The sequence below is a fragment of the Ochlerotatus camptorhynchus genome, unplaced genomic scaffold, assembly GCF_037179485.1.
Source record: "Ochlerotatus camptorhynchus isolate MF236.1 unplaced genomic scaffold, CSIRO-AGI_Acam_v1.1 ptg000230l, whole genome shotgun sequence".
Taxonomy (NCBI): domain Eukaryota; kingdom Metazoa; phylum Arthropoda; class Insecta; order Diptera; family Culicidae; genus Ochlerotatus; species Ochlerotatus camptorhynchus.
In genome coordinates, this window is record NW_027040720.1 from 582,187 (window position 1) to 1,709,275 (window position 1,127,089).

At 41.7% G+C, this 1,127,089-nt stretch overlaps 26 protein-coding genes and 3 pseudogenes across 31 annotated transcripts; 16 read left to right on the plus strand and 13 right to left on the minus strand.

Annotated features, from left to right (window-relative positions):
* Positions 1-3,722: 3,722 nt before the first annotated feature.
* On the plus strand, positions 3,723-4,604 carry LOC135704057 (mitochondrial coenzyme A diphosphatase NUDT8). The gene is made up of 2 exons (XM_065225476.1): positions 3,723-4,059; positions 4,125-4,604. The coding sequence occupies exons 1-2, from the start codon at positions 3,783-3,785 to the stop codon at positions 4,544-4,546; spliced, it is 699 nt and encodes a 232-aa protein (XP_065081548.1). The 5' UTR covers positions 3,723-3,782; the 3' UTR covers positions 4,547-4,604.
* Positions 4,605-15,495: 10,891 nt separating this feature from the next.
* Clic (chloride intracellular channel protein 5) lies at positions 15,496-160,094 on the minus strand. Its single transcript, XM_065225513.1, has 6 exons — positions 159,309-160,094; positions 52,912-53,013; positions 32,233-32,397; positions 31,367-31,609; positions 31,192-31,302; positions 15,496-16,265 (listed from the first exon to the last, which is right to left on the minus strand). The coding sequence occupies exons 1-6, from the start codon at positions 159,375-159,377 to the stop codon at positions 16,185-16,187; spliced, it is 771 nt and encodes a 256-aa protein (XP_065081585.1). The 5' UTR covers positions 159,378-160,094; the 3' UTR covers positions 15,496-16,184.
* LOC135704066 (uncharacterized) lies at positions 126,627-129,343 on the minus strand (annotated as a pseudogene).
* Positions 160,095-173,990: 13,896 nt separating the features above from the next.
* On the minus strand, positions 173,991-174,947 carry LOC135704058 (cytochrome c oxidase subunit 7A, mitochondrial). Its single transcript, XM_065225477.1, has 3 exons — positions 174,791-174,947; positions 174,516-174,632; positions 173,991-174,447 (listed from the first exon to the last, which is right to left on the minus strand). Exons 1-3 carry the CDS (start codon positions 174,800-174,802, stop codon positions 174,304-174,306), a joined length of 273 nt encoding a protein of 90 aa, XP_065081549.1. The 5' UTR covers positions 174,803-174,947; the 3' UTR covers positions 173,991-174,303.
* A 5,141-nt stretch (positions 174,948-180,088) lies between these two features.
* Positions 180,089-182,470, plus strand: LOC135704059 (U3 small nucleolar RNA-associated protein 25 homolog). The gene has a single exon (XM_065225478.1). It carries the CDS (start codon positions 180,120-180,122, stop codon positions 182,442-182,444), a length of 2,325 nt encoding a protein of 774 aa, XP_065081550.1. The 5' UTR covers positions 180,089-180,119; the 3' UTR covers positions 182,445-182,470.
* A 77-nt stretch (positions 182,471-182,547) lies between these two features.
* mRpL40 (mitochondrial ribosomal protein L40) lies at positions 182,548-183,325 on the minus strand. Its single transcript, XM_065225479.1, has 2 exons — positions 183,215-183,325; positions 182,548-183,158 (listed from the first exon to the last, which is right to left on the minus strand). The coding sequence occupies exons 1-2, from the start codon at positions 183,238-183,240 to the stop codon at positions 182,585-182,587; spliced, it is 600 nt and encodes a 199-aa protein (XP_065081551.1). The 5' UTR covers positions 183,241-183,325; the 3' UTR covers positions 182,548-182,584.
* Positions 183,326-189,173: 5,848 nt separating this feature from the next.
* LOC135704093 (probable pre-mRNA-splicing factor ATP-dependent RNA helicase mog-4) lies at positions 189,174-191,410 on the plus strand (annotated as a pseudogene).
* Positions 191,411-191,876: 466 nt separating this feature from the next.
* Positions 191,877-192,919, minus strand: LOC135704094 (cysteine desulfurase-like). The gene has a single exon (XM_065225521.1). It carries the CDS (start codon positions 192,917-192,919, stop codon positions 192,329-192,331), a length of 591 nt encoding a protein of 196 aa, XP_065081593.1. The 3' UTR covers positions 191,877-192,328.
* A 1,478-nt stretch (positions 192,920-194,397) lies between these two features.
* On the plus strand, positions 194,398-219,102 carry Prp39 (pre-mRNA processing factor 39). The gene is made up of 8 exons (XM_065225497.1): positions 194,398-194,473; positions 194,778-194,935; positions 195,175-196,324; positions 203,416-203,525; positions 203,594-203,719; positions 216,578-216,852; positions 216,917-218,269; positions 218,343-219,102. Exons 1-8 carry the CDS (start codon positions 194,428-194,430, stop codon positions 218,605-218,607), a joined length of 3,483 nt encoding a protein of 1,160 aa, XP_065081569.1. The 5' UTR covers positions 194,398-194,427; the 3' UTR covers positions 218,608-219,102.
* Positions 218,990-219,979, minus strand: LOC135704085 (26S proteasome non-ATPase regulatory subunit 9). The gene is made up of 3 exons (XM_065225514.1): positions 219,832-219,979; positions 219,450-219,776; positions 218,990-219,391 (listed from the first exon to the last, which is right to left on the minus strand). Exons 1-3 carry the CDS (start codon positions 219,934-219,936, stop codon positions 219,164-219,166), a joined length of 660 nt encoding a protein of 219 aa, XP_065081586.1. The 5' UTR covers positions 219,937-219,979; the 3' UTR covers positions 218,990-219,163.
* Positions 219,980-229,021: 9,042 nt separating this feature from the next.
* LOC135704095 (uncharacterized) lies at positions 229,022-235,655 on the minus strand. The gene is made up of 8 exons (XM_065225522.1): positions 235,604-235,655; positions 230,947-231,158; positions 230,728-230,876; positions 230,561-230,660; positions 229,996-230,334; positions 229,823-229,937; positions 229,434-229,564; positions 229,022-229,367 (listed from the first exon to the last, which is right to left on the minus strand). Exons 1-8 carry the CDS (start codon positions 235,653-235,655, stop codon positions 229,029-229,031), a joined length of 1,437 nt encoding a protein of 478 aa, XP_065081594.1. The 3' UTR covers positions 229,022-229,028.
* A 6,640-nt stretch (positions 235,656-242,295) lies between these two features.
* Positions 242,296-339,905, plus strand: LOC135704078 (DDB1- and CUL4-associated factor 10 homolog). Its single transcript, XM_065225506.1, has 6 exons — positions 242,296-243,199; positions 310,343-310,456; positions 321,075-321,444; positions 321,508-321,663; positions 322,651-322,710; positions 338,744-339,905. The coding sequence occupies exons 1-6, from the start codon at positions 243,015-243,017 to the stop codon at positions 339,533-339,535; spliced, it is 1,677 nt and encodes a 558-aa protein (XP_065081578.1). The 5' UTR covers positions 242,296-243,014; the 3' UTR covers positions 339,536-339,905.
* Positions 251,607-685,972, plus strand: Det (Deterin). 2 transcript variants are annotated; one of them, XM_065225516.1, is made up of 5 exons: positions 251,607-251,623; positions 590,563-590,681; positions 590,746-590,928; positions 590,999-591,167; positions 685,960-685,972. In XM_065225516.1, exons 2-4 carry the CDS (start codon positions 590,574-590,576, stop codon positions 591,134-591,136), a joined length of 429 nt encoding a protein of 142 aa, XP_065081588.1. In that variant the 5' UTR covers positions 251,607-251,623; positions 590,563-590,573; the 3' UTR covers positions 591,137-591,167; positions 685,960-685,972. The 2 variants fall into 2 exon arrangements, with proteins under 2 accessions (XP_065081588.1, XP_065081587.1); XM_065225515.1 differs by lacking the exon at positions 685,960-685,972 and having other exon boundaries at positions 590,999-591,203.
* Positions 351,501-446,533, minus strand: WASp. The gene is made up of 10 exons (XM_065225509.1): positions 446,274-446,533; positions 437,203-437,497; positions 370,903-371,130; positions 370,707-370,806; positions 354,585-354,698; positions 354,223-354,476; positions 353,935-354,087; positions 353,701-353,865; positions 353,464-353,631; positions 351,501-353,390 (listed from the first exon to the last, which is right to left on the minus strand). Exons 2-10 carry the CDS (start codon positions 437,320-437,322, stop codon positions 353,112-353,114), a joined length of 1,581 nt encoding a protein of 526 aa, XP_065081581.1. The 5' UTR covers positions 437,323-437,497; positions 446,274-446,533; the 3' UTR covers positions 351,501-353,111.
* On the minus strand, positions 461,781-578,537 carry 5PtaseI (inositol polyphosphate-5-phosphatase A). Of its 2 annotated transcripts, XM_065225501.1 has the most exons (9): positions 577,601-578,537; positions 550,064-550,294; positions 503,742-503,909; positions 503,502-503,674; positions 503,306-503,393; positions 478,321-478,473; positions 477,987-478,256; positions 477,872-477,908; positions 461,781-463,964 (listed from the first exon to the last, which is right to left on the minus strand). In XM_065225501.1, exons 1-9 carry the CDS (start codon positions 577,664-577,666, stop codon positions 463,594-463,596), a joined length of 1,557 nt encoding a protein of 518 aa, XP_065081573.1. In that variant the 5' UTR covers positions 577,667-578,537; the 3' UTR covers positions 461,781-463,593. The 2 variants fall into 2 exon arrangements, with proteins under 2 accessions (XP_065081573.1, XP_065081572.1); XM_065225500.1 differs by lacking the exon at positions 461,781-463,964 and having other exon boundaries at positions 476,384-477,908.
* On the plus strand, positions 615,758-653,750 carry Rift (Riboflavin transporter). The gene is made up of 3 exons (XM_065225508.1): positions 615,758-616,008; positions 629,240-630,425; positions 653,410-653,750. The coding sequence occupies exons 1-3, from the start codon at positions 615,773-615,775 to the stop codon at positions 653,602-653,604; spliced, it is 1,617 nt and encodes a 538-aa protein (XP_065081580.1). The 5' UTR covers positions 615,758-615,772; the 3' UTR covers positions 653,605-653,750.
* Positions 653,857-665,401, plus strand: LOC135704097 (FACT complex subunit spt16-like). The gene is made up of 3 exons (XM_065225523.1): positions 653,857-653,889; positions 664,588-665,100; positions 665,207-665,401. The coding sequence occupies exons 1-3, from the start codon at positions 653,857-653,859 to the stop codon at positions 665,399-665,401; spliced, it is 741 nt and encodes a 246-aa protein (XP_065081595.1).
* Positions 654,388-699,942, plus strand: LOC135704072 (uncharacterized). Its single transcript, XM_065225498.1, has 5 exons — positions 654,388-654,476; positions 670,822-672,042; positions 695,264-695,444; positions 695,521-697,220; positions 697,550-699,942. The coding sequence occupies exons 2-5, from the start codon at positions 671,835-671,837 to the stop codon at positions 698,443-698,445; spliced, it is 2,985 nt and encodes a 994-aa protein (XP_065081570.1). The 5' UTR covers positions 654,388-654,476; positions 670,822-671,834; the 3' UTR covers positions 698,446-699,942.
* A 10,548-nt stretch (positions 699,943-710,490) lies between these two features.
* On the minus strand, positions 710,491-711,577 carry RPA2 (Replication protein A2). Its single transcript, XM_065225480.1, has 3 exons — positions 711,445-711,577; positions 710,726-711,383; positions 710,491-710,660 (listed from the first exon to the last, which is right to left on the minus strand). Exons 1-3 carry the CDS (start codon positions 711,455-711,457, stop codon positions 710,579-710,581), a joined length of 753 nt encoding a protein of 250 aa, XP_065081552.1. The 5' UTR covers positions 711,458-711,577; the 3' UTR covers positions 710,491-710,578.
* An 8,879-nt stretch (positions 711,578-720,456) lies between these two features.
* Positions 720,457-744,615, plus strand: mys (myospheroid). Of its 2 annotated transcripts, none has more exons than XM_065225486.1 (8): positions 720,457-720,540; positions 735,207-735,695; positions 735,755-735,983; positions 736,142-736,226; positions 741,584-742,018; positions 742,075-742,826; positions 742,891-743,365; positions 743,429-744,615. In XM_065225486.1, exons 2-8 carry the CDS (start codon positions 735,221-735,223, stop codon positions 743,492-743,494), a joined length of 2,517 nt encoding a protein of 838 aa, XP_065081558.1. In that variant the 5' UTR covers positions 720,457-720,540; positions 735,207-735,220; the 3' UTR covers positions 743,495-744,615. The 2 variants fall into 2 exon arrangements, with proteins under 2 accessions (XP_065081558.1, XP_065081559.1); XM_065225487.1 differs by lacking the exon at positions 736,142-736,226 and adding an exon at positions 737,469-737,553.
* A 7,888-nt stretch (positions 744,616-752,503) lies between these two features.
* LOC135704063 (sorting nexin-29) lies at positions 752,504-755,452 on the plus strand. Its single transcript, XM_065225481.1, has 4 exons — positions 752,504-753,064; positions 753,145-754,152; positions 754,609-754,894; positions 754,965-755,452. Exons 1-4 carry the CDS (start codon positions 752,895-752,897, stop codon positions 755,109-755,111), a joined length of 1,611 nt encoding a protein of 536 aa, XP_065081553.1. The 5' UTR covers positions 752,504-752,894; the 3' UTR covers positions 755,112-755,452.
* Positions 755,453-770,057: 14,605 nt separating this feature from the next.
* LOC135704064 (uncharacterized) lies at positions 770,058-772,008 on the minus strand. Its single transcript, XM_065225482.1, has one exon. The coding sequence runs from the start codon at positions 771,466-771,468 to the stop codon at positions 770,548-770,550; it is 921 nt and encodes a 306-aa protein (XP_065081554.1). The 5' UTR covers positions 771,469-772,008; the 3' UTR covers positions 770,058-770,547.
* A 1,727-nt stretch (positions 772,009-773,735) lies between these two features.
* Positions 773,736-854,215, plus strand: Khc (kinesin heavy chain). The gene is made up of 9 exons (XM_065225499.1): positions 773,736-775,150; positions 804,794-805,632; positions 806,724-807,959; positions 808,036-808,137; positions 825,203-825,320; positions 825,384-825,723; positions 825,799-825,915; positions 852,300-852,411; positions 852,548-854,215. The coding sequence occupies exons 1-8, from the start codon at positions 775,004-775,006 to the stop codon at positions 852,311-852,313; spliced, it is 2,913 nt and encodes a 970-aa protein (XP_065081571.1). The 5' UTR covers positions 773,736-775,003; the 3' UTR covers positions 852,314-852,411; positions 852,548-854,215.
* Positions 854,216-861,287: 7,072 nt separating this feature from the next.
* Positions 861,288-1,024,032, plus strand: Moe (Moesin). 3 transcript variants are annotated; one of them, XM_065225505.1, is made up of 8 exons: positions 861,288-862,004; positions 898,231-898,317; positions 980,035-980,214; positions 1,010,366-1,010,640; positions 1,010,708-1,011,014; positions 1,011,078-1,011,650; positions 1,012,094-1,012,315; positions 1,022,421-1,024,032. In XM_065225505.1, exons 2-8 carry the CDS (start codon positions 898,306-898,308, stop codon positions 1,022,583-1,022,585), a joined length of 1,734 nt encoding a protein of 577 aa, XP_065081577.1. In that variant the 5' UTR covers positions 861,288-862,004; positions 898,231-898,305; the 3' UTR covers positions 1,022,586-1,024,032. The 3 variants fall into 3 exon arrangements, with proteins under 3 accessions (XP_065081577.1, XP_065081575.1, XP_065081576.1); XM_065225503.1 differs by lacking the exons at positions 861,288-862,004; positions 898,231-898,317 and adding exons at positions 950,282-950,299; positions 950,921-951,081; XM_065225504.1 differs by lacking the exons at positions 861,288-862,004; positions 898,231-898,317 and adding exons at positions 950,344-950,361; positions 950,921-951,081.
* On the plus strand, positions 872,446-874,182 carry LOC135704098 (uncharacterized protein K02A2.6-like). The gene is made up of 2 exons (XM_065225525.1): positions 872,446-873,223; positions 873,380-874,182. The coding sequence occupies exons 1-2, from the start codon at positions 872,446-872,448 to the stop codon at positions 874,180-874,182; spliced, it is 1,581 nt and encodes a 526-aa protein (XP_065081597.1).
* On the minus strand, positions 887,436-887,792 carry LOC135704099 (uncharacterized). The gene has a single exon (XM_065225526.1). It carries the CDS (start codon positions 887,790-887,792, stop codon positions 887,436-887,438), a length of 357 nt encoding a protein of 118 aa, XP_065081598.1.
* Positions 1,024,033-1,047,520: 23,488 nt separating the features above from the next.
* Positions 1,047,521-1,050,028, plus strand: Cpsf73 (cleavage and polyadenylation specificity factor 73). Its single transcript, XM_065225484.1, has 4 exons — positions 1,047,521-1,047,750; positions 1,047,816-1,049,269; positions 1,049,331-1,049,779; positions 1,049,851-1,050,028. The coding sequence occupies exons 1-4, from the start codon at positions 1,047,680-1,047,682 to the stop codon at positions 1,049,938-1,049,940; spliced, it is 2,064 nt and encodes a 687-aa protein (XP_065081556.1). The 5' UTR covers positions 1,047,521-1,047,679; the 3' UTR covers positions 1,049,941-1,050,028.
* A 14,864-nt stretch (positions 1,050,029-1,064,892) lies between these two features.
* On the plus strand, positions 1,064,893-1,065,693 carry LOC135704100 (heterogeneous nuclear ribonucleoprotein L-like; annotated as a pseudogene).
* An 8,679-nt stretch (positions 1,065,694-1,074,372) lies between these two features.
* LOC135704101 (uncharacterized) lies at positions 1,074,373-1,075,880 on the minus strand. The gene is made up of 2 exons (XM_065225527.1): positions 1,075,065-1,075,880; positions 1,074,373-1,075,011 (listed from the first exon to the last, which is right to left on the minus strand). The coding sequence occupies exons 1-2, from the start codon at positions 1,075,878-1,075,880 to the stop codon at positions 1,074,373-1,074,375; spliced, it is 1,455 nt and encodes a 484-aa protein (XP_065081599.1).
* Positions 1,075,881-1,127,089: the final 51,209 nt, after the last annotated feature.

The window sequence follows — 1,127,089 nt, forward strand, 5'->3', positions numbered from 1 at the left end:
ACGATGAAACCAGGGGACTGCCGCATAAAGATGTCCTCCTCCAGCCTCCAGTTTTCCGTTATGGTAGGCATTTTTTACATTAATGTGCCGTACCTGTAGCTTCCGTTGACCGGCGATAGTCAGTAGCACTCGGAACGAAGACTGCATTGCCACAGGGGCGAAGACCTCTCGCCGAAATCCAACCCAGACTGTTGTGAGTAGCCTTGGGCCACAAGTCTTGCCTTATAGCGCACGACTTGGCCCGAAGTATCCTTCTTCCGTTTAAAGACCCACTTTGATCCAACGATTCGACGGCCAGGCGGTGGCAGCACGAGAGACCACGTTCCGCTTGACAGAAGAGATTTGAGGTCTTCGTTCATCGCTTGATTACATTTGTGCCTGTCCGGACAACTCATTGCTTCCTTGTAGCTCCCGGTACGGCATTCTCATCATCGGATCCGCAATGCTTTCGTAATCCTCGTCTTCTTCACTGCTCCCTGCTGGCCGTAGTTCAACTTCTTCCTGTTCTTCGCTGTTCATATCCATCTCCGGTTCTTCTCCTCCTGTCGCACAGAGCCCGTCTATAGGAATCTAGCATCCCGGCTGTTGGTAATCTTCTGCGTTGGCTTATTCAGAAACCGATACGCCTTTGCCTTACTGTCGTAGCCGACGATAATATACTTCTTAGCATATCCCGCTGGACATAACCATCACACCCGAAGACTCTAAAGTAACTGAGGTTTCTGACCTGTCCATAATTCATACGGGGTTTTCTGAACAGAACGTGACGGAAGTCTGTTCTGCCGCAGCTGCTATCGTTTCGCTCCAGAAACACTTTTCCAATCCAGCGTCGAGTAGCATACAAACAGTCATCTCCTTCAAATACCGATTACGACGTGCCGCCACTCCGTTTTCCTGCGGGGAGTATCCGGCGGTCAGCTGCGATTGTATGCCTTCTGCGTGGTTCCTTATTCACGAATTCGCCACCCCGATCCGAACGGATGATCCCTGGCTTTCTGCCGAACTTGTTCTCGACAAATCGAACGTAATTCATGATGCATCCCTTAGAATCCGCCTTGTCTTTCAGTAGGTACAATACAAAATACCAGCTATAGTCGTCAATAATTGCCATAAAATACTTATTGCCACCTGGCGTTGTGTTGCGCATCGGTCCGCACAAATCCGTATGGACTAGAAACACTGGAATAAGAGACCAGCGGAGAAAAAAAACATGAATTTGGCAACAAGATAAACATCAAAGTAATCCTGGCATCACTTGCATTTGTAACTGCTTGCGAGTGACTTCGCCAATGCACCGACGATCGAGTACATGAGTGATTGTTAAACGATTTCAATACTCCTCCCTAATTGAAACAAACCATTTGTAAATATTTCAGATTGGAACCGCTTTTGACAGTTCGATTGGAATCATAACAGTGTCTCCGCTGGTCTCTTATTCTAGTGTTTCTAGTATGGACCAGCTGTATTGACTGCGTAGTCCTTCTCTCCGCTACCTGAGAGAATAGCAGACGTGCCATTTTTCCCTCCAGTATTCGCACACGATTTTGGTTCCGCAATCGACAATCTTAATCCCAGTAACTAGGTCCTCTTTCTGCATCCTGTCTAGAACTTCCGGGTCACGATGCCCAAACCGACGGTGCCATGGGTGTTGACATTGACCCACATAAAGCGCCATTTCACTGGATTCCTTCAAGACGTAAAGGCCACCCTTCCTCTAACCAAGCACTACAATCCTGTCATTCGACTCTGCACTCCATTCGGCTTGAACGTGACATCGAACCGTTTCTCGGCGATCTTGCTAACCGCTCCAGCTCGATCTTCATGGGCTTACCCTCTCCGTTGCCGCCTTTCACCGTTCTGGTACCGACGCCTCCTGACTTGGCACGATTACCGCCAGCCATCACCACAGTAGTAACCGAAGATTTCTCTAGCTGGTCAAAAAAGTTCACACAGCTCGTCATGTGGCAGGATCCTCCACTCTCAATCGTCCACAAACTAATTTCCTTGACATTTTCACATACAGCTTCGTCCACTTCCAGCGGAATCCTCCTCCTTGACCTGCATCGCATGCTTCTTCTTGCTTGCACTCGGTTTGCCACCTTCCTGCTGCTTTTCCTTAACTGCCTGCTACTTCCTGCATTCTTCCGTGAAGTGGCCAGGTTTGTTGCAAACAGAGCAAAATATCTTGAGTACTTGTTCTTCTGCCACCGTTGATAGTTCCTTCCGCTCTGCACACTTCCGACACTCGTCGTTAAGATTCGATCGGACTAGCTGCATCGTTACCTCCCCATCCGGTCGAGCTACTAGAGTTGATGCAGGTAGTGGTAGGATTCCGGCATACTGCGAAGAACCATCGCAATCTTCAATTTTCCGCCAACTCGACTCCCGCGTTCTGCAGCTGTTCGAAAAGCACATCCATTTCTAACAAGTGCTTCTCAACATTCCCCTCTTCTCCTACTTTCATACCGCCCAGCCGGATGAGAAGTGACAGTTGAGATGAAGCATTCTTCTTCTCGTGATACTGCTTTAAGGCATCCCACACTTGTTTGGCGGAGCCGCAATCTTTAATAAGAGGATTTTGACTAGGCTCGATGCACAATCCGATCATTGCTCGTACCTTTCTGTCCGCTTTCGTCCATGCCTCCGTGACAGGATTCACTGGGGTATTCACTACCACATTCCATAACAGCTTCAGCATTTTCGCCAATAGAATCATCTTCGGGAACATCTGGAGTCTCCGTCGTAAGCGCTTGTCATTTGAAAACATCTGCAATCACCTTCGAAAACGTCTGGAGCTTCCGTCGAGAAGGTTTCGAATCATCTTCAGGAACGCCTGGAATCATCTTCAGGAACATCTTAAGGAACGTCTGGAATCATTTTCGGGAACGTCAGGAACATCCGTTGGAAACGTTTCAAATCTACGTCAGGAACGTTTGGAATCATCTTCAGGAACGTCTGGAATCAGCTTCGTTAACGTCTGGAACCTTCGTCGGAAACGTCTCAAATCTCAGTCAGGAAAATTTGGAATCCAAATCAAAAAGGTCTGGAAACATGTTAGGTAACGTCTGGAACCTAGGTCGGGAACGTCTCAAATCAAAATCAGGAACGTATGGAATCCGAATCGGGAGCGTTTGAAAAATCCATCGGAAATGTCTGGAATCTCCGTCTGGATTGTCTGGAATCATCTTCGGGAACGTCTGGAATCTCAGTCGTAAATGTTTGTCATTTGGAGACGTCTGCAATCATCTTCGAAAACGTTTCGAATCATTTTCAGGAACGCCTGGAGTCAGCTTCAGAAATTTGTGGAATTTATGTCGAAAACGTCTGGAATCATCTTTTAGAGAACGACTGGAATCATCTTCCAGTGGTCCAAAATTGATGAAATTTAGGATTTCGGTTCCATTTGAAATTTACATTACGAATATGCAATTACCTCAATACCCCTATGGAACCCAATAGACAGTACGATTTATTGCATGCACTCTACGGTTTTTTTTACGGGATCTGTAGTCCGAACAAGCCATAAGGTAAACACATTTCAGACATCTACCCTAGTTACATTCACTTAAGTATTGCATCGACGTACCCCCCCATCTTCTTTACCGATATCGAAAGCTTTCGCTACCATCCGCAAGAGCACCGCCGGCGCGGGCATCATTATCCGGAACTGTCAAAATCAGCTGATGCAATCAAACACAAAACAAACTCTTGTGCAACAATCGAACACACACCCCCCGATAACACCGGGTCCTCTCTGCGGCCTTCCCCATTCCAATGCAAACATGATGACCACCACCGCTAGGCTGCTTGCCATCCGGCAGTACAGCACCACCGATGTATCCACTCTACTTCACCCTACGCTCCTAGCCAACAGCACGGAACAGCAGAAAATCATAGCCAACTTTCAGGCCCTTCCCAAGATCCGGCTCAACAGTCAACCGCCCGCCAAACATGCTGCCGTTCTGATCGCTCTCTGCCTAGTGGACGGCCAAGTCAGTCTTCTCTATACCCAACGGTCGGTCAAGCTGAGCCAATTCCGAGGGCAGGTATCGTTCCCAGGTTCGTTTTGCGACTTTGATCCTTGAAATTACAAATATATGAAATCCATACTTGATTCCCACCAGGTGGCATCAAGGACCCAACGGACGCCAACTACGAGGCGTGTGCCACTCGTGAAACCGAAGAGGAAGTTGGCATACCTCGGGACCGGATCCAGGTGTGGGGATGCGGCAACGAACTGGTACCAAACTTTGGACCGGCCATAACGCCGGTCGTCGGAACGATCCAGGACTACAGCACGGCTCTGCTGAAGCCGAATCCCGACGAGGTGCAAAAGGTTTTCACCGTGCCGATTGAAACGTTTTTGGCACCCGGCAATCGACGGCATACGCAGTTTCGGGCCGGTTATACGGTGCCGGTATACCGGGGAGGAGAGGAAGTGGTCTGGGGAATGACCGGCATCATTACGCATTTGTTCCTGTCGGCGCTGCTACCAAAGAATGTCTACTCAAGAAGGATACCGTTCCTTAAAAAATATGACCGGTGACTGTAATTTATAGCCTAGGCTTTCGAGCGTTGTTATGAGTGGTTGTTATAATTATAATATTATGTGAACATTAGTTGATTAGGACGAATATTTAATCAAGCTTTGCACTATCATTTCGGTGACTAATCCCTGAAATTTTCAATTCTTCGACTGCCATATGGTATTTGTGAATCTGGCGTAAACTTGTTAATTTTCCAGAGGAAGTAGATCAGAAGACTTCCAGAATAAGTCCACAATTTGGACGTCAACTAAGCCAACCCTGGACGGTTTGGTTTGCGTGGAAAGCCTGGAAAACATTCCAACCAAGTTCACAGGACTTTGAGGAGAAAGTTAAGGACAAGTCCTGATGACTTTCAGGATAAATCCGAGGTGCTAGCAGAGAGCTTCCAGAACGAATGCAAAGGACTGTTACGGTATAGGCTTACAGTGGTAATTAGGACATATTCAGTTGACTGTTACGGTGGAGACAAGACCTTAAAACTTTTAGGACAAATCTGAAGGAATTCCAGGGCAAATTCGGGTGACTTTCAAGGTAAATCTTCAGAGGACTTCATGACACGTCCGGAGTACTTTTAAGAGGATAAGTATGGTGGACTGTACCAAAGAAGAGGACTATCAGGACAGATCCAAAGGTCTTAAACAGCCGGTCCTCTACACTTTTAAGGCAACTCTCGTAAAACCGCTGATTGTGGCACTCTGAAAGCAAGGTTTATGGACAGGTTTTATGCGTTAAACACAAGCTTCACAACCTTTTCTTGTAACTTACATGTTCAAAATACTATTGTAAAAGCTAATGATTTCATAATCCAAAAAATATTTACTATAGCAAACTGAATGCAAGCTACTTTACTTCTAGGACAGGTTAGGAGGTTTCCCAGAAAAAGTCCGACACACTTCAAGAATAAATCTGGAGAGCAAGTCCCAATTATGTCCAGAACAAATTTAATCCATTTTCAGCATTAGTTCGGAAAACTTTCAGGATATGCCTGGGCATTTCTAGGAATAAGAATTACAGTACAAGCGCATAGAACTTCCATGAAAAATTCACAGGTATTACGAGAAAAAAAATCTACAAATCTTCCAACGTACGATAAGCCGTTTCTCACATCAAGTCCAGAAGACTTCCAAAGAAGTCCGAAAAAAAACTTCAAGGACAAATTTGGAAGACCTCTAGGACAAGTTAGAACGACGCGTTCGAAAGACTTTGAACAGGATATGTTACTTCTAGGTACAATCCAGACGGACTATCAGGACGGATTCAGAGGTAATAAAGGAGAAGTCCTCAACACTAGCAAGTATGGGAATCTTCTAGAGCAGGTTCAACGGTTTTCCAAGTCAAATTTTGAAGACATCCTAGACAAGCCATCTGAAGCCATCTTGAGGACAAATTTGGATGACTTCCAGAGCAAATGCAAAGGATTTTAGTGATAATCCGGAAAACTATGTCTGCAAGTTTCCAGGAACAAATCCGAAGGATTTCAAGGGCAACGGCAATGAAAAATTCGCAGATCTTCCTGGAAAGCCCTCGGAGCTTCAAACACAGGTGTAGCCACTTCTCACGGTAAGTCCGAAAGACTCCCGAAAAAATTAAAGAACAAATTTGGAGGACCTCTAGGACAAGTCAGAATGATGTTTAGGATTAGTTCAGAGGTCGCCATGACGCGTCCGAAGGACTTTGAACAGGATATGTCTGGATTACTTCCGGGTAACTCTGGGAATCTTCTAGGCCAGGCTCAAAGGTTTGCCAAGTCAAATCTTGAAGATATCCAAGATAATCCATGAACCCATCCACGACAAGTCAGAGGCACTTCAAGGACAAATTCGTATGACTTCCAGATCAAATGCAAAGGATGTTAGGGCTAGTCCGGAAACTTCCAGGATATGTGTGGAAATCTCCACGAACAAAAATGGAGGATTTCCAGGGTAAGGGCAACGAAAAATCCGTAGGTTTAGTAGTTTCCCTCAGTAAGTTCCAGAAGTCTTCTAAAGAAGCCCAATAAACTTCAAGGACAAATTTGGAGGACCTCTAGCACAAGTCAGAATAACGTTTAGGATTAGTTCAGAGGTCGCCATGACGCGCCCAAAGGACATTGAACAGGATATGTCTGGATTACTTGCAGGTACAAATCTGGGAATCTTCTGGGGCAGGCTCAACGGATCTCCAAGTCAAATCTTGAAGATATCAAAGACAAGCCATGAAACCATCTACGACAAGTCAGAAGCACTTCAAGGGCAAATCTTGAGGACAAATCCGGATTACTTCCAGATCATATGCAAAGGATTTAAGGACTAGTCCGGAAAACCTCGAGGATGTCTGAACATTTCCAGGAACAAAACCAGAGGATTTCCAGGACAAGGACAACGAACAATTCACATATCTTCCAGGAAAAGCCCACGAAACTTCAAACGCAGGTTTAACCGTTTCCCACAGCATGTCCAGATGATTCCCGAAGAGGTCCGAAAAACTTCACGGACAAATTTGGAGGACCTCTAGGACAAGTCAGAATGACGTTTAGAAAAAGTTCAGAGAACCTCATGACACGTCCGAAGGACTTTGAACACGATATGTCTGGATTACTTCCAGGTACAAGTCTGAGAATCTTCTAGGGCAGGCTCAACGGTTTGCCAAGTCAAATTTGGAAGACATCCAAGAAAACCAATGAACCCATCCACGACAAGTCAGAAGTACTTCCAGGACAAATCTTGAGGACAAGTCCGGATGATTTCCAGATCAAATAGAAAGGATTATAGGGATAGTCTGGAAAACTTCTGGAAATATGTCTGGTTTCCAGAAACAAAATCGGAGAATATCCAGGGAAAGGGCAACTAAAAATCCGCAAGTCTTCCTGGAAAAGTCCGCGGAACTTCAATCGCAGGTTTAGTCGCTTCCCACAGCAAGTGCAGAAGACTTCCAAAGAAGTCAGAAAACTTTCAAGGACAAATTTGGAGGACCTCTAGGAAAATTCAGAAAGACGTTTAGGATAAGTTCAGAGGTCGCTATGACGCGTCCGAAGGACTTTGAACAGGATATGTCTGGACTACTTCCATGAACAAGTCTGGGAATCTTCTAGGGCAGGCTCAACGGTTTTCCAATTCAAATCTTGAAGACATCCAAGACAAGCCATAAAGCCATCCAGGACAAGTCAGAAGCAGTTCAAGGACAAATCTGGTGGACAAGTTCGGATGACTTCCAGATCAAATGCAAAGGATGTTAGGGCTAGTCCGGAAAACTTCCAGAATATGTTTGGAAATTTCCAGGACAACGGCAAGAAATAATTCACAGGTCTTGCAGGAAAATTCCACGAAACTTTAAACGCAGGTTTAGCCGTTTCCCATAGCAAATCCAAAAGTCTCCCGAAGAAGTCCGAAAAACTTCATAGAGAAATCTGGAGCTTCTTAGGGTTTTAGGGCTTTGACTTTCCGGAGAAGTTCCAGGGCTAGCTTCGAAGACTTCCAACATAAACCCAGATAACTTGCAGGAAAACAACCGAAGGTCTTCCAGAGTTCGAATAACTTCCTGGTTTTCTAGAACACGTCCTGAAGACTTCTGTGAAAAGAACGGAAAATGTTAATGACAAATTCAGTCCTCCATTCTCAGTAGGACAAGTTCAAAGGATATTCAGGACTAATCCAAAAGACTATCAGGACAAGTTCGCATAACTTCTAGGATAAATGTGAAGGAATTTCAGGAAAAAAATCTTCCAGTATTGGTCCAGGCCAATTTTAACTATTTTTCAGAACAAATCTAGAACTTCTGTTGATCTTCTGGGGCATGTTCGAAGAACATCCACGGTAAATTGAGAGGGTCGTCAAGACAAATCCAAACGAATTTTAGAACACATCCAAATAACTTTCAAGGACAAATCCAGGGGACTGTCTGAACAACCCTAATAAAATTTGTTTGGTTATTTGGTTAACAACGTGTTCGGGGTATCATCCGAACCATTTGTGGAATAGTTCTATAATTTGGGTTATCGTTCCTTTAGGATTTTATTTTATTATGGAAGTCCAGATATATTCCAGAGTAGTCTCAGTAGGGCAAGTTCAGAATATTTGGTGAAAATCTTCCCAGAGATGACATCCCGGACAAATTCGGTTTACGGTTTTACAGCTCAGGTTCAGAAGACTTTCCGGAGAACTTCCAGGGTTAACTTCGAAATCAGAACGTTACGTCCAGAAGACTTCTAAGAAAAGATCGGAAAATGTCAATGACAAATTCAGTCCTCGATTCTCAGTAGGACGAGTTCAAAGGATATTCAGGACTAATCCAAAAGATGGTCAGGACAAGATCGGATGACTTCTGTGAAGGAATTTCAGGAAAAATCTTCTAGTATTGGGTCAGAGAGCCTCCAGGCCAATTAACGCGATTTTTCAGAACAAAGTTAGAACTTCTGGAGCAAGTTCGAAGAAAATCCACGGTAAATTCAGAGGGTCTTCAAGTCAAATCCAAACTGATTTTAGGACACATCCAAATAACTTTCAAGGATCCAGGGGACTTCCTGAACAACCCTTATAAAAAAAAATCATGGTTATTTGGTTAACAACGTGTTCGGGTATCATTCAAACCATTTGTAGAATAGTTCTATCATTTGGGTTATCGTTTGTTTATGATATGTTTTTTTTTATTATGGAAGTCCAGAGATATTCTAGAATAGTCTCAGTGGTTTTCTAGGGCAAGTCCAGAATATTTGGTGAAAATCTTCCCAGAGATGTCATCCCGGACAAATTCGACGGATTTTCAGGATAAATCTGGATCGATTTTACGACATATGTGGGTGACTTCCAGAAAAATAAAAAGTTCCAAAGAACATCCAGGAAATCCAAGAATTCCAAGACCTTCCAGGACAGGTCCGGTTTTCCAGCTCAGGTTCAGAAGACTTTCAGGACAAATCCAGAGAAACTTCAGGCTTCAAACACTTCCAACATTATCCCAGATAACTGGTAGGAAAAATCCGAAGGTCTACCAGAGTCCGGAGAATTGTCTAGGTAGCCTTAATGGTTTTCCAGAACACGTCCTGAAAACTTCTATGAAAAGACCCGAAAACTTCAAGGACAAGTTCATTCCTCCATTCTTAGATGGGAAACTTCAAACCATATTCAGGACTAATCCAAAGGACTATCAGGACAAGTTCGGATGACTTCCAGGGTAAATCTGAATGACATTCGGGAAAAATCAGTAGGTCTCCCAGGATTGATCCAGAGAACCTTAGATATTTTTAAAAATAAGAATACTTTTTGGGCAAGTTCGAAAAAGTTGAAGTTCAAATCTGGTGAACTTCTGGGGCAAGGTCGAAGAACACCCACGACAAATTCAGAGGGTCTTCAAGACAAATCCGAAGGAATTTGAGGACATATCCAAATTACTTTCAAGAACAAGCCCAGAGGACTTCGTGAACAACCCTAATAAAAATGTGTGGTTATTTTGCTTAACGACCCAAGTAACAATTGTGGTTTTATGAGGGTTCTGTAGACCATGATTGAGACTTGTGGAATGCTTTAAAAGCTCGATAAAACTTGCAATGTTACTTAGGGACGTGTCCAAACCATTTGTGGAATATTTCTATCATTTGGGTTATCGTTCGTTTATCGTATTTTTTATACTATGGAAGTCCAGAGATATTCCAGAGTAGTCTCAGTGGTTTTCTAGGGCAAGGCCAGAATATGTGGAGTATAAGTACATATGACATCCCGGACAAATTCGGTGAATTTTCAGGATAAGTCCGGATTGCTTTTAAGACATATGCGGATGATTTCAAGGAAAAGAAAAGCTACCGAAGAACATCCAGGACATTAAATAATCGCCAGAGCTTCCAGGACCGGTCCGGATTTACAGCTCACGTGTAGAAGAGTTTCCGGACAAGTTCGGAGAACCTGCAGGTCTAGCTTCGAAGAGTTTGAACATAAACCCTGATAACTCCGAAGGTCTTCCAGAGTTCGGAGAACTTCCTGGATGGGCTTAATGGTTGTTCAGAATACGCCCTGAAGACTGCTATGAAAAGACCAGAAAACCTCAAGGACGAGTTCAGCCCTCGGAATATTCAGGACTAATCCAAATGACTATCAGAACAAGTTTGGATGACTTCCAGGATAAATGTGAAGCACTTTCAGGCAGTTCAGTCCTCCATTTATAGTTGGGTAATTTCAAGGGATATTCAGCAATAATCCAAAGGACAAGTGCGGATGACTTCCAGGATAAATCTGGAGGACGGTCAGAAAAAGTCAGCATGTCTTCCAGGACGGGTTCAGAGAACCTCCTGGCATATTCTAGTTTTTTTCCAGAACAAATCTAGAATATTTTCAGGAAGTTCGAAAAATTGTAGAACTTATCTGGTCAACTTCTAGGGAAAGTTCGAAAAGCATCCAGGATAAGGGGTGGGAGGGGCCTACTTAATGACTTTCAAAAACAAATCCAGATGACTTGCTGAATAAGTCAAGAGATATTTCAGAGTAGCCTCAGTGGTTCTCTAGAGCAAATCCAGAATATTAGGAGAATAAGTCCAGATGACTTCCAGGACAAATTCGACGAACTTTCAGGATAAATCCGGATTGCTTTTAGTAAAAGAGGAAGTACCGAAGAACATCCAGGGCACATCCAGATAATTTTAAAATCAAGTTCTCAAGACATCCAGGATATGTCCAGAGAACATCCGGAACAGAATAAATGGTTTTCGAAAGCAAGTCCAGAACATATCCATGAAAAGATAAGGAGACTTCAAGAATATGATCAAGCCCGTTGATTTAGAGGACCTCTAAGTCAAACCTGGAATATTTTCAGTAAATGATCACAGAAGTTTCAGAGTAAGACCGAAGGACTACCATAACTCCGAAGGTCTTCCGGAGTTCAGAGAACTTCCTGGATGGGCCTAATGGTTTTCCAGAACACGTCCTGAAGACTGCTATGAAAATACCAGAAAACTTCAAGGACGAGTTCAGTCCTCGGAATATTTAGGACTATCAGGACAAGTTTGGATGACTTCCAGCATAAATAAGAAGGACTTTCAGGCAGTTCAGTCCTCCATTTATAGTTGGGTAATTTCAAGGGATATTCAGCAATAATACAAAGGACAAGTGCGGATGACTTCCAGGATAAATCTGGAGGACGTCAGAAAAAAATCAGCAGGTCTTCCAGGACTGGTCCAGAGAACCTCCTGGCATATTCTAGTTATTTTCCAGAACAAATCTAGAATATTTTAAGGAAGTTCGAAAAATTGAAGAACAAATCTGGTGAACTTCTAGGGAAAGTTCGAAGAGCATCCAGGGTAAGGGATGAGAGGGGCTTGAGGACAAATCCGAAGGAATTTTAGGACATATCCAAATGACTTTCAAAAACAAATCCAGAAGACTTGCTGAATATGTCAAGAGATATTTCAGAGTAGCCTCAGTGGTTCTCTAGAGCAAGTCCAGAATGTTTGGAGAATGAGCCTAGATGACCTCCAGGACAAATTCGACGAACTTTCAGGATAAATCCGGATTGCTTTTAGGAAAAGAGGAAGTACCGAAGAACATTCAGGACACATCCAGATAATTTTAAAATCAAGTTCTCAAGATATCCGGAATATGTCCAGAGAACATCCGGGACAGAATAAATGGTTTTCGGAAGCAAGTCCTGAACATATCCATGAAAAGATAACGAGACTTCAAGGATATGATCAAGCCTGGACTTCCTGGCATATTCTAGTTATTTTCCAGAACAAATCTAGAATATTTCCAGGAAGTTCGAAAAATTGTAGAACAAATCTGGTGAAGTTCTAGGGAAAGTTCGAAGAGCATCCAGGACAAGGGATTGGGAGGGGCCTGAAGACAAATCCGAAGGAATTTTAGGACATATCCAAATCCAGAGGACTTGCTGAATATGTCAAGAGATATTTCAGAGTAGCCTCAGTGGTTCTCTAGAGCAAGTCCAGAATGTTTGGAGAATGAGCCCAGATGACTTCCAGGACAAATTCGACGAACTTTTAGGATAAATCCGGATTGCTTTTAAGGAAAAGAGGAAGTACCGAAGAACATCCAGGACACATCCAGATAATTTTAAAATCAAGTTCTCAAGATATCCGGGATATGTCCAGAGAATAAATGGTTTTTGGAAGCAAGTCCTGAACATATCCATGGAAAGATAAGGAGACTTCAAGGATATGATCAAGCCCGTTGATCAAATTTAGAGGCAAACCTGGAATATTTTCAGTAAATGATCACAGAAGATTCAGAGAAAGAGCGAAGGACTACCATTACAAATACGAAGAACTTAAACCCGTCAAGATTTCGAAGAACTTTCAGTACATGTTCATAAGAAACTCCCGCGCAAGCCCAGGGGACTTCCAGAACAAATCCGGAGGGTTTTGTGGACTACTCTTGAGAGCAGAAGCAGAAAGGACGAGTGCAGAAGGGACATGCAGGATATGATCTGATAAAATATCGGAGGAAGTCAGCAGGACTTCCAAGATATTTCTGAAGACTTAGAAAAAGTTCATCAACAAGCCCAGAGAACCTAGAAGGATTGACATCCAATTCCTAAAGGACTTGTTGGACAATTCCGGACAAGTTCCAAGACAATTCCAGTTAGCTTTCAGGAACTATTCGAACAATATTTACGAAAAGTTCGAAAGACTACCAAGATAAGTCTGGAGAATCTCTTGGAAGAAAGTCCAAGAAGACTTCGTAAACAAGTCCGAAATATTTCGGCAACAAAATTTGAGGACTTTTACTGTGTTATATCTAACTTATAATGAATAAATGTTGTATCCGCGGGGCACTTCCAGAAAAAAAACCGGATTACTTACTTGCTTAAGTATCCTGGGTGCCATCAGTGGATGACCTCCAGAAATAATCTGGGTACTTCCAGAACAAAAAGGACTTATTTTCAAGAAAATAAAACAAACAGGGTGGTCTTTGCTGTTTTCAATGGACAATTCCAGACAACTAAGATAAGTTCGAAAGACTTCCAGAATAAGTATAGAGGACTCCCATGACGAACAGAAGAGTTCAATACTTCCAGGACAACTCAAGGGAACTTTCTGGGCAGTATTTTTTAAGGTAAATTAAGAGGATTTTTCGGAATATTTTAAATAAATTTCAGGATAATTCAGGAGGACTACCAGGATAACCTCGGACGACTTCTTGTTTTTAGGGCAAGAGAATTTTCGGAGACAAATTTTGGAGCGAATCCGGAGGATTTCCAAGGGTAAACATTAAGTGGGAATTCAGATTTTCCGGGCAATGTCCAACCTGCTGGACAAGTCCAGATGATGTTGGATTATATTTGGGGGATTACTTGGGCGAGCTCAGAGGACATCCAAGAGCAGTTCAGTAATATCTAGAAAGTTCACTGATCGTACCAGCATTTTATTTAGGATTACCTGGCAAAATTAAGGCTATTTAATAAGATATTAAGGTGGAAGTGACCTAGTGAGTAAATGAAAATTTTAAAAATGGTATTCTCTGAGACATTACTTCAGATTGCAAACAGTACTCGTCGACTGAGGTATCAGAGATTAGCATTTTTGAAGTTTTGATTTACACACTAGGTCACTTTCACCTTAAAGTGTGATTCCCAAAACTTTCCAAGGACGACGTAATCGTTCAGTGAATTTCCATAAAAGGGCATGGTGATCAAACTTCTTGGACAAGCTCAGTGGACTTCTAAAGTAGATCCAAAAAACTTCTAAGACGTGTTCCAAGAACTTCTACGGAGCAGGTTAGAAAGTTTCCACATCAAGTACTGGTCTTGCAGGAAACAGGGACAGTTCACAAGACTATGTGAGCTTATTCGGAGGACGTGTATGACTGTTTTTAAATCTAGCTCATTTATTTGAAAGGCTCAATCGCGTTAGCTTTACGGAGCCGATAGATCATTGATTCGTAGCTAAATTTGCTTAATGCTAATTTACTTCGGCTTACCCGATGTTATCAACGTGTAGGACTTGTTCGAATGACTGAAAAGGGATTATTTTAGACTAACCTCACCCAGAACTTCCCCGAATAAACAAACTTCCATGGTTCAATGTCCTTTTGGCGAAAGAACTTTCAAGGAAAATGAGCAAGGGACAGTTCAAGTTCTGTAGTTCCGGCTTCAAGGGCTGTGAAATTATCAAACTACAAAGCAGTTGCCCAGCAACCTAACGCCGAAATCGTGTCGAAAAAAGATTTACCTTTATTACACTGCGCTTTGCCTATTTCATATTATGCTAATATAAAACAAGTTGTAGTAAATAATTTACAACAAAAAAGTTATAACTTCCCTTTCAAGTGTTTATATACTCGCACAGATAAAAACGGGTCCGAAATGGGTCCAATTACAAATAAGAAAAGAATCGAAGCTTGATTCGTAGGCATATTTTGTTTGTTTAAAACTATACTTTGCGGGTCGGTTCTCTTTGCCCGCGTCTAATTCTTCGGGGGAAAAAAGAAAGATCGAAGACAACATACCGAGAAGACTGGCAACTCTGCCTAGGGACAAAGGCAGACCGAATTCGTTCGGAACTTTTACCTTTGAGCGATAGATGGCGAGATGGTGCCTTCTTGATACGTTGTTTGCGATTAGATACCATTTTCATTTATTTACAACTCAACTGCTTTGTTTTGATTGAATCCTGCTTATAGCAACTAACTTCTTTTTTTTTTGAATAATTAGTTAAAGTTAAAATCATACATGGACTGTGATTTCCGCGCTGCAGTGCTGGTTTCGATCAGTCAGTGTGTATGTGTGTAAAGATTCGTTGATTTTGTTTCTACTGAAAATTGCTTGATAGCATAAATTTAGGAACGAACAAAAGGTGTGATGGTAGCGTAAGGAAGAGGCGAAAACAAAACCGAAATTTGTACCAATTTTCAGAACAGTTTTTTTTAAGACAATAGTAAGGCATTCTTTTAAAGGTTCTTTAAACTACATTGCTACTAAACATCAAAAGCGATTTAAAACAAGTATAAAACATTGATGCACTTTTTCTTCTCTCTCTCTCTCGTTATCTCTCGCCCTCTCTCGTATCGCACATTGTTGTGGTTAAGCCATTTGTGTCTTTTCTCTCGATAAATCAACCGTAACTACTTTAGACTTCTTTTTTTTTCTAAAAAAAAAGGAAAATTACAAAAAGATACAATAAACAACGAATTTATCTCCATTAAGCTCTACTTAGAATTAAACTTTACATTTGTTTTTCTTCTTCCGGTGTTACCACTACTATTTTCTTCCCATAAGTATTTCACTAACACCACTACTTCCCACCCGAATCCGCTTTTCTGTTTTCTTTTTTCTTTTTCTTTCTTTGTGTGTGTGTGTTGGAATTCTCAACCGATTCGGTACTGATGATGGCCATCGCGAAACAAAACAAAAAAATTAACCAATAGAATTACTGTTATATTATAGGATCATCATAATAATTATAGTAAGGCGTCAGGCGAGTTCGGTTGGCAGCACTGCTGCCGACCGTTGATTTTCGTAAGATTGTGTGTGTGTATGTGTGTGTTTTACTCTTCTTACTAGAAAAAAATGGGCTCATGTAAATCGTTATCAAAATTGTGTAATGCGTAGGTATGTATTGCAATTATTTTATCATTCCGGCTGCTGCTGCTGCTGTTACTGTTACTGTTGTTGATTATTTATAATATTACTGTTTGATTTCATAAATGGTTCCGCACCGGAACTCTAGTGGTCATTGAGGTCGATCGGAATCGATGTGGTGAAGGTTGGCGTTTCCAGTTCCTCGTGTTTCTTCATCTTCAGCATCTGTTTAAAGGGGAATTGGAGGCCAAGAGGCAAAAGCGCAATGGGAATGCGGAGAAAAGGTTTCGATTAGAATTGTATGCCAACTAAGCACTAAACCTATAGAAGCAACATATAATCTTAAACCGAGAAAAAAAAGCATGCATGAGCACCAGGAAATGTACCGACCCGAGGTGACAGAAGAGATGTGAGGAAGGTTTGATCGAAAGGAAATGGTGGATGAAAAATATAAACCGAAGAAGAGTAGAGTGGAGTTTCAGTATGCCTGAAACGTCAAAGCAATAGAAAAACTAATAGCAGTGTTGCCAATCTGAACCGGAGAAGAGTTTGATCCGACGGGACTAGGATAATTGGACTTTTTAGCTTCAGTGATCATTGAATTATGTAAACAAACATAGGAATTGATCTGTCAATGGAAACAGTCACCCTGACAGTTTATGATTGTCAAACTAAACGCTTGTAGCTTGGTCATACTGATGTCGTTTTCGTATAGAACATACACACCAGAACCGCACCGACCTACTCCGAAATTATTCAGGGTGTAGACATCTGGTGTAAGTTTGTTTACCAACAAATTATTTTAAGCTGCCTGACTGATTTGTGTCCAGATTTTTTCGTGTTCAACCTTTAAGTAATCAGAACCACGTTGGCCAGATACGGACAAAAATAAGTTCATTATGGCCATATTACGTACTCAGGACCTAGGTGTGGCGAAGACGTAATAGTTTTCGAACTAATGAATCGAACCAGATATTTATTGCTTGGAGATCATACAGTGTATCTGAAAATTGATCGTACAGGTGAACTTAAATTTAAGAAAAACGGCTCTAAAAGCACAAGTTAAATAGATACGTCTTTGGCAGCTAACTCAGCATACATCTATCAATTATTGGTTCAGTATTGAGCATATTTGGTTGAGTTTACAAAAAGTTGGAACAATTTAAGAAAAACGCCTGTTTCTTGAAAAAACCTTATTTTCTTCAAATAAAATGAAGATAGCTTCTCGAAATTTTGCTGATTTTTAGTCGTAATAAAGATCATTCATATGCCACTAATTTTACTAAAATTTGTCCACTAGGTAAAAAAGTTGAATATCGAGCGTTTTACTCAAATAAATCTAACTTCATACAGACTCTTCCAATAAACATTTGTTCAACCACCAGCCACAATTTAAAAATATATATCTATTCACCATGTTTCAAAAAATTGTCCTGTACACCAGTGCACCCCAGCCTACTACGATGAATGAGTAGTCTGGAGTGACTTCGCCAGACCTAGCTCAGAACCATGTTGGTCAAATCCGAACTTGTTCCTGAAGTTCTCGTCCCAGCTTCTCTGAAGCTCTCCTCCAAACTTTTCTGAAGTTCTCCTCCAAAGTTCTACGAAGTTCTCCTCCGGACTTCTCTGAAGTGCTCCTCCGAACTTCTCTGAAGTTCTCCTACGAGCTTTGAAGTTTTACTCTGAACTTCTCTGAAGCTCTCCTCCCAGCTTATCAGAAATTCTCCAAACTTCTCAGAAGTTCTCATCTGAGCTTCTCTAAAAAAATCTCTGTGAAGTTTTCCTATGAACTTCTTTGAAGTTCTCCTCTAAGCATCTCCTCCGAGCATCTCTGAAGTTCTCATCTGAGTTTTTCTTTTTACGATTTTTGTGCTATTCATACCATTAAATTACTACGATTTTCTCAAAGTTCTCGTAACTGCCCTGAAGTTACCAAAATTTTCCTGAGCTTGTCGAAACGTTTTTAAAGTTTTTGCCATTTTCTTCAAGTTAACTAAACCGAACTTCTCTGAAGTGCTCCTCTGAGCTTCTCTGTAGTTCTCCTACCAACTTCTCTGAAGTTTTCCTCTCAGCTTCTCTGAAGCTCTCCTCTGTGCTTCTCTAAAGCTCTCAGTGAAGTTTTCCTGTGTACTTCTCTGAAGCTCTCCTCTGAGCTTCTCTGAAGTTCTGCTCCCACCTTCTCGAAAGTTCTCTGTGAAATTTTCCTATGAACTTCCCTGAAGCTCTCCTCTGAGCTTCTCTGAATTTCTCCGCCGAGCTTCTCTGCAGTTTTCCTCCCAGCTTATCCAAAGCTCTCCTCCGAGCTTCTCTAAAGTTCTCTGTTGAGTTTTCCTCTGAACTTCTGCGAAGCTCTCCTCTGAGCTTCTCTGAAGTTCTCCTCTGAACTTGTCAGAACATTTTTAAAGTTTCTGCAATTTTCTTCAAGTTAACTAAACCGAACTTCTTTGAAGTGCTCCTCTGAGCTTCTCTGTAGTTCTCCTCTGAACTTCTCTGAAGTTTTCCTCTGAGCTTCTCTGAAGTTCTGCTCCCACCTTCTCGAAAGTTCTCTGTGAAATTTTCCTCTGAACTTCCCTGAAGCTCTCCTCTGAGCTTCTCTGAAGTTCTCCTCCCACCTTCTCGAAAGTTCTCTGTGAAATTCTCCTCTGAAATTCTCAAAAGTTCTTCTCCGAGCTTCTCTGAAGTTCTCTTCCAAACTTCTAGGAAGTTCTCCTCCGAAATTCTCAAGAGTAGGCGTGCCAGTTTCTCAGAAGTTCTCCTTCGAGATCTCTGAAGTTTTTCTCTGAACTTCCCTGAAGTTTTCCTCCCAACTTCTCTGAAGTTCTCCTCTCAACTTCTGTGTAGCTCTCCTCCCAGCTTCTCTGAAGTTCTCCTCTGAGCTTCTCCAAAGTTCTTCTAAAGGAACCTCCCTTAAATTATCGTGATTTTCCCAAAGTTCTCGTATCTGCCCTGAAGTTACCAAAATTATCCTGAGCCTGTCAGAACATTTTAAAAGTTTCTGCAATTTTCTTCAAGTTAACTAATCCGAAATTCTCTGAAGTACTCCTCTGAGCTTCTCTGTAGTTCTCCTCCCAACTTTTCTGAAGTTTTCCTCTCAGCTTCTCTGAAGCTCTCCTCTGAGATTCTCTAAAGTTCTCTGTGAAGTTTTCCTCTGAGCTTCTCTGAAGTTCTCTTCCCATCTTCTCTAAAGTTCTCTGTGAAGTCTTTTTCTGTCCTTCTTTGAAGCACTCCTCTCAGCTTCTTTGAAGTTTTCTTTTCTGCTTCTCTGAGGCTCTCCTCCGAACTTCTGTAAAGTTCTCCTCTGAGCTTTTCTAAAGTTCTCTGTGAAGTTTTCCTCTGAACTTCTCTGAAGCTCTCCTTTAAGCTTCTCTGAAGTTCTCCTCTGAGCTTCTCAGAAGTTCTCCTCTGAGCTTCTCTAAAGTTCTTCTAATGGAACCTCCCTTAAATTATCGCGATTTTTCCAAAGTTCTCATAACTGTCTTGAAGTTACCAAAATTTTCCTGAGCTTGTCGGAACATTTTTGTTTCTGCAATTTTCTTCAAGTTAACTAAACCGAACTTCTCTTAAGTGCTCCCCTGAGCTTCTCTGTAGCTCTCCTCTGAACTTCTCTGAATTTTTCCTCTCAGCTTATCTGAAGTTCTCCTCTAAGCTTCTCTAAAGTTCTCTGTGAAGTTTTCCTCTGAGCTTCTCTGAAGTTCTCTTCCCATCTTTTCTAAAGTTCTCTGTGAAGTTTTTTTTCTGTCCTTCTTTGAAGCACTCCTCTGAGCTTCTCTGAAATTTTTTTTTTCTGCTTCTCTGAGGCTCTCCTCCGAACTTCTCTAAAGTTCTCCTCTGAGCTTCTCTAAAGTTCTCTATGAAGTTTTTCTCTGAACTTCTCTGAAGCTTTCCTTTAAGCTTCTCTGAAGTTCTCCTCTGAACCTCTCAGAAGTTCTCCTCTGACCTTCTCTAAAGTTCTTCTAATGGAACCTCCCTTAAATTATCGCGATTTTCCCAAAGTTCTCGTAACTGCCCTGAAGTTACCAAAATTGTCCTGAGCCTGTCAGAACATTTTTAAAGTTTCTGCAATTTTCTTCAAGTTAACTAAACCGAACTTCTCTGAAGTGCTCCTCTGAGCTTCTCTGTAGTTCTCCTCCCAACTTCTCTGAAGTTTTCCTCTCAGCTTATCTGAAGTTCTCCTCTGACCTTCTCTAATGTTCTCTGTGAAGTTTTCCTCTGAGCTTCTCTGAAGTTCTCTTCCCATCTTTTCTAAAGTTCTCTGTGAAGTTTTTTTCTGTCCTTCTTTGAAGCACTCCTCTGAGCTTATCCGAAGTTTTACTCCGAGCTTCTCTGAAGTTTTCTTTTCAGCTTCTCTGAGGCTCTCCTCCGAACTTCTCTAAAGTTCTCCTCCGAACTTCTCTAAAGGTCTCTGTGAAGTTTTCCTCTGAACTTCTCTGAAGTTTTCCTCATAGCTTCTCTAACGTTCTCCTCTGAGCTTCTCTAAAGTTCTCAGTGAAGTTTTTCTATGTCCTTCTCTGGAGTTTTCCTCCAAACTTCTAGGAAGTTCTCTATGAAATTATCATCTGAACTTCTCAAAAGTTCTCGTCCGAGCTTCTCTGAAGTTCTCCTCTGAAATTCTCAGAAGTAGGTGAGCCAGATTATCAGAAGTTCTCCTCCGAGATCTCTGCATTTTTCCTCTGAACTTCTCTGAAGCTCTCCTCCGAGCATCTCCGAAGTTCTCCTCTGAGCTTCCCTGAAGTTTTCCTCCCAACTTCTCTGAAGTTCTCCTCTCAACTTCCCTGTAGCTCTCCTCCCATCTTCTCTGAAGCTTTCCTCCGATCTTCTCTGGCGTTCTCCTCCGAGCTTCTCTGAAGTTCTCATCCGAGTTTTTCTTTTTACGATTGTTGTGCTATTCATCGAAGCTCCCTTAAATTACTGCGATTTTTCCGAACCAGGGTGCCTTCCATTCATTTTGGCTAAAAAAATGTTTTATGAAATTATGGAATGATAAGATATTATGATAATATTCTGTATGTGTAAGTAAACGATTTTCTGATCGGCTCTTCACGAAAAGTGAAGAGCGAGGAGTGAGATAAATGGCGAAATCGATTATTGCGACTTTCATGCAAGTAGTAAATCACTTTAGAAAGTACTGAATCACCTTATTACCTTGTTTTTCCTTTTAATTATATCACTAATAGTAGTTGAATTAAAAGGTTAAACAACGTAATAAGGCATACAGTTATTCTTTTAAAACGCTCAATAATCAATTTAGGATACACTCTAGAAAAGTTTGAAATCACCTCAGAAAGCATTGAATCACTTCAGAAATGTTCGGAATAACTTTTGAAGTACGGATTGAATATTTTCCTAAGTGATTCCGATAATTTTTGAAGTGATTTAGATCTTTTAGAAGAGCTTAATAACTTCTTTGAAGTGATTCAGTACTTTCCGAAGTGTTTCCGAAAATTCAAATCATGATTTTACAAAACCACAAGGGACAGCTCTATGGGGTTGTACGCAATAGTGACGTAGGACTAAGTGGTCTTATATAATAAATCTTATTTGTTAACTGCAGCAGGAGCTTGTGTTTTGTGTAGGAATAGGAATTTGAGCGGAGTTCTCCCTGTTAACAGGCATGGAAAATCATTTGCATTCATTTCATACATTCATTTACATTCATTTGCCTCTAACTTTTTTGATCAACAGCATTCCGCAAAATGATGTATAGAATTTTAGTAAGTTTTGTTATTAGCTACAACTTTTGTTCATAACTCAAATCTGTATCTCTTATGCATCACGAACTAGAGCGGGCAGAACTTGTTACTGTTTTTGAGTGATTGTAAAATACATTCACTGGAAAACAGTAGTGGCTTCTGTTCGCTCTGGTTCGTCATGCATAAGAGATACGAATTTAACCTGCAAACAAAAGTTGTTGCTAATAACAAAACCTACATAAGCTCTATATATCATTTCGCGGAATGCTGTTCAAGAAAAAAGTTAGAAGCAAATGAATGTAAATGAATGCACGAAATGAATGCAAATGATTTTCCATGCCTGCCTGTTAATACTCTAACGCTTGACATAGATGGCCCACAGCTTGCAGGCAGCCTTTCGTTGTGTACTGGAGAACAATGTTCAACGCCAAGCGCCGAAAGCACTGCTGCTGCTGCTGCTGCTGATGTCGATGACCGGACACCACCACACACGGTGATTGGAGCTGAATCCGATCAGCGGTTGAGGGCAGCCTTGATAGCTAGATGCTTGCGGGGAGCCTTTCGTTGTGTACTGGAGAACACCACCTCTCACCACGCGGTGATTGAATTCAACTTTGAAATCTGTGTTAGGGAAATCGCTTTTCGCAGCCAGCGGTGATAATTTTAATTATCATAGCAACAGTTGCAGATTCGCGAAATTTTCAATAGATGTATTTTTAAAATGATGAGGCCTTAATTTTAAGAGATGCGTAGGAATATTTCTGATCGATTGGTGATAAAATTATTGAAATTGGTCCAGGGGCAGCTGAGTTATTAACGTTCAAAATCTTTCATAATTTTGTTACTTGTTCCATTTTCGATTTTCACAGAGTGTACCCCTATATAGAAATCACAGACGTAGTCCTACGTCAAAACTCGGGCGGTAATGGCCTTATTCTCAGTCCACGGCCACGCTAGCTCTCTCGGGTATGTTCCGATGCCCCGGAAATGTTACGCTTCTCCGGGGAAAGTGTCCAATTCTCAACAAGAACGAAAACCCGTCGTGCGACATATTAAACTTCATGATTTTACAAAACTTATAGAGTCTACACAAACCTTATAGAGTCTACACTTGTCGACAACTACTGAACATGCAACAGTAAAAGCGACAAGATGACAAAAAATGAACGTTCTCACAAGCACTCTTATTAGTTCGCAAAGGTAATCAAACATTAATTAAATTATTTAAGAATTGACGCGTGAGATTTGCGTGAATCTAGAATACTATCTCTATTCAACGTCTTGCGAGGCGACATAAGCCAAGCATAATCGTAAACAAACAGGAGGAGCTGTCAAATCATCAGAGCTTCAATAAAACACTGCACGTCAAACCTAACCTCTCTTTTTGCCGCCCTCTTTTCACCTTTCTCCATGAGAATGAAAAAAAGATAGTAACGAATGGAGACCAACACAAACTCAGCATAACTGTCATTATTTGCGGGTAATGAAAGGAGATGAGAAGATTTAGGTTAGGTTTCGCGTAGTGATCTATATGAAATTTGACTTCATTCGAGTTGTTTGCAGATGGACGACGTTTCAGTCCTGTGTGCCAAATGTGTTCGATTGCCATTTTTATCTGTATAGTGACGCAAGTTTTGAATGCGAGAGCATCATCGATATTGCATCACGGAAATTGGCCATTTCCCCGACGGCATCGTAACATTTTCGGCGGCACTGGAACATGCCCGGGAGATCCAATAAAGCCATTTATTACTGAGGAGAATTTTAAAGCAATTCCTAGGAAAATTAAAAGAAAATTGCATTCGGAGGATAGTTGCGAGAAGTATTCTAACCGTATTCTTGTGATATTTTTTTAGAGAATTCAGAGAAGCGTTCGAAGTGAATTTCTGAAATAATTCCATGACAGTTTCGGGAGAATACGAGTGAATGATGAGGAGAACTCCAAGCGAATTTTCATGAGAAATCTCCGTTGAATATGTAATGGACTATTATGAGGTCTTCACAACAACTTGAAAGTTCCCAAAATATTCCTGAAGTTAATGAAACTGCCTTGATGTTGTTTGTAGTTTGAGAAACTAACCTGATGCTCACAATACTTCGCATCATTGTTTTTAACTTCTCTAATTTTTTTCGGACTTCCTAGAGTTTCCACAATTTTTTTAACGATCATGAATCTTCTCTAAAGTTAATCATATCGTCCGGCCATTTTCCACCGAGATGGCGCTGTTCCACTGGTAGGAAGTGATAAAAATCCCCATATAGACATTGAGAGAAGTGGGAATAATTCACTTTCGGTGCATATTCAGGTCAAAAAAGTGAACGACAACCTAAATAATTTAGTCAGGGACTTTGTCGTTCACTTTCTTCCCGGAAATTATTGTTAAAAAAGCTACAATTAAATAAAAATGATTTTTCCCCATACCGTTTTACCTGCTTTCTCACCAGTGCGCTTTGAGAAAGTGAAATTTGAGAGAGAAAATTTTCTCTCACTAGTTAAATTTCTCAGCATTCCATGTATTTTGATGACACTCTATTTGTGATTTCCCTCTCACAGACTGCAAAATAGAGTACCTGTCACTGCAAAATATATCTGGTACCTCTATATATGCATTTTGATTAACATCCGAAGTACCTCCTTTTTTACATATTCTACACAAAAGTTACTTTCTGCCCTACCCCAATTCATAGAAATCGATGGGAAATCCTGCGAGGGGTGAGCTATTTTGTGTGCAGAATGTGTAAAAAGGAGGGACTTCGGATGTTAATCTAAATGCATTTGTAGAGGTACCAGACATGTTTTGCACTGCACTGTCCTCTGTGAACAATTTACGGAAAACAGATTATGCGTGGTTTCTGATAGATGTCACCTCCAACAACAGCAGTGAAATCTGATGGAAAATGAATGCAGAAGCTTGACAAAATGATTGTTTCACTGAATTTCTCGAAACTTTTTTAAAATGTATGTAATATCTTATTTTCTATATTCTTTTAAAGTTTCACTACTAGAATACTGAAACAAAAAGAGTTTTACTGAAAGAAAAAAAAAAATCAATTTGTTTAAAAAAAAAGAAACAGTGACAACATAAAGTGCCCACTTTAAAAATCTATATGTTTTCGATAAGTTTCCATCGGAAAACCCCTCGATTGTTTATGTTTTGATATCTTGACATGTTTTGAAGCAAACGGCTCGACCTGGTGCATTTGTTCAGTGATCGAATTTGATTCAGTTGAAAAAAAATGGAGGACGCAGTGATTTCGAAAGCAATTCCCTTGTGTATCCGAAAACGGTGAATCGCAGCGGACTGTCGCTAGGATGTACAGTATCAGCAAGGCAGCAGCGGTTGGGAAAATTCTTCTGAAACTAAAACGTTCGGATCAGTGGCGGATCGCCCTGGTAGAGGCAGGAAGCACAAAACTGATGCGAGAACGGACACCAAGATGCGCGAAGTCAAGAAAAACCCGAAGGTAACTGTCCACGAAATCCAGGAAACCCTTCAGTCGAACTGTTCGTCGCCGTCCCGTAGCACAGGGGTTGAATAGCAAAGTTACCCGGAAGCGCCCATTTATCAGCAAGGCAAACAAAGCCAAACGGCTTATGTTTGCTAAGGAGCATGCTGATAGGCCCCTTGAGTTCTGCAAAACGGTTCTCTGGACGAACGAATCAAAATTCGAGCTATTTAACCGAGAGCGGTGGGTTTGTTTCAGGAGTGCCACATCCAAGGCACGGTGAAGCATGGAGGAGGAAATGTGATAGTCTGGGGGTGTTTTTCGTGGGGTGGAGTGGGAAGCCTCGTGAAAATCGACGGGATAATGAAGGCAGATTTCTACATCAACATCCTGCGGAAAAATCTGGAGGTTTTGCTGATCCAGACGGGCCTTGAAGAGAAGTTCGTATTTCAGCCGGGCAACGATCCGAAGCATACTGCCAAGAAGACCAAGTCTTTCTTCCGGTATTGTCTGAAAAAACCGCTGGATTGGCCTCCAAAAAGTCTGGACCTAAACCCTATTGAGAATTTGTGGGCGATTCTCGATGGCAGGGTTGACAAAACGGGAACCTAAAAAACCTGGTGGAGAGCTGCCAGAGAAATTCTCTGAGCAAACCGAAACTTCCGGAAACTTCCGGAAATTCTTGAAATTTGTTTAAGGTTTCTGCAATTTCCTTGAAATTTTTTTAACTGCCCTTTAATTCTATGATCTGTCGTGATGTTCTCGGAGCTTCCCTAAAGCTCTCAATTCTAATGAAGATCTCGTTTCTGCTTTAAAATAAATGGAATTCTCGTGAACACATTTAAACTTCCTTGGAATTCTCGGGATTTCTGTGAAGTTCCTGAAATATTTCTGGAGTTTTCGTTAATTTTCTGAATTTCTCGGAACATCTTAAGGGTTCTCGATTTTATTTCAGCACACCATGGAATTATCCTGAATTTGTCTAAACTCACGCTTATAGATTTTTAAACCAATCCAATAGTCTGGGCTAAAGTTTCGGGGAGTTCCGCTTAAGATCTCTGGAATTCCCCAAAGATCTCTAGATCTAGTTCAGGGCCGGTAGCGACCACTGCTGTCAAAAATAGTGACCATGTTGAAGAAATAAGTGACCAAAAAGTGACCTAAGAGAAAATAAATTTTTGATGTTTTAGACTTATTCAACAAGTATCTCAAAAACACTTGTGTATGGTATAAACCTTTAAAACAAAAGATTCAATAGAATGTTTATGGCCAAACCTACGGTGTTAGCCAGGGTGTTTACTAACTGCGAAAAACTGGAAAACCAAATTTTAATGAAAACTCTGAAAATTACTGAGGAGCACACCTCCTTCAGAGCAACGTTCCAAGGGCCTTCTTAGGATTATTTTATAAAGTTGTGGGAGAAAATTAATCCGGAGCATAAGTCCTTGGAATCTGTTTTGAAAATACTAAAAAGAGGATTACAATTAAATATGAGAATAACTCCAGAACATCTTCAAAAGAATTCGGAAAATAAGTTCAGGAGGGTTTGCCAATTAAATGATGGAAAGAAATCTAAGGAATTCGTGAGGAGAAATGCCACTGAATTTTTAGGAGACTTTCAATGTGAGTAGAATTCCAAGGGAAGGAGTGAGATTCAAAATGAAATCTGAAATGAATTCAATGAATATTCGTAGAATTTTTCCAAAGGGTTTCTTATTGTGGAGAATTTCAAGGTAATTCCGAGGAAATCTAAAGAAATTTGAATTAGGAGGATAGCTTTATTGAAATGTTGAGGAATATTTTAATGGATATCAGAATCGACCATTCTGAGGTTTTTAGAACTGCTTGAAAGTTCCCAATTTTTTCCTGAATTTAATGAAACTGCCTTGAAGTTCTTTTGTAGTTTGAGTTGCCTTGAAGTTTCGACAATTTCCCTTAAGTATTACAACCATTATAAACGCTCACTAATTTTCCCTGAACTTATCTACGGTTACCTGAAGTTCTCTAAATTTGTTTAATAATCCGGCAAATTTTCTGATATATATTCATAATTCCCTGACGCTTCTGACGTTTTGGGATCAATCATAGAATTCATGGAATACCCCATAATTCCACGGAACTCCTTGTAAGTCTCTGTAAATATTCTCAAGTTGATGGAATTATTCTGAAGCAATCTGATCGTCCTTGAAGTACTCGTAACTTCGCTGAATATCATGAAACTATCTAAAAGTATCTATATTTATAAGAAGTTCTCTGGAATTTCTTGAAGATATCCCTGCTTGCTAAAAGTTCCCGTTGATTTTCTTTAATCATTTTAGCTAAATTGTCGCATTTTTTAAGTTCTTGAAATCTCCATAGTATAACACGCTTAAAATACTCTCACGTTTTCCGGATGTTCATATAATTTTTATCACGTTCCAGAACTTCTCTCGGAGCTTTGCTGAAGTTTCCGGAAATTCTCTGAGTTTCTCGAAACATATTTAAGGTTTCTACAATTTTCATAAATTATTTGAACTGCCCTTTGATTATCTAATCTGTCGTGATGTTCTCGAAGCTTCCCTAAAGCTCTCAATTCTAATGAAGATCTCGAATCTGCTCGGAAATAAATGGAATTCCCGTAGACACCTTTAAATTTCCCTGAAATTCTCTGAACTTCTGTGAAGTTTCTGAAATATTTCTTAAGTTTTCATAAATTTTATGAAGAACTCTGTGTTCCCTAAAATTCTCCGAAAATTTTAAAGGCTCTCGATTTTTTTTTTTGAGCACATCATGCAACTATTCTGATTTTTTTCTAAATTTAAGATTATAGATCTTTAAACTGCTCCAAAAGTCTGGACTTTTACGGAAACTGTTCTGAAGATCTGAAATTCCCCAAAAATCTCTAGATCTAGCTTCTCTGAGGTACTTAGAACTTCTTAACAATTTGCACAATACCCCTCATGTTTTCTATATTTCTCAAGTTCGCTTGACACCTGTGAAGTTCTCTGAAATTCTAGGAACTTCATAAAAGTTCCCGAAAATTTTCGGATGCTAAAAGAGCCGCTTTGCGGTTCTTAAAGCTTCCTGTAAGTTCCCCATATTTTCAGCGTATTAACTTCCCTTATGTTCCCGCAGTTTGTTTATGGAGCTACACTAGCATTTCTTTTCATTACTGAGAACCTCTCCAAATTTCCTACAATTACGAACTTAAAATAAATCATTTCATTTTTCCTGGATTCTGGAACTTTGAAAATGTTCAATATCTTGAACATGGAATATCTTTTTTTTTCCTTTGGTTTATTTTTTCCTTCGATCTTGTTTTCCGTGCTGAGCACCAATGCTACCGACGTGCCAGGAAAGCAGCTCCCACACCTGGACCCTACCTATCGACCCATCAACTCATGAACCGGAGACCAACGGCTTTACTTCCCATCCGAAGGAAGGCGTGATCAGGGATGTTATGCCTCAGAACATCCCGGCGGCGCCGACTGGGATTGAACCCAGGCCTGCTGGGGTGAGAGGTAATCACGCTTACCACTACACCACCGGCGCCGTTATGGAATATCTTAGACCTACTCATGTTTCTTTTTTTTTTTTTTAACTTTATTAAGTAATTAAGTTAAACTTTACCATTCAATAGATTTGATTAGATAACTGTTTCTTTAAAACTGATTTCCATGTATTAAAAAAGTTTGGGTAAATTGTTGTTGTTTTTGATCTGCCAAAAAAAAATCATATTTTTAACGCATTTAAAAAATAGCTTCCTTTTTATAAACCTGGAATTTATCCGTTAAAGTACTGGAAAAACCTGGAAAACTCATGTAACTCTATTTAGGAAAATGAGTAGACACCCTGTAGATAGAGAAAGGCGATTAAACGCCACAAAGCAAAGAATGATCAATCTTGAAATAAACTGTTGAAAGTTGAAGTTGAAAAGTTGAAAATAGTGACTGATTACAAGAAAAAGTGACTTTAGTGAATTGGCCTTAAAAAAGAAACTTTTTAGTGACTGGCTTGAAAAAAGTAACCAAGTCACTAAAAAGTGACTCGCGACCAGCCCTGCTAGTTTTTCTGAGATAAATAGAACTTCTTAAAAGTTTCCACAATTTTGCTAGTACGAAACTTCAAGACATTAAAAATGTTGGGATCTTACAAGGTCGTCAACTTCGAATTGTTCAAAAATTAGAACAAAATCGAAGACTACACATCAAGAAGACTGGCAACTCTTCTATTTTCTGGTACGACCGCTATGAGGCAGTTACAATTGCGTCATCTGCCGCGCAAAGGTAAATGCTTCGAACGAATTTGATAGCAAAGATTACATTCTCAGAAGAAAAGTTTGAGTATTTGCTCATTTTTTTTTCTATGCGTTGCTTCCACCTTCACTCAAGTGTAGCGCTAATGTATCTGTCGCCTGGATTCTGGCAAAGTTGATATGATGTCTTCGACAAAATGTAGGCCTATCCTACACACTACTGCAAGAAGAATGATCAATCTTGAAATAAATTCACGTTAAAAAAAAAGTTTAAAATAGTGACTGATTACAAGAAAAAGTGACTTTAGTGACTTTGAGACTTTTTAGTGACTTGCTAAAAAGTGATTCGCTACCAGCCCTGATCTTGTCAAGTTGGTATGTCCAGATGTGTTGTTCAAAAATATTTGCGCTAGATTGAGCATGTTTTTTTTTTGGTACATAAATCTACCCTAGTGTGAATCCTAGAAAATCGTGTCTCCGTAAATAACGATAAAAAGTTGATTGTCAAAACTGAGATAAACCTTTTTTATTTAATTGACTCATCATCTCAAAGCAGAACATTACTCGTGATAATATACGTAGTAGGCACCAACGTACGCAGCAATGATGACCAGCTGCCGTTGAAAGAATCAATGCGATTTCTCGAAAAACTTCGCAATGGTGGGAGTACTGTTTGCGCATCACGCCGGCTTTCCGAATATATGAAAAACAAACATTTGGCCCGGAAGGTGGAAGAAGAAAAAAAAAACCGACCGCCAAAGATTGGGGAAAAATTACTTGCGGCGCGAACGAAAAGATAGTCAATATTTGTCAGATTTGAATTGGTGGCCGGAGAAGTAAAGTAAATAGGATTTGACTCATTTTGTGCATACATTGGCAGGTGATTCAATTTTTTTGTTAAAACTCTGAACACTCGATTTTGAAATAAGCTGTTTGGCATATTCACTACGGCTTAGTAGTTACTTTGTTTCGCAAGGGCAACCGCTAAATACGACCTTTTAAATAATTATGACACAGTTGCCGGGCTTGATTGCATGCCAAGAAAACTGGCAACACTAGGCAGAGCTCGAAAATTAACATTTCCCTATTCCGTAATCAAGAAAATAGCTCCCAACACACCGACAGGGGAAGAAGAGTCAAGAGAAAACGACAGCAGGCACACGGCCACTGAGAATAACCCAGAGAGAGTTAACCTCATTGGCCGTGCAGAGGAAAAACAGGACAGTCAAAGCACACCAGTAGTAGCTCTTTGTACAGTCAAACACTACACTGCCTGAATGCAGTTCAGGCCTTGCGCCACACAGACATACCTTAATGTCACCTTTTGCCTATTTTGTTTATTTGTTATTGTGTCGCAGGGAAGGCCCGATTCGATCCCGAAACAAGAGATTGGATGTATATGAATGTGGGTAGCGATAAATGAAAAAAAATATATGAACGAGAAAAAGAAATCAAAACACGGTGGTTAGGGCGAGTTAACAAAACCTTCCCTATTAATTAGGGTTAGGAGTCCCAAGTCCAGACAACCAGAAGTCTACATAACAAAGTGTTTAATCCGTGTAAAGTCTTCAATAAATCGTAGGAAATTTATAATTTAATCGTACCTAATGCAATGTTTGTACGTCGCAGAAACAAACCCTGCTTCGCATGCATTCTGGTTGTCTGCGATCTTGGTATGTGTGTGGTTCTTATGAATTATGTCAATGGAGCAACTTAAACTTGAATGTTATTCACTTGAGGAATGCCCAGGAAGTGCTGGCAACCAGAAACAGACACTCACCTGCTGCAGCTTGTAGTGATTGATGATGTCCTGATCGGCGGGACACGACTGGGTGAAGGCATCCAGCTGGTACATGTGGTACATATACCGCCACAGAGCCGTTAGGTGTTTCTACAATCGCAAAACAAAAGATTAATCACTATCGCAAAATGGTTCACCCGCCACTGCTACTTACTGGTATCTCAAAGTCGACAAAGTACTTGCCGGCGACGCGGATGTGCTGCAGCCGGGGCATCAGCTCGCAGTCGAAACAGCACATGGTGTCGCCGGTTAGGAAGCGGGTGCCCCTCGCCGCCAGGTGGTCGTTGATTTTCCGCAGGTGCGCCAGCAGGGCGTTGTTCTTGTTTTCGTCCTTCTTGACCAGCATCAGCTTCAGCTTGGAGTACAGGTTCTCGATCAGGGTGGCCACCTCTTTGTCCTGCAATGGGTGAGACGCAATAATGTAAGGTAATTTTTCAGCGGTCGTCCCGATCCACCGTCCAGTTGATGAAATCAAACTGTCTATAGTGAGTGATGCGGTGATGGCCATCGGCTGACAGCAAGTGCTGCCAAACAGTATTATGCTTAAAGCTCAATCGTGACTCTTCGATTGTTTGTTTATGTTCGTTAATTCGTTAATGATTAGAGAGAAGCAAATCTGATCGATTTGAACAAATGTGGCTTACATTATGATTGAATGATTTGAGATAAGCTTTAAAATTTTGAATATTGATGGTTTTGTCACAGCGGAATTGTTTCGATTGGGAGGTGTTAACAACTATCTCAATCTACCGAGCCACCTTAGCTTCCTATACGGTCGTCCTGCCGCTCAATTTAAAAACTGTTAATTCCGGAAGTCATCTCAATTCACCTACAAGGGATTTACATCGTTGTTAACTGTTAACCTAACCTAAGCTTCCTCGCCGGTCGTCCCAATCCTTCTCGAATGAAACTAGTTCCAAAAATCAACCCAGACAAGCTTCTTATATCCACCAATTCACATCAGCGGTCGTCCCTATACATCTCATTTTGTGGGACCTTAAACTTCTAAGACAAACTAACCTGCACAAACAGATTGTATCCGCCGGGCACCGACTTCATGATGTGTCGCTCGATTTTGTCATTCTCCAGGATGGCCAGCCCGTTGTCGATCAGGATCGGCGGGTGCGTCGCTTCGAAGTTGGTGCGGAAATCGGGCGGCGGCTTCTGCATATCCACTGTGGTGACCTGGAATTTTGAAAAGAATGGGGGGAATTAACATTGCTTCATAAGAACACCACGCATTACGGAGCCAATGAGGTGATAAATTGACTTTTACGATCTAAAAGTTATCGAATAATTTACTTTCAATTAACCGTCGAGGAAACAACCCCACGATTCCAATTAATTTTTTTTAATCGAGAATCGATTCCGCAAAAAGATGTTTCCCTTGAAGCGCACACATGGTACATCCTCCTACATGATCCATCAGATGATCACATCGGTCATGACAACGGGACGTACGACCGGGCGCACCACCGTCGTCGATGGAAGAGGAGAAAATAGAAATAGCCAGATGCCTTCCACTTGGCACTGAGCTACAAAGCATGCAATAATACACACAATTCCAAACAAACGGCATCCGTCCGCTTTGCGGGCGCTAAATTTAGCGCAGCTGATCCAACTTCTGTTCTGGTGCCATAGTAGATCTTGTTTTCAAGTAGGTACCACCACCGAAAATCGCTTGTTTATTCCAAATTTCTGGTCCCATTCCAATCCGCGCTTGAACATGGATTTTTCAAGGTTGCTACCCGTTTTGATGTTTTTATCGCACCGGAGAGGTGGTTCCCTCTGGATATGGCGTCTAATGTGTTTGATTGAATTGAAGTCTATGCCTGGCGGTCGCGGTTGAGAGCGTCTCTTCGTGGTCTGGCAGATGACGTCATTCGCTGCGTTTGTTGTTTAGCTATTAAAAAAAAAGGGAAAATCATTCCAAAGAGGTAGAGTTGGCTTGACGTTTGACGTATTCTCTACTAGAGATGGCCATGACTGACACTTCGGTGAAAAAAAAATCGTGATTCTTGTCCATCGATAATTGTCAATAATTGGCCGTAGACATTTGTATTTATAGGCACGAACTTCAACCAAATAAAAACCGATTTCACGGACGCAATGCATAAATGGGTTCGTTGAGTTCGAAGCAAATTAGCTCCATACAATGCAAAATGTCAATGAAAGGTTGGAAATGAACATTCACATGTACCATAAGCATAAGTTCAAAGTATTATCGATTCAACACTGCTTGCCTTTTGTGCAATTGACCAGTATTGAAATATGATACGTTAGACCTTGAATAAAGAAATATCTCCAGTATTTATCAAGAGCTATCTTTCTATTCCGGAACTACATCAATTTGGCGTACGAGGATTCAAGAACCAGAAGCGATGGCAGAACTTCAGGAAGCAATTCTCCAGATGGCAACGCTCTTACAGAAGCTAGCGGAACCCAATCAAGTCCATAGCAACCCGGAGCAAACACTCGAGGCATTGGCGAATTTTCGTTCGACTCGGAAAATGGAATCACCTTCGAGAAGTGGTACAACCGGAACGCGGATCTTGTCGATTCGGATGCCAAGAGCCTGGAAGATGCCACGAAGGTCCGATTGCTGCTGAGGAAGTTGGATACACCGTCACACACCTGGTACACTAACTACATCCTGCCGAAGCTTCCAAAAGACGTCAATTTTGCTGACACAGTCGAAACCCTCAGGAAGATCTTCGGATCACAAACCTCCATCTTCAACAAGCGATATCAGTGCCTGCAGCTGGTGAAATCTGAAGCAGAAGACATCATCAGCTACGGAGGCAAAGTCAACCCGGCTTGCGAGGATTTCGATTTCAAGAACGTGAAGATCGACCAATTCAAATGCTTGGTTTCAAAAGCCATTGCTATGCAGACATACGAGCCAGGGTACCCTACCGGATCGAAGCTGAAACACCACATCCATGATCGAGCGTCAGTCAAGCTCGAAACCAACGGTGCACGCAGTTCAGGAGAAGAGAGTTCCCACCTCTCGACAACAGCAGTCTTCGAAGACGGAAGGTAAATCGCCCAAGCAAATCCTACAAGGCAAAATCCCGAGGCGTATACATCGTCAATCACATCGCTCAACACTCAAGCAAGCGAAAGTTCGTGCTAACATTCATCAACGGCGTGGAAACCAAGCTACAACTGGACACAGCGAGCGACATCACGGTAATCACGAACCAAACCTGGAACTATCTGGGCAAACCTGCAATCAAGAAACCAACCATTGAAGCAATGAACGCGTCAGGCAAGCCGCTCCATTTGATGGGTGAGTTCGAGTGCGAAGTGACAATCAACGGCAAAGCTGCACAAGGAAGATGCTTCGTCACAACGGCTGCTAATCTGACCTGCTAGGCACGAGTGGCACGATCTTCAGGAAGTCCATCCAGCTCCTTGGCTTCGCCGAAACGTACATCAGACTGAAGGCTGAAGCTAGACGGATTGGACTTGCCATCAACGCATCAAAGACTACAAAAAAAGGAAGAGGTTCTAGGGAAGACAATCTTAGCCTCCCACTCCGAGTTCAGATTGACGGTGACGAAATCGAGGTGGTCGATGAGTTCGTGTATTTGGGCTCACTGGTGACCGCCGAAAATGATACCAGCAGAGAAATTCAAAGACGCATTATGGCAGGGAATCGTCCCTACTTTGGACTCCGGAGGACGCTCCGGTCGAATAAAGTTCGCCGCCGCACGAAGTTGACTGTCTACAAGACGCTGATTAGACTGGTGGTCCTCTACGGCCACGAGACCTGGACTATGCTCGAGGTGTTTTCGAACGGAAGGTGTTGCGTACCATCTACGGTGGAGTGCAGATGGATGACGGAACGTGGAGGAGGCGAATGAACCACGAATTGTACCAGCTGCTGGGAGAACCATTCATCGTCCACATTGCAAAAATTGGGCGACTACGGTGGGCTGGGCACGTCGTAAGAATGCCGCACGACGACCCAGTGAAAATGGTTCTAGAAAGCGACCCAACAGGAACAAGAAGAAGAGGCGCGCAGCGGGCAAGGTGGATCGACCAAGTAGAAGGTGACCTGCGGACCCTTCGCAGACTACGAGGCTGGCGAACTGTGACCATGGATCGGAGTAGAGTGGAGACGACTTCTTCGGACAGCTGAGGACAACAAGGCCTTAGCCTGATTGGTAAGTAAGGCATCGAAGCTTCTCCTCAAACCTAATGCTCAACCTGTTTTCTGTCCCAAGCGGCCAGTTCCTTTCATCACAATTCCATTGGTCGATGCTGAAATTACACGGTTGGAATCATCGGATATCATCGAGCCTATCGAGTTCTCTGAGTGGGCTGCTCCAATCGTGGCTGTACGTAAACCAAACGGCCGGGTTCGTATCTGTGCTATTCAACAGGACTCAACGCGGCGTTAGAAGCTAATCGCTACCCGCTTTACACTCCGGAGGAAATTTTCGCCCAACTCAATGGCAGTTCCGTATTCAGCATCATCGACCTCTCCGATGCATACTTGCAGCTCGAGGTGGATGACGATTCAAAAAAGCTGCTTACCATCAATACGCATCGGGGTTTATTCCGGTTCAGGCGCCTCGCTCCAGGGGTGAAGTCTGAACCGGGAGCATTCCAACGACTGGTTGATGGAGTGACTGCATCACTCAACCAGCTTTTCCTACGTCTCAAGGAGTATGGATTCCACGCCAAGGCAGAGAAGTGTAGTTTCTTCCAGTCACAAATCCGCTAGTTGGGAGACATCGTGGACCGACAAGATATCCGTCCAGACCCCGAGAAAATCAAAACCATCACTGCAATTCCACCTCCAACCAACGTCACTAAGCTGCGATCGTTTCTGGGCGCGGTCAACTTCTACGGAAGATTCGTGCGGAACCTATAAGAATTGCGCTATCCCATGGACAAGCTTCTCAAGAATAGAAACGATGTGGAAATGGACATCCAAGTGTCAGCAAGCTTTCGAAAAGTTCAAGCCAGTTCTTCAATCAAACTTGTTGTTGACACACTACGACCCCAAGCTGCCGAGCATCGTGGCAGCAGACGCATCAAGCACTGGCATCGGTGCAGTAATCTTTCACCAGTTTCCCGATGGCATCATGAAGGTTGTGCAACACGCTTCGAGGACACTTGCACCCGCAGAACGTTATTATGGACAACCTGAAAAGGAAGGACTTGCGTTAGTTCACGCCATTGACGTTGGTTGGCCCAACAAAACTCTCTTCGATGCTGAAGTTCAACCCTACTACAACAGACGAGAATCGCTCAGTGTAATCGACGGCTGCGTGATGTTCGGCGATAGAGTCGTCGTTCCCAACATGTTTCGACGAAGGATCCTGCAACAAGTCCACCGTGGTCATCCAGGAATGGTTCGTATGAAGGCAATTGCAAGAAGCTTTGTATACTGGCCCGGTATGGATAACGAGATCGAGGAATTCGTCACCATGTTCCACAGCTGGTAAAGCTCCGACGAAAACGACACTAGAATCGTGGCCCATTCCAAGTAAACCCTGGTCCCGGATTCACATCGACTACGCAGGACCTGTAAATGGAGTCTACTTTCTGGTGGTACTCGACCCACACTCCAAGTGACCTGAGGTGCACGTAACCAAATCGACAACAGCGAAAGCCACCACTCCAAGTATTCTACACCAATCTCGGTATTCGGCACATCCGCACCCCACCTTACCATCCACAATCCAACGGTTTGGCTGAAAGATTTGTGGACACCGTGAAAAGAAGCCTTCGGAAAATTCGTTCCGATGGAGTAGAAACGCTTGAGGAAGCGCTGCCAGCATTCCTGCAAGTATATCGCTCAACTCCAACTAGCGATCTCGGCGGAAAATCCCCTGCTGAAATGATGTTCGGTAGGTCGATACGCACCGTCTCATCGCTGCTGCAGCCTAGCAAGCACACCACCACATCCAGAGACAGACAAAAGCAGAACGACACATTCAACAGGAAACACGGCGCATTTAAGAAGAGGTTCCAGAGCACGGCGATTTAGTGTATGCCAAGGTTCATCAAGCAAATTCTTGGCAATGGGAACCAGCGACGGTCATCGCGAAGGTGGGAAACGTTACCTACCTACAACGTTTTTCTCGGAGATAGGCATAGGTTGATCCAATCGCATGCTGACCAGCTGAAGAGTCCATCAGAACATTCGACCCCACTTTCGGTTTTCTTCGACGAGTTTGGATGACCGAGCCAGCAGCAGCCATTCATCCAGAAGAACCTGCAACAACACCGCGTTAAGAGGAACAAGTTTTGGACGACTCAGAAATTCTGGAGTTAACGGATTCAGATTTCTCCAATCCAGCATTAGACGCCGAATCTGAAGGTATTGACGATCCAGAACCAGCAGATGCAACTCCAGTCTTTCAAACCCTACTGAATGACAAAACCTTAGGGGGGAAATGTTGGATCATAGCTAGTGTGAGAGTGAATTTCCTGAATATGATATTATCTTGGGATCCTGGTCATATCGAAAGGTACAGTCTTCGGCAGTACAGGTACGTGGACTCAATTGACAGTTCGGAGGTCGCGGAAGAAAGAGGAGGGTTTTACGAGCGCATGGAGAGCATGGAAAAAATGTTGGCCGAAATGATACGTGCGATGGATAGAAGTACACCGAATGCTAACACGGTCAGCATCCCCCGGAAATCTGCCCTCGACTTAGTCGATGTAGTCGAACATGGCTGAGGATATGGAGGTGGATCCCACAAAAATCCCAAGAACGTGTCGGCAAACAAGCTCTGAGAAGCATGGAATCGCTTCCTAGAAAATTTCGAAATCGCCGCATCACTATCGAACGCCAACGATTCCGCCCGGCGTTCTCAAATGCTGTTCTTATCTATGGGAGAGGACCTCCAAGGAATAGTAAGAGCAGCGAAACTTCGACCCCCAATGCTACTCGATTATGGTGAAGAATATCGATGCCCATCTCAAGTCGGTGACCGACACGGCAGCTGAGCATGAGGCATTCATGAACATGCGGCAAAGCAAGGATGAGTCAGCCGTAGCCTTTCACGCCCGGTTGCAGGAAAAAGTCAGACTTTGCGTGTACAGCCAGAATGACCAAGAACGATTCGTTCGCGCTCAACTCCTGAAAGGACTGTCAAACAGAGAGTTGGCAAAACCGCCCGTACCTTTGGGCACGAGACAATCTATATTGTGCAATCTGCGACTAGGGAGGAAGCGTATACTGCTGAAAGTGCAGCATCAAGCGGCCCGAGCGCCCTTGCAGTCTCCCAACGGTTCAACGTACGTAACGGAAAGCAAACGTTCCGTAAACATGGGTATCTGGACACAGGAATGCGCCAACGGCGAGCACCTTACACTAACAAACCTGCCCAAGGACGACGTTTCCGTTGCTCGAAATGCAACCGTATGGAGCACAAATACGGATCATGCCCTGCACTTAACAAGAAATGCAACACATGCGGTATGCTTGGTCCCTTTGCCGTGACCTGTCGAAAGAAGCGAGTCAGTTCAATTCAGGATCCCGCAGGTTGGACCGACGAAGAAAATAACAATGATCAGGTATAAATGATAAAGTGTCCAGTAAGTTCCTTGGCCACGAATTAGACGGAGATGGGTTCCACGTAGAAAAAAAGCCAAAGTGAACAGCATCCGTAAATTCAGGCATCCGACCACTACTTCAGAGCTACGGAGCTTCCTTGGCTTAGCTTCCTATATTAGTCCGTACCTAAAAATCTTCGCCGACATCTCGAGCCTACTTTGGTCGATAGCTACAAGTAAAACATGGACGCGGGGTTCGGATCAAGAGGAGGTGAAAAGACGAATCGTTCAGGCTTTTTCTCCGAGAGCGACAAAACGGTATTGTATACCGATGCCTCGGTGCAGTCCTCGTTCAAGAGAGTGAAGATCGTAACCCACGAATCATCAGCTTTAAGTCGAAAGCCCTTGAGAAAAAGTACGCGCAAAACCAGCGGGAAGCATTGGGAGCTGTTAGATGCATAAGAAGTGCATTTCTTCCGCAATAACTCGAAAAGAGCTTTGACTAGAGCCGACGGATGGTACGTGCGTGGGCGCGACAATATCGCGAACTCATCGTCCCGCCTATACGTGGGAGACGACGATCCTTTTGATGAGCAACAAAGCCCATGGGGAATAGCTACTCTCGAAGCGAATGCTGTTGGTTTCTTAACAGAACAGGACATCAGGACTTGGAACTCCAAAATGTGGCCGACGGTTTGGAGACTGGTAAATAAATGGACGAAGGAACTGAGGAGATTCCAATCTGTAGAGAGCGACCTTCCATTCAAGACGGAATTATGGTGAAGAACGGGTGCGCGGTTATCCCGACCAAACTTCGACAAAAGGCACTCGAACTAGCACATGATGGCCACACATTGACGGCCAAGCTGAGGAGCATCCTACGACAGCGAGTGTGGTGGCCGGGGATTGCAAATGACGCAGAAACATGGGTTAAGACCTGCCAAGTTTGTGCTACGAATGGTAGACCGGAAAAGGCCCACCCCAATGCGTCGGGTATTTGCTCCTCAGGTGGCTTGGGAGACGGTCGCAATGGATTTTAACGGCCCTTATATCAGATTCGGTAGCAGACCTAAAAGCGAATATAGAGCTTCGATAACCTTTCAGTACTCGCGTTAACTTTTGTAACACAAGCACTCGCGTGTTGTACTTTGTACAACACATGTGGGCTGTCCGTTCCTCCTCCAGATGGTTACAGTTTTCGGCAAATTTGTTCAGTTGCTCAAGGACTTTTAGTTGGTGAACAGAAGTTCAGAATTTTCTCACTACGTGGCGCTAGTGTGAAAGTCAATTTCCTGAATATGCTATATCTTGGGATCCTGGCCATATAGATTTTACAAACTCCTTTGATATTGCGAGACTATTCACAAGTTGTTGAAGCTGAGAGTTGAATCGACGCAAAATGATTCCATTGCACCTCGTTTTTTTAGAAAGAGAAAGTATAATAATGCCATCTCTTTTTTTCTCTTCACCTATGTCAGACACGAAGCTACTGCTGCCACCCGTTATGGCTGTTTCGGTTGCGTTCGGGTGTAAAGCAATAATCATGAAACTAAATCTCACCACAGTTTGGTGAGATTTGCACCTGGTGAGTTTTGTCAGCTTGATATTCCGTGCTGCGATCAGGGCGTCACAATATCAGCTTCAATCGACCAAATCGATGCGACGAAGAGACGCTGGCTTTCTTTTTCTGTTAAAATCGAACAGCTTCGCAGCATTCTAGAACCCTCAGTCGGTGTCTACAAACAAATGTTCAATCGCTTGTCTCTCTTTCTCCCGTCGTTCCATTGGTCTTTCTTTCAAGCTCGATTTTGATAGTTTCGTCTTTCATGAAACACATCAACAGAGGTTTCATGAGAGAAACAAAACTCGAGTTCATTTTAGAGCTTCGAAAATGTAGAGCCCTGGCTGCGAGATCACAGCTTGCAATATCAACCGCAGTTGATTTTTGTCTTAGAAAATCAAGCGTGATCCTGTTCTACGGTGAGATTTGATTTTTCGATATTTTTCCAACACTGATCATAATCTAAAGCTAATTGTGATGTTATAAAAAGACAATCGACACCGACTTCCACAGGGCCACGAAGCCCATAATTATACGAAGCTATGACCCGAGCGTCTGTTCACTATGGAGGTGCGGCTCAAACAGCGTCTGACTGGCTTTCAGCGGCTGAATAAGAAATGCTCTTCCCCGGAAGCTATACCTAAGATGGCAGCCCCATCACGGCGGATAGGAGAGATTAGGCTAACCACCTACTGTCTCTGAAATCTGAGTTGAAGAAAGTTGAATAATTGTTGAAGAAACCAACAGAAACATACATTGAACTGATTTAACGGCAACGACTTTTAGCGCAAAACAGCGGACACGAATGGAATGTATTGACGTTAGCCCAGCAGGCGCGACGCATGACGCTAGAAATCCTGGGACTGAGTGATGTTCGTTGGCCAAACTTTGGAGAACACAAACTGCCATTGGGACAGGTACTACTATACTCTGGTATTCGAGATGAAAATGCTCCCCGCCATCGTGGAGTTGGTCTCTTTTTTAGCGTCCAGGCAAGTACTGCGCTCATCAAGTGGGAGCCTATTATTAATGAGAGGATAATCGTTGCCAGATTTAGAACACGGGTTCGTAACCTTACCATAGTCCAATGTTATGCGCCAACCGATGCTGCCGAGCTACAACAGTGCAAGGAGAATTTTTACAGTCAACCATCGTGGATAAGGTTCCAAAGGGTGACATCAAGATCTACACTGGCGACTTCAATGCAAAGGTCGACTCCGACAACACGGACTATGAGCGTGTCATGGGACGCCATGGTCTCGGCGAAATGAGCGAAAACGGTGAGCTGATGGCAGAATTGTGTGGCAATAACGACATGGTGATCGGGGGTTCGCTCTTCCCCCATCGACCAGCGCACAAAGTCACGTGGTTTTCCCGTGATGGACATACCGAAAAGCTGATCGACCATATCTGCATCAGCCGACCATCACCTTCTAATCGGCGAGATCCGCCTATGAATGGCGCAGATCCAGCGACGGGAGGAGAGACTCGGGCAGCGGTTCAACACACGCCGACTTAAAGATCCAGCGGTAAAAAGGTCTTCCGTTGAAGAACTTGACACTCGAGCTGCAGACGTTCCAGAAGGTGGCAGCATAGAAGAACAATGGACGACCATCAGGAATGCCTCTATAGAAACAAGCGAGAACAATCTGAGTGAGCTGTGCACTCAGAGGAAAGAGTGGATCACTGATGAAACCTGGTGGAAGATTGAGGAGCGTAGAGAAGCAAAAGCCGCGATAGAGCGGGCGAGAACCAGAGGAGCCAGGAACAGAGCCCGTCAACGGTACTCGGCTCTAGAAAAGGAAGTCAAGCGCTCTAGTTGCTTACCGACCCACTTCGAACAACTTCTTCAAGTTTCGACGGCAAACCAGCCATCAACATCTCGGCATGATCCGCCTAGGGTGCGGCGCATCACTCGCGTCAATTCCGAGGCCCCATCACTGCAGGAGATTGAATCAGCTATCCGAAACATGAAATCCAACAAGGCTCCAGGGGTCGATCGCATATCAGCAGAGCTGCTCAAAGCTTACCCCATGCTATCCGCTCAAACGTTGCATCAAGTATTCTGTAATATCTGGGACACCGCGACTTTTCCGGCCGACTGGATGCAGGGCGTCTTAGTGAAAGTCCCAAAGAAGGGGGATTTGACTGTGTGCGACAATTGGCGAGGCATCATGTTACTCTGTGTAATGTTCTCAAAGTTCTGTGGAAAGTTATCCTGAATCGGATACAGGAGAAGAACGACGCGACTCTCCGGCGGCAGCAGGCAGGATTCCGTGCCGGAAGATCTTGTCATGCTCCGCATCATCCTGGAGCAGGTCAATGAATTCCAAGAGTCCCTTTATTTAATATTTATTGACTACGAGAAAGACCGACTCAATCACGAGAATCTGTGGGGCGCCCTGAGACGCAAGGGAGTCCCGGATAAAATCGTCAACCTCATCGAAGCGCAGTATTAGGCTTTCACGTGCAGAGTTCTGCATAACGGAGCCTTGTCCGACCCTTTCCGGGTAGTCGCTGGTGTGAGACAAGGATGTATACTATCACTGTCAGTCGCTACTGTTCCTCATCGTAATCGACGAGATCATGGTGGGTGCAATTGACCGTGTACCAAACCCTGGGCTGCTTTGGCAGCCTATCACCGTGGAACATCTCAACGACTTCGGTTTGGCTGATGATGTTGCTCTACTAGCACAACGGCGTTCTGATATGCAGAGTATGCTCAATGACCTCTGCGGTGGGTCGCACCATCAACGTCAACAAGACCAAATCGACCAAATGTCAACAACTTTACGGTAGCGGGGCAAGCAGTGGAGATGGTCGAAAGTTTTCAATATCTTGGCAGCCAAATAGCGTCGGACGGCGGGACCAAGAGCGACATAGGTGCACGAATCAAGAAGGCTAGAGCTGCCTTTGCCAAACCAGATAAATCAACGCACCAAAATCCAAATTTTCAACTCGAACGTGAATTCTGTGTTGTTATACGCCAGCGAGACGTGATGTGTATCAGCGGAGAACACTCAGAAGTTGCAGATCTTCATCAACCGATGCCTGCGGTATGTAATTCGTGCCTGGTGGCCTCAAACTGGATCTCGAATGCCGAGCTCCATCGTCGATGTCATCAAAAGCCGATAGCAACAGTAATTCGAGAGCAAAATTGGAGGTGGGTCGGTCACAAACTTCGACGGGGCGGAAACGAAATCTGCAAGCAAGCGCTGGATTGGAATCCGACAGGACATCGCAGCAGAGGTAGACCCAGGGGCTCATGGTGGCGGAGCCTCAACAAGTAAATAAAGCAAGTCGATAGGAAAAAGGCAAAAGCGAGCAGCCGCCCAGGATGGAAGTCTTTCACGTTGGCCCTTTGCACCTCCGGTGGTGTACCGTGCGGGACCGAAATCCGTACACCTAAGCACGAGAGAATCATTAACGGTCAATACTAAATAATGCTATCACATTATGCTCTGTATCACATCTTTTTCCTTTACATTTATCTTTATTTTTCCAATATTTGCAAACACCAGGTCTTAAAATTACCTTTAATTATTAGAAAAAAGGATTTAAATTGCACATATCTTGAATCAAAATCCGTACAGCGTTTTACGATTGAATCAAAATCCGTACAGTTTTGAATCGAAATCCGTACACTGTGTTGAGGATGAATCAAAATCCGTACAGTCATGAATCAAAATCCGTACATGAATGTAAATCGATCCAAATCAATGAAAAAAGAACGTGTTGCTATCTTGAATAAAGTATTTTTTGTAGTTGCTTGGCTAAGAGTCCAAAACAGCTATATTCGTTTAAATACACTAGTTTACAGCATATTTGAACTTTGTACGCTGATGGTCATTTCCCATGTAAAATCGTGCGCTGAATTCAAAAATGTAGTCCAAAAAATCTCAGTAGGATAGTTTTGGAGTTATAGGGGTAAGAGAGGCATAGTGAACAGGTGGGGCATAGTGAGCATCGCGCGTGCTTCAGCTTGGACTTCCGGCCGTTCAGAACAAATTTGTTGGCTGTAGGATCAATATCTTAATGATATTGATCCTACTACCAGTTGATTTGTTTCATGCAGTTGGAGATCCAGAGCCAAAGGTTCAAGTTAATTTATTTTACTTATACTTTTTTAACTAATGATATCAGCGTTAGATTAATTGATGCTCCAATCGATTCAAAGGAGAGGTAACTGAATTCTTTTTATTTAGGAAGGTAACTGTTCTGGATTTTTATGCTAACTAATATCATGTTTAAGGATTAATTTCTTCCAAATTTTATTCTATACCAGTGCTTTGGGTTAAATATTCTTACTGGAGTTTTCCTCCGATCGCAACTTCGAGGTTTTTGAAATTTACATGTGACACGGAACCAAATTTTGTTCATTTAAGTTAAAAATATATATGTTTATTAAATAAAAATATGAATAGTTCAAAGTAAATTAAAAACATGTTTTCAACAAAAATATGTATGTTTAAATTAAATTCAAAAGCATGTTTATTTCAACAATACATAATCTGGGTAATCAATTTTTAGCGTGTCCTTTTTTCCTTCTTGTTTACATTCGGCAAACTTAATCAAAAACGGCCTGCAAGCGGTGAAACCAAAGTAGAGGGTCCGGAAACCAACGCAAGCAAGTGTTCCAAGCTCGACAAAACCGGTGGAACATCACAATATTAACGTCAATCCGTCGTTTCTGATGCCGATCCCCATATCATCCTCACCCCCACCCGACGTCGAAAGAAAAACAGATCATCCCCGAACACTAAACTTAGAAAGAGGCCGGTATGAGGACCAGCGTCAGAAACGAAAAATGACGCTAATATCACAAAGTTTCACCGGTTTTACTGAACTGGATCGGATCGGACACCCACCCCGACGGCCTCCCGGATCCAAACATCCATAGACTTTCCATAATAGCAGAAATTTCCATTTATTTGCTATCCATTTTATTTTGATTTATTCAGCATGCAAATGCTAAAATAATCTCAAAATATGTTTGTTTATTTTAAACATGAAAAGCATGTTTAAAATAAACATATTAATTTTTGATCGCATAAAGTTTTCAAATAAATCAAAAATATTCACGTTTATTTTCAACACGAATATTTTTAAAATAAACGTAACACTATTTTTGTTTTAAACATTATTATCAATGAATTCAAACATAGAATACGTTTGAAATCAACCTAGTTTATGTTTGTGGCCAGAACAAACTGAGTTTACGTTTAAATTTACCTCAAATATTTTTGTTTCGACGGTAAATTTTTCTGCGTGGATAACGTGCAAGATGCGCCATACTTTGAAACTCCACCAACCCACTGGCATCAAGCGATAAATTAACCGGTTCCTAAGATGGTAGCCCTATAATGGCGGATAAGTAAAAGAAAAATACAACCATCTTAAAAACCAACAAAAAAAGACTATGAACTGACATCAAGGATTAGTTTTTCGTTTTGTGCATGAAAATTAAAATTGGTAAAATAACGACTTTAACTTAATTTAATTTAATACGTCAAAAGAGTAATAATCATAAAAATACAGATCTTTCATGGCTTCTTTTCCACAGCTTTCTTCTGCTTCTTCTCCATTGTTACCATTGCCTTTTCAAGTTATAATGCTTTCTTGCTTCCAACCCTAATAAAAATAACCATAATAGAGAGCTTAACGACGTATTCGGGGTATCATCAAAACCATTTGTGGGAAAGTTTACCCATCCGGGATAAAGTTCGTTCATGGTATTTGTTTTTTAGGGAACTTTCTTTGCTCTTCTTCCTTTTCTTCCTCCTCTTCCTCTCTCGCTCAACGTTTTTCTTTTGTCGTTCCTCAATCCTTTGTTTCTTTGCGTTCTCTTTATCAATTTTCGCCCGCACTACTTTCATGTTTATTTCCGGTCATTCCTCGCTGGTAGCTACTGCTGGGAATGCTCTCTGTCCCATTTCTGTCTGCTCTCTGTAAGGGAGCATCCAAAAATGACGTATCATATTTTTGATCAATTTTATACTCCTCCTCCGACCCTCGTAGCGTATTTGGCTATATCCAATACATGGCCGGTCACAAATTCTGAAACCCTCACCTCCCCCCTCAAATGCTACGTCATTTATGCATGGTCCCTAATTTGTATATGCGTGTTGGTGATATCCTGTAGGGGAGCTGCGTTGTTTTACTTTTTGGCTGGTTCTTGACGCTCTTCATTAAAAGATATTAATAATATAACGTTTACAATACGAATAAAATAAGAGAGTAGCGATTCAATACGGCATCTCTTATGGTGGTGAATTGAACGGCAAAATCCCTGGATGCTTCTTGGTAAGATTTCTCCGCACGCATCATTGCCATAGTCTTCTCCAAATCCTCCGGCGTGTATTTAGTTTCCATGATCTGCTGAAAAACATTGGATAAAGTAGAATCGTCATTAGTGATGCACAAGTGTACGGATTTAGAATCAGCTGTTATATATGGATCGAAATCCGTACAGTACTAATTTTGATAAATAAATACCATATGAACGATCCATTGCTTAGAATTGAGATATAAAACGATAAACACTAACCTTTTCGATCGACCTTCAGGAAACTACTTGCAAACATCACTGAAATACGCTTAACAAACTGAAGTAAATCCGAGAGATTTTCTTAGAAAATCGTTAAGAACGCAACCGATTGACAGAAATGCCCGACACGTGTTAAGGTTTTTATTTTTCTTATTTTAATTGCATGACATTCTGCTTAATTGTTGACGTAAACATTAAGCTAATGCATGAATGAACATGAATGTGTATTCATATATAATATTTACATTGTTATGATGCATATAAATTAACAAATTCAACAGGGTGTACGGATTTCGGTGCTGTACGGATTTCGGTCCCGCACGGTACAGAACCATTAAGTTAGTAAGTAAGTAGGTATGACAAAAGGTCGAAGGAAAAAAGGTTAAATGGACAAAAGGTCGAAGGGACAAAAGGTCGAATGGACAAAAGGTCATCAAATTGAACTTAATGGGAGAACAGGTTGAATTGAACTTAGCGGGGGAAAATGAGGACTGTCCACCTCGTATGACTTCATCAAGTACGACACCTGGTTGTTTTCAATGTACCCAGTGGCGTCGCGGCCACATGTGCAACCTGTGCACACACACACAGGTGTAAATAATTTTTTAAAAATGCGTTTAGATTTTTATATATTGTATGGTCCCATCATAGCTGTACATCTTTACTCCAGACCACAAGTTACCATGAATACACTATTTTATCTATTAAATTTTCGACCATGGTTTGCTTCAAAAAGGATTAAATTCAGTTCGGATGGTCTGCCAATCCCCAATGCATTGATTCACCATGACAAAACTCGTTAAATAGTGCACCTAAAAGCGAGCTTTTTTGAGTGGCGGGTGGCATGTTTGTGAATGGTCAAATGCCTGATGTAAGCCAAGCAGACCTTCTATCAACTCTTGAAACATACCACAAATTTTCCACAGTACATGGCGGTTTGCACCACTAGTTGTAATTGAAACTTTCAGCAGTCACGCGTCAAACGGGAGTAACAAGGAAACAGCAGTCTGGTACGCTTTGGACGTTATCACTTGCAGACCGGCTTGAATGTGTGAGTTTAAATTAGAAGAACATTTGTGATGTATTGGTTTCCTAAAGCGTGCATTTCTCGCTGTGCACGCGCTGATTGCAGGCAAAGAGAGTAATGGAGAAAGAGAGCACAAAAGCTCTCTCTCACTCTCTTGTCAGTTGTAAATCACTCAATTACCAATGGTTGCGCCGGTGCGCTTGTCAAAACTTATGAGCTTCCCCTGGTTCATTCTGATAGTGTTGTTCTGATGATTAACTCAAGTTTCCTCCCCATGGGACTTAATTAATTTTCTTTAGATTTTGATACTGTTCTGTATCAAAACATGTTTTCGGAAGTGTTTGACGGATATTCTTCATTACACTTCAGTGGAAAGAGTTAGCCTTGTGGTAAAAACGAGAATTAGTTAGGCTTTGACATTCGTTTTACTTCGGTTAACGCGAAAAGGGCCATACAAGTTTTGTTTACACAAGATGATAGGCCCTTCAAATGTTACGTTCGGTAGTGATTAATATAGTAATTGAGAATATGCCCCTCGAATTCATGGAGCATTGAAAAATAAAACAAAAACTAATATGTGGTGGTAAACTATAACGAACAAAGTTTGGTGCACAAGTAAACAAATGAGGCACGCGACGCCTCTGAATGTACCATTGCATGAAGGGCCAAAAACAGAGGGTGGACCCGTAAGCAAAGACACATGATCCACGGGAGCAATTAGAATCTCCTTCCAATAGTAAAAATATTCCAACCCGATACCCAACAAGCAATCACACTAGGGGATGTCTCAATGAGTAAAGAGAAGATCCCACCTTCAATTCACGAAATGTTAACAAAATTATCGAAAGGACAATAGGCAAAAACCAGAAAGTCGAACGACAAAAGGTCGAATGACAAAATGCCGAAGGACAAAAGGTTGAAGGACAAAACGTCGAAGGACAAATGGCCGAATGTTAAAAGGTCGAAGGAAAAAAGATTAAATCAAAAGATCGAAGCGACAAATGATCGAATAGACAAAAGGTCGAAATGAACTTAGAGGAACAAAAGGTCGAAATGGACAAAAAACCAAAGTGGACAAAAGTTCAAAAGACTATCATCAAAATTGACAAAAAAATGTTCAGAACATTTTCGCTAAGATTTTAAAAGAACTTTAAAAAAATAGTATGCAAATACCTCCAATGAATTGTTCACGATTTAAAGAAGGAATATATTCTAGGGAAATGCCGTTATTTGTCTCTTAAATTATCGTGCCATGGACAGGAACTATTTGTAATCATAATTTTCCAAAGAACTGCTCATGGTTTGAAGAATGAAAAACATTGAAGATTTGGCCAACCATTTTATCCGTCAACAATTTTACCAGGTTATCCATTTCTATTATTTGTTCATTCGACCTTTTGTCCTTTCGAACATTTGTCAATTTCGACCTTTTGTCGATTTAAGTTCAACTCGATCGTTTGTCCCTTCGAACTTTTGTTCCTTCGATATTTTAACCATTTAATCTTTTGTCCTTTGATATTTTGTCTTTCGATCTTTTGTCCTTTGATATTTTGTCTTTCGACCTTTAGTTCTTCAATCATTTGTCCTTCAACTTTCTGGTTTTTGACCTATTGTTCATTCGAGCATTTGTTAATTTTGAACTTTTGTCCCTTCGAGCTTTTGTCTTTTCGATCTTTTGTCCATTCGTCCTTCTATGTTAAACTCGACTTTTTGCCCTTTCGACCTAATGTCCTTCGACCTTTTGTCCTTTCGACCGTTTAAGTTTAACTCGACCTTTTCTCCCTTCGACCTTATGTCCTTCGGCCTTTTAACCTTCAATCTTATGTCCTACAACCGTTCAATATAATAATCTAAAGCTAAGACCGATTTTATAAAAAAAAATTGGCACCGACTTCCACACGACCAAGAAGTCCAAGTGGGAATTTGGGAGTATTGAGGTAATCTGCATTAAAAATTGAACATTACCACAAGTCACCATCCTAGCGCCCCTCGGTGGGACTTTGTATAGGAGCGATCGGTCAACCAATAGATTAAAAATTTAAATCTTGATTTATAAATCGAGATTAATGTCTATGGGATCGATAAGAATAGCGTTGTGCTCAGAAAACGAAGCTCTTTCAAACGATGTGCGAAAAACCAGCATGTTTTTCGAAATTAAACAACCTTGCCATTATACTGATTCAATATCGCTATTAGATTCACACACACACACACATATTGTCGGAGTTTGATGCACCAAATCGATCATCTCGATACTATACTTATCCCAATTTTGTCCGACGAAAAGTAGGAAAGTGTCGATTGACCCTTGGAAGCCTCAAAATTGAAGATTTCAGTTCAATTTAAGAAAGTTATTGAAATTCCGCTTTTAACTCCGACAGTAACAACATTAGTGCTTTTAAATGATCCGTGTTTTCCGGAGCAAAATCAATGAATTAGCGTTAAAATTAACTATCAAAAAAATTACGTCGCAGTCAAAGAAGTCTACTTGGTGGAGTTTACCATTTACAGCGTATGAAACGATGTGGAACATTCTCTAGTTAATGGAAAAGCGAAATTTTAGAACAGTTGAATTCAATGCGATTTAGTTTGTACAACTCCGACAACAGCAATGTCTCTGTTACTTTCAACGGTGTCGTAAGAAGAATCGACAAGCAAAAATATGTTGTCGGAGTTGAACAAAATAGCAGATCGCATCACGTTCCAGGATAATTTCAATTGTTTGAATTATTTAAAACCATTTAATACAAACCGATTCCATATCGTCGGAGTGTTAAACAAGGTAGCCACTAGCCATAAGAAGGGTAAAAACGAGCAAAAATCAGGGTAAAAACAAGACCAAATTAAAGAAATGTTTATTATTGAAAAAGAATAGTGATATTGTGCTCTGTCTACGAAATTAGAGGTGTCTAGAAAACAATCGGTAGAATCAGAGATATGCAAGGATTTTCCGAAGCGCTTGGATTTGCTATGAGCTATTTAAAGAACATTAGTAGCAGATTTAGAAAGTCAATCCAGAAATTCCAAGCAACTTTAAGCGAGACCTAGTTAATCGGAAAACAAAAATCGTGAGAGACTTAACACTCCGAACACGATGCCTCCGGTAAAATGTGTAACGGCAAAATAGCAAGGTTTGAAAAATTATTGCTCAGCAATTTATCTATAGATTTTACATCTATTGATACCAAATGAATCTTTAAAGTCTGTAGTTCTAAATGGCGCCAATAGATTTGTAATTGGTCAATAAATGGCTTTGCTTTGATTTTTCAAAGATTGCAAATTTGCCGTTACACATTTTAGCGGAGGCATCGTGTTCGGAGTGTTAAAGGCAAGGGGTAGGTAGCTCCGCACACCAATCTTGGGTCAACTTTATTGCCAGCGTGCCACAAGTGTGCCGCAGGTGTTCCGGCATAGAGCAAGCTGCGATTGATTGTAAAATATCCATCCCGGCAACCCGGTATTTCTGACACCTTGAATGTTTTGGTTTGAAATCGCAAAGATAAATCGGATTGAGGATGACGCGGGAAGTGGCAGGTGTGCAAACATTTGGTGAATTAAGGGTACTAATGGGGTCTGATGAACTGCCTCTTTCTCTTGAGCCCACTCTAGAACCTACATTTCGTATTTAGATCTATAAGTGAACTGCTGGTCTGATTTCCTCTAATATATTCACTTAGAGGATGATCCTGAATATACAGTCAAACAGCACGTAATGTTGTGAACAACTTCAATGACAGTTGTCCAGCAGTGCTGCCATTTTATTTACAACAATCCAATGCCTACGAGATTGTGCCGAAGATATGTCAAAGGTGTGCCGATGGATGCGCCCTAGCTGTGCCGAATCAAATTTCGGCACAATGTGCTGAGTGACTTACCCCTTGCTTAAAGGTCTTGTTGTAGAGCGGTTCTGGGATTAAGACAACGAGGTTTTAGGACTGCTATGAATTACTCTGAGATTCCAAGTCTCTTGACTTCCTGTAAAAGCTCCTTTTGAAATCTTTTGAACTTTTCCCAGGAAGTCAAGAAACATGAAATCTCAAACTAATTCATAGCAGTCCTAACCTCGTTGTCTTAATCCATATTAGGTATATCTAATCAATTCCGCAAACCAAATTAAGACCCACGTGACCTGTCAATTATCCTAAGATCTCTGAACCGCTCTACAGCAAGAACTTTAAGTCTCTTCACGATTTTTCGTTGTTTTTCGATTTTAGTCTCAGCTGTCATTCCATCGTTGCCACTAGGTTATTAGGCATCAAACTCCAAATTGAGACACAAAGCAAAACCCCAAAATTGTCCGTCCAATTCCCCACGGAAAAAAAGAGCCAAAACCCGTTGCGCTCTATTTGAGGTCATTCGGTCACCAGCAGCGTGTGGATGGTCACGACTTCGACGTCTACAATGACGACGACGCTCGCCCCGAGTGCACCCAAGCATGTCACGATACCCAGCCCCTAGGAAAAAATGAACTTAATTCCAATATTACATCACACATCGCGTGCACATGCGAGTTTCGCTTTTCATTTTCGACTGGTTGGGAGGTCCATTTTACAATCGTTCACTCTTCCGTCTTCCTGTGTCCGTGTGCGTGTGTTCATCGAATGTCGAATTTCCTATTCATAATTCGCTTTCAATGCTGCGACCTCCAAAACTCATGAGAACTTCCCGTGATGATGACTACCACCCTCGGCGAATTATTTATGACTTATATTATTATTTGTTACTGCAACTCCCACAAATGCGTTGGACCGAAGATTATTGTGCAATGACGGCAGCAATGCAGCGAGTAAAAAGTGAATTTATGGATCGAAAGCCATAATCGAAGGCGAAATTCAAGGGTTTAGGTATTAGCAAACAGCGATACGGCTCTTTAGATAAAAAGTGTCGCTTGAAGTTGATGACAAACAAAAGATTGTGCGGTGACGTCACAAAACAGACTTGGCGACGAAATTTGTTTAGAAATTTTCTACTGCAATACAGATAGCTCGGATAAAGAAAATATTTGTCGGAGTTGAAAACAAGATCGGCCCCAAATTTCCTCACCTTTAGACTGATGGTTTTCAGCTCTGCCAGCAGATACAGGTCCATGAAGTATTCCTGACAGAACAGACATGCTCCCTTCCTTCTGCCATCTATCGTCGAAGCCTGAAATTAAGAGAAGAAAAAAAAAATTAAAACGAATAAAGTGATTCACTTAATAACCAACCAATTACAACCAATAGATTCTTGAATCACCCATTTGAAAAAAATCCCATCCCAACCGGATAATTTCCCCGACCGCAAATCGGGAACTGATCGACGTGTCGCTCGACAACCGCCGAGCGACATGACTCGGAGTTAATAGCTAATTGCATTTCAAACTCCCCGTCCGTCCGTCGTACATTTGTTGTTGATAATCTAACTATTCGAGTGCTCGTACCACACGAAAAAAAAATAGACATGTCACATTCTTCGGTGTCCGCTTGGAGCAACGACGTGGCGGCTGAGAGTTGAGAAATAGGGCTGCAAAGGAACGAAAAAAAACACTCCGAAGGACGCCGGCTGTTGTGGGGTCGGGTGTCTGATAAGATAAGCATTGCCGTGTGTTGCGATAAATGGCGCGGGAAATAATTTGGTGGAACAATTGCCTGCAATATTGGATTTGAGGGTGGAATTTTCTACTGATTTATTTGATTTTGATGGTAAAATTGCGAAAGTTGTCGGAGTTCGCGTAGCATCGATATTGGGGATAATACAAACGTTGTCGGAGTTCGATAACGAAAAATTTAGGGATGGCAAAAAATAATAATGATAAAGCAGCGGAATCAGGATTGCAAAAGTGTTGTCGGAGTTGATCAGTCAGGTAGTAGGCAAGATTGTGTCAAATCCAAAAATATACTTGTATGTTAGATTCATTGCAATTTGGATCACTTGTTGCCTAAGGAAGAACCCAATGCACTTCCAATGTGATTATTTTATGTTGATAGCAAATGTGCGAAGGAGTTGACATTGTCGGAGTTAAGCCATGACTCTTTAAAGCGAAGCAAGTGTTTTCGGAGTTCAATCTAATCAATCTATGACAAAAGATCGAAGGACAAATGGTCCAATTGAACTTATAGAGACAAAAGGTCCAATGAAATTAGAGAGACAAAAGGTCGAATGAAAAAAGGTCGAATGGACAAAACGTCGAATTGAACTTAGAGGGACAAATAATCGAAGAGACAAAAGTTCGGATGAACAAAAGATAGAATTGAACTTACAACGACAAAAGGTCGAATGGACAAATGTCGAATTGAACTTAGAGGGACAAATGATAGAAGAGACAAAAGTTCGAATGAACAACAGGTAGAATTGAACTTACAGGGACAAAAGGTCGAAGGTACAAAAGGTCGATGGGACAAAAGGTCGAATAGAACTTAGATTACCTAGAACATCTAGTTAAATGTCTTTGGAATTCTCTTCAGAGTCTTCTTAGAATTATTCCTCTTCAATCCTTCTCAAACATTATTATCAAAATTCTCTAGACTCTAGACTTCAAAGTGTTAAAATTCCAAAATGTTATCCAAATTCAAGAGTAATGTTTTTTTTAAATCACGGGCCTTGAAAATTGCACCGTATTTAAAAAACTGACTAGCTTCTGAGCTGTTCCAGGCAAACTGAAAATGGATTTTGAATTGACCATCTCCATTTTGTATGAAACTTTGCCTAATTTTTTGTTATGATTCACATTTTTGCTAAAATTCAGCCATTTTGGATCTTGTAAAGTTTTCAAAATGGCATCCTTGAAATTTTTCAAAAAAATTTAGCATGGAATCCGCATTACTGATTGAAATGACAAAGTTTTAGAGAAAAATAAACAAATATGTTTATTATTTATTTTGAGTATACATTTAAAAGAAAAATGTAAAAAACCCAAATTTATCAAAATTTTGACCGATTTTGATTTTTTTTTCAAAAAAAAAAGGCTATGAAAATGCAAAGTTTTAGGATGTTCCTGGACACTTGAAATCTGACAAAAATCGGAAAACAAAAACTTTTGGTCAAATTTTTGTATTTTTTTTTCTTAGAGGTCGAGTTTTTCCGATTCGTCATTTGGCATGCTATTCTCCTCTTTAAAATTATTCCATAAAATCATCAAGAAAAAATCTTAATCCGAGGTGTGAGATGTCATTTCAGCAATGATGTTTTCTTAAATAATTTCTAAGTTCAATCTATTACTTGAACATATAAATTCTTTCTATACGATTTTATGACCTATTCGGCTGTGTAGCTTCGGCCTAGTGGACTTTTAAACATATTTTGCCGTTTATATGAAACTGAAAAAAAAATACGTTGGGCACCTGGTTGAGTCTTGGAAGCCTCAAAATTGAAGGTTTCAGTTCAATTTAAGAAATGATTGACATGCAGCTTTCAACTCCGACAGCGCTTGTAAATGATCCGTGTTTTCCGGGGCAGAAGTCAAGCCAAGCAAAATTAATGTACTAGTTTTAACGTTAGCAGCCAAAACAAAATGATGTCGGAATGATGTTTTAATCTTTACTCTTCAACTCCGACAGAGTTTTTTTTTATGCTTTATAAACGTGATTTTTAGCCGTTGGCTAGTTCATCGCGGACCGACAATGAGTGCTACGTGTCATTCGGTTTAATGATCTGCTTTATATTCAAAACAAATTATATGGGCGTAAATCAGGCACCTTTCCCCACCGTATTGTTGCTTTCCTAGCAGTTAAATGTTGTTAATACATACATATATGAAATTTGAAAAAGTTGCGATTATTTGAAATTAACATTTAACTCCACAAAAGTGCTTTGATATCGGTGAGAAAGCAAAGATCTTGAAAGAAATTTCAACTCCGACAACAGTTTCTTGTTTTTTCTGATCCAGAATCTTAATTGTTTCGAACTGTGTACAACTCTAAACCGTCTCTTTTCTTCAACTCCGACAAGGATTTTTTATTTCTGTGTTTTTTTGGTACCTTCTTAAGCTCCACCAGTAAAGGCTCAGCTACAAATTAGAACCATTCTTGGGATGGCAGGCTTGATTTTTCGAATTGTACAATTTCTCGGCTTTTATTGTTAACAATATTTTTCAACGCTTAATTTTATTATGCCCTTTTACAAGTAAGCAGGCTCGCGGCATAATCAAAGAATGGATGCGGTGTCCTCATCTATTTATCCCAGAGGGCAGAAGAGGATCGCAGAACCTTGGGGAATTTCTTTTCCTTTTAGCGGTGTCCAAACCTTTGTATCCCAAGTTGGGCAGGAGAGGATCGCAATCCAAAGTGATTCTTTGATCGAAAGTATCTGTCTTTATTAATCAACCGCTGGGGTTTATATACGGAGTTATTGTCATAATACATTTTATAATTTGTTGCATTGGCATGGTGTGATTTATATTTAATTACTGTAGGCAAAGTGAGATGCCTATAACGGTATGTCAATTCTATGTTTGTTTCATTGGTGTCAATGTGCTTGCTAGGCTATTAGCGCATTGAAAGATGTAACATGATCCGCGAATTCGGGTTCGCTGTTCTGGGTGTAGGAAAGGTAAATGAATAATTCTGTTTGTCAAGGCTATGTTAGAAGTGAACGCTACTGACGTGAGTGCAATTGCATGATATGCATTTTTCTGTCTTATCGGCAAATTTAGTAAGTTCAATTCTTACAGTGGTGTAAATGATTTAAGCTACATATGACAATTTTAATCCAAATTCTTCAACTCCGACAAATTAAATATTGCAGATAGTTTTAAATTTTACAGTGTCTTACAAGCGGTGGATACTCAAAAACTGTTGCATAATTTTTGGGTGAGTCCTAATCACAAATTTCAAATACTGTACTCCGACAGGTTCGTTAGAAATGTTGTTTGGTTTTTGTTTTTTGTACAATCGATTTTTTTTGTTATTAAAGTCTGATTAGATGTATTTTCTAATCCACCCTTGTTTACTGCGACCAGAAAAAAAAATAAGCAGCTGCAAAAACTCCGACAATATATTATCGGTACATATGATCGGTTTGTTTTACATGATTTTCAATTATTCAAACAATTGAAGATGGCCTTTTGTCCATTAAATCTTTTGCCTCTCTAAGTTCACTTTTTATCAATTTCGGCCGTTTGTCCATTCGACCATCTTTCAATTTTGACCTTTTGTCCAGTCGAGCTTTGTCCATCAAAGTTCAATTCAACCTTATGTCCTTAGATATTTTGTCTTCCGACCTTTTGACTTGCGACATTTTGTCCTACAACCGTTCAATAGTTAAAGTTAGGAGCGAAATTATAAAAAGACAATTGACACCGACTTCCAAACGCCTACGAAACCCATAATAATACGAATATATGACAAAAGGTCGAAGGAAAAAAGGTCAAAGGACAAAGGGTCGAAGAACAAAAGGTCGAACGACAAAGTGTCGAATGGACAAAATATCGAATTAAACTTAGAGGGACAAAAGGTCGAATTGAACTTAAAGGGGAAAAAAGTCGAATTGAACTTGGCGAGGAAAAATGTTGAAGGGACAAAAGCTCGGGGGACAAAATGTCAAATTAAACTGAGGAACAAAAGTGCGACGAGACAAAAGGTCGAATTGAACTTAGGTGGACAAAAGGTCGAAGGATAAAAGATCGAACGACAAAAGGTCGAATTAAACTTAGAGGGACAAACGGTCGAATTAAACTTAAAGGGGGAAAAAGTCGAATTGAACCTGGCAGGGCAAAAGGTTGAAGAGACAAAAGGTCGAATGGACAAAAGGTCAAATTTAACTGAGGAACAAAAGGTCGAATGGACAAAAGTTCGAAGGAACAAAAGTGCGAAGAGACAAAATCGAATTGAACTTAGATGGACGAAAGGTCGAAAATGACAAATGATCGGATGGACAATAGGTCAAAAAACACAATGTCGAAGGACAAAAGGCCAAAGTACAAAAGGTCGAAGAAGAAAAGGTTAAATAGACAATTTGTCAGATAACTTGATTCGAGATGTCCTTGGAATTTCCTCGAAATCCGCAGAATTTCATTGGAATTGTTCCCTCAAAATTCGATTCGCTTGGTATTTTTCACGGAATTTTCCACAGAGCTACTTACAAATTTTACTGCGAACTCTCAGAATTGACTTTGAGTTTTTGAGTTCTAGACAAAACTTTCGCAGAGTTCTTCCCAAAACTTCATTGGAAATTTTCTCTGAAATGCTGTGGTTCCCTAGAATTCATTCTAAAATGTCGTCAAAATTGCTAAAGTTATTATTAAAATTGCAGGTCTTCTAAGTGACTGAAAATCCAGTTCAGTTCAAGGGCTGTGAAATTTTTCTTTGTTCTTTGTTTTTCGAAGAGAGGACGAAGTATATTCGTTGCGATTTGTCATCGAAATTTACGGCTTTTTGTCTGTGACTTCGAATTCCCGGCATTTTTCAATTTTTCCCGATTTCCCGGTTGACTGGTCACCAATACAAAAGGTCAAAGGACCAAAGGACAAAGGACAAAAGACCAAAGGACCAAAGATCAAAGGACCAAAGATCAAAGGACCAAAGGTCAAAGGACCAATGGTCAAATGACCAAAGGTCAAAGGACCAAAGGTCAAAGGACCAAAGGTCAATGGACCAAAGGTCAAAGGACCAAAGGTCAACGGACCAAAGGTCAAAGGACCAAATGTCGAATGAACAAAAGGTCGAATGAACAAAAGGTCGAATGAACAAAAGGTCGAATGAACAAAAGGTCGAATGAACAAAAGGTCGAATGAACAAAAGGTCGAATGAACAAAAGGTCGAATGAACAAAAGGTCAAATGAACAAAAGGTCGAATGAACAAAAGGTCGAATGAACAAAAGGTCGAATGAACAAAAGGTCGAAATGGACTTAAGATCGAGAAGGGACAAAAAAATGGAATGTACAAATGAATTTTCAAGGGGTAAAATTTTTTAGGGAGGGGGAGAACAGGGATCTCCAAAAAAGTGCATTTTTTGTTTTTTTTTTTTTCAGAACATTAGAATAAATATATGTTTTCAAGCAATATTTCAGCTTTATTTTAGAAAATTTTCAGCCCAAATAGGGGAAATGCAGGTAATGTCGGCCTAAGTGTCCCTAATTTGGGCCCATACATAAGTTCAGCAATCGACTAAATTTTCAATAGCAACTAAAAATATCCATTAGTAACGTCCCAATAACGCGTTCATCTAGATAAAAAGGATAAATAGCAGATTTTTAGCGATGGGCCCAATCTTAGATCCATAGGCCAACATTAGAGACGTTTCCCCTATATTTTTTTTTTCGATGTTGACAGCCCTTTCCTCTAAATATTTTTTATGTGCCTAACGAGACAGGGATCTAAGAAACTATTCGATCGGTGTCGGTGATGTAAAAATAAATTATCTAAAATCTAACATACGATTTTTCCGCATATTCCAATTTTTCGATTTTTTACGCGTATTTGAGTAGCGATTTTTTCAACGAAAAATTGAACTTCTTTTTTCAAACGCCGCCATTTTGGTAATTTTGCGAATTTCGAAAAAAAATCCTGTGTTAGATCTTAGATATTTTAACGAAGAACCCAAAACATTAATTACTTTAACTATTTTGTTTGTTAAAAAAAATTTACCTCTTTAAGTCTGTTATTTCAAACTTAGCATCTTCAACTACTAATTATATATTTTCTCCAATGTTTCAGTGCTGACAACGCTGTCCCGCAAGCGACGAAAACATCACCTGCATCTGTCTGGTTGCAGGGCTGCCAACAACGGAAAAATTAAACTTTTGGGCTGAGCATTTTCGAAAATAAAGCTGAAATGTTGCTTAATAACATACTGAAAATCCGTGTATTGGTTGCATTTATTCTAATGTTCTAAAAACAAACCCTCTTTTTTAGAGATCTCAGCAGGTGTCCCCCTTTCAATGTGTACCAAGCGATCGTCTCTATATTATATTCCATAACAGCTATTGTGCTTTGTTCATTGCCAAGTTAGGTCAGTCGTAAGGTTGTCATTACCGGGTATGTTTTATGAAAACCGGGTTTCGGTAATGGAAAATTTAATACCGGTAGAACCAGTTAAAATCGGTAATGGACATTTTCATAAATAGGACACGCAAAAAGGGTAATTTGCGGGCTTAGTAAATTACCCTTTTTGCGATACTTTTGAGGTTGATATATGAGTAACATAAAGTTTTCTTGCCCTACATTCTACATATCTATCTATCTATCTATCTATCTATCTATCTATCTATCTATCTATCTATCTATCTATCTATCTATCTATCTATCTATCTATCTATCTATCTATCTATCTATCTATCTATCTATCTATCTATCTATCTATCTATCTATCTATCTATCTATCTATCTATCTATCTATCTATCTATCTATCTATCTATCTATCTATCTATCTATCTATCTATCTATCTATCTATCTATCTATCTATCTATCTATCTATCTATCTATCTATCTATCTATCTATCTATCTATCTATCTATCTATCTATCTATCTATCTATCTATCTATCTATCTATCTATCTATCTATCTATCTATCTATCTATCTATCTATCTATCTATCTATCTATCTATCTATCTATCTATCTATCTATCTATCTATCTATCTATCTATCTATCTATCTATCTATCTATCTATCTATCTATCTATCTATCTATCTATCTATTTGAATTTCTGTCTGTCTGTCTGTCTGTCTGACACTTATAGACTCGGAAACTACTGAACTGATCGGCGTGAAAATTTGTATGCAGGGGTTTTTTGGGGCACTTTTTTATTGTTTTAAAGTCACTATTTGGTCACTTTTTTCGTTATTGTAGTCAATACTATTGTATAAAATACCCATTTCCAGCCCTGCATATTGTAGAGGAATTCTGCTGACAAAATTTTATCATTATCTCTAAAGTGTTATTTTTGAACGCCTTTTTTGCTAAAGGCAGAGTTTTTTAATAACCGGAAAGAAACCGGGAATTGAAAAATGGAAATTGAATGGACACCCTGGTTCAATCCCCGGCCTTCATAACGTAAGATTACGTCTTTCGGCAACATTATTGGGGGTGCAATTTCAAAAAAACTAAAATCGAATGTGTTCACTCTGTCAATAGCAGATGGATTTTAATTCTAAACAAGCCAAGCGATTGAAAAATTTTCTACGAATCTGTTAAAATGAACACTTTATCAATTTTCAACAGATCACTATTGAAAATTACACAAATGTCTAACTGTTGCAATGGCGATCAAAATTATCACCGATTGCCTGCAAAAAGCGCTTTCGCTAACACAGATTTCAAAATTGAATTCCATCCGGTCTCGCCGAACAGTGCTTATTCAATCACCGTGTGTGATGGTGTCCGGTCATATCCATCCGAATAGTAATATTGGTTTGTTATCATGTAAGGAGCTCTAGGTGACCTAGTAGCGACCGTTTTTGTTTACTGAGCAGAATATCGCTAAGTAAGCAAAAACGGTCATGTATACAAGCTTGAGAATCGTCGTTTCCCATGCAACAATTTTGCTTTTATGAGGGTTCGGCAAACCATAAGATAGACCAGTGTTGGAAAAATATCAAAAAATCAAATCTCACCAAAGAACAACTTCCATACTTCCGAAACTTCCATAACGGCTGGCAGCAGTCGCTTTGTGTCTACCCTGCTCGTTCTAAGAAAACTAGGTGCAACGGAATCATTTTTGCGTCGATTCAACTCTCAGCTTCAACTATACACGTTGGGAATAGACTCGCAATATCAAAGGAGCTTGTCAAATCAATCAAACATGATATTTTGTTCCAATATCACGAGTGATATTGAGAGCATATGAGAGCGGAAAAATATCAATTTGCTTATGATTATGCCATAACTCTATTTGAATGTGACTTCTTCTCATGGAATTCTACTTACAAGTACCTTGGAGTTCTCCATAGAATTCACTTTCAGTTCTCCAGTTTTAGTTAAATCTCTTTTTGAATTCTCTTTGGAATTGCATTGGAATGCTCCACAGAATTCTCTTGTAAATTTATTTTGAATCCTACTCAGGATCAGGATTCCACTGGAATTCTACTCATAACTACTTCTTTACGTTTCACCTGGAGTGTGGAGTCCCTCAGAACTAATTTGATAGGAATCCTCAGATTTGACATTCCCAAAAAATCATCCTCTGATATTTTCCTCTGAATTCCCTTGAAATTATTCCTAGATATCATTGGAAATTTCATAAAAAATAATTTATTAAAGTTCATATGCTTTGAAACTTTTGCAAAGTCCTTAATTTATTGGAAAACTTAGCTCTTGAAAATTTTACAAGGTCCAAAATGGTCAAATTTTATTTAAAAAAAACTCCGAATCATTGCCCATAACAAACAACAATGCAAAGCGTCATGCAAATCGGAGATGGTCGAGTTTTTCCGATTCGTCATTTGGCGTTGGAACTGCCCAAATGCCCTGTAACTTCTGACTCCTGAACTTCTTATTGATAGTTGAAATAGTTTCGAAATTTTCAGTCAAATAAATCCTGATTGAATACTATTCCAATTATATTCATAACCACATTGCGCGGCGGAAATTTCGTCAATCAGATAAAATTTGAACCGAAATGCTAAGTGAGTCTCACTCAACCACTTTAACTCACTTCGGCTGGCACGTGAAGAAGCTTGATTTCAGAACCCCCTCAATTAGCACATCATCTCGGGCTACCCTCATGAGAGTTTGGGGCATATTTGTAATACTTTTAGCCTCGGCTGATTCTTACGAACACGCTCAAGTATACATACATGCTTACTCCATCAACGGAATCTCTTGACCCGCATCTACCGGCATGCAACACGCATTTGTTGCTTCTTCTGCTTCTACTTCTTCTTCTGGTTCAGTAGTGCCAACCCCAGAAAACAACAACCACAGCAATTGCACACAAATTGAAGACGGCACAAAGGTTACCGATCTCCATCACGCCCCTCACACACGCAAGCATCAATCGCTAGCGAGCTTGTAAATGTCAAGGAGAAGTCTCCTCCACCAGCGCCCCCTCTCCACATGTATGAATGAGTATGACTCATTCTGCTCGTTGTCGGACACAAAGAACATGCTTGATGCAACTTATTTTTTTAATGTTTTGAACAACTCGAAAAAAGAACATGATTCATCGGCGATGCCCTGTGAGAATCATGGCGGAAGACATTTGCAACGCTCTTCTAATGGAATTAAGAATTTGACATAGTTTTTCTCGGTTCGATTCCGACGCAGTCAGCAGCTGTTGTTGTCGGAGTTGTAATGTTTAAAGTTCGCTTGTTCGTGGTTCTGCTCTCTTCGGGCCATTATTGCTTTCGTTGGGGTTTCTGTTTTCGTTCGTTCGTTCCTCCATTCGTTGCTGTTGAGGAGAGCAATACCTATAACGGTGCATTTTAAAACGATACTTTTCCTAGTTTTTCGCTACGGTCAGCATGAAATATGATTAACTTCGCTATTTTTAATTCTCTCTCTCTCTCTCTCTGTCTGTCTCTCTTCTTCTCCAGGCTATGGGTTATTTCCCCTTTTGTTGTCATTTATCTTGCGTGTATTGCGCATTGCGTGCGGCTGTTTTGCGCGCTATGCTATTACATGATCAGTCGTGGCTATTTTTCCATTGAATATCAGAGAGAAAATGGTAAAACAACGCAATCGTCGTAGTCGTCGTCGTCGTCGTTAACGGACTTGACGAGCGCGAAAGTGAAACAGTTATCTACCTTGATGGCACTGTTGATTGCGGCACGGCGGGCACGGTTTCATTTCCTTCCTGTCCCGAGTAGTTGTGAAGGTTTTTTATTGGAGGAAAGTAACAACTGGAGGCCGGTAGTAAATCATTTTTTGATGGTGGTACGATTTTAGTGGAATAATTTCAAGTTTGAACTTTGATGGATTGAAGATTTGGAAAGTTGGATGGGAGGTGGGGAATGAGGTTGTTTTCATTGAGTTCGACAGTTTTTGGATTCAAGGCTAAACAATCGGCGGTAAGTTCTTCGTCAAATGAATTGCTGTTTAATAATTTCATCAATATCACTTGAACTCCGAAAACAATTTCTGGTGACATTTAAGTTATCCATTAATCTTATAAATTACGGTCCTCGAAATTTTAGCAACTCCGAAAGCTTTCTATTCGTATTTTGATAATCAATCTTTATGTGCGGTTCCTCTCCAATTGATTTACTTCACTTGAAATCAATAAAATAATCAATCGTACTTTGGTTTAAGATTTCTCAAATGTTATTCAGTTGTCTACTCCGAAATTGAAAATTGTTATTTTTATTTGACTACGTCACTCAAAATAAATAATAAGAATAGTATAAATAAAAATAACAAATCTATGAAATCCTAGCGACTCTTCAAGTTCCATTGCTAATGCACGATTCTGAGACTTCGATTGAGAGTAAATTTTAGGATCATAGTCCAAGAAAATTGTTCAAGATTATTGGAGCTAGAAATTGGTGGAAAATGTAACAGTGAGATGCGTGAGAACTCACGCTTGGAAAAATCCTCGTAAATTCAATTTGCAAAACCTTGGAGGCCTCTAAGATCTTCTTAGGACTTATTCTCATAATAAGAAATCTGGGATCTTTGAATTTTGAAAAGCTTTCATATTCTCACACTATGTCAAAGCCTCAGAATCATGGAAATTTTCTTAAATTAATTGTCTTCTTCGCATTTCAAGTTTATTTCTTATCGCATATTAGCTTATTGTGTGCTCTCAACTTAGTGTTCTAGATGCACTTCCACAGTTATTAATTGAGAGCTTTCGATGTCTGTACTATTTTTGCTTTAGTGCTTTGGCTACCTCCAGCAGGGTCTTGCTTTGTAGCTGCGCCTTTACAGACTGAGCTAAGGGAGGCCTGATTTAAGACTTCTGTTAATACACATCACGGTGTCCGGCCATTTGGCCGAATGCCATTTGGCAGAATGCCACCTCGTTTGGCCGAATTCCATGTAGCCGAAAACTTGAAAAGAGATTTCCAATTTTTGAACAAATGACAGCCCTGGGAACTTTTTTTTTTTACTTTCCTCAATTCTGGTTTTTTTGCATTATAAATAAGGGATTTTTTGTTAAAATGTATATTGTATAAAATTGAAATATTGTCGATGAATTCATTATTGTTTCAAAGATAAGCTTTTAATTACGTAATTGGTATTTTAAGCCATCCTTTTTAACATGAGCAGTTCTTTGGAGTTTTGTTGTTCGGTATTCTGCCAAGTGGCATTCGGCCAAACGACCCATTCAGCCAAACGGCATTCGGCCAAATTACTCGGAACCCACATCACAAAATGTTAAAAAATTTCCTTGCTTCGAGATATTTATATCAAACTCAGTTAGTTAGTTAGTTTTTTTTTTATTAAAGAGTAGTTCATCCTTGGTAAGGAGTTTGGGGGAGCCAGAAGGATTCCCCCTGAGTTACAGAGTAAGCGGAAACGAAGTTTGGTATTAGGAAAATCTCGGAAGGGGTTCTCCGGTAAAAAAGGTGAGATTCCAGAGTGGAGACCCCTTAATACAGAGTAGGTTTCAACGGAGGTGTTTTCGGAGTTTCTTCATGTCAGTGCTGTCTATTATCTGAAGGGTAAAGTAAAGTCGGTTCCGTTATAGTTGCGTTGGCCCTAGACGGTAGTCTTTGTCTGAGTTGGAGGTTGTGATTCGTGGTTCCAAGTTTGATTGGTGGACACTACAATAATCGGGGTTTATTGGAAGGTTTAAACATGGTTGTAGAGTCCAGCTTCGCGAAGAAAACCAATGAGGGCCGCCATCCTGGTGGGGTCGTTGGGGCGTCACGAATGTTTTCTGATATCCCATAGAAGTCCCGTTCACCTTGGTATTGCGGGCAGCAGCACAACACGTGTTCCACTGAGTGGGGAACTTGACAGGATTCACAGATTAATCTGAAGGGACCGGCTCCCGAGAAGTTGTGGGAAAACTTGGTATGTCCTGTCCTGTCTCACCTGTGATCAGGCAGGTCGTTCCCCTTTCCGATGTATCCCTTGACCCTTCGGATGAATGATTCTCTTTCTTAGGTCATGCTCAGGAATCTCTTGAGTGTATAACGTGGACTGCCTTATTCAATGTTACCAAGAACTCCACAGTGTCCAGGGATCCATTCGAAGGTGGTGCTATAGGGCGCGTTCATCTGTATAACCTGGATCCATGGGTGCTTTGTGGTATCGGATTGAATAGCTTCGACTACGCTGGCTGAATCCGTGAATATGACTATTGGCTTATCGGAGGGAGTGGTGGCGGCAATAAAGGCTGCAGCTGACTCGGCAGAAAAGATTAAATATTTACATTTGTAGGTCGGTAGCCCCGATGCCGACCATGGTGTAGTCGTGGTACTTGCGGCGCTGGAGTTCGACTACCGAGTTGGTTACCGCTAGTGGGTTGGAACCTGGTTTAAAACTGTTTTTGATAGTAGGATCAATTCTGCGTTTAGGTAGGTTCCAACTCCTGGCTCCAACCCTGGCACTGTGGGGAGCTCCTGATTGACAAATTCCATCAGGAGTTGTCTTTTAAGCTATCCTGATCGCTCTTCGACAGATGGCGTTGGCAATGTACCGGTTGAAAAGGAGCGAACCACTCTCTACACATGCAGCATCACCTGGGGTTGAGGGCAGTAGGCCAGTGGAAATTCTAATGGCTTGATTGTACGTTGGGCCGAGCAAGGCAAGTCACTTCCAGACCGTATGTCAGACGAGAGTTGACTATGGCCCTAGACACATGTAGTCGGGAGATTCGGTTGCTGTCCTGGTGTCGACCTCCGAGGGTACGGAGAAGGTTTAACCTAGATTTCTAGTTAGATTTGATCTCGTTGAAGTACGCTGTGAATGAGAGCTTTGTATCAAACTGGATACCGAGAATGCGTCAATTATTCGCAGGAGGTTTCCGAGAGATCGATGGTTGTGTGAACAGATGTGGGTATATGAGCTCTTTCACGCTGAGATTAGAAAACCCGCAAAAGAAGCCTACCGGAAAACCGCTCTCGCAGCGGCATTTAAAATAATGCGTAGAGTTTTTGAGGTATTTCTAATTACGACTAGAAAGATATCGTCAGCGTAAACAAATATGTAGATCTCCTTAGGGAGGTTCTAGAAGATTCCATTCATCCGTACTAGAAATAACGTTACGGCGATTATACCCGGATTGCCCAGTATAAAATATTCCAAAATCCTTTATTTATCGGCTGGTGGGCCAACCAAACCTTTAAATCGATTTATCTCCGTAAATATGGCTCTAATCGCAAAAAGAGGGGTGTTCAGATGCTCGAAATTTTTATACCCCGATTGCCCAGTATGAAATATTCCAAAATCCTTTATTTATCGGCTGGTGGGCCAACCAAACCTTTAAATCGATTTATCTCCGTAAATATGGCTCTAATCGCAAAAAGAGGGGTGTTCAGATGCTCGAAATTTTTATACCCGGATTTCTCAGTTTAAAATATTCCAAAATCCTTTATTTATCGGCTGGTGGGCCAACCAAACCTTTAAATCGATTTATCTCCGTAAATATGGGTCCAATCGCAAAAAGAGGGGTGTTCAAATGCTCGAAATTTTAATACCCGGGTTTCCCAGTAAAAATATTCCAAAATCCTTTATTTATCGGCTGGTGGGCCAACCAAACCTTTAAATCGATTTATCTCCGTAAATATGGCTCCAATCGCAAAAAGAGGGGTGTTCAGATGCTCGAAATTTTTATACCCGGATTTCCCAGTATAAAATATACCAAAATCCTTTATTTATCGGCTGGTGGGCCAACCAAACCTTTAAATTGATTTATCTCCGTAAATATGGCTCTAATCGCAAAAAGAGGGGTGTTCAGATGCTCGAAATTTTTATACCCGGATTTCTCAGTTTAAAATATTCCAAAATCCTTTATTTATCGGCTGGTGGGCCAACCAAACCTTTAAATCGATTTATCTCCGTAAATATGGGTCCAATCGCAAAAAGAGGGGTGTTCAAATGCTCGAAATTTTAATACCCGGGTTTCCCAGTAAAAATATTCCAAAATCCTTTATTTATCGGCTGGTGGGCCAACCAAACCTTTAAATCGATTTATCTCCGTAAATATGGCTCCAATCGCAAAAAGAGGGGTGTTCAGATGCTCGAAATTTTTATACCCGGATTTCCCAGTATAAAATATACCAAAATCCTTTATTTATCGGCTGGTGGGCCAACCAAACCTTTAAATTGATTTATCTCCGTAAATATGGCTCTAATCGCAAAAAGAGGGGTGTTGAGATGCTCGAAATTTTTACACCCGGATTTCCCAATATAAAATATTCCTAAATCCTTTATTTATCGGCTGGTGGGCCAACCAAACCTTTAAATCGATTTATCTCCGTAAATGTGACTTTAATCGCAAAAAGTGTGGTGGTCAGATGCTCTAAATTTGTATACCCGATGTATCGAGTATCAAGCTCAAGATTTCTAGAACAATTCCTTAATTTAAGTTTTCAATCTAAAATTTGGTTTGATGACCTATTCAACCCGATAGCGTTCAACTAACTGACCTTCCATGACTCTGATTCTTTGTAAATTTTTAACCATAAAAGTACTCGTACCTAATTGCTACTAAGTATCTAGAAAATAACGTGATATTGATTTAAAAAACGGGAAAGCGTCATTATGAACATCGAACAACCGTTCTAGTGAGCAGGCTAGTGAGGTGGCTGAGTTCAATTCCCGGTCCGCGATTTGAAAAATTTCTTGCCTGGGCATATAGTATGACTATGACTGTGCATGACGTTATCAACGGTTATCGATCAACAACTCAGATCATCACACGGAAATGTTAATGTCCTTATAAACACGTCCATTTGGATAGTAATAATGGTTTGTTATCATGTAAGGAGGTCGGTGACCTAGTAGCTACCGTTTTTGCTTACGGAGCAGAATATCGCTAAGTAAGCAAAAACGGCCACTTAAAGACCACCGAGCTCCGCCAGGTTCAACCCAGGCTTTTTTTTAGATATGCAAGGCTGAGAATCGTCATTTTCCATGCAACAATTTTGATTTTAGCAGGGTGGCGAGACCTAGATATAGACTTTTGAATGCTTTAAATCTTCGACAAAACAGGCAATGTCGTCAAGCAAGGAACTTTTCAGTCTCGGAGCACTTAATTTTACATGACATGTTTGTTTACGTCTCATCCATTATGGCAAAAATGGATTCCGTCAGGAATTAAATTAGTTATATAGGGGAAATGGATGTAATGTCGGCCTAAATGCTCCTAATTTGGGCCCATACATAAATTTAGCAATCGAAAAAAATTTCAATAGCAGTCACAAATATCCATTAGTACCGTCCCAATGACGCGTTCATCTAGATAAAATTGATAAATAGCAGATTTTTAGGCCAACATTAGAGCCATTTCCCCTAATTGTGTACTTTTCGAATTATTCTCAGAATTTTCATTGAATTCTTTTCAGAATTCCTTTTGGATCTCCTTCTTGTCGTGGAATTCTACTTACAAATACCTTGGAGTTCTCCTTAGAATTCACTTTAAGCTCTCCAGTTTTAGTTAGAACTCTCTTTGAATTCTTTTTGGAATTGCCTTGGAACGGTTCACAGAGTTCTCTCTTAAATTTACTTTGAATCCTACTCAGGATCAGGATTCCCTTGGAATTCTACTCTGAACTACTTCTTTACGTTTCACCTGGAGTCTGGAATCCCTCAGAACGAATTTGAAAGTAATCTTCAGATTTCACTTTCCCAAAAAAAAAATCATCCTCTGGTATTTTCCTCTGAATTCCATTGAAATTATTCCTAGAGATCCTTGGAAATTCTCATCAAATTCATCCATTAAAGTTCATATGCTTTGGAACTTTTGCAAGGCCTATACAAAATTTGAAATCTTTGCTCTTGGAATTTATTCTATCTCCCTAGTCTTGAGTATTTATTTTCGGTGCAGAATCTTGTTAATTTCTCCAAGTTTGAATTCATTAGGTCCAAGATTTTTTTTAAATGATCTTATTTTAAAATCTGTAGAATTTCATCCATGCTCTAGAACCTTAAAAAACGCAATTCAAGCCTAAGAATTTATGTTTTTACTTAAGATAAAGCCACTTTAGAATTATTTCGTTCAAAGAGTAAGAGTAACTAACGAGGAAGATAAAGTTGGATGTACTATGAAATATTTTAAAATTCTTTCGAAGATTCTCTGGCGTACTTCAATATACATATTGTATTCTTCTTTGCTTGATCCTAATTTGAAAATTCCCTGAGAATTCCAAGTTTTTTCAAGGTCAGGAGGAAGATCAATGAACTCCATGACTTCATCAAGGATAAGAGCAACGTCCGCAAGGCAATAAAGGAAATGGTGGCGGGCATCAAATCCGCCATGATTGCTACCGAACATGAACAGGATGCGCTGAGGAAGAGAGCCGTGACTCAGCACTGATCGTGGCCAAGGAGAAAGCAGCAACTGAAGCACAGGAGACGCGGAAGGGACCCCAAAATCCACGCTCGGAGAAGAGGAAAAGGGAAACGCCAGGAGTAGTGGAAAACAACTACAAGGGACAGCTGAATGGGGATGTACGAACAGTTGACGTAGGACTACGCTCACATATGTAAGCTATTTATCGAACATTATTTAAAATTCTCGATTTTATTATGATTTCTTCCGAAGTGTAATAATTGATCAGTGTCCATTTTCCGTTTATTACTAATGAGATGTAATTATTCTTGTGATTGAAAATATTCCAAACTAACTCTTTCTTTGACAAATTTGGTGCCCCTGAAAAGAGCTGTTTTGAAGTTTTATGGCCCTCAAAAGAAGCGTTTTGGTGATGTGGTTGGGTTAAGGAGAATTATGTTTGTCACCCTGAAAAGGACGGTTTTCGTTTGGTCGTCTATCAAGCGGTAAGCAAATTACTAGGCTGTTTGACCTAGGCAAAAGTGTAGCCTTGATATTAGACGGATCTCCACTTTACGATGAACAATGTTTGTCTTCTTTGCATCACAGCCGGCATTTCTTGCCAACTCACCGATTCCAGTAGACTGAAGCACCGGTACCAACAGGCTCGGCGTTGTTATTCCTGAGAAAACGATGGATGTGACCGACGGGGAACTGCAGGCGAGCAAAGCTTCTCCTTCATCAGAGTTCTTAAGACAATCCGTTCGCCATGCGATCCAAAGCAAGAATGAGCACAGGCGGCAGGCGCGATGACACTGGTCTTATAAAGTGGCTGCTGGTTGACTGCAGCCAAGTGATTGGTTAATCGCATGATCCAGTCATCTTTTAGCACTTGGTAGCAAGCTGCTTGCGGGGAGCCTGTCCACCGGTCCACATGTCGTGTGTTGGGCGATCGATATGAACACGTCCGAAGTTCCAAAGGAAATGCGGCTTCGGCTTGTTTCGTTTGGGACCAACTATGTGATGGCTGTGTTAGGAAAGACACCTTGTGGTCTAAGTAGATGTATGGGAAATTTTGATGCTGCCAATTTTAGTTAAATTTCTTAGCTGTTTAACTATTTTCATTATTTGTACTACATGCCACAAAATTGCTGAATGAAGCTCCCGTCGAATGGCATATTGCATGACATATTTCACATTATTGCTTTGGAGAAATATGCGTTCAAAACCTGACCCTTTTCGTTACATGTTCATGTTCCGCACTCGCAAGGTGTACCCCCATATAGAAAACAAAGACGTAGTCCTACGTCAAAAACGCAAGGAAAAAGAAGTGAAGAAGAACAGAAGAAGGAGATACCCAGGACTTGTCGGGAGCGAAGTAAGGGCGATGGTCTGACCGTCAGGATCCGGAGTTGAAAGAACTAGGAGAGAACGTGGTGAAAACCAGGCGCACCCAGAAAGGCGAGATGCTCTTTGAGCTGAAGATAGATCCTTCGATCAAGAGCTCAGCCTTCTAGGAGCTCGTTGAAAAATCTCTTGGCGAAGGGGCGAGAAGCTGGATGCTGAGAAGTGCGTTGAGAGTGGAAAATGTCCCGATGTCAATTCGGACGAGGAAGGCCTACGGCGGCATGCAAACGGCGGTGATACGACTTTCGACAGTTACAGTTGGAGACGGACAAGGTTAAGGTACCGGTGGTCAGTGTGCTCGCTGAAAGCCACTCCTCGGGTTACCAAACAACTTGAGCGATGCTTCAAGTGCATGGGTTACGGTTACCCGGCGAGGAACTGCAATGGCCCTGACAGATCTGATGTGTACAGGAAATGCGTTCGCTTTTGAGTTATATTTTGTACGTCAATCTATCCAGCGGGACAAACTTAACGAATTTCAAAGTTAATACGTGGTTTGGAATGTAAAAATAGCGTACCATAGCATACCTTCAAGGATTTTGAACGTACCTCAAAGCTTCCCGGAAAACCCGTGTCCCGCTGGATAGATATACGATTTCAGCAATGACCAAGTCGATCGACCAGATTTCTACGGAAATGGGAGGTACCAAATGCGTACTTTACGAATCTGTAGTTCATTTTTAACGTACCTCTTATTTTCACTTAAATGCTTATACTAAACTTTTTAAATCTGTTTATATATGAATTCTGGGCACGGAATTAGATTCCTCGAAAAATTTTAGCCCGATTTCATATAAAAACATTATACTTAAGTGCATTCTAGCCAATTTGAGGACCAAAACCGTTTTTTTTTTAAATTTGCATCCCTTAAACATATACTAATTTTGAACAAAACCGTTGATTTCATGAATAATTATGGAGACGCACAGTGCTGTATATTTTAATATTATTTTAAAAAAATCCATTTTTTCTATGATACATTAGACAAAACCTGATCAAATGATCAGATATCTTTCAGAAATTATTCCTGAATATCCCTGGAACACTTTCTGATTGGTCATATGGACCAACATACCTAACTGGAATTCACTTTATGGTAGAATTTACCAGTGATTAAAAAAAATATTATTTTAAAAATTCAATTTTTTTGATTTTTACATTAGAGAAAACTTTTTTTACATTAAAGAAAACCTGATCGCAATTGTTTTAAGTTCTTGAAATGTCCATGATAAAACACCCTTATAATACTCTTACATTTTCCGGATGTTCATATAATTTTTATTGCGTTCCAGAAATCATTCCGGAATTCTTGCTGAAGTTTCCTGAAATCACCAGAGTTTCCTGAAACTTCTTCAAGGTCGCTGCAATTTCCTAGAAATTATTTCAACTAGCCTTTGATTCTCCGATCTGTCTTGATGTTCTCGGAGCTTCCCTGAAGCTCTCAATTAGATATGAAGATCTCGGTTCTGTTGTGAAATAAATGGAATTCTCGTAAACTCCTTTAAACGACCGTGAAATTTTCTGGACTTCTGTGAAGTTCCTGAAATATTTTTGAAGTTTTCATAAATTCTCTAAAGGTCTCTGTATTTCCATGGAATTCTCGGAATATCTTAAGGGTTCTCGATTATTTTTTTTGTTCAGCTCATCATGGAGCTATCCCGAATTATTCTAAACTCATGCTTCTTCATCTTCTTCTTCGCATTTCAAGCATATTGCTTATCGCATATTAGCATATTGCGTGCTCTCAGCTTCGTGTGCTAGATGCACAGTTATTAGTCGAGAACTTTCGATGCCTTCTACCATTTTTGCATAAGTATAATTGTGTGGCAAGTGTACAATCATACTCTATGCCCAAGGAAGTCGAGAAATTTTCCAACCCGAAAAATTTCCTAGACCGAACCGGAAATCGAACCCAGCCACCTCCAGCATGATCTTGCTTTACCGACTGAGCAAAGCAAAGCAAAGGCCCCAACTCATGCATATAGATCTTTAAACGGCTCCAAAAGTCTGGACTAAAGCTACGGGAACTGTCCTTGAGATATCTGAAATTCCGCGAAGATCTATCTAGAAGATCTTTAAAACTTCTTAAAAGTTTTCACAATTTTCCTCAAGTTCTCTTGACACCGGTGAAGATCTCGGAAATTCTAGAAACTTCTTAACAGTTCCTGCAGAATAGAACCCCTTCGAGGTTCTCAAAGCTTCCAGTAAATTCCCCATATTTTCAGGATGTTAACTTCCCTTATGTTCCTGCAGCTTGTTTATGAAGCTTCACTGAACTTGGTGCCGTGACCAGGATCGTGGCAATTCCGTTCAAGAGGTCACCGACCGTTTCGATATTCCTGCGCGACAAAGAAGCCCCTTCTACTTCCGCAATTTTCCAAGCCAAGTCCTGGACAATGCCAGCGCTCTATTCTTTGTCCTGGGAACAATCCTGACGCCATCATAGATTGGTTTTTGAGTGTTCCGTTATCGAAGCCAACCCTATTGTGCCATCCTTGTGACGCCATCCGCCGTCTCACGATAACGTTCCTTGAGTCTTGGAAGTGGAGATTAGTTCCAGCTATTGAATAAATACAAGGTCTGTCCAACTTTTTTCCTTGCATGTACATGCCGATTGTTTCACCGTTGGAGTTCAAGTGCATCCACCACTCCTGCAATCCAAACTCACGCTCACACGTACGTAGCTATTGTTCAGAAGGATTACGTTCAGCCATTTGGTTTTCTGTATCAACGCGGCGGCAGAAACCGAATTTACATCCCGTCCCAAGTCGACAGTGATAGCAGACTGCAATAGTGCCGATTTTACCAGTTACATCGGGAGACTTCTTACAACCACGCTGTGGTGCAAGCCGAGGAATAGGCACGAGTCCGCCTTGGTCAGGTACTGCTTGCGACACGACGCCATGGAGGATGTTCGTCGAAGGCAGGTGCTGACATCCCGTCGCACTACCCTGCTTGCATCTTTGGGACGAGCAGAGCAGTTTATGGGAGCAATACCAGGAGGAACGGGACAGCCTCAAAGTTGAACTACGTTTTGAGAACCTGGACGTTCTCTGGCAGGGGTTGGAGGACGTACAGACGGAATTGGAAGATATGGAGGACAGCAATGAAGGTCAGGTGAGCAATCTGAACTATCGCGCTAGCTTTGAGACACAGTTCTTTAAAATAAAAGCTTTTCTGCGCTCTAAATTTCCTACACCTATTACTGTGCACGAAAATGTCCATCAACACGCTGCTACTTCCACTCTCAAGGGTCTAAAACTAACAACATTCCTTAGCCAGTAGCTCAAGAAGTGATGATCGAAAAATTAAAATTGTAGTTATTTTCAATGAGCTTGGTCTATCGATGACCATTTGACTAGTTGGTGGTAAGTCACGACCGAAGAGTAGGATCCAGATGGGCCATATCCTGCCACTCCGTGAACCGTTTTCAATATCTTGAGTAGACACCCTGTAGATAGAGAAAGACGATTAAACTCGATAGAAGTACAACACCTTCGAATTGTTCGAAAATTAGAACAACGTATTAGCATCGATCCTACACACTGCAAGAAGAATGATCAATCTTGAAATAAATTGACACCAAAATAGTCTAAAATAGTGACTGATTACAAGTAACAGTGACTTTAGGACTTGGTCTTGAATAGGAGACTGGTTTGAGAAAAAAGTGACTCGCTACCCAGCCCTGCAAAAAACCCCATTCATCCATCTTCAATCATACCGCCCGAACGACATCGATCGCAACTGGGTCGAACATAATCGAAACAATCAAAGCTTTCTAACTTGTTTAGAAGCACATACCGAACCAGCAGCACCACCACCACACTAGTAGTCAAATTATGTTCAATGTTTTCGTCTCATTAGCGAAAATTTCACCAATTTCCAGCGCAACGTCCACCAATACAACCAGCTCGAGCCCATCTGGTCTCGTCGGGCCGCAGCTGCAACTCCATACCTAACTAACCATCTAGTAATGGTGGCGCTATTTGCATACCAGTTAAACTTAATTAAGCTAACCGCATTGTCCGCCCCCTGCCTTGCCATGCGAGCAATGAAACACCCTGTGTGAGCTTATTATTATCGTCGAGTGTAAATCTCTCGGATGAGTAGCGCAAGTAGATAATACATCATCATCATGGTCATGGTGTTGCTGCTTGCCGCAGCATACATTGCGCCAAAACGTGAAAAAACAGCGTTGAACGCTGATAATAGTTTCTCGACAGGGCCGGTTCTCTATCGTACGTGTAATTACTGAAATCATCACTGAATAATTGGCTACGTACGACTAGCACAAGATTTGAGGATGGCCTTAACCGCAGCAGCGTCCAGCAGTTATCACCGGGACAATCGAAAGCGAAAGTGAAAGTAGTTTCCCGTCCTGGGCAAACGACCTTCACCTGTTGAGCGGAATTTCATAAGCCGCATTCTATTGGATTCTACGCCACCCCTTCCAGGAACGACCATCGCTCAACTATCCGGAACTTCAACCGGTCGATGTGCACAGGTCATTTGCGCCACGTGCACCACCTACTGCTGCAGAAGAAAGGAACAGCAGTGTTCACGCCTCCGTGCGGTTCCTTCACGCGACTTGGGGACTAGGGAAATAGCGAAAAATTGGCTTTGTCTATGACTCGGACGGACGGCATCGATTTTCAATTAATTTTCTCCGTCTTCCTTTGTGGTGGTCCCCGTTCAAAGCCGAACATGACACAATGCGCTGGTGCAGGCAAGCGATCCGGGCCGGACCTTTGGCGAGGAAGCAATTAATTGGCCACCGCCGTCGTTTGACTTTTCCGCGAAGCGGACACGTGATTGATTTGTGGAGTTTCGTTTCGTTCCGATCGAATCTGCCGCGATAGAGTACGTCTGTGGGAGCAACACACTAACAATGGGCAACCGCCGTTCCAGTAATCTATCCATCTATCTTACAGAGTGTGTGTATAGAAGTGGAGGCAGACAGTACAGGAGTGCGTGCCCTGGGTCTTCTCCGTAGCCTCCGATGAGAAGCGAAGCGAAGCGTTCTGTGGGAAGATTCGAGACCGCGCATCCGGTGCCGGTACGATTGTGTTGTGTACTGCAGCCGCAACATATTGTTGTAAAGTGCGCGTTTTGATCACTTGCTTCCTGCCGCTAGCCATACGGGGGGAGGGTTCCCTGCTGCGGGATCTCTTTCCCTCGCTTGGGCTGCGATGTGGTGGCAGTTGTAATTAAGCGGTTCCCAAGAAGAAATAGCTCACCGATGGAAGATCGATGTAATCGATTGATTGGTCTTGTTGTAAGTCAGGGTGGCAAATGAAGTTTCCAATTTAAAATTCTACGTTGCGAGAAATATAGTTGTAATGAGAAAGTATTTCGGGTTCTCCAAATTATCCTGCCGCAAAGATCTTGATTCTACACATACTCAACAAAGTCTTGCATAACGTCCTGATTTATTACAGGAATCCGGGAAATTTCAAGGCATCTCATCCAGGGAATCAAAATCAACGATTCAGATAAAGATAATGGCATTCTCATTTTGGTTACACTCATGATTAGTACAAATCCATAAATCACAATGGACAGTTCTGGAAACGATAATGCGATTATCATTTGTGTAACAGATCATGATCATATGAAATAGCGATAATCTCAGATCATCATCATCAGCTCTCGTCACTGAAAATTCCCCATTTAAAACAAGGCTAATCAAATACCCTATAATATGTGAATTTTCGGAATGAGGATGACGTATAGAGATCGAAAATCGATGTTTGCCGCCATTATGAAATCCAAGATGGTGGCCATCGATTTAAGAAAAACTGTCGAAAATTGATGTCCGCCACCATTTGGAAATGCAAGATTACCCTGCGCTTCACTTTTATGTTACTTATGACGGGCGCTAGAATATATGGATCATATTTCCAACATAGAATATTTCGTGATCCTGACCATATAGAAAGTTACTGTCTTGAGCAAAGTTGTTCAGGTGACCAAGTCCTTTCGGATGGTGGCTATATTAGTTCAGAACTCTCTCACTACGCAGCGCTAGTGTGCATGTGCAATTCCTATATAAACTGTATCTCGAGAGCCTGGCCATATAGAAAGTTGCTGTTTTCAGCAAAGTTGGACAGGTGATCAAGTCCTTTTGGATGGTGGCCATATTAGTTCAGAACTCTCTCAATACGCAGCGCTAGTGTGCATGTGCAATTCCTATATAAACTGTATCTCGAGAGCCTGGCCATATAGAAAGTTGCTGTTTTCAGCAAAGTTGTGCAGGTGATCAAGTCCTTTTGGATGGTGGCCATATTAATTCAGAACTCTCTCACTACGCAGTGCTAGTGTGCATGTGCAATTCTTATATAAACTGTATCTCTAGAGCCTGGCCATATAGAAGGTTACTGTCTTGAGAAAAGTTGTTCAGGTCACTAAGTCCTTTCGGATGATGGTCATATTATTTCCGAACCCTCACACTACGCGGCGCTAGTATACACATGAACTTTCTTAATATGTTATGACTCCAAAGCTTGTCCATATAAGATGTTGCTGTGCAATGTGAGAACAGGAACCGGAAAAAGGATGACGTGTAGAGGCCGGAAATCGATGTCAGATGCCATTTTGGAATCCAAGATGGCGGCCATCGGTTCAAGAAAAACTGTCAAATACCCTACAATATGGATATTTTTGGAAAGGGGATGACGTGTAGAGGCCGGAAATCGTTGCCAGACGTCATTTTGGAATCCAAGATGGCGACCATCGGGTCAAGAAAAACTGTCAAATACCCTACAATATGGGTATTTCCGGAAAGGGAACGACGTGTAGAGGCCGGAAATCGATGTCAGACGCCATTTTGGAATCCAAGATGGTTGCAGTTGTTGTTGTTGTCTGCTTTGATAAAATTTACACATAAATCAATTTTACGGATGTTCCGGATCTTCTCACGGACCATCTGGTGACTACTTAGAGCCATTGAACAGCTAATGTATCTAAAATTACCATTTTACTACACTTCACATAGTTGCAGAGTAAAATCAAAGCCTACTTTGATCAAATTTACACAGCAATAAATTTATCAGATTTTCCGGATCTTCCAGCGGGTTATGTCGTGACCACTCGGAACAATTGAACCACTAATATAACAAAAATCACCATTTTACTACAGGCCTACTTTAATCAAATTTGCGCAGCAATACATTTTACGGATGTTCCGGATCTTTCGGCGAGCCACTTGGAGCCAGTGAACAGCTAATATATAAAAAAATCATATTATTACTACATTATATACAGTTGCAATTAAAAATCAAGGCATACTTTGATGAAATTTACTTAGCAACCAATTTTACGGATGTTCAAGATCTTTCGGTGGCTCATCTGGTGACCATTCGGAGCCAATGACCAGCTAATATTTCAGAAATCACAATTTTACTGTATTCCATATAATTGCGGAGGAAAATCAAGGCCTACTTTGATCAAATTTACACAGCAATTAATTTTACGGATGTTCCGTATCTACCAGCGGACCATCTGGTGATAACTCGGAGCCATTGAACAGCTAACATATCAAAAATCACTATTTTACAACATTTCTCATTGTTGCAGAGAAAATCAAGGCCTACTTTGATCGAATTTATGTATCACTGAATTTTACGGATGTTTCGGATCTTCCGGCGGATCACCTGGTGACCACTTGGAGCCATTGAAACGCTTATATATCTAAAATCATTAATTTACTACATTTCATATAGTTGCAGAGAATAATCAAGGCCTACTTTGATCAAAAATACATAATAATCCAGATTAAAGTTGATCCAGGTCATCGGAAGGCCTTCCGGTGGACGCTCAGTATTAAGAACCAGGTTATGGGTTGATTTTGTTAAAATATTAATCAGCACTACCCATAGATGCCTGTTGCTGTGGATTTTTTTTTTTTTTTTGTTGTAGACGACTGGTACCTTTTCTCGCCCCGATGGTCTCTCGGAAACTCGGAATAAAACCGGAACCACTTGGCCAATTTTTTCCAATTTTTAGTAGACCATAATTTCGAACATTTTTCTACTCACTGTGAAAATTTCAACCAATTTCATGATTAAACAAAAAAGTTATACCTATGCAAACATTGCTATTCGTATACCTGTTCGTAAAAATAAAAACTGCACAAGCGCGTTAGGCCCTCCCCAGAAGTAAAGCAGGTGGTGTTCGTTTGAAACGCTAATAACTTTTCGGGGGTAACTCGGATTCACATCCGGTCTTCAGCCAACATGTTCCCAATACTCCAAAAGTGATACATTTTGTACACGAAGAAAATCGACCCACTACAGCGCCACCTAGAGCCGCGAATGTGAAAGTGGCTCGCTCCCCCATACATTTTGTCGATTTTCCCCATACAAACTTCAAGCCGTTTGAGCGAGGGGTTCCCGTGAACCAAATGACTTCAAATTTTGGCAGGGTGATTCTGACCCCCCAAACTACCATTCCAGAGGGTAGCGTTTGGAATTCCAGACTTTGACTTTTTTTTTCATATAACGCTGAAACACTCTAGTGACCATGGAAAACATGTTGCCGCCATATTGGATTCCAAAATAGCGTCTGGAATCTATATCTGGCCTCTACACGTCGTCCATTTTCGGAAATTCCCACATTGTAGTGTATTTGACAGTTTTTCTTAAACTGATGGCCACCATCTTGGATCCCAAAATGTCGTCTGGCATCTATTTCCTTCCAAAAATATCCATATTGTAGGGTATTTGACAGTTTTTCTTGAACCTATGGTTGCCATCTTGGATTCCAAAATGGCATCTGACATCGATTTCCGGTCTCTACACGTCATCTCGTATCCGAAAATACCCATGTTGTTGGGTATTTTACAGTTTTTCTTGAAACGATGGCAACCATCTTGGATTCCAAAATGGCGTCTGACATCGATTTTCGGTCCCTACACGTCGTTCCTTATCCAGAAATACCCATATTGTAGGGTATTTGACAGTTTTTCTTGACCCGATGGTCGCCATCTTGGATTCCAAAATGGCGTCTGGCATCGATTTCTGGCCTCTACACGTCGTTCCCTCTCTGGAAATACCCGTATTATAGGGTATTTGACAGTTTTTCTTGACCCTATGGCCGCCATCTTGGATTCCAAAATGACGTCTGGCATCCATTTCCGGCCTCTACACGTCGTCCCCTTTCCAAAAATATCCATATTGTAGGGTATTTGACAGTTTTTCTTGACCCGATGGTCGCCATCTTGGATTCCAAAATGGCGTCTGGCATCGATTTCTGGCCTCTACACGTCGTTCCCTCTCTGGAAATACCCGTATTATAGGGTATTTGACAGTTTTTCTTGACCCTATGGCCGCCATCTTGGATTCCAAAATGACGTCTGGCATCCATTTCCGGCCTCTACACGTCGTCCCCTTTCCAAAAATATCCATATTGTAGGGTATTTGACAGTTTTTCTTGAACCGATGGCCGCCATCTTGGATTCCAAAATGGCATCTGACATCGATTTCTGGCCTCTACACGTCATCCCTTTTCCTGTTCCTGTTCTCACATTGCACAGCAACATCTTATATGGACAAGCTTTGGAGACATAACATATTAAGAAGTTCATGTGTACACTAGCGCCGCGTAGTGTGAGAGTTCTGAAATAATATGACGATCATCCGAAAGGACTTAATCATCTGAACAACTTTGCTGAAGACAGTAACCTTCTATATGGCCAGGTTCTCGAGATACATATAAACAGGAAATTTACTTGCTCACTAGCACCGCGTAGTGAGCGTGTTTTGAACTAATATGACCATCATCCGAAAGGACTTGCTCACCTGCACAACTTTGCTGAAGACAGTAACCTTCTATATGTCCAGGTTCTCGAGATACAGCTTATACAGGAAATTCACTTGCACTTGCAAAAGGACTTGACCACCTGCCCAACTTTGCTGGAGACAGTTACTTTCTATATGGTCAGGATCACGAAATATTCTATGTTGGAAATATGATCCATATATTATAGCGCCCGTCATAAGTAACATAAAAGTGAAGCGCCTCTAGCGGCGTAGTTCTCAATTTAACCCGAATCCAATGGCACAGGCTTGTTGGTCTAACCCAGTACAGCAACTTTGTCCAAGACAGTATAGCTTTATGTATCGAAACAAATGAGATAATCCACTACAGCCCCCATTAGTGAAAATCCCATAAGCTGTGGGTATCCTTATTCGCGGATAGCCCGGCAATAAGGATCCGGCAATAAGAGATACCGGCAATAAGGAATCCGGCAATAAGGATTCCTGACTGTATATGTGTCATCCCGATTCCAAAAATATCCGTATTGTAGGGTATTTTACCTCCAGAACAACTTTTCCGAAGACAGCAAGTTCCTAGATTTTGAGATACATTACAAAGTGATTGTTATCATATCAGTAGATCATCGTTTTTGTTGCTGATCATGATGTGTAACACAAATGATAATCCATGATCTTACTGTACACTGATCATGATTCCGATAACTAGTATTTTTATCGTCGGTAAGCATCGGAAGATAGCATTTTCTTGATTCCCATAGCATCATATATTTATTTTGACAAAATATCTATGATTCTACAAATTATTCTGGAGTTCAGATCTTAAAGTTCAACTAAGTCAACGAGGTATTGAGCGATGTTCCGACTAAATGTTTGAACCTGTAGAGCTTCGTGGGATCCCATAATATCATGTAGGATTTATAGTTGTAATGACAAAGTAGGGTTAATGTCCCTAATATTGGAAGATTTTCATCTGCCCGTCGAGGATCACTGTTATGACATTGTTTTGACCGATACATGGCTCAATTATTTTTTAGAGATAAACTAGCCTAAGGCTAAAAATCTCTTTAATAGAGAAAAAAAATGGCTCAATTATCGAACCATTTCAAACTATGTCTTTGGTGCTGGCTACGAAATATTTCGCTGCGATCAAAATACGAATAATAGTAGGAAAACTACTGGGAGAGGCGTCCTTAACGCAATTAATTCCAAGCTGAAAGCAGAAGTTATCGAGGACCATTCCTGGAACACGGTTGAACAAGTGTGGGTGGCTATTCAACTTGGTGATCGTCAATTGCTTCTATGTGCAGTGTACATCTCTCCTGATCGAAACCGTGACTTGGAGCTTATTGACGCACATTGTCGATCCGAAAAAGCAGGCCCTTCAGACGAAGTTATTGTTCTTGGAGATTTTAACCTACCGGACATTGCATGGACTCCAACCCATAGTGGATTCTTTTATCCCAATCACGAGCGTTCATCTTTCCACGTAGGAACCATCCAGATCCTGGAAAGTTATAGTACCGCAATTCTGTCACAAATCAATGGCATGTTGAATGAAAACAACCGCACCCTGAATCTCTGCTTTGTGAGTGCTCGTGATACAGTTCCTTTCCTCTCCACGGCACCCGAACCTTAAGTCAAGGAAGTGCATCATCACCCTGCTTTAGTTATCGTGATCGAAAATAATATGGTCCATGATTTCATCAGCACTCCAAACGGACCATCGCAGTATTGTCCATGTGCTGTCTAACCTAGATTGGGAGCATATTCTAGATCCTGTAGACGTCAACATTGCTGCACAAACCTTTTCGCACGTTTTGGCATATGTCATTGACAGGCACGTTTCCAAAAAAGATCCTCCATAACGACTCTCACGTCCTGTGGATGACGAAAGATCTTCGCTCGTTGAAAAGAACTATGAAGGTTGCTCTCAGAAGATTTAGTAAATTCCGCACACCTGCCGCTGAAATGCTACTATGTCAGACTCAACCACGAGTATAAGCGGTTAAGTCGTCTCTGTTTTCAACGCTATCAAAGGAGGATTCAACGGCGACTAAAATCACACCCGAAATCCTTCTGGAACTTCGTAAATGAGCAACGCAGGAAAGTCGGCTTACCCTCTTCTGGCAATCAACAAGACATTTGCAACATGTTCTCAGCCAAATTTGCTAGTTCAAGGTGGGCAAAACAGCTTCTCTGGCTGAGTGGATCAAACCCATCCAGCTCACTAAAGGGAGTCGATTCTTTTGAACAGCTCTTCAGCTCACATTGAAATTATGGAAATTATGACACAAATTCAAAATCGGAAAATTAATAAGTGGAATTTTGAACAATTTTACCTAGTGTCTCACTTTCCAACAAAAATTTGGTATTTTGTAATCGTAAAATTGAACATATTTGTAGTTTTGTGGCGAACGTTTCAGCTCAATTGATCTTAAGAGAACAAAGTTACAACTTGTCAAAGTTACCATTTTGTATGGCAATCAGCATGCGCTGCTATTATATTGAACACAACTTTATGTCACAGCAGAATTTCTCTCACTATTCTCGGCTTCAGCTCCAGATCATCAGCTCAGATCCGGATCCGGAGCTGAATCGTGAAGAATCGAGAGAAAAAAACTACATGGTGACGTAGGACTACGTGGTCTTATATAATAAATCTTATTTGTTAACTGCAGCAGGAGCTTGTGTTTTGTGTAGGAATAGGAATTTGAGCGGAGTTCTCTCCGTTTATACTTTTTAGTATGACGCGCTTGACATAGATGACCCACAGCGACTCACGAAGAGCTACTGATTCCGATCAATAGCGGTGCGGCTTCTTCCTCCTTCTATGGATGCTCATGCGGGCTGCACCTCGCTGCGTACAGGCAGCCTTTCGTTGTGTACTGGAGAACAATGTTCAACGCCAAGCGCCGGAAGCACTGCTGCTGCTGCAGCTGATGCCGACGGCCGGACACCACCACACACGGTGATTGGAACTGAATCCGATCAGCGGGTGAGGGCAGCCTTGATAGCTAGCTGATTGCAGGCAGCCTTTCGCTATGTACTGGAGAACACCACCACTCACCACGCACGCGATCATTGAATAAACACCGTTTGGTGGGACCGGATGGAATTCAACTTTGAAATCTGTGTTAGGGAAATCGCTTTTCGCAGGTAATCGGTGATAATTTTAATTTTCATAGCAACAGTTGAATACGTGCAACTAGAAGCGGAAAGTAGTGCTCTAAGGCTCAAAAGGTCTAAAAAAGTCATGCCTGGAGACCTGGTTGATCACCTAAGCATTTTACAATACTTCCAAAGAGGACCAGTGATGAGTATGAATGGAGACTGGATGAAACCAGAGGACAATTATGACACTCCCTTCAACGTATGTGAAATGTTGCGTTCGGATTGGGAAGTCGGTGGTCCTAGCGTTCGTCAAGGCTCAATCATATTTTTCACAGATGGCTCAAAAATTGGAACACAAACAGGTGCAGGACATTGTCCAGGTCGGTTAATGCTGGGTAATGCGCAATACAGATCCCATTGAGGTCACTAGCCTCTTCCCAGCAACTCCTATCCCTACCTCCCCGTGGTACCGGCCGGAACTGTGAGCAACCTTAGGGAAGATCGGGTAACCAACCCCGGTGGGAACTTTAGTCATAGGCTGACAGGGAAGGGGGGTTTGCTTCGGCAAGCCTGAGCATCTGTTCTCTAGGAGGAGCGGCTCACAACAGCGTCTGTTCCCATGTTAGGGGCGGCTGATCTACGTCCGAGTGCCAGTGAAGGACTCTAAGCACAACTGTGCACCCTGGTCCTCCGGAAAGTTAGGGGGTTGGTGTCAGGCCCTGCGAGCCAGCCGTAAAAAAAAAGAATTGCAACGGAAAATCAGCAACAGAGGAATACGAACCGAGACCAATGGCAACGACCCCAGCGACGAAATAGGACTTGCGATTGGAAACTCGGCACGTGGAACTGTCGATCTCTCAATTTCATCGGGAGCACCCGAATACTCGCCAATCTACTGAAGGACCGCGGATTCGGCATCGTAGCGCTGCAGGAGGTGTGTTGGACAGGATCCATGGTGCGAACGTTCAGAGGTAATCATACCATCTACCAGAGTTGCGGCAACACACGCGAGCTGGGCACAGCTTTCATCGTGATGGGCGAAATGCAGAAGTGCGTGATCGGTTGGTGGCCGATCGACGAAAGAATGTGCAGGTTGAAGATCAAGGGCCGATTCTTCAACTTTAGCATAATCAACGTGCACAGCCCTCACTCCGGAAGCACTGATGATGACAAGGACGCATTTTACGCGCAGCTCGACCGCGAGTACGATCGCTGCCCAAGCCACGACGTCAAGATCATCATAGGAGACCTAAACGCTCAGGAGGAGGAATTCAGACCGACGATTGGAAAGTTCAGCGCCCACCAGCTGACGAACGGGAACGGCCTACGACTCATCGATTTCGCCGCCTCCAAGAACATGGTCATACGTAGCACCTTCTTCCAACACCACCTCCCCTATCGTTACACCTGGAGATCACCACAGCAGACGGAATCGCAAATCGAGAACGTTCTGATTGATGGACGGCACTTCTCCGACATTATCGACGTCAGGACCTATCGTGGCGCTAACATCGACTCAGACCACTACCTGTTGATGGTCAAACTGCGCCCAAAACTTTCCGTCATCAACAATGTACGGTACCGACGCCCGCCACGGTACAACCTAGAGCGACTGAAGCAACCGGATGTCGCCTTAGCATACGCGCAGAATCTCGAGGCAGCGTTGCCAGAGGAGGGCGAGCTCGATGTGCCCCCTCTAGAGGACTGCTGGAGTACAGTAAAAGCAGCCAACACCGACGCAGCCGAGAGCACGTGGAAAGAAGTCGCCGGAATGAATGGTTCGACGAGAAGTGCAGAGCGATTTTGGAGGAGAAGAACGCAGCGCGGGCGGTAATGCTGCAGCATGGAACCCGACAGAACGTGGAACGGTATAAACAGAAGCGGAAACAGCAGACCCGCATCTTTCGGGAGAAAAAACGCCGCCTGGAAGAAGCGGAGTGCGAGGAAATGGAACTGCTGTGCCGTTCCCAAGAAACACGGAAGTTCTACCAGAAGCTCAACGCATCCCGCAACGGCTTCGTGCCGCGAGCCGAAATGTGCAAGGATAAGGACGGGAGCCTCTTGACGGACGGACGTGAGGTGATTGAAAGGTGGAAGCAGCACTTCGATGCGCACCTGAATGGCGAGGAGAACGTAGGCACGGGAGACCAGCGCAATGGAGGAAACGACTACGTCAGTGCAGCAGAGGACAGAACTGACCCAACTCCCACGCTGAGGGAAGTTAAGGACTCCATTCAGCAGCTCAAAAACAACAAAGCAGCTGGTAAGGATGGTATCGCAGCCGAACTCATCAAGATGGGCCCAGAAAAGTTGGCCACCTGCCTGCACCGGATGATAGTCAGGATCTGGGAAACAGAACAGCTACCGGAGGAGTGGAAGGAGGGGGTAATCTGCCCCATTCACAAGAAAGGCGACCATTTGGTATGTGAGAACTTCAGAGCGATCACCATTTTGAATGCCGCCTACAAAGTGCTATCCCAGATCATCTTCCGCCGTCTATCACCTAAAATGACCGAGTTCGTGGGAAGTTATCAAGCCGGCTTCATTGACGGCCGATCGACAACGGACCAGATCTTCACCGTACGGCAAATCCTCCAGAAATGCCGTGAATACCAGGTCCCAACGCATCATTTGTTCATCGACTTTAAGGCGGCATACGACAGTATCGACCGCACAGAGCTATGGAAAATCATGGACGAGAACGGCTTTCCTGGGAAGCTGATCAGACTGATCAAAGCAACGATGGACGGTGTGCAAAACTGCGTAAGGGCTTCGGGTGAACTATCGAGTTCATTCGAATCTCGCCAGGGACTGCGACAAGGTGACGGACTCTCATGCCTACTCTTCAACATTGCTCTAGAAGGTGTAATGCGACGAGCCGGGCTCAACAGCCGGGGTACGATTTTCACGAAATCCGGTCAATTTGTGTGCTTTGCGGACGACATGGACATTATCGCAAGAACATGTGGAACGGTGGCAGAACTATACACCCGCCTGAAACACGAAGCAGCAAAGGTCGGACTGGTGGTGAGTGCGTCAAAAACAAAGTACATGCTAGTAGGCGGAACCGAACATGACAGGATTCGTCTAGGAAGTAATGTCACGATAGATGGGGATACTTTCGAGGTAGTGGAGGAGATCGTTTACCTTGGATCCTTAATGACGGCTGACAACAGTGTGAGTCGTGAAATACGAAGGCGCATCATCAGTGGAAGTCGTGCCTACTACGGGCTCCAGAAGAAACTACGGTCAAAAAAGATTCACCCCCGCACCAAATGTACCATGTACAGAACGCTAATAAGACCGGTGGTCCTCTATGGACACGAGACATGGACTATGCTCGAGGAGGACCTGCAAGCACTCGGAGTTTTCGAGCGACGTGTGCTAAGGACGATCTTCGGCGGTGTGCAGGAGAACGGTGAGTGGCGGCGAAGAATGAACCACGAGCTCGCTGCACTCTACGGCGAACCCAGCATCCAGAAGGTGGCCAAAGCCGGAAGGATGCGGAGGGCAGAGGGCATCAAAGATTGTCTGGGAATGTATTCTCTTGTTGCGACAGCTGTGCAAACAGAACTCAGTAAACTTATATTGGGTTCCTGGACACTGTGGCATTGAAGGGAATGAAAGGGCAGACGATCTCGCAAAATTAGGTTCCAATTCACCGATTATTGGCCCAGAACCATACTGTGGAATATCAAACTGTACAGTAAAAATGGAACTTAAACGCTGGGAAGGACAAAGGGCAACCAGGTGAAAAGATTTATAACTCCAAATGTAACACATACCAAAAAGCTCTTGGAGCTCAATAAACGGGCTCTTAGTATATACACTGGCCTAGTAACTGGGCACTGTCTGATTAGATATCATTTAAAGAACATTGGTCGGGTTCAGAGCGATATCTGCCGTTTCTGTAGCATAGAACGTGAAACCTCGGAACATCTGCTCTGCAGTTGCGGTGCATTACACAGGCGTAGATCTAAATTTTTTCGTAGTGTTATCTTACAACCTAGTGGAATTTGGTCTGCTAATCCTGAAAAGGTAGTTGGTTTCATAAACCATATCATACCTGACTGGGAAAGGACGTGTCCAGGCAATTAGCTGTCCACTCCTTAAATGGTGGTCAACTTGCATGATACGAACAGTAAACAGGGGTACCACAAAAGTTCAAATAATGGAAGCAGTGGTTCAACTCCCCCCAACAAAAAAAAAAACAGTTGCACATCCGTGCAATTTTTAATAGTGACATTTTTCAAATGAATAAGTCTTAAATTTAACAGATGCGTAGAAATATTTATAACCGATTAGTGATAAAATTATTGAAATTGATCCAGGGGCAGCTGAGTTATTAACGTTCAAAATCTTTCATAATTTTGTTACATGTTCCATTTTTCAGTTTTCACAAAGTGTACCCCCATATAGAATTCACAGACGTAGTCCTACGTCAAAAAGGTTTGTTGAACTTCAGAAAATTTTATATAAATTTAGCGAACTTTAGAGAAATTTCTCTTTAATTCCATCGAACTTCGCATAATTTCAGCAACTTTATCGATGTTCAGGAGACAGCGGGAGTCATTCAGAAAATTTAAGAGAAATTCGGAGAACTTCATAGAGCTTCCGAGAATGTCGTAGAAACTCAGACATCTTTGTTAAAATTCGGGAAAACTTTATAGAAGTGGGAACTTCTGTTTGTGGAACCTTGTTCCATTTCAGGAAACTTCATAAAAGTGTTCCAGGACCTTCTCTTAATTACAGGGCACTTCGTTAATGATTTTTGTTAATTTAAGGCATTCCATAGAAGTTCAGAAAACCTCGTAGAAAATCATCGAGATGCCTACCTAAAAGTGAAATGAACTTTGTAGAAGGGAATTTTGTTAAAGACTCGGCAAACTTTGTAGACGTTCAGGAAATTTCCTAGAAGCTCAGGACCAGGGCCCCACAAAGTCACTTTCAATCGAAAACCGTCAAGTGACGCTGAAGCTGTCAACCATCACTTTCAATTGAAAGTCATTGTGTCTTCTCTTCGAGCAGATCCCCGTCAACATCAACAGAACCACTTTCGATCGGTTTTCATGCTGTTTGTTTTGGCTTGACTCGTGTTCATTTCTTCGAAGCTGTTCGATCGAATTCGCGCAGTTTTTATGACTTTTGTTGATTATTTACTCGGTTCATTTAAGCGTGTGCGTGGTTGTAAAATTTATCATTGTTGGTGTACTGTCTACGATGCACCGATTATCACTCCCGAACATTCTCCTGACCAATCGACCGAACACTGCGACTGCACATACTATACTACTCATCGATCCCAGAGCAATCCTGCTTGTGATACTTACCTATACCAATACTCGTGTGTTATCCAATGATCTCACCACTATATGCACAGTTCATTGTATGAAATATCCGATACAGTTGGGTGGTTTGTTTACCCATCAATATGGGTATGTTTTTAATCGGGGTGACGTCTAGTGATCGAAAATTGATATGCGACGCCATTTATAAACCCAAGATGGCGGCTTCCAGTTTAAGAAAAAGTGGGAAATGCTGTCAAATACGTGATGTCCAGAGGATGAAAATCGATATCCGACGCAATTTTGAAATCGAAGATGGCAGCTTCCGATTTACGAAAAAGTGGAAATACAGTCAAATACACTTCAATATTGATATTTTTGTAATCGGTATGAAGTCTACAGATCGAAAATTGATATGAGGCGCCAATTCTAAATCCAAGATGGCGGCTTCCGATTTCAGAACACGTGGGAAATATTGTCAAATACCCATCAATATAGGTATTTTTGGAATCGTGATGGCATCTAGAGGCTGGAAATCGATATCCGACGCCATTTTGAAATCCATGATGGCGGCTTCCGATTTACGAAAAAGTGGAAATACAGTCAAATACACTTCAATATTGGTGTTTTTGTAATCGGTATGAAGTCTACAGATCGAAAATTGATATGCGACGCCAATTCTAAATCCAAGATGGCGGCTCCGATTTCAGAACAAGTGGGAAATATTGTCAAATACCCATCAATACAGGTATTTTTGGAATCGTGATGGTGGATTCCGGTTTATAACCCTTTCACATTACAGTCAATATAACGTAATATAGGCTGTCTTGCAATGAGCACTCATGCATATGATTTCCAGTGAAAACTAGATGTATGAGTCCTCATTGCAAGACACCGTATATCACGGTGATATACGCTGTAATGTGAACGGGGTATTAAGAAAAAGTTGTAAATTCTATCAAATACCCATACCCATACCCATACCCAAACGGTTTTTCTTTTTAGAAACAGGGTAAAGTCTAGAAGCAGGAAATCGATATCCGACGCCGAAAATTGATGTCACGCCGTCTTTAAACCCAAGATGGCGGCTTTGGTTCAGAAAAACTGTGAAATACTGTCCAATACCGATCAATGTGGGTTTTTTGAAACCGGGCTGACATCTAGAAGCCAGAAATAGATGTGCGACGCCATCTTGAAATTCAAGTGGGTAGCTTCCAATGTCAGAAGAAGTGTCAAAAAGCCTACAAAGGCATCATATATCGATTTTCAGCATCTACGCGTGGTCTCCGTTCCAAAAATACCCAGATCTTAGGGTATTTGACATTTTTTGTGAAACCCAATTGCCGCCATATTGGATTCCAAAATGGCATCGGATATCGATTTTTGAAATCTGGACAACGAAAATACTGATATTGTAGGGTTTTTGACACTTTCTAAACCCTGATGGCTGCCATATTGGATTCCATCGTGATATCTTGATATCAATTTTGGGCATCTACGCGTTGTCCCATATTGTAGGGTATTGACACTTTTTCTCAAACCCGATGGCCGCCATTTTGGATTCCAAAATAACGTCGAATATCGATTTTCCGCACCTTCGTTTCGTTCTCGTTCCGAAAATACTCATATTGTGGGGTATTTGAGACTTTCCCTGACCCCGATGGCCGCCATCTTAGAGTCCAGAATGGCCTCGTTAATTTAATTTTCGTTTAATATAAAATAATATATTTTTACTACATATAATCTGGATGCCATCCCTATCGGTAACCTATATTGTGCGGATACTTTCCGGATACTATATTTGGATGCCTGCGTCGTCAAGTCGTGACAAGTCGAATGAGTCCCGAATTGAAGTGAAAGTGTAAAAAACGAAGGAAGCAGAATTCGAGTCATTCATTGCGTCAATTGAAACAAGTCTTTGCTTCAAATGAAATGAACTGAAGCACTCGACGAACGAAACAAGTGATAGGCCAGTCATGTTTGAAAAGAGGAATGTTCATCGTGACTCGATAACAAGAAACACGATGACTTACACGAAAATGATATTGCTCGAAATTAAGCGATTCTGCGGAGAGTTCATTTTCTTATTTTTGTTGCGAAAATGCAGAACCCTGCTCAGGACATTGCTTAGATGCTCATGAAACAGCGTAGGAATTCATCAAACTTCTTAGAACTGTAAGGAGCTTCGTATCAGTTTAGGGAACTGTGTAACTTTGGGTTACTGTAGCTTCGTTTCACCAATATGTTCAGGAAAATTCCTAGAAAAGAATCAGGTTCTTTCCGGAAGTTTGAAAAAGTTGATGGATGTTATGAGACCGAATCAAAAAATGAGGATCTTAAGAAGCTAAGACATTTGGGTAAGGTAAGGGAACCTTTCAAGAATTATAGGAAATTCGTACAACTTCAGCAAGCTTGGCAGACATTCAGTTGTACCACTCGAAATCTTTGAAGTACTGGGAACTTATAGAGGCTTTGAGTTCATGGAACTGAGTTTAAATTCAAGAAACTTCTTGAAAGTACATGAATCATCGTAGAAGTTCAGGAAGCGTCGTAGAATGTTATATGACTTTGTTGATTTGCACGGATTTTCGATGAGACATCAATAAAGTACTCTGAATATTATTTAAGACTTTTCAAGTAATGTTCTGAAGATCTGCAACTGTTCAACAAAAATTCAAATCATGTCCTTCGAAGACGGAAGTTTGATTAGAGAGTATTCAAAGGATCAGAGATTTGAGGCCCTCTGGATATGTTCTGAAACAGCCTTCAGGTTAATCGATTATTGTTCTTGAGATATTGAACTGCTCATAACATTGAAATGACGTCTCCAGATAGTCTCTCAAGATTTCCGGTTGATCAGATATTAGTGAATTCAGGTTGATCAGGAAGATCGGAAGATCTTAAACAGGTCAAACATTCAAATAGCTCTCTCAAGACAGCAGGTCGGTCAGGAAATATTTAAAAGATGTTTTTGTACCTAGCTCGTTTATCTGGATGGCTCAATCGCATTAGCTTTACGGAGCCGATAGTTCATTGTTCTTTGTTTGTAACAAAATTCACTTAATTCTATGTCTAGTTGGAGTTAAGCCGAATACTCGCGGTTTACTCGAGGTTAGAGAGGTACATTGTCAAAGGATAGGATCAGGGGAGGAGCTTGGGGTAAGGTTTCGTTGTCTTATCAGAGCGTTGTCGCCAGTATGAACGGTAGTGCGGTTCTAGTTTCGTCTGGAGTTCGACCGGTTATGGTGACCAGTGGGCGACGATGAGACTCATCGAGACGGGGGGAAAAGACAAAGGTATTTAAAAGATCTCCAGCTGATTGAAGATTTCAGTGAAGTCCTGTGAATATTCAAGTGAATCAAGTTTTATTCTGAAATATCCGATTTTGATTACATTAGTCTTATTAGACATTAGGGTTTTTTTTGCAAAATTTGAAAGATAAATTGATTTAATTCATCAAAGAATTTGCAAAACATGATCTTAAACTGTTCGAACCGCTTAACTAGGGCTCCATGGAATCAACATACTGTAGAACGATTTTCCTTTGTTTATAACGAGAGCTATCAAAAAGTACGAAACTAATGGTTTTTAAGAACCTCGAATAAAAAGTGGCCGGTTTCAGCGAGAATTGCTCAGGAAACTTCAAGATTTGTCTGGTGGCGATTACAAAATCTGGACTAACGCTGTGGAACCATCAACCATGTCGTAAGCTGGGCATTACCTGTAAAGAGAAAAAAACAAAAGAAGCAAGATGTCAGTTAAATCACAATCAACTCAATTTCATTAATCTGAACAACATTTTTGTGTTTCATCGGTTGCCTTACAACTATTTCAAACCGCGATCTAATCAAAACATTCCACCAAGAAGCCCAACCTCAACGCAACAAAACCCATTCATCATCGGCTTCGGAGCACCTTCTCAATTCAAAAAACCAGGTCAAACACCTCTAACCGACATCAAAACAATCACATTGAACCACGGTGGGACGGGACGGTACGGCGGGGCGCATTCACCAATTTTCCTAGTAAGTATGTAAAGCGAACCATGCTGCTCAAGCACCGCACTACCACCGCTCTTGTAGATTCGATTCGGTATCTGTGCGCTCCGCACCTACCCCTGTGGGTATGTAGCTGATCGCGCGCGATCATCAAAATTCAATAACCTTCACGGCTCTGATGGCCGCCGCAATGCAGCTCACATTCGAATTCCCCATTCCCAGTGATCCGCTTTACGTTGTACAACAACAGCAACAACAACAACAATACGATTCGATCGCTGGCAGTCACACATTCATACCAGGGCGGTAAGCACCAACCACCACCGACAACGAACAACAACATTCATGGAACGCATCCGAAACAGCCGTGACTGATTTCGCTTAGTCGAAACTTGGCATGCAAAAAAAAATATTATAATGATGATTGAATACAATGGAAGGAATAATAATTGAAAGCAGCTTTGTGGCATACAGCGACCGATACACTAGGCTCGTTCAACCCTGCCCACCGCCTATTGCCTATTCGAGTGGCAAGACATGTGAGTGCGTGTTTTGATCGGTTACAAGCGGCAGTTATGGCAGATATGATGATCGACTGGGCTTCAACGTTACTTCTTTACGGTGTACCAAACGGCTCAATTTGTGAAGGTTTGTAATGGTTATTGTCCAATTGACGGACCATTTGAGGCTGGCTGCGGGGAGGTTGGTGGGATTATAAGATAATTATACAATTTATGGCACGTTGGACCACGTTGGAATTAGTTCTGGAAGTTCTATCCCGCATAAATGGGAACCATTACTTGACCTTACCGAAAATGGTTGAACATTGTTTATAATCCCTACTTAACATTAACTGAAATGGTTATGGAACTTTACATGAACTTTTGTGTGATAAAGTTTTAACCTTATGTATTATGTTTTTTTTGTAAGTGGACCTTACAAATAATGGATTGTTAAGAACCATTACCATTCAAAATAGTTGTTTTCTCCATAACCTTTTAACTTATGGTTTGAGAACTTTAATTGTAATGGTTATGGTAGTCAGTAAGATACATGGATAGTTTTGTATTATCGATCAACTTTACGTGGAATATATCGTGATATATTCCCGTAAAGTTGACCGATAATACAAAACCATTAATGGACCTTACTGACTACCATGATCATTACAATAAAAGTTCTCAAACCATAAGTAAAAAGGTTATAATATAGTCCTCTCTCCGAAAATGTATGGAGAAAACAACTATTTTGAATGGTAATGGTTCTTAACAACCCATTATTTGTAAGGTCCACTTCCAAAAACCCATAATACATAAGGTTACAACTTTATCACACAAACATTCATGTAAAGTTCCATAACCATTTCAGTTAAAGTTAAGTAGGAATTATAAACCATTTTTAACCATTTTCGGTAAGGTCAAGTAAGGTTAAGTTATTATCACCCAAGTAACAATTTGATGCTTAACAAGTGTTGTTCAATCGATTTTAATTCAGCCTTAGTTTGAGTAATTGTTGTACATAAACCACGTTAACATTTATTCAGCTTTTAAACATCTAAATCTGGTGATTTTAATCAGCCGAAAGCTTAACAGTTATATAAATTAAAAGCTTTTTAAGGCATGAAATAACAGTCTTTTCCAACCCTCGTTCAGCCTTCTAGTTTTATTTAGAAAAAAAATGGAAGACCGCTTCATATCTTATAAATTTTTATGGGACTGCAACTAATTGGATTTGCATATTTATATGTATGTAAGGTAGCCACCATCCCTTCGAAGATCTTGTCTTGTATGCAGCTCCACTTAATAGCAAGATCAATTTGAGCTACCGATCTGAATTCACAATATCGCTGTATGAAGGGCCAAAAACGGTGGGGTGGACCCGTAAGCAGAGGCACTTACGCGAAATCCACGGGAATTTAAGAATCTCCTTCCAACGATACGATCCAACAAATCGAATAACGCAATTCGCAATACTTATTAAGCTTCCTACAGGATGGTTTGTTAAGAAGGGCGCGTCAATCTCCATGAAACTGTTGGAGTAGAATTCACACCATCACAATCGAATCGGTAGGATAAAGAAAATGATAGTGTTTATTCCCTCCTAGACTCCGGTTGTCATACCACTCCAATCGTCCAGTTCCAGGTCAAATGATACCCTGATGCTCCCTTCCAACCCAGTATTTATTTATATATATATAGTAAACATATGTAATGGAGAAATGAAATATATCAGAACATTAAAATACGTAATAATGAAAATACATTTATATGGATAAAAAAAACTGGTATTCCGCAATGAAAATAATAATTATTTTACATACAATATGATGCAGCTCTATGTCTCCTCAGCTCCCAATAAGGAAGATGTAACCCTGAAATTTCCAGGTTATATTATGCAAATAAATATTTTTAGCTAGAATGATACTTGATATGTTTGTGTTGTGTTATGTTGTGGGAGAGCTTGGGATTAAACCCATGATGTTCTGCTCATTAAGCAAAACCGATCCCTCTAAGGTTATCGAGCATCTCAAACCCAAAACACTAGATGGCAAAACATGATTAAGCCCTCACCTGGTATGTAATGAACAACAGAAATACGCGATAATTCATATATTTTCAGCATATGATGCAATATCACAACTGTTGATAAAAGGAACGGATCCCATCTTATTTAAGACCTGGATGACCTGAAATGTGTGTAACCGGGTTAATACTTATTTAAATGTAATGTAATATTGAAAATGCGTTATAATGCCATGTAACAAGATACAATAAACACAAGATTTTTACAAAACAGATAATGAACGATTCAGATTTCTTTTCAAGCTGACACTATGCTTCCCTGGAGCCGCTCATAAAAGGTAACATTAAGAATTAAGTATAATAAAATGTAATTTACAATAATATTAAATGATGTAAAGTCAATAATGAAAGATATGTAGTACTATAAACACTATACAAATAGGATAACCAATAGCTAGCTTAGCTTAGATTGACTGCACTCCGTGATTGATCAGAATCAGTGAAATTGTACAATGAATCAACTGAATGGGGCTGGGAGTGACCGTCCATTCTCATTGTACAAGTTTCAGTGACTCTATATGTTGTAGATCAATAACGGCGCCGGCCACGTCCTTGCAATCAGGTGGGAGTAGGGAAGGAATATTAGAGTGAGCTTTGTTGTTTGTGGGCCGTGTTTACCTCTGCACCCCAACAAAAGACACAGAAAAGGAGATTTTGTTAGTAAGTTCTGTTCGTTGGATCAGGATTCACCTTGATAAGTGATGCGACCATGGTTTTAAATGAATCAGTGTTATCATGCATTATACTTGGATTTGCCCGAAGCCAAAACCAAATGGTGTATCATTGGGCCTTATTACGGGTGTCACTACACGGTGATAAGCAAGTGATACTCAGAATAAGAGCCGTGATTACCGTACAAATCAAATGGGAATCACTTCACCGTGACGACAAGTGACAACTTTTCACCGTGATGTGACATCCGTAATAAGCCCCATTATAATATAAATCTGAAGACGTTCCATCATCGAAATGCTGAAAATGAACTTAGAGCATGAGCATGAGCAAAATTGATCGCCCGCGACTGCCAACACCAAAGAGCTGAAAACCAATTCAAACAAATCAAATCAACAGACAAAACCAGGGTGAAAGCTGTAAGAGTGAATCATTACAGTATAAATCTAGTGATGTTCCGTCATCAAAGAGCTGGAAGAAAACTCAAATAATTTAAATCAATAGATCCAGTCTGAATGAAGGCTGCAAAAAGAGAATAATTATACAGCAATGACCCCATTTTGTCAGCTAGCAAAGTATGTGTATCTTAAACATTCATCTTGAAGGAGGAAGGTATGAAATTACAATTATGTGGAATTATTGAAAAATAACAGTCTGATGCGCGGAGAGATTGACAGGATCGGGTCATAACTGTAATGTGAATATTAGGAAGATTTATCATCATCAAACTATTCTTGAATTGACCTGGAAGAATGCTTGTGAATAATTGTTATACAGATAAATTAAATTGATAAACTAAATGGTTCAAACAACAACTCCAGCCTGTAAAAAAGCTGAAAATAGGGAATATTTACAATGTGGATCCCCGACGGTCTTCTACTCAGTAAGCAAAGGCGGCAGCCACCAGGCTAGTCGAGCTGCTCAATTTAAATATTGAAACCTTATTTTGTGAAGTTCTTAAGAATACCAATTGAAACACAATGTAAACAAATAAAAGTTAAGAGTCTCATCCGAATCAAATGATTCCAAATGATACGCATTCATAGAAATTAAGTTTAAATAGACAAAAGTAGAAAAATGGAACAATCTCACCAAATCAGTCCAACTGAATCCCTTGCAAGCAGCTATGTCACGCTTGGTGTAGTAGCTCCGATCATAGACCCGCCCTACGGGAATCAATCCTCTGGTCGAATGTAGTCGATTGCTCCATGACGCGAACACGAAGCGACCGCTCACAAAATCATACAACGCGTAAACAAACTGAAATCAAAAACTATCACACGCGACGCCACAAATTTCTGTAACGGGAGCACAAGCGAAGAAAAAAAAACAAACAACGCAGATAGCGACATTTCTTCTGATGCCTGCAATCATGATGCATCACGTTTTCTTTTTCGATTCCAAAACTTCTCGGAAAGCGAGAAAACCACCAATCACACACGTATAACCGTCCGGGAGGCAGAGTGCCAGCGCTAATCTGGCAAAATCAGCGAACGCACGCACAAAACAGAAATAAACTTATACACAACCGTATCCGAACAGGTTCGAAGCTGAACTGAATTGGATTTGCATATTTATATTGTTATTTAAAGTCTAAAAATTAACTTTGCATTTCGAGATTCGAATCGGCAGTCGCTGATTCACAGGCATCAATCATACATACTGGACCACTTAAGCATAGGCGTGGCAAAAGGTATGATCATTAACTTGAAACACGTCAAATTTAAGTTGAATAACAGCAACCGGAAGAGTATTATACAGCAATTGCAGAATGCAACAACTGGTGACAGCAAACCATTCCCCTCATTTTCAAGTGTAGTTAACACAATGTGGACATAAGTGCGCGATTTATTTCGATGGTAATGAGGAAGCTATTTTAGTGCCGTAATTGAGTTATATTTTTGGAATGCAGTCAAAACACAGAAATACAAATGTTAATACTGCCGACGTCGTCACAGTCCACTCCTACCTGGAGTTATTCCTAAAAAGCTCCTCTACCGGCGGAAATGCAACGAGTGACACTGACTACATTTAACCAATTAGGCTATCAAAATATTTGTAGTGCATTGCTGATTTGTGGAGTAGTGTTAAGCTTAAATAAGGCTTGTTAAATCTTTAGATCAGCTATCTTATTGAGGTTGAATTATGGGATACAATTAACTTTATTCACTACTAATCAACTATATATTCAGCCTAGTGATAATTATCTTCGTATACCTTAAATCAACCAATAATCAGCTTCTGTTCTTACTGTTCAGCTTGAATTGTTACTTGGGCGCATTGGTATTTTTTGTGATGATATGAATCATAGCTTGTCTAGTAAATGCGATGACGCTTGATAGGGTTATGATAGATAAAGTGTCTTCATTTGTTTCTGGTAGTTTCATGCAAAAAATCAAACAATTTACTCAGTAAATTTTAATTAACTATTATAAGAAAGTATTCTCATATATACGGTGATAGATTATGTTTAACCTGGAGATGGTATTAAAAAAAAGGGATACAATATCTGGGTGATCGTTGTTACTAAGATTCTCTATCTACCGTCTTGAGAGGCAAAATACATGCTCCATTTAGTCATTCAAGGCTTTCGGATGCCACTTGATAATTGTGGCCACACGGAATCGGCTACAATCCGGAGTAAATCCGGATGAATGGAAAATGGCTAATCTGAGATGAAATTACTCTAAAAATTAACACCAAAGTTGACCGTTGAACTATAACTAGACCAATTTGGTACTACCGAACATTATTTGACAATATCGAGGCCATAGAACTGGTCCTGCGGAAGATCCGGAACATTCGTAGAGGTGGTCAAATTATGAAACGCATTCTAAAGCTTCGCAATTTTTTCAATAGTTTACTACTGTGTTTCAAAAGTAATTTACAATTTGCAACCAGCATTTGGACCTCCCATGGCCACATGCCGGTCCCCCGAAAGATCCGGAACATCCAAAAATGATCAATATGAAAAACTCGTTTTATAGTTCTACAATTTTTTTTTTCTTAAATCGGTTTCTATTGTGCTTGAAAATTTGTTTACGAAGTGCAATCAGTATTTGAACCGCCCATGGCCATATGAGGGTCCCCCGGAAAATCCGGAATATCCATAAAAGTGATCAATTTGATTTGGTTTTACAGTCCTACGATTTTTTTTTTCAAAACGGTTTCTAGTTTGCCTAAAAAGTAGTTTACGATGTGCAATCAGCATTTGAACCTCCCATGACCACACGCTGGTCCCCCGGAAGATCCGGAATATCCGAAAAAAATGGCATTTCATGAATCTCATTTTATAAATCTGAGTTTTTTTTCTGAAATTTATCTGCTATACTTCAAACAAATATTTGCGTTCAATCATCATTTGAACCTCCCATAGCCACATGCCGGTCCCCCGAAAGATCCGGAACATCCGTAAAAGTGATGAATTTGATTTCGTTTTACAGTCCTACGATTTTTTTTTCAAACGGTTTCAAGTGTGCCTAAAAAGTTGTTTACGATGTTCAATCAGCATTTGAACCTCCCATGACCACAGGCTGGTCCCCTGGAAGATCCTGAATTTCAGAAAAAATGCCATTTCATGAATCTCATTTTATAGATCCGCGATTTTTGTTCAGAAATTTATTCTCTGTACTTCAAAATAATATTTGCGATCAATCATTATTTGAACCTCCCATGGCCACATGCAGGTCCCCCGAAAGATCCGGAACATCCGTAAAAGTGATCAATTTGATAAACTCGTTTTACAGTTCTACGACTTTTTCCAAACGGTTTCAAGTGTGCTTAACAAGTTGTTTACGATGTTCAATCAGCATTCTGCACCTTCTATGGCCGCATGCCGTTCCTCCGGAAGATTCAGAACATACGTAAGTGATTAATTTGATAAACTCGTTTAACAGTTGTACGATTTTTTTTTTCAAAACGGCTCCTATAGTGCTTGAAAAGTTAATTACGAAGTGCAATCAGTATTTGAACTTCTCATGGGCACATGCTGGTACCCCGGACGATCTGGAACATCCGTGAAAATCCATTTCATTAGCTATAATCACGCCCTTTGGGCATTTTTATACCCAAGATGGTTATTGCCATGCGGAGATGAAAAGTGGTGACGACACTCGAACCAATTTTCCGAAAAAAATCGTGACGTCACAATTTCCTTCATCCGGGTGCCTGATGATATCGTTATAGCATTTCCAGCCCAAAACGTAAACTGGTTGGACATGTTTGTTTTCGATTTGAATGAAACTTTGCTCATATGTTGGCTAAGGTACACAATTTTTCAATATGTTTTTTTTTCTCTCAAGAGCAACTTTTTAAAACGGCGTATTTACAAATGGGCTAGGGATTTTTTTCCTTGAAAACGACTTAACTGATCAAAATGACATCTGACAAGAAGTTGTAGGTAATTAAATGTTCTTTACGAAAAAAATACACTGGATTAAAAAAATCAGTAAATTCATGCTAAAAGCACAAATCGTACATTTTTTTCTCGATATTTCTTATTTAACTAACAATTTAACACATTCAATTCAAATGATAGGAGTGTAATATCTTCCATGTATTTTTACTCAATAAACTACTTTGTAGAACATTGTGAAGATGTAGAAGTTGAAAACAAAATCATTTAGGTATAAAACCTTTTTTTTTGGAGTCGATTTATAAAAAATGCTCGTTAACTCAAAAACTGTGCAATGTACGATTATGATGGCTTGGAGTAAGTTGTTTGAAATAATTGTTGCTACAACTTTGCCGAAGACATTAAACCACTATCTCGAAATTGTGACATTTTGACATTTTGACATTGTGACATTTGACATTTTGCATCTTTGCACTTTTTGGGGGATTAATCACTCATATTTTCATATTGAAGCAAATCATGCTCATCTGCTTTGCCCAAGATGCCATCACTCTAGAGCCAGTATTGCAGGTGCTATTAATTAAGATTGTTAAAATGGACTTTTGAACCACAGTGCAATGGAGGGGTTGCCAGTTTTGATCGTACTGACCGGAAACGCTTGTTCATGGAGTCGCTGGGGCAAAAGCATCTAACAGAAGAAATTGAGCGCTGAAGCACTTTGCCTAGAGGTCAAATGGCAACTAATTCATTATCTTCCACGGATGTTCCGGATCTCCCGGAGGATGATCATGAGGCCAAGTTGGACTCAGATTTGAGTCATATATCGTAAATAAAAAAAAAGAAAATCAGAATTCGTTTTGAAAAAAATATGGAGTTTTACGAATTTATCCCTTCTACATACATATGTTCTCTCCCTTAGCTCAGTCGATAAAGGCGCAGCTACAAAGCAAGACCATACTGGATTTATTCGGGTTGGAAATTTTCTCGACTTCCCTAGGCATAGAGTATGATTGGACTTGCCACAGAGTTGCATCCTAATGCAGAAATGGTACAGGCATCGAAAGCTCTCAACTAATAACTGTGGAAGTGCATCTAGAACACTAAGTTGGGAGCACGCAATAAGATAATATGCGATAAGTAATGTGAAGAAGAAGAAGAAGACGTCTTCCGATTCTGCAGATTTACCGTTTTTCCATGAAAGGCCTAATCGCTGGTTGCAGTTCGTTTGAAGCATAGAAGTAAAATGTTTCATATTAACAGTGTAATAAATGGCTTGATACCTTTATCATATTAGATTCGGGATTATTTTCGGGTGCAATCTTTGTTTTACACATTTAATATAGATTAGAGCTTTGACGGTGAATTCTATCAGGAATCACACATGTTGCGATGTTCTAGGCCATCCAACTTCTTTTGAGCACTGGTTCTCTCTATGGTAATCCTCAAGCCAATAAAACATTTTAAGTCTTCAAAATCGGTCAAGAGTTCAGGTCATATGAGCAACTAGATCAACCAGAAATGCACCATGTTCTCAGTAATAGAACATATACAAAGAGAATCAAGGAGTCTTTAGATAGTAAATGGGATGTTCTAGGTTCACCAAATCGTGCTGGAGTTTAGTTCATTCGATCCAATAGATCAACCACAACCGGAACAATGATCCTATTCTATGTGCATCATTACGATTTCTTCTGTAAATGAGATGTTTTAGGTTCTACAAACCGAACTGGACTTCAGATCAAATGATCTACTGGAATAGTTTTCTCATTTTCCGGTCATTTTTGTCAACGATGTCTGTGAAGCCACATCTTCATTGGCCTTGCAAAGGGGACGACTACCAGAAGAATCTCTTATAGTAACTTTGACGAGATAACAGGTCGGTAGGGGGTGACCCCGGCGTAGTGGTTAGCATTCATACCTCTCACGCCAAAGTCACGAGTTCAAATCTCACCCCCGGACAAGTCACGAATGACCCAAGAGCGTTAAAGTGACTATAATTTAAAAAAAAAAAAAAAAAAAAAAACAGGTCGGTACCAACATCTGAGGAAGTTGCCTGTACAGAGCTTCTAGTCAGCTACTTCAGGAATTTTGATCGGGCTCAACAATTCGCATCTCCTTGCAACGTTGAAACTGCGAGATTGGTAAACAAGAGCCGATAGCACCAAAGACTCGTATTGGCGGCTGGGCAACATACGAGGGGGCGATCAGCTGCAACATCGGCAGATGCATAGTTGTGCCTAAACTGCGGCCGGAGATCTACACGAATATGTTCAAAAGCCTTGGGATTGCGTTAGCACCAACCTTGGAAGGTGCTGAAGAGGAGCGAGCACGACAGATTTTGGAAGAGACTACAACAAGGACCGATAGTGTATAGTTAGAAACGGGGCTGTTACGGAAACACGACTACATCGAGCTACCGGACAGCTGAAAAACGGCTACAAAAGAATCCAGCATTGTATGAAACTGGAATAATTGCGGAACCTCGACCTGCGACGTACAAACAAACCCGGCATGGTTCGTCTCATCTGGGATGCGGCAGGTAAAAGGTATTTCATTGAATCACAAACTACTAAAAGGTCCGGATCTTGTGACATCGTTGCTGGATGTTCTGTTTGAGTTCGGTGAGCGTGAAGTAAAGGGTTTTCCATTAAGCGTTTCCTATCTTTAAAGTTGAATAAAACAAACTGTGTGTGAGCTATTGACGAGATTTATTGTTCGATTGAAAGCCCTATCACAACTATTATGTATGGAATATGACATCCTTCAAATGGCCGCCTCGGCTTCGCTTGGTGGTGTGCATCCGAGAGGTCCAAATTTCCATGACTCTGGGGCACAAAGAGGGCGGAATCTCGTTGATGGCTTGAGCAATTTTGGCTTTGAGGGCATCGGTTGTTTGCGGCTTATTGGCATAGACCGACGACTTAACATAACTCCAAAAGAAAAACTACAAGGGACAGCCCTATGGGGTTGTACGCAATGGTGACGTAGGACTACGTGGGCTTATATAATAAATCTTATTTGTTAACTGCAGCAGGAGCGTGTGATTTGTGTAGGAATATGAATTTGAGCGGGATTATCTCTGTTTATACTCTTTAGTATGACGCGCTTGACATAGATGACCCACAGCGACTCACGAAGAGCTACTGATTCCGATCAATGGCGGTGCGGCTTCTTCCTCCTTCTATGGATGCTCATGTCGGCTGCAACTCGCTGCTTGCAGGCAGCTTCTCGTTGTGTACGGAAGAACACCACCACTCACCACGAGGTGATTGAATTAACACCGTTTGGTGAGACCGGATGGAATTCAACTTTGAAATCTGTGTTAGGGAAATCGCTTTTAGCAGGCAATGGGTGATAATTTTCATTCGTGAAATTAGTGAATGATACAGTCTTAAATTTAACAGATGCGTCGAATTATTTCTGATCCATTGGTGATAAAATTATTGAAATTGGTCCAAGGGCAGCTGAGTTATTAACGTTCAAAATCTTTCATAATTTTGTTACATGTTCCATTTTCGGTTTTCACAAAGAGTACCCCCCTATAGAAATCACACAAAAGTTTAGCGGGGTTAAATCACACGATCTTGGTGGCCAGCTGACATCGCCTCCGTGTGAAATAACCATGCCCGGAAATCGCTCATGCAGCGCTCGTGCGCTGTGTGACACGTTGCACCGTCCTGTTCGATTCACATAGCGTTCACAAACATATCGTCCACTTTAGGCAGGAGGAAGCCGGTAATCATCGACCTGTAGCGCTCTCCGTCGACGGTGACGGACCGATGACGCCTCCGGCCCAAAATTCACACCAAACAGTGACTTTCTCGGGATGCATTGCCACTTGGAGGACCTCGTGGGGATTGGCCTTGTCCCAAATTCGACAATTCTGCTTGTTCACAAACCCGTTCATCCAGAAATGGGCCTCGTCGCTGAAGAAGATTTTTCGGGCAAAATCGGGGTCTGTTTTCAACTAATCCAAAACCCAATCAACGAACACACGGCGTTGTCTATGATCGTTAAGCTTGAGCTTCTAGGGCAATTGGAGCTGGTATGGGTGCAGACCCAAGTATCGACGCAGAATTCGCCAAGTTGAAGCCTGCGAGAGGCCCAGTTCGTAATCGACTGCCGCCTGTTCACCTGAACACTTCCGCGTACAGCGGTGATATTCTCGTACACCTTGCGTTCCGTTGACGTACGGGTGGTGGCTGAGCGTTCACCGAACCTTTTTTTTTGTTTATGGACGCTATAACTCTCCATGGTAATTTAGCAAGATACACTGAATAAATGTCAGCTAATTGGGCACTTGTAGCTTCAACAATATGGCCGCAATGAACTGTCAAAGTTAGGAAATCCCTTTTGGAAGACCCTTTAGCAATATCGGCGGATATCATGAAGATGTTCCTGCCGACTCTTAGCCGTCACGTCGACCGCAGTGTTCTGTTGTTCCTACGGAGGTATTTCCCAGAACGCCCTATCAAGATTAGGGTTCGCGATGTGGAAATTTTTGGAGCAACCTACTCACCAGAACACGAGCGGCTTCAGAGATTAAAAACAAACATTACGTCGACGACTACCTGGACAGTGTCGACACTCGCGGGGAAGCGGTTCAAATAGCCACAGAAGATTCAACGGTACACGGAACAGCTGATTTCTTCATCAGAAACTGGACGTCAAACAGGCAGGAAGTTCTCGAGCAAATGGGAGAGACCAATCCACCGACGTATTCTCCTTTGATCTTTGCTTACGCGAAGAGCTTCGACAGCTAATAGACGGTGAAATTATTACGAGAGTAAACGAGAGCTACTGAGCGTGGTCGTTATGATGCTCTAGGGTTAGTTTAAGCTTTTTTTTTTAACTCTTTATTTGTTCCAAATTCAAAATAAATTACATTTCATTTTTAACCTAGGTGCTCCAGTTACTACAGTAACTTACCAGCCTTAATTGTTATGTTATATATCTAAGTGTTTTTACATTGTTCCTGTCTTGGCAATTCAGTATTTTAAACAGGTTTTTTTAAACCTGCATGTCAGTATAACAATTGATATCTTAAAACTAAACACTAAAACTAAATCTTATCTAAGTATAAAGGGAATTAATCGTTGCAATTGAGGATTGCAACGATTTTTGCCTGAAATTATTGATTATTTTGTTGGACATTTGTTCTAAAGTCTCAACATTCGAAATTCTATGTACCTCGGTAGTACTGTACCAGGGAGGCAACTTCAAAATCATCTTCAGAACTTTGTTCTGAATTCTTTGAAGTACTTTTCTCCTGGTAGTGCAACAACTAGACCATATTGGCACAGCATAAAGCATGGCCGGTCTAAAACTTGTTTAAATATTAGAAGTTTATTCGTCAGGCAAAGTTTGGATTTTCTGTTTATAAGAGGATACAAACATTTTATATATTTGTTACATTTGGCTTGAATGCCCTCAATGTGATCTTTAAAAGTTAATTTTTGGTCAAGAACTAATCCAAGATATTTCATTTGGTTTGACCAGGAAATTGGAACTCCGTTCATAGTGACTATGTGACTACTACTAGGTTTCAAAAAGGAAGCTCTAGGCTTATGTGGAAATATTATAAGTTGAGTTTTGGAAGCGTTGGGAGAAATCTTCCATTTTTGTAAATAAGAAGAGAAAATATCTAAACATTTCTGCAGTCTGCTGCAAATAACACGAAGACTTCTTCCTTTAGCGGAAATGCCTGTGTCATCAGCGAACAAAGATTTGTGGCAACCCTGAGGCATATCAGGGAGGTCCAAAGTGAAAATGTTATACAATATAGGCCCAAGAATGCTACCCTGAGGAACTCCTGCTCTAACAGGTAGTCGATTAGATTTGGAATTTTGATAATTTACCTGCAGAGTTCTGTCAGTTAAATAATTTTGAACTAATTTCATAATGTAAAGTGGAAAATTAAACTTTTTCAATTTAGCAATCAAACCTTCATGCCAAACACTGTCGAATGCTTTTTCTATGTCTAGAAGAGCAACTCCAGTTGAGTGGCCTTCAGATTTGTTTGAACGAATTAAATTGGTAACTCTTAAGAGTTGATAAGTAGTTGAATGCCCATGGCGAAATCCAAACTGCTCATCTGCAAAAATTGAGTTCGTATTGATGTAAAGCATCATTCTGTTCAAAATTATCTTTTCAAAAAGTTTACTTATTGAAGAAAGCAAACTTATTGGACGGTAGCTAGAAGCTTCAGCTGGATTTTTATCCGGCTTCAAAATTGGAACAACTTTTGCATTTTTCCATTTATCAGGAAAGTATGCTAAATGAAAATATCTGTTAAATAATTTTACCAAGAAAGACAAGGTACTCCCTGGGAGTTTTTTGATGAGGATATAGAAAATTCCATCATCACCTGGAGCTTTCATATTTTGAAACTTTTTAGTTATAGACCTTACTTCGTCCAAATCAGTCCCCCAGGAATCATCAAAAATATTTTCCCGAGAGAAAATATTCAGAAAATCCCGAGCAACCTGATTCTCAATAGGACTAGTAAGACCCAAACTGAAATTATGGGAACTCTCGAATTGCTTAGCAAGTTTCTGAGCTTTTTCCAAATTTGTGATCAAAATTTTACCACCTTCTTTAAGCGCTGGAATTGGCTTTTGAGGTTTTTTCAAAATTTTTGTGAGTTTCCAAAAGGGTTTGGAACTCGGGTCTAATTTAGAAACATTATTTTCAAAAGTTTTGTTCCTCAGGACAGAGAATCGTTTTTAAATTTGTTTTTGCAAATCCCGCCAGATAACTTTCATGGCAGGATCGCGTGTTCTTTGATATTGTCTCCTACGGACATTTTTAAGACGGATCAAGAGCTGAAGATCATCGTCTATTATAATTGAATCGAATTTAACCTCGCATTTTGGTACCGAGGCAGCTCTTGCTGCAACTATAGAAGTAGTCAGAGATTCAAGAGCATAATTAATTTCATCTTTGGTTTGCAAAGGAATGTTTGGATCGAAGTTATATTCCATAAATGTTCGATATTGCTCCCAATCAGCCCTATGGAAATTGAAAGTAGAGCTGTTGGGATTAGAAATTATTTCTTGAGATATTTCAAAAGTTACTGGAAGGTGATCAGAACCGAAGTCAGCATGGGTAACCAATTGGCTACAAAGTTGACATGAATCAGTTAAGACCAAATCAATAGTTGAGGGATTTCTTGCAGAAGAAAAGCATGTTGGACTGTTTGGATATTGAATAGTGTAATAACCTGCAGAACAATCATCAAACAGAATATTACCATTGGAATTGCTTTGAGCATTATTCCATGAGCGGTGTTTTGCATTAAAATCACCAATAATGAAGAATTTAGACCTATGACGGGTAAGTTTCTGGAGGCCACCCTTCAGAAAATTCTTTTGCTGGCCTACGCATTGGAATGGCAAATAGGCAGCTATAAACGTAAGTTGTCCAAATTTTGTTTCAACAGAAACTCCCAAAGTTTCAAAAACTTTGGTTTCAAATGAAGAAAGAATTTTATGTTTGATTCGTCTATGAATAATGATGGCAACGCCACCACAGGGTCCATCAAGACGATCATTTCTATAAATCAAGTAATTTGCGTCCTTCTTAACCTTATGGTCAGGTTTAAGGAACGTTTCAGTTATAACGGCAATATGCACGTTATGAACTCTCAAAAAGTTAAATAGCTCGTCTTCATTATCTTTAAGAGATCGAGCATTCCAATTTAAAATGTTTAAAGCTTTAAAATCCATTACTGAATTTTAAAGTCATGACAATATTATTAGCAAATTTTACTCCAGTTTGAATAGCATCAAACATGGAGTTAGATTTAAGCATATCAGAAATCATGTCAATTAATGAATTCTGTAAAAATTCCATTTTAGGAGCAGTAATGCTTCCTAAGTCAAAATTGTCAAAATTTCCGTTAGAACGTTGATTAGTATTTTGATTTCTACCCGGTGCAATAGCAGCATAGGTAGCTCCATTAACTCGTTGAACATTGTTAGCAGCGAGGGGAGTAGGTACAGATGAAACATTTGAAGCAGGGGTGATATTTGTACCTACGGGTACGAATGTAGAATTTGTTCTTCGCTGACCGTTGTTAACAGCAGAGGAATTTGTACCTGGTCGGAAACGTGGAGCGTTTCCTACCTGTCGGTTAGAACGAGATTGCAGGATCGCTTTGCGAGTCTTACATTCCCAAAAATTGGATTTGTGGTTTTCACCACAATTTGAACATTTAAATTTCTTAGGATCTTCCTTCACAGGACAGTCGTCCTTTGCGTGAGAGGAATCACCACAGTTCATGCATTTAGCTGGCATGTAGCAATTTTTAGTTCCGTGACCCCATCCCTGGCACTTACGGCACTGAGTGAGGTTTTGGAAATTTCCTCCAGTCTTCCTGAAGTGTTCCCACTTCACTCGGACATGGAGCATAAGGCTAGCTTTTTCTAAGGCCTTAAGGTTGTTTAGTTCACTAGACTTGAAGTGAACTAAATAAAAATCATTAGAAATCCCGTTGCGCGAATCGCCAGGACGGGATTTCATTTTCATTTTGATTACTTGGAGTGGCACAACTCCAAGTAATTTTGCCAGTTCATCTTTGATCTGATCCAGGGATTCACCACTGGGCAGTCCTTTCATGACAACCTTGAACACACGTTCAGTTTTGGTGTCGTAAGTAAAAAATTTGTGCTTCTTCTCAGTAAGATACTTGAGAAGACATTTAAATCCGTCCAAGGTTTCAGCCAATACACGGCATTCACCCCGACGTCCAATTTGTAGTGAAAACTTAACTTTCACGAAATTCAAAAGTTCCATGCGAAGAGCATGGAAATCGGAAGTGGTTATCACAATAGGGGGAATCTTTTCCTTCTTGGCATTAAGCCGGGAAAGTTTACTAGTTATTTCATTCTCATCATCCGTGAGCAAATCAAATTGATTACTCAAATTAATTTCATCAGAAGGGGGATCAAGAGTTTGCCCCTTTCTTTTGCGTTTAGGCGCCATGGCGGCAGTAAATTTTTATCCAAATCGACTTCCAAGCAGATTACTATAAGAATCTGAAGGATCGAAGAGGAATTTTCCAAATCGATATCCAAGAAGGATTACCTCGGGTAGGGTCCAAACAAGGATCGAAGAGGAATAAGAGTTGAACAAGGTAGAATTTTTTTTTTTTTTTTACAGGTTGAGCACTGAAAAGTGCTGTTTAAATTTGTTGTAGCTTTAGGTAGTAGTAACACTTCCTTAAGCAAAAAGCAAATAGATCCGCACGGCAAGAGAGCACGATGCGGACTGATAGTTTAAGCTTTTGTCATCCACGTGCTCGTTCAAGATACGTCGAGGGAGTAAATTGGCTGAGACGAAAAGATTCCATTTGAGATAGTCTGCCGCTGGAATAAATGGTTGAAGATACTAAATACGAGAGATGACCAAGGTGAAGATCAACCGATGCTACTTTCCAGGATACGATCCATCAGCTGCTATTCACTCCAGTTACACATCTTCGAATCGTCAACAGGGGTGTACTCTTGTCTCATCGAAGTCCCAAGTGGAACCGTTACCATCACTTTCGATGCCACGGCTTACGCTAATGGCAGGCTTGATAGGATATCGTCTGAGGAAATCTGTCGAAGATCACCATTCCGTGAAGATTACTCGTACCTTTTCTGAAGTGATTCTACGACGGTAGTTGCATGGATAAAATCTAACTCACGTCGCTACCGCCAATTTGTCGCCTTTAGAGTCAACCAGGTTCTAAGCTTCTCAACGGTAGATGAAAGGAAATGGTTCGGAACGAGAACCAACGTCGCTGACGAAGCAGCGAAGTGTGGGAAAGATTAGAAGAAACGACCGAAGAACTTCGGACGAGCTTTAGTCTTTTGAGAAGCTGAAAGTGTTTAAAGCTTAAGACAAAAGCACTAGGACTTTTGTCTTACTAAATTCCCATCATGACCCACTGCGCATTGTATTAAGTCAACGGAGGATAACCCCAACGGTAAACGAATGGTAAAGACACTTCTAACCGCTTTAAACCACCCTGGTGTTCCCTCAGCGACAATAAAAGGAAAGGTACCGAGCACGTCGAGCCGCCATTGAGACGTGATTTTGCCCATCGATTGCTCTATTGTATGGGATAGCTTAGCTGAAAACCGTTTAGTGGGTGTGCGCGTACAACCTTTTCAAAATTGTGATCACGTGATACGCTGTGCCAACGGCAACGGCTGTGACTGCCTGCCTGATGATGGCCAATCAAGCAAGCGCACTGGTAGGTTACTGAACCGAGCGAGAAGCAAAATATGCCACACCTCGATCCATGATTTCGCACCTTCGCCGCGATTTGTTGAACGATGTGTATTTTCATGCAAATCGACTAGATTCGTGGAAAGCATCGAACTCAAAACATGACTTTTTTCTCCACGATGGGGGTGTGTGGGTGTAACGACGACGACGACTATTCTGAATCGGTGCGATTGCACAACCCGCGGGATTTTCAATTCCGAAAGAAATGACAATCACATGAGAAATGGGAAACCTATAATTACACACCCATGCGCTGCTGCTGGACGACAACATCGGTCTATAATTAACGACGACCTTCTACTTGGCTGGCTGGTACACAGGGTTTTAGAAAACAGCATCACGTGCCTTTATTGGAGTAGCCTTCGGAGGCAGTAACGGAGATTTCTGAAAGCTTCAAACGACACGTAAGGCGATAAATATTAATGTAAATAAAGAGCTGTGAGACGCCAAAGTGGCACACACATGACACAAGCTTTGCTGCATCATCACTATCGGTTTTCTATTACCGTTCTATTGAAGGAACGAAGTGTGGCATTTTTGCTGATTTCATCCAGCAATATGGTATGACTGGTGCTAGGCTGAAGCTTCCGTAATATCGCAAGAATGTGCTATTGTTGAGCGACTGGATCTGGTGAATGACGCAGTAATGGAAGATTTATTGGAATGAACTTTACCCAAGTGAAGCCGGATATTCACTGGTTGGATGATTGACTGACTCGGATTTAGGCAAACCTGAATGTCGTGTCAAGCCAGAAGATCACTCTTAAGACATCTTGCATTAACCATATGGTATGCGCTAAGTATTAGTAAATCAATCACTGTAAACTAATAGCGAATTTGTTTATTATCCAACCCGTGCGAACCCAAGCTTATTGCCAGTACAAATCTCAACCCGTTCCAGGTTACAAAAACAAACGCTCACACTGACGTTTGACAGTCAACAAGCAGACCCAATCTTGATACCCGATCCAGGTTGGTAGTGAATCAAAAACAAATTCGCTATAAATGTTTCACAATTGGACAACCAACACGAACGTCAAACTGTTTTCCGGACACTAGAATTTGTATTACCTGCTCGACCCCCACAAGAAATGTCAGGGAGAACGGGTTCGGCAATGTGAATGCATCGTCTCTTCCATTCTCCCGCTGTTCTTACGTTCCTAAGAATGAGCGAGACGACACATTAACACTGCCGGACCTGTTCTCCATTACATTGTCCCAAAGGCCCAAATGTCGACACTAAACGCAAACCATAACCTCAATTTAGGTTTATTGGTGATCCAAGAGATAGTCAAACCCCTCGTAAAAACTAGGCCTACCTGCGGTGTGCGAAAGCGGGAGCATGAAGAACGATAAATTACACTTATCTCCAACCCAAGAGCTGGCGATCGTCGTTCCTTTGAGTGCTTCTATTTGGGGTGTGATCTACGAGAGGTAGGTACTCCCAACAACAACAACAGCAGCAGAACTGTCAGTGTGCGCAAGAAAGAAACAACAGATGACAAAACGTGACTTAATGCGCCTGTTTTTTTTTTTTTAAGTTTGGCTGTTGAAACATTGCGAGCACTCTTTTTTCAGCACCGAAGATGTAGATTAAAAGAAACGGTTTATGGCTCCATCGTAGGATGGGCGCGATGGAGTGTCGCGGTTGTATGGAGGATTACACACAATCGTGAGAAGTTGGAAAAGTGAACAACAGCTGCGTCGACGAAAAGTTTATCGAGCCGATAGAAGGTGCGGAACGGTGGAGGGTTGATAGTTCGTAGTAAAGGGTGTACTCGAAAAAAAATTACACACACATAAACAGCATTTCAATTATTTGTGCGTGGGCAATTTTTATTGAGCACACCCTTTACTACTTATACCTAATAACAATAAATTTTTAGAGAAGATTCTTCAGAGAGTACTGAACATAAAATGCTCCTTGATGATGATGATGATGATGATATGGAACCACCAACAGGCTCGCTGAAACTCCTCAAACTCACTGGAGGTTTTGAAACACTCTTGTCCTGCGAGTTTAGCCAGCCTCACCTCGAGTGTGTGGCAGCAGGAATATGGAAGAAGTAAACAAATACTCCTCGAGAGAGAAGGAGAGTGAACTTCAGCGAGAGGATGATTTGACGTGAGGTGCGCTTTACGAGACTCCGGATAACATTTTTATTCGACGTAAGAAGCTCAGAGTTCACCCAGAGTGAGAGTAAGAGCGTGTGATAGAAAACATGAACATGAATGGAAACAAACCTTACTCTCATTTTATCCCCCTTCGCTCACAAGCTCTGAAGCTCAGTGGAATGATTTGACAGTAGGCATTCTACTTATCAGAGAAATGCTACGCTCGGCTCATTTCAAACTCGAGAGCGAAGCTACATCAAGCCTGACTACTACTCACTCTAGCAAGACAACTGTCAGTAGACTGTGGGCTGTCCTCGCTGTTCAACTTGATCAAGATTGATAACCTCTCATTGTACTCAACCTGCCATTGTATGAAGAGACCAAAAAGGGTTTGGGTGAATCCGTGGCAACATCGACGGGATAAATGAGAATTTCCTTTGAACAACTGGATCATACAACCAGTCAAAAACAGGCCATCCAGCAAGTTGCCCCAATGAGTGGGGATAAGAGCCCACCCTCTATTCACGTAATGCTAAGACAGGGAGTTGGCATTTTCACTCTCCCCATCTATTTCGCTTCAATCGGGTGGACCCTCCGCGTAACCAGCATTTAATGTTTCATATGCTGCCGCTACTTCTTCTTCTACTTTATTGATTTGCATTGAAGTTTCCATAATTTTCCTTAAGTTTCATAAATTTTATAAACGCTTAAATCAAAGTTTTTCCCTGAACTTATCTGAATATCCCTGAAGTTTTCTATGGTTACCTGCAGTTCTCTAAATTTATTTGATGTTCCTGCTTCTGAAGTTTTCGGATAGAAATCTTGGAGTGTCCCACAATTCCATGGAACTCCTTGTAAGTCGCTGCAAATATCCTTAAATTAAAAGGATTGTTTAATCTTAATCGTCCTCGAAGTACTCGGAACTTCGCTGAATATCATGAAACTATCTAAAGATATCTAAACTTTTTAGAAGTTCTCTGGAATTTATTGAACATATTGGTGCTTGCTAAAAGTTCTCACATTTTTTTACTAATGGAATTTCGTTTATGTTCTCTAATCGCATTTCTTTAGTTCTTGGAATTTTCAAGATACAAACTACAAGGGACAGCCCAATAGGGTTGTACGCAGTGGTGACGTAGGACTACGTGGTCTTATGTAACAAATCTTATTTGTTAACTGCAGCAGCCACTTGTGTTTTGTGTAGGAATAGGAATTTGACCGGGGCTATCTCTCTTTATACTCTTAAGTATGACGCACTTCACAACGACTCATGAATAGCTACTGATTCCGATCAATAGCGGTGCGGCTTCTTCCTCCTTCTATGCATGCTCATGTGGACTGCAGCTCGCTGCTTACAGGCAGCCTTTCGTTGTGTACTGGAGAACAATGTTGAACGCCACGCGCCGAAAGCACTGCTGCAGCTGCTGCTGATGCCGACGACCGTACACCACCACACACGGTGATTGGAACTGAATCTGATCAGCGGTTGAGAGCAGCCTTGATAGCTAGCTGCTTTCGGGCAGCCTTTCGTTGTTTACTGGAGAACACCACCACTCACCACGCGGTGATTGAATAAACACCGTTTGGTGAGTCCGGATGAAATTGAACATTGAAATCTGTGCTAGGGAAATCTCTTTTAGCAGGCAATCAGTGATAATTTTAACTATCATAGCAACAGTTGCACATTCGTGCAATTTTCAACAGTGACATTTTGAAAAATGATAAAGTCCTAAATTTGATGCATAGAAATATTTCTGATCGATTGATGATAAAATTATTGAAATTGGTCTACGGGCAGCTGAGTTATTGACGTTCAAAATCTTTCATAATTTCGTTACATGTTCCATTTTTCGGTTTTCACAAAGTGTACCCCCATATAGAAATCACAGACGTAGTCCTACGTCAAAACACCCTTAAAGTAGTCTTACATTTTCCGGCCGGATGTTCATATAGTTTTATTGCGCTCCAGGAATCATTCCGGAATCCCTACTGAAGTTTCCTGAAATTCCCTGAATTTCTCGAAACTTCTTTAAGGTTTCAACAATTTGCGTTAAATTATTCTCTGATCTATCTGGATGTTCTCGGAGCTTCCCTGAAGCTCTCAGTTCCATTGAAGATCTTGGTTCTGCTCTGAAATAAATGGAATTCTCGTAAAATCCTGTAAACTTCCCTGAAAATCTTTGGACTTCTGTGAAGTTTCTGGAACATTTCTGAACTTATCATAAATTCTCTGAAGGTCTTTCCTGAAATTCTAGGAACATCTTAACCTTCCTAGTGCATTAGGGTATTTTTTGACCCGGCGTAACTTTGAAACAGCTGTAGCTTAGTAACGAAATATGCGACCTCTAGGATTGGCGCTGCAAAAAAAAAAGTGACACATTGTGCATTAGGGCCTACGAAGACCCTGACTGCAACTCGCTCCCAAAAATCCATTTTTGAACCGATTATTGATCTATTGGCCTTTAAAGAAAGATAAAGGTTCCTTAAATGGCATCCTGCCCAGGATTTTACCAATTTGGCCATTTAGGTTACCCGAATCTGATATGTCTTTTGTCTCTATTTATTAGTTTTTGCTTGTCTTGTCCCCCCGGCTCGATGAGTCTCATCGTCTCCCACTGGTCACCATAGCCGGTCGAACTCCAGACGAATCTAGAACCGCACTACCGTTCATACTGGCAACAACGCTCTGATGAGACATCGAAACTCCACCCCAAGCTCCTCCCCTGATCCTATCCTTCGACAATGTACCCTTCTAGCCTCGCGTAAGCCACGAGTATTCGGCTACTAGACATAGAAATGAGTGAATCTTGTTAAAAACAGTGCACACTGAATTATCGGCTCCGTAAAGCTAACGTAATTGAGCCTTGCAAATAAACGAACTATATATATAAAAAACGAATCCACTGTGCCACTCTTGACTTGGCAGTGAGAAGAGCAACCTTTACCATTCCAGAGGCGTCGGTTGACCTGATATACACACAGGCTCCGTAGGCGAGTTGCGAGGCATCGGCCAAGATGTGGATCTGATCTGGTTTCTGGTTCGGGTAGCAAGATACAGCGGTTGATGCGAAGTTCGTTGAGTCTCGGTAGCTGCGTCTGGTATTTGGTCCACCGGGTGTTATACTAGATCGGTAATTTCTTGTCCCAGCTCCACGATGATCCATCTTCGTTTTTCAACATCCACAGGTCCTGCATAAAGACCTTGGCAGTAGTTACGACGGGGCCTACTAGGCCGAGAGGATCGTAGAGCCGAGCGATCAGCGAAAGAGCAATTCATTTGGTGATAGGCTTTCCTGCTGTGTCAGATGGTAGGTCGGATTTGTACCTAAGGCAATCTGTGGCTGGTTCCCAGTGCAGGCCGAGAGTTTTGATGACCTGATCTCGGTCGAGCTCTACGGAGGTCTTTAGTGCGCGATTCTCCGGTGGAATTCCTTCGAGTCATGCTTCGTCGTTCGAAGCCCACTTTCGTAATTGAAATCCGCCCTTTGCTAGGAGTTCATCTAGCTGGTTCCTGAGTTCGACGACTTCTGCTGCGTTGTTCCCCCGCCGGAGAAATGTCGTCGACGTAGACATCCTTCTTAAGAGCCTTCGCTGCAAGAGGAAAACGATGACCTTCATCGTCGGCAAGTTGGATCAATACCCGAGTGGCGAGGAAAGGAGCGCTGGCGGTACCGTACGTAACGGTCTTCAGTTGGTATGTCTCCATCGGATGGTCCGGTGATGGTTTTCAGACGATGATTTGGACTCGGCAACTACCATTACTTGATGCTTTCGGAAGCGCATCGTGATCGATCGGATGTCCTCTTGCACCGTTGGTCCAACCATCAGAGCGTCGTTGAGCGAAGGTCCGTTCGGGGTTTTACACGAGGCATCGAAGACGAGCCGTAACTTCGTCGTCGTGCTTTCCTTTCCGCTGAACTGCTGGATTCTCATAGTCGTGGATGCGCTGCATGTGTCCGAAATCGAGACATTCGTCGATGAATGCCTTGTACTGTTGATGAAGGTCGGGATTGCGAACCAGACGACCTTAAAGTAGGTGGAATCGCCAAACAGCAGTACGACGGTTGTCGCTGAGTTGGTTGAGGACGTCTTCGACGGAGTACGCTGTCGATGAGTTGTCTTCCTCGATCATCCAGAATTTCTCCATAAGTGTATCGATATCGCAGACGGTAGCGACATTAGCGACGACGAGAGCGGTAGACGGACTGACAGTGGACTTTGCAGCTACTACCCAACCAAATACGGAATTAACTAGCACCGGAAGATTGTTGCCGAGGAAAATTCGTTCGGGAACCTTGAACAGGTCGAAGAAGATTTCGGTTCCGATTATTATATCAACGGGATTGGCGCTGTAAAACGACGGATTCGCTAGTTGGATGCTGGGTGGCATGTCTCAAGTCGAAGTGTCCATGGATGTAGCAGGTAGAACGAGGAATTCGACGTTGGTGGAGTACTCGCCAACTCGAGAACGAATGGTAGAAGAAAACTTTAGCTTGGCTTGAGTGGACGCTTGACCAATCCCCGTGATCGGTAAGTAGATCTTCTTCCGTTGGGCCTTGATGCGTTGCGAGAAGCGTGGGCACAAATGAACTTTTCCAAAACCTCATGTACTGGTACCGTCCAACGGTTCAAAATTTATGATTTTTCATGCAGAAATAAAGAGACATCATGCCATGGACCGTAACGTGAATCTGGCCCATTCGGAAACCCGGAACTGGTTCCACTAGGGCTCAAAAAGGACACTTCCTTATCCTCAAGTACTGGTATCGTCCGACGGCTCAAAATTGATGATTTTTCATCCAGATGTAAAAAGACATCATGCCAACAGGTGGATCTGGTTACATCTAGAAACCCAGAACTGGTTCCGGTAGGGCTCCAAAAAGGACACTTTCAAAACCTCATGTACTGGAACCGTCCGACGGCTCAAAATTTATGATTTTTCATCAAGAAGTAAATAGACATCATGCCATGGACCAACAGGTGAATCTTGCCACATCTGGATACCCAAAACCGATTCCGGTAGGGCGAAAAAAGGATACTTCCTCATGGGTGAAAAATCGTAAATTTTGAGCCGTCGGACGGTACCAGTACTTGAGGATTTGGAAGCTTCCTTTCGTGCTCTTCCGGAACCGATTCCGGGTATCCGGATGTGGCCAGATCCACCTGTTGGTCCATGGTATGATGTCTATTTACTTCTGGATGAATAATCATCAATTTTGAGCCGTCAGACGGTACCAGTACATGAGGTTTTGGAAGTGTTGTTTTTTGGGCCCTGTCGGAACCGATTCCGGGTATCCGGATGTGGCCAGATCAACCTGTTAACCTATGGCATGATATCTATTGACTTCTGGATGAAGAATCGTAAATTTTGAGCCGTCGGGCGATGCCAGTATATGAGGTTTTGGAAGTGTACTTTTGTGCCTTATCGAAATCGGTACCAGGTAGCATACAAGGAATCCTGGAATTTGAGGCCAATAGATCAAGAATCGGTTCAACTCGGTTGGGAGCGAGTTGCAGTTTGGGTCTTTTTTGATCCGCTAATGCACTATGTGTAACTTTTTCCTAATGCATTAAGAAGGGGTTCTCGATTTTTTTTTACGTAGGACTACGTCTGTGATTTCTATATAGGGATACACTTTGTGAAAACCGAAAATGGAACATGTAACGAAATTATGAAAGATTTTGATCGTTAATAACTCAGCTGCCCCTGGACCAATTTCAATAATTTTATCACCAATCGATCAGAAATATGTCTACGCGTCTGCTAAATTTAGTACTTTATCATTTTTCAAAACGTCACCACTGAAAATTGCACGAATTTGCAACTGTTGCTATGATAGTTAAAATTATCACAGATTACCTGCTAAAAGCAACTTCCCCAACACAGATTTCAAAGTTGAATTCTATACGGTCTCACCAAACGGTGTTTATTCAATCACCGCGTGGTGAGTGGTGGTGTTCTCCAGTACACAACGAAAGGCTCCCCCCGCAAGCAGCTAGCTATCAAGGCTGCCCTCAACGGCTGATCGAATTCAGTTCCAAACACCGTGCGTGGTGATATCCGATTGTCGACATCAGCTGCAGTAGTGCTTTCAACGCGTGGGATTGAACATTGTTCTCCAGTACACAACAAAATACTTCCTGCAAGCAGTGAGCTGCAGCCCACATGAGCATCCATAGAAGGAGGAAGAAGCCGCACCGCTATTGATTGGAATCAGTAGCTTTGCGTGAGTCGCTGTGGGTCAGCTATGTCAAGCAAATTACCCTCATTCCAAACAACATACAGCTCACCAGCCTCATCTGTGTTTAAAACCCTAATAGCTCAGCATTACCCAACCATCACGACAAAACGGTCCTTTTTAGAATCACCATAAATTTGTAAAAGAGGACAGGATTTGACACTGGTGAAGTTCCCTGAGATTCTAGGAACTTCATAAAATCTCAGTAATTCCTTTCATTCTTCAGAACTTCTGTAAAATTCCTTGTAAATTGACGTGAAGGTAATGGGACTAAGCTAATTACAAACTTGAAAACAATCATTTAATATATGTTTTCCTTAATTTTGGCACTTTGAAAATTTTTAATATCTTGAGCTTGTACATGGAATACGAAACTTCAAGACATTGAATATTTTATGACTTATTAGAACAAAATGTAGGCATCGATTGGACTATCAGATCCTACACACTGCAAAGAGAATGATCAATCTTGAAATAAATTAACTCTAAAAAAGTTGAAAATAGGGACTGATTACAAGAAAAAGTGACTTTAGTGACTGGCTTGAAAAAAAGTGACTCGCTTCCAGCCCTGCACCATGACTTCACTCGTATTTCCATGGATTCCAGAAACCGTCAATTCCGTCATGGATTCAATCAACCCTGCCACGGTTTTCCGCTTAAGTATAATGTTATGGATTCCAATGATCTCACCATCCTTTATGTTCCTCGTCCATTTCCAGACATCCAGTCGGTGCTATCTTCCGAGCATCTTGGCTAATGGCAGCCCTTCGCCGAACGCTAATATTTCCGGATTAAGTTCGCATGTATTTTAACACCGCCACTCATCGCAATCCGGCAACGGTTGCGGGCAGCGTTCTTCCGGAAAACCTTTTTCCTGTCAACACCTTCAGGGAGGAGTTCGTGCCTACCGCACCAAAGTCGTCCGGGTGATGGTCGATACACTATGGGTAGCCCCGCCTACCCCGAAACATCAATCAACCTCACCGTTTCTCTGCGTTTGCCGCCCTTTGCTCACGAGATCTAGCATGTCTGTTTGTTGGAGGCGGCTTTTTTCAGGTTGTGTGTGATTTACTCGCTTCATAGACCTTGGTCTGTGGATCCAAGCCATCGGTAACGTCCTCACGGGAAAAACAACTCGCCGCTCTTCGTCGTCGTCGTCGTCGTTTTCTTTGATGTGAGCTTTGTGCAATAATGGTGCAACTGTAATAGGTAGTCGTGGTGGTTGGAAGAAGCAATTTGCTGACACACGAAAGTTGTTATTCCAACTAGACGCAAACAGGCAAACGGCGAGGTCCGGTTCGATAAGTTTGGTTTTTGTTGCTTCCCTTCCACCACTAGTGCAGGCCTGGGCATAACTTAACAATTTTTATGATTTATGACCGTCATAATGTAGGTAGGTACGATACTCAACCACAAGTGGATTATTAGTAGTGGCGAAGCGACGCACATTTTTGTTTTGTTTTTAACGAGCAGCTGCGGAAACAAATAAACAACCCGAAGAATGCAATATTTCGATTTCGATTTCTTTCAAGCCTTGAGCCTGGGCCAACGAGGGGTGCACTTCCTGGATTGTGCGGATACGAAGGATCGTTCGGTTTCCGCGTTAAGGTACCTAGGCACAGCCAAGTTGGTCTTCGCTTACATAAAACCTCGCCATGCGCGCCATCACACGAATTTGGGCTAAACAAATTCATTTACGTTGTTATAAGATGGTTAAACAGTAACAACCCCCAAGAGCGAGAAGCGATTATGTATGAAGCTTAAAAATAAGAAACACCTTTGTTGCTACCCTTGCGGAGTGTTTGAGCTATTGTTGTAAGACCAAACATACTAAGCAAACTGCTGTTCAATTCAAATTGAAGGTGTGAGGCACATCTTATTTGGCTGCGACTTTCGGAACCTGCTTCCGGAGCTTATGGCCAGCCGTTGGAGTATTTGAATAGCAATTCTTTGTTGATACCAGAACAATTAGGGTATCGGAAAACTGCGTTGAATACGGTGTTAGCAAAGTGGAAAGACAACTTGGAGCGTGAAGATACGACTGTTGCTGTTTTTTGGGATCTGAAACGCGCTTTTGAAACCATTTGTAGGCCCTTATTTCTAAGTACATACAATCAAGCGCTTTGAAATTATGAGTACTGTATATAACTGGTTTGAAAGCTATTTGTGTGACAGAACTCAACGGACTGTTTTTGGTGACTCTGTTGCCAGTCCCGTCGGGAATAACCTTGGCGTTATACTGTGTTATTCATTGCAAACTAAGAATTTATAAGTTGTCGTCTCACACTGAATGAAGATTTGAAGTTGAAGTTGCATACAAGTCAAACTAAATTCATGGTAATTTTGCAGAATCGAGTAAATGATAACGTCTCTGTTGTAATTGATTTTGTTTAACTAGTTCGTTTATATACTACAGCCGTTTGTGGACCATTAACGGGATCCGAAACCTGTATTTCCAGTGGTGGATTGTCCTTGCTTTGCATAACATCAAATTTCCTTTCTCGGATGTGCTGGGTGTTTCTCCTAAAGGTCCGTTCTCCGTCTGATAATAGGTATGACCGGTTAGATCCAAACTTCCTCAAAACCTCGCCGGGAAACCATTGCTTCGATTTGGGATCTTGAATCATGACTCGATCACCTTGTTTATACTCGGAAGGATCTCGTGCACCACGATCAGCGTAAGCTTTTTGTATCTGTCTTTCCTTGCAGAGTGAGTCTCTAACACCTTCAATTACTCTAGGTTTCAAGACGTCTGTTGCCATAGGCAACGTTGAGCGAGTGAGACGACTCATTAGACGCTCATTTGGAGATGGGATGTTATCGCTTCTTGGAGTATTGCGTGCTAAAAGCAATGCCAGGTTCCGATCTATCGTGGTGACACTTCTTCATCAAAGTTTTTGCAACCTGGACAAATCTTTCCGCCAGTCCATTGGAACGTGGAAAATGCGGGCTTGACGTGCGATGTTCAAATCCCCAGTCTTCCGAAAACTTCCGAAACTGTTGTGAGATGGACCTCAATACAACATGTCTGACTCCAAAACTCGTGGAATACCGTGCGTAGCAAACCACTTCTTCATAATATCGATTACTTCATTGGACGTTGATCGTGACAGCTTCTTAAAATCGAAAAAGTTTGACCAGCTATCCACGATCAAAACGTACTCCTCTCCTCGAAAGTAGAACAAATCTGACGCCACTCGCTCGAAGGGTAGCTCAGGAACCGCTTTCGTCTCAATAGTACTTTTCTGATTGCAGCGCTGATGCTGTTGACATACGCTGCAGCATTCTACCATATCTTGGATATCTCTGCTCATGTTGACCCAAAATAGCACTTGCTTTGCTCTTCGGATACAGCTTTGGACTCCTGGATGTCCACTATGAACCGCTTGCAACATACTCTTCCTCAGCGACTTAGGAATCACAATCTGATTCGATTTGAAAACGAGACCTTCGTACGCTGTCAGTTCATCTCTGAAACCCCAATATTTCCGGAGTTCGGGTGCCAAATCCTCTTTGGCCTCGGGCCAACCCTTCAAAATAACATCATTGAGCGCTCTTACCTCAGTATCCTGGCCAGTTTGTGTTCGAAGCTCAGAACAGGTCTTTTCGGACATTTGGAGGACGATGTGGACCTCAATCTGTTCATCTTCTTCGGTGTTTTCTTTTTTTCGTATTCTTGCTAAAACTGATCAAATTATTCTGGGACGCGGATATCCCACTTCTGACATCATGTAAGATACGCGAGAATAATGACGTTTATTCATCAAAGTATATCATATAACAGGTATGCTCACATAAGGTGTGCATAGGTAGTAGTGTTTACAGAATAATCATATATGTCACAATAGTGACTTATAGTTGTAAAAAAGTTACCTAAGGGAAGAAAGTTAGTCGTTTTGATGGCATACTAAATAAATGTTTAATGTTTTAGACTCATTCAATTAGAATCTCATAAACACTTATGTAGGATACTCTCAGGCAGGGTGGCCAGTGAATTTTCATTTTGAAATTCCCGGTTTTTTCCAGGTTTTCCCAATTCAAACCTTAAAAATTTCCCGGTTGTTAATTTTCAACAAAAAACGAATTTGATAAAAAAAAAGTTCCAGCATTTTTTGTGATGCAGGATTTGGAGAAAACATAATTAAAATGTGAGGTTTAAAAAAAAATTCAAGATAACAGATTTGAAAAAAAAATCATACTTATGACCAGTGATGGAAATGTTCTCATCACGAGTATACTCGCGAGTAAATACCCACCCTATTAACATTTGCTATGCTCGTGAGTTTTTTTACACGAAAAATTCTGTTCATCCATAGCTCGTGATGCAAAATGAATTAAAATGCAAATTCATCGTGATTCCCACCATTATGAAGATGTTTGCATATATTGGATCATGAGCAAAATATTCTCAACTTGTCAAGAAGTTTGCTCGCGAGTATTGTTTGAGAGGAACAGCAGCTATTTTGCCACATGCTTGATATCCTGTATGGTTTTAAAAAAAATTGTTATGGGTACTAGCGTACTAGATTAAAGGAGTACTTTTTTATAAAACCACTGCGACCAGTGGTAATTTGATCTATTGTAGTATATCCTGTGTCCTTAGTTTAGTGCATGTCGTTTTACTCCATCACTATTGAGAAACTATGAAGTACACGGTTTTGATACAGTTGTCATTCTTGCCTTCATCGCAAGGAATCTACTCTAATTGAAATGTCCCGCTATTTATACCCTTCAAAGAATGAGAGCACCCTCCAAAGGCGCGCCGCTTTGTCAGTCAAAATTTCATTTCTTAGCAGCAAAATTAACGAATGACACTGATAATGACCATGCATCAGAACCCTAGTCTTAACCATTTCAAACTAGGGAACAAGGAATAACAGATTAAAAATAACATAGATCAAGACTATCTAACTCATTTTTTCCTTGTTTGAAGATCATCCTCGGTGGACAAAGCCGAGTCCTGTCACTATCAACAAGGCATAAAAAGTAACAAGGACTAAGATGTGTTCTTTTGATTACTGTAAGATCCTGTTCCCCTAGTTTGAAGTAGCCAGGACTAGGAATCGGTGGTCGATCTTACATCCCGTAACGTACCACGAAAAGGTGATCCACCCGCGTTACGGGGCAGTACAATGCTACAACTTGGTATATCTGTTCATACTTATTTCAATACTTCTTTAAACAAGACCATTTACACCGTTTTTAAACATATGTTTCATAGACTGAACACTCCCCAACGCATAACACTCAGTAGTGAATGAACAGTAGGAAATTCTCCTCTAACGACATGTTCTATCTATTTTAATCCAACTTCTAAATTAAATGAACAACTGTTGTAGGATTTTTATGTGTTGCTTCGTGGGTTTATTTGTCACAGGTCAGATTTAGTCCCAAAACACACCTTCACCGAAAGATTTAAAAAATATTGTTGGTTTATTATGAGATGAACTAGCTTATAACTAAAAATCTCAATAATAAAGAATAAATATAAATGTTAAATAAATAAATAAGTATAAATGTGGGTTTATTTTAGTGGTTCCCAAGAAAGTCGTTTGGACAATTTCCGCACTCACAAAATACTTGCACCTTCCCCCACCCACACACACACACACTCACCTGAACTGACCGGACCTTTGCAGGAAATGCGGTGGCAATGGGAATGTTGTGAGGGACTGCTAGATGCAACCAAGGAGCTTGCTCTGCAAGGAGGGCGGAAACGGTCATACGATGGTAGGCTTCTAATGCCCAGCGTCTCAAAAGGTGATGGCGGGCCAAAAGTAATGTAGGTACCAGTGTTCGGAACTCAAAAACGCATGCGTGAGTTTATTCGCCTATGAGTCTTGCCTTGCAAAATTCAACTACGCAAAAATCACCGATGAGTTTTCTGGTTCAAAAATTCATTGCTCGATAGTTTAGCGTTATTCATTATTATTACTGTTGTTTTTGCATCAGCGGATGGAAAACTAACACACATACATGCATGCTGTCAATTGACATTGCAGTGGTTTTTGCTGAAATTATTTATTGACATAGTTAGTGTGAATGTGGGAAAATGCATGAGAATTTCAAGTGTGAGATTTGTTTGCCAGATTTGCACGTGAGATAATTCTCTCAGGGAGGCTCAATTAATGAGATTTGAAATGATTTCCCGCATACTGGAGGTAACCCAATTGAACCTCAATCATTACAACACAGCACAGCAACTGTTATGGTAATTGTTAATGCATTATTACGGTTGCGAATGCATGACTTAGTTCGTGGATAATCTGTATGTAAGAAAAATAAATATTGTTGATTTAATCCAAAATATTATAATGCTTGATTTTGTATTTAATTCCACTGATTTATTTTAATTTAAAAGTAGCTTAAACATCAGACCATGGATACAGACTATTCCTTGATATTAGTTCTTTTATTTGGTTCTAATCCTCTTATTGATCTTATTTTTCTTCTTCTTCTTCTTAGTTTTCATATTCCTGTATATTCTTCTTCTTTTTCACTAAACATCTTCCTTGATTATATTTTTCCTTTCTCTTTTTTCCTTCATATCACTTCAGCTATTACTGTATTACCTACTCTTACCTATACTCAGCAATGAAGCAGGAGCTGACTTTACAAGACGATAACATATATGATTCCTTGTTATTCTTCTTCTTTCTAGTCCTCTTTATTATCTACACCTTAGCTCGACTTCTTTTCCTTTAAATCTATCTTCATATTCTGCTCCGATCTTCTCTTCAGTCTTGATCTTCTTTCTTCTTACGTTTTACTAACGTTATTTGTTATTAAGTATCAGATGCTGACCCTGCAAGGTCTTCCATAGTACTGTTATCTTTACTGAGCATGTAAGCCAGAGCTGGTTTTACAAGATTACTGTTTGTGCGTACTTTTAGCACATCCTGCAGACTTTTTGAGCTCAGCTGGTTCCTTGATTTTGTCAAAATCGAATTGAATAAATTGAAATCGCGTTCAATTGAGCATTGCGTTGCAGGTACACCAAGAATGACTTTAGCAATCATCCATAGCTGCGATTCCTCAAACCTTTTAGCGGCCCAATATTGAGCAATGCTAAAGGGTTCATCAGCATCGATTCTCTGTTGATATTGAACACTGCGAATTCTCATTTCCAAAGATCTCAATTGAACCGTCTGAGGAGCACCCGATCCAATGGTGCGTGTTAGATACTCATTTAGACGGAATTTGCTACATGATGGACGCTCTGTTTTTGAAACGTTCGTCGTAACCGCAGAGTTTATATTATACTCGTCAGGTAGTTTACTTCCAGGTCGGATTCGAGCCCAAATTTGCAAACAAAAATCCTAAAGCTTAAATCGGTAAATGAGAAGAAAACATTATTTAAAAGATTTGCCAGAGCGTCTTCTTTATGTGCCTGAGAGAGCAAATTCGATCCATTGAAAATCAGGCGTGGGTCAAAGTATACAGCTACTCGGAAGATGCGATTACAAAACAATTTGGTTTGACGACGATCCATTGCTGAAATTAACTGCTTCTTGAATCTATTAGTTTCTTCCAACTCTTGAATACTGCCGTACGGTCGAATCCACTCGATGTAAAAATCAGACAGTGTTAACTCGAGTGTTTGAACAGCGATTGTGCACTGATGCAAAGGATCGACGCTGTTACATATTCTTCAATGAAATCCCAATATTTCGATAGATCTGAAAAAATTATCATAATTAATACAAATTTATTAATATAGAACTCAATACTTTTTTTAAGGTTAAGCAAAATTAATGCCAGAGTTGCTATAATTTCAACGCGAGCTCATATTTATAACAGTTAGTGTGCGTAAATATGTGTACATTACCTAATTCAGAGTATTGTGTTCCCAACTTTTCGAAAATGACTTCTCCTTTTTTAACTTATGCAGCATTCTGTAATCCGAATTCCAACGAGTTTCATTTGGAAGCGGTGGATAAGAACCTCCTCCACTGACATCAAAAAATGCTTTGTACTCAGTGGACCGAAACTTCTTCACCTTCTTTCTTATGTCCCTCAGAGCATCTTTATGTTCGTTCTCCTTGCAGACGTCATGGACAACCAATTGTGTAGTGTGGGCTCCACAGCGGACAACAGGTGCAAACTCCTCCAAAATTTTCGCCCACTCCTGAACTACTGGTCTTTCAGGTGAATCATTATCAAGAGCGTCGAAATCATCTGCCTCAAGTTCGTTCAATAAGACGGTTTCATCGTTATCTGCGTCATCACTGTATTCAAACGAAGATTCACTCTCATCTGATAGCAGCTTCACTAGCTTGACCATATTAGACGCATTGTCAATAGTAACAGCAGCTATTTGCCACGTATCGACGCCGAAGGACTTCAGAACTTTAAGCAACTCTTCTTTGAGGATCATGCTAGTGTGACGACTATGCAGCTCAATAATGCCTAAAAATAAACCATCGTTAAAAATACGCATCAATTTGGGACAACATTTCAAAACGGCAGAAGAGACAGTTCTGTGTGGAAGATTTTAGTCACTTCGATTCTTTACACTTGTTTACTATTATATGATTACTAAAATCACCAGTAGGTAGAAAGCCACCTCAAGTAGATTGTGTAACTATTGGAATCAAAGCAAGAAGCGTAAGCTTACAAATGGCTCTTCCGCTTATTTCACACGTTGTTCTATTTTGCCAATACTTACCCAGATTTCGCTTCATAAGAGCACCGTTATTGTTGATGTACTGACAGTTGATACCCAGCATGCTCCGATACATTTTAGACACAATATCCAGCTTGAGCGAAATCATCACCCCGTGCAACTCTTTGTAAATCATACAATTAATGCCATCTGCCGCTTTTGACACATACTGTGCGATATTGTGTCTGTTAATGGTCAAGTTATAGGCCTTCAGCAATGGACCTACCACTTCCTGAAATTCTTCCCATTCAGTGGCTTTAAACGGAAGTCCATGTATGGTTACCATCTTTACAATTCCGCCTAATAGCCGCTGCTTCGTGATCCTGATTGTTATGGCAGGTTCCATGCTCGCATTGCTAGACTTTGCAGGAGATGGACCGATACATAAACGATCATATGCCGCCGGGTGGCACAGCCGGAAATGGCGCTCAAAGTTTGTTTGCCGAAATACATCTGGGAGTACTCACAACTATCCTCCAGCACACAATGAATCACACGTTCCCCTTTCATCAAGCGCTCTTCCGTGTAGGTACCAATGATGGAGCGTTTGGAAGGTGCTTTGTTGTTGTCACGATGTTTCCTCTTCAAAGCACCGGTTCCTTCAGAGGTACCAGGGACTTCCATGGATAATAATGGATTCTCATTAGTCACCGACTTATTACATTCACAGTTGTTCAGTAAATCTTCGGACATTTTTTTACTTTCGAACTTCTCCGCACCACGAACATTACAATCACAACACATATGGTTGACGTTTATTTCGACGAATACATTTCAGAAGAGCCTATATTGATAATGGTGAATCATATGTATGAATATTACCAAATTTTTATTTGAATTATAATTATATTAGCGCGATTCACTGCGCGTGTAAATCTATCAATATATTTTTGTGTTGGTATTCAAAAAGGTTTCAAGTATCCATAAGAGTTTATTGGGTTATAAAGGTGATAATGATCTTTCAATTTTGAACCATAGAATGTAATTAGGATACATGCACTTTTGAAAAACATCAATCTTAAGCTTTAAAATTCATTTTTTACTTGGTATGATTTGTTCATTCGATGTTCGGTGAACAATTCATTGTGAACAACATTGAAAAGTTTTGCTCACGAGTAAAAGCTGTGCAAGATTCATCCATACTCGTGAATCAACATCAAAGAGGAGGTTCATGATCGTATTGCTCGCGAACAAACGTCTGTTACTGTTTTTGATATCATATAGGTACAAGGTTCATATATTTCCATCACTGCTTATGACTCGTGGAGCCATAATTGTCACGCTCTGAGACTTGGAAGCATTTTAAGGGTTATAACAAATTACAGAACAATCTATAGAATCTTGTGGACAAACCCTAGAATTTTTAGTAAAATTTAAAGGAATTCAAAGTGTTGATTTCAAACAAATATTGAGAAGGATTCCCACACAGTTTTCGAAGGAAAAGTTCTGGGCAGAATTCCAGAATTCTTCTGACATGAAGTCCTTCGAAATTGTTAGATGAATTTGGAGGGATTTCTGTGGAGAAGAATGCAAGATCTAAATTAAATTGAAGGTAATTTTAGAAGATTTCAAAAGGAGGTTGTGAATAACAAACTTTAAGGAAAATTCCTCGTGATACCGAGAAGACTTGTATGGGGATCGTGAGGAATATGACAGATGAATTTTGAGAAGAATTCCAAGAAAATTATGATCAGAATTCAACAAGAAACAGAGCAATAATTTGCTGAAAATTAGAAACAATTTTTTTTTAAATACTCCAAAAGGTTTATAAATAAAATTTCGAAATATTTCTGCTGTTTTGAATAGAGTTAAAATAAATTTTTCAAAAGATTTCCAAAAGAATCAAGGTCTCCGAATAGGTTCAAGGGAATTCTTAGAAGGATTCCAATTAAATTCTTAGAAAAGATTTCAAGGAAATTCCAAAAAGAATTCAACGATAATTATTACGCGGATGAATTTCTCCTCCTCTGAACTTCAGAGGAAAATTCTAAGGGCATTCTGAGGATAATTACATGAAGTTTGTGAAAGACAACGAAATCGGAGCATAAGTCCTCGATTTATTTTGGTGAATAAAGAGTGTCCATGATGAAATTGCCACACTATGAAATTGCTCTAACTTTTTAACCGTTGGGTAGAATTTAATGAAAATTTGGGTGGATTTAGTTCATAGTGCATTATTTACATCCTGCAAGTTTTAAAGTCCTGTGATCAAAACTCGCGGAAATGGAGTCGAAAGAACAGCTCGTGCGTGATAAAATCTTGCGCATTCATCACGAGAACAAGGATCTCTCGCATCGTTCCATCGCTAAAACGTTGGGAATCGCGAATTCCACGGTGTCGCGAGTGATTAAGCGGTTCGAGGAACGGTTGACCACCGATCGGAAGCCCAGAAGTGAAGCAAAAAGTATTCCGTACAACACCAAAAATCACAACCGCGTAGTTGGGGCCTTCAACCGAAATCCGAACGCCTCCGTTAGGGATGTGGCTAAAAAGCTGCACCTAAGCCGAAGTTTTGTCCAGAAGGCCAAAACTAAGGCTGGGCTTCGAACGTTCAAGGTACAAAAGGCCCCTAATCGCGACGAGAAGCAGAACAAGTCCGCCAAAACCCGTGCCAGGAAGTTGTACCTCAACATGCTGACGAAAGTTGAATGCTGCATCATTGACGACGAAACATATGTGAAGGCCGACTTCAAACAGATCCCCGGCAACCTGTTTTTCACGGCCAAGGATAAGTTCAGCGATCCGGAGCATGTCCGCACTCAGAAGATGTCCAAATTTGCGAAGAAATTCCTGGTTTGGCAAGCCATCTGCACGTGCGGGAAGCGGAGTGCACCTTTCGTGACCCAGGACACGATGAACGGACAGGTGTACATAAAAGAGTGCCTCCAGAAGCGGCTGCTTCCTGTCCTTAAGGCCCACAACGTCCCAACAATCTTCTGGCCGGATTTGGCCTCATGCCACTACTCCAAGGACGTGCTGAAGTGGTATGCGGACAATAAGGTCAATTTCGTGCCGAAAATGTTCAACCCTCCCAACACTCCGGAGCTCCGCCCCATCGAGAAGTACTGGGCGATTATGAAGCAGCACCTTCTTAAACGACCTAAGGTAGTGAAGACAGTCGAGGAACTGAAGAAAGTATGGGTTTACATGCAAAAAACGGTTGATTCACAGGTTGTGCAGAATCTTATGGCCGGGGTTAAGGCCAAGGTGCGGGCATTTGCGTATGGACTGTAAATAAAATACGAGTAAAATGGTAAAATGAAGTTTAATAGTTATTTCTCAATCCCTGAAAATTTGATGGCAATCGGATGAAAACTCGAATTTTGCGAATCAATTTTGTGTGTGGCAATTTCATCGTGGACACCCTTTACTTAGGTGAAGGGGATACTAAAAGGAGGATTACAATTAAATCTGAGAATAGGAGTTATTAGAGAGAAGAATAGGAGTTATTTAAGAGAACTTATTAGGAAGATCTTCAAGGAATTTCGGAAAATAATTCCAGGAGAGATTGCCAAACAAATTATTAGGAGAAATCTAAGGTAAAATTAAGAAATGAAAATTAACTCTTAGGAGACTTTCGATGTGAGTAGAATTCCAAGGGAAGGAGTGAGATTAAAATGGAAATCTGAAATGAATTCAATGACAAATCTGAGAATCATTCCATAATATTTCTTACTGAGGCAATTCCTGGGAATATTAAAAGAAAACTTAATTTGGAGGATAGTTTCAACGACATTTTGAAGAATATTTCAATGCAATTGCGAGAAGTATTCAAACTTTATTCTTGTGATATATTTTTTAGAGAATTCAGAGAAGCATTCCAAGTGAATTTCTGAAATAATTCCATGATAGTGTCAGAAGAATACGAGCGTAATATTAGGAGAACTTCAAAATAAATTTCGAGAGGAAACCCCGTTGAATATGTAATGGACTATTCTGAGGTCTTCAGAACAGCTGGAAAGTTCCAAAAATATTCCTGAAGTAAGTGAAACTGCCTAGTTTGTTTTGTAGTTTGAGAAACTAGCTTTTTGCTCGCAATACTTCTCATCAATGTTTTCAACTTCTCTAAACTTTTTCGGTCTTTCTAAAGATTCCACAATTTTCCTAACGATCATGAATCTTCTCTAAAATTTTAACAATTCACTGAATTTCTCATTTTTTTTTATATTTTTGTAATGTATGTCTGCTCTGAGAAAATCTGTTCAATTTTTTTAGAGCTTTATTAGTGAGATCAATATCTTTCTTAAATTGAACTGTTCTAAAAATGTTTAAGCTTCTGTGATCTTCTGGACTTATGTGAAAACCTCAATAATTTTCTTAACATCTCTGAACTTCTCTGAACATCTGGGAACTTCTTGAAATTTTCCGCTAATTTTGTGAAACTAATGGAACTGAACTCCCCTAAAATTCGCCTTGTTTTTTGAGCTTTACTAAACTTATTCGAGATGCTCCCGGAATGTCCATAAAAGTTTCTGAAGTTCTCGGATCTTCGTTAAGTTCCATGGACTTTATGAAGTTCTCGAAATGTTTCTGACGATCTTTGTACTTCTGTGAAGTTTTCGAAGTTATTCTGAAATTTCAGGAACTTATTTAAGCTCCCACAAGTTCTACAATTTTCCTTAAGTTTATAAACGCTCAAGGAACTTTGCCTAAAATCACAAATTTTCCCTGGAAAGTAACACTCTGAAGTTTTCTATGCTTACCTTAGTTTCTCTGAATTTATCAAATGTTACGGTAAATTTTGATATATATTTATAATTCCCTGAATCTTCTAAAGTGTTCAGATCAATCATAGAATTCTCGGAACATCACATAATTCCAAGAAACTCCTTGTAAGTCACTGCAAATTTCCTTAAGTTAATCGAATTTTTCTGATGTTATCTCATCCTCCTCGAAATACTCGGAACTTCACTGAATATAATGAAACAATCTAAAATATATAAATTTATAGTAAGTTCCCTGAAATTTCTTGAAAATATCGGTGCTTGCCGAAATTCTTTTTTTTATTAATGGAACTTTGTTAATGTTCTCTAATCAACTTAGCTCAAATTTCGAAATTTTTTAGATCTTGAAATTTCCACGATATAACACCCTTGAAATCCTCTCACATTTTCCGGATGTTTATATAATTTTCATTGCGTTCCAGAAATTTTATCTGAGCAAACCGAAGCTTCCGGAAATTCCCGGAAATTTTTTCGAAACTTCTTTAAGGTTTCTGCAATTTCCTTGAAATTGTTTTAAATGCCCTTTACTTCTATGATCTGTCTTGATGTTCTGGGAGCTTCTTAAAGCTCTTAATTTTAATGAAGATCTTGGTTCTGCTTTGAAATAAATGGAATTCTCGTGAACACCTTTAAATTTCCTAGAATTCTTTGGATTTCTGTGTAGTTCCTGACATATTTCTGAAGCTTTCATTAATTTTTTGAAGGTCTTTGTACTAAATCTCTCGGAGCATCTTAAAGGTTCTCGATTTCATTTCAGCACATCATGGAATAACGCTTAAAGGTTTTGAAACCAATCCAATAGTCTGAGATAAAGTTTCGGGGATTTCCCCTTAAGATCTGTGGAATTCCCGAAAGATCTTTATCTTCCCTTCCCGTTTCTCTTTCCTATCCTTTAGCGTGCACTACCCATGATCTTTCTCATACGTGTGTTCAGCGTGTGTTCTCCTAACCATTCCTCTCGCGGACTTTCTTTTAGTCTCCTGCGCATGGACGATACAACGAGAAATTCGTTGTTCGTCCGTACCCACGACCACGTGTTGCGTTGGTTGTTCGGTGCTGCGACGGGTACAGATGACGGTTTCGTTTGGCCTGCCTGTCCAGGTCGCGTAGATTGACGAACGCGACCTTTTCCGACCACGTGTGCCTCGGGGATACTCCGAAGCCTTCGCTGCCATGAACCTATGGAGATAGCACACGCACACGCTAGTAAGTCGACCTATTTTGTGGTCTAGGAATTACTACCTTTACCTCATAAACTTCTGGATCCACACACTTTGCCGCCCACTGCACTTCACTAGCTAGAGTTTGCCTAACTTGTCACCAAAGGAAAGGGAAATATTTTAACAATCCTACGGGGGATTCCCATGTCGTTAACTACCTGGTGTAACACACCACGACACGATATAAGAAACCGACCACTCTTGCATCTTCCACAAGTCGATTCGAATTGAACGGTCCAAGCTAGGACATTCCTCAGTTAGCCGCTAGTACAGAACTTTGCCCCCGGAATCGTGGAATTAACTTACCTTACCAATCAGGCTAAGGCCTTGTTGTCCTCTGCTGTCTGAAGAAGTCGTCTCCACTCTACTCGATCCATGGCCACAATTTGCCAGCCTCGTAGTCTGCGAAGGGTCCGCAGGTCACCTTCTACTTGGTCGATCCACCTTGCCCGCTGCGCGCCTCTTCTACTTGTTCCTGTTGGGTCACTTTCTAGAATCATTTTCACTGGGTCGTCGTGCGGCACCGTCGTCCCAGCCAACCGTAGTCGCCCAATTTTTGCAACGATGGACGATGGATGGTTCTCCCAGCAGCTGGTGCAATTCGTAGTTCATTCGCCTCCTCCACGTTCCGTCATCGATCTGCACTCCACCGTAGATGGTACGCAACACCTTCCGTTCGAAAACACCAAGGGCGCGTTGGTCCTCCACGAGCATAGTCCAGGTCTCGTGGCCGTAAAGGACCACCGGTCTAATCAGCGTCTTGTAGACAGTCAACTTCGTGCGGCGGCGAATTTTATTCGACCGGAGCGTCCTCCGGAGTCCACAGTAGGCGCGATTCCCTGCCATAATGCGTCTTTGAATTTCTCTGCTGGTATCATTTTTGGCGGTCACCAGTGAGCCCAAATATACGAACTCATCGACCACCTCGATTTCGTCACCGTCAATCTGAACTCGGGGTGGGAGGCTAACATTGTCTTCCCTAAAACTTCTTCCTTTCATGTATTTTGTCTTTGATGCGTTGATGGCAAGTCCAATCCGCCTAGCTTCAGCCTTCAGTCTGATGTACGTTTCCGCCATCGTCTCAAAGTCCCGTGCCATCATGTCGATGTCATCGGCGAAGCCAAGAAGCTGGATGGACTTCCTGAAGATCGTGCCACCCGTGTCTATCCCTGCTCTTCTGATCACACCTTCTAAAGCGATGTTGAATAGCAGACACGAAAGTCCATCACCTGAACGCAGGGAACTCATTTTGTATGACAGTTGCAACTCTCTTAAATGACAATTGAATTAAATGACTAAATTTTGTAAATTTTAATTCTGTTCAGATAAATAACTATCTAAACAAACTAACTAAATACATGGAAAGCGTACTTGTTACACACAGATGGGGCTGGCGAGCTGTATGTTGTTTGGAACGAGGGAAACGCACTTGGCATAGATGGTCCACAGTGACTCACAAAGAGCTACTGAATCCGATCAGTAGCGGTGTGGCTTCTTCCTCCTTCTTCGGTGAATCGATGGCTCTTGAGGGAAGCCTTGATAGCTAGCTGCTTGCGGGCAGTCTTTCGTTGTGTACTGGAGAACAATGTTCAACGCTACGCGCCGAAAGCACTGATGCTGCTGATGACGACCGACCGGACACTACCACACACGGAAACCGGATGGAATTCGATTTTGAAATCTGGGTTAGGGAAAGCGCTTTTCGCAGGCAATCGGTGATAATTTGAATTATCATTGCAACAGTTGGAAATTTGTGTAATTTTCAATAGTGATATTTTGAAGTTGATAGGCAGATTTAGCAGAATCGTAGACAAAATTCCAATCGATTGGCTTGTTTCGAATTAAAATTCATCCGCAATTGACAGAGTTATAAGTGGTCAAAACCTGACCACTTTTCGTAACGCGGTGGATTTTGGTTTTTTGAATATGTCGCCGAAAGACTTGGGTGCCTCTCCTTTCGAGCCCTACAGTGAGTGAGCATGACTACTTATCATATCTTGACCAAATCACAACGGTTTGCAGTTCTATTGATCACGTCAACAAGTTGACGACACCCATCATCCTTTCCAGTTGCCACCTGATATTCAAACCTTGACACACTTCGGAGCATTCGTTTGTTGCCATCGATCGGCTTAACACGGCCGCCACCCGCATTTCCTGTACCCGTCCGCACACACACAGCGGTTGAGGTTGAGGGTCGACCAACATTTCCCTTTTCGGTGTCAAATGTCCAAGCGTGCCGGGAATGATCATAACAAAAAAAAACACCCAAAGGTCACACACATACGTGGTCAAGACGCGGCTAAAATTACACGCCGGATTATCCGATTATAACCATCGATTGTCGTCGGTTGCGGTCGGTTTGTGTCAACAGGCGGAAGAAAGGGGGGGGGATACTCTTCAGACAACCAGAAGTCGTTGAACAATGTACAATCGTACATTGCCACAAATTTAATCAAAATCGTATTAACAAAATTAATTCAACTTAAGGACAAGGCTGATAGAATTCATAAATGGCCGTTGTCATGGCTGATCGTAAAATCAGCCACGAAAGCGGCCATTTTTGGATTCCTTTAATGTTGTCCTTAATTCGCAAGGCTTATCAATGTGCATCGAATCAGATTGAATCGTAGGTCATGTCCAATAAAATCAATTTTCCACTACGTTTGAATTGTTTGTCGGTATTTATGTTCGAACACAAACAACAATGATACACATACCGACAAGCATTTCTGACGGCCCGAGCAGTTCCCCGCCGTACAACAAAGTTGCACCGCGTGTGCACCGAACAAAACTTTCATTTTCAAAATATCGTGGAAAATTATAGCAAACCGTCATGCAATTACTTACTGTGTTTGTGTGTGTTTGTTTTTTTTTTCGCCAATTAACGGTCGGATGGTTGCAACATTTAAATCGCTTTAGCCGAAATAAAAAAAATACTCCGCACCACACGGTTCAGTGGCCAGCCATCGCCGAACACGCCCGCAATCCGATCTGCATATTTCCCTCCCCCCTCAGCCCACGAAACGGTGGTTGGTGAAGCAGCGCAGAGATCCGATTTCAAGTGCAATCGAATTATCGCAATTGTTTCATTGGATTCCATACTCCTTTTTTTTCTGTGACGCGCTATGACCTTCAAAACGATAGCCCGTTTACAGTCTTATTGGAAACAGGAAGGTTACCCGAAATCACACCGCAGCTGTGGTGGTGTGATTTACGAGGTGTTACCACCGGTGTGGTAGGCGGCAAATCGTGTGAGGAAGCCCTTTAAACTGGCCCCCTTGGGCTTCCGATTCGGCTGTGCAGGAATGCGTTTCACTTTTAATCCTTCTCTACGGGGGAAAGGCACGGCCGGTTGGTGTTGGAGAGGAGTTGAAAAAACTAAACTATCATGCTCGTAAAATTAAAAAAAAAACATGTTAGACATGCAATTTCGATGCTCACCGGAGCATTCTTCAGGGCGGGGTTTGTGTTTTATGGTTGTTGCACATTTCCAGCCGAGCTCACGGCGGAGAGTACGAAATTTAAAACCTTCGTTCGGTTTTTACCCTAAAGCGGGTGGGTGGTGGTGGAGAGGTGAAGAGACCTACCGCCAACTGGCGATCGCAGCAACAGCGGCCAGAGGCGTAGGGAGGTTTGGAATCGACGAATAAGCATATCCAATCGTTAGAAGTATTCAAAATTTACCAAAATTATTGGTTGATCATCGATGATCACAAAAATTTTCCCAGGAAACGCCTAAATGTATGTACCTCTAATGTGATCATCGATGATCTACCAATGATTTTTTGTGAATTTTGAGCTGCTATAATTGTTTAATTTGGAGCTGCTATAATTGATGACATGCTAAATGATTCATCGAAACTTACCAATTTCCCATACATTTTTGTATGTCTTCTTCTTTTACTCGCATTTCAAGCTTACTGCTTACCGCATATGTGGCAAGTACAATCATACTCTATGCCCAGGGAAGTCGAGAAATTTTCCAACACATTTCCTTTCGTTTCTCCTAGGTATATTATGCTATTGGTTCATTCTTATGTTTATATTTCAACATGATCATGTGACTTCCAAACATACATGATTTGGAACTAATCTGATTCTTAAAGTTTGAAGGAGCCATCCATTTGAAGTGTCTTTATATTGATTTCCACTAGTGTATTACACATTCAATCGGATATCTAGATCAACCATTGTGTCGTGGGTGTGTTTTGATGCTCGAGAAAATGGCATTTAAAGCCATTGTTCACGTTTGGTTGGTCCGCCTATTTCAATTGTCCACCAACGCAAATGTTCGAATCATCAACGATAGCGGTTCACTGTCTCCAAACGAAGTACGATGAAAATTGTCCTGTAGCAATGACCGGTTGAGCAGCACGCGAAAGTCCAACATGGAGAGCAACCGAGGAGAGTCGACTTCACCATTCAGCAAACTTCGCTACGAATGTCACCTGTTGTAGTCTACGTCTTCTTGCAAGGGTGTCCATGTCTAACAGTCTGCATCGATCGGGATAGGCTGGAAGATTTAACGGATCGCGCCAAGGATCATTTGGAGCCCATACAACAGAAGCGGTTTCAAGAAGTGATGGCACCAGCGCACAATACAAAGACTTGAAGCAGTAAGGATCAGCTAAATCCTTCGCTATTTTCGAAATAAAGCTAAGCTGTCGATTTGCTTTGGAAATTATCGAAGTATAATGAGACTTGAACGTCAATCCGAGATTAGTAATCTCTTCAACCCTTTAAAGGAGAGTACCGTTGATGTGGTTATAATTAACTTGTTCCGATGGCACCAGTCGACAAACAGAACGACATGCTCGAAAAATCTTTTCCTTTCGGAACCAAACGAACCACATCATACGGTGAAGTAAGATCCAGACAACGAGCCACAATTTCCTGCACATCATCGGAGGAGATGAGAGGCTGGAACCCCGATGAATACAACCTGGATCTGGGGGGGGGGGGGGAGCTGAAGCAGGCACAATAGAGCCGATGAACAGATCGCTGAGATCGATCGTTCTAGTACCGCGATCCGAAGCCAAAGATGTCGAGTCGTACTAGCACCGTTCCACACGGGGGCGATTCGCGCCAGCTATAGACCATGCACGGAGCGAACATGTGAGCAATTTGTCTTCGTCACCGTTGGTACCGGGTTTGAATGGTTACGACAACATCTCGATCATGGATGGTATGATGTGATATGAAGAGCTCGATGGCCTTAGAGTGACAACTTTTGCTTACTGGCTTACTCAGGCCCCTCCACGTTCAAGACTCGTTAATCGCTCTTGCAATATAAGGAGCTTGTTTGCCTAGTGGCAAACGTTTTTGCTTACTGAGCAGAAGACCGTGGGTCCAATCCTTCGCGTAAGAGGATCGTTAGGATATCAATTCAGTCCTATATAGCGGGTATCACGTAAACGCATTCCTATCCATTCCTTTATTGACCTACGTTCGGGCGCGGCCGGCGCTGTTGTTGTCTAGTTTGAGATCATAAGTTTTTACACATTGAGGATGAATGCTAGTCCTGAGCATCGTCTATTGGTTCTCTGTGTAATTATTACAGCTGATCTGGCAATAACAGAGTAGCATCCGCGGGCGGTCAATCACGCTCACGCTCAGATAGCGTTTAATACGACTATCCAGCTCCAACCGGCAATCAGTGCAAATCAATATCGCCTTTCCTTGAGAGAATAGGTCTTTGTTGGCACGATGATTGAAGGCTCGATATCATTCACATTCAATTGCGTTTTCTTTGCACTACTTCTTCGCCATCGTTGCCTGTTGTGATCCGTTGGAAACAGTAGCGGAAAGGTAATGGCTGTTGTTTTCGTTTGATTGCTGAGCAATCGAGCAGATTTCTTTCCTGAATTTCAGGGGCTAATCAGTCAATTTTTGATTAATCCTAAATGAAACAATAGTTGCGAATTTTAAACGGAATTTACGCAACAAAAAACATCAAAATTCTTAACAGAATGCTAGACTATTTCCATACTGGGCTATTTAGTGTTTAATGATATCCGTTGCACACAGTGTCCATTGATTTCTCACCTGCAAGAAAGAAAACGAGAAAAGAAATAGTATTAGTACAAGCAAAACAAATTTCTCTTACATCCAATGTAAGGTTGTCATTTATTACATGCTCTGCATGTGTTTGATACAACAAATGTAATAATGGCAGCTCTTGCAATCAAGTTTTTCTAGAATGCATATTTTTGTACAAAACCTTCGCGAGATGATTTTCTAGACGCAATGTATTTGGGGAAACAAACTTTGTTCGACATGTAAGCTAACATCAAAATTACATGATTATTTAACCCTTTCGAGCCCACGTGGTCACGATCTATGATTGGTTGCATGAAATCGAAAATAACAGATAGCTACATACTTCATTAAGTAAAGTTGAAGTTGTGGGTTTTAACTATACAATACTGGAAACATATGAAAGCACCAGTTTAAAGCCATATTCAAAGGCCCAGATCTCCAATACACAGTGACGTCGCGTAACCTCACTTTTGTCCTGTGTGTAGGAACCGGAACCCAAGCCTGTTCCACTCTTCAGTACCGATTCATAGTCTATTATGTCCCATCTAATTCACCTGCCTTCCTGCAACTCACGTCCGTACGTTCTCTGTCAAAAACTGTACACTCCTATAGCAAGTTACTCAAATCTGAGCAACCAACACTCTAAACATAAAACGATCAAATTAGTCCTAGTATCAACCCTGCACTGTATACCAACTTTAGAAACGTGATATCTAGCAATAATTACATTCAAATCGATTGCAAAATGCACAGCATCTTCCTATCCATTGCCAGTAATATTTGGAGATATGTGAACGTTTTGAGAACTGGTGCGCAGGTAGATTGAGGTTATTTTTTTTTCCTCTGTTCGGGACCTAACACTACTGCGACCAGTAATTTGATCTATTGTAGTATTTCCCGTGTCCTTAGTTTAGTGCATGTCGTATTACTCCATCACTATTGAGAAATGATGAAGTATTCGTTTTTTTTACAGTTGTCATTCTTGCAGTTATAGGATCCGACTCTAATTGAAAGGTCCCGCTATTTATACCCTTCGGAGTGTTGGAACATCCTCCAAAGGCGCGCCCCTTTGTCAGTCAAAATCGGATTCCTTAGCAATACAATTAAGGAATAACACTGATAATGACCATGCATCAGAACCCTAGTCTTAACCACTTCAAACTAGGGAACAACGAATTGAAGATTAGGAATCACATAGGTGAAGACTAACTAACTCATTTTTTCCTTGTTTCAAGATCATCCTCGGTTGACATAGCCGAGTCTTGTCACTATCAACAAGGCATAAAAAGTAACAAGGACTAAGATGTGTTCCTTTGATTACTGAAAATCCTGTTCCCCTAGTTTGAAGTAGTCAGGACTTGGAATCAGTGGTAAATCTTACATCCCGTAACTCACCACGAAAAGGTGATCTACCCACGTTAAGGGTTAGGTAAGGTTAGGGCGATGCCACTGCGAATACAGACTTGAATCTGGATAACGTCAACACCTGTAGCACCGGAACATGCATTATAGCCAATTTGTCAATTAAATGAAAATTTGCTTGAAAGCAACGTGTTCTCAGTTCTCCAAAATGTCCTGGAGTTTAGATTATTTGATCTACTGAATCAACCGAGGCCTACACGATGTCCTCAGCGACAATACCTCCCCTAACATGTAAATAGAGTTTTTACACATAATTTAATCTATAATTTGCTCAATGTTCTCCAAATTATCCTGGAGCTCAGATCAAATGTTCTACCAGATCAACCATGACTGATACAAGGCGCTTAATAACGAAGCATCGCCAAACAAGTTCATACTTAAGATTTAATTTCATGTATGATGATCAAATAATCTGAACTACAGGACAATTAGGAGAACCTAGAACATCCTATACACAATTAGATGAAACGTAAATGATGGCATGGGATGAGGTAAGTATTGTCAAAAGTTCTGCAAGATTGAAAAACTATTAAATATAATATACAAACTCAACTTTTAGGCGTACTTTTGGAAACAGTTGGAGCTGGAGTATGGCCAAATAAATCTCCACATCAAGCATATTAAGAACACAAACATTAAAGTCTGAATACGACAGAGCGGCACACGGGAGAACCGGGAGGGCCCGCATCAGGCAGAGATATCCCAACAGCCGAAAGGAATTTAAGATCATCACCCAGCATGTCGCGTATGCTTTTTAATAGCCCGTGGCGTTCCCGCAGGTTTTGATACTGAGGGCATGCGCATAGAATGTGCTCGATTGAGGCTGGTCGCAAGTCCTGTGGAACGGCGTTCCACCGAAATTGTGCGAGATCTTGCTGTGACCGCCAGTCCTCAAACGCGACGCTATCTTTTGATTCCGCTGGTTCAACGGTTCTATCCATTTCCTCGTCGTCCCTTTGGTCCGTTTGATGAAGAGGAATCCGGATCCCAAGTTTCCCATACTTTGCTCACGATCCACCGCTTGACATCGTGTAACGGTACTTCGTTGGTAACGCGAGGGGCAGATGGTCCTTGCCCAGCTAGAAAGCCAGCTTCAGAGTTGCCTGGTAATCCGCAGTGCACCGGAACTCAGCAGAATACAGTGTTTGGTGGCGCGGACTTCATTGTCGCCTGTACCCAGGGATGAGTCGGGGCTTCGGATGTCAGGGCTTGTTTGACGCTGTGCGAATCTGTGAGGACCAGGATCGCTCGGTCCAAGGGCGTTGTAGCAGCGATAAAGATGGCAGCAGCTTCAGGAGAGAGGACAGAACATAGCGGCGGTAAGCTGCAGCTGGTTAGTGTGATTTTTCCGACTAGATCGATACCGATCCCGGCCCGTTGCAGATGAAGTTTAAAGGGGATATAAATATCATAAACTATAATAATTATAATCTAAAGATCGATAAAAATCTTGTCCACTCACATCTGTTCCTCTACTATGCCCTGAAGACAAAAACCCTAGAGACATCATGGTTTTGGGTAACTGTTACACTATTGCTTCAACTGGAGAGCTAACCAAGCAAACATTTGTGCTTACATTACACTTATAGAGTCGCCGAAAAAAAAAATTTTTATAAAGCAACACCCTTGTTTATTTGCAAACATTATTTATAGAAGATAAATTTTAAACGCAGCTTCTGATGTAATTGTTACTTGTTCAGAAATATATTTCAATAGCAAGAACACCATCATCATCAGTATTATCAACATGATCGATAATAGCCTAACCATCTTTTGAAATCAGGGAGCAAATTTAGGAAAACATTACATTCGTCTCCCGTCTCTTCATGCTGCCTCCCCAGTCCTTATCGATTCCACTAGCAAACAGTCGAAATTGAAAGTTGCGTAGCAATTCCAGTCTCTTGCTGCTTCGAATCCGTTTCAAAACATTCGAACTGTCAGAAATACCGGGTTTCCAAGCATACCCAAATATTCACTATTTACTAAAAAATACAGTCCACTCAACGATCGGCACTGCCGGCACACTTAAAGCACACTGTGAAAAATAGAAGCCTAATGATTTTTTTTCTAATATTCTGCCTTTTCACTGGCACTCTACACACTTATTTTGCGCCAACTTTTTTCTCAGTGTGCCACAGCTGTGCTGACAGTACTGAGAAGTCATTGAACTGACTTTTGTTTGCTTGTGAATAATGCCTTTTGTGGCAACCCGGTATTTTAACAGCTCTTGTTTTTGTTTTGTTTTTCAATGTTAACAAAAACGACACGGACTCCAGTTGGGACTACACGTTGGAAGCAGCCGTCTCCAAGGATGCCTGCAACGGACGAGCCCCGTTTCTAGACGATCTTACCATCTTCGGCGGAAAGCCGACCCCGTACAACGACCGTCAATCTTTTGTCATGGTCCTAAACCAGCCCTTCTGGGAGCCGGCCGCGGAAACGGATTTGCACCGAATTTTTCACCGCTCGAGTATCATCCGTCGGAAAACTGGAAACCAACACCGGCCGGAACACACATCGGACTGATGAAGGACGCACCGCTGACCCGAAATGGACCAGCAAACTTCATTCAACCGGTACAGCAACAGGGCGCAGTGATGATGGTCTACGGACTCGATAACAACACAGCCAACACCGATAAGCTGCTCAATCTGTTCTGCCGTTACGGAAATGTCAGGATAAAGTTCCTGAAGAGCAAAGAGTGTACCACCATGGTCCAGATGGGAGACGCCATCGCAGTCGAACCAGTTGAACGCAGCATACAGCACTTGAACAACATTCCAGTCGGAAATGATGGTAGCAAAATTCAGATTGCATTTTCCAAGCAGAACTACTACAGAACTAGAGTCCACCAACCTCTACACCCTGCCGGACAATTCGATCAGCTTCAAGGACTACAGCGCCTCCAAGAACAATCGCTTCCTTTCGTTAACCCAAGCCAGCAAAAATCGCTTTCTGCCACCGAGCAAGATTCTCTGGACAAACTGGGCCTCTATAAGGCGATCAAGGATAGCCGCTGGGGAAAACTGCCGCGGATGTTGCAATCGTTGGAACGGACTCACGATATCGATGCCGTTTGTATGATTCGGTTCTACAAAATTTTGGCAAGCAAGATTGTTGGCAATGAAATTGACAATAGCGTGAAGCTAGTCATCGATCTGGCACAGGAAAAGCTGTTCCGGGGTTCGTAATACGCTGCCGAGATCAACAATGGCGCTACCTGTTAGCGAGCAGGTTCGAGATGGCCAAGGACAGAAGAAACGTGACAAATCGTTTAGGTTGCTTACATAGGCGAATTTGAAGATGGAGGCATTGCACAATGTGTGACGAAAGTGTTCCTGCGCCAATGTTGCTACTCCCACCACCACTGGTGTCTTCAGCTACCGCCACAATCAGTTTTACCACCGGAACGACTCCGGTTGGGCAACAGTCATCGAAAGCCACCATGCCGCAACTGGTTGTGGAGTAGTAGAGGTTACGGTTGCATCCGTTTCTCTTCCTTTCTTGCGTCATCTCCAACACGAAGCTTAACCTATACATATTTTAGAAGAAAGCATCATTAAGGTTCAATTTACTTTGATGCATTTTAAAAAAAATTCAAATGCAGTTTTTTTCGACGCATTATTTTAGATTGCAAAAAGCTCGCGTCATTTTGTGTCAAATATCAAAGGAAATCGAATAGTGCGAGCTTTTTGCAATCTGAAATAATGCGTCGAAAAAAACTGCTTTTGAAATTTTCCAAAATCATCAAAGTAAATTGAACCTTAAAACCATTGAAACATTTTTTTTTTAAATATATAAACAACATTCAACAAGCACCTCGCGTGATGATTTCTTTGTCGAAACCCGATAGGATAATACCGAAGACAACAAATCAAGAAGACTGGCAACTCTTCCATTTTCTCATACGAACGCTATGAGACAGATACAATTGCGTCATCTGCCGCTCGAAGGGTAAATGCTTCAAACGAATTTGAAAGCAAAGATTACATCCTCAAAAGAAAGGTTTGTGTATTTGGCCATTGTATCTGCCGCTTGGATTTCTGGCAAAGTTCCACCAGCAGTACACCGGGATGAATTTGCCAAAATCTTTGCTGCAGTTTTCTACGATGAAATGGCCGTTGTATAATTGGGCGATAAATTACTGCTCGGTTTCACGACGAGTCACTCCGATCGTCCTGATAGCTTGAAAGTTTTGATTTGACCTTCCGAACATTAGTCCGTTAGCTATTCTCGTCATTTCCAGCGCAGTACCGATTGCCCTGGTTTTGATGTATTTACGGCAGCTGATGGTGTACTGCTTCGGACAGGCATTAGGATGTGCGCTGCTGGGAAATCCAACTCGGTTTTGGGGAACCTATGGCATGTCTTGACCGAAAACTCGCGGTTGAGTTTATCCACATCCAACGCAAAATTGCAATGTGTCAACAACAATGATCAGGCGCAGCAGTAGTGCAGTGTTGCAAGTTACTTCAAAGATAAAAAAAAATCTATCCATGGGTGCCAAACAGTGCCAATGAGTGTACCCAGGTGTGCCCAACTGTATTTTTGGCACACCTGTGCGGGTATTCCCTTAAAATAATTCTCAGGATTCCTTTGGAACTTTACCCTCAATATTCGATTCCCTTGATATTTTTCACGGATCCTGGGATCTTCACAATCGAATTGCAATTTTCCACAGAGCTACTTAAAAATTCTTCTCTAAATCTGAACTCACACAAGTGACTTGGAGTGAAAGTCTAAAACTTCAATTTTTTCTGACATTCTAAAATCAAAAATTCCTTCGAAACAAACAATGTTGGTCTAAGAGTCTTAACATTTTTCAAAGGGTTAAACATCTTATTTGTCATCGAAATTCACGGGTTGTTCCCGGAGACTTCGGATTCCCGGCTTTATCCCGATTGCTCGGTTCACTGGTCACCCTGCTCATCCCACACCTTCCCCATATCATGTGATCGACTCTCCACAAATGAGAGGGCGAAATATATCGTCAGATAGGCGCAAAACTGGCACAACTCAAAATCTGTGAATTTTCACAATCAGCGCACTATGGGCAAAAATGGGTCCAAAATTACCCAAAATTCAATATCTCAACAGCACGCTAAATTCCGGCCGTGAAAAACGACTTTTCCGAAGGGAAATCGTCCGGGGAATCGATTGCACGTGGTCCCATAGACCGGAGAGCCTTGTAGGTATGTGTTTTGGACCATTTTACCTCATTTTCACCTACTTTTTGGAGGAAATGTTTTTTCACAGCTCTATTTTTCGTAAAACATAAGCACTTTATGCATGGTTTTAGAATACTATGTCTTTAAACAACAGTTCATGAGATATTAGGGGAATACGGGGTACACTTTATAAGGGAGTAAGGGGTAAAAGTGAACCCTCGCTAAATTTATTTTAATTCATATAAATGTTGAACGATGCGATTGTTTGAATGACCCCAAAGGTTGCCTGCAATAATAAGATTTTTTTTTTCGAAATTTTAAGGTTAATTGGGGTTAAATAAGTTTTAATTTACTGCTATCTGTTTTAAAAGAGTTTTCACTTTTTTTTTGTCTGTATACAGCAAAACGATATAGTGGTTCTCAGAATTTTGTAAAAATTGGTAGTTTTGATCCTTATCGCAACATAATAGACCCATATTTTGTATTTTGTCATTAGGGTGACTATTTATATATTAGGGAGGTAAAAAAAATTTTTTTTTTTCGTTTATTTTCAAAAATTTATAGTATTTGAACTGTTTGGCTGATGACGGAACTCAAAATACCAAATGAAAGTTAATTAAATAAAATTTTCAGAAAAAAATATTATGATATTTAAAAGAGTTGATTTTGTATTAAAAAACATTGATTTTATTTTCACATTGACCCCTTACTCCCCTATACAGTGTACAACGTATTCCCCTAATATCTCATGAACTGTTGTTTAAAAACATAGTATTCTAAAACCATGCATAAAGTGCTTATGTTTTACGAAAAATAGAGCTGTGAAAAAACATTTCCTCCAAAAAGTAGGGGAAAATGGGGTAAAATGGTCTAAAACACATACCTACAAAGCTCTCCGGTATATGGGACCACGTGCAATCGATTCCCTTCGGAAAAGTTGTTTTTCATGGCCGGAATTCAGCGTGCTGTTGAGATATTGAATTTTGGGTAATTTTGGACCCATTTTTGCCCATAGTGCAGCGTTTGAAAATTGGGGTTCAAAGAACCTTCTGCATTGTGTGTTTCAGTTTCAATTTTATGAATCTTTTCTTTTCCATTGGACTGCATTGAGTGTGTTCCATTCATTCTTACAAATATCAGATCAAAAAAATAAACAGCCCAACAATTTCTACTGCTATTTATTTGCCCAGTTTCTGTTAAACAACACGCTAAAGGACAACAAAATTGCATATTTATAGGGGCAAAGGCATATCTACCTATAACTTTCGATTATTCACTAATTTCAAAATGGGTTGTTGTGAGATGAAACTGCACACTATTTGCCGTCAATTGCCACCAAAATCTCAAAAATGCAAAATTTCGTCTTGTGACCGTATTGCATGAAACCCATGATGTATAGAAAATAGCCAGTCAGTCAGATGAGCCACTCATTACACCGTCCGCTGCGAGGAAGTTTTTGTGCACTCATTAGGTTCTGTACAACATCTGGCTGCAGCTTCTTCTGGAAACCCACTTTTTCTTCAAGTCTTCCTCAGATTTGACCTCCTTGGGATGCTTCCGTAGTGCCTACTTCATAATAGCTCAGTATTTTTCGATGGGCCTTAGATCCGGTGCCGGGGGGGGGGGGGAGGGGGCTGTGGATTAGTTTATTAACGTCTCTTTAAACTGTTCCGCTGGTAGAGGAGAATTTAGTTCATTCGAGACGGTATTCAAACAAGAGCTTTTTCATCATCGTCCCCCATTTGATCGCTTTCCCACCATGGTCTTTAGGACCTTAAAGACTACCCTCTTGTCGAAAAGAAGTGAAGTTGCTATACAAGTCATTTTCTTTCCAATGCCACTTCAATTTACTTATGCTTATATCATATCGTATAAGTCAACCGCCCGCAAGAAATTGAGTACAGTCTGTTCTGTACTCCTGTCGTTGTATAATACTTCACGAATTGAACAAACGACACCCATTTCTTCCATCAATTGTGCTCGAGCCGGGCACTCCACTAATAGATGATTTACATCTAACACCGCACCGCAACCTTGGTAGTAGGCCACTCTGCCGCTAAAACGGGGTCCATGAGTGAGCCGTGTATGACCAATCCTCAGCCGAGTCAGAACTTTCTGATCTCGAGAATTAGGTGCATCTTTCTACTCTTGTGTAGTATTCTTGATTCTACGCAGGAATGCATCCCGGTTGTTATGCCAAGATATATTCCATGCGAATCACGAGATTTGCTTCATGTCTTTGGGTATGAAAGTGACCCCGTTGGCTTCGTACCACTCAAGGACAACATTTGAATAGTGGCACGAAGCTAGATCCGGCGAAAACACGTGGTGCTTTAACAGACGAAGCAGATGCTTCTGTAGACACTCTTTGAGGTAGATCTCCCCGTTTACAGTCCCGGTAGTCACGAACGACGCACTCCGTTTGCCACATGAGCAGATCACTTGCCAAATCATGTATTTCTTGGCAAACTTTGAAAGTTTCTGCTTCCTTACTTCCTCCGGAACAACAAATTTGTGCTGGGCGGTGAAGAACAGTAGCCCCGGAAGCTGCCTGGAGTCCGCCTTGAAGTAAGTCTCATCATCCATGATGAGACAATGTGGTTTCGTCAGCATCTAGGTGTACAGTTTCCGGGCCCATGACTTTCCCACCGTATTTTGCCGTTCGTCACGATTTGGAGCCTTCTGCAGTTTGTATGTATGCAGTCACTCTCGGTCCTTGGCTCTCTGAACGAAAGACTTGGACAAATTCAAATTTTTGGCCACATCCTTGACCGAAGCATTGGGATTCCACCTTAAACGCTTTCAAGACACGCTTGTGATCCTGATCACTAATAGAACATCCAACCTGACCGACTTTCTCCTTCCGTTTGATGCTCAGAGTTTCGTAGTAACGTTTAATCACACGACTCACCGTTGACTGCACGATTCCGAGTTGTTTTCCGATCTCCCTATGAGAGAGTTGAGGATTTCCCAGGTGCTTACGCAAAATCAATTCGCGGCGTTGCTTTTCGGGTGACGCCATTTTGTTCAACTTTCGAAAAACTGACAGCGATGAAAATACAGTGTAAACAATACACTCTAAACTACTTCTGCCTCTCCCCCCCCCCCTTATTTTTTTCTACAGCGTTTTTTCCGTGATGCTATTTGATGTGGGACACCCTTTATTTGGATTTTCATTTCATCTATAAATGACAAATCTATGAGCGTTCAAAACCTAACACCTTTTAGTGACGGTCGATTTACCCTCTGTCAGGGCTGGAAAGCGCCTCAGAGCGTTTGCAAAGCAACTTTGTGTGGTTCTCCCATTTGCTTCGCCTACTCTTTTCCAACTAATCTTTGAGAAAGCGATCCACCAATGAGCGGTACACACCGTGCGGCGCAGGGAGCGAATATTAATACAACAAGCGCTAATGGCTTCCTTCAGTTCTTTTCAGGCTTTGCTTACCACGGCTGCATACATAGGAGATGAAGAAGTGCCATAACGAAGAAGAATTTAGTCTTTTGGCTGGGTTTCCCTATTGCAACCCAACACTGAGTGGTGCTCTTTGTGTCAGAGCCGTCGGAGCGATGGCTACACATTGAGTTTTCGTTATTTCTGGGTGTGTGTGTCTGTCTTCTCTTCTCCGCTTATTTACACTTACGCAGGGTGAAAGGCAAGCAAACTTTGTGTTTGCTTGATTCTCACTTTGTTTATTTCAGCAAATCAATACATTGCGCGCATTGAGAGATTAGATGACAGCCCTGCCCCCTGTACTTTTCCGTAATAATATTGGTGCGTCCTCATGAAATGTCTCAAAGTGGGCCGTAATCAACAAAAAAATTGAGAACTGCTGCTCTAAATGTCATCCAAGTTATCAACATCCGCATGGGCGATCCCCACACACACCCCTGACTTCGTAGTGTACATCCGAGCAAAATTCTGTGCGATATTGTTTTCCACAACCAACAGTGTGTGGGGTTAGAGCAGCACCCACCCGTTCACCATTATTGGTGTTTGATACCTCTTGCTTCCTAGCTTCGGAAAGCTCAAAGGAGCGGCCATTCCAGCAGGAGGAGGCGGGTGAGGTGATGCGGCAGCACGTTGCAACATTCCTATCAGCTGTTGTTGTTGTCGGTTGGTCGTTGGGCGATGGTATGCTGCTTCTTGCGTGCACTCAATGCCATTGTTTTGCTTTGGTCGTGTGGTCAGTCACAGATCTTCGAGCGGAGAATGGACATTGAAGAAATGCTCCTTCATCGTCGTACAGCAAAAACCATGAGTGAGAGCGATTTGTTTTCATTCGCACGCCCACCCAGTCGGAACACTATAAACAGTACGCTTCGGTGGGTGAGTGTGTTTGTGTTTGTCGGTGTGTGGGATGGATATTGTTACTTTTACTGCCGCAGCATATTGCAGAAATTTTGCAACAACTTTTTGGCTATTGAGGCTGTGATCTATTATTTTCTGTGCTCGAAAATTCCTGTGCTTTAGATCAATCGGTTTTCGAACAGAACTCAGCCACGGTTGTCAAAATTTAACTTCTTGTCTGTCAGAAATAACCACGATCGGATAGCAGGGTTAATCGATAACATTCCATCTGCCAAATTGTAACCAAAAGTTTAAAAAATCCACCATGGTTCAGAGCCTGAGGCTGTGTTCCATTTGGTGAATTTTCACTTAAATTTGACAGATGGAAACTCTGCTATTCCACCAGACTTATTTCTGACGGCCAAGATCTAAATTTTGACAAACACATTCTCGAAAATCAGCCAATCAACAACAGAGGGATTTCCGAAGCGTCAAGTTTAAGTGAAAATTCACCAAATGGAACACAACCTGAATATTTGTTTTGAATGTTTATTCCACGATCAGTTGATAATCCAAAAAAACAGCTACCACACTCGATCAGAAGAAGTGTTGTTGGATGCAACTACCAAACCTTACGGTATTAAATTATTCATAATGATTTACATAAATTTCTGGCCTTCTTGCATGCGGAACACAACGAATGGTAGCCATTTGGTACACCTAAGTGCACGACCAAGTCAACAACATTAAGCCAATTGTAACGACCCCTGATAAGGGAGAAAACCGGATCCCTGCTATTTACATTTCATTTCCAAAACTAATAAAAACAACGCAAGCTTGTTTCTCCACCTTTTTTTTTGTCCGTTTTTGGTTTCAGCAATGACACAAAGCAACCAATTCTTTCGCATGGTACAGCGCAGCTGTCATCCGACACCCCACCACCGGTCACCCCTCTCTAACCAGCATGTGGAGCCCGGCCGGAGATAAGCATTTTGTCGCATCGCCCGCTCGGCTCGGGTTGTTCGTGTCAGCGCCGATGAGTGATGATGATGTCACACATCGACGACCGGCAACAAGGAAATTGCCTCCGGAAAAGGTGTCGCCGGGAGTGGACATCTGAAGAATTGCTATAGCGCAGCAGCGTGGCAAATGCCTAAGTTAAGTTCTATGTCGTAGCAGCAGCTTCGGGCAATTACAACCGGCGAGGCATGACGTGAATAATCAAACAGCCCTCAACCAACCAAGCCCAAACATCATCATCTTCTACGTCTTCTACGCTTCTTGGACGACAACGACGAACGGTACGTACACCGAACCAAATGGTGGTTTATAACCAGTATAATGACATCATTCTTCCCGCATTGTATGTACTACCTATACTTTTATCGCAGCGAGGCATCGCACAGCTGCCAGTCCTAAGGTGACGACGTGGCCAATGGTTTAATTAAGAAACAAATATATCGAAACTGCACCCAAGCATTGGCTGAGCTGTGTTATTCAAATTGAAGCACTGACCTCTTGCGGCGTTCTCACTGACTAAAATATCAAGCGACAAGGAATGCTACTTAGCCTAAGCTGAGTAAATGCCGCTCAACTTGGAATTACATAAGGAATGCATGCAACGTATTTGGAATGGAAGTTGGTGGGTAAACTTTAAGAAGCACTTAGCACCTGCTCGACTACTAACTTAGTAATGCCGGCGAAGACATGTTACTTTCTCAAACGGTAACTGCGACCGTATCGCCATGGCGGGGGTGACCGAGGGAACTTTTCCCACGATCCCACTGGGCATCCACGTTGAACAATGGCGACTTGGCGCGTTGCACGTTAAGAAGATGATGTGACTCAGGAGTGATGGTTCAAAAAACCGGGGATGAAGTGCTTTGTTTGTTGTTGTTCCTTTTCGGTACAGTTTGGGTTAACTCCATATCCCGAAATTATCGTCCACGTCCAAGTGCGTTGTTATTGATGGTGCAGAGGTTTCCAAATGGCAACGAATTCGACCTGCACAGTGGGCCGGACAGACTCGCAAAAAAACCCTAATTGATCCACCTACGAGTATAATGAAGGGGTAGGATTAGTAAATTCCAATTGATTCCACTACCTGGCTTCCTCGTATGTCGTCGTTCAACGCAGTAAAGGATTAAACTCCCTTTGAATCCGGTAATCCTTGCTGGTTCGAAGATATCAAGCTGAATATTGCATTAGGTCCTAAGTAACATTGATCGATTCTCTTCGTCGACTTTCTCTTTCGTTAATAACTTGAGCACATAACCGTTTCTTGTTGTGTTTGTCGTATGAGATGCTAGATAAAAGCTGCTTTTATCGATCTGTGATACAAAGAGAAATTCGACGAAGAGAATCTGTCAATGCTACTTAGGAACTAATGCAATGTTCAGCTTGATATATATCCATTCCTTAGCTTTTCACGTTTTGCTGAATCGAACAGTCTGCATCCGATGAAACTTTTGTGAAGTTTCCGCTGAACTTTTGTGAAGTTTCCGCTGAACTTCTGTGAAGTTTCCGCTGAATTTCTGTAAAGTTTCCGCTCAACTTCTGTGAAGTTTCCGCTGAACTATTGTGAAGTTTCCGCTGAAGTTTTGTGAAGTATCCGCTGAATTTTTAAGAGGTTTCCGCTGAACTTATATGAAGTTTCCGCTGAACTTTTATGAAGTTTCCACTGAACTTATGTGAAGCATCTCCTGAATTTATGTGAAGTTTCCGCTGAAATTCGATGAAATTTCCACTGAACATTTGTGAAGTTTCCGCTGAATTTCTGTAAAGTTTCCGCTTAACTTCTGTGAAGTGTCCGCTGAACTTATGTAAAGTTTCCGCTGAACTTCTGTGAAGTTTCCACTGAACTTTCATGAAGTTTCCGCTGTGCTTCTGTGAAGCATCTTCTGAACTTCTGTGAAATTACCGCTGAACTTCTGTGAAGTTTCCACTGAATTTTTGTCAAGCTTCCGCTGAACTTCTGTGAAATTTCCGCTGAGCTTCTGTGAAGCATCTTCTGAACTTCTGTGAAATTACCGCTGAACTTCTGTGAAGTTTCCGCTAAAATTCGATGAAATTTCCCCTGAAATTCTGTGAAGATTCCGCTGAACTTTTGTGAAGTATCCACTGAATTTTTGAGAAATTTTCGCTGAACTTCTGTGAAGCATCTCCTGAATGTATGTGAAGTTTCCGCTGAACTTCTGTGAAGCATCTCCTGAACTTATGTGAAGTCTCCGCTGAAATTTCCACTGAACATTTGTAAAATTTGCGCTGAACTTCTGTGAAGTTACCGCTGAACTTTTATGAAGTTTTCGCTGAACTTTTGTGAAGTTTCTGCTCAACTTCTGTGAAGTTTCCACCGAATTTCTGTGAAGTTTCCATTGAACTTCTGTGAAGTTTCCGCTGAACTTTTGTGAAGTATCCACTGAATTTTTGAGAAGTTTCCGCTGAACTTCTGTGAAGCATCTCCTGAATTTATGTGAAGTTTCCGCTGAACTTCTGTGAAACATCTCCTGAATTTATGTGAAGTCTCCGCTGAAATTTCCACTGAACTTTTGTAAAATTTGCGCCGAACTTCTGTTAAGTTTCCGCTGAACTTTTATGAAGTTTTCGCTGAACTTTTGTGAAGTTTCTGCTCAACTTCTGTGAAGTTCCCACCGAATTTCTGTGAAGTTTCCATTGAACTTCTGTGAAGTTTCCGCTGAACTTTTGTGAAGTTTCCGCTGATTTTTTGTGAAGTTTCCGCTGAACTTCTGTGAAGTATCCACTGAATTTTTGAGAAGTTTCCGCTGAACTTCTGTGAAGCATCTCCTGAATTTATTTGAAGTCTCCGCTGAAATTCGATGAAATTTCCACTGAACTTTTGTGAAGTTTCCGTTGAATTTTTATGAAGTTTCCACTGAACTTCTGTGAAGTTTTCAATGAACTTCTGTGAAGTTTTCACTGAACTTCTGTGAAGTTTCTGCTCAACTTCTGAGAAGTTTCCGCTGAACTTCTGTGAAGTTTTCACTGAACTTCTGTGAAGTTTCCGCTGAACTTCTGTGAAGTTTTCAATGAACTTCTGTGAAGTTTTCACTGAACTTCTGTGAAGTTTCTGCTCAACTTCTGAGAAGTTTCCGCTGAACTTCTGTGAAGTTTTCACTGAACTTCTGTGAAGTTTCCGCTGAACTTCTGTGAAGTTTTCACTGAACTTCTGTCAAGTTTCCACTGAACTTCTGTGAGGTTTCCGCTGAACTTCTGTGAAGCATCTCCTGAATTTATGTGAAGTTTCTGCTGAAATTCAATGAAATTTCCACTGAACTTTTGTGAAGTTTCCAATGAATTTCTGTGAAGTTTCCGCTGAACTTCTGTGAAGTTTCCGCTGAACTTCTTTGAAGTTTCCGCTGAACTTTTGTGAAGTTTCCGCTGAACTTCTGTGAAGTTTTCGCTGAACTTTTGTGAAGTTTCTGCTCAACTTCTGTGAAGTTTCCGCTGAACTTTTGTGAAGTTTCCACTGAACTTCTGTGAAGTTTCCGCTGATCTTCTGTGAAGCATCTCCTGAATTTATGTGAAGTTTCCGCTGAAATTCGATGAAATTTCCACTGAACTTTTGTGAAGTTTCCGATGAACTTCTGTAAAGTTTCCGCTGAACTGCTGTGAAATTACCGCTGAACTTCTGTGAAGTTTCCGCTCAACTTCTGTGAAGTTCCCGCTCAACTTCTGTGAAGTTTACACTGAATTTCTGTGAAGTTTCCGCTGAACTTCTATGAAATTTCCGCCGAATTTCTGTGAAGTTTCCATTGAAATTCTGTGAAGTTTCCGCTGATTTTTTGAGAAGTTTCCGCTGAACTTCTGTGAAGCATCTCCTGAATTTATGTGAAGTCTCCGCTGAAATTTCCACTGAACTTTTGTGAAGTTTTCGCTGAATTTTTATGAAGTTTCCTCTGAACTTCTGTAAAATTTGCACTGAACTTCTGTGAAGTTTCCGCTGAACTTTTATGAATTTTTCGCTGAACTTTTGAGAAGTTTCTGCTCAACTTCTGTGAAGTTTCCGCCGAATTTCTGTGAAGTTTCCGCTGAACTTTTGTGAAGTTTCCGCTGATTTTTTGTGAAGTTTCCGCTGAACTTCTGTGAAGATCCACTGAATTTTTGAGAAGCTGAACTTCTGTGAAGCATGTCCTGAATTTATGTGAAGTCTCCGCTGAAATTCGATGAAATTTCCACTGAACTTTTGTGAAGTTTCCGATGAATTTTTATGAAGTTTCCACTGAACTTCTGTAAAATTTGCGCTGAACTTCTGTGAAGCTTCCGCTGAACTTTTATGAAGTTTTCGCTGAACTTTTGTGAAGTTTCTGCTCAACTTCTGTGAAGTTACCGCTGAACTTCTGTGACGTTTGCACTGAAATTCGATGAAATTTCCGCTATACTTCTGTAGTTTTCGCTGAACTTCTGTAAAGTTTCCGCTGAACTTTTGTGAAGTTTCTTCTGAACTTCTTCGAAGATTCCTCTGAACTTCTTTAAAGTTTCTTCAGAACTTCTTTGAAGTTGCTTCTGAACTTATTCGAAGATTCTTCTGAAATTCTTCTTAACTCCGTCGAAATTTCTGCTGAACTTCCTCGAAGTTTCTTCTGAACTTCTTTTGAACTTCTTTGAATTTTCTTCTACACTTCGTCGAAATTTATTTTGAACTTCATTGAAGTATCTTCTTAACTTCTTCTGAACTTGGTCTAAATTTCTTTTGAACTTCGTCAAAGTTTCTTCTGAACTTATTTGAAGTATCTTCTAAACTTCTTAGAAGTTTCTTCTGAACTTCGTCGAAGTTTCTTTTGAACTTCGTCGAAATTTCTTCCTAACTTCGTCGAAGTTTCTTCTGAACTTCTTCGAAGATTCTTCTTAACTTCTTAGAAGTTGCTTCTAAACTTCGTCAAAGTTTCTTATGAACTTAAGTTGCTTCTGAACTTCATCGAAGATTCTTCTTAAATTCTTAGAAGTTGCTTCTTAATTTCGTCGAAGTTTCTTATGAGCTTCTTAGAAGTTACTTCTGAACTTCGTCGAAGTTTCTTCTGAACTTCGTCGAAGTTTCTTCAGAACTTCTTCGAAGTTTCTTCTGAACTTCTTCGAAGTGTCTTCTAAACTTCTTCGAAGTTGCTTCTGAACTTCTTCGAAGTTTCCTTGGAGCTCCTCTGAAGCTCCTTCTAAACTTTTTCTGAAGTTTACTCTGAGCTTCTCCGAAGTCCCTTCTGAATTTCTTCCAGAAAAATGAACCTCAGCAAGATGACTACAAAGTTTTAGAATTTAGAATACCTCGGCGGTGGAAAAACTACGAACTCAAATTTTTTCCAAGGAAGTTTGAGACGCTTATTTAAAAATTCAGAATAGCTCAGGAAGAAATTATTGTTCTGAGAAATCACAATCAGAAATTTAGATAATATCTAGAAGAATTTCAGGACGGGTAACGCTTCGATTATTGTCAGAGGCACATTCCACACATGCTTAGGGAGTGGGTTACCTTCTCGCGTACCTTGTCAGTTGTCACATAACAAGCAGATAGTGCACTGTGCTCGGAAAATCGCCCACCAAATATGGCAACTAGATCCAGCTTTTTCTCACACACCCAACTTGGCTGCGGCGGCGAAGTCCGATGATTGGCTTTTATTGGCAGCCCCAGAGATCTACATAGGTATTCATATGCTTTCCGTTTTCTGTACGGCCGAGTTCCACTCCTTCGAATCGTTGCCATTGCTGATCTGCGCTGATTTTGCGAGTGGCTCGGCGTTTGTGGAATCGAATGAAAGGGAACTTCACCCGACGGACGGCGGCACAGTTTCGGCGTGGACGCGAACTGCGTGTGGTGGAGGAGGGAAACCGGTTCTGGCTGCTGCAGCGTAGCCTTTTGGTGGTGCAGAGCAGTTCGGCATCAGCTCAGAGACGATAGACAGGCAGAGACTTGATGCAATAAACACTCCAAGTATGGTATGGTAGGATTGGGTTGGCGTTTGGTCCATGTCTGGCGTTGTTGGGAAGATTAACAGAGACCGTGTGTTGTGGGGATAGACGATTGCGTAATTTCGTGGTTTTGTGATGGTCGGACGTACGTAAATTTCGTACATTAATCTTTGGTCTAAGGGGTACCAAAGCGCTAATGTTCATGGCGCCGTTAATTTCTGGGAACGTAGTAGGTCCACTAGTAGTCTTGTGATGGCACACAACTCCACAAAAGATTATAGATCGCTTCGCTCGTAGATACAGCTGTTATTATTTTCTAAAAGTGAGCGTATCTTCTAGTGTTTCCTAATCTCACATACTTGGTAGCTGAAGAGGAACTTGAACGCGTTGAAAAGGTAACAATTCCGAAGCTGAGCTGAGCTTACACTAGGTATTTATCAAACTCTTAACAGTTGGCTTTCTTGTCTGCAGCTTTAAACAAACCATATTTTTGAAAAATTACTATGTGAGAGGGAATTGGCCTTTTAAAGTCTGCTGATGCTGTTATTATTAAGTGGATGCTTGATTCCTGCTTCCAAAAAATGAAACTTTTGCCCACAAAATAAAATTATCCGTAATCCGATAGACAAATTCCACCCTCCAACCAGAGCAAAAAAAAACGCCGGAACCCACCGAAAGGCACCCGTTCTTTCTTTATGTGCTGGTGTTCGGCCACCCTCCGACCATTGCACACCAATCAACCATCAAGCATAATACATAATTCATGTCTGGGCCACCATCCCGCGGGTTCCCGCGACCAGCGCGGTTGCAATTTTGCCTCCCCTTTCCTGTTTTCGTTTTAGCCACCATCGCACGGCTTTCTGGATCTGGACTCACCTTGATGATTAATTCGATTTCGGGCACGTCGCCGTTGCGGGTACCATTTTCCTGGGTTTCGTCGGACATTATTCCTTTGCTGGCTTTACTCCCAAGAAGCAAGAACAGCACAATCAAATCTATTCGGGGCTCACTTTTAAACCGACCGACAAAGACAAACTTTTATTTCGCACCCGAAAAAATGCAAACCTCCAGAAAATGATTCACTTCTTTACTCGTCGTGTACCAACACTCTTTTGATGTTGTTGTTGTTGCTGTGAAAGCTTCTTCTTATGCTTCTTCTCCGTGATCCGGGAGTGATCTTTTGCTTCGCGAACCAACACACAAAAGCACTCTGCTACTTCTTTTTATTTTCTTCCACGCGGTGACTGCAGCAGCCTCTCTCTCTACTTCTGCTGCTGACGGATTTAATATTCTGATTCTGTGTTAGTGCACTTTGCGCTTCCAGATTATTCTGCACTTTTCCCCACTTGAACGCAAAAAAACAGCACTATTTTCCCTTCGAACGCGAATAAAATTTGACTGCAACAGTGAAAAATATTTTCCGAAAACCGGCTTTCGTTGCCGGAAAAAAACCACCCAACGCGTGATCGTTTTTCCGCAGGCTCCAAAAGGGAGGGTTGATTTTCTTCGACTACTTTTGTCTGGGGGGTGGTGACGGGTGGCTGCAGCAGCTATCCCGTTCTGGCAGACGGCGTTTTGTGAAGGTGGGTTGAAAAAACAAAACCGCAACAACTACTTTTGGCTGACCGCACAAAACTCACACGAACTAAACACGACGGCAGTTGGAAAAAGACTGACGACGAACGACTGAAGATCTGGAGAAGGTTGTTCGCGAAAAGAGCACGCAAAACGTTGCTGTGTGCGGATGGCAACACTGTCGAGCACTCCGCCCGTTTCGAAAGTGACAGAGCGCGAAGTGTCATTGCGGGATGGCTTGCGGAAAAGAGAGAGTGTATAAATACGGACCAATAGGTCTGTGCCATAAAAGGGGAGAGATACCAAAAAGTTGAGCACGTTTCTTCGGGACCTACTAGTCTTATAGTACGTTCAGACTACAGAGCTATAACATGTTATAGCGCTATCTTGATGGTGGTTTCTGTGTTGCAATTAGTTGACAACCGTTATAACATGTTATAACTCTCCAGTCTCTCATTCCGTATCGAGCGCTGAGCCAGTTAACAGCGTCCTGGTCTCTTCATACGACACTCGTTTTTTACCGCGTTTCCATCGCTATCGTTGTAGAAAAAAAAGTGTTCAGGTGAATCGCGCACGGTTTTCGGAAGCAGCTATCGTAAGCTGAGTCTTACGTATAGACTGTTCACCTTTACCCCAGTGATCGATCATCATCAAATCATCACCATCCCTAATAACAAATAACCATAAACGAACGATAACCCAAATCATTGAACTATTCCACACATGGTTTGGATGATACCCAGAACACGTCGTTAAGCAAATTAACCATACAATTTTTATTAGGGATCATCATCGCATCATCTCCGTCAATAGCCGCAGCGTAGCAGCAGCAAACGGAATACCTAGCTGCACCGGCTGATAGGTTGTTTACACAACCGGCATAAGTATAGTACAATACATTTTGCAAGTCCATTGCCTCCCTATTGTAGTTTTGTTTTGCCTCGTGGCGCGTGGTTCTGTCTCTCACCCCTGGTAAGGGAGTATGGTTCATAGTGAGACAACTTGTTGCAACTAGATAAAAGTTTTTTTTTTCGATTTTTTTTCGCTTTAATTTGCTTGTACGCCGTGCAAAAATTTAATTACTAGTAATTAAAATTAATAAATTGGAGAAGGTTTTTATTTTTTTTTCCTTCTTAAGCGGTTGCGCACCGCTTTTGCGCAACACTTATGGCATCTCCCGATGCCAACGTTGCGCGAACCAGGTATTACCAACCACTTTCGAAAGGACCATGGGTTGTCTTTTTTCGGCCTAAAAATAAAATAAAACTCTCGATATTTCGAGAGACTTGCTGCGTAAGTATCCGGGAATCTTGGTACATAAGGAGAGATTCAACAAACTGCGTGTAGAAGCACCGAATTATGATGTACACACTTAGTTTTTTCGACCGAGCTCGGCTGTGCAAATCTCGGCAAAATAAGTTTCACTGAGATCTCAGTAAAAGTGAAATTTGATTGCTGAGTCTCGGATAACGCTTAGCTGAATCTCAGCAAACAAATGAAATGTTTGCTGATATCTCAGTAAAACTTTTTTTGCCGAGATTTGCACAGCCGATCTCGGTAGAAAAATCTAAGTGTGTAGCAAATAAAATTGCTGATCACGAGTTGTTTAGTGTTGAGTACAACATCTACATCCCTTCTCGAGATGTGGAGATAGAAGGCGTGGTCTCCGACGCGAGTCTGTCTGTCGAGGACTTGAAACGTGCCTCGGGTTGTTTTAAAAACAGAAAAGTCACAAGCGAGCTTGTAAAGATACTGGATGTTAGGCAACTGCATTCAGTGTCTTTACAAGATGGCAAGAAAGTCTATCAGCATTCAGACTCGTTTCGGGTGACTTTCGCTGGTTCAGTTCTCCCAAACTTTGTCAAAGTTGATGGTGCTTTCTTTCCGGTGCGGTTGTTTGTACAGAGGGTTTATAACTGTACCAACTGCAAAAGGCTAGGACACTCGGCCAGCCATTGCGGCAACAAAACTCGTTGTGGCAAATGTGGTGAAAACCACAAAGAGGATTCTTGCCACAAAGAATCAGTAAAATGCGCGTACTGTGGCGAGAATCCTCACCCCTTGCAGGAGTGCCCGATGTACAAGCAGCACTCCGATAAAGTGCAGCGTTCAATCTCAGGACGCTCCAAGCAGACATATGCTCAAATGGTGAAGGCTGCATCAGCCGTCCAAGATGCAAACCAATTTTCGATTTTGTCAGCTGAAGAATCGGACTCTGACTCATCCGATGAAGGTGATTCTACGGTGGTACACGCACCTTCAAAAATGGACGGTTCCTCAAAAAGAAAATGCCCCTCCCCGAAAGTGCGCCGTAAGAAAACTAAAGTCACCTCCAGACGATTGCCAAATTCCCAGGGTAATGGGGATGAAAAAACAAAACCGAAGGCTCCTGTTGATCCAATCCCTGGATGCAGCAAGAATTTTCCGCCATTGCCCAACAAAGAAAAAATAAATAAAAAAGCTGCTCCTCAAACTTCTCAAAAGAAATCCAAGTCCGAACGAGGTTTGCTAGCTTTTTCGGACATTGTGGAATTCATATTAAACATTTTCAACATACAAGACCCTCTAAGAAGCTTAGTTTCTGCCTTGCTTCCAACGTTAGAATCATATCTTAAGCAATTGACTGTTTCATGGCCCCTCCTTGCATCAATCATATCTTTCGATGGATAATTCGTCGAACGAGGTTGAAGATATGATCACTGTGCTACAGTGGAACTGCCGTAGTCTAGTGCCTAAACTAGACTCGTTCAAATTTTTACTTCACAATTCTGACTGTGATATATTTGCTCTCTGTGAAACATGGCTTTCTTCCGATAAAGAACTCAACTTCCTTGATTTTAACATTATACGCCTGGATAGAGACGATTCTTATGGAGGAGTACTTTTAGGGATCAAAAAGTGCTACCCTTTCTACAAAATTTCCCTTCCTGCTCTATCCGGCGTCGAAATCGTTGCTTGCCAAATAAATGTTAAGAACAAAGACCTTTGCATAGCTTCAGTTTATGTTCCACCAAGAACCTCCATTAGCCGTAGTCAACTCTGGAATCTAGTTTCGATTCTTCCATCCCCAGTATTAATTCTGGGTGATATGAAGTCCCATGGTACTGGGTGGGGCGATCTATATGATGACAATAGAGCGGCTATTTTTTACGATTTATGCGACGATTTCAACTTGACTATTTTGAACACTGGTGAAGTGACACGTATAGCAAAACCTCCGGCTCAAGAAAGCCGACTCGACATATCTTTGTGTTCAAGATCGCTATCATTGGATTGTCTGTGGAAGGTTATCAATGATCCCCATGGTAGCGATCATTTGCCAATCATCATTTCAATTAAGTGTGCCCCTCACTCTGCAGAACCATCTCGAGTTCCATTTGATCTTACAAGGAACATAGATTGGCATAAATATGCAACGGCGGTGACAATCGGTGCCGAATCAATAGATACGCTTCCACCATTGGAAGAATATCGATTCCTCGCCGATTTGATTTACAAAAGTTCACTGGAAGCACAAAAAAGAAAAGTTCCAAGTGCGCCCTTCAAAAGGAGACCAGCCACACCTGGATGGGACGAAGAATGCACAAAACTGTATGTAGAAAAATCTGATGCTTTCAAAGCTTTTCGTAGACACAAAACCTCCACTTACTTCGAGGAATATTCAAAGCTTGAGACAAAGCTGAAACAATTAATCAAAGCAAAAAAACGCGGTTATTGGCGCAATTTCGTCGAGGGACTCTCACGAGAAACCTCAATGAACACCTTGTGGAGGGTGGCTCGCAACATGCGTAACCGCTCATCTTCTAATGAGAGTGAAGAATACTCCAACCGATGGATATTCGATTTCGCTAAAAAGGTCTGTCCGGACTCAGTTCCAGCAAAAAATATTCTTCGAGAAGCGTCTCCTAGCGGCGGCTCTCTGGATAGATCATTCTCAATGCTGGATTTCTCTATGGCTCTTCTTTCATCGAACAACTCCTCACCGGGAAGCGATATGATTAAATTCAATCTTCTGAAAAATCTCCCAGATATCGCTAAAAGACGCTTGCTAGACTTATTCAATTCCTTACTAGAAAACAACATTATACCGCCTGAATGGAGACAGGTCAAAGTAATAGCCATTCGAAAACCTGGCAAACCAGCGTCTGACCATAACTCATACCGTCCGATTGCGATGCTTTCGTGCATTAGGAAATTGTTGGAGAAAATGATCCTTCGGAGACTCGATCAGTGGGTCGAAACAAATAACTTGCTATCAAATACACAGTTTGGGTTCCGCAAGAGCAAAGGAACAAACGATTGTCTAGCGCTGCTTTCCACAGATATTCAACTGGCCTTTGCACACAAGGAGCAATTGGCTTCAGTATTCTTGGACATTAAGGGGGCTTTTGATTCAGTTTCCATTGAAATTCTGTCAGACAATCTGCACAGATGTGGACTTTCCGGAATTTTAAATAATTTCTTGTACAATTTGTTGTCAGAAAAGCAAATGAACTTTTCCCTTGGACAACTGACAACTTCCAGAATTAGCTACATGGGTCTGCCCCAAGGCTCATGTCTCAGCCCTCTTCTTTATAACTTTTATGTCAAAGATATCGACAACTGTTTGGCAGAACAATGCACGCTAAGACAACTTGCAGATGACGGTGTGGTTTCCGTAAGAGGTCCACATGCCGTGGACTTGCAAGGACCATTGCAAAGTTCCTTAGATAACTTGTCTTCTTGGGCTAGGAATCTAGGGATCGAATTCTCGCCGCAGAAAACTGAACTGGTAGTGTTTACTCGAAAGCGGTACCCAGCCCAAATGCATCTTAATCTTTTGGGCAGAAACATTACTCAATCATTGTTTTTCAAGTACCTTGGGGTCTGGTTTGATTCAAAGTGCACTTGGAATACCCATATTACGTATTTGAAGCAAAAATGTCAGCAGAGGATCAACTTTCTCCGTTCAATTTGCGGCACATGGTGGGGTGCTCATCCGGGAGACCTCATAACGCTTTATAAAACAACTATTCTCTCTGTTCTAGAGTACGGCTCTTTCTGCTTTCTCTCGGCAAGAAAAAGTCACCTAATAAAATTGGAACGAATTCAATATCGTTGTCTGCGTATTGCTCTAGGCTGTATGCACTCAACGCATAACATGAGTCTCGAGGTTCTGGCAGGAGTAACACCCCTCCAGAACCGTTTCTGGGAGCTCTCTCTCAGAATACTAATCAAATGCGGAGTGACGAACACACTTATAATTGCAAATTTTGAAGAAATTCTTGGGCTGAACTCACAATCTCGATTTATGAGAATCTACCACCACTACATATCGTCGGATATGTGTCTTCCTTGTTATACTCCAGACCGTGCTCACTTCACCAATCGCAGTTCCTCAATTGAATATGATCTGTCCATGAAACAAGTGATTAACGGGATTCCAGATCAACTTCGAACTATTATTATCCCGCGTATTTTTACTGAAAAGTACCAACACGTCAATTGCGTAAACAGATATTTTACAGACGGGTCTCGTCTCAGTGGATCCACTGGCTTCGGTGTCTTCAATGAAAACTCTAGCGCCTTCCGCAAACTCCAGGAACCTTGTTCCGTTTTTGTTGCTGAGCTGGCAGCAATCAACTTCGCATTGGGGATGATTTCCAACATGCCCGCAGACCATTACTTCATCTTCTCGGATAGTCTCAGTTCAATTGAGGCTATTCGGTCGATGAAACCACGTAGACACTCATCTTATTTCCTTTCAAAGGTAAGGGAGCAGATGTGTGTGCTGGTCGAAAGATCATATATGATTACCTTTGTATGGGTCCCCTCACATTGCTCAATCCCAGGCAATGAGAAGGCGGACTCTCTCGCAAAGGTGGGCGCGCAGGAAGGCGAATTGTATGACAGGCAAATTTCACACGATGAATTTTACCATTTAGTGCGTCAGAGTACCCTTTCGAGTTGGCAAACCGATTGGGATACTGGAAATCTTGGACGGTGGTTACATTCAATTATTCCTAATGTTTCTTCGAGAGCGTGGTTTAAAGGCTTGGGCTTAAGTCGTGACTACATTCGCGTGATGAGTAGACTTATGTCCAACCACTACTCGCTAGATGCTCATCTCAATAGAATAAACCTCGTGGACAGCAACATCTGTCGGTGTGGAAACGGTTACGATGACATCGAACACGCAGTTTGGCAATGTACGGATAATGACGCCGCCAGAGAGCGACTTTTGAATACCCTCGAGGCCCAAGGAAGACAACCCTATGTTCCTATCAGAGACGTGTTGGGAACTCGCGATATCTGCTATATGCAGTCGGTTTATGTGTTTCTTCAAATGTCTAGTATAAGAATTTAATTCCTTCGTCTTTTGTCTCTCTTTAATAGTTTTTGTTTGTCTTGTCCCCCCGTCTCGATGAGTCTCATCGTCGCCCACTGGTCACCATAGCGGGTCGAACTCCAGACGAAACTAGAACCGCACTACCATTCATACTGGCGACAACGCTCTGATGAGACAACGAAACCTTACCCCCAAACTCCTCCCCTGATCCTATCCTTCGACAATGTACCTCTCTAACCTCGAGTAAGCCGCGAGTATTCGGCCCAACTCCTACTAGAAATAGAATTAAGTGAATTTTGTTACAAACAAAGAACAATGAACTATCGGCTCCGTAAAGCTAACGCGATTGAGCCTCCCAAATAAATGAACTAGTTAAAAAAAAACTCTCCAGTCTGGACAGCGTTTTAGTGTTCGGTATAGCAATGGGCGATCTTGGATCGAAACACAAAAGATTGATTCTTTTGGTTCGATTAATCGATTCCAAACACGACAAAAATCAACTGGATCGATCCTTTTCATTCGATTTTTGTTGCTATCCAAAAAGAAAATTCCAGTGCATTTGCATTTGCAATTGGCAATCTAACGATAGCATAAAGCGCCACTTGTGGTAAATAGGAGATCTAGAAAACTGATGATGGTATCATAATTTTGCACGGCGAGGTATGGGAGAATATTTTAAAAACGCTTTTATTTAACGAATAAAGTATTTTCTATAAATTTGTGTGTACATACGAGGTTAGAAAAAAATCTTCATCTAAATCTATAGATCTAAACAAAAACTAAGAAAAAAATAAAAATTTAAAAATTATACGTCTATCGGGGTAGCTTTCAAGGTTTCTTCCCCCGTAGCAGCTTTAAAAAAATGACAAATATTTTTTTCGGATAATAAATGCTTTTCAAGATTTCTTTCCTATACCTCAACGCGCAAAGTTTTGAAACCAACATCATTTTTCTATTTCTCCTATTCGCCACGAGCGGTATCGTTAGGTCACAGACAAACAGACATAACTCCTGCAAGTTGTTCATCGAACAAGCATTTAACGGTCCATTTAAAAGTATCGTAGTTGGTAGTACCGCCACCTGTGGCGCGCATAGTCAATTCCCTTGCGTTTGACGTTTACACACTACCGCCATCTGTTCAGCGTACTACCCACCACAGTGTATTCAACAGATGGCGGTAATGTTTTAGCGATGATGTTTTACAGTGAGAAATATTCAATGTGTTATGTCTGTTTGTCTGTGGTTAGATCGTCAGTCTCGTCGTCAATTGACCACTTTGTCAAGCAGTTTTGGCGTGACTTTCTATACCAGCGATTTCACAAAACTGGACCAACTAATTTCAATTTTTTATGAAACGCACAAATGATGGCTACTTTTCTCGAGGTTCTATAGAAGAAAATATCTCAAAATAATATTTTATTTCAAATGATTTTATTTGTGATTTTTTATCTGCATAGTTTCTAGTTTCGATCCCATGCCATCTGGGGTGTACTGATTTCGTTGTTGGTTGCTAATCCTCGGGTCCACGGCTGCTGTTGATGAGCTTATCAACGACAGGCAAACACACTCTAGTATGTGGTTTATTGAAATTTCTGTAAATCTTTTCATACATGAATTCAATATATATTTGTCATAACCATCAACCAGTCAGCCATAGGTGTAATAGAGGTCAAAAAGTAGAAGGGTCTGTGCCTAGGGGCACAACCGGAAGCTTGACGTAGGACCGCTAGTGGACGGAACAAATGTGAACATTTAGTTCTTTTAATTGATCAATCATCAATTAGCTTAACTCTTTCCGTTTTTTATTTGTAAGCGTATCAAATTTGTAGTATTTATTTCAAAGAGAAAGTCGATGAAAAGAATCCAAGGGACTGTCAACTTGAGTATTTTTGATTCATCTACCCGACTTTAAAAGGTGTATTTTGATTTTTTTTGTTATTTATGAATTTTTAAGTTTTGTGCATTTTGGTATTGAAGTGTATTCAATTCACCCCTCACAAGATTTCCTTCCGAATTATATGAATGGGGCGGGGTGGAAAGTATCGTTTGTGCAGAATATGTAAAAAAGGAGGGACTTCGAGAGATGGAACTCGTGATTTTATTGGCTTTCTGGGGACTGAATATACACCCAAAGCGAATTTTTCCCACTGCTCTCAAATTCTATATGGATTTTCAACAGTTCCTACCAGCGTGTTCTGGAAAATGGTCGGACGATGATTAATCTCACCAATACATTCGGGCCTACAATTCCACACCTTCTATAGAGACCAGGTTGAGCCTTGATAGCTAGCTGCTAGCGGGAACTAATGACCTTGACAAATGTCCAAATAATACTCTTAACAAATTTATGGTGGCCCTGAAAAGGACCGTTTTGTAGTGATGGTTGAGTAATTCTGAGCTGGGTGTTCAACACGGATGAGGCTGTCGAGCTATATGTCGTTTAGAGCAAGGGTGACACGCTTGGCATAGATGACCGACCGCAGCGACTCACGAAGAGCTACTGATTCCGATCCATAACATAGCGGTGCAGCTTCTTCCTCCTTCACGCACAAAAAAATATTTTAAACGCAATAATATTTGACGTAAAATCAATAAGAATTTCATTTTGTTTTGGCTGCAGAAAGAAATCATTATTGTTTCAACAATCCAGTATTGTTGTTCCTTAAAACCCATGGATTGTTAAATCAAAAATAAAATCTTTTCGAATTTACAAGAGCTTTTGACGTAAGCTGTTAAATTTGGCAGCTGGGTCTACAACAAAAATATGTTTGTTTTTAAAAGAAATTTCTTGTTGATTCTATCAAATTTATTTTATGAAATTTATTTTATTGATTCATAAATAATGTCGATTTTTTTTTATGTTTTGTTTTCTTTTTGCAACAAACAGAATTGCAATTGACTTTCTGAGGCATAAAATCACTGATCACGCCTTTCTTCGGAAGAGAAGTAAAGCCGTTGGTCTCTGGTTCATGAGTTGATGGGTCGATATGTAGGGTCCAGGTGTGGGAGCTGTTTTCCTGGCGTCGGGATCATTGGTACTCAGTACGGAAAACAAGATCGACGGAAAAAAAAATCAAGGAAAAAAACAGAAAATTGATTATATTTAGCAACTGCAGCTCGAACTGCAGCACACTTACCTACCTCAAGTCTCAAGATTTTCGGAAATCTTGCACTTATTTCCTGAAATTCGGAACGCGGAAAAAAGCTAAATCAAACGAGAAAAGTTTTGTTATTGTTTACATATTTGTCCGGGTGAAAACGAGGGAGCGGTTGGTAGTTATTTTTGCATTCATGGCCTGGGGAATGGACACAGCAAATAAATGCTAAATTAAAATTAACTATTGCTGGCTTAATAATAGAATATTGTTATTTTTACAATAGTTGCAGTTGAAAAGTGGCTTATTAAAACAAAAATAATCCTATTTTAATTTATATCACTAAGCATTATTGAAACAACAAAATGCAATATAATTTCAACCGGAATTGTTTGTGTAAATACAACTAAAGTTTTTTTTGGTTCAATGCAAACAATTTTCTGTCCGTGTTTGATGGTTGCATATGTGGGCTCTGCAGCTCGCTGCTTGCAGGCAGCCTTTCGTTGTTACTGGAGAACAATTTTCAACGCCACACGCCGAAAGCACTGCTACTGCTGCTACTAACACCACCACACAGTGGTGTGGTCGTTGGGAGCGTGTGGTTCTGATTATGGCGATGAGTGTGCAAAATATTACGCAATTCCATCCTCCCTATTCGCACGCGCCCGAGGATCGGAGGCGAATGCTCGGGCGAATGCCACTTCGACTTGTTTCGTCTACTTACTACTCTCTGACGACTGTGCTGGGGAAGCAGCATATGCATGTAGGTAATTGATGGATTTGTTAGTTAATTCGACGGTTTTGGACGATGCAGAACATTTACCATTTTTTCAATAGTTTCTTGCTGAAAATCAACATTCGGAAGCATTGTTATCGATGCGTAGCCATATTTCTGATCGATTGGTGATAAAATTATTGAAATTGGACCAGGGGCAGCTGAGTTATTAACGTTCAAAATCTTTCTTAATTTGTTACATGTTCCATTTTCGGTTTTCACAAAGTGTACCCCCATATAGAAATCAAAGACGTAGTCCTACGTCAAAAGATAACAATTTTCCTCATGGGGTTTCAAATACCGAGAATCCCACCACGCATGCTATCACGGGTTATTAAATATATAGACGTAAACTTGAAGAACTACAATGGTAAACATTTGCTGCGTCGCGGCCATCGGTCTTCTCGTTCATTTACCGGCAGATACGCCTTTTTAATAGAAACTAAACGATCGATTCAACCTCTGGTGATGAATAGGAAAACGTCAAAAAGATTGTTGTGAGCAGAAATTGCTACCGTGAGACAGGAAACGGAACACTTTTTTACTGTTCCTGATAAATTGATTTATCAGAGATGCTCCAAAACTTGATCTACAGTTGAAAAATTTAATTCTGTAACGTTTTTGCAAAGATCCTGCTGGTGTTCAGGAATATTTTTGTTGAGAAAAATGGAAAATTAGAAAAGTGCCTTAGTGGTTATGATCTTCCAGATTTCTTGTGTGTGAATAGTTAAGGTACAAATCAGTTCATATCTGTGGAAAATCGTATAATAAGACAATGGCCGATGGAAATTGGCAAGATATTGAATTAAATAAGCTTTAATTTGCGTTGTGAAAAATAGTTATTCTGATGTAAACAAACGGTTTGGTTGACGTTTCTTCTTGAACTCGCGTGGCGCACTCTACGTTCGTGGTGCATTAAAAAGGCCTATTGCTTCTTCCGATGAAATGCCGAATATGTCGATAAATAATATAAACATTTCCATCTGTCACCTGGCGTGTCACGAACTCTCTTTAACCAGCGATGCAAATTATAAATGTGCATCGATGGCAATCTTTGTTGTTCTTTGTCAAAGTTCAAAGCTACGATGATATCAGTATTTAAATATTTATTGATGAATATTTGTAAAGAATACTAAAGTCCATGTGACAAATCGAAATTAAAAGAAATTTAGTATGGCACCTTTATATCACGGCTAGAAATCTCCTTATACCTTTTGGAAAATTTCTATTGCTGGTTTTTCATAAAATGTATAAGTCAACTAATAAGCAGACGCCTTGCAAAAAGTTAATGAAGATCATGTGTCAAATGAAAGGTATAAGCGGTCACACACCTTTTATGCATTCTTATAGGACGTGGTTTGTCTTATGGAATGTATAAGGCTGATGTTTTGGCAAAAATGTATAAGTGAAACACATGGATAAAATAATTGATTTTCGTTTCGTGTAGATTACTATCATATGACCGATGAAGAAATAATCTTTAATGTAAGTATCGATCAATAAAGATTTTTAAATGTGTACATCGAAATCATAGAAAATTTAAAGTAAAGAATTGCCGACATAAATCTTTATTTCTGTATAAAGAACTTTGAAGAAGTTTAACGAACGATTGGTCGGGAGGCCCGAGGGGAGGCCTTAACATGGATACTGCTACACGTTAACCGCAAAATACCCAATAATGACTATAAATGACTCAATATTGACTACAAAGTATACTTGCTCCATTTGCAAAATAAAAGCATCTTAAGATTGCACTTTTATACCACCCCGTGGAAAATTTTGAAACCATCATCACTCTCATAGTTCTTCTATTCTCCACGAGTGCCAACTTTGATTTGCCAATCGCTACGCTCCTTGATTCCCATTTCAATAGACTGTACCTGGAGTCTTCAGCTCACGCACGGGCAGTAAAAATTGTGTGTGAGCAGATCTATAGTACCGAAAGAGTATGGTGTACATGTTCAGGAAACTTCATAGAACCTCAGAGACCGTGAAGAGATTCAACGAGAAATGTTGCAAACCTCGATGCAAACTTTATAGAAGTTCAACGGTCTTCGTAGCGAATTACGTTAGTTATTCGAGGAACTTCGTAAACTTCATACACGAGTTTGGAATTTTATAGAAACTCAGAAAACTTCGTAGATCTACAAACTTAGAAGAAATTTCGTAAACACAAAAAAAAAAAAGTTGTTCAAAATAAACTTCTGAGAACGTCAGTGATCTTCGTATTAGATTAGTTTAAGGGGAATATTCGTAGAATTGCTTCCGGGCATTTGCTGAAGTTAGAAAATGTTCGCAGAAACTTCGTAGAAATTTCAAGACGCTAAGGGAATCTGGTAGATGTTCAGGAAACATTGTTAAAGGTTATTGGGAATTTCTACAAGAGCAGAAAACATTGTTGAAATCCAAAGAACTTCCCAGAAATTTGCGGAAATTTTGTTTTAGCTATGGAAAAATCGAAGAAATTCAAAGATCTTTACAGAAGTTGACGGAACTTCCAACAAGTTCAGAGAAGCTTAGGGAGCTTTGTTTAAGTTTGTGAAACTGAGTATAAGCTCAAGAAACTTCGTGGATTTTAGAGAGCTTCGTCAATATTCACGGATTTTGATGAAATATCCTAGGGAAATATCAATAAAATCCGCTAAACATTGCTCCATACTTTATGTTGATCAACTATTATTCTGATGATCTGAAAAATTCAAATGCCTTATTTCAGATATTCCTCCAAGGAGATGGTTGATAAGATAAATAAAAAGATCTCGAGCTGATCAAAATATTTCAGTTAAGTCCTCTTTCAACTCTTCAGATTAATCAAGTAGGGGAAATGGATGTGATGTCGGCCTAAATGCCCCTAATTTGGGCCCATACATAAATTCAGCAATGGACTAAATTTTCCATAGCGACCAAAAATATCCATTAGTACCATCCCAATTACGCGTTCACCTAGATAAAATTGATAAATAGAAGATTTTTAGCGATGGGCCCAATTTCAGATCCATAGGCCAACATTAGAGCCATTTCCCCTATTAGTCTGAGGATTATCAACTGTTGAAAAAAAAACTGCGTGTCTCAGATATTCTCGCAAGCTTGCTGGTAAATGAAAACATCTCCAGCTTATCAAAGGTTTCAATGAAGTCCTCTAATCACATTTATCAAGATCTTCAACTGTTCAAAAATTCAATTAGTGTCTCTCAATTAGTGCAGTCTTCCAAAATGACAGGTTGTCAGTAAGTATTCAAAAGATTTACAGCCGATCGAAGATTTCAATAAAGTCCTGTGGATTGAAAACTTCAGCACTTCAAGTGCTTCAACTCTTCAAAAATGCAAATGATGGCTCTCAGATATTTTCCTTTGATGGCATGCATGTTGATCAGGAAGTATTCAAAATATCTCGAGCTAATAAAAGCTTTTCAGAACAATTCAGATTGCTTCCATTAATTTAAGGAAAGTTCCGGAAACGTAAAAAGAATTCCGAGAACTTTGAAATATTTGGGGATCTTCAAAGAAATTTAGAGTGCTTTTAAATCAACCTTCGAGAACGTCAGAATTGCTCCACTACCCCTCCCTAATCCTCGGCTTTGGATTGACTTGCGCTTGCATTGCCCAGCCAAACGCTGCTAAATGAAAATGAAGGTATTTCTACTTCTTGATGAAGTCCACAATTCCGAAAAAAAAATTAAACCCTGCATGTATTTCTTTTGATTTGGAGATCATGGGAAATTCTGATCAATTCCATAACTCAAAATTTACCAAACGATCTCGGAAAACGGGACATGAAAACAGCCTTCTATTGCCACATTGTTCAAAACAAACATTTATTCGCCTTGTATTTTAAATGCACAGCTTTAAATACAACATTTTACCCATGGTTACACATAAACTTGGTTTAACTGCATTTAAAATGGAATTATCGATTTGAATCGCTGGGAAGGGTTGTTCCCCCCACTGCACGATTATAATCCCGTATCGATCCAAAAAATTTCTTCAACTACAACCAATCGTCGTGTGACACTCAACTCGACTAAATGCCGGTTTTGAGACAATTTTGACTACCGTGTTTCTCTTAAGAATTAAATTACAGAGGTTCCGCGCTGGCGCTTATTCCTCCTGTTTGGGGTAGGCAAGCTGATAGATCAGCTTGCCCATTCCCAGCATACCGGCCAGGCATAGCAAGCTGGTCACACCGAACAGTACGTTGTCTGTGGTTCCCCCCTTCAGGAATACTGGCTTGCCATCGGGTTTCTACAAAGGACAATAGAAAGAAAAAAATGTCACGGGTGATATCGAGCAGTCAGTTTGAATGCTTTTACCTGGAACCTGGCCTGGATGTTCTTCAGATGTTTGTAGCCCTCGGCGACTTCAGTGGACGAGGCAACCGACGTCCGGGAGAACTGGCGGGCGCTCTGCACGGCCAGACAGGCAACGTTCTGCAATGGGGAGGAAGGTTAATCCACGAAAAGTGCTTGCGACGGAGCTCGAAATTACGTAATGTAAGGTTAAGAGGTTGAAGGGGATATTTTACGATTGTTTTCAAGTGATATTGTAAATTTTCAATAAAATTCGAGAGGACAACGAATATACCTACCCTTGCGCTCATGATGACTGCTGTTTGCAACGGTTTCCGACGGGAAATAACTGGTAAATTTCGGCTCGCAAACTTTTCGTCACCTTTTGCGTGTGGAAAATCTTCACCACCAGGAGATATGAATGAACATAAATTCGAGCAGCGCAGAAAGTATGGAGAAAAATGTGACAGCTCCTCCAGAGAAACGTCATTTTTGCGGGGTCAAAAGTGTCAACAAAAAATATGTTTATCAGCGTTGCCAGATATAGCGATTTTCGAACTTGATACCGATATTTATGCAGAAAAGGTTGCTCAGAATATCGATCTTTGATTGTATTTATGTTCTGCGATGAACATAATTCGCATAATCATATAAATAAAATCATAAATATCATATTAATAAGGTATCAAAAGGCCCAAAAAACTATTATTGCCTGCCCACTCTGAACTGTCAGAGGAAGCTATTTTGAGTGTTGTGTTTTATCGAAATTTGGATAAAACCAGATCTGAATTTCGGTAAACTGTTCCCTAATAAAAATTGTATGGTTAATTTGCTTAACGACGTGTTCTGGGTATCATCCAAACCATTTGTGGAATAGTTCAATGATTTGGGTTATCGTTCGTTTATGGTTATTTTTTATTAGGGTTATAATATAACATGAACATATCAGTGCCAACATTTCAAAGGGGCGTAATTGCTTTTGTAAACAATGACTTTAGCCGGCAATTTCTCGCGAATGAAATCTTACCTCTCCAAAATTACAATGCTAGTTGGTAGAGGAGACATTCCTCTACATGCTGGTATCATTATTTTTCATGAGTGAGCTTTTATTCGCGAAAAATCGACGGCTAAAGTCATTGTTTACAAATGCAATTACGCCCCTTTGAAATGTTGGCACTGATATTATGTTCAACAAAACTTCAGCAAATTTCAAGCCACATTTTCAGTTTACTGAACTGTTACGGCAATATATTTCACCGAGGACAGATTTTGATATTAAATGTGTAGGAATCGAGAAAGCTGTGAAGGCCCAAGCGCAAAGTGGGCGGAAGCGGAACGGAAACGGAAAGTTTGACAGTTGTCACAAATGATATCAAGATGCCTAACCGAAGTTGATTTGGTTCTAACCGAGGTTCTAACTAGTTTTCAATCCGACAAGTAGGCTTTCTCAGATCGGGCTTTTCCGCTGCCGTTCCGCTTCCGCTGTCATTGCGCTTGGGCCTTGATGGTCCAACCATAGAGGTAACTCTAAGACTAGTAGGTCCCGAAGAAAATCATTATTATTTTTGGCTCACTCAGTACCAGAACAACGGTCCCAAGCAGTCCCAAGCTATTTCACTCACCCCTGCATGTTCTGCATGAATTCACACACCCCTGATGTTATCTGTCAAACTTTCATAGCGAATCAAAACAAACATAGTGTAGTAATAGAATTTCAACTAGAATAGGGTACGTTAATCGTTTGCTTGGGACCAATAGGCTACTAAAGTGGTGAGCCAATTTAAAATCGTTAGTTTCGTATTGATTGTTGATTATCGGATAGGGGCAACTATCACCTTTCCGAAAGTGGTATTGTTTTAGGTGGGCGCACTTTGGTACGCGTGTAAAGGGCCTTAGAAAGTTTGTTTACAAATGCTTTTGTGCCGTTATCAAATGTTATGCCTGATATGTTCAACAAAACTTCAGCAAATTTCAAGCCACATTTTCAGTTTACTGAACTGTTACGGCAATACATATATTTCACCGAGGACAGATTTTGATATTAAATGTGTAGGAATCGAGAAAGCTGCACAGAAATTCAAAACAACCCAAAATTAAGTTCTTTTCACTCATCTCCCATGTTCCGTACAATAAGCCAAATTTGGGTAAACCGGCTCAAAGTAGTTTGCATTTAAGCACGGCAAAAAAAATTACCCATCGCTAAGTTATTTTCAATTTTTTCTACCCAAAATTAAGTTCAATTAACTCAAATTTGGGTATATCGCATATTACTCAATTTTGGCTTCTCGTACGGAACTAGACGGTTGAGTCGAATCTTTCGTTCTATTTTTGACAACAATAGCGAGAGAAAATGAAACAGGCTGAGGTCAAATAACTCAAATTTGAGTTTAAAAAACCCAAGCGGTGGGTAGTTTTGTTTTTCTGTGTGTGAAGGCCCAAGCGCAAAGTGGGCGGAAGCGGAACGGAAACGGAAAGTTTGACAGTTGTCACAAATGATATCAAGATGCCTAACCGAAGTTGATTTGGTTCTAACCGAGGTTCTAACTAGTTTTCAATCCGACAAGTAGGCTTTCTCAGATCGGGCTTTTCCGCTGCCGCTGCCGTTCCGCTTCCGCTGTCATTGCGCTTGGGCCTTGATGGTCCATCCCGGTAATTCCTGCGAATCGGGAAAAACTTTTATTCAGAGAACAAATAGATCCATTAAAGGAATGGACAACAGGAACTCCGAAAAAAGAACACAGAATCACGAGAAACTTAAAAAGTTTCATTTAGGGAACGAATTAAAAGTGACCGTTTGCTTCAAGCGGTTAGAAACGAATAATAATTAATTTTCGGCAAAAATTGCCGAGATTCGGCAAATAAAATTAAGTGTGGCTTCCTTTTCAGCTCATCAAATCGAGCAGCGTCCAAAACCTTCGTAAAGATGTCCGCCAGTTGCTCTACCGTAGGGATTGTTTCTACCGCCAGTCTTTGCTGACCAGGTTGCTGTTGAAACCGACCCAAGTAGCCTACCGGGCAGCAGACATCCGGACGTTTCGACATCATGTTTCTAAAAGTTCGCGGTAAGGCTCTGAAATTAGTCGAGTTACAGTCTGTCATGCCAAACTTTGACAGCAGCTTCTCGATGCTGGCTGCCTGCATGGTTCCAGCGTTCCGATCACAGGTGATGTTGATTTCCAAGAAGTGCTTCATCGTGCCGCAATCCGTCATTTTGAAAACCTTGGGCAACTTCCGCTTCAACGCCTGAACAAAGTGTACAGGCAGTACTGGCAACAATCAATACGAAACTAACGATTTTAAATTGGCTTACTACTTGACTAGCCTATTGGTCCCAAGCAAACGATTAACGTATCTCATTCTAGTCGACATTCTAGTACTACATAATGTTTGTTTTGATTCGCTATAAAAGTTTGACAGATAAAATGAGGAGTTAATGGATTTCCCTATGTTTCGAGGGGTGAATCGATTAGCTTGGGACCGAAGATAGTACCACAGCTGAGCCAAAAAGTTGAGCACGTTTCTTCGAGACCTACTAGTCTTAGAGTTACCTCGCAAAAATCCAAGCTTCAGCAGCACGTCGTTGAATGTGTCGTTCCAACAGCGGGGAGACCGAGGGGGAGACTGTTTGAGTCTAAACAAAGACTTTTGCAAACGGCACACCATTCTAGTAGGAGCGTCGACACCATCGGGAACTTACATGTAAATCTCCTCACGTAGGTCGCCATGTAAGAATGCTGTCTTGTATCGTCCTCCTTCACACGTAAAACCCACTTGGACTTCAGTGGTGTCGATGAGACCGGGAATTTCACTAACTTCCCCACCTTTTTGGTTTTCAAGGACTTCAGCTCGTCGCTTTATCGCTTCCAGCCAGGACTCACGATCATCGCGGCGACCAATGTCGTCGTACATACATGGTGGATCTGTTGAAGGGAAAATATTACCAGCAGAGGTTGCTCTAAAGCTAGTAAAGAAATCCAGGAACTTACCTGGGAGCTTACGCTTCCGTTCGCTGCGCCTCGTGGTTAACTCTTTACAGTCGTCACACCACAGGGTTTGATACACCAGATGGTTTTTTTTTTAAACTGGTTCGTTTATTTGGGAGGCTCAATCGCGTTAGCTTTACGAAGCCGATAGTTCATTGTTCTTTGTTTGTAACAAAATTCACTTAATTCTGTGTCTAGTATAGGAGTTGGACCGAATACTCGCGGCTTACTCGAGGTTAGAGAGGTACATTGTCGAAGGATAGGATCAGGGGAGAAGCTTGGGGGTAAGGTTTCGTTATCTCATCAGAGCGTTGTCGCCAGTATGAACGGTAGTGCGGTTCTAGTTTCGTCTGGAGTTCGACCGGCTATGGTGACCGACACCAGATGTGGTACAGCACTTCCTTCGTCCGGGTCAGTTCATGGATTCCAGCACATTCACAGGATCGTAGATATTCCGAAGTGCATTTCAGGAAAGTTCCGAAAACTTCAGGGACATTACAAGTCCCTGTGAATACCAGGAAAATTTCTGGATCATTAGAACGTCTAAAAAACTTCAGAGAATATTGCGCTATCATTCCTAAGAAATATCTTAGTTCCGAAATGTTTTCCCAACTTCTCCTTTAAGTTTCTTTCGACTGTTTTCCGTAAGCCCTCTTATTTCCGACTTCCTCCAGAAATTTATTATAATCCACACCTTATACCCCGTTCACATTACAGCTTATATCACGTAATATAGGCTGTCTTGCAATGAGCACTCATACATAGGATTTCCAGTGAAAACTAGATGTATGAGTGCTCATTGCAAGACAGCGTATATCACGTGATATACGCTGTAATGTGAACGGGGTATTAGGAAGTTTCTCCCGTCTTCTCCAGGAAGTTCCATTAATCGTCTACCAGATGTATCTATCGAATTTTCTCATGTTTCCTACATTTTCCGTAAGTTCTGTCGGTTTTTTCCCCGACTTCTATTGGAAGATTTTCCCGAGCTTCTTCTGGGTTCCCCTGGAAATGCTACTGGAATTTACTTCTGATTTCCGAAACTTTTCTGGTTTTTTTAGATGCTTTATAAGATTTTTTTTTCGACAATGTCTTCAGATTTTCGCCAGAAATTAATCAATATTTTCCCGAGTATTAGATTCCTTAGAAGTTCCCCGGATGTTTTCCGATTTTTTACAAAACTTTCTACAATTTTCCGCCAGAAGAGCTTCTTTATTCTCTCTTTGGAACATTCAGCTTCCTCCAGAAACCAATTCAAACATTCCCCGGGAATTTCTTCAAATAGTAAATTTTCCGTTCTTAGTCCAAAAGTTTGAATTTTCGCTCGGCTTTTCACCTTCAAAAACGACATAAATATAAAATTAACTAATTTACCAATTTTTTTTTAAACATTTAATGACAAAAATCTTGATAGTCTGGCAACGCTGATTTTCAGCGCACTCGATTAGGTCGACTTATTTTTCCATTCAGCGCATTTCGTTTCGAGCAGTTTTGAGCACCCCTAGTTCAATATTTTGACTCTTCCACATTTTGCAAGCAACGTGCATTTGTTTACCTTTTTTCTTCACGTTTGCGATTACATTTTTGCAACCAATAATTAAATACAACATTATTTTCGTGTGAAAACCCGAGACCGGACCGGGGGATGGCCAACAAAATGCGCAAAGGTAGGAAGGGCCAGCAGCCCATGTCGGCGGCCGTGAAGAAACAGCGCCGGAAGGAGCGATCGCAAAAGGCGCCGGTTTCCCGCTTCAAGAAGAATCTGAGGCACATCGAGCGTAGCAAGGAGGCAATGGAAGCGCTCAAGCGGCAACAGGAAGCGGAACGGAAGTACAAGCACAAGATGAATGCGTCGGTTGAGCAGGAGCGGGATTTGGTCAGTGGGAGCGATGATGATGGGGACCAAGGGGCGCCGGATGCTTTCGAGACGCTGGTGAAGACGTTGAACAGTGGCCGGAAGGGAACCGGCAGGCGGGAGGAGGCTATTGAGAGTGAGGAAAGTGAGAGCGAGGATGATGGAGAAGAGGACGAAGATGGTGATGAGGATGATGCAATTGAGAAAGAGGAAGAAGAAGAGGATATGGAACTCGATTCCGAAGAGGATGGGAAGAGCCCCGTGGAATCTGAAGCTGAAGTCGAGGAAATCGAATCTGGAGAGGATTCTGACCAGGAAGAAGGCATCGAAGGGGATCCGTACATGGCCCACATTAGCCACAACATCAGTTCCCAAATGTTAGAATCGATTTTGGCCAATCCGATGGTGGCTCAAAAGACCACCTTGAAGGTTAAAAAGCTGGGACAGTTGATCATCGAAATACCCAAGGATCGTAGCAAAGAGAACCAGGCGGTAGCTCTTCTGGAGGACGATGAAATTTACGCCTCGGAAGGAACCATTCCAAAAGTGCTAAGCTTGGACAGTCTGGATCTGAAGAAGCTCCACCTCAAGGAACGGATCCAGCGGCACTTGGAGGAACCGGTCTTCAACGAATTGCAAGCCGAGTGCTTTTCCATTTTGAACAACTACCAGGATCTGTACTACCCGGCAAGGACCCTGGCTAACGGAGAAGCACTTCGGTTCGTATACTGCTTGCATGCCTTAAATCACATCATGAAGGCCACTTCAAAAATCCTCCATCACAACTTGAAACTGGCCGAGGCAGCCAACAATAAGAAAAACAAGAACAAGAAGCAAAAGAAAGAAGTTCATAACGCAGTTAGTCAGGAGTACCGCGATCAAGGACTGGTTCGTCCGAAGGTTCTGATCGTGGCCCCATTCCGAAGTGCCGCGCTTAAGATTGTGGAAACGCTGAAGAATCAGTTCGCTGGAGACGACCTGAAAGCCGTCACCAACTACAAGCGCTTCCTTGAGGAGTACGGAGGAGATTCGCTGTACTTTCCGCGGCACAATCCGAAACCGGAGGACTACGAGCGGACGTTCGCCGGCAACACAGACGACAACTTCCGGATTGGGATTTCGTTCAGCAAAAGTTCCATGAAGCTGTACACCAAGTACTACAATTCGGACTTGATCCTGGCATCGCCTCTGGGCCTTCGCATGACCATCGGAGCCGAAGGAGAAGCCCAGCGCGATTTCGACTTCCTATCGTCCATCGAGTTGCTTATCATGGACCAAGCGGATATCTGCATGGCTCAAAACTGGGATCACGTGGTCCATCTGATGGACCATCTCCATCTGCAGCCTCAGAGTACGGAACATACGGACTTCTCACGTGTTCGCAACTGGTGCATCAACGGATGGTCCCGTTTCTATCGGCAGACGCTTCTTCTGTCCTCTCACGACCTACCGGAGTTCAGATCCATCTTCAACAACAAGTGTGCCAACTATCGTGGCAAGATCCGGACTGCCAACCCCATCAAAACCGGTTTCATCAGGCACGTCGTCGTTCAAGTCCCTCAAACCTTCCAGCGGATCGAGGTAAGCTCCTTGGAACAGTCATTCGACACCAAGTTCCATCATTTCACGTCAATCCTGCTGCCCCAGCTGCGCTCCATAACCATGTCCCGCTGTTTGATCTTCATCCCATCCTACTTCGACTACGTCCGGCTGCGAAACTACTTCAAAAAGGAGGAACTCAGCTTCGTTCAAATCTGCGAGTACTCCAAGGACGCCAAAATAGCCCGTGCCCGGGACATGTTCTTCCACGGAAGCAGTCACTTCCTGCTCTACTCGGAACGATCGCACTTCTTCCGCCGTCCCCGAATCAAGGGCATCCGACATCTGGTGTTCTACCAACCACCGACCTACCCGCACTTCTACGCCGAGATGATCAACCTGATGGCCAACGAGTACCAGAACCGAAAGGACGGAATCGATGCCAGCTCGATGACCGTAACCGTACTCTACACCAAGTACGACGTGCTGCGACTATCGTCCGTAATCGGATCCGAACAAGCGGCAAAAATCGCCGCCAGTCCGAGAGCAGCCCATACCTTTACCACCCAGAAGTAGAATAAATTCTCCGGTTTCCACAAAAACCACCTTTCAAAGTCCTCAATCTGCGAAAGAAATCCCCCGCCTCCTGGAACTTGTGATAATACCAAATGAACCACCAAACACCTACCTATCAACTCATATGCATTTCTCCGACTCTACTCAAACTTCTTCGACACATCCAGATACTCGCCGTCGGGCATCTCGTAGCCTTCGATCGGAGGCGTCACCACCGGGCCCACCGCCTGGAATGGCACCAGCCCTTCGTCCACCTGCACCGCGCTCTGGTACAACTCCTCCGATTCCAACCGCAGCTCGTTCAGTGCCTTCGTCTGCGCTGCCAACACCCGATCGATCAGCTGATAGTCGGCCAACTTTTCCGCCATCTTGTACTTGGCCCACTGCTTCTCCAGCAGCACCCGGCTCTCGGCCACCTGAGCACTGACCTTGACACCCGTTCGCTTCCGTTGGGCCTGTTCGTCGATCAGTTCAATCGGAAGTTCCAGCTCTTCCACCGGCTTCAACTGGCGGGCATTCTTCTCCAGCCGGCGGATCTGCTTCTCCAACCGTTTGCGCTTCCGTTCCTCCCGATGCTTCAGGACCTGTGGGTCGATTTTTTTCTTTTTCTTCAACGGTTCCGCACAGAGGATTGGCGTGAAGCGGAAGCAGCTGGGGCTCCCGGTGTGAAGCGAGCGAGCTAGGAAAGTTCTCACCGGTGGGAGATAAGTGGTCCTGAAGAAGGAAAAGGTTAGCCGTACTGATGTAATCCAAGTCTGTAGGATTGTTACCTTAAAATTGCTCCAATCAACGTCATTTTGGTGTGCTTTTTGATGGAAAGTCACTAATTTTAACTAGAATATTTTGATTTTGTTCGCTTTCATAACCACCCAGTCCGCAGTCCAGCAGAACGATTCGGGCGATTCGCGACACGATCAAAATAAGTAGCTGTCAAAATAGCAGTTTTTTTCCGAAAGTGCTGCTCGAAATCGGTCACTTTCATTTGGGTCGACTTTGTTGATGCCATTTTTTTTGTTTTGATTTTGTTCTACACTGAAAAATATTGTCTGTTTCATTTGGGGCAAAATGCGCCGAAATCGTCGCCATGTAAATTCTGATGGAGTATGATGAGCACCTCGCTACTACCGATACCTTGCTACCAAAGGGAATACGGAGAAAATGAATTTAACTACTTTTGTTTCTATGCACGTTGAGTGCTATCTTTTTTCTCTCTTTTGCACACTTGTACCAACACTTGTACTTTGACACAAATAAACACGTTTCGCTTGAGTTCGGTCGCGTCTCTATTCCGCTTAGAGAAAAACCTTTGCTATCCGTTTTTACTCCGGTTCCGCCTATCTGCTGGTTGTCCGTCCTTCAGGTTATGGGCCCAGGCATCCGGAAGTGTGAAGTAGTGAAGTGTTTCGGTGGAGTTGTGGTTTTCCGGGAAGTTTCTGAGTAGGCTTTTCGAAGAGATTTGTTGCGGCGCGATACCTATTGCGAAAGTGTAATGGAAGGCATCGTTTGCCAAGCTCGGCAATGGAAATTATGCCTCGTGGAAGTTCCGCATGCGATCTTTGCTGGAACGAGAGGATTTGTGGGATACGATCGGTCAACCGATGCCGGAGGAGATCGATGAAGAATTTCCGCAGTGGAAGAAGAACGATATCAAAGCGAGAGCGACCATCGTTCTGTTCGTTGAGGACAGTCAACTCCGCTTTGTGAAGAAATGTGAAACGGCTCATCAGATGTGGGAAAATTTGCGAGTGTATCATGAGAAGGCCACCATCGGTAACCAGGCAATGTTGTTGCAGCAGTTATGCTCGAAGAATTTGTGCGAGGGCGGTGACGTCGAGAGGCATCTTGAAGAAATTGAGTGTTTGTATGAGCGCCTCGACAATGCGGGCGTGGAACTCAGTGAGCTGTTGCGCTTAATTATGATGTTACGCAGTCTTCCGCCGTCGTACAGTAGTTTCGTGACATCGTTAGAGAATCGACCGCAGGAAGATCTCACGATGGATCTAGTGGTAGCTCGGTTGCGTGACGAGTACCAAAAGCGTGCGGGTCCCAGTGGACGTGGTGACAACAGTGAGAAAGTGCTGCGGGTTGCCGACAGAGAAAAGCGTGAAAAGAAGTGTTTCTATTATTCGAAGCCGGGACATTTTCAGAGAAACTGCCGTAAATGTCTCGCGGAAAAAGGTGGTGAAAATGCAAGTGAAAATCGTAAGCCGACGGGATCCAACCAGGCTGTTAAGCCGAAAGCAAAACAGGCGGCGGTGGTGATCGTTCGAAGCAAGCGGTCACGGATGATGTTGTCTGTGGGGCCGTGTGCTTTATGGCCGGTGACGTTATTCGTGGAGCGTGGACGATCGACAGTGGCTGCACGTGCCACATGACCAACGACCGTGAGTTTTTCGTGGATTTTAAACGCGGAGCCGTCGTGGATGTGACCCTGGCGGATGGAACGAAAACAAAATCGGCCGGAGTAGGAAGTGGCGTAGTTATGGGCGTGAATGCCAAGGGTGAACGCGTTGCAATTACTCTAGAGAATGTGTTGTTGGTTCCTTCGTTGGAAGGCGGGTTGATCTCTGTCCGGAAACTCACAACGAAAGGCCTCACAGTAGTTTTTGGGGCAACAGGCTGCTCATTCAAAACGGCTGATGATACCATCCTAGCCGTAGGCGAGCTGGTCGGTTGCCAGTACAAGTTAAAGCTGGCAGAACAGTGTTTGTCGGTTGCGGGAAATCATGGTGTGAACTGCCAGCATACGTGGCATAGGTGAATGGGCCATCGCGACATTAGTGTTGTGAATGCAATCGTGACACAGGATTTGGCCAGCGGAATCAAACTGACGGATTGCGGAGAACGGTTTGTGTGTGAGTGCTGCCTGAGGGGTAAGTTGGTACGAAAGCCCTTTCCACAGGTTCAAGACCGGAAGTCGAAGCGGCCGCTCGACATCATACACACCGATCTCTGCGGGCCCATGGAAAACCCTACGCCAAGCGGGAACAAGTATTTCATCACCCTAATCGACGATTTCAGTCGGTTTTGCGTAGTGTTCCTGCTGAAGTCGAAGGACGAAGCTGCCGACAAGATTATGGAATATGTTCGGTGGGTGGAAAATATCTTCGACAGGAAGCCTTGTGTTCTGATGGAGGAGGAGAATATGTAGGCGAGAGGCTGAAGCAGTTCTGCATATCGGAGGGCATACAGCAGCAGTTCTCGACTCCCTACTCACCGCAGTCAAATGGAGTAGCCGAGAGAAAGAACAGGTCCCTCCAAGAAATGGCCTGCTGTATGTTATTAGATGCCAACCTTCCTAATATCTATTGGGGAGAAGCGATTCTCACGGCCACGTTCATCCAGAACCGGCTTCCATCCACAGCAGTTAAGGGGACGCCATTCGAGTTGTGAACAGGCAACAAACCGAACTTGACAGATCTCCGAATCTTTGGATGTGAAGCGTATGTTCGTATACCAGACGTCAAGCGCAAGAAATTTGATCCTCGATCGAAGAAGCTTGTGTTCATGGGCTATTCCGGCTGCCACAAAGGTTTTCGCTTTCTTGATGTCGAAACCAATCGCATAGTCTTTAGTCGAGATGCTGAGTTCCTGGAGCTCCCGAAAGGATCCGGGCTGTGATAGGAGGCAAGCGCGCTTCCGGATATGCAGCAGGAGGGGCGGCGTGTTCCAGATGATCCAGTGACGGAGAGTGAAGAAAACCCAGTGGTAGTGTTTGAACACAGTGAAGATGAAAAGACGCAGGAAGAAGAGCGTCAGTCGGTGTATGAAGACGCAGAAGACACAATTGATAGTGACTTTCCTGGCTTTGAAGAACAGAGTGATGAACCGGAAGTGCCAGATGGATCAGTGATGAACCGCCATCGACACTTTGCTGTGTAAGTACGGCATGGAGAACTGTCGGCCCTCCAAGACCCCAATGGATCCTGGGTATACGTCAGCTATCGAAGACAGTAAGAGGTTCGATGACCCGACGCTGTACCGGAGCCTCGTAGGAGCGTTGTTATACTTGGCCGTGAACGCACGACCAGATCTGTCTTTGAGCATCGGATTGCTTGGGAGAAAAGTCGCCGAGCCCAACAACATGGATTGGGGTGCAGCAAAACGCGTGCTGCCGTATTTGAGCACAACGAATGACTGGCGATTGAAATTCGGACCAGGTGAAGGATGGCGTCTCAAGGGCTTCTCCGATTCTGATTGGGCCGGAGATCGCCGGACAAGAAGATCTACGACCGGGTTTATCTTTTTCTATGGAAGCGGCCCGATAAGCTGGGTGAGCAAGGGTTAAAGTTCTGTGGCTCTTTCATCCCTCGAAGCCAAGTACAATGCTCTATCGCTCGCTTGCCAGGAAACCGTTTGGCTAAGGCGGCTATTATCAGAGCTGGGAGTACCCGAAGGACAACCAACGGTCATCTTCGAGGACAACCAAGGGTGTCTCAGCTTTGCGACCTCGGAGAGAACTAGCGGTCGTGTTAAACACATTGACACCAAGAAGCACTACATACGGGAGCTGTCAAAACAGAAAGTTGTCAAATTGGTGTACTGCCCGACCATCGAAATGGTCGCTGATGCACTAACCAAGCCGTTGGGACCAACAGCAATGCAGAAGTTCATCGATCAAGTTGGACTGAAACCCTAGACTCGGTGTTCATCCAGGAGGAGTGATGGAGTATGATGAGCACCTCGCTACTACCGATACCTTGCTACCAAAGGGAACTACGGAGAAAATAAATTTAACTACCTTTGTTTCTATGCACGTTGAGTGCTATCTTTTTTCTCTCTTTTGCACACTTGTACTTTGACACAAATACACACGTTTCGCTTGAGTTCGGTCGCGTCTTTATACCGCTTAGAGAAAAACCTTTGCTATCCGTTTTTACTCCGGTTCCGCCTATCTGCTGGTTGTCCGTCCTTCAAATTCTTCTCTGCATACAGTGTAAATATTTGCCGTTTTTTAACAAAACTCAGGTAATCATGACGCAGCAGGTCACTTTTTTTCATTTGCGTTATTTTTGAATATCAAGTGTCATGATTACCTGAGTTTTGACAAAAAACTAAAATATTCACAGTGTGTGGAGTGAAGAATGTGGGAATTTTGTCATCATAAAATGGGTGAAAAATACCCAATTTAAGAATCAGTTTTCGCTAGCATAATGAGTATATTTTTGACCCACTAATTAACCACTTCATTCGAGCAGGTAAAATGACGTTTACTATCACTCAAACTTTGAAATAAAACATTATTTTTAGATTTTTTCTTCTAGAACCACGAGAAAAGTAGCCAACATTTGTACGTTTCATAAAAAAATAAAAATTAGTTGGTCCAGTTTTGTGAAATCGCTGGTAGAAAGTCACGCCAAAACTGCTTGACAAAGTGGTCAATTGGTGAAAAATCACTTATCTCCCATTACCGCTATTGTGGAAACACGACACAAGGCTCAGTCGTCTAATTTCTTATTTTCTGAATCACTTATTGCCGAAATGCGTGATGACGGAAGTAATAGATAAATACATTTTTTGATTTATTATTATTTTTTCTTCGATAAAATCAATTTGATCAGAAAACCTCCTGGTGGCTCTGGAACCTTCCTTACTGAAAGGAAACCTGGTTGCAGTCGTCTGATTCAGATTCCAAAGAATTCCATGTCGGATACCATGCCGTTGTTCAGCTGCTTGAGACCTTTGAACGACAGATGTCCCGTCCACTTGTGCCACAAATCGATCGACTTCATCGACCGATACATCAGTGTTGATGGTTGCTGCCTTAATTTGAAGCGTCCATTTGACCAACAACCAGTCACAATCCGCTGTCCATCCGAGTTGATCGCGTCGCAGACTTCCTTTCGAACAATAACCGTATGACCATAGAGGTAACTCTAAGACCAGAAGGTCCCGAAGAAACGTGCTCAACTTTATGGCTCAACTCTGGTGCTCTCTTCGGTCCCAAGCTAATCGATGCACCCCTTTAAACATAGGAAATCCACGAACCCCTCATTTTATCTGTCAAAATTTCATAGCGAATCAAAACACTCCTTTTTGGGTTAACATTTTGCTTCTTATGGCAAAAATAGGCGATGTGTTCAAATTTACCACAGCAACGGCATGTCGGAACCTTCGATTACTGTTGAATCTCCTACAGTAGCTTGACCATGGGTTTGTATGACTCGGACAATCCAGCAAAAAGCAACATTCCTAATCATTCATCACCGATTTTCGTCGTTTAGTTGATGAGTGGTGCTCAATTTTCGAGTTTCTTTCAAGCATCCCATAAATTTTGCTGAATCTCGGCAAGTTTTTCGATGAGATCCAGCAAATAAAATACCGAGCTGCTCGGTGGTGCCCATCTCGACAAAGAAATCTAAGACTGTGTTCCATTTGGTGAATTTCACTTAAATTTGACAGATGGATAATTTTCAAATAAACCTGCTATTGTACCAGACTTATTTCTGACAGAGCAGCAACAACCAATACGAAACTAACGATTTTAAATTGGCTCACTACTTGACTAGCCTATTGGCACAAACGAAGTGACAGACGGAGCGGCTCAAAATTTGATTTGACGCACTTACGTTTGAAATTTTCGAGTGTACCTCACGGCAACACTATCTACTCATATGTACTAGCTTAAAGTATATAGTTGATGCTATTGGCCTTGACGGCGAATCTATAGCTCTTTACTCCTATGGTAAAATCCGTAAGCAAACGTCAGACTGTGCGTGAAATTTACTTTCAAAAACGAAGAGGTTCGCAAGTGGTGCTGGTGCTGAAGAGTATGAACTGCTGTTGGATGATCAGATTGATTTCGTCCAGGCACTCCGACTGGATGGAACTAAAGAAAAGGACCGGAAAGCACCGGTATCTGAGGCGGAAAGGAAGAAGATGGACATTGAGGAAACGAAGAAATCACTTCCAGTTTTTCCATTCAAGGAGGATCTCATAGCCGCTATAAAAGAACACCAGATTCTTATTATCGAAAGAGAAACGGGTTCGGGAAAAACGACACAGATTCCACAGTATCTCTATGAAGCTGGGTTTACAAACGACGGCAAGAAGATTGGATGTACTCAGCCTCGTCGCGTGGCAGCGATGTCCGTGGCGGCACGTGTTGCACAGGAAATGGGCGTCAAGTTGGGCAACGAAGTTGGTTATAGTATTCGTTTCGAGGATTGCACATCCGAGCGGACTGTCATTAAATACATGACAGATGGTACGTTGCACAGGGAGTTTCTTTCGGAACCGGACCTAGCTTCGTATAGTGTGATGATTATCGATGAAGCTCACGAGCGTACGTTGCACACGGACATTCTGTTTGGATTGGTGAAGGACATTGCGCGGTTTCGGTTGGATTTGAAACTACTGATTTCCAGTGCCACGTTGGATGCGGAAAAGTTTTCGGATTTCTTCGATGATGCGAACATATTCCGTATTCCTGGTTGTCGTTTTCCGGTACGTAGTTAGATTTGACTTGCTTTGTGTTTTGCTGTAAAATCTAACTTTTTCTCTTCTAGGTTGATGTCTTCTACACCAAAGCACCGGAAGCAGATTATATCGATGCATGTGTGGTGTCGGTTCTACAGATTCATGCCACTCAGCCTCTTGGAGACATTCTTGTATTTTTAACTGGTAAGTGGGTCTATTTCTATGCGATGTTAAAAAATTACATTTTTTTTTTTCGTTCCAGGACAAGAGGAAATCGAAGCCTGCCAGGAGATGCTCCAGGATCGCGTCAAGCGGTTGGGTTCCAAACTCAAGGAACTACTCATCCTTCCCATTTATGCCAATCTGCCTTCGGTCATGCAGGCGAAAATTTTCGATCCAACTCCACCGAACGCCCGGAAAGTCGTACTGGCCACCAACATCGCCGAGACATCACTAACCATCGATAACATAAAGTACGTGATCGATCCGGGCTTTGCAAAGCAAAATAATTTTAACTCCAGAACCGGGATGGAGACCCTGATGGTCGTGCCCATTTCGAAAGCGTCTGCCAATCAACGTGCAGGTCGAGCAGGGCGCGTTGCCCCTGGCAAGTGCTTTCGTCTGTACACAGCCTGGGCATACAAACACGAGCTGGAAGACAACACCGTCCCGGAAATTCAGCGCATAAACCTGGGCAATGCCGTGCTAATGCTCAAAGCTCTTGGAATCAACGATTTGCTTCATTTCGATTTCCTCGATCCTCCACCACATGAAACGTTGGTTTTGGCATTGGAGCAACTTTACGCCCTAGGGGCATTGAATCACCACGGTGAACTGACCAAACTTGGACGACGGATGGCGGAATTTCCGGTCGATCCCATGATGGCAAAAATGCTGCTTGCTAGTGAAAAGTACAAATGTTCCGAGGAGGTGGTGGCCATCGCTGCAATGCTATCGGTGAATGGAGCCATCTTCTACCGACCGAAAGATAAAATCATCCACGCAGATACGGCCCGGAAGAACTTCAACCACATGCACGGGGACCACTTGAGTTTGCTGCAGGTCTACAACCAATGGGCCGAATCGGACTACAGCACTCAGTGGTGTTACGAAAATTTCATTCAGTTCCGTTCGATGAAACGAGCTCGCGATGTCCGGGAGCAGCTGGTTGGGTTAATGCAGCGAGTCGAAATCGAAATGGTTTCCAGTCTGCCGGAAACGACCAACATCCGGAAGGCTATTACAGCCCGGTACTTTTATCACGTCGCTCGGCTCTCCAAGGGGGGGTCACTACAAAACGGCCAAGCACAATCAGACGGTGATGATCCATCCGAATTCGGCACTGTTCGAAGAACTGCCTCGTTGGGTGCTGTACCACGAGCTGGTGTTTACGACGAAGGAGTACATGCGGTCGGTGATTGAAATCGAAAGCAAGTGGCTGCTGGAGGCGGCACCGCATTACTACAAACCGAAGGAGCTCGAGGATTCCACCAATAAAAAGATGCCGAAAACGATCGGTCGGGCCACGCTGACCGAGGCGTAGGTTGTGATGAGACCGTTTGGGGTAATTCAAGAGCATTTTTCGCACTATGTATTCAACGGGAATTGTTGTTATTTGCGATGACATTATCCTACCTAGGGTGTCGGGTGTAAATTAGTGATCTTTAGGGACAAATAGGTGAAATATAAGGTTGCTGCAACCATGCTATATTGTATGTCAGTAGAGAGCTTTATAAGGCTAGCCCGTCTAATCCCAGTCGCGCTCCTTTCCGTTTCTTCAGGTCCGGTTAGGTGGATTAGGTATTCTCTGGCACGCCGAAGCCAACTGCAGGGCTGTTACAAGTGTCGCAAATTTTGTGCGGTTTTATAGCTTTTGAAGTGCGGATTTTGCGGAAAGCTTATCGACATTGAACACATTTTTTTAAATGATATTTTAGCTTGCCCAACCAACTATTAATAACTTTACTGCTTTACTTCTTTATTAAACAATAGAAGGTCTTTCTAAACGTAGATTTTCCTGGAGTCTTCAAATAATTAGAATCGAAACTTAGTTGAATTAACCCTAAGTGGAACTAATCCGCGCCAAAGCAAATCTGAGATGGCAGTCCACGAATACCTCAGATTTGCGAATTTAGCGTAGTCGTAACAACGCCGTCCTTGACGGGAACTAACAAAGTTTATACTATTTCAAACAATCGCTGATAGGAAGTTTTTTCGCCAAGTGAATGATGAAATACTCACAATGATTTCACTGTCTAAGATTTATTGCTGTCTCTAATAGCATATGTAGCAAAGCTATACATTATTTTTCTCTCGTCTCAATACCTACTTACTACCAAAAGTGGATGTGTTAATAACACAATCAATGATTAACAATTAAAAAAAAACCCTCACTGAATTCAACCATACACAGCAGAACATACAAAATCAAATCTCTCTTTAAAATATGCCCCGACCCGTCCGCTCTAATGCTGCGACCACTGGATCGACTTGATGTCGATACCTTCCTGGACCATCTCCCACAGCGGGGACATCTCTCGGAGTCGAGTCACGTGCTTGATGCACTTTTCAGCTATGTAGTCGATTTCCTCGATGGTGGTAAACCGTCCGATGCCAAAGCGAATCGAGCTGTGAGCCAGATCTTCGTCGGCACCAATCGCACGCAGCACATACGACGGTTCCAGCGAAGCCGAAGTGCAAGCCGACCCACTCGAGAGGGCAACGTCTTTCAGCGCCATCAACAGCGATTCACCCTCAACGTATGCAAACGACAGATTGATACATCCGGGATAAGAATGAACTGGATCGCCATTGCGGATGACTTTCGGTAGCGATGCGAAGATTTGGTCCATCAGGCGTTTCGAGAGGAACTCCATCCATTTGTGATCGTACTCCATTTCACGGCTAGCGATTTCACAGGCTTCCCCCAATCCAACGACCAGTGGAGTCGGAACGGTTCCACTTCGAATGCCACGCTCCTGGCCACCTCCGCTCTGAATGGCTTCCACACGAACTCGAGGACGAATGCGAGTTGAATGCGAGAGACTCCCAAACATACAAACTTTGCTCTTTCATTATCACGACGTTCTTATGCATAATCTAGTGTGACGTAACGTTGGATCATGCGTAAGAACACCGTGAGAACGAAGGAGTCGACTACATTCTTTCTGCCGCACCTATAGTACCGCACACGGTTCCCGCGCTGACTGTTCCTTACTTTCTCACTCTAATCAAAATTTCCTTCGATGAGTGAGAAAACAGCACCCCGTCAACGCGAGTGAGAACGCGAGTTGCCAGATCATTGCACACAAAACCAACTTGAATTAATTCAAATCAAAAATACTAGCGAACCTGGCGGTGAGCGGCGGAAAGTGGTCTAAAATTCTATTACAGAGAACCACCTTATTTTAATTAATTTCTTCGGAGAAAGTCGTCTGTAACTTCGTTTGTGCTATTGGTCCCAAGCAAATCGATTAATGTACCCCATTCTAGTATAAATTCCAATACTATACTATGTTTGTTTTGATTCGCTATGAAAGTTTGACGGATAAAATGAGGGGTTCGTGGATTTTCCTATGTTTCGAGGGGTGCACCGATTAGCTTGAAACCGAAGATAGTACCAGAGATGAGCCAAAAAGTTGAGCTCGTTTCTTCGGGACCTTCTAGTCTTAGAGTTACCTCTATGGTATAAGCATAGAGGTAACTCTAAGACTTGAAGGTCCCGAAATAACGTGCTCAACTTTTTGACTCAGCTCTGGTACTCTCTTCGGTCCCAAGCTAATCGATTCACCCCTCGAAACATAGGAAAAACCAATATCCCCTAATTTTATCTGTCAAACTTTCATAGCGAATCAACTTCTTTCTATCTATTCAGTGTGCACGCGGCTAGCCACAGCAGAACACAATCTTTCCTGCAACGTAGATAGAGTCGTCCCCCTCGTCTTGGCGTTGGTGTATTGACGCACTTATTCCTTGGCTCATAACGAAAAAAATGCGCAGAAGACGAAATACAATGCAACGCAAAAGCGCACTTATATTAGCAATTCCACACTATTGAGTCCAGTATTTTGAAATGCAAGCTACAATTTTCTCTTGAGAAAAAAAGAGGTAGCAACACAAATTTACTTATAGCGAATTCGTTTATTATTCAGTTCCAACCTGGATCGGGTATCAAGATTGGGTCTGCTTGTTTTCTGACAAACGTCAGTTTGATCGTTTGTTTTTAAAACCCAGCTCAGGTTGAGGTTCGCACTGACAAAAAGTTCGGTTTCGCACTGGGTTGGAACTGGTTCCAACCCCGATAATAAACGAATTCGCTATTAGTTACTGGGTAAGATTGAATGGCCGCGTTCTTCCAAACTGCTAGAGGAACCTCAAGAGGAACAGCGATGTGAGCATTTTCTTCAGTGTAGACGACCTAATGCCGCCGCCGCTCCCGCAATGACATTCAGCAATTCAGCACAGCCACCTGTCAAAAAGCAACGGCCGCCGCTGCAGCACACATCAACGCGAAAAAAGGCATCAATCGAATCGGGCGGCGGTTAACTGAGCAAAAGAAAAAAAGATGGCCAGTGTAAGTGACGAAGACGTTGCTGTTCCGGAAGAAACAGGTAATTTCCCTTGTAAAAACTAATATAAACTGCCTAAAACTATCACCGTTTTGTCGAGCACGTTTCACCGATGGCGAATATGGTGCCGATCGTTTGCAAGCGATGTTTTCCTGCGTGAAAATCAACGTTTAAAGCTATCGCTTCCAATCGTCCCTGGGACGGCTGCTCTTCCGCCATTAATTTTTGTCGCGTATGCTGTTTTTTTTTTTCTTCTCGCTCCCTTATTGCTGTTGTTGCATGGTTACGAGCGGGTGGAGGTGGTTGGTTAGTGTTTATTTTACTGATGGGTTTATGTTTTCCGCAGGTCGTAGGAGCACCCGCTCCAAAAGGGGCAAAACTCCTCAACCGGTTGCCCCGACGCCAACGCGGTCATCCCGGAGGAACAGAAAACAACCGGAACCGGAACCAGAGGAAGAGGAGGAGGCTCCTGAAGAGAAGATCCCCGCCGCTATCGTCGAAGAGGTGGGTGTTTTTTTTTTCCCGATTGTTTTTCGATGACTAATGGTTTTTGGATGATGATGGAAAATGCGAGTATTGGAGGAAGCGTGGCGTTGTTCCGTTTCCTTCTGAGAGGCGCGGGCCGCTTTCGGGTGGCTTGTGCGTCCAGGAAGACTTCGCAAGGGCCAACTGATCGAGCTGAATGATTGTGGTTACTAACAGGAGTTTGTGATCGTTGTCTAATTGAGGTTTATTTTTCCTAGGCCGCAGTGGAATCGGACGAACCGGATACTAACAGGGTCATGGAACAGCTGCAGGATTTGATTGTTCCGGTGTTGGAAGAACAGCACAAATCGACTGATGATAACAGTTCAACCAATTTGTTCGAGGAGTTCCAAGTGGACACGAAGTCGTCCTCCGATAAGGAGGAAGCTGGTGGCGCTCCGGAGGAAAGTGTCTTCATTGCGAATTTGGCAGCCGAGGAAAATGCCAACAGTCTCCCATCGGTTGTGGACGAAAATTCCGCCTCGCGACCTTCAGCTGAAGCTGCTGCTGTTGCTGTTGTGGAAGATGTAATTTCCCTCGATGATGATTCCATTCCACAAGCACCGGAAGCTCCTTCGGAAGATTTGAACGGTGATAACACCGACGAAGTGACCGGTAGCAGTGATCACGCGCTGGCTGAGAACGTGGCCAATGGGTTCGTTGAGGAAGATTCGAAGAATACGGATCTCGATGCGGAAATGGTATCGGAAGATGAACTACCGCAACCTGTGCAGCCGCAAGTTCAAGACGCGGAAGAGGTTTCTGATGATGAACTACCTGGTCCCAATCGGGCCGAGTTGCCTCCCGATGCTGAAGTCGTTTCGGAAGATGAACTGCCACAATCGACGGAGAAGCTTGTCCCGGAGCTCCCGACCGGTACGGATAATGTTTCCGATGAGGAACTGCCCGCGGCCCAGAAGGCAGATCTCCCGGAAGACACGGACAACGTCTCGGATGATGAGCTGCCAGCGGCCAAAAAAGCAGATCTGCCCGAAGATACGGACAACGTTTCGGACGAGGAACTTCCGGCTGCCAAGGAAGCAGAACTGCCAGCTGATACGGATAACGTGTCGGACGAAGAACTGCCGGAGGCAAAGAAAGCAGATCTTCCGGCCGATACGGACAATGTGTCCGATGACGAGCTGCCCGATTCGGCCAAGAAGAAGCGTAAGCTGTCGGAACAGGCGGAGGAGGGTTCCAAGAAAAAGGAAACCGATGCCAAAGCTGTCGAGAAACCGAAGGGAGCAGATGAGAAGGAAAAGAAGGAACCGTCGGCTAAGCGTAAACTGGAGAAGGACGAGGACAAAGCGGCGGACAAATCTGGAGAGGCCCCGGAGAAGAAGACCAAAGTCGACGCTGCCCCTGTCGGTAAGTAGCGTTTTGTTTTGATTTATTACGGAAGGTTTTGGTGTCGTTTTCTGAGTTCCATTGGATTGTTCTGCTTTGGAGGAATATACACTGTAGCAGACTGGAGTTGGACCGTTTTCAGATTGATGACTCCATGATTTGCTCTCACGTCTTTCAATGCTTGGGATTTTATTACGGAGATTATTTCATAAGTTGTACTTATGGAATTCATATCCAGAACAACATGTGAAAAGGGCATACAAGCTTTTTGTAAACAAACCTTTGTAGGCCCTTTTCTCACCAACCGAGGGTCGCCCACGCAAACCAGCAATATCATCGGGAAGGGGAAAGTTTCCTCTACCCGGTGATGTTAAAGGTTTGCGTTGGTGTCATATGGGTGGCGAGAAAAGGGCATAAGAAGGTTTGTTTACAAAAAGCTTGTATGCCCTTTTCACATGTTGTTCTGGATATGTGTCTTATGAAATCACACAACTATTTATTACTTACCGTGTGTCAGAAATGCTGTCAGTTTGGTCTGGAAAATCAAGGAAGCTAAGTAGAACGCTGATCTGCCAAACGATACGGACAACGTTTCGGACGAAGAACTTCCCGCTGCCAAAGAGGCATCGTATGTCCAATGGGGAAGTAAATCCTTCTTACATTCAGTAACAACGGGTCAAGAGTAGAAACATTGCTTGATGTGATCCAATCGGACGTAGTATGGTCAGTGGAAGCTGCCAACGAACAGACGAAGCCATTAATGACATTTTCATAGAACCACCACCTCTGCGACAATCTTCAAATCCATCTCGGTCGCAGGTGTTGAGTTCAAGTTCGAGTAGCAGGACTATGACGAGTTAACGCTGGATCTGGTCAAATCCAAGGTGGTCGACGAGGTGGCAAAACGTTGCTCGAGCGGCGGACTGGACTCGGTGCTCAAGACCCACGTGAAGCGGAAGCAACTTTTCCAAAGCCCAAGCACCGATGTGTGTGGACCCATGCGAACCGTGACACCCGGTGGGTGCCGTTATTTTCTCACCATGATTGACGACTTCACCCGGTTTACCGTCGTATATTTCCTGAAGCAGAAGTCCAAGGTTTCCCAGCGTATTCAAGAGTACATCAAGTTCGCCCAGGCGGAATTTGGAAAAACCCCAAAGATCATCCGTTCCAACCAGGGAGGTGAATTTCGGAGTGACGTGTTGGATGTGTTCTGCCGAGCGCAGGGGATACGTCAGCAATTTACCACCGCCTACACTCCGCAGCAGAACGGGGTTGCGGAGCGGAAGAACCGCTCACTGGTGGAAGTGGCGCGCTGCATGCTACTAGACTCCCGAATGCCGTTGAAATACTGGGCGGAAGCGGTTAACACTGCGAACTATCTACAAAACCGTTTGCCGACGAAGCCGTTGAAGAAAACGCCGTACGAGCTGTAGTATGGCACGAAGCCGGACATGAGCCACCTCCAGATGTTCGGTTCACCGGCGTACGTGTGGATCCCTGGAGAGAAGAGAAGCAAATTAGAAGCGAAATCTCGGAAGTTGCTGCTCGCTGGTTATTCCTCCCAACACAAGGCGTACCGATTCATGGATCCGAACAATGACAAGCTGACCGTCAGTCGGGTCTGCAGGTTCCTGTCATTGCACTCCGAACCTCAGAAGGGAAGTATCGTTGATTATCCATTTAGACTCCTAGAGGAACCGAAAGCTGAGGTCCCCGTTATTCCAGCAAACGTGGACGAGAGCGTGGACGTATCGGATGAGTCCGATCTACTCGGGTTTGAGACCAGCTACGACGATGTCAATGAGGAGACGTTTGTGGAAACAGAACCGCAGGAGGAGCTTGAGAAATCTGGCTATCAGGAGGAGCAAGACGTCGTCGTCGAAGTTGATGTACCAGTAGTCCGACGATCGGAGCGTACCACAGCGCAATATGTCGACGAGCCACGCACATTCGAAGAAGCAATGGCTAGCCCCGAGCGCAGCATGTGGGAGGCAGCCATGGAGGAAGAGATGAAGGCGCATGAAGAGAATTCCACATGGGATGTCATCCGTTAGCCGCCAAACAAGAAGACTATTGGCAGCAAATGGGTATTCACGAAGAAGATGGACGAGGGCGGAAACCTGATCCGCTATAAGGCCAGGCTGGTAGCGCAAGGATTCAATCAAAAATACGGAACCGACTACCGTGGGGTCTTTGCGCCAGTCGGACCCTGCTGAGTGTCGCCGCCAGACGAGGAATGCTGGTGAAGCACGTCGTCGTGAAGACGGCGTACCTACACGGAGAGCTGGAGGAGACCATTTTCATGAAGCAGCCGGTAGGATTCCATAACGGGGTTAAGGACAACGTACTGCATCTACGAAAAAAGTCTCTACGGTCTGAAGCAGGCTGGAAGGGTGTGGAATGAAAACAAATCACCGAAGTCTTGAAGCAGCTGGGCTACGTGCCATCTGAAGCAGACCCATGCCTGTTCGTAAAAACCTGGAAGAAGAAGAAGACGTTCATATTACTATATGTGGACGATATGCTGATTGTCACTAACACAGAAGCGGAATACGAAACCGTCCAGAAGCATTTAGCGGAGCACTTTACCATTACGTGCCTTGGAGACGTGCGACACTATTTGGGAATCCGAGTGACAAGATCCGGCGGACAGTTTTTCCTGAACCAACAAACCTACATCCAGAAGGTAGCCGACCGGTTCGGACAATCAAAAGCGAAAAGCTCGCCGATACCGATGGATCCCGGGTACCCGAATGTACAGCAAAAGGAGGAGGAGCCCATGCCCAAAAAAGGACGAGTTCCAGAGCCTGGTGGGTGCTCTTCTATACATCGCGGTCAACACGAGACCCGACATCGCCATAAGCGCCTCAATTCTGGGCCGCAAGGTGAGTCGACCAACGGAAGCAGACTGGACCGAAGCAAAACGGACGCTCCGGTATCTCCAGTCAACAGTGGATTGGAGCTTACGTCTAGGTTCATCCGGACCGCTGGAAGCATACGTCGATGCAGACTGGGCTGGTGACAAGACAGACCGGAAATCAAACACCGGTTTCGTCTTCTGTCTTGGAGGACCAATCAGTTGGGCAGCCCGAAAAACAACCATGCGTAACTCTTTCGTCTACCGAAGCGGAGTACGTGGCGCTTTCCGAAGCCAGCCGCGAGCTGATGTGGCTGATGAAGCTACTGAAGGACGTCGGAGAACCAATTCTGGCTCCTGTAGTTGTACACGAAGACAACCAAAGCTGTATTGCGATGCTGAAATCTGCCGGCGGTAGCAACCGAACAAAGCACATCGACACTCGCTATATTTTTGTGAAGGAGTTGGTCAACAATAGTTTGATGGACGTTTGCTATTGCCCCAGTGAACAAATGGTTGCCGATGGTCTAACAAAACCATTGGCTCGCGTCAAGATGGAGAAGATGCGCCTGAAAATTGGTCTGACCTTGACCTTGAGGAGGAGTAATCGAAGCAACTCATCGAGCTTGAGGAGGAGTGAAGGAGATCGAAGCAACTCGGTGAAATAAAGTCTAGTTTAGTCTCATGTCGGTCGTATTAACTCCCTCCTCTAAGAGTTCAGTCTCCAACTCGACACTGCGTCATTTCCGAGCATATCGAAAAACCCACAGTAAGTCCTGCAACAGTTCAAGCCGCTACAGCATGCGTCAAACCCTTGGAGCTTGAGTTTCAGTGTTCCTGTGAAGTTGCAATCAAAGAGAAGAAGCGTCAAGGTCGATTTTTCGTGGTCAAACAACAGCTCAATCTGCTTGGACTGAACCTAATTGACACGTTCAACCTCGGGTCGATGCCTATGGATGAGTTCTGCTATCGAATCAGCAACTATCCAACATTGATCAGCTCCCTCCAAGCAGCTTTTCCAGCGGCGTTCAGTGATGAACCAGGGTTGTGCTCGAAGACCAAGGTGAAGTTCACGTTGAGGGAAGTTAAATCCCCAGTGTGCCGACCGAAGTGTAGTAGATAGAGTTAGTGTGGAATAGTTAGTTAGTGAGCGTGTAGCGTGATAGACCGTATGTAAACGGAATCTGATTGGTTCGGGAATTTTGATACAGCTAGAGGTATAAATATGAGGTACCTAAGCTCGTTTTATGACGGACTGTGGAGAGAGCGGACGATCAGCAGCAAAAGGGATAGCGGCTCTAGCGGACCAACAGAGGGAGCAGCAGATTCGTGAAACCGCGACCGAGGCTGGAAACCACATGGTACTGTCGACGCGGAGTTGAACCGGCCTGAAACGGTCGATTTCTCGGAGTGGGCAGCTCCAATCGTCGTTGTTCGAAAGGCAAGTGGTGCAATCCGTATCTGCGGTGACTACTCCACTGGTTTAAACGCTGCTCTGCAGCCGCATCAGTACCCACTTCCTCTACCGAAGGACGAACTGCAAGGTCTTCAGTCAAATAGTCAAATTTCAGATGTGTTCTTGCAGGTGGAGGTGGACGAAAGTTGTCGAGAGTTGCTCACCATCAACACACATCGAGGTCTCTATCGGTACAATCGGCTTCCACCGGGAGTTAAGGCATCACCCGGAGCGTTTCAGCAGCTTGTGCATACAATGCTCGCTGGACTAAACTGCGCTTCGGGGTATCTCGATGATGTTCTGGTCGGCGGAGTCAACGAAGCGGACCATTGGAGTTCACATTCACCATCCAAGCGGAAAAGTGCTCGTTTTGGCCAGCGTTAAATCAAGTACCTGGGACACCTCATCGACGGGTCAGCGCCGACAGACATCTTTGGAGTTCGATCGTTTCTGGGAGCGATCAATTGTTACGGAAAGTTCGTCCCGAGTAGCTTCTCAAAACCGACAAGAAGTTCGTCTGGTCAGTGGAATGCGACAAGGCCTTCTCCACCTTCAAGCATATTCTCACCTCTGATTTGCTTCTGACGCACTACAACCCGCAACGCGAGATAGTGGTAGCAGCGGATGCGAAAGCCTACAGTCAGCCAGACCGTAAGGGGCTCGCGATCATCTTCGCTGTGATTAAGCTCCACAAGATACTGTTTGCTCGGAGCTTCACACTACAAACTGATCACGCTCCACTTCTTCGGGTTGAAAAATGGCATCCCAGCCTACACGGCGAACGTTGGACTCTACAGTTGCTGCTCTACGACTTCAACAATGTCTACGTGAACACGACGAAATTCGGACACGCCGATATCCTGTCCCGGGTGATCGATCAACACGTCAAGCCAGAGGAAGACTTCGTCGGAGAACGATGTAAGATCCTTTGCATTGGAAGCAGTTAACGCACTTCGTCTCAGTTTCAGGACAATACAGCACGCCAGCCGTTTCGACCCTGCAGTTAGCATTGTTTGCCACAGTTGAAGACGGCCATTTCAGAACGGATCGACCGAAGTGATTCGCTATCTACGGTTCAAAGGGGCGTGATGTTTGCGGAACGTTTAGTGATTCCGATCGGTTTCGGGATGCGTTGCCTACACCATCTCTATCGTTGTCATCCGGGCATCCAGCGCTTGACGACGATTGCGTGGTCTATCGACTCGGATATCGCTGCGCATGTCAAAGCGTCACTGTGCAGTTGCAGCCAAGAGTCCGCTCAAAGCACGCGCCGTCAGAACCAAGTTGACAACAGCCACTGCAACCATCGGAATCCTACGACGTCTCTTCGCTCGGTTCGGTATGCCAGAAACGCTAGTCAGCGACAACGGTACGCAGTTCAACCAGTGCCAATTCTGCCTCGCTCTCGTGACAACTGCTTCGTTCCATCCGTAGTCTAACGGGCAAGTCGAGCGTTTCGTGGACATCTGCAAGCGATCGGTTTCCGGATGCGTTGCATACACCATCTACATCGTGGTCATCCGGGAATCCAGCAGCAGCTTGAAGGCGATTACGCGTAGCTTCGTCTACTGGTCGTCTATCGACTCGGATATCTCTGCGCACGTCAAAGCGTCCCGTCACTGTGCAGTTGCAGCCAAGAGTCCGCTCGAAGCACCGCCGCTGTCGTGGCCATGGCAGCGTGTCCACATTGACTACGCTGGGTCTATCGAAGCAGAATACTTTCTGCTCAGCGTCGATTCGTACTCGAAGTGAGTGGAAATCGTCGGAACCAAGTCAATAACAGCCACTGCAACCATCGGAATCCTACGAAGTTCCTGCGTTCGCTTCGGTATGCCAGAAACTCAAGTCAGCGACAACGGTAGCGTTTCGTGGATCAATTCAGGAAGCATCGGACACTTTTCAATTGACCTACCGAACCTGTCAGCACCACAAAGCATATCTCCGTCCGAAGTCATGTTTGGGCGTAGAATTCGGACCAGCCTGGACTTACTCAGTCCACCAGCCGTTCGGGAAGCGACCGCTCAACCAGATTCAAGATCGTTCAGTAAAAGGTGACCTAGTCTACGTTAAGGGGCACTCTAACAATTCGTGGAGATGGGTATCAGGAGTGATTCTGAAGCGAGTGGGACAGGTGGTGTTCAACGCACATCAACCAGCTGATCGCCGACAGTAAGTCAACGTCTGGTTCAATTCCGTCCATGGCAGACAAGCAACAATTGCCTCTGGACTTCTTACTACGAGCCTGGAACCTGCCAGCCACAACCACTAGGTCCAACCACATCACCAAGATTATCAGGCACAAATGGTTGCAAATTTTCTCAGAAATCTCCCCTTAAGTGCAAGATTACGCTACAAGGGATTTAAAAACAAATATATTTCTAGATAGAGCTGGCATTAGGGCGAAACATCTTTAGCAAACAATGACTTCTCTCGATGATCTCTAGAAAGCCAAGGCTCGCTCACTCAAATCAACGTCACCATCTGATAGGGGACGACTTCCCCTTCCCGTTGGTTATGTTGGTTTGCGTGGACGTGCCTTGAGTTTCGAGAAATCATCGAGAGAAGTCATAGCTGTCAAAAGCTGTTACGCCCTACTCTATCAAGATTTGTGTGTGAACAAGGATTCATATCAAAACAACACCGCCCAAAACAAAAATTGAAGCGCATGCAATCTTTCATAATTATGGCAATGACCAGCTCACGAGATGAACTAGCCAACGATCTAAAAATCTCGCTAATAAAGCTATTTAAAAAAAAAACAATGAACAGCTCGTATTTTGTCTTACCTCTTTGCAGAGCCGGAAAAGAAGAAATTGCCAGATTTGGACAAATACTGGAAGGCAGTCAATGATGATTCAACGGATTTCACCGCTTGGACCTATCTTCTTCAATACGTTGATCAAGAGGTAAAAACTAGGAACCACTTTCCTGGCCTTCCATTTTTGACCTTACTAACATGCCACCCATTCCGCAGAACGACATCGAAGCCGCCCGGGAGGCGTACGATGCCTTCCTGGCTCACTATCCGTACTGCTATGGCTACTGGCGGAAGTACGCCGACTACGAGAAGCGCAAGGGCAGCAAGCGCAAGTGCGAGGAGGTAAGTGGCCATCAATTTCTAATCGGTTTTTCATTCTCGTATTCTTTACCGTTGGACGTGTAAGCGCCTAGAAGAGAGCCTTAGAGAGGGCACAGTTTTTCCAAATACTATCGACCTCGAACTACCATCCCCCCCCCACCCAAACATCATCTCCGCTCATTTTTCGAAACATGATACCACATCTCCATATAATTGTGTTTGAAATCCGGTTTTGCACCGCACACACTCTCTCTCTCACACACACACACACAAACACATTTACGCCCACACCCACCCGTGTCCATCCGTTTGCGCACGCGAGAGTTGGCAGCGGACCGGAAGCAGCACTGACCACTGTTGGTGATTCAGCGCACCGTGGCCCACAACGAGTGTTCCTTTAATGTACAAATGTTTCTGTGATATTATTTATCCATCATATTTGATAGTTAATTATGTGTTGTAAGAGTTGCCTGCTGAATTGAATGGCACATTTTTTCATCGGGCGACTTGTTTTTTTCAAAACTGTTCAAGTATTGTGATTTATCTCAAAACAAAACAAAAAACGTGAGAATATACAGCAAGAGGAGAACGTTAGAACAATCATCTGGATTCGAAAGAAACTGAATATGATGTTGATTTCCGGGTATTAGTAGGTAGCCATTTCATCGTTACACAAGAAATAATGCCGGTCATAAGTTGTGCTTGTTTTTGTTTTATTTAAAAAAAATCTAAATTTCTAAAAATGTGAATCAACTTATGCACGGTGCAGATCATTTTCATTCACACATAGACTCTAGACCTGTTGTAGAATTTGTCGATAAGAGGAGGATTTTGGCTGAGTAACGCGGTCGAGCTTTTAGTTATTATTTCAAACTAGGCAGATACGTTCAGGAACGCGGACTATAATCAACAACCCCTTTGTAGGAACAGATAGGATGCATGACTAAAACCCCACATGTTGTTTGTAATTTTCCAATTTTGGTGATTATTTGTGATCGAACAGAAAGAGACAGAACAACCTCTTTGTTTTGCCTGAGCTGCATCAGTAATATGAGTATGCACTAACAATTAGAAACGAAACAAGTGTAAAATTTTGTTATTCGCTCACTGGTCCAGTTACATTTGTTGCTCTCGCATCGGTGACAGTAAGTATGGCAGATATGAAATGAATGAAGTACAAATGAAGTAAACTGTGACATGTAAATTATGTATCTTTAGAGTTAAGATAACGCTAACCCTAATCGAACATTTTTGGAAAAATCCCCTTCAACAGATTCTAGGTGGACTTCACCGCTGCAGCAGCGAGTCATGTACGACTACGACGACAGTCGATAACGTTATCCTTTTGGATTCTACGACAGTCTTCAATTAAATGAAAACATGTCTTCTTCTTCGCATCTCAAGCTTATTGCTCATCGCATATTAGCTTATTGCGTGCTATCAAATGTAGTGTTCTTAGATGCACTTCCACAGTTATTAATTGAGAGCTTTCGATGCCTGTACCATTTTTGCATTGTGTGGCAAGTACAATCATACTCTATGGCCAGGGAAGTCGAGAAATTTTCTAACCCGAAAAATTCCTATACCGGACCGGGAATCGAACCCATCTGCCTACAGCATGGTCTTGCTTTGTAGCTGCGACGTTACATTTCCAGAGGATTGGCAACTCTGCCAAACTCCAAGGGACAAACATATACAGTTGCGGTGCATTTGAGCAGAGGTTACAACCACCGTATGCAAAACAAAATGAGCAAATACGCAAACCTCCCTTTAGCGGTTGGCATTTTTGCTATCAAATTCATTACACGGCCGCTGAGACTAACTTAGTGAGAGAGTCTATTGACAAATCCAAGACTAAATCTATTGCCACTTGAAATTAATTTCAGTCGGTGTATTAGTCAGCGAATCGTTTTTCGTCGATGGATTTAGTCGGCCGACTTTGTCTGCTGTTGAAAGGGTGTCCCACATCAAATTGCATCACGGAAATAACGCTGTAGAAAATTACCTAACTGACCGATCCATTTCAAACTTTCAGACAAAATCTAACCCATTAGTAAGCTTTTGGCTTATTTATTTCATTCAACTTCAATACCATAACCGTACGCTCGCACCTTATGCTTAACTCCACTGTCATAATCCGATTTGACCTCCTTGGGATGCTTCGGTAGTGCCTGCTTCATATGAAATGAATGAAGTACCGGCATTTTTCGATGGGCCTTAGTTCCGGTGCGTACCTCTCCAGGACAACATCTTAATAGTGGCACGAAGCTAGAGATCCGGCCAGAAGATCGTAGGGCCCTCGTGTTGCTTCAACAGAGGAAGCACACGCCTCTGTAGACACTCCTAGAGGTAGATCTCCCTGTTTACAGTCCCGGTAGTCACGTTGGCTACTATTCACGGTCGCCCGGATCATTTGTACCCATGGGTGACGTATACGGTCCGTTTCAAGGGCTTTAAGGACACTCGCGGAGTCTGATAATATGGCAGTATAAGTTGCCTTTGCATTGATCGCTGCTTGATGAATAGCTATGGCCTCAGCCGAGAAGACTGAGCACATGTTTGGTAGTCGCTGGTGTATCACAAGCAGGCTTGCTGAAGTCTCACTCGCGAGTTTGAAATGAGCCGAGCGTAGCATTTTTCTGAGAAGTAGAATGCCTACTGCCAAATCATTCCACTGAGCTTCAGAGCTTGTGAGCGGAGGGGGATAAAATGAGAGTGAGGTTTACTGCCATTCATGTTCATGTTTTCTATCACACGCTCTTACTCTCACTCTGGGTGAACTCTGAGCTTCTTGCGTCGAACAAAAAAGTCATCCGGAGTCCCGAAAAGCGCACCTCACGTCAAATCATCCTCTCGCTGAAATTCACTCTCCCTCTCTCTCGAGGAGTTTTTGTTTACTTCTTCCATATTCCTGCCGCCACTCACTCAAGGTGAGGGGTGGCTAAACTCGCAGGACAAGAGTGTTTTAAAACCTCCAGTGAGTTTGAGGAGTTTCAGCAAGCCTAATCACAAGATCTCTTCCTGACACACCAACACCTACTCTGCCATTGGCCTTGGGACCATCGGTGTATATTAAATCATTACCAGCTAACGTCGTCGCTTTCATACGATTGAAAGTACTTATAACTCCAGCCTTACTTTCTCCGACTTTATAAGAACATTGAAAAGACCAGTTGACCTTCGGTTTGGAAGAGTCCCATCCTTGGACTCCGATCCGGTCTAATTCAGCTACCGGTGGGAGTTCCTGATGAGCCAGCTTCTGAAGGAGTTTGTTAGCCTCCCTTAGGAGGAACACTCCCTCCTCATCTCCGTATGTCTTTTCCATGAAGCTCAAAGCTCTCGAGCAGGTGGTTATGGCTATGATGTAATGGAAAGGTTGCACTCCAGCTTCGACACACGCTGACGACGCTGGCGTGGATGGTAGCAAACCAGAGACTATTCTTATGCAGCGATTGTAGGTTGGTCCTAGTTTCTGCATCATCTCGTCTGAAGATCGGCAGGTGAGTTCTATACCGTATAACAGTCTGCTGGTTACGATGGCCGTGGAAACTCGGAGCGCAGTATCGCGGTTATTGTGATTCCGACGGTTCGTTATCAAGCGTAATAGGCGTATTCTTGATTGACAATCTTCTCGGACCCTGTTGAAATGTTTTTGGAAGTTGAGGTGGCGGTCTAGATAGACGCCGAGAATGCGACAGCAGGTCTTGTATGGCACTGTGTTGCCTTCGATTTTGATAGGGTTTGACTCCGCCCGGTGTCGGCTGTTACAGATGTGTGTAAAGTTACTCTTGCTCGGTGACAACTCAAAACCTACAGATTTGGCCCATCTGTTAACGGCATTGACAGCTGCTTGAAGCTTTCTCCGAAGTGAAACTGGTCTATGCCCGACAACAACGAGGACGATGTCGTCAGCATAAACAAAGATATCTTTGGGAAGGTCCCCAAAGACTCCGTTCATAGACACTAGGAACAGTGTGACTGCGAGAACAGAGCCCTGGGGGACTCCAGTCTCTTCCCTTGCGATGATAGACCTATGATTCCCGATGCCGACTTGGAAGGTTCTGTTCTTAAGGAAATTCTGGACAAAGTGAATTATGTGGCCAGATAGGCCCCATTCAGATAATTGTTTTAAGACGAAGGGTGTCCATGTCCTGTTATAAGCTTTACACAAGTCCAAAGCTGCTGTGTCTACGTGCTGTTGGGCTTGTAGGGCGTCATCTAGAACTTGACCGAGGGAAGCAAAGTAGGTTCCCGTTCCGTAACCTTTACGGAAGGCATGTTGTCGGCAATCCAACAGATTGTTGTCTTGAAGGAAGTCAGTAAGTCTGCGGTTGACCATACGTTCCAGAACTTTACAAGTGCAGTTTGTCAATAAGATAGACCGGTAGTCCTTTGGATCAGTCGAGGATGATCCATTCTTTGGTATGGGAACTACCAAGCTGTGTCTCCATTGCTTTGGGAAAACATCCTGGGTCCAGTTCTGGTTCAGAAGTGAAAGAAGGATCTGCTTGCCCCTGTGTGGTAGGTGTTTCAGCAGGGCCAGCAGATTTACCATTACTGTTCGCAAGGGCAAAGCTTAACTCCAACATGGAGAAAGGTTGGTTGATCGGTAGAGAGGAGACGTCTTGTGGAATGGGAACTCTATCTAATGACGTTAAGGAGGCAGCATTGCTTCTGATGAAAAGTTGGCTATAGCCACTGATGGCCGAAAGGCTGGCAAAATATTCTGCAAGTTTATCGGCTACAACCGAGGGGTCTCTCGATAACCCGTTCTCATGTCTGATGGCTATTCCTTTTGTTCTCCTTTTTCCGCTTAGGGAGTTTACCCTACTCCACAGTTCGGTAGTAGACTGGTTACTATTGATCCCATCGATGAAATCTTCTCAATTCCTGCGTTTGGCATCTGTGATGATTTGTCTGCATTTATTTCTCTTTGACCGATATTCTGCTATCATTCTTCCTTTTTCTGGATGATCAGGCGGAAGTCTCTTCACTGCTCTCATTGCCTTCCGTCGTTTGCTTCATCCAGTTTCTGTTGTTGGTCCATGTTGGTGATGGAGCATTTCCCTAAATCGTTCGTATAGAGTTGTGTAGGTTCGTTGCTTGTTTGTTGGTGTCGATTACTTTTCTCTTCGTTGTCGATATTGCTTTTTTCAACGTTGGATAAAATATTAGCCATCGCGCGATGAGTTGGAGATAGCCTGGTTTGTAGTGGTATCGACGAAGAACGAAATTCAGCTGGCGGTTTAAGACTGCATCTCAGGATCATCATCCGACGGGCCATGTAGGATGTCCGGTGGAAGGTGACGGTTGTCACTGACGTTTGCAGATCTTATTTTGAGGTTGGTTAACTTTAGGATCGATTGGCGAACGCAAGCGTTTAGACGATCTGCTTCTCGGTTTCTCGTTTCTCTTGTGGCCACGGTTACGGCTACGGCTGCGGCTGCGACTCTTCCGGGGCTTATTTTGTTTCTGTTGTTGCTGTTGTTGAAAGTCTTTGTTGTTGGCCTTGCTGGAATGACCGGACTCTACTGCAGCCTGAGGTGCTGGAAGTCCGACGGATTCAGCATCCCTTCCGGTTTCCTTGAGCAAGGTTACGTATTGCTGAGATATTTCGTTAAGCTGGCTCTTCGTCGTTCTGTACAGATTTTTGTACATGTTCTGGTCATGCTGAAGTCGGTCCGTGATAACTTGCTGGTCTTGTAGCTTTTTATTCCATTCGTCTTTTGTTCCTCCATTTCCTTATCCTTTTTGTTTAAGCGCTCATCCATTTCCGCCAACCTCTTCAGGATTTCCTGATTTTCGTTACTATTGCTGATGTTACCTGCTTGTCCTGATTGTGAAGAATTGTGCCTTTGCTGGTAGATCTTCTGCCCCGCGTCATATGACAATCCCAGATCAATTCGTATTTTGGCGATTTCATTTTCGGCCACGTAAACTGGACACTTCTTACTCGATGCAGGGGGTTCAGAAGACTTGCATTTGGGGCAATGTGGTGCATAATATGCCTTGCCCTGCTAGGATGTCTTTTACTTCCTCCTCGGTAAGATCTACCACTTCGTAGTTGTGTATTACACACTTCACATAATTGTGAATCGGATGCTCTTCGATGCTGATCGGAGTGCGATCGTACAGTTCTTTCAAAGATTTCAATTTATCTACCTGCTCTGGTCTTCTGACTTTCAGGGCGTAGCGGGTTCCTTGATTTTCGGGAAATGCACCCTCGATCAGTCCGCAACATTGCGTTACGGATAGACTAACCACAGTCGGATTTTTTGGAAGCACAGCTGGTTCAACTGGTTGTAGTCGTAGGATTGTCAGTGGGCCATGAACGTTTTGTGGGTCCATCCATTCGGGAACTTTACGTCCCCTGTATGATCCATCAATGGTATTACAACCCGTTGCTCCACCACCAGGATCCCCATCGAGGGGAAAGTCCCATCCCGACTTCATAGTCGAGATGGCATGGAAAGGTTTTCAGCAAGCGAAGTCCAGAATAGCGTCGTATAACTTCTGCGGTGGAGATGCCCTTATGTACAGCAGTCACAGCACTCTCAGTGTGATGCAGACGAATAGCAGTATGGTTTTTTTGCACACATTTTTTGCACATTGTTTGCCTTTTGTTTATCACTACCGAATAGCGCGTGAAGATTCTGAATCTAAATGCACTCTGCGCACTAAAACGAAACGCGTTGGAACACTTCTCGGGATATTCCAAAAACGATGGAAATAACTGGCAAGTATCGCAGTGAAATAAACACTATTGTATACCGCACGAACTAGAAAGTGACCAAATGCGACTGTACGTAGCAGAAGCTTTCGATTAACTGAGCTCCGGATTTGTTTTCTCCCACAAACTTCATGAAATTATCCTCAGAATGGAAATTTTCCTCTGAAGTTCACAGAAGATCTGCTCATCAGAGTTTTCACAAACATTCACATTGAATTCAAGTCAGGATTTTCTTGAACTTCTACACAAAGCTATCTCAGACTTCACATGAAATCAAAAAATCCTCAGAAATACACCTTGAAAGCAGATTGCACTTGATGTTTTTCTCAAAGATTTATAATAAAATTCTATGAGCCCTTAAAGCTGTGCAAGCAATTTGACTCCAGATTCTTGAAAATTTCTTGAAGTAAGAGAATTAACGTATTCTCATCACACTCCTCACATAGGACGTGTTTGTTTGTTTACAATTATCTGCTGCTTGCTTATCTATCCATTCCAATCGACAGAACTGTTCAAACTTGTTTGAAGGCACTTTTACAACGCTCCAAATTTCTCGGGTTAGTGCGACTATAGGGTGTCCCAGAATGTCTAAGCACGATTAAAAAAACGGAACTCTGTTTTCAGCAAATTCGATTTTTATTTCGTTTTCCATTTAGCGCTAGATTAAAAAAGGCTAAGTGCGGGTTGTGCTTAATAGGCCGAAAATGGGGTAGTTAACCCTATTATCTTAAAGTTAAACGTAGAAAATCCGAGATTCGGAGCGGATTTTTGATCTCACGCTACTCATTAGCTTCAGCACAGATACCTTTCTAACAATTTTGGATACTTTTTCCCAGTATTTCGCAAACTTTGTAACGGAATCCGCTGTCTTTACATGTTTCCGCAAATATGCTTCGGTCAGGACCCAAAAAGTTTCGATTTTCCTGGCCTGGGGACAGTTTGGCGGATTCATCTCCTTGGGTACGAATTGGACCTTGTTGGCTTTATACCAGGCTACCGTGGCATTGGAGTAATGAACCAACGCCAAATCCGGCCAAAACAGTACTGACAGCATAGCACTCAGTCAGCACGTTTATTCTTCCGTGATGGTACCCAATTCTTGTTTTGAATGACTGAGCGTACGTTTTCTATGGAAAAATGCCTCAATTACATGGTGAGTCGCCTGGTCGTGAGTGACTGAATGTTTTTGTTGGCTCTTTCATTGCTTCGTCCCAGTGGTGGCACGAGTCCTGGAGTTTAACATTTTTTCCTTAACATTTGATACTTTTTGCGATAACCATTTTGACGACACACAAAAACAAACTGGCAAGGGGCAAAAATGTCATGACATTTCTAAACTGTTTTCTGCCAGCGACAGAACATTTTCGCACAAAGAAGCAGACAAGACCGGCGGCGCGCGTGACATAAATTTATGTCGTGTAGAATTTTGCTGATTTCTGGCTAATTACTGCATTTATTTGATGTTTATTGCATGGAATTAAAAGATAAGAATGAAAACTGACCACTCATAAGCATTGATGTTAAAATTATGCGTAAATAAGGGAGTTGGTAATTTACTGTCACACGCAAGCCTGCAGCTAAAATTTCATTACAATAAACTGTTTGGAAAAATCAGGCTGCGAGATTTTATTTATTCTCTATCTCCGCTGTTCGCTTGGAATGTAGTTATAAACGGCCGCCCGTGTGCTGGCTGTTTTGTTTCGCTCTGGACGATGGTTTTTCAAAAAATGTACTGTTGCCACCTCTGCTTCGTCCTTTACCGTTTGGTACATACGGTCTGGATAGAGCAATGAATTTCACACTCAGCCTAAGCAGTCAATAATTTTACGCTCTGCTTGCGAGTGAAAGCTTGCACGATATTCCGGTCCAGATTTCAGTCAACAGGGTTCGGTTTACGTCCAGAATGTTGCTTGCCCTGGAAAGCCGAATGGGCCGGTTACTGTCTGGGTGTCGACCTGCGATGGATCGTAGCAGATTATGACGTGTCTTGCAAGCGCTCGAAGGTCAAATATCGGTCAATTCGAACTCCGAGGATACGGGCTAACCTCCTGATGGGAATAGCTGTACCATTGATACAGACGGTGAGTGTTAAGGACGGCATGATGGTGAGAGCAGATGTACACTAGTGTGCATTTTTCGGCTGAGAGTTGGAAGCCAGTCAGTGATTGCCTTTATGGTTTTGTGAGTGATCATGAGGATAATGTCGTGTCAGCGTACACAATGATGTAAATTTCCTTAGGAAGGTTAACGAAAACTCCATTCATACAAATTAAAAAAAAGGTGACCGCGATAACCCTGTGGTACGCCAGTCTCCTCTCGGAATGTTGCGGAACGGTGGTTGCCCAGAAGTACCTGAAAGGTGCGGTTTGCCAAGAAATTCTTCACGAAATCCGGATGACATCTGGCATCCATGCTCTAAGCTAAAGCTGCCAGTTCGACGTGGTGTCCACCCGAGGTAGCGTCGTCAAGGGCTTGAGCAAGTGTGGCGAAGAACGTGTTAGTACCGTGTCCGGGACGAAAGGCGTGTTGACGGTGATCAAGTAGGTCCCTGGATTCTAGAAAGTTCATCAGTCCCCTATTTACCATCCTTTCCACGATTTTGAAGGCGCAGCATGTGAGGGAGATCGGCCTGAAATCACTAGCTTGTCTGCCTGGCTTTCCTTGCTTGAGGATCGGGACCACTCCTGGTTGATTAGATCTAGAAGCTTGCGTCTTCCTTCTGGTGGTAGATTCCGGAGCAAAGGATAGCCCACCTCGTCCGGGCCCGCAGAATTTCCTTTAGCCTTTGATAAGGCTAGAGCGAGGTCGTTCACCCGGAAGGGTTCGTTTATTTTAGGCACAATTGCTTCCTCTGGAATTGGCATGCTGGGGGTGTCGAAGCAACTTTTGTTTCCTACGGAAGCGTTCTTCGTACCCTTCTATGGCTGATTGAGAGGCGAAGTATTCTCCAAGTACATCGGCAATAGTATCTGAATCGCAGGTAATTCCTCCTTCCTCCTCTTCCCACTTGAAGCATTAACCTTTCCCCACAGATCGGCTGCCGATTGGTTTGGGCTGATTCCGTTGAAAAGGTTATCCCAACTTTGGGCTTTCGCTTCCCGTATAGTTTGCCGACATTCGTTCCTTTTTACACGGTAGTGAGCCAAAGCAACCTCCTTGTCAGGGCTTTTCGTCCTGGGATGGTACTAGATCGAGGAATAGTGTCTGTTGCCGCTTGAAAAATTGAACCGATGTAGTCCGAGAGGTTGGTCGGTTCGGATTCTCTGCAGGTACCGGTGATTGCCTCTTGGTGACTTGTCCTATCTGCTTGATTGTAGATCCAGCGCTGTCTACGGGAGGCTTCGGTTGGTCTACAGTCGAGTCGGATTTCGATGGGGTGGTGGTCGCTACCCATCGGGTCTTCCATGACCTTCCATAGGATTGTTCCTGAGCTGGCGAATGACACGTCAATTGCGGATTCCCTTTGTCCACTTATGAAGGTTGTGGATCCAGCAAGATATAGCTATATAGATCAGATCAGAAAAATGGCCACAGTGATGAAAACACCCGACAAGGATTTAAAAAAAACATCGTTTGACTACATTCTGCGAAGTGTTTTGATGGGAAAATACAGTGAAATTCACGTTTAAATTTAGGTTGCCGAAAATGGTCACTGGGTGCCGAAGCCGACATTTACACCATCATAATTTTTAATTCCAGAATTTCAAAAAAACTTGTTTGCATATGCATATTCCAGATATACTGAAGATTAATCAACTATGGATCTACAAAGTTCAATATACACTGAGGCAAATAGGATTTCATAAGGCTCGACTTATGAACGACACATATGAATTACATAAGCGCGACTAACAGCTCTTATACAGACGAGTGGTCCAGACACAGGACCAATAATCTCAACGTCCATGGTTCGGCTCCAGTCTGTTCCGTTTTATTATTGTTTTACCGACATTATTTTTCATACGGCAAATCAATGAAGTTCATACCGATTTCTTGTGGCTAAAATTCTTAAGTGGTTCTTATGGAATTCTTACGTTCTTTTGTCTCAGTGTATGAATTAAAATAACGTGAAAAAATCAAATGTTTGTGTTTTAAAATGCATTCTGTTCATTGAAATATCCTTAGTTAGAAAATTATTAAATCCCTTGAGTAGGGGTAGGAGGCACATAGTGAACCGGTGGGGATGCTCACTGTACTTAAGCCTTAAATTTCCAATCGTTCAAAATAAATTAATTGGTAGTAGGTTCAATACCATATTAGTTTGTGTCGAACAATTAGAAATTTAAGACTAAACAGGATGCTCATTTTGCCCCATCTGTTCACTATGCCCCTCCCTACCCTAATAATGACTGAGACTGAGTCTACCAGATATTAAAAAAAAAAAAAACTACAAGGGACAGCCCTATGGGGTTGTGAGCAATGGTGACGTAGGACTATGTGGTCTTATATAATAAATATTACTTGTTAACTGCAGCAACAGCTTGTGTTTTGTGTAGCAATTGGAATTTGAGCGGGGTTCTCTCTGCTTATACTCTTTAGTATGACGCGCTTGACATAGATGGCCCACAGCAACTCAAAAATGCTACTGATTCCGATCAATAGCGGTGCGGCGTCAGCCTCCTTCTATGGATGCTCATGTGAGCTGCTGCTCGCTGCTTGCAGGCAGCCTTTCGTTGTGTATGGAGAACACCACCACTCACCACGCGGTTATTGAATAAACATCGTTTGGTGAGACCGGATGGAATTCAACTTTGAAATCTGTGTTAGGGAAATCGCTTTTCGTAGCAACATTTGCACATTCGTAAAATTTTCAATGGTGACATTTTGAAAAATGATAAAGTCTTAAATTTATCAGATGCGTAGAAATATATCTGATCGATTGGTAATAAAATTATTCCAATTGGTCCAGGGGCAGCTGAGTTATTAACGTTCAAAATCTTTCATAATTTTGTTACATGTTCCATTTTCGGTTTTCGCCAAGTGTACCCCCATATAGAAATCACAGACGTAGTCCTACGTCAAAAAATCAAATTCCATGAGAATTCCCGGTTTTCTAGAAGACACCCTGGCTAATACCGTGGCTTTGGTCATAAACTTTCTATTGAATCTCTCGCTTTAAAGGTTCATATCATTTATTTGGTGTGTCTTCAGAACGACTACTAATCTTCTCTAAGGTAACTTTTTAGTCACTATTTGGTCACTTCAACTAGCCCTGTTCTTCTTAGGGCCGATTTCTTCACCTCCAAACCTCCTTTATTTGTAATTAAACCAGGCTAGACTATAACTATAAGACGCTCTACATCCCGTCGATTTAAAAACTTCCTCCAGAATGGGACTGCCATTTCGGGGACAAGCATTTTTAGATGCCAGACGCTGTTTGAGCCGTACTTGCTTGGTGGATCGACGGTCTTAAAGCTATACCAACTTGCTTAAGTCCCGCCGCATCAATGGACAAGTTCCCACTGCTTGTACAGGATTGCTTATTTAAAATCTGCCACTAACCCCCGTATGGCATCCGCAATCTACTGCAGAGCTTTACTTTGGCCATTCCCCGTGATTATCACACAGTATTTTGTTCGAAGATTATTTTTTTTTAGAACAGGTCACCGCAACAGCCAAGGAGCACGGTTTGTATAAAAACAATGAAATACATGTTCACATTCGTGGTGAAAACCATTTTCACTTTTGCTAGGATGATCATCAGTGGATCGCGGAATGACCCGATTGTCCCAGAAGCGGAGAAGACCGAACCCCCCCGAAAGAGAGAGAGAATCTACCAGAAACTAGAGAGCAAATAATCACCATAAATTTGTCTGTGCTTAGGGTCAAACTATTCCACTAGTGTTTTAGGTTACTCAACATCACATACCTATGAAATGTAAATTATTCACATTATGTTAGGCTCGAAGTTAGGGACCCCAGTGACGACCAAGTTCTCGCTCTCTCTTTCTCTCTGTAAAAATACGCCGCCTCACCAAACAAACAAAAAAACAAACTTACGACCAATCTTTATCTCGTAACGTATACACAAAAAAGTATCGTTTAGGCAAAAATCTATGTAAGTGCAAGTGAGATACATTGAATATTTACAACGGAAATTCGTTTTTCCGCCATCTGGATTCTTTTCTCTCTTCCGCGGCCGCGTATAGGTCTTTGAGCGAGGTCTGAAGGCGATCCCACTGTCGGTGGATCTGTGGATCCACTATCTGACGCACGTCAAGACCAACCAGGCGGACGATGAAACGGCAATCCGGTCGCAGTTCGAGCGTGCCCTGGTCTCCTGTGGATTGGAGTTCCGATCGGATAAGCTCTGGGAGGCCTACATCAAGTGGGAGAACGAGGGCAAACGCGTGGGCCGTGTGGTGGCGCTGTACGATCGACTGCTGGCGACACCCACCCAAGGATACGCCAACCACTTGGATCAGTAAGTTGGACGGAGTTTGGGTGGTTTTAGGGGCACTAACTAACACAGGACTGTTTCGTTGCAGCTTCAAAGAAGTGGCCAACAACAATCCGGTTCATACGCTGGTCAGCAAGGAGGAATTCGTGGAACTGCGGGCATATGTGCGGGAATCCGCTCGGAAACGTAAGGAAGAGAAGGAGAAGAAACGTGCCGGGTCGCACGATAAGGGCAAAGACAAGCACGATGAACACAAACCGTCCAAGTCGTCGAAGGAGAAATCAGACAAACGGGACAAAAGTCAGGAACCGGAAGTGAAGGAATCCAAAGAGGAAAATGACAAACCGGAATCGATGGAAACGGACGAGACAAAGGTAGCGAAGCCAGCTGGGGAGGAGGTCAAGGAAGATGAAAAGGAGAACAAGGAACCGGCCGAGGAGGAAAAGACAGACGAGAAGATGGAAGTCGAACCAGAAGAGGAGAAGGAAGCAGATGATCATGTAAACAGTTCAGAGGAAGCCGACGCCATCAAGGATAGGATTATTTCCCGGCGCAAGAAGATTCACAAGGCAACGGTTGCCGCCGTTACAGATCGATGGAGCTACGAGGAAGGCATCAAGCGGCCGTATTTCCACGTTAAGCCCCTGGAGCGCTGTCAGTTGAAGAACTGGAAGGAATATCTTGACTTCGAGATAGAACTGGGAAACGAGAAGCGTATCCTGGTGCTGTTCGAGCGCTGCTTGATCGCTTGCGCTTTGTACGATGATTTCTGGCTCAAATTGATCCATTACCTGGACGCACGATCCGATGAACCGGAGATGATTCCCCGCATTCGGGATGCCTACGAACGGGCCTGCACCATTCATCACCCGGACAAACCGAGCCTCCATCTGATGTGGTCCGCTTTCGAAGAGACTCAAAATAACCCCAACAAGGGGGCGGAAATTCTGGCAAACTTGGAAAAAGTCTGCCCGAATCTGATGCAGGTTGCCTACAGGAGGATAAACCTGGAGCGACGTCGTGGCGACTACGACAAGTGCGTCCAGCTGTATCAGACATATCTGACGACGGCGAAGAACAAAACCATCGCCGGTAATGTGGTCATCAAGTATGCTAGGTTCCTCAACAAGATCAAGAAGGATCTCGATCAAGCCCATTTGGTGCTGAAGAACTACCTGGAGAAGGATCCATCGAACACGAGGGTGGCGCTACAGTTGATCGATTTGTCGCTGCAGCGGGACACGGTGGACGAGAAGGAGGTGGTGGACATCATGGATCAGTTTATGGAGCGCGACGGTCTGGAACCGGACCAAAAGGTGCTGTTTGCCCAGCGGAAAGTTGAATTCGTGGAGGATTTTGGCAGCACTGCCAAGGGTTTGCAGGAGGCACAGAAGGCACTGCAGATGATAATGGCCAAGGCGAACGAGGCCAAGAAGAAGAGGTGAGTGTTCAAGGGGGGTTTGCCGTCTCACTTGGTTGTAATGCATAACGCATATTTTGTCCACTGTTTCCAGGGAACAATCCCCGCCGAAAAAGTCATCGAAGGAAGCCGCCACCAGCAGCGCTGCGGCCAGTGCAGCTGTTGCGGCGACGTCGGCCAGCTACGCCGCCGGGGGCTATGGCTACACCGGAGCCACTCCATCGTACTACGGTGCCGCGGCCAGTCAGTATCAGTACGGGGACAGTTCGTCGTACGGCTATAGTACGTGGAATCAGCAATATTCCCAGTCGGGCTACGGAAACTACGGCCAATGGAGTGGGTACGGTAGTTACTACTAACATGGAACGCGATAGCAAGCGCGAGTACAGACGAGTAGACGTGGTTTTACAAGTATGGTTCTTTTCCTATGTTTACTTATTACAAGCTATAACTTTGTTTTATAGTAGGGTTAGCAAGCACACCTTCCTTTGTATACCTGGTATCTTATCTTGACGACAATTGTTGCGAGCACTTACGCTAGTAGGGACTGTAAAATAATGTTAGTTTCTCGCAACTCCTGCGAGGGGGGCCGCGAAGTCAGACATGATTTAATTGATTTAATATAAAACAAGAGAACAATTTAGTGGATGTGCTGTGAGTTTCGATTAATTGCACGGATTTCGAGTGAAGTTCTGGTTGGTCAGTACGCAACACATACGCGCAGAAATAAAACAGCGATAATTTTTGCTCATTTCTATAATTTTCGGGGCGCTTTGAAGCGAAAACAAAACATTGCATTGAATCTTTACAGGCAAAAAAAAAGGAAATAAAGCTACGGTTAAATCGTAAAATAACACCACCTGTTAGATTGCTCTACCGAAACGAGAAAAGAACACTCCTACCCTGGTGCTATTGCTAACGCTCCACGGAATCCATCGGAACGATGTTGCAACCGAGCAATCCTCGTCCGCTCCAGGTCTTTGGTGTGAGCACAAGATCGACCAGCTTTCCATCCCGACGAACCTTCACCGGGACTGTCTTATTCTCGCAGCTTCGAACTAGCACCGCAATTTGTGACAGATCTCGGAAATTGGAAGCATTGACGGTGCCAAACTCGATAATTTCGTCACGCAATGCAATACCCTGGAAAGAATTTCCCGTTGAGTCAAAATTTACCCTTTCAAAAATTTAACCAACTTACCGCATCCTGTGCCGGAGATCCTTCGCTAACCAAATTGACCTTAACGATCGGTTTCACCGGTCGAACCTTCCTGGATGACGACGGTCCTTCCGCTTCAGAATCAGTCTCCATCGCTAGCAGTTTGGTCGAGGCCAGGTTCTCCTGTTGCTGTGCAGCCGTCTCGGCATGGACCGTGTGTAGTCCGGATTCGATTTGCTTCATCAGTGCTTTCAAATCGTTTTGCAGGCATATTATCTGATGACGGGCCTGTCGCACCTGGTAAACGTCGATATCGCTCCGTGGAAAGCCGGAATCGTCCACCAGTGGGTCGGTCATTCCTACCTGATTCTGTTTGGTGGTTCCGGGTAAAGCATGACGATGCGTAATTTGAGCCTAAACTTACCGCTTCGAGGACTCTTCCCTGATCGCTGATCTTCTGTTCGAGTTTTTCCTTCTGCCTCATTAGTTCCAGGACCGCGTCTCGCGAAGTGGCCGAAGGGACTACCATTTTGAGATTTTAAACGAAAGATTCGCTGAAATTTCGACAAACTGCTGGAACTGGTGCAGTTGATTGGTATTATTTTTTATGTTGTGATTTTGCGAAAACAATGCACAATTTGACAGTTCTATGTTGCAGCGAAAACTTCGGTGTTGCACAAACAAAAATTAAATGAGCTACGCAACACCCGATTGCTTTACAACTTTCCCAAGTAGCAGTATTGGTACACTCTGAAAAATCTTCACGTCCGATTGACAGCTTCAATTATCTACGTGATTAATCAGATTTTCACGTACTGCTTACGTGAAATGGGGGTGAAAACTACTGGACATCTGGTAACTTTTACGTGACATTCCGTTTGGTTTAAAATGCTTTTCATGTAATTTGTATGTGGATTTTTAATGAGACTAATCGGAAGTATATATAGAACCAGTCAATATTATGCAATTTTATCGGGAAGATATAAATTTAACGTGTTTAAATTAATACTTATATCTACTCATAAAATTTCTAAAATATTGACTAATTGATTAGTATAAGGTAGAAACATAGAGGTAACTCTAAGACTACACAGAAAAAAAAGTTGTTGAATATTACATCCAAACTGCTGCAACCAGGTCAATCCATCGGTTGTGTAATATAACGTTGTACGATGTACATCGATTTTGCGAACAAAATTACATCCATTGATGTAATATTGTATCTGCTTTTTGCTATTACATCATAATTTCATACATCAGCTTGAATTACATTGATCGATATTACATTTTTTTTTGCTGTGTAGAAGGTCCCGAAATAACGTGCTCAACTTTTTGGCTCAGCTCTGGTACTCTCTTCGGTCCCAAGCTAATCGATTCACCCCTCGAAACATAGGAAACACCAATAACCCCTCATTTTATCTGTCAAACTTTCATAGCGAATCAAAACAAACATTGCGTAGTACTGGAATTTCGACTAGAATGGGGTACGTTAATCGATTTGCTTGGGACCAATAGGCTAGTCAAGTAGTGAGCCAATTTAAAATCGTTAGTTTCGTATTGATTGTTGGTAGAAACGTGTATGAGCTTTTTTTTTATTTATGACAAAATATTAACACCTGTTTGCAGACTCAAAATGCTGATGTCACCGTCTGAAATTATAAAACTAGAAAAAGGCTACATATAATCATAAATAAATTAATATAAAAGAATCTAACTACCGTCCAACATTTGCAACAAGCGCTGAGGAATTTTGAATCTTTGAGGAGTTCTTCCACCACGCTCGGTGACGCCATATTGATTTTTTTGCGTACCTGAAAATCACGTAAATCTCGTTTCACAGAAATATCGAAGTCCCAAACACACAAACTCAAATACACTAAATCTGTTTACGTGAATATACGGTTAATTTCACCAACATTTTCAGTGGACATGACGTGAAATGCAGATCAAAGTTACTAACGTCACGTAACATTTGAGATTTTATAAATACAGATCAGATACGTGAAGATTTTTTAGAGTGTATTGAGATCCTCATTAAAAAATCGACAGTGACCATCAACGATGCCATGGCCATCTGCAGATATACAGACTTTTGTACACGATAAAGGTGGACACTATCTTTTTTGAACCCTTGTAACTTTAATTATAATAATGATTTTTCTAATCTTATTAGATATAAAAATAGTTACAAACATTAACTAGTTATTGCATTCATTGTAGCTTCACGAAATACTTCATTTATACTTCATTTGATATTTTTTGGATACAATTAAAAAGGGTGAGCACTTTTTTCGTGTACAGAAGTCTTTATATATGACATTGTTGGTGTCCATGCAAGAGGGCGTATAAGCGATGATCGATTCTCTTCATCGATTTTCTCTTCGCATTGCTACAGCTAAGCGAAACAATTTTCTAGAATTTGTTCAATTCAGAGTTGTAACAGGTTGTATTGGCTATCAAAAGCAACAGCAAACGCATCGAGAAACATTAATTATAGCGATTTATTAACAAAAGAGAAAATTGACAAAGAGAATCGATCATCGCGTTTACGCCCCTATGCATGCTCACTGTCGAAATCACATTTTTGCTATGCCAATGAAAATCAACATAGGCTGTGAACCATTTGTCGAGTTAAATTTAACTCATGGTTAAAAGTGACATTTCGAAAGTTATTTTATATTTTCGAAAATCCCTGTGCTGTCGATCGACCGGTTTTCGAGAAGAACTCAGCCACAGCTTTAGGTAGAGCTGGAGTTAGGGCGTAACAGCCTTTGTAAACAATGACTTCTCTTGTTGATTTCTCGGAATTCAAGGCACGCCTACACAAACCAACATATCCATCGGGTAGGAGAAGTCTTCCTCTACTCGATGGTGATGTCGATTTGCCAGGGAGAGGCATGATTTCCGAGAAATCATCGAGAGAAGTCATTGTTTACTAAAGCTGTTACGCCCTAATTCCAGCTCTACCTAGAGTTGTCAAACTTTAACTTCTTGTCTGTCAGAATAATGTCAGAAGTAACCACGCTCGGATAGCAGGGTTAATCGATAACTTTCCAGTAGAAATACTCAGAGGGAGAGATGGGCGAAGGGAATATTTTGAGCCAAATGAACTGCCAAAATCTGAGCCAATCAGGGGGAACGACACTCATTCAGATTAATTCTATTTTACCATGCTTGCCTGTAAAAATAATGTAATTGAAGAGAGTTTTTTCAGTTTGTTGTCTTGACGAGAATAGAGTAAGGATAAAAAAAATATATGGGATTCCTAATGGGATTGCATTGGATGCGAGGGTGATTTAAATTGTCATGGGGATGCGTGCAACTGAAATAAAACAGTACGAAAGAAAAACATCGAAGTAGCCATTTTAGTCAATGCGCAGTGAAAAATAATGTTTGGATGGTGATAGCTGGACTACAAAAGCCCTCTACTAATAGAATGTATCGATTCCACGACGAAACTCTAAAAACCTTTAATTCTAAACACGCAAACGAAATTTGTGAAAGCCAGCAGAAGCGGCAGCAGCTGCAGGAATAGCAGAATCGCGGATTCGTGTAGCCGTTACCGAGGCTGGAAACCTCGGTCCGGTCACGATACTGCGATCTTCACAACCGATTTGCAATTCTCCACAGATTTATATTTCAAAATTCTACCCTGAATTTGAACTCACAAAAGTGACTTGGAGTGAAAGTCTAAAATCTCTTTCTAAAACTACCTTTAATATCATCTGAAATGACTTGTTATCCCTGACATTCATTCTAAAATCTACTCAAAATTCCAAAAAAGTTAAGTCTGGTCCAAGAATCTTAAAACTTTTCAAAGCCCCAAAATCTTTTTTTCTGAAAAATAGATGAAGTAATTTTTTCCCCGATTTGTCATTTAAATTCCCAGCTTTTTCCCGATTTCCCGGTTCACTGGTCATTCTGCTCATCCCACACCTGCCCAATAATATTCGATCGACTCTCCACAAATGAGAGAGCGAGATATATCGTCGGATTCGTGCAATACTGGCACCATTCAAAATCTGTGAATTTTCACATTCAACGTTTGGAAATTTGGGGTTCAGTTTCAAATTTATGATTCTTTTCATTTCCATTGGACTGAATCGAGTGTGTTTCATTAATTCTTTCAAATTCAGATTAAAAAATAAACAGTTTAACCACAGACAAACAGACATAACACTCACAAGTTGTTCATCGAACAAGCATTTAACGGTCAATTTAAAAGTATCTCAGTTGGTAATACTGCCACCTGTGGCGCGCATAGCCAATTCCCTTGTGTTTGACGTTTACACACTACCGCCATCTGTCCATCGTACTACCCACCACAGTGCACTCAACAGATGGCGGTAATGTTTTAGCGACGATGTTTTACAGATAGAAGTATTCAATGTGTTATGTCTGATTGTCTGTGGTTTAACGATTTTGACTGCTTCTTATTTCAGATGTTCTCATTTGTCATTTTTTTTGTCTCCTCTATGACGCGCTTGATGTATTTGCGCCCGCAACCAATTATAGACGAGTGGTCCGTCATCTATTTTAATTTAAGCTCCCCCGGGAATCCAATCGAGAAATCACTTCATCCTTGGCCTTCAGCATAGATATACGTGGTGGTTACCATCGTACTATTCATTCCCTAATTCATTTCCACCAGCTTCGCCAGAACAATCGCCACCTTGAACGACTCAACGCATATCAAATTTTGTTAACACCATTTTTATTATGGAGATCGTTTTTTTTTTTTTTTTTTTTTAACTCTTTATTTGTTCCAAATTCAAAATAAATTACATTTCATTTTTAACCTAGGTGCTCCAGTTACTACAGTAACTTACCAGCCTTAATTGTTATGATATATATCTAAGTGTTTTTACATTGTTCCTGTCTTGGCAATTCAGTATTTTAAACAGGTTTTTTAAACCTGCATGTCAGTATAACAATTGATAGCTTAAAACTAAATAACTAAAACTAAATCTTATCTAAGTATAAAGGGAATTAATCGTTGCAATTGAGGATTGTAACGATTTTTGCCGGAAATTATTAATTATTTTGTTGGACATTTGTGCTAAAGTCTCAACATTCGAAATTCTATGTACTTCGGTAGTACTGTACCAGGGAGGCAACTTCAAAATCATCTTCAGAATTTTGTTCTGAATCCTTTGAAGTGCTTTTTTCCTGGTAGTGCAACAACTAGACCATATTGGCACAGCGTAAAGCATGGCCGGTCTAAAAACTTGTTTAAATATTAGAAGTTTATTCGTCAGGCAAAGTTTGGATTTCCTGTTAATAAGAGGATACAAACATTTTATATATTTGTTACATTTGGCTTGAATGCTCTCAATGTGATCTTTAAAAGTTAATTTATGGTCAAGTATTAATCCAAGATATTTCACTTGGTTTGACCAGGAAATTGGAACTCCGTTCATAGTGACTATGTGACTACTACTAGGTTTCAAAAAGGAAGCCCTGGGCTTATGTGGAAATATTATAAGTTGAGTTTTGGAAGCGTTGGGAGAAATCTTCCATTTTTGTAAATAAGAAGAGAAAATATCTAAACTTTTCTGAAGTCTGCTGCAAATAACACGAAGACTTCTTCCTTTAGCGGAAATGCCTGTGTCATCAGCGAACAAAGATTTGTGGCAACCCTGAGGCAAATCAGGGAGGTCCGAAGTGAAAATGTTATACAATATAGGCCCAAGAATGCTACCCTGAGGAACTCCTGCCCTAACAGGTAGTCGATTAGATTTTGAATTTTGATAATTTACTTGAAGAGTTCTGTCAGTTAAATAATTTTGAACTAATTTCATAATATAAAGTGGAAAATTAAACTTTTTCAATTTAGCAATCAAACCTTCATGCCAAACACTGTCGAATGCTTTTTCTATGTCTAGAAGAGCAACTCCAGTTGAGTGGCCTTCAGATTTGTTTGAACGAATTAAATTGGTAACTCTCAAGAGTTGATGAGTAGTTGAATGCCCATGGCGAAATCCAAACTGCTCATCTGCAAAAATTGAGTTCGTATTGATGTGAAGCATCATTCTATTTAAAATTATCTTTTCAAAAAGTTTACTTATTGAAGAAAGCAAACTTATTGGACGGTAGCTAGAAGCTTCAGCTGGATTTTTATCCGGCTTCAAAATTGGAACAACTTTTGCATTTTTCCATTTATCAGGAAAGTATGCCAAATGGAAACATCTGTTAAATAATTTTACCAAGAAAGACAAGGTACTCTCTGGGAGTTTTTTGATGAGGATATAGAAAATTCCATCATCACCTGGAGCTTTCATATTTTGAAAATTTTTAGTTATAGACCTTACTTCGTCCAAATCAGTCCCCCAGGAATCATCAAAAATATTTTCCCGAGAGAAAATATTCAGAAAATCCCGAGCAACCTGATTCTCAATAGGACTAGTAAGACCCAAACTGAAATTATGGGAACTCTCGAATTGCTTAGCAAGTTTCTGAGCTTTTTCCAAATTTGTGATCAAAATTTTACCACCTTCTTTAAGCGCTGGAATAGGCTTTTGAGGTTTTTTCAAAATTTTTGTGAGTTTCCAAAAGGGTTTGGAACTCGGGTCTAATTTAGAAATATTATTTTCAAAAGTTTTGTTCCTCAGGGCAGAGAATCGCTTTTTAATTTGTTTTTGCAAATCCCGCCAGATAACTTTCATGGCAGGATCGCGTGTTCTTTGATATTGTCTCCTACGGACATTTTTAAGACGGATCAAGAGCTGAAGATCATCGTCTATTATAATTGAATCGAATTTAACCTCGCATTTTGGTACTGAGGCAGCTCTTGCTTCAACTATAGAAGTAGTCAGAGATTCAAGAGCATAATTAATTTCATCTTTGGTTTGCAAAGGAATGTTTGGATCGAAGTTATATTCCATAAATGTTCGATACTGCTCCCAATCAGCTCTATGGTAATTGAAAGTAGAGCTGTTGGGATTAAAAATTATTTCTTGGGATATTTCAAAAGTTACTGGAAGGTGATCAGAACCGAAGTCAGCATGGGTAACCAATTGGCTACAAAGTTGACATGAATCAGTTAAGACCAAATCAATAGTGGAGGGATTTCTTGCAGAAGAAAAGCATGTTGGGCTGTTTGGATATTGAATAGTGTAATAACCTGCAGAACAATCATCAAACAGAATATTACCATTGGAATTGCTTTGAGCATTATTCCATGAGCGGTGTTTTGCATTAAAATCACCAATAATGAAGAATTTAGACCTATGACGGGTAAGTTTCTGGAGGTCACCCTTGAGAAAATTCTTTTGCTGGCCTACGCATTGGAATGGCAAATAGGCAGCTATAAACGTAAGTTGTCCAAATTTTGTTTCAACAGAAACCCCCAAAGTTTCAAAAACTTTGGTTTCAAATGAAGAAAGAATTTTATGTTTGATTCGTCTATGAATAATGATGGCAACGCCACCACAGGGTCCATCAAGACGATCATTTCTATAAATCAAGTAGTTTGCGTCCTTCTTAACCTTATGGGCAGGTTTAAGGAACGTTTCAGTTATAACGGCAATATGCACGTTATGAACTCTTAAAAAGTTAAATAGCTCGTCTTCATTATCTTTAAGAGATCGAGCATTCCAATTTACAATATTTAATGCTTTAAAATCCATTACTGAATTTTAAAGTCATGACAATATTATTTGCAAATTTTACTCCAGTTTGAATAGCATCAAACATGGAGTTAGATTTAAGCATATCAGAAATCATGTCAATTAATGAATTCTGTAAAAATTCCATTTTGGGGGCAGTAATGCTTCCTAAGTCAAAATTGTCAAAATTTCCATTAGAACGTTGGTTAGTATTTTGATTTCTACCCGCTGCAATAGCAGCATAGGTAGCTCCATTAACTCGCTGAACATTGTTAGCAGCGAGGGGAGTAGGTACAGATGAAACATTTGAAGCAGGGGAGATATTTGTACCTACGGGTACGAATGTAGAATTTGTTCCTCGCTGACCGTTGTTAACAGCAGAGGAATTTGTACCTGGTCGGAAACGTGGAGCGTTTCCTACCTGACGGTTAGAACGAGATTGTAGGATCGCTTTGCGAGTCTTACATTCCCAAAAATTGGATTTGTGGTTTTCACCACAATTTGAACATTTAAATTTCTTAGGATCTTCCTTCACAGGACAGTCGTCCTTTGCGTGAGAGGAATCACCACAATTCATGCATTTAGCTGGCATGTAGCAATTTTTAGTTCCGTGACCCCATCCCTGGCACTTACGGCACTGGGTGAGGTTTTGGAAATTTCCTCCAGTCTTCCTGAAGTGTTCCCACTTCACTCGGACATGGAGCATAAGGCTAGCTTTTTCTAAGGCCTTAAGGTTGTTTAGTTCACTAGACTTGAAGTGAACTAAATAAAAATCATTAGAAATCCCGTTGCGCGAATCGCCAGGACGGGATTTCATTTTCATTTTGATTACTTGGAGTGGCACAACTCCAAGTAATTTTGCCAGTTCATCTTTGATCTGATCCAGGGATTCACCACTGGGCAGTCCTTTCATGACAACCTTGAACACACGTTCAGTTTTGGTGTCGTAAGTAAAAAATTTGTGCTTCTTCTCAGTAAGATACTTGAGAAGACATTTAAATCCGTCCAAGGTTTCAGCCAATACACGGCATTCACCCCGACGTCCAATTTGTAGTGAAAACTTAACTTTCACGAAATTCAAAAGTTCCATGCGAAGAGCATGGAAATCGGTAGTGGTTATCACAATAGGGGGAATCTTTTCCTTCTTGGCATTAAGCCGGGAAAGTTTACTAGAATTTTTCTTGGATGATGGATCATTCTCATCATCCGTGAGCAAATCAAATTGATTACTCAAATTAATTTCATCAGAAGGGGGGTCAAGAGTTTGCCCCTTTCTTTTGCGTTTAGGCGCCATGGCGGCAGTAAATTTTTATCCAAATCGACTTCCAAGCAGATTACTATAAGAATCTGAAGGATCGAAGAGGAATTTTCCAAATCGATATCCAAGAAGGATTACCTCGGGTAGGGTCCAAACAAGGATCGAAGAGGAATAAGAGTTGAACAAGGTAGAAAATTTTTACAGGTTGAGCACTGAAAAGTGCTGTTAAAATTTGTTGTAGCTTTAGGTAGTAGTAACACTTCCTTCAGCAAAAAGCAAATAGATCCGCACGGCAAGAGAGCACGATGCGGACTGATGGAGATCGTTGAAAACTGACAGTGCTTCGCGATCGACCTGAAAACTGCACGGCTTGCTTGATGATTTGTGTGCATGGAGAAGCACGCTAACCTCAAAGTACCCATTAATGAGTAAGAAAGTACACATTTCGAAGAAAAGTGGCTTAACTCATGAAATGAGTAAAACGAACTATACTCTTTAATGAGTATTTGACGAGTACTTCATAAAATGGGTATTTTTTACTCGTCATGTTTTTCGGTAGTGGATAAAAAGTACCCATTTTTTGAGACAAAAATCTCTATAGGGCTCGTTACCATCAATAATAAATACGCCAAAGTTCAACTTAAAATAATCAAACAAAGCTTATCTTAAAATCATCAAACATATCAATTTATTTATTAGGATGATAAAACATTGTTTATTTAGTTAATAATAAAAATCAAATCAACAAAATAAAATTCAGTTTGCATTGTCAGCTTTAAAAGATTCCAGAAACATAGCAGTCAATCGGTTAACCGATTGTCTTGTGCTATGTTTCATAGTTTTGAAGCTAACAATGTCAACGAAATCTTTAATTTTTTGTAATTGTGGTGAAACCGACACATTGAATACTGAAAAGCATTTAAAAAAAACATCAAGCACTTGTGCTGAGCTGTCTCCGCAGTGTATGAGTTCTCCCAGAATGTAAATGAAATACTCATCGCCTTGAAAGATGATGTGTGGTGCTACAGATGCACCTTGCTCAACATTACAAGCAACGTATCTTGCAAGTTGCTCAGCCAGGGAAGATTCTGTATCCTAGAAGGGCAAAAATAGTTTAAAAAATAGATTGATTTTTTTTTTAAAGAAATGCATTGAAATTACCAGTACAAAACAGACCAAATCTGAAGCAATCTTGTGTTCGATCGTTAGATCCTTATCATGCTCTCTTTCTTGTTGTTTAAAACCTCGTCGGCTCAGAGCTTGCATAATCCGAAGGCATCCTCGAAGATTATCTAATGCAGAGGTGCAAATAAAAAGATATTTAAAACATTGCAATCATATTTTGCATAAGACCTACACTACCGATGCTCGCATAATTGTCCCATCTTTGCTTGATTTCCTATTCATATGGGACAGTTATGCTTTTATGGGCAGCGTAGGTGAGACATCTACAAGGCATGTGTGCTAATTTCTGTAAAATTGTAGATTTTGTCAACAACATCGTAGTCTGTCGGTGGATCCATAATTGTCAAAAAACAATATGTGCTTACCATCCTGAATTCCTGAAAATATGCCTTGTTCAACCATTAACCCTCTCGAAAAAATCTTAGCCAGGATGCTATTTTTGTCGTAGTTGGGTGTGATGCGCTCGTAAGTTTTTTGAATCTGTTAAATACTAAAATAGAATAAAATTGTCAAATAACAATCATAATATAAAACTTGCCAATACTCCGTGAAATGACCTGAAGTGTGGAAATGTTTGTAGGATGCTTGAAAACGACCTTCTATTTTGCAACATCATAACGTATAGGGAGTGTGTTTCTTCCATGCCTCTCATGATAGCTTTAAAATTGGCGGATACCCCATCCTTGTTTGCACATTCTTCAGCAAGCTCTATTATTACGGTTGAAACGGTTGTAACCTTCTCAGCTTTTTTCTTATGTGTAAATTTCCTGTCTGTCGATCTCAAATGTTTTGAAGCAGCATTGCGTAGATGTGAATGGATCAAACCTGAATGCTCGTGATTCGGTCCTTTGCCAGCATTCCTCCAGAAAAAGTACGACTGAAAGGGGAAAAGGGTTCAAAAAATTTCAACAACCTATCCATACTTATTTTTTATGGAGTACCTATAAAGAGAGATACGACACATCAAATGTGGAGAATAGATTATCTGTCATTATAATAATAACATAATAATCGAGTACAAAACCTGGCAAATGGGTGAGGTGTCGTCACTTTCGTTACAGGCACTCATATATGTTTTAGGAAAACCTATCGGAAGTACTTACATACTCTGGTGAACTTTCTGTCAACTTCGTGGATGTCAGTACAGGAAACGTTTCAATATTTTTTTTGGCCAACGATTTCTTCTCTTTGGTTGCAGGATAACTAAAATATGAAAAAATCATTCATGCTTTAAGTTGATGGGATTTCAAAGTCGTTAAAAATAACTAACATTTTCTCATTTAGTAGTTTCGACACCATGCTGTCGCAAAGGATGCGTACCATGAAGAGCAGTTCTTTATGGATGGGTACAATTCCGGCATCCAGCTTGGAATACAGAATGCTTCTAAATTTGGCATTTCGATCCAGGGATTGTCGTATCTAAAACGATGTTTATAAATAAATTCCATTAAATTTTCACCCGAAATGCATACGGATAATAAATACTTACGGTTGTAGGTTCTGATTCAAATCCTGGTGCTCCACGAGATGGTCCGGCTTGGGGTGAACATGTTTCAATAACTTCAACCGGGTCTGCTTGCGCTTGTTTGAGTTTGTGCACTATGCTCAGGATCAATAGCAGAGGTCCTTTCTCAACGATTCCAATGTCCTTAAGATCGCTTTCAGTGAGGTATTTCAAAGAATCGTTGGTAAATTTGTGATCTACAAAGTAAATGAAAATGTTAATGAGCTTTATATTGCGGGTTCATTATTAAAAAAAAATAGCAAACATAAAACATGATCATACACAACAATTTTACCTGGTTAGGTTGATCAATATAACTGCTCCCACCCCCACCATTGTAGCGCATTTTACTACACATAGCATTTACTTAGCTGGCTCAAAAGTTACAACTTGTGGAAGACCTCCCACCTCAAAAGCTACGTCATGTATGTTTGTTCCATTAAAGCACCAGACTTGCAGCCTGGCACAGCTTTTCAAATAGTCTAAAGTACGTTAGCTAATTCCCTTTGTTGATTTTCTCTTTCATTCATAAATTATAAAAAAAAACTATAAAAACGTTTCTTAGGGCATTTTGAAATGCACCAATTTGACAGTACCCTAACTGTGGACCTAAGATTGAGCCATTCGCTAAAGATCTCATATTTATCAATTTTATCTTGATGAACGCGTCATCGGGACGGTACTAATGGATATGGTTGATGATGAAAATTTGACCTATTACTGAATTCATGCATGGGACATTTCCTTTAAGTATCCGGTAACTGAAAATGGTTGATGTTAGCGGACTTTCAGTTAAAAGTATTGCGATGAACGTCAGAACATCTAGTGTATAACTCTTTTTTGCGAATGTGTCAAACCGTTACATACGAGCTTATAAAAAAAAACTCTAGACGGCTCAAAATACATGTTTCTGTTTTAACAGATTTTTGCGATTGAAAATTAAATATTTTTATGAATTTGTCTGCCCGTTACATACGACTTCATTGAAAAGTACTCTAGACAGCTTTGTCACTGCACGGGATAACACACGAGTGAACCAGCATCGCCAGCATCATGATCTCCCTCCATATAAATTTTGTAAACAAGGTCAATGTCAAAATACCATACAAAATCAAATCAACAAAGCCAGCGTACATTGACCTCTTATAGAAGTATGTGCAAAAAATTGCATGCATAATAAACAAAAACCCACCGGCTGAATTAATGCAGCGGATCTCGGTTATGTAAGTATTTCTTGCTCACAATTTATTTTGATAGTATTTACTATAGTTCTAATATCATCTAGATGAATGTCTGCTGCTAGCAATAATCGAACCGATCTTGGGATCAGCCAATGTTAAAACCGCAGGCAATTCGTATTACGCGAGTACACGCTCGTGTTATTTTCACTTCAATTCCTTCGAGCATGTTTCGTGCAGCTGAATCCGACAGAGGCAATACCAGATATTTTTGGATTTCCGAAATGAATAAAAGCAGCTAGTAATGTTAAGTGAACTTCAGGTAGGTGAAGATAAAATATTAACTACCCGGATGCAGAATTAGTCTTTCCCATATGGTTTTAGGTCTATGAGGTAGTACCACGTAACAAGTGAATCTTTGTGAAGTTCCTATTTACGTAATACCGTGCGACAATTGGAGACTGCCAGCTGTACGATCGAAAATAATTGGAGTTGCTATTGGGAACCTACAAAAAAATCTCCGGATGCTGTTCATGGTTCACTGATACGGATAAGGAACGATCTTACATGGCGTAGTATTTTGGAGGTGGACAATATCCTATAGCTTATGTCAATGATTGTCAAAAACTTAGTATGTATCTAATTTACTTCCCTTATTTAGAGTGTGGGAGATTGTTTTTAACAATTATTTAAATTTAACCACGAACATTTTAGGTCTTGGTTGTACGTACACTTCTTGCAATTACATCATGTTGAATGAAATAAATCACGTTTACATATTTATATATATACATACATATATTTAATTTCTTTTCTTCTATTTGCATGCCTTCTGTTTTGGGCTGGGTTTTCTGCATTGCTAGCTATTATTTACAGGGTCTGTTTCGTATGCATTCTTAAACTACTCAATCATTATACTTCAAGCTTATGTACTGATAATCCTCATTCGAACTATGCAAACGCCACAAACTGTAAGACTTCTTAGTAAAAATGTTGTTAACTGAAGTTCGAATGCTTTGGTTAGTTATTTCTATTTTGTAACTAAGCAAAGAGTTACACAGCTTAAGTACTTTCAAAACTTTTATAATACATATGTAATTATTGTTTTTTCTTATAATAGCGTTTAGTATGCCATAGTTTTGCCCATTACATGTTTCGTATTTTACAACAATCCCAGCTCGAATAGTAACACCGTTTATGGACATACAGTTGATGCTCTCGACATTGTTGGGCAGATCAAATAGGAGAAGTGCACATTCGAGCGATGCTTTCTGAGTTACTGAAGCTGATTTAACCGATAATTGATCGACGCAATAGTTATGATTGGTAATAGATGTAGTTTGCTTCAAGTTAATCCTTTTAGCAAGACTGAAGGTCAAGTTCCGGAAATTACAGCATGTCTTAGTTAGAGATTTTAATTCCTTATACTTTCCTTCAAATTGTAAGCACGACATGTTTACAATAGGGCCGCTTCGTCTGATAAGTGCAGGGTAGTGACTCAAATGGTGGATTTTGTTTATAGGGTTTACAGCTGGAAAACACAACTTGAAGCTTTGATAAAACTGTTTGATGGTTATTTCTAAATCATTTATCATGTCATTAGTTAGAGTATTGGAGAATGCGTAAAAAGTGATTTTCAGCAAGTATGAAACTATTTCAACAAAATCGTTATCAATAATATCTGAAAAAATGAAATTGAACGCTCGCAGGAGTAACCAACATTGTGATGCAGACTGACTTAATGAATTTCCTTTTGTTTTGAGCGTTTTAGAAGTAAAATTTCCACTTGGCTTATCTTTCGCTTCTGCAACCCCATAATCAAAATTTTGAATTCGATTATTCAAATCATTATCGGATATAAGTTTCTTAATATTTACAAAACAATTCAAAGTCTTCTTAAGAACCATGCTAACTACTCCCTCTAGTATATCGTGCATTGGATCAAAGGTTAGATTTTCCGTGAAATGAAAGTATTTCAAGCAATGCAAGACAGGAGCTTTAATGATGCCACACCTAGCTGGAGTTGTTGTGCCATTTTTTAATGCTAACAGGTCGTTATTCACACTTTCCTGAGTGCGCAAAGGAAAATGTACACCGAAATGTCCAGCATGCATAAAACTCCTTGTTATATAACAAGCTCTGCAAAATACTGAAGACTGAGGTGGCATCAATTCAAACAATTCGTGGAATGCGGCCGTATCCCCAAGCACATGCACCAAAGTGGCTCGAAGAGTGACATTTTCATTTCCAACATTCTTAATTATAACTCCGGTTTCAGACTGCAGTGCCATCAAATCCTGCAACAATGGTTGAAGGATTTTTTCGTATCCGTACTTTTTCACACACTTTGAAGGAACCATCAATGCAACGTAAACTCTGTCAAGTCCTGAATTAATTTTTGAGTCAAAGTTTTGAATTTTAAACGTTATAATGGTAAGCTTATGCTTCCCTCTGCGTGAGCCCAAGGGATTGCAGTACTCCACATCGTCAATGTGAATCGACAAGCGAAGTCCGTAGGGATGGATTCTACAAAATTCCGTTGTTGTGAAAAGGGTCCCATCCTTGAAACCACGTATGCTTCCATCACATCGTTCTTCCTGCAGTATCATCTCTCTTGCTTCAGCATTACTGAAGATCAAAGCCAAGGTGTCCTTGACCGGTATGTAGTGCATCAGATCCTTGACGGTTGATACCTTGGTCACTGAGTGTAACTTCTGTCGTCGATCCTTCCCTGCGCGGTATCGTATTCTTTTATTAATTTTTTGTACTCCTAATTCGATTTCCATTGGCTTAGGAACGCTTTGTGCAATTTTACCAGACAGGTAGGAAAGATTGATATCTGGACTTATAACATCTTCAAAAATATTGTTTACTTCCAAATCGTTAATGAGTGTTTTACCACCCTTATCACTCTGCATATCGTTAGAGACAAGAAAATCTGCAACAACTCCCACTGAAAACTGTTGATAGTTCGACAACATTTCATAGCAAAAATCCATGAAATATTTGATCTTGGTTTCGGTCAAGGCTAAATCGCAACGCAATTTAGCGACAGCTGCCGATGCAAGTTCCCTAAGCTCTGCTTTTGTCGGCTTGCTGCCGTAATAGAAGGGATTTGTTATGAGAAACTCTTCCATCATATCCTCCTCCTGCACTTGCTCTACTTCCATCGGCTCAAAATCCGGCGAATGGTCCTTATCTTGTTCAGCTTTCTGGGGGTGACACAACAGGATGTGGGCCCTCAAAGCTTTAAATGATAGCTGTATCGAGCCACACGAGCACCGTAATGGAACATGATTCTTTTTGCTCGTGTATAATTTATGATTTTTTACATGGTTTTTTAGCTCATCCAGATAACCTGAAACAAACACAGTGCATCCGGAAACAGGACAAGATAATCCTGTTAAATATCGGATGAATTGCAGAAAAAAAAAATAAAAAAAATAAATGAAAACTATTCTTACCTTCCAATTTCTCGTATTCCTCCGGATTCAGCTGTTCTTTTAGGGATTCCATACCGGCAGAGTATCTCGGACTTAAAAATTACAATTCCAATCGTCAGATTCTACCGATTTGCAGTTCCGCGGTGCGCTGTCTTCTGCGTTTTTTTTTTAAATGGCGTCACTTTCACACTGAATCAGTAATGCATATTTTTTACTCATTTTTATTCCAGAACATGTTTTTAAAAAAGGGGAAAAAGTACCCATTTTTCAATATTACGAAAATACTCATTTTTTGACATTTTAGAACCAGCTCTAAAAATGAGTACAAGATACTCATTTAATGGGTACTTTCAAGTTAGCGTGAGGGATAAGTTGGGAATAGAAAGAATAGATAGGATGGATTGAAATTTTGTGCACGTTGAAAATTTTAGGAGTGATTTGGGTAAAAATGGGATAATCCTGAATTGTCGTCCCCCCTGATCAGAACCCTAGTCTTAATCACTTCAAACTAGGGAACAACGAATAGAAGATTAAGAATCACATAGATTAAGATTAACTAACTCATTTTTTCCTTGATTCAAGATCATCCTCGGTGGACAAAGCCGAGTCTTTTCACTATCAACAAGTCATAAAAAAAAAGCTTAGGAAGGAAATGGCTAAACAAGAACAGCAGATCGCTCAGCTATCGAAACGAATCGCATTGACAACTCCGACAAACTCCGATTTCATGCGTCAACCGCCATTAAAACGGCGCCGCGATGAAGGCTCGCTCACTAGCAAACCTTGTTGGTGGTTCTAAAGCAGTAACAGGCGACAATGCCTTTACCGAGGTCCTTACTGTCCCTGAACCCACCGAGCTGTTTTGGCTGTACCTTTCTCGTATTCATCCTAGCGTGAAATCTGAATCAATCGAGAAGCTGGTCAAAGGTTGTGTACAGTGTGAAGATCCGATTAAGGTTGTGCCGCTAGTCAAAAAAGGATCCGACATCAGCCGTATGAGCTTCATCTCGTACAAAGTCGGAATGGATCCCAAACTACGCGAAGCTGCTCTTAGATCGGATACATGGCCGAAAGGAATTTTGTTCCGTGAATTTGAAGACGGTTCAAAAAACATGTGGTTGCCTCGTTTGAACACGCCTACCATCACGATCTCTCCTATTCCGGGACCTTCCGAGTTCTCAACTCCCATTTCCGGACTAGACCCAGTCTGCTGATTCAGAATTGGATTTTGCGTTGTGAATTGGAGCGCTGTAGACCAGAACGCACTGCCTGTCGCATTATGGGAGACCTCGAACCACTCGATCCAGTCGCGCTAGCTGTTTCCCGCCATCAAAGCCGTTCTATTTCCTGCCATCAGAGTCGTTCTGGCCCTGCGGTCGAGTTCGGTGGTGAGGTCTCCCAAGCAGCGTCGTCAGGCAAGTATGCATACATTAGTTACAGTCATTTGCCTGATCAGTTTCCGTGTTCCAGTGCAACGCTTCATGATGTTTACACGATTTCCAAGAATAATGCTGCTACCTTTTTTGCTTCTGGCCCTGATTTCTCTGCCTCAGTCGCGCTTATTCCAGCCAGCGCTCTGCATAGTCGTCTCGGCCCTGAGTGTAGATGTAGGTCGGGGGTCTTCCAACCAGCTATTACTGGCAAGTATATTGACGATTCAGCTTCTCCTTTGCCTGATACCGCTTCAACTTCTAGCTGTGTTACCGGTTCTGCGATCTCTACACTAGCCACATCATGTCCATGCATCCGTCCTGCCAACTACCAGCAGGTTTATGCCGCCACCTGCTCTTTCTCGGATCCGGGACACCCTAAAACAGGCACTGAGGAAGCTTCCGAACCTCCCGACCCAGTCGCGCTTGCTGCAGACATCCGCCATCGTCATCGTCCCGGTCCTGTGGTCGAAGATGGTATCGGGGGCTTCCGGCCTGCAACATCAGGCGAGTATGTTAGCGATTCCGAGCTTTCGGTACCTGATGTCCTTTCGATTTCTAGTTCCCGTGATTGCTCCTCGAATGGTCTCCGGATCTATTACCAAAACGTGCGTGGGCTGAGGACTAAAATCGACTTGTTTTTCCTGGCTGTTGTGGAGGCCGAATATGATTTGATTGTGCTGACGGAAACGTGGCTGGACGACCGAATTTACTCATCGCAACTTTTCGGGTCACTCTATTCCGTCTTCAGAACTGACCGGTCTGCCCTAAATAGTCAAAAATCGCGCGGTGGCGGAGTCCTGATTGCAGTATCTACTAGACTAGCCAGCAACGTAAGTACGTCACCCATTTCCAGTCAACTGGAACAGCTGTGGATTGTCGTAGAACTTCCACAAAGCAAGCTTAGTGTAGGCGCAATCTACCTGCCTCCCGACCGCAAAAACGACTGCACTATCATCCGTGAGCATGTGGAATCGTTAGGGTCAATTTCGTCACAATTAAGTCCCTGCTCTCCCGCTTTCGTATTTGGTGACTACAATCAAGCTGGTCTGCAGTGGCGCTTTACAGACAGTGGCACACCATTAATTGATCCACTGCTTTCGCATATGCCGGTTGCTTGCTGTGCTCTTTTGGACGGTTTTAACTTTTACGGGTTCACACAAGTGAATACTTTTCCGAACCGAAATGGACGTTTGCTAGATCTTGTCCTGGCAAATGATTCCGCACTACCGGACACTTCTGTTTCCTTGCCGGTCGAGCCACTGATTGATCTAGATGCCGATCATCCCGCTCTCGTCGTGTCATTTAGTTTACCTGCGCCGATTCTTTTTACGCCGTCATCTGAGTGCTACTCTTTGGACTTTCGCCGGGCCGATTATGTTGCATTGAACAATGCGCTTGCGGAAATTGATTGGCAATTTATCGTGAATGATGCAGTGGATTTTTTTAGTGCTGCACTGGAAGATGCTATTTTCCGCATTGTTCCAGCTCGACGACCTCCGCTAAAGCCTGCATGGTCTAACCCATGCCTACGCGTGCTAAAACGTCAACGCTCTGCCGCCCTCCGAAAGTATTGTAACTCTCGCTCGCCGTACTACAAACGACTGTTCAATTTTGCGAGTCGTAGTTATCGAAATTACAATCGTTTTCTCTATAATCGACACGTGAGACGCACGGAAGCGAACCTTTGCACGAATCTGAAAAGTTTTTGGTCGTTTGTCAACTCAAAACGGAAGGAATCCGGGTTGCCTTGTTCCATGTTTCTCGGGAATGACTCGGCTAATAGTGAAAGAGAAAAATGCGACTTGTTTGCTCGTCATTTCAAGCAAGTGTTCAACGATTTCTCCGCTTCGCCAACACAAGTGCTGGATGCTGCTGTTGGGATGCCACGTGATGTGTTTAGTTTCGTTATTCCGCGCATTTCAGAAGACATGGTGATAGCCGCAACACGCAAACTGAAGCTCTCGTTCGCCTCCGGACCTGACGGCATTCCGTCATCAGTTCTAAAACGTTGTGTAGCCAATCTCTACCTTCCACTTGCGAGGCTATTCAATCTCTCGGCACAGCAATGTGAGTTCCCCTACCGCTGGAAACTTTCTTATCTGTTCCCAGTGCACAAAAAAGGAGATAAACGGAATGTCATAAATTATCGTGGAATCACCTCCCTGTGTGCCTGCTCAAAACTGTTCGAGATTATCATAAATGGTGCTCTGTTCGCACGCTGCAAAAATTATATCGATACAGAACAACACGGTTTCTACCCGAAGCGCTCCGTGTCCACGAACCTGGTGCAGTTCACTTCTAACTGTCTGCGATGCATGGATTCAGGATGGCAAGACGATACTGCGTATATGGATCTAAAAGCTGCATTTGACACGGTGGACCATAATATCTTGCTGGCCAAGCTGGAGACACTTGGCATCTCGTCAACTGCTGTGGATTGGTTCAGATCTTACTTGGTGAATCGCTATGTACATGTCAAGATTGGCGCGTCTGAATCGGATGTTTTCTCAAACAACTCGGGAGTCCCGCAAGGCAGGACCGCTACTATTTTCGATTTTTTTAAACGATGTCGCCTTGCTGATACCATCAGGATGTCGCGTTTTCTATGCAGACGATACGAAAATCTACAAAATTATTAAAAGCCTCTCGGACTGCTGGGATCTCCAGAATATGTTAGGTATTTTTGCTGACTGGTGCTCAAGAAATTTGATGAGTCTAAGCATAGAAAAATGTAACATTATTTCCTATCACCGAAAAATCGAACCAATCATGTTTGACTATGTTCTCTACGGACGCTGTCTTGCTCGTGTAGAGCACATAAAGGATCTCGGCGTTACCTTGGACTGCAGACTCACTTTCAGAATCCACTACAATGACATCCCCCCCTATTCTGCGAGTCACGTGACTCTCTGTCACCGGTGAGGTGACAATAGTCACCTCGTGTGAGGTGACTCTCCATTTGATTTACATGGAGAGTCACCTCACACGAGGTGACAATTGTCACCTCACCGGTGACAGAGAGTCACGTGACTCGCAGAATAAGGGGGATCATCTCCAGAGCTAATCGACAATTGGGCTTTATTTTCAAAATTGCCGACGAGTTTCGTGACCCGCTATGTCTCAGGTCACTTTACTGCTCGCTTGTGCGATCCTTATTGGAGTCAATTTCAGTTGTTTGGTGCCCTTTCCATGCTAGCTGGATCACTTGAATTGAATCCGTTCAACGCAAGTTTGTGAGTTATGCTCTTCGTTTCCTCAACTGGCGTGACCTCGGGCGTGACCCAACGAACTTGCCACCGTACGAGGAGCGTTGCCGTCTCCTGGGAATCGAGCCATTAGAGGTGAGACGGACGATCGCTCAAGCTATGTTCGCTGGAAAGCTGCTTACGGGCGAGGGGGGCGACACATCTTAATCTCAAGTTTAGATGCTCAACAAATCTCACACTAGCTAATCAACCTTCGAAAAATCTTCTTTCATTTGTCGCATCTACTTGCATCGTGCATCATCTTTTTGCAGGAAATCTTCAGAATCGTTATCAATCTTCTTTATATCTACTAAGCGTGCGCGCAGCTAGCCACAGCAAAACACAATCTTTTCTGCATCGTAGATAGAGTCGTCCCCCTCGCTTACGGGTGACATTGACTGCCCAACACTACTGTCACAGCTAAATATGTATGCCCCTGAGAGGTCTCTTCGTCAACGCGACTTTCTGTTTTTGGAACCACGGAGCCGGAATTATACACAACACGAGCCAATTCGAGCAATCAGCCGGCAATTCAACAACTTTTTTTATATGTTCGACTTCAATGTATCAGCTGACGTGTTTCGTCATCGGCTACTTGGCCTTTTCCGTACCGTTGACCGTAACTATTTAGTTTAAGTTTTATTCATTTAGACAGTAATTGTCAGTTGAATTTTTCAATAAACAATAAACAATAAAAAGTAACTAGGACTAGATGTGTTCCTTGGATTACTGAAAAATCCTGTTCCCCTAGTTTGAAGTAGTCAGGACTAGGAATCGGTGGTAGACGAGCGTTTACCTTATCACCATAGTAATGTACTCGTGCAATTTTTGTGCATCTAAAACTGCCCATAAAGACGATAATGAATAAAAACTGAAAATTTTCATGCATTTCCAAATCGTTTCCTACCATTCCCATACATTCGAAAGTGAATGGCCCTCTGGATGTGGATGATGTCAAAAACAACAAAACATGATTAATTCATATGTAACCACACATACTATTCATTTGACTCATAAATTTCAGGTGTACTTTTGAGTGGACACATGAAAATCATGTGGAATTTTACATGGAAATTCGCCAATAAAAATGTGTCGAATTATATCAGTGAAGTGGAAAGTTCCATACGAATTGCTCACAAGTAAATGAAAACTACTATGACCCTCTTTACCTACTTTTGGGTTCCTGCATTATAGTTCCGAGATGAGTGAAAAGAACTCACTTTTGGGTACTTTTTTCTTACCGTGTAGGAGTAAAAAGCCGTCAACGCCAATGACCTGGGTGCAACAGTTTCGATGTAATATTCAACAACTTGTAGTAGTAGTAAAATTATGTTTATTTCTGTTGATTATGGTAGTACATTGATTTATCATATTAATTGATTAGCCTACCTGGCTCTTCATCTTTGTTTAATTTGATATTCTAATTTAATATTTGCGTTTTTCAACTAGTTTACAGAATACCCCTTTGCATAGCAAAAAAAATAAAATATCGATCAATGTTATTCAAGCTGATGTACGAAATAATGATCTAATAGCAAAAAGCAGCTACAATATTACATCAATGGATGTAAAATGTGCTTCTACAATATTACATCAATGGATCTAAAATGTGCAGCTACAATATATGTAAATGTGCAGCTACAAAATGTAAATGTTCGCAAAATCGATGTACATCGTACAACGTTATATTGCACAACCGATAGATTGACCTGGTTGCAGCAGTTTGGATGTAATATTCAACAACTTTTTTTTTCTGTGTGGTGATGTGTTTTATTTGAATTGAATTCAACAACTTGTTTTTACTGTGAATTTTAAATAATAAAAATCACAAACCGTTTTGTTTCAGTCACTATACCCTCTGCAACGCAACACATTTTTATAGTTTGTCACACGATAGCAAGGTGTGGCAACTGTAGCATCGCGAGAGGTGCGCTGGCATGTTGGTTGCTGACGGTGAAACGGAAAATAAACATACAACAACTTCTCAGAAGTCAGAATCGTTCAACTCGCGATGCGAACAGCATCGTTTCGTAGATTCATTCGCGTTTAATTTTTCAATCCAGCAGCACCTCTCCAAAACGAGCTGCCATCGGGAAAAGTGGTTTTACATTCGTTTTAAGTTAAATAAATAAAAGTTACGTTGCAGATCGCGACCATCTAGTTAAGTGCAACGTAAACAACATCGGGGAGGTCTGCTTTGACATCTGTGCCCGATCCGGGAGTTGCCCCGCTCGCGTGAAGAGTGTGATGCGATGGAAGCGAAGTGAGAGGAGCATCCAGGAAGAAAAAGTAGCTGCTGTCAAAAAATAGTCAATAAAAATTTTCATCGCTCGTTTTGTTCTGATAGTGGCTGGAGTTAATTTTTGGCATTTTCCCGGGAAATTGAAGTGATTTCGTGAAACAAATTGCCACCCTTAGTGAATGCAGGAAGTGTTTCAGGGAAAAAAGTCCCCATTTGGCTCGTGCAAAGTGCCACTAGTGGGAAACGCTCCAGTGCTTTTTTTTTCTTCTCTTCATCGCCGTCTCCTCCGGAGTGTACAGTTATAAGTAGTTGATAGACTTTCTCCCCGGTAGCTGGTGCTGTCTGCTACCGCAATCCCCTTGCCGTTGCCTGAGTGGCGTTGTGGTTTCTTCGTGTGCAAAAAATAAAAAAAGTACGAAGGAAGGGGAGGGGTATCTGCGGTTCGCGTAACAACAGTTTGCCAGTGTTACTGGCAGCAATAGGAGAAGCAAAAAATAAACAAAACGAGAGAAATGACACTGCATTCGTGGCTGCGGCGACGAGAAACTGGCTTTCCGGCGCGGTTCGGCGACACGGATTCCGTTCACCGGGCGATCTACTACTCGCTGGAACCGAAGAAAAGCTGGAACGATCCACCGAATGCATGCAACAGTTGCGAGTACGGTGGCGCGTACAATCTGGAATTCTCGCCGGATGGGTAAGTTTTTTTTTTTGGCATGAATACATAAATGTAGATAGTTGTTGCCCGATCACAAGGGATGAGAACTTGATGCGCGAGTCACGTGACCCGTAGGGTCGTAAACAACATTCAGGGTGCCCAGTGAAGCGGGAATTGGATTGATTCCGTAAAATATTGAGTTTGTTTAATTTAATGTTAACTAAAATGTAGCTCCAGAGTTTTTGATATTTTTCGTCTTGATCTGTATTTTAAAATGCTTTGTTCTTTCAAGGAACTCAAAAAATTATCTCTTTTTTTCATAATGCTTCAGTATGCCTCAAACTAGAGTCGGTGTATAATTATACACCGACTCTACCTCAAACCATTAATTCTTGGTTGGTAATATAACTTCCATGATGAAATCGGCTGCTTCATGCAGGCTGAGCAATTCTGATCATAGTATCTTGTTCTGCAAACAGAGGAACTGTGAGGGCTTATTATAAATTTCTAAACAATGATTTTCTAGTAATTTTTGCATTACATTTTATTATAATTGGCTCTAATGTTGGCCTATGGATCTAAGATTGGGCCCATCGCTAAAAATCTGCTATTTATCAATTTTATCTAGATGAACGCGTCATTGGGATGATACTAATGGATATTTTTGGTCGCTATTGAAAATTTAGTCGATTGGCCCAAATTAGGGGCATTTAGGTCGACATTACATCCATTTCTCCTATATTATTTTTGTTACGGTTCATTAGCATCCTTTTTCTAATCTTCTAGTTTACTCGATATATATCCATTGCAAGCAATATTTTGGTAATTGTTTATGTTTTGAGAGTTGGTTTACAGGTAGATTAACGTTAAGGAAACGCCACTGAAATGTACGAATAACTTTAATTTGGTAACCTAAGACTTGGACACAATCAGTAGCAAGAACTGGATACGGGACCCGCCTAAGAAAATGTGGTTGTAATTTCGGTTTTGATCAGTCGTCCGACTCTGCTTGGGAACGATTTAGGTAGCATTTTTAGGTAACTATTTAGCAGAACTTTGCTTTGCTACGAATCCACAAAAGGCATTGCATTGGAAGTGGATTCGTGTTTGGAATTACGGGTTGCTTTTTTGAGCAACTTATCGTCATAAGATTAGAAATTACTTTTTTTTTATCAGCAAATATACTGTGTTATCAATATAGTTAACTCTTTTGTTTTCTTCGGAGACACAGTTTTCGGTCAACAAGCGCGCTTTCGTTTCGGAGTGAATCCATTCTGGTAGCAATCTGCCTGTTCAGATCGGCCATTTCACGTTTTTTGTCCAGATCTCCAGTCCTCTGAAACTGGCGTCTACGCATATTTCTCAAGCGAATTAGTAATTGGGTGTGGGAATCAATAAGAACAAACTTACCCCTCACAGGAACTTGTCGAACACATGCCTCGTTAGCCACGGATATGGCCTGTTGGAGTCCTTCCAACGCCCGGTCGATGTGATCTACGGTGTCGAGCGGTGGGTTTTTTCCCGATGTTTCTGACCACCATTCGTCCGAACTGCATCCAGTTGACATGGTGGTAGTCAGGGTGGAGGGATTTCCTGCCGGAAAGATGGAAGTTGGTTCGTCCGGAAACTGCACAGTGTACAGTCCATGTTGTGCGTGGTCAAACTGTTGACATCCGTTCCGATTCCGCTGGTAGTTCCGCCAAGCTTCATGACGGGCATGACGGGCCCCCAACGATGAATCGGGAGCTAGAACGAGTGATGGCGGTCAGTTCGAGTTCGTTCTTGAATTTGCTTGCTAATCCGTTGTTGCCGAGGGCAGTGAACAACGATGAACTGGACATTTGCAGTGGGCGATTCCATCTCCACACTTAGAGCCTCGGCAACGTGTAGAATCTGATTCCTTTCTTGACGAAGACCGCAACAACACAAAAACTGTAGCTTCTCTTGACATACTTCAGCTTGAAATTTTTGATGATGCCTTGATCAAGGGGTTGAATCAAAGACGTGATCTTTGGTGGCATGTATAGAAGCATTATGTTGGGATTGCTTATGGTGGGCGGATGCGACGGAGCGTTATCAAGGTGCAGCAAAGCCTTGAAGCAGTTCAAGTTGAACATTGCATTAGGTCCTAAGTAACATTGATCGATTCTCTTCGTCGACTTTCTCTTTCGTTAATAACTTGAGCACAGAACCGTTTCTTGATGTGTTTGTCGTATTAGATGCTAGATAAAAGCTTCTTTTATCGATCTGTGTGCTAAAAAATACCTTGGAATGTCTTCACATGGCCGTGGGGATGCAAAGAGAAAGTAGACGAAGAGAATCTGTCAATGTTACTTAGGACCTAATGCAATGTTCAGCTTGAGTTGTTTATCTAGTCCTCAAATCTCTATCTCTATCTTACGCACATGAAATCGGCCAATCAGGAGCTGGTTCACGTTTGACAGAAAAGTGATTCATTTTCGCCCCCGTATTGTCACCTCTTCTCTTAGGGTCATCCAGCCTTTCTTGTTGCTACGATAATGCACAGGGAGTTTCGCTTTCTGTAAATTTTAATGACCCTTGGATTCGCGACATTGTTGATAACCAACGGCTTCATCATCCCTTTCGCGTTAAGCAAAACATGATAGATAACCCTTTTTTTGGCCTTTATACGTCGTTCCCTTTCCGGAAATACCCATATTGTGGTATTTGAGGGCTTTTCTTGAACCGATTGTTGCCATCTTGGATTCCAAAATGGCGTCTGGCATCGATTTACAGCCTCTACACGTCGTCCCCTATCAGGAAATACCCATATCGTAGAGAATTTGACAGTTTTTCTTGAATCGATGGTCGCCCTCTTGGATTCCAACATGCCGTCTGGCATTGATTTGCGGCCTCTACACGTTATTCCCTATCCGGAAATACCGATATTGTAGGCTATCTGAGAGTTTTTCTTGAACCGATGGCCGCCATCTTGGGTTCCAAAATGACGTCTGGAATCGATTTCTCTACACGTTGTTGCTTTTCCGGAAATACCCATATTGTAGGGTATTTGGTAGTTTTTCTTGAACCGATGGCCGTCATCTTGGATTCCAAAATGACGCCTGGAATCTATTTTCGGCCTCTACAGGGTGTTCAATAAGTTCGAATACAGTTTAAAAATGTGTTAAAAAATGAAAATACAAGAAATTCTTTTCTGAGTCAATTTTTATTGAAGCAATGTTTATCATGAACCTTTACGACATATTAGCTGGGAGCACCCCCCCCCCCCCACCTCCTTTGTGCTGTATGACGAGCTTGAGACGTTTCTCAAAAGAATCGCACACGGCACGTACCTGGTCCGTCGGCATCTCGTCCCAGATCTTGGAAATGAGCTTCTTAAATTGGTCCATAGTGCTCACTTGATGTTCGCTCTGCTTGGTCAGCATGTACGACCATACATAAAACTTCAGGGGATTAAGGTCCGGGGAGCTGGGAGGCCACAAAGTCTTATCGAGAAAATCAGTCAAATTCTTCCGATCCCACGCCACCTTCTCCAGAACCTCGGTCTTATAGTGCGCGGCGTTGATTTTCACGTTTTTCTCGATAAACACCAGTGGGAGCTTCCCACGCCTGGATACGCCCCCCAAACCATCACCGACGCGGCGCTCTGGAATCGCGGGATGTTAATTTGCGACGAAGGGATGCTGGCCAACGTCGGTGCCCACTGCCGATCATTTTGGACTGCAGTTCATCATCATTGTCACTGTTGAGGACAAACTCTTGTGTGATTTCGACGATTATCCTGCTACGGTTTCTTATGAATTCCGTAAAGCTGACCACCGTAGCATCATAGATGTATTGTCTAGCATGGTATGGGAGAACATCCTTGATTCAGATGGCATATGCCATTGACAGACGCGTCCCGAAAAGAACTCACCACAAAGTGTCTCACCCTCCCTGGCCGACGAGAGAGCTACGTAGGTTGAAGTCAATCAAGAGAGCACCATTGAGAAGATTTACGGTCAGTGAGCGCTCAACTTCCGCGCTGAACAGATGTATTTTTGCTACAGTTCTGTGGAAGTCGAACACAAGCTAATTACCAGTGCCAACTGTGTTTTTTTTCTCTTTCTGCGCATCGCTGAGCCGTTACGTGTCGCTGCGCGTCCAAACGACTTCGCGATGGGCCGTCGAGAAAACACCTTTCGCATAGATTTTGCGAACGTGCCGAAGAAACCAGACAATGCCAAAGTTCACAAATTCTGTGCGACCATATTGGGTCTGAAGTAAGGTGAAGTGCTACGGATTCAGAACAGCAGAACCCTCGGAGTTTCTTTCGTGAAAGTCGTCGACCTAGCGTTGGCGCAACGAATCTGTGAGGAACACGTCAACAAACACGAAATTACGGTCGACGGGAAAAAATATCCGTTGAAAATCACACTGGAGGAGGGAGCAGTGGAGGTGAGGCTCTACGCCGTCGCAAAAAACGAGTCCAGTCGACTATAGTGCGAACCAAACCAACACAAACTCAAACCAAACCGCTCCCAATGCGAACCTAACTAAAACGACCTCGAACCAAGCTTCCCGGCCTCGGTTCGAACCAATCTCGGCCAAAGCTGTTACCATGCCACCACCGAAACAAATTCCCCAACGTCAACAACAGAAGCTGTTACCACCAGTTCTGACCGAACAGAATTTCCCCATGTTAGCCCCTACCTCGGCTTCGATTCCCCCATCGGACAGCGGGTCGTTGATTCCCTATACAAGTCAACAACCCCTCGCTAGCGGCGGAGTGGATCGCAAAACTGCTAGTGGTAAGTCCGATGGCAACGAAACAGATTCGTCTGTAGGGTCATCCAGCTCCAGAAGACACCTCCGCACTCGACCACCAGGCAAGAAGCCTCGCGTGGATGACGACTGCGACGACAAGCGAGATGGGAGTAACCAACCGTCCTAATGGCTGAGTTCTCCAGTTACAACCTCGCCACCATCAACATCAACAATATTACGAACGCAACGAAGATTGACGCTCTTCGAACCTTTGTACGAACACTGGAACTGGATATCGTTTTCCTCCAGGAGGTGGAGAATGAGCAACTCTCTATCCCTGGCTTCAACGTTATCTGCAATGTGGACCAAGCAAGGCGGGGTACGGCAATCGCGCTGAAAGACCACATACAATTCTCGCATGTGGAGAAGAGTCTGGATGGTCGTCTCATCGCTTTGAGGGTGCAAAACACGACGCTCTGCAACGTATATGCACCATCGGGGACAGTTGTTCGTGCGGAAAGAGAAAGATTTTTCAACGGCACGATCGCGTACTACCTTCGGTACAACACTCAAAACGTCATCCTCGCTGGAGATTTTAACTGCGTGCTACGTCCGAGCGACTCAACGAGTTCCAATACAAGCCCGGCTCTCCAAGCGACCGTACGGCAGCTACAGCTTCACGATCTGTGGCTGAAATTGTACCCAACAACCCCCGCACCCACGTACATCACACACAATGCGGCATCTAGGCTAGACCGCATGTATGTCAGCGCTGGGCTTTGCGAGCATCTGCGGAGTGCTGCCACGCACGTATGCTTATTCACGGATCACAAAGCGCTAACAGCGCGCATTTGCCTTCCCCACCTTGGCCGCGAACAAGGACGCGGTTACTGGTGGTTATGGTTATGGTGGCTCAAGTGAAGTTTTCAGGACTTTCAACGCAGAACAACAACGACTCTACGAGCAATTACGACTCGCTAATGATGGCTATTACCAGAATCCCACCATGCTGGTGACCATCAACCGCGTAAAAGCACAAATGCTCACGTTGCAGCGGCAGTTTGCGCAAAACTTCATCCGCATCAACGAGACGTTTATAGCCGGCGAGAGCATATCCACTTTCCAGTTGGGTGATAGACGACGTAAAAAAAAAACAACCATAACAGAACTGCAGAACGAACGAGGAGAGCAAACACAAGGCTCTCTGGAGATCGAGCAATACATGTTTCGATACTTCAGGGACCTGTATGCGGCGGAAGAGACGAGGCAGGTGGGGGAAGAAATGTTCGAAACTGAGAGAGCCGTACCCGAGAACGACGAAGCTAACGCAGCTCTAATGGCAGAGATCAGCATTGACGAGTTGAAAAACTCCATCCGAACGTCGCAAAAACGTAAATCACCGGGGATTGATGGTTTGCCGGTAGAGTTCTACCTACGAACTTTCGACGTCATCGATCGAGAGCTCTACTTCGTTATTAATGAAGCTATGACAAATCAAGACCAACAATTAAAATGGCCTTTACTCCATTTTGTAAACAAACCTTGTAAGACCATTTTCTCGCGAACCGAAGTCCGCAAAGGCAAACCAACATAAAGAACAGGTAGGGGAAATTCTCCTCTACCCGATTGTGGTTTAGGTTTGCGAATGAAGGTTTCGGTTCGCGAGAAAATGGCCTTACAAGGTTTGTTTACAAAATGGAGTTAAGGCCATTTCAATTGTTGGTCTTGAAATGAGCTCCCATCTGAATTCGCGGATGGCACTATTGTGTTGGTTAAAAAGCGAGGTGGGGATGGGACAGCAAGAGCATACCGTCCGATCAGCCTGCTCAACGTTGATTTTAAAATCCTCTCCCGCGTGATGAAGGCCCGCCTGGAACGAGTACTGCGGATCCATCGAGTCCTGAGCGACTCTCAAAAATGCGCAAATACCGACCGTTCTATTTTCCAAGCTACACTACACACCAAGCTAATCGCGAGGAAGCAGAAGGGGAAGTTGATCTCGTTCGATCTTGACCACGCGTTCAGTCGGGTCTCTCATGAGTTCCTGCATCGGACCTTGCTCTCTCTGGGCTTCGACCAGGGTTTCGTCTGTTGGCTCTCTCGAGTCGCTGCTGCCTCTTCATCACGGCTGCTAGTGAATGGGTGCCTCTCAGAGCCGTTCCGTATAGAACCGTACGTCAGGGAGACCCGATGTCGATGCTGCTGTTCGTGCTCTATCTTCATCCCCTCCTCACACGGATGGAGCGTGTGTGCGCTGGTGACCTTTGCGTTGCGTATGCTGATGACATCACGGTGATTGCCACCCCAAAACACACGATAGACCGTATTTATCAGCTGTTTGGTAGCTTCGAGATCGTATCCGGGGCAAAGCTAAATCCGCTGAAAACAGTGGCGATCAATGTTGGTTTCATCAATGGAGATCCACTGACGATACCAGGGCTGCAGACAAAGGAGAATGTCAAGGTACTGGGCGTTATTTTCACCAACTCAGTGCACTGATGGTTAAACTAAACTGGGACGCTTTAGTATCGAGGATCTCGCAACTCATATGGTTGCATAACATGCGCTCCCTTTCCATGCAGCAGAAAGTGCTACTGCTGAACATCTTCATTACAGCGAAGGTGTGGTACCTCTCGTCTGTTATTCCACCGCAATGTGCTCACACGGCGAAGCTGACATCAACGATGGGGACTTTCCTTTTTCGTGGGCTACCCGCACGAGTCCCAATGCAGCAGTTGGCGCGCAGCAGAGAGCAGGGTGGATTGAAACTGCAACTGCCGGCGATCAAATGCAAAGCACTTCTAGTCAATCGTCACCTGCAGGAGATCGTTTCCCTTCCCTATTATCAGTCCCTTCTAGCCCAAAATATTCCTCCCCCCGCCGATCTTCCTTGCCTAAAACTTCTCTCACAGCAAATTCCCTTATTTCCACACCACATCCAACAAAACCCCTCCAGCGATCAAATCCATCGTTTCTACTTGGAACAAATTGAGCTACCCAGAGTGGAACGAAACCATTAAGGTATCAATTGGAAAACATCTGGATGAACATATCATCGAGAAGGCTATCGTCGAGCCCGCGTACTGATCTCTACCTGCTAGTGAACGAGAAAACGGAGCACCGTAGACTGATGAACGTCATCGGCCGTGCAAACGACCCAAACTGTCAGCACTGTGCGGTACGAATCGAGACTTTGCAACATAAGTTTTGCGAATGCCCTCGAGTTGCTGCAGCTTGGGCACACATCCAGCGAAAATTGACGACGACGCTCGGCGGCTGGCAGAGGCTGAGCTTCGACGATCTTGTACGGCCAATCTTGGGTAACATGACAACAGCGAAAAGAAATCATATTTTAAAAACGTTCATTAAGTACATCAACTTTGTCAATGTGAATATTAATAAAAGAATCGATGTAGGCGAGCTAGATTTCATTTTGACTCTAGAAGATTGATATATTTTTTAAATATCTTGAATATGTTATTTATTGCAAGACCTAAATAAACAATATTTTACAAAAAAAAAGTACCGCACGCTTCCTCTGAAACTACATTATGTGAGGCTGAATCACATGTACCATAGGATATTGCAGATCAGCTAGCTTCTTCGCCACATCAGGGAAACCACATTTATACTGTACTTCAACGACGTGCATCTGGTCATCGAAGCTCCTCGGTTATCATATGCACATGACTCTGCTCCATTGCTGACTGTCACTTTCTTCAACGTCAACTGAATGTATTCGCTAGTTGGTGCAGGTTAAACATAATGGTAGTGAACCCAGCCAAATGCTCCGCTATTACGTTCTCACGAAAACAACAACCGATATTATTTAGCTATGACTTGCTTGGCTCGGCAATCGAACGCGTGAATCAGGTGAAAGACTTGGGTGTGATCTTGGATTCGCACATTGCATATGTTGTTGATAAGGCGTTAATAACCTTAGGGTTCATTTTTAGGATAGCTAAAAACTTCACTGATATCTACTATCTAAAATCTCTCTATTGCACGCTTGTTCGATCGACGCTTGAGTATTTTTCAGCGGTTTGCAACCCAAACTACAACAACGGTGCCGAGAGAATTGAATCTGTTCAACGTCGCTTTCTTCGTTTTGCGTTGGGTGGAATGATCCGTTTCGATTACCCAGTTACGAAAGTCGTTGTCATCTTATCGACCTAGAACTTCTCCGGACTAGAAGAGACACAAGCAGAGCGCTAACCGTGGCAGATATCCTGCAAGGAAGGACAGATTGCGAGACTATCCTGAGGCAAATTAACCTGAATGTTCAACCCCGACCGCTTCGTAATAACCTTATGCTAAGACTGCCTCTACGTCGAACAAATTATGGAGCATACGGTGCGATTTGCGGACTGCAGAGAACATTCAACCGAGTTGCATCTGTTTTTGACTTTCATCTCTCCCGTGATGCGCTTCGTCGAAAGTTTTCTTCTGTTTTTCACCGGCAGGAGTAACTGACTATAAGATATATAGCACGAACTCCTGACCTGCGTGCCGCGAAAGTATCTTCTTCTTATTCATTCCTTTATTTAACGTCGGTCTTTGTTCCGCAATCTAGTGTCAATCACCGACGGACATCGATTGCCATCCATTGACGGCAATCGAATGTGCAGGAAGGCAGCTTCCACACCTGCGTAGGATATCGCACCTATTCAAACACACATGGGCCGGGACCAATGGCTTTATTTCCCTTCCGAAGGAAGACTTGACCAGAGATTTTTATGCCTCAGAAAAATCCCACCGACCTCGGCTGGATGCGAAAGTATCAGTTTGGCAGTAGCGGTACTCCTTCATCGTGCGCGGTAAACAAACAACAAATGACAGCAAGTCGACACCGTGCGCCTCGGTTAGCCTATATATGAGGCTAAAACTGACACCAATACCAATACACAGACTGACTGCATTTGGTGTGCACCTACACAACGAACTTATTGAACACCCTGTACACGTCGGCCCCTTTCCGGAAATACCCATATTGTAGCTTATGTTAGATTTTTTCTTGAACTCATGACCGCCATCTTAAATGATGGCGCCTGGCATCGATTTCCGGCCTCTATACGTCATCCCCTTTCCGAAAATACCCATATTGTATGGTATTTGACAGTTTTTCTTGAACCGATGGTCGCCATCTTGGATTTTAAAATGGCGTCCGAAATGGATTGCTGGACTATACACATAATCCCTTTTCTGGTTCGTTCTGAAAACTTTGCTGAAAACAGTAACTTCCTATATGGACAGGATCACGAAATATTCTATGTTGGTCCTAAGATCCATATATTATAGCGCCCCCGTCATAAGTAACATAAAAGCAAGGTTGCAAATACTCATTTCAGCTAAAACAATGTTTTTTTTTTTTTTTAATTATGAAATAATTAGATACTTACCTTACCAATCAGGCTAAGGCCTTGCTGTCGTCTGCTGTCCGAAGAAGTCGTCTCCACTCTACTCGATCCATGGCCACAGTTCGCCAGCCTCGTAGTCTGCGAAGGGTCCGCAGGTCACCTTCTACTTGGTCGATCCACCTTGCCCGCTGCGCGCCTCTTCTTCTTGTTCCTGTTGGGTCGCTTTCTAGAACCATTTTCACTGGGTCGTCGTGCGGCATTCTTACGACGTGCCCAGCCCACCGTAGTCGCCCAATTTTTGCGATGTGGACGATTGATGGTTCTCCCAGCAGCTGGTGCAATTCGTGGTTCATTCGCCTCCTCCACGTTCCGTAATCCATCTGCACTCCACCGTAGATGGTACGCAACACCTTCCGTTCGAAAACACCAAGGGCGCGTTGATCCTCCACGAGCATAATCCAGGTCTCGTGGCCGTAGAGGACCACCTGTCTAATCAGCGTCTTGTAGACAGTCAACTTCGTGCGGCGTCGAATTCTATTCGACCGGAGCGTCCTCCGGAGTCCAAAGTAGGCACGATTCCCTGCCATAATACGTCTTTGAATTTCTCTGCTGGTATCATTTTGGGTGGTCACCAGTGAGCCCAAATACACGAACTCATCGACCACCTCGATTTCGTCACCGTCAATCTGAACTCGGGGTGGGAGGCTAATATCGTCTTCCCTAGAACCTCTTCCTTTCATGTATTTTGTCTTTGATGCGTTGATGGCAAGTCCAATCCGTCTAGCTTCAGCCTTCAGTCTGATGTACGTTTCCGCCATCATCTCAAAGTTCCGTGCCATAATGTCAATGTCATCGGCGAAGCCAAGGAGCTGGATGGACTTCCTGAATATCGTGCCACTCGTGTCTATCCCAGCTCTTCTGATCACACCTTCTAACGCGATGTTGAACAGCAGACACGAAAGTCCATCACCCTGCCGTAACCCCCTTCGAGATTCAAAGGGACTCGAGAGTGTCCCCGATACTCGAACAACGCACATCACTCGATCCATCGTCGCCTTGACCAATCGCGTCAGTTTATCCGGAAGTCCGTACTCGTGCATAATCTGCCATTACTTACATATTACTTTGCGTGAACTATTTAGCTTCTCGTAGAACTTCCGTGTGTTGTCCGGTCTGTTCCGCGCTTGCCTGTATCGCTCCACATTCAATCTCGTGTGGTGTTGCAGCATTCTCGCCCGTGCTGCATTCTTCTCCTCTACTAACAGTTTGCATTCGCCGTCAAACCAGTCATTTCACCTAAATAGTGCCGCTGCAGCAGTACTACCTATGGCTGAACGGATGTCCCTCCAGCCATCTTCAAGAGAAGCTGCGCCAAGCTGCTCTTCCGTGGGTAGTGCAACTTCCAGCTGCTGCGCGTAGTCCTGGGCAACTCCGGCGTCCCGTAGTTGCTCAATGTTGGGTCGCGGCGTTCGACTTCGACGTGTGTTATGCACCGTCGAAAGTTTTGAGCGCATGCATACTGCAACTAGGTAGTGGTCCGAATCTATGTTCGCACTGCGGTACGTGCGGACGTTGATAATGTCGGAGAAGAATTTCCCGTCGATTAGAACGTGATCGATTTGGTTTTCTGTGTGTTGGTCAGGTGATCTCCAGGTGGCTTTGTGGATATCCTTGCGGGGGAAAAAGGTACTTCGAACTACTATACCCCGAGAGGCTGCAAAGTTCACGCATCGTTGGCCGTTGTCGTTCGATACGGCATGCAGGCTGTTTGGCCCGATTGCCGGTCTATACATTGTCTCCCGTCCTACCTGAGCGTTCATGTCGCCGATGACGATTTTGACGTCCCGTTGCGAACAGCCGTCGTACACCTGCTCCAGCTGCGCATAGAACGCTTCTTTCTCGTCGTCGGGTCTCCCTTCGTGTGGGCAGTTCCCGTTGATGATGCTGTAGTTGAAGAAACGGCCCTTAATCCTCAACTTGCACATCCTCGCGTTGATCGGCTGCCAACCGATCACGCGTTGGCGCATCTTACCCAGCACTACAAAGCCGGTTCCCAGCTCGTAGAAAGTAGCCGCTCGATGCCCGCTTTTCCATACCTTTTGTCCCGTCCAGCAAAGTTCCTGCAGTGCTACGACTTCCAAGTTGCGTGGTTGAAGTTCGTCATAGATTAACCTATCGCAGCCCGGGAAGCCGAGCGATTTGAAGATCCATGTTGCGAATTTCCAACCGTAGTCCTTATTTCGTCGCGTAGGTCTGTGCCGATTGTTCCGATCCGTATTTCTTTCTTCGGTATTTGCAACTTTGTTTTTTTCCAGGGCTGCTTGTTGGGCCTGCCCCAACCCACTGTCTCGCCGGGGGACCATCGTGCACAGCTCTGTTTAGAGTCCCACGCTGGCACTAGGACGGTGATCAGTCGCTCCTAACATGGAGAACAGACGCCGTTTTGAGCCGCACCTCCATGGTGAACAGACGCTCGGGTTTGGTGAAGTATTTCCTCTATCACCGTACTATGGTTACCGCGTCGCACCTCTTCACTTTGCTATTGCCGGACTGGCAACATTGCCCAGGCTACGCCACCCAGCTGTGTCCATGTTTCCGCTGGTAGTCTTTTGTTATCATATGGTTCGAGGAGGCGTAAAGTAGGAACTTGTGAGGACCAGGGCTAGGTATTCCGCTCCTTTCAGGTTGTCAACTCACCATTTTGTAGAAATAATTAGATGCTATGATCATATTTTGAATTGGTAAGATACATGAAGAGGTTGCAAAGAATGTGTTTGACATATTAAACCTGTTTATTTCACTTCATGAGAGTCAACATCAGCGATTTTTCACACACTCACTCACTCACTCAGCGATCATTAAATCGCTGATTGTGACTCATAGAAAGCAAAATTTACAGGTTTTATGTTTCAAACGCATACTTTATAACCTCTTCTTGTAAGTTACAAGTAAAACATGTCATCATACCAGCTTTTGGTTTTATTATTTATCTGAAATGAGTATTTGGAACCTTGCATAAAAGTAAAGTGCCTCTAGCGGTGTAGTTCCTAATTAAACCTGAATCCAATGACACGGGCTTGTTGGTCTATCCCAGTACAACAACTTTATAGAAGACCTTATAGCTTTATGTATCCTTATTCGCGGTTCCTTATTCACGCCCCTGTTACCAGCGTTGCCAGATTATTTTAATGCTTATCGGTATCGAAGGTATTAAAAAATCGGTATTTATCGGTATTTACTATTTAATTAATTTTATATTTTTGCCGTTTTTGAAAGCGAAAATTTTAACGACTTCAGGGGAATTTCTTTATTTAATGGCTTTCTCAGTCTTAAAACACTCTTTAATTTTTAATTTTAATTTTTAAAAATATCGTTGTCCTCAAGTGGTGATCAAAATTGTGACCAAGTAGTTTTTTTTTCAATTAAATATCATTAAATGAAATCAAAATATGGAAAATCAGTCACAACAACGACTAAACTATTGACAATAACGACAAACAATATTTTCCCTTGAAAAAAGCCACAACCCATGGCCGAAATGTCGGGCAGATTACATCGTAGTCGTTGCAGTGTTTTAAGACTAAGAAAGCCGTTAAGTAAAGCAAAATTTTAGCTTTTGAACTATGATCGGAACATTCCGGAAGAATGTTTGAATTAGCTTCTGAACGAAGCTGAAAAAAATTTTTTCCAGTGAATGACGAAAGAAGCTCTTCTGGATGAATTTCGAGGAAAGTTCTAAGAAAAGTTGGAAAAACATCCGGGAAACTTCCAAGACACGAACTATCGGAAAAAAAATCGGATGTCACATCCAAAGGTAGCCAGAAAATGTTGGAAATCGGAAGTAAATTTCCAGAAGTAACCATTTCCAGGGAAAGCCAGAAGAAGCTCGGAAAAAACTTCCAATAGAAGTCGAACAAAAAAACCTTTGGCTTATGGTCAAACTTCCAGAAGACGAAAGAAATTTCCTAAGGTAGATTGGAAGAAACATCTCAAGAAAGTCGGAAGCCAGAGCGCTTACGGAACAGTCGAAAGAAACAAGGACATACATAATTCTGGAAGAAAGAGATTCCTGGGGGATGTTCTAATGATCTAGAAAATTTTCCTGATATTCATAAAGCATCCCTGAAGATTCCGCAATTCCCCTGAAGTTTTCGGAACATTCCTGAAATGCACTTAGGAATATTCCATAATTCCTCAAAATTCCGTAAAAGTTCTTGTACTTTCCTCAAATTAGGGGCTGGGACCACATTGCGCATATCTCAAAACGAACCACTTTTTGTACAAACGCTTGTATGAACAAGTTTTTCGTTTCGAGTTCTCTGTTCATCCTCGAAGCGCTCGGAACTTCCCTGATTATAATAAGACTACCGGAATATCTCTAATCATCTTTGAAGGTCTCTGGACTTTCTTGAAGATTGCGAAATCTCTTAAGTGGTCTCACAATTTTCTTGAATTTATCGTAACATCAGCATTGAAGATCTCTGATCTTCCCGATTTATTTTTTATTTTTAAAAGTCAGAATTGATCATCCAATGCAAGTTGTTCCGAAATAATTTTGTATCTTTCACATGTTATAACTCCGCAAGAAGCAATTGTTTCTTAACAAAATAAAATTCTTTTCATCATACTGACTATCCAAATATAGCATCCGATGGAAGTTGTTTCCATTTGCGCATGCTGACCAGCGCAAATTCGCGATATCCCGCATGGCTGAGCAGATTTCTTCACCGGGCAAAGAAAGAATCACAAAAACAATGACGAAGAGAACGAGTTCGGCAACGCCAGGATTATACGTCCGAAAAGCTGCACCATCATCATGATGATATCGAGTCCGACTGTCGAAGAAAAATGGCATGCAGGTTTCTTTCTTCACCGTCGTCGCCGTCGCCACACGTGTGTGCTGGATCCGATTGGATATAATGGAATGAATGCAACCAAGCCGATGGATAAATTCTGGCGGCCGCAAACTTGAACTTGAGAGCGATCATTTCTTCCGAAGGCGAACCGACAACCAACTGAACACAGTGGTGCCATTTTTGACCAGTATAGTACCTAGGTCTCTTTTCCCATGGCTAGTCGCGCCCACTGTGCGGTAATTACACACTGTATCAAGACATTAAACTACCCCCCAAAGGGTCATAAACAAAGTGGTATGTTGTGTGTGTGGTGCGCAAATAAGCCAGCCAGTTGCAACGACACCGAGTCAAACCGAGCAGAACGCCTTCCATCGATTCAGTCGCGCAAAATATAAAAAAAACAAGAATTTTACACGCGCCACCACCAACCAGTGCAGGTGACTCATTAATCGACGAAAGGATCTTTGGAAGCCCGTGTGTATCAGTTAGGGGTTCCATTACCGGATGGTTTTTTTTTTATAAAACCGGTAATTCGGTAATGAAATCGTGTTACCGGTAAATTACCGGTTTTCTAAGTTTAAGCTTTTACCGCGCAGAAGGTGTTCCACTGTCTTGAAATCCCAAAAAAAGTGTATTCTTAAGCTTCAAATAGCTCTTATCTTGCAGGCGGCGATCAAGTTATTCCTTTATCGTTAAAGTATCCGTTTCATCGAGGTGTGATGAATTTTCTATCGATAGTTTCTGATCAATGATTGTGTACAGAAGCATATTTTGCAGACTTATTACCGAAAATACCGGTTATTTAAGCTCGGTACAACCGGTATTTCGGTAAAGGATTTTGGGCCGGTAATGAAATCCCTAGTATCAGCATGCATTAGATGCGGTGACAAGATCAAATGGCTTGTTTGGACGGCTGCGCATACTTAGAAGTTTATCTTCAACTTGAACTTCAGCTCTCTCACGAACGTCGACCGCATTCACTCGAAATTGGTTTCAAGATCGACCGGTATCGACCACAACCAGCACCAGCGACCACCTACCACCGATGGGTACCTACCTACATGAGTGAGTAAGCATATCGGATCGGAGCGTGTGGTGTGGTTGATGAGATGAAATACAGCGCTTACTGGAAGTGAAGTTTTAGAATCAATCTAACCGCCGCGTCGCACCATGTCGATCGCAGTTTGTCAGGAAAGGTGTGTAGCTCGTAGTCTGCAATGAAAATACGACTCTGCTACATGCAATGTCTAGGCGGTGGGTTGAAGGTCCCCTCACATGAAGTTAGAGAAGGGGAATATGCGTTTAAGTCAATCAGACAACATTTTGCACTTTGAGGCAATTCTGAATAAAAGATTTATTGGCCTGGATGCATAGTATTTCAATTTCAAACTGGAAAATAAGAACCTGCATAAAATTTTACAAGTATGTAGATTAAGGTTAAGGACCATCCACAACTGATGCAGCATACTTTTGACCAATTTAGAGCCCCTTCCCCTCGTAGCGTATTTTGCAATACCTAATACCTAATAATCTAGGTGCTCCAGGTGATATATATCTGCGTGTTTTTACATTGCTCCTGCTTCGACTACTCAGTATTTTAAACATGCAAACAACCTGCATGTCAGTATAACAATATACATCTTAATGAGCATGAGCATGATTGACCGCCCGAGGATGCAACTCCGTTGCTGCCAGATCAGCTGTAATTACACAGATAACCAATTGACGTTGCCTGGGACAAGCAATCATCCTCAATGTGTAACTGCTAGTGATCTCAAATATGGCAATACAAGCGCCGGCCACGTCCAAATGCTGGTCAAGAAAGGAATGGGTAGGTTGACATAATATCCGCTTCAATGAAAGACGAGGAACACCTCTGTACTTCCACGATAAATCGCTGAGTTGATGAACGTCTTGGTAAATGCTGAATTGATGTCCTAACGATTCAATAGCGCGAAGGAGCTTGGGTTTGAACTCACGGTCTTCTGCTTAGTAAGCAAAATCGGTCGCCACTAGGCCACCGAGCTCCTTATATCACTATATGATGTCTTTATATCTTATATGATAGAGCTATTCCACAAATGGTTTGGATGATACCCTGAATACGTCGTTAAGCAAATTAACCAGTCGAATTTCATAAAGGTGCTCTTCACTAGGATTTGTTATGGATATTTGATCAACACATCTTTCCTAAAACAAGAATTTTATCTCTTTTACGTACTCGTTCTTCTAATTATTCTATCATTACGCTTTATCTCAAAAAACGATTTACACTATTCTTCTATACAGGGTGGCCAGCGAGCCGGGAATACCGGGAATTTATAAAGTAACCGGGAAAACCAGGGAATTCAATGAGAGAACCGGGAAAAATAAATTAACCATACCATAGGAACACATTTTTACATCAGAAGTTCTAAATAAATTATTAAAACAGAGTGATTATTTGCCAAATGAATATTTTGCTCTATTCACTGCATAAGTTTCTTCAGTTTCCCGTCTTATGGTTTTTAGAATTAAATCACTCAGCAATATTTCAAATTGAGTTTTGTTTCAATTTAAGATGTAAAGTGCATGGGCCTTAAAAGAAAACATTGAAGATGCTGGACTTTTGAAAAAAATATTTGTAAAAACCGAAACTGAACTATTCTTTCGTTATTCAAAATTCTCATGATATGAATTCCAGAATGAACTTGGAATTCTGCTCTGAATTATCATCGAATTCTTCTGAAATGAACCAGAAAACATTCCGCGTTATGAATGTTGTTGGAGCTCTGTGATGCATCTTTCGCACTAGAATTCCTAGACCGGACCGGGAATCGAACCCACCCCCTCCAGCATGGTCTTGCTTTGTAGCTGCGCCTTTAACAACTGAGCTAAGGGAGCCCCCCCCCCTCTTAGAACTCTGTGTCTTGTTGAATTCTCATCATAATTCTCTTGGAATTCTTCTTAAAAATCATTTGTCATTTCTTTTGAAATCTTCAAAAATTTCCTAAAGGGTGATACGGTCAAAATTTGGTCAATATCAACTTGACGTATTTCTTTCAATTTTGCATTTAAAAAACCTGAACACCCCTCATTTTGAAGGTGTGTGTGTGTAGATTTTTGCTCCTATTTTGATTTTGGAATTCACTCTTCAGTTGTCAAAATGCCGTCCAAGCAAGAAGAGCAGCGTATCAAAATTTTGCTCGCGCATCGCGAAAATCCGAGCTACTCGCACGCAAAGTTGGCAAAATCGCTAAAAGTTGCCAAATCAACCGTTACAAATGTAATTAAAGTGTTTGGGGAACGTTTGTCGACAGCCAGGAAGTCTGGATCGGGGGGAAATAGAAAACCGGAAGCCGCTGAGACGACAAAGAGAGTTGCCGGTAGTTTCAAGCGAAACCCTAACCTCTCTCTCCGAGATGCCGCAAATAAGCTGGGTGTATCGTCTACAACCGTGCATCGAGCCAAAAAACGAGCCGGACTATCGACTTACAAGAAGGTAGTGACTCCAAATCGCGATGATAAACAAAATACGACGGCCAAAGCGCGATCCCGGAGGCTGTACACGACGATGCTGACGAAGTTTGACTGCGTGGTAATGGACGACGAAACCTACGTCAAAGCCGACTACAAGCAGCTTCCGGGACAGGAGTTTTATACGGCAAAAGGAAGGGGAAAGGTAGCAGATGTTTTCAAGCACATGAAACTGTCAAAGTTCGCAAAGAAATATCTGGTTTGGCAAGCCATCTGTACCTGTGGCTTGAAAAGCAGCATTTTCATAGCTTCCGGGACTGTCAACCAAGAAATTTACGTGAAAGAGTGTTTGAATAAACGTCTGCTGCCTTTCCTGAAGAAACACGGTTGTTCCGTACTGTTTTGGCCGGATTTGGCATCTTGCCATTACGGTAAAAAGGCCATGGAGTGGTACGCCGCCAACAACGTGCAGGTGGTTCCCAAGGACAAGAACCCTCCCAACACGCCAGAGCTCCGCCCAATTGAGAAATACTGGGCTATTGTCAAGCGGAACCTAAAGAAGACCAAAAAAACTGCTAAGGGCGAGCAGCAGTTCAAGGCAAACTGGCTTTCTGCGGCGAAGAAGGTGGACAAGGTGGCTGTATAAAATCTGATGGCAGGGGTCAAGCGTAAGGCCCGGCAATTCGGATTTGGAAAAGCGGAAGCCTAACTGAATATTTTTCCTGAATTTCATACTAATTGAACTTGAAAAAGAAATTTAATTTGATTTTTTAAATAAACGATTTCACCGATTTACACGCGTTTTCCCTTGACCAAATTTTGACCGTATCACCCTTTATATATATATAAAAAAAAATGATTTTTTGTCTTTCTGTCTGTCTGACTGACCCTTATAGACTCGAAAACTACTGAACCGATCGGCGTGAAAATTTGTATGCAGAGGTTTTTTGGGGCCGGGAAAGGTTCTTATGATGGTTTGAGACCCCTTCCCCTTTTTTAAGGGGGGCTCCCATACAACTGGAACAGAAATTTCTGCATAACTCGAGAACTAATCAAGCAAATGGCACACAATTTGGCATGTGGAGGTATAAGGAGATGGTAATAGGGGGTAGCCTCTTATATAAGAGAGGGGAGGGGGCTACTTAAAATAAAGTATGCTTTTTTACGTAGGACTACGTCTGTGATTTGTATGCGGGGGCACACTTTGAGAAAACCAAAAATGGAACATGTAACAAAATTATGAAAGATTTTGAACATTAATAACTCAGCTGCCCCTGGACCAATTTCAATAATTTTATCATCAATCGATCAGAAATATTTCTACGCAGCAATCTGTACGTTGTCCAATGTACAAATAAAAAGTGATAATTTTGTATAACTGTTTTCATGAAATAAACGTTCTTCCCAAACCCAGCCGTCATAATCGAGCACCACTTGGTTGCACATCATTCTACTTTAACCTGAAAAGATATAAAAGAGCGCTGCTGTCTAGTCTCAACTCATTTTCGCTTCGGACGGCGTGGTGAACAGGCAGCAGAAGCATCAATACCAGCAGTCCACTCTTCTACCCAACAAGCATCAATGACTAGTCGTGGCAAAGGAGGAAAAGGTCTTGGTAAAGGAGGCGCCAAGCGTCATCGCAAGGTTCTTCGTGATAACCGCCATCCGTCGTCTGGCTCGCCGTGGCGGTTTCAAACCTATCTCCGGTCTGATCTACGAGGTGTGCTGAAGGTGTTCCTGGAAAATGTGATCTGTGATGCTGTCACCTACTCTGAACACGCCAAGCGTAAGTGGCCATGGATCTCGTCTACGCTTTGAAGCGACAGACGCACTCTGTACGGTTTCGGAGGTTAAATCATTACCAACTTTGGCAACAAAACTACCCTTTTTAGGGCCAACAAGCACTAGCGGTCCTAAGTCAAGTTTCCGTTCGTGCCCCTGACCCTTCTACTTTTTTTTGAATCGGCGCATAAACTCAAGCTAATATTGAATCGCGAGCAAGGGTCATTTAGACCGACATTGCATCCATTTCCCCTATATAATTTTGAAATCCAGAAATAAGAACGGAATTAAAAAAAAGGACAATAGGAAATTTGAGGCTTCTGGATCAGGAAAGAACATTAGCTCGATCTTTTCCGATATGACCGCCGAGCAGAAAAGTTCACATTTTACCAAGTGAATATTGCAGATAAAACCATAGTTAATTGGATTAACGAAATGCTTAGCAAAAGAGAAATCTCAGCAAACCTTGGAAGCTCATCCATAACAGTGAGAGCTGTAAAATGGTGTCCTCAAGGAGGTGTTCTTTCACCTCTAATGTGGTCTTTAATAGTTGATGACCATCTCAAAAACTTAGAAACACAGGGCTTCGAGGCTATTGGCTTTGCAGATGATACAGTCATATTAGTGCGTGGAAAATATGACTATGTCATTTCAAGTAGAATGCGAATTGCTTTAAATTATGTTTCATCGTGGTGCACTAGCGAAGGATTGAATATTAATCCATCTAAAATAACTGTTGTACCATTCACACGAAGCCGACACACTAGCTAGGCTTGGATCATCTCAACAATTTGGAGTTTCTGCTTGCTCTCTTAGCATGGAGTTCAAGAAATGGAGACCTCATTGCTAGGCATCCGGAACGGTTTACTAAACCGAGCATTTCAATGACTAACACTGTCCATGTAAATATCACTTGAAGCTAATAGGAAAACTTCAAGAGGACATGTGTCGATTATGTGGCATAGAAAAAGAAGACTCTGAACACCTGCTAATCTTCAATAAGAGGTGTATTGTTCTGGATAAGGGGCTGACAGAACCCTTTGATATTTGGAATTCAGTTCCCAGCCAAGTAGTGCAATTCATTCGAAATGTAGTACTTGACTGGGAAAATGCTTTCGGTCAGTCTATGTCGGTCGCTTCATAAAGTGGTGATACGACATGCTGATAAAGCAATATTAAAACGGGGAATATATCACAATAGATCTAAGTACTGGTCGCAGTAATCGAAATACCCAACACGGAAAAAAAGCTAAGAAATGAAAAATCGTGAGTCGTGGATAGCTTAAATAGTCTTTAAAGTAAGTGCGTTGGTGATTTTAAAGCAATTGTGAAAGTTTCACAATCAATTTTCAATAGGGAAGATAACGTGAGTCCAGATAATAAAATTGATAAGAAATAAAACATTACAGTTGAAACAACGTGAGGTAATTGCTGGAAATCTGTTTATTTCGTGTGTGGGGTACTAATGTCAATTCGTCCACAGTCACCACACGTGCATCATTGGGGTTTTGGCGAGTGCTTTTCGTGGAGATTGTGCGGGCTAGAACGTTCTTCTAGCTACGGCTTCAACATCACCCAAAAGCTATCCGCGTGCTATCGGGGCGATCCCCTGGGACTATTTATTATTTGCCACCACTAAGAATAGTTGCAGAGTGCGTGGTCATCAAAGAAGGAAGTTTGGCCTCGCGAGCACTGCTAAAGCGAATAACCCAGACTCAAGTCCCTGGTAAACAAATACCAGTCCCGATTAGAGCCCGGCATTCCAGTGCACATCTTCAATATCCCAGGTCACCCTGTTGTACGGAGCGGTGGATTACTACAATCGGCGTTCCGTCGGTGTATCCGTTCCGCACATCTGCGCCCTCCCTCACGTCCCTTCATCCGTATCAGGTACTGTCCAGGGTATCTGCCTTGGTCACAGTCACTTATATTCAAGTGCCGTGGACCCCCGGTAATCTGACCGTTCTAAATCTGAACACTTTTTCGTTTGAACCCCGCTAATCTGCACTGTTACGAATGTAGAATTTGTTCTTCGCTGACCGTTGTTTACAGCAGAGATAGTAGTACCTGGACGGGAACGTGGAGCGTTTCCAACCTGTCGCTTAAAACGAGATTGTAGGATCGCCTTTGCGAGTCTTACATTCTCAAAAATTGGATTTGTGGTTTTCACCACAATCAGACCATTTAAATTGCTTAGGATCTTCCTTGACAGGACAGTCGTCCTTTGCGTGAGAGGAATCACCACAATTCATGCATTTAGCTGGAATGTAGCAATTTTTGGTTCCGTGACCGCATCCCTGGCACTTACAGCACTGGGTGAGGTTTTGGAAATATCCTCCAGTGTTTCCACTTCACTCGGACATGGAGCATAAGGCTAGCTTTTTCTAAAGCCTTAAGGTTAGTTCACTAGACTTGAAGTGAACTAAATAAAAATCATTAAAAATCCCGTTGCACGAATCGCCAGGACGGGTTTTAATTTTCATTTTGATTACTTGGAGTGGATTCTAAGGATTTGTGCTGCTTCTCAGTAAGATGCTAGAGAAGACGTTTGTATCCGTCCAAGGATTCAGCCAATACACGGCATTAACCGCGAATTTGAAGTGAAAATTTGAATTTAACGAAGTTCAAAAGTTCCGTGTGAAGATCATGGAAATTTGAAGTGGTTATCACAATAGGGGGGACCTTTTCCTTCTCGGCATTAAGTCGGCAAAGTTTAGTGGAATGTTGCCAGGATGATGGATCATTCTCATCATCCGTGAGCATATCAAATTGATTGCTCAAAAAAATTACATCAGAAGGGGGATCAAGAGATTGGCCTTTTCTTTTGCGTTTTGGCACCATGGCGCTAATAAAAACGTTTCTCCAAATCGACTTCCAAGCAGATCGAATCCAAAGGATTGAAGAGGAATTTTCCAAATCAATATCCAAACAGGATTTCCTCGGGTAGGGTCCAAACAAGGATCGAAAAGAAATAAGAGTCGAACCAGGTAGAACATATACAGGCAATAATGAGCAGTGAAAAGTGTTGTTTAAATTTGTTGGAGCTTTAGGTAGCAGTAACACTTCCTTTAGAAAAAAAGCAAATGGATCCGCACTGCAAGAGAGCACGATGCGGACTGACCAAAGGCAGTATTTCACTTTTAGCCACTATCACAAAAAACGTGGTTTGTACCTGTAAGTTACAGGAATAGTATGTGAAGTATGTGGTTGACTCTTAAAACCTCTTAATTTCGCTGTTAGCGAGTCACAATCAGCGATTTTCCGCTTCGTGAGCGCTCATAAAACCGTCGATTGTGACCCTCTGAAAGTAAAATTGACAGGTTGCATGTGTCAAACACATACTGCACAATCTCTTCTTGTAACTTACAAGTACAAAAGATCAGTATTACATCTAATGATTTCATAATTTAAAAAAAAAAACATATTTTATGGCTAAGTGAGGGGAAGCAACCTTGGTGTTAAGCCTTGTTAGACGTTATTTCATAAAAAACACCGTCGTTTCACGTATTTATAGCTTGCAAGAGAATACAGATTACAATATCACAAAACACAAAGCATCTTATGCTATTATCAGCGGAGCACATATAAGGCTATCTTGATGACATTGTTCTTGACGAAAATTACTATAACATGTTATAACTTTGAAGTCTGAACAAAGTAATAGGGCCACGCAAACTCACTGAGTCCAGAATCAACTTAGCCCTCATTTATTTTCGACAGATTTCATTCGACTCGCATATTATTATATTACTGTTTATTAGATTACATATTACCATATATAAACAAAAATCGGCATGATGAGGGACCATCAGGGCACCCAATTGAAGCGATTTGGATGGGGAGAGTGAAGATGTCAACTCCCTGTTGCTAACATTTCGTGGATAAAGGGTGGGCTCTTCTCCCCATTCATCGGGGCATCTTCCTGTTGGAAGGCTCGTTTTCTGACCAATTGGCTGATCAAGTTGTTGGAAGGATATTCTTAACTGTCTCAAGGAAATGAATAGGCGAATTGCCTACCAATCCATCCATTCGTTTTTGGCCCTTTATACAGCGACTTGGTGATGACAATCAGAGGTTATTAAGCTTGATTAAGTTGAACAGTGAGGAGAGCCCACAGCTATCGGACTAGTTTTCATGCTATAATGAGTGGTAGACCACTATCAACATCATCATCTGTGTGATCAGCCCCACTGAGTTAAACCAACATTTTCAAAATAGTTATTCAAAAATGCTAGAGCAACAATAGAAAAGGACCCATCAGCAAAGCGTAGGCATGACTACAAATGCCGCTTCTACAACTTAGAGAGTAAATGCTCTTAACATTTGCGTGTGACTGTGTTGCACTATCCCATAAACGGTGTCGAGATCTTGAGTCTTAAGGAAATCTGGGCCGCTTCTCCCAGTCCCATTTCATAAGGAATGCATTACCTGTTTGGAATAATTGCCAACAACAGTATTGGTACCTACTCACATAAACACAGTATGGCATTAGCTCAAAAGAGGATACACCAAAATAGATCAAAGTAATGGTCGCAGTGGTATTATGTCCCCAACACAGGGGGAAAAAACACCATCAATTCCACACTCGATCGACCTTGATATGTTCTTGTACATTTTAATAACCCTGACCAGGTGGCCAAAAATAACAAGTCTACTTCTGCCATACCATGACCACTGCCAACCCGTTCTGTGTGGTACCATGTTCTAATACAAGAAGTCTGCTTCTCCGATCACACCTCTTTCACCACTTCACAGTTCGGTGCTCACCCCCTGAACAGCCGATTCTAGTTCGGTCCCTCTCTCTCACACACACACTCTTTTTGCAAAATTGCTGCCCAATGCTTCCTCATACACGTCTATAAAGCGAGTCAAGTGTGTTGTTGTTGCCATTTAATCAAGTCGTGTGAATCTCCAAATCGATGCGATGGCGTGTCGCAGTCTTTCCGTCGAACTTGCTGGAAAAGATTAAATGCTTAAACAAGGAAACCGTAGATAACCACAAATCAATTATCGCACAAAATTTATGAAACGCACTTATTAGCTATCGATGGTGTCCTGTTTATAACGTTGCCGATCGTTCGTTGAAAAGCGGATACTCGTAATTCGAGAAGTTGGCTTAAGACCGACCAACGGGTTCATTCGAATTGAATTGCTGATTAACTGTCAATAATGTTGGCAATCGCAATTTCGATACAATCGAATCGATATCTCCAAGGTCGGTAAGTTGTTCGACCCAGTTAGCTTAAACATAACATGACCTTGAACTTTACAGGTTTTATGTGTCATACTCAAACTTTTCAACTTCTTCTTGTACCTATTTATTTTATGTATTATTACAACAAATTATCATTTTAATATGTCACCGATTCATAATTCCGATAAATAGTATAAGAGAGTTCTGACTAAAATTGCCAAGTAATTTGGAAGAGAATTCTAAGGGATTTGCAAAGAGAACTCCAAGGCTTTGGTGAGTAGAATTCCAAGAGAAGAAGGAGAATCCAATTGAAATTTGGAGGATTATTCCAGGGGAATTCTAAGGAAAGTTTCTCTGAAATTTCCCATGAAATTTTGCGGTAAAGTGTACCGGCACATTTCAGCCGGCATCGTTGCACCTCTGCTCTTCGCCATCACGACTCGGTATGCGTCGCCCCAGGTTTAGACATCAGTATCTTGACAAAGCTCCTTAAAACAGTTTGACTTGCTCTGGTTTATCTCTCGTTTAAGTGCGGCCCTGGCCGCTCGAAACACTCCTCTTCGTTCCTCTCTGTCTGCTTCTGTTCTTGCTCTCTGAACACGTTTTCCGACTCTGAGACAAGCTGGTCGCCGTTTATTATTTGGCTCCAGTTTCCTCGGCATGGTCGTGGCGCATGCTCTCACTAACGTTTCTGTCAGCCCGTCCGCGTTTAGATCCGCAGGGACCCTGTCCATACGGAGTGCTTCAACGAAAAGATCCTTGTACTCCGTACTACCACAGTATTCCGTTGGCCGATGCCATATCGGATCGCCTGATGGTCGGTATGGGTATATCCTTCGCACACTCTCCAATTCATGTTTGCCATCAGCGATGGACTTCAAAAAGTGACGTCGATAATGGATTCCCGGCCATCTCTGCGAAAAGTGCTGCTGATGCCTTCGTTGGACAGCCTAACAGCCAGAGTTTCCAGCAGACTGTGCCCTCTTGTATTGGAACATCTGCTTTCCCACTCCACTGCCCAAGCATTGAAGTCTCCTCCGATGACTACCGGTCTTCATCCGATCAGCTCTTAGGTAAGAACATCCAGCATCTCATGGAACTGCGTAGCAACTGCATATGAAGATTCCGTTAATTTTGTGCGATCACGAAACCTTCATAAGCTCACAGCCACTTCTTGAATGGGGTGTCTGCTCATAACTTGTGTATAGCAGCCATCCAAGCTCTATCCGCCACCCAGTTACCGTTATCGGGAGGGACTGGATACGGTTCCGCAATAATTGCTACGTCGCACTTTGTTTCTGTAGACGACTGCCGCAACAGTTGCTGTGCAGTGTCGCAATGATTGAGGTTTAATTGGGTTACCTTGCCTCCGGCCTTCGCCAAAGCCTCCCATCGTATGATCGTTTCCGTCCAACCCCTTGCAATGTGATCTTTCTCCCCGCATTTCCTACACAGATCAGATCTGTCTGGGACATTGCAGTTCCTCGCCTGGTGACAGAAACCATGCACTTGAAGCATCGCTCCAGTTGCTTGGTAACCGAGGAGTGGCTTTCAGCGAGCACACTGACCACCCAATCTTGACATTGTCCGTGTCCAACAGCTTGTTCACTGCAACTGTCGAAAGTCGTATCACCACCGTTTTCATGCCACCATACGCCTTCCTCAACCGAATTTCCATCGGAACATCTCCCAGATCACCGTGCACCTTCAATGCACTTCTCAGCTTCTATTCTGCAGTGATCTCATCCAGATCCCTGCACTCGATCACTGTCACCTGGGATAGAGCTCTTACGCTCGCCCGATCACCAAGAGACTTTTCGACGAGCTCCTTGAATACTGAGCTCTTGGTCGAAGGATCCTTCTTCAGCTGAAATAGCATTTCGCCTTCCTGGGAGCGCCTGGTCTTCACCACGTTCTCTCCAAGTTCCTTCAATTCCAGAACCTCTCGAAACTCCCGGAGGAGTGCTGCGAACGTCATTTTGTCCTTTGCTTCAACGATCAGTACATCACCCTTACTTATCTCCCGATGAGGCCTGGGTTTCTCCTTCCACTGTTCTTCTTCTTCTTCCCTTCTTTTTCCATCCGTTTTTTCCCCTTCTCCTTCGGCTTCTCGACGGTACACCATCCTTCCTCCTTGTTGTCTTACTTGTCGTTCTTGAGTTTTTTTTTAGAGAAGATCAGTTTCAGATTTCAGATCAGGTTTCACGAAAATTCTAAGAACTTCAGAGATGATCAACATATTTCAGGAAAATTCTGAGAACTTTAGAGAAGCTCAGACAACTTTTGGGATATTTTGATAAGTTCAGAAAAATCAGCGAGCTTCAAGAAAATTCAGAGAACTTAAGAGAAAATCAGCAGACATCAGAAAATTCCTGAGAACTGTACAGAAGATAAAAAAAATCTGAGCACCTCACAAAAGATCAGAAGACTTCACGTATTTCTGATAACTTCAGAGAAAATTTCATGGGAGTTCTAAGAACACCAAAAAAAATCAGCCAACTTCAGGCCAATTCTGGTAACTTAAGAGAAGATCAGAAAACTTCAGGCATATTCTGATAACTTCAGAGCAAATTAGCGAACTTCAGGAAAATTCTGGGCACTTTAGAGAAGATCAGCATATTTCAGGAAAATTTTAAGAACTTCAGGAAAGATCAACAAACTTCAGGGAAAATCAGCAAACTTCAGAAATTTTTTGAGAACCTCAGCAAACTTCAGGTAAATTCTGAGCCTTTACAGAAGACCAGCAAATTTCACGAAAATTTTAAGAACTTCAGAAAAGATCAATAAACTTCAGAGAAAATCAGCAAACTTCAGAAATTTTCTGAGAACCTTAGAGAAGACCAAGAATCTTCACATAAAATCAGCAAACTTCTGGTAAATTCTGAGACTTTACAGAAGATCAGCAAATTTTACGAAAATTCTAGGAATTTCAAAGAAGATCGACGAACTTCAGGAAAATTCTGAGAACTTCAGAGATAATCAGTGAACTTCAAGAAAATTCTGAGTATTTTAGAGAAGATCAGAAGATGTTCACCGAAAATGTATGAAGTTTACATTTTCGGTGAACATTAGAGAAGACCAGAAGTCTTCAGAGAAAATCAATAAACTGCGAAAATCAATAGACTTTCATCTCCTCCATCTATCGTATAAAAATTACCACTTTAGTCTGTTATTTGAAATTAGCATCTTCAACTATGTAAATCGTTGACTTCACGCAGAAGTAATACTAAACATATAGTCAAAGTACATAACTCTGGATGGGAGCATACCATCAATTACTGTCATTGGTCGAAAGGTACAGTAGCAGCACCTACCCCACCAGTGTCCCCTCGAGATCGTCAAGTCAACGATGACAGGAGCACATACCGTGGTAGGGGTAAACAATAGCTGCAATTTCCAAACCGACGACTGGATGCCTTCCTTCAAAATCACAGCTGAAGTGCGGTAAAAATCGGTAGAACTGTTTCAAACGCATTGTTGGTACTTGAGCGGTCGGTTTTCATCTCTTTTTGCCAGTGGTGGCGGGGGGGGGGACACCCCTCACCATCCCTCTCCAAAGGGGGAGTTTGGTAAAGAGAGATGAAAAAACCGATTTGTACCTTCCTTAAAAGTTGTCCTAGCTCGCTATCTACTATCTATATGCAATTTTCACACTGCCGTACTCTAACGGAACTATCAATTCTAGACTTTCATCTACTCCATCTATCGTATAAAAATTACCACTTTAGTCTGTTATTTGAAATTAGCATCTTCAACAGAACATAAAGGAAGACCAAGAATTTTCAGAGAAAATTAGCATACTTCAGGAAAATCTGCAAACTTCAAGAGAATTCTGAGAACTTGAGAGCAGATCAGAACATTTCATGAGAATTCTAAGAACATCAAAGAAAATCAGCAAACTGCAGACCAATTCTGATAACTTCAGAGAAGTTCATAAATCTTAAGAAATATTCTGATAACTTCAGAGATGATCAGTTTCAGATTTAATGAAAATTCTAGGAACTTAAGACAAACTTCATACAACTCTGAGAACTTCACAGAACATCAGCGAACTCAGGAAAATTCTAAGAATTTTAGAGAATATCAGCAATTTTCACGAAAATGTTAATAACTTACGAAAAGACCAACAAAATTCTGGAAAATTATCAGATCTTCAGAGAAAACCGGCAAACTTCTGAACTTTAAAGAAAACCAACAATCTTGAGAGAAAATAAGTAAACTTCAGGAAAAATTCTGAGATTTTACAGATGATCAGAAAACTTCAAGAATAGTCTGATAACTTCAGAGAAAGCCATCGAACTTCAGGACAATTCTGAGTATTTTAGAGAGATCAGCAAATTTCACAAAAATTCTATGAACTTCAGAGAAGATCAGCAAATTTCACGGAAATTCTATGAACTTCAGAAAGATCAATGAATTTCAGGAAATTCCTGAAGTATTTTAGAGAAGATCAGAGAAGAATTTTACGAAAATTCTAAGATCAAGGCCAAGATATGAACAGTATTCTTCGTTTTTCAATCGTGAAAAAGAATATGATTATATCTCGTGCAACACGAGAAAAGGGCCTATCATTCTTTGATCGATTATCTTTCGCGAATAACCCGATTTCAAATGAATTTCCCATTCAGTGTGTTGATTCAGGCGCAAGCTATCATCATCTTCTGTCGAACTGTGCTACGAGCTTAACGAGAAATTCGTTTATGTTGCCGTGATAAACCAAAGAGAAAGTCGATGAACAAAATAGATCAACGAGGATAGTCCCTTTTCAAATGTTTCGCGAGATATATTTACTGGAAAATAAAACTAAACTGTGCTGGAAAACCGAGGGGGTTTGGGGAAGGAGGTATGGGAGTGGTTAGTCAAAACCTGAGTCGTGAAGCATAATGTTCCGGATAGAAAGGGATTACTCTGGTTGTGGCTGATACCATTGATGTTGGTCAACGCGTTATACGTTTGTCGAGGCAGAGATAGTAGGTATCTGGTTAACGTTGATAATCGTAGATCACAATGCTGAAGCAAGGCGTTCCGCAGACATTCTTTCGCAGAAAACATTTAATTTGATTTGGTAGGGGGGTATAATCCGATCAGTCGATCACTTTTCCCGGGGGCATCTTTGGCTATTGCTTTTATCACAAACGAAATTTATGATTGTGGGAGCCGTTCAAACTTCCCACACAATCGCTTTTCATCGTTCTCTACGCATTTCCTCGAACTCGAAGTAACAATGTGGTAGTGTCCAATCATTTCACGGTCTCGCGACCTCTTTTCCCGTCTCCCGTTGTTATTCTTCATGCTACTATTGTCCTCCCCAGTCCTTATCAATTCCACTAGCAAGCAGTCGAAATTGAAAGTTACGTAGCAATTCCAGTCTCTTGCTGCTTCGAATCCGTTTCAAAACATTCGAACTGTCAGAAATACCGGGTTGCCAAGCATACCCAAATATTAACTATTTACTAAAAAATACAGTCCACTCAACGATCGGCACTGCCGGCACAGCTGCGGCACACTTGGAGCACACTGAGAAAAAATGCCACCTATTACTTCCCGCTTGGTAGTTCTAGAACCTTACCCAAAAAAGTATCTTTAGGGGAAAAGTTAGGATTTTCATTTTTTTTTATAGTAGGCCATGATCAATTTTTGAAATTGTAGGATTGTGGTCGATACTTATGTGAACAATTCCTTTGAAGACACTTTTTTTTATTAAATCAATAGTTTATACGCAATTCAATTAAGTTCGTGATTTTACCATCTTCGACCACTGTGAGTGGTTTCTGGGAAATGGTCACAGGACTTTTAGTGCAAATCCAGAGAATTTCGGACTAAAATCGGGACTAGGACAATTGCCCCAGCAGCCCTCAAAACGTGGTACAAACGATCTTTAAGCTTCTTCTGGATGTTCATGCTGAAGCAAGTATTTTTTTTCTTTAATGAAGGAGTTTAAGAAATAATGACAAGCGGATGCCAAAACAGAGCGAAGCTTCACACGTTGGGCTATGATTAGATGCATGACCCCGTTATTAATTTCGCACGCGGCACTTGCGATTGATTCAATCACTGGTGATCATTGAATAATTGCGACTCATCGGCACCCAAAACGCACAGTGCATTAGTCGAAATCCGTTAATTTGTGGCACAATTACCGAAGATTTGGCCAGTGTGCACGCAGAAAAGCGGCAATTACAGCGGTAAATGTTCACAAACAGGTTTCTTGATGGTCAAAGTCCGAAAAACAAAGCACGCCTATGAAGATGTGTGGAAGATCATTCCAAGTATCGTTCTGCGCCAAAGATTGGGAGATATGCTCCTGATCAATTCTCTGTATCGCGATTCAATCAAAGCGTAACAACTTCCGAGTCGATCCAGCAAAGAAGTAGACATGTGTAACCTCCCATTACAGTCTACAACTATGCAAACGAGTTAATCAACCGTTTACAAGTGTTCACACCGTCAGTCAGTCGGTGGATGGGGGGGGTGGAACAACAGGTCCGTATCATCCGGCGTCTTCAGAATACCGATTCGCCGTTACGTATCGGTGGTCATCATCGACAGTTCAATCCAAGTGAATGATTGTACATCGACACGCATGTTCGATGATTGGACCGCCGGCGTATGTTTACGAGCTTTCCTTCGTGGGAGTCGCGCGCGATCTAATGGTCAACCGGTGTGAGCAGACCGGACCAGCCCCGGCATGCGATCGCATAATTGAGCGGTTTTTTCTTCTGTTCATTGGCATATGGAGATGTATCAATTGATGAAAGGCCGATCGGTATGGTATGGGGTGCTAGAATCCATGAGATTGTGATCTCACAATGCTAAAAAAGTGCCAGGGAATGTTATGCTTCGTTGAGTTTCGATCTATCGTTTTGCGAGCACAGTGATGATTCGGTAAATTTCGGTTTAATTGTTTAATTAAGTGTTCAGCTATTTGCGGTAATTCGGGAAAATTTGCGTAGATTTTTCGCGAAGCGATTTCGTAAATACTCTCGGGGTAATTACGAACGCGTTGAAACAAACACGCGTACTCTAGGGGAGTCAGAACGTCGCACACTGGGGCAGCGAACCTGGTAGCGTGGTCAAAACCTCTAGCACCACCAAGCTCAATCAATTTCAAATCAGGTACTGGTAATTATCCCAAAATTTGAGCTCATTTGGATGCGAACTCGTACTGTACTGGCCCTTTGATGTTTATATGAGAATTACTATGGGACTAGTAAACATTTTGTTCTGATCGTTCTAGCCCTTCACTGGACTGTTCTGCGGAAAAGTTAGTTATCTTAATGTGTAATTTTCTCAGCTACTGAAGACCGCTTTTGGATTGAACGTCAGGATTAGGATAAGGATTAATTAATTAGGAAGATGATATTCTTCTAACATGCTCCATAAACTGCGCAGCAGGCAACATTGGTGTGCTTGGCGCGAGGAATAGGGCAAAAAATCCAGGCTACTATGTCATAAGTGCAAGATGCAGTGTTGCCCTGTAAGCAGTCGATTAATCATATCAGAAAGATATCTATAAACTTCAAAGCGCCAGTGTATTATGAGTTCGCATCCAAATAAACTCAAATTTTAGGAGAATGATCAGGCTCTGATTTAGAATCAATCCCAAGTAACATTGCAGGTTTTATCGAGGTTTTATAGCATTCTACAAGTCTAAATCATGGTCTATGGAACCCTCATAAAACCAAAATTGTTACTTGGGATTGAGCATCAATCGATATTTTGAACCACTCTAGTGAGTATGCTTTCTACAGATTTGCGATCGTTCGATAAAGTTACTCGGTTTACAAAGTAACCAGCTCCAGCGTCCCCCTAAGTGCTTACCTAATTATTAAATAGTTCCCTAAGTGGCTGTTCATTAACTACGTAGGCGGTTTTTTTAGGATTCTTGACCCCCCCCCCCATGAGTAGACAATTGTCCATACAAAAATTTTAAATTTGTATGTGCCGTGGATAATTGTCAACCCCCCCCCCCTCCCCCTAAACTGTAGACGTAGTTTATGAACTGCCCCTAACACCAAAGTATGTCGGAGAAAAATTCCAATGGAGTTTTGGGAAGAACTCTACGAGAGTTCAGACTAGAACTTCGAATGCAGAGTAAAATTATGAAGGAGCTCTGTGGGAAATTAAATGATGATTGTGAAGAGAATTCCAGGAACCGTGAAATATACCATCGAATTAGAATTTTGAAGGTACAATTCCAAAGTAATTCTGCGAAAAGTTTTAAGGGAATTACGAGGCAAATTCCAAGGAGCGGTTCCACGCCAAATGACTAATCGGAAAAACACGACCTTCTCCATTATTATTATTTTATTTTGCCCGGATCTGCTTATAATGGATATTTGACATAATAGATGCTTGACGGAAATTTGGCATAATCGCTGTAAATCGACATATTAGGCATATTAGAAACTTAGAGTTAATTTATAATGATAATTGATTTTTTTAATTGTTGTTCGTTCTTCCACAGAATCCAAACCAGAATTCTGCTTTATGTTATCGTTTTGTTAGCTGTTCAATATTTACCAAAGAAGCCAAATCTAATACAAGCTGTCTAAACCTCCTCCGCACTATAAATGAACAATTATAAAAGGGAGAATTTCCTACTTTAATAAATATTCGAAGAAGGGAAAGTGTAGTGGCAATGAATCGATATATTTCAATAAACACAGCACGAAAACGACTCATCTAATCGAAAAATTTTAAGAAAAAAATAACAAATTTTCGTCAATAAATTAAAAGAAAAACTGTTAAAAGCTTCAACAACACGTACATTTTTAAGATTTTTTAACTTATGTTTAAAGCTAGAGATCTTATGTTTAAAGCTTGTGGAATTTAAAAGATCTTAAAGGGCAGTTCTCGTAACTTTAGTTCAGACTTTTGGAGCACTTTAAAGATCTATAAACGTGACTCAGGGCTGGACAGCACCTCAGAGCGTTAGCAAAGTAGCTTTGTGCATTCATCCACAACACCCGACAAAGAGTATGTGGTTCTCACATTTGCTTCGCACACTCTTTTCCAACTAATCTGTGAGAAAGCGATCCACACAATGAGCGGTACACTCCATGCGGCGCAGGGAGTGAAGATAATACAACAAGCGCTAATGTCTTCTTTGAATTCTTTGCAGACTTTGCCTACCACGACTGCATGCATAGGAGATGAAGAAGGGCATAACGAAGAAGAATTTTGTATTTTTGCTGGGTTTCCCATTTGCAACCCTACACTGAGTGGTGCTCTTTGCGTCGAAGCCGTCGGAGCGATGGCTACACATTGAGCTTTAGTTATTTTTGGGTGTGTGTCTGTCTTCTCTTCTCCGTTGCTTTACACTTGCGCAGGGTGGGACCTTCCTTAGCTCAGTCGGTAAAGGCGCAGCTACAAAGCAAGACCATGCTGGAGGTGGCTGGGTTCAATTTCCCGGTCCGGTCTAGGAATTTTTCGGGTTGGAAAATTTCTCGACTTCCCTGGGCATAAAAGTATGATTGGACTTGCCACACAATTATACCAATGCAAAAATGGTACAGGCATCGGAAGCTCTCAATTAATAACTGTGGAAGTGCATCTAGAACACTAAGTTGAGAGCACGCAATAAGCTAATATGCGATATGCAATAAGCTTGAAATGCGAAGAAGAAGAAGAAGAAGAAGAAGGGTGAAAGACAAGCAAACTTTGTGTTTGCTTGATTCTCACTTTGTTTATTTCAGAAAATCAATACATTGCGCGCATTGAGTGATCAGATGACAGCCCTGAACGAGAGTTTAGAAAAATTCCGGATAGTTCCAGGACGTGCTGAAAAAAAAATCGAGAACCCTTAAAATGGTCCGACAATTTCAGGGAAGCACAGAGACCTTCAAAGAATTTAAGAAATCTTCAGAAATGTTGCAGGAACTTCACAGAAATCCTCTGGACTCAAGTTTAAAGGTGTTTTGGAGGATTCCATTTATTTCAGAGCAGAACCGAGATCTTCAATAGAATTGAGACTACAGGGAAGCTCCGAGAACATCAAGACAGATCAGAGAATCAAAATGCATTTCAAATAATGAAACTGCAGACACCTTAAAGAAATTTCGAGAAACTCAGGGAATTTCCGAAATCTTCAGCCGAGAGAATTTCTGGAACGCAATAAAATTTTACGAACATCCAAATTATTTTAAGGATGTTAATCATGGACATTTCAAGAACTTGAAAAAAATGATTTGAGAACATCTACGAAGTTCCATTAATTAAAAACAAATTCGAGAACCAATATCGTCACGAAATTCCAGAGAACTTCTAAAAATTATAGATATGTTTAGATAGTTTCATGATATTCAGCGCAAAAGGCCTGGGTTCTATCCCAGTCGGCGCCGCCGGGATGTTCTTAGGCACAAAATCTCTGATCACGTCTTTCTTCGGAAGGGGAGTAAAGCCGTTGGTCCCCGGTCTATGAGTTGATGGGTCGATAGGTAGGGTCCAGGTGTGGAAGCTGCTTTCCTGGCGTCGGTAGCATTGGTACTCAGTACGGAAAACAAGATCGACCAAAAACAAATCAAAGAAAAAAAGATATTCAGCGAAGTTCCGAGTACTTTGAGCGCGATCAGATAACTCCAGAACAATCCCATTACCTTAAGGAAATTTGCAGCGATTTACAAGGAGTTCCGTTGAATTTTGGGATATTCCGAGAATTATATGATTAATCCGAATATATCAGCAGTGTCAGAGAATTATGAATACATATCAGAAAATTGACCGGAACATTAAATAAATTTAGGGAACTTCAGGTAAGCACAGAAAACTTTCGGGATGTCCAGATAAGTTCAGGGAAAATTAGTGGTTTAAGGCAAATTTCCGTGAGCGTTTATAATGTTTATAAAACTTAATGCAAATTGTGAAACTTCGAAGCAATTCAATTGATTTCAGTGAAATAGCGGGTTCTTTCAATTAATACTGAGAAATTTAGGGCAGTCTACAGATTTTTAAGGAAATTCAGAAATTTTTTGGGCAGTCTTAGGAACTTCACAAAAACGTTGGAACTTAATTATTTAGTTATGATTTAAAAAAATTCCGGAGCTTAAAGTAGTTCCAGAAATTTCAGACAATCTTAGAAAACTTCACAGAAGTGCAGAGTTCTTCAGAAACATTTCGAGAACTTCATAGAAACCTATGAAACTCAAGGGAAGATCCGAAAACTTCAGGAACTTTCATGAACGTTATCGAAATGCCGATGGATTTCAAAGGAGTGAAGTGAGTTCAGTTCCATTAGTTTCAGAAATATAGCGGAAAATTTTAAAAAGTTCCCAGATTTTCAGAGATCCTCAGAGATGTTAAGAAAACTATTGAGGTCTTCAGATAAGTGCAGACGTTCACGGAAGCTTACACATTTTTAGGAAAGCTAAATTACATTCAGGGTATTACAACTAACGTCATGATAACTGCAAAAATCTGTATTTTTTTCTCCTCAGAGAACCTCAAAGCAGTTCCGTTAACATAAGAGACATAGAACTTCAAGGCAGTTTCATTAACTTCAGGAACATGTTGGAAACTGTCAATTAGTTATTCCCAAGTAACCAAAAGTTCTTATAAAAGGCTATTTGTGGCTTAAGCAGCTTGGTTGAAGGTGGTCTATAGAATCTTAAGCAGCCTCATTTTTAAGTCGTTATAAAAACTTGAAAGTTCCGGTACCATAATTGAAGAGGATTCTAAGCAGCTTCTGGCGGAACTTGAACGGAACTTTCGGAAAATAAATTAAAAAAGGTTTTTGTCCTCTACAGAAATTCTATATTTACTTCGCACTTTTATGAAAGTTTTGTCTTAAGGCAGGTATTAATGTGTATTGATTTATCAGCATTAGTAGTAGAATTTGAGCTGTTTGAAGAATTAAACCCAGTCCTTCTGCGTGAGAGCCCCAGCACGAACCGCTGCGTCATCTAAGATATATTAAAGTGAGCTGTTGGAGTTTTCAGTGCCAGCTGACTGACTTGAATATGAAGCACAACACCTTGATGAATTTTAAATTGGTGTTTGCCCGCATGGTATTTCAACACACTTGTGGCTAGCAATCGTAGATCGCATGCCAAATACCTACACGGGTTCGAATCCAAGAAATTACTCTTTAATTTTTTTATGTTTGGATAGAATGTTGATGTGCTGCATAAATATAAGGATTATGATTTATTCGGGCCATTGATCATTTCATATTTACGTACATTAAATTTTGTTACTAATAAAGACTTGTGCGGATTGCTTCATGTGGCTTGAAAGTTCTGTCGGAACTTTATTTGAACTTTATGGAACTTGAAAGATCTGTCAGAGCTTTTTTCAAACTTTATGGAACTTAAAAGTTCTTGCGGGACTTTGTTCGAACTTTATGGAACTTGGAAGTGATTTTAATCGTTGAATTCGGAACTTTTGGTTACTTGGGTTAGTACCTCATAATAGTTCATTCCATATTCAACGGAGGAACTCTCATTGAATTATTCTAGAAATCCACTTGGAATGCTTCTCTGAATTCGCTGAAACATATCACCAGAATATACTTAGAATACTTCTCGCAATTTCATTGAAATATTCCACAAAATTTCGTTGTAACTATCCTTCGAATTCAATTTTATTTGAATTTTTCTTGGAGCTACCTTGAAATTCTCCTCAGTAAGAAACCCTTTGGAAAGATTCTCAGAATGTTAATTGAATTCATTTAACATTTCCTTTTAAATCTCACTCCTCTCCAATAACCGGGAATTTGATTAGAACTTTATCAAGTAATTTTTGTGAATACATTTTCAAAGTCTTATGTCTCCAATAGTTCTCTTAGAATTTTGAATCCAGCCTCATAATCTTCAAAAGTTTTCTAATACCAGGATCTTGAAATATGTTCTCAACTGAAGTATCAGAATTTTATTCTTTTTTCTTCTGTTAATCCTGGATATTAAATGTATGTGTATGGAGTATGAAACATAATTATTTCTTTGAAACTTATCTCAGGATATGTTTGCCCATTTCTCCGGGATTTCCTTAGGATTATTCCAAAAATGTCTTCAGAATTATTTTAATTTTAGGGTTCTTCTCAATAATCTTATGATTTTGTCCGGTGTCCTAGAAAGTTTCTCATAAAAGTCCAGTTTTGTGCAGAACAGTTTAGGAATTTCCTCCAGAAAACTCTTTGCATTCTTAACAATTCTCCCGAGACATTGCTTTAATTTCTCTCCAATATGATCTTCACAATTCGTTTGGAATATTCCTGGATAAGAATAAAAAAGTGTTATCCAAAAAATGTTATGGAGTTTCGTCAGAACTCCATGGAAATTTTATTCAGAATTTCCTAGATAAGTTTCTCAAAATGAATTTCAGGACGATCTCTTGGAAGTCGACAGTGAGCATGCATAAGACCCTAACTGCGGTGATCGATTTTCTCTTTAAATTGCTACAGCTAAGGGAAGCATTTATAAGTGCTGTAATAGGTTGTATTGGCTATCAAAAGCAACAACAAACACACCGAGAAATGCTAATTCAAGCAAGTTATTAACAAAAGAGAAAATCGACGAAGATAATCGATCCGGTTACGTCCTTATGCATGCTTAATTTTCGAATTCTCTTTTTTTTTACGTAGGATAACGTCTTTTGGCAACATATTGGGGATGCATTTAAAAAAAACAAAATCGACCGCGTTACGAAAAGTGGTCAGGTTTTGACCACTTATAACTCTGCTAACAGCGGATGGATTTTAATTTCAAACAAATCAATCGATTGGAATTTTTTCTACAAATCTTCTTAAATGAACACTTAATCAATTTTCAATAGATCATTCTTAAAAATAACAGAACTGTTGCCTGCAAAAAATGCTTTCCCTAACACAGATTTCAAAATCGAATTCCATCCGGTCTCGCCCAACGGTGTTTATTCAATCACCGCGTGTGGTGAGTGGTAGTGTCCGGTCGTCATCAACAGCAGCAGTGCTTTCGGAGTGTGACGTTGTACATTTTTCAGTACACAAAAAGGCTACCCGCAAGCAGCAGCTAGCAATCAATATCAGCCTACCCTCAAGAGCCCTCGATTCACCGAAGAAGAAGGAAGAAGTCGCACCGCTACTGATCGGATTCAGTGGCTCGTCGTGAGCTGCTGTGGGCCATCTATGCCAAGCGCGTCACCCTCGTTCCAAACAACATACAGCTCGCCAGCCTCATCAGTGTTGAACAGTCTACTAGCTCAGCATTACTCAACCATCACGACAAAACGGTTCTTTTCAGGATCACCATAAATTATTGAACGTTCTCTCGCCTTGCTGCCAGCCACTTCACCCAAAAAGCTCTTTGATAATGTATGGTCAAATGCGTAACAATATTGAAGTGGTACATACAAATTCTCGTAATGACCGAATACCACATGACCTTGTCAATTAACTGGAAACACTTCGAATTAAGGTAAGGTTTTCTCCAGGACGCTAAAAAAGCAAAAAAAAATCTCGAATTTATATGATTGAATGTAAATATCTCGTAAATGGAAAATTTTAGCAAGAAATTCCTCCAATAAATGTTTGCTTTTTTATTATCTATTTAATAAACCAAAAATTTCCGTGCGTTTTGTGTACAAAAATGCGTGATTTTGTCATCAGAAAACGAGGCGTTTCCGTGATGGGAAAAAGTGGTTTCCCTAACACAGTCGCCGAATATTGATACCGAGTACGTAATCCTATGTCTAAACTACGGTCGTGTCTTGAATACAACCTTACTTTTTTTTTTACACAAGCGTAGCTAAGCTTTTCTGCTTAAAACAATAGATTGTACTCCCATTTCATCAGTTCTTAACCGATTTACATGAAACAGTTTTCAATCGTTCAGGAATTGGTTCATTTTTTTTTAATTTTTGCCCCTTGGGCAACGAGGGGCAAACAGGGACCCATAAATTCGAAAAGTAGAGATGATTTCTAATAGAATCTATAGCATGTGACCTTTCCGAACTGGTATGGTTCTGCAGTATGCATTTGATTTACAAAAAGAAGATTGGTTTCTCATAGTTTAGAGCAACCTAGATAATTTTGGGAATATTAGTTCTTTCCCTTTCAAAATGAAACCGGTTGTGATCAAATTGGTTAAAAATTGAATGTGTGACAGGTATTTAAGGTGAGCCATAATTTTTTGGTTTTTGAACAGACAAACTTTTTAGTTACTTGGTCACTTTTTTCAAGCAAGTCACTAAAAAGTTTCCTTTTTTAAGGCCAAGTCACTAGAGTCACTTTTTCTTGTAATCAGTCACTATTTTAAACTTTTTTTAACGTGAATTTATTTCAAGATTGATCATTCTTCTTGCAGTGCGTAGGATAGGCCTACATTTCATATAGGCCTACATCAAGATGACTGGCAACTTTGCCAGAATCCAGGCGAAATGAAAATGGAAGAGTTGCCAGTCTTCTTGATATGTTGTCTTCGATTTTGTTCTAGTTTTTGAACAATTCAAAGTTGACTGTATAGAGTTTTTTTTACGTTTAATCACCTTTCTCTATCTACAGAGTGTCCACTAATTTGGCTAAATAAAGTTCCCTGAGTTTTACAGGTTTTTCCATAACTTTGGCGGATAATTTCTAGGGTTATAATAAAAAAGCTATTTATGAAACGTGGTTAATTTTTTTTTAAAGAAGCAGCTTTGCTCCATTCTAGTAAATCTAAGATCACAACATTTTTAATGTCTTGAAGTTTCGTACTGGCAAAATTGTGGAAACTTTTAAGAAGTTCTATTTATCTCGGAAAAACTAGATCTACAGATCTTTGGGAATTCCAGAGATCTTAAGCGGAAGTCCATGAAATTTTAGACCAGACTATTGAATTGGTTAAAAAATCTATAAGCGTGAGTTCAGACAAATTCAGGATAATTCCATGATGTGCTGAATTAAAATCGAGAACCCTTAAAATGTTCCTAGAGATTCATTACAGACAGAGACCTTCAGAATATTTATGAAAACTTCAGAAATATTTCAGGAACTTCACATAAATCAAGAGAATTCCAGGGAAGTTTAAAGGTATTCACGAGAATTATATTTATTTTAAACCAGAACCGAGATCTTCATTAGAATTGAGAACTTTAGGAAAGCTCCGATAACATCAAGACATATCATAGAATTAAAGGACAGTTAAAAAAATGTCAAGGAAATTGCAGAAACCTTAAAATATATCAAGAACATTTCCGGGATTTCCGGAAACTCCGGGAATTTCTGGAACCCAATAAAAATTATATGAACATCCGGAAAATTTGAGAGTATTTAAAGGGTGTTATATCATGGAAATTTGAAGATCTAAAAAAGTTCGAAAACTTAGCTAAGTTGATTAGAGAACATCAACGAAGTTCAATTAATTTAAAAAAATGCGAAAATTTTTAGCAAGTCCCGAAATTTTCAAAAAAAATCCAGAGAACTTCTAAGATATTTAGATATTTTCAGATTGTTTCGTTATATTCAGTGAAGTCCCGAGTACTTCGAGGACGATCAGATAACATCATAAAAATACCATTAACTTAAGGAAATTTGCAGCGACTTACAAGTAGTTCCTTGAAATTATGGGATATTCCGAGAATTCTATGATTTATCTGAAAACTTTGGAAGATTCAGGGAATTATAAATACATAGGGGAAATGGATGTAATGTGGGCCTATATGCCCCTAATTTGGGCCCATACATAAATTCAGCTATCGACTAAATTGTCAATAGCGACCAAAAATATCTTAGATCCATAGGCCAACAATTTATGCATAGAAAACTTCAAGGCTGTACTTTTCAGGGAAAATTTGTGATTTAGGGCAAAGTTCCGTGAGCGTTTATAAACTTAACAAAACTTAAGGAAAATTGCAGAACTTAAAGGCAATTCAGTCAATTCCAGTGAGTTCTTTTAAAAAATACTAAGATATTCAGGGCAGTCTAGAGAATTTTAAGGAAATTGGGCAGTTTAAAAAAACATCGGGAAACTCTAGACTATTGAAGAAGCTATGAATTAGTTTCGAAAATCGAAAAATCCTGAGAACTTCAGTGAAAATCACTATATTAATTATTTAATTAATATTATTTTAGAATAACTTCGAAAACTTCAACGAATTACAGAGATCTTCAGAAACATTTCGAGAACTTCATAAAAGCCTATGGAACTTAAGGGAAGATCCGAGAACTTCAGGAGCTTATATGGACATTTCGGGAGCATTTCAAATAAGTTTAGTAAAGCTCCAAAAACAAGGAGAATTTCAGGGGAGTTCAGTTCCATTAGTTTCACTACATTAAAGTTCCCAAATTTTTGGGGAACTTTAGAGATGTTAAGAAAATTATTGAGGTTTTCGTATAAGGTGCTCTGAGACTGACATATACGAGCGTCAATTTTGACATAAAATTGAGTCATAATAGACGCGAAGTTCAGCTCAATCAAACGTACTTTTCGTTAAGTAACGAACTTTTCAGTCTCGGAGCACTTAATTTTACATGACATGTTTGTTTACGTCTCATCCTTTATGTCAAAGATAGATTCCGTCACGTGTAAATTTAGGTATTTCTAAGTGTGTAGTACAACAAGCTTCATGATAACTGCAAACACTTTAGCGAAGTTTCGAGAACTTCAAGAAAGATTAAAACTTTAGATATGATTCATGATCGTTGGGAAAATTGTGGAAGCTTTAGGAAGTCCGAAAAAGTTCAAAGAAGTTAAAAACAATGATAAGCATCCGAGGATCAGGCTAGTTTCTCAAACTACAAAAGAACTTCAAGGCAGTTTCATTAACTTCAGGAATATTTTGGGAACTTTCAAGCTGTTCTGAAGACCTTAGAATAGTTCATAACATATTCAATGGAGATTTCTCATGAAAATTCGCCTGTATTCTCCCGAATTTTTTTATTTCAGAAATTCACTTGGAACGCTTCTTTGAATTCTAAAACATATCACAGGAGTACAGCAACTTTCCTCCGAATCGAATTTTCTTTTAATTTTCCTAGGAATTGCCTTGAAATTCTCCTCAGTAAGAAATCCTATGGAAATATTCTCAGAATTTACATTGAATTCATTTCTGATTTTTTTTTTGTAAATCTCACTCCTTCCCTTGGAATTCTACTCGCATTGAAAGCCTCCTAAGAATTTATTTTCATTTCTCCTCACAAATTCCTTAGATTTCTTCCCTTAATTTGTTTGGCAATCTCTCCTGGAATTATTTTCCGAATTTCTTTAAAGATGTCCTGGAGTTATTCTCAAATTTAATTGTAATCCTCCTTTTAGTATCGCCAAAAAATACGAGGACTTATGCTCCGATTTCAAATCCTTAGTAAAAATATATATTAAATTTTCTAAATAAATTAAATAAATAAGATTCCCTGAGACTGACAGGTAGTTTCAGGAGAAATAAAGTTCCCTGAGAATTCCCAGTTTTTCAGGTTTTTCCAGGCAGTAGACACTTAGAGGTTTAGTCAAAAAGTTTCTATTGAATCTTTCGCTTTAATGGTTCCAATCGTACATATTTAAGTGTTTATAAAATTCTAATTGAAAAAGTCTAAATTATTAAACATTTATTTGGTATGCCATCAGAACGACTAATTTTCTTCCCTTAGGTTTCTTTTTAGTTACTTTTTTTACAACTATAAGTCACTTATTTCTTCAACATGGTCACAAAAATCACTATATTTGACAGCATTGATCACTACCAGCCAGTGCTGAGATTTGTAATTGTCATTGACAGACTTTCGCGCGATATTGACAAAATTGTTCGTCACATAGTCACTGACAGACTTGATCCTCAAAAAAACCTTCGTCAAAAACTCATTCATTTTTTCGTCAATGACAAAGATTCACCTGGTAACAAAAAGTGTAATTTAGTACATTCTGTGTCACATTATTGTTATTCAAGTAGCTCAGGATGTAGATACTTGTTCACTAAAATTGATCCATGTAATTGTTTTGCTCAAGTCATTTAATTTTGTTACAAATTTAGCTGATAAACAAATCTGCACATGTTCGTCACTGACACCATTGTCATTGACAATTGACATGGTTTGCCTTGACTATGACTGTTAGCTAAAATGAGTGACCAAAGCAGAATTGTCAATATCACCGTGTACTGTCGAGATTTTGCAGCACTGCTACCAGCCCTGAAATCATCAAAATCAGCTGAATTAGCAACGTCTAAAGTGTTGTCAAAAATCGAAATCTTATCCAATAATCACGAAATTTTGAGAAAAAGTTATTCAATGTGTGGGAAACCTTGAAAAAATATAAAATAACAAACACAACATCATTATGTTTAGAAGTTTTGTGCGGGCTTCGTGTCGCACTGTGTGTCGGTGAGGTCTCCCCTGGGATAACAACAAGTTGAACGGAAATTTGATCGTAATTGTTTTGCGAAATAAGAAGCTTGGTGGCCTAGTGGCGACAAATTTTGCTTACTGAGCAGAAGATCGTGCAGCTCCTTCGCGCTTTTGAATCGTTAGGACATCATTTCAGCATATCGTTCGCCAAAACGAATCCTGCTGTAATCCCAACCCTTTTATACAACATCCCAGTGATTTGTCGTGGAAGTGCAGAGGTGTTCTCGGCTTTCATTAATGCGAGTATTACGTCAACATATTCCTTTCTTGACTAGCTGGCAATGACCAGTTTTTACACATTGAGGATGATTGCTAGTCCCAAGTTGGTTATCTGTGTAATTACAGCTAATCTGTCAATAACGGAGTTGCATCCACGGGCGCAAAATCATGTTCATGCTCATGCTCGTGCTCAAGCAAAGTAATCGCACATCAGTCCCATCCTGAAATTCAATCGTCCATAGTTTAAGAAAGTTAAAGTTCTGCTTTTCGAATTGTCATATTTTTCGCTGATATAACAAAACATGCAAATTTTATAGCAACTGATTTTAACTTGGATACATTATCAATAAATGTAATATAATTTTTCCAATAATTACATGAGAATTGCACTTTTTAACTTTTAATGCAACTTTCACAACACATTTTCAACTTTTTCCGTATGGGAATCAGCGACTGGAATGACGTGCTTGTTCCAGGTTTTTTTGCAGGCTACATCACGGCGACTAGTTGTTCAGAACCTGCTGATCTCATGCCGGGGGAAAAACCGAACTGTTCCAGCAAGGGTACATTGGTTACCATGGTAGAAACACTTGAGCTGCACACAAATGGCATTCGCACACATATGTTTTACTGCCGACCGTGCCAGATTCCTGTTTCCGACCGACTTAAGAACGACTTCCAGATCGCGCAAAGACGTTAACCTGAACCAAGGCCGCCGTCGTCCAAAACTGGTTTGCAAAAGAGACTTGCGTAATACGTGCTCTCTAGAATTACGCTACATTCTTGGAATGATTGGACAGTTCTGCGATCTGCGACATGCCACCATAAGCCGGAGTAATCCTTTTACTTATCTCAGACTCAACCGCGGTGTCCAACAAAGAGAACGCGGAAACTTCGACTTAGAGCTAAAACACCGTGACGATGCGGATCAACCGTTCACTAAACTATTCTAAGCATTGTGCCTAATTCGATTAGTCACATCTCTTTGTTCTACTAAGTGATGTTTGCATGCGAGTAGTTGAACCATTATTGGATTCTACAGCGAGGAGATCGTGACTTGCATATACATACCGTTGATCGCCGTGTAAACTCTTGCTATGCATATGATCCATTTAACAAGCGAAAAAAAAAAAACATGTCTAACCCAATTCTCCGCTCGTGTCTCAAACACAAGACATGCAACCGAACCGGGTGTTAAAGAAGCACTTCAATCAATAATCCGACTGTCGATTGTAGAATGATAATGGCAAAGACATGCAACCTATTAAGGTCGGAGGTTCCATTCCTCAGATCCTTGATCGACGACGCTCGTGTTTGTTCCTCCCGGCAGACATACAGACGGCTAGACGCTATAGCGAGCCGGGGCGAGTCTTGGCAAAATCTTATCCGACATCGTCTGTAGGCCGCAGACCTCCGAGGTGGCGCGATTTGCGTGTTTGATACGGTCGGCTAGTTGCAGTCGAGCTGCTGCTGCTGCTGCCGACGCCGTCGAAGACTTATGAGGTGATTTTGAACAGCGTCGTCATCGTCGGCTGTCGATAGCCGATATTTATGATGCGCTACGGACAGGTACCGATGATGGTTCAATGTTAGTCGGGATGCCATGCCTGCGATGATGAATAGTGGCTGTTGGATAGGGTAGAATTCTTTGAAATGCAGACACGTAAGGAATCAGCCCGCCAGGGTGAAGTTTACTCATTGAATCAGCTAGTTTACGCATTGTAGCTGACCGAATTAGACGTAGTTGTTGATCCGGCACGTCCCCCAGCGTCCTAAAAATAGGACAGTACTTATACTTTGATGTATTTTGATATTGATAAGGTAGATCAGCGTTTCTCAAGCCATGGGTCGCAGAACTTTTTTGAAAATAGTTCTGAATGTTAACTCAAGACAACGTATATTTTTCTATAGTGAATCAAACGGAATCATTCATGAATGGCTTTAGGTATGGGTTGAGCATTTTTTTTTTAAATTCCCGCTGAAAAACCAGTGTTTAAAGTTGCATTTAAGTATAGAGCGTTTTCAAGAGTCATTCTGGCAGTTTTTAAACCGTTTTGGAACTTTTAAAGTGCATTTTACAGTCAACTCTATTGATATTGAAGGGACCATCGAGTTATAGAATTATCGGCTCATAGAATGAAAATATATTATTATTTAGTTCGAGATGCTTAACGTCAAATATCAGACTTATGGCGGTAAGCTCCATCGAGGATAATACGCGATTTAGTCCAGATTTTCATAAATCTAGATTAAATTGTAATATCCCATTCGCATAGTAGAGAATGTCAAGGTGTGAGTGAATTCAGTTGCGCAGGCTCAAGAAGAATATTATACTCTGCTCATTAAAACTCTGATAAGGCAATCGGAAGAAGGAAATTCGAATACGATAGCCTGGCCAATGCTAAGATTCGGACATATTCAATCAAACTTTGATACAATGGCCAAAAGGTAGTTCCTAAAAAGGAAATGTACCTGGTACTCGAAGGGCTGGTTGCTAGGTATTTGTTATCACAATGCACACTGGGGACAAAATCGAAACAATGTGTTAAAATGCAATAACTTCGGTGCTCGCTGGAACAAGAGACTAAAAAATAGTCATTCTTATAGAAAAAAGTCTCAGGAATCGATTGGAGGGGGCTTCATCTTGGGCACGATAGGGTAAGTTGAGGTTTTTCACAGTTTTGCCCTAAAATTTCCTATTTTGCATGATTTGAATGCTGTATCTCAAGATACCGATAATATAGACGGATGATTTCTTCGGCAAAGTTGATCAGGAGATCAAGGACTGTTGGATGATGGACAGAACAATTCTGAATTCTTCCGCTAGGCGGCGCTAGTGAGAATTCTAAGTGTATATGTTTGTGCTGCTGTATCTCAAGATCCTGACTATATAGACGGATGATTTCTTCGGCAAAGCTGATCACGAGGTCAAGGACTGTTGGATGATGGACAGAAAAATTCGGAATTCTTCCGCTAGGCGGCGCTAGTGAGCATCCGAAGTGTATATGTTTGTGCTGCTGTATCTCAAGATCCTGACTATTTAGACGGATGATTTCTTCGGCAAAGTTGATTAGGAGGTCAAGGACTGTTGGATGATGGACAGAACAATTCGGAATTCTTCCGTTAGGAGGCGCTAGTGAACATTCGAAGTGTATATGTTTGTGCTGCTGTATCTCAAGATCCTGACTATTTAGACGGATGATTTCGTCGGCAAAGTTGATCAGGGGGTCAAGGACTGACTGTTGGAACTGGTATTCAAATCCGGAGTGGCAAAAGGAGGTGAAATAGGAGATGACTGTGACGAGGGATCTTTGGGTTTCCTTGAATGGAACCGCGTATTTTTTGAAGGCCTGGATGCTGAGGGTTGGTCTTCGACCTGATAAAATAATTGATGATGAATTATATTCAAGCATTTTTTCGTAAAATTTAGAGGAGTTTTTGTTTAGGATTTTTATAAAATATTCATACAAATATCAAAGACAAATCTTCTTCTAATCGCGGTTGATGCTATTGATTGTTTAGTAACATGAACAAAAACAGATTTCTTCAGTAGTATGTATTGCTTTACATTAACGCATTTCCACGCTTTTACTAATTTTCATTCAAGTTCAGTTTAAATTGGTTCCGTTGTTTTTGAAAAATTTAGCACTTCGCTCAACAGGTACAATTTTTCCGAACTGTTAATTTTTTTAATGTTCGACGGTATCGTATTAAAAACGTTTCTTCGTTAATTTATGCTGCTTTCTAAAATTAAGCACGCCCAGGGATTCTTACCTCGAATATGCTTTCAAGCCACTCTGCATTCTTCTTAAAGAACCGATCGTTCCTGTGGGTTTTTGACCATCGCCAGTTTTTAACACCTTGCGCAACAGCCTCAGGTGCTTTCGACAGTGCCCTAGACACAAAGTCAAGTAAACGGTTTTTATCTCGACCAGACGCAAAATATTCCTCAACGATATTTTTATTTGACAGCATTTTGCTTAATGAAATTCAGTGGAACACACTTAACACCACGTAAAAACTGCACTACACTGAGCTACTGTCACGCAAGAAACAAGAGTAAACAAATAACTCTTTTGGATTGGGTTTCGATGACGACATTTTCGCGTTAAAGTGGTCTTGGTGGTCGAGTGGTTAGCGGCGTCACCCGTCTAACAGCTATTTTGCGTGTGCCATGGAGTGAGGGTTCGATTCCCGCTCCAGCCGGTGGATTTTTTTTAAAGATATAATATATACAAAAATGACCCGATTTTAACACCCCCCTTTTTGAAAATATTTTCTAATATTCTACGAAACCCATGCTCTATTTTAATGGTTTTATTGCACCAAAGTTTACCCTAAACATCGATCAAGAATATTAATGGAAAAAGATTTCGAATTATGGTTCCTATATCCATTACTATCCATTACTGAACACTAAAAGAATAATGCGTGAAGGGACTGATAAAATCAGGTCATTACTGTAGTTTATATTTTAATGGATATTAAGAGACCAAACTTGCTTATATGTATAGGAAAAATCCCAATTTATTCACCTATGGTCTGACCCTATTTACACTCAATATGACTACCAATGATCTTATTTAAAAATTCTCACGTCATTTGATGTGGCACATGATTGATTTAAAAAAAGTCAAATCTGGCCACTTCCCCGGTGCAACCCGGAACATATCCGGATTCAGCAAATCTGGTTCAGGGTACTAGATATCATTGTTATTGAACTTGTTTTCGAATTCAGATGTAATTTATTGTGTCGCATGATGGGTTTTGAACTTACTCATAAGCTGGTTATTTTCCCTGATACACTAAGAACTTGTTAAGGCCGTATCTCCGGAATTGTATGACCAATTTTGAAACTATTCCGTAGCGATCTATGTAATCATAATCCCGAGCAAAGTAAAATATCAAATTGATAACAAGTTCTATGACCCGGTCATCACTTTTTGATAATGTCCTGCAAAATACCTCAGCGGCGAAACCTGCCCAAACATGTTCAAGGAGTTACTGCGCATCGTTCTTGATCTATTTGGATGTATATAAGAAGCTCAAGTGACGTTCTAGGTCATCCAAAGCATTCTGTAGTTTAGAACATTTGACAACCAAGGCTTACACAATGTCCTCAGCGTTGAATCTTGCTCAAACATATTCAAAGAGGTTCTGTACATCGCTCATCGTTCACCAAATTGTCCTTGATCTCAGATCAAATAATGTACCAGGTCAGTCATAGTCAGTACAAGGCCCTTACGTAACGTAAACGTCACCATGGTCAATTTTCACTTTTCTTCATATTCATAATCTATACCCCAAGATACACCAGAAAACACTCTCTTCGTGATAAAAAATGTGTTTTGGAAGCCTGGAGACAAAGTGACGTAGCCATACATTTTCGGAGAAAGAATAAGATGTTTTCACTGTTTCTACCGATAAGTGTCCACCATATAAGAATGTTGAAAATTCAAAAGAAGTTTTAAACAGTGAGGTTCATATTTTCCGCTTAGTTTTGACATTTTTTAACAGAATGAAATTTTTTTTGGCCAATTTTTGTATGAGATGTTCTAGGTTCTCCAAGTTTCTTTGAAGTTCAGATTATTTGATCTACTGGCTCAACCATGAACTGCACGATGTCCTCAGCAACAAAACCTACAAAGACATGTTCATAAAGTTTCTGCGGATCGTTTTTGATTTATTTTGATTTATAATCAAGGTCCTCCAAATTATCTTGAGCTCAGATCAAATGATTTACCTGATCAACCATAACTGATACAAGGTCCTTAGCAACTAAACATTTCCAAACAACATCAATTTAAGGTGTATTAGAAGCTCTAGGTTCTTCAAATTGTTCTAGAGGTCAGATATTTGATCTACTGGATTAACTAAAATTTGCACGATGATCTCACCGACAAAACTTTCCGAAACACGTTTATACAGTTTCTGCTGTTCGTTTATAGTTGATTTTGAGGTGTATAAGATACTCACGGTTCTCCAAATTGTCCTTAAGTTCAGATCAAATTCTCATCCAGGTTCACTGATTCAAAGCCCTTTGTATTAAAACATCTCCAAACAGGGTCAAACATATCATGCACATTATTTACGTTTGAATTCGATATGTTTAAGACGTTCTAGATTCATCAAATTGTCCTCAAAACTTGTTAATTATGCTACCATCTCGCATTTTAGTTTGATTACATTCATAGGTCAGGGGGCCTCCATAAGCTCGGTCGGTAGAGCCTGCGACTATAAAGCAAACCATGCTGGAGGTGGCTGGGTTCGGATCCCGGTTGGTCTAGGATTTCAGATTGGAAAATTTCTCGACTTCCCTGGGCATAGTATATTATTTACTTGCCACACAATATACACATGTAAAAATCGAACAGGCTTGGAAAGCTTTCAATTAACAAATGTGGAAGTGCATCTAGAGCACTAAGTTGAGAGCAGGCGTTAAGTTACAGTTGGGACGTAAAAGCCAGAGAAGATCATAGATAGCACTAACTAGCGGAGGAATTCTGAATTGTTCTGTCCATCATCCAACAATCCTTGACCCCCTAATCAACTTTGCCCAAGAAATCATCCGTCTATATAGTCAGGATCTTGAGATACAGCAGCGCAAACACATACACTTCGAATGCTCACTAGCGCCACCTAGTGGAGGAATTCCGAATTGTTCTGTCCATCATTTAACAGTTCGTGACCTCCTGATCAACTTTGCCGAAGAAATCATCCGTCTATATCATCGGTATCTTGAGATACAGCATTCAAATCATGCAGGATAGGAGATTTTAGGGCAAAACTGTGAAAAACCCCAACTTACCCTATCGTGCCCAAGATGAAACCCCCTCCAATCGATTCCTGAGACTTTTTTCTATAAGAATGACTATTTTTTAGTTTCTTGTTCCAGCGAGCACCGAAGTTATTGAATTTTAACACATTGTTTCGATTTTGTCCCCATGACGATTCAGTGACCCACTCCTAGGAATGAAAGACTGATTTAAACCTTAGTTGATTATGAGGCAACAAAATAACCAAATGGAAAATCAATAGCTTGGTAGGGTTAACTACCCTATTTTCGGCCTATTAAACACAACCCGCACTTAGTTTCTTAATCTAGCGCAGTTTAGCACCAAACGGAATGTTATTATTACAGATGACTTCCAAATTTATTTACCTTTTCGTATGTACCGTAAGATTTGATAAAGAGAAACCAATCGTTGAGATATTGTCAAAAGTCTAACACTGCTTCTTGACGCCAAACTCGGTCTACGGATCTCAAACTCGGCCTAACGCATTGAAACGCCATTTAAACGCCATTGAAACGCCAATGAATTCTCTTTGGCCTATCGGATGAAGATAAACATTGATTCGGTCGGAGCACTTCTTTTGTTTTTGGGAATAATGGCTGAAAACCTGCATATCACGTGTTCTCATTGACTCGTTCCGTAGCTTATTAACTAAAGTATCGTACCAAACGCACAATTGACTTGCTAACTCTGAAATCATGGATTTATTTAAAGTTTTCTGCTCGATAGGTCCAAAACGGGCGATTAGGCCGAAGTAGTGCTCTACCCTATTACAGTCAAAGTAAAAAACCGACATCCACCGCCATTTTGTAATCCAAGATGGCGGACCAAAATCTTGTATCGCAGGGCTGGTAGCGAGTCAATTTTTTTCAAGCCAGTCTCTTTTTTTAAGGCCAAATCCATCTTTCTGAATAAAATTACCTGAGTTTTCCAGAACTTTAACGGATCAGGCTTATAATAAGAAAGAAATGTCCTTAATAAAAAAAAAGTAGAGTCACTATTTTCAACTTTTTTAGCGTGAATTTATTTTAAGATTGATCATTAATTGCTTTGTGACGTTTAATCGTCTTTCTCTATCTACAAGGGTGTCTACCCATCTTTCTAAATAAAATTACCTGAGTTTTCCAGAACTTTAACAGATCAGGCTTATAATAAGAAAGCTTTTTTTAAATGCGTTAAAAATATGCTTTTTTGTAGATCAAAACAATAGCAATTTACCCAAACGTTTTTCAGACATGGCAATCAGTTTTAAAGAAACAGCTTTTCAATCAAATCCATTGAATGTTGAAGTTTAACACTTACTTAATTTATCACTTTATAAAGTTTAAAAAAAAACTTACTTAACTTGAGTCAGTCCAAGATCTAAAATTATTCAATATCTTGAAGTTTCGCCTTCCATGTACAAGTTCAAGGAATTGAAAATTTTCGAATTGCCAGAATCAAGGAAAAATATAAATGATTGTGATTATGATGTTCGTAATTAATTTTATGAAAGATTAAAGATCTTTAATGCAGTTCCATTAACTTCACAACAATGGTAGGAACTTTGGAGAAGTTCTGAGTAATAAAAAAAAATGCTGAGAATTTCAGTGAAACTCCATGAACAAACTGCGGAACATAAGGGAAGTTAATACGCTGAAAATATGGGAACTTACTGGAAACTTGAAGAACTTCAAAGCGGTTCTTTTAGCATCCTAAAATTTCCAGGAACTTTTATGAAGTTCCTAAAATTTCAGAGAACTTCACAGGTGTCAAGCGAACTTGAGAAATATAGAAAACATGAGGGGTATTGTGTAAATTTTTAAGAAGTTCTACCCACCTAAGAAAAGCTAGATCTAGAGGTCTTTGGGGAATTTCAGATCTTAAGAGCAGTTTCCGTAGTTTTAGTTCAGACTTTTGGAGCAGTTTAAAGATCTATAATCGTAAAAATTCAGGATAGTTCCATGATGTGCTGAAAAAAAAAATCGATGAGCCTTAAGATGTTCCGATTCGGGGATGTACAGAGGCCTTCAGAAATATTTCAGGAACTTCATAGAAGCCCAGAGAATGTCAGGGAAATTTAAAGGTGTTTACGGGAATTCCATTTACTTTCGAGCAGAACTGAAATCCTCAATGTAATTTAGAGCTTTAGAGAAGCTTCGGGAACATCAAGACAGATCAGAGAATCAAAGGGCAGTTCAAATAATGTCAAGGAATTATAGAAACCTTAAAGAAGTTTCGAGAAACTCAGAGAATCCCCGGAAACTTCAGCAAAGCTCCGAGAGAATTTATGGAACGTGATAAAAATTATATGAACATCCGGGAAACGTGAAAGTATTTTAAGGGCAGGGTGGCCAGCGAACCTGGAAAACCGAGATTACCGGGAAATATCCGGGAATTTGAAAAGTAACCGGGAAAAACCCGGGAATTCGATGGAAGTACCGAGAAAAATAAATTAACCATACCATAGGAACAATTTTTTTTAACTAGTTCGTTTATTTGGTAGGCTCAATTGCGTTAGCTTTAAGGAGCCGATAGTTCAATGTTCTTTGTTTGTAACCAAATTCACTTAGTTTTATGTCTAGTAGGAGTTGGGCCGAATACTCGCGGCTTACTCGAGGTTAGAGAGGTACATTGTCGAAGAATAGGATCAGGGGAGGAGCTTGGGGGTAAGGTTTCGTTGTCTCATCAGAGCGTTGTCGCCAGTATGAATGGTAGTGCGGTTCTAGTTTCGTCTAGAGTTCGACCGGCTATGGTGACCAGTGGGCGACGATGAGACTCATCGAGACGGGGGGACAATAGGAACAAATTGTTACACCATAATTTTAGAATTAACCATTAAAACAGAGTGATTATTTACCAAATTAATGTCTTGCTTAGCGGCGCCGGTGGTGTAGCAGCAAGCGTGATTATCTCTCATGTTGTGAGGCATAAGATCTCTGATCACGAAGAGAAGTAAAGCCGTTGGTTCCCTGTCAACTATCCTATTGAGATTTGTTCTGACAACATTTTTGGAATCAGCACACGATTTTACATGAAAAACGACCATCAGCGTACAATATTTAAATATGCTGTAAACTAGTGTTATAAGCATTTTTTTGCAATACTTTTGTTGGAGCTATGTGATGAATCTTTCGCACTAGAGTTGAAATTAGCGTCAGAACACTCTTAGAACTCTGTGTCTTGTTGAATTTTCATCATAATTATCTTGGAGTTCTTCTTAAAATTCATCTGTCATTTTCCTCACGATCCTCATACAAATCTTCTCAAAATCAAGTAGGAATTTTCATAACTCCTTTAGAAATCTTCATAAATTACCTAAAAATTTAATTTAGAACTTGCATTCTTCTCCACAGAAATCTCTCCAAATTTGTCTTACCAATTTCAAATTCAAAAATTAAATATAATTCTGGAATTCTGCGCTCCTTCGAAAATTCAGTGGGAATCCTCCTCAATATTTGTTTGAAATCAGCACTTTTTATATTTTTAAATTTTACTAAATATTCCAGGGTTTGTTCGCAAGATTCTATCGATTATTCTGTAATGTGTTATAACCCTTAAAATACTTGCAAGTCTCAGAGCCTTGACAATTATGACTCCACGACTCATAAGTATGATTTTTTTTTTTTCAAATCACGTTTTAATTATTTTTTCTCCAAATCTTGTATCACGAAGATTGTTATTAATCACAAATTTTGATGAAAAGTTCTAGTTCCGACTGTACACAAATTTCAAAGTCCAACAATTTTGGGAATTTTCTTAAATCACATTTTTTATTCTTTCAGTACATTCCTTTCAGTAAATAACCTTTCAGTAATATTTTTCAAGTATTGGTCTATTGGACGTGGGTATTAAATTTCATGAACCATGTTTAGTTTCACGTTGAGTGAGTTCCAACGGCAAAAGTTTTTGCATATTTGTGTTTAACTTTGTACATCAGCGAGGTTAATAATTATGTTAGTATAGACAACGAAGTGAAGACACATTTTCTTTATCTGATATCCATAACAATTTCCTCTTATCCTCATTTGTATCAAGTTCATTTTGTCTGGAACATTTTTTTTAATTAAATCTCTTATTTTTCACAATTCTGTCTTATAACCTATTCATCCAGATAGCATTTGGCATAGTGACCTTAATCTCTGTTTCTCAATAAATGCTAATGCTTTGAAATCATAAGATATATCGAGCATAATCAATTATTTGTTTTGAATACATTAAGTGACTCATAGAGTTGAAATTTATACTTTCAGCTTTAAAAAATACTTTCTGTAATTCTGCTTTTTCTTTTCCCACAAATAACCTCCGAAAATTCACAGTTGGACACGTTTTTTTTAAAAATGCGTACAATTTCGTTTTTAGTTGAATATTAACAACCGGGAAATTTTTAAGATTTGAACCGGGAAAACACCGGAAATTTCACTGGGTGTTATATCATGGAGATTTCAAGAACTTAAAAAAATGCGAAAATTTAGCTTAGTTGATTAGGGAACATCATCGAAGTTCCATTAATTAAAAAAATGCGAGAACTTTTAGCAAGCTTCAAAAAAATCCAGAGAACTTCTAATACATTTAGATATTTTTTAGATGGTTTCATGATATTCAGCGAAGTTACCAGTACTTCGAGGACGATCAGATAGCTTCAGAATAATCCCATTAACTTAAACAAATTTGAAGGATTATCATACAAATTTAGAGAACTTCAGGTAAGCATAAATAAGTTCAGGGAAAATTAGTGAGCGTTTATAATTATTATAATACTTAAGAATTGTCGAAACTTCAAGGCAAATCATTTAATTTCAGTAAAGTTGCGAGTTCTTAAAAAATACTGATAAATTCAGGGCAGTCTAGAGAACTTTGAGGAAATTCAATAATCGTTTAAGCAGTTTTAATACCATCAGGAAAGTCTAGACTATTGAAAAAGTTTTAAATTAGTGCCGATAATTTACGGGAAGTTTCATGAACTTCAGAAAAATCTTGAGAACTTCAGAGAAAATCAAAGAAGTATATTAATTATGTCGCTTAAAAACTTTGAGATCTTCACAGAAGGACAGTGATCTTCAGAAATATTTCGAGAACTTCATAGAAATCCATGAAGCTTAAGAGGAGATCCGCGAACTTCAGGAATTTGTATGAACATTAGCAGAATGCGGGAGCATTTGAAAGAAGTTTAGTAATCTCAGTCAGGGGGATGTCGGTTCCATTAGTTTCAGAAAATTAGTGAAAATTTAAGGCAGTTCCCAGATTTTCAGATAACTTCAGATACGTTAAAAAATTAATTAAGGTTTTCCATGAGTTCAGAAGTTCACTGAACTTAAACATTTTTAGGACCGTTCAATTAAGTTCAGCGCAGTACAACAAGCTGCATGAGAACTGCAAAAACTTAAAAGAATATTTGAGAATTTCAGAAAAAAATACAGAACCTCAGAGCAGTTCCGTTAACATTAGAGAAGTCCCATAAATTTTAAAGAAGTTTAGAGAACTTCAGCGAATTGTTAAGATCCATGATTGTTAGATAAATTGAGGCAACTTTAGGAATTAGTTAGCTAGTTTCTCAAACTACAAAAGAACTTCAAGGCAGTTTCATTAACTTCAGGAAACATTTGGGAACTTTCAAGTAGTTCTTAAGACCACAGAATAGTCTATTTCATATTCAATGGAGATTTCTATTGAAATATTCCTCAACATTTCGATGAAACTATCCTCCGAATTCAATTTTCTTTTAGTTTTCCTTTGAATTACCTTGACATTCTCCACAATAAGAAACTCTTTGGAAAGATTCTCCGAATATTCATTGAATTTCAGATTTCCTTTTGAATCTCACTCCTTCCCTTGGAATTCTACTCACATTGAAAGTCTCCTAATAATTCATTGGCATTTCTCCTCACAAATTCTTTAGATTTCTTCTCATAATTTGTTTGGCAAACTCTCCTGAATTTATTTTCCGAATTCCTTTGAAGATGTTCTAGAGTTATTCTCAGATTTAATTGTAATCCTTCTTTTAGTATTTTCAAAAAGATTCCAAGGACTTACGCCCCGGATTCTTTTTCTCCCACATTCTTCAAGAAATTATCCTTAGAAGACCCTTGGAATTTTCCTCTGAAGAAGTTGCTCCTCAGAAAAATTACTAAGAGTTTTGTTAAAATTTGCTTTCAATTCAATTCAGGATTTCTTGAAATTCTACCCAAAACTATCAGGCTTTACAAGAAATCTTAAATTCCTCAGAAGTACCTTGAAAGCAGATTGCATTTGATGTTTTTCTAGAAGATTTTTTTCCCAGAACTTCCTCGAAATGCGGTCCTAAGAAATTTTAATAAAATTCCACGGGCTGTGCATGGAATTTTACTCCCAGATTCTTGAAAGTTTCTTGTAGTATTATCGCTTTTAAATCCAGAACTAGTTCAAATTTTAAATTTCTAGGAAATAAGCATGTTCAAAAACAAAACAAAAACATTTCAAATCTCGTTTTTTTTTTAAATAACGAGAAAAGGTTAAATGCTTGTATTTTAAAATTGTGTGTGTGTATTCAATCTGACCCCCACTGGCCGGCAGTGGTATTATGGAAGAAATTTGCTTACACCAATCCTTGATGTAATAATTTAAAGCATGTTTAGTCCGGGAGTTAGAAAGCGATAGCTCTACTGCAGATTCAGCAACCCATTTCAGAATGCCTGGTTATTCACGTCCATTCCGAGGTTACTTTCACATACAATAAGCCCCGCATGTAAACACTACCGTTATCATATGAATAATGGTACTGAAAACACACTTCCAGATTTCGAAATGTGATGTTTCGAAATCTGGCGCGTATTTAGTAATATGCATTTATGATTGATTTATAATCAGATGTATCTCACCAAATTCTGCCTCCGAAAAAACACCGGTTTGTTCACTCGTGGTAATCGAAAAAAATCTTACGGGTTGTTTTTACAACAGAACACAACATTTTGAATCACATGCAGGCGTGGAAAATCATTTGCATTCATCTCATACAATCATTTACATTCATTTGCCTCAAACTTTTTTCATCAACAGCATTCCGCAAAATAATGTGTAAAGCTTTTGTAGGTATTATTATTAGCTACAAGTTTTGATCATAACTCAAATCTGTATCTCTTAAGCATCACGAACTAGAGCGGGTAGAACTTGTTACTGTTTTTCAGTGAATGTAAAATACATTCACTGAAAAACAGTAGTGGCTTCTGTTCGCTCTGCTTCGCTATGCATAAGAGATACGGATTTGACTTTTTAACAAAAGTTGTAGCTAATAACAAAACCTACAAAAGTTCTATGCATTATTTTGCGGAATGCTGTTGGAGAAAAAAGTTAGAGGCAAATGTAAATGAATGCACGAAATGAATGCAAATGATTTTCCATGCCTGATCACATGCGAAGCCTAATACCCCATCTGCGTGCATCCTCCGGAAGGCAGAACGCCAGCACCAAGAAAAGAAAAAAAAAATACCCGGTAAAACACTTCTTGGGAGGGAGGCAAAGCACCAAAAAACAAGCGAAAAACCGACCAATGCAACACCACAGCAACACAGTTACTTGAAACAAGTTCCTGTCCCAGAGTTTTCACGTTAATTACAATATCAATAAAAAGCTTCTTAAAACGTGATAGATCTTAATTTACACTTATCCACAAGCGAAAACTAATATTTTTTTGACTTGGTGCAATTAGAAAATATGCGGAAAAGGAAAACATATGAAATCAGCGCCAGCGAAAACAAAACCAACCGTTCGCGGGCAGAGCCTACTATCGGAATCTTAAATGCTTGTATTTTAAAATTATTTCTTTACTTTAAAATATCCTTAGTAATAAAATTATTAAATTCTTTGAGCCTTCCAGGTATTTTAAGGATAAATAAAGTTTCTTGAGGATTCCCGGTGTTTTCCAGGTGTTTTCAGTTATTAGACACCCTGACTAATACCAACAATCAATACGAAACTAACGATTTTAAATTGGCTCACTACTTGACTAGCCTATTGGTCCCAAGTAAATCGGCTAACGTATCCCATCCTAGTATAAATTCCAGTACTACACTATGTTTGTTTTGATTCGCTAAGAAAGTTTGACAGCTAAAATGAGGGGATCGTGGATTTTCCTATGTTTCGAGGGGTGAATCGATTAGCTTGGGACCGAAGATAGTACCAGAGCTGAGCCAAAAAGTTGAGCTCGTTTCATCGGGACCTCTGGTCTTGGAGTTACCTCTATGCTAATACCGTGGGTTTGGTCATAAACTTGCTATTGAATCTTTCGCTTTAGAGGTTCATATCGTACATAAGTGTTTATGAGATATTTATTGAATAAATCTAAAACATCAAACATTTATTTGGTGTGCCATCAGAACAACTACTTTTCTTCTCTTAGGTCACTTTTTAGTCACTATTTTTACAACTATAAGTCACTATTTGGTCACTTATTTCTTCAACATAGTCACTAAAATCACTATTTTTTACCGCAGTGATCGCTACCTCTGTATGAGTATGGCGTCCTCCGGACAGCGTATATGTATCTAAATCTATACAATATGGTTATCTATGGAATGAGCTCGATGAGTAAAAGTGGACAATTGACATCCGTTGCCATTTTGGAATCCAAGATGGTGGACCAAAATCCAGTATGGCGGCCCCCGGACACCGTATGTGCATCTAAACCCATACAATATTTGTATCTATGGAATGTGCTCGATGAGTAAAACGGGATAATCGACATCCGCCGCCATTTTAGAATCTAAGATGGTGGCAATATGGACAGACAGCGTATATGCATTTTAACCCATGCAATATGGGTATCTATGGAATGGCCTCAATAAGTAGAAGTGGAAAATCGATATCCACCGCCATTTTGAAATCCAATATGGTGGACCAAAATACAGTATTATCGTTGCGATTATCAGACCTGTGCTTTCTCCACTGTTCTCTCCATGCTCCTGAATATGGATAGCCTAAAAGCAAACATGAAGCGCTCATTTTCTCGCATACTCGACTTTGTATGCTTTTTCTGCTGGAGAGATTTGAGGCAAGTGTGTGCGTCGTTCTACAATGCAGGATTGTTACGACAACTTGGATTTCGCGATTTTCGCGGATTTGCTTATCAGATTTGTTCTGGCGCGGATTTGCTTGTTGTGGCGCGGATTTGTTCAATAAAGTTTGAATTTTGTATTAACGGGTGTTCAATAAAAAATGAGAATTTTTTCAGTCATAGCTAGTAAAAAAATTGTTTTTTTTTCAATGAATTCAGTATTTTTTTTTATTAAAAACATAATGTTTATTCTTCAAAAAAACGTCAATGAATATTGGAGAAGGGGCCCTGGTCAACCGTACGACGCAACTTAGTCGCGATGCTCTCACAAGAGCGCTGGACGGTACTGAAATCATTCTCATTTTTTATTGAACACCCGTTATATTTTTTATTTATAAGTCTCCATTTGATTAACATACCAATATACCAACAATCAGTTAAACATAAAACATATTCAAAGAATGAGTAAACTACCATGAGTCTGTTTATTTTCATTGCCAGGGTAATTTATTCTCAGGGCCAGGGCGGTTAAATAGCAGCTTGCTTTTTAAGCTCTGACTGATGTTGAGTTGGTAACTTAGTACATCAAGTTGATCTTACTGCTACCGGATATCAAAGAGCAGGTTCTTTTTGTGATAGGAAATTTTGCTGAAGTTTCTTGAGACGAATGAGTTTATTCTTTTCGACATATATGATAGGATTCATTCATTTTTGGTCACTATGATGTCAAGAGTTTACAGTCCAGGAAAAATAACAGAAGCTATCAGGAATAAAAACTAAAAGAAGACAATTTTCTCAAAGATTCAGAAGTTATTGTTTTCGAATCCATACTTGATGCTGCTGAACATCAATTCAAATCATCTCAATTCAATAAGAATGTCAAAGAACACCCGAAATCTTTTGTGTCGTATTTGTTTGCCCAAGATGTTCCCAATGAATTTGTTCAATTTTTCAGTAACTTCAAGGTTCGCAGGATCATTAATAAGGACTCCAACAAGGAAATCGTCCGTTTAGTTAAAAATAATTGATTTCAAATTAGACAAATCTGAGATACACGAATAACTCGTACACCGTTTGAAAAATTCATGTAAATTTCTGTGAGATATAGCGCACATAAAATTAACGCTAGATTTGGCATAAATTTGCACGATATTTCGTTTAAATTTAAGCGCAATATCGCTTAAATTAGCAAAATTGTATGCAAGCTTGTAAACGATTTCATTGTTTATGCCAACAGTAGCTCAAAATTAAACGAGGGGAGATTTTACGCGATAGTTAAAATTCAGATTTTTTTTTCAGTGTACTTGCAAGTGTGAAATTGGCAGGTCAAACGTTTGATTCAGACTGGGATTTGGAAATTCTGGATCCTTTATTTCGAGATGGAAGTTGCTCAGAACTCAGCACATTGTTTAACATTGTAACATGCGTATCGCATTCCAATGCAGAAGTAGAAAGGAAGTTTTCACTATCCAAGCATTTGATGCCAGAGAACCGAACTAGGCATTTCATTAACCGTAAAAACATTTTACGGTAGTGGCATGCATTTTTTTGACAATGATGTAACCAAATTTGTTGTTTCGAAGGACTTAATTTTGAATGTCAAGTTCGCGAGGAAATCTTACGAAACTAAGCAGGAACAAAAGAAAGAAGGTGAATTAATTAATGGAAGCTCAGAAAAAGAAGGAAAAAGAAAGGAAGTTAGTCAGACACCACATTAAAAGACAAGAAGAAGAGATTAGAAAGAAGAGAAAGGCAAAAGAAGATATTTTTAATTTGATGGAAAAAGAACAATGACATCCAATAATCCAGAAACATCATTCCTAAAAGTTCTTTTGAAGCAAAAGATAACATTGAGCAGGAGGAAAAATCAGAAAAGGAAAAATTGGCTAAAATGAATGCTAATGAAGATTATTAGTGGTTTGATGCATGCATTCAATAAAATAAGTGCTTGTTATATCATTGACAAATCCTCGTCAGCAAGTCCTCATAAGTTGGCAACAAAAATGGAATGATGGTGAATTCGGAAGATGGTTACATTCTATTCTCCCACAGGTGTCGAACAAACCATGGTTCAAAGGGTTGGACATGAGCCGCGACTTTATACGCGTTATATCAAGGCTTATGTCCAATCACTGCTCGTTAGACTCGCACTTCTATCGAATTGGGCTCTCAGGCAGCAATTTATGTGCGTGTGGCAGTGGTTATCCCGATATCGAGCATGTTATTTGGTCATGTACCCTACACCGTGTTGCCAGATCTGAGTTATCCACATCCCTCAGGGCCCGGGAAAACAACCCGCGATACCCGTTAGAGATGTCTTGGCGCGCCGAGATCTCGACTATTTGAATTTAATTTATGTGTTTTTAAAACGGATAGATCTGAGGATTTAGTAGTTAGTGTCATCTTGTGTTCTCCCAAGTTGTTAGCTGCCCATCGGTGTACCTTTTTCATCACTATGTCGCTAAGTTCGAGATCAAGAGCACATTGCTCTCCAAACCTTGTGTTCTCAATCCCTACCCTGCCATCCATTTGTTACAATTTGTTACCCCTAACCTCGAGATAGCCGCGAGTATTCGGCCCCCGCTTTACTAACGTTAGTTTTAAGTATTTTTGTTATCTAAACAATGAATATCGGCTCCGCAAAGCTACAGAAAATGAGCCTGAAAAAAAACGAATTATAAAAAAAAATATCATTGACAAAAATTCTCCTTCAATCCTATATCTTAGGTTATTTCTTGTTTTCGTCTGAACCTGAGCGCAAGTCAAATTTCGGTCGACTTACGCAATTTTACGATTTTCATTTAAAGCCCGCGCGGATTTAATTTCAAATTTCTCGTAACAACCCTGACAATGTTATACTGATATAGTCGAAAGCGTAGATAGAACACGAAACAAAAAAGGCAAAAAACCATTACATCGCCTGCATGGTCAATTTATAACATTCGTTGCGATGTTCATGAACAGAGGATGATAGGAAACGGAACTAACATTCATTGTAATAGATTTTTGGTTTGCGTGTAGAAAACAACAATAACTTTTCCTCAAATGCATTTTCCGGGTAACGGATTGTGTTTGTTTTCAAGTGGAGGTTTCACAAATAATTCCTGATCATAAAATTATATGTTGACCTACTGATTCCTTTAAAAAAATGCAAAACAGGACACAGTTGTTAAAATCATCGACTACAAATTAAGCTTTTAACAGCATATATCGCAAAAGAATGGAACGAATTCATTTTTCGTATATTTTTTAGGTTTTTTACTTGATGAATCACAGTTTAACACTCTATTGAGACCTTACTTCTGATGTAACATAAAGGAATAATAATTTGAAATATGTACCTCATGCCTTTGCAGGGGTTATGGTTTGTCTCTATCATGCGGTGCATTTTACCTCAATGTTGTGATGCGTCGTGCGTCTTGCTCCAATCGACGATCTCAAGTGGCTGCACATTTCGCAAAACTTGTTGCTTCTAGTTTGTTGTCACGCTCTCTTCTGTCACCTGATCCTGTCGGTTTGTATACTAAGGTCCTTGATAATCTTATCTTGCATTCAGAATCTCTACTACTGGATTAACAAACTGGATGCCTCAACACAGTCGAAACACGATGTATCACTAACTGATAGCTTTATGAACACTTGAAATAAAATTTCAGCACGCAATTTAATTAATTTAAAACAAACAATGTTAAATATGCTGACGAAAAAACACGCAACAAAAACACGTCAGCTTTCAAGCGCGGCCTACTGTGATCCTCGGTTGATTCTCTTTGTTTCAATAGTACATAAAATCAATACAAATCAGCAACAATAATTGGAATCATCCATGAAGCATTGATGCCTACATTTACATACATATTTTGAGATTGCAATCAAGTTATGTCTGTTATGTCAGTTATGTCCCTGTTCATTAATCAGTTTGACATCTGTTTTTTTTTCAATCGCGTATTTTCGTTATTTTTAATCCGTTTTCCTCAAAAACTGTACGTGTCACTTTCAATTTAAGCTTATATTTAATCGCAGGGTGTCGTCACTGAATCCTGTGACAATGATTCTGAAGAGTAAGTTGTCCGCAGAGTTATGTTTGTTTGTCTGTGGCAGTAACAACGAATGACACTGAAAGCACGATATGCTTCCTTCTTGGGCATAGTATTTAACAGAAATTCACAGTATATTCTCAAACGGTGTTCATAAAATATACACATTAAAAAGATGATCAAGTTGTAAACAACTATTCTAAAAAATCACATGGAAGCCATCACCGTGTAATTGACTACATACCTCAGCTCAATTCTCAACCGTATCGAGTTAATTTACGAGCCCTTTCAACGCACTGCATTATGATTATAGATTATAAATTCGACGAAGGGTGCCATAAGGAGTTCCACTTGAAATGATATTGCATAGTCACGTCAAACCACCCGCAAACAGGGGAGGAGGGATACTCTAAGCAACATCGATGTGAACATATACCGCACCAATTTCCGCCCTCACCCATTCACCTGAACCTGGTGTTTCATTACTATGCAAACTGTTGAATTTTATTTCTTCCATTAGCCACAAATGGCTGAAAATTAATAGTATCCCATAAACTATATGAATGGAAGCACCTACATACTATATATATATCTCTGCAAGTGTCGGTCAAATACGACACAAGTCCGAAGATTAATTCACTTAACAGGTAGTATTCAGCATTTATTAGCAATAAATTGCGATCCATCAGCTCGTTTTTCCAATACAATCTAGGAAAGCCCATTTGTCAAACGATTTTGACAGCAACATTAAAATTCATCTATGTTTACATTGATCACGAAAGGCTTCCGCGTAGCACAGCTGGACTAACGGTAGCTTTAACGATCTACATCAATTTGGTCGCGTCCGGCAATTCATCTTCTTGCGGCACCGTCAACTTGCAAGGAAGCTGGCGTGGTGTTGGCCCGTACCTATTTAAGTTGATTGATGGCTTTTGTGTAATACGTCTCACCCCGGTGACACCTACACGTACAATCGATTATTCGCGATTCCTTTCAATTTGCCGTTTGTTGTCTGTTCCATTATTATGCTTCCTTGATCGGGTTAGGTAGATTAACTTTAACCAATCCAAACGGTTTGGCAATGTAAAGGGTGTCCACGATGAAATTGCCACACACAAAATTGATTCGCAAAATTCGAGTTTTCATCCGATTGCCATCAAATTTTCAGGGATTGAGAAATAACTATTAAACTTCATTTTACCATTTTACTCGTATTTTATTTACAGTCCATACGCAAATGCCCGCACCTTGGCCTTAACCCTGGCCATAAGATTCTGCACAACCTGTGAATCAACCGTTTTTTGCATGTAAACCCATACTTTCTTCAGTTCCTCGACTGTCTTCACTACCTTAGGTCGTTTAAGAAGGTGCTGCTTCATAATCGCCCAGTACTTCTCGATGGGGCGGAGCTCCGGAGTGTTGGGAGGGTTGAACATTTTCGGCACGAAATTGACCTTATTGTCCGCATACCACTTCAGCACGTCCTTGGAGTAGTGGCACGAGGCCAAATCCGGTCAGAAGATTGTTGGGACGTTGTGGGCCTTCAGGAGAGGAAGCAGCCGCTTCTGGAGGCACTCTTTTATGTACACCTGTCCGTTCATCGTATCCTGGGTCACGAAAGGTGCACTCCGCTTCCCGCACGTGCAGATGGCTTGCCAAACCAGGAATTTCTTCGCAAATTTGGACATCTTCTGAGTGCGGACATGCTCCGGAACGCTGAACTTATCCTTGGCCGTGAAAAACAGGTTGCCGGGGATCTGTTTGAAGTCGGCCTTCACATATGTTTCGTCGTCCATGATGCAGCATTCAACTCTCGTCAGCATGTTGAGGTACAACTGTCTGGCACGGGTTTTGGCGGACTTGTTCTGCTTCTCGTCGCGATTAGGGGCCTTTTGTACCTTGAACGTTCGAAGCCCAGCCTTAGTTTTGGCCTTCTGGACAAAACTTCGGTTTAGGTGCAGCTTCTTAGCCACATCCCTAACGGAGGCGTTCGGATTTCGGTTGAAGGCCCCAACTACGCGGTTGTGATTTTTGGTGTTGTACGGAATACTTTTTCCTTCACTTCTGGGCTTCCGATCGGTGGTCAACCGTTCCTCGAACCGCTTAATCACCGTGGAATTCGCGATTCCCAACGTTTTAGCGATGGAAAGATGCGAGAGATCCTTGTTCTCGTGATGAATGCGCAAGATTTTATCACGCACGAGCTGTTCTTTCGACTCCATTTCCGCGAGTTTTGATCACAGGACTTTAAAACTTGCAGGATGTAAATAATGCACTATGAACTAAATCCACCCAAATTTTCATTAAATTCTACCCAACGGTTAAAAAGTTAGAGCAATTTCATAGTGTGGCAATTTCATCGTGGACACCCTTTAATCATACAATAGAAAAAAAAACGAAGCTTGTTATTTAATCGAATTTGCATGTTATTTACGATTTTTGTGTTGCTTGTCTCTTCCCGCAGAACAATCCTGGTGGCAGCATGCGAGAAGAAAACGATCGTACTGTTCGATCCGATCACCGAGAAGCAAATGTGCACCATCAAGAATGCTCACATCGATAGCGTCAACTGTGTCAAGTAAGTTCCGAGCGATACAGAAACTAATAGAATCATTGAATACAAGTGCGCCGGTGCTGTAGTGGTTAGCGTGACTGCTTTCTCGCCCCAATGGGTCTGGGTTCAATAAAAATCTCTGGTCACGTCCTCCTTCGGAAGGGAAGTAAAGCCGTTGGTCCTCGGTCCATGTGTGTTGATGGCAATCGATGTCCGTCGGTGATTGGCACTAGAAATACTCAGAGGGAGAGATGGGCGGAGAAAACAAAATTCAATTCGGCAGCAGGAATTTTTACATAAATTATCTCGAAACCTTTGCTAGAAACTAGCATTTCACATGACTTACTTTTAATACGATTTACGTGCAAAATAATAATTGAGTTCATCACAATATTTTGCACATTTCTTGGTGCCATTAATTAACCAACTAAGGTCAATTAATCAATATAGTTAGAATATTGTTTTTGATTTCAAAACCTAGTTGAATTTGAGAAGCACACGAAACATAAAGGTGATTGAATTTCTGTCCGATTGCAATACTCTCAAATTTAATGTAGTAAGAATAAGAAATCCTCGGAAAAATTCCAATGGGAATGTGCGATTGGCTCAGATTTTGACAGTTCATTTGGCTCAAAGCATTCTCTCCGCCCATCTCTCCCTCTGAGTATTTCTAGTAAGAAGTGCATAAACCCCGGAATGTATGCAATACCATGCGGAATGATTATGATTATAAGAGATTGTCAAAATCTTCGAATAACACATAGCGAATCTGGATCGGGTATCAAGATTGGGGCTGCTTGTTTTATGACAAACGTCAGTTTGATCGTTTGTTTTTAAAACCTACCTTTAGTTTGAGGTTCGCACTGCATTCACGTTTCAGCAATCGGCGAGTTTACACGTGTTGTTTTAAGCGGGCATTTTGTAATTGCAGAACTGTGATTAGGTAGTTTGGAAATTTTTGGTTCCGACTGAAGAAAAGTTTTTGTGAAAGGATCGAAATCTTTTGACGGAGAGCTGTGAGTAGAAAGACTGGAGAAATGACTGGTATAGGTATGAGAATGACAACAAAATCCCAACCACACGGATTGCTGTGACATTCAGATGCAACCAGTTGCCATTGGAAGTTCGCATGTTCTGTTGTACTAATCAAGTTAAGCCATTCGTTAGCAAGGCAGTTTTCTGTCAAAACTGTCTAAGATATAATCACCGGACGAACAACTGTCGATCTAGACAGAGATGAGAAACATGTGCAAGAAATCACGACGAACAAGGTTATTAAAAATGCGTCATGCCAGCAAGATGCTTGCACTGTAGGACACAAATCAGGCGATGCTAATTGCCCCGAACGCGAACGCCAAAATAACCTGAAAGTCATAATGGCGAAAACAAACCTTACGACACTGGAAGCACAAGAACAATATTCTATTTACACTCAAAACCAATTCAGCCTGTTGGAAAACATTGAGGATTTCCCAACACTAACTAAATCATATGCGAAGGTATCTCAACACAAGCAACCAAAACCAGACAAGACAGATTGAACGAAGTCGCAAAGTGCACACACCTAAGCGATCGTCAGGAGAAGCAACGAACACGGAAAACATCGGAAAACAGGTAGAAGTGTTCTACGACAAGAAGCGAAAAACGGATCATGAACGAAACACAAACGGAGTGGCGCTGTTCAATCACTACAAGACGGACGAGTTCGAAAAATTCAAGTGGAAGCTTAACCACATGCGTGAAGCGGCACAGAAGTCACATGAAGCTGTACAGCAGTTCAACACGTCACAAGAAGTAATCGTCATGGATGATGACGAAGAAGATCAGAACAACGGAGCCCATGCAAGATTTGCACAGGTAAGCCAGTCGGTTGAGAGTAGCATAAAACAAAGAATTGATTACAATAAAACTAATTAACAAATAAGATGACATGTAAGATTATACAATGCAATATACAAAGTTTAGATAAAAATAAATCAGAGTTAGCCAGAGTAATGATACAGGAAGTATACACAATAGGATTGATATCAGAATGTTGGACAAAAGTTGAATACGAAGATAGCAAATACAAAATTCCGTATTACAGCAATTTCTATTGTTCAAAGTTAGATGGGTATGGAGGTGCAATGATTATTGTAAATGAAACAATTAAAAGTAGGAAAATTGAATTAGACCCAACGGAGAATATACAATGTGTAGGCAGATATATAAACAAAATGGATTTAGCGGTAATTTCGATATACGTTGCACCTAGCACATCGGCTGTCGAATTGAAAAACTTCTTGACGAGACTGTTCAAATGCGTTGAGGGTTTCAGAAAGGTATTAATCGGAGGCGATTTGAATTCACATCACCATTTGTGGGATCAACATCACTCGGATGCAAAAGGAGGAGTTCTGTTCGACATCATCAATGACGAGGACATAATTTTGATGAATAATGGCAACCCGACATTTATTCCAGCGGAATTAAACAAAAAACCATCTACAATTGATGTGGTTCTGGTTTCTCCGGGGCTATATCAAGATACGAAGATGGAAGTATTGCAATACGGAATAGGTAGTAGGCATCTAATCATCCCTATAACAATCTCGAACGAACAAGCATCGACAAATAGATTTTTCGTCAACCGGAAGAAAGTAATGGAAGAAGTGGTGAAGCTGGACGCGAATCAAGTGAAAGGACTAGCAGCATTACAGCAGGAAATAAGGAGAATTATGAAAAACGCGAAACAGAAGAACCGGTACGAGCCAAAGTTTTTGTGGAACGCTGAAATAGAAGATGCATGGAAAAGCAAAAATGAAGCTAGGACCAAATTCAACCGTAGTGGCACACTTGAGGATCTAATGGAGATGAAAAGACGTGAAGGAATATTCACAAGGTGCAAAAACAAATTCATGCGAGAAAAGTTTCAAGACTACTTCAAAGAAATTGATCCAAGTACGTGCAGTAAAGAATTGTGGAGGAAAATAAATAAGTTAACCGGAAAAAAGAAGAAACGAAACCAGGTAATGATCGCACATGAAGACGAAGAGGCAGCAAACTTTCCATTTAGTGACAATTACGACGAATACTTCAGCGCTAATGCAACCTATGACATATTGAATATCGAAAAATGGAACGAAATTCTGAACAAGAAGAAAAAACCTTCTGCGGCAGGTCCAGATGGTCTCAGTTACGAAATACTGAGAAATGTAAAACCCGAGGTTCGAGACAGCGTAATCGAGGATCTCAATCGAATGTGGAAATGCGGAAGACCTGATACAAATATGAACAGAATTAAAATAATAGCTATTCCAAAACCGGGACGAAATCCAGAAATAATCAGCAACTTACGTCCGATTTCTATGCTAAACTGCTCGTTGAAAATCATCAATGCGGCAGTATTAATGGAGCTAAATCAGTTCATACAGAGTAATGCAATACTACCGGAAAATTCTTTTGGCTTCCGATGGCACAACTCCACTACTACATGTTTGAACTACGTCATCAATAGTCTAAACTCGATCAAAAGAGAGGGTTTAACGTTATAACGTTGCAGGAGCGATCTTCATAGATATGTCTAATGCATACAATACCGTTAAAACAGGAATACTTGAACAAGTTCTTTACAAATGCGGTACCCCACTGGAACTAACAAGCTGGATAGTAAACTTTCTCCTAGACAGAACCATTCAAATACAGGTAGAAGCTCAACTTGTAGAGAGGAAATTAAGGGATGGACTGCCCCAAGGGGATGTCTTATCACCCATATTGTTCAACATCTACACGGCACAACTACACAATGGAAAAACAGAGGGAGTGATTTTGGTTCAATATGCTGATGACTTCATGGCAATCGTAAAAGGCAAAAACGTTGAAACGGTGCAACATCGGGCGCAGGCATTTGTAGATGAATTCAAGGAGAAATCGGAACAACTGAACCTGAAAATAAACGAAAGCAAAACTAAATGCATGTTATTTCAACGGAACAAAAAATCATTAAAGTTGCGGATAGGAAACACAGAATTGGAAACAGTGAACACCTACAAATATCTAGGAATAACACTGGATCGTTCGCTATCATATGGAGCCCATATCAGAGGAATTAAGAACTGCGCAACTGACAGAATCAACATGTTGAAGGTAATAAGCAGCACAAAGTGTGGTGGTCATCCTCAAACTGTAAGCCTTCTTTACAATGCAATAGTACGAAGTTACCTAGAATATGCTGCTTCTGTGTATGCAAATTCATCGAAATGTAACCTGGAAAAACTCACGATAACCAACAACACGTGTTTGAGAAAGATTACAGGATGTTCAAAAACAACACCAATCAATACATTATGCGCTATAGCTAGCCAATCTCCGCTACAATTTCGTAGGAAGTTGATAACGGCTAAAGAAATAGTAAGACATGCACAACATCTGACGCCGGTATGGACACAACTGCAAAAGTTGAATGTACCCAACGATGCAACAACGGACAAGTTAACTTTCCAAGAAGAAATTTTCGAGGAATACAAACACATATTCAACGAGGTCACGCGTACAGTATTGGTTCAACCAATCTCATCAAGCATACGAGTTGAATCTGAATTGGACAATAAGCTATGGACTAAAAGGAATACTTCCGCAAAAACACTAAAGCAACTAGCCTTGGGGAAAATACACGGACAGTATAAGGATTGCCGGAAAATCTATACGGACGCTTCGAAGGACGCCGAACACTGCGGCGTGGGTATTTTCGATGAGAATAGCAAATGCAAGATTAGCTTAAAACTGAAATGAATTAGAAGCAATTGTAGTGGCTTTACAATACATGGAAAGGAATCAAATTGAAAATGCTGTAATTCTCACCGATTCGAAGTCGGGATGTGAATTCATAAAAAGTCAACTTGAAACAACTGAAAGAGACGAACATCATTGAAAAAGCTTCAGCAAGTAACACCTGTATCCAATGGATCCCAGGACATGTGAATCTGGAAGGAAATGAGATTGCAGATAGCCTGGCGAAAGCTGCACTCCATACGAAAGAAATAGCCAACAATCGGATATTACCACACGATACCTACAATTGGATTAAAAGCGAAATCACTGAAAATATTCAACAATGGTATGTTAGTTACACACAGGAACATGGCAAAGGCAGAAAGTTCTTTACATTCCAAACAGGAATAAATTTGAAATCGTGGTACCACAACCTGCCGCTAAACAACACCGAAGTAAGGACCCTCAACAGGCTGCTATCCGGTCACGATTATTCTCCGTTCTGGCTCAGCAGGATGAAAATCAAAGATGAGTTGTTCTGCCTATTATGCGATTGTCTAAACACCTCTGAACACATAATTTTCCACTGTATAAAATACCTAATACCCAGAGATAAATATTACTCAATCCAAGAAGCATACGAGGACAAAAACATCGATACTCTGAAAAATATATGTAAATTTCTTAAGGAAATCAATCTGAACATTTAATGCAATGAATCAACTAAACTAAAAAGCTACTCCCAATGAAAACCCGACTGGCGTTATAGCGAAAATGCTGTGCCATCTATCAGTGGGCTGTTTTGACAACACCCTCAATCAGAAGAAGAAGAAGAGGTTCGCACTGACAAATAGTTCGAATTCGCACGGGTTGGAACTGGTTCCGCACCTGGATAATAAACAAATTCGCTAATAGTTTGGTGCGACTAAGTACAGGGTAGGAATCGAAAACAAGTTCGAAGTGTCTTACCCAGTTGAGTATTATGTGTTCAGTGGACTACGACTAGATAAAACCTAAGCAGCTTTACAGCAATGGAAAAATCAACCATCTGGTGCCATTGACGACGGGATCGTTTAGGGAACTGCGAGTGGTTAGTTAGTTAGTTAGTTTGTTCGTTTAATTGTCTCTGCCAACAACACGATTGGAAGTCATTAGACATTATAAGCTAAGAATATGCACACATGCATACTCGTGGCGTGACATATGCAGTCTCGTGTCTTGTTAGTTTATTTTGTTTAGATCATTTCCTAGAGGAGCGGCGATAAGCCGCGTGAAGTGTCGCACTCTTGTAATTTGCACTTGCGATCTAACATTGTTTGTTGGGGCAATTAGGCAAGGGAGTACTGTGTATAGTGGAAACGGCTGGTTGGCTAGTTTGTCATTGACAATTGCAGTATCACGATGGGAATTGTAGTAAATAGAGAGGTAGAACGCGAAATCATAATCATATGCACAATTTACAACGCTTCGACGTAGCTTTTCAGGTTCGTTCAAATTTTGATCGGATTCAATATAGTGATTGGTGACGTTTGAAGCACGCACAGATTGTATCCGGGACTCCCTTCCCGAGCAAAGCTGAAGATCAAATTGAAATCAAAATTCGCTGTTATGTTGTACCTTGTTTTGATTACTCCAGTTGATCTCGTTTTCTATGGATTAACGGTTAACACAGTTAAAATGAGCGAAATTTTTACATTGTTAAATCAAACGGAAAACTAAATCAATTTGATTACTTTTGCTTTAAATCAATTTGATTAATGATTACTTTCATTTAAATCAATTTGATTACTGATTTTGCTTTCATAATATTTAACTTAATACGGGGTCCCGAGCAGAGAATGAAAACAAAATGAAACCCAACTTTGATATCAAATTTAATAATCTTGATATTTGGAAATATATTGGTTGATATCAAGATTCAAAATCGAGGTGCTGTTCTAGTGAAAATTACAGAGAGGGATGGACACTGCCTTTTCTCCGCGATCGTAAACCAAATATACCGCACGGATGTTCGAAGCAAGCAACATTACAGGAAAATCTGGGAAACACGATGCCTGGTAGTGGAGTACATAACAAACAACATGGAGTCATTTCACGATATTTTGATGGCCCATGTAACGGATCCCGACATAACCGTTCCAGGAAACACGCAAGAGGAAAAAATCAACATTTCCTACATAATCTAGCGACGACGGCAGAATGGGGAGGTGTTGAAACAATTATTGCCGCATCTCAAATGTGGCACAAACGGATCGATGTCTACAACGAACGCGTAAACATCATGCAGTTTAACCACGGAGCCACAATCAATGGAGCCCACAAGGATGAATCATGGCCGGAATCATTACGACAGTGTGGTACAAAGGTTGAATGTTAATAACATTCATCCCACCGCACGCACAGTACAACCAAAAACCGAATCTTCAACGTCCCTCTCAGCACTATAGAAGCATGGCAGAGAAATCCTAATGTAGATTCCTCTCGAATAAGCTACCGCAGCGGAGCGATTGAAGGACCAGACAATGGCCCATCCGAACAGCTAGAAAATAATATGTTCAAATTTGCGACCTGGAACATCAGAGGATGTTCAACGAGTGAAAAACGCAACAAAGTGACGATACCACGCGTCAGCGAGAAGGAAGAGGAACAGTCATAGCGATCGATAAAACAATCCATCGGGAGAATATGTTCCGAAAGATCAGCAGCAATTCCGCTTCATACCTATGCGAAGTGATGGGACAACACGTACTTTTCATTTCAACCTATATAAGACCGGTGACAAATGAAGAGAATGGAGAATTCGCTGCATTAATTCGTTACATACTTAACTTACCCAAGGAATTGCAGAACAAAATAGTAATGTTTTCAACTTTTCAAACCTAACCTAAATAGAATCTTGTAACATGACATGCCCTTTTACATATCACATTTCTAGGTGATTATCGGAGACTTCAATGCTCATCTAGGTATACAGAGCATAACGGACGACGATCGAAATTACATTTGTCCGAACCTACTACACCAAGAATGCAACACAAACGGTTTGGAATTGAAGAATCTTCTGCACTGTTTGAAGTTAAAGGATTATCTAACGTATTCCAAATCACCATCAGTACGAGTTACATGGTTTAACAGAAAAAGCGAGTCACAAATCGACCACGTGTTAATGAGCATTATGAAATGCTACAAACATCCAGAGGTTAAGGCATTTGTTCATCCAAGCAAGCTGAGTGATCACAAGGTGATCATAAGAATTCTAAAAGAAAACAATCCGAATTTAAGATTAACTCCCGTCAGTTCAACATCTACTCGCGCTGAAGCGAAGCGTCGTAAGTTCGATGTGGATGCACTCAATACCGATGAGAAACCTAGAGAAAAGTATCAACGAGCTCTGAATGTCAACATACATAGACAAAACCTAGCAAATCGGATGAGCACCAATGAAAAATGGAAAGCATTATCGAACGCCATCACAAAACTACGTCGAGGTCCATCAACAACTCCTGATGGATAGATCCAACAGCACTCTAAGGAGAGAGTGCGAAAAAGCACGGATGGAAAAGCGGGATGAAACAACAACTAAACAAGATGACAAAAACCTTCCGATTTCTGAACAGCAAACAATGGAAATTCATCCACGTTAATGGGAGCTAAAAATCCGAGAACAATCAACAGAACATGATATTGAGCTAATTGAGGAAACAGACAATCGCTCCCCAGGGCCCGAACCTATCAGAATGGAGATTATAACAATCCTCATGAGTATGAAGAATAACTCAGCTCCAGGTCTGGACGGAATTGTAGGTGAACTACTGAAGCACGGCTCCGAGGAACTAATCAACATCCTGGTGGATTTAATCAAAAACATATTCAGAACTAATGATGTTCCTAAAGAGTGGATGAATTCTCTTCAAATCCCGATTCCCAAAATCCACAACGCTCAATCGCCCAGTGATTACCGATGCATCACACTTTACTCGGTAGCATATAAGTTATACGCGAGAATTTTACTAAGTAGACTGGAACAGCAGCTCCCGCCATTGCCACAAAACCAGATGGCATTCCAGCAGAAGCGCAGCGTCTGCGACCAAATCTTCGTTCTACGCAGGATTCTCGACGAAAGATGGCGTAAGAGAAAACCAACCATCTTGGCATCACTGGATCTTCGACAAGCTTTTGACAGGATTGACATCTCAAAACTTCCCACGATTCTGAAATCCATGAATGTATCGGATGAGCTGATAAATCAAATAATAAAAGCCTGCATCAATGAGCTTACTTCCATTCAATGGTTTGGAAACCGTACTCCGTCAATTAGGAAAAACCGAGGAATAAAACAAGGATGCCCAATCAGCCCAGTATTATTCATTATTATGCTGCACCATGTTCTATCTACGTTGAAAGAATTCCTACCGGACCTGAACGTGGACGAGATAGGACGAATTGCGTTCCCGTTTATACTGGCGTACGCGGATGACCTACTGTTTATCTGCGAATCAACTGAAGACATTGAGAAGATTATCGAACTGCTGGAACCTCTCCTAGCATCTATAGGACTTGAAATAAATCAGGCCAAGTCAAAGGTACTTTTCAGATTCCCTCAAGATGGTGAGTTTGGGAGAGGGTCTTCTCAATGGGACAGAATCAACGCATCAAAGACAAAATACATGAAAGGAAGAGGTTCTAGGGAAGACAATGTTAGCCTCTCACCCGAGTTCAGATTGACGGTGACGAAATCGAGGTGGTCGACGGAGTTCGTGTATTTGGACTCACTGGTGACCGCCGAAAATGATACCAGCAGAGAAATTCAAAGACGCATCAAGGCAGGAAATCGTGCCTACTTTGGACTCCGGAGGACGCTCCGGTCGAATAAAATTCGCCGCACGAAGTTGACTATCTGCAAGACGCTGATTAGGCCGGTGGTCCTCTACGGCCTCGAGACCTGGACTATGCTCGTGGAGGACGAACGCTTGGTGTTTTCAAACGGAAGGTGTTGCGTACCATCTACGGTGGAGTGCTAATGGATAACGGAGCGTGGAGGAAGCGCATGAAACCACGAATTGCACCAGCTGCTGCGAGAACCATCCGACCCAGTGAAAATGGTTCTCGAATGAAGAGGCGCCCAGCGGGCAAGGGGGATCGACCAAGTAGAAGGCGGCCTGCGGACCCTTCGCAGACTACGAGGCTGGCGAAAGGTGGCCATGGATCGAGTAGAGTGGATACGACTTCTTCGGACAGCAGATGACAACAAGGCCTTAGCCTGATTGGTAAGGTAGCATTTTTATATAGATGAAAACGCTTTAAACAATTATTCAGTACGGAACGATTTTCCCGTGATGGTATTCTGAAATGGAACCCACGGAATCAGGGTCAAGCTTTCAGCCATTGGCTGGTTCGCCTTAAATTTATATAATTGTTCAAATACTTTATATAGATCTATCCATAAAGGATGCGTACCATATTTCATATTCGGGAGTCGAACCCGCCGTCTCCGGCTTGGCAATGCCGTGCCTTTACTGACTAGACTACCAGAGGCCCCTCAAGTCTAACTGGGACCCTATTATTATAAATATTTAATTACACTGATGTATCGAGTTACTCACGCTGCATAAATCGTTAACATCCGGAATCCAATCTCACAGAGAAAAATATTCGAATTTGATGCAAAAACACCTGCAAGCGCGTGCAAATCCTATCATTTCATGGTCACGCGAGTATCGGAGAGTATCGGATCTCCTGCGCTGTGTACAATGTCCTTGTATCCCATTAGGTATTGACACAATACCAGCTCTCTGTTATCCGGTTTCGCTCCATGAGGCGACACCTGCTGCAACTTGTTTTTTTTTTTGTGATTGCAAAGCTCTTACGACTAGATTTATTTTATTTTTTGCAGATTCCTCGACAATCGGATGTTTGCCACCTGCTCGGATGACACCACCGTCGCCCTGTGGGACACCCGGAATCTCAAATCGAAAATCCGCAGCCTGCAAGGTCACTCGAACTGGGTGAAAAACATTGAATACTGCAAGAAAGACTGCCTGCTGGTGACGTCCGGCTTCGACGGGTCGATATTCACCTGGGACATCAACAGCTACACCGAGCAGGGCTTCGTCTACCAGAAGGTGTTCCACACGCCCGGCTTGATGCGCTGCCGGTTATCGCCGGACGAGAACCGACTGGTGATATGCACCACCGGGGGCTATCTGATCATCATCCACAATCTCAATTTGGCCTCGCTGGCCAAGGATCTGCGCGGATTCAGGGTAGGACCACGAACCCACCATCCCGATTGCGATCGGCACGATTAAAAACTTTCCTTCTTACAGCCCAATCTCTACCGGTTGATGCAGCTGCGCCATCAGTTTATACCGAATGCGGCCCGGTACGATCAGGCCTTCTCCCGCAAACAAAAGTACAACCGAGTCGAGCTGGTCAGCGATTTTCCGGAAGGAAACGACGCGGAAGTCATCAGTTCCCTGCAGGTAGGTTCCGTTCTGATATTCCTAATCCTCCTTCTCCGGGGTACTTGTTCGTTCGGTACCCTTCCTTCTCTGTGTGCTCTGTTGTGGTGATTCACACAGCAGCGCTCAGGCAGCCGAAGCATGTAAATCCAAAACAATTCACGCTCATGCAGCGCCAGATTTATTGACCGTGGACAATCGGCCCATTGTAAATGCCCAGAAGCAGCGACTGAACTGCTGCTACGAGTGTCCATCGAGAGGCGCTAGAGGGTATTGACTCTTTGCGGTCCAACTCGTTTTTGCTTGTGCGAGCGGCATGTGGTGCTTATAGGCACCGACTTAAGTGCGCCTGCTGGCTGACCCTGACTTTGAATTCGACTGTCGAGACGACGGCGGTGTTTTTCGCGCGAAAGGTGAACCAACGGAGTTCAAATTGTACGCTTCTGTGATTTTGTTGCATAATAATAAAAAAAAAAAAAGACCAAACCGATGTGGTTCCTCAGATTCGGATTCGTTCAACCTATGAGTAGGTGTGTGAAAAGCTCGCTCATGATTGGCAACGGCGTTTATATGGCCAATTAAATTCGCTTCGGATGCCGATAACGAACAGCCACTAAGCTACCCATTTTAATACTAGAGGAGCAGTGTTGATGGTTCGTTGAATCTTTTCGGCTTTAATTGTAATTTGTCATGGATTTACAACTTCTGGTTTGTTAGTGGCTGAAGAGGCTCCGGGCGATCGATCACTCATGAGTCGGTGTACCTTAGTAATTGCGGCTTGGTTGACGTCGTCGTCGTCGTCATACAGCAGCCGGTTAGCTAGCGGTAGTCGTCGAGTTAGCGGAACATTCTGCTTCCTCCTAGAATGTGTCAGCAGAAGGTGAACAGAAGAAAGGGAAGAGGAGCAGGAGGAGGAAGAGTTGTTTAGTTTTTTAGGAGCCATGATGCCGGTGATCAACCATTAAAACGAACTCAGTCAGTCACTAACTTGGTACTTCCTTATTGCAGATTCATCCTCAAGGCTGGTGCGCACTCAGCAGGAACATGAGCTACGATGAAAGTTCTGAGGTGAGTAATCTGCGCGGAACAGTTTGACATATGTACAGTTAGCGTTCTATTTATTTTGAGAGGGTAGGTTTTATAAGCATGGGGTTGATCGTTAAGGCGAACAGTGATACAAAAGAGGATTTTTTAACGCTTGAGTGGGCGAACATTGGATAACTTTGGTTTGTTTATTGCGAAAACTGAAGAAAAGTCTGGAAACGATACTAACCACTTCACGTTGGTTTAGGACTAGGGTATAGCTCCAATTTGGATGTGAAGTTGAAATATCGAATGCGTAGTGACAACCCTTTAGATTATTGAAGAAATCAACTCTTGAAAATAAAAAAGACTGAAGCACAGTTCTTTGCTATAGTTCCCTCTCCATGGCTAGTTTTTGTACCTTGACGTTGGTGGCACCAGGGCTTAGATCGTGGTAGGCGGCGATGAAAAGTTGACGTGTTTTATTTTTGCAGCTGTACTTTTTTCGAGTGAATTTGTATGATTTTATGAAGTTTCAAACGCGGTTGATGATTTCAAAAGTATATTTTAGTGTTCGTGATTCAGGAAAAAAAAATCTTTAGAAATGTGTCCTAGTCGAGGGAAACCCATTCCGAAAAATGAAGTGTCGAGGAGGGAATCCTCTGGAGGTACCCGTGAATGTGTAAAAAGTAAGAGGTTGTATCCAAGACTCGACCGTAGATTTGACGTAGGATTACGTGCTCGGTATCAATATTTGGCGACTATGTTAGGGAAACCACTTTTGCAGGCAATCGGTGATAATTTTGATAACCATTGCAACAGTTGGACATTTGTGCAATTTTCAATAGTGGCCTATTGAAAATTGATAAAGTATTCAATTTAGCAGCTTTGTAGAAAAACTACCAATCTATTGGCTTGTTTAGAATTAAAATCCATCCACTATTGATAGTGTTATAAGTGATCAAAACCTGACCACTTCTGGTAACGGTGTATTAGTACCGTCCCCATGTCGCGTTCATCTAGATAAAATTGATAAATAGCAGATTTTTATCGATGGGCCCAATCTTAGATCCATAGGCCAACATTAGAGCCATTTCGCCTACAAAAAATTCTATGATCCATATTAAATTTCCTATGTAAGCGCCGATCGAAACAAACTTTTTAACGTCACTACAAGGGTGATTGAGTAAACGAAAGAAACGAATCGTGCGAAGTGGAATAAAAGCGAGGGAAAAACTAATTAATAATTTTGTCAAGCTTCTGCATTCATGTTCCATCAGATGTCACTGCTGTTGTTGGCGGTGGCATCTATCGGAATCTGTTTTCCGATAATTGTTCACAGAGGACGGTGCAGTGTCAGTGTCAGGTACTCTATTTTGTAATCTGTGAAAGGGAAATCACAAATTGGGTGTCATAAAAAAACATGGCATGTTGAGAGATTGAGCTCGTGAGAGCTAATTTTCTCTCACAAATTTGAATGTTTTGGCTCTCTGGGGACTGGCAGTAAAGCAGGTAAAACTGTATGGGGAAAAATCCTTCTTATTTCCGGGAAATAAATAAATGTCCCTGACTAATTTATTTAGGTTGCCGTTAACTTTTTTTTTGTCCTGAATATGCACCGAAAGCGAATTTTATTCCCACTTCTCTCAAATTCTATATGGGGATTTTTATCACTTCCTACCAGCGGAACAGCGCCGTCTCTGTGGAAAATGACCGAACGATATGATTAATCTCACCAATACATTCGGGCCTACAATTCCACACCTTCTATAGACCAGGTTGATAGCTAGCTGCTTGCAGGAACTGATGACCATGACAAATGTCCAAATAATACTCTTTAAAAAATTTATGGTGGTCCTGAAAAGGACCGTTCTATCGTGATGGTTGAGTAATGCTGAGCTGAGCACAACGAGCTACTGATTCCGATCTTAGCCTAGCGGTGGGACTTCTTCCTCCTCCTCTATGGTTGCTCATGTGAGCTCTGCAGCTCGCTGCTTGCAGGTAGCCTTTCGTTGTGTACTGGAGAACAATGCTCAACGCCACACGCCGAAAGTACTGCTTCTGCTGCTACTACTGCTGCTGATACCGATGACCGGACACCACCAATCGAATTCGATTTTTGAATCTGTGTTAGGGAGAGCGCTTTTTGCAGGCAATCGGTGATAAATTTGATCATCATTGCAGCAGTTGGACTTTTGTGTAATTTTCAATAGTAACCTATAGAACAATAATAAAGTGTTCATTTTAACAGATTGATAGATAAATTTCCAATCGTTTGGCTTGTTTAGAATTAAAAACCATCTGCTATTGACAGAGTTATATGTGGTCAAAACCTGACCTCTTTTCGTAAGGCTTGTACTCGAAAAAAAATGCACCATTTTTATCCGTGTGTAACTTTTTTGATGAAAATCTGGGTATAACTAGTTTGGTTTTATTGTTTACATGTGCAAAATTTCATAACAATCAGTTCAGTGGTTATTGAGATGTCATCGAAACACGAAGAAAATCGCCGGAGAATTTTGCGCACCATCATGGAAAATCCGACTGCGACCATGATATGGATCGGAAGACAACTGGGAATCACCCATACAACTGTGTCTGGGGTGGTAAAATCGTTTAAGGAGTCCCAGACGACCGAGCGGCGGGCTGGAAGTGGAAGAAAATCGAAGACAGCTGACCCTGTGAAGGCCCGGAAGGTGTTGGATTATTTCAAGCGTAATCCGAACCTTTCGATTCGCGACGCGGCTCTGAAGTCAAAGTGTTCCGCCTGGTTCGTTCAGCAAACCATGAAACGAGCTGGGCTTCGTGCATTCAAGGTCCGGAAGGCACCGAACCGGCGTGATCAACAAACACGGCGGCCAAATCCCGCACAAGGAAACTGTATCGAGAGTGGTTAACGAAACCGATGTGTGTGTTATTATGGATGACGAAACCTACATCAAGGCAGACGCAAAGCAGGTTTTATGTTCCGGAAGACATAAGGAAGAAGAAAGTGGACAAATTCGCCAAAAAATACTTGCTCTGGCAGGCCATATGCCAATGCGGTAAACTGAGTAAACATAATGGTAATGGGTACCATCAACAGCGAAATTTACCGCACCGAGTGCCTCCAGAAGCGTCTGTTGCCCTTCCTGCGGTCCCACGGAGGCGAGACATTATTTTGGCCGGACCTGGCATCATGCCATTACGTGCGATCGACGTTGGATTGCTAAAGAGACAATAACGTTGTTTTTGTACCAAAAACCGCCAACCCCCCAAATTCACCAGAGGTTCGTCCGGTGGAAAGATTTCGGGCCATAATGAAGGCCAAAGTTCAAAAATCGTCCAAGGTGTTTAAGAACGAGTTGGAGCTGAAGAAAGAATGGATGAAAGTGACCAAAAAGGTCGGCTCCACCATTGCACAAAATGTAATGAGGGGTCTTAAGGGAAAGGTGCGGGCTTTCAGCGATGGAAAGGAAATTGAATAAAGTAATTATGCCGAAACATAATCCATATGTATCAGGGGAATTTACGTATTGTCGGCAACCTAAGCTGCGACCTTCTTTCTATAGCCTTTTCTCTATGGAACGCACACATATGCAGTATTGGTTTGTTTACAATCTTTTGCTGCCAGCTGCTCTAACAATTTCAGTCGAAAGAATTGTCAAAAACTGTTTTGAAACGCTTTTACAAAGCTCCAAACTTCTCTAGTGAGAGCGAGTATTGTCGGCAACCAGTTTTTCTTCGGCAACCGTTCCATTTGAACTGCATGTAAATCTGCTGTTCTATTATCGGCAGCTCGAAATCAGCTACAATTTGTAGTGCGTGTGTTTCATTTCAAGAAAACCCTGCTAGATTGCTTTTTCTCAGTGGTAAAAATATAGTCAAATTGAAGCTGAAAGCATAAATAATCGTTTGCATGCATTCAGCGAAGTGTTTTCGTAAGAAAATCCAGTGAAAATAGTGTTTCAATTTGGGTTGCCGGAAATAGTCTGTCATGCCGAAGCCGTCATTTCCCCTAGTTCATTCCCTGAAAGTTTCAAGAAAATCCGACTTAAAATAAATTTTTGGCGAACACTTTTGTCTGGTGCATTTTTTTCGAGTACAGGCCTTAATGCGATCGATTTTGGTTTTTTGAAATTGCACCCCCAATATGTTGCCAAAAGACGTAACCCTAGGTCAAAACCTGGGTGAAGTGCATTAAGACAATTTACAAGAAGAGTGAAGATGTCGCATACTCGCAAAGAATGGGAGAAGGAAGTTTCGTGACGGCTTCCGAAGCCAAGTAGAACCTCCACGAGGTGGGACAATCATTCGTCCCACCATTAGCTCAATAATTCGTTCAGTCGCAGCGTTGAACCTGACTATTGGCCACGAAAAGACTTGCCAAGGCACATAAAAAATCGACTACATACATCCGAACATTTGTTTATCTCAAATCGACGGAAGACATTCCACGCAACTACCATAAACCGGACTAGTTCATGTTGAACTTCGTCCAGCTCCGCCTACAATTTGGACTTCTACATCAACACATGGCAAGCAGCCTTCAGGTTCAATTGGCTAAACTTGGTGAGTTCGTTCCATTTTGTAAATTTTTATCTTTTCAAACCAGTAACGGTGGGTGATCACCTTTTTGTGGTGCGTTACTGGTATAAGATCCAGCACCGAACCCTAGTCGTGACAACTTCAATCTAGGGAATCAGGAAACAGTTATCAAAGGATCACATTTTAGTCCTTGTTACTTTTTATGACTTGATAATAGTGACAAGATCTCGGGTAGTTCTCTTTTCAGAAAGCGAGTAATGGCGCTATAGCCATAAGTCATAAAAGAAAATGGAGCATCACTTAACCTTTCTAGCTTTGATGCTTCCAACGACCAACCAATCATATAATTACCAAAATCGGAACGTACGGTACGAGATGTCCACGTTTTATGTTTTCTGTTTTCTGAATCATCTTGCCCCTTAAATGCTGCACAGTAGGCCTGGCCGTTTTGATATGTGTGACGCATCTTCGGTGTGAAACATATATCAAATAAACAAGAAAAATTTAGGTATATATATCATTTTCCAGGATGCTTTCAAGAACTGGCTGTGTTGGTGTTAGATTAGATTAGATTGACGTTGGTGTGAGGGCTTAATCTCATGTCACAATGGAACGTCGAAGACGGTGGGTTTATGGTCGACATCTCTAGCTCAAGTCGAGGCAGTGTGCCGTTATGGGCAGGCGTTGTGAATTAGTGAGCCTTCCGTCTCGAACCATGGCTTGAGAGAAGTTCTAGCCGCTAGTGACAGTATCACTCCTGTACTGCCTATAATCGCATATCAGTCCCATATGGTTCATTGAAACTAGCATGTTTTTTTTTCATATCAGTGAAAAATATGGCAACTCAAAAAGCAGAACTGTAACTTGTCCTCTAGACTATTGAATTTCAGGATGGGTCTGATATGCGATTACTTAGCTTAATGGGACAAACTGACATGATGTTGTTTTCAGATTTTTCATGATCAAAGCCCATAGTTTTATCGCCGCATAATATGAAAGTAGATGCCAATTGATACTGGATAGCGTTGTTATTTCAACATTGACGAAAATTCATATGGGACTGAAATGCGATTATAGGCAGTGTATATATTTTATTCGATAGCCATGTCGCAGCACGCTTATGTAAAGGATCTAACTTTGGGTTTAGGTTTGGTACTAGCGGGATAGGCCGAAAGTCTCTTATTTTATTTTGAAAATACAGTAGTTTGATTTAGTTTTGGAAGGGAAATATACTCTTCGAAACTAATCAAGAGAAGACTTTTTATCTTAACTGAATAATTGAGCAGGAAAGTTAATCTTGCTGAGATTCTATATTCACATATCGGTTCAATTTAAATTTCGTGGTGCATATTTCACTGAGTTTTTTTATTCTATTTTATCAAGTACATTTTCAATTTTTCGCGGCCGTCGGGATTCAATGCGGCCTACGGAGCTTTCGTAATGCGCAATTCGATAGAGTTTTGAAAACACGTTCTGGTCTTATTTAATTTTTGGAATATACGCGGACGGACGCGTAATCTTAGAATTTCTATAGAATATTTAGGGAGGAAATCAAAATTAATCAACTCCAACATAGGCTATCACATTTATTTTGGTGGCACTCTTTAAGTAATTAGCCTTTTATATCTGCTATTTCGCGTGGCGTTCGGAACTCGTCTTTGATTTCTATATGGGGGTACACTTTGTGAAAACTGAAAATGGAACATGTAACAAATTATGAAAGATTTTGAACGTTAATAACTCAGCTGCCCCTGAACCAATTTCAATAATTTTATCACCAATCGATCAGGGCTACGCTTACGCATCGATATCAATGGTTTTGACTGTTTATGTTCAACAAGAAACTATTGAAAAAGTAGTAAATGTCAAGCATTGTCCAAAAGCGTCGAAATAAATAACGAATCCACCAATTACGTACATGCATATGCTGCTTCCCCAGCACAGTCGTCAGAGAGTAGTAAGTAGACGAAACATGTCGATATAGCATTACGACGAGGTTCTGTAGTTCAGTGGTTACCGTTTCTGCTTACCGAGCAGAAGGTAGGGAGTTCATTCCCAACCCCCCCCCCCCCCCTTGCAATTTTTCACTTTGCCTTATTCTGTCCCCACTAGATTTAAATAAAGAACAAATTCTGCTTTAACCGATCGCATCACTTACCACAGTGAATCCTAATCTAAAAATAACCTACCTCACTTACACTACTGTCCTTCCCGAGATAGCCGTGGAGATGTAGAGGTATTCTCGGTCTCTAGTAACAACCGGACGTCGAACTAATTATCCTTCCCTCCCCAAAAGACCGGGAGGACGTGGCCGGCGCTGTGAATTGATCTATAGAATGAATTAATGTGCTTGTACATTGAAGATGGAAAGCTTATCCCATGCACCCATCTATGTAGTTCTCTGTGCAAGTGGATTAGTTGTGATCATTCACGGAGGAGCAACTACGAAGTGCACGGTCAGATAACGTTAACTCGGCGGCAAACACATTTATTGATACGTTTATTGTTGTGGATGATAGAAGAGCATAGCAGAAATAGTGGGAAATAGGAAACTATGGTCATCACAAAAGAGGAAATCGAAAAAGCGAATTGGCTTTCACCCTTCTGCTTCTAAGCCCCTTACAGTCATCGTCATAGCATCGCATCGCTTTTGGTTCTAGGGCACTTGCTGGTTGCAATTTTTAGATCAGGATTCACTGTGATGCGATCAGTTGTAAGCAGCAGAAATTTCCTTCCCAACTCTCTTGTGGAATCTTTTAGTGGCTCTGAAAAGGGCCGGTTTTGATAGTTTTCGACGGAAAAATTAAGAGGTAGCTGAATGTCCTTTGGCATAATTGTGACACGCTTGGTGTGAATGGCGAACTGACCGACCAGATAGGTCGGTTTATTTCACTCATCGAGGGAAAACTTATACCTGCGTCGAGTAGCATATTATTAATACAGGGAGGGTACAATACATACAGTGGGAAGCAAAATACTGAAAAGGGGAGGAGTTTCGCTTCTTATGCTACGGGCACAAAACGAGACACCACCATCGAAACGACTATCAGTTATTCTCTACCGAAGCGAACAGCTAAACTATGGCACCGAAAACCAGTGGAAAGGCCGCCAAGAAGTCCGGCAAGGCGCAGAAAGTCATCGTCAAGGGAGAGAAGAAGAAGAGGAGACAGCGCAGGAAAGAAAGCTATGCCATCTACATCTACAAGGTGTTGAAGCAGGTCCACCCGGACACCGGAGTCTCGTCGAAGGCCATGAGCATCATGAACAGCTTTGTCAATGACATCTTCGACCGTATTGCTGCTGAGTCATCCCGTCTGGCTCAATACAACAAACGCTCGACGATCACCTCCCGCGAAATCCAAACTGCTGTCCGTCTGCTGCTGCCGGGTGAGTTGACCATGCCGTCACCAAGTACACTAGCTCCAAGTAAATTCGTACCATCCAAACAATCAATCGGCCCTTTTCAGGGTCACAAATCGATTTTCAACGTGAAAGAGGTCTTGATGATTTATTGAACTTTTGAATGTTCGAAAGCAGTTCGCGATAAGAAATCAGTTGATTTGCCTTATGAAAATAATGTTGACAAAAAGAATAAGAGGTTGCATCCATTACACGACCGTACGGTTTTGACGTAGGACGTCTGTGATTTCTATATGGGGGTACACATTGTGAAAACTGAATATGGAACATGAATTAATTGTGACACGCTTGGCATGGATGGCGAATAGACCGACCAGATAGGCCTCGCTGAATTCCTGTAGGGCCATTAACGGCCGAGCTCTGGAAGCGCAGATCGGTCTTGAAGTCCTGGGCGATTTCACGGACCAGACGCTTGAAAGGCAACTTGCAGTCAGCAGCTCGGTCGATTTCTGGCAACGACGGATCTCACGCAGAGCGACAGTTCCTGGCCGGTAGCGATGAGACTTCTTCACTCCTCCATCTGTTTGAGCGGAGTCTTTCCTCCGGTGGACTTACGAGCGGTCTGCTTGGTGCGGCCATTATACGATGTGGATACGTTGAACGCAATCTGTTGAATAAAAATTTTAATTACTCAGCACAATCATGGGCATTGGCTCCAAGCAATATTTCATCAGATTCAAGACAAATTTGTACGATAGTAAGTAGAACAGAAAATGAAAATATAAAAATGAGGTAAGGAAAATAATTAAAATATGGTTCAGATTAATACCTGGCTGAATAAAGATACACATTACCATTTATTATATAAGACCACGTAGTCCTACGTCACCATTGCGTACAACCCCATAAGCTCGTCCCTTGTAGTTTTTAGCCACATCTCGAACTGAGGCGTTCGGTTTCCGTTTAAAGGCCCCAACCACGTGTTTGTGATCGCCTGACGACTTTTTTGACGTAGGACTACGTCTTTAATTTCTATACTGGGGTCACATTTAAAAAATCTAAATTCAGACATGTAACGAAAAATCCCAAACACGGACGCAATGATAGAGCGCTAATCGAACACACGGACGGATAAGCGTCGAACACGACGTATGAGTGGAACAGCACACATCGCACCAATACGAAGACGACGACGACGACGAAAACACCCACATCGACCGGAGGAAAGGCTTCCCGCAATAGGCAGTCATCTGGTCGGCATCGACTTGCATCGACTTTTCAGGACCACCAATTCAAAAACGGAAAGAGTTAAGAACTAAATGATCGACATATTTCTTCCGTCCACTAGCGGTCCGGTCCTACGTCAAGCTTTCGTTCGTGCTCCTAGGCACAGGCCCCTATACTTTTTTGATAGATCGAAATTCTATTCGCCAGACTATGAATATAGCTACTATACTACGCGCACGTATGCTTTGGCTCGTTAATACGTTAATACGTTAATACGTTTATTCCATTTTATCAAGTGCATTTAAGCTTTTCCGGCTGTCGAATTTAACGTGCTCTACGAGGCTTACGGGATTCACCATTCAATACTGATTCAATCGGATTACAGTACTTGTTCGCTAACTGGGCGTTTTTTAACTGGGCTGCTTGTTAACTGGGCGTTTGTTAACTGGGCTGTGGCTGTGGCCCAGTTAAAAAGCAGTCTACTTTTTTTTTAAAGCGAAAGGGTCGTTCAATTTTTTTAAAAGATGTGTTTTTGGGTATTGCAAGTAGCTTAAGATCTATAATTTAGAGTAATGGCCACAGATGTTCATAATTAGCCATAATACAGTCATGGTTCCTATATCTGGATTCTGGAGACAACGGAACGGTCCTCCGGAAGATCCGCAACATCCGTAAAAGTAGTCAATCCACGAAACTGATCCTAAACATTGTAACGCACGCCTCGCTACCTGCGAGATTTCGACCACTGAATACGCTTCCTGTCTCAAAAACGAGTAGCTTAGCGCCACCTCCGAAGAGGAGCACTCGTCACGGTTTGATTTGCCCAACAAGAAATCCAACCTCAGGGCGGGTTTATGTGTAGAAGAAACAGAAATTTAGTTTGAGGGCGATTCAGCAGACTGAAATGCTGAAATCCCATGAGGGATTGAGTCCTCACATCCTTTTCAAATTGGCTGCTCATTTTTCAAGTAGTTCTTGGAACTAAAAGTGGTAAATCCACGAAGCTGATCCTAGAGGTCCACAGTTAGGAACTGTGATATAAGAATGAATTTAGGGCTGACATAAACATGGACCCGGATAGATAGATGAAGATAATTGAACTGCTCTGAGGTTTGTTGATCAATCCTGAAGCTCCCACAATTTTAATGATCTTTTCGATACTTCCTTGAAGCTCATGGTACTTCGTTTTTGTTTTCTAAATTTTCAAGAAGTTGTCGAATTTTCTCTTATTTCTTTTACTGTTCCTCATTTTTCAAGTAGTTCTCGGAACTTATCTAGCGTTGAAACAATTTTCCTGAAATTCTCTGAATATTCTATATCTTTTCGGAACTTCTCGAAAGTTCATGCAATTAATGAATACAACTACTATAAAGATCTCTGATCTTCCTCGGTATTGCTTGAAACATCCCTGAAAACAATAATAATAATTTCTCTGCTCTTTTCTGAAGATGTCGGAACTACTAACTTTGCTCAAGTTTTCGGATATTCCCTGAGTAAGAAGAACTCTGTTATGTTAATTGAAAACTGTCCTGAGGTTCTAGAAATCATCCTGAAATTCTTGCAATGAGCAGTTCCACGCCAAATAACGGATCGGAAAAACTCGGCCTTCTCCGATTTGCATATAACTTTGCATGATTGTGTGTTATGGGCAATCACATTTTTACAAGAATTCGGCCATTTCGGATGTTGTAATTTTTTTTTTTTTCAAAATGGCGTCTTTGTAATTTTCCAATAAATTGTGACACGAAAACGTCACTTGTGATCAAAATGACGCCTTGGTCGAAGTTGTTTAGAAAAGTAAAGTCATTCTGGGAAAAATATACAGGGTAATTTTGAGTAAAAATTTAAAAAAAGTATTAAGAACCGAAATATCTCAAAAAGCATGTGTAAAATTTTTACAATTTATGTTTTAAATAAAGCTAATTAAAAACGCAATCTTTTAGAGTATTTAAAATCGTGGACACATGAAAATTGGCAAATATCGTAGAAAAAGGACTATTGGTCAAATATTTGAATTTTTTGCAATTACGTCTTTTTATTTTCAAGTGTCCATGGTTTTAAACACTCCTAAAGTTTTAATTTTTCATGAGCTTTATTTAAAAAATAAATTCTGAATATTGAATACTTCAGTTTTTAACACTTTTTTGAATTTTTACTCAAAATTAAATAAAAAACAAATTGCCGTGTATATTTTTCCCATAATGACTTTACTTTTCTCAACAACTTTGTGTAAGACGTCATTTCGATCAGAAGTGACGTTTTGGTGCTGCAATTTATCGAGCTCCAAATTTTTATTATTTTTTATCTTATTTGGCCTGGAACTGGTCCTAAAAGCAATCTCGCGTAACTTTTGAAAAGGGCCTATCCTCGTTGATCGATTCTCTTCATCGACTTTCTCTTTGGTTTAGCACGGCAACATAAACGAATTTCTCGCTAAGCTCGCAGCACAGTTCGACAGAAGATGATGTTAGCTTGCGCCTGAAACAACACACTCAATGGTTATTCGCGAAAGAGAAAATCGATGAAGAGAATCGATCAACAATGATAGGCCCTTTTCTCGCGAGAAAGGTCCTAAAAGTAATTAAACTTCTCTGAAAATCTCTGAACTGCTGTAAAATTCCCAAAATACGTCTGAAGTTTTCAAAAAAATTCAGGAGTTTATGATGCTGTCCTGAATTTATCGAAATTAACGTTCACAGATCTTTAAGCTTACCCGAAATTCTGGACGTCCCTGAAGCTATTGCGACAGCTTTAAGCTCTCTTAGCTCCCCTGATAGTCTCTAGACCTATCTTCCCGGTGGTTCTTGAAACTCCTTTGAGTTTTCACAATTTAACTCAAGTTTTCTGAAGTTTTCTTGAAGCTCTCTGGATATCGCTGAAATTCTTCGAGAACTCCTTAAAACTTTCCCTGAAGTGACCCCAAAATTTTACAAAAGTTTCCTTACTATCCCGCAGTCTGTTCATGAAACTTCTTCAAAATCCTCACTATTTCCTTTCATTCCTCAGAACTTCTTCCAAGTAACTACAATTTTTGTTGATCATCCTGAAGTCCTCTTAACTTTCGTGGAATTCTCGCTACTCTTCTGAGGATGTTCCTGTAATTCTCTTTTACGCGTTTTTTTTTTCATTTCTGCTTCACACTGATCACTACGAACTCAAACCACCTCCGTCACCGACCGGAGAAAAGACAACCAAATTGAATCGCAAGTAGAAGTAATGAGTAAGTCTGCTCATCACCTGAAAGTGAACTCCTGATGATGTTCCTGGAAATGCCCTGAAATTAATAAAACTGTCATAAAGAACTCTAAACTTCGCGACGTTTTCTGCAGCACCTCTACTGCCGTTACACGCATAAGAGTCCCACGGTGCATAAGGATTGCATAGAACATGGGACAGTTATGCGTAGAACGGCAGTCTAGGGCTGTCATCATTTTTCTGATTCATTTTTCGATATTTTTCTGAATTTAAAGGAACTGCCGAAAAGTACTCAAACTTCACCTGAGGTCTTCGGAACTCGGAACATCCCTGAAGCTCCCATGATTTGCTCCTGATATCAATCTGCCCTGCATTCTCAGAACTACCGAAGTTTTCTCAACTGACGCTCCTGCAGTTCCTGCAATTTTCCTGAAATTAATGGGACTAGCGCTGAGGTTCTCGAAACTTTCCCGAAGTCTATGGAACTGCCCTGAAGCTACCGGAACCCACCCTAAAGATCTTAAAACTTTTATGTTTTTTTGTTCATTAACTTATTTGATAAGCTCAATCGAATTAACTTTACAGAGCCGTGGATTCTTGTTCACTATGCAAAACATCTTAAAACTATAGTCAAAAGGTACAACACTTTATCTTCCGCTATCCGCTCCTCCATCAGAACGGAATCCGCTTCCAGTGGTTTCATTGTATGGCAGTATTGCCAACGGGGGGCAGAGTACTTCCATTGCAGCAATGAACACAAAACGTGGTCAGCAGTCACACACTCATCACTAAACGGTTGCTTTCCAAAGTCGACGACGCATCGACCGAAAGAATAAATGATGAAGAACAATGAGGAGGACAACACAATGGTTGCTGCCGAGTAAACAAACGATCGCGTGACACTCATCGAGAGTGGTCTGCTTCTGTCGACAGCCGAGCTGAACACTGAACTTCCATGTTGTTCGGAACGTTCTTGATGTTATCGAAACTCCCTTTAAATTCTTTTAATTTCCATGCAATTTTCACCTTCAGGAAGTTCTCACAATTGTTCTCATGTTAATTGAACTAACATAAAGTGATCAAAGATTTCCAAAAGTTTTTGAAACTTCAGTAGGAGGGGCATGTAAACAGGTAGGGCATAATAAGCATCCCGTAGTTTGGCCTTAAATTTCTAATTTAAGATAGTTCCTGCAGTTTCCCTGAAGCTTCCTGAAGTGTCCCCTAAATTTCACAGAAGTTTCCTTACCATCCCGTAGTCCGTTCATGAAACTACCTCAAAATCCTCGGTATTTCCTTTCATTCATCAGAACTTCTTCCAACTAACTACAATTGTTGATCGTCCTGAAGTCCTCTTAACTGCCCTAAAATTACTCTGAAATTAATAAATTTCCCAAAGACCTCTAAACTTCGCGAAATTTTCTATAGCACCTCTAAACTTCCATCATGTAACTTCTTGAATGTTCTCGCTATTTTCCTGAATTTAATGGATCTGTCCTAAAGGATTCAAACTTCACTTTGGAACTCGGAACATCCCTGAAGCTTCCATGATTTGCTCCTGATCCTGCCATGCATTCTCAGAACTGCTCGAAGTTACCTAGCTTCGCTTAAGATCTTTAAATTATACTGAAGTTTTCGCAATTGACGCTCGTGCAGTTTGTACAATTTTCCTGCAATTAATGGAACTGCGCTGAAGTTCTCGAAACCTTTCTGAAGTATATGGAACTGCCCTGAAGCTACCGGAACCTACCCTAAAGATCTTAAAACTTCCATGTTGTTCTGAACGTTCTTGATGTATTCGTAACTTGCTTTAAATTCTCGGAATTTCTTTGAAATTCTCCTTAACGAAGTTCTCACAATTTTTCTCATGTTAACAGAGTTGGGTATTTGGGGCCCCAGAAGGGGGTCCCCGGCTAGAAAGTGGGCCTCAGAAGGAGGCTTCCCTAATACAGAGTTTTGTTTTCAGAGTTCGGAGTTCAGGTTCAAACAACAGTACACATATAATAGCTGAGTAGTGTCACAGTTGCTGGCGTAGCTTAGGTAGAAGTAATTTGTCGTAGTCGGTAGTCAGTGTCGATAGCGGGTTGTTGGTGGTCGCGGCAGTCCTTGGGCTGAAATACTTTCATAACGATTGGCGTCTTTAATAAAGCAGATGACTGCTGCTTCGGTTGATGGGTCATTCGATAGGGCGTTCCTTATGCTTTTCGGTATACCGTATATTGCTGAACACTGGGCAATCTCCCAAAATGTGTTCCACTGTCATGATAAGGTTGCAAGTGTCACAAGTTTTCCGGAAGTTGGAGGAGCAGACCATGTTGTGAGTTGCACGTGTGTGTGCCCGGAACGGAGACGAGACAAGATAATCTGGTCTTGTCGACTTGGGGTGTCCTGCCATTTGGAAGTCTCTCCTTTTACCTTCCGAGTAAAATATTGCCTTGTGGAAGCCCACTCAAGGTTCCAGGCGTTGCGGATAATGACCCTGACCCATCGCTTAATATTGAAACTTCATTTAGGGGTAGGAGGGGCATAATAAGCATCCTGTAGTTTTTTCTTAAATTCATTTCTTTTCAAAACAAATTAATTAATAGTAGGTTCTATACCGAATTGAATTTGTTTTGAACAATAAGAAATTAAAGGCTTAAGTATCTAATGGTCATTATGCCCCACCTGTTCACTATGCTCCTATGTTCCTACCCTTAATTTCCCTAAATTTTTCTGACTGGGACTCTGGGGTTCATGGGACTCTTAACGTCTTTCAAGTTTTCTGAACTTTGTTCTGGACTGAAGTCAATCGAACGGACCTGAAGTTCTCAAATTTTTCCTGATGTTGTTGAAACTTCCCTCAAGCTTTCACAATTTTTCGGATGTTCATGGAATTGCCATGAAATTCTCAGAACTTTCCCGCAGCTTTCTGAATTTTGCTAAAGATCTTTGAATTTACCTTATGTTTTCTGAAGTTTCTTGAAGGTCTCGTAAAGTTCTTCGAATTTTCTTCAAGTTAACGGAACTGTTGTGAAGTTCTCTGATTTTCATCTAAGTTTACGAAAATTTCCTGATGTTCATAGAACTGAATTGAGGTTCTGATTGATTGAAAAAAACATTGGTTTTCGTATCTGGTTACTCATGAAGATCTTAAACTTGGAATTCGAAACTTAAGTCATTGATTTTTTTTTCATTTAGAAAACAACTCGTAAGAAGTTTCTTGTAACAGTTCTGGAAAAACCTGGAAAAGTCAGGGAACATTATTCAGCCAAATTAGTAGTCACCCTGTTCTTCTTATTGGGTCTTTACGCCGGCCCTGAACTTAGTGTTCTTTAAACACTTCCACAGTTGTTAATTGAGTATTATTGTGTGGCAAGGCATACAGCCCAGAGAAGTCGACAAATTTTTCAACCCGAGAAATTCCTGGACTGGTCCTGGCAAACGAACCCGGTCTTGCTCTGTAGCGCGCCTTCTACCGACTGAACTAAGAAAGGCCCCCTATTAGGTATCTGCACGGGGTAAATTAATTCCTTGAACAGCCTACTCGATTGTACGACATTACCCCGAATTTCGTTTCCTAAAATTGATAAGATATCAAGATTGTGCTACATTACCAGTTTGGCGCAGTTGTTATCGGAGATCTCACTATAGATCGAACGCACAGAGGAGAGCAGGGGGTTGTGATCCGCCTTACATACTTAACCCTCCCCATTGTTTATGTTATACCAATCTTAAGTATAAGTCATCAACATATTTCCTAACGAATTCAACGCCATTCTTGTTCTTCCAGTGGAGCTGCGTGCACGACATCCAGGAGATCTCATTAGACGAGGACATGGACAGCGACAGCGAAGACGACGTCTCGGGTGGCGCTTGTGGCGAGCAAAGCCAAAACCAGGACACATCCACAGCCGGTGAAGGTGGTGGCGGCGAAGAGGAAGAAGGCGGCGGCGGTGGCGTTGCGCCTGCTGCAGTGGCAGCTGCAGCCCTTGTCAACGCAGCCGTTGGAGAACCCGCGGAACCGAACCGTATCGGACCCAATAACAACAACAACAACAATAACAATAACAATCAGGCAAACAATGAATTCCATGCGCCGAATTCGGACATTTGGGCCGCCGAAGTGTCCCTGCGGAATCGAAATCTCCGAGTGGAAAACACCCGTTCGTTGAACATGGCCAACGTGTACGGCATCACCAGTGGATTGATTCCACTTTCCCCGGCAGAACATCAGCAAAAGTTCCAGCAGACCATCACGGTCAATATCAATCGGATGTTGTACTACATCGAGGAACCGAACAAAGGTAAGGGTTTCATCAAGGAACCGAGCTTTTCCGCTGATGGTCGGGTGATCTGCTCGCCCCATGGGTACGGCATTCGGCTGTTGGCATTCAACGAGCACTGCGACGAATTGCCATTCATAACGGATCGGGAAGATGCCGGGCCGAAACCGTTCCACGAGATCAAAACCAAACACTGCCACTCGGATGTGGTGGTTAGCAGTAAGTTCAGTCCCAAGTTTCCGCTGCTGGTGTCCGGTTGCTTGAGGGGTAAGATCGTGTGGCACCAACCGGTACTGTAAGGTGGATGAATGTTGTTTGTGCTGTGTGAGCGGATGAATGAATGTTGACGAGCGATTTGGTACCATCCCTGGATGTACTTATTCGACGAGGAATGCTTCCCCGGGTTGTCGACTTAAAGGTTCGAGTTTTTCCCCATTGGGATAGACACACGTAGACACTCAGAAGGATTTGTTTTGTCGGTTGGATTCTCATGGAAAGAAACTCCTCGTCCTCGATTGAGAGGCATAAACCACGTAAAGGCATTTAGGCAGGGCGCGCATAAGGCGCACCATAACTTAAACCATCACTTTCACTTTGATTGAGAAGCGGAGTGACTATTTGATAGATTGATAGGTTGGTGATTAAACACTATTTGAAGCAAGGACAAATACAAAATACCATGATGTGAACCTGCGGAAGTTCAATTGCGAAAGAAAGCTCCATGATATATAAATCAGACAAAGGAACTTAACATGCGGTCTTTGCGGGGTGGTACGTTTTTGCGATGTGAATTGCTTTTGTGCACAGAGTGACTTGAAAAAGAAGGAGGAATTCAAGCTGAACATTGCATTAGGTTCTAAGTAACATTGATCGATTCTCTTCATTGACTTCTTCTTTCGTTAATAACTTGAGCAAAGAACCGTTTCTTGTTGCGTTTGTCGTATTAGATGCTAGATAAAAGCTTCTTTTATCGATCTGTGTGCCGTAAATACCTGGAAATGTCTTTACATGATTGTGGGGATACAAAGATAGAGTCGACGAAGATAATCTGTGAATGTTACTTAGGACCTAATGCAATGTGCAGCTTGAATTGTTTCAAAATGACTAGAGAAAAATATGCGTGGAAGCGTCGGGAATGCGCTCCCGGGTATAATGATTTGGGGAGTACGTTCCAGTTGAAGATTGTTGAAAAGTGTAGTTGTGGTGATGCAAATTATGGTTTTGATGACGCATGGCTTCAAATATTTTGTATATCCAAATAAAACATATGACATACTAAATACGCACAGGGCATCGTCTGCTGACCATTGCCGTGGGTATATCATGGGTACCTCGTGAACCGGTCTCCCACGCTTGATCATGGTTCAACTCTTGAAGAGGCCTGGAGCGGCAGAAAACCTGATTTTTTTCCATGTCAGAGTCTTTGGAACGAAGGCAATGGTGCAAGTACCAAAACAGAAACGACGAAAGTGGGATCTGAAATCGAAATCGTGCGTGTTAACTGGATTTGAGGAGGAAACAAAAGGATATCGTCTATATAATCCTGTTTCAAAGAGCTTCCGGAAAAGCAGAAATGTATGTTTCATCGACGAGTGTGCTGATGCATGCGTTCTTCCGGCATTTCGAGAATGTTCCAGCTCCAGTGGATCCCACCATTCCAGGAAACGGTGCTGCTGCGAACGAAGATGACCTACCTGATTCTGAAAAAGACGAAGACATGAATGATGTTTCCACAAATACGATAGTTGACGTGACTGTGCTCTCTCCGCAACAATCTTCAAATCTGCCTCGGTCACAGGTGTTGAGGCGCAGCGGAAGGGAGCACGTACTTCCAGGCAAGTACAATGATTTCAATGTTCAGTGCAAAGGACTTCCCACAAAACATTTTCCCCCAGCCAAGCCCAGACGGTTCAAGCGATTTTGAAGTGTTCAGTGATGCTGAAGGTGGTTCCGAGCAGTGTTTGACAACGGAATCGAGCAACAACATGGCGGCTAGAGGCACGATCGATGATGTACCAAAATCTTACAAGGAGACAATGAACTCATCCTACGCAGAGAACTGGAAGAAGGCGATGGCAGAGGATAGAGTCGATTCACGCGAACGAGACGTGGACGTTGACTGATATCCCTCCAGGACGGAATGTTGTGGGCTGCAAGTCGCACAAGGTTTCAGTCAACAGTACGGATCTGATTACGATGAGACAAACAATTTTCCGAACGTTGATGACATGACTATCAAGCAATACGATGTCAAAACCGCGTTACTGAATGGCGATCTCGAGAAGAAGATATATATGCGACAGCCATGCCGACACGTTGTGAAAGAAAGCGAGGGCAAACTATGCAAGCCTAAACGGAGCCTGTACGGTTTGAAGCAAGCGGCTAGAGCATGGAATCAGAGGCTACACGAAGTGTTGAAGAGCCAGCAGTTCCAGCGATGTAAGTCTGACCCGTGGTTGTACCGGAAGCAGCATAAAGGACGGTGGTGTTACGTGCTTGTGTACGTTGACGATCTGGTAGTGGCGAGTGAAAACCCAAGGATGCTCGAGTCGCTCGTTAAGACATTGAAGAGGTCGTTCGAGATAATCGGTTATATCCTTTATTACCTGTACATGGAAGTGGCCAAGGACGATAACGGAGACTATTTCTTGAGCCAGAGAAAGTACATTCGGAAGGTAATCGCAACGAGTGGTTTGACAGATGTCAAAGGCAGCGTTGCCAGATTGTTTTAAAACTTATCGGTATCAAAGGTATTTAAAATTCGGTATTTATCGGTACCTATTGACTATTTTTTAAATTTTCTATTTTTGCCGTTTTTGAAAGCGAACATTTTAACGATGGTTACGACTGGGATTTGAGGGGAATTGCTTTGTTTGACGGCTTTCTCAGTCTTAAAAAAACTCTTTATTTCAATTTTTAAAATTTTTGTTGTCCTTAAGTGGTGCTCAAAATGGTCACCAAGCACTGTTTTTTTTTCGATTAAATATCATTAAATGAAACCAAAATATGGAAAATCAGCCATGACTTAACTACTGGCAATAACGACAAAAAATATTTTCCCTTGAAAAAAGCCACAATCTATGGCGGAAATGTCGTGCAGATTACATTGTAGTCGTTGCATTGTTTTAAGACTGAGAAAGCTGTTAATCAAAGCAACATTTTAGCTTCTGAACGAAAAATTCCAGAAGAAAGCACCGGGGAATGTTTGAATTAGTTTCTGAATGGAGCTGGAAAAATATCCAGAGAAATACGAAAGAAGCTCTACTGGATGAAGTTCGAGAAAAGCTGGGAAAACCTCCGGGAAACTTCAAGACACGAATTGAGAAACTTGTGGCGAAAATTTAAATAAACTATCGGAAAAAATTCAAAGGAAGCCAGAAGAAGCTCGGAAAAACCTTCCAATAGAAGTCGAATAAAAAAAACTTTAACTTTGAGTTTGACCATAAACTTCCAGAAGAAGAGGAAAGAAATTTCTTGGAGGATTAATTGAACTTCCTTGAGAAGGCGAAATAAACTTCCTGGAGGCGCTGGCAGAAACTTCCTAAGGTAGATTGAAACAAATATCTGAAGAAAGTCGGAAGCCAGAGCGTTTACGGAACAGTCGAGAGAAACAAGGACATTATTCCGGAAGAAAGAGATTCCTGGGGGATACAGAAAATGTTTCAATGATGATCCAATGATCCAGAAAATTTTCCTGATATTCAAAAAACATCCCTGAAGACTCAGAAATTTCCCTGAGGTTTTCAGAACATTCCTGAAATACACTTAGGAATATTCCATAATTCCCCAAAATTCCTTAAAAGTTCTTGTAATTTTCCGGAAACTATGGGCTGTTTTGGAGTTATCTGGTCATCTTCGAAGCGAACTTCCCTGATTGTAATAAAACTACTGGAATATCTCTAATTATCTTAGAAGGTCTCTGGATTTTTTTGAAGATTACGAAATCACTTAAGTTGCTCTCACAATTTTCTTGAATTTATTATAACATAAGTATTGAAGTTCTCTGATCTTCCCGATTTTTTTTTTTAATTTTTAAAAGTTATCGACACTGCCATTAAAAACATAGAACTTCCCATAAAATGTTATCACAATGATCTAATGTTCATGTAACTTCCCTTACGTTTCCTAAATTTGCATGGACATTGCTGAAGTTTTCGGAAATTGTCTGAGTTTCTCGGAACTCCAGAAATTCCATTGAAATAATTGATCTGTCCTGATGCTCTCTGAGCTTCACTAAAGTTCCTAAAAACCAATAAGTTACCCTGAAGTTCTTTGGACTTGTGAAGTTTTCAAAATATTTATGATGTTTCCTTAAGTTCACTGGACTTTTCTGAAATTTCCGGGTTTTTGAATTTTAAGAGAAATTAATTAAACTGTCTTTAATTAATCGAAAATTACACAAAAGTCTGGACTTTTCTGAAGTTTCAGAACTTTTTAAATGTGCCTGAAGCGAGTGTGGATCCGCAATAAAAATCTGATAGCATCCTTGAAGCTCCGGGAAAGTAAAAAAAAAAGCTGGCGGGAGAAGATGAAAGAATCATTTGAGCGAGGGCTGAAAAAGCTTCCAAGGTAAGGTGGAAGAAAATTCCAGGGAAAGTTGGATGAAACTTCAGGAAGTTTTAAAATGAATAAAAACTTCCGGAAGTTAATTAATGTTTAAAATATATATCTCGATTCCCTAGGAATTACGAGAAAGACCCATCGACTATTTCTCGATTGATGGGTTGCCAAAAACGGTGAGGAATGCAAACATTAGTCGAAAGAGTATCAATCAAAAAGATACAAGTCTCTCACAAAATTTTTCTCTGAAAATCGATCGCGGGCAAATACTTTTGATCATTTAAAAAAAAACGGTATAAATCGGTATAAAATCTTAAAAATCGGTATTCTGAGGAACCTTATCTGTATATCGGTATCTTGTTTGAAAATCGGTATAAATACCGATAAATCGGTATATCTGGCAACGCTGGTCAAAGTTTCCAAAACACCACTGACCCTGGTGGTCTTAGCATTGGGCGATCTTAAGGCAAGAATCGATCCTAGTGAATCGATTTTTTTTTTCAAATAATCGATTCACCGATTTAATCAATCATTTTGAATCGATTCATTTTTTCAAAATGGCACAAAAATGTTTTAAATATAACGGATCATAGTTGGTGCAAATTAAGCCAAGTTCAGTCTAGAGTTGATATTACGTTACATAAGCTATCTTGTTATGACATTTCACCTATAATAGTCATTTAGTGTGATGATTGATATCATTTAGAAATAAATTGTGTGGTATGTACGCAGTGAATGTTGTGAGTGTAACATACATCACTGCTGTTCATTAAAATAGGTGTAGGTAAAATAAATGCGAAATTTTAGGTTATGTTCATTTAACTTCATTTTATTCGACTTTAAAGTTAGGCATTTGATAGTGTAATAAAATTAAGTAATTGCACGAGAAAACTCAAGGTTAAAACATTAAATGGCTCACTAGAATCATATATAAAATATGCCTGGTCAGTGAAATAGGTGTGTTGCATAAAACTATAGTATAGGAAGCTTGAAAATAATCGTATAAGTTTTATTAGACTAATGACGATTAGTTATCGCTGTGCCATCCATTGTTAAGTAGAACCTTGCTAAATCTTCTTGGCATTTACTCAACCAAGCACTGAAAAATTTCATTTGGTATAGCATACAACTCTTTTTGAACTATGGTTTATAGATGGTCCTTATTTGAAAATGCTTGACCAGATAACTTTCTATTAAGTTCGTTTCATAAATTTTCGATGGGGTTGATGTCAGGAGATTGGCTAGGCCATGAAATAACCGACAGTTTGTTTGCACGAAACCATTCCTTTACATACTTAGAAGTGTGTTTCGGGTCGTTTTCTTGCTGAAAATGCCATATAAGAGGCATGTTCTCTTCTGCATAAACTCCTCCATGATTACTTTGTATTCAAATCTGATAATGATGGAGTTAATACGGAAAATGGGACCTACTCCATACCAAGAAAAACAGCCCCAAACCATCATGCTACCATCTTCAAGCTTTACGGTCTTTACCGTGTCAAACTCTTTAACGGATGGTCTACGTGAGAATATAGTAAATGCAAGGGGTACACACTTAATCTAGCTCGGTAAAATCTCCAACAGCCGATTACCTCGGCATTTACTTTTGCTGATATCTCTGCAAAATATCTTTTTGGTAGCTGATATCTCAGCAAAAAAATATTTGTTGGCTGAGTCTCGGCAATTGTCTTACTGAATCTCAGCAAAATAAATTGCAGAACTGCTCGGCTGTTGGAATCTCGGCGAAAAAATTTAAGTGTGTTGGGTCATATTTTTTGTCAGTGTGCCGCAAGTGTGCCGATCTTGTTTGTGAAATAACCATCCCGGCAACCCGGTATTTCTGACACCTTGAATGTTTCGGTTTGAAATCGCAAGGATAAATCGGATTGAGGATGACGCGGGAAGTGGCGGGTGTGCGAAATTTTGGTGTTTTATGTTCTTTTCGTAAAGTGTAAAGCAACGGTTTATCAGCTGCCGGAAATAGTTGGAACCTAATGAGGAACATTGTTGGAGACCGACTTTAAAGGATGATGAATAGACTTCTGTAATTTGTTTTGTGTGAGCTGTAGCATTATTTGAATTAAGGGTATTAATGGGGTCTAATTAACTGCCTCTTTCTCTTGAGCTCACTCTAGAACCTACATTTCGTATTTAGATCTATAAGTGAACTGCTGGTCTGAGTTTCTCAGTCAGTCAAACAGCACGTAATGTTGTGAACAACTTCAATGGCAGTTGTCCAGCAGTGCTCCCATTTTATTCACAACAATCCAATGCCTAAGAGATTGTGCCGAAGGCATACCGAAGATGTGCTGATGGATGTGCCCAAGCTATGACGAATCACAATGTGCTGAGTGACTTACCCCTTGAGTAAATGACTATTTTGATTTTATTTCACATGTGGAAGTTTTTGCTCAGGATTCTTGATTAAGTAAGTGATATTCGGTTTTTGGCATTAAATAAACGATTTAAAAAACGTAAGATTAACATATGAAACAAAACGATTAGATGGTCGGAGTGTAAAAGCAGGTAAGTACGGAAAGTACTTAATTCAGATATCCCAAAACTCATTCGAGAGGGATCCCAAGAAAGCTAATTGACCCATGCGTTTTGCATTGAGCCGATATCGATTCTGTGTGGTTTCACCAGTTTTGAAGAATAGCCTCTCTGACGGAACACTTGTTACCAGTCTTGAAAATAATCTCGAGCAATTGAGCGAGCGACTGATGCAAGAAATTTTGTAATTCTGCCGGGGCGATCCAATTCTGACATAGCAGAGGACTGATGAACCTGAAATATGTCATTAGAAGTGAATGTTTGTGCATATGTAGATTAATAACTGTCTTTACCATTTCGTCATGAATATCTCACAGGCCACCGGTTGGTTTTGGTGGGGGTACAGATGTGTGCAATCATCGTATACTCTTTCGGTACTATAGATCTGCTCAGACACAATTTTAACTGCCCGAGCGTGAGCTGAAGACTCCAGGTACAGGACAATATTAAATTGCGAATGCAAATGCGCTGACTTTTTTTGTTGGATCGAAACAAAAATCGAATGAAAAGGATCGATCCAGTCGATTTCTGTCGTGTTTGAGATCGATTCAAAAAATCGATTATTCGAACTAAAAGAATCGATCTTCTGTGTTTCGATCCAAGATCGCCCATTGCTAGGTGCGGTACCTCAAGAGGACTATCAACTACAGGCCAAGGTGGCTACATATAGGTGTTCTAATGTGTCAAATTCGTGATTCAGCCATGTTGGATTTTTGTATGGGACAGCGACCGAGTTTGTTTACAATTTGCTCTAAAACCGCATTTTTCCCCCCCGCGACCTCCTCACCTATATAGTGACAAAGCTGTATCACCATTTATATACCCACCATGCTACAGGCTACGATTGAGCAAGCAAGCTGAGACCAAGGTGACTACATATAGGTGTTCTAATGTGTCAATTCATGATTCAGCCATGTTGGATTTTTGTATGGGACAGCGACCGAGTTTGTTTACAATTTGCTCTGAAACCGCACTTTCACATCAAATTCAATCGTGTCAACCTTGTTGCTTGTTGAAGTACACGCAGCACGTGACTAAATCATCATTTAGTCACTTCACGGTGAAAACTTGTCACTTGTCGTCACGGTGAAGTGATTCCCATTTGATTTGTACGGCAATCACGGCGCTTATTCTGAGTATCACTTTCTTATCACCGTGTAGTGACACCCGTAATAAGGCCCTTCATCTCAATTGCACTGAGTGTGAGGAACATCGTAGGCTTTCCCAGTTGTCGCATCATGGTGAACAAATTTCTCTTCCTTTGTTGCCAATACTGTACTGAATTCGGTATTGATTTGAGGAAGGATAGATTTCGCTCAATGCACTGCTCCATGAATAAGGCGGTCCTTAAAGTCCACGTGTAATGTTTGCGGTCGCCGTGCACTTAAAAGTACATTGCAAGCCTTCGGAAACTCTAAGCCGAAGAACTTTCATTGTCATATACAACAAATGTGGTTTGGTCAGAGTTGCGACCTATCACAGTCACGATCATCAAACAGCTGATGGTAGTAACGCTTTGTACATTCCTATCAATGTGCTCGTCGAAGCTCTCTCCATGACCATCCATCAAGTTGACGAAAGAAGTAAAAAGCAACTGGTGAATGTTGTCTTCTGTTGTGATCCATCACCGATCTGGTCATTTCTGACAATCACGACACTCAGCTGTGTTCGTTTTGAAGCAGTTGCTGCTTTGCTTGCTTATGTGAGTGTGTTGGTGAGTGAGCCCAACAGCTTCCGTTTAATGTTGCCTGCTTTGTTTGTAACTCACACACTCGCGCCTGCCGAGACGAACGTGGAATGCGTAGGCATTGTTTTCATTTTCTTCTGTCGTTTAGCTTTTTCTCATGATCGTACTGCAGAAGTCTTCACTATTTTGGTAGTGCTTTTCATTATCAGCAGTGAGTGTAACGTTTTGCTTGTGAGCAGCGACCATTACTGGTGATTGTTGTTTGCCATGGCTCTAACTCTCACTGCGTGACAAAACGATTTGTCAGCGATAGTCGGTTGATGCGAAGACGAGTGTCACGTGAGTATCATGATATTTTGCATCACTGGGTTTGGTCACACGCCTGTCTTGACGACGAGTTTCACTGGATGCCATCATGAAATATGTCACCCGAACCCCTGGCTTGAATTCCTGTAGATGGCCGAAACAAATGGCAGGAAAAGCTATCTTTTCGTCGTGCTCGTCATATATTAAAGACAGAGGAACCCTGTTTTGCGCGGGAGCGATCTCCAAGCATTTGTTCTCATTCCAAAGGAGCGTTTCCTGTTGCCCAAGCAGCAATTCTGTCCCATTATCCACGGCAATGGTTTCCAGCTCAATTTGAGGATCCACTACAGGGGTTTCAAGACCATCTATGGCGATCTGATCAATTGTGATCTTGTAGCGGTGGTACAGTGGTGTCGTAATCTAATAAGAAAGCCACGCTTTAACCGTAGTTTCCTTTATAAAGCCGAACAAGTACGACGACTTATGGATTACGTGCTTTTTGATGAACACGTTGAAGGCATGATCATCATCGAGCTGACGGGGAAGAGAGCGTCGTCTCTTTTACTCTTACATTCGAGCAAAAAGAAAATTATCAAATGACTATCATATGACATATGTGATTTCGTTCTAATTCCTCAATTTGGTGTAAATTAAACCATTTCTGATCAAAAAAGGTTATTACTATGACATCGTTGCTTGCACAAGCACAACATCAGCAGCTCTTATTATGAAAAAAAACTAAAATACTTACATCCGTGATGGTCTTCGGCGACAGTGTCGTATGACATTTTAGTTTGGTACTGTAATTTGAAAGCTTGTTTTGCAAGTGTCGGAAGCAAAGGCAGTCGATTATCACTGAAAATGTGTCGACTACGGTGACCGCTTACAAGACTGGTCTCGACATGACTTTTATTCGCCTTCACACGGCACCGTCGAAAATTGTTCTATTCATGCAAAGATTGACTGTATATTATGGGAACTTTCGACGGAGTGAAGAGATAGTACCATAGAGGTAACTCTAAGACTAGAAGGTCCCGAAATAACGTGCTCAACTTTTTGGCTCAGCTCTGGTACTCTCTTCGGTCCCAAGCTAATCGATTCACCCCTCGAAACATAAGAAAAACCAATAACCCCTCATTTTATCTGTCAAACTTTCATAGCGAATCAAAACAAACATTGCGTAGTACTAGAATTTCGACTAGAATGGGATACGTTAATCGTTTGCTTGGGACCAATAGGCTAGTCAAGTAGTGAGCCAATTTAAAATCGTTAGTTTCGTATTGATTGTTGATAGTACGAAGACCGCCATCTTTCACGCACAGTCTGACGTTTGTTTACTCAAAAAGCGGATAAGTGAGCAAGAAAACGGTTGACAAGTTGCAGAGGTGTATTTTACTTTATGCTTCTTTGCCTTCAGAATCAGATTGTAAAATTCGATTCTCAAGGGAAACGTCCCTGAAGAAAAAAATCCGTAGAAACTGTATCGAATTCCGTAGATTTTGCCTACGGATCCATATTTCCGCAAAAAATTGTAAAATTCGTAGATCTACGGAGATTTCCAGCTCCGTGAACATCAGGACAGATCAATTAAGTTCAAGGAAATGCTGATATTTTAAAGGATTTCCAAGAAACTCAGGCAATGTTCCACAAATTTAGGAAACGTAAGGGAAGTTACATGAACATTAGAACATTGTGAGAAAATTTTATGGGAAATTCCGTGCAGTGGCAGTGCCAAGAATTAAAATTTTAAAAATCGGGAAGATCAGAGATCTTCAATGCTAATGATACAATAAATTCAAGAAAATTGTGAAGCACTTAAGAAATTTCGTAATCTTCAATGAATGTCCAGATACCATCAAGGATGATTATAGATATTCAGGGAAGTTCCGAGTACTTAGAGGATCATCAGAGAACTCTTAAACAGCCCCCTTAACTTCAAGAAAATTACAAGAACTTTTAAGGAATTCCGTTGAATTATGGAATATTCCTAAGTGCATTTCAGGAATGTTCCGAAAACTTCAGGGGCATTGCGGGGTCTTCAGGGAAGTTTTATGAAAGTTAAAAGTTTTGCTTTCAAAAACAGCTTAAATATAAAATAAATTATAATAGTAAATACCGATAAACACCGATTTTTTTAAAACCTTTGACACCGATAAACTTTAAAACAATCTGGCAACGCTGCTTGGCGAGCTGCCACTATGGGAAAAAGGCAATCGAGTGGTACGATGTGAACAACCCTCCCAACAGCCCAGAACTCCGCCCTATCCAACGGTATTGGGCCTTGATCAAACGGAATCTCAAAAAAACTAATAAATCCATGGAAAACGAGCAGCAGTTCAAATCTAATTGGCGTTCGGCGGCGAATAAGGTGCAAAATGTAATGAAAGTGGTTTAGCTGAAGGCACGGCAGTTCGGGTTTGGCAAACCAAAAGAATCAACGAACATTTTTTTTCCTTTAAATATATGAATTGAACTACCAAAAGAAAAATAAGAAGATTTTTGTGATATGAATTTTTACTGAAAAAAATGTTTCTTTTTTGTCGACAATTTTTTGCACGTTCCAGTCTTTACTAAAAACAGTCACGCGACACAGAAACAATCTAAAAACATTCTAACTTGCTAGACAACATAATGCTAATGTTTTATTCAAGCGGCGCCGGTGGTGTAATGGTAAGCGTCATTGTCTCACCCCAAAAAGCCTGGATTCGATCCCAGTCAGCGCCGCCAGGATTTTCTGAGGTATAAAATCTCTGATCACGGCTTTCTGTGAAGGGAAGTAAAGCCGTTGGTCCCCGGTCCATGAGTTGATGGGTTGATAGGTAGGGTCCAGGTGTGGGAGCTGCCTGCTTGGCGTCGGTAGCATTGGTACTCAGAACGGGAAACAAGATCGACAGAAAGCAAATCAAGGAAAAACATGTTTTGTTCTCTCTGTTGCTGCCATCGGTGAGGCCTGTGATAAAGATAGGACAACCGGCAGTGTTGCCAAATCCAATTTTCGTTGTCTGCAACAGCGAAGTTTCATGGAATTCTGAGAGGGTAAAAATTAAATCGATTCGTCAGTTGGCGTGGATTTGCTCTATATGGAAGTTCTTTTTGTTCTACAGCATCAGCAAACTCAACAACGCACATCTCATTAACAGAATATAATAATAATTTGCCTTTCTAATATTTCGTTACAGAATAGATACAGAATACACATATGTAAAGGTTCACAACTAAACAGTTAAAATTTAGGTAGGCCTGAACAACAGAGAGTTCGGAACAATAGGGATAAAGATAGGGCAAAAGAAATACACATTCAAGTATAACGGATGATAAACCTAGAACAATTTACATACACGATCTCAACTTATTGGTCTACATTGGCGCTAGAACTAACGATCTCGATTTTCGCCACTTCGGTTGTGATAGCTTCAATTGGATTGTTACTGTTACTTTCAAGTAGTAGTTGTAGGTAGGTAGTACTCGGTATTGACCAGATTTTGCCAGCCCCCTTATTGAAAATCATTTCTGGGGTTTTACAAAACCCATGCACTTTTTCAGTGAATGAGAAAGATTTGGAATTACGGTTATGTGAAATTATTGAAAGCTAAAAGTCTGATGCGTGTAGGGGCTGACAAAATCGAGTAATTACTGTAATTCAATAAATTGATTTAAAATATTTACACTCACTCTACACCTTCCGTTTTTTTTAAAAGGAAATTATAGTAAAATAAACAATCGTCTAGTAATTTCAAACACAAAATTTTTAAATGGAAGTTTTTAACTTTAGTTTAACTTCGAAACACCTAAAACTTATTCTCTTTCCTTGTTTAGTGACTTGCCTACTAATTTGACTAATCAACAAGTGCGCTACTACTTACATTCTCATCATAACTATTGTTAGTCTTCCCTCTATTATTGTTTGAATGAATCACACTACATTTAATAGAACTATTTTTTTCTTTCTAAAGTTGAATTAGGGGGAGAAAAATGCGATTGTTAGCCAAACAGATAGCTTTATTACGCTTGTAAGAATTATAATAGCAATTCACCTACTTTCGTTCTTGTTGAACAGAGCAGAGCCCGCGGAGGTTTCGCTTCGAAACACATATTTGTTCCGGCTTCGTAGGGTTAATGTCCCTAATGTCGGCCTAAGTGTCCCATACATAAATTTCGAAGGAAAGCATTTTGTTTCCTCTATTTGACCGATCGATCGACAATAGCTGGAGCTCTTTTTTACTGTTCGCAGAGTGCGAAGAGAGAAAGACAGTGAGGTTAGGTTTTTGTAAACTTGTTTTTTTTTCTTCCCGTCGGTGCTGGTGTGAAGTGAGAGTACTACAGGGAAAGATTTTGGCGCCGTTTTAGATTGCCACCGCTACATCAAGATATTTAAATAAAGCTATTAAAACTTCCAATTATCGATATAAATATACAATTAAAAAGGCAGCGCACTGAATACTTTAGGGAAAACAAAAATGATACAATTTAAAATAAAGGCATGTGCCTCTTAAAATACGCTGCACAGAATCGCTAAGGAATAACCCATCGGCATCTGTGCAATTTCCGATATTATTGAACATTATAACTACTCTCTCTCTCTCTTTCTCTATCTCTGTCTCTCGGTAACCTGTTCCTCCGGAACACCTTTCCGTAGGCTGTTCCGACTACCTTTTTACCCCAACTCACTTTGATTTGGCACCGTGTTCTCTCAGTTATGCAGTTGACTTTGTTTTCCACATTTAATAACTTACCTCCTTCGTTCGAACTTGCGCACCGCTAGTTCCTTCCTAATCATCCCAATCGTCGTTGGCCGAGTTGGAATCACTGTCGTCTTCGTCGCTCGATCGAATCACGCGGCCTCGTTCGGCCAGAGCCCGCCGGAGGGCATCGGCCAGGGCGTCGGTTCCAACGTCCCCGCTGCCGGCGCTGCCACTGCTGCGGTCGGCATTCTGCTCGCGATCCGCAACCCGTCGCAGTTCGATACCGTCCCGAATCTGCGACAGGAGGTCATTTCTCGGGTCGCCACCGCTACCGCTGCCGGTGCTCAGTGCGCCTTGGTCCACTTTCTGTCGAATTTAAAAACATAATGTACATATGGGCATGAATAACCGAATCCCTAAATAGGTGAGTGACGCTTACCTTTAGGGCTGCTCCCTTGCGAATGCTGTCCATCAGGGCAGACCGATTATCGTCTATGACAGGTACAGGAGCGGCGGGCGCTTGCGGTTTAAGCGATCCCGGTGCCATCGGAGGCGGAGGCGGTGGAACGGCACCAGTGGAGGCAGGTGGAGGCGGAGGTGGTGGTGGCTAATGAGAGAGTGAAACATTCAACATTAGGAGCGACATGGAAGTGAAATCTGAGAGACAAAAACTTACTGGTCCCGGAATCGGTGCTGCTGGGGCAGCTGGTTGCGACTGGTGAATCGGAGGTGGTCGCGAAGGCGCTGGATTTACCTTTGGTGGGGTCGTCACAGGCAATGGCGGCAGGGTCCTGTTGGGAGGCGGTGGCGGTGGGTTCCGTTGTTTACCATTCTCATGCACCTAAAAAAAAGACAACACAAATTGAATTAAAAATTCCGGAATTTCCAACCCACCCGATCTCACACGTACCGGCTGCTGCTCGTGATTGCTCCGGATGGGCACGGGTGGCGGCGCCGGAGGTTTCTGCTTACGACTGCCACTCTGCTCCGACTTCATCGTATCCAACACCCGATGGTTCTGAATGAAGTCGTAGATGAATTCGCGCGTTTCGCGATCCTTCAACTGAAAGCGCGGAGCGATGGAGAGAGAGATAGGAAAAACAAAATCAATCATGCATATTATCGAATCAAAATAACCAACTTTCCAATGAGAGTGGATCGATGTAAACAAAGGCAAGTGCTAGTAGTAGATACTCACAAGTCTATCATCCACGCCCGCCTTCACGAGGAACGGTTTCAGCGTTTCCTCCTCGCCGCTCAGGTCGAAGCCACTGGTCGGACTCCAACCGACGTGTGTCAGGTGCTTGAAATTCGACGGCATGCCAATGTCCTCCTTGCGTAGGCGGGACTTACCCTTGGTTTTGGTCGGTCGTTGGTGGGGCTGTTGCTGCTGCTGCTGTTGGTGATGAGGCTGCGGCTGGAAGGCAGTGTTCGGAATCACCGGAGCTGAAACTGTGTGCACATGGTGCGCGCACATACGAAGCAGATCAGGTTGGAAAAAGTTAGCTCGTTAATTATAGGTGATGTGCTCGCGGACGATGGTAACGGAACGATACTTACACGATGGCTTATTGCGGAGTGTGACAGTGTTTTCGAACGTATCTTTTTGGTTGGAAACCGGTGGTGGCCGCGCCGGAGGTGGATCCTTACGGGTGCTGCTCCGTTTGAGGCGTTCTGGAATAGAGATTGAAAAAGCAAGTGTTGATGTAAATGTAACATTCCGAGGATGGAAGACTTAATTTTAGAGCATTAAGCATAACGCAGTGGTTTGTAGTGATACGTGCCGCTACCATCTTCATTGGCCGTGCGGCTATAAAGGCTTGAAAGAGCAACACCAAAGAATGTTTATGGGCTGGCCCAAAGGACCTTCCAAGAACGCCCAAAAGCAAGTTCGTATGACCTCGTAGCCCGCATAAATTAACGATAACCCAAATGATAGAACTGTTCTACAAATGGTCCTTAAGCAAAATAGCCATACACAAGTTCAAGAAGCTCGATCCAGTTCTATGAGGCCCGAGTAAAATTTGGAGAATCACTAATTCAACCGTTGCGAGCTAACTCGCCAGTGCCGTATGAAGCTAGAAATCCTGAAATCAGCTGGCCGAACTTTGGAGAACACAAGCTGCCTTCGGGACAGGTACTTTTATATTCTGGTATGCGAGGTGAAAACGCTCCGCGACATCGTGGAGTTGGCTTTCTGCTTAGCGCCCAAGCACAGGCTGCGTTCATCAAGTGGGAACCTATCAATGAGAAAATAATCGTTGCCAGTTTCAGTCCGAAACCTTACCATAATCCAATGTTATGCGCCAACCGATGCTGCCGAATTGCAGGACAAAGAGAACTTTTGGATAAGACTCCAAGAGGTGATATCAAGATTTACACAAGCGACTTCAATGCGAAGATCGGCTCCGACAACTCGGACTATGAGCGCATGATGGGACGCCATGGTCTCGGAGATATGAGCGAGAGCCCCGAGCTGCTTGCAGAGTTTTGTGGCAACAACGAAATGGTGATCGGAGGTTCGCTCTTCCCTCATCGCCCAGTGCATAAAGTCACATGGGTCTCCCGTGATGGATATACAGAGAACCAAATCGACCACATCTGCATCAGCCGAAAATGGAGACGGAGTCTTCTTGATGTTCGGAATAAACGCAGCGCTGACATCACGTCTGACCATCATCTCCTGGTCGGTGAGATCTGCCTACGCATTGCGCGGGTTAAACGGCGGGAGGAGAGACTCCGGCGGCAGTTCAACACACGCCGACTGGAAGACCCAGCAGTGAAGAGATCGTTCGTCGAAGAACTCGAGGCTCGCGCAGCTAATATTCCGGAAGGTGGCAGCGTAGAAGAACACAGGACGAGCATCAAGAATGCCTTTATTGAAACAAGCGAGAACAACCTGGGTGAGCTGCGCACTCTGAGGAAGGAGTGGATCACTGATGAAACCTGGAGGAAGATCGAGGAGCGGAGAGAAGCAAAAGCCGCTCTAGAGTGAGCAAGGATCCGAGGAGCCAAGTACGAGGCCCGTCAGGGAAGTTCCTGTATACGGGACAAGGGAGCGTGGGTGGACTCCCTGGCTAATGAAGGGAAGAAAGCCGCAGCAACTGGCGATATCCGCCACCTCTATGATGTTTCACGACGCCTAAACGGGGCAAGGATGAACCCAAGGATGCCTGTGAAAGACGCGACTGGACAGCTGCTCACCGACCCCACTGACCAGTTGAAACGTTGGTTTGAGCACTTTGAACAACTTCTCGAAGTTTCAACGGTCAACCAACCGTCAACATCTCGGCATGATCCGCCAAGGGTGAGGCGCGTTACTCGCGTCAACACTGAAGCTCCATGATTGCAGGAGATAGAAGTAGCCATCCGAAGTATGAAGTCCAACAAAGCCCCGGGGGTCGATCGCATATCAGCAGAGATGCTCAAAGCTGACCCCATGCTATCCTCACAAATGTTGCATCAACTATTCGTCAATATCTGGGACACCGTGACTTTTCCGGTCGACTGGATGCAGGTCGTCTTGATAAAAGTCCCCAATAAGGGGGATCCAGCTGTATGCGACAACTGGTGAGGCATCATGTTACTGTGTATTGTTCCCAAAGTTCTGTGCAAAGTTATCCTCAATGCTGTTATACGCCAGTGAAACATGGTGTGTATCAGCGGAGAACACTCAGAAGCTGCAGGTGTTTATCAACCGATGCCTGCGGTACATAAATCGCCTGGTGGCCCCACAATTGGATCTCAAATTCCGAGCTTCATCGTTTGTGCCATCAGAAGCCGATAGGGACAGAAATTCGTGAACGGAAGTGGAGGTGGGTCGGCCACACACTACGACGGAGCGGAAACGAAATCTGCAAGCAAGCACTGGACTGGAATCCAGCAGAACATCGCAGCAGAGGCAGACCCAGAGGCTCGTGGCGGCGTAGCCTAAACAGTGAAATTTAGAACGTTGACCGAAATTTGACTTGGGCACAGGTCACGGCCAAAGCTAGTAATCACCCAGGATGGAAATCTTTCACAAACGCCCTTTGCAACCCTGGAAGTGCGCAGGATCCTTAAGTAAGAAAGTAAGTGTAGCTGGATTTCAATGACTTAAAAAAAAACGTGGGATTGCGTTGAGGAAAAATCCTAACGTAAATTTGATTTTTTACTTTAGATCTTCGAAAAATTCCAAGCCTTCTTAGTCTGGGATCTAATGAATATTCTAAATAAGTGTTGAGGGGCCTCCCTTAGTCTTCCCCGAGTGAAGATCTTCCTTTGGCGTTGGGCGAGACCATGGTGGTCCTCTTTTTCCTATTTAAAATTTCTAACGTTTTAGTTTAGCGGTGGCTGGGTTCGATTCCCGGTCCTGTCTAGGAATTTTTCGGGTTGGAAAATTTCTCATCTTCCCTGGACATAGAGTATGATCAAGGGGAAATCAACTCTGCACACTGTGCCGAAACATAATGATGATAAGTATGAGATAGAATATATTATAAAATGGCATCACTGTTTTGAGTTGACATTTTGACAAGTGTTGCTAACGTAGTACACGTTTGTTTTCTTTAAAGTAAAGGGGAAGTTTTTTTTTCAGATTAATTTGTTTTATTTTCCAGCGAGAGTATCCTCAGTCATAATAAAAGGTTGCAAAATCGGAAGGAATCATGTCAGAATATGCCTGCTTACGTATTAATCTTAGATGGCAATAGGATATAAACTGAAAGCAAATTGTATAAACAAGAATAATTGCAGAATCCAGTTCCAAATTACAGCATTGATGTACGGTGTCAACAACAACCCGGTACAGAACGATCCCGCCATTCTACAGATGCCATTGAAATCGCAGCAGTTTCTCCCGCTGAACCACTCTATTCTATGGACTGAACGATCTCGGAGATTGGATTGACTGTGGAGCCTGGTGGCATCAGTAGATCTTGTATTAGCAACATTAAGAAGGATGCTGCTAACAGAATTGTAAAGGTAACTACACCGGAGGTAACGGAGCCTTCGATAGAGCGATCGGAACCGCCAGCAGGGGATACGTATGCAATTCCGGCAAAGCCAAGTAAGGATGAAAGTTATGAAGGAACAACAAGCAAATACAAAGAGAAGGTAGTAATCAGACGTTGGCAACCGGTATCTAGATCCTGGATCAGCATTTGCATGTTGCTGGTAATTATTTGATGGATGATGAGGATAAACGGGTTAAAAGTAAAAAGTTGGGAGCCATGAGAAAGAAGAAGAGCAGCACTATTTATTTTTGTGTTGTTAATAAACAATCTCAGTGATTTCCTGGGTCTCCTGTTTATTTATTATGGTGTTCAAAAGTTCAAAACCATGGACGCAGTCGATTGACTCTCCCACCAAAACATGTTTAGCAAACTTAGAATTCAGTACCCAAAAGTTAAGGCTAATTTTAGGTCGAATCCTTCTTGATTTCAGGGTTGTAGCATTATTCGAGTACCATGATGATAATGTAGAGGGACATTTTCCACTTGCCGGGTGGGTCATAAGTACAGGTTTCGACGAACGTCTACAAGAATGAGACACGGTAAAGACAGCTTCTGTCATCACTCACTCTTCTCCTTCTCGTGGAGGAGTTGAACTTAGTGATGTCCGATTACTACTCGATTAATCGAGACAATCGATTATCTGTTCAAATAATCGATTAATTTTTAATCGATTATTCAATGCCTCGATTATCTACTAATCGAATAATTGGCTTCGATTATTGAACGATTATTTGAATTTCATTGTAAGTATTTATTTTAGTGTATATCGAACTTACCACTATCGATTAAACTACATGATAACCCGCAACAACTCTAAATTGAGTCGAACATGCTCATTTCAGCGTTAAGTATGGCTACTCAAAAGTGAGTAGGCGCAATTTTACTCACTTTTGAGTAAACGACGTTCTCGCGCAGAGTGAGTCAAAACCACTCTGTGATATTTTTCAGGCGGGAAACTTGTTTTTTTTTTAATTTGATTTGATAAAAAAAAATGGAAATTTCTTGCTCCAGATTCATTTAACTGGAGCTGAAGACGACTGAAATCCGTCTCCGCATGCAATTCCTACTTACCGTAATACATTTTGGCCGGTGTTATACAATAATTACGCCGTTTCTTAGAGCGTTAGCTCCGACACGGTTGGTCCCGTATTTGGCTGACTGAGTGGCTTTTACTCAGTTTAACATTTCTCATTCACTCAGATTTTGACAACCTAATGCATCAGCCGAAATTGAGTACGATCGACTCACCCGGCGAGTAAGCTGAAGTAAGCGTGTAGACTTATCTGACATTTGTAAAATGCACAAGTATTAGTGCAGAACTTGGGGTAAGCTATTAGTATTAGTGCAAGAAAACCTTTGAATTTACCCAAAGTTCTGCACTAATACTTGTGCAATTCACAAACGTCAGAGAAGTCGAGGGGGACGACACATCTAAATCTCAATTCTAGGTGCTCAACAAATCTCACACTAGCTAATCAATCTTCGAAAAATATTCTTTCATTTCTCGCATCAACTTGCATCGTGCATCATCTTTTTGCAAGAAAGCTTCAGAATCGTCATAAATCTTCTTACTATCTACTCAGCGTGCGCGCAGCTAACCACAGCAAAAAAAAACAATTTTTCCTTCATCGTAGATAGGGTCGCCCCCATCGAGAGAAATCTATTCTCTAAAACATGGTGGGTATATACATGGTAATACCAACAATCAATACGAAACTAACGATTTTAAATTGGCTCACTACTTGACTAGCCTATTGGTCCCAAGCAAATCGATCAACGTACCCCATTCTAGTCGAAATTCTAGTACTACGCAATGCTTGTTTTGATTCGCTATGAAAGTTTGACAGATTAAATGAGGGGCTCGTGGATTTCCTATGTTTCGACGGGTGCATTGATTAGCTTGGGACCGAAGATAGTACTAGAGCTGAGCCAAAAAGTTAAGCACGTTTCTTTGGGACCTGCTGGTCTTAGAGTTACCTCTATGGTAATACCATAGAGGTAACTTTAGAACCAGAAGGTCCCGAAGAAAAGTGCTAAAATTTTTGGCTCAGCTCTAGTACTATCTTCGGTCCCAAGCTTATCAATGCACCCCTCGAAACAAAGGAAAATCCACGAAACCCTCATTTTATCTGTCAAACTTTCATATCGAATAAAAAAAAAACATAGTGTAGTACTAGAATTTCGACTAGAATGGGGTACGTTAAGCGATTTGCTTGGGATCAATAGGCTAGTCAAGTGGTGAGCCAATTTAAAATCGTTAGTTGCCACCGGTTGGTAATACAGCTTTGTCACTATATGGGCGGGCTTTGATCACGGGCGGGAAAAGTGCGGTTTTAGAGTAAATTGTTAACAAACTCGGTCGCTGAATCATGAATTTGACACATTAGAACACCTCTATGTAGTCACTTTGCTCTAAACAGAGTCGATGTTGTAATAAAAGCCCCGCCAAGAGAAAATGTTGCAAACAATCAGCTTTGTATGTGATTTACTTTTCGTCAGAGAAAACAACAACCAGATTTTTTGCGTTAGCATCGGATGACTTTCATTCAGAAGTTAAAAATAACATGTTGATAATGGAGCTTCTGGGAGACAAAAACAATTATAGAACCTGAAAATTTTTCAAACAAGTGCTTGGTATAACTTGGTATAAATACCACTGTTCCATCCAAGTAATCACGATGTTCCATTCAAGTAATCGCAGCAACCTACAGCTGCTACCGAGAAGGAAAAATTAGTCATTCGAAGTGTAGATGTCAACCTGAATAAACATATAGTTAGAAGCACTCAAACTTTCTTTATTCTTTGAGAACAACACTTTAGTTGACGACGAGGATTTTTTCTGGAAGCTCACAAGTTCAAGAAATTCCAGAATCAAACCGAGCATGGCGGCGACAAACGAAGAACTCCAAGCAGCGATTTTGCAGCTTCTCCAGCGGTTGGCCGTTCCACAAGCAACGAACCCAGAGCAAGTTTTGGAATCCCTGTCGACGAACATCAGCGAGTTCTGCTTCGATCCGGAGAACGGCACCACATTCGAAAAATGGTTTGCCCGTTACTCGGAAGTCTGGACGACGCAGCAAAAACGTCTGCAATGCTTCCTCCAGTGTGAGCACCATATTCAGCATCATCGACCTTTCCGATGCATACCTGCAAGTGGAAGTAGATGAAGAATCGAAAAAGCTCCTCACCATAAACACGCATCGAGGCCTCTTCCAATTCAACCGGCTCGCTCCAGGGGTGAAGTCAGCGCCTGGAACATTCCAAAGACTGGTTGACAGCATGATAGCCGACAGCCGTTTCTCGACGACGCTATCATCTTCGGTAGAACCTGGGAGGAACACAAGGCGTCACTAGACAAGCTACTACAACGTTTAGGGGAAAATGGGTTCCATGTCAAGCTGGAAAAGTGCCATTTCTTCCAAACTGAAACAGATATTTGGGGCATATCGTCGATCGAAACGGCATCCGTCCGGATCCAGAGAAGCTTCAAGCCATCGCCTATATTCCGGCACCCATCAATGTTTCCGAAGTGCGATCGTTCCTGGGAGCCGTTAATTTCTACGGCAGATTCGTGCGCAACATCCATGAACTTCGTCATCCTCTCGACCAATTAATCAAGAAGGATTCGAAGTGGCAGTGGAATTCCGATTGCCAACGGTCTTTTGAGCAATTCAAGCAAGTCCTGCAGTCCGATATGTTGCTGACGCATTACGACCCGACCCAGCACGAGCATCGGTGCAGTCATCTTCCATGAATTTTCGAATGGACATCTGAAGGCAATTCAGCACGCATCAAGATCCCTCACTCCAGCGGAGAAAGGTTACGGGCAGCCGGAAAAAAGAAGCACTTGCACTAACATATGCGGTAACGAAGTTTCACAAGTACCTCCTTGGGCGCAGATTCACTCTGCTCACAGATCACAAACCGCTGTTATCAATCTTTGGATCGAAGAAGGGCGTTCCTTTGCACACCGCAAATCGACTTCAACGATGGGCATTGATGCTTCTCAACTACGACTTCGACATTCGGCACGTGTCTACCAACGACTTCGGATGCGCCGATATGCTGTCAAGATTCATCGACCGTTCTAAGCAGCAAGAAGAGGTGTACGTTGTGGCAGCGATATCCCTACCAGTTTCGTCCGCAGACATCAAAAGTGCAACACAGGCAGATGAACCACTACAAGCGGTGCTGCAGTTCATTCGTGAGGGTTGGCCAAACGATGCACGATCAGTCGAAGATCCAGAGATTCGAGTCTACTTCAACAGGCGGGAGTCTCTCACCAACGTCGATGGCTGTATACTGTTCCACGACAGGGTGGTCGTTCCGAGCAAGTTCAGAAGGCAAATCCTGAAGCAGTTTCATCGCGGACATCCCGGCATGGTACGAATGAAGTCTATTGCACGCAGTTTCGTTTACTGGCCCGGAATCGACAACGACATCGAGAATTTCGTCCGGCAATGCACTCCCTGCTGCACTGGTGGAAAAGCACCAGTCAAAATTTCGCTTGAATCGTGGCCCATCCCTGATAAGCCGTGGTCACGCATCCATATTGGCTACGCAGGACCTGTGGACGGCGTATTTTTCCTGGTAGTTGTCGACCCGTACACCAAATGGCCCGAAGTATACGCAACTAAAACCACAACGACAAGAAAAACAATCAAGCTACTTACTCAAACGTTCGCAACATTTGGCGTGCCAGAAACCATCGTCTCAAATAATGGTACCCAGTTCACCAGCTACGAGTTCAAGAATTTCTGTGAGAATCAAGGCATTCACCACGTCCGCACAGCACCATTCCATCCTCAATCAAATGGGTTAGCAGAACGGTTCGTGGACACCTTGAAGCGCACTCTTCGGAAGATTCGATCGGGAGGAGACACACTGGAGGAAGCATTGCAGACGTTTTTGCAAGTTTACAGGTCAACACCAACGGCTGACCTAGGTGGAAAGTCTCCTGCAGAAATAATGTTCGGACGACCGGTCCGCACAGTTTCGTCAATGCTACTACCGCAACACAACCGTACATCAGCAGCACAACCGAAAGCAGATGAGCAAAACAAGCGTTTCAACAAGAGCATGAAGCGATTTCGAGGCAGTTCGTTCCGGGTGATGCTGTATATGCTCAAGTCCATCAAGCAAATTCCTGGAAATGGCAGGCTGCCACAGTAATCGAGCGCGTCGGAAAAGTCAACTACAACGTTTTCCTGGAGGATAATCAGCGGCTCATTCGTTCTCATGCCAATCAACTGAAGCAACGTGCGGTCGAATCTGGTCCAGATCCTAGTCCAAGCCAAGGTCCTAATCTGTTATCGGTATTCTTCGACGGTTTTGGCCTAGACGTACCATCCGTTCCAGCAACGATACCGGCTGCAGTGCCCAACGAACTTGGTCCAGTTGATGAAGAGCTTGGAAGTGATGAGGCAGAGTATTTTTCGGATGATAGTGAGGCAGACAATCCACCACAGCTTCCAGTTCCGCCAGCAACAAGGGAACGCCGGCAGACTCGTTTACCAGCTAGATTCGATTCCATCCAAGTAATCACGATGTTCCATTCAAGTAATCGCAGCAACCTACAGCTGCGACCGAGATGGAAAAATTAGTCATTCGAAGTGTAGATGTCAACCTGAACAAACGTATAGTTAGAAGCACTCAAACTTTCTTTATTCTTTGAGAAGAACACTTCAACCACAATGTACTAAATAAAGCAAAGTAATGTTTTTCAACTATATTTACTAAAGTATTGTCAGTAATGAATGCAATACTTGTAGTTTACTGGCTGTGTTGAATGGGTGCGATAGCCTACGCAGGTGTGGAAGCTGCCTTCCTTGCACATTCGATTGCCGTCAATGGATGACAATCGATGTCCGTCGGTGATTGGCATTAGATTGTGGAACAGAGACCGACGTTATATAAAGGAAAGAAAAATAAGCCCTCATCTCAACATGATAATATGCCCACAGACATACAGATATAACACTGGCAATTTGTTCATCGCACACGCATTTAACGGTAAATTTAAATGTTTTTAGTTGGTAGTGGCGCGCACATTCAATAACCCTTGCGATTGACGTTCACATACTACCGCCATCTGTTCAGAGTACTACCTATCACAGTATACTCAACAGATGGCGGTAGTGTTTTAGCGACGATGTTTTATATTGAAAAATATTCATATACTGTTTGTCTGTGCTATTCCTACAATCTGTTGGAGAAGATGTTTGGTTCGAGTAAGTGTTTTTGCAGGCAATGAGATTGCAGTCCAAAGTCAAAATCAATTCGTCAGAAAGATGCAAGTTGTCTTTTATCTCACTATGCTTCTAATATTTTTTTTAATAAGCATTAAAGAGTAAAAGTGTATTTTATTGAATCGTTATATCTTGAAACAATAATTTACACATGATCCAAGGATGAATAATCAACATTTAGTTAAAACACTTTCTTAAATACGTTGATTTTCTTTGTTATCAGGGAGTGTCAATATTAATCGATTATTACGATTAATCGATTATTTCATGTCGATTACTTTCATGTCGATTACTACCAACAAAAAAAGTAATCGAATAGTAAATAATCGATTAGTTGGGACAATCGGACATCACGTTGAACTTAATGGTTTGCAACGGTCAGCGTATACTGGCTAACAGTTCCAGCAGTGACCGACGATCCCGCGCTTACCAATCTTATCACTCGTTTGGCATCGTTAAAGCAAGAGGAATGAATGTTGTACAAAGAAAAACTCACGTTCGTGTTATTTGATGCACGTTTTACTTTTTAATATACTCGTATATACTATGCAATATACACAGATATAGCTCATTTAACCATCCATGAGAACTTGGCAATGTAAACAAACAATCTCAAAAGTCATAACTGCAGGGTTGCCAAACTCAGCTTGATTACCACACTTCGGCACACTCGACCCAATGCTTGCCTCAGCTTTCGGCACAGATAATGTTCTCAGTACAGATTGAGGTGTGCAGAGTTGAATGCCCTTTTGAGTATGATTGTAATTGCCACACAATTATTCTAATGCAAAAATGGTACAGGCATCGAAAGCTCTCAATTAAAAACTCTGGTAGTGCATCTAGAACCAGTGTTAGAAAAATATCAAAAAAATCATATCTTACCAAAGAACAAGATCACGCTTGATTTTCGTAGACAAAAATCAACAAGCAAACAACTGTGGTTGATCAAGCAAGCTGTGACATTGCAGCTCGTAATATCAAGCTAACAAAACTCACCAGCTGCAAATCTCACCAAACTGTGGTGGGATTTAGTTTCATGATTTTTTAATTTACACCCGAACGCAATCGAAACTTCGAAAGTCTCGCAGTCAGGGTTCTGCATTTTCGAAACAAAGAAAAGAAAATGAACTCTCCACAGAATCGCTTCATTTTGAGCAATATTATTTTCGTGTAAGTCATCGTGCTTCTTGTCATCGAGTCACGATGAACATTCCTCTTTTCAAACATGACTGGACTATCGATTATTTCGTTCTTCAAGTGCTTCAGTTAATTTCATTTGAAGCAAAGACTTGTTTCAATTGACGCAATGAATGATTCAATAACTGCTTCCTTCGTTTTTTTTTCACTTTCACTTCAATTCGGGGCTCATTCTACTTGTCACGACCTGACGACGCAGGCATCAAAATATAGTATCCGGATAGTATCCACACAATATCGGTTGCCGATAGGGTTGGCATCCGGATTATATGTAGTAATAATATATTATTTTATATTAAAAGAAAATTAAATTAACGAGGCCATTCTGGAGTCTAAGATGGCAGCCATCGGGGTCAGGCAAAGTCTCAAATACCATACAATACGGATATTTTCGGAACGGAGATGACGCGAAGGTGCCGAAAATCGATATTCAACGTTATTTTGGAATCCAAAATGGTGGCCATCGGGTTTCAGACAAAGTGTCAAATACCCTATAATAGGGTATTTTCAGAACGGGGATGCCGCGTAGATGCTAAAAATCGATATCCGACGCCATTTTGGAATTTAAGATAGTGGCCATTGGTTTTATGAAGTGTCAAATACTCTAAGATATGGGTATTTTCGGAACCAATATGGCGGCCATCAGGATTCAGAAAGTGTCAACTATCCTACAATATAAGTATTTTCGGAACGGGGACGACGCGTAGATGCCGACAATCGATATTCGGCGCCATTTTGGAATCCAAGATGGTGGACATCAAGTTTCATAAAACGTGTCAAATACTCTAAGATATGGGTATTTTCGGGACGGAGTCAACGCGTGGCTACCGAAAATCGATGTCAGATACCACTTTGGAATCCAATATGGCGACCATCAGGGTCCAGAGAGTGTCAAATACCCTACAATATGGGTATTTTCGAAATGCGGACAACGTGTGAATGCCGAAAATCGATATCCAATGCCATTTTGGAATCTAATATGGCGGTCATCGGGTTTCACAAAAAGTGTCAAATACCCTAAGATCTGGGTACTTTCGGAACGAGGACGACGCGTAGAAGCTGAAAATCGATATTCGATGCCATTTGTAGGCTATTTGACACTTCTTCTGAAACCGGAAGCAACCATCTTGACACAGTGATCGGTATTTGACAGTATTTCACAGTTTTGCTAAACCAAAGCCGCCATATTGGATTTCGAGCGTGACATCAATTTTCGGCATCTACGTCTCATCCCAATTCTGAAAATAACCATATTTTAGGATATTTGACACTTTTCTGCAAATCGGAAACCACCGTCTTGGATTACAAAATGGCGTCGGACATCAATTTCCGGCTTCTAGACGTCACCCTGATTCTAAAAAAAAACCTTGTGTACACACTAAGATTATTTCCCCGAAATCTGTGAAATTTTACCAAAATCTCAACAGCTGAACATTCGGTAAACAATTCAGTGATTTTTCACAGATTTCCTGTAATTTTTCATCGAATATCTGTGAACAATTACAGGAAATCTGTGAAAAATCACCGAACTGTTTACCGAACGTTCAGCTGTTGAGATTTCGGTAAAATTTCACAGATTTCGGTTAAATAATCTAAGAGTATATGGGTATTTCATAGAATTTACAAGTTTTTCTCAAACCGGAAGCCGCCATCATCGATTTCAAAATGGCGTCGGATATTGATTTCCAATCTCCAGGCGTCACCCCGATTTCAAAAATACCCATATTGATGCATTTCCCATTTTTTTTCTGAAATAGAAAGCCGACATATTGGATTTAAAAATGGCGTCGGATATCGATTTCCGGCTTCAACTGTGTTACCTGATTTATAACGAATATACAATTGCCATGTTAAATTAGATGAACTATACGTTGTATTCGGGGTACTCGTATACAACGTATATTCGTTATACGTCAGGTAACACAGTAGACGCCATCCCGATTCCAAAAATACCTCTATTGATGGGTATTTGACAGCATTTCCCACTTAATCTGAAATCGGAAGCCGCCATCATGGATTTCGAAATGTCGTCGCATATAAATTAACGATCTCTAGACGACACCCCGATTAAAAAAATACCCATATTGATCCGACAATGATAAATTTGACATCTTTGACAAAACTGCACGAATTTGGATCGAACAGCTTCGCTTCAATGCAAAAGTAAGTTCATTTGACAATGGACGAATGCACCGATGGATTTGAGTTCACTCACTCGAGTAAAAGTGACACAAGCTGCGGGCAATGTTTACTACTCATGAACACTAAATGTTCATGTATAATGAATAATGAACATTTAGTGTTCATGATTAGTAAACATTGCTCGCAGCTTGTGTCACTTTTTCTCGAGTGAGTGAACTCAAATTCATCGGTGCACTCGTCCGTGAAAGAAGAAATGAAGACTAGTCAAGCCAAAACAAACAGCATGAAAACTGATTGAAAGTGGTTCTGTTGATGTTGACGGGGATCTGCTCGAAGAGAAGACAGAATGACTTTCGATTGAAAGTGATGGTTGACAGCTTCATCGTCGCTTGACGATTTTCGATTGAAAGTGACTTTGTGGGGCCCTGTTCGCAGTATCAAAGGAGCTTGTAAAATCAATATCAAGCATGATATGTTGCTCCAATATCACGCGTTATATTGAGAGCGTATGAGAGTGGAAAAATATCAATTTGCTAATGATTATTCCATAACTGTCTAGCACACTAAGTTGAGAGCACGCAATAAGCTTTAAATGCGAAGAAGAAGAAGAACAAGAAATAAGTTTTGAGGAAAATTTATAGAAAGATCTATATAGGGGGGAAATGGTTCTAATGTTGGCCTATGGATCTAAGATTGGCTCCATAGCTAAAAATCTGCTGTTTATCAATTTTATCTAGATGAACGCGTCATTGGGACGGTACTAATGGATATTTTTGGTCGCTATTGAAAATTTAGTCGGTTGCTAAATTTATGCATGGGCCCAAATTAGGGGCATTCCGGCCGACATTACATCCATTTCCCCTATATACATGTAGGGTTCCAAATCTGCTTTCAAGTCATGTCTAATAAATTTGGCCATCAAGAGGATCGCCCAATTTCAAAACATTGAATTGTTCATTTTGGAGTTAAATTTCCAATCCATTTATTTTGTTATTAATATATTACTGAATGGACCAGTAAAAATAATCTCGTAGTTCTACCACAACAATGCGGTCGTGCTTTGGACACAACCGTTAACTTTGTTTTTTTTTTTTATGACGAAAAATTATGTTTTTGAGAAAAATCATTTTTAAATCTTCACATATTTTTTCAGTGTTTGAGTGATATGTTTTAATGATTTTACAATTTCTTATGAAAGATCACATAATTCTCTACAAACCACTCTTGGACTACATTTTTGAAGGTCTTATAATTTTTTAGTTAGCCCATTGCAAATGCATTTTGAAGGTTTTATACGGGGAGTCCTCCCCCTTCAAATCAACTAAAAAAAAAGAAATTTATTTTCTGTTAGAGCTAATGCGTAATTTAAACCAATAATATGTAGATCTAGCCATCTAGTTTTATTTACGGTGAATAATTTTAAACGCTAACATCTGGCCCTTTGCTCAATGAGCTGGATTACCAAGGTGAAGTAGTCGTTTTCATTGTGTGGCCAGGATCAGACCGACAAAGACGTTCTGAGTGCCAATGTTGGAAATGCCGTAAGAGCTCCGTTTCTGCTGGCGAAGTTCAGGGAACGTCGTTAAAGTTCAGGGAAAGTTGTAGAACTTCAAAGAACTTCATAGATCAATAAATGTCGTTTAAGTTCAGGAAACTTTCTTGAAGTGTGGTTAAATTATTTTGAAGAAACTAATTGAACTTTAAAAAAGTTAAGAAAACTTTGTTAAAGTTTAATGAATTGTATAGAAGTTCAGCTAAATTTGTAGAAATTCAGCGAACTCCGTAGAAGTGCTAAGAACTGTATATAATATATAAGTTCAGTGAATTTTGTAAAGGTTCAGCGATCTTTCTAAAGCCGTTAAAAAAATACAAGGAATTTCGTTGAAGATCATGGATTTCGTAAAACTTCAGGGAATCGTTGAAGTTCAGGAAACTTGGTAGATATTCCGGAAGCTTCGTAGAGCTTCAAAAAACATAGTAGAAATCCAGGGAACTTAAAAAAATGCCCACGACTGAAAGTCTCGAAAGAATATTGAAAACTCACAGTTCGAAAAAGTATTCTGTTCAATATGATGCACATAAATAGTGCGGCACATATCAAATAAGTTTACATTTTATATCATGTAAAGTTCTGACACATTTCATGCAGTGTAGCAAATATTGTATACAAAAGCCCATCATTGTAAACAACATTATTTACAAGTTGCTCGGTTGCATGAAATGAAATACAAGTTTACGAGAATGAATGTTTACATCACAATTAAAATTCAGAATTTCTATCGCGAAGAAGTAGAATATTTGTACAAGTCTAGTAAGCTTCATACAAGTTCAGGGAACATTATTTAATTCCACGAAACCTCACAAATGTTCAGAGATCTTTTTTGAGTTCAGTGTATTTCGTTACATTCAAACGTATTACAGTCAATTCTCCATATCTCGTTTCTATATGTCGATGACTACCAAACGGTCTAGTAGGTTATTCTTGTTCTATGTCTCGATCGCTCCATATCTCGATGGTCCCTTCAATATCGAGATATGTAGAGTTGACTGTAGTACTACTTCAGGGAAATGCAAGTTCAATTAACTTCGTGGAACTACAGGAAATAATATCAGCACAAATAGTAGAAGTACAGTGAACTTTGTAGCAGTTTGACCGCCCGCGGATGCTGCTCCGTTATTTTCAGAAGCTGTAATTACACAGAGAACCAATAGACGGTCCGTCCTTGGGACTAGCACTCATCCACAATGTGTCAAACTGGTGATCTCAAATTATACAATGCCAGCCGCGTCCGAATGCAGGTCAAGAAATGATTAAGTAGGAATGTGTTGATGTAACACTCGCTTTGATGGAAACCGAGCAGTCGTAAAGCAGCCGGCTTTGACAGTTCGTTTGGCTCAAAACCAGCCAGTTCGCTACTTTCCTACACTACACCCTCTGTACTAAAAAGTAACTTGCTATCACAGCAGCCCTGCCTTAATTCGTCATTGTCTGACGTCTCCATTGCCAACACCTGTTGTCTTATCGCTCCAACCACGTGATGATAATGATTACAAGGTAACGCAACAAAATATGGACAAACAAGACGCTCTAGACCACTCACCATCTCTTCGCCGATTTCTGTTTGTGACCGTCGAGGTAGTGGTGTTCATAAATGCAGTCGCCTCATCCTCCGTGGCAAAGTTGAAAGCCACGATACCCTCCTGTTTGTTATGAAAGAAAAGAAGAAGAAGAAGAAAAAAATGCAACCGAATTAATCTCCATCCTTTCGAATAGGTACACCGGAGTATCTTTCTTACCTCGCCCTCGAACACAATCAGAAACGGCCTCGGCTTGGTGGCCTCGATCTTGTCGTACAGTTCCTGTTCCCACACGAGCCGGTTGGCTTTCAGGCAGTAGAGGCGGAAAAAGTACGACTTGCGGATGTTGTCCTTGATGAAGCACAGCGCACCGGTCCATTTCTTCACCCAGGAAGCGTGCGCCGGCGATTGCGTCATGTAAAGCTGCACCACTGCAGTGCACTGGGTCTATTCGTCGTGTGTGTGTGTGGGCAGGCCGCCAGATCAAATGGAAATAAAAGCAGAAATAAAAGGAAGAAGTCAATTACATGATGCGCTGCGATATAATACTACTGTGATGATCATGATTTGGCACGAAGCGATGAAAGTGAAACTGGAGCGAGTCGAAAGGAAGTGGGCATCCACATTCGACGGAGGGGGAGAGATATGTGCATTATTCAACGGAAAGTCGCTGATAACTCTCGGAAGAGTCGGAAAATGTAACCGGTGGTCATTTTCGGACCAATTGGTGCCAGCGGTGGTGGTGATGTCACAAAAGTCCATGTGTGATGCCGCGCCGCATGCTGGTTAATTGGCACAAGTGCCGTGAACGATTCATCATGGGGATGTAAGCTGCAATCATCGCGAGCAAACCGCTGGTTCCTTTTTTGGTCTAATTATTGGAGAAACACATGCAGTCGGTCCAACGTAATCAAGGTTTATGTAAAAACTATTAATTTTGCTGATTGACCTGCCTTGTCACGTGGTCTGATTGATTGGGTGGTTGAATGATCAATGCAGGGCTGTGGAGTCGGAGTTGGACGCATCGAGGTCGAAGAAAAAACACCGAGTCCGACTCCGACTGCTATAAACAAAAATTGATCCTAATTTGGTCCACGTGCAAGTTTTTTAGCTGACCGATTCGATTGAATTTGAATGCCTATCACGAAAAGTAATAGGGTAAATGTCGGCTTCGGCACCCATTGACTGTTTTCGGCAACCAAAATTTAAACGTTAATTTCACTATGTTTTCCCATCAACACACTTCCCTGAATGCATCCAAACGATTCTTTAGTCTTTCAGCTTCAATCTGATTGTATGTGTACGTCTGAGCAGTCCTGTTATGGCAGATTTTTATTCAAATGAAGCATACGTACTCTAAAATGGGGTTGATTTCAAGTTGCCGATAATAGAACAGCTGGTTAACACGCAGTTCTAATGGGAAGGTTGCCGAAGAAAACGAGGCTGCCGACAATAGTCACACTCACCTGAGAAGTTTGTAGCGTTGTAAAAACGCTTTCAAACAGTTTTGAAGAATTCTGTCGATTAAAATGGATAGAGAAGCAAGCAGCAGATGAATGTAAACCAACAGACACGTCATATATGTGCGTGACGCTGAGAAAATGCTAATAGAAGTGTGGACACTGCTTAGATTGACGAGAATACGTAAATTCCCCTATGATCCGTCTAAGACCTGCTATGCTATACTGATGATTTTGATCTAATAAGTAAAACTAATTACTAAACTTTTTTTTCCAAATGAACACGGTTTATACGGTTTGAATCAGCTATCTTGAAAAAAGGCTAGATGCAGATTTCAAAATTTTGGATTGCTAGATATGGGCTTATATTTTTCGAATGAAGTTGTTGGAATCGTAGTGTGCTGTGCTCGAAGAGAGACATGGAAAATTTTCAGCCGTCAATTTTTGCTCCGTTTTTTCTCGACTTTTGTGAAGTTGTAATTAGTGTTCCTTCGGCTATTTGTTCTATTTGCCACCCGAGAGTTCTTCAACCACTGATCATCTCGGGACCTAGCACCAACAGCCAGCCTTATTGGTTGTTCTTTCCCGCTCTTTGTGTTCCTTACAAGTGGATCAGATTCTCCGCCCAGCAGCCTGAATCCATTCAACCACAATAATTGTGCTTTTATCATCTGGCCGATCAACTGATTGGCCATACAGGATTTTTAGTTCGCTTGTCCGATACTAAGAATAGGCAAACCTATTTTCGATCCCAATCAACCAACCCTTGAGTATGGAGATCACTGTAACAAGACATCGTTCATGGATCGATTTGGTGAGTCCGTTCAAATTTATTCTGGTACCGTAAAACGGGGTATCTTTGATAATGCGGATAACTTTGATAGTATAATATAAAGATTAAATTTACTCGCTGTGCTTTTTCCAAATAAGAAACATTGGTTCCATATTGTAGCTTAGGATATTTCCATTGATATGGTATATACAGGGTGGCCACTGAATGTATGAAATTAAATTTCTGGATGGGGGCGACCCCGGCGTAGTGGTTAACATCTTTACCTCTCACGCCAAAGTCACGAGTTCAAATCTCACCTCCGGACAAGTCACGAATGACCCAAGAGTGTTAAAGTGATTATAATCATAAAAAAAAATAAAAAAAAAAATCTGGATTTTTTCAAAAAATCCAACGAATACCAGCATGATTTTTTTTTCCATTAGAGTGATTTTGGGAGAATACTTTTCGAAATTCTAAATGGCAAACCACGAGATTTCCGAAGATTGTTCCAAGCGAATTATAAAGAAACTTAAGGACAGGAATTGAAACAAATTCTCGCGAGAATGGTACAGAATACGAAGAGAAATGTATAGTGAATTTCCAGAGTTTTCTGGAGGGAATTCCTAAAATATTCTGCGCAGAATTCCTGACTGTTATCAAGAAAGTAAAAGTAATTTTAAAGACATTTTGGAATAATCCTAAGGAAATCCTATAGAGATTTGCAAAGAAATAATTTAGTGCATTCAAATATTGAAAACATTTATGATTCCCGACACAGAAATTCAAGATCCAGGACTAACAAACATTTCCAAGATTTTAAGACGTCGATTGCGAGCAAATTTCAAGATTCTGGTCTTAAAAAAGTGTTCAAGATTATGAAACTAAGAATTTCAGGTGTAACAGTGTATGTCAAATTAGGGAAAATCCTCTATGGACGTGCATTCAATATCCCAGAAATGGAGTAATTTTCTTGAATCTGTGGCACGAACAGTTTCAAGGTTCTAAAATTAACAATACAATTAAAAATGACAGACTTTTTTTTTATCTCAGGCTTAATTTTTGATATCTTGTAATGTAGAAAAGTAAAAAATTCCGGCCTTGAAAAAATATTGAAGATTCTAAGAAAAATCATTGGATTTCTACTATCTAATCGGACTGAATTCGGTTAATTATTTTAAGATGTTCGAATTCCCGGTTTTCCCGAATCAGTGGCCACCCTGTATATAGTTTTTAAATAGTATATGTTACATATTTTACAAAAATATCAATAAACCATTTTCGTGTTTTTCGCCTTTTTGAAAAAGCACTCAAACCATCACATATGAAATGTATTTCCGATACAGCCATCACAAATTCAATGTTGTATTCTTATTGCTTATGAAGTTTCCTGATTATATACTCATTCAAAGTTTCATATTTAAAGAACTAAATTGTTTGAGATTCACTAAATTTTTTTCTACATTCATCGAGTTGGCTAACCCCAAATCAAAATACTGAAGTTCGGTCACAAATGTAAAAAAATAGTGCAATGCTTTAATTTTTGTTCAACATATGACTAACGAATTAACTCTTGGATCCTCAGTACTTGTTTTAAAAATATAAAATTTGAAAAACAGTCATTGCTTTAAAAAATATTTAGAATATACTTTAAAAAACTATCAATGTTACCCCGTTTTACGGTACTAACAATGCGTTCTGTTGCAGAATTCATACAGACATATGATATGGGTGAGAAAAGATATGGTGAAAGTCCCTGCGCTTGGACCCAGTGGCGTCGCGTCCACATGTGCATTAGACTGATGCAAAATTTGAAATTTTCGCTCCACAGTGTTTAAATGGTTCCAAATTGGGTCCTGCTTAGCCTCCCAAAATTTAAACTACTTTTGTTAGAAACTGACTTGGCACAAACCATTTCAAGTTTATATGGGAATTACTATGAGAAAACTTATGTTTTTGTTGATATTTATCTAACAATTCACCACATCACTATGCTTTTAAAAATAATATCAGTGATTGTAATAAATTCTCTCAGCTACAACTTTGTTCAAAACCACTTTTCAATCAAATGTAAGGAACAAAAGTTATTAACGATTCAAGTCACTGATGTCTTATGATAATGCTCATTCAACTGTTCATCAGGCAACATTGGTGTTTCTGGTGCGAAGAATAGAGCACAAATATCATGGCTACTATGTCACACTGCAGAATACTGTGTTGCCTACAAAACAGCTGCTTGATCATGCCATAAGATTATCAATCTCTTAAACAATTAATAACAATTTAATTTGACATTTGGCTGAAAAACGATATTCCGCAAAGTTGTAGCTTAGAAAATTTATAGAAATTTTCGAAAAAGCAATATGGAAAATGGGAAGAAGCCAATGAACAAAAAGTTTGGTTTTCCCATAGTAATTTCCATACAAATTTTGAATAGTTTATGCCAAGTCAGTTTCTAACCAAATGAGTTTAAATTTTGGGAGGCTAATCAAGACCTGATTTGAAACCGTTTGAGCACTGTGGAGCGATAATTTCAAATTTTGCATCAGTCTAATGTGCATCCTGTGCACGACACCAAAAATGCGTTTAGATTTTTATAGATATCATAGCCACATTATACCTGTACTTCTTTACTCCAGACCACAAGTGACAATCAATACACTATTATACAGTGTGGCTCAATTGAATTTCCGACCTTGGCTTGCTTCAAAAAGGATTAAAGTCAGTTCGGATGGTCTGCCCTAATGCATTGATTTCTAAGCATGTCGATATCACTACCATGACAAAACTCGTTAAATAGTGCACCTAAAAGCGAGCTTTTTGTGTGGCGGGTGGCAAGTTTGTGAATGGTCAAATGCCTGATGTAAGCCAAGCAGACCTTCTATAACCTCTTGAAATATACCACAAATTTTCCACAATACATGGCGGTTTGCACTACTAGTTGTAATTGAAACTTTCAGCAGTAACACGTCAAACGGGAACAACACGGAAACAGCAGTCTGGTACGCTTTGGACGTGTATCATCCTTGAAAACCGGTATGAATGTGTGAGTTTAAATTAGAAGAACATTACATATTGTTGGTTTGTTTACAAAAGCTGGTATGCCCTTTTCACATGTTGTTCTTGAGTTTGTGATGGATGGGTGCCTAAAGTGTGCATTTCTCGCTGTGCACTTGGATATCTGATTGCAGGCAAAGAGAGTAATGGAGAAAGAGAGCGCAAAAGCTCGCGCTCACTCTCTTGCCGTTGTAAATCTCTCAATTACCGATGGTTGCGCCGGTGCGCCTGTCAAAACTTATGAGCTTCCCCTAGTTCATTCTGATATTGTTGTTCTGGTGAATAAAGAGTTGATTTTTTTTTTTGTTTTTTATTTTTTTTTTATTGGGTATCTAGCTGGAGCTGCGTGACAGCTTAGTTTTTAAGACTTGACCCATTTGAATAAATTTTGCTTCTATCTTTGACAATACAGAAGAAGGACTAGCCTTTGTTGGCAGCTTGAACACTGAATTCCGTGTGTATTGTTTCAAGATAGCTATGGAAAAAATGTTGTGACGTGTGCGCATAGATACATCCGCGTAGTAAACCGATTGAATAAGTAAATCCGTTTCGAACGAAATATCAAAATTATGTAAGTTACGAAAACCGAGCAAATTCCGAAAGCCGTGCGAGACAACCGAAGCGAGAAAAAAAGGCTTATTATCATTTAAAGAGTGCCACCAAATAAATGTGATAGCATATGTTGGCGAATTGATTAATTTTGGTTTCCTCCCTAGATATTCTACTTATTTACTACTGAGCTTCGTATCAAATTGGTTTAATTTAAAGAACGTATCAATCATTTCAAGATTTCGCAACCTCACCGAACAAATTCTATACTACATAAGCTCAAAAGCGTTTGACAAGCTCTACCGAATTGCGTATCACTTCTGCGTAAGCTCCGTAGACGTAGGCGCGTTGAATCCGACAGTCGGCAAAGGTTTGACCTGTACCAACACCGCTTAAGGAACGACCTCGAGTCAGTAAAACCGTTTAGAGCTAAACATCTAAATTACGTAAGATACGAAAATCGCGCAAATGTGAACGCCACGCGAAACAACCGTAGAGAAAAAAACAACTTATTATCACTTAAAGAGTGCCACCAAAATAAATGTGATAGCCTATGTTGGCAAGTTGATTAATTTTGGTTTACCTCCCTAAATATTCTACTTATTTGCTACTGAGCTTTGTATCAAATTAGTTAATTTAAAGAACGTATCAATCATTTCAAGATTTCGCGATCGTACTGAACAAGTTATATACTACATAAGCTCAAAAGAGTTTGACAAGCTCTACCGCATTGCGAATCACTTCTGCGTAAGCTCCGTAGACGTAGGCGCGTTGATTCCGACAGCCGCGAAAAGTTAAACATGCATCGATGCGTCAATACCACATCAGAAAAGATCGATTTTACAGTCACGTGGGGTTTAGTTCATAGATTAACATTGACTGCTGTTTACCAACGTAAGTACTTCAACACTAAGAAATAACTCAAATGCTTAAACCGCATATATCAAAGATTTCTCGTATTGAGAGAATAATTGTATAGTTATCGAGTACAATAAATTCAGGGAAAAACAATACCTACAAAAGATTAAAAGTTATCAATTGTCACATACCCGTACTTTTACTTATTTCGTAAACTATTCCTCTCCTTGTTAATTTGCTTAATGCTATTGGTTTGCTTGGGTTTTCTTATTGAAGTTCAAGACTAAATAGAAAGATTTATTCTACAACTTTAAAGGTTAGTTACCTCCCTAAGCGGACCCCCCGCATCCTAATTCTTTTGTAAATCTACCTAATTTGATAAGACTTTCTGAATGTTCTCATTTAAGTTCGTTTGATGATTATGATATCTCAGTAATCTAATTTAATAAATAATTGAAATCTCCAATTCACCTAATCAATCATAACCCATGCTTTATTAAGTACCTGCACTTGTGCTTGTAATCTAAAGTTAAACGTGTTTCAGGTACTTTTGTTTTTGACCTATACCTATTTATTATATCTTAGTTCGATCCAAGTGACACCTTCAAGTGACTAAAATGCTTCACCTTGAAGTTAGTTTCCTAGCTGATTTTTAAATTATATAGGGTATACGCTCCAACTATGCTCACACGCTTCCACTATGTCGCACCACAAAAATACATATGGGTATGTCACAATAGAAGTACGACACAGTGGAAATCCTGAGCCATAGTTCAAACACTTATCCCAAATCAAAATGAAGCACATATAAGATTAGTTACAATACCATGTACAAAAATGATGTTTAACATTGTTCCCTGAGTAATACCGCAATGAAAACAACAATGAAAGCTTGTCACGCAAATAGAAGGAGCACACTTTCTGAAATATTTCAATAGTATAATTCCCTTGCAAACCCAAATAAATCTATCTGCGTAAAATAAAATAAAATAAGAGTGATTTGCGGCAAAACCCGCCAGTATCACACCCAACGTCATTGCCCATACGTAAGCGTACTACGACGCGGCTCTCAATTAAAGGAGTAACAAGTGTGATACTATCACTGCTGGACTAGATCTTTGGTTTTTTTCATACAGTGGTTCATCAGAGAGGGGAAGTTTAGTAATCCTCATCGCCTGTCCATGGCACCATTCTATCGCGGCATGAGCCAGCAACGCCGGCCATAAAACTACCGTCTCCAACACTCCACTATAAATCATCAAATTATGCCCGCCCACCAACAGCAAGGTGCAAAAATTAGCCAAGGGGAGGGAGGAAAATATGATTTGAAAGTTGTGACCAATTTGGTTACAAGTTGTGATGAATGCCAACACAAATGTTATCAAATTTGTCTAAAATGTCTCCTTTTTTCTGAGCTATAGCATTTTACTCGAAACTGTGACGAATTTCATCCATTTTCATTGCAAAAGTTTGTAACTGATTTTGTTAGAAGTGACGACCGGATTTTGAAGTAATGAAATTGGGTTGTTAGTGGAATGCGTTTGATGAAAAACAGCAAAAAAGGTTATCTTCCATTTGATTCCACTTAATTATTTATTTCCCCTTAAGCACTCATCCCCTAGGTAAACAAGTCAAGATCACATGTATAAAAATGAAACTACAACGGGCAGAATCGGAAGCTACATAACTAATAACCCAAGAATTAAGTAAAGTAAAGAAGGAAAATCTAAACAACTCTTTAATAGAGAAAATCCCCAAATGGTAGGCATCATAATGAAGTAATGAAATTGGATTGTTAGTGGAATGCGTTATATAAAATACTTATGATCTTGATATTTTTACCAGGATCGACACTGATGAAGACTGCACATTGTAGTCCAAATACGTATCTGTCATGGATACAAAAATTAATTATGTTGAATTAAATGGAAGATCAGTGCTGATAAAAATCATTCCTTTTAAACTCAACTAAGCTTCAAATGAAGACAACCTTAACAGGTAGACCAACTACCTGCGTGAATTTGAATTTTGACATAAACACATTCTCTTGATCAAGGCAACCTCTGAGTATCGAAGTCAACATTATTTGTTTTTGTTCATTCGTGACTGGAAGTTTATTATCGCCTGCGTTTTGACAACAACGCATCAATATTCATCTTCATCTTGGTGGCGATGATTTTGAGGATCAACTGGAAAATGATTATTTTCACAATACACCAATACCAGTGTTGGTTTTTATACACAGCTTGATGGAAAATTATTGCCACTGCCCTTTGGTTCAGTAAGGGTTTGGGCGCGTTCTGCCAATTTGGTCGAGGCAGATTTCAAGTGTGAGCCGGTGACGAATGGTTGTTATGTAGAACTCACTCTTAATTAATGATCTATACTTTGATCTTTTGTGTGAAAGGGTGCGGTCCATATTGCATCACACCGCAAAAAAATAAATTTTAATATTACATCCAAGAGGATGCACTTCAATCATGTCGAAAATATCATGTAATTTGTATGGCCTCAAAAATAAACAAATGCAGTAAAAGCAGTGTAATGTCAGTTCATGCACTGTTTTAATGCTAATTTTTTCCTTTTTGGCAAGTAATATTACACCATATTTTCGACACGATTGAAGTGCATCCACTTTGATGTGATATTAAAATTATTTTTTTGCTGTGTCTGAATGAAATATGACACTTGCGTTGATCACTTGAAGATGTGGTATGACGGAACATTATTACTGATAAAATGAATGTTGTTCTTGATATTGGTTTTTGTAGAAAATGCGTGTAGTTTAATATTCCAACAATTGCTCCTTGTCGCGTTACATTGAGATGTTCCCTCATTCCACATCCGTTGAACCATACTGAATGTCCATCTCGTTGTGTTTTTTTCACAGTAAAGCTAGCACTGGACTTATCTGTATCTTTTCCTGTTTCAACGGCGGAGTCATCGAAGAAAAGGCGCCAAGAAACGGTGCAGTAGCAAAATGGAACACATGCGATACGACAGTGGAGTGATCCAAGTGAAGAAAGTACCCGAAGATAGTACAAGACGCAGCTAGGAACGCATGATCATTTTGTGAAGATCATGAAATTACACTGAAATGTCGTGGATCATATTAGGAATAACATGGAAAACTTCTGCGAATCACTAACAGAAACCACCAGGGAGATGGCACATTTGGGGGAAACTGCGGAAGCACGTATAGATACATTTCTGGAACGCCTAGCCGTCTCTAATGAAGAGTCAATAGTAGCTGCGGCTACACTCGTCAGAAGAAAGATAGAAGTTTCATGGCCCAGTAATAACATTTAATAGAAGTGATGGAGCTTACGGAGTGTTGAAAATTGCATATCGCAGAAGGTGCCGAAATGTAACACGGGACCATTATGACAGTGTAGTTTAAAAATTGATAATCAACTCGGAAAGAAATACTCCTAATGCCAATGCAGAAAACAGTGATTTGCTTCCCCCCGTTTCGCACTTTCTGAATATCCAGAGAATGTTGGCCCAAACGCATCGCAGCTAACTACCGGGTCGGGCGTGTATTCGCAGCAGTCAGTGAGATCAATAGGTGGATAAATTCGCCTTCGCTAGCTGGAATGCTAGGGGATGCTCGGATGAAGTCGAGCGAAATGCAATGGATGATCATTTCATGCGGAGCAATTATATGTTAATTGCGTTACAAGAAGCTCGTCTAGCGCAATGCACAATCGAAACAAAAAATTATCTCTGGTTTAACGTCAATACGGAAGAACGACCCCGCGACAGAATAGGTACAAAGGCACGGCCATTTTGGTGGCAAAATGCATAAGCAAAGAGCATAGCTTTCGAAAGATAAGTAACAACTCTTGCTTGGAGAAAAAGTAATGCTCATATCAACATACGCTAGAGGAGGAATTCAGGCTGAAAACGAGGAGTTTGGCAAGTTAAGGGCTTATTTGCTCAGTCTCCGTGATATGACTCGGGAGAGAATAATTGTAGCTGGAGACATGAACCGGAAAATTGGGAAAAATGACCTGGCTGACAACGACAAATTGCTTATCGGGAATAACCATCTACATGATTACAGCAACCAAAATGGCTCGGCGTTGAAAAATCTGATGCATGGGTTCGGACTGAAAAATGATCTCACTTTCAGTCATTCACCGTCAGTTACGATCACTTGGACGAATGGAACAAGCGATTCCCAGAGAGATGACATTCTGATGACAACAATGCCGTTCATGAAGATTCCTGATATCCGAGCATATTTTCACCCGGCGCTCATAAGTGACCATAAAATGATTTCATGTACCTGTGTGAGTGTGTGTGAGGTAAACTATTCGATTGTGCTTCTTGTTTTCTCTGTGCTAATTCGTGATTTTTTAACGTTTTTCATAAAATTGTTTCACCCGAACGACCCATCGAGTAATTTTCACATCACCCTATCGCATCCCGCTGGAGTACCGCACCTACATACCGTTTAATCAGCCAAATTCATCGATTTACCGTCTCAACGTACACTACGTGTGATCCGCCATAGTAACAATGGAAACTATGTGTTTCTCTTGTGCCAGAAGTCTCGCCAAAACTGATGAAATTATGTGCAATGGATTTTGCAAGTCGTCGTTCCATCTGAAATGCGTTCATCAGACCCCAGCTACTCGTGATAACATTGCAGCTTGTTCCCAACTATTTTGGATGTGCAAAGCTTGCACCAAAATGATGGCGAACGCTTCCTTTCGACAAGCAATTGCATTCACCAATACTGCAATGCATGTTTTGGTTGAAGATCAAAACAAGGTATTGAATGAACTGAGGAACGAGATCGCTCAAAACACTACCAAAATCAACACAATTCTCGAACAATCAGCAACGCGTAACGAACAAGCCTAGCCAACACCGATAACTTCTGGCAACGACACACGACAACAAACAGAGCCTACTGGGACGAAACAAATAGAACCCGGGGTTACCATCCCACTTGCAACAGATAAAAAGCAAAAGAAGTTTTGGCTGTACTTGTCCGGTTTCGACCCTTCAGCATCAGCAACTCAAATCGAAAAGCTCGTCAAGGATAATCTCGACACTGATGATGACATTGAAGTAACTAAGTTAGTTCCCAAAGGCAAAAATCTTAACGAACTTACTTTTGTTTCCTTCAAAGTCGGAATTGGTTTGCAGCTGCAGGAACAAGCCCTTTTTGGCTCGACGTGGCAACAAGGAATAGTATTTCGTCCATTCGATTCCAAGCAATCATCGTCGGATCGGCCTATTTTTCGCTTCGGACGCACAACACAGTAGTTCACTGGGCGCCCTAGATATCGGTGCAGCCTCACAGATGATCAGCTGTTCAACTGATATGGCAATAACCACAACAACACAGTCCCGAAACACAACCACTCCTTTACATCCAGACTCCACTGATAGACAGCAGCAATTCACTAACAATATACATTGTACGTCCACGCTGTACTACCAGAATGTACTTGGGTTACGCACCAAAACAAACCAAGTACTGCTAGCACTATCCCAATCTGACTACGATGTGATAGCTTTCACCGAAACCTGGCTCGGTGCTGATATTTCAAAATTCTGCATTATCACACAACTATACAATCTATCACTGTGATCGCAACGCCACAACAAGCCAATTTCGACGAGGTGGTGGTGTTTTGGTCGGCGTCCGTAATGCATTGAACAGTGCCGCTGTTTCGATTGCTGGTACCGAGTGTCTGGAGCAAATAATGGTTCGGATCAAGCTGCCTACATTTGAACTCTTCGTCTGTTGTATTTATCTTCCTCCTAACAGCGACAATGCATTGTATGAACAGCACTGTTCATGTGTTCAAAGACTGATGGATCAAGCGGGTGATCGTGGTTTGGTTGTTGTTGTTGGTGACTACAATTTACCCTTCTTGAATTGGGACCATGATGATGAATTGCGATGTTTGCTACCTACAAATACGTCTTCTGAGCAGGAGTTCACTGTGGTTGAATCGTTCATCGCTAATGGTCTGCATCAGTTTAATCATTATGGTAATGCGAATGGAAGGATACTAGATTTGGTTTTCTCTACTGATATCAATGTACTCGAGCTTGTGGAGCCCCCGTCACCGCTACTGCGTGTTGATGAACATCATAAACCATTGGTGCTTGTGATTGAAACTGCAAGCGAATGTGAAATTTCCCGAGCAACTGATCCGTTAGATTTTGACTTCAAGCGATGTGATTTTGCAGTTTTGAGCTCAATGATTTCGGACGTCGGATGGGTGAATCTTCTAATTGGTTGCAGTGTCGACGAATTGGTATCGATATTCGACGACAAGCTTTATGGAATCATCAGCGAAGTTGTGCCTCTAAAACAACGGATCGACACCCACAGGAAGAAACAACCATGGTGGAACAATGAACTGCAACGGCTGCGAAATCGTCTACGCAGGGCAAGGAAGCGTTACTTTCGGTCTAGGAATGAACAGCATAAGGCTGAGCTGCGTGACTTAGAGAGCGAATATAACTCTTTGCATGCACAATGCTTTCGCTGCTACATTCATCGTACTGAAGCAAGTTTGAAACAGGACCCCCAACAATTCTGGCAATATGTGAAGACCCGTAAGCGATCCAAGGGAATGCCTCAACATCTTCGTTACCAAGGTGAGGCAGCTGAATCTCCATCAGAATCTGCAAATCTGTTCTCGGCGTTCTTTCGAAGTGTGCAAAGTAATAACCTACCACCTTTGACTGAATCGTACTTGAGCAATTTGCCGCACTACGACTTGAACGTGACCGTCTACAACTTCTCTCGGCAAGATGTTTTTGCTAAGCTGGTTTCTATCGACACTTCGAAAGGAGCAGGTCCAGATCGTCTGTCACCTTTCTTCATCAATCGCTGTGCGGAGTCAATCGCTTTGCCTGTGAGTATACTCTTCAACAGATCTCTTTCGGAGGGCATATTTCTCAACAAATGGAAAACTGCAGCCATCACTCCCATTCATAAAAGTGGTAATGTTAATGACGTCGAAAATTATCGTGCAATTTCGATTTTGAGTTGCTTTCCTAAAGTCTTGGAGAGTCTTGTCCATGATTCTTTGTATCGTAACGTTCAACATGTGATATCAGAGAGTCAGCATGGATTTGTCAGGAAGCGGTCAACACAACCAACCTGATGTGCTACGTTTCTTCTCTCGTGGACAGCCTTGAAAAGCGACAACAGGTCGATGCCGCATGCACTGGCAGTGGAAAAACTCAAACGCATGGGGTTGCCTCAGTGGCTTACTCAATGGATTGAATCGTACTTGTCTGAGCGTTGGGCTTTTGTACGCCTCGGTGGAACCTCATCTGAAACGTTCTCAATTACTTCCGGGGTTCCCCAAGGAAGTCATTTGGGACCATTACTTTTCGTGCTGTTTGTTTACGATCTGTGCGGACTCATCAGATCACCGAAGTACATGTGCGCTGATGACCTGAAATTCTTCCGCCTGATAACCTCCATGGTCAATTGTTGCGGTTCATCAAACAGCATAAGAAACAGAATTGACTCCTTCTGTTAGAAATAAATAAACATGCAACAGTGAGACCGAAAACTGAAAGAGATGACTAATGCTGGATCGGACGACGATACCCGAGCAAAGCTAAAGATCAAATTGAAATCAAAATTTGCTGTTATGATGTAACTTATTTTGAATACTCCAGTTGATCTCATTTTGGTTGACTTAACGGTTAACACAGCAAAAATGAGAGCAAAATTTTACACTGTTGAAGCAAACGGAAAACTAATCCTGCTTTCAATGAAATCAATTTGATTACTGATTTTGCATTCATAATGATTAACTGAATACGGGCCTGGAGTAAATGGTTACCATTCATGTTTCTCAAGTTTAGAGACTTGGGCTCCAATCTCACCCGGGCAAGTCACGAATGACCTAAAATGTGTTAAACAAAACAAAACAATAATCATTAGTTCAACGACAGATGAATTTCAATTAAATTTTAAACAAAACGTAAACAGCAGAACTTCAAGTTAAGTTGCTTTCATTTAAAAAGTCTTGACTGCATAATGAAAGCACAATATGATATCAGACTTATGTTGCAACATTTGAAATCAAAATGAGTTTTCATTATGATAGGAACTGCACACTTTAATATCGATTTGCTTTCATTTTGTTAACCGACTTTGCTCGGGTATCGAGCTGCTAGTAGAAGATGATTGCAGGGATGCTGGTCCGGAACATACTTTGGAGAAAATCAGAACAATCATATGGGCAACCAGAAACAGTGCACCGGGACAGGATAATTTATACAATGAGTTCTTCAAGTATGGGTCAGAGGAGATTCTAGAGAAGACGACAGATCGAAGTTTTCAAAACCAATCAGGTTCCTAAAGCCTGGTCAGAAACTGTTCAAGTCCCCATTCCAAAGGTTCCATATCCGCAAAACACCGAAGACTATAGATGCATCACTCTTTGCTCAATGGCGTACAAAATTTATGCAATATTGCTTCTGAAACGCTTGTCCGACCAAGTCGGTCCTCTACCCGGTTACCAAATGGCCTTTCAACAAAAAAGGAGTGCTTCGCATCAAGTGTTTGTGCTTTGTCGAATATTGGATGAACGATGGAGAAAAGGGAAGCAAACCATCCTGGTTTCACTTGATTTGAAGCAGGCATTTGACAGACTGGACATATCAAATGCAGCTACCATTCTCGCCGAAATGGGTGTTTCAAAATCGTTAATTAACCGGATTATATCCGCATGCCTGCACGAGAAAACATCGCTCCAATGGTTTGGGCAGAGCCGTCCTCGTCGTTCGATCAAAACAATGAGAGGGGTAAAGCAAGGATGTCCTCTGAGCCCACAGCTGTTCATCTTGATGTTGCATCATGTCTTACAATCGGTCAACGAATTCATCCCAGGAATTAAATTGGCTCATGGATCGAGGATCGAATTACCGTGCATACTTTGATACGCGGATGATCTTATGTTCATTTGCGAAGAGGTTGAGGATGTGGAAAGGCTCATCGGTGTATTAGAGCCGCTATTGAATTCAATAGGACTGGAGATCAACACTAAGAAAACGAAGGTGTTATTCCGAGACCTCAAAGACAAAAAACATAAGCCCAGAAACAACCACCAAGTTCGGAAAGTATCAACTCCCGGTGGTCACTGTTATGAGATACTTGGGAGCATACTTGACCAGCAGTCTTACGAGAGGAGCTACATCTTCAGAACGCATAAAAGGGCCTACAAAGCATATCATCACCAGTGTTCTTTCCTCAAGCAACACACTCTTAAATGGAGCGTAGTAAGAAAGCTTTACCATTTTCTAATTACTCCAATGGTGACGTACTCCATGGAGGTTAGCACAATATTGAAGAGAAATTGTAATTCACTGCGGAGAATGGAACAAGAGATGCTACTGATGATTCATAATTTGTGTCATGACGACACAGAAGTGCCTACAAGGAATGATACTGATAATGAGCAGTCTAGCGATTCAGCAAACGACAACAATCATCACGAAGAGCGTCCACAAGAGAGTAGTAGAACTGGCCACATTGCCCCCGAGTGGCTGGGTGGATACACGATAAACAACAAAATAAGAATAGCAAGGCTTAACTACTACGGTCATATCCTCAGGAGTACAGAATACCAGAACCCAAGACAATTGGTAGACCGGCATATACCTGGAAAACCTGTATTCGACAAGACGTCGAGAGGAGCAAAATTCCCATTGAAGTATGGCACGATATCGCACAAGAAAGGCGCAAGTTCAAACAAACCACTAAAAACCTGTATAGTAGCATGGTGGAGTCGGAAATTGAGACAAGCAGCGACTCGGACTGGGAGAGTGATTCAGAAGACCTAGTTCTATCAGACTTCCTCGGATTTAGTGATAAGGACCCCATCATGAGAGGAACCGATTCTGATGACGAGGTCGGTCCGAGGCAACGACAATAACAACCCACAAAGCATTCCCAGCCAATAGATGATGATTCAGCAACACAAGTAAGCCCAGAATTCATAGGTAAGTTCACACAATTGTTATATTAACATGCTTTCCCAACAGGTCCCTACTCAAAAGTGTTAGCAGTGCCTATTCGACCACCATTGGTTATCTCTTCTGGCGTTCGAGTAGTGGATTTATTGGATAGAGCACGCCTTGACAAATGAGCCCCAAAAAGGCTGCAACCTGTAGTCTACCAAGTTGATGGAAAATTATTTCCTCATGCTGAATTGATGATACTATCGAGGTTTTAAGCTCTAGAATCGAAAATATTCAAAATAATCATTTTGTCCAACATAAATTTTATTACTTTGCTTTTGAGGATCGCTTCTGATTTTGAAAATTTTGCAGTGGTGAATATCAACAATCGCGTGGAAGATAGCTTATTTTGACAGGATTTTGTTAATGATTGATGATTTCTACTTTGGATCAATGTATATCTTTTAAGGAATCATAAGTTAGAACGGTTCAAGCAATTAATTTTGCTCCACACAGCGAAACCGATTGCAAGTCAATGACTAACAATTCTCCGAAAATTTGATCTCATTTGGTTAAAAATTGGATACAGCACTGTACAATTCTTTTTGACCTTTCACCATATAGCTTTATGATTAAACTCGCTTTCTGTGCTTTATGCCACCACATAAAATCTACGTCTTCAAAGCATTAAATTAGTTGCCACACTTTCCATACTTCCTCCTGGACGGAAAAGTAAAACACGCACTAAACCCCACAATTAGAAAGCAACTATTTTTTCTTCTATCAAAACATTTACTCCCCGGTAGACAAACACACACCCATCCACCATATGAAGCGTGCTAAAACGCAGTAATTAAAAATAGGAAGGCGAACGATAGAAGAAAAATCGCATTATCACCATTTATGTTTTAACTCGTTCCGATTACGATGCATTTTCCCCCCCAACGATCCCGTACTGTAGCGAAGCCACCAAAACCATCTCTTCTTGATGTATCGAAATCGGTTTCCCAGGAGAACAATTAATTTCCAACAATCACTGATTTAATCGCTAGCCGCTATTCTTGGTGGTCCTCATTAAAATTAACTGTTTACCTATTCATGCATAATTGTTACATTGTTCAAGGTAAAGACGATTCGGTCGCGATTTCAAACGGCATTTAAATAAATTCACTATTTATACCCATCGGGGTTCGACATTTCCCGATTCGCCTGAAGAATGTCGACGACGCACTGGGAAAAACGGCAGTCTGCCATTTCCTGATTTTCCTTTCCTTTTACTTTCGCTTAGCAAAGCAATCTAACCACTTTTTTTTTCTGGTGACCACGGGGATTAGAGTCTGACCACTTTTTTTCTTGGTGGAACAGGTTGAGCCGGTGGTGGATGGCGGCCACTGTTATTCAACTTTTTTTTATAGGAAATGTGCTGGACGACGACGATTTTCTTGCAGATCGCCGTAGGCGCGCACATGTCGAATATGTGTGCTGTGACTGGATTCAAAACTGTCAGAGTAAGAGTAATAACATTTGCTTATGGTAAATACTTCCTGCTCGGAATTGAAGGCGATCGGTTACTGGATTAGGCTAGTCGGTTTGTCTACTACGGATGGCGCACTCTGGGGCAGAATGGGCAAATACTTGGACAAAATCTAATTTTTTTTTCTTGAGAATTCAATTGATATACTACAGAAACTAGACTTTTTTTCAGTGAGAAATCGAATACAAACTTACCAAAATCTTGCTGCTTTTGCATGTCATATTTCTAACAGTCTTGTAAGCGGTCACCGTAGTCGACACATTTTCTGTGATAATCGACTGCCTTTGCAGCTGACACTTGCAAAACAAGCTATCACATTACAGTACCAAACTCTAATGTCATAAAGTCTGGAACGCGCAAAAATTGGTCAACTTCAAATTGGTGTATTTCTGTTGAAAATGCTTTAAAAAAAACCTGAAATACTGCATTTGGAAGTTGAGTGTATACACAATGCACAATGGTCCCAAAGCCGTATTTAGGAAGACAAAAATGTTTGCGCTAAAACCATTGATTTTAGGCACATGGTGTCTTCCGGAAAGTTTCTTCATATTTTTTTTGCCAATTTTGACGTAGAACTACGTCTTTGTCGACTATACTTCAGAACTTTAAAGAAGTCCAAGAATCCACAAATAAATTTACAGAACATTCGGGAAGTTCGGAGGTCTGCTGAGACATTTATTGAACTTCAGGGCAGTTCGTAGATCTTCAGAGCAGAAATACAATACTTCAGAAAACCTTACAAAATTTTAAAGAAATTTTAGGAACTTCAGAAAAATTCCTATGGTAGATCTAAAATCTACTGAAAAATCTGTAGATGTTTAAGATCTTCAGGGAAGTTCGCTGATCTTTAAAGATATTTGCACAACTTCAGAAAAAATAGTAGATCTTCAGAGAACTTCCAGGATAATCTTTTAATTCTTTAGAGAATTGTGTAGATGTACAGAGATATTTGCAGACATTCATTGAATCATGAAAATCTACAGAGAAAATTATAGAACTTTCGAGAAGTTCGTAGAAAATTAGAAATTTAGTGAACATCAGAGATAATTGTTGATCTTTAAGGATCTTAACTTTGCAGGGATTCAGGAACGTTGCAGATTTTTAGAGAAAACTGCAGAACTACCAAGAAATTATCAGATCTTCTGGAAAGTTTGTTGATCTTCAAAGATATTTTACCACAGAACATAAACAAAACTTCAGGGACGTCCGAAGCTCTTCAGGCAAATATGCAGAATTGAGTGCCTAACGTTTGCATTTAACGGTTAATTGTTGATTTTTCATGGGTTTACCTTCACCCGCACTGACTAAACTATCCATGCAGCATCAATCATAGTAACCCATGAGTCAGCAGACAAAATTTGACAGCTCTATCAGTCGAACTCTAACCGTGATGGCAAAAACAGTGAAGCAACTACGTTCAGAAGTGTGCGCGTTCAAAGAACGGCACCCCGCCGCGTCGAAAACGGACATCGTACGGCACTTTGTAGACGCCGGATACGCCCATTCCGGCATCTACAACATCTTGGCACAATAAGACAACAATCAGAGCATCGAAAGAAAGCTCGGTTCCGGACGGCCGACGACCCTGAGCGACAAGAAGCTCCAAAGGATGTTGAAGAGGAACACCGAGGGAAAAGTGGCTACATCGCTGCGTGCGCTTGGCCGGGAGGTCGGTGCAACCGGCCAAACAGTGAAAAAGTACCTGGCGAACATGAACATACATGTCAGGAAGCGGAAGTCACGTCCACTGGTTTCGGAGCTGCAGGCAATGACGCAGCGACAGTGGCTGAATAAGATGGTCAACAAGTTTTTCCCGGCGAATCGCGATGTGGCGGTGGTGATGGACGACGAGACCTATCTCACCCTGAATGGCAACGACTGGCAGGGCACTTCGTATTTTACTTCCCCCACGAAAGAAGTGAGCTTCGAGGTGAAGTTCATTTCACACACCAAGTTCCCCAAGAAGATGCTGCTGTGGCTGACAATCAGCGAGAAGGGGATGTCAAAACCGCTCTTCTTTCGCTCCGGACTGGCCGTGAACGGGGAATTTTATAGTACGAAATGCCTGCCGGAAGTTGCGTCGTCCATCAAGAAATACCATAAGGGCGAATACGCGATGTTCTGGCCGGATCTGGCGTCGGCCCACTACTCGAAGCGATCGTTGAAGGAGATGGAGCGGCTGAATATTGATGTGGTACCCAAGTCGGCAAACCCGCCCAACGTCCCCCAGCTGGGTCCCATCGAGAATTTCTGGGCCAACCTGAAGCGTAAGATCTACTCCAACAATTTTGTCGCGAAAACTAAGGAGGAATTGATAAGTAAAACGAAGAAAGAACTCAAAAACATGCCTACACGCATGTTTTCATCCGCCATGGCGAATGTTTCGGTTAACTGCCGCTCGCAAGGGCGTAGAATTTTTTTTGCAAGTAAGCTTAAATAATTACCTTCCATGGGAAATTTATCAAAAGAAATTATCTGTCTTAACTTTTTTTATCACCATCCGAAAAAAAAGACCATTTTTTTAATGTTAACAGAAATTTTCAGATCTCAGAATCTTGCAGAATTTAGAGAACTTTGCAGAATTTCTTGGAAAGTTACAGCATGTCAGATTAATTTGCAGATTTTTAGATAAGCTCATAAGACAGTTCGTGAAACTGCAGAGAAATTTGCAGTACTTCTAAGATGTTTGTTGCCTTTAATAAAAGGTTGCATTTTTGAAGAAGATCGTAGAACTTCGGATTAATTTGCAAAACTTCAGGAATATTCGTATGTTCAGAGATATCTCTGTAGACCTTCAGAGAAGTTCGCAGGGCAGATCTTCAAAAAATTTGAATAACTGAAGAGAAATTCGTTGAGCTGTACAGAAATTTTCAACATCTCAAGAAAATTTGTTCAATTTAAGAGATATTTGCAGATTTTTAGGCAGGTTTACAAAGAAATATTCGAAGATCCTCGAAAAATTCGGGAAATTCGCAGAACTCCATATAAATTTGCAGAGCGTCAGCAACATCCGTGAATGTTTAGAGAAATGTTAAAAACTTTGGAAAACTGCAAATTCGTAGGAGTACAGTGAAGTTCGCAAGGGTTTTCGGGGATCTTTATAGAAATTTAAAGAATACTTGGGACGCATATGAATTTTAAGAGTAATTTGAAGAATTGCATAGAAGTTCCTAGACTTTCAGAGAAGCTCAGCATAATTCGTGGAGCATTAGAAACATTTTCAGAGCTTCGTTGAACTTCAGGGAACTCCGATAGTCTTCAGAGAAATTTGATGAGCTTCAGGGATTTATAATTTAGGCGCAAGAAATTAGTCTATTTAATGTTGAAGTAGAAACAAGAACGACATTGAAGCAAGCCATGCTATTATTAATTTGTATTCTCTCAGAAAATAAATGTTAGTTACTGTTAGACCACCAACCAACGAGGTTGTACTTCTCTTTAACCTCCAAGAGGTTATGGGCCCAACGCTTGGGTTGCCAAGAAACGGATCAACAACGGAAGAAAATTTTCATTGAAGCTAGGTAAAATGGAGAAAATTCAAGTCCCGAAGTTGAACGGAACGAATTACAGCAGCTGGAAGTTCAGCACCGAACTACTGCTGATTCGTGAAGATCTATGGAAATACGTCACCGGGGCAAGACCAGAAGCACGAACTGCGACGGATCGTGACCCGGGAAATGCAGCCGCTATCGAAGCCTGGAACTCTGGGGACCAGCGTGCACGAGCGACAATCGGTCTTTTGATGGAGACAAACCAGCATGGTGTCATCAAGCAGACGAAAACGGCTCGTGAAGCGTGGGACAAGCTGAAGGACCATTTCGAGAAGCCAACGTTGACATCGAAGGTATCGTATCTGCGGAACTTGATATCCAAACGGTACTGTGAAGGCGAGGACATGGAGAAGCACGTGAACGAAATGGAGGAAGTTTTCGAACGTCTTTTCGTGTCAGGATTGAAGCTGGACGAAAAGCTGCAGGTTGCGTTGGTGCTCAGTAGTCTACCAAAATCGTTCAACACGCTGACGATCGCGTTGGAGAGTTGGGCGGACGATGAATTGACGCTGGAGCTCGTGGAAACCAAGCTCGTCGACGAAGTGACGAAACATGGTAGCTACAACGCGGAGACCATTCTGAAGGCTGGATCTGGTAAGAAGGTAATCGTCTGTCATTATTGCCAGAAGCCGGGTCATAAGCAGCGGGACTGTCGGAAGCTAGCAAGCGATCAAGAAGGAGAAAGCAGAAGCGACCAGAAGCACCGGAAGAATCCATCCAAAGCGAAGGCGGTTCGAGAAGCGAAAAATGACAACTGTGCTTTCACGGCGAAAGGGACTGGTGAAACCGGAAACTGGATCGTTGACTCTGGGGCGACATCGCACATGTGCGCCGAGAGGAAATCCTTCCTTGAGCTGGACGAAGCAGTAAAGGAAAACGTCACGTTAGCCGACGGGACGATGACAGCTGCGAAGGGCAAAGGAACGTGCGAAGTGGACTGCTGCGATCTGGAAGATAACAAACGAACAATTACGCTTTCATATGCAGCAGTGGCAACTGTGTCCAGTGGTTTGTACGTCATAAAAAAACGCCCACAACGCTTTGAAGACCGCGGTGAAATCGCACACGCAAAACTGCGAACACGTGTGGCACAGGAAGATGGGTCACCGAGATAACGATGCTGTCCAGGAACTGGTGAAAAAGGAGCTAGTAACCGGAATGAAAATCGAAGACTGTGGTATACGGTCTGTTTGCGAGTGCTGTCAAAAAGGAAAATTGGCGAGACTTCCGTTTCCGAAGAAGTCTAAGAAACGATCGAAAGAGCCTTTGGACCTCATCCACGTGGACGTGTGTGGTCCGATGAAGAATGACACACCAGGAGGATGTCGGTACTATCTCACCGTCACCGACGATTATTCTCGCTACACAAATGTGTTTTTCCTGCGGGAGAAATCGGATGCTGAGGAGAAGCTGAGAGATTTTGTGATGGAAGTGAAGACGACGTTTGGCCGACCGCCGAAGATTGTGCGTTCCGACAATGGTGGTGAGTTCAGGAACAGGTCACTGGAGAGTTTTTTTTCAAGAAAGAAGGAATTAGGCAGCAGTTCACTACTCCACACACCCCGCAACAGAACGGGACAGCAGAACGCAAGAACCGCTCTTTGAACGAAATGGCGCGGTGTATGCTGCTGGACGCAAGGCTTCCGACGAGGTACTGGGCGGAGGCTATGAACACATCGAACTATCTTCAAAATCGACTTCCGACCAGGTCATTGAAGACCACACCTTACGAAGCATGGTGGGGAGAAAAACCGGACCTGGGTCACCTTCAAGTTTTTGGTGCAGACGCTTATCTGTGGATCCCGAAGCAAAACCGGACGAAGTTGGATGCCGACATGCAGCTTCCAGGACGAAGAAGATTACAATGGAAGTAACATTGACTTCCCGTTGACCGACAATTCAAAAACTAATAATTTTCCTATCGTTGCAGGGGACGTTCTCGGTGAGCCAACTGACGATGAGGAAGAACTTGTGTCTGAATCCGAAGCGGAAAAGGATCAATACGATACATCCAACGAATCATACGAGGACGCTACGCTCATCGAGCAGCACAATGCCGATGAACGTCCCCTCAACGCACCGAGAGATCCATTGTCCACGTGTATCCCGATACGTGCCTCAAGTCGGTCAACCAAAGGGGTACCGCCGAACCGATTCACTGAAACCAGCAAGCTGATGAGTCAGCAATCGTTCGAGCCGACGACGCTAGCAGAAGCACTGTCGGGTGCAGAGCGTGAATACTGGAAGAAAGCGATGGACGAGGAGTATACGTCGCTGTAGGAAAACTCCACATGGGATATCGTCAGCCTTCCCACCAATCGGAAACCAGTATGCTGCCGGTGGATTTTCAAGAAGAAGCTGGATGAGGACGGGAATGTAGCAAGATACAAGGCCCGACTTGTCGCTCAAGGGTACAGCCAAAAATTTGGTACTGACTACGACGAGGTCTACGCGCCGGTTGCAAAACACGCCACGTTCCGGGCGCTAATTTTTGCTAGGATGATTCTGTCAAAAGATCGACCTAGCATCATCAAAACGGCGTGATCTGGAACTAAACTAGTTATGTCAAACGATAGTCCTTATCCACCTGAACAACTTTGCCAAAGACACTACCTGTGACTGTCGTAGTTCAATTTGACCGTCGACGGACAATATTTTGGCAGTTATTTTCATTAACTGTGAAACTGTGAGCTAACTTCGAACTGCTCATCTCGAAAAGTCAACAACATCAAAAAACATCACCCAATGCAAGTTTTATCGTGTGAACGAACAGCACTAACGTTTCATCCAGTCTTTTGTTTCTGTACAGTGTACACATATATAACAGATTGCGCACCTAATTAACACACATTGCGAGGCAGATTCTCTTGTTTATAGCAGAAATGAGAAATGTGTGATATAAAAACAATACATCAGCGAAAGAGATGAGAATGTAAGAGCGATAACGAACGCGCTCTGGTGGCTGTAAATAGAAATAGGGAAAGACACACACAAAAAAAAACGAGCTATGCATTCAAAACCTCGTGTGCATAATCAACGAATTCAAATTGCGAACGAGCGACGCGACGGAGTGTGAGATTTGCATAATCGATCCCGGGAGCCGTGCGAAAGCCTCTATTTTTTTTGCTGCTGCTGCTGCCCGTGCTCTTGTGGAGAGTGCATCGTTTGGTGTAGGTCGGTCATCGACGGCCGGTGTTGCATCGAAATTCGGAATACGGCATGCATTCGATGCATTCGAGAGAAAGAACCACCATGAATGAAATGGACAAACATATGGTCCGCCTCCCATGTTATGCACAGATTTATCAGTTTAGATCGCTCGTGTCAAACCCCTAAATTAGCTGCATCAGCCGATGAAAGTGAAGTCTGCCAAAATGCTTCGAGGCGAGTCCCTCGCTTTGGAGTTTGTATTTTTGCTAGGGAGGTATGTTTCTACAATTGGTGTCATTAGGTCATTCAATTGACGTTTATCTATTGGTTGAAGACATTGATCACGTGTAATGTGGGCCCCAAATAGCAAATCGGCTGGACATGACTATCTTCGATTATAAAACGAAACTTTGCACGTAAAGGGTGTATTCGATAAAAATGACACACACATATTTACTGACCAAAATTAAACCCCATCCCGAATGCCTGCACCTTCCTTTTCACTCCACCCATAATTTTTTTTAAACTAGTTTGTTTATTTACTAGGCTCAGTTGTGTGTGAAACATTGCGGAGCCAAAGATCAGCAATGCTTGAATTTACATTTTAAACAGCAGTAGTTCTAGGTTAGTATTGGGTACCAATTACTCGTGCCGGGCTCGAGGTTAATGGGTAACAATTTCGATTGGAAGAAGCTAGGTAGGAAACTAATTTCTGAAGCCTTCTTCAGAACTCTCGGACGGTTGACCAAATCGTGGCTGGGCAGTACCCATCAAATTTTGTACAACCCATGTTCCCAGTTGTTGTTTTTACCCAAATTTTCTTCAACTCCAGCTCTGTTTTAATAGTTCTGGGATGTTTGCGAAGTCTTCATAATTGCCCAGAATTTTTCAATCGGTCGAAGTTCCGGTGAATTTGGTGGGTTCATATCTTTTGGCACAAAATTGACTCGGTTGGCTCGGTGCCACTCCAACACGTTTCGAGCGTAGTGGCAGGATGCTAGATTAGGCCAAAACAGAGTTGATCCTGTGTGCTTCCTTATGAATGGCAAGAGACGCTTCTTAAGGCACTCTTCCGTGTAAATTGCACCGTTGATTGTTCCGGAAGTGATGAAGGGAGTGCTTATTTCACCACATCCGCAAATCACCTGCCAGATCAGGAACTTCTTTGCAAATTTAGATAATTTCTTCTTTCGAACATCCTCCGGAACATCGAACTTACACTTGGCAACGACATATTCTTGCCCAGGAAGTTGACGGAAGTCGGCCTTGACGTAAGTTTCGTCATCCATCTAGCATTGAGCGATCTTAAGGCAAGAATCGACCTTAGTGATCGATTAATTTTTTTTGAAAATAATCGATTCACCGTTTTAATCAATCATTTTGAATCGATTCATTTTTCTAAATGGCAAAGAAATGTTTCAAATATAACGGAGCATAGGAAAGTTGGTGCAAATTAACACCAAGTTCAGTCTAAAGTTGATATTACGTTACATAAGGAATCTTGTTATGACATTTCACTTATAATAGTAATTTAGTGTGATGATTGATATGATTTAGACGTCTGCATTGAATTGTCTCATATAATAATATTCCGCCCACTATATCACAAGAAATTGCGAGTAGCTGAGTGGAATGGAGATAAGTTAAGCATTGGGTACAGGACCAAGTCTCCCCTGGGTGGTGCCAGAAGATGAGCGCAATAGAATCATCAAGTTGCCATAAGGCACAGAATGAGACTATTGCATGACTGGGTAGTCAAAGTCTTTCATTCGTTAGTCATTTCAGGTGGATTAAAACAGGTTTAGGTTTAGGGTGGGCGTTGGCAAGATTTGGATTTTTCAGATGTAGTCCTGGATAGGACCCTGTCATTGAACGTCGCGTGAAAGTGGAACTTAATGAAGGCCTAAGTACATTTTCGTAGTTCTTAGTTTTCGGATTTGAAAGATCGTCGGTTACAGTGGCCTGCTTACTGAGCAGAAAAACGCGGTCCCAGGTTCTTACATATCAAAGAGATTTATGGTAACATCGCTTGTGTATCGTGTATTTTGCGAAACTCGTTGTTGTCGTTGGTTCCGGGTTTGAATGGATACAAAAATACAACGGTATTATGTGATACAAATACAACGGTATTATGTGATATGAGGGCCTCGGTGGCCTTAGAGCAACCGTTTTTGCTTACTGAGCAGAACATCATGAGTCTAATCTCAGGCCCATCCACATTCAAGATTCGTCAATCGTTTTATTTGTTAATATGACTACATGGTAATAACAGCAACTCGGTGATTAAAAAGGTGCTCGTCTGCCTAGTGGCAAACGTTTTTGCTTACTGAGCAGAAGACCGTGGGTTCAATCCCAAGCTTCTTCGCGTTATACGATCGTTAGGACATCAATTCAGCTTATCGTTTACCAAAACGAACCCTGCTGCAAACCCAACCCTCTTACCCAACATCCCTGTGATTTCTCGTGGAAGTGCAGAGGACTCCTCGGCTTCCATCAAAGCGAGTGTCACGTCAACACATTCTTACCCATTCCTTTTTTGACCTGCGTTTAGGCGCGGCCGGCGCTGGTATTGCCTAATTTAAGATCACCAGTTTTTACACATTGAGGATGATTGCTAGTCCCAAGCATCGTCTATTGGTTCTCTGTGTAATTACAGCTGATCTGGCAATAACAGAGTAGCAACCGTGGGCGGTCAATCAAGCTTCAAGCAAGCATTTCGTCGTGAATATCCCACAGGCCTCCGGTTGGTTTTAGTGAGCGGACAGATGTGTGCATATCATCGTATACTCTTTCGATACTATAGATCTGCTCAGACACAACTTTAACTGCCTGAGCGTGAGCTGAAGACTCCAGGGACAGTGTCTTGAAACGGGGATCAAGGAGCGTTGTAATAGCAAAATGTATTCACCCGGGACGGGACTTGATAATCGAGCTTCTCACTCTTCTTAATGGTTTTGATGAATGCCCTTCGAATATTTGTGCGTGGTGTTTTTACGGAGTTGAGTAATGATGCCAGGGTTGCAGAATGTTTTTTTTTTTTTATATTTAAATTTGGGTTTGATTCGGCGTTTCTACCGCAGTTTAGCTCGTCGTATATCAGTTTTGCTCATCACAATAAAAACAACCATAAACTGACAACAATATCCATCGTTTAAAACACGCAGTGCACTCATTTTTTCAACTTTCCTTTTGCAAATGTAAACAATTAACAACGCCATTGACTCCGGCATCACTGCCAGTTAGATTGCTGTAATCCCTCTATCCTGTTTATTCCACGATTGCTACTGTCGAATCGACCAATCAGCAGCTCTAAATCGCTACCCGATTGTCAAGTCCCATCCCAGCCCCAGGTATCCACGAGCTCAACGTCTTTGAACCTCTCGTCAAACTGCAGTGAGCAAGAGGGAAACAGATTGGTGGGAAAAAACCGTCCGTTCATCCATGTGTGCTAGATATAGAAAGACAATTAAACGTCAAAAAGGTCTATAATCATCTCTGGAGCCCCAAACTTTCTCTTGCTCGTTCTTGCCTACTGAACTGTCACGTCACGCTGGTTGTTTGGCAGAATCCTTGTTCAAGGCAAGTGAGGTGCAAAGGTGAAGGCAAAAAAAATCAATTTTAAATTGCAAATGCAAATGCACTGAAATTTTCTTTTTGGATCGAAATAAAAATCGAATGAAAAGGATCGATCCACTCGATTTTGGTCGTGTTTGGGATCGATTTAAAAAATCGATTAATCGAACCAAAAGAATCGATCTTTTGTGTTTCGATCAAAGATCGCCCATTGCTACATCCATCACGATGCAACAACGATTTGGTGAGCAAATTCGTGTAAAGTTTCCGGGCGCGGGTTTACGCAGTGATATTTTGCTTTTCCTTCCGGTTTGGGGCTTTTGCACCTTGTAAACATGTAACCCACCACGCTTCTGCACAAAACCGACTTGGACTTTTTAGCGACATCTCAAATTGATATGTTTGGAAGGTTCTTGAACTGTTGCACCACTTTCCTGGCCATTTTACTGTCCATTTGACCACTCCTTTCCTTCCTTCGGGCACTCAGATGCTCCTTGAAGGTTCTTATCACACGACACACAGTTGTATTTGCAATTCCAAGCTTTTTAGCGATCCATCGGTGGGACGGTTCTGGATTGTGATTGTAAATGCACAAAATTTTTGCACGGACAGTTTCTTGTTTCGACGACTTGACTGGAACGACTGTATGAATAACTATGAAACTTGACAGGATGTAACAATGCACTATGAATAAGATTTACTAAAATTTTCAGAAAAGTTACAGAAGATTTTCCGTGTGCCATTTATGGGTATTTATCGAACCCTTTACACCAAATTCCAAGATCGATCGCACTAGAGAACAATATATAGCTGACAGGCAGGACAGACAGGATGATGATAGATGATATGATGATAGTGGTTTACCACCCATTGTAGCACGGAAACTAAGTCCGAAAGCAGTGGACTCTCTTCCCTGTTTGTCTTGATCAAGCTTAATAACCTCTGATTGTCCTCAACACGTCGCTGTATGAAGGGCCAAAAACGGATTGGGTGGGTCGATAGGCAATTCGCCTATTCATTTCCTTGAGACAGTTACGAATATCCTTCCAACAACTTGATCAGCCAATTGGTCAGAAAACGAGCCTTCCAGGAAGATGGAAGATGCCCCTATATCCACGAAATTGTATCAACAGGGAGTTGGCATTCCCACTCTCCCCGTCCAAATCGCTTCAATCGGGTGCCCTGTTGGACCTTCCTTCCCTTTTGTGTATGTATTTAAATGTTTATGTATATGTTATATATATAAAGAATCATCGCTTATGCGGGTTGACTATTATGATTATTGTCAATAATACTTACATTTCCATGAAGATTATGCTACCTATTTTACCTTTCATGTGATACTTATCATCACAGAAGCCAACTTTGAATCCTAGACCAGGTCCATTAACAATGGACTCGTTCCGAGAAGGGGCTCTATAGTACCACTCATCCTGTATAGTCATCATCTTCTTCTTCAGGTTCGCTCACCACCACGGAATGAACACTCGGTGCGGTTAAGAGCTGTCAGGCAGGTAGGATCCCGAAACTCTTCAGAGATCTTAAAGATGAATCCGAGTTGCCTGTTAGCTTTGGCTATGATATCCGTGTAATGTAGCTTAAATGTCAAAGCAGAATCAAGTGTAATTCCTAGATCACGGACGTTGTCCACACGCTGCAGAGGTTCGTTATCGATATAGAATGCAATTTTCACTTCGGACCTCCCTGATTCGTCTCAGGGTTGGCACAAATCTTTGTTCGCTGATGACACAGGCATTTCCGCTAAAGGAAGAAGTCTTCGTGTTATTTGCAATAGACTGCAGAAAAGTTTAGATATTTTCTCTTCTTATTTACAAAAGTGGAAGATTTCTCAAAATGCTTCCATAACTCATTTACCTTTTTGAAACCGAGTAGTAGTCAAATAGTCACTATGAACGGATTCCAATTTTTTGGTCAAGTCAAGTGAAATATTTTGGATTAGTACTTGACCAAAAATTAACTTTTAAAGATCACATTGGGGGCATTCAAGCCAAATGTAACAAATATATAAAATGTTTGTATCCTCTTATAAACAGGAAATCCAAACTTTGCCTGACGAATAAACTTCTAATATTTAAACAAGTTTTTAGACCGGCCATGCTTTACGCTGTGCTAGGTCTAGTTGTTGCACTACTAGGAAAAAACACTGGTACAGTACTACCGAAGTACATAGAATTTCGAATGTTGAGACTTTAGAACAAATGTCCAACAAAATAATTAATAATTTCAGGCAAAAATCGTTGCAATCCTCAATTACAACGATTAATTCCCTTTATACTTAGATAAAATTTAGTTTTAGTTTTTAGTTTTAATATTTGCCAAAGCAGGAACAATGTTAAAACACTTAGATATATATCATAACAATAAGAGGCTGGTAAGTTACTATAGTAACTGGAGCACATAGGTTAAAAATTAAATGTAATTTATTTTGAATTTGGAACAAATAAAGAGTTAAAAAAAAGTTGGGAACAGATGAGAACGTTTTGCTGTCCAATTGGTGTTGACGGAATCACTAATATTTTGATTTGTTTTTAAACTTCGTTATTCTGACATTCAAGTCCATTATCTTCAAAGTTTGTCTAGATTATAATATTTCACATTTTTCCCATGCCTGTGATCTCGAAATTGTCATTAGACTTATCACAAACTTTCTGAGGTTTCGAAAAAAAATTCTGGGCCCAATATCATTCGTAATCTTTAAAATTTTCCAAACCTAAGGAGTGGAAAAATGGTCTAGGAGAATTTTCAAGCTCTAGACACTTTTTCAAGGACCAGAAATTTGAAAAAGCTCGGTTGTTTAAGTATTTGGGCTACAAATACTGGGCTGGATAGCCACGATTCATATCGTTTGAATTTCAATCCTGCTGTGTACGATCGTGAGAAAACAATCATCAAATCGTTACGGGAACTGTTGATACGTACGGACTCCATGGACACACGTCTAGGAGATTTATGCGAAAATCTTCGAATTATCAACAAAACGCTCTATGGCACACAACTCAAACAAACAAACCAATCGATTGATCAGTTGACATTTCATCAAAACATCGATCAGCTGAATCTCAACGACATCATTTTTCGAAGTCTTGGATGAAGTCAACCGCACAGTTGCACAACAATCTGACAGACTTGTTGTAGGGAACAGACGTGTTCAAATCGTATCCAATCAGCAATCCAGTTCAACTACTCAAGCGATCGCTTCTACCCCAGCTGTGTTCATTCGTCAAAAGAATGGTCCATTTTGCACTCAGGCTGGTACTGAGAAGAGATGTGCGATCCGCTCCCGAGCTGTTCTAAAGTGAGCTGATAACCCGCGGTTTAACTTTTAGTAACCGCAGCTCATCAGCTCACTGATATAACAAGTCTAATCTAAAACTTTTCAATGAAGGACTCCACACTCCACTTACGCATTGAACAGCCACCGCGTAAACCAAGATGCGCGCGTAATATAACATGTGATCGATAGCATGAACGGTAAAAGCAAACTTCCAAGCGACTTTATGGGAGAGAGACATATTTACATGTTTTACACTATGTTACATGTCTCATCTCTCTTCCCATATTTCTCAGGGGGAGCGGAAGATTCGCACAAAAGCAGATAACCGAACAGCGAAATGCAGCTCTCCACCTCACAGCTCAGCTCCGGATCTGAATCATCGACCCGAATGATTCATTGGGAGCTGTTCAGGATGACAGCCTTCTGATCCGACCAGCTCTTCGGATCTTTTTTTCTCTCGATTCTTCACGATTCTGCTCCGGAACCGGATCTGAGCCGAGAATGGTGAGAGCAATTTTGCTGGAGCATTAACATAAGCATTAAAATCTGTATGTAGACTGAATTGCATAGCATGAGAAAAGACGTCAATTCTATCATCGCGTGTGATATAGGTATAGCTCTCTCGCATACATTTTTTTGCTTTTTCTGATATGGCAATTTTGCGTGCTATACTAAAATTTACGCGGTGGTTCAGTTGATGCGTTAGTGGCGTTTTCAATTGAAAAGTAGAGTAATGTTGTAAGCTACGGATTTATTGGTTTATATTACTTTTACTATTTTATGTAGTTTTAAGATATAGGGTCACCAAAACCATTTATTTCTTTTACGATTTTGAATTTGGATCGGCCCAGTTCCGTCTCTCGTATGTCGCAGTGCGATGAAGATTTTATCCACGGAGAGTACAGCAAATATTTCACGCTGGTGAGGAACATCGGGTCTGCAATCATTGAACATTCTGCACCGGGACATCAAAGATGAGGACGTTATCATCGATTACCATTTCCATATCCAACTGATTGACTTCGGATCGGCGACGTTCGTACAGGAAGGGCATCTTTTTTCTGCCTTCTTCGGCACGACCGAGTACTGCAGTCCGGTTGTGTTGGAAGGCAACCGCTACTCCTGCCCTGAACTGGAAATGTGGGCTCTCTGTGTGACACTGTTGTTGTTCTTCAAGAACCCATTCGTGGACGTTGAGGAATCCGTTGACAAGAATCCCAAAACTCGGATCACCATCCAGGACTCCTAGACCAGGAGCTAAGAGACGGAATGGATGACGCAGGGAATCAATTTGTCACAGTTCAATTTTCCCAAAATCGTCCCCTGCTAACCGTACTAAATCAATCCGTCGTAGAAGTGCTACGTAGATGCAAATATCTGTTCCAGCCAGATGGGACTGTCCACGTCGCCGCACAGCCTTTCGATATAGGATGATGTCGGTGGTGAATATGAGAATAAGCATGCCCATTGTCGAATAAGTCAGTAAATTTATTTAAAAAAATGATTTACTGCTATTTTAATTAATATATTTTTGGATTCATTTTTAATTATTTTTATTCGGGAACTGAGGTTAAAATGCCTAGTGAAGGAGTAGCAGTGATTCTATTTTAATCAATCCTGAACTAGTCCAGGTAGAGCGTTAAAAACTTCCTGGTGATTCGGCCGGTGGTGGTTATGTTGGTGTGCCGGATAGCGAGCTCTACAACAGGCAATGTTAATGAATGTTTTTGCTTCAAAATCCATGAAACATCTGGAAGCCAATACAGAAGTGCATAAACTTCCCAATTCCGTGGCAGTTTCTGCACTTCTGCATTGGCTTTTAAAGATTCATATTAAATCCACCCGGTTGTCGTCGTGTTGTCGGCATCTTTCGTTGCTCCGGTTGCGGATCATAGCAGTAAGGGTGAGTTGGAGGCTCCGGCGAAATTATTTGTTGCGGATACCGAAAATTGTTTGTGTCAACAATCAAATTTTGACACCGCCTCACTGCCCATGCGCAGAAATAATGCAGTGATACCAGTTACTTAAGAGATCAAAAAATATGTACCATGGATGACAAACAGTGCCAATGAGTGAGCCATGGTGTGCCCTACTGTGTTTTTGGCACACTGTGCTGAGAGACCTACCCCATGGATTCAAATTAAAAATGCAACCTTGGGTAGCAGCCAACAAATGAGCAAAGTTTCATTGAAATCAGAAAGGGTCGAGACAAAACTGTTTTTTTTTTGCGTTTTGGGCTGGAAATGCTCTATTGTAACGAGCAGATTCTATATAAGGGGACCACCCTGAGCATGTTACCCCCGTTTCCCCTATTTTTCGAATTCAAATTGTACTATAAACAAACAATGGATCACCGCAGAATTATTGTTTGGTATATTTAAAATTATTTTACTGAAGTTACATTGTAATCGCATTAGCGGCATTTGAACAGTCGTCACGTTATGATAATACCGACTGTTGTCGGCTTTTGGTTAGCATCTTTCGGTGTGATTTTCTTTTATTTGTTAGCAACTCGTCGACTGACAACTCGTAGCGAAGGTGCATTAACAACAATATACTTAGAAACACACACCAGACGCCTCTCACGAACACACCTTCTTGACTCGACCGGCGTCATTTCGCCCCGGCCCAGATTTTGTTTTAATGAGTGTTATATTTAGGTATGTATTCATATTTATGAGGTTTTGACACACTGGCGAATTTAATGAGTGTTGCCGTTTTTCCCACCATAAGAAAGCAAGCAGTCCAATCACGGATAAAAAACTCAACGAAGACGACCGTAACTAATTTAACATTTGAGCATTTGTGGTTCAGTTTTTTCGTAGGGCGGTAATCAAAATGATCATCTCTCTGTGTTTTTCTCTCTCGCTCTCGAAATAACGGAAAAGAAAAGTGAAATGCTAACAAGAAACCAATATTGGCCAATTGGCAACAGATATCAAGCTATGCTGATTAACGATACTGCTGCCGCCAATAATGGCATTTTCTTCCTAAGGTGAAAAGATTTACGCAGAAACCCGAGAGTGAACGAAACCGAAAGTGATTATACAAAAAAAAAACTTATACGAGCAAACCTGTCTGCCTGCATACATTAGGGGGGAACGAATGAGTTCATTTTCAAGGGAAAACTTGTTTACCTTAGAGCAGCAAGTGCGTGCCGAAGCGCATGTGGTGCTGCTAATGCTGGTGTCTAGAAAACGTTGAATGGATAAGGGAAGTCATCTTCCCTCACGGCGTTTACCGTCTACATAGGTGGTTCGTTTGAATGAAGAGTGGAAACCAATGCAAGGTAGTTGGTTTGGAATGTAGGTAGGCTTGGTTTTTGCTACTAAGCGGAGCAACTTTCTTGCATTTTGGTTCCTTCCTGATGAGCCTAGTTGGGTATACGTAGTTGGGTGGTAATAGTTCCCGTTTCACCATTTGCGGCGATGGAGAGAAATGTGCGAGTTGGTTGAAGTTTAAGCTTATACTTCAGCCATCAAGCGACGTAAACGCAATGGAATTTGCAAAGAAAGAACATCCTGCTGAGGATTCTGCTTCGTATCCATTATGTCTCAATTCATCATGTTACCATGCTTTTGCGTTAATTTTCCTTCAGATGTCACTGCTGTTCTTAATGGTGACATCTGAAATGACGCATGCACTTAGTTCCGTTAAGAGCGGTCAAGGCATGTATGGCACCTCTATATACGCAATTAAATTAAAATCCGAAGTCCCTTCTTTTTAAAGTATATTTTGTGTAGAATATGTAAAAACGGAGGAACTTCGGATGTTGATCTAAAAGCATATATAGAGGTACCATACATGTTTTGCAGTGTCAGGTATTTCATTTTGAAGTCTGTGAGAGGGAAATCCCAAATAGAGTGTCATCAAAATACATGGAAAGTTGAGAGATTAAGCTCGTGAGAGCGAATAGTCCTTTTTAATGCACCACCAACGTAGAGTGCACACGAGTTCGAGAGGAAACGTCAACCAAACCGTTTGTTTACATCAGAATAAGGATTTTTACAACGCAAATTAAAGCATTTTTCATTGAACATCTTGCCAATTTCGATCGGTAATTGTCTTATTTTACGATTTGCCACAGATCTGAACTGATTTGCACCTAAACTATTCACACATAAGAAATCCGGACGATCATACCAACTAAGTTACTATTCTTATTTTATGATAATATATTGATTTGATGAATTGGATTTTGTAAACAGAGTATTCATTGTTGACTAAATTAGGCATAAATACGTTCGGCATACGGGCCTTAGGCACTAAAGCTCATATTCGTTCTGTAACTTTAAACTTGGATCTGGAAATTCAGCGTGCATTGCACAGTGGTCCAGGATGTGAATTTAGCAAGAGTCAAAGTGCTTTTGTTTTTAGTTTTAGACGTTTGGTGTCTTTGGTGAATTTATTTAGCATAAAAATTTCCTTCTTTTAGATGTTTTTAAATTTCAGTAACCTGAAAAGTAGTCGTTATTATGACACATCAAATGAATTTTTCGTTTAGAAATTAAAGTTTTTTTATCGTCATTTTAGAATTACAAAAAAAAAATATCATCAATCTGGGAATGAAAAAAATATTCAAAATGCGGGATCTTGGAGAAAAAAACCAAGATCCTAGACTTCACCTTGAAATTTTGTCAAGGCTTTGAAGCTTGAAAGAACTTTCAGGGATCTAACAATTCTAGATAGAGCTGGAATTAGGGCGTAACAGTTTTTGTAAGCAATGACTTCTCTTGATGATTTATAGAAACTCACGGCTCGTCCAAGAAAATGAATATCACCATCAGGAATGTGAAGTCTTCTTCTATCCGATGGTTATGTTGGTTTGTGTGAGTGTGCCTTGAATTCGTAGAAATAATCGAGAGAAATCATTGTTTACAAAAGCTGTTAGGCCCTAAATCCAGCTCTATGTAGAATTTATAGATTGTTTATTCTGCCAAGAAAACCTATGCAAATTTGGAATAGATTTAAGAGAATTAATACCGAGGAAGATTCTCTAAAAAATCCTAGGAAAAATTCAATGGAAACTTTGATCACAATTAAAAAAATTAAGATATAGGACTAAGAAATTCTGAGATGATATCGAAGGTATTTTTGAGAACAAGAAAGGAATTGAATTCCTAAGTCATTCTGAAGCGACTTGTATTTGAATCTTGAAGAGAATACCAGTTTTTAAAGAGTTGAGAGATTTATAAACATAATTCAAAGGGTGATCTGACGATAATTTCAAACGAATACTGAAGGAGATTCAAAAAAGAACTTCAAGGGATCATATTTTTAGGGTAATTCCAAACACATGGACAATTTAAATGAAATTGCTTGGAAAGTTTAAGGAAAAATTAGGAGAAAGTTCAAAGGGATTACTGAGGAAGTTTCCAAAGGATTTCTAATGAGATAAAAAAAATCAGATGAATTTGAAAGGAATTTAATTATTGAAATAGTTACAAAGGAATTTTAAGAAGGATTCCATTTTAGGAAGGATCTAAAAAGAAATTCTAAGGAATTAAAAAACGTTATAGTTACAAGGAGAGTAACTAGAGAATTTACTGGTGCAGATGCAGAGTTCTTTACTATAGTATAGTTGATAATGTTCTAAGTTCTGGATTTCTAAGAACCTTCTGTTTCCGGCATTCCAAATGGTGATGGTGCAAAGGTTAATTTGAACTTACTATATCTAGGAGGTTAGGACGTCTACGTGAAGTCCACACGCAGACTGGTGTTGATTAGTGAGAGAATTCTGAACTGATTAGCCAACAAATTAGAAGACATTGGTCACCTGAACAACTTTTCCGAAGACGTTATTTTCAAAATAGTAATCTTAAGATATGTTTTATACAGGACATTTACTTGCACATTAGCGCCGAATAGTGAGAAAATTCCGTACTTCTGTTCTATAACCAGGGCTGGTAGCGCTGATGCGATATAATAGTAGTGACTTTAGTGACTAAAATTACGGAAATAGTGACCAAATAGTGACTTGTAAATACTAAATAAGTACCCATTTATATGGTAACATAGAAATTCAAATACTGTTTGATATTGAAATAAACTTTTTATGTCATGGAACTCAATATCAAATTTCATAAATTCCTCTTATTTAATCGAATCTCACAACGGAAACTCCTGTGAAGAGCATTTGAAGTAATTTTAATAATTTACTTTTGCTTACGTTATACATGATGACTAGCAAATAGTAATTCCCATTTTTATGATCTTGAATTTGATTCTGCGTTCGAAATCTCTAAACATTTGATATATCTAGGTAGATAACTTAGGGGCCTCCCTTAGCTCAGTCGGTAAAGCCGCAGCTACAAAGCAAGACCATGCTGGAGGTGGCTGGGTTCAATTCCCGGTCCGGTCTAGGAATTTTTCGGGTTGGAAAATTTCTCGATTTCCCTGGGCATAGAAGTATGATTGGACTTGCCACACAATTATACTAATGCAAAAATGGTACAGGCATCGAAAGCTCTCAATTAATAACTGTGGAAGTGCATCTAGAACACTAAGTTGAGAGCACACAATAAGCTAATATGCGATATGCAATAAGCTTGAAATGCGAAGAAGAAGAAGAAGAAGAAGAAGGTAGATAACTTTGAAAATTTGCTATGAAATTTTCACAGAATTTCTTCAGAATGATCTCAAGATTTTTTTTAGAATAATTCCTCTTCTCTTAAACTTAGAGGCAAATAAGCTTTTACAAACATAATATTGCATTCTTGAATTCTTTGCAGAACAATCAACACAATTCTTGGAAATAGATCATTTTCGTAGTTGGAAACGCTTAACATCAAATATCAGAATTAAAGTGGGCATTTTATACGATAGATGAGGAGATGAAAGTCAGTCCGCATCGTGCTCTCTTGCCGTGCGGATCTATTTGCTTTTTGCTTAAGGAAGTGTTACTACTACCTAAAGCTACAACAAATTTAAACAGCACTTTTCAGTGCTCAACCTGTAAAAATTTTCTACCTTGTTCAACTCCTCTTATTCCTCTTCGATCCTTGTTTGGACCCTACCCGAGGTAATCCTTCTTGGATATCGATTTGGAAAATTCCTCTTCGATCCTTCAGATTCTTATAGTAATCTGCTTGGAAGTCGATTTGGATAAAAAATTTACTGCCGCCATGGCGCCTAAACGCAAAAGAAAGGGGAAAACTCTTGACCCCCCTTCTGAAGAAATTAATTTGAGTAATCAATTTGATTTGCTCACGGATGATGAGAATGATCCATCATCCAAGAAAAATTCTAGTAAACTTTCCCGGCTTAATGCCAAGAAGGAAAAGATTCCCCCTATTGTGATAACCACTACCGATTTCCATGCTCTTCGCATGGAACTTTTGAATTTCGTGAAAGTTAAGTTTTCACTACAAATTGGACGTCGGGGTGAATGCCGTGTATTGGCTGAAACCTTGGACGGATTTAAATGTCTTCTCAAGTATCTTACTGAGAAGAAGCACAAATTTTTTACTTACGACACCAAAACTGAACGTGTGTTCAAGGTTGTCATGAAAGGACTGCCCAGTGGTGAATCCCTGGATCAGATCAAAGATGAACTGGCAAAATTACTTGGAGTTGTGCCACTCCAAGTAATCAAAATGAAAATGAAATCCCGTCCTGGCGATTCGCGCAACGGGATTTCTAATGATTTTTATTTAGTTCACTTCAAGTCTAGTGAACTAAACAACCTTAAGGCCTTAGAAAAAGCTAGCCTTATGCTCCATGTCCGAGTGAAGTGGGAACACTTCAGGAAGACTGGAGGAAATTTTCAAAACCTCACTCAGTGCCGTAAGTGCCAGGGATGGGGTCACGGAACTAAAAATTGCTACATGCCAGCTAAATGCATGAATTGTGGTGATTCCTCTCACGCAAAGGACGACTGTCCTGTGAAGGAAGATCCTAAGAAATTTAAATGTTCAAATTGTGGTGAAAACCACAAATCCAATTTTTGGGAATGTAAGACTCGCAAAGCGATCCTACAATCTCGTTCTAACCGACAGGTAGGAAACGCTCCACGTTTCCGACCAGGTACAAATTCCTCTGCTGTTAACAACGGTCAGCGAGGAACAAATTCTACATTCGTACCCGTAGGTACAAATATCTCCCCTGCTTCAAATGTTTCATCTGTACCTACTCCCCTCACTGCTAACAATGTTCAGCGAGTTAATGGAGCTACCTATGCTGCTATTGCAGCGGGTAGAAATCAAAATACTAACCAAAGTAATTCTAACGGAAATTTTGACAATTTTGACTTAGGAAGCATTACTGCTCCTAAAATGGAATTTTTACAGAATTCATTAATTGACATGATTTCTGATATGTTTAAATCTAACTCCATGTTTGATGCTATTCAAACTGGAGTAAAATTTGCTAATAATATTGTCATGACTTTAAAATTCAGTAATGGATTTTAAAGCATTAAACATTTTAAATTGGAATGCTCGATCTCTTAAAGATAATGAAGACGAGCTATTTAATTTTTTGAGAGTTCATAACGTGCATATTGCCGTTATAACTGAAACGTTCCTTAAACCTGACCATAAGGTTAAGAAGGACGCAAATTACTTGATTTATAGAAATGATCGTCTTGATGGACCCTGTGGTGGCGTTGCCATCATTATTCATAGACGAATCAAGCATAAAATTCTTTCTTCATTTGAAACCAAAGTTTTTGAAACTTTGGGAGTTTCTGTTGAAACAAAATTTGGACAACTTACGTTTATAGCTGCCTATTTGCCATTCCAATGCGTAGGCCAGCAAAAGAATTTTCTCAAGGGTGACCTCCAGAAACTTACCCGTCATAGGTCTAAATTCTTCATTATTGGTGATTTTAATGCAAAACACCGCTCATGGAATAATGCTCAAAGCAATTCCAATGGTAATATTCTGTTTGATGATTGTTCTGCAGGTTATTACACTATTCAACATCCAAACAGCCCAACATGCTTTTCTTCTGCAAGAAATCCCTCAACTATTGATTTGGTCTTAACTGATTCATGTCATCTTTGTAGCCAATTGGTTACCCATGCTGACTTCGGTTCTGATCACCTTCCAGTAACTTTTGAAATATCCCAAGAAATAATTTCCAATCCCAACAGCTTTACTTTCAATTACCATAGGGCTGATTGGGAGCAATATCGAACATTTATGGAATATAACTTCGATCCAAACATTCCTTTGCAAACCAAAGATGAAATTAATTATGCTCTTGAATCTCTGACTACTTCTATAGTTGAAGCAAGAGCTGCCTCAGTACCAAAATGCGAGGTTAAATTCGATTCAATTATAATAGACGATGATCTTCAGCCCTTGATCCGTCTTAAAAATGTCCGTAGGAGACAATATCAAAGAACACGCGATCCTGCCATGAAAGTTATCTGGCGGGATTTGCAAAAACAAATTAAAAAGTGATTCTCTGCCCTGAGGAACAAAACTTTTGAAAATAACATTTCTAAATTAGACCCGAGTTCCAAACCCTTTTGGAAACTCACAAAAATTTTGAAAAAACCTCAAAAGCCAATTCCAGCGCTTAAAGAAGGTGGTAAAATTTTGATCACAAATTTGGAAAAAGCTCAGAAACTTGCTAAGCAATTCGAGAGTTCCCATAATTTCAGTTTGGGTCTTACTAGTCCTATTGAGAATCAGGTTGCTCGGGATTTTCGGAATATTTTCTCTCGGGAAAATATTTTTGATGATTCCTGGGGGACTGATTTGGACGAAGTAAGGTCTATAACTAAAAAGTTTCAAAATATGAAAGCTCCAGGTGATGATGGAATTTTCTATATCCTCATCAAAAAACTCCCAGAGAGTACCTTGTCTTTCCTGGTAAAATTATTTAACAGATGTTTCCATTTGGCATACTTTCCTGATAAATGGAAAAATGCAAAAGTTGTTCCAATTTTGAAGCCGGATAAAAATCCAGCTGAAGCTTCTAGCTACCGTCCAATAAGTTTGCTTTATTCAATAAGTAAACTTTTTGAAAAAAATAATTTTGAATAGAATGATGCTTCACATCAATACGAACTCAATTTTTGCAGATGAGCAGTTTGGATTTCGCCATGGGCATTCAACTACTCATCAACTCTTGAGAGTTACCAATTTAATTCGTTCAAACAAATCTGAAGGCCACTCAACTGGAGTTGCTCTTCTAGACATAGAAAAAGCATTCGACAGTGTTTGGCATGAAGGTTTGATTGCTAAATTGAAAAAGTTTAATTTTCCACTTTACATTATGAAATTAGTTCAAAATTATTTAACTGACAGAACTCTGCAGGTAAATTATCAAAATTCCAAATCTAATCGACTACCTGTTAGAGCAGGAGTTCCTCAGGGTAGCATTCTTGGACCTATATTGTATAACATTTTCACTTCGGACCTCCCTGATTTGCCTCAGGGTTGCCACAAATCTTTGTTCGCTGATGACACAGGCATTTCCGCTAAAGGAAGAAGTCTTCGTGTTATTTGCAGCAGACTTCAGAAAAGTTTAGATATTTTCTCTTCTTATTTACAAAAATGGAAGATTTCTCCCAACGCTTCCAAAACTCCACTTATAATATTTCCACATAAGCCCAGGGCTTCCTTTTTGAAACCTAGTAGTAGTCACATAGTCACTATGAACGGAGTTCCAATTTCCTGGTCAAACCAAGTGAAATATCTTGGATTAATACTTGACCATAAATTAACTTTTAAAGATCACATTGAGGGCATTCAAGCCAAATGTAACAAATATATAAAATGTTTGTATCCTCTTATTAACAGGAAATCCAAACTTTGCCTGACGAATAAACTTCTAATATTTAAACAAGTTTTTAGACCGGCCATGCTTTACGCTGTGCCAATATGGTCTAGTTGTTGCACTACCAGGAAAAAAGCACTTCAAAGGATTCAGAACAAAATTCTGAAGATGATTTTGAAGTTGCCTCCCTGGTACAGTACTACCGAAGTACATAGAATTTCGAATGTTGAGACTTTAGCACAAATGTCCAACAAAATAATTAATAATTTCCGGCAAAAATCGTTACAATCCTCAATTGCAACGATTAATTCCCTTTATACTTAGATAAGATTTAGTTTTAGTTATTTAGTTTTAAGCTATCAATTGTTATACTGACATGCAGGTTTAAAAAAACCTGTTTAAAATACTGAATTGCCAAGACAGGAACAATGTAAAAACACTTAGATATATATCATAACAATTAAGGCTGGTAAGTTTCTGTAGTAACTGGAGCACCTAGGTTAAAAATGAAATGTAATTTATTTTGAATTTGGAACAAATAAAGAGTTAAAAAAAAAAGGAGATGAAAGTAAAGAGTTGATAGTTCCGTTATAGTGTGGTAGTGTAAAATTTGTATATAGAAAGTAGAAAACGAACAAAGGATAATTTTGAGGAAGGTACGAATAGGGTAGAGCATCTCCTTTATGAAGCTCATCCGTTAATGAGGGATGGTGAGGGGTGTTTCCTCTTGCCACCACTGGCAAAAGGGATGATCACCCATTTGCTCATGTACTTCTGATGTGCGGAAACAGTTCAATTGATTGTTTCACACTCAAGTGACCATCTGACGTAAACAACTACCCGATTCGTACCTTCCTCAACATTGTCCTTTGCTCGCTTTCTAGTTTGATAAACAATTTTCAAACTGCCGTACTATAACGGAACTATCAACTCTATAATTTAATCTCCTCCTCGGTCGTATAAAATCATCATTTTAAGTCTGATATTTGACGTTAAGCATCTCCGACTATGTAAATCGTTAAATTCACGTATGAAGTAATAACACATGATTAGTTAAAGTAGATTATTATCGATTTTGTATTGATTCTTTTAGAAACTCCCTGAAGGCTCCTTCCATAAATCCATCCTTGAAATTTCCATGCAATTAACCTCAGAAGTTTTATAAATTTCTGCTTAGAATAATCTTGGACTTCTCCCTTGCATTAAATTCGTATTTTCCTTAGAATCCCCATAGTATTTCCTCAGAATTCTTAAAACAAAAACCCATCACAAACTTTGAAACTCTTCTCAGAATTCCTTTGAGATTGAACCCTCAAAATGCGATTCCATTTGAATTCTTCTCGGAATTTATTTCAAACTCTTTAGAATTCTCTTGAAAGTATCGCCAGTAATCACCCCAGAATTCTTTTAGACTATCCGCAGAGTTCACGGGATTTTCATGGAATTTTCATCAGAGTTATTTCAGAACTAATTTTGAATTCTTATTATAATTGGAACGAGAATCCTCATCCAATCATCATAGAAATCTTCTCAGAACTCATTAAAATGCACTTTCAATTACATTAGAATTATTTCCAAAATTGTTTCGGAGCTGAATTTTGCGTCTCTAATAATTTAAACAATAATTAAAAGCGACGCTCGTATGTGTTAAGCCTAGTTTAACTATATAGGTAAACCTTGCTTAAGATTTCAGCGGATATGAAGAAATCGGTCCTCAGAACACTTAATTTTACATGAGACTTTCGTAGTCTGTACGTTGGTATTCTTCTCTGATATATCTTGGTCTCTGCCCTAGAATCCTTTAAAATTCTCTTTTAAATCGAAATTGAAGGCATTTCCCAATAGTTTTCCTGGTGTTCTAACGTTTTGCGGTTCACTGGTCACCCTGGTTAAAATTTTCAATTGTTTAACAGATATGTATATTTTGTTAAAACTACTGTAGACTTTCTTAGTGCCAAGTACTCAATTTAAACATTTTGTGAAAAGTGACTTTAGTGACTTTTTGGTGTGAAAAGTGACTTTTTAGTGACTGGCTTCCAAATAGTGACCAAGTCACTAAAAAGTGACCTGCTACCAGCCCTGCATAACCTATCCACCTACTGTACAATGTACATCATGTGATGTTCCATGTGGCCGTTTTACCCCTAGGGGTGACCTACCCTGCGTGATTTTTTAATCATTATTTAGTTTTTTTTTTTGGTTCGTGATAAAACATCATCAAATGAAATGGAAATTTTCTGAACATACATTAAATTAGGGGAAGTACTCTGAAGATCAATATTCGCTAAATTTATCGCGTTTTGATTAAATTTTACTTCGACCTTAGAGTGGCCGTCGTGTCTCGTTGTATCTCGTCGTCTCCTATCACTTAAGCTCGATGCATTTTATGTTATTAAAGGTCGCTTGGGCAAATACTGGAAAAATTAACTTGATGCAAATACGATTTAGAGAAAATTATTGAAGATCTAGGATTAAGAAAATGTGTCTTCATTTCGTTATCTGTAGGTGCTAAATCTTAAATTTTGCGATTTGAGAAGATAGTTTCTGGGAGAAAACGAATCCGGAGCATAAGTTCTGGGAATTTTTAGTCTAGTCTAGTCTAGTCTACAGTCTAGTCTACACATACACAGCCAGTACTTGAAAGAATCCTGGAAAATGATACATCTATCATTTTTCTTGTCATTATTAATGCCTGCTGCACATCAAGGATGTGAAACAAACAATAAAGCGGCCAGGCCTACTGTGTAGCGTTTAGTTAATTTTTGTGGAAGTGAATGTTTACCATGTCTACTTAATAAGTATAGACAGTGGTTAACATTTAATCCACAGGTAATCAAAGAGCGGGGACATACCGTACCAACCGCTCCGTATGCAGGATTTGAGAATAGGCTATATAAATCGTTGGGAGTGACAGAGCTAAGAAAGTTAATGTACACTCCTTGGTTGTCCGATCTCCTGGGATGGAACACAGGTATTTACCCCTTGTGTTCGAGCGTACAGTCCTCCCTCCGTACAAGCGTGGACGGCACCGCCAACCCACTGCCATCCCTCAATCGATCCAGCCGACCTCAGTCGAAGGACAACAGAGAGCGGTGTGCGGACGTAACCTATACGGAGGGAATGCTGTATTCGCCTGGGTTATAGCGCCCTTGCTCGCTACCATTTTCTTCTAGCGGTTGGGACCTGAGCACTAACTCTTGTCCTAGCCTTATATGGCATATGGTTATAGCGCCATTACTCGCTTTCTGAAAAGAGAAGAAGGGAAGGGAAGGAGAGGAAAAGGACTTGGGAAAAGGAAATGCGGAATTCCTTTCCTCATTAGTATTTGTATCGTCAACTTTTATGAAAATTATATAAATCATTTTTCCTTGGTCAGAGGTATTATTACGACATTTTAATAAGATTGTCTTATCATTTGTTATTCAAAATTTAATGTTATAATGATCAACATAGCTTTGGATTATCCAATATATTTCATAATTTAAAAAAAAAACATTTTTTTTAGCTGAAATGAGTATTTGCAACCTTGTCATACAGATCTGAAAATTAAATCAGTAGCTTGCTTCTCTGCATCAGACATGCTTAGACGGCTTAGACTGACTCCACAAATCAATGCACAAATTGCACAGTGAATGGGGTTAGGAATGTATGTATGTATGTAAGGTAGCCACCATCCCTTCGAAGATCTTGTCTTGTATGCAGCTCCACTTAATAGCAAGATCAATTTGAGCTACCGATCTGAATTCACAATATCGCTGTATGAAGGGCCAAAAACGGTGGGGTGGACCCGAAAGCAGAGGCACTTACGCGAAATCCACGGGAATTTAAGAATCTCCTTCCAACGATACGATCCAACAAATCGAATAACACAATTCGCAATACTTATTAAGCTTCCTACTGGATGGTTTGTTAAGAAGGGCGCGTCAATCGCCCTGAAACTGTTGGAGTAGAATTCACACAACCACAATCGAATCGGTAGGATAAAGAAAATGATAGTGTTTATTCCCTCCTAGACTCCAGCTGTCAATCATACCATCGTCCAGTTTCAGTTTGAATGATACCCTGATGCTCCCTCCAAACCCAGTATTTATTTATTTAATGAAAATATATGCAATGAAGAAATGAAATATATCAGAACATTACAATATGACATAATGAAACACATTTATATGGATAATATAGTTGCTACTGCAATGAAGAAATATTTTACATATAATAAGATGCAGCTCAATACCTCCTCAGCTCACAATGGCAGGTGGATGCAATACTGAAATGTATAGGATATATTAAGCAATTAAATATATTTTGCTCGAATGATACTAGCAATAATGCTAAAAATTGTGATGAGTAACTAACATGACGAGAAATAACCTGCTTAATAATTATATACATATAATTTTATTTAATGTTGTTATTTCCTCAGCTTCATCAGCTTTATATTAATTTCGGTGACTTGCTTGGGTAAACTGAAATATTAAGCTAATAGTAACAGTATATCATGCAATGTATAATTTATATATGTAGTGAAACGTAAAATATATATAAATAAAATAAAATAAACAAGTTTTGTTATTTATAAATCATTGGTCGTTGGTAGCATCTAGTCTAAAAAGGGTACCTGTACAATGCATAGGGCATGATAATGAGCATGATTGACCGCCCACGGTTGCTACTCTGTTATTGTCAGATCAGCTGTACTTACACAGAGAACCAATAGACGATGCTTGGGACTAGCAATCATCCTCAATGTGTAAAAACTGGTGATCTCAAATTAGACAATACCAGCACCGGCCGCCCCCGAACGCAGGTCAAGAAAAGAATAGATAGGAATGTGTTGACGTGACACTCGCTTTGATGGAAGCCGAGAAATCCTCTGCACTTCCGCGAGGAATCACTGTGGGATGTTGGATAAGAGGGTAGGGTTTGCAGCAGGATTCGTTTTGGTAAACAATAAGCTGAATTGACGTCCTAACGATAGGGAGGGGTTACTGTATAAATAAATAAAAAGGAATGATCTCACTCCAATAACCAAGTGGAGCTGCATCAACAGCAACTGGTCTCTTCGTGGACTTTCTTCGACCAATCGCAGGTATCTTCTTAAAACACAGACGTCGAAATTCCGGATCCATCTCGTCGATATATCAGGTATAACACCCGACAACGGCACAAAAGCATCTGTAAACAAACCCCCTAAGGCCCGTCACACGCGAACCAAAGCACGCCCACGCAAACCAACAACATAATCGGATAGGGGCAACTATAACCTTTCCGAAAATGGTATTGGCCTGCGTGGGTGCACCCCGGCTCGCGTGTAAAGGGCCCCAGAAAGTCTGTCCACAAACGCCTCTGCGCCGGTATCAAATGTTATGCCTGATATACAAAATACAAACAACCTCGATTTTAGTCACTCAATTTCTCTAAACTCAAGCTATATATGAATATTTTAATTGCATGGTATGATTGAACTCAACTTTGCCTATTTAATGAATTCAAAATTTAAGTAAAGAATCAATTTGCTAAATAATCGAGGTTATTTGAGCATACAAGAGTTATAAAAACAAGTATCCATGAATAATTCTGCAAAGGTAAAACAATTTAAAAACATTGGCCTAATGTATGATGATATTCAATGTATTCGCTGGTTAATCCAAATTCTGAAAACCATAGATCATATTAAATCATAATAAAATAAAATGTTAATAACAATGATTTGCTATTTGCTGGTCCTTCAGGATCTGCAGGACAACCATTTTCTGTAAATAAAAATTATAACTTTAATGATATAATGGGATTTTAAATATGTGAAATAAAAATAATTTACTCATCATGCAATATATAAAATAAAATGAATAAGAAATAAACATGTATTACAAAATACGAATAAGCTCGATTTTAGTTAACCTCGGTACATTTAACTGATTTCAACTTTTGATATTTTATTGAATTTGAAACAAACACTTTATTATGCACCCTGGAACTGTTTAACGCAATAAACACAGTGAATGGGGTTAGGAATGACCGAAAATTCTCATTGTAGGGGAAATGGCTCTAATGTTGGCCTATGGGTTTAAGATTAGGCCCATAGCTATAAATCTGCATTTTATCAGTTTTATCTAGATGAACGCGTCATTGGGACGGTACTAATGGATATTTTTGATCGCTATTGAAAATTTAATCGATTGCTGAATTGTAAGTAATGTTTATAATTACATAGGCGAGACCAAAACGGCCCCACGTGGCTCCTCGCCGCACTCTCACTACCAGTTCCGGGATTCCACGTGGCAGAATTCACCCCAGGGCGCGTCCTAGACCATCCTACCCTGCCTAAGTATATGGCAAAAAAATATTAAACTGGAACGAACTCACCAATTTAGTTGACTGTCCGTAAACTGGGTTCTTCTGCCGCTCTCGAGTTGGCATCCATGTTTCCGTTGGTCGGCTGCTTCCCGATGTGAAAGGGTTCTCAGGCCGAAATTGTTCGCAACGTCACAAATTGTCAGGATGGAAGAGGTCTCGGAAAAGTACCGGCCTTACCTGAGTCATAACCGTTGGTTCCGTTACCACTTCTCGAAAACTAAACTGGGGATTGTTCTTCATTAAATGCACTTCAGAACGGGGAATCACGAGAAAACATCTTGACAGCAAAAACGAACGCGTCCGCTCGCCGGCACAGCCTACTTCCGTGCCTCGCATAAGTTCTGGGAATTTTTTGGAAAATACTTCGGGAGTGAGGGGGTTGCTAAAAGGAGGATTACAATTAAATCTGAGAATAACTCCAGGCGATCTTCAAAGGAATGCCCGGAGAGTGTGCTTAACAAATTCTGAGGAAAAATTCAAGGATTTTGTAAGGAGAAATGCAAATGAATTCTTAAAAGACTTTCAATGTGAGTAGAATTCCAAGGGAAGGAGTGAGATTCAAAAGAAAAATTTGATATGAATTCAATTAAAATTCTGAGAATCTTTCCAGAGGGTTTATTCTCAGGATAATTTCAAGTTTTTTTTTTTCTTTATTATAGAGATTTTTAGTCGAAGGCTAGTTCATCTCTCATATAATTTCAAGGTAATTCCGAGGAAAATAAAAAAAAATCGGAGGATAGTTCCAACGAAACTTTGAGGAATATTTCAATGGAATTGCGAGAAGTATTCCATATATATTCTGGTGTTATATTTTAGAAAATGTATAGAAGCGTTCGAAGTGAATTTCCAGAAAATAATACCTGGGAAGACCTCCAAGTGAATTTTCATGAGAAATCTCCGTATATGGAATGGACTATTATTAGGTCTTCGAAACTACTTGAAAGTTCCAAAAATTTGCCTGAAGTTGATGAAACTGCCTTGAAGCTCGTGAAGATTGAGAAACTAGCTTGATGCTCGCAATACTTTTCATCAAATTTTTAAACTTCCCTGAATTTTTTCGAACTTCCTAAAGTTTCGTCAATTTTCCTAACGATCATAGGTTTTCTCAAAAATTTTAACAATTCGTTGAATTTCTCGAAACTTCAGTAAAATGTATGTATTTCTCTTTTGTTAACGGAAATTCTCTAAGGTGCTCTGTTCTTTCCTGAAGTTCTTGAAACATCCACAAAGTTTTTGAAGTTCTCATGAAGCTTGTTGTACCACCCTGAATTTAATTGAACTATGCTAAGAATGTTCAAGCATTTGTGAACTTCAGAACTTATGTGATGACCTCAATAATTTTCATAACATCTCTGAAGTTCTCAGAAAATATAGCAACTACAATTACCCGTATAAAGATAGAGAGAGAAGGATTAGTAATTTCCATTTAATTCCACTACCTTATTTGCTTATCCTTGACAGATACACGTATTTGGTCTACAATGTGCAGACTTCGAGGACCACCAACTATCGACGGAGGACATCACGATTTTACGAACCGTATCCCCACCATGGAAATTGGATTTTATCAAGGAAACGAACCCACGAGTTACTACCTAGGACACATCAACGAGTAAACAGTGGAGTGCCTGCTTCTACAGGAGATAAGATTTAAGTTTATCTAGCCTCTAAGTGAAAATGTACCTAAGTTAATACATATTCGGTAAGTTGCGATGTTTTCTTCAGTCGAATATTAGTACAAGACACTGAAGAAGTCTGCACATTGTAGACGATATACGCGCATCTTTCAAGGATAAGCAAATAAGGTAGTGACACTGAATGAAAATTATTAATCCTTCTATCTCCCTTTTTACCCAAGTAATCCACTAAGACGTCCACATTGATCAGGATACAATTACCCGTAAATTTTCTGAAACTAATGGAACTGAACTCCCTCTGCAATTCCCCCTATTTTTGAAGCGTACTAAACTTTTTTGAAACGATCCCGCATTTCGCTAATGTTTATGGAAGTTTCTGAAGTTCCCGGATCTTCCGGATCAATGAAGTTCTCGAAATGCTTCTGAAGATTTCTGCACTTCTGTGAAGGTTTTGAAGCTTTTCTGAAATTTCTGGAAGTTCTTGAAGCTAACGCAATTTTCTTCGGATCAACGCGAAGTAATTAACATAGTGCTATGATTTGCACTAAAGTTCTCAAAATTTGTCAGAGGTTCATGGTACTGCCCATAAAAATTCTAATTCATAACTTCTTCAATAGTCTAGACTTTCCTGATGTGATTTAAACTACCAACAAGATTTCTGAATTTCCTTAAAATACTCTAGACTGCCCTGAACTTCTCAGTACTTTTTATAAGTACCAGCAGTTTTATTGAAATTAATTGAATTCCACAATTTTCCTTAAGTTTTATAAACTTAATAAACGCTCACAGAATTTTGCCTTAAGGTGATACTCTAAGGAAGCTTTAGCGTGAAACTTTAAAGGCACAAATGTCAGCTTCCACAAAACATACAAATTTGAAATTGCTACTCCTTGTTTGCTGTGCTACTGCAAACAGAGAGTAGCAATTTCAAATTTGTATGTTTTATGGAAGTTGACATTTGTGGCTTTGAAGTTTCACGCTAAGGCTTCCTTAGAGTATCACCTTAAATCGTCATTGTAGGGAGTGATGCTGATTTTGACGTTATGTTCTTTAAATTTACCATCAGTCTGGGGTGAGAGTAAATCGTTTTATCGATGAAAATACACTTAAAAAATTTAACACCTTTTTTTTTTTAAGATCGAAAAGAGATTTATTTTTTGGATCTTTTCGTGGACAAAGAATCGATCCGAAAAATCGGAAATCGGGACGAAAAAGATCGATCCAAGATCACCCAATCCTATTCAGTACATGTGAACTTCCCCTTTAAAGAATCCCTCAGAATTTTCCAGAAAATAAATAATTGTCAGCTAGTTTCTATGATATTTCATTATGTTTTTATTCAAAATCTAAGGTTCTAAAAAAAAACATGACCAGGATTTAGCGGAACGTTCAAGTTGTAGGTCTTTTCAAAATCACAAACATAGACAACTTCACAGGATTCCGACCATGGTTCTTGCTTAGAAAGCTAAAACATAGGGACAAACAATTGTCAAGGAAAATAAAATAAAAGCAGTGTTAATTATTCCCCTAAAAGTATGCAGCCCTGACCCAAACCACGACTTACGAATCGGCACAACCAAGTGTGTGATTATTTGTAATCCGTTGTAATGAAAATTAATCAACCAACTTTGAGACTCAGCCGCACAAATTGCTGTTAACAACGTATAAGCTTAAATTTCATTGGGCGAATCAATTTTCATCATTTAAAAGAGAAAAGTGCCCACACAACAAACCGGGGGAGAAACCAACCTCCATTGTGTGCAGGAGGCAGGCGTCTCTCAGGGGCCAACCAGTGGTACCTACTACTGCCGAAGGCGAAATTGCTCCCCCACCAGAAGAGGAAACCACTTTTCCGCTTTTAAAGTCTGCTTTTCTGCTGGTCGGTCGTTGTGTGATAAGAAGGCATAATGTTTACCCTCTCAAATTTCGCGTCATCGTTTTCTTCTCTTCCGCGCCGCACATTCCGCGCGCCGTTCGTTACACGGTCGGACGAACCGGCCAAACAATGAGCATCACCGCCACCTATTTATTATGCAAAAAAAGAGAAGTTATTTCTGTTGAACTCCAAGTTGAACTACTTATGCACATACACACATGCACCAACGGTGTTGCTGCCCCTCTTTCCTGTGGCTGTAATGTGGATTATCTCAACAACCATCATTCGGAAAAAGGTGAAGTCGAATTGGATTAGCTTCCAAAACTGATTACCGTACATCTGTCCGTATCGATATCGGATGAAGATGGGCTTTCGTTTGCGCTTGGCGATGTGTGAATCGATCATCGCCACTCGATCGATCTTCTTTAGGGTAATGGACGTGTGTACATTACAGTTCACCATGCGGGTTGATGACACTCGCAATTTCCCCTTGTACCTGGTCCGTTGGTCAGCGAGACGGAAGATCGAAATTTGACCATAGGCTTCTTTGATCGGGCTCGATTTGGCAATCACATGGTGGGATCAACTTTCTGCTGGATGCAAACATGTTTATGGATGTTGGGGTGGGTCAACTTTACAATCCTTCAGCGCTCTTTCGTAGTTGTATTTGGGCTAACTGAAGCCAATTTGATCAAATTTGGAGGCGATTTGGATTTGCGGGAGAGGATGTAGAGCTGAGCGTTAAGACTAGAGCTGAACAGTCGTCGACAGGTACGTGCCGGTCGGGAACTGTTAGTTTTTTTTTCGATTTCAATCAACAGAATTTGCATGATCCGTCTGACAGCTCTCTTTCTGGTAGGATCGCCATTAGGTTGTTTTTGGAGGAATCTCTCAAGCGCTCCCAGCTACCGCTCATATGCTGTCTCTCTTTTCCACATAGACATCCACGAATTCCTTCATCAGCTCATTATGATTGGCTGATTCACACGCTTCCGTCATCTGTCATCCAATTTCATCAGTGCAACGATCGCTGAAGTTCATTCGTGGTGCACCTTGCCGAGAAATGCAAATCCGTATAGTCATGACGCACTAATTGCCGTTCAGGAAGTAATACATGTAACGAGCATAACCCAGCGTTTGTCGACTCGTCGGCTAATGACGACTTAGAACGATCCAAAGAAGTCGACTAAAATCATGTTCAATGATTATTTAACCTAAATCGTTGAAGACACATGACGAATTTTGTTGCCCGAAAATATTCAATATGAGATCCTTCCTACCTAAAGCCCTACAGTAAAAGTATGGACGTCTGTCAAAAGTTGTTCCAATCGAACCGTCAAAACGCACTTCTCTGCTCGATTGGAACAGCTTTTTTTCAGTTTTGTGGTGACAGTCGTCCATACTTTTACTGTAGGGCTTTATTCCTACCTGGTCACACGGGCAACAATTACCGGCGACAGACAAAACTATCGTTAAAAAAACATGAATATTTTGAAGCGACTTTTGTTACACCGGTTTCGATTTTACGATTGTCAAGTGCCAAACGTGCAATTGTTCAGGGACGATATTGTTTTTCTTTGTTCTTCTGCCACGGATGGTCAATCCCAGGGTTGCACCTGAACCGGAAAAACCAGGAATTAACCGGGAATCAAAAAACAAATGGGGAAAAACGGGAAACAATCGGGAATTTGATTGAAGCATTACAATATTTCCAGATAAACATTTCAAAAGGTCCCATCTGCATTGATCGAATCTCTTCATCGACTTTCTTTTTCGTTAATCACTCACTGTTGTAAAGATTGTACTCGAAAAAAATTCAACATTTTCTTTTGTGTATATATTTTTATTGCATGGGTAAAAGTTGATGAAGTTTTGAGTAAAACTAGTTTAGAGTGTAATGTTTACATGTGCAAAATTTCGTCACGATATGTCAAGTGATTATCGAGATGGCTTCCAAGCAAGAATAGCTTCGACAAAAAATTATGGGAGCGGTCGTGGAAAATCCAGGCCAGTCCCACAGGTGGATAGCGAAACATTTTGGAATCGACCGTGTCCCGTGTGGTAAAATCGTTCAAGGAGACCCAGACGACCCAGCGGCGAGCTTTGGCAGCGGAAGAAAAGCGAAGACGACCGACCCCGTTAACGCAAGGAAGCGCAATCCGAACCTTTCGATTCGGGACGTGGCCAAGAAGGTCAATTCTTCCGTGCGTCTGGTGCGTCCAGCAGACAGTGAAGCGGACTTTATGTCTTCAAGGTAAGGAAGGCGCCTAATCGAACCGATAAACAGAATACGGTGACCAAATCCCGCGCCAAAAAGCTGTACCACGAGAAGTTGGTGCAGCCGAAATGCATCGTAATGGACGACGAGACGTACATTAAAGCGAACACCAAGCAGATCCCCGGCCACTGTCCTTCCTTCGGTCCCACGAAGGTGACACTCTGTTTTGGCCGGATCTGGCATCGTGCCATTACGCGAAAGCGGTGATGGAGTGGTACGAAGCCCACGATGTTGTTTATGTGCCGAAGGAGGCAAATCCGCCAAACTCTCCAGAACTTTGCCCAATAGAAAAATTCTGGGCGATTATAAAGGGCAAGTTCCAGATACCAGGGAAGGTCTCCAAAAACTAAAAGGATTTGAAGAAAGAGTGGATGAAAGTGTGTAAGAAAGATGGCGCAAGTGTTGCACAGGATTTGATGGGTAGCGTTAAGTCCAAGGTGCGGGCATTTAGCCTAGGTGAAGAGGTTGAATAAATAAACCAACTTTGCTAAAACATAGCTAATATGTGTTTATTTATTCCCTGAGATTTTCTAAAATATCCGACATAAAATGAATTTTTGGTGATCATTTTTGTCTGTTGCATTTTTTTTTCGAGTACTGTCTTTATTTGACGTTTTGGACTCTAGATAAGAACCTCCTTTATTAAGTACACATAAAAGCTCCCCGCAGATGTCGCCACTGCACGATGATGATAATGTTGACAGGCTACATAAAAAAATTGAATTCTTTAGGGGTATTGAGGTTATTGCATATTCGTAATCTGCATTTCAATTGGAACTGAAAACCAAAATTTCATCAATTTTGGAGCATCGGAACTATTTTAAATAAGTGTGATTACATTAGCAAAAATCACCAGTTTAGCTCCGCTCGGTGGGACTTTGTACGGGAGCGAGCTGTCAATTTGTTGACTTAGTGTCAAACAGTGAAGTTATTATTATGATTAAATCTAATCGAGATGAAAGTCTATGGGTTCAAACAAAAATACCGTTGTGAGGATGTGAGGATGTATAAAAACCGATCTTTTTCAAATTAAAAAAAAACTCAATGCATGGAAATGAGCATTAAAAAATAATTGTCATCAAACCTACAACACATCCTTGCAATACAACATTAGAATTGTGTAGGAAAACCACCGACAAACCGACATGAATGACCATAGCAAAAACAATCAAATTTCTAACCAAAGCACACTACTGACATCTGGCTCTGAGTTCGCGGGAAATATTTAGCAAAGGCCATGAACCCGCATGCAAAAGTTATGAATTGGTTCGTGTCTGATCCATTCGGGACAAATTATTTTTATCTAGATCAAAAAGTCCTATGGTTTTGACAGATCGGATCACTGCATGGCCGTTTACGATTTTCGGACATAAATCAGGATTAAGTGTCATGTCGGTTTGTCGGTGGGAAAACGTCATTTCAATTAATTATATGATTTGAGTAGTAGCTATACTGAATATCCGAGAGATGTCGCCCCTTCAGTGGTAGGAAAATCATTTTTGCAGTATGGAGAATATCAGAAAATCCACGATTGGTGACTAAACATGCTTTCACAGAAGGAAACAAATAAACGAGTGTTTACCTTATCACCATAGTAATGTACTCGTTCAATTTTTGTGCATCTAAAACTGCCCATAAAGACGATAATGAATAAAAACTGAAAATTTTCATGCATTTCCAAATGGTTTCCTACCATTCCCATACATTCGAAAGTGAATGGCCCTCTGGATGTTGATGTCTTGAAAGTCAAGGCTCGCCCACGCAAATCAACATCACCACCAGGTATGGGGGCCTCATAGTCTAGTCAGTAAAGGCACGGTATTGCCAAGCCGGAGGTGGCGGGTTCGATTCCCGATTCGGGTCGAAAATTTTCTCGACTTCCCTGGGCATAGTGTGGCAACAATACATATACAAATTCATGCATTGGTATTGGCAACGAAAGCTCTCAATTAATAACTGTGGAAGTGCATTTAGAACACTAAGTTGAGAGCACGCAATAAGCTAATATGCACTGAGCAATAAGCTTGAAATGCGAATAAGAAGAAGAAGACCAGGTAGGGTAGGACTTCCCCTACCCGACGGTAATGTTGGTTTGCGTTAGCGTGCCTTGAATTCCTAGAAATCATCGAGAGAAGTCATTGTTTACAAAAGCTATTACGCCCTTATCTAGATTTGCTGCTATGGGGTCACCGTGAAAATCATTTGGAATAATTCTAGCGTAGAGAGCCTGTTGATTAAATGAAGTTCTGTCACCGGGAGAGGGTATTGCTGTTGCGTCTTTTCAGAAAAATATGGGAATTCTGGTAGTGGACCATATTGTTAAGTTATAATATTTGATAATATCTGAGAAACGTGACATGAATTTTTGGGCAGTTGAAGAACTTCAGATCAAAATGAAGCCTTGAAACATATCAAACATATGGAGATCTGCTGCTGAACAGTTTATAGCACTTCCAAGGTGTTCATAGAGCTTTTGAGATGTTCATAGAACTTACGAGATATTCGTACAATTTCTGAGTAGTTCATAGAACTTTCGATGTATTATTATTATTGTTGTCTTTATTAAAACACATATCTCATTAAACTTCCAAGCAGCTAATAGAACTTTCGACATGTTCATAGAACTTTCAAAATGTCCCTAGAACTGCCGACCAGTTCATAGAAGTCCCGTCTGTCCACAGGAATTTCGAAATATTTGTAGAACTTCCATGGTACTCATAGAATTTTCGAGCAGTTAATAGAACTTCTGAGAATTTGATAGAACTTCTGAGCAGTACATAGAGCTTCTGAATAGTTCATAGAACTTCCTAGATGAGCATAGAACTTCCGAGATGAGCATGAAACTTCCGAGCAGTTTAGAGAACTTCCAAAACTCTTAAAGAACTTCCGAAATGAGCATGGAACTTCCGAGCAGTTCATAGAACTTCCGAGCAGTACATAGAGCTTCTGAACAGTTCATAGAACTTCCGAGATGTCCATAGAACTTCCGAAAAGTTCATAGAACTTCCAAAACTCTCATAGAACTTCCGAGGTGATCACAGAACTTCAGAGCAATTCATAGAACTTACGAGACGTTTGTAGAATTTCCAAAACACTCATAGAACTTCCGAGCAGATGATAGAACTTCCTAGATGAGCATGGAACTTCCGAGATGATCATAGAACTTCCGAGCAGCTCATAGGACATTCCAGCATTTCATAGAACTTCCGAGCAGTACGTTAGGTTAGGTTATCTTTATTAGCGAGACTTTCAGCCAGAGGCTGATTCATCTCTTAGTACATAGAGATTTTGAACAGTTCATATAACTTACCGATATATTCACAGAACTTCCGAAAAGTTTATAGAACTTCCAAAACTCTCATAGAACTTCCGAGAAATTCATAGAACTTCCGAGAATGTAATAGAACTTTTGAGCATTACATAGAGCTTCTGAACAGTTCATAGAACTTCCGAGGGATTAATAGACCTTCCGAGATGATTCATATAACTACAGAGATAATCGCAGAACTTTCGAGCAATTCATAGAACTTCCTAGATGAGCATGGAACTTCCGAGCAGTTTATAGAGCTTCTCAGCAGTTCATAGAACTTACGAGAATGTAATAGAACTTCTGAGCATTACATAGAGCTTCTGAACAGTTCATAGACCTTCCGAGATGTTCATAGAACTTCCGAGAAGTTTAAAGAACTTTCAAAACTTAATCACGAATGACCTAAGAGCGTTAAAATGACTATAATTTAAAAAAAAAAAAAAAAAAAAAAAAAAAAAAAAAAAAAAAAAAAACTTTCAAAACTCTCATACAACCTCCTAGATGATCACAGAACTTCCGAGCAGTTTATAGAACTTCCAAAACTCTCATAGAACTTCCGAGATGAGCATGGAACTTCCGAGATGATCATAGAACTTCCGAGCAGTTCATAGAACTTCCCTGCATTTCATAGAACTTCCGAGCAGTACATAGAGACTTTGAACAGTTCATAGAACTTACGAGATATTCATAGAACTTCCCAAAAGTTTATATTATTTCCAAAACTCTCATAGAACTTCCGCGATGATCACAGAACTTTCGAGCAATTCATAGACTTCCTAGATGAGCATAGAACTTCCGAACAGTTCATAGAACTTCCGAGAATGTAATAGAACTTCTGAGCATTACATAGAGCTTCTGAACAGTTCATAGAACTTCCGAGGGATTCATAGACCTTCCGAGATGTTCATAGAGCTTCCGAGAAGTTTATAAAACTTCCAAAACTCTCATAGAACTTCCGTCCAGTTTATAGAACTTCTAAAACTCTCATAGAACTTCCGAGATGATCATAGAACTTCCGAGAAGTTTATAGAATTTCCAAAACTCTCATAGAACTTCCGAGATGATCATAGAACTTCTCAGCAGTTCATAGAACTTCCGAGCAGTACATAGAGATTTTGAACAGTTCATAGAACTTACGAAATATTCATAGAACTTCCGAAAAGTTTATATAACTTCCGAAACTCTCATAGAACTTCCGAAATGATCACAGAACTTTCGAGCAATTCATAAAACTTCCTAAATGAGCATGGAACTTCTGAGCAGTTCATAGAACTTTCCAGCAGTTCATAGAACTTCCGAGAATGTAATAGAACTTCTGAGCATTACAAAGAGCTTCTAAACAGTGCATAGAACTTCAGAGGGATTCATAGACCTTCCGAGATGTTCATAGAAATTCCGAGAAGTTTATAGAACTTCCAAAACTCTTATAGAGCTTCCTAGATGATTACAGAACTTCCGAGCAGTTTATAGAACTTCCAAAACTCTCATAGAACTTCCGGGATGAGCATAGAACTTCTAAAACTCTCATAGAACTTCCGAGATGATCACAGAACATCCGAGCGATTCATAGAACTTCCGAAAAGTTTATAGAATTTCTAAAACACTCATAGAACTTCCAAGATTAGCATGGAACTTCCGAGCAGTTTAGAGAACTTCCAAAACTATCAAAGAACTTCCGAGCAGTTCATAGATCTTCCCAGCAGTTGATAGAAGTTTCGAGCAGAACATAGAGCTTCTGAACAGTTCAAAGAACTTCCGAGATTTTATTAAAACCTCCGAGATGTTCATAGAACTTCCGAAAAGTTTATAGAACTTTCAAAACTCTCATAGAACTTTCGAGATGAAAACCGGAATTCCGAGCTGTTCATAGAACTTCTAAAACACTCATAGAACTTCCGAGATAAGCATGGAACTTCTGAGATGATCATAGAATTTCCCAGTAGTTCATAGAACCTCCGAGCAGTCCATGGAGATTTTGAACAGTTCATAGAACATACGAGGTATTCATAGAACTTCCAAAAAGTTTATATAACTTCCAAAACTCTCATAGAACTTCCACAGAACTTTCGAGCAATTCATAGAACTTCCTAGATGAGCATGGAACTTCCGAGCAGTTCATAGAACTTCCGAGAATGTAATCGAACTTCTGAGCATTACATAGGGCTTCTGAACAGTTCATAGAACTTCCGAGGGATTCATAGACCTTTCGAGATGTTCATAGAACTTCCAAAACTCTCATATAACTTCCGAGATGATCACAGAACTTCCGAGCAGTTTATAGAACTTCCAAAACTCTCATAGAACTTCCGAGATGATCACAGAACTTCCGAAAAGTTTATAGAAATTCCAAACGCTCATAGAACTTCCGAGAATTTAATAGAATTCCCGAGCTGTACATAGAGCATCTGAACAGTTCATAGAACTTCCGAGGTGTTTATAGAACTTTCGTCAAGTTCACCAAACACCAACGCGATTCATAATACAGTCAAGATTCCTATAGTACGGTTCCCTAATGCAAATAACTATAAAAGAGAGCTAAGGGACGTGTTCGGGGTATCATCCAAGCCATTTGTAGAATAGTTTACCCTTAAGGGATACAGTTAGTTTGTGGTATTTGTTTATGACGGTTAATAGAGACCGCACTATGGGAACCGGCTTTAACGAATACAAGTACAATATGGGATTAGAACTAATTGGGGACAAACTCTTATTGTAGGGTAATTTAAAGTCATAACTTCCTGGTGTCTTCTGAAAAATTATTAACAAGATAGATGACCACCTGTTTTGGATAATTTTGCATCTGGATAGTCACAAGTCTGGTCCTCCGGAAGACCCGGAACATCCGTAAAAGTGGTCTATTAATGAAACTGATCCTAGAGCTCCGTGTTTTTTCGGGAACCGCTTATAGACGTTTTAACAGAATTAATTTGAAGTTGTGGCCGGAACTTGGGACTCTGGGGACTACGGGATGGTTCGGAACATCGGTAAAAGCTCGGGTAAAAGTGGTCAATTAATGAAACTGATCCTAGAACCATAGAGGTAACTCTAAGACTAGAAGGTCCCGAAGAAACGTGCTAAACTTTTTGGCTCAGCTCTAGTACTCTCTTCGGTCCCAAGCTAATCGATGCACCCCTCGAAACATAGGAAAATCCACGAACCCCCCATTTTATCTGTCAAACTTTCATAGCGAATCAAAACAAACATTGTGTAGTAGTAGAATTTCGACTAGAATGGGGTGCGTTAATCGATTTGCTTGGGACCAATAGGCTAGTCAAGTAGTTTGCTAGAGCTCCGTGGTTTTTTCAAAATTACTCATAGTCGTGTTATCGGAATTAATTCGGAGTTGTGACCCGAATATGCACCCAGGGAACCACGTAATGGTCCACCGAAAGATCCGAAACATCCGTAAAAGTGGTCAACGTTTGAAAATGATCCTAGACCTCTGCGGTTTTTTCGAAATCTCTCATAGACGTCTTATCAGAATGAATTCGGTGTTATGACCGGAACATGGACACTGGGAGCCACGGGGTGGTTCACTAGAAGATCCAGAAAAGTGGTCAATTCATTATACTGATCCTAGTGCTCCGCAGTTTTTTTTTTGAAACCACACATTACCGTCTTATCAGAATGAATTCAAAGTCATGACCGAAATATGAACCCTGGGGACACCGGGATGGTCCACCGGAAGATCTGGAACATTCGTAAAAGAGGTAAATTCATTAAACTGATCCTAGAGCTCCGTGTCTTTTTTAAACCACTCATAGACGTCTTATCATAATGAATTCGGAGTTATGACTCGAATGTGGACCCAGTGGACAACGGAAGATCCGGAACATCCGTAATAAAGCTTCACGGATTTTTCAAAACCACTAATAGACGTCTTATCAGAATTCGATGTTCTGACCGGAATTTGAATCATGAACATCCATATATTTCTCGAAAAAATACACACGCTAAAAACGAGTTACCCTTTTCTGGTTGTTTTATTGCTCAAAAAAGTGCACATAGTGAAATTCAATATTTATTTATTTGAGGGCTAAAATTACTCATTTGAGGGGTTAATAATTTTAACCAAAACGTAAAAACCAAGGTAACCACAAAAACCCTGCTTTTTGTATGAAGAAGAATACGTCACTCCAAAAAGTACACGTACTGAATGGTTGAGTAACGGGTTTTAATGCACAAATGAGCAACTGCTACTTACAAGATATTCGAGTAACTTAAGAATACGTTACACGAGGGAAGGCTGATAAACGCTAAACACAAGATTCCTTATATTATATCAAAAGAAACCGAGGTCCCAATTAGCTAAAATCCCATATGGTACGTGTATTCGTTAATGCCGGATCGACTGTACTATAGGAATCCAGCGGCAACAGTACTAGGGGAATCCGGCTAGAACGAATCCGTACTATAGGAATCTTGACTGTATCACTGTTTTTCGTTTCCGCTTAGTTTGTTTTCCACAAAGTTTACGATTTACCATAGACTAAAACCAATATTGTGTCACTATAAAATCGACCCGTATGAACACTATGGACTGTGTGCTGCCGTGCCGTGCCGTTTCCAAGATTTGGAAACATCCCATGTAAGAGAGATTGGCTATTTTCTAATCATGATTAACCATTCAAACCATCTGCAAAGACTCATAACCCTAAAGCTAGCCTTGTTTTCGATAGACTCAATCAAGATAATTTGTGGGGCATCCAGAGGCACTCCCGGACATAGACGCCAACTTTGATGCACTTTTGCCCCCCCCCCCAATAATTTTCAGGTCTCAGATAGTCTAGTCAGTAAAGGCATGGTATTACCAAGCCGGAGGCGCCAACCTTTCGGGTGGGAAATTTTCTTGGCTTCCCTGGGCATAGAGTATCATTGTGCTTCTGAACAGTTCATAGAACTTCCGTGGGATTCATAGACCTTCCGAGAAGTTCATAGAACTTTCGAGAAGTTTATAGAACTTCCATAACTCTCATATAACTTCCGAGATGATCATAGAACTTTCGAGCAGTTCATACAACTTCCCAGCAGTTCATAGAACCTACCAGCAATTAATAGAAATTCCCAGCAGTTCATAGAACTTCCGAGCAGTACATAGAGATTTTGAACAGTTCATATAACGAGATATTCATAGAATTTCCGAAAAGTTTATAGAACATCCAAAACCCCTACTCCCTACTAACGCCAGGGAGGTAGCTCCCACACCTGGACCCTACACCTATCGACCCATCAACTCATGGACCGGGGACCAAAGGATTTACTTGACTTTAGGCGTGATCAAAGATGTTATGCTTCAGAACATCCCGGCGGCACCGACGAGGATTGAACCCAGGCCTTTTGGGGAGATGTTCATAAGTTTATAGAACTTCCAAAACTCTCACAGAACTTTCGCGATGATCACAGAACTTCCGAGCAGTTTATAGAACTTCTGGGGTGAGCATATAACGTCCGAGAAGTTCATAGAACTTCCAAAACTCTCACAGAACTTTCGAGATGATCACAGAACTTCCGAGCAGTTCATAGATATTCTGAAAAGTTTATAGAACTTCCAAAACGCTAGAACTCCCGAGAATTTAACAGAATTCCCGAGCTATACATAGAGCATCTGAACAGTTCATAGAACTTCCGAGGGTTCATAGAACTTTCATCAAGTTCACCAAACCCAAACGCGATTCGAAATACAGTCAAGATTCCTACATATGGTACGGTTAATAGGAACCGCACTATGGGAACCGGCATTAACGAATACACGTACTATATGGGATTAGAACTAATTGGGGACAAACTCTTATTGTAGGGTTATTTAAAGTCATAACTTCCTGGTGTCTTTTGAATAGTTATTAACAAGATAGATGACCACCCTTTGGGGAAATTTTGCATCAGGAAAGTCACAAGTCTGGTCCTCCGGAAGACCCGGAACTTCCGTAAAAGTGGTCTATTAATGAAACTGATCCTAGAGGTCCGTGTTTTTTCGGGAACCGTTTTAACAGAATTAAGTTGAAGTTGTTGGGACTTGGGGACTACGGGATGGTTCACCGAAAGATTCGGAACATCGGTAAAAGCTCGGGTAAAAGTGGTCAATTCATGAAACTGATCCTATTGCTTCGCGGTTTTTTCGAAATTACTCATAGACGTGTTATCGGAATGAATTCGGAGTTGTGACCCGAATATGAAACTAGGGTACCACGTAATGGTCCACAGGAAGATCCGGAACATCCGGAAAAGTGGTCACTTTATGAAACTGATCCTAATGCTTCGCGGTTTTTTTCGAAACCACTCATAGACGCCTTATAAGAATGAGTTCAGAGTTGTGACCCGAATATGCACCCAGGGAACCACGTAATGGTCCACCGAAAGATCCGAAACATCCGTAAAAGTGGTCAACGTTTGAAAATGATCCTAGACCTCTGCGGTTTTTTCGAAATCTCTCATAGACGTCTTATCAGAATGAATTCGGTGTTATGACCGGAACATGGACACTGGGAGCCACGGGGTGGTTCACTAGAAGATCCAGAAAAGTGGTCAATTCATTATACTGATCCTAGAGCTCCGCAGTTTTTTTTTTGAAACCACACATTACCGTCTTATCAGAATGAATTCAAAGTCATGACCGAAATATGAACCCTGGGGACACCGGGATGGTCAACCGGAAGATCTGGAACATTCGTTAAAGAGGTAAATTCATTAAACTGATCCTAGAGCTCCGTGTCTTTTTTAAACCACTCATAGACGTCTTATCATAATGAATTCGGAGTTATGACTCGAATTTGAACCCAGTGGACAACGGAAGATCCGGAACATCCGTAAAAGAGCTTCACGGATTTTTCAAAACCACTAATAGACGTCTTATCAGAATTCGATGTTCTGACCGGAATTTGAATCATGAACATCCATATATTTCTCGAAAAAATACACACGCTAAAAACGAGTTACCCTTTTCTGGTTGTTTTATTGCTCAAAAAAGTGCACATAGTGAAATTCAATATTTATTTATTTGAGGGCTAAAATTACTCATTTGAGGGGTTAATAATTTAAACCAAAAAGTAAAAACCAAGGTAACCACAAAAACCCTGCTTTTTGTATGAAGAAGAATACGTCACTCCAAAAAATAAACGTACTGAATGTTTGAGCAACAGGTTTTAACGCACAAATGAGCAACTGCTACTTACAAGATATTCGAGTAACTTAAGAATACGTTACACGAGGGAAGGCTGATAAATGTAGGCAACAGGTATTACTTTTGGTTTTTTTTTTGTTATCCTATCCATTGAGTATAACACTTTTTGTAGAAATGGGTACTTCTCCATACACGCTAAACACAAGATTCCTTATATTATATCAAAAGAAACCGAGGCCCCAATTAGCTAAAATCCCATATGGTACGTGTATTCGTTAATGCCGGATCGACTGTACTATAGGAATCCAGCGGCAACAGTACTAGGGGAATCCGGCTAGAACGAATCCGTACTATAGGAATCTTGACTGTATCACTGTTTTTCGTTTCCGCTTAGTTTGTTTTCCACAAAGTTTCCGATTTACCATAGACTAAAACCAATATTGTGTCACTATAAAATCGACCCGTATGAACACTATGGACTGTGTGCTGCCGTGCCGTGCCGTTTCCAAGATTTGGAAACATCCCATGTAAGAGAGATTGGCTATTTTCTAATCATGATTAACCATTCAAACCATCTGCAAAGACTCATAACCCTAAAGCTAGCCTTGTTTTCGATAGACTCAATCAAGATAATTTGTGGGGCATCCAGAGGCACTCCCGGACATAGACGCCAACTTTGATGCACTTTTGCCCCCCCAATAATTTTCAGGTCTCAGATAGTCTAGTCAGTAAAGGCATGGTATTACCAAGCCGGAGGCGCCAACCTTTCGGGTGGGAAATTTTCTTGGCTTCCCTGGGCATAGAGTATCATTGTGCTTGCCATATAATAAACAAATTCATGCATTGATTGGCATAGAAAGCTCTTAATTAAGAACTGCAGAAGTGCATATTTAATACTAAATTGAGAGCAAACGCTCGCTACAGTAGCGTAAAAGCTTAGAAGAAGAAGAAGAAGATATAAAATGTTCGAGCTAAGTTGGCGCTACTGCTGCTGGATAAAATAGCGTGAACCTCATTGAAGCCCTGCATTACGGAGCGTAGAAAATTAATCAAACCTAAATTCCTAAAGTCTGATAAACGCCTTTGTGCGACATCTCTTACCGTACAAACTGATAAGATTGCCTTGATCGAGGCTGATATGGCTCGCGCGGTTTTTGCTTCTATTATGCGACTGAGTTTAGTTTGCTCAATTTTTCGCTTGAATCCCTCAAATGTTATCAGTTTCACGAACACATGACTCACATCTGCCTGGCGTGCATAAAATACAATTAACTTCTGTACCATCAGTCCACTTAGTTTGTTTACTATACTTCCACAATGCACCCGCTAATCAAACGTTCCAGTTATTCACGCCATACTATACCTAGTCATAATTAAGCTATTAATTATTGCTCGCTCCAGAAACGAAAAAAAAAAAATTAATGAAGAAATAATGAACGCTTTGTATTCATTCACTCACCTGACACCGTCTTCCCAGCAGCCCGAAGAGCTGCTCATTCTCGTCATTGGTCAGCAGCTGACTGGGTCGGTTGGCCTTAGTGGCGCCCCGGTCTGCCTCCGCCGATGCCGGTTGCTTCATGCTGACTCCGTCCCGCCCCCTTTTTCCCGTCGCCACCACGCGTCACTTGTTCGACACAGATTTTCTTGCTTCTCTGCTTCTGACACCACTATTTTCACCAATTTCAGAATTTACTATCCAGACTTCTTCTCCCTTCGTCGTCGTCGTCGACGGTTTCGTGGATGATTTTTCCAATCTAGGTTTTCACACACATTCAGAACATCAGAGATAGGGTAAATTGCAGCAGCACTCGTCGAACAACGTTCATGTAACGACGAAGCAGGTTTGGATGGAGAAACAATGAAGTCGAACAGCCTCAGCTCAGTCGACTTAAATTTATTCTCACCGTGCCGTGCCTTGCCATGCCGTGTGTGTGGTTTTCTAATGAACAGTAAAATCCAAATATTATTTCACGCCTTGTTTGTGTTAATCTTCTGGGAGTCTGGGATTTTTTTGGGTTGGAGACGGCTGCGGCCGCGGTTAATTCTATTCGTTTTTCTCAAAAGTCCCATCGTGATGGATTCTACCAATTTTTTCTTCCATCGCTTTTGTGCTTACATAGGTATTTGGCACTTGAAAAGGCGCAACAGAGTCCACTACAACAGTCATCAACACGATGCTGAGTGGGTGGCGGAAGTGGGACGACGAGAGCAACAACACGAGCGAAGGCTTACTGTGCGAATATGATGCATAAACCGTCACATGGGGTGAGATTAGCAACTGTTGCTGATTATAATAGATGGAATACGGGGTTTCAACCAAGCGGGAATTTGCAAGCAAAACCATGAAGGTTGTTAAGCTCATAACCGAGCGATAAGATAATGATAACTGATTGCGAGACGACTGCAACGTTGATTGCAATCTTAGTTCATAATAAATTATTTTATGTTTGTTGTATAGACCGCAGTTTTTAATTTGTTTTCCTACCGGCAGCCATTCTTTGGTACACGGGGCAATCATACACGGCAAATGAGAACGACTCAAATTTGAGTTTAGTTCACTCATAATCGCTAAAAGTGCAGGAACTCAGCGATGAGTAAATTTGCCGCATGGTTTCCTGCGGAAAACCTAAAAAATTACGCAACGTATTTGCAATCTTTTCACTATGAGCTCTGATTCCGTAAATCAACCAATAACGCTAATGTTGATGCATTGTCACGCATTTCGTTAGGCCATACGGATGCGGAGGATACAATCGAAAAGACTGATGTCATTGAGATGAATCAGATTGACACATTGCCACTCACTTCTGCTGAGTTAGCCCAAGCTACTTCCGAAGAGTCATCACTGCGGATCCTAATCCAAGGCCTCAAATATGGGCAAACTGTTGAAGCAAAGGACCGGTTCGGAGTGTATCAAAATGAACTTTCTCTCCAGAACCGAGGGGTATTCTGTAAACTAGTCAGGTAGTCAATTGCTATTTTAAATCAATCATAATCAACAGAAATAAACGTAATTTTACTACTACTCCAGAAACTGCGTTTCGATGATGATCCGCATAACATGCATCATTGCCAAACTGGAACTGCAAAAAACTACCGACAGGAAACTTCAGAAGCTGTCAGTCAGCTGAAAATTGGCTGCCTTCCGAACCATAGCAGCGATTTCATTCGGCGAAAGAATTAACTCTTCCAAAAATTCCAAGCAAGCTCACATAAACTCATCTCATCGTCCAGGAGAAGGGAAAGTTTTCGGGAACGATTGAGCTTCCACATGTTCCAGGTTATGAAGATAAACTTCCTGACCAACTGCTTCGAGAATATCGCGATACAGACAAACAATGTAGTCTGCAAATTATCGTCATAAAAGCCGCATTAAAACATTTTGCATTGGTTAGCGATTCCATGAAAGCAAAACAGCGTTTTCCCAAATTACCTAAGGGGCTGTTCATTAACTACGTAGACCTAGACGTAGAGAGTTTTTTTGGGATTCGTGTGAAATACTTCAAATTATATGCTTCGACATGCTTGGCATACACAGTTTTGGTCACGAACTGCTCATTTGTTAATAACTTTGCACACAGTTGACGAAACATAACTCTTTTTGAAGCAGTAGATAGAGTAGTTTTTAAGTTTGTTATAGGTACGTACAAAAAAGCAGATTTTAATTCTAGTAATCTAGTATTCTGCACATCTCGGATTTTAAGTGTAAAAATTCATTGGTGTTCATTCAAATGTTAAGATTTATCTACTCTTTGCATATCTATAGTAAGCTATGATCCTAATCTATCAATTACTTAAAGAAAAAAACAAATTTTAACAACTATGTGAAAAGTTATTAACAAATGAGCAGTTGGTGTGTACAACTGTGCATGCCAAGCATGTCCTTCGTATGCAAACTAAACTGGTTTAAAAAAACAGAAGTAAATTTATTATTTCATTACGTATATTCAACGTTCGCTGATTTGTGTCATGTGTCAAACCAGATAATAAAAAATATTTAAAATACATCAGTGCCCATCCGGCTCATGTCAACAAATTGAAATTAAATTTTGGCCGGTACATATCCATTGACTGAGTATTTGTTTCAGTCCAAGGTTTTCCACTTAGCTAACGTCTACTGTAATCAAGCGTAAGGCCAATTTCTTGACTTCCGCTCAAGCCTCAATTCTGGTGTAACTAAACGGATACATTGGTCCTTATTGGCGATATTGGCATTTACTATGACATTAACACTCCGAACCCGAAGCCTCGGTAAAATATGTAACGGCAAACTTGCAATGTTTAAAAAATCATAGCTCAGCCTTTTATTGACAAATTTCAAATTTATTGGCACCATCTGAAACTAGATACTTTAAAAATTTATTCGATATCAATAGATTTAAAATTGATAAATTGTAGAGCCTCCCTTAGCACAGTCGGTAAAGGCGTAGCTACAAAGCAAGATCATGCTGGAGGTGGCTGGGTTCGATTCCCGGTTCGGTCTAGGAATTTTTCGGGTTGGAAAATTTCTCGACTTCCCTGGGCATAGAAGTATGATTGGACTTGCCACACAATTATACCAATGCAAAAATGGTACAGGCATCGAAAGCTCTCAATTAACAACTGTGGAAGTGCATCTAGAACACTAAGTTGAGAGCACGCAATAAGCTAATATGCGATATGCAATAAGCTTGAAATGCGAAGAAGAAGAAGATTTTTCAAACATTACCAGTTTTCTGCTACACATTTTACCGGAGGCATCGTGTTAGGAGTGGTAAAAAAAGGGGCACAGTTTTCATTCAACTTGTACTTTCCCTTTTCAATCACGTATCCAGCACCGAAAGCAAGATTTGTGATAGATCAGTGCACGTAGATGTCAAATTTGACAATTTTGGGTGGTTTTTTTCGGTTCACATTCGTAGTTATATGTTGCCATCACTTTTACTCTGGAGTTAAATGAAAGGGATACAACAAGACCAGATTGTGAGGTGAGGTGAGGGACCGTGCACTGATCTATATGACCTTTCATCGTGTTTGTACAGAGTCTGTGTTCCATTTGGTGAATTTTCACTTGAATTTGACCGATGGAAAATTTTCAAATAAACCTGCTTTTGTACCAGACTTATTCATGACAGGCCAGGAATCAATTTTGACAAACACGTTCTCGAAAATAGGAAGGTCATCAACAGAGGGATTTTCGAACGTCTTAATTTATTTTCGAAGTGTCAAATTTAAGTGAAAATTCACCAATTGGAACACAGTTTGAGAACATAAAGCAAAGTTGCGTTGTCATGACAGCAGCGACGAAAGCTCTGATGCTTTTCTGCTCGATTATCAAAGTGTATTGAATATTGCTGATTCACATATATCAAGCTGAACATTGCATTAGGTCCTAAGCAGAATTGCGACCTATCACAATCACGATCGTCAAACAGCTGATGGTAGTAACGCTTTGTACATTCCTATCAATGTGCTCGTCGAAGCTCTCTCCATGACCATCCATCAAGTTGACGAAAGAAGTAAAAAGCAACTGGTGAATGTCGTCTTCGGTTGTGATCCATCACCGATCTGGTCATTTCCGACAATCACGACACTCATCTGTGCTCGTTTTGAAGCAGTTGCTGCTTTGATTGCTTATGTGAGTGTGTTGGTGAGTGAGCCCAATAGCTTCCGTTTAATGTTGCCTACTTTGTTTGTAACTCACACAGTCGCGCCTGCCGAGACAAACTTGGAATGCGTAGGCATTGTTTTCATTTTCTTCTGTCGTTTCGCTTTTTCTCATGATCGTACTGCAGAAGTCTTCACTGTTTTCGTTGTGCTTTTCATCATCAGCAGCGAGTGTAACGTTTTGCTTGTGAGCAGCGACTATTACTGGTGATTGTTGTTTGCCATGGCTCTACCTCTCACTGCGTGTCAAAACGTTCTATCAGCGATAGTCGGTTGATGCGAAGACGAGTGTCACGTGAGTTTCATGATATTTTGCATCACTGGTCCCAAGTAACATTGACAGATTCTCTTCGTCGACTTTCTCTTTGTATCCCCACGGCCATGTAAAGACATTGCCAGGCATTTTTATAACACAGATCGATAAAATAAACTTTAATCTAGCATCTAATACGACAAACTCAACTAGAAACGGTTATGTGCTCAAGTTATTAACGAAAGAGAAAGTTGACGAAGAGAATCGACCAGTGTTACTTAGTACCTAATGCAATGTTCAGTTTGATATCTTAGCATGCATGCATCAACATTTCACAAATAATAAGAAACAACATAAACACACCCGGATAATAACTATCATTCTTCGTAGCCTCGGTTGAAGACAGATCGATCCCTTTTGATGCAATCGACCTGATCCGCTGGATTATCAATTGTATCAATCAGGCTATACTGGAACCACATGAAATCCTAGAATCTACTAAATAATTGTGGAGACGGTGTCCTCATGAAATGAAATAGTGTAGTTGTCCATAGGTTGGTTGGAGTATCTTCTTTTGCCAATGCGCTGAAAAGCAGTTTTAATATATTTTTCTATTCAAATATTTCAAGATTTCTTCAATTTATCTTGCTAACTTCCACCTGAATTGTTGTTTTGAATGTTTCCTTTCATATGTTATGTGTTGTCATGCGAACAAGGTGTTCAACTCGGTCTTCAAGGAACGATTTTGGTTCAGTGTTCGAAAATCCCAAAAGCAGCTGTCAGTGACGATTGTCAATTTCGGTTGTCAAATTTGACGCCAAATGCTAATTTTACTCTGAACTGGCAATGTACAGATCAAGAACAATATGTGAAAAGGGCATATGTACAAGCTTTTTGTAAACAAACCTTCTTATGCTCTTTTCTCGACACCCATATGACACCAAATCAAACCATAAACATCACCGGGTACGGAAAACTTTACCCTTCCCGCGAGGGGCACGCAATACAAAGAACCGGTGCGTTGAAGTTAAAATGAAATCAAAAGTACTTAAAGTAATTAATGCGTTTTGAAGTAGTACTGACGGTAATTAAAATTATCTATCCGTAATTAATTTAATTAAAAGTATTAAAAATGTAATTGATGTACTTTAACTACGAAATTTCATCTGTAATTAATGGAGTTAAAAAGTACTTAATGTTCTACATTGTGTAATTAATGTAATTAAAGTAGTAGTTAATGGAATTAATTTAATTACAGCCGTTGCCTGCGTCGGAGTTAGAGGTTATAGGCCTTTTTAATGCACCACCAACGTTGAGTGCACCACGCGAGTTCGAGAGGAAACTGTTTGTTTACATCAGAAGAAAAAAATTTCACAACGCAAATTAAAGCATTTTTCATTGAACATCTTGCCAATACGCCTTTTTAATAGAAACTAAGTGATCGATTCAGCCTCTGGTGGTGAATAAGAGAACTCCAAAAAGAGTGTTGTGAGCAAAAATTTCTGCCGTGAGACATTGGAAGCGGAACACTTTTTCACTATTCCTGATAAATTGATTCATCTGAGATGCTCCAAAACTTGATCTACAGGTGAAAAATTTAATTCTGTATTGTTTTTGCAAGGATCCTGCTGGTGTTCTGGAAAATTTTTGTTGAGAAAAATGGAAAATTAGAATAATGCCTTAGTGGTTATGATCTTCCGGATTCCTTGTGCGTGAATAGTAGAGCTACAAATCAGTTCAGATCTGTGGAAAATCGTAAAATAAGACAATTACTGATGGAAATTGGCGAGATGTTCAATGAAAAAAGCTTTAATTTGCGTTTTGAAAAATCCTTATCCTGATGTAAACAAACGGTTTGGTTGACATTTCCTCTCGAACTCGCATGGCGCACTCTACGTTGGTGGTGCATTAAAAAGGCCTATTTCCATCAGTAATTTACGATTTTCCACACATCTGAACTGATTTGCACCTAAACTACTCACACACAAGAAATCCGGAAGATCATAACCACTAAGGCACTATTGAAATTATCCATTTTTCTTAACAAAAACATTCCTGAACACAAGCAGGATCCCTGCAAAAATGATACAGAATTAAATTTTTCAACTATGGATCAAGTTTTGGATCATCTCAGATGAATCAATTTATCAGGAAAAGTGAAAAAGTGTTCCGCTTCCTATGTTCAACGGCAAAAGATTCTGCTCACAACACTCTTTTTGACGTTCTCATATTCACCACCAGAGGTTGAATCGATCGCATAGTTTCTATTAAAAAGGCGTATTTCGTGCACCTAGCCTTCCCGATGATGTTGTTGGTTTGCGTGGACAACCCTCGGTTTTCGAGAAAAGGACCTACGAAGGTTTGTTTACAAAAAGCTTGTATGCCCTTTTCACATGTGGCTCTTGAGATATATTATTTTGCACGCATCACACGTAAATAGTAACGTCATCATCATTTCTAACCCGACATTTTCCTGGTTCACTCACTTGCCACCCTGGGAATGGCCAAAATACTAACCTATGGCTAATACTGGTACATTTATCTTACGAGGCATTTATCAAAGAAGTAGGGGGGGGGGGGGGGGTATTGCACGTGACACAATTCTTGATTACTTTTTCGAAGGGACGTATCAGCTTTTTTGAGCAATGCATTTGATCGTTTCCAAACATACCTCAGGTGATGCTTAGGGGCCTTGGATTAATTATCAATCCATGGCCACCAAGCATCACCTGAGGAATGTTTGCAAACTATACCTTGCTTACCAGTAGGGGAACTAGGGGCAAGAAGGTCACCCGGGGCAAGAGTGCCACCCTTAATATATTTTGAAAATGAAATCATTTCAATCCTGTCTCACGATGAACCTATGCACGGTATTCCTATGAAGCATTCTAAAAAGTTCTGTCCGAATCGAAGTCGTAAAAAAAAATGGAAAAAATCATTTTGTGTTGATGCATTGAAAAGCTAGTTTTTTTTTATAATAATAAGGCATCATAAAATAAGGTTTCCGGAATTTCCAATTTATTTTTTTTCACAATTTATGCATTGAGACGTCATTATTGATGGTTGATTGATACATTAATAACAATAAATTATTAAATATTTTCTTTAATTAATCAAAAATTATATTCCTAAAAATAAACTTTATACGGGGCAAGAGTGCCACCCCTACATTTATGTATTAAATTGTACAAAAATGTTCAGAAATTAGCACAATTGGGCATTTATGTTTCCAATAACATTGTTTTCGTGAAATTTTGGAAAACAAACTGTATAAAATAGTATCAAAAATAGTTTCCATTTGCATTCTTTGACGCACAAGGTTTGTGTTTTGGATTAAAAATATATATCGTTAAGTCAATATTTTAGTGGAATAAACAATATAAGCAGTTGCTGTCATACCAAAGAATAGTAATTTGTTGTTTAGAAATGAACATTTATCAGTTTCACTTCATTTTAGATATATGGTCTTTTTGCCCCATGGGGTTTAATTTTAATTTCAATGATGATACATGGAGACAAGGTTATAAACTCGACAGTGAGCATTCATAAGGGCGAATACGCGATGATCGATTCTCTTCATCGATTTTCTCTTTGCATTGTTACAGCTAAGCGAAACAATTTTCAAGAATTTGTTCAATGCAGAGTAGTAACAGGTTGTATTGGCTATCAAAAGCAACAGCAAACGCTCCGAGAAACGTTAAATCTAGCGAGTTATTAACAAAAGAGAAAATCGACGAAGAGAGTCGATCATCGCGTATAGGCCCTTATGCATGCTCACTGTCGAACTTACAATTCTGTTCACAAACTCCTATAAATATTCACGGAATCACATTTAAAAACTGCGCTATCGTTAGGGTGACCTTCTTGCCCCTAGTTCCCCTACTGAAACAAAACAGACTCCGGGCAATTCTAGGGCAACCTAGCCTTTTATGGACGTGTCCATTACTATGGAGTTGTATATTTAGATATTAAATTTAGAATATTAAAAAAATACCGCTAACAAGGAACGAGGAATATACGATTTAGCAGGACAATATTATAACATAATTAAAGTTTACAACATTACATACGACAGTACCTAATTTAAATTATTTAAATTTAATAATTTAAAATTCTATTAAAAATCCCTTGCCATATACAGATTAATCCACCCCATGTGACGGTATTCTTGAACACAGAGAAAATGCAACCGAAAATGGGTAATCTTTCCCGAAAAAAACGGTATCCCCATGTTTCGCCAATGGAGCTCCAGCTCAGCTCATCGCGAATGCACGTTTAACCCAGCTTACCCACTCGCACTGGCCTCCTGGACAACACGGAACACCGAGAAACTCTTTTCCCCGGAGCAATCTTCCTATAGAAACAGAACTTTAGAATCCACTTATCCACTTTTTTTTTGTTTCTTCCGTCTAATCAAACATTGTCCACTAGTCACACAAACGAGCTACAATGTTCCGTATGTTTGTCAAGCGATTTGTCGCCGTCGTCCGAAACTTCCGCCTCTTTTGGAGGAAGACAAAAAAAAATCTAAAACACACACGACAAACGCAGGGGCAACACCTCCTCCAGACATCCAATTTCTACGAATGCATGATGTCACCAAACTCCAGACATTCGTCGTCGCTACAGACCTTGAGTCACCGCACTCCGCCACTGACTTTTCACCACTCCGCGACGGACGATCCGCTGCCGGATTTCGTGACACACAAAATTCCCGGAAAAAAAAAAACTTTTCGATTCGATTCGATCCGAAACACACTCTGCGGAGAACCTGTAACCAGCAGATATGTGGGCCCGATTTGTTGTGTGTTGCTTCGGGAAATGATAACTTTCGAATGGGTTCCGTCTGCGGACGAGGTTGGATTTTTCTTGACTGACTCTCCACTACTACTGGTCTACTACTACCAGCAGCTAGCTGTTTCTGGCTGTTGCTGATACTACTACTCTTTTGGCTCCCCACAAGCTCCGCACGGAACGGAACGCGAATGACAGATTGGGAGGTATCTTCTTATTAGAAAACGCACACCATAAAACTTTGAAGTGAGCGACGGTTGCACAACACACACGCGTTCCGTCTGTCACTAAGAGGTCTGTCACACGATGGCGGCTGGTGGTTTTGCTGTCGGAATGTTGCCTGGGAAATGCAAACCTGCGAGGCGATGAAGCGACACCTGGCTGTGAAAGTGGAATTAGTTCAAGGTAGAGTCTGTGCACAGAGAACAGACGTTCAAGCTCAGTCAGAAACTTGTGTAAAATAAGTGGGAACGTCGCCGTTACGTGGTGTTAGCATCTCCTGATTGTCTCTATAAATTTTCCACTTTCGACCAATTTGGCGCTAGTATCGATAAATTTTCTGTTGAAAATAGCCACTTGGCGCTACTAGCACCAACAATCAATACGAAACTAACGATTTTAAATTGGCTCACTACTTGACTAGCCTATTGGTCCCAAGCAAACGATTAACGTACCCCATTCTAGTCGACATTCTAGTACAACACAATGTTTGTTTTGATTCACTATGAAAGTTTGACAGATAAAATGAGGGGTTATTGGATTTTCCTATGTTTCGAGGGGTGTATCGATTAGCTTGGGACCAAAGAGAGTACCAGAGCTGAGCCAAAAAGTTGAGTAAGTTTCTTCGGGACCTACTAGTCTTAGAGTTACCTCTATGCTAGCACTTAGTGTCTAGTGTAAGTTTTGCAACGCCAGCGCCATCATGTTGTCAAAGACGTTTTTTAAGTGGGGAAGTCGCCGTTAATGGCGCTTAAGTCAAATAGGAATCTTTACACAAGTTTTTAGAGAAATTTTGTTCGAGCCTCAATGTCTGTTCTCTGTGACCGCAGCCAGATGAGTCTGAAGAAGAATTTTTCACCGATGAAGACAGCAGCAGTGAGAGCGACTTGTCCACAGATTCCGAGATCGACGTGACTTCCGTGCTCCCACCGCGACAATCTTCAAATCCACCTCAGTCACAGGTGTCGGGAGCACAGGCTACCAGGCAAGTATGATGATTTTCAACTGTCACACAAAGGTCTGCCGCATATTATTCCCCCAAAGAGCACCACCCGTAATACCAATCTCGACGGCGATGGGCCGTTAATGAGCACTGACAACCAGGGTCAGTTCAGTGGAATGGCGGAATCTGCAATTCAAGCCGACGCTAGGAGGATGGATGATGATTCGGTGACACACCAGGAGGCATTGTCCAGAGACGACTCCGTACGCTGGGAGACGGCGATGAAAGAGGAGTACGACGCGCTGATCAACAACAAAACCTGGACGTTGACGGAGCTACCGAAAGGCAGGACGGCCATCAAATGAAATGAGTCTACAAGACGAAGCACGACGCTAGTGGTAATGTTGACCGGTACTAAGCTCGCTTGGTGATCAAGGGATACTCGCAGCGAAAAAGGGGGGGACTACGACGAAACTTACTCTTCTGTCGTTCGTCACAGTTCACTGCGGTACCTGTTTGCATTGGCCGCAAAGTACAATCTGCAGGTGGACCAGATGGATGCCATCACCGCGTTCCTGCAGGGAGATCTGGAAGAGGAGATTTTCATGGAACAACCGCCTTGTTTCATGAACACCGGAAGACGACCAGTAGTAATCCAGTAGTGTCTGGAACATCAAACTGAACGCCGCACTGAAGAAGCTGGGACTCATCCAATCGGAGTACGATCCGTGCCTGTACTATTGGATCGAAGATGGGAAGATTTTTTTCGTTGCGGTGTACGTTGACGACGTGCTAATATTTTCCAACGATGTCGCGCTGAAGAGTAGCCTGAAGGCCAAGCTAAGCAGTACATTCCGGATGAAGGATTTAGGACCTGCGACGAGCTGTTTGGGCATCCGTATCACCCTCTGTTTGGCGAACAAGATCCAATCGAGTTGCGCTGTGACAACCAGAGTACAATTTGTATCGCGCGGAACGGCGGATACACACCCCGGACAAACACATAGATATCCGGTACCATTACATCCGCGATGCGTTGGACTGGAAAACTATCAAACTTAACTACGTCAAAACCGAAGACTAAATTGCAGATGGTTTGACGAAGCCACTTCAGCGAGTCAAGCTTGAACGCAACCAAAGAGCAATGGGATTACATGTTTTAAGACGCCAGCTTAAGGAGGAGTGTTGAAGATCAGTAAGCTGCGTCTACATCAGTAGGCTAGTTATTATATGAGACAATAAATATTCATTCTACTTCTAACCGTCAACCGAACCATACGTTCTCATTGCCTACTCCCAATAATTAGTATTTTAGATTGAGCTTTAATTCGCTAGGAATCGGCAAATGACGTGTTTGTTTACAAAAGCATTTACGCCCTAATCTCGAAGTTCTCCGGAATTGACATCGTTCTTCCCCCAAGGGGATTTCTATCCGTGCTGCATTTCAGGTCGGCCTTGCGTTTTTTTGGATTGTGTGTGAAATATTATTCATTAATGGACACTTTCAAGTTGGAGTGTGTAGAGTTCAAACTATTTAATAGTGACAATTAGGACCAGTGTTTATTTGTAGAATCCACCTACCCCGAAAAGGCCGATTCACCAATGGTCTGTGTTACTGTGTGAGTAAAATCGGCTTGCTAGTTGTGAAAACGCGCGAACAAAAGACGAGACAAACGACTCGGGCACTTGAATCCCGATCAGCGTAGTGAACGGCAGCAGAGTAGCTGAACTCCCGATCGAACCAACTCTACAGAGTGAAGATCTCTTCAAGTTTCGGACAAGCCACGGATGAATTTTCTAGAGGATTTTTGCATAACTTTGCATATAATGTAGAGGAAACACTCCTATAGTTGCGGTACGTTAGAAGCTTTAGGTTCCTATACATAGTTGTGCATGGAGACTCAATACACAACTATAGGAACCTAACACTTCTAACGTACCGCAACTATAGGAGCGTTTACCCTAATAAGTTTAAATTTCTTTGAATCAAATTTGTTAGTGAAGGCAGTAGGAAGATAAAATAAGGTAGGAAAGGGACAGCCGCAGAATTAAATGAGTCAAAATATCTTTCGTGTCTTTAGATTCACGATAGGACACGAAGGGTTTCGGGAAATGATGGACTTCCGGTTCGTCTGAGCTTTACTTTCCTTAATCTGTGGATTCATGGTCTCTATAATTTCGTCCGTGCCTTCCCAATGATCATGAAGTGTGCACGTTTGTTCGTGGTCGTTTTGCCTAGTTAAAGTATGTAATTTAAAGTGATGTCACGAGATCATTTGTAACTGCTTTCTCTAATGCCAAAAAATAAACCATTGTGTTGATAATTTTCTTCCTGTTTTATTGCACATTGAATCTTCTGTTAATATACTTCAACTTTAGAACATCTTTGTCATCGTTTTCTGTGACTTTGTTTTCCAATCATATTTACTCGGTATAATATCTCTCACGGCGTAGTTTAATTTGCTTGTTTATTGCATCATAACATTCATGTTTCGGCAAACTCTTTCTACTTCTATGTAGGTTGATATCGTGGCTATTGTTTTTATCGCTTCTAACTTGGCATCCCCAATTCTGCTGTTTGGCCTAGCACGAGTAGACTTGAAGTTGATACCGTTAAACCCACCCGGGTTAATGCATGTGTATGTTTGTGTAAAAGTATTCTGTCCAATTTAACGTTATAAATGTTATCCAAATATATATATAAATATCAATAGTAACACATTGCACCTCTACTTATTAACACATGTAAATGAGATCCCGCATCGTAAATTGCGTTTCGTGATTTTTGTTTTTGGTTACCAATATTTGCGTTATAAATTAAACTATTTTTATGTTCAAATTATTTACAATTACACAAATTGCTACCCGACTGTTAACTATTGCGGTATTTAGTTTTAAGTTTATGGAAATAAATATATTTGTTTTCTTTTCGGTATTAATATAGTAAGTATATGGCTGTCAACGATTCAAGCGTTCGAGAAGACGTAACTGAAATCTTTGTTTACATATGATCCTACACGATATTTTAACAAGTACTCAAATTTGAGTAGAATCTACTCATATCGATCAAAGGTGAAGCTACTCAAACGGATTCAGGTCGATGTTGTCCTGAAATTTGAGTACTTTTCAAATAGCGTGTATTGTTTTAAGTATGTTGATTGCATTCACTATTTTTTTATAAGTGGAAATTTAACCTATAGAAATATAACATCTGACCAAAATAGCAGAACGTATCGATTGACTAGAATTGAAGATGCGCTAAATGGTAGATCTTTTACCTGCTTTGCCATTGTTTGTAATTGGTTTTGTGACGGAAAATTATACTACTTAAGCTCATACTTGACGTTTCGAACGTTTTTTTTTTTTTATTTAAGCTTCATACACCTCTCTGTTTATATTTCTTGCTTTTAGGTTCGGTATTCATACACATATACTGATTTGGTGGATTCGATTGATTATACTGCTTGGTATGGAGTAACAATCTTAAGATCTAAGACTACCCTTCTCTTTTGCTCTAAAAACTTTGCGTGCTACCAAAAGTTCACAATTTTATGATTAAGTCACATTTAAGTGTATATTTTAGGAGATACTGCGTGGTATGAGGCATCTCTAATTTTGGAAACATTGTGTAGAAGAAAGGGGATGTGTGAAATCAACTGAAGTCGCCGTGCAGCTTTCGCTGTCATTGAGTTTGGATCTTAAGGTCACTTCAGATTTCAAAAAGCTCCCATCGATGTTTTTCTTTTATTATTTCGCACAAAACGACGAGCGCTTTTTCCAATCTGAAGTGATGTCTCTGAGAAAACCACTTTTGAAATTTTTACTCACTAGGTCACTTTTACCTTAACGTGAAGAATGGCTGATTTCCCGTTGCCAAGCTAAACGATACTAACTGGAAAACTAGGAAGGTACGACTTTGGATGCTGCCAGCTCAAGAGGACCTATGGAACAAATATGGAGGCCTATTCTGCACCGCGAGTGAGGTTAGGTGACTCTCCATTTGATTTGACCGCAGAGTCACCTCACTCGCGTCGCAGAATAGGCCTTATCGTCAAGGGGATATTTCCGAAGGGGCGAACCTGACGGCAATGTGGAAGAACCAATATCGGAAGGCCAAAGTGACGATGGTTTTGTTGCTGGAAGACTTGGTGCGAAAGTGCGTGCATGGTAGACATCGACGGCCTGCCTGGTAACGGCTCTGGATAGCCAGTCGGATGACAATATTTTCCTCGACTTTGTCCTACCGAAGCTGGTGGACGAATAGAACCTGCGATTGTTGGGTCACCTGCGATGGGTAATGGGACAATTGAGTGAATAGGTCTGCTTGGTGTGATTGATGAATTGAAACTAATGTCGTTTTCGTTTTTGCGGTGTAGCTACACCGGTGCTACACTGCCGAACACCGAAAAAATTTAGGGTGTAGCTATCAGTTGCACCTTTGTTTACAAACAAATGATGATGAACTGTCAATGACTCGCACTTATTGCTGCTTACACTACACCGGTGTAGTGTAGTAAAAACGAAAACGACATAAATTTAGTCGTTACTACATATTATCATGGCATGCTACAGCTTGTTAGAAGATCTGCAGTTTGAAGATGACTGCCAACGTGCTCCAACTTGATAATCTTCTCTTCCAGTTTCTCACGAACAAAGTGATGTCGGATATCGATATGCTTACTGCGTGGTGAATATCCGACTTCTCTTTCAGCAAGGTGAATCGCACTTCGGTTGTCGCAAAAGATGGTCATCTTGCCCTGATAGTTCCTGCCGTAGTCCTCTCCACCAGATGGCTTCTTGTGCTGCCGCTGATACCGCCATGTATTCAGCCTCCGTCGTTGATAAGGCCACGGTTGATTGTTTACGACAGTTCCACGAAATCGGTCCACCTGACTGCATGAAGACGTACCCGGTGATAGAGCTTTGCGTCTCTTTGTCGTTTCTCCAATCTGCGTCGCTGAATCCAACGAAACTGGGGCTTGGCTTACCGGGGTTGCTGCCGGAATCACTGACTGCGTTAACGGTGAAGCTGATGTCCGGTCGGGTACATTGCGTTAGGAACTGGAGACCTCCTACCAGCTCCTGGAATGGAACTTTCTGCATCTGCTTCCGGTCTTCTTCGGTTCTAGGGCTCATCTGCTTCGATAGTTTTTGATTGTGATCTGTCGGGGTTGCTACTGTATCACATTCCCTCATGCCGAATCGTTCCAGCAGCTGTTGGCCAATCCGAGATCCTTCATCAAAAACTTCGTTGTGAGTTGCTTCTTCAAAAAGCATTCACCCACCGCTGGTTGTTGGAAAACACCAGTAGGTCGTCGACGTATACCGCCACAATGAGAATCTTCTCGTTTTAGATTTTGAATTAGACGCACGTGTCAAACTTTGACCGCGTGAGTCCAAAGCGCTTGAGTTCACCATCCAGCTTCTGGTGCCATACTCTACTGGCTTGTTTCAGTCCGTACAGCGCTTTCTTCAGCTTGCAAACCTTCTTCGGACTTCCGTTGGTGATAAATCCTTCCGGCTGCTCCATGTATATGTCTTCCTCTTTCAGCTCATCTTGCAGAAATGCTGTGACTTCATCTGATGTATCTTGAGATCCATTCTGGCAGCTAACGACATCAAGTACCGGATGGCAGCATACCGGACCACTGGTGAGTGTGTCTCTTCGTAATCGATGCCCTTGACTTGAGAATAGCCCTTGATTACTAAGCGGGCTTTGTATCGCTCTGTGGATCCGTCGGAGTTTCGTCTTGATCTTGAACACCCATTTGCAGCGGAGTGCTTTCCTTCCCTCTGGCAAATCGGTAAGCTCCCAGGTTTGATTTTTCAGCAACGCTCGATACTCCTCAACCATTACGTCACAGGAGTGGAACTTCGGATCAGAAAGTGGCTCCACTTGCCATTTGCGATCACTAGCGCACCTAGCGGTAGAAGGCATCTTCTGCCTGCAGTTAAGATAGGCAGCATGCTATGATAGTGTGAGTGCACATAGAAAGCCCGTGTGGAACGCTACCACAACACATCGGTTGTTGAGCAGAAAAACGAAACACTTTTTGATTCACCGATTTGTTTGCACTTCCCCTTCTGTTCTGTGATTACGTCCTTCCAACGGTTGCTTTCATCACTCGTAATCGCTTCTTGGAACGTCTGTGGCTCGACATTCAAATTGTCCGGGACCTCGGGTAACTGGGGAAGTTTCGTGAGGAAGAATACCGAAACCCAAATGAAAATCGTGATACTTGCCTGGAGTTACGCGCTCCCTCGCACTGCGCCTTACCAACTGTTGTGGGTCCTCTGTTTGTGGAGGGAGCGCAGCAGGTTGTTGATCCGCATCAATCAAAGTATCATCGTTGTCGCCATTCTCGGATTTGTTGCTGTCACTGAGCTCGTCTTCATCCGTTAGTGATTCGTGACCACCTTCGTCAACGCCCAGTTCCTCCGCACTGTACACCCTGTTCGCTTTCGAGTTCTCGCTGCAGCCCATGAATACACACCGCTTAGACTTCGCATCCCACTTCCGCCGCTTCTCTTTGGGAACGTGCACCATTACCTCGCTTCCAAACACACGAAGGTGCGATAAATCGGGACGATTTCCAGTGAACCTTTCCTCGGGAGTGACCGGTAGGCCTTTTGTCGGTGATCGGTTGACCACGTAAGAAGCAGTGGTTACTGCTTCCGCCCAGAATCGCTTCTCTAGTTCAGCATCGCATAACATGCATAATGCCAGCTCGCCGAAGGTAACGGCGCATCTCCCGATTGACGTACTTCTTGCCATTGTCCGTTCTGATCCGCTTGCTTTGCTCAGCCGTCTGGTTCTCTGCATACGACTTGAAATCTTCGAACGCTGCTAACACATCTGCTTTTGATTTCAGGAAATAGACGAACGCCTTCCTGCTAGCATCGTCGATAAACGTTAGGAAATATCGACGTTGTCTCCATCGGCCCACAGAGATCAGAATGGATCAGCTTAAGCAAACGTTCAGTCCTGTGACCCTTCGCCTTAAACGACTGTCGTTGGTGCTTGCCTTGGATACACGGCACACATTGAAAGGAATTTGTATCCTCAAACTCCATTCCAGTTACCATGCTTCTGAGTTTCCTCATGCAGCCAGCCGATAGGTGCCCCATCCGCTGATGCCATAGTTGGAAGCTGTTCTGCCCTCGAGCCAAGTGAACTGATGAACTTTTAGCCAACGCCAACTTGTAGAGCGAATGCTGTCCGATCGCCACAACTTCATTCTTCGTCTTTGCCGAACATGACCTGATACCCGTTCTGGCACATCTTGCTCGAGGATAACAAATTTAACGCCAAATCTGGAACGCGCAGAACATTACTAATGGTGATTTCACAAGACGTACCTCCAATGTCTGCTTCTAAATTGACGGCGCCCTTGGTAACAACAGCAGCTGCAGTGCCATTCGCAACGTTGATGCTTGCTGACACATCCTCTGCAGCCTTCAGATGGTCCTTGTTCCGGCACAGATGTGTTGTAGCTCCGGAATCAAAAATCCAGTCAACATCGTCCTTGGACGACTGTGTCCCAACTTCTTGCACCGAAAGCACTTCACGCTCGATGGATCGGTAGGTTTCTTCTGCTCCTTTTTTGTGTGGAACGCTCCATTTTCGCTTGGCTTCTTGCTGATCTTCACATCTTGCAAAATTTTCGCATTGACAACGTCCGCCGTAAGCTTCATACCCGACGACTCCAATCCTAGAATCATCGGTTCGTACTGCTTCGGTAGACCTATCGTCGACTTCGAAACCGACCTCCGATAACTGGTGACTTGACTTGTAAAAAGTTCGTTCACGTACTCCTGCGTCGTTTGGCATATGATGTCCTCATCGCGTTCAGCGCCAACCAGCCGGATCCCCGTAAGCCTTTTCAGCAGTCCAATTTTCCTGATGGAACCACTGTGCTCGTACGTATTCCGCAGACTGTCCCAAGCCTTTTTCGCGGATTTTTCGTTGCGCACCAGCCCATAAATCTTGGGATCGATGCTCAAGTATATCGTGGCCAAAGCTTGCTCGGAAGCATCTTCACTAACCTCCGGATCGCCCTCCTGCTGTTCCTCCACTGCGCACCACGTTCGTTCCTTGATCAGGGTCATCGTGGTCGCGAAGGACCAGGAGCTGTAGTTCTCCGCGCAGCGTATAATCTCTCTCACCGGCAACGAAACTGAACTTCCTGGCATTCGTCTGTTAGCCGGGGCTTTTCCGTTTTCTCGTCCATCCGAGCCTCCACCATCCATTTTCTTCAAAAAACTACAAGGGACAGCCCTATGGGGTTGTACGCAATGGTGACGTAGGTCTACGTGGTATTATATAATAAATCTTATTTGTTAACTGCAGCAGGAGCTTGTGTTTTGTGTAGGAATAGGAATTTGAGCGAGGTTCTCTCTGTTTATACTCTTTAGTATGACACGCTTGACATAGATGGCCCACAGCGACTCACGAACAGCTACTGATTCCGATCAGTAGCGGTGCGGTTTCTCCCTCCTTCTATGGATGCTCATGTTGGCTGCATCTCGCTGCTTGCAGGCAGCCTTTCGTTGTGCACTGGAGAACACCACCACTCACCACGGGTTGATTGAATAAACACCGCTTGGTGAAACCGGATGGAATTAAGCTTTGAAATCTGTGTTAGGGAAATACCGACATTTTGAAAAATGATAGTCTTAAATTTAACAGATCCGTAGAAATATTTCAGATCGAATGGTGATAAAATTATTGAAATTTGCCCAGAGGGAGCTGAGTTATTATCGTTCAAAATCTTTCATAATTTTGTTACATGTTCCTTTTTTGATTTTCACAAAGTGTACCGCCATATAGAAATCACAGGCGTAGTCCTACGTCAAAATTTCTTGCTTCGAAAAAATTGGAAAAATTGTCTTCTTCAACAAACAGAGCCGTTTCTATAGCAACTGTCTGGGCCCATAACCTAATGGGACAATTGAGTGAATAGGTCTGCTTGGTGTGATTGATGAATTGAAACTAAATTTATTCGTTACTACATATTATCATGGCATGCTACAGCTTGTAGCTAATTCATCGGTTACTTCTCCGTCACTAAGCGACATCGTTAAATTTGAGAAGATGCATTACCTTAAGGGTTTCATCCAAGGTCAAACAGCGCGCATCCTAGACCCGATCAAAGTCAGTGAGCAAGACTACAAGCATGCATGAAGGACACTAAAGTTTCGTTTCGATAACAAGTAACAACTGATTTGCAAGGATTCAGCGCACTATATGGGCCAGCAATGCAATCTGTCGAGACATAATTAATAGCTCCGAAACGGTGCATTTCCGTGACTTGCTGTCTTCACCAAAGTTTCTCGCAATAATTATGACTATCTCTATTTAAGAATCAAAGTGACGTTTGACTCACAGATGGCGAGTAGGTGAAAATGGTAATGACGTTTTAATATCTGTCAAAAAGCATGACATTTTTTTTAGTACATCATCATTTTTGTAATTGCGGACCTTAAAACTAGGTGTCGCATGACCAGTTTTGGCTTTACAGTTGTCATTCTTGTAGCGCAAATCCAACGTTTCTAGCAACACTTCTACTATCGATCAAAGCAACCATTGACGAGTGCACGGATGGATTTGAGTTCACTCACTCGACAAAAAGTGACACAACAGCGGGGCCCTGTTTACTAAAAATGAACACATATATGTTCATTTTTAGTAAACAGGGCCCCGCTGTTGTGTCACTTTTTGTCGAGTGAGTGAACTCAAATCCATCCGTGCACTCGTCAATGCGAAGAGAAGAAATTGTTTCAGTTTTTCAGTTTATATTCAACTACCGACTAATAAAGACGTTATTCTTGTAATCGTAGTCAATTCAATAAAGTCCAGTCCGATTTCCTTCCCGTACCTCCCAGACAATCGAATCGGAACTGGTGAAGAAAAGATAGCATCGTAAAAAAAATCGAGATGGCGGATAGGCTGGTGTCGTTTCCGAAGCTTAATAGCTCCAACTACGACAATTGGAGTTTCAGAATGAAGCTACTCCTGACAAAGTAAGGCAACTGGACGGCTGTTGTAGGAGTGAAACCGGAACCAGTGACGGATGCCTGGAAGACCAAGGACGAGCAAGCGCTGGCATCGATCGGATTGGCCGTGGATGATAATCAGTTAATCCACATAAGGAAGGCCGAATCGGCATCTGCTGCGTGGAAGGCTCTTGACAACTTCCACGTGAAGAAGACGTTGACGACGAAGGTATCGGTGATGCGGAAAATTTGCAGTTTACGTCTGGAGAAGCACGGGAACATGGAAGCGCACGTATCGAAAATGGCTGAATAATTTGATAAGCTGAACACTTTGCAGCCGGAGAAGATTCTCGACGATCAGTGGCTGGTAGCCATTTTGTTCAGTAGCCTACCCGAAGAGTATGAGACGCTGGTAACTGCTCTCGAAGCTAGACCGGAGGAGGATTTGACGCTGAATATGGTGAAAGGGAAGCGAGTGGCAGAAGAAAAAGCAGCGGAACGAAAGCGATGATGATTTCGAAGGTGCTCACTATGTGGATTCCAAAGTCGGACCAGGCAAGTGTTTTTTCTGCAAGAAATTGGGTCACCAGAAAGCGACCTGTGAAAAATTCAAAGCATGGAAAGTGAAGAAAGGAAACAAAGCGATAGCCAAGCAACACAAAGCGAACCACGTAAAACAGAGTGACGAAGATGATGACAACTATGTGTTCCTCACGGGTTGTAACAGTGAAGCGGAAAAAACAGTGGATTTTGGATTCCGGAGCGACTTGCCACATTGCCAATTACCGGAATTTTTTCGATAATCTGGAAGAGGGGATTACGGAGGACGTTTGGGTCGCAAACGGAATGAAAGCGCGTTCGAAGGTTCGTGGAACTGGTCGAATCGGACTTCTCGATAGAGCTGGAAGACGCCGTGAAGTGCCGATAGAGTGTGCTTTATACGTTCCAGAGATGAAGTCCAATTTGCTGTCGGTGAAGCGGCTGGTGCAAAAGGGATTTGTCGTCACATTCGATGCAAGTGGTGCCAAGATTTCGAAAGGCGAAAAAGTGTGCGCTGTGGCGGAACTCGTTGGAAATTTGTTCAAGCTGCGTCAAACGAACGAAAGCGTATCAATGGCAACAACGAGCAACGAGTGCGTGCATGTGTGGCATAGACGATTGGGCCACAGAGACTGTGCTGCTATCGCGAAATTGCCAAATTTGGCTCAAGGAGTGAAGGTGAAAAGCTGTTATTGCACTGAAGAATGCGAAGTGTGCATCCAAGGAAAAATGCACAGGAAACCGTTCCCAAAAGTGTCAGAAAGCGAATCATCCGGTGTTATGGATCTGGTTCATACTGACATTTGCGGACCAATGCGTACGAAGACCTTTGCTGGAAGGCGGTTTTTTCATCACGTTTATTGATGACTGCAGCAAGTACACTGTCATCTATTTGCTGCGTGCGAAGTCCGAAGCAATGCAGAAACTGGAGGAGTATGTCGAGCTGGCAAAGAACCAATTCGGAAAGAAGCCTAAAATTCTGCGGTCTGATCGTGGAGGTGAGTACGCCGGCAAGAAAGTGCAAGCGTTCCTGAAGCGAAACGGGATTATTGACCAGTTCACGGCACCGTACACCCCACAGCAAAATGGGATAGCCGAACGGAAAAATCGGTACCTGGTTGCAGTAGTGACGGCGAACTATATGCAAAACAGACTGCCGTCGAAGTCCATCGGTGGTTCGGGAAGAAGCCAAATCTCGGACACATTCAGCGGTTCGGTGTGGACGCCTACTGTCATGTACCATGTGAGAAGCGTGGTAAGCTGGACCGGAAGGCAATTAGGCTCAAGTTTGTCGGATACAGCGAAGTGTCCGGTTGATGGACATAGCAAAGGGAAAGGTAACTATAAGCCGTGATGTAAAATTTCTAGCTACTTACAGGCCCGAGTCAGGGTCAGCAGTGGAAGATTTCGTTTATCCATCGATCGGCTACAAATTGGTGGAGCCTGAGGTGCCGGATGAGGAAGTCGAGAGCGACGCAGACAATGGTAATTCGGACGATGGTGATGACCAGGACTACGACGATTGTCGCGATGACCCGGATGACGAGCGCTTGCCAGAGGGCTCTGATGAAGTAAAAATCGAACATTCGTCTGATGAACCCTGTGACGAAGAGAGCACGCCATAACGATCGACAAGAACGAATATTGGTACGATTCCGAAAAGGTATGCATGCACGGCGGAAATTTCGATTCAGGAGGAGCCGAAAACGTTGAAGCAAGCATTTTCCAGCTCACACCGCGTGCAGTGGCATAAAGCTATGGTGGAAGAGCTCGAGTCCATTGAAGCAAATGACACGTGGGACTTGGTCAACTTGCCGGCGGGAGGCCGTACCATCGGTTGCAAATGGGTATATAAGTATAAACGTAACGAAGAAGGCAATGTCGTACGCTACAAGGCCAGGTTAGTGGCTCAATGTGACGTAAAAACGGCATTTCTCTACGGTAACCTTGAGGAGGAGATCTTTATGAGGCAGCCTCCCGGGATCGCCGTCAGTGGTATGGAAAGCAAGGTGTGCCGTTTAAAGAAAAGCTTGTACGGTCTTAAGCAAGCTGCCCGTTCGTGGAACCAGCGGCTCAACAAAGTGTTAGTTGAAAATGGATTGCAACGGTGTGAGGCAGATCGCTGTCTTTATCGAAAGCGGATTGACGGAAAGTGGTGTTACGTTCTTGTTTACGTGGAGACGACCTTATCGTAGCGAGCGAGGACGAGCGGATGGTTATCGCATTGGAGCGAACTCTCAAGAGCAATTTCGAAGTCAGCAGCCTCGGTGACGTCAGGTTTTACGTGGGTATCGAAGTAGAACGGGACCAAGGCGGAGATTTTCACATCAGTCAGCGGAAGTACATCGAGGAAGTAGTTGATTCCGTCGGTCTTCAAGATGCTAAAGTATCAGCCATTCCCTTGGACGTTGGATATGATAAGACAGACGACGGCGACGACCTACTACCTAACAACCAACAGTACCAAAAGGTAGTAGAGCAGCTGTTGTACATTGCCGTCAATAGTAGGTCAGACATTGCGGCGGCAATCTCGATCTTGAGTCGCAAGGTGAGTTGTCCGACCCGACGAGACTGGAACGAGCTGAAGCGAATGGTTCGCTACCCAAAGGGGACAATTGGCCTGAAGTTAAGGCTGAGCAGTAACAATGATCGATCTGGACCAACTGGTTACGCTGATGCTGAATGGGCTGAATGTCGCACCGATCGCAAGTCCAACAGTGGTTACGTATTCCAGTATTGTGGAGGCACACTTTCGTGGGCGTGTCGAAAACAATCTTGTGTATCAATATCCACAGCGGAGGCAGAATTTGTATTCCTTTCGGAAGCATCCCAGGGAGCAGTCTGGTTGAAACGATTGCTGGGGGACCTAGGTGAGAAAGCAGAAACAATTACATTATTCGAGGACAACCAAAGCTGCCTAAAGATGCTCGATTCCGAGAAGTTTAGTAATCGTACCAAGCATATTTCGATAAAATTCCATTACTCCAAGGATTTGAAGACGAAAGGTGTCATCAAGTACGTGTACTGTCCTACGGAAGCGATGGCCGCGGATCTCCTGACAAAGCCTCTATCACGCGTACGATTGGAGGTTCTTCGGAAGAAGTGTGGTCTACAGTAGCAGTGTTGAGGAGGAGTGTAGAGCAAATCCAATGTTTCTAGCAACACTTCTACTATCGATCAAAGCAACCATGCGAAGAGAAGAAATATTTCAGTTTTTCAGTTTATATTCAACTACCGACTAATAAAGACGGTAATCGTAGTCAATTCATTAAAGTCCAGTCCGATTTCCTTCCCGTACCTCCGACAATTTTTGCCTTTATCGCAAAGATCAGACTCTAATTGAAAGGTCCCGCTATTTATACCCTTCGGACTGTTGAAACACCCTCCAAAGGCGCGCCCCTTTGTCAGTCAAAATTGGATTCCTTAGCAACCAAATTAAGGAATGACACCGATAATGATCTTGCATCAGAACCCTAGTCTTAACCACTTCAAACTAGAGAACAACGAATAGAAGATTAGGAATCACATAGATGAAGACTAACTAACTAATTTTTCCTTGCTTCAAGATCATCCTCGGTGGACAAAGCCGAGTCTTGTCACTATCAACAAGGCATAAAAAGTAACAAGGACTAAGATGTGTTACTTTGATTACTGAAAATCCCGTTCCCCTAGTTTGAAGTAGTCAGGACTTGGAATCGGTGGTAGATCTTACATCCCGTAACGTACCACGAAAAGGTGATCTACCCACGTTACGGGGCGACATTGACAGATAGTTTGATACTCAACCGCTAAAATCTAACTTTCTATTCTAACACTCTGGAGACTTGACACACAAAGTTGTTCATCTTAACAGAACAAACAAATTCTTAGACGTCAACATTCCACAGTCTACTGTTTTCGCGTTATATGGAAAACAGGAACTATTTGCTGAAAAACTGTCGGCGGAACAGGAACCCACTTCCAACCGTTTCGACCATGGAAATATCCAGTGCTTCTTGAATCGATCCTCTCCCCTCTCGTATTTTCTCAACGGCTCGCTTGAAGATATCCACGAATCGTTCCGCCTGACCATTGCTGATGGTTACAGCAGACGTTATGCGGGTCGTTCGGATGATCTCAAGCCACTTGGAGATTTAGTCGATAGTGAGCAGGTAGTATTCGCCTTGGACTGGACGGTTGATTTGGGCCACGTGGAGAGTGAAGAGGAGATCTAGCTACGGACGTTTTGACATGCAGAAACTGACGCTGTCGGCATCCAAGCTGGACCAGAACACGTAGCGTCTTGTGATGGCCTTCATTGCTTGCATGCCTGGATGACCGCGATGGAGTTGTTCGCGGCACCGGTCCACCCAGCTGTTTTAAACGTAGCGGTGGACTTGCCGGAGGAGCGGATCTACTTGGGTGCTTTGCGCGAAGGCTTTGAACTTTAACTCTTTTAGATACAACTGGCCTGAGATCCTCTTCCAGGTTGAGACTCGCTATAACGTAGCTCTCTTCAGGTTGGACGTGCTGGTTGATTAATCGCGAGAGCAGGTCTCTTGTTGGTGGACACGTACTCGATATCGAGACCGTAGAGTCGACTTGTAGTGTAGACTGGAATTCCCTTCTTGTATCTGAAGGGCGATGATCGTTCTGCAGCCGGAAGTGCCGCCCGAAGAGCAGCTTGAGAAATTTCACGATGACGAAGATCATGCTCTGCCTTCGTGAGTGTCCTGGATACGTGTGGAACGAACTTGATGGTGCAGTCGGGGAACCTGTCACTCCGAGTCCAACGGAAGAAGCGTCAGGAAAAAAACGTTGATCTCCCGCTTCGGATCGTAGTGGACATCAAGGCCATAGCCCGATTAGTATGGTATGTAAGTCGACCGGCAGAAGTTCTTATTCTAATGAATAACTATCAAACATTATTTTGGTCACTGGATAAAAATATTTCCCGATTCACGTAAAGAGCTTTCAGCTATTTCTCGACTCTCGGGTAGCCAGAAAATGATCGGGAAATGGAAACAATAGTTGACACAGAAGAGCTTTTGAATGATTTTGGACAAAAGTGTCGGAAGCGTTGATGGCTATATCCGAACGATAACACAAACTGCCAACTACCAACCACTGCACTACTAATATAGGTACTTCCCCTTTCTTCAGCACACTGTCCCGATGCGGTATTATTATGTACTTTTTTTTTAAATATTCATTACATCTGTTTGGCCTTTACATATCTTAGATAGAAATGCACTTTTCTATGCAAAAAAAAAGTATGGAAATTGACTCGTTCAAACTATAACAAACTTTCTAAAGATAAACTAGATTCATTCAGCAATTGTTTCGCCTCGCTCCGGTGGTAATATAAATAAAATCAAAGGTCGCTGACTAAAACTCATTCCATCGACCAGGAATACCTGTATCTGCGAACAAAACCTATGGCATAATTGGACTAGTTGTTAACGAAACACCCCTCCTTCTTAAACGGTCGTCTCCCTAAAGATCATCGAACTGCAGGCGGTGGCCGTCACCACGGCACCTGCCGTCGCCGCTGCCGCACTCTGCTGATAGAATACGGTATCATTCTCCACGTCCACGCCGGGATCCATTTCCTCCGACGGCACAATATGCGCACAGGCCTCATCCGAGCCGCCACCGCCGCTGGAATCCTGCGACTGTCGGGGAGTTATTTGTACGTAGTGCGTTTTTAGCACCAACCCACTGCCGGCGCCACCACCACCACCACCGCCGCCAGCCGTTCTGGAGAGTTCGTCGCTGATGCGAGCGTTGAGATCGTCGTACTCCTGCAGCCGGGTGCGCAGTTCTTCGGCGGAGATTTCCTGATGGGCACCTAGACGAAAAGATAACGATATAAGAACAAAATGTAATCATTGTTTGAATTGTTGCCCATTTGGGAAAAGCGGAAATGGAAGCACATTTGATACGTACTGGTCCTGGCAGAGGGATGCGAATAAAGCACAAACGTTGCGTGTGGGATATGGTGTGATTCGGAGGCACACGTGCACGAGGGGTAACTGAAGAAACAGAATCATGAGGAAAATACAGTGAAAATGGACAAGCATGCTCTTGCCGAGGTAGCAAGTTATTGGTCAAAGTATTTATTTATGTACTTCCCACGGGGGCTGCAATCAAGACTTTCGTCGTAGTTCACATCAATGTGGTGGATATATACTCAAAAAATTCCACACGTCATCATCATGTGTCTCACACTTAATTTTGCGGTTATTGTGAAACACATCCTTTTGATGTGTGAATCTTATGCTATGAATCATGCCCGAACACTATGGATTTGAATTGTGATGTGACACACTTGGATTCCATGTGCCTCATATGGTGATATCAATAGCTTTGTTTTAATATTCTACAATATTCTACTTTATCGACTCTAAAAATGAATTTATAAATATTAAAAAAACAAAACTTCCAGAGGCCAGAGCTTTCACATATCTTTTCAATGGGTCTGATTTGGGATTCGATCATGGACTGTTGGGGTGTGCTGCTGCCGAAGTCTTCACTCGATCTCACTGTGCCACGGTTGTAGGATAAAGTTACAACTCTTATTTTCGATGTTTACCTTTCTGAGCAAGCAATTCACATCGCATTGAAATGCAAAACACTTTAAATCCAGCTGTTTTCAACAGTAGTGTGATTCAATGTGCAGTACACTTGAATAGATAGTGAAAGATTTTCAACATTTCAAAGTTTAAAACACTATAAATTAACGTGTATAACACATTGAACCAAGGTGAAATACACTTAAAGTAAATGTGATTGTGCATTTAAAAAATCAAGTGTTTAAACCGTTTAAACACTTCGATCAAACGTCTGGAATTTGTTGAGTGTAGGGGTTAGGATGACTACACGGTAAAAAAATCATGTTCATGTAAAGTGATTTGCTGTTGATTTTGCACTACTTGCCAAACATTACAATTCGATGTGCAGATCCCTTGGAAGAGATCATATCGAAGCACGATGAAATCAGCAGCAAATCACTTCATTTTAGATTGTATTGCACGTCGTTGTTGATGTGCTGTGCTTTGAACTCGAAATGTCAACCATACTGATATTAAAAATCTATCACTTTAAGTTTAACTAATTTATCCTAGGATTTCATGTTAGCTGGAAATGGGTTTAAATAAATATATTGCCTTGTTCATACTGCAAGCCTTGTTATATGTCATTCAGAATATGGCCATAGAACATGTATCATACTACTACCCAGATCACATGTTTCCAAGTGATATTGAACAGCATTGCAAGGCTTGTAGTAGAAGCAAGACGAGACATTGATAAGTTTGACAATGTTTTGTAATAGAAGTTCTATTATACACTTTTATTGAATATAGCATCAATTTCAACCATCCCTTAGCTCAGTCGGTAAAGGCGCAGCTACAGAGCAAGACCATGCTGGAGGGGCTGGGTTCAATTCTCCCCGGGAAAACCCGAGAATTTTTCGGGTTGGAAATTTTCTCGACTTCCCTGGGCATATAGAAGTATGATTGGACTTTGCCACACAATTATACCAATGTAAAAATGGTACAGGTATCGAAAGCTCTCAATGAATAACTGTGGAAGTGCATCTAGAACACTAAGTTGAGAGCACGCAATAAACTAATATCCAGAACAACATGTGAAAAGGGCATACAAGCTTTTTGTAAACAAACCTTTGTAGGCCCTTTTCTCACCAACCGAGGGTCGCCCACGCAAACCAGCAATATCATCGGGAAGGGGAAAGTGTCCCCTACCCGGTGATGTTGAAGGTTTGCGTTGGTGTCATATGGGTGACGAGAAAAGAGCATAAGAAGGTTTGTTTACAAAAAGCTTGTATGCCCTTTTCACATGTTGTTCTGGATATGCGATATGCAATAAGCTTGAAATGCGAAGAAGAAGAAGAAGAAGATCAATTTCATAATAAGCTCTAGAATGCAAATTATTTCGGGTGGAAATGAAGAATTATCGCTACTCTCACTTGACTTCATTTGTTGTTGACTTGCCATTTTTGCGAGTAATGTTTGGCATGTGCGTTTTTGACATTTGCTTCCAAAAGCAAACCTAATCAAATTCAATGGATGAAAACAGTGGTGCCAATTCAAATGATAATTATTTTAATTTAAAGGTGTTATACACTTATACAGTACATATTTTTCAACGACAAATCACTTTGTCTCTAAACGCAAATCACTTGAAAATCAATGATAAATCACTTCGATTCGTAGTGCCGCATGACAGACTAAGTCAAGTACAAGAGCATTTGGATTAGATGTGACAACTTTTTACCGTGCAGTGTTGCAAGCTTCACTCTGCGTAACTTTTCTATTATCATTATCAACTCTGAATAAAAGGTTAAGATGTAGTAGCACACGATACATACAGTGGTGGCCGATTTTCATACAAACTAGCCAACTTTGGCATGTGGCAACTATGTTTTGCAATCATCAATTGAGCTGAAATGGTGCTGAAATTTTGGCACAGGACTACAAATATGCTGAATAATGCGTATACGTAATATCAAATTATTGGAAGCGCTTGCCGGAAATTGACGGGCTGGCTGAAAATGACCAACTAATTAGCACATTTATAATTCGAAATTTCCGAAGTCTATTATTTCGGAAATTTTTATCCATATCGTAAATGACTTTCTTAAGAACGCCGTCGTTTATTGACAATATGGTTGAAAATTTAACTTTGTTTTAACTGTATTTTAACACTTCGGAAATTTTGTAGTTCTATGTCAAAATTTCAGCTCAATTGATCATAACAAAACATAGTTGCAACCTGGGAGGGAGACCCCTCGGGAGACCCAGACTCGAAACATACACGGTAAGAAAAAAGTACCCAACGGCCAGTTCACTTTTACCTACTTTTGACTAGTTTGTCTCCTTTTCTCCTTCTAATGTTGTCAAAAACGGAGGAGCAAAACCACCCAACAGGGGTAGTAAAGTGTGGGAACCCAACGTTGAGTATAATCATATTTACCTACTGTTGGGTACAACTAACTTACTTTTGCGTTGAAAGCTAGTGGAAAATTCCATACGAATTGCACACAAGTAAATGAAAACTACTTTGACCCGCTTTACCTACTTTTGGGTTCCTGCACTATAGTGCCGAGATGAGTGAAAAGAACTTACTTTTGGGTACTTTTTTCTAACCGTGTATGAACGTCAAAAGGAGACAGACACAAGTATAGTCGCTATATTCATAGTCTGGCGGATAGAATCTCGGGAACCAATTGAGCTGTCAAATAGTGGAACCAATTGAGCAAATCACGACCAACAACAGAAAAGAGCACATTAGCTATTGCGAATAAAACTTCGGAAACCCTTTTCAGGTGACTCAAGGCTCGCCTACGCAAACTAACACCATCTTTGGGTTGAGGGAAGTTTACCCTATCCGATGATGCCGGTAATTTGCGTTCGATTGGCGAGGAAAGAATAATCAACGTTATGTTTATAAAAGTTGATAGTACCTTTTAAATTGTTGGTCTAAAATATATTGAATTGGTTCCGCTTTTTGATAGATCGCAATTCTATCCGCCAGACTATGAATATAGCGACTATAGTTAATTCTGCCGTGATGGTACCCAATATTTGTTTTGAATGACTGAGCGTACATTTTCTATGGAAAAATGACTCAATTACATGCTGTGTGAGCGAAGGCAAGCGGTGTGCGTCGCCTGCTCGTGAGTGACTGAATGTTTTTGTTGGATCTTTCATTGCCTCGTCCTTTACCGTTTGGTACAAACGGTCTGCACAGAGCAATGGATTGAATAGTGCAGTGCTTTCACACTCAGCCTACCCGCATAAACAATAACCATAAGATGCACCTAACCACTAATTCGAGATATCATCCCAACTTTATGTGGTATGGTCACACCATCTAAGATATCGTCAGTATATGGTACCCGTTTATTAGGGTAGGCAGTCAATAATTTTAAGCTCTGCTGGACAGATAGTAAGTAGGGAAACATTACTATCTCCCAGATGAAGACATATCCCGCTCCAACACTTCAAGAGCAAATTTTCATTATGTCGTAAGTAACATTCGCACCAATCCGAGAAAAATAAAGTTTTGTTTTGATGACCGAAAAGTTATTCCTATTTCCAAGTAAACACATATAATCTCATAGTGATAGCAATGTTTAACATATTTAGCAGGGTTTTAATCATACAAATGCAAATCGCTAGCTTTCATGCTAAAAAATACTGGTTTTTGAGTCAAAAGTTATTATACGTCGTTTGGTGGCCCCTATTGTTACTTAAGTCAAAGTGTATTTACCAGGATATTCGGGAGAATTATCAATTACGTCTCCTTACGTGCAGCCCATTCATCATTTTAGGACCACCGAAATCATCTTAGCAACAAACAGTTCGATTTATTCACTTTAATAATGAGAAAGCGAAACGACGAACGTACACTTTTCACGGGTTTCTCAGCGCTGTTACTTAAGTCAAACGGCATCTCCATAGAAATTGGGTGACTTAAGTAACATCGAAAACTATTTTGATCGGAAGGTGATTACGTCAAAAAGCAATTTGACTGGTAAATAAATTTAAAAATGGGATTTGATCCTTTTATTCGGACAGTATATAGTGTAATAGCAGGAGAATCGATTGACACTGATAGCTCGACTTTGTTTACCTTTGTTACATTCGACGTAATGAAAATTTGCTCTTGACTTAAGGATTGTCCTGGCCACGTCCTTACAACTGGTAGGGATAGGAAAGGTATGTTAGTCCAACATTTACTCATTGAATATGCCATATGTATACTTTAATCCATATTAAAAGATACCATTAACCAAGGTATTTGTCAAAATCTTTGGTAGCATAATAAAATACAACACAGAAAAGTACATTTTCTCACTGCACACTGAACAACAACAGTAAAACAGGCATATTGCTACGCCTATTTTGATTTGATTTCAATAGATCAAATTTTCAGTTAGCTAATTTGTATGAAAATCGGCTTATTGTGCTAATTTAAAGGCCATCACTGTAGATGCTTGAGTATATGATATCGATCAATGGGCATTTTTTTTTTTGGCAACCTTTGTTTTTGTTTACACCTCGGATGACTTCACCTGGGTTGTGATAACAGTACTTCCCACGCAACATAGTCAGTTTGTCTACTATGCTCGATAGGTAGACGGTTTGACAGTTCGATAGGTAGATTTTGGTTTCAGTCTGTGTAACCTGAGTACTGCGAACTAACTCAAAATGCATGTCATCTGGGAGCCGAGTCAAACTGTCAAACGGGAGCCAAACATTCAAAAGAGCTCAGAAGTCACGTAGGTAGTTACTGTTTGAACCACAAATAAAGGTGTTGCCACCTACTGAAAACAAATTAAGAATTATAAGTGTTTTTATTTGATATTAATAATGCCAAAACTGGGTTGCTGAAACAAGAATGTAATCAAACTTTATAAGAGTCATGTGAGCTTTGTGGGCAGGTGCACTCCCATCACCATGTATATGTTATTTCTGGAACAGATTTCATTTGACTGTGTATATACAATTTCGTGAGCTGTTTCAGCAAAACAATTTGAAACTTCGGAAGATTTTCAAGATGTTTTCCAGCTCACTTGAAAAATAAAATCGGCTGAGTTCGCAGTACTCAGTGTGTAACTATTCTATTATCAACTAACTCTGCCTTTTATCATCATCCTTGTGCGATTGTAGATAATTTTGATCAATAATATGTTGGACAAAGTGGGATAAGACCGGCACCCTATTTAGCTCTTTCGATTTATATTGAGCTGTGCAAAATTTGAAGGAATTTGGTTGCGATCTGAAATTGCACCAGGATTTTGAAAAGAGTTTGAGAACCTAAAGGAAAACGGAATGAAAATATTCAGTTGCTGGTCACATATTCACACTTTTCTCAAAATTGGCTATTTAGAATCGGCAAACTGTTTTGAGCACTGCCAATTAAATCGACTACAGTGCAAAAAGTCAACTAAACTCAAATACATACAGCGACGCCGGTGGTGTAGTGGTATGCGTGATTACCTCTCACCCCAGCAGGCCTGGGTTCAATCCCAGTCGGCACCGCCGGGATGTTCTGAGGCATAAAATCTCTCGGTTCATGAGTTGATGGGTAGATAGGTAGGGTTCAGGTTTGGGAGCTGCCTCCCTGGCGTCGGTAGCATTGGTGCTCAGCACGGAAAACAAGATCGACGGAAGACAAGTCAAGGAAAAAAACACGCATAGTAAATGACGGCTTCGGCAATATCTTAAACAACGTCATTGAGAGCACAATTTTGGCATGTGGATAAATTGTGTTTCAGAGCAACTATTGACCAAATTTGAGTGCCCTAGGACTTTGTTTACCCCCTGGTTGTCTTGATGAATTTTGCTCGCTAATGCAGCTTGCAGATGACGGCGCACGCTATGTCTGAAGGCACTTTTTTTGCAGCATTCATGTACCTCAAATTTTTCTTCACATGATGTTAGTATTGATTGTAACAATCAAATCTGCGATGGTTTTAAAATATTTCATCTTGGGTTTTTTGAGAAAAAGTGATTTAAAGTTCACAAAGTTGATTATGAAGGCGTATATGGGCTATTGACCATACAACTGTTACGAATTGAACAAATGCAGTCAAATAAGGTTCAGAAGTTGATTGCATTAATCCAAATGGCATTAAAGAAGTTTTCTTTGACTCCCAAGTAAGATCCATATTAATTTTGTCGACTTTGTGATAAATCAATTATAATTGTTCGTAGCACAATATCTTGTTTATTCTCTTTCCTCATAATAGTAAAAAAGAAAGAAGCGAGCAGGACAGTCCGAGACAGTCACGTAATCATAGTAGGCATTGATTTTCGTCCTATTTCGAGTGTTTTTTTATGGATGTATCGTGTAGAAAATCTGGAAAAATTAAGAAAATAGAGAGCTCGCTTGTCGTGCTTCGAAAAACGACTCTGTAAAAAAAATGAAGCCACTTTATAGCGACGATCGTGAAAGAATTTTACCGGAGTTAAATAAAGGAAATAGTAGGTATCCGAAAGTTTTGTGTGTTGTACTCAGCAGCTGGCGAAGGTGGCATTTACCACTAAATCATCCTGAGGGGCGGAAAGTTTGCTTGGATTTTTAAAAATAAATAGATACGTTTGACGCAACGGCGAGATCAAAAATAAATTCTGGCAAACATGACGATATTTTTTGAAAATCGTTTAACCGATAATGCCGATAATACAGGAATGAAACTCACATGAGGTTAGTTACTCTTGCCCAATGAGTTTAGGTAGCCCTCACCTTGAAGAGTTACAGAGTTGTTAGAGCTTCATTGCAGTTCCCATATTTTGTCCATGGAAATTTTCAGGAAGGTTCAGCGACCTTCTAGGAAATTCTGCAAACTATAGGGAACTGTAGTGAATTTTAGGAAAGTACTGCAAACTTTAAATTATTTCCCCCAATAAAGCAGAGAAATTCAACAACTTTCTGATTATTTTATTGAACTTCAGGGAATTTTTACAACCTTCAGGAAAATTATTAAAACTTTAAAGATGTGCTTCGATCTTCATGAAAATTCTGCCGACTTCAGGGACGTTTTGTGAGCTTTTGGGGAGTTGAATGTCGTTCTGGTATGTTCTACGAACTTCAAGAGAGTTCTGTGAACTATAGCAACATTATATGAATTTCAATGATGCTCTGCAAAAAGTCTTTTAAACGTGAAGACATTTTGGCAAACTTTAGGATGGACTGTGAACCACAGGTAAAATTTAATAACATTAGGAAAGTAATGAAACTTTAAGAAATATCTGAGAAATTCAGAAAAAAAAGCCAAATCAAAGACGGTCAAAGAACTTTAAGAAAGTTCTAAGAATTTCATCGAAGTTCAAGGAAATCAAGGAAAAACAGGGCTTTGAATTCGAATGTAACTTCTATAAGCTGTTTGACCCGATGAAACAGCTTATAGAAATTGGTTGAACAACTCCCACTCTATGTCTTAGAAAACAGATATAGTAGAAATAATTTCTTGTGATATCTCTTTCTCTTTAGCGCTTCCCTTATTAAATGTGATCGAGGGTATAAAAAATACCGGTATAGAAAAGGGAGCAGTTTATGAAAATGTTTAAATATTTTGCGATAAGGAATAAAATTGCAACTTTTTACCAGTTTCTGAGAACCACTATATCATTTTGCAATGGAATGGCTGAATAATAGTAAATTTAGAGATTACACAATTTTTTAATTATTTTATTAATTTAAACATTATGCGATCATGACAAAGATACGATATCTTACGGTACCAAAAACGGAATCTTACTTTACCAACTTGGCAACTTTAGTCCCATTTTGAATCATTTTCAGCTGAATTTGTTTCGATCCGTAACAGTTTTGTATCATCAATAGTTCGTATACGCTTTTGTAAACGACTAAGTATACTTCAAAACACTTTTTCTCTAAAAACCCAAGATGAAATATTTTAAAACCATCACAGATTTGATTATTATGATCAATGCTAACATCTTGAGAAGAAAAATATGAGGTACATGAATGTTGCAAAAAAAGTGCGCCTTCAGACATAGCGTGCGGCGTTGTGTCCGTTATAGGACCAAGTGCACCGGACCTGCAAGGACCATTGCAAGATACCTTAGACAATTTGTCTACTTGGGCTATGCAGCTGGGTATCGAATTCTCTCCGGAGAAAACTGAGTTGGTTGTTTTTTCTAGGAAGCATCATGCTGCACAGTTACAGCTTCAGCTAATGGGTAAAATAATCACTCAAAGTATTTCTTTTAAGTATTTAGGTGTCTGGTTCGATTCCAAATGCACATGGGGAAAACATATTACGTATCTGAAACAAAAATGCCAGCAAAGGATTCATTTTCTTCGTACAATTACCGGAACTTGGTGGGGAGCCCACCTGATCAGGTTGTACCGAACAACCATCCTTTCGGTTTTAGAGTACAGCCAATCCAATCCGACTCATACGATGAGTCTCGAGGTACTCGCGGGCGTCCTTCCTCAAATAGATCGTTTCGCTAAACTGTTTTTTCCGGTTTCTCATCCGTTGTGCAGTACTGAATCCATTGGTAATAGAATACTTTGAGAAGCTTCTCGACAGAAATTCTCAAACAAGATTCATGAGTCTCTCTTTCTTCATTGATCTCCAATCGTGATTCCTTTCAAGCCTTCTCTAGTTCCTCTGTAAATTTTGATCTGACCATGATGCAAGAAATCCATGGAATACCAGATCACCATCGGTCGATGGTTGTTCCCTCAATTATTGCAATCAAGTACCATAATGTAAGTAACGATAAAAGATTTTTCACCGATGGGTCAACCATAAATGCTTCTACTGGATTTGGTGTATTTAATCAATTTCATATCGCCTCCTATAAACTGAAGAAACCATGCTCCGTATACGTTGCGGAACTCGCAGCTATATTTTACGCAGTAGAGCGAATTGCCTCACTACCTTCTGACCATTATTTCATTTTTACGGATAGTCTTAGCTCATTGGAGGCTATTCGTTCAATGAGGCCGATGAAGCACTCCTCGTATTTCCTGCCTGCAATACGATCTGAACTGAGTGCTTTATCTAACTGCTCCTATACTATCACCTTAGCTTGAAAGCGGACTCGTTGGCTAAGGTGGGCGCTATGGAAGGCGATATTTTTGAGCGACAAATCGCCTTCAACGAATTTTTCTCCATTGCTCGTCAGCAAGTCCTCATCAGTTGGCAACAAAAATGGAATGATGGTGAATTGGGAAGATGGTTACATTCTATTCTCCCACAGGTGTCGAACAAAACATGGTTCAAAGGGTTGGACATGAGCCGCGACTTTATACGCGTTATATCAAGGCTTATGCCCAATCACTGCTCACTAGACTCGCACTTCTATCGAATTGGGCTCTCAGGCAGCAATTTATGTGCGTGTGGCAGTGGTTATCACGATATCGAGCATGTTCTTTGGTCATGTACCTTACACCGTGTTGCCAGATCTGAGTTATCCACGTCCCTCAGGGCCCGAGGAAAACAACCCGCGATACCCGTTAGAGATGTCTTGGCGAGCCGAGATCTCGACTATTTGAATTTAATTTATGTGTTTTTAAAACGGATAGATCTGAGGATTTAGTAGTTAGTGTCATCTTGTGTTCTCCCAAGTTGTTAGCTGCCCATCGGTGTACCTCCATGTTTGTCTTTTTCATCAGAGTGTCGCTTAGTTCGAGATCATTGCACATTGCTCTCCAAACCTTGTGTTCACAATCCCCACCCTGCCATCCATTTGTTGCAATATGCTACCCCTAACCTCGAGATAGCCGCGAGTAATCGGCCCCCGGCTCCGCAAAGCAACAGCAAATGAGCCTGGACAAATAAACGCACTATGAAAAAAAAATGTTCTCAAATTTTTACGTTTTCCATCTGCGTGATTTAATAATTTTGAATAGAATGATGCTCCACATCAATACGAACTCAATTTTTGCAGATGAGCAGTTTGGATTTCGCTATTGTCATTCAACTACTCATCAACTCTTAGATTTACGGTTTAGCGACTTGCAGTCAATCTAATTGTTTATAAGAAAGCTGATCAGGCTGATCAACTAGAGTTGCTCTTCTAGACATAGAAAACGCATTCGACAGTGTTTGGCATGAAGGTTTGATTGCCAAATTGAAAAAGTTTAATTTTCCACTCTATATCATGAAATTAGTTCAAAATTATTTAACTGACAGAACTCCAAATAATTATCGAAATTCCAAATCTGAACGACTACCTGTTAGAGCAGGAGTTCCTTAGGGTAGCATTCTTGGCCTATATTGTATAACATTTTCACTTTGGACCTCCCTGATTTGCTGCAGGGTTGCCACAAATCTTTGTTCACTGATGCAAGACCAGAAAAAAAATAATCGAAAGGATTCAGAACAAAGTTCTGAAGATGATTTTGCAGGTGCCCCCTGGTACAGTAATACCGAGATACATAGAATTTCGAATGTTGAGACTTCAGTACAAATGTCCAACAAAATAATAAATAATTTCAGGCAAAAATCGTTGCAATCCTCAATTGCAACGATTAATTCCCCTATTTTTTCCTTGATTTGTTTTCCGTCGATCTTGTTTTCCGTGCTGAGCACCAATGCTACCGACGCGCCAGGAAGGCAGCTCCCACATTTGGATCCTACCTATCGACCCATCATCAACTCATGAACCGGGGACCAACGGCTTTACTTCCCTTCCATAGGAAGGTGTGATCAGAGATGTTATGCCTCAGAACATCCCGGATTGAACCCAGGCCTGCTGGGGTGAGAGGCAATCACGCTTACCACTACACCACCGGCGCCGCTGATTAATTCCCTTTATATTAAGATAATATTTAATTTTAGTTTTTAGTTTTAAGATGCCAATTGTTATACTGACATGTAGGTTTAGAAAACCTATTTAAAATACTGAATTGCCAAGGCAGGGACAATGTAAAAACACTTAGATATATATCATAACAATTAAGGCTCGTAAGTTACTGTAATAGCTGGAGCACCTAGGTTAAAAAGAAATGTAATTTATTTTGAATTTGAAACTAATAAAGAGTTATTAAAAAAAAGCCTACGTAAACAGTACCACTGAAATGTCATCCGATTGTGGTTAACCTCGACGGTGCAAAACCTTATAGGTATCATTTACAAATTATTTTCTTGTAGGTATATAAGATTTTATATGTTCTGCAAATTGTTCTGAAACTCACGTCAGATGGTACTAGGTTAACTTGTTCTTTCGCAAATTTATCAGCAACAACACTTCTAAAGATGTAAGATGTTCAAAGTTCTCCAAATTATCCTCGAATTCAGATCATATGTATCATATGTACTAGATCAAGCAGAACGTTCGAGATATCCACAGCAACGATGCATAACTAAGCAAACTTAAAATAACCTCATTCATAACATGGATGGATTTTACTGTAAAAATCAGTTATCTAATTACGAAAATCATTTGCATCATAGATTTAACATGGCGGTGATTCTGCAACAGCCATACGGCGATATGCAGGAATTATTATGCAACGTGGATAAGTGCTTGATGATGACTAGAAGTGTTAATATGAATGGAGTATTACGGGGTGTGCGCCAAGCATTTGGAGGACAATAACTCAAGGTGGACTTTCATCATTCAACTACGGCAAGGAATTCATAAAGCAAACAAAGGCAAACACGTAAAGGACTCGTTCTCAGAGATTGTACTACCAACGAAAACTCGAAAATCAACTAACATACAAACATACACAAATAAAACAAACAACAAAATTAAAATAAAACAGTTTTACTTTCTTGCTTTTTCGGTTCTTTTGCAGAAAAGGTGGAACCACAAACAGTCCTTAATCGCATAAGTACAATCAGAGCAAAAATAGAACATTCACACAAAACATAAATAAATCCTACACTAGGCTGCTCGCGAGGACTCTTTTCCTTTCTCGCTTTTTCTGACTACGAAATCGCACAACAGTACCGCCGACAGCAGTCAACCACTTTCCGATCGTTCCGCTCGGCCGTCCGCCGCTGACCATCTCCCCCGACAAGCGCCACTTCCTCCTTTCCCTGACTAGACTTACCCTGGGGATGCTCCTCCAAGGGTTGCAGCTCATCTCCCAACACTCCGACAGCCGAACTACTGTTGTTGGCGGCAGCAGCCTTGGTCAGCTGGTACGTTTTCCGCCGATCCGAGATTCGTTTAAGTTTCTCCAGACGGGACTTGAGCTGCCTAGGCGATACGCCACCGCTTCCGGCGGTGTTCTTCTTGGAAGAATTGGGCGCAACCGCGATCGGCTGTTTCGTTTCGTGCAGCGGTTGTGTGATGCCGTCTACTCTGTCGTCTAGCGGTTGGTCAGCGGTTTGAGATTCTTCATCGAATTCCGGCTTGCTATCGGCACTCTCCGGTGCCGGCGAATGAGATTCTACACTTTCCGGAGTGTACGGTTCGAACTGACGGTTGGCGCCTGCGGCGGAGGACGATATTCCTCCTGCGGTGGTAGTGTACGTGTTCAGGTAGTGCGTGTCGATGCGGTTGACAATGATATCGTTGGCCAGCATTAACCGACGGGAGATGAGCGTTTTGCGGTGTTCCATCGGTTGGTGCTTGATAATGTTTCGACAGTTGGGACAGATCTGCGGATTACCAGCACCTGGCCCGTCCACCTGGGATTGATCGAGGCAGCTTATCGATCCGGCTCGGCTTCGTCGGGATTCGTTACCTACTAAACTAAAGCTACTACTGTACAACGAACACATGCACATGTTGGCGTTGGTGTCCGTATCGAACACGCTGATACGGACCGGTGGAGGTGGTTTTGCCAGGGGGCTTGTATCGTTTGGGTTCCTTTTCGCCGGACTGACTTCCACGGAGCCGCCACCGTGAGAAACGGCACACGATCCGGGCAGAAGTTCCAGCTCCGACAGGATTTGATCGAATGTGGACTGAATGTCCTCGAAGCAGTACGAGCAGTGATGTTGGTTAGGAAGTGATGGGCTAGTAGTGAGGGTGCTGGCAGCAGTGCTCGTGCTAGTTAGGGCTTCGGAAGAAGGGATTTCACAAGGACGGTCATTGGCGATTGAGTTGTGGTTGTTGATGCTGTTGGCGACGTTGGCATTGTTACTACTGCTAATAAGTTTGCTAGCTAAAATACTACTGCAGCTATTGTGGTTGTTATTATTATTATTAACACTAACGGTACTACTATTGGAAATGTGTTCAACACGTCTATGCGCATGCGTATCACAGGAACAGTAATTTAAAATACCTTGACTCGTCTTGATTCGTATATTGAGATAGACTGGCTGAAAAGAAAACGGAAGAAAGATGGCAAATCATTATTTACAACCCGTCAAGATCCAAACAAAAAAGCTCCCCATTACCTTATGATCTCCCATGCAAACCACATCGCCCATGATCCCGTAGGTAGCCTTGGCCATCGTCGTCGTTTTGCCATTCTCCCGTTCGTCGTCGATAAGTTTACGTGCCGCGGGACTGATCAATATCCGGTCGCACCAGGCCGGACAGCGGGTGCTCATGTAGTCGCCCGGTTGCTCCGGTTCCTCCTCGTATGGATAGGAAGGCGGGAATGTGATCGGATACTCGTACAGTATGCTGCGCAGCGAGTCCAGCTCGCGATCGAATTGACGGAGCTGTAAAGGATTAATCAAATTTAGAAAATTATGCATTTAGAATTCGTAGGACAGGATGACCTACCCAACTCTCCTTGAATGTGCTCTGGTCGCAGTGGTTGAACTCCTTCTTGCCCACCGTAAGTACGTTGGCACCGTCCGAATCGCGGTAATGGACCTTGGTGCTGTCGCTTTTGGGATTCGGAATCCGATGCATCGTAAGATCCTCAGTCAGTTTCTGTGTGGCACGGAGAAAGATAGAAAGAGAGAGAGAGAGATATGATGTAATGCATGACTGGCAGCTGGGGCATCGATTGACGTCAAGACGCCTATAGAGTATCGAATTACATGCAATGAGGTAGGTATTAAGAAGCGGTGCAAATTGGTTGTAGACGAAAGCAAGTAGCACAACGTTCTGTTGGCGCTTGAACATATATTGTGCCTCAAAAGATGTAACTGACCTAGTCCTCCTAGATCCAGTTATGTCCTACATACAAAGAAAGCAGTATATGGCTTCCGTCGTCGTGTGCTCGACTTCTAAGCTTTGCTTTTTACTTGAACCATGAAATCACAGCAAGGAAACGTGGCGATGGCCTTTAACGTTGTGTGTCATAACAACCTAGATTCGCGACTGAATCATAGTGCACAAGTCAAATACAGCACTTCCCTGCAATCATACCTTTCAACCAGAACTTTAAACCATAGCCAATTCAGCACATCCGTTGGTAGATTCACGAGAAACGCCAACAACAACATCAAAATGAACTCATCGTAGCAGACGATATCAACATGTAATAAGACACAGCAGCACTGACAACAACAACTGCAGAACTGCAACCCAATAGCATAATCATATTTTTGTATATCCAACCACGAGGCAACCATCCATCAGCGATAACGAGACGGGTAGCAGTAGACGACAATTCATGGATAGTACATAGGTAAGTAATAATTCGCATAGGGGAAAAGTTTTCTTCGGCAATACCTTAACCTATTATCGTCAGGGGGTAAACAAAGTCCTAGAGCACTCAAATTTGGCCAATAGTTGCTCTGAAACACAATGTATCCACATGCCAAAATTGAGCTCTCAAGGACGTTGTTTACCCCCCTGACGATAATAGGTTAAGGTATTGCCGAAGCTAACTTTTCCCCTACTTAGTGTTCAAATGATAAATCAGAGTTTCAGAATTTTCTCACTACGCGGTGTTAGTGCACAAGCTATCGGAAATTAATGTCCGACAACATTTTGGAACTTCTATTAAATTTCCATAATGCCGTACTCTAGTGGAACTATCTACCTACCCTTTTCAGACCTTTCTCTAGGCTATAAATTATCCCACTATAGCTTCGCGTTAGATAGCATTTCCAACCAGCTCTGGTATGTTTTGTAAATGTTTTTAGAACATAGGGTTCGGTCGAGAAACTCTATGGTTTTGTCGTTCGGTTCTCGGGTTAAAGAGGGAAGAAATCAAAATACTTCAGTGCCACATAGGGTGAGCATGTACGGTCGTCAAGGTCAGTGACTTGACGCTCGCACAGAAAGTTGTGGACGATCATGACGGAAAATATGAAGTGGAGTGTGGCGAGGGGAAGAAACTCAAGCTTCGGATTACTTTGGAAGATGGTGGTGTACTCGAAGATAAGGTCGTCCATTTCCTAAGCGGGTTTGGTGAAGTGATCTCGACTCGATACCGCTCGGCATAGCTCTGTTGTATGATACTGGAGTGGAACATTGCCTCGTGGGTCAACATCGACGGAGAGCAAGCGTTTGTTGTCTACAAGGTACAGCTGCTAAAGGGTGATACGGTCAAAATTTGGTCAAGGGAAAACGCGTGTAAATCGGTGAAATCGTTTATTTAAAAAATCAAATTAAATTTCTTTTTCAAGTTCAATTAGTATAAAATTCAGGAAAAATATTCAGTTAGGCTTCCGCTTTTCCAAATCCGAATTGCCGGGCCTTACGCTTGACCCCTGCCATCAGATTTTGTACAGCCACCTTGTCCACCTTCTTCGCCGCAGAAAGCCAGTTTGCCTTGAACTGCTGCTCGCCCTTAGCAGTTTTTTTGGTCTTCTTTAGGTTCCGCTTGACAATAGCCCAGTATTTCTCAATTGGGCGGAGCTCTGGCGTGTTGGGGGGGGGGGGGTTCTTGTCCTTGGGAACCGCCTGCACGTTGTTGGCGGCGTACCACTCCATGGCCTTTTTACCGTAATGGCAAGATGCCAAATCCGGCCAAAACAGTACGGAACAACCGTGTTTCTTCAGGAAAGGCAGCAGACGTTTATTCAAACACTCTTTCACGTAAATTTCTTAGTTGACAGTCCCGAAGCTATGAATATGCTGCTTTTCAAGCCACAGGTACAGATGGCTTGCCAAACCAGATATTTCTTTGCGAACTTTGACAGTTTCATGTGCTTGAAAACATCTGCTACCTTTCCCCTTCCTTTTGCCGTATAAAACTTCTGTCCCGGAAGCTGCTTGTAGTCGGCTTTGACGTAGGTTTCGTCGTCCATTACCACGCAGTCAAACTTCGTCAGCATCGTCGTGTACAGCCTCCGGGATCCCCCTTTGACCGTCGTATTTTGTTTATCATCGCGATTTGGAGTCACTACCTTCTTGTAAGTCGATAGTCCGGCTCGTTTTTTGGCTCGATGCACGGTTGTAGACGATACACGGCATCTCGGAGAGAGAGGTTAGGGTTTCGCTTGAAACTACCGGCAACTCTCTTTGTCGTCTCAGCGGCTTCCGGTTTTCGATTTCCCCCTGATCCAGACTTCCTGGCTGTCGACAAACGTTCCCCAAACACTTTAATTACATTTGTAACGGTTGATTTGGCAACTTTTAGCGATTTTGCCAACTTTGCGTGCGAGTAGCTCGGATTTTCGCGATGCGCGAGCAAAATTTTGATACGCTGCTCTTCTTGCTTGGACGGCATTTTGACAACTGAAGAGTGAATTCCAAAATCAAAATAGGAGCAACATTCTACACACACACATCTTCAAAATGAGGGGTGTTCAGGTTTTTTAAATGCAAAATTGAAAGAAATACGTCAAGTTGATATTGACCAAATTTTGACCGTATCACCCTTTATCCTGCCGCCACTGCAAAGATCAAGCGCAAACTGGCATATCATGTGTCCAGAACAAAAAGCTAATATTCCAGAAAAGCTACGCGAACGTGACGAAGCAAACTGGACCGGCCAATAGGTCAACCACCGGTCAGCGACCTAAGAAACCAGTCAAAAGTCCCCCGCTCTATCATCAATATCGTCGGACGCCTTTCCCGAACTGCTGAAGTTCACGAGCCAGGGTGATTCCTCTGGCCCGAAAACGCACACCAGCTGCCAGCCTACAGCAGGTGCTGTGTCCTCATGTCCGCAAATTCAATGAGTGCAAAGTTCGTCAACGTCCTTCCTAAAGCGAACCTCACACGTATCAATATATTGACGCGAAGGAGAATTATTGAAAATAATATTGTTGATGTGAATTCACAAATACTGTCACCGATGTATTGGCGTCAATATAAAATATATTGTAAATATGATTATTATTGATCCGCAAACTGTCGTGTGTTTGGAAGACTCGAAAATGCGTTGCGATCGCAGAGCAAGACTGATGAATTCTCCACTTCCACGAGCAGCTGACGAAGCCGAGGACAACCCGCTGGTAAAAAAACCCCGCCGGGATGACGACGACGGCGAGAGGGACAACATCTCGTCCATCAACATCGGTGCCATCACGAACTCCACGAAACTGAGCGCGCTCCGAACCTTCATCGACAGCCATAGCCTCGATATCGTGTGTCTGCAAGAAGTAAAGCACGAGCAGCTCTCCTTGTCTGGGTACACCGTTTTCTTCAATGTGAACCACACGAGAAGGGAAACAGCTATTGCTCTGAAGGAACACATCCAGATCCAAGTCACTCACATCGAGAGAAGCTTGGACGGCCGACTGCTTGCGCTGAGAGTGCAAGACACGACGATCTACAACGTTTACGCTTCCTGCAGTTCTTCGCTACGCGCAACTCGGGAGAATTCCTACAATAGGACGCTTGCCTACTATCTTCGCCATCGTACCACGCATGTCATTCTGGTTGGCGATTTCAATTACTTGCTTCAGCGAACATGCTATTCGAGCAGCCCAAACACGAGTCCCGCCCTCAAAACAGCCGTCCAGCAACTGCAGCTCCACGAAGAATGGGAGAAACTGGGTCCGCGTGATCCTGGTTTCACGTACGTCTGCCGTAACGCACAGTCACGACTCGATCGAATTTACGTCAGCAGTGGTTTGCGCGATCACCTGCGAGTAACACATGTCTACATCAGCTCATTTACCGACCACAAAGCGCTTACACTCCAACTTTGCCTCCCCCATCTTGGTCAAGAGCATGACCGTGGCTTTTGGTCCCTTCGGCCCTATCTTATGACTGACGAAAACGTTGCAGAGTTCCAATACCAATGGCAATATTGGACCCGGCTGCGCAAAAACTATGTGTCCTGGATCGAATGGTGGATTTTGTTCGCTAAGCCCAAGATTAACAGGTTTTTCAAGAGGAAATCTCGAGCCGTCTTTGATGAATTCCACAGTCAGCATCAGGTTATCTACAGTGAGCTACGGCATGCCTACAACGGGTACTACCAGTATCCTGAAATGATAACTATTTACCATCAACCGGGTAAAGCTGAAATGATAGCGCTTCAACAGAGATTTTCCTATACGTTCATGTGAATGAATGAAACGCACGTGGCGGGAGAACCCTTGTCAATTTTCCAGTTGTGGGAGAGGTGAAGGAAGAGAACCATCATCACGCAGCTGCAGGCAGAGCAAGACGAACCTTTAGCAGAGCAACGAACGATAGAGACGCACATGATTAGCTATTTCTCGACGCTGTTTGCGGAGGAGGCAATAGGAGAGAATGAGAACCGTTTCGTCTGCGAGAGTGTTATCAACCGGTGGAAGCTCCCCGTCTCGATGAGTCTCATCGTCGCCCACTGGTCACCATAGCCGGTCAAACTCCAGACGAATCTAGAACCACACTACCGTTCATACTGGCGACATCGCTCTGATGAGATAACGAAACCCTACCCCCAAGCTCCTCCCCTTTTCCTATCGTTCGACACTGTACCCCTCTAACCTCGAGTAAGCCAAGAGTATTCGGCCCAACTCCTACTAGACATAGAATTAAGTGAATTTTGTTACAAACAAAGAACAATGAATTATCGGCTCCATAAAGCTAACGCGATTGAGCCTTAAAAATAAACGAAAGATAAAAAAAAAACCGGTGGAAACTAACGATTTGAAATTGGCTCACTACTTGACTAGCCTATTGGTCCCAAGTACATCTGTAAGCGTCCTCATTATAGACGAAATTCTAGTACTACACTATGTTTGTTTTGATTAGCTATGAAAATTTGACAGATAAAATGAGGGGTTCGTGGATTTTCCTATGTTTCGAGGGGTGCATCGATTAGCTTGGGACCGAAAAGAGTACCAGAGCTGAGCCAAAAAGTTGAGCACGTTTCTTCGGGACCTTCTAGTCTTAGAGTTACCTTTATGGTGTTATTCCACACAACGACCCACGAGTGTCAAAAAGCACAGTGAAGGATACATTTATTCATACAAACAGGCCGCCATTACCGAGCGAGTCCGAGCATGGAAAGCTGGATAGTCGCTATATTTATAGTCTGGCAAATAGAAATTTGATCAATCAAAAAGCGGAACCAATTCAATATAGACAACCCCCTGCAGTGATATTCAGTTCTTGACGCTGCCGAAATCATCAGCAGCGCTGCTACTCCAAAACACATTTAAGCTCGAATCATGTAACTTTAAATGCGGCAAGGTGGCAACAAATGTAATGCCATCAAAACTAGTAATCCTATATACAGAGATTAGCGGAAATATTATCAGACGATTTGGCAACGTGATTTGTTATGTTTACAAAAGCTGCCGCGGAGCAAACTGTATCAGCTTTCTGCGTGACTTTATCAGTGTCTACGCTACGAGTTTGTTTACGTTATTTGAATTCTCAGTGAACTGGTCAACTATGTTTCCTTAAATTTCAAATAACATTTATGGAATATAAAGTGCATTGCCATGTTTTTCCCTAATCGCACGAAGTTTAAAAAAGTGAAAATTTTCCGGTTTCCAAAAAACGCTAAACTTCGAAAAATGGCTGGAGTTTTGCTGACTACCGTCGGATTTTTACCTAATTGATTCTATGCGTTTGTGCAATGTATGTTACAATGATAATTATTTGGTGGTATCTAGTTGAAATGTACTGCTTCGGGCACAAGCAATTGTATTTTGCTAAAGAAGGTTGGAAGCTTCTGAAGCTGCCTGGAGCGATCCAGGTTCATCAGCACCAAATGCATGTGATGTTATGTGATGTGAATAGAACCCACCATCAGTGCAAACTGGTTGTAAAGTTCTGCCTGATGGTTTGTTGCAGCAGGATGAATCAACTTCATTGAAGACCTTTGGAAGACAAACGACAAGATGTACGTCTATCAACACGTGACAAGGGACTGGCAAATCCACGAACCCTTGTCCAGTCTACAAATCTTTTGAAACCCCCAATCCCAGCATATAATAATGTTTGATTAATGAAATGTATTCAAAAAAGGGTTATTTAGAGAGAACAATCTTCAACTGGAACGTACTCACCAAATCAATATATCCGGGAGCGCATTCCCGATGCTTAATTTTCTCTATTAATTTTTAAACAATTCCTCCTCCAGCGAATCCAACCACACAATAACTAAATATCACTTTTCTTCTTTAAGTCACTCTGTGCACGAAAGCAATGCACACCGCAAAAACCTAATAATAGATCAGCGTCAGCACCAAATGCATGTTGTGCAAAAACCATTCCGTGATTTGATATCGCAATGCTTTTGACCAACAATATAAAAAAAAAAACTACTATATATTTTTATTTTTTTTATTTTCTGTTTGAATTTATTTCACCTCAACTACAAAACTTTTCAACTGAAGCATTCAGGCAAACGATAAACATGCTCGTTTAACATTTTGGCAGTTCTCGCTGCTCGATTGGCTCAAAATGGCCGCTTCCGCGAATCTCTATATATAGGATTACTAATCAAAACCATACTTAGCTTCTCGCAATGATGGTGAGTTAAAAATTCATTTAGTCGCTTTCGAGCCACGAGCACAATTTGCGTGAATCATGCTCAACTATAACGTTATCAAGAAATCTTTCTATATTTTCCGCAACGCGGTGTGACATGTACCAGTCTTAATCTTAGATGAGAAGTAGGAGCTGCCAAATAAGGCTGTCCACGAGACAGTTGCGATCAGCTGACTTTTTTGTTTACCAAGAACTTTTGACAGATCACAGTAGAACTGGCAGTTTATTCTCATACGAACTTCTGCTCTCGTTGCGGACACAGATGGCTTTTCAAGTTACTACCTAAGACACATCAACGAGTAAGCAGCGGAGTACCTGCTCATATAGAAAATTAAATTTAAGTTTACATAGTTTCTAAGTGAAAATGTAGGTACATGTGTTAATATATATTCGGTAAATGCGATGTTTTTCTTCAGTCGAGTATTAGTACAAGACACTGAAGAAGTCTGCACATTGTAGACGAAATACGCGTATCTGTCAAGGATAAGCAAATAAAGTAGTGGAATTAAATGGAAAATGCTAATCCTTCTCTCTCTCATTATACAGGTATACCACTAAGACGCCCACAATCATCAGGATTCAGTTAAACAATAGATTCAGCTGTCACACCACGGAATTCCCCCAACTGCCCCGGCTGCGATGGTATTCCGGGAGAGTTATACCGTATTGGAGTCAGCACTCGTGTTTATTTCAGTTACAGTGGGGACGTAATTTGTGATTAGCCCCGGTTTCTTTCAAATTGTATCATTATTTATGAACGGCCCTTATATTTGAAATGACGTTTCACCCCCTAGTGATGGCCTATTTTTCTTCGAATAATAAAGTAAAGTAAAATATTTGTAATCGGTTATATCATGCCGATATAAGCATTAACTTCTCCAGAGGACCATCGTCCATCGTTTCAAACATGTGCTGCACCCTCTTTGGTGGAAAAATGACAGCACAGCGAACAAAAAATAATCAATTAGTTGTTAAAGGAGTAATTTTAAGAAATTTATTTATTTATTTATTTTAATTCATCTGACAGTAGTTGTCTTAGTGAATAAAAAATAGATAAACTAGCCTAAGGCTAAAATCTCTTAAATAAAGTTAAAAAAAAAATAATGAATAAAACTTAGATAGGGCATATTTACGTATTCTCGGCAACCTAAGCAGCGACCTTCTTTCTATAGCCTTTTTCTCTAAGGAACGCACACATATGCAGTATTGGTTTGTTTACAATCGTTTGCTGCTCTAACAATTTCAGTCGAAAGAATTGTCAAAAACTGTTTTGAAACGCTTTTACAAAGCTCCAATCTTCTCTAGTGAGAGCGAGTATTGTCGGCAACCAGTTTTTCTTCGGCAACCGTTCCATTTGAACTGCATGTAAATCTGCTGTTCTATTATCGGCAACTCGAAATCAGCTACAATTTGTAGTGCGTGTGTTTCATTTCAAGAACACCTTGCTAGATTGCTTTTTCTCAGTGGTAAAAGTATAGTCAAATTGAAGCTGAAAGCATAAAGAATCGTTTGCATGCATTCAGCGAAGTGTTTTCGTAAGAAAATCCAGTGAAAATAGTGTTTCAATTTGTGTTGCCGAAAATAGTCTGTCATGCCGAAGCCGTCATTTCCCCTAATACACAAAAAGGCAACAGATAAACAGATTACAAAAATAATCACAATCTTCTCAATCGGTTTTGAAATTGGTTCGATGTCTCTCCGAATTCAAATGCTTCTTCCACAGCGGAGAATGCCCGAATCATCGCAGACATTGGCTTATGGTATCTATGCAGTCCGATGAAATCTTGGTTGTAGTAAGGATGATTGCCGCAACATCCTTTGAGGAACACGAAAGTTTAATTGTGAAAGCAGTTGAGGGCAGTCCTTCTTCTTCTTCTTCCTCGCATTTCAAGCTTATTGCGTACGACATATTAGCTTATTGCGTGCTCTCAACTTAGTGTTCTACTAAATGCACTTCTACAGTTATTAATTGAGAGCTTTCGATGCCTGTACCATTTTTGCATTAGTATAATTGTGTGGCAAGTACAATCAAACTCTATGCCCAGGGAAGTCGAGAAATTTTCCAACCCGAAAAATTCCTAGACCGGACCGGGAATCGAACCCAGCCACCTTCAGCATGGTCTTGCTTTGTAGCTGTGCCTTTACCGACTGAGCTAAAGCAGGTCCCATTGACGGCAGTCCACATCGCCATTTAAAAGTTTCGCTACATTTCTTCTATGTTCCAATGTGTCCAGGTCCAATAGCAGGCATCGGTCTGCATAAGGTGGTAAATTCATTGGATCGCGCCACGGCAGGCTGCGCAAAGCCAACCTCAAAAATCTTTCTATCGGAGATTCCACACTAGCTCATATGGAGACCAGACCCAGGCTTGCTGAAACTCCTCAAACTCACTGAAGGTTTTAAAACACTCTTGACAAAAACTCCTCAAGAGAGAGAGAGAGTGAACTTCAGCGAGAGGATGATTTGACGTGAGGTGCGCTTTTCGAGCCCCCGGATGACTTTTTAGTTCGACGCAAGAAACTCAGAGTTCACCCAGAGTAAGATCAAGAGCGTGTGATAGAAAACATGAACATGAATGGCAGCAAATCTCACTCTGATTTTATCCCCCTTCGCTCACAAGTTCTGAAGCTCAGTGGAATGATTTGGAAGTAGGCATTCTACTCCTCAGAAAAATGATACGCTCGGCTCATTTCAAACTCGCGAGTGAAGCTCCATCAAGCCTGACTAGACCACAGATGCATTCTGAAGTATGGGCCGGCTAAAGAGCTATATACTGCCTTCAAGCAGTGAGGTTCTTTGAAATCTCGTGCAATCTTCGAAATAAATCCCAGGTGACGATTCGCCTTAGAGATGATCGAGGAATAGTGAAGATTGAAGGTCAACTTTGGGTCCAATAGAACAGCAAGATCAGTCATACGTTCTACTCTGTCGTAAAGGATTGAACTCTTAGAGCGGTGAAACGTCATCACTGCACACTTTGGAACGCTGATGATGAGCTTATTGCGACGGCACCAATCCACACACAAATCTAGCAGAGCTTGAAGATGATGACAATCCTCAATCGAGTGAACTATGACGTATAGCTTAAGATGATCTGCATAAACGAGCTTGCATTTAACTCCCAACAAAGCTGCTACATCGTTGAAGAATAACGTAAACAAAAGTGGACGCAGGTTACTTCCCTGAGGTACTCCAGAGGTGCTGGTAAACGTAGAAGAGACACAAGATCCTAGTCGTACTCGAAGAGTTCATCCAGTCAAGTAGGAATGTAACCACGACCTAAGTTGCTCGCTGGTCGATTTTGTCGAATGCGGCTTTCAGATCAGTATATATGACGCCGACTTGTGCTTTATCATCCATCGCGGTGATGCTACCGAACTACCGGGAATAAATCCATGCTGGTCATTTGAAATGAGTTCTTCGAGCGATTCAGGACAAATTCGCTCGAGATGATCTCAAACAGTTTGGACGCTGCCGAAAGACTGGTGATACCTCGATAGTTCTTAATATCCTGTTTATTGCCAGCTTTGAAAACAGGAAACATATACAACTGCTTACACAATGTTGGGAATTTTCCTTGCTCAAAGCCGGAATACCACTGCCGGAATTCCATCTGGAAATTTCCAATGAAATGGGACATCTCTGATTTTGGTATGACAGTTTTGATAAAAAAAAAGTGCAAAATTTCATCTCTAACGAAGGGGCAGCATAATCACAAAATTACCTTGCATACGGGGGGTATTCATTAGATGAAAGGGACCGTGAAAGAGGACACTAAAATAGAAAGATTTTCTTCCGACAGCTTCATCTTAGTATTCTTGAATCTAGAATCTAGAGTTGAATCTTTTGCTGAATGAGGCACTCAGCGGTAATCTTCCTCCAGCGTTTGTCGAAGACATCATCGTGCTGGTTAAGAAGAGAGGCGGCGACGACACAGCCCGTTCATATCGTCCGATCTCGTTGCTCAACAGCGACTACAAGCTCTTCTCCCGTATCCTCAAAACCAGGCTCGATCAAGTGATGAGCGACGGGCAGAAATGCTCGAACTCAGAGCGCAATATTTTTCAAGCCACTCTTGCTCTCAAGGACCGGATAGCCTATCTCCGCCACAACCGCCGTGCCAGGAAGCTAATCAGCTTTGATCTCGATCACGCGTTCGATCGTGTCCGGCACTCTTTTCTCCGCTTCCATGCACTCGCTCCGCTTCAACCAGGATCTCATCGCTCTACTTTCGCGCATTACACCTCTTCATTATCTACCTACATCCACTAGTGTGCAGACTCGAAAGTGTGCGGGAATGATCTGCTGGTGGCGTATGCGGTGACATCAGTGTGATTGTCATATCGACCAGGCAAATCGATGAGATAAATAGAAAGTAAATAAATAGTCGCTTCGCTACTAACAACTCTCTGATGAGCATGTTGGGTAAGCAGCAATGTTTCGTCTAGAAACGATTCTCGGATGACTGTGTTGGGGAAGCAGCATATGCATGTTGCGTACATTGGTGGATTTTTTAGTTATTTGGACGGCTTTGGACAATGCTTGACATTTACCACTTTTTCAATACTTTCTTGTTGTAAACCAACAGTTGAAAATGCTGCTATTGGTGCGTAAACATAATTTTGATCGATTGTTGATAAAGTTATTGAAATTGGTCCAGGGGCATAATTTCGTTACATGTTCCGTTTTCGGTTTGTATAGAAATCACAGACGTAGTCCTACGTCAAAATGAACAATTGTCTACGCAGGGCGAGGAGGGGGGGGGGGTGTCAATAATAAAAAAAAAACTGTCTACGTAGTTAATGAACAGCCCCCATTGTAGTCAAAACTCTGGGTGTTGTTTTCGCAAATTCGATACGGCTGATAACCACGATGAACTGGAATGCGCTGGTGAGGAAGTTCGCGCAACAAATGTGGCTGCATTCTCTGCGCACGCAGACGCTGCACTAAAGGGTCATCATGCTCAACACGTTCGGAACGTCTAGGTACCTCGCGTCCATACTACCGCCGTTGGGAGTGCATACGGCAAAAATAACATCAGCAATTGGTACGTTCCTCTGTCCTGATAATGCAGCTGGTGCGCAGAAGGGAGAATGGAGGCCCGAAGCTGCAACTACCAGCGCTGAAATGTAAGTCACTCGCAATCAACCGACACCTACAAGACATCGAATGGAGCTTTATATCTTTTCCACGATAATCCCCACCCAAACATATCAATAGATCTTCCCGACCTTAGACAAATCCTATCAACCTTACCCCAAATTCCCCACCAAATCCAACGAAACTCCTCCATCGATCAAACCCATCAACACTTCGTCCAACAAATCGAGCTGCCAAGGGTGGAACGTAACAGTTCAGCAAGTGACTGTCCACGGCCGGTGAAACATTGCATCGAAACAGCTTACTTCGTGATGCGGCGAGTAGATGACGAAAACTGCAGAAACTCTCTCCCACAAATTTTGCGCTCGCGTCGGCCCGGCTTGGACAGTTCTTCAGCAGGTGGATGAAGGCGACTCGAGTTCAAAGACTTGCTAAAGGGTGTACCGTTTAAAATCCACACACACTCAAAGTGCTCTAACTTTCGATCCGTTGGGTAAAATTAACTGAAATTTTGCGAAGATATAGTTTAATGTGTATTACACTCTGTGAGTTGTTTTCATCATGTGCGTAAAAGTTTTCAAAATGGCGACGAAAGAACAGTGCGTGCGCGAAAAAGTTTTGCACTAGTACTTTGAGAATAAGGCTCTGTCGCATCGTGCATTCGGTTAAAAAAAGTTGGGAATTGCGAATTCAACGGTGTCTGGTATCATAAAACGGTTCGAAGAACGTCTGACTGTTGATCGAAAGCGAATATCCGTCAACTAGAAACATCACAAACGGTTGGGGCCTTTAAACGCCTCAGTTCGAGATGTGGCTAAAAAGTTGCATGTGGGCAAGACTTTCGTGCAAAATACCAAAACTAGAGCTGGATGACGTACGTTTAAGGTTCAGAAGTCCCCAAACAGTGACTAGAAACAGAATACGGTCGCAAAAAGTCGTGCCCGGAAGTTGTACGACCAGAAGTCAACGAAACCACACTGCTGCGTAATGGATGACGAGACATACATTTTTTTTTTTATTATTATAGAGGTTTTAAACCTGAAGGTTCATTCGCCGCTGATTAATACTTTAGCTTATAATTCTTATAGTGCATTGAACAGTTTACATTTTCTTATGATTTTCAGTAATGTTGTCTCGTTTTCTTTCGTGTTGCTTAGAATAATATGGAGGTTGTTACTTGTTACCTATTTTTTCCCTGATATGATCAAATTTTATACAATCAAGCAATATATGCTCAACGGTGAGTTCAGAGTTACATACTTCGCAATTGGGGGAACTAATTCTTCGTCAGCCATGCGAAGCCGGGTTAAAATTCGTTGTTCTCGTCGGTCGTCCCTGTCCGTCCATTTTTCAACCGATGGCTTACATTTCTGAAGGAAGTTGTCCATTGTTCTGAAAACCTTCGACGGAAAACTCCTTGGATCCATTTCGAAACATCAGATGCAGGAACTGATCGAGAAAACGTTCTAGCAGTCCGTGCTCGTTCTGCTGCTTGGTCTGCTTTTCCGTTTCCTGGAATTCCTGAGTGACCAGGCAGCCAGCAAACCACAATGTCTTTTTTGCAGCTACTTTTTCGAATGCTTGTAAAAACGGATGACAAGATTACTGTGGGTGTCCTAGGAGCGTATTGCGCAGCGGCTAAGATGGCTGCAGATTCTGCAGTATAGATGCTGCATTGAGATTAAAGGCTTCTTTCGACTAGAATGCCGGGTCCGATGACTCCAATGCCAACTTCGTTATAGGTTTTTGATCCATCCGTATAAATTTTGGTGTACTCGCAATATTTGGCGCTGAGGCGCTCTCGAGTGATGATCCTGGCGTTATTCGTGTTCTGTCGCTTTTTGAAGGCCCTCTTGATGGTCCAATCCACCTTGGTACGGATGAAGATTCCAGGCAAGGCAACTCGTTGAAGCTTGGCTATAGTTGGGATGTTTCCTCCGCAAATAAAAAAATAGTATAGTGTTTGCAGCTCTACGGAAGTGTGGGTATTCGTGGTTGCTTTATTCTGATAATCGACAATATTTGCGTATGAACAATTCGGCTAGTCGTAAATCTAGTGAGAGTTCGCCAGCTTCAACGGACAAGCTAAGGATGGGGGAGGATCAAAAGCTCCTGATGAGACTCTCATCAACTGATTGAAAATAGGCTGCAGTAGACTGGTAAGTTCTGTTCCAAATAATTCAATACCGTATGTTAGCTTTGACATGCACACAGCGTTTGTAATTTTCCATAGGGAGGACCTGCTTGCCTTCGGTGCCAAAGCCCTGATGTAGTTTATTCGATTGCGAAGGATTTCTTTTGTTTTTACGCCATGAATGGTAAACTGGCCTTTCTTGTTAATCCATACTCCCAGGAAGCGAGCAGCGTTGACCTCTGGTATGTTTTCACCATCAATAACTATCGCTGTTCTCGAGTTAGCCCATCTGTGTCTGGATCTTTGGCAGACGTGTAGAAGGCATGATTTGGAAGCCGATAGAGACAAATTTACAGATTTTGCCCATGTATTCACCGCGTCAACAGCATTCGAAAGATGTCGACGTACCGTTGGTAGTTGTTTTGACGATGCAACCAGAACAATGTCGTCAATGTATCTTACCAATACAGCTCAGGAGCGTGATGGGACGGTAGTTTTCGACAGAGCTTTGTGAAGTGCCAGGTTTTGGTATGGGTATTATTACACCTTCTCTCCAGCGTTGTGGGAACTTACCCTCGGCCCAGATACGGTTGAAACATCGTAACATCTCCAGTTTGCCAGTGATAGGGAGATGGCGAATCATTGGATATCCAACGTTGTCGCTGCCAGTAGAGTACCCTTTAGCAGAGTCGATGGCTCGTAGAAGTTCTTTAATTGTGAAGTTTGCGTTAATTGCGACATCTTCCTCGTTCTCTAAACCTGAATCCGTGTCCTCGTCGTCTGGTGTACCATCCAAATCAGGAGTTGTTGTTGTTTATGCTTCCTGGAAGTAATTTGCGAATTGTTCAGCGATGACTGCAGGATCCTGTTCGTGTTTATCGTCTATCATCAAGCGTCTTTGTCCTGTTTTTCTTTTGCCACATAGTTAATTGAAGTTGTTCCAAAGGATGTCGGCTGACGTATGTGGTTTGAAACTTTGGCAGGAAGCATTCCATGATTTAAGTTTAGCTTCTGCAACCACTTTCCTGGCAGCAATCCGAGCTTGTTGAAATTTTTTCCGGGTTTCTTCCATATTGGGATCTGCTGCTGAGGTTCACTTCAGGTTACGTTGTGCTTTCCGACGTGCCTTGACTGCAACTTTTACTTCGTCAGTCCACCAGATTTCTGCTTTCCTGGAGGGTTGGCTAGTTTTTGGTATAGAAGCTTCAGCGCCTTCAATGATAACATCACTTATCTGGTTAATTGAGAGGCCTGTGTCTGATTTCAAGGAATCAATAATGGTATTCTCGAATCGGGCCAAATCAGCGTTCTTGTATAGCCAGCGTCTGCGGTGTCCTGCTTCGGAGACTCGGTCTTGGGCGTATACTTTGATAGGAAAGTGGTCGCTGCCATGTGTATCATTTGCGATCGACCAATTTAATTTGCTCGCGAGATTTCTTGAAACCACCGTTAGATCTATCCAAGATGCATTGCCATGGGAAGAGCAATGTTGATGACCACTAGTTGATTATCGACGAACCAGCTTAGTAGTCTTAGACCTCTGCGTGTTGATCTGGGGGCTGCCCAGGCCTTGTGAGCAGCGTTGAAATCACCGCCAATGATATAGGGTGGTTCCATGTTGGTTGTAATGTCATCGAGAGTGTTAATGATGTCTGCGTCAGCGCTGTTCGGTGGAACGTAGATAGATACTATAGTAATGTTGAAAGGACTATGCAGACGGGCAGCGCACACAGGAATTTGAGAGCTTGTGTTGATAATGTGATGGGGAACTCCGTTTAGGATTCCGAGCCCTGTCTATTAGCATGATTCCAAGTATATTGCTTTTGGAGGGCTCTGTTTGCATCTTTGCACATCATCTCTTGCAAACCAATAGCAATAGGAGGGTTCTGGAGTACAAGGTGTCGTAGTTCTGAATGATTACACCACAAACCGCGGATATTCCATTGAAAGAACAGCATCATCATGCTGCGCTCGTCGGTGAGGGAGCTGCTGCTACTGTCATCGTTTTGTGTATTTGATCGTTCGTGGTGAGTTGGTGCGTCAGAATTGCCGTAGATTCCTAGATTGTTGGAAAGAACGATGGGGTATGACTGATCGTAAGGTACTAGAGGTGTGTGGGTATTTGCCCGGGGGGATGAGTAGCCCACGTCAACTGCCGCCAGAGGCTCTTTGGATCGAGCCGTAACATCCCAGGTCAGGGTCGACGTGGAAGACCTCGCACTTGGCGAAAGAACAGGAAGTACATTTGATGCTTTATCGATTTGTCTGCTGCTAGAAGGTTGAATTCGCATTTTATAATAACGATCGTATGATTCGGAATCGTTGAAGGCAGCTGCAGGAAGCGGCCGTGGTGCACTATGCCTTCTTGTTGCTTCAATGTGTAGTTTAGTTCCATTGGTTGTTGGCTGAAGCTGGGGCGTTATTTCTCCGGTTTCATTGAGAGCAGCCGAGTTAGTAGTTTGGCAATCAACGGGAAGGAGAAAGACGTCCCGGACTGCCTCCCTATCTAGACTCGCTTTCATCCTAGCAAGTGAGGGGGTACTAGCTGCGTATCGGTTGACACCAAAGAGATATCGTTTATGTGTAATGTGTTGTTTACGAGAATTCCAAATTCGTCGTCGGTGCAGTGGTTGGTATGCATTACTATTGGAGATTTTCGTAGATTTTCCATGTCGTAGTCCGTGTCCATTGCAGGGTTAAAATCATTTGTAGCCATAGTAATCTTTGATGATAGATAGGAGTCTATTGTTCAGGTGGGTTATTTACCACTACCGTCAGGGAACAGGTGGCGTCGTTTACACTTCGGATTCCCTTCGTTATCGAGTGATGTGTTCATGCGTTTGTCACTACGGCTCCTATTTCCTGGTTCCATTGCTCGTAGGGAGCTAGAGCTTCTGGTGTTTCTATAGTCCTTGGGTTGCGATGTAGATAGTTTGTCTTTTCGAGATTTCCTGTTGTTATTTTGGCTGCTATTTGTAGTAGTACATGTTGGTTCTTTTTCGTTACTATTTTTGTATCCTGATGCCGAATTTTCTGGTTTGCGTGATGGGAGCCATCATGTGTGATTTGATGATTTTTCTTGCCGTTACAACATTGTGTTGTGCCTTTTTGTGCAGTCATTTCTTGTTTATCGTTTACCTGTGGGTCGTTCTTTTGCGCAGCTTCTTTCAGAAGTTCTAGTTCAGCTTTTAGCGTGTAGAGTTCCATTTTCAGTTTGTGAATAATGATGTCCTTTTCTAATTCGACTTGAGCTAGATGTTGTTGAAGGACGCTAGCGTACGAGTCCTTCGAGGAGTCTCGAAACACACGACGAGCTTCACCGAATGATACTCTGTTATCTGTTTTGTGTCTCACAATCTTAACTTTCTGCTGGTACATGGGACAGTCGCGAGAGGTGATTGGATGATTAGCCTTGCAGTGCAGACAAAACGCAGGGTTTTGGCACTGTTCCCCTTCGACTACATGAAGTTGCTGAGAGCAACGTAAGCAAATCGAAAGCTGTTTACAGACCTTTTTAGGATGACCATACATAGATACCGCAGTTGTAACATATAAGTGGTTCGTAAACTATGCCTTGGATTGAGTTTAAACTAGGATGAGTAAACACTTCAACTGGAGTCCCGTTGATTAATTCGGTAATTGGCAGCAGTTTTTTTTTGCAGTGGAATATGAGTTCGTGCGCAGTAAATACCTGGTGCCTCGATTCTCTTTCGGTGCGCTAACTTTTTTGCTTCCTGTAGTCCAATGACTTGTTCAACCGATGCTCCGATGACGAATGGGCTCGGAAGGGGCGTCATTGGTCTGTTCCTGCGATCCGTTTTCCCTAGGGACATCCCACTCTAAACTTTAGTTCCAATACTCATTAAATATTGTTAAATCTCTCTTAAGTATTTTTAAGTATTTTCAAATATTTTTATATTGACGTTATTTTGATCATAGTAAGTCTTGGCTATAACATCGGTTTCTAGTGCAATTATTTTTTTTATTTCGATGTCAAACATTACGCGTGAATTTTGCAGATGTCTACCGAAGAGTTAGTCTCCTGTTCGGTTATTAAAATATCTATTTATTCACTATACTCATACTGATAGGATAAAATAGGTATTTTGATGATTTGAATTTAATTTAATTGACTTTTCCTGTTACTCATTTTGCATTAAATATTTCATTTGTAGTCATCATTCCACGGTGCTTTAGTGATTTTCCCGAGGATTTTCGTGTAAAGATGACAAAGGCGCTGGACGTACTGACATTTTCAGGTAGCCTAACCATAGCGCTCTTGAAGTGTGAAGTTATATCACAATTGGAAAAGGTCATGAGGACTATGACAGAGTTAATTTGGAAACGGCACGACGTCAACTATGCAGACCTCTATGGGGACTTCAGTGAAACCCCGAGAACTTCCACCTGTTTACCCAATTGTTACTCCTAACCTCGAGCATCCTACGAGTAATCGGTCCTCGTTCTATTAACATAATTATTATCTTTGACAAATAAAAAACATACATAGGGGAAATGGATGTAATGTCGGCCTAAATGCCCCTATTTTGGGCCCATACATAAATTCAGCAAGCGACTAAATTTTCAATAGCCACCAAAAATATTCATTAGTACCGTCCCAATGACGCGCTTCTCTAGATAATCACCCCTATTCTGTATTTCGTTTCGAACGAAATTCTCATACAAAAAATATTTTTTTGTATGAGAATTTCGTTCGAAACGAAATACAGAATAGGGGTGAATATTGATAAATAGCAGATTTTTAGCGATGGGCCCAATCTTAGATCCATAGGCCAACATTAGAGCCATTTCCCCTATATATTTAAAAAAAGTCATGGTTTACATTTGGCTCACTATCTCTTTCACATCCCAAGTAACAATCCAGTAACCATTTAGCATCCACTCTGATTTATGATGGTTTTATAACGGCAATGAACAATCCAAAGTGTAAAACATTCCTACTTAGTAATTCGGCTTTTTGTTGTTTTAAAAACCTTTTATAGTCTGGCAAGAAAGTCAAAAACTGTCTTGTTTTAAAAATAAATTTAAAACAGTTATCAATCCCTCCTTGAAACTGTTCTGTAATTCAAGCATAAACGTCATTAGCAATTGTTTATTAATGTCTTGATAAAATACTTTATAAACGTGTTCTATCATTATAAAAGCAACCATAAAGCCATTAGGTTTTGCATTAGAGCAAAAAGCATTTATTGTTGCTTTTTAGGCTTTTTAAAGTGCATCATTAACTTCCCAATTACTCTGTTTACAAATTGAGCTTTAAAGATGGTTCCTCATAGGTAATAAATGCCAAAATTATGACAAGGAAATCTCGAAGGATAGACGAAGTAGGATGAAAAATTCAAGTCGATTTCAGCTAAATTTACTTCTTTAGAAGAACCAGCACACCATCAACGACTGACCATCTGGCGGAGAAGAGTAAAGTGAGCGTGGCCCTCGAATTCATAAAACATTGTCGAAAGTTTTAAAACATACCAGTCTTCTCCAGATCTTGCGAATAGATGACAATCGAAATAACAACCGACAGCAAACCACTGAACTGTTAGTTAGCGGAGATTAGCTGGTTTCCGATCCATAGCAGCGATTTTATTCGGCGAAAGAATCAACTCTTCGAAAATTTCATTCTAGCGTACATCCCTGCATCGTTGGATGGTGCACTTCTGTAACCATCCGGAAGAAGGGGATTTTTTCCTTTATTAGAGAGCCGTGGGCTGGATAGAGATCTTTTTTGGGAACGATTGCGCTTCCAGCTGTTCGAAATACGAAATGTTGTAAAACAGTATCCCAAACTATCTGAGTAACTGCTCACAATCCATCGGGAGAAAACCGCCTGGAAGAATCTTGGATTCCACAGCGCAACTATCGAAAGATAAACAAACTTTGACGTTTAACTTTTTGCAGACTACTTTGCCTCCATAAATGCTGCCATAAATCTTGAACGGGTAAGGATCAAGCAAAATGGCTTTAGATAAATACAATTCAGCCGACAAGTTTTCTTCATAAAAGCCATTTTAAACCCTTATTAATTTGTTAAGGAATTCTTGAAAGCAAAACAACTTTTTCACAAATGACCCATGAAAATCAACTTTTATGCCACCGCCATGTTACAATTAGTTTGCTTGTTTTTTACAATCTTCGATTTACAATCAATATTTCCTTAGATATAACTATATTTTGGTAAATTTAGCAATGAGCAAACATTTAAATGCGAAAATAATAAAAAAAGTGTCGGCCAAGCTCGAAGAATATACATATTTTTTTTCAATTTTAAATAATTAGTCAAATCGACGTTTTACGAGCGTGGACTTAATTTTTTCGATGTTTTCACGTACATTTCACATAAAATTTAATATGGCACTTAAAACTAGGCCACTTAATGAGAACTATTGTAATAAATTTGGATAGATTTTTAAACCATCAGTTTCTAATTTAATTATTTTGATAAGATAGGATTCATAAATTCTTTTCTATCTTGATTGATGCTTTCTTAGTGGATTCAGCATACGGCTAGGGGAAATGGCTCGGAAAGGGTTTTCATTGTTGCTAAATAGCTTTTATTGTAGCTTTCAAATGGTCCTCAATGCGTTCGTCATACAACCTTTTGCAGTAAATCAATCTTGAAGAGCTTCGAGAATACACCCTTCAGAACCTTCTCCAGGGTGGGCCAACTAGACATATTCTAGTCTTAATGAGGTTTTGGTGGATGCATGAATGACAAAATAGCCTTGACCAGGGTTTTATGAATGTTGTTTTATAGTTGCTTTGTAGTATTTCATAAAACTTAAAAAGTTACTTGGGATGTTTGCCTAATACTGAATTTGCTCAATTGATTCAAATTAATCACTTATCTATTTCTATCTATTTATGTATTACCTATCTACCCTTGTTTTGATCGAAACAAATTTTCAAAAATACTTATGACAAATATGTTTTGATCCAAATAGGAAATAGGATTGAATATTATAATGAAACTTGTTCCGAAAAAGTGTGTTTGCTCAAATACTGGACCTTATTACGGGTGTCACTACACGGTGATAAGGAAGTGCTACTCATAATAAGAGCCGTGATTGCCGTACAAATCAAATGGGAATCACTTCACCGTGACGACAAGAGACAAGTTTTCACCGTAAAGTGACATCCGTAATAAGCCCCACTATCTCAAATATAGCTACTTAAATAAGAGAGACGGATACTTCAGGTTGAGAATCGGTGCAGCTGGAAAGCAGATTTTTTAATTTTCTCTTATGTCAGAAGAAAAGACATATTCTAATCAACGAAAGACCATAATTGACCTTTCCTATGAAGTTGTAAATCTCTTCTTTTGTATGATTTATTCACTAAACACTTTAACCACAGACAAACAGACATAACACTCACAATCACATTCATCGCAAATAATGTTTTAGTTGGGAATGTGCTTGCATTTGTCAGGGTGGCGCCACTGAAGCATTGAGCAAGCTACCACATTTTGAACTTATCAGTGATGCCAGTTCTTTTTCACGTCTAGCTAGTAGATGTCAGCTCTTGAAAATGATAAGTGGTCAAGGCATCCCACTAAAAGACACATACCACATTTGACGAATACAAAAAAAAAGTTGTTGAATATTACATCAAAACTGCTGCACATTAGTCATTCCGTTCCTAACATTACGTTGTACGATGTACACAGAATTCGAGAACAAATCATGTTGATGACTGTAATATTCTATCAACTTTTACCAGTTATTGATGTTCAATACTTCACCATGAATATCATTGATTGATACATCTACATTTAGAAAGGGCACTAATAAGTAATGCATTACCTTGTTTAAAAACTTGTTTCCAGCAAAAGAAAAAGCACAATAAGCAAACAAAACCAATCCCTAAAAAAAAGTCTTAGCTTCTGTGAATTTTTCCTACGGATCCGTATTTCTGCAGAATTCAATCAATTCTATAGATCTTCGGAAAATTTCGTAGTACCGACATCACTGACTTCCATCTGTTTTGTTTTTATTCAACACAGCTGACGCGTTGACAGAGCGAGGGAAAAGCATGCACGAGGGATGCTCCGGTTGTAAAACATTGCTTGGGAATGTGGATGATAGATGGTGCTAGTGCGCATGCAATATACGCTTGCCGATATTTTTTGAAGAATTTTCTTCTAAGAGTTATGTCTGTTTATCTGTGCTTTAACGCTGCACAAAATCCAACCTAACACATAAAATCCCTGACAACAGTGAATAATCGCAGCGAGTAATCGGTCCCCGCTTTACTAACGTTAGTTTTAAGTAATTTTGTGATCAAAAAAATGAATATCGGCCCGCGAAGCTATAGTAAATGAGCCTGGAAAAATAAATGCATTAGAAAAAAAATAAAAATAAACAAACCACAGAAATTTGTCTAGCAACGAGGGAAGCAGTCCAGTCATAAGTATTTCTTAAGTATTTTTAAGTATTCATAGGTTAGCGGCGCCGGTGGTGTAGTGGTAAGCGTGATTACCTCTCACCCCAGCAGGCCTGGGTTCAATCCCAGTCGGCGCCGCCGGGATGTTCTGAGGCATAACATCTCTGATCACGTCTTCCTTCGGAAGGGAAGTGAAGCCGTTGGTCCCCGGTTCATGAGTTGATGGGTCGATAGGTAGGGTCCAGGTGTGGGAGCTGCCTCCCTGGCGTCGGTAGCATTGGTGCTCAGCACGGAAAACAAGATCGACGGAAAACAAATCAAGCAAAAAAAAAAAAAAGTATTCATAGGTATCTAAGATATCAGTTAGAACTTTATAAGTACATCGTGAGAAATACAAAGTTTAGAGTGGGATGCCCCTAGCGTTTTCCTGTCGAACTTGCATAACGAGCACAATTTCATATCCTATTTCATCTGAGCTCAGTAACCAGTTTGGTAGCAGAGCTCCTGGGGAAAAATCTAGGGGATCACCAGTGCCACCCCCTCTCCGAGGGGCTGACTGGCTCCGGCCATAGCCGAAGCCGAGTAAATGATTTTTGTTCTTAACTTATACGCTGCTGGATATTATCCCACAGTAGACCGGGTTTTTTGCTAGTTCAACACAAAGCTTGTGCTGACAGCCGACGTGAGTCTTTTATCAGAGTTAGATATCGTTCCAACTGCGGTAATATGATACCAATGAAGTGATTAACACATGTCACGTGTAGCCACTACACAAGCGTCCGATTTCAGTAGAAATAACTGATTAAATACGGTATTTTACACCCGAAAAACCGGTTGTATTTGACGACGCGCGACTATAAATACACCAGTATTGTCGCTTTGTAATAATGAACTGACGAGACATATGTGGATTTCAACCAGATTCCAGGAAACCTGCATGTGACTGCAAAGAATAAGTGTGATGTTCCCGAGAACCTCCGGACACAGAAGATGTCGAAGTTCGCCAAGAAGTTCTAAGTTTGGCAAGCAATTTGCACTTGCAGAAAGTGGAGTACCCCTTACGTTACCGCAAGCACCATGAATGGACAGGTGTATTTGGAAGAGGCTGAAGGCTCACGACGGTCCAACGATCTTCTGGCCGGATTTGGCATCATGCCACTACACGAAGGACGTGCTAGAGTGGTAAAAGCCGAATGATGTCGATTTCGTGCCGAAAGATCTGAACCCCCCAAGCACTCCGAAACTGCGCCCAATAGAAAAATGCTGGGCCATTGTGAAGGAACACCTTCTAAAACGACCTAAATTGGTGAATAATGTAGAAGAAATGAAGAAAGCATGGGTTAATATCCAAAACACTGTCGATTCTGACGTCCCACGCACATTAGATCCGGATCGGACGCGTTCATTTATTAGAAACTACCTTATTATACCGATACAAGTGAACGTACAATATAAATTTTGAAAAAAGAACCATAGCCGCAAAGCGTCTCTTAATTGAATTGGTAGAAAATGAATGAAAAATACAGCACCAGAATGGTATGCGGAGGATCTTTTGATTCTGATACGATGAACCTGGGTCGTTATGGCCAGTTTGAATCATTGAGTCACTGCTTTCGTCATTCATGTTAAATTGAGATTGAGGACCTAGCTAAAACTCCAGAGACTGATAGCATTATGATTTGCTACCGAGACCTTTTTGAATTGACGTCACTCAATAGATTTGACAAGCTTGAACTGATAAAGAAGCAACACTTTCAATATTCCCTAGAAAATCCTAGAACAACGAAATAGTTTTATAGTCGTTAATTCCGTTCCCGAAAGCATTGAGGTACTACACATAATTTAGACATAGCTCAATCAACATAGGCATTCACGCGTTTCGTTTCTGCTCCACTTTGCTCTTGTGTAACAGTAGCAGCGATACATAATTGAACCACCGCCAACCGACGACGTCGAGCTTCTACCGATAACATGCAAAGCGCAGTCTTTTCCCTCTATTCCTTGCACACTAGGGGAAGTAGGGGCACAGTGAACAAGTGGGGCATAATGAGCTTTCTGTGCCTTGCATTTATTATGATTCGAAACAAATTAATTATTGGTCATTAATCATTGCTACTACCAATTAATTTGTTTGGAACAGTTCGAGGTTTGGGACTGGAGTGCGGGATGCTCATTATGCCCCTCTTCCCCCATTTATCCAATCAAATGAATAAGTAATGAATTAATGCGTATACCGGTAGCTGTATTATTTGGCATTTGTTTCTCTTCATTCTGTGATTCACTTACTTTGATCACTCCCTCGGTGTCGCACCGGAAGTTGAAATCACCAAAGACAAAATATGGCACAGCTTGGTTAGCTGCATCCTTGTGAAATCTGCGGGTTTTGTTAGAGGAATAGAAATAGGAGCAAACGGGAAGAATAGTCCAATTAGCACACTGGGGAATTGCAAACATAACACTAGGAAGAGTCACTCTCCCGTACCTTTCCAGCGTGTGAACCAACGCCCGCCGTCGGCTCTTGCAGTACACCGATGGATACTCCTCGCAGGCGGCCAAATTGGAAGCATCGTGGAAGAGGTGAATGTTGACCAGATCGAAGACGGTCCCGTTCAGGGACCAACGTGTCCGCAGGAAGCCCTTGCGTGACCATTTGCACTGAAATAGACGAAAGATGGTAAATCGTTTACCTGAATGGGGAAAATCAAAGAGTGTCGTTACAAACCTCTGGGAAGAACTGCTGCGGAAATTTGGCCTTCTCCTTGGAGGCAACGGATTCAATGTTACCAGTGTGGATATTTTTTCCCTCCACCGTTTCCCATTCGTGCGTGAGAAAGTTCCACATCTGCAGGCTCTCGATGGTTCGGATGACAAAGTACAGATTACCGAGTGCCTATTTGGGGAGAATAGAAATGGAAACATTTGTTAGTAGAATTGATCTGGAATTTGATCTGGTAGAAAAAAGCAACGGTGCTGAATTCCAAAAAAAGCTACACTCTTTTGAGTCGAAGTGGTACGATCCCACAGGTTACAAGATTAAATCATTCCTTTGACGTTTGCACGCGAATCAGCGATAGTATTCAACTTTTTACGGTGAATAATCTTCGTAAGTCTTTTAGCAAACGATTCGTTCGAGACACGCTCTCTCCCATATTTACCCCATATGGCTCCGATTTCCCTAGGGGAACATCCATAAATGATGTATCATTGGATGGGAAGGGTAGAAGGGTTTCAAAAGCTGTGACGTTTCATGTATAAGGTATAGCAAAATACGCTATAATCAAAAATATGCTACGTCATTTATGGATGATCCCCAAGTAGGTAGTATCGAGTAAGTGTCTTCCATTTCACCTCCTGCGCTGTGGTAGTCAGTAATAATGCTAATGATCCAGCCTCACATTAATAAAGTAATTGCTGCTTGGAACCGTCGGTATCCGGGCTTCCATTTCGAAATCATTTTTGTTGTGGCACCTGCGACCATCTGGTTCGGATCAACAGCCAGATTGATTCATAACGCGATGGATGGACGATAAATGACCAGAACACAAGATATGGTAGCGGGATAAAATGTTACCGGCCGATCTAGGTAGGTATGGGTAAAAGTAGCAGCTAGAGGAGGTGATGTTATGAGTATCGTTTCCTCGTTCTACGCGCTTGTTTAGATATTAGATTGCCCATTTCCATTGTCGTCATCATCATCATCTTAGGCTTCTACGTCGGTGGCCGGCCTGCGTTCGAGTGGGGAGGAAAAATATGCGAAGCGAGAAAGATATTTGTGGTTGTGAATATTTGTTTGATCGAATATCAAGTCTCCAAAGTATAAACCATCAGAAGGTAGAAACGTCAATAAATTATCATCATTCTGGATGTTCAGGGTTTTTTTTTAGAAGGGCGTATGGATTTAGTGCTCTCTAATTGACCATTACTGCCTAAATGCCTAAATTATGATCTAAGATAAGAGCAGTTCCACGCCAATAAATGACGAATCGGAAGAACTCGACATTCTCCGATTTGCATGAAACTTTACATAACTGTTTGTTATGGGCAATGATTCACATTTTTTGCTAAAATTCGGCCATTTTGGATCTTGTAAAATTTTCAAAATAGAGAAAAAAAATCAGATTGACCGCCCACGGTTGCTGCTCTGTTATTACCAGATCAGCTGCAATTACACAGAGAACCAACAGATGATGTTTGGGACTAACATTCATCCTCAATGTGTAAGAACTGGAGATCTAATATTTAGCAATACCAGCGCCGGCCGTGTCCGAATGCAGGTCAACTAGGGAATGGGAAGGAAACCGAGAAATCCTCTGCGCTTCCACGAGAAATCACTGGGATGTTGGATGTGGGGAAAGGTTGCACGCACACGCAGGGATCGTTTTGGTAGAGCGATTATAATACACAAACACACACACACACACACACACGCGCGCGCGCACTCTTCCAATTTCTATTTAGATCAGGACCCACACTGTGGTAAGTGATGCGTCGGTGTTAAAGAAGAATTTGTTTTCATTAAAATCTAGTGGGTATAGAATAAGGCAAAGTGAAAAATTGCAAGGAAGGGGACGGGCCTGGGATTGAACTCCCGACTTTCTGCTCAGTAAGCAGAAACGGTAACCACTGAGCTACCGAGCCTCGTCTTCTTGTAAAATTTTCAAAATAGAGAACCCAAAATCATCGAAATATCCTTTTATTTAAGAATTGTTTGCTCAAGCATTGAGCAACCACAATTTTGCAGCTCTATTTAAAATTTGAAATGAACAACCATCTTCATACTACACCGAGTTATTGTTTAAAACTAGCGAAATCAATCATTCTTATTAATAAGTTTCTGAACTACCACTTGTCTGATCCTGCCATCCACTGCTTTGACAACCTCGTCGATTACGCCTCGAATCCAAGGAGTAGGTCACTCCGCACACCAATCTTGGGTCAACATTTTTCTCAGTGTGCCGCAAGTGTGCACTTGCTGTGCCGATTGTGCCGGTCGTAGACAGAAGACTGGCATCCCCATATCAATCCTATACGTACGAAGATCACGGGCCTTATTTAAATACGGTCCGTCTGACGTATACATGAAGGACAGGAACGCAAAATTGTGTTGCAAGCAGAAAGACAAGAGAAGATGAAAGCATCAAAAACATGGCCGTCAGCCAGGCCTCTGGTCATAAAGCAAGCTGCGATTTTTTTTTTCTCTAAAATACGAATATAATGGTACGAATATTAAGAATAATATTTGGCAATCCGCTATTTCTGACAGCATGAATGCTTTGGCCTGGCTGCTGGGATACGAGCTGACCGATACCATTACGGTGCTGTGTGAAAAATCCATCCTTTTCCTGACCAGCAGGAAGAACGGGAAGGACGGTAAGGAGGGCATTCCGTCGGTGAAGTTGTTGGTTCGGGATAAGAACGACAAAGACAAGGTAAATTTTGAAAAGCTGCTGGAGGCGATTTGAACATTTGAAAGGGTAAAAAAAAAAAACTACTCTACAAAATCGAGCAATGTGCATCCTGTGAATGTTGCTGATCAACCGGCAGGAGCTGGATTCATGCCAAACAATGATATCGATTTTACAGTCCACCGTGGAATCGATATCCTATAGCAAAGTGTATGGACCGATGCGGATTATCCACAGAGCAGTCATTGTTATGATCCAGATCCCACACAAGGACACGAAACGCCGTCAAGTTGAATTCCAGATAGTGGCCACAAACAGAGAATGTTACTGAAAAAAAAATCACCTGTGTGGGGGCGGACGTGAGTCTTCAGGTTAAATAAATTGGTTTCCGTAGTATGAACAGTTTAACGGCTTCAGTGATGAATTTACCAACGAGTAACGGCTGACTTCTTCCTCGTTTGGAAACGAACGCGAACTCAAATATTGAAACGAATCCTGGCAATATGTGCGTCTTCATCTGGGTTTTCAGGTTATTCGATTTGGTGAACGCTTTCTGGCAGATCTGGCTTGTTATTATTGTGCTGCTTCACGTGATCTCCCATATCGTCTTCATTCATGAAGACTTTGATACATCCGGTACATCCGGTGTTGAACTTCTGATCTGCACAGTAAATCTGGACCTTGCAGACAGTGAATGAATAAGTTCGCATGTGGGTTGTTGGATTATTCTTCTCGTTGAAAAGCTTTAAAAAAATGTGTAAGCAAGGGACGTTCTTTCGAGTAGGCAATCTAAAGTCGATTGCCTTAAGTATTCTCCACAGTTTTTACACTTGTACGAATGAACCAACATATCCTGAAAAAGGTTTCATACACCAGGATTACACCTGCAACGAAATGACCTTAAAGAACATCCACCGAATCAACTTAAAAAGGCATTTCGTACCTATGCGGCTTTTCAGAGCTTTGTGGTACACTGTTAGCTGTGCAGCTGTCTAGAACTTCTGGTATACAATGCAGCTTTTCCCACCTGGTACATTCTATTGTGAAACTCATTTTGAGAATGTCATTGAATATACTTGTAGAAAATGGGCTAGGCGTTATGGAATATACGTCAAAAGAATTCTATTTTTATCTCACCTCGTTCCACCTCAGTCTCCCGTGATTTTCAGCGCTAATGTCTCACAAGCGGACATAGCAATCCGTTCTTCTCATTTTCTTTGTACTAGTTCCAAGTATTGATCTCATCAGTAGCTTGAGGTTCAATATGCAGAAGAAGTAGACTGTGGTGCTACCGGACGAATGAATTCAGATTCATCAACGGCATTATGCACTGCAAGTATACGGATGATCCAACGTGAAGGCGGAGATCTGAATTATTAACATGTTTTTTCTAATGTAATTTGATCACTGTTTTAACACACTAAGCGACCAAAAACCGATATTTTTACTTATGTAACTTCCGATTATAATAACTACCAGCAAGATGACGATCTCCAAATTATTAAATTGGTTTAACGATGATGGAACGAGAGAAATAATTTATAAACTGAGTATACGTTTGAAATAAATTTCAATCAAATCAATACATTCATAGATTGCTTAAACATAAAATGATTAAATTTTAATCATTCTTTGTTCAGTAATATTTTTCTGTGAACAACTTCAATGACAGCTATTCAGCAGTGCTCCCATTTCCCATTTCCCACAATCCAATGCCTACGAGATTGTGCCGAAGGTGCGTCGAATGTGTGCCGATGAATGTGTCCAAGCTGTGCCGAATCCTATTCTTCCTGTTTTCTTCATCCGCCATGTACACCAGAGTGCCAAGTTTCGCAGAACCTTATTCATCCTGCCACTTCGCTCTCAAGTTTATAGTCGGTAGATACTCCTTCGTCCACCACTTCCACAGTATATCAGCAAGCACTTGTGATTGCTACTACCGTAAGTGCTTCGATTCGTTGCCGGATGGTTGCTTCACCTCTCTTCCGCATGATGGATACCCTAGCAGAAATTGATTTGGAGTAAATGTTTCTGGCTCCTCATTTTCTTTCGAAATAAACTTTAAATGCCTTGAATTGATCATCTCTTCAGCTTCTGCCAGGGCTGTCTCCAATACTTCGTCAGAAAGTGATCGTCCGTCTTCAAGCTCCGTCAACGTCTCATTCACCGATCGAACCAACCTTTTCCAATTTCACCCTCGTCGACACACCAAATGTCGGATTTCCATCAGGCAAGACGCCGTAGATATACTCCTAGCAACATCCAGGTGAACAGCTCTCGTCGTGAGGCACGTAAACAACGCTACCCATCGCTTCGCACTTTGCCGACCGACAACAACTGTAATGGGAGCGAAAAACTGTAATGGTTGTATCGCATACGCCGCAAAATACAGATCTCGTCCTCGAACTCTTCACCTTGCACTTGTTGTCACAACACCCCCCTGGCTCGCTGGAATTCTTCCCTCTGCAGACACTTCCGAATAGTCGTATGCCTCTTCGTCTGGTAACGGTCGTTCGGTAGAGAGCGAAGCGTTTCTATTGGCATGCCCTTTGCTTTCCTGCGGCGATTCGTCACAGTTCTCACTAAGACGTTCCACTTTGAGATCCGCGAAACATCTATTAGCTAGGCTGTCGTTTTCGCTCCATGGAACAAGCACACTGCTCGAAGCTCTTCCGGAACGTTTGCCTCTACACTATCATCACTCGGCCACTCACTCTCGGGTCTGTAGTGGAACGCTGGTCCTCCTAGCTACGTACCACCTCTAGACCACTTCGTCAGCAGTTCCACAACGTTCAACTTGAAAACTAAATCTAATCCGAATTGTTTTAACTGTGGTCTTAGCTTACAATTAATATCTTGATCAAATGGAACGGACACTCGTTTCAAGGGTTCAGCAGGTGCTGCGGTGAAGGTTGCAAATAATCTCTTTTGTAGAATTCCTTTTCGTTGGTGCGACTTTGTTCCTGTCCGTCCTTGATTATGTTCGATGTGATAGTCCTGACCGTATATTTATGTTTTCTGTCTATTTTTTCCCAGAAAGACAATCACCAAATTTTAGAAAAAATGTTAATCATTGCCCATAACTAACAATTACGCAAACTTTCACATAAATCGGAGAAGGTCGCTTCAAGATTTTGCTATTTTGCCTGGAACTGCTTCTTTTGCTCCACCCTTTTCCTATGCAATTCTTGCAGGGTTCTTGGGGCTGCAATCCATTAAACGTTAAACGTTAAACGACGCATTATTTTTCGTTTTCGACACGTTAAGTAGCATAATGTATTCCTTAAATTTAAAAACCCAATCAGTCCGCATCGTGCTTTCTTGCCGTGCGGATCTATTTGCTTTTTGCTGAAGGAAGTGTTACTGCTACCTAACGCTACAACAAATTTAAACCCTCACTTCTCAGTGCTCAATATTACCTGCAAATGTTCTACCTTGTTCGACTCTTATTCCTCTTCGATGCTTGTTTGGACCCTACTCGAAGTAATCCTGCTTGGATATCGATTTGGAAAATTTCTCTTCGATCTTTTGGATTCTTATAGTAATTTGTTTGGAAGTCGATTTGGAGAAACGTTTTACTTCCGCCATGGCACCTAAACGCAAAAGAAAAGGGAAATCTCTTGATCCCCCTTTTGATGAAATTGATTTGAGCAATCAATTTGATATGCTCACGGATAATGAGAATGATCTATCATTCATTCTGAATTCCACTAAACATTCCCGGCTTAATGCCAAGAATGAAAAGGTCGCCCCTATTGTGGTAACAACTTCCGATTTCCATGCTCTTCGCATGTATTGACTGAAACCTTGGACGGATTCAAACGTCTTCTAAAGTATCTTACTGAGAAGCAGCACAATTTTTTCACTTACGACACCAACACTGAACGCCTGTTCAAGGTTGTCTTGAAAGGTCTGCCCAGTGGTGAATCCCTGGATCAGATCAAAGATGAACTGGCAAAATTACGTGGAGTTGTCCCACTCCAAGTAATCAAAATGAAAATTAAATCCCGTCCTGGAGATTCGCGCAACGGGATTTCTAACGATTTTTATTTAGTTCACTTCAAGTCTAGTCAACTAAACAACCTTAAGGCGTTGGAAAAAGCTAGCCTTATGCTCCATGTCGGAGTGAAGTGGGGACACTTCAGGGAGACTGGAGGAAATTTCCAAAACCTCACTCAGTGCCGTAAGTGCCAGGGAATGGATCATGGAACCAAAAATTGCTACATGCCAGCTAAATGCATGAATTGTGGTCCTCTCATGCAAAGAACGACTGTCCTGTGAAGGAAAATCCTTAGAAATTTAAGTATTCAACTTCTGGTGAAAACAGCAAATGCAATTTTTAGGAATGCAAAACGATCCTACAATCTCGTTCTAAGCGACAGGTAGGAACATATCCACGTTCCCAACCAGGGACTTATTTCTCTACTATTAACAACGGTCAGCGAGGAACAAATTTTACATTCGGACCGGTAGATACAAACAGCTCTTCATCTATACCTGTTGCTAACAATGTTCAGTAAGCAAATGGAGCTACCTACACTGCTATCCCGAGCAAAGCTTGAGATCAAATTGAAATCAAATTTTGCTGTTATGATGTAACTTATTTTGATTAGTCCAGTTGATCTCATTTTGGTTGACTTAACGGTTAACACAGCAAAAATGAGAGCAGAATTTTACACTGTGGAATCAAACGGAAAACTAATCCTGCTTTCAATAAAATCAATTTGATTTCTGATTTTGCATTCATAATGTTTAACTGAATACGGGCCTGGCGTAAATGGTTAGCATCCATGCTTCTCATGCTGAAAGACTTGAGCTTAAATCTCACCCCAGGCAAGTTTCGAATGACCTAAAATGTGTTAAACAAAACAAATAAACAATAATCGTTAGTTCAACGACAGATGAACTTAAATTAACTTTTAAACAAGACGTTAACAGCAGAACTTCAAGTTAAGTTGCTTTCATTTAAAAAGGCTTGACTGCATAATGAAAGCACAATATGATATTAGACTTATGTCTCGACAATTGAAATCAAAATAAGTTTTCATTATGATAGGAACTGCAAACTTTAATATCGATTTGCTTTCAAGTCGGTTAGCTCGGGATCGCAGCTGGTAGAAATCAAAATCAAAATTCTAGACAACATAATTCTAATGAATTTTTTTTAAGATTTTGACTTAGATAGCATCACTGCTTCTAACTTGAATTTTTTTTACAGAAATCACTAATCGACATGATTACTGCTAAAAACTAGCTCCATGTTTGATGCTTTTCAAACTGGAGTAAAATTTGCGAACAATGTAGTAATGACTTTGACATTCAGTAATGGATTTTAACCCATTAAATATTTTGAATTGGAATGCACGATCTCTTAAAGACAATGAAGACGAGCTATTTAGCTTTTTGAGAGGTCATAACGTGTATATTGCCGTTATAACTGAAACGTTCCTTAAACCTGACCGTAAGGTTAAAAGTTACGCAAATTATTTTATTTATAGAAATGATTGTCTAGATGGAGCCTGTGGAGGCGTTGCCACCATTGTTCATAGACGTATCAAACATCAAATTATTTTTCCCTTGAAACCACAGTTGTTGAAACTTTGGGAGTTTCTCGAAAAAAAAAATTTGGACAACTTACGTTTATAGCTGCCTATAAGAATTTTATCAAGAGTGACCTTCAGAAACCTACCCGTAATAGGTCTAAATTATTCATTATTGGTGATTTTAATGCAAAACATCGCTCACGGAATTATGCTCAAAGCAATTCCAATGGTAATTTTCTGCTTGATGATTGTTCTGCAGGTTATTACACTATTAAATATCCAAACAGCCCAACATGCTTTTCTTCAGCAAGAAAAACCTCAACTATTGATTTGGTCTTAACTGATTCATGTCAACTTTGTAGCCAATTGGTTCTCATGCTGACTTCGGTTCTGACCACCTTCCAGTAACTTTTGAAATATCCCAAGAAATAATTTCTAATCCCAACAGCTCTATGTTCAATTACCATAGAGCTGATTGGGAGCAATATCGAACATTTATGGAATATAGCTTTGATCCAAACATTCCTTTGCAAACCAAAGATGATGTTAATTATGCTCTTGAATCTCTGACTACTTGCATAGTTGAAGCAAGAGCTGTCTCAGTACCAAAATGCGAGGTTAAATTCGATTCAATTACAATAGACCACGATATTCAGCTCTTGATCCGTCTGAAAAATGTCCGTAGGAGGCAATATCAAAGAACACTCGATCCTGCCATGAAAGTTATCTGGCGGGATTTGCAAAAACAAATTGAAAAGCGTTCCTCTGCATTGAGGAACAAATTTGTTGAAACTAAGGTTTCGAAATTAGACCCTGTGTGGTTGCAAAGAGCGCCCAATGCTTCTCAATGCAATGTGCTGAACATTCAGCACTATCACAGGGACTCATAGTCAGCCATGATGAGCGTTGTGAAGACAACGAACTGGACACTGCATTCTCGTCACTCTCAATCACCAACCACCGTGAAAGTAAGACGTGCGGCGATATCGGGCAGATTCCTTTCCGGCTGATGGTCAGTTATTCACAGGCTTGACTGGTAAGGTACCTAAGTATTGGGCGCACCTATCTCAAAGTTTTCAATGTAACGATTCCATTCATCCCACATTTTATTGGCGGCAATGCCACCTGGGAACAGTTTCATCTGGTCCCAGCAGATGCTGGAGAAGGAACTTCCACCGACACTTGCACAAGCGTTTACTTCGCTAGAGAAGTTCCAGCTGTTATCAGGATTTCCAGTCATCGTCGGTCGAGAATTTGATTGAAAACAGCTCAGGGCGTCAATTATACCCGCGAGTATTTTCTCCATAAGTTCGATCCGTTCGGCGTTACTGGTGTGTTCCAATGTGTCCTGACTTGCGTTTTCAGTAGGGATTGCTTCAGGGGTAGATGGGTTAACCGATGGCGATCTCGATGAATATGCAGAAGCGCTAGATGCACCATCCGAGTTAGATTTTTTTCGTCGTCGTGTGTGTCGGTATCGGAGTCACTAGCATCACTCTCTGAGGTGCTGCTGCTGTCACTACTAGAGATTTCTCGGTTATCTAATATCTTAGATTCGATTGGTTATCGATTGGAACATCTTCCTCAGCGCAGCCGGTTGGTTCGTCAACTACTCGAACATATTTGCCATCATTCGCCATTTTGTTATCGTTTTAAATACCTTGTATTATTCTTAAATGACAAGCGCAAACATTCAAATTAGCGTGAGTGTATCGCTAGAAGAGGGATTATGCTAGTAATGCTGAGCCCAAGAAACATTACAAGTTTTATCGAGGATTTAAAGCATTCTACAAATCTAAATCATGGTCTACATAACTCTCATAAAACCAAAATTGTTACTTGGGGAGGTTGCTCTCAGTCGTAATTCTAGGCTCCGCTCTCGGGTCCACGCGATCATAAGATCCACTGCGCGTTTTTTCCCATCCACTCTATTAATGCGCGATGGTAAGATCCAAAATGGTGAGGACCACAGGGGAAAGAGCGTCCAACATAGCTCTGGTCTTCACAAGCTCCTACCCTCACGCTTCCACGTGTCGGATGATGACAGCCAGTATATGCCCATATATGTGCTGGTAGCGGGGTGTGGGCAATGTCATCACGATTAACCCATATCGTGATGATAGCAAGGCTGAGGAGGTGCAAATCGTCGAGCGTCTGTCCACCAGGAGGTGCGGCTCAAACAGCGTCTGTCTGGCATCCAGCGGCTGAAACAAGAAATGTTGAATCGTGTCAACTAAACCTAAGATGGCAGCCCCATCAACACGATGTAGGTATCGCGACCCTGGTACGGTAGCATACTGAATTATAGAAGTACTCAGAAAAATGAAGTAAGAAGATGAAAAAACGAACGAAATTTTCGGCAACTGACCCAACGGCAACGAAATAAGGACAATGAATGGAAACTCGGTTCTTGGAATGTCAGAACGTTAAATGAACCTGGACGAGTGGGCCTGCTGGCCCGTGAACTGCAAAAGGTGAATGTGAGTGTGGCTGCTATTCAAGAAATACGGTGGCTTAGATCTGGAGAACGTGAATTCAGGGCGGTAGATCCTATCGCCAACACATCGTTCAAATACCATATCTACTACAGCGATGGCGATAGAGCAGAACACGGAGTTGGTTTCGTAATGATTGGGAAACAGATGAAGCGGGTTATGCGGTGGAAACCGGTTAGCGAGCGCATCTGCGTTTTGAGGATTTGTGGCAAATTCCTCAATTACAGCCTGATCAACATATACGCACCGACTAACGATAAATCCGATGACGTGAAGGACGCGTTTTATGAAAGCCTGGATAAAACCTACGATGAGTGCCCTAAACACGACGTGAAGATTGTCATCGGAGATGCAAACGCGCAGGTTGGAAGAGAGGAATTCTTTCGCCCAATCAATGGAACAGAGAGCCTTCACTCTGCAACGAATGATAATGGCCTGAAGCTGATAAACTCGCTGCTGCTCGTGATATGGCCATCAGTAGCACCAACTTTGCACGCAAGGATATGCGAAAGCACACCTGGAGACACCCTAATGGCGAAACTTGCTCCCAGATCGACCACGTGTTGGTGGATGGTCGGCATTTCTCGGATGTCGTAGATGTCAGAACCTTCAGGGGTCCTAATATCGACTCGGATCACTACCTCGTTGTCGCGAAAATTCGAGCGCGTCTATCGACCGTTACGAGTTCGAGAAACCGGAGATCGATGCGTTTCAACATCCAGCGTTTGACAGTAGATGGTGTTGCTGCAGAGTACCACCAGAAGCTGAATGAGCGGATAGCGGAAATCAACGTGAATGAGAATCTCACCAATCTGTGGGAAGCTGTCCACGGAGCGGTGTGCACAACAGCACGAGAGGTGATAGGTACAGCTCAGAGGCGCCCCCGGAACGGGTGGTTTGACGAGGAGTGCCAGCGAGTGACAGAGGAGAAGAACGTCGCCAGAAGCCGGATGTTGGTGTCTGGTACCCGTCAGAACAGAGAGCGGTACAGGGTAGCAAGGTCAGCCGAGAAACGAACCCATCGCAGGAAAAAAAGGCATTACGAGGAACGCGTTATTGCTGAGGTGCAAGAAACTATGGAGAAGAATGATATGCGAAGGTTTTACGCAACTGTCAATGGCGTAAGGAGTACGACAGCGCCGTCTCCCGCCATGTGCTATGACCGTAAAGGTAATCTGCTGACAGATAAAACGATGGTGGCTGCCAGGTGGAAGGAGTACTTTGAGACGTTGCTGAACGGAGAGAACGAGAGAGCATCTACAAACAGAACAAACATCGACGACGATGGTCAAGCTGTGGAACCACCAACGCTAGAAGAGGTGAAAAAGGCGATACGAGAGCTGAAAAACAGTAAGGCTGCGGGGAAGGACGAGCTCCCGGCCGAACTTCTCAAACACGGAAGTGAGCAGCTGCACCAGATGATCCACCGTATACTGCTCAAGATATGGGAGGAGGAAGAATTGCCCGCTAGTTGGTTGGATGGTCTCGTTTGTCCCCTCTACAAAAAGGGACACAGACTGGAGTGCGCCAATTACAGAGGGATCACGCTTCTGAATTCGGCGTACAAAATATTATCACGTGTTCTGTTCAAAAGATTGAGACCGGTTGAGGAATCAACGACGGATCGAATGTTTACCCTGCGTCAAACCCTTGAGAAGTTCCGGGAATACAACTTGCAGACTCATCATCTGTTCATAGATTTCAAGGCAGCGTACGATTCAGTAAAGAGAAACGAGCTATGGCAGATAATGCAAGAAAACGGTTTTCCGACGAAACTAATTAGGCTGATTCGTGCAATGCTGGATGGTTCGAAATCATGTGTACGGGTTGCAGACGAGATTTCGGCCTCGTTCGTGACCTTAGATGGGTTGAAGCAGGGAGATGCTCTTTCGAACTTGCTATTAAACATCGCCCTCGAAGGAGCGATTAGGAGGGCTGGCGTGCAGAGGAACGGTACCATCATCACAAAGTCGCACATGCTCCTTGGGTTTGCGGACGACATCGACATCATCGGAATCGACCGTAGAGCAGTGGAAGAGGCGTTCGCGCCTTTTAAGAGGGAGACAGCGAGGATTGGTCTCACGTTAAATTCTACCAAAACGAAGTACATGGTCGCCGGTAGAAAGCGTTGGAGCAATAATGGTGTTGGTAGTGAAGTGGTGCTAGATGGCGAAAAATTTGAAGTTGTGGACGAATTTGTTTATCTTGGTACTTTAGTGACGTGTGATAATGATGTTACCCGCGAGGTGAAAAGATGTATTGCAGCCGCGAACAGGGCTTTCTACGGGTTGCGTAGCCAGCTGAAGTCCCGCAGCTTGCGTACGAAAACCGAAATTCGCGCTGTACAAGACGTTGATTCTGCCGGTAGCCCTTTATGGCCACGAATCGTGGGCATTGAAAGAGGTCGATCGGAGAGCTTTCGGTGTCTTCGAGCGTAAAGTGCTGCGAACAATACTCGGCGGTAAACTGGAAAATGGCATCTGGCGGCGTCGCATGAATCACGAGTTGTACCAAGTATATAACGGCATGGATATTGTGAAGCTTATAAAACACGGCAGGCTACAGTGGGCTGGGCATGTGGCACGAATGCCGGAAGAGCGTCAAGCGAAGTCAATATTCAGCAGGGAACCCGGAAGAGGACGTCGGCTTCGGGGTAGGCCACGCACGCGTTGGCTTTGTGCAGTTGAGGAGGACATTAGGTCCTTGAACGTCCAAGGCGACTGGAAGCGATTGGCTCAGGACCGAGACCAATGGAGACGGTTACTTCGTTCGGCGCAGATTTGAATTCAACGAGTCGTCGCCCATCAGGTACTCAGGTAGGTAAGATCCGCTGATTGAAACGTGGCACTTTTTCATCAATGCGCGACCTTACCGATCCGCTTTTGATCTGCTTGCGCGACTTTGTATGTCCGCTTACCCCAATGCGCGACCTATCTGATCCGCTCATCTTGTGCACAATCTTAGTAGAATTGCGTTTTATGCATATAATAAAAATCAAAGCATGATTTTTCATTCCACGCAATCTAACCTCACTTTATTTTTATGCTGCGTTGAAAACTTTGGGTGATTCTTTTCCTGCTTCTTATCGAGGTTCTGATTTTGCTGCAACTCCTGACAGGATCCCCATTGTGAATAACTGACCATCAGCCGGAAAGGAATCTGCCCGATATCGCCGCACGTCTTACCTTCACGATGGGTGATTGAGAGTCACGAGAATGCAGTGTCCAGTTCGTTGTCTTCACAACGCTCATCATGGCTGACTATGAGTCGCTGTGATAGTGCTGAATGTTCAGCACACTGCACTGAGAAGCACTGGGTGCTCTTTGCACCCACACAGACCCGAGTACCAAACCCTTTTGGAAACTCACAAAAAATAAAAATAAAACCTCAAAAACCTATTGGCAAATCAAAGTTGGTACTCGTGGAGAACAGAAGAACTATAAGAGTGATGATGGTTTCAGAATTTTACACGGTGAGGTATACGAGTGCAATCCAAAAATGCTTTTATTTTGCAAATCGAGCATTTTATTTAAATCTGGTTAATGCTACGTTAGTAAAAAACTTAAGGACTCAATAGACATATAATATAGAAAAAAAATAATTCCTTTTAGATTTACAGGTGTATACATAGATTTCAGATTTTCTACCACTGTAGCAGCAACCAGATTTAAATAAAATGCTCCATTTGCAAAATAAAAGCATTTTAAGATTGCACTCGTATACCTCACCGTGTAAAATTCTGTAACCATCATAACTCTCATAGTTCTTCTATTCTCCACGAGTACCAACTTTGATTTGTCAATAGGCTTTTGAGGTTTTTTTTTTTTTTAATTTTTGTGAGTTTCCAAAAGGGTTTGGTACTCGGGTCTGTTTGGGTGCAAAGAGCGACCAATGGTTCTCAGTGCAGTGTGCTGAACATTCAGCACTACCACAGGGACTCATAGTCAGCCATGACGAGCGTTGTGAAGACAACGAACTGGACACTGCATTCTCGTGACTCTCAATCACCAACCACCGTGAAGGTAAGACGTGTGGCGATATCGGGCAGATTCCTGGAACGTGGAAAATTTCGAAACCATCATCACTTTCATAGTTCTTCTGTTCTCCACGAGTGCCAACTTTGAATTGCCAATTCCAGCGCTTAAAGAAGGTGGTAAAAATTTATCACGAATTCGGAAAAAGCTCGAATTGCTAAGCAATTCGAGAGTTTCCATAATTTCATTTTGGGTCTTCCTAGTCCTATTGAGAATCAGGTTGCTCGGGAATACCTGAAAATTTTCTATCGGGAAAATATTTTTGATGATTCCTGGGGGACTGATTTGGACGAAGTAAGGTCTATAACTAAAAAGTTTCATAATATGAAAGCTCATGTTGATGATGTAATCCCAAGTAACAATTTGGGTTTTATGCGGGTTCTGTAGACCATGATTTAGACTTGTAGAATGCTTTAAAACCTGGTTAAAACTTGCAATGTTACTTGGGATGTTCTATATCCTCATCAAAAAACTCCCAGAGAGTACTTTGCCTTTCTTGGTAAAACTATTTAAAAGATGCTTCCATTTGGCATACTTTCCTGAAAAATTGAAAAATGGGTTATCTCAATTTTTACACAATTATTATTAAATTTCTAACTTGTTTTGTAGATTTGCTATTAGTTTATACTAATGCCAAATCTACATCTGCTCGCATCACTGACTGTAACCTTTTTCAAAAAATTATATCTATCCAAGTGTAACTTGGCCCTCTTGGAAAACAACCCGCACGGTTTGTTTACATAACTGGTTGGCCTGCAACGCGTGCGCGTCAGCATAAGAAACCGCTCCGGCTAAATTACGTACGGCTGCGATGATAGCATTTGAATGACCACTCTGACTCTGGGACGAACGGCTGCCTCGCCATCGTCGTCTACATACAGTGTTATCCAATATCACACGAAGACCGTCATCGCATCGAGCTTCGTTGATCTGGAACGGTGCCAAGCGAGAACGAAACGATCCGGGTGGACGACGACGGTGGGTGGTTGGTTGATCGATATTGTTTACATTGTTTAGCGCGTCTATCCACTCTCCTGGGACGGGAGGACGGGCCACCATCGTTCCGTTTGATTGCTATTGTTGTTTGTCTGACGTATGCGAGCGGCTTGACATTCACGCGAAGCAATTTTCGCGCGCACTCATACGGTGCGCTTAAGGGTTAGGATCTTATTTCCGTCGAAGCGCAATTCCCGCATCTGAATGTGAATGTTTTTATCAATATTGAGATATGTATTGTTAAAAATCTAATGATTCTTGATTCCAATTCCGTCATACGAGTTTCAATTCCGTCCAACGTCATTGGATTCACTTCGGCATACGGATGAAGACAGAAAAAAAATGATTCGTATGCCGAAGTAGTGCGCTACCCTAGACGTTACTTTGTAGATAGAGGCCATTAAACCGTCATTACCACAGTGCACATGCATTATAGAACGATGATGATCTGTCAGGAGTATTTGTGGGCTATGAATGCTTGGACTGTGTTTTGTGGGACATGTGATTGTTGAACGGTTGCAATCAGTGTAATTCTTATAATTACTGGAATTTCTACAGATAAGTCGATGAATCTTATGCACAGCAAACAAAAAAGTGGAATATTACAGTTATCAGTTGCGTAATATTGTGTTGACCGATGTTCTTTTGCAATTAGATCAATATTTGATATATGGACATGAATTAAGTCTAACCAAAGCACACTTTTTTTCCAGTGTACACAGCAAAACAAATTGTAATATCAATCAACGTAATTCAAGCTGATGTATCAAATATCATACAACGTAATATTATACAACCGATGGAATGACCTACGTGCAGCTGTAGGATGTAATATTCAACAACTTTTTATAACTATTGTAATTTTAGACTTACTTGATCATCTGTTTAATATAAATTGTATCGATTAAAGTACTACAACCGGTCGAACGTATTTTTTACTACAAAGGAAGCGAATGATCGCAAAGCAGATCGGTATTATTTTTAATAAATTGAAAGTTGCGGCAAATTCAAATTAAGGCCACTGTTCAGCATGACAAACGATTTGTTTGTTGGTTGTTCGTATGTCCTCACATCGGTATATCAACATTGATTAGCATGGCTTCGGTAAGTGGAACTGAATTTTCCTGTGGAACAATCAAACAGCAGTTTGTAAATTTTCAAATAAACACTTGCTGCTGCAAAGTGAAATTTGTTTGCGAAAAAAACCTCTTCCTACGACCGAGTGTAACGTACAATAAAAATAGAATCATTCACCAGCAAACAAACAACACTAACCGTAAGCGCCATTCAGCTGGCACATCTATCGAAACGCCAACGACGACGACGACGACGGCAAGACAGATGTTTAATCAGATTTGCAATCAAGCATGGTCATTAACATTATAAACAGAGCGACTAGACTGGAGAGGTAGAGCGAGAGACACAGAGATCTGGGATCGTGCACTAGTTCTACCTCCCGAGCAGTTTGGGTACACGTTATCTCGTCGTACAATATTGTGATTCTAAATTATGAGTCTGTGATGATGATGATGGTGTCTATAGCTGGGACGAGTTGCGGGATCGTTTAAACTCGATTTATGGACTGTCACACAATTGTACAAATCAAATCAAGAATGAATTCTCAAACAGCCGTATCTGCGGGTTAAAAACGTTGGGCAGGCCTGTGCTAGAGTAGCGAGTTTTTGGTTGGAATCCAATATTTTGAAATTCCCTCCCCATGGACATGGAGGTTGACGGTACTGAAGCAAAGGGTTATGTTTAATTTCTTTATATTTGCAACGATGATGATTTCCTATAGTGACACATATCACCTTCTTAATGCTTCAGTATGCCTCAAACGATTAATGCTTGGTTGTTAATAGAACTTCCTTGATGAAATCGGCTGCTTCATGCAGACTGAGCAATTCTGATTATAGTATCAGATTTGTTCTGTATACAGAGGAAGTGGGAGGGCTTATTAGAAACTTCTCACCAATAAAGTAATGATCTTCTAGTAAATTTTGCATATAATTTTATTAATATTTTATTTTATTTAAGCATATTATTTCTGTTACAGTCAATTAGCATTAGCATTAGAGATAGGCGATCCGCTCCCGAGCTGTTTTAAAGACCCGATTCACTAAAGTGAGCTGATGATTCGCGGTTCATTTTTTTAGGAACCGCAGCTCATCAGCACACTGTTATCACAAATCTAAACCATTCAATCCATCACTTATAGCGGAATTTACCAAAAAAGCACGCATTGCTCCTTTACGCATTGAACAACCACCGCGTCAACCAAGATGCGCGCGTAATTCAACATGTACCTACGATTAGACGTTCTTTAATTTCTACTGGTATTATCCAATGCATTTACGTACCCGGCTCTTATTGCTGCTGTTATTCCTCCAGTATATGTGCTCTTACCTCTCCTCCCATCATTCTCTCCAGCTTATCAGCTCAGCTCCGGATCCGAAAAATCGGCTCGAATGATTCACTGATATAACAGCTCTCGGACCCGTCCAGCTCTTCGGATCTTTTTTCTCTCGATTCGTCACGATTCAGCTCCGGATCCGGATCTAAGCTAATGATCTGGAGCTGAGGCCGAGAATAGTGGGAGCAATTGTGTTGGACCATACTGGTTATTCCTCCAGTATATGTGCTCTTACCTCTCCTCCCATCATTCTCTCCAGTTTATCAGCTCAGCTCCGGATCCGAAAAATCGGCTCGAATGATTCACTGATATAACAGCTCTCGGACCCGTCCAGCTCTTCGGATCTTTTTCTCTCTCGATTCGTCACGATTCAGCTCCGGATCCGGATCTAAGCTAATGATCTGGAGCTGAGGCCAAGAATAGTGGGGGCAATTGAGTTGGAGAAACAAGGTTGATTCCGTCCCGAGCGATATTTCACGCGCGGGGCGAGATTTTGCGAATGTACGAGAGGCAGAGAAGTACTAGTTGTCTCTCTCATTCCAACGCAAATTCTGCTCCGCTCCGCTAATGCACGCTCAAATCTGAATACACCATTAGACTTATGAAATCAGTGAGCTGATGAGCTGCGGTTCCTAAAAATGAGCCACGGGTCATCAGCTGACTTTAGTGAGTCGGGTCTATAGAACAGCTCGAGAGCCCATCTCTAGATCTGAGCTGATGATCTGGAGCTGAAGCCGAGAATAGTGAGTGCAAATCTGCGGAAGAATTAACATCAGAAATAAAATCGGTATGGAGACTGGAATGCATAGCTTGAGAAAAAGTGTGAGCTAAAGAGCTGTTTGAAAGAATCGACTCCCTTTAATTAGCTGGACCGGTCTGATCCGCTCAGCCAGATGAGCTATTTTGCATACGATACAAGAGATTTAATATTACTTGCTCGTTTTTGCGTAAAATAATCAATATTTATTTTACTTGCCATTACCTTTGAAAGTTTTTTTTTGTGATCTGAAAGATTTCCCAGTTTGGTTAGAAGTTTCGAAGCTAACGCATGTCTACAGGCCTAATAGAAAGATAGGCAGAAAAAGTGTATCATGAAGAATGGTTGCATGCAGGGTTGCTTCCACTCACTTGCTATAGATGAGTGATTTCCGGAGTTTTGAATCCGTTAGATGTTGTTGTGGAGATTTGTGTTGTTGGATGCGGGAGGAAATTGTGACTGCAAGTGGATCTGGCGGGTTTTGTGTGTCGGACGCTTGCTTTTTGGCCTCTTCTTGTGTCTAACATGTGCAGAGTATCATTATAGCGTCTAATGGTTTTGAGATTCCTGGTTGCGTGAAATATATTTGTGAGAATATCTTTTTGAGATTTTAGTAGTCACGATTTGTTTGAAGTTTATATTTTATTTCTTTCATGTTATTATCGTAAATAATAGTTATTCAATAATAGATAGTTCATCCATATATTCGTACTTTGATGCGAAGTGCTATGGATTATGAAATGCTTGATGACCCTGGAGCGATCGATTTTGCTTACTGAGCAGAAAATCATGGATTTAACCCTAAGCTCTCCCACAGCACAATAAATCGCCACCATCATTTGTATATTTGATATTGAACATTAACCTCGGAAGCTGTTTGCATATATCAAGTGAAAACGTAGTCCTGTATTATCGCGAAGCGTTATGGTTCTGAGAAGCTCGATGACCCTGGAGGGATCGTTTTTGCTTACTGAGCCGAAAATCATGGGTTTAATCCCAAGCTCTCCGTCATGACTCTTAAAATTTATGATCACTAAACAAAATGAATATGTTCGCCAACTTGAGGTGAATCCTAACCGAATACCCTACCCAACTCCGTAGCACTTATGAGGGTGTCGCTAAGTTGGTGGCCTCTCGTTAATTAAGTACTACATCAACATTTCCTTCCCTATCCCTAGTTATGGTAAAGATGGGCGTGGCCGGGTATAGCGACAGTCATGCTTCTGTTACTCTGGGTTAGATTGGAAATTTCAGAAGAGACGTGAGTGTCGCAATCTACGAAGTATATCATAACAACGCTAACTGAGCAGAAGGTCGAGATTTCAATCCCAGGCCCGGGTCCCTTCCCTGCTATTTTTCACTTTGCCTTATTCTATCCCCACTAGATTTAAATGAAAACTAATTCTGCTTCTGCTGCACTTACCACAGTTGAATTCTGATCTAAAAATAACCCTCCTCACTAACACAACTATTCTCCCCGTGAAAGCCGTGGATATCTAGTAACAACGGACGTCGGACTAATCATCCTTCCCTCCTGGAAGTCTTTACAAAATCGATTGAAAACAAATCATGAAGAAAGAGCTGTCAGTGGTTCCGAGGCGGCCAACTCAACTTTATAGAAAGCCTACTGATGCAAAACCATTAAGGAAGAGCTGTCGCAAGGCATGTTTTGGTGTAAAAATGAAATTATCCCCTACTACAGGTTCCCCTGGGGTACTTTGTTGGTTCCTGAAGTAGCCAATGTGGTCAACGATCTATTAAAAGTCTCTAAAAAGTCTACCGATGCAAAACCAATGACGTCGCGTAACCTCACTTTTTACCTGTGCACCAACTTTCAAAAACAGATTTAATGCCATATTTATACTCGAATCGGTTGAAAAATACACTTAATCTTAACTAGAAGATCGATATCTATTCATTGAAAGCAATATTTTGATAATTGTTAATGTTTTGAGAGTTGGTGCACACGTAGATTGAGGTTAAGGCGACGCCATACAGCAAACCAATGAAGAAAAAGGTGTGGCAAGGCATGTTTTGGTGTAAAAATGCAATTGTCCCCTACTACAGGTTCCCCCGGGGGTACTCCGGTGGTTTCGGAAGTGGCCAATGTGGTCAATGATCCATTTAAAGTCTTTATAAATCCTACTGATGAAAAACCATGAAGAAAGAGGTGTCACACGGCATATTTTTTGTAAAAATACATTTGTCTCCTACTACAGGTTCCCCGAGGGCACTTCGGTGGTTCCGGAAGAAAGCACGAACCATTCATAGTCTAATGAAAACCTATTGGTAAAAAAACATGAAGAAAGAGGTGTCGCACGACATGTTTTGGTGTAAAAATGAATTTGTCGCCTAGTACAGGTTCCCCGGGGGCACTTCAGTGGCTCCGGACGTGGCCAACGTAGTCAATGATTCATTTAAAGTCTATAGAAAGCTTATTGGTAAAAAAAACCATGAAGAAAGAGGTGTCACATGGCATGTTTTGAGTGAATGAAAGAACTGACCGCACTTAGAACCCTCCCTCAGGACCGATTCCAGGGAAATGGCCATATCTCGGTTGATTCTGAGCCGATTTTAGCTCTTAGTACGCCATTCGCTTTGGAAATGGTTCTATTTCTGGCGTATGAACAAAAAAAAAACAGATTAGTAACGGACACCATGAGAAAAACTCATCACAAATTTAGTAATTTATACATGCCCCCTGGAAACCTGGAATATCTCCGGTATTCGGTAACCTTGGTCACTTCCATTGCCACACCATGAAATTTGATTAGTTTTACAGTCGAATAGGGGAAATGCAATGTCGGCCTAAGTGTCCCTAATTTGGGCCCATACATAAATTCAGCAATCGACTAAATTTTCAATAGCAACCAAAAATATCCATTAGTAACGTCCCAATAACGCGTTCATCTAGATAAAATTGATAAATAGCAGATTTTTAAATGTCTACACCACACCGGGAATCGAACCCAGCCACCTCCAGCATGGTCTTACTTTGTAGCTGCTGCGTTACTGACTGAGCTAAGGGAGAAACCCTTAGAAACTTGCATTGAAGTTATTTTGTACTTAGGTTAAGAAACTAGCCAGATGTTCACAACTATTTTAGCCTACCTAAAGTTTCCTCAATTTTCCTAACGATCTTGGATCTTCTCTAAAGATTTAAAAATTCGCTGAAGTTCTCAAAACTTCTTTAAAATGTAAATTTATCTAATGTTAACGGAGCAGCTCTGAGGTACTTTGTTCTTTCCTGAAGCTCTCGAAACTTCTCTAAAGTTTTTGCAGTTCTCATGAAGCTTGTTGTAGTGCCCTGAATTTAATGGACTGTTCTAAAAATGTTTAAGCTTACGTGAACTTCTGAACTTACGTGAAGACCTTAATAATTTTCTTAACATCTCTGAAGTTCTTTGAAAATCTGGAGACTTCTTAACATGTACCGCTAATTTTCTGAAACTAATGGAAGTGACCTCCCCCTGATATGGTTGGAACTTACTAAACTTCTTTGAAATGCTCCCGAATTTTGCTTATGTTCGTGAAAGTTCCTGAAGTTTTCTGATGTTCCATATACTTCAATGAAGTTCTCAACATGTTTCTGAAGATCTCTTCACTTCTGTGAAGATTCCGAAGGTTTTATAATTTTTTTTTGTCTTTATTAGAGAGATTTTTAGCCGTTGGCTCGTTCATCTCTATAAAATAGGGGGCCTCAGAGGGGGGTCCTGCCAGCAAATTTTGTTACGGAGTTGGCTTACAATTCACCTGTACTCAAATAGAAGCAATTAAAACAGATTCCAGTAAAAGACTAACAATACAGGCAACGAAAAAAAAAGCAATCTGGTACATCAAAGTTATGTAGGGTTCTAAAAGAGATCGGACCTCCACCGTAGGAGGGGTGATCCCCCGTCCGGCAGAGATGTCCCGTCAGCCAAAAGAAAGTTTAAAGGACCTAAATGTTGTTGTATAGTTCAGCGTCCTTGAGGAAATAGATAAATGTCGCTAAAGTGGAAGGTTCGTCGCCCAGTATGTCCCTAATGCTGTTGGGAAGTGCGTACTGCTCCCGTAAATTTTGGTATTGCGGACACAGGCATAGTATGTGTTCCACCGACGCAGTGGTTCCGCAAACGTAGCACATTCTGTGCCTGTCCTAAGACGAGAAACTACCATCTGGTCCCGCAGATTCGACATATCCGTCCACTTGCTCGTCGATTTTTTGATTCTTCGGATGAAGAGGGATTGGGATTGGTACCAATCTGCATCCCAGGCTTTCCACATTTGGCTGACTATCCATCGCTTCATGTCCTGTAGTGGTACTTCGTCAGTGTAACGGGGGCCAGCTGGTCCTGCCAGACTATCGGCTTCGCTATTTCCTGGGATACCGCAGTGCCCAGGGATCCAGGTTTACACCGTGTTCGGGGTGTGGCCTCCACGATACCCTGTATCAAGGGGTGAGTCGGGATCTCAGTTGCAAGGGCTTGTATCCAGGCATACCAAAAGTACCGCCTAATGACATTATACCAACGGCTGTCGCTTACTTTTTCCTACGACAGCATTGAGATTGAGCTATAAGCGACAGCCCACAGTGAGGCTGTCATACGACATGCAACGTTGCCGTCTATGTCGTGAGACTGCTACTACACTACCAGTGTGACGGCGAAGCTCGTTCGGTTGCTATAACGTTCGTGCTGCCCATTGCAAAATTTTCATCCGATATTTTTTTTTAAACGCGCAGTCTTGAGCAGATCAGCTATTCGGACATTCCGGCGAAAAATATAAGCCAACCCGACACCAACCTGACTTCTACCAAGCCCCAACCCGATTTTGGCCCGAAATTGACCCGACATAAACACAGAATTGACCCAACATAAACCCAGAATTGACCCGACATTTGGCCGACGTCGATCATAAATTTACCTTACATTGATCCGACATTGGGCCGACATGTCTGTTCAAGATCATTTTTCTGGGTTTCTTCCATACTCTACTGCCATATATCAATTGTATATAATGTCTCGTGACATCCTCTTCGTAACAGCCCCTTGGATAAGCTGAGGGATTTCGCTGGTTTGTGAAGGCTGTCATGACGACAGAAACATTGAAAACCTGGTGCTGAAATTCCGATTACTCCAATTCCGACCCCGGCTAGGGAAAGTGATCCGTACGTGTATATGTGGGCATGGGTTGGGTAGTCCTAAGTTCGGCTGCTGTTCTCCTCAGCGCTGCAGAGTTATCTCCAGCCTTGAACCTGCTCTTTATCCGACTCTCGATTTTTGGAGAAGGTATGCGCCAACTTTTGTCTCCGTACCAGTGGACCTTGGCCACTGGGGGAGCTCCGAATTGGAAGTCATGCGGAGGAATCTGTTCCCCTCATCGAGGAGAAAGATCGTGTCAATTTCTGGAATTCCGCAATTTTCTTGAAATCAAAACGAAATAACTAATATACCTAGTTTTATGATTTTCACTGAATGTTTTCCAGATTTTTCTGAAGTTCACGGAAGTGTCCTTAAATTATCGACACTAATTCATAACATTGTCAATAGTCTAGACTTTCCTGACGACATTAAAACGCCTAAAAGATTTCTGAATTTCCTAAAAAGTTTCAAGACTTCATTGAATTTCTCAGTATTTTTATGAGAACCAAAATTGCTGAAATTAATTAAATTGCCTTGAAGTTTCCACAATTTTCCTAAAGTTTTATAAACTTAATAAACGTTCACGGATTTAATGATTCAAGGCAAAGTTCTTAAATCACTAATTTTCTCTGAGCTTATCTGGACATCCTGAAGTTTCCAATGCTTACCCGAAGTTCTCTAATGTTTAATGTTCCGGCAAATTTTCTGATATATATTCATAATTCTCTGATGCTTCTGAAGTTTTCGGATCATTCCATCATTCCACAGAACTCCTAGTAAATCTATGCAAATTTCCTTAAGTTGATGGGATTGTTCTGAAGTTATCTGATCGTCCTCAAAGCACACGGAGCTTCACTGAATATCATGAAACTATCTAAAAACATCTAGATTTCTTAATAGTTCTGGAATTTCTTGAAGATATGTGTGCTTGCTAAAAGTTCATGAAGCTTCGTTGATGTTCTCTAAGCAAATTAGCTAAATTTTCGCAATTTTTTGAAGTTTTTGAAATTTCCATCACATAGCACCCTTGAAATACTCTCATATTTTCCGGATGTTCCTATATTTTTATTGCGTTCCAGATATTCTCTCGGATCTTTGCTGAAATTTACGGAAATTCCCTGAGTTTCTCGAAACTTCTTTAAGGTTTCTGTATTATTTTAACTACCCTTTGATTATCTGATCTGTCTTTATGTTCTCGGAGCTTTCCTGAAGCTCGCAATTATATTGAAGATCTCGGTTTTGTTCTGAAATAAATGGAATTCTCGAAAAAAAAACACCCTTTAAGGGGGATTTCCGGTTCTATTGACCTAAACTTTGGATTTTTTCCAGGGAACTGGTAAGAGTTAGAGACCTGAGTTTTTTGTCAAATCTTTATTCATTCTTGCTCTACAACTGGGAATTTTTTCAAGTCCAAAAATCCAAAATGGCGTCCAATATGGCGGCTGCCCGGCGGGTACTTCCCAAAACTGCGAGCAGCCGAGAGGTCGCAAATCGTCACCTAGAAAGAAAATCGGCTCAGTTTCTTGAAGAATATAGTTCAGAGAATGGAATGAACTAGAATCTTTGAAAAATCTCAAAATTTGACAAAATGGCGGTAACTAGGTAAATAACTTTTTTTCAAATGCCCGCCATTTTGTCAAATTTTGAGATTTTTCAAAGATTCTAGTTCATTCCATTCTCTGAACTATATTCTTCAAGAAACTGAGCCGATTTTCTTTCTAGGTGACGATTTGCGACCTCTAGGCTTCTCGCAGTTTTGGGAAGTACCCGCCGGGCAGCCGCCATGTTGGACGCCATTTTGGATTTTTGGACTTGAAAAAATTCCCAGTTGTAGAGCAAGAATGAATAAAGATTTGACAAAAAACTCAGGTCTCTAACTCTTACCAGTTCCCTGGAAAAAAAATCCAAAGTTTAGGTCAATTGAACCGGAAATCCCCCTTAAACTTCTTGAGATTCTCTGGACTTCTGTGAAGATCCTGAAACATTTCTGAAGTTTTCTCTCTGAAGGTCTCTGTACTTTCCCGAAATTCTCGGAACATCTTGAGAGTTTTCGTTTTTTTTCAGCACACCATGGAACTATCCTAAATGTGTCTAAACTCACGCTTATGGATCGTTAAACTGCTCCAAAAGTCTAGACTAAAGATAAAAAAACTGCCCTTAACATCTCCGAAATGCTCCAAAGATCTCTAGATCTAGCTTTACTGAGGAGCTTAGAGCTTCGTAAAAGTTGTCACAATTTCCCTCAAGTTCTCTATATTTCTGAAGTTTTATTGACACCGGTGAAGTTCTTTGAAATTCTAGGAACTTCTTAAAAGTTCCTGCAGTTTTTCGGAAGCTAATAAAATCACTTTGAGATTCTTAAAGTCATATTTTCAGGACGTTAACTTCGCTTATGTTCCCGCAGTTAGTTTATGAAGCTTCAGTGAAATTCTCAGCATATCATTTGATACCTCAGAACTTCTGTAAAGTTCCTACAGTTTTTCTGAAGTTAATGGGACTTACTTACAAACTTCGTTTCTTCAACTACAGCATCATCAACGTACACTGCCCACACGAAGGGAGACCCGACGACGAGAAAGAAGCGTTCTATGCGCAGCTGGAGCAGGTGTACGACGGCTGTTCGCAACGGGACGTCAAAATCGTCATCGGCGACATGAACGCTCAGGTAGGACGGGAGGCAATGTATAGACCGGCAATCGGGCCAAACAGCCTGCATGCCGTATCGAACGATAACGGCCAACGATGCGTGAACTTTGCAGCCTCCCGGGGTATGGTAGTTCGAAGTACCTTTTTCCCCCGCAAGGATATCCACAAGCCACCTGGAGATCACCTGACCAACACACAGAAAACCAAATCGGATTCGGACCACTACCTAGTTGCAGTATGCATGCGCTCAAAACTCTCGACGGTGCATAACACACGTCGGAGTCGAACGCCGCGACCCAACATTGAGCAACTACGGGACGCCGGAGTTGCCCAGGACTACGCGCAGCAGCTGGAAGTTGCACTACCCACGGAAGAGCAGCTTGGCGCAGCTTCTCTTGAAGATGGCTGGAGGTACATCCGTTCAGCCATAGGTAGTACTGCTGCAGCGGCACTAGGTACTGCAATCCCGGACCGAAGAAATGACTGGTTTGACGGCGAATGCAAACTGTTAGTAGAGGAGAAGAATGCAGCACGGGCGAGAATGCTGCAACACCGCACGAGATTGAATGTGGAGCGATACAGACAAGCGCGGAACAGACAAAACTCGGTTTTCCGAAGGAAGAAGCGTCAACAGGAAGACCGAGATCGCGAGGCGATGGAAAATCTGTACCGCGTAAACGACACACGGAAGTTCTACGAGAAGCTAAATAGTTCGCGCAAAGGCTACGTGCCGCAAGCCGATATGTGCAAGGACTTGGACGGTAACCTTCTCACGAACGAGACCTTGGAGCACGCGCAGAAGACGACAGGCTACCGGCCCCTGATCTTCAAGAAGTTGAGGAGGAGATCGGTCGGCTGAAGAACAACAAAGCAACTGGTGTAGATCAACTACCAAGTGAGCTATTGAAATACGGTGGTGAAGCACTGGCTAGAGCGCTGCACTGGGTAATTGCCAAGATTTGGGAGGAGGAGATATTACCGGAGGAGTGGATGGAAGGTGTCGTATGCCCAATCTACAAAAAGGGCGACAAGTTGGATTGCTGCAACTACCGCGCGATCACACTGCTGAGCGCCGCCTACAAGGTACTCTCCCAAATTCTATGCCGCCGTCTGTCACCATATGCAAGAGAGTTCGTGGGGCAATACCAGGCGGGATTCATGGGTGCCCGCGCTACCACGGACCAAATTTTCGCGATTCGGCAGGTTCTGCAGAAATGCCGCGAATACAACGTGCCCACACATCATTTGTTCATCGATTTCAAATCCGCATACGACACAATCGATCGAGATCAGCTATGGCAGATTATGCACGAGTACGGATTTCCGGATAAACTGACGCGATTGGTCAAGACGACGATGGATCGAGTGATGTGCGTTGTTCGAGTATCGGGGACACTCTCGAGTCCCTTTGAATCTCGAAGGGGGTTACGGCAGGGTGATGGACTTTCGTGTCTGCTGTTCAGCATCGCGTTAGAAGGTGTGATCAGAAGAGCTGGGATAGACACGAGTGGCACGATATTCAGGAAGTCCATCCAGCTCCTTGGTTTCGCCGATGACATTGACATTATGGCACGGAACTTTGAGATGATGGCGGAAACGTACATCAGACTGAAGGCTGAAGCTAGACGGATTGGACTTGCCATCAACGCATCAAAGACAAAATACATGAAAGCAAGAGGTTATAGGGAAGACAATGTTAGCCTCCCACCCCGAGTTCAGATTGACGGTGACGAAATCGAGGTGGTCGATGAGTTCGTGTATTTGGGCTCACTGGTGACCGCCGAAAATGATACCAGCAGAGAAATTCAAAGACGCATTATGGCAGGGAATCGTGCCTATTTTGGACTCCGGAGGATGCTCCGGTCGAATAAAATTCGCCGCCGCACGAAGTTGACTGTCTACAAGACGCTGATTAGACCGGTGGTCCTTTACGGCCACGAGACCTGGACTATGCTCGTGGAGGACCAACGCGCCCTTGGTGTTTTCGAACGGAAGGTGTTGCGTACCATCTACGGTGGAGTGCAGATGGATGACGGAACGTGGAGGAGGCGAATGAACCACGAATTGCACCAGCTGCTGGGAGAACCATCCATCGTCCACATTGCAAAAATTGGGCGACTACAGTGGGCTGGGCACGTCGTAAGAATGCCGCACGACGACCCAGTGAAAATGGTTCTAGAAAGCGACCCAACAAGAGGCGCGCAGCGGGCAAGGTGGATCGACCAAGTAGAAGGTGACCTGCGGACCCTTCGCAGACTACGAGGCTGGCGAACTGTGGCCATGGATCGAGTAGAGTGGAGACGACTTCTTCGGACAGCAGAGGACAACAAGGCCTTAGCCTGATTGGTAAGGTAAGTAAGTACAAACTTGAAATAGTTAATTCCAATTAGTTTCTTTATTTCTGGCACTTTGGAAGTTTTCAATATCTAGAACTTGTACATTGAATACATCAAGATATTGAATATGTTGAGATCTTTGGCTTACTAAAATAAAGTAAATGCTTTTTTTTATGAATTGATTTATTTGTACAGGCTCAATCGAATAAACTTTACAGAGCCAAGTTATCATTTTCGTTATACATAGGGGAAATGCAGGTAACGTCGGCCTAAGTATCCCTAATTTGGGCCCATACATAAATTCAGCAATCGACTAAATTTTCAATAGCAACCAAAAATATCCATCCCATTTCCCGCGTTCATTTAGATAAAATTGATAAATAGCAGATTTTTAGCGATGGGCCCAATACTAGATCCATAGGCCAACATTAGAGACATTTCCCCTACATACTTAGTCCTAACCTTAAATCTAGAGTTACAGGGATTGAACCGAATACTCGCGGTCGTCTCGAGGTTAGTGGAGATTTACAATATTATGGATAAGGAGAGGGAGAAGTAGATTTCACTATTTCTAAAACATGAACTTATTTCTATTCAACTTACAAAAGTAAATGTTAAACTTCAACATTTAATGGATTTGATAGAAAAGCTTTTTGTTTAAAACTGATTGTCATGTCTTAAAAACGTTTACGTTAATTGCTGTTGTTGTTGTTTTACCAAAAAAAACATACTTTGAACGCATTTTAAGAGCCACATGGCAAAATGGCATACAAGCTTTTTGTAAACAAACCTTTGTAGGCCCTTTTCTCGCCAACCGAGGGTCACCCACGCAAACCAACAACATCATCGAGAAGGGGAAAGCTTCCCCTACCCGTTAATGTTAATGATTTGCGTTGGTGTCATATGAGTGGCAAGAAAAGGGCATAAGAAGGTTTGTTTACAAAAAGCTTATATACCCTTTTCACATGTTGTTCTTGATTTAAAAAATAGCTTTGTTATTATAAACCTGAAAATAAGCCGTTAAAGTTCTTAAAAAAAACCCTGAAAAACTCAACCAAACTGGACCACTTATTGTCAATCAGTTTTGGTGTGACTTTCTACACTGCGAATGAGAACGACCCAAATTTGAGTATAGTTAACTCATAAATAACATAAAGTGCAGGAACTCAGCGATGATTGCCTCAAGTTTTTCCAGGTTTTTTCCAAGAAAAACCAGGTTTGTGCAGGAAAAACTTCCCGAATATGAGAAAAGTAAAGATTGGATTCACTCAGTCTATTGGTACTGACTAAAATTTTCGTCAATTTCGTCAATTTTCCACATTTTCCGGCAGATTTTTGAGAATTTCCACAAGAAACCATGAGGCAAATTTACTCATCGCTGAGTTTCTGAGCGAACTTAACACAAATTTGGGTCGTTCTCATTCACCCTGTACCAGCGATTTCTCAAAAATGGACCACCAAATTACTATTTTTTGAACAAAATGCGCAAATGTTGGCTACTTTTCTCGTGGTTCTAGAAGAAAAAATATCAAAATTTTCTTTTCATTTGAAGTGCAAATTGTAGTAAACGTCATTTTAACCGCTCGAGTGGTTAATTGTTCGAAAATAAGAACAAAATGTAGGCATCGATTGGATCAGATATCAGATTCTACGCACTGCAACAGGAATGATCAATCTTGATATAAATTCACGCTAAAAAAGTTGAAAATAGTGACTGATTACAAGAAAAGGAGACCCTTTAGTGATTGGCTTGAAAACAAAATATGACTCGCTACCAACCCTGAGACTCTGATTTCTTCTTCGTACTAGGGTAGAACGCGGATTACCTTCCCCTGGGCATCCTGGCACTCACCTCGAATCCCCCCTTTCCCCAAACAACCATTAGAGAGGAAGCATTGTTTTCGTTTATAATTTGCCTAGTAAACAAGTGGAACTGTACAAACGCATACCTCGACGACCGGCGAACCGAGCCGAGCTCAAGCACATACAAAGCACACACGGCCTGGCTTTGGGTGCAACTGAAAGGGCGCACTTGTGTTTCCTTTACATTTAAATATTCGTTTTGCTTGTTGTTTTAACTCTTTTTTTTCCTTCGCTTGCTCATGTACTCAAAGTAGTGCATTATTTTGCCAAGTGCATGCCAGTCGTCGCCGCCGGATGAAGTAATCTCGGATAAATTGTACTTTCCAATCTCGACTCAGTGCCTAAATACTCAGCGCTTGGGCATAGGGCCATTAACACCCCCTTGAGACGATATGGTAGAATCCGTTTCACTTGCCTCTGAGGAGCTGAGTTTTGTGAAGAACTCGACTCACTCTCGGGAAGGCAGCAGGCAGGATGTGTAATCGCAGTTAATCCAACCGACTAACCAACCAACCTACCTACGACGACGACGACGACGTCGACGGTACACTACATCTACGGATCCAACGAGTTGTTGTCGGTCTGATGGCGGATGTGATGCTTTGCGTGTGCATACCAAAAGAGATGAATTTTTCATGTGTTGTTTTGCCATGATTTTACTTTGAATTTATTTATGACGGACGGTGGGGAGAGATTGGAGCACGTTGGTATGTCGGTCAGGCCGTACAGCGTACCCCCATAACCGAGGAAAACAAATTTTCGAACTGTAATGTAATCTTATTAAATTTGACGCCGCTGAAGCATAGCTGAGCAGCTTACTCACTGGCTGACGAGATTTGTCAGATGCAGAAAATCTGCTTTCTTCTACCGATGATGCAAGGCAGATGATGGTTAAAGAAAACAGTGCATCGAATACGACTGGCTGTGCTCTATTAACTAACTTACAAACGTGAAAAAGCGATAAATTTCACTTTTCAGAATTAGCTTTGTAGTCTCTAAATGAACTATTTGAACTATCCTCAGAATTTTCTTGGAACTGCCCTCAGAATTTGATTCCCATGAAATTCACCTTCAAATTCCCATAAAATATTCCTCTGAATCACATTCAAGACTTCAAAACGTCGTTGGAATTTTGCCTAGAACTTTCTTGGAATTCACCTGAGAATTTTCCCCGATATTCTTTAGGAATCCTCCGCAGAATTATTTTGAAACTATCACTAGAATTTGAAAGGATTTATCCTCAGAAATTTATTAATCCAGATCCTGAATCCTGAATATTCCCTCCGGGCCTAATCCAACCTTTTTTTTTTGTTTCGAATTTGGAAACTTGGAAATCTAGAATTTTAATTTCTTGAAAATCTTAAGTCAGGAATAATAAAAACCGACACCTTGGGACTCTCAGAATTAATGTCTTTCTAAATAATTTTCTGTAATCCTAAAATCTTGAAGGTTTTTGTTGGTCGTAATCCTGAAAGTTGTTTGGTGTGGGACATCGGAATTTGTGCACTAGATCTCTTTTATATTTTATTTCTTATTTATTTTTTGACGTAGGACTACGTCTGTGATTTCTATATGGGGGTACACTTTGTGAAAACCGAAAATGGAACATGTAACAAAATTATGAAAGATTTTGATCGTTAATAACTCAGCTGCCTATGGCCCAATTTCAATAACTTTATCACCAATCGATCAGAAATAATTCTACGCATGTGCTCAATTTGAGAATTTATCATTTTTCAATATATTACTTTTGAAAATTGCACGAATGTGCAATTGTTTATATGATAATTAAAATTATTGACTGCAAAAAGCGATTTCCCTAACACAGATTTCAAAGTTGAATTCCATCCGGTCTCACCAAACGGTGTTTATTCAGGTGGTGGTATTCTCCAGTACACAACGAAAGGCTGCATACAAGCAGCGAGCTGCAGCCCACATGAGCATCCATAGAAGGAGGAAGAAGTCGCACCGCTATTGATCGGAATCAGTAGCTCTTCGTGAGTCGCTGTGGGCCATCCATATCAAGCACGTCATACTAAAGAGTGTAAACAGAAAGAACCCCGCTCAAATTTCCATTCCTACAGAAAACACAAGCTCCTGCTGCTTGTTAAGATTTTTTTTATATAAGACCACGTTGTCCTACGTCACCATTGCGTACTATCCCATAGGGCTGTCCCTTGTAGTTTTTTCTAGAGTGATTCGAAACTTTTCGAGCTTAGGTCAGACTTTTCTGAAGTGATTTATATTTTTTCTAACTGAGTTCAAACTTTTTTGAGCGGATTAAATTGTTACTTAAGTTAGTAATTATTTTCTTAAATGATTATTATTTTTAACTGAAAAGTGAGCGGCGCCGGTGGTGTAGTGGTAAACGTGATTGCCACTCATCCCAGCAGACCTGGGTTCAATCCCAGTCGGCGCCGCCGGGATGTTCTGAGGCATAAAATTTCTGATCACGCCTTCCTTCAGAAGGGAAGTAAAGCCGTTGGTCCCCGGTTCATGAGTTGATGGGTCGATAGGTAGGGTCCAGGTGTGGGAGCTGCCTCCCTGGCGTCGGTAGCACGGAAAACAAAAATGACGAAAACAAATCAAAGGAAAAAAAAAAACTGAAAAGTGATTCAAAATTTTCCGAATTGAATCCAAACTTTTCAAAAGTTCTTCAATTATTTCCAGTTTAATGGAAAGCTTTTGGAATCGATTGAATACTTTCTGAAGTCTGTAGTCATAATTGTTTTTTATTTGATTTTAAACATTTCTGGAATCATTCAACATTTTGCAAAATGAATTCATACTTTTCCTAAGCGATACAATATTTTGCAAATCAAGTTCACAAATGTCTGCAGTTATTTATTACTTTTCGAAGTAAGTCCAAACATATTTGAAGCCATTTAACTTTTTTTGGAGAGAATTATAAAATTTACTAAAAAATACTCCCTGAATGGACTGCTGATTTTGAAAATCTTAATCTGTATTTAGCTCCGAAGAGGCAAAATCAACGGGTGTCCCAGATGGCATTAGGAACAATGGAACAATACGAACAATGACTATGCTGGGACAAATTACTTGTGTGGCAGTTAACATTTCAAGGTTATGCAAACTCAACTCTTCTTTTTTCTTATTAATAAAAAAAAATATTAAAAGGTGTTGAAAAAGTGAGATACGCAAGAGATTGAAACATTTGTTCATTCAAAAGTGTTTCCGCACACAAACATTGAATCAAGTTTTGTTTATCTGTCGTTTGATTGTGTGAAATTATTTAGATCATTCCTATGTAATTCCAAACTTCACTGAAGTGAATCAGAACTTTCCGATAATTTAGATAATTAAGAACATTTCCTAATTGATTCAGTTTCTTCCGAAGTGATTTCAAGCTTATCAAAACGCTTCGAAATGATTCCGTACATTTCTGAAGTGTGTCAGTACTTTACGAAGTGTTACAGAAATTTTCTAAAGTGATCTAGTTTTTTTTTCCGAAGTGACTGTGCATTTCTCTGAAGTGATTCAGTACTTTCCGAAATGATTTCGAACTTTTGTGAAGTGAATCAGTGCTATCCGAAGTGACTCCAAACAATTCTGAAGTGACTCAGTACTTTTCCGAAGTGATTCCGAACATGTATGAAAAGATTCAGTTCTTTCCGAAGCCATTTCGGACATATCTGGAGTGATTCAGTTCTTTCCGAAGTGAGTCTGAACATGTCTCAAGTGAGTCATTATTTTTCGAAGTGTTTCCAAATTTTTCAAAAGTTAATAAGTTCTATCAGAAGTGATCTAGAACTTTTCTGAACTAATTCAATACTTTTCGAAGAGATTCCCAATGCTTATGAAGGGATTTAGTTCTTTTAGAAGTGATTCCGATCTTTCCTAAGTAATCAGAAATTTTACAAAGCGATTCCATTTTCACTTTTTAATTTCCGTAGTGATTTCGAAATTTTTCAGTATTTTCCGAAGTGATTATGAACATCTATAAATTTATTCAGCTCATTTTAATATGATTATAAAAACTTTCCTGAAGTGAATCAGAACTTTTTAAAGTAAATTCTATCATTTCTGTAGCCATTAAACACTTTTCGAAGTGATTTAGAACAATTCTGCAATGATTCAGTACTTTCCAAAGTGATTATGAACATATATGAATTGATTCAGTTCCTTCCGAAGTGATTCCAAGCTTATCTGAAGTGAACCAGTATCTTTCAAAATGATTCCGTATATTTCTGAAGTGCTTCAGTACTTTACAAAAATTTAGAAGTTATTCAGTTTTTTTCTGAAGTGATTTCGAACTTTTATGAAGAGATTCAGTACTTTTCGAAGTGATCTCATACATTTATGAAATGGTTCAGTACATTCCGAAGCGATTCCGATCATTTCTGAAGTGACTCAGAACTTTCCGAAGCGAGTCTGAACATGTCTCAAGTGATTCAGTACTTTTCAAAGTGTTTCCGAATATTTCAAAAGTGAATAAGTTCTTTCCGACGTGATATAGAACTTTTCTGAACTAATTCAATACTTTCCAAAGAGATTCCCAATGCTTATGAAGGGATTTAGTTCTATTAGAAGTGATTCTGAACTTTCCGAAGTATTAAGAAATATTACAAAGTATTTCCTGAAATGGTTATGAACATTTCTGAATTTATTCAGTTCATTTTGATATGATTCCAAACTTTTCTGAAGTGTATCAGAACTTTCCGAAGTGATTCCGATCATTTCTGGAGCCATTCAACACTTTCCGAAGTGATTTAACCTTTCGAAATGATTCCGTATATTTCTGAAGTGCTTCCGTACTTTCCGAAATTTTCTGAAGTGATTTAGTTCTTTCCGAAGTGATTTCGAAGTTTTGTGAAGTGAATCAGTACTATCCGAAGTGATCCCAAACAATTCTGAACTGATTGAGGTCCGACCGAAGTGATTTCAAACTTTTCTTAAGTGATTCAGCACTTTTAAAAGTGATATCATACATTTATGAAATGATTCAGTCCATTCCGACGCGATTCCGATCATTTCTGAAGTGATTGAGTACTTTTCAAAGCGATGATGAACATTTATGAAATTATTGAGTTCCTTCCGAAGTGAATTCAAACTTTTCTGAATCGAATCAGAACTTTTCAAAGTGATTCCGAACATTGATGAAAAGATTCAGTTCTTTCCGAAGTATATTCCGAACGTATCTGAAGTGATTCAGTTCTTTCCGAAGTGAGTCTGAACATGTCTCAAGTGATTCAGTACTTTTCGAAGTATTTCTGAATTTCTCAAAAGGGATTCAGTTATTTCCGTTCAAAACTTTTCAGGAGTAATTCAATACTTTTCGAAAAGATTCCCAAACGGCGCCGATGGTGTAGTGGTAAGCGTGATTACCTCTCACCCCAGCAGGCCTGGGTTCAATCCCAGTCGGCGCCGCCGGGATGTTCTGAGGCATAACATCTCTGATCACGCCTTCCTTCGGATGGGAAGTAAAGCCGTTGGTCCCCGGTTCATGAGTTGATGGGTCGATAGGTAGGGTCCAGGAGTGGGAGCTGCCTTCCCGGCACGTCGGTAGCATTGGTGCTCAGCACGGAAAACAAGATCGACGGAAAAAACAAACCAAAGGAAAAAAAAAGAAAAGATTCCCAATACTTCTGAAGGGAATTAATTCATTTAGAAGTGAATCCGAACTTTCCCAAGTGATCTAGAAATCCGAATTTTTCAAAAGTAATTCAGCGCTTTACGAAGTAATTTAGAACATTTCTGAAAGTACTGTCTGAAGTGATTCCGAACATTTCTGCAGTGATTATGATTATTTATGAATTGCTTCAGTTCCTTCCGAAATGATTCCAAAATTGTCTGAGGTGAATCAGTACCTTTCGAAATTATTCCGAACATTTCTGAAGTGATTCAGTTCTTTACAAAGTGCTTACCTTTCTGAATTGATTTAGTTCATTATGAAGTGATTTCAAACTTTCCATAAGTGGATCAGTGCTTTCCAAACTAATTCCGATCATTTCTGAAGTGAGTTCGTATTTTTCGATGTGATTCCGAATTTTTCAAAAGTTATTCAGCACTTTACGAAGTAATTTAGGACATTTAGAACAAGTGATTTGGAACTTTCTGAAGTGATTCCGATGATTCAGTTCTTTTCAAAGTGATTCCAAACTTTTATGAAGTGAATCAGTACCTTTCTAAATGATTTCGAACATTTCCGAGGTGATTCGGAACATTTCTGAAGTGATTCAACTCTTGAAGTGATTCAACTCTTGAAGTGATTGTGAACCGTTCTGAATTGGTTTAGCTCATTACGAAGTGATTCCAATTTTTCCATATGTGAATAAGTACTTTCCGAAGTGATCCGGATCATTTCTGAAGGGATTCAGTACTTTCCGAAGGTATTCCTAGTTTCTCAAAAGTAATTCAGCACTTTCTGATAACCACCAGAAGCTTTCTGAAGCGATTCCATAGTTTTCGAAGTGATTCCGAACATTTCTGATGTAATTTTGTTCTTTTAGAAGTGATTCCGAATTTCTTTGAAGTGATTCAGTACTTTGCGAAGTGTTTCCGATCATTTCTGATGTGGTTCAGTACTTTCCGAAGCAATTCTGATAATTTTTCAAGTGATTCAGTACATTGCGAAGTGATTCCCGATCATTGTTGAAGTGATAGAGTACTTTCCGAAGGGATTCCGATTTTTTTAAAGTAATTCAGCACTTTATGAAGCGATTTAGAGTTTTCCTGAACTGATGCAATATTTTCCGAAATGACACCAAACGTTTCAAACGTAATTTAGTTATATTAGAAGTGATTCCGAATTTCTTTGAATTGATTACGATCATTTCTGAAGTGATTCAGTACTTTCCAAAGCGATTCCGATGAATTCTGAAGTGATTCAGTATTTTTCGAGTGATTCCGAACATTTCTAGGATGATTCAGTTCTTTTCGAAGTGACTCCGAATTTTTATAAAGTGATTTAGTACTTTCCGAAGTGATTCAGAACATTTACGCAGTGAAACAATATTTTCCGAAGTGACTCCAAATTTGTCTAATGTAATCTAGTACTTTCCTAAAAGATTAAAAACCTTTCTGAAGTGATTCAGTACTCTCCGAAGTGATTCCAACCAAGTAATTCAGTTCTTTTAGAAATGATTCCGAATTTGTATTAAGTTATTCAGTACTTTCCGAAAAGATTTAGAACTGAAGTGCTTTAATACTTTTCGAAGCAATTCCGATCGTTTAAGAAGTTATTCAGTACTTTCCGGAGGGATTTCGAATTTTTCAAAAATAATTCATCGCATTCTGAGGTGGTTAAGACCCTTTCTGAAAATATTCAAAAGCTTCCGAAGAGATTCAGAACATTTCTAATGTAATTTTGTTATTTTAGAAATGTTTCCGAATTTTTTTGAAGTGATTCAGTACTTTACGAAGTGATTCCCGGTTATTTCTGATGTGATTGAGTACTTTGCGGAGGGATTCCGATTTTTTTTAAAATAATTCAGCACTATATGAAGCAATTTAGAACTTTCCTGAACTGATTCAATATTTTTCGAAATGACACCGAACGTTGAAAATGTAATTAAGTTCTATTAAAAGTGATTCCAAAATTTCTTTGAATTGATTACGATCATTTCTGAAGTGATTCAGTACTTTCCAAGGCGATTCCGAACATTTCTGTGATGATTCAGTTCTTTTAGAAGGGATTCCAATAATTTCTTGAGTGATTCAATACATTCCTAAGTGATTCCGAACATTTCTGAAGTGATTTAGTACTTTCTGTAGGGATTCAGATTTTTTTAAAGAAATTCAGCACTTTCTGAAGCGATTTAGAATTACTTGTACTGATTCAATATTTTCCGAACTGATTCCGAGCGTAATTTAGTTCGATTAGAAGTGATTCCGATCATTTCTTAAGTGATTCAGTACTTTCCAAAGTGATACTGATCATTTCTGAAGTGATTCAGTATTTTTCGAGTGATTCCGAACATTTCTGGGATGATTCAGTTCTTCAAAAAATGATTACGAGTTTTTATAAAATTATTTAGGACTTTCCGAAGTGATTCAGAACACTTACGCAGTTATACAATACTTTCCGAAGTGACTCCAAATATGTCTAATGTGAGCTACAACCTTTCTAAAGTGATTCAGTTTTTTTTCCGAAGTAATGCCGAACATTTCTGAAGTAATTCAGTTCTTTTAGAAGCGATTCTGATTTTTTTAAATGATACTGGGAATATAGAGTATGATTGTACTTGCCACACAATTATACCCGAACAAAGCTGAAGATCAAATTGAAATCAAAATTTGCTGTTATGATGTAACTTATTTTGAATACTCCAGTTGATCTCATTTTGGTTGACTTAACGGTTAACACAGCAAAAATAAGAGCAAAATTTTACACTGTTGAAGCAAACGGAAAACTAATCCTGCTTTCAATGAAATCAATTTGATGACTGATTTTGCATTCATAATGTTTAACTGAATACGGGCCTGGAGTGAATGGTTACCATTCATGTTTCTCAAGCTGAAAGACTTGGGCTCCAATCTCACCCCGGGCAAGTCACGAATGACCTAAAATGTGTCAAACAAATCAAATAAACAATAATCATTAGTTCAACGACAGATGAATTTCAATTAAATTTTAAACAAGACGTAAACAGCAGAACTTCAAGTTAAGTTGCTTTCATTTAAAAAGTCTTGACTGCATAATGAAAGCACAATATGATATCAGACTTATGTCGCAACATTTGAAATTAAAATGAGTTTTCATTATGATAGGAACTGCACACTTTAATATCGATTTGCTTTCATTTTGTTAACCGAATTTGTTCGGGAAGCTCTCAATTAACAACTGTGGAAGTGCATCTAGAACACTAAGTTGAGGGCACGCAATAAGCTAATATGTGATAAGCAATAAGCTTGAAATACGAAGAAGAAGACGATTCTGTGAATTTACAATTTCTCCAAATAGGACAAGACCTATCGCATGACTGGCCTCTCAGTTCAAAACTCACACGCTAGTATCATTTGATTGCTTGCTTAAGCAGTCTGCTCTGAGTGACCTACGATTTTAGAAATTTCTCCAGACGAATGAGTAAAAGTGGCTCAGAACTGAGTAAAAGCCTGAACACAATGACAACGGCACAGCGGCAAACGCGCAATGTACTAAAATCGCGCTAATAGCTGTACCGCTGCCGCTTTGCCGCATTTCTACCCACACTGTATGAGCGCAAAATCTATGTATTAGAGTCGTCTCTTGCACTTTCAATCAGTTGGAGATCTTCAAGCTAGCTTATCGCCATGAAGCCATACGGTCTGATTCAGCTGACTTAGTGAAGAAATATGTGAGGTTTTATCTGATTGAATAGTTGATCAGTAGAAGGTCTCTGAATAATTAATCAATCTGAATTCTTGTAAAAATATCCGAAGGATTTTGAAATTCTCCGAAGTTCAGTGATCGTCTCTGAATTTGCATTAACTTCAAAAAAATTGGGAGCACTTTGAAGATGTACCATGAACCATGGGGAAATATCGAGAGCTTCGGAGAAGCGTTATGAATATCAGGAAAACTGCGGGAGCTTAAAGAAAGTTTCGTGAATTTTAGGGAAGTCCTGAGAACTTCAATTTATTGAGATGTTAAAAGAACTTCTGGGGAGTAAAGATATCTTTAGGGAAGTCGCGACTATCGGGAAAGTTTAAAGAACTTCAAGAGAATAATCAGACAACTTTTGAAAACTTCATCGAAGATGTAGAGTAGTTTTTAGAAGAAGTTCTGACGAGAACTCAGTTCTGAGGAGAACTTAGTTCTGAGGAGAACTTCAGAGCAGTTCTGAGGAGAATTTCAAAGTAATTTTGAGGAGAACCTCAAAGTAGTTCTGAGGAGAAGTTCAAAGTAATTCTGAGGAGAACTTCAGCGTAGTTCTGATGAGAACTTTAGAATAGTTCTGAGGAGAACTTCAGAGTAGTTCTGATGAGAATTTCAGAGTAGTTCTGAGGAGAAATTCAAAGTAGTTCTGAGGAGAAGTTCAAAGTGATTCTGAGGAAAACTTCAGAGTAGTTCTGTTTGGGACTAACATCACCCACCCAATTCAGCATCCCTTGCTACGTCAATGCATGGGGTTGGAAGAGATGGTATCATCACAAACCTTCTCTTGATCCACATCCGAAATATACGTTATCAAGGCCGATGATAATTCTGTCAACATGGGATCAGTAATTTTAATACTTAAGCAAAACGGATCAGTCCGTTGGAGTATGCGGACAAGGAGCACCCATGTATCCGATATTTTGTATCGTAAATATGTTAAATAAATTGTGAATAGAGTATTCTGTGTTTTGTATAAATCAGTGTATTAAATGATCTTTTAACCTGCATATTTAACCAGATAACGAAATGGATGGATTCTTCTATACTGAATGGACATTGGACAATTTGAATTAATCATCTCAACATTCCGTGGGCAACCATCAACTATATATCGATGTTGGGGCTCGGCATTGAAGGGAGCCCTTCGACAAGTTCTGAGGAGATCTTCAGAGTAGTTCTGTGGAGAGTTTCAGAGTAGTTCTGAAGAGACCGTCAGAGTTGTTCTGAGGAGACCATCACAGTAGTTCTGAAGAGAGCTCCAGAATAGTTCTGAGGAGACCTTCAGAGTTGTTCTGAGAAGAATTTCAGAGTAGTTCTGTCGAGAACTTCAGAGTAGTTCTGAGGAGAATTTCAAAGTAGTTATTTGGGGAGTGTCAGAGTAGTTCTGAAGAGAACTTCAACGTAGTTCTGAAGAGACCTACAGAGTTGTTCTGAGGAGAGTGTCAGAGTAGTTCTGAAGAGAACTCTAGAGTAGTTCTGAGGAGACCTTCAGAGTAGTTCTGAAGAGAATTTCAGAGTAGTTCTGTCGAGAACTTCATAGTAGTTCTGAGGAGACCATCAGAGTTGTTCTGAGGCGACCTTCAGAGTAGTTCTGAAGAGAATTTCAGAGTAGTTCTGTCGAGAACTTCACAGTAATTCTGAGGAGATCTTCAGAGTTGTTTTGAGGAGACTTTCAGAGTAGTTCTGAAGAGAATTTCAGAGTACTTCTGTCGAGAACTTCTGAGTATTTCTGAGGAGAATTTCAGAGTAGTTGAGAGTGTCAGAGTAGTTTTGAAGAGAACTACAGCGTAGTTCTGAAGAGACCTTCAGAGTTGTTCTGAGGGGAGTGTCAGAGTAGTTCTGAAGAAAACTCTAGAGTAGTTCTGAGGAGACCTTCAGAGTAGTTCTGAAGAGAATTTCAGAGTTGTTCTGTCGAGAACTTCACAGTAGTTCTAAGGAGACCTTCAGAGTTGTTCTAAGGAGACCTTCAGAGTTGTTCTGAGGAGACTTTCAGAGTAGTTCTGAAGAGAATTACAGAGTAGTGCTGTCGAGAACTTCAAAGTAGTTCTGAGCAGAATTTCAGAGTAGTTATGTGGAGAGTGTCAGAGTAGTTCTGAGGAGAACTTAAGAGTAGTTCTGAAAAGACATTCAGAGTAGTTCTGTCGAGAACTTCACAGTAGTTCTGAGGAGACCTTTAGAGTAGTTCTGAAGAGAATTTCAGAGTTGTTCTGTTGGAAACTTCACAGTAGTTCTGAGAAGATCACCAGAGTTGTTCTGAGGAGACTTTCAGAGTAGTTTTGAAGAGAATTTCAGGGAAGTTCCGTTAACTTCAGAGAAGTTCCATTGGCCCTAGGGAACTCCGGGAAATTTATAAAACTTCCCGGGAGCACCTGGCACATTTCTGGCCAGCGTGGTCTGCAGTGCTTAATATGGCCACCGATGTTCTTATTTTTGAATTTTTATGTAGTTTGATGTGTCACATGAGGATGTAGGTTCAAGTTTCACTTCTCCGGGGGTACCCGAAACATGTTCGGATCTGATTAACGTGGTCTTCAGTACTTGATATGGCCATCAATGATCATATGTTTGAATTATCATGTAATTTGATGTGTCACATGTGGGTGTTGGTTCAAGAAGAATCTAAACAGTTGCCCGTTGTGTGTGCGATTGATTCACCTCACTAATCCAGCTAATTGGTGAGAAATTACTCGTTGCATTAGTGTTTGTGAAATTCTGTCTGGAAAACCCTATAGCAAAAAAGTTAGCTGATGCTCGATTTGTCAAAATAGCTCCAATTGTACCAACCTTTTTTTTATTGTGGCAACATTTGTTTTTATCTCGTTTGAAAGTGCTAAAATGGAAGTTCCGCGAAGTGAAATCGTTGAGTTTTGGATGCTTGGACGCAGTGATTAAAATGTTATAAAATATTTGCTGGATAAATATCCTAATATTTCTGTCACGAGTGCTCAGAAAATCATAAGAATTGAAAAACTTAACTATTCGACGCGTTGGATGAAGTGCAAACGTACACTTGCCCGGTTCCGACAGTTAAGACCGTTCTCCGAAAGCTCCGACAGGACAAAGAGAAACCGTTTACGAGCGGTTTGAGAAAATTTCACCACCTCGGAGCTCGGATTTGCAGCGGCATCTAGCGCAAGAGAAGCTGGTCGTCGTCTTGGTGGTAAGATCATAGAAAAAATTGCCAAAATCCTAAAGCAGTCCACATTGTTCACGTCTGAGATTAACGAGGTAGTAGCATTGACTCCTGAAGAGGCTATTGGTTTTATCGTTAGAAACGACCTCAGCAAAGCCCAATGTCATGATGTTCGAATGACCACCATCAAACAAGGTGCAAATAGATATCCCTCTTACAATACCGTCCTTGAAGCAAAGAAACTTTGCTATCCCTCTGGTATCAAGTCGTCCAAAGCGGATGTTGTTCTCCAAGACCTTGTTGACCACACAGTAAAGCGTATTCTTGAGTTCCTTAAATATGATACTACAATACAAAACAAACCTTTGATTCTGGTAATGAATTGGGGATGTGACGGAAGCTCGAATCACTCCGGGTTAGCACTTCTTCACATAAAGATTATGACGTATACTTTCTAGTTAATGTTTTGTTTTGTCATTGGCAATGGTGCTTATTATTTTTACTGCCTGCAATTATTTCCCAAGATATTAAAATATGTAATTACGTCTCTTTACATAGGTACCACAGACAAACAGACGTAACTCTTTGAACAAGTTTTTCTTGAAAACATAGTATCTCAAAACATAAGACGTCAGTAACGACATCTCTCTGGCTTCTCGCGGAAAACAAGATTGCTCGCTAATTCGCAAACAATATTGCATAAAAGTTCTATAGAATGTATAGAAACGTCAAAGTGATCCGATGCCAGCGCTGCGGCGAGTAGTTCGCGGAACTGATAATATTCAAATCAACCGTTAAATACATGAACGAAGATACACAATGAAGTGTTACGTCTGTTTGTCTGTGTAGGTACCATCAAATTTTCTATGATGAAGATGAGGATGGTGAACTGCGTGAGTATATCGACTCAAATCGGTTCAATCGTCCCATTACGTCTGTCCGAGGAAACCAATGGGCTTCAGCAAAGCATATGGAACAATGATCGCCCTTCTTCTGTTTGTTTGTGTCGTCCAAAATCATTGATCTTTGAAACAGAGAGTGCTGTTCTCACTAATCGAGTGATTGTGAAAATGGACGCAGAAATTCAGGAGCCTGAGCCGACGAAAGTAGGCGGTATATCTATTGCTACAAAAATGTGTTTTACCATGGTCGATACAAAAGTGATACGCATTCTCAATCTTGCTACATTTGCCTGCGTAGTGGGAAGAAACTTAACTTAGCTCTAGAAACAGAAGACTCGGTTGACCCACAAAAGTACAAGTTCGGTGTGTCGCCACTACTCGATCAATGGAAATGTTGTTGAAAATAGCTTACCATTCAGCTCTCAAGGAGCAGTTGGGGTTACGGATAAGCGAACCTCGTCCAGGGAAAGACAACTCTAACTCCGGAAATGTCGCAAGACGTTTTTTTTTTCAAGAAAGAGAAGCTGTTGCTAGAATTACTTGATGCAAATTTGATGGAGAAGTTTTTCGTAATTCTGACACTGATAAACATATTAGACGAAATTTTGATTCATAACGCTTGTTCTCGTATGGGTCGGCCTATGTGCTCTACAAAAATATGTAAAAGTTGATATTTTCAAAACTGAATTTCTCCAGATCTAAAATTTAATACAATACGACCTTTTCATAAAAAATAAAATAAGAAAGTTAGAGTAAAATAACGGATTTTTTTAGAGACACCCTAGGTCAACATATAAAAACTACTCTAAATCGGTTATTTTCCAACCTTTTTGAAACTTTTTTTTTTCAAAGTAAGTTGAAATTTGATAAGCTACAACTTTTCCTGAAAACATATGCCTCTATCTCTTAAAATAAGAAAGTTAGCTTTTTTGATTTTATTGATAATAAGTATCACCCTAGTATCTCTTGACACTAACATAAGCGCCTAACTAATAGCATCAACTTTGCTGAAGACATCTTTTTGCTAATTTCAAACTCAAAATCCATCTTTCCTGCTAAATTTGCTTTTCTGGATCACTGTGTACTGTCCAACTTGATGGTGCCTAGCAACTGCATATGAAGATTCCGTTGTTTTTGACAATTACGAAACCACTTCTTGAACGAGATATCTACCCATAACTTGTATTGTAGCCATCTTTGCTCTATCCGCTACCCAGTAGCCGTTATCGGGAGGAACTCGATACAGCTCTGCAATGACTGCAACATTGCACTTGGTTTCCGTTGTCGTCTGCCACAATGTGTGTGTGTCCCTAAAATTAGTCAAATGTCGACTGAACAATTCAATTTGTATCAAACTAAATTCAAATCCATCTCAAAAGCAATGCTCGTCCTCTTTCAAAGACACTATTGGATTTGGATCCCACTTTTCTATCCTCGCATTTCCACCATACCATCCGGAGAATCCGATTGCAACTACTTTACCCGGCAACATGAGCCGGAAAGCGATGAGACGAAACGGATAGTCCAATCAACAGTGATGCGTGAATATTTGATGAAATATGATCCCACGGTGTGGAGGAGGTTAGGTACGTACACACACCGATGATGCCAAGCAGGTCTTCTGTGAACAAGTTCTACACAACACACCCGTCATAATTCGTCCCATGTGTGCCTCCCGGCTGTCAACTGGCATGAATAAAATGTCAGACGTGTGTCAGCCCGGAATTGATTTTCTGTGCTCGACAAAAGAAGAAAATTTATTGCAAGTAGATTGGATCTGGAATCTAGTTCTACGCGCGTGGGCACTCGGTGGGGGGAAATTGAGTTTTCCACTTCCCACAAACGACAAGACACCAGATTTACACCCTCGCGTTCGAAAACCAATACAACAACTGTGGAGACGACTCTTGAACGTTCGAGTATGTCACCGGGAACACAAGTGTGGAGAAAGAATGGACCGTAAAAAATGTCAATAATAAACCTATCAAGCCATGGCAGGGGAAATGGCAGTGGGTGCAACACTTGAGAGCCCTCTCGCCTTGGGGCTCTTAACCGTAAACTATAATCACGTCGGCTTACCGTGAAGTGCTCCGCCGAGTTGTAGTCTTCGTCCAGATAGACCCGGATCCGATTGTAGTCCGCCAGCTCGGCCGATTCGCATAGATTCTTGATAAACTCCTGCACGTACTCCATGGACTTTTCGTACGTCTTGCCACCGACCTCCTGGAGGTGCAGCGCAATGAAAGCCGGTCGCCGACTGGTCACATTGCTGAGGAATTCCTTGATCCAGATGTTCAGCAGGCGGGATGGCTGTTGGTGAGGCAGAGAAGAAAAAAAAAGGTCGATTAGTCTAGCTGCAAATTAAGCACGGTTAAGCTTCAGGAAACAATACGATTTAATCTCTGCATCCCTAATGGATCCCGATTCCGTGGGGTGAAATAATCTTCGATCACGGAAACCTTGCTTCATTTCATGCTTATGGCATGGCTACTCATTCAACCATTCGGTCATTCAAGAGAGAGCTCCATCGTCGTCGTCGTCGTCATGATAATGAATGTTAATGTAAAGGCGACCAACAAATAAAGAAGCCGCAGCCCCAATTGATGAATTCGTTTTCGTAATGCCCTTAGCGACGACGCAACGCATGCCAATGTGGACACGATGACGGTGACGGCGACTGTAGTGATAGATAACGCAGTTATTTCGTCGGTCGGGTACGACGGGGTTAAAGTGAGCAAAGCATATACTTAAGTACGGAACCGGTGCACAGTCAAATGGGGGTTTATAAATAGTGATTGCAGCTTTTATCGCGTTGTGCAGCATTTTTTAACGACGCGTTTGCAATCAAAATGTGCAGGAACTTGGTGCAGCAGTGGACCTAGGCTGGTTCAGAAGGTGAAAAGCTACTAGGTGATATTGATAACAGTTTTGGAAAATGACCTACTTATTGCTGATTGCATCTGAAACTGGACTGCCCCAGAAATGCAAAAAGTGGTGATAAAGGTGCACGTTTCCGTCAAATCGTTTTGATGTCTTCGGAGCACTTATTGCTTGCATCATAAGGAATGAGTGCAATAAATCTCCAGAATCATCTTCATCAAACAGCAATACCAAAAGGCTCTGAACACAACCCTGTTCTCCTGTTTAGGATTTTTTAGCATTAACAATTTATTTTCGCAAGCGTCTTCTAAGGTCAAAAGCTTCCTAAAGAAAGTTCAAGGAGCTTCCTAAGGAAAGTTCAAGGAACTTCTGAAGAGAAGTTGAAGGAACTTCCGAGGGATACTTGAAGGAACTTTTGAGGGGAAGTTGAAGGAACTTCAGGGCTGGTACCAATCACTGCCGTTAAAAATAGTGATTTTAGTGACCATGTTGATGAAATAAGTGACCAAATAGTGACTTATAGTTGCAAAAATAGTGACTAAAAAGTGACCCAAGAGAAGAAAAGTAGTCGTTATAATTGTAGAGAGTAATTGAAACACGTCTTTATCGGTTGACGTTGAACAGTGGAATGAAAATTTTATTCAGAAACTTAGCAACTAATAACAAGTGCATATAGCGACGCGAATTACTGGGTTGCTACGATCACAATACTCCTCCCTAATCCGCGACGCCAGTTAGCTTCCGAAACTTCTGCTGCTTCTGAACGGTCATCGGCTTCGTGAACCCATCGAAAGAGATGAACTAGCCTATGGCTAAAAATCTCTATAATAAAGAAAAAAAAAAAAAAAAAAGTGAACCCATCGGCTGGCTGTTCCGTTGTCGACGTGTAGCTCAGTTGGACGACACCATGCTGCAGGCTATCATGCACGAAATGGTACCGTATACTGACGTGCTTGGTCCGGGGGTTATACGAACCGTTGTTGGCGATGCTGATTGCCGATTGATTATCGCAGCACACGGAAATCGATTTGGCCTCGCAAAACTACGACTGCAGATTACTCCACCACATAGCTTCCTGGATCGTGCGAGACATGGCCATGTATTCCGCTTCACAGGACGAAAGGGCTACGGTAGGCTGCTTCTTGACGTTCCACGAGATCGCACCTCCCTGCATCATGAACACATAACCGGTTGTGGATTTCCGGTCGTCCGCATCTCCTCCCCAATCGGCATCGCTGTACCCAACTATGTCCGCTGGACCGCTTGTCGAGTACTCTAGCTTCTTGGTTATTGTACCTTTCAGGTACCGGATTATCCTCTTCACCGCTTCCCAGTGAGGACGGCCAGGGTTGGCACTGTACTGGCTCACAACGTTGACGGCAAAAGCAATATCCGGTCGGGTGACTTGAGCTGCAAACGACAAACACCCGACTGCTTCCTTGTATGGCACTGACTTCATTTCTTCCATTTCAGATTTCGTCTTCGGTGCCATCGACTTGTCCAACTTGATGCTTGGATCTGCTGGTGTTGCAACTGGGTGGGCATCGGCCATACCGAAGCGATTGACGATGTCTTCGATGTAGGCTTGTTGATCCAACCACAGCTTGCCTTCTTCACGCTTCCTCGTGATTCTGATGCCAAGACATTGTTGCGCCTCCCCGAGGTCTTTCATTTGGAACCGCTTGTGCAGATGGGCCTTCAGCTTCTTCTTTTGCTTCCGCTCGTTTGTGAAAATCAAGAGATCGTCGACGTAGATAGTCACAAACATCATCTTTCCTGCACGGATGCACCAGTACAAACAGGGATCCACGCTCGACCGTTTCAGTCCGAACTCCTGCAGCACCACATCCAACTGCGCGTTCCATACGCGGCTGGACTGCTTGAGACCGTAGAGGGCCTTCTTCAGTCTGCACACCTTTCCATTCGACGCATCGAACCCTTCTGGCTGGAGCATGTAGATCTCCTCGTCCTTCAGCTCGCTCTGCAGGAATGCAGTGACCGCGTCCATTTGGTCAATATCCAAGTTGTACCGCACCGCCAGTGCCATCAGATACCGGACGGTCGCGTACCGCACGACCGGGGAGTACACCTCGTCGTAGTCCAGACCAGGTCGTTGAGAGCAGCCCTTCACCACGAGGCGGGCCTTGTACCTCTGGATGGTTCCGTCGAGACCTCGCTTCGTTAGGTACACCCACTTGTTCCGAATCGCTTTCCGCCCTTCAGGCAGATCGGTGAGCACCCACGTGCTATTCTCGCTGAGGGATGCAATTTCCTCACGCATAGCCGCAATCCAATGATCTCGGTCCGGCCGCCGCAGAACCTCATCGTAGCTCGTCGGATCATCCATCGTATCATCGTCGCTCGTCGTGTTGAAGGATAACTGAGGGTAATGAACACCACCAAAAAAGGAACCGTAACTAATAAAGTCATTATACTTGCCTGGATTACGGCGCTCCCGACCGCTGCGCCTTAACCCTTGCTGCAACTCAGCTGGTCTAATCAGTTGCGGTGGGAGCGCAAAATCGGCACAGGCATCCTCGAATTCGTCTGCCTCACTGGACGAACTGTCGACAACGACGATGTCTTCCTCCGTTGTTTCGGTTTCACCAGGATTGCCACCCGGTTGATCGATAACAACAGCAGGCCCGGCTGCACCAGGTACGACGATGCCATTCGGTTGTTCGCCTAGAGGAAGCACAGCGTGTTGACCATCTTCAGGAGTATCAGCTGCACCGGACTCAGGACGATCATGGATTTCATCCGAACAAAGCTCCATGAACTCCACCGGCTGCACTCGTTGTTCTGCCATACAGATAGCGACGCCTTCTTCCAGTACCATGACATCTCGACTAACGTGGAAACGGTCATTCTCTGGATCATACACCCGGTAACCTTTCGTGTCTTCACAATAGCCGACGAAAATGCCTTTCTCGGATTTGGGATCAAACTTCTTCCTTTTCGCTTTCGGTACCAGAGTCATCACGCTCGAGCCAAAAATCTTGAGGTGCTTCAAATTCAGCTTCTTTCCGGTCCACGCCTTTTCCGGCGTTTTCTCTTCCAGGGAACGAGTAGGACATCGATTCACCACGTGAGCCGCGGTCGAAATAGCTTCTGCCCAAAACTCTTTTCCCAGCTTCGCATCGTTGAGCATGCACCGCGTCTTTTCAACCAGCGTGCGGTTCATGCGCTCTGCCGCCCCGTTCTGCTCAGGCGTATACGGCCACGTGGTTTGATGTCGAATCCCATCGGACTCCAACACCTTCCGGAAATCTGCATTCACGTACTCCTTTCCGTTGTCTGAACGCAAGATTTTTAGCTTCTTGCCCGTCTGTCTTTCCGCTTTGGCCTTGAACGACTTGAACGCTTCGAGTGCTTGATTTTTCTGCTTCAAGAAGTAAACCACCACCCGCTTGCTTGCATCGTCCAGGAACGTCATGAAATAACGGCTTCCACCCAACGACGAAATCTCCACTGGTCCGCAGAGGTCGGAGTGTACCAACTCCAACAGTTCTTCAGCTCTTGACTCGCTGCTTGGGAATGAACGCCTCGTATGCTTGCCCTCCAGACAGGCAACACATCCTTCTAACGACCCATCTTGGAAATCTATTCCGTTGGCGATTCGCTTGAGCTTCTTCAAACCACCTTCGTGAAGATGCCCCAGACGTCGATGCCAGAGCTCCATGCCGCTTGCCAAAAACGACTTCTCTGGCCAATTGACTCTGTAGAGGCCACCTTCCTCGACGCCGGTGACAACCAGATCACCGTCTTCGTCCCGAACTTCGCATCTGTCTTTGGTGAAAATAACAGTTTTGCCCTTTTTGCAGATCGTACTTACGGATAACAAGTTGGTGGCTAGGTCGGGAATCTTCAGAACACCGCTGACATCGATTCGACCATCGTTGCTGTCCAACACGACTGAACCCTTCGCTACGACCTTCATAGTGGCATTGTTCGCCGTTCCGACGTTGTGGTCCATCTTGACTTCATCGAGAAATTTCTGATCCGGCCGTGCCATGTGGCAAGTGGCACCCGAATCGAAATACCATTCACTGGTGCTGACGTCTCCCATGGCAAAAATGGAACAGAGACCCTTGTGTTTGCTCGCCTTTGCTTGCTGCTGCTTCTCCGGACACTTGGCAGCAAAATGACCCGGCTTCTTGCAGGTGTAACATAACTTTTCGCCTTTGCTACCGTCCTTGGATTCGCTTGGCTTCTTCCGGTTCGCTTTACTGTACAGGGCACCTTCCGCGCCGCTGCTGACCGGACCACGATCCAGCTTAACGTCCTGTAGAATTTTGGATTTCACTGCATCCGCTGTCAAAGCCGCTCCAGAGGCTTCGAGTCCCATTATCATGAGCTCGTACTGATCAGGAAGACCCATCAGCAACATCGCCGCGAGCCAGGAATCGTCCACCTTAAAGCCCACGGATGCAAGCTTGTGGCTTGTGCTCATTAATTCGTCCACGTACGCCTCAACGCTAGCACAGTTGATCAGCCGTACCGACGTAAATTTTCTGAGCAGTCCAATCTTCCTGGTTAGTCCACTGTCCTGGAATGCAGATTGCAGCTTCGTCCAGGCTTCCTTTGCTGTAACCGCATCCTGCACCAGACTGTAATTGTAGCTCTCGAGGCATAAGCAAATCGTAGCCAGAGCCTGCAACTTCAAATCCTCAGGAACACCTTCTCCGTCTCCGTCGATGGCAGACCAGCTTCCTTCACGGATTAGGATCATCCGCATCGCAAATGCCCACGTCGTGTAGTTCTCCCGGCCTCTTAGCTTGTCAATGGCTGGCAGTGCCACGGAACTTCTGGTGACTCGAACGCTTCCAGCTTCAGTCCTGCCGTTTCCGTTGGCGCCTCCATCTCCTTGACCTTGCTGTCCGGATCCTAAACTTCCGCCTGTGGACATACTTCTTCTGGTCTTGAAATTTTAGAGTCTTCCGGTTAGGTATCCTGGGCCCATAACCAATTGTAGAGAGTAATTGAAACACGTCTTTATCGGTTGACGTTGAACAGTGGAATGAAAATTTTATTCAGAAACTTAGCAACTAATAACAAGTGCATATAGCGACGCGAATTACTGGGTTGCTACGATCACAATAGTTATGATGGCACACCAAATAAATGTTTGATGTTTTAGACTTATTCAATTAGTATCTCATAAACACTTATGTACTATATGAACCTTTAAATCGAAAGATTCAATAGAAAGTTAATGATTCAAACCCACGGTATTAGTCGAAATTTAATTTTTTCCTAAAATACCTGAAAGTCTCAGAAAATTTAATAATTTTCTTACGAAGGATATTTTAAAGAAAATAAATAATTTTAAAATACAAGCATTTATTTTTCTCGTTATTTTCATTCAGACTTTGAACTTATGATATGCACAGTGGATTAATCTTCAGTAACAAATAAATTAAAAAAAAAACAGGCTTGCACTGTTTTTTTTTGGTTTTGGGACATTAAATATTAAATTTGAACTAGTTCTGGATTTAAAAGCTATGATACTTCAAGAAATTTTCAAGAATCTGAAATCAATTTCCATGCACAGTTTTAAAGGTTTGTGAAATTTTATTATAATTTCTAAGGACCTCATTCCAAGGGAGTTCTGGGAAAAAAATAATTCGGGCAAAAATCATCAAGCGCAATCTGCTTTTAAGGTAGTTCTGAGGAATTTAAGATTTTAATTGAAGGCTGATAGTTTTGAGTAGAATTTTTAGAAACCCTGAATTGAATTAAAAGTAAATTTCAATGAAAACTCTTAGGAATCTCTGAGGAGAACAACTCATGTGAGCTTCAGAGGAAAATTCCAAGGGCATTCTGAGCATAATTTTATAAAGTTTGTGGGAGAAAACGAATCCGGAGCATAAGTCCTTGGATTTTTTTTGAAATACCAAAAGAAGGATTACAATTAAATCTGAAAATAACTCCAGAACATCTTTAAAGGAATTTGGAAACTCAATTCAGGAGAGTTTTCCAAACAAATTATGAGAAAAATCTAAGGAATTTGTGAGGAAAAATGCCAATGAATACTTAAGAGACTTTCGATGTGAGTAGAATTCCAAGAAAAGGAAATCTGAAATGAATACAATTAAAATTCGGATAATCTTTCCATAAAGTTTCTTAATGTGCAGAATTTCAAGGTAATTCCAAGGAAAACTAAAAGAAAATAAAATTCGGAAGATAGATTCATCAAAATTTTGAGGAATATTTCAATGGAAATCTCCGTTGAACATGGAATGCACTGTTCCGAGGTTTTCAGAACTACTTCAAAGTTCCCAATTTTTTCCTGAAGTTAATGAAACTGCCTTGAAGTTCTTTTGTAGTTTGAGAAACTAGCCTGAGCCTCACAATACTTCTCATCAAATTCTTAAACTTCCCTGAACTACTTCCTAAAATTTCCTAAATGTTTTCTCCTGGATCTCCTCTAAAGGATTAACAATTCGCAGAAGTTCTCTAAACTTCTTTAAACATTATGTGACTTCTCTAATGTTAACGGAACTGCTCTGAGGTTCTCTGTTCTTTTCTGAAATTCTCAAAATTTCTCTAAAGTTTTTGTAGTTCTCATGAAGCTTGTTGTACTGCGCTGAATTTAATTGAGCCGTCCTAAACATTTTTAAGCTTCAGTAAACTTCTGAACTTATGCGAAGACTTCAATTAACTTTTTAACGTCTCTGAAGTTATCTGAAAATCTGAGAACTGCTTTAAATTTCCTACAAATTTTCTAAAACTAATGGAACTGAACTCCCCTCGAAATTCGTCCAATTTCGGAGCTTACTTGACTTCTTTCAAAAGCTCCTGCATTTTGCTAATGTTCATAAAAATTCCTTAGGTTCGCGGATCTCCCCTTAAGCTCCATAGATTTCTATGAAGTTCTCGAAATGTTTCTGAAGACCACTGTGAAGTTTTTCTAAATTTCTGGAACTTTTGTGATTCCGCAATTTTCATGAAATTCGAATGAAGTAATTAATATAGTTCTATGATTTTCTCTGAAGTTCACAAACTTCCATTAAATTATCGACACTACTTTTAAACTGCTTCAATAGTCTTGACTTTCCTGGTGTTATTAAAACTGCCTAAACGATTACTGAATACCTTTAAAGTTCTCCAGACTGCCCTGAATTTATCAGTATATTTTAAGAAACCGCAATTTACTGAAATTAATTGATTTGCCTTGAAGATTCGACAATTTTCCTTAAGTATTCTAACCATTATAAACGCTCTCTTATTTTCTTATTTAATTTATGCTTACCTGAAGTTCTCTAAATTTGTTTAATAATCCGGCAAATTTTCTGATATATATATTCAAATTCTCTGACGTTTTCGAATCAATCATAGAATTCTTGGAATACCCCATAATTCCACGGAATTCCTTGTAAGTTGCTGCAAATTTGCTTAAGTTAATGGGATTATTCTGGAGCTATCTGATCGTCCTAGAAGTACTCGGAACATTGCTGAATATCATCAAACTATTTAAATTTATTAGAAGTTTGCTGGAATTTCTTGAAGATATCACTGCTTGCTAAAAGTTCTCGCATTTTTTTTAATTAATGGAACTTCGTTGATATTCTTGAATCAACTTAGCTAAATTTTCGCATTTTTAAAATTTTTGAAATCCCCATGATAAAACACCCCTAAAATACTCTCACGTTTTCCGGATGTTCATATAAATTTTATCACGTCCCATAAATTCTCTCGGAGGTTTGCTGAAGTATACGGAGGATTCTACAATTTCCAAGAAATTATTTGAACTGCCCTTTGATTATCTGATCTGTCTTGATGTTCTCGAAGCTTCTTTAAAGCTCTCAATTCTATTGAAGATAAATTTCCCAGAAACTCTCTAAGCGGAAGGCTCGGAAGCAAGAAAAGGAACAACCGAATGAAGAACAAAGACAAAACGTAGAACATCAACAACACCAGGACGAAGGACAGTACGGTAGCAGTACGTACGCTGCAGCGTTCTGGTATGGTAGCTGGGAATCCATAGTTGGATGGCACCGACAAAAACCAGGTGCCTGAGGAAGAGGAAATGTAAAAGGTCGTTTTATCCCATGCAAATTTCAGATAATAGTTGAAAGTCTTATGAACGTTCCTAAGAAGCTTTAAAGACGCCTCCCCTAGAAGTTCTTCGTACATTCCCTAAAAGTCCTGTCGACTTACCCAAAAAATCCTATGGGCGTCTAGTAGGAGACCTGAAAAATTCAAATTTTGTCAGATTTGTGCAAAACTTCTGCAGTCAAATCCATAAGCTTTCTGTTAGTGTGTCGTGACCACTTTGTTATGATGATCGCGTAAACTAGTTCCGAAAGTAGACTTTTACTATTAACGCATAAACACTGCTGGCCGCACAGTACACGTTCACCGAAATTCATATTAGCCAACGAGGTAGGTTCGTTGCCTCTTTCCTGTTTTATAGCAGCTATCCCCACGCAAATGGAATAGCACAACAATTTGCGTGACATCAATAAAAACAAACCGAAAGCAAAATTGTCGTTTAAAAAAACGTCAATTGAAATTAGCTTTCCCGACGCAGTGACGGCGATGACGACGCGACTTACACACGCGGATAGAATAGAAAATTTGACAGCGATGCGATCACGACCCAAGCATGTTTCTGTGCATATTTACAAACAACCATCCACCTCACCTCCAGTCATCAGCTTTCTGATCGATAAATTGACAAATGTGACTTAGACGCTTCTATTAAAAACAAATTGGTAGGATTGCGTACAAGACACGACCGCATGACTGACGTAGACTACGTTAAGCTGTTTAGTGAACTTCTCGTGCATTTTTCTTGATATTGATTTGAAATTCAGTAGTAGTAGAAGTGACTTTTCACAAATCAAACGTTTGGTTTCCAATAAGCAGGTGCATAGTACAACATTAGTTGAAAATTAAAGGGACTCAGTTATTCAATTTTGAAATACGAGCAAAAGCTCGTATACAGGTTCTCAACCTGTTATGTTTTGATAATAAGCTTGATAGTTACGCATCATACTTAGAAAGAAACGCTCTTTTATAACTTTACAGGTTCAAGCAGAACGATGCGCAACCAATTGATACTTGATTATGACGTCTGGATTAGAAAAAAGTTTAATTATCCCTTTTTATTTGTATATTTTTCATAAATTTTTCATGAAAAATTTGATAAGTATTTATGTCAGCAGATTCGTAGAGTTATTTTCTATCGATTCGTGAGTTGGTATTTCAATTTCAGCTATAAATGACAAAGTTATAAGCGTTCACAACCTAACACCTTTTCGTGACGGTCGCAATTTCAGATTTTCGATTTACATCCTGCTCCTTCTTGTTAGACGTAGTCTACGTCAACTAAATAGGTCTGTTTCCGTACTTGCCTTTTTGCTTTTGCTTTTCGTACCAGCTGCTTTCTGTAAGTTGCTGTAAGAAAATAATATACAGCAAGTAGGGAAACATGCTTTTGCTTTTTGCTGTACAGAATCTTACAGAAAAGCAAATACTGGAACTGGACCTAATGATCCATATCAATTACCAACATTGATAGAGAATAGAGCAGTTCCAGATCAAATAGCTAAAAGTAAACAAATTTTAGATTTGACCTCTTAGAATTCCATCAAAATTAGCATATTTCATTATGTCGTAAGTAACATTCGCACCAATCCGAGAAAAATAAAGTTTTGTTTTGATGACCGAAAAGTTATTCCTATTTCCAAGTATATTTAGCAGGGTTTTAATCATACAAATGCAAATCGATAGCTTTCATGCTAAAAAATACTGGTTTTTGAGTCAAAAGTTATTATACGTTGTTTGGTGGCCCCTATTGTTACTTAAGTCAAAGTGTATTTACCAGGATATTTAGGAGAATTATCAATTACGTCTCCTTACGTGCAGCCCATTTATCATTTTAGGACCACCGAAATCATCTTAGCAACAAACAGTTCTATTTATTCACTTTAATAATGAGAAAGCGAAACGACGAACGTACACTTTTCACTGGTTTCTCTGCGCTGTTACTTAAGTCAAACGGCATCTCCATAGAAATTGGGTGACTTAAATAACATCGAAAACTATTTTGATCGGAAGGTGATTACGTCAAAAAGCAATTTGACTGGTAAATAAATTTAAAAATGGGATTTGATCCTATATTTGGACAGTAAAGGGTGATACGGTCAAAATTTGGTCAAGGGAAAACGCGTGTAAATCGGTGAAATCGTTTATTTAAAAAATCAAATTAAATTTCTTTTTCAAGTTCAATTAGTATAAAATTCAGGAAAAATATTCAGTTAGGCTTCCGCTTTTCCAAATCCGAATTGCCGGGCCTTACGCTTGACCCCTGCCATCAGATTTTGTACAGCCACCTTGTCCACCTTCTTCGCCTCAGAAAGCCAGTTTGCCTTGAACTGCTGCTCGCCCTTAGCAGTTTTTTTGGTCTTCTTTAGGTTCCGCTTGATAATAGCCCAGTATTTCTCAATTGGGCGGAGCTCTGGCGTGTTGGGAGGGTTCTTGTCCTTGGGAACCACCTGCACGTTGTTGGCGGCGTACCACTCCATGGCCTTTTTACCGTAATGGCAAGATGCCAAATCCGGCCAAAACAGTACGGAACAACCGTGTTTCTTCAGGAAAGGCAGCAGACGTTTATTCAAACACTCTTTCACGTAAATTTCTTGGTTGACAGTCCCGGAAGCTATGAAAATGCTGCTTTTCAAGCCACAGGTACAGATGGCTTGCCAAACCAGATATTTCTTTGCGAACTTTGACAGTTTCATGTGCTTGAAAACATCTGCTACCTTTCCCCTTCCTTTTGCCGTATAAAACTCTTGTCCCGGAAGCTGCTTGTAGTCGGCTTTGACGTAGGTTTCGTCGTCCATTACCACGCAGTCAAACTTCGTCAGCATCGTCGTGTACAGCCTCCGGGATCGCGCTTTGGCCGTCGTATTTTGTTTATCATCGCGATTTGGAGTCACTACCTTCTTGTAAGTCGATAGTCCGGCTCGTTTTTTGGCTCGATGCACGGTGGTAGACGATACACCCAGCTTATTTGCGGCATCTCGGAGAGAGAGGTTAGGATTTCGCTTGAAACTACCAGCAACTCTCTTTGTCGTCTCAGCGGCTTCCGGTTTTCGATTTCCCCCCGATCCAGACTTCCTGGCTGTCGACAAACGTTCCCCAAACACTTTAATTACATTTGTAACGGTTGATTTGGCAACTTTTAGCGATTTTGCCAACTTTGCGTGCGAGTAGCTCGGATTTTCGCGATGCGCGAGCAAAATTTTGATACGCTGCTCTTCTTGCTTGGACGGCATTTTGACAACTGAAGAGTGAATTCCAAAATCAAAATAGGAGCAACATTCTACACACACACACCTTCAAAATGAGGGGTGTTCAGGTTTTTTAAATGCAAAATTGAAAGAAATACGTCAAGTTGATATTGACCAAATTTTGACCGTATCACCCTTTATATAGTGTAATAGCAGAAGAATCGATTGACACTGATAGCTCGACTTTGTTTACCTTTGTTACTTTCGACGTAATGAAAATTTGCTCTTGATTTGTTCGCTAGATGCAATGAACTAAGTTTGAGCTGGAATTCGACCATTCTAACTCTTGCCTATTTTTTTTAAAAATGGTGTGTTTGATATTTTCCAATAAATCATAGCACGAAAACGGCTCATCTAATCGAAATGATGTCTGAGACAAATTTGCAGGAAACTGTTTGCCTTTTCAGAGAAAATAGACACTGGCATAAAATCATATATTCTCGTCCAAAAATGAAAAAAAAAACTATAAGAAATTTCAACAACAAAATAAGTTTTAGTTTTGTTTAAAAAGGTTAGTTCAAAATTCTCGACAAATGATAAAAAATTCTAAGTCTTATAATTATTTTTAATAATTCCAAGGGATTATATAAAAAGCAATTTACGGGAATTTCGAGCAGAAATGCTAGTGCATCGTTAGGAGAATTAAAAGATAGTTCTGAAAAGAACTCTATGAGAATTAGGAGGAGAAATCCAAGCGAGTTGTAACGATAATACTTAAAGACATTTAAGTTAAAGCATTCTGAAGAGAATTCATTTTTTGTAATACGCAACACAATCTTCAACTGCCTTTCCTCTGTGTTTGAATACGTGTAGTTCGTCCTTGAGTGACCTTGAGTCTTCGCATCGCCCGACCAGTCGTTGACGAATAGGTGTACTCCACAGGAATCGGCAGAACTATCCTGGACCTTTACTAGCCACTTCGTGGACACTCTTAATGCACAATTCTACGTGCGGAGGTTTGGTAGATGTAGACTGACTTCCGTGTTGATCTTTGTTGAGCTGATGGTCTTCTCCTCTTCGTCGGTGATATGTGTTGGTTGCACCGGTATGGTTCTCGCCCGACTCCAACACGGCTCCAGGATCCTCAATCAAACAGTTCGATCACGCTTCTATGCGGCTGCATCCGTATGGACCGATTTTGTCACTCGCAGACACTTTGTATATATCCTTTTCCTTGCCATAATATCCAAAAGATTAATCCAAAGTTATTCTGAGCAGATTGTTAAGGGTATTTCCAGTAAAATTTCAAGGGAATGGAACTCCGAGGATGGTTAACAAAATTTAGAAAAATTCTAGGAGAATCAAATAACATATAACTTTTCATAGAATTTCTATCATTGCGGCCTACTGTACCAAACAAGTCACCATCAGGGATGGGTCGGCAGCAGACCTGCGGAGAGACATTATCAGACTAACTCGACGGCATGAGAAGTACATCATCGCAAGAGGCTCACTATACCGTATTAGCGCCGGACTCTCCCACCCGGTTGAGCCGGTCTGGCGTACACTCCACCATCGACATCTTCGTCAGCACCATGGGAGACAACATCTCGCAACCTGTGACCCATCAGGAGCTGAGTTCGGACCACTATCCGGTGGTGACCGATGTGGGCTCACCCACCAACCGATTCCAAGCTTCCCGACGAAACTACCATCGCTGGGATCAGTTCCAACACTGTGTCGACTACGGTGTCCTTCCGGAGACGTCCGAAGACGTTGACCGGTGTCTGCGTTCCATCGAGGAGGCGATATTCCGGGCCAGGGAACAACACGTGCCAGTATCCAGGCAGGCGAGCAATACTCTGAACCTTGATAGAATTATCAAAAATTTTGTTAGACTCCGTAACTCAATTCGAAGCCAATACCAACTTTCTGGCTTACTTGTCTTGAAGACCCACTGTAATCGCCTAACAGAAACCATCCAACTAACTGGAAACTAACCAAAATCCTTAAAAATCAGCCAAGGCCCATTACACCACTGAGCCCACTGGATAGTCCCGGCGACCCAGTGGTTCATCTGATAACTCCAGAAAGAGAAGGCTGCCGCGATAGGTCAACACTTCGTCAGCTTCCCATAATCTCGGATAAAACATCGTCAGTCTTCACGAAGCTGAGGTTGCTGAAAACGCAACCAACCTCCATCAGATTCCTGATATTACAAACACTTAACTGAAAAAGCGTTCGGCAATGTCTGGCATGATGGCCTGGTGTTCAAATTGCAGCAGTATGGTCTTCCAATCTTCCTAGTGAAGATAATTAACAACTATCTATCGGACAGGACGTTCCGACTCTCTCTGAATGGCATCACATCGGATGCTTTCAACATCGGTGCCGTAGTTCCACAAGGAAGCATCCTTGGCCCCATTCTATTCAACCTGTTCACCTCTGATATGCCGGCTCTCCCTGATGGTGGATCGTTGTCTCTGTTCGCAGATGACACATCCATCGTCTACAAGGGTAGGGTCATCAGAGCACTGACTGCCAAACTTCCGAGAGGCCTGGACGTCCTGTCTAAATATTTCAACAACTGGAAGATCCGTATCAACGCGGCAAAGACCCAGGTCATCATCTTTCCACACTCTAAACCTCCCAGACTTGTTTGTTCCGTCGGAGAATAATAAGATCTGTCTGAACATCACAGTGGTGGAATGGTCGAAAGAGGTAGTCTACCTCGGCTTAACACTAGACAGCAAGCCGATTTTCAGGGAGCACGTTGACAAAACGAAAACCAAGTGTAACATCTTAAAGAGATCACTGTATCCACTCATCAACAGGAGGTCTACCCTGTCCCTGAACAATAAGCTTGCTGTCTACAAACAAATCATCCTTCCCGTAATCGAGTACGGTATGCCAATCTGGGAGAGTTGCGCTAAATGTCATCACCTCAAACTCCAAAGGATCCAGAACAAGATCCTTAGGATGATTCTAAACAGTCTCCCACGAACTAGACATTCTGAGATCCACCTCCTAGCTGGACTTCAGACATTAGAAGAACGGAGAGTTTTTATCCTGGAAAGGTTCAGAGACACCTGTCTGAGATCAACTCATCATATCATACGTGATCTAGCACGTTAGGTTAAACTATACTCGTAGTTTTTCAATTCAAACATAACACACCCCCAAGGGGTATTCTGTAGACTAGAAGAAAAACGTGAATAAGTAAATTAGAACAACAAATTAAACAAAGATGAAGAGCCCAGCGAATCCAAACACATAAAGCAACCAACGATACAGACAAAACGGTTGCTACGACTACCATGACAAACTCACTCTGTAACATAGCTCGATCCGAGTGGTAGAAGGATAATGATATATTGCTTGCCTGCTTTGTTGCAATATACACGGATGAGGACATAGCTTGATATGAATCGAGAAAAGACATAACAAAAAAAATCCCATAAGCACACGTGTATCATCTTCGGCTTTACTTCGTGAAGCAGCCTGCCAACAATTTGCTCGTTTCCTTCTACCGCCCCGAGTGAGTTGTGTCGCACGGGCTGCTTGTCATGAAAAAGAAAGAAGAAGATTATATCATTATTGCTTTGCACTTCTGACATAGCGTTATTATTCGGTTCGTTGATCGCTTGTCATTTTGTCATTTGGAGATATTTTTGATTCCTTGGTCTGATAGGCTAATCAGTTGAAATGTTAAAACAATGTAAAATCATGATTAACAAAAATAAACGTAATTTTACTACTACTACTATAGAATTTCTAATTAGAAATTTAAGAAAATCTCTGGAAGCATCCTAGAGCATTCTACGAAGAATTAATGGGATATTTTTAATACAATTTGAAGAGTGTTCTGATTATAAACTTAAAGGAATTCCGAGACGAATTTAAAGGCGTTGTGAAAAAGAGAATTTGAAGGAAATACTAAAGATAATTCCAATTTTTTTTCTACGGGATGTAAAATTTGCTTACAATAATGAGGGATTCACCATTGCAGACAGTGTTGGAAAGTTCATTTTCAAAAAAAAAAAATCTTCTGTCTAACTGCGCTGCGAGCTTATCGAGAAATTCGTTTATGTTGTCGTGGTAAACCAAAGAGAAAGTCGATGAAGAGAATCGATCAACGAGGATAGGCCCTTTTCAAATGTCATGCGAGATCTCGCTTAATTTCTGCCACTCTGCTGATGTTTTCTTTTTCTAGATTAGGTGTTATGATGATGATATTTAGGTTGCATGCATGTAGGAGGTTGCATGCAACCATACGTTATAATTGGTTAGTATACATTTAGGATGCATTTAATACACATTTATAAGAGGGCGTATGTGTGTGTATTCAATCTAACCCCCACTGGCCGGCAGTGGTATTTTGGAAGAAATTTGCTTACAACTATCCTTAATGTAATAATTTAAAGCAAGTTTAGTCCGGGAGTTAGAAAGCGATAGCTCTACTGCAGATTCGAGTTACCAATGAGTTACGATGATGATCAAGTCCTGACCGATGATGAGATTGAAGATGAAGATCCAGTGGAACAAGACAACTCCGCGCTCCCTTCGCATTCAGGTTTGGATGTGACTTCCAGTCTAGGTGGAGAACCGTTTAAGAGACATAGCGAACGGGAGCGCAATGACAACCAACAATGTATCGAAGTTGATGACGTGCCCTTTAGGTGTGAAGCCACTCAGAACAAAGTGGGTGTTCCGGCTCAAGGAGGCCGACACTGGACGAGAAGTTTGACCCAAGGCGGAACTGGTAGTGAAGGGTTTCCTTCAACGCCCTGGAATCCACTTTGAAGATACATTCGCTCCAGTGACAAGACTACGATAACCACGATGGACGACAATACAGCTTTCCTACATGAAGAACTAAAAGAAGACCTTTATATGGAGGTACCAGAAGGCGTGAAAGCGAAATCTGGCAGCGTATGCAAACTGTACGGTTTGAAAGAAGCCCAACGGTACTGGAACGAAAGTTTCAACTCAACTCTGCTGAAACTGGGATTTCATCGATCCAGACATGATTACTGCCTCTATGTCTCTTCACGCAAAAATTTATGAAATTTATGCTTTACGTGGATAATCTATTAATAGTTGGAAGAAACTTAGAACAATTGAAGCACTGAAGCACCGTCTTTCCAAAGAAGTAATTTTTTTTCTTGGGAATACGACTCAACTACGATTCGAAACAAGGTGTACTGATGCTGTCACAAGAAGGTATTGCCATCAAGATTCCGGTGAAGTCCGGAATGTTGGACTGCAATTCCACCAAAAGCCAAATGGAGAAAGGACTTCAGCTGAGCCGTGAAGGAGACCGTACCAGCTACTGGGTAGTTTGATGTATCAAATACTATGTGTTTGACCAGACTTGTGCTACCCAGTCAGCTATATAGGACGGTTTCAGCACACACACCAATGGAGAATCACTGGCAAACACTAAGGCGGATATGGAGATACCTGAAGGAAACAAGCGCCATGGGTCTACGCTTCTAGAGGAATGAAGATAGCAGACCACTTGTCGGAATCGTAGATGCGGACTAGGCAACTGATACCGCAAGTCAGTAACGGATTTCCTGTTTGAGGTGTATGGCTTAACGGTGTCTTGGGCCAGCCGCAAACAGCCAACTGTTTCTACGGCTTCAAGCGAAGCAGAATACGTTGCTTTAAGTGCAGCTGTTTCCGAAGCAGTTTGGTTAGCCGGAATTCTAAAAGACCTCAACGCCAAGACATCAACAGATTCTGTCACACTATACGAAGATAGCCGAGGCTGCATAGGACTAACCAAAAATGCTGAATCGAAGCGGATTGAGCACATCGACATCAAGCCAAGGGGTATTCAACTCTGCACATCTTAATCTGTGCCAAGCGTTGTGCCGATCATTTCGAATTAGTGATCAATCAAGGTGTCAGTATCCCATGAGTTTGGCAACCCTGAAGTGTGAGTGTATTTTCATATTTATCTAATTCATGACCATGGCTCATGGCAAATATTAAGCTTCATTTTCATTAGAATGAGAGCGGATTGGGCAGTGGAAGAGGAACTGGAAGCAATACAACCTATACGACACACCCGTCCACAAGCAACGGACGGTGGACGAAATTTTCACCAGCTGCCAATAAAATGCCAGGACATCCTCGAAACAATTATGATCGACTCAAGCCTATCGTATCGCAGATTGTGATGTCACCTACCATCACCCAATTACTTCCACAAGGTACCAACAATCAAAACCAATGGCCAATGTACCACCAGTGAAAACCATCCAATGTCCCCCCACTTCATATCTGTCATACCTCGGAAATGGTGCACGATCCAGATAAACTTCGCTTCTGCAGTTCAACTGTACCCTGTGGTTGTTGTTGTTCGTCTGCACGCCCATGGGATCTTGTCGAACAGCAAATTACTTAGTGTCGTCATGCACTTTCGAGATTGAGCAAGGCCTTATAATTGATTGATTGGTAGGCCACCCATCGCACCGGATCCTTTTTAGACGAACTAGTGCAACAGAAGAGTGCAGATTGGATCGTTGATGATGGGGTGTACTCACGGAATAGAATGTAATTGCATTTTTGATTGCATTGATCTGTTCCTATAAATCCTATACTGTTTTGCTAAGGCAATCGTTTTTTGGGGTTAGTACGTATCGACATCCCCCAATAAGTACTGGGAATTGTATGGACATCCCTATAAAGTCCTGTGGATTTCCCATCGAAGTCCATACCAATTGAAACCAATGACTGGCAAGGATACCTAAGCAAAAAAGTAGGAGAAAATGATTAAATTTTCATCTCGGAAGACCCTTGGCAAGGCCGGGATTCAAACCTGGCCAAAATACAAAACCCATCATCCACACCCCCTATGATGTGTTTTTTTTCTTTATCGTTCGTTCTGCATAACAGCCTTGTAAAACCAATACAAAAATCCTCCGCAACTGGCACAATATTGTCGTCGTTCAGAGGATTCTAGTCATTTCAGTTCGCCGATCGCATTGCACACCGTACCATCGTATTGGACGATCTTACAGGCATTTGACCAACCGTTGCTGGAGGGAACCCATTCTGGCCATCTTGACTGTCGTATCGACCCTCTCGACCGACCATGGTGTGGAAGAACTCTGTTGGCGTGAAGCTATTCTGGACGAAACCACGAGCCGCTGGGATTTTCGCTACGAATCGGATGAGATAAACTTAGTTTCATGGTGCAGACAGGTGCAGGCAATACTCACAGCATTTTTCCTTGGATTCCGAACCCAATGGGAAGCCCAATGGAGTAAACAAAGAAGTCAATGTTAGCAACGATTGGCAAAACGTCAACGTTTGTCCTAAACTGCCGAATAGTGTGCCATGCTGTGTTTCGGCACAGTGAGCAGAGTTGATTACCCCCCAATTCGCTGTCAAATCCGAGCCAGTTTCTCATTGGTCGATTTGACAGTAGCAATCGTGGAATAAAAAGGACAGAATGATCGCATCAATCTAGCTAGCAGTGATGCCGGAATCAATGTTGACGTCAATGGCGTTGTTAATTGTTTATATTTGCGAAAGAAAAGTTGAAAAATTGAGTACACTACGTGTTTTAAGCGATGGATATTGTTTTTTGTTTATGGTTGTTTTTATTGTGTTGAGTAAAAATGATGTACAAGTTGCCAAACTGCGGTAGAAACTCCGAATTAAATCCAAATTAAAATAGAAAAAATATTTTACATTCCTGGCATCATTGGTCAACTCCGTCAAACGCCACGCACAACTTTCCGAAGGGCATTCTTCAAAAACATTAAGAAGAGTGAGAAGTTCGATTGTCAAGTCCCGTCCCGGATTACTCCTTGCATCAAGCACAATTTCATCAGGGATCATATGGCTGCATCAAGCAGCAGGCAGATCTCTTCACAAAATCTTTGGTTGTTTCACGGTTCCAATAACTCATGCCGTTTTAGTTTGAAGCGAACCCTCACCCGGGTTGCAACCTAAGAGCTGTCAAACTGATAGTTTGAACGTCAGTTACCAACCTAGGTTCACCACCAAGCAACCTGAAAAACGACTAGGATCGAACCAGAATTTTTTTCGAGGTTCATCAGTTTCGCGCATACATTCAAAACTTATGGTATGGGTAAAAGTCAAAAAGGTAAACAAAAACAAAATCAGTCAGACAGAAAATATTGAATTGTTATGAACTTCTATATCAATATTGACCTTGCGATGAAATTCGGGTCTTTTCGGCCCAAATGACTGTCTCTCTGAAGCCAAAAGCTCGATGATCTTGAAATTTGGTGACTTTTCTAAACTTCTGGTAGAGTTTCAAGAGTTTTTGAGCACGTACAGTGACTCAGAATAAAAAAAGTCACACACCCGGCGTCTGGGTCTTTTAAGATCCAATATTGTTTCTGCTATAAAATTAACAATTTGAGTGCGATGAGTATAACTACAGCAAGAGGAGTGCGAGACATCTAACTGCACAAACCTCTTTTTGCCATTTAAGCGGTCAGAATTCCATTTGGTCATCATGACCGCACGGAATTCACTACAAACCGGAGTGGTTCCGGGAGAATGGAAACCGGCTGTTCTGCGAAGAAATTTTTGAGAAAATATTATGCTGCGCCATATTTCATATGAGTCATATGAGACATCGCTTACTCCGGGAGAAGTAGTCTCCAGAAGATCCAGAACACCCGTAAAAATGGTCCAATCATGAAAATAAATCTAAATCCCCGCGATTGTTTTTTTCAAATGTCGTTTTACTTTACTTGAATAGTTACATACGATGTGTAAACATTATTTGGACCATCCATGGCCTCACTCTGGTCCTCCAGAAAAGCCGAAACATCCGTTAACAGCCAGAAGCCCAATACTGCAAACAGCGTATCGATTCATGTTGGCATGGTTGGTTCATGGCATTGTGATGATCTTATATATTTTTGTAATTTAGCCACCATTCGATAGATATAGGAATCTACTTTCAAATGAAATAGAAAGTTACCTGATTGAACCTGCATTTGGTCAACCGGATCGGAAAAACCTGTGACCTGGTTCTCAGCAAATGCGTCCATCAAATTTTGAAATTGAGCCCTAATTTAAAAGGTATTGGCTTTTCAACAAAACAGATAGGGAATCGATTGGACTTGTAGTTGGCCAGCCGGACCGGGAAAACTAGTGAGAGGATTATGGTCTGAAGATTTCCGGAAAACCCCGTGTATGGTCAATTCTTGCCTAGAGATAAGAGATTTTTTGTAATTAGCATAGATGAAAAATTGAATCTTCATACCGATTCTGTTACTGGGTGACAGGAAAACGAATCTCCAGATATCCGGAATCACCGGGAAAACGGTCAATTCCTGAAAGTCATCCTAGGAATGCACGATTTTTTTTTTCTAAATTGCATAGAATCTTGAGCATAGCTATAACATGCAATCCTCAGACTGGCTGAAAACGGATTTGTGAATATCCCGAATAACCGCAAGTAATGTCAATTTTTAATTGTGGTACGAGACATATGCGGTTTTGTTGAACTGCATACAATTTTGAGCAAAGATGAAATCCAGAACAACATGTGAAAAGGGCATACAAGCTTTTTGTAAACAAACCTTTGTAGGCCCTTTTCTAACCAACCGAGGGTCGCCCATGCAAACCAGCAATATCATCGGGAAGGGGAAAGTGTCCTCTACCCGGTGATGTTAAAGGTTTGCGTTGGTGTCATATGGGTGGCGAGAAAAGGGCATCAGAAGTTTTGTTTACAAAAAGCTTGTATGCCCTTTTCACATGTTGTTCTGGAAATATGCTATTTCAATACCGATTCTGCTACTTACTGTCCTTATTCCTCAAGCATATGTAATCATCCTGTTGGATTATGTCTCCTTCATGGTCATAAATTAGTGTTAATTAGCTTGGCAGCGGACTCAATCAGCAGCGAGCAAGGGAATGCCCAGTGCATATATAAACTGAAAACTGATGTTGAAGAATCGCTTGGCAGCTAGCTGTCATTGCCTTTTTGACTTTTCTATTTCAAGTCACACATACACATAATTTATTAATTTATTTGATAAGGCTCAAACGAATTAACTTTACAGAGCCGAGGATTCTTGGTTACTATACAATACATCTTAAAACTATAGTCAAAAGGTACAACACAATAAACACTTTATCTTCCGCTATCCAAAAAGCCTTCTCCTCCATCCGAACAGGAGCCGCTTCAAGTGGTTTGATTGTATGACAGTTACGCCAACGAGGGTCAGAGCGCTTCCATTGCAGCAATGGACGCAAAACGTGGTCAGCACTCACACACTCATCACTAAACGGTTGCTTTCCAAAGTCAACGACGCATCGACCGAAAGAACTGGTGATGAAGGACAATGAGGAGGACCACACAATGGTTGCTGCCGAAAAAACAGCCGATCGCGTGGCACACATCGAGAGTGGCCTGCTTTTGTCGACAGCCGAGTGAACACTGTCACATACACATGTACGTAACATTTCAGTTCATCGCGAGAGTGATAGTTTGAAGAAACTAACCCAGTTTCGAACCTGGTTCACCAAACTAAAACGGCATCAGAAGCAAGATTGGAGTCACCTATTGAGAGGGGGTGTTGGCGATCAAGTCATCGGTGTTCAACGAGGACCGTTCATCACAGCAACCCAAGTTTTACTGATGCACTGGAGACATTATTTTTCCTAATCAAAATCCATCCTTACCAGCAGTGCTGCAAAATCGCGACAATACACGGCGATATTCTAAATTCTGAACTGCTTGGATAACCATAATGTGAATCAGAATGCACGAAATTACACTTTTTGTTTCCACGTGAATCTCTGATGAATGAGATTTTGTAAAAGGTTACTATGTGATGAACAATTTAGTCAATATTGCGCGAAAGTCTGTCAATGACAATGGCAAATCTCAGCACTGCTTACCAATCAATAAACTAGTTATAAAATAAAACTGACCCTTTCCTGGCTATTGAGTAATACGGACCACAATACCATGCAGTTCACTTGGAATTGTCTTAAATTTTGCTCAGGATTATGTTGTAGTAATCTTCTATTTTTTTTCTAAAAATTCACTTGGAATTCTTTGGAATTGTACCCTCAAAATTGCATTCTCTTTGTATTTTTCACGGATCCTTGAATACTCGTCACAATCGTCGTGGAATTTTCCACAGAACTACTTACAAAATTTACTCTGACGTCACACAATTGAGTGAGAGCTGACCGAAGCCCCTCTTGAGGACTGCTGGGATAGTGTCAAAGCAGCCATTAAGGTGCCATTGGGTTTGTGGAACGGAATCGACAAAACGATTGGTTTGACGAGGAGTGTCAGATGATTTTAGGCGATAAGAATGCAGCGCGGGCGATGATGCTGCAGCAAGGTAGCCATCAAAATGTGGAGCGATATAAACAGAAGCGAAAAAAGCAAACACGTCTTTTCCGGGATAAGAAGCGTCGCCTGGAAGAGGCAGAGTGCAAAGAAATGGAACAGCTGTATCGTTTACAACAGACCCGCAAGTTCTACAAGAAACTCGACGGATCCCGCAAAGGCTTTGTGCGGAGTTATCTTGACGGATGAACGTGAGGTGATCGAAAGGTGGAAGCAGCACTACGCTGAACACCTTAATGTCACAGAGACGGAGAGCCAAGACAGCAGGAGGAACGGCATCATCGATGCGGCGGACGAAGTACAAGTAAGAACTCCTACGATAAGTGAAGTTAAGGATGCTATCAAACAGCTAAAGAACAACAAGGCAGCTGGGAAGGATAGTATCGGAGCGGAACTGCTTTCCCAGATCATCTTCCGCCGTCTATCGCCGCTAGCAAGCAGATTTGTGGGAAGTTATCAAACCGGTTTTGTAGACGGGCGATCGACAACAGACCAAATCTTCACGTTGCGACAGATCCTCCAAAAATATCGCGAATATCAAGTTCCTACACACCACCTATTCATCGATTTTAAAGCCGATTTTTACGATACTATTGACCGTGGAGAGCTATGGAAGATTATTAACGGTTTTCCCGGGAAACTGGCGAGACTGATCAAGGCTATGATGGATTTTGTACAGTGAAGATATCGGGTGCGCTATCCGACCCGTTTGTAACACGCAAATGACTTCGACAAGGCGATGGTCTTTCCTGCCTCCTGTTCAACATTGCGCTAGAAGGTGTTATGAAACGTGCGGGGCACGATCTTCAATAAGTCCAGCCAGTTCAACTGCTTCGCTGACGACGTGGACATTGTCGGAAGAACGTTTCAGGCGGTGGCTTTCCAGTATGTGGGGGAGAGGTAGCTCATCGATTCTTCCGGTTCGCCTCCTAGCATCGTGCTATAAGGTACCAGGCTCCAGGGTAGTTGATCGATAGCTCGATGACGTCATTTCGTTGGCGTCTGCAATGGGAAATTCTCATAGCAGGCGTTGACGATGGAACGTTGTCGAGTATTTGAATAGCAACTATCGTGGTAACTCACCGATTACCTGTCGATCTGCCAAATTTGGAAAGACGTCTGCATTGAATTGTCTCATATAATAATATTCCGCCCACTATATCACAAGAAATTGTGAGTAGCTAAGTGGAATGGAGATAAGTTAAGCATTGGGTACAGGACCAAGTCTCCCCTGGGTGGTGCCAAAAGATGAGCGCAATAGAATCAAGTTGTCATAAGGCACGGAATGAGACTATTGCATGGCTGGGTAGTCAAAGTCTTCCATTCGTTAGTCATTTCAGGTAGGTTAGAACAGGTTTAGGTTAAGGGTGGGCGTTGGCCAGATTTGGATTTTTCAGATGAAATCCTGGATAGGACCCTGTCATTGAACGTCGCGTGAAAGTGGAACTTAATGAAGGCCTAAGTACTTTTTCGTAGGTTTTAGTTTTCGGATTTGAAAGATCGTCGGTTACAGTGGCCTGCTTACTGAGCAGAAAATCGCGGTCCCAGGTCCTTACATATCAAAGAGATTTATGGTAAAATCGCTTGTGCATCGTGTATTTTGCGAAACTCGTTGTTGTCGTTGGTTCCGGGTTTGAATGGATACACAAATTTGAGCAACGGTATTATGTGATATGAGGGGCTCGGTGGCCTTAGAGCAACCGTTTTTGCTTACTGAGCGAAACATCATGAGTCTAATCTCAGGCCCATCCACATTCAAGATTCGTCAATCGTTTTATTTGTTAATATGACTACATGGTAATAATAGCAACTCGGTGATTAAAAAGGTGCTCGTCTGCCTAGTGGCAAACGTTTTTGCTTACTGAGCAGAAGACCGTGGGTTTAGTCCCAAGCTCCTTCGCGTTATATGATCGTTAGGACATCAATTCAGCTTATCGTTTACCAAAACGAACCCTGCTGCAAACCCAACCCTCTTATCCAACAGGCTAGTGATTCCTCGTGGAAGTGCAGAGGTGTTCTGGGCTTCCATCAAAGCGAGTGTCATGTCAACACAATCCTTCCCATTCCTTTCTTGACCTGTGTTCGGGCGCGGCCGGCGCTGGTATTGCCTAATTTAAGATCACCAGTTTTTACACATTGAGGATGATTGCTAGTCCCAAGCATCGTCTATTGGTTCTCTGTGTAATTACAGCTGATCTGGCAGTAACAGATTGGCAACCGTGGGCGGTCAATCAAGCTCAAGCTCAAGAACGTTTCAGACGGTGGCTCTCCAGTACACCAGGCTGAAACGTGAAGCAGAAAAGGTTGGATTAAAGGTGAATATGTCGAAGACAAAGTATCTGTTAGCTGGAGGAACCGAGCGCGATAGGGCTCGCATAGGCAGCATTGTGACGATAGACGGAGATGATTTCGAGGTGGTGGATGAATTTGTGTACCTCGAATCATTGGTGACGTCAAATAACAACTGCAGTAGAGAAATTCGGAGACGCATTATTGCCGGAAGACGTGCCTACTACGGACTCCACAAGACCCTAACGTCGGGTAAACTACATCTCCGCACTACGCTGATAAGACCGGTAGTACTCTACGGGCATGAGACATGGACTTCAAGCACTGGCAGTTTTCGAACGACGCGTGCTAAGGACCATCTTTTGCGGGGTATATGAAGACGGTGTTTGAAGCAGAAGAATGAACCACGAACTGGCGCTTCTTATATTGGAATCCAGTATCCAGAAAGTCGCTGAAGCTGGAAGGGTACAATGGACGGGACACGTTGTAAGAATGCCGGATAACAATCCCGCAAAAATGGTGTTTACCTCAAATCCGGCTGGAACAAGACGCAGAGGAGCGCGGCGTGCTAGATGGTTGAACAAAGTGGAGCAGGGTCTAGGAAGTGTGGGACGCTCGAGGAATTGGAGACAAGCCAGGGATCGAGCTAGTTGGTGCAACATTGTTATGCAGGTCAAATCCTGAGGGACGTCGGACCAACAAAAGTAAGTAAGTAAACGTGTATCGAACAACCGGGAAAATGACATAATTTCAGGAAAAATCGGGAAACTGCTAATACATAGGAAACATTTGAAATTCTAGAACATTGGCAAATTTTTAAGATCTCAACATTTAAATTGAGGGACCATTTTTTACCAAAAATTTTTAGGTTTACAAAATTTTGAAAATTTATTCTACTAATAAAACAGAAGGCAACAAACTAATAAAATACTGCCTTACAAATATTTTTTCAATATTCAAATTAAAATTTCACCCATTAACATTTACTAACAAAAAAACTTATCAGGAACTCATTTGAATTTCTATTGGGGTCATTAAGAAACGTTTAACCAACAGCAGCCCCCTTTCTACTCGAAAAAGAGTACCTTTCTTCGCTTTCTTGGAAACTAGTTTGGACACATTGAAGCTCAACCTGTCATCTTCGGACAGCAAAAACATTAAAAGAAGCAACAAACAACAACAACAACAACAGTTACTGGACAACAACGTCGCCTGCGAGGGCTTCCTCCTTTGGGCTTGGCTTGACGATGTGCTTTCGTTCGCCAACTAACCCAGGGAACAACATCATAAAAAGCCATATAAAAGCAATAATTATAATATTATTACTATACGAATGCACACCCTGTGCGAAACGATGTTTTGAACCGTGCGGACTGGTCCAACCGGAACGGTGTCTTGCGGGCCTACCAACTGGTTGTCTCCTCTGTCACTCACCGTCGCAACGCAGACGTCCGCCTTGGCAAACCGACGTCGCGATCGGGTCCCAATCGATTATGACGAAAGTGCACCGACTGCAGCAGCTAAAGCGTAACGAGAATAAAAGCACGCCAATGCTGCCGGGGCCTGATATCAGAAACACACAAGCTAAAAACATTGTTGGTTCAATATCGACCGTGTTGCTCGCAAACAGCAGGAAGGTTGACCTACTTCCTGTCGTCCCATGTCCGTAGAGCAAACTTGACGGCAGCATATCGACGATGAAATCATCCAGCCCATCCCCGTTAGGACAGCAACACGGGACAGGCGGTCAAATTGATATGTTCCAGCTGGGACGCTTTCTATCGCTATTTCTATACGTATGATGGTGAGTGGCTACAAATCTGCTCTTGAACTTACGTCCTCGAAAACGCTCCCGACGTTGGCCGTGACTAGAAGAAATGGAAGCGAACTCGGATTTTCCATCTTTCGCTCTAAATGGTGCTACTGGCACCGACTTGTGTTTCTGGAACGCTTCTTCGCACTTCACACTGAAACTTCACGCACGACTGTATGTCTAGTTGATGGGCTCCGGGCGATGATCTGAGCGGACTGCACTGAGGAGCTAGCTTCTTTCTGCCGCCGTTGTTTACTTTTCCCCCCTTCTTCCACTCACTGGGCCCTCTTCTGGCTTGATTTATTTTCTTTCTTCAAGATTTGCTTCTTCCTCTTTCACTGGAACACTTTGAAGCACTTTCGGGTGCAATTCATGACGACGTGGAGTGCTCTTCCAGGTGCAAAAGTGGAACTAATCGCTTCCGAAATGCAAATTCCCTTGAAATTTATCTACACTCTTCCTTCCACGACCATCATCGATCAGCAACCAGCGGACTCACTCAACGGAGGAGCGCTAGAAACAAAACAGCAGACACAGAGGACGCTTTCACTTTCATTTTTTTCTCTCTCTCCGCACTTGACTCTTCTTTTCTTTTGCACGCAGATAAACTGGAATTTTTACTGCCCCACTGAATATTGCGAGAAGAGGATTGCGCCAATGCCGGATATTCCGGATCATAAAATTCCTTTGCACACCGAAAACTCACGGATTTTTTTTCTCACATTACCCGCGTTCCCGATTCCGAACTCCGACGGACGGCCGTCGTAAAAACTGGAGTGATTTGTGTAGTGTAGAAGACGAGGAGAAGTACGGCGTAGCTGCTGTGAGGAGCGATAAGTATTCTTCCTACATTATTTCACAACGTCAACACTCAAAAACTCACTGGACCATCGACCCAGAACCAGACGACCGCCGAAAGATGGAAACTCTTCTGCGAGGACAAGCGAACGAACCAGAGCGAGTGACGAACGGCAACTGGTTGAAAATTTTTGACGTCCGTTCGTCCTCCTCCACCTTCGGTGGAGCGAACTCAATGAGGTACAGAGAGAGGTGAAGCAGATCGTGAAATATGGTTGTATTAGTAAACCAAAAAATCAACGTAAACGCAAGTAGTGACGTCACTAATTGGTTGTATCGTACACGGGTTTTACTCACACAACTTAACCGATTGCTTCACCTCGGTAATACAGCTCATTGGAGCGAACTGTCAGTTTGAGGGAAAGAAAGTAAATAAATGCGTAAGGGCGCCGTAAAAAAATCGGAATAAGAGGGAGTCATATGAAATTTTCCATGAAGGGTGGTATGAAAAAAAAAAAAAATCTGTGGTAGACAACCCTAACAAAATTTGTAGTACACACAGCAAAAAAAAAATGTAATATCGATCAATGTAATTCAAGCTGATACAATATTACATCAATGGATGTAATTTTGTTCGCAAAATCGATGTACATCGTACAACGTTATATTACACAACCGATGGATTGACCTGGTTGCAGCAGTTTGGATGTAATATTCAACAACTTTTTTTTTCTGTGCACGAAACGAAAATCAATTATTTTATTCATGTGTTTCACTTATACATTTTTGCCAAAACATCAGTCTTATACATTCCATAAGACAAACCACATAGGTCCTATAAGAATGCATAAAAGGTATGTGTGACCGCTTATACATTTCATTTGACACATGAGCTTCATTAACTTTTTGCAAGGCGTTTGCTTATTAGTTGACTTATACATTTTATGCATAATCAGCAATAGAAATTTGCCAAAAGGTACAAGGAGATTTCTATGCGTGTAGGACAATTCACAGTAGCGTTATTTACACACAAAAAATAATCGTTACTAAAATTAATAATACCATGGGTAGAATTAAAAGTTTTCGTTGGTTCTTTTTGGTAGAAAGTTCGAAGCATTCAACATAAAAATGTGTAAACTGTCAAATCAAAAGTTTAAGTCTTCGTTAAATTCAAAAGTTGAAGTTTTTGAATCAAATTGTGGAACTGTCAAAAGGAAAACCAATATTTTTAAAATGAAGTACACACAAAGAACAAAAATTGTTGCAATAAAAATTAAAAGTTTCGCAAATTTCGTAGTTTTAACTACGAAAATATTCAAATGAAAAGTTATTGTTTTGTTTTGAAAGTGTTTCTTTTACTCTCGACTCGTTATTTTAAAAGCGCATTCTTTTAAAATAAAAGTTGATCAACTTTCAAAAATACCTTTTCATAGCGATGTTTTTGGCAACACTTGACCTCCATTTGGCGCTAAATTTGAGTTGACGTCGATTGATGGAGGAATGGTTTTGGCTGGCTTCCATAGGAGTTTTTTGAGTATGGTAATTGATTCAACGGTAAGTTTAATAAACTACGAAACCATAATTGATGATGATGAATCTATTTATGAAACGTAACCAATAATTTCATCTCCACAGATCAACGTATTTAACTCGGTATTCAAGGCGCTTAGTGAAGAGCTCCATTCTGATCTTGAATTTGCTCATCTTCCGTGGGAATAATCTGACAACCATCTACTAAATCTACAAGCTGCATACAGGTATAGCTCCAATCACCCATAATTGCTAATTGTACCATTCTCAAGACTTGTAGATTTACAAGAAATAACTAAAGGTTTCCAATATTGATTTGTATCTTTCTCATTTGCAGTCTAAATACCCGGAACAGGTACCAGTTGCAGGATGAAGCATCCCATCAGCTGCAGTGGAAAAATCATCGGAGAACTTCGAGCCCACAGCAGCGACGTCTTCGGAAACCGGGTAGACATAACTTGAATAACATATTTATAGAATATAGTATATACTATTAAATATTATCAAGAAATTAAAAATAATATAAATAATTTAAAAAAATATTATATTGAAAATGCTTGTTTTTAAATTGACAACATTTATTTTTCCTATTCAAAGTGGCACATTTTATTTACACTATATTAAACTTTCATGTCAAAAGCTTGTTTGAAACACGCTGTTAATTTAAATACTGCCATGCTTTCAATTTGACAGTTCTATAACTCGATTTGAAAGTTTCAACTTTTAAAAGTAGGGAGTGGGCAACTTTTGAATTGACAGTTAGATTACTTTCATTTTGAAAGCTAGCCGCTTTCTACCAAAAAGAACCAATGCAAACTTTTAATTTCACCAATGGTTTTTTTTAATTTTACTAATGATTATTTTTTGTGTGTACGAACTGTTTCAGTTCAAAAGGAGTCGTTTTTGTCATGACAATATATGTTTTTATCTCAAATTTGAAATATTATCAGATTAATAGTTTTCAAGATTTAAAAAAGTACCCAAACTCATATTTGAATGATTTTTTTTTAAATAGTGTTTATTCATATATTTTCGAGTATATTTTATAAAAAAAACAACAAAACAATACATAGTTAAAATTACCATTGCAAATTTTGTCCTAGTCCGAGGAATCAAAGGAAGGTATTCGGTCCAACCTCGGGTCGACGGCAATTTCGGAACTTTCCTCTTACTTCTATCGTTCGAAACGACGATAACAAAAGGAAAGCGGTTATGACAACGAGTGCTTTGGGAAACGTTCCCTTGACAAGGCAATCCCAATACCACTTCATGGACACGGCATTCATTACGAGGTCTTCCTGCTGAAGCTACTTTATTCTCCATGAGCTGACGATATAGAATCTACAAAAACAAAAATACAGCCTTTGAAATACAACAATTGCATACCACAAAAGTGGGACACTCACCATAGAAATATCCAGCAGAATGGTGAAGACAGAAAATCCTTGTCATCAGCACCGGTAAAGGAACGCCACCCACCACGGGAATTGACCACCACCCGAACGACTCGACCACGTACCTACGATGTAAAAACAAATTTAATCGATCCCTCGTTCGATCCTAAGAAAAACGAATTTCCAACTCACCTATCATTTCCTGTTGCAGTGGCAGAATCACCATCGATTGCCACTTATCGTCACTGGAGGCAACTTTCGAACACCGATTCCACCGTAAACTGCTTTTTTTTACCTCCGTCTCGTCCACTCATATTCAATTTTGGCGGCAAATGAAGTGGGGTTCAGAGATCGGTTCAGTACTGCCAACAACTTTACTATGAAGAGGTATTTTTGACAGTTGAACAACTTTTATATAAACATAATGCACTTTTAAAATAACAAGTCAGAAGTGAAAAAAAACTTTCAAACCAAAGATATAACTTTCATTTTGAAAATTTGCCCAGTTAAAACTACGAAATTAGGGAAACTTTCATTTTGAAAATGCATTATTTTTATAGCAACAATTTTCGTTTTTTGTGTGTAGGGTGGCCATATATACCTACCGACTAATTGGCAGTCCTACCGATTTTCGGGATGTCTACCGATTCACAGACGAAAGGTTCAAAACTACCGATTTTCACTTTTCCCTCGACTTTTCCTCAAGAATCACAGATTTTAAGTACACGCACAAAACTTTACAGTGAAAAAAAAATATTTGAGGTAAATTTAAACGTAAACTTGGTTTGCTCTGGCCACACACATGCACACATGCTTTTCATGTTTAAAATAAACAAAAATATTTTGAAATTATTTTAGCATGTGAATGGGGGATAAAAGCAAATAAATTAGGATTGAGCGATCTTCAGAGAAAGATCGATCTTGACGGATCGATCTTATTGTTGGCTCTAGAACGAGCTCTAGAATTAACTGGTTAAATCACCCTAATAAAAATTATATGGTTAATTTTCTTAACGACGTGTTCTGGGTATCATCCAAACCATTTGTTGAATAGTTCAATGATTTGGGTTATCGTTCGTTAATGGTTATTTTTTATTAGGGCGGTACCAAATAATCGATTTTTGGTAGATCGATGTTTTGATTTTTATTTTAATACGCTTGTTTACGTTGGTACCCCAAGGAATTCTTTCCTTTATAATATTCAATTTAATGTTGTCGTAACGGTAAGCAGCAATGAGCACAGGAGGGAGGTACACTAATAAAATTCCACACATTTTTATTGACGAAATTCCATTTGAAATTCCACATGATTTTCATGTGACCACCCAGAAGCACACATGAAATTTATGAGTCAAATGAATAGTATGTGTGGTTACACATTGCTTTTATGTGTACACATATTAAGCATGTGTCTGACACATAAATATCATTTGTTGATCACATTGCAAAAATTCATGTGTGGGACACATAAAAACAATCTTTGAAATTTTATCGGTGCAGCATAAACCTTCAAATGTTGCTGTACCAGTAAATATTGGAAACGCAAACAGTGACGTCATTGTAGGGAGCGATGCCGATGTTGACGTTATGTTCGTTAAATTTATAACGCAGTCTGTGTCTGTCTGGTGAAAGTAAATATTTTTTTTTTTTCGATGTAAATACACTTAACAAATTTAACACATATTTGTTTTTTTGAAGATCGAAAAGATCGAAAGAAGAGATCGAATTTTTTCGATCTTTTTGTGGACAAAGAATCGATCCGAAAAATCGGGATGAAAAAGATCGATCTTCCAAAGATCGATCCAAGATCGCCCAATCCTAAAATAAATGGAAATCTGCAGACAGGGCATCTAAATTCCTGCGGTTAAGAAAGGTCTGTGGATTTTTGGATCCGGGTCCGAGATCCAAGCGGCCGTCGGGGTGGGTGTCCGGGGGTTCCAGTTCAGTAAAACCGGTGATATTAGCGTCGTTTTAACGTTTCTGACGCTGGTCCTCATACCGGCCTCTTTCTACGTTTGGTGTTGGGGTCATGATCTGTTTTTCTTTCGACGTCGGGGGGGGGGGGTGAGGATGATATGGGGATCGACATCAAAAACGACGGAGTGACGTTGATATTGTGGGATTCCACCGGTTTTGTCGAGCTTGGAACACTTCCGGGTGGGTGCGTGGGTTTCCGGACCCTCTCCTTCGGTTTCGTCGCTTGCAGGCCGTTTTCAGTTGAGTTTGCCGAATGTAAACAAGAAGGAAAAAAAGGACACGCTAAAAATTGTTTACCCAGATTATGTATTGTTGAAATAAACATGCTTTTGAATTTAATTCAAACATATATATTTTTGTTGAAAACATGATTTTAATTTACTTTGAACCATTCATATTTTTATTTAATAAACATATATATTTTTGATTTAAATGAACAAAATTTGGCTCCACGCAGAAAAATTTATCGTTAAAACAAAAATATTTGAGGTAAATTTAAACGTAAACTCAGTTTGTTCTGGCGTTCTTGCCACAAAAATTAACAAGGTTTATTTCAAACGTATTCCAGGTTTGAAGTCATGTGATATTAATGTTTAAAATAAAAATGTTGTTACGTTTATTTTAAAAATATTTGTGTTGAAAATAAACGTGAATATTTTTGTTTGGTTTGACAGCTATGCGAACAAAAATTAATATGTTTATTTTTAACATGCTTCGTATGTTTGAAAGAAACATACTTAATTTTAAATTAAATTAGCATTTGACACCCCTCACCATCCCTCTCCAAAGGGGGAGTTTGGTAAAGAGAGATGAAAAAACCGATTTGTATACCTTCCTTTAAAGTTGTCCTAGCTCGCTATCTACTACACACAAAGAACAAAAATTGTTCGAATAAAAATATTGTATTTTCAAATTGAAAGTTTCTCAAAACATGCAGTTTCAACTATGAAAATATATAAATCGAAAGTTATGTTTTTGATTTGAAAGTGCTTTTTTAAATTTTGATGTGTAATTTTAAAAGTGCATTTTTTTAAATGAAAAGTTATTCAACTGTCAAAAATATCGACATTTTTCATGGCAGCACTGAACCTTCATTTACCGCCTTTTTTACATTTTTAATAGTGCGTTTCAGAATGAGAGATCCGTTTGTTGAATTCCGCTGGAAAAGTAGTGGAATCAATCCGGATCAAGTGCGAAAACGTGAGCATCGATTGGTAATGTTATTCTGATTGTGCGACCTTTTTTTTTTATTGAGGACAATGACTAGGATAATGATGAAAAACGGAGAGAAATGGTGACGTTTCATGAAGATTTCGTTCTGTGGCGTGGGTGGAACCTACGTTTCATAAATACTTTTAAATGTTTCAAAACATAGCTTCCAGTAAATGATTCTCTTAACCCGGTCGCGGTGTTGACCTAGATGATTATATTCAGGTGAGTGGTTAGGAATTTAAGGGAGTAAATTTTCCCCATATGAATGCAAAGTACATACATATCGTCTTTTTCTCCACTAACAGCTCCTCCTCCACTCAATCAAGAAGCTATCGATTATTGCCATGGGTCTGAGCGAGAAGCAAAGCCGGATTTAACTGATCCTGAGTCTGATCCGAACATACGTGGGGCAAAGACAGTCCAATCATAGAGGTAACTCTAAGACCACTGGGTCCCGAAGAAAATCATTATTATTTTTGGCTCACTCAGTACCAGAACAACGGTCCCAAGCAGTCCCAAGCTATTTCACTCACCCCTGCATGTTCTGCATGAATCCACACACCCCTGATGTTATCTGTCAAACTTTCATAGCGAATCAAAACAAACATAGTGTAGTAATAGAATTTCAACTAGAATAGGGTACGTTAATCGTTTGCTTGGGATCAATAGGCTACTAAAGTGGCGAGCCAATTTAAAATCGTTAGTTTCGTATTGATTGTTGGTCCAATGGAGTTGACGGCTACGACAAAAAGGCAAACCCCGACCTGGATTTAAGCAAGATGCAAGTGTGTCTTAATGAAAATTAGATGGCTTGTAACCTTTTCGTTTCCGATTTTATGTAGGCAAAATCCACAGCAGAGATTGGAGATGATGACTGATCGATTGCCTAGTATGTTGCTTTCCCTGTTCGGAGAGGAGAGCTAACGAATAATCGGTTCGCATCAGAACACGGAACCATCATGTTGCAATCGCTTTTGATCATAAAATACTACCTCCGGACATTGATGAAAGACCCCGATTCAGACCCTTCCCAAACGAGGTCGTCAAAGCTGGTACGAAAGATTTCTGAGACTCAACTGGAAGTACCAGCGAATACAACGTGCATTGCCGTTGGAATCCACCCGGCTGCCAGTATCGGGTCCACGTTCGAACCGATGGACCCCCGTGCAAAATTGATCGTTCGATCCCCAAGGTAAAGATCGAGAAGGAAGACAGTCACGATGTCAACATGGTCACTATAAGCCTCGAAAACGAGTAATAATTATAATTTATTATATATTTTGGAAACAAAAGAAATATATGTGTGACCTTTCAATCAAATTATTAAAACTTTAAATGTAATATTTCTTTTAATTTAAACTAAAAAAATAAGTTATTATGTTGAAAATGCTTAGTTTTAAATTGAAAATATTTTTTTCAGCTTGAAATGACACATGTTGTTTTAACTATGTGGAATTTTCTCGTAAAACCTATGTTTTGAATTAAACATAATCCACTTTTAATTTCGGCACTACCAAAGTTTTGATTTGACAATACTACAATTCTTTTTAAAAGCTTAAACTTTTAAAAGAAAGTAGCAGGCAACTTTTGAATTGACAGTTGACTTACTTTCATTTTGAAAGCCAAGCGCTTTCTACCAAAAAGAACCAATGCAAACTTTTAATTCGACGAATGGTTTTTTTAATTTTATTAGCGATTATTTTTTGTGTGTATCTATATGCAATTTTCACACTGCCGTACTCTAACGGAACTATCAACCCTATACTTTCATCTACTCCATCTATCGTATAAAAATTACCACTTTAGTCTGTAATTTGAAATTAGCATCTTCAACTATGTAAATCGTTGACTTCACGCAGAAGTAATACTAAACATATAGTCAAAAAAAAACTACAAGGGGTTGTACGCAATGATGACGTAGGACTACGTGGTATGATATAATAAATATTTTTCCAGAAAAGAACTGAACGACAAAGTCCATAAACGATTTCTTTATTTTTTTTTTTTTTTCATTTTGTTTATTTGGCAGGCTCAAATGTTAAAAGAATAACTTAGCGGAGCCGAGTAACATGGAATACCAATTTTGGTACTCAAAATACAAACAAAAGATATACAAATGCATATTATTAAAGGATTTTCCTGGGTGGCGATCGAAGCGGCGACAAAGCGATCTTCTCCCGTGCACGCAACTTCTTTCTTTCCCGAATTTGTTCCTCATTTTCGTTGAACCCGAAACGTGATCGCTGCTGCTGCATCTGAACATCGTTTCCCGTTGCATGCTCTCCGCTACTCTCGTCGGTCGTCGGGGTCGTCTCGTCCATTTCGTTATCTTCATTCAACATCTCCAACCCCGTGTCCGTTTCCTGGTCGCTAATGACAAACGACGCACCTTCCATCACTACACCAGCATACGTACTGCTGCTGTTTTGTTTTCTTTCACCTTGCTTTCCTTTTTCCTTTAGTTGTTTCTCCGGTTCCTTCCGAGCCTTCCGCTTGGGACAAGAAAGCTTCCGGTGTCCGTCCGCCTTGCACAGAAAACATTTATCTTTGTTGCCATCATAAAATATATTTCCTTTGCGGTTGAAGAAATACAATGACGTGGGGATTTCCTTCTTCACATCCATATATATACCGCGTATCCCTGTATAAACCTCAAAGCACAGATCAGATGGAAATTTCTCCCGGATGATGCGTTTAATTTTTCCATATTTCCCCAGCACTTTATCCAGCTCGTTGTCCGGTACCTCTGGTGGCAAGTCATACACACGCACATACTGGATAAATTCACCAGCATGCGACATGCGTACCTTTGCCGTCGTTCCATTCGCATAATGGAAGATTAAATCCTCCGAATTGTATGTCAGAGCATGGAGCATCGCTTCCTCTGATTTGAACTTTATGAAGACTCCCCTTTCCTCACCAATGCGATAAACAGCTTCCATTTCAGCCGGATCCGCGTCGAGTGCTTTGGCGAAATTTACAATCTCTCCAATGTTTGGTTTAGCATCATGGTGGCTGAAGCTAAACTTGATGGTGTTTTTTACTTCACACATCTTGCACCGTAGCAACAAAAGGCACCGAACTGCTAGTAACGAACAAAGAGCAACTATATAATAGCGAGTCTCAAAAACAGGCTATCGCGTGGTTCACACCGAAATAAAAATTCGACTGCTGCTGTAGACAGCTGTGGGACAACTGGATTTCTTTATGTTGTCGTCAATTTTTTTTGGAAAGCTATGTGAAATTCATATGGATTTCATTCATTACATACGAGATTACATATGTGATATATTTTTTGAGTGTATCCCCTAATTCCAAGTTTGGTTAGAAGATTACAACTCTGGAGAGCATTTTGTGTGGTCGTTGGGAGCGTGTGGTTCTGAATATGGCGATGAGTGTGCAAAATATTACGCAATTCCATCATCCCTATTCGCACGCGCCCGAGGATCGGAGGCGAATGCCACTTCGACTTGTTTCGTCTACTTACTACTCTCTGACGACTTTGCTAGGGAAGCAGCATATGCATGTACGTAATTGGTGGATTTGTTAATTATTTCGACACTTTTTGACAATGCTTGACATTTGCTACTTTTTCAATAGTTTCTTGTTGAACATAAACAGCCAAAAGCATTGATATCGATGCGTAAGCGTACACAGAAAAAAAGTTGTTTAATTACATCCAAACTGCTGCAACCAGGTTAATCCATCGGTTGTGTAATACAACGTTGTACGATGTAAATCGATTTTGCGAATAAAATTACATCCATTGATGTAATATTGTATCTGCTTTTTGCTATTACATCATTATTTCATACATCAGCTTGAATTGCATTGATCGATATTACATTTTTTTTGCTGTGTAGCCCTGATCGATTGATGATAAAATTATTGAAATTGGTTCAGGGGCAGCTGAGTTATTAACGTTCAATAATTTGGTTACATGTTCCATTTTCAGTTTTTACAAAGTGTATCCCCATATAGAAATTAAAGACGTAGTCCTACGTCAAAAAATGGTTAAAACTTTATCACACAAACGTTCATGTAAAGTTCCATAACCATTTCAGTTAAAGTTTAGCAGGGATTATAAACAATTTTCAACCATTTTTGGTAAGGTCCAATAATGGTTCCCATTTATGCGGGATGACTTCTGGATGGCTACACTGAACCAAATTGTCCATACATCAATGTATGATTATTGCTTCACTTGAGCCCCATACGGATTATTTTTCTATTTGTGAAAGATTATCATTCTCTGATTCAGCTCTCAAAGCACAGAAGAACTGAATAGCATTAATTCTAAAACAGGATAATTTTCGTTCTGCACGCTGTAAACCATTAGCATGATTATCATCCATTCTTAGGAAGACTTGAAATGAACAAACCGTATGATTAACATTGAGAAGGATACGGACTCGTCATACACTTTCAAAATAAATTGTCATGCAACGTTTAAATGAAATATAAGTGCAATCTGAATGAAAAATATATGGAAGCAGAAAGCTTATTTTACTTTTTTAAAAATTGTGATCATAACGAAATATATCTCTTCTAAATTGTTGGAACTGTTAATTAATGTTGTAAATGAAACACTTCTGTTTTATAAGCTGAACAATTGTTTTATTCATTTATGATAAAACAACCACACTAAATGCTGCACTGGGCCGGCCTCGCCCCTGGCGTCCCCATCGAACAGTGGATTCGCCGGTTCGGACTCGTCATCCACGGAATCGAACCCAATCACGTTCTGTAGGAACTTGTGCAATTTAGGATGTTGGCTCGGGTTGTTTGTGGCCTCAAAAAGCAGTTTGAAAATGTTGTCCCAAAATCTGCTAAACGAGCTCATCAGCTGGTTGGTCTTGAAGATATCACTGGAAGATAAATTTGTTTTGTTAGAATCGTTTTGATTGAAACAAAGGACCTCCCTCCCAGTAACTTACTGAAGTCTAGGAATTTGAATCAACCAGCGGATGTTGTTTTGATTACACGTTTCTGTCTATGGCCACTTGGCCAGTTTGTAAAACTCCACTCGTTCGACGACTTGCCGTAGTACGAAAGAGGCAGTTCGGCGTTTTGGTACTTGCTTTCCTCAAAGTCGCTGACCACCTCCTCGAGGGGGGGCTGGATCGCGAACAATCCACGGGCACTGAAGCATTCGAATCAAACGGGAACGGAACGAGTAGATATTTTTTTGCCACATGAATCCGAAAACTTTTTTCTCGTTCGCTTTTTGGTGACACTCCCCGTGGTATGCGAAAAAACTGTGTACTGCTATTCGAGAGAGACGCAACAAACTGCGAAAAAATGGTAAGGCCAAAACGCAATGGGAGACTGAAACGATAAGAAAATGAATCGTATGACAGTTGTTGTATGATTTTCGTTATGGGGTTCACTTGGATGATTTTAGTTCATTTCTGTTCTTGAATTCATTTATTGTTAATACCTTTGAAAATTTGAACGGTACTTCATTAAGTGTTTGATGTTATTTCCTTTTATGATATGTATGATGAATCATCGCATTTAATGTCAATTATCAGTCAATCGGGTATCTCATATTATTTTCGATGTTAAAGAAATCGGATAGCTCTGAATGATTAATCATGCAATGACGACATGGTAAATTCGCTCAGTGTATTTGCGACCGTGCATGAACCGGTCTAAGCTCAATAAATCTGAAGACAAATATGAAGCAGTTCATTTCGAGGTTCATTCATGCTGTGAAGCACTCCTATTGACGAGTGCACGGATGAATTTGAGTTCACTCACTCGACAAAAAGTGACACAACAGCGGGGCCCTGTTTACTGAAAATGAACACATATGTGTTCATTTTTAGTAAACAGGGCCCCGCTGTTGTGTCACTTTTTGTCGAGTGAGTGAACTAAAATCCATTCGTGCACTCGTCAATGAGCACCCATCGCTTTTTCACTGGACTGAGAAATGTCACTGGGACTGGCGGTTAAAGAAGAAAAAACTAAAACAAAGACGACGCGGTTCAAAACGCCGCGGCAGTTCGAAAGTGGCGGTTTGTTTGTTTTACCAGTTCCTGAAAGTTGACAATAATCGGATTTGATTGAAGAGGACATCAAAATGGTTCAAACGGAGAGCATTGAAAAAGTGTACCTTTTCGAAAAGGATCGGGTCAGCAGCTTCAAAAAGTGGCCCCACTCCGGCTCCAGTCCGTGCAACATCCAGAAGGTTTTTGAATATTAACCAGTGCCGCGCCCCGATGTTGTCCTGACCGATTATCTATTATTTTCAGATGGCCGAAGCCGGTTTCTACTGGCAGGGCGACGACAAGGAAGACGAGGATACTTCCGTCTGCTTCGTGTGCGGTAAAGTGCTGGACGGATGGGAGGAAACAGACGACCCGTGGGAGGAGCACAAGAAGCACGCTCCCCAGTGCATGTTCGTCAAGTACGGTCGGCCGGAGGCGGAACTGACGGTAAGCGGTGGATGGGATGGATTTTTGGGAATCGGGAGTTTATTTTGGTTTGTTTGTGTTCTCGGAACAGTGCGAAGAAATGATCAACCTGCTGGAGGTAATTCTAAAGAGAAGGATTCAAAGCAGCTACAGCGGGCTGAAGGACTGCCTCACGGCACACATTGAGAAGAAACGCAAAGAGATGCTGAAACAGTTGTCCAAAAACTGATTTTATGTCCCCGTGGTGCCTATATTTAGATGTTTGAGTAGATAACGATATGTAATTGTAAGGTATTTATAGCAATCGCTTAGGGGCTCGTATCATACTTGCAGAATAAAACAGCTGCTAAGCGTTTTTATGATAGAACTGCATTGCGTTGTTATGTGTGATCCGAATCAATGGTGTAGTAGCGGCTACTCGTTGAAGAAAGGTAATAAGGTATGTGCTACTGGGATAAATAATAATATGACAAACAAAAATTTGGTAAGGAAAGGAATGGACTTTGGAAATTGTTTAACGATACCATGGACCCCCGCTAATCTGAACAACACTGCATTCATATTACCGGGGTTCATTTTTAATTTGAACTTCTAACAACCCAAGAAAATCGTGTTTCTGGTTCTGGAGATTTTCCCCCTTATAACGTAGTTTAGAATTTTTGGTGAACCCTGAGTGGGTTTCTCCTCCTCTCTGGCGGTTCATAAAGGGAATGGCGGTGGTCGTTGTAGAGGGTAATCAGATAATCGTTGTGTGGTATCCAGTCTAAATTCAATCGGGTCGGTGCGTTGTTATTTTGAATAGGAGGTCGGTGATTAAATTTTATCGAACAATCGAGCATCTTTAAGAAATACTATTAGAGCAGCTTCCGTGGATGGGTTGTTAGACAGGGCATTACGTATGCTGTCCGGGATTCCATTGTGGACCCGGATGTTCTGGAAGTTCACGATCAGGTGTTCGACTGTCATTATAGTGTTGCAGGTGTCGCACCACTTCCGAAAAGAAGTAGCGCTGCCCAAATCATGGGTTACTCGGGTGTGTCCAGATCGGAGCCGAGATAAGACATGTTGTTCTCGTCGACTCGTAGTGTCCTTCCATTTGAAGATGTCTCCTTTATTTTCCTTAAGAACGGACCTCTTTTTGTAATCCACTCTAGGTTCCAGGCGTCTCGAAGGGTTGTTTTCACATAGGGGAAATGGCTCTAATGTTGGCCTATGCATCTAAGATAGGGTCCATCGCTAAAAATCTGCTATTTATCAATTTTATCTAGATGAACGCGTCATTGGGACGGTACTAATGGATATTTTTGGTCGCTTTGTAAATTTTGTCGATTGCTGAATTTATGTATGGGCCCAAATTAGGAGCATTTAGGCCGACATTACATCCATTTCCCCTATGTTTTAATGTCTGAACTAGGAACAGATGTGGAGGCATCCAGCCGGTGCGCCCAGTGGCGACGAGATGGTCCGCTTCGCAGTTACCTTGTATACCACAATGGCCGGGTAACCGGACAAATGAGGTGTTTTGTATTCCTTGGATACAGGGATCTTTTGATGTTGCTGAGTTCAAGGTATATAAAATGCTGGCAGAATCTGTTAGGACGCAAATGGCAGAATCTGTTAGGACGCAAATGTTAGCCATCAATCAAATATGCAGGAAGGCAGCTTCCACACCTTCGTAGGATATCGCATCCATTCAACAACACATGACATGAGCCGGGACCAACGGCTTTACTTCCCTTCCGAATGAAGATTTTTATGCCTCAGAAATATCCCACCGACCTCGGCTGGGATTGAATCCAGATCCATTGGGGTGAGAAAGCAGTCACGCTTACCCCTACACCACCGGCGCCAGCAATTGGATGTTCCTGCAGCTCAGCGTTTCGGCGATTTTATATTGGAACGGCAGTACACCGAGTTCAACGCATGCCCATGCAGCGAGTGTAGAAGGCAGAAGACCTGCGACGATTCGGATGGCCTGGTTGTAGGTTGGGGCTAGACGTGTGTTTAGGCAGGAGAGGCAGGTAAGTACAATCCCATAAAGTAGTCTACTGTATACGGTGGCCTTGGCTACCTTTAGTAGGATTCTCTCTGTTGCTGCTGCGGTGTGGTTTGGAGAGTGTTCGCAGAAGGTTTAATCGCGTGCGGTAATTAGCTTTAGTGTCAGTAAAGCGTGCGTTGAGCCTCAGCTCCCAGTCCAGGCGCACTCCGAGAACCTGGATAATCTTTTTGTTGGGTATCGGAATGTTGTTTGCTAAGATGTTCGTTGGTAGCGGCCGATGGCGGGAGTGACATAGATGGGAAACCACGCTCTTTTCTGGGGACAATCTTGAAATGGCTAATTTTCTTCAAAATGCTTTGAGGGTGCATCCGATAACCAGCAGAACGATGTTAGTGCTGGTTGGGAGGTGTTGCAGCATGGGGGGTCGAAAGGGAGCGTTGAAGTTGGTTGGCATTGAATCCTCCGGGATGACAATGTTACGAATACTCTGTGTGGACGCGTGTTTTTTTGGTATGAACGCCGTGTCGTAGCGATTAATGGCCGACAGTGAGGCGAAGTATTCCGCTAATTCGTTGGCGATGGTATGCGGGCGTTGACTCGGCTCCACAGTTCTGACACCGTTTGGTTGGAGTTGATCTCCTCCAAAAATTCTTCTCAGCTACTTTTCTTAGCGTCGCTGATGATTTGCCGGCATTCATTTCGCTTGGAGCGGTAAAGCTCGATGACTCGTTCCTTGTCTGGGGATATCCTTGGGTAGGCATTTGAAGAGCTTTTCTTTCGCGTTAATGGCAGACTTTGCTTCCGGACACCATCAGTGTAAGGGTTTCCGGTCAGGGGGTCGAACTGGTCTTTGGGATGGAGATTTTTGCGGCCTCAGTAATGATCTCCATGAGTTCTTCGATGCTTTTTTTTTTTTTAATAATCCATTTATTTGTCAAGGCTCAAATGCGTTAGCTTTGCGGAGCCGAATATTTTTTACATTATTGTGTGTGAATATAATTTTCTTACAACTAATGTTAGTAGAACGGGGGCCGATTACTCGCGGTTTACTCGAGATTAGGGATTACATTTATTGATCATTTGGAGGGAGGACAAGGGAAAGCATTTTGAACTAATTTAAAACTTAAACGTAAAGGATGACTAAAACACAAAACACTAAACACATACATCAACAGCTTTAAGAAAGTCGTAAATAAGCTTCATAATGTCGATATCACGGCAAGCCAAGACGTCTCTAATTGGCTTAAAGGGTTGTTTTGCTCGGACCCTAAGGGAATCACACAGAACGGATCTCGCCTCACAATGCAAGGAGCAGGACCAAACAACATGCTCGATGTCGTGATAACGGTTTCCACAGGTACATAAGTTGCTGTCGGCGAGCGTAATACGGAAGAGGTGGGCGTTTAACGAACAGTGATTGGACATGAGTCTGGACATTACACGAATAAAATCACGACTCATATCCAACCCTTTGAACCAGGGTTTGATCGACACCTGTGGGACAATAGAATGTAGCCATCTTCCCAGATCACCATCATTCCACTTTTGTTGCCAGTTGGCGAGGACTTGCTGACGAGAGATCGTGAAAAATTCGTGGTAGGCGATTTGTCGCTCGTAAATATCGCCTTCCATAGCGCCCACCTTGGCCAGCGAGTCCGCTTTCTCATTGCCCGGGATAGAGCAATGAGAAGGGACCCATACCAAGGTGATGACATGTGAGCTGTTTGATAAAGCACTCAATGACGATCGTATTTCCTGGAGGAAATACGCCGAGTGCTTCATCGGCCTCATTGAACGCATAGCCTCCAGGGAGCTTAGGCTATCCGTAAAAATGAAATATTGGTCAGGTGGAAGTGAGGCAATACGCTCTAACGTGTACGATATAGCTGCTAGTTCAGCAACGTATACCGAACACGGCTTTTGAAGCTTGTATGAGGCGCTATGAAGATCGTGGAATACTCCAAAACCAGTGGACGCATTTATCACCGACCCATCTGTGAAAAATCTCTTCTCGGTGGGGACGTGGCGGTATTTGTACGCAAAAATAGTTGGGACAATCAGGGCACGGTGAGGCTCTGGAATTCCTTGAATCTCCTGCCTCATTGTGAGATCGAATCTCACGGAAGAACCACTGAAATGATGGGAGACAGCGCGATTGGGGTTGAACGAGGAGGGGCCGATGTCCAGAGTCATGTACTCGTAGTACAAGCTCATGAATCGTGTTTGAGGATTCCGCTCTAGCAGCTTCTCAAAGTTTTCGATCACCAGCGGGTTCATGACTTCACAGCGGATGAGGAACCGGAACGATAAATCCGCAAAACGATTTGTTAAGGGGAGGACGCCCGCAAGAACTTCAAGACTCATGGTATGCGTCGATTGCATACAACCTAGCGCGATTCGAATGCAACGATATTGAATCCTTTGGAGCTTCAATATGTGCGTCCCCGCCGCCGATTGAAAGCAAAAGCTACCGTACTCCAAAATCGAGAGAATGGTGGTCTTGTAGAGTCTTATCAGATCTTCCGGATGGGCTCCCCATGAAGTGCCGGTAATGGAACGAAGGAAATTGATTCGCTGTTGGCATCTCTGCCTCAGATACGCTATGTGTTTTCCCCAAGTGCACTTGGAATCGAACCAGACACCTAAATACTTAAACGACATGCTGTGAGTGATTGTTCTACCCATAAGTTGAAGCTGAAACTGTGCTGGATAAAGCTTCCTAGAAAAAACAACCATCTCTGTTTTCTCCGGAGAGAATTCGATACCCAGATTCATTGCCCAAGTAGACAAATTATCCAAGGTATCTTGCAATGGTCCTTGCAGGTCCGGTGCTGTTGGTCCAACCATGGAAACCACGCCGTCATCTGCAAGCTGCCTTAGCGTGCAATTTTCGGCCAAACATTCATCAATGTCTTTGACATAGAAGTTGTACAGGAGGGGACTTAAACATGAGCCTTGTGGAAGACCCATGTAGCTGATTCGTGCAATTTCCGTGTTGCCATGAGAGAAGCTCATTCGTTTCTCGGACAACAAATTAAACAGGAAATTGTTGATAATCGGAGAAAGCCCACTCGCATGGAGTTTTTCCGAAAGGATGTCGATGCAAATAGAATCAAACGCCCCTTTAATGTCCAAGAAAACTGAACCCATCTGCTGTTTTTCAGCATAGGCTAATTGGATTTCAGTTGAAAGCAACGCAAGGCAGTCGTTCGTCCCTTTGCCCCTACGGAATCCAAATTGCGTATCTGAGAGTAAGCCATTCACCTCGACCCACTTGTCCAGACGAAGAAGAATCATTTTTTCTAACAGCTTCCGAATACACGACAGCATCGCGATGGGACGGTACGAATTATGATCCGAAGCGGGTTTACCGGGCTTCTGGATGGCGATAACTCTCACTTGTCTCCAATCATCCGGAACAACGTTGAGCTCAAGGAATCGATTGAACAAGTTCAACAATCGCCTCTTTGTGACTTCTGGGAGGTTCTTGAGCAGGTTGAACTTGATTCGATCAATTCCCGGAGCTGAGTTATTGCATGAAAGAAGAGCAATTGAGAATTCTACCATCGAAAACGGGGAGTCCATGTCATCGTTTTCCAGCGGCGGATCGCGAGTGTTGCATCGGACCGGAACCGAATCGGGACAAACCTTACGCGCGAAGTCGAAAATCCACTTGTTAGAGTACTCCTTGCCCTCGTTGACCGACGATGCCGCGTTACGCATTCTCCTGCCGACATTCCAGAGCGTTTGCATGGAAGTCTCTCGCGATAGCCCTTCGACGAACCGACGCCAGTAACCGCGTTTTTTGGCCCTGACCAAGCTCTTAAACTTTTCCTCTAGCTCCGTATACCGCTCAAAGTATTCGCGGGAACCGTATTTACGAAACTGTTTAAACGCGGTAGACTTCTCTTTATTCACGTCGGTGCATTCCTGGTCCCACCACACAGTGGAAGGACGTTTGCGAATGGTAGTGCCAGGAACAGGCTTCGTTTGTGCTTGAAGCGCGCAATCCACTATGAGCCGCGATAGGAAGGAGTACTCATCCAACGGAGAGAGAACGTCGACCGATTCTGAACCGTCACGGACCGCGTTCGCGTATTCTTCCCAATTGATGTTTCTCGTGAGATCGTACGCGATGTTGATTGGACACTGTGAAGATGAACCGTTGGAAATCGAAATTTTGATGGGCAAATGATCACTACCATAGGGGTCTTGGATTACCTCCCACATGCAATCCAATGATAGTGAGTTCGAACAGAGTGACAAGTCTAGTCTGCTCTCTCTTGCTGGAGGTTTGACTATTCGAGTTACTTCACCGGTGTTTAGAATGGTCATATTGAAATCGTCGCATAGGTCATAGATGATGGTTGAGCGGTTGTCATCGTACAGCTCTCCCCAGCCTGTACCGTGGGAATTAAAATCCCCTAAGATCAACCGCGGCTCAGGTAGCACTGAGCAGATGTCAGATAGCGCTCGCTGAGAAACAGCCGTTCTCGGAGGGATGTATAACGAGGTAATACTGAAGGTTTTACCTCTAATATTCACCTGACATGCGACAATTTCAATACCTGACACTGGAGGAAGGTCGATTCTGTAGAATGAGTGTTGTTTGTTGACCCCTAGGAGTACCCCACCGTACGAATCTGCACGATCGAGACGGATAATGTTGTAGTCGTGAAGAGAAAGGTTAACATCTGGAGAGAGCCATGTTTCGCAGAGAGCAAACGCATCACAGTGTATGTTATGCAGTAAAAATTTGAATATGTCTAGTTTTGGTAAAATGCTTCCACAATTCCATTGAAGGAGAGATACCGTATCATTTTTTGGAAAATTATCCATCGAAGGATACGAATGAAGCAAGGAGGGGCCACTTGGAAGCAAATTGCTTCAGAAAAGGTTTCACGATTGGAAGCATCATGTTAATGATGGTCCGAAGAGGGTCAGTGATGTTGAACAGATCGAGAATGCTGTCCACAATTCCAGAAAGCGTGAACATGGCGTTCTGCTGTTCTGGTTGCAAAACTGGGACATCTGGGGTTTTAGATGTTCCCGGCAGCCCCGGAAATTCTTTGTCATAATCGACAGGCTTAAAACCCGGTGGATTGGGTTTCGGTTTATTTCCGTGACCTCTTGATTTATACAAGTGGGCTTGGGAGTCAGTTTTTTTAGTTTTCTGCGAGTCATTCTTGGATCGCTTCCTTGAAGGACCTTTGAAAACAAAAGGACTTCCGTCATTGCCCTCTGAGTCAGTGTCGTCCTCGTCAACTGGGAGAAGATTGAACGGATTATTGTTTTCTTTTTCCGGAGTGATTTTGGGAGGAGGATTGAAAGTCTTCAAGATCTCCGCAAAGGAACGCTGAGAGCGCGCCTTCAAAGACCGTTCAAGTTTTTTTCCTTGCTGTTTATACTTCGGGCAATCTGCGAGAGGATGCGGAGGTGCCAAACAATAAACACATTTAGGAGGAGCACCACAAGCACCCTCCGCATGCTTCTCGCCGCACTGATCGCATCGTGGCTTGTTGCCGCAGAAGGCGGCGGTGTGGCCTAATTGTTTGCACTTGGTGCAGTTCATCACCCTTGGTATAAACAACCGCACAGGAAGTCGAACCCTCCCAATTCGGACGTAATCTGGCAGAGTCGATAGGGAGAAAGTCACTCGAAACGAGTCAGTCAGCGAATAGATTTTTTTGTCCCGTCGAGGGATGCTGACTGCATTTGGGTGCAGTCAAGAATCTTGACTTCTGGAAGAACGGGGTTCTTGAAGACACCAACCCCCCTCTTCAAGAAGTCATCGCAGGTCAAACTCGCTTCGGTGACCACTCCTTCGATTTCCACGTCACGACTGGGAATGTAAACGCGGTACTCTAACATAAACAGCTCGCAGGCAACAATCTCATTCGCCTGCTTGCGGTTACCAACAGTGACGCGCAGTTTGTCTGGCCTCACCTTCAAAATGTCGGTCACTGACGAGAAACGTTTGAATAGATCTTTTTCGATCTGGTTAACGTTAAGCGGTTTTTGTTTGGGTCGGAAAAAAACAACCCATGGGCCTGTCGAGGCGTCTGGGTATGACTTATGGCGGGGGGCAGTTTTTGTTTTCTTGGCGGGGTTAGGCGGAGTAGGTGGAGACGGTTTTGGCGGTGTGGGGGGAGAGGGATTAGGTGGGGTAGGGGGAAACGGGTTTGGTGGTGCGGGGGGTGACGGTGCTGGTGGTGTTGGTGGCGATGGATTAGGCGGGGTAGGAGGAGATGGGGTAGGCGGTACGGGCTCCGGTGCTCGTTTTCGCCTGGGCCGCTTCGGGATGGTTCCGGTGTACTTCTTCACCGTGGCTGACGTTTCCACGTCGGACAGTTCGTCTTCAGTGGGAAGGGCAGGAAGGGTATTCCCCCCGCCATCACTATTACCATCCATTGCAGAGCAACTGCCACCGCAATAGATACAAAACAACTACACACAGGGAACACACAGGGACAAGAGAAAAAGAAGAAGAAGAAGAAAATATTTGCGTGGGATGGGAGAAAGGGGAAACTAAAACAAAGGGGCAATAAATAAAACTTATTCGCTACTTAACTACACCGGCACACCGGCGCTTTGTGTGGAAACGCTGTTATCACGTGGTGCGTTGGTGTTGATCCACGCTGCTATCCGGTGGTGATGGTTGGTGTTGGTGGGTCGGCAAGCTGGTGATACGACACGCTTCACTATCACTTGCACACCCTCGCGACGGCGTGAAAAAATGATGGACTTGACGACGCCGTTAACTCCGGTGATGGATTACCGGGATGAATTAAAGCTGGATGGTAACTTCAAGGGGCTCGGCCGATGGAATTCCACTTCCTCTGTTGGACACTGGTCACTTGGGGCACCCAATGGGGGGTGAAAAAAACCACTCGGGCGGAAAAAACACCGAAAAAAACTAGATGCCGCGCAACTGAAACCGGGACGTTGTTAACCGACTGAATGCTCAACTAGGAATGATCTTCGATGCTTGTCGCTGGATGGTAGACGAGGCGCCCGGTAATGGTTGGGCTGGCTGCAGAGATGTCGATCGCTGTTTCGCACTGGCCACGGACGAAGGTGTTCGATCCATCGTTGAGGGTCACTAAGTCGATTGGCTCGATGAGTTCCGCTATGGCAGCACCATGGGGGTTTGCTTAAAGGCTCCCCTAAGATGGGTGGTGCCCATTGATATCGCCGAGGAGTATAAGAGGACCATCAATTGGGGTTAAAACTCGTTGAAGTTTGTTTATTAGGTCTCGGATTTTCCCGTTTGGTAGGTAGATGTTGTTGACTGAGACCAGGAATGGGGATTCTACTTTGGCTCCTATAATTGGGAGGTCAGTATTAAGGTCAATAGGAGTGACCGGAATGTCATCAGCAATTCCGAGCGCAGCCGAGTGATAAATATTGCTTTGGCTGCAATTGTTGATCCGCAGGAATTTGCCCGCAAGTGTGCGATCTTATGTGTTGTGCTGCCTTATGTTGGATCTGTGTTTCTCATGGAGAGCCGGAATCCTGGGCGAGACATTATGAACCAGAACTTCTAAATCCCTAAGATTGTTAAAACATCCGTTCATGTTCCATTGGATCGCTAAAGTAGTGTTGCGGGGTCTACTGTGGTTGATAAGACTGGTGGACAGGGAGGGCAGTTGCGCGTGTCTGGTGTGGAGCCGTTTGGAGCTAGCACCTGGGTGGAAAGGACTCCCCTAACTTTCGGTGATTCGTGTATCGACCTGGCATGTACCAGCAATATTCGTGCAGAATGTAAGAGGTACTGTTCGTACGTCTCGTACCACGCTCTACCTGGTCCGCCAATCGTGCTCTTGTGCCAACCGGATCAGTAGCGAACACCAACTTTGCCCGGTTGTTGTCCGGCATTCTTTGAACATGCCCTGCCCACCGCATCCTTCCGGCTTTGGCCACCTTCTGGATGCTGGGTTCGCCGTAGAGTGCAGCGAGCTCGTGGTTCATTCTTCGCTGCCACTCACCGTTCTCCTGCACACCGCCGAAGATCGTCCTTAGCACACGTCGCTCGAAAACTCCGAGTGCCTGCAGGTTCTCCTCGAGCATAGTCCATGTCTCGTGCCCATAGAGGACCACCGGTCTTATTAGCGTTCTGTACATGGTACATTTGGTGCGGGGGTGAATCTTTTTTGACCGTAGTTTCTTCTGGAGCCCGTAGTAGGCACGACTTCCACTGATGATGCGCCTTCGTATTTCACGACTCACATTGTTGTCAGCCGTCATTAAGGATCCAAGGTAAACGAATTTCTCCACTACCTCGAAAGTATCCCCGTCTATCGTGACATTACTTCCTAGACGAATCCTGTCATGTTCGGTTCCGCCTACTAGCATGTACTTTGTTTTTGACGCACTCACCACCAGTCCGATCTTTGCTGCTTCGTGTTTCAGGCGGGTGTATAGTTCTACCACCGTTCCAAATGTTCTTCCGATAATGTCCATGTCGTCCGCAAAGCACACAAATTGACCGGATTTCGTGAAAATCGTACCCCGGCTGTTGAGCCCGGCTCGTCGCATTACACCTTCTAGAGCAATGTTGAAGAGTAGGCATGAGAGTCGGTCACCTTGTCGCAGTCCCCGGCGAGATTCGAATGAACTGGATAGTTCACCCGAAACCCTTACGCAGTTTTGCACACCGTCCATCGTTGCTTTGATTAGTCTGATCAGCTTCCCAGGAAAGCCGTTCTCGTCCATGATTTTTCATAGCTCTGTGCGGTCGATACTGTCGTATGCCGCCTTAAAGTCGATGAACAAATGATGCGTTGGGACCTGGTATTCACGGCATTTCTGGAGGATTTGCCGTACGGTGAAGATCTGGTCCGTTGTCGATCGGCCGTCAATGAAGCCGGCTTGGTAACTTCCCACGAACTCGGTCATTTTAGGTGATAGACGACGGAAGATGATCTGGGATAGCACTTTGTAGGCGGCATTCAAAATGGTGATCGCTCTGAAGTTCTCACATTCCAAATGGTCGCCTTTCTTGTGAATGGGGCAGATTACCCCTCCTTCCACTCCTCCGGTAGTTGGGCCCATTTTGATGAGTTCGGCTGCGATACCATCCTTACCAGCTGCTTTGTTGTTTTTGAGCTGCTGAATGGAGTCCTTAACTTCCCTCAGCGTGGGAGTTGGGTCAGTTCTGTCCTCTGCTGCACTGACGTAGTCGTTTCCTCCATTGCGCTGGTCTCCCGTGCCTACGTTCTCCTCGCCATTCAGGTGCGCATCGAAGTGCTGCTTCCACCTTTCAATCACCTCACGTCCGTCCGTCAAGAGGCTCCCGTCCTTATCCTTGCACATTTCGGCTCGCGGCACGAAGCCGTTGCGGGATGCGTTGAGCTTCTGGTAGAACTTCCGTGTTTCTTGGGAACGGCACAGCAGTTCCATTTCCTCGCACTCCGCTTCTTCCAGGCGGCGTTTTTTTCTCCCGAAAGATGCGGGTCTGCTGTTTCCGCTTCTGTTTATACCGTTCCACGTTCTGTCGGGTTCCATGCTGCAGCATTACCGCCCGCGCTGCGTTCTTCTCCTCCAAAATCGCTCTGCCCTCCTCGTCGAACCATTCATTCCGTCGACTTCTTTCCACGTACCCGATGGTGCTCTCGGCTGCGTCGGTGATGGCTGTTTTTACTGTACTCCAGCAGTCCTCTAGAGTGGGCACATCGAGCTCGCCCTCCTCTGGCAACGCTGCCTCGAGATTCTGCGCGTATGCTAAGGCGACATCCGGTTGCTTCAGTCGCTCTAGGTTGTACCGTGGCGGGCGTCGGTACCGTACATTGTTGATGACGGAAAGTTTTGGGCGCAGTTTGACCATCACCAGGTCAGAGTCGATGTTAGCGCCACGATAGGTCCTGACGTCGATAATGTCGGAGAAGTGCCGTCCATCAATCAGAACGTGGTCGATTTGCGATTCCGTCTGCTGTGGGGATCTCCAGGTGTAACGATAGGGGAGGTGGTGTTGGAAGAAGGTGCTACGTATGGCCATGTTCTTGGAGGCGGCGAAATCGATGAGTCGTAGGCCGTTCCCGTTCGTCAGCTGGTGGGCGCTGAACTTTCCAATCGTCGGTCTGAATTCCTCCTCCTGGCCTACCTGAGCGTTTAGGTCTCCTATGATTATCTTGACGTCGTGGCTTGGGCAGCGATCGTACTCGCGGTCGAGCTGCGCGTAAAATGCGTCCTTGTCATCATCAGTGCTTCCGGAGTGAGGGCTGTGCACGTTGATTATGCTAAAGTTGAAGAATCGGCCCTTGATCCTCAACCTGCACATTCTTTCGTCGATCGGCCACCAACCGATCACGCGCTTCTGCATTTCGCCCATCACGATGAAAGCTGTGCCCAGCTCGCGTGTGTTGTCGAAACTCTGGTAGATGGTATGATTACCTCTGAACATTCGCACCATGGATCCTGTCCAACACACCTCCTGCAGCGCTACGATGCCGAATCCGCGGTCCTTCAGTAGTTTAGCGAGTATTCGGGTGCTCCCGATGAAATTTAGAGATCAACAGTTCCACGTGCCGAGTTTCCAATCGCAAGTCATATTTAGTCGCTGGGGTCGTTGCCGTTGGTCTCGGTTCGTATTCCTCTGTTGCTGATTTTCCGTTGCAATGCTTTGTTTACGGCTGGCTCGCAGGGCCTGACACCAACCGCCTAACTTTCCGGAGGACCAGGGTGCACAGTTGTGCTTAGAGTCTTTCACTGGCACTCGGACGTAGATCAGCCGCCCCTAACATGGGAACAGACGCCGTTGTGAGCCGCTCCTCCTGGAGAATAGACGCTCAGGCTCGATGAGGAATGTGGGTGCTTCGAGTTCACGAATCGCAACCTGTATAACGGGTTCTGTCCAATTAGCTGCAACCAACGTCTGACCGAGCAGCACCAGGTTTGCTTGGAGACTTGCATGGCTTTTGAGCATCCTCCGGGTGGGAGGCTGAGTGGGCTGTATGACTCACGGTAAGACCAAATGAGTTTTGGTTGACGGCTGGATTTCGGGAGTACTCGGTGGGGGGTTGTCTCGATCTTGCGAGGGAGGTTTTTCATTGGGAGCGGTATAGGTGCAGTACCGGAATTAAGCTTCTTCTTCTGCTGCTGATGGGTTGCAAACCGGGGAGTGGTTAGGGGATTTGCGAGGCGTTGTCGCTGATGGTTTGGTAGATGGTTAGTGCGATCGTAATATATGGGTCAGAGAATGGGACGGCGGTCATGCACCAGAGACAGAGGGGATGAGTATTTAAGCCGGATACCCTTTGGAGAGCAGATTGGCTAACTTGACCCCGGGGGTGGATGCTAGTCCTGTCCTCGATGAGTTCGTCCAAACGTTGGAATTCAATTTAGAGAACTGAGAAGCACATGTTTGGGGTCCAAGACTGCATCAACTAAACGGAACTCCTTTGCTGAACGTTTGTGTTTTCACAATTATGATACGTGCACAATCTTTTATTTAATGTTTGAACTTTTGATTGTCTTCATCAATATTGCAAATCCACCGCTCAGTTCGCGGTAGAAAGCGAATCAAGTTAATCAATGTTTTGATCGATAAATGAACATAGCAATAACATAACAAGCTAATCGGTGCACCCCTCAAAACATAGGAAAATCCACGAACCCCTCATTTCATCTGTCAAACTTTCATAGAGAATCAAAACAAACATAGTGTAGTACTGAAATTTACACTAGAATGGGGTACGTTAATCGATTTGCTTGGGACCAATAGGCTCCCTTATAAACGGGTACCATACACAAAGGATATCATAGATGGTGCGACCATACCGCATTTAGTTGGGATGATATCCTGAATTGGTGGTTAGGCGCTTCTTATGGTTAATGTTTATGCGGGCTATCCAAGTAGTGAGCCAATTTAAAATCGTTAGTTTCGAATTGATTGTAGGTATTATTCTAACAAATATACTGCCGCTCTTCGCATGTCCGTCCCATAGCGAAAATCAGCAAGCCGAGAAAATCCCGTTTTAAGTTTGCTTCGTACCATATCTTCTTATGTGATGGGACAACCAATTTGACTGTATTTCCAAACTTTTTCAGAACGAAGTTGTTGGGTTCTTCCAGTATTATGAAAATATGGGTAATCATCTACCATTTGCATTGAAAAAACTCAGTTTTGACAAAAACGACTATGGGACCGACATGCGAAGAGCGGCAGTATACCGTGTATACATTGATTTTTTCTCGAACGATGGTTAACCATTCTTCAATTTAAAAAAAAAAATGTTAAATAACTATATAAATAATTCTTCATACGAATTCTAATCCACTGCGAGAACAAAAAAAATCATCACCCTAATTTCAAATATCTACCCATGGTGCGTCTTCAAATCTGGCAACCCTTGCTTTGTCCGGATCTCGTGACAGTACTAGTATGTATATAAAGAGTACATAGCCTGCTGTCTAATCAAGGTAAATAAACAGCACGAGTAGCGATTGAATGGTGGTAGGTTGTCAGTCACACGCACTTCGGCACTCGTCTCGTTCCCGTTCCCGTTACCCGGGGATCATCACTGTGTACCTACATTGAAACAAACGGTATCGGTAGTACCGGCAGGATTGTAGATTGTTATCAATTGAAAATCGTGCATCAATCGATATTGAGTCGCACGACCAGCGTAAAACTAAACAGCAGGTGAGTTTCAGTGAATGAAAGGCATATTTTTTTTTGTAGGATGCACATGGCGACTCTGCTTGTCACTACTTCTCGGAACCGGGTACTAGGGTACAACAACAGAAACATTCTGAAGAAGCACCGATCGCATAGCATAGCATAGTAGTTAATGGGAATCGATACATGGCGTGTAGTAGTTCGGTCGTTCGGTGTGAAATCGCATCCACAAGGTCAATTTGTTCAGTTCAATTCAGTTAGTTCCAATTGAAAGTAAGCTCGAGTCGATGTTACTATAGTGAAACAAAAGTAAGAAAGACACAGTTAAGTTAGTTGTCTCGCCAATACCGGGAAAAGAAGACTCAAAAATAGATCAACCTTCGGAAGAGTGACAATAGCACTGTGTACTCATTAAAGCTAGAAGCGTTTGAAATAAGTCACACTCTTTCAAAGTTCGATATGTTGAGTGTGACATAACACATCGTCGGATACATTTTTGGATACATCAAACAGAAGAAGCTGATAAGAATAAGAGTTGCCATGTTGTTTACCTAGTTTTGAAAAGCGTGACTTGGTAATCCGTAGCATAAATAGTACTCAACTATGAATTCCTAAATATGTTATATTTTCTAGCTGCAACTCGACTGAAATAAGTGATGTAATTTTTCAGTGCACCGTGGCTGTAACGAAACGCTGGTATAGAGGAAACTTGCTTCGCATATCCATTCACATTGTGCTTTTTTTGTTAGTCTACCGACCGAGGTGTTTGCTCCATGGGTGGAAGGAATGCACAGTCAGCAGATGATTTGCGTCGATTTGGGTCAATGCTGTGAGTGTGTCGAAGTAGAGACTTTGCAACTTCGAGAGCGATAAGGAATCCTAACTTCTAGACTGGAACATCTCAACGCGGTTCAACAACCCAATTGCATCAGCCGAAGAAGGGATTTATCAGGCATGGTGAGTAACAAGCTTTCAGTTATATGCTTCACTGTGACTGTTGATTGATGTAACCTCGTAAAATGTTGTGTAATACCAATGTTAGCTGACGCGATATCAAGAGGTGTTGGTTGTTCTTACCAATGCAGATTCAGATCGAGCACTACTCGTTCTCTTTAATAAAAAGACAACCAAAGACAGCCCAAAAGCTTGAGTCAGTCAATATATCCAACACTTCCTGGAACCCATTTTGTGTCTTCATCAAACTGTGACATTTCCCCCTGCATCCGCAAACCCTCCTTCTGGATAAATTCAAGACGCTCTGAATCTTACAGGTTGATTCCACATGCTCGTTGTTCTACGCTCAACCTATCAATGCTCTAATTTGCTTGCACCTACCACCTTTGGCTCTGCAAAAAGAATGTACTTACTTTGGGAGTGCGTGAAATATTCCGTGTACACTGCGAAAGCCTGGTCACTCATCTCGCTAATATAGACCTGCTTCAGTGACACGCCAAATCCACCTACATATTGTATCCGTTAGCACTCGGTACCTGTCCTGGAGGTTATCCAACGAATGAATTACAGTGGTAGTTGACTTTTTCGATCCGGTTGATTCTTACTCTTCTGTACAATGACAATGGAAATCACATCATCGAATCGTTGAACACCTTCGGCATTATTTTTAAGTAGCAAGCAGAAATAAGATCTGTTATATTCTGAGCTAAGTTTCATGAAAATTGACGATGCGACTGATGTAAACAATGGCTTGACTGACACTTATGCACAGAGTCGGTGCAGTGTTGTCAGTTACTTTCAAGATCATGAAAATTATAACCATGGGTTCCAAACAGTGCCGATGAGTGTGCCCAGGTGTGCCAAACTGTGTTTTTGGCACACTGTGCGGAGTGACATTTCTAAAGATCGGTAGTCGATTGGCTGGCGTATATGTGAAAAAAAATGCGACAGAACTTTTAATTGAGATTAGTGACGTTTAACGCACGCCCACTAACGGGGGTCTATCGCCGCGTAAAGTTATTATGTTATTTTTCTCCGGCTAACCTCAAAATGTATGTAATTCGGCGTGTCAAAATGAGTATGACATCAGTTTGTTATGTATTTTCCTCGGATTTTCACTACCACAGTTTCAAATAGCGCACCAATACAACCAGGCTTAAAAATCTCTATATCAGTGGTCCCTTTACGATGGCAATGTCATTTGCGCACTGACATTGAGGTGAATGATATTGATATTTTAACTATGTGAACTGATATTGACATCAGGTGGCTAATTCAGCATTTTTTAAGTATTGAAGTTATGATCGTGAGGCCATTCGGTATGTTTTTAAAATGGAGAACCTTTCACTACGGGAGCACAAGACTGAATAACTAGATTTATTTTGGATTGCTATAATAACGAGTTCAATCCTATTATTCATAATTATCTATTTATTTAAATTTCACGTTCCTACTGTAAACTGCGGCTTGATCTCATGGGAACGGCGATCGCTGGCGTTGGATGATGTCTTCTAGAAACGGCTACCAGGAATGCAAGTTCAGCATGATGAAATGTTTGAATTTAATCGGATAGTTACATTGTAGCATAGACGACTGGTTGTAGAAATGATGGTTGAGTGTTTTATGATTCCCGAGGGAGGCGACGCATCACATCTCAATTCTAGATGCTCGAAAAATCGCACACTAGCGAATCAATCTTCTAAAAATCTTCTTTCATTTCTCGCATCTACTTAAATCGCGCATCATCTTTTTGCAGGAAAGCTTCAGAATCGTCATCTATCCTCTTTCTCTCTACTCAGCGTACGCGCAGCTAGCCACAGCAAACCACAAACTTTGCTGCATCGTAGATAGAGTCGTCCCCCTCGATGATTCCGTTGCTTAGCATCGCACTTCCATGGGAACGATGTTTGGTTTTGTGGGTGATAAATATGGTCAACCGATGACTGATGCTGGGATGGTATGATTCTGGAGATGTTTATGCTGTCCTATGGGTGGTGCTGTGATTGTGGTTCTGGGGTTACCAATTGTATAACACGGAGCTGGTTTTCACTCGAGGTGCACAAAAAATCCTGCGGACTGGCACTCGCGAAGTGATTGGGAATTCTTCCCAATAGGAGATTATTGGCGTGATAGGCAGTGGAAATGTTCAGATACCGTGAATAAACTGAATTCTGAACACAAAAGAAACTATGCTTCTGTACTGCGTTTTTATTGAACTTGGACTAACAAAAGATAGGTTTGTTTTTATTATGATCTTCGCAGCAGTGCTGCCAGTATTACCTCACGGTGTACATCATCCGCGGACAGTAGCGTCGTCAACATTCCTCCTTGATGTTCAACGTGACTGCTTATTTGTCTCCTTCTGTGTCATCAGAGTCAGTCCCAACATGTTGACAAACTTCTGTAGCTTATTAGCGGCCAAAGGCTTTGTCATGATGTCAGCCAACATGTCTTCCGTTGCACAGTACTTGAGTTCCAGCGTGCCAGCTGCAACAAGGTCCTTTGTGTAGTGAAATTTAGTGTATATGTGTTTAGAGCGGCGATTTTCTCGCTCCAGGCACGTGAAATCCATACAGCTCCGATTGTCCTCCCATATGGTTGTAGGATCCGTCTGCTATTCGTCCACCTCTTCTAGCAATCTCCGTAGCCAAACCGATTCTTGAACTGCTTCAGCTAAGGCGACGTATTCTGCCTCCATAGCCGAAGTCGAGACACAAGACTGCTTGCCCAGCTGATTGCGCCATTTCCAAGCTTGAAAACGAATCCGCTACTGGACTTACGGTCGCTTGTATCACTTGCCCAATCAGCGTCGCTGCATCCTTCCAATAGCAGTCCGTTGGTCGACCCAAGCATAAGACTGTAATCACTGTACCAGAAAAGTAGCGCACAATACGCTTCCATTCCGTCCAGTCAACCTTCGTCGGATTCTTCATTTTTCGACTCAGGATGGATACACTTGCTGTAATGTCGGGCCTTGTATTTGTCGAAATGTACAGAAGAGCACCAACAAGCGACTGGTACTCCTCATTGTCCAGCAAAGCCTCGGAATCTGCCTTATTCTTGTAGTATCCGGGGTCCAAAGGTATCTTTGATTTCTTCGCTTCGCAGAGATTGTGTTGTTGCTCAATTTTCCGGATGAACAGTTCTTGATTAATCAGGAACACTTCATCTTCACGCCGAGCCACGTTGATTCCGAGGAAGCTACTAATATTGCCAAGCACAGTGATTTTCAGTTACGGTTCAGCTTACATATCAGCTCCTCCTTTCCACGTGTTTCGAAATCTTGCGGGCTTTCGATCCTTCGGCATCTGCACCAGCGTCCACGTTTCGTTCTCCATAAGAGCTCTTAGCTCCTTCTCCATGGCCGCCTGCCATTGATCCTTCTCTTCACACGCCAATGCTTCATGATACGTTGCTGGTTCAGTCGAATACGCAATTAGTCCGACTGAGTAATCATGATATCGCAAAGGTATGACACCTTTATTGATTCTCGACGACATACGCAGTCCGTTAGCTTCTTGATTTTCCTCGAAGTCAAAACTGCTATCAAATCCGTACACAGAAAAACAAAACTACCCACCGCTTGGGTTTTTTAAACTCAAATTTGAGTTATTTGACCTCTGCCCGTTTCATTTCCTCTCGCTATTGTTGTCAAAAATAGAACGAAAGATTCGACTCAACCGTCTAGTTCCGTACGAGAAGCCAAAATTGAGTAATATGCGATACACCCAAATTTGAGTTAATTGAACTTAATTTTGGGTAGAAAAAATTGAAATTAACTTAGCGATGGGTGATTTTTTTATGCCGTGCTTAAATGCAAACTACTTTGAGCCGGTTTACCCAAATTTGGCTTATCGTACGGAACATGGGAGATAAGTGAAAAGAACTTAATTTTGGGTTGTTTTGAATTTCTGTGTAGAACTCCTCTATCGTCGTTGCGCTGAACTTCTTCAGGTTCCATTTTCTTTCCGAATTCGACTTCCATCAAATTGTCCGTCGAAACTTCACCAACTTCCTCAACGACTTGCTCCGCTTCATACTTGCTACTCAGTTCTAGAAACATGGCGTCACACCTAACAGTGATCGTATCCAAAAAACGATACGCTTTACTCTCGCTGCAGTACACAACAAATAACAGCTTTCTCGATTTGTCCGCCATCTTTCCCCGTTTGACACTGGGAACCTGTACATACGCCTCGCAGCCAAGATCTTCAAATCCTTCATGTTCTGCTTACGTTTGAACCAACGTTCGAATGGGGTGGAGTCGACTGAACGAGAAGGCAAGCAATTCTGCAAGAACACTGCAATCATAATAGCTTTCCCCCAATACTGCTTCGGGAGCTTGGCATCGAGCAATATACAGAGCGCCATTTCCTGGATGTAACGGTTTCGTCGCTCAGCTACTCCGTTCTGTTGGGGTGAGTACGGAGTATACTCCGAACAAATCCCCTTCGACTTGAGAAAATTTACCAACTCCATATTTACATATTCGCTACCATTATCGGAACGAATTACCCGAGGTTTCTTCCCGAACTGCGTCTCCATCATTCTCACATATTCCCTGATTTTAGGTCCGCAGCTTCAGGTTTTTTCTCACCTGCTCGAATGGACCACAGAGGTCAGTATGGACCAGATCGGGAATCTCAGTAGAACGCCTCTCTGCCTTTTTCGGAAAAGCTTTCCTAGCAAGTTTGCCTTGCAGACAGCAGTCGCAAGCCAAACGTTCACCACAGTCGACAACTTTCATATCGTCCCCCAAGCTTTTGTTGACAATCTGGTTCACAACATCATAATCGCGATGACCAAATCGGCGATGCCAAGTGTATTGGCATTGGCATAACTTCGTGTGCTGCACCACACTCGAAACCATTGATCTCTGCTCCTGACGCAGAACATACATTCCCGCACAGCGGTCGGCAACAGCACGCACCTGCTTACTTCGATCGAGGATCTGGCACCCGTTGCCATCGAACAACACAGAATATTTTTTAGAATTAATGGTACTCACAGACACAAGACTTTCTCCAGTTGTACCTCCTCAGACCTTCCATTGCCGTCAATGCAACGAAGCAATCCACTACCACAGCCTTCCGGCATCGTCGTTTCACCGTTGGCCAACGTAACCTGTCCACCGGTTACCGAACAAGACGCCGCCCCCGCAGGAACAGCTTCATCGGATGCTTCGCTGTTTCGTGCCAGAAAACACAACGGAGATCTCGATCGTTGAACTTGATTCGCCTTTTGCTCCTTCTTAATCGGGGAACCTCGATTGTGCTTGTCACTGACATCCACTTGCTTGCTGGCCATAAACTTCCGACAATCTTTGCGGATCTTTGGCCTGGTCGATTCGGCATTCTTCGACGAAAACGTACGCAGCAGCTTATTTTCGCCTGACCCAGCACCTCGCTGATCTTCCCGCTTCTGAAACTCATCTGTCAACTTTTGCTTCACCAGATCGATTGTGATGTCGTCGTCTGGTCGAGCCTCTAGAGCAACCAGTAGGCCGTCGTCCGATTCCGGTAGGCTGCGCAGAATCATCGCCACCTTCAGCTCCTTTGACAACTCCAGATCAGCTCGTCCAGTTCCATACACGGCGAATGAGAACGACTCAAATTTGAGTTTAGTTCACTCATAATCGCCAAAACTGCAGGAACGCAGCGATGAGTAAATTTGATGTCACTGTATTCTTCTAATAATGCTCCTTCAGGGCATTCCAGCGCGCACGGGCACTCACAGCATTTCGGATCAGACCGATTTGGGTTTCTTCGATGCAAAGTCCAATCGTCCAATGGTTGCTTCCGCCTTCAAGTCGTCCTTCTTCCATCGATCCGTCACAGGTTCCGGCTTTGCTTCTTCGATGACCCACCAAATCACCTCCCGCGTCGGCAACTGTTCCATTCGAAATTTCCAGGTTATCCAGTTGTTGGTCGTCAGCTTCGGGAAATTGAACTTCTCCGCCATCTTTCAGCTGCACCTTGTGTTGCTGTGCAACCAAATGCAAAAATCTTTCTTTACGTTTGCGATTTTGTGTAACTCACTGGGCCCATAACCTATAGAGATTAGTGACGTTTAACGCACGCACACTAGCGGGGGCAACGCCGTGAAAAGTTGTTTATTATTTTCCTCTGGCTAACCTAAAAAATGTATGAAAGTAGATCTGTCAAAATGAGTTTGACATCGATTTATTATGTATTTTCCTCGGATATTCACTAACACGCTCTCACATATCGCACCAATACAATCAGACGTGAAAATCTCTATTGGCGTGATAGGCAGTGGGAATGTTCAGATACCGTGAATAAATCAAGAAACTATGCTTGTGTACTGCGTTTTATTGAACGTCGACTAACAAAAGATAGGTTCATAATAATATGATCTTCGCAGCAATGTTGCCAGTATTACCTCACGGTGTACATCATCCGCAGACAGTAGCGTCGTCAACAGAGATGAGCTATTTCGGGACGCCATACTTACGACTTGTCTCCGAACGAAAAACACACGCTCACTCCACCGTGGACTTCGAGCATCTCCTTTTAATTCACAATGTCACAATACAAAACAATAGTAAGCAGTCGACTGTCATCACGATTAATCGACTATTTTCCGACATTCCCATTTGCAAGTGGTGAGTGACCATCTAACGCATTTCATTCCCCGGTTTGTGGACTATAATAGGATGAGCCCGCATTCATCAGTTTGACATCCTGTGTTGGTTTGTTTACCTTTGACTAACAACGATTAAAGTGGATTGGCGTTTTTTAATGAAAAGGACCAAAAGATATGCTATCCGACTATGTTTGTTAAAAACATCTTGTTCTCTATAAAATAAAAAAAAAAAACCATTTAATACCACCTCCATATGTAAAAAAAGCGAGTTCAACCCAAAGGTGCAGCTCCCTATTCTCAGAAAAATGGGAGTCAACACCCGAAGATGCCATTCGCCATTGATCTTCAGTGTCGTCTGGTTATCGTAGTCCTCTTTTGCCATGCTGCTTATAATTGATAGTTTTCAAGAACCTATGCTTATCATTTTGCTCCATGATTGTGTGTAGCTTGACCTTTATTTCTGCGATGGAATTGCAATTAATTCATTTACGGTATGCGTGATAATGTTTGCACCATCGTAAAAATAAGGTTCCCTTCGTTCCCCAGTTTTCTTTGCATGCACATAACCTATAGCTCATACCGTAGTAGCAACAATCAATACGAAACTAACGATTTTAAATTGGCTCACCACTTTAGTAGCCTATTGGTCCCAAGCAAACGATTAACGTACCCTATTCTTGTCGATATTCTAGTACTACGCAATGTTTGTTTTGATTCGCTATGAAAGTTTGACAGATAAAATGAGGGGTTATTGGTTTTTCCTATGTTTCGAGGGGTGAATCGATTAGCTTGGGACCGAAGGGAGTACCAGAGCTGAGCCAAAAAGTTGAGCACGTTATTTCGGGACCTTCTAGTCTTAGAGTTACCTCTATGGTAGTAGCATAGAGGTAACTCTAAGACCACTGGGTCCCGAAGAAAATCATTATTATTTTTGGCTCACTCAGTACCAGAACAACGGTCCCAAGCAGTCCCAAGCTATTTCACTCACCCCTGCATGTTCTGCATGAATCCACACACCCCTGATGTTATCTGTCAAACTTTCATAGCGAATCAAAACAAACATAGTGTAGTAATAGAATTTCAACTAGAATAGGGTACGTTAATCGTTTGCTTGGGACCAATAGGCTACTAAAGTGGTGAGCCAATTTAAAATCGTTAGTTTCGTATTGATTGTTGGTAGTAGGCTGTGTATAAAAGAAAATGATTCACTTAGTCTGACAGTTGCACCATGGCGAAGTGGCAGCGTATTCGTGATTTGTCCCACGCGCAAAACTCGCAAATGACATTTCAATCGCCGTGGGAGTGTCCCGGTAGACCGTCAAAAGGGTTTTAGACCGAGAAAAGAAAGGACTACTATCCGCGAAGGTGGCCACAGGTCGTCCGAGGTCAGCTCGAGTTCCGAGGGTTATCGCTGCTATCATAAGGAAGATAAGGAAAATGGCAAAGGAACACGGGATCAGTGACTTTACTGCACGCAAAGGAAGATTGCGGGGCGAAGTCGAGGGCACGGAAAAAACTCACATGATTACCAACCGCATCCGGAAGCTACGAGTCGAACGATGCAAGAAAATCTTGAACTTCCTTAAGCGAAAAAATCCGGTAATCCTGTCGATCCCGTATCAAATTCCAGAACCGACCGGTATATTAGTTCTCTTCCGGTAAAAGACGTGGCCGACGAGCACAAGAACGTGTATCTGACCAAGCATCCTGCTAGCGTTATGGTGTTTGCATTGGTGGCTTCCGATGGCAAAAAAATGGACTCGGTGTTCATTCCAGAAGGCGACAAGGTCAACACAGAGGTCTACATCGGGATTTTAATTAAGTATGTTCTTCCGTGGATCAAAGAACAGTACGGTCCGAAGCCAAATGTTGTATTTCAACAAGGCACTCAGAAGTGGTTGCAGGAATATCTTCCGTTCTGGGCGAAGGATATGTGGCCGCCATCCAGCCCCGATCTTATTCCGCTGGATTACTCAATATGGCGCGTCATGAAGACCAAGGCCTGTTCTAAACGCCACCCGAGTACAGCAAGCCTCAGACAAACATTGACCCGTACCTGAAGAGAAATGGATCCAGACTACATTATTAGAACCTGCCGTGCATTCCGGAAGCGTGTGGAGGCCGTAATTGCAGCAAGTGGAAACTCGATCGATGATTAACATAGTTTAAGACTCTGAGAAACATCCCCCTTTAAATAAATAAAAAAAAACTCAAAAACGAAATTTTTTAGATTTTTTTAATTTTTGACATTGGTGCAAACATTATCACGCATACGGTACTTAAGCATATCACTGATGGCTATATTAATCGTTATTTCTTTTTTTCATTTTCAGAAATCAATCACTCTACCAAGTGCTAGACACCAATAAATTCTGTGATCCACCTAGCTAAACCTGAGATCGTCATAAACATAAGAAGCAAGAAACAGCGAGAACACGCCGTCGCTTTTTGTTGCTATAAGAAGATTGCCAACACGTGGTGACATCGGCAGTTCTCCAGCATCTCCCTCCTTATCTCTTCGCTAATAGGGATTTAATTATAATTACCCGTAAGGGTAAGTTTCCCCGGCAGTAATCACGCACTGGAGGCAAAACAATCCACAAATCTTCCCCAATCTGCCTTCCCTTCCGCAGCAAGGGAAGGTAAATACATATTTGCGCAAAGAGGAGCCAACGGGAAACGAAACGATGCGAACCGGCACCGCTGATAGGACGTCGGCTGGACGCGATCATGACCACCACTACCAGCAGCCGCAGCATGACGGCAATGACTTCGATAGGATTCCGCCAATCGTTGATGAACCACCGCCACCACCCGGTTCAGTCGATTCGCGACGGTCGAAGAGTGCGAACATCGTCATTACGACGGAAAGCAGTCCTCTAAACGTGCCGGTGGCAACCGATGGTGATTGTCTGATTATAAGGTGAGTTATATGTCTGCAGATGAATTGTAGATTAATCGACTTAGTGTTTGCGCGAGTGTTTCGAACTTATCAGTCCAGGTTAGTCCTAAAAGGTGCATTGTGTGACATAAGAGTATTATATGAACCTTTTGGACTTTGTTCTAGTGTGAATTTCCGGAGATGTAGATTTAAAGATTTTCCGCTCATTTTGATAGAAGAAGAAAGCTAGAAACGAAATTCTTCAAATGTCTATGTTGATGGTAGACAGATATTTAAAAATAGATAAAGCATGATGAATGATCGTAATACAATATTAACCGTGTATAATCTGTAACTCTCATTTACGCTTTACAACCATAGATAGATTCCTCGAGTCTGATTAGATAAACAACAATGTTGCTGAATCGTAATTCCAACACAAAGTGCAAGTGATAATAACACTATAAGTGCTATTTTCCCTTATATTGTGTAGGGTAGAGCAGAGAACTACTTCAGTCTAATCACCTATTTTGAGCCTATCGGGCAGAAACCATCAAATAAATCCGTGATTTCGGCGTTGTCAATTGTGCGTTTAGTATACGATACTGTAGTTCAAAAGATACCGAACGAAATCATTTTTTATCTTCAACCGATAGGCGTTTCAATGCGTTAGAACGAGTTGGGGGTCAAAAAGCAGTGTTAGATTTTTAACCATATCTCTACAATTTGTTACTCTTTACCAAATCTTACGATCAGTATGGAATGGTAAATAAATTTAGAAGGCATCTGCAGTGAAAACATTCTTTTGGTAGTCCATCAACAATACATTGATTTGATGTAAAAAATGTGATCAAATCTAAATTTTCATCAAGTTCAGCGAAAAAAAATCACACTGTTCAAAAGCGATTTCGCAGACACGCTCCATCCTAAATGGAATAATCGGCGGCTCTTCTGTGAACCTGTCTATCTGCATTTGTCATTTAATGTTCATTAATTATCGTTAAAATGTGTAAACAATTTGTATGCCAATTTTAACCGACGTAAATGTAGCAAAACTGCACAATCGCTAACCTTCGCTGACCTCCTCCGATTGGCGGAAATCGGCTTCTGGTTCCTTTTCGATGGAATATGGCAGCCGGTAGTGATCTGTTTTGACTGATTCAAGGTAAACAAACCAGAAATGGAAATCCGCGCACAGATAAGGATGTACGATTTGCGGGTAATTTACACGAAAATGAAGCGAAAATAGAGCTAAAGGGGAAGCTTACCGCAAAACATTTATTTCTGGGAAAATTTACATGTTTTCTACCATCATGAAAAACATGGACTCTAAACAAAATCCAAAGGTCGCATTTTACTTTTTGGGAGTTCAACTTTGCGCCGTGACACAGAATAATTAACAAAAAACTTGTTGTTTAGATTATTGATAGGGTTACGGAATATCAGTCTAGCCCCTCACTTCGGCCTATCAAGCAAATAACATATCCGTTCAGCAATAATACACAGTAGTAGCAACAATCAATACGAAACTAACGATTTTAAATTGGCTCTCTACTTGACTAGCCTATTGGTCCCAAGCAAATCGATTAACGTATCCCATTCTAGTCAAAATTCTAGTACTACACAATGTTTGTTTTGATTCGCTATGAAAGTTTGACAGATAAAATGAGGGGTTAGTGGATTTTCCTATGTTTCGAGGGGTGAATCGATTAGCTTGGGACGGAAGATAGTACCAGAGCTGAGCCAAAAAGTTGAGCTCGTTTCTTCGGGACTTTCTGGTCTTAGAGTTACCCGAGGGGGAAGACAGTGAGAAACTCAGAGCAATCCAGAGTAGCTCTGAGGAACTCTCTTGCTATCTGATGAACGGTGGTATTATCTCGATTGTTTTGACAGCGCAGCCCAAGCAATCACATTTATCGGAGTTTGGAACTCGCAGGACTTATTCTCAAGTACGTGTCCTCACCGGAGCTGGTTGCTGGAAGGTAATATCTGTCTATTCGCTTACTCTAAGCATCTGGATGCTCAGTACACGCTAAGATCAGATAACCCAAATGTAGGTTTACTTTACCCAAATTAGGCGTAAACTGCACAAACTCAGATATAGGTAAATTTTTTAACGCAAATATGGGTAAATTTAAGTCAAATTTGCATAAAAATAAATCATTTATGGTTCATAAGAACCCATATTTGGGTAAAAAAAAATAACCCATATGTGAGTTTGTGCAATTTACGGCCAATCTCGGTAATCTCTTTGTACCGTCTAGGTAAACTGATCTTAGCGTGTAGTATTAAGGTGGCAATATCAACAATCAATACGAAACTAACGATTTTAATTGGCTCACCACTTTAGTAGCCTATTGGTCCCAAGCAAACGATTAACGTACCCTATTCTAGTCGAAATTCTAGTACTACGCAATGTTTGTTTTGATTCGCTTTGAAAGTTTGACAGATAAAATGAGGGGTTATTGGTTTTTCCTATGTTTCGAGGGGTGATTCGACAAGCTTGGGACCGAAGATAGTACCAGAGGTGAGCCAAAAAGTTGAGCACGTTTCTTCGGGACCTACTTGTCTTAGAGTTACCTCTATGGCAATATCCTGTACAATTTCATTATCACTGCAAAACGAAAAGTGTCCTCCAGAAAGCTATCGCCCGTGATTTAAGAAAATAGCCAAAACCTGTATGACAAATGCAACGGAACAGTTTCTGATTGTAAATCCTAAGTTCTCACCAGCAGCAGTCCAATCACGACCCTACCAATTAATTGCAAGTTGAATCCATTGCTTGGTCCAGTATGAAGTGGAGGCATTCCATGAACCTCAAATATTGCATCCGAACTAAAATTTGCATGGTCAGATTTCAAAGTCTATATGTCGCAAATTAGATCAGATCCCAAGGCAAACCAGAGTAGCTCTGAGCAACTAGCTCTGAGTAAAAGAGAATTTGAGAGGTACTCAAATGAAAGCCGTCTTCCTCCTCGGAGTTACCTCTATGCTATAATCGCATATCAGTCCCATATGGATTTTCGTCAATTTTAAGCTAACAACGCTATCCACTATCAATTGGCATCTACTTTCATATTACGTGATAAAACTACGGGCTTTGATAATGAAAAATGTCAAAACAACATCAAGTCAGTTTGTCTCATTAAGCAAAGTAATCGCATATCAGTCCCATCCTGAAATTCAATCGTCCATAGGTCGAGTTACAGTTCTGTTTTTTGGATCGCTATATTTTTCGCTGATATAAAAAGCTATCTTCATTGCAACTGATTTCAACTTGAAAAAATATCAATTAATTGACTATGATTTTTCAATGGGAATTGCACTTCGTAACTCAAACTGCCATTTTCTCAATGTCTACTTTTTCCATATGGGACTGATGTGGAATTATAGGCAGTTCAGTTCTCGCGTAAGAACTGATGACGATGAATGAGATAGTGTTGATCCAGATAACATAAATCACGAGCCAAATAGATCCATCTCACGACCACACACATAACGAAATGTCAAGTCAAGTGATAGCAAGCCGAACAATGCATTAACTCCTAAGTACCATTGACAGATTCTCTTAGTAGATTTTCTCTTTGCTTCCCTGCGACCATGTATAGACACTTCCTGCAATTTTCAACCCATAGTTCGGTTAAAAAAGCTATTATCTAGCATCTAATACGGTAAGAAACGGATTTGTAGGCAAGTTAAAGTCTGGAACGCGCAAAAATTGGTCAACTTCAAATTGGTGTATTTCTGTTAAAAATGCATTAAAAAACCTGAAATGCTGCATTTGGAAGTTGAGTATATATACAATGGTTGCTATGATGAGTTTTCACCGTTTGCTCTCCAGTTTTCAAAATGACGTCCAAGCAAGAGGAGCAGCGTGTCAAAATTGTGCTCGCGCAGCAAGAGAATCCGACGATCTCACACGCCAAGTTGGCAAAATTTCTGAATGTGACCAAATCGACCGTGACAAACGTTTTAAAAGTGTTCGGGGAGCGTCTGTCGACCGCCAGGAAGCCTGGAAGCGGTGGCAATCGTAATCCGGACGTGGCAGCGACGACGAAGAAGGTGGCGGTAAAATATAAGCGAAATCCTAACCTCTCCATCCGAGACGTCGCTGGCAAGCTCAATGTCTCCCATACTACTGTGCAGCGGGCCAAGAAGGTGAAGGTGGCGAACCGAGATTACAAACAAAACACGTCGGCAAAAAAGCGGTCCCGAAAGCTGTATACGGATCTACTCACAAAGTTCGAAACTTATGCAAAGGCGGATTCAAGCAGCTTCCGGGACAGGAGTTTTATACCACATCAGGAAAAGGGAAGGTGGCTGAAACTTTCAAAACCATCAAACTACCGAAGTTCTCGAAAAAATATCTCGTCTGGCAGGCCATATGCACGTGTGGTCTAAAAACGCGGCATTTTCATTACTACGGGAACCATCAATCAAGAGATCTACGTCCAGGAGTGCCTGAAAAAGCGGCTGCTACCATTCCTAAAGCAACATAATAGACCCATAGAGGTAACTCTAAGATCAGAAGGTCCCGAAGAAACGAGCTCAACTTTTTGGCTCAGCTCTGGTACTATCTTCGGTCCCAAGCTAATCGATTCACCCCTCGAAACATTGGAAAATCCACTAACCCCTCATTTTATCTGTCAAACTTTCATAGCGAATCAAAACAAACATAGTGTAGTACTGGAATTTATACTATAATGGGGTACGTTAGTCGATTTGCTTGGGACCAATATGCTAGTCAAGTAGTGAGCCAATTTAAAATCACTAGTTTCGTATTGATTGTTGATAGACCTGTGCTGTTCTGGCCGGACTTGACGAGCTGACACTATGGGAAAAAAGGCAATCGAGTGGTACGATGCGAACAACGTGGTTGTGGTACCCAAAGGCCACAACTCTTCCAACAGCCCAGAACTCCACCCCATTGAACGGTAATGGACCTTGGTCAAACGGAATCTCAAAAAAAAAACTAATAAATCCATGGAAAACGAGCAGCAGTTTAAATCTAACTGGCGTTCGGCGGCGAATAAGGTCCATGTACTGTGCAAAATGTAATGGAAGGGGTTAAGCGGAAGGAACGGCAGTTCGGCTTTGGCAAACCAAAAGAATAAACATTTTTTCCTTTAAATATATGAATTGAACTACCAAAAGAAAAATAAGAAGATTTTTTGTGATATGAATTTTGACTGAAAGAAACGATTTTTTGTCGACCAATTTTTGCGCGTTCCAGTCTTTAGTATTCTTCTTTGTTGAGCGTGCATAAGGGTCTAACCATAGAGGTAACTCTAAGACTAGAAGATCCCGAAATAACGTGCTCAACTTTTTGGCTCAGCTCTGGTACTCTCTTCGGTCCCAAGCTAATCGATTCACCCCTCGAAACATAGGGAAAACCAATAACCCCTCATTTCATCTGTCAAACTTTCATAGCAAATCAAAACAAACATTGTGTAGTACTAGAATTTCAACTAGAATAGGGTACGTTAATCGTTTGCTTGTGTTGACCCAATTTAAAATCGTTAGTTTCGTATTTAAATTGCTACAGTTAACGGAAGCTATTTTCTGAAATTTGTCCAATACAGTGCTGTAACAGGTTGTATTGGCTATCAAAAGTAACAGCAAACGCTCCTAGAAAGGTTAATCCAAGTGAAAATCGACGAAGAGAATCGATCATTGCAATTAGACCCTTTTGAAAGCTCACTGTCGATGTGTATTGCATAAGCAATTTCAGTTTGACAGATGGTCAAACAAAGACTAAAGTCGAGTCTCGTTATATCGAAAATAAATTATTGACAGTGCAACCACAGACAAACAGACATAACACTGGCAATTTGTTCATCGAACAAGCATTTAACCACAGACAAACAGACGTAACTCTTGAAAAAGTTTTTCTTGAAAACATAGTATCTCAAAATATAGGACCTCAGTAACGACATCTCTCGGGCTTCTCGCGGAAAACAAGCTTGCTCGCTAACTCGCAAACAATATTGCATAAAAGTTCTATAGAATGTATAGAAACGTCAAAGTGATCCGATGCCAGCGCTGCGGCGAGTAGTTCGCGGAACTGATAATATTCAAATCAACCGTTAAATGCGTGAACGAAGATATACAATGAAGTGTTACGTCTGTTTGTCTGTGATTTAACGGTCAATTTTAAATGTTTCTAGTTGGTAGTACCTCCACCTGTGACATATCCTTTAAATATGTATTTTCATGTATGTATTTCCGTCATATATCGCATGAAACCTCGGTTGATTTGTTTCGTGAAAGATGAAACTATCAAAGTTAAGCGCTCTTTGACTCGTCCGCTTCACCGAAGCTTGAACGAAAGACGAGAGAAAGAAAGACAAACAATTACGGCAAATATATAAATTTAATTAAAATAGTAGGGGAATGTGTATAATGTCGGCCTAATTTCCCCCAATTTGGGCCCATAAATAAATTCAGCAATCGACTGAATTTTCAATAGCGACCAAAAATATTCAATAGCAGATTTTTAGCGATGGGCCAATCTTAGATCCATAGGCCAGCATTAGAGCCATTTACCCTAAATACCGATTTTTTAACATTTGATAATCGTAGAACTTGTTGCTTTGCATCCTGACTCTCAACGGTTTTCCGAACCTTGTTTTTCAAACTGAACTGGAAACCGAAGTCGTCTTCCGTTGCACAGTGGGGATTTTGGTAGCAAAAAGGCTTGAAATAGTCTGCCGCTCAAACCACACATTGTAACATATAACTTCCATTGGAAAAAATGTCAAGAATATTATTCTGCGTATTTTCAATGGGCGCACGCGGTGATAAGTGCATGTGTTGAGCCTATTTTGCCCCAAAATCCCGTATTTTCTGTAGGTCTGTCCCATTATGATACTTAACTGATTCAAATAGTCACTACCTTTTATCAGAAATGGCCAATTTGTCTTCTAGTAGTCAGCTTATGACTTTTAAAAACTATTGATAACATTTATAGGAGAGCATGGGGTCAAATAAGCCAGATATTGTAATAAAATATAAAAGTTTTCGGAATTTAAACTCAATATTAAAAAAAAGAGATGCTCAGAAAGTGGATTACAATAGTCTAATTGACAAAACTGATTCAAATGCATGTTTTGAGCGTATTTTGTCCCGGTATCTCATATCAAAACAAATCTTTTTTTGAAAGATTTCTGATGACTGAACAGTTTCTGCCGCTGAAATGCTAACACGAGATTTAGGTTTTCTAGCGGTTAAAAGGAATCTAAGCATCAAATGTGCTTGTTTTCATACTGTGTACGGACAAATAAATACATGATTTACCCCAAAATCCTCTGTCAATTCAAAGCATTTAAACTGGTTTATTGGCTTAAATAGACAATAACTTTCTTTGGATATTTTCAAATATACCATTTAGAAGCCAGTAAGTGAGCTTTGATTAACTATTGGAAACATTTATAGGAGAATGTGGGGTCAAATAAGCCACGTGTCATATATACAAGTTTGCTCATGTTGAATGACATGTTAAAAAATAAATATGTACGCTGTACAAAGTACTCAGTAAATTGGTTGCAATAGTCTAAAAGACCAAAATGAGGCATGTTTAAGTATAAACCTTGTTTTGCATCGGTAACCTTGTTACTTGATTTATTTGTTAAGTAACTTGAATTTTATGCCTTTTTTAATGACGACCATTCTTTTGAATTTGGTTCGAAAATTTAACAAGTCAACATTACGGCCGTTTTACCAGCGCAGACACCAGCCATTTTATATTTTTACAGGTCTACTGATTTTGGTTGTGGTTTGCGTAGGTGTGAGGGCGACAACTAGTACTTTTCACTCTCTCTTTCTTACCAACGCAAAACTTGCCCGCGGACGCCAAGCACGCTCAAGTATGTACAGTTTTAATCGTGCATAGGGGTAAGAGGGGCATAATGAGCATCCCGCACTCCAGTTCCAAACTTCTAATTGTACAAATCAAATTAATTGGTAGTAGGTTCAATATCACCATTGCTGATTATTGAGCAATGAATTTTCTTCAAACCATAATAAATCTAAGGCTAAAGCACATGAAGCTCACTATGCCCTACCTGTTCACTATGCCTCTCCTTCCCATACACGTATGCTCAAATAGATGTGTCAACTATGCTTCAAATTATAAAAGTGTATGTCATGTCAGCATTGTTTTTTTGGATATTATTCCTAGAAATTTTTCAAAGTGAAAGGATGAAGGAATATATATTTTTCATTGTTGACATAGATTTCTTTGGTACAAGTGTATTTTGTTCGTGGCATAATGTTACTGAATAAAAGTGTTGCGAAAAAAATACATCGAGCTCGGGAACAACAAGGCTGATTTGATTCAATTTTTAACAAAAAAAAAACTGCCTGAATCACTATAGTTGAAGTATACACTTCAATCTTTTTACGATTTTTTTTTTGCTACTATTGTGTGGCTTATAACGAATATACGTTATGCACGACTCAACAAACATTGAAAGCTGAATTAGAGCTTATTCAGACGAAAATATGCTTCTTCAACTTAAAAATGGCTTATTCAGCTTTTAATCAGCACAAATTGTTTGTTGGGGAGTGCCCCGAATACAACACAATTCATCTAATTTTGTATCGCAAATTCTATTCTAAATTAGGCAAATTATATTCGGGGTGTAGTTTTGATCATGTGATCTCAATTTTCAACCAAATGTAATGCAACTAGATTCACAAAAAAAAAATCAAGAAAAATAAAGTTTCTTTAAAAAAATTCTGCACTCATGCTGCATGATAGCAAAATTAAACAAATGGAAAATAGACAGAGGTTGGATATGAATATGCACTCATAAAATAAATCACATAACCAGTGGAAAATATCCATGTGAATTTCATACAACTTTCATGTGATCACATAATTGCAAATTGCACCACTAAATCACATGAACGTTATGTGCCCAATGAAATTTATATGATTTCTTATACATAATTTCTTATGCTATGTGATATTCAGATAAAAATCATTATTTTTTTGCTATTGGAAACATATTATGTGCGTTCCTAATAGAAACTAAAGTACATGTATTAGCAAATGCATCATTCAAAAATACCGTAATGCATCGCTAAGACAGCACTTTCCAAAAATTTTGAATCGATGACAAAAGATCGGAAGACAATAGGTCGAAAGGACAAAAGGTCGAAATCCAATTTTGAAGAATGAGCATCTTTTTAAGAAGAGTATATGCAGGTTTCGTGATTGTAAAAAAATTATACTAATTTTATTGTGATGAAGGAGACTGTGACTTTTCGCCGAATGGATCGTTTCACCGAAGGATGCTGTCCATATGGAGATCGGACAATCACAATCTAAACTTTTTTACCCCTGACCAATGTATATATATAAATCACTTTATCTTAGCGAATTCAGTCGAGAGAAATCGAAAAGATTGGACAAATCTAGATAGACCTGGAATTAGGGCGTAACAGCCTTTGTAAACAATGACTTCTCTTGATGATTTCTCGGAAGTCATGGATCGCCCTGGCAAATCGACATCACCATCGAGTAGAGGAAGACTTCTCCTACCCGTTGGATATGTTGGTTTGTGTAAGCGTGCCTTGAATTCCGAGACATCAACAAGAGAAGTCATTGTTTACAAAGGCTGTTACGCCCTAATTCTAGCTCATTTGTAATTGATTATCAACGACTTAATTGAAACTTTGTACAATTGTTGTCTTTTTGTGAACATGCCTTTTTGCAATACAATTATTTGCCTTACAGCTTTGCTGAATCATTTAAAAAATAAAAATAGTTGTTTTTTTTTTATGGTTGCCTTTAATTCTGCTCATGTTTAACCTTAAACAATGAACGAATTTTTCAATACTTAAGTTTTCGTTTCAAAGATAGTGTTTCCATAAATATGCATTGTTATTTATAAAGAATATTGTTTTATCTACATAGGTGTCATCTGTTGGATCCTGCACAACTCATGTTTCCAATGAAACAGTTCCTTCAGTTTTCGATGAGCAATCTCCCCTACATGACAAACCACAAGGCCGAAAAAAAGGAATATATCCGATTGTCTAAAAAGACTCAAAATGCCCGTTGTGTTAACTCAAAGAGAACCTTTACCACTCTTATTAAAATCGGCACGATTCTCAGCTATCAAGAACATGAATCCTGCAATAGCTAAAATAATCAAGCATATTGTAGATGGTGGAGAAAAATGGGCGCAGGATATCTTGAGGAAATTGCACAGTTTTAAGAAAACTGCTGTTGAGTCTATTTAAAAATTCCTCATGCTTAAGACGTCAATGGGGCTGAGTCGTATCAAGTATGAGGGATTTGGAAGGTTCGCTACAGACCATTGTTTGTTACAACCTTGGAGAAAAGTATCTCAGTACTGTGATACCATCATTCCAGATTTCTCTGCACCTAATTGGGATCAGGGTTACTTTTCATCGAAGTGTACGGTTAGAGATTTGGTTACGTGTGATATGTACCGAATCAGCGAACTGGATGACGTTTCTATGAAAATTACATCGTTCAATCGTAAAGATTTAAAATATATGCTATTCGCAACGGCAGGCCCCGATTCTGCGACCGGATTCAGTCATTATAATATGGCTAAAATATTGAGGAACGATGATTCTTTATTATCCGAGCACTATATGAGTCTTTTATAGCAAACCGATGAAGGAGAAGTTATTTGGAAGAATCCAAATCCTCGGGCAAGTTCATTCTGCAGCATAAGCTCAATGAGCTGGTTAAAGGAGACTGAAATAATCACCAAGCAGTTCTCTGACATTTTTTTTCGCAGAAGTAGAGGCAATTAATAGCAACCCGGTTACAGTTGTTGTTGGAGAAGTCACGCTGCATATTACAGTATCATCCCTTTACACCATGATAGATGGTAAGGTAACAAACGCGATTGTTGGAAACCGTGATACTCATGCTGGTTCACTTTGTTTCAAGGGGTCTGATAATCGCATTGGTCCATCGTACTTTCATTCTTGATTGAATTCTTGATTGAACTGTGTAGAGTGGTCTATAAGAATGGCTGCCACAAAATTAGTGGAGGGTCATCCAGCTCTCACGCATCCACTTGTGAAAGCAAAAGCTCGAGAAATGGCAGGTGAACTAGAAAATCACTTTGGCATGAATATAATCCGCCCAAAAATCGGGAGGAGTGGGAATAGCAACAATGGTAATACTGCGAGAAAACTATTATCAGACCCAGTCAAGTTTGCTGAAGTACTGAACTCGACCTAAATTTAGTTGAAAATCTCAGATTGATAAGCTGTCTCGCTTTATCAGACAGAAAACTTGATCCGGATAAAGTGGCCCACCTGTACGCAGAATTCGAACAGCAAGTTTTACAGGAGTTTCCGTTTGTGCGTAACCTGCCGCCATGCATCCACAAGTACCAACATTTGGCGGAGTTCATAAGACAACTGGTAAGCTTAGTAGTATATCTTAGTCTATAACAGTTTAGGATTTTTTTTTCAACAGCCTTTTCTTATGAATTTTGTGGATGAGCAGCCTGGAGAACGCTGCCATAAAATTTATAAACATATCAGACCGAATCTGTCACGTTAAGTTTCTCCTGAAGCAAACCTGACGGATATGATGAAGACGGCCCTAGCCCGATCAGATCCGAAGATCGCGTGTGAGGTGGTAGCTTGTAGAAGGTCAAGAGAAATTGTTTTAAATTGCACTATGTTCGCCAAATAAAGTCTGCTTCAGTTTTAATCCGCACTTAGAAACCAGTCTATGTCGGGATTGGTTTGAAGTAGACGAAAAACAATCGCATCAAAATACGCTCAAAACATGCATTTGAATCAGTTTTGTCCATTAGACTATTGTAATCCACTTTCTGAGCATCTCTTTTTTTAATATTGAGTTTAAATTCGGAAAACTTTTATATTTTATTACAATATCTGGCTTATTTGACCCCATGCTCTCCTATAAATGTTATCAATAGTTTTTAAAAGTCATAAGCTGACTACTAGAAGACAAATTGGCCATTTCTGATAAAAGGTAGTGACTATTTGAATCAGTTAAGTATCATAATGGGACAGACCTACAGAAAATACGGGATTTTGGGCAAAATAGGCTCAACACATGCACTTATCACCGCGTGCGCCCATTGAAAATACGCAGAATAATATTCTTGACTACCAGTCGGCGCCACCGGGATGTTCTGAGGCATAACAACTCTGATCACGCCTTCCTTCGGATGGGAAGTAAAGCCGTTGGTCCCCGGTTCATGAGTTGATGGGTCGATAGGTAGGGTCCAGGTGTGGGAGCTGCCTTCCTGGTACGTCGGTAGCATTGGTGCTCAGCACGGAAAACAAGATCGACGGAAAAAACAAACCAAAGGAAAAATTCTTGACATTTTTTCCAAAGGAAGTTATATGTTACAATGTGTGGTTTAAGCGGCAGACAATTTCAAGTCTTTTTGCTACCAAAATCCCCACTGTGCGTTGGCCTGCGCACCATACCAAGTACTCTCTCCACATCCGACTCCAGGTTTAGAGACTTCATCTGGACTTTGTTATTTTCTCCGATGCGGTCAAGAGCTTCGGCGCAATACGATGAAATTTTCCGGAATATCTATGCCGATGTTCGTTTTATCAACTAGAATTTTGTTCAGTGCTTGATTTGAAGCAACTAGGGTAAATGTTGACTTCAGCACCCATTGACTGTTTTCGGCAATCAAAAGCTAAACGTTAATTTCACTGTACTTTGCCATTAATACACTTCGCTGAGTGTATTCAAACCATTCCTTAGACTTTCTGATTACATTTTTACGACTGAGTAATCCTGTTATGCGAGATTTTTCTTTAAATGAAAATGAAAGGTTGGGGATCAGTACGATTGTAAACCCAAAAGTACCGCTACATAAGGCTAATGATGGCTTCGGCAATACCGTTACCTATTATCGTCAGGGCGGTAAACACAGACCTAGATCGTTCAACTTTGGCCAATCGCTCAAAAAATGAGCACCATAGAACTTCATTTACCCCCTGACCATAATGGGTAAAGGTAATGCCGAAGCCATTTACCCTACTATATCCACGTACCTGCCATGAACTAGACGAAGCTCGCTGCACTTCAAAGATGCCAATGACGACGACCGACCACATTGTTGAAACGCGTGGTCCAATCTCAATTCGGACTCAGACAAGTTGCACCGACTGGTCGTTATCTAATCGCATACTAATATAATTGCCCTACCTGGCAATCTCACAGAAGGCCTTTGCCATTGTCAATCAATATTAATGCTATCCTTACCCTCTACCGTTTCAGTCCATCTTCGTCCGTGCTGACCGAAAGCTGTTGCCTGCTGCGGAGGCCGAACACCATGAAAAGCAAACTATCCGGCGTGCGGGACTCACTCCAGGGTCGTAGTCTACTGGTGGACCTCCTGGCGATATTGTTCGGCGTTGGTGCGTGGATCGGAGTGAACTCGAATTTCGTGCAGTTGCCGCTGCTGGTGGTGAACGCACCGGAAGGATGGAACCTTCCGTCGTATTTGGTGATCATCACCCAGCTGGGGAACCTCGGTCCCTTGATCTACACGGGACTGCAGAAAGTGCGGGCGTTCAAGGATTCGTACATGATCTACGCAGTTTTAGTCGTTGGTACCGTGGGTGCCATTTGTATGGCGTTCTTGTACGAAGTGACGGCGCACGTGTTTGGCGCCGAGCGGTCTGTGGCGATGTTTGTGTGCGTCTTCGCGTTGGCACTGGTCGGCTGTACTAGTTCGGTACTGTTCATGCCCTACATGGGACGATTCCGTGCCATCTACCTGATCACCTATCTGATCGGAGAAGGACTGAGTGGATTCCTCCCGAGCATCGTTGCGTTGATCCAGGGCGTAGGAGGAAACGCCGAATGCATAGCGAATAACTCCACCGATCCCGATGCGCCGGATTTCATCAGCTACACGCCACCACCACGCTTCGGTTCGATGGAGTACTTCATCTTTGTGTTTGTGATTTTAATAATCAGTACGATTGCTTTTACGATTCTCGATAACCATCCGCGGTGTCGCAAGGAGTACGCTGCCGTAGTCATCAATCACGGCAATGATTACACCTACGAAACCGGCCAAGCGTCGTCGTCGTCGGCGTCGTCAACCGACAAATCCAGCGTCAAGCTCGAACAAAACAAAATACTCTCGAATCGCAACTATACCTATCTCATGATTCTGCTCGGAGTGCTGTGCATGTTCGGGAACGGAATCTTTCCAAGTGTCCAGTCGTACTCGTGTCTGCCGTACGGCAATGTGGCGTACCATCTAACGGTGACGCTGAGCACGATGGCCAATCCGGCGGCGTGCTTCCTGGCGGTGTTTCTCCCGCATACGTCGATACGGGCCATCACGTCGATATCGCTGCTGGCGGCGCTGTTTGCGGTGTACACTCTGATGACGGCGTTCATGAGTCCGGCGCCGCCGCTGGTGGGGCGGACCATCGGGGACGTGCTGGTGGTAAGTTATCGATTATATACGGCGCTCACAGGGCAATATCTTTTGTAATACCGCATGGAAATCTATTCGCGGCCACTGGGTCGAGAAACATTGGCGTAATTATGCATCGACCCGATGTATCGGGAAATAGAACCCTTCTTTTTGGTAAATAGGGAGGAGAACGAGTCTAAGGGACAGGTTGGACTTTCTGTTGATAAGTGGTGTATGTTTTTCCACATTGGAACGGTACAGCAACTTGCTATCAAGGGTGTGACCAAGGTAAACTACTTCACGACTTCATGGTCTGTGTTTTAGCTGCATAGATACAAATTTTCCAGCTTTTGAAATAGTTGGACAGAGCAGGAATCATTCGACCTTGATAGATGATGGCAGTGTCATCCGCAAACATTGACAAAATACCTCCACCCGGAAGGGGAGGAACACAATCGGGTAGAGGAGAATTTCCCCTACCTGTTCATTATGTTGGTTTGCCTTTGCGGACTTCGGTTCGCGAGAAAATGGCCTTACAAGGTTTGTTTACAAAATGGAGTTAAGGCCATTTCAATTGTTGGTCTTGATCTGACGTGAAGAGGATAGGACCAAGAAGGCCACCCTGGGAAACTCCAGTGTCAACGTTGAACGTATCAGAAAGGAAAGAGGACTTCAGAGAACGGCCCCCCTGATGTGTAAAGGGTACAATTATTGTGTTAGAAAGAGTTATAATAATGGAGTTGGTTTTGTTGGCAGAAATTCACATAACTTGCGGTGTGTCTAGTAGTTGGTCCTTGTCATAATCCATTGTCGTCGCTTGGTCTTGTGTCCGACTATTGTGGTCATTTTGTTCTTATGTGTAGTAGTTTTCCGTGTTCAGTTTCATTGTTGTCGCTGTGCGTAATTTTGTGCCATCATCCGTCCATTTCCGTGTCCTAATTTGTGCATCATCTTAATATAGTCGCTCGCCCGTTTTTGAATCTGTGGTTGTTGCCAATAGTAGTTCAATCCTTTGTCCGTTGTCGTTGCTTGGATCATTATTCATATATCAAATTTGGTTGATCAATCCTGTCTCCCGCAGAAAGGACAAGAGCGCTGTGGTGCTAGAGGGGTCATACATCAGGGTGTCCCTGACGCTTGCTGAGATCCCGTATTGGATGCGTGGTCCGTAGTATTGGGGGCAGTTGCATAGGAAATGCTCCACTTTATGTGTCACATTGCATGTCTTGCATTGCTTCCTAAATGGACCTCCGCCTCCCATGTTGTGGGAGGCTTTGGGATGACCGGTTCTCAACCGCGATAGAATTACTTGAGATCGGTGTTCAGGCGGATCATCCCATCTTCTGGTGTCCCCTTTAATTTTCCGGATAAAGAGATCTTGAGATTGCAGCCATTCATTTGTAAAGCAATTCCATACTGTAGTCACGGTCCACCGCTTGATGTCTTGAGCAGGGACCTTTTGGGTATAGAGGTTTGCCGCCAGATGGTCGGCTTCCTCATTTCCTCTGATCCCGAAGTGTCCTGGGATCCAGATGAAAGTTATTCCTCTATGAGCGAGCTTCTAGATAGCCTGGATCCAAGGGTGCTTGACTGTATCGGACTGAAGAGCTGTTAATACGCTGGTGATAGGTTTGCTGGTTGGCGAGGTGGCGGCTACTAGTATGGCGGCAGCTTCAGCAGAGAAAACGCTGCAAGGGTCCGGAAGTCGGTAGAAGGTGCGTAACTCCGGATCGGATATCCCAATACTTACCCTTCCGCCAGTTCGGGATCCGTCAGTGTATCGTGCTAGGTGATTTGGGTACTTGGTTCGTTGTAGTTCGGCCACCGATCTCACTAGTGCGGTGGAGTTGGTCCCCGCTCGAAATCTGTTCTTTATCGCCAAGTCGATAGAAAGTCCGGGTGAGTTCCAACCCCTGGCTCCACACCAGTAGACCCTGGCTACCGGGGGGAGCTCCAGGTCGGCGGCATCCTTCAGGAGTTTGTTCGCCTCCATAAGGAGGGACACTCCATCACTTGTTTCAGTTGTCTTCTCTGCGAAGCCAACTGCCCTCTTGCAAACGGTAGCAACGATAAATTTGTCAAAGGGTAACCTTCGAAGATCTGCACTCCACACAAGCTGCAAGCCTGGGGGTGGAGGGGAGGAGACCTCATGTGATTCTAATGGCCTGATAGTATACCGGGGACAGTTGGGAAATCATCCTGTCGGCAGCTAGGCAAGTCATCCGTATGTTAATCTTGAATCGACTACCGCTTTAGCCACGCGCATCCGGACAGCACGGTTGTTCGCTAGATGCCTCCTGGCTAATGTCCGCAGCAAACCGATTCTCGTTTGGAAATTACCCTTCACTTCGTTGAAATGGTCTCCAAAGTTTAAATGCCGATCCAGGCGTATGCCGAGGACGCGGATAGACTTCTTAAACGGCATGATCATTCCGTCGACATTTCTCCACCGAGAGGTAGAATCCGACGGATTTGGTCCAGCGTAGAACTGCATTCGTGGCCACGTTTAGTTTTCTGCGAAGGGCCTTCACTGTGGAGCCGACCGCCACCAAGACGATATCGTCTGCATACACGAAGATGTATATTTCTTTGGGTAAGCTGTGGAACACTCCGTTCATCCGTATTAGAAACAACGTGACTGCGATCACCGAACCTTGCGGGACGCCAGTCTCCTCGGGGAATCCGCTTGATCTATGGTTTCCGATGCATACCTGGAAAGTACGATGTCGGAGTAAGTTCTTCAAAACATGAAGAACGTGTCCCGACAGACCCCAGTCCGTGAGTTGAACATGAATGTCGGGTGTCCATGACCTGTTATAAGCCTTAGAGATGTCTAGCGTAGCGAGTTCAGCATGCTGGTCAGAATCTCTCGCGTCTCGAAGTAGGTCCCGGTACCGCGTCCAGGACAGAAAGCGTGCTGGCGGTGGTCAATGTAGCCGTTACTCTCCACAAGCCTACGTAGCACGAGCCTACGGTTGACCATTCTCTCCAGCACCTTACTGACGCAACATGTCAAAGATATCGGTCGGAAGTCCTTCGGCTCGCGATCCGAGGTGCCCTGCTTCGGGATCGGGACGACTAGGCTGTGTCTCCAGTCTTCTGGAATGACATCGAGTAGGTCGAGTTACCGTGGCATGAAAGGCCGATTAATCTCCAGCGGTAGCTCATCCTCTGGGATGTAGATGCTGTCCAATGAGTACGTCGAAAGGTTTTTTACACGACGAAAGCGATCATCGTACCCGTCAATGACCGAGAGAGACGCAAAATATTCCCCCATAGCGTGGGCGATCTTATCAGGGTCTCTAGTGGTGGTACCATCTACCCGGATGCCCATTCCGCGGCATTTCCGTTTGCCACTTAAACCTTACCCCACAGGTCAGTGGGCGTCTGACCAGCATTAATGCTGTGCAGAAATTGTTCCCAGCTTGAACCCTTGGCAGACCGGATTATTTGTCGGCACTCGTTGCGTTTTGCTCTGTAGGTGGCCATGGCCGCTTCTTTCGACGGATGGTCCCAAGGTAGCCGGTTAGCAGCCCGAAGAGCCTTCCTTCTGGGATCCTGGGTTGGGACTGGTTCGTGAAATTGATGAAAGTGCCGCTTGATGGATGGAGCTAATGAAGTCTTGGATACTGCCCGGTGTTGAATTGAACCATGCGGCGTCGACGGACTTCTGAAAAAGAGACCAGTCAGTCGTATTTCCATCGTGGTTTACGTAATGTGTCCTGCGGTCGGTCATCTAGTTGGATTACCAGTGGGTAATGGTCCCTGCCCATGGGATCATCCCCGGCATTCCAGAAGAGCCTGTTGACAACCCTCTGTCCGCTGGTGAAAGTGATGGACCCGTCGTTAAGAACGACGAAATCCGAGGCTTCTGCCACTTCCATAAGTGTAGAGCCTCCGGAGTTGGTTTTCGGGCTTCCCGATGCTGGATGACGGCCGTTCATAAATATCCCCAAGTACCAGAATGGGTCGTTCGAGGTCTTGAAGCAGATCGCTGAGGTGTTGTTTAAGGTTGTGTATCTTCCCGCATGGAAGGTAAGCGGAAACAACTGAAATCGGGAATGGTTGTTCGAGTCTGACCGCCACGGTTGGAAGGTGTGTGTCTAGATGTATGGTCGAAAAAGGTGTTGGTGCCAGGACTCCGATTGCCGCTGAGTGGAATATGTTTTCGTTTCTCTTTAAGGTCCACTGGTATTGGTGGACCTCCTGGATGGCCAGGATGGAGTGCATCTGATCACGAACTATCATTTGAAAATACCAGCAGACGGCTGAGTATCAACTTTTTGAATAACTTCGAGATGGAAAACAATGGGGCTGATGGGGCGATAACTTTTGGCACCGGTCGGGTCTTTGCCAGGCTTGTGGATTGGAATGACTTTGGCTAACTTTCAGCATGTAGGGAGGTAGCCAAGCACCAAACACTTATTGACGACCGCTGCAAGGTGCTTGAACTCGAGGTTAACCACTCCATGGCCACCAGCGGCCTTCATGTTCTTGGTCGATTTAATGGCTGCTAACACATCATCAGCCGATATTCTACTTTTGTCAGGGACAACTACGGCCGTGGCAGCGACTCTGGACATTGCATCCGATACTGCAGGCTCCTGGCGACTCACCATGGTTTGGCCAAGGTTATGTGAATTAACGATGACGATTTTGAAATATCGCATCCTGTTTTACCACTCTTGCCTATCGATCCTCACCATCCGCCGTTAGAACTTCAAGTTGATGTACATAGATGTGTGCACGTTCCAGCAAACGCTCAGTCGGACTCTATTGATCTGGATCTTAGGCGCTGCGACTTCGAATCTCTCAATGCAGAATTTTCATCGGTTGACTGGGAGCAGCTTCTTCAGGGGCACTCTGTCGATGATATTGTTCTTCTGTTTTACGACAAGCTTTACGAAATTCTCCACTTGAAGGTCTCTCGACGCCGCCCTGCTATTAGTGGAGCCAACAGGAAGCCCTGGTGGTCCATTGAGTTAAGAAACCTGCGCAACAGACTGCGTAAAGCACGTAAACGATTCTTCGCTAACAAAACCATTGAAAACCGAGAATCGCTTCACCTTGTGGAACTGTCCTACAAAGAGCTCGTAGCATCAAGCTACCATGAATACATGCAGAGGCTGCAATCGAATTTGAAACAAAACCCATCAATGTTCTGGAGGTTCGTGAAGCAACAAAGGGCAAGCAATCGTGTTCCGGACAATGTCAAGTATGGTGACGCTTTGGCCTGCTCTTCTGAAGAGGCAGCTAATCTTTTTTCGACCTTCTTTCAAAGTGTGTTTAATGCGGGGTCGCCCCAACCTCACCCGGGTTGTTTTCAAAATGTGCCATCCCATGATATCCACCTTCCTTTTTTCAATTTTTCTCGTGAGGAAGTGTTGAGAGCGTTAGCCAAACTAGATGCGTCGAAAGGAGCCGGAGTCGACGGTTTAACTCCAACACTGCTGAAGAATTGCGCCGAGTCTATAGTTAAACCTTTGACGATACTGTTCAATCGATCGTTAAATGAAAAAACATTCCCAGGTTTATGGAAAACTGCCAAAATGATTCCCATCCACAAATCGGGTAGCGTGCGGCACGTTGAAAATTACCGCGGGATCTCGATTCTCTGTTGCCTGGGAAAGCTCTTTGAATCCTTGGTCCACGAGGTCTTACTGTCTGCAGCAAAACCGATAATTTCGGAATACCAGCATGGATTCGTTCCCCATCGCTCTGCAACAACCAACTTATTATGCTACACCAACGTTTTGTTTCGTGAGATTGAAAGCCGGAATCAAGTGGACTCTGTATACATTGATTTTTCGAAAGCATTTGATACTGTTCCGCATAGCTATGCCGTGGAAAAGCTGAGACATATGGGTTTTCCCGATTGGATAGCCGACTGGCTAATGTCTTACCTGACTGGTAGGAAAGCATTCGTCCAGGTGAACTCAGCACGATCCAGGACCTTCTACATTCCATCTGGAGTTCCACAAGGGAGTGTGTTAGGTCCATTGATCTTTGTGCTCTTCATCAATGACTTGTGCCTGCAAATATCTTCTGGAAAGTTGTTTTTTGCCGACGACCTCAAAATCTTCAGAGTCATCAAGTCTGTTTTGGACTGTGTTGCTCTGCAGATTGACATCGATGCCCTTTCACGATGGTGCAAGGAAAATGGAATGTGCGTGAACATCAATAAGTGCAAGGTGATCACTTTTAGCCGTTGTTGGATTCCCATCAATCATCTTTACAATATTGACACTGCTCCGCTGGAACGTGTGCAGTCTATCCGTGATTTAGGAGTTATCATGGATTGTAAGCTTCGATTCAACGAACATATATCCACCGTTACTGCCAAAGCCTTCTCCGTTCTTGGGTTCATTCGCCGCAATGCATCTCAATTCACCGACGTGCACACATTAAAAGCCTTGTTCTGTGCTTTAGTGCGAAGTATCCTGGAATATGCTGCTCCCATTTGGGCACCGTACCATACATCTCAGGTGATCCGCATCGAACGTGTGCAGAAATCATTCATTCGCTTTGCTCTTCGGCACCTACCGTGGAATGATCCTGTCCATCTACCTGCATATCCAGAACGATGTCAACTAATTGATCTGGAACTGCTATCGGCAAGACGGCTGAAATTGCAGCGGCTGGTTATATTCGATATCGTCCAGAATAACGTCGACTGTTCGGATCTTCTCCTGCAAGTATCACTGAACGTTCCACAGCGTCAGCTGCGGTACTCAGCACTTATCGCAGTTCCCGCACATAGAACATGTTATGGTCATAACAACCCGCTCAGTTCTTGCCTCAGAGCTTTCAACAATGTTAGTGATTTGTTTGATTTTAATGTGTCCAAAAATTGTTTTAAAAATAGGATTAAAAACATAGCATAAGTTAAACTAGTCTGTACGACACTGTCGAAGACGAAGAACAAATAAACAAATAAACAAATAACAAAGTGTTGACCAAGAGCATTGACCTTTTCAACTGGGGTTATGAGTAAGGATGGATCCGAATTCTGATTAAGAGGGGAAAGAGGAGGGATGGGCCTTGGCCTATTTTCAAAAATCTTTGCCATTTTCCAGAACGGCTTAGCACAATCTGTGAGAGAGCGAATCTTGTTTGCAAAATCGTTATTTCTGACATTCACCATCCTGGCTTGGATGATTTTGTTTGAACGGTTGCAATGGGCCTTCAGGTTAGGCAGCCCAGTACGCTGATACTGCCTACGAATCGTGTTGCTTAGTATAATGAGGTCTTTAGTGGGCCTGTCAAGGTTCAGAGTTTTACCATAGAGGTAACTCTAAGACCAGAAGGTCCCGAAGAAACGAGCTCAACTTTTTGGGTCAGCTCTGGTACTTTCCGAGGTACTTTCTTCGGTCCCAAGCTAATCGATGCACCCCTCGAAACATAGGAAAATCCACGAACCCCTCATTTTATCTGTCAAACTTTCATCAAAACAAACATAATGTAGTACTAGAATTTATACTAGAATGGGGTACGTTAATCGTTTGCTTGGGACCAATAGGCTAGTCAAGTAGTGAGCCAATTTAAAATCGTTAGTTTTCACCGGTTGGTATTACTCACCTGCCTGGATACTGGCACATGTTGCTCCATGGCCTGGGAAATCGCTTCATCGATGAAGCGCAGGCACCGATCGATGTTGTCGGTCGTTTCCGGCTGGATGTCATAGTCGATACTGGTGTCAACGCAGCGTTGGAACTGCGTCCAGTCGGCGCGGTGATAGTTTTTTTTTATCTAGTTCGTTTATTTGGAAGGTTCAATCGCGTTAGCTTTACGGAGCCGATAATTAATTGTTCGTTTGTAACAAAATTAACTTATTTCTATGTCTAGTAGGAGTTGGGCCGAATACTCGCGGCTTACCCGAGGTTAGAGGAGTACATTGTTGAAGGATAGGATCAGGATAGGAGCTTGTCTCATCAGAGCCGTACATTGCCAAACTGCGTGATCGATGTCATCGTAACCGTTTTCACACCTGTCTACGAAGTTTATTCAATGAAGATGCGCATCTAGCGCCTAGTCCTACGCACCCACCTTTGCGAGAGAGTCCGCCTGTTCAATGCCTGGGATTCAGCAATGTGAAAGAACTCATACATGATATTTCGACCAGCACACTCATCTGCTCCCTTGCCTTTGAAAGGAAATAAGATGAGTACCTACCTGGTTTCTTCGACCGAATAGCCTCAATCGAACTGAGACTATCCGAGAAGATGAAGTAATGGTCTGCGGGCATGTTGGAAAACATCCCCAATGCGAAGTTGATTGCTGCCAGCTCAGCAACAAAAACGGAACGTGGACAGACCTTTTTTAGCGAAATCGAATAACCATCGGTTGGAGTATTCTTCGCTCTCATTAGAAGATGAGCGGTTACGCATGTTTCGAGCCACGCTCCACAAGGTGTTCATTGAGGTTTCTCGTTAGATTCCCTCGACGAAAATGCGCCAATAACGGCGTTGTTTTGCTTTGACGACTTGTTTTCGCTTTGTCTCAAGTCGAAGATTGTGGAAGTTTTGTGGCTACGAAAATCTTTGAAAGTATCTTTCTTTTGTGCTTTCAGTGAGCTTTTGTAAATCAAATCGGTGATGAATCGATATTCTTCCAACGGTGGAAGTGTATCTATCGATTCAACACCGATCGTCACCGCTGTTGCATATTTCTGCCAGTCGATGTTCCTTGTAAGATCAAATGGAACTCGAGATGGTTAAGCGTGGTGAACGTTGTGTCGGGAAACTTCAAATCGGTTCACGGAGGAACCCACTTCGGCCACCAGCGGATAGTGGTCCGAGCTAAGTTCTTGGTAAACCACAGATTGCGAGATGTTGTTGGCCAAGTTGTTGATGTAGATGTCGATGGTTGCGTGGGCACCGGACCTACTCAACCGGGTGGGAGTGAAGTTCGGCCATTCACTGAGGAATCCGGTTGCAGGTTTTACCAACCACTTACCCAAGCATCCACTCGCAGTGACGGAACGATGACGAAGAGGACGAGCGACGATCACTGCGTGCTCTCATAGTCTGCTGTCACATCTGCTGAATGGTGCGCAGGGTTATGTTCATAGTAGGTAGTGAACGGCTAGCATCTCTATGCGTGGGGTCGTCAATACTGCACAGGTGCCATTTCGATTGCGCCGACTGTTGCCCCAAACTTGGCGTACAGGTCGCCAGCGATCATGAAGTTTTTCCGCCGTTGTGTTAGCTTGACAATATCTCATCGCAGATCTGCGGCCGACCCGTCCCTGATGTTGACTTTTTTCGGGAAGTAAGCCGCAACGATGGTGATGGGGCCAACATATCTTCAGCTGGAATCTCTTCAGCAGCCGACAGTAGATGTTCCTCCTTAGAGAGATGGCCACTCTTCCTTCCCCGCAGCTGGTTTGATCCAGCCTCACAAGCCGGAAATCGAGAAAGAAGACGTTAATCTCGGGCTTCAGGTGCGTTTCGGTGATGATGGCGATATCGATCTTTCGTTCGTTGAGGAATTCAACGAACTCGATGCTCTTGCTCTTGAGTGAGCAAGCGTTCCAATTGACAATGTTGATGGCTTCACCGTCCATACTTATTGATGAGGGAAACGGCAGCATGAAGCTGTTCAGTTCGGGTCCTGCAGGTTCCTGAGAACTTCTGTCACGAGTGTAACAAGTTCCGCCGTTGAAAGCAGAGTGTCAGCCAAATCGAAGTCGTTGAGGTGCTTCATAGTGATAGGTTCGGTACACGGTCAATTGCACCTGCCATAATCTCGCCGATTACGATGAGGAACAATAGCGGTGATAGTATACATCCTTGCCTCATACATGCGACTACCGGGATAGAGTCGGACAAGGCTCCGTTATGGAGGACTCTACATGTGAAAGCCTCGTACTGCGCTTCGACGAGGTTGACGTTTTTATCCGGGATTCTTTTGCGTCTCAGGCCACAGATTTTCGTGATTGAGTCGGTCGAAAGCTTTTTCTTATTCAATGGATACCAAATAGAGGTACTCTTGGAATTCGTTGACCTGCTCCAGGATGATGCGGAGCGTGACAATATGGTCCAAACAAGATTTTCCTGCACGGAATCCTGCCTGCTGCCGCCGGAGAGTCGCGTCGTTGTTCTCCTGAATCCAATCCAAGATAACTTTACACAGAACTTTGAGAACAACACACAGTAACATGATGCCTCGCCAGTTGTCGCACACAGTAAGATCCCTCTCCTTAGGGCACCCAGTCGGTGTGTCCCAGATATTACAGAATAGTTGATGCAACATTTGTGCGGATAGAATTGGGTCAGCTTTAAGCATCTCTGCTGATATGCGATCGGCCCCGGAGCCTTGTTGGATTTCATGATAACTGCTTTGATAACCTGCAGCAGTTATGGCGCTTCGGAGTTGACGCGAGTAATGCGTCGTACGGTTGGCGGCCATGCCAAGATGTTGATGGCTAGTTGGACGTCGAAACTTGAAAAAGTTGTTCGAAGTGCTCAAACTAACGCTTCAGTCGGTAAGGCCAGTCCAGTCGCGTCTTTCACTGGCATCTTCGGATTCATCCTTGCTCCACTCAGGTGTCGTGAGATATCGTAGAGGAGGTGTATATCGTATTCCCTCCTTCAACAGACAGGTAACCTTCTTGGCTCTTTCAGCTAAAAATAGCTCATTCAGTTTTTAATCAGCTCAAATCGTTTGTTGGGTTGAGTTCCTTCTCTAGAGCCGAATACCGTTGACGCGATTCATTTTTGGCTCTTCTGGTTGTCGCCCGCTCTATCACGGTTTTTGCTTCTCTACGATCTCAATCGTTCGCCTAGTGTCATCAGTGATCCACTCTTAGAGTTACCTCTATTAAGTTTTGCACCGTCGGGTTAACCTTAATCTGATGACAGTTCAGTGGTACTGTTTACGTGGACTTAGTCGATTTTTTCTTGGGTAGATTTTCTCGATAATTTTCCACGTCAACGTAAACAGTACCACTGAACTGTCAACAAATTGAGGGTTAACCCCGACGGTGCAAACGTAATGGCACAGAAGCAATGAGGACTTTAGATGACCTGTCATAAAGTCAGGTTTAGACAGTGCAAGTAAATTCGGTTCTTTAGGGGTGCTGAGGTAATTGCATATTCGTAATCTACATGTCAAATAGATCCGAAATCTAAAATTGGATCAATTGGGTTGTTTAATTTTGAAAAATTTTACGGTATATACATATATAATGATGATGTATTGACGGAGACATGGCTCGATGACCGTTTATACAGTGCTCAATTGTTCGGGAATGCCTTTTCGGTTTATCGCACAGACCGTAATGCCTCCAGCAGTGCAAAAAACCGTGTTGGAGGTGTCGGAATCGCTGTTTCATCTCGTTGGAACTGTTATCCGACACCTCTTTCCGATGCTCTAGAACAGCTGTGGGTTAGAATCACTACTCCAAGTCGAGATACCGCTGCAACGATGTCATTAGTATTCAGGACCATGTGAACTCTATCGGTGCCGAGGGGGGGCGACACATCTAAATCTCAAGTTTAGATGCTTAACAAATCTCCAACTAGCGAATCAATCTTCGAAAAATCTTCTTTCAATTCTCCGCATCTACTTGCATCGCGCATCATCTTTTTGCAGGAAATCTTCAGAATCATCGTCAATCTTCTTTCTATCTACTCAGCGTGCACGCAGCTAGCCACAGCAAAACACAATCTTTCCTGCATCGTAGATAGAGTCGTCCCCCTTGATCGGTGCTATTGTTTCCAATTTGGTATTCAATGAATATGCTCTACAGCTCGGAGATTATAACCAGCCTTTGCTCCGGTGGAGTAATTCGTACGATGGGTCTTTCCAGGTTGAGCCTCAATCGGTTCTATCGGCTGCTAGTTCAACGATTATCGACGGTTTCGCTTTACATGGGCTCACGCAGATCAATCATAGAGGTAACTCTAAGACTAGAAGGTCCCGAAATAACGTGCTCAACTTTTTGGCTCAGCTCTGGTATTCTCTTCGGTCCCAAGCTAATCGATTCACCCCTCGAAACATAGGAAAAACCAATAACCCCTCATTTTATCTGTCAAACTTTCATAGCGAATCAAAACAAACATTGCGTAGTACTAGAATTTTGACGTACGTTAATCGTTTGCTTGGGACCAATAGGCTAGTCAAGTAGTGAGCCAATTTAAAATCGTTAGTTTCGAATTGATTGTTGGATGGTGTATCGCATAGGAACGCTCACTTTCTAGACCTTGTTCTGTTTAACGAAGCTGCAACTCTGACATGCACCGTTTCGGAAGATCTTTCTTGATGTAGACCACCCTGCTTTAGACGTCCTGATGAGCCAATCATTTTTGAGGATTGTTCCGAAAATAATCGTACACTGGATTTCCGTCGAGCCGACTATGTTGCGATTAGTGCTGATGTGTTGACGACGCCGTTGAACATTTCAATCAATTTGGAAAATCATGTCTGAATTTGTACCAATTGCCCACCCCGCACCAACGCCACCGTAGTCTAATGGTCACTTACGTCGACTGAAACGGTATAGGGCTAAATTGCTACGAAGATACTGTCAAAATCGTTCGTACATTACGAAGCAGGAGTTCAACCGCCCAAGTAATGACTATAGGAAATACAACAGATTCCTGTATCGACGATATGTCTTCCGTACGCAATCATCTCTTCGCAGAAATCCAAAGCGTTTCTGGTCGTTTGTAAACTCTAAAAAGAACGAAGTCGGTTTACCATTGTCAGTTCATCTCGGTGAGAAAACCGCTAAATTTGAACCGGAGAAATGCCGCCGTTTTGCTCAACATTTCATGAGTTCGTTCAATCAATCTTTGGCCTCACCAAATCAAGTCACGATTGCTATAAGCGATTCTCCAACAGATGCATTTGAGCTCCGTCCGTTTCACAATCTAGCTCTGCAAAGGTTGAAACTTTCGTTCGCTGCCGGGCCAGACGGCATTTCTGCGTCCGTTCTGAAGCTGTGTTCGGGGTCGTTGCTCACTCCCTTGGTGAAGTTATTTAATCTGTCACTACAGGAGAGTAAATTTCCTGAGGCGTGGAAATGTTCGTATATGTTCCCCGTCCACAAGAAAGGCGGTAAAAGGAATGTCCAGAATTACAGAGGCATCACATCACTATGTTGCTGCTTCAAAGTATTCGAGATCATCATCAATGAGGCGCTCTTCAGCTCTTGTAAAAATTACATCTCCACGGCTCCGCATGGATTCTACCCAAAACGGTTAGTTACAACCGAATTCGTCTCGCTCTGCGTTCGGACGATGGACTCTGGTGGACAAATCGACGTTATTTACACTGATCTCAAGGCTGCATTTGACCGAGTAGACCTCAACATTCTTTTGACCAAGCTTGAGAAACTCGATCTCACCTTACGAACCGTTCGCTTTGCGTTAAGACCGGAGCTTCTCATTCTGAAGTGTTCACGAACGTTTCCGGCGTTCCCCAAGGAAGTAATCTGGGACCTTTTCTGTCTACGCTTTTCGTCAACGAGCTTTCGTGTGTACTGGATGCCGGCTATTCTAAGCTGATGATGTCAAAATGTATCGCTGATTTTGAGGAGTTGCAGATGATTGTGGATTGTATGCAGAGTTGGTGCTCCCGTAACTTCTTGACGCTCAGGATCAACAAGTGCAATGCGATATCATTTCACCGCAAACAAAACCCGATAATATTTGATTATTCCATTTCCGGGCAAAGATTAGAGAGGATTAGGCAGATCAAAGATTTGGGAGTAACACTCGACTGTGAATTGACCTTCAAACCGCACTACAATGAAATCCTGACTAAAGCTAACAGGCAGTGTAGAGATTTTACCTTCTTAGACAAATAAGAACCACTCGTTATGGTTTCCAGCTGAAAATCCTCTTTCTTTATTTTGAGCACTCGATCATCTCCACTGTCCGTTTACCAGCTCGTCTTCCATTTCCCCGTTCAGCCCGATCCAAGGATGTCGATGTTAATCAGGTGTACTCCATTACAGTATGAAATTGTATGCGTTGTTAAGGCGCGTTCCTACATCCCTCTTAAAACATCCTGATCTAATACGGCACATAACTACGGAACCACGATGGTTCCTGGCGTTGTCGTTTACTCCCAAATTCATTCGCAGCTTGTGTGTCACCCTGTGTGTTAACAGAACTAGTAATGCCAGAAGCACTGGCTCCCTTCGATGTGCCTGCCGTCGGTGTTCCGTCCGATGCATTGTCATTATTAATCCTCTTGTCGGTTCCTTCGAGGATCTTCTTCAGGTGAGCAGTATTTCTCCTGTACTCCTTCCCGGACACGGTAGATTTTGTTGTAGCATCAGACCCAGTTTTTGTGAGCACAACAAATTCCTCATTGACAAAATCGGAGCTTAACTTGTTGTCTCTCTTAAATCTTTTCATCAGCACCCGGTCTCCCACTAACACCTTACTTTCTGGTGCTTGTCTGCGGTTGTCGCTGTATTCCTTCCCTTTCTCCTTTATGATCGTCACAGCTTGGTTCTCTCCTCGGTGTGAGTAAAGAGAAAAGTGTATCTGCTACGTGCACCGCATCCAACAAAATGGTGCGCGCACCGTAGGTCGGCTTACTCTACACCAGAGGTTCAAGCGCACCGATTGTACGTGAGTGCGAGAGTGCAATACATCGCATACACTTCGGCAAATGAGAAATCCCGAAGTTTTACACTTGGCTACACTCGGCTTTTTTACCAGAGCAAGAGCACGCTCGCTGAAGCGATTGCGTTGCGCATTTTCCTTACCTCATAACAGCTGGCGCATTTCCTGTGCTTTGTGCACTGTCCAGTTGCCTCATCTTTGAGATTTAAATCTGTATTTTCATCGCAAAAAATCTTTTTAATCTCTATCTGACTAACCAAAAATCTGTATAATTTCTGTATTATGGTCTCAGTGCGGATTCACGTAAACCTCCATTGAGCAAATTCATAGTTTAGAAGAAGTTTGTTCAATGTTTAGAATCATGATAAATGACTAAAGTTTGCTTTCTAAAGAATTTGAGTATTTTAAAAATCTTGAAATCCTACAATCTTGATTTTTTAAAGTGTTTTGTATCGCTTCTACTGTCTGAAAATACAAAACATTAAGAACCAGTTGTAAGAGACAAATCTGTTTCCGACTGAAAATTTCGTTAATGAAGTAACATACCTTAACCTTATAGTTAAAGTAAATATTATCAATAATATTACCATTTGCTCTAACAAATAGTATCTTTTCAAACGTGTCCGATCCCAATTTAGTTCGATGTTTGGTCATTATTTGACCAAGGCTGTTAAAAGCGCGTTCGACAGACACTTGCGTGCGAGGCATCTGCAACACTGTCTCTGCAAGCATAGCCATTTCAGGATCGATTTTTCGGTTCTTGTTTCACCATGCAACCACATCTACGTCCAGGGGCAATGATGGTTCTAACCACAGCATACGGATTAGGATTGGGCGATCTTGGATCGATCTTTGGAAGATCGATCTTTTTAATCCCGATTTTAGATTTTTTGGATCGATTCTTTGTCCATGAAAAGATTGAAAAAATCGATTTTGTCTTTCGATCTTTTCGATCTTCTAAAAAAATAGGTTTTCATTTTTTTTAAAGGTGTATTTACATCGAAAAAACGATTTACTCACACGTAAATTTATCGAACATAACATCAACATCAGCATCGCTCCCAATGTTATTAGCTGGATTACAATGACGTCACTATTTGCGTTTCCAATATTTACGGGTACAACAAAATTTAAAGGTTTGTATTACCTCCTTCCTGTGCTCATTGCTCCTTGCCGTCACATTTTGTTTACACGGAGAAACAGAATGAAACATTTTGATTTATTAATCATTAATGATTCAAAACTACACAAATATGGTAAAAATTTATCCTTATTCTGAGTTGTCCCGTTTTTCTCGAAAATGATTAAACTTAAATCATTAATGTATCATTCTGTATCTCCGTGTACTTTGTTGACAACCGAACTAAATTGACACACAGATTGACAGTGAGCAAGTGTAACGTTCATTTCCTTTTTGTTTTCGTTTGCTCGTTATAAAGGAAAGAATTTCTTGGTGTACCAATGTAATCAAGCGTATTATAAAAAAAATCAAAAGATCGATCTACCAAAGATCGATTCTTTGGAACCGATTTAATCAGTGGATCGATTCTAGAGCCAAATATAAGATCGATCCGTCAAGATCGATCTTTGTCTGAAGATCGCCCAATCCTAATACGGATACGCTTTTCGATATGAACTGACTACGACAAATGATTTCGGAAATCTAATAGCGAATTCGTTTATTATTCACTTCCAACCTGGATTGGGTATCAAGATTGGGACTGCTTGTTTTCAGTTTGATCGTTTGTTTTTAAAACCCAGCTCAGGTTGAGGTTCGCACTGACAAAAAGTTCGGTTTCGCACTGGGTTGGAACTGGTTCCAACCCCGATAATAAACGAATTCGCTATAAGACCCCGAATCGTACTGCCAGAATCGTACACTGTTCTCCTCCGTGTCTCTCTCTCTCTCTTCGTTTTACGTTCGTGCACGATAGGGAATGCTCCTGCTCTCCGTTAGAGCGTTCGTGCACGGCGAGCAACGAAAGTTTTCTCCGCGTGCATCGTGTTTTCTTCTCGGCGTGTGGGTCAACACATACACTTCCTAGGTACACGTGCGAGTAAAAGCCAAGCCTGGTCACAGGTAGGCGTGATGTGTGTAAGTTTAGTTCGTATTCTCCTTCCAAATAGTTGCTCTGCCGGCGAACGTCCCGTCGTAGAGTGAGAAGCAGCACGGTACATCAGAAGGGATTTCTGAAGCTCTTTGCGCCAATCCTGACCCAATTCTTGAGCGATCTTTAGACGCTTTAGTATTCCCTAATAATCGAGTACCATACACTAACGATACCATAGATGGTACAACCTTACCACATTATGTTGGGATGATATCCCGAATTGGTGGTTAGGCGCTTCTTATGGTTATTGTTTATGCGGGTTGTTCTATTCTGGCGTTCCACTTCTCCGTTCATTTGGGGCCAGTAAGGGACGATATTGATTAGTAAAATACCATAGTCTTTACAACATTTGGAGAACGTCTCGCATTCTCACTTAATTTTGGTGCGTTGTCAGCAGTCAGTGTAACCGGTATTCCGTGGCGACTAAAAATCGTTATCAACTCAGCGGTTGTATCCTCAGCCGTGATCGTGGTAATTTCACACACTTCGTAGTACCTACTGTAGTAATCGACTATAACCAACTGGTATTGTCCTTCTGGTAATGGTCCTAAAAAATCAATTGCCACGTCCTCCCACGGTCTAACAGGTAATCTAATAGGTGTTCTGTTTCCCTAATATATGCTTAACGTTATACTAGAACCCTTGAAGTCGGAGAACCCATCTTTCTCCTCGCGCACACGGTTTCTAACGAGGGTCAAAAAGGTATGTCAATGCCTTGCAATCCGTTATTAGATTAAATGGCTTCCCCAGGAGATAAATTTGAAATCTTTCAACGCTCCAGACTAATGCCAACGCCTCTTTCTCTGTCTGGCAATATCTCCTCTCCGTCTCAGTTAATGATTTGGAAGCGAAGCAGATCATACGGTTCTCTCCTTGGTTGTTTGTTTGAATAAAAGCAGCTCCCAATGCCGTAGGACTTGCAGTTATAGCTGTTCCTGCGTCCATTGGAATTTCATCGTTTGATACAACAATCTCCTGAGTGGTTCATCTACAGCAGCTAGGTTTGGTATGAATTTATTTAAGTAATTAGCCAAACCTAGGAAGCTCTTGACTTCGGCTACGTTTTCCGGTTGACGAAAAGACAGCAGAGCTTCTACTTTGGATGAAGACGGCCGCATCCCATTCGAACTGATTACGTGACCTAAGAACTGAAGTTTTGACACTCTAATTATACATTTCTGAAAATTCAGAACCACACCGCGCTTATTAAGACGATCGAAAACTATCTTTAGGCGGTTGTCATGGTCATCCATGTCCTTTCCCTCTATATATATATTTAGAACCCATAGACTTTCATCTTAATTATTAAATCAAGATTTAAAGCAAAATAATAACTTCACTGTTTGACACTAAATTAACGTCGGTACTGGCAGCAAGGAGTGGGCCTTGCCATCCGTGAAGGGGTTCCATTCGAGCGCATCGATATCAATTGTGATATTCAAGCCATTGCAGTTCGCATCCATCTTCCGACGCCAATGACGGTAGTGTCGATCTACATATCTCCGAACTCCCAGCAACAGTGCCAAACAGAACTAAATGATTTCTTGGAGCGTCTGCCCGCGCCAATGTTGGTACTTGGCGAATTCAAAGCGCACCATCCCGCCTGGGGTTCTACGGCATCGAATGCGCTTGGCCGCTACATCGCTGAAAAGACACTGACGGAGCATCTGATAATCCTGAATGACGGATCACACACCAGGGTGGATCCAGCAAACGGTTCATTTTCTGCCATAGATCTTTCGATCTGTTCAGAGGTGCTAGCTCCCAGATTTATCTGGCGAACACTTCCGGATATCCACAGCAGCGACCACTTTCCAATCACCGTCTCTTCACCTGAATTCTCACAGATCGCCACGAAGCGAAGAAGATGGCTCTACGACCAAGCAGATTGGACATTGTTCGAACGACTGACTTCCAGCAGCATCAAACCGGATGACGAGATTGGCGTTGATGAGTTCGTAGATCGGATATTATCAGCAGCAACCGCTAGCATTCCTCGAACATCAGGACGAGTTGGTTCCAAATCGGTACCATGGTGGTGCCCGGAAGTGAAAACGATGATTAAGCGGCGTCGAAAACTTCTGAGAGCACTGAAGCGCAGCAGAATAGCAGGATCGGACACAGCGGATGTTTTGAAGCAGTTCCAGGAAGCGAAGGCAGCGGCTAAGAAGGCAGTGAAGGAAGCTAAGGAACATTCGTGGGAGGACTTTGTCGGAAAAATATCACCTAGCAGCACAACGGCAGAAATGTGGCGGACGATGAACACCCTGAGAGGCAAACGACAATACAGCAAGGCGGTTATCAAGCGACCCGATGGCTACACGGAGAAGGTGGAAGAAATAGCAGAAGAACTGGCCGAGCACTACTGCGAGAGATCAGCGACCTCAAGCTACCCCCAACTGTTTCAAACAGCGAAGGAAAGAGCGGAACCTGATCGCGTGGATTTTCTTCCGGACAACGACGAGATATATAACGCGGACTTCACCTTGGATGAGCTTCTGTGGGCACTCGACAAAGGACGTAGTGTCTCTACAGGTCCTGACTCGGTAGGGTATCCGATGATCCGACGTCTGCCTGTATCCGTCAAAATCGCGCTGTTGCAGCTTCTAAACAGAATCTGGCGTAGTGGCGTTTACCCTATCAGCTGGCGAACCGGAATAATAGTGCCGATTCCGAAGCCAAACTGTTCTGAATCTGGACCTGCTGCTTTCCGACCTATCACTTTGACCAACTGCATCGCAAAGGTGTTCGAACGTATCGTGAACCGCAGATTGACGACTGAGTTGGAGTCGAATGGACGACTGGATAAGAGGCAGCACGCCTTTAGAGCTGGGAGAGGCGTCGACACATACTTGGCGGAGTTGGATAGGTCATTGCCAAATCGGGACGAACTGATTGCATCGCTTGATCTGTCAAAAGCGTACGACACCACTTGGCGGTACGGTATCTTGCGTACTCTGCGTAAGTGGCAGATGGGTGGGCGCATGTTCAACGTACTGAACAGTTTCCTCACCGACAGATCTTTCCGGGTGAACGTGGAAGAACATTTATCGGGTGAAATGCCATTGGAGAACGGAGTCCCCCAAGGATCAGTGTTGTCTGTCACGTTATTCCTTATAGCGATGCAGCCGATTTTCAGATTGGTGCCGCATACTGTTGCCGTGCTTCTCTATGCGGACGATATTTTGCTGGTGGTACGGAGGAGTAAGGAGCGTCCTCTGTATAGAGATCTACAGGCTGCAGTGAAAGCTGTCGATAAATGGGCGAAAAGCGTCGGCTTCACAATTTCCGCGACAAAATCAAAAATTTTCTACGGCAGTCCCAACGCCCGTCGAGAACCCAGCAAAGATATATTCATCGACCATACAGCTGTACCGAGGACGAATCAACTGAAAGTTGTTGGCGTCAACCTTGACCGGTCGCTGTCCTTCAAACACCATTGCAAGGTAGTCAAAAACACGTGCGACTCTAGACTGCGGATCTTGAAGATGATCGGGGCTAAACTTCCGCGAGGGCAACGCGATTCTCTGTTGGGTATCGGATCAGCAATCGTCACGTCGCGACTTATCTACGGTATCGGGCTCGTCAGTAGAGCGAAGGATTCGGTGGTACAGACTCTTGCACCCATCTACAACCGGATGGTCCGGTTCGCCTCAGAGGCGTACGTCACCAGTCCGATTCCAGCGATTATGGCTGAAGCAGGCACTTTGCCATTCGATTTAATGATTATGCAAGCCATAATTCGTGCTGCAATTCGTTTGATGGAGAAGGATTCCAGGAATATCGATCTTCCAGTTGTGGAACGAGCGTCCGATCGCCTGGCGACGATTGATGTAGAGCTTCCAAACATCGCTGTACGAACACGTCTAGCCAACCGAGAGTGGTATGAACCCAAGCCGCATATTGTTTGGGATGTGAAACGGAAGGTGAAAGCTGGGGACCCCCCGAACACAGTGCGTCCCATCGTGCAGGAGTTGCTGGCTAACCGGTTTAACCGTGCTTTGGCTATTTATACGGATGGTTCTAAATGCGAGAACATAGTTGGAGCTGGTGTATTTAGTAGCAGCATTCAGCAAGCAATAGGGCTTCCGTCACAATGTAGCGTTTTTTCGGCGGAGGCCTTTGCAATCAAGTCGGCCGTCATCGCTGCAAGAGCATCAACCGAATGTGTTATAATTCTGTCTGATTCGGCCAGCTGTCTTTCGGCCATAGAGAGTGGTAGATCGCAGCATCCGTGGATCCAGGAAATCGAGCGCTTACTACGTGGACGGCCGATCCAACTGTGTTGGATCCCTGGTCATGCCGGAATTCGCGGTAACGAAGAAGCAGACCGTCTAGCCAGTGAAGCACGAAACAGTCCACCAATCAACGTCGCCGTACCAAGAATTGATTCCATCAAGAACATGAACCAAGTCTTTCGTCAGCTATGGGAAGCACGTTGGGCACAATTGACAGATGTGAAGCTGAAGGAGGTCAAAAGGGAAACGAAGAAGTGGATCGATCAGTACAGCTCTGCCGATCAACGCATACTCACTCGTCTGCGCATTGGTCATACTAGGGTCACGCATGAATTTTTGCTGAAGAAAACAGCTCCGCCAGCATGTGAATGCTGTGGGACCGTTGTTGACGTTCGTCACATTATTCTGCACTGCAGAAAATTTGAAGCGGCCAGGACGAAATACGGAATCGATTCCACAAGCCTTTTTACGGCGTTACGCAACGACGATGATTATGAGAAGCGGTTGCTGAAGTTTCTGCATGAAACCAAACTTTATCGGAAGCTTTGCAGGGCGAAGATAGAATGGAAAGGAAAATGCAGGATATAGGAAGAAAACGAAGCGGAGGAAGAAGAACAAGCAAGCGATGCAGAAGAAAAATGAAATCTGAATGGAAGAAGATGTCGGACAGGAAACGGAAGAAGATGCAGTGGAAGAATGTTACCGATGAATGTTGCAAGCAAATGAGTTCATGAAGAAGATGCTGAATGGAAATCGAAGAAGATAAAGTGGAAAAGGATGAAGATGAAGCAGAAAACGAAAGTACTACAGAAGACATGAATGAGTATGAAGATGTAGAAGAATGAAGATAAATATGAAGGAAGGAACGGAGAAATCGAAAAATAGTGTGGAAAAGATATATGGAAGATCATGAAGAATGAAGATGGTGAATATATATATAGAATAAGTAAAGAAGAAATTTATGGAGAAGAAGTGTAAACCATGAGATGAGCATGCAGACGATGAACCAGGAAACGAGCAAACGATAAGAAAGCTAAGTGAATTTTGAATTGTATCCTAAACACTAACACTCACCCTCACATCACTCTGAACACACCCACACACTGCTACACAAAAATCAATTCAACTGACATGAATGCATCCGCTGGATGTAAAATGTCAATAATAAAGAACAACAACAACAACAACAAACTGACAGCTCGCTCCCACACAAAGTCCCGCCGAAGGGCGTTAAGATGGTGACGCTACTATTTAAGCTCAATTCGCTTTAAAGTTAGTTGAATTTAAATGCGTTGATAAATTGGCTTGCCTTGTCTAAACCCAGCCTAAGATTCCAACGAGAAAGTTGTAGGTCTTTAAGTTAACGTAGGTCTTAAATCTTTAAATTGATATTTAAATGGAGAATTAGAACCAGAACAAAGCCATAAACAGGCATGCAAATCAATCATGGAACGTTTTGAGTATTCTTATAAAAATAAATATGAGACCTTCCATAAGAGGTTCAAAGGAATTACCAGAAGACTTGTCTGTAACTTTGCTCACTCCATTATTGTCGCATTGCGTTCTCAGTGTTAAGGCACCCATTGAGGGGTTTTGATTTTCTGAAATACAACAGTTCCACGAAAAGTCATGCGATCAAAGCTTCTCGATAAAACGAGAAACATGGAGAAAAGTCCAAGACACCGCCAACGTTCAGTAAATTTCCCGTATATAAGGGAGTGGTTGGAGCATCGGCACCGGGCTCTGCCCCATTAGAATAGTTTTGTTCCCGTACTTGCTTTTCTGTAATATTCTGTACAGCAGAAAGCGTACTTTCTGCAGTATATGATTTTCTTACAGCAACTTACAGAAAACTGTAGCAACTTACAGCAAAAGCAAAAAAGCAAGTACGGGAACAGACCTTATGTTTATAGTGGCACAGCCCGCGCCAATGGTGCGATCCAACAGTGAGTTTTATGATGATAGTATCAGTACTCCAGGAAGCTAATGGAAAGCAGCTAGTCTAAGAATTAAGACAAATTCTGCAAATCGCTTGAAGCATATACGCACAAACTATTTCACGAAATTTCTTATCCGATTCCAGATCACCACCTGGACCATCCTGGTGGGCCTGGTCAGCTACGTGCGCCTCTCGATCACCACCGTCTTCCGGTACCAGGGCGGCAAATCGCTGGTTTGGGTAGGTGCCGTCACTCAGATCGGATCGCTGCTCGGTTCGGTCCTGTCGTTTTCGATGGTCAACTTCACCGACCTCTTTCAGCAGTACTACCCGTGCTGATGCCCTTAGGTGCCTAAGTAAGTTAGCCTTAGTTGACTAGTTAAGTATTTAGTAAACAGACAGAGTTTTGTATGTTTGACTGCTGTAGCATTAGTTGAGAGTGGACCGGTTTTTAATAATACAAAAAGATTAGATTTTAAGCTTAACTGTTGTATACCATGGTTTGTGGCATAAGAGAGCATACGAAGTATAGAAGTTTTATTTAAATTTACCAACAGGGAATTGCGTCTAAATTTTTAGATTGTAGCGCATATGTATGACAAAGTACAAACTGTTAATTCCTTGGTAAGTGAACAAATTAGTTTCGACAGACGAAGTCTGTTAGCAGTTTAACATATCTAAAAATTTAGTATTCTGTTATTTATTTGTTAAATTAATGCCCATAATTAATGCCGTGTTCTATCCGAAATTCCATGTTCCATGATGTGCATAAATATAAAAGTAGGTAGTTATTGAACAATTTGGTTATGCCTTTCTTATTTTACCCCAGTTTTAATCTAGCAGTCCGACCGTCTGACAGCACCCACACAACACACACCGCGACCCATACATCGCTGCATCAAAACGTAAACAAACCAATACCAACGAATCCGTTCCCAGACGCGTGTAGGCACAACCGAAACAGCTGATCGTGGTTTACATGTGTCAGTTGTTTGCGACAGCTGAGACGAGTGTGTGGACGCATGCGGCACTCTTGCGGCCAATCTGTGTGCATGAGTGAGTTCCTCTACTGGATGACAGTCCGACAGTATCAATCAAAAACTCATAAGTGAGTTGAGTGCCCTTTCGTGTACGGTCAATTGCGTATAAAGTCGATACTAGTGTTTACCTAGCTAAATCTTAGCACTGATAGCTGCATACTACCGTATAAGGTAAGTGCCTGCGACTTGCGTTAGTAATTCGTTTGCAACTGGTGTGCAGGAGTGTGATAATGTTCACCTAAAGCTTCGAGAATGGTACTCTTATTTACATTTTTATGCTGCAATTGAACACAACCTTGCGTACAATTTGCATCTCACCGATCGGTTTTTTTTTTTGGGAGCGACCCAGCAGCTCAGCCTCTTCCATCCAATGGAATAGACCCTCTCACCAACACACGTTTGCCCGGGGTGGCTGATTGCTGTTTGATGACATTGGGACCAGACGTAATGCTTATGTGCAACACCCCGTTGCCTTTATTTACTTTTTTGTTTCTTCCTCGGATTGAATAAAAAGGGTAACATCAATCTTAAAAATGTTTCATGAAAGTGAAATGAGCTTCTTTTTATGTAGATACTAAACTCTTGTTTTTTTTTTGTAAAAATGTAACCATGAAATAAATTAGTCGAATTTTGGTTTTAGCCTGTAATATTAAGATGTCCATTGTAGATTTTCTCGAATACATGCTTTTCTCGAATCTCAATAAATTGTTTATGAATTTATTCGATAATTCAACAGGGGATAACAACTCAAGGGCTACTCGATAGACGAATTATGTTATTTTTTTTTAATATTTGATGAAAGTGGTCCAAATAGGTAGATTCTGACTTTTTTATCCCCCCCACAGTAACACTCAAATTAATTAAAAGTGCTTCATTCGAAAAGTATAAGCGTTTTTAAACTTCTCTTATATACCTTACAGTTCTGATTGATGGGGGATTGTACAAGATTGAAGATCCGATGGAATGTTGTGAAATGTTTAGGTTCAATTAGGAGATGCACTGCCTATAATCGCATATCAGTCCCATATGGATTTTCGTCAATATTGAGATAACAACGCTATCCACTATCAATATTGGCATCTATTTTCATATTATGTGATAAAACTAAGGACTTTGATTATGAAAAATGTGAAAACAACATCGAGTCAGTTTGTCTCGTAAGCGCATATCAGTCCCATCCTTAAATTCAATCGTCCAGAGGCAAAGTTACAGTTTAAACAAAACATGCAAGCTTCAGAGCAACTGATTTTAACTATTTATTTTTTTATTGATAAATTTGCTATGTATTTTTCAAATATTTACAAGGGGATCGCACTTCGTAATTTTTCCACATGAGACTGATATGGGATTATGGGCAGTGCAGTCTTTCAAGTTTTTGCATCACCGGCAAACCATCGTTCATTCGGTGAGTTCGTTCCTGTTTTGGTATGTACCTTTTATCAGTTTTCTACCACTTTGTCTTAGAGGTCATTTCGAAGAGCCGCTTTCGTGCTGTGAATTCAGTGCCAACATTTCAAAGGGGCGTAATTTCTTTTGTAAACAATGACTAGCCGTCGATTTCTCGCAAATAAAAGCTCACCCTTCCAAATTAACATTGCTAACTGGTGGAGGAAACATTCCTCTACCTGTTGGTGTCATTAATTTTCATGCGTGAGCTTCTATTTGCGAGAAATCGACGGCTAAAGCCATTGTTTACGAATGCAATTACGCCCCTTTGAAATGTTGGCACTGATTTGTTGAAAAATGTCGAGCGCGCTATTTTCAAATGTTGAGAACGAATGGAAATGGCCAAGTTAAGGACAGATTTGCCCATTGGTTCATTCGGAAAATAATCGTTCTAGTGATTTTGTACTTGAAAGATCCTTTTTTGGTTATCATGGTGGGTCTTTGAACTAGTTTGGCAATAGCCAGGAAACAGTCATGGGATAATCGGTGGTGTAAATTGGATGAGATCCTTGCTTTATTTTCAATTGACCACTTTGTCAAGCAGTTTTGGCGTGACTTTCTACCAGCGATTTCACAAAACTGGACCAAATAATTTCTATTTATAATGAAACGTACAATGTTGGCTACTTTTCTAGAGGTTCTAGAAGAAAATAGTTGTTTTATTTCAAAGTTCGAGTGGTAGTAAACGTCATTTTAAGTGCTCGAATAAAATGGTTAATTGCATGTATTTATAGTGTATTCTCGTTCTATGCCTCTCTACTGAAATCTAGTTCCCACCTCTTCGTGTTCAGCGTTGGAAATTTCGCGAGATTTTATGAAGCTTACAAGGCAGTCATTGTGAGTTTTCACGAAATTTTCCTGTAGATTGATTTAGGATTGGGCGATCTTCGATCAATCTTTGGAAGATTGATCTTTTGCATCCCGATTTCCGATTTTTCGGATATGTTCTTTGCCTACTAAAAAATCGATCTTTTCTTTCGATGTTTTAGGGAAATCGCTTTTCGCAGGCAATCGGTGATAATTTCAATTATCATAGCAACAGTTGCACATGACATTTTGAAAAATTATAAAGTCTTAAATTTCACAGATGCGTAGAAATATTTCTGATCGATTGGTGTTAAAATTATTGAAATTGGTTCAGGGGAAACTGAGATATTAAGTTCAAAATCTTTCATAATTTTGTTACATGTTCCATTTTCAGTTTTCACAAAGTGTACCCCCATATAGAAATCCCAGACGTAGTCCTACGTCAAAACGATTTACTCTCACTCCGGACTACATGGTGAATTTAATGAACATAACGTCAACATCATCAACGCTCCCTACGTTATTATCTGGATTACAATGGCGTCACTATTTGCGTTTCCGGTATTTACGAATACAGCAACATTTCCTGCATCCTGTGCTCATTGCTCCTTATCTTCACTTTTTGTCTTTTGATATACAATCAAACCTTTTGTTCAAGCCGAGAGCATAAAAATAAAATATGTATTTTTTGTTACATCATTGAAAACTTTTAATTGAATATTATAAAGGAAAGAATTTCTTGGGGTACCGACGTAAAAAGCGTAGGGCTTAGATTTAATTTTGGGCCTACTAAGCACAACCCGCCCTTGCATCTATTTTTCGAGTGGATTTTTTTTCACAAAATGGCATATTTTCACTGCAGATGACTTTTTAATTTATTGACCTTTCCGTACGTACTGTAAAATTTGATAAGAGGAACAAATTTTTGAGATATTGTTAAAAATCTAACACTGCTTCTTGACCCGAAACTCGGCCTACGGATTCTAAATTCGGCCTAACGCATTGAAACGCCATTGAATTCACTTCGGCCTATGGGATGAAAATAAAAATTGATTCGCGCTTCTCTTGTTTTTGAGAATAATGGGTGCAAACATTAAAATCACGCGTTCTTATTGATTTCGTTTTGTAGCTTTTGAACTAAAGTATCGTACCAAATGCATAATTCTAGATAGAGCTGTGCCTAACAGCTTTTGTAAACAATGACTTCTAGACCAACAATTCAAATAGGCGGAACAACCAAACGTAAACAATGGCTTTAAACAGAAATTCCTCGAGAATCAAAGCACATCCAAGAAATCTAGCACCACCAGTAATCGTTCTTATTTAAAATAGTTCCCGTGTACCAAAATTGATGAAATTTTGGGTTTGGGTTACAGTTTTAATGCAGATTACGAATATTTACTGCAATACCCTTAAAGAACCCAATTGCAGCTCTATCTAGAATTGACTTGTTAACTTTGAAATAAAGGACTTATTTGCTGTTTTCTGTCCGATAGGACCAAAATGGGCAATTAGGCCGAATCTCTGCCATATTTAAAAAAAAACAATCGATTGATGCCATTATCTTGTAAATCTATCGAGAGACGGTTGAGTTATTATCGTTCAAAATCTTTTAATTTTTCGTAACGCATCCAAAATGACTGTTTTCAATTTTGTACCCCCGTATGTTGCCGAAAGACGTTATCCAACGTCAAAATCAAAAGATAGATCTACCAAAGATCAATTCTTTGGTACCGATTTAATCAGTGAATCGATTCTAGAGCCAAATATAAGATCTGACGATCAAGATCGCCCAATCCTAGATTGATTAGAGAACCGCTTTTTCTCAGTTTTCGTATAAGGCCGGATATAACTAGGGTTGGTTCCTTCCTCCTTCTCCACCATCCTTTTCTTCCAATCTCTAATGGCGGTATAATCACGTCCCGACCACTGGGATCGTCCATTAATTTGTTTATATCTTTATTATGGAGACCCTCAGCCCTGGGCTGGTTCGTCTCCATCCATTAATTATGTCACACGTTTAGGGGGAGGGGGGCTTGGAAACTGTGACGAGCCATACAAAAAAATGTCCATACAACAAAAGTGACAAAGGGGGAGGGGGGTTGAAAATGGGTCAAATTTGCGTGACATAATTAATGGACCTTCCCAGGGGGTAAGTCAATCCGCCACCTTGTGCCTGTGTTGATTGTGTTTCTTGTGTGTTTTTTGGGTGTCGGTAAATGTTTCTGCGTGTTTCTGCCAAGGGGGAGGTGGCTGTCAAATACGAACAATCGTCGCCTACCTCGCATAACTGGTTCCAAACGTAAACAAGCCATAAGAAACCTAGAGCGTTTGTTTACGTTTGGAACCAGTTTCATACAAGATGATCAGTAGGCTGATTTGACAGCACATCCCCCCCAGGTTTATGCATGTCGAACTAGCTGTCAAAACGATGGGCGAAAATTAATGATTACTGGCAACCATTACATCCATATTTTTTAACAAATAGAATTCTTTTTTTTTGCACAGTGTAAGCATGGAATCCCAGTAAAAAGCACACGTCAACGTAAACAACTTACAAGAATTCAAATTCTGATCCCTGACCGTCAGTCGCATCACCTATCTAAAAACGTGTGCATTATATGTCCGACTCAGATCTCAAAAAGTACTCCCTCAGCCGTCAAATTCTCATGCTTGAGATCCTGGCTCAATCCAGTAAAGCCCTCTCGACTCCATCCCAAATGAATTCTAGTCGCAATCAATCCCTGATAACCCAGCCGAGCATGCCCCTTGCTAAGCACCAATCTCTGGATCTAAATTTCGCAAAGAATACGAACTTTTTTGTACGCCGCAGCTAGTAGGATGGATCTCTCTGATTTGGTATTGTGTATATGGAATGACTACCAAATTAGAAAGAAATATCTCTCTTTAGCTATCAGTCAATAATTGATGTGATAATTATTATCCGCTCCTTCATTCATACACAGTTGCAGATATTCTAGCTTGTTCTAGAGACTAAATTGTCTGTTTTTTTCCATGTCCCGGTCAGTTTTCTGTGGAATCCTCGGCGGAATCCTACCGATTGTTGGAGGCAGATGTCTCCTTCAGAAAAAATAATAATAAATAAACAAGACAAAAAGGCATCAAAAGAATGTAAACATTCTTGGCTCTAGGCAGTGCTGCCAGAAAAGATTGAAAAAATGGTTTTCATGGTGGTTGAAGGGTGTTTCAGTGTGTCAAAAACTGTTTTTGATGTGTATAACACAAGGTGGCAGAGTGACTTACCCCCTGGCCCAAACATAAATGTTAGAATCAATAATACATCAGTACCTATTATAGAAAGTCATATTTTTTTGGGAATCCATTTAGATCACAAATTGTTATTTAATAAACACATAGAACATACGGCTATCAAAGCAAAAAAGAAAATAAATATTCTTAAAATAATCTCCAAGAAACGTAGTGGAGCTCATCCAGAAGAGATCTTAAGGATAACTAAAGCAATAGTTAGACCACACGGTCCTATCTGCTTTGATCGATTCTCTCTATCGATTTTCTCTTTTGATAACCACTGCTATTCAAATAGATTCCGTGCTATTTCAACCACATGGTTTGATAAAGGAAGTTCTTATCTAGCGTCCAAAACGTCAAATACCACAGGGAAACGTTTTGTTTCTGAGTTATCAACGAAAGAGAAAGTCGATGAAGAGAATCAATCAATGCAGATAGGACCTTTTGAAATGTTTATCTATACTTAGATTACGGAATCACATTAGATATGTTGGTTAAAACCAATTTTGCAAAGCTACAAACAGTTCAGTACTAACATTTGAAAACGGCGCAAAAGCCATTTGTAAACAAATGGTTTGTGGGCCCTTTACTCGCTACTCGAAGTACACCCACGCAACACAACAGCTACATCGGGTAGGGGCACCCCGGGAGCAACTAAACAGCTCCAGTGTAATGCTAATGTACCCCGAAAATTCTGGTACTCTGGTTCTGTCAAATCGAATAATGGTGGAGTAAATTTACAATTGGTCTTATTTTTTTATCAACTTTTTTTTCCCGTTTTTAAGTTTTTTTTTTTTTACTTTTTATAAAAACATTGATATTTTTTTCTAATAGTCTTCCAATCGACTCAGCATGACGGAATCGGAAAATGTCTGTCTATTTATGTGTGTGAGAGAGCGCGTAAGACAATTTTCTTATATGTATTTCTCGGCAACCACTCTACCGAATTGAACGCAACAACAACCAAATGAAAGCTACCATGATTCTATAGCATGTTAATTAATAGACTTTCAATCGATTAACTGGTTCCGGATATATGGACGGAACAAGACCCTAAAATCCGGGAACTAAGTGATGTTTGTCGGCAACCACATAACCGAAATAAACGAAACCCTTTAATCGGGCTACTGCCCAGTGCACACATAGGAAATAACCATAAAAAGTGCTTAAAAACCTGTGCAGGTTCCGAACTATGTGTCATATGGTTAAACCATTTGGGTTATGGTTCGTGTATGGAACATTTTTATTAGGGTGGTGCTTTCGGGGTAATTTTTAAAAATAATATCAGAATTTACAGAAATAAGAAGTGCCAGATCACACCACTGGTGGATTAATAAAGTTTTTTTTTTATTGTGACGTTTATTGATCTATACAGTAATCAATTCTCCTTCATTCTCCACGGAACAGTATCAGTTTAGTAAGTTTTTTACGTAGTGAAATCTTGATCCCACCGAAGTTTTTGGCGTACTGCTCCAGTCGATATTTAAGATAGAAATCAATGCATAATTTGATCAACATATTTCGATGGTTGTTGACAGCATCATGATCTAAAATGGGCAACCCCAGTAATACGTCTCACTCAAAATTTATTCTTGGTTTGCTTTCGACGTCCACATGAAGTGAAACAAAAACATGTTTTCTGATGTGAAAAAAGTTGTGCCACCAACGATGGCTGACCCCATTGTTTACGTACGGTGGAGACATCTACAATTTGCAAGTGGGTACGTGAAACTAAGGTCTTCTGTCTAGATGCTCGGGGGGTGGGTAGGGGAAATCTTCCCCTTCCTGACGATGCTGTTGGTTTGCGTGGGTGTACTTCGAGTAGCGAGTAAAGGGCCCACAAACCATTTGTTTACAAATGGCTTTTGCGCCGTTTTCAAATGTTAGTACTGAGTTTATCTCTTAGCACTAAGGTCTTAAGCCATATTAAAGGGATCATTGCAAAATGTTTGTCTTCCAAAAAAGTTCGAAGAGCTGTAATATTTTAGTATGTGCATTTAAATTGCTGAAATTTGGGCTTGGGGGAGGTAGCTCATCGATTCTTCCGGTTCGCCTCCTAGCATCGTGCTATAAGGTACCAGGCGATAACCAGGGTAGTTGATCGATAGCTCGATGACGTCATTTCGTTGGCGTCTGCAATGGGAAATTCTCATAGCAGGCGTTGACGATGGGACGTTGTCGAGTTGTTGAATACCAACTATCGTGGTAACTTACCAATTACCTGTCGATCTGCCAAATTTGGAAAGACGTCTGCATTGAATTGTCTCATATAATAATATTCCGCCCACTATATCACAAGAAATTGCGAGTAGCTGAGTGGAATGGAGATAAGTTAAGCATTGGGTACAGGACCAAGTCTCCCCTGGGTGGTGCCAAAAGATGAGCGCAATAGAATCATCAAGTTGCCATTAGGCACGGAATGAGACTATTGCATGGCTGGGTAGTCAAAGTCTTCCATTCGTTAGTCATTTCAAGTGGATTAGAACAGGTTTGGATTTTTCAGATATAAGATACATTCATACCATTGGCATTTGGTATTTGAGATAAAGACAGAGACAGGATGCGGAGGGCCCGCTTAGGGGGAGCGTAACCCATGTTATGGCTTCCATTTATTAAATAGTTCAGATAGGCTGGAAATGATAGGTTCATGGTGAGAAAATGTACCATATGGTGCCCGTTCACTGATCATTGCAACGTTGATGATTTCCTATAGTGACATATATCACCTTCTTAATGCTTCAGTATGCCTCAAACGATTAGTTCTTAGTTGTTAATAGAACTTCCTTGATGAAATCGGCTGCTTCATGCAGACTGAGCAATTCTGATTATAGTGTCAGATTTGTTCTGTATACAGAGGAACTGGGAGGGCTTATTAGAAACTTATCACCAATAAAATAATGATCTTCTAGTAAATTTTGCATTTAATTTTATTAATATTTTATTTTATTTAAGCATATTATTTTTGTTACAGTCAATTTGCATTAGCATATGATACAAGAGATTTAATATTACTTGCTCGTTTTCGCGTAAAATAATCAATATTTATCTTACTTGTAATTACTTTTGAAAGTTTTTTTTTCTTTTTTTTTTTTTTTTTTTTTTTTTGTGATCTGAAAATTTACCCAGTTTGGTTAGAAGTTTCGAAGCTAACGCATGTCCACTGGCCTAATAATAGAAAGATAGGCAGAACAAGTGTATCATTAAGAATGGTTGCATGCAGGGTTGCTTCCACTCACTTGCTATAGATGAGTGATTTTCGGAGTTTTGAATTCGTTAGATGTTGTAATGGAGATTTGTGCTGTTGGATGCGGGTGGAGATTGGAGGGCGGGTGTTTGATGCATAGAGCCTGTCAATTTCGCTTTCAGAGTGTCGCAGTCAGCGGTTTTATGATTCGTGAGCGCTCGCGATTCGTAGAATCGTTGATTGTGACTGCAAGTGGATTTGACGGGTTTTGTGTTTCGGACGCTTGTTTTTGGCCTTTTCTTGTGTCTAACATGTGCAGAGTATCATTATAACGTCTACTGGTTTTGAGATTCCTGGTGGCGTGAAATATATTTGTGAGAATATCTTTTTGAGATTTTAACAGTCACGTTTTGTTTGTAGTTTATATTTTATTTATTCATGTAATTATCGTAAATAATAGTTATTCAATAATAGATAGTTCATCCATATATTCGTACTTTGACGCGAAGCGCTGTGGATTATGAGATGCTTGATGACCCTGGAGGGATCGATTTTGCTTACTGAGCAGAAAATCATAGATTTAACCCCAAGCTCTTCAACAGCACAATAAATCGCCACCATCATGTGTATATTTGATATTAAACATTAACCTTGGAAACTATTTGCATATCAAGCGAAAACGTAGTCCTGTATTGTCGCGAAGCGTTATGGTTCTGAGATGCTCGATGACCCTGGAGGGATCGTTTTTGCTTACTGAGCAGAAAATTATGGGTTTAATCCCAAGCTCTCCGTCATGACTCTTAAAATTCATTATCACTAAACAAAATTAATATGTTCTTTCGATAGCCGGCTATCGAGAGATTAAATAAACAACAAATAAACAATACATACTTTTGGTTGCATCGCCAACTTGAGGTGAATCCTAACCGAATACCCTACCCAACCCTCCAACTCCGTAGCACTTATGAGGGTGTCGCTAAGTCGGTGGCCTCTCGTTAAGTAAGTACTACATCAACATTTCCTTCCTTATCCCTAGTTATGGTAAAGATGGGCGTGGCCGGGAATAGCGACAGTCATGCTTCTGTTACTCTTGTTTAGATTGGAACCAATGTTTACTCCTCAGCATTATTCCTGAAAGTAGTCTAACTGAGAATTTCAGAAGAGACGTGAGTGTCGCTAGTATCCAATCTACGAAGTATATCATAACAACGCTAACGCTAACGCTAACGCTAAATTGCTGAAATTTGGGCTGCTGGTTGATCAAATATTTAAAATTTACCGGTATTTTTTAGAGCGATGATGAGTTGACTCTGCATAAAATATGAGTAATTTCCTAGGGTAAGTTACTCCGCACACCAATTTTTGGTCAACATTTTTCTCAATGTGCCGCAAGTGTGCCGATTGTGCCGGTCATAGGGCAAGCTGCGATTTTTTGTGAAACACGAATAATATGGTATATTTGGCAACCCGGTATTTCTGACTGACAACGGCTCCGAAAATGTCGAATATCGTGCTCGATAAGGATTCCTTCTACCGACGAATAAAACGCCTCTTTCCCATGATGATTCGTTGTAGAAGGCGGATTGCATTCTGACGGCGGTCAGCGTAGACGAGGAAACCATCTACAGTAAATCCACCTCGCTGCAGTCCTGGCTGCTAGGATACGAGCTGACTGATACGATTACGGTGCTGTGCGAAAAGTCCATCTTTTTCCTGACCAACAAGAAGAAGATCGAGAAGGACGGTGAGGAAAAGTTGCTGGAGGCGATTAAGGTATCCAAGGATGGCAAAACGTTGGGCGTCTTCTCCAATTACAACTTCCCGGGTGAATTCTGTGAATCATGGCAAGCCTTCGTCAAGGACAAGAGCTTCGATACGGTGGACATCAGTGTCCCAATCGGGTACATCATGTGCTCCAAGGCCTGCTTGATGACGGTAGACGTATTCAACAAGTACCTCAAGTATCACATCATGGAGATTATCGACGCTGATAAGAAAGTAAAACATGCCAAACTGTCGGAGGGTGTCGAGCAGGCTCTGACGGACAAAAGCTATGTCTCCGGCGATTATCCAATCGGGTGGCTAGAAGTTCATTGCGTTCAGCGATAAGAACTATCTGCATTTCTGATCGATCATCTGTGCTCTGGGTGCGCGTTACAAGTCATACTCCTCCAATGTCGTCCGAACGTTGCAGGTCAATCCGACGGAAACGATTCAGAAGCACTACACCTTTCTCCTCAATCTGGAAGAGGAACTGCTTAAGGTGATGATTCCGGGCAAGACGCTCTCGGAGGGTTTCGACGTCGGAATGGATTATGTCAAGAAGGAGGATCCAAGCAAAGACGTTCGGTTTTGCCATCGAGTTGAAGTTCCGGGAGAATTCGAGTAAGTTGTAAGTTAATTAGGTTGATTGGAATCAAAAAATTCCGTGTAATTTTGCCGTGAAAAGTACTTCGGCCTTGTTTTTCAGCAGCAAATCACCAGCACTCATTCAATTGGTCATCTACCAAACAAAACTCACTTGAATAATACCGAACTGCTTTTCACGGCACAATCACACGGAATTTTTAATGCTTCCCTAACCAACCTAATTAACTTACATTTTTTTTTATTTTATGCTACAAAAATCCAAAACTATTCCACTTTGTATAAGATGACACATATCCGAAAATAAAACTACTATTTTACTTAATTCTAATTTAAATAGGAATCTTACTTCAAATTTCCATACGTCACATCGGTGGTAAGGCCACAGTTGATACCCTTAACTTAACCGCCATGAAAGCATATCCATCGTTGCCCCAGTAGGTGGACCAGGAGTTCTTGATTAGCCAGTAATTTTCTCCTTTGAGTTTTCCGTATCCAACCGCCACCACTGCATGTGAATTGTCTTGTAGCACGTAGTAGCTGAAAGACTTGTGACCGGCATCGATAGCAATCGACAGCCATCGGAAGCCTACATTTTGTAATTAAATGTGAACCGAGAAGTGAATTTCTGGTCTGAGTTCCTCTAATATATTCAATTAGAGTATGTTTCTGAAATACACAGTCAAACAGCACCTAATGTTGTGAACAACTTCAATGACAGCTGTCCGGCAGTGCTCCCATTTTATTTAATGAACATTCCAATGCCTACGAGAATGTGCCGATGGATGTGCCCAAGCTGTGCCGAATGAACTTTCAGAACACTGTGATGAGTGAGTACCCTAATATGACCGGCGGCCCAAGGCGAACCAGCCAATGGCTGAAAGCCTTGTAAATAAAGGAAAAAAAAATTATAATAATATGACCGGTACTGTATAATTAATTTTGAAGGCTAGGTAATTGCATCCGTTAGAAATGATTACTGCTTTTTAATTAGACGTAACCCAACAGACAAACTACCAATTACCAAAAGGAAACGTCATTAATTTTCAAATATTCAAAACCAGTTTTTCGTTCAAAACCAAAATTACGTACACGAAAGTTTGTTCATTGGATTCTACTTGCCTGCTGGAACACAGTGTACACTTTTTCATTGACAGAATTTCGGGTTTTAACGGAAAAAACTGCTTTTGAATTTCCAAAAAAAAAAATGGCGTCCGCTTATCCCTAAAAGGATTATGTTTATAATTGAATTGATGACAAACTACACTACACTACACCTTTTGAAAGTCATAAATTTTGAGTATGTGCATATGTTTTCAAAACATTTGATAAAAACTCGTTGTCCTCTTCCAATGATGATACGAAATATGTACTTTGTCCTTCTTTTTCTCTAAAATTGAAATGAAAGGTCCTCCTTTTAATTTTTTTGAATAGGTAACCCTACTCCCAGGTATAGAGTTCTCTATCACCGTTAGTATTAGTGAGAAGTTTCACTAATACTTGCATTTTCCTGGTTGAAAATAAAAAACAAACCGCTGTCAAGTCGAAAACTTTGACAGCTGATTTCGTGGTTGAAAATAATAAACAAATCGATTTTACACGGCTACGCTCGCTAGGTTGGATTTGTGAGATCTTGCGTCGAGAAGTCAATAGCTGTTACATTGAACTATGAAAAATGAAACGCATTTTAAACCCCAACAAGATTTTCGTGTCCGGTTTTTTTCGTGTTCAACTTTTATAAACTTGCTGCAAAACCAAAACTACAAAAACAAAAGGTTACACTCTGAAAAATCGTCACGTCCGATTTACGTGAAAACATTGGTGGTTTTCGTCCACCCTATTTTTCACGGAACTTTTACCGGAATTGCACGTAACCGATCAAAATTCAGCTTCGATTATCTACGTAATTATTTATGTAAATAAGACCTGATTTCCTCCACGAACTGCTTACGTGAAATCGGGGTGAAAACTACTGGAAAACTGCCACACTTAGAACATATTACCGAACTCGGTTTGATTTCAAATACAAAGTACAGTCAAAAAAAATAACACTGACTTTGAAGCTAGGGGAAGTACAACTTGATCTGAAGTAATATTTGGTGTAAAAATTGCTCAAATTGGTAATTATTATAATTTTTAGTATAAATATTAATGATATTAGCTGTCAAGCGGAAAGCTTCAAAGTAAAAAAAAAATACAGTGTAACTTTAACGCATACACTCAATGACATTTCACCGTTGTTGTTTATGCTTACTGCAGCTTTTTGTTTGCCAATTTCGACTTCGGCTTTTCATGATAAAAACGATACTGGACGTTCTCCAAGTTGCAGGCTTTTGGCGAATCGAGAGTAATAGGAACACGGAACCATCACTCTGGGACTCCGCTTACAGGGGTGGCGTAGTCAGTCGACTCCCGTTCCATCGGAGGACAGCACATTGGTTCGCAGACGATGAAGAATTCGTGGAAATTAATGACTATTTCCTGGAAACGGAAGTGCGGCCGATTATGTGCACTGAGATCAGCTACCAAACAATGCCGAATTTTATTAGTAAAGGAGCGGTGGCCAGCAAGATAATCAAGGAATAACTTGCCTCTCGTGTGAAATCCATTTTTGACTAAACGAATGTCAAATGTACACTTAAAACCAAAAATAGTCAAAAACAAAAAAAAAAACAACTGTCAGACTAAGTATAAGATTCGCAAATATCACACATATTAAAATATTTAATATTTCCACCATCGGTATTGATGCTGATACTTGGAACTGTCCTTCCCCTAGCTTTGAAGTCATTCTTATTCAAATGGTTTTTAAATGCCTTTGCAAGCCAGAGACATAATCTTGTACACTTTCACGGCAGTAGAGACAAACTATAGCACAAGATTCCTGCAAATAAAATCATACAGTTAGTTTCAAATACTTACAAAAGATTTTAATCAAACTTGCATCCGAGGGGGGCGACACATCTAAATCTCAATTCTAGATGCTCAAAAAATCTCACAGTAGCGAATAAATCTTCGAAAAATCTTCTTTCATTTCTCGCATCTTCTTGCATCGCGCATCATATTTTTGCAAGAAATCTTCAAAATCGTGATAAATCTTCTTACTATCTGCTCAGCGTACGCACAGCTAGCCACAGCAAAACACAATATTTCCTGCATCGTAGATTGAGTCGTCCCCCTTGCGTGCATCCTCCTGTTACAGCTGCTCCAGAACTTTTTCCCTTTTTACTAAAGTTTTGCACACGTCCGATGAGCACACGCGAGAAAAAATGGCTGACTAATTTTAGACTCAGCTTAGAGAACCGAGTTAAAATTTCCATCGCGAAGTTGAGCGCAAGTTGAACGTTTGACGTTTAACAAGTTTTAGCGAATATTCGGTTCAGTTTACCGAGTTTCTCGGTTTTCACGTAGCGAATTCGTAAATGTCGATACTTTACCGTACTGTTCGGTTCAGTCTTCATTTCTATCTGTCAAATTTATACCACCGACAAACCGACATGAAACTTAAACTTAACTCTTGATCGAGAATCCAGAACCTCCAATTCAAATGTGCAGCGATCCCATCTGTCAAAGCCATAGAAATGTTTTATCTAGATACACATAATTTGTCCAAAATAGGTTAGACACGAACCAACTCATACATTTTGTACGCGTGTTCGTGGCTAGGATACACACTTTCCACGAACACGGCGGCAGATGTCAGTTTAGTGCTTTGATCAGAAATTTATTTGTAATTTGTATGATCATTCATGTCGGTTTGTCGGTGTTTATACTCTTTTACCGAAATTCGGGTCTGCTTCGATAAACGATAGTTTTTAAACCATTTATTCGGTTTCTCGTTGGTAACCGAAGAGGTTCGGTAGAAAATTAAACCGAGTTCGGTATTATTTTCTAAGTGTGTGGTAACTTTTACGTGATATTCCGTTTTGTTTCAAATGCTTTTCACGTAATTTGTACGTGAATTTTGAATAAAAATAATGGAACTTATATGTAGAAGCAGTCAATATTATGCAATTTCATCGGGCTGATATAAATTCCATAGGTAGAAATGTTTATGAGATTTTTTTTTTATTTCTGTCAGAATATCAATAACTGTTTGCAGACGCAAAATGCTGATGCCACCGTCTGAAATTATCAAACTAGAAAAGGCTACATATAATAATAAATATTGTTTTGTAAATGAATCAAATTACCGTCCAATATTTATAGTAACGCTGCTGGGAAATTTTGAATTTTTTAGGTGTTCTTCCACCGCGCTTGGTGACGCGTACCTGGAAATCACGTAAATCTCGTTTCGCGGAAATATCGCTACAAATACACTAAATCTGTTTACATGAATATACGGTCGATTTCACCAACATTTTTAGTGGACATGACGTGTAATGCAGGTCAAATTTACTAACGTCACGTAAGATTTGCGATTTTCGAAATACATATAAGTTACGTAATATTTCACGTAAATCGGACGTGAGGATTTTTTAGAGTGTAGAACATTAAACAAAGATGAAAAGCCGGACCTGCCGGGCTTAATCTTGTAATGCCACAACATGCCATCAATGGAAATAAAGACATTTTAGTAGTAGTAATAGTACTACGGTACTACTACAAGGTGATTCTTACACGCCTTATAGCCTATAAATTTGATTTGTCAAGCGTTGATACGGAATTCAATGATCTGAACTAGAATCTGAACCTTTAAGACTCGAGTCCAGTCTGCTCCATTTTATGTTTTTTTTTTTTTAATGTTTTATATCTGACATTATATTTCATTGCTTTGACGTATGAAATATGTTTCATAAGTCGAACTTATGATTTCCATTTCCATGTCCTATTTCATAAGTGGTTCTTATGGAATTCTTAAATTTTTACGGCATTATTATATGAATTATAATAATGGAGTAGTAATCTCCAACTCGGATTAACTTTTAATACCTTCCCTGTCTGGATGATCTGCAAAATGTTTGCATAAGGTCGTGTCGTTTAACTCGGATGTCGATGTCAAAGCAGCCGGATATTCTTGATCGGGATTTAATCCGAAGATAATACCGGTTGGAGCTTATCACCATTAATGAAAAAGATTTAAGGTATTTGTTTGCATTTTCCATGCTAATTTCTAATTAAATTTAGTTCAAAACCTCCCCCATTTTAAACGGCGCATCTTCCCTTTGATGTGTACTTGCATACGAATGTACGGCCGTATCGTACCCATCATGCATCACACAATCAACACACATGAAGCTTCCCATATCTACAATTTTACACACCACTGCAAGCAGTGAAACAAAATATACTGTTCCCTGTATACCATCGTAAATACCAACGCATTCAATCAAGAGTGTGTTAATGTATACAATTTTATTATTTTTACTCTGTTTGTTGTTTTTGTTGCTTACTATTCTGTTGTTGTTGCTATTTTTCAATGTATTTATTATGCTATTGTAGGCTACCATTACCACCAGAGGGACCGTCTTCATTCAGTGTATAGTACATCGCACAACCAATAGCCTCTCGCTCTCTGACGAGTCTCGGGTCTCAGCAGCAGCAGATCCGTGGTCCATAAATCCAAGTCCAAGTCTAGGTAGGCAGTGGCACCATCATCATCAGTAGTTTGTTGCTGGTGGTCAGTGGCAACTTTAATCCGAAAAGCGAAAGGAACGAACAACATTGTGTGGAAAAGAAATGGGCATAAACGAGTGGAAGAGAAAATGTCAAAAGAGCTTTTCTGCGGTGCAGAAAATTTGATTGGGAAAATATTTTTCCAGTAAAAAGTTGGTTCGGTGCTTGGTTGGGGGAAAATCTTGCGTGGGACAGATTTTCCGGCTAGGTCTGGAATGTGAAGGAAAAGAAGTTTTAGAAGAAGCAGCAGCCTAGTAGACAGTGGTGACAGATCGAGGCAGAAGGTACGAAGTACGGAGCTAGTAAAGTAGACAGAATTGCTTGCAATCGAGTGATGATCGTCAGAAGGCTCATATTAAAGTTGAATGTGAATATTAGTGGAGAAAATGGTGACAGTGCTAGATAAATTCTCAGTGGATCGAAAAAGGGAAATTAGGAAGTAGAAAGGTGAGTCAGTGAACGACGGCGAAGAGGAAGGGACGACAGACGACAGAAAGCACGACGACGGCGATGCAGTGTATAGAGGAGTGAAGTGTGTGGTACACAAGTTTCAGACAATCTCGGTTCGTTCTGTGGTGGAAAATTGCTGCCCTAAAGTGTCAAAAGTGATACACTTACGGTTTCACTTGGCCAGATGAAATGGATTAAAACGTGAGTAAATCGAGTAAACAAACAAGTTCTTGCTACGTATTAAGTAATTCAGTGGCACGATAAGCTTAGTGAACTTGAAATCGGTGATATCGTAACCAATTGAAGGAATCAGTGATAGAAGAACGAAAGTCGGCGGTGACGGTGGGTGGGTGACGAGGGGCTGTCATTGAGCCTTGCAGCCTTTTCCGATGGCTCACATCCGGAAGCGTCCCGAGGGGAACATCCTCGGGCATTTGGTCAGCCGCGAGCTCGGCGACACTGTCGACAATTTTCGCAACAATCTGTTCCACGAGCGACTCCGGATAGCTCGGAACCTCTACAAGAAGGACCTGGTTTCGCACTACGGCTGTGTCAATGCCATCGAGTTCAGCCAGGAGGGTCAACTCCTAGTCTCCGGTGAGTGTCTTTACCAATCAAAAATTGAATGGTTTGTCTTCCACCCTCATCCCGGTATTCATTCATGTTGAGGTGCAAAGCATAGACAATATCAATTATGTTTACGTTTTGTGTGATTTTTGTGGATGTGAACAAATTTTCCTTCGTTCAATATCAATGTAGGTACCCTCGCCTCTCTCTCTCTCTCTCTCTCTCTGTCTGTCGCTCAGCCTGCTGATGTGCTCGTGTGTATTATTTTTTGGCAACGCCGCACAACACGGGCGGATTGGAACGACGACGACGACCACAATTAACAGCAGGAACGTACAAGCAGAGAGTAGGACTGTGCAGATATCAAGAAGGAAGGAAAAATCTAACAAAATGGCCTTTTGCCTCTGTATGCCGATGAATACTGTGAGGAATATCAACTTCGATTCCAATATCATCTGTAATCATGGAAGGGATAATATTTATGAGAAAGAAAACGTTCGAAGCGAATAAGGGGAGACTGACTAAACGTATTTGCCTGGGTATCTTCCGGTCTGATTTCCTGTATTTTTATATCAAATTTAATACAGTAATTCTCTTAAATTTAACTTAAATTAATTAGATTAAATTTGACGCCCACTTTCCGGTTTTTTTGTTTTTGTAGTCTTCTAAGGTTTAGAACTACTAAATGGCCTGGAAATCATCAAAATGGCCTTGATACGGAAAATTAAAACTTATTCAAACAAATATAAAGTTCATGATAGATTTACAGTTGATTACCCGTTTTAAGGCAATTTGAGCTGTATACAGTTTTTTTTGTTTCAAGCCTATTTAGGTGTTTTTATGTTCTTCTATGCAAAGGTGGAAACAGTACATTTTTTGCAAAACTATCGTCTAGAGCAAATCAAAACAGCCAGCACACGGGCGGTCGTGTATTTCTACATTACAAGCAAACGGCGGAGATAGAGAATAGGAAAAATGTCGTAGCCCATTATTTTTCAAACAGTTTATTGAAATTATATTTTATAGCTGCAACCTTGCGTGTGGCAGTAAATTATCAACTCTCTTATGTACGCATAATTTTAACATCTATGCTTATGAGTGGTTGGTATTCATTCTTATCTTATAATTCCATGCAATAAACATCACATTTCTTTTGTAACCCCCTCAAAAGTTTGTAATATCACAAAGGGGAAATTGAATAAAAAACAATTTTTTTCTATAGTGATTCAACAATTTCCGAGCTAAATCAAACCTTTTCCAAATTGGTTTCAATTTTTAGAAGTGAGGCCAAATCAGAAACGATTCAGGAAATTCTTAATTTTGGTGACATTTTTCAAAACAGTTTCAAGACTGAGTCTGAACTTTTTTGAAGTGAGTTCCAACTTTCGAATAAGTCATCAACATTTTTCTGACTGAGTCTAAACTTTTCTGTTATGTTAGGGAAGAGCGCTACTTCGTCGTAATCACCCATTTCCGTTCAATAATATCAATGATTTCACTGTGTACAAATGGTTTGTGGTTTGTTCCGATGCGTTAGTTCATTAGCTACAACATAAATCCTGTTTGAGCACATTGTATGAGTATTTACGCTCATTGTTCTCAAAACAAAAGAAGCGCTGCTAGCGAATCCCCTTTTTCTACGTTTATCCGTAGGACGAAGAAAATCTAATGGCGTTTCAATGCGTTAGGACGGAATTGAAACTCGTAGGACGAATTTAGAATCAAGAAGCAGTATTAGATTTTGAACATTATCTCATCAATTTGTGGCTCTTTATCAAATCCAACGGTACGTATGGAAAGGTGAATAAATTTAGAAGTCATCTTTGACAGAAATATTCCATTTTTTGTTTAAACTCGTTCAGAAAAGAGAAGTAAAGCGCAAGTTGTGCTTAGTAGGACGGGAATTATATCAAAAACCCTATTCAATCTTTTTTAAAGTTGTCAAAGCTTGCCTAAAGTGATCCAACATCTCCCGAACCCAAGCTTAAAAGAATTGGTCTCACATTTTCTGGAGTGAGGCCACGTTAGCAGATTTAATCCCTTTCCTAATTGAATCGTAGGTTGGAACTGAATCCATACGTGAATCTGGTTAATATAAACAAAAGTATGTATTTTCATAGAAATTTGATTTTTCTGTTTTGCCGATATGAATTTTGGTTACTATCTTCGAAAAATAGGCTTGTATTTTATAGAATAGAATTTGCTGTATTCATACGTGAGGGTTGAATTTCCCAATTTTTGAGAAAATCGAGTTTAAATTCACAAAAGTACGTATTTTCATAGAAAATTTGATTTTCTGTTCTGCCAAGTTGAATTTCGGCTCCGATCTTTGAAAAAAAGACTTGGATTTTATAGAATGGACCTTGCTGAATCCATACGTCAGGGTGGTTGAATTTTTGTGAAACCGTGTTTAAATTCACAAAAATAGCCAAGTTGGATTATGGCTCCGTCCTTTGAAAAATAGACTTAGATTTTATAGAAGTATCCTTGCTGAGTCCATATATATACGTGATGGTAGATTTTTTGTAGCATGCACATTTTTTTTAGAAAACTTGGTTTAAAGTCTCAAAAGTACGTATGTTCATTGAAAGCTGGGTTTCCTTATCACAGGGCTGGTAGTCTCTTTTTTTAAGGCCAAGTCACTAAAGTCACTTTTTCTTGTAATAAGTCACTGTTTCAAACTTTTTTTAAATTTGAATTTATTTCAAGATTGACCATTCTTCTGGATAGGCCTATATTTTGTTTTATTTTTGAACAATTCGAAGTTGACGACCTGGTACAGAGATTTTTTACGTTTAATCGTTCTTCTCTATCTACAGGGTATCCTAAATAAAGTTCCCTGAGTTTTCCAGGTTTTTCCATAACTTTGGTGGATAATTTTCAGGTTTATAGGGTAAACACTCCTATAGTTGCGGTACGTTAGAAGCGTTAGGTTCCTATAGTTGTGTATTGAGTCTCCATGCACAATTATAGGAACATAACGCTTCTAACGTACCCCTAATAAGAATGCTATTTATGAAATGCGTTAAAAATATGTTTTTAACGCAAACGTTTCAAAGACACGACAATCTGTTTTAAAGAACATGTTGAACACTTACTTCATTTTAGTAAGTCTAAGTTCACAACATTTTTTGTGTCTTGACGTTTCGTACTATCAAAAATGTGGAAACTTTAATGAAGTTCTATTGATCTCAAAAAAGCTAGATCTAGAGATCCTTGGGGAATTTCAGAGATCTTAAGGGGAAGTTTCCGAAACTTTAGCCCAGACTATTAAATTGGTTTAAAATCTTTAAGCGTGAGTTTAGACAAATTCAGGACAGTTCCACCAGATGCTGAAATAAAATCGAGAACCCTTAAGATGTTCCGAGAGATTCAGTATAGAGTCCTTCAGAAAATTTATGAAAACTTCAGAAATATTTCAGGAATTTCACAGAAATCCATAGAATTCCCGGGAAGTTTAAAGGTATTTACGAGAATCACATTTATTTTAAAGCAGAACTGAGATTTTCATTAGAGTTGAGAGTTTTAGGGAAGCTCCGAGAACATGAAGACAGATCAGAAAATTAAAGGGTTGGTCTAAAAATTCAGAAACCGCAATTTCCGGAAACTTCGGTTTGCTCAGAGAAAATTTCTTGAACGCAATAAAAATTATATGAACATCCGGAAAATGTGAGAGTATTTCAAGGGTGTTATATCATTAGTTGATTAGAGAACATCAATGAAGTATCAATAATTAAAAAAAAAAGGCAACAACTTTTAGCAAGCACCGATATTTTCAAGAAATTCAAAAGAACTTCTAAGAAATTTAGATATTTTTGATTGTTTCATTATATTCAGTGAAGTTGCGAGTACTTCGAGGACGATTAGGTAACATCAGAAAAATCCCATTAACTCAAGGAAATTTGCAGCGACTTACAAGGAGTTCCTGGGATATTCCGAAAAAATCTATGATTGATCTGGAAGCTTTAGAAGCTTCAGGGAATTATAAATATATATCAAAAAATTTACCGGAACATTTCATCAATTTAGAGAAATTAAGGTAAGCATAGTAAACTTCTTGCAGGGAAAATTAGTGCTTTAAGGCAAAGGTCCGTGAGCGTTTATAAACTTCATAAAACTTAAGGAAAATTGTAGAACTTAAAGGCAAATAAATCAATTTCAGTAAAATGGTCGGTTCTTTTAAAAAATACTAAGGCAGGGGGCAGTCGAGAGAATTTTAAGGAAATTGAGGAATATTTTGGGCAGTTTAAAAAAAACATCAGGAAACTTTAGACTATTGAAGAAGTTTCGAATTTGTTTCGATAATTTGAACTTCAGACAAATCTTGAGAACTTCAGTGAAAATCATAGAACTACAGTAATGACCCGATTTTATCAGCTCACTTTTTGAAAATCTTTTCTAATGTTTTACGAAACCCGTGCGCTTTTCAGTTGTCATATTGCACCAAAATATATTTTAAACATTTATCTTGAAAATGCATGATAAGGATTTGGAATTACAGCTATTTGAAATTATAAAAAGATAAAAATTTGATGCGTGGAGGGGCTGACAAAATCGGGTCATTAATGTATATTAATTATTTCGCTGTGGAGCGGAAGCCTAAAGAAGCTCCTGAAATTTAAGAATAACTTCGAAAGTTCCACAGAAGTACAGAGATATTCAGAAACATTTCGAGAACTTCATAAAAGTCTGTGGAACTTAAGGGAAGATCTGAGAACTTCAGGAACTTTTATGATCAGATAATTTTAGTAAAGGTCTAAAATCAAAGGGAATTTCAGGGGAGTTCAGTTCAATTAGTTCCACTAAATAAGCGGGAAATTTCAAGAAGTTCCCAGATTTTCAGAGAACTTTAGAGATGTTAAGAAAATTATTGAGGTTTTCACATATGTCCAAAAGTTCACGCAAGCACTTTTTAGAACATTTCAACTAAATTCATGGCAGTACAATAAGCTTCATGAGAACTGCAAACACTTAAGAGAAGTTTCGATAACTTCGAGAAAAATATTGATCTCGATAATAAAGCTCTAAACAAAAAAAAAACTTCAAGAAAGAACGGATATCCTCAGAGCAGAGATATTCCAGAGCAGGGAAATTACATACATTTTAAAAAAGTTTCGAGAAATTCAGTGAATTGTTAACACTTTAGAGAAGATTCATGATCATTAGGAAAATTTAGGAAGTCCGAAAAAGTTTAGAGAAGTTAAAAGATATGATGAGAAGTATTGCGAGCTCAAACTAGAAAAGAACTTCAAGGAATATTTTGGGAACTTTCAAGTAGTTATGACGACCTTAGTCACTTTTTGACACTATTTGGTCACTTATTTCTTCAACATGGTCACTAAAATCACTATTTTTACAGCATTGATCACTACCAGCCCTGTTATCAGCCAAGTTGAATTAAGGCTTGAAAAATAGGCGTGGACTTTATAGAATTGCTGAACCCATATGTATTTTCATAGAAATTTGGTTTTCCGGTTCTGCCAAATTGCATTTCGGCTCAAATCTTTGAAAAATAAGCATGTACATGGACCTTGCTGAATCCATACGTGATTTACTGGATCTGTAATTTGAAAAGTTTGATTTTTCTACCGTCCTTTGAAAGTTATGGTTGGATTGTATAGAATGGACCTTGCTGATTTCATACGCGATGATTATTTTTTTAACCACACACAAAGTCAGGTTTAAATAGGCAAAAGTACGTATTTTGGTTAAAATTTGGTTTTAATGTTCAGCCAAGATGGATCATCAAAAATAGTTTCCCGAGAGAAAATAATTAGATAATCCCGAGCAACCTGATTCTCAATAGGACTATGGACTAGGAAATTATGGGAATTCTCGAGTTGCTTAGCAAGTTTCTGAGCTCTTCCGAATTTGTGATCAAAATTTTACCACCTTCTTGAAGTGCTGAAATAGGCTTTGGAAGTTTTTTCAAAATTTAAGTGAGCTTCCAAAAGGGTTTGGAACTCGAGTCTAATTTCGAAACATTATTTTCAAAAGTTTTGTTCCTCAGGGCAGAGAATCGCTTTTTAATTTGTTCTTGCAAATCCCGCCAGATAAATTTCATGGCACGATCGCGTGTTCTTTGATATTGCCTCCTACGGACATTTTTCAGACGTATCAAGAGCTGAAGATCATCATCTATTATAATTGAATCGAATTTATCCTCGCATTTTGGTACTGAGGCAGATCTTGCTTCAACTATGGAAGTAGTCAGAGATTCAAGAGCAATTAGTTTCATCTTTGGTTTGCAAAGGCATGTTTAGATCAAAGCTATATTCCATAAATTCAGAGTAGGTATTTTTATATCAATTGGGGTTTCCTGTTCTGTCATATTATCTGAATAAGGAGGAACGATCGAAAACAGAACGTTTTTTTTCATTACGTTTGTGGTATTTCGCTTGATGGTTTACCCGGAATTTATTAAAACCCAAAAATCAGTTGCTTGATCCTATTTGTCTACATTATTACCAATGTTCTTCCTTGAAAGCATACAAAAACTTATGCGCGAAATATCTTGTTGATAATCCGAGTGTTACACATAATAAAGTCAACATTTGTGGCTCCTGTTATGCATTAGTGTCAAAACTCAAGACTTCAAACAAGCATCAGGCTAAAGCGAAGGCTAAGAAGTAATGTAAACGTTTGAAATATACGGTTTAGATGTGATGTAAAACAAATTTTGAATGTTTTTTATATGGTTTATTTTTTATTCCTTGGGTCATTCGTGACTTGTCCGGAGGTGAGATTTGAACTCGTGACTTTGGCGTGAGAGTTCTGGATGCTCACCACTACGCCGGAGTCGCCCCCAGGTTTAATTTTAACATATTCGTAGAAAAATTTCCTATCGATTGGCGTATTAAGAATTAAAATCCATCATCTCTGGATCAAAATCAGACCACTTTCATGCCGCAACCGACTTTGGTTTTTAAAATTGCACCCCCAATGTTGCCTTAAAAAAATACATGGTATGTTAGATTTAAACATATGGGAACCGACATCCGATGGATGACCTTGATAAAAGTCCAGCAAATACTCTCTAACAAATTGATCAATATCACCTTTTCAATAATATTGTCAGTATGTCAATTTATTGTCAATATATTGACATGTGTAATGGACGCTCAAAAGCTATTCTTATGAGAAATTTTCTCAGCTTCAACTTTACAGAAAATCATTTTTCAGCCAGACGTCAAATTAAATCGTTATGAGTGCAGTTTCGAACGCCTTTGGATACGGTTCGCGTTCGCGTTCATAGTTTTCGGCTGCATTTGCCGGATTAGCGCTGGCGCTCTGCCTCCCGGACGTTTATACGTGTGTCATTGGTAGTTTTCTCGCTTTCCGGGAAGTTTTAGAATATAGAAAGAAAACGTGATTCAACATGTTAGCAAGCATCAGAAGAGATGTCGTAATCTGCGTTATTTGATTTTTTCCCGGACCAGAAATTCGTGGCATCGCGAGTGATAATTTTTAATTTCAGTTTATTTACGCGCTGCAAGGTGCGTGAAAGAGCTCGGCACAATCGGTGATGATGTTGGCTCGCTTGCAACTTTCTTTGCAAAAAAAAAAAGTGTTTTCGAAAGAAATTGATCGAAAGTGTACCAAAAGTGCTTCTGAACTTGTTTCGCAGTTGAGTGTGATGAAATTCGTGAATTCGCGGTTTATATTCAGTGAAAATTCCGTTCAGTGAAAAATCACAAAATTGCTCACCAAGTTCCCTTTTTTTGCCGTTCGACGACGACGGGCATGCGAGACAAAAATAAGCATCGTGAATGTACTCCCGGATGTATTGATTTGGTGAGTACGTTCCAGTTGAAGATTGTTCTTATACATATCTCGATTGCATTTTCGAGGGGACGTCCAAAGAGCTTTGAGATTTAGGCGTTGTTGCTTTTGCGGGCAGACGAGTTGGTCGCCGGTAAGGGTCAGTAAGTGCTGCCAGCAGATGAATCAAGAGGTATTCGAAACAAAATTGGTAAGAAATGTCCATTCAAATCGATTTATTACAGTGGAACAAATTTGAAAACTATATACGTGCCAGATTTGGAAATAATATTTTTTGAATCTGGAAGTGTGTTTATGATACCATTATCCATTTGATAAAGGTAAAGTGAACATGCGGGGCCTATTGTAAGTAAAAGTGACCTCGGAGTGGTCGTGAATTACCAGGCATTCTGAAATGGGTCACTGGAGCTGCAATAGAGCTAACACCTTCTAACTCCCGGATTTAACCTGCTTTAATTTAAGGGTAATAAAAAGCAGTTTTCTTCCATAATAACACTGCCGGACAGTGGGGGTTAGATTGTACACACACACACACACACACACAGCAAATACTCTCTAACAAATTTATGATGGTCCTGAAAAGGAACGTTTTGTCGTTATGGTTGAGTAATGCTGAGCTATTAAGGTGTTCAACAAAGATGAGACTGCTGAGCTGTATGTTGTTTGGAACGAGGGTGACACGCTTGGCATAGATGGCCCACAGTGACTCACGAAGAGCTACTGATTGCGGTGTGGCTTCTTCTTCCTTCTTCGGTGAATGGACGGTCATGTGGGCTGCAGCAACATTGCAAGTTTCATTAAGGTTTTATAGCATACTACAACTTTAAATCATGGTCTACAGAACCCTAAAAAAAACCCAAATTGGTTACTGGGGAGCTCGTTGCTTGCGGACAGCCTTTCATTGTGTACTGGAGAAAAATATTCAACGTCACGCGCCGAAAGCACTGCTGCTGCTGCTGATGACGACCGTACACCACTCACCACACGCGGTGATTGAATAAGCACCGTTCAGTGAGACCGAATGCAACTCGATTTTGTAATCTGTGTTAGGGAAAGCGCTTTTTGCAGGTAATCGGTGATAATTTTGATCACGATTGCAACAGATGGACATTTGTGTAATTTTCAATAGTGACCTATTGAAAGTTGATAAAGTGTTCATTTAAGCAGATAGAAAAGTTTCCAATCGAATTGCTTGTTTATCCACCCGCTTTTGACAGAGTTATATGTGGTCAAAACCTGACCACTTTTCGTAATGCGGTGGATTTTGGTTTTTTGAAATTGCACCCCCAATATGTAATCCTTCGTCAAAAATTAAAAATAACAAACCTTCAGTTAATTATGTTCATGGTAGTATACTGCCTATAATCGCATATCTGTCCCATATGGATTTTCGTTTTAAGATAATAACGCTATCCATTATCATTTGGCATCTACTTTCATGTTATGTGATAAAACTACGGACTTTGATCATGAAAAAAGTGAAAACAACAACAAGTCAGTTTGTCCCATCAAGCAAAGTAAGCGCATATCAGTCCCATCTTTAAATTCAATCGTCCAGAGGTCAAGTTACAGGTCTGCTTTTTGAATCGCCATATTTTTCGCTGATATAAAAAATCCTGCTAGCTTCATTGCAACTGATTTTAACTTGACAGAATTATCGATGAACTTACTATGCTTTTTTCTAATATTTACATGTAAATTGCACTTCTTAACTTCATTTGTTTATTCACCACCACACCCTGAAAATTAACCTTTGCGTCTCTGACGTATTTTGCTTACCTTAAATTTGTTGTTAATTTGGCTCTAGTTTTCTCAATTTTTTACCCATTCAAACCAAACACCCTGCAAATAATCGTTAAATTATCAAATTTTCAAGTCACACTTGTAGGTCACGTCGGATTACTGGCTCTGGATTTACACGGATATTCTTTGGGGTCTGTTCAATGGTCATGTGAGACTTTTTCATGATATATTTTTTTATTTCTAATAACACATAATTTTTCGTTGTCAAATCATAACCGAATCGTTTATATGTGACTTTGTGGATCATGCACAACATATTTCCATGCATACCGGAAATTCTAGGTTCACCAAATCGTCCAGGACATCAGTTGATTTGTTCTACTAGATCAACCAAGACTGCAATAATGTCTGTAGTATCGAAATATGTCCAATCAGATTCAAAGTATCTAAGTGAATCAGGCACAAACTATTGCCATGTATACCAGATTCTCTAGGTTCTTAAAATTGTCCTGCAGTTCAGATGATTTGTTCTACTAGATCAACCATGACTAGGATACAGTCTTTAGTATCGAAATATCTCCAAAGTTTGCACTGCAAACAGATTCATAGTGTATAAGACTTGTACTCGAAAAAAATGCACCATTTTTATCCGTGTGTAACTTTTTTATCCGTGGGTAAAAATTGATGAAAATCTGGGTATAACTAGTTTGGAGTGAATTGTTTACATGTGCAAAATTTCATAACAATCGGTTCAGTGGTTATTGAGATGTCATCGAAACAAGAAGAAAATCGCCGGAGAATTTTGCGCGCCGTCAGCGAAAATCCGACTGCGACTATGAGATGGATCGGAAGACAACTGGGAATCACCCATACAACTGTGTCTCGGGTGGTAAAGTCGTTTAAGGAGTCCCAGACGACCGAGCGGTGGGCTGGAAGTGGAAGAAAATCGAAGACAGCTGACCCTGTGAAGGCCCGGAAGGTGTTGGATTATTCAGGGTGTCGACTACCTGAAAAAAACCTGGAAAATCAGGGAATTTCAGGGAATTCTATTTTTGATCTGGAAAGTCAGGGAATGTCAGGGAATTTTAGTGTAGGTCAGGGGAAAAAAATGTTGATCACATTGCAAAAAATCATGTGTGGGACACATAAAAACAATCTTTGAAATTTTATCAGTGCATGACGTCAAAGGTTTTTGGGAAGACCCCGGGCATCAGATCTGCTCACTGCGTTTATGGACGCCCTTGCCGGTATCTCTTCGATCAAGCTGCTGCAAGTGTTCATGAATGAGCCCAATGTGAATTGAAGCTAGAGGTACAAAAAGGTGGCGAGAAACTGATAGATCTGGGATGCTGTGCACACTTAGATTATTTTACCAAAATCTGTGAAATTTTACCGAAATCTCAATTGCTGAACGTTTGGTAAAAAGTTTGGTAATTTTTCAAAGATTTCCTGTAATTTTTCAACGAATATCTGTGAAAAATCACAGGAAAATCTGTAAAAAAATCACCGAATTGTTTACCGAAAGTTCAGCTGTTGAGATTTCGGTAAAATTTCACAGATTTCGGTAAAATAATCTTAGTGTGTGGGCTGTATATTTTGCATAATGCATTCAAGGATAGTGTTCGTAGTATCAGTTGGGATGTTGTCAAATATTTGCGTGGTATCTACAATATCTTCAAAGATGTACCAGCAAGATGAGCGATATCACGATGTATTCTGGATCTACCATATTCCCGCTAAAGTTTTGCGGTGACCGATGGTTGGAAAATAGTGCTGCTGTTCAGAGGCCAATCAAAATTTCACCGCAAATACGAAAAATTTAATCAAGGCGTCCAGAAAGAAAAAAATCGAACCAACGACAGCTTCCTACCAAGATGTTAAAAGCGGTTTGAATGACTCGCTACTGATGGCTAATAGAACGTTCAGACTACAGATTTATAACATGTTATAGCACTATCTTGACGGTGGTTTCTGTGTTGAAATTATTTGACAACTGTTTTTACTGTTATATAACTCTGTAGTCTGAACGTGGTATTAAGCTAGCTTTCTTCAAATCAGTTGCTGTCGAAGTTGAGCCATTTCAATGCGAATTTCAGAAAGTCAACCCTATGGTGCCTTTTTTGTGCAACGCGATGTCTCAAATGGTTAGAGGCATTATGGAAAGGTTCATTAATATTGATCATCTGAACATCTGATCATCTGCACAGGTAAATACACATTTGATCAATATGATCGCAAAAATAAACGACGGGACGTTTTTTGGCACAGGTTATTGGTCGGCGTATTCAGAACTATTGTAGGTTGGGAAAATGGTTTGGTGCTTATCGCATGGCAACGCCAATGCAGAGAGAGGCATTTCGGTAAATGCAGAATATCTTTTTGAAACCATGAGGGAAGAGTCAAGGCCCAAGCGCAATGACAGCGGAACGGCAGTGGTAGCGGAAAAGTCCGATCTGAGTAAGCCTATTTGTCGGATTGAAAACTAGTTAGAATCAAATCGACCGCGGTTAGGCATCTTGATGTCATTTGTGACAATTGTCAAACTTGCCGTTTCCGTTCCGCTTCCGCCCACATTTCGTTTGGGCCTTCAGTCGTAGCGCGACGTCAGATCTATTATGGTGTTACTCATGCAGGCGGGTTGGAAAACTTACAAATTTTGAATGAACTTATTGAGCGAGTTTGAAAAATAGCATTCGCTTTTCATTTAGACAAGGATCGTCGTATGAAAGAAGTTCTCGATTCCGAGAGCTCAAAATGCTCAAAAAGAAGCCGACAGTTTGCAGGAGAAAATTGTTCTGCTCAAATGATAAACATTTTTAAAAGTAATTCGAAAATAAACACAACACTTGCAATTTCTCGTTGTAATGTGAACTCACTGAGAGAATAAAATGTTAATGATAATTAAACTTAAATTATTTTGCCATGTCTGCGGTTGTCATATGGAGTTCCAGAGAGTACGGAACTGACTAATGCATGAGCAGTCCATCCTCAGGTTCGGTTGCCAAAGCAAGAATAATCACTGCTCTGCTATTTTACAATAATTTATAAGTTAAGAGAAAGGATCGTCTACGGGTTGATTTTTATTTGGCTGTGAAATTATGAACACAAATTGAGAGCTTGGTGACATTGATTAAATATTCCTATTATTACTTAGTAATGAACAGTGAGTCTAGTTGTGAGCAGTAGTTATTCATTATTATATTATAATATGTATTTATAACCCTAGACCTATTCACATCCTTCGTAGGTAGTCGGTCATATGTTCTGTAAAAATTGTATTAGTATCAAGTTCTGTTGTACGTGCCATGAGTATGCTATTCTTGATATTTTCGAAAGCTTACCCTGCTGCTCATTTTAAACTAGCCTTAATTTACACTACGATATAATAAAGCACATCACGTTGTAGCTTCTTAGGTTAAAATATCAAAGTTTTGTGGACTGGAATTTTTCTGAAAACCGACTGGAAAGTCAGGGAATTTTATTTTCGACTTTGAGTCGACACCCTGATTATTTCAAGCGTAATCCGAAACCTTTCGATTCGCGACGCGACTCTGAAGGCAAAGTGTTCCGCCTGGTTCGTTCAGCAAACCATGAAACGAGCTGGGCTTCGTGTATTCAAGGTCCGGAAGGCACCGAACCGGCGTGATCAACAAAACACGGCGGCCAAATCCCGCGCAAGGAAGCTGTATCGATAGTGGTTAACGAAATCGATGTGTGTGGTTATGGATGACGAAACCTACATCAAGGCAGACGCAAAACAGATACCGGGGCTGAAGTTCTACGTTGCCAAATCACGGTTTGATGTTCCGGAAGACATAAGAAAGAAGAAAGTGGACAAATTCGCCAAAAAATACTTGCTCTGGCAGGCCATATACCAATGCGGTAAACTGAGTAAACCGTACATCACAATGGGTACCATCAACAGCGAAATTTACCGCACCGAGTGCCTCCAGAAGCGTATGTTGCCCTTCCTGCGATCCCACGGAGGCGAGACATTATTTTGGACGGATTATGCCATTACGCGCGATCGACGTTGGATTGGTACAGAGACAATAACGTTGTTTTTGTACCAAAAACCGCCAACCCCCCAAATTCACCAGAGATTCGTCCGGTGGAAAGATTTGGGCCATAATGAAGGCCAAAGTTCGAAAATCGTCCAAGGTGTTTAAGAACGAGCTGGAGTTGAAGAAAGAATGGATGAAAGTGACCAAAAAGGTCGGCTCCACCATTGCACAAAATGTAATGAGGGGTCTTAAGGTGTTTCGCTGTGAGATCCTTATTCTCGTAACTACTTCGAAACTTTAAGTGCACAAATATTAGCTTCCATGACACGTACCACAATGAAACTGTTACTCCACGTTTGCTGTACTTCAAAATACATGAAGTAGCAATTTCAGGTGAAATGGGACATTAATTTCAGAGATTTGTGTAATTGAAAATTCGAAGTGGAAGTGCTTGTATAGCCTACGTGGCGGCCATTTGTGGACTCTACAAGGAAAGGTACGGGCTTTCAGCGATGGAAAGGAAATTGAATAAAGTAATCATGCCGAAACATAATCCATATGTAATAGTTCATTCCCTGAAAGTTTCAAGAAAATCCGACTTAAAATAAATTTTTGGCGAACACTTTTGTCTGGTGCATGTTTTTCGAGTACAGGCCTTATGTGGATAATGCACGATTTATTTCCATGTATACCAGATGTTCTAGGTTCTCCAAATCGTCCTACAGTTCAGATGATTTGTTCTACTAGTCAACAAAGACTGGGATAATATCTGTAGTATTGAAAATTCTACAACATCTGGCATACACGGAAATAGGTTGGCATGATCCTCATAGACACTGCAAGCCTTTTTGGACATATTTCGATACTACAGATATTGAATTAGTCTTAGGTGATCTAGTAGAAAAATAATCTAATGCCCAGAATGATTTCGGAACCTATAACATCTTGTATACGTAGCAATAGGTTGGGCACGACTCACATAGACACCGTCTGTTTGGACATATTTCAATACTACAGACATTATTGCAGTCTTGGTTGATATAGTAGAACAAATCAACTGAACTCCAAGACGATTTGGAGAACCTAGAATATCCGGTATACATGGCAATTAGTCGCATATGGGTCATTCCAGCTCAAGTGGGTACACCACCTGTGGTCGATCGATGCCACCGAATTGAGCCAAACTTGGCCAAAACGCTTATTTTGGCATTCTGAACAAATGCCTTTTTTGATTTTGCTCTAAAGTGCCTAGATTCTTCTGGGCTACAACCCTGGATACTCGAGATTTTTAAAAATTTCATCTTTCAGAAGAGATTAATCCACAACTAAATAAGCTATTCGTGATCTTAGAACGTCAATTTAAAGGTTTTTTGATGTAGATTCACATAGGTTTACCCACATTTTTTTTTTGTTATAGTAACTACAGTAAACAGACTGATTATCGGCAGGTATGAAAGTTGTCAAGAAATGGCTTATTTTCACCATGGGCGGGATTTTCTATATCTTAATATTTTGGGCTCAAATTTTCATCACACTTTGGGAAACTCTTCTACTCGGTGTGTTTCCAAGGGCAAATGATTTGGACTAATAGTTTTAGAGATATGACCAGATGAGTGAGTAGTAGTTTTGAGCTTTTCTGGTGGAAAATCAAAGCTGTTTAATTTTTTTTTCTTGAATTCCTTCACACTGATGGCACAATAATATTGTTATGTTATTTTTCACACATGTTCTGGGCAGGATTCTCATTATATGATATCATAACTAGCTTATTTATTTACTTCCGTCCATAATTTAATTGTGGTCCTAAAAGTGAAAAATACGTTCATATGGGATACAGCCAAAACGTTGTGCTTCAGAAGTACGATGAAATCATATAGATTAGCAGGTACATATATAAAATTTCAGTTGTGGATGACAGCTGCTACTTGAGTAATACCCTTGTTTGAGTAATTAATTTATTTTTTTAGATACAACCTCACGAGCACGAATGTTTTTTTTTATTATAGTTATAAAGAATGTGCAGGATTGAATCGCGACGTTCTTGCTCCGGTGAAGCCATGATGTAAACAAATGAACTTATCCTGACAACCAATGCCTACTGTGATTCTATACACTCTTAGCTTGATACAGTGAAATTTTGAAAAATATTATTCAATGTTTTTAATGTGTCCGGATTTTTTCGTGTTCAATCTTTATATATCGTGCATGATGTAAGGGGCTCAACGAAACTCTATGCCTTCAAAAAATTTGGTCGTAGCAACGTAAAATATCTCGTTGAGTCTGAAGAATCTTAAAATCTGAACTCAAAGATTATTTGATATTTTTTCAACACATCTGTATGTCTCACATGATGCAATATAGTCCCACGTAGCTCCATGGATTCAAATAATATGTAAGAATATCGTACAAAACTTTAGTTGAGGCTGTAGAACTTTAAGATATTTACTTCTGGATAATTTAGAGGACTTGAGTTATTTAGTCATTTCAACTATATTTTCTACATTGTATAAGGGGGCCACGAGGCTCTACTAATTCCAAAATTTTGTCGGAACATCATACAATAGCTCGTTGAATCTGTTGAACGTCAAGATAAGAACTCCAGGAGAATGGAACATATTTTGATTTCACAACTTCTTGTATCACTTGATGTTTTGAGGTTCCGCGGACCTTCACAATAATAATAAATCAGGTCATAACAGAATACTTTGTTGAGCCTGTAGAACATCAAGACCAGTCTTGTAAGCGGTCACGGTAGTCGACACATTTTCTGTGATAATCGACTGCCTTTGCCTCCGACACTTGCAAAACAGGCTATCATAGTACAGTACCAAACTCAAATGTCATTTGACAGGCTCTGTCCTACGACACTGTCGCCGAAGACCTTCACGAATGTATGTATTTTAGTTTCTCTCATTATGAGAGCTGCTGATGTTGTGCTTGTGTGAATTCTGAAAAAAATCAAGCGATGATGTCCTAGGAATAACATTTCTTATCAGAAATGGTTTAACTTACACCAAACTGAGGAATTAGAACAAAATCACTCATATCATATTATAGTTATTTGATCATTATCTTTTTGCTCGAATGTTATTCTACCGGTTGTGTTGTGTGAGAGAGACGACGGTAGAGCATGAGAGTACGAATAAAAACAGACTGTCGCGCATGACAACGAAGCGAGTGTCGTAAAAACGTCAACAGTTTCAACCTCTGAATCAAGACCAAATCCTCAGGATAACTCGGAACAACAAAATATGTTGTCATTACAACTACATATCCCGCATGACATCGTACGATATCTCGTTGAATCTGAAGAACATATTTTGTTAGTACAACTTCTCATCTCACTTGATGTGATTAGTTTCCACGTAGTTCCATTAATGCAAATAATAATCATACAAAACTTTGGTTGAGCCTGTAGAACTTCAATCTATGAACTCCAGAATGATTTGGGGAATCTTACATATTTTTTTAAATCAAATATAAATCTCACATGATATAATGAGCTCTAAACAAGCTCACTGGAGCCGTACATTTAGTCGGGACATCGTGTAAACTTGATTGAGCATGAAGAACTTCAAGATCAATCAATGGTTTGAAGATTTGATTGTGCCTCGAATATGCTGTTTTTAATTTCATATGGTTTAGTTAAACTCTAAGAGGACTTTTGAATACATATCTTTGAATAAAGTCTCGGGTTCGCCTCCTAGCATCGTGCTATAAGGTACCAGGCGATAACCAGGGTAGTTGATCGATAGCTTGATGACGTCGTTTCGTTGGCGTCTGCAATGGGAAATTCTCATAGCAGGCGTTGACGATGGGACGTTGTCGAGTTGTTGAATAGCAACTATCGTGGTAACTCACCGATTACCTGTCGATCTGCCAAATTTGGAAAGACGTCTGCATTGAATTGTCTTATATAATAATATTCCGCCCACTATATCACAAGAAATTGCGAGTAGCTGAGTGGAATGGAGATAAGTTAAGCATTGGGTACAGGACCAAGTCTCCCCTGGGTGGTGCCAAAAGGTGAGCGCAATAGAATCATCAAGTTGCCATAAGGCACGGAATGAGACTATTGCATGGCTGGGTAGTCAAAGTCTTCCATTCGTTAGTCATTTCAGGTGGATTAGAACAGGTTTAGGTTTAGGGTGGGCGTTGGCCAGATTTGGATTTTTCAGATGTAATCCTGGATAGGACCCTGTCATTGAACGTCGCGTGAAAGTGGAACTTAATGAAAGCCTAAGTACTTTTTCGTAGTTTTTAGTTTTCGGTTTTGAAAGATCGTCGGTTACAGTGGCCTGCTTACTGAGCAGAAAAACGCGGTCCCAGGTCCTTACATATCAAAGAGATTTATGGTAAAATCGCTTGTGCATCGTGTATTTTGCGAAACTCGTTGTTGTCGTTGGTTCCGGGTTTGAATGGATACAAAAATTTGAGCAACGGTATTATGTGATATGAGGGCTTGGTGGCCTTAGAGCAACCGTTTTTGCTTACTAAACAGAACATCATGAGTCTAATCTCAGGCCCATCCACATTCAAGATTCGTCAATCTTTTTATTTGTTAATATGACTACATGGTAATAACAGCAACTCGGTGATTAACAAGGTGCTCGTCTGCCTAGTGGCAAACGTTTTTGCTTACTGAGCAGAAGACCGTGGGTTTAGTCCCAAGCTCCTTCGCGTTATATGATCGTTAGGACATCAATTCAGCTTATCGTTTACCAAAACGAACCCTGCTGCAAACCCAACCCTCTTATCCAACATCCCAGTGATTCCTCGTGGAAGTGCAGAGGTGTTCTCGGCTTCCATCAAAGCGAGTGTCATGTCAACACAATCCTTCCCATTCCTTTCTTGACCTGTGTTCGGGCGCGGCCCGCGCTGGTAATGCCTAATTTAAGATCACCAGTTTTCACACATTGATGATGATTACTAGTCCCAAGCATCGTCTATTGGTTCTCTGTGTAATAACAGCTGATCTGGCAATAACAGAGTAGCAACCGTGGGCGGTCAATCAAGATCAAGATCAAGATCATATCTTTGAATAAAGTCTCGAAGGAAAAGATAAAGGTTTGAACTTCAGAATAAATTGGACAACCTAGACCACCGAAAAAATAATTTCGGATATTTCTGTTTTTGTACTAGTTATAGCTGAATTCTAACGAAAAACGTAAAAAAATCCTTAAAATAAGTCTTAGAAAAAAATTGGGATTGAAACGGCTAAAGGCTGTCCGTCCCAAGTAACAATTATGGTTTTATGAGGGTTCTGTAGACCACAATTTAGACTTATAGAATGCTTTAAAACCTCGATAAAACTTGCAATGCTGCTTGGGGTCAGCTATAAGCAGGTATTCAAGCGCAATCGAGGTGCGGATGGTAAGTCTCAAGTCACGAATGATTGCAGAAGACTGCTATGTAGTGATCGTAGATCAACGCATGGAGGGTGTGCAGGTTACATAACATTCTGCACAATCTGAAGCAAGTGGCCAGAGGCCTCTCTAATCAGAACTTCGGCAGGACTTCGTTGAACTTCAACAGGAGCTCCCTGAACTTTGACAGGCCTTCTGATCTACGGCAGGACTTTCCTGAGGTTCGGCTGGCCTTCCCTGAACTTCGGCATGAGTTCCCTGAACTTCATCAGGACTTCCCTGATTTCCAAGAATTGAAATGAAAGGACTTCCCTGAACTTCAGCAGAACTTCTCTGAACTTCGGCAGGACTTCGCTGAACTTCAGCAGGAGTTCCCTGAACTTTGGCAAGACTTCCCTGAAATTCGGTAGAAGTTTTCTGAACTTCGGCAGGAGATTTCTTTTATATGGCTTTCTCAATCTAGGGTGATCCAAACAGTCAATTTTTCATTTCCCTGTTTGGATTACCCTAGACTGAGAAAGCCATATAAAAGAAATCTCCATACGTACCAGTCGAAAAATCTAATAAATCACTTCGGCAGGATTTTCCTAAACATTGGTAGGACTTCCCTGAAGTTCGGCAAAACTTTCCTGAACTTCGGCAGAACATCCCTGAACTTCGACAGAACTTCTCTAAATTTTCGCAGAACTTCCCTGAACTTCGGCAAGACTTACCTGAACTTCGGAAGGACTTTCCTGAACTTCGGAAGAACTTTCGGCATGGCTTCCCTGAACTTCATCAGGACGTCGCTGAAGTTCGGCAGACCTTCCCTGAACTACGGTTGAACATTAGCAGGACTTCCCTGAACTTGGAATCGTTGAATTGAAGTTGTCATTTCAGTAGTAGAATTATTATAATCATACAATAATATTGTGTTTACGAATACGGTCAAAATTTCGATACTTTTCATTTTCCTATTTTGCAATGTTTGTTGGTATTGGTGCATTTTGAATTTGGGTGTGGATTCAGTATCAACGGAAAAGCATTAACTTTCACCTTAATGACATGGTGACTCGCAAATACCGATTATCAAATTCCCCGTTTTATTCCCTGAATTATGGCAATTTTTCCAGTTGCGCAATATTAATTTAAATTAAGCATAACATCGAATGCAATTAAGTCGAAGAAGTCACTAGGTTAATGGATCATGACTATTCCCAAGCAACACACAAGTTCTATAACCAGTTTGTATAACCTTTGTATGACTGGTTTTGGGTTGTAAAGAAATTAATTCAACATAATTCCATGAATATTTGTTACTTGGGTTATAGACTGTTCTGTTAATTATAAATACACTTTGTAAGTGAATTACATAAAATTTGTGTAATGTTTTACTTTAACTATATTTATGTTTGTATTACTTCTGCGAAGCTGAAGATGCTAATTTCAAATATAAGACTAAAGTGGTAATGTTTCTACGATAAATGAGAAGATGGAAGTATAGTGTTGATAGTTCCGTTAGAGTACGGCAGTGTGAAAATTGTATATAGAGAGTAGAAAGCGAGCAAGGACAACTTTTAAGAAGGTACAAATCGATTTAATCATCCCTCTTTAGCACGGTATGTGATCCTGACATCGTCGACTTGACACATGAAAGTATAGAGTTGATAGTTCCGTTAGAGTACGGCAGTGTTTCCTCAGCTTTGCCTTTATCAAAGCCCATGAAGTTTCGATAGTGCGAGCCTCAGGGCAGTTTGGCGACTCTAGCGAATCCTTGGAATAGTGGCAGGAAGCCAGATCAGGCCAAAATATTACAGGTTTGTCATGCTGCCTGATGAAGGGTAGTAATCTGTTTTGCAGACATTCCTTCACGTAAACTTTGCCATTCATTGTGTCTGTCGTTATAAATGGTCGAGAAATTTTTCCACACTGGCATATCGTCTGCCAAACCATGGTCTTCTTGTCGAATTTTTCGGTGTAAATGGCTTTGACAGATTCAGGCACATCCTTTCCTTTGAACGAAATGTATAACTGCGGTCGTGGCAGAGTCTGATAATCGAGTTGCACGTCGAGCTCTATTCTTCACAAATGCAGTTTGCTTTTGGTTTTGGTTGCTTCTGATTCCGATGCGTTTCCAATCCCAATCTTTTCTTAGCCCGCATGACATTTGTTGCCGAAGTATCGATCTTCTTCGCCACATCAAGCACTGCTGCTGATGGCTACTGCTTAAAACGATCTCTTATCTTCCGGTCGATTTCAGGGTCAACGGGGCCAGATTTTCTTCCACGCCTTGGAGAATCTTCGAAAGTGCATGATTCTTCATACTTCCATAATGCGGTTGGTACTGCTCCAACGCTCACACTCTCCTCCTTAGCCAGTTTTCATAAGGAATGTCCACTCACGGTACATCATTTGTGATCAATCCGTTTTCTTTGTTCAGGAGTAAGGCCATGCATTTTCACATTTCAAGCTGAACATCGCATTAGGTCCTCAGTAACATTGATCGATTCTCTTCGTCGACTTTCTATTTCGTTAATAACTTGATCACAGACCCGTTTCTTGCTGTGTTTGTCGTATCAGATGCTAGATAAAAGCTTCTTTTATCGATCTGTGTGCTGAAAATACCTGGGAATGTCTTTACATGGCCGTGCGGATGTAAAGAGAAACTCGACGAAGCGAATCTGTCAATTTTACTTAGGACCTAATGCCATTCAGCTTGATTTCCTCGCAAAATATTTAAAAAAAAACTGACAACACGTGTTAGAGTAGGATGTAAACATCAGGATGCAGCCAGAATTTTGTGAAATTTTTCACGCAGTTTGAAATGACAGTTCATCGTTAGTGTATTTATAATTATCGGAACGATCTTTATAGCTTCCTTTACAATCAACTCACAACTTTTTACAGGATTTATTTGTAATGTTCGCAAGCATTTCCATAGAACCATTCCTCTTTACAGAGCTCTTTTCGGAATTCTCCTAAAATGAACATAAGATTCTCTCTGATATTCTCCTGTAATTTTCTTTATAAAAGAAAACTTTGAATTCGCCCGAATCTTAGAATTTTTAATGATTCATTTAAAAAATCACTAAAGCTCCCTTTCCCATTCAATTCACATCTAAAATGTCTTAAACATCTGCTAGGGATTACACATCTTGGAGTTCTCCTCTGAATTCTTCTGAAAATTCAGTTGGAATTTACCTCAGCATTCTCTAAAAATTATTCTCCGATTGTCCTTTGGAATTCTCTGAAACTCTTCTCAGAATTCCTTGGGAATTATATCCTCAACATTCAGTAAGTCTTAGTATTATTCTTGGAATTCTCTTTAGAATTTACTTGAAATTATTCTCAAAATTGCCTTAGAATTTTCCCCCGTCATTATTGGAAAATCCTTAGAATTTAAAAGCATCGAAAATCTCCAGAGAATTTTTTTGGAAACCTCTTCAGAATTTTTCTCGGAACTTATTTGTTATATTTATTAGAATTGGACCTAGAATCTTTCTTATAATCGTCATAGAATTCTCTTTAGAATCACTTAAAATTGCTACTCAAAACTCTCCTTAAATATCACCTGAAGCTCTTCTCACAATTGTCTTGGAATTATTTTTACAATTGCCTGTGAGTTCTAGTCAGTCAAAACTGTTTTGCCGTTAATCATGAAAAACCTTTGTGTAGTCCCTAGAATCCAGAAAATCTAGTCCAGTCCAAGGGCCTTGAAAGCATTCCAATGATCAGAATCCTATTTTTCCCGTCACCCTGGGAATGAAAATCAGAAGAAGTTTGAAGCACTTCTACACTGAGGCAAATAAACATAAGAATTACATAAGAACCACTTATGTTTCTTTGCCACAAGGATTTATTATGGAAATCATAAGTTTGACCAAAGAAACATAATTCATAAGTCAAAACAACGAAAATTTCAACCCTTGTAACTCTTTTGAGAGTTCCACTCTTCACCACCAGAGGCTGAAACGATCGTTATTAAACAATGAAGCGTGATTGGCGCTCACGTCTATCAAAGCTTGAGAAATCGGATAGACTAAAGGCGTATAAGATCCACCTAATGTACTATGACAATCATTCATAAGTCGTGTTTATGTAATTCACAAGTGCTTATGAAAATAAAATTTTCCTGGTTCATAAGTTATGGAATTCTTAAGTTTAATTGCCTCCCATACAGGTTAAGCGGCCAATTTGAGAGGAAGCCATCTATTGGTGGACGAGAAGTTATACGAATTTCGCCACTGGGTTCGATTCAACTTTTCATTTTACTATACATCATACACCGAGCGAAAACGTTATGCGTCAGTCATACAGCTAACCGACCTATTTCCACCCACTTCTAACAATCTTTCCCGCAATACTTCTATCCACCAGGTGGAGACGATCGGCGCGTTCTGCTATGGGACGTGGACAAAGCCATACTGGAGAAGGAATCCCCGATTTCCATGAACAAGCAACACCTGAGCAACATCTTCTGCCTGGGTATCGATGGCCACAACAGTCGGATCTTCTCCGGCGGAAACGACGATGTCGTCATCGTGCACGACACAAAAACGTTAGTACCTACGTCATAGTCTGGCGTGCAAGATTGTATCCATACAATTGACCTTTCGATTTCTTTCTTCCCGCAGACGCGAATCGGTAGACGTGTTCCTGCACAGCAAACCGGTCTACGGCCTATCGATAGATCCTTCGAATGATAGCATCTTCGCCACGGCCGGCGAGGACGGGAAGATTCTGATCTTCGATCTGCGGGATGGTTCGGATGTGATGTGCGTATCGCGGTGCCGTTCGCCGTACCATGCCGTGATGCATCATCCGCTGGACGCAGGCTTCATCGTGACGGCAAACGCCAAGGAAGGGGCATCGCTGTGGGATCTACGGGCACCCAAGATGCCAACCATCCGCTTCGGAGGGGAAAATGCCGCTCAGAGTTGCATGAGTGTACGGTTCAATAGCTTGGGAACGCAGGTGCTGGCACTGCGAAGGCGTCTCCCACCGATACTGTACTCGACGGGTTCACCGGAACCGATTTGCCAGTTCTACCATCAGGATTACTACAATTCCTGTACGATGAAGAGCTGCTGCTTCGCGGGAGAGAATGATCAGTTTGTGCTGTCCGGGTCGGATGATTTCAATTTGTATGTGTGGCGGGTGACGGATGCCGATGTGACCGATACGGACCAGTGGGTGGATCAGAACCAGATGGTTCTGTATGGGCACAGGTCAATTGTGAATCAGGTGCGTTACAATCCGCAGAAGTGTCTGATTGCTTCGTCCGGGGTGGAGAAAATTGTGAAGCTGTGGACCCCGTTCGAGCTGACCTCGTGGCGTGGAAGTTTGACTGAGGAAGCAACGGGGCCAGAGAATCCACGGGAGGTGTTCACCAACGAGGAGTACATTTCATTGAACATGACTCACGATTACAGTCACCAGTCGACGTTGGAGGATCCACGGATGATGGCATTCTTCGACTATCTGGTTCAGCAGGAGATCGAAGGGTGGAATACCGAGACTTCGGATCAGACATCGGAACACAGTTCGGATGAGAACGAGTCGTCCCGACCGGATACGACGCAGACGTCCGATACGGAGTCGGTTCAGAACTATATTCCGCTGCGAGGTCAGCATCCAAACCGGAGGGGGGACGTGGCTCAGCGGACAAAGTATCGCAACCGGATTGCATATCTGATCGCCACAAAGCGGAATCGTTTGAAACGGTTGGCGCTGAAAACGGCAAACACGCGGGTGCTGAACCGCCGCACGATTACGAAGGGCAAGTATGGGCTGAGGAATCAACCGAAACGGCCGGGCTTGGGAGCGTTGCGTACGACAAGGAAAGGAATCGGCAAACGGAACCGACGGTTGAGCACCAGCAAGTACAGTAAACGACCGGTTTCGCACGAGCAAACGAGCGATTCGGAAGTTCCCAAGTCGACGAAGAAGCGTCGACTGCAGACTACGAATTTGAACTTGGCGGTCTATAGGACTTTCCGGCGGAAATCCAAGGGAACTCCGTCGTCCACTTCGAACACGAGTACACGGGTCGAGGAATCCAGCTCGGACGATGACGACGATGCGGATGATAGTGAACAGCAACATTCGGCGGCGAAGAAGCTTAAGCTGAGCGGCGGGGACGGCATGGGCAGTTTGCCGTCGACGTCCAGGGGGTTACCGGGAGTGGGTGGCAGTGGGTTCAATAATGGAGCCGGCCCGAGTGGACTGTGTAAAGCTGGCAGGAGTGGTGGAGTCGCTGGCAGTAGCAGGAGTAGCACATACACCGGCATGGATACGCCCAGCACGAGCACGGGACTGACCGGGAATGGAAGAAGTGAGTAGATTTTGGTTTTGGTTGATGTTTGTGGATCGCTCTTTTGAGACTTTTTCATTACTTTTTAGTATAGAATGCTTGCGTGAAATCCAACTGAATTTTCAGTTAATCCATCTTCTAAATTAAAAAGTAATGAAGAAGTCCCAAAGGAGCGATCCATCACTGGTTCTGGGGATTGACTGTTAACTGGGGGGTCAGCCATGGAATGACTACTTTGTTTTGATAGAATTAATGGGGGAGTACAACCCTCGCTTTCTTTTCGCAAGGGGGCTTGACAGGAACATCCTGTCACCCGTACTTACCGATCTGTGATCACTTTTCACTTCCAGATCTGCTCTTCCACATTGCGTCGACCACCACCAACGACGACGACGACGATTCGGACGATGACCCATCGATCCCGGAACATCCGGCCTCGCCGGACAACATGCTCCGGGTGATCACGTCTCCGATCAACCACTTCGAAATCCCATCGAATTCAACTGCGGTGCTAGCCGTAGACCATAACGACAACAACATCCTAGATCACAGCAACAACAACAGTAGCTACGTAAACCACAACAACAGCACTAGCAATAGAGTCAGCATCAACCTTAGCAATAGAAACATCAGCATCAGCAATGCAATCCAGAATGGCTCCAGTGGAGTCGGACAGAAGCGATCCCACCAAGCGCCGGCGGCCACCGCCACCGCTACCAGTCAGGACCAGAATGAGTCGTCCTCTTCGTACAATCAGGTGTACGATCACACCTACTCGAGTCGATCCAACTCGCGCCTATCCAGCAGCTACGATTACGATTGTTCCTCCAGTAACGACAGCTTCCTGGACTATTTCAACAACAAGAAGAAATTGATAGCATCGGCGGTTGCCACCGGCAGTAGCAATGGTCACGCGGCCGGCAATCAGGACCAACCAGGCGGATCTAGCGGCCGGAAGTTCCCCGACTACAACCGGGAACTGCTAAACCACACGCCGGACAGTGGAATCGCTACGGGACCGTGCAGTTCCGTATCGACCAATGGGATGCCATCCGGGGCGAAATCGATTCCCGGTGGAACTCCGGACGGCGCTGGTAGCAATGGGAACTACCTGGAAGCACTGCCCGGAACGAGCGGCAGCCAAGCGGCTGGCAACGATTTGGGCACCAAGCTATTCCATCAGAAGGTTGCCCGTGTTCGGAAAAACTACCGCATGCACTTCTGTGATGACTCGGATAGCGAGTAAGCCGTTTTCTGATGTGACGTGAGTTTCTGGAAGTATTTAGAGGATATACCCTATCGCGTACGTGGGTTTAAGTTTGATACATATATGTTAAACCCCTTTTCGAGAGCCATCTACCGTCTGGTAAAGACTGGTGGTTGAGGTTATGGCGGTTTGCATCGTACATAACCTCAATTTCCGTCATTCCATTTGTTTATTTCAGTACTTTAATGTTTCTTTGCGTCGAATTTTATCCTATAGTTTAATTTTAAGTTACTTTTCCCCCCTATTAGCACGTATGATTAATCTGCGATATGAAAAAAAGAGCGAATGTTATAAAAATCAACATTTCAATAAGTTGCATAAGAATAAAATTCTTTCAACTATTAGACGACGAGAGAATGCAGTTGGGTGGAGAACAGCTTCGACCCGCCCCCGAGACCCTATTCCAAGCATGGGGTACACAATAACTTACAACGCACATTTATTTTTCAGTATGATGGCTCACATCATAAAGCATCTTTTGGATAGATCTTTGATTAATTTTCTTAGAAATCACGCAGAACAATGCATTAGGTTCGAAGTAACATTGATCGATTCTCTTTATCGTCTTTCTCTTCCGTTAATAACTTGGGTACATAACCGCGTTTGTAGTATTAGAAGCTGGATAATAGCTTCTTTCATCGATCTGTGTGCTGAAAATAGCTGGGAATGTTTTAACATGGCCGAGAGTCGACGAAAAGAATCTGTCAATGTTACTTAGGACCTAATGCATTGTTCAGCTTGAAATATCCAGTACTTGGAATAGTGTCTCGGGGGACTGAAGCCGTTCTCCACCCATTATAAATCGTATGAAACTAAGAATTTACAAGGAAGGAGACAAACATTTATTATCAAACAAAAAAAAACTTAACAATACCGATTACGATGTGTTTTTAGTGATAATCCTAAAAATGCATACAATATTAGGTGGTAACGTTTAAGAGACAGAAGATGAAAATATCCCTCTAGTAGAGCAAAACAAATGCAATAGAATATCCGAAACGATTGAGTAACTATAGACGTCCCTAAAAGACTATCCAGCACTCAAATTTGGACAAACTGAAAACACACACACACACACACATTAACAGATAAAAAAAAACAATACGGCTAAGAGGCCCATTTACTACTGAACCTATCTGGTGAAAATCAACGACAGTGAGTAGAAAATCCTGACTATTGATGACCGTATGTACGTGATTTGCTAATCATATACCTAATACTATTATATTACTATTAAAAACTATTACTATAGCTGTACATTAACACTTACATGCATAGAATTAAAAGCAAGACTTTGTACGTGTGGTTTAGAAAAGAAAAAGAAAAAAATAATAAGATGTAATAGCGTGCATCCGGATTTATCAAAAACAGCAGAAGAGAATGGTGAAGAGCTAGATATTCACATCCTGCAAGACGCAAGACAGACGATAACCTACTCGATGCGCGCATAATATTTCACACACAAAAAGAAATGATTGAAATAAAAACTTACTTTACGGTTTATCACCTCTTTATCTTAGAAAACAAAAAGATATGCGTTTTAATTTGATCGAACATCACTTAGGCCCAAAGGGGTAAGTCACTCTGTGCTAACACCCACAGAAAAAAACACTTCGACACACTTGAAATGCAAACACCCTTCCGCCGCATGACAAGCAAATTTTGTAATCAAATCTGGCACCACTGCCAATAATGTTTACAGTCGATTGTTATTGCCGCGAAAGAAAAACATTTTGGATCTGGATCTCGATCTGGATTGAATGGAGATCGCTACAGCTGCTGACGAGATGATAATCATTGGCGACTTCAATCTACCGGCAAATTTCTTGGCAATTCCTGTATCCGGACCACGACAGTTCTACATTTCACTTTGGAGCTGTAAGCCTTTTGGATCATTACAGTATCGCCACTCTGAAGCAAATCAACCACGTGGTTAATGAGAACAATCGTAGCTTAGACCTTTGCTTTGTCACCGCTCAGGATACTTCTCCGCATTTGTCTATGGCTGTTTCTCCGTTTATAAAGACTGTTCCACACTATCCTCCTTTAGTTATTGGTAATGATTCAGCATCATACGACCCATCCACCATGGCATACGAGCGAATTTTGTCGACTGAAATCCAGAAAGAGAGCCGCTCTTAGGAAATTCACCAAGCACCACACACTATCCCTTCAACGTCACTATGTCAGGATCAATCACGAATACAAACGAGTTGCGAAACGGTGCTTTCGTCAGTATCGACGTGGACTGCAGAGAAAGCTTAAGTCACGTCCCAAGCAGTTTTGGAAGTTTGTCAACGAACAACGTCATGAAGCTGGTCTGCCGTCGTCTATGACACATAATGGTAACGTGGCCTCATCTACGCAAGATATCTGTCAGCTGTTCTCTGAAAAATTTGCTAGTGTCTTCACGGACGAGAGACTGAGTGACGACCATACCCGACTGGCAACCTATTTTGGTAGAACTGCCAGCTACGTACCACTCTCTGGCCAAACCATGAGCAGAATTAATATCAATCACGAGATGTTTTCCACGGCTTCCTCGAAACTCAAGTTGTCCTGACGGAATTCCATCGGCGTTCCTCAAAACGCACTTGGACAGTTTGTTGTCTCCACTGCTGCACGTTTTTCAACGGTCTGTGGACGTCGGCGTTTTCCCATCCTGTTGGAAGCTAGCGCACATGTTTCCAGTACACAAGAAGGGCAACAAACAGGACGTTTTTTTTAAACTTTATTAGAGAGATTTTTAGCCGTTGGCTAGTTCATCTCTATAAAATGGGAGGGGGGTTCTGCCTGCAGGGCCTCACTTAGCTCAGTCGGTAAAGGCGCAGCTACAAAGCAAGACCATGCTGGAGGTGGCTGGGTTCGATTCCCGGTTCGGTCTAGGACTTTTTCTGGTTGGAAAATTTCTCGACTTCCCTGGGCATAGAAGTATGATTGGACTTGACACACAATCATATCAATGCAAAAATGGTACAGGCATCGAAAGCTCTCAATTAACAACTGTGGAAGTGCATCAAGAACACTAAGTTGAGAGCACGCAATAAGCTAGTATGCGATATGCAATAAGCTTGAAATGCTAAGAAGAAGAAGAAGAAGAAGGAGAATGGGGTACGTTAATCGTTTGCTTGGGACCAATAGGCTAGTCAAGTAGTGAGCCAATTTAAAATCGTTGGTTTCGTATTGATTGTTGGTTATACGATGGCGGAAGGGCAGAATACCCGCTTCGATGCATGCGGCATTGGCGGGTGTTGACGAAAGAAGACCGGAGACAATCCGAACGTAGGTGTTAAAAGTTGGTGCTTGTATTTGCACGAGCTTTTCGGTGGCGATGCACGTCATTTCAAGACCGTACGAGTGTCGCGATTTTTAGACCCGTGGAGGCGAGAGATGGTACGGATCAAGTTGATCCTACTGCGGCAATCGTTGTTGATCGCCTTAAGGTGCTGCTCGAAGTTGAGTGACCGGTCAACAAGTACCCCCAGAATACGGACCGTCTTCTTCAGTGGTATGGGCTGGCCTTGAACTTTAATAGGTGGCCCGCTGACACGGTGCCGGGATGGACACACGTGGCACCTGACGCTTTTGGTGGCCGAAAGCTGGAAACCTACCGCGCTGGCCCACCTGGCTACAGCGGAGACTGCTGCCTGGGCCTTGATCCTGTTACGTGCTGCTGTTGGGCCGGTAGTTACGATGAGTACATCGTCAGCATACACGAAAATGTAAACTGAACCTTGTGGGACGCCCGTCTCTTCTCTGAAAAGCTGGGACCTCGTGTTGCCGACTCTGAAAGAGCGGTCGGTCAAAAATTTTTTGATGAAGTGGACCATGGGTCCACACAGCCCCTAGTTGACAAGCTGCTCTAAGACGAGGGGCGTTCACGTCCTGTTGAAGGCCTTCGATATATCCAGCGAGACGATCTCGGTGTGGAGACCGCTATCGTTGGCACTCTTGAGGACCTCCCCTAATGTTGCGAAATAAGTTGACGTTCCATGCCCTTGACGGAAGGCGTGCTGTCGATGGTCTAGCAGGTTTTCGGCTTCAAGGAAATGCTTTAGCCTCCTGTTGACCATTCGCTCCAGGACCTTGGCCATACAGCATGTCAAGGCTATTGGCCGGAACTTGCTAGCTTCACAGGTTGTTTCATTGACTTTTGGGATGGGAATGACTAAGCTCTCTTTCCACGACGCTGGATACGAGTTGGTGAGCCAGAGATTGTTGAAAATCTCCAGCATCCGTAGCTGGCCTGGTGTTGGTAACCTCTTGAGTAGAGGGTACCCGATTTCTTCGGGACCCGCCGACTTTCCATTGCTGTAGCGTTCCTGCCAGGAGATGTCCGAGTTTCCAGCGTCAGAAGAAACAGAGAAACTTGCAATGGATGACGTCGAAAGCTTAGCTTTCCGCTTCAATTCGTCTTCGTACTTCTCGATGGCTGCGAGATCGGCAAAGTACGAGTCGAGTTCGCCCGCTACAATTGCAGGGTCAGAAACCGCTTCACCGTTAATCTGTACGTAGAGCGGTGTCATGCGTCGTTTCCCACTGAGGGCGTTGACCTGCCTCCATAAGTCGGCCGAACACTGTGACGAATTCATTCCTTCCAGAAAGTCCATCCAGCTGGTTCGTTCGACACGGATTTCTTGCCAGCATTGATTGGTTAGACGTTGGCAACTACCGTGGCATCACTTCGCTTAGCGCTGTTGCAAAATTGTTCGAACTCGTTGTTATGGAACCGTTACTCGCTCACCGTAAGCTGTATATTAGTATCGACCAGCATGGTTTCATGGCTGGTCGCTCCACTGACACTAGCTTGCTGTGCCTTACTTCCTACATCTCTAACAGTATGTCCGATCGTGCTCAGACGGATGTAATTCATACTGACTTATCTGCAGCCTTCGATAAATTAAATCACCGCATATCTATCGCAAAACTGGACAGGCTAGGTATCCACGGCTGCCTTTTGCTATGGTTTCAGTCGTACCTCACCGATCGCTATCTTACTGTTGTCATTGGTGATCACCAGTCCCGTATGTTCGCTGCCACGTCCCAGGGACCGCTTTAGTTCAACGACGTGAATCTAGTAATTGAGGGGCTACGATTAACTTACGCAGATGACCTTAAACTCTTCCTTCGAATTCACTCAATTGAAGACTGTTGCTTCCTTCAACGTCAGTTGAATGATTTTGGTGATTGGTGTATTCTGAATCATATGGAAGTTAACCCGTTCAAATGCTCGGTTATCTCTTTTTCGCGCAAGAAAGAGACTATTATCAACCGGTGGAAACTTACGATTTTAAATTGGCTCATAACTTGACTAGCCTATTGGTCCCAAGCAAATCGATTAACGTACCCCATTCTAGTCGAAATTCTAGTACTACACTATGTTTGTTTTGATCCGCTATGAAAGTTTGACAGATAATATGAGGGGTTCGTGGATTTTCCTATGATTCGAGGGGTGCATCGATTAGCTTGGTACCGAAGATAGTACCAGATCTGAGCCAAAAAGTTGAGCACGTTTCTTCGAGACCTTCTGGTCTTAGAGTTACCTCTATGCTATTATGTTCAAGTATGGTTTGTTATGCACTAATTGAGCGCGTCAGCCAAATTATGGACCTAAGTGTGATGCAGGATACACAACTCTCTTTCAAGCAGCACATCTCGTATGCCGTCGACAAAGCTTCCAGAGTTCTGCTCCTTGTCTCGCTCCATATTAGAATATTGCTCGGTTGTCTGGATTCCTCACTACAGCAACGGTGTCGAAAGAGTGAGGTCTGTACAGCGACGGTTCCTGAGATATGCGCTACGTAAACTGCCGTGGACGGATCCCTTCCGATTGCCTAGCTACGAAAGTCGTTTGCAACTGATCCATCTGGAACCCCTGTCGATCCGAAGAGATACAGCAAGGGCATTGCTAATTGCAGATATTTTGCAAGGACGCACCGATTGCCCTGTTCTCCTTGAGCAAATTGACAACAAGTTTCAAACCCGAGCCCTACGGAATAATTCAATGCTGCGCCTAACCCATACAGCGAACTAATTATAGCATGTTCAGCGCAATCGGTGGTTTACAGAGACTCTTCAATAGGGTCTCCGCACTATTGGACTTTGACCTGACTCGCCAGCTGCTTCGCCGGAGGTTTAGTTCTTTTTTTTCTAGATCAGTTTAGTTTGTCTAGCAATGTTCCTTTTTTACGAGATTGGGGCCAATGACGCCTGTTGATGTTTAGTTATAAATAAATAAATAAATAAATACACTCTCCATGCTGAATCGTGAGTCCCACCTTTTCCCATATCATTGCATGCAAAATAATAACTCAATGCAGGTCAATTGAATATGCCTAAATGAATTAGTTGTAATGAAAGTATGAACAGTAAGGGAAGTTGTTAGTTGATTTTACCATCACAGAGTTTGGCATTAGCGTGATGGTATATTATTATGATGCTGATTAGACGAATCCTGGGAAAGCATCATCTTCGTCGTCAGATAAACCTCTGAAATCCAGGATGTTCAGGTGATAATCGCTACTTGTATGGCTGAGAGTTTCTTCCGAGTCTTCGTATTCTGATTCCACCATTTCAGTGAGCAATCTTGTCGTGACTGTTTTAAACTCGCTTCTATTATTAGCCACCTCTTGCCAATAATCCGTCGCTCGATCGCTTCTTCATACATCCTGCCTTGCGTTCATGCTATCTATCTATCTATAGGGCTTTCCAGATAATCTATTATGATGGTTCTGTTTCTATGTAAATAAAATGATGTTCTATTCCTTTATTATGGCTATATGTTGATCCGGCGTGTAGAGAGTTAATATCGTTGTCTTCTTCAAAACTTCATCGTCTTGATCTAAAGAAAAGAAAATCGTCAATCGGTCATGCCAAATTCAAAGGTAGTATCTGTGTGATGTCGTATTCCAAAAGTTGTGAACCTAATTTAATAACTATTAGGCTCTATTATTGAAAAAAAAAACAATTCATAGTCAAAATCATAATTCTCAACTACACAATTATTTAATGTTGACTAGTAGTTAAATACCAGCAAACTTTTGGACTGCTACATCACAACTGGCATCACAACTGGTATCACACTTTCAAAATTTAAAGTTACAGACAAGCCCTGGGACTTGGTTGCAGTCAAGCAATCCTCAAGGTTATGCCAATGCCCAGGGGACGCCAACGATGTAAAGGCTTTAATTCACTTCTAAATTTTATAAAAAAATATATATTTCGCTCAAACTACGCCCTTTGTGCAGTGTACATCCATCCAGATCGAACCCGTGACTTGGAGCTTATTGACGCACATTGTCGATCCGCCTTGGTCGCTTCAGACAAAGCAGGCCCTTCCGACGAAGTTATTGTTTTTGGCGATTTTAACCTACCGGACATTGTATGGACTCCAATCCATACTGGTTTCTTTTGTCCTGATCACGAGCGTTCATCTTTCCACGTAGGAACCATCCAGCTCCTGGACAGTTTACAGTACCGCAATTCTGTTACAAAGCAATGGCCTGTTGAATGAAAACAACCGCACCCTGGATCTCTGCTTTGTGAGTGCTCGTGGCGTGGTACAGCTCCTTTCCTCTCCACGTCACCCGAACCTTTAGTCAAGGAAGTGTATCATCACCCTGCTTTAGTTATGGTGATTGAAAATAATAATTTCCATGATTTCATCAGCACTCCACATATGACTTCCGTAGAGCAGTATTGTTCATGTGCTGTCTAACCTAGATTGGGAGCATATTCTAGATCCTATAGACGTCAACATTGCTGCACAAACCTTTTCTCACGTCTTGGCATATGTCATTGACAGGCACGTTTCCAAAAAAGATCATCCATATCGACTCTCGCGTCCCGTGGATGGCGAAAGATCTTCAGAATATTTACTAAATTCCGCACAATGCCGCTGAAATGCTACTATGTCAGACTCAACCACGAGTATAAGCGGTTAAGTCGTCTCTGTTTTCAACGCTATCAAAGGAGGATTCAACGGCGGCTAAAATCATACCCGAAATCCTTCTGGAGCTTCGTAAATGAGCAACGCAGGGAAGTCGACTCGACCCTCTCCTCTTCCATAATTTTTAATGGTGAAACTGCTGGCAATCAACAAGACATTTGCAACCTGTTCTCAGGCAAATTTGCTAGTTTGTTTGAAGAAAGACGAGCTAATCTCATTAGGGAGATCGAGGTAGGCCGTGCATTGGATCTGACGTGTTTTGTTTATGCTGCTGCTTTATTTTTCGCGAATTTTACTGAGTGTTTAGTGAAAATTTAGTAAGAGAATTGAAAAACTCCGTCAACTGAAACTTAATCAATAATTTCGTGTGTAAGTGCTCGGTTGTTACAACAAATAGAAACGAACGGATTATTAGACAACCACGAGTGGACAAACCGGTGGGAGATAGAAGAGTGTTGTGCTTGTAGATGGAAGCGAAGAAAATTCATCCCGTTAAATTTATGGATGTTGCGTTGCTCCGGATTTTTTTCTAACATATGTGGATTGTATCAGACGGCCAAGACGTATGTCAAGACTATACATTCCGTGCAAGCTTTACCACAAACCGGATTACCCTGTGAAGCCAACCGTCTACAATTGCGACTTCCCCTCTAACACATCATGCCAGCTTGTTAGGTTCACTTGGCCAGATTTGGTGAGTTCGTTCCATTTTGTCCTTTACAATATTTTCATACTTAATTTCCGAGTACTAGTACTAGTGATACTACAAACATTTCCAACTCATTAAATACGCGTCAATCAAGCAATACCGCTTGGTTGAAAGTCCCAGTACATTATTAATGATTCCTACATTGAAATGTATTGGAGCGGGGCTTATCATATACGAAAAAAGCTTCGGAATGTTTGCGTTCTTGAAATGGGCTTTAGGAGTTGTGATAGAGCTGTCACCTTCTAACTCCCGGATTTAAGCTTCTTGAAATTATTTATATAAAAGATGGTTCCAGGAGGATTTTATCCATAATGCCACTGCCAGTCAGTGGACAAATTCATGAAAGAAGGATACATATGTGGTAATATAGTAACAGGTTTCCTAATGACTACTGACTACTGATATTAGGCAGAATATAATGTTTCAACAAACACGTGTCGGTCGAATTAGGATTTATCCCAGGCTACTATTGTAGAAAAACGTAATTGATAGATATTGGGCGGACCGCGTCGGAATGTTTAGAAAAATAGGGCGCACGCTTGATCCGGTTTAAGATACATTGTTGACTGCTTTCGGGAACATGATTTCATTTTAATAACTTGTTTACTTGTTTAACCAGGGCATAAGCAATCGTCACGTTGGTCATAGCTTGTTATGATAGCCTGAACAATGCGTAAAGAGCAAACCGCGAAACATTGAACGTCGCGTGAAAGTGGAACTTAATGAAGGCCTAAGTGCTTTTTCGTAATTTTTAGTTTTCGGATTAGAAAAATAATCGGTTGCAGGACAGTGTTACCGATTTATATTAGATAATTCAAAGCTATGTTGATCATTATAACATTAAATTTTGAATAACAAATGATAAGACAATCTTATTCAAATGTCGTAATAATACTTCTGACCAAGGAAAAATGATTTATATATATTTTCATAAAAGTTGACGATACAAATACTAATGAGGAAAGGAATTCCGCATTTCCTTTTCCCAAGTCCTTTTCCTCTCCTTCCCTTCCCTTCTTCTCTTTTCAGAAAGCGAGTAATGGCGCTATAACCATATGCCATATAGGGCTAGGACAAGAGTTAGTGCTCAGGTCCCAACCGCTAGAAGAAAATGGTAGCGAGCAAGGGCGCTATAACCTAGGCGAATACAGCATTCCCTCCGTATAGGTTACGTCCGCACACCGCTCTCCGTTGTCCTTCAACTGAGGTCGGCTGGATCGATTGAGGGATGGCAGTGGGTTGGCGGTGCCGTCCACGCTTGTACGGAGGGAGGACTGTTCGCTCGAACACAAGGGGTAAATACCTGTGTTCCATCCCAGGAGATCGGACAACCAAGGAGTGTACATTAACTTTCTTAGCTCTGTCACTCCCAACGATTTATATAGCCTATTTTCAAATCCTGCATACGGAGCGGTTGGTACGGTATGTCCCCGCTCTTTGATTACCTGTGGATTAAATGTTAACCACTGTCTATACTTATTAAGTAGACATGGTAAACATTCACTTCCACAAAAATTAACTAAACGCTACACAGTAGGCCTGGCCGCTTTATTGTTTGTTTCACATCCTTGATGTGCAGCAGGCATTAATAATGACAAGAAAAATGATAGATGTATCATTTTCCAGGATTCTTTCAAGTACTGGCTGTGTATGTGTAGACTAGACTAGACTAGACTAGAAAGACGAGCTAATCTCATTACTTCCGCGGCCAGTAATGTTCCTTTGGTCAACCAAACGCTTAGCGTTGTCGACGACACTACAGATACGATTTCTAGATCAGCATCTAAACTTAAGACTTCAGGTAAGGCTGGACCCGATGGTGTTCCGTCGATTATTCTTAAAAAGCACACTGCGCAGCATATTCCAGCTCTCTCTTTCCAGCGGCATATTTCCGTCTTGCTGGAAGACTGCGGATATGTTTCCTGTTCTTAAAAAGGGAAGCAAACGCGACGTAAACAACTACTGGGAAATCACGTCGCTGAGTGCTGTATCAAAACTGTTTGAATTGGTTGTCATAGAGTCCCTAAATGCGCAATATATAAGTATAGATCAACACGGATTCATGACTGGGCGTTCCACAACTAGGAACCTGCTGTGTCTTAAATCACAGACCGTTTGATTCCAAATGGACGTTATTTACACAGATCTTACGGCAGCCTTCGATAAGCTGAACCACTAAATTGTGATCGCTAAGCTTGATAGGCTAGGGATCGGTGGAAATCTTTTCAGATGGTTTCGTTCTTGCCTCACGGAGCGCCAACTGACAGTAGCTTTGAGTACTTGTCGCTCAGCAAGCTTCTGCGCAAAGTCCGGTATACCTCAGGGTAGCCACCTGGGACCATTGGTATGTCTCCTTTACTTCGACGACGTTCACCATGTTATCACAGGGCCACGATTATCGTTTGCAGACGATCTGGAAGTTTTTCTGCGCATCCGCTCACTCGCCGACTGGTGGGCAACCCAGCTAAGTGTACAATCATTACTTTCTCACGCAAGAAACAACCGATTATTTTCAACTAGAAACTACTAGGCACGACTATCGAACGGGTGCATTGCGTGAAAGACTTAGGCGTTTTTCTGGACTCAAAGCATATATCGTATGTCGTCGACAAAGCGTCCAGAACTCTTGGCTTTGTCTTCAAGATTACTAAGAATTTCACAGACATTTACTGCTTGAAATCGCTCTATTGCTCTTTCGTACGATCTACGTTGGAATACTGCTATGCAGTCTGGAGCCCGAACTACAATAATGGGGCCGAGCGAATTGAATCTGTGCAACGACGTTTTCTCCTGATATCAAGCCATTAAAGGTACTTTAACCCGGGATTTTGAGTACTTCCCTGGATCAAAGTGCATCATATGTACAGTGTTACAGAAAAATTTTGACAGCATGACCAAATTTATGCTTGATGCATGTTCTTATACACCTTTAACCCAATCTTTTCCCAAGCGTTGATAGATGTGGGAACAAATCACGGATTTAATAATCGGAACGCTCAAGATTCGATTCCGGTCTGCTACATTTTATATTGCTTTTTTTAAAGTTTCATTTATGAAGCTTATAAGCCAACTTATGAATGCTGTTTCATTCTTATGATTTCCATAACAAATCCTTACGTCGAAAATTCATAATAGGTTCTTATGGAATTCTAATGTTCCTTAGCCTCAGTGTACGAATGTATCGGTAGCAGCAAATGCCCGATAATAATTACGCTTAAGATTGATGAATGACAATCTCCCTTAGCAGGAAACTAGAAGATTCTTAACCAAAGGGATCTTGTCATCATAAATGTAATTAAAAGCAATTAATCAAAAATGTTTGACTTTAAATGTTATTTTATACGAATTATTATTATTTTCCTGATATTCATATTTAACATAAACAGACTGTAGGAGTATATGGATGCTTATAAATACCTTATAATTTGTACCAAGGAATTTCGCCCGCCCATGCATTACGAGTCCACACACAGGAAGTGGTCCGAATCCACACTGGTATAGACGATTCCTTCCTGAGTCATGTAATCCGTTATGCTCCTAGAAAAAAAAAACACGAATTCAATTAAAATCAAAACCAACCAACAACGGAAAAATCCACTTACTGCATCTCCGTGCCATTGATGTGCGCAAACTTCTTCTGCAGCTCCTGCCGGCTGATGCCAATGTCGGAGATGTGACTCTTAATCGCCTTGTACACGGCCAGCTGCTTGCCCGTGAGCCCCATCGTATTCCCGTCCGTTTCCATGAACCCACCGCTGGAAGCGCTAGGCTTCTCCCCTGAGGCACCTGACATTTCACCTCCACCGCCACTGCCACTCTTGGAGTACTCCTCGCCCTTGTAGCGAGCATTCAGCACCTCCAGTAGATGGGTCGTCACTTCGTTCGGCGAACTGACCGGATCGATTTTGAAAATCATCACCGCCTTGCTGCCGCCCTGATGGCGAACCGAACCGACCACCCGGGCATACATGTGCGCAACGATACCCGGAACGTGCATCGTCTCACCTTCCTCCAGCCAAAGGTGGGCATCTACCTGACCGGTGTGATCCTCCAGCCGGTAGGTGATCTTCGTCGAGGAGTGATCAATGTTCCGCACGATGGCGACAAACGTGATCATGCTGTAGTGTATCCCGAATAGCTGTATGCCACTATCCGACGATTCCTGAACCTGGCCGATGGTAAGCGGGAGAACTCCTTCGGCTTTGTTCTCCTGTGCGGCGCCACCACCGGTGGCATTGGCGTTGAAACCTCCGGCACCAACTGAGGACGGAGAGTAGGCAATCAGTTTCTGGGAAAATGCAAGCAATGTCCGGATACTTACAACTATCGTTCATTTTGGACGTGATGTGTCGACCGGTAAGCACTGATTAATAAACTGAATCAAAGGAACTTCACTGTTTTGGCCAAGAAAATTCGTGTAAATTGAATGAGAAAATGCAACACGAGCGACCGGTCGGAAGCGAAAAGCCTTTGTTTTGAAGCAGAAGAACGCGCGAAAAATGACAGTTACTGTCGGGTGAAGCTTTCAGATGCGAATGAATAATTCATGCACAACTTGGATGAACCTGGGAGGATGAACGAGAAGATGGGCCCAACGAGCTTGTCACAACCAGGGTTGAACGATAAAAAAAATAATTCAGTGCCAACATTTCATAGGAGCGTAATTGCTTTTGTAAACAATGGCTTTAGCTGTCGATTTCTCGCATCTTAAAGCTCACTCCTTCAAAATAGCAATGCTAGATGATAGAGGAAATATTCCTCTACCTATTGGTGTCATTATTTTTCAAGAGTGAGCGTTTATTCGCGAGAAATCGATGGCTAAAGTCATTGTTTAGAAATGCAATTACGCCCCTTTGAAATGTTGGCACTGAATTTAAGTTTTACACACAGCAAAAAAAGCTGCACAGAGATCATTCCGCCGGTTGTGTAATACCAACAATCAATACGAAACTAACGATTTTAAATTGGCTCACCACTTTAGTAGCCTATTGGTCCCAAGCAAACGATTAATACCTTGTACAGACATACAAAGTTCACTGTTGTACTACCGTTGTACCAACAATCAATACGAAACTAACGATTTTAAATTGGCTCACCACTTTAGTAGCCTATTGGTCCCAAGCAAACGATTAACGTACCCTATTCTAGTTGAAATTCTATTACTACACTATGTTTGTTTTGATTCGCTATGAAAGTTTGACAGATAACATCAGGGGTGTGTGGATTCATGCAGAACATCCAGGGGTGAGTGAAATAGCTTGGGACTGCTTGGGACCGTTGTTCTGGTACTGAGTGAGCCAAAAATAATAATGATTTTCTTCGGGACCCAGTGGTCTTAGAGTTACCTCTATGGTAATACCTTGTACAGACATACAAAGTTCACTGTTGTACCAGTTGTACTACCGTTGTACTGCTTTAAGCTAGTACCACAAATTGTACGTTTTGAGGTACTTGATTAAAGGAGTACAACGGTACTAATTTGTATGTCTGTGGGACCACTGGGTCCCAAAGAAAATCATTATTATTTTTGGCTCACTCAGTACCAGAACAACGGTCCCAAGCAGTCCCAAGCTATTTCACTCACCCCTGCATGTTCTGCATTAATCCACACACCCCTGATGTTATCTGTCAAACTTTCATAGCGAATCAAAACAAACATAGTGTAGTAATAGAATTTCAACTAGAATAGGGTACGTTTATCGTTTGCTTGGGACCAATAGGCTACTAAAGTGGTGAGCCAATTTAAAATCGTTAGTTTCGTATTGATTGTTGATTGTACCACATGGCAACACTACTATCAGATTGAACTAGCATTTTCACCAAATGTACTAGAATGTTTTGGTTCTATCTCTTTCACTCTACTCAAAACTGAAATGCATAAAAAAATGACAAAATGATACGCACTCTTTGCACCATGGACCTCCCGGTGCTTCTAGTTTTGTGCTTCTTTTTCAGGTATTCTTCGATAGCTACTAGATAGAATTTCTCCGTTGTTCCACCAACCGAAAGCTTCAGTCCTTCGCATATTTTCTTATAGATACCCCCAGCAGTGCTGATTGATGTGCAGTTTACGTAAACCATGTTAAGTTTGCTAGCCAGCTTTTGATCACTTATAATCCTGGTGAGTAGCTGTTTTTCCCGTTCCAGGAGGGCCACTAAAATCAATTAAATGTCAGATCAGATCTGGTTCGCATAACGCAAAACACAACTACTTACCTTATGTACAAACTGCCGGAACCATTTTCCGATAAAATGTCTTCAATATACTTTGCCAGATCTTCAGTTTCACGTTCCCGTTCCGGAAGGCATCCAATAGCCGTTAGTTGCTTTGGCTCGTTTCGGCGGTGAAGCTTCCGGAATATCGTTGTTCTTCTTGTTAGGTTAAAACAAAACGTCAGCTATTGTTGGTAAACAAACCGACAGCATTTTTGACAGCATTCCCCCATGCACTCAAAAATATAACTACCCACAAATCTAAAAAAACCTACTACTGCGTGCACTTCCATTCTATTACCGAGAACCATGATTTTTCGATAAATTCCTTCCACGCTATTGGTCCTGACCTTTGGGTCCATGGTCTAACTACAGTCGTCGAAAGGGAAGGCAATTTTTTTGAAAAAATTTACTTACAACTTCCATATGTTGCGAAAGAAAATAAATCGCACAAAATTCATTGCTAGAATAACTAACTGGTGTATTTTTTCTCAAATATGCCATTTACTGCAAAAATTCGTCACGCACCCTGTATTTGTTTATCGTCACGAGGGGTAAACCAAATGAAAATTTGTTCAATATTTCAAATGAATGTATTTCAGCATGTTATTTTATTTGATGACAACAGTGACATGCCAGACAAATTTTAAAGTAATATAAACAATGCAATTAATGAAAATAATGTGACTCTTATTTTTGTAATAAGTGCACCCCTTGATTGTAAATGAATGATTGTTGCTGACCTTTTTCAACGCTAGATGGTGCGTGCAGCAATATTTTGCAGGTCGCCATTGCAATATTTGGAAAAGGTATGAATGGATCATATTGTTAATATGATATATTTGACGTTATGATACATGAAAGAATATAGTGAATAAAAGCAAAACAGACATGGTAACCGGTTTTTTCTCTAAAAATATTACAAATGCTTTTTATGAAATTAACAGTAGTATTGAAAAAGAATTACTAGATCAGGCTAGAGTTGAATGTATTTTACAGTAGTACAACATAAATCGAGCCTAGACGCTAAAACTGATAAAAATAATCGTTTTGCAGATTAGATTTTATGAAATTACGTTTCAACTCCCTAATACCATAGAGGTAACTCTAAGACCACTGGGTCCCGAAGAAAATCATTATTATTTTTGGCTCACTCAGTACCAGAACAACGGTCCCAAGCAGTCCCAAGCTATTTCACTCACCCCTGCATGTTCTGCATGAATCCACACACCCCTGATGTTATCTGTCAAACTTTCATAGCGAATCAAAACAAACATAGTGTAGTAATAGAATTTCAACTAGAATAGGGTACGTTAATCGTTTGCTTGGGACCAATAGGCTACTAAAGTGGTGAGCCAATTTAAAATCGTTAGTTTCGTATTGATTGTTGCTAATACCCCGGACAGACTACGGCTTATATCATGTAATATAGGCTGTCTTGCAATGAGCACTCATACATGGGATTTCCAGTGAAAACTAGATATATGAGTGCTCATTGCAAGACAGCCTATATTACATGATAAAAATTGCGTTACGTTAATATGCGAACGAACCCTTATACCCCGGACAGACTATGGTTTATATCATGTAATATAGGCTAGCTTGCAATGAGCACTCATACATCTAGTTTTCACTGGAAATCCTATGTATGAGTGCTCATTGCAAGACAGCCTATATTACATGATATAAGCCATAGTATGTCCAGGGTATTACATGTTTGCCAGCATGTTTTGAGTCCTGTGCATTGAGCTTTCTGACGTTCATAACATGCACACTAGACTGATGCAAAATTTGACTTTTTCGCTCCACAGTGCTTAAATGGTTTCAATTCGGGTCCTGATTAGCACTAGCGTGTACAGGAATCTTGTTAAGGAGGGGCAATTTTTTTCTATGGTGCATTTAGTCTGGGGATGGGGAGTACTCCAAAGTGCGTGGTCCACCCACCACTGTTTCCCTACTGTTTAATTTAGCTAATTTTATTTATTTTTTGCTCCGGTGGTGGTTCATCTTCTTCAATGCAAACTGCTTTCAGACAGCCAATGGAATTTGGCAATTTAATCCCATCCGTCGTGAACCGTCCCAAAGTACTGCCAGTCGAGGTGACAGAAAATGATTCCGAGCATTCAACATGTTTTAAAGATGATATAAAGGACAAACCCGAATTTATTGCAACGCACATAAACAGCTGTAACTTTTTAACCACGGTAAAAAATGACTTGAAATTTTCAGAGAAGATTCTTAGATGATTTTTTTTAGTAATATCAAGGTTCAATGGCAAACTAATACCAACAATCAATACGAAACTAACGATTTTAAATTGGCTCACCACTTTAGTAGCCTATTGGTCCCAAGCAAACGATTAACGTACCCTATTCTAGTTGAAATTCTATTACTACACTATGTTTGCTTTGATTCGCTATGAAAGTTTGACAGATAACATCAGGGGTGTGTGGATTCACGCAGAACATGCAGGGGTGAGTGAAATAGCTTGGGACTGCTTGGGACCGTTGTTCTGGTACTGAGTGAGCCAAAAATAATAATGATTTTCTTCGGGACTCAGTGGTCTTAGAGTTACCTCTATGCTAATACGTACTTTTCAAGGGTGTTGCAAGGGAATCCAAAAGCTGTCTTTAAACTTTGTACAGTTGCGAAAAAGTCCATCCTCAGAATTCATTGAGGTTCTTTTCGAAATTTTTAGAGCTCTGTGAGCACTTTTGAAATTCTTCTCAGAAGTCCTCTGGAATTATTTTTAGATCTCTTTTTGCCTTTTACTCAGAACACCTTGCAACTGAACAATTCCCTTAGAGTTTCAGAAGAATTTCCTCAAAAAAAATTATTCCCGGCTAGAGCTAGAAATTATCAGTACTCCCTTGAAATTTTCCTTAAAATTACTTTGGAATTCCACTCAAAATTTAATAATCTATGTATTCTTTTCCAAATCATCTTGGAACTATCTGCAAGATTCACTAGAAATTATAGGCAGTATTTTCTTGGAATACTCCCCAGAAATCCTTTGGAACTGTCCTCAGTATTCAGTATCCTTTAGATTCTTCTCGGATTTTTTTTAGAACTCTCCTAAGAGCTCTTTTGAAGTTCTTCTCAGAAGTCCACTGGAATTATATTTTGAAATCTTCATGATTTTTTCTCAGAACACATTGGAACTGAAAGAGCTAAAAATTATCCTCGGAATTTGCTTGAACTTTTGCTTAAAATCCCTTTGGAATTTCACTCAAAATTCAGTGCCAACATTTCAAAGGGGCGTAATTGCATTTGTAAACAATGGCTTTAGCCGTCGATTTCACGTGAATTAAAGCTCACTCATGAAAAATAATGACACCAACAGGTAGAAAAAATGTTTCCTCTACCAGCTAGCATTGTTATTTTGGAGGGGTGAGATTTCATTCGCGAGAAATTGACGGCTTAAGCCATTATTTACAAAAGCAATTACGCCCTTTGGAAATGTTGGCACTGAATTTGATTTTCTCGGTATTCTTTTCGAAATAATCTTGGAACTATCTGCAAGATGCACTAAAAATAATCAGCAGAATTTTCTTTAAATTCTCCCCAGAATCCATAAGAATTCAATATTCTTGAGATCCTTCTCGGATTATTTTCGAACTTTTTTTTTTCAGAACGCCTTGGAACTGAAATTCCTCTAAAGTTTCAGAAAAATTTCCTCTGTATTCTCCAGAAGTTCTTCCCAAAATGCGCTTGAAGTTATCCTCGGAACTCCCTTGAAATTTTTCTCAACATCCCTTTGGAATTTCATTCAAAATTTGATTCTCTCAGTATTCTTATTCGGAACTATCTGCAGGATTCACTGGAAATTATTTGCAGATTTTTCATGGACTCATCCCCAGAAATGTTTTCTTTTAGAACTGTCGTCAGAATTCAATACCCTTGAGGTTCTTCTCGGAAGTCAAGTTTAAGTTGTCCGTCCATTCACCAAAACGTTGTAGTTTTTCTACCAGAAATGTCCAATAAAGCTTGCCCCTCAATTTACCAGAACTGTGCAATTTTTACATCAGGAATTTTTAATTCAGCTTGCCTCCCATGCACCAGATTGTTGCAAATCTTACACCAGAAATTTTGAATTCAGCTTGCCTCCCATGCAGCAGATTGTTGCAAATCTTACACCAGAAATTTTCAACACAAACTTGCCCCCATAAAATTTTACACCAGAAAATTTCAATTGATCAGAACGATGCAAATTTTTCACCGTTAATGTTCAATAAAAATTGCTTCTCCAATCTTCTGATTGGTGCAGATTTCCTTATAGCTTGCTTCTCCTATCATTAGAATATTGCAGGTTTTCCTCCAAATAAAGCTTGCCCCTATTTTCAGACTTTTCATCATAAATTGTCAGTAAAACAGCTTCCCTCCAATCGTCAGAATTGTGCAAATTTTAGGCCAGAAATTATTATTAAACTTTGTTTCTCTATTCAGCAGAAAAATGCAAACTAAAAAAAAAATCAAAGAAGCTTGCCCATCCGGTGCAGATTTTCCACCCAACGGTGCAGATTTTCCACCAGAAATTTTCAATATTGTTTAATTTTAAATAAAGCTTGTACCATCATTTATCAGACCAGTGTAAGTTTCCACCAGAAATATTCATTAACTCATTTATCAGAGCAATGCAAATTTTGCTCCAAAATTTTTCAATAAAGCATGCTCCTCCATTCACCAGAACGGTGCACCAAAAATTGTCAGTGAAGTTTGTTTCACCATGCACCTTTTTATGATGCAATTTTCAAGCTTTGTCTCTTCATGTACCAGAATCGTGCAAATTTTCCACCATAAATTTTCAATTAAGCTTGCATTCATCAGAACGATGCAAATTATGCACCAGAAAAATTAATAAACCTTGCTTCTACATTCACCACAGTGTTGCGAACTTTCCACCAGAAATTTTCAGTAAAATGTGCTCCTCCAAATTTTTAGCGTGATTCAATTTTTACACCAGAGTTATTCATTTTGATCAGTCCCTCCATGCCCCACCTCGATGATATTTTAACACCGAAAATATTCAATAAAAAGCTTTTTCTTCGAGTTACCACCACGAAGGTGAATTTTTTCAACTTTAAATGTACCCTCTTTTTTTAACCCTCCATGAACCACCCTTAAAAAATTTACACAAGAATTTTTTTGTATGCACCACTGGGGTGCAATTTTTTGACCCAATTGAAGTTTGTCATTTCATGCAACTTTTTTGTGCAATTTTCAGGCACCATCTCAAAGAAATTGACGCAATTAAAGGATTTCAGTGGCCTTATTATATGAAATGAAGTTATTTTACCTTCAATCCAAGCTATCAAGAAATCATGTTATTTTATATTATAATTTTGTAAATGTGAAAATAAAAATCTTATTTATAAAAGGAGGGGAAATTGCCCCACCTTGCCCCACCCTGTGCACGCCAGTGCTGATTAGCCTCCAAAAGTTACAACTCATTTGGTTAGAAACAGACTTCGCACAAGCCATTTGAAGTTTACATGTAAATCACTATGGGAAATCTCAACTTTTTGTTCATTGCCTTCGAGTCTTTTTCCATATTGAGCTGCGAAACAGTTCGATAGCTATTATTATAGAAAATTTTCTCAGCTACAACTTTGCTAAAGATCATTTCTATGTAAAACGAGACAGGAAAAAGTTATTAATTATTAAAGAGATTGGTGAACTTATGACATGATCAAGCAGCTGCTCTGTAGGCAACACTGTATTTTGCAGTGTTACATAGTAGCCATGATTTTTGTGTCCAATTCAACGACCCAGAAACACCAATGTTGCCTGCTGACCAGTTGGTTGAGCATGATCATAAGACATCAGCGCATTGAACCATTGAAAACTTTCGATCCTTGCATTTAATCAAAAAGTGGTCTTCAGCAAAGTTGTAGCTGAAAAAAATTTCTACTAGAACAGTTGAAAGCTTTTGAAGCAGACCAATGTGGTGAATTATTAGATAGACATGAACAAAAATCTTGGTTTTACCATAGTAATTCCCATACAAACTTCAAATGGTTTGTGCCATCTCAGTTTCTCACCAACCGGGTTCAAATTTTAAGAGGTTAGTCAGAATCCGATTTGGAATCCTTTAAGTATTATGGAGCGAAATTTTCAAATTTTGCATCACTCTAATGCACACTTGCGTAATCCGTAATCCCATTTTCAAGTGCGAAGTTTGTTATCCTCACTTTCGCTCCAGCCAAAAATGTTGGTTTGTTATCGTTATCCTCACTTTCGGACCATCAATACCCGCGCACATAGAATGGACTATAGAGAGGGACAGTAAACAACATTTTCAATCTATCTTTTGTCATTGTAAAACGTTCCATCAATAAATAAAGACGCAGTTTGCAATCGGTCAGGTTAGGTTCTTTATTCCGTCGAATTCCGAGAACTATCCGGATTGTTGAATGCTCTGCTATCTGTCCGCCCATAGCTCTTTCACACTTGCATCGCATTGCTGAATGCTAGAAAGAGCAGTCTCAGTAGTCTGTTGCAGTCATTCTCACCTACTATATTCATCACATTGATGTGAGCTCCGCCGAAATGCGTGATCGCCCCCGTGAAAAATTTACCACAGGTGTGGCAATGATGTGACATCATGCAACATGTCGAAGTCGTGCTGCGTGTGGCGAACGTCGTCGACATGATGTTTTGACATGCTAGCAGATGCCATACCTGACCTAATACCCTAATACCCCGTACAGACTATGGCTTATATCATGTAATATAGACTGTCTTGCAATGAGCACTCATACATCTAGTTTTCACTGGAAATCCTATGTATGAGTGCTCATTGCAAGACAGCCTATATTACATGATATAAGCCATAGTCTGTCCAGGGTATAAGACATTCGACTTCAAATGGGTTTGTCCCCTGATTTCGTCCCTGTTTAAGTTCGTGTTTGCGCTCGCAGTTCATTCAAAAATTTCATTCATCTTCATCTTTTCCCAGTTCGTCTCGTCGTCTTCGTGGACATTCTGTCAGTTCGAGTCATCGGGATCGGTCGCGTATCAATTTTCCTCTTGCGATTTTTTTTCTCCCGAAACTCTCCTCCCGAAAAATGCATTGAAAGTGAAATTTCCGTGCCAACTTGCGGACGGACTTGTCGGAAGTGTCTCGAAATACAGTGCAAAAGTGCCTTCATTAGTAGATCGCAGCTCCGAAAGAGGGGAAAACTTCCGTGTGTGATTCCATCCGGTAAGTCCGACGTCGAGCAGCAGCAGAAGAAATTTCTTCCGTTTTTGGTGTAACGCAAATCGGTGGAAAGTGCGAAGAAGAAAAATATGGGTGTGTAATGTGGTGTGATTGCTTTTCTGCGTTCTTCTTCAAGTGGAATCGAGTCGAAGAAAATGGTGTGCTTTCGATTGACGCAGTTTTTCAATTAGGAAAACTGAGCAGAGGATGTTCTGTAGTAAAAATGGCGATGATCTAGTGCGAGCACCTCAGATCATCGCTTATGTGGGTAGAACGGGACCCAAAGGTGGTGTGCATTCCTGAACGGCTTGCCTTTGTTTACATAAGCCTTATCTCGTCACGGAGCTTATCCACCGGTAGGGAGTTGGCTTAGTCGGTGACTTAGCAGGTGAATCAAGTCGCCATCGAGGCTGGATGTTGGAAAAAGGAATCTATTCATAAAAATTTCAGCCCTTTCCTAGCCAGATGTTGAATCATCCCGCACGAACGTTCGCACGAGAAAAGAAAGAATACGAGAAGAAGCAAGGAGCAGCTAAGAAATAATACGCATACAGATGCAATCATCGGCGGACTATGGGCTGGATATTGGGCAACTGAGCCGGAAAGATCAGCTGAAATTGAAATAATGCTCCCAGTGGCCCATAGTGCCGTACGGAATATCAAAGCGCCAGCTTGAAACAGTATGTGTAATCGAATCATGAACATAAATAATGTAACTACTAATAAACTAGCTCATCGCCCACGAATGGCTACTGCAATCAACATCGTTCAGATCATTGTACTATCAATCTTCGAATCAAAGCAAAACAGAGCGAGAAGGCCAAGCCCACGCCAATAAACACCTACCTCTAATCAATGTGTTTTAAAACGCGCTCTGTTGATGGTTTACCAGTAAATAACTTGCGAAGAGATAAAAGCCTTTCCGGAGAACTTGTATATACGCCGCCCGGCTGGCTAATTGCCAATATTGACAGCAGCCGTAGTCAACCGACATAGATGATTCATTTGGCACAAGACAAGCGCAAGCTGATCGACGACGTGCGAACGACCAACCGAGTCACGGCTCTTCGAAGAAATGAGAGGGCCTTGAATGACGCAAGAAACCAACGATGACGAAGCCGTCGTTGATGACAGGCACGGAAAATAGGTGTGCAGATCAGGGAGCAGACAAACCATATACAATCACAAAAAAAACATATGCTAAAATGAGTAGTTGGTCAGCACAGTTTTGGGATTTCCCCTAGTGAGCGAACTGATTGTTTATTTATGCTCTTGGGAAAATGCAACAACAGTAGTGCACTGCACCTATGTTTTTCAGCTTTGGATTAAAGAGGTCAATGAGAAGGGGATGCTATATTCAATACATGTTTCCGTGTGCCGTTGTGAGGACGTGGGAGACACGTGCCGAATTGAAATTTTCTTGGTCAATTATTGGAAAGTGGAACATTCAGCATGGCAAAATTTCGTACCTTGGAAGCTTCCGAATAAGCATGAGCATCTCAACATGTCCACGACTGTTAATACCAGCGATAATGGTGCCAAATAGACCTCAGACGACAGTTGCAATGTCATGAACAGATCGACCATTAAATGATAAACACAAAGCCTTCACAGACAGTGAGGATCGATTATTTCTTTTGTCATTTCGAAGATGAAACTCAGTTACTACCGAGTGTGCCTGAGCATATCATATGCATCCTTCGTCAAACAGCGACATTATTGAACAGAGAGTAGAAAGTTGTGCGACACGACACTTGGCATTATGTTATACAAGTGTATCAACGAAACTTTAAGCTATGACGATATTTGAATTCCTGTGAAGACATTTCATATTTTGTGAAGACTTTTTGAGATATATCTCTATCTATAAATAAAAATAAAATGGTTTTCGTATGTTACGCTATAACTCGAAAACGGATTGACGGATTCGCAAGTTTTTTTTTTTAATTTGGTTGTCATGGGCATGGCAGTACGGCAGTACGTTGTTTGCCGGATAAGCTAGTGAAGAATCACATAAATTTATAAATTAATAATTAGTAACAGATCTTCTACCGAATAAGATTTCAACTTTACATTTCAAACAGCATCTTAAGAATGGAAATTTTGATCATACAGTTTTCAAAATAGACAGAATAATCTCGAATGATGTGATCGTACTTCAAAGTCTTGGAGTCTAACATATTTTTTTAAATCCATGCTCAGTTCAGAATATTGCATATTATTATAAATTTCAGATCTAAAACAATGTTAATGGCCCAAAGTTTGAATAATTTTCCTGAGACCAAGATTTTGAAAACATTTGACACGTCAAAATACGTTTTCATTTAATTGAAAAATGTTAAAAGTTTGGCATTTAGAATATTCGAGTCCCAGAGCCTTGATGAACTGAGACAGTCAAATCTCTAATATGAGAATTCTCAAATTATTTAAAGTCTCTGAAAACTTTCCCAAAACTGGATCTTGATTTTTTTTTCTATAGTGTGGGTCCTATATTGATAGAAAGTGTTCTCCTCAAACACTAATGGGATTAATCCTTGCTGTGAATTCTTTGTAGGAAATCTTTTAAACGTTCCTCAGAATTATCCTAGACATTGTGATACAATACTCTACCGAATTTCTTTGAAGCTGTCATTCAAACTTATCTCATTGGAATTCTTTTGGAATTATCCTCAACATTTTCATCGAGTTCTCCACAGAATTATCGTGGAATTCTACTTGGGATTCTCCATTGAACACACTTGGAGTACTTTCAATTAATTGAAATTGAAATTCTCCTCATAATGCTCTTGGAATTCTAGTCTGAACCCATTGAAATTCTTCTAAAAATTTACTTAAAATTCTCCTGAAATTCTCTTTAATTTTCCTTAACATTTCTTAAGTGTGTTTGTTAAAGTTCCGTTAAATCATGCTTCGATCATCCGTGCAATTTCTGGCGAGATGAGGAGATCTTCAGCTTGTACGAAGATCTTCGTAAATATCCAGAGAAGTTTCGGTCTTACACAAGAATGGATATGCATACATTCGATCTGATTTTGAATCTAGTGACAAACAAGATGTCGTCAAAACACAACCCGAACAGCTCTGTCGCTTTGCTGAACGCTGCACATCTCTTCGCATCGCTTTCACTATGATAGGTTTGGACAATTCCCATAGAACGCTCATAGAGGGAGCTTCACGCAAGCGCTTCGCTTATTGCCAACGCATCGAATCGCTTCTACTATGTTGTCGGCCTTAGCTATCCATCAAGAACATTTCCAATCTGCTCGCAGCTCGTCTAATACGATCATTTTTGTCGTGCTCTCGCAATGTTGCATGGCACGATGTGCTCAACAGAAAACACGACCAGCACCTACCGTTTGTCGTTCTTTTCATCCTCTCTGTTCTCGCAAGATCGCACCACGGCACGATGCGCTCAAGGCTCATTTGAGGGGGTTAGGAGGAAATGGGTGTAAGTGACTTTGATCGATTCTCTTCATCGACTTTCTCTTTTGATACCACAGCCAGAGCTGGTAAATATCACGGCCATCATGTGACGATGAGAAAACAGGTTCTCTCACTATCACGAGACGATACTACCTATCATTAGCTTTCTTGTCATTTTTCAATGATCAAGCACTCATGAGAATAATTCTTATGCGGTTTTGACATCTACATTTCTAACTAATTTAGATGAATTTAAGCAAATTACCGTATGTAATCGGTAGAGTGGATATATAATTAAGATTTCCTCGGTACAAGTAACTTTAATAGTATTAAATGAGCTAGTAATTACGATGATCACAACACTGTCACGTTCTGTCATGACGAAAAATTCGATGAGATTTTGAAGAAAATCTCTATCATCGTTTTCTCATCCAATGATAGTGACAGAAGTATCTCTGTAAATATCGCGTGAGATCTTTCATTGAAAATGACATTTGCCAGCCCTGACCACAGCTTTATAAACAGATTTTGTGCTATTTCTGCCACTGCCACATAGTTTGATAAAGGAGGTTCTCATCTAAAGGGTTATACGGTCAAAATTTGGTCAATATCAACTTGACGTATTTCTTTTAATTTTGCATTTAAAAAACCTGAACACCCCTCATTTTGAAGGTGTGTGTGTGTAGAATGTTGCTCCTATTTTGATTTTGGAATTCACTCTTCAGTTGTCAAAATGCCGTCCAAGCAAGAAGAGCAGCGTATCAAAATTTTGCTCGCGCATCGCGAAAATCCGAGCTACTCGCACGCAAAGTTGGCAAAATCGCTAAAAGTTGCCAAATCAACCGTTACAAATGTAATTAAAGTGTTTGGGGAACGTTTGTCGACAGCCAGGAAGTCTGGATCGGGGGGAAATCGAAAACCGGAAGCCGCTGAGACGACAAAGAGAGTTGCCGGTAGTTTCAAGCGAAACCCTAACCTCTCTCTCCGAGATGCCGCAAATAAGCTGGGTGTATCGTCTACAACCGTGCATCGAGCCAAAAAACAAGGCGGACTATCGACTTACAAGAAGGTAGTGACTCCAAATCGCGATGATAAACAAAATACGACGGCCAAAGCGCGATCCCGGAGGCTGTACACGACGATGCTGACGAAGTTTGACTGCGTGGTAATGGACGACGAAACCTACGTCAAAGCCGACTACAAGCAGCTTCCGGGACAGGAGTTTTATACGGCAAAAGGAAGGGGAAAGGTAGCAGATGTTTTCAAGCACATGAAACTGTCAAAGTTCGCAAAGAAATATCTGGTTTGGCAAGCCATCTGTACCTGTGGCTTGAAAAGCAGCATTTTCATAGCTTCCGGGACTGCCAACCAAGAAATTTACGTGAAAGAGTGTTTGAATAAACGTCTGCTGCCTTTCCTGAAGAAACACGGTTGTTCCGTACTGTTTTGGCCGGATTTGGCATCTTGCCATTACGGTAAAAAGGCCATGGAGTGGTACGCCGCCAACAACGTGCAGGTGGTTCCCAAGGACAAGAACCCTCCCAACACGCCAGAGCTCCGCCCAATTGAGAAATACTGGGCTATTGTCAAGCGGAACCTAAAGAAGACCAAAAAAACTGCTAAGGGCGAGCAGCAGTTCAAGGCAAACTGGCTTTCTGCGGCGAAGAAGGTGGACAAGGTGGCTGTACAAAATCTGATGGCAGGGGTTAAGCGTAAGGCCCGGCAATTCGGATTTGGAAAAGCGGAAGCCTAACTGAATATTTTTCCTGAATTTTATACTAATTGAACTTGAAAAAGAAATTTAATTTGATTTTTTAAATAAACGATTTCACCGATTTACACGCGTTTTCCCTTGACCAAATTTTGACCGTATCACCCTTTAGCATCCAAAATGGTGAATCAAGGAATGTGTTTGCAGCTAGTTCCCGATTCGAAAGCTCGTTCTTATTCATAGACGAAGTGCTCTGAACAAGGGAAAGCAATCTGTGTGCTAATTAATTTTTCTCGATTTTCCAGGAAATACTTTTTGAATATGAGGAAAATCGTGAGATATTTCACTCCTAGACTGAGTAAATTGTTCGTCGATTTTCCTCATATACGAGCAGTTTGTCTTGGAAAAGCGAGGAAATTGTTACTCATTCACTGAGTAACCTCACTTTTTACTATTTTAAGTCTAATTCGACTCAGTTGCAGAGTTGCTATAGGCCTTTTTAATGCACCACCAACGTAGAGTGCGCCACGCGAGTTCAAGTGAAAATGTCAACCAAATCGTTGTTTACATCAGAATAAGTATTTTTCACAACGCAAATTAAAGCATTTTTCATTGAACTTCTTGCCAATTTGCATCAGTAATTGTCTTATTTTATGATTTTTCACAGATCTGAACTGATTTGTACCTCTCTACAACTATTCACGCACAAGAAATCCGGAAGATCATTACCACTAACGCATTATTCTAGTTTTCCATTTTTCTCAACAAAAATATTCCTGAACACCAGCAGGATCCTTGCAAAAATGATACAGAGTTAAATTTTTCAACTGTAGGTCAAGTTTTGGAGCATCTCAGATGAATCAATTTATCAGGAATAGTGAAAAAGTGTTCCACTTCCGCACCTCGTTCTGCACGGCATCTCTTTTTGAAGTTCTCTTATTCACCACCAGAGGCTGAATTAGTAACTTAGTTTCTATCAAAAAGGCGTATAATTGGCCGTGTGGAAGTCCCCATCACAAATTCACGTAAGTGCAGAAAATGATTCAATTAATTTCAAGTGCATTTAGTCTAATTCAACACTCCAAACACGATGAGTCCGGTAAAACATCTAACGACAATGTTTATAAAATCATTGCTCATCAATTTATCCAATCGATTTTAAATCTATTGATACCGAATAAATTTTTAAAGCATGTAGCTTTGAATGGCGTCAATAGATATGCAATTTGTTAGTAAATGGTTGAGCTATGACTTTTCAAACATTGCACGAAATCTGCATTAAAAATTGAGCCTAATCTAAAATTTAATTTTGGACATCACTGGAACTATTTTAAACTAGTGCGATTACATTAGCGAAAGAATACCTTCTTTGCGCCACTAGGTGGCACTTTGTATGGGAGCGAGCTGTCAAGCTAAGCTAAGCTAACAATTAGTGGTAAAAAGGGAAGTTGTTATTTTGCTTTCAATAAGAATTTGCAATTCGAGATGAAAGTCTATTGGATCGAAAATACTATCGTCGTGTTCAGAAAACAAAGCTCTTTCAGATAATACATATCGATCAAGAGGTAGGTCACTCCACACACCAGTCTTGGGTGATCTTTTTTGTCAGTGTGCCGATTGTGCCGGTCATAGAGCAAGCTGCGATTGTAAAATCTCTATACCGACATCCCGGTATTTCTGACACCGTGAATGTTTTGCTTTGAAATTGCAAGGATAAATCGGATTGAGGATAACGCTGGAAATGGCGGGTGTGAAAAATTTTGGTGTTTTGTGTTCATAGGATAGTAAAAGTCCTGTGGTTTAGGGTTTTATAATGCCCTCAAAGGCAGATCAGAAACCTAGCCTTCCTGGATGTGAAAAGCAACGATCTTGGAGGCCGACTATAGAGGATGATGAATAGACTTCTGTAATTTGTTTTGTGTGAGTTGCAGCATTATTTGAATTAAGGGTCTAATTAACTGCCTCTTTCTCTTCAGCCCACTCAAGAACCTACATTTCGTATTCAGTACTTTCTTAAGTGATTTCAAACTTTTCTGAAGTGATTCAGTACTTTAAAAAGTGATTCTGAACTTTCTAAATGTGTTTTTGAAGTACTTCAGTACTTTCTTAAATGAGTCCAAGTTTTTCGAACTGATTCTGAACTTTTCTGAAGTGATTCAGTACATCCTAAAGTAATTCAGCACATCCGAAAGTGATTTCAAACTTTCCAAAGAGATTTATAACTTTTCCTAAGTGATTTAGTACAGTCTGAAGTGATTCCAAGCTTTCTAGAAAAGTTTCAGTACTTTCCAAAAATATTCCTACCTTTTCGAATGAATTTCAAACTTTCCGAAGGGATTTCGAACTTTTCTGAAGTGATTCAGTGTACATTCCAAAATGATTTCAAACTTTCTAGATTCTATTCAGTACTTTCAAATGTGTTTTCGAACCTTTCTCAATTGATTCAGTACTTTCGAAAGAGAGGATTCAAATTTTATGAAGAAATTCAGTCAAAGTTATTCTAAATTGTTCGAAGGGATTCCAAACTTTTCTGACGTGGTTCAGTACTGTCTGAAGTGATTTCAAACTTTCTGAAGTGCTTCAGTACTCTTAGAAGTAATTCTGAACTTTTCTGAAGCGATTTGGACATCCCGAAGTGATTCCAAACGTTCTAGAAAAGATTCAGTACTTTCGAAAAAAGATTCCAAACTTTATGAAGTGATTCTAAACTTTCCAAAGGTATTTGTGAAGCAATTCAGTACTTTCTGAAGTGACTTCGTACTTTTCTGAAGTGATTCAGTACTTTTAGAAGTGATTCTGAACTAGTCTGAAGTCATTCGGTACATCCCAAAGTGATTCCAAACTTTCCGTAGAGATTTCTAACTTTTCTTAAGTGATTCAGTACAGTCTGAAGTGATTCCAAACTTTCTAGAAAAGTTTCAGTGCTTTCTAAAAATATTCCAACCTTTTCAAAAGAATTTCAAACTTTCCGAAGGGATTTCTAACTTTTCTTAAGTGATTCAGTGTACATTCCAAAATTATTTCAAACTTTCTAGATACGATTCAGTAATAAACTAGGCAGAGCAATTGGAAAAGAACTTCTTTATTGAACGAAGGTTTGTGAAGGAATGAATAAATTAGTGACACGAATCTTCATGGGTTGCTACATGCTTGTTGTTTGGACAGAGTTGATCGGTTGCTAGTCAACATCCCCGCTCAACCGAACAATCCCAGCTTTCCTCGAAGAAATGTGAACGGTCCTCTTGGCAAGGCCTTCGTGAATATATCAGCTGCTTGCTCATTGGTCGGTACGTACATTATCTTGAAAGCACCTTCTTGAATCTTCTCGCGCATGAAGTTGTATCGAATATCTATGTGATTCATATGTCTATGGTCTCGGGGCTCCTCAGCTATTCGAATGCAAGATTGATTATCTTCAAATATTGGTATGGGATGCTCGAACGTAGAACCAAATTCGCACAGCAAGTTACGCAGCCATATTGCTTCACACATCGCTTGACTAAGGGAAACATATTCCGCTTCTGTTGACGACAGGGCTACAGTTGCTTGCTTCTTTGTATTCCAGGATACCGTCGCACCATAAACTTGGAAAACGTTCCCGGAAATTGATTTTCTGCCCTCTCGATCATTGCCCCAGTCGGCATCGGCATAACCCTTCAAAGGAATCGCATCTTCTCGTCGCTGATAGACTAAACCAAAATTGATCGTCCCTTTCAAGTAGCGCAGCAGTCGTTTCAGGTGGTTCCAATGGGTGTCAGTAGGGAAAGCTTGAAATCTGCTGAAATAACTTACAGCTGCGCTTATGTCCGGCCTTGATGATATCGTCAAGTAGGTCAGACATCCAATCAATTCGCGATACGGGTGTGTTGTTGGGTTGTCATCCTTGTTGGTGTCCAGCTTCAAATTCGGGTCCATTGGGGTACTAACGGGGTTACAATCCTCCATACCAAATCTTCTCAACATGTCTGCAATGTATTTCGGTTGGCTGATCTTCATTCTTCCAGTCTTGAAATTTCGTTCGACCTTCAACCCCAGATAGTGTTTCAGTTCACCCATGTCCGTCATTTCGAATTTCTTGGTCAACATCGTTTTGATTTCTGCTACAGAATCCAGTGAGTTCGAGACAATGATGATGTCATCCACGTACAATAGTATGTACATTACAGTCTTTTCTTGTCGCTTCCAATACAAACAGCTATCCAATTTTGATCGTCGAAATCCGAGCTTCAGTACATACGAATTGAACTGTTCGTTCCAACTCCTCGGAGCTTGCTTTAACCCGTATAACGACTTCTTCAAATGGCATACTAGTTGAGGATTGTCGCTCTGCAGTCCTTCAGGTTGACGCATATAGATGTCTTCCTTCAGCAGGCCGTTCAGGAATGCCGTCTTCACATCCATCTGGTGCACATGGTACTGCGCCTGATTCGCCACTGCAAGCAACACCCGAACAGTAGTAATCTTCGCCACAGGAGCATATGTTTCATTATAGTCGAATCCTTTCCTTTGAGAATAGCCCTTCGCTACGAGGCGTGCCTTGAATCGATCCACGTTTCCAGCTTCATCACGTTTGACTTTGAAAACCCACTTGCTGTCGATGATATTCTTGCCTGGTGGTTTCGGCACTAGCTCCCATGTTCCGTTCTTCCGCAATGAGTCAAGCTCGCTGTCTATGGCATCTTTCCAGTCCGACCAGTCGCTTCGCTCCTTCAGTCCAGCTATTGTCGAAGGTAGGTTGTCCACGTACGCCTCTGCACTAAGTGCATACGCCATCACGGAATCATCAATGGTCTCGGTAGCACCTGCAAAACTTTGATCGGCAGAACTCGTCCCAAAGCTGGTAATGAAAGCAAGGAACTTACCGGGAATTCTGCGCTCCCGTCCGCTATGCCTCGTGAGCACTTCTGCCGAGCAGTTGTCACGTTCTGGTTGCGAAGGGAGCGCGCCGGTTGGTTCCTCCTCCTCGTCAACAACTTGAACGTCGATTGGTTCCTCCAGCTCGTCAATCACTTGAACGTCTGCGGTTGGTTCTTCCATCTCGTCTTGAACGTCTTCTGTTTCTAGTTGTTCCTCTCGGCAATCATTATCTCCAAATGGCATCGGCATCGACTTCACTGTAGCTTCAACGACTTGTCGCTCGTCGAACACAACATCACGAGACGTGAATATCTTCCTCGTTCTAGGGTCCCAAATGCGATATCCATTCGTTGTATATCCTACCATCACATTCTTCGAGGTTTTAGAGTCCAGCTTGTCACGTTTTTCTTTGGGTATCCACGTATACGCAATCGATCCAAAAACGCGCATCTTGTCCACGTTTGGTTTCTTGCCATACCAGATTTCATATGGAGTTTTCTTTTCTTGAAGAGCAGACGTCGGACTTCGGTTCAACACATATGCAGCAGTCTGCACAGCTTCGCCCCACATTGATTTAGACAATTCAGCATCTTGCAGCATCGACCGGGCCTTCTCCGACAGTGTTCTATTCATCCTTTCTGATACTCCATTTTGTTGTGGACTGTACGGCACCGTGAATTCCAGTTGAACTCCTTCAGCACGACAGAAATTTCGAAACGATTTGCTGCTGTATTCTCCTCCGTTATCGCACCTGAGCCTAGCTATTTTCACGCCGAAGAATGCTGTCACCTGGGCATGGTAACGCTCGAACATCTTTTGAACTTCGTCCTTTGACTCCAACAAATAGACTACGGTGAAGTGGCTAAAATCATCGATGAACGTTACATAATATCGCTTTCCGTTCCAGGTAGTCGGAGTGAATGGTCCGCACACATCCGAGTGGACCAATTCTAGCAGTCGGCTTGAACGTCGTTCCGTCGATTCTTCAAATGCTTGCCTAGTCTGCTTCCCAGCCAAACATATTTCGCAGATACAACTATTTGGCCAGCCTTGAATTTTCGAAGAAGTTTCAACCATCACATTCTTCCACAGACTCTTCAGATTACCTGCGCCAAGATGACCATAGCTTCTATGCCACAAATCGAACCCATCGCTTTTGAACACCATCGCACTTGCGCATCCTGCCTCACTTCCGTCTCGGACAAAAATATCTAACGCATACAATTGACCCAATCGCCGACCAGTACAGATAATACGACCGTCCTTTTCTATAGTCACCTTTCCGCTGACGATCTTGACTGTCATATCATTATCTTCCAATCTCCGCACCGAAAACAGGTTGCATTGTAGCTCCGGCACGTATAATACCTCGTTTACCACGGCAGGTTGCTTCTTTCCATCGACCAGCATATCCACTCTTACGGTACGAGCGGTTTCAGCAACAATAACTTGGCCAGACTTCGCAACAGCTATGTGCATTTTACGCTTCAACGAATGTAATTCTTCGAACAACGATTTGTCTTTCAACATGTGATCAGTGGCGCCTGAGTCCAGGAACCACTCTATCTTCCGATTCTACGACGAAGTCAGCAATGCACCACTGCCAGCGCTCGTAGTCGCAATGAAGGCCACCTCATTTTCGCTCGTAACATTCGCTCCAGCTTTCTGCCGTCGTCCAAATTTGCCTCCAGATTTCCAGTTCTTCTCCCGATCCTTTCTGTCGACTTGACGGTTCTCAGGACATTCAGCACGCTTGTGTCCAACACGACCGCAACCGTAACACTTGTAGCCAGCTTTTCTTCCAGCGAACGCAGATTTACCACTGCCGTTTTCTTCGTAATTCGTTGAACACTTACCGGACCGCTTCACTTGCTCATCCAACAAACGTTTCTTGACGTATTCGAGAGTTAATTGATGGGGCTGAATGGTTTCCAAGGCAGTAATCAGAGCTTCATAAGATTTCGGCAGGGCTAACAAAAGTTGACAGACGACGTCTTCTTCTTCAGTCTTCACTCCTGCAGCTTTCATCTCACGAAGTACCTTCTCGAACTGGAGCAAAAATGACTTGACGTTCTCTTCTTCCTTGAGCCGCAACTCTTGAAACTGCTTCCGTAAGAATAGTTTTCCAGCGATTCCGACCCTTTCAAAGGCGTTCTTGAGCGCATCCCAAGCTTCCTTCGCAGTTCTCTTATCCTTCACATATTCCAGCTGATCTTCGGCTATACGGTGAATTAACAGGTTCTTGCATTTTCTGTCCTTGGCCATCCGCTCGTCCAGTAGCTTCTTCTTCCGCTGCTTCTCTTCAGCAGTATCACCCGGAAGTTCCCTCGCGTACTCTTCGTCAGCAACAGCCTTCTCCAGACACTCCAGCAAGCCTTTGTCTTCCATCAATACTTCTATTCTGAACTTCCAGTTCCCGAAGTTTTCGCCGTTAAACAGCCAGAGTTTGTCGTCGCTCATCTTGAAGTCTTCTTCCGTACAAATCAAACGACCGTTACTTCACTATCGATTCCGGTTCCGCGCTGGGCCCATAACCTAATAAACTAGGCAGAGCAATTGGAAAAGAACTTCTTTATTGAACGAAGGTTTGTGAAGGAATGAATAAATTAGTGACACGAATCTTCATGGGTTGCTACATGCTTGTTGTTTGGACAGAGTTGATCGGTTGCTACTCAACATTCAGTACTTTCCATTGTGATTTCGAACCTTTCTTAATTGATTCAGTACTTTCGAAAGAGAGGATTCAAACTTTCTAAAGTGATTCAGTACATCCTAAAGTAATTCTAAATTTTTCGAAAGGATTCCAAACTTTTCTGAAGTGGTTCAGTACTGTCTGAAGTGATTCCAAACTTTCTGAAGTGCTTCAGTACTCTTAGAAGTAATTCTGAACTTTTCTGAAGCGATTTGGACATCCCGAAGTGATTCCAAACGTTCTAGAAAAGATTCAGTACTTTCGAAAAAAAGATTCCAAACTTTTCGACGTGATTCCGACCCTTTCTTAAGTGATTCAGTACTTTCAAAAAAAAAAGATTCCAAACTTTATGAAGTGATTCTAAACTTTTCAAAGGTATTTGTGAAGCAATTCAGTACTTTCTGAAGTGACTTCGTACTTTTCTGAAGAGATTCAGTACTTTCAAAAGTGATTCTGAGCTTTCTAGATGTGATTCAGTACAAACTTTTTTGAAGTAATTCAGTACTTTCTTAAATGAGTCCAAATTTTTCGTAGGGAGTCGTGTGATTCAGTACTTTCTTAAATGAATTCACACGTTCCGAACTTTTCTGAAGTGATTCAGTACTTTCAAAAGTGATTCCGAACTTTTCTGAAGTGATTCGGTACATACCAAAGTTATTCGTTACATTCGAAAGTGATTCCAAACTTCCAGTCTGAAGTGATTCCAAGCTTTCTAGAAAAGTTTCAGTACTTTCCAAAGTGATTTCAAACCCTTCTTAAAGAGAGGATTCAAACATTATGAAGTGATTCAGTATATCCCAAAGTTATTCTAATTTTTTTCGGAGGGATTCCAAACTTTTCTGAAGTGCTTCAGTACTTTTAGAAGTGATTCTGAACTTTTCGTGATTAGGACATCCCGAAGTGATTCCAAACGTTCTAGAAAAGATTCAGTACTTTCACTTTTCGAAGAGATTCCGACCCTTTCTTAAGTGATTCAGTACTTTCGAAAAAAAAAAGATTCCAAACTTTATGAAGTGATTCAAAACTTTTCGAAGGTATTTGTGAAGCAATTCAGTACTTTCTGAAGTGACTTCAAACTTTCAAAACTGATTCCGAACTTTTCTGTAGTGATTTAGTACTTGCAAAAGTGATTCCGAAAGAATTCGAACTTATCTGTAGTGATTCAGTGCGTCCCGGAGTGATTCCAAACTTTCCAGATGTGATTCAGTACTTTCAATACTATGCCAAACGATTCCATAATTGTTACGGGTACGATTGACTTGACGATCAAATTAATGCTTCAATGGATGTGATTATCAGAAACATTATCTTTACGTCACGAATTTAATGTTGATTCAGAACCTAACCAGCGAAATGCTATACATAATTATGATTAAGTTCTCGGAGATACATTGAGAATATCAATACATTTAACGTTTAAAGCGAGGTTAAAAGCTAACAGCTGGAATACATGAATTGCAAATGGCTAATGCGTTGTCTTCCACAAATCATCTAAATAGCAATGTTCTCTAGTATTTGACGTCAGAAATTCATTTGATTTCGATGCTGACGTAGGCATCAAAATCAAACGTTCGGCTAATGTAAATTTTTATTCGGAAGCTACAATATAGATTATCGCAGATCGAAGGTATTTGGCAGCCGAAGGCATGACTTTAATTAATTGAACTCATAATTATCGGGCTTTAAGCTGAATTGGAGTTATCATCGGTCTAAGCATTTCTTATTGCCGCATATCATGAATGCTATTGACCGTCATCATCGAAAATATGGCGAAATCCGATCAAAGATAGCAGTCAACAGTGCGAAAGGAAGAGAAGAGCAACATGAAAGAACCCATCATTCACTCCACCCTCGCGCCGATCCATAACGAACTTTGACTCTCGCATTGACAACGACAATCACACCAAGCATTATCTACAATACTAAACTGAACTTCTTTGCTTTCCCATTCCGCCGAACACGCTCCTCCACTGATTGCCATTCCAGATAATCACACAACGATGACGATATTAATAAGTGGAAAACGACCGCTCCGGCTAACCCTAGCCGTGACCCTGCTGCTGTGCGTGCTATCATCGTTCACGGCAGCCCAATCATCATCCCAATTGACCTGCCCGGGCAAAACGACCTGCCGGGAGTGCATCCAGAGCAACAACTGCCGCTGGTGCACCCAGGCCAACTTTACCAAACCGAGATGCCACGGGCACGACATCGGCTACTGCCCGGAGGAGTACACCGTAGATCCGAGTAACGAAGCGATCATGCTGGTCGACCGGGAGCTGAGTAGACCGATTCAAGGGGGTGGATCCATGGTGGAAGGTGGCTACGAAGCGGAGATGTCCGGAAGCTCCCATTGGTCGCAATCCGGCTCGTCTCACTCGTCGTCATCCTCGTCATCGTCGGGTAGCATGAGTGCCAGCGGCCAGAGCATTGTTCAAATTCGCCCGCAGCGGATGCAACTGAAGTTGCGATTGAGTAAGTTATAAACATTAAGTTCCACAACACCTCAATCATCCTGCTTTCACCAATTCCAGACGAAGTCTACCGGTTGAACGTCAAGTACTCGCAAGCCGAAGACTACCCCGTCGATCTGTACTACTTGATGGACCTGTCCAAGTCCATGGAGGACGACAAGGAAAAACTATCCTCGCTGGGGGCCCAGCTGGCCGAGGAGATGCAGAAGATCACATCCAACTTCCGACTCGGGTTCGGATCGTTCGTCGACAAGGTCCTCATGCCGTACGTGTCCACCGTACCGAAGAAGTAAGTACCCTGTTGCCCACTGTTGCCCGTGTCGGAGAATGTAATTCTACTTTCAGGAACTTGAACAACGACCTCCCCTCCCGTACAATCATACTCTTTGAATAATTGTTGCTAACCGAGTTCCTATTTTTGATCAAACCAAAACGAAAAATACGCAGATTGGAGCATCCGTGCGATGGTTGCGAAGCACCGTACGGTTACAAGAACCACATGTCGCTGAGCGTCGACACGGGTCGGTTTTCCGTAAGTTTCCTTTGACGATCTCTCCGAGATCAAGTTTATCGCTATTAGCTGGATGGTAGTTTTGTTCTTCCACCTTTTTCTCGGTATTTTAATTTGTTTTTTTTTTTTTTTTCTGGGCGAAGAGATGTGGCCATCGATGTGCATTTCAGTGTAGCTCCTATTGCTATCGTTGTAGATTGGGTGGGGTTTTCATAATTTCTGCATTTCTCGTTTCATGTTTCACCTTATTTCGGGCATTGTTTCTTCATCTCTGTTTTCCATTATCGATTTGGCTCGTCTTCCAAATTGTTGTTTTTTGGTTTATGTTCATCTGGGTCTTATGGATGGAGTATTTTTGTATCGTTATTTACGTTATCAGTGTATTTTTTTTTAAGTTTTCATTATGACTTTAGTTTTGTCATGTATCAACGTTTGAAAGACTCGTATATTTTGGAAAAATTGAACGCTTTAAATGTCTATTACTGTTTGTGTTAGAATGGTTGTGTATTGTTGATCTGTATGTTTAAGCTATTTTAACTTGGTGATTCTGTTCAGTGCATGTTGTCAAACGTAATTTTAAATGTTTTGCAATGTTTAAGGACAAGGTGGATAGAATCCATGAATGGCCATGATAGTGGCCATTTGTGGATTGTATCAATCTTATAGAGCCACGCTCACAATGCATCTGGTTCTGATAGGTTTTTGTAAATCTGACAGTTAGACAATAGACAATACAGTGCCAATATTTCAAAGGGGCGTAATTGGTTTCGTAAACAATGACTGTAGCCGTCGATTTCTCGCAAATATAAGCTCGCACCCCTCCAGATTAACAATGCCAGTAGTTAGAGGAAACATTCCTCTACCTGCTGGTGTAGTTATTTTTCATGAGTGAGTTTTTAGTCACGAGAAAGCTGTGATTCAACTGTCACTTAACTGCAACTTATCAAATCTGGATACATTGTACGCCGCCCATTGATGTTATTGAATGTTGGAATGTTATTCGTTGTTGATGTAGGTGCAAGAAAAGTAAACGTTATTTCGCCCTTCTCGAGGGTTTCTGTCAAGCAAACTCGTGCCATACCACACAAGTCAGATCCTGTTTCGGTGCTACTCAGGGTTTGAAATGTCATTCATTCAATTCGAAGAGTATGATTGAAGTGCTCCTTATACAAGCTAGTCGTACATCTGCAGTCCGTCAAAAACCGACATCAACCGCAATTGAAAATTAATCACAACCATGTTCCCCATGTTCTTCGCACACAGTCTCCGTGAACCATGTCCCCAGTGCGCGGCTCCCTACGGCTATTACAATCTTATGCCTCTCAGTGTGGACACCCATCGGTTTACAGTAAGTTTGTTTTGAAAAAGAAAAACGCAAAAATCGACCCCTTCCTACCTTTACAATTTGATTAATCTCTTCCCGGGATCGCAAGGGCCCGCAAATCGATTCCTGCGAGCCTAGCGTTCTGCGTTCGTTACTGATTTTGACCCCTCTAAAACCCAATCCCTGGAATTAAACTCACACAAACTTCAACCTCCAGTACATCTGACACAGCTTACCCCGCTCCTAGAACAGTCCGGCAAGCTGTATCATCATTTCTAATTGTTCGATCTGATTATACCTGAATCTGGCAAAACCGGGTACCATGGAAATAGACTACGCCGCCATTGGTATGACCAAATCGAATACGAGGAAGGCTTTTCCCCCCTTAAACCGCATATTGATGCACACATAATACCCACAGTCCATCGAAAGAGCCCACAAGAGTCATTTTCGTTACCACCTGTCATATATGGTCCTATGTCTGGCCACACTGTCACGCACAAATATAATTCAACACTCATTAAATCAAAATCATCATAAAATCGGGGACCTGGCTGGCAGCCGTGTTGTTGATTGCTTAGATTACACGCAGATAAATAGAACCTTTTTAAAATATCAAAGTACATATTCATTTGATGGTCAAACTCGAATATTGTTGGTTTGAACGTCGAATTTTGTTAAAATAAACAAGTTATACTATTTATTTTTTTGTAAACAATGTAGTGGTAAAAAACATTTAGGTTTAGAATCTTATTTAGAATATCATTTGTATGCTGTCCAAATAACAATTAAAATTGAATAATTGTAGGTCGGTTTTACATAAACAAATTTTACGACTTATATTAACAAATTAACCAAATTATTCACTTGCAACGTTTTAGTTCAGTGTTTGTTTTGTTTTGCACAAAGCACGACGTTCGCGACGAAACAGGTTCCAGCCGATTCCGGTTGAGATTTTTGATGCTGCCAACGAAAGTTCTAGTGGATTTTTCTGACGTTTTCGACGGACGCGGTTTTCAATCGATTCTGATTAAGATTTCGGATGCTTCCAAGGAAAATTCCAGTGGATTTTAGCGGAGTTTTCTGACATTCTCGATGGAGACGGTTCCAGTAGATTTCGGTTGAGATTTCTGATGCTGCCAATGAAAATTCCAGTGGATTCCGTCGGAGATTGCTGACGGTTTTATCGGAGAGAGGTTCCTCATAGAAACACTGCAATAAGAGACCAGCGGAGACACTGTTATGATTCCAATCGAACTGTCAAAAGCGGTTCCAATCTGCAATGTTTACAAATGGTTTGCTTCAATTAGGGAGGAGTATTAAAATCGTTTAACAATCACTCATGAACTCGCTCGTCGGTGCATTGGCGAAGTCACTCGCAAGCAGTTACAAATGCAAGTAATGCCAGGATTTCTTCGATGTTTATCTTGTTGCCAAATTCATGTTTTTTGTCTCCGCTGGTCTCTTATTCCAGTGTTTCTAGTTCCTCACTATTTTGATGGAGATTTCAGAGTTCCAGTGGATTTCGGCGGAGGAGCTTCCGCATGATTTTGGGTGGCGGTTTTAGAGCATCTAAAGTTCGGTGGATTTCGATGGAGTTTGCTGACGTTGTTGACGTTGGAGGTTCCAGTGGATTCCTGTGTAGATTTCAAATACTGCCAAATAAAGTTCCAGTGGATTTCAGCTGAGTTTTCTGACATTCTCGATGGAGGCGGTTCCAGTCGTTCCAGTAGATTTCGGTTGAGATTTCTGATGCTGCCAATCAAAATTCAAATGGATTATGACAGAAGTTGCTTAGGGTTTCGTCGGAGAAGGTTCCACACGATTTTGGTGGAGATTCCGGATGCTGCCAAAGAAAGTTCCAGTGGATTTCAGCAGAGTTTTCTGACATTCTTGACGAAGGAGGTTCCAGTAGATTTCGGATGCTTCCAACGGAAGTTTCAGTGGATTTCGACGGAGTTTGCTGACGTTGTCGACGGTGGAGGTTCCAGTGGATTCCTGTGTAGATTTCAGATACTGCCAAAGAAAGTTCCAGTGGATTTCAGCTGAGTTTCTGACATTCCCGATAGAGGCGGTTCCAGTAGATTTCGGTTGAGATTTCTGATACTGCCAATCAAAATTCAAATGGATTTCGACAGAAGTTGCTTAGGATTTCGTCGAAGGAGGTTCCACACGATTTTGATGGGGGTTCCGGATGCTGCCAAAGAAAGTTCCAGTGGATTTTAGCAGAGTTTTTTGACATTCTTGATGGAGGAGTGGATTTCAGCATTGTTTTCTAACATTCTCTATGGACGCGGTTCCAGTAGCTTTCGGTTGAGATTTCTGATGTCTCGTCGAAGAGGGTTCCACACGATATTGGTGGAGATTCCGGATGCTGCCAACAAATGTTCCAATGGCTTTCAGCAGAGTTTTCTGACAATCTCGATGGAGGCGGTTCCAGTAGCTTTCGGCTGATATTTCTGATGCTACCAACGAAAGTTCCAGTGGATTTCAGCATAGTTTTCTAACATTCTCGATAGAGGAGGTTTCACACGATTTTGGTTGAGATTTCGGATGCTGCCAAAGAAAGTTCCAGTGGATTTCAGCAAAGTTTTCTGACATTCTTGATGGAGGAGGTTTCAGTAGATTCCGGCTGCTGCCAACGAAAGTTCTAGTGGATTTCAGAAGAGTTTTATGACATTCGCGATTGAGGCGTTTCCAGTAGATTTCGGTTGAGATTTCTGATGCTGCCAATCAAAATTCTAGTGGATTTAACGGAGATTGCTGACGATCTCGTTGGAGGAGGATCCACACGATTTTTGTGGAAAATTCAGATGCTGTCAACGAAAGTTCTTGTGGATTTTTAAGGAGTTTTCTCAAGCTCTTGGAGCTTCCACACAATTTCGGTGGAGACTTTAGATGCTGCCATAAGAGGTTCCTGTGGATTTCGGTGGAGAAGGTTTCGCATGATTTCGGGGGCGATTTTAGATGCTGCCATCAAAAGTATCAGTGGATTTCAAAAGGAGTTTGCTGAATGAAGGTGCCATACGATTTCGGTGGAGATTTTGAATGCTGTCATCGGAAGTACTCAATGATTCCCGATTACGTTTTCAGAGGGACTGGTTGAACTCCCCGCACATCTAGCACAAGGAATAGAATAAAGTGAAATGGAACGATGGGGTACGGAACGCAAAATCAAAACAAAAAGGGCAAATTAGGTACTGCAGCGGGACGTCACGAATGAACTCAGTGTTAATCGGCTGAACCTTTTTGACAGTTCAGTGGTACTGTTTACAAGCACTTAGTCGTTTTTTCGAAAAAAAAATTCTAAGATTTCCGAATTTTAACTTGAAAATTGTCGAGGAACAGCGCGTTGCAAGGATTTTGCTCGTGAACATTGCAGAAATGTGGTTTACATCTCACTGCAGTCTGAAAAAATATCGAGAAAATCCACCCAAGAAAAAATCGACTAAGTCCACGTAAACAGTACCACTAAACTGTCATCAGATTGAGGTTAACCCCGACGGTGCAAAACCTAATAAGGCTACCAGAAACTCGCTTTTCTGATGGGTAGGGTTACTAGAAGTTCAAATTAAAAATGAACCTTGTTAATAGGCACGGAGTGTTGTTCAGAATAACCGAGGTAATTCAAACTTGAAACTTGTTTTGTCGCTATAGTAAACTGTAAAATCGGTTGAGTTAAACTGAAATTTTGATTGCGTGTAAAACTCAATCCACTAGGCTAATTAGGGCTGCCAGCCAAATTCTTATCGAAAAAAAAAAAACTACAAACCTAAAACATTTAAACATTTTGCACCTCATCGAATACATAAACAATGTGCACGCTTCTGTTCGAACTAACCGCTGCTTGTAGTTAAGATTTTGTATAGTTGCTTTTGCATGCCGATTGCTTTTCTTTTTGGTTATGGGATGTATACGTTCCCTACGCTAATGGCCTAAATGTAGGATTTGACGTTTCGGACGTCTCAGTAGGCTGACTACCCGAAAAAAAAAAAACGCCAGACCCCTTAAACCACCCCATACCATTTTCCCCCCCAATCGCAAAACATCACAGGAAGAAGTCGAGCGAGCTGCCGTGTCCGGTAACCTGGATGCCCCGGAGGGTGGTTTCGACGCCATCATGCAGGCCGTGGTGTGCCGTGAGCAGATCGGTTGGCGCGAGATGGCCCGCCGTCTGCTGGTGTTCTCGACCGATGCCGGGTTCCACTACGCCGGCGATGGCAAGCTGGGCGGTGTGATCACGCCGAACGATGGCGAGTGCCATCTGGACAAGACCGGCCGCTATACGCATTCGACGATCCACGACTATCCGAGCATTTCGCAGATCAACCTGAAGGTGAAGCAGAACGCGATCAACGTGATCTTCGCGGTGACGCAGAACGAGCTGTCGGTGTACGAGCGGCTGTCCAAGCTGGTCGAGGGATCATCGGCGTCCATGTTGTCGAACGATTCGTCCAACATTGTGTCGCTGGTGCGAGATGAGTACAATGTGAGTGTTCATGGGTGTTACTAGTGGTTCAGAATAATGATCGAAATGTTTTGTAGAAAATCTCTTCGTCGGTTGAGATGAAGGACAACCGTACGGACAGTTTGATTGACGTGAAGTACTACTCCCGCTGCAAGGGCGATGGACCACTGGTGCAAACGAGTAAGTGCGACGGTCTTAAGGTAGGAGACCTTGTTCAATTTGAGGCCCACATAACCTTGCTGAAGTGTCCGGAGAATCCACGGGACTGGAATCAGATTCTGCAGATCTACCCGGTCGGTATCAACGAAAGCTTGACGGTGGACATTGAGATGCTCTGTAGCTGTCCGTGTGAACTTCCGGGTAATCCGGACTTCAAGGAGAACGCCGAAGAGTGCAGTGGTGTCGGAACGTACAAGTGCGGAATCTGCGACTGCGATGAGTTCCACCATGGCCACAAGTGTGAGTGCTCGGCTACGGATATTCACACGGAATCGGGCCTAGCTGAAGGCTGTCGGCAAACGAATACCTCGATCGAATGTAGCGGACGGGGACAGTGTGTCTGCGGGGTGTGCGATTGTGACAAACGGGTCAATATGGAGGAGATTATTTCTGGCCAGTTCTGCGAATGTGATAACTTTTCCTGCGATCGCCACAACGGACTGTTGTGTTCCGGGCCGAAGCAAGGACAATGCTCCTGCGGAGAGTGTATCTGCCAGGAAGGATGGACGGGAGCAGCGTGCGATTGCAAGGCATCCAACGAAAGCTGTATTCCACCGACCGGTGGGGAAATATGCTCCGGTCATGGTACTTGCGAGTGTGGAAGTTGCAGGTGAGTCATGTGTGAATTAGTTATAATAGCCACATCCAAACCCCCTAATCTAACCCGTTTGCAGATGTAAGATAACCGAGGAGGGTCGCTACTCGGGCCGATTTTGCGAAAAGTGCCCAACCTGTTCGGGACGGTGCAACGAGTTCAAGCACTGCGTCCAGTGTCAACAGTACAAGACGGGTCCGCTGGCCGATCCGACGGACTGTGCCACCAACTGTACCCTGTTCGTGCCTATTCCGGTCCAGAAGGTTGAGGTCGACGAAGAGAAGGACGACAACAAGTGTACCTTCTTCGACGAGGACGACTGCCGGTACGAATTTTCCTACAACGACAGTGGAGAGCAGGTCGTCGTGAAGGCTCAGGAAGAACGCGAATGTCCACCGAAGGTGTTCATGCTGGGCATTGTGTTGGCCGTGATTGCAGCCGTCGTTTTGATTGGATTGGCCGTCCTCCTGCTGTGGAAGCTGCTGACCACAATCCACGATCGTCGGGAGTTTGCTCGCTTTGAGAAGGAACGCATGATGGCCAAATGGGACACGGTAAGAGATTCGGTGCTCGATTCATTAGATCAGTCATTTAAAATATTCCATTCTTCCACACAGGGTGAGAATCCAATCTACAAACAGGCGACCACCACGTTCAAAAACCCAACGTACGCCGGCAAGTGAGAAGCCAAATCAACAAGTGCCTAAATCATACCTTAGCCGGCAATGTTTGCCGCAATCCAATTTTCCAAACTTTTTGCAAGAGGAGCGTGATTCCCTGTCGGTTAAACAACATACTAGTCTCTTAACCACTCTTGAATGCCTACATCTTCCATTGAAACAACTTCAGTGCTACCGACATCGGTTTGATCACCTTTTGCAAGATTTATGGAAAGGAACTTTTTTTAACAGAAGAAAAAAAAAACAACAATTTGGTCTAAAATTTTGGACATTTATTGGTTTGCCAAACTGACGAGGGCAGCCCACCTTAAACAAGCAAAAAAAAATGCGAAAAGCCTTACAAAAAACGTGCATTGTAAAACCGCTTGTTGCCGAAGTAGAAGATAGAAACATTTTAAAGACTAATGACAAAAGAAAACTAGTACGTAAACAAAATCGATAAACAATCAAAAACCGTTGAATCGTATTCAAACAATACATAAGTGTACTTATCGCGGGCAGAAAAAAAACATAAAACATTTTAAACAAAGCCAAAATTGTACTAAGCAATAAATGGGAAGGAAAACAGGAGGGAGACTTTTTCGCATGAATGTAGACATGTGCTGCCATCTTTAATTTAAAAACTGATAGAGAGGGGCAACTAGTCGAAAGCAATCTTCCGGCTAGTTTCCCATCTCTGCGTCGAGTCCCTTATTGGGACAGTAGGGTTTGATTGTGTTTTAACGAGAATTTTTATATATTTTTATATTAATTTAAAACAGATTTGTATTAACAAAGTGTCAAATGTGTCAAATTTTTAGAGATTAGTTCTGGAAGGGAAAAAAAAGGTAACGCACACAGTATAATTCTATTTTAGCGTGTGTTTGTGACGATCCATATGAGTTTTCGGCTAACATCATTCATCAAAACGTTCATTTTGTTCTGTATTCTAGTTCAAATTTTATGTAAATAATTTATTTTCTTTATAACGTGCATATTGGAGATTTCATTGATGAAAATCAGAAAACCGTATTAACAAGTCGATTTACAAAAGTGAATATTTAAACGAAACAAAAAAAAACTACTTTAAACGATTTAGATGAGTATCGAATTAATGTATTGAAATAGAGTTAACTCTAACAGTATGGAACTGAAAAAGCCACTTAAATCGTAGTGAATATCACAATTCCTCAATTTTTGTTTGAAATGTTAAAACAAGTTCATTCGATGTCTTTTGGAAATTTTCCAAGCATTATCATGTTTTTTTTTCATTCCCCAAAGTTTTAAATGTTCCTAAAAGTATTATAAAGATCCTTTTGATAATCTCCACACTTTTCTTTGAAATTATTCAATTATTCTACCAAAGAAGAATTCTAAGATGAAACAATCGGAAGAAACTGTAGTAGATAGAGTTAGTGCTGAATAAATAATCACCCATATTCTTATTTTCGTTCGAACCGTATTTTCCATACAAAAAACTTTTTAATATACGGTTCGAACGAAAACAAGAATATGGGTGAATAAGTAGAATCGAGTGAGCGTGAAGCGTGATAGCACAGACAAACAGACATAGCACATTGAATATTTCTCATTGTAAAACATCGTCGCTAAAACATTACCGCCATCTGTTGAGTACACTGTGGTGGGTAGTACGCTGAATAGATGGCGGTAGTGTGTAAACGTCAAACGCAAGGGAATTTACTATGCGTGCCACAGGTGGCAGTACTACCAACCGGTGAACACTCGTGTTTATTTCAGTTACCATGGAGACGTAATTTGTGATTAGCCCCGGTCCCTTTCAAATTGTATCATTATTTATGAACGGCCTTATATTTGAAATGACGTTTCACATTCATCTAGTGATGTCCGATTTTCATTCGAATAATCGTTTAATCGATTAACGAACCGAAAAGTAAACTATTTATAATCGGTTAGATCATGCCGATATAAGCATTAACATCTTCACAAGATCATCACCGATCGTTTCAAACATGTGCTGCACTCTCATTGGTGGGAAAATGGTGGCCGATGATTGAAAATTTTCAAACCAAAGCTAGGCCCTAGCCCTACTGCTTGAGGCAGGGCCGATTATTTGCTTTGAATTTATTTGACGTTGCGAAAAGGCTTAACAAAGGGCGTACCATATCTTATTTATTATTATTATTATTATTATTATTATTATTATTATTATTATTATTATTTATAAAATTAAAATGTTATCGATTTTCATATATTTTTGAAAGCTTTTCGAATATATTGGATGGTGTATCCTGAGATACAGTTACTATTGTTATTGTCTTTGTTATTGTTATTGCCTAAAATATTTCAATTTTCTTAAATAGGAATTGAATAGCGCCGGCAAAAATTTAAAATTCATTTTCTGTTTTTTTTTACGTTTTGGACATAGGCCCATTTCAAATGTTACTCTAGAGTTTTTCTTCCGACTGTTCCATCTTAGAGCAACCGTAACGGTCGTTGTCATTTGCGCGACTATTTTAACAGCGCACAGCGCTCTCATTTTAGTTTAGTCACTCTTCTCCACACCGGTCGCTGCTATCGTGGTTATCAATTTACTCACCTTTGTCCGTACCGGTAGTAAGCATTTTGACATTTCTACTTTCCCTACATTCCCTGTCAACCACATATAGATGCACCATAGCTCACATGATCTTGACATTTTTGGAAAATCTGACACTTTTGGACATACTGACAGCGGTAAAACTGACGGAGGCACGACAGAACAAGACAGCTTACTCTTTCACACTTGCATTGCAGTGCTGAATGCTAGAAAGAGTAGTCTGTTGCAGTCATCCTCCTTACCCACTATATGAATAACATTGATGTGAGCTCCGCCGAAATTCGTGATTGTTGCCCCCGTGATAGCAACCTTTCTCCCGCGCTGCTATCGCGCTGCTAAATTTGGTAGCGCGCTTCTCACCGAGAAGCCGACTGCTATTTTAGTTACTCGTATGGCAACCCCCGATACGGTAGCTGCGCTATGATGAGGCCTGCTAAAATGAGTTTAGCAGCGTACCGTTACGGTTGCTCTTAGAGCAACCGTAACGGTCGTTGTTATTTGCGCGACTATTTTAACAGCGCACAGCGCTCTCATTTTAGTTTAGTCACTCTTCCCTACACCGGTCGCTGCTATCGCGGTTATCAATTTACTCGCCGTAGTCCGTACCGGTAGTGAGCATTTTTACATTTCTACGAATAGCCGAGGGGGACGACTCTATCTACGATGCAAAAAAGATTGTGTTTTGCTGTGGCTAGCTGCGCGCACGCTGAGTAGATAGAAAGAAGATTGATGACGATTCTGAAGATTTCCTGCAAAAAGATGATGAGTGATGCAAGTAGATGCGACAAATGAAAGAAGATTTTTCGAAGATTGATTCGCTAGTGTGAGATTTGTTGAGCATCTAAACTTGAGATTTAGATGTGTCGCCCCCCTCGCGAATAGCAACCTTTCTGCAGCGCTGCTATCGCGCTGCTAAATTTGGTAACGCGCTTCTCACCGAGAAGCCGACTGCTATTTTAGTTACTCGTATGGCAACCCCCGATACGGTAGGTGCGCTATGATGAGGGCTGCTAAAATGAGTTTAGTAGCGTACCGTTACGGTTGCTCTTAGTATTCTTCTTTGATGCAGCTGCTGCTGTTTCTGCTGCTGCTGGTGGTCCGTCACCTCCAAAATTCGTTACAAGAATGACTTCAACGAGACTTACTTGACTTAAAATGATCTTTGTTTCTTGTGTTTGTGTGGTTTACATTTATGAATTTTTCAAGTGACACAGATGCGTCTTTTCAACTTTAGTTCATTTGAGATTTTAATTATTATTTACAGTTACTAGTCCTATCAGGCCTATTTTAAAGTATGACCAAGAATTACCATGTCCTAGGATGTCAGCTGATGGATGGTAAATAAGAAATACCATGACCTGATGGATGGTAAATAAGATTTGATACGACATGATGGATGGAGATATAAACTGAAGAAATTTACCATGCAGCGTTGCCAGAATGTTTTAAACCTTATCGGTATCAAAGGTTTTAAAAAATCGGTATTTATCGGCCGTTTTTGAAAGCGAAAATGTTGACTTTTGGATTATGATCGGAAAATTCCGGAAGAAAACTCCGGGGTATGTTTGAATTAGCTTCTGGAGGAAGCTGAAAACAACATCCAGAGAAAGAAGAAAGAAGCTCTCCTGGAGGAAATTTGAGGAAAGTTCTGAGAGAAGTCGGAAAAACATCCGCGGAATTTCCAAAACAAATTGAGAAACTTCTGGCAAAAATTTAAAGAAACTTTCAGAAAAAAAGTAGAAGGGTCTGTGCCTAGGGGCACGAACGGAAGCTTGACGTAGGACCGCTAGTGGACGGAATAAATGTGAAGAGCATTTAGTTCTTTTAATTGATCAAATATCTATTATCTCAACTCTTTCCGTTTTTGAATTGTAGGCGTACCAAATTTGTAGTATTTTTTTTTTCAAAGAGAAAGTTGATTAAGAGAATCAATCAAAATCACTTGCACTTTTGTGACAGCATCACGGACCTCATTTTCCAGGAACACCTTCAGCACACCTCGTAGATCAGACCGGAGATACGTTTGACACCACGGCGAGCCAGACGACCGACGGCGGTTATTTCGAAGAACTTTGCTGTTCACCACGCCGTCCAAAGCGAAAATGGACTAATGCCATACAGCAGCGCTCTTTTATATCTTTTCATGTTAAAGCGGAATGATGTGCAACCAAGTGGTATAAAAGCTACAAAGACTCCTCCCATTATGAGTAGTTTGCTATCAAGTAGAGACGCTGGCTCTTTTCCTTTTGCGTACACGGCAAATGAGAACGACACAAATTTGAGTTTAGTTCACTCATAATCGCCAAAAGTGCAGGAACTCAGCGATGAGTAAATTTGTCTCATGGTTTCCTGTGGAAAACCTAAAAAATCTGCCAGAAAAAATGAGGAAATTGACGAAAATTTTATTCAGTATCGGAGTAGTACCAATAGATTGAGTGAATCCAATCTTTACTTTTCTCAAATTCTGGAATTTTTCACTGGAAGGTCCTGGAAAAACCTGGGAAAACATGAGGCAAATTTACTCATCGCTGAGTTCCTGCACTTTATTTCTTATTTCTGAGATTAAACTCAAATTTGGGTCGATCTCATTCGCTGTGATATCACCTTGAAAGATATCGGCGCCGGTGGTTAGCGTGATTACCTCTCACCCCAGCAGGCCTGGGTCCAATGTCAGTCGGCACCGCATGTTCTAAGGCATAACATCTCTGATCACGCCTTCCTTCGGGAAGTAAAGCCGTTGGTCCCCGGTTGAGTTGATGGGTCGATTGGTAGCATTGGAGCTCAGAACGGAAAACAAATCTCGCGTCACTTTTCAATAGATCCTATCTACATTGATCGATTCTCTTCATCGACACTCTCTTTCGTAAATAACTCGGCTTCACAAATGTTTCCTGCCGTCTTCGTTGAATTAGATGCTAGATTGCTGCTTCTTACATCGAAAATATCCGACCGTGGCGATTCAAAGTTGATCAAGGTTGATCCAAATAATTTGTACCCCTGCTTCCAGTTTGATTACATGAGCATTTTGTGTGGTCGTTGGTTCTGAATATGGACAAACAGGCAGATGAATTCTATTCCTACTCTTTACCGTAATAAGCTTGGTGGCCCTGAAAAGAGCCGTTTTGTTCCCAAAGTTGGTGATGATTTAACCTCCGAAACCAAACAGAGTGCGTCTCTGTCACTTCAAAACGTAGATGACATCCATGGCCCCTTACGCTTGGCGTGTTTAGTGTAGGTGACAGCATCACGGATCTCATTTTTCAGGAATACCTTCAGCACACCTCGTAAATCAGACCGGAAATACGTCAGACACCGCCTCGGCGAGCCAGACAACGGATGGTGGTTATCTCGAAGAATTTTCGTTTGGTTCTGAATATGGCGATGAGTGTGCAAAATATTACGCAATTCCATCCTCCCTATTCGCACGCGCCCGATGATTGGAGGCGAATGCCACTTCGACTTGTTTCGTCTACTTACTACTCTCTGACGACTGTGCTGGAGAAGCAGGATATGCGTGTAGGTAATTGGTGGATTTGTTAGTTAATTCAACGCTTTTGGACAATACTGGACCTTTACCAGTTTTTCAATAGTTTCTTGTTGAAAATCAACATTCGGAAGCATTGTTATCGATGCGTAGCCATATTTCTGATCGATTGGTGTTAAAATTATTGAAATTTGTCCAGGGGCAGCTGAGTTATTAACGTTCAAAATCTTTCTTAATTTGTTACATGTTCCATTTTCGGTTTTCACAAAGTGTACCCCCATATAGAAATCAAAGACGTAGTCCTACGTCAAAAAATCGGATTTCACTTTCAAAGGAAGGCAGAAATGTTTCGCAAATCAGAAGTAAATTCCAAAAGTAGCCATTTCCAGGGGAAGCCATAAGAAGCTCAGAAAAACCTTGCAATAGAAGTCAAAAAAAATTAACTGGACAAAATTCCAAAACTAGACGAAATTAATGTCTGGGATAAGTTTATTTGAACTTCCTGGAGGAGACGGAAGAAAATTTTTGGAGACGCTGGCAGAGACTTCCTAAGGTAGATTGGGAAAAAAAAATCTAGAGGAAGTTGGAGCCAGAGTGCTAACGGCACAATCCAAAGAAACAAGGACATAATTCCGGAAGAAAGAGCTCTTGGAGGATGTTATAATGATCAAGAAATTTTTCCAAATGGTCATAAAACATCCCTGAAAACCCCACAATGCCACTGAAGTTTTTGGAACATTCATGAAATGTACTTAGGAATATTCCATATTTCCTCGGAATTTCATAAAAGTTCTTGTAATTTTCCTTAAGTTAAAAGGGCTGTTTTTTTGTACTCTGATCATTTTGAAATACTTGGAACTTCCCTGATTATAATGAGACTACCGAAATATCTCTAATCAACTTTGAAACTCTAGAGACTTTCTTGAAGATTACGAAACTTCTTAAGCGCTCTCACAATTTTCTTGAATTTATTGTAACATCAGCATTGAAGTTCTCTGATCTTTCCGATTTTTCTAATTTTTAAAAGTTTTCGACACTGCCATTAATAAGCACGGAACTAACCATAAAATGTTCACACAATGTGCTAATGTTCATGTAACTTCATTTACGTTTCTTAAATTTGTATGAGCCCCTCGGAACATTGCTGAAGTTTTCGGAAATTTCCTGAGTTTCTCGGAAGTCCTTTAAAATTTCAGCGATTTCCTTGAAAATTATTGATCTGTCCCGATGTTCTCGGAGCTTCCTAAAGTTCTCCCAATTCTCCTGAAACAAATGGAGCTGTCCTGAAAACCTTAAATTTTCCAGAAGTTCATTGGACTTGTGAAGTATCCAAAATATTTATGATGTTTTCTTAAGTTTACTGGAGTTCGCTGAACCGGGTTTTAGAATTTTAACAGAATTTATTGAAACATTCTTTAATTTATCAAAACTTACTCAAAAGTCTGAACTTTTCTGAAGTTTCAGGACTTCTTAAAAGTTCCTACAGCTAGTGTGGATCCGCAATCAAAATCTGGAAGCATCCCTGAAGTTCCGGGAAAGTTGAAAAAACTGGCGGGAAAAGGTAGAAGAATCATTCGAGCGAAGGCTGAAGAAGCTTCCAAGGGAAGTCGAAATAAGTTTCGGAGAGGGATCGTAAAATAATTTACGATGTAAGGTGGAAGAAAATTCCAGGGGAAAGTTGGAAGAAAATCCAGGAAGTTAATGTTTGAAAAGTATTTCAGTGTCAACATTTCAAAGGGGCGTAATTGCTTTTGTAAACAATGGCTTTAACCGTCGATTTCTCGCGAATTAAAGCTCACCCCTCCAAATTAACAATGCTAGCTGGTAGAGGAAACATTCCTCTACTTGTTGGTTTTATTAATTTTCATATGTGAGCTTTTATTCGCGAGAAATCGACGGCTAAAGCCATTGTTTACAAAAGCAATTACGCCCCTTTGAAATGTTGACACTGATTTCCTGATTCCCCCGGAATTGGGTTGTTTAACTTCTGGAATTGGGTTATTTAACTGCTTTGTTTTCTGAGCACAACATTCATCTTAATTTTTAAATCAAGATTTAAATTTTTGATCGTTGACACTAAATCTATTCGTTGACAGCTCACTCCCATACAAAGTCCCACTAAGCTAAGATGGTGATTTTTGCTAATGTAATCGTACTTAATAAAAATAGTTCAAGTGTACCAAAATTGATGAAATTTTGGATTTCGGTTCCATTTTTAATGCAGATAACGAATATGTATCACTCAATACCCCTAAACAACCCAATTGGGAATGTCTGCGGGATCGATCAAAAATCGTTGTTCTCAGAAAACGAAGCTCTATTAGATAATGTATAAAAATCGGTATATTTTTCGAAGTTAAACAACCCAATTACCAGAAATGTTTATCGATTCATGGGTAGCCAAAAGCGGTGAAGAAATTGAACCATTAATCGAAAGAGTATCCATAAGACATTTTTGCAGATGATTTTTTGTTAGAATTTTAAAGGATCAAAAAATTATAGATATTCAAAAAGATACAAGTCTTTCACAATAATTTTCTCCGAAATTCGAGCGCAGGCAGTAATCATTTTGATTATTTAAAAAAAAATCGGTATACATCGGTATAAAACCTCAAAAATCGGTATTCTGAGGAACCTTATCTGTATATCGGATCGGTATCTAGTATCTAACGCTGAGCCCTACAGTAACGTATGTCAAAAGTTGTTCCAATCGTTCCAATCGAACCGTCAAAATGCACCGCTTTGCTCGTTTGGAACAGCTTTTTTTCAGTTTTGTGGTGACAGTCGTCCATCCTTTAACTAGAGGGCTTTAGTCTAACGGGGCAATTTTCACCATTTGTGAACCCCCCAGATTATCTCCAAAACGATAAAAGTTCATCCAACGTCTTTCCGTTTTGCTCGCTTTCCCTTCAAATGTAAGATTTGATGAACGGCGCACTTTTGAGACTTTGGCCAAAACAAAAAAAAGCTCATCGCAGTCTTCTTCAGCTCCTCGCAACTCTGCTCACTGCTGGGCAGCCTCAGCGCTTGGTTCCCCATCAAAATCAAAACACGAAAAAGCCACTTTCATCCCCATCGATCTCAACATCGGATTAGTCATCTTGTGTCGTGCGCTTCCAGAAAACCCAATGGTAGTGATAAAAATGTTCGATCGCTCGAAGGAAATCGGTGAAAAGTGAAAATTCTCCAAAGTAGGAAGTGAAGGTCTGAGCTAAATACAAAAGGTGGTGGGAATCCGCCCTCCGTTTCTTTTCGTATCTGGCTTTTTTTTGTGTGTTTGCTTGTGCGTCTCAAGGCCACCCACTATAAAAAAATAATAGCAACAACAACAGCGGCTAAGCACTGGCAGGGATCGTCTCGTGATGGTTGGGATGAGCAATTTTACGCTGGATCCTGCCATCATCGGCGTCGGCGGTGGCAAAAAGTATGAAATCGAGCGCAAGACCCTGATGGACGAGCTGATGGCCGTGGTGAAGGAGTGCCAGAAAAAGTATGGCGGCAAGACGGAACTGGCGACGGAAAGTGATTCAAGGTATAATGAGATTAGTGTTGTTTTTTTTTTTCGTTTGTTTTTGTGGCGATGTGCGAGAATGTTTGTTTTGTATTTTGTAGGATTATTTTGCTCTGTGATACTTGGGAAAGGGTGCTATCGCATGGACTGAAATCGAGCGGTTCGATGCTGAAGAATGTGGCGGATTTCATGGCCGGTGGTAGTCTGGAAGTACCAGTGCTGTGGGATTTTGCGTTCAAACACTTGACGAACCATGAGAAGGAACGGTTTTCAGCGTTGCGTCACGTTTGGACAAACTGCGGAAAGGGAAAGTCGCTGCTGCGGGCGATCCTCAACGAAAGGGCCCTCGAGCGGTACATTTTGATTTGGCTCGGGGAAGAGAGTATCCTTGCGGAAAGCTACGAAAGTTGGGCCCTGATGAGGGATGGAGAAATCATCGGTTTGCTTCCGGACATGGCGGCTGGGTTGAGTACGATTTTGTTTGCCATCTCGATTGACAGCCCGGAATTGAATGCCCCGACGCGGGTTGTACCGGAGAAAGTGGAACCGATCATAGCGACACAGCCTCCGGCGGGTCCTGCCCGGAAAGTGAACGTCGTTCAACGGGAAATCTTGGACGAAGTCCCCGCGCAACCGATTCTGAATCTATCCTCGTCGCCAGGTACATCGCAACTGCCAAGGCGAACGGCCAGCATCGATATTATCCGGGAGTACACCCACGTAGGAACCGGTCAGTCGCAGCGACAGGAAGGGGCGTACTCGGTGGAGGATGCCCTGAACAGTCTCTCTATTGCACGTAAGGCAAGCCGAGAATCGAAACCGGCGGCGAACGCCGGTGTCAGCCCGGACAATGCGATGGAAGCATCGGAAGACAGTATCATAGGGAATTATTCGTTGGATACGTCCACCGCGACGACAACGGCCACGGAGTCCAACTCCTCGAGCACGACCGTGTCCGGGTCGGATGCGTCCGGTCAGGAACTGGGGACCGAGGACGACTCGGTGCTCTCGGGACGGCAGGCGGAGATGGTGGATAAACTGAAACGCAAACTGATGGATTCGGACGAGCGCTGCCAAATGCTGGAGGCGCGAGTTGCTGAGCTGAGCTTGTGAGTATTGCCTTCTTTATAGGAAACGGTTAAAATTCTACTGGATTGTCTGGTCTCTGAAAATTTCCAAAGCTTATTAAAACCCGTCAAAGTCTGATAAGGTTTTAGCAGAAGATCCATGAGAGTCTGCAAATGATCCTGAGAAATTATGGCATAACATTTAATTGCTGTGTATAAACTGCTCTACCCCCGTTTGACATAATGGTCGTTTGACACAATAGCCATTAGATATAAATGTGGAAATCCGCTACTTATTTACCGATACCGATAAATAGTTATATTGCCTCCTGGTAGTACTTCAACAGCTCATGATGCAAAGAAGCGAAAATTAATTATTTAATTGATGGTAGTCCTTCTTTTGAACATGAGCTGTTCTTGTTTCGTGTGTGTGTACGCCAGCAGCCGTCCTTGTAGTTAATCATTCGTTCGTGAAATAAAATCCCATTCCTTTTGCAGGGAAAACCACCGGCTCCGGATGCTGACCCGCTCGAATCGCCTTTCGTTGATGCATTTCCAGATCAGTATCCCGAAGGCGATCCTTCGGACGCCGGTGAGCGGTCGCCGGCGGGAGCACTACTGCTACGAAATCCGGATATCGCCCTCGGCCAACGGATCCAGCGGCGAGTCGTGGTCCGTCTTCCGACGGTACAGCGAATTCTACCGGCTTCACAAGCGCCTCCAGAAGGAGTATCCCAGCGTAAAATCGTTGGACTTTCCACCAAAGAAGAAGATCGGCAATATGGTACGTAGGATATATACATATAGGAACCCCGTTTGGATCATTTCTAACTGCATGTCTTCCCTCCTTGCAGAACGCCCAGTTCGTGGAACAACGGCGCCAGCGGTTGCAGGTCTATCTCAATAGCCTGTTCATAACGACGCTACCGGAGGTGTCCGCCTGCAATACGCGATCGCAGCTGGAACGAGCGTTTCCGTTCCTGCGCGATGCGGTTCTCTAATCGTGACAGAGAATGCCAAGGATTCATGTGCTCTCCCAATCAGCGACTCCGAAGAGAGCGCGGAGAATTCTTCTATTATTTTCGCAGGCTGAAAGTTAGATTGATATTATTGTGTAGTAGTACCTATCGGTGATTATGATATCGTGTCGTGATTTATATCGTTTAGAAGATACGTTTCGGCCCATGTCCAGCCCATGGAACAAACGGTAAGTTCTTTGTCGGCGACGGAGTGGAAACTTTTTTCATGTTTAGATGTGTTAACTAGTTAATCAAGCAACCTTTTGAAGAATAAAACGTAGGATATTTGTATGAACTCTGTACTGAACAACATTGGCTATGAAGGATGTTTTGTGCTGTTGTTTAAATTGCGATGACCATTCTTGCATATCTAAATGTACCGTGGAGGTACCATATTTGACGCAGATACAAACTTGACGCACTTTTGTACTATGCACTAAGACAAGTATTTCACGAAGTAGCTCCCAAAAATCAATCTCACTAGTGTTTTATTAACACTCAACCTTTACATTGCGGCTAGAGGCATAATAGTTCCATGTATATAAGAAACTGCATAGAACATGGGACAATTCTCGCGTCACTTTTCAAATACACCAATCTACATTGATCGATTCTCTTCATCGACTCTCTCTTTCGTAAATAACTCGGTTACAAAAACGTTTCCTGACTTTTGAGATGCTAAATCGTTGCTTCTGTGTGTCGAAAATACCCGCAAATATCTTAACACGGCCGTGGCGATCCAAAGAGAAGGTAGATTAAGTGAATCGATCAATGTAGATTGGTCTATTTGAAAAGTGCATCCACATTCGCCACGAAAAAACTGTTAGTGGATAGCCTTTTTTGGCCAAGAATTGAGGGAAAGCTAAATTGCATCTGTTGCATGTTTCAAAACTCGTCTGCCTTAACAACGAAGCTAAGAAGCTGGTTGAACAGTGTTTATCGGTTTTCGTGTTAAAAATCAATTTTTAATAGTAAAATCACAAACAAACAGGCATAGCACTCCCATACTTTTCATCGAATAAGCAACTAACGGTCAATTTTGCTTGGTTGATTGGTAGCATCGCCACCTGTGGCGCTCATATTCAACTGCCTTGGCGTTTGAACTATAAACGCTACCGCCATCTGTTGAGCGTGCTAGCCATGATAGTGTTTTTCAGTGATAACTCCATGGGCCGTATGAATAAAAAGAGTTTACTTTACTTTCCCGTGCTATTCTTACGGGAAAAGTAAAGTAAACGCTTTTATTCATACGACCTCATGTGCTGTGTATGTTTGTTAAGCTGAACATTGCATTAGGTCCTAAGTAACATTGGTCGATTCTCTTCGTCGACTTTCTCTTTAGTTGATTGATTGATTGATTTATCTTTATTTAGGAGGCTTTCAGCCTGAGGCTGGTTCGCCTCGTTTCTCTTTAGTTAATAACTTGAGCACAGAACCGTTTCTTGATGTGTTTGTCGTATTAGATGCTAGATAAAAGCTTCTTTTATCGATCTGTGTGCTGAAAATACCTGGGAATGTCTTTACATGGCCGTGGGGATGCAAAGAGATAGTCGACGAAGAGAATCTGTCAATGTTACTTAGGACCTAATGCAATGTTCAGCTTGGTTTGTGGTAAAATCGTCTTTAACCGGAAGAACATAACCTTCAACTATTAATCCGGGACTATTACTAATAATACAATTTTGTCATGCTTTTGCAAAGGTTATATTAGATCTGATGTTTGCGTCAAATTAGGCTCGTAGTGCTACCACAGACAAACAAACATAAATCTTATGTCGTTTTCGTTTTTGCGGTGTAGCTACACCGGTGCTACACTGCTGTACACCGAAATTTTTTAGAGTGTAGGTATAGGATGCACCTTTGTTTACAAACAAATGATGTTGAGCTGTCAAAGACTCGCACTTATTCCTGCTTACACTACACTAGTGCTACACCGCAAAAACGAACACGACAGTTGTCGAAAGTTCCACTCCAGTTGATGAGATATTCATTTTTGGTGACTTCAATCTGTCAGGCGTTTCGTGAAGTCCATCTCATAGCGGATTCCTGTATCCAGATCCTGATAGCTCTACATTTCACGCAGGAGCTTTTAGCCTTCTCGACAACTACAGTGCAGCGACGCTTTCTCAAATTAACCATGTAGTTAATGAAAATGGTCGTAGTTTGGACCTCTGCTTCGTGAGCACACAGGACAGGGCTCCATCAATTTCCTCGGCTCCTTGTGCACTAACTAAGCTAGTTCCACATCACCCTCCTCTAATTGTCACTGTTGAGGACAAACTCGTGCGTGATTTCGGCGACTATACTGCTACGGTTTCTTATGACTTCCGTAAAGCTGACCACCGTAGCATCATAGATGTATTGTCTAGCATGGTATGGGAGAACATCCTTGATCCAGATGACGTTGAGGCTGCAGCGCAAATCTTTTCACATGTCTTGGCATATGTCATTGACAGACACGTCCCGAAAAGAACTCACCACAAAGTGTCTCACCCTCCCTGGTAGACGAGAGAGCTACGTAGGTTGAAGTCAATCAAGAGAGCAGCATTGAGAAGATTTACGAAGTATCGCACGCTTCCTCTGAAACTACATTATGTGAGGCTGAATCACATGTACCAGCGAGTCAGTCGTGAATGCTTTTCAAGTTTCGAACGAGGCATCCAACGCAAACTTAAGCTACACCCGAAATCCTTTTGGAACTACGTGAACGAGCAACGCAGGGAATCCGGCCTCCCATCGTCTAAGGAATTCAACGGAGAAGTTGCTACAACTGTTCAGGATATATGCCACCTTTTTTCCGAAAAGTTTTCCAGTGTATTCACTAATGAGACACTAACTGACGACCATATTAACCTGGCTGCCAGGAACGTTCCAGTAAACGATCAAACGCTGGGTGCAATTGATGTTAATGCAGAAATGATTTCTAAGGCCGCGACTCTGCTCAAGTCATCCTTCAATCCTGGACCTAATGGAGTTCCATCTGTATTTTTGAAGAGACATATTGCTAGCTTGTTAATTTCGCTTCTTCGCCTGTTCCGAATGTCTCTCTCAGGTGGCATATTTCCATCTTGCTGGAAATTTGCGCACATGTTTCCCGTCCACAAAAAAGGAAGGAAACGAGCTGTGGATAACTATCGAGAAATTACATCGTTAAGTGCCGTTTCGAAGCTATTCGAGCTAGTGATTATGGAACCGTTGCTGTCCCATTGCAAGCAGTATTTGAGTGCTGATCAACATGGGTTTACTGTCGGCCGCTCTACAACTACCAATCTGCTGTGTCTCACATCGTATATAACCGAAAGCATGTCGGATCGGGTTCAAACGGACGTTATTTATTCAGACCTATCCGCAGCATTCGACAAGTTGAACCATGCTATTGCGATTGCTAAACTCGGCAGGCTCGGTGTATGCGGTAATCTTCTGAGTTGGTTTCGATCATATCTTACCGGTCGGCAACTAAAAGTTGCCATAGGAGATTGCAGATCAGCTAGCTTCTTCACCACATCAGGTATACCTTAGGGAAGCCACATGGGACCGTTAATTTTTATACTGTACTTCAACGACGTGCATCTGGTCATCGAAGCTCCTCGGTTATCATATGCAGATGACCTCAAAATCTTCCTACGAATCTGCTCCATTGCTGACTGTCACTTTCTTCAACGTCAACTGAATGTATTTGCTAGTTGGTGCAGGTTAAACAGAATGGTAGTGAACCCAGCCAAATGCAGGGCTGTTACAACAGGCGCGGATTTCGCGAATTTCGCGGATTTGTCGCGGATTTGAACTTTCAGTCGCGAAAATCGCGGAAACATTAAATGATGTCGCGAAAATCGCGAAGGGACTGATGTGCTGTCACAAAAATTATGGAATTCATTGTAACCTTTCCGTCCCGGATTATAATTCCCTGAGGTCTGTCCAATGTGAGACATTTTCCTTTTTCCAATATGAACATAGCAATTTTCGTTGTCAAATCATAAACGAATCGTATAAATGCGAGTAATTGCCATGTATACCGGATATTCTAGGTTCTCCAAATCATCCTGGAGTTCAGTTGATTTGTGCTACTAGATCAAACAAGACTCCAATAATGTCTGTAATATCGAAATATGTCCAAACAGATTCAAAATGTCTATGTCGATTGTAGTCGACCTATTGCTACGTATACAAGATGTTATAGGTTCTGAAATCATTCTGGAGATCAGATTATTTTTCTACTAGATCACCCAAGACTAATTCAATATCTGTAGTAATATGCTCTAACAAATTTGCAGTGTCTATGTGGATCATGCCAACCTATTTCCGTGTATGCCAAATGTTCTAGGATTTCCAAATCGATATTTCGATACTACAGATATTATCCTAGTCTTTGTTGATCTAGTAAAACAAATCATCTGAACTGCAGGAAGATTTGGAGAACCTTGTTCATCTGGTATACGTGGAAATAATTAAACATTATCCATATAGACACTATGAATCTGTTTGGACATATTTCGATACTACAGACTTTATCCCAGTCATGGTTGGTCTAGTAGAATAAATCATCTGAACTCCAGAACGATTTGGAGAACCTAAAACATCTGGTATACATGACAATAGTTCATGCATGATCCACATAGACACTGTGCATCATGTCTGGAAATATTTCGATCCTAAAGACATTGTCCCAATCTGGGTTGATCTAGTAGATCAAATTATCTGAACTCCAGGACGATTTGAAGAACCTACAACACCTGGATTACTCGGAAATAGACGCATAGACGCTTTGTATTTGATTGGACATTTTTCGATACTACAGGCTACAGACATTATTGCAGTCTTGGTTGATCTAGTAGAACAAATCAACTGATGTCCTGGACGATTTGGAAAACCTATAATTTCCGGTATAGGTACATAGTAATAAGTGGTACATGATCCACAAAGTCACATATATACGATTCGAACATGATTTGACACCGAAAAGTGCTAGGTTCGTATTAGAAATAAAAAAATATGAAAATGTTTCACCATTGGACAGAACCCAAGGAATATCCGTGTAAATACACAACCGCGACGTGACCAACAAGTGTGACTTATGAATCTCTGGTAATTTCTCGATTATGTGCAGGGCGTTTGGTTTGAATCGGAAAAAAATTGAGAAAACTAGAGCAAAATTAACTACATAGGATGGTACAGGCATAGAAAGCTCTCAATTAAAATGTGAAAGTACTTCAAAGAACACTAAGTTGAGAGCAGGCAAAATCTAAAATGCTATAAGCACTAAGCTTGTAATGCTATTTTTCGACAATGAAAACAGTTTTTTTTGTCGTGGGTTAGTACTTGAAGTCGCGGATTTCTTTTGAGAAATCGCGGATTTCGCGGATCAAATTTAGAAAATCTTGTAACAGCCCTGCAAATGCTCCGCTATTACGTTCTCACGAAAACAACAACCGATAATATTTAGCTATGACCTGCTTGGCTCGACAATCGAACGCGTGAATCAGGTGAAAGACTTGGGTGTGATCTTGGATTCGCAGCTTTCATTCAAGCAACACTTTGCATATGTTGTTGATAAGGCGTCAAGAACTTTAGGGTTCATTTTTAGGATAGCTAAAAACTTCACTGATATATCGCTTGTTCGATCGACGCTTAAGTATTGTTCAGCGGTTTGAAACCTAAACTACAACAACGGTGCCGAGAGAGTTGAATCTGTTCAACGTCGCTTTCTTCGTTTTGCGTTGCGTAGATTGCCTTGGAACGATCCGTTTCGATTACCAAGTTACGAAAGCCGTTGTCAACTTATCGACCTAGAACTTCTCCGGACTAGAAGAGACACAAACAGAGCCCTAACCGTGGCCGATATCCTACAAGGAAGGACAGATTGTGAGGCTATCCTGAGGCAAATTGACCTGAATGTTCAACCCCGACCGCTTCGTAATAACCTTATGCTAAGACTGCCTCTACGTCGCACAAATTATGGAGCATACGGTGCGATTTGCGGACTGCAGAGAACATTCAACAGAGTTGCATCTGTTTTCGACTTTCATCTCTCACGTGATGCGCTTCGTCGAAAGTTTTCTTCTGTTTTTCGCCGGCAGGAGTTAAGATATTGACTATAAGATATACGTTTTTTAATGTTTTTTATGTTATGACCATGCTTGAATGTATTTTTTTACCATAGTTGATAAGGTTTAAATCATTGGGGCTTCATCCAGCCTGTTGATGTAAAATAACAATTAACAATAAACGACATTAGAAGAAAATTCTTCAATGAAGGTGGGCGCTATGGAAGGCGATATTTTTGAGCGACAAATCGCCTTCAACGAACTTTTCTCCATTGCTCGTCAGCAAATCCTCATCAGTTGGCAACAAAAATGGAATGATGGTGATTTGAGAAGATGGTTACATTCTATTCTCCCACAGGTGTCGAACAAACCATGGTTCAAAGGGTTGGACATGAGCCGTGACTTTATACGCATTATGTCAAGGCTTATGTCCAATCACTGTTCGTTAGACTCGCACTTCTATCGAATTGGGCTCTCAGGCAGCAATTGACCACTTTGTCAAGTAGTTTTGGCGTGACTTTCTACCAGCGATTTCACAAAACTGAACCAACTAATTTCAATTTTTTTATGAAACGCACAAATATTGGCTACTTTTCTCGAGGTTCTAGAAGAAAAAATTTCAAAATAATGTTTCATTTCAAAGTTCGAGTGGTAGCAAACGTCATTTTATCTGCTCGAATGAAGTGGTTAATTTGAGTGCGTGTGGCAGTGGTTATCAAGGGCCTGGCTAACGGCCATGTTTTTGATGCTATCATCTGCTCTTGTATTTCTTCTTATAACACGATTTTCCGTCCCTTTCCACCATGTATACGTCAGGTGAGCCGTATTTAAATAAGGCCCGTGATGTTGCCTATTGCCAGCCCCCTGGTGGTTATCATGATATCGAGCCAAGGGGACGAAACTCCCAGATATATTCAAGTTTTTTGAAAAAAAATTAATCATTATTTTCGTGAATCGATTCAAATCCACTTTATCAGATATTATTATTTCCAAATATGCAATTTACTCTAAAGCAACTTATCCAGTATTTTACGATCGCTTATGGCCGCCACAGTCTGACTGAGTTTTTGGTAGGGAACATATGATTTGACGTTTGGGTTGTGTCGTTTGACGTGTAAACGTTCAAATTTGAACGTTTACACGTCAAACGACACAAGCCAAACTTTAAATCATATGTTCCCTACCAGAAACTCAGCCAGATTGTGGCAGCCATAAGCGATCGTAAAATACTGGATAAGTTACTTTTGAGTAAATTGCATATTCTCAAATTTACGTGAATTAAACTTAATTTTGTGTAGAATATACTTAAGAGTAGATATTTTTTTTTGCTGGGTTTAAATTGAGACTACTATATGCGATTTACTCAAATTTGGGTTATTGGGCTGAACCCCGGAATTGAGGGAAACGTACTTAATTTTGGGTAGTTTTTCATCTCCGTGTATTTGAGGACGCCGCGAAGGAGCAAAGATACAGAGAGAGGTGAAGCAGATCGTGAAACATTGTTGTATTAGTAAACCAAAAAATCAACGTAAACGCAAGTAGTGACGTCAATAATTGCTTGTATCGTACAGGGGTTTTACTCACACAACTTAACTGATTGCTTCACCTCGGTAATACAGCTCATTGGCGACACTGCGATGTAAACATTGTGATTTCGTCGTCTCTCTCGTTCTCCCACTGTTTGAATGGTTGATGGAGTGACGGAGAAACATTCACATAGGGAGCTGCACCGTCGGGTTAACCTCACTTATTTTGACATCTGGCAGTGGTTTGCTAACATGGACGTAGAAATAAAAAATATTAACTGTTTTTTGTAGATTTTTTTGACAGGAATATTTCTCAAACGAATATAGTCGGATATCATATAGTTTAATTCTTTTTTTAAACCTCAAATACACTTGAACCGACTAACAAGTAAAGGTAAGCAAACCCACGGACGAGTGCACCGATGAATTTGAGTTCATTCACTCGAGAAAAAGTGACACAAGCTGCGGGCGATGTTTACTACCCTAATAAACGGGTACCATACACAAACGATGTGATAGATGGTACGACTACTCCATATAAAGTTGGGATGATATCCGAATTGGTGGTTAGGTGCTTTTTATGATTATTGTTTATGCGGGTAATCATGAACGCTAAATGTTCATTATTCATTATTCATGAACATTTAGTGTTCATGATTAGTAAACATTGCCAGCAGCTTGTGTCACTTTTTCTCGAGGTAGTGAATTTAAATCCAACTTTGCACTCGTCCACTGGATGTAAAACTGATGAATGCGGGTTCATCGCGTTCATTCGTGACGTCAGTGTGCAGCATCCTATTAGGTTTTGCACCGTCGGGGCTAACCTCAATCTGATGACAGTTCATTGGTACTGTTTTCGTGGACTTGATCAATTTTTTATGGGATGGATTTTCTCGATAATTTTTTAGACTATAGTCACATATAAAAAAAAATAAAAAATGCATTTTCTCAGTGCATTCTTTGTTGTGTGTAGTTCTTAGTGACACCTCCCACCAATACTATACCAATCGCTATATTCATATAGTCCTCTCCAAGCGGGTTCGTATTGGTGCGATTTGCGTGTGTTAGTGAGATGAAATTTTTTGTTAGCTGTGAGAAATTTTTTGTTTGCTGTAAGAACTGTCATTCTAAAGTAAAAATAAACAACAAAACGAAAACAAACCCTATGCTTGCATGGTAACAGTCAAATACCCTTTTATGAGTAAAAGTTAACCCATTTTTAATAAAAGTGGCTTTACTCATTAATGAGTAAATTATTTTAACAACAATGAGCTGCTGCTAAAGTAGCTAACAGTTACTACTTAATTGGCATAATAAATTGCTCATTAATTAGTAGTACCACTTTGATTGACAATGGGTTCACTTTAGCGAACCCCACACGGTAAGAAATATTGTCAATACTTACAAGTATTGACAATAATATTGATGATGTGAATACAGAAATATTGTCAATACCGATGTATTGACGTCAATATAAAATGTATTGACAATACGATTATTGTCAATACAAACTGTCGTGTAGGGTCCACTTTTGACTCATAAATGGATGTTTGATTATTACCGTGCACATGACAGTATACGCTAGTGTCAAATTAAAATTATGTTATTAGTGTAGTGTTCGTGAGATCCTGCTTGGAGAACTCAATATGATAGTCTGGTGGATAGAATTTCGATCTATCAAAAAGCGGAACCAATTCAATATACTGTAGACCAACAATTGAAGGCACTATCAACTTTTATAAACAAAACATTGATTATCGTTTCCTCGGCAATCAAACGCAAATTACCGGCATCATTGGATAGGGGAACTTTCCTCAACCCAAAGATGATGTTAGTTTGCGTAGGCGAGCCTTGAGTCACGAGCAGTGATGGAAAAGTTCGCGATAACTCACTATGACTCGTGAACTTTTCCCATGGTGAACTTCGTTGAATATCGCGAACTTTTCCAACACTGCTCACGAGAAAAGGGTTTCCGAAATTTTGTTCACAATAGCTGATGTGCTCTCTTCTGTTGTTGGTCATGATTTGCTCGATTGGTTCCGCTATTTGACGGCTCAATTGGTTCCCGAGATTCTATCCGCCAGATTATGAATATAGCGACTATAATACATGCCTGTATACATTAAGGGTTTTGTCCTGTTTTGTTGTTCGCTTCGGTTCGCTCAAATCCAAAACTAATGTGAGAAAATTATTCCGCAGAAAAAAATCCGTCGAAATTTCCGGTGGCAGCACCGAAATCTCTCGGAACCCTCTCCGCCGTGAATATCTGAAAACTCCCCTCGAAAATTCAGATGCTGCCAACGGAGGTTCCCAGAGACTTTCGACGAAGTTTCCACGCATTGTCGGTGAAAAAGGTTTTGTGTTCATTTCAGTGAAGATGCTGCATACGGAAGCTCCTCCGATGGATGAAGTTCCGCGTGATTTCGGTGATTTTGGATGCTGCCAGCGGGAGTTCCTGGAAGTTTCAACGGATTTTTTTGCCTTCTCGGTGAATTAAATTCTGCATGATTTCGAAGACGATTCTAGCAGCTGCCAACGAAGGTTCTAGGAACTTTGTCTTGTTCTGATAAAGGGTTCATCCACCAGAATTACGTTTGACTTGGTTTGACTAAATAAAATACATTGGGGCTACATTGAGTCTATTGATGTTGACAAATAAATATATTACAATTACATAAAAAAAAATGCGAAATTTCGAAGGTGTTTTCTTGCGATCATGAAGGACGAGGTTCCATACGGTTTCGGTGGCGATTTATGATGCTGTCAGTGGAGGCCCCAGGGAATTTTAACGGAGTTTTCTCGGTTTCTCAGCGGAAGAGGTTCTACCATAGAGGTAACTCTAAGACTAGAAGGTCCCGAAATAACGTGTTCAACTTTTTGGCTCATCTCTGGAACTCTCTTCGGTCCCAAGCTAATCGATTCGCCCCTCGAAATATAGGAAAAACCAATAACCCCTCATTTTATCTGTCAAACTTTCATAGCGAATCAAAACAAACATTGAGTAGTACTAGAATTTCGACTAGAATGGGGTACGTTAATCGTTTGCATGGGACCAATAGGCTAGTCAAGTAGTGAGCCAATTTAAAATCGTTAGTTTCGTATTGATTATTGGTTCTACACAGTTTTGGTGGTGGTTTTTGATTCTGCCAGCGGAGATTCCAGTTTCGACGGAGTTTTCTCACATTCACGGTGGTGATTTTCGGTGCTGCCAACAGAAGTTTCAGGAAATCCTTTGTTTTGATGTTCACATCCCACTGAATGGTTGATGCAAAGGATGGAAATTAAATGCTTATTCATTGGGCATTCTAAAAGTGAGACTCTCCTAGCTTCCATTTATTGTCACAAAGATTTTCTATTATCACACAGATTTCCAAACAAGTTCGAGGTAAGTGCGCGATGTGAAACGGAGGAGGATGACGCAAGCAAGTTGACTTACGGGTGAGATCAGATTTGGGTTCTTTAATTTTGAAAAATATATTGGTTTTTATTTATCATCTCCGTTTTCTGAGCACAACGATATTTTTTTCGAACCCACACACTTTCATCTCGATTTTTAAATCAAGATTTAAAGCAAAATAATAACTTCACTGTTTGACACTGAACTGACAAAATGACAGCTCGCTCCCATACAAATGGAACCGAAATCCAAAATTTCATCAATTTTAGAGCACTGGAACTATTTTAAATAAGTGTGATTACATTAGCAAAAAATCACCATCTTAGAGCCCCTCGGTGGTACTTTGTATGGGTGTGAGCTGTCAATTTGTTAGTTTTGTGTCAAACAGTGAAGTAGTTATCTTGCTTTGAATCTTGATTTAAAAATCGAGATGGAAGCAAATGGGATCGAAAAAAATATCATTGTGCTCAGAAAACGAAGCCGTTTCAGATGATAAATATTAACCGATATATTTTTCAAAATTAAAGAACCTAATTGCTCTTACAGTATTCAGTAGTTTGTCCCAAAAGCTACTGAACATCAGTAGTTTTATTGAAAGGAGCTGAATGTTCGGTTTATTCTGTGATTTACAGTTCGAAAACTGTAAAAAAAACCGAACAGGGAAACCGTGATTAAGTGTGTAGATTTGAAAATCTTCCCTAATAAACAAATACCATAAACGAACTGTATCCCGGATGGGTAAACTATCCCACAAATGGTTTGGATGATACCCCGAACACGTCGTTAAGCTTTCTTTTATGGTTATTAATGGTTATTATTGGTTATTAAAAAGTAGTACAACCATAGAGGTAACTCTAAGACAAGTAGGTCCCGAAGAAACGTGCTCAACTTTTTGGCTCACCTCTGGTACTATCTTCGGTCCCAAGCTTGTCGAATCACCCCTCGAAACATAGGTAAAACCAATAACCCCTCATTTTATCTGTCAAACTTTCATAGCGAATCAAAACAAACATTGCGTAGTACTAGAATTTCGACTAGAATAGGGTACGTTAATCGTTTGCTTGGGACCAATAGGCTACTAAAGTGGTGAGCCAATTTAAAATCGTTAGTTTCGTATTGATTGTTGGTACAACCACGCAACACAACAGCAACATCGGGTAGGGGAAATTTTCCCCTTTTTTAGCGAGTAAAGGGCCCACAAACCATTTGTTTACAAATGACTTTTGCGCCGTTTTCAAATGTTAAGGCTCAGCTACAATGGAGAGCGCAGCGCAACGGCACGGCAGCGCGCAATATTAAACACATGCTTCTTCATTTGACGTGCTACAATGGGTACATGCGGCAACAGCGGCATTGTACTAAAACGCCGCAAATATTCAAAATGTTGAATAAGCGGCGGCAGCTTTTGCGCGGCAAGTCGCCTGAACTTGAAATTTACAAAAATAACTTTAATTTGAATCGATCATTCTCGAAGTGACTATAACATCACGAGTAGAAGTAATTTAAAAAATGGATTGTGAGCTTACTGATGAGAAGGTCATCCAACTAATTGACCTGGTACGCAAACATCCGTATTTATACGACAAAAAATGCGGAGCGTACCGGAAGACTGCTCTAAAAGATCGGGCCTGGAGCTCAATTGCGAGCATTTTGGGTGCTGAAATTTCAGGTAATTAAAGCTTTAATTAAGTAATTAAGCTAGCTTAAAACATAATACTTTTCTGTTACAGGAGATAAAGCTAGGCAGCGGTGGAAGAATCTCCGAGACAGATTTATGAAGGAGCTAAAAAAGGTCCAGGAGACTTCTACTTCGGGAGCTGGAAATGCAGAGGTACATTGCCCCAGGTGGATTTTTTATGAGGAGCTCTCATTTTTACAAGAGCACTGTGAAAGACGACGGTAATTTTGCATTGTATAAGCAAACAAAATTTTTTCGTAGTATAACTATAATTGGGTTTACAGGACTACAAGTAATTATCTAGCCTCCACGCCACCCCTCGATTCAGTTAACGAATTTGACACCCAATCCGAGGAACAATCTGGGAACCAGAACATGGATGACACCGGGGAAGTCGAATATTTGGACGAAGCTCTGGAATCACATGAACTGGGTGAGGAGAAAGGCAAGCGGAAGAAGAGGAAGAGCGACATAATCGATACAAAAATTGAAAATTTAGTGGACCAGGTTGGTGAGGTAATAGCTGCGATTGGTGCAAAAAAGAGCCGTTTTGAGCCATTCTGCAAATCCCTCGCTGAGAAGCTGGACAGACTTCCGGCTAATGTGGCTCGTGCGTTGGAAACAAAGTATACAACTGAGGTGAATGCTTTGTTGGATCAATATGAAGCTGATTAAAATTATCCTAAGTTTGATTATCCTTAAATAAAAAATTGCATCTTTGTCCTGTGCTTCACGGACCAGCAAGCGGTGGGAAACGCCCTCGGCGAATGTTTATTCTTACTATTCTAGGAAAGGCAGTTCCAGAAATCGCACCTTACCTCCTCCAATTAGTGCACATGTACCGATGTAGTCGATGCTATTCCAGAGGTTGTAAACAACGATCAAAATTTTTAAGTCAAGTCTTGGCCGAGTTCCGGGCAGCCTGTGATTCCTTTGTAGATCGTCTTTGGGCTGTAATTCGCGCAAAAGGATACTGCATCGAAAATTCGAAATACAGTCCGAAACTTGGAAGTGTTTTTAATATTTTTGTGTTAACCCTTAACCTACATACTGGGACGGATTTTGTTTTAGTGTAATGGTTTGTTCTCGACAACTACGTAATTAATGTACAATCTGCTTAATGTTTCATCGAGAGGAAGAGTTGGGCTAAAAAAATAGCAAAACACACGTCTCGTTTTGACCCTCCACCTTTTTGAAGGGGGCGGATATACACTACCCGTCATAAGTGACGACTCGCGTGGAAAAGGATTGCAACACTCACTTCAATATTGCATCACCTAAAAAAGTTTAGCATCACCCAAGCAAAGCGGGTGATGCTAAACTTTTTTGGGGGTTATGCAATGCAAGCGAGTGTTGCAATATTTTTCCTCGCGAGTCATCACTTATGACGGGTAGTGTAAGTGTGGCATAGGTAATTTTTCTAGTTATCTGCAGTTATATTGACGAAATTTATGCAATAAAATATTTTACTTTGACGACATTCCATCAAAAACTAATCATTCATGACACAGACATCATACTGCCCCACATTGGCCATCTGGTAGCTCCGGAACAGGTTCCGGAAGCCCTGGGGGAAGGGGTAAATTTAGCTTTACATCCGAAACCTATCGAGTGACATATCATTGTTCTCAGAATTTCGTGGACAATCCAGCAGAGGACATATCATCTTTTATGTACCACATTGGCCATCTGGTGGCTCCAGATCAGGTTCCGGAAGCCCTGGGGGAAGTAGTCATTTTTCACAACAACAGAACCCTATCATGCGACATATCATTGTTCTCAGAATTTTGTGGACAATCCAGTAGAGAACATATAATCTGTTTTAAATCACATTGGCCATCGGGCGACTCCAGAACAGGTTCCGGCAGCCCTGGGGAAATTGGTCACTTTAGTATTACCCCAGAAACCTATCGAGCGACATATCATTGTCCTCAGAATTTCGTGTACAATCCAGAAGAGGACATATCATCTTTTCTAGACCACATTGGCCATCTAGTGGCTCCGGATCAGGTTCTGGAAGCCCTGGGGGTAATGGTCAATTTTTCACAACAACAGAACCCTATCAAGCGACATATCACTGTTCTCAAAATTGTGTAGACAATCCAGAAGAAGCTATATCATTTTTTCTGGTGCACTCCGGGGTAGCGGACTCAAACAAAAACCCATTATGCGACATCTCAATTCACATCAGGAATCGACAAAATTATCAATGGCTGCCATGTTGGAATCCTAGGAGAAATTTTTAAACAAATTCCTCGGAGATTGTATTAATTCACTTGCCGAATAGCGATCAACAAAATTAATCTGTAACTTCTTGATCATAAATTATCGGATACTTATTCAAAAGGACGTATCTGTACCATCAGGTAGGGGAAATGTTACCCTTTATGATGGTAGTGTTAGTTTGCGTGGCAGTGCTAAGATTTCCGAGAAATTGACGTTCGAATCTTTGTTTACAAAAACAGATACGCCCTTTTGAAAAAGTGTCCAAGAATTGCCTTCCGAATGTCCTAATGATGGTTACTAGAATCTGACTGACTCGAGAAAGGCACTTGTCACTGGTAGATGGATTGATTACGGTATTTATTGAGCTAATTATGGATGAAATTTTACATTTTTTCAATTATTTTATTCTCGTATTCTCTTTCAATCATAACAAATCATACATTGAATAAAATCCCGGGTACTATGTCTAATTTGAGAGTTTTGTCTGAATACAATATTATCTCTGAATGTTTAGCAGTGAAGGAATTTACATAGGTATATGGTATGTTTATTATTGTGATACTGCAAACGGAAGACGATTTTTAATTATGTATTGAGCTAAATTATCTCGAGTTTGATATGCATTTCTTGGAGCATTATGATTTCTGCTGATGGAATCAGCTGTCACACTTGGTAATGGATCTGCAACTGTGCGCCACTCACCATCCACAAATTGACCGGTGTGGTTGAGGTGGTCCGGAAACGTAGGTGGAGCATATACACGTCTAGCATGCTTATTTGAGAAATTATGCAGAACAATGATGGCTTTCGTTATGTTTTCTGCGGCTTCAGGAGTCATTACGAGTGGAACCTTCAAAATTCTCCATCGAGCAACCATTATTCCGAAGGAATTTTCAATCGTACGTCTAGCTCTCGACAAACGCTGGTTGAAATAGTCTTTGATTGTTGGCAAGTTTCTTCCCGGGTACGGTCTCATAAGGTTATTCATCAATGGGAAGGCAGCGTCACCAACTATGAAGTGAGGTGAAAGTTGATTTGAATATGGTAGGCAAGTTGCAGGTGGTAAATCAAGATTTCCTTCTCGTAAACGGCGCCCAAATTCACTGTTCGAAAACACACTTCCATCTGAATTTCCGCCGTAAGCTCCGATATCAACTGCAACGAAATTGTAGTTTGCATCACAAGCTGCAAGCAGAACTATTGAATGTTGTTTCTTGTAGTTGTAATACACCGATCCTGCCTTTGGAGGACACTGTATTACTATATGTTTCCCGTCGATAGCTGAGCAACAGTTGGGAAGTTGCCATTGATGATAAAATTCTAAAGCATAAGTTTTCCAAGTTTCTTCATCAGGAACCGGAAGATATTCAGCAACCAGTACATCCCATAGTACTTTCACTACCTCCTGTGTAATCCGATGAGCTGTAGACCGTCCAACCCTGAATAAACGAGACAGTGTAAAGTGGTTCATTCCATGCGCTAGATACCTGAAATGAAATAGAGCAATATAGTCAAATGTCTATAACACGAATGTTCAAGAGGTTCTTGGTATGCGAATCACGAACATTTTCGGTTTTTATTGAATTTAATGTTAATTTGCAATGATTAAGCTGAAACTTATAAATACGTTTGAGAGTACTTACATAAGCGTCATAAAAAGACGGCATTCCGGATTTATGGGTTTTCTGATGGAGAATTTTTCTAGTCGATGCTTCACAGTTTCCAACAGCTTCTGAAAAACATCTGGTGTCATACGAACCGATCGCACAAAATAATCAGGATCTCCTTTCTTCATTAGATCGAACGCTGTTTCGTAGAATCCTTCGGTTTTACGGCGTCGATTTGATGGCCTAATCCACCATCGTCGGCGCGATCGTCGGTTTCTTGGCATTTCATCTCGGATATTTTTAATTTCACGCAAAATTTTCAATGAAGTTAATAGTTGAAGAGCTTGCGATGCGGTTTCCATTTTCGCGAAAGTTGTCAATGACAACAGAGCGTCAATCGCATATCACCTGTCACATTGTAGACACGAAAGCGGCAAGCGGCAAAGGCAATCAGTTTAGAACATTTTAGTACACTGCCGCATTCTGCACACTGCCGTGCCGTTGCGCTGCGCTCTCCATTGTAGCTGAGCCTTTAGCACTGATTTTTATTAGGGTTTTTAGTACACTCAAAAATATTACTAAACTAAGAAAGATTAAAATTTAATCATTTTATGTTTTGGCAATGTTTATACATTGATTCGATTTTTATTTTTAACAAAATTATACTAAGTTCGATTACCGACGAGGAATTAGTTCAGTGTATTCCACTGATTGATTCTTTGACAGCAAATCAGCGGAAGAATTTGAAGTGATGGAGAATAAAAACTCACAAAAACTGAAGAGATTGGCTCCGATTCAGTCGGAGCTCTCTCGTCCAAGTTCCATCGGACGGATGTGTCCATTAACATCGATCCCCTTCCGAACGGAAAGTGCATACTGATTGGCGTTGCGTCATTGATACGCAACGGATTTTTGTTTAGGTATGTATGCAATTTGTGATGATTTTCAACACGTTTATTTATGTCGGCGGTAGGCTATTGCGGAAAGTTTTGTTCGTTTCGATCGATAACATGCATAATTTTGTTTTATTTTAGCACAACCAAATTGAACGCGATTAACTGCTAGTCAAGATGCTTAGTGCGTCGTTGACCTGTTCAACAACTCAAACCGCCATCCGTGTGTCGACGAAGGTCCCGTATAAGATTGAGGTATTTGTGGATAACGTGCCGGTAATGGTTGACCCTTGAACCACGGTGCTGCAGGTGAGAATGTTTGGGATGGGGAGTTTCAATTATGTCATTAAATCATTAAATAATTTGTAGTTTTTTGCAGGCTGCAGCTTTGATGGGTATCGAGATTCCTTGTTATTGCTACCACGAGCGACCTTCTGTACCGAAAACTGTCGAATGTGCTTGGTGGAGGTGGAAAAACCACTGACACGATTATGGACACGGAAGACGAGGCGCAACAGCTGTTCGAACAGCTGTACGCGGCTATAACTAGGAGTAAGTCGCTGAAGATAGTGCTAGATGATCCAAAAGCAAATAGTGACATCATTGGATCCGAATGAGGCATTCCGGATGATCAAATACCGATCCCATCAACAGGATGAAGTACCAGGACTCACCCAACTACAAAAAGAAGGACCACCAATTGTCCGGATAGATCCGCAATCAAACTCTGTCTGCGGCTAATAATTTGACAATAAATGTGGTTCATAAATTTGTTGCAATAATTCATTTTTGGAACCAAACAATCAATAAGGAACAACAAAAATGCTATTTTCAAAATAAATCCCGAAAACCCGATAAACTAAATAAATCCCCTTTAAACATCATTTGTATACTCACAGTTTATGCATTTTAATGTATAAACCATTTTTATACTAAGTTCGTATTCGCTCACTTTATACCAAGCTATGCGTCGGTCAGGAGAGTTGCTATTTAGCGTAACTTTTAATCTATTTAGATTTGAAAATCTTTTGAGTGCAGGTCTATCATCTCGGGCCCATCTTCAATCGAAAAACCCCCATCACCGTCAGCATCGTTTAGGGTTGCTTTTGCAACGCACCAACCACCACATTGCACTACTACTGTCACGTTTGACATTTCTCGATTTGCGCAACTTTTTGTCGATTTGTCCCGTCGCTTTGGCGTTTTTCTTCATCATCCAGTCGCTTTTGGATTATCGAACGGTGCAGTCACGGAACAAAATAGGAAGAAACACACGGGAGTTGCTGCCGACCTTCCACTCCCCCGCACCCACATCGGTCGACGGTGCGCGACTATCGCTCGCAAGCAAGAGAGAAAAACGGGAGTGTTCCACACTCTCACACAGCAGTCATATTCTCATTCAGCCAGCACCAGTACCCAGTCTCAGTTCGGTAGTGCAAAAGAAGCCATTTTTCATCCATCCTCTGCGGCAGTGGTGAGTGAGTGCGGCTGGTTGGTTGGCCGAGAAAAGAAAAAGGAAAACTGCGGTGAAAAATGCCCGAATCGGTGGAAATCTAATTGGTGAAAAGTGTGATGCAGCAGCAGCAGCATTAGTAGATGGTAGATTCCGGTGATTCCTCCTGATTTTTCCCGTGTCCGGTCATGCTGAAAGTTTTTTGAGTTTTTCTTTTTTTTTTTTTGTTCGCGTTCGGTTTCCTTGCGACGGTGGTGCTGCTGCGCTGGAACGAATCAAGCAGCAGGAGGAAAAGTCTTGGTTTTGGTGTCGTCGTCGGAGGAGCGCAACGGGCGGAAGCAAGAAAAAATTAGATCGATATTTTCCTCCATATTATTGTGTGTGCTGGCTGTGGGGCCGCTGCTCGCTATATTGCTAGGCTAGAGCTGTCTCGTGTCTGTGTCCACCGTGGCCGTGTGTGGCGCTGCTGGTCCCGTTCTTCGGTGTGGTGAAACAACGGCAGAAGGAAAAGTGCAATTTTCGGTTCAACGGCACTCTCCACACGGACGACGACGGTGTGGAAAAAAAGTGATTATTAGTTTTCTTTTTTTTTGTCTGTGTTTTAATTGTAAAATTAAAACCAAGCGAGCGTGAAAAAATATTGTGATTTCTCCCACGTCTATCGCAACCAGAAGATATTTATTGTGTATTGTCAGTGTCGATATAGATTTTAGTCGGTTCGCGTTCCGTGTGTGCGTGTTTCGGTTTTCCGCACCCCCCAAAGTCGCTTCCAAAATCAGGAACAAAAACGGAACATTCGACGGGGGAAAGGTGTGCACCATCAAACCAGCAGACGGAAGAAAGTTTTTCCCAAAGTTGAGCAGGAGGCCAAAAAACGGCACAAGCAAAAGCGAAGAAAGAAGAAAGAGCTGCTGACTCGGAACGGACGATTCCGAGAGCGCCATCGAGAAGAGAGCGGAGCGCGCTAGAAGACTCATCCGCCCGACCTTAGTAGAGTAGTATTTGGTGGGTACCGATAGACCGTCGAAAGAGAGCGAGAGCACCGCCAGGAAAATGTCGGGCGATCGTGAAATTCCAGCTGAGGATAGCATCAAGGTGGTGTGCCGTTTCCGGCCGCTGAACGACAGCGAGGAACGGGCTGGGTCCAGGTTCATCGTCAAGTTCCCCTCGGGACCGGAGGAGAACTGCCTCTCGATAGGGGTAAGTACGCTGTAAAGAACCGACGATTATGTAAGACGTAAGAAGCCGACTGTGTCAGGCGGGGAAAAGGAGGGGGGGGGGGAATGCTCTCTTTTTCGTATGTGGGAGGGAGCGAATTCGATTGATGCTTGCCACTGGCCGGGGGAGGAATGATTCATTCTTGAAAGGCTGCTGCTGCAGTTGTCAACGTGAGTGTGTTTTGCTATGCTTTGACTTGAATGATGCGAGATAGGCTCGTGTTATTGATTTTTCTTGTGACGGGAATCGAGGCAGAGCAGCAACGCTGTTTTGGTTTTTATCTGGGACGCTGCAGGGATCAATGGCTTTTTAATGCGTTCGTATTTTTGGGGAGCATGCTCTGGTTTTTTGTTTTTAATTCATTGTCGCATTATGTTCCGGATGACATTGACGGCAAGCTCGATGATCAAATTCTGAAAGCACTGAACCACGCTCTGGTAGATTTGGAAAGTTCTTTGTTAACAACCACCGTGGAACACTTAATACAAGGCAACATTTTCAGTACGAACGTGATAAGTCACTGCAGTAGCGTTTATGACAACACATAGCTGCTTATCAGAACTATACGGAAGGGTTCGAATATTTCAACACAAGAGCTGGAAGGAAGGAGCTTCGGAACAAGTGAATTTCAATTTGAAACCCATGATGCTTTGCTGTTCGCCTTAGACAGTGTTGGCGAGTGTCTAGTTCCTCTGGATTTAGCATTCAAGTTGATATAGCTTTCTGCCATATCGTCTCAAAGTTCGTGCATGGATCATGATGTCAATGTCATTGGCGAAGCACATTAGCCTTGATTATTTTCTTTTTTCTTGGGTTATAAGACCGATGCTTCTGATTACGCATTCCATTTCAGTCATTTTGCTTTTGGAATATGCACCATAACTGTTGGGATGAGTTTACCAACTCTTTATAGCTACACTTTGTGGGTTGTGTGTGTGATAGCTTAAAGCTGCAATTTAGAGTTTATTTCAGTAAAGATGCTTAACTGATTAATTTTAAGACTTACAAATTTGGTGTACTTGCTCTGGAAGTGGTATGGCTCGAATTCCCAATCTACTTCTTCAATATAGACCGTACTATAATTTTGATTTAATACTAGCGTTAAGTTCAATTTCCGTTAATTTCATCCGTACTTACAGTGTTTATAATTTAGGATTATATTCAAGCACTACACGGCAAATAATGTCAATATTAGATAAGTAGAATAATAGAATAAAGAGTTTGTATAACAATACTGAAACTCTCGATCAACAACTATGTCAAATTTTGTTCCTCGTTTTTGTTCTTCCTCTTTTCGTTTGACGTTATTCTAAATCCCACCGGTGACGTTTCCGACTGTCATTTCATTCACCGTAAATGCAGGGCCGTAGCGTTCGCAGCGCCGCCGCGATGAGGGGTCTCGTCGTGACATACCCCCGCCCGTAAACCTTGGTGAGGGTCGCACTCTACTGTCCCTACCAGGAAACACCTGCTCGATACGTCCACATTTCCACTGGTCCCTCGCCGCTCCGCCAACGACCAGAACCAAATCGCCTACTGCCAGATATTTTACATCGTTGAACCATTTGCATCGCCGTGTGATCACAGGAAGGTACTCCTTAAGCCACCTGTACCAAAAATCATAAGCGATATACCTAGCTAGCTTCCAGCTGCTTAGAAGGGTTGACCGATAGTCTAACTGCTCGGTGGGTAGTAACTTGGACCCGGAAGAACTGCCCAGCAAAAAATGGTTGGGTGTCAAAGCCTCCTGGTCTGCCGACTCCAGAGGGATTTAGGTAAGCGGTCTGGAGTTGATCATCCCCTCCGTTGTCTCGTCGTCTGGTTTGCGCGGACTGTTAAGCAAGCCTCCAATTACTACTTTTACGGACCGGATGAGCCTCTCCCATGCACCGCCCATGTGTGGTACCGCTGGTGGGATGAATTTCCAAGCAGTTTCGGCGGTTGTAAACCTTTCCGAGAGGGCCTTGATTTTGGCATCCGTTTGCGCCCGTGCCACAAAGCGTTGAACAGCCATAATGCACGACTCCGTACTTAGTGAATGCACGATTTCCATGTGTACCGTTCTAATCGTGAGACATGTGAAGAGGACCACCCAGCTTTTCACACTGCTTCTTCCCACGTTGGTCAGTACTGACCCGAAGTAGTCCAACCCGGTGAACGTGAACGGTTGAACGAAAGCTGTCAGGCGCATCTCGGGAAGTGGAGCCATTGCTGGTGGTCTTGGAATTGCCTTTCATTAGGCGGCAGAATGCACACGCATTTGCGACTTTATCCAAGAGCCTTCTTAGAGATGAGATCTCAAAGCGTTGACGAATCTCGTTGAATATGGTTTCTCGGTTGGCGTGACGGAAGCGGCGATGATGCCAGTCTACAATAAGGAAGGTAATTAGATGTTGTTTGGGAAGGATGATCGGGAACTTAGCTTCGGCCGGTGCATACGGTGCCGCACCGATTCGACCACGACTGCGTAGGATACCCTTCTCATCCAGGAACGGACATTTATTGTAGATTGTGCTGGATTTGTCTACGAGGGCGCGGCGATTTTCAGGACGCCCTTGGGTCTTGACGAGGATGACGATTTCATCAGCGTAGTACTCACTTTGAGCTGTTTTAAACAGTGCTTCTTCGGCTCTTCTGAGTTCGTTGCTGGTCAGTTTGCCGAGTTCCAAATTGTCTTTGGTTCTACGTCTACGAAGATTAGCAATACAGCGAAACACGTACGCAGCTACCCGCTGCATTTTGATCCATTGATCGAATCTTTCGAAATTCATGTTTGGAACGAAGTGAACGACACGACAGTGAGCAGGTCGGAGTTCTTCTTCAGTTGAAATAAACATACGTTGAACAGGCCAGCGCTCCTCAGGCTGGTGTAGGAAGGCCGTTCCACTTAGTTGCCAGATCTGCCACATTTAGTTTGGACGGGACCCACCGCCATTCCGACTGCTGCGTTGATGACAAAATCTCACCGACTCGAACGGCGACAAATTTGTGATAACGTAGATGATCGGTTGAGCGCACCCACGCGAGCACAGTGCTGGCATCACTCCAACAGTAGCGCTGGTGGATCGTGTACGAGTGGTATTTTTGAATCGTCTCCATTAATCGGACACCAAGGATAGCCGCTTCAAGCTCAAGTCGAGGGATTGAGGGCATCTTCAGCGGTGCTACCTTGGTCTTAGCACCAACAAGAGCCACCTCTGTACCACTTGGATAGTCGTTAGCAAACTCGTCTGCGTTGATGTTTTTCACGTACTGCGCCGATGTCGGAGAACAGGACGATCCGAAATTTGCTACATCCATAACGTAGATTGATGGGAGGTCGGTCGGGTCTTCACGGAATACGAAGCGTTGCGATTGCCAATCAGGGAAGCGAATTTTCAACTGATGGAACATTTCCATGACATCACCACTCACTGCTACGGGGTATTGGCGAAACTGGTATAACCCATCGGAAGCGGTGTCAGTAGGTCAGGACCCTTGAGCAGTCTGGAGTTAAAGGATACGTCGCCTACCTTTGCTGCCGCGTCCCAGATCAACCGCACTTTTTCTGGGATTGATGACAACGCCTAAAGGAAGGCACCACACACGATTGGCATCGACGGAAGTCAATTCGGCCAGACTAGCTTTCTTGTCGTACTCGGAGATTTGTTCACGCACACGCTCTCACAGCACTGGTTCTCGTTGAAGCCGACGCTCGAGAGACTCTAGACGCCGGATAGCCATGCGGTAGCTATCGGGAAAGTTTGGATTATCAGTGTTCCATAGGAGGCCGGTCTCGAAGTTCGGTCCGTCAGGCATACGTCGTGTTTGTCTGTTCCAGCAGCATCTTCGTACGTAGTTGATCATTTAGTTCACGATCACTCGACTTGTGCTAACAATGTCAACAGGTCCTAAGTTGACGTTACCAACGGTCTTCAGCACATGCGTTTTTACGGATTTGACAGCGGCTACCCAGGGGCCTCCGAAGTGACGATTTCATTTTCGGAGCACCAATCGAAGATTTGCGCACGGTCAGCAGCTTCAATCTTTAGCATTCGGTAAATCCTATTCAAGGTATGCGAAGCACCTTTGAAGGCAGTAGCATTCTCAAAATGGAGCTCGACGACTTTTCCTCGACGGGCGACTAGACGACGTAGTGCAGCTAGGAACGCAGGAGTTGACAAATCGCTCACTAACTCGATGTGGACAGCTTTGGTTGCGAAGCAAACGAATATGGCCACGTAGATTTTTGTAGGACCACGCTTTTGAACTGCTGAATTGATGTAGAACGGTCTTCAGTAGTCGATACCGCACACGGAAAACGGACGCGTTGGCGAAACTCGCGATACCGGCAGATCGGCTGTGCTCTGCTGGACTAGAGTTGGCTTGCTTCTAAAACAAGTGTGGCATTGGTGGAAGACGGATTTTATAAGGTTTCTGCTGCCGAGAATCCAAAACTTCTGGCGGAGAGTGGCTAGCAGGAGTTGCGGACCTGTGTTTGATTGCGCCGGATAACGCGGCGTTACGGATACGACCACCGACGTGGATTTTTTTTTTTTTTTCCTTTGGTTTGTTTTCCGTCGATCTTGTTTTCCGTGCTGAGCACCAATGCTACCGACGCCAGGGAGGCAGCTCCCACACCTGGACCCTACCTATCGACCCATCAACTCATGAACCGGGGACCAACGGCTTTACTTCCCTTCCGAAGGAAGACGTGATCAGAGATGTTATGCCTCAGAACATCCCGGCGGCGCCGACTGGGATTGAACCCAGGCCTGCTGGGGTGAGAGGTAATCACGCTTACCACTACACCACCGGCGCCGCTACCACCGACGTGGATGATACGGGTTTGGTCTATGAAGGGGCTCAGCCATTTGAGTGTGAAGATGATTTAGTGACGCGTTCGCCATTTGCAAGATCGGAGAGCTCCTCAGCGAAAGCCTTGCGCTGTGACAACCGGCACAGTAGCTGTTCGGCGTGTTGAAGCTCGGTGATGGTAACTCGTACTACTACTAGTACTACTAGTTCAGCGAAACTGGGATCGGATTTGCGAAGGAGAGAACGATCTTTCAGGCACTGTAGGTAGCGTTCGCTGAATGCCAAGACTTGGCGTAGTTTGCTGTAGCTGGAGTACCATACGAACAAATCATCACAGTCATTGCAACAATCGGAACTTTGCGTCCTTCCTCGGACGCTGGGGGGGAGTACTCCTGGTCGATGATGGTCTTGGGCCATGCCACCTACGAGAACGGTGCAGAATATCCGTTGGATTCAGGCCACGAGAGATATCGTCCGCAGGATTCTCTAAGCCTGCGATGTGTCTCCAGTGATTGATATCCGTAGTGGTCTGGATCTTAGACACGCGACTGGCGACGAATGTCTTCCAGCGATTTGGAGTCAATAATCCCAGTGGGTCGAATATTTGAACAATGTACGACATCACTTTCCGTTTTGTAAGGATGGCAGCAGGAAGAGGTAGTCCAACCTTTAACCGTAGCATATCGGCGGTTGGCTCCCAAAGTAGACCAAGTGTGGAGATTGTCAGCTCATCCTGTAGATCGTGGATAGGCTGAATTGCAAGATCCTTCTTCAGCATGAACCCAGCGGAACTGAGGATGGAAGTGATTTCTCGGCGGAGAATAATCGCAGCTTCCATATCCGATGCTCCAGACAAAAGTTCGTCGACGTAGAAATCTTAAATAACCGAGTTGACTGCACCGGGATACAAATGCTCATGATCCTTCGCGCGATCTGCTGAAGTGTCTTCGTTGTCAAGTATGGAGCGCTTGCTGTTCCGTAGGTGACAGTCTGTAGTTCGTATGTGGCGATTGGATCGGTAGGACTTCTGCGATATCGTATGCCATGGAATACTAGGTCGATCAGATGATGCAGCACTTGTCGAGACATCTTCTCAACATCTGCTACGATGGCGACAACTCTTGTCCGGAATCTCAAATAGATCGAGTAGAGATCTTGCTGAACAACAGGTCCAACAAGCAAGCAGAGTGTCGTTCAAGGAATAGCCCGACGAAGTCTTGCATAACGCGTCGAAGACAACCCTGACTTTCGTGGTCGTACTGGATTCCTTGAATACGACGTGATGTGCAATGTAGCAGTGTTGAATGTGGTCATCTACAGGCTCTTCCACCTTCTTCATGTGTCCAAGTTGCAGATACTCCTCCATGAACCTATGATACGATTCCTTGGTCGCAGGATCTCGCTCGAGTCGACGTTCCAAGCTCAGAAAGCGTCGATCTGCTATTGAACTCGATTCTCCGAGAATGATTTCGGGATCTTGCACGATGTACCTTCCTGATGAATCGCGCGTAGTCGTTGCAGCGTACAGCTCACAACGACATTCTTCAGTAGTGTTCGCGATTGAAACGAACGTAATGTGTTGTAGAAGTAGTAGTAGTTGTTGTTTTGTGTAATCGCCCTAACCACTTACCCAAACCTTTAAAACTCTACTAACCCCGAGGCGACCGCGGGTAATCGGTTTCCGAAACTAACCCTAATGTGCTACATGTGTAATTTGTATCAAGACCCTGAAAACAAGCTTTGATCATTTCCTTACGCTGCCGCTGGCTTGGCACGAGCATGCAAGCAGCAGCACCGACCGAGCGACGAGCGACCGACCGACCACAAACCAACGAGCGTGCAGCGAGTGCTGATTGGTTATGAATGAAGGAGAAATGAATGAATACAACATCAAAAAGAAGAAAGCCAAACACATTTAAAGCGACGCATTTTGCGCGTCGCCATCATACAGTCCACAAGTTTTGTAAAGCAAACACCGAAATATAGCGCCGTTGAAAGTTTTAATTCATTCTCGTTTTTCCTCCTTGGACAAGCCGAAGCCAAAACAGTCCTTTTCAGGGCTATGAGTTGAGTTGGATTTCAGTCGAGCTTTTCGTTGTGTTCCTGTTGGCATTCCCACAGGGGGAATTGGCCAAATCAGCTGGAATCCTCCGAGCCGAGGATTGCCACACCATCTCCAGTGTCCGTGATCGGACAGGTAGACTGGACCGGATCCGATGGAATTGTTTCCATTTCTCAAAACCTTTGTAGAGTGGATTCCAGCCGTTCATCTACAGTGGAGAGATGCTATGCTGCAGAATGCCAGTTGAAGGATGAGAAGCTGAAGAAGGCCAAGTCAGATAAGCATGCCGCATGTACTGTTACTCAACTAGCATCCAGGTAAGTAGGATTTTTGATTCAGGTGCTACTTCGCACATGTGTCACGGAGGGAGTTCCCTTAGAAGATGCGAAAGAAGTTCAACAGCGAATAATGCTATATCGACCGTAGATGCCATTGGAAGTGTGAAGTGCGGTCGGCTTCCAACGTAGTTGTGGCCATTGGTAAAGAGGTAAAGGTGGTCTCTATAAGCTGTGTTTGGTGGATGAGCAAATTTCGTGCGTGGCCAAGGAAGACAATGACATGGTTCTGTGGCATCGACGGCATTTAACTGTGCACAGCCAGAAGAAGCTCCGATCCATACCCAATGGACTACTAACTTGTGTTGCTTGTCTGCAGAAAAAGCATTTCCGTCACCCCTTCAAGAAGAATGGAACACGTGCAGGAGAGGTGCTCGAGTTAATCCACAGTGATCTGTGCGGTCCAGTGGAAAATAAATCGATCGGAGGCAGCAAGTATTTCTTAATCTTTATCGAAGATGCTAGTCGCAAGATGTTCGAGTATTTCCTGAAGTCAAACCAGACCGGTCGGACAATGGTATGGAGTATAGTGGCACTGAAATTAAGAACTTTCTTCGCTATTCGGGAATTCATCATGAAGTTACTGTCCCGTACAATCCGGATCAGAATGGTGTAGCTGCGAAGAGCGAACCGAACGATCGTCGAACGTGCACGATGCCTTTTGTTTGAAGAGATTTTGGACAGAAGCTGCCTCAACTGCGGTATTCCTGATTAATCGTTCACCAACAAAAGGCTAGCTAATAACACCGGAGCAGCGATACAGCGGCCAAAGGCGAAGCGATTGAAGTGGGACTCAAAATCCGAGCCTGGCATCTTTGTCGGAAACTCAGATCGTTCAAAGGGGCTTCGATGCTACAATGCAACAACAGGAAAGGTGTTTGTTTTCCGTGATGTCATCTTCCTAAGCGAAACTAGCGAGGAGAGTGTTGAGCAGAAGTCGAAAGCAGTACCCGTGAAATGCTGTCACCCCAGGCAAGTATGTAAACTTCTATATGACATACAGTGTCCTTCCTGAAACGTTTGTTGAATCTCAGGTGATTGGGGATCATCAACGAGCAGTCGAGCCGCTATCGGTCAATGATGCAATGAAGGACGACGATTGTGATCTATGGCGTGAGGCTGTGGAAGCTGAAATACAGGCATTGAAGGCCAACAAGACGTGGAAGCTGACTGAGCTGCCGGCAGAAAGAAAGGCTTTGAAGTGCAAGTGGCTCCTTGGAAAGGCATAAGGAAAGACTCGTAATCAAAGGGGTTGTATAAGTCAAAGGAGTCGATTTCAACGAAACGTATTCACCGGTAGTAAGATACGCAAGTGTTCGGTTCCTGTTAGCGTTCCTTCAAGGAGAGCTAGGCGGCGAGGAAATTTACATGGAGCAGCCGGAAGGATTCGATGACAGTAAGGCCCCGAGGAAAGTTTGTCATTTGCTGAAGGCACAGTACGGTTTAAAGCAAGTGAGCCATGTATGAAATGTAAAGCTAGATGCGGAGCTCAAGTCGATGGGTCTAAAGCTATCTAGCTTCGGTCCATGCGTATATTACAAGGTGGAAGATAGTAGAATGCTAATAGTCGCCTTCTATGTGGACGACTTCGTGCTGTTCTCAACGGATCAAAGTTTAATTGATGCCACGGAGAAGCAAATAATGTCGAACTTCCACATTAAGGACATTGGTAAAGCTAAGCAGGTGCTCGGGATGCGAATCCCCAGAAGTAACAACACTGTAATGATGATCAGCAGAGGTATGTGGAGGAATTACTGGAGCGATTCAACATGATTGACACTGACTGACAACACTGTGTAAACACCCATGGACTCACATCAGCGTTTGACGAAAGCAGTTGGATCAAAAACAGAACACGTTCTGCACTCGACCAGATATAGCTTATTCCGTGAATGTGGTGAGCAGCAGTTACAGCAGTGACCCTAGCGAGGTGCACTGTACAACGGCTAAAAGGATCCTGCGATATCTTGATTGAACCGGCATTCGAAGGATTCAGCGACGCAGATTGGGGCAACAACCTTGAGACTCAATTTTCGATCACGGGCTACACATTTCAGTACGGGGGAAGATCGGTAGCGTGGAGTTGTACGCGACACAACTACTGAGGCAAAGTACAGGACTCTGTCAAGTGCAACGCAATAAGCTGTTTGGTGGCATGCTTTCCTTGGAGAAATGTTCAACGTAAACGTGTTTCCGGTTCCAACAGTCGAAGTGCGATTTGTTTGGCGGAGAAAGAGTTTGGTTATTCGCCTCGAAGTAAACATATTTCTAGATAGAGCTGGAATTAGGGCGTAACAGCCTTTGTAAACAATGACTTCTCTCGTTTATTTCTCCAAATTCAAGGCACGCCTACACAAACCAACGTATCCATCAGGTACGAGAAGTCTTCATCTACTCGATGGTGATGTCGATTTGCCAGGGAGAGCCATGACTTCCGAGAAATCAACGAGAGAAGTTATTGTTTACAAAAGCTGTTACGCCCTAATTCCAGCTCTATCTAGATTTATCTCAAACACCACTTCGTACGGAAGCAGTTGGAGAAGAAGGCAATCTCGTTACAACACGTTTTTCTGAAGCTGTAAAGGACTGGGGAGTTCTACAAATTCATGGTTAACCTTCCTAATAATGCATTAGGACCCAGACTGTAACTCTCTGCCATTGGCCTCAAATGAAAGATAAAGGCTCCCAAAATGGCCCCTGCCCAGGATTTATCAAATTTGCCCATTTAGGCTACCTGTCACCGGTTCTGGTAGGGCTCAAAAAGGACATTTCCTAAACCTCATGTATCGTCCGGCGGCTCGAAATTTATAATTTTTCATCCAGAACTAAATAGACATCATGGCATAGACGACCAACAGGTGGATCAGACCTCTTCTGGATATGCAAATCCGGTTCCGGCAGAGCTCCAGAAAGAATACTTCCAAAACCTCATGTACTGGTACCGTCCGACGGCTCAAATTCTATGATTTGTCATCCAGAATTGAAAATACATCATGTCATGGACCAACAGGTGGATCTAGCTACACCCGGAACCAGTTCCGGTAGCGCCTCAAAGAAGACACTTCCAAAACATCAAGTACTGGTACCGTCCGCCGGCTCAAAATTTATGATGATTTAACCATAAGTAAATAGACATCATGCCACGAACAAACAGGTGGATCTGGCCACATCCGACCCAATTCCAGCAGGGCTCCAAATAGGACACTTCCTAAACCTCATGTATTGGTATCGACGGCTCAAAATTTATGATTTTTCATCCAAAAGTAAATATAAATCATGCCATCCGTTTACTTCAGGATGAAAAATAATAAATTTTGAATAAATCCGGATGTGACCAGATCCACCTGTCGGTCCATGTATATTTACTTTTTGATGAAAAATTAACACTGTTGTGCCGTTGGACGGTACCAGTACATGAGGATTAGGATTTTTTGGACCCTCCCGGATCCGTTTCTGGGTATCCGGATGTCGCCAGATCCTTCTGTTGATCCGTGGCATGATTTCTATTTACGTCTGGATGAAAAATCATAAATTTTGAGCCGTCGGACGATACTAATACATGAGGTTTAGGAAGTGTCCTATTTGGAGCCCTGCCGGAATCAGGTCGGAGTACTGGATGTGACCAGATCCACCTGTTTGTTCGTGGCAGGATATCTGTTTACTTATGGTTAAAACATCATACGTTTTGAGCCGTCGGACGGTACCAGTACTTGAAGTTTTAGAAAGTGTCTTCTTTGGGGCCCTACCGGAACCGGTTCCGGGTATCCGGATGTGGTTAGAACCACCTGTTGGTTCATGGCATGATGTCTATTTACTTCTGGATGACAAATCATTAATGTTGAGCCGTCGGACGGTACCAGACATGAGGTTTAGGATGTGTCCTATTTTGGGCCCTGCCGGAATTAGGTCTGGGTACTGGATGTGGATAGATCAATCTTTTTGTTCGTAGCATGATGTCTGTGGTTGGAAAAACCTTAAATTTTGAGCCGTCAGACGGTACCAGTAGTTGAAGTTTTGGAAGTGTCCATTTGTGCCCTATAGGATTGTTTTTTTGTTATCTAGTTCGTTTATTTGGAAGGCTCAATCACGTTAGCTTTACGGAGCCGATAATTCATTATTCATTGTTTTTAACAAGATTCACTCATTTCTATGTCTAGTAGGAGTTGGGTCGAATACTCGCGGCTTACCCGAGGTTAGGGGGGTACATTGTCGAAGGATAGGAACAGGGGAGGAGCTTGGGGGCGGGATTCAATGTCTCATCAGAGCGTTGTCGCCAGTATGAACGGTTCTAAATTCATCTGGAGTTCGACTGGCTGTGGTGACCAGTGGGCAACGATGAGATTCAACGAGACGGGGGGACAAGACAAACAAAAACTAATAAATAGAGACAAAAGACCTAAATAACCTAAATGGCTAAATTGGATAAAAAATCATGGGCAGGGCGCCATTAAGGGGGTATTCCCGATCTTTTTTTTCAAAAAATCAATTTTTTTTTTTCACGTTTTTTTGTACTTAAGACTATATACTTTCATCCCCCCAAGCCGTTTTCCGATCAGCGAATTCGGTGTCCAGGCATAGCTGACTAATGGTAAGAACCCCCAAATGGTTTTAACTAAAGTCAAAACTTTAAACGCGTTTTTCTCGAAACCACATTTTTTTATCGGGCGAAGATTTTTCTCAGAAACTATAAAAGATATTGACTTGAATCTTTGCGCATTTTGTTCCTTATTAAATTCTTTGGAGCTTCTCCCACTTTCAGCCAAAAATATTAACATTTAACATTGTTTGAAGCACCTTAAAGCTGCAAAAAAGCGGGCTAAAAATCGCCTGTTTTTTTCATATGGCCGCCATTTTGTTAATTTGCAAGATTTTTTGCTGCCAACGGGAGAAGCTCCAGAGAATCTTATGCAGATTATTAATTTCATCACGAAATCTGTTTCAGATGAAGCCGTTCCAGAGAAAAGTCTTCGCCCGTCCAGGCGTTTGCGGCGAACAAGGGTCTGTTTGTCGCCATTTTGTGACGTCAATAATGTCTTTTTTTATGTCGAAAAAAATTTATTTGTAAACTTTAATGTTCAATAAACAAGAATCCCAAAGAGTTAGGCGCATTACTATTCATTTTCCTTGAAAAAAAAATTAATTGAAAAACAGGCCGAAAAAAGGCAAAAGATTGGGAATACCCCCTTAAAGGAACCTTTATCTTTCTTCTAAGGTTAATAGATCAAGAATCGGTTCAACAATGGATTTTTGGGAGCGAGTTGCAGTCTGGGTCTTGTTAGACTCTAATGCACAATGTGTCACTTTTTTTGTAGCGCCACTCCTAGAAGTCGATGATAACTTGTTTTGACAGTAAAATTTCGTTTCTAAATGTCAAATTTGGCATCAAGCACATTCAACGATTTGGTCTTGTTGACGATGATGGTGAGACCCACCGCAGAGGAGCGATCGGCTAGGTCGTTGAGCTTACTCTAAATATCAGAGCGCCGTTGCACTAATAGCGCTACATCATCAGCCAAATCGAAGTCGTTGAGGTGCTCCATAGGGATCCGTTATGCAAGATTCCACATGTGAAAGCCTCGTACTGCGCTTCGATGAGGTTGACGATTTTATCCGGGACGCCTTTGCGTCTCAGGGCGTCCCATAAATGTTCGTGATTGAGTCGGTCGAAAGCATTTCCGTAGTCAATGCATACGAAATAGAGAGACTCTTGGATTTCGTTCTTCTCCATGATGATGCGTAGCGTGACAATATAGTACACCCGGTGCCGCCGGAGAGTTGCGTCGATCTTCTCCTGTATCCGATTCAGGATAACTTTGCACAGAACTTTGAGAACAACAGTAACAGTAACATGATGCCTCGCCAGATGTCGCACACAGTCAGATCCCTCTTCTTAGGAACCTTCACTAAGACGCCCTGCATCCAGTCGACCGGAAAAGTCGCGGTGGTGTCCACCGCTGATATACGATCGAGCTCGGGAGGCTTGTTGGATTCCATACTTCGAATAGCCGCTTCGATCTGCAAGGAAAGGAGTCTCGGAGTTGACGCGAGTGATGCGTCGTACCCTTGGCGGATCAGACCGTGATGTTGATGGCTGGTTGGACGTCGAAACTTGAAGAAGTGGTTCGAAGTGCTCAAACCGACGTTTCAGCTGGTCAGTGGGGTCGGTAAGTTCAGTCCAGTCCAGGATGTCATAGTTTCAGAATATAAAACCCTACAATTGTCAAAACCTTCAAGCGAATTTGTCTCGTTTGTTTGCATTTTAATTAGTCATTTGTTTTAAGCCCCTCTTAGCTCAGTCGGTAAAGTCGCAGCTGCAAAGCAAGACCAAGCTGTTTCCGGATGGAGTCGTACCTGGAAGAATTGGGTCTACTCCATTGCATCCAGAAGACTCCGGAAGAAGAAGATTCTTTTCCGGTGGTTGAAGCGGACACGGCTGCGGTGAAGAAGGAACAGGATAAAAAGCGAAGTAAACGAAAGCAAGAAGACGCCAAATGCAAGTCGATCCTGATCCACAAAATTGCGGATTCTCAGTTGGAGTACATTTGTGGAAAACTGTCTCCCCGTGCGATTTGGACCACATTGCAGCACACGTTTGAGCGGAAAGGAGTCATGAATGGAATGAAGCATGATGAACGATTCTTGAAAGCATATTCTGGCTTTCGAAAGGACCATTCGAGAGCTAGAATCGGCGGAAATCAAGTTCGACAAGCCGGTTGTGGTATTTTTCCTGCTTCAGTCGATGCCGATATCATACGATCAACTCGGACAGACTGGAATCAAGCACAGCCTTTGCTGGGAAAAGCGGCAAGTTCGTGTTCAAGTGCCACGCTTATGGAAAGCCCGGACATAAGCGTGTAAATTGTCCTGAAAATGTGAAGCCGGAATGGTCGCCAGCAAAGGCGGAAAAGAACAAGAAGAAGAGTAAGGCGCACGTGGCGGAATCTGCAAGCGATATGGCCTTCATGATGGGTGATGGAAAATCGGGCAGCGCAAAATTTCGTTGGATATTGGATAGCGGCGCATCGGAGCACATGGTAAGCGACAAGACGTATTTGCAAAATTTGCGTACACTGGATTCGCCTATCGTGATCAACGTCGCCAAGTCTGGAGTATCGTTGACCAACCGTGTTGCTGGCGAAATAAAGATGATTGCCAGCGTAGAAGGTAGGAAGCTGACCTGCACAGTGTACAATGTCCTGTATGTGCCTGGACTGTATGCCAATTTGCTCTCTGTTAAGCGAATCGCAGAACGTGAAATGGACGTAACGTTCGGAAAGGATGGTGCACGCTTCACCCGTGGGTCAACGTTAGTGTGTACTGCAAGTCGGAAGGGCCGGCTGAACGAACTGGATGCAGAAGTGCCGAAAGGTTGACGTTGTGGCATCGCCGCTACAGTCACATCGGAAACACTGGATTAGTGAAGCTCATCCGAAGCGAAATGGTCGAAGGTATCGAGATTGGTGGAAGTTTGAAGAAGATATTCGTCAGTTGAAATCGAAAACTGATGTTCTGGATGCTTTCCGAAAGTATGCAGCGATGACTACGGTGCACTTTGGAAGTAGAAACGCCTAGGTTGAGAAGCGACAATGGCGGTGAGTATATTAATGCCAACTTTATCACCTATTGTGAAGAAGCAGGAATCGTGATGGAACCGACAGTGCCGTACACACCGCAACAGAACGGAGTCGCTGAGCGGATGATGCAGGATTCAAACGATCAATATGGAGCGAGGCGGTTCTGAACGCGGTGCATTTGATCAACCGGAGTCCTACTAGTGCCTTGGCTGGGAATAAAACGCCATACGAGATGTGGTTCGGGCACAAGTCAAATGTGTCTAGACTGCGTGTCTTCGGTAGCAAGGTGTTCTGTCACGTTCCTAAGGAAAAGCTGACGAAACTCGACGCTAAGAGTCAAGTGTGCTATATGATTGGCTATGCAATCAACGGATATCGAGTTTGGGATCCTATGCTAGGGAAGATAATCATCGTTCGTGCCGTTGTCATCGAGGAAACGGATTCAAGGATTAGGAAGAAAGTATACACCAATGACTATTTGGTGTCCTGGAACCGTTCGAAGAGAAGTCAACAAGTGATCCAGATGCAGAATCAAGTTCGGATGGTTCTGAAGTCGAAGCTGGTGATGGTCACGATCCATCGAGTGAAGAATTCAGAGGTGCAGAAGACAACGTAGTTCCAGTTCGACGAAGCGAGCGCCGTGGTAGACAGCCTGATCGGTTTTCTGACTATATGATTTGTGCGTTGCTGTTGCTTTGAATGCAGAAAACTACGTGGAAGCATTGCCGGACAGTATCAATCAGCTTCGGCTGCGAGACGAAGCGTGCAATCAACGACGAAATACGTGCGCTTGAGAAGAACAACACGTGGGATCTTGTGGACCTTTCTACCAGTGCTCGATCAAAGTTCAAGATTAAATATTTAGATAACGGCTCCATCGACAGGTACAAAGCTAGGCTCGTAACCAAGGGATGCTCCCAGCGCCAAGGCTACGACTATCAGAAAACATATGTTCCCGTGGTCCGTATGACAACTGTGAGGACCCTGCTGGCGGTGGCGGTACAGAAACGTTGCCTCCATTTGCATCAGATTGATGTGCGTACGGCGTTTCTCAACGGGAACCTGTCTACATACGTCAACCACCAGGATTTGAGAAGGGGGACAAAGTATGCAAAGGGGACTCCCTTAGCTCAGTCGGTAAAGGCGCAGCTACAGAGCAGGACCATGCTGAAGGTGGCTGGGTTCAATTCCCGGTCCGGTCTAGGAATTTTTCGGGTTGGAAAATTTCTCGTCTTACCTGGGCATAGAAGTATGATTGGACTTTGCCACACAATTATACCAATGCAAAAATGGTACAGGCATCGAAAGCTCTCAATTAATAATTGCGGATGTGCATCTAGAACATTAATTTGAGAGCACGCAACAAGCTAATATGCGAAGAAGAAGAAGAACAAAGTATGCAGGCTGAACAAATCACTGTATGGCCTGAAGCAAGCGCCACGTAGTTGGAACGAGCGCTTCAACAGCTTTATCCTGAAGTTGGGGTTCCATCGCTCACAATACAACAGTTGCCTTTATGTGAGGAACATGAACGGTGTTGAGATGTATCTAGTTCTGTACGTCGACGATATCATCTTGGCATCAAGTTGACTGAAAGAAATACGACGGATTAAACGACGATTGGCAAAAGAATTCGAGATGGACGACATGGAAGAACTGAAAAACTTCTTGGGCTTGCGTGTTGACTGAAGGTATGTTGCTATTGAATCAAACTAAATACATTTTGGACCTTTTGAAGCGTTTCGGCATGACTGGCTGTAAGCCAGCTTCAACTCCTTTGGACACCAATCTCAAGTCGGAGAGGAGGAAGAAAGGTGAGGAAGCGACTCAACATCCGTACCGGGAGCTCATAGGATGCTTGACCTACCTGATGCTATCGTCGCGCCCTGACATAAGCATTGCAGTGAACTTTCTGAGTCGTTTCCAAAGTGACGCAACCGATGTGCATTGGAGTTATTTGAAGCGAGTATTGCGTTACCTGCGTGGGACCATGCAGCTTAGCCTAGAATGTCGTCGCGATGAAGGTGCTGACCCGCTCATTGGATTGCTTGATGCCGATTGGGACAGTGACATCGACGACCGTCGCTCGACGAGTGGTTATATGTTCCATGTCTATGGTAATACTATCTCGTGGACCACACGAAAGCAAACAACGATCTCGTTCACATCGACGGAAGCAGAATACGTCTCCCTGAGCCAGTCATCGTGCGAGGCGATTTGGCTGAGAAATTCGGAATTCCGAATTCGGAATCACCTTGAACTCTCCTTCGGTGATTTACGAGGACAACCAGGCCTGTATTCACATCGCTGAAGAACCTCGAGACCAGAAACGGATGAAGCATCTAGATATTCGGTACAACTTCACCAGGGAAAAACGATGTCATCAGATTGAAGTACATTCCTACTGGAGACCAACTGGCAGACATCTTCACGAAGGGCCTATCTGCTGTCGTTTTACTGAAGCATCGATCCACGCTGGGTCTAAGAGGAGGTGTTAGAATGTAGACCATCTGTATGCTAACAATAAATATGTACAGGCAGTAGACCATGCATTTTGAATATTCCTATATATACTGACTCTGTAACTGAACTCTTTCTCTTTCTGCATTAAACCAGTAACCAGTTAACAAATTGTTTTTCCATCAAACTATAGTGCAAGTAAGTGTAATGTTAATGACACCAATCTATAGAAGCACATGGTATATGAATTTGTTAAAGTTTGAGGGTAGTATTGGTTAAAATGTGGTTTTGCAAAGGTCACCATTATTAAGACAGGGCTGGTACCATTCGATTCCTTGGATAATTCTACCATAATTAAGTGCATATAGGTTTATAGATTATAGTTTTTAATTTGAGGGGAGATCGGGAAGTCTGACCAAAAAGGAACCATCTCCATTCAACTCTCCGGACATTTTTACATAAGTACATAAGTGCGTGTCATATTAATGAAGCCAATCTATAAAACCACATGATACAAGCGTTTGTTTAGGTATGAGGGGAGCATAGGGTGAAATGGGGTTTAACAGTGGTCGCCACATGGCGAACTTCGCACCATTCGATTCCTTGGATAATTGTACAATAGTTCAGCGCATAAAGTTCAATATGTTGTCTGGCAAATTCTGCTTTCCGTGCGTTTAATCTTGTTTTTATAGGCCAAGGGGAAATCGGGTAAAATGGACCACTTATTGACGTCTGATCGAAGTAAAACTAGCTCCATTCAACTCACCAGCTCTTTGCAAGCATTAAGTTTACGTTGGCTCAATCAAAGCGCACCAAATTCAGTTTCTGGATGATAATTATATTTTTCTTCCAACATTAGGGGTAAATCGGGCAAAACGAACCACTTCCCGAAGTCAACCCTAAACGGGACCAATCGATTCTCCGATTTTTTTTTCACATAAGATAGGCCGTGCGTCGTCTAATTAGATGCGATTTTGGGTCGACTTTTCCCTACTGTGCAACGTTTCAGCTGGTCAGTTAGAACCATCCTACAATATTTGATTTTTCAACACATCATTTTGAACGCAAAAAGTGTGTTGGTTACGATTGTAAACAAAAAACTTCATTATGACCGGTTTTGGTATGGGACGTGCTTCGTGGACGGTCCCTTATTAGTCTTCAACTCTTCAATTATCTCTATGACACCTACTTACTGCAAATTCAAACCACTCTCTGAGAAGCTACTCCTTAGAATTCTTATGTTTGCGCCCCATTAGTCACAATCTAATCTTCCGAAAATAACAAGAGTATATGATCCAATCGCTCGAACGGCACAAAACATCCAATGACCATCCACTCAGACTCTTTTCCATTACAGCTCTGACGGTCGTGGCGCTACATCGGCCATACCCGCCGCACAACAGTGTTCTCAAATTCGTAAAACTGAAATTGAGTCCGATTGCTCATGCATTTAGCATGCAGCTGGCCTTCCACAGATGACTCGACTGACTGTCAGCACTTTTCTTCCTAGCTGATTACGTTCCAAGTAGAACGTATGCCTGCTCTCACTGGGAATCGCCACCAAGGCCACCACCATCGGAACTAGTCCCCTTGAATAATAAAGGCAATACCACTTCTCAAGTGTGCAGCAGCAGCAGCTCATCGATAGAATTGATCGTAAAATTTCGATGAAAAAAAAATCTCCAACCGCAGAATGATTGGCCGGTGGCTTTTCCCCACATGTGATGATATAAACCTGTCAAGTGCCGAAATCGACACGCGAGAAAAGAAGCTGAAACGCGAAAAAAAAATCAACTTCGATTTTGCGAATTTTCGCCTCACTGTTCATCCATTCCACACGCCGGCGACCCCCCGATTACAGTTCATCGTGTTTTTTTTTGTAGATCCTATAATAACAACATGTAGGTACCTACAGATGTGGATGACGGGTACCTCTAAACGATGATGACGCATTCAATGCAGAGCGAGAGAGAGAGAGAGAGAGTGAGACAAGCAAGCAAGCAAGCAGACCATGACCTCATCTGGAGCGGATTTTTCTTCTTCTGTTTGGTGGCATACACACATGGACGGGTTCGAGTAGTTTCGGGGTGGTTCGGAACACGTACACTCTAATTATAACAATGGGCAGCACATGTCCGCGAATGATGATTGTACGTTTGTTGCCTCTTGAGTTTCTTTTTCTGTTGTTTTCCCTTTAGTGGGTTATAATTGGCACCTATTTCGGAAAGTATCGCAATCAGAAAATTGCTTTATCGGCGATTGGGTGTTTTTCCTATTCAAAACTGACGTGAAAAAAAAACGCGTAAAAACAGAAATTTTGCAAACATACATTGAAAAATCGATATCTCATGACGCTCTCCGGCTCTCCGGGATGGAGTTCGATGTAATGAGAGGCATTTACTTTTCCATTCTCTCTGTGTTTCTCTTGGATCTCAACACTCATTGCAGTAATAACCTTTGTTGATGTCATCTCGCAATTCAGCAAGGACGACCCCTTATCAAGGATAAGAAGTGGACACAAATCTTCTAGCCGGCCCGCCCATAATATTATATCAAATCCCACATCGCACACAAACAGCGGTCTATAAACTTTCGCCGAAACGATTAACGATCAGTGCGGACGGGTGGCGCCATCCGCTGTTTGTTTTGCAATTTTAGTGGGTGTAGTAGAGGTCGATGTTGGAAAAGCACTATATCGGGCGCACAAGAGCCACATATTTGCAAATAACCGATTGCACATCGTTATAGGAAAACGATGTCCTTGAAACGAACCGAATGGGCTACATGCTCGAACGAACATGTCAATTTTAAGGATAAAAAAAAAACAACAAACAAGCACGAGAGAAGAGTGCGCGTTATTATGGCTCACTCCCCGAAAAGTGGCTCTTCGTGCAAAAAAGCAAAACCTGCAATGATGGTTAGTGCTGCATGTAGACAGAGATGTAGGTATATGTAAAGGAACGAAACGGATCCGATTCAAGGTTACAAAGTTGAGATTTTTGACTTGCCATAATCGCATATCAGTCCCAGTCCCAGAAATGTAATCCCTCAGTGTAGTAGGCCTTGCCTGAGTGTCATAAGTTAGAGATTGATTTTTTATCCAACCACCAACCAAGATAGACGTAATAAATAGTAGCTCTTAACAACAGCTTGTTTTACTTGTTGGCGACGAGGAAAATTTTGGAAGCACCTCGAAGCAAGAAACCTCAAGCAAAAAAATGTCTGACGAGGATCTTACGAACGCCATCCTGCAGCTAACGCATCTCATCACGAGGCAGCAGTAGCAGATTGAAAATCGGGGAGATCCGACTGCTGGCAGTGAGAAGATTATTGAGTCCTTGGCAAGCGGGATCCAGGATTTCCAGTACGATCCGGACGGAGGAGTTTTTTTTCGATTCGGTTTTTCATTCCCGTTACCAGTGCCTCCAGTATGCAAAAAGTGACGCGGATGATTTCACATCGTATGCTGCCATGGTGAACAAACACTGTGAAGCGTTTCAGCTGTCCAAGCTCACACCGGACCAATTCAAAGCTCTCCGTTTCGTGTGTGGACTCCAATCGCCACAGGATGCGGACATACGAGCTAGGTTGATCTCGAAATCGGAAGCCGACGAAACCGCAGTCAACGAAATGGGAGAAGCCACCAGCAAGGTAACCCTGGAGAACCTCGTGGAAGAATGCCATCGCGTGGCCAATCTCAAGCAGGACACATTGATGGTGGAGAACAAAGAAGCACGCAACGTGTCAACATTGTTTCTCGCAACCAGTATAAACAGGCCGTTCAAACAGGCCAAATCCAAAGAGAACGTGAAGACAAAAAGCATCTACACGGTTCGCAACATCGGAAGCAAGCGGAAGTTCATCCCGGTCGAGCTCAATGGTGTAGCAGTCAAACTTCAACACGACTCGGCGTCCGATATCACCATAATCTCAGAAGAAACATGGATCAGCATCGGACAGCCACCCACTCAACCGACGGAAGAATCTGCAGTTACAGCTTCTGGTGGCAATCTCAACCTTCTCGCTGAGTTCCAGACCGAGATCACCATCAAGAATGTTACCAAGACTGGTCACATTTTCATCTCAAGCAGCGCTGAACTCAACGTTCTAGGAATCGAGACTATGGATCTGTTCGATTTGTGGTCTGTGCCGATAAGCAGCTTGGTCAACGTCGTACACCAACGTTCTGATCAGTTCACCAATCAACTCAAGCAACAGTTTCCGGAAGTTTTTCGAAGCACGCTGGGTAGATGCACAAAAGCGCAAGTGAAATTGTACCTCAAGCCTGATGCACGTCCTGCATATTGCCCGAAACGACCAGTAGCGTACGCTGCACTCGCCAAGGTGGACGCAGAACTTGAGAGGCTCCAACAAAACGGTATAATTTCTCCAGTTCAATTCTCGGACTGGGCAGCACCAATAGTCGTCGTACGCAAGTCGGACAATGTATCAGTCCGTGTATGTGGCGATTATTCGACGGGGCTGAACAACGCGCTAGGATGTGACCATCATCCACTGCCTCATCCTGACGACCTCTTTGCGGAACTAGCTGGAGCACGTTACTTCACTCATCTCGATTTGTCTGACGCTTACCTACAGGTCGAGGTTGAGGAGGAATCGCGAAAGCTACTCACGGTCAACACGCATCGTGGACTGTTCCAGTATAACCGACTACCCCCCGGAGTCAAGTCGGCACCCGGCGCTTTCCAGCGCATCATCGACAGCATGGTGGCCGGCATCCCTGGAGTCAAGCCGTATTTGGACGACATCCTCATCGCTGGTCGCACCAAGCAGGAACACGATCGCAGTCTCTACGTTGTTCTCGAGCAGATCCGTGAGTATGGCTTTCACCTACGCCTCGAAAATTGTCGTTTCGCACTCTCCCAGATCAAGTTTCTCGGACACATCGTGGATAAGGACGGTATTCGGCCTGAACCTTCAAAACTAGAAGCCATTTCAAAGATGCAGTCTCCGAAGGATGTCCAGCAACTCCGTTCCTACCTCGGTGCTGTCAACTACTATGGTAGATTCGTTAAGCAGATGAAGCAACTCAGGGCTCCTCTGGACAGCCTCCTCAAGAAAGATGCACGCTGGAACTGGACCAAGGATTGCCAGAAGTCTTTCGAGCAGCTCAAGGCCATTCTACTTTCCGACCTGCTGCTTACACACTACGACCCGTCCAAGGAAATCGTTGTTGCAGCAGATGCATCGAAGTACGGCCTTGGCGCTGTCATCATGCATCAATTCCCGACCGGTGAAGTGAAGGCAATTGCGCACGCCTCGCGCTCACTGACCCCAGCAGAGATGAACTACGGACAAGTGGAGAAGGAAGCATTGGCCCTGATATTCGCTGTCACCCGTTTCCACAAAATGCTGTATGGACGACACTTCCTCCTGCAAACCGATCATCAACCGCTACTCAAGGTTTTCGGCTCAAAGAAAGGTATTCCTGTTTACACAGCAAACCGTTTGCAGCGCTGGGCCTTGACACTTCTGCTGTACGATTTCGACATCCAACACGTTTCATCGACAAATTTTGGCTATGCAGATTTTCTATCCCGGCTAATGTCATCGCAGCATAGACCAGATGAGGATTACGTCATAGCCGCCGTGTGCGTCGAATCTGAAGCAAAAGCAATTCTCGACGACACCATCAGCAACCTTCCAGTCACGCACCAGATGATTGTGGCTGAGACGCGAAAGGATCCAGTTCTTCAGCAAGTGGTGAATTTCCTTAACGAAGGTTGGCAACCAGTTTTTCTCCGGCAACCGTTCCATTTGAACTGCATGTAAATCTGCTGTTCTATTATCGGCAACTCGAAATCAGCTACAATTTGTAGTACGTGTGTTGTATTTCAAGAAAAGCTTGCTAGATTGCTTTTTCTCAGTGGTAAAAATATAGTCAAATTGAAGCTGAAAGCATAAAGAATCGTTTGCATGCATTCAGTGAAGTGTTTTCGTAAGAAAATCCAGTGAAAATGGTGTTTCAATTTGGGTTGCCGAAAATAGTCTGTCATGCCGAAGCCGTCATTTCCCCTATGTGGTTCGCAGCCGGTAATTTTTTTTTCTTGATTTGAGGGAAGTTAAGCCGTTGGTCCTCGGTTCATGAGTTGATGGGTTGATAGGTAGGGTTCAGGAGTGGGAGCTGCCTCCCTGGCGTCGGTAGCATTGGTACTTTAAAAAAATCCCTGCCTCATAAACTGCTGGAAAATGAGAAAAATTTACGAAAAATTTATTCAGTCCAGTAGTTGTACCAATAGAACATCCAATCGTTACTGTTATCATATTCAGGAATTTTTTCCTTGAAAAAGCGCGAAAACTGCTGAAAAACATGAAGCAAATTTACTCATTGCGAAATTTCTGCGCTTTTTGCGATGAGTAAAGGAAAATCAAATTTGGGTTGATCTCGTTCGCCGTGTACAGCGAATTTTGCCACATTTCTGCACACTTTAATTCTTAACATCCAAAATTCAGTAAGATCTATTTCGATTAGAAGTAGGGCTGCCCAATATTGAGCAAACAAGATTGTAACTGACAAGATAACAAATTAACATTCGGATTCAGGTCAATGTCAAGGTTGCAAATACTCATTTCAGCTAAAATAATGTTCTTCGGAATAATAAAACCAAAAGATGGTATGATGGCATGTTTTACTTGTAACTTACAAGAAGAGGTTACAAAGTATGCGTTTGAAACATAAAACCTGTAAATTTTGCTTTCTATGAGTCACAATCAGCGATTTGCTGATCGCTGAGTGAGTGAGTGAGTGAGTGAGTGTGTAAAAAATCGCTGATTGTGACTCTCATGAAGTGAAATAAACAGGTTTAATATGTCAAACACATTCTTTGCAACCTCTTCTTGTATCTTACCAATTCAAAATATGATCATAGCATCTAATTATTTCATAATTTAAAAAAACATTGTTTTAGCTGAAATGAGTATTTGCAAGGTTGGTCAATGTTGTCCATTCGTCATCTTGTCAGTCCCTCCTTTGTTTACTCAATTTTGATGGATATGAGTAGATCCTACTCAAATTTGGGTTGTTTAGAAATAGCTTGCACCATGCGCTGTTTTTGCCCATACATCTAAACATGTATACATCTAAAGCGGACGTTACACATGTCAATATATTCACAAGGAGGATAGTGTAACTGGCGCTTTAAATCTTGGTCTATACATCACCGGAATTCTTACAATCGCTATTAAAACTGGTACCCTGGCGTAGCTAATGGGGGTGACTCAGGGTGAAAACATTACCCTTTTCAGAGTTGTTTGGAAATGCTAACATGAAGCTTTTTTTTTTTTTTTTTTTTTTTTTTTTAGTGTGATGATTTATTAGCTAGAGAATGATCTTTAGAAGAGGGTAGGTGGATAGTTCCGTTAGAGTACGGCAGTATGAAAAATGAATAGAAGTTGAAAATGAGCGAAGGGCCATTAAAGCGACAGTTTTTCAAGATAGACGCACATTTTTGCCTAGCCCGTACGATGTACGCGGGGACTTGAAGTATGTCTCCAAGTCCACAGGCAAAAATGTGCGTCCCTCTTGTTGCTCATAAACTGACTGCGGCTGTGGAATAGTTCTAGCGACGTTTTCATCACTACCTAAAGCCCCACGTTGTGAGAGCATTTCCAGTCGATGGTGTGTTATAATGCAGTTCTTCTTTACCCAACTATTGTGTTGATTACCCTTTTATATAATCAGGATCTGGACATTTTCTTTCCGTGCTCGGTATATCCATCACTGGGAGGCGCGACGCATAAAGCTAGAAATCCTAAGACTGAGTGAAGTTCGTTGACCAAACTTTGGAGAACACAAACTGCCGCCGAGCCAGGTGCTACTAGGTGAAAACGCTCCCCGCCATCGTGGAGTTGGTCTCCTACTTAGCGTCCAGGCAAGTGCTGCGCTCATCAAGTGGGAGCCTATTAATGAGAGGACAATCGTTGCCAGATTTAGAACACGGGTTCGTAACCTTACCATAATCCAATGTTATGCGCCAACCGATGCTCCCGAGCTACAGGACAAGGAGAGTCAACTGAATGCCGTCGTGGATAAGGTTCCAAAGGGTGACATCAAGATCTACACTGGCGACTTCAATGCAAAGATCGGCTCCGACAACACGGACTATGAGCGTGTCATGGGACGCCATGGTTTCGGCGAAAACGGTGAGCTGTTCGCAGAATTTTGTGGCAATACCGACATGGTGATTGGGGGTTTGCTCTTCCCCCATTGGCCAGTGCACAAAGTCACGTGTGTTTCCCGTGATGGACAAATAAGATCGAACACATCTACATCAGCCGAAAATGGAGACGGAGCCTTCTTGATATCCGGAATAAACGCAGCGCCGACATCGCGTTTGACCATCACCTTCGGCGAGATGCGCCTACGCATGGCGCGGATCCAGTGACGGAAGGAGAGACTTGAGCGGCGGTTCAACACACGCCGACTTGAAGATCCAGCGGTAAAAAAGGTCTTTCGTTGAAGAACTTGAGACTCGAGCTGCGCACGTTCCAGAAGGTGGCAGCGTAGAAGAACAATGGACGGCCATCAAGAATGCCTTTATAGAAACAAGCGAGAACAATCTGGGCGAGCTCTGCGCACCCAGAGGAAAGAGTGGATCACTGATGAAACCTGGTGGAAGATTGAGAAGCGTAGAGGAGCAAAAGTCGCGATAGAGTGGGCGAGAACGAAGCCCGTCAATGGTACTCGGCTCTAGAAAAGGAAGTCAAGCGCTCTTGCAGACGGGACAAGCGAGCGTGGGTGAACTCCCTTGCCGACGAAGGGGAGAAAACCGCTACCAGTGAAGGACACGACTGGACAGTTACCTACTGACCAGCTGAAACGCTGGTTTGAGCACTTCGAACAACTTCTTCAAGTTTCGACGGCCAACCAGCCTTCAACATCTCGGTATGATCCGCCTAGGGTGCGGCGCATCACTCGCGTCAATTCCGAGGCCCCATCACTGCAGGAGATTGAAGCAGCTATCCGAAGCATGAAATCCAACAAGGCTCCAGGGGTCGATCGCATATAAGCAGAGATGCTCAAAGCTGACTCCATGCTATCCGCTCAAATTTTGCATCAACTATTCTGTAATATCTGGAACATCGCGACTCTTTCGACCGACTGGATGCAGGGCGTCTTAGTAAATCTTAGATCTTGTGTGGACAATATTGTCACACTCCGCATCATCCTGGAGCAGGTAAATGGATTCCAAGAGTCCCTTTATTTGGTATTCAGTGATTACGAAAAAGCTTTCGACCGACTCAATCACGAGAATCTGTGGGGCGCCAGGAGACGCAAAGGAGTCCCGGATAAAATCGTTAACCTCATCGAAGTGCAGTATCAGGTTTTCACGTGCAGAGTTCTTCATAACGGAGCCTTGTCTGACCCTATCCGGGTAGTCGCTGGTGTGACACAAGGATGTATACTATTTCCGCTACTGTTCCTCTTCGTAATCGACAAGATCATGGTGGGTACAATTGACCGTGTATCGAACCGTGGGCTGCTTTGGCAGCCTATCACCATGGAGCGCCTTCGATTTGGCTGATGATGTTGCTCTACTAGCACAACGGCGCTCTGATATGCAGAGTAAGCTGAATGACCTAGCCGAATGCTCCTCTGCGGCGGGTCTCACTATTAACGTCAACGTTGGATGTCAACACGGGAAACCCTTCCAACTTTACGGTAGCGGGGCAAGCAGTGGAGAAGGTCGAAAGTTTCCATTATCTTGGCAGCCAAATAGCGTCGGACGGTGGGAACAAGAGCGACATAGGTGCACGAATCAAGAAGACTAGGGCTGCCTTTGCGGGTTTACGAAACGTATGGAGATCAAGCCAGATAAATCAACGCACTAAAATCCGAATTTTTTAACTCAAACGTGAAATCTGTGTTGTTATACACCAGCGAGACGTGGTGTGTGTCCGCGGGGAACACTCAGAAGCTGCAGGTCTTCATCAACCGATGCTTGCGGTATATAATTCGTGCCTGGTGGCCTCACAACTGAATCTAGAATGCCGAACTCCATCGTCGATGTCATCAGAAGCCGATAGCAACAGAAATTCGAGAGCGAAAGTGGAGGTGGGTCGGCCACACACTTCGATGGGGCGGAAACGAAATCTGAAAGCAAGCGCTGGATTGGAATCTGGCAGGACATCGCAGCAGAGGCAGACCCAGGGGCTCATGGCGGCGAAGCCTCAACAAGGAAATAAAGCAAGTCGATAGGAATCTGAGGCCAAAGCAAAAGCGAGCAGCCGCCCAGGATGGAAGTCTTTCACGTTGGCCCTTTGCACCTCCGGAGGGTACAGGACCCTTAGTAAGTAAGGACCATTACTTTGATCTGGGAAAGAGAAGCAGACTCGAAAACATGAACGTCAAAAGGAACCAGAATCAAGCTGTCACGAACCTTCATTGGGAGCCAAGCAGTATTATGATGCTTTTCTTACAGTTGAACAAGAATACACAAGGCGGTATAAAAATCTTGCGTAAAGTAATTTGTGACAAACTGTTGTTTACAGCTATCTTATTCAATGAGACATCTCTGCTCATTACCCATTCAGCCCAATAGCGTTCGACTATGCGACCTTAATAAAACCCTTTGCTATGGTACTTTGTAAATTCTGACTTTTTAAAATCATAAGAGGACTCGAGTTTCAGAGTTCAAATTGATTCTAAGTAGGGGAAATGGATGTAATGTCGGCCTAAATGCCCCTAATTTGGGCCCATACATAAATTCAGCAATCAACTAAATTTTCAATAGCAATATCCATTAGTACGGTCCCAATGACGTCTAGATAAATTTGATAAATTGCAGAATTTAAGCGATGGGTTGCAATGTTAGATCCATAGGCCAACATTAGAGCCATTTACCCTACAAACTGTGAAACGTGATATTGCAATCATTAAAAAACAGTCGTGTTTTTTTTCTTAATATTAATAATCGGGAAATGTTTGACATATTAGATTTGTTTGGAAAACTTGGAGTGTAATCTGAAAATTCCTTTCAAGTTGATTCTGTTGAACTCCAGATGTCAGATGAAACGTAAGGTAGTTCTAAGTAGAATCCCACGAGAATCATGAGTAAGATTCAAGGTAAAGCTCCAACAGAGTCCTGCGGAGTTTGGACTAATTTTGAGGAGAATTCTAAGGGATTTGTAAGTAGAACTCCAAGGTTCTTGTGAGTAGAATTCCAAGAGAAGCAGAGGAATCCAACGGGAATTCTAAAAAGAAACGTCTGAGGATAGTACCAAAAGAACTCTAAGGAAAGTTTCAAGGCCATTTCCAACGAAGTTTTGAGGTAAATTTTACAGGAGTACTTAGGAGAGTTTCAATAATTTTTAGAGTTCTCAATAAATATTTCCTGGGAAATTATGAGGAGTATTCCAGGAGAATTCTGTGTGAAAATCCGAGTTCTAAATGGCTTTTATTTTACCCGAAATCGACCTTCACTTCTTCCAGGTAAAACCCCTCCCGAAATACTCCCATCAATGTAGTTTCTTCTTCCCCATCCATCGTGCAATGCTTCACCTGTTTTGTTTCCGCTCTTCCACATAGCCTTATGTGGAGTACGAGTAAGCGCATACCTCGCGCGAAAGGAAGCCGCTATGTTCGCGAATTAGCACAATTGTATAAGAAAATAAGCCACCTCAATCTCGACAAAAACCGAAGCGCAACCGAGGCGAAGTGAGTGCACTGCACTCATCGTGATCGAATGTACAATAGCCACCTTTACCTACACAGAGAAACAATCGCAGGGCCGTACGCTCGGGTGGGTAAGGTGGAGGAGTGGAGGTATCTGCGAGCGACGATCAAACATAACCATTTTGGAAAATTAAGCTTTATTATAAGCGTGAACGCAACGATACAAAAAACGCGAAAAGTGGGGGGAGATAATGAATGAGTCGCAGTCGGTCGTCGTTGTTGTTGGTCTCAGTTGAAAAAGTAGTATATCTACCCAGTAAACCTAGCGTCGCATAGTGAGTCTATATTGTAGATATTAAGGAGGAAAATGAAAGGAAAATGAAGCGACGTGTGGTATATGATTATAGATTGCGGTCGTGCTTCACTGTTTTCATTAGGCGAATGTGGGTTCGAATTAAATGACGACTTAGTTCAACTTTTTAGCTTACTTGTTGCCGGTTTTGGTACCGAAAAGGGAGGTCGTAGAATGTTCATTAGATTCCACCACAAGATTGATAGAAGCGACGGCCATTTGTGGATTCTACCAACCGTCACTGAAGCGATTTGGTTCTTCGTTGCATATTTTTCGTGGATAGAGGGTGGTTCTTCACCCCCCATTAGAGACGACCTCTTCGAATGCCACACTAGATTTTAATTTTAAAAGTACTTCATCAATCCAGAGTATGCCACCCTAACCGAGTATCCTTCTTTATCCATTTGCAGGGCAAAGTGTACCTCTTCGACAAAGTCTTCAAACCGAACGCCACACAGGAAAAGGTCTACAATGAGGCTGCAAAGTCGATCGTCAGCGACGTGCTGGCCGGCTACAACGGGACGATCTTCGCCTACGGTCAGACGTCGTCCGGCAAGACGCACACCATGGAGGGCGTCATCGGCGATCCGGGCAAGCAGGGCATCATTCCACGTATCGTTAACGACATCTTCAATCACATCTACAGCATGGAGGTGAATCTGGAGTTCCACATCAAGGTTTCCTACTACGAAATCTACATGGACAAGATCCGGGATCTGCTGGACGTATCGAAGGTGAACCTCAGCGTCCACGAGGACAAGAACCGGGTACCGTACGTGAAGGGTGCGACCGAGCGGTTCGTGTCCAGCCCGGAGGATGTGTTCGAGGTGATCGAGGAAGGTAAATCCAACCGGCACATAGCGGTGACGAACATGAACGAACACTCGTCCCGGTCCCACTCGGTGTTCCTGATCAACGTGAAGCAGGAAAATCTCGAAAACCAGAAGAAGCTGTCCGGCAAGCTGTACTTGGTCGATTTGGCCGGTTCGGAGAAGGTCTCGAAAACCGGCGCCGAAGGCACGGTGCTCGACGAGGCAAAGAACATCAACAAATCGCTGTCGGCGCTGGGCAATGTGATATCGGCGCTGGCCGATGGCAACAAGACACACATCCCGTACCGTGACTCGAAGCTGACGCGAATCCTGCAGGAATCGCTCGGTGGCAATGCACGTACCACCATTGTGATCTGCTGTTCGCCGGCCAGTTTCAACGAGGCGGAAACCAAATCGACGCTGGACTTCGGACGGAGGTGAGTTGTGTTGGTGTTTGGCGAATGAGCCGCACAATTGGGTGCGCCATTTTTTTTCTCTGGGTAACTTTTTGGGAACATACAGGAAATTTCGATGTCAAATTCAGTGAATTTGTGCATCAAGTTCAAAGGTATTCGATTACGAGTTTGGGGATTTTCTAAAGGGTTTTGGTCAGGCTAAGAATCAGGATATGTTCAGGGACGAATCAGCAGTCCTGTTGCGGTTCTCAATGTGACCACCCTCAGGGTCATTTTAGGGACAACTAGGTCGAATTTTCAGAGCAGGTTAACAGAAATCTTTCGAAAATTCTTGGAACATCTAGATCATATATTCAAAGAAAATTCAATAAAGGTAAGACATCGTAGAATTTCAAAATGCAAACAAATTGAAATGCTTCCTTAAAGGCAAAAAAATACCAAACACGAAGTCAAAATTGCTTTCGAAGAAGGTTCAAGGAACTGCCGGGAAATTTGAAAGATTGGTGTCCCTTGTCCAGAAATTAATCAAAGGAAATGGTTTCTGTGCTTCTTGGCCATCAAATGTCCCTGCTGTTGTCATTTGTAGGAAATCACACATAAACTGTTTTCCGCCAGTAGTTCACAGAGGACAACGCAGTCAAAAAACCTAGAAATCCCTTTCACAGACTTCAAAATAGAGTACCTGACACTGCAAAACATTTCTGGTACCTTCACATATGCATTTAGATTCACATCCGAAGTCCCTCCTTTTTAGCATACTCAACACTAACAATACTTTCTAAGCTCCGCCCAAATCAGAAAGAAGGTCAGAAATCCTGTTATGGGCGGGGCTTAGAAAACCATTTTGTGTGCGTTGAGTATGCTTAAAACGAGAGATTATTGGACATCAATTGATTTTCTCTCTTCTCCCATACTGAATTTCAACAACCTACAAAGGAAACTGCGCCATCTCTTGGCAAATTCAGTATCGGAACCAGCTAACTGTACCTTTATACCAAAACGACCATCTTTCCAAACGAGGCAACTCGCCTTCAATAATCAACTCAATCAATGCTCTAGCGATCCAACTAATAATCTCCCCCTGTTTCTGTTTTTCTCTTCCTCCCAAACAGAGCCAAAACCGTCAAGAACGTGGTCTGCGTGAACGAGGAGCTGACGGCCGAAGAGTGGAAGCGACGCTACGAGCGGGAAAAAGAAAAGAACGGCCGGCTCAAGGGCAAGGTGGAGAAGCTGGAGGCTGAGCTGGCGAGATGGCGTGCCGGAGAAACCGTGAACCTAGAGGAACAACTGGACCTACAGGACGTCATGGAAGCCAGCACACCGAACGTGGAAATAGTGCTGGAGAAGCCCATCGAGGTACCGGTGCCGGTTGCTCCCATTTCGGCCGACGAGCGAACTACCCTGGAGCAGGAACGGGAACGACTGTACCAGCAGCTGGATGACAAGGATGAGGAAATCAACCAGCAGTCGCAGTACGTCGAGAAGCTGAAGGAACAGATCATGGACCAGGAAGAGCTCATTGCCAACACCAGGAGGGACTACGAGAACCTGCAGTCGGAGATGACCCGCATCCAGCAGGAGAATGAAAGCGCAAAGGAAGAGGTTAAGGAAGTTCTTCAGGCTCTGGAAGAACTGGCCGTTAACTATGACCAAAAGTCGCAGGAGATTGAATCGAAGAACAAGGAAATCGACTCGGTGAACGACGAGCTGCTGCAGAAGCAGGCATCGCTGAACAGTGCCCAGTCGGAGCTGCAGCAACTGAAGGACATGTCGGCGCATCAGAAGAAGCGAATCAACGAGATGTTGAGCAACCTGCTGCGGGATCTCTCGGAGGTTGGCCAAGCCCTGGCAGCCGATCAGAACGAGATGAAGCTGAACGTGGAAGCGTCGGCTGGCAAGTTGGAAGAGGAATTCACCGTCGCCCGGTTGTACATTAGCAAGATGAAGTCCGAGGCGAAGAACGTTTCCCAACGGTGCTCCAACCTGGAGAGTCTCCAGCATGACGCCAACAAAAAGGTCGGAGAGTACGAGAAGGATTTGAGCGAATGCCGACTATTGATCTCGCAGCATGAGGCCCGCATGAAGTCCCTTCAGGAATCGATGCGGGAAGCGGAGAACAAGAAGCGCACGCTCGAGGAGAACGTCGACGCCCTGCGGGAGGAATGCGCGAAGCTGAAGGCCGCCGAGCAGGTGTCCGCGGTGAACGCCGAAGAGAAACAGAAGGCTGACCAACTGAAGGCTGCGTTTGAGAACCAGATGGATCAACTGCGGGACGCCCACACGAAACAGGTGGCGACGCTTCGTGATGAGATTTCCGAAAAGCAGGAATTCATCAACGAACTGAAGGAGTTAGTATTTTTGTACTAGATATTCAACCTTTCGCTCTAATTATTGATTAATTGATGATTTTTCTTTCCATTGCAGCACCAACCAGAAGCTATCGCTCGCCCACCAGCAGATGACAGCCGACTACGAGAAGCTGCGGCAGGAGGAAGCGGAAAAGTCTGCCAAACTGCAGGAACTGATGTCAGTACCCCCTTACCCGATAAGTACTACCATTCAAACTACTAACCACCCCCAACAAACTAACAACAACCTCACGCCGAAAAAATCGCCCTCTCACGATCACTTTGACTTTGGAAATCTGCGCCGCTCCGGTGCGACCCACTGTCGAAGGCCATCGTTGGCGGCGGCCGTCGTCGACAACGTCGATCAACTGGCGACGGGCGACGACAGCAATCGGGAACAACACCAACAACAACAACAACAACAAAATGACCGGGATGAGCAGAATCTCCAGTTTCAGCGCAGGCTGAAGCTGTCCAAGTTGCACAAAAATTTGCTCAATCGTAGGAATAAGGTTGGCGGCGGTAGTGGCATTAATGACTACCGTCAGCTGCTTGAGGATCTCGAACGGGAGGAACGCGAACGGGACGAGGCAGCAGCTAATGGAGGCAATAAGACTAAGGGCAAAAGTTTAATGTCGTGCTTGGCATCGACGATTCCGTTGGCACTTCCGACGCTGCAGTTGCATTTGCTGCTCTCGCTGACGATGGTTCTGCTAACCCATCGCTGTCCGCAGTATTTGATTATTCTGTAAATACCCAATCATATCAGTGGAGGTGGCCGGGGGGAGGAAAGGGGATTGGTGGACCACTCCAGCCGCTTCTCGCAGTGATTTAGGAGAGAAGTTTGTCGCTGAGATGTGGGTGTCCAATGTGGGAAGCGGTCGATCTCTTGGATGGGGTGCGGGTTTTTATTTTTGTCCCGCTTCAATCCAAGATGGAACTGAACCGACGACTGAGTGATGCTGGGTTTGGTGGTATTTTTTTGTGTAAACAATTAATACTCCTTGTTGATTAGTGATTACGTCTAATATCTGTTAGGGATGAACTTAAGTGGTTGACTATCTAGTCGATAAGTGCCTTTTTTTTTCGTATGGTTTCGGAATCGTCGCGCAAGGTGCGCCTCGTGCACAGTTTATGGAATTAAGTTCGTCGGATGAAGCTTTAAAGGGCAATCGGTTGGGGGCGGCCCCACGGCATAGTGCTTAACATCCGTGCCCTCTCACGCCAAAGTCACGATTTCAAATCTCATCTCCGGACAAGTCATGAATGATCCAAGAGGGTCTGACAATAGTAATGATATAAAAAAGGGCAATCGATCTTGGCTTTACGATCTTATTCGGGATTTGGGCAGAATGCAATCGAACCAAAATCATGTTCTCGAAATCTGTTACTCTTTAGACCTCAGAAGGAAAAAAAATTGGATTCCTGGGACAAATATTCAGCGAATCGAACAATCGTGAGGGATCCGAATGTTTCTGGAATCCCTTAGCTTCAAATCAACTCCTAATTCAAAAGCAGATCTGTTAGGCTTTAAAAATAGGTCGTCAAGGATCATTCAAATATCAACGAGCCAAAGCCATCCAACAGGAAGATGCCCCAATGAATAAGGCGAAGAGCTCGCCCTTTATCCACGAAATGTAAGCAACCAGGGAGTTAACATTTTCACACTCCCCATCCAAATCGCTTCGATTGGGTGCCCTGATGGTTTCTGCCCATCCAACACCAAATTCTAAAACGCAATAAAACAGAAGGGCAAAGGGATGAGCCAGACTACTTCCGGATATCTCGGTTCCGGTGGAGCCCCTACTTTCAGTGCCTCATCTGAGCGAGCCGTTCGACCTTACACGCTTCGTGATTTTCTGGGGCTAATTCCTACGGAATGCTGGTTAATGTTTCAAGGGCATTCCAATGAGAATCCAAAGAAGAATTGCTAGGATGTTCTGTGGAGAATTTCACGGAAAATCACAAGGTATTGCAAGCAGAATTCAATTTGAATTCTGTAGATAAGTTTCTGGAATTCTGAGGAGAGTTTTAAATGAATTTCTGACTAGAATTCTAAGTTGCTTCTGAGGGAATTTTAAGTGAATTATTGTGAGGATATAGTTCTAAGGGAGAGTTCGTTGACATTGAGATTAAGAAGGGGAATCGTCGCAACGGTTTCGAAACCTCTCCGAAGATCGGAGAGACTACTTGCCAAAATCTCTCTACCTGCTATCGTACTATCAAACGCCGCAGCATATGATCAGCTACAGGCTCAACAAGCCGACGGTAGGGTCATCTTCATGACCTTCTCGTGATAAGTCTGTAAAGATTTCCCCTCCAGGTAGTCCTTCTTCAACTCCCGCACGAAACCAACCTCTGCCAGCTGTCCCACTTGCAAGACCCGCTCACACCAGTTCAAGCCCGCGCCAATACTCAACCGGCTCTTTATTGGCTGGTCCCCTCTTTGCCATTCAGTGGAACGTAAATGGGTTTTTTCCATAACTTGAGCGATTTTGAAATCCTGGTACGGGATTACTCTCCATCCGTCCTCGCCATCCAGGATCCACTGGATCCTCCGAAGCTCCCAAAACATCTACCACACTACTGCAATCGGGATCAGACTGCCGCTACCTTTCACCGTCATACCGCGCTCTCGACGGACCTTCCTATCGTCGCTGTCAGACTACAATGCCCTATCAAGGCCATGATAGTTTCGGCTTACCTGCCGTGCCGTAAGATTCCCGATCTGAATAGCAAATTATCCGATTTGCTCAAGCTCCTCGAAGCACCCATCATCTTCTTGGGAGATGTTAACGGCTACCACCCAGCTTGGGGTAGCCCAACCGCAAACTATAGGGGTACTACATACTACACTCCTCAATGATAGGTCCCCCACTTACACCAGTGGACAGCGGGAGTCGTCAGTGGATGTTTCCTTTGCCAGCTCAAGCATCGTTAACCGACTTCTCTGGAATACCTGTAATGACCCTATGGGTAGTGACCACTATCCAATAGGAATCCAGCTCGATGATCATCCGCCGGAAGCCTCTCGCAGGCCTCGCTAGCTCTACAACCAGGCTGACTGGGCTAAATACCAAGAAGCCATCATTGCAGAAAGCAGGGACACTTACCCAACTGACATTTCAGACTATATTGAATCAATTTTCAGCGTGGCTTCCGAGGCAATTCCAGAAACCAGCCAAAACCCCGGACGCAAAGCGTTCCCGTGGTGGGGGCCCGTCACTAAATCTGCAGTTAAACGTCTACCAGATGGTCATCCAGATAGAGAAACATCTTTATCATACTACCGGAGCAAGAGAAATGAATGCCGCCAAATCGTTCGGGACGCCAAGAATCAAAGATGCGAAGAATTCCTTAACGGAATTAATGAAAACCAACCGGCAGCTGATCTCTGGGGAAGGATCAACGCCATCAGCGGTAAAAGAAAAAAAAATCGAGGTATCGCACTACACCACGCCTACTCAGTGACCAGAGATCACTTCGCTATGCTATCTGCGATTTCGGGCTGTGACGAACGCTTTCGACGACAGAAAGGAGCATCGTCAACCGCTATTGCCGAAATTCAAATACCGATAGAAGAAACCCCATCGGAGCTCAACCAGCCCTTCCGGTTGGGCGAGCTTGAACATGCTCTCTCCAAAGCCAGGGGGAAATCCGCGGGTCCTGACGAGGTGGGCTACCCTCTGCTACGAAACCTTCCCGCTGAAGGTAAGGTAAAATTACTCGAATTGCACTGCCCCAAGCTTGGAAGCACAGCCTGGTCGTTCCTATCCAGAAGCAGGGTTCTTCCGGTCGGGAAGCCTAGGATTTCCGACCCATCTTCCTCACCTGTTGTGCGGCAACGAATACCGAGAGAATGGTTAACCGAAGATTGATGTACTTCCTTGAATCACGGAATCTTCTTGACCATCGGCAACATGCGTTTCGCCCGGGGCACGGGACAAATACTTACTTCGCAACTCTTGGGCAGGTTGTCCACGATGCATACTGGCAGCGCTCGATATTTCTAAAGCCTATAACAGAGCCTGGATGCCGGACGTCATACGCCAGATGGTGGATCTGGGTGGGCACACACTTCATTTTGTAAAGAACTTCCTTCTAAATAGCACCTTTCAAGTTATTCTGGGCAACCAGCGATCCAAGACATTCCGGGAGGAGACTGGAGTGCCGCAGGGGTCGGTGATAGCAGTGGTCTCCCCAAGGAGATATACATTTTCGTATACGCCGACGACATCGTTCTCGTTACCATCAGTGACACCGTTAAGGCGCTCCGTCGGAAGATGGGTGTGGCTACCAGGGCAGTATCATTGTGAGCACCGTCCACCGGACTTCGGCTTTCAGCCGATAAGAGCCCCTATCATCGACGGAACCGCTGTCCCGTTAAAACAAAAACAGTTCGCGTCCTAGGGGTTCGTCTTGATCAGCATCTGACTTCAAAAGCGGTTGCAAAACCAGACTGAATCTTCTCCGTTCTATCGCTGGACGGCACCCTGGCAGTAACCGGTACACCCGGCTCCGTGTTGCCAGAGCAATTCTCGAGCCGTGTCTTTTCTAAGGCATCGAAATCATTTGTCTCGCCGGCGATCTGCTAATCTCCAAACTCGCTCCCACGTATCGAGAAGCTATCCGTATTTGTTCTGGTCATCTTCCGTCCACACCTAACGTGGCAGCCTGCATCGAGAGTGGACTGCTTCCTTTCGACCGACTGACCACACAAACTATCTGTAAGCGGGCAATAAGTTTCGCCGAGAAGACATGAGGGACTCTTTTCTGCAACTGCCAATCTGGAGCTCCCCCAGTGTCCAGAGTCCACTGGTGCGGAGCCAGGGGTTGGAGCCTGTCCAGACCCGTAATTGACTTGGCAATTAAGAAGAAGTTTAGGGCAGGATCCAACTCCCCCGCACTAGTGAAATCGGTAGCAGAACTTCAAGGAACTGTATACATCGGTCGTACAATCCGATATTCTGACGGCTCCGCAGCCCGCGGGCGTGTCGGTATAGGAATTACAGACTTTTAAATGTCTGTATTCCACCGGCTACCGGACCAGTACTCCGTCTTTTCGGTAGAGGCTGCCGCTGCTTTCATCGTTGCCACTACACCATCCAGCAGATCAATCGCGGTTTTCACGGATTCTGCCAGTGTAGTCGAGGCCCTCGCATCGGACATTTCCAAGCATACCTGGATCCAGGGTATTCAGAAATGAGGCGAACCAGCCCCAGGCTGAAAGCCTCCCTAATAAAGATAAGATATTCAGAAATACGCACTCAACAACACCGCTTTTGTTTGGATCCCTGGACACTGTGGTATCCGTGGGAATATAGAGACTGATCACCTGTGGCGGCTTCCGGAAGAGAAGTTCCTATGCACATCCGGGAGGTCCCAGCCAAGGATTTGAAACACTGGGTTTCAAAGGTGATCTGGGAATCCTGGTCAGCCGATTGGCTTCGCTCAAGTTCGGATACTTTCATCCGAAAGATCAAGCACGACACACATAGGTGGGAGGACCCACGAGACCACCGTACCCAGATCGTGATGTCTCGCCTAAGAACGGGGCACACCAACATTTCCCATAAGTTTACTGGGAACGGCCCCTTCCGCAGGATGTGTGACATCTGCCATACCGGGAACTATCAGAGATGCCCTTAGTGAGGACCCGACAAGAACCGCGGCATAACTCGGTTTTCTCCGAGAAGTCGGACTACTGGTCTTAACACTAGTATATTGAACCCGATCAGATTCTACACAACCTCACAAAGACCAACCTTAGCTTCTCACCTGAAAACGAACATGAACGACCGACAATACCTGACCCACATTCTACTTCTCTTATGGATAACGCCAACGGATGATTTATACGACAGCAACAACCGGACGACAGTCATGACAGCAACTACGACAGAAACAACTTTGATAAAACTAAAACTGTGATTTTAGGGAGGGCTTCCACCTTCTAAACTCTGTAACTAGGGAAACTCCCTTCTGGAGTCCCATCCCATTACAAACTTTGTAATTAGGGGGGCTCCCTTCCGAAGCCTCCGACTACGTACGAGACGAATCAGCCCAAGGCTGAAAGTCTCGTTAGTAAAGAAAACTAAACTAAACGAGATTAAGAAGGGACAAAGATGCCAAGGAATTTCCAGGAGCGTTTTAAAGGAATCCGGAGGACAATTCCATGTCAATTTTGGAAGAATTTCCAGAGAATTTCGAAGAGACTCTGATGAGAATTCCATGATAATTCTGCGAGAATGATTAAGAATACGAAGAGATTTGCGGAATGCATTCCTAGAGTGTTATTGGGAGACTTTGAGCAAAAGTCAAAGAAGTTCGTTTGTCGGACGAACGGACGTCCAATTTCAGTTGGAACTATTACGCTTTAAAAGAAGAAGAAGAGCAAATGCTCAGAATGTGGTCATCCGTGTATCATGTATGGAATGTTATAAGCCAACCGATTGCCCTTCGTCGACCCATTTCTAATCCTGTGCCCTTGCTACTCTAAATTGTTAGTCTATGCTGTTGCTTCCATTAGCTGTTCCGCACCGTCTTAGGCACAGCGAATGCCTACCCACTTAAAACTGTTGACCATTGTGACAAGTAGAGCTGGAAACACACAAACGCGCAGATTTGTACTATGCTTCATAACTAGCACCCGCAGAGAGAGCTGCTGAGTTGTAATTTAAGTTAGCGATCGTTACGCGCTGTGATACATTCTAAATCATGACAGTATTCAATCAATGATGAGAAAAGCCTACCAAGGTACATTCGAAGCCGCTCGTTCCTTAGCGAAATTCGTCGTAGATGAATTTATTTCTTTTGTAGACCGCCTTATTTGTATAAGTAGAGAGAATCGAAATCGAAAACAGAAAAGCAAAATCGCAATTTTGATTGATTTCTCCCCGATCTTAAGATAATACCGTTTCGATGATTGATTCAACGAACCAACGGGGAGAGAACCAGGCATCGGTAGTGCATCAACCTTTTGTAAATAATAGCAATAAGGCCCCCCATCCGCGCGCCGAGTAATGAATAAGCGCAGCAGCTTAATTGTGCAGCCACGTGAATTGCAGACAGCAGCGTTCGAAAGCGTAATGCACTTTCCCCGCACACACCCGACTAACTGCTACTACAGCGAACGAACATTTACCTAATCTCTGTTTTCATCAAACGTTTTCAGCTTGTCGTTCCAAAAAAAAAAAAAAAACGAGACTTTTTTCTATCAACGCAATTAAAACCCAATAATTTTCTTTAGCCAATGCATAACACCACCAACACACAACAACATTGATGCTTTGTTTCTTCCACATATGAGTTAGTTTCGTTTCGATGTCACTCAAATTAGTACGATTTTAGTTTTTCCTCCGAAAAATGATCGCCATTCGCTCCAGTTTGCAAATCTTGAGACATAAGAAGAAGACAAAGAAGAAGCATGATGACGATGGTAATTCCGATTCGAATTGAGCAGGTTTTTCGTGTAACGCAGATACAAAAAAAGAAACACAAACAATCCCGATTGCAGTCAGTGTGTCGCTCTTTCGATTAACTCCTCTAACATTCTAACAAATCAATAAACAAACCAATGAGAATATGTTTAATCAAGGAAACAAAAAAAATGAGAACATGTGCCCAATCGATGTGGTTTCAGTGGAAGGCAAAATCTGCGCTTGCTCGATGTTGATCGTAACACCCGAACTACCTAAAGTACCTGCTAAAATGTGCTTGTGTGTGAGTGTGTCTCTCTGTACAAGTGAATCAGTATTTTGACAGAAAATTACCCATTGAACCAGAACGAAAATAATTGAAACCGAGGAAACTGCCAGAGAATCGCGATCATTTCTTTCGACCCTTTATCGTTCGGTTGTTTCGATTATGAGTTTATTCGTTTAATCGGTTTTATTGCTTGCCGTGTTCGTTCACTCCTTAGTTGGTCTAACTTTACAAACACACTCTCTTTCGTTTTAGAATATCATGTTTTCAGATCCATCCGATTCCTGGCATTGTTTCCAAATTTTTCTGTTGTTGTACTTATTTTTTAGTTGTTGTTCTAGAATTGCATTTGATTTCCGTTAATGATAAGTTTTTTTTTTTCAACATTAGAACTATGTTTAAAATTGCTGTTGGGACGGGGGAGAAACGGTTACTACTGGATACTTGTACTTATAGTCAATAATTATAACACTGATAATGTTGCATGAATGAAGGGAAATTTGTTCGTCAAGATCTCGATCTACTGGTAAACTTTGTCAGATACAGAAACTTTCTGGATGGCCAGGGTCTTAAGATAAAGCACATCAATCGCATTTCTGCAAAAAACCCGACCATTTTGGATCTTGTGCTTTTTGGAAAATGGCGTCCCAAAAACGACACTACTGATCGAAATGACGCCTGAGAGAAAGTTGTAGATAATTTTTGTAAATTTTCAAGTCTCCATAATTTTAAATATTCCAATAGTTTGCATTTTTCATGACATTTAAAAAAAAATAAAATTAAAGACACACTTCTTGAGATTTTTGACTTTTGAACACTTTTTTAAAGTTTTACTCAAAATTACTTTTAAAAAAAATACAGTTTGCATTTTTCCCAGAAAGACTTAATGTTTCTCTACAACTTTGTCTCAAACGTCATTTCGATCAGAAGTGACGTTTTCGTGCTACAATTTATTGAAAAATGACAAAGGCGCCATTTTGAAGTTTTTTACAAGTTCCAAAATGGCCGATTTGTCTCAAAAAGTTTAATGAAAGTTTCATGCAAATCGGAGAAGGTCGAGTTCATAACAAATTTGTTCAACATCCAGCAGACCTTCCGAAGTAACAATTTTGTTTTTACGAGATATTCTTTAGACCAGTGATTTAGATTTGTAGAATGATCTAAAACCTCGATAAAGCTAGCAGTGTTACTTGAGTTGGTCACCTGAAGTCAGCAACGTTCTAGATGGAAGAGAAATCCCAACTAAACTATCCACCATGCGAAAGATCCTGCCCTCTTGGCCAACTTTGACGAAGACAGCAACTTTCTAGATGGCCAGGATCTCAAGATATAGCCTTTACTGGAAGTTCACACGAACACTAGCGCCGCGTAGTGTGAGATTTCAACACTACAGTCCTGCAACCAACGTTGTAAAATAATTTTAAATGAAATATGTGTACCATCCAATAGATCTCGGGCTCCTGAACTATTTTGCCCAAGACAGCAACTTTCTAGATGGTCAGGATTTCGATACTGTATGTTCAGAAAACTCATTTTCGCCACATAATAAAATAATTTAAAATAAAATTTGTGTAGATCTCAAGAATTCTGTATATGTCCACCACCCACGAAGCATTGGTCATCTGAACACCTTTGTCGAAAACTGGAACATCCCTGATGGCCAGGCTGAATTCTGAACTAATCTCTTGATCCCTTGACCATCCGGAAGTCATTGTTCATCTGAGCAACTTTCTCGAATACAGTCACTTTTCAGATGGGCAGAATCTCAAGATAAAGACTATACAGGAAGTTCACATGCACCGTAGCGTCACGTGGTGAAATAATTTCAAACTAAACTGTTCGCCATGTGGAAGACCTCAGCTTGCTGAGCAGGTTAACCGATTGCAGTAACTCTATAGATGGCCAGGATCTCAAGATATAACATAAACTGGAAGGTCAAATGAGTAATAGCGTCGCGTTGTGTGATAGTTCGGAACTAATCTGTTAGCCATCCGGAAGGTCTTGATCGTCTGAACACATTTGTCGAAAACAGCAACTTCCCAGATAACTAGGATCTCAAGATAAAGTCTATTGAGGAAGTTCACATGCATCGCTAAGTGTGCAAATTCTTAACAGCCGTTCTTCAACCAATAGGCCTTGGTTCCCTGAACAACTTTGCTGAAGACAGCAACTTCATAAATGAATCAGGATCTCATGATATAGCTTAAATTAAAAGGCGACATGCTTACTAGCGCCACGCAGTGAGAGAATTCTTGACTAATCTGCTAATCATCCGATAGGCCTTGGCCGTCTGAACAACTTTGTCGAGAACTGCAACTTCTCAGAAACAAGAAGATCCTAGTGCCGCGTACTGAATGAATTCTGAACTAATCTTTTGACCATCCGGAAGTCATTGTTCATCTGAACAACTTTGTCGAATACAGTCACTTTCCAAATGGGCAGAATCTCAAGATAAAGGCTATACAGGAAGTTTACATGCATAGTAGCGTCACGTGGTGAAATAATTTCAAACTAAACTGTTCGCCATCCGGAAGACCTCAGCTTGCTGAGTAGGTTAACCGAATGAAGTAACTCTATAGATGGTCAGGATCTCAAGATATAGCATAAACAGGAAGGTCGCATGTCGTCTACTAGCGCCGCGTTGTGAGAGCATTTAGAACTAATCTGCTAACCATCGGAAAGGTCTTGGTCATCTGAACACATTTGTGCAACTTTTCAAATGATAAGGATCTCAAGATAAAGGCTATATAGGCTATAGGCCCTGAACAACTTTTCTGAAGACAGCAACTTTATAGATGGTCAGGATCTCAAAATATAGCATAAAGCTTACCTAGCGCCTCGCAATAAGTGAATTATTAACTAATCTGATAATCATTTGATTGGCCTTGGCAGTGATGGGAAAAATCCAAAATCAGGAACGACCCAAAATCACTGCTGATCTTGAGAGTAGCAAAATCACAAAGCATAAAATCAAGGCTGATTTGAAACCTTAGCTGATTTTGAGGTAACAAAATCACCAAACGCAAATCAATATAAGAAACCGACATCCGCCGCCATTTTTGAATCCAAGATGGAGGACCTAAATCCTATATGGTGGCCTCCAGACAGCGAATATGCATCCAATTCCATGCAATCCAATCCACGGAATAGGCTCGATGAGTAGAAGTGGAAAATTGACATCCGCCGCCATTTTGGATTCCAAGATGGCGGACCAAAATCCAATATGGTGGCCTCCGGACAGCGTATGTGCATCTAAACCCATGCAATATGGGTATCTAAGGAATGGGCTCGATGAGTAGAAGTGGAAAATCGACACCCGCCGCCATTTTTGAATCCAAGATGGCGGACCAAAATCCAATATGGTGGCTTCTTAACAGCGCATAAGCATCTAAACCCATGCAATTTGGGTATCTATGGAATGAACTCGATGAGTAGAAGTGAAAAAACTACATCCGTCGCCATTTTGGATTCCAATGTGGCGGCCTCCAGGCAGCGAATATGCATCCAAACCCATGAAATATGGGTTTCTACGGAATGGGCTCGATGAGTAGAAGTGGAAAATCGACGTCCGGGTTTCCTGAATAACTATGCTGAACACAGTAACTTTCTAGATGGTCCAGATCTCTAGATATAACATAAATTTAAAGGACAAATGCTTACCAGCGCTGTGCAGTGCGATAATTCCCAACTAATCTGCTAACCATCCAATAGGCCTTGGCCGTCTGAACAACTTTGTCGAAAACTGAAACATCCCAGATGGCCAGGCTCTCAAGATATAGGCTAAACAGAAAGATCACATGGATCCTAGCGCCACGTAGTGAATCTATGAACTAATCTCATATCCATCCGGAAGGTCATTTTTCATCTGAGCAACTTTGTCGAATACAGTTACTTTCCAGATGCGCAGAATCTCAAGATAAAAGCTATACAGGTAGTTCACATGCACAGCAGCGGCACGTAGTGGAATAATTTCAAACTGAACTGTTCGCCATTTGAAAGATTCCGACTTCCTGAACGACTTTGCCATAGACGGAAGATGTTGTCTAAGTCGGCAACGTATTAGATGAGTTGCCGCCGCACCAACCGGTAGGCTCTCAGAGTCTCATAACAAGGCGAGGAGAAGCTCCTAATAAGTGCTTAGGACTCTCGAAAAAAGCCAACAAACTACAAGGGACAGCCCTATGGGGTTGTATGCAATGGTGACGTAGGACTACGTGGGCTTATACAATAAATGATATTTGTTAACTGCAGCAGGAGCTTGTGTTTTGTGTAGGAATAGGAATTTGGGCGGGGTTCTCTCTGTTAATACTCTTTAGTATTGACTATGATTGCCCTGAAAAGAACCTTTTGATATGAATTTTAGTTGCGAAATGTTCCGGACGTCAATTTAACTCTTTTGGAAATTCTTGGTGGTCCTGAAAAGGACCGATAGTAGTACAGGCTTGAAGCCTTTGAAAGATGATGGTGACGTGTAGGCAGCTGGATCCCATGTTCTTCGGTTCAATGATTGGGCACTCGCAAGAGTCTCAGCCCGTCTGCTGGAGAATGCTTGACATTTACCACTTTTTCAATAATTTCTTGTCGAAAATCAACATTCGGAATGTTATTGATGTTATTGATGCGTGGAAATATTTCTGATTGATTGGTGATAAAATTATTGAAATTGGTCCATGGGCAGCTGAGTTATTAACGTTCAAAATCTTCCATAATTTCGTTACATGGTCCATTTTCGGTTTTCACAAAGTGTACCCCCATATAGAAATTACAGACGTAGTTCTACGTCAAAAGTCTTGTTAAATAAATTCTCAGAGTTCTCACGATCTTTCTTCGCTAGACTTCCGGACTTTTCCCGGTTCTTTCGGTAGACTTCCGGAGAGATGAACCAGCCCAAGGCTGAAAGTCTCTTTAATAAAAAAAAGGTAGACTTCCGTAGTAGTCCCTTGAACTTCGCGGGACTTTCCCAAAGAACCGTCCGGACTAGGCTGTCTGAAACTGCTCCAAGCTTCCACTGGTTTTATTGGACTACCAATAGAGCAGTTTCACGCCAAATGACGAATCGAAAATACTAAACCCTCTCCGATTTGCAAGAAACTTTGCATACTTGTTTGTTATGGGCAATGATTCACACTTTTGCTTAAATTTGGCCATTTTGAATCTGGTGAAACTTTCAAAATGGCATCTTTTAAAATTTTCAAAACATTGCAGCACGCAAACGGCACATCCGGTCAAAATGACGTCTGAGACAAAGTTGTAGGAACAAATAATTGCTTCGCAGGAAAAATATACACGTTCAAAAATTTCAAGTAGTTTTGGGTAAAAATTCCACCTAGAAGTGTCTTAAATTCTCCTTAGCTTCTAGCTTTAGTTTCTAACTCTAGCTTCTAGTCTAGATTTGGCCTGGGTCCATCGTAGATTTATCCTAAGAGTCTTCTTCTTCTTATCACTGATTTTGACTTACGGTTTTTCAAAAATTCCTCAGTCTTCAACCGAACTCTGCTAACCATGTTCCATCATAGATTTCTTCAAAGAGCACTCCCCTCCTACAGAATGGTTGAGTTCAGTCTCAAGTCTATCGATGAGGCTCCAATTTGAACCTTCAAAATTCTAGTCTCCGGAGATGCCCTCAAAATTTCAACCTAGTATTGTAGCCCGGATTTTACCTGGTTGAATTGGTTCCATCGTGTATTTCTCCTAAGAGTCTTCGAGCACTTCTTGAGAATGCCTCACTTCAGCCTTACGGCTTTCATATTCGAAATTCTATCAGCAAAATGTCCTGGAAATGAAGTCTACATTTCAATCAAATGGATGCATTAGATCTTGGGTCCGTCATAGATTTCTCATAGGGTTGTCCCTTCGAGCACTTCTGATCCTATTTTCTCGAGCTTCTAGAAGAACAAATTTAAAATATTTTCCGACTTCATTTTTACCTACTCGAATGATGTGATCCACTCCAGATTTTCCTAGCTTAGCATAAATAAGACCCTATTTTCTCGAGGTTCTAGAAGAACAAATTTCAAAATATTGTCCAATGGCAAAGTTCGAGCGGTAGAAAACGTCATTTCAAACTGCTCGAATGATGTGATCCACTCCATATTTTTATAGCGTAGCATAAGAAAACCCTATTCTCTCGAGGTTCTAGACGAATAAATTCCAAAATATTGTCTCACAGCAAAGTTCGAGTGGTAGGAAACGTCTCAACCTGCTCGAATGATGTGATCCATTCAAGATTTTTCTAGTTTGGCATAAATAAGACTATTTTCTCGAGGTTCCAGAAGAACAAATTTCAAAATGTTGTCCCATGGTAAAGTTCGAGTGGTAGAAAACGTCATTTCAAACTGCTCGAATGATGTGATCCATTCCAGATTTATCAAGCTTACCATAAAGAAGACTCTATTTTCGCGAAGTTCTAGAAGAATACATTTAAAAAAGATTGTCCCACGGCAAAGTTCGAGTGGTAGGAAACGTCATTTTTAACTGCTCGAATGATGTGATCCATTCCATATTTTTATAGCGTAGCATAAAGAAGACCCTATTCTCTCGAGGTTATAGAAGAACGAATTTCAAAATATTGTCCCACGGCACAGTTCGAGCGTTAGAAAACGTCATTTCAAACTGCTCGAGTGACGTTATCCATTCCAGATTTTTCAAGGTTAGCATAAAGAAGACCCTATTCTCTTGAGATTATAGAAGAAAAAGTTCCAAAATATTGTCCCACGGCAAAGTTCGAGCGGTAGAAAACGTCTCAAACTGCTCGAATGATGTGATCCATTCCAGATTTTTCTAGGTTCAATTAGAAAAAATGTCAAAATATTGCCGCAGAATTCGAGTGGTAGAAAACGTCATTTAAAACTGCTCGAATGATGTGATCCATTCCAGATTTTTCTAGTTTGGCATAAATAAGACTCTTCTTTCTCGAGGTTCCAGAAGAACAAATTTCAAAATGTCTGTACCATGGCATAGTTCGTGCAGTAGAAACCGTAATTTTGAACTGTTCGAATGACGTGATCCATTCCAGATTTTTCAAGCTTAGTATAAAGAAGACCCTATTTTTTCGAGCTTCTAGAAGAACAAATTCCAAAAAATAGTCCCACGGCAAAGTTCGAGTGCTAGAAAACGTCATTTCAAACTGCTCGAATGACGTGATCCATTCCAAATTTTTCAAGCTTAGCATAAAGAAGACCCTATTTTCTTGGGGTTCTAGAAGAACAAATTCCAAAATATTGTCCCACGACAAAGTTCGAGTGGTAGGAAACATAATTTTAATCTACTCGAATGGTGTGATCCATTCCAGATTTTTCTAGCTTTGCATAAAGAAGACCCTATTTTATCGAGATTCTAGGAGAACAAATTTTAAAATGTTGTCCCATGGTAAAGTTCGAATGGTAGGAAACGTTATTTTTTCTTCGTTTTATTTATCTAGTTTGGCATAAATAACTCTAGTTTGGCACAAATTCCAATTGTCCCACGGCAAAGTTCGAGTGGTAGAAAACGTCATTTCAAACTGCTCGAATGATGTAATCCATCCCAGATTTTTCTAGCTTTGCATGAAGAAAATCCTATTGTAAGATTCTAGAAGAACAAATTTCAAAATATTGTCCCACGGCAAAGTTCGAGTGGTACGAAACCTCATTTCAAACTGCTCGAATGATGTGATCGATTCCAGATTTTTCTAGCTCAGCATAAAGAAGACCCTATTTTCTCGAAGTTCTAGAAGAACAAATTTCAAAATGTCTTCTGTACCACGGCAAAGTTCGAGTAGTAGAAAACGTCATTTTAAACTGCTCGAATGATGTAATCCATTCCAGATTTTTTTTTTAGCTTTGCATAAAGAAGACCCTATTTCCTCGAGGTTCCAGAAGAACAAATTTCAAAATATTGTCCCACGGCAAAGTTCGAATGGTAGGATACATAATTTTAATCTGCTCGAATGATTCCAGGTTTGTCTAGCTTTGCATAAAGAAGACCCTATTTTCTCGAGCTTCTAGAAGAAGAAATTCCAAAATATTGTTCCACGGCAACGTCATTTTAAACTGCTCGAATGGTGTGATGCATTCCAGATTTTTCTAGGTTCACGCAGAACAAATGTCAAAATATTGTCGCAGGGCAGAGTTTGAGTGGCAGGAAACGTCATTTCAAACTGCTCGAATGATGTGATGCATTCCAGATTTTTCTAGTTTGGCATAAATAAGACCCTATTTTTTTGAGGTTCTAGAAGAACAAATTTCAAAATGTCTTCTGTACCACTGCAAAGTTCGAGTGGTAGAAAACGTCATTTCAAACTGCTCGAATGATGTAATCCATTCCAGATTTTTCTAGCTTTGCATAAAGAAGACCCTATTTCCTCGAGGTTCTAGAAGAACAAATTTAAAAAAATATTGTCCCACGGCAAATTTCAAGCGGTAGAAAACGTCATTTCAAACTGCTCGAATGAAGTGATCCATTCCAGACTTTTCAAACTTAGCATAAATAAGACCTTATTTTCTCGAAGTTCTAGAAGAACAAATTTCAAAATGTTGTCCCACGGCAAAGTTCGAGTGGTAGGAAACGTCACTTCAAACTGCTGAATGATATTATCCATTGCTTGACATCCAGCATTGGGGTAACGCAGACTCGTTGCAGACGTGGAACGACAAGAAATTCGCATCGGTGATCACGCATTCTACATCCCGTAACTTTTAAGACTTCAAAATTTCAAAATTTTGATAGGAATTCATAAAAGTCTTAGAAACATTTAACTTAATACAAAATTGACGGAAGTACAAGTATCGCAGTAAGCCCATTTTCTTCTGCCCGGTATATCTTAACTAATTAAGTTCCTGTGCCATTTACACAATCACTTAAAAGTAAATCTAGTCATATTGCACAGAATAGGTGAAAACCCGCGAAACGCTTTGTTCGCGCGTCAAATTGGAGACAATAAGTTCTAGCGCACTTGTGCATGTTAAAACCATTTAAATCTAACAATGTTGTAGTAATTCACCAGTAATCTAAGTGCATAGGCTGCTTTTGAGGTTAGAATCAATGGTGCGCGCAGTATTTTAATTTCGGAATTGCGGGCTAAGAATATGGTTTTTGTTTGAATCAAATTCAAATCGATGCAGAAGCATTTACTTAACCTTACAAAGAGGTCTGTAGAATTGACATTTAATGTAATAATTGTAGTATTTAAGGACTATATAAAGAGAGATGCAATATTATATTCATATATACAATTTCCAACGGAAACAGAAGAAAACAAATTGCTAGCAAAGTACGAATTGGAGAATTCCAATGCTTTGTAAATTATTGAAATACAAAACAAAAGACGAAAATGTACTCATTGTTGAACGAAAATACATTCACACAAGAAAACCTAGTTCAATAAAGTTGTATAACCTAGTAATGATTACAGAAGAAGTACGCGATCATAAAAGAGCAATAAAAATCAAAACCACACATGTTCTCATTTTTAACCTTCCCGTTGCGCGTGTTGAACAGTTAGACAGGTTTGGCAACACTTGCGTAATCAAATTTTCCCGCCCTTCCGAATTTCTCCGCAGGCTCACCAACGAGCGACGGGAGCAGGCTCGCAAGGATCTCAAGGGACTGGAAGACACCGTGGCCAAGGAGCTGCATACGCTGCATGCCCTGCGGAAGCTCTTCGTGCAGGATCTTCAGGTTTGTGCTGTTCGATGTTAACAAAGGCAATTCTTACCCGGAAAATTCCCGATTCTTCATCAGGCCCGCATCAAGAAGTCCATCAACTCGGAGGAAACGGAAGACGATGGTGGCTCGCTGGCGCAGAAGCAGAAGATCTCCTTCCTCGAGAACAACCTGGAACAGCTGACCAAGGTGCACAAGCAGCTGGTGCGGGACAATGCCGATCTGCGTTGCGAACTGCCCAAGCTGGAGAAACGCCTCCGGACGACGATGGAGCGGGTCAAGGCGCTGGAGACGGCCCTGAAGGAAGCGAAGGAAGGTGCAATGCGCGATCGCAAACGCTACCAGTACGAGGTGGATCGCATCAAGGAGGCAGTGCGTCAGAAGAACCTGGCACGACGTGGACCACAGGCGCAAATCGGTAGGACAGAGGATGGACCGAGACGAAATGCGGGGGCGTGGTTATTAACGCAAAGGTTTTCTTTTTTCGTTTCAGCAAAACCGATTCGTGCCGGACAGGGACACATCCTGTTCAAGACGGCCACCTCCGGCAGCTCTCCGGTGACACCGAAGCCGGTGACGGCAGACGAGAAGAGGAAATCCATTGTGAAAGGTAGGTTTTGGTTCTCTTTTTCTGACCAAAAAAAAAATCCCATTATTGTGAACAAAATACTCCTTCAGCTCAGAAGTTGACATGAAACGCAGGTGCCGTTGTTTTTCAGTGTAGAGCAGTTATTGTCGACGATCAAGATGAGACACATATGAAAAAAGCAATCGTTGTACGACTACTACAAGAGGGGGAGAACTCCCGGTGCTCAGCTCCCAGAACTCCAAAAACTTTCTGGAACTTTAGCAACCCTTTAGAATGTCAATACTCCGAGAAGCTTCAAACCTTCCTGTGGAACTATCGGAGCATTTGGAGCTTTTTCAAGAGTTTCTGTAACTCTTGCATCCCGTAGAACTTCTGAAGAATGCAAGATGTTTCAATACTCTTGAGAACTTTTAATACTTCCAGCAACACTCAGAATTCCAGGAAATGTTCCCTCCTTAAGCACGCTTGGGAACTTCATAAACAAATCTGGTACTCTGCCGTGTGCGTGATAATGTTTGCACCATTGAACACTGTGAAAACAAAACAAAATCTGAAAATTTTCGGAGTGGAAAAAAATTATTTCGACAGTGAGCATGCATAAGGACGTAAACGCGATGATCGATTCTTTTCGTCGATTTTCTCTTTTGTTAATAACTCGCTAGAATTAACGTTTCTCGGTGCGTTTGCTGTTGCTTTTGATAGACAATACAACCTGTTACAACTCTGCATCGAACAAATTCTAGGAAATTGTTTCGCTTAGCTGTAGCAATGCAAAGAGGAAATCAATGAAGAGAATCGATCGTATCGTGTATACGCCCTTATGCTCACTGTCGATTTATTCAAAAAGGATATGTTTGTAAGAACTTAAACCTATGTTAATCATCGATAGAATTTCCATTTGTCACGGCCTCAACACGCTTCCGGAATGCTCGACAGGTTCTGATAATATAGCCCGGATCCATATCTCTCCAGGCGCGGGTCATTTTTTGTCTGAGGACTACTGTACTGGAGTGGCGTTTGGCACAGGCCTTGGCCTTAATGACGCGCCACACTGAATAATCCAAGGGGTTAAGATATCGGGGCTCGATAGCGGTCACATATCCAGAACAACATGTGAAAAGGGCATACAAGCTTTTTGCAAACAAACCTTTGTAAGCCCTTTTCTCACCAACCGAGGGTCGCCCACGCAAACCAGCAATATATCGGGAAGGGTAAAGTGCCCCCTACCCGGTGATGTTAAAGGTTTGCGTTGGTGTCATATGGGTGGCGAGAAAAGGGCATAAGAAGGTTTGTTTACAAAAAGCTTGTATGCCCTTTTCACATGTTGTTCTGGATATATTTCGACCAGAACAGCATATGTTCCGGGCCTTATTACGGGTGTCACTTCAAGGTGAATACGAGTGAAGTGAAGTCACTCACATTTGATTTGCCCGGGAATCACTTCACCGTGAAGTGACACTCGTGATAAGGGCCTCCTTCAGCCAATTCTGCCTGCGGTTCGAGATGTGACATGGTGCTCTGTCTTGCTGAAAGACTACATTCGACTCCGGCCAATATTTCCCAGTAATCCACGCAAGGACATACTTACTGAGAATGCCGATATACACATACGTATTCACTTTATCCCCTTCAGGAATGGTGCAAACATGATCACGCATTCGATAAGACTACAAAAACTGGTGAACTGCAAGAACTCTTGGAACTCCAGCATGTTGAATGACAACCGACCGGTGCGTTTCATAGCAACCTAACAATCTAGATATTAAGATCGTGGTAGGCCTTGCCTTCTTCGAGTTTCTTCTTCTTAAATGGCCGTACCTGCGATGCCACAACTCGAAAACTTCGTGCTTCGACGTCATAGCACTCGCACTCGACTCCACACCACCACGAAGGGAAATGACCAGGACATATAGCTTGACGTCGGAAGGGGTTCGATTTTGACAAGATGTATGCACCTGTAGCCAAAATAACCACAGTGAGAACACTGCTTTCGGTGGTCAACAAGAAGGGGTACTATATCCATCAAATGTACGTGAGAACCGCGGCTCGTTTGTCGCCACAAGAGATCTTTGTATGGCCTGAAGCAGGCACCAAGAAGATCGACGATCGATATCCGGCAACGTATTTCAAGTCTATGGAGCAACGGTTTAGTGGATGACACGAAAGCAAGCGACTGTATCGCTATCGTCAACGGAGGTCGAGTATATTTCCCTTAGTCAAGCGGTGGCGTGTGAGGCGATTTGGCTCAAGAACTTGCTGGACGAACTTGGGGTCATCTTTCATCATCCGATACCGTTATTTGAAAACAACCAGTCTTGCATCCGAATTGCCGAAGAATCACATGTCGACATTCGGTATAACTTTATTCGAGAGAAAATTCAGGATGGTCTTTTCAAGATTATCTACAAGTCAACGACTGAGAAAGTTGCAGATATTTTTACGAAAGGACTGCTAAGGGGACCGTTCGAGGAATTGCGGAACAAGCGAGGGCTTTTCGGTTGAGCGGAGGTGTTGAATGACAACCGACCGATGCGTTGCATAGCAACCTAACAATCTAGATATTAAGATCGTAGGCGACTTTGAATTATGAATTGTTCTCTTTTACCCAAGCTACCGTTCAATAAAGACGTTTTAACTTTGCTCTGCCTATTTTAAGGCCTGTACTCGAAAAAAATGCACCAGACAAAAGTGATCGCCAAAAATGTATTTTAAGTCGGATTTCCTTGAAACTTTCAGGGAATGAACTAATACATATGGATAATGTTTCCGCATAATTACTTTATTCAATTTCTTTTCCATCGCTGAAATCCCGCACCTTTCCCTTAAGACCCCTCATTACATTTTGTGCAATGGTGGAGCCGACCTTTTTGGTCACTTTCATCCATTCTTTCTTCAGCTCCAACTCGTTCTTAAACACCTTGGACGATTTTTGAACTTTGGCCTTCATTATGGCCCAAAATCTTTCCACCGGACGAATAACTGGTGAATTTGGGGGGTTGGCGGTTTTTGGTACAAAAACAACGTTATTATCTCTGTACAAATCCAATGTCGATCACGGGTAATGGCATGATGCCAGGTCCGGCCTAAATAATGTCTCGCCTCCGTGGGACCGCAGGAAGGGCAACAGACGCTTCTGGAGGCACTCAGTGCGGTAAATTTCGCTGTTGATGGTATCCATTGTGATGTACGGTTTACTCAGTTTACCGCATTGGCATATGGCCTGCCAGAGCAAGTATTTTTTGGCGAATTTGTCCACTTTCTTCTTCCTTATGTCTTCCAGATCATCAAACCGTGATTTGGCAACGTAGAACTCCAGCCCCGGTATCTGCTTTGCGTCTTCCTTGATGTAGGTTTCGTCATCTATAACCACACACATCGGTTTCGTTAACCACTCTCGATTCCTTGAAATAATCAACACCTTCCGGGCCTTCACAGGGTCAGCTGTCTTCGATTTTCTTCCACTTCCAGCCCGCCGCTCAATCGTCTGGGACTCCTTAAACGATTTTACCACCCGAGACACAGTTGTATGGGTGATTTCCAGTAGTCTTCCGATCCATCTCATGGTCGCAGTCGGATTTTCCATGACGGCGCGCAAAATTCTCCGGCGATTTTCTTCTTGTTTCGATGACATCTCAATAACCACTGAACCGATTGTTATGAAATTTTGCACATGTAAACAATTCACTCCAAACTATTCATACCCAGATTTTCATCAATTTTTACCCACGGATAAAAAAGTTACACACGGATAAAAATGGTGCATTTTTTTCGAGTACAAGCCTTATTAGGCTATGGGCCCAGCACAGTAGAAGGAAAATTTGAAAAGTTTCGTTTCGTTTGTTCGCGGAAATGGGTGAAGAAAAATTGTGGCTGTTCGGTGGAACCAACTTCGGAAACTGGAAGTTCCGGGTTGAGGTTCTAATGTAGGACAAAGATTTGTTGGACTATCTGGAGAAGGCCATCGAAGACGAGGAGTACGCGATGGAGCTCCAAGCGGACACAGCGGCAGTCAAGGCGAAGAAGAAGAAGAAACTCGAAGAACGCATGGTCAGAAACCGGAAGTAGAGGACCAACTGGACTGCGTGAAGGACAAACGGACGGCGAAGGAAGCTTGGGACGCTTTGAAGAACGCGTTCGAGCGGGTTGGGATCGCCGGGAAGCTGTACTTGACGAAGCAGCTTCAGGAGCTGCGTCTAAAAGAAGGCAAGGCCTACCACGATCTTAATATCTAGATTGTTAGGTTGCTATGCAACGCATCTGTCGGTTGTCATTCAACACAGCAACCGAGAGAACTCTATGGAACTTTGAGAAATTCCGTTTCGTTTGAGAATTTTCCCAAAGGTGTACAGCTACAAGATTTGTGAAACTCCCGGATTATTAACTCTCGAACCCTCAACGTCTGATATCCAGAAATGCAAAAACTACCATAACTCCGTTATTTGTGGTCAGATTTTGTATCTGTCGATCTCAAAAAAACGTAAGAGGTTGTATCCACGATTTGACGTAGGATTACGTGCTCGGTATCAATATTCGGTGACTGTGTTAGGGAGTCCACGTTTTCCCATCACGGAAACACCTCGTTTTCTGATGACAAGATTACGCATTTTCGTGCATCAAATGCACGGAATTTTTGGTTTATTCAATAGATAATAAAGAAAGCGAAAATTGACTGGATGAATTTCTTGATAGGATTTTCCATTCGAGATACTCGTGATCAATCATATAAGTTTTAGAGTTTTTGCTTTTTGCTGGGCGTCTATAATTCGAAGTGTTTCTGGTTAATTGACAAGGTCATGGTTGATTAATGCTGACCTATTAGGGTGTTCAACACGGATGAGGCTGGTGCGAACTGTATGTTGTTTGAAACGAGGGTGACGCACTTGGCATAGATGGCCCACAGCGGCTCACGACAAGCAACTGAATCCGATCAGTAGCGGTGCGGCTTCTTCCTCCTTCTTCGGCGAATCGAGGGCTCTTGAGGGCAGCCTTGATAGCTGGCTGCTTGCGGAGAGCCTTTCGTTGTGTACTGTAGAAAATTTACGCCACGTGCCGAAAGCACTGCTGCTGCTGATGACGACCGGACACCACCACTAACCACGCAGTGATTGAATAAACACCGTTTGGTGAGATTGGATGGAATTCGGTTTTGAAATCTGTGTTAGGGAAAGCAATTGGTGGTAATTTTAATTATAGCTACAGATGCACATTCGTGCAATTTTCAATATATCTTCAGGCAGTGTTGGAAAAGTTCACCAAAACTCACTATGACTCGCGAACTTTTCCCTTGGTGAACTTCGTGAAATATCGCGATCTTTTCCAACGCTGTCTTCAGGTATATGATTCGTCACAGGAACTGAATTCGGTTTCGGTTGTGTCCGGATTCTAATTGTCGTCGGTATCTTCCGATTCGCTTTCAGTTGGGATTTCGTGATTCACTGATTGCATAGGAGACAACGGCTGCAGAATGTCTTTGTATGACATCTCCTCCAGATTAGGAACGTCGGTTGGACCAACGAAACGAACGTCACTTCCTTCGACTTATCCTGGAGTTTGATTGGATTTTTCTTTGGCACATGGACTCAAATGCGAAACGTTCGGTTTGCGTCCCCACCAAAGCTCGTATGGTGTGATCTCCACAGCGCGTGAAGGTCGGTCGTTCTGTAGGTACACGGCCGTAGCGGTTGCTTCAGCTCCAAATCTTGCTGGCATTGTGGCATCCATCAGCATGCACCGACACATTTCAATGACGTAGCGAATATCCGGCAGAGAACTCGGCGTTGATTCCGTGCTTGCGTTAGAACTCCATCAGTGCTTCACTCGAATACTCCCCTACCCGATCAGACCTGATACGCTTGGGGTACTTACCAAACGGCGTGTGGACGTTCTACAACATCAGATGTCTTCTTCATAAAGAAAACCTTTCAGTAGCGACTGTCTACTAAAGCTACAAAATAACGAAACCGAGGGTGTCTCAAGTGGTCCGCACTGTCGGTGGGGTATGTTTTACGGAGTAAAACTAAGGAGCGTGTTTCTCCTCTGAGTGACGACTACTGACTAACGTTTATTTGTTCTTGGTGTGATACATAGCAAAGTGTGTGAGTGTGCGTGTATGGGTGTTGTGTGATTGATACATAGATGTTTGGATTATGCACTGGGTGAAAATGTACTGCTGGAATCGGCATCGGTGTTACACGGTTGTGCAAACCGACACTCCTCCTCAACGATGCTAGTTCGACGTCTCGGTTGGATCCTTGACGCCGATGGCAGTTCTGTGCCTCTCCAGCTTGACTCGCTGTAGGGGCTTCGTCATTAGGTCCGCCTCCATGCGCTCGGTTGGCATGTAGCGAAGCTCGATGATACCTTGTTGATGCAGGTCCTTGGTGAAGGCGTACTTCGTGTCGATGTGCTTGGAACGCCTCTCCAGACGTTCTGATTCCACGATCTTCATGCAAGACTGGTTGTCCTCCCAGACGACAATGGGATTTACTTGAGCCTGCTGCAAGTCCTTGAGAAGTTTCCGGAACCACATGAGCTGCTGACATCCGTCCGCCAGTGCGACGAATTCTGCCTCCGTTGAGGACAAGGCAACACACGATTGCTTTCTTGTGCCCCAGTCGACAAGACCGCCGCCGAACTTCAGCAGGAAACCGGAATGAGACTTTCTGTCGCCTTCGTCGCCGGCCCAGTCGGCGTCCACGTAGCATTCCACTTCGTCGGATCCGGAACCCAAGTGCAGACGATGGTCGTTCGTAGCCTTGAGGTATCGGAGGACTCTCTTGGCTTCGGTCCAATCGCGGTTGGTGGGATTGGTGACCTTCCTTCCCAGCAGTGAAACGGCCACGCAGATGTCTGGCCGAGTGTTGACCGCGACGTAGAGCAAACTGCCCACCAAACTGCGATACGACGTGTTTGTGGGCAATTCACACTCCTCCTTTTGCTTGAGGTATCCGGGGTCAATCGGCACCTTCGATGGCTTGGCTTGATCGTGACCGAATCGTCGAATCAGCTTGTCGATGTAGCTTGCTTGATCGAGAGTGTATGCCTCCCCATTCTTCTCCACATGAATCCCCAGGAAGTATTTGAGTTCGCCTAGGCAGGAAAGCTTGAATTGCTGCTGCAGCTGTCGGCGAATCTGCTCGAACTCCTCCTCCGAGTTGCAGACGACGACCATATCGTCGACGTATATGAGTATGTATGTCTGCTTCCCGTCGCGATTCCGGATGTACAGGCACGCGTCGGCGTCCGCCTGGTGGAAACCCATGGACTTGAAAACTCCGTCGATTTTCCTGTTCCATGCTCGAGCGGACTGCTTGAGCCCGTAAATGCTGCGCTTGAGGTGGCACACCATGCCGTCGTTACGATCGAAGCCGGGGGGTTGCTTCATGTACGCGTCCTCTTGGAGCTCCGCGTACAGGTAGGCATTCTTGATGTCGAGGTGCTTCACCAACATCTTCTGCTTGCTGGCGAGTACGAGGACCGTTCGTAGGGTAGTCTGACGTACGACGGGGGCAAAAACCTCGTCGTAGTCCTGGCCGAATTTCTGTGCGAAGCCTTGCGCGACTAATCTCGCCTTGTGTCGCACCACTCGTCCGTGTTCATCCTCCTTCTTCTTGAACGTCCATTTGCAGCCTACCGCCTTGCGACCCGGGGGTAGTGGGACGAGCTCCCAAGTGCCGTTTTCTTGAAGTGCTTCGATCTCCTCCTGCATCGCGGCTTGCCACGCGGCCGCTTCGGTGCTTTCGATCGCTTCGGAGTAGCTTTGGGGTTCTTCGCTTGCATGCTTCGTTACGCTGGTGACATCATCGAAACGCTGAGGCGGGATGCCTCTTGTCGAGCGTGCCGATCGCCGTGGTGCGTTCGCTTCCGTGCTGGCTTGTTCTCCGAGTAGGGGATCTTCATCGCTGAAACCGATGAACTCTTCGTCGGATTCGATCTCATCTTCGACCGCCGAATTGTAATCTTCCTCCGCTTCCTGCTGATCTTCCGGTACGGCCGGACTTCGTTGTGGAAAGAGATCGAATTCCACGTTTTCACCGTTGGTGGTAGTCGATTCATCCGTTGGAATGGTGCCCGCACCGTTCTCGATGAACTTGACGTCCCGGCTCACGTAAACCTTTCGCGTTGCCTTGTCGAGAAAGCGATAAGCTTTATGCTCCGACGAATAGCCTACGAAAGTCAGCTTTTGTGCGGTGGCGTCCAGCTTCTTCCTCTTCACTTTCGGAATGTGAACCCACGCAGCGCAGCCGAATATTTTGAGGTGATCGACCTTGGGTTTCACGCCGTTCCAAACCTCGTAAGGCGTGACGTCGAGGGGTTTTGTTGGCAAAACGTTCTGGAGGTATACGGCCGTGTTTAGCGCCTCTGCCCAATACCGCTCTTCCAGCTGTGCATCGAACAGCATGCAGCGTACCATTTCGATGAGTGAACGGTTCTTCCGTTCCGCGATCCCATTTTGCTGCGGGCTGTAGCCGGCGGTGTATTGGGCTGTGATCCCTTCATGCTTGTAGAAGGAACGCAGCTGCTTTCCGCTGTACTCCCCGCCCTGATCAGAGCGGATGACTTTTGGCTTCCAGCCGAAATGAGTTTTGGCGAACGCAACATACTCCTCGATCCTTGCGGCGACCTCCGACTTCTCCTTCAGCAGGTAGAGCACACAATAGCGACTGTTGTCCTCGATCATGGTCATAAAATAGCGATAACCGCTATTCGACGACACCTCCACCGGACCGCAAACGTCCGTGTGCACCAGGTCCATTGGTGCTTTTGATCTAGAATGAGACTCACTCGGAAAAGGGGTACGTGGTGTCTTACCTTTCAAGCAGCACTCGCACTTTTCGTCGACGCTGCACCGGTGGAGCGTCAGACCGTCCAATAGTTCGTCCTTCACCAAATGGTCGATCGCTTTCGGGTCCCGGTGGCCGAACCGGCGATGCCAAAAGTGCTGGCAATTCTTGTTGTGGCGGCCGCTTGCCACCATCACGGTATCCGAAGGTTGCTTGATTTGGTACAGGCCTTCCTTCAAATGTGCCACAGCGACGACAGCATCCCCTCGCAGAATACGGCAACCAGCTGCATCGAAAACAACCGTGGCTTGCTTCTGGATGAGTGCCGGCACGGACAGCAGGTTCATCGATAGGCTGGGAGTGTACAGCGCAAAGCTTAGGCTCACTTCACGACGAAAACCGTGTTCATCAACGCACTCGACGACGCAGGAACCTTCACCGGCGACATTCGCTTGCTTCCCGTCCGCCAAATTGACGAACTTAACCTCACTTTCACGCAGCTCTCGGAAAAACGTTCGATCAGCGACGGTGTGTCGCGTCGCACCGGAATCAACAATCCACGGTTTGGTACTGCTGTTTCCCGTTGTTCCTCCTGCAGCCAGCGCGAAAGAAACGGATTCCTTCCTCTTGTTGGCCTTAGCTTGAGGTTTGGATCCCTTCTCCGAATCGCGGGCCAGTTTCCGGCATTCGTTTTGTTTGTGCCCCTCCCGCTTGCAGTAGTGGCACACGATCGACTTCTTCTTGCTACCGTGGCCGATTTTCAGCGCCGAGCTTGAGGCAGCACCCTGCCGCTTCGATGCTTCGTCCAGCAGCTTCCGCTTGACCAACTCTAGCGTGAGGTCATCGTCCGACCGACTTTCGAGGGCTGTTGTTAGTGTGTCGAACGAGCTGAGAAGGCTCCTCAAGATCATCGCGACCGTGAGGTTTTCCGCGAGCTCCTGTCCAGCGTTGGCTAGACGAGCAAACAGCTCTTCCATCTCGAACAGATGTTCTGCCATGTCCTCACCTTCTGCGAACCGCTTGTCGCAAATTCGCTTTAGCAGCGACACTTTCGACGTCAGGCTGGTTTTCTGGTGGTGATTTTGGAGTGCCGTCCAGGCAGCTTTGGCCGTCTGCGATGATCGAATCAGTCCGTGCTGATTATCTTCGATCAACAGCCCGATGGTGGCCCTTGCCTTGGCGTCTCCCGCGTTCCACACGGCGTCCGCTTCATTTTCGGGCTTCATTCCAGGCTCTACGTAGCGCCAGAGCTCCTCCCGCACGAGCAGCAACTCGACCTTGAAGCGCCAGGTCGGATAATTGCTGTTGCTCAATTTTTGCAACGAAAAACGATTGCTGTCCATCGCTGCTCGCTTATCGACCGAAAAAAACGCGCACCGGTTACTTTCGCGACGATTTAAAACGCGAACGAAAAAAAACTTCAATTTTTTCACAATGGCATCTCTTTTTTCTCCGCCGCTGGGCCCATAACCTGTCGGTGGGGTATGTTTTACGGAGTAAAACTAAGGAGCGTGTTTCTCCTCTGAGTGACGACTACTGACTAACGTTTATTTGTTCTTGGTGTGATACATAGCAAAGTGTGTGAGTGTGCGTGTATGGGTGTTGTGTGATTGATACATAGATGTTTGGATTATGCACTGGGTGAAAATGTACTGCTGGAATCGGCATCGGTGTTACACGGTTGTGCAAACCGACACACACACGTCCGAGTGGATGAGGTCTAATGGTGCGCTGATCGTCTTCTCGGGGGTCTTGGGGAAGGGAGTTCGAGCCTGCTTTCCTATCAAACAGCATTCGCAGCCTTCGCGTATTCCGCAATCAATCACCGTCATCCCAGTGACAAGCTTGTTCTTCAGTAGAACATTCAACGCATCAGATTTCGGGTGTCCAAACCTTCGGTGCCACGTGTGCTGGTAATCTCACTTGTGAGCCAGGCTTATTGTCGAGGCGACTGCTTGTTCTTGCTTATCCAACCTGTAGTTTGCACTTCACGTCGTCGAATTCAACTTTAGCCTTCCGAGCAGTTATAGTTAGAACTGACCAAAAACTTGCTGACAGCTTTGGCACAAACAACACATGATGCAACCGAATTGTTTTCGTGTTCCCAGAACCGTTGGTACATTCGATTAGCCGGTCCCAGTACCAGCGATTGCTACTAAAGGGTGATACGGTCAAAATTTGGTCAAGGGAAAACGCGTGTAAATCGGTGAAATCGTCTATTTAAAAAATCAAATTAAATTTCTTTTTCAAGTTCAATTAGTATAAAATTCAGGAAAAATACTCAGTTAGGCTTCCGCTTTTCCAAATCCGAATTGCCGGGCCTTACGCTTGACCCCTGCCATCAGATTTTGTACAGCCACCTTGTCCACCTTCTTCGCCGCAGAAAGCCAGTTTGCCTTGAACTGCTGCTCGCCCTTAGCAGTTTTTTTGGTCTTCTTTAGGTTCCGCTTGACGATAGCCCAGTATTTCTCAATTGGGCGGACCTCTGGCGTGTTGGGAGGGTTCTTGTCCTTGGGAACCACCTGCACGTTGTTAGCGGCGTACCACTCCATGGCCTTTTTACCGTAATGGCAAGATGCCAAATCCGGCCAAAACAGTACGGAACAACCGTGTTTCTTCAGGAAAGGCAGCAGACGTTTATTCAAACACTCTTTCACGTAAATTTCTTGGTTGATAGTCCCGGAAGCTATGAAAATGCTGCTTTTCAAGCCACAGGTACAGATGGCTTGCCAAACCAGATATTTCTTTGCGAACTTTGACAGTTTCATGTGCTTGAAAACATCTGCTACCTTTCCCCTTCCTTTTGCCGTATAAAACTCCTGTCCCGGAAGCTGCTTGTAGTCGGCTTTGACGTAGGTTTCGTCGTCCATTACCACGCAGTCAAACTTCGTCAGCATCGTCGTGTACAGCCTCCGGGATCGCGCTTTGGCCGTCGTATTTTGTTTATCATCGCGATTTGGAGTCACTACCTTCTTGTAAGTCGATAGTCCGGCTCGTTTTTTGGCTCGATGCACGGTTGTAGACGATACACCCAGCTTATTTGCGGCATCTCGGAGAGAGAGGTTAGGGTTTCGCTTGAAACTACCGGCAACTCTCTTTGTCGTCTCAGTGGCTTCCGGTTTTCGATTTCCCCCCGATCCAGACTTCCTGGCTGTCGACAAACGTTCCCCAAACACTTTAATTACATTTGTAACGGTTGATTTGGCAACTTTTAGCGATTTTGCCAACTTTGCGTGCGAGTAGCTCGGATTTTCGCGATGCGCGAGCAAAATTTTGATACGCTGCTCTTCTTGCTTGGACGGCATTTTGACAACTGAAGAGTGAATTCCAAAATCAAAATAGGAGCAACATTCTACACACACACACCTTCAAAATGAGGGGTGTTCAGGTTTTTTAAATGCAAAATTGAAAGAAATACGTCAAGTTGATATTGACCAAATTTTGACCGTATCACCCTTTATACGTCCGTCAGCCGACTCCACCTCACCTGTGGCCGGTTCCAACTTATCGAAAAACGCTCTACTTGAGGTCATCTGCGAACTAGCACCGGAATCGATTATCCAGTCGTTTGTCGAGTCTACACTTCCAATAGTGCTGGAACCACCATCCCGAGCGGTCTTCGCTTGCAGTCTCGTTGTTGGCCAGGTTTCTTGTAGGAATGGCACACAATCGGCTTTCAATGCTGTCCCTCGGACGGCGCTTCGATTTTGCTTGCCTCGTCGTATAACTTCTCCCGGATCAGGTTTAGCGTCAGTTTGCGTTTCGAAGGCAGTAGTCAACGCGTTGAATGACTTGGGCGCAACGATGGAAACTGTTGACGTTTTTTACAACACTTACTTCGTTGTCGTGCCCGACAGTTTGTTTGTATTCTTACTATCATGCTCTACTGACGTCTCTTCTTACACAATCACAAACGGTAGAACAACATTCGAGCAAAGAGAAAATTATCAAATAACTATCATATGACATGTGTGATTTCGTTCTAATTCCTCAATTTGGTCTAAATTAAACCATTTTTGATCAGAAATGTTGTTACTAGGACATCGTTGCTTGCTATTTTCAGAATTCACACAAGCACAACATCAGCAGCTCTTATTATGAGAAAAACTAAAATACATACACATTCGTGACGGTTTTTGGTGACAGTGTCGTATGGCAGAGCCTGTCATATGACATTTTAGTTTGGTACTGTAATTTGATAGCTTGTTTTGCAAAGGCTGTCACAGAAAATATGCCCACGATTCCAGAAGTAGCAAAATCGTCGCACGAGCTTTTTCATCTCCTTCTGTCCACGCCGGTGGAACACCCGCCGCCGCTTGACCTGCTCAAGTGGAACAGTGGAATGAATAAATTCGTATTAAAGGTCTTTACAAACTTCTGTGACGATTTCAAGTTTCAGCCAAGCACGCAGATGTGTTCAACGATTCACTAGGACATTGCAAGAAGCTAAAGGTAAAGCTTTTGCTCAAACCTAATGCTCAACCTGTTTTCTGTCCCAAGCGGCCAGTTCCTTTCAACACAATTCCATTGGTCGATGCTGAAATTACATGGTTGGAATCATTTGGTATCATCGAGTCTATCGATTTCTCTGAGTGGGCTGGTCCAATCGTGGCTGTACGTAAACCAAACGGCCGGGTTCGTATCTGTGTGGACTGTTCAACAGGACTCAACGCGGCGTTAGAAGCTAATCACTACCCGCTTCCCACTCCGGAGGAAATTTTCGCCCAACTCAATGGCAGTTCCGTATTCAGCATCATCGACCTCTCCGATGCATACTTGCAGCTCGAGGTGAATGACGATTCAAAAAAGCTGCTCACCATCAATACGCTATCGGGGTTTATTCCGGTTCAATCGCCTCGCTCCAGGGGTGAAGTCTGCACCGGGAGCATTCCAACGACTGGTTGAAGGAATGATTGCGGGAATACCTGGCGTCCGCTCTTTCATCGACGATGCCATAGTATTCGGCCGGGACTTGGAGTCGCATGCAGCATCACTCAACCAGCTTTTCCGACGACTTCAGGAGTATGGATTCCACGTCAAGACAGAGAAGTGTAGTTTCTTCCAGTCGCAAATACGCTACTTGGGACACATCGTGAACCGACAAGGTATCCGTCCAGACCAAGAGAAAATCAAACCAACTCCAACCAACGTCACTGAGCTGCAATCGTTTCTGGGCGCGGTCAACTTCTACGGAAGATTCGTGCGCAACCTACAAGAATTGCGCTATCCCATGGACAAGCTTCTCAAGAAAGAAACGAAGTGGAAATGGACATCCGAGTGTCAGCAAGCTTTCGAAAAGTTCAAGACAGTTCTTCAATCAAACTTGTTGTTGACACACTACGACCCCAAGCTGCCGATCATCGTGGCAGCAGACACCAGTTTCCCGATGGCATCATGAAGGTTGTGCAACACGCTTCGATGACACTTGCATCCGCAGAACGTAATTATGGACAATCTGAAAAGGAAGGTCTTGCGTTAGTCTACGCATTGACGAAGTTCCATAAGTATTTGCTCGGACGACATTGCACATTGTTGACCGACCACAAGCCATTGCTGTCTATTTTCGGTTCGAAAAAGGGAATTCCACTGCACACTGCGAACAGACTGTAACGCTGGGCACTCACGATGCTCAATTACGACTTCGAAATTCAACATTAAATTTTGTCCACCAACGACTTCGGATGTGCAGATTTGGTATCCCGGCTCTTCGACCGAACCAATCCACCAGAGGAAGAATTTGTGATTGCAGCACTCACCATGGAAGAAGATTTGGTAAGCATCCATACCAGTTTCTTTCGCAGCACTTCGAAAGGCTACAGCAACAAACAGCACTCTTCAAACCATTGCAAAGCATATCCGTGATGGTTGGCTTAACAAAACTCTCTTCGATGCTGAAGTTTAACAGACGAGAATCGCTCAGTGTAATCGACGGCTGCGTGATGTTCGGCGATAGAGTCGTCGTTCCCAACATGTTTTGACGAAGGATCCTGCAACAATTCCACCGTGGTCATCCAGGAATGGTTCGTATGAAGGCAATTGCAAGAAGCTTTGTACACTGGCACGGTATGGATAACGAGATCGAAGAATTCGTCAAACGCTGCGCACCATGTTCCACAGCTGGTAAAGCTCCGTCGAAAACGACACTAGAATCGTGGCACATTCCAAGTAAACCCTGGTCCCGGATTCACATCGACTACGCAGGACCTGTAGATGGTGTCTACTTTCTGGTGGTGGTTGACCCGCACTCCAAGTGGCCTGAGGTGCATGTAAGCAAATCGACAACAGCGAAAGCCACCATCAAACTATTGAACCAGTCATTCGCTACGTTTGGTGTACCCGAGGGAATTCCAAGTATTCTGCACCAATCTTGGTATTCGGCACATCCGCACCCCACCTTACCATCCACAATTCAACGGTTTGGTTGAAAGACAAGTATATCGCTCAACTCCATCCAGCGATCTCTGCGATCTGCTGAAATGATGTTCGGTAGGTCGATACGCACCGTCTCATCGCTGCTGCAGCCTAGCAAGCACACCACCACATCCAGAGACAGACAAAAGCAGAACGACGCTTTCAACAGGAAACACGGCGCATTTAAGAAGAGTTTTCAGCATGGCGATTTGGTGTATGCCAAGGTTCATCAAGCAAATTCTTGGCAATGGGAACCAGCGACGGTCATCGAGAAGGTGGGAAATGTTACCTACAACGTTTTTCTCGGAGATGGGCATAGGTTGATCCAATCCAGCAGCAGCCATTCATCCAGAAGAACCTGCAACAACACCGCGTTTAGAAGAACATCTTTTGGACGACTCAGAAATTTTGGAGTTAACGGATTCAGATTTCTCCAATCCAGCATTAGACACCGAAACTGAAGGTACTGACGATGCAACAGATGCAATTGAGGAGGCAGCTCATCCGGGAACTCCACTCTTGGAAAGAGGACGGTGTATGATTCAACTTCCGACCTGTTTCAAACCCTACTGGATGACAAAACCTTAGGGGGGAAATGTTGGATCGTAGCAACCACTGGAACACTATAAAACTATGCAACTGGCAAATATTGAGATATGATACGTTAGACCCTGAATAAAGAACCATCTCTAGTATTTATCAAGCTATCTTTCTATTCCGGAACTACTTTCCGGACAGATGGCTAGAGTTTGCCACGATTGAAGTAACTGGCAGCTTGCTGTTGGTTGCTCTGTAGAACATTTCTTTGTGGAGAATTAGGATTTACCTTGTTAGCTTCACCAGGAACATCACAAGCATTTTTAATTTCAAGCAAAATTTTCTAAACTTAAATTACAAATCGTGATGCTATTTCTATTCTTCTTCTTCTTCTTCTTCTCTTGCTTTTGATGGGACCGGTGTCAGTGACCATATGCCCAGTGGTTTTGTTTGTTCGTCGAAGTTTTTTATGCCAACGCAGTCGGGCACCAAGTGCTTGCCCGCTCAAGCTGTCAAGCACTCGTTTGTTGTGTTTACAATAGATCAGTGCACGAAGATTTGCTGCACTCTTCTCTCACCCGCAAATTTTGACAGTTTTGGGTGGTTTGTTTTAGTTCCCATTCGTTGCCATCTTTTTTACTCAGGCTGTGAACCATTTGCCGAGTTTAATTTAACTCGTGGTTAAAAGTGACATTTCGAAAGTTATTTTCTATGTTCGAAAATCCCTGTGCTGTCGATCGACCGGTTTTCGAGCCACGGTTGTCAAAATTTAACTTCTTGTCTGTCAGAAATAACCATGCTCGGATAGCAGGGTTAATCGATAACTTTCCATCTGTCAAATTTTAACCAAAAGTTAAAATAATCTACCAAATGGTTCAGAGCCTCAGAGACAAAAGTATTGGAACCAAAAAGTGAGGTTATGGACCGTGCACTGCTCTATTCCATTTTTATTTTTTTTTTTCAAGAAGTGAAACATATCTCGAAAAGTTTTCAAGTCGTTTGATTTGATATCAGCGTCCAGAATTTGCCGTCGAAATCGTATTTCGAGCGGGTGATGGCGTATTTGTTGCAGTGGAGTACTACATGGTCTGCCGTGTCCTCTGCCAGGCAGACGTCGCATTCAGAATCCTGAACAATTTTCATTTTAGCTAACCAGTTGTTGGCGTAGCTGTGTCCGGTGATTAGGCGGTTTAGTGTTCTGATTTCTTTGTTGCTGAGTTGCTTGCCCTTGTACCAAGGGTGGTCGCTGTAATTTGGCTGAATAGCAAAGAAGTGCTTGCCTTTTTCCTCAGCGTAAGTAGAATACCATTTGTTTGTATTATCTACTCTTAGCTGATTCCGTTCCGTGAAGATTCCGTTCTTCAAGATTCGTTCCGATCCTGTGCCAGCTTTGGCAAGCTCGTCTGCAATATCGTTCCCTTTGATTGCTGTGTGGCTCGGGATCCACTGGATCGTGACTTTCAGGAACGACGCCTTAACAATGATGTCGTGAATCATTGAGTTGCGATTTCGTTCCTCGAGTTCCCCTTCTATCAATTGGCAAGATGATAGTGAGTCCGTGAAGAGTACTGCTCCAAAGATTTGCTAATGCTACTGAGATAGCGAACAATTCGGCGGTCATTATGCAGGTCTCTATGTCCAATCGTAGACTGATTCTGCGGTTCGTGGTTGGGCAGAATACTCCTACGCCACAGGAGGTCCCCATTTTTGAAGCATCTGTTTATATGTTCGGGCGGTGTTTGTATTTAGAGTTTTGTAAGAATGTCTGTTTCAGAGCTCGTGGATCGCAGTTTCTTTTGGCAGGTGCTGCGTTGAGAAGCACCGGTATTGTGCACTCTGACTGACGGGATCACCGCCTCAAAGATGTGCCGGTGTTTCAAATAAGTGCGTTCAACTAACGTTAGCATGTCCTCTGGTATTTCGGATCCACCTAGTAGCGTGAGTTGGTCTGCGCCAACACTGCCGTTCAAAAAGTGTTTCGCAATCTCTTTACAGGTTACTTGTTCCATTCGTATTTCTAGCGGACTTTCCGCTGCAAGTGCTGCCAGAGTGTTCCTCGGTGTGGTCCTCGAACATCCTGTTGTTTTACGCCAACATTGATTGATCATCGTTTGAAGCGATTCTTTGTTAGTTTTACTAGCATTCTCGAAAATGGTGCATCCATACTCGATGACACTTCGTATGAGAGCTTTATACAAAAGTCCCATCGTCTCTGGGTGTCCGCCGTGCTTTATTTTCGATATAACCTTCATCATATTCACACGTTCCTGAATTTTGTGTCGTAGCTCCCGAATGTGTTTTCCGTAGCTAGTCGTTCTATCCATGTATCCTAGGTATTTGTAGCTTGGCACTGTTTCAATAGGAGTTCCTCCGACTTTTACTCCCAGTGTCACCTTGCTTGCTTTGAAAATCATCGCTTTGGTTTTATCTGGGTTGATTTCCAAATTTAATTCGGCTGATTTTCTTTCGATTCTGTCGATGGCTGCTTGTGCCTCGACCGTGATACTGTCAAGGTTATTCCCAAAGACGAGGATGAAAAAATCATCGGCATACTGGACTAGAACTGTATCTTCACCTGCGATTTCGTGCAAATCGGCCGTATACAAGTTGAATAAGACTGGTGACAGTACATCACCCTGCGGCAATCCGTTGCTAACAGCCCTTTTGATTTCCTCCGTTCCAGTTTTCATAATCACAGTTCGATTTCGCAAAAATACTGTGATCCATCGAATGTATTCTTGGGGTACGTTGAATCCGCGTTAAAAGCGTTGCTTAGGTCCAAAAAGACTCCGACTGTGGTTAGTCCGCTCCTCCGGTTAGCTTGGATGAGGTTCGTAACGTATGTGATGCAAGTGTTCGTTGACTGTCCTTTACGAAAACCGAATGATAGGTTGGGTAGTATTTGCTGCTTGTCGATAAACTGGTTTAGTCCATCTAGAACAGCAGAGTTTAGCGTTTTTGTTAGTGTAGATACAAGGGATATTGGTCTGTTCCCCGCTGGAGTGGTGTTGTCCTTTCCGGGCTTTGGCACGACGACGATACGAATTTCCTTCAGATGCTGTGGTAGGCTTCCCTGTCTCCAGTAGTTGTTCAGTTCGATCAAGACTAGCTTAGTCACTTGTGGGCTCAGGGACTTCAGCATTTCATAGGTGATACGATCAACTCCTGGAGCCAACGATTTCTTCCGGTTCAGGATGTTGTTCCATTTGTTCTGGTCCATGATGTCGTAATTGCTGATTGTTGGTCCATAAATTCCTTTGCCAGATCTGGATTGTCCTGGATTATGTTGTTGCGCGTACCTGTTTTCTTTCCAGTGAGTCGTCGTATCTTTTTCCAGAGTTCGGCTGAACTTGTTTGTGGGTCCACCTCTTCGGCGAATCTGTTGATGTTTTCTTTGACGTTCGCCTTCTTCAACTGAAGAAAGATTGCTGCACTTCTTTTCAGGTGAATCAGGTTTTCCGGGGTGCTGTTTCGGTTGAAGTTCGACAACGCCTGCTGTTTCACCTTCCAAGCTGCCTCGACTTCGTCGCTCCACCAATATTTTGGGTTGAAGTGATTGGTCATTCTGTTGCGCTTTATTATTGTTCCTACTTCTCGGCTGAGGTCGCTGAATTCACCAACTGTAATGGTGTCTAGCCTGGATATGTCTGTTTTTATCTGTCTTCTGTTGAAAACGAATTTCTCCTTGTGTGGAACTTGGGTGTTCCATTATATTTCTATTGTGAGGTGGTGACTTCCGATTGACTCGTCTCTTACAGTCCAGGTGCAGTCCAACACTAGGTTGCTTGAGACCAGTGTGAGATCAATGGCACTGGCCTTCTTGTTGAGTTGTTGCGGTTTGTAAGTGGGGCTTCCGTCGTTCATAAGAATCAGGTCGGATGTGTTGATTGCCTGGATGGCTGCTGCACCTCTTGGGGACGTTTTGTCATTACCCCACAGTGTGTGATGGCAATTGAAGTCACCACCAAAAATCACTTTTGGAAATTTCCCTAGCGAGGTCGATATCATGTTGGAAGTCGTTAAGGGGCATTGAGGGAGAGAGATATACCGCTGCTAGGACAACTTTCAGGATTGGTACGTATATTGCCACACACTGACTTCCATCGCTGGTCGTAGGTATGGAAATGGGCTGGAAACCGTAGTCTTTGTGTTTCATTTCAAGAAAACCCTGCTAGATTGCTTTTTCTCAGTGGTAAAAATATAGTCAATTTGAAGCTGAAAGCATAAAGAATCGTTTGCATGCATTCAGCGAAGTGTTTTCGTAAGAAAATCCAGTGAAAATAGTGTTTCAATTTGGGTTGCCGAAAATAGTCTGTCATGCCGAAGCCGTCATTTCCCCTACTTTATTGTATCCGCTGATGTTGTATATTCTGGAGTTTTGGTTTTCTGCTTTTGACCAAGTTTCGGATAGGAGGGCCGCTGTGTACGACCCAGTCATCAATGATCTTTGTAGTTCTTTTTTGTGTTTGGAAACGCTTTGTATGTTACACTGAAGTAGTTTTATCCCTTTTCTCCTACTATCCATAATTAATCAGGGAAAGATGAATGAGTCTAATTTTTATGAATAACGTCAAAACTTAGATATTTTTTGCCTGTTTCGATAATGTTTTCTCTAGCTTGTCCTTTCAAATTCGTATCTGCGATGATGGCACTGTAGTAGCAACAATCAATACGAAACTAACAGTCCGCATCGTGCTCTCTTGCCGTGCGGATCTATTTGCTTTTTGCTGAAGGAAGTGTTACTACTACCTAAAGCTACAACAAATTTAAACAGCACTTTTCAGTGCTCAACCTGTAAAAATTTTCTACCTTGTTCAACTCTTATTCCTCTTCGATCCTTGTTTGGACCCTACCCGAGGTAATCCTTCTTGGATATCGATTTGGAAAATTCCTCTTCGACCCTTCAGATTCTTATAGTAATCTGCTTGGAAGTCGATTTGGATAAAAATTTACTGCCGCCATGGCGCCTAAACGCAAAAGAAAGGGGCAAACTCTTGACCCCCCTTCTGATGAAATTAATTTGAGTAATCAATTTGATTTGCTCACGGATGATGAGAATGATCCATCATCCAAGAAAAATTCTAGTAAACTTTCCCGGCTTAATGCCAAGAAGGAAAAGATTCCCCCTATTGTGATAACCACTACCGATTTCCATGCTCTTCGCATGGAACTTTTGAATTTCGTGAAAGTTAAGTTTTCACTACAAATTGGACGTCGGGGTGAATGCCGTGTATTGGCTGAAACCTTGGACGGATTTAAATGTCTTCTCAAGTATCTTACTGAGAAGAAGCACAAATTTTTTACTTACGACACCAAAACTGAACGTGTGTTCAAGGTTGTCATGAAAGGACTGCCCAGTGGTGAATCCCTGGATCAGATCAAAGATGAACTGGCAAAATTACTTGGACTTGTGCCACTCCAAGTAATCAAAATGAAAATGAAATCCCGTCCTGGCGATTCGCGCAACGGGATTTCTAATGATTTTTATTTAGTTCACTTCAAGTCTAGTGAACTGAACAACCTTAAGGCCTTAGAAAAAGCTAGCCTTATGCTCCATGTCCGAGTGAAGTGGGAACACTTCAGGAAGACTGGAGGAAATTTCCAAAACCTCACCCAGTGCCGTAAGTGCCAGGGATGGGGTCACGGAACTAAAAATTGCTACATGCCAGCTAAATGCATGAATTGTGGTGATTCCTCTCACGCAAAGGACGACTGTCCTGTGAAGGAAGATCCTAAGAAATTTAAATGTTCAAATTGTGGTGAAAACCACAAATCCAATTTTTGGGAATGTAAGACTCGCAAAGCGATCCTACAATCTCGTTCTAACCGTCAGGTAGGAAACGCTCCACGTTTCCGACCAGGTACAAATTCCTCTGCTGTTAACAACGGTCAGCGAGGAACAAATTCTACATTCGTACCCGTAGGTACAAATATCTCCCCTGCTTCAAATGTTTCATCTGTACCTACTCCCCTCGCTGCTAACAATGTTCAGCGAGTTAATGGAGCTACCTATGCTGCTATTGCAGCGGGTAGAAATCAAAATACTAACCAACGTTCTAACGGAAATTTTGACAATTTTGACTTAGGAAGCATTACTGCCCCCAAAATGGAATTTTTACAGAATTCATTAATTGACATGATTTCTGATATGCTTAAATCTAACTCCATGTTTGATGCTATTCAAACTGGTGTAAAATTTGCAAATAATATTGTCATGACTTTAAAATTCAGTAATGGATTTTAAAGCATTAAATATTGTAAATTGGAATGCTCGATCTCTTAAAGATAATGAAGACGAGCTATTTAACTTTTTGCGAGTTCATAACGTGCATATTGCCGTTATAACTGAAACGTTCCTTAAACCTGCCCATAAGGTTAAGAAGGACGCAAATTACTTGATTTATAGAAATGATCGTCTTGATGGACCCTGTGGTGGCGTTGCCATCATTATTCATAGACGAATCAAACATAAAATTCTTTCTTCATTTGAAACCAAAGTTTTTGAAACTTTGGGAGTTTCTGTTGAAACAAAATTTGGACAACTTACGTTTATAGCTGCCTATTTGCCATTCCAATGCGTAGGCCAGCAAAAGAATTTCCTCAAGGGTGACCTCCAGAAACTTACCTAGGTCTAAATTCTTCATTATTGGTGATTTTAATGCAAAACACCGCTCATGGAATAATGCTCAAAGCAATTCCAATGGTAATATTCTGTTTGATGATTGTTCTGCAGGTTATTACACTATTCAATATCCATACAGCCCAACATGCTTTTCTTCTGCAAGAAATCCCTCCACTATTGATTTGGTCTTAACTGATTCATGTCAACTTTGTAGCCAACTGGTTACCCATGCTGACTTCGGTTCTGATCACCTTCCAGTAACTTTTGAAATATCCCAAGAAATAATTTGTAATCCCAACAGCTCTACTTTCAATTACCATAGAGCTGATTGGGAGCAGTATCGAACATTTATGGAATATAACTTCGATCCAAACATTCCTTTGCAAACCAAAGATGAAATTAATTATGCTCTTGAGTCTCTGACTACTTCTATAGTTGAAGCAAGAGCTGACTCAGTACCAAAATGCGAGGTTAAATTCGATTCAATTATAATAGACGATGATCTTCAGCTCTTGATCCGTCTTAAAAATGTCCGTAGGAGACAATATCAAAGAACACGCGATCCTGCCATGAAAGTTATCTGGCGAGATTTGCAAAAACAAATTAAAAAGCGATTCTCTGCCCTGAGGAACAAAACTTTTGAAAATAATATTTCTAAATTAGACCCGAGTTCCAAACCCTTTTGGAAACTCACAAAAATTTTGAAAAAACCTCAAAAGCCAATTCCAGCGCTTAAAGAAGGTGGTAAAATTTTGATCACAAATTTGGAAAAAGCTCAGAAACTTGCTAAGCAATTCGAGAGTTCCCATAATTTCACTTTGGGTCTTACTAGTCCTATTGAGAATCAGGTTGCTCGGGATTTTCGGAATATTTTCTCTCGGGAAAATATGTTTGATGATTCCTGGGGGACTGATTTGGACGAAGTAAGGTCTATAACTAAAAAATTTCAAAATATGAAAGCTCCAGGTGATGATGGAATTTTCTATATCCTCATCAAAAAACTCCCAGAGAGTACCTTGTCTTTCTTGGTAAAATTATTTAACAGATGTTTCCATTTGGCATACTTTCCTGATAAATGGAAAAATGCAAAAGTTGTTCCAATTTTGAAGCCGGATAAAAATCCAGCTGAAGCTTCTAGCTACCGTCCAATAAGTTTGCTTTCTTCAATAAGTAAACTTTTTGAAAAGATAATTTTGAATAGAATGATGCTTCACATCAATACGAACTCAATTTTTGCAGATGAGCAGTTTGGATTTCGCCATGGGCATTCAACTACTCATCAACTCTTGAGAGTTACCAATTTAATTCGTTCAAACAAATCTGAAGGCCACTCAACTGGCGTTGCTCTTCTAGACATAGAAAAAGCATTCGACAGTGTTTGGCATGAAGGTTTGATTGCTAAATTGAAAAAGTTTAATTTTCCACTTTATATTATGAAATTAGTTCAAAATTATTTAACTGACAGAACTCTTCAAGTAAATTATCAAAATTCCAAATCTAATCGACTACCTGTTAGGGCAGGAGTTCCTCAGGGTAGCATTCTTGGGCCTATATTGTATAACATTTTCACTTCGGACCTCCCTGATTTGCCTCAGGGTTGCCACAAATCTTTGTTCGCTGATGACACAGGCATTTCCGCTAAAGGAAGAAGTCTTCGTGTTATTTGCAGCAGACTGCAGAAAAGTTTAGATATTTTCTCTTCTTATTTACAAAAATGGAAGATTTCTCCCAACGCTTCCAAAACTCAACTTATAATATTTCCACATAAGCCTAGAGCTTCGTTTTTGAAACCTAGTAGTAGTCACATAGTCACTATGAACGGAGTTCCAATTTCCTGGTCAAACCAAGTGAAATATCTTGGATTAATACTTGACCAAAAATTAACTTTTAAAGATCACATTGAGGGCATTCAAGCCAAATGTAACAAATATATAAAATGTTTGTATCCTCTTATAAACAGGAAATCCAAACTTTGCCTGACGAATAAACTTCTAATATTTAAACAAGTTTTTAGACCGGCCATGCTTTACGCTGTGCCAATATGGTCTAGTTGCTGCACTACCAGGAAAAAAGCACTTCAAAGGATTCAGAACAAAATTCTGAAAATGATTTTGAAGTTGCCTCCCTGGTACAGTACAACCGAAGTACATAGAATTTCGAATGTTGAGACTTTAGCACAAATGTCCAACAAAATAATTAATAATTTCAGGCAAAAATCGTTGCAATCCTCAATTGCAGCGATTAATTCCCTTTATACTTAGATAAGATTTAGTTTTAGTTTTTAGTTTTAAGATATCAATTGTTATACTGACATGCAGGTTAAAAACCTGTTTAAAATACTGAATTGCCAAGACATGAACAATGTAAAAACACTTAGATATATATCATAACAATTAAGGCTGGTACGTTACTGCAGTAACTGGAGCACCTAGGTTAAAATGAAATGTAATTTATTTTGAATTTAGAACAAATAAAGAGTTAAAAAAAAAAAAAAAAAAAAAAAAAAAAAAAAAAAAAAAAAATACGAAACTAACGATTTTAAATTGGCTCACCACTTTAGTAGCCTATTGGTCCCAAGCAAACGATTAACGTACCCTATTCTAGTTGAAATTCTATTACTACACTATGTTTGTTTTGATTCGCTATGAAAGTTTGACAGATAACATCAGGGGTGTGTGGATTCATGCAGAACATGCAGGGGTGAGTGAAATAGCTTGGGACTGCTTGGGACCGTTGTTCTGGTACTGAGTGAGCCAAAAATAATAATGATTTTTTTCGGGACCCAGTGGTCTTAGAGTTACCTCTATGGTGGTACTGTGTTCTTTTTTGCAGTACAGGCAACAACGAGGCACTTCGGCAGTTTGCTGTTTTGTGGTTGTAGCGCAGGCAGTTTAGACAAAGAAAAACTTTTCTGTAGAATAGTTCCACCTTGATGGAGCAGCTGTATAGTTTTACGAGCTCTGGTAACTTATTCGACCGGAACGTGACACTGACGCGAGTTGAGGGATTTTTTGCGTTGTTAACAAAGCGTTGGAAGCGATAAACGTCCGTAATCGGCACCAAGCTGTGTATGTCTTGTATGATTTCTTCGGTCGTCATATCAGTCGGGATCCCGGAGATAACTCCAGTTACTGATATCAAGTGCTTGGCTACATAAGCTTTAAATCCGTATCCACTACGCTGTTTAGTACAAGTCTGTTCGCCGCTGTGAAGTTATTGAGATATACTAATACCTTCCTTTTTCCTGCGTTTTTGATTTCCGTGACGTGAGAGGAGGTTCCGAATATTCTTCGTAGCATTCTTCCAACTGATATCTTATTGATGCTTTTTTGTTGATCTGCATCGGTGAGGTCCACATAGACGCGGAAGGATCCGCCATCTTTGTCAGTGTAGTAGTAGTCCTGCTTGGGGTTTTCCTTTCCTTTTGGCGGGTTGGGTTCTGTCAGTGTAGATCCTTGTTCCGTAGTTTTCGATGGTCCAGGTGTTGTCCGAATTCCGGGTGGGGGCGTTGGGGGTTTAGGTTCTTGTAGATCATCCACGTCCATGATGTTTGTTCTTCTTCCTCATAACAAAATGGCCGATACCAAGTGAGCGACTTTTTCGCTGTAACTCAATTTCAAAGTTATTTAGTGGAGGCGAACCAGCCCAAGGCTGAAAGCCTCCCTAATAAAGATACAAAATAATAATAATAATTCAAAGTTATTTGTTCAGTATTTATATTTTTCGGTGATTGATAGACTAATTTCCGTAGTTTTTAGCTATTTTCAAATATAAATATTGAAATAAACTTCCACTTTCACTGAAAACAAATTCGTAACGATAACCAAAATCGACTGGTCTAGCCGATGGCGCGCGCGAGAATGTGCTATTTCTATGGGCTGTTGGCTATGAGTAAGCTCATCAAACGCTAAGACCAATCCAAACAAAACAAACACACTAAACTGAAAATGGCCAAAACCAACTGTAGACATTCCCACCTCTAACGACCTTGGTTGCATTCCGCAATTGTCAAATCGTATCTCATTTCCATAAACCAATCTTTTCCTTTCCAGAATCCGACAGTTGAATCGACTAAGCGCAACATCTGCATGCGCGGCTTAGCAAACGCAACTCTCAAAGAGAAATCAACTGCTACCGTTTAAGCACTAAATTTTCCACGCTGCAATGGATCATTTTAGATGGCTGAGTTTTGAACCCACCACAGCTTTCATTTGGCGCTACTGTATACGGACGAACCAATGTAAAATACTGTGGTAGCCACAGTACGGTGCTGTCAAAACCTCAGCATCTTCAATGATCCATTATTAATATAATATCTACATATGGATATGTAACTACTACTACAGCAACAACAACTACTACTACAGCTAGTGACAGAGACGCGTACACACACACACACACACATACTTACTACCAAACACCCCTCACACACCCACACACTACACCCGCATGTGTGTGTGTGTGTGGAGAGCCGGTGGAGGTGGGCAAAGCAAAATTGTGCAAGAAAAATTTTACCGCTAGAGAGGCAACAAAATTTATTAGGAATTTACTGATAAACTATTTTTTGTCGTAGATGTTAAGCACCAACAAAATTATGAATAAAACCAATTTAGGAACAACCGCAATCCGCAATGGTTTGGCTTAAAAGAAGAAGAAGAAAAACAAACAGCTGCGGAAGCAGGGCGATTGGAAAGTATTTTGCGTGCATTATCAACTGAAAACGAAATTCTATAGCTCCGTGTGGACCTAGAAGAGTTCCACACGCAAACACGATACATGGTGTCTTTAAATTATTTGCAGTAATTTGAGGAACAGAGATAGTTATATATTGAAGTAAACAAATTGACGCAGCATGAGCAGTTTAGTGGATTTAAATGTAAACAAACTCTTATATTATCGACCGAAACCAGCATAAACAAGTAACAAATGGACAATGTTCAATCTTATCCAATCGCTTCAAGGTAAAACAAAACAAAACAAACAAAACTAGGGATGAACCTTTGCTAATATTTGTGCTAGGACGCTAAACAGTAAACAGCAACAATAACAACACACGCTATTTATTAAATTATTGCTTATTTTAAAAACTGAAAATAAAACAACCAACCAAGGTTAATAGAAGAAGAAAAAAGAAGAACTAAAACATCCACCGCACGCACGCATAATCCATATGGGCTATAACAAGATCACTTCAAACGTTGCAAACTAAAATATAAAATCTTCGCGCGAATAGCAAAATAGAAGAAGGTGCAGCGAAACAAGTTTTACTTTCCATTTTGTTCCATTCTTTCGGTTCGTATATATTTACGGTTGGGTTTCGGGAAACGAGTGATTTTCTTCTGTTTTTAGTTTAATTTTTATAATTGCACGTGTAATCAAAAAAAGTGTTTTTGTTCCTTTCTTAGGTAAAATTGAAGAAAAAAAAACGAATAAATGTGGACGCTAAAAGAGAATACCTTTTCCAAAGTTATTTTAAATTTATTCATCAATAAAAAAAAACAACCACAAGATATCATTTCCATCCCCTTTTGATTTTTTTTTGCAAGAATATTATATTTTTTTATCGCATTAACCCGCGCCGCGCAGTGATAGAATAAAGTAAGCAAAGTTTGAAACACACACACACACACAACAAATACAAATTGCAGTGAAAAGCAGAAAACCTCTCACACGTCGTCATCGTTGCAATACTATGGCTTAAACTTCAGGATCGCGAAAAAGAAGCAGAAAGGGAAAAAAAAAGAAGTGCAGAGAATGTTTAAGCGTTTCCACGACCACGTTGCTGGGTTTCATTGTGATTTTAAAAACCAGACCAGAAAAATTGCGCTGGAAACTGCGGGAAGAGAAATAGAGGCATGAAGGATTATAATCGACAGAAACTGCAGGCAACAACATATACCTAATAATAAAACAAAATAGAGAAGAGAAGCTAAAACAAAAATCATTGGACAGCTTGAAATGAGTCGTTTGTGGAGTTTTGCTATTTGCACAATGATGACAGCCCCTGCCTTAAGGTTATAGCAGACAGAGTTTCGAAGAAACTTGCTCAACTTTTTGGCTCAGCTCTGGTACCAACAATCAATACGAAACTAACGATTTAAAATTGGCTCACTACTTGCAAAGCAAATCGATTAACGTACCCCATTCTAGTCGAAATTCTAGTACTACGCAATGTTTGTTTTGATTCGCTATGAAAGTTTGACAGATAAAATGAGGGGTTAGTGGATTTTCCTATGTTTTGAGGGGTGAATCGATTAGCTTGGGACCGAAGAGAGTACCAGAGCTGAGCCAAAAAGTTTAGCTCGTTATTTCGGGACCTTCTAGTCTTAGAGTTACCTCTATGCTGGTACTCTCTTCGGTCCCAAGCTTATCAATTCACCCCTCGAAACATAAGAAAATCCACTAACCCCTCATTTTATCTGTCAAACTTTCATAGCGAATCAAAACAAACATAGTGTAGTACTGGAATTTCTACTAGAATGGGGTACGTTAGTCGTATGGCAGTGTGGTTTTCAAGTTTTCGAGAAGAACTCAGCCACGGTTGTCAACATTTAACTTCTTGTCTGTCAGAAATAACCACGCTCGGATAGCAGGGTTAATCGATAACTTTCCATTTGTCAAATTTTAACCAAAAGTTAAAATAATCCACCAAATGGTTCAGAGCCGAAACTAACGATTTTAAATTGGCTCACTACTTGACTAGCCTATTGGTCCCAAGCAAACGATTAACGTACCCCATTCTAGTCGAAATTCTACTACTACACTATTTTTGTTTTGATTCGCTATGAAAGTTTGACAGATAAAATGAGCGGTTCGTGGATTTTCCTATGTTTCGAGGGGTGCATCGATTAGCTTGGGACCGAAGAGAGTACCTACGGCGCTTCTATATCTGTCGCTTGGATTCTGGCAAAGTTGCCAGTCTTCTTGATTTGTTGTCTTCGGTTGGGCCCAATCTTATACCCCGTTCACATTACAGCGTATATCACGTGATATACGCTGTCTTGCAATGAGCACTCATACATCTAGTTTACACTGGAAATCCTATGTATGAGTGCTCATTGCAAGACAGCCTATATTACGTGATATAGGCTGTAATGTGAAAGGGGTATTAGATCCATAGGCCAATATTAGAGCAAGTTTGAAAGAATAAAACATAAATTCAAAACATAATAAAACTTGAAATAAAGAGTTAAACTACTAACGAAGTGATATACTATATCTGATACTAAATTTTCGGACTCGAACACGCTGCTATAACAACGACCGAAGCTGCCAAACCATAGAGGTAACTCTAAGACTAGAAGGTCCCGAAATAACGTGCTCAACTTTTTGGCTCAGCTCTGGTACTCTCTTCGGTCTCAAGCTAATCGATTCACCCCTCGAAAAACCAATAACCCCTCATTTTATCTGTCAAACTTTCATAGCGAATCAAAACAAACATTGCGTAGTACTAGAATTTCGACTAGAATGGAGTACGTTAATCGTTTGCTTGGGACCAATAGGCTAGTCAAGTAGTGAGCCAATTTAAAACCGTTAGTTTCGTATTGATTGTTGGCCAAACCCAGTACGCCAACATGTAATACCTCTTCTCTCTCTGTTGGGTCATCCCTGCCCTGGGTGGGTGGAACTTCTACACCTGCCCTTGGTGGGGCCCTGTCTCATTCAGCATACAACCAACAATCAATACGAAACTAACGATTTTAAATTGGCTCACCACTTTAGTAGCCTATTGGTCCCAAGCAAACGATTAACGTACCCTATTCTAGTTGAAATTCTATTACTACACTATGTTTGTTTTGATTCGCTAGGAAAGTTTGACAGATAACATCAGGGGTGTGTGGATTCATGCAGAACATGCAGGGGTGAGTGAAATAGCTTGGGACTGCTTGGGACCGTTGTTCTGGTACTGAGTGAGCCAAAAATAATAATGATTTTCTTCGGGACCCAGTGGTCTTAGAGTTACCTCTATGATACAACATCAATCTGTCAGCTGGCTCCAACCATCACGATGGATCGGACACCTACGATATAGATCTACCCGTCAACCAGAGTGGCAGTCACCGTCGCGATGACACTAGCTCCACAGCACAGCGCGCTCGTACCCCACTCCTGCCTTCCCTAATAAAAAATAACCATAAACGAACGATAACCCAAATAATTGAACTTTTCCACTAATGGTTTGGAAGATACCCAGAACACGTCGTTAAGAAAAATAACCATAACAATTTTATTAGGGTTGCCTAAGCCAGTAAACTTCATCCTGCAGTGGAACATTAACGGGTTCTTGAACCACATTGGTAATCTAGAGCTTCTTTGCCACGAAGATCCCCCCTGGGTCATCGCGCTCCAGGAAACTAACAAAGCGACAACAGACCAAATGAACCGCTCCCTAGGCGGTAAGTATACGTGGGCAGCAAAACGGGGAAACAACTTCCGGCACTCCGTGGCCATCGCGGTTTTGAAGACGATACCTTTCCAGGTTGTCGATATGGACTCCGAGCTTCCCATACTTGGTGTCCAGCTGGCGGCACCGGCGAACATCTCCGTCGCATGTGCATACCTGCCTGGGGATCTGAACGGGCACCACACAAGCTGGGGCTGCCCCCGCTCCGACCCTCGAGGTGTTACCCTGGTCGATATTTTCGAGAAGGAAGACATGGTGATCCTGAATGACGGTATGCCCACGTACTTTAACGGGCGGCATACTTCTGCCATAGACGTCTCTGCTGTCAGCCGCTGCTTTGCCGGAAAAACTCAGTGGAGCGCGAGCACGGATCTCTATGGTAGTGACCACTACCCCATCAAAGTTCATCTTTCGACCGTCATCTTCCCCCGATGACAACATGGAGGCCCCGATGGCGCTATGAACAAGCGGACTGGGATAGCTATGGTGAAGCCGAACAACATTGAAGACTTTTCAGAAGTGGTATACGAAGCAGGAACAGCAACCATCCCAAAGACCAGCAGCGTTCCGGGGCGAAAAGCGCTACGCTGGTGGAATGAAGATACGAGGAAAGCCGTTAAAGCCCGGCGTAAAGCACTTCGCCGTGTAAAGCGCCTTCCTATCGGACATCCCGACCGCGAGGACGCTCTCCGTCACTACCATGAGTCGCACAATCAATGGCGGCAAGAAATCCGTGTCGCCAAGCGAACCAGCTGGATGGACTTTCTGGAAGGAATGAATTCGTCACAGTCTTCGGCTGACTTATGGAGGCAAGTCAACGCCTTCAGTGGGAAACGGCGCATGACACCGCTCTACGTACAGATTAACGGTGAAGCTGTTTCTGACCCTGCAATTGTAGCGGACGAACTCGGCTCGTACTTTGCCGATCTCGCAGCCATCGAGAAGTACGAAGACGAATTCAAGCGGAAAGCTAAGCCTTCGACGTCATCCATTGCAAGTTTTTCTGTTTCTTCTGACGCTGGAAACTCGGACATCAACCAGGCATTCTGCTGGCAGGAATTGCAGCATGCCCTCCGCTGCAGCAACGGAAAGTCGGCGGGTCCCGACGAAATCGGGTACCCTCTACTCAAGAGGTTAACAACGCCAGGCCAGCTACGGATGCTGGAGCTTTTCAACAAGCTCTGGCTCACCAACTCGTATCCAGCGTCGTGGAAAGAGAGCTTAGTCATTTCCCATCCCAAAAGCCAATGAAACAACCCGTTAAGCTAGCAAGTTCCGACCAATAGCCTAGACATGCTGTATGGCCAAGGTCCTGGAGCGAATGGTCAACAGGAGGCTAAAGCATTTCCTTGAAGCCGAAAACCTTCTAGACCATCGACAGCACGCCTTCCGTCAAGGGTACGGAACGTCAACTTATTTTGCAACATTAGGGGAGGTCCTCAAGAGTGCCAACGTCTCGTTGGATATATCGAAGGTCTTCAACAGGACGTGGACGCCCCTCGTCTTAGAGCAGCTTGTCAACTGGGGGCTGTGTGGACCCATTGTCCACTTCATCAAAAATTTCCTGACCGATCGCTCTTTCAGAGTCGCAGTGGGCAACACGAGGTCCCAGCTTTTCAGAGAAGAGACGGGCGTCCCACAAGGTTCAGTTATTGCCGTTACCCTCTTCCTTGTGGCCATGAACGGAGCTTTCGGAGGACTGCCGAAAAATGTTTACATTTTCGTGTATGCAGACGATGTACTTATCGTAACTACCGGCCCAACAGTAGCACGCAACAGGATCAAGGCCCAGGCAGCAGTCTCCGCTGTAGCCAGGTGGGCCAGCGCGGTAGGTTTCCAGCTTTCGGCCACCAAAAGCGTCAGATGCCACGTGTGTCCATCCCGGCACCGTATCAACGGGCCACCTATTAAAGTTGAAAGCCAGCCCACACCACTGAAGAAGACGGTCCGTATTCTGGGGGTACTTGTTGACCGGTCCCTCAATTTCGAGCAGCACTTTAAGGCGATCAAGAACGAGTGCCGCAGTAGGATCAACTTGATCCGCACTATCTCTCGCCCCCACCGGTCTATCAATCGCGACACTCGTTTCCGGGTTGCAAGAGCCATCATCGATAGTCGCCTACTGTACGGTCTTGAGATGACGTGCATCGCCACCGAAAAGCTCGTGCAGATACTAGCACCAACTTTTAACACCTACGTTCGGATTGTCTCCGGTCTTCTTCCGTCAACGCCCGCCGATGCCGCATGCATCGAAGCGGGTATTCTGCCCTTCCGCCATCGTATAACCGCTGCAATTGCAACGAAAGCCGCTGCCTTTACCGCAATGACCTCCGGAAATTACAGGATCTTTCTCCTCGATGAGGGGAACAGACTCCTCCGCGTGACTGCCAATGCGGAGCTCCCCCCCAGTGGCCAAGGTCCACTGGTACGGAGACAAAAGTTGGCGCATACTTCCACCAAAAATCGAGAGTCGGATAAAAAGTAGGTTCAAGGCTGGAGATAACTCTGCAGCGCTGAAGAGAACAATATCCGAACTGCTAGGCTCGGACTACCCAACCCATGCCCACATATACACAGACGGATCGCTTTCCCAAGCCGGTGTTGGAATTGGAGTAGCCGGAATTTCAGCACCGATGAGTAGCAGCCTACCGCCACAATGCTCGGTTTTCTCCGCCGAAGCTGCGGCCATCTTTGTTGCCGTTACAACACCCTCTGACCGGCCCATACTGGTGCTATCCGATTCGTATAGTGTGATACAAGCCCTTACATCGGAGACCATGACTCACCCCTGGATACAGGATATTGTGGAGGCCACACCTCCGAACACGGTGTTTTCCTGGATCCCTGGGCACTGCGGTATCCCAGGAAACAGCGAAGCCGATAGCCTAGCAGGGTCTGGACCAGCTAGCCCCCGTTACACCGACGAAGTGCCACTACAGGACATAAAGCGATGGATTGTCAGCAAAATGTGGGAAGTAGAGTGGTGCCAATCCCAATCCCTCTTCATCCGAAGAATCAAAGGAACGACGAGCAAGTGGACGGATATGTCGAAACTACGGGACCAGAAGGTGGTTTCTCGTCTTAGGACAGGTCATACAAGGATCTCACATAGTTTTGGTGGGACGCAGTTCCACAGAATGTGCTACGTTTGCGGAACCACAGCATCGGTGGAACACATTCTATGCCTGTGTCCGCAATATCAATATCTACGGGAGCAGTACGCACTTCCCAACAGCATTAGGGACATACTGGGCGACGAACCTTCCATTTTAACGAAAGTTATTTATTTCCTCAAGGACGCTGGGTTGTACAACAACATTTAGGTCCTTTTAACTTTCTTTTGGCTGACGGTACATCTCTGCCGGACGGGGGATTACCCCTCCTACGGTGGAGCTCCGATCTCTTTCAAAACCCTACCTAACTTTGATGTACCAGATTGTTTTTTTTTCTCGTTGCCTGTATTGTTAGTCTTTTTACTGGAATCTGTTTTAATTGCTTCTATTTGAGTACATGTGAATTGTAAGCCAACTCCGTAACAAAATTTGCTGGCAGAACCCCCCTCTGGGGCCTCCCATTTTATAGAGATGAACTAGCCAACGACTAAAAATCTCTCTAATAAAGTTTTAAAAAAAATTGATAGTTTCGTATTGATTGTTGGTACCGCTGCGCTTGAGTGAAGGTGGAAGCAACGCATAGAAAAATGAGCAAATACACAAACCCTTCGTCTGAGGATGTAATCTTTGCTATCAAATTCATTCGAAGGATTTACCTTTGAGCGGTAGATGACGCGATTGTACCTGTCTCATAGCGTTCGTATGAGAAAATGGAAGAGTTGCCAGTCTTCTTGGTTTGTTGTCTTCGGTCCAACGCTAAAAATCTACTATTAATCAATTTTACCTATTCAGCTTTCCATGCTCGGTAATGGCGGCCTGTTTGTATGAATAAATGTATCCTTCACTGTGCTTTTTGACACTATCTGGATGTTCGAATTTCAACCCCTTCCCTTTCCCTTTCCCAGGAACAGAAGAAAATGGAACAACATACGCCCACACACTTTCATCTCGATTTTTAAATCAAGATTATTTAAAATAGTTCCAGTGTACCAAAATTGATGAAATTTAGGGTTTGGGTTCCATTTTTAATGCAGATTACGAATATGCATTTACCTCAATACCCTTAAAGAACCCAATTTTTACTGTTTTCCATCTAACCAATTACTGGGTTTTCATAAATGCACTGTATTTTCAGTAAATATAATTTTGCTAAACCATTTTCAGCTAACCGTTTTGCTGGAAGCGAGGCTGGAAGTTGATTTCAGAATTTAGATGGATGGTATTGCGCGAGACCCCTCGTATTTTCGTTAAAATTCGTCATAAATCTGACGGAGATTGTCTGATGGGCGCTGACATTTTCCGCCATCAATTCAACGGGTTCCACATTTTTTGCACCGGGTCATACACGACGGTTCTCGCTTGCGCCCGAGTGAGACAACCGTATGTGACTGCACGATGGTGGCTGGCGGCTTTCCAATATGCATTCCATGTGCTGGACAAAGACCGACATCGAAAACCATCATCACCATCATCATCACTTCTTTGAATCAGAAATTGCTACGGCGGGTACTGCGGCGCTCAGTAGTGTTGGTGCAGTCTTTAGTGAGGTGTCACTTGATTGAATGCGGATATTCTTTCTCCTCCGTTCGTTCGGTTATTCGGTGCGTTTTTATTGTGTTGCTTTTGGCTGGTCGACGACGACGACGATTTTTGGGTGCGTGATTTTGATTATTGTTCCGGAAGGAGACCCCCGATTTTCCAAGTTCAGTAAGTTCCCCACGGGAAGTTTGGCGAACGACGCGAGTGTGTTGGAATTTGCGTTCCGCGGTGCGGTTTCCGTTAATCTACCCATCCTCCAATCTTCCCAATTTCGGTTTTCGATTCGGCTCTGACGGGCGGACGTACGAACGAACGTCTGTGACCTGACCGTGTGGAGACGACGGACGACGACGGAGTGCCACAGATTTCGGTTCCACGTTGCCCTCGCGCTGGAAAGTGATTCCTTTTTGGTTATTTCGGTTTTTTTGATTGTCGAGAAAAAAGAAAATCAGTGCCCAAGCAGCAGGAGTGTGAAAAGTGCAACGTGAATAATTTCTGCAAGGTAGAGGAAGCGATTTCTCTGGGTGGAAAGAAGATAGCGAAAAGTGAAAAGTGCGTGCCTGTGTCCAGTGAGCGTGAGTGGAACAAGAAGTAACTGGAAAACGCGCTCGGACGGGGATTTACAACCTGACGACGACCGGAGCCGAAACTGGTCCAGGAATTTCAACCTCAAGTCGCAGCTCTCGAACTGGATTAAAACGGTGTGTAGTCGAATTTTGTCTTCTTTATTTTCATGGCAGCGAATGGAAGCGCATGTTTTATGGTTTTTTAAAATTCCAAGAAATAGGCAAAGGAATTTTGCTGTGCAGAAATTCCGAGATTTCGGATTCCGCTGGTTGTTCCAATGGATCCAATCGACGTCATACACAGGTGGTGGTGGCGGCTGATGGTGACGGCGATCGTTCGGACAAGCGATGATAAAAGTAATGATGATGAGCCGTCGATTTTGGAGTCAGCGGAAAATTTCTTCTGCGATAAAAAGGGATAACGATATCGAGTCGAGGAAGAAAAGAGACGGCGGGCCTCTCTCAAACAAACGTAGCGGATCGCTGTTTTCCAATCATCGTCATCATCGTCGCCGCTGCTTGTTGCCTGGTTGCTGCTACTGCTGCTGTGTGTTGAGGATGGCGATGACTGTGGTACTGATTGGTGTCTGGCTGCGTGTTTGTGTTTGTGTTGTGTCTCATCGCAAAATATCTCTTCTTCAGGCCGCCGCCAGCACAGGTTCGACGTCGTTTCCTTTTGTTTGTTTGGTGGGTTCTTGGTGTGTGCGTGAGATTTTGGTAGTTTACCCGAGTCAGTCAGTCGACGATGGAGTGATTGCAGCAGGGCGACCGTCGTGATGATGCTACCGGAGTCTCTTGAGCGCGGCACCCGTTGTTGAGGATTTTTTTGTGGGAAAAGTGGATCAAGGAATTGCAAAATTTAAGATCGCAAGAGCCAACATATCTAGACCTACATTTGAAAAGGGCGGAATTCCAAAATCATTATATTGCGAAAAGCGCTTCCGAATTGTGATGACTTAATTCCACTTTTTAAACAAACCATTTTGTCGTGAACCGAAATCCGCCAACGCAAACCAACAAAATGAACAGGTAGGGGATGGGCGGCTGGGTTCAATTCCCGTCCGGGTCTATTAATTTTTCGGATTGGAAAATTTCTTGACTACCTTGGCCATAGGGATGGCACGCGAATAGACAGCTCTCAATTAAAGTATGGAGTTGTTAAAGTTGAGAGCAGGCAGAAGCTAATATGCTATAAGACATAAGCTTGAAATGACATGCAGTAGTAATAGAAATGGTTGTTTTAATTGTTATGTCCTGGTACTTCCGGAATACAATGTAACACCTTTATTGGAAGTCTAATTAGGAATGAATCGTCAGGTGACAAATATTTAATTCAAAGCTTACTCTGATCGGATTGCTGGGATCCAACATAGGGGGGAAATGTTGCCGTTAGGACGGATTCTTCTACTCCAGTTGTCATTGGTTCCTGTTCACCTTCGGATTCCTCATTATTGGTACCTTCATTTTCCGACAAGTCATTCGTCAGGTTAGAATCATCTGGATTGTTCGGAAATGGGTCTTCAATCTGCAGCCTTCATGCGGAATTGTAGGATCCTCTTGAGGTGTATATCGTATGTTGGAACCACTATTGGAGTTGTTAGCCCGAAGAATATCGAAAGCGGTGTCGGATGAACTGTTAGGGCTGCTTCGTTTCAGACAGACGATGTTAATTTTTAAGCAACACATTGTAGTTGACGGCTCCTATCTTCTCGATTACGGTTGCTGGTTCCCACTGCCAAGAATTCGCTCGCCGCGCTTTTGGTTGAAAGCGTCAGAATGCTGCAACACCGCACGAGATTGAATGTGGAGCGATACAGACAAGCGCGGAACAGACAAAACTCGGTTTTCTGAAGGAAGAAGCGTCAGCAGGAAGACCGAGATCGCGAGGCGATGGAAAATCTGTACCGCGTATTCGACACACGGAAGTTCTACGAAAAGCTAAATAGTTAGCGCAAAGGCTACGTGCCGCAAGCCGATATGTGCAAGGACTTGGACGGTAACCTTCTCACGAACGAGTGTGAGGTGATTGAGGTGGAAGCAGTACTATGACGAGCACCTCAACGGTGATGCAGCTGAAAACGAAGGTGGCACGGCAACAGACCTTGGAGCACGCGCAGAAGACGACAGGCTACCGGCCCCTGATCTTCAAGAAGTTCAGGAGGAGATCGGTCGGCTGAAGAACAACAAAGCAACTGGTGTAGATCAGCAACCAAGTGAGCTATTAAAATACGGTGGTGAAGCACTGGCTAGAGCGCTGCACTGACTAATTACCAAGATTTGGGAGGAGGAGATATTATCGGAGGAGTCGATGGAATACATCGTATGCCCAATCTACAAAAAGGGCGACAAGTTGGATTGATGGATTGGCCTGTCACCATTTGCAAGATAGTTCGTGGGGCAATACCAGGCGGGATTCATGGGTGCCCGCGCTACCACGGACCAAATTTTCGCGATTCGGCAGGTTCTGCAGAAATGCCGCGAATACAACGTGTACAACACATCATTTGTTCATCGATTTCAAATCCGCTTACGACACAATCGATCGAGATCAGCTATGGCAGATTATGCACGAGTACGGATTTCCGGATAAACTGACTCGATTGGTCAAGGCGACGATGGATCGAGTGATGTGCGTTGTTCGAGTATCGGGGACACTCTCGAGTCCCTTTGAATCTCGAAGGGGGCTACGGCAATTCTTTAAACATGCTATTCAACATCGCGTTAGAAGGAGTGATCAGAAGAGCTGGGATAGACACGAGTGGCACGATTTTCAGGAAGTCCATCCAGCTTCTTGGCTTCGCCGATGACATCGACATCATAGCACGGAACTTAGAGACGATGGTGGGAACGTACATCAGACTGAAGGCTGAAGCTAGGCGGATTGGACTTGCCATCAACGCATCAAATACAAAATACATGAAACGAAGAGATTCTAGGGAAGATGTTAGCCTCCCACCCCGAGTTCAGATTGACGGTGACGAAATCGAGATGTTCGATGAGTTCGTGTATTTGGGCTCACTGGTGACCGCCGAAAATGATACCAGCAGAGACATTCAAAGACGCATTATGGCAGGGAATCGTGCCTACTTTGGACTCCGGAGGACGCTCCGGTCGAATAAAATTCGCCGCCGCACGAAGTTGACTGTCTACAAGACGCTGATTAGACCGGTGGTCCTCTACGGCCACGAGACCTGGACTATGCTCGTGGAGATGTTTTCGAACGGAAGGTGTTGCGTACCATCTACGGTGGAGTGCAGATAGATGACGGAACGTGGAGGAGGCGAATGAACCACGAATTGCACCAACTGCTGGGAGAACCATCCATCGTCCACATTGCAAAAATTGGGCGACTACGGTGGGTTGGGCACGTCGTAGGATTGCCGCACGACGGCTCAGTGGAAATGGTTCTAGAAAGCGACCCAACAGGAACAAGAAGAAGAGGCGCACAGCGGGCAAGGTGGATCGACCAAGTAGAAGGCGACCTGCGGACCCTTCGCGACTACGAGGCTGGCGAAGTGTGGCCATGGATCGAGTAGAGTGGAGACGACTTCTTCGGACAGCAGAGGACAACAAGACTTTAGCCTGATTGGTATGGTAAGTATGACGCTCGATCATGGATATGTCCGACTTGAGATTAACGAGCCGTTGATAGTCGTCGATCAGATTTTGCAGAGTAACGGGACAGCTTCGATCCGGGAGAGCAGCCTGGCTCGTATGTTCGCGTAACAATGGCTTTTGAGACCGCAGACGAACACCAAGCATTCGAATCGATCAATCTTTACGTTCTTGCAATCGAAATCCACGCAAGCACGGTTGACTTTAGCTCCGAAAACTCACTGATATTCGTTGCCAAGGCCTCGAGTGTTTGCTCCGGGCTACGAACGGTTTGAGCTGGTTCCGCTAGCTTCTGTAGGAGCGTCGCCATCTGGGGAATTGCTTCCTGAAGATCTACCATCGCTTCTGGTTATTGAATCCTCTTCGCCAATTGTTATGTCCGGTACTTCCGGAATAAAATGATCTTGAGTGGTTGTAACAAGTCTATCTTTATTGGAAGTCTAATTCAAAGGTTACACTGGTTGGATTGCGTGTCCAATGATTGCTGGGATCGAACATTAATCAATAAAACAGTTTTAGTTGTCGCGGATTAATATTTGATGTCGCGGATTTATTTTGAGAAATCGTGGATTTCGTGGATCAGATTTTGAAAACTGTGTAACAGTTTTGTATTTCCTACTAGGAATGCTTTTGAGAAACATTTTCGATTTCGTAATGTGACCGAGTCCTACGTCAAAAAACCAAAAATCAGTCTGAACTTGAAACCAGATTCGCAGTCAGAGTTCCATCCGAAGTGACGAGTCCATGTCACTCAAAAAATCGAAGAGGAATTGGACAGACTTCAGCGTTTGGACCTCATATCCACCTATCGTTATGCTCATGAAGCCTAAGGGCAAGGTGGGCGTTAGCGCCGATTACGGAACCGGTCTCAATGCGGCATTTTGAGATGCACCAGTTGAAGAAGAACGTTCATCTGGAACCAGGAATGGTAGCATTCGTCTTCGGATATCAAGCGTGTCCTGCCAGCAAATCTGCTTCTCACCCAGTAAAATCTGGAGTACGAGATAATCGTAGCTGGTGCCGCATCCAAGACTGACAGTGGAGCAGTTTAGTTTTTTTTAACAGCACTTCGAACGTTATAAATCAACCCTTTCCGCCGTTCTAGGTGGAGAATCATCCGACAGGAAGACGTTCCATGAGGCTGCTTTGGATCTTCTAGGTCCCACGTACCAGCTTGCCAGTCAGCAGCAGAACCAGTACATTGAAGCTGGATTCTGAGTTTTCACCACATCCACATTAATCAGTCGAAGATCCGTCCCAGTAATGATGAACCTGCAGCAGTAGTGGAACCAGTACGATTGAAAATTCTGGTCCAGGATTTTGATCTTCAGCAATTGCAGTTGTACGATGATGCTTTTGAATCCGTCATTCCTGATCAACAGTCAGCCGTTTCCGTATAGCAGTGTTTCCGAACAACATCCAGTATCCGTTGTAGACGATCGAGTCACTCCGATTTCCAGCAGGGACCATCTTCTTATTTGTCTCCTCTGCAGCAGCAGCTGTTAGCACCAAATCAACTGCCAGCGATGAAGGAACCGATGCTTCCGGTCAAATTTATTATTGAACTCTGAACGTAACCTAATTTCATAGCAAAGCAACCGCAAGTTGATTTCCACACCAACGCCTACAACCGCCAACGAGACACGTACTCAGCCGCTCTCTCAGGTTATCGTTATCAGTGTACACACATTTTTTCTCAATTTGTGTCACCCCGCCGTCGTTGGCCACTGCCGCCACCGCTCCAACTTGAGTAGATTAGAATCCACAATCGAGTATATACCCATATCTTGATAAAGTGTGCGCCCAGAGTGTGTACAAACGGCACACATAACTATGGAGTAAATGGTGATTGCAAAAAAGAAAACTGAAATGAATAGCTGGACCCGAACCGCTGCGACCCTCTGCTAACGAGTTTCGAGCAAACATTTCCACCGCAGTAAATTGGAACCGAGGGTTGAATGTAAACACGGCAAGCGGCGAGCTTATCACCATCATCATCGTCCCCGGGTGTAGATAATTACCCGCCCGCCGCAATCATCGTCGTCAGTGGCAATTGCTCTGGAAGAAGATTGGATTCTCGGCCCGTAGATTCCTACTCGGATATTCATCAACTTATAAATAGTGCAACATTATCTGGCACCTGTTGCGGGTCAAGGTTCGATAACGAGCCCGTCTCTGCGATCGTCATTGAATTGGTTGGCCTATGGGAATATCTCTTTAAACATTCCACTGGCCTAGCAGAGGAGAGCGAAACGATCGTTTGCGATTATCGGCTGTATGTACGAACACCAATCTGCAAACAACTTTCACCACCCTGCTCGTGAGGCAAGCGAGCAGATCTTGGCGGCGGCTGATCGATCGGAGGTGGTATGTCTGTAGGATGAATGTGGGCATGTAGCCACATGATATGCACCATCATCGCCACTCGTTAGTTTGTGAATGTGGTCGTCGTCCAATGTGTTCGTAAACCTTTCTATTTGTTCTCCACCGGAGGGTCGGTGCTTGGAGGGAAACGGATTAATGGGCTACTTCCGTCCCTTGAGGTGTTATTGATTAATCCGCGCAGGTTATCTGGGTGCGGCTCGGTTTCAATCCGGCGGAACGAAATTCGAGACAACAGTTCCACTTAACAATAACAAACAATTTACATTTAGATTTTGGCTATCAAACAAATGCTTCCCCTGGCAATTACTGGAATCCTGAGTCGAATCTAGGTTCTTCTTCTTCTTCGAGGCTTTTTCGCTTCTTTTGCCAGTGTTTTGCCGGCTCTAAACTTAGTGTTTTTGATGCATTCTGAGCTTTCCCAAAGTTCCCTTGAATTCTTTAAAAGGTCTTTCTAATTCTCCTGGAACTTATTAGAACTTCTCCGAATATCACCAAAGCTCACTAAACTTCTACAAAGTTTCTACTTTGAGCTTCTCTAACGTTATTTTAAATACCCTAAGCGTACCAAAGTTCTTTTGATGTGTTTCTCTAAAATTCCTTGCCATTATTCAAATAAGTAAAACTTCGTTGAATTTTCCCAATGTTTTAGCAACTCATTTCTCTGAAGTTTCCTTAATATACTTCTCCAAAGTTCTTCAAAATGCCCTGAACTTTTTCAAAAGTTCCTTGAATCTCTATTCCCTGAACATAGCTTTCGTAGCTTACTGTACTTCTCAAAATGTCCTTCTCTAAATTTCACTGAACCTCTCCACTTCTTTTTTGGCTTCTTTTCAACTTAGTGTTCTTTGAGTACTTCCACAATTATTACTTGAGAGCTTCCTAAGCCAGTACCATTATTACATTAGTATAATTGTGTGGCAAGTACGATCATACTCTATGCCCAGGGAAGTCAAGAAATGTATCAACCTAAACAATTCCTTGACCGAGATCCGGAATCGAACCCAGCCGCCTCCAGCATCATCTTGCTGTATATTTACGCCTTTACCGACTGAGTTAGGGGCCAGAACCAGTGGCATCGCCTCGACTTCAATCTACCTGTTCAACAACTTTCGAAACGCAAGCAAATAAATCAATATTCGTTCCAATTGATACAAATTAGTGAAACTAGAAGACCCTGAGCTTTTTGAATTTAAACATGATCATAAATAACGTTTCCGAAGTTGTTAGGTAAAAAGTGAGGTTACGCGACGCCACTCCAATATTACCTGAATTATTACAATGTTGCTGGAACGTCTCTAAAGTAGCTCGAAATTTCGGGAGCTTTTCCAAAATTATCTCAATATGCTTTATATTCGGCCGGTAATGGCTCAATTGACACTAATCAGTACCCAATTTAATATTTGCATCAGTCTAATGGTCATGATCTGGAATAAAGGGCGAACACGAAATTATTGCGACACCGAAAATGTCATGCCAATTTTCTTATAATGTTTAGAATCAAATCAAAATTTTAGGTTAGTTTTATACATATATTTACTTCAAAAATCAAAAGAAAAGTTAATCGATGGAGCCTTGAGTGTAAAATTCAACGCATTTTCGCTTGATGCCCTCCATCAAAGTCTTTACAGTGTCATCCGGTACACGAAACGAAAATCAATTATTTAATTCATGTGTTTCACTTATACATTTTTGCCAAAGCATCAGCCTTATACATTCCATAAAACAAACCACATAGGTCCTATTAGAATGCATGAAAGGTATGTGTGACCGCTTATACATTTCATTTGACACATGATCTTTATTAACTTTTTGCAAGGCGTCTGCTTATTAGTTGACTTATACATTTTATGAATAATCAGCAATGGAAATTTGCCAAAAGGTATAAGGAGATTTCTATCGGTGTACCAGTTTCTCAGTTTTTTTTTCCATTTTCTTAACATGTCCTTCTCGTCTTTGACTGTCTTCTTGCTCTTCCGAAGTTCCCGCTTCATTATTGCCCAGTACTGCTCCACCGGGCGCAGGTCTGGACAGTTTGGCAGATTCATGTCCTTTGGAACAAAATGGACAGAATTGGCCTCATAACACTCCAGGACACTTTTAGAATAGTGGCATGATGCCAAATCTGGCTAAAATAACGGAGCATCGTCGTGCTGCTGCAAGAACGGCAAAAGGCGCTTCTCGAGGCACTCAGATTTGTAGATCTCGCCATTTACTGTGCCCTTTGTCACGAAAGGCTCACTCCTCAGTCCACAAGAGCAGATGGCCTGCCAAATGAGATATTTGGACGCGAACTTCGACATTTTCTTCTTCTTAAATTTGTCGTCCACATCGAACTTGCTCTTGCCGGTGAAAAACTCCAACCCCGGAATTTGCTTAAAATCGGCTTTTATATACGTTTCGTCGTCCATCACACAGCAGCCATATTTTGTCAGCATCTTCTCGTAGAGCTTCCGTGCCCGAGTTTTAGCCGTCGATTGTTGCCGCTCATCGCGGTTTGGGAAGTTTTGTACCTTGTATGTATGTAGTCCAGCTCTTTTCTTTGCATTCTGGACGTAGCTCTGCGACATGCCGATCTTTTTAGCCAAATCACGGCTTGAGACGTTGGGATTTGCTTTAATCATCCGCTTCACCTTTCCCTCCGTCTTTTTGTTCTCCGGTCCCGGTTTTCTTCCAGCTCCTTTGCCGTGGTCCAACGTCAACCGCTCCTGGAACCGCTTCAACACTCTGGAGACGGTTGAATGGTGAATGTTCAACATTTTTCCCAACTGCCGGTGCGACAGGTCAGGAAATTCCAGGTGTTTGGAAAGAATTTGTTCTCTCAACTGGCGTTGGTTCACCTCCATTTTCGTTGAATCGAAAAACACGACTTCAAGTTTGACAGCATGTACACAATACACATCAATGAGAAAGTGTGCAAAATTTGGTTGATTTTTACCCAATGGTAAAAAAGTTATGCCCTGTTGAATGTGTCGCAATAATTTCGTGTTCGCCCTTTACTATCTCTATTTAATAATTTGCCGGGCAACATAAACCAAGCATAATCGTAAACGAACAGTAGGAGCTCTCAAATTGGCAGCAGAGCTTCAATAAAGCACTGCACGCAAAAGCTAACCTCTCTTTTTGCCATCCTCTTTTCTTTCCATGGCAATGAAAGAGATAAGAACGAATAAAGACCAAAACAAACCCGGCATAACTGTCAGTATTTGCGGGTGAGAAAGGGAGATGGAGAGATTTAGGTTATGTTCCGTGTTGAGACCCTTGGACATCCCTAGTACACGAAACAGAATCCATCGACCAGCTGAGCTCACTGTTGGCAGACCACCCTGTCTTCAGGCGATGCTAGCGAACAGCGAAAAACGTCATCGGCAGTTTTTAGAATGAGAAGTGAAACAGCGTGTTTTACACACGAAGCATAATTTGTTGTTTTACATAATAAAGTTTATTTTAATTGTATTTATCTCTCACGCATTACATAAATCCGATGATGAGGCGAAGGTCCGCCTACTACTTCGGAAACTAGGACCGTCGGAACATGAACGATACGTAAGCTACATTCTGCCGAAAACTACGAAGGCGGTGAATTTCACGGATACATTGGCGACGCTGAAAAGCTTGTTTGGTACGGTGGAATCGCTCATCATCATCATCGCATTATCGTTGCCTCCAGGTCGTCAAGCAGCCTGGCAAGGATTACAAGACGTACACTTGCCGGTTGAATCGACTTTGCGTCGAGTTCGAGTTAGCGAAAATGAGCGAGGAGCAGTTTAAATGTTTGCTTTTCGTATGCGGTCTGAAATCGGAAGGAGATGGCGAGATTCGGACACGATTGTTGACCCGCATCGAAGAAAACGCAGCAGTCACACTGGAACAAATCTCCGACGAATGTCAACGACTGCTCACGATCAAGCGCGATACAGCCATGATCGAATCGTCAGCAACCATCAAGGAACTCCGGCGTAAGCATAGGGCACTCAGCGTCGAAACCAGGCAAGCCCGATGAAACTGCGGTTCCATGCACTATGCACGGGATTGCACCACCGGCAAGCACAGGTGCAACGAATGCGGCCAGTTTGGCCATCGGGAAAACCAGCAGCTCTTCGAAGCGGAAGAAATTCAAGCCGGTGGCAACGAAGACCGTTCTGGTGAGCAGCGTAAAGAAGCAGCGGAAGTTCGTGACAGTGCAGCTAGGAGGGAAAGCGGTTAATCTTCAGCTCGACACGGCATCCGACATTAGCGTAGTTTTGGAAAGAGATCAGTCAGCCACCGTTGAAGCTAGCAACGATAAATGCGTCTACAGCATCCGGTCATCCACTGAAGCTTGAGTCGGAGTTTTCGTGTGAGGTATCGATATGCAGGGTCACTCGCAACGGTCAATTTTACGTCGTGAAGCAATCGTTGCATCTGTTGGGCATCGATCTTATCGACACATTCAATATGTGGTCGTTCCCAATAGAGCATTTCTGCAACCAAGTCAGCAGTTTTCTGTCAAACATCGACGCCCTCAAGCAAGCGTTTCCCTCGACATTCTCCAACGCACCGGGGTTGTGCATGAAAGCGAAGATTCGGTTCAGCCTGAATGAAGGGCAAACTCCTGTGTTCTAGTCTAGTCTACACGAATGAAGGGCAGACTCCTGTGTTCCGCCCAAAACGGCCAGTCGCCTACGCAATGTACGACACGGTGAATCAAGAGCTGGATCGACTGGAACAAGCAAACATCATTACACCGGTCGAGTACTCCGAGTGGGCTGCACCGATAGTTGTGGTCCGGAAGGCTAGCGGTACCATACGAATCTGCGGTGACTATTCCACCGGGCTGAACGACGCCCTCCAACCGCATCAATATCCGCTTCCTCTCCCACAGGACATCTTTGCAAAGCTGGCCAATTGCAAAATTTTCAGCCAAATCGACCTGTCAGGCGCCTACCTGCAAGTCGAAGTGGACGAAGCCTCAAGAGATCTGCTAACAGTCAACACGCATCGGGGCTTGTATCGCTACTACCGATTGCCGCCAGGAGTGAAAGCATCACCTGGAGCGTTTCAACAACTGGTGGACACCATGCTGATCGGACTCAAGCAAACCTCAGGTTACATCGATGACGTGATTGCAGGAGGAGTGGATGAAGTGGATAACCAACTAAACCTGCAAGCAGTTCTTCAGCGCGTCCAAGAATATGGCTTCACCATCAAGATGGAGAAGTGTTCATTTGGGCAGCCGCAGATAAAGTACCTTGGGCATCTCATCGACGGACGAGGATTGCGACCGGATCCAGCCAAAATCCAAGCCATCCGGGAATTGCCAGCTCCTACGGCTGTGTCCGGCTTTCGCTCAAACCTTGGGGCGATTAGCTATTACGGTAAATTCGTCTCAGGAATGCGGACTTTGCGATATCCTCTCGATGAATTGTTGAAGGCCGGCAAGAAGTTTGAGTGGTCGTAGGAATGCCAAAAATCCTTCGACAAATTCAAGCAACTTTTGTCATCTGATCTCTTGTTGACGCACTACAATCCAGAGCTGCCGATCATTGTTTCGGCTGATGCGTCTTCAGTGGGAGTTGGAGCTACGTTGAGCCACAAGATGCCTGATGCATCCGTCAAGGTCGTGCAGCACGCTTCTCGTGCACTAACACCGACAGAGCAAGGGCCTTGCAATCGTGTTTGCGGTTACCAAGTTCCACGGGATGTTGTACGCTCGCAGCTTTCTTATTCAAACGGATCGCGCTCCTCTTCTCCGCATCTTTGGGTCAATCGTCTGCAGCGGTGGGCATTGCAGCTACTGCTCTACGACTTCAAGATCGAGTACGTCAGCATAGAGAAGTTCGGAAACGCGGACGTTCTTTCCCGACTCATTGCCCACCATGCAAGACCTGATGAAGATTTAGTCGTAGCCAGTGTCATCCTCGAGGAGGACTTGAGGTCAGTAGCGCCCAACTCTATCAGTTTCAGGACAGTACAGCAAGCCACCCAGACTGATCTAGTACTTGGTAAGGTCTACCGGTTCGGGCAGCAGGGCTGGCCGAAGTCCAGATCGGCCATCGCTGATCTAGAACTCCAGAAGTACTACGACCGTCAAGACTCGTCGGTTGTCCAAGGCTGCGTGATGTTCGCAGAACGTCTTGCTATTCCGGCACAATTCCGGGACCACTGCCTCCACCAACTGCATCGAGGTCACCCCGGAGTCCAACGCAGGAAGGCAATAGCTCGTAGCTACGTTTACTGGCCTTCAATCGACGCCGACATCGCAGCATTCGTCAAGACTTGCTGTCAGTGCGCATCCGTCGCGAAAAGTCCTCCGAAAGCTCCATCAAAACCGTAACCGAAGTCACACATTGATTACGAGGGGCCACTCGAAGGTGATCATCTTCTACTAGTCGTCGATTCCTTCTCGAAGTGGATCGAAATCGTGAGAGCCAGGATTGTCATTCTTCGGAGTATTTTCGCACGTTTCGGAATGCCCACTCTGGTTAGCGACAACGGCGTGCAATTCACGAGCGCCGTGTTAAGCAGCTTTAGCTTTGACAACGCTATCAACCACATTACCACGGCGCCCTACCATCCGCAGTCCAACGGGCAGGCCGAACGCTTCGTCGATACGTTCAAGCAGGCAATCCGGAAAATATAAGAGGGAAGATGAGACATCCAGGTAGCTCTCGATACCTTTCTGCTAACACATCGCACCACACCGAATCTCTCAGTTCCCGATGGTAAATCGCCAGCGTAAGTCATCTTCGGACATGTCTGGAACTGTTGCGTCCTCCAGTGGCCCGAGCAGTAGCAACCAACGATCAATAAGACAAACTACGATCGTTCAGTAAGGGAAATCTGGTGTACGCCAAGGTCCACTCCAACAACACCTGGAGATGGGCTCCTGCTGTGGTGCTATTACGGATCGGAAGCACCATGTACAATGTTTGGGCTGAAGGTCGACGACCATTGCGGTCACATATGAATCAGTTACCATGCCGATCAACGTCAATCAATGACGCTGGTCAGTCAACGATGCATCCAGCCAAGCCTGTAAGCGACCAACTTCCTCTGAATATTGTTTGTGTTAGTCCGACACTTTTAGAGGATTCGAAGACAACCTCAGTGGTTCAATCCCTATCTTCTATACTAAAGAGGGGAGATGTTGGGACCCTTGGACATCCCTAGTACACGAAACAGAATCCATCGACCAGCTGAGCTCACTGTTGGCAGACCACCCTGTCTCCAGTCGATGCTACCGAACTGCGAGAAACGTCATCGGCAGTTTTGTGAAACAGCGTGTTTTACACACGAAGCATAATTTGTGTTTTACATAATAAAGTTTATTTTAATTGTATTTATCTCTCGCGCATTATATAGGGGAATTTACGTATTCTCGGCAACCTAAGCAGCTACCTTCTTTCTATAGCCTTTTTATCTAAGGAACGCACATATATGCAGTATTGGTTTGTTTACAATCTTTTGCTGCCAGCTGCTCTAACAATTTCAGTCGAAAGAATTGTCAAAAACTGTTTTGAAACGCTTTTACAAAGCTCCAATCTTCTCTAGTGAGAGCGAGTATTGTCGGCAACCAGTTTTTCTTCGGCAACCGTTCCATTTGAACTGCATGTAAATCTGCTGTTCTATTATCGGCAACTCGAAATCAGCTACAATTAGTAGTGCGTGTGTTTCATTTCAAGAAAACCTTGCTAGATTGCTTTTTCTCAGTGGTAAAAATATAGTCAAATTGAAGCTGAAAGCATAAAGAATCGTTTGCATGCATTCAGCGAAGTGTTTTCGTAAGAAAATCCAGTGAAAATAGTGTTTCAATTTGGGTTGCCGAAAATAGTCTGTCATGCCGAAGCCGTCATTTCCCCTACATCCGATGTCACGGTCACCTAAGTCGCGCGAGACGTAAAATTCCACGTAGTGATTTATATGAAGTTTGACTTCATTCGAGTTGTGTGCAGATGAACGACGTTTCAGTCCTGTGCTCCACATGTGTCAGTTGTCATTTTTATCATGGACAGTGACGCAAGTTATGAATGTAAGGCCAAGTTTTGTAAAATCATGAAGTTTGGCCACTTTCTCAGGGGCACCGAAACATGCCCAGGAGGAGGGCTAGTATGACCGTAGACTGTCAATAAGGTTATTACCGGCCAAGTTTTGTAAAATCATGAAATTTGATGTGTCGCACGACGGGTTTTGCTTCTTGTTGAGAATCGGCCACTTCCCCGAGGGCACCGGAACTTTTCCGGGATTCCCAATGCGATCATGGATTATCGTTATAGCCGCCATTGGTCCAATAAGATCATTTGTGTGTGAAAGTATTACGTTTACCGTGTGTATAATTATTACAGAACAGTTAAGCCGAATGCCGACCCAGAGTGACCCCAACGGAAACCGGAATAACTCCGGAACCATGTATTGATCCATTTTTTTTTCCGACGGATTCAAAAACTTATAGATAGATTCCCGTCGAAATGCAGCTTGCTGTGTAGAAAAATATTGTCGTCACCGTCGCCGGGTTCGGATCTTAATAATAAGTAGTGTCTTGTGATATGAACGGCTCGGTGGCCTTAGAGCGAACGTTTTTGCCCACTGAGCAAAAAATCTTGGATTCTATGCCAGGTTCCTTAACTCTCGTCTCACTTTCAACACGTCATTTCAGCATATTGTTTAATACCAAAACGAACCCTGCTGCCATCCTAACCCTAACCCAGCCGGTACTGTGATTACCCAGTAATGCAAGTAGGATATGTTTATCTAGCACTATGGATCTAATCAATCATGTTCCAAGAAATGCCCCCTCAATGTCATCCATTCCCTGCTGTTTCCACATCTCGTGCTGACAAACACGCATTAAGCTACATCGATATATTGACAAAGACGACAGTGCTGTAACAGGTCACCCTGCGACCTGCACGCACACCTTTGCTAGCCACTCAATCCATTCATACTTTCAAAACACAGTACACATACTCCAACTGGTCGCCACGATATTATTTGCATTTCATGTCGTACAACATCTAATGAAAAGGGTCGACTCTATTTACAGTGAACAGCTTTAATCCGGTCCCGTCGTCGTCCACACTGAAACAGCTCTATGGAAGCAGGTTCCCTTGCGACATGTTAATTTGTCCGACTCGAATGCAGTGCGGAAATGGTCATGGAAGGTGCGAGGCAAGACGCGGATATCATTTTTCAAACTCTACCCGCTCCAACCCGCTGTGCGACTTTGTCGCCAAGTGGTGGTCACCTGTCCACACCGCTCCGACGACCAGTGTGCAACATACAAGTGAATATGAGTAGCCCAGGTACTCCAGCACCACAAGGCCTGGACAATCGTCAACATTGGTGGGAGCGTTTGTGCATAACTGCGCCGCAACATCAACCAGGCAGTCACCGACGGAACGTCGTACAGGTCGCCGCGCGGAATTCGGTCCCTCCATGCTGCTGCATGTGCATTTTAGTTTGTTGTGGAATTGCGTCATAGCTATTTTGAAGAATTCCCTCACTGTGTGGATGGCTGAGTGACCTCCTCCATTCGACGACGACCGATAGCACAAGCAAGCAAATGACGGAAAAAGGTTTTCGATGTCGCGTTCAAATTTTAGTTAACCAAACTGAACGACTCTGCTCGAGCGATTGAGAGGGAGAGGGCGATAACAGAGAGCCATCGTTGGTGTTGCAAAAATAGCATAACAGGTGGACCACCACACATACAGACGGCGGTGCGAGGAAAGAGCCAGCCAAACAGGAAGGAACCGAGTGAAACTCGCGCGGTAAATCGAACAACAACCGACACACCGAGAAGAGAAAGGGAAGGAAAGAGTCGTCGGCTCCTGGTGCAGCAGAAATCCGCGGAGAAATCGTTGGTAATAATTGCGATGTTTTTCTACAGCAGCAGCGCTCCTCCGGTAGCTGTAGTTGGTGCAGGACCAGTGTTTATTATCATTAGAGCGCTGCTGGCTCGCTTATGAACGATTTTGTAATCCAGCAGCGGCGGGTAGCAAACGGGTTCGGTTCGTCACCGATTGGACACGCTTCGCCGCGCGCCCACTCGGCTCGCGAACTGCTCTTTTAGGTACTGCAGATTTGTGGATTGATTTGTGACGACGAGAGGAACTTAATTCAAGCAACGCAATCGATGGACCATTGGATGATTATCCGTTGAAGCGGTGGTGGTGGTGGACAGGAAGAAGTGCACACGCGTGTGTGCAACTGTTTTGTAACCGATTAGGCTTTATTTGTCCCCCCGTTTATAGTTTGCAGCAGCGGCCTGTGTGTGTGTCTGTAAATTGTGCTGATTGGAGTGTAGTGCACGACGACGACGGCAACAACGGAGTGCAATTAGATACAATGTAAGCCAATGGAGTTAGTAGTTTGTATTGATCCATATAGACATGGAGAAGAATTGTTCAGTTGCGCTCTCGTGATTGCGCTGAATGTGATGGACTTCAGGTTGGAAAACCTTCAAGGAATATTCTGAGCACTTCGATAAACGATGATACAATTTGAGGAACACTACCGGTCCAGAGAAATGCAATAGCAAGTTTAGGGAGGGTGGCAACTACCAGAAAAAAAAACCTGGACACCTGGAATTATCAGGTGAATTGTGCCATCAATCAGGAAATTTTCGTAAAGTAGGTTCATTGGAGTAGTTGTGGAGTTTAGTTTTAGTTTGTTGACTGACATTATTTTCAAAATGATTTTCCAAGTCCCATAAGTCCTTGAGTCCTTGAAACCTTTTCATAATTTTAATTGTTTTTACTGTGTCAAAGATTTTGGACATTTTTCTATGTTTGAGATGTTACAGAATTGTGTATGTTAGAGAACTGACAAAAATCAACTACCGTAATGCGGGGGAAAATTGATCAAAATGCTTTGCACTTTTAGCTGTCCCGTATAAAACTTTCCGTTAAACATATCAAGAGAAATCTTAATAGTACAGTAATGATCCAATTTTGTCATCAGATTTTTATCTGTCAATAATTTCACGTATCTTTCATCTTCAAGATGGATGTCACTTTTTATAGAACTCGTTGGTAAACTTTTCCACTTAATTCTAGGAAGTGCTTATTGATATTGATTCCTCAATCTTCTTCATCTGATTCAACAAGTTTGAAAGTGTCGTCCGTCCAGTTCAAAGAAGCCCGCCACGACGGTACCAAAAAAAAAAGAAAAGGTTCAACACGAGCATTTTGATAAGATTGCTGTGGCTTCTTGCGGGCTAGCGGTCTGTCGGGCTCGCAGCTGCACCGATCGACCAACGGATGCTTGATCTGTCAGCGGCCGAAGTTTCGGAGGTGTATGTCCACACTGCTGTGCGGACAGTAGACTAATCCTAAGTGATTTTCTGGGGCTTCTGCAAAATTTGTTGGTTGACCGCTATACAGTCACTCACGATTTCTCAGTCGTCTATGCTACGCCTGTGCTCCGCTTTAATTATGTTAAGGTTTGGATTTATGCTGCTGTAGGATGGTTTATTGTATTATCCGGGTTTTAATGGATAAAAAAATTTGAGCAATGGTATTATGTGATATGAGGGGCTCGGTGGCCTTAGAGCAACCGTTTTTGCTTACTGAGCAGAACATCATGAGTCTAATCTCAGGCCCATCCACATTCAAGATTCGTCAATCGTTTTATTTGTTAATATGACTACATGGTAATAACAGCAACTCGGTGATTAAAAAGGTGCTCGTCTGCCTAGTGGCAAACGTTTTTGCTTACTGAGCAGAAGACCGTGGGTTTAGTCCCAAGCTCCTTCGCGTTATATGATCGTTAGGACATCTATTCAGCTTATCGTTTACCAAAACGAACCCTGCTGCAAACCCAACCCTCTTATCCAACATCCCAGTGATTCCTCGTGGAAGTGCAGGGGTGTTCTCGGCTTCCATCAAAGCGAGTGTCATGTCAACACAATCCTTCCCATTACTTTCTTGACCTGTGTTCGGGCGCGGCCGGCGCTGGTATTGCCTAATTTAAGATCACCAGTTTTTACACATTGAGGATGATTGCTAGTCCCAAGCATCGTCTATTGGTTCTCTGTGTAATTACAGCTGATCTGGCAATAACAGAGTAGCAACCGTGGGCGGTCAATCAAGTTCAAGCTGTAAGATGGTTTATTGTATTACAGTGCTTTCCCGATTTTGTCAGCCTGAAGATTTTGCTGAACTTTTAGGTTTTTAAGCATGAATTCTTCATGAAGCATTTCGCTCCAAATGACACTTAATTGTTTTGTCGCAACATCTATTTTTGTAACTCAAATAAACCTCAATTATTGCGACGCTGAACTGCATCGAGTCCCTCCCGATAAAGGTAACTAGGTGGCTGATAGAGCTGGGATGGCTGTAATACAAGTTATGGGCAGATTCCTTATTCAGTTGAATTTCAGCACTCTGGATGTCACCGATCGAGGAAATGCTTCTACTCCTGTTAATCCGAACCTGGGACGCGCTGTAGAAAGCATTGTGGAAGCCCCCAATCCCTCTGACCCAGCCTGCCATCTGCCGCCTCCGATCTTCATAGTCGTTCCGGGCCTGTGGTTGGTTGTGGTGAGGGGGTCTTCCAACCTACTCACTACGGCGAGTATCCACTTGAGATTGTTCATGTCCATTCGCCACCTGATGTTTCCATGACTTCCAGGGAAAACGCCTTACCTCGTGCGACCACCGACCGTAGTAAACACGACGTCATTTTCTACTACCAAAACGTAGGCGGAATGAATTCTGATGTTCTTGACTACCACCTAGCTGTATCGGACCGGTGTGCTACGATGTCATCGTTTTTGTCGAGACTTGGCTCGATTCTCGAACGCTTTCCATCCAGGTGTTCGGATCCGAATACGAGGTTTTCCGCTGTGACAGAAATCCGAAAAACAGTCGGAAATCTACTGGAGGTGGTGTTCTCGTGGCAGTTCGGTCCGGGTTAAAGGCGAGAGCTATTGAAAACGTCTTGTGGAACTGTGTGGAACAAGTTTGGGTGGCCGTAGAACTGAGCGATCGTACACTGTACCTATGTGCGGTGTATATTGCACCTGACCGGGTTCGTGACAACGAACTTATCGATACCCATTGCCGGTCCGTTTTCACCATAATGGAGAGTGCGACACCAACTGGAAACCATCTCACAGCGGCTTTCTCTACCCAGACCCTGTACACTCTGTATTTCATACAGGATCAGTTAGCCTTCTCGACTGCTATAGTACAGCAACACTATCTCAAATAAACCACGTAGTCAACGAAAACAACCGTAGCCTGGACCTCTGCTTCGTTAGCGTTCAGGACACCGCTGCTTTCATCTCCACGGCACCTTCTCCACTAGTAAAGCAAGTACATCATCACCCTCCCTTGGTTGTCACTGTTGCTGACAATCACGATCGGGTCTTTGACGACATTTCCACGACCGTGTCATACGATTTCCGGAAAGCCGATCACCGTAGTATCGTCAACGTGCTATCTAGTATAGATTGGAAGAGCATCCTCGATCCTGATAATGTTGAAACCGCTGCGCAAACATTTTCACATGTCTCGGCTTATGTCATTGACAGGCACGTTCCGAAAAGAGTTCACCGTAAAATTTCTCATCCTCCCTGGCAGACGAGTGAACTGCGTAGGTTGAAGTCGACCAAGAGAGCCGCATTAAAAAAATTCCCTAAGTATCGTACGCTTTCGCTGAAACGTCACTACGTTAGGCTCAATTATGAGTTCAAGCGAGTTAGCCGTCGATGCTATTCGCGATATCAACGAGGGATTCAGAGGAAACTCTGGTCGCACCCGAAGTCATTCTGGAATTACGTAAATGAGCAGCGCAAGGAATCCGGCCTACCTTCTTCAATGGTGTTGAATGGAGCAGTTGCTTCCACTCCTCAGCAGATCTGTCGCTTGTTTTCTGAGAAGTTCGCCAGTGTTTTCACGAATGAGAGATTAACTGACGAACACGTTACCCTAGCAGCTAGTAATGTTCCACTGTACGGTCAAACACTGGGTGCGATGGATGTCAACGTCGAGATGATTTCCACTGCCGCATCACAACTCAAGTCGTCCTTCAATCCAGGACCCGATGGCGTTCCATCCGCATTCCTGAAAAAGCATATCGCCATGCTTCACCTATTTCGATTGTCCATCTCGAGTGGTACATTTCTATCTTGTTGGAAATTCGCACATATGTTTCCTATCCACAAAAAGGGCAGCAAACGGGATGTGGACAGTTATCGTGGAATTACGCCGTTGAGTGCAGTTTCGAACTTATTCGAGTTAGTCATCATGGAGCCTCTACTCTCTCATTGTAAGCAGTATCTAAGTGGTGATCAACACGGCTTCACTTCCGGTCGTTCTACTCCACAAATCTGCTGTGTTTGACATCGTATCTTACGGAAAGCATGGCAGAGAAGACTCAAACAGACGTCATATACACCGACTTGTCAGCTGCCTTCGATAAGCTAAAACATGCCATCGCGATTGCCAAGTTGCATAGACTTGAGGTCAGCGGCAACCTCTTGCGATGGTTTCGTTCCTATCTCACTGATCGGCAACTGATGGTTGCCATTGGTGACAACCGGTCCAATATCTATCTAGCTACGTCAGGAATACCTCAAGGAAGTCACCTGGGACCTTTGATTTTCTTACTCTACTTCAATGACGTGAACCTGGTCATCGAAGGCCCACGACTGTCGTATGCAGACGATCTTAAAATCTACCTACGAATCCGCTCGATTGATGACTGTCACTTCCTTCAACGTCAGTTCGAAGCCTTTGCCAGCTGGTGTAATTTGAACCGAATGGTGGTTAACCCCACTAAGTGTTCAGTGATCACTTTTACTCGGAAGAAAGAACCAATCACATTTGACTACAAATTTATCGGCACTGTAATCGACCGTGTGAACCATGTGAAAGATCTGGGTGTTATTCTTGATTCTCAACTTACGTACAAGCAGCACATCTCGTACGTTGTCGACAAGGCGTCTAGGACACTGGGATTTATCTTCAGGATAGTAAAGAATTTCTCCAATATCTACTGTTTGAAGTCACTGCGATCCATTTTGGAATATTGTTCTGTGGTCTGGAGTCCAAACTACAACAATGGTGCTGAGAGAGTTGAGTCCGTTCAACGCCGTTTTCTTCGATTTGCTCTGCGGAAGCTGCCTTGGAGAGACCCATTTCATCTGCCCAGCTATGAAAGTCGTTGCCAGCTGATTGATCTGGAGCCTTTCCGAACTAGAAGAGACACCTCTAGGGCCCTGTTCATTGCGGACACTTTACAAGGTAGAATTGATTGCAGTGCAATCTTGGGGCAAGTCAACATTAACGTCCAACCCCGTGCGCTACGTAACAACGTTATGCTGAGATTGCCACTTCAGCGCACAAACTATGGCATGAACGGTGCAATAGGTGGGCTGCAACGAGTGATCAATCGAGTCTCGGGCATCTTCGATTTCCATTCTGCTGGAAGCTCTGGCGAAGCTGGAAATTCGGCTGTTCAATAAAGGCACCACCAGCACTTTTCGCAGAGATGGTCGGGAATCCATTATCGACGTCACTTTATGCGGGCTGCAGTCCGTCGCTGGTGAAAAACAAGAATTGGAGGGTGTGTGAAGGATATACCCATAGTGATCATCAGGCAATCCGATATGGTATCGGCCAACGGAATCCTGTGGCAGTAAGATGAGAACTTGCGACCTGAAGTGGAACATCCAGCTTACTGTAGGAAATTAGCACCCTCCGCCGGAAGACGTGTTCAGAGAGCAAGAACAGAAGCTAACAGAGAGGAATGTTCCGAGCACATAAACGAGAGATAAAGCAGACGTGTCGTGATAACGAAGATCAGATATCAAGTCATGCCCGCTGAAATGTGCTTAGAGAACCTGAAAGTCACCGTGGAAGGACTTTTCTCGAAGCACGATCCAACGACCTGGTCACCTACATCGTACCGAGACGGAGAGGGAGATAACGACGAAGTCACCAACGAGCAACTCGAAGCAGTGCCTGCTGGATACACTCGGAAAACTCTTGGAAAGGATCATCCTAAACAGGCTGACGAAATGCACGGAGAGTGAGCAAGGATTGTCGGAGATGCAGTTTGGATTTCGAAAAGGAAGAGTAAAAGTGGATGCAATTCAAGAGAGTCGAGAAACCGTCGAAACAGAAGTGGAGAGGAGATCGATATTACGCTGTGATAACGATCGACGTCAAGAATGCGTTCAACAGCTTCAGTCAAATATAGGGAATTCCACAAGGCTCCATCCTTGGTCCAACGCTCTGGAACGTGATTTAAAACGGTGGTCTAACGCTGAAGCTACCCAAGCGAGTTGAGATCGTTGGCTCTGCGGACGACGTCGTCTTACGGTAACATGCAAGACGCTGGAATAGTTGGACATGTGGTGGTCGACATGATTGGAAACCTATTGCATGGAGCGAAGCTGCAGATAGCCCACAACAAAAGCGAGGTGGTATTGATCAGTAACTTTAAAGCGATAAACTAGAAGTGCGTGTTGAAATGCCTGGGAGTGATGGTCGACGACCGTTAGCCACATAGAATACGCCTACGAGAAGGCAGCGAAGGCCATCAACGCGGTAGCCAGAATCATACCGAACATCTCGGGACGGCTCCTAGCTAGTGTATTTACGCAGATACTGAGATATGGAGAATGAAAAGAGTTTGAAATTCGAAGAGAATCTGAGGACGGATTTGAAGATTTTTATGGAGTGTTCTACAGAGAATTTCAGGACTGTTATTTAGACATTTTCAAGGGACTGCCAGAGAGAATTTCAAATTTATTTTAAAAGAATTCTGAAAAGAACTCTCAATTAAATAAAAGCCTGCAAAGTTTTGAGCGAAAACTACGAACGTGTCGCAGAACCAAATTCAAGATCTGACAAGATAGGCTTCGCTGCCTTCCTGAGTTGAATGTAAGCATGACCCTAAATAACGTTTTCAAAGTAATTGAACAGGTAAAAAGTGAGGTTACGCGACGCCACTGGTATGATCTGATGATTTGATCTAACGTGCTAGATCACGTATGATCTGATGAATTAACTCGTCAGACTCAGACAGGTGTCTCTGAACCTTTCCATGATGAATACTATCCGTTCTTCTAATGCCTGAATTTCAGCCTGTGGTTGTGGATCTCAGAATTCAGTTCGCGGGGAACTGTTTAGGACCATGCTAAGGATCTTGTTCTGGATCCTTTGGAGTTTAAGGTGATGGCATTTGGCGCAACTATCCCAGATTGGCATCCCGTATTCTATTACGGGAAAGATGATTTGTTTGTAGACAGCAAGCTTATTTTTCAGGGATAGAGTAGACCTCCTGTTGATGAGTGGATACAGTGATCTTATCAAGATGTTACACTTGGTTTTGGTTTTGTCAACGTGCTCCCTGAAAATCAGCTTGCTGTCTAGTGTTAGCCCGAGGTACACCACCTCTTTTGACCATTCCACCACTGTGCCGTTCAGGCAGATCTTATTATTCACCGACGGAACAAGTCTGGGAGATTTAGAGTGTGGGAATATGATGACCTGGGTCTTTGCCGCGTTGATACGGATCGTCCAGCTGTTGAAATATTCAGACAGGACGTCCAGGCCTCTCTGAAGTTTGGCAGTCAGAGCTCCAATGACCCTACCCTTGTAGACGATGGATGTGTCATCTGCGAACAGAGTCAACGATCCATCATCAGGGAGAGCCGGCATATCGGAGGTGAACAGGTTGAATAGGATGGGGCCACAGATGCTTCCTTGTGGAACCCCAACACCGATGTTGAAAGCATCCGATGTGATGCCATTCAGAGAGACTCGAAACGTCCTGTTCGATAGATAGTTGTTTATTATCTTCACTAGAAAGATTGGAAGACCGTAGTGCTGCAATTTGAACACCAGGCCATCATGACAGACATTGTCGAACGCTCTTTCAACGTCCAACAACGCCATGGCAGATGTTTTCGAAACAGACTTGTTCCGTCTGAGAATGTTTCTTACTCGAGTCAGCTGGTGGACGGTCGAACGACCGTCTGTTCCTCCAGTAACAAGTTGTTTTCTTCAGCACATGTTAGGAGCCGGTGGTACACTGCTCTTTTGAAACAGTTTTGATAACCCTGAGAGAAGGCTGATTGGTCGATAACTTGAAGGAGAGAACGGATCCTTCCCAGGCTTCCGGATGGGTATGACTTTAGCTGACTTCCAGCACGAGGGGAAGTAGCCAAGTCGGAGGCACAGATTAAAAATGCTGTCGAAACCTGGGGCCTTCATGTTTTTAGCCGTAATCTCGGATTCCTCGGAAAAAAATATTGGGAATCTGATGGAGGTTGGTTGCGTTTTCAGCAACCTCAGCGTCGTGAGGGCTGACGATGTTTTGTCCGAGATTATGAGAGCTGACGAAGTGTTGACCTATCGCAGCAGCCTACTCTTCAGGAGTTATCAGATGAACCACTGGGTCGCCGCGACTATCCAGTGGGGTCAGTGGTGGAATGGGTCTTGGCTTATTTTTAAGAATTTGGGTTAGTTTCCAATAGGGCTTTGCACAATCTGGGAGAGAGCGGATCCTGTTAGCAAAGTCCTGATTTCTGAGGTCCACCATCCTAGCTTGAATGATTTTTGTTAGGCGATTGCAGTGGGTCTTCAAGACAGGTAAGCCAGAAGGTTGGTTTTGGTTTTGAATTGAGTTACGGAGTCTAACAAGATTTTTGGTGTTTCTATCAAGGTTCAGAGTATTGCTCCCCTGTCTGGATACTGGCACGTGTTGTTCCCTGGCCCGGGATATCGCCTCCTCGATGGAACGCAGACACCGGTCAACTTCTTCGGGCGTCTCCGGAAGGACACCGTAGTTGACAGTGGGTCGAACTGTTGGAACTGATCCCAGCTGACGCGATGGTAGTTGCGTCGGGAAGCTTGAAACCGGTTGACGGATGAGCCCACATCGGCCACCACTGGATAGTGGTCCGAGCTCAGCTCCTGGTGGGTCACAGGTTGCGAGATGTTGTCTTCCATGCTGCTGACGAAGATGTCGATGGTGGAGTGTACTCCAAACCGGCTCAAGCGGGTGGGAGAGTCCGGCGCTAACATGGTGTAGTGAGCCTCTTGCAGGTCGTCGTTCAGGATTGTGCCGTTTTGGTTGCGTCGACTGTTGCCGCAAGCCTGGTGTTTGGCGTTCAGGTCGCTAGCGATGATGTACTTCTCACGGCGTCGAGTTAGTCTGATGATGTCTCTCCGTAGGTCTGCTGCCAACCCGTCCCTGATGGTGACGTGTTTGGGACAGTAGGCCGCAATGATGGTAATAGGGCCGACAGGAGTGGAGACTACACACCCACCGCTTCGATCATCTTCATCAAATGTCAGTGAAAATAGGTGACCGTATTTCGTTAGTCGTTTCCGGTTTCTTCTGTGCGGGCCGTTTGTATTTCTGCTGTATTTGAATAACATTCACTTTTCAATCAGGTGTCCGAAGCTATCTTATGCGGATGATTTTAAACTGTATTTTGTCGTAAAGGATCGTAGTGATTCAGTTTTCCTTCAGCAACAGCTGGACTTTTTTTTTCGCTTGGTGTCACAAGAATAGGATGGTATTGCATGCTTCCAAATGTTTCATCGTCACTTTCTGCAGCCTTCATGGTCAGACACTGACTCGGGAGACTACAGTCAAAGACTTAGGAGTAACGATCTGTGATCCGTTGTCGGTCAGGATGATCTCCGGGACACCGAATAATTGGAAGATCATATTCTCCGCAAATTCTACTAGTGGTTCCGCTTTAGCCTCCCGAAATGGTTGAACAAGGACAAATTTACTGAACACATCGGTTGCTACTAGCAGCGATTTCGTCCCGACGCTGGTAATGGCCCAATGTAGTCCAAAGTGACAAATTGCCATTGGTTTTTGTGACCCCATTGGTGGTGTCACGTTCTTATTTCCTGCCTTGCTTGTCTGGCAGCTCAAACACTCCCTGCAGAATTGTCTGATCTGCTCGTTCATCTTTGGCCAGAAAAACCGTTCTTTGATGGTGGCTAGAGTCTTCTCAAAACCGAAGTGGACTTTGTCATGTTCCCGTTGAATGATCGAGGTTCTTTCCGCTTGCATTGGAAGTTGCTTCCACGAGAAACGAGGGTCGTTTTGTCGGCTGGAACACTTCACGTACTTCCAAAATTTACCGTCTATCGTTCGGATTCTGTTCAGCTTGGATGTTCGATGCTAATTCCACGTACTCCGGACCTGACTGGATTACCCTGATCATCCGCGGTAATGTTGTTCTTCCCTTTTCGGTGCTCTAGTTTGATGTCACCACCTTCCACGTAATGCCGTAAGTTGTCGATAGCCAGCAGGACTCCTAATCATTCTTTATCCACTGCCGCGTACTTTCTCTGGGTACAACTGAGCTTCTTGCTGAAGTATCCGATGACTCTGGTTTCTCCACCCTGTTCGTGGACCAATGCAGCTTCCACAGCGTTCTCCGAGGCGCCCGATTCGATGGCGAACGGTTTCGTAAAGTCCGGATTGGTTAAGACCGGTGCCGACGTGAGCACTGATTTCAACTCCTTTAGAGCCGCTTCCGCTTCCTCTCCGACCAGGTGAATTTCTTCTTGTCCTTTCTCCAGGAGATCCGTTATTGGAGCCGTCACTCGGCTGTAGTTTTTAACAAACACCTCTGGTAGAACCAAGCAAGACGAGCGTAGTCCAGGATTGGTTGAACCCTCGAACGGTCAACGGAGACACCTCGCACGGTAAACAAGTACCCCAGATACATCACCTTCTTTCTGCAAAACCTGGATTTCTCCTACGATATTGTTAGTTTACCCTTCCTCAGACGATCTGCTACTATCCCGAGCAGTCGAAAATGTTCCTTGAGAGTCTCCGTGCCGATCACAATGTCGTCCAGGTAAACAAAGATAAAAGGTTGAAGGTCGAACCCAATGACTTTGTTCATCAACCGACACATCGTGAAAGGTGCGGTTGTCAATCCAAACGGGGACACACCTTGAAACGGAACAGCCCTTTCGACGTTTGGAACGTAGTGTAGTTCCTTTAAAGGAATCTGGAAATAGGCATCCTTTAAGTCTATAATCGTGTAGTATTTTGGTACAATTCTGCATGTTTTGCATCGTATATGCGTCCTTGACGGTCATCGCATTGATCCGACGGGAGTCAAGGCATACACGATTTTTCCCATTTGACTTCCTCACTGGAACCAGCGGGTTAGTCCAGTCGCTGTAGCTTGAAACGCTCGATCTCTGCATCGTTCTGAATGAAAGGAGAACATTTGTGGATGAGTTCGAGGATTGGTCTACGTTCGAGAGACTTATCAAATACCGATTCGGAAATCCTAACCAGGATCAGGAAATTCGCCAGAAGATCCAGGAGAGGAAGCAACATTGCGGTGAGAGGTGAGACGTTCATCGCATTCGAATAGCAGACAATTTTATTTTTAATATTCTTAAGAAAAACAAATTTGTATATGTATATGTACTTGTCTACATCGGTTGATGAAATAAGTAAATAAATAAATATCGGGAATTTTAAAAACGTTCGATACAAATAGTTGACATATGTGAGCGTAGTCCTACGTCAACTGTTCGTACAATCCCATTGGGCTGTCCCTTGTAGTTTTTCCCAGAATTTAATCTGAGGACGTCATTTTGATGAGAAGTGCCGTTTCTGGGTAACATTTTTTTGAAAAATATAAATGACGCCATTTTTAATATTTTAAAAGATCCAAAATGGGCGAATTATTGCAAACATGTGAATCAAAATGAGTCCATGACAATCAATTCCGCAAAGTTTCAGGAGGAGGTCGATTCAACAATTTCTGGAACTGCTGAAAATGTTGGTATCCAATTGCTTCTAGTTTTTGATTTTCTAAGGGCAGAGTAATTTTTTTTTCTTAACTTTTAACATATTTAAATAAACTGGTTTCACCCACGAATCTTCCAAATTATTTTAAAGTAAGAGAAGAACTACTCACAAGCTTTTAAAAAAAAAACCTAAAACTAGAAGCAGTCCCAGTGTTCACTCGGCTGTCGACAAAAGCAGACCACTCTCAATGTGTGTCACGCGATCGTCTTTTATACTCGACAGCAACCATTGTGTGGTCCTCCTCATTGTTCTTCATCAGCAGCTCTTTCAGTCGATGCGTCGTCGACTTTGGAAAGCAACCGTTTCGCGATGAGTGTGTGAGTGCTAAGTGCGTCCATTACTGCAATGGAAGTGCTCTGCCCCCCGTCGGCGATACTGTCATACAATGAAACCTCTGGAAGTGGATCCCGATCTGACGGAGGATGCTTATTCGATAGGGGAAGATAAAGTATTTGTTGTGTTGTACCCAGGCATGGAAAATCATTTACATTCATTTCGTGCAATCATTTACTCAGGGGGGCCGCAGAACCGGGAAAAAGCTGGGAATTTGAAATGGACCGGGAAAAAACCGGGAATTCCGAAACAAAACCGGGAAAAATCAAATTATATATTTTATTTTAATTTAATTGCATATGCACAAGTTCACACGCTTTCTCAGTCCAACTTGCTCAATATAATTCGAAAATGCTAATCGTCCCACCTTGATGTTGACTGGCGATGGCAGCTTTTATTCTCTTACACCGATTCCGTTTTCGAGGTGTACCTAACACTGAGCGCCAACAAGTGCGAGCTATTGACAGCTCAGCATCATTCGTTTATAAACAAACATGCACCAAACAGCTACACCCTGAAAAATTTGGGTGTACGGTAGTACAGATCTGCTGTTACTCCAGAACAAAAACGAACGACATTAAGCGGCTTAAAGCTTTTTTTTTCGACGGCGATCAAGCGTCTGAAAAAGATTCAGCAAAGTTGGACGATCGGGTTCGTTCGACATTCTCTTTTAAAAGCTTTTTCGTTCACCTCACGTTCGGCTCTTCGCATGTATTGGTATGTTCTGAAACGTACCGACCCGACGACGAGCTATCAACCTTCGTCAATGAAAAAGCTTCGTGTTTTTTTCATTCATTTCGCGAGCATTGGCCTGTTCAAAACCGCATTTGCATTGAAAAAAGTGAGACGCGTTTTCCATCTGTGTTTATAAGTGTAAAACTATCAAATAAGAGTAGTGAAATTTGAGAAATTTGGAGCAAATAACCATGACTACAAAATATTCGACGAGGTATGAGAAGGATTATCCATGGAGCGCGCCGGATCCCAAAGTACCGACTGCTGCTCGATGCACCTGGTGCAATAAATCAAAAAAAGCAAAGGCCATCAGCATCAGGCTGCAGCACGTCGCTCAAATTTGCCGATCAGCAGCTTATTTGGAACGAATGGTAAGCTCCGAAATAACACGCTTGATTATACCACAATGCACTGAAACTTGCAACGAAGCTTCGATTATTGTTTTGGTTGCTATCGAATCAAGTTCATCATGTGCTGAGACTTTAATACAAGAATTCTATGAATTGAATACTGATCTTCTATCTCAAATTTCAGATCGTTCAACAAATGATAAAATCATATCTTCAACTTCAAGTTTGACTGTCGATCCCAAGGTGAGTACAACTACCTTGGTCGATCCAATTCAGACAAATGCTTCAACATCATCTGAAGTGGCAGTAGGCGCCAATCAGGCTGTCATGAAAAAGTATTTTTTAAACGATTCGGTGACGTCCGCTGAAATGTTATGGGCACTTGAAACTGTGGCCACCCATGGTTCATACCGTAGTGCAGGTACCAGTGTTGCTCTGTTCCAGAAGATGTTTCCTGACAGCCAAATTGCTTCGAAGATGGAGATGAGCCGCACCAAAGTTGGTTATTTCATCACACACGGTCTGGCACCTTACTTCAAGAAGATCTTACTGACCAAAGTTGAAAGTTGCTCCGAGGTCGTCCTTGGATTCGACGAAACACTGAACAAAATTGCACAACGGCAGCAACTTGATGTAAGCATTCATTTTTGGGATGAAGACAAGATATGTAGGCTCAGCTTTCCTATCATCGACACGAGCGATTGACTTGATGAGTGGGATCAAGAAGTGTTTCGAAGCATATCCCGGACTGTTGAAAAAAGTTATTCAGGTGTCTATGGATGGACCCAACGTGAACTGGCGACTCCTTAACGATCTGTCCTCCGAACTGCAAGAGATGCGTGAGAGCAGTTCCTTCAGTCTACTCAGCATTGGCAGTTGCGGTCTTCATGTAGTGCATAATTCGTTCCAGAGCGGTATGCAGAAAACGGACTGGAAGATCGATCAGTTTCTGATGTCGTTGTACTACCTGCTAAAAGATGTTCCCCTAAGACGTGCTGACTTTATAGCAGTTACTGGTAGCACCATATTGCCGCTCAAATTTTGCGGAGTCAGGTGGGTGGAAAACCAGCGAGTAGCAGAACGAGCTCTAGATATGCTTCCTCATCTGCGAACATATGTGAAGGCAGTAAAATTTCAACAAGAGTCAAAACGAAAAGAAAGTCATCCCGATTTCAGGAGAAGCTTTAAGGCGGTTTACAGCTCCAACGCGTTTTCAGTGGTGTCCCAAGCGGTATCGGATCAGCTCTTTGGACCTAAATTGAGCTTTTTTTGTAGCTGCAGCGGCAAATGTGGAACCATTTTTGAAAGAATTTCAGGGTGATGCACCACTTGCTCCCTTTTTGTACGATGAACTAACAAGCCTAGTTCAAAATGCGATGCAGAGAGTGGTGAAGCCAGACCGCCTTAAAAAGAAACCTAAAGCGCTAACGGAGATTGACTTAAATCAGGACAACCTTCTTACATCAGCTGAAGTAGACGTGGGATTTGCTGTAAAAGCGGCTATCAAAGCGGAAGGAATCGGTGGAAAAATGTCTGAACAACAACTCTTGGTGTTTGGCAACGACTGCAAAAACTATTATGTTGCATTTTTGACAAAACTCCTCGATCGTTCGCCACTTCGATATGCTCTAACAAGGTATATTTCTTGTTTAAGTCCATCTGTCATTTCAAACTCCCCAGATGTAGCCAAGAAACGACTTGAGTTTTGTTTGGAACATATGGTGGAGAAAGATCATTTGGCTGGAGCTGTTGCGGACAAGGTGAAGGATGAATATTCGCAAATTTGCACGATGGCCTTCTTCAAGTTAATTGCTTCAGGATATCGCAGACAGGAGACACGGGTCGATCATTTCTGGTTGAAGGCAATTGCTTCCGAATTTGGCATCGTTTGTCAAGAAGATAGTGATAATATCTCACGGAAATGCAGCCCAGGAGCGCGGATTTTCCGTCAACAAGGAGTGCCTGGTGGTAAATCAATCCGAGGAAAGCCTGGTAGCACAACGCACTGTACATGGTGGGATTTCAGCGGCTGGTGGTGTGACCAACATTCAAGTGGACAAGCAGCTTATTCAGTACTGTCGAAACGCCCGAGGTCGGTACCAGGAAGTTTTGGATGCAAAGCGAGCTGAGGGGATTGCAAGTGATAAAGAAGCTAGCCGAAAGAGGGAAGCGGACAAAGCAATAAAAGAGCTGGAAATGAAAAAGGCTAAAATTTTGGCAGACGCAGAGAAAGAGGCTGCTGCTTTGGACGTTAAACTAAAAGAGCTGAGAAAGTAAAGTGTAATATTAAGGTTTCTTTTTAAATATAAACTGATTCGACCATTTTGTATGGAACATAAACATATTTTCCTATTATTTTTGTATCTTCATCTGGATTCAGCTATGAGTTTGGTTTTCTGTTTTTGTGGATGAAAATTGTAGAAAACTTGCTTAGTTATTTTCATTTTATTTTGTTTGAGGCAAACCGGGAAAATATTAATGTTTTAACCGGGAAAAAACCGGGAATTTCAAAATAAAAATTCTGTGGCCACCCTGTTTACATTCATTTGTTTCTAATTTTTTCCATCAAAAGAATTCCGCAAAGTAATATTTTAAGCTTTTGTAGGTTTTATAATTAGTTACAACTTTTGTCCAGGATTCAAATCTGTATCTCTTATGCATGATAAACCAGAGCAAACTGAACCCACCATTGTTTTTGAGTGAATGTAAATTACATTCACCGAAAAACAATAACATGTTCTGCCCGCTCTAGTTCATCATGCATAAGAGATACAGATTTGAATTATTTGCAAAAGTTGTAGTTAATTATACAACCTACAAAAGCTTCATACATAATTTTACGGAATTCTGTTGATGAAAAAAGTTGGAGGCAAATGAATGCCAATGAATGTACGAAATGAATGCAAATGATTTTCCATGTCTGGTTGTACCTATTGACTATAGTTTTAAGATGTATTGTATAGTGCAGAAGAATCCTCAGCTCTGTAAAGTTAATTCGGTTGAGCCTTATCAAATAAATTAATGAACAAAAATTAGAAGCAGTTCCCGATCGATTCGAACCTATTTTTTTGTTTTGTAATTGTTCAAGAAATTATTTAGCCAATATCTGATAATTTAGGTGAAAAAACTTAGGTTAAAAACGCCTAACTGACTTTAAACCTCAAAACATTCAAATCTAAGCGAGAGAAATTAAAAGAAATCCCTCAACACTTTCCATAAAAATCAAAGATTTTATTGTTGCCTCAATTGTAATTGTCTCAGCATGATTTAACAGGGTGTCTACTACCTGGAAAAACCTGGAAAACCGGGAATTTACAGGGAATTTTAATTTTTCTGGAAAAACCTGGAATATTCAGGGAATTTTGGTTCCACTCAGGGAATCTTCCAATTATCACTTCATTCGTAATTCAAAAGAAGTTTTTCGTTCAGTTTCTCGAAACGTTTCTTAAGGACACTGAACTTGACAAGCATCTGACAGCTAAGACAACGTGTGCGAACGAGACAAGTTCATTCAGAGAGTCTTGTCACGCTCGCTCTTCGCTGATTTGTATGTGGAGGATCAAAATCGTCGTAAAAAGGAAACAGCCGAAAAAGAGAGACTGGCAACCGTCAAAAGGAAGCATACGAAGCATGTATTGTATAAGAATAAGCATGCCAGACAGCAGGTCTGAGACCCAACATAGAATTTTTTTTTTTTTGAGCTTAAGAGAGGGTCGGAGATCTACTGAGAAATTTGTTGAGCTTCAGGGTAGTTCGTAGATCTTGAGAACAGAATTACAAACAAATTAAAAGTTATCAACAGAAATTCATAAAAACAAAATCACAAGAGAGGTCGTAAATCTTCAGATAAATGTTCAAAGAAATTTTCAAAACTTCAAGCAAGCAAAAATAATTTCAAATCAATTTGTAAAACTATAAGCGAAATTTTACAAATCTTCAGGGAAATTCGCATAACTTCAGACAAGTTTAAGAATCTACAGTGAAATATAAAGTATTTCACAGAAGTTTGAAGATCCTCGAAACATTATTCAACATCAGAAAAGTTCGTACATCTACAGAACAAAGCTACATAACTTTGAAAAAAATTACAGGACTTCATAAAAAATCACAAGAATCTCAGAAATGTTAATGGATGTTCAGTAAAAATTGCAGAACTACAGGGATAAAAAAAATATTTACACGATTTCAGGAAAATTTGTAGATCTTGAGAGAGACATTTAAAACTTCAAAGAAGCTCAAATATTTTCAGATAAAGTTTGACAACTTTAGGTAATCATCAAGGAAATTTTCAAATCTTCAGGGTAACCCTAGAGGAATTTACAAAACATCAGAGAAGTTTGCAGATCTACTGAGAAATTTATTGAGCCTCAAGTTTTTTTTTTTTTGTAGATCTTGGGAATAGAGCTACGGAGCTTAAGGCAACTTTACAGAACTTTAAAGATATTTGCAGGAATTTGACAGAAAGTTTCACAGTTTCACACAAATGTGAGATCTTCAGAAAAATTCGTTAAATGTCAGAAAAGCACCTCAATTCCAAAAACAATTCGCAGCGAAGTACAAAAGTACAATATTTTGCAGAACTCCATGGAAGTCGGAAATAGATAGATCTAAAGAACTTCAGAGAAGTCCGCAGACCTTAAGAGAAGTCTGTAGAACGTCAGAAAGTTCGTACGTTTTTAGAAAAATTTGCAAAATTTCAGCAAAACTCACAGATCTTCGGGAAAGTTCGCCAAGAATCCACCATGAAATTTAAAGAACTTTAGAAAAGTTCGGAGATCAACTGTGAAATGTATTGAACTTCATGGCAGTTCGTAGATGCAGAAATTCAGTACTTCAGAAAACTTTACAGAATTTGAAATAAATGTTAGGAACTTCAGAAAAGTTCTGAGGGTAGATCGTAAATCTACTCAAAAATTAGCAGATGTTTAAATAAATTTTCAGAATTTTACTGTGGTTCTTGGATTTTGAAAGACATTTACAGAACCTCAGGTAAGTTCGCTGATCTTTAGAGATATTTGCACAGCTTCAGAAAAATTAGAAAAACTTCCGGAAAGCTAAAAAAATTCTAGATAATCTTTCAATTCTTTAGAAAATTGTATAGATGTTCAGAGATATTTGCAGATATTCATTGAATCATGAAAATCTGTAGAGAAAATTACAGAACTTTCGAGAAGTTTGTAGATTATTAGAAATTTTGTGAACATCAGAGATAATTGTTGATCTTCAAGGATCTAAAATCGTCAGGGATTCAGGAACTTTGTAGATTTTTAGGAAAATTTGCAGAACTTCCGAAGAACACACAGAACTTCAAAGAAATCTGTAGAATTACCGAGACATTCGCAGATTGTCAGGAAAGATTGTTGTTCTTTAAAGAAATTTTACCGGAGAACAGAAACAAAACTTCAGGGACGTCAAGAGGTTTGAAGACCTTGCAGAATTGAGTTGTTAACAGAAATTTTCAGAACTCAAGGAACTTTTCCCACTAGCTTGTCTAAAGTTGGTATCGACATCCTGGCGAAGTTTTGAAATCCATTTTCATCTTCATATCGCTGCTCTTGATGGACAAGATGAGCCAAATCCCTGCCGGTGTTCCTTCTGAGCAACCATTTCCTACTCCACAAAGTTCACCTTCTCTTTCTCATTTTATTTAAAATAATAAAAGCAATTACGTCTGCCGAAACTAGAGCAATTTTCCGGTAATTCATGATGGAAGTATTTACTTTTGATTTCTGATATAGTTTTGTTTTGAAATCTAAATTGACAGTTCTTTCGACATGTGCAAGCAGTGTGAACACCAGCAAACAGGGGGGTTCGATAAAATAATAATGTCTATAATTTGTATGCATCTGGAATTTTTTTCATTCGACCTGGAAAAACCTGGAAAACTCAGGGAATTTGATTCCTTGGATTGAGTAGACACCCTGTTTAAAATGCAGATAAATTGTTGATAATACTTATAAAAATTGAGGACTGATTGGTCTGAAATCCTGCAACCCATCTAAGGACAGCCCACGAACCATCTCATTCATACTAGTTTGGACATTTCATGAGACCAAGCAGATTTGCAGACACTTTTTTTTTAAATATAAAAAAAATGGCTCAATCGATATGCGCATTACGGAGCCAAAAGTTTTAGTTAAAGGTGGATGTTCTATTCTATGTCATTTTACTATAATTGATGTGAAGGCGAGTTGAAGCCACGACTACACCATCACTCTTATTTATTCGTTAACCAAGCCTATCAAGCATGCATATGGTTTTATCAACCAAGCACACCCGAACTTGCATCCTCCCTCTTACATCATTCTGCCCGTATCGCTTCGGTTCCTCTAAATTCAATTACCGAAAAAATGAAAATCAAATTCGTATATGATGTAACTGACAGTTATCGCACACCTCATCACCAAATTCGACACGATTTTCCAATCACTCATTCCGACGGCCGATCCTCGCTCTAACGACAACGTCAAAATTCCAACGATAAAAAGAGAGAGATAGAGAGAGAGTTGAAGGCCGCCGACGATAGCGGACGATAAAAATCAAAACATTCACTTTCGTTCGCGTTGTCACCCGAAAGTAGCTGGGTCTGTCGGCAGTTGGCGAGCCTTTTACTTTCGTTTCTGAAAACAATAAGCTGTATAGAGAGGTACCTACCTACGACGAATCCCGAACGTCATAAATTAAGCATGGCGCGTTTTTCCACTCACTGAGTGAGTGAATACGGTGAGTGGCGAGGCGAGGGGAGTCCATTAAAAAAATCCGCCATCGTCATAAAAATTTCACTCTTTCGTCTCTTTCTCCGGTGGTCGGTTTATTTTCTGTTATCAAATGTTGAAGCTCGCTGTGTGAGAGAGAAAGAGAGGCGACTACGCTACGTGATTGATTGCGGGAAATTTCTTTCTCTCGCTCGCTCCCTTAACTTGTTGACCAGTGCTGCAGTTAATCAACCATCCGAAGAAGCTTCGATGCGAAAATGATTTACATGCGCAGCATTTGGGTGGGTGGGGAAGGCTTTTGAACCCGAAACGTAATGTTTTGAGTGAAAATTTGCACGGTCGATTAAGCTACATTACCGACCCTTGAGCGGGTCGGTAAACCCACTACGGTACCATTCTAATTTGGTTTTGTATCTCTTTCTTTTCCAGAACATCGTCACCGTATTTCACACCCGCTGGATTTAATAGTTCTTCATCCGTCAAGTTAACAAACAAACGTCCAAAATGCCTAAATCGGTAAGTAGCCAATCGATATAGTAGACTGAAATGAAACTTTCACAATTCGGAAGTCTGGAAATCATCTGCTGCGTTACATTCGCAGTCGAGTGTCTTCCTCCTCCGGACGGAACCACCCACACCCGGTTCGTCCAAATATAGTATAATCGACGGCCTTACGTAAGTCTGTGTTCTTCCCACCCGTCGTGCAAATTTTTCGCGAATCGCGCTGCACTGCGTCGTCCAACTCGGCGTCGTCGTCGTCGGCGTTCTATACCCATATTTGCATTTCTGTTTAGCTGAGCGAGACAGCCCCTTCCCAGCTACCGCCCTGGCCGCGACGACGGCGACGACCCCCGGTTAGACCTCTCCAACCCGAATAGGGAGAGCGTGTCGTTTATCGTTAAGGTAATAGCCAGTAATGAATATTATCTTTAGGATTTGTGTTTTTTTTTCTGCGCTCTCCAGCGGTCTCAGTCTTCCCTCTCCCCTATTATTCCGATAGAGGGAATCCAATATAGCGTGTTTGTGTCGTTTTCTTCTTTTTTTGCGAATCTGTTTGTGCTGCAAATTAGCAAGAAGGTGGCACATAGATTGTTTTGCTTTACTGCCGTTGCCTTCTAGAATCTCGGATGATTGCGCGCTTACGTGAGAATTAGTAGCTGGAAACAAGCAACTGACTCGAGATTGTGAAGATGAGGGGACTACTAATGGCGCCGGGACGGGAGTGACACTAGGTTTAATATTCAATTCAAATGATTTATCGAAGAAGACTCAAGGAAGCATAGTTTTAGCACAGACAAACAGACGTAACTCGTTCTCCTCAAACGTCGTACACGGTTGTTAATGTTCTATTTAAATATGATTAGTTTCGCGAATCCCTCGCTACAGCGCTGGCATCGGATTAACGATATGATCCACTCTTTCGCTTAGCTGGCGAACCTATTTTTTTTAGCGATTGTTGCCACCACCGTTGGGCACAACACCAGTGGGCTCACTGACTGACGGGTCTGTCGATAAATGAGGATAAGGACAAACGTCATGGCACGGCCATGACAGGTGTCAATCGAGGAGGTTGAATATTAGCAAAAGTGAAGTCTAAAAGGATATACACAATTTCGAGATAGTTAAATTAGTAGGAGCACAAACATTTTTGAAACCTTTGTTTATTTAGTGAATTTCCAATAAATTGTAATACTGAAATTTAGAATTTCGTAGGTAATGTTAAACTAATGTTTATTAAATCATACAATTACTTTGGCGGATAATTTCCAGGTTTATAATAAGAATGCTATTTATGAAATGCGTTAAAAATATATTTTTAACGCAAACTTTTTTAAGACATGACAATCAGTTTTAAAGCAACAGCTTTACTATCAAATCCATTAATTGTTGAAGTTGAAAACTTACTTCATTTTAGTAAGTCTAAGATCACATCATTTTTAATGTCTTGACGTTTTCGTACTAACAAAAATGTGGAAACTTTAATGAAATTCTATTGATCGATCTCAGAAAAGCTAGATCTAGAGATCTTTGAGGAATTCCAGAGATCTCAAGGGGAAGCCCCCAAAACTTTAGCCCAGACTATTGAATTTGTTTAAAAATCTATAAGCGTGATTTTAGATAAATTCAGGATAGTTGCATGAGGTGCTGAAGTAAAATCGAGAACCCATCAGATGTTCCGAAAGATCCAGTACAGAGACCTTCAGAAAATTTATGAAAACATCAGAAATATATCAGGTACTTCACAGAAATCCAGAGAATTCCAGGGAAGTTCAAAGGTGCTTACGAGAATTCCATTTATTTTAAGCAGAACCGAGATCTTCATTAGAGTTTAGAGTTTTACGGAAGCTCCGAGAACATCAAAACAGATCAGATAATTAAAGGGCAGTTCAAAACATTTCAAGGAAATTGCAGAAACCGGAATTTCCGGAAACTTCGGTTCGCTCAGAGAAAATTCCTGGAACGCAATAAACATTATATGAACATCCGGATAATTGGAGAGTATTTCAAGGGTGTTATTTCATGATCTTAAGAAAATTCGAAAATTTAGCTAAGTTGATTTGAGAACATCAACTAAGTTCCATTAATTAAAAAAACGGCGAGAACTTTTAGCAAGCACTTATTCCGAGTACTTCGAGGACGATCTGATAACATCAGAAAAATCACATTAACTTAAGGAAATTTGCAGCGACTTACAAGGAGTTCCTTAAAATTATGAGATACTACGAGAATTCTATGATTGATCTGAAAACTTTAGAAACTTCAGGGAATTATAAATATGTATCAGAAAATTTACCGGAACATTTGATCAATTTAGAGAAATAGAAAACTTCTTGTAGGAAAAAATGAGTGATTCAAGGGAAAGTTCCGTGAGCGTATTATTATTATAAAACATAAGGAAAATTTTAGAACTTAAAGGCAATTAAATCAATTCCAGTAAAATGGTGGGTTCTTTAAAAAAAATGCTAAGGCAGGACAGTCTAGAGAATTTTACGGAAATTGAGAAATATTTTGGGCAGTTTAAAAACATCAGGAAACTCGATAATTTGAACTTCAGAAAACCTTGAGAACTTCAGTGAAAATCATAGAATTATATTAATTATTTCGCTGGGGAAGTCAAAAGAAGTTCCTGAAATTTCAGAAAAACTTCGAAAACTTCACAGAAGTACAGAGAAGAAACATTCCGAGAACTTCATAAAAGTCTATGGAACTTAAGGGAAGATCCGAGAACTTCAGGAACTTTTATGGACATTTCGGGAGCATCTCAAATAAGTTTAGCAAAGCTCCAAAAACAAAGGGAATTTCAGGGGAGTTCAGTTCCATTAGTTTCACTAAATTAGCGGGAAATTTCAAGAAGTTCTCAGCTTTTCAGAGAACTTTAGAAATGTTAAGAAAATTATTGAGGATTTCACATAAGTCCATATCAGTGTTCACTCGGCTGTCGACAAAAGCAGGCCACTCTGGATGTGTGCTACGCGATCGTCTGTTATCTCGGCAGCAACCATTGTGTAGTCCTCCTCATTGTTCTTCATCAGCAGTTCTTTCGGTCGATGCGTCGTCGATTTTGGAAAGCAACCGTTTCGTGATGAGTGTGTGAGTGCTGACCACGTTTTGCGTCCATTGCTGCAATGGATGCGTTCTGACCCTCGTTGGCGTACTACAATTTGCCATACAATGAAACTACTGGAAGCGGCTCCAGTTCTGATGGAGGAGGCTTTTTTGGATATCCGAAGATAAAGTGTTTATTGTGTTGTACCTTTTGACTATAGTTTTAAAATGTATTGTATAGTGACCAAGAATCCTCGGCTCTGTAAAGTTAATTCGGTTGAGCCTTATCAAATAAATAAAAAAAAAAAAACATAAGTCCATAAGTTCACGCAAGCTTAAATATTTTTAGAACAGTTCAATTAAATTCATGGTAGTGCAACAAGCTTCATGAGAACTGCAAACACTTTAGAGAAGTTTCGAGAACTTCGAGGATGATATTGATCTCGCTAATAAAGCTCTAAACAAAAAAAAACTTCAAGAAAGAACAGATATCCTCAGAGCAGGGAAATTACATAAATTTTAAAAATGTTTAGAGAAATTCAGTGAATTGTTAAAACTTAAGAGAAGATTAATGATCGTTAGGAAAATTGTGGAAACTTGAGGAAGTCCGAAAAAGTTTAGAAAAATTAAAAGAAATGATGACGAATATTGCGAGCATCAGGTTAGTTTCACAAACTACAAAAGAACTTCAAGGCAGTTTAATTAAATTCAGGAATATTTTTGGAACTTTTAAGTAGTTATGAAGACCTCAGATTAGTCCATATTCAACGGAGGTTTCTCATGAAAATTCGCTTGGAGTTTACTATCTTAGGCTTAGGGTTTCACATGAAGTCTAAAATTCCTCAGAAGTACCATGAAAGCAGATTGCAGTTGATGTTTTTCTCATAGATTTTTTCCCAGAACTCCCGTGGAATGAGTTCCTTATAAATTATAATAAAATTCCATGAGCCTTAAAACTATGCAGGGAATCTGTTTCCAGATTCTCTAAACTTTCTTGAAGTACAGGGCTGTTACAACAGGCGCGGATTTCGCGAATTTCGCGGATTTCGCGATTTTCGCGGATTTGTCGTGGATTTTAATTTTCAGTCGCGAAAATCGCGGAAACATTAAATGATGTCGCGGAAATCGCGAAGGGACTGATGTGCTGTCACAAAAATTGTGGAATTCATTGTAATCGTCCCGGATTATTTTTCTGTCATCAATTTTGTTGTTCATTTGGCTCTCAACTTTTTACCGGTTCAAACCAACTACCCTACAAATAATCGAGAAATGATCTCAATTCCATAAGTCACATCGGATTTATACGGAAATTCCCTGAGGTCTGTCCAATGTGAGACATTTTCCTTTTTTTCCAATCATAAACGAATCGTATATATGCGAGCAATTGCCATGTATACCGGATATTCTAGGTTCTCCAAATCGTCCTGGAGTTCAGTTGATTTGTTCTACTATATCAACCAAGACTCCAATAATGTCTGTAGTATCGAAATATGTCCAAACAGATTCAAAGTGTCTATGTGGATTGTACCCGATCTATTGCTACGTATACAAGATGTTATAAGTTCTGAAATCATTCTGGAGATTAGATTACTACTAGATCACCCAATACTAATTCAATATCTGTAGTATCGAAATATGCCCAAACAAATTTGCAGTGTCTATGTAGATCATGCCAACCTATTTCCGTGTATGCCAAATGTTCTAGGATTTTCAAATCGATACTACAGATATTATCCTAGTCTTTGTTGATCTAGTCAACAAATCATCTGAACTGCAGAACGATTTGGAGAACCTAGATCATCTGGTATGCATGACAATAGTTCATGCACGATCCACATAGACACTGTGCATCTGTCTGGAAATATTTCGATAGTAAAGACATTGTCCCAAACTCGGTTGATCTAGTAGAATAAATCATCTGAACTCCAGAACGATTTGGAGAACTTAAAACATCTGGTATGCATGACAATAGTTCATGCACGATCCACATAGACACTGTGCATCTGTCTGGAAATATTTCGATAGTAAAGACATTGTCCCAATCTCGGTTGATCTAGTAGATCAAATTATCTGAACTCCAGGGCGATTTGAAGAACCTTGAACACCTGGATTACTCGGAAATAGATCATGCATGATCCACATAGACACTTTGAATCTGATTGGACATTGTTCGATACTACAGACATTATTGCAGTCTTGGTTGATCTAGTAGAACAAATCAACTGATGTCCTGGACGATTTGGAAAACCTATAATTTCATAGTAATAAGTCGTGCATGATCCATAAAGTCACATATATAAGATTCGGTTATTATTTGACAACGAAAAGTGCTAGGTTCACATTAGAAATAAAAAAAATCATGAAAATGTCTCACCATTGGACAGAACCGAAGGAATTTCCGTGTAAATACACAACCGCGACGTGACCAACAAGTGTGACTTATGAAACTATGGTAATTTCTCGATTATGTGCAGAGTATTTGGTATGAATCGGTACAAAATTGAGAAAACTAGAGCCAAATTAACTAAAACATTTAGGACAGTAAAATACGTCAGGTTAAATTTAAAAAAAAAAATGCATTGCAAATGAAAATGCATTTTTTTTTAATAATGTTTCATCAAATCTAGGCCGGTATTATTAAATAGAATCTCATAATGTAAGGGTGTTTTATTATTTTCACTAATTACTCAGAATTTATACTATACATAAATAACTGAAGATGATAAATGCTATTTAAAAAAAAATCAACGGCTGCAAACAATATTCCTTTAGCTCAGTCGGTAAAGGCGCAGCTACAAAGCAAGTCCATGCTGGAGGCGACTGAGTTCGATTCCCGTCCGGTCTATTAATTTTTCGGGTTGGAGAATGTCTCTACTTTCTTTGGCATAGGATGGTACAGACAAAGAAAGCTCTCAATTATAATGTGAAAGCACTTCAAAGAACACTAAGTTGAGAGCAGGCAAAAATCTAACATGCTACTATACAAGCAATAGGCTTTAAATGCCATACAAATGCTATTTTTAGGCAAAGAAAACAGTTTTTTTTGTCGCGGATTAGTATTTGAAGTCGCGGATTTCTTTTGAGAAATCGCGGATTTCGCGGATCAAATTTAGAAAATCTTGTAACAGCCCTGGAAGTATTATAACTTTTCAGTTCAAGTTTTTCAAGTTTTTTTTTTCAGGTAGTAGAAGCTTGGAGGTTTAGTCATAAACTTTCTATTGAATCTTTCGCTTTAAAGGTTCCTATGGTACATATTTAAGTGTTTATGAGAATCTAATTGAATAAGTCTAAAACATCAAACATTTATTTGGTATGCCATAATTGTCTTGCCTTTGGTCACTTTTTAGTCACTTATTTACAACTATTTGGTCACTTATTTCTTCAACATGGTCACTAAAATCACAATATTTGACAGCATTGATCGCTACCAGCCCTGTATTTGTTAACTGCAGCAGGAGCTTGTGTAGGAATAGGAATTTGTTTATACTACTGCCAATATAGGTTCTCTCTGTTTATACTCTTTAGTATGACGCGCTTGACATATATGGTCCACAGTGACTCACGAAGAGCTACTGATTCCGATAATAGCGGTACGCCTTCTTCCTCCTTCTATGGGTGTTCATGTGGGCTGCAGCTTGCTGCTTGCAGGCAGCCTTTCGTTGTGTACTGGAGAACACCACCACTCACCACGCGGTGATAGAATAAACACCGTTTGTTGAGACCGGTTCGAATTCAACTTTGAAATCTGTGTTAGGGAAATCGCTTCTCGCAGCAACAGTTGCGCAATTATTATAGCAACAGAATTTTCAATAGTGACATTTTGAAAACTGATGAAGTCTTAAGTTTAACAGATGCGTAGAAATATTTCTGATCGATTGGTGATAAAATTATTGAAATTGATCCTGGGGCAGCTGAGTTATTAACGTTCAAAATCTTTTATAATTTTGTTACATGCTCCATTTTGGTTTTCACAAAGTGTACCCCCATATAGAAATCACATACGTAGTCCAAAATAATTATGCGAAGATTTATAAGGATGTTCCGAGTATAATTCCAAGCACATTTCGAAATGAAAAAAATTTTTGGAGTGTTCTACAGAGAATTTCTATACTATTATGAGAAAAAAAAATCAAGGGATTTCTAGAGAGAATTTATTTTAGAAGAGTTCTGGAAAGATCTCTGTGAAAGGAAATTAATCGAAGGGAAAGGCTTGAGAACAATCAAATAAAAGCCTGTAAAGTTTTGAGCAAAATATTCATATGCAAATTGAGAAAACTTTGAACCTGTCGCAGATCCAAATTCAAGATCCAGCAAAGGTGCTGATGTCTTATAAATTACTCATTTAACCTTCAGCTTAATCGCATTCAGTTTTGTGATTAATTAAAATACCTAAACCGTGATAATTTCCAAAATTCCGGGAGAAAAACGGGAAAATTTCTTATCGAGATTTGCTGGTCACCATGAAGCTGAAGGAGATTTGGATGAATTTATGCCCCTAGGGTAGAATGCGGATCCTTCCCGTTTTTGGCAACACAAAAAAAAATAGTTTTTTAGCACTAACTTTTTTATTTGAAATTACTCATGAAAGTCATCTTCTAGAGACTTTTAGAACTCTTTAAGACGAATGTTTTATAGACAAAATTTGTTGCCTGTATCTCTTCTAATAAAACAAATATACCCGAATATAGTAAAAAATATGAATAAATTCAAATTGATTTTATACGAGTTTAAAAAATAACATACCTCCAATTTTTTCATATTATTGAGAATAACATACGCCCTTTCAAATGCCGTAGAAAAACTTTTTTTTTGTTTGCCCCAACCGGAGATATTAACATTTGAAAAGTGCATATTTTTAGTATAAAAACGTCAATAACTCTTGATCGGCGAAAGATATTGACAAGCTTTGTGCGGCAAAAATTTGCGCCTTCTTAAGATCTAAAAGTTATTTCAAGACACCTTTGCTGAGAAATTCGAAATGAGAAAACTAGAGCAAAACAACTGTTTTTTTTAGAGCCACCCTAACTCAATTCAAGAAAATAGCTCTAAATCGGCCAATTTGAGAGATACAAAAAAAATTAATTCACCTGCTTGAAATTAGTTCACCTATAATTTTGCTGGAGAATGTATACCTTAATTTATTCAAACAAATAAGTTAGATTTTTGATTTTAATGATAATAGGAACCACCCTAGAATTCATTGTCATAAAAATGAGGGCATAACTATAAGGAACAACTTTGTAGAAGAGATTCTTCACTACTTCTCTGGTTAGAGCCTGCCCACCGGTCCACACGTCGTGTATTGGACGATCGATATGAAAACGTCCGAAGTTCCAAAGGGAATTCGGCTTCGGCTTGTTTCGTTTTGGGGCCAACTATGTGATGGCTGTGCTAGGAAAGACACCTCGTGGTCTAAGCATATGTATGGGAAATTTTGATGCTACCAATTTTAGTAAAATTTCTTAGCTGTTCAAAATTGCTGAATGAAGCCCCCGTCGAATGGCATATTGCATGACATGTTTCACATTAATGCTTTGGAGAAAAATGCGTTCAAAATCTTTCATAATTTCGTTACATGTTCCATTTTCGGTGTTCATAAAGTGTCCCCCCATATGGAAATCACAGACGTAGTCCTACGTCAAAAGCTTCATTATGGAGATTTTGCGCCAACTGGCTGGTTCAGGGTGACCAGTGAACCGGGGAAAAGCTTGTGAATGTTGATGATAAATCGGATTTAAATAAGATTCTAGACCTTGAACAAATCTTAAGACACTTGGACATGGTTAGATTTTCAAGATACAGTCACAACTGTTGGGAGAATTTCGATGATAATTCCAAAAGACTTTCGTGGCGATATTAGAATGCATCCCAGGGTTAACAACAAGGTACTTCAGCGAAAAATCCCAAGGGACTTTTGGGGAGAACTCTTAATGAGTTTTGATTGGACTATTCCATGTCGCGTTCCACGAGCTTTCAGAATAGATTTTTTTTTTTGGGTAAAGAGGATTCCAGGTCCATTTCTTATGAATAATCTAAATAAGTTCGAAGGAGAATTTTTTTAAGCGTTCCCTGCAAGCAGCCATTCCACAACAAAACGATACAGTGGTTCTCAGAATTTCAGAAATATTGGTAGTATTGTTCCGTATTTTTTACTTTGTCATTAGGGTGACCATTTTCATGTTAGGGTGATTCAAAAAATCGATTTTTTTAAATGACTTGAACCCTTACTTCACTTTACTTTTCGTGATCCGACGTCCCTCAGGATTGCACCTGCGTCACAATGTAACGCCAACTAACTCGGTTCGTGGCTGCTTGACTCCAATTTCTTGTCCGTCCCACACTTCCTAAAGCTTTCTCCATTTGGTCTAACCACGTTGCTCGCTGTGCTCCTCTGCGTCTTGTACCGGCCGGATTCGAGGCAAACACCATTTTTGCGGGATTGTTGTCCGGCATTCTTACAACGTGTCCCGCCCATCGTACCCGTCCAGCTTTCGTGAGTTTCTGGATACTGGGTTCGCCATAGAGTTGCGCCAGCTTGTGTTTCAGCCTTCTTCTCCATACACCGTTCTCACATACCCCGAAGATGGTCCTGATCACTCGTCGTTCGAAAACACCCAGTGCTTACAGGTCCTCCTCAAGCATCGTCCACGTCTCGTGCCCGTAGAGAACTACCGGTCTTATCAGTGTCACGACTTCCGGCAATTATGCGTCTACGAATTTCTCTGCTGCCGTTGTTATCCGACGTCGTCAATGATACACAAGTTCATCCACCACCTCGAACTCATCTCTGTCGGTTGTCACCCCTGTATCACCCCCGAACTCATCTCTGTCGGTGTCCCCCTCATCCGCTGTACCGACGAAGCTGCCTTGGTCAGATGTTAATCGTAGTGCTGCTTCCACCTTTTAATCACCTTGGGAATTGTCGCGTTTGTCATTGACGCGAAAAAATGGTCATCCTGGAAAATTCTCGTCAAACAACAATTTTTTGTCGCACGACAAGATCACCACGACAAAATCAAGAATCCATCCAGTCGCGACTATCTATTCTAGTCATATGTCTATATAGGTTGTTTGAATAGGAGGATCACGACATGAAACCATCCATTCTAAAACGGAGGTTAGATTTAAAACAAGGCCGGAAATAATATTAATTTCCTTCAATATTGGTATTTCCTATTTCAGAAACAAGTGGGAAATTTCTGCCAAATACCCTTCAATATGTATATTTTCGGAATCGGGATGACGTCTCGAGACCGAAAATCGATATCCAGCGCCATCTTGAAATCCAAGATGGTGGCTTCCAATTTCAGAAAAAGTGGGAAATACTGCCAAATACACTTCAATATGGGTATTTCCGGAATCGGGATGACGTCTTGAGACCGAAAATCGATGTCCGACGCCATTGTTTAATCCAACATGGTGGCTCTCAGATTCTGAAAAACTGTCATATACTCTACAATATGTAGAGGGTTCGACGAAAATATATGTCTGACACTATTTTGTAATCCAATATGGCGGCTCTCAGATTCAGAAAAACTATCAAATTTGGGTATTTTCGGAACAAGTACTACGCGTACATCCCGAAAATCGAGGTCTGACGCCAGTTTTGAATCCAAGATGGTGGCAAGTGACTTCAGAAAAAAACTGTCAAATACCCTATAATATGGATATTTTCGGAACTGGGTCGACGTGTACATCCTGAAAATTGATGTCTGACGCCATTTTGGAATCCAATATGGCGGCCATTGTTTTCTGAAAAGCTGTCAAATTCTACGATATGGATATTTTCGGTACAGGACGCGTGTATGATGCCGAAAATCGATGTCCAATACCATTTTTGAAATCCAAGATGGTGGCTCTCAGATTCGGAAAAACTTCCAAATACCCTACACCATGGGTATTTTCGGAACAAAACTACAATTTATGTCCAACACCATTTTGCAATGCAAGATGGCGGCCATTGACTTTAGAAAAATTGTCAAATACCCAATAATATAGATTTTTGAGATGACATGTAGATGCCGAATATCAATGTCCGATACCATTTTGAAATCCAAGATGGCGGCTTCCGGTTTCAGAAAAAGATATAAATACAGTCAAATAACCTTCAATATGAGTATTTTTGGAAAAGAAATGACGTCTAGATAATTACATCTAGAAATAGAAAATGAGTGACCTGAAATCCAAAATGGCAGGTACAGGATACACGAAAAGTTGGAAATACTGTCAAATACACATGAATGTGGGTATTTTGGGATTCGCGGTGGTAACTACGGATTAGCAATTACTGTCCGATGCCATATTGAATTCCAAGATGGCAGCTTCTGGTTGCAGATAAACTGGATAGTAATGAAGTAATGAAATTGGGTTGTTAGCGGAATGCTAAATAAAACAGCAAAAGGGTTTATCTTCCATTTAATTCCACTTAATTAATTTTGGTATCCATGACAGATACGTATTTCGACTACAATGTGCAGTCTTCATCAGTGTCATTCCCACTAAAGAACTTATCAAAATCTAACCCCCTTAAGTACTCATCCCCTAGGTAAAAAAGTCAAGATCATAGGTATAAAAATGAAACTACAATGTGTTGAATCGGAACCTACCTAACTAATAAAAACCAAAGATTTAAGTAAGCTAAAGGAGAAAAATCTATACAAATCTCTAATAAGGAAAATCCCCAAAGGCTTGGTAGCCATCATAATGAAGTAATGAAATTGGGTTGTTAGCGGAATGATAAATAAAACAGCAAAAGGGTTTATGGTCAATAACCATGTCGACAGTTTCCGTCAATCTTGTCGTCCGACGTACGTGAAACAAGTAGAACGTAGAACAGAACTTGCGCGTTTCGTGAGAACGATACAGCTGCTGCATTTCTTCGCACTCCAGCTCGTCCAGGCGGTGCTTCTCATCCCGGAGAAGATGGTTTTGCTGTCTTCGCTTCTGTTTGTATCGCTCCACATGTTGACGGGTTCCTTGGTGCAGCATCCTCGCCCGCGCAGCGTCTGACACTCCTCGTCGAACCAATCGTTCCGTCGATTCCGCTCCACAAATGGCACCTTCAGCAGCGCCGTTAATGGCTGCTTTCACGTTGTTCCATCAGTCCTCGAGAGGGGCTTCGCTGAGCTCTCCTTCATCCGGCAACGCTGCGTCGAGGCATTGCGCGTAATCAGTTGCAACTTCGGGCAGCTTCAGTCGCTCCAGATTGTACCGTGACGGGCGTCGGTACCGAATGCTGTTGGCAACAGAAAGTTTTTGGAGCACCTTAACCATTAGAAGGTAGTGGTCCGAATCGATGTTTGCGCCACGATAGGTCCTGACGTCGATAATGTCCGAGAAGTGCCTTCTGTCGATCAAAGTGCGGTTGATTTGCGATTCTGGCTGCTGCGGTGTACCGATATGGGAGGCTATGCTGGAAGTAGGTACTACGTTCTTAGAGGCGGCGAAATCGATGAATCTGAGGCCGTTGGCGTTCGTTAGCTGGTGAGCGCTGAACTTTCCTATAACCGGTCTGAATTCCTGCTCCTGGCCGACCTGAGCGTTAAGATCTCCGATGACGATTTTGACGTCATGGCTTGGGCAGCTGTCGTATTTCCGTTCCAACTGGGTCTATGCCGATTGTTCTGGTCCGTATTTACATTGTCTCGCCGGAGGACCATCGTGCACAGCACTGTTTAGAGTCCCACGCTGGCACCAGGACGTTGATCAGCCGCTCCTAACATGGAGAACACACGCCGTTTTGAGTCGCACCTCCATGGTGAACAGACGCTCCAAGACTACACTCTTCGGAGAGAGGAGCCCCCCCCCCCATCCTTGTCAGCATACGACCAATATCCCACCGATGGTTACCCGATCTTTTCTATGGTTACTCGTACCCTAGCCGGTTCCACGGGGGGAGGGGGGGGGTCGGAGTAACTGGACAAGAGATTAGGTATGCGTCCTGTATTATCTCGTAGAGGTTGGTGCTCAGAATCTGTTCTGTTGTTTGCAATAAGAGACTGGTCTCTTCCCCGGGGCTTCCGGAATCTGTTCCAGGGTTATCGGGTAGTCTTTGTCACTTTTGTCATTTGACATGGTCTCTAATGACATGTAATTGAAATTTCTGAAAATTTTGATGAGCCGCATGACTAGTTTTTGTTAAAACTAGAGATTGACCACTCCCCCAGGGCGTCCGGAACCTGTTCAAGGGCTATCGATGGCCTTTTGTCACTCTTGTCAGTTGTCATGGTCTCCAATGACATGTTCACGACATTCTCAAAATTTTTTGACATGTCGCATGACTAGATTATGATGCAATCGAAAATTGGCCACTTCCCCGGGGGCATCTGGAACCTGTTCTGAGGTCGTCGCGTTGCCATTGTCATTCATTGGATTTTTAATAAAAAATATTTAAGAGTTTGTTTTTGAAGTTAAACACTTGTTTGGATTTTTTTTTTTAAATCACTTGAATTTTTTTACAGTGTAATAATTTCTTGAACAGAAATTATGTTTTCCTACAGATTTGTCTCAGACGTCATTCCGATTGGAACAGACGTTTTCGAGGTATGGTTGGTTGAAAAATATCGAGTACGCCATTTTGGTTTTTTTTTTTTCAAGATTCAAAATGGATGAATTTGAGCAAAAATGTAAATGACGGCTCATAACAACCAATTGCATGCAAATTAGAAAAGGTCGAGTCTGAAATTCTTTTTTCTTTTCCTATTTAACCTGGAAATGCTCATTGGGAAAACAGTTTGGCTGTACAGGGTGAGAGCGGAAGTTCGTTCTAAAAATCTCTCAACAATTGGGTCCGTTGTTTATGGACAGCCTCCCCCATTGCTCAAGTTTCTTCGCAACTTCAAAAATGGCCACGACCACTGTTGACCACTCTCAATCCGCCACATGTTACCCGTTTGCGCATCGTTCAGAGGAGGAGGAGGAAAAAGCACAACAAACAAATCGGTTTATTTTGATAATGGAAATCGTTCTGGTCCGGTTGTTTGATTGACCCGCATTTAGATGGAAACTAGCCTCCTCTTGCTCCCACTCCAACTAGCGCTCAGCGTCGCCACCCAACATCCGCCCTGAGCAATAATAATAACACATCGCGTACCCCACATCAACTGCAATCTATTTATGGGGCTTGAGGGATTCACATAGTCGTCGGATTGAAGGTCGTCGTTTCACTGGAAGCGGGTGGTTGTCTCTGTGTGTGTGTCAGTGTGTCTGTGATTATTTATTTGCCGAGATTCGATCATTTGAAGACTATTTTTAGCCTCTGTCCCGTGAAGCCTCTAGAAATGATTGACATTAGAATGTGCCACCTCGCGAGGGAGACGTGAGAAGGATTACATCAGAGGTCATGGTGGTCCAGTCAGTGATGTGATCTCTCGAAGCTCATCTCGCGTAATACTGACTCATCATCATCATCATCATCATCATCATCATTCGGGAAGGAAGCTTAATGTCACGTAGAATAATTGATAATTTTGCTGACTGAGCAGCGGCTATTACTACCTGTACCGGTGCAATTACTAGCCAACAATTCGTGGTCATCTGCTCACGTGTGAAGCGGGGTTTTTTTTTCGCGGTAATAGCGTATGCTTCCTACACATAACAACCGAGATAGGAAATGATTCGTAGTAATGGGCGAACAATCACGCGATGATAAGAGTCAGAATGAAATCAGCGAGTATTTTTGAGTTTGTTGAAATTTCCTCGCAGCCCGGACTCATACATCTGCAATTATTTCCTTTACGATAATAGGCCATGACTCTCCGGTATGGTTGTGGTCGGTCAAGCAAGCCCGCAGATAAAAATGGTAATTGCATCATTAGTATGCAGCAGCAAATATTGAATGAATCTGACCCGCGTGTCCGAGTCCGAGATTGGAACGAGCAAACGAGCTGAGCTGATGATGCGAACCGATCCGATTCGGATTGAAATGGCTATTGTTGTTTGGGGGGGCTTTCAAGCCGACCTAGGTATTGGTAGTGTGTTCCCAAAACCCATCGTCTGCTGCGTGATGAATTGCGTGCGTCCTTGGGCTCGGTTCTGTCTGTCTGAAACCGAGTGCTGAGGTGTGATCTCTATAGAGAAAACGAGAGATATGAGGTCACATGATGATGATGATGATGTTGAGATTCGACGAATGGTCTCGACCTGCTTTGCGTGCACCGAATACCATTCGCACTGTGTTGAATCGATATTGTTCTGTTCGGGGGGGTATTGAGCTGCCACTCACCGCGGAAGCTCATGCTATTGACGACGAATCGTTCGAACTGGAATTTAGCAGAATCACGTCACCATCGGTGAGGAACAAATTTCTCTCGAGCAGTTGTGATTCATCACCATCCAATAGCTATGTCATCACGATAAAGGCATTTCTAACGATTGTAGAAGGCTTCAAGTAGTAAATTCCAACCGCAAAGGTGAAGCAATAAAAGGTGATGGATTGCCATATGACTCGCTTTTATTATTGCAAGTGGCGACGATCGAAGCGTGAAAACAATTACTTGACGGGAAGAATTGGCCGGTCACAACTTCTGATCTCACCCCCTTCAAATGCTATGCAGTTTCCCTAAGAACTTTCAAAACTGACGTATGATAATATTTTATATTAATTCGTTGATACTTGTGAAAGCAATTAGAAAAACCAACATTAATCAACCAGTCGACGACGAATACCTTTTCAGGGTGCCAATGGAATTTTAATTTTAAAATTTCAGGTTTTTCCTAGCTAATATTCACTAATTTTCCAGGGTTTTTTTTACGTAGGACTACGTCTTTATTTACTATACTGGAGATCTCATTACAAAATCAAAAATGAGGCATGTAACGAAAATGGGGAATTTTTCAAACGCATATTTCTCAAAACCATTACTGGGAAATATGTCATGTTATATGTCGTTCGACGGAGAATTTATCCAGTAATTTTTTGGTGTATAGTTCAAATAGTGGAAATTATTAAGTAATTAAGAAATTTAACGATTAAAATAGGAACATTTCGGGAACTAATTAGAAGAGCATACGGATGCACAGTGGTCGGAGATGGCAAAATCACGAACCTTATTGAATTGTGTACAAACTATTGACTTAATTAAAAAAATGTTCAGAAGAATTATTCACACCAGTATTGCCCACCATTCCACACTTACGAAAATTTATCATGGCCTACTATAAAAAAAATTGATAAACCTAACTTTTCCCTCTTATGTGATAGAAGCAAACTCAAAAAATGAAACTTTGTACAAGATACCAATTTTCTATGTCCAATAGTTTCGGCTATATGGGCCGTTTTCTATGGCTGGTGGCCCCGGAAGCACTAGGGGAAGTGGTAAATTTTGCATTACATTAGGAGCTTATCGAGCACCATATGCATTGTTCCCAGAATTGTGTGCCATATAATTTTTTTGTTAATCACAAACTGAAAATTAATAATTTATGTGAGATAGTTTGTCTCGTAATTGGAGCACATTTTCCGCGATTCGAAATTCCAGTGATGACCTGTGTTATATTTATACTTGGGTGCTGAGCCGGTCAACAACTACCATATATGGACCTGGATTCGATAGTCCGGTTCTGGGTCGCCACCAAAGCCGCGATTCAAGATGTTATTTTCACGAGCAGCTCAATTCCTGGCGCAAATGGCCAATCATCAGCAACGGAAGGTCTGCCATTCGGAACTCCGCGAGTGCACGTACATCGACGGTCTGCAAGACCTACAATATCCCCCAGCTTGTTCCTGGGGCCGCTGTCAAGCCACCAAACCCCCAACGTCCCATCGTTCAGTGCGATCATGTTGCCGAGGTAGGACTTTCAAGTGCCAGAGAGAAGCTTACAGCTGACAAACGTCAAATGGAAATCGGGAATTTGGTTAACATTGGAGGCATTTAGTGAGATCCTTCCATTAAACTGTATTTTAAATACCATTCATTACATTGCATATTACTGTTACATTCACTCATAAGCTAGCTCGGAGCGTTTGGTACGGTATGTCCACGCATCCTTCCACCCCTGAAGATTCACGAAATGCATCGCTATTTAGATTTACCATGCCAGCGCCATATTTGACGCGTTCCTATACGGGAAAAAATCCGATCTCCGAAATGAGAAAAATGACTCATGAACACAGCGTATTTTTATGTTATGAAAATACACCATGAATAATATTCATGATATCATGAACAACTTTTGCGTAACGCAGTAAACATACCCAAAATCATGAATCATCCGAGTTGAAATCATGAGCTAAATTCATGGGTTTAACTTTTAACCAAAAAATGCAAAAAAAATAAGCATCAGACTGGAATCGAACCAAGAACCTTTAGATCATTTAAACCATACTTTGACCACTAGACTAGCAGTACTTGTATAAGATGGAAGACAAAAGGCGCATAAGAGATACTTATGTAGTGCGGTTTATGAACACGGTTTGCCAAGTACGTATAACGCTTGTAGCGGTCTTGATTCCACTGCATTATGAAATCATGAATTTCCATGACGAAATCATGAATCATTGTTACGATTTCATGGGATGGTAAGTTTTTTCATTTCATGATTTTTTATTCACGCGAATGGGATCGGATTTGTTTCCGTGTAATGATGACGCATTCGTCTATTTTGACAAGATATTTTTTAAAATCACCATCACCATCATCCCCTTAGAGCACTGAAACTAATATTTGCAAAAGTAACATTTCAAAAATAGTTATTTAAAATAGTCGAACATTATGGAATGCTTCGATTTAGGAACTGCTTCGAATATGGTGCTTCCACGGTTTATTTGAACTCGAATCCTTTCACAGAATCATCTTTGCGGCAAATGCAACGCAGTGCTAACCTAACCTAATGATTTTCCAGGATGCTTTCTCGTACTGGCTGTGATTGTATTAGATTAGATTAGATTAGATTATCATTTTTTGTGAATCACAAACTCAATCAATCAACTCAATCAAAAAGAAACCAATCATCTTTTCTGGTTCGTATTGATCATGTAGTGGATATGGATATGGAACTAACGCTCACTGTAGTAAGACAACCTCTAATTGTACTCAACTTGCCATTGTATGAAGAGCCAAAATTGGTTTGGGTGAATCCGTGAGCAACATCGCCCACGTGCATCCACGGAATAAATGAGAATCTCCTTCCAACAACAGGACCATACAACCGGTCAAAAAACAGACCATCCAACAAGAGGATGTTCCAATGAGTGGGGAGAAGAGCCCGCCCTATATTCACCGAATATTAAAGACAGGGAGTTGGCATTTCCACTCTCCCCATCCATTTCAACTATGTGATGGCTGTGTTAGGAAAGACACCTTGTGGTCTAAGCATATGTTATAGGAAATTTTGATGCTACCAATTTTAGTCAAATTTCTTAGCTGTTTAACTATTTGCATTATTTGTACTGTATGCCTCAAAATTACTGAATGAAGCCCCCGTCGAATGGCATATTGCATGACATATTTCACATTAATGCTTTGGAGAAATATGCGTTCAAAATCTTTCATAATTTCGTTATATGTTCCATTTTCGGTTTTCACAAAGTGTACCCCCATTTAAAAATCACAGATGTATCCGTAATCGTAATCCTACGTCAAAATACTCTTGGAACTCTTCTCGTACCTCTTACGTTGGAATTATATTCGGAATTCCCTTCAAATCCCCCTTAGAATTTCCTCAGATCCGAATCACCTTTTGAAAAGCTTTAATACTATCCTGAGAATGCAATTCCTTTAAAAATATTTTCAAAATATTAATAAAAACTCTCCTCAAGACCCGAATTGAAAACTTTCCTCAGAAATTTTCCAGAGTCTATTTATAATTCTCTTTGAGTTCTCGTTAATATTCTGTTGGAATTACTCTTAAAACGCACAAGCTTCTTTTCATCTTTCCAGAAATTCTTTAGAATTCAACTCAAAATTCTTTAGGACATTCCCTAAATTATGTTACGATATTGGTCATATTTCCCTTATGATGAACACCAGAATTTTGTAAATATTCTTCTCAGCATTTCTTTTGAAATATCACGTAATTCTCCTTAAAAATTCCATAGGTATTCTCCTCCGAATTCAATAGAATTTCTTTCTAAATTGCCAGATCCCTAAACATTCTTGCAAGCTGTAGAGCCATGAAAATTTCACAGGTTAAAAATGATTTCTTTTAAAACTAGTTTCATGGTTATGCTGCTTATTTCAAATATTTCCTCAATCTCATATTTTAAATAAAACCAGTTTATTTTTCAAACTCTAAGATCTTGAAGTCTAGGTTAACAAATAAAAAAATGTCGAAGCATCAGAGTCCTGGAAATTATTTTAACCAATTTTTCATCCTTTCTATTACTATAGACTACCGAGAGTTCCGACCAGCTATGCTCCTTAGAATAATCCAGGAATTCACCATGAAGTGCTCTTAACAAATTCGCTAGAATTCTGAATTTCATTAGACTTGGACTCCGTTGAATTGTTTTACAAGATTTTCTCTGCATTTCTTTGGAATTTTCAAAATTATTTAAAAGTTCAACAAATTATTAGCCCAAAGCCTTAAAATTTTTCCAAGTACCAACATATGTTTTTCCACATCTGGGATCTTAACCATTTTTCGAAATATCACATTTCAAGTCACACATCTCGAAAAAATTGTCTTATTCTAAGAATATTTTTTTAAGGCTTCTGTTAATGCATCTCTGCATCAAGTTCACGATTTTAAAATCGATATATTAATTTAAGGTTATTTATGTTGATGCATTTTGGACAAATTCAAAGGCAGTTTTTTCGACGCATCGTTTCAGGTTGCAAAAAGCTCGTGATCGTGCACGGGCGGGATCCTTAAATTGTGTTAATGATCGTTGTAATAGGTACAGAGATGAAAATAAATTAGACACACCGATTGCTTGACCGTCCACTGCTTGCTTTGTATAGTAGCTACAGTGGGTAAGGTAGTTGTACATGTAGATGACGTTGCATAAACAACTCGCGTCATCGATAAAAATAGCTTTTATTTTTTTCGAAAATGCATCATAGTAAATTTAACCACAATCTTTTGCTCTAAAATTCAGTACATACTCAGCCCGATAGGTCAGTTAGCTTTCATGACTCTGTTTCTTTTTAAATTGTTGCGCTTCAAAATCATAAAAGGACTCGTGAATAGAAAAGTTATTTAAATTGATATTAAGTATGGGAAATGGATGTAATGTCGGCTTAAATGCTCCTAATTTGGGCCCATACATAAATACAGCAATCGACTAAATTTTCAATAGCGACCAAAAATATCAATTAGTACCGGCGCAATGACGCGTTCGATGGGCCCTATCTTAGATCCATCGGAGAGAGAGAGAGCCATTTAAAGCCATTACGCCTCTGAATTACCGGAATTTGAAAAGTAACCGGGAAAAACCCGGGATTTCGACAAGAGAACCGGGAAAAATAAATTAACCATAACAAATTTTTACATCAGAATTTCAGAATAAACCAATAAAACAGAGTGATCCTTTAGCAAATGAATATCTTGCTCTGTTTGCTGCATAATTTTCTTCAGTTTACCGTCTTATTGTTTTTAGAATTTAATCACTCAGCAATATTAGAGATGAACTACCCTTCGGCTAAAAATCTCTATAATAAAGATTAAAAAAAAAAACTCAGCAATATTGCATATTGATTTTTGTCGCCTCAATTTCAGATGTAAAGTGCATGGTCCTTAAAATAAAATATTAAAGATGCTGGACTTTGGAAACAAATATTTGTAAAAACCAAAACTGACTTATTCTTTTCCGGGGTTTTAATTTTTCGCGGTTCAAATTTCTCATGATATGAATTCCAGAAATAACTTGGAATTCTGCTCTGAATTATCTTGAAATTGTTCTGAAATAAACCAGAAAACACTCCGCGTAATAATTACCGTTGGATTCTTTTAGGAATTTCCTTCCAACCCCTTCTAAGAATTAAATTGGAATCCTTCTTGAAATTCCCTTGAGTCTATCCGGAGACTTTTAATCTTTTGAAAATCTTTTCAAACAGTTCTTTTAACTCTATTCAAAACAGCAGAAACCTTTCGAAATTTTATTTAAAAAACTCCTTGGAGTATTTTAAAGAATTTCTTTCTAATTATCAGCAATTTTTTTGCAATCAATTTTGTTGGAGTTTGTGATGAATCTTTCGCACTAGGGTTGAAATTATTGAAAACACATTCTAAGAACTCTGTTTCTTGTTGAATTCTGATCACAATTCTTCTTAAAATTCATCTATCTTTTCCTCACGATCCCCATACAAATCTCCTCAGAATCACGTAGGAATTTTCCGCAAAGTTTTGTTTTTCACAACTCTTATTTAAATATTCTAAAATTACCTAACAGCTTAATTTAGAACTTGCAGAAAACCTTTCCTAATTCATCTAACAATTTCTAAGGATTTCATGTCAAAAAAAATTCTGGAAATCTGCTCAGAACTTCTCCTTCGAAAACTGTGTGGGAATCCTTCTCAATATTAGCTTGAAATCAACAATTGAATTCTTTTAAATTTTATTTAAAAATCCAGGGTTTGTCCGCTAGATTCTACAGATTGTTATGTAATTTGTTATAACCCCCTAAAATGTCTTTACAGTAAATTCCTTTCAGCACGTTCTTAAAAATGCGTTCAATTTCGTTTTTTTTTGTGCATATTAACAACCGGGAATTTTTAAGATTTGAACCGGGAAATCCGGGAAAAAACCGGGAATTTCAAAAAGAAAATTCACTGGCCACCCTGAAACGATGTTTGATGCATTTTCTACATTGTAATAGCTCATTTTGCTATTGGTTTGATCTTCCTCAGCTCAAAGAACTTTGTTGATGGTTTGATATTACAACATCTTATTTTCCCCTTAGCTTTTCAGTAAATATTTTAGATATTTTAACTGTTATTTCGATCAAACCAATAACAAATTGAGATGTTCCGATATTCTTTTTTAAATAGTTAAACTTAAAGTTGAACAACTGTACGTCAAAATTGACGAAAATCGTAGAACATCGACTATTAGTACAAATATTGAATCTTTTTTCCTCAAATAAAACACAAACCTCAGAAAACATATTACCGAAATTTAAAATCTCGCTAACAAAGCAATAACAAATTATTTCTGAAAGACGAGGCTCGGTAGCTTAGTGTTTACCGTTTCTGCTTACTGAGCAGAAGGTCGGGAGTTGAATCCCAGACCCGTCCCTTTTTCTTGTTATTGGTTGTCACTATGCCTACCACCACAATGAATCCAGATCAAAAATAACCTGACCCACACTAACACAACTTTCCTTCCGATGGCAATCGTAGAGACGCAGAGTTAAACACGGTCTCTATACCAACGGTTGTCATACTAATCATCCTTCCCCTTCCCAAAAGACCGGCGCCGGTGCTAACCTACAAATAGCTTGAATTAGTGAACTTGTACATGGGTCATTCCAGATCACGTGGGTACACCACCTGTGGACGATGTCACTTGGCCGAAACGCTTATTTAGGCAGGCTGAACAAATACCTTTTTTTTTGCTCTGAAGTGCTTAGATCCCTCTCGGCTACAACCCTGGATTTTCGAGATTTTTAAAAATTGCATCTTTTAGAAGAGATTACTCCACAACCAAATAAGCTATTCGTGATCCACAACTGAAATTTTATGTATGTACCTGCTAATCTATCTGATTTCATCGTACTACTAAAGCACAACGTTTTGGCTGTATCCCATAGGAACGTATTTTCACTTTTAGGACCACAATTAAATGATGAACAGAAATTAACAAAGAAGCTCAACAACAACAGAATTAAGAAGCTCAAAACTACCATTCACTCATCTGGTTATATGTATCTCAAAAACTATATGTCCAAATCATTTGCCCTTGGAAACACATCAAGTAGAAGAATTTTCCAAAGTGCGGTGAAAATTTGAGCCCGAAATATTAGGACATAAAAAAATCCCGCTCATGGTGAAAATATGCCATTTTTTTACAATTTAGAAACCTGCCGGTAATCAGTCTGCTTACTGTAGTTACTATAACAAAAACAAAATGTGGGTACACCTATGTGAATCTTCATTAAAAAACCTTTAAATTTACGTTCTAAGATCACGAATAGCTTATTTGGTTGTGGAGTAAACTCTTCTGAAAGTGGAAATTCTTTTAAATCTCGAAAATCCAGGGTTGTAGCCGAGAAGGATCTAAGCACTTCAGAGAAAAATAAAAAAATCATTTGCTCAGAATGCCAAAATAACCGTTTTGGCCAAGTTTGGTTCAAATCGGTGACATCGACCACAACTTTTTAAAATTCTGTACCCACTTGAGCTGGAATGACCCATATTGAAGATGGATAAGTTAATGCCAAGCGCCCTCTATGTGGTTCTCTGTGCCATTTCACTTTTTCTGATCAGAAACGGAGTAGCAACTATCCATCCACGGCCAGTGATGCAAAATATCATGACACTCACTCGACACTCGTCAACGCATCAACCGACTATCGCTGATAGAACGTTTTGTCAAGCAGTGAGAGGTTGGACCAAACAACAATCACCAGTAATGGTCGCTGCTCACAGGCAAAACGTAACACTCGCTGCTGATGATGTAAAGCACAACGAAAACCGTGAAGACGTCTGCAGTACGATGATGAGAAAAAGCGAAACGGCAGAAGGTAATGAAAACAATGCCTATGCATTCCAAGTTTGTCTCGGCACGCGCGACTGTGTGAGTTACAAACAAAGCTGGCAAAATTAAGCGGAAGCTGTTGGGCTCAATCACCAACTACAAGCAAGCAAAGCAGCAGCTGCTTAAAAACGAGCACAGATGAGTGTCGTGATTGTCCGGAATGATCAGATCGGTGATGGATCACCACCGAAGACGACATTCACCAGTTGCTTTTTACTTCTTTCGTCAACTTGCTTGAGAGTGCTTCGACAAGCACATTGATAGAAATGTACCAAGCGTTACAACCATCAGCTGTTTGACGATCGTGATTGTGATAGGTCGCAACTCTGTCCACGGCATTAAAAAAACATATTTCCGATAGAAAATCGTTCCCTATGAACAAATTGCATAAATTCAGGGTGGCAAGTGAACCAAAAAACCAAGAAAACCGGGAAAAAACCAGGAATTTCATAAGTCCACTAGGAAAATAATCTTGTTTGTATAATTTAAAAAGGGTTTTAAATTTAATGTATGTCAAAATTTCTTTTTATAATCAGGTCAAAACTAAAATGGTTAGTCAAGCTAAATCTTTCACACAACTAAACATCGATGATTTACCGATACGCGAGAATTTAGTAAATGTATTTTGTATTTATTTTTAATTTAATTTTTTTTCTCGAATCAATTGCATGTAATATTTTGTGCTTAATTGATAGCAGACTTAAGTAGGGCCGACGCGTAACTGCTTTGAAGTACCTGTTCAACATGTTCAATAAAAAAGTTCTATTTCTAAAAACTTCAGATAAGGCCTTCGAACTTCATGCAAGTTCCACAAAATTCAAGAAAGTCTTACAAGTTTCAGGAAAATCCTGTGAACTACTGTGATGACCTACGACGGTCAGGAAAGCTCTCCGAAACTTCAGAGAAGTTCTACAAATTTCAGAGAAGTCTTACGAACTTCAGGGAAGTCCTTTAATCTTTGGAGAATAACTACGAATTTTACAGAATTTTCTACAGATTTAATGTAACTTCTACGACATTTAGGCATTGCTTAAAACTTAAGGATAATCCTATGACACTTATGGATTTTTATTCCGAGCTTCATAGAAGTCTTCAATACTCTTGGGAAGTCCTCTGAACTTAACATAGTTCTCCAAGCTCAAAAAAGTTCCTAGAACTTCCGAGAAGTCGATTGAACTACAGGTAGTCCTACGAAATTCATGGGAGCTCTCCAAACTTCAGGGCATTTTTCAAACTTTTGGAAAACCCTTCGATATTAAAACCCTTATGAACTTCAGGGAAGCTCTTCTAAATTTAGGGTCCTCATATATTCAGTTAAGTCCTTCAAACTTCAGGGAAGTCCTCGGAACTTCGAGAAAGTTCTTCGAACTTGAAGGAAGTCTTACGAACTTCTGAGAATTTCTACGAAGTTCGTGGTACTTCTACGATATTTAAGAAATTCATATGAATTTCAAAAAACTCCGAACTTCAGGGAAGTCCTAAGATCTTGAAAAAAGTCCTTCGAACTTCGGGGAAGTCCCATGAAATTCAGCCAATACAAACTTCAATGAACCCTTCAGGAAAGACCTTAACGCTTCAGGAAAGTTCTACGAACTTTAGGGAGTTTCTACGAACTTCAGCAGTCAGACTTTTTAATAATAAGAGTTATTAAACCAGCGTTGTTTATGAAATCTTTTAATCATATGATTTTGAAATTATGTTGTAATCAAAATTCCGCTAAATAAGATCCTTAATCGTTGACAATTTCCGGGAAATTTGAACAAACTGGAAATCCGTAAAAGTGTTAGAAGCAAAGGTTTGTTTAAAGAGTCCTCATTCATATCACACTTCGCAATTACACCTTGAGATAAACTCCCGTTAGCCTGTTGGCTAAAAATCTCAATAATAAAGTTAAAAAAATCGCAGTTTCAAAAACAGAAATCTCTAGATTTAGGGGCTTATACAGGGCTGGTAGCAGGTTACTTTTTAGTGACTTGGTCACTATTTTGAAGCCAGTCACTAAAAAGTCACTTTTTCACCAAAAAGTCACTAAAGTCACTATTTCCCTAAAAATAGTCACTAAAGTCACTTTTTCGCTATTTAAAATATAGTGAAATTTAAAAATACCAACAAAATGTTTAAATTGAGTACTTTGCACTAAGAAAGTCTACAGTAGTTTTAACAAAATATACATATATGTTAAAAATTCAAAATTTTAACTAGAGTGACCAGTGAATTGCAAAACTTTAGAACACCAGGAAAACTATTGGGAAATGCCTTCAATTTCGAAATCGGGGAAAATATACCTCCTTTACCAGAAAATAAATTTTAAGCCTTGGAAACGTAACGTTCTAAAGGTATTTGCCAATGATAGATTTTCAAAAGTCTTTCAAGGATAATAAGAACATTAAAAAATCCAAAGTAAATTTAAGAGAATTTGAAAGGATTCTAGGGATGACACCAAGATATATCAGAGAAGTGAAATTAAGTGCTCTAAGGACCGATTTCTTCATCTCCGCTTAAATCTTAAGCCAGGTTTACCTACATAGTTAAACTTGGCTTAACACATACGAGCCTCGCTTTTGATTATTTTTTAAATTATTAGAGACGCAAAATTCAGCTCCGAAACAATTTTGGAAATAATTCCAATATAATTGAGAGTGAATTTTAGCGAGATTTCTGAGAAGAATGATTGGATGTGGATTTTATGTCCAATTCTAATAAGAATTCAAAATTAGTTGTGAAATTTTGGTTAAGGGAGATCTGATGAAAATTCCATGAAAATCCCGTGAACTTCAAAGATGGTCTCTACGGATAGTTCTAAAAGAATTCTGGGGTGATTTATGAAGATACTTCCAAGCGAATGCTTAAGAGTTCAAAATAAATTCCGAGAATAATTGAAATGGAATCGAATTTGGAGGGTTCAATCTCAAAGGAATTCTGGGAAGATTTTCAAAGTTATTCTGTGATGGATTTTGTTTTGAGAATTCTGAGGAAATACTATGGGAATTCTAAGAAGAATACGAATTGAATTTCCAATTGAATGCAGGGGAGAAGTCCAGGATTATTAAAGCATAAATTTATGAAATTTCTGAGGTCAATTGCATGGAAATTCTAAAGAGAATTCAAATAAATTTAAAATGGATTTATGGAAGGAGCCTTCAGGGAGTTCCAAGAAGAATCAACAAAAAACTAAAATAATCTACTTTAACTAATCATGTGTTATTACTTCATGCGTGAATTTAACGATTTACATAGTCGGAGATGCTTAACGTCAAATATCAGACTTAAAGTAGATATTTCATACGATAGATGAGGAGGTTAAATTATAGAGTTGATAGTTCCGTTATAGTACAACAGTGTGAAAGTTGTATATACAAAGTAGAAAGCGAGCAAAGGACAATTTTGAGGAAGGCACGAATCGGGTAGTTGTTTACGTCAGATGGCGACTTGAGTGTGAAACAATCGATAGAACTGTTTCTTCGCACATCGGAGGTACATGAGCAAATTGGCGAGTATCCCTTTTGCCAGTGGGAAACACCCCTCACCATCCCTCATTGCGGATGAGCTTGGTAAAGGAGATGCTCTACCCGATTCTTACCTTCCTCAAAATTGTCCTTTGTTCGCTTTCTACTTTGTATATACAGATTTCACACTGCCGGAACTATTAACTCTTTACTGTCATCTCCTAATCTATCGTATAAAATGTCCACTTTAATTCTGATATTTGATGTTAAGCATTTCCAACTACGAAAATAATCTATTTCCAAGAATTTTGTTGAATGTTCTGCAAAGAATTTCAAGAATGTAATATTATTTTTGTAAAAGCTTTTTTTCCTCTAAGTTTAAAAGAAGGGGAGTTATATAATTCTAAAAAAGTTCTTGAGATCATTCTGAACAAATACTGTGAAAAGTTTTTAGCGAATTATCAAAGTTATCTACCTAGATATATAAAAATTTCAAAGATTTCGAACGCATAATCAAATTCAAGATCATAAAAAATGAGAATTACGATTTGCTAGTCATCATGTATAACGTAAGCAAAAGTAAATTATTCAAATCACTTCAAATGCTCTTCACAGGAGATTCCGTTGTGAGATTCGATTAAATTAGAGCAATTTGTGAAATTTGATTTTAAGTTCCATGACATAAAAAGTTTATTTAAATACCAAACCGTATTTGAATTTCTAAGTAACCATATAAATAGTTGCTTATTTAGTATTTAGAAGTCACTATTTGGTCACTATTTCCGTCATTTTAGTCACTAAAGTCTCTACTATTATATCGCATCAGCACTATCAGCCCTGCTTATAGATCTCTAAATTTCAGACATTAGATAGGGCTCCGCGCTAGTCCGTCGTATCTCAGCTTTTCTTCGGCATACACCCCTACAATCGCTCATTTTACGGGTTATCGCAAATGTTTCAGTGTCAATCGTAATTAATCTTGTAAGATTAGATAATCAGATAAAGATTTCAAGGGCATTCACAAGAACCTTAATACCTATTTTGGTTTGTGAAATTCCGCATTGCGCGAAGAATGATGGTACAAGGATTCACTTTATTTTTTTTATTTATTAAAAATTGTTTTTTAAATACATGGTTTTTAAACTTTTTATGTTGTTTTTGTGCTAACGTAAGAACTCCACGACACACATAACACGCGACGCGAGACAAGACACAACACTTATCGTTCTTACAACATTTAAAACGGACAGAAAGGTAATTTTTAATCCGTTTTAAATGTTGTAAGAACGATAAGTGTTGTGTCTTGTCTCGCGTCGCGTGTTATGTGTATGGTTTTTAAAACCAGGAAATTTTTAAATCATTGGCCAGGAAAACCAGGAAAAAACAGGAATTTCCAAATGGAAATTCACTTGCCACTCTGATAAATATTCCGTATAAAAAAGTTCAAGCATTTTATTAGAAGTTGATGTGCTACGATTATGGTGAATTTTAAATTGTCCTTGTGTAAAAAATCCTAATAATTCACTTCTGTGCTACAGAAGTTTTCAACAGTTTTTTTTTAGATTTTGGCAAAAAAATGTAATTTTTTTTCCTACAAGCCAACTATTGTTATGCCATGTCGATTAGATGAGACGTTGTCGTGCCATGATTTATTAAAAAATATCAAAAATGCCATTTTAAAAACTCAAAAGGGACTGTTCATTAACCACGTAGACAGTTTATTTTTATTTTTTTGATTTTTGACCCCCCCCCCCCTGCGTAGACAATTCTCCATACATTTTTTTAAATTTGAATGGGCCGTGGATAATTGCCAAACCCCTAACTGTCTACGTAGTTAATGAACAGCCCCAAACTTGATAACTTAAAAAAACTATAACTCTAAATGAAAAAAAAAAAACACATTGCTGATTTTTTATATGTTGTGTAAAAAAGCCTACATTTTCAAGGAAAAATATAAAAAACATATTGCGCCCTCTGTCTACAAACTAGGAAAACCATAAAAACAAATACAATCAATGTTTTTTCAATACAAAATACAATTTTTTAAATCATTCTATATTTCCTTTTTGATCTAAAAAGTATTTTTAATTACCTTTCATTTAAAATTTTGATCTTTGAAATCGGCCGGAAAGTTATGATTTTTTGAAAAAAATAAAAAAAGAACGATTTTTCGAACCACCCTAATGACAAAATAAAAAAAAAAAAAACTACAAGGGACAGACCTATGGGGTTGTACGCAACGGTGACGTAGGACTACGTGGTCTTATATAATATTAATAAATCTTATTTGTTAACTGCATCAGGAGCTTGGATTTTGTGTAGGAATAGGAACTTGAGCGGGGTTCTCTCTGTTTATACTCTTTAGTATGATGCGCTTGACATAGATGGCCCACAGCAACTCACAAAGAGCTACTGATTCCGATCAATAGCGATGCGACTTCTTCTTCCTTCTATGTATGCTCATATGGGCTGCAGCTTGCTGCTTGCAGGCAGCCTTTCGTTGTGTATTGGAGAACACCACCACTCACCACGCGATGATTGAATAAAGACCGGATGGAATTCAACATTGACATCTGTGTTAGGGAAATCGCTTTTCGCAGGTAATCGGTAGAAATTTTAATTATCATAGAAACAGTTGCACATTCATGCAATTTTCAACAGTGACACTTTGAAAAATAATGATAAAGTCTTAAATTTGCGTGGAAATATTTCTGATCGATTGGTGATAAAATTATTGAAATTGGTCCAGGGGCCGCTCAGTTATTAACGTTCAAAATCTTTCATAATTTTGTTACATGTTCCATTTCTGGTTTTCACAAAGTGTACCCCCTAATAGAAATCACAGACGTAGTCCTACGTCAAAATACGGGTCGAATAGTTTGCGATAAGGAACAAAACTATAAATTTTCACGAAATTCTGAGAACCACTATATCGTTTTGCCATGGAATGGATGTACATATTTCACTATTTGACCTGGAACTGCTCAGACTAGATCATGGCTCGATTTTAATTTGCTAAATCCAACTGACATGGGGAAAACTCACCTAACCTTACCATCATCTACGGTCACCTGTGGAAACCAAACTAAATCGCAAAGCCAGCGGCAGTGCTACTTAGTTACCCTGCGCTACCGAACACAGAGATTACACAATGAAGACTTAAATCACTTGACCTACAGAAAAAGCGAGGCATACCTCCGGGCATAGCCTCTGCCACCGGCACACGACATGTGAGGAAATATATCGACAGCTTAGATCATATTGCTGCTGCCCAGCCTGCCTGCAATTGAACCTGCTGTGCTGTTGTCCGATCCGAACCACAAACACACTAACAAGTGAGCTAACAATTTCGCAGAAAAAAAAACACTAAATGTTAACAAATGTGTAGTAAAAGCAAAAGAAATAGAGGAGAGCCCATCCATCGTTGTCGGCGGTGTTCGCGATGAGAGATTGGATGATTAGCTAACGCGTGTGTCTGTCGGCGATTCGTACATACAGACAAAAAGCATCAGGCCCCTAAGTCTCTTCCATGTATGTGCTGAGCTGTGCGCCACCCTCTTGTGGTTCTCTTGAAGAAGCAATTATCGTCGTTGAGATTCGAAAGACGTACGTAGACAGGTGAAATGCGCCGTCCTATGTTGTTTTTTATGTAACATCGTTGATTACATTTCGATGTGTTATCATCGTTCATCATCGCCATCGACAAATTTGAATTTATTCACTGAACAAAATGTAACATTTAAACAAAAAAACGACCCAATTTCTACTACCGGATCGGTCTCTCAAACGCCGACAGGCAATTACTTTACGGGGCTAGCCGATAACATCTCCTCTGTTGCCTGGTGTGTAGCCTGTAGGTTCAAAAGTCTCTAGACCTGTGCTATGTCTTGTCATTTCGTTTAGTCTCGTAATGGTGTTGTTATGATGTAATTGGATGCGATATGGACGACGACAAAAACGAATCCGAAGTGTCCGTTGCTGGGTGCGTCTGCGAAGGAAAACGATGAAGGGAAGCGACCTTTGAGATAGTCTCCAATGCGGCTCGAAGTAACCCGATTAGAAAACAATGTAATTGATTGATTACCTATAGCGATATAAGGTTGCGTTCAGCGATTGTAGGCTGTAATGGTAACTATAAATAGTGTAATAAAGTGGCACGAATACGATACCATGACTTTGGTCGAGCAACTTATGGTTTGACGCAGGGTCTCAAGTAGTTGACTGTGACCCACTATTTGAAAATCCAGAAACATGGGTCTCATAACTATCGGAAGACCGATTCAAAATCAGTGCTGTTATAGAACATTTAGAGCTGATTACTTTAACTGACTTTTTATGTGTGTTTTCTGTAGTTTTCGGTGTTTCCCTGAAGCTATTTGAACCGTCTTAGTGATCTCTGAACTTCCCTAAATTTCTCAGAACTTTTTAAACGTTCACACAATTTTACCGAATTTGATTGAACTGCCTTGAAGTCTGTTGATCTGTGTCCGCCATTTACCTGGATTTTCGAAATTTCCTTCAAGCTCATAGAAGTTCCCTTAAAATCTTTAAACTTCCCTGAACTTCTCTTGACATGTCTGTCGTTTCCGTTCCTTCATAAAGTTTCCTAATTTTTCAAGATAAACTTCTTTAACGTTCCATACATTTTCCTGATAATCATGGAACTTCCCTGAAGACCCAGTTTTTCCGGAAATTTTGGGACATTTCTGAAATTCTCGGAATTTTCCATAATTCTTCGAAAGTTATTGAAAGTTCCAGCAATTAACTCCTCTGAAGTCAATGGGAGTTTATTACACCGAACCGTCCGATGAAGAGCAATATCTTATCATTTGATTGCTGTATGACTGCAAATCAGAAAAACTCCTATTGATAAAGTTCCTCAGCCGATGGCATCCAGTAAAAACTCATCTGAAGATCTCTGGACTTCCCTAAGGATCTCGGTATTTTCGTGAAGTTTTCAGAAATTCCCTGACTTGGTTTAAAGTTCCTGCAATTTCCAATAACAGGATATCCATCCAACTGAGAAATCCGGTTAAAAACCGGGCATTCGGATTTGCCGGGAAAAATGCGAGCAAACCCAAATCGCACCGGAAAACATCATATATACTCATCCCAAGTAACAATTTTGGCTTTATCATAGCCGTGTAGCCTTCATAAAATTCGCAATATTTTTTTAATCTAGATAGTTCATTTAGAAGGCTCGATCGCGGTAGCTTTACGGAGCCGATAATACATTGCTCTTTGTTTGTAACAAAATTCACTTAATTCTATGTCTAGTAGGAGCTGAGCCGAATATTCGGCGCTTACCTGGGATTAGATAGAGGGGTATAGTTGAAGGATAGGATCGGGGGAGGAGCTTAGGGTGGGATTTCGTTGTCTCATCAGAGCGTTGTCGCCAGTATGAACGGTAGTGTGGTTCTAGATTCGTCTGGAGACTTGCAATATTACTTGGAATCAGTCATACTAGCTGAGTGTGCCCGGCCTTGCTCGAGATTCAATATTAGCTTGAGTTTATGAGCCGATTAAAAAAAAGCATGCTATATTGTACGTAGCCCCTCCCCCCTCTTATCTAAGGGGCTACCCCCTATGATCTCCACATGCCAAATTTGGTTCCATTTGCTTCATTAGTTCTCGAGTTATGCAGAAATTTCTGTTTCATTTGTATAGGAGCCCCCCCTTAAAGAGGGGGAGGGGTCTCGAACCATCATAAGAACCGTTCCCTGCCATAAAAACCCCTGCATACCAATTTTCACGCCGATCGTTTCAGTAGTTTCCGAGTCTATAAGGGTCAGACAGACAGACACAAATTCATTTATATATATATAGATACACCATTGTATTCTCTTGTTGTTATCCTGTTGCGAAGCTATTTGAAGATGGAGAAGCAGATTCATACCACAAAAAAAATCGATCTCAAACTCAACAATCAACGAACTAAAAAAATCTTGATATTAGATTAGTCGGGACATCGTAGAATACCGTGGTTAGTCTGTAAAACATAGAGATCTGAATCCATACTTCTCACGCCAAAGTCACGAGTTCAAATCTCACCCAGATGAGGCACGAATGGTCTCAAAGAGTGTTAAAGAGAGGTTTCACGAAGGTTTATCCATTCCATTATTTAGTCAAATCATCGTATACCTTGTTGAGTCTGCAGAACTTTAAGATCAAATATCCGGGATGATTTGGATTATCATACAATGTAATTTTGGAACACAATTTATAATTTCAAATGATGTTATGAGTCTCAGTGAAGTTCAAAATGCTCAAAAATTCTGAGCGGATATCGAAACAAATTTCTGTTAACCTGTAAAATATCTCCAGGATAATTTGGAGGATGATAAACATTTTGGTAACACATCTTTGTGTTCCACAAAATGTTGTTTGGCTTATAGAACTTCAAGATCTAAACTCCAGGAAGGTTTGAAGAACTTTTAATACTGCGTGTCTCCTGCTCTGGTCTCTTGTATAGATATATGCTTTTCCAACATACCAAAACAACATTTAACATGCAAACTTTTGAAATATTTTAAACCATGGACACTTGGAAATTTGACAAAAATCGTAGATCGAAATCTAGTAACAGCAACAGGAACTTGGTCGTAATTGTTTTGTGTAATTAGGAGCTCAGTGGTCTTGGGGTGACCGATTTTGTTTACTGAGCTGATAATCATGGCATCTATCCCAAGCTCCACATTGTAGAGTTATACTCTAGGGGTAAGACAGCTTTTGATCATGAGTCATATTGGAGTTAATTTTGAGTAACTCTGAGTAACTCGAGTTGCTCATTATTGAATGCACTGTAGAACAGCAACCTGTTTTTACGCGTATTTATTTTTTTCAAATGTCAAGGTCAGATGTTTGGTGAAGTAAACATTTAAGAAGTCTTCAACCCAGCATCAGCCAACGACGTATCATACTGAAGCACTATCCTCAAATCCCATCATCTTCGTACCTTGTCTGCACCTTATTATGCAGATGTCGCTTGAATTGAATGCAGACAATCATCATTTAACACGGAGAAAACTGCATTCGTAAAACAAATCCAAGCGTCTCTGAGAAGAGTCAATTAAATTACCGTAACATCTTTGATAGACTAATATCAAATAATTCTTGTTTTATTGTACGTAATGCTCCTAATGGTTATGAAAACATTTTTATTCAGGTTCAGCGACAGGAAATTGATGAAAAATTGTGTTTGGTATAATTTGAGGATTTAGTATTATCTTGTCTTCTCGTGTTCCTCCAAGTTGAAGCGTCAGCCCTCTTCGGTGTTCCACTATAGTCCGTCTCTTGTGTTTCGGTACATTTTTCTTCCGTCCGTTTAGTCAAATCATATAAATAAATCACGTAACCTTCTTGAATGTCCTTCTTCATAAATTCCTTCGTAATTTGAATTGCTGGAATTTACAGGCACAATTGTAGACACCCAATTTGCTTGAAACCTAAAGCGATCCATCATAATGGATGTTTCAATAACGATTTCACTGTTGATGGCAACTTCTCCGGATTCGTTTTCGTTTTATATCTTATTGTCCACTCATAACCAAAGGCGTTTGCTTGACTCTACGATTATCCAAGTTAATCATCCAGTCAAAACTAAAATATCCCGTAGCGACCCTCAAACGGTTTCACAAAACTTTAGACGGATGCGTAGAGGTAGAAAAATTATGTTTGTGGATGGATTGATTTGGTTTGGATAATCGCAAAGTCACACATCTTGCTCATACACTGAGGCGAATAGACTTAAGAATTTCATAAGCACGACTTATGATTTTTTTTTCCTCTAACAAGAGGTAGCTCTTCTACGCCAGACGAGGGGTTCAAACACATGACCGGTATTCTCAACGTCCATGGTTCGGTTCCAGTCTGCTCAGTTATATTATTTTTTGTCGACATGATTTTTCATAAGGCAAATCTTTGAAATTCATACTGATTGCTTGTGGCTAAAATTCATAAGTGGTTCTTATAGAATTCTTACGATCTTTTGCCTCAGTGTACCATATTTTCAAGATTTCACATATCACACATATGCTGTAAATGTATTAAATTTGGTTGGCTAGTATTTGTATCAATATAATATAATAATTCTAAAAAGATCACTCTGTCAGTTGATGTTTATTCATACAATGTTCAATTATTATTTTTGTCAATGAATGTGCGATTGCTTTGATCAATTTTGAGTAATTATGATTTACTCATATTTACTCACTGCAAAAATATTAACTCTGAGTACAGCTGACTTGCCCCTTGGTTATACTTTAAATCGACTTTGTTTAATAATATAGTATGATATAAAGCGTAATGAAATTCGGTTGAAGGGACAGGTACGTAAAAGAAGTAATATTTGAGTTTTATACAAGACGTGTTGATTGGACATCAGTTTAAAATCCTTGTCGAGAGCTGGGACGGAACTTGACAATCGAGTTTCTCCCTCTTCTTAGTATTTTTGAAGAATGTCCTTCGGAAAGTTGTGCGTGGTGTTTGACGGAGTTGGCCAATGATGCCAGGAATGTAAAATGTTTTTTCTATTTTAATTTGGATTTTATTTGGAGTTTCTACCGCAGTTTAGCAGCTGGTACATCATTTTTGTTCAACACAATAAAAACAACCATAAACAAACAACAATATCCATCGCTTAAAACACGCAGTGCACTCAATTTTGCAACTTTCCTATCGGAAATATAAACAATTAACAACGCCATTTACGTCAACATTGGTTCCGGCATCACTGCCAACCAGATTGATGCGATCCCTCTGTCCTTTTTTATTCCACGATTGCTACCAATTAGAAACTGGCTCGGATTTGACAGCAAATTTGCTTGAAATCGCTACCCGATTGTCAAGTCCCGTCCCAGGTCGAAAGCAGTTGATGCCGTCGTCGGTGAGGTCATGGCCAGGATAAGAACAAGTTGAACGGTAACTTGATCGTAATTGTTTTGTGATATAAGGAGCTCGGTGGCCTAGTGGCGATCGATTTTACTTATTGAACAGAAGATCGTGGGTTCAAACCCAAGCTCCTTCCCAATATTGAATCCCATAGGAATACCAACCCTTTTATCCAACATCCCAGTAATTTCTCGTGAAAGTGCAGAGGTGCTCTCGGCTTTCATTGAAGTGTGTATTACGAGTCAACATATTCTTCCCCATTCCTTTCTTGACCAGCATTCGGACGTGGCCGGCGCTGGTATTGCCTAGATTTAGATCACCAGTATTCACACATTGAGGATGATTGCTAGTCCCAAGCAACGTCTATTGGTTCTCTATACAATTACAGCTGATCTGGAAATAGTGGAGTTGCATCATCGGGCGGTCAATCATGCTTAAATTGTCGAATTTTTGCATTTTTTGTTAGGATTGGTTCTGTGAAAGGGATAAATTATCCACATTGACGGTGCTCCGGAACCTGAATTTTGAGGTATCGCACAAATTGGTCCTATGAAAATGATAAATTGGCCACCTTTCCAGGGTTCAAGGAAATGTTCCGAGACCATCGGATGGCCAATATTGCCCCGGACAAGTTGACATAGCCTCTGATGAATTCTCCATGAAATTCTACGAACTTTGAGCTGCCGCGCGACTTGGTCCTATGAAAATGATATATTCGCCACTTTTCCAGGGTTCAAGGAACCTGTTCCGAAACCATCGGATGGCCAATATTGCCCCGGACAAGTTGACATAGCCTCTGATGAATTCTCCATGAAATTCTGCAAACTTTGAGCTGCCGCACGACTTGGTCCTATGAAAATGATAAATTGGCCACCTTTCCAGGGTACAAGGAAACTTTTCCAAAGGCAACCGGATGGCCAATATGGCTCCGGACAAGTTGACATAGCCTCTGATGAATTCTCCATGAAATTCTGTGAATTTTGAGCTGCCGCACGACTTGGTTCTGTGGAAGTGATAAATTGGTCACATTTACGGTGTCTCCGAAAGCTTTTCCGGGACCACCAGGTGGCCAATGCTGCGATAGACAGTTGACAAGGTCTTTGATGAATTATTCATGAAATACTGCGAATTTTGAGGTGTCACACGACTTGGTTCTATGAAAGTTATAAATTGGTTACCTTTTCAGGGTTCAAGGAACCCTTTTCCGAGACCATCGGATGGCCAATGTTGGCCCGGACAAGTTGACATAGCCTGTGATAAATTCTTCATAAAATTCTGCAAATTTTGAGGTGGTTCAATGGAAGTGATAAATTGGTTACATTTACGGTGTCTTCGGAAACTGTCCCGGGACCACGAGATGGCCAATGTTACTTAAGACAGTTGACATGACCTCTGATGAATTGTCCATGAAATTCTATGAATTTTGAAGTGTTGCACGACTTGGTTCAATCAAAACTATAAATTGACCATCTTTCCAGGGGTCCCGGAACTTGTTCCGGAGCCACCAGGTGGCCAATGTTGCTTTAGACAGTTGACGTAGCCTCTGTTAAATTCTCTATGAAATTCTCCGAATTATGAGGAATCGCACAGCTTGGTCCTATGAAAATGATAAATTGGCCACCTTTCCAGGGTTCAAGCAACCTGTTCCTAGACCACCGGAGGGCCAATGTTGCCCCGGACAAGTTGGCATGGTCTTTGATGAATTATTCATGAAATTCTGCGAACTTTGAGGTGCCACACGGCTTGGTTCTGTGGAAGGGGTAAATTGTCCACATCTACGGTGCCTCCGGAAGCTGTTCCGGGACCACCATTGTTGCCTTTAATAGTTGACATAGCCTCTAATGAATTGTCCATAAAATTTTGCGAACTTTGAGGTGTCGCACGAATTGGTTCTATGAAAATTAAAAATTGACCACCTTTCCAGGATGGCCATTGTTGCCCTGGACATGTTGGTATGGTCTCTTAATGAGTTCTTCATGAAATTCCGCGAATTTTAAGGTGCCGCAAGGCTTGGTTATATCAAAATGATAAACTTGCCACATCTACTGTACCTCCGGACCGGCGTATCCTGTTCCGTTGTGCTTTCCGTGAGCAGTAGTGTACATTCTGATTCAGCCTTTTGAAATGCACTGCAGATGGCCAAATCCTTGATCATCCCGACACCGATTGTGAGTGGTAAATTGTGGCCAATTATGACCGGATTCACAAAACTTAAGCCTTAAAGATAATTTGAAAATAGGGAAGAAAATGCCAACGAAATCGTTGGGTCAAAACCCTTAAAAACGCATCTTTTTTGTGTGAAGTCCTTCAGAAACGTCCGAAAATTTCGGTCAAAACGGAGAAATTGAATTTTCCATAAAAGATTAAAAATCACAACATTTGAGAGCGATAAATGCTAACCGTCAAAAGTTATGACGCTTTGAAAGTGCGGTTCTAGTTCTGAACACCGTAGGAAGGGTAACTCGTTTGTTGAAATATAGAGAATTTGGGAAATGTGAAGAGTTTGGGAAACTTGGAGAATTTGGGAAATGTGGAGAGTTTGGAGGGTTTTGAGAATTTGAAAGATATGATAATTTTGAGTATTTAGAAAAAAAATAATAATACAGTGTCTTCAGGGCTGATACAGGGCTAATATAGGATTGTGGATTTCGTATATTAGTCTTATATTGGAAAAAGGTCTCTTATCTTAGCAGGTTTATTAGTGACTTGGATCAGCTTAAAGATTTTTCCGTTGAAAATCGCCTATGAGAAGGAAGTATCCACGACTTCTTGGAAGTTTCTAGACCTCCCCGTTTTTCCGTTAACTGGTTTACCGAAGAGATCATTTGGGCGTGATAGAGAAATTCTTCAGTTTGAAATAAGGTTGTCGCTAAAAAATTTAGTTTTTCTAAAAAAAAATGCCTTATTTATATCGAGATAGTGGTTTTCGAAACACCTGAAATGCAAATAATGATGCACAATCTAAATAGGGACCATTCTTATCTACTTTGCAGCAAAAGAAGGATAATTTAATTGTGGTTAGAATTTTCGTAGGACTACGCCTGTGATTTCTATATGGGGGTACACTTTGTGAAAACCGAAAATGGAACATGTAACAAAACTATGAAAGATTTTGAACGTTAATAACTCAGCTGCCACTGGACCAATTTCAATAATTTTATCACCAATCGATCAGAAATATTCCTACGCATCTGTTAAAGTTAAGACTTTATCATGTCACTATTGAAAATTGCACAAATGTACAACTGTTCATATGATATTTAAAATTATTACCAATTGACTGCGAAAAACGATTTCCCTAACACAGATTTCAAAGTTGAACTCCTTCCGGTCTCATCAAACGGTGTTTATTCAATGACCGCGTGGTGAGTGGTGATGTTCTCCAGTACACAACGAAAGGCTGCCTTCAAGCAGCGAGCTGCAGCCCACATGAGCATCCATAGAAGAAGGAAGAAGCCGCACAGCTATTGATCGGAATCAGTAGTTCTTCGTGAGTTGATGTGGGCTATCTATGTCAAGCACGTCATACTAAAGAGTATAAACAGAGAGAACCCCATTCAAATTCCTATTTCTACAGAAAACACAAGCTCCAGTTGCTGCAGTTTACAAATAAGATTAATTATGTAAGACCACGTAGTCCTACGTCACCATTGTGTACAACCCCTTAGGGCTGTCCCTTATAGTTTTCAGGAATTGGTGGAAATTCGAAATTCACTTTTAACTAAAAATATCAATAATGGTGCAATTTGTCCGATATTTTTTCGGATTCGAAAATCTCCATACCGGAAAACTGATTTATCCACCACTGGCGGGGCGACATCTGTCGGTTTTTTGATGATGGCAACTATTACTCAATGATTCCATAGAAGATCACCCTGATTCGCCTAGGAAGCTGCAAGACTTCGCAACGAATGATCTCAGAACTTCCCTCCCCTTCAAAAGTTCAACAATTTCCGGCAACTTTCAATTCTACTCGGGTTGCCACCTCTATCTGCTTCATAGATTTCGTGGAATTTCTATGCTCATTTGCGGCACGTTTCTTTAGTGTGTGCCTTTCAGATAAGATATGGCACCACCGATACTTGAGTAGTGGGTGCCGGCCTGCACCAATCGCTGTGCAAACATTATTGTGGAACGCCACAATTCTTATCGGCCAATATCGCGCAATCGTTAAGTAATTGAAACTTTAGAGAATGGTGCGCCAATCGTTTGAGCTTGAACTCGCGTCTTCCGCCAGAAATTTCCACTTTTTGGCGGTCACGTGGGTTATCTATCGGCCAAAAATGATCTAACCTCTCCCAGAGTCAATAATTCGCCGAACAAATTCCAACCAGTTCCGAACCCCGCTAGAATGATGAGTCTACTGCCGTTTGAACGTATGTTCGTATGAATGCCGTCATCATAGGCAAACCGGTTTCCAGTCATCGTTTTTTATCTTTTTTATTTGGGATGCAATTTTTGCGGTAACATCATCAACTTGGCCCCCGTGGCTTGAATTGGAGATAAAAATGCACGATCATCTCGATCGGTCGATCGATTCCCAGGCACAAACACTCACACCAGTCAACCAGGATGAATGGATCTTCCTTCATCTCCACATATAGAGGTCGCAATTGATCATTCATCATGTGGAGCCTCCACAATACCCAGCTCATCACTTCACCCAACACCAATACACCCTCAAGCGGTATCTGTGTGGGGGTCTGTATGTAGCATCGCATGGTGCGCGCCGTACATGTTGCATCATCATCATTTCACCTGTGCTCGCGCATCGATCGTTGTGTGGAGCGGGTTCACGACTACCATCGAAGGACGAGTCGGATACCTGTCGCTCGCGCTCTAGTGACAGTTTTGTTACTGCAGCAGGTAGAGAATGCAATGCAGCAAACAACAATAAAAGACGATAGCTACGTCGTCGTCGTCGTCGCCTCCGCCGAATTGTTGTAATACGACACGCAAACAAGTTCGCAGCACACAACAATGTACTTGATGATTCAATCTTGAATCGCGAAAGACAAGAAAGACTCTTCATCCAAACAACGATCGTAGATAGTCAAGATCTATGCAAAGTTGAAACATGTGTGCTGTTGGGGAACGGTTCAATGGATGAGAAGCAGACGAAAACAAATTTGGTGAAATAACTTTGGGAAAGGAATGGAGCAAATATTTGTTTTCGGAGATAAAAAGACTATGGGTAGATGGAAACGTTAAATTAGGGTTGATCAAGTTTTCGAACCGTGGGCGATACGATCCTGCCTATTTAGGCACTTGCATGAAGTGATTTGGAGGGGAAGTGTTGAAATAGAAATACCGTGAATTTTGTTTGAATCGTACCTTTTTCATACCTAATTCTATCAATAAGTCCGGTAGCTCAAATATTTGTTCCAACTCGAAATTCTTTACTCTTCCTTAGTATGGGAAACTAAAAATTAAGTCTGAGGTCACAAAATATCAGCAATGTCTCTCAATTTACTAAATTTGTTAAGTTCAAAATCATGACAATCATCCAAAATGATACCAGTGAAAATCCCAAACAATTTCTGTGCCTCAGACACGTGATATTTTGTTAAATTTGCCATCTCGAAAGTTTTAAGATATCCATTTGAATATGTTTGTTGATTTCAGAATTTGGAAAACTTTTCATGTCACAGAATATACCAAATTCCTCCATTGTTGGAATTTGGAATTTACGTCCGGCGTATAGAAGATTTTTACAAGTCTGAGACCTCACAGTGAGATGATACACTTTTCAGAAAATTCTGGTCCGAAAGTTTTCTTAGACCAGGATATTGGAAAATTTATAATTTCTAGATTATATTAACTATTTCATTGGAATTAATCTCTGAATATTTCTGAAATTTTCGCTAGGGTTTCCTAAAGATCATTCCAAAATGTCTTCAAAATAACTTTCAAGATTCCCCTCAATAACCTTATGATTCACTCCGGTATTCCCTAGAAATTATCTCCATAATATTCTCTGCCGAAGACTTTAGGAATTCCCTCCAGAAAACTCTTGAAATTCACTCTCCGATTATCTTGGTGTTCATAATAACTCTTGTGAGAATTTGCTTCAATTTCTCTTCATAATTATTTTTGAAATTAATTTTCAAATATTCTACAGAAATCAATTGGTTTGTCCCATGGATTTTTGAAAATATTCTCCTAGAATTTCCTTGGAATTTACGTCAGAATTTGAACTTTCCTGAAAATTCCTTTGAAATTCGCCTCAAACTTCCCGTGAGTTGATCTCTTGCAATCCTCTTGGAATTCACTTGAAACTCTTCTTTGAATTACATTGAAAATTGCTTTCGGAATCTCCTGGAATGCTGCTTCGAATGTCTTTGAAAATATGCTTAAAATTCCCTGTGAAGTCAACCCTGTGAAACCCACTCGGAAATTATCTTTAAATTTTTATTAATTCTAGGAAATACATTGAATCTAGCATGAAATTCTGCAAATATATAGCTGTACGCAGAATAAGATTCCTCTGGAATTATCATCGATGTCGGAGCTCTCCTCAGAATTCTTCTCTATAAAATCTTTGCTGAATTGATTGATTGATTAACATTTAAAGTATGTTGAGCCGTAGACGATCATTTTAGGCTTGGTTTCAAGATTGTAGTAATATCATCATTAAGTTTGTCCTAGGCTTAATTCACTTAGAATTCTCCTTCTCTCCTTCATAAAACTTCCTAAAATTGTACCAAATTATGGAAAGTCTGCGAGCTTTACGAAAATTTGCGAACCTATGCGAGGCCGTGATTTTCTGGCAAGTTCTGCGAACTTCAAATATATTTCAGTGAAGTCACTGAGCTTCAAAAAAATTCTGCGAAATTCAGAAAATTTCAACAAACTTCTGGAATGTTTTGAAAAGTTCAGAAAAAATGCTGGACCTCCAAGAAAATTCTGCAAATTTCAGGAAAGTTCAGCAAATTTTCGGAAAGTTCTGAAAATTTCAGGAAAAATCCTGGAACTTCAAGTAAGTAGGGTTAGTGATCCTATTCTCGGCCTATGGTCCTATTTTGGGCCTAACGCCAAAACTCAGTTTTAAACCTACTTGGAGTATGAAGTATAATGAATTGCATATGCATATCATTAGTAAAGGCAAATTAATGACATGTTGCTTCAATACTCAGTTTTAGCGTTAGGTCCAAAATAGGACCATAGGCCGAGAAAAACTGCGAATTAAAAAAAATATATTCTGCCAACTTCAGCAAAGGCGTTGAACTTCATGAACATTCCGAGAACTTCAGTAAACCGGATTAACCTGAGGTATTGAAAAAACAAAATCCTGAGGGCTTCAGAGAGGCCTATGATGGTCTGTTAGTTTTGACGTAGGACTATGTCTGTCATTTCTATATGAGGGTACACTTTGTAAAAACCGAAAATGGAACATGTAACAAAATTTTGAAAGATTTTGAACGTTAATAACTCAGCTGTCCCTGAACTAATTTCAATAATTTTATCACCAATCGATCAGAAATATATCATTTTTCGTAATGTCACTATTCAAAATTTCACGAATGTGCAACTGTTGCTATGATAATTAAAATGGTCACCGATTGCCTGCGAAAAGCGTTTTCCCTAACACAGATTTCAAAGTTGAATTCCATCCGGTCTCACCAAACGGTGTTTATTCAATCATCGCGTGGTGAGTGGTGGTGTTCTCCAGTACACAACGAAAGGCTGCCTTCAAGCAGCGAGCTGCAGCCAACATGAGCATCGATAGAAGGAGGAAGAAGCCGCACCGCTATTGATCGGAATCAGAAGCTCTTCTTGAGTTGCTGTGGGTCATCTATGCCAAGCGCGTCATACTAAAGAGTATAAACAGAGAGAACCCCGCTCAAATTCCTATTCCTACACAAAACACAAGCTCCTGCTGTGGTTAACAAATAACATTTATAATATAAGACCACGTAGCCCTACGTCACCATTGCGTACAACCCTATAGGGCTGTCCCTTGTAGTTTTTTAAATAATTTCATCCTAGTACCATGTTTGAAAATCAGAGAGATTTGATTTATAATTTTGGCAGTTGAAGATCTTCAGGATAACCTGATTAACGTGAAAACATGAAAAAAAATTCTGAGGATTTCAGAGAAATCTCGATGAACATTTCAAATGGTCCTATCTGCTTTGATCGATTCTCTTCATCGACTTTCTCTTTCGCTAATATCTCAGCTGCAAAACCTTTCCCTGTTGTATTTGACGTTTTGGACGCTAGATAAGAACCTCCTTTATCAAACTATGTGGTAGAATTAGCGCGAAATCTGTTTGCATAGCAGTGGTTATGAAAAAAGGAAGTCGATGAAGAGAATCGATCAAAGCAGATAGGACCATTTGAAATGTTCATCGAGAAATCTCTGATCATCTGTAGATTTTTTAAATTATATCTCAATATCTAAGAGACGCTATTTGAATTGCTGGACAGTTGAAGATCTTCAGAATAAAACCTAATCAATCTGAAGGCCTCCCTTAGCTTAGTCGGTAAAGACGCAGCTACAAAGCAAGACCATGCTGGCTGTGGCTGGGTTCAATTCCCGGTCCGATCCAGGAATTTGGTAAAGGCATCGAAATTAATTAATTAATAACTGCGGAAGTGCATCTAGAAAGAACACTAACTTTAGAGTTAGAGTACGCAATAAACTAATATACGATAAACAATAAGCTTGAAATGCAAAGAAGAAGAGGAATAACCTGAAGACTTGCAAATGTATCCTGAAATAACTTCAGGAAATTTATTTCCAGAACTTAAGAAAAGTACTATCCACAACTTGAGGCAGTTCCCAGAACTGAAGGGAAATTCTACCCAGAATTTTAGAAAAAAAATCCTAGATCTCCAGGGAAAATCTTTCTGAACTTTAGAAATTTTCTTCCCAGAATATTAAAAAAAAATCCTTTCCAAAATTTCAGCCCAGCTTTTCCCAAAACTTCAAAGAAGTTCTTCCCAGAACTTCAGGCATGTTCTTCAAAAAGCTTCAGGAAACTCTTTCTCAGAACTACAGACAAGTTCTTCCCAGAGCTCAACAGAAGTTTTATTCAGAACTTCCGTCATGTTTTTGGCAAAACTTGAGGGAAGTTCCATCCAGAACTTGAGGGAAGTTCTATCCAGAACTTCAAAAAAGTTCTTCTCAGAACATCAGAAATGCTCTTCCCCAGAGCTTCAGGGAAGTTCTTTTCAAAGGTCGTCAAAAAACTTCAGAGAAGTTTTCCTTGAAATTTAGGGACGGTAGGAAAGTTCTCCCAAGAGCTTTAGGGAAGTAAATTTCGTCAAAAACCTTCAGGGACGTTCTTTCCAAAACTGTAGGAAAATTCTTTCAAGAGCTTTAGGGAAGTTCTACCCAGACCTATAGGAAGCTTCTTTCTAGATCTTCAGAAAATAAATTCTTTCCAGAACTTGAGGGAAGTTTTTCTCAAAAATTCATGGAACTTCTTCCCAGAACTTAAGGGAATTTCTTCTCTGAACTTAAGGGATATTCTTCCGAGTACTTTAGGGTAGCTCATCCCAGAACCTCAGAAGAGTCCTTCCTACAAGTTCAGGGAACTTCTTCCCACAGTTCCAGAGAAGTTCTTCCCAGAACTTGAGAAGAAGTTCTTCCCAGAACTTTAAAGAAATTGTTAAGAGATCTTTAAGGAAGTACTTCCTAGCAGTTAAGGAAATTTTTCCCACGGCTCAGGGATGTTCTTCCCTAAACTTAAGGTTAGCTCATCCCAGACCTTTAGGGATTTTTTTCTCTACCCTTGAGGGAAATTCTTCTCAAAACTTAAGATCTTCTCTGAACTTCAGAAACACAAGCAGCACAAATCTGTGGCAGGATCTTGCAGCAACCTTATTGTGACTAAAAAAGTCGCATACAAGTTGCCTCAACCGCTTTGCATTAAGGGTGCTGCTAGAGAAACTTTTTCACAGAACTTCAGAAAAGTTTTCAGAAAACATCATCCCAAAATTTTAAAGATGTTCTTTTCAGAACTTGAGAGAAGTTCATCCCAGAACTTGATGGGAGTTCTTCCCAGAACTTGATGGAATTTCTTCCCAGAACTAGAGGGAGTTTCTTCCCAGAACTTGATGGAGATTTTCCCAAAACTTCAGAAAAGTCCTTTTCAGAACTACAAAAAATTTCTTCCCAGAACTCCAAGAAAGTTTTATCCAGAACTTCAAAAGATGTTCCTGCTAGAACTTGAGGGAAGTTCAAAAAAGTTCTTCTCAGAACTTCAGAAATGCTCTTCCCAGAGCTCCAGGGAAGTTCTGAGAAGAACTTCAGTAAATTTCGTCAAAAAAATTCAGGGAAACCTTCATGAAACTTCTCAAACCTTCATGAAACTTCTTCCCAGAACTTTAGAGACTTCCTTCGCTGAACTTAAGGAATGTTCTTCCCAGTAATTTAGGAAAGCTTTTCTCAGAACCTCAGAAAAGTTCTTCCTACAAGTTCAGAGAACTGCTTCCCACGATTCGAGGAAAGTTCTTCCAAGAACTTGAGAAGAAGTTATTCCCAGAACTTTGAAGAAATTCTAGAGAGAACTTTAAGAAAGTACTTCCTAGCAGTTTATGAAAAAAATTCCCACGACTTCAAGGATGTTCTTCCTAGAACTTTAGGGAAGTTCTTTCCAGAACTTAAGGGAAGCTCATCCCAGAACTCGAGGAAAGTTCATCCCAGAACATGAGGAAATTTCTTCTCAAAACTGGAGGGAAAATTTTCCTAGAACTTCTGAAACCCAAGCAGCACCAAGTTGTGGCAGGATCCAGCAACAACTTTATTATGAATAAAATAAGTCACATACAGCTTGCCTGAACAATTTTTCACCAAGTGTGCTGCTAGGCAAACTTTCCAGAACTTGATGGAAGTTCATCCCAGAAATTGAGGGGAGTTCTTCACAATACTTCAGTAATGAACTTTTCTGAATGAACTTTTCTGAATGAACTTCCAAAAAGTTCTTCCCATAACTTCAGGAAAGTTGTTCCCAGAACTTTAGAAAAGTTTCTAAAATTTTAGGAAAAATTCTAAAGCATTTAAAATCCATGATTTTTCTTCCCAGAACTTTAGGGAAGTTCTTCCCAGAACTTAAGGGAAGTTCTTCACAGAACTTAAGGGAACTTCATCCCAGAACTCGAGGAAAGTTCATCCCAGAACATGAGAAAATTTCTTCTCAAAATTTTAGGGAAGATTTTCTCAGAACTTCAGAAACCCAAGCAGCACAAAGCTGTGGCAGGATCTTGCATCAATTTGATTGTGAATAAAATAAGGTCACATACAGCTTGCCTCAACCATTTTGCACCAAGTGTGATGCTAGGGAAACTTTCCAGAACTTGAAGGAAGTTCATCCCAGAACTTGAGGGAAGTTCTTCTCAGAACTCTTCCATGAACTTCCGAAAAGTTCTTCCCATAACTCCAGGAAAGTTGTTCCCAGAACTTTAGAAAAGTTTCTATAATTTTAGGAAAAATTCCAAAACTTCTAAAATCCATGATTTTTCTTCCCAGAACTTTAGAGACTTCCTTTGCTGAACATGAGGGATGTTCTTCCAAGTAATTAAGAAAAGCTCTTCCCAGAACCTCAGAAAAGTTCTTTGTACAAGTTCAGGGAACTACTTCTTACAATTCCAGGTAAGTTGTTCCAAGAACTTGAGAAGAAGTTCTTCGCAGAACTTTAAAGAAATTCTTCAGAGAACTTTAAGGAAGTACTTCCTAGAACTTTAGGAGAATTTTTCCACGACTTCAGGAATGTTCTTCCCAGAATGTTAAGGAAGTTCTTCCCAGAACTTAAGAGAAGTTCATCCCAGAACTTGAGGGAATTTCTTCTCGAAACTTTAGGAAAGATTTTATTAGAACTTCAGAAACCCAAGCAGCACAAAGCTGCCTCAACAATTCTGCACCAAGTGTGCTGCTAGGGAAACTTTCCAGAACTCGAGGGAAGTTCATCCCAGAACTTGAGGGAATTTCTTCCATAACTAAAAGAAAATTTCTTCCCAGAACTTTAGGGATGTTCTTCCCAAAACTTGAGGGAAGTTCTTTCCAGAACTTGAAGGGAGTCCTTCTCAAAACTTCAGAAAAGTCCTACTCAGAACTACAGAAAAATTCTTCCCAGAACTCCAGTGAAGTTTTATCCAGAACTTCAGGGATGTTCCTGCTAAAAATTGCGGGAAGTTCCATTCAAAACATGAGGGAAGTTCAAAAAAGTTCTTCCCAGAACTTCAAAAATACTCTTCCCAGAGCTCTAGGGAAGTTCTTTTCAAAACTCAAGTAAAATTCGTCAAAAAACTTCAGGGAAGTTTTTCCATGAACTTTATGGACGTTCTTTCCAAAACTATAGTAAAGTTCTTCCAAGAGCTTAAAGGAAGTTCTCTTTCCAGAACTTAAGAAAAATTCTTCTCATATCTTCAGAGAAGTGCTTCCCAGAACTTTATGGAAGTTTTACCCAGATCTATAGGTAAGTTTTTTCTAATACTTCAGAAAAATATTTTCTGAACTCCAGTAAAATCTTCTCAGAACTTCAGGGAAGTTTTTCTCAAAACGTAATGGAACTTCTTCCCAGAACATTAGGGAATTTCTTCCCTGTACTTTAGGGATGTTCTTCCCAGTACTTTAGGGAAGCTCTTCTCAGAACTTCAGAAGAGTCCTTCCTACATGTTCAGGGAACTACTTCCCACAATTCCAGGGAAGTTTCTTCCCAGAACTTGAGAAGAAGTTCTTCCCAGAACTTAAAAGAAATTGTTCAGAGATCTTGAAGGAAGTACGTCCTAGCAGTTAAGAAAAAATTTCCCACGACTTCAAGGATGTTCTACCTAGAACTTTAGGGAAGATCTTCTCAGAACTTTAGGGAAGTTCTTCCCAGAACTTAAGGGAAGCTCATCCCAGAAATTGAGGAAAGTTCATCCCAGAACTCACGGAAAGTTCATCTCAGAACGTGAGGGAATTTCTTCTCAAAACTTGAGGGAAGGTCTTCTCAAAACATTAGGAAAGTTCTTCTCAGAACTTCAGGAATCCAAGTAGCACAAAGCTGTGGCAGGAACTTGCAGCAACTTGATTGTGACTAAAATAATTCACATACAACAGTTTTGCACTAAGTGTGCTGCTAGGGAAACTTCTTCGCAGAACTTTAAAAAAAAATCTGCCCAATTTTTTCAAGGAAGTTCTTCCCAGAACTTGAGGGAAGCTCATCCCAGAACTTGAGGAAAGTTCATCGCGGAACGTGAGGGAAGTACTTCTCAGAACTTCAGAAACCCAGGCAGCACAAAACTGTGGCAGGATCTTGTAGCAACTTGATTGTAACGAAAATGAAACACATACTAGTTGCCTCCACTGTTTTGCATCAAGTGTCCTGCTAGGGAAACTTCTGAAAAGTTCTTCCCAAAATTTTAAGGATGTTCTTCCCAGAACTTGTGGGATAATCTTCTCAGAACTTGAGGGGAGTTCTTCCCAATACTTCAGTGATGAACTTTTCTGAAGTTCTGGCAAGTTCATCCACGAACTCTAGAATAGTTCTTCCATGAACTTCCGAAAAGTTCTTCCCATAACTTCTGGAAAGTTGTTCCCAGAACTTTAGAAAAGTTTCTATAATGTTAGGAAAAATTCTAAAACTTCTAAAACCCATGATTTTTCTTCCCAGAACTTAAGGGAAGCTCATCCCAGAAATTGAGGAAAGTTCATTCCAGAACTTGAGGGAATTTCTTCTCGAAACTTGCGGGAAGTTCTTCTCAAAACATTAGGGAAGTTCTTCTCAGAACTTCAGAAACCCAAGCAGCACAAAACTGTGGCAGGATCTTGCAGCAACTTGATTGTGACTAAAATAAAACACATACAACTTGCCTCAACCGTTTTGCATCAAGTGTGCTGCTAGGGAAACTTCTTCGCATAACTTGAGAAAAGTTCTTCCTAAAATTTTAAGGATGTTCTTTCCAGAACTTGAGGGAAGTACATCCCAGAACTTTAGGGAATTTCTTTGCATAACTTGAGGGGAGTTCTACCAAGTACTAGAGAGAATTTTTTTTCAGGGATGAGCTTTTCAGAAGCTCTGGCAAGTTCATCCACGAACTCAAGAAAAGTTCTTCCGTGAACATCCGAAAAGTTCTTCCCATAACTCCAGGGAAGTTTTTCCCAGAACTTTAGTAAGGTTCCAAAAAATTTTGGAAAATTCTAAAATTTCTAAAATACTTGTAATTTTAGAGAAATGTTCCAGCAACAAGAACATAACAAGTGTTCCCAGAATTTCAACAGAGTTTTCAAAAATTCTGAAAACTTCAATGGAGAACCTCAACGGGCTCGTCACAACTTCTTCGGTATTTACAGAACAAGCAAAAATTCTGCGAATATCAGAAATGTTTTAACGAACTTCTGAAAGGTTTTGAAATATATAGAATTATTTTAAGAATACCAGGAAAATTCTGCAAGCTTCAGGAAAGTTTTGAAGTTCTGTGACTTCAAGTTCTTGTTAAAAAAGTGTATAGCCCTTTTTGCAAATGTCACGCGAGAAGTATTTACATGCCAGTTTACATGTTTTTGGGGCAGGGAAAGGTTTTTATGATGGTTCGAGACCCGTCTCCCTCTGTAAAGGGGGGCTCCCATACAAATGAAACAGAAATTTCTGCATAACTCGAGAACTAATCAAGCAAATGGAACCAAATTTGGCATGTGGATGTTATAGGGGGTAGCCCCTTAGATAAGAAGGGGGGGGGGGCTACGTACAATATAGCCTGTTTTTTCTTAATTGACGCATAAACTCAAGCTAATATTGAATACCGAGCAAGGCCGGGCACACTCAGTTAGTAAACTATAAAAATGATGGTGATGCGTGTTCGCTTGTAACCAGTTTATGCATAAAAAAACATTGTTTTTGTCAGAATTTCTCGCAAGAAATGTGCTTTTGCCATTAGACAGTGGACTGTCCACCTCGTATAACTTGATCAAGTTCGATATATGGTTGTATTCAATTTACCATTGTATGAAGGGCCAAAAACGGGGTGGACCCGAAATCAGAGACACATGAGCCACGGGAGCAAAAAGAATCTCCTTTCAATGATAAAATATTGCAACCCGATACGAGGAGATGTCCCGAGTAGTGGGGAGAAAAGCCCACCTTCAATTCACGAAATGTTAACAACAGGGAGTTGGCAATTCCATTTCCCCTTCCTCAAATCGCTTCAATCAGGCGAAATACTACACAACAGAACCTTTATAAAACTATAAATGCAGGGTTGCTACGATTTCGCGATTTTCGTGGATCAGCTTGCCATATTTATTCTGGTGCGTTTTTAAATTATGCATGAATATGGACGATCAAATGTAAAATACTGTGGTAGCCACAGCATAGTTCTTTCAAAACCTCTGCATTTTCATTGATCCATTCAGATTGCTGGTTACGATTCACAACAATGAGATAATTCAACAAGTTAGTTTGTTTTATGTTTTTAGATTTTTCAACAATACATACATTCCGTATGTTTTCTCAAACGAATTACGGCCATCCCTAATTCAAACGATAGCCACCTTCCAGCTATAAAAAGAAAAACAAACTGCAAGAAAACTTCAAACTGGACAGCTTCAACCAATACACTTTTATGTTGCCACCTTCATGTATTTGGGTGGCAGGGCATCGGCGCGATCGGACAATGGGTGCTTTTGCCGCGCGTGCTTTTTCATTCAAACGTAAGAGCGATTACGCGTTCACACATACCCACGAGAACTCGTCGGTGCGCTTTCCGCTCTTTCTCTTTTCCTTTTGATCAGATGAGTGTTGAGAGTAAAAGCTAAAAGCTCACCGCGGAGAAGCCTTCAAGAAACCTCGCTGCGATGATCGCATAGCTGCACCAGCAGAGTAGGCCTACTCTGCCTGCGATGATCCTCTCCGACTTGTGACTTAACCCGCAAGAACTAACAACGGCGCATCACCGAGCGAGGAGGAGGAGGTCTCCTGGTCAAACTGGTCGTGTCGACGATTAGTACACATTTGGCAGTTGGTGCGGTCTCAAGTCTCTTTCCAACACTGCTGGTTTAGTTCTGGTCGTGTTTGTCCCCCGCGGTGTCCCGGTTGGTGGTTATTTTTTAACCAAGGTGATCCTCAACTGCCGCGACGCCTGTTCATCGGTTCGGTTGTGCTGTTGTTGTGTTAGAGTGTGTGAGTGCGCTGCGCTCTTTGTGGCTTCGAAAGGGAAGAGAAGAAGCTCCCGAAAACCCTTTTTTGAATTTCGGCCATTCAAAAAGGTTGTTGTTTTCGGCAACTGGAACAACGGTCAAACGGCGTGTGTGTGTGTGTGTGTGTGTGGAGTTGGGCAGCGAAATTTTGGACGCGCAATTTAGCCCCGAAAGTGAAAGGCTAGTTGTTCGGTTTTTGAAAAGAAGTTGACGAGTGACGGCTCTGAATAAGGAAGTGCGTTAGCTAATAGCCTTTATTGAGTGATTTTTGTTCGGTTTTCGTTAATTATTTGTGGGTTAATGTGGTGATTTACTGTCGTCGAGCGAATCGGGTGAATCGTAACGTGACGACGCTGCCCGGAGCTCTGCGCGGGGGGTGTCTTATTTTTTTTCTGGGGCTGTGTGTCGGTCTCTATTCCGTGATAATTGTGTGATTTTTTTTCCTTTCTGTTTAATTCATTAATTGGATCATCTGCAGGTGAAGTGGAACAGCTGAAACGAGCTGAACCTGAAAGAAACTGAAAGTGTACTTTTTTGTGGAGGAATTTCCGTGCAGTTGTGTTTGTGGATTTAGTGTAGAGTAGTGCCGTTGCGAGCCGTTGATATCGAAGGATCAAGATGGTTGCGAGCGGGAAAATGGTAATGTTACTTATTTCATTTGTTTTTTTTTATTATGTAGGTGTTGAATATGTCGGAAAAGAGTGGGATTTGAAATTTGAATTTACTTCAGAACAGAAGTACTGAACTTTAAAAAAATACTAGATCATGATTTTTCTCTATACCTATTATCTATTGTACTTCCTTGAATGTTTTATCGTAACACGACGAATTCTCTTCAGATGTTCCAGGAATTATCTCCAGAAAATTCCTGGCATACATTCCACAATTCTCTTTGAACTGTTGGTAATTCGTCCAAAAAATCGCTCGAATTTCTTTCATAATTCTCTACAAAATTCCCATGGAATATTCCTTACAAGTCCTTTGGTGGTACCCTTCAGAATGAACTAGGAGAGATTTTCCCATGCATTATGCTAAAAGTGGCCTTTCCAAGTAACAATTCTGGCTTTATGAGGGTTCTGCAGACCATGATTTAGACTTGTGGAATTATTTAAAACCTTGATAAAACTTGCAATGTTACTTGGGTTGGAATGCTTCCAGAAATTTCTTGGAATTCTTCGCTCAGAATTTCGTTGAATCTCTTCTCGAAATTTCCTTGGAATTCTCCTTAGATTATTTTTTTTAAATACTCGCCAGAATTCCTTTTGAATGCTTTCCCATTAAATTAGTTCCACAATTCCCATTTACATTTTCTCGGAAATTCGTAGACATACTCCCAGAAAATCGTTGACAGTCTCCTCTGAAATTGTCGCTAAATATCAGAGTGGCCAGTGAACCGAACCAGAAACTAACCGAGATTCCAAAATAACCGGGAATTTTATTTGAATTTTAACATATAATTTTTGTTAATAAATATTCAAAGTCTGGGTCTGGTTCGGTGGGCAGCCCAAGACTGAATGTCTCTCTAAAATAGTAAAACTAGATTCTCTTCGAATTTTGAATCTAGCCCCATAATCTTGATCATAGGTTTGATAATAAGGCAGATCTTGAAATTTGTTCTCAATTGAAGTCTCAGAATTTTGACATTTTTGGTTAATCCTGGAATTTCTGTGTATGGAATATAAAACTTAACAAGTTTATTTTTTGAACCTTATCTCAGGATAAATGTTTGCACATTTCTCAGGGATTTCCTTTGGATCATTTCAAAATGTCTTCTAGGATTCCCCTAAATAATCTTATGATTTTGTTCGATAATCCCTGGATAGTTTCTCCATAAAAGTCCATTTTTGTACAGAGCATTTTAGGAATATCCTCCAGAATTTTTTTGAATTCTTAAAAATTCGTGCAAGAAGTTACTTTTATTTCACTCGAAAATATAATTTTTACAATTCGTTTGGAATATTTCTGGATATTTAGTGGTATGGCATGGAATATGTTTGCACATTTCTCAGGGATTGCCTTTGGATCATTTCAAAATGTCTTCAGAATTACTTTTACTTCTAGGATTCCCCCTCAATAATGTTATGATTTTGTTCGATAATCCCTGGATAGTTTCTCCATAAAAGTCCATTTTTGTGTAGAGAATTTTAGGAATATCCTCCAGAAAAATCTTTGTATTCTTAAAAACTCGTGCCAGAAGTTGCTTTAATTTCTCTCCAAAATATAATTTTTACAATCTGTTTGGAATATTTCTGGATATTTAGTGGTATGGTATGGAATATGTTTGCACATCTCTCGGGATTTGCTTTGGATCATTTGAAAATGATTTCAGAATTAATTTTTCTTCTAGGATTCCCCTAAATAATGTGTAATGATTTTGTTCGATAATCCCTGGATAGTTTCTCCATAAAAGTCCATTTTAGTACATATCATTTTAGGAATATCCATCAGAAAAATCTTTGTATTCTTAAAAATTCATGCAAAGAAGTTGCTTTAATTTCTCTCCTAAATATATTGTTTTACAATTTGTTTGGAATTTATTTCTGGATATTTAATGGTTTGCCATTTAGAATTTAGAAAAGTGCTGTCCAACATTTTTTTTTATGAATTTCGTCAGAATTCCGTACAAATTTTCTTCACAATTTCCTCGAAATGCTTCTCAACATGCCCTTGAGGAGGATCCCTTGGTACTCTCTTGAAACTAAATCAGAATCTTACTGAAACACTGTACACGACTCAGAGTTTTTTTTTGGAAATATGATCAAAATTTCCGGAGAAATCCTCTCAAACTTTTTGATATTTCTTATAAACTCTGATAAATTCTTATAAATTATATTAGGAATTCTCTTGAAACTACCTTTAACTAGCTTAAAATTCTGCACATTTTTTTCTATGAATTAGAATACAATGGATTTATCATTCATGTTTCGTTGCAGCTCTGCTCAGAATTTTTCTTGGATTAATCGGTCCATCAACATTTAAGGAATTTTCAGCCGTAGGTTATTGTTAGATATAGTTTCAGGATTGTAGTCATATTATCATTAAATTTACCTCATGGTTAATTAATTTTGAACCCCTTGTAATGCTCCTTGAACTTCCTTCCCTTGAATTTACAATTTACAAGCCCCATAATAGTTTCTTCACAACTTGCTTAGAATTCACCTGCGGTTCTCCTTACAATTTTCTTGAAATACTTCTCAAAATTACCGGAAATTTCTATTCAAATTCCATTGAAATTCTCCCCAGAATTTGGTTTTAATCATCCTTCTACAGTTCTCGCGTCACTTTTCAATAGGTCCTATCTACATTGATCGATTCTCTTCATCTTTGGATTTCCACGGCAGGAAACGTTTTTGTAGCTGAGTTATTTTCGAAAGAGAGAGTCGATGAAGAGAACCGATCAATGTAGATAGAACCTTTTAAAAAGTGACGGGAGATCTGTCGAAGAGTTCCAGGGACGATTAAAATCGTCAACCAAACGTGGTCTATTTGAAAAGTGGAGCGATAATTCCCCTCAAAACTCATTTGGCATTTTCGTCATAATTCTCTAACCAATGCTGCGAAGTGTTCAAAATCCTAAAATGTTGTCCAAGTTCAAGAGTCGTGATTTTTTGTTTAAATCTGACATGCATAAATTACGCCATATTTGAAGTCAGAAATCTCGCAAAGTTAAAGAATGTGAAAAACTGGCATATCCCTTAAATCATTGATATTTTCCAAATGTAATCTTTAAAAAATTGAGGAATTGAGAACAATAGGGAAATAACCGGAAATAACGGAAATAACAATAGGGAAATAACCGGAAATTTGATCGTGTCCTTCAATTAATTTATTTCCCTATTCAAGTCATAATTTATTTTGAAGCTTTACCTAGACCTAGATTTTTTTTTTTTAATTTCAATAGTTCTAGATCCTGTTGATTTTTTTAAGTGAATTGAGTTTTCAATGTTTTGATCTATTCAGGATCTTACAAATTTGTCCAAATCCGAGATCTAATTTATTTTTTTGGAGCTTCAGGATATGAAAATTTAATTTCTTGAGGTCCTAGAATCTTGAAAAATAAATTCTATGTCTATCTATCTTCCTGATTTTCCTAAGTCCAAGATCTGCAACTTATTCAAAGTTTGAGGTTTTTTAATTATTTCGCTTTTATTCTGAGTTTTTCATAATTTTGGTAAGCCCCAGAATTCTAAAAGTTCAAGATCTTTGTTTCGTCTGGGTTCTTGCAGTTGTTTCTAAATCCAGGATCTGCAAAAGAAGTCATGAGGATCTAGAAATCCTTAGTTCAAAAAATTTGAAAATGTCAATTATAAAATCTTAAATTATTTATCTTTTATAAATTTTGAAATCATGAAAATGTTTCAAAGTCCAAAGTCTTAAATAATTTTCCATCCTCTAGATCTGGACAATATTCTGTTTTCATGAAATCTTGATTCATTTATGTCCAGGATTGTTAAAAATCTAAGTATACAAATTTCATAAAAGCCCAAAATCTTCTTCTCTCAGAAGTCCTACTGGCTTCCTCTGGAAGCGAACATTATTTCCCATGTCACCTGAATGTTCCTTATGACTTCCCATGACATACTCTTCTGAATGTTTCTGAAAGTTCCTTCCGGCTTCCACAGAAGTCTTTATGACTGCCCTTGTTTGTGTCTTCTGACTCCCAAAAATTTCTTTCAACTTTTCCTGGAAGTCTATTCCTATTTCCCCTGGAAATTAATCACAGCTTGCCCCGAAGTCGTCAGCCGGTTTCGCTTGGAAGATTCTTCACTCGGAAGCTGGCTTCTTTTTTCTTATTTCTGACTTCACACTAAGGTTTCTGGCAACTGCCCTTGGAAGATTTTGCCCCCGGAAGTCCTTCTGGCCTACCCTGGAAGAGACTTCCAATTTCCAAGGGAAGTTTTTCAGAATTCCATGGAAATTGCTCTCGTCTTTTCCCGGCAGTTTTTTCAGCTAGCTTCTTCCGGAAGTTTTTTTTTTAATTCTTTATTATTAAGATTTTTTAGTCAGTTGGCCAGTTCATCTCATATTCCTCCATAAGTGTCTACTGGCTCCGCTGGATAGGATCTTCAAATTTATCCAACTAAATAAATTAACGTCCCGGGTAGGAAACAGTATTCATCAGAATACGATTTCTTAAACATATTTTTTGGAATTTCTTTGGAACTTTCCTGAACTTTCGTTTGGAATTATACTAAAATTTTCAATTGAATTACTTTAGAATTCGATTTGAATTCTTCTTAAATTCACCTTGAATTCGCCTCACCATTTTTATGGAATGCACCTCAGAATTTTCTAGAAATTAAACTCAGTACTAATTAAATTCTCCTTAGAATCCACCAGGAGCTCTCCTCAAAATTCCTTTGGATTTTTTTCCATAATTAAGTTTGAATTCTTCGTAAAAAAAATCATGAGATTTTCCTGAAAAATCCTTTGGCAATAAACTCAGAATTCTCTTAGATTTTGGCTTACAATTACTTTGGAATTATCCTTCGAATTTTGCTGTGTATTATTTTCAGAATTCTTCTCAAAATTCACCTTGAATTCTCCATGGGATTTTTCTCATAATTATCTTGGAATCTCCTTAAAATTCTGCCCACAATTTCATTGGAATTATCATCAAAGTCTCTATACAAATTCTTCAAACAACCAGAATCTTAAATACATTTTCATGTCCGTGATACTTGTAAATTTTGCGCAGTAATCTGGATTTATTTTATCAATTCTTGGTCAGCTTCCATCAAAGTCCGCCATCTTAAATATTTCTCTTAGTACCAGAATTTTTGCTTGGGACACAATCGACTAGGATTCGTTTTTGTAAACGATGTGCTGAATTGATGTCCCAACGATTCAATAGCGCGTAGGAGCGTGGGATTGAACCCACAGTCTTCTGCTCAGTAAGCAAAATCGGTCGCCACTAGGGCACCGACCTTATTATATCATTATATAACAAATAAGGTCAAGTTCTAGATTTCGAACCCGGCGGTGACCTCACCATAGCTGCTCTTGAGAAGGATTTGATATGGGTTTCCGATCAACACGTTTCTCCTAAGTACGCATGGAATTGAAACCATTATTTTCTGCTCAAAATCGGTCGCCAAAAGCTCACCAAGCTCCTTTTTTCACAAAACAATTATGACCAAGCTCCTGTTAAACATACTGTTACTACGATAACAACAACTCTTGAGAAGGATTTGTTATATATTTCCGATCTACACGTCTTTCCTTAAACTCGAATATTATTTCGGATGCAATACGCTCATATTAAGAATAAATCCAATTTACACTAAAACTCTTTAATGCGAAGGAGCTTGAGATTTTGTTCGCGTTCGCGTTTAACTGGCTGTTACTAGATTTTGGTTTCGGGGGCGACCTCACAGACGACTGCTCTTGAGAAGGATTTGATATGGATCTCCGTGTTGATGTTAATCTTGATCTTAATCCGTCTTAAACGATCTTCTAACCAGTTGAAACAGCTTTAAAATCAAATCCATTCAATGTTGAAGTTGAACACTTACTAAATTTGAGTAAGTCTAAGATCTCAAAACATTCATTGTCTTGTAGTTTCGTATTCTATTTTAATTAACTTTATGTAACATTAGAGATCTTCATTAACTTCACAACAATTGTAGGAACTTGACAGAAGTTCTGAGAAATGAAAGGAGATTTTGAGAATTTCAGTGAAGCTTCATAAACAAACTAAGGGAAGTTAACATCCTGATAATGTGGGGAACTTACTGAAAGCTCTAAAAACCTCAAAGCGGTTCTAGCTTCCGAAAAACTGCAGGAAGTTTTAAGAAGTTCGTAGAATTTCTCAGAATTTCAGAAATATAGACAACTTCAGGCAAATTACCGAAACTTTTAAGAACCTCATAAAATCTAGATCAAGAGATCTTTGCAAATTTCAGAAATCTTAAAATCAGTTCCCGTATCTTTAGTCCGGACTTTTGGAGCAGTTTAAATATCGATAAGCGTGTGTTTATAAACATTCCAGTATAGTTCCATGTTCCATGTTCCACCCTTAAGAAGTTCCGAGAATTTCAGAAAAGTGCAGAGACCTTCAGAGAATTTATGAAAACATAAGAAATATTTCAGAAAATTCACAAAAGTTAAGATGATTTCAGAAAAAAAATTAAGTTCGATTTATTTCAGAGCAGAACTGGGATCTTCAAAAGAACTAACTATTTCAGAGAAGCTCCGAGAACATCAAGACAGATCAGAGAATCAAAGGGCAGTTCAAATAAGTTCAAGGAAATTGCGGAAACCTTAAAAAAAAAGTTTCAAGAGACTCAGGGAATTCCGGAAACTTCAGCAAAGCTCTGAAAGAATTTCTGGAACGCAATAAAAATTATTTGAACATCCGCAAGATGTGATAGTATTTTAAGGGTGTTAAAATCATGGAAATTTAAAGAAATTAAAAAAAAAATGCGAAAATTTAGCTAAGTTGATAAGAGATCATCTACGAAGTTCCCAAGAAATTCTGATGAGAGAGATCTCAACGAGAAGTCCAGGCAATTTATGACGAGAAACTCTGTGAACTTCCGACGAGAGGTTCAGAGAACTTTCTTGGATTTTCTACGTTTACATAACTTCCAACGAGAGGTTCAGTTAACTTCCAATAAGAAGTTCACAGAACTGCAGAAAATGTCACAGAACTTCCCTGAAGTTCAAAGAGCTTTTGACGAAAATTTCACAGAACTTAACTTAAGTTGCCTGAAGTTCCGATGAGAAAATTTAATGATCTTCCGATGACAAGTTCAGCGAACTTCCGACGAGATGTTTATTGAACTTCCGACGAAAAGTTCAGAGAACTTCAGACGAAAATTTCACAAAACTTCCGAGAAATGTTCACAGAACATCCGTCGAAAAGTTCCCGGAGCTTCCGGTGGAAAATTCAAAGAACTTCACTGTTGGTTGTTTATTAATTTATTTGATAAGGCTCAACCGAATTAACTTTACAGAGCCGAGGATTCTTGTTCACTGTACAATACATCTTATAACTATAGCCAAAAGGCACAACACAGTAAACATTTTATCTTCCGCTATCCAATAAACCTCCTCCATCAAATGGGAGCCGCTTCCAGCGGTTTAATTGTATGGCAGTATCGCCAACGGGGGGCAGAGCGCTTCCATTGCAGCAATGGACGCAAAATGTGGTCAGCACTCACACACTCATCACGAAACGGTTGCTTTCCAAAGTCGCCGAAGCATCGACCGAAAGAACTGCTGATGAAGAACAATGAGGAGGACCACACAATGGTTGCTGCCGAGTAAACAGACGATCACGTGACACACATCGAGAGTGGCCTGCTTCTGTCGACAGCCGAGTGAACACTGCGAGAACTTCGTTGGATTTCCCAAAAGTTCACAGAACAGTGTTAAAGTTCCCTGAAGTTAGAACCAGAAGTACAGCTTTTCATTGATAAGTTTGGAGAGTTTCCAATAAGAGGTTCACAGAACTTCTTACGAAAAGTTCTTCTAACAGGAAGTTCCATCGAAAAGTTTAGAGAACTTCCAACGGCATGTTTCAGAATTCTTCTAAAGAGAAGTTTCGAGAAGTTCATAGAGCTTCATTTAAATTCCTTGAAGTTCAGACGGGAAATACAGAGAACTTTATAGAACTTCCGGTGAGAAGTTCACATAACGTATGATAAAAGGTTCACAGAACTTGACGAAAATTTTATTAAAATTCCCTGAAGTTCCGACGATAAGTTCAGAGTACAATGAACTGCCAACAAGAGGTTCTGAGAACTTCCGAAGATAAGTTCAGAGATCTTCCGACGAGAAGTCCAGAACATTTCAGAGGAGAAGTCCAGAGAACTTCCGTTGAGAAATTATGAGATTTTATGATGAGAAGTTGTGAGAACTTCTGTCGAGGAATTCATAGAATTTCCGACAAGACGCTCTTAGTACTTCTGGCAAGATGTTCATAGTACGTCTGACGAAAAGTTTACAGAACTTCCGGGAGAATTTCACAAAACTTCCGAGGAGAAGTTCACAGAACTTCCGACAAGAAGTCCAGAGGACTTCCTAGGAGAAGTTCAGAGATCTGTCAAGAATAGGTTCAGAGAAGTTCAAAGATCTTCCGGAGAAGTTCAAAGATCTTCCTGAGAAGTTCAAAACTTTTGAGGAGAAATTCAGTGAACATCCGACAAAAAATTCAGAGATATTGCTATGAAAATTTCACAAAACTTCCGAAGAATGTTCACAGAACTTCCGACGAAAAGTTCCCGGAGCTTCCGGCGGAAAATTCAAAGAACTTCATTGGATTTCTCTAAAGTTCCCTGAAGTTAGAACCAGAAGACTGTACTGATAAGTTTAGAGAGTTTCCAATAAGAGGTTCACAGAACTTCCGACGAGCTTAGAGAACTGGCATGTTTCTCTTAAGATCATCTAAAGAGAAGTTTCGAGAAGTTCATAGAGCTTAATTTAAATTACTTGAAATTCCGAGGGGAAATATAAAGAACTTTATATATTTTCCGACGAGTGGTTCACATAACTTCTGATAAAAAGTACACAGAACTTGATGAAAATTTCACAGAACTTCATTAAAGTTCCCTGAAATTCCGACGATAAGTTCAGAGTACAATGAACTGCCAACAAGAGGTGCTGCGAACTTCCTAAGATAAGTTCAGAAATCTTCCGACGAGAAGTCCAGAGAATTTCAGAGTAGAAGTCCAGGGAACTTCCGTTGAGAAATCCTGAGATTTTTTGATGAGAAGTTGTGAGAACTTCTGACGATCATATTTTAATGTTCTGATATATTTCATTTCTCCATTGCATATATTTTCATTATATAAATAAATACTGGGTTGGGAGGGAGCATCAGGGTATCATTCAAACTGAAACTGGACGATGGTATGATTGACAGCTGGAGTCTAGGAGGGAATAAACCCTATCATTTTCTTTATCCTACCGATTCGATTGTGGTGGTGTGAATTCTACTCCAACAGTTTCAGGGCGATTGACGCGCCCTTCTTAACAAACCATCCAGTAGGAAGCTTAATAAGTATTGCGAATTGTGTTATTCGATTTGTTGGAGCGTATCGTTGGAAGGAGATTCTTAAATTCCCGTGGATTTCGCGTAAGTGTCTCTGCTTACGGGTCCACCCTTCCGTTTTTGGCCCTTCATACATCGATATAGTGAATTCAGATCGGTAGCTCAAATTGATCTTGCTATTAAGTGGAGCTGCATCCAAGACAAGTCTTGAAAGGATGGTGGCTACCTTACATACATACATACAGAAGTTGTGAGAACTTCTGACGAGGAATTTATAGAATTTCCGACAAGACGGTCTTAGTACTTCTGATAAGATGTTCATAGTACGTCCGACGAAAATTTCACAGAACTTCCGGGAGAAGTTCACAAAACATCCGAGGAGAAATTCACAGAACTTCCGACAAGAAGTCCAGCGGACTTCCTAGGAGAAGTTCAGAGATTTGTAAAGGAGAGGTTCAGAGAACTTCCTAGGAGAAGATCAGAGAACTTCCGGTGAGAAGTTCAAAGATCTTCCGGAGAAGTTCAAAGATCTTCCTGAGAAGTTCAAAACTTCCGAGGAGAAATTCAGCGAACATCCGACAAAAATTTCACAAAACTTCCGAGGAATGTTCACAGAACTTCCGACGAAAAGTTCCCGGAGCTTCCGGCGGAAAATTCAAAGAACTTCATTGGATTTCCCTAAAGTTTCCTAAAGTAAGAACCAGAAGACTGTACTGATAAGTTAGAGAGTTTCCAATAAGAGGTTCACAGAACTTCCGACGAGCTTAGAGAACTGGCATGTTTCTCTTTAGATCTTCTAAAGAGAAGTTTCGAGAAGTTCATAGAGCTTAATTTAAATTACTTGAAATTCCGACGGGAAATACAAAGAACTTTATAGATTTTCCGACGAGTGGTTCACATAACTTCTGATAAAAAGTACACAGAACTTGATGAAAATTTCACAGAACTTCATTAAAGTTCCCTGAAGTTCCGACGATAAGTTCAGAGTACAATGAACTGCCAACAAGAGGTTCTGAGAACTTCCGAAGATAAGTTCAGAGATCTTCCGACGAGAAGTCCAGAACATTTCAGAGGAGAAGTCCAGAGAACTTCCGTTGAGAAATTATGAGATTTTATGATGAGAAGTTGTGAGAACTTCTGTCGAGGAATTCATAGAATTTCCGACAAGACGCTCTTAGTACTTCTGGCAAGATGTTCATAGTACGTCTGACGAAAAGTTTACAGAACTTCCGGGAGAATTTCACAAAACTTCCGAGGAGAAGTTCACAGAACTTCCGACAAGAAGTCCAGAGGACTTCCTAGGAGAAGTTCAGAGATTTGTCAAGGAGAGGTTCAGAGAACTTCCTAGGAGAGGTTCAGAGAACTTCCGGTGAGAAGTTCAAAGATCTTCGGGAGATGTTCAAAGATCTTCCTGAGAAGTTCAAATCTTCCGAGGAGAAATTCAGCGAACATCTGACAAAAAATTCAGAGATCTTCCGATGAAAATTTCACAAAACTTTCGAGGAATGTTCACAGAACTTCCGACGAAAAGTTCCCGGAGCTTCCGGCGGAAAATTCAAAGAACTTTGGATTGGATTTCCCTAAAGTTCACAGAACAGCATTAAAGTTCCCTGAAGTTAGAACCATAAGTACAGCCTTCCATTGATAAGTTAAGAGAATTTACAATAAGAGGTTCACAGAACTTCCGACGAGAAGTTCAGAGAACTTCCGACAGGAAGTTCCATCGAAAAGTTTAGAAAACTTCCGACGGTATGTGTCAGAGATCTTCTAAAGAGATTTTCCGACAAGACGCTCTTAGTACTTCTGGCAAGATGTTCATAGTACGTCCGACGAAAAGTTCACAGAACTTCCGGGAGAATTTCACAAAACTTCCGAGGAGAAGTTCACAGAACTTCCGACAAGAAGTCCAGAGGACTTCCTAGGAGAAGTTCAGAGATCTGTCAAGGAGAGGTTCAGAGAACTTCCTAGGAGAAGATCAGAGAACTTCTGGTGAGAAGTTCAAAGATCTTCCGGAGAAGTTTAAAGATCTTCCTGAGATGTTGAAAACTTCCGAGGAGAAGTTCAGAGAACATCCGACAAAAAATTCAGAGATCTTCCACAAAATTTCCGACGAAAAATGCATATGAAAGTCTATTGAATAAAAAAAAAATATCGTGCTTAGAAAACGAAACCGATTAATTCCCTACGAATTTGCAAATCGGTTTATTTTTGTATATTTTTATTTGGTTGAAAATTTTCGGAAACGTTTCTTATGACTGAATTTTGCATCTTCATATCGCCATTTTGAATCCAGCCTTATTTTTAAAAAGGGCATATAGAAACAATATATATCAAGCTTATTTTCAGAAAAATTTTATTCGAAACCTGTTTGTTCGATCGGTTTGGTGTCTTGGGTAATATTGCAGGTAATCGATGAGACCATTAAAAAAAAAATGCACTCTAAAAAAAATTACCCATTTTTTTTTAAATTCAAATAAAGTCTTAAATTTTTTTTTCTCAAAAAAGGATTTTTTGTTTTTTTTTTTATTTGTTGATATTTTTAGGGTACAAAAATGCCATCTATTGCACTATAGGTCAAGACGGAGGAATGATGGACAAAAAAGTTATAATTCAAACAAAATTTTGCTAAGTCACATCGTTTTTGAGATGTAGCAGTATTTTTAAAATGTTGGTAGCTTTATGCCATTTATGCCATTTATGCCATAATGTATTTCGCGGTTCTTCAGTTTCGAAAATATTTGTTTTCCGAAAGATCAGTAAATTTAACATTGAAAATGCGTGGTGTTGAGTATTTGTCACTGATGCGGTCTGCAAGTAGTAAACGAAGTACGCGTATCTGTCAAAAGATAAGCAATTATAACGGAATTTAAAGGAAATAAACCAACCCACTCAAAGCTCTTCACTTGCGTTTTGTTTACGGAATATTAAAAACCAAGAAATTTATGAGATTTTTACCGGAAGAAAACCGTGAATTTCAAAACGAAAAATTGCTGGCTACCCTTTCAATAATACGGGGTTCGGTGGCCTTGGGGCGACCGTTTTTGCTAAATAAGCAAAATATCATAGGTTTCATCCCCAGTCACAATAAAAACAAACAATCACATCACATACCATGGTGAATCCTGATCTGCTACCTTTTCAGTAACATTAACTCCCCTTCCATGATAGATATGGAGATGCAGAGAGGTCGAGAACCCAACATAAAATTCCTACCGTATAGAACTTCAATTTAACGTCCCTCAGGTCTCCGCATTACCTTTTTAGCAACCATCAGAGATTCTCGGTGATGGGGAATTTCGCATTGCTTACTGGGATCACATAAATGTGGTGAATCACGTTCGCAGCATGTGTTTCTTCAAGGTAAACTTGCAATCATCATCGGCCCGTACTGCCGAAGGCTTACGGAGAGGTATGAGCTCATCAATACGCCCTCCACCGCCGATTGCACACACACAGTACATGTTAATGCCACTACTAGGTAGATGGTGGAGCTCGTTGCTTTCTCAAGGGAAGGTTTGTTGGGGACGTGGTAGGGCATTGCTAACCCAGAAACGTGCCACCAATTAGCTTCTTTTCGGAGGTGTAAAACGCCTTAGAATGGAATGGAAAACAACCGATAAGCCATTGCAGAAGTCTATTTACCGTGAAGTGAAGAAAATGGTCACGTGCCACAGATTTGAGACCACGACAACAATCGAGTTCGTATTTTTACGAGATATTCGGTAAGATGATAGTCACGTCCAGCGCTCGGCTAGGCTCCTAGAGCTTGGGTCCAATCATATGAGGTTGGATGAGGTAATTAACATATGACAGTAATCACGTGCCATAAATGACGGAGAGAAACGTCCAAGGCCGGCGTCGTGGATGAATTGCACTGCGACAAACTAACTTGGGGATTTCTCCATCCCAAGAGCAGCAAGCTCAAGCGTGCTAATATTCGTTCATCTGTTGAATGGGGCACGTTTTTTACCTGTTTCTACAAGGTTTAATTACTTAACATGTGCGCGATTTATGCATCGGATGATGATGGCGGAGAATAAAATTTGCATTAACTTTTTTTTTGTCCGTTCCAGGGGTATTGCTATTAACATCGCACAGGTCAGGTTCTTTATTCGCCATCTGTAGTCATGGAATTGAGAGTTGAAACCGAATTGGAGCTTTGATTTCCGAGTAAAAACTGCAAATTATTCCCATCGGGGAACATAGATGATGAGCATTTTTATTCGGGCTTGTGGTACCGACAAATGGAAAACGGTCACACAGCGTGTCCATTTTACTTCTTGCCATTCTCTGACCAGGTTGTGTAGCCGTGGTAAAGTACTACTTCTTTCTTAATCCAATTAGCCTTGAGACATCATCGATCGGTAACGATACGCCTGCCACTATGGGTGTTTTTTCCCTTTCTGTTGTATCTTTTGTGTTTGCACAACTTGTTTTTTACTCGTCGAGTTGTTCACATTTTGAACGTTGTCGTTGTAATTGTGATGTGGTGAAGCGTCACTGTGGAGGGGGAATTGTTATTGTGCATTTCGAAGATTAAGTTCGAAGTTTAAGCATTCGAAAGATGTTTTGTTGTAAGTTGTCAACAGGCCCTTCAAGAAGTTTTGAAACGGCAGTAGCACAATTGTGCCTGCAAAACGCTGAATAACTCCCTAAACCTTTGGAAAATATTAAATTTATGCATCGATAGCCCTATAACCAGCGAAAGTGTAGCGACCGACATTTGAAAAAAAAAAAAATGTAAGCTTCCGGTTATTTAACTTTTTCGTTGCCCGTCGCTACGCTCCTCTAGAATTTTTCAAAAGGTTTTAGAAAAATCTGGAATATGTGACGAGCTGTAGAATTGATTGTTTTAAGCTGACAGTTTATTTTAGCTTTGATCTACTTAGGTTTATTACTCTGCTGGTGTTTTTTTTAGTTTTAGTAGCTTAGCTACGGGCAACTAAACGATTTTGTTTAGTTACATGTAATCTAATCTAATCTAACCACCAACACAGCCAGTTCTTGAAAGCATCCTGGTAATCCATCATTTTTCTTGTCTATTTGATATATTTTACTCATCGACAATGTTCGGCATTTAAGGGGCAAGATGACTCAGAAAACATCGGTTACTGATGATTATCTTCAGTTACTGTCAAAAATACAGATAAAAACCGTTGTAACATCAAGTAAAATGTGTCTTAAAAGATGCTTACGATTATTTAAATTTTCTGCTTTCCCGTCGCTACATTTCCGTAACTAAACAAAAAATTACAGAGTGATAAAGCTGAGCAGCTGAGAGCTTTAAAAGCTAAAAAAATCAGGAAAATGTAAAGAGCTGCAGAATGAATTCTTTCAAGTTTACAGTTAGCGTTAGCTTCTGAAGCATCGTTGTGAAGATATTTTCTAGTGTAAGTCCATCTCCTCCACTGTTCAATATCACTATCTACCTCTGACATTGCACTGACTCAATGCTGTTTTGCTGTATTTGTGCCAATCCAAGTGCTCCCCAAGTGCGAAGGTGTTTGGACTAGTTAATGGCATAACCTTCGATTTACAACCCCCCCCCCCCTCCCGCGCCCTATCAGTTTCATTCGATTTGTGTATAATTCGGTCGACGGGGTGATGTTCGTTCGTGCTTGTTGCTTTACGCGGCGGCGTGGTGCATCATTTACTTGGCGGCGGGGGTGTCTCGCTATAATTGTGCGTAAGACCGCGAATCGAGAAACCACGGTCGCGGTCGAATGTACGAAAAACAAGCACGGCAAGACCTCAATATGCACATTAGTTACAACAACGCACGCCGCCGTCCGAAGGTGAGCTAAAGACAGGCCGAGTCAAGTCATTGCCATAGTCGTCGCGTCATCGGTTGTTTTGCTAGCTCCAATATATGTATGATGCGTGGGTTTTTTTTTCTCTTCTGATTGGTGGTTTTAGCCGAGGTGTGGAATACAATACATAGATCGGGAATTCTATTTCTCAAACAACGCCCGAGTGCAGGTCTTTCTGAAGCCCTTTTCAGTACATATCAACAAACTAATGGAAAAGTGAATGATTCTGCTATGAATATTCAATAACGAGAATAGACTTTCCTTGATTGTTACCCACTTTAAGAAAGTGCAAAATGGCTTTAAAACGCAATTATAACGGCTAGAAATTCATCCGTCGAGTTTGTTCAGAATATCGGCAAAATATTCAAAGAATCGTTTCATACGCATCAATTTGATGTGTTTTGATGTGTCGCATGATAATTTTTAAGAGAAAGTTGATTGTGGCCCCCGGAACCGGTATCCGGAACATACGGGTTAGGTCGTTGATCACTAGTAACCATAATATCGGCAAAATATTCGAATTATCGTGTGTTTTGATATGTCGCATGATAATTTTGATTAGAAAGCTGATTGTGGCCACCGGAACCGGTATCCGGAACATCCGGATTAGATAACTTACCACTAGTAATCATATCATCGGCAAAATATTCGAAGAATCCTCTAATATGCATCAGTTTTATGTGTTTTTCTTGATGCGACGCATCATCATTTTAAATGAGAAAGCTGATTGTGGTCACCGAAACCGGTATCCGGAACTTCCGGGCTAGGTCACTGGCCACTTGTAACCAGAACATCCGAAAAATATTCGAAGAATCGTTTCATACCCATCAATTTGCTGTATTTTGATGCGTCATATCATCATTTTTTATGAAAAAGTTGATTGTGGCCACCGGAACCGGTATCCGGAACATCTGGATTAGATAACTTGCCACTAGTAACCATAACATCGGAAAAAATATTCGAAGAATCGTTTCATACGCATCAATTTGATGTGTTTTGATGTGTCGTATGCTTATTTTTGTGAGAAAATTGATTGTGGCCACCGGAACCGGTATCCGGAACATTCGGGCTAGGTCACTGGCCAATAGTAACCAGAATATCGGCCAAATATTCGAAAAATCGTTTCATACGCATCAATTTGATGTATATTGATGTGTCGCATGATCCTTTTCAATGAGAAAGCTGATTGTGTCCTCCGGAACCGGTATCCGGAACATCCGGGCTAGGTCACTGGCCAATAGTAACCAGAATATCGGCAAAATATTCGAAAAATCGTTTCATACGCATCAATTTGCTGTATTTTGATGCGTCATATCATTTTTTTTTTTATTAGAAAGTTGATTGTGGCCACCGGAACCGGTATCCGGAACATCCGGGTTAGATAACTTGCCACTAGTAACCATAAAATCGACACAATGTTCGAAAAATCGTTTCATATGCATCAATTTGATGTGTTTTGATGTGTCGCATGCTCATTTTTGTGAGAAAGTTGATTGTGTCCTCCGGAACCGGTATCTGGAACATCCGGGCTAGGTCACTGGCCAATACCAAACATAATATCGGCAAAATATTCGAAAAATCGTTTCATACGCATCAACTTGATGTGTTTTGATGTGTCGCATGATCCTTTTCAATGAGAAAGCTGATTGTGGTCACCGGAACCGGTATCCGAAACTTCCGGGTTAGGTCACTGGCCACTAGTAACCAAAATATTTGCAAAATATTCGAAGAATCGTTTCATGCGCATCAATTTTATGTGTTTTGATGCGACGCATCATCATTTTATGAGAAAGTTGATTGTGACCTCCGGAATCGGTATCCGGAACATCCGGGTTAGATGACTAGGTAGGGTCATTGCAAAAATTCTTCAGAACTACTTTTACTTTAAGAATTTCCCTTAATAATCTGTGGGGTATTACCAAGAAATTTTATCCATAACGGCCTCGAAACTCTGTGCAGAACACTTTAGGAATTCCTTCCAGAAAACTCTTGCAATTCATTTCTAATTTGTTCGCATTATTCATAATTCTCGCGATTTGGTTTATTTTAGATAATTCTCGAATTTGGTTTATTTTCTCTCCATGATTTTCTTTAGAATTCGCTTGGAATATTCCTCGGAGTTCCATTTAGAATTAAGAAATATTTTCTCCCAAAATGTCTCTGAATTTCACCTCAGAATCCTTTTCAAATTGTTCCTTAGAGGATCTCTTTGAATTATCTTGGAATTCTCTTGCTACTTGAAACTTGAAAAATAGTTCCTTTGGAAATTTACTCAAAATGTCTTGCCAAACTCCCTCCGGAAACTCCTTGAAATTCCATCAAAATACTTATAATTTATCTTAGGAATTCTCTTGAAAGTATCTCCAAACTATGTAGCTAGATATGTTTGTGCTATTGAACACTTCACGACCACCACCACCGATACACCGGCGGCTCTAAAGCAAGAGGAAAAGTCGGATTTGGAATCGCAGACCCTACCGAGAGCCATTTTGACCAATGATCCGGTTTCTCCGCGGAAAGTGCGGCCATTCTCCACGCTGTCACTATGAGCGCCAACAAACCCATCTGCATCTTATCAGACTCTGCCAGTGCCCTTTCGGCCCTAGAATCCCAGATCCCAAGGCATCCATGAATCCAGGGGATCCGAGAACAATCTCTCCAGAGTTCCTTTACTATTACCCCTAGATTTCCTGTACAACTATCCTCAAAATACATTTGGCATCCTCATCATAATAAGTTCCACGCCAACTGATGAATCGAATTTATTTTCTCCTCTCCGAATTTCATGAACTTCGCATAATTCTAGATAGAGCTGGAATTAGGGTCTAACAGCTTTTGTAAGCAATGGCTTCTATCGATGATTTCTAGAAATTCAAGGCTCGCCCACGCAACCAACATTCTCATCGGGTAGGGAAAGACTTCCCCTATCCGATGGTTATATTCGTCTGCGTGGGCGTGCCTTGAGTTCCTAGAAATCATCGATAGAAGTCATTGTTTACAAAAGCTGTTACGCCCTAATTCCAGCTCTATCTAGAATTGTTCACTACACGGTAACCGCAAAATACACAATAATGACTACAAAGTAAGCATTTTCGAGGGAAACTGGGACTACCCATTAAATGAGTAAAATTTTACCCATTTATGAGTAATTACAACTACAAAAATAAATAGTAAGTATTCATTTAATGGGTAGTCCCAGTCTCACTAGAAAATGCTTACTTTGTAGTCATTATTGGGTATTTTGCGGTTACCGTGCAGCGGCAATGAATCAAGTTTGTGCCGGAATTCGGTCATTTTGACTCTAGCCTAATTTTTCAAAATGGCGTATTCGATAACGGCTCATCTAATCAAAATGATGTCTGGCACAAAGTTGTAGGAAACTAGATTGCCTTTTCAGACAAAAATACACGCTGAAAAAAATCATAAATTTGATTAAAAACCATTAACTTCAAAAACTAAAAAAATATATTTTTAAGATTTTCAAACTTATGTTTATTCAAAAGCTTATCAAAAATGATAACTCCTTTGAATTGTACACAACAGACACTTCAAAATGGACCAAAATCGTAGAACATCAGCTTTAGTTAAATTTTTTAACTTTTTAAACATCTTCAACTATAAAGGTTTATGTTCTACCATTTTGGTCAATTTCGAATTGTCCAATCAACAAAATTTAGCATTTTTGATCAGCTTTCTAATGAACGTAACTTTAATAAGCTCAAAAATGTACTTTTTTGTTATTGAAGTTTTTTTTTTTTTGCTTTATTATAGAGACTTTCAGCCTGTAGCTGGTTCGTCTCTTAGTTCTTTATTGAAGTTTTTAACAGTTTTTCTTTTAACAGGGTGGCGACTACCTGGAAAAAACCAGGAAAACCTGGAATTATCAGGGAACTCTAAATTCCCTGGAAAAATCAGGGAATTATCAGGGAATTCTCGAAACAATCAGGGAATTTTTTTGCTTATGCATCGTTCCTTCCAAACTTTGTTCTGAATATTTTTTACCGATTGTGTACCGAAAAAGTGCAATCTAAACAACTATGCGTTCATCCGTCCAATGACAGTTGTAACGCAAGGTAAATCGCTTTTTTCACCAACACCTCATATTGGCGACTTCACACCAATGAATTCATATAAGGTATGTGCCAACAGGCAGGCCTGCTGGTGTTAGAAGCAAAACTATTGTAAACATTGCTGACACACTTAAACAGAGACCCTGAGTTCGGTAAAAAAAATTACCGTCTTAGATCGGTAATGCTAAAAATTACAGATGTTTCGGTATTTTCTCGCTTTATTGCTGAAAACTGTAAGTGAAATGACCGAATTTCGGTAATTTTATTTTAATTTACCGAAAACGGTAAACATTTTTACCGGCAGGTCTGTAAATAAGCTTCATCACTGACTTCGGTGAAATATTTTACTGAAGTTTCGGTAATCAAAGCGTTCCATTACTGAGTTCGGTAACGGTCTAGGTAAACGTCAAATCCACCATATTGTTATTTTCGATCGACATTAAAGGCGTTAATCTTCTTCCAATGCTTCCTTGTTTTCAGTGTAGCGCCGATCTGAAAACTTAAGTTTTTGTCGGAAAAAACTTAAGTTTTCAGATCGTCGCCAACGGTTTTGTTCATTGGTGGTGCAATTTGCAACACTAACTTATTGATCAAGACTGCAGCCAAATTGTTGCATGGGTTGCAGTGACCGCCACCTTGAAACAATACTAAAGCAAACAGCAGTTGAGTCGGTGACCTTTTTAAAAAATTACAGATCTCTCGGTAATTTCCGATTTGCATATCGTACTCCAAATTACAGTTCTCCGGTAAAGTCGACTACAAATCAAGCAATGCACATCGGTAAACGTTACCGATCTTTCGGTAAATTTGACAGCTAATTTTGCTGATCCAGTTTACAGATTACCGACCGTTCAGCTGTTGAGAATTCGGTAAATGAATTACCGAAGTCGGTGATTTTTTCTAAGTGTGGAACATTCAAATGGCGACGTCACTCTATCAACATTCCCTACTGTCAACAGTGAGATTGACGTCAGTGCCAACAGCTGTTTCGTGTAAAAAGATAAACATTGCAATGAAATACGAACCCCACTAAACATTTGCACATTTCACTAACACTATTGAGCCGTTTCTGCGAGACTATCAATGGTTCCATTTGTTTACGCAGATATGTATCGCACTTTACTGAACCTGGCGGAAAGATTCATGAAGCCAGAAATTCTCCAAAAGCTTTCAGCTTTGACAGCAGAAGCAGTTAACGACAGCTAAAATCATCTGCTAGCTGAAAAAATCGTTCTTGGTTTTGATGTAAAGAAAGCACTAAGTTGAATTCGAAACATCAATGAGAAGGACATCCTACAATTCCGAGATGAATGCAGAACTTTTTTGAAGTCCATAGTCATCAAACTGCTTGTCAGATCCCCGTTGACGTATTCTCTTACTAGACCATGTTCATCGGTTTATCCTACAACTATTGCTTTGGACAAAACTGTTGCAGAGCGGTGAATGGAAAAGTTGCTAAGGATCCTTACAATTCCCTGTAAGGTAAGTGGTGTTTTTGCAGATGTGGAAAACCGACAGTTTCGTACAGTGATCTGTCAAAGTAGTATCTTTAAAAACTACAACAGAAAAAAAAACTCGAGTGGATGTATTTTGGCATGATTTGCTGAAAGATGCCATTATGGAGCTGCTAAGGATTGTTCAAATGGTTTGCTGCTTATCACACAGAAATTCTAATGTTGAACGAGAGTTTTCCATCAATTCAGAATGCCTTTTCGAGAAAATGAAGGAAGAGTCTGTGTTCGTACGCAGACAAGTGTACGATGCGGTTTGTGAGAAAGCAGGCATTGAGAAAGTGGAGATATCAAAAGCTCTGATTTTAAGAGCAAGAAATGCACATTCGTTGTTTGTGGAGGATAAAGAGCGTCGAAAGAAGGAGGCATTGGCTGGACAACAAGCATCTATGCAGAAGAGGAAGGGGGAAGCCGAAGCCAAGGCATTCCGAGCTAAACGTGTAAAGATCTTGGAGGACGCTCAGCGAGAAGCACAACAATTTGAAGAAGAAATTCATCTACTGAAAAAATAATGAATGTAATGTGGTTTTCGTGTAATAAAATTGGTTTGTTACTGACGTTTCCTCAATTATTTGCATAATTAAGGAACAAGACTTAATCTCGCCATTTGGGGGAAACTTGGGAAACTATTTTTCACCATAACCATCTCAAATTGTCTACCATATTTAACTGTGCCTTCTAAAAATCTCGTTAATAAAAATTGAAAAAGTCTTCTATATGGCTTAATTATTCCTGCAGAAACTGATTCTTAGTATCAATTAATTGCGATATAATGGAGATGATAGTCTTAAGTGTATGTTTGTAACCTGGAATTTTTTTTACAAAACCTGGAAAATACCTGGAAAAATCAGGGAATTTCAAAATTGTGAATGAGTCGACACCCTGTTTAAGGTTTTGACGAAAATTTGTAATTTTTGTTTCAGACGTCATTTCGATTAGATGAGCCGTTTTCGTGCTATGATTAATTGAAAAATATCGAATACGCCATTTTGAAAAATCAAGCCAGGATCAAAATAGGTGAATTGCAGCATAAACTTGGTTCTGATCGGCCCCTTCTTACTTATCGTATCTGAAATATTATCTTCTGACAGTCTACAGTGAGTTTGATGCACCCTATTTCGAACAAACCACCAGACGTTAATGTGTATTGCCTTCTATGTATGCCCTGTAATAAGAGCGTTCCGTTGGAAGGAAATTCTCTATCCCTACAGTGGATATCGTGTAAGTGCATCAGCTTACTGGTCCACACCTCCATTTTTGGCCCTTCACACCACGGAACAGTAACGATTGCATAGTTTGATCGATATGGCAAGTCCTGCACTGGTGGTGGCTTCTAATCACATCACATAACTCCACAGGTCGTATCTGGCATATGTTCAGATGTTGACCAATGTGGTCCTGAGTTCTAAATGTGACCAGCAATGAGGGGTTTTGACTGTACCGTAGAACCCCGTTAGTTTGAAAAGCTAAAATTTCAATTAAACGGCGCTCACTTGAAAATTTGTTTAACCTGGTGCATGATGATGCATGATAGTGGTCTACCCACCCATTGTAGTCCGATAGCAGTGGGCTCTCTTCTCTGTTTGTCTTGATCAAGCTTGTGCTCAAAATGTCGCTGTATGGAGGACCAAAAACGGATTGGGTGGATCGATAGGCAAAGTCGCCTATACGCATCTACGGGACAGTAAAGAATCCCCTTCCAGCAACATGATTGCACAATTGTTCAAAAAGACGAGCCCCTAAACAGGAAGATGCACCAATGAGTGGGGAGAAGAGCCCGCTCTTTATCCACTAAATGCTATCAACAGGAAGTTGGTATTCCCACTCTCCCCGTTCAAATCGCTTCAATCGGACGCCCTGATTGTCCTTCTCAATGTCAGCATTGTTGTGGAAATATATATATGAGCAGTGAGAACAACTAAAAATTTAAGACGATCTCACCAACTTTCGCTGTTTCCTTCACCCTTCTGTCCAATTTTCGTGCCTTATTATTGAACTCGTTATCCTTCTCTGCATTACTGCTAGTCGCTACCAGTCTCCCAAAAGTCTCCTATGTCATTTCTGATGTGTTTTACGACATTTCGACTTCCATTATTTTTGTATGATGATCTTGAGTTCCTAGTTACGACTTATAAAGCCGGAATACCCCATTCACATTACAGCGTATATCACGTGATATACGCTGTCTTGCAATGAGGCTGTAATGTGAACGGGTTATAACACCAGTGTAGAAAATATACAGTGTCTCCGGGTATTTTCTTAACGAGCATCACTCCATTGTCGTATCCCCTGTACTCCATTTGGCAGCTCTTCTTTCATTTTTACTTAGTTGGACATTCCATGGCAAAACAATATACTGGATCTCAGAATGTCGTAAAAATTTGTAGTTTTGTGCCTTATCGCAAAATATTAGACCCGTCTTTTTTTATTTCGTCATTAGGGTGACTATTTCCATGTTAGGGTGGTATAAAAAACGATTTTTTTTTTCAAAAATTACTTTTTTCAAAAATTTATAACTTTTGAACCACTAGGCCAATTACCAAGAACTTGTTCAGGGTGGCCAGCGAACCGGGAAAATCGGGAATGCCGGGAAATATCCGGGAATTTGAAAATTAACCGGGAAAAACCCGGGAATTCGATGAGAGAACCGGGAAAAATTAATTAACTACACCATAGGAATTAATTTTCACACCAGAATTTCAGAATAAACCATTAAAAAAGAGTGATTTTTTTACCAAATGAATATCTTTCTCTATTTGCTGTATAATTTTCTTCAGATTCCCGCCTTATTGTTTTTAGAATTTAATCACTCAGCAATATTTCAAATTGATTTTTATTGATTTTTTCGATTCAATTTCAGATGTAAAGTGCATGGGTCTTAAAACAAAAAAAATGAAGATGCTGGACTTAAGAAATAAATATGAATGAACTTGGAATTCTGCTCTGAATTGTTATAGAATTCTTTTTAAATTAACCAGAAAACACTCTGCGTAATAATTACCATTGAATTCGTTTTAGAATTTCCTTGAAACCGCTTCTAAGAAATTGTTTGGAATCCGTCTTAGAATTCCCTTAAACCTATTCTGAGAATTGATTTCACTGAAATCCTTTTCAAAATTTTCTTTCAACTCTAGCATAAATCTTTCGAAATTTGGAATTATTTAGAAACCCCTTGGAGTATTTTAAAGAATTTCCTTCTAATTATTAGCATTTTTTTTGCAATAAATTATGTTGGATCATTCACACTAGGGTTGAAATTATCGCCAAAACACTCTTAGAACTCTGTTTCTTGTTGAATTCTCATCATAATTCTCTTGGGATTCTGCAAAAATTGCCTAATAATTTAATTTAGAACTTGCAATCTTCTCCACAGAAATCCCTACAAATTTTCTAACAATTTCTGAGGACTTCATGTCACAATGATTCTGGAATTCTGCTTTGAATTTCTTCTTCGAAAACTATGTGGGATCCTCCACAATAGTTTTTTTGAAATCAACACTTTGAATACTTTTAAATTTTACTGAAAATTCCAGGGTTTGTCTGCAAGTTTCTATCGATTGTTCTGTAATTTGTTTTAACTCTTAAAATACTTCCAAGTCTCAGAGCGTTGACAATTATGACTGCACGACTATTTAATAAATATAAGTTTTTTTTTTCAAATCTGTGATCTTGGAAATTAAAAAAAAAACTTTTTTAACTATTTTTTCTCCAAATCTTGCATCACGAAGATTGTTATCAATCTCAAATTTTGAAGAAAAGTTCTATTTTCAGACCCACACAAATTTCAAAACCCCAGAATCTTGGGAATCTATCTTTTTAGTAAATAATCTTTCAGTGAATACACATCTTCTTTATCCGATATCACTATCAATTTGCTCTAATTCTCATTTGTACCAAGTTCATTTTTCAGAAACTATTTTTTTATTAAATCTCTTATTCTTCACAATTCACCTATTATATAACCTATTCATCCAGATAGCATTTGGCCCAGTGAACTTAATCTCTGTCACTCAATAAACTCTAGGGCTTTGAAATCATTCGATCATAAAAAGTGGTAGAATTCGATTTATCAAAGTATCTCGAAAGATCAATAAATTGTTTTGAATACATTAGGAGTTGAATTTTTCCTATAGCTTTAGAAAACACTTTCTGTAATTTGGCTTTCATTTTTCTCACAAATAACGACTGAAAATTTACAGTTGGCCACGTTTTAAAAAATGCGTACAATTTAGTTTTTTGTTGAATATCAACAACCGGGAATTTCAAATGAAAAGTCATTGGCCACCCTGCTTGTTGCGCCTAATTCAGTGTAATGGTTGCTGAGAAACATGATTGCGGGTTTTCAAGTGATATGTAGTATACCCTTCACTGTAAGAAGGGTAAAAACGTATTACACAATGCCAAAAATGTTAATTACGTGTGGCGGTGTTCACCAATTCAGATTTATAAAACTGAGTCTTCCCAGAAGTTCAGGGGACTTCTTCGAAGTCAAAGGCAATTTGACTTCAGAGAACTTCGTAAAAGCTAGAAACTCAGAGAACTTCTTAAAAGGAAAGGAAAAGTTGTAGAGTTTCAAGGAACTTTATTGGTTTTCAAAAAACGTTGTTGAATTTTCTAAATCTTCGTTCACATTAATTGAACTGACTAGAAGTTCTGGAAACTGACTAGAAGTGCAGAAAATTTATTAGAAGTTAAGCTGACTTTTTTAAAGCTCAGCAAACTTTTGTAGAAGCTCATTAATCTTCATAAAAAAATCAAAGTGAAACTTTTAGAACTTCAGCTAGTTTTGCAGAAGTTTTGCGAACTTTGCGGAACTTTATTAAACATTGTTTAAAATGAGCGAATTTAAGAGATATTTGGTGAATGTTGTAGACATTCGGGGAACTTCGTTGATGTTCAGGGATTTTTTTGTAACTTCATTGAACTTTTTTAAACCTCCTGGGCTTTGTAGATGTTCGAAGAAATTCAGGGAAATTTGTAAAAATTCTGGAATTCTTCGTAGAATCAATTGGGAAACTTCATTTTAAGTTCATTTTGACTTAATTTTAAGAAACATAAGAAACGTTCTCAGGGTAAAACAGCAAAAAAGTTATCTTCCATTTAATTCCACTTAATTAATTTTGATATCCATGTCATGGATACCAAAATTAATTAAGTGGAATTAAATGGAAGATAACCTTTTTTGCTGTTTTATTTAAGCATTCCGCTAACAACCCAATTTCATTGTTTCATTACGTTCTCAGGGTGTTAACTACTGAAAAAAAACGGGAATCTTGAAGGAATTTTATCTATAATTCTCAGGGAATTTTGAAATTCTAGTTTCAAAAGTTTTCTAGTAAGCAATTTTTCAACATTAGAATAGAATGTATTGAAATTCGCCAAGGAACTTTATCAAGAATTTTGAAACAATTTTTAACGCAACTAACTTTATCTTCCTCGTCATTCACTTACTCATAAAGCATAATTATTTCGGAGTGGATTTATTTTCAGTAACCATTTACATACATTTTGAGACTTGGTTTTTAAAATTCCGAAACATGGATAATTTCAATTGATTTTAAACTTTGAACAATTTTTGAATCCTAATAAAATTAGCCATGGACAAATTTTCAAGAATCTGGAATGAAAGTACATCTTTAAGACGTCGGACAGTAAATATTTTCCAAGAAACCAGATTTAAAAAAATAAGGGCCTTGCTAAACGTTTACAGCTTATGGACTTCATTGAATGAATTTGATGTGAATTTTCAGAGGGAATTCAGAGAAAAATTCCAAAGGAAGAATTGTTAGGAAATATTGAGCTGTGGATTCCTTTCATGTTAGCTCTGTTTCAGATTCCAGGTAATGAGAATTTCAAGGCAATTCTTAGTTGAATCCTAACAGAATTCTGAGTAGGATTCAAAGGAAATTTCCAGGTAGAGGATTCCAAGGTAATTTCAAAGGTAATTCTGTACTGAGAATTCTAAGAGATTCATAAGGAGAATTTCAAGGTACTTTTGAATAGACTGCCTAAAGTATAAGGAGAATGTAAAGGGAACTCCGGACGAAATCAATAAAAATTAGGAGGTTAATTCCAATGGAATTCTAGGAAATCTTGAGCTGTGGATTCCTTTCAAGTTAGCTCTGTTGAACTCCATATTCCAGGTGAAACGTAAGGAGGAGAATTCTAATGCAATTCTGAGTAGAATCCCAAAGGAATTCTAAGTAGGATTGAAAGGAAATTTCCAGGAGGTGGATTCCAAGGTGATTCCATAGAGAATTCCAAAAGAGTCCTGAGAGTTCTGAGACTTCTAAGAGATTTATAAGGAGAATTCCAAGGTACTTGTGAGTAGAATGCCTACAGAATAAGGAGAATCCAAAGGGAACTCAGAATCGAAATCAATAAAAATTCTGAGGTTAATTCCAATGGAATTCTAGGAAATCTTGAGCTGTGGATTCCTTTTAAGTTAGCTCTGTTGTACTCCAGATTCCAGGTGAAACGTAAGGAGAATTCCAATGCAATTCTGAGTAGAATCCCAAAGGAATTCTGAGTAGGATTGAAAGGTAATTTCCAAGAGGTGGATTACAAAGTGATTCCATAGAAAATTTCAAGAGAGCTCTGAGAATTCTGAGAATTCCAAGAAATTTATAAAGAGAATTCCAAGGCAATTCTGAGTAGAATACTAATGGAATTCTGATTAGGATTCAAAGGAAATTTCCAGGAGGTGGATTCCAAAGTGATTCCATAGAGAATTTCAAGAGAGTTCTAAGAATTCTAAGAAATTTATAAGGAGAATTCCAAAGTACTTGTGAGTAGAATGCCTAGAGAACTCTAAAGGGAACTCTAAAACGAAATCAATAACAATTCTGAGGTTAATTCCAATGGAATTCTAGGAAATCTTGAGCTTTGGATTCCTTTCAAGTTAGCTCTGTTGTACTCCAGATTCCACGTGAAACGTAAGGAGAATCCCAATGGAATTCTAAGTAGGATTGAAAGGAAATGTTCAGGAGGTGGATTGCAAGGTGATTCAATAAAGAATTCCAAAAGAGTTATGAGAATTCTGAGAATTCTAAGAAATTTATAATGAGCATTTCAAGGTACTTGGAACTCTACGGAATATTGCAAAGGAATTTCCAACGAAGTTTTGAGATAAATTCAAAGGAATTGTGTCAAGGATATTCCTGTTATCATTTTTAGAGAACTTTCTCTCTGACGTCATTTCGATCAGAAATGCCGTTTCCGTGCTACAATTTGTTGAAATTAAAAAAAAAACGCCATTTTGAAAATTTTACAAGATCTAAAATGGCCGAATTTCAGCAAAAATGTCAGTCATTGCTCATATCAAACAATCATATGCAAATCGAAGAGGGTCGAGTTTTGTCCGATTTGTCATTTGGCGTGGAACTGCTCCTTTAAGAAATTTCTCCATACGAATGAGTGGAAGTGACTCACTCTCTGAGTACGATTCGTTTTCAGTGTATCATAGAAGCCCCCTGAGCTTGCACTCAAAGATCTCAGGAGCAACTTCTTCGATTCACCCGGGAGTAGTAACAAATAATCTTCCTTCAGAATGAACTTCCTAGAATCAGAAAACAAACAATGCGGCTACCCGCAAGCACTACCCCAACAGTTGGGGTGAAGATCCCGCCCAATTAGCCACCATGACATAATTCACAACCGCACTTAAACCGTCCATGACGCCGTCACCTTCCATTTCGTTTCACCAAAATCGAACCAACCCAACGAATGCTGCCAAGCTCCATGCCATATAAGTATAGTTTATGGTCAAGGAAAGTGTCGAAAGTGGTGAAGGTCGTTGATGTGCCGCCTAAGTCCCCTCCCCCCCCCCCTCCTCCTCAATTGCAATGCGCAGTAACACTATATTTACGAGTGCGCGCTCGATGCGGTTCAATGCTTTTTCGTTCGAAATAAGGAAAAGCTGTTGTAACATTGTGATGTGTGCGTTAGGCCGTTAGGCGGCGCAAGCTCGCTGCTTTCTTCGACACCCCGCGTGTGGTTGCCATGTTCAAAGAGGTACACTGAACATAAATTACCGAAGGTCGTCGCAAGCGCTTGGCTGGAGATGGATTTTATTTGGTCGAATCGATTGAAGTGATTTATGGTGCAATGATGATGCAGGGGAGCGTAACAACCTATGTTGCGGATTGATTTATTCGAGTGATGTATTCTAATTGTCTTCTTCTTCTTCTTTTGTTACATTGCAGATGAACGTGCGCGTCACGACGATGGACGCCGAGCTGGAGTTTGCGATACAGCAGAGCACCACCGGCAAGCAGCTGTTCGATCAGGTCGTCAAAACCATCGGCCTGCGGGAGGTGTGGTTCTTCGGCCTTCAGTACACAGACTCCAAGGGCGATCTCACGTGGATCAAGCTGTACAAAAAGGTGCGTTGTTGTTCTTCTTCTGTTCAGCCACTAGCGACTAGCGACTAGAGCCTTGTGTGGGTAGATTATATATTACACAGCTATTGGGCGAACCTGTTTGGCCGCGTATTTCGTAGCGTGTGTGTAAGCTAGCTATAGGACCGCCGCCGGTGGCATAGGCTAAACTGCTCGAAACCGAATGGGGAAATTTGAATTACGCTTACGACGACCGCTTGGCTATGGTTATAGCTATGGCAGTGCGTTGTCGCTTCCGCTGCAGCTGCGGTCATCGACCGGTTTTTATTTTTTTTTTTGCTTTCGTTAGAGTGGTATGATACCATTTCTGATTTGCCAATGAAGACATTACGAGAGCAATAAATGGTTGGTTGGATGGCGTCCAACTGTAAAACCTCAACTCTAGCTTTCCCGGCTAATGGTGTATTCAAATTTTGCAGAGGGAGGATGCAATTTCGGATCGATTTATCTTCCGACTGCATAGAAAATTCCCGGATCTCACAGCGTGAGATAATCGTTGGGAATATTTATTGACATTGGTGAGAGTGCACGCCAAATGCAGAGACGATTTAGCAGCTTGCGCTTGCAGGGACAACTGGCGAATGTAAAATATCTAATTTTATTGAGCGTAATTTTCGCTTTTTTATGGCAGTCTCCGGCATGATTTATCTGTCTTGGTGGCCGATAAAAGACGGCGAACGTCATGCGATACAAACAAAAACGGCTATTAAAATGTCTTTAGGGGCTTATAGAAACACGTAACAATCCTACTACGTAGCACACTTGGAAGTCGTAAAACTTTCGCAACACCTTAGAAACCTCTTAAATGCTCAGTTAATTTTCGGTTACTTAAAACTCAACCCGAAGAACTTTTAAACTTCCGATAATGTCTTCGTTACTCCAAGAACTTTTCAAACCATTAATTAAAGATCATCGGAAACTTTCGGAACTACCAGTACTGGAAGCATTTTCAGAAACTCCGTGAAATTCCTGTACATCCCTATCTGTCAGAACTCCCAGTACTCCCACCGTTCGAGGGGGATGTTTCTGGTGCTCCGGAACTATTCCGGAGCAGCTTCGGGAGAACTCTCTCCGAAATTGAAACTTCAATAACTGCCTGAACTGAAGGAATTTCCTATAATTCCGCAGCTCCAGAAAACATGGGAACTTCTCCAGGACATTCAGAACATGCGAAACATCCAAAATTCCTGGTGCTTCGATGACTACCAGACTCTGCGAGTTCTTGTTGGTTCAAGATTGAAGGGAAGCACCAGGTGTCTAGTTTCTGGAATACTGAAAGGCTTCGGCGGAAGTTCCCGATATCGGGATATTTCTGAAGTTCCGGGTGTATTCCAGAGCTATTTCGGCAGAATGGGCTGCACACTTTTGATTGCAAGATTTTCAGCATTGCTAGAGCCTCTGAAACTCCAATAACTGCCAGAACTGAAAGAACTTTCTATAATTCCGCAGCTCCAGAAAACATGGGAACTTCTCCGGAACATTCAGAACATGCGAAACATTTTTCGAGAACTACCAGACTCTGCGAGTCCTCGTTGGTTCGAGATTGAACGGAAGCTTCAGGAGTCTCAGTTATTCCCAGATTTCTGGAGTACTGAAAGGCGTTGGTGATCCGGGAATTTTCAAGGTCCGGAAGTTCCCGATATTTCTGGATTTGTCGGAGTTTCGAGAGGTTTCGAAGTTTCCCGGAGTTGAGCAACTCTTGTTTCTTCGACAACTCCTGAAGCTGCGAGAACTTCTGGAACTGCATGCACTGGAAGCATCTTCAGAAACTCCGAGAAATCTCTGTACATCCTCATCTGTCAACAGTCAAAAGTTCCCTGGAAAAATAAAAATTCAAGAAGTACCGACATGTTTCCCGTCCAGCGTTCCAATCGGGATGTTTCTGAAATTCCGGAGCTATTTCGGCAGAATGGTCTGCACACTTTTGATTGCAAGATTTCCAGCATTCCTATTTAGAGCCTCTAAAACTCCAATAACTGTCAGTACTGAATGAACTTTCAGTAATTCCGCAACTCCAAAAAACATTGGAACTTCTCCGGAACATTCAGAACATGCGAAACATCCCTCGAGAACTACCAGACTCTGCGAGTCATCGTTTATTCAAGATTGAACGAAAGCTTCAGGAGTCTCAGTTATTCCCAGATTTGTGGAGTACTGAAAGGCGTTGGTGATCCGGGAATTTTCAAGCTCCGGAAGTTCCGGATGCTTTTGGATTTGTTGAAGTTTTCCCTAAACGTTCAAGAGGTTCCGACTTAGTTGACAGCGTCCCAACCGAGATGTTTCTGCAGTTCCAGAAATATTCTCGTTGTCTCGGGATAACTCTCGAAGCATTAGCCGGAACTGAAGAAATTCTCAAAACTTTAAGCAACTCTGTAAACCATAAGAACTTCAAAAAACTTCTCCGGAACATTCATAACATGCGAAACATCCAAAATTCCTGGTACTTCATTAACTAACAGACTCTGCGAGTTCTCGTTGGTTCGAGATTGAACGGAAGTTCCAGGTGTCTAGTTATTTACAAGTTTCTGGATTAAACTGAAAGGCTTCGTTGATCCCGGAATTCTCAAACTCCGGAAGTTCCCGATATTTCTGGATTTGTCGGAGTTTCGAGAGGTTTTGACGCTTCCCGGAGTTGAGCGACTCTTGTTTCTTCGACAACTCCCGAAGTTGCGAGAACTTCTGGAACTGCTAGCACTGGAAACTCCGAGAAATCTCTGTACATCCTCATCTGTCAAAAGTCAAAAGTCCATGTAGTTCCGGAGCTATTTCGGCAGAATGGTCTGCACACTTTTGAATGCAAAATTTTCAGCATTCCTAGACCTCTGAAACTCCATTACCTGCCAGAAGTGAAAGAACTTTCTGTAATTCCGCAGCTCCAGAAAACGTGGGAACTTCTCCGGAACATTCAGAACATGAGAAACATATTTCGAGAACTACCAGACTCTGCATGTCCTCGTTGATTCAAGATTGAACGGAAGCTTCAGGAGTCTCAGTTATTCCCAGATTTCTGGAGTACTGAAAGGCGTTGGTGATCCGGCAATTTTCAAGCTCCGGAAGTTCCGGATGTTTCTGGATTTGTTGAAGTTTTTCCTAAAAGTTCAAGAGGTTCCGATTTAGTTCACAGCGTCCCAACCGAGATGTTTCTGCAGTTCCAGAAGTATTCTCGTTGTCTCGGGATAGCTATCGAAGCATTAGCAAATCTAGAGGTTCTGCCGGAACTGAAAAAATTCTCAAAACTTAAGCAACTCTGTAAACCATAAGAACTTCAAACAACTTAACAAAACACTCAGAAAATGTAAGACTTCAATAACTCCTGGTACTCCGAGATCTGCATGCGCTCCGATTCCTCGTTGTTTCTATAGTTTTGAAATTTAATCGAAGGCTCCAGTCGGGTAGTTTCTGGAGTTCTGGAAGTATTCTCGTTGTTTCGGGAGAATTCTAGTGACACTAGTACGTCTACCATTTCTTGCTTTTCGAGGAATAGGAACTTCTGGAACAATCCGAATGGAGTTCGAAAATTCTTGGTGTATCGAAAATTACCAGACCCTGTGAGCTCTTGATGCTTCGACAGTTTCGACTATGGAATGCACCAGGAGCCGCTGTTATTTAATAAGTTATTTTCTGGAGAATTGGAAAGTAGCGGATATTTCTGCGATTGCCAGAGTTTTTGAAGCTTCCCGGAGATCTGGAAGCTCAAAAGTGCCGACCTATATCTCAGCGTTCAGCTGGATGTTTCTGAAGTTCCAGAAGTATTCTCGCTGTTTCGGGATAGTTCTCTGAAAACTAAGCGACTTCCAGCACTCCGAGTGTTTTTGGAGCCCCAATAAATGCCGAAACTGAAGGTTTTCTCTAAACTTTAGCTGCTCTAGCAAACCACTGAAACAATCAGAACATGCGAAACATCAAAACTAGCAGACGTAGTAGAAGCTCCAGAAGTCCGTTATTTCGAGAGTTGTTTTCTGGGATTCCCGGAGCTCTTAGGTTTCCCGGACCTCTTAAGCTCTAGAAGTGCTATTGCGGTAAAATTCTTGAAATCCTCAAACTTTGATTATTTTACAAAAGTCATTAATTTTTTACTGTGCGTTTGAACTACTGAAAAAGTTGGTTTAAAATTCAAATGACCGTTACAGGTAAGAAATCAATAACATAGGTTTATTTCATTTGTTTGGTTGGTTGCTTAATGAAGTTAACAGAACAAAGTTTGTTAAAATTCGGAATCATTCAACTATTTTTTTTGAATTTTTCATAGATTTTTAACTTTTACCTAACAGTTCCGCTGTTCAAAAATTACCGAAAACGAAAAAGCAGCTAAGTGTGCTCCAGGATATCCAGCACTCAAAGAGTTTTTTCAAGCCGGAACTGAAAGAATTGAGCAAAAGAAATGAATTTTTTGAATAGACTTTGGTCGATTTATACGAAACTTTGAGTAATTGTTTGTTATGGGCAACGATGCACGTTTTTGTCAAAATTCGGCCTTTTTGAATCTTGTAACAAATTTTCAAGAAATTGTAGCACAGCCTTTCTGATCGAAATGACTTCTGAGGCAAAGTTGTTTTGATTTTTTTTATTCATGAAAAAAAAATAAAAAAAAAATCAAATGCGCCATTTTGAAAATATGACAAGATCTAAAGTGGTAGAATTTTATCAAAAATGTGATTCATCGCCCATAACAAACAATTATGCAAAATGTCATGCAAATCGGAGAAGGTCGATCCGATTCGTCGTGTGGCGTGGAACTGCTCAATTCTCTATACTCTAGAAATCAAAGGAACTCCAGAAACATCTGGAACACCAGAACATACAAGAACTCCGGAACTTCTGGTATAGATATCGAAATCTAGCAAAATTTATATGAATCCGCGATGTTTCGATAGCTTCGTTACTTAACGAAAATTCCAGGAGTCTCTGTTTCTTTTCTGGAAGGTTCCGATGTTCTTTTCTGGAAGGTTCCAAAGATCCGAGAGGTCATTATTTGACTAATTTGAGATTCTCTAAAGATTCCCGGAGTCCTAAAAGCTCACAACGTATCGACATGTTTTCAGTCTAGCTTTGTCAAGTTTCTGAAGTTCCGATGGTTTCTGAAGTGCCGGAAATTTTCTCACTGTTTTGGGAATTCCCCGAAGTAGGCGGAATTTCGGTGTTCTGAGAGTGTTCTGAGTTCTAAGAATTCTGAAAATTTCTAGGGCGGTTAATATTTCCGGCGTTCCAAGAGTTTTTGAAATCTGGATAATTCCAGGAATTTCGTGACTTCCTGCAGACCTGAGAGTTCTTTGAACCATCAAAAGTTCTTACGGTTTCGGGTAATTTTGGATTTCTCCCATTATTGCCACAACTGAGATGACTTCCGAGACTCTTCAAATAATTCTCGGAACACTTCAGGATTTCCAGCATTTTGGAGAGCTTCAATAACTGGTTCAACTGCAAAAACTCCTTTCTACGTTGTAAATCCAGAATGCTTAGGACCACCTCCAGAAACTTCTGGAACATTCAGAAAATCAAAAATTCTTGGGTTCAATGGCTTCCAGCATTCCGAAAGCTTTTGGATGTGGAACAGGGGACAAAGTCACACTAATGTCACGAGTTCAAACCTCATCCCCGGACAAGTCATGAATGACTAAGTGGCTATAGCAATGAACAGAAGCTTTTGCAACTTCAATTACTGTCGGAACTAAGCAGTAGTTCCACGCCAAGCGACGAATCGATCTGACGCGACCTTCTCCGATGTGAATGACACTTTGCATAATTGTTTGTTATGGCCAGTTATTCACGTTTGAGCTAAAATTCGGCCATTTTGAATCTCGTAAAATATTTGAAAATGGCGTATTCGATATGTTTCAACAAATTATAACTTGAAAACGTCACTTCCAATCGAAATAACGTCTGAGACAAAGTTGTTGGGAAAAATAATTCCTTATCAGATCAAAATATACACGGTAAAAAAGTTCAAGTAATTTTGGATAATAAATCCAAAAAAGGATTTAAAACTTAAATAACGAAAAACGATCCTATTCAAAATTGTTCTGAATATTTTTCATTAAAAAGCTGAAGAACAATGCTATCTTCTGTGAAATTTTCCAGCTGGACACTTAAAATAAATAAAAATCATAGAGCAACACATTTTGGAAAATTTTGGAAGTTCAAAATCTTTTTGTTTATTTATTTTTTTTTTATTTTATCGTAGAAAAGGATTTTAAAAATTTGAAAATGGTTTTCTGTTCAAAATATTACAAAGAATTGTTGAAACAAAAAGTAAAAAAAAAAAAACTTATCCAAAAACTACAATTCTATGATTTTTGTAAATTTGTTCTGTCTAAGTTGAGTGAAACATTCAAAGTGAAAGTTCAAAATATTTTCTAAAATTTGTTGCTCTATGATTTTTTATTTATTTTAAGTGTCCAGCTGGAAAATTTCACAGAAGATAGCATTGTTCTTCAGCTTTTAATGAAAAATAAAAATTTTCATAGACTTTTTAATAAAAAAATATTCAAAACATTTGAAGATTGTTTGTTACTCAAGTTTTTTTTTGATTGTATACCAAAAATTTACTTGAATTGATTTACAGTGTAATTTTTCCGGAAAAATAATTATATTTTCCTACAACTTTGTCTCAGACATCATTTTGACTAGAAGAGTAATTTTCCGTTTATTGATGTTGATTCTTGGCGAGATTAAAAATAGCCGAATTTCTGCTAAATATGAATGATTGACCATAACAAATAATTATGCAAAGTTTCATGCAAATCGGAGAAGGTCGAGTCTGAAATTCATTTTTTGTTAGGTTATTTGGCCTGGAAATGCTCGACTGCAAAAACTTCCGAAATTTCCTCAACAAAATCCATTGGAAGTCCAGAAATTTCATGGACATTCTGTCAAAGTCCAAATCTTCTAATACTTTGAGAACTATCAGTCTTGTGAGTCCTCGATGTTTCTTTAGTTTCGAGGCTTTACGCAATCTTCAGGAGTTTCTGCGGTTTATAGAGCTCTGTTTTGGAGTACTGAAAGGTCACGGAGGTTTTGGAGTACTGAAAGGTTCCAATCCAGGAGCTTTGCACGATTTGGATGTTCTGAAAATTTATAAATCTACCGGATTTTCGAGAATTATTTAAATTTTCGGGAATCCTATAAGTTCAACAAATACCGACATGCATCTGGTTTGAAGATCCATATATGACGTAGCAGTTTAGGGTGACCAGCCATGTAGAAAAATACGCTACAAGGTGAAGGTGGCCCAAAGTTGGTGTTTCATCAAACGTAAACAAACGTTTGTTTACGTTTCATGCAGCACCATCTTTGGTCCCTCCCCCTTGTAGCGTACTTTTCCACATGGCTGGTTACCCTAAAATTGTAGGAACTTTTCAGAAGTTCTGAGGAATGAAAGAAAATACTGAGATTTTCAATGAAGCTTCATAAACAAACTGCGAAAAATTAAGGATAGTTCGATGATATGCTGAGAAAAAAAAATGAGAACCCTTCAGATGTTCCGAGAAATTCAGGGAAACACAGAAACCTTCGGAGAACTTATGAAAACTTCAGAAATATTTCAGGAACTTCATAGAAGTCCAGAGAATTTCAGGGAAGGTTTAAGGTGCTTACGAGAATTCCGTTTATTACTGAGCAGAACGAGATCTTCAATAGAATTGAGAGCTTCAGAAAAGACAGATCTGAGAATCAAAGGGCGGTTCAAATAATTAAAAAAAACCTTAAATAAGTTTCAAGATACTCACGGAATTTCCGGAATCTTAAGCAATGCTCCGAGATAATTTCTGGAATGCAATAATCTCGCCCTTAGAAATTTCAAGAACTTAAAAAAAGGCGAAAATTTAACAAAGTTGATTAGAGAACATCAACGAACCCCATTAATTAAAAAAAAATGCCAGAAACTTTAACAAGCACCGATATTTTCAAGTAATTTCAGAGATCTTCTAAGAAATTTAGTTATTTTTAGATACTTTCATGATAATCAACGAAGTTCCGAGTACTTCGTGGACGATCAGATAACTTCAGAACATTCCCATTAATTTAAGAAAATTTGCAGCGACTTACAAGGTACGCCATATATTTATCTTCCCTTAGAGTTTGAAACGTTTCTGGAAAATGACCGATTTTGGTTAGTGATGTTTTGAGAATTATGAAAGTATTTTGAGTTGTTATAATCGATATCTGAATAGTTACTGAACATCCAGAAGTTCATCTAGTTAATCGATTCTCAAAGTTGCCATACCGTAAGATCAAGCTTGCTCTACATCGCTTCTTTTGAAGTACTGTGCGTTCTTTTCGACGCTGTGGTTTATCAGAAATTTCACGCAGTTGTGGGAGTTCGTAGAGATACTGGTTGAATTTGAAACTCCAAATACAATCCCAGTGTTCATTCGGCTCTCGACAGAAGCATACCACTATCAATGTGTGTCACGCGATCGTCTGTTTATTCGGCAGCAACTATTGTTTGGTCCTCCTCATTGTTCTTCATCAGCAGTTCTTTCAGTCGATGCGTCGTCGACTTTGGAAAGCAACCGTTTCGCGATGAGTGTGTGACCACGTTTTGAGCTCATTGCTGTAATGGAAGCGCTCTGCCCCGGGGGGTTGGCCATACTGCCATGCAATGAAACCACTGGAAGCGGGTCCCATTCGGATGGAGGAGGCTTATTCGATAGCGGACGATAAATGTTTATTGTGTTGAACCTTTTGACTATAGTTTTAAGATGTATTGTATAGTGAACAAGAATCTTCGGCTCTGTAAAGTTAATTCGGTTATCAAATAAATTAATAAGCAAACAAAAATATACAATCCAAGGTGAGAATTTACAGAAATTTGTTTTCTTCTGGAACTCGTTTAATTCCATGAAAATCAAAAAACATCGAGAGCATCAAAATTTTTCGGATTCTAGGAGCACTCCACGATTTCTAGTATTCCTGTGTCATCTGGAACCTTTAAAATTTTCGCAACACCAGAAACCATGATACTTAAGGAACTTTGGGGACCCACGATAGCTTTTGGAGCTATTGATCTGAATACTTTTGTTAAACAAAAACTGAATTTCGGCTCCGTAAAGGTACTGCGAATGAGCCTGGACTAATAAACAAACTTTAAAATAAACATACTGTACAGTTTGGTGTCATCATCATTAAATAAAGTGGGGGCATTTCGAGGTATTTGCATTTAAATGTTTCAAAAGATAAAATTGCTGAGTTGGCAACACTGTAGACAAATTACGATCACTAAATTTGGTTGTACTGAATGCTTCAAACAAGTTATTGGTTCCAGAGATATGTTAAAATGAAAATCCGTGTATTCAAAATCGGCAAAAAGAGGGGGTTAAATAAGTAGACCCACCAATTCCGGTTCCAATCGAAAGAGGGTCCGATGCAATTGCTCGGTCACTTGAGATGGAATGACCCATGTTAAATTGACCCAATAAAACCGTTATTATCATGCACCCCACACACCTTAACGGTGACGCAGGTTTCGCAGTAAAGTTCCAAAATTACCCAACAAATACCGCGGGCTAATCAACGCTGTATTCAAATAGACTGTATCACGCGATAAGCTTCAGCATACGTGAAGTGTACCAAGCGTCGCCGTCTTAGAACAAGCCGGTCTCGTTAATTGGAAGTCACGCTTGCCCTCTTCTGAAGTGACTAATTGGCGCAAATCGTACCGCACCAAACGAATAGATCCGTAATGACCGAGTAACACGTACCTACCTACATACAGGTACGTACTTCACTGGAAATGATCCAACCCCCTATTCATTGCGAAAATATGCACCTATGATGATGATGGATCCATATTCTCCGTTGACAATTAGACAGACTTGAGTGGTGGGCCCAATGAAGGCGTCCATTTATGACAAACACCTGTTTTAGAAGGTGCTTATCAACAACTACTGTGTTCTGCAAAGAGGTGACGTCTCCAATCTTCAACCACAGAGGCGTTGTTATCAATTTTCGCTGAAATGGAGGAAATGTGCGTTATCGAGTGGTTTCAGTGCTACTAGGTGGGGTGAGTGGTGTTCAAATAAGTCAATTGTTACTTTACGGAGCCGATTATCATTTCTTCACAATGTTGTCCTAGGAGATTTTTGTTTAGAAATTTCTACCCGAGCAGGCGAAAATAACTCATCAATACCAAATTCAGTTATACCTGGCATGGACTATAAAAGAGGTAAAATTCCAAAAATAATAATGTTTGCTTGTTGATTTTTGTTTACGATAATGAGATTGTACTCATTGGTGAGATTTGGCCGTTTGATGTTTTACCAACACTGCTCAAAATATGTAATGTCTTGAAGTTTCGCATTCCATGTACGAGTTCAAGATATTGCAATTTTTCAAGTTGATAATTAACGTTATGAAAGATTAGAGATTTGCAGTGGAGTGGAGTTCTGAGCAAATGCTGAGATTTTCAGTGAAGCTTCATAAACAAACTGTGGAAAATTCAGGATAGTTTCATGATATGCTGAATAAAACGAGAACCCTCAAGATATTCCGAGAATTTCAGGGAAGCACAGAGACCTTCGGAGAACTTATGAAAACTTCAGAAATATTTCAGGAACTTCATAGAAGTCCAGAGAATTTCAGGGAAGATTAAAGGTGCTTACGAGAATTCCATTTATTTCTAAGCAAAACCGAGATCTTCAATAGAATTGAGAGCTTCAGAAAAGATCCGAGAACATTCTGTATGAGAATCAAAGGGCAGTTCAAATAATTTTAAAGAAACCTTAAAGAAGTTTCGAGAAACTCAGGAAATTTCCGCAATCTTTAGCAATGCTCCGAGATAATGGTGCCACAAGGTGCCAGAATCAAGGTAAATAAATTAAATGATTTATTTCAAGTTAATTAACGTTATGAAAGATTAGAGATTTTCAGTGGAGTCTCGTTAACTTCACAACAATGGCAGGCAGGGCCCCACAAAGTCACTTTCAATCGAAAATCGTCAAGTGACGATGAAGCTGCCAGCCATCACTTTCAGTTGAAAGTCATTCTGTCAGAACCACTTTCGATCGGGTTTCTGTTTAGGCTTGACTCGTGTTCATTTCTTCAATACCCATATTGAAGGGTATTTAACACTTTCTGAACCCTGATGGTCGCCATATTGGATTCCAAAGTGGTATCTGATATCGATTTTCGGCATCTACGCGTTGTCTCTGTTCTGAAAATAACCATATTGTAGGGTATTTGACACTTTTCTGAAATCCTATGGCCGCCATATTACATTTCAGCATAGCGTTGGATATCGATTTTCGGCAGCCACTCATTGTCTCCGTTTCGGCAATACCCATAGGGTATTTGACACGTTTTATGAAACTTGATGGCCACCATCTTGGATTCCAAAATGGCGTTGGATATAGATTTTTGTCATCTACGCCGGATACTATATTTTGATGCCAGCGTCATCAGGTCGTGTCAAGTCGAATGAGCCCCGAATTGAAGTGAAAGTGAGTGGAAGCAGTTTTCGAGTCATTCATTGCGTCAATTGAAACAAGTCTTTGCTTCAAATGAAATGAACTGAAGCACTCGACGAACGAAACAAGTGATAGTCCGGTCCAGTTTGAAAAGAGGAATGTTCATCGTGACTCGATAACAAGAAACACGATGACTTACACGAAAATGATATTGCTCGAAATGAAGCGATTCTGCGGAGAACCGAACCGAGATCTTCAATAGAATTGAAAGCTTCAGAAAAGCTCCGAGAACATCAAGACAGATCTGAGAATCAAAGGGCAGTTCAAATAATTTTAAAGAAACCTTAAAGAAGTTTCGAGAAAGTCAGGAAATTTCCGGGAACTTCAGCAAAGCTCCGAGAGAATTTTCTGGAACGCAATAAAAATTATATGGTCATCCGGAAAATGTGAGAGTTCTTTAAGGGTGTTATATCATAGAAATTCATTGCGAAAATTTAGCTAAGTTGATTGGAACATCAACGAAGGCCCATTAATTAAAGCAAGCACCGGTTTTTTTTCAAGAAATTTTAGAGATCTTCAAAGAAACTTCGATATTTTTAGATACTTTCATGATAATCAACAAAGTTCCGAGTACTTCGAGGACGATCAGATAACTTCAGAACATTCTCATCAACTTAAGGAAATTTGCAACGGCTTATAAGGAGCATTAAACAATTTTAGAGAACTTTAGGTAAACATGGAAAACTTTTGGGATATCCAGTTCAGGAAAAAATGGTGATATAAGGCAAAGTTCAATTAATTTCAGTAAAATTGCAGGTTCCTGTAATGATAACTGAGAAATTCAGGGCAGTCTAGAGAACTTTAAGGCAATTCAGAAATCTTTTGAGCAGTTATGAATTAGTGTCGATAATTTAAGGGCAGTTCCACGAACTTCAGAAAAATCTTGAGATCTTCAGTGAAAATCATAGAACTATATTAATCGTTTTGATTACAAGAAAATTGCGGAATCCTAAAGAAGTTCCATAAATTTCAGAAAACTTCACAGAAGTGCAGAGATCTTCAGAAACATTTCGAGAACTTCATAGAAGCGTTGGAACCAGGCATGGAAAATCATTTGCATTCATTTCGTGCATTCTTTTACATTCATTTGCCCCCTAATTTTTTTTCATCGACAGAATTCCTCAAAATGATGTATGGAATTTTTGTAAGTTTTGCTATTACCTACAACTTTTGTAAAACAACTCAAATCCGTATCTCTTATGCATGACGAACCAGAGCGAACAGAAGCCACTACTGTTTTTTCCGTGAATGTATTTTACATTCACTGAAAAACAGTAAAAAGTTCTGCCTGCTCTAATTCGTGATGCATAAGAGATACAGATTTGAGTTATGTGCAAAAGTTGTAGCTAATAACAAAACCTGCTAAAGCTCTAAACGTAATTTTGCGGAAAGCTGTTGATGCAAAAAGTTAAAGGTAAATGAATGTAAATGAATGCATGAAATGAATGTAAATGATTTTCCATGCCTGGTTGGAATTCAATTTTCTTTGAATTTTCCTCGGAATTACTTTGAAATTCTCCTCAGTAAGAAACCCTTTGCAGTGTTCACTCGGCTGTCGACAGCTTCTGTCCCTTTCGATGTGTGTCACGCGATCGTCTGTTTATTCGACAGCAATCATTGTGTGGTCCTCCTCATTGTTCTTTCGGTCGATGCGTCATCGACTTTGGAAAGCAACCGTTTCGCGATGAGTGTGTGAGTGCTGACCACGTTTTGCGTCCATTGCTGCAATGGAAGCGCTCTGCTCCCCGTCGGCGAATCTGCCATACAATGAAACCACTGGAAGCAGATCCCGTTCTGACGGAGGAGGCTTATTGGATAGTGGAAGATAAAGTGTTTGTTTTGTTGTGCCTATTGACTATAGTTTTAAGAGATGTTTTTTTAATATTGAACCAGAATCCTCGGCGTCGGTGGTGTAGTGATAAGCGTGACTGCTTTCTGACCCCAATGGGTCTGGGTTCGATCCCAGCCGAGATCGGTGTGATTTTTCTGAGGCATAAAACTCTCTGATCACGTCGTCCTTCCGAAGGAAAGTAAAGCCGTTGGTCCCGGCCCTTCTTCTTCTTCGCATTTCAAGCTTATTGCATATCGCATATTAGTTTATCGCGTGCTCTCAACTTAGTGTTCTAGATGCACTTCCACAGTTATTAATTGAGAGCTTTCGATGCCTGTACCATTTTGCATTGATATAATTGTGTGGCAAGTCCAATCATTCCATCATAGAAATGCCCAGGGAAGTCGAGAAATTTTCCAACCCGCAAAATTCCTAGACCGGACCGGGAATCGAACCCAGCCACCTCCAGCATGGTCTTGCTTTGTAGCTGCGCCTTTACCGACTGAGCTAAGGGAGGCCCGCTTGGAGTCCCGGCCCATGTGTATTGAATGGGTGCGATATCCTACGCAGGCTTGGACGCTGCCTTCTTGCACATTCGATTGCCGCCAATGGATGGCAATCGATGTCCGCCGGTGTTTGGCACTAGAGACCGACGTCAAATAAAAGATTGAAGAATCCTCGGCTCTGTAAAGTTAACTCGATTGAGCCTTAAAAAAAAAATTGCAAGGATTCTTAGAATTTAACGTGAATTCATTTCAGATTTCTTTTTGAATCTCACTCCTAAAATGTGAATGAGTCTCCTAAAAATACATTTGCGTTTCTCCTCACGAATTCCTTTGATTTCTCCTCATAATTTGTTTAGCAAACCATCCTTGAATTCTTTTCCAATTTTTTTGAAGATGTCCTGGAGCTAGTCTCATATTTAATTGTAATCCTCCTTTTAGCATCCCTTTCACAGCCTAAGTATTCTCTAAAAATTTCCAAAGACTTAGGGGAAAGTGGGTCAATTTCATCAATGGGGCAGTGTAGCCATCCGTTTAAAAATCCACTTATTGGACATATTTCACCGAAAATCTGTTGCAGGCTTAATGCTTCATACCTTCTTGACCTATTAATTTAATTTTAGTCTAATAAATTACTTTTCTCTAGTGCGAATATTCGAAAAAATGTTAGACTATCTCAAACTTAAGTCCATTCGGGGCTCCTCAATTTTGCATTATTCCTTTCATAAATATCACTAAAAATCACGTTTTGAATCAGCTGCTTTGGTAAAAAAATCAGTCTTTCACAAGACTGAAAAAATATTGGCTTAGACAGTACCTCTTATATTTAATATATCCTACTGAAAATAATTGTTTCTTTAAAATCTGTTCATGCTAAAACACTAAAACTGTCCTTTGTTGACCCTTCATAAAGCCTCAAGAGAACAGAATATTCTTACCGGTATTTTTTTGTTTATTAATTTATTTGGTAAGGCTCAAACGAATTAACTTTACAGAGCCGAGGATTCTTGGTCACTACACAATACATCTTAAAACTATAGTCAAAAGGTACAACACAACAAACTCTTTATCTTCCGCTATCCAAAAAGCCTCCTCCATCAAAACTGGAGCCGCTTCCAGTGGTTTCATTGTATGACAGTTACGCCATAGAGGGTCAGAGTGCTTCCAATGCAGCAATGGACGCAAAACGTGGTCAGCACTCACACACTCATCACAAAACGGTTGCATTCTAAAGTCGACGACGCATCGACTGAAAGAACTGCTGATGAAGAACAATGAGGAGGACCACACAATGGTTGCTGCCGAGAAAACAGACGATCGCGTGGCACACATCGAGAGTGGCCTGCTTTTGTCGACAGCCGAGTGAACACTGAATTCTTACCGGTTGTCAATAGGGTTTGAAGCTATCCATATGTTTAATCGACATTCGAGTTTTCCACTGAATTCTGTATGTGGAAAATGATGATTTTCTTAAGATGTTCAAACAGCCCTACTTTCCTCTATGCTGCGGATTCGTTTTCTCTCACAAACTTCGTGAAATTATCCTCAGAAAGCCATTGGAATTTTCGTCTGAAGTTTACATGAGGTCTGCTCCTCAGAAGTTCCTAAGAGTCTTCATTAAAATTTTCTTTGAATTCAATTCACTGTTTTCTTGAAATTCTAATCAAAATTACTTACACATGAAATCTAAAATTGCTCAGAACTACCTTGAAAACTGACTGTACTTGATGGTTTTTTCTCCCTTGGATACTGCCCATAAAAGCATAATTGTACCATCTTTGCTTGATTGCCTATTCATATGGGACAGTTATGCTTTTATGGGCAGGACAGGTCCTTAGAAACTATAATATTTTTAAAAGTATTACAACTTTTAAGTCAAGAATTTTAAAAACTTGTTGAAATTTAAAATTTGTGGTATGTATGCATATTTCATTTTACGGATATTCCGGATCTTCCGGATGACGATCCCTTGGCCATCCAGGTCTATATTTATGTCACGACCCCAAATTCTATCCTTATATCACAGTTCCACGTGTTCCCGAAAAAAAAACCCGGAGCTGTAGGATCAGTTTCATGGATGGACCACTTTTACGGATGTTCCGGATCTTCCGGAGGACGGTATCTTGGCCATCCGGGTCCATTTTTATATCACTACCCTAAATTATTTCTTATATCACAGTTCCAAGTGTTTTCGATAAAAAATCCGGAGTTGTAGAATCAGTTTCATGGATGGACCACTTTTATGGATGTTTCGGATCTTCCGGAAGGCGGCCCCATGGCAATTTGGGTCAATGTTTATGTCACGACCCAAATTTATTTCTTATATCACAGTTCCACGTGTTTTCAATAAAAAAAAACCGTGGAGCTCTAGGATAAGTTTCATGGATGGACCACTTTTACGGATGTTTCGGATCTTGCTGAAGGCCATTTGGGTCAATATTTATGTCGCGACCACAATTTATTTCTTATATCACAGTTCCACGTATTTTCGAAAAAACTGTGGAGCTCTAGGATCAGTTTCATGGATGGACCACTTTTACGGATGTTTCGGATCTTCTGGAGGATGGTCCTATGGCCATCCGGGTCAATGTTTATGTCACGACCCAAATTTATTTCTTATATCACAGTTCCACGTGTTTTCGAAAAAACTGTGGAGCTCTTGGATCAGTTTCATGGATGGACCACTTTTACGGATGTTTCGGATCTTCCGGAGGATGGTCCTATGGCCATCCGGGTCTATGTTTATGTCATGACTCCAAATTATTTCTTATATCATAGTTCCACGTGTTTTCGAAAAAAAACCACGGAGTTGTAGGATTAGTTTCATGGATGGACCACTTTTACGGATGTTTTGGATCTTCCGGAGGATTTTCCTATGGCCATCTAGGTCTATGTTTATGTCATGACTTCAAATTCTTTCTTATATCATAGTTCCACGTGTTTTCGAAAAAAAACCACGGAGCTGTAGGATCAGTTTCATGGATGGACCACTTTTCTGGATGTTTCGGATCTTCCGGAAGGCCATTTGGGTCAATATTTATGTCACGACCCCAATTTATTTCTTATATCACAGTTCCACGTATTTTCGAAAAAACTGTGGAGCTCTAGGATCAGTTTCATGGATGGACCACTTTTACGGACGTTTCGGATCTTCCGGAGGACTGCGCCATGGACATCCGGGACCATGTTTAAGTCACAACCCCAATTTATTTCTTATATCACAGTTCCGCGTATTCCCGAAAAAAGCCGTGGAGCTCTAGGATAAGTTTCATGGATGGACCTCTTTTACGGATGTTTCGGATCTTCCGGAAGGCCATTTGGGTTAATATTTATGTCACGACCCAAATTTATTTCTTAAATCATTCCACGTATTTTCGAAAAAACTGTGGAGCTCTAGGATCAGTTTCATGGATGGACCATTTTTATGGATGTTCCGGATCTTCCGGAGGACTGCCACATGGACATCCGGGACCATGTTTAAGTCACAACCCCAATTTATTTCTTATATCACAGTTCCGCGTGTTCCCGAAAAAAGCCGTGGAACTCTAGGATCAGTTTCATGGATGGACCACTTTTACGGATGTTTCGGATCTTCCGGAAGGCCATTTGGGTCAATATTTATGTCGCGAACCCAATTTATTTCTTATATCACAGTTCCGCGTGTTCCCGAAAAAAGCCGTGGAGCTCTAGGATAAGTTTCATGGATGGACCACTTTTACGGATGTTTCGGATCTTCCGGAGGATGGTCCTATGGCCATCCGGGTCTATGTTTATGTCATGACTTCAAATTCTTTCTTATATCATAGTTCCACGTGTTTTCGAAAAAAAACCACGGAGCTGTAGGATCAGTTTCATGGATGGACCTCTTTTACGGATGTTTCGGATCTTCCGGAAGGCCATTTGGGTCAATGTTTATGTCACGACCCAAATTTATTTCTTATATCACAGTTCCACGTGTTTTCGAAAAAACTGTGGAGCTCTTGGATCAGTTTCATGGATGGACCACTTTTACGGATGTTTCGGATCTTCCGGAGGATGGTCCTATGGCCATCCGGGTCTATGTTTATGTCATGACTCCAAATTATTTCTTATATCATAGTTCCACGTGTTTTCGAAAAAAAAACACGGAGTTGTAGGATTAGTTTCATGGATGGACCACTTTTACGGATGTTTCGGATCTTCCGGAGGATTTTCCTATGGCCATCTAGGTCTATGTTTATGTCATGACTTCAAATTCTTTCTTATATCATAGTTCCACGTGTTTTCGAAAAAAAAAACCACGGAGCTGTAGGATCAGTTTCATGGATGGACCACTTTTCTGGATGTTTCGGATCTTCCGGAAGGCCATTTGGGTCAATATTTATGTCACGACCCAAATTTATTTCTTATATCACAGTTCCACGTATTTTCGAAAAAAAAACTGTGGAGCTCTAGGATCAGTTTCATGGATGGACCACTTTTACGGATGTTTCGGATCTTCCGGAAGGCCATTTGGGTCAATATTTATGTCGCGACCCCAATTTATTTCTTATATCACAGTTCCACGTGTTTTCGAAAAAACCGCGGAGCCCTAGGATCAGTTTCATGGATGGACCACTTTTACGGATGTTTCGGATCTTCCGGAGGGTTTTCCTATGGCCATCCAGGTCTATGTTTATGTCATGACTTCAAATTCTTTCTTATATCATAGTTCCACGTGTTTTCGAAAAAAAAACCACGGAGCTGTAGGATCAGTTCCATGGATGGACCACTTTTCTGGATGTTTCGGATCTTCCGGAAGGCGGCCCCATGGTCATTTTGTCAATGTTTATGTCACGACCCCAATTTATTTCTTATATCACAAATCCACGTTTTTTCAAAAAAAAAAAAAAAAAAACTGGAGGTCTTGGATAAGTTTCATGGATTGATCACTTTTACCGATGTTTCGGATCTTCCGGGCCATCCGGTCTATGTTTATGTCACGACCACAAATTCATTCTTATATCGCAGTTCCAAGTGTTTTGAAAAAAATAAACACGGAGTCCTAAGATCAGTTTCGTGGATTGACCTTTTTTACGGATGTTCCGGATCTTCTCCAGGATCCATATATAGGAACCATGACTGTATTCTAGCTAATTATGAACATTCGTTCCCATTTATCTAGATTACAGATCTTAAGCCTTGCAAGTGGCCCATAAACACACCTTTAAAAAAACGTGTAACGACTCTTTTCGCTTTAAAAAAAAAGTAGACGACCCTATTTTCATTCTCTTTACAGCCAAAATAATCTACAGATCTTAGGAATTCTAGTGGTACCATAATTTTTGAAATTCATCAAGAAATGGCTTAGCTATGTATTGCAAACTTTCCGTTACACATTTTTTCGGAGGCTCAATTGTGGTAGCTTTACGGAGCCGTTTATCGATTTGCTACAGTTAAATATTTAATCTCGAAACTAAAGTTAGGAGTGCGGGGACCGACTATTGTACACTGAAAAAAGTTTTCACTTAGTTTCTATTAGGAACGCACATAATATTTTTTCAAATAACAAAAATAATGATTGTTATCTGAATATCACATAGCATAAGAAATTGTATATGAGAAATCATATAGATTTCATTGGACACATAACGTTCATGTGATTCAGTGGTGCAATTTCCAATTGATGGATCACATGAAAGTTATGTGAAATTCACATAGATATTTGCCACTGTAGTTTAGATCAGTAAATAATTGTACATCTGTAGTTATTGCTTTCAACCCTACATATCAATTATTAATCTAACTTATAACCAGTCACAACAATCTCCTCGGTGCGTAAGATATCTTCGGTTGCGCTCTCTTTCGCCTCCATCGTAACCTACCCCCGACATCTGATATCTTTAATTCATAGTTTTCGCCTGTTTCTTTCACTATCCATAGCCACCACGCAACCTACATGTGGTGACTCGTTCTCCCTATGTCTCTTGTCCGGCGGCGTTATCTCCGCCGATCGTCGTTTGAAAATATGTTCGGAATGTCGCCTACGGCTGTCTGTCGGCTGATAACCACATCAACACCACTTGCCACACTGATGACTGACTGCATTCATCTAGGACAGGGTTGCGTTCGTTAGTCCCCGCTCGATTAGTCATGCCCTTTGCGCTCTTTGAAAGAAAGACCCCCCCCCTTTTGCTCGAAGCCAGCCAACCACCTATCGCAACGATTAATGAGTGCTGTCGCAATACTTGTGTGTAGGTACGCTCGGTTTTTCGTTTTGTTTTTTATTTGGTAACAATTAGAGCTAGCGACAAATGAATGAATGAATGACTGCTTACGAGTGTTTATGTTTCGATCAAGCAGCCGGAAAATGTCGTCTGCAAGCACATGAAGAAGATTAAGAAAATTATCAAACGAAACATCGAGCACCGCATATCGCTCGGGACCTCCTCTGCCGGCCAGCCGCCGAATCAACAGAACGGTGGCACCGGGGGCGGCGCGGAAGAGGATGAGGACTCCGATGGGGAAGATTTGGTAAGAGGTGGATTGAGCTTTTTTTTTGGAGTAGTGCTTGTGTCGTAGGATTCCTTCGGAAGGAATCGCTAGATGGATTTTGGGGTTTCTGGGAAGATGGTAGACCGTTTCCGAAAGGCTCTCAACTACCGATCAAACTCGCGCATTGAAATCCAATTATCGCCACCATTATCGACGACGATGTTAATTTCTGTGCTCGGTGCCACGCCTAGACATCCCGAAAAGGGGTTAACAAACAAACAAACGATAATTGGTTCCTACCATTTAGCATATCGTCCGCCGACGTGACATGGAAGTGTGGGGTGTTTGCGTCGGATTCTTTCGAAAATCGTGTTGCGTCCTTTTGTGCATTCCACACGACCCTGTGTGTAGTGACACACAATGTTGTTAAAATGACATCATTGTTGGCTGCGCGGGGACCAGGTCAAGAACGACTCTACTTATGGCGATGCAGAATATTGAACAGGATGGTTCACCCCCCTTGCGATTGAATCGGCTGAGATTGAGATGTCGGACATGTTTTGCAATTTGAATGAAATATCAGCAGAACGAAGGATGACAGGAGGAGGTATGGTCCATGGGGCCAATGCAGTCATCGTGTGTACATAGATTGTGTACACTCATTGGACCGCCGCCGGAAGTTTTGTGACGATGACGCAATCGTTTGCTTGCCCCGCAGAGGGTTACAGTCCATGCTTTGCCGGTTGATTTCATTCATGATGTGTACTCAGCTGCCTGCTGTTTGACTGCCGCTGCGTGTGCGGACTTGGGAAGTAGGAGGTTTATTTTGCACACATTTGTTGACCATGCCTTGGGAGACTTCTGCGCAAAATAATGAGACTTTTCGACGGACTGAATCCGGTTTGGGGTTATTTGCTGTCGGGCATGACGAAGTTTTTTTTTTATATATATTTGCAGCATTTAATGTGTGTCTTTCATGGTGATTTCAAAGCAAATTGCGATTTCATTTAGATTCGGTTTAATCCTTCGAGTTTTGAATTTGACATCATGACGCCTGAACGTCTGCTGACAATTGCTTTAGAAATCGATTAACGACGCCATGGCAAAATTTCCTAATAAATTGGTAAATCATCGTAGGATCGCTAAACTATGCTGCTGCAGGTTTCAATCAATGGGAGTTAAAAACAAGGGGCAAAAGTTCGTTTTGAGATTTTCGAAGCCTGTGCAAGTTAAAACTCAGTGTTTGGAAGGTCTTTTAGAGCCAGACTTTCCTCCAAAAAATCACAAAAGTTGATGAAGGGAACAAGAATAACTCAAGGCAGCCCATATTTGGCACCAATAGAAACAATAAAATACGCCCTAAAAATTAATAATTTACCCATAAAACATAGGCAGATGTGCCAATGCTCAATACAAAAATGTGAAGGCACCGTGAATCAGTAAAATTGCACCAGTAACATTAAACATATTCTTCATAAAACAATGGAAATGATCAGTAAAAAGATTAAGATAAGATAAAATATTCCCTAAAAAAGTTATGAAATGTTCCACAAACTTCGGCGATTTCTATGGGACATTTCATCTCTTTTTATTGGCACATTTAAACATTTGTATTGGCTCACTTCATATTGTTGAGGGAATATTTCATCCTCTAACGCAGTCCCTGTTTTTCTTTACTATACTGGGGCTTACATTACGAAATCGTAAATGAGGCATGTAACGAAAATGGGGGAAGTTTTCAAACGGATATTTCTCAAAACCATTAATGGGAAATATGTCAAGCAATATGTCATTCGACGGAGAACTTATCCAGCAATTTTCTAGTGTATAGTACAAACAGTGAAAATAGTTAAACAATTAAGAAATTTTGCCAATGCAAAATCAGAAGAGCGGACGGATGGGATGAATCTATATTCTCTTGCACGGACATCACTTTCAAGTTGGTGCACAAATTTGCCTTCCACAGCGCTTTTTGGTTATTGATGCTACATATACAGATTTATCTGTAATCATACAGATTTTTTCCGATATTTTGATACAGATATTTGTATATTACAGATTTTTAGAAAATATACAGATTTTATTCTAAACTAGCTGAGTGCCCGGCCTTGCTCGGGATTCAATATAAGCTTGAGTGTATGCGCCGAATAAAAAAAAAAGCATGCTTTATTGTACGTAGCCCCCCCCCCTCTTATCTAAGGGGCAACCCCTCATGACCTCCACATGTCAAATTTGGTTCCATTTGCTTGATTAGCTCTCGAGTTATGCAGAAATTTCTGTTTCATTTGTATGGGAGCCCCCCCCCCCCTTTACAGAGAGGGTAGGGGTCTCGAACCATCATAAGAACCTTTCCCTGCCCCAAAAACCCCTGCATACAAATTTTCCCCGCCGATCGGTTTAGTAGTTTCCGAGTCTATAAGGGTCAGACAGACAGACAGAAATTCATTTTTATATAGGGGAAATGGCTCTAATGTTGGCCTATGGATCTAAGATTGGGCCCATCGCTAAAAATCTGCTATTTATCAATTGTATCTAGATGACGGTACTAATGGATATTTTTGATCGCCATAGAAAATTTAGTCGATTGCTGAATTTATGCATGAGCCCAAATTAGGGGCATTTAGGCCGACATTACATCCTTTTCCCCAATATAGATTGATTGATAAGCGATTTAGTTGAATAATTGTATACCTTTTACGTTGTTTTTCCTTCTAATTCTACTACTATTGTATAACTTTCGTTAATTCACTTTCACTAATTCACTTTAACTAATTCACTTTCACTATTTGCTTTCACTATCAATTACTTCTAAATAACTTCTTCAGTGTCTAGTCATAGGCTATGACTAGACACTGAAGAATTTTGCATGGACTCTGATTGGACCCTGAAGAAGTTTGCAAGCAGTAAACTAAAAACTAAACTAAAATGAATTAGTGAAAATGAATTAAAGAAAGTGAACTAGTGAAAGTGAAAGTGATACAATAGTAGTAGAATTAAAAGGAAAAACATCGTAAAAGGTATGCAGATTTTACATTTTTCAAATCAGAGATTTTCATATTTTATTTTATATATATCTTGTTTCGTTTCTTCCTTTTGACCTGCTTGAACTCACTCTTTGAGCATCAAATCCAAATTGTATTTTTCACTAAATAAAATATTTTTGTATTATCTGATAATTTTGGAAGGGCTTCTGATATTCTGATGATCTTTTACGTTGTTTTTTTCTTTTTTTTATTCTACTATTATATCATTTTCACTAATTCATTTTTATTTTCACTAATTCATTTTCACTTTCACTAATTCATTTTCACTGATTCACTTTCACTAACTCACTTTCACTAACTCACTTTCACTCATTCGCTTTCACTATCACTTTGAAATATGACAAAGTAAATAGTGAAAGTGATTTAGTGAAGTGAATGAGTGAAAGTGAATTAAGGGGGATTTCCGGTTCAATTGACCTAACTTTGGATTTTTTTTCTCCAGGGAACTGGTAAGAGTTAGAGACCTGAGTTTTTTGTCAAATCTTTATTCATTCTTGCTCTACAACTGGGAATTTTTTCAAGTCAAAAAATCCAAAATGGCGTCCAATATGGCGGCTGCCCGGCGGGTACTTCCCAAAACTGCGAGCAGCCTAGAGGTCGCAAATCGTCACTTAGAAAGAAAATCAGCTCAGTTTCTTGAAGAGTATAGTTCAGAGAATGGAATGAACTAGAATCTTTGAAAAATCTCAAAATTTGACAAAATGGCGGTAACTGACTTTTTTTCAAATGCCCGCCATTTTTTTCAAATTTTGAGACGCCATATTGGACGCCATTTTGGATTTTTGGACTTGAAAAAAAAATCCCAGTTGTAGAGCAAGAATGAATAAAGATTTGACAAAAAACTCAAGTCTCTAACTCTTACCAGTTCCCTAGAAAAAAAATCCAAAGTTTAGGTCAATTGAACCGGAAATCCCCCTTAATGAAAATGAATTAGTGAAAGTTGTGATACAATAGTAGTAGAATTAAAAGGAAAAAAAAACAACGAAAAAGGTATACTATTTTTCTACTAAAACGCTCATCAATCAATTTAGATTCTGATTTTTTAATTTCTTGATGGAAGGGATATTAGTTCCACTTTATTATTTAATTTAGTCATGTCACATAGGGACATATATTAGAAACAATAGTAACTATCCAATTCGACTAAGCTTTTCCAGTAAAAGTTTTGAGTTACCCCTTAGTGAAGATTTACGGATTTGAAAAAAAATCAAGTTACCAGATAAAGATGTTCGTAATCTCAGACATAACACAATCTAATTCTAGAAAAATGTAATTGTATTTCATTAATAAAAAACTTCAACCGGATGCTTATTTACCTCTCACTACTGGAACTTAATTTTCTGTATTTTAAGACTTGTTAGAAATGATACAAATCACTTGAAAAAATCATGATTGTTGGATTTCGAGATCGTCAACTCTCCACAATTCGATATCCACTAACTCGATATTTAATTATAGAATCATAGTAAACATGAATTTTTTGGCTACTATGGCAGAGATTTTGTATGGGATTGTTGTTCTATAACTCAATGGTTCCTTCAATATCGAGTTGTTGAGAGTTCACTCTAGTTTTTTTTTTTAGAAAGCATCTTTTGTCATTTTCAAGTTTCTAAGCTTTGAACAAACGCTTTCTGAATTATGTTTGAACTTCATGGAGATTTAGGTAGATCCGCACTATTACAATAATAATGAAATTATACAGATTTTTGTCGATCAGATAGAGATTAAAATGTAAGAGGTTGTACCTAAGACACGACCGTAGATTTGACGTAGGATTACGTGCTCGGTATCAATATTCGGCGACTGTGTTAGGGAAACCACTTTTTCCCATCACGGAAACGCCTCGTTTTCTGATGACAACATTTCGTGCGCAAAACATGATGTGGCTGGCAGCAAGGCGAGCGAACGTGGAATGAGAGTGACGCGCTTGGCATAGATAGCCCACAGCGGCTCTTCGGTGAATCGAGGGCTCTTGAGAGCAGCCTTCATATTGATAGCTAGCTGCTTGCGGGCAGCCTTCCGTTGTGTACTGAAGAAAAATGTAGAACGCCACGCGCCGAAAGCACTGCTGCTGCCTATGACGACCGGACATCACCACACACGGTGATTGAATAAGCACCGTTCGGCGAGACCGAATGGATTTCGATTTTGAAATCTGTGTTAGGGACAGGGTTCTGCATTTTCGAAACAAAGACAAGAAAATTAACTCTACACAGAATCGTTTCATTTCGAGCAATATAATTTTCGTGTAAGCCATTGTGTTTCTTGTTATCGAGTCACTATGAACATTCTTCCTGTCAAACATGACTTGACTATGGCTTGTTTCGTTCGTCAAGTGCTACAGTTCATTTCATTTGAAGCGAAGACTTGTTTCAATTGACGCAATGAATGACTCGAAAACTGCTGCCTTCGTTTTTTCCACGTTCACTTCAATTCGGGGCTCATTCGATTTGTCACGCGTCGCGTCTTCAGGCATCAAAATATAGTATCCGCACAATATCGGGTGCCGGTAGGGATGACATCCGGATTATATGTAGTCCGGATGTTCTGGAGTCCAATCTCCTGGAGTCCTCCATCGGACTCAGGAAAAGTCTCAAATACACTATAATATCGGTATTTTCGGAACGGGGACGACGCGAAGGTGCAGAAAATCGATGTCCGACGACATTTTGGAATCCAATATGGCGGCCATCGTGATCAAAATAGTGTCAAATATCCTAAGATACGGGTATGTTGGAATCCAGATGGTGGTCATCGGGTTTCAGAAAAAGTATCAAATACCCTAAGATATGGGTATTTTCAGAACGGGGACGACATTTAGATGCCGAAAATCGATATTCAACGCCATTTTGTAATCCAAGATGGCGACCATTGAGTTTCAGAAAAGTAGGGGAAAAGTTGGCTTCGATAATACCTTAACCTATTATCGTCAGGGGGTAAACAACGTCCTTGAGAGCTCAATTTTGGCATGTGGATACATTATGTTTTAGAGCAACTATTGGCCAAATTTGAGTGCTCTAGGACTTTGTTTACCCCCTGACGATAATAGGTTAAGGTATTGCCGAAGCCAACCTTTCCCCTATCTAATACCGTAAGATCTGGGTATTTTTGGAACCAGGACGACGCGTAGATGCCGAAAATCGATACGCGACACTATTTTGGAATCCAAGATGGTAGCCATCGGGTTACATAAAAGAGTCAAATACCTTAAGATATGGGTATTTTCAGAACGGGGACGCACGTAGACGCCGAAAATCCATATTCGACGCCATTTTGGAACGCAAGATGGCGACGATCGGGTTACAGAAAAAATGTCAAAAACACTAAGATCTGGGTATTTTCGGAACGGAGACGACGCGTGGAAGCTGAAAATCAATATTCAACGCCATTTGTAGAGTATTTGACACTTCTTCTGAAATCAAGAGCCACCATCTTGAATTTCAAAATGGTGTTGGACATCGATTTCCGGTTTCTAGATGTCACCCCGATTCCAAAAATATCCTCATTGATCGGTATTTGACAGTATTTCACACTTTTTTCTGAACCAATCCCTCCATATTAGATTCCACTTTTTCTTAAACTGGACGTCAAATATCAATTTTCAGCCTCTAGACGTCAATACCCATATTGATGGGTCGGCATCAAAATTTTCCACTTTTTCTGAAAGCGAAAGCCGCCAGCTTGGATTTCAAAATGCCGTAGAAATAAGATATTTGAGTGGGTTGGTTTATTTCCTTCAAATTCCGTTATAATTGCTTATCTTTTGACAGATACGCGTATGTCGTCTACTACTTGCAGACTTCATCAGTGCCAAGTACTCAACACCACTGCTGTTGTGGTGTTGAGTACTTGGCACTGATGAAGTCTGCAAGTAATAGACGAAATACGCGTATCTGTCAAAAGATAAGCAATTATAGCGGAATTTAAAGGAAATAAACCAACCCACTCAAAGCTCTTCATAAAGGTTAAGAGGTTCGACAAATTTAAAGGATTGTAGAATAAAGGATTTCAGCCTCCAGACGTCACCCCGGTTAAAAAATACCCATATTGATGGGTATTTGACAGTATTTCCCACGTTTTTTTCTCTGAAATAGGAAGCCACCATCTTGGATTTCAAAAAGCCGACGGATATCAATTTTTATTCTCTAGACGTCATCTCGATTCCAAAAATATCCATATTGATGGGTATTTAACAGTACTTTCCGCATTTTCTCGAACCGGAAGCCCCCATCTTGGATTTCAAAATAGTGTCGCACATCTTTTCCAATCCCTTGATGACATGCCGATTCCAAAAATACCTTTTGGATTTGACGATACTTCCTAATTTTTTTCTGAAATCGGAATTCAAAATGGTGTCGGAATTAAATGTTCATTCACTAGACAGTTCCAAAAATACCAATATTGAGGGGTATTTGACAGTATTTCCCACTTTTCCTAAAACTGGAAGCTGCCATCTTGAATTTCAAAATGGCGTCGCATATCAACTTTCGATCTCACAAATTCTCACGATTCCACAAATTCCCATATTGATGGGTAAACAAACCACCCGACAATGATAAATTCGACATCCACGTGCGCAGATCTTTAGCGCATGAACCGAGTGAACAATCAACAGAAGTCAGGAAAACAGCGCAAATTTGGATCGAATAGCTTCGCTTCAATGCGAATGTATGCTCATTTGACAATGGAAGACGAAATGAACAAGAGTCAAGCCAAAACAAACAGCATGAAAACTGATCGTAAGTGGTTCTGTTGATGTTGAAGGGGATATCCTCGAAGAGAAGACAGAATGACTTTCAATTGAAAGTGATGATTGACAGCATCGTCGTCACTTGACGATTTTCAATTGAAAGTGACTTTGTTGTAACAGTTGGACATTTGTGTAATTTTCAATAGCGACCTATTGAAAATTGATAAAGGGTTCAATTTAGCAGATTCGTAGAAAAATATCCAATCGATTGGCTTGTTTAGATTTAAAATCCATGACAGAGTTATATGTGGTCAAAACCTGACCACTCTTCGTAACGCGGTCGACTTTGGTTTTGTGAAATAGCACCATCAGTTGCTGCTAGGTAGTACTAGAGCTGGTCTAAACTAGCAGATAACGTCAGAGTAGAGGGAAAGGAGGAGCAGCTTTAACGTGCAGTGTCCGGACCGCCATGTCCCAAGTAGCATTGCAAGTTTTATCGTGGTTTTATAGCATTCTACAAGTCTAAATAATGGTCTTCAGAACCCTAATAAAACCCAAATTGTTACATGGGGGTCTTTTATGCTAAGCGTACCAGCTCCAATTGTTTGCCTTTACGGTTTCGAAGGCTGTGTTATACGCAGTTAATAATAATTCAACCATACAATAGGGATCTACAGGATTTGGATATTTAAGCTTTAGAAAAAAGACTCAATAGTTGGCACGTTGTAGCCAAGTAATGAAAAAAGGTATAAGCAGTAGTAGAGGATGTAGAATTTTTTGCGGAATCACCTGCTCAAATGGGAAGAAATGTGTTGGAAGTGGTGTGAAATATGTTCACTCACAATCTGTCTGCCTAATTTGTGCATTATCGCATAATTGTCAATTAGCATTTGGTCACGTTTAAAAAAAAATATACTTCCACTTCTTGTTGAATATTTACAACCCGGAAATATTCCAGATTTGAACCGGGGAAACCGGGAAAAAGCCGGGAATTTAAAAATGAAATCTCACTGGCCACCCTGGTTATCGCATAATTGTCCTATACGACTGTGATTTTATTCGATCCATCGTTTCCTTTCAATTTTTGTGTAGTATTTGCAGTTTTCTGAGCATATGAAAATCACATAAAAACTACGTGATAACTTTTTACTGTGCGTCAGAGTAAAGTGCTCCACAATTCAGCAGTCATAAATCTCCTCACTTTATCTCTCAGTTGTGAGTCATCAGAAAATGCCGTCAAACATGATTTGCATATTAACATAGTTCAACCTTCGCTCCTAAAAGGATTCCACTTAGCCTTCCTGAATCCCACAAAAAATCCTCCCCGATGACGACATCGCAGTCCGTTTTACGTTACTTACTCCATAATGCCTATCAAGAGAGAGAGCCCACTGAAAAACCCCGAAATCGTCACGTCGCCGTTCGTTGAAACACATTCCCGTTCGTCCGCGCGCCACCTAATAACACATCTCCACAACAATTCCACAGTTCGTGCTGTTTTTTTTTCGAGTCTTCGCTTCGGCTACCCACAAAATATCATGTATGATGTGACTCGTTTTTCGGTCCCATTTAGTGCCACCCATCTGCATCCAGCAGCAAGCAAACAGAGCAGACAGACGACGTCGGTTGGTTGGTTCGCTGGTACGTGGCACATCAACGCGCTATTTACACAAACAATTTGCCCGATGGTGTGCCTTCTCTCGTCGCATTCACACTTGGCCGTCATCCTCCTCCTCCTCCATCTATCATCCATGCGCTTACGAATGGTTGAGTCAGGCTAATGAAATAAAGTCACCATCACCTCGCTCGACCGCGCCACCGTATTAATTATAATTATGACGATGACGTTGTTGTCATCTTTTATGGGATACCATCAGCTACGAAAACATAAAAAAAAATCATGAATGTATTATGAAGTAGATGCGGGTCTCTCTGGTTGACCGAGTAGGATTATGGAACTTTTAAAAATGTATATGGAATTAACTCTTAAAATGTTTGGAATTTCGTATCACTGCTGCACCCTCGGAACTGCACTATCAGACAGGATCGATGCCTTTTTCACGATGGGTAAAATCGCCGAAACAGCACTCACTTGATCGTCCCGCCTGATTCCCCCATTTCTAACAAGTTTTCCACATTTATTCTATATTCAGGTCATGAGCCAGGACGTCCAGAAGGGAGACCCGCTGCAGTTCAAGTTCCGTGCCAAATTCTACCCGGAGGACGTCGCCGAGGAGCTGATCCAAGACATCACGCTGAGGCTGTTCTACCTGCAGGTCAAGAATGCGATCCTTTCCGACGAAATATACTGCCCACCGGAAACGTCCGTTCTGCTAGCCTCGTATGCCGTCCAAGCCCGTCACGGGGACTTCAACAAAACGACACATGTGCCCGGATTCCTGGTGAACGATCGGCTACTGCCGCAGCGGTAAGTTTCCCCGTCGATCTAGATTCACTCGTACAAAGTTTGATCATTTTTCCCGTACCACACGCAGTGTCATCGATCAACATAAGATGTCCAAGGACGAGTGGGAGAACTCGATCACTACCTGGTGGCAGGAGCATCGCGGAATGCTCCGCGAAGACGCCATGATGGAGTACCTCAAGATCGCACAAGATCTGGAAATGTACGGTGTGAACTACTTCGAGATTCGCAACAAGAAGGGCACGGAACTGTGGCTCGGCGTTGACGCCCTGGGGCTGAACATCTACGAGAAAGACGACCGCCTTACGCCCAAAATCGGTTTCCCGTGGTCGGAAATCCGAAACATTTCGTTCAACGATCGCAAATTTATCATCAAGGTAAGCTTCTAGCATCCACATTCGAATTAGCTATCGAACCGCTAACCGTTTGCATTCCATCAGCCCATCGACAAGAAGGCACCGGACTTTGTCTTCTTCGCTCCTCGCGTCCGCATCAACAAGCGAATCCTGGCGCTGTGCATGGGCAACCACGAGCTGTACATGCGCCGTCGCAAGCCGGATACGATCGATGTGCAGCAGATGAAGGCTCAGGCCCGGGAAGAGAAGAACGCCAAGCAGCAGGAGCGCGAGAAGCTGCAGCTAGCCCTGGCCGCTCGGGAACGGGCCGAGAAGAAGCAGCAGGAGTACGAAGACCGCCTGCGAACGATGCAGGAGGAGATGGAACGCTCGCAAGCGAACCTTATCGAAGCGCAGGAGATGATCCGCCGTCTGGAGGAACAGCTCAAGCAGCTGCAGTTCGCCAAGGACGAACTGGAGGCACGCCAGAACGAACTGCAGGTCATGATCAAGCGTCTGGAGGAGTCCAAGAACATGGAGGTCGCCGAGCGCCAGAAGCTGGAGGACGAAATTCGCGCAAAGCAGGATGAGGTGCAAAAGATCCAGGAGGAAGTCTCGGTCAAGGACTCCGAAACCAAACGCCTGCAGGAGGAGGTTGAGGAAGCCAGACGGAAACAGGTAAAGCGTAAAGTATGTATGCATTTTTACGTTCGTTTTCTTCGTTCCTGACGTATAGCCGAGAGCACCCACGAAGAACGCACTTCACCATCTCACCACGATGTTGTACAGTCGAAGAGCACCCTACTACCTACCTACTCTTTCCGCGCACACTCAAACACATGATCTACTACTACGTCTATCCAATCAGGCCACACCGGCGAGGACTCCCTCTCTCACAGAGCGCAACGCAACGGATCCGACCAAAGCGGCTGCAAAATGTTTTCTTCCGTTTCCTCTCTTTTGTACAGGATTATCAAAACACATTCCTTACTTACTAAAACAAAAATCACATCCAAATTCAACCTCATCGATTTTTATAATCCATTACATCTCCTACAAACTTCCCCGTAACTAATCTTTCGATTTACCCTGCGCTGGCGGCGGCTGCGCTTCATGAACAGAACGAAGCGGCGGCGGCTCTGTTGGCGGCCACTACCACGCCCGACCATCACCACGTCGACGAAGAGGAGGAGGAAAACGAGGAGGAGCTGTCGAACGGTGCTGAGAACGGTACCTCGCGGGACTACAGCAAGGACTTCGACACCGACGAGCACATCAAGGATCCGGTCGAGGAACGACGCACGCTGGCCGAACGTAACGAGCGTTTGCACGATCAGCTGAAGGTGAGTTGTGAGGGCGGGAATAAACGAGTGGGGGTGGGATAGTGTTGGTCAGCATGACAAAATTACTGGGGTTTTATGCAGAGGGAGTACGCACTAGCGCTGGCACTGTCCCCCTTTGTCTGTACCTCTAAAATAAAGATAAGTTCTTGCGAAAATCCTTCAATATGGGTATTAAATAAATTCGAAACATGTCTCAACTAAGAGGCAGGCATATCGTGAAGACTTAAGCAAAAATTTCAGGGAAAAAACTCGTTTTGATGAATAATCAAGATTGCAAAAAATGTCATATTGACCCCAATATACAGACAAAGGGTGTGTGTGTACAGTGTTCAGTGAAGCTTTTAATACTGTCGACTATTGGAGAATTCTTGATGAATTTAAATAGGAGTTTTGATCAATCTGGCAAAGGTTTGTGGATGGAAAATCAGAATCTCATAAAAGTTCTGAATTTGAAAGAATAATTCCGGGGTCTTGAAATTTTGTCTAAGTTCCAAGATACCGAAAATTCCAATTTTTATTATATTAGGGTTTTGAATCTAAGTTCCGTCCTACTAAGCATAACCCATACTTAACCTCTCTTTTTCGCACGGATATGAACTCAAAAATGAATCACTTCTTCTTATTCTTCTTCTTCTTCTTCTTCTTCTTCTTCTTCGCATTTCAAGCTTATTACATATCGCATATTAGCTTATTGCGTGCTCTCAACTTAGTGTTCTATATGCACTTCCACAGTTATTAATTGAGAGCTTCCGATGCCTGTACCATTTTTGCATTGGTATAATTGTGTGGCAAGTCCAATCATACTTCTATGCTCAGGGAAGTCGAGAAATTTTCCAACCCGAAAAGTTCCTAGATAGGACCGGGAATTGAACCCAGCCACCTCCGGCATGGTCTTGCTTTGTAGCTGCGCCTATGCCGGCTGAGCTAAGGGAGGCCCCAAGTGATTCTACTATATAGGGGAAATGTATGTAATGTCGGCCTAAGTGTCCCTAATTTGGGCCCATACATAAATTCAGCAATCGACAAAAATTTTCAATAGCAACCAAAATATCCATGAGTACCGTCCCAATGACGCGTCCATCTAGATGCAATTGATAAATAGCAGATTTTTAGCGATGGGCCCAATCTTAGATCCCTAGGCCAACATTAGAGCCTTTTCCCGTATGACTTCCAAATTTATTTACCTTTCTATACGTACCGTTGGATTTGATAAAGAGTCGCAAATTATCGTGATATTGTAAGAAATCTAACACTGCTTCTTGATTGCAAATTCGTTGTACGAGTTTCAATTCCGTCCTAACGTATTGAAACGCCATTGGATATTATTGATGATTTCTGCTCGATAGAACGGAAATGGGCGATTATGACAAAGTAGCGCTCTACCCTATCTGTGGACGCTTTTTTTTTTTCAAAGTCTAATATTCTTAATCAAATAAATACGGTAAGTCCGTGATTCTGATTTCTCTTCTTTTGATATATTGGGCTAAGTCAAGTGTTTTGAATATGTTTAATTAGTTAGACAGTTCAAAGAGAGAGTTCAAATCCCATATCTCGGCAAACGTTTTTCGGTCTGGAATATTTTATTTTTTCCGTGTTCAGAATTCTAAATTTTGCTTCCTTCTCAGTTGTATGAGAAATTTCAGGAAACTGCATGTACTCAGCGCTGAGTTCCTGCAGTTTTTAGACATTTATCCATACCTCTGAGTAGAAGTGACTGTCTCTCTGAGTTATTCTCAGTGGCCGTGTTTGTCTCTATAATACCTATTGGAAGTTTTTCTCGCTATATCGTATGCATAGTTCACCCTTTCACTTTTGGATATTGGATTTAACAACTTATTTGTCCTTATAACTCAATACCGTTATTAGTATCATACCTTGTTTTTACGGGCAAGATAGATCCATTAAAAGAAAGAGATCAGACAAATAAACGCGAATTAACGGCGCCGGTAAGCGTGATTACCTCTCACCCCAGCAGGCCTGGGTTCAATCCCAGTCGGCGCCGCCGGGATGTTTTGAGGCATTCTCTGATCACGCCTTCCTTCGGATGGGAAGTAAAGCCGTTGGTCCCCAGTTCATGAGTTGATGGGTCGATAGGTAGGGTCCAGGTGTGGGAGCTGCCTTCCTGGCACGTCGGTAGCATTGGTGCTCAGCACGGAAAACAAAATCGACGGAAAAAACAAACCAAAGGAAAAAAGAAAAAACTGGCTTTTGCATGTATCTGTGCGTAAGCATGCTCCAGGTTGAATAACAATGTGATTTGGAACCCTCGCACAAAACAGAGAAGCGAAAAAAACCCACACGCCGCACTATGGGCAAAAATGGGTCCAAAATTACCCAAAATTCAATATCTCAACAGCACGCTGAATTCCGGCCATTTTCCGATGGGAAATCGTCCGGGGAATCGATTGCACGTGGTCCCATAAACCGGAGAGAGCCTTGTAGGTATGTGTTTTGGACAATTTTACCCCATTTTCCCCTACTTTTTGGAGGAAATGTTTTTTCACAGCTCTATTTGGTTTTAGAATACTATGTATTTAAACAACAGTTTATGAGATATTAGGGGAATACGTGATACCACTTTATAGGGGAGTAAGGGGTAAAAGTGAACCCTCGCTAAATTTATTTTAATTCATAAAAATGTTGTCGCGCATCGTTTGAATGACCCCAAAGGTTGCTTGCAATAATAGGATTTTTTTCGAAATTTTAAGGTTAATTGGGGTTAAATAAGTTTTAATTTACTGCTATCTGTTTTAAAAGAGTTTTCACTTTTTTTTGTCTATATACAGCAAAACGATATAGTGGTTCTCAGAATTTTGTAAAATTGGTAGTTTTGTTCCTTATTGCAACATATTAGACCCATATTTTGTATTTTGTCATTAGGGTAACTAGGGTAACCAACTGATTTTGGACCCCTAGAGGAAGTGAGATCACGTTTATGTCAAAATAATATTATTTGTTTATTATTATTATGCAATTTACATGCGGTTGTGTTCGAAAGCTACTCATCTTGGATGTAAAATGTCACTAGATGTTTTATTGATTGATATATACTCGAAAAATAATTCTTTTCACATCATGATATTCACATATTTTGGACACTTCCACTTGATTTTAGACAGTGTCCATAATATATTTTGGACACACTGAATGGGAACGAATATACTTTGGACATGCTAAAGTTCTTTCAACCTATGAGCCTAAAATTAATTACGACGGTCACTTCCTCCTATCTCGCATTTGTTAGGTCCGTCTAGGTGGGAAAATTTTCAAAGAAGGTGCCGTAAAACGGGGTGAAATTGATCAGCGGGGTGAATTTGATCGCTGAGTATACCCAATATTGTACTTATGCATAATATTTTTACAATGTATACAAAGATACATTCGTACGCTTAGTAACGAAAAACATGTTACACATGAAAAAAAATTACGAGAAATTTCAGCGATCAATTTTGCCCCGCTGATCAATTACACCCCGTTTTACGGTATGCATAAAAGTTAACCCCCCGTTACTCGCGCTGTTGTACTTTGTACAACACATATGAGTTTTCCATTGCCATTTTGTTGCTGCCAATCGATCTGAAACCAACTTGTATTCCTCAAAAAACTTGTTTTGAACTAAAAAAGCTAAACTTTGATTACAATTAACCCCCAAAATGCGGATAATAGAGAAAATGTAAACGGAAACCGCGTAAACGGTGTCCATACTACGTGGGATTGACTTAATTGGTTACAACATGGAATATCTCGAGATCCTGACCAGATAGAAAGTTTCTGTCTTCGGCAAAGTTGTTCAGGAGGTCAAAGCCTATCACTTAGTGTACAATAGTTCAGAATTATCTCACTTCGTGGTGCTAGTATACATGTGAAATTCTCGTGTATAAAATATCTCTAGATCCTGACCAGATAGATAGTAGATGCCTTGAACAAAGTTGTTCAGGAAGTCAAGCTCTTTTCGTTGGTGGAGTTTTCGTTGGCTAGTGGACGATAGTTCAGAATATTTCACTTCATGGTACTAGTATATACGTGCAATTCTCGCATATGATATATCTCAAGACCTGCTAAAAATGTACTGTAATCGGCAAAGTTGTCCAGGAGATCAAACCCTATCGTTGGTGGAAAGTACATAATTTTCTCACTAGGTGACGTTGCAAGACACGTGAAACCCTTGCATATAAAATATCTCTGAATGACCAGCATACTAGTGCCACGTAAAGGGAAAATTCTGAATTACTGTACACCAACGAAAAGATCCTAACATCCTGAACAACTTTGCCGAAGACAGTAACTTTCTGTCTGGTCAGGATCTAGAGATATTTTATATGCGAGAATTCCTCATGTTGCAAAGTGAGAAAACTCTGAACTTAAGTCCACCAGCAAAAAGGCCTTGACTTCCTGAACAACTTTGCCGAAGACAGTAACTTTTTATATGATCAGGATTTCGAGATATTTTATATAAGAATTTCACGTATATACTAGCACCACAGACAAACAGACGTAACTCTTCATTGTGTATCTTCGTTCATGCATTTAACGGTTGATTTGAATATTATCAGTTCCGCGAACTACTCGCCGCAGCGCTGGCATCAGATCACTTTGACGTTTCTATACATTCTATAGAACTTTTATGCAATATTGTTTACGAGTTAGCGAGCAAGCTTGTTTTCCGCGAGAAGCCAGAGAGATGTCGTTACTGAGGTTATATGTTTTGAGATACTATGTTTTCAAGAACAATTTTTTCAAAGAGTTACGTCTGTTTGTCTGTGCTAGCACCATATAGTGAAAAAATTCTGAACTATAGGCTTTGAACTCCTGAACAACTTTTTCGAAGACAGTAACTTTCTATCTGGTCAGGATTTCGAGATATATCACATGCGAGAACTTCACATGTATACTAGCGCTATGTAGCGAGTAAATGTTGAACTACTGTCCACCAGCAAAAAGGTTATGATCTCTAGAACTACTTTGGCAAAGACAGTAACTTTCTATCTGGTCAGGATCTCGAGATATTCCATGTTGTAACCAATTAAGTCAGAACCCTCGTAGTATGGACACCATTTACGCTGTTTCCATTTACATTTTCTCTATTATCCGCATATTTTGGGGGTTAACTGTAATAAATATTTAGCTTGTTTAGTTAAAAGCAAGTTTTTTGAGGAATACTCGTTGATTTCAGATCGATTGGTAGCTCGGCTGCAAAATGGAAATGGAAAACTCACTTGAGTACTCGTGTTACAAAAGTTGGCGCGAGTAACGGAGGAAATATAATATAACATAAGGAAACAACTGATCATACCATAAAAAAAAATCATTCAGAAGTAAATCTCAATACGGAGACCTGACTCTATGCTTGCAGGGCTGTTCATAAACTACATAGACGGTTTTTGAGAGATTTCAACGGGGCCCCCCTTCCGTAGAAGACAGTCTCAAACACAAAATTTAAAAAATTGTATGGACCGTAGACATCTACCAAGCGCTCCCACCCCCTAAAGCGTCTACGTAGTTTATGAACAGCCCCTTAGTTAAATGCGTTTGGGAGATAGGAAAACTTTTGTGGAAAACTAGGAAAACTCAGAGTGGACCACTCTACGTGTTTTGCCGTTTTTCCCATTTTGAATCGCCTGATAAACAAGAAATATATTTAAAAACAATGAATTCATATAATTTTGATTGATTTACTTACCAATTTAATCAGAAATCTGAGATAATAGCACGATCGACCAACCGGAATTTTTTTGTCGCTCTTTTGATGATTCTCATTTGATAAGTGTCCAAAATAAGTTGGTAACATTTTTTTACGATCTTTTTTGGACACTTTTTATTCAATACTTTTTAAGTAAAATCTTAAGGTTAAATCTTTATAAACACGTGAAATACATCTTCCAAAGTCAGATGAACTGATTTGATAAAAAAAAATCATTGAATTGTATATTTTAGACCAAATTTAAAACAAGTACACTAACGCCGATTCCTCTTGACAAAAGTCGAAACATGAAACTTTTTCGATAACATTTTCTAAAACTGCATAAATTGAGCAATTGTAAGCAATTTGAGGTGAACTAATGATCTTGAGACATAGCAAGTAATTGAAAGAATGTAATTACAACATCAACCCAGATGAATTTGAAGAAACTAGACAGTAAGCGAGGAAAATATATGAAAAGGGTCCAAAATATGTAGGGGTCCAATTCAAGTTGGTTACCCTATTTATATATTAAGGCGGTCAAAAAATTTTTTTTTTTTATTTTTTTCAAAAATTTATAACTTTTGAACTGTTTGGTTGATGACGGAACTCAAAATACCAAATGAAAGTTAATTAAAAGTATTTTTCAGAAAAAAAATATTATGATAGGGGAAATGACGGCTTCGGCATGGCAGACTATTTTCGGCAACCCAAATTGAAACACTATTTTCACTGGATTTTCTTACGAAATCACTCCGCTGAATGCATGCAAACGATTCTTTATGCTTTCAGCTTCAATTTGACTATATGTTTACCACTGAGAAAAAGCAATTTAGCAAGGTTTTCTTGAAATGCAACACACGCTCTACAAATTGTAGCTGATTTCGAGTTGCCGATAATAGAACAGCAGATTTACATGCAGTTCAAATGGAACGGTTGCCGAAGAAAAACTGGTTGCCGACAATACTCGTTCTCACTAGAGAAGTTTGAAGCTTTGTAAAAGCGTTTCAAAACAGTTTTTGACAATTCTTTCGACTGAAATTGTTAGAGCAGCTGGCAGCAAAAGATTGTAAACAAACCAATACTGCATATGTGTGCGTTCCTTAGAGAAAAAGGTTATAGAAAGAAGGTCGCTGCTTAGGTTGCCGAGAATACGTAAATTCCCCTATTAAAAAAATGGATTTTGTATTAAAAAACATTGATTGTATTTTCATTTTACCCCTTACTCCCCTATAAAGTGTGCCCCGTATTCCCCTAACATCTCATGAACTGTTGTTTAAAGATATAGTATTCTAAAACCATGCATAAAGTGCTTATGATTTACTAAAAATAGAGCTGTAAAAAAACATTTCCTCCAAAAAGTAGGGGAAAATGGGGTTCCAAAGTTCCAAAACACATACCTACAAAGTTTTCCGGTCTATGAGACCACGTGCAATCGATTGCCCGGACGTGACGTTTTTCATTCGAAATAATTGATACATATTGTAAGATATCTTTTGGTATTTCAACTCGAAATATTTTACGAAAAATATCGATAATAGAAAACGGATGTTATTCGGCATTGTCATCTATGCGTTAATCGCAAGAACTCCATTATGAAAATGCTTGAAAATAAATAGTAAAAATATTTCTAAATTGAGAGTATTTCTAAACCAACACGACGCGTGTATTTGTGAAATAATAAAAACAATTCAAGTGTGTGTATGTGTAAGCTAATTGAAAGCTACTCTGTGAATGTTTCAGCCTATTTGATGGAGGTTTTCTAATATAGGGGAAATGTATGTAACGTCGGCCTAAGTGTCCCTAATTTTGGCCCATACATAAATTCAGCAATCGACTAAATTTTCTATAGCAACCAAAAATATCCATTAGTAACGTCCCAATGACGCGTTAGTAAATAGCAGATTTTTAGCTATGGGTTCAATGTTAGATCTATAGGCCAACATTAGAGCCATTTCCCCTATCTGGATATTTTTAAAGATAATTGGAAATATTTTAGAAATCACCCACCTTTGCCATTGTTAAATGAAGTATTTTTCAAATCAAAAGGTTCCTCAATTTTCACATGTTGTTTCACAAGTATTTGAGGATGTTCTGTGAAAATTTCAGCCTTTTTGATGAAGGTATTCTGATACAGCTGGGTATTTTTAAAGATAATTCGATAATTCCACGAACTTCGGCATAACTTCCCTGAACTTCGGCAGAACTTCTCCGCACTTCGGCATGAGTTCCCTGAACTACATCAGGACTTCCCTGATTTCCAAGAATTGGAATGAAAGGACTTCCCTGAACTTAGGCAGAACATCCCTGAACTTCGGCAGGACTTCCCTGAACTTCGGTAGAACTTCTCTGAACTTCGGTAGAACTTCTCTGAAGTTCGACAGGAGTTCTCTGAACATTGGTAGGACTTCCCTATAGTTCGGAAAAACTTCCCTGAACATCGGCAGAACTTACCTGAACTTCAACAGAACTTCTCTGAATTTCCGCAGAATTTCCCTGAACTTCGGCAAGGCTTCCCTGAACTTCGGCAAGGCTTCCCTGAACTTCATCAGGACTTCGCTGAAGTTCGGCATTCCTTCCCTGTACTACAGCAAGTCTTCCCTGAGCATTAGTAGGACAACCCTGAACTTGGAATCTTGGAATTGAAGTTGTCATTTCAGTAGTAGAGTTATTATTATTATACAATAAAATTGTGTTTACGAATATGTTCAAAATTTCAATACTTCCCATTTTTCTAATTTGCAATGTTTGTTGGTATTGGTCCATTTCGAATTTGGGTGTGGTTTGAACGGGTGTGGATTCAGTATTAACGGAAGAGCATTAACTTTCACCTTAATCGAGTTTGCTGAACCAGTTCTATCTATGCACGAAAGAGTGAAGAAATGTTATTTCTCCATACATTTCAACAAATATCCCCATATAAATTTTAAATCAAAAGCGCCAGCTTGTGTTACATCCGAACGAGCTGAAATTTTCAGAGAGTGGTTTTCTCACCTAATGGCACAAATCTTAGGTTTTATTTAAATCATGCGAGAAATAGGGGAAATGCAGGTAATGTCGGCCTAAGTGTCCCTAATTTGGGCCCATACATAAACTCAGCAAGCGACTAAATTTTCAATAGCAACCAAAAATATCCATTAGTAACGTCCCAATAACGCGTTCATCTAGATAAAGTTGATAAATAGCAGATTTTTAGCGATGGGCCCAATCTTAGATCCATAGGCCAACATTAGAGACATTTCCCCTATATGTACGTTAAAAAAATGATTCCAGCTTTACTTGCTATTTTCTCGGTTTGCTGTTTTTACATATGGAACTGAAATGTGGTTACAGGCAGGAAGTGGGAAATCAGAATCCAAGGGACGAGGAAAATGAACGGACCATAAATAGAGAAACCAGAAAAGAAAAGACCAGAAAGAGAAGAAACTAAACTAAGAAAGGCCAACAAAAGAGAGACTAGAAAAAGAGACACCAGAAGACGAAAGAGATCGGCAACAGAGAGAGATAATTACCAAACAAAAAGGGCAGTAGAGACAGAGTTCGGAAAAGAGAAGTCAGATAAAGTCAGAGCCTAGAAAAAAGGCTAGCAGAGAGGAACAAATGAGAGGGATCCGTTAAAGACAGATGTCTGAAAGAGCGAAAGACCAAGAAGAGAATGAGAGTGAAGCTTGAAATAAATAAAAATCCAGTAAATGTAGAGACCGATAAAAATATACCAGCAAGAGATTGTCCAGAAAATAAAGAGGTTATAAAAAAGGAACCAGCTGGAAAACAGGCTTGGTTCCACTTACATGCAATAAAAATATGTTTTTCGGAATTATGAAATTATTAGATGTTATAATGATAATTTATACTTGTCAGTAACAAGAAGAGGTTGTAAAGTATGTGTTTTTAGCGGCGCCGGTAGTGTAGTGGTAAGCGTGATTACCTCTCACTCCAGCAGGCCTGGATTCAATCCCAGTCAGCACCGCCGGGATGTTCTGAGGCATAACATCTCTGATCATACTCGCCTCGTCACAACTAGACAGACAATCGTTACACTTGTATAGAAGATTAACTTTGTTAGGACAACCTTTGTCGTACTCCTTCTAATTTTAGTGGAACACACGAGAACACTTACCACTACCAGGTTAGCGGCAGATTGCTTGCCACTACCCCCGACTCATGTTTGCCACATTCCATTGCTACCTAAACATCGTCAACGGACGCTGCATTCAACAATACACAGGGCGCACACTATGTCACGACTAACGATACAAATTTGTTACGATGTTAAGTCCCAAGCAGACTTAGTTCGTTGTTAGAAATGAGTACATGTAGGTGGTGAACCACATTATTCTAACGTGCGAATTTTTTCGAGTGTAGAATTTCACCTTGGTCAACCTGTAATCTAATACGACCCGTTTTTTTGTTCTTCCCTCGCAGGCCCTCAAGCAAGACCTGGCCCTCTCGCGGGACGACACGATGGAGACGGCCAACGATAAGATCCACCGCGAGAACGTCCGCCAGGGGCGGGACAAGTACAAGACGCTGCGCGAAATCCGCAAAGGCAACACCAAGCGCCGCGTGGATCAGTTCGAGAACATGTAAACGACAATCCGTGTCTGCAGTAGCCGGCTGGTTGGTTGGTTGGTTGGGTGGTTGTTGAAAGAGAGCGACCGAGAGCGAAAGAGAGAGAGAGAGAGAGAGAAAGAGTTTGAAAATTTGTTTCGGTGGGCCGCGGAAAAAGGAACGGGAGATGGGAAGGAGTAACATTTATATAGTTTTTAGAGTAAAAGAAGCAGTAGCAGTTGTAGAAGTAGTAGTAGTGGTAGTAATAGAATCTAGTAAAGTGAGCGGAACAAGTGCGAAAATGCGCACGTGCGTGCGTGCGTGCGTGCGTGGTGTCGCTTCCGGTCAGTTGCGAACGGGGGTAGGCCGACGACCAGGGAATCAAGGATTATTCAACAAACACACACACATACATACATACAGCAAGGTTACATATACTTTATCGTTTACACTATTATTAACATTGTCGGAATAGTTATTCTTTTTTACGCTAACTCTTTCTAACTTGATGACCGCTGGTTTCTGGCTCTGGCAAATGAACACACACACACACACACATACAGAAGAATGAATAAGAATACATACACACACACACACACACACACACACAAACACACGTATGAAAATGACAGACACAGTTGTTCTAGTAGTAGTGTGTGATTGGGTAGTATTGTAATTTCGTTAACACTTAAAAAAGAAACAGAGACAAATAGCATTATTAGGAGAAGATACTTGAGCTAAAAGGTATCCGGTATTTAACGTTGACTATCTTCCGTGAGTTTTGATGTAGAATTTTTTTCAGAAGAGTTAGACTCGACTATTAGCTGTTGTTTTTTTTCCTATAATTTACCTTCGATAAGTATTCAAAAGCAGCAAAGATGCATTTTTTCCTGTTCTAAAATGTTTAATTCCTTGTAGTATTTTCGGTTATTTTACAACTATTTCCCACTTTATCAGATAGAGACCGACAGTGTGCCCAAATTAATTACGGAGAAAATTAATATTAAAATGAAGCATATAAGTTACAAGGTAGACAAACATGAAGCAAATAAGTTGAATATTGTTATTACTGCATTAATGTGTATAAACTAGGAAGACAATTAAAGGGGAAACTTTACCAGAATTTCGAATCGAACGTGTGGAATTGGTACCGACGTTTGTGATGCCAGTTCCGGACAGTGTCGAATTCCGAGTGGCCGGAGCTGGCATCAGAACGTGCGGCAGATGGCGACAGCAGTAGCAGCTAATACTTACTACCTTGAGTTGCATCCACTTGTGAGATGCGGTCGGAAAGTACGACGATCAGTACACATACACAAACACACATACAGCCACAGAAACGGCGGGCGGAGGTCGCAACTAATTGTTATTAAGTTTAATCAATTTACTCGTAGGGATTGAAAGTTAAGTTAACTTACAGAGAGGAAAAATTCGGAAAAAAATCAAACAAAAAAAAAAGCAAACAAAACATATGTTGATAATTTTAGTGCTTAGGACAAGGATCCAATTTGTAAGAACAATTACACAACACCCCTCAAATCAATTTTGTTTTTACTCGTCCAGAGTGAGCGGTAGCGCGATCCTTCCAATTTAGCGAACGAAAGCAAAACCTCTGATAAGCGTTTAAGATTTTCAATTTTCCTGTACAATTTTCCCGAATTCGAGTGGCGGCGTGGTTAAAAAAAACCACGAAAGAAAAAAAAGAAAGAAGAAATATGAACGATTAAGAAAAATGGCGTGTCGTACACCGAACACAAACACACACACACACACACACATGCATATAATTTCTATCTGCCATTATTGTATGTTTTATTATTTTTGTTTAAATTATTTTTAATTAATTTGATTAATTAAAAAAAACAAGGACACGTGAACGGACACAACATATAAACACAAACACACACAGACACAGACACTTGGATTTACTGCAACACGCGAGAAAGTGTGTAGTGAATGATAAAACAAGAGAATATGCGAGAGAAAAAAAAATCAACACATTACACACACACACACACAAACACACATACATAGAGAGAGAAACAATTGAAACTATCAACGCGAGAATAACCATACGCGCGAGATCGTGGAGTGGGGCTGAATTTTTTTCCAAAGATTTTTTCCCTTCGTCGTGCTTCACACGTTCTATTTTCTTCCTCTCCGTTTGCGTTTTTTTTTTAAAGAATGGAAAAAAATGCCAGTATTTTTCTTTCAGTGTTTACCCCCCTCTCTTTTTTTAAAACCCCTATCGATGTTTCGATATTTTAGATTTTGATTCGTTTTTTTTTTCCTCCTTCGTCTGCCTATATTATTGTACATGTATATCTTTTCTTTTTGGTGGTAAAATCTTTGATAAAAATTCACGCCATATAATGTAATTAACAATGTCGTTTTCGTTTGGTTTTACTGCTTATGATTTCTTCGAAAAGCCTTTGTTTTTGTGGACTCGTTCGTTTTCGTTTGTTTGTTTGTTTGTTTCAACGTATGAGTGCAAGTTTCTTTGAAAATGTATCGTTGTCACGATTTTCAGAAAACCGGAAAGCCGCCATCTTGAATTCTGATATTTGTTATTTTTCGATTTCAAAACCTCAGTCGAAACGAAGTCGTCTTGGTTGCATAATGTGGTCCCAATATTCCCAGATAATAGTGGATTGGTTTGTGGAGATTGGCACACCCCTGGTTGCCACTCACCTCTAGAGAAAGAGAGAGAGAGATGACTGCCGTAAGAGCAAAAGTAAATTGCGAACGTGTCTCCACGCGAAGAATTGTACGGAGACTAAATACAAATTTAATCGTTGATTTTGGGTTCCTTTACTCGATCATCTTTATCCGTCCACGCTTGCACATCACATTGGTGACCCCGACGTGATAAAATCGTGTGAAAAACGGTCGGTTATACCGCGTTTCGTACGTACAAATTTTCGCAAAAATATCGTCGCCATCTTGTTTTTGTAACTCTAACCGAGGAAATCGATTTCAAGGCCACTTATGATACTATTGACCGTGAAGAGCTATGAAAGGTTATGCACGAGAACGGTTTTCCCGGCAAGTTGACCAGACTGATCAGGGCTACGATGGATCGTGTACAGTGCTGCGTGAAGCTATCGGGTGAGTTATCGGACCCGTTTGAAATTTGCAAAGGACTTCGACAAGGCGATGGTCTCTCCTGCCTCCTGTTCAACATTGCGCTAGAAGGTGTTATAAAAGTGCGGAGCACGATCTTCAATAAGTCCAGCCAGTTCATCTGCTTCGCTGATGACGTGGTCATTGTCGGAAGAACGCCATGGCCATGGCGGAGCAATACACCAGGCTGAAACGTGAAGCAGAGAAGGTTAGATTAAAGGTGAATACGTGGAAGACAAAGTATCTGTTAGGTGGAGGAACCGAGCACGATAGGGCTCGCATAGGCAGCGGCGTGACAATCGACGGAGATGAGTTCGAGGTGGTGGATGAATTTGTGTACCTCGGATCATTGGCGACGTCGGATAACAACTATAGCAGAGAAATTCGTAGACGCATAAATGCCGGTAGTCTCCACACGACCCTGAGGTCGGGCAAACTTCGAGCCCATACTAAATGTACCATGTACAAGACGCTGATAAGACCGGTCCTCTACGGGCACGAGACGTGGACGAGGAGGATCTGCAAGCGCTGGGTGTTTTCGAACGACGAGTGCTTAGGACCATCTTTGGCGGGGTATGTGAGAATCCCGCAAAAATGGTGTTTGCCTCGAATAAAGCCGGTAGAAGACGCAGAGGAGAACAGCGAGCAAGGTGGTTAGACCAAGCGGAGCAAGATCTAGGAAGTGTGGGACGGTCAAGAAATTGGAGACAAGCAGCCACGAACCGAGTTAATTGTCGCAGGTGCCATCCTGAGGGACGTCGGACCAGGAAAAGTAAGTAACCGAGGAAATGTTGACTGGACAGCAGCAAGATCCGGCGGCTACAGCATCCATAGCTATCAAGCTGCCTGATTTTTGGAAGAACAATCCGGCTATTTGGTTCACTCAAGCCCGAAACCTTGTCCATTCTGGCAGGAGTAACGCGTGACGCATCTAAATTTTACTACATAATTGCCAAAGTGTACCAGAGCGTGTTGTGTCGGATATCGGATTTGGTTGCAAATCCACCGGAAGTACCTGTCGATAAAGACTAGACTGCTAAGCAGTTTCGAAATGTCAGCCCAAGCAAAAATGAAGAAATTGTTAAACTCCTGCGATCTAGGCGGCAGAAAGCCGACGCACCTACTGGCCCGGATGCAGGATCTGGCGGCTGAGCTCAATGTTGATGATGGACTAATGAAAATGTTCTTTTTGCAGCGGCTTCCTGCAAATGTCAAAACGGTGTTGACGATCCACGACGGCACACTGGCCAAGTCGGCTCAAAAAAGCAGATATTATGGTGGAGTCTTCCGGCACACACCCGTACCATAGAGGTAACTCTAAGACCAGAAGGTCCCGAAGAAACGTGCTCAACTTTCAGCTCTGCAGTACCGATCAACAAGCTGAAGAAATTTTTCAAGATTCGATGGACCGGTTCGGAATTCCCAAGCTTAATGGAAGAAATTATGGAACCTGGAAGATCAAGGTCGAATTTCTGCTGATTCGACACGGCCTGTGGCGGTATGTGACCGGAATGAGACCGACGGCGAGCACTGCGACTTCCGGATCGACTGCTCCAACCGCAGGCGCTACTGCAGCGGAAATCGAAGCGTGGGACACCGGAGACCAGAAGTCAAAAACGGCAAAGCAAACCTGAGAGGCTCTCCGTGACCACTACGAGAAGGTGACGCTAACTTCCAAAGTGTCATTGCTGTAACAAGGTATGCTGAGGACATCGGGCAACACGTGTGCGAGATGGATGACCTCTTCGAGCGTCGACTGTCGATTGGCGGGCCAGGCATTGGACCGTAGTTTGCAGCTGGCAATGGTGCTACGAAGCTTACCCGAATCCTTCAACACACTCACGACGGCGTTGGAGACTAGGTCCGACGATGACTTGAGTCTCGAGCTGATCAAGTCCAAGCTAACGGACGAGGTGGCCTAATGGGTAAACGGAGGATGCAGAGAATCCGTGCTCAGATGGAAAATCGCAGCGACAAGGTGAAATCGAGAGAGCGGCACGAAAAGCAAAGACGGCTCGTCAAGACTCCAAGGACAATGCGTTGCAAGATTTTACATTGTTGGCGTTGCATAAGGCGAGTGGACGTGATGCGTGGATCATCGACTCTGACGCTACGTCCCACATGTGCGACGATGCGGACAGTTTCATCGAGCTGGATAAAAGCGTGAAGCATGGCGTCTTTCTGGCGGATCTTCTTGCCATCCACGGAAGGAGCTGGTTCGTGCAGGATGATCTGGGTGTCTCCAGAGGGTGAACGCTGCACTGTTCTCCTCTCGGATGTAATGTACGTCCCGCAGTTCGAGGCCAACCTCATATCGGTGAAGAAACTTGCAGCCAAGGGAGCCAAGTTCGTGTTCGACGCGGATGGGTGCCGTATACTTAAGGACGACAAGGTGATTGCAGGCACAACCACTTCAGGGGGACTTTACAAATTGCGGACTGAGCATGCTGCGCTGCAGGCAGGTGAGTCCAACAACAATCAGGAGTGTTTGCACGCTTGGCATCGTGAGGCAGATGCGATTCGTGATTTGGAGACGAAAGGACTAGCATCGGGAATCCACATCGAAGATTGCAGGTGTTGCGTTACTTGTGAGTGTTGCCTGGAAGGGAAACTGGCCAGTCTACCATTTACAAAGAAGTCCAAGAAGAAGTCGAAGCAGCCGCTGGACATTACTTCCTAACGATGATTGATGACCACTTTCGCTACACCGTAGTATATTTTCTGAAACAGAAGTTGGAGGTTACTGAGCGGATCAAGGAATACGTGAAGTTTGTCAAGATTTTGTTTTCCGAAAGAACGCCCAAAGTGATTCGGTCAGATAATGGTGGTGAGTACCAGAATGAAGCCCTCGACCGTTTCTACCGCCAAGAAGGTATAAGCCAGCAGTTTACCACAGCGTACACCCCGCAGCAGAACGGGGTCTCGGAGCGTAAGAATCGTTCTTTGGTGGAGATGGGCCGTTGCATGATTCTGGACGCGCAGCTGCCGCGTACAAGCATTGGGCTCCAGCAGTGAATACGGCCACATACCTTCAAAATCGTTTGCCAACCAAACCCATGTAGCAGGCACCGTACGAGCTCTGGACTGGAGAGAAGTCAGGACTTACGTGTGCATTCCATCCGAGAAGCGTTCGAAGTTGGAGGCGAAATCCAAGAAGATGCTGTTTGTGGCCTACTCGCTGCACCATAAGGCCTATCGTTTCATCGATCCCAAGACGCACAAGATGATCACGAGTAGAGATTGTCGCTTTCTGACACATCGGGAGGTTCGGGAAACCGAACCTTCGCAGGAAAGTATCGTTTCATATCCTTTTACTGAAATTTCTCCGACGATTCGTGGCAAAGCTGATGATGGTCCCGCTCTTATAGCACCGGAGGAAGACGATGATGATGCTCCCGTAGCAACGGACTTCGAGGTCGATGATGGTCAAGACGAAGATGACCGGGACGACACAATCCGTCCAGGTGACGCAGTATCACAGGCTACCGAGGGACAGGAGGAGTTTGGCACTACCACAAACGTTCGCCGATCCAGCCGCGCGAACAAAGAAGTCGCGCCACAAAGGTTCTTGACTGTCAAGGAGTACTGCGAGCCCCGTTCGTTCGCAGAGGCGATGAAGTGCCCGGAGTGAGATTTGTGGAAGCGCGCTATGGAGGAGGAGATCCAATGGCACATGGGAGATCGTTCCTTTGCCCAACGATCGCAAACCTGTCGGCTGCAAATAGGTGTATAAAAGGAAGATGGACGGTGACGGTAATGTCACCCAATACAAGGCAAGACTTGTCGCACAAGGATTCAGCCAACGATACGGTACCGATTATGACGAGGTTTTTGTCCCCGTCGCGAAGCCGACTACCTTTCGCACGCTGTTGTCGATTGCCGCCAGGAGGAAGCTGCTCGTGAAGCATGTCGGCCTAGCTGTACGTGGACCTAGCCGTACGGGGACCTAGCCGAAACGTGGCCGACATGCTTATAGCTTGCCAAGATGATACGGAGTACAGTAGAATCGAAGCGACACTGAAGAAGCACTTCAAGATAACCACCCTCGGAGATGTCAGCAACTACCTTGGTATTCGTATTGAGCGAGGACAGGATGGACGATTCCTGCTGGATCAAGCCTCGTATATCCGTAGAATCGCTGCAATGGACCCAGGTTACCCCAAGCAACAGCCAAAGTAGGAGAAACCAATGACACGGAAGGACGATTTCCAGTGCCTAGTGTTTGCTTTGCTGTATGTTGCGGTAAACACGCAGTCCGATATTGCCATCAGTGCGTCCATTCTGGGGCGCAAGGTAAGCAACCTTAGCGAGGCTGACTGGACCAAAGCCAAGCGGACTCTGCGGTACCTGATGTCGACTGCGGATTTGAAGCTGGAGCTCGGTGGACCTGGCCAACTGCAAGCATACGTGGATGCTGACTGGGCCGAAGATCATCAAGATCGCAAATCAAACTCGGGCTTTGTTTTCCATCTGGGCGGACCGATTTCCTGGGCTGCTCGGAAGCAATAGTGTGTAACCAACCCTTTCGTCTACCGAGGCGGAATACGTTGCCCTAGCCGAGGCCTGCCGGTTGCAAGGTTGCTCTGGTTGCAGAAGCTAATGAAGGATGTTGGTGAGAAAGCTGCCGGGCCGATCGTTGTCCGCGAAGATAATCAGAGCTGCATAGCAATGCTGCGAGCTGAAGGAGAAAGTCGAAGAACCAAGCACATCGACACGCGGTTCAACTTCATCCGAGACTAGGTTAGTAACAACGTAATTCAGGTTGTATACTGCCCTACCGAGTCAATGATCGCCGACGCCTTGACCAAGCCGCTGGCGAGAGTGAAGCTAGAGACCTGCCGGAAGGAGATGGGACTTCAGTCTATACAGCTTGAGGAGGAGTGAAGGAGTACAAGCAACCCATGATTGAAGCTACACCTATAATTCGATCACAGTAGGCTGTATGTAGATAGATAAGAAATATATGTTATTAGTTTTCGTACTCTTGAACAAATCGGTTCATTTTACTGCCCGCTAATAGCTGCCTGCTAATAGGAAGAACGTTTCGGGTCGTGGCGGAGCAATACACCAGGCTGAAACGTGAAGCAGAGAAGGTTGGATTAAAGGTGAATACGTCGAAGACAAAGTATCTGTTAGCTGGAGAAACCGAGCGCGATAGGGCTCGCATAGGCAGAAGCATGACAATCGACGGAGATGAGCTCAAGGTGGTGGATGACGATATGTGCTTTGCTTCGTCTTCAATTGAAGAACACCATCAGCACATGCGAATAGTGTTCGACCGACTTCTATCAAACGGCCTTGTCCTAAACCTACCTAGTAAATTTGCACAACAAGAAGTCGAATTCATCGGAAAAGACGGCGTAAAACCATAGAGGTAACTCGCAAAGCCGTTACCTAGTCGAGTGCCAGGGGTTTTGAATTTTCCTCGTCCAACGTCAATTAAAGACTTTTGGCGGTTTGTTCCATTGTCGTGTTCCCCACGAAGAGAGAGCGTTACAGTACAATTCACAATTTACCAGTGACATCAAACACATCAGCGGCAAGCTCAACATTACTGCAGACACGTGATCCAGAGTGGAAACGATTAGTTCTCCACCTCCAATCGATTACAAAATCATTGCGTTGAACCAGGAAACGACTCAGAACTCCAGAAATTACTCAGTTCGACGAGTTCTTCGTTGAATCTGAATCAAGTTACCCTGTAGCTGTCTTCAAACCCACTTTATTGTGACGTCTCCGTGGATGGTTCCACTCGTCTGTACATATCAAAACTGTCAAGAACGAGCAAACCGATCATAGTAGCTCTATTAAGATATGTTAGATCGTAGTAGCCATGAGTTTGAGTTTGAAGTTGAAAAAATCATTCTTCTAATTATCCTTCGACAGAAGTAGTCGTCTTTCCATAACTCTCTACTATCACGACAGTTTATGGGCCCAGCCATCCTGTAACCCTTGGAAACGGAAGATTGTTAGTCGAAGAAAAAAAAAATTTTTTTTTCTCGAAGAACCGGAAGAATGCAAGCGGAACAGAAGCCCTACCTTTTCGACGGGAAGAACTTCCCTAACTGGAGTTTCCGGATGGAGACGTTATTGGAGGAGCGGACGAAATTCTGGAGATCCAAGCGGCTGAAGCGGATACGGCACAGGTAAAGGCGCAGAAGGAGACGAAGCTGGCGGAGCGGAAACTTTTGGAAGCTCGTTACAAGTCGTTGCTGGAAGCTCGTTACAAGTCGATCGCAGATTCGCAGCTGGAGTACATCAAGGTCAAGTCTACTCCGAAGTCGATCTGGGCAACGTTGCAGAACTTGTTCGCTAAGAAGGGAATTTCCGGCCAGTTTTACCTACTGAAGCAACTGGCCGTAATGTAGTACAGCGAAGCGGAACCGATGGAAGAGCACCTGCTGCGGTTCGAGAGGATCATCCGGGAGCTGGCCTCGGCGGACATCGTGATGCACAAGCGGCTGGTGGTGTTCAATTTGCTGCAAACCATGCCGAAATCGTTCCAGCAGCTGGTGATAGTCCTCGAAACCCTGCCGGCGGAGCAGTGCACACTCGAATTTGTGAAGGCCAGGTTGCTGAGTGAAAACGTGAAGCGTCAGAACAACTGCGAACCGGAAGCACTCTGGATGGTGAATCGGCGTTTTTCAGTGAGCGGCCCAAGATGAAGTGTTTTTCCTGTGGCAAAGTGGGTCACAAACGCGCAAACTGCTCCATGAAGAAGGACTTGGACCAACGGAAGTCGTCCGGGAAGCCGAAGAGGAAGGAAAAGGGCAACGGCGCTGGGTCCAGAGTGGCGTTTGTAACATAGTCGGACGGTGAAGCGAAGCGTGACGGTGGGAATCTGAGTCAGTTCTGGTGGATTCTCGATTCAGGCGCCTCCGAACACATGGTGCAGTCAGCGGATTGCCTTCGAGACGTGGTGAAGCTGGACAATCCGGTGCCAATCGTGGTGGCCTCCGGGAAGGTCGTGTACAGCTATCACTCTGGCACGGTAAGCATGGTCTCGATGGTCGGAAAGCGTCAAATCAACAGCGTGGTGAACGACGTCCTATATACGTGCCGGAACTGCAGTACAAACTGTTTTCCATTCGGCGCATCGGCAAGCTTGGGATGCGTGTGACGTTTGGAGGTGATGCTGTGGAAATCAAGCACGGCAGCGAAGTGGTTGCCACTGGTAAATTGTCCGGCAAGCTGTGCGTGCTGAACGCCACCGTGAAGCGTGGACCAGTGGATGGAGCGCTGGTAGTCTTGCCGGTAAACGAGTACGAGCTGTGGCATCGGAGGTTCGGCCACATTGGCAAGAATGGTCTGAAGACTCTGGTGCGCAACGAGATGGTCAACGGCATGGTGCTGAGAAAGGGCACATTTCAAGACAACGAAGTGTGCGAACCTTGTGTGCTTGGGAAGCATGCGAGACAGCCTTTTGGAGACGTACCAGTTCCGAGATCCAACAAGCCGTTGGAGCTGGTATACAGTGACGTGTGCGGTTTCCTGGGGACGGTTTATGGTTGGGAGCGGCAGACACCCCTGAGGGCGAGCCTGGGGGTCTATTATCACCGTCACGTCACCTCAATTTCTTGTCACCGTGACAGAAAAGTGACAAAATAGTGACGCTCATAATCGGAGCGGTGACGTGACCTCGTCATTAAGTGACAAAAGTTACTCGAATTTTATGAGGAGGTCTGTTGTCACCGTCCCGTCACTTGACTTTTTTGTCACCGTAGCAAAAAAGTGACTCTCGTCACTAAGGCACCAAAAGTGACGCTCATAATCGCTCCGGTGACGTGACTCTCGTCACCAAGTGAGAGTGATCAACAGGTGAAGCGACGGTGATGATAGACCCCCTGGTTGCTACTCACATCTAGAGAAAGAGAGAGGTGACTGTCGGAGAAAGCAGAGCAAAAGTTAATCGCGAACGTGTCACAAGATTACAATCGATCAAAAAATAAGCCATTCAACAGGAGGATGCCCAAATAAGTGGGGAGAAAAGATCGCCTTCTATTCACGAAATGTTAAAGACAGGCAGGGCTATTCTGCGCGGCGTGTGAGGTGAAGTGACAGTGAAGTGATGGTGAAGTGACAATTGTCACCTCGGGTGAGGTGACTCTCCATTTGATTTGCACGGAGAGTCACCTCACCCGAGGTGACAATTGTCACTTCACAAGTGAGAGCGTGTCACCTCACCTCACACGCCGCGCAGAATAGGCCTAATTATATAAAACATTATATGCTGGGTACGGGAGGGTTCACCAGGAAACTCGATTGAAGTGAAATGGATGAGGAGAATGGATATGGCAACTTCCTTAGGCCTATTCTGCGCGGCGTGTGAGGTGAGGTGACACGCTCTCACTTGTGAAGTGACAATTGTCACCTCGGGTGAGGTGACTCTCCGTGCAAATCAAATGGAGAGTCACCTCACCCGAGGTGACAATTGTCACTTCACCATCACTTCACTGTCACTTCACCTCACACGCCGCGCAGAATAGCCCTAAATAATGGAATGGAAGTTAACAGAAAAATAAAGTAAAGGACTAACTCGATATGTTGCGAAGAAATCCATGACATCACGATGATTTCGAAGAGCTTTCATAGATATGGTGTACTTTGTCAACCGGTGTCAAAAACAGCACTCTCGCCTTTCCTTCATCACAATGCAGCGGCGGAAACCCCCAACAGTCACGAAACACACTCTAGCTGCTCCGACTACAGAGAAAAAAAAGGATTGCGACAGAGGCAGACACAGGGTAGAGCTTCACCATGGAAATTAAAGCGCCAAGGCGAATACAAGCAATCGCCCAGGATGACCAAATTTTCCGTTGGTCTTTTGAAATACTAGGCTACATGAGTGAGTGAGCGCGTCAATGTTTAAGTGGACATCGAAATTCAACGAACTTTTTTTTTAATTATTGGTCTCTAATTTCTCAAAGGACCGAGCTCTTCAGTTTGTCACTGTCTTAACTTGTTTTGGTATTATTTACAGCTTTTAATTGTGAAAAATTAAACATACACAGAACAAATAATTATGAAAAATTAAACATGTATCAATTGAAATCAAAGGAATCCTCAACAAGTGCTTTGGGTAACTAACGAAAGCTAAACGAAGACTACAAGATAGCCTAACTAAGTAGAAAAAGAATCGGAAAACATTGCATTTTTTGTAAACCCTTCACCGTTTTCAAAGGGGATATTTTTCTAGAACGCTAAGCAGAGTTGAAACCTAGTATATGGGACCTATAAGGTACACAGTATGAGACTTCAAGTAGGTAGATGTTAACAGATAAATAACATGTCAGATAATATTCCAAACTAGGATTGCAATTTTCCCATTATTCGCTTCCACTTAGGGAGCGTTTAAAACGCAAGCAATTAGCAACGTTTGTTCTCTTTACTCAACGACAGTACTTTACTACAACGGGAGCCTTAACTAACTGCACTGATCCGCTCAGTTCTTGTTCGAAAATGAGAGTGTTTTACTACTAAACGATAAAATGTGTCAAACCGACATGGACGAGGTCGAACGGTTTTCTGTTTTGCTTATTGATGAGGACGATAATTAATAAATAAAAATATGTATTTCATAAGAAACATCTTCTATGATTGTGAGATATCACTTTCTCCACAGACAAACGGACACGGACAGTTGCATGTTTTTTTGGTATTGCATGTGGAACAAACATTTAACGGTAAATTTAACTCTTTTTCTTAGTTGATAGTACCGGCAGTAATTAACGATAATTAATGTAATTAAAAATAATTTCAATGTATTCAAATTAGTTAAAATATCAATTGATTTTTACGCTGTGATGATGTTGGTTCGCACCTATTTTTGCAAAAAAATTAAGTGTTTTCGACCGAAAGTTTATCAAAAGTGCTTCTGAACGTGTTTCGCAGTTGGATGTGGTGAAAGTCGTACATTCCCGGTTGATTTTCAGTTGAAATTCCGTATCACAAAATTGACCACCGATTCCTTTTTTTGCCGTTCGACGACGACAGGTCTTGATTAAAGAGACTGAATTGGGTGAAGAGGCGACATCTTATACATTTGACAGGTCTTCTGCTCGATTGGAATAACTTTTCCTATGACTTTGACCTAGGGGCATCCCACTCTAAACTTTGTATTTTTCGCATTATACTCAGAAAGTTCTTACTGATATCTAAGATACCTGCAAATACTTAAAGAAATATTTAGCGATAGTTTGTTTCCTCCGTTGCTAGACAGATTTCTTTCGATTGTTTACCCGGTGTCATCTGAGAATTTGTGTGTGCGTATTTAAAAAAATCAACTATTATTTTTTAATTTATTCCTTGTTTGTAGGAATCGAGGAGGAGACCATTTTGAATCAAAGAAAAATAACATTGCCAAACCGATTCGCCTGTCATTCAAAGGAAGAATAAGGAACTTTTTTAGAAAGTTACTGTGGAAGAAACTCAGCAAATGTTTCTATCCCAAAACCATGTCTCCATAAAGATGGATTTTTCGTCCATTAGGTTCTTGACCGTTGGACGATAACTTCAGGCCTTTACGCTGATTGAAGCTGAATAGCTGCACCATCCGCAAAGCCACATCTCATAGATTGCCGTCGAATGAGAAAAGAATCACATTTCCTCGGATTTGGAACCTTCGATGCTCTCCTGCTTAAGGCTTATTAGGGTAGAGAGCTACTTCGGCCTAATCGCCCATTTTGGGCCTATTTAGCAGAAACCATCAAATCAAACCATGATTACGGCGTTAACAAGTCAATTATGCGTTTGGTTCGATACTACCGAACGAATTCAATAAGAAAGTGTGATATGAATGTTTGCACCCATTATTCTCAAAAAACAAAAGAGTGAATTCAATTGCGTTTGAATGGTGTTTCAATGCGTTAGGCCGAGTTAAGAATCCGAAGGCCTAGTTTGGGGTCAAGAAGCAGCGTAAGATTTTTTACAATATCTCAACAATGTGTTACTCTTTAACAAATCTTAGTTACTTAATAAATTTGGAAGGCATCTACAGTGAGAACATTCCATTTTGTGAAAAAAATCATTCTAAAAATAGAGGTAAAGGGCGGGTTGTGCTTACTAGGCCCAAAATAAGATCTAAGCCGTATTAAGGCTGGACATTATCAAACCAACATATTCGCTCCGTGTTAATCTCGGAACCGTTCTCTAATTGATTCTATCATTCACCAGAAACGGCTATGTGTTAAAACTTTAATTTGGACTGTTTGGGGAATGGTTTGAAATAAATTCCAACAGCAGCGTTTGACAGTAGGCAGCATGTCCCGGGCTCAAATAATTTATTTTGCTGTGCTGGGCCCGCTCTCACGGTGTAACATGTTGTCTACGCGCCTGCCACTGGGCTGCTTTCATGAGAGTGCAGTTTATTGAATCCGTTTCTTTGCACGGGTGTGTTTTTTTGTAACCAACGGTGTGTAAATGTGCCTGTGATTTGCATTGCCTCCCGGGAGGCCGGTTCACCGTCTTCGGATGTCACGCTTTCATCGTGTAGCTCTATCGAGAGTATCGTGAACGTTTGCGAGTTTGAACACGGTTCGGTTGGCAAATTAGCCGGGAAAAGTGCTGATAATGTGTCCGTCACGAGTTTTGGTGGTGATTCGGTGGCCGACGTTGCCGTGAATCAGCGAGTTTACGGCTTGCAAAACTGTTCATCTGCTGGTCTCTCGCCAGTGTCGTAGATTGTAAGCAAGCTGAAGGATGCCTCGCTGGATACGCCCAAGACTGGACGGGTGGTAGCTGGTGGCCGTGAACGGTTCCTGGGGAAAGCATTAGACGCGGACCTCCTCCCAGATGACCATATGGCAATGCAAGAAAAATTGTTTTCGTTGAACGAATTACAACAAAGGTAGTTGCTATTAGATATTTTTGCAAACAGTGACAGATAGCAGACATGAAGCTCAAGTGGAGGTCCCGGGCAAAGGTGTTATATCCTAGAAAAATGGTAAGTTACAAATTAGCTGTTGTCATCGTCGTAGTCGCTTTCGTAATCGCCATCGTAGTCGCCGTAGGCAGTACCGTTAGTATATTTAAATTCAAGTGAAAACTTAATCATATTTTGCCGTGGAGTCTTGTGGTTTTGAGATGCTCAATAACCCTAGAGATTATCGATTTTGCTTAATTTTCTAGAATTTGTTCAATGCAGAGTTGTAACAGTCACCGATGAAACCTGGAGAAAGATCGAGGAGCGGAGAGTAGCAAAAGCCGCGATAGAGCGAGCAAGGACCCGAGATGCCAAGAACGAGGCCCGTTAGGGGTATTCGGCTCTAGAGAGGGAAGTTAAGCGTTCCTGTATACGGGACAAGCGAGCGTGGGTGGACTCCCTGGCTGATGATGGGGAGAAAGCCGCAGCAACTGGCGATATCCGCCTCCTGTATGATGTTTCACGACACCTGAGCGGGGAAAGGATGAACCCAAGCATGCTTGTGAAAGACGCGACTGGACAGTTGCTCACCGACCCCACTGACCAGTTGAAACGTTGGTTTGAGCACTTTGAACAACTTCTCGAAATTTCAACGGTCAACCAACCGTCAACATCTCGGCATGATCCGCCAAGGGTGAGGTGCGTTACTCGGGTCAACACTGAAGCTCCATCATTGCAGGAGGTAGAAGCAGCCATCCGAAGTATGAAGTCCAACAAAGTCCCGGGGGTCGATCGCATATCAGCAGAGATGCTCAAAGCTAACCCCATGCTATTCTCACAAATGTTGCATCAACTATTCTTTAATATCTGGGACACCGCGACTTTTCCGGCCGACTGGATGCAGGGCGTCTTGGTAAAAGTCCCCAAGAAGGGGGATCCAACTGTATGCGACAACTGGCGAGGCATCATGTTACTGTGTATTCTTCTCAAAAAGTTCTGTAAAGTAATCCTCAATCGGATACAGGAGAAGACCGACGTCAGCAGGCAGGATTCCTTCCAGATCCTGTGTGGACCATATTGTCACGCTCCGCATCATCTTGGAGCAGGTCAATGAGTTCTAAGAGTCCCTGTACTTGGTATTCATTGACTACGAACAAGCTTTCGACCGACTAAACCACAAAAACTTGTGGGCGCTCTGAGACGCAAGGGAGTCCCTGATAAGATCGTCAACCTCATCGAAGCGCAGTACGAGGCTTTTAACTTGAACGTGAAGTCTGTGCTGTTATACGCCAGTGAAACATGGCTGTAGGTGTTTATCAAGCGATGCCTGCGGTACATAATTCGTGCCTTCGGGCCCTACAATTGGATCTCAAATTCCGAGCTTCATCGTTTGTGTCATCAGACGCCGATAGAGACAGAAATTCGTGAACGGAAGTGGAGGTGAGTCGGCCACACACTACGACGGAGCGGAAACGAAATATTCAAGCGCAAGTACTGGACTGGAATCCAGCAGGACATCGCCGACACCGAAATTTGACTTGGGCACAGGTCAAGGCCAAAGCTAGTAATCGACCAAGATGGAAATTTTTTAGTTTTTTTTAGTTAAATGATCTTTATTTCTTGTGTTTGTGTGGTTTACATGTATGCATTTTTCAAGTGACACAGATGCGTCTTTTCAACTTTAGTACAGTGAGATTTTAATTATTATTTACAGTTACTAGTCCTATCAGGCCTATTTTAAAGTATGACCACCTTGGTGGGATTGGTTTGATTTGAATTGGAAAAAGGAGACTACTTATAACTACTATTTACAACTACAACTAACCTACAACTACTATATGCACCTAACCTACTATATACAAGTTGCTTATCAAAGCATGTTCTGATAAATTACATTTTTCTGCTAATTTAGTCTTAATTTCGTTAATTCTTGAATCTATTTTGGCAATTCCTGCCTCTTCGTGTAAATTTGTTATTCTAGTGTCGAAAGGACGATCAAGAACCATCCTCAGCACTCTATTTTGTGCGACCTGAATTTTGTTCCTGTGAGTCTGTGCACATGATTCCCACACCGGAGCTGCGTAGAGGATCGCAGGTGCTATGATTTGTTTGTAGACGGCCAGTTTGTTTACCCTTGAGAGGCGAGATCTGCGGCAAATCAGCGGATACAGACACCTAACCAAGGCAGAACACTTGACTACTGTTTTCTCTGCATGCGAACGGAAGAGGAGCTTTTCATCAAACAACATCCCGAGATAGGTTACTTCGGCGGACCACTCAACCCTTGTGCCATCCATGATTACAGTACAAGATGGAGCCGGTTTCAGTTTGGGCGATTGCCGATGGAGGAACATGATCGCTTGTGTTTTGGAGGCATTGATTTTGATTTTCCACGTGGTGGCATAATCAGCAAAGGCGTTAAGGCATCGTTGGAGTTTGTTCGTTATTTCGCGAGGCATCCTTCCTTTGACGGCTATTGCGGTATCATCTGCGAACAGGAAAAACACGCAACCGTCACCGAGGGGAGGAATGTCGGAAGTGTAAATGCTGTAAAGCAAGGGGCCCAGCAGACTACCTTGCGGGACTCCTGCTGGGATCGAAAACGTGTCTGAGAGACAACCATTCAACGATACCTTAAACGACCTTTGCTGGAGGTAGCTACGGGTGATTTTAACCAGATGTAATGGAAAGTTGAAGTTACAGAGCTTGTATACAAGCCCATTGTGCCAGACATTATCAAACGCTTTCTCAACGTCTAACAAGGCCATGGCTGTGGACTTGGATACAGCTTTGTTACTTCGGATGTTATTCATCACCCGTACTAGCTGATCATTGGTGGAGTGCCCCTTTCTGAATCCAAACTGTTCCGGAAGGAGAATGTTATTTTCCTCGACAAACTTGAGCAAACGATTGAGAATGAGTTTCTCGAACAATTTGCTCAGCGCTGAAAGGAGGCTGATTGGTCTGTAGCTTGAAGGCAATGTTGGATCCTTACCGGGCTTGCGGATTGGTATGATTTTTGCTACTTTCCAGATGTTTGGAAAGTAGTGCAGTTCCAAACATCTGTTGAAGATAGCGGTAAGAAGAGACTGCACTTTCATGCTGAGTTTCTTCAAGATCAAGTTGAATATGCCGTCAAACCCGGGGGCCTTCATGTTCTTGGTGCATTTCAGCGCTGAGCAAATTTGTTGTACTGTAATCATATCCACCGGAGGCACGACACAAGGGGAGGCATCTAGGTTTTGAACGCTTTGCGCAACCTGATCTTCGAGCGGACTTTGGATAGACGAGCCAAGCAAATGCGATGAAGCGACATGCTCGCCGATCGCATTTGCTTTCTCCTGTGGGGTGATTAAAAGCCGATTGTCATCATTTTCGACTCTGAGAGGTGGAACGGGTTTGGGATGAGTTTTCAGCACCTTGGCTACCTTCCAGAATGGACGGGAGCGGTCATCCAGATTCTGGACAACACGCCCGAAACTTTCATTTCGGAGTGAGTCCATTCTGGAAGCAATCTGCCTGTTCAGATCGGCCATTTCACGTTTCCTCGCTAGATCTCCAGTCCTCTGAAACTGGCGTCTACGAACATTTCTCAGGCGAATCAAAAGTTGGGTGTGGGAATCAATGGCAATAAACTTACCCCTCACAGGAACTCGTCGGACGCACGCCTCGTCAGCCACGGTTATGGCTTGGTGGAGTCCCTCCAACGCTCGGTCGATGTCCTCAACGGTGTCAAGCGGCGGGTTGTCGATGATGTGCCTGTCTACCACGCGTCCAAACTGGGCCCAGTTTACGCGATGGTAGTCCTTGCGCAGGCTTGAAGCAGGAGCCACGTTGCAGCCCAGTTCAGCCACCACCGGTTGGTGGTCGGAGCTGAGTTCGTTCAAGTCTACCGGCTTGGACAAGCCGATATTTGTCAGGAACAGGTCTAGCGTCGATGGGTTGCCCGCTGGTGAGATGAATGTTGGTTCATCCGAAAACCAAACGGAGTACAGCCCATGCTGTGAGTGGTCGAACAGGAGACGACCGTTCTGGTTCTGCTGGTAGTTCCGCCAGGCCTCATGGCGAGCATTCAGATCTCCTCCAACTACGAAGCGGGAACCGGTACGGGTGATGGTGGACAGGTCCTTCTTGAATTTGGCCGCTAGTCCACTGCTGGCGGCACACTGTCGAGGGCAGTAGACGGCAATGAACTGGACGTATCCAGTCGACGACTCTACCTCCACACCAAGGGCCTCGATGATAGAGGTGCGGATATGGGACAGAGTGTGGTATTTTATTCCTTTCTTGACGACGACCGCAACACCACCCCCCCTGGAGCTGGTGCGATCAAGCCGGATAATGTTGTGGTCAGGCAACCAGAAGCTGTCGCCGGACTTTAGATGGGTCTCGGTTAGAAGGCCCACGTCGATGCTGTGCTTGCGGAGGAAGTCGGCAAGCTCAATCTTTTTTGCTCTTACAGAGCAAGCATTCCAGGTGACGATAGTTAGCGGTTTAGACGCCATACTGGATGATGAACTTACCGAGCACTTGGATCTGTTCGGGCTTATTGCGGCACTTACGAAGAGCACCGGACATGTTGATGAAAATTTCCATCAGTTCATCCGCTGAGAACAGATCGGGGTTGTTGTTTTGCGTTGTTGGTTGTCTCCAGAATCCAGGGGGGGATGGAGAGCTTTGGCCAGCAGAATCACCGGAAGCTTCTTGAGGGGGGGCGGGTTGCACCCGCGAATTCACTTGCCTTTGCTGGGGAGCACGAAGAGGCGGAAAATCCTCCGTCCTGAATGCTGGGGTTTTGTCCTTCTTGCGTCCTGGTTGATTGTTGCTTGACGCCTGCTTTCGGATGCGTTTGAAGTCCTCGCGTTTGGAGCACTGTCTGTCAGAACCTTGATGTGCACCACCACAGTTAGCGCATTTTATCGCCACGGCTCCATCCGCAGGGCAGTTGGAAGTGGCGTGTTCTTGAGCGCAGTTGCTGCAGCGTGGCTTGATGTTGCAGTTGCGGGTACCGTGTCCAAAATTGAGGCACCGCTGGCACTGCGTTACGTCACGATGACCGCCACGGTATGGCTCCCACCGTACGATGATGGAGTAGATCGATCGGATGGCTTGTAGCGCATTGAGCGTCACCATCCCTTTCTGGAAGTGCACCAGGAAAAGACAATCCGGGTACGTCTTCACGTTTTCGTCTCTCCTTGTCATTCGGAAGACAGCGATTGGGGCAAGCTTGTACCGGTTGATTTCAGCTTCGACCATCTTGGGGTCGAAGTTTGGTAGACCCCTGATGACTACCTTGAAGGGCTTCTCACCGGGGATGTCGTGCGTGAAGAATTCCGCCTTGGTATCCTTCAGATATTTCACGGCCACTTCGTACTCCGCTTTTGTTCGGAGCATCACCTTGGTGCCGATCCTGCCGAGCTTAAACTCAGCTGCAACGCCCAGCGATGAAAGATCGCCAATCAGCGTGTTGAGTGGGACTTGCTTCACCACCAGTGGAGGAAGCTTCATTTTTGCTGCACTCGGGCTGGCAGCAGTTTCGTTGTCGACGGCGTCGCCGAAATCACCAATGACGCTGACGTTCGTCGCGGTGGCATCGTCCCGTCCACTCGCACCATCGGACTGGCCTTGATTTTTCTTCCTCTTCTTAGACCGCTTCACCGTGGCTGAGGTGGGATTCCCTACATCGGTGGGAAGAGTAGCGTACCTATTCGAAATAGGTACACTCAAGCTACCCTCACCGCTGTTCTTCTTCTCCGTTTTCTCTCGGAGCCTGCTCCGGGAGCGCTGTCTTCCCATCACACGAAGCGACCGACACTACTGACGACGCGATTAAACTGCGAATGTTTGGAACAAACTAGAAACTTTAGAACAACTCGACAGAGCGAGCAAAGACCGAACTGTACTGCTTGACGTTCAAGCAGAGAATGCCAAGATGGAAATCTTTCACAAAGGCCCTTTGCACCCCTGGAGGTGCGCAGGATCGTTAAGTAAGTAAGTAAGAGTTGTAACAGGTTGTATTGCCTATCAAAAGCAACAGCAAACGCAGCGAGAAACGTTAATTCTAGCGAGTTATTAACAAACGAGAAAATCAACGAAGAGAATCGATTATCGCGTTTACGCCCTTATGCATGCTCACTGTCGAGTTTTTGTTTAACTGCAGAAGGATATAAATCGTCTCGAGTGCGAATTAATCTCCACGACTATCGACCGTCGTTGGAGTAGTCCTCAGAACTGGCCAAGTGGCCCCCAAAAAGCATCCGGGTTTTTATCACATATGGCTGGAGTAAATTGGATCCTTTTTGTTTGTTGAATTTTATTTTAAACAGGATTGGAATTTAAACTTAGGAGCTCGGATAGCTTGGCAGTTACCGCTTTTGCTTACTGAGTAGAAGATCGTGGGTCTACTCCGAAGCTCCTCGAGAACAAAACAATTACTATGGTCGCATTGCCTGCTTAAGCGAATCCTGACCCATCTCATACCAAACTATCCAACTCCGTAGCATCTATGGGGGCCTCGGTGAGTCACTGGGCTCCCGTTAAGTAGATGTTACATCAACAATATCCTTCCTTTCCCCGTAACGGAGAAGATGGGCGTGGCAATGATTTTCCTGTTCTGAACTTTGATTGGTAAACTATTCACTCCTAAATAGTTTTCCTTAAGCAATCAGAAGAAAGCGAGGGGGCCGACAGTAATCCATTCAACATTTTATTTAACGGATTTTAATAAAATTTCCATCATAAATTGGATTTTTGTGGATTTCTCCGATTCGTAAAGATTCGATTTCATCCGCTATTCATCGATAATCTTGAATGAGTCAGAATTATCCAACCGTTCTCTCATTTAATTTTTAATATGTATCACGGTTTGACCAACAATCAATACGAAACTAACGATTTTAAATTGGCTCACCACTTTAGTAGCCTATTGGTCCCAAGCAAACGATTAACGTACTCTATTCTAGTTGAAATTCTATTACTACACTATGTTTGTTTTGATTCGCTATGAAAGTTTGACAGATAACATCAGGGGTGTGTGGATTCATGCAGAACATGCAGGGGTGAATGAAATAGCTTGGGACTGCTTGGGACCGTTGTTCTGGTACTGAGTGAGCCAAAAATAATAATGATTTTCTTCGGGACCCAGTGGTCTTAGAGTTACCTCTATGGTTTGACCGTTTGACCTCTATGGTTCTACCAACCGGTGGAAACTAACGATTTTCAATTGGCTCACTACTTGACTAGCCTATTGGTCCCAAGCAAATCGATTAACGTACCCCATTATAGTCGAAATTCTAGTACTACACTATGTTTGTTTTGATTCGCTATGACAGTTTGACAGATAAAATGAGGGGCTCGTGAATGTTTTGAGGGGTGCATCGATTAGCTTGGGACCAAAGAGAGTACTAAAGCTGCGTCAACAAGTTGAGCAAGTTTCATCGGGACCTTCTGGTCTTAGAGTTACCTCTTTGCTTGTAGCACATCTGCACAACATTAAAGGAGTCGCAGGAGGATCTGCAATTTTCAGAGTTTTGTTTTGGTTGAGTAACCAGTAAATATATTTTTTTCTGTTGAAGTTTTGACTGCTCGGTTAACATGATGAAACACCCAGAAACACCTTCCGACACCCAAAAACACACATGAAACACAATAATCAACAGCCACAAGGTGGCAGAGTGCCGTACCCCTTGGGAAATGATAAAATCTCGCGTCACTTTTCAAATAGACCAATGTAACATATCCACCATTTTGAGAAAATCGAAGTTGAAGTTCGACAGATTATTATTTTAACTGTTTAAAAACAATACATTTTGCATTACTATTTTTAATGTAGTCAGCATATAGTAACGTTGAAAATTCAGAAGAAACAGTAAAATCACAATTTTACTTTGAATTTCATGCTACAACATAGAAAAAATTACATAGGACGTTTTGACAAGTCGAGTTGTACATCGGACATGTTAAATTGGACGATTTTTCTCAATGACATAATCAATGATTGTTACATTGGACGTTTTGTCTACATGATACTAGATTCCCTTTCACAGATTTCAGAGTATAGTACCTAACTTTAGATTGGCCCCGCCTTTGGAAAATGAGCACCAATCATGTTAGGCAGTCCGAATGACCGAAGTAACAATCATGTACCCATCATTTCAAACTGTACATTGGACAATTTTTGATCAATGATTATCTTAAATAAATGAAAGTAAATTTGGATGGATGTTTTTGTATCACATAAAATGACAGAAGAGCAATAGTTTGTATCGCTTAACTCGATTTGTTTACATTTGTTACATTGGTCTATTTGAAAAGTGACGCGAGAAATTATAATGCGAGTCTTTTATTGGCGTCTTGCAGTGAAACTTTTCCAAGCTTTCGCCACCTACATTTCGAAGTGAGAACTACTAGAAGGAGGATAGCTCCAAATTTTCCAAGTAAAACAGACGCTTTTTGGGGCAAATCGGTCCATTAAGAAAAACTAATAATTTCCCGTGGAAACTTTTGCTTGAATCGTGTAAGAAAACGTGTTTGAAAACTAATTGCTATTATTCCGGTATGGATCGGAGATGTTTTCATGGAAAATAATGCATAACAAGTTTGCACCCACAGGAAGAGGTTACCTTCTGCGCAGCTGCATTTTTCGGAAAATGGTGAATATGTGTGATTTCCACTAAGATGAAAGTAGAAATTAAGTGAATTTACTTAGGAAAGGTTGTATCATGCTGGTCGTAATGGAGAATTGGTTGTATAGGACGCCAATATTAAATAAATGTTCATTTTGGCCTTTTCTAAGCAAACATATTGATAATCACAATTTTCGACGGAAAACGCAGCGGAACTTGCTTTACTCAACACACACCATACTATAAAATGGTGCTAGATGGTCTTCAAAGTGATAACAAGAATACAAATCATCTTTATTTTGAGTAATTGAGCAATTTACTTCTGTTTACATCATATTTACAATGCAGCATTGATGGAGCCGCGAAATGAAATGAATATATCTAATGAAAGTTCAACTGGAAAAGTCAAAGATGCATATCAGTCTGATCGTGAAAACGTTTTCTTCTTCAATTCGAATGTTATATTGGAAGGATTTTACAAAGGCTTGATGAAAATTATGATTTAACGCTAATTTTCACGAATTTTATATGCAGTCTGTCAACATTATCATCATCATGCAGTGGCGACATCTGTGTTGAGATTTTACGGCAATCTTCCAATTCATATATCGCGTAATATTCGAGCGGACCCTTTTGTTGCACCTCTGGCTATCCTGGCCATCAGGCGGTGACGTTCACTCTACTAAACGCACCGCACAAGTGACGTTCATCAGCGTCCAGTTTTCGCGTAGCATTTGAAAAGGGCTCATCAACTTGTGTAAACAAAGCCCCGAGCAAAACCCTTATACCTTGTACAGACATACAAAGTACACTGTTGTACTACCGTTGTATTTCTTTAAGCTTGTACCTCAAATTGTACCTTTTGAGGTACTCGATTAAAGGAGTACAACGGTACTGCTTTGTATGTCTGTCAATGGTATTACAATCTTTGCTCGTGAACCGAAGTACTCCTATGCAAACTAATAGCGAATTTGTTTATTATCGGGGTTGGAACCAGTTCCAACCCAGTGCGAAACCGAACTTTTTGTCAGTGCGAACCTCAACCTGAGGTAGGTTTTAAAAACAAACGATCAAACTGACGTTTGTCAGAATACAAGCAGACCCAATCTTGATACCCGATCCAGGTTGGAACTGAATAATAAACAAATTCGCTATAACAACACCATCGGGTAGGGGAAATTTTCCCCTTCCCGGTAGTGTCCTTGGTATGCGGGGGTGTTTGCGTTTCGCGCGAGAATGTCCTTAAAAGTTTTGTTGACAAAAGATGACAGGCCCTTTTCAAATATTGCGCGAGGTTTGTTTATTTTGGCAACCGGCAGCTGTCACCGGATTAATTCGATTGCCCTCATTGTGCGTTGCCAAACATCTATAGAAAATAAACGTCCGATTGATTTTGTGAAAAAGTGCTAAATATTATACGCCATTTCTATTAAATTGTGAGCCTCTCTACCCTTTACAAGTGAATGCAACTGGAGACGAGTAAAGAAACACAGTTCAACAGCGGGAAAACTTCTTACATTTAGACCATGGCTCACAAACGGAAAGCTGACGGTCAGGTTCCGGCCGAAGAAAACGACTTGCTGCTCATACGGCCGCTGTAAGTTCTATTTAATTGCATATCCACTGAGCGACGTTGGATTCCATATTTTTTCCCCTTTCCAGTGGTGCCGGTCAGGAGGTGGGCCGTTCGTGCATCATGCTCGAGTTCAAGGGCAAGAAGATCATGCTGGACTGCGGCATCCATCCGGGCTTGTCCGGGATGGATGCGTTGCCGTTCGTGGATCTGATCGAAGCGGACGAGGTGGATCTGCTCTTCATTTCGCACTTTCATCTGGACCATTGCGGGGCGCTGCCGTGGTTCCTGCAGAAGACGAGTTTCAAGGGACGGTGTTTCATGACCCATGCTACGAAAGCAATCTACCGGTGGATGTTGTCGGATTACATCAAGGTTAGCAACATCAGTACGGAGCAAATGTTGTACTCGGAAACGGATCTGGAGGCGAGTATGGAGAAGATTGAGACGATAAATTTCCACGAGGAGCGGGACGTGATGGGAGTGCGGTTTTGGGCGTACAATGCGGGGCATGTGCTGGGTGCAGCGATGTTTATGATTGAGATAGCAGGGGTTAAGATTCTGTATACGGGGGATTTTTCCCGGCAGGAAGATCGTCACTTGATGGCGGCGGAGATTCCGGCCATGAAGCCGGATGTTTTGATAACGGAATCTACTTATGGGACGCATATTCACGAGAAGCGGGAGGATCGAGAAAGCCGATTCACCACTCTAATTCAGAAGATTGTCCAGCAGGGTGGTCGGTGTTTGATTCCGGTGTTCGCTCTTGGGAGGGCCCAAGAATTGCTGCTGATTTTGGACGAATACTGGAGCCAGAATCCGGAGCTGCAGGAAATTCCCATCTACTATGCTTCGTCGCTGGCGAAAAAGTGTATGGCCGTCTACCAGACGTATATCAACGCGATGAACGACAAAATTCGGAGGCAAATTGCCGTCAACAATCCGTTTGTATTCCGTCACATTTCGAACCTGAAGGGCATCGATCATTTCGAGGACATCGGACCGTGTGTCGTGATGGCCTCGCCCGGTATGATGCAGAGTGGTCTGTCCCGGGAACTATTCGAGACTTGGTGTACCGATCCGAAGAACGGGGTCATCATCGCCGGTTATTGCGTCGAGGGAACTCTCGCGAAGACTGTTCTCTCCGAGCCGGAGGAAATCACCAGCATGTCCGGACAGAAGATCCCGCTCAACATGTCCGTCGATTATATTTCGTTTTCGGCTCACACCGATTACCAGCAGACCAGTGAATTCATTCGGATATTGAAACCGACACACGTCATTCTGGTGCATGGGGAACAGAACGAAATGAATCGATTGAAATCAGCACTTCAGAGGGAGTACGAAAACGATCCGAATGCCAATATAACGTTGTACAATCCGAAGAATACACACGCTGTGGAGTTGTACTTCCGGGGCGAGAAGACGGCCAAGGTGATGGGCAATCTGGCAGTTAAGAGCCCCGAAGAGAGCCATAAGCTGTCCGGGGTTTTGGTGAAGCGGGACTTCAAGTATCACCTGCTGGCGGCGTCCGATCTGTCGAGTAAGTATTCGGATTTCTACGTCTCCAACTACGTTTCAACGCATTTTTTTTAATTCCTTAGAATACACCGACATGAGCATGTCGGTGGTGACCCAGCGGCAGAGTCTCTACTGGCAGGGCTCGATCGCTAGCTTGAGGCTGCTGTTGGAGCGAATCGGTGGTCCCGGAACGGTCAGCTCCGAAGCGGCGGATGGTGATAAAAAGTTTCGAGTATTTGAATGCATCGACCTGTCGTTCGATGGGAAGATCGCCGTCATGGAATGGCAGGCAACACCGGTTAATGACATGTACGCCGACACGGTTCTGGCCAGTTTGCTGCAGTCGGAGCTGAGCGGCAGCATGGTGAAGGCGGCCACTGCTGTCAAGCCGGATAAGATGCACTTCAAGGAGTGTCTGATCGAAACGCTGCAGGAGATGTTCGGCGCGAGCTCCGTCCCGAAGCTGTTCAAGGGAGATAGTTTGAGTGTGACCGTGCACGGGAAGCAGGTGGACATCAATTTGAATACTTTGGTAAGAGTTTTGTTCGATTAGTCGGAAGAAGTTTTTTTGTCTAATAGAGAGCATTTTCCCATGCCAAACAGGAAGTGACATGCGATCAGGACGAGGTTCTGTATCAAACGGTGAAGACGACCGTCAACAAGTTGCACCAAAATCTCGTACAAGTATCGTAAGTCTCGACGTTCCCATTGATAACAAAGTTGCAAGTAAGTTCGCTCTGAATAATTGTCCATTTTTCCTCCTTACATTGGAATATATATTATGTCTTTAGAGATGCAGCTGCACTGGTGTGGACAGTCATTTCGATCCGAACTACCTGCTCAATTGGGTTCTGTTGCAGCCTTTTGTGGGGTTTTTGACTTTTCAAACGTATGCGTCTCTCTAGGAGGCCAAAAAAAAAACGCTTATGCTAATTATGTTGAATGCATAAGTGGACTATGCTTTATCCTATGCTTGAGTGGACTTATTAACAAGGTATTCTAAAATGTATAACACACTCTAGTATAGGAATGATTTCTTTATCATTTGGTATACTTTGTTCAAGCCTTTATTGACGTGTGTTTGTTTAAAAAAGTAATTATGCCCAAATCTTAAGTCATTCCGGATTTGTTAATCTGTTTCTCACCACATGCTGGGGATGTCAAAATGCGCAATCGTTCTTTGAAAGCATACATTTAGGGTTCTAGTATTGACAGTCAAAAGTTCACGCCTGAAAGTTATGCTTCCCTCACGCGTCAATTCGAGGTGAATACACGACCGTTGAATCTGACTCATATTTGAGTTCCGTTCACTAAAATTCGCAAAAACGTAGGGCACCATATAGCGAATGGAACCAGTTTTAACCCAATGCGAAACCGAACTTTTTGTCAGTGCGAACCTCAACCTGAGGTAGGTTTTAAAAACAAACGATCAAACTGACGTTTGTCGGAAAACAAGCAGACCCAGTCTTCGGTATTGAACATACAACATTGTGTTCGAGATTAACGTGTTTTCGCTGTGTGGCGCTTTTCATGTTTGCACTTACACATAAACTTTTTACCCTTGTGTTCGAACATGTATCATACATGTGGGTGCGTCCAATGTTTGTACATGATGTTTGAACATTGTGTTTTGAACGTCTAGAACAAAAACAGTGCAGCGAGTGTTTGAAGGTACAGGGAGTGGTTAAACCGAAACTCTGCAGTATTTTTTTTATTATTATTAAACTACAATTAATATCCAGAGCCTTAATTTTCATTTTGTAAGGTAAGTAAGACATAATTTTATATGCTGGGCGTCCCTCACCTCCCAGTTACCTCAATCATCAAATATTATTTTGATTTCTCGGTCTAAAATTACATGCATTGCACGTAATTTAATGCTTTTGATATATTACGTTGGTAAAAAAATGTATAGAGAACATATGAATTTTTTATCAACATTCGCTTTCATAGCGATAATAGAGAAAGTTAGAGTGCATTGTGTCAGTCATATGTTTTCATCATGAAAGTATTCTACCGAAAGTATTCTAGAAGAAGTTTTCCAATTGGAAACATTGCCATAGTCCATTCTGTATGCGCGAGCATTGATGGCCGATAGTAAGGATAACAATAACAAACTAATATTTTTGGCAGAAGCGAAAGTGAGGATAACAAACTCCCCACTTCAAAATGGGATTACACAAGTGTGCGTGTTATAAACGTCAGAAAGGTCAATAGAGACGTGTACGACAAACAGCATGGCAAATTTCGCGTCGCTATAACTGTTCGTTCATTCACCACCTATACAAAGTAACACCAGATTAGGCTTCACAACCGATACCTAACAGAGTAGGCTTGATGAATATTTGAAATTTTATGTTTTATTAGATTATTATGGGTTCTATTTTTCACATAATTTTTTTTTAATACACCCAGCCCTTTTTTTAAGCGATCTTATTTTCCATTTTTCCGGTGTTCAAATAAAACCAAGCTTGATACAACTGACGTCAACAAATCGAAAAAAACCAAAGAAAACTATGGTACCTACATAAATTGTCTGACTTCACCACAGAAACCGAAAATGGAAAAAAAATTACCCCCGTAAAAAAGGGTTGGGTGTACGTTAGTTTTGTGATTTTAATTTTACAATCAGTGTGTTTTTATTAGGAAAAATGGCGAAATTCAATGTAAAGGAAAAGTTTTTCCGATTTGACGAAGGATCACAGCTATTTAAGTGCTTGGTGGAAGGATGCCGCAGCATGTTAAAAGGGGCAGATAGCAGCTTAAAGCGCCATGTTGTTCAACAACATCCCGCTGTCGCAAAACAAATCGGTTTGGATGGATACAAAAGGCCGATGAATACAGAAGTTGGACAATCCGAAGGTCCATCGGTAAAAAAGGATGAAGACAATTTCAGTACAAGTTGATCCTGACAATTTCTTTTGCGGACTGGTGAAAATGTCCGCAGTTCACAGCCTACCGTTCAATTTTTTTTGATAGTGAAGCTTTTCATGAAACAACTGGTATTATGTCTAAGGCCCTTGGAATATCCTCCAATTCCAAGGCAATGGTTTCTTCAATTACGGATGTGGCCAATAAAATTAGAGAGCTGATTACAACTGCTATTCAGTCCCGTATGGTCTGTTTCAAATACGACGGTGCATCACGTCATAATCGCAAAATCTTTGGAATTAATGTACAGTATCTCGAAAATGGTCAGTTCATTATCCGTACTCTTTCAATGCTGGAAATGAAAGAGAGACAAACAGGTGAAAACTTGAAAAAACACATTGAAAATGTGCTCAAAAGCTATGACCTAAATCTTTTAAAAGTGTACTCGGCCACAACTGATAATGGTCAAAACATGCTGAAATGTTCTAGCAATTTGCGAGTTGAACAAGATAAATCCTTGATGCTACTGTCAGATGACGATGACGTATCGTTCGAGAAAGAGGTGGAATCAGTTGAGAAACCTGAAACGGAAGATGAAAGTGATGAGGCTGAATCAAATATGGAAGTGATGCTACGAGGTCTAGAGGAATAATTTGTTAAGTCAAGCGATGGGTGCATTGAGAAAATAAAATGTGGAGCTCATACCCTAAATCTTGTGGCCAAAGATGTCCTAGACAATGAATCAGAAGCATTCATTAAAGTGGTTCGTAAATTGGTTAAAGCTGCAAGGAAGATGGAATTCAGAACATTTTTTGATATCGTAAAGATTCCTTTGCCACGAATTGATTGTGAGACGCGATGGGGATCTACTAAGATCATGATCGACAGTATTTTGAGTCATGAAGGCTTTTACCGAGATGTAGGCAAACAATGCGCTGAACTCATGCTAAGTGATGAAACATGGAGCTTCATGAAAGAATACAGAGGGGCATTCGAACCGCTGTTTTCAGCCACAAAAGCATTTCAACAAGAAAACTTTACGTTTGGAGATGCATTCAAGGCGTTCAAAAAATGTCAATTCGACATGAAGATGAAGGTAAATGGACAAAATCGATTTGCAACTCCAATTGTTGACGCTTTGAATTCAAGAATGAAGGAAATGTTCAATAATAGAGCTTTCAAGGCCGCACTGATCTTTGATCAAAGATGGTGTTTTGTGGATTCTCCATTCTTTTCAAAGGAGGACAAACTATCTGCCATTGTAAGTATCATTGATATCATAGACAAATAGGCATAACTTTTAGATCAATTTCCCATTTAAACCATCATTATTGATCTCAGTAACGACATCTCGTAAGCTCTGTAAGCTTGTATGCGAAATCGCAAAAGATGTTTCATACAAGTTAGATGCGTGAATATGTAGTGATCCGATAGTAGTGCTCCGTCAATTCTTCCTGGAGTATATCTGATTTGAACTTACCAAATAATATTTGAACTCGTCAAAAACGTGATCGATAGCGAAGAATGAAGAGTTACGTCTATTTGTCTGTGATAATATTACTTATAATATTTTTCCTTAAAAATATTGTGGCAGTTTCTACAATGCATTTCTTTTTAATTTATTCGTATTCAGGATCATTTGCTCAAAGTGGATTCAATTCTTCATAAGTTGAAAGCTAAAGGTTATCCTGAAACAGAAACAGGAGAAACCTCGGTGACTTCTTACGATGAAGACGAATTTGATGCTATGTTGGCAGAAGAATGCAGTCAAGCTAGAACTACGTTTGAAACATCACAATTGGATCTCAAATTAAAACTTCTACAACTGGCGAATTCGAAAACGCGATTGCCGATAAATACGGACACCATTCAATACTGGCAGGCTAAACGATACGAAGACCCCGAGCTATATGATTTGGCTATGACTGCATTAGCTGCTCCAGCAACGCAAGTTTCGGTAGAGCACTGTTTCTCTGCCGTTAAAATACTACTCGACGAACGCCGGCTGCGAATGTCCGCTGACTTGTTAAATAACTTGATGATTATTAGATGTAATCAAGATCTTCTTCCTTTGGCAGTATCAAAAATCCACAATGAGAATAATTAAGATTGATTCCATTATTTCAACAATGTAACGATTAAAATTTTTAAAATGATTAATAAAATAAAACATCAATTGGAAAAGGCTAACAAATCGATTTACTTCACAGGAAAATAATATTCGAATACTTAGATAATATGAAAGGTACGATCATAGAAGTAACTCTAAGGCTAGAAGGACCCAAAGAAATGTGCTCAACTTTTTGGCCCAGCTCTGGTACTCTCTTCGGTCCCAAGCTAATCGATTCACCCCTCGAAACATAGGAAAATCCACTAACCCCTCATTTTATCTGTCAATCTTTCATAGCGAATCAAAACAAACATTGTGTAGTACTAGAATTTCGACTAGAATGGAGTACGTTAATCGTTTGCTTGGGACCAATAGGCTAGTCAAGTAGTGAGCCAATTTAAAATCGTTAGTTTCGTATTGATTGTTTGTACGATCTTCCCACAGAACGTTTTAAAATTTTAATAAATCGGATTTCTGGTTCCGGAGATATTTTCTAAAATATGCCGGTAGGTATGTGCCTTGAGACTGAAAATTATCTTCAAAAACGCATAAATTGTAGCTTATGATTCTCAGCAACCACTAAACCGAATTGGAGAATATATATTTCAAATGAAAGATACAATTGCTCCACAGGAAACTTTTAAATTATTGCAATCGGATTTCTAGTTCCAGAGATATGTTCATAAATGTGTTGGTAGGTATGTGTAAGAAGGGTCAGATCACACCATTGGTGGATAAATTCATTTTTTTTTATTCAGCTTAAAGAAATTGTCCACACCTCTTCTGGAAGTTTTAGGACAGTTGGCAGAAACCTTAGCCATAGCAATGGAAAAAATTGGAATACTTTTTATGTTTTAGAGGATGTCTGCAAATTATCCATACATACTTTGACAGCATGCCTCTATACAACCAGCGCTGTTTACCGATGAACAATTTTTCACTACCGGACAACATCACAACCACCAGATTGATCGGTAGTTGCTTCCTGCTACTTCTAAAAATTGAGAAAGTATTTCAAAAATTCATCATCCTACTTCTGCCATGGTTTAGGTTCCAACAACTCACACCGGCAAAACCCCTTGGATCTTCATCGAAAAAGGGGTGAAAGTGAACCAAGCAATGTATCAGAAGGTACTAACTGACTCAGTAGCTCTCTGGGCTTCACCGAATTTGAGTAATAAAGACTGGATTTTTCAGCAACGACGTGTCCGGGGTATCATCTTAACCATTTGTAGAATAGCTCTATCTTTTGGGTTATCGTTCGTTTATGGTATTTTTTAACTAAGGTGAGGTGCGGTTCGTAAAATCATCCAAACATCGCGCGGACTTTTTTCAACGATTTAGCCATAAATGCACAAAACAACTCCATCACCTTGGAATGTAAGCGGTAAACATGGTTCAGAGTTAGAAAATAAAATGGGATTTAAAGCTACAAATATAAGTCCATCTATAAGCATCGTGAGTCGTCTTGTTTCTAGCAAGCTAAACGCGTTACACTTATCGTAATTTCAATTTAAAATTATCTTTAATTGCGATTAGCAGCCTTGAGTAATTATTGCCAAAATCATTCTTGTTTCGAAAACTTGCGATGAACAAAAAAAAAATAATGCAAATTGGTTAGCTGGCTTAGGGCACTACCCGTAAAATTTCAATCAAGAACGGGCCTACCTCGAACGGACACAAGATGAGGGAAAAATACCGTACAAGCACCAAATTCCACACAGTGTCTACTTGTGGCCATAACATTATTTTTGTTTATTTTTCAACAACATTTTTGAAATGTTACCACTTAAGTAATATTGTACACATAATATTTTGAAAATATCTCATAAAATTTGGATGACTTCAAAACACTTGAGTGCGCAATCATTATGAACTAAGTAGAAAATGATCCGGCACGGTAATCCGTACAACAAAAGGAATCTGAAGAAAACAAACATCGTGTTCAAACGCCGTGTTTGCACATTTGAAAAAAAACACGTGGTTTCAACAAAGCGTTCATGTGTGTGTATTGGACAGCATGTTTGGATTGAACATTACAACACAAGGAAAAGCGTGTACGTGTTCAACAAAAACGTTATGTTTTTACATTGGGTGCAAATGTGCACGTGTTTTTCGGAAGACTGAGCAGACCCAATCTTGATTCCCGATCCAGGTTGGAATTGTATAATAAACTGTGGCGAACGGATACGATTGAAATCGAAAGAACACGTTTGTGATTAATAATAATTTCCTTTTTATTCACTCCAATTACGCGGTTGTTCTTCTACTCTCTATCGTTACACGAATGACTTCTTCTCTCTTCCTCGCTTCTTCTCATGACGTTTCTCCATACGGGCTCGTCAACAATTACGTCCCATAGGCACCCCTCCAGTTACGCTAAGAACCGGACACGATGGCCGGATCGAGTAACTATTGTGTGAGCGTCTTCTTCCGGATGATGTGATGCTGGCTTCAGCCGATCTATAGGAATATTTTGCTTCTTTCCAGACATTAATATTTCAAATTGTTTTTCACTACGATTTACTACCCTATACTGACCTTCATATGGCTGCTGCAGGGAACGTCTGGCTGCATCTACTCTAACAAACACATGGCTGCACGTTTTCAAACCACTGTGCACGAACACTGATGGTTAGGAATGATGAATAGTAGGTGGAGGACGAAGTTTCGAAAATGATTCATGTAGCTTTTGTGCAAACTTCGTCTTATCGACGATCGTTGTCGGTGGTTCAAAAAACTCTCCTGGAAGTCGCAGAGGCTGACCATACACCACAGACAAACAGACATAACACATTGCATATTTCTCACTGTAAAACATCGTCGCTAAAACATTACCGCCATCTGTTGAGTACACTGTGGTGGGTAGTACGCTGAATAGATGGCGATAGTGTGTAAACGTCAAACGCAAAGGAATTGACCTTGCGCGCCGGTAAAGAAATTGCCTCAGGCCAACGCGTGAAGCGGTCTATGATGGTGGTTTCCATTTGATGGGGGAAGTGGACCTACCAGATTGATGTGTATGTGCCGGAATCTGGACTTAGCAGCATCAAATGGAACAAGTGACGAAACGGTGTGGCGGTTTATTTTCGAAAGCTGACAATCTACACACGTTCGAACAAAATAATTGATGTCCTTGTTCATTTCAGGCCATATAAATCTGTCTGCAATCAGCTTGCGTGTTGCTCGTGCTCCAACGTGCGCAAGACCATGGACTTGCTGCAGTACACCGACGCGATGTTTCGCTGGAACGAAAGGACGAATTCGATTATTCTGTGAAATATCGCAGTATACAAGCCGTGTGATGTTCGGGATTCGTATTGGTTCCATTTTCAATGGAGATGATGTCATTAGACTTTTCAGTTTTCCATCTCCGATTTGATCCTCAGCAATGGCAGATAAATCGATTGCAGCTACGGACTCTACTCTGGATAAAACATCAGCTACAGTATTGTCTACACCACTGATGTGGCGAATGTCAGTGGTGAACTGCGAAATGTATCGCAAATACCTTTCTTCGTGAGAAAGTCTGCTCGAGGAATTGGTACCTATAGCATATGTTAGTGGCTTACGACCCTCCAAGAAATGACGGAATTATTTAACCGCCATCTTCATAGCTGAGAGTTCCCGACCGTAGCTGAAATAATTTCTTTGAGAATCCGAAAACTTTTCGGAATAGAATCCGAGAGGCTGCCATGCTGATGCAGATAGCTGTTGAAGCACCGCATCCGCGGCATTGTTGGATGCGTCGATGTCCGAGGATGTCTTTAACGGTCGATGGACGCGTGTACTCAAGAACAGCTTGAACTCTCGATGGAAGCGGTTGTACGCCTTTGCTGCTCACCAAATATCCAAGGAATTCAACCTGAGGCTGTGCAAAATTGCATTTGGAAACATTGATCACCACCACCAGACCATACTGCTTTAATCGATCAAAAACAATTCGCACGTGTGTACCATATGCTCTTCAAGCGACGTCGATGCAATACAGATGTCATCGATAAAAACAACTACGAAGTCTTCTAGGTCACCGAATATTTTATTCATGAAACGTTGGAACGATTGGCTTGCGTTGCATAAGCAGAATTGCATTCGGGTGAACGGAGTAATCACAGCTGTTTTGGGGATGTCAGCCGTTTCAACAGGTATCTGGTGATAAGCCCTTTCCAAATTTAAAGTAGTGAAAATGATCTTACTTTGAAGTGAGTTGAGCAGATCGTGCACGTGAGGTAAGGGATTGCGATCTGGAACGGTGACCTTGTTCAGCAGTCGATAGTCCCCAACGAACCTCCACTGTCCGTTCTTTTTTGGGAAGCAGTGCAACGGACTAGCCCAGCTGCTGCTAGACGGTCTGCAGATACCCAGCTCCGACATCAACGCGAATTCCTCTTTTGCTGCTTTTAACTTGTCCGGGTGCATTCTCCTCATTTTCGATGCAACCGGAGGCCTCTTGGTTACAATGTGGTGCGAAACATCGTGTAGAATAACCGCTTGCAACGTTGCCGGGAGCGTTATTTGCCGATATTCCATTAGCAGCTCGTGGAATGGATGATCCAGATTAACTGTAGTGATGCTGTAGATGTTTGTGGTCATCATGTCACCAGTGGACTGCAGGTTGGTCTTGGCATCGGCTAGCCTCCTGTTTCTAAGGTCGACTTGCAATCCGAAGTGTGCCAACAAATCGGCACCGATTATCGCGTGGCTTACATCGTACATAAAAAAGTTCCACGTCTTCTTAAACCCAGATCGGTTGAAGTTGAAATGAACTTTGACGAATATGTTTTTATTCCCAAACCATATGCCGCATGGAGCACGGAAGGCATTGGTCCCTGAAAGTTTTTCTTTTCTCGTTGCTGGTACTATAGACACGTCGGAACCCGTATCGATTAGGAAGCAAAGTCCACTCGTTTTATCAAATAACTTGAGACGCCGGCTAGTAAAAGCTCCACCCACCTCCGCCGACTCAGGTGAGCAGATTTTTAGCTATTTGGTTCACATTTACATGGTTGCTTGCATCGCTGGGCTTGGCGGCCGTATTTACGATGATACCAGCAGGTTTCGTTCTCCATCCTGGACCGTGATGCCGAACGGCTACGACGACCACTTTTGATGCGACGAAATTCCGTGCTGAGTGTTTCCAGTTGCTCTTTTATCAGGTGAATCTGATCATCTGCTCCAGCCGAGGTGAAAACAGCTGCGACGTGGGGTGATTCCATCAACAACAACCAGTCTTGGGGATTGATGCGATGGCTGCATCCCATACTACTTCGGTGAACTCTTGTATACAATCCGGGTTCCGTTGGTACATGAGGGACCGTATGTAAACGTCATAAGCGGCCCAATTAGCCTCCTCGTACCTACGGGTGGCAGAAGAAGCTGCGGTGACATAAAGCTGTAGCTGGACCGGGTAGTGGTCACTGCCGTAGAGGTCAAGGTTGACACTCAACTGGTTCTTCGCAGAGATGGTTCGGCCTGCTGCAGAGATGAGATTCTGTGAAGATATTTTTCTCCGACAACTTCATCCAATTAAGTAATGAAATTGGGTTGGTAGCGGAATGCTTAACTAAAACAGCAAAAAAGGTTATCTTCCATTTAATTCCACTTAATTAATTTTGGTATCCATGACAGATACGTCTTCATCAGTGTCATTCCCACTAAAGAACTTATCAAAATCTAACCCCTTTAAGTACAGTGAAGTGATGGTGAGGTGACAATTGTCACTTGTTCGGTGACTCTCCATGCGAATCAAATGGTCACAATTGTCACTTCACTAGTCACTAGACACAGTGAGTCATACCATAGAGGTAACTCTAAGATAAGTAGGTTCCGAAGAAACGTGCTCAACTTTTTGGCTCAGCTCTGGTACTATCTTCGGTCCCAAGCTAATCGATTCACCCCTCGAAACATAGGAAAATCCACGAACCCCTCATTTTATCTGTCAAACTTTCATAGCGAATCAAAACAAACATTGTGTAGTACTAGAATTTTGACTAGAATGGGGTACGTTAATCGATTTGCTTGGGACCAATAGGCTAGTCAAGTAGTGAGCCAATTTGAAATCGTTAGTATCGTATTGATTGTTGGTTCTACGGTGTCCGAACCCGAGGCCGTTGCGAAGCACATCATCCATCGCCAGCTTCAACGTGCCGGCGGACCCCACCAATACGAGCATCAACCAAGCTTTTACCTGAAGCGAACTCCAATTCGCACTCAGCCGTAGGACAGGTAAATCTGCCGGTCCTGACAAAGTAACGTACGTCTAACGCACCTACCCGTACCAGGCAAGGTAAAACTACTCGAGCTCTACAGCCAGAAGTGACTGAATGGGACGTACCACGACTGGTGGAAAAGAAGCCTGGTCGAAAGATGCCTGGTCGCTCCTCGTCCGTTCGCATGTAGAGAAAACTGTAGTCAAGTGTTCTACCGGTGATTTGTCGCAGATCCCTCTCCTCGCCTCTCAAGAGTGAACAAACTGGCCGTCTACAAACAAATCATAGCACCTGCGATCCTCTACGCAGCTCCGGTGTGGGAATCATGTGCACAGACTCACAGGAACAAAATCCAGGTCGCTCAGAATAGAGTGTTGAGGATGGTACTTCGATCTCTAGATGTGTTTTCCGTCGATCTTGTTTTCCGTACGGAAGTACCAATGCTACCGACGTCAGGAAGGCAGCTCCCACCCTGAGCCCTAGCGAACCGACCCATCAACTCATGGAACGAGGACCAACGGCTTTACTTCCCTTTCGAAGGAAGGCATGACCAGAGATTTTATGCCTCAGAAAATCCCGACGGCACCGACTGGGATTGAACCCCGGCCCATTGGGGTGCAGGAGGCAATCACGCTTACCACTACTCCACCGGCGCCGCTAAGGATGGTACTTGATCGTCCTTTCGACACTAGAATAACAAATTTACACGAAGAGGCAGGCATTGCTAAAATAGATTCCAGAATTAATGAAATGAACACTAACCAAGGTCGTCATTCTTAAAACAGGCCTGATAGGACTAGGAACTGTAATTAATAATAATTGAAATTCAAAAGAACTAAAGTTGAAAAGACGCATCTGTGTCACTTGATAAGTAATACATGTAAACCACACAAATACAAGAAATAATGATCATTTAAAGTAAAAAAAAAGTAAAGTCAAAGTCGGCCAGTTTTGAGTTTGCTTGTTAGATATTTAGTGTTGTAACAAGTGCTATTTTAACATTTTATCCGCATTGAAGCACGTTGCAGAGCTTGCAGAGGATCAAAGTCAATATCGTAGCTTTCCCACGCGGGACACTGACACCCTACCATGATCATCAGTTCGAAAATAAGCTCCTCTTGTTGGAGTAAACAAGCTTCGCTGCCGTCTTTCTGATGTCAGCTCTGGTGAAATCCGCATCAGCAGTTTCATTATAATTACGCTGACTACAGGAAGTGAACTATAGCTTATCATCGATGACGACGATGACGACGAGCGGAAAGCACGTGCCCTCCACCCTAGCACGAGTGTTTCGGGAGGTTCTTGGTAAACATACTAAACTATCATTAGAGAGCAATAATACATCGTTATTCTCTCACGCTCTCCCTACCCCAGTAAAAACCAGTGTATTAGGTTAATATATGCGTTAGGGTGGGTCAAGTTTGTATGGTGGGTAACGACTCCCTGTTCCCCACTGCTCTTTCGATGCGTATTGAAGTCTCCAACAAGGGTGTAAAATTTGAACGAATTTGGTTATGATTCGGATTTGCGGGAGAATTTTAAATTTTTTTACGGGAAACGATACGAACCTATTTAATTGCTTGCCAGAAATTCAAATATTGCTTAAATTTCACCAAGTTCAATAGAATGGTAATACTTTGCAGGACTGCAGACTACAATTCGACTAGACTTCTAAAAAAAAAAAACGTTATTATTATACTAATTTAGCATACCTGCAGGCGTATACATGAGCTTGTAGGTATGCGTGGAACACTTGGTCTAAAGTGAAAGATTAATAACTGTTTTGTACAAATATCAAATTGATTTACTGTTTTGAACAAAGTTGTTTTGTATAGTATGCCCACTGTAAGTCCGAGATTTGGTGAAATTTGAGTAATATTTGGATTTTTGGTAAGCAAATAAATAGGATCGTTTCGTTTGCCATACATTTGCCCATCCACATGTAATAATTCTCCCGCAAATCGAGATTGTAATGAAATTCGTTCAAATTTTGCACAGTCGCATTGAAAGAACAGTTGGGAACATTATAGTCGCTATATTCATAGTCTGGCGGATAGAATGTCAGTAACCAATTGAGCTGTCAAATAGCGGAACCAATCGAGCAAATCACGACCAACAACAGAAAAGAGCACATCAGTTATTACGAATAAAACTTCAGAAACCCTTTGCTCGTGACTCAAGGCTCGTCTATGCTAACTAACATCATCTTTGGGTTGGAGAAAGTCTCCCTTTTCGATGTTGCTGGTAATTTGCGTTCGATTAGCGAGGAAAGAATAATCAACGTTTTGTTTTTAAAAGGTGATAGTACCTTTTCAATTGTTGGTTTACAATACATTTAATTGGTTCTGAGCTTTGATAGATCGAAATTCTATCCGCCAGACTATAAATATAGCGACTATAGAAACATGGGGGTTGTAAAGTTGACCCACCCTAATGCGCCTAGTATAGGTTCCTAGCTACACGGAGGAGATCCTAAACCGTATGATGCAAGTCAGACGAGGAGTTACGATTCTGTGTTTTACAGGCAGTAAATAACCGGTAATCGATCGAAAACAACCCAGCATTCGTCAGCAACCGGCCGCTGTATCGGATAGTTTGTTTTGAAAATGAAGTGCATGAATGACTATAGGGTTCAGTGAGATCCCGTTTAACAACAACACTAACGAGGGAAAAACAGGTTCGATTCGAGAAAAACGACGTTTGCTGTAAATATTTGGGATGCACTCGCTAAGTTATGATCAGCGACAGTTCAAAATGGCAACAACAGGTCGTGGGACCACGGTCTAAGGGATTCCCACGAAATATGCAGAACTAGGGCTACCACAGGTACTCTTTTATGCTCTTAAGATGGGTCACGGGGCGAGATGGGTCAGCTAGTACATTTGTTAATTTATTTGATTGTTAAAATCATCAGGTTCAATGCAACCCCAATGATGATTTGCATTTTCAAACCAGCACTGGGGCTGACAATCAATACAATTAATAAATTAGCCTACTCTACCTGATAGAAGTTTGAGGTTAACGTTCTCTTAAGTGGACCCTACACGATTACATTTATTGACAATAATCGTATTGTCAATACATTCTATATTGACGTCAATATATCGAGATTGACAATATTTCTGAATTCACATCATCAATATTATTGTCAATAATTCCCCTTCGCGTCAATATATTGATGCGTGTGGGGTTTGCTTTATAGCAGTTCATTCAGCATTGTTTACACGGCGAATGAGAACGACCCAAATTTGAGTTTAGTTCACTCATAATCGCCAAAAGTGCAGGAACTCAGCGATGAGTAAAATTTGTCGCATGGTTTCCTGTGGAAAACCTAAAAAATCTGCCGGAAAATGAGGAAATTGAGGAAAATTTTATTCAGTCTCGGAGTAGTACCAATAGACTGAGTGAATCCAATCTTTACTTTTCTCAAATTCGGGAATTTTTCCCTGGAAAATCCCAATCTAAATTACTAATTTCTCAAGATTTTTAAACTGCCCCGAAAGTCTATACTTTTCTGTGCTTTTAGATGCGCAGATTGATGGTACTGCCTTATGAATCTCTGACCTTCAACAAAGTTTTCTAGACTTCGCTGAAAGTTGCAAAACTTTTCAAAAGTTCCCACAATTTTCCTGAAGTAAATTGAACTTCTCTGAAGTTATTTGATATCCTGATGTTTCCTAAACTTATTTGAAGGTTATGTAACTTCCCTTTATACATTCAAACATCCCTGACCTTCTTTGGACTTGCTTGAAGTTTGTCTTCCTTCATGATAAAGTTCTCTAAATTCTCAAGAAGTTCTCGTATCATGATATTCATGGAAGTTCCCTTAAGATCCCGCACTAGTACTTAAAACTTCTTAAATTCTTGGATCTTTCCATAATTCTCGGAACTTCTTGAAAATTCCTGCAATTAATTAATGAAACTGCTCTGAAGTCTTCGGATATTCCTTTAAGTTCTTGAAACAAACCTGAAAATAATTAAACTACCCGAAAATTTCATAACTTGTCTGATGTGCTTTAGGTTTCTCCAACTTTTTTCTCAGTGTGCCTCAGTGTGCCACAGCTGTGCTGACAGTACCGAGAAGTCATTGAACTGACTTTTGTTTGCTTGTGAATAATGTCTTTTTTTGGCAACCCGGTATTTTAACAGCACTTGTTTTTGTTTTGTTTTTCAATGTTTACAAAAACGACATGGACTCCAGTTGGGACTACACATTGGAAGCAGCCGTCTCCAAGGATGCCTGCAACGGACGAGCCCCGTTGCTACACGGTTCACAACCATCTTCAGCGGGAAGCTAACCCCGTACAACGATCGTCAATCTATAGTCAACCATGGTCCTAAACCAGCCCTTCTGGGAGACAGCGGAAAAACGGATTTGCACCGAATCTTTCACCGCCCGAGTTTCATCCGTCGAAAAACTGAAAACCAATACCGGCCGAAAAACACGTCGGACTGATGAAGGACGCACCGCTGACCCGAAATGGACCAGCCAACTTCATTCAACCGGCACAGCAACAGGGCGCAGCGATGACGGTGTACGGACTCGATAACAACACATCCAGCACCGATAAGCTGTTCAATCTGTTCTTCCTGTACATAAATGTCAGGATAAAGTTCCTGAAGAGCAAAGAGTGTATAGCCATTGGCCAGATGGGAGACGCCATCGCAGTCGAACCATTCAACATTCCAATCGGAAATGATGGTAGCAAAATTCAGATTGCATTTTCCAGAGTCCACCAACCCCTACATCCTGTCGGACAATTCGATAAGCTGCAAGGACTACAGCACCACCAAGAACAATCGCTTTCTTTCGTTGACCCATGCCCGCAAAAATCGCTTTCTGCCACCGAGCAAGATTCTCCACTTCTTCAATACCTCACCCGGTATATTCGAGGATCTGCTGCCGACTGCATTCACCACCAAAGACTGCCACCCGTCGCAAGTGTAAATGTTCCCGTTGAAATCGGAACGTTCCTCCTTCGGATCGGTCGAGTTTCCGAGCGTAGCCCTGGCGATGAACGCCATCATGAAGTGCAACCACAGTGCGATCGATCACAAAGGCACACCATTTCCGTTCATTATATACAGCTGTGTTTCTCCTCGTCCAAGACGATGAACGGAGCGTGGAGCAACGAGAACATAGGAAACATGGCACCTGTCAACCCAATGTCGGCAGCGGCCGCCACAACCTTCGTCGTGGCAGAAGCGTCCGGTGGTGTGACGCCCATTTCGGTGACGGACGGCTGTCTCAAATAAGAACACGATGAACCAATGTAAGATGGAGTCCATGTCCTTAGAAGGAAAGCAAAAGCAACGACGTAACTCGTTTGTCAGCTCTCACCCCACCATCAACGATTATCATCGTCATTGTCAGCACCATCCAAGACCACACATGCACCCCCCATGTAATGTCCTTTCCAATTCGATTCGAGACTACACGGTGGAAGATCGATCTTGATAAAACCCACTTATTGAAGGGAGAAAACATTGAAACAATATCATAGCTAAATTTAAGGCACAGTCGAACCATAGAGTTGTAAGACTGTAAGACTAGAAGGTCCCGAAGAAACGTGTTCATTTTTTTGGATCACTCTCTTCGGTTCCAAGCTAATCGATTCACCCCTCGAAACATAGGAAAAACCAATAACCCCTCATTTTATCTGTCAAACTTTCATAGCGAATCAAAACAAACATTGCGTAGTACTAGAATTTCGACTAGAATAGGGTACGTTAATCGTTTGCTTAGGACCAATAGGCTACTAAAGTGGTGAGCCAATTTAAAATCGTTAGTTTCGTATTGATTGTTAGTACCAGAGCTGAGCCAAAAAGTTGAGCACGTTATTTCGGGACCTTCTAGTCTTAGAGTTACCTCTATGCTGCTACTGGTCATAATGCCGATTCGGAATGTGATTAGTGAGTTGGTTAGTGTGGAGAGCGAGACCCTCAAGGAGGAAGTGAAGGGAACGTTGAAGACGTTGGTAGATCAATTTGGGGTGGAGAGATTCGTTATGGAGCTGAAATCACAGCCAAAGGAGGGTAAGTGGAATAGTAAGCTGTTGATTGGTCAGTTGTTGGGCTTGAAGGTGAGCTCCTGAAAGTCGACATCCTTGAGTTGGTTGAAGGATAGGCTTAGCTGCCAGACACGACCCTGGTAACCTGGCGCTTGAAATAGAATAGGCTTGGCGGAGAAGAAGTCCCGGTAGTAGTAGTTTTATCAGTGGTCGTTTACCATGTTTGATTCCGTAACGCTTCACCACTTCGTTGATTAGTCAACCGACATTCACTTCCTTGATACGTTCTTCATCGTAGCTGACATCAATGAAAATGATGAGGTTTTGACAGAACTATGCTGTAGTTACCACAGTATTTTACATTTGAACGTCCATATACAGTAGCGCCAAAAGCATGCTGTGGTGAATTCAAAACTTGATCATCTAAATTGATTAATTCGCCTTCGATGATTACTCGAACCATGTTCGGAGGTAGAATCTTCACTGGTATTTGCTTTCTACCATCGACATCGCCCCAGCCTTTACAGGTGTTCTCTGGCCGGCACTGCGTTTCGCCAGAGACATAATACTTCTCTCCATATGAAACCCCACCTCCACCAGGGAAGTCTGATTCAGATTGAAACTCCCACTAGAACGCTGGCGACGCATCTTTGACTGAGTCGATGGCTTTCGGGAGAAATTCCTCCCGGAAGCGTTCATCAAAATCTGGTTCATCCAAGTCCTCATCATACTCCAATCCAGTAGAAGACATTGTCCTATCGGAAAATGGAAATGCCTCCCCCGGAGAACGTTCTCGCTCGAAGGTTCGATTCGGTGACCGAGGCCGTTGTTTATTAGGTTCAATCCAGTCCTTTTCCGATAGAATTTGTGAGCATCGAACCAAGAGTCATGACAATTAGTACCTGGGATAGGATTCCACTGCTTGTTGATTTGTTTCTTCAAAACAAAACATGTGAACTGTCAAATTAACCGGGCTGCCAAACATACCATTATACAAAAGAAAAATCAATCTGATGACACTCTCGGCACTACCAGCACTGTGGCACACTGAGAAAAAAGTTGACGAAAAATACCCTGTAGGTTTCTTATGGCTTGTTTACGTTTGGAACCTGTTATGCAAAAATTAATTAAGGGAAAATTCACCAAATGGAACACAGCCTGAGAATTTGATGCAAACGATGGAAAATAAATGCATTTTTTTTTATTGAATGCATATTCAATGAGCATTCTAAAAGTGAGATGCCTCTAGTTTTCAACTGCATATGATTAACATTAGTTCAAATAAAATGAAATGATACAACATTTTTCATTGCAAGGAGAATGTTTGCCATTGGACAATGTGATAATGCGACGATGAAAAATATAGTGTTGCTAAATGTTTCCTGTCGTTTCATTACTTTCAATTATTTATAAATTCGGCTTCATGAACTCTTGTGTACTCTTTTATGAATTAAACATAAGTTCTCTTTCTGATCATGTGAGGTATGGTAACCCTACGCGGAACTACACTGTCAAATTGAACCTTTATAGAACCTCAGCGATCTCTGTAGTAGTTCTGGAAGTTTCGTACATGCTCAAGGAATATTGTAGAAGTTCAGCTAACTACTATGGCTGTGTTCCATTGGGTGAATTTTCACTTAAATTTGACACTTCGAAAATAAATTATAATGTTCGAAAATCCCTCTGTTGTTGATCTTTCGATTTTCGCAAAGGTGTTTGTCAAAATTGATTCCTTGTCGGTCAGAAATAACTCTGGTACAATAGTAGGTTTATTAAAAATTTCCCGCCTTTTTAAAATTTAAGCGAAAATTTACCAAATGGAACACAGCCTAAGAACTTCAGTGTTTTAAAGTAGAAGGAAGAACTAGTCTAGCCTCATGATCTTAATAATTTTGTGATGCAATCTCGCACCAAATTTCAGTCCGAGTATTTAAATGGTTATAGATCTGATTGTTTTCTTAAAGAATTTTCAAGCTCAATCTATAACTTCGACATACTTCGCAAATTCATGAATTATTATTTAACACACATAATTGTTTTGAGATGTTGGGTGAGTGATGGTCACGGCGCAATCATCATCGGCTGATTAGGTAGCCCATCTCGACTGATTAATCACCGGAATGAGCCGTGAGCTGCCTCCGTTGTTTGTACTTTCCCGACGTATTCTACGAACGAGCAAATGAATACCCCTCTTACGGACGGACGTAAACAAACAATAATCGAAAATATTTTCGAAGGGCACGGCCTGACGCGCAGTGGAAATCGCATGATGCCGTGCCGTCTCTTCACAAGCGACTTCTGATGACGAAATTTTATTCGGTGATTACGCGAGGGGCAGCAACGGAAGATTTACGCCGCCTGCAAATGTCGTCTGCGACGTATTTTTGTGTGTGTGGTGATTTATTGTTTGTTTACATTACATTTCTAACTTTTATTAAGAAAATGTGTTTTTAAGATTTTTGCAGAGCTGGGAAAACGGAAATGCGGTAAATTGGGACGTCATAGACGCTACATTATCAGTATTCCGGTTTCCGGTAGATAGATACTAATACATCTAACTTACCTGCCCGGCCCATCATGTACCTACAGCGTTACTAACCCAAGCGTCAATTTTATCAATAACTCGCATAGTGACAACAGTGCGAAACGCGGTCGCGCTAAGATGGCCTTGAGTTTTTTCGTTTTCGGAGTAGTGCGTTGACATTTACGTCACGTCACATTTTTTGTCATAACTCGCAGAAATAGACAGATGTAAACAAATACTGAGTGCCCTCCGCTAAACTGTTAAACTATTTTGGGAGCTAAACATCCGATTTAAGTATAGTTCCGCGTACATTCATCTTTGTACACATTCCGCAAGTTTACCGACACGAGTTGGTATCCCGGAGAAAAATTGCAACCTTCGGTCATATTCAAAAACTCGTAGATTGCGTTTTCATTTCAGGACAAGGTTGATACAATCCACAAATGGCCGCTTGCGTGGCTGATTTGCCTTGTGAAATTCTCTATACATTTATCTTTGTATTCTTAAAAATTCTCGTGCAAAATTCGCTTTTAATATTCCTGGAAATCTCTTTGTATGCCATTTAGAATTTGAAAAAGTTCATCCTAATAGGGTAAATGTTGGCTTCGGCACCCATTGACTGTTTTCGGCAACCAAAATTTAAACGATAATTTCACTATGTTTTCCCATCAACACACTTCCCTGAATGTATTCAAACGATTCTTTAGTCTTTCAGCTTCAATCTGATTATATTTGTACGACCGAGCAATCCTATTATGCCAGATTTTTCTTCAAATGAAGTATACGCACTACAAAATGGGGCTGATTTCGAGTTGCCGATAATAGAACAGCTAGTTAACACGCAGTTCTAATGGGAAGGTTGCCGAAGAAAAAGAGGCTGCCGACAATAGTCACACTCACCTGAGAAGTTTGGAGCGTTGTAAAATCGCTTTCAAACCGGTTTGAAAAATTCTGCCGATTGGAATGGATAGAGAAGCAAGCAGCAGATGAATGTTAACAGACACGTGATATATGTGCGTAACGCTGACAAAATGCTAATAGAAGTGCGGACGCTGCTTAGATTGACGAGAATACGTAAATTCCCCTATTTACTAGGATTTACCCTCAGAATACCATAGAAATTTTCCTCCGAATTTAATTGAAATGCAACTCAAAATGCTCTCGAGAAGGATATCTTGAATCTCTCCTTAGCATTCCCCTCGATAATTGCTTCAGAATTTCCTGAAATACTACTCAGAGTAACCAAACTTTTTGAAATGTCTTCATAATTCTTATGAACTTTTGATTAATTGATCGATCAAAATTTCAGATATTTTTAGCCGTAAGTGATAATTAGGTGTAGTTTCAGGATGGTAGTCGTATCATCATTAAGTTTGCGTTATTTAAATCACTTGGATTTCCCTTCTGAATTCCCCTGGAATGCTCCATCAATTTTCTTCTAATTTACTTTAAAGTTCCCTAGAATACCACTAATAATCCCCATGATAGTTTCTTCAGAACTACCTTAGTGTTCACCTCTCGGTTCTCTATAATTATCTACAATTCTCCTCAAAACTCATTTGGCATTCTCATCATAATTCTCAAGAGATTATTGCCAATGCATTGATGTGTCAGAATCCAAAATTGTTGTCCAAGAGCACATAGACCGGAGGAAGGACAGCAGGCACTTCTTGAGGCATTCTTCTTTATATATTTGGCCGTTGATGGTGCGGCTTGCTGAATTTGCCGCACCCTCAGATCGCCCACCACACTAAGTACTTCTTGACAAATTTGTCGACCTTCTTCTACCGGAACACTTGCCGATGAAAAACTCCAGGCCAGGGATCTGCTTGGCGTCAGCTTTAGTGTACGTCTCGTCGTCCATTACGATACATTTTGGCTGCACCAACCACTCGCGGTACCTTTAAAACATGAAGTCCGGCTCGCTTCATTGTCTGCTGGACGAACCAGACGGAAGAATGGGACCTTGCGCTTAAAGTAATCCCTCACTTTCCTTGCGTTCACGGGGTCGGTCGTCTTCGCTTTTCTTCCGCTGCCAGCTCGCCACAGGGTCGTCTGGCTCTCTTAAAACGGTTTTTCCACATAATTTTTTGTCGAAGCACTTCTTGCTTGGAAGCCATCTCGATAACCACTTGACAGATTGTGACAAGATTTTGCACATGTAAACATTACACTATAAACTAGTTTTACTCTACATTTCATAATTTTTTACCCATGCAATAAAAAGTTATACACATAAGAAAGTTTCCTTTTCCGCTGCGTACCAGGCTTATTGTGAAACACATCCATTGCATGTGTGAATCTCATTCTGTGAACCACGCCTGAACACTATTTATTTGAATTGTGATAGATTCGCTGTTCTTCACATGTTGATATCAATGGCTTTACACATCATAGTTCAATCGCTCAATGTTCTACAATATTCTTAAAACTTCAGAGTAGTTGGTCGATCTTTTGGTATCGCGATAAGCTGAACTACCTACTAGTTATTTCGAATTCATGACTTAGTTCCCTTTAAACGTGATCGAGTAATCGAATTTTCATGAACTAAATCTCAAATCCGTGAACTTAGTTCACGCCTGTTCAGCGCGACTAGTGATTTCGCAACGCTAAGCAAAATACAAAATGGAATCATGATTTCGTGTTATCATGAACCCACAATCGTGATTTTTCGTTCCTGCAATCGCAGCTGGTTGTTGTCAAACTTATCCCTATTGAGTGCTTGGATTCGTCGAGAATAGTGTGTTGATTAAAAGTGCATGCAGCTGAGTCGTATCGTCAGAATGGTGGTGAAGTTCATCAAGCAGGCCGAAATCCTTGAAGGAAAGGGTGAACCAGTGAACGTCTCGTTCCAAAGTGACAAAGTGCCGTGAAAGCGGTTCTAGTTGTGGAAAAAGCTTTGAATATTGTTCCAAAGGTGGTGGATATATTTTCCGCTAGTTTGGATCCAAGAAATAGCATGGGAGGGAAGGTGAGCAAGCACCGATGCGGCTACTTAGCATCGGTGGGGATGTGATTAGTGCTTGCTGCTTGTTATGATGACGATGAAGGTGGTAGCAGCATAGCAGGCAGCTGCGTCCATGGTGACCGAAGATCCGTTGAATTGGTAAGCTGAAAGTGTGTCCACTCCATCTGCTGGACAGACGCCTGCTGCCAATTTGGAGTGTAGGTGAAACCTGCATCGTTCGGATGTTCCAGCCTAGTCTTCCGTCGTTAGTTTCCTTCCACTTCTATCCATGAACATTATTTTGATGTTGACGTTTTACAGCTCATGAACCCGTTCCCGTTTTCGAGAACAGGTTCACGATATCAAGCATAACCCTTGAACTTCAATCACGTTTACCAGAACAAGATCATGATTTACAGAATAGAGTTTGTTGGGCACAGCCAACAGACACGAACGAACACGATTTTTCTTGTTGGTTCACTGCCAACGAGATCGACGGACAGACTGATTGTTGGCCACTGCCAAGGTGATTTCCAAAACACGATTGCGTAAAAATGGTTGCAACATCGATGGGGGTTTACGGAGCCATGCAAGAACAATTTGACTATCTGACCACAAGAACAGAGACGAGAAGTTTAATTGCATGGCAGGAATGGTTTTTTGGACAAGCTTCGATAGCAGTAAAGCAGCACAAAGCTCTTTGCGAGGAATCGTCAGTTCATGGATAGGGGCAATTTTCGACTTGCTACGAAGAAGTCTCACCGTGATCACATCATTTGCTTGGACACAACGAACATAAAGACAAGCTCCATAGGCGATCCCTGAAGCATCAGCGAACCCATGTAATTCAACATACTCAAAATGAGGAACCAATACATGTCTTGGAACTCGAATGTTTCTAACCTGAGCCAAGGAGGAACGGAATTGCAACCAAGAATGAAGAATTTCACCTTCAAGGGGCGTGTCCCAACCAATCTTCAGAGTCCATGTTCTTTGCATTAGGTGCTTAGCAAGCACGATAACTGGGGACACGAGGCCGAGTGGATCAAACAGTTTCGCGATTTCTGAAAGATCAGGATTGATCGCAAATAGAAATTCATCGCTATTTGGACACCAAAGAAGACCGAGGGTTTTTATGACTTCATTGGCGGATATTTCGTTCAATTGGACAAGAGTTTCACGCTCAGATTCGGGAACACCTTCGAGAATCCTTTGATCATTGGCACACCATTTGTGCACTGGGAAACCTCCTTTCTGCAACAAATTCCGAATTTGTTGACGACATTCGATGCAGAGTTGAAAAAATCATGACAAAATCACCAGCATTCACTATTGTCGTTTTCGTTTTTGCGGTGTAGCTACACCGGTGCTACACTGCCCTACACCGAAATAATTGAGGGTGTAGATATAGGATGCACTTTTGTTTACAAACAAATGATGTTGAGCTGTCAAAGACTCATACTTATTCCTGCTTATACTACACCAGTGCTACACCGCAAAAACGAAAACGACATATGAAATGAATTTTTCATCCATAGTGAACTTTGATGAATTTTAGTGATTTTTTCAGCCCTGATTCGATGGCCTTCTCGATACTGTCAGTACCTGACAGAACATCGTCAACGTAGCAATCCTCTCGAATAATATGCGCTGCCAGCGGAAACTCGTCACCTTCAACAATACACAACTGAAGCAACGTTCTGGTTTCAAGAAACGGAGCAGCGGAGGTACCGTAAGTCACGGTTAGTAGCTCGAGAACTCTGAGAGCTTCCGATGGCTTTGAACGCCAGAAAATTCGAAGGAATGCGACCTGTGAAGGATCAAGAAAAACCTGTCTGAACATTTTAGCAATGTCAGCAGTGAACACGTATGTGTGTGTCCGAAATCGCAAGATAATTTTCTCAAGGACGACTGCACCAACCTGCAAAACGTCGTTTAGTGAGGTTCCGGAGGAGAGCTTTGCATCGAAAACAACTCGTAACTTGGTACTTGAACTCGACGGCCTTAGGATAGTGTTGGTACGGCCAAATAAAAAGGCGCGGCACTGTTATTGAACAGCGTTTATTTCCTTTTAGGATCGCTTCAAACTAGAAATTTAAGTTAGGGTTAGTTTAGCAATGTAGGTTTAGATTTATAGGTTACCACTTACAAATCAGTGGCCCTTCCTTCACATGCCTTTTCACTGGCTGTCCAACTTAGCTTTAGTCCTAGTTTTAGTGTTAGTCTAGGTAGAAATCAGTATAATTAGGTTTAAATTCACCCTGTGGATTTGGGATTATTTACCGTACGCAACAATAGGAAACTAGATTAAGAAACGAACTATTTAGGCACTAGTTTAAGAAAAATACTTTTCACCCGCGTGATTCTTCGTCTGCTTGACTCAAAGGATGACGTCTCTTTTTAGGTGACGTTTATGCTGTCGATCATCCCGTCGCACATAGACTGGCGGTCTGCTAGGCACAGTTGATTGGACCGGTTGCCAGTTCGCCGGGCGGTTGAGCAAGTGCCCCTGTGGCAACATTCTCCTCCGGGTGCGGTCCACTGGACTCCATGACCGCACTGCTATTCCTAACGTCGAGAACCGCTAACTTCAATACCGGTCGACGAAGAACTCCTCTCGTTGTGTTGATCATAGCTTGGCGAACGTGGCTGTCTGGTGCCCTGATCGATTCGATCACGATGCCCCGCACCCAGCCGTTCCGCTTGCCTTCGTCTGCTATCAGCACAAGGTCACCCACTTCCACACGTCGAGCTTCGTCGAACCACTTAGTCTGCTTCCGAATCACCGGCAGGTATTCTTTCAGCCAGCGTTGCCAGAACCGGTTGAGTTGTCGCTGAATGCGGTCCCATGAGTCCCGAGAAGCCCGCTGTTGAACTTCGATACCCACGCTTGGCTGCTTTACCCCATTCGAGCTCCCGAGTAGAAAGTGGTTCGGCGTAAGAGCGTCTGATTCCGCTGAATCAAGTGGTATGTACGTAAGTGGTCTGGTGTTTACAATGCCCTCTGCCTCCACGATCAAGGTCTGCAGCTCTTCATCGTTGAGTTCACTGAACGGACGAGTCGCTCCCATGCACCGCCCATGTGCGGAGCGCTTGGCGGAATGAAGGTCCACTTCGTGTTAGCACTGGTGAACGTTGCTGATACTCCTTCGTTGATCTGCTCACGGAGCTGTCGTTCAGCCCCATGGAAGTTCGTAGCATTGTCACTGAAAAACTCCACCGGTGATCCTCGGCGACAGACAAACCGTCGGATGCAGCAAATACATGACGCAGCTGATAGGCTGTATGCCACTTCAAGGTGAACGGCGCGCACAGTCAAGCAAGTGAAGAGCGCAATCCACCTTTTCACATTCGAGCGGCCCTGCTTGACTAACAATGGGCCGAAGTAGTCCACTCCTACGTAGCTGAATGGACGGTCGTGTACGGCTAACCGTGCTGGTGGCAGTGGTGCCATCGGAGGAATAGTCGGGAGTGCCTTACGAATTTTGCAGAATTGGCAGCTTCGTCCAATCTGCTTTACCACCGATCGCAGTTTCGGTATGATGAACAGCTGGCGGACTTCGTTCACTACCGTTTCGGAGTTTGCATGACGGTAGAGCCGATGATAGCGTGCGACCAGAAGTTCCGTGCACCGATGCTTTCTTGGCAGGATTACTGGAAAGCGCACGCTGTGATGAATATCCTTCGCCGCTGCAATCCGGCTGTTTTGGCGCATCAAACCCCGTTCATCCATCATTGGCATCAGTTGGTAAACGATGCTCGATCTGTCAATCGATTCCTTCTTGTCCTCCGGTAGTACTTGATTATTTTTAAGCGTCGTTACCTCATCCGCAAAGGCTTCTCTTTGGACCTGCTTCAGGACTTCATTTTCGGCATCATCCAGCTCAGGTTGAGTTAATCGACCACTGCGTCTTTCTCCCTTCTTGGTCGCGTTGAAAATGAATCGTAGCACGTAAGCCATACTACGCTGCAACCTCTCCCATTAAGAGAAACGCTCGTAGGCGATCACAGGTTCCCAAGTTGCGTGAAAGAGTACTGACGATCGAACTTCTTCGGCCGTATCCACGACTAGATCCGTAGAATTCGGCCATTCATGTTCCGGGAAGCGCAAGAACTCCGGTCCGTTGAACCACTAGCTGTCACTACTGAAGTAAGGTCCACTTCCCCACTTTGTTGCCTCATCTGCTGCGTTAAACCCCGACGGAACCCATCTCCACTCATCGACTGTTGTATTTTCGAGAATTTCGCCGACCCGGTTGGCCACGAACGGTCGATAGTTTCTCGGATCTGCGCGGATCCACGAAAGCGCGACGGAGCTGTCCGTCCACAGGACTCGTCTTCTGATGGTAATGGAGTGGTTTGCTTGCACGAACTTCATCATTCTTGTTCCCAGGAGACATCCTTGAAGTTCCAGCTTCGGTATAGTCATTGGCTTGAGTGGTGCTACTTTGGCCTTTGCAGCGATCAGTGTGCACTGGGGTGTGCCGTCAGCGGTGATTGTCCTCAGGTACAGCGCACAGGAATACGCAACGGACTGGCATCTACGAAGACATGAAGTTCAGTAAATTCATACGAACGTGCTGACGCTTCTGGGAAATAGCAGCGAGGAATGCGAACGTTCGCGATGTACGAAATCATCTTGATCCACCTGCACCATTCTCCATACTGATTTCCACCGACTTCTTCATCCCATGCGGTTCCAGCGCGCCACAAGTCCTGCACCAGAATCTTGCCGTGGATCAGAAATGTGGCCAATAAACCCAACGGGTCGAACAGAGTCATGACGCAGCGTAACACTTGCCTCTTCGTTGGGATTTTGTCATTTTCCAGGAGAGATTGAACTTCATCGCTCATTCGAGTGCTGAACGATAGTTCGTCCGTTACTGGGTCCCACAACATCCCGAGCACACGTTCAGTAGTGGTGCTCGTAGTTATTAAGCTTTTACTGGTAGCTGCTTGAGTCTCCCCAAGGTGCTCCAGAACACCTTCGTTGTTCGAGATCCAGTTCCTCAATTCGAACCCACCGTTCCGGAAAATCTGACGTACTTCCTCAGAAATACGAAGAGCTTTTTCTTCCGACCCAAAGCTATCGAGGTAATCGTCCACGTACGTGCTCTGCAGTATTCCTTCCGCTGCTCTGGGATATCGAACACTGTGCTCCCGAGCGTTCGTATTTTTCACGAATTGTGCCGACGCTGGTGAGCATGTCGACCCAAACGTTGCAACATCTACCAGGAATATTTCCGGGTCCTGACTTGGATCCAAACGCCACAGGATTCGCTGTGAATGCTTGTCAGCCGCGCGCATCAGAATCTGCAAGAACATTTCCTTCACGTCAGAGCACACCGCAATCTTGAACTGCCGGAAGCGGAACAATACTCCTAACAGCGACACCAACTGGTCCGGCCCTTTTAGCAGCATGCTGTTTAGTGAAACTCCGTCCACCTTGGCAGCAGCGTCCCAAACGATGCGTATTTTCCCTGGTTTCTTCGAGTTGGTCACAACCCCCACAGGGAGGTACCAGATTCTGCGAGGATTCGCATCTTCGAGTTCGTCCGTTGTGGCTTTATGAATGTAACCATTGCTTACGAACTCTTGCATCTGCCGGAAAACGTTCTCTTTCAACGCTTTATCCCGTGACATCCTCCTTTCCAGGCATTCCAGCCTGCGAAGTGCCATCGTGTAGCTATCTGGCAGCTCCGCATCGTCATCTTTCCACAGCAGTCCAGTTTCAAATCGCTCACCGACACGAACCGTTGTCTGCTCCAGCAAATCCAGTGCTCGCTGTTCTTCTTTAGATCGTAGGGTGACATTTCCTGCTCCCACTTCCTCGAGATCGTAGAAGTGCTTGACAGTATCATGTAGTTCCTTATTCGTCGTGCACTCGCAAACGTGGAAACTGAATTCACTTTTCGATCCAGGCTGTTGCTTACCGTAGACGCACCATCCGAGTCTGGTCTTTACCGCAACTGGTCCATTTCCGTTACCTTCCCTCGACTTCAATGGAACAGCTAATTGTGGATTGTCAAGTCCTATCAGCAGCTTAGGTACGGCGTTCTTGTAGCTCTGTATCGGTAGCTGCTTGAGATAGTCAAACTGCTTCACGGCTTCCACCAATTGGAAGGTCTGGCTGGGAAGGTTCAGATTATTCACGGTACGAACGTTCGACATCTTGAACCGTTTCTGCGAACCGGCTCCACCGATAGTGATGGTGATAACTTTCGACTTTTCTTCGATTCTGGACGTATTACCCGTCCATCGTAAGCACAATGGCTGAGTAGTTCCATTTACTCCGAGTTGCTCTGCAATATCGTTCTCCATCAGAGTCAGCGATGATCCTTCGTCCAAGAAAGCATACGTATTCACCTCACCAGTTTGCCCATAAAGCGTAACAGGCACGATCCGAAACAGAACGCTTGATCCGAGGTACTGATGAGTATGACTCTCTGCCTGTTCTGTTGGCGCAGTAGCTGCTGCAGTTCGTCTTGTTGAATGCAGCAACGGATGATGGCGATACTGACAGCCATCGATATTGCAACGGTTGTTGCTTCTACACGACCGCCTTCCGTGACTGAATAGACAAATCTGACATAGCGACAAAGCTCTAACTTTTCGCCAGCGATCGTCGACATTCAAAATCTTGAATCCCGAGCACTCGCGCAACCGATGCCCCACCTTACTGCAGAAGATGCATTCGATTCGCTTGCTTGCTACCGACGGCTGATCATCAACGGCGTTCCCGGTGTGGGAATTAACGTACCCTCTCGGCTTTGGTTTGTCCTTGCTCCTGCAAGACTCCGGTTCGAACAGCACCACACTAGATGCATTACTGACGACGTTCTCCATGTATCTGCTGAATGTCTTCAGATTCACCACGCCGAGACTTCGCTTGTACCCGGCCCACATAAGCTTCTGGTCGGCTGGTAGCTTTCCGATAAGTTCCTGAAGAAGCATCGGATTCGACAGGTGTGCATGTTCGTTGGCTGCTTCGATATGGTCACAAAGGGCTTGCACTGCCATTCCATATTCGATCAGCCCTTCCAGCTTATCCGACTTTGGAGCGGGAATCTTCCGCACCTTTTCCAGCAACGCGTTAATCAACAGCTCCGGGCGTCCATATCGCATACGAAGTGCCTCGATTACCTGTGGTACCGCAACAGGCAATACCAACCTACTGCGCACCGTCTCGAGAGCGGGTCCTTTGAGGCACCGTTGTAGTCGGAGCATGTTCTCCCCGTGCGTGTACCCACACGACGCCGTCGTATACTCGTAGTTGGAGATGAACATAGGCCAATCCGTGGGATCACCCGCAAACTGTGGCAGATCACGCGCCAACGATTGACGTGCGGCAAGCTGATGCGGTGACGGACCGTTCTGGTTAGCGTTCAATCGCTGCTGCTGCTGCTGCTGCCGATGATACCACTCCTCCAACGACGTAGGCTGTACGTTCATATTCGTTGTGCGCGCGAAGGGTTCACGCTGCTGTTCGTTGTTGACGAAGGGGATGCGTTGCTGTTGGCGACTATCGAGGGTATTTTGCCCGAAATCGCGAGAATCAAACCGTTGTTCCCTCGTAACAATGGGAACCGTTTCGAAAGGGATCGCGAAGGACTTATGAGGGACATTACCACCGTACATTTTATTGAGGAAACCACTATCGTTAACATTACTCTTACCTGCACCGCCAACCTCATTGGCATGCGTTTTCGGGTAGGCACCAAGGTTCCTTGGCTGCTGATTACCTTGTTGTACGTCGCTGGATAGATTCGGGAAATTCCTCTGACCGATCGTTGGGCTGATGTTCCAATCGGTTGGGTCTAATCCAAGCTGCCTTTTGCACTGCTGCAGTTCACGTCGCAGTTCCTCCATTTGCTGACTGGTTGGAATTGATTGTAGTTGGCAGCGTTCAAGCTGCTTTTCGAGATCGTGTAAAGTTGTCACTATGTCGCGATCGTTTACATCCGCGGGCTGAGCGACTGCTGGTGGATTCGATTGTCCACCCACCGCGCCGTCTTCTTGCTCCGGATGATTGCTGATCCAATCGGCAACTCTTTCTCGTCGTTCGCGATTGCTTACCCGACTCCGGGATTCAATCGCCTTGTCCATCAGCTCCAACTGCTCGTCCAAAAATTTCTTCTGCAGTTCATGCTCCATTCGTTGTCGTTCGAGCTCCTGGCGTTGATTCAACAGGGCAAGATTGCGTTGTACGTTGGTTGTACAGCTGCTCGAAGAGATGTTTCCTGGTGGGGTGGATTTGGTGGTGGTGATGCAGTGCAGTTCGAACACATCCACGCTCGGTCACTGACGGACTCCGTCACACCAGCACACGAAAAGTGCCACCACAGATCACACCCATCGCACTGCACATAATTTTCATCGGCATCTGGATTGTCGCAGGCTACACAATCGCCGTGCTGTACCATCTCCGGATCTCCGGAGTTGCGGGAACCGGCAACTGCTCGATGATTTTTTGAAGATGTTGGTACGGCCAAATAAAAAGGCGCGGCACTGTTATTGAACAGCGTTTATTTCCTTTTAGGATCGCTTCAAACTAGAAATTTAAGTTAGGGTTAGTTTAGCAATGTAGGTTTAGATTTATAGGTTACCACTTACAAATCAGTGGCCCTTCCTTCACATGCCTTTTCACTGGCTGTCCAACTTAGCTTTAGTCCTAGTTTTAGTGTTAGTCTAGGTAGAAATCAGTATAATTAGGTTTAAATTCACCCTGTGGATTTGGGATTATTTACCGTACGCAACAATAGGAAACTAGATTAAGAAACGAACTATTTAGGCACTAGTTTAAGAAAAATACTTTTCACCCGCGTGATTCTTCGTCTGCTTGACTCAAAGGATGACGTCTCTTTTTAGGTGACGTTTATGCTGTCGATCATCCCGTCGCACATAGACTGGCGGTCTGCTAGGCACAGTTGATTGGACCGGTTGCCAGTTCGCCGGGCGGTTGAGCAAGTGCCCCTGTGGCAACAGATAGCATGATGTGGCAAGTAATACTTCAACATGCTGAGAGGATCATCGGACTCACGAACTTATCTGCAATGCCCTAGGCTTTCATATTCCTCGATAAATTTCGAGTATTGCGCGTGAAGCTCAGGCTCACGAAGGAGACGCCTTTCAAGAAAGTAAAAGCGACGAAGAGCCAACGAACGATTATCATCGAGCTGAGAAACATTTTCACGGAATGGTAACTTCACAACATATCTACAATGCTTATCATTTTTATCAACCAAGCTCACCACAGCAGTTAGAAGCAAGACATTAGGGACGGCAACACTCAGAGAACAGACGGACGGCTGGGTAGACACAGTAGAGGAATTTGCGGAATCATCACACGGGGTTTGGGGAGTTACCACAAGGGAAACCCGTTCATTCTCACCTTTGCTCTGGACGGGATGGTTGTTGGAATTCACATTACTTTCACGTTTGAATCCATCCTCATGCAAAAGAGAATGGTGTCGCTTGTTACACTTGCTGCAGTTTCTCTTAGACGAATGGATCTATGTCCACGCCGCAAACAGTTAAAACACAAATGGGGCTCTCTCACCTTTGTTACTCGATCCGACACAGACAGTTTATGGAAATCGGGACATTGGTAATTAAAGTGACTCTTAGCACAGAACTGACAAGACTCACTACTACTGTCGGATGTAGTAGCGTGAACCTTCACGCTATTGGGCTTAGCGGTTGGTTGAGATGATTTAACAGGATGAGATTTTACGATTGTAGGATGATCCGCTTCACAACGTTCAAGGACACGACACTGATCCTTCAGGAATGTCAGTGTCTTTTCAAGATTCGGTAGTTCCCCATGGGCAAGAGAGCGTTCCCATTGCTTACGTGTGGATGCGTCGAGACAAGAAGTCAAAATCTTATTGATAATTAACCCAGTTGTACCCTCAACTGATTGTTTCATAACCCTAAGATCCTCAACGTGCCTCGTACACGTATCCACCAAATCACGTAGTTCTTTGTGAGACTCTTTGCAAATCTTTCTCATAGCTAGAAGCTCGTCAATATGGGTATCGATAATAATCCTCGGATTTTCATATCTATCGGTCAGTATTTCCCACGCGTGGTTGTAGTTGTTATCAGACAGGGTTTTGGCATCAAGAATACCGGAGGCAGCACCAACTAGTGCCTTTTCTAGATAATGCAGTTTGATCGCATCCGAATCAGAACATCGGCTGACGATGTCTTGGAGCATGGATTTAAAACGAGGCCAATTTTCGTAGCGCCCGTCAAAAGTGGGGATTGGGGCCTTGAGCGGCTGTTGCTGTACTATCACTTGGGTGGCACTAGCTGGCGTAGCGGCGTTGGTAAAGAAAACACTGGTAGGAGTACTTAAACTTTTCATGAGAAACTCCAACCGAATCAAACAATCGGTATGAAGTTTGTCGAATTCGTTCAATTTTTCATCTTGATCATCCGTCTTACCAGGAGGAATGGAACAAATCTCGATGAACATTTCAAATGGTCCTATCTGCTTTGATCGATTCTCTTCATCGACTTTCTCTTTCGTTAATAACTCAGCTGCAAAACCTTTCCCTGTTGTATTTGACGTTTTGGACGCTAGATAAGAACCTCCTTTATCAAACTATGTGGTAGAATTAGCGCGAAATCTGTTTGCATAGCAGTGATTATGAAAAGAGAAAGACGATGAAGAGAATCGATCAAAGCAGATAGGACCATTTGAAATGTTCATCGAGAAATAATCTCCTTGTGTAAAACGGAATATTCGGCGTAATGAGCTTCTAGCTTTTTGGCGTAAACTTTAAGAAAGGGAAGACTCACCTGGCTAGGATCATTTTCGCATTTTTCCAAGGCATTGGCGATCGCAGTCACCTTGCCCTTTACCTGACCGCGTTGGTGAATGAGTGGCTTGATTTCCTCCATGGTTGGCTTTAGCGGTTTCAATGGGGTACGATCCACTGGCATCGGGAAGGAATGGTAATTGCTACGGAGAGAGCAATTCTCGAACGTCACACGATGATACCAGATGAAAAGCAGGAGCACTATAAACTTGAGTTCTTGGAGTTCTTTTTGCGTTCTAGCAAATAACTTTACTGTTCTGTTACTGTCACGTAAGCAGGACGTTTACAGTGCCAGCGGCGGTGCAGGGTCGTCTCGAAACTTATTCGCTGTTGCGAACAGAGTTCACGTTTCTATGACTTGTGTTGCCTTTCCTGGTGCCCGGTGCAACGTAACGTAGGTGTTACGTTTATTTTGCGGCACAATTCTCACGATTTCATGATTTTGACGTAGAACTACGTCTTTGTCGACTATACTGGGGTACAAATCAAAAAATATGTGTGGTGAAATAGTGTTAGGTTTTAAACGCTTGTAACTTTGTCATTTATTGATGAAATTAAAATCCAAATACGCCAATCAATAGGATATACTTAACGCATCTTTTAAAATAAACACGTTTCTAATTTTTAATCAAAAAACTTTTGAAAAATGCACAAATGACAATTTTATCACTGTATTCATGAACTAAAGGGTGTCCACGATGAAATTGCCACACTATGAAATTGCTCTAACTTTTTAACCGTTGGGTAGAATTTAATGAAAATTTGGGTGGATTTAGTTCATAGTGCATTATTTACATCCTGCAAGTTTTAAAGTCCTGTGATCAAAACTCGCGGAAATGGAGTCGAAAGAACAGCTCGTGCGTGATAAAATCTTGCGCATTCATCACGAGAACAAGGATCTCTCGCATCGTTCCATCGCTAAAACTTTGGGAATCGCGAATTCCACGGTGTCGCGAGTGATTAAGTGGTTCGAGGAACGGTTGACCGCCGATCGGAAGCCCAGAAGTGAAGGAAAAAGTATTCCGTACAACACCAAAAATCACAACCGCGTAGTTGGAGCCTTCAACCGAAATCCGAACGCCTCCGTTAGGGATGTGGCTAAGAAGCTGCACCTAAGCCGAAGTTTTGTCCAGAAGGCCAAAACTAAGGCTGGGCTTCGAACGTTCAAGGTACAAAAGGCCCCTAATCGCGACGAGAAGCAGAACAAGTCCGCCAAAACCCGTGCCAGGAAGTTGTACCTCAACATGCTGACGAAAGTTGAATGCTGCATCATGGACGACGAAACATATGTGAAGGCCGACTTCAAACAGATCCCCGGCAACCTGTTTTTCACGGCCAAGGATAAGTTCAGCGTTCCGGAGCATGTCCGCACTCAGAAGATGTCCAAATTTGCGAAGAAATTCCTGGTTTGGCAAGCCATCTGCACGTGCGGGAAGCGAAGTGCACCTTTCGTGACCCAGGACACGATGAACAGACAGGTGTACATAAAAGAGTGCCTCCAGAAGCGGCTGCTTCCTCTCCTGAAGGCCCACAACGTCCCAACAATCTTCTGGCCGGATTTGGTCTCATGCCACTACTCCAAGGACGTGCTGAAGTGGTATGCGGACAATAAGGTCAATTTCGTACCGAAAATGTTCAACCCTCCCAACACTCCGGAGCTCCGCCCCATCGAGAAGTACTGGGCGATTATGAAGCAGCACCTTCTTAAACGACCTAAGGTAGTGAAGACAGTCGAGGAACTGAAGAAAGTATGGGTTTACATGCAAAAAACGGTTGATTCACAGGTTGTGCAGAATCTTATGGCCGGGGTTAAGGCCAAGGTGCGGGCATTTGCGTATGGACTGTGAATAAAATACGAGTAAAATGGTAAAATGAAGTTTAATAGTTATTTCTCAATCCCTGAAAATTTGATGGCAATCGGATGAAAACTCGAATTTTGCGAATCAATTTTGTGTGTGGCAATTTCATCGTGGACACCCTTTAAACGTTTTCCCCAAACCTAGTCATCATACACACTTAAATTTTTTCGCCGAGATTCCAACAGCCGAGTAGTTCTGCAATTTATTTTGCTGAGATTCAGTAAAGCATTTGCCGAGACTCAGCTAACAAATAACATTTTGCTGAGATATCAGCTAACAAACATATTTTTTACAGAGATATCAGCAAAAATAAATGCCGAGGTAATCGGCTGTTGGTGATTTTACCGAGCTAGATTAAGTGTGTAAGCAAATACCACTTGGTTGCACATCATTCTGCTTGAACCTGAAAAGATATAAAGCAGCGTTGCTTTCCTGACTCTGCTCATTACCTCTTCGGACGGCATGGCACTAGGTCCTGCAGCAAGCAGGACCAAGTCAGTGGCTAAAGGTGAATCACGGCGTGTCCAACATAATAAGGAATGAGACTTGGAAAATTATGCATGTTAAAACAATCTCCAGTTGTGGTCTAAAAAGCGAAAGTTTCGTTACTTCTGGGACCATGAACCAGCAAATTTACCAGGAAGAGTCCCTACGGAAAAGACTACTGCCTTTTCTGGAGCAGCATGAGGTGGATTGCCTATTCTGGCCGGACTTGACAAGCTGTCATTAATCAAATTCCACCAAACAGTGGTACAGCGAAAATGGCGTCACAGTGATTCCCAAGGAGATTAATCCGGCCAACACTCCGGAACTAAAGTCAATTGAGGAATACTGGTCTATATGTAAGCACATACTGAAGAAAAAGGGTAGAATGGCTGTTCATAAACTACGTAGACAGTTTAGGGGGGGGGGGGGGGGGGGGTTTGACAATAATCCACAGCCCAAACAAATTTTAAAGGGGTCAAGAATCCTAAAAAACCGTCTACTTAGGGAACAGCCCCTTAGTGACGTTTAAAGCACGCACACTAGCGGGTGCATCGCCGTGTAAAGTTGTTTATTATTTTCCTCTGGCTAACCTAAAAATGTATGAAATCAAATCTGTCAAAATGAGCTTGACAGCGATTTGTTATGTATTTTCCTCTGATTTTCACTAATATGCTCTCACATATGGCACCAATACAACCGGACGTGAAAATCTCAATTGACCTGAAGGATTTCAAGGGGAAGTGGAATTTGACAGCCAAACAAATGGGAACAGAGCTCGTGCAAAAGATGATGGGTCGTGTACGAAGAATATTTCGAGCAATGGCCTATGGTAAGAAGGAAGGCTGAAACAATGGTTTTACTTATTGTAACGCATAATACCAACCGGTGGCAACTTACTATTTTAAATTGGCTTACTACTTGACTAGCCTATTGGTCCCAACTACATTCTATAAGCGTACCATAGAGGTAACTCTAAGACCACTGGGTCCCGAAGAAAATCATTATTATTTTTGGCTCACTCAGTACCAGAACAACGGTCCCAAGCAGTCCCAAGCTATTTCACTCACCCCTGCATGTTCTGCATGAATCCACACACCCCTGATGTTATCTGTCAAACTTTCATAGCGAATCAAAACAAACATAGTGTAGTAATAGAATTTCAACTAGAATAGGGTACGTTAATCGTTTGCTTGGGACCAATAGGCTACTAAAGAGGTGAGCCAATTTAAAATCGTTAGTTTCGTATTGATTGTTGAGCGTACTCCATTCTAGACGAATTTCTAGTACTACACTATCTCAAATGAGGGGTTCGTGGATTTTCCTATGTTTCGAGGGGTGCATCGATTAGCTTGGGACCGAAGATAGTACCAGAGCTGAGCCAAAAAGTTGAGCACGTTCCTTCGGGACCTTTTGGTCTTAGAGTTACCTCATACGTCATGAACAAGGTTGGTCACGCTATTTTAAAACTACCTAAATTTAGGAAGAATCCACCCAGATCGGTCAACACTGAACCTACCCAAAAATTGGTAAACTGTGTTGGGAGTGACAAGTTGACAAATGAACAAAGTCTTCGGATTCATATTTGTCATTCCCAACACAGTTTAACCATTTTTGGGTAGGTTCAGTTTTGACCGATATGGGTGGATTCTACAGAAATTTGCGTAGTTTTGAAATACCGTTTAAGAATCCACTGGAAGGCAACGCTTCAAACTTGAAGACTTCTGGCTTCCTCTGCAAAACACCTTTGAAATTCCCCTGCAATGCCTTCTCCGCTAGGTAATCTATACGTCTAGACACCATTCGCAGCCGTAAAATTTCCGAACGTTACCCAATCATCACGCTGCTCCGCATTATTTCTCCAATCACAAATTTTGATTTCTGCAGTGTGTCCGGTAAGTACCTATAGTTAGAAACTCGTTGCAATTGAATATTGTGCTTTTTTTCGGAACCGATAACGGCCAAGACGCATCACCGTCACCGCGCTATTCTTATCAACACAACTCCATCACGCGACAGCCACGTTGGCGTGACGTTCGCGAAAAGACCTTGTTTACAACCTGCGGCAAACGTCATGTTAAAGTTTCCGAATACGGTTTTTTTTTGCGTGGCATTCTTTTGACTAACTCGTCGCATTTTCGCAAGTGTTTACCCGAGCAGAAATGTGCATCACTCCATCCAAACCTGTCGCTATCTTCAAGTAAAATGCGTTCTTTATGGAAAGAGCTTGATTTCTACACTGATAAAATTCGACACATTTTTATTGGCGAATTTCCATGTAAAATTCCACATGATTTTCATGTGTCCAAACATAAACAGAATCCACTCAGAAGTACACATGAAATTTATGAGTCAAATGAATAGTATGTGTGGTTACACATGAAGTGCATGTGTACACATAAGATCTATGTGTCCGACACATAGGGGAAATGCAGGTAATGTCGGCCTAAGTGTCCCTAATTTGGGCCCATACCTAAATTCAGCAATGGACTAAATTTTCAATAGCAACCTAAAATATCCGTTAGTAACGTCCCAATAACGTGTTCATCTAGATTAAATTGATAAATAGCAGATTTTTAGCGATGGACCCAATCTTAGATCCATAGGCCAACATTAGAGTCATTTTCCCTGTATATCATTTGTTTATCACATTGCAAAAATTCATTTGTGGGACACATAAAAATAATCATTGAATTTTTATTAGTGTAGAGCTCAATGATATATTTGTTTGCATTCATAGGCTGTTTCTACTTTTTTTAATTACACTTCGATTCTTGATTTCTGTTTTCGAAGGGACTTATCAGCTTTTGTAAACAATGCATTTGATCGTCGATTTGGCGCAACTGGATGCGAATTTAAATATTCTAACTTCTGGATGATTTGGAGGATTCGGGTTATTATTTCAACTATATATCCTGTATGATATAAGGGGGCAACACGAGGCTCTACGATTGCCAAAATTAAGTCTGAACATCGTACAAAATCTGGTTGAGTATACAGAACATCCAGATCTGAACTTCAGGATGATTTGGAGAATCTTAGATGTTTTTTTTAACACAAATATATACATCGATGTCATGAGCTCTTACGAAGCTCTCTGGAGTCGTAGTCGGGGCATCGAGAAAAACTCAATTAAGCATGTGGAACTTCAAGATCAATTCTTCAGGATGGTTTGTAGATCTTACAGTTCCTCGTATATGCAGTTTTTGATTTCATATGGTGTGTTTCGGCTCAGCGTTGTTTATGATTTATCTTTGGATGAGAACTGCTTTGAGTCTATGTTGATCCTAAAAAATTGGTCCGTATATTCATTAAATAAAGGGTGTCACACATCAAATTGCATCACGGAAAAAAATGCTGTTCTAAATTACCTAGTTGACCGATCCTTTTCAAACTTTCCTAAAATATAACCCATTGGTAAGCTTTTGACATATTTATTTCATTCAACTTCAATACCATAACCTTTCGCTCGCGTCTTACGCTTAACTCCACTCATTAGGTTCTGTACAACATCTGGCTGCAGCTTCTTCTGTACGGAAACCCACTTTTTCTTCATGTCTTCCTCAGATTTGACCTCCCTGAGATGCTTCCGTAGAGCCTGCTTCATAATAGCCCAGTATTTTTTGATTGACCTTAGTTCCGGTGCGTTGGGGGAGGGGTGGGGGGGGGGGGTTCATGTCCTTGGGTACGAAAGTGAACCCGTTGGTTTCGTACCACTTCAGGACAACATTTGAATAGTGGCACGAAGCTAGATCCGGTCAGAAGATCGTATGGCCCTCGTGTTGCTTCAACAGAGGAAGCAGACGCTTCTGTTTACAGTCCCGGTAGTCACGAACGGCGCACTCCGTTTTGTACATGTGCAGATCGCTTGCCAAATCATGTATTTCTAGGCAAACTATGAAAGTTTCTGCTTCATTACTTCCTCCGGAACATCAAACTTGTGCTGGACGGTGAAGAACAGTAGCCCCGAAAGCTGCCGGAAGTCCGCCTTGACGTAAGTCTCATCATCCATGATGGGATAATGAGGCTTCGTCAGCATCTGCGTGTACAGTTTACGGGTCCGTCACTTTCCCACCGTATTTTGCCGTTCGTCACGATTTGGAGCCTTCTGCACTTTGTACGTATGCAGTCCCTTCCGATCCTTGGCTCTCTGAACAAAAGACTTGGACAGATTCAACTTTTTGGCCACATCCCTGACCGAAGCATTGGGATTCCGCTTAAACGCTTTCACGGCACGCTTGTGATCTTGATCACTAATAGAACATCCATTCTGACCGCATTTCTCCTTCCGTTCGATGGTCAGAGTTTAGTAGTAACGTTTAATCACACGACTCACCGTTGACTGCACGATTCCGAGCTGTTTTCCGATGTCCCGATGAGAGAGTTGAGGATTTTCCAGATGCTTGCGCAAAATCAATTCGCGACGTTTCTTTTCGGGTGACGCCATTTTTTCAACTTTCGAAAAATTGACAGCGATGAAAATACAGTGTAAACAAAACACTCTAAAGTACTTCTACCCAGATTTGCAAGATTTGTAATTTTCTACAGCGTTTTTTTTCTGTGATGCAATTTGATGTGGGACACCCTTTAAATAAAAACTTCCTCAAAATGAGCATTATAGCAACAATCAATACGAAACTAACGATTTTAAATTGGCTCACTACTTGACTAGCCTATTGGTCCCAAGCAAACGATTAACGTATCCCATTCTAGTCGAAATTCTAGTACTATTCGCTATGAAAGTTTGACAGATAAAATGAGGGGTTAGTGGATTCTCCTATGTTTCGAGGGGTGAGTCGGTTAGCTCGTTTCTTCGGGACCTTCTGGTCTTAGAGTTACCTCTATGCTAGTACCGTCCCAATGATGCATTTATCTAGATAAAATTGATGAATGGCAGATTTTTAGCGTTGGGCCCAATCTTAGATCCATAGGCCAACATTAGAGCCTATGTGTTTATTTATTCATTGAGAGTTTCAAATGAATTTTTGATGATCATTTTTGTCTGTTGCATTTTTTCGAGTACAGTCTTTATCAGTTTGTCTGTTGTTAGGCTGTTTTTTTTTTCCTTGATTTGTTTTCCGTCGATCTTGTTTCCCGTGCTGAGCACCAATGCTACCGATGCCAGCGAGGGAGCTCCCACACGTGGACCCTACCTATCGACCCATCAACTCATGAACCGGGGACCGACGGCTTTACTTCCCTTCCGAAGGAAGGCGTGATCAGAGATGTTATGCCTCAGAACATCCCGGCAGCGCAAACTGGGATTGAACCCAGGCCTGCTGGGGTGAGAGGTAATCAAACCACTATTCCGCAAGGAAAGTGAAATTTCATTCAGAATGCGCCTCCTTTATGTCGATCCCGATACTAATGTAATCGATCTTTCCTTTACCGATTTCTTCTGAACTGCGTACTGGATCAAGAAATGCGAAGGAAAAGTAATTGCTTTAGCATTTCGTGTCCTATCCCGTAGCAGTTAAAACGTCATTACTCTTCAAGCCTGGTACGCAGCTGAAAAGAAAACGGAAAAGTAATTTTTGAGGATTTTTCCCAAAAGAAAATTTAACAGCTATAGTCTGCTAAATTTTGAGATTATAGCGAGGTGTTGTCAAATTGTAAAATCAACACTTATTAGTGTTTATGTTGTTTAAATGCATCCAAAACATCAGTTTTGCAATAAACGCCAACATTACCTAACGGAATAATTGATTAGACCATTATTCCGCAAGGAAAGGGAAATTGCATTCAGAATGCGCCACCTTCATGTCGATCACGAAACTAATGTAATCGATCTTTCCTTTACCGATTTCTTTTGAACTGCGTACTGGGTCAAGAAATGCTGAGGAAAAGTAATTTCTTTTGCATTTCGTGTCCTATCCGGTAGCACATAAAAACGTCATTACTTTTCAGCTGCGTACCAGGCTTTACCAGGCTTCAGCTGTGTACCAGGCTAAAAGTGCAAAATGAAGTGTGAGGCACATGATGAAGACGTGAGGAATTTTTTGAGTGCAGGTATTCAAATGATTTGAAAACAATCTGTCATATTGTTCATATCTAAATTAAGATCGGAAAATTGCCTTTATGCTTTTTTTTTCCTCTCTTTGGCGCAGACCTTTCGGTCCATTTCAGCCAAGTCTTGTTTTTGCATTCTGACAGCTTTATGCCTTTATGCTTGTTTTCACACTCTGCTTATCGATCGATGCCATCCGAGCGCCAAGTTTGACACTTCGCTCGAGAGTGACGTCTAACCAGCCATACAAAAAATGCCTAACGTTAGGCTGTTCGCAATGCTGTTGTTTTTTTTATATGGGCTGTTTCAATTTGAAACTAGAACAAAAACACAACCTTCGCAATGCTGAGTTGCAGTTTCATTTTTCGAGCACTTGTTTAAAACAAATTTGCAACTGCTCGACAGTTCTGTTTCATTTTTACGCGTGTTTGAAACAGAAATGGAACTCTGTTTCAAACTTCTGTGAGTGTATTTGTGAGCTTTTCTCTGTTGACAGATGGTAGCTAACCAGCAGAGACGGCAGAGCAGACAGAAAAAGTTGGAAGGGTTGTATACTAGATACGACCGCAGGGTTGGCGTTGGATAACGCCTGTTATGTGTTGTACTTAATTGTGTATATTATATTTTAGGAATATTCCTTAATAACTCTTTTGCGAAAGTTTGGTGGCCCTAAAAAGGGCCGTTTTGTTGGGCTGATGTTGTTGAGTTTGCTCTACTCTGTCGCCCTGGAGGAGCTTTGGAATGATGTTGGTAGTTTGAAGACAGACAACATCTCCCCTTCCAGCGTTCCCACACCCCAGTATAGTCCCCAAATTTAAGTGTAACTGTGATATTCTGGAAAGAAATTGTCTTCAAAACTAACTCTTTGTCGAATTATTGGTGGCCTTGAAAAGGGCCGTTTTGTTTATTTGTTTATTGGTTTATTTGTTCTTCGTCTTCGACAGTGTCGTACAGACTAGTTTAACTTATGCTATGTTTTTAATCCTATTTTTAAAACAATTTTTGGACACATTAAAATCAAACAAATCACTAACATTGTTGAAAGCTCTGAAGCAAGAACTGAGCGGGTTGTTATGACCATAACATGTTCTATGTGCGGGAACTGCGATAAGTGCTGAGTACCGCAGCTGACGCTGTGGAACGTTCAGTGATACTTGCAGGAGAAGATCCGAACAGTCGACGTTATTCTGGACGATATCGAATATAACCAGCCGCTGCAATTTCAGCCGTCTTGCCGATAGCAGTTCCAGATCAATTAGTTGACATCGTTCTGGATATGCAGGTAGATGGACATGATCATTCCACGGTAGGTGCCGAAGAGCAAAGCGAATGAATGATTTCTGCACACGTTCGATGCGGATCACCTGAGATGTATGGTACGGTGCCCAAATGGGAGCAGCATATTCCAGGATACTTCGCACTAAAGCACAGAACAAGGCTTTTAATGTGTGCACGTCGGTGAATTGAGATGCATTGCGGCGAATGAACCCAAGAACGGAGAAGGCTTTGGCAGTAACGGTGGATATATGTTCGTTGAATCGAAGCTTACAATCCATGATAACTCCTAAATCACGGATAGACTGCACACGTTCCAGCGGAGCAGTGTCAATATTGTAAAGATGATTGATGGGAATCCAACAACGGCTAAAAGTGATCACCTTGCACTTATTGATGTTCACGCACATTCCATTTTCCTTGCACCATCGTGAAAGGGCATCGATGTCAATCTGCAGAGCAACACAGTCCAAAACAGACTTGATGACTCTGAAGATTTTGAGGTCGTCGGCAAAAAACAACTTTCCAGAAGATATTTGCAGGCACAAGTCATTGATGAAGAGCACAAAGATCAATGGACCTAACACACTCCCTTGTGGAACTCCAGATGGAATGTAGAAGGTCCTGGATCGTGCTGAGTTCACCTGGACGAATGCTTTCCTACCAGTCAGGTAAGACATTAGCCAGTCGGCTATCCAATCGGGAAAACCCATATGTCTCAGCTTTTCCACGGCATAGCTATGCGGAACAGTATCAAATGCTTTCGAAAAATCAATGTATACAGAGTCCACTTGATTCCGGCTTTCAATCTCACGAAACAAAACGTTGGTGTAGCATAATAAGTTGGTTGTTGCAGAGCGATGGGGAACGAATCCATGCTGGTATTCCGAAATTATCGGTTTTGCTGCAGACAGTAAGACCTCGTGGACCAAGGATTCAAAGAGCTTTCCCAGGCAACAGAGAATCGAGATCCCGCGGTAATTTTCAACGTGCCGCACGCTACCCGATTTGTGGATGGGAATCATTTTGGCAGTTTTCCATAAACCTGGGAATGTTTTTTCATTTAACGATCGATTGAACAGTATCGTCAAAGGTTTAACTATAGACTCGGCGCAATTCTTCAGCAGTGTTGGAGTTAAACCGTCGACTCCGGCTCCTTTCGACGCATCTAGTTTGGCTAATGCTCTCAACACTTCCTCACGAGAAAAATTGAAAAAAGGAAGGTGGATATCATGGGATGGCACATTTTGAAAACAACCCGGGTGAGGTTGGGGCGACTCCGCATTAAACACACTTTGAAAGAAGGTCGAAAAAAGATTAGCTGCCTCTTCAGAAGAGCAGGCCAAAGCGTCACCATACTTGACATTGTCCGGAACACGATTGCTTGTCCTTTGTTGCTTCACGAACCTCCAGAACATTGATGGGTTTTGTTTCAAATTCGATTGCAGCCTCTGCATGTATTCATGGTAGCTTGATGCTACGAGCTCTTTGTAGGACGGTTCCACAAGGTGAAGCGATACTCGGTTTTCAATGGTTTTGTTAGCGAAGAATCGTTTACGTGCTTTACGCAGTCTGTTGCGCAGGTTTCTTAACTCAATGGACCACCAGGGCTTCCTGTTGGCTCCACTAATAGCAGGGCGGCGTCGAGAGACCTTCAAGTGGAGAATTTCGTAAAGCTTGTCGTAAAACAGAAGAACAATATCATCGACAGAGTGCCCCTGAAGAAGCTGCTCCCAGTCAACCGATGAAAATTCTGCATTGAGAGATTCGAAGTCGCAGCGCCTAAGATCCAGATCAATAGAGTCCGACTGAGCGTTTGCTGGAACGTGCACACATCTATGTACATCAACTTGAAGTTCTAACGGCGGATGGTGAGGATCGATAGGCAAGAGTGGTAAAACAGGATGCGATATTTCAAAATCGTCAGGAGCGTTCGTAAAAGCCAGATCGAGTAGCCTGCCATTCGGGTTTGAGATTGAGTTTAGTTGAACCAAACCACATGTAGAAATGGATTCGGTAAGTACGAGTTCTTGTTCGCTGGAGGCATTCGCAGGCAGGTATCCATTGACATCTTCATCGAAGGTCCATTGCAGCTGAGGGAGATTGTAATCCCCAAGAAGTAAGACTATGTCGCTGGCCGCCGATCGATCAGCAACATACTGAACAGCGGAAGAGTGGATGGAATATAACGCAGGATCCTAAGTTGATGGCAGGATACTAAGTTGATACGGGATGCAAACTGGACCATGTCGGGAGGATCGGGGGCTTCCATGATGCTGTATAGCGGGCGTCTCGGTGTCGAAGTGTAGTTGGTTTGTATCGATGAAGTAGTTGATGCAGTATTAGCAGTCTCGGTTTCGATCTCGTCATTGGTGTTTGAACAAACAGAAGTCACAGTGCTATAAGTCGAAGGTACATCAGGCGAAGCATAAGTCGATAGTGGAAAGTACTTGCCTGATAATTCCGGTTGGAAGACCCCCTCCCCTACCCTAACAGGCCCGGGACGACTCGGTTGGCAGGATGCAGGAATGGGCACGACTGTTTCAGGTGGCTTGGGGGCTTCCATTAGGCTATCGACGTTGCATCCCGGGATCAGCCAGTAGGAGACGGGTTGACGGGCTTTCGAAATTTTTGGGAACCGTTGAACTCTCGAAACATGATACCTTCCGGCCACGTTGAAGGGTCCAGCGCTTGGGATTTCAATCCAGGGTCCAAACCAATTTTGAAGGAAATAAACGTTAGGTTCGATACGTCTTTTCCTTTGGGCACTAGTTTGACTATGTCAGGATTTTCACTGAGATTCAGGTTTGCCTTCACCATCCCCAGAACTGACTCGTTTGCCACGTCAGGCCTGATTCGTGACAGGTAAAGCCAGAATTTCTTCGGCTCCGAGTACGTTGGGACGCATACGACATCCTGGCACGATGCTTTGGATCCAGACAAACAGTTGTCAACGATGCGAGGCTTCTCAACTTGCGGAATCGGCCTAGGCGCAGGCGGCGAAGCGGTACTGGTAGAATTAGACGCCAACTGCTTGATTTCGGTGCGCAACTCACTGATGGCCTGAGTGAGAGACACGAGCGGAGCAGTATCGATGGGTTTGATTGCAATAGATCGAAGGTGAGAATTTTCGAATAATTCCACGCATTTGTCGCACATCCAATAAAGGTTGCTTCGGTGTGTGGTGAAGTATCCCAATAGCGCACGAGACACTCCGGCGCAGCCCATGTGGAACGATCCACCGCAAAATCCGCGACAAGCAACCTGCTCAATGCCAACGATGGCAGAGTCACATTTCGAGCAGTTTTTCTCCATCTCGATGTTGATCACGTCTGAATGCGCCTAATGATGTACTCTTCGCTGTCCTTCGATGAAAGATAATTCGAACGCTGGTTGCAGGAGAACAGGCGCCACAACCAATGTCGACTAAAGCGGCAAAATCAGTGACGTGGGTGGTCGATGAGTTACGTCAATAAATTTTGGATCACAACAGCGTGAAACAAAACCACACGAATTCACACGGGACAACTAGTGTTTGCACTGAACTTCACGTTGCTCTTGATGTTTATGGAGAACTCAAGCCAGCAAACGTTAACACAAGAAAAAAGTCACAAAATATACACGAGAAAAGCAATAAAATTGAAACAGCTAGTAAACAAACTTAACCGTAACTCAAGTGCGAGTGAGTGTTTTGGATGTGGTTTTGGAATGATGGTTATGCCGAGCATGGGTACCGGATGGCGATGACGATTTTGATGAGCGGTTTGCATGCCGGGCGCTTTGCTTCAACCACGAGTGCGGTGAACTCCGGGTTAATATTATTACAAATCAGTAGAACAGCGCTAGGTGGTATGATGAATCGGGAAATCCACTCGAGATGTCGAGAGGGTAGATGGTTGTTTTGGAGGTTGTGATGAGGACGATTTTGGAACGGAACGGGTTGTGCTCGATGATGCATCGTTCTTCTTCACACAGTCTGTGAATACGAGTTCGATTCTGAAATAAGTTTTGTAGAAATGAAATAAAAATGGAATCTATGGCTCTGCGAAGATTCAACTTTCGATATTCAAGTGTCGGAAAGGCATTAGAAAATTAATCGTTAAACTCTTTCTTGATAATGTTGTGGCCCTGAAAAGGGCCATTTTTCCAACGCGCTCGGCGTAGTTGCCCTTGCGGAGCACACGGTGAATACGACCGACTGAGAACTGCAGCAGCTGGGCATTCCATGACGGCGGCCCAGTATACCGGAGCATTGGCACCAACGCACTCGGCGTAGTTGCCCTTTCCCCCACAGGCTCTGCTGCCGTTGCTCTGCTTCCGCTGCCCTGGTACTGCTGCTCTGCTGCTGGGTCGACGATCGGATAGACAATGATGGAACGGGCGACCTTGTTGGACGCTTATATAGTAGAACAGAAAATATCAGAGGTGTCAGATACTCGCATCTGATGTCTCGGTTGGAGAAAGTATAAGAATATAAAAAAAAATCAATCGATTTTCACCATCTTTAGACAATGGTTTACTTTTAACCATTTTTCAATAGTTTACAGAATGAAATCAATAGTTTTGAAACATTCAGAATTGCTAGAAATATTTCCAATCGATTGATGCCATTATCTCGTAAATCTATCGAGAGACGGTTGAGTTATTATCGTTCAAAATCTTTTAATTTTTCGTAACGCATCCAAAATGACTGTTTTCAATTTTGTACCCCCGTATGTTGCCGAAAGACGTTATCCAACGTCAAAAAAAACGTTTCCCTTCGCTTCATCTTCTATCAACAGTTTCGTTTCGCAGATTTTGCAGGTAATTAAATTGATTTATTTATTTGTAAACGTTTATCTTTTGCAGTGCGTTTTTGAAATAATTTCCGCATAGAGCATATGACCGTTCACGCCCTCCCAGCAAACTGAATAGTAGCGGAAAACTGATTTGCATAGGTTGGTCCGATGCGGAGGAATTCCTCTGGTGTCAGAGCGATGTGTCTTTGTGGCGATACAATATTTGGGAACTTCCTGGATAAGTTTCAGATTGGTAAATGATGTGTCGGAGGTGCCTAATGCGAAAATTTTCGCATCCAGTTCGGGGGTGCTGACGGCCGCCCAACAAATGTGCATCGTAAACCTATTAAGGATGGAAAGTGGCGCTTGCTGTCGTAAATGCTGACACTTTTCAGGAAGTTATCATTAACTACGTGTCGAATGTTTTCGTCGTCGGGTTGATTGGCGATTCCAACAAATACACGTACGATTCACCTATGGTCGTGAATTGTGTGGAAGCTGTCGACCATAGGTAAGTTTCACACACCCAGAAGAATCTGATCCGATCAGCTCACTTTAAGCTGAGCTTTGTAGACAAAGAGCTACATTAAAATGCGACGGGTGCTGAGGATGTTGAATTCCCTGCGAAAACTGGTTGTCTGGCTCTATCTTCATGATTATGCGGAAGGAGTGCGCTGTTTTTGCACAATGATACGCTATTCAGTCCAGGAGTCCTACTGAAGTTCTGGGAAGTCCTGCCGAAGATTCAAAAAGTCTAGCAGAAAATCCGGGTGGTCCGAACAAAACAAAAGTCCTGACGAAGTTCCAGGAAACCCTGAAGAAGTTCCGGGAAGATATGATGAAGTTCCAGGGAAGTCTTTCTGAAGTTCCGGGAAGTCCTGATGATGATGATGATCCCTTCTCTTTCCCCCGGGAAGTCTTGTCGAAAATCTGGGTGGTCCTGATAAGGTTCCGGGAAGACCTGTCGTAGTTCCAGGAAGTCCTGCCGTAGTTCCAGAAAGTCTTGTCGAAACTCAGGGTGGTCCTGACGAAGTTCCAGGAAGTCCTGCCGAAAATTTGGGATGCCCTAAAAAAGTTCCAGGGAAGTCTGACTGATGTTCCGGGACGTCCTGCCGTAGTTTCGGGAAGTCTTGGCGAAAATCCTACCGACGTTCAGGTGAAGTCTTTTTGAAGTTCCAAAAAGTTCTGTCGAAGTTCCGGGAAGTCCTGCTGAGGTTTCGGGAACTCCTGTCGTAAATTTGGACTGTCCTAAGGAAGATTCGGGAGGAAATGCCGAAGCCCCAGGGAAGTCTTGCTTGTCTACGAAAAATATTCTAACGGCAAACATAACGTCGCATCTAGTGCCGGTTATAGCGCATCATTCAACGAATACAGCGCACTAGATGCGACGTTATGTTTGCCGTAGGGTAAAATCGAATGTCGCGAGGCGGTCATTTCGGTTTCCAAGTCTAGAGACTATAGTAATTTTGACTGTTATGTCCGCGACAGGGTATCCGGGTACCCAGCTCAACCCTAGATTTACATTACCCTTGTAAGCTGTAGGACAACTTTCCCAGATCCAGTGCCAGCAATCAATGCTTCCGACCATGCCTGGAAACCCCCTTTCCGCATTTTCCTGCATTAGCCTCGACAAATCATTTTGATTTGGAGAGCGCAGAAAATGCTGTCCGAAACATTGTTTCAATGTCGCATAAAATTCTTTCAAGCAGACCATGGCTGTTGAGTCCCCCATTTGGACGTATTCGTCTACTGCATCAGATGCAGTTCCATAGGCCAGCAGCTTGATCGCCGCACAACATTTTTGTAGAGGCGTCAAACCAGGCTTCCCTACCGCGTCGACTTTTTGTTTAAAAAAATCATTCGCTGCTTCGAGGGCCTGAACAATGTTTAAAAACATGTCTTTGGTCAAGCGGAATCTTCTTAGAAACATTTTTTCGGTAAACCGAGGCTGTTCTCCGAAATAGTCAGCAATCAACTTTTGATGTGCTTCTTGAAAATTACGGCGGATGTAGGCTCTGCTTCGCCGATGATGATGTGGCCGGTAGTCTTCTGCAAAATAATTGATCATCGAAGCATAATTTTATATGTTGCATATTAAGATAAAATATACCTTCAAGCTCCAGCAACAAAACATCTAGTTCAGAGTCATCCAACAACTCATCAACAATCAAAATCTGGTGATCCGACTCCATATTTGTTGCTTTCAAATTCATTTTTTTCACTTGAATGAGAACGCTGCCTCGGGCTCGGACACCGGGCAAACAGGCGCAAATTGAAAAAAACCTCACCAATACAAGCATATAAAAACACTTTTTGAAACTGTGCGTTGCGCTGATTGCGTTGCAGTTTCATTTTTGACAGTTTCAAATTTTAAAACTGTCGAGGAGTTTGAAACAATTTTGAAACACAGCATTGCGAACAGCCTTAGTCTCACGTTAGACTAACATTTGAGCTCGAACCGAGCTGTAACGTCTAACAGAATGTTTCATGTAAAGGGTGATACGGTCAAAATTTGGTCAATATCAACTTGACGTATTTCTTTCAATTTTGCATTTAAAACACCTGAACACCCCTCATTTTGGAGGTGTGTGTGTGTAGAATGTTGCTCCTATTTTGATTTTGGAATTCACTCTTCAGTTGTCAAAATGCCGTCCAAGCAAGAAGAGCAGCGTATCAAAATTTTGCTCGCGCATCGCGAAAATCCGAGCTACTCGCACGCAATGTTGGCAAAATCGCTAAAAGTTGCCAAATCAACCGTTACAAATGTAATTAAAGTGTTTGGGGAACGTTTGTCGACAGCCAGGAAGTCTGGATCGGGGGGAAATCGAAAACCGGAAGCCGCTGAGACGATAAAGAGAGTTGCCGGTAGTTTCAAGCGAAACCCTAACCTCTCTCTCCGAGATGCCGCAAATAAGCTGGGTGTATCGTCTACAACCGTGCATCGAGCCAAAAAACGAGCCGGACTATCGACTTACAAGAAGGTAGTGACTCCAAATCGCGATGATAAACAAAATACGACGGTCAAAGCGCGATCCCGGAGGCTGTACACGACGATGCTGACGAAGTTTGACTGCGTGGTAATGGACGACGAAACCTACGTCAAAGCCGACTACAAACAGCTTCCGGGACAGGAGTTTTATACGGCAAAAGGAAGGGGAAAGGTAGCAGATGTTTTCAAGCTCATGAAACTGTCAAAGTTCGCAAAGAAATATCTGGTTTGGCAAGCCATCTGTACCTGTGGCTTGAAAAGCAGCATTTTCATAGCTTCCGGGACTGTCAACCAAGAAATTTACGTGAAAGAGTGTTTGAATAAACGTCTGCTGCCTTTCCTGAAGAAACACGGTTGTTCCGTACTGTTTTGGCCGGATTTGGCATCTTGCCATTACGGTAAAAAGGCCATGGAGTGGTACGCCGCCAACAACGTGCAGGTGGTTCCCAAGGACAAGAACCCTCCCAACACGCCAGAGCTCCGCCCAATTGAGAAATACTGGGCTATTGTCAAGCGGAACCTAAAGAAGACCAAAAAAACTGCTAAGGGCGAGCAGCAGTTCAAGGCAAACTGGCTTTCTGCGGCGAAGAAGGTGGACAAGGTGGCTGTACAAAATCTGATGGCTGGGGTCAAGCGTAAGGCCCGGCAATTCGGATTTGGAAAAGCGGAAGCCTAACTGAATATTTTTCCTGAATTTTATACTAATTGAACTTGAAAAAGAAATTTAATTTGATTTTTTAAATAAACGATTTCACCGATTTACACGCGTTTTCCCTTGACCAAATTTTGACCGTATCACCCTTTATGTTGGACCAACTGTCCAATGGTCTAATGTGTTAGACTTACGTTAGGCTCATGTTGGACTAACCTTCCCTGTCTAGCCGCCCCCATTGATATTCGAATAACGCAGCTGGGTGACATGCCGCCATGTTATTGAAACCAACATCTGAAACGTCACAATTCCAGTGTGAACTGCAAAAATGGCGTGACTGAATTGTCTTATTTTTATCAAATAAAATTATTTTCCCTTTTATGCCATATAATTGGTTGACTTCGTGGTAGAAAATCAGAAAATAACATTTTATGAGTCCTAAGTTTATTTTTCACAAAATGTAAGCAAAAATATTGAGAATATCCATAATATCAGTCACGCCTTTTTTGAAATTCTGGCTTGAATCTTCTATTTGTTTACAAATTATGAGCTGTCAGTGGGGCCCACAATTCGCGGGCCCGCAGCGATGTTAGCTCTTTTCAAGGCAAGGCTAACAAGATAGGGATGCCACCCAGCTGGAATAACGCACCGTAATAATTCCTATAGCAAAGCATGATTCATTCTTGTTTTGCGCATCTTTTCGCGCAAAAATTGTCAAAACAACATTCAATGTCAAACTGGTACACACCCCATTTCGCCTTTCAGGTCGTGCACCGAAAAGCGACCGCACAAAATTCACTCATGATAAAAAAACATACATGCTGAGTCGCAGTTTCTCCATCAACATCAACGCATCTACTATATACCAAAAATGAGTATCTTTAGATAGTACAAGTTCCAATTTGGGTACTGCTGCCTGGCAGAGAAAAATAAAGAAGACGATCTTTGCGCCGCATGTCACGCCACTTGTGCCGCTATTGGCATAAAAGTTCCATGTCCTATACACACATGCAGACTTGTGTGCAGTCGTTTTCTTTCCATTATGGTTCTTAACCCGGAGAGTTTCGCAAACATATTTTCGCCTTGTCTCAAAACCAGACCCAGATAGCGAGTGTATTTTTCTGTCTTTTTTTTTGTCTCGATTTGGAGGCCGGTTCTATTTTTTGCGCTTCACTACGTTGGCTTACGTACGTCAATGCTTCGTACATAATTCAACCCGAACTATGCAGAAGGTCCTAAGTGACATAATGGTTGATTTTCTACAGTTTCTGAACGTGTTTTTCGAATTAGATGCTAGATAATCACCCATATTCTCGTTTTTGTTCGAACCGTTTTTCCATACCAAATAAAAAAAAATCTTGTATGAAAAATACGGCTCGAACGAAAACGAGAATATGGGTGAAAAATCTGTCAATGTTACTTAGGACCTTATCCCTTGTTCGGCTTGAGTTTTTTTTTCTTTTCAAGAAAATCTACACAGTGCCAAATACAATACATATCGGAAGCCAGGAATGTTATTCTCTTATCACATATTGACGTGAAAAGATGAAAGTTTGCTAATTTACTGACAGCCGCAGGGTGACCTCGTGGTCACATGCGCCTACGTGACGGAAATGTTTCCGTCGCTTCCGTCAATGAGGATATCTATGGGAGGCATTAGCACCGAGATTAGCGGTGGATTATCTCATGTTCAATCAATTCTCTAAGCCGGATAATTGCATGAGCTTAGTAGGCGTGCGTGCGAAGAGGCGAGCCCCCAAACAGATTTTCCCCCCAACGAGTCAACAACAGAAGTAGTAGGCTATTCCTATCACGTGCGTGCGTAAGCGAATGCGGCCGCTAGTCTATGCTTCGAAGTTATTCAACCATTCAAACTAACTGCGCAGTAAGCGGCGCACAAAACTCGTTCAACTCGAATCGTCGATCGAACTCTCGAAGGTTCTCGTACGGATCGGTGACCTACAATGGCTACAATGTGTACACAGGTTGTGCCAGCGTCCGTTCGTTCGTTCGTTGGTCCGGTGTCGCAGTCGCGGATATGAGGCATAACAGAGTGCGACGATCATAATCGTCGGTGGTGTCCATGCTTGGACCCTCCTTAGGGGCAGTGGTTCCCAGACATAACTGTTTTGCGACCCCTGTTCAAGGTTGCCGTGCACATGATCAAATATTATAACTCAAGTTAATTTATAATAATTGATTCTATGACATTTCGCTTGGGATTATTCAGAATCTTCCTTGGAGTTATTTGGATATCCTGTCTGACTGCGAACGACACTTGGAATAAAGGCTGACTAAAAGTAAATTGGTACGCCCCTCGCGCGCCGCCAGCACGCCTCTAGAATCGAAAATCTTTGACAGTGGTTTGTTTACACTTCTATAGAAAACAACTGGTCCAAGTTTGATCAAAGTAGTCGATCGCGTTCAGAAATAACGTCAAATGGAACTCGAAAGAAGGAAAAATATTGTGCACAAACACCTGGTAAATCCGGAGTGGTCCGGTTCCAAGCTGGCTAAAGTGCTGAAGATGCAGAAAACAACAGTTTGTCGAGTGCTCAAAACCTACAAGGAAACACTGAGTGTGGAAAGGAATCAGTGGACCTACGAAAAAACTACGTGGTCTTATATAATAAATGTTATTTTTAACTGCAGCAGGAGCTTGTGTTTTGTGTAGGAATAGGAATTTGAGCAGGGTTCTCTCTGTTTATACTCTTTAGTATGACCGATTGCCCTGAAAAGAACCTTTTCGTATGAATTTTAGTTGGGAAATGTATTGGCAGAAGTGGGAACAATCGGACTGGACTCGAAATACTATTCGAACTACAATTGAAAGGAGCGTCTTTATTTGTCAGTAGTATAATTTGAACTGAAGAAAATGAAGTTATGCTCTAAAAGCAAGGCATACTGCGTTGTATATACTCAACACTCCTCCTCAACGCTGCTACAGTAAACCACACTGCTTCCTTAGAAATTCCAACCGTATTCGTGGTAGAGGTTTGGTTAAAAGATCTCCGGCCATCTTTTCCGTAGGGCAGTACTCATACTTGATAACACCTTTCGTCTTCAGGTCCTTGGAGTAGTGAAATTTTGTTGAAATGTGTTTGGTACGGTTACTGAACTTTTCAGAGTCCAGCATCTTCAAACAGCTTTGGTTGTCTTCGAATAATATTGCTTCTGTTTTCTCCCCTATTTCAATAGTCTCTGCAGCCAAACCGCTTCTTGGGATGCTTCGGAAAGAGCCACGAATTCCGCCTCTGCTGTAGATAGTGAAACGCAGGATTGCTTTCGGCATGCCCATGCAATGGTTCCTCCGCAGTATTTGAATACATATTCACTATTGGACTTCCTGTCGTCGCGACATTCTGCCCAATCGGCATCAGCGTAACCCACCAGACCAGATGAATCACCACTGCTACTCAGTCGAAGCTTCAGATCAATCGTCCCCTTCAGGTAGCGAACCATTCGCTTTAACTCGTTCCAGTCACGTTGGGTTGGGTAACTCACCTTACGACTCAAGATTGAGATTGCCGTTGCGATGTCAGGTCTGCTGTTGACTGCGATGTACAACAGCTGCCCAACTACCTTTTGATATTCTTGATTATTTGGGAGCTGGCCATCGTTATCTTCCGTCTTGATGTACCCAGGATCAATTGGCACGGTTGACACTTTCGCATCCTGTAGGCCAACAGAACAGATGACGTCTTCAATGTATTTCCGCTGGTTGATAAGAAAATCTCCAGCATGGTCTCGATCGACTTCGATCTCGAGGTAAAACTTGACATCACCGAGGCAGCTGATCTGGAAATTTCTTGCAAGCGTTCGCTTCAATGCTTCGATCATGCGTTCATCCTCGCTCGCTACGATGAGATCATCCACATACACGAGAACATAGCACCACTTGCTACCAGCTCGCTTTCTGTACAGGCAGGGATCTGCGTCACATCGCTCAAAACCATCCGCTTCCATCACCTCATACAGTCGCTGGTTCCAAGAAAGAGCCGCTTGCTTGAGCCCGTACAAACTTTTCTTTAAATGGCATACCTTGTTTTCCATTCCGCTGACGACATACCCGGGAGGCTGCTTCATGTAGATCTCCTCCTCAAGGTTGCCGTTGAGGAACGCCGTTTTTACGTCGAATTGCTTGACGATCATCTTCTTCTTGGCTGCCACAGACATCATGGTGCGGAACGTAACGTGTCGAACGACTAGCGCAAAAACTTCATCGTAGTCCGTCCCAAAACGTTGAGTGTAGCCCTGGGCTACCAGCCTGGCTTTGTACCGAACTACATTGCCATTTTCGTCTCGCCTCTGTTTATACACCCACTTGCATCCAATGGCGCGGCTACCCGCCGGCAGGTCGACTATATCCCAGACGTCGTTTTCTTCGATAGATGCTGGCTCTTCCTTCATAGCCGTGCACCACTTGGCGCTGTTTGGACTGGATAACGCTTGCTTCAACGATTTTGGCTCCTCCTGAACCGAAGTTTCTGCTGTTCAAGCATACCGCTCTGGAATAGCTCCGAGATTAGCTCTTGTTGATCTTCGAGGTGGATCGACATCTACACTGGACATGCTCCCGTCCACACGTACGGCATCGGACTGCACTTCGATTTCACGGAGAGTTGCTTCGTCCGGTTGTTCATCTGGATCATCCCAGACATCGTCGTCATCCGATTCAGTTGATCCTGGCTCACTCATAAGGTCCACTCGTTCGAAACAGATGGATGGTACAACCAGACTTTCTCCCACCGAACCTGGCATGGGCCCGCAAGAAGTAAGAAATTTAACATCACGGCTAACAGTTACCTTTCCATTCGTCTCGTCCACCAGGCGGTATGCCTTCGATACTTCACTGTATCCGACGAACCTGAGCTTGAAAGCCTTCCGATCCAGCTTACCTAGCTTTTCACCAAACCGCTGAATGTGTCCGAGATTGGGCTTCTTCCCGAGCCACCGCTCATATGGTGTGCCACTGATCGACCGTGATGGTAGCCTGTTCTGCATGTAGTTTGCAGTTACCACTGCTTCTCCCCAGAAACGCTTGTCCAGATGTCCGTCAATGAGCATGCACCTGGCCATTTCGATAAGGTAACGATTCTTTCGTTCTTCTACCCCATTTTGCTGTGGGGTGTATGGTGCCGTGAGCTGGCCGATGATACCGTTTTGCCTCAGGAATGCATTGAATGCCTTGCCAGTAAACTCATCACCACCCCCTGTCCGAGCGGAGAATTTTGAGCTTCCTTCCAAACTGCGTCTTGACTAGCTCAACAAATTCCTTCAGTTTCTGGAGCGCTTCAGACTTCTTCGGTAGCAAATAAACGACCGTGTACTTACTGTAGTCGTCGATGAATGTGATGAAATATCGTCTTCCGCCCAGAGTCGCCGTCCTCATTGGTCCACAGATATCAGTGTGAACCAAATCCATCACCGCCGATGACACACTTTCTGACGTCTTCGGAAACGATGTCCTGTGCATCTTACCTTCAATGCACACTTCACATGCATCAGTGCAGCTGCATCTCTTCACCCTCACGCCGTTGACCAAGGTCTGCAATTTCAACACCGCTTCGCAGTCTCTGTGTCCCAATCGTCTGTGCCACGCATGCACGCAGTCATCGTTCGTCATCACCATGGATACTTTTTCGGTTGATTGACGAATTATGAACAAGTTACCAACGGACTCCGCCATAGCACATATCTTTTCACGTTTCATGATTCTCGCTCCAGTTGCGTCACGGATAGCAAACTTGACTTCATTTCAGGAACATACAAAGCGCTTTCTATTGGAACTTCACGTCGTCGACCAGAACCATCTAGCACATTTATTTGCCCAGCACCTCGGCCTTTATAACGTACCTTCGTCCCGTTGGCGACCCAAACGTCCTCAGTAGCTGCATCATCCAAAACCTCGAAGAAGTTCCGGTAATTTGCAATGTGGCAGGTTGCATTGGAATCCAAAATCCATTGGTCTTCCGCTTGACTATTGCATCCAGTGAGAAACGCGTAGCTATCATCATCATCTTGCTGCGATACGTGGTTGGTTTTCTGTTGCTTGGATACTGCCTTTCGGTGCTTGGATACAGCTCCGTTTCCTTTCTCCGCCTTCCATACTCTGAACTTTTCACAATTTGCCTTCTGGTGACCTAACTTTTTGCAGAAGAAGTACCGGCATTTTTCGGCCTTTGAACTTGCATAGAGAACAGCTTCAGGATTATCGCTATCATCGTTGCGCTGCTTCTTTTTCTGCCATTCATCGATGAGCTTGCCCTTCACCATATCTAGGGTCAAATCATTCTCTGGTCGAGCTTCAAGGGCGGTTACCAACGTCTCGTACTCCTCCGGCAGACTGCTGAACAAAATCGCGACCAACCATTGGTCGTCAAGGATCTTTTCCGGCTGTAAATTGTTGAGCTTCTCGAACAATTCTGACAACTTCGATACGTGCGCTTCCATATCTCCATGTTTTTTCCAGGCGTTGACTACAAATTTTCCGCATCACAGAGACCTTCGTCGTTAACGTTTTCTTGACATGGAATTATCCTAGAGCTTTCCACGCCTCCGCCGCCGATTTGGCCTTCCTTATGTGGTTAATTGGTTATCCTCCACGGCCAATCCAATCGATGCCAGTGCTTGATTATCCTTGGTCTTCCACGCACTTGTAACCGCTTCTGGCCTTGCGTCCGCTATGGTCGTCCAATTTCCTTCCTTGGTCAGCAATAGCTTCATCCGTAAACTCCAGTTATCGTAATTGGATCCATTGAGCCTTGAAAACGACATCAGCTTGTCCGCCATCTCGTTACGAATTCAAATTCTATCTTCACCAGTTCCGATTGCACTGCCTGGGCCCATAACCTATCGGCAGAAGTGGGAGCAATCGGACTGGACTCGAAATACTATTCGAACTACAATTAAAAGGAACGTCTTTATTTGTCAGTAGTATAATTTGAACTGAAGAAAATGAAGTTATGCCCTAAAAGCAAGGCATACTGCGTTGTATATACTCAACAAAATGTTCAGAACCTTAACTCTTTTAGAAAATGTTGGTGGACCTGAAAAGGGCCGATGGTAGTACAGGCTTAAAGCCTTTGGAAGATGATGATGACGTGAAGGCAGCTGGATCAGCACATCGGACCGGACAATCCCATATTCTTCGGTTTAATGATTGGACACTCGCAAGAGTCTCGGCCCGTCTGCTGTTGGACAGGGGTTGTACTGGAGTCTGCGACAGGTTGGAAGGCCGCAGCGAGGGAAACCTCAACCTTGCTACGATTAATGGGCAATCGGAAGAGTCTCGGCCCGTCTGCTGCTGGACAGGGGTTGACTAGGTGGCTGCAACTGGTTGAAAGGTCGCAGTGAAGGATACCTACACAAATGGCTGTGCAAAAAGAGGGAGAATGATAATTATTGGATATATTGGAGAGGCCATGTTTCAGTGGATGATTGACCACAGAAGTAACCAGGCTTCCGTGTGCCAAAGGCCGGTATTTTTAAGTGCAGTGCCATTTAGTGTACCCCCCCCCCCCCCTTGTAGGGTTTCTGGAATGTTGGACTGTCTCCGTTCATGTAAATAAGCTTAAATTATTGTTATCAGCCAACCTGACGGAAATATTACCCTACAATAGCACCTCGTACCATAAATAAAACGGTTTTACACGGCTCGGCTCGGAAGTCAAGATGGCGTCCGTCAGAAACGATTCCCTCAGACCAGTGGCCTTAATTGCCAAGGAGGGTCTCATCTTGGCTCGACCAAGGTGGCCATGCCACGGTCAGCCGACGCCTGGCAGCCAAACGAGCCAGCAATGCCTGCTGATTCGTATGTGGCTGATGAACGCCACCAGATCCGCCATTCTCCCAAAGCTGCAACACTGTCTGCAGCCGGCGCCGCAAGTTTCCGGCCACACGGTAATGCAGGAGCAGCCGTGTGGGCCCCAACGCCAGCGTCGCGACGCCTTAGGAGATCCCGCTGCAGCAGTGAGTACACGGGAAAAAATAAGTTCCCATATTCGTGAACCACAGCCGTGAACTATAGTTCACGGTGTATATTTGAGAAAATTTTGTTCTGGATAGCTGGCCGTGATTTTTAGTTCACGGTCCGTTCCCGTTTTCGGGAACGGATTTTTTTCCGAGTACCGTACCGTTCATAAACTCTCGCTTACACGCCACACAAATATGTGAAAACCCACACCAACACGCCACAGAATAGGGCAATAAATGTTTTAGAAAATATGAATATTCCTGTTTTTCATACTTTGTCCGCGTAGCCCCTCCGAATACCCAGTAACGTGCCGGCCCTGCGACACAGTTCAGGGGTCTCATGTGGACTGAGCTAGTTACCCGGGAGTGTCTGGTCATGCCATAGTCACAAGGTGTTGAGGTGCGTTAAAGCCAACCCCGGTCTTTCGATCCGAGATGTGGCCAGAAGGTACAACGCCAACTTTCAAACGGTGCGGAACATCCTTCCCTGGGAAGGATACAAGTCGTACAAAGCCAGCAAACATCCGAACCGGCACATGAAACAGAATTCCGTGGCCAAAAAGCGTGCAAGGCTGCACTTTGATCTATGACGAAACATACGTCAAACTCGATTTGAAGCAGCTTTCCGGTCCAAAGTTTTGCATCGCGATTGGACGTGGAGATGTGCCGGGAAGATTCATGTTCGTGTTTGCCGACAAGATCGCGAAGAAGGCCATGATTTGGCAAGCCATTTGCAGTTGTGGTCTGAAAACAGAACCATTCTTCACATCCTCGACGATGACATCCCAAGTTTACATCGTAGAATGCCTGAAAAAGCGTGTTTTGCCGTTCATCCGTAAGCATAGGAGCAAAGTCATCTTTTGGCCTGATTTGGCCAGCTGCCACTACTTCAAGGTGGTTCTGTAGTGGTATGCTGCCAACAAGATCGATTTTGTTCCGAAGCTAATGAATCCACCGGAATTTCGACCAATCGAAAATATTTAGTGAGCAATTTCAGAGCAGCAACTTCGACGAAGGGACGGAGCAGTCAAGGATATCCAGTAAATGTAACCATCTAAAGCTGTAACATTGAAGTTTTAATAAAAGTACTGTAAAGCAACCATTAATGGACTTTTTAAACCTATTGAATCACGAATTACAGGTCTTTTTGTGCGTATCAATTTACTTTTAGTCAGCCTTTAGTCTAATAATTTGATTTTCTACAGAATCGCACTTGAGGTTCTTGGTTGTCCCTTTGTAATTCTCTAGAATTCCTCTTTGATTCTCCAGATTAGTTCTGGTGATTCACCGAACGTCTTCTGGGATTGATTGGTTGGTTGTGGATAGTGATACCAACAATCAATACGAAACTATCGATTTGAAATTGGCTCACTACTTGACTAGCCTATTGGTCCCAAGCAAATCGATTAACGTATCCCATTCTAGTCGAAATTCTAGTACTACACAATGTTTGTTTTGATTCGGTATGTTTGTTTTGATTCGGTATGAAAGTTTGACAGATAAAATGAGGGATTAGTTGATTTTCCTATGTTTCGAGGGGTGAATCGATTAGCTTGGGACCGAAGATAGTACCAGAGCTGAGCCAAAAAGTTGAGCACGTTTCTTCTTGTATCACCTCTATGGTGATACACTTCATCTTCCGATATCCAATAAGTTTCCTCCATCAGAACGGGAGCCGCTCCCAGTGGTTTCATTGTATGACAGTATCGCCAACGGGGGGCAGAGCGCTTCCATTGCAGCATTGAACGCAAAATGTGGTCACACACTTATCACGAAATGGTTGCTTTCCAAAGTGCCTTCCATTCATTTTGGCTATTTTTTTTTTATTAAATTATGGAATAATAAGACATTATGATAATATTTTGTATGTGTAAGTAAGCGATTTTCTGATCGCCTCTTCACGAAGAGTGAAGAGCGAGGAGTGAGATAAATGGCAAAATCACTTATTGCGACTTTCATGCAAGTACTAAATCACTTTAGAAAGTACTGAATCACCTTTTTACCTTGTTTTTCCTTTTAATTATATCACTAATAGTAGTTGAATCAAAATGTAAAACAACGTAATAAGGCATACAATTATTTTTTTAAAACGCTCATCAATCAATTAAGAGAACTGAATCACTCTAGAAAAGTTTGAAATCACCTCAGAAAGTATTGACTCACTTCAGAAAATGTCGCATTTACTTTGGAAAGTACTGAATCACTTCAGAAATGTTCGGAATCACTTTTGAAGTACAGATTGAATGCTAAGTGATTCCGATAATTTCTGAAGTGATTAAGATCTTTTAGAAGAGATTCATAACTTCTTTGAAGTAATTCAGTAGGGTAGAGAACTACTTCGGCCTAATCGCCCATTTTGGGCCTATCGAGCAGAAAACTTCAAATAAATCCATGACAACAAGTTAACAAGTCAATTATGCGTTTGGTACGATACTTTAGTTAATAAGCTACGGAACGAAGTCAATAAGAACGCGTGTATCTCAACGATTGGTTTCTCTTTATCAAATCTTACGGTACGTACGGAAAGGAAGCCATCAGTAATAATAGCATTCCGTTTGGTGCTAAACTGCGCTGGATTAAGAACGACTAAGTGCGGGTTGTGCTTAATAGGCCGGAAATGGGGTAATTAACCCAACTTTCCGAAGTGTTTCCGAAAATTCAAATCATGATTTTACATTTTTTTTTGGTTCTCCCTGTTAAAACTCTAACGCTTTACATAGATGGCCCACAGCTTGCAGGCAGCCTTTCGTTGTGTTCTGAAGACATTGTTCAACGCCACACACCGAAAGCACTGCTGCTGATGTCGATGACCGGACACCACCACACACGGTGATTGGAACTGAATCCGATCAGCGGTTGAGCTAGCTGCTAGCTGCTTGCGGGGAGCCTTTCGATGTGTACTGGAGAACACCACTTCTCACCACGCGGTGATTGAATAAACACCGTTTGGTGAGACCGGATTGAATTCAACTTTGAAATCTGTGTTAGGGAAATCGCTTTTCGCAGGATCGGTGATAATTTTAATTATCATAGCAACAGTTGCACATTCGCGCAATTTTCAATAGATATATTTTAAAAATGATGAAGCCTTAATTTAAACAGATGCGTAGGAATATTTCTGATCGATTGTGATAAAATTATTGAAATTGGTCCAGGGGCAGCTGAGTTATTAACGTTCAAAATCTTTCATAATTTTGTTACATGTTCCATTTTCGATTTTCACAGAGTGTACCCCCATATGGAAATCACAGACGTAGTCCTACGTCAAAAGGCCTGATGTCCATGACCACGCTAGCTCTCTCGGGTATGTTCCGGTGCCCCGGAAATGTTACGCTTCCCCCGGGAAAGTGTCAAATTCTCAACAAGAACGAAAACCTGTCGTGTGACATATTAAGCTTCATGATTTTACAAAACTCGGCCAGTAATGACCTTATACACTTGTCGACAACTACTGGTCATGCAACATGAAAAGCGACAAGATGACAAAAAATGAATGTTCTCAAAAGTACTCTTATTAGTTCGCAAAGGCAATTAAACATTAATTGAATTGTTTAAGAATTGACGCGCGAAATTTGCGTGAATCACACTTTTCACGGTCCATGATCTATAATACTATCTAAACAAACAGAAGGAGCTGTCAAATATGCATCAGAGCTTCGATAAAACACTGTACGTCAAACCTAACCTCTTTTTTTGTCGTCCTCTTTTCACCTTTCTCCATGAGAATTAAAAAAATAGGTACGAATGAAGACCAAAACAAACCCAGCATAACTGTCAAAATTTGTGGGTAATGAAAGGCGATGAGATTTAGGTTAGGTTTCGCGTAGTGATCTATATGAAATTTGACTTCATTGGGTTGTGTGCTGCTCTAGTGATTTTTTTGTTGAGGATATCAAGACTTTGGCTCTACAACTAGAAGTCAAGCAAATAGAGATCTGAAGTTTGTAAAGTGTGAATCTGCACCATGAAGTCTGAGCAGTGATACTCAAATTGGCTGGTTCCACCAAGGGGGACGACTCTATCTACGATGCAGGAAAAATTTTGTTTTGCTGTGGCTAGCTGTGCACACGCTGAGCAGATAGAAAGAAGATTGATGACGAATCTGAAGATTTCCTACAAAAAGATGAAGTGAGATGCAAGTTGATGCGAAAATTGAAAGAAGATTTTTCGAAGATTGATTCACTAGTGTGAGATTTTTTGAACATCCAGAATTGAGATTTAGATGTGTCGCCCCCCTCGGGTTCCACATTTCTTTTGTCGTTCGTCTTCATAAGGGCTGTACTGCAATGGCTGCTTCTGAGCCCCGGGTAGCGTGTATTTTTACAAGTGGCTTTGAAACCAAGGTGGAGCCTCAAACGAACTCGTGACTTCCCGATATTATGATGGAGGTGTGGCGGATCGCTGAACCTATCAATGGAGAACATTACTCGGGGAATTTCAGACAGATGAACCGGAATGGTGTATGTTGGTTCCTGTCAAGAAGTGGATCATCTACAAATGGGATTGCTACGCTGAAAAGTGACACAGCGGCTTGTTGCAGACTTGGTGAGATCGTTCTTTCTTATCGTCAGTTTGTACTTTGTTTCCGTGAATCCATGTTTGAGGTTGATCATGTGCCCACGGTTTGAGAAGGAGTAGACTGTGCGTGTGATCGAACGTGACGTTTGTTTCTTTTTCGTGGAGTTTTTTTTTATCTATAATTGGTTGCTGATCTGGCCAAAACCAGGCCCAGGAGACGATTTCTAGATTGTCAGCGAGTTCATTAAGACAAAAGAAGTCCTGCGAGAGCTGCATCTCATTGTATCTAGTTCTAGTTCGTCCCATCATTAGTTCCATCATTCGTCTCAGACTTGAGTTGCAGCGCTGAACCTGACAATTGGCCACGAAAAGGTTTGCCAAAGCACATACACTTAGACAAATTAATGTAAATTTAGGTGCTCTGAGAGCGACATATAAGAGCCTCAATTTTGACATAAATTTGAGTCTTAACAGACGCGAAATATAGCTCAATCAAACGTACTTTTCGTCGGAGCAACGAAGTTTTCAGTCTCGGGGTACGTAATATTACATGACATGCTTGTTTACGTCTCATTTTTTTATGTCACCTGTAAAATTAGTTATTCCTAAGTTTGCATCAAAAATCGACTACATACATTCGAACATTTTGTTATCTCAAATCGAGGGAAGACATTTTGCTCAAATACATAAACCGGACTAGTTTATGTTGATCTTCGTCAAGCTTCGTTTACAATCAACACATGTCAAGTTCATGGTTCAATTGGCTAAACTTGGTGAGTTCGTTCCATTTAGTAAATTTTTATCTTTTCAAACCAGTAACGCTGGGGGATCACCTTTTTGTGCTGCGTTACTGGTATAAGATCTACCACCGAACCCTAGTTGTAACAACTTCAAACTACGGAATCAGGATTTTCCAGTAATCAGAGGATCACATTTTAGTCCTTGCTACTTTTTATGACTTGATAATAGTGACAAGACTCGGGTAGTGGCCACCGCCGTTATGCATTTCTATATTGTATATTTCAAATCAAAAATATAGCTCATGTTCATAGAGTTTACATAATCCTTTTCCTTTTGTCCTTCTCCTATTCCTTTCCCTCTTCTCTTTTCAGAAAGCGAGTAATGGCGCTATAGCCATAAGCCATAAAAGGCTAGGACAAGAGTTAATGCTCATGTCCCAACCGTCAGAAGAAAATGGAGCATCACTTAACCTTTCTAGCTTTGATGCTTCCAACGATCAACCAATCATATAATTACCAAAATCGGAACGAGATGTCCGCGTTTCTGAAGCATCCGGCGACGCATCGACCGAACAATGAGTAGGACCACACAATGGTTGCACATCGCACACATCGAGAGTGGCTTGCTTCTGTCGACAGCCGGTTATACCTGTTTTCCCTGACATAAAATGGGAGTTATTCAGCAGATGCCAGGTGTGTTTTGAAAAAAATATTTAACAAGATCGACGAGATGTCTTCACATGTCTTCACCGCTACTTGTAAAATTTGTGAACAGAGGAAAGTAAGGTGTTCAATATTTCAGATTTGTAAAACTAAGTCTTCCCAGATGTAACATCGGGTAACGAATGGATCTATCTCCTCGAGGAGGGGAACAGAATCCTCCGTACAGCAGCCAATACCGACATCCGCCTCAATAGCCAAGAGCCACTGGCTGGGAGGAAAAAGTTGGCAATCGAGACCGTTATAAATCCGAACAGCCGAATTAAGGACCAGTTTAGGGCAGGAGACAACTCGGTGGCGCTCAGACATTCCGTCGCGGAGATGCTAAACTCCGGGTACCCCAGCCATACGCACCGTTCTACGGACGGGTCCAAATCGCCCAACGGAGTTGGGATAGGCATTGCGGGAAAGATCTCGCCAACGAGCTTGAGCCTACCGCCATAAGGCTCTGTTTTTTTCTGCAGAGGCAGCGGCGATATTCGAAGCAGCAATCACATCATCCGATCGACCAGTCCTAATCCTTACTGATTCACACAGCGTAATTTCTGCTCTCCGGTCCAACATGCCCACTCATCCGTGGATTTAGGGGATCATCAGACATCCCCTCAACACAGTATTCGCTTGGCATCACTGGCAACTCCGACGCTGACAGACTGGCCGAGGCGGAACCATCTGGTGCCAGGTACACCGATGAAGTACCCCTTCCGGACATCAAGCGATGGGTCGAAACTTCCATGCAGGCTAGGTGGCAAGAAGAATGGTTGGCAAACCAAGGACCGCTTCTAAGGAAAATCAAGGAGAGCACGCCTCCATGGAAGAACCTTGGGAACCCGAAGGAGCAGCGAGTCATCTCCAGGCTTCGCACGATTTCGGCGGAAGAGTTTTCCGCAAGACCTGCGTCGTCTATAATATTCCAGCCGCCGTCGAGCATATCCTCTACGTGTGTCCATATTGCGAGCTCATTCGGCAACACTACGGCCTTTCGGGGAATATCGGTGACATACTGGGCGACGAACCTTCGATCCTGGCTACCGTGATCTCCTTCCTGAAGGACGCTGGATTGTTTTTCAATGTTTGATTCCTTCCTTTCAGCCGTCGGGGCATCTCTACCGGACGGGGGCACCGCCTTTCACGGTGGAGCTCTGCCTTGTTCAGATTAGTCAATAAGTTAATTTAATGTCAATGGTCTAGTTTGTTCTTCTGTGTTTCCCAAATTTTGAATGTCATCCAACCAAAATTCTGTAAATTCCTGTTGAGATCAATCTGATCACTTTACATTTAGAGTACATTTCATAGCGAGTACACCTACTGTGTATTTGTCCACCTTGACCAGTTTGACATTTATGTAGTTTTTTATAATAATAAAACTCACTCATTTTTATACACCAGGACGACAGGACCTGTGTTTGTTATTCTCCTCGGTAGGAGATTTCATAATCCGAGATTCTATTCTCAGGTTATCGGCCCAGAATACCAGATTACGCCGTAATCTGCAGTGTGCTTGTCGTGTGTGTGTTTTTTTTTTCGAAAAAACGTATTGTTAACGTGTTCGAAAGTTTTTTCGATCGTGAGTGTGCAGTGATCTGTAGTGATTATTCGTGATGGAGGACAGAAAAGTGTACCTGTTCGATGGTACCAATTTCGCGAATTGGAGTTTCCGGATGGAAGTGCATTTGGAGGAGCTGGGTCTCCTGCCGTGCATTCAGCAGCTTTCGGAAGAAGTGGACGAATATCATGTGCTCGCTACTGATAGTGCCGAGGTTAAGCTAGGGAAGGAAAATGCAATGGCGGAGCGGAAAACGAGAGACATTCGGTGCAAATCGGTCCTGATCCGAAATATCGCGGATTCGCAGCTTGAATACGTCAAGCAGAAGCGGAATTCGGCGGAAATTTGGAAGGCCTTGCGTTCGCTCGTAAGGGGATTTCCGGGCAGTTTTTCCTGCTGAAGAAATTATCGGCACTGAAGTTCGACGAGACCGGTACGATAGAACAGCATTTGCTGCTGTTCGATAAAACCGTTCGTGATTTGGATTCGGCCGGTATAAAGATGGACGAGCGGCTGGTAGTGTTTTATTTGCTACAGTCGATGCCGCGTTCGTATAGCCAGCTGGTAACAGTGCTCGAAACGCTATCGGACGAACAGTGTATACTTTAGATTTTGTGCGAGCTCGGTTGCTCAACGAGAGTGTAAAACGCGCAAATAGTGATGACGTAGAAGCTGCTGGTGATTCGACCGCTTTCTACGGGAAAGAGAAAAAGAACAAGAACAAATTCAAGTGTTTCTCTTGTGGAAAAATTGGACACAAACGCGTGAAGTGTCCGAATCAGAACGAAGAGGTGCCAAGAGTGTGTACACAAAGGAAAGGCACACATTAGTGAGAGAGAGGTTGTGTTTGTGAGTCAGTCGATCAACGAAAAAGCAAACAACTCGCGGAAAAGTTACGTTTCGTGGATTCTCGATTCTGGTGCCTCTGATCATATGGTTGGAACGATTGATTGGTTGCGTGACGTGAAGAAACTCAAGAGCAACTCGAGAGCAACCACTCCGGTGTAGTGGACATTGTGTCGAAGATTGGAAGCAGAAGATTGAACAATGTTGTCAGTGAAGTTCTTTACGTCCCCGGACTGCGGTACAATCTGTTTTCGATCCAACGCGTTGGACAGTTTGGGATGGAAGTGGTTTTCGGAAAAAAAACAGTGCCGTGATTCTACGAAATGGCGAGGTTGTTTGCACGGGAAAACGAAATGACAAACTGTACGAACTGAACGTGGATGTGTCGCGAGTGAAAGAGCCGACTGCTCTAGTGTCTCAAAACGCCATGAGCAATGAAGAGCTATGGCACAGGCGTTTTGGCCATATCGGCAGAAGTGGACTTATGAAGATGGTGGACAGTGAAATGGTAAAAGGCCTAATGCTGAAGAAAGGTGAATTAGTGGAACGTGTGGTCTGTGAGCCCTGCCTCAAAGGGAAGCAGACGAGAAAGCCCTTCTTGCAAATGCCCTTGCCTCGGAGTACCCGTCCTCTAGAGTTGATCCACAGCGATGTGGGCGGAGCCATGACGCCGGCTGCTTGGAACGGTAAGCGATACTATGTTTCTTTTACCGATGATTTTTCCCATTTCACCGCTGTATACGTACTGAGCACGAAGGGTGTTCGAGGCCTTCGAAACGTATGCTGCTATGGCGGAATCGCCTTTCGACAGTCGTATTTCTATGTAGGAGTAGGAGCGGCTTTTCGTGACTTCTGCCAAATAAAGGGTATACAGCTTGAGTACACTGTTCCATACACACCGCAACAGAATGGTGTCAGTGAGCGGCTCAACCGCACAGTGATGGACAAGGCAAGGACTATGATCGAAGATGCTGGATTGTCGAAGGCGCTGTGGTCTGAAGCGGTTCCAGCAGCAGTCTACGTGATTAACCGGAGTCCAACGGTGGCGTTAACGACTAAAAAGACACCGTACGAAATGTGGTACGACCACAAGCCTGACGTCTCGAAGTTTCGCATATTCGGTGCAAGAGCTTTCAGTTTCGTACCGAAGGAGAAGCGTAACAAGTTGGAGTCCAGAAGCAAAAGCTGTCATTTCGTCGGATACGGTGTAAACGGCTATCGGTTGTGGGATGGTCGTAAGATTTTTATCGCTCGGGACGTTGTCGTGGAGTAGTTGCCGTTGTAGTCAAGTCAAGTAGGGGCGGAGATTCCTGTTTCGAAACCGCGTTGTAACAGTGTTGAACTGGCCGGTCCCTCGGGTGGGATCCTCGGTGGATCAGTCAGCTAGTTCCTTAGCTGGTCCCTCGTCAGGTTCATCGGTTAGTCCGTCAGGTAGTTCCTCGATGGGCCCTTCAGCTGGTTCTTCGGCCGGTCCTTCGCCACCATTGTCGACTGCTGCAGAGAAGCCATCGGATCCTGTTGTTGCGGATCAGCTGGAAACGGCGGATGTATATGAAGAAGAATTCAATGACTGTCGGGAAGAAATGGAGCTGGAAGAGTACGAGCAAGATCCTCTAGCAATTCGTCGAAGTCGGCGTATCCGGAATCCACCGGCCAGGATGAGTGAATATTCGTGCGTTGCTTTTGCGCTCAATGCAGAAAGTTTGGTGGAGAACGTTCCTGAGAGCATCGAAGAGCTGAAATTGCAACCTGACTGGCCGGAATGGAAGGAGGCAATAAATGATGAGTTGAGGTCGTTAGCCGAAAATGAGACGTGGCAGCTGGTTGACCTGCCGAAAGGTCGGAAGGTCGTTGACTGTAAATGGGTGTTTCGACTGAAAACGAACCCTGACGGATCAATCAACAAGATGAAAGCGAAATTGGTTGCCAAGGGTTTCACCCAACGTTATGGGTTTGATTACGGTGAGACCTATTCCCCGGTTGTCAGGATGTCTACCGTTCGAATGATGCTCGCCTTAGCAAACCATCAAAACCTTGTTGTCCACCAAATGGACGTGAAAGCCGCGTTTCTCAACGGGAGGCTAACCGAGGACATATATATGCGCCAGCCCAAAGGATTTGAGGAGGGGAGCAAGGTGTGTAAGCTCAGCAAATCAATTTACGGGCTGAAACAGGCATCGAAGGCATGGAACGATAGGTTCAACGAGTTTGCGACTAGAATTGGTTTTCGGCGTTGCTCTGAGGACAGTTGTTTGTATGTGCGGAATAGCAAGTTTGGTCCGGTTTATGTCCTCCTCTACGTAGATGATGTGCTCATTATCTGCAAGGATTTCATCCAAGTGCAGATTGTGAAAAATATGCTACAGCGTGAATTTCGTATGGTGGATCTGGGCGAAGCGCAGATGTTCTTGGGGATCAAGATCGAACGAGATGCATGCAAGGGCATCATGAAGCTCAGCCAATCAGGCTATACTGGAGCAGTTCTCCGTCGCTTCGGAATGGAATCGTGCAAGCCGGCGTCTACCACTATGTGTGCTAACTTGCAGCTCCAGAGACCAAATGAAGACCAGAACCTCGATAAGCCGTATCGGGAATTGATAGGCTGCCTGACCTACCTTATGGTCACATCGCGTCCTGACCTGAGTTCGGCTGTGTCCTATTTCAGTCAGTTTCAGTGCAACCCGTCAAAAGAGCATTGGTCACACCTGAAAAGAATACTGCGGTATCCCAGAGGATCGACACAGCATGGTTTGATCTACATCCGATAGGAATCAGCTGAGCAGGTAGTTGGTTTCGCAGACGCAAACTGGGCGACAGATCCTGGTGATCGCCACTCTGTTTCTGGGCATGTGTTCCAGATATACGGTTCTACAACATCTTGGAGCACGAAGAAGCAAAGAACTATTGCACTGTCCTCGACCGAATCGGAATGCAGTGCTTTGGCCGACTGTATATGCGAAGCATTGTGGATCCATAAACTTTCCGAGGAGCTGGGACTGCGTGACAAGCAGGCTGTTGTCATATTTGAAGACAATCAGTCAGCCATTGCAATTGCTGAATCGGAGGCGCCATCTAAGAAGCTGAAGCATACAGATGTGAAGTTGCAGTTGAAGTCTGCAGTTTATTAAGGAATGCGTCGAGAAGAAACAGGTTATCATACAATTTAAGCCCAGCAGTGATCAACCAGCGGATCTCTTGACCAAAGGTCTTCCACCAGTCACATTTAAGAAGCATTGTTTGACCTTGAGAATTCAACAGTGATTAGCTTGAGGAGGGGTGTTGAGATCAATCTGATCACTTTACATTTAGAGTACATTTCATAGCGAGTACACCTACTGTGTATTTGTCCACCTTGAACAGTTTGACATTTATGTAGTTTTTTATAATAATAAAACTCACTCATTTTTATACACCAGGACGACAGCACCTGTGTTTGTTATTCTCCTCGGTAGGAGATTTCATAATCCGAGATTCTTTTCTCAATTCCAATTGTGTTTTATTGTTCTTGAGGTCAAATGAAGGTAAGAGAACGTCATTTGACTTCAGAGAACTTCGTAGTAGCTTGAAGCTAGAAGCTCAGCGAAACTTCTTGAAGGAATAGGAAACTTTGTAGAATTTCATAGAAACATCATAAACCTTCGAAAACATCGTTAACATTAATTGAACTGAGTAAAAGTTCTGGGAACATTCTAGAAGTGCAGTAAATTTTATAGAAGTTTAGCTGACATTGTAAAAGCTCAGCACACTTTTTTAGAAGCTCATTGCCATTCATAACATTTCAGAGTAGAACTTGCAGCAAGTTTTGTAGAACTTTGTAGAACTTCATCGAACCCTGTTGAAAATTAGTGAACTTAAGAGAAATTTCTCGAATTTTGTAGAAATTCGGGGAAGTTCAGGGATTTTTTTTAAAAACTTTATTGGACTGTTTAAAACTTCATGATGAAGTCCATAGACTTTATGGACTTCATGGACATCGTGGAAATTCAGGAAATTTAATATAAATTCGAGCAATTTCGTAGAGTTTAGAAATTCAAGAAATCTTCGAAGATTTGGGAACCTTATACAAGTTTGGGAAACTTCGTTTCATTTTAAGAAACTTCCTAAAAAAATTTCAAGACACTTCGTTAAATTTTAATGGAATAAAAATTAATCATGAAATTCCGAACTTCAGGGAACTTCGCAGGCAAAAAAAATTAAATTTTTAAAAGTTCAAAGCAATGAACTTCATTGGAATTCTGGGAACTTTGTAGAAGTTAAGCGAATAGTAAGTAACGTAGTAATTCATATATGTTTAGCCAAGATTGTAGAAGCTCAGTGAACTTGGTAGAAGTTTAGGAAATTTTGTAGAAGCTAAGGGAATATTGTAAAATTGTTCTTAGGAATTGATTTGGGAACTCCCTGGAAGTTTTGGGAATTTTGCTTCACCCAGATGTTTGGGAACATTCTTATAAAAGGTTCAAAGGTCTTTTCTGAAATTTGGAGACGGTCCTGGATGTCCTAAGATCTTGGTCGCGTTGAGAGAATCTTGTATAAAAGTTGAGAGCACGCAATAAGTTGATATGCGATAAGCAATGAGCTTAAAATGCGAAGAAGAAGAAGAATATGTCACCTTCACCACCTGCTGAGTAAAATGCTGGATATACCTGGAGTTGACATTAAGGTCTCCAAAGACGGCTAGTAATGTCTATGAATTTATAAGGCTTGAAACAACTCCTCCAGAACCGCATAGTTGCTGAATACTACACACTTAATCTAGCTCGGTAAAATCTCCAACAGCCGATTACCTCGGCATTTACTTTTGCTGATATCTCAGTAAAATATTTTACTGAATCTCAGCAAAATATATTGCAGAACTGCTCGGCTGTTGGAATCTCGGCGAAAAATTTAAGTGTGTAGGCTAATTCACACACTTAGTTTTGTTTTCCCCATTCCGGAAATGTTTTCCCAAGATTCTCATAGCCGAGTGCTCAGCAAAATATTTTACTGAGATCAGTGATGGAAAAGTTCGCAAAACATCACTATGACTCGCGAACTTTTCCCTTGGAGAACTTCCCCTAGCGAGGGTTCTGAACTTATATTCTATTGCGTGATTGGCAGACAAGCTGATCGTCTGAGGTGAGGACGTAATGGGCTGGATTACAACTGTTTTAGGACTACTGAAAATTTAACGAAAGTGGGACCCCTAAGAGCATAAATCTAGATAAAGCTGGAATTAGGGGGTAACAGCTTTTGTAAACAATGACTTCTATCGATGATTTCTAGGCATTCAAGGCACGTCCACGCAGACCAACCTAACCATCGGATAGGGGAAGTCTTTCCCTACCCGATGAGGATGTTGGTTTGCGTGGGATAGTCTTGTATTTCTAGAAATCATCAGGAGAAGTCATTGTTTACAAAAGCTGTTAGGCCCTAATTCCAGCTCTATCTAGAAATGGCGTATTCGAACCACACTTCCAGGGATCCACATGAAGTTCTGCAAACTGAACCAACAGCTGATCACGAATACGTGAAAGCTCTGCCTTTAATGGCGATCAAGTGGGACAGGCCTGAGACGTACTCGAGCATGTAAGCTTCCATGTCCATCGGTGTAAGAGTGCTTATGAACTTGAATGCAGACCTTGACCACAGTTCGGGGGATTTATTTCACCCACCCGGCAAGCTGGACGTTCCTCGTTTACAAGCACGTACGCAAAGTGCGGAACGGTCTTCTGGAAGACCTGAAGGAATGCGGTTAAAACAACTATCAACACTTATCTTCAACAGCTGCTTAAGTCAACTTTAGCTCGAGAACGGTGTGACAGTGTTGCTAGATAAATGATCATATGTTGATCTATGGTGGGCGAGGTATCAATTATATTAAAATGTCTCCACTTTTTGATAACTGCTCAACTTGACGATCCTCTATCCGGTACCACGATCCATAGCTTGGGAATCCCTGGGTACGATGGATCCCCTTCTGGATGGATCGGCGACTGCAATTATGGTAATTGGTGCACGTTGATAACCGCATCAGCACTAACAGTCGCAGCCACAACCCGGGGTTCAACACCGATCCTCATCGAAGTTGATACAAGATTTGCTACCGCCGGCCTCGACAACGTCGACGCACGCCGTCCTGGGATTTAATTACCTACTATAAGCACATACGAGCGAGCCCCCCTATAAGTGGTTGCGGCGGCAGTTTCCGTGCGGTCGTCGCTGATTGGACGAGAAATTGGGCTCGCCGTAGTCGCATTCGCGCACTATTCTCCTGTGAAGAACCGGTTTTGGCAATGTGGCGACGTCTGTAAAAAAAATAATCGTGTACGTCATCATCCCGCTTTCGGACGCGGTGCGGAAAATAAGAAGAACATCGCGTGAGCAGTCAGTTGTACGCAGTAGGCGACTTTTTCGGGTATATAGAAGAGGAACCACCGCCACCGCCTCCCTCGGCCGCCAACACACATGCGAAGCAGAATAATCGCTTGCCTCGGTTGAATGGTGTATGACAAGTTGATAAGATATGAACATGGCAATCAAAGTAGTCGTGGAGTTTTTTTTTTATTTTCTTGAAAGAGCAGTTTCTATATAGAGACGTCGACGTACAATGTTTTTGAGTTTTCAGTATGTTGGTGAATTTGGCAGTTATTCGGGTCGCGTAGTTTTGCGACCACGTTGGCACGTTGGAGGATTTGAAATGCAAGGCAAGTTTTTAATTGAATTTGGTATCTTTAGATTTTGATGAAATTGATTCTGATTGGATAATATTTTTTTCTTGAAAGTAGGCATATATGAACCAGAACGTTTTCTAGACTCTCAGAACACGCTTCGCTTAAGTTTATGAGTAAATAGCGCTTGAAATTTCCATGACTTAAAAATGCTTAGAACGAAGTCAAAGAACATTGCATGAATTAATCTGGAATAGCCTCTGCACTTTTCATTGGGGATTACACTTAGAAATAAAGATTTATGGCAGATTAGATTAACAGACTGCGTCATATGCATACATGAGTTAACTTAACTTTCCCCATAAGAAAAGCACGGGAGACTTTACTTTTCTCTCTCATATTGATTCGGCCCAATGTGAATCATTGACTTTTTTTTATCCAAAGAAGGGTATATTTCAGAGTTATCGCTTTACAAAAGTTTTTTTTTTTTCGAGCACCAAAGAAGAATGCCAAGTTGAAACAGTCAAAAGAAAAAACTTTCTAACTTAGTGTCCTCTTTCACGCTCCCTTTCATCCAATTAATACCCCCGTATGCAAGGTGTTTTTTTGCTTATGCTGCCCCCTCGGAAGAGTTGACGGTTTGCGCTTTTTTGCTCAAAACAATCACACCATAAATCAGTGATGTCCCTTTTTTAATTACTCGATTAATTACTAATCGATTATTTATTTGTTCGCTGTGCTGTCATTTTTCGACCAATGTGAGTGCAAATCATGTCTGAAACGGTGGGTGATGATCCTCAGGAGAAGATCGATAAAAGCAATTGATTTTTTGGTTCATTAATTGATTAATAATCTGACACCTCTAGATGAATGTGACACGTCATTTTGACATCCCCTACCGTCAGTGTCAAATATGAGGGCCGTTCATGAATAATTAGACAATTTGAAAGGGACTGAAAATGCTGAATGCTGACCGGTTACTACTGATAGTCTCATGACACAGCTAGGAACTCCAGAGAAAACAAAGTATTCCGGAGCTTCTAACGGCGGAGACCAGCGGTACTGGCTTTCATGGGCCCACGGGATTCTTTCACAGAATCGATCCAGCTGATTAGTTACGTTACCCATCTTTCGTGTAATTAACCTTAATTCCAACACCTGGAAAATTTAAAATATCTGCGGAACCGTTCCACACAGAACGCGAGACTGAATGCTTCCTATAAGCTACTTAAACATTAATTAAAATCAATTTCGAAAATTGCTTTTAAATGACGCTCATTTAGAATTTGTTAACTGGAACTGGTACACAGGTGCTCAATGGTGATATGCACCTTTGTTGGGTGATCAGTTGAACTAATTTTAAAGGAGTTACGTTTGATTGCAATTTTAGTAATTCAAACTAACGGGGTTGTACGGTATATCCACAATATTTCCATCTTGGAAAATTTTCCTCGTTCCAGAATAATGAAATTTTTCTTAGAATGAGAACTAGAAATGTTGTCTACGTCCCAGAGTTATGATTTTTTTTATTTGAGGTGTTACCCAAGTTACTTAACACCCAATTGCCGTAAACCAGCAAAATTTCTTTCAGCAAAATAATTTTGCTGGATTACCAGTAAAATGTTCTGTCAATAAAGTGACCACACATTGCTGAAAAACCAGCAAAATTTTACTGATGCTGCAGCAAATAGGAGGAGCAACTATTTTACCGCATGAAGGAATGAAAAATGTAAAAGGTTTGGAATTCAATGCACCGAAAAACCGAAATGACACTTCATTCTGACTTATGCCCGAAAATTGTAAATGGCCGATTCAAATGTGTAGTGATCCGAAGTGTCAAAACCATACGATTTTTTGATCTAGGGGAAATGACGGCTTCGGCATGACAGACTATTTTCGGCAACCTAAATTGAAATGCTAATTTCACTGGATTTTCTTACGAAAACACTTCGTTTAATGGATTCAAACGATTCTTCAGGCTTTCAGCTTCAATTTGTAACCCTCGTCTAGGGTGACAATTAATAACCCACCCTTTTAACGTGTTTGCCACGAGCGTGTGCCTTGTCTGTTATGATTTGTTTTTGTTTTGGTCACACGCTCGGCAACATACTCACCACTGCTTTATTTGTAAATATTTTAATTTGTTGTTTTCTTAGTCGATTTTATTCGTGTAGGCATGTTTTTAGGATTAGAATGTAGTGTAAACATTATCGACTTAAATTGTCTCGCGTTTAGAATAAAATTAGGTCCCGTTTCTCCTCCCGCTGCAAAAAAAGGCGAAAGACATTAGCAGCATAACATTCGAGTGCGGTTGCAGGAGAACGATGGCGGTTATTGTATTGTCCGTGATTGTCAGCTAGTACGGAAAACAGAGTAAAGTTACGAGCCACGGTTGCATATCGACGCGTTTTTTGCCCCGCCCGTTTTAAGTGAAAACGAGAAGTTGGAGTGCCGTTTTCGTGGCGTGTGTCCGCTGGAGGGATAATTCCCAGCATCGTCGCGTGGAAGTGACTTCGTTTCCGTGCCGTGCCGTGGTTCGTGAGCAGAAGCGAAGGGTGTCGGATCGTCGCCAAGGGAAGCTAAATTTCAAGGATTTTTCCGCTTCCCGGCTAACCCCCAAGGATCCCCGAACACCCACCGTCCTCACTGCAGTGGCTCAGCCAGTAGAGCCAGTCTCGCCACCGCAGTTAAGAGCCAAGGAGGGACGAAGCAGGCCGAACCGAAGGAGCGTTCGCCTGGATAGTGCGCTGCGGTGACTACCGGGACCATCTACGGCGAGTAGTTGGTCCGGTGATTCGTCACCATCGTCGCCGGGTGGGTTCCGATAAAGGAGCCTTGCTCATCTCCCCCGCTAAAAGCAAAGGACCGCTGCTACGCAGCTAAAGTGAAGTAGGAGACGCTCGGCACAGACCGTGTCTGGAGCCGACGTGAACAAGCCGCAACCGCCGCCGCTATCGTCGAAGGGCCCCACCGAGTGACACCGAGGAAAACGAGGAGAAATAGGGAAAGGTCAGATTATAATAGACGTCTAAAATTGCATTTTTTATTTCTCTTTTCTTAACAATCCATCCAAATCCGAACGTCTTTGGGGGAAGGACTCTGCTCGTAGCCGCCCCGCCGGGGTAAATCGGGCCAGCTATAGGCTGGCAAGTAAGCCGCAACTTACAGTATCTGTCAAAAGATAAGCAATTATAACGGAATTAAAAGGAAATAAACCAACACACTCAAAACTCTTCATAAAAGTATATGGTTGTTTTTGTCCTTGCACTTGGCTTGTACTCCAGCAGTGCTGCCAGCCATTGTGCTGGCA

Coding starts and splice junctions, on each gene's coding strand:
- LOC135704057 (XM_065225476.1), top strand. CDS start 3,783: ATGATGACCACCACCGCTAGGCTGCTTGCCATCCGGCAGTACAGCACC. Junction 4,060..4,124: donor AGGGCAGGTATCGTTCCCAG/GTTCGTTTTGCG, acceptor GATTCCCACCAG/GTGGCATCAAGGACCCAACG.
- Clic (XM_065225513.1), bottom strand. CDS start 159,377: ATGTCCGACGAAACCCAGGAAAATGGTACCCGCAACGGCGACGTGCCC. Junction 53,014..159,308: donor AAATCGAATTAATCATCAAG/GTGAGTCCAGAT, acceptor TCTTAATTTCAG/GCTTCGACGATAGATGGCAG. Junction 31,303..31,366: donor TTGTCGACTTTGAGATACCA/GTAAGTAGCAGT, acceptor TTGCGATTGTAG/AAACACCTAACGGCTCTGTG.
- LOC135704058 (XM_065225477.1), bottom strand. Junction 174,448..174,515: donor ACATCCAGGCCAGGTTCCAG/GTAAAAGCATTC, acceptor TGTCCTTTGTAG/AAACCCGATGGCAAGCCAGT.
- LOC135704059 (XM_065225478.1), top strand. CDS start 180,120: ATGGCCAACAAAATGCGCAAAGGTAGGAAGGGCCAGCAGCCCATGTCG.
- mRpL40 (XM_065225479.1), bottom strand. CDS start 183,240: ATGACGTTGATTGGAGCAATTTTAAG. Junction 183,159..183,214: donor TTGATTGGAGCAATTTTAAG/GTAACAATCCTA, acceptor TTCCTTCTTCAG/GACCACTTATCTCCCACCGG.
- LOC135704094 (XM_065225521.1), bottom strand. CDS start 192,919: ATGTTTGGGAGTCTCTCGCATTCAACTCGCATTCGTCCTCGAGTTCGT.
- Prp39 (XM_065225497.1), top strand. CDS start 194,428: ATGGCCAGTGTAAGTGACGAAGACGTTGCTGTTCCGGAAGAAACAG. Junction 196,325..203,415: donor AGTCGACGCTGCCCCTGTCG/GTAAGTAGCGTT, acceptor ACCTCTTTGCAG/AGCCGGAAAAGAAGAAATTG. Junction 216,853..216,916: donor TACGCCAACCACTTGGATCA/GTAAGTTGGACG, acceptor GTTTCGTTGCAG/CTTCAAAGAAGTGGCCAACA.
- LOC135704085 (XM_065225514.1), bottom strand. CDS start 219,936: ATGGTAGTCCCTTCGGCCACTTCGCGAGACGCGGTCCTGGAACTAATG. Junction 219,777..219,831: donor AGGGAAGAGTCCTCGAAGCG/GTAAGTTTAGGC, acceptor ACCACCAAACAG/AATCAGGTAGGAATGACCGA. Junction 219,392..219,449: donor GATCTCCGGCACAGGATGCG/GTAAGTTGGTTA, acceptor AATTCTTTCCAG/GGTATTGCATTGCGTGACGA.
- LOC135704095 (XM_065225522.1), bottom strand. CDS start 235,655: ATGGAATCCCTAAAAGAACAGCTGAATCCGGAGGAATACGAGAAATTG. Junction 229,938..229,995: donor GGTCATTTCACGGAGTATTG/GCAAGTTTTATA, acceptor AGTATTTAACAG/ATTCAAAAAACTTACGAGCG. Junction 229,368..229,433: donor ATTTGGTCTGTTTTGTACTG/GTAATTTCAATG, acceptor TTGCCCTTCTAG/GATACAGAATCTTCCCTGGC.
- LOC135704078 (XM_065225506.1), top strand. CDS start 243,015: ATGACACTGCATTCGTGGCTGCGGCGACGAGAAACTGGCTTTCCGGCG. Junction 321,445..321,507: donor AGGATCTGCGCGGATTCAGG/GTAGGACCACGA, acceptor TCCTTCTTACAG/CCCAATCTCTACCGGTTGAT. Junction 321,664..322,650: donor AAGTCATCAGTTCCCTGCAG/GTAGGTTCCGTT, acceptor TCCTTATTGCAG/ATTCATCCTCAAGGCTGGTG.
- WASp (XM_065225509.1), bottom strand. CDS start 437,322: ATGAAGCAACCGGCATCGGCGGAGGCAGACCGGGGCGCCACTAAGGCC. Junction 354,699..370,706: donor CAGAAATCGGCGAAGAGATG/GTGAGTGGTCTA, acceptor TCTCTATTCCAG/AACGCCTCAAACGGAGCAGC. Junction 353,866..353,934: donor GCAATCACGAGCAGCAGCCG/GTACGTGTGAGA, acceptor TCTTTTTTTTAG/GTGCATGAGAATGGTAAACA.
- 5PtaseI (XM_065225500.1), bottom strand. CDS start 577,666: ATGGAAAATCCGAGTTCGCTTCCATTTCTTCTAGTCACGGCCAACGTC. Junction 503,910..550,063: donor ACTCGGCGGAGCACTTCACG/GTAAGCCGACGT, acceptor CTCCCCAAATAG/GCACTCGGTAATCTGTACTT. Junction 478,257..478,320: donor GCACATTCAAGGAGAGTTGG/GTAGGTCATCCT, acceptor AATCCTTTACAG/CTCCGTCAATTCGATCGCGA.
- Det (XM_065225516.1), top strand. CDS start 590,574: ATGGTTCAAACGGAGAGCATTGAAAAAGTGTACCTTTTCGAAAAGGAT. Junction 590,682..590,745: donor GTCCGTGCAACATCCAGAAG/GTTTTTGAATAT, acceptor TATTATTTTCAG/ATGGCCGAAGCCGGTTTCTA. Junction 590,929..590,998: donor GGCCGGAGGCGGAACTGACG/GTAAGCGGTGGA, acceptor TTCTCGGAACAG/TGCGAAGAAATGATCAACCT.
- Rift (XM_065225508.1), top strand. CDS start 615,773: ATGCGAACCGGCACCGCTGATAGGACGTCGGCTGGACGCGATCATGAC. Junction 616,009..629,239: donor GGTGATTGTCTGATTATAAG/GTGAGTTATATG, acceptor CTACCGTTTCAG/TCCATCTTCGTCCGTGCTGA. Junction 630,426..653,409: donor CCATCGGGGACGTGCTGGTG/GTAAGTTATCGA, acceptor ATCCGATTCCAG/ATCACCACCTGGACCATCCT.
- LOC135704097 (XM_065225523.1), top strand. CDS start 653,857: ATGTATGACAAAGTACAAACTGTTAATTCCTTG. Junction 653,890..664,587: donor TACAAACTGTTAATTCCTTG/GTAAGTGAACAA, acceptor GATTCGTTGTAG/AAGGCGGATTGCATTCTGAC. Junction 665,101..665,206: donor ATCCAATCGGGTGGCTAGAA/GTTCATTGCGTT, acceptor CGAACGTTGCAG/GTCAATCCGACGGAAACGAT.
- LOC135704072 (XM_065225498.1), top strand. CDS start 671,835: ATGGCTCACATCCGGAAGCGTCCCGAGGGGAACATCCTCGGGCATTTG. Junction 672,043..695,263: donor GGGTCAACTCCTAGTCTCCG/GTGAGTGTCTTT, acceptor TCTATCCACCAG/GTGGAGACGATCGGCGCGTT. Junction 695,445..695,520: donor ATCGTGCACGACACAAAAAC/GTTAGTACCTAC, acceptor TTCTTCCCGCAG/ACGCGAATCGGTAGACGTGT.
- RPA2 (XM_065225480.1), bottom strand. Junction 710,661..710,725: donor ATCAATGGCACGGAGATGCA/GTAAGTGGATTT, acceptor TTTTTTTTCTAG/GAGCATAACGGATTACATGA.
- mys (XM_065225486.1), top strand. CDS start 735,221: ATGACGATATTAATAAGTGGAAAACGACCGCTCCGGCTAACCCTAGCC. Junction 742,827..742,890: donor TGCGAGTGTGGAAGTTGCAG/GTGAGTCATGTG, acceptor ACCCGTTTGCAG/ATGTAAGATAACCGAGGAGG. Junction 743,366..743,428: donor TGATGGCCAAATGGGACACG/GTAAGAGATTCG, acceptor TCTTCCACACAG/GGTGAGAATCCAATCTACAA.
- LOC135704063 (XM_065225481.1), top strand. CDS start 752,895: ATGGTTGGGATGAGCAATTTTACGCTGGATCCTGCCATCATCGGCGTC. Junction 753,065..753,144: donor GCGACGGAAAGTGATTCAAG/GTATAATGAGAT, acceptor TGTATTTTGTAG/GATTATTTTGCTCTGTGATA. Junction 754,895..754,964: donor AGAAGAAGATCGGCAATATG/GTACGTAGGATA, acceptor CCCTCCTTGCAG/AACGCCCAGTTCGTGGAACA.
- LOC135704064 (XM_065225482.1), bottom strand. CDS start 771,468: ATGAACCACTTTACACTGTCTCGTTTATTCAGGGTTGGACGGTCTACA.
- Khc (XM_065225499.1), top strand. CDS start 775,004: ATGTCGGGCGATCGTGAAATTCCAGCTGAGGATAGCATCAAGGTGGTG. Junction 775,151..804,793: donor AGAACTGCCTCTCGATAGGG/GTAAGTACGCTG, acceptor ATCCATTTGCAG/GGCAAAGTGTACCTCTTCGA. Junction 805,633..806,723: donor ACGCTGGACTTCGGACGGAG/GTGAGTTGTGTT, acceptor CCTCCCAAACAG/AGCCAAAACCGTCAAGAACG.
- LOC135704098 (XM_065225525.1), top strand. CDS start 872,446: ATGAAGGGCAAACTCCTGTGTTCTAGTCTAGTCTACACGAATGAAGGG. Junction 873,224..873,379: donor TGGGGCGATTAGCTATTACG/GTAAATTCGTCT, acceptor ACTACAATCCAG/AGCTGCCGATCATTGTTTCG.
- LOC135704099 (XM_065225526.1), bottom strand. CDS start 887,792: ATGAACGAGCAGATCAGACAATTCTGCAGGGAGTGTTTGAGCTGCCAG.
- Moe (XM_065225503.1), top strand. CDS start 951,061: ATGGTTGCGAGCGGGAAAATG. Junction 1,011,651..1,012,093: donor AGGAAGCCAGACGGAAACAG/GTAAAGCGTAAA, acceptor CTTCATGAACAG/AACGAAGCGGCGGCGGCTCT. Junction 1,012,316..1,022,420: donor GTTTGCACGATCAGCTGAAG/GTGAGTTGTGAG, acceptor CTTCCCTCGCAG/GCCCTCAAGCAAGACCTGGC.
- Cpsf73 (XM_065225484.1), top strand. CDS start 1,047,680: ATGGCTCACAAACGGAAAGCTGACGGTCAGGTTCCGGCCGAAGAAAAC. Junction 1,049,270..1,049,330: donor GGCGGCGTCCGATCTGTCGA/GTAAGTATTCGG, acceptor TTAATTCCTTAG/AATACACCGACATGAGCATG. Junction 1,049,780..1,049,850: donor ACATCAATTTGAATACTTTG/GTAAGAGTTTTG, acceptor CATGCCAAACAG/GAAGTGACATGCGATCAGGA.
- LOC135704101 (XM_065225527.1), bottom strand. CDS start 1,075,880: ATGGCTTACGTGCTACGATTCATTTTCAACGCGACCAAGAAGGGAGAA. Junction 1,075,012..1,075,064: donor GTGAGCAGATCAACGAAGGA/GTATCAGCAACG, acceptor CATTCCGCCAAG/CGCTCCGCACATGGGCGGTG.